This window comes from Topomyia yanbarensis, chromosome 1 (assembly GCF_030247195.1).
Source record: "Topomyia yanbarensis strain Yona2022 chromosome 1, ASM3024719v1, whole genome shotgun sequence".
NCBI classification, from domain to species: Eukaryota; Metazoa; Arthropoda; class Insecta; order Diptera; family Culicidae; genus Topomyia; species Topomyia yanbarensis.
The window spans coordinates 22,946,041-24,099,473 of record NC_080670.1 but is presented as its reverse complement, the minus strand read 5'-3'; the positions used below and the strand labels follow the sequence as shown (position 1 = coordinate 24,099,473).

General features: G+C 39.2%; 5 protein-coding genes, 3 long non-coding RNA genes and 1 pseudogene across 18 annotated transcripts; 6 read left to right on the top strand and 3 right to left on the bottom strand.

Annotated features, from left to right (window-relative positions):
• Nucleotides 1-1,298: 1,298 nt before the first annotated feature.
• On the top strand, nt 1,299-131,407 carry LOC131677102 (mucin-2). Of its 5 annotated transcripts, none has more exons than XR_009303283.1 (9): nt 1,299-1,922; nt 9,813-10,391; nt 108,015-108,181; nt 108,248-108,475; nt 108,531-109,037; nt 109,103-115,554; nt 115,656-115,893; nt 123,519-126,497; nt 128,772-131,407. XR_009303283.1 is itself a non-coding variant. In XM_058956697.1 (9 exons), the coding sequence occupies exons 2-9, from the start codon at nt 10,361-10,363 to the stop codon at nt 125,886-125,888; spliced, it is 9,573 nt and encodes a 3,190-aa protein (XP_058812680.1). In that variant the 5' UTR covers nt 1,299-1,922; nt 9,813-10,360; the 3' UTR covers nt 125,889-131,407. The 5 variants fall into 5 exon arrangements, 4 of the variants coding, with proteins under 4 accessions (XP_058812680.1, XP_058812676.1, XP_058812679.1 ...); XM_058956697.1 differs by having other exon boundaries at nt 123,519-124,869; nt 125,290-131,407; XM_058956693.1 differs by having other exon boundaries at nt 123,519-131,407.
• An 8,308-nt stretch (nt 131,408-139,715) lies between these two features.
• LOC131677100 (uncharacterized) lies at nt 139,716-150,436 on the top strand. 2 transcript variants are annotated; one of them, XM_058956687.1, is made up of 7 exons: nt 139,716-140,118; nt 148,059-148,127; nt 148,332-148,975; nt 149,034-149,281; nt 149,491-149,659; nt 149,822-149,987; nt 150,073-150,436. In XM_058956687.1, exons 1-7 carry the CDS (start codon nt 139,912-139,914, stop codon nt 150,190-150,192), a joined length of 1,623 nt encoding a protein of 540 aa, XP_058812670.1. In that variant the 5' UTR covers nt 139,716-139,911; the 3' UTR covers nt 150,193-150,436. The 2 variants fall into 2 exon arrangements, with proteins under 2 accessions (XP_058812670.1, XP_058812671.1); XM_058956688.1 differs by lacking the exon at nt 139,716-140,118 and adding an exon at nt 147,644-147,982.
• Nucleotides 150,437-156,458: 6,022 nt separating this feature from the next.
• Nucleotides 156,459-168,476, top strand: LOC131677101 (uncharacterized). Of its 4 annotated transcripts, none has more exons than XM_058956692.1 (5): nt 156,459-156,587; nt 162,678-163,208; nt 166,791-166,919; nt 167,318-167,555; nt 167,680-168,476. In XM_058956692.1, exons 2-5 carry the CDS (start codon nt 162,891-162,893, stop codon nt 168,453-168,455), a joined length of 1,461 nt encoding a protein of 486 aa, XP_058812675.1. In that variant the 5' UTR covers nt 156,459-156,587; nt 162,678-162,890; the 3' UTR covers nt 168,456-168,476. The 4 variants fall into 4 exon arrangements, with proteins under 4 accessions (XP_058812675.1, XP_058812672.1, XP_058812674.1 ...); XM_058956689.1 differs by having other exon boundaries at nt 167,303-167,555; XM_058956691.1 differs by having other exon boundaries at nt 156,464-156,675; nt 167,303-167,555.
• Nucleotides 168,477-169,227: 751 nt separating this feature from the next.
• On the top strand, nt 169,228-231,143 carry LOC131677099 (sodium/hydrogen exchanger 9B2). Of its 3 annotated transcripts, none has more exons than XM_058956685.1 (8): nt 169,228-169,479; nt 209,826-210,087; nt 214,270-214,569; nt 214,771-214,953; nt 221,000-221,175; nt 221,597-221,703; nt 221,945-222,250; nt 230,621-231,143. In XM_058956685.1, the coding sequence occupies exons 2-8, from the start codon at nt 209,954-209,956 to the stop codon at nt 230,903-230,905; spliced, it is 1,491 nt and encodes a 496-aa protein (XP_058812668.1). In that variant the 5' UTR covers nt 169,228-169,479; nt 209,826-209,953; the 3' UTR covers nt 230,906-231,143. The 3 variants fall into 3 exon arrangements, with proteins under 3 accessions (XP_058812668.1, XP_058812666.1, XP_058812667.1); XM_058956683.1 differs by lacking the exon at nt 169,228-169,479 and adding an exon at nt 200,977-201,098; XM_058956684.1 differs by lacking the exon at nt 169,228-169,479 and adding an exon at nt 208,884-209,715.
• A 58,435-nt stretch (nt 231,144-289,578) lies between these two features.
• Nucleotides 289,579-1,115,231, bottom strand: LOC131677095 (limbic system-associated membrane protein-like). The gene is made up of 12 exons (XM_058956682.1): nt 1,113,571-1,115,231; nt 1,046,394-1,046,710; nt 1,045,718-1,046,116; nt 540,038-540,166; nt 425,358-425,558; nt 365,979-366,100; nt 364,835-364,985; nt 356,134-356,231; nt 296,989-297,110; nt 296,441-296,621; nt 294,782-294,955; nt 289,579-294,685 (listed from the first exon to the last, which is right to left on the bottom strand). The coding sequence occupies exons 3-12, from the start codon at nt 1,046,007-1,046,009 to the stop codon at nt 294,485-294,487; spliced, it is 1,671 nt and encodes a 556-aa protein (XP_058812665.1). The 5' UTR covers nt 1,046,010-1,046,116; nt 1,046,394-1,046,710; nt 1,113,571-1,115,231; the 3' UTR covers nt 289,579-294,484.
• Nucleotides 706,886-707,046, bottom strand: LOC131678113 (U4 spliceosomal RNA; annotated as a pseudogene).
• Nucleotides 763,357-764,269, top strand: LOC131677096 (uncharacterized). The gene is made up of 2 exons (XR_009303279.1): nt 763,357-763,749; nt 763,807-764,269. It is a non-coding gene; the product is annotated as an uncharacterized LOC131677096 (long non-coding RNA).
• Nucleotides 771,467-773,587, bottom strand: LOC131677097 (uncharacterized). The gene is made up of 3 exons (XR_009303280.1): nt 772,564-773,587; nt 772,325-772,484; nt 771,467-771,886 (listed from the first exon to the last, which is right to left on the bottom strand). It is a non-coding gene; the product is annotated as an uncharacterized LOC131677097 (long non-coding RNA).
• On the top strand, nt 818,055-818,983 carry LOC131677098 (uncharacterized). Its single transcript, XR_009303281.1, has 2 exons — nt 818,055-818,439; nt 818,671-818,983. It is a non-coding gene; the product is annotated as an uncharacterized LOC131677098 (long non-coding RNA).
• Nucleotides 1,115,232-1,153,433: the final 38,202 nt, after the last annotated feature.

The following is a 1,153,433-nucleotide window of genomic DNA, read 5'->3' as shown; positions in this document are numbered from 1 at the left end:
TTGCTAGAAGTATATGCATGAAAATGTATAAAAATTACAGCAGAAGAAAAGAGACGGGAATAGAAAGTATGCTAACTATGCATATTTTTGTTTCTCAATGCACATTTCCATTTCCCAGATTAACAGTTTTTAATGTTGAATGTAAAAAGAGTTATGGTTCATTTGACAAAATTGTTAATGCAGGGAGGGCCACCAAAAACGTTTTCAATTTCAATTTCAAAAAATCTTTATGGTGCATTGAAAATATGTATTGTGTATCCGATTCGATCTGTGTCTGCGCTTGAAAATCTGCTTCATACAGATAAATCTAAAGCCATACACAAATGACGTAGCTTTTTTTCGGCGATTTTTGACCCCTCCCTCCCCCCTCGTAGCATTTGGTCACAAAATTCTAACCTCCCCATCGTTAATAACGTAGCATTTACCTACGCCCTCCCCCTCGTCCCGTGCAAAGCGGCCGGGGATAAAAAAATTACATATGTTTTTCAATTATTTGAAATACATGTTTGACTATCAACATTTTCATTAAAAAGGCAAATTGCGTTCAAAATAAGCCCATTCAATAACAAATATAGTGTTAATAATTTTTTTAAAATTTTATATGGCAAGGGGAGCATGAAGAGAAGTTCTCTCAGTTCACAATCCTGCAGCCGCCAATGATTCTAAGAAGCATACGTTCATCTTAATTAAATTACTAAATTTTGTTTGGTTGAATCCGAAGTGAAAATTTAATTCAGCTACCAAACTAAGTCTGCTAGCTGGCAACATTAGCTAACCAATGTAGCAAGTTAAATCCGCATACAAAATCTTTTCGTATTTTTACGAACTTGTAATTCCGCTAAACGTAAAATTTACCTCATGAAAAACCGCGTCAAAAGTAACTTGTTTAAATTTAAATTTATTTCTCTTGGGAATGGAGGATCATTAAGTTGTTTTCTCTAAACAATGGGTTTTAAACTTAATGCTACGTCGCACAACTTCTGACTCTACCCTCCCCCTCGTCACACTTCGTCACATATTTGGTATACCCTCCCTACCCCCCAAAATGCTACGTCATTCATGCATGGCCCCAATCTAAAATTGCAGCACTGCTGAAATGATTGTAATTCTCCTGCATGTAGGCAACATCAGACGTCTTCAAACGTCTTTCGTTGCCAACTGTGCTGATGGCAAGCAGACGTAAAAAAGGCAAAATGGCGTCGACGGGTTCACAAACACATACCAGTGCCAGCTTCGCTGCCAACTGCTGCAAGCTGATCTCGTCCGTGTAGTGGTCGGAGAGAAAGCAGCAAAAAGCTGGTACACTGTGCGTTTTGACAACCTCTGTGCCACATACAACCATACGACCGTACAGCCCCCGTGTGCGAGCGACCTGAGCTGGTTTGGTTCGAAGCAGCACTCGTAGTTTAATCGGTAAATTTACCCTGCAATCTAGTGTTCCGAGGATCAAATGTCCGCGCGGTGTGTAGTTAAGTGTCCGAAGCATACGATGTGGGTCAAGTTGGCCAGTTTAGTGTATCGGAAGCGGTTGGAAAACGCGCTGAAAAAGTGAGCCTTCGTACCCTCTTTCGTCGTAGTGGTTAGGCACCAGGTCCCCCTTTTTCGTATATGGGAAAAAGGAAAAAGCAGCTTTGTTCGGTGAGAAAGTGTATGTGGCTCACCTGGTGAGACGGTGAGTGCGCGAGTGGCGAAACGAACGCAGCATCAGCCAGAGCGGTTTGCTATAAGCGTAAAGGGTGCGGGCGCAAGCGAGTGAGTGAGTGTTGTGTCTTGCGGTGATTAGTGAGAGTTCGGTCTGCTGCTATCAATAATACTACGACTACCAGCAAGTTGGGTGCTTTTTTGTTCACCAGAATGGTGTGCGGTGTAGAAAATGAGCGAAATGAAATCACATTCATTGAACAGCGGAGAAGACAGAAACGGTAGGTAGCCAATGTTTTGGTTTTATTTTTAGAAGTAAAATGTCCATCGTTTGATAATTCATAATCTGAAGGAAGTTTAAGGTTTTTTGTGAATTGGTTTTGATTGTTTCAAAATTTTCAAGAACTACGGCAGAATCTCATTGCTGAAGTATTCTACATAAGTCTAGAACTGATATTGCCTCTACAGTCCAACTGATGCAATATAATTGAATTTCCAGAAGATATCGGAAAATAAATTTATATTAGTATATCAAAACTTCATTTGATTTTCTTTACGAATTCGTTACATTCAACAAATAGTAGAACGGGACTATTTCGCTACAAACGATAAGGGCATACTACAAATTCCATATTATTATTTTATTCCATTAGAAGCAAATCAAGCATGATTTTTGAAAACAGCGAAACTCGCACTTGACCCAAACAGAGAAAACGGCGATGACATTTTCGAAGTTTTGTTTTAAATGCTATTTAAAAACCATACCGATTTTTACACCAAATATTCATCCAAAATGCTCACCAAAGACGCCTTTCCATTGAATGGAACGAACATTCGCGATCAAGACATTTAAAAGAGCGGATTGAAGAAAAAATAAAGTTACGATGTTATTAGTACCACGCTCACAGTTTCGTCGTTTTACTTTCGTTGGTTTGGTATCTTTGTTGCACTTACGTTATTTCAGTTTCGTCAATTGTGGTAACTAATCTTATCATTTTTTAATCAATTCTATGACTGAACTGTTCCGCCGAGGCAGTATGCCAATGAGGACAACCAACATTTGTAGTTTGTCACTTCTGAGCAGTGTGTTGAAGACAAATAAAGGTTACGTTATTCTGAGCATCACTCTTACACTTTCGACATTTTTCAATTAGTCGATTTTAGTGTCTCATTTTTGCTCGCATTGTCACAAGTATTTAGATTTGATCTACTGTAGGATAGATTTAGATAATCAAAAATAAAATTGTGCTGAAAGTGCATTAGTGGTGCTTAGAATAACATTACTTGCATTCTTTTTCTCTAAAATATTTGCTAGAATTAAGGAACTGCGTGCTCTTGTTCCCCTTATAGGAACATTACCTATATTGAGCATTTTAGTAGAAAAATTGTAGTATATTTTAATGATTTAGTTACAAAAACCGATTAAATTAAAATAACGTATGTGTTACAGCAGTACCAAACCTAACGTAACTAACATGACGAAACTGTATTTATGCACTGTTGACGTGTCAGTTGTTTGTTCGTCATTATTTCGATTGCGCATTTTTCAGCTGCATTACCGAATAATGAAACGAATGTTTGTCAGCATGTACATTAAGATGCGTAGAATGCGGGGGAGTGATAATCTCAGTTTGTTTACATTTGTTAGTTACGGTGTTTTCAAAAATCATGCTTGAAATGATGTTGATCAAAAGGAAACAAAATGATTTTAATGAGTTTTTTTTAACTTCATTTTAATGAGTTTTTTTAACTTCTAAACAAAGTCAAATGGACAGCTGAATCATAATCCAAGATGTAGAGTAACCATACGCAATAACTGTTAATCTAAGCGGAAATCTTTCTGAACGAAGATCAGTAAGGTCGAACGCGACGAAGACGATCCTGACCGAGCTACCCGCATGGACGTTAGTAGCGTGTAAATGTCGTGTTACAGGAAGGATCCACTGATGATAACACTTACAAGATGCTCTTCCCAAGAAACGTTTTCATACAAAACATCAAAGGGAAACTGAAACGTCTGCTGAAGACTTGAACTTCATATGCGGACAACGATCCGCTCCGGTTTGTCAGTTGTGACCAATAATTACAGACTGTGGATTGGTAAATCTGTACTTGTTAAATGGACCGATGGTATGTGGTCTACTAATTTGCGCTGAGAAGCTTGGTGCAACAGTCGATACTTTCGAAATAGGAGACTTTATGGTGCAAAGAATACCGTCTACTCTGATACTCCTATCTTTAACCTTTTAGGTTTCAGCATGTGATTACGCATCATTGCGAGAGACGCCAGTTCCGTTTCGACCTCAGGCAGTGACTTTGTTTGGTGAACCAAGAAGGATATTTCTTTAGAGAATCTACAGTCAGTGAGAATACGCTTCGAGCTTACGCCTTTCTGGACGAGGAATAAGAACTTACGTTGATGGAGCCAAGTTTGGTTGACGAACTAGGCCCACTATGTTCCCTGGAGGTCTGGAGGTCCTATAAGAACGGAAGATTTTTCTTAAAAATCAATTCATACCTTCCGAAGAGTATAGTTATGAGTTCTTTTACATGTGGAAAAAGTCAAAGTGTCGAGGTGTTATCGAGTAAAGACTGACATAGGAGAGCAGAATATGATGCAACTTCATGTGTCTGTGGATGCCTCGGAGAACGTATTTGCTGCGGTTGCGTATCTGCGGTTTGAAATTATTGGTAGTGTAAATTTATCGGGACGAACACACCGGTAGCGATTTTCGTCGATTCCAAGACTAGAACTTCAAGCAGTGATAATTAGTCTGCCATGGCGACACACAAGCTTAAACCCACGCAAAGTTTCCTCTGGATGGACTCGCACGATGTTCTGTGCTGGTTTAATTTTCCGATTACCGAAAATACAGCCAGTTCGTGGCAGTGCGAGTCAGTGAATTACTGGAGATGACGGAACTGAACGAATGGAACTGAATTCCGTCAAAATTAAACGTGGCTGATGATGGCACGAAATGACAGAATCTTTCAGATTTGTCACCTAAAGGCCGATGGTTTCGCGGTCTGGATTTTTTTGCGGGAGGCAAGAGAGCAGTGGCCTGTCATAGCATCAAAATTCAGTTAGACCACTGAAGAAAAGCGTATACATGTACTCCATCACTCTGTATAGACTCCTCTGTTTTGGAGGGATGATTTCTCGAAGTGAAAAAGGTGTCCAGCATATTTCCTCAAAAAACTTGCAGAAAACCCATTGTCACCAGTCCACTGCTTCAACTGGAATTTTGGGAAAGCAGAACTGTAAATTCCGAAGCAAGCTGCTGAGTTTGCTGCAGATATAGAGCGACTGAAGAAAGGGAACATTGCGGCGTGGAAAAGAATACAGCCAAAGAGTAGCTCGCTCAGTCCCGCACTGGACGAAGATGGGCTGCTGCGAATGAAGTGCCGTATAGACGCCGGCGGACTTGCAGAGGATGGTACGACACGCCCGATACTGTTGCCGAAACGTCATCCAGCAGCAGACCTCTTCATCCCACATGAACCACCAGACCATGCTCAACGAAGTGCGCCGTAGATTCTACGTACCTCAGTTCCGTTCTGTATACCGTCAGGTGTGGGTCGCTGTCAACTCGGCAAGAACCATCAAGCAATGTCAGCTGCACCAGAAATGTCTGCCCTTCCGCTTATTCGATTAAAGACCTTCTATTATCCGTTCTCCTATGTCGCTATCGATTACTCTGTTGACCGGAGGACTGACGATGGGGTATGATAATCACCTGTCTGACCGTACGAGCAATACATCTAGAGGTGGCTCCCAGCCCTTTCAACAGACTCGAGCATTCTCTTTATTAGAAACTTTATTGTCAGAAAAGGCGCCCAGGTAGAAATAATCAGCGACCGCAGAACCAATTTGGGAACGCCTTGTTCAAACCGTTAAAAGAAGTCTTCAAGCACACCCAACTCACAAGCGCACCCACCGATAGGCTACTGAGGAATATGCAAAGTGAGGTCGAATTAATCGTTAACTCTTCAGCCGCTGCTAGAATTGTCGCAAGACCACAAACTGCTAATTCCGAATATTTTTCTGATCGGATGACCCGACGGTTTTAAGTCTCCGATTGTGTTCGACGACACTAGCCATGCACTGAAACACACCTGGAAGATGTCGCAGGTCTACGCCAAAAGAATCTGGTGACGTTGACTACCATCCCTGACCCGAAGGATGAAATGGTTTCTTCATGTTAAACATGTGGCTGAAGGAGACATCGTTGTCATCGAAACCTTACCGAGAAACTGCTGGCCGAAAGGTTGTGTGTTTCGTGCAGTCCAGCTTAAGTGCAGACCGCTACTGGAATCCTGGAGAGACCAGCGGTGAAGCTCGCCGTTTTGGATATTGGGGCAACCGCAAGTACGTCGGACCAGTGATCTCGAAGTACTGGCGGCAAGTGTCGCCACTGCTCATTGCTTCGCACCATTCATCCAAGCGCAATGAGGGAGCACATCTATGTTGAACATTTTTTTCCGCGTGGTCGCCTCTATTTAGGTTGCCGCTGCCGTAAGTATGATCGAACAGAAGAAGATAGAACATCAGTGAGGGTGGAGAATAGATAAAACAAGACACTGTGAAGTCGTGTATCGAACCTTTCTAAATCTAAACCAAAAATTACTTATGATGAATCTTGACCCACTCGGATTGATCAGCCACTTCACGATGTTGCTTTGAATCAGCTTTCAAGGATTGAGGAGATCATATCGACTGGGATGAGCAGATCTATTATTCTTATTTTGAAACATGACTGATGGCTGCGGGTCCTTCCTAGAGTGTCCGATATGGAGATAGGCATAGCGTAGTTGGTAGATCGATTGCCTTGTACGCACTTCACCTGGGTTCGATTCCCAACCCCGCACGGCTTCATTCGGATCATCGACGGTATAGTCAATATGTGGCAGTGCCTATAAGCGTAACGACAAACCTGTGGGAAAGATAAGGGGTGATAGGAAAAGGCACACCTGATCTCACCCTAGCGGAGGATTCCGTGGGCATGATGTGTCCTGGAAACCAAATGAGAATTGCCAAACTGTTGGAATTATCACCATAGAACGTTTCGACCACGCTTACAATTCAATCTTAGGGCTCTTGAGCTGGTCACCGATACGAACAAGTTTAGTTTAGTGGTCTGTTCTTCTAAAGACTAGCATATGTCCTAAAAGCCATCAGAAACGTTCAGAGAATCATTCGGATGATCACTCACCCATGTCGAAGCAGTTCAGTCAGAATGGTGCTTGTACAAGATATCCTAGAGAAACATATATGCCGAGGAGATTTCAATAACACCTCCAACCTACCGGAGTAACCAGGAGACAATATTCGGAAGAGTAACCTTCGTTTCCGCCTCTATCTATTGACGATATTCTGAAGAGCATTTATAGCATGGTGTTCCTCCTGTCAAACTCATCCGAAATTAGTGGTGGAGTTTGGTTGATTTCTACCAGGATTCCGGCACGAACGAAAGAACCGATTTTACTTGAGGTATTATGGCGAAAACTAGACGAGAGTTATGGCTGATTGGATTGAAATGTTACTTGCGTAGATCTATAGTAAAAACTGCATTGATATTCAGCTGTTTCGACATTTTTATTTGCAGGTAAACAAATTGTTTACACATGTAATTGGGAGGGGAAAAATCTCTAGGCTTAAGGAGTGGGCAGAATAGTGGAAAATGGCGAATGTACGGTCAAATATCTCAAGATCTTTTCTTTTAGTAATATCGCTTTATTCTGTTTTCTATCTGTTTATTTTTAGGGGAATTCAAGTGACTCAGAATTTAGTATGCTGAAGTGATAGAGATGATGAAGAAATAGAGGAATTTATCAGTGCTGTTTCAGTGGGAGATTCATTTTTTTAACCTTCCGGCAGTCGCGCTAGTGCACTGAGTGTACGCTGCTCTGAAAACCTAGCAGAGTCGTCTTAGAGCAGCTGCGGCTGCTCGTTCAGTGAGCCATTTGTGCGACTTCTGGAGGGTTAAATAAAAAGAATCGTGAAATTTCACTGTGTTGAAGCGGCATGGGATGAGATTGCAATCTACAATTAGCGTCACATACAGCAAACAGAACAATTGAAATTTTTCCTGTAGTTATGCAACCAAGTTTCATGCTGCAGTAAATTTTTAAATTTTACGTGTTTGCCATTCATAAATCCAAGACAAAGTGGTACGTGCTACATTTAGGAACAATGTCGATTTTATACCACATTGGAACGGTAAGTTCCGGTACGTTGCAGATAAGATCTCCCAAATAGCTTGCATTGTGTCGCGTGTGACATTACATGCTGTGGAAAAGGCAATTAGAAATTGAAAAGCTATTGATGCTTGCGAGTCACCAGTAGCGAGATACCTCAGTGCCTTTGCCAAACGAATTCCTGGACTTAAAACCTTCACACTTTACTTGGTAAGTTTTGGACGGACGAATTTCAATAACATCTTATAATCTTCTGGGCTCATTCTGAAGTATTTGAAAAACGATTCTGGATCTTGTTTGAACTTCATCGTGAAGGTACTGTAAACACCATGTCAATTTCGAATTGGAAATTAAATTTACCTCAATATGTGATTCAACAAACATTTTTTGAGCTGTATTTTTCGTTTTGTTTGTAATATGTGGGAAATTTGAAGATAGTAGCAGCGACTCCACATAAATACAAAGTTGACAATTCTTAATCAATCGTTGCAAAAAGTAATTTTCCATTTGTTTACTCTGATCATTGGCGTCATAATATATTAAAGGTGTCCCGATTAGTTATATTTTTGTTACGGAGAGTTTTATAGAAATACAAAATGCAAATTCATTCACACATGTCGTATTTGTTTTTGACTCGATTGTACACAAATGTAATGTTTTACGAGTGCAGTGCTACTAAAAAAAGGGAAAATGCTGGCAGAGAAATGCGAAAACCTGTACTATATCCATCTTGGTTCGATAGATATTTTTTACGCTGCAATGAAGCGCGGGGGTGATCCAGTATCGTGTAATGTTCTGTAATCAAGCGTGCTATAAAAAGCCGAGACACATCATTAAATCCATAAGCACTTTTTAAAATGCTGGAGGCATGAAATAAAAATGTATGAAAATCCAGCCTTAAGAGCTAAATTTAAGATTTACAAGGATTCTTATTTGTCTACAGTTTTCAAAGAACAGTAAAAGTTATTCCTATATGGGAAACATCAGAGTCCATTCTTCCTGGTCCAAGAGAGCATAGTGATATGTCGTGTTGAGTGACGAGGCTCTTTTCAAAATTTCTACAAAAGAGTAATAGATCCATTGTACATTAATTGTTGTAACTAAATGCAAAGCAGTACCGCCAAAGAGATACAAGTCGAAAGAGACACACCATTTTGTCCCGTCCAGTGCGATTTTAAATATTTGTTCACTGGAACAAGCAACTTCCTGCTTCGGTGGCTCAAAGAATGACAAACTCGAATCGGTGATTACACCATCGATCTCAACTCTGTGAGCGGGCATGTAAACGTACTAGTCCTTAATGAAAATCTTGTCGTCAGTAAGGTAATTTGCTTGATTTGTGTAGAATTTCACAATTCTGCCACGGCTGAAAATTTCTACATCAGATCTCTCGAAAACGTTAGCGAAATATCTTTGATCCAAAAGAAGATCACCTATGGTCCGACCGAGCTCAATGTAATATAGTTTGAAACGGAAAGTCGGAGTCTTTGTTGACGAATTCTTTTCCGAAAATTCCATAAGTAATTTAATTTAAACCAATTTATTCCTATACCAACTTGAATGTCCAGCGAATTTTCAGTAGAGATTGATCTATATTTGGCGAAATATCGACCGGTTTCCCTGCCTATGCGCAAATATACAAATAGTGCTCTGGGGGTCTTAACAAAAGCAATATATTTTAGTGAGAGATCTATGCGCGATACTGGTTTCTATGATAAAAGCTCATCTTTTATTTTTAGGGATTCAATTTTATATGACTCATTTTTATTGTTTGTTTCAATTATAGAGGGTATTAAGTCTTTTTCAGATTTTCTCTAACCCTTTGTGCGGGATTGTAAATCGAACCCAAAAGACCTACGTACCATGCAAATTGATTTACCGGCTACGCTACACCCGCCCCTTACACGTTTGATTGATGTAATTTATCATTTTCGCTTTTCTAACCAATTTTTTCCCTTCTCTCTCTCGTGTAGGCTATGAATCCTATGAATAGATTCATCTGTACGACACAAAACGCAGAATGAACAGCGCTGGTAGCACTGCGAGCAGCAACTAACCGTGCGAACGCAGGCCCAAGTATCACCACCGAGAAGCATCAGGCAATATCAACAGAACCACAAAAAGTGTAAAATGTGTAAAAATCTTTGTGCATTCATGTGATTAGCGGTTCAAGTTTATTTTTCTTTTGGCAACAAGCGTGTATATCTGTGTCTGTGCTCGAGAAAAAGAAGTAAATCCAAACACATCTTAGGTGAAAAATTGAATATCAAATGAAACCAAATTGTGCAGTGTATCAATCAGCAGATCGGATCCCATGTGCACACTGACCGGTTCCGGAACCGGTAGCAACACTGGCCAGAGTCTGCTGAACTAGGACACCAGTTCGGGTGGCATAACACTAAAGCAGTAGCAACCGCAGCAGCAGTATCCTGTAGTAGAAATTTCCAGTTCTCCCCGGAGTCTGCCCGGAGGCCGTCGCACTTTTGCGTCCGCCTTGGCCGACATCCGCCTTGGTACGCCAATGAATCGTCGGCAATCGTTGGACAAGCCAGGTGAGCAAGGTGGAAATTCTATGCATTTCGGGGGGTTCCGTTCCAGTTACAGATTTGGTTTCGTTCGTTCCTGTTTCCCTCTTCTTCTTTTCCAAGTGACAAGAGGGATGAAAATATCTGCACTCTCATACAGCTACATATTGCCCGTCGTCTTTCTTTGTGACGAGCGTGATGGGGTTCCCCATACATGTAGTGCAAAAATGAGCAGGTGATGATGATCGATGTTGCGAGGGTTCAGTTACCGACCAGATGAGATCCGGCTAGTTTGTAAGATACTGAAGTCATCCAAACAGGTTACCTTCAGTCGAATGTCGAGCCTAATTTCAGTGATGCAAATTGAGCAGGCAACATTAAATGTTGAAATTTTCAACAGTTTGAAACTGCTAAAAATCAATTCATGTCTGTCTCCTATCGTGAGACGTGAGAAAACGCTAGAATAAAATGAGACAGATAGACGTTAGAGAAATATATTGCACGGATGAATGAATGAAAGTTGAAGCAAGTGAGCAAAACGGAGAAACGAAAACAACACGCATACAACGGAGAGGAGAGAGCAAAAAGATACGACACTGTGGTTGCCAGATTTGATGATTTTGCGAGCTACGAAATAAGATAAGAGTCGAGATTTCTTTCGTAAATATTTAATGTTGAACATTCGTAAATAGCGAATAGTGTAGCTCAAAATTTTATTCAACGTTTTGCATTCCTAAATTTTGCTTTGAAATGATTTTTTGCGTTATGGGGTATTCCTATCTTGTCAGCCCAAAGCCGTGGATCTTTTATTTAGTTTTAGCGGAGGAAAACGGAATGATATAATAAAATTTCTTTCAGTGTTTAAGTTTCTACTAGTCTTGATAAACGAAAATAATATTTCTTTTGGGAGATGCTCTTCTTCCTTTTGAGGCAGACCCTCGCCTAAAATTCAGTGAAATCAAGCCTCCTTTTGTTTTACCAGTGAGAGAATTGCAAGCAAGGATGCAAAAAAATCGTTCAATTCAAAATCGATCGAAGCTCTATTTAAATTTTATTCCTAATAATACTTTCTGATAAATACAGAGTGATAGAAAATCGGTTACTATGATTTGATGCCATAGCCTAGAAAAAATGTTCAAATAGTCAGGGCTCCGAAAATGGCAACCACAGGCAAAATTATTTTTTATCAAATTTTGCGTCAAATTGTTTGTTTTCCGTATGTATATAACCTCTTTTAATAAAAAATATGATTGGTGATCCCAGAAAAAAATTTCATGTCTGTCATTTATGAAAGTTTATTGATGCTACTGGCATGACCTGAAAGTAACTAACAGACCGTAAGGAGATAAAAAGGTAAACAAAATCCATACTTTCAACTTTTTGCTCGCAACCACATTTTTCTATCGTAGTCTAATTTAAATTTGATGATATTGCTTGAAAAATTTTGATGAATATGGACTATTGCTTATTTTCAGTTGTGAAGTAATGGAAACCGAATAACTTGTAACGCGACAGATCAAAAATTCAAAAAAGTTTTGTGGACCACACCAATAGCATGCATACAATGTCTAACCTGCATTTTTTCTTACTACTTTGAGTCTACTTTTTGAAACTGTATTGTGAAAACTTTAAAATTTTATTAATTTTTAAGAAAACACAGTTTATCTTATGTAACGTGACAGATTTTTTCTGCTGTAAAGCAATTCTATCAAGTTTGATTCAATTGCGTCAATATTGGTGACCATTTTTGATTCTGATGAAACCTTTTATGTTTCATGTATATGGGAGACTAAGTATTTTTCAATATTAAACAATGTTTATTCAAGAGTAATATTTAAAAAGGGCGTATGAGATTTTAAATGCACTACCTTCAATATATATTTTTCGAAAATCGCCATTTGTGCAGCAAAACTATACGATAGCGAGTTCTAGGGAATTAATTGTTCTGTGTGAATATTTTTGGTGAAATTTTTCAAAAAATGGCAAAAATATGTTAAAAATACAAATATATTGTTAAAAAAAACATAAAAAATACAATTACAGAAAAACAATGTTTTTTTGTTAACGAAAGCCTGTAAACTGATGAAACTATAACTGCACTATTAGGAAGTTATTAGTAAGAAAACATTTTTAACTTCAAGTATTCTTCTAAATTACTTAGTATTTGCCTGTCATAAATATAAATTTTATTATACAATATTAATACTAAATATAATTTTGAAGCAAAATGCTCTCAAGATTTTTCTTTCGAAATATTTTGATTTTTTTTTCAACAAGAATATCTAGTAGTGAAAATACGCCCTTTTAATAAGTTACTCACAAATACCAAACGCAAAAAAACATAACACGTTTAAAATTTAATTGCAAATAAAAAAAACTAAAATATAATGGCATCGCAGAGAAAATAACAAAAAGTTTTAACATATTTCAATAAATCTTTTAATTTTATTTTTATTTAATTTTTTTCTTTAAATAATTTAGTTAAAGAATGTATTTCGAAATGGGTTTACCCTCTCGCAGGTTGATGGGATTGACGGTATTGTAAACATCATCAAGCCACAATATATTCAATAGAGTTATCTAAATATAAGGACCTTCGCTCTTTTTAGTTTTTATTTGCACCAAGTTCTACTACTAGAGGTTAATTAGTTCTCATGTTAATAATCCACCAAACATTATGACTACTGAGGATTTGATTTATATAAGAAGCCCGCTTCAAGATGTTGATTACAATACGCCTCGATAGTGGTGTGTCGAGGAGGCCGGGAGGGCTGATATGAGCCTTTTGTCTGTTCTATACCTTTCCTCTATTCACCAGCTCATAACCAACAATCAACCAGTAACAAATAGATAATTGAGAAAGGATGTGCTATGTGTGGTGATTGGCTATTCAAATATTAGTAGTGTTTGAAGTACTAATGTATGTCTCATGTGATGATCATAACTTCAGCTGTATCTTGTACCTATCTAATCTATTACGTCTCTCATATATTGTCTTTTATTTCTTCTTTTCGAGTCCTATACTGCCATTCTACACCCGCCTTTAGCTGGGTCACCAAAGATGGTGATAGTGAACGTCTTAACACTCACACATTCTCAAACGCGGTCTCAGCGGGAACCTACAAAAATGCCATCGTGCACGCGATTACGAATCGGTCACGTCCGAAAGTCTATCCTTGATCCTAGAAGCCTAGGTCCATGCCTTCAGCTGGACCAATTAAGAAAATACGCCCATACCTATTAGACAACACGTCTCATGGCGACATGACCGGGAACCCTATCGATATAAACGATCCCACTCTCTGCCAGAATTCAAACCGCGCACTGAAAATTTAATATCAAACTCACGGTTCGCGCAACCATTCAAGAACACACGTTACAAAATCACGTCAGCGCACAAACGTTAGAGCCCCTCGCGATTTTCCAAGCAACATACGAACTCGCAAACATAATTACACCCCGGTGATAAGGTGAAAATCTCAGCACTCATAAACTTACCAACACGATCTCAGGTGTCAACCTACAAACTCCCGCGCTCGCGACATCATGAATCGGGATCGTCCGGAAGTATCTATCCTCGCTACAAACAATCTAGGTCCTTGTTAATTATTAAAAAAAATAATAAAATTGAAAAATAACTACCATATCCACTAGACAAAACGTTCCATGGCGACATGACCGGAAACTCTAGTGATATGGGGTAACTATCTCCCTGTCAGAATGTGATCCGTACACCGAAAACTAAAGATCAGAATGACGGTCCGCGAATATATAAATCGCCGCAGGGTTTCAAAATCGAATTTATACACGCGAAGTCACATACACGCGAGCACACGGGACAAACACGTCAACATACGAACGCTTAAGCCCTTCGCGATCATCTACGCACACCTATGCCCGCGATCGCGTAAACTTGAGAACACTGCGGCAATTGTGTGAACGTTTTAGTACTTACGAAGTTACAAACGCGATCTCAAACGCCAACCCGCAAATGTGCGATCATGAATCGGTCACGTCCGGAAATCTTTAACCTTTATTCTAGCATTTTAGGTCCATACATTCAGTTGGACCAATCAAAAAAAAATAAAGCTCATATCCACTAGACCACGCGTTCTACGACGACATGATTGGGATCTCTAATGATATGGAAGAACCCACTTCCTTCTGGAATCTGAACCGTACACAAAAAATTAAGTATCAGATTCACGGTCCGCGCGCGATCATTCTAGAACACACGCGAATATGCGAAAGGCACACGGTTATGAAATAGAATTTATGCACACGAAGTTACACGTTAGCACACGCGACATACAAACGCACACGCGATTGAGCACATTAACGTACAAATATTCGAGCCCTTCGCGATGATACACGCGATTCCGAGTCCCTACGCCCGCACATGCCTGAACCGTACAAAGAATATCACATTCAGAATCACGGCCCGCTACAATTGGCCTATTGCAGTGTTTTATTGGGCGACATTGCCTGTCTCGTCTGCAAATTGTAGTATGTGATTCTGACGGGGAGCCCTTCCGAGAACCTAGCTCTACAGCTCCAGTAGGACAACTCTCGAAAAAAAAAAAAAAAAGAATGTATTTAGAAATGGGTTTTCAATTCAAAATGCTGACGAGAAAAATTATCCTTCAAAATGCAGATGTTTTCAAGTTATTTTGGATTTTACTTTCGACATAATATGTTACTTCGTGAAATTACGACCTTTTCAAAAGTTTTTCACGTTTGTTCATCAAAGCCAATATGTTTTTCAAAATAAACATGAAATTTCCCGTTAATGCTCAGTTCCTAGATTAAGGATGATTTGTGTACGATTGTCTTGATATTCTTGCTTCAATGAAAATGCAGAACTGTAACGTGACAGATTCTGGTTGTAACGTGACAGATCATTGAGAATACACCATTACATTGAAATCAGTTTTTCTTCAGGAAAACTATATTTCAAACTCTTCCTTGCTTTCTAAGCTTCAACTTAAAACTGTTTTCATGCAAATTTGGGGGCCAACGGGACAGACTTTTTCTATTTAGTCGGGCAACCTCCAAACTAACTGCGAAAATTGTGTAACGTGACAGATTTATCAAAATGGCAATAAAGTGAAAACGGTTCATGATAGAAAAAAACTTTCTGTAGAAAAAATGTGCGGTTTAGTGACCTTAATAATGTTCAGTTGTGATAGAATATGGTTTTATTGTTTTTGTTGACTTATCTTATGAAATATGCGTAAAAATGTAACGTGACTGACAGAAGCCTTGACCATATTCACTATCACCGATCGGTATCAGACACTGCTAAAACTGGAATAAAAATCATAGAAGGAGAATATAGGAGACTCAATTTTCGATGATTTAGATCCGGAAAAAACCGAAGCCAAAGCAACAACTGTCTATTGGAATAAAATTGGGCGCACTTTCGGACATTACCGGGGTATACACTACCCAATGTACTGTTTCTCACTATGCTGTTCTCTTCCTGTAAAGTTTTTAGATAAAACTATTTTCGTTAAAGGTTGGTTTTCCGAAGGACGTTCTCAAGGACATTTTCATTGGTAACATATTTTGCTGGTTCCATAGCAGAGCAACGTGTTCGTCAAAGTCAACAGAATTAGCTTATGAACAAACTCTGTCTCTGTTTCTCGGTTTTAGATGGTAAAAACAGTTTGTCGCCGTCATTTTTCTCGCTGTGGCACTGAAGCAGTTCACAACGGTGACCGAGGCTAAGCAGAAGTAACAGAAACAGATATTCTAGGCTCGCTATTCTGTTCGCGTTTAGAAATTTATTGAAAGAAAAAAAAAGCGAAATTATCAGCGAAAGTTTTCAGTTTCATCGTGACGCGGTGCTGATGTATTCAGACTGTTTGTGACCGTAGAAATATTCATTCGTCTGCACAAGTTGACACATGCGTCTTGGATTTTTTTTGATGCTTTGAAATCGGAATTTTTGTGGTGAACATGCGGATAGTCCGCGCTACTTCACTGTTCGTGAGACTACTTTGTGGCACTACCCACACTCAGACTACGGTGTGGATGAGGATCAGATTGAAATGTGTCAACAAACGGCACACTACGGGATTTCCGAAGAGCGTAGAATCTATTAGGCAATCGGCATCTATTGCGAGTAAAACCAGCAAACAGACTTCCACATTTTCTGCTAAAGCTGCTGCTAAACCAAACTGCTGTCTAAATGTTCGATAAACAATGGCTATTTCGTGTACTTCTGAATCAACAGACTGGAGTATCGGACCTGCTATGAAACAAACAAGACGAATTCGCTCGCAATCGTAACTCGCAAGAAGACGTAACACTTAAATAAAACAACCGATCAAGGGCAACAAACCAACAGGAACCTCTGAAGCCGAAGATAAAAAAGTACACTAAATAATCTCGGTTTATCATTTTTATCGGTCGATGCTGAAAATACTCCACTGACACGGAAAACTGCAAACATTCAGTCCTAATGACTAACATTTTTTTATATACTACGAAGAGAGGAGGTACACGAATTTGTCCAATAGCACGAAATATTAAATTATTTTTTACTATCCAACATGCCGCAGCTTCAAGTGATTCGCATTTAATAAAAAATGCCAAACGATTCCTTTTCTCAGAGAACTATTCTGTAGAAAATATGATTCCAATGCTTTTCCCCCTATAAATAATTGTTTCAGGAAGTACCACTTTTTGACAGTATACGTCCCTAAAGGTTTTCGCTATTTGGAAGATGAGCCAAAGCTGTCCTAATGCCTGATTCACGATGCATTAAGTATGTGCTTTGACCGTTAGTGCCAAATCCACAATGATTCCGAGATCATTGGGGTGTGGGTGTCTTCAAATGCTGGAGTCGAACAAACGGTAGTTAAACTGAATTGGAATCGTGAACGTGAGGATTTGTTCGGGTTCAAAACCATTCTGTTTAGATTACACCACGTACTAAAACTGTTCAGTTCACGCAGAGGAAAGTCTCGGCACCGATTTTATCCAGTATTTATCGAAAAATGTTCATCTCCTCTGCGAAAAAAGGCGAAATCCTTGTAATTTGATATTGACGTCCTTAAAGTAGAGGAGGAATATTAGTGGGCCGAGATGGCTTCCTTGCGGGGTGCGGATGTATCAAGGAATGGTGTAGATAGATAATCTCTAATGCTGATTAGGAGTTCCCTCCTATCAAGGTAGCAACGAAACCAGTACAAAAGTTGTCAATGAATATTATGTTTGTCCAGTTTCGCTTTCGCCAATTGGTTAATTTTTTTGAAGCCCGCAGATAGACGCATGTAAATTGTATCGGTTTGCAATCCGTCAGCGAATCCAACGATTGCATATGTTGTGAACGAGAGCAGGTTGGTCGTTGTCAATCGTCTAGGCATCAAACTGTGTTGGACGTCTGCAATGTAGCTTGCGGCGAATGAAACTAGGGTCTAAATGACCTGCTCCAATAGTTTGGTACGCGATTGTGATGATAAGTAGTACAAGGAACTAAACTCAGAAACTGTACGCCACGATATTGATGAAGGTCGAATGCGTGCTAATGCAAACGAAACCTACGTCAAAACAGACTGAACAGCTTCATGGGCTAAAGTTTTATGCGGTAATCGGAAGGAAAAAGATGGGGGAGGAGGGCTTGCGCATATGACCCATTTTCCCACATTCCTAAAACTTTCTTCTTCACACCCGTGCTAATACTGCGACACTATTGTGATAATAAAATGCTTCGTAGTCAGTAAACAAGGAAAAGAATCACTCTTAATAATACTGGCAACATTGTACGAATGAACTGTGACAATGTTTGAATAAGTTTTTCGTAAGAATTTTACAGTCAAAAACAAGTTCCTATTTTTGTTATTAACAATGCTACAGAAACTACAGATTTGATCGATTGTGTCAAAGCACAACTGCATCTTTAAAAATCAAATCAACAGTGTAACCCGTTGATACTCGACGGACAGTCGCGATCGAACCCGTCCCCTATATCGTGCATTCGAACACTTTTCGCTGCGAACATAACCCAACCATGTAATCATGCAATTCTGCTTTGAACAAAACAGAAAAATATACCACTACCACACCAGGGCAGGCGGGTAACAGACGAACCCCTCACGCGAAGCTATCGCATTACACCAATCTCACTTCTCTCGTTCGCTAATAAAAATTTCGTGCAAGGTGGGAAATGAAGATTTTTAATTTTCGGGGCTGCTCTCTGCGCTCGCTTTAACCGTCGCAATTGTTATTGTAGTAGGTACCAATTCGTAGCCGGCGGTACACAGGGAGCGGAGCAGAGCAACTGTGGTAGGTCTGCTGTTACCGTGTGCGCGATTCACACGATCTTCATCGCATCTTGAACTTGATGATGGCTGCTCTTCCCGTTGTGTTGAACGACAACGAATCCGGAGATTGCTCTCAACAACTCCCCCGATAAAAACAGAAACGCACATCGCCGTCGTCGGTCTGACGTGAAACTCGTTTTTCCCGACAAAGCAATAACTGTACCCGTTCGGTCGCTCGCTCTCTTGCATTACGACGTGTGTCGGCGGGCGCAGTGTTGTCAGTGCTTGGTACGTTTGTTTGCTTTTGATCGGATTGGCTGGTAGGTGCGCGGTGAATTGTCTCTCTGTAATCATATTGGATTATTAGTAAGCGTTGGTTGGTGTTATACTAATGAATGAGATGCCGTCTGAGCTGACGGATCTAAACAACTTTATATTGAGTTTGCAATTTAAAGCGGACCCTATACGTGACAAGAATATTGCCAATACCAATACTGACAAGACAACTTCAATACGTCATTCTTATTTGAATTCTACAGTATCAATATTTTCAAAATGAGCCAACAACACCATCAATATATTGATCAGCAATTGTTTCATTGTAAATTTGACCCGTGAAGGGTTCGCTTGAGTGTTTCCTGGCAAACCATATTTAATCCAAATGCATTTGGAAAAACTTTTACATTCGGTTTCGTTTGTTACAATTATAAAATTGCACATTTCTGATTAATACTCAACGGATAATTTTAATAAACTTAACTGAGACGGATTGTTAGATGTAACTCAATCAATTTGCTTTTGTCTTTTTGTTTTAGTAGGAAGACTGATTGTTTAAATGCAATATAGCAACTGTTTCTCGAATTGCTAGAAAACGACTTATTCAGCGTCAACAATTTCCAACTAACTATAGGAATTCTAACGTAATTGTAGAACACCACATGCAAAAAAAATGAGCTATGGCACGGCAGTATCATTTTGACACCGAAGTGGGCAAAAGAAACTCCTGCAGCACTTGAGATATGCACGGCAGCGACATCCCCAGTATACTACTTGAGATTATCATGTGTACGTCTCTCAACTTACTGTTACGGCTGGCCAAAGACAAATGAGTACGCTTCGGTTTGTCGGATCACCGCAATTGTGCTGCACATAAAATTACTTGTCACCCCCAATACGCGACAAAATGTTCACGCGCCAAACGATATTCCGAAACTATCTTTAGTACAGCATTCGTTTTTTGTGTGCGTGTGTCATATCTAGGGTGATTGTCACATTATGTGGGTTGATTGATTTGATTTCCTTGACCTAGATACTTTTTTCAGTCGGCATTTTTGCAATTGTTTTACGGGAGATAGGATTCGGGATGACGCATGTAGAACGTTATTCTTAGTTTAAGTTGTAGAATTTTATGTTTCGAATTATTTTCATCAGTAATTAGCACCAATTTGGGATCGAAATTGAAACTAGCACCAAATTGGTATCCGTTAAACATTAATTCCAAACTGTCACAATTGATATGAACCGTTGAAGCAACTGGCTGATCCCTAGTGAGTTCTCGGGAAGCAAGCACAGAAGCTCAATAGTCAAGCAATGAAAAATAGGTCATAAAATTTAGGAACGCTTCCTAGTATGCATAGAAAAAATGTGTTAGTTCTTGCCACTGGTTTATCTGTATAAAATCTTTATTATAATTTATAAATTATAAATCTTAAGTACAGCGGTTGGTCCAGTCCATGTGTTTATTAACCGATGTCTAGAGTCCAGATAATAAAGCCATCTCTCAGGTGTCGGTGATAGACACTCAGTGCCAACAGAAAATAACAAAAAAAACCCTCAATAGTGTATCAAAACAAATACTTAAAAATGGAAGTAAAAAAAACAACTCATGTTAAAAAGAAGGGAAGCTCTTATAAAATCTATTAACATGAAAAATGGTCCGTACCAACAGTACAACACAGTACAACACAATACATCACAAGAATTTGAAGATCTTCGGTTTAATGTCGTTTGACATATATAGTAGTTGGTCATTTGACATAATACTTTTGTTGTATAGGAACCATTTGACATATGCTCATACCACGTGTTTGAGTAATCCGACCAATCAGGTGGAACGCATGTTTACGTACGAAACATTCCCAATGCAAACGAAGGATATGCTCTTAAAACCCACCAAATCCTTTATTAAAATGTGCAATCATATAGGTTCAAAGCCGGCTCGAAAGAAGGAATCAACCTCTATATATGTGTAATCCGGACAGCTCACAATTTTTGCATGTAATGGTTATGTGGCATAAAGATTATAAGAGTTGCTGTTTGAAACAAAGAAACAATTCCAATGTGTGAGTAAATTAGGCATACAGGTCGGACTCGATTATCCGGGGATTTGAAAAAAATCTCACCCCGGATAATCGAATCACCCGGATAATCGAATCAAACTTTTTTTTGCGTTATTTCACGAATTTAAGCTTCATTCGTGGAGAAATTGGAAATAAAATAACCAGGGCAAATTTTCCTATTATGGTAAATATAAATGTACCTATTTTGGCCCTAGTCGATTTTTCAGACTTTCAGGGTGTGATTTATATTTTCAGTTGGTTTTCATTTATTATTCATATTGGTAACGAGTTAACGATATGTATCAGTTATTTATAGTTATTTGTACAAGAATTCTAAGATAAACTTTTTAATAAGGTGTGTCTTTTGCAATACAAGTCAAACTCGATTACCCAGGGCTTAGATTTTCCGAGGTAACTGATTCGATTACTCGAATACCAGAAAAAATAAAGTTAGTAAGTAAACTGGGGGTCGTCTGTTTCTTGGCTCCAGTTTAATTTACGTGGAGTGTCACATATCACAGCTAACATGTCTAGTTATTCTAATTAGAAAAGTGCGTGTTGCGCACCCACAAAGAGATCCTTGTCCTTAAGCATCATTTAGTTGACCAACAATGGATTGTCAGGTAATAACTACGCGTGTAGTCTTCGCAAACTGTCCCACTCACACTTGTCACTAGCGAAGGACTATCAGGTTCGCAGGCGCCTCAGCGAGAAGTACTGCTGGCGCCCTCTTTACATAGCCTATCATCCATCCATGCTTGAGCTACCCAAGAATTGAAATCACCGCCAGTGACGGCCGGGGATCTTTTCAGAACCTCGTTAACCATTTCTTGACTAACTTTTTTCTACCGCGTATAGGGTCCCAAAACTATTTTTGCTTAAAACTGTTGGCGTCAAGGCAATCTAAATTAGAAAGTTTTAGCAGTTTTGAATAATATTCACAGGCTAAGAAAATATTCCAAAATTTCATTTTCGCCATTAACAGAAACTATCCCTGGTAGCACTGCTTCAGCGGAACCCAATCAGATTAATTGTAATAACTTCTGTTCTAATGCTAATATTTATAACTTTTAGTGCTCAAATGAAAGATCTTAGTCGCAGTTATTAGCCTTACTTGACGTTGTGTAAACCAAATGATATAGTCATATAGAAACGTGGTTGTTCATCAACCAGAAGGGCACGAACGGGTTAAAGATGCTATTGGAATTCTGAGCAGGAATCACTTATTGAAGGGGATAATGGGATAATAGCAATATTGTTTGTGTCAAAGTCCACTGGAATTCAAAGCAGGATATTCATCAGAGCATTACACCGGATTCCAATGATAATAGGACCATGATTCTGTCAGTATCTGGAATAAAGCATAATCTTCAGCAGAATTTTATCTTGAGAAATATTCCACTAGACATTTAAGAAGCTTTTCTCTAGAATCCTGCATCAAAATTCAGAGAAAAAACCGTAGAAATACGGATAAATATTGAATTGAAGTTCTGAAATAGATTCCATTGGGATGCTAAGAAAACTTCGATCAGTATCTTGAAAAGTATCCAAACAGAATCCTAAGAAGCATGTCATCATTATCCCAAGAGATAACCAGAAACCGACCGAGCAATGTAGGTATAATGACGTTTTATGCGGCGTACAGTAACCGATGTATTACGAGAAAAATGTACTTTTAGTGTAAAATTAAAAAGTTGCATATTTGGAAATATTGGCATTAAAAACTTTTCATTTTTTGGAATCCCTAAACAAATCATTAAAAAAAATATCTCACTGATTGATTCTAGTGCAAACAGTACCAGAGATATAATCCGAAGAAAAACATTTTTTAAACAATTTGATAAAATTAACCGTTATGTATCCAACAAAAAACACCTATAACAGGCCAACGAGGTTACCCGGGTACCCACAAATTAAAATGCTCATAACTATGGCTTCCTTTAACCGATTTTGACACTTTGAGATGTTTTAGATTCAGGAACTCGTCCACTTTTGGATTCTGTAACATTGAACCGGATGAATGGATCTGGTTCTTGGTAATCCGGATTTTCCTGAGAAATGTTTCAGTACTAGGGTATGACTTGTAAATTTAAATAATGCTCTAGCACAATGAGTATCAAAACTCTTCAAATTGTCTCGGAAGTCTATTATTTATTGTTACGGGACCCTATGGTAGTTTGAAAAATAGAATTGGAATGGAATGGCCATTCACGGCCCTACGGTAACCTGCTCCGGAATGTCCGTTCCGTGGTGAAATCACCGAATGGTTCCAATACCACGAGATACAGCCTATTGATGCTATGCCAAGAATTTTGATACCCATATTGCTAGTATTCCATTGAAATTCACAAATAGTATCCAAGCACTGGAACATGCTTCCGGAAATCCGGAAGCACTATAATAAGACATTATAGTTGAAATTTGAATTTTTTCAAAACACCCGGATAATCGAATCATTTTCCCCGGATAATCGAATCACGGATAATCGAATCCCCGGATAATCGAGTCCGACCTGTACAAGCGGATATTAAGTTTGCTTGCAAGGGGCCACTGCTTCCGATTGCGCATTTTTAGCAGCAGTAGACCGTCTGTCAGTTTCACAAAATTTGCCAAATTTCACGAAATTAGCAAAATTTTACGAAATTTGCAGAATTTTACGAAAATTTACAAAATATTACGAAATTTGCAAAAAATTACAAATATAGCAAAATTTTGCGAAGCTTACAAAATTCTACGAAATATTTTTACAAAATTTTCAAAATTTGACAAATTTCACAAAATTTACGAAATATGAAAATTTACAAAATTTTACGAAATTTGCAAAATTTCACGAAATTTGCAAAAAAAAAATTCGAAATTTGAAAACATTTGACAAAATTTACAAAATTTTCCAAAGGTTGCAAAATTTCACGAAATTGACAAAATTTACGAATTAATTTGACGAAATTTGAAAAATGTGTGTGTGTGTGTGTGTTAGGGTGGGACAAAAATTAGATTCCAGCTCCGAGCAACTTTTTAGGTACCATTTGGGTCCTAGAACAATTGTGCAAATTCTTAGCTCGATCCCTGAAACTATATTTTTGCGCCCACTGTTTATAGTTTACATGGGATTTTGTATGGGAAAATTAACTTTCACAAAATAATATCTCCAGGAGTCACCCATTACTTCCTAAAAATAAATCATTATGTGGGTTTTATAGGAAATTTAACAAAGAAACAAAGTCTCGAAAACCACGAAACGATCAAACGCTTGAGAAAAAAGTTATTACGCAGAAACCGATTGATGCTCTGACTATTGGTAAAATCTTCATTTTTTCTAGCACCACTGCTGTTGGTTGACCAATTATACGCAATTTTGTTTTAATCTTCTCTTAATGTGTCTAAATCATTTGTCTATACTGTTTGACCACTTCGCAAGAGATTTGGGAGATAAATTGATGCTTCTTTTGTGCATAATAAGAGAAAGTTAAAATTTTTGTATATAATTCGACCGTCAGCAGCAGTGATGCTATGAAAAGTGAAATTTTCATCAATTTTCAGAGCATCAATCGGTTTTTGCTTAATAACTTTTTTCACAAGCATCAGATCGTTTCGCTGTCTTGTAGACTTTGTTTCCCTGACAAATTTCCTTTAAAAATAAGACATTTATTTATTTTTAGGAAGTAACGGGCGGCTCTTGGAAGAATTATTTTTCAAAAGACGATTCCCCCATACGAAATCCCATGTAAACTTTAAACCGTGGGCGCAAAAATATAGTTTCACCAATCGAGCTAAAAATTTGCAGAGTTGTTCTGGGAGCTAAATGGAACCCAAAAAGTTACTCGGAGCTAAATTTATTTTTTTTCATATAACCATGTCCCACTCTAGTGTGTGTGTGTGTGTTAACCTTCCTCTCTCCCACTAGCTGGTAGTGATTTACAGAAAAAAGATGTTTGCATGTATTTAAACATTCATGCAAATAACTTGGTTCACGGATTTAGGAAGGTGTTAGCTCAATTGACTTTCCGATGACCCATTTCGTGTACAGTGCCAGACATGTTCCGAGGTCATCGTTCCATCAACTAGCCCCGCCTTACTGTAATGTTTGTATCAATTGGATTGTAACATTACAGTAAAACTTTCGATTCCATTTAAGCAGGAAATCGACGCGTATTTATTATAATGGTTCAATTTGTATATATAACATAACACATGTGTACTAGAACTTACCATTTTTTCAGTTTTCTACCTTCATTCCTATCTCCCATTTATGTCTCCTTTAACTCTCATCCACATTTCTTGAATTCCTGCTTATTTAAGAAAGAAAAGGGGAAATAATAAAAAAGAACCGATAGACTCCGTATTTTCCTCAGCGCTTCCGTTTCTCCTAGTCTGGTGTCACTGCCTGTTGGACTTGTGTAAGTTGTTCCATTGGAGATCTCCAAGGAGCTGTAATTGGAGGAAGATCTGATTTCTATCCAGAAGTATCAGTTTTTCACATTAATAGATTATATGTGTACACTACAAAACAATCCCGTGTATAATGCAACCATTTTTTGAACATTTATATGTACATATACACACATAAACACATACACATATATACACACATGTATACATAAAACCGATTTAATCCACCCATCAGTGGGATGAGACACCTCTCATATATATAACTGTTGTATTATTCATTAAATTGCCAAACGCACGAAAAGCTGGCAAGCAACTATATGTGAGACAAGCACAGCCTCGAGTCCTGCACGTATAACACGTATAATAAACTGAATAAATTAAAAAACAATAACAAAACAAACCAAATATCAAAACAATTATGAAGCAAAAAAAAGTTATTCATAAAATGAATAGAATGATCCATATAAATCAAATTAATAAAACAAATCAAATTAGCTCAAATGAAAATCAGATATTAAAAAAGTTATGAAATTAAGAGAGTAAACTAAATTGTTTCAAGCTAACTAAATAACTAAAACTAAATAACTAAAAGAACTGACTAAACCGAATTAATAAAATGAAGAAACTGAACAATATATGAACTGGGAAAAACTAACAATATAATAAAATGATTAAAACAAATGAAACAAATAACATGAATAAAACAATAAAAAAATATTGAATAAGATAAATAATATGAATAATGTGGATAACACTAACCGCCATGTTTGAAAAATGCAAAAACAACCAAGTCCATTGCAGCCGCCAGAAAATTTGTCGTCGCAAATAGCATTTGTTCCTAGGGGCAATTAGCACAGGTGAGTGGAGTCAAACGTCAAACTATTTAAATCGCCTGATGATCTTCGTCCGCATTTTTTTTGACCGGGTGCAGACTCCATTCAGATATCCGAACCGGTTCCGGAATGAGTTTAACTGGGAATCAGTGAAATCGTTGCATCAACTAGTCAAGTTCAGATGTCGCTGTTCGTGCTAAGTGGGAACATTTTTTTGGTAGCTCGCTCGAGTCGCACACATACATAGTAAAATAATTGTGATGTGACGATAAAATCACTACGTCAAATTACACTATTCCAACGATTTTTTTGCTTACCAACACATAACACAACAGGAGAAACGACCTACCGAGCGATTAACTTCGATTTCCTATTAAATATATTGTATTTCACTGCAAAATTTTGTAAACTATGGGAGGAACACAAAATCACTTCCGATAGATTCGGCAGTGCTGCCACTTCCATTTGAAGAAATTTGAAAAATTTTCCAAAATTCGACATCTTGCAAAATATTGCGAAATTTGCAAAATTTTCCGGAATGTGCAAAAATTTGACGAAATTTCCAAAATTTTACAAATTCTGCAAAATTTCACGAATATTACAAAAACTTCAAAATTTCGCAAAGCTTGCATAATTTTACGAAATTCGCAAAATTTTGCGAAATTTTTTCGAAATTTGCAAAATTTTACGAAATTTGCAAAATTTTATGAAATTTGCAAAATTTTATGAAATTTGCAAAATTTTACGAAATTTTTGCAGGCAATTTTACAAATTTTACGAAATTTACAAAATTTTACAAAACTTGCGAAATTTGCAAAATTTTACGAAATTATCAAAATTTTCCAAAATTTTACAAAATTTCACGAAATTTACAAAATTTCACGAATTTTACAAAATTGCAAAATTTTAAGACATTTGTTAAATTTTAGAAATTTCCAAAATTTGACGAAATTTACAAGTTCACGAAATTTACAAAATTTCACAAAATTTACACAATCTTATAAAACTTTCAGGATTTCACAAAATTTGCAGAGCTTCACAAAATTTCACAAACTTTGCAAATTTTACGAAATGTTCAAATTTTGCGAAATTTTACGAAATATGCAAAAATTTTATGAAATTTGAAAAATTTGACAGAATTTACAAAATTTTACGAAAATTGCAAAATTTCACGAAATTCACAAAATTTTATAAAAATTGCAAAATCTTGCGAAATTTGCAAAATTTTACAAAATTTGCAAATTTTACGAAATTTGCAAAATTTTGCGAAATATGCAAATTTTTAAGAAATTTGCGAAATTTTTCGAAATTTGCAAAATTTTTATGAAATTTGAAAAATTTGACAGAATTTACAAAATTTTACGAAAATTGCAAAATTTAACAAAATTTTATAAAAATTGCAAAATCTTGCGAAATTTGCAAAATTTCACGAAATTTACAAAATAATTTGACGAAACTTTTTTTCACAAAATTTTACGAAATTTACAATGTAAGTAAGGGTAAGGTGGGGCAAATCCGACCTAGTAAATGGTTTTGGCTGTAAAATGCTCATTTTACATCGGATCCAGTCGTTTTATATACCAAATTAAAGGTTGGACTTCTGGGCAAATTTTCTTATATAGCATTTTATTCGCATTTCGGGAAAATTTTGAGATACAAGCGTTTTACGAAAAAGTTCGTTTTTGCTGTTTTCAAAAATGGTGGGGTAAACCCGACCGCTTATGTTTTTGGTTGATTTAGTATAGATATTACCCAAATTTTATGATTTTTCAATGATAAATCAATGAAAACCATGCAATGCAATTAAAAAAAAATATGAAAAAAGTTGAACTAAATTCATCTTTGCACTTTGTAGGACTTTAATCAAAAAATTTAAATCCACTTACATTTTTTATGCAATCACTTTAACAATCAGAAATATCCTGTAGTCAATTATGCACAAAAATCAAATCAAAAGTTGTAAAAACACACTTATTGTCGTTTGAACATTTCAATGTAGACTAATCATAAGCTATCATGTCACCATTATGATTATTTACGATGCTCTACACGACAACATTGATATTAGTTCGCGTAGTGCTTCCGATTTTCGATAACAGAGGGAGGTCGGGTTTACCCAACAATTTTACGAAGCTTGAAAAATTTTGCGAAATTTGCAAAATTTTACGAATTTTACAAATTTTGTGAAGTTTTACGAAATTTGCAAAATTTTGTAAAATTCACAATATTTTACGAAATTTGTAAAATTTTACGAAATTTGTAAAATCGTAAAATGTGTAAAATAAAAGGCACAAATTCTTACAAATTTTGCAAAATTGACAAAACTAGGAAATTTTCAAAATTTTACGAAAATTGTAAATTTTTTAGAAACCTGCAAAATTTTAGAAATTTGCAAAATTCACAAAATTTGCAGATTCACAAAATTTACAAAATTTTACGAAATTTGCAAAATTTACAATGTTTTATGAAATTTGCAAAATTTTACGAAATTAACAAAATTTTATAAAACTTCACGAAATTTACAAAAATTTACGAAATTCACAAAATTGAAAAATTTTACGAAGCTTGAAAAATTTTGCGAAATTTGCAAAATTTTACGAATTTTACAAAATTTGTGAAGTTTAACGAAATTTGCAAAATTTTATAAAATTCACAATATTTTACGAAATTTGTAAAATTTTACGAAATTTGTAAAATCGTAAAATGTGTAAAATATAAGGCACAATATTTTGCAAATTTTGCAAAATTCACAAAACTAGGAAATTGCAAAATTTTACGAAAATTGCAGAATTTTTAGAAGCTTGCAAAATTTTACAAAATTGTAAAATTCGAAATTCACAAAATTTTACGAAAATCACAAAATTGTGAAATCTTAAGCATAAAATTTGTAAAATTTTACGAAATTTGCAAAATTTTACAAAATGTAACGAGTTTTACAAAATGTAACGAGTTTTACAAAATGTAACGAAATTTACAAATTTCATGAAAATTTTGCAATATTTTCAAAATTTTACGAAATCGCAAAATTTTTACGAAATTTGCAAAATTTTACGAAATTTACAAAATTTTACGAAATTTACAAAATTTTACTAAATTTGCAAAAAATTTCGAAATTTGCAAAATTTGACGAAATTCACAAAATTTTACGAAATTTACAAAATTTCACGAAATTTACAAAATTTTGCGGTTTTCTAATATTTCCTACAGGTATGCAACCAGCAATGAATGCACTCTTTGACGAAAGCAAAATGGCCAGCATTCTGAATAAGACGATTGATTTTCATCGGATTCTTTCAATTCAATGCAATATGAGTGCTTTTCTAACCAAAATTTCTTTGAGAAATTGTTATATCTGGATGATGAATTTTTGGTTATTGGTTCATTCTCAGTAAAGCTTTTCTGGGAATATGGTTTTCTAGGAGTTGGTGTTTTCGAGGGAATGATTTTGTGGAGAACAGTTGTTTCTGGGGAAAAACATAGTGTTTTAGTTTCTGAGGAATGGTTTTTGAACGAAAGTCCAAAGTTTCTCTATTAAAAATTCGATCTAATTGCTCACACCGTTCGGTCTATTGTTGAATTGACCTAAATCCTATTCGGTGTCGATTTGATCGAAAGAAGTTTTATTTCTCTTAGTCTTAAAAATGCCAAAAATGGCCAACAAAATCGATACAGTAGAACAATGCAGTAACTAAAACGTGGTAACACGAGTTACCTTCTGTGCCACCTTTCTAACATTGCTACAGCTTTATTAAACGCTAGCTGTGAAAAACCCGGATAAAGGCAGCAATCACAGTATCGTAAAAATTGATACGAACAGCTCATGTTTTAAAGAAGGAAATTAATACTCCATTGTTTTTTCTAGACTATCAAGCATATGAATCATGTGATAAGCACTACAATATGTCGTGATACGTAATGGTTTCCATGATGGTTCCATCGATGCTGCTAGCTGTTTCTGTCCGCTATAGCAGAGGCCGTATGTTATTTAAAAAATTAAGCAGAATATTACTGGTCTGGGAGTCAAACTTGCTAATGACGATTTAAATCTCATGAAACTCGGCATTATGAATCATTCGGTCCAATGACCCATTCGGTCAAATGGCTTTCGGCTTAATGAGTCTTTCGGCTAAATGACATTTGGTCTTATGACCCATTCGATCCAATGGCGTACGGCCTAACATCATTTGGACTTACGGCTTTCGGACACTTTAAAAATATTTAAACGCAATTTGTTTCATGCATTACCAAGAAATTCGCCACTACCAATACGAATTCTATTTCCAAGTCTCTTTAACTTTATTGGGAGGTTTTCAATTTATAGCGTAAGCCTCAAATCGGAGTAATGGCATCAATATCTTAGTTTCGTTCCTAAGAACAAGCACAATAACAATAATAGCTTCAAAATAGCTAAAAACTTGAAACCCGACCAAAGCTAAAGTTGAGTACCCGAAATTTACCCTTTCATTTAAGCCAATCAATTCAGTTGGATTTTTGTGTTTCGAGTTCATCTCGTCAGTTTGGTTCCCTAGTCAAAAAATAAGCGCCCGTTTTCACTTTTTCGTCGGCAGACCAAAGCTTCTGTCTTTGCTTACCGGGACATCACTCGGGACTTGCCTGTGTTTAAGGCATCATATATGTCATGTGACTGTTTGGATTTAGTATCTAACTTGTGATAATTTCGGTACTGGTTTAGATACATTGTCGAGCTTTGCGCCAAGTTGGTACTAGTTACTGATGAGATGAAGTGCCTTTAACCGCAAGTCAGTACCATGTAGATAGGGAATCCCATAGAACATGGGACTGACATACGATTATGGGCAGTGAATTCGAAGCACAAAAGTTCAACTTAATTTTAAAAAATGACATTCCTATTCTCACGGTACACCAACAAGGAAAGGCACTTTTTTCAGGTTATTATTTTCTCTTGAATTGCTTCACAAACTCGCTGAAAATATTTGACGTTATACCTTGCGCGTTTGTAAATTAGTTAAAAAAAACTGCGGGATTTTTTTTCCGTTTTAGCAGCCTAACTAAACCTCGTACTCAAATTTATCAACATGTTTCATAATGACTATTGTACCATAATGGTTTAAAAATCGGAACATGTTTCTCTGTGCGCAATATTTTACACGGAGCAAAACAGCAATCGGTTCATAACTAGCTCCACCACCCTAATCTCGAAGACGGCACAGTATCGCACTGGCTGGCTCATGGTCACACTTGGCGTATGTTCTCTTACCTCGTAAATCACGCTGAGATGTGACAAATTCCTGGGTGCTTTTATGACATCGGCAGCAGCTAGCCATAGCAAAACGGCAATGCGAGGGAGGAGTAGTATCGAGAGAAAGAAGAAAGGGAACTTATTTTAGGACAAATAGCTCATTGAAGATGGGTCTTTTTTGCCGTTCGCAAACCTGCCAGTTAGGAGTTCGAGAAGTATAAAAACTGAAAATAATGAAACAGATTTTTTTATACACGTGCTTTGCAGATGGTGCTGTGGTGAGCGTTGTTTTGTACGGCATCAAGTTTGGTCTTTTAGTCTGTTGCAGATCTATTTTCATTTCTCGACAAACATATGATTACGGCTTAAAAGCCAACTGTCAAAATTCACTTTTAAAAGAAATTCCGGACAAACCGTTACTCGCTAACCACAGATATTGGTAGTAAAAAAAAGAGAAATGTTTTTGCCTTTCTCATATAAAGAAAGGCTATGCAATCACTGTAAAAATCGACTTTTTAACCGAGGCCCGGAGGGCCGAGTGTCATATACCATTCGATTCAGTTCGTCGAGATCGGCAAATGTCTGTGTGTGTGTATGTGTGTGTGTATGTGTGTGTGTGTCATTTAAACTCACACAATTTTCTCAGAGATGGCTGAACCGATTTTCGCAAACTTAGTTTCAGCTGAAAGGTATAACGCTCCCATAAGCTGCTATTGAATTTTTAGTTGATCCGACTTCCGGTTCCGGAGTTACGGGTTGAAGAGTGCGGTCACACAGCAAATTCCCATATAAACTGGTACCACCATGATGTTAAAATGATGTAAAACATATTAAAATTGATGTAACATTACTCTAGTTTGCGGGTCTGAATCACTAATGATCAATTAAAACAGCTTTGACCACATTGGCCACCTATGACGGTTCATGACGCCCCCGGGGAACCCGCCATGTTCCTAAGCTAATATCACACCCATTCCCCAACGAATTCTCTACCGATTTTTACAAACTTGATTTCAAATGAAAGATACAGTAATACCGTTGACTGCTGCTGAATTTCATTTGGTTCTGACTCTTGCTTCCGGAGTTACAGGGGTATTAGTAAGGATACACTGGAATTTCCCATATAAATCGGTACAATCGTAATACCTCAGAGGCTAAAAACTATTGAAATGGTCACCAAATTACTTCTAATCGCAGATCTAGATCACTGATTGCCAATCAAACATTCATTGAATATATTGTCCACTATCGACGATTCCGGAAGTCCGGAATTCCGGGCATATTCCACAATTAAAGTCACATCGGTTCTTCGGTGATGACTGAACCGATTTTCTCTAACCAAGTCTCAAATAGAAGGCAAAATATGCAGTTGAATATTGCGTCGCCGCCCCTTCCCCTCCCCGCCTTGCCCTTACAGCTCCTTCCTTCATCACTCTCCTTCCCTTGGACCACCCTCACGCCCGCATTTCCTTCATCCACCCCGTATACCGAAATAAGATGAAGGATTTCTGACGCATCCTCCACTCCCACTTTTCTAACCCCCCATTCCCTACACTTTCAAACCCATTTCACCAACATTTCAAACTATAATCACATGAAGATAACATTGAACTCATGCTGATTAAGCTATATAAATATTATTCTTTTGCCTTTCTCATTTAGAAAGGTTGCATAGCTCCAAAAACCGATTTTCTAACCGAGGTCCGGAGGGCCGAGTCTCATATAACATTCGACTCAGTTCGCCGAGATCGCAAAATGTCTGTGTGTATGTATGTGTGTATGTATGTATGTATGTATGTATGTATGTATGTATGTATGTATGTATGTATGTATGTATGTATGTATGTATGTATGTATGTATGTATGTATGTATGCATGCATGTATGTATGTATGTATGTATGTATGTGTATGTGCGGATTTGTTAACAAAATGTCCACATCGGTTTCTCGGAGATGGCTGAACCGATTTTTACAAACAAAGATTCAAATGAAAGGTATAATATTCCCATAGGTTGCTATTGAATTTCATTTTCAACCGACATCTTGTTCCGGATTACGAGTTTAAGAGTATGGTTACAAAACAAAATTTGTTGATTTGTCCACATCGGTTTCTCGGAATTTTCTGAACCGATTTTGACAAACTTGATTTTAAATGAAAGGTCCATCAGCTGCTGTTGAATTTTGTGTGGATCCGAATTCTGGTTCCTGAATTACAGGGTGATACGTACGATCACGCAGCAAATCCCGATTCTAACGAATTCTGCGATGAATGTAAAAAGGTGTTTTTTTTCCAAAATGTAAACACATTCATGTTGCTAAAATATTTGTAGATCTAGGTCACTAACAGTCATTCAAAGTCTCTTTGGCCACACTGGCCACCATCGACGGATCCGGAAGCATCCAAATTCAGAATAACGGTTATATTGGTTTCTCGAAAATGGCTAGACCGATTTGATCAACTTAGTCTCAAATTAAAGGTGTTGCGTCCCCGGAAACTGATATTAAATTCCATCTCCATCCGACTTCCAGCTCCGGAGTTACGGGTTGTGGAGTGCGATCACATAGAAAACTCCGATTCAAACCGATACCGCGATGAATGCAAAAAGGTGTAATAAGAATGAAAGACATTTCCATAATGTTATATTGTACGAACCAGCTATTAAATCATAGTTTGGAGAAATGAGAAAGGCACAATTGCACCTCTAGGTGGATTAAAACAGGTTTTTCTTTCATTAACTGCTATGAACTGTGATTGGCCAGTAACGGTTTGTCCGGAATTTCCTATCAAAGATAATTTTGTCAGTTGGCTTTTAAGCCGTAATCATATGTTCGTCGAGATTTCATTGTTTCGAAAACATAATTTATTCAATGGTTTTTATTACGTATAATACCTTTCGCTAGGAATTGTTCGTCAATTATAAGCACAAATTTGATGATCTTTAGTTACATTTCCAAATTTGTTCTCTAAAACTTCTAGCACCTAGATCTAGGAATCAATTACGATATTCTATTAATGTGTGGAATGTTCCGATTGAGTCAATTTGTTTTGATTTCTGGTAAAATACGATGACTAAATAATATTAAATTTTTATGTCGAAGTCAGAAACATGAGGAGCGGGCACAACGTATTAACCCTTGAATGGTTTTGTGGGGTACATTTGTACCCCAGAGCTATTTGCAATCCCTGTTATTCCGTTATGGTTTATTTTAACTGCAAGCAATCCTTATCATAAATCAATTTGATCATTAATCTTGCATAAAAGTAGGGGCAAACTATTTGTTTCACTTGACCAACTTAACAGTGCCCGCTTAAAGTTTGTCTGGGGTACAAATGTACCCCACAAAACCGTTCACGTTAGTGTTTTGTCATGTGTACATGATTCGGAAAATTTATTATATATTTTTAATAGCAAAATATCAATACATAGTAAGCGAGAAACTTGTGTGAAATTTTATAAACTTCCATATTGTTGAACAATAGAATCTGTTATTTGATATAATAAAACCACTATAGCTATATTACTAGAAAATGCGCTTGGATCGTTATCGTATTTTTTGCTTTTCCGGATAAAAGAGGCAAAATACATTCGTGAATATGATTTGAATATAATATACACCAAGCACCACTCGATTCGTCATCTTCTGTAGCCCAGGCTCTGGAACATTCTTACTTTTTATAAGGCTCTTCCTCTTCCTTCCACGCCTTCCTGTTTTATCGCCGTTATTGCATATTGTTGTACTTTTACTGTTAGTATTGGCGTTTGGTGTTCAAAAAAGCATCGGAAAAATACACTTTTTGACCAGTTTTTGAATAAATGACTACTTCTTCAAAAGGCAATTTAATAATCTTCACAACGCCGTATAGATGCTCAAAATCGGTTAGAAACTACCGGAGTTATAGCAATATAAAGTAAAAAAGGGAATTTTGACGTGTTTTAAAGACTTGTTCTATAAAAAAAAGAAATAATACATAATAAAATAGACAAAACACGAATATTTTTGAACAGGATAGTTTACGAATGATTTTAGAATAAAACTATCCAATTTAATTATAAATCCAATGAAAATTAGACATATTTCGGAGCGATTTTAGTTCTGGGGTACAAATGTACCCCACAAAACCGTTTACGTATAGAACCGTTGTAGGGTTAACGTAGATGGTAAATCGATTGTCTTGTGCGCAGCTCACTTATGTTCAATTCTCAACCCCAGACATAGGGGGGACACTTTTTAAAAGAAATTTCTATAACCCGAAAGAGAGGCCAATGACACTAAGAATGAGACCTCTATATTCAAAATTAAAAAAAAAAATGATTAAAAAAACTAGCTCTACTAAGAAAATCTTTATTTTATTTCAGCAAAACAAAAGCGAATTAATTGATTATCCTGATATCTGAAGGTTGTTGGTGATATCTTCGAACTGTTTTTTCCTTCCGATTTCTAAATCGCGCTCGAATTATATTTTTCAGTTGAAATAATACACAAATCAAAGTACTCGCACAATAAAATAGGTTGATACCAGAATTAAGTACCCCTGTCAAGTGGAAACGAGCTATAACCGGTAGCTACACTTTCCAAATTCGAAACACTTTCCGCGAAACGTGCTTCACTTTTTCGGAAAGAACTTACCCAGCCTGCACCACAGTGTACGCTACTGGGTGGGACACCAAAACAGACCGTAAAAATTGAATCGCACAAAACATTCTAATAGCAAGCAAACCTGTGAATTTCTCATCAAAACAAACCGCAGCGAGCTAGTCTCACTACTCACGACTCACCGTGTGTGTACCATCGGCAGACGACTACGTGCCGAGTGTACCACTGGTGGTGAATCATGAGATGACTGACTAGGCTGGTCTGCTGGTGCCAGCAAAAGTTGGTTGTAGATGTGAACCGCACGTTATCTGAATGCTTCGCACTGTGACGCTGTGTGCGTATTGCTTCACAGCCCTGCTATCCAACCCATGCTATGAACTCGTCAGATCACGTACAGATTCGACGATTCGTCATGGTGTGTGAGACGCAAAGAGAGCAAAAAAATGGATTACACGTACAAGTTAGCAGGGGGAAAGGCAGGAAGCGAAACTCGCACTTTATTAATCTGTGAGTTCCACCTGAGGAAATTTACCCACGGTGTATGCGAGCGTCACGAGCCTATTCAGATGTGCGGACGGCTCTATGTGGTTGTGTGTTTCTGCTGATTCTTACAGGTAAAATCGACGGACCGAAAATCAAATGCCATCATCAATTTGGACGACAATTGCATGGCAGGCTCATTGATCCGACGCACTGCAGACTGATGATGGGGTTGCAGCTGTCTTGTTTTGATATTCTAATACTTTGCTAAGTGTTTAGTTGTATTCGCAAGACATGGTGAAAGTTGGATCTGGTTTGCGGATTGGAATCAGTTAGAATTATGACACGACGTATTGTAAGACATACCTACGCCCTTTTTCGATTTTTTAACAATGTTAGAAGTCAGGCATACTAAATGTCTTCAACGACCAGGATTGTGAATCGGTTGTTGGTTTTGAGCCAGATTTTAGCTAGAAATCAGTCAAATTTCCGAAAATAATGTTTTCAAAATGTAAAAAATGTCCAAAACGCAAATGTTTTCCGAATAAATAGGTGCATCGCTGTTGTTTTAAGAACATTGCTCGACAAACATGATTAGGACGAGTAAGCAAAATTCACTTTGAAAGGAGTCCGGACAAATCATTGTTTACCGATGACCACCGTTAGTTTTAAACAAAAGATATACGATTTCTCTAACTGCTGTGAATTTTGACAGTTGGCTTATAGGCCCTAATCATATGTTTGTGATTTTGTTAATTTTTACTGACAGAGCAGCTCATTCAGCTGTTAGCTACTGATCAGAAGAATTCGCAACATAAAAAATCCGCCTGTAGTTAAAGGTTCAAGTTACCTTTTTTGAGCATGTGTTAGATTTGAATGCTGGGTAGTATGGGTAGGAAAAATTGTGTTCAGCTTTGCCACCGGATTATATATTTAAACCTTTTCAAAACTCTAAAAGAAGAATATCAGTCGATTTATTAGATCATCAGCCACTTTTTGAAAAGCACCATTCAGCTAAGCCGATGGTTTTTCCAGCAGGTATTTTGCATGAGTTGAATCGTGATGATCTAATAAACCGACTGATATTCTTCTTTTAGAGTTTTGAAAAGGTTTAAATGGATAATCTGGTGGCAAAACTGAATACAATTTTTCTTACGCATACTATCAAGCCTTGAGGTAACTTGAGCCTTAAGTTAGGATTGTGTAACTTTCGTATTAACGCATAAACACGGGGTTAACATTAATTTAGCTCCCTTGTCAAATACAGCACAATGTTTGGTACATACCACGCTGCATCTTTTTCACGGTATGAAATTCGATTATCTTGGAATGTCGTCGTTTGCTATAGACAATATTGGTTGCTTGAAAGTTTTTGCTCTAAAAAATCAAAAATTGACTCAGAGCATTATACAACGCGCATGCGATAAAAAGAATGCACTCTATAACATAAAAACGCTTGAGTCCAACACGACAATACAAATCCGCTCGTAGGGGCGGTCAGTCACGCCCCTGATATCGCAATCATGAAACCACCCCGATGAAAGCAATCATGCAAGCCTCCCGATTTATGAAAGCGGTCTCAGGTGCCAAACCTAAAAAAACGCCTGGTCTCACGAAATCATGAATTTTAACACGTCCGAAACTCTCACTGTAAAATACTTATATACGTTTAAGAAGTTTTAGGGCGTGAACCAAATTCCATGAATTCTGGGACAATCACGTTTTGTGAACTTCAGTCACGGTTTCCGCAATCTCCTTGACAAATCGATTTTCCGTACGTGAACTAGTTCACAACTTTATAAACATCATTCATAACACCAATGGTTGACTCGTGATTTTATTCATAGATTTAGGAATATTATTTGGAGACCGACTATATGATGTGAAATGATTCATGATTTATTACATTTTGGTTGTGATCTAATTCTCGTGGTTGTCAATTTGTTCACAAAATAAGCTGTCTGCATATTTTCTTGTGAACTACTTCACGAAACTCGAAATATTGTTTATGAATCATTTCAATCCTCGTGATCTATTTCAGAATTCGTAATATATCAGTCACGATTCAATATCCATGCTCGTGAAATAGTTCACACTAACACAGGATATTTATGGATATCAGTGGTTCATGATTCCTAGTATAATAGTCATGACTGACTATGCATACCTGTAAAATAGCTCACAAAATCACAATAGTTTGCAATATCATGAAACATTATTCGTGGATACGTGAACTGGTTCATGATTCATGGTTTATAATAGTCACGACTGACTATGTGTGCCTGTGAAATAGCTCAAAATCTTGAATGTTTGTGCATGTATTCGGGAAATGGTTCATGATTCCTAGTATGTTAGTCACAACACACCATACGTGCTCCTGACATAGTTTACAAAATCATGAAGTATTATTCATGGATACGTGAACTAATTCAACATTCCTACTCACTATTCATGCTCGAGAAACATTGTCACGACTGACTATGTGTGCCTGCGAAATAGTTCGCAGAAGTATGAAATATTGTTCATTTGTTCGTGAACTGGTCCATGATTCCTAGTATATTTGCTACCACCCACCATTCGTGCTCGTGAAATAGTTTACAAAATCATGAAATATTCATAAATTCGTGAACTAGTTCATGATTACTAGAACATGTTTCACGATGCATCTTGCGTCCTTGTGATGTTTAGGAGATATCCCTAATAATTTTCATTTTCATGCTACTCAAAATTTGGAATATTAATCGTAGAATCATTTTTGGTTCATAGATTAGTTTGTTCAGTGTGATGTACGAGCAAGAAACGAAAACTATGTTGAGCACCAAAACTACATTATAGAGCCACAAATCGTGCTCTTGATATAATTCACTAAACGAGATGCTGCGAATTAGTCAAACTTTTATTATCCAGTTCATATTGTCTCGCTCCGAGTAAAAGATCTGATAGCAACAAAAAAAACCTATCATGATAAGGTGAAGAGAAATTACGAATATCATGATAAAACTACTGATAGTTCACATTACACCACGCGTCAAATTCAAAAGTAAGCACAACAATAAAATATCATGAGAACATGCACATAAATTACAAAAATCGTGACCAATGTCCTGAAATCATGATCACATTATTTGTGATAAAAAATCGTGAACATAAATCACTCTACTAGTGACTAAAATATCACGATAAAAGGAATAGAAATAACTATAAACATAAATCACCGCATGAGAAATTACGAAAATCGCAACTGAGCTCCTGAAATCATGAACATCGTTTAACTGTCGAATCTATTAGTTGAGACAACTTATATAAACTAGTGTGTACATTCACGATTCTCCATCTGCATGATATGGTACCTTGACGTGGACCGAGGGTTTTTCCACTGATGCAGTTTTACTGTAATTGTATTACACAGAAGGTTTGGCTACGACAACTTTCTCTTTAGTTAAGCTACATTGTGATTAAATTTAATACTTATTTAATTTAGTTATAGCGCCCACGCGTGTGTTCGAACGTGTGTTCACATACAAACGCTCGAGCCATTTGCGATGATACACATGCGAACATGCAATCGCGATCATCCACGCACATCTACTCACACACAAAAACGTTCTGATGATACAGTGAACGCCAAAATCACTTAAACGCTGTTTCAAGCGCAAACAAATAAACGTTCATTCTCACACGATCGTCGTGAAGTCCTTACGCTCCACAGTGGGACCAAATCAAAAAAAAAAAGTCGGGCATTGACATTTGCGATGAAACGATTGAGTATGGGACGTCGATGTCTTCGGCAAGGTTTCTTTATTTTTTGAGTACTTTAGTATAATGGAGGCAAATTTTAATTTAAGGGGGTATATAATCAGATAAAAATAGCTCTCATTTATTGTTTAAATGGTTAGGAATCTATGAAAAGTTTGCAGAGGAACTTAATTTGAGAATCTTAGTTGAAGATGGAAAATGTCCATCTCTTAAGAAAAAAGTTTTATAATGAAACAGAAGCACTTACCGAGATATACCGAGAGTTTTTTTGCTATATCTATCATATTTGATTTCTGACATTTCTGTAATGTTTTGGATTGATGTAGATGCTTCAAAAATTCACATTTTTACGGTGCATTCCAACTCGCTCTCTTCACTTTAAGGTTTTATGACCTTTGCATTTTTTCAGTCGAACTTTAAGAGGCCACAGCTAACGCTACAAAACCTAAGTCTTCAGGTATCAGCAGCTAATATTTATCAAGTTGTTGAAAAAATGCCTTACAAACATTTTGCAATCGAAAAATCTATTGCATCTAGTAAGACTTTATATTTAGCTATTTTTCAAGTAAGTGAAGGTCCATTTTTCTTAATAATCATAGTTAACTCATTGCCGAACACTGAATTTTTGAAAAAAAAAAAAACATTTTTTTTCACAAACTTGGATTGGATTAGATGTTTCCGACAGCTGCACAGCAGTTCACAGAGCCATCTGCGGTAAACTGACATCATTATATGGTCCCAAAGAAAGTAAATGATACAAATAAAATCAAAAGCTGTGAAGGAAGAATTTCATTTTTCGGCATTTGGCCAGTAGGGCATTGCAAAAAAAAATTTTTTGGATTCTCAAAGACCCCCCCTCTCATATTGTGACAAATATCAAAGTAAGCTCAGATGCCAAATTTCACATCATTTGGACAATTTTAGACCCCGCCCACTTCGCTTGAATTTTTTTGATATTGGTAGTTTGGGGAAATATGGAGGAAAAATACATTAAATGCTATAACTTTTGAAGTAGCAATCAGAAAATTACAATTTATACCTCTTTAGAAAGGAAATAATCTTAGTATTTGAATGGAGATATTTGTTTCTAGGAAAATACGGGAAAGTTGGGTACTGGGTCATTTTGGCCCCAAAATCCCATATTTTTAATGATTTTTCTGCTCCGTGATGCAAATCATACATATTTTGTAGTTTTTCTAATGTGAAAAAATCTCAAAAATCGATCGGAGCCTTTTTGACCTTTGTCCAAATACGAGAAATTGGGGTTAAATGGCCTTTTGTCATTCATATTAAACTTCATCATTTTCTCGTGCATATATCTCTATTATTCTTCACTCAATTTTCATAAACTATACCTTGTTGAACGTATAAAATCCTTAGGATTTATTAGGATTAGGACAAATAATGAAAAAAATGAGATTTGTAGAGTAAATATCAAAAAGTTTGATCTTTCTGAATTTTAACTCTAAGATGTTTTATTCCTCAGAATTTTACACGTTCAACAAGTTACATTTAATGAAAATTGATTGAAGAATAATAGAGATATATGTATGAGAAAATTATAAAGTTTAATATGAATGACAAAAAGCCATGTAACCCCAACTTCTCGTATTCGGACTAAGGTCAAAAGGGTTCCGTTTGATTTCTGAGATTTTTTCGCATTAGAAAAACTACAAAATATGTATGATTTGTGTCACGGAGCAGAAAAATCATTAAAAATATGGGATTTTGGGGCCAAAATGACCCAGTATCCCACTTTCCCGTATTTTGCTAGAAACTAGAATATCTCCACTCAAATACTAAGATTGTTTCCTTTCAAAAGAGGTATAAAATATAATTTTCTGATTGCTACTTCAATAGTTATAGCATTCAATGTATTTTTACTCCATATTTTCCCATACTACCGATTTCAAAAAATTTTAAGCGAGGTGTGGCGGGGGTCTAGAATTGTCCAAATGATGTGAAATTTGGCATCTGAGCTTACTTTGACATTTGTCACAATATAAGAGGGGGGGCCTTTGAGAATAAAAAAAAAAAAAAATTTTTGCGATGCCCTATTGGCCAGCTTTGCGTGATTTTTGACTACTATGCGCTCGCACATCGGAATCGTAGCCCCAATATCCCAATCATAACCACTGCATTGGCCCTAAAGAAGTGTTTTTCCCGTCATTGCCCGTCTCGTCTGCAATTGTAGTGAGTGATTTTTATTGAGAGCCCCACCTAGAATCAAGCCTTCCAGCTCCAGTTTAGTCGCTCTAAAAATACGTTAGACAATTTTTTCAGCAACATTTTTTCAAATTCAAATTTAAATAAAAAAAATTGAAAAAGAAAAAAAAGGTCCTATTATTTATTATTATCTGACGAATAATGGCAACAAAAATGAGTAGAATTCCAAAGGTCTAGTAGATTTTGAGTTATGATTCACACCTAAAACATAGGCTGTTCTGGAGATTTTCTGTCAATCACTTGATTTTTAATACTGTATGGGAAATTAATATATTAAATCTCTCTGTATCGCCAAATTAAACGACTTTATATACTTTAAATACTTTCTATTAACAATAAAATTAAAGAAATAACACGCGACGCGTCCACACGATCAGGTACGTCAACATTAACGTTAACGCTCGAGACCTTCGCGATAAAGCGAATCTGGTGCAATCACGATCATCTATGCACACCTCGGTGACTAATTCAAAGTGTTCATCCTTTCGAATTTTTAAATACAGTTTTAAGCGCGAACATATAAACGCTCGTTCCCACGCGATCATGAAGTTGCCACGCCACTACATCTGAACCATTCACTCAACGTTACAACCAGAATAACGATCCGCCGCAATTGGCCTTAAGTAATGTATTAGTGGATGACACTTTCCGTTCTGTCTGCAATTGTAGTGAGTGATGATTACAGGGAGTCCTTTCGAGAATCCAGCTCTACAGCTCCAGTTGGACCACTCTTAAAACAAAATACTTCCGAAACATGCCATTTGCATACTTTACTTACTTCTGAGTCTTCATGTTCTGTCTTTATCATGGCAAAATGGGTTTCGTGTGGACGTAGTTCCGGGCAGTTTAGCGGATTCATGTCTATGGGGAGAAAAGGCTTGGAAATAGCCTCATACCATTTCAGTGCGTTATCAGATTCACAGGATACAATAGACTAAAGAAAACTGTGCAACATTCGATTAATTTTAATTCAGTCGAAAAAAACGTTACATCCGGTTGAAGGTGTTGTAATAGTTCCGTGTTTCTTCCTCATTACCCGTGCAATTATCGTACACGACAAGAATCGGCTGTGCAGTCTGTTGAAGCATAAGGCCATGTTCCGAAGTAAGGTGTAGCACTAACTCTTTGTTTGGTTTTGCATCAAATTCTTCTAGTCAAACAGTATAGACGAAAGCTGCAAAAAGTGCAATGAAACTGTCCGCTGAACTGCACAATCACTGCGGTCGCGCATAATAATTGACGTAGAAGCGCAGTAGCAATAACAAACACAATTCGTGAAGATAACTCAAACAGACCTAGTGGCGTCCGTACGGACTGTTGTCCCGTCTACGAGCAGTACTCAAACTCACCCTCTAGCGCTGGAATAAGGTGCGCCTTTCTATGTAGTACAACGTGTATAGCGTGCGGAGGAGTAAACAATCAACATTAGTACGGTTATGGTTACGATTGTGGTTTCCATACACTTGTCAAATGGTACCGGTAAACCCCCGCACTGACACTGACTGTGCGTCATTCAGGCGAGCAATGTGTAAACAAACGAGTTGCTGGAAACTTTTTTCTCGTACCCAGTAGTTGGCGAAACTTTCTGGAACCGAAGCACCGATGAAAAGGTCAACCTTGCGGGGAACTGCGCGTATCGAAGTTCTAGCACGAGGGGGTGGATTCCATTCATTCAGAATGGGCAGGATAAAATCAAGTTATAATTACATTTCCGGAAAGCAGTTGTTATCCAAACAGCTTTGTATGTTTTGACCTACGACGAAGAGTAGCTTTCTTTGAAATGTGAGCTCTGCTATGAATGAAAATTGTACAACAGTCGTTGCCACTTCATTCATACATGCCGGGCGTTGCGACTGGAACAGCTTCAATACTTAAACGCCATAACAAAGTTGTCCCTTTTCTGCCTTTTCCCAACGACGACAGGTTTGTGGGTTCAATTTCGAACCATTCTCGATCATATGAGATACTGTGTCAAGAACGGAGGGAGTTTGTGAAGGGAGATGGTAAAATTCTTCTTCAGGGAAATCCTTCCCCATCGAGTGACTACCGTGTCTGCTTTAACACTATATCTGGTGGCAAAAAGTTGGGGGAGGGATGATAACATCTTAACCATATCATGATTTTACCGCAAGACGGTAACGGCGGAAGGAAAGAAAAGAATTAACTGCTGGTACCAGTTGCTTCATCGTTTTTTTTTTGTTGCATTAAAGTTGTGAATGTAGAGTGGAAATTGACGGAAATTTTATTTGTATAACATCCGGACCTTCAGGATTCTATGGATATTCAAATAACAAAACAATTATTAGTACACATTTCAAAATAATGATTGTTTAGTCATTTAAAACGAACTTTGTGTACGACGATGAATGTTGCGTAGAACCGAAGATTACATATCAAGACTGATAACTACCCACTGTAGTTTAAGTCCCAACTATCGCACTATGATCAATGTGTTATCACTAAATTTACCCGTAACATACCTGAATCTTCGTAAATTGTGTTATCCCCAAATGGAACGACATACACGTCACGTACAGCACTCCCGCATCGACAGTCGTAAAACCCCTTTCCTGGCAACCTGACCCCCAATATTCGCATATACCTCCAGCGAAATCTCACCACGCACAAACCGTTTCGGTAACGAGCGCGAAAGCATAGAAAAGTAGTTCGCGTGACGTTATGAACTTACACTTTCTTTTGAATATCATCGCTCACGCTCGATTGGATCGCTGCTCGGCTTTTTTTTGATTCTGTCGTTTTTGTTTTCTTGTATGTAGCTTGTCAGGTCGGTCTGGCAGTTGAAAGGGTAAGCCACGCGTCGTATGTTCCCGTTTCAGCCAGGAAGGATTTCTGGTGCTAAATAGAACCACAGCACTAGCCCTGTTCTGACCACTAAAAAATGGCTGCGAAGTCTGTCAAAACAGTAGGTCAAGTTCCGTAACGCAATGTAGTACTGAGCTTCTACCTTTTTTTATTACCGTGTCCGCCGCCGTGGAGCAATAAAAATGGTGCTGGCTGTTGCGTGCGTTGGTGGGAGCTGAAGAAAACCGAAACAGGTGAGCTACTTTTTGTTCATCGCGTGCGATATGAGAATGTGTTAATCTAGGTCATACGCCAGCTCTACTAACTGTAGGTTTCAGTTCTGTTGAAGCACTACTGTTAGAGCACGAACGATGTTTACGGGGCCGGAAAACAGCGACTCGTCAACGAGCAGAAATGTTTTTCCCGTGATCGACTGGGGTTATGGGACCGGAATCAAGAAACGTTTTTTTTTTTAGAAAATGAAAAATCATGATGTAAAAAACTACGTATGCATCAAGACCTTTCGATTTCAGAGAATCAATAGATAATTATGCTTGGAAGTAGCGAAGCATCTTTCAATGTGCATTTCCTGGTAATCCTAAAGTGTTCAAAAACGGCGCCAGCCAGGCGCGAACGTAGATCGCGGAAGGAAAGGGAAGGAATGTTAGTCCGATACTTGCTTTTGCTATACTACTGCGCACTCCACAAGTATCACGGGAGGAGGATATTAGTTAGAAAGTTATAGTGGCGCGATTCTTCATGTTCTAGTTATTTTCCATCAGCCTCTATATCCGCTACGAAGCGAAAGACCGACACCAGAGAGGTGACTCTACTATCTGGACTAGATATCGACCCATCAACTCATGGACCGGGGACCAACTGCTTTACTTCCCTTCCGAAGACGTGACCACAGATTGTTTCATCTCAGAAAAATCTCAACGACCTCGGCTGGGATTGAACCCAGACCAACTGGAATGAGTGGCGGTCCCGCTTACCCCAAATGACGGCTTTTTGGAACTTTACAGTAATATTATTTGGCGGGGCGAAGTTGTGTTAAAACTAGTGATCCAAGCAAATACACCCAAGTGTTTGTTCGCCGCTAAAAACTAAGAAAACCGCGTTAATTCTTAAATTCGTACTGTTCCAACATTGCAACTGGTCATATCTGGGGCCCTATTCTCACAGTCACGTCACTTAGTGACTAGAAGGAATTTTTGTTCTAGTCAGTGGGTGACGTGACTGTGAGAATAGGGCCCCTGTTCACTTATGCTTTAATCTTATTAACCGTTATGTGTCCTACAGGGTTCCCAGTAGACTGTCCAGAAAGAATCCAAATATTTGAACCGTTGAGTCGCTTCCCAGTCCCACTAGGATTCTCTGCTCCGATTTTGAGCCAAATCGGGCAAGTCTAGCTACCGGACCAACGTGCTCGAGGTTTGCATGAAATTTTTCGATAATTTACATGGAGAATGCTCACTAACATGCATTTTAACCGCTAGGGGGCATTGTATGCATCATCACTACAAACGAAAATAAAGATAATTTTAGGGGCTTACATAGCGTAGTTGATAAATCGATTACCTTGTAAGCAGCTCACCTGAGTTTGGTTCCCAACCCTGCACATAGGGTTAGAGATTTTTGGAATGATATTTCTCTAACCCGAAAGCAAGACGAGTGACCCAAAGGTAAAAACGTCTATAATCGAAAAAAAAAATAATAATTTGATTGCCTACTACTTTGTCGAAGACTGCAAATCAATCCAACTTCCATAAGAGAAGTTATAAAAAGTTTCATGAAGTAATGTTTGAGTTAATTTTGCATGCGGTTTGAAAGCGCATGGTTGTGAATCGGTAGTCGATTTACACGAACTTTAATTTTGTGTGAAATAATAGTTCGGTTTAACTGAATAGTACGTTTGCAACAATTTTAGTACATGATAAAAGTATTTTTTTTACTATAACATTTTAGTTCCATATTCCAACACATAAAGGACGCCAACACCACCTTTAAAAGAAGGTAGATAGAGTATGGACAATGTTCACAAGAAATACTGGAAAACGCTTGTTCTAAAACTGTGTAGAAGAAACCTAATTTGTATCTCTTTCCGTCGAGAAGTTAATATTAGCGCCCTCTGTGAAATGTAGAACTATGATTTTCTAGTTAAAAGATGATTCATAGCGTTATTTTAGTTCGTTAAAAAATACTATTCAGCTAAACCCAACCATTATTTCGTAAAAAAAAGTTCGCTGGAATCAATTTCTGTCATAGCAACAATTAAGGGTTTATGGCACTCTTGAAGCAATTTTTAAACTCATCTTTAGTGAGCAATAAAACTCTAATTGCTACTCTGGTGATGTTAGGCTTCATGCAAAACTTACTCAGACATCCCTTCATTAAAAGTTTTATAACTTCTCTCAAGAAAGTTGGGTTGATTTTCCGTCTTCGACAATGTTGTAGACAATAAAATTATCTTGCTTATTTTCGCTTGCTGTGATAAACTGATGCATGCAGTGCCACCTAGCGGTGAAAATGGAAATTTCTCCATGTAAAATGTAAAAAGAATCCCATGCAAAATTCGAACACGTTGGTCCGGTAACTAGGCATGTCCGATTCAGCACAAATTTGGATCAAACACTTCAGGTGGGACAAGAAATCGACTCAGGCTTTGCCCGATGGGGGACAACAAATTGAAAAACAACGGGCCGAGAAAAACGCTGTTCATGATTTACAGTTTGATTGATCCTTATGGATGAGACAACCATGTTGTTGTATTTTTTTACATGTTCTAAACAAACCTGGTAATCTTATTTGTGCATTGTGATCCAATGGTGACACAGAATACAATCCACTAGATAACTCATTTTCATCAAAAATCCATATGGGCAGTCTAGTGCTCGGGCATCTTTTCGCATTTCAATCCATGAAATTCCAAAGTTCTCAAGCTGAAAATTCATACTCACTGGCATCTTAGAACATCATTAAACACAGTTCTGAAGGATTAAACCTGATGATACAGTTAAGGGAGACGAGGGAACATCTTCTGGATTTTTTATTTCCTTAATGAAGTTTTAGTGTGATAAAAAGGAAGCGCACAATACAATACAAACGCTCGAGCTTTTCACTATAATACAAACCGGTCACAAACTCAATCATTCACGTATAACTACGTCCACGATTGCGCACTTATGCATTTATAAACACGGTGTCAAGTGCCAACATTCACACGTCGGTTCTCACGCGTTCGGGAGCTCCCACTCGGAAATACGGAAGTTGTTTACAATGAATCAATTATTGATCAATACATTATTAATTCAGTTAGGATTGACATACTGAAACAGTTTCGTCAATATTTTTATTGATAATATCGTTGTCTCGTGTAGGGTCCGCTTAACGATGGTGTTTCATAACAGCAAACCACGCTGGTTACGCACTCTGGTTGGATCTCTTCGTGCCAAATATGCACGATATATTACAGTAACTCATACTCAGGTTTTATTAAGGGAAGTTCGTCTATTGCAACCAAAACTGAATTAACCCAACAACACACAAACTTTTTGCGGTATACATAACGGTTGACTAATTCAATAACACGATCAGACAGTAACGTTCGCCCAAAAACAACGATTGTGCCTGTTCCCAAACCAGCATTCAGCACAGTCAGTAGAAAAGAAACTCTGCATTTGAAAGCTACACTTCTACACGTTTTATCTTCGATGATCAAAAGAGTGTAATCATTGCATTATTAATATGGAAAGAAATCATTGTAGAAGCAGCCATATTTGTATGTTCATTGAATGAATAATAATAAAATTAATCATTCTTCATTTCATGAGCTGTTCTATAAAGAAAATATCTTCTTCTTGGACAAATGCAACGTGCATGTTTGTAACCATTAATCAAAGTATATGTGTATTTTCTATAGCTAAATTCAATTGAGTTTCCGCCTGCTAAGCGTTCACTTCTTTCGCTTGAGCGAAAATACCGTCAAGTCTATACAGCAGGATAAAGAGACCTGCGTTAAGCCAAACCGAACTGAGCGCCATAATTTGTATTTGGTATTTTTCAAACCAAAATTAATTTTTCGAGAACTTGTTATTGGTGTAGAAAGTCATGCAACACTTACTTGCTTTCGTTTACTATTTGAGTTCACAAAAATAATTAGATGTGAGTCCATAATGCAAATCTAACGGTTATTTCACAAAAATGTTTAGTTCGTGGGAATCGAGTACTGATACACAACCATGCACTGCTAGGTCCCATAGAAAACTAACTCAGACATCACTTCGTTAAAAGTTTAATCATTTCTTTTAACAAAGCCGGATTGACAAGCAGTCTTCGACAAAGTTGTGGACACTCAAATTATCTTTCTTATTTTTACTTAAAGTGATAATACGATGCATACAGTGCTACCTAGCGGCAAAAAGGCGAGTTAGTGGGTTTACTTCATGTAAATTGTCGATAAAACTCATACAAACTTCAGACACGTTGGTCCGGTAGCTAGACTTGTCCGATTCGCTTCAAATTTGGTGCAAGTACTCCTTGTGGGACTAGGAATCGACTCAGGGGTGGGCCAATAGCGGTCATTTTTTTCTGTCACTAGTCTGTATGCCTTACGTCCATTATGCCTAACGTCCATATACCTGACATATTAATGCCTAAAGGAGCATACCCGTGCAAATGCATGGTTCAATATACTTGCTGTAATTATTAGAAAAAATGTTAATAGATCAAAAAAGGATAGTATGGATTACGTAGAAGTTACTCGATTACATCATCGTGGCCGAACAATCTGGACACTTCCAATCATGTCGGAATTAGTTTTCCAGGGTACTCGATCTTGGGCTGCTATTCTCCAGTTTACTTGAAAGGCAGCCGCAGGCGCACCTTCCTTGACCGCAGACACTAACGAGTGCAGAGTTTGTCGTAAAATCGACGATATCTTCCATGTTCCTCTACGAAGCATAAATTTACATTTGCACTACATGTTCAGCCTACTTCAGTCTGGCTTTTTTTTATCAACCTTACGATGTTAGCATGTTTGTATACTTGATACTGTTCGTGGTTCATGCATCTGCACCGTTCTACATATTCCACTGTAGCACCGTATATAGAATACAGCACTCTTGTTTAGAACACACCGGCATCTCGTTAGTCTGCTTGCTTACACGTGCATGCTTCATAACCGTACAGAGCAACAGGCAGCATCAGCGATCTGTATGGTGTTAGTTTTGTGCGCTCCTCTAGGTTACGAGGTTTCGCAAACCATAGGATGTCCTATTTGCATCCACAACGCGCCCTTACACCTCACGACTAACATCGTTATCACATGTTGCTAGTATTCCAAGATATTTGAATTCGTCGACAATCTCGTACCATAGCCCAATTCTACATCAGAACCAACATCGTTCGGGTTGCCTCGCCCTTGTCAGAATTTATAGTCAGTGCGATTCTCACTGCTTCCTTGGCATGGCACCTCTTACACTGCTCTGCGATCAACGCCAATGGTATCACACCTTTGAGCGCTATGTTCAACCAGAAGGTAAATTGGAACAAAATGAGGACGATAGCGTGTCTTACAGTCATTTGAAATATCTGAAATCGTTCACCAGACATTTTTACAAGTAGTACCGTAAACCGGGGTGACATTGATCACTTTTCAAAGTAATAATTACATATTTTTAGACGCAACAAATTTTTTTCAGGTTAAATATTTTTAAACCATGTATTGATGTATGGGGAACAAGATTGGATGATTTTACCCAAAATTGTCCGCTTACAGCTATTTTTTCAAAAATGATATCAAGTTCAAGTCCGTTTTCGTATTCCGGGGTGACTTTGATAACATGCATGTTCACCCACATTAAGTTATTGATGTCAATGTTTTTCATTCAAATGTTTGTTTAAACTAATTCTGGAAAGATACTTATTGGTAAATAGATGTTAATTGGTACTATACAAAGTATTGCAATGTGCTGTAAAATTCGAGTAACCAAAATTCGTATAATTTGTGTTGAACTAGAATAAATGTTTCTGAAAACCTTTAAAATTGTTAAAATTGTTTTAATTGCTTTATCAATGTACAAATGTTTCATCCATTTTAACACGTTTGAATATTGAACAATAAAAAATGTTGCGAATTTTTGCTTAAAATAATTTGAAATAATTGCCAACTAGTTTCACAAAAAATGCATTTAAAATAAACAAACTCTTAAAACTAAATTTGGCGCATCCCAATCTAAAGGAAAATAAATACTCGCTTGTAATTTATTACTCTTGCTCAAATGTGAGATTTATGTGTTTTATAAAAAATAGACACTTTACGAAGCTTCGTAAAAATAAGGTGAAGTCAAATTTCGGTTTTTTGTAGTGTTTGTACCCAAAAACCGAACAATATACTCAAAAAGTATAACAAATCAGTATTTTATAAGTTTAGAGAAAAAATCATTTCAAATTAAAATGATTCGGTAGACTATTCTGGTTTAATAAGCGATCTACGAAAAAAGTTTCAAGTGATCAAAGTCACCCCGATGATCAAAGTCACCCCGGTTTACGGTACATATTTTGAACACCAGCATTTAGTTCTCTATCAAGGCAGTGAGTAAAGTCGCGTTTTTTATACTTTTTCCCACTGTGCATTACAGCGCTAAAGTATTATTGCTCTAATGTCGGTTGTCCAGATCTGACCATAATCTAAATGAACCCACCATGGGACTTAAAGCACCCTAAACTTTTTTAGCTAAGGTACTCTTTGTTTGGATTCTCCCGAATTCATAGTCTTATTCGTTTCAAAAACGCTGGTTTTCTCGTCACAGAAACAGATCTTTTGCCGAATCATGCATTTTTTTTGCATACACATCCGCAAAAAAAAATTTTGAATCTGTCAGAAACCTTGCCGCTAGCAGAATTCTTGTAGAGTTGGACCCCCGCAATTAGTCTGCGATCAAGGAATCTCCACCGAGTTTCGTCAGCACATCCCTTACGGTTTACGGGCCAGGATTCTATTTATTGTTTAAGGCTTCGGTTGGGTTTTTTACTTGCCCGGTAACATCTATAGTCATCTCGGTGACTTTTTTACCGCGCAGTATACCGGTTAGCATTCATTGTTTTTGTCAAATTATGTAATTCGAGATCAGTCTTGACTTTTCGAATGATCTAGAACCATGATTAAAGATTCCATTTCGATGCTTGGTTTGCATCTTGCCGGCAGTTGTGACATTTTCCTTGTACTTTTTGATTGCTTGAGCCACAGTTATTTCTAGAATAACCCGGTAATTTTACGAGCTCCCTAGTTTGAGATTAACTGCACTATTATTCATCTTTTCTTCATATTTCGGGTACTGTGAAAAAAATGGACTAATCGGAACTGTTTACAGACAGCAAAACCCAAAAAAGTACGATATCCATCTATTTAGAGCTCCGTTATTGACAAATTAAGCATCTTTAACTTCTAATTTTTCTGATATCAGTCAATCAGATCCGATGAAAGGACCTGGTTTGGATCATCTCGCCCAAGTTGCTAAAAAAAAAACAGCGGCCACGCACTAACTCTTCCAATTTACTCCATCTTCAATCGTTCACTGACAGAAGGAATGTTTCCTATCGCGTGGAAATAAACAGCCATCTCGCTCCTATTCATAAAGCTGGAAATATCCACAACGTTGCAAACTATAGAGGTATCTCAGTATTAAACTGTCTTGCTAAAATCCTCGAAAATCTAGTCTACAAAGTTGTGTACGCAGCTGCTTCTCATTTAATCTCGGAACATCAGCATGTATTTGTCATGAAACGATCTACTACATCTATGATATTGGCTTATACCTCTACGTTTTTTCCTGTCTTCGAAAATCATCAGATGGATTAAATTTTATATCACCTTTTCAAAGTCCTTCAACAATGTACCTCACAACATCGTAATCTCGAAATTACTGCAATTGAATAATTCATCGCAGTCCTATCCTTCCGATCGTTCCGCGTTTGTTTTGATAAATAATAAATTATAATACACGGTCAAGCGTATTCAATATGCCCATCGGCGCCCCGCAAGGTAGTCATCTAGGCCCTTTTACTTTTATCATATTTATTAATGATATCTGCAGTCGTATCAAGCCTGAAAAACTGATGTTCGCTGAAGATTGGATTTTTTTCCGAACCGTAGCTAAAGCACTCGACTCTTTATTGCTTCGAGAAGATCGAGAAGAAAAGATATGCTTCAAGAGTGGTGAATGCTTTTCGGCATGGAAGACAATGTTAAGAAATACAATGTGATAAGTTGAGTTAAAACACGCTTAAATGCGTAGTGTGAACGTAGTATAAGTTATTAATAACATATATTTAATTTTTATTAAATTGTAATAGACATGTACGGTCATTACCGACGAAATACTAAATAAGTAAATGAAACTGGTGCCAATGGGTAAATATTCAGTTTTTCATTTCGTCACAAATAAACCCGGTGCAGCATCATCTCATCATCACTCCTGTCACCAAGACTGATATGGATTTAACTACTGTTTTCTTTGTCACAAATATTATTATTTTTTTAATCAACAACCGATCTGTTCTCCTGAAACGCACGAAATAAAGAACCAACCCGAAATGAAAACTCGAACAACACAATCGATCTCCATCAGAATACCTTGCTAATAGGCTGGTCAAGTTTGCCACAAAACTGTGTTTCCATTTCGTACAACCCCCGTTCTGCTGATCCGTCGGCACGCATTTTTGCCACTCAAAACGGTAATCAACAGGTACTGCCCGTTTTCTGCGTTTACCCTTTCATGCTCTTTTATTCCAGCATCCCATTCATTTATGCTTCCCGTATCTATTCGTAATAAAAAAAAACAAGTTTCTCTTCTTACTTGCATCGGTTTACCCAGCTCGAACCGGTGGCCACAACAACCCATAATAAGGCTAGCTGTTAGTGTAATGCCGGACGCTTCAGTGAGCATTGAAGATGTTGGCTGCTGTTCTCAAACGCGTTGCAGCTCGATTTACTGCGGTTCTTGGCATTGCCATTGCTATATGTCATTAGTGCGATTATGGTGTACCTTTCAGCTGTACCCACACCGCACGACCCGATCCCACCCGGCATTCCCATGGTCAACGGGCGTCAACGGGTGGTGGCGAGCGTGAGTTTAAATTCCCATGATAGTTGATCGTCGGGAACTTTGAAACGAGAGTGAGAAACGTTTCTTTCACTCATTCTTCGTATGTGCTCGCGGATGCAGAGTTCTTCGAGCTGTCGACAGAGGTATTGAAACATAAAAATAAACACCTTGTGGCTTCATATGCATACTTCATCAGCTGGCGGGGTGAGCTCTAGTATTGCGAGGGCGTGCTAGTATGCAGTGCAGTAAAATTTCATTTCATTCAATCGAAACTGAATGAACGCAGTCAATCAGTCGTCTACGGTAGCATTCATATTCATTTAACGCATCAGATGCTGTTGATCTGAAGGTCGGTTCATAGCTCTTCACTCACCGTCGCTTTCAAATGAGTCGCAATTCATAGTCAACCTCCTTCGTTTGATCCTCTCAAATGAATAGATCCGCTTTCAATTTACCCAGTGAGCACCAGTCAAATGAGATCCAGGTAAGCCTAAGACAAGAAGAGACAACTGGCTTCGTGTTTTTGGTTATCTTGCCTTTCTTGTGCCAGATGACAGATGAGTGTATGCAGCTATCGAGGTTGGCAGTGCAGCCAATTTCTTTGTCATATTTAGATATGTTGCTATAATACACATAATAATGACCGTTTTATTAACACACATTTCGCCAACATTTATGTGGAACTAATCAATCCAACATTTTTATCACATACTTCTTGTTTCTAGCAAATTTGGCCAGCATAACAGCCTATTCATCAGAATCAAATTTGCAACAAAAATATAATAGAGATGAACGTACTACCAAATACGTTTTTCATTGCAACCAGTTCCAACAAGCTGTTATTACTAGATTCATTATATTCTGTCTGAAATCTGCGAATTTAAGAAATTTTGAAAAATAATTATGCAATATGCTATAATTATTGTACGAAGCTGTCAAAGTCATTGCTAAAATCAAATATGTAATTCAGCAATTTTCTTTGCACCTCTACCAATATTTTCCTGTTCCGATGACAAGGTGAAGGGGTAAAACACTTCCACACTGGTTCTATAGGAACACATTACGAGCACAGTCTACAGACACGAGAATAGTCGATGTTCTCTATCAGAAAAAATTCGAAAAGATTTTGCTCGACATGAATGCTATAAACAAGTCATATCGATGGTGGGTTTATTGAAGTAACCAAAAGTCGCCATATTGGATCGATTGCAAAATGTCCTCAATCATCAGTTTACGTCAACTACTGACCAGGACTACTTGTACTTGCAAAAGCGATGTAGACATATATTGATTATGGTTTCGCTTTAGTGGTTACCGAAAAACCGCCATCTTTGTTTTCATGATGGTCTAAATTCATAAATTCCGGTGTTTTATGACTATTTTAAATGATACCCATATTGATAGTTGTTTTCACTGTTTCTTGGTAACCAAAGGCCGTCATCTTGGATTTCAAATAGGCCTCACCTCTTTTTAAATGGTATCCATGTTGCCCTCATCTCTGATTTTAAAATGACTTTAACCATCGAGCTTGAACTTGAGCTTGACTTTATACGACCACCCCTGGCTGCCACCCGTTATCGATCTGGACTAGCTGAAGTTGCACAGGGAATCAGAAGGTAATTATGCTTGGGATTAGGAAAACATCTTTCAATGTGCAACTCTTGGTAATCCTAAAGTGTTTATTGATCAAAACCGGCATCGGCCAGGCCCGAAAGTAGATCGCAGAAGGAACGTTCGTCCGGCCTACAGCAAGTGCTTTTGCTAGAGGCCGTATATACTACTGCGTACTCCACAAGTATCACGGAAGGAGGACATTTGTTAGTAACTAGATATCGACCCATCAACTCATGGACCGCAAACCAACGGCCTTACATCCCTTCCGAAGGAAGAATTTTCAGAAAAATCTCTACGACCTCGGCTGGGATTGAACCCAGACCAACTGGGATGAGTGGCTGTCACGCTTACCACTCAACCAACTGCGCTTTCGTTTAAAATGACTTTAACCATCGATTTCCGTTATCTATCATCTTGGACCTTTAACGAGTTCGACCTTTTACTCTTAAGACAAGACAAGGCAACTAGTAATACGATTTCTGTATATTTCTGTATTTTGATGGTACGGCCATCTCTATATAAATTTTAGTGGCAAATTTGATTCTGATAAATAGGCTGTTATGCTGGCCAAATTTGCTAGAAACATGTAGTATGTGATAAAAATGTTGGATTGATTAGTTCCATTTTGGAAAATTAAGAGTTAATAAAACGGTCATTATTATGTGCTATAATAAGCAATATATCTAAATATGACAAAGAAATTGGCTGCACTGCCAACCTCGCTAGCTGCATACAGTCATCTGTCAACAATCATTCAGCAGGATAAAAGAAAGGTGAGAAACTAAAAATACAGAGACAACTGCTCCAAGATTAGGAGAAAGAAAGGGTCGGTACATTTGTCATTTTTGAGTGAATTTGTTTAAACTTGTAAAATTAAGCATGCCCACCGGGCCGCTGGTAGTAAACATAATCATCCGGACGAGCCTCCCGGTTCTTTGGCGAGCGGTGAAAAGAGAGAAAAGGCCGGGTTTTACATTTTTATCTCGAAACTACTGATAAAAAATAATTATTACCAAATCAAAACAATACTCGAAAAAATGACAACCTCACTCATACAGAGAAAAAATGTTCCTACCTGTATCCGTCTTGAGTTGTCTCGTCTTATCATAGCCTTTACCCTATATGTATTTATTATCTTGGTCGGAGTTATTTTCATCTCAGTGAGTGTTCATTCATATTCATTTGTGAGTGGTTCATTGGAATGGTTCACTTCCATTAACTGAGACCATGCTAATGTGAGGTAGGTTTTCAATAGAAACTAAACAGGCAAAAACGTCAAATGACCAGAACCTGTTATTCAATTGACAGTGAACTCTGAGCGACTCAAACGAAGACGGCAGCAGAACTCAACTGATATAGTGGTGGTATGCTTACAGTGAAAGGCTCGCAGTTTCAATTGAAACGAATATTTTCGTTTGAAATTGATATTTTACCGCACTGCTAGTATGTGTTAACCGAACTTATGGCGAGGTAGAAGAAAATGCGAATAGAAGAGCGCACAGTAAATCGGTCGAAGAAAAGATGGTAGCGGTCTTCGATGGAAGCCTTGGTTGCAGACAGATGTTTTGCTGTTTTTTTTCTTTTTTTGGTGCAAGAAAATGAACAATGGGAAGTAGATATGTATATTATCTATAATGTCTCATTTTTGTGCAGGAAGAAAATATATAAAGGAACCGCGGGTCTATTAAGCTAACGCCATATGCTTTGCCAAATAAATAAAGTATAATTAAATCAAATTCAAATTAAATGTTTTAATTGGTCACGATATACAACTTCCGGTACGCGCAGGACTTTAGGTAACCCTATTCACTTTTTTTCCGGATCCTTAGTTTCATGCATTATCGTGTTCTTTGAACTTCCACTTACCATCCAAAGCTGTATTTTCGTTTGACCGCTTATACTGCGTACTGCACCCGCTGTGATCAAGTTCTGCGTTTCCTCCGTTTTTTTATCCGACATTTTCGAAACAATCTTTAGTGTTTATGTCACTGGTTAAGCGAGAGTGCAAAACCTGTTTCTTTCATAACCCTATCTAGCTGCTGCATGTGGCAGTTGGATTATCCATGCCTAGAGTGACGTCAATCGGTCAGTTTGTCAACGTTTAAATTACAACAATGATTTATCATATGTGTAGTATGTTGTTCAAGAAGATACCTTCCCGCGGTCACTATTTTAAGCATGTTTTAAGGGTACCGAAGCTACTGATGTCAAATTGCTTCCAATAGTAAACAACAACAAACCGAACCAGTCAGATATGTGTTTTTCGCGGTTGCATGCGGTGAATGTTACGACGAATGGTACTCGAATGCATTGTTGTGTAAATAGTCGACACAGCGAAACATGCCAAGTGAAGTTCCTGAACCAAGCGTGGGCAATTTGTAATCTATATCCATCTCGACTAATGATTTGCTTCCACAGTTGGGTAGTTTTTTTCCGCTGAATTTATTGCATACCGAGCTTTATGATACCAGTTAGTGTAAAATTTATTTGAATTATCCGATTGAATCAGGTGTTCTGTGGTTCGAGGGAAAGACGGTTCCGTTCGGAGACCAGTAGAGATGTTTAAAGCAAAGGTCTGCTACTGACGGACCAACAATTAGAGATGTTGTACCCCTTTTAATTCCTTTAGTCGGAATGTAACACTATTTTATTGCGTACTACAATCGAACTACAATCAATAAATTTCGCTAAAATTGGTATTATTATCCTTGTTTCGTCCCTAAGGAGTAGTCCAACTAACAAAATTGAATCGTGCTCCGTTTTTCGTTTCATCTTTCAATTCATTTTCGGCCAACATTTAGCATGGAGATAGCGGACGCTACACTTATTGAAGTTGGCAGAATGAATAGATAAACTAAGATGAATTATGGCACAGTTACCCTAACTAATAGAGCAGCGTAAATGCAATTATGTTATTCACGCAGAAAGGCAATAACATAAATCGAAGTCTGCCGTTTTCAAGGCCGGCAGTGTGGTTGAACATTCCTGCGGTCCAGTTAATCACAATTGAGTCAATTAAAATACTTGGTTGGTTGGTGATTAATTGGACGGGACGTAAATTTGATTTTCGGTATGAGACGAGTAAGTAATGTGAGTAAATAATTGTGGAATTTTTGGTACGTACGTGCAGTTGTCAACCACATCAGTATTGTTGGTTTACTGCGTTACGGATTTATTTCGATTAGATCCGGGTGAATATGTCAAAATGTGCATGGACGGTTCACCTTGATTCCAGCGGTGGTTGGCTATCTTCGTTCCCGTCCCTTATCATCTAATTTTTATTACCCGATATTATTGCAAATAAGCATTACACTCAAGTTTTCATGTGGTTTTTACGATTTTTTTTTAATAAACGATTTTTTAATAAACGTGAATTTTTCAATTGACGTGATGTGAGAAGAATTTTAGTCTTTTAAAAAGTAAAACAATTTTTTCGACTTCTGCTAAAATACTCTAAGTTCCTTTGAATACATTTTTCAAGAAATGGAAAAGACAGTTCTTCAAGCTTCTTTATGGCTCTCATCTCAACAATACGGGTATGTATTTTCGAAATGGTTTTGAGCAGCCATGAAATTTATAATGGTGGTGTGATGGGAGTAATAACGGAATTCCTATAACAGCCAAGAATTATCAATACTTAGTATTGAATCCCATATTGATATTAGCTTCAAGGCGCATATTTTTGAATTATCACATTTTTCATGCGGATCTTCGAATTGGCGGTTGTCAGCTGTTATCGTCCGCGTCCTTTATCACTTATTTTTATAAAGTAATTCATCAGCAGTGCTATCTTTGAAATTGAACGCCCTTGTTTATGCACTGTTATTTTATCGCAAATAATTAAGTAGTCTTCATTTTATTATATTCAGAATTGCACATATTTTGTCGTATGTAATTTTTAAGGTTCTTTGATTTGATTACATTGTAAGGGAACACGTATCCACCGGTTGATGCCAATCGAGTTGATTCTTCTTTGGACTGATCAAACTAATTTCTTTGTTTGTTTAGTATTTATTTGGCCAACTACGAAACTAATCCACTGGGTATTTAATGCTCGTGGGGAATACGCATGGTCTTGTCTGAGTGGATGATTTGAATTAAGTATGATTGAATTTTCCGGTTTTCAACTGCAACGATAATAATTAGCGTAAAAAAAACGCGCATATGTCATCGGTTGTATATCCGACATACAAAGTTAGTCGTTTCGGGTAATTAGGTATATATTTAGCCTTAGATAGCATAACAACACGCGCGAACAATTATAACATAAGAATCAATTGTCCGCGGAGAAAGAAGCCAATAAATAATTGTCATTAATAATAATACCAAAATACGCGATAAATAATGCGTGTATTACGAAACCTTTAATTACATAAATATATCGACAAATGTCTCGAGACACTAAAAGTAATCGCTTTTCATTATATAGTACTATTTTTGGAATGCCGTGTTTCGCCGGAATAAAGGAGCAAGGAACAATAAAATTGTCCATCTGCCGTTTGATTCAATTAAACATATGCAACATTCCCGACTGAAGTTGTCTTTTTTCCAAACGGTAAATCTATCATAAATTGTCGGCAGCCGGCTGTCCAGAGCAATAAACACATGATAACACTACTGAGAGTTGCATAGATCGTATCACTCATCAAGGTGAATCCAGATTTGTGTAATTCTTCATCCCATCCTATTAACAAAAACTCCTTCCTGTGGCAAACGTGGAGATGCAGATACATGTATACACGATCTCCATAACAACTTTTGTTACACTAACATTCCTTCCCTTCCTCGATGACTGTAAGGATGTGGCCGGCACCGTTATTGGCATTTCAAAGTATAGAACTCTCGAAACGTGCACATTGAGGATGAATAGCTACTCCCAGGCTCCATTTGTTAACTCTCAATTTCGCTTGTTCTGGTCAATCACAGAGTAGTAACGACGAATTGTACGGTCATCATGCTCATGCTTAAAACATTTTTTATGTGGATTTTCGAATTAGCGCGGTTTTTAGCGTTACGCGTAAAAAACCTCAACATGGCGTCAAACCTCTCGACCTCTAGCACCTGCAAAAGCACCCCAAAATATTTATATTAATTGGGTTCTTCCTTTAAATGGGAAGTCGCCATATTGGATTTCAAAATGGCGTCAAAACCATTCCGAAAATATCCATATTGATTGGTTTATAGCGAATTTTGTTAAATCAGAAGTCGCAATTTTGGATTTCAAAGTGACATAACACCGGCCTATGACACCAACTCGATAAAATCAATCCGTAATATTGATTGGTTTATAGCGAACTTCGTTAAACTGGAAGTCACCATCTTGGATTTTAAAATGGCGCGATGTTCGACGACCTCTGGCACTAAATCGTCAGGACCATTTTCAAAATACTCTCTTGATTGTGTTAGATTAAATTTTGCCAAACCGGAAGTCGTTATCTTGGATTTCAAATTAGCGCTAAACATCGACCTCTCACACTCACTAGTCAAAACCATTCCAAAACTACCCATATTTCTGAGGTTCGTACCATAAGGAGTCTTTAAGATTCGCCTTTTCCATTTTTCCAAAGAAATCTATTGTCTTTTACTTTCAAAAGGATTTTCCAATTACCGCGCTTTTTACACGTTTTTTGCGAAGTACTTATACCCGCGTAAAAAATCTGACTACTCTTCATGGCATTATTTTCGGAATTGCACATCATTGCCTATGTTATTTTAAAAGACCGTTGATTTGATGATATTGCAAGGGAACACGCATTCGCCGGGTGACGCCAATCGAGCTGCCTGAACTGAGCAAACTAATTTATTTGTTTATGTAGCAAATAGAGACCTAATCTAATGGCGAGAGAAATACACAGAAGAAAATATTGCACATTTCAAGCTCACACCACTTTTCTATCGAACTTTTGAAAAGGGTCCCTATATTGAAAGGTAAGCCGTTAGTCACGACAACATTATTCTAAATAGAGAAAATTCCAAGATTTCGCATATTTTTAAAATCGCCAAGATCCAAATAGAATCTGAGATTAAAACAAACTGTCCAAATTTCAATTTGTACTAAATCGACGAAATCTTTTTTTAAAAGCCCTGCATTCACCGATATCAAGATCATTACGTTGAAAAATGGTAGAAATTTTCAAATTCTAAATCGACGGAAAAATCCAACAATATTCAGTTAACTTCTGGACGAAATTTTCAACTGTATCAGATTAACAAAAATATGAAGAAACAATTTCATTTTTACATCGTCAAAATACTGAGATAAAAAAAAAACTTCGTGGCTATTGTGAAAATTATTAAGAAATAAATTATACTAAATCGACACTGCATTATGTCGAAAAGGCAAAAGCAGGGAAATATAAATCCAAAATATTTAAATTCATCAAAACCCAAAGTAACAGGATTTAAGAGAACTTTGTCTTAATGAAAATAATCAAAATTTCAAATGTACTAAAACGGCAAAATCAAGAAAAACGGAAAATAAAAATTCATTACAATTCAAATATCAACTAAAATCAACAGAACTAGGTCAAAATTGTAAAAGTAGTCTGACTTTCAAATTGTACTAAATTAACTAAATCTAGAAAATGGCAGAAAAAAAATTAAATTTAAAATATGCAATATCGTCAATACTCAAATAATAGTAGGAAAAATAAACTGTAGAAATCGTTAAAGTTATTTAAATTTCCAATTGTGCTTAATGGACAAAATCTAAAACCGTCGAGGCATAGAAAATAGCCGAATTAAAAAGTGATCCCTGAATGTGAAAATTGTCAAAAACTATAATTGCAATTAATCGAGAAAAAGTTAAAAAATATAGATCAAGTTTTTAGCCGTCAAATTCAAATAATAACTAAAATGAAAAAACTTGGTCGAAATTGGGACAAATCTCAAAATTTGAAATTGTGCTAATTCGACAAAATTAGAAGAAACTCCAAAAAATATATGTTGAAATAAAAGATGAAAATAAAAAAACTGCGTAAAAGCTGTGCATGGTAAACTTTTGAAATTGTACTAAATAGAAAATAAGCGGAAACAAATTTCAAAACTTATAAGGATCCAAATGACAGTTGAAATTAAAAACAAAATTCGACATTGTTAAATCAGTCAAATCTGCAGATTGCCTTAAATCGACAAAAGTGAAAAGCAATCGGAAAAGACAAAGAAAATTTTAACTCGTCAAAATCCAAATTTATCCTTTAGTACAGGTCGACCTTTAGTAGAAGGTCGACAAAACCAATTAAGAATTTTACAGAAAACCTCGGTCAACATAAAAGCTGAATTCAAGAACATTGCTGAAATCGTGGATATAGTCAAAATTGTAAATTGTACTGAATTGACAAACTCAAAAATTATAAGAAGATGGAATAAAAATATAATAAAAATAAAAGAAAAACGAAGATAAAATAAAAGGATTGTTAAATTGTTCAAACACAAATAATGGTTGAACATCATCTAAATTGTAAAAAAAACTCAGAAGAGTTCGCCAAAAAATTTAAAACAGTAAGCATTTAAATTGTACTACATCGATAAAATTGGGGAAAAATTAAAAAAAAACTTGAAACGTCAATCAAAATAACGTATTTTAATGAACCTCGTCAAACTGTAAAAATAATCGATATTTCAAATTGTACTAAATGGACAATTTTTTTATAAAGTAGAAAAAGAAGCTAAATTCTGGGTTTATAAAATAGCTCAAATCTGAATTTTCGGTTTCGCCGAAAGTTTAAAACGTCTGTATTTTAATTTGTACTAAGTTGCCAAAACTAAGAAAAGACGGAAAAAACGAATTTTTAAAATTCGTATTTTTTCCGTCTTTTCTAAAATAAAAATTTTGAAGAAGGAAACAGAAATAAAAATTCAGTACTTTTAAGAACCTAGCAATCCAAATTAATGCTGCAATCGAAAGAACCTCGAATTATTCTAAATTTCAAGTTGAGCTAAACCGACAAAATTGAGAATAAGGCAAAGAAATTTTGTCTACATTTACAAAAACTTTAAAATAAAACAAATTGAAATCAAAAGGTCTCTGTTGAAATTATTAAAGTAGCCAAGATTTCAAATTGCACTAAATCGATAAATGACTAGAAAAATAAGATAAGATTTTTTTTTTTGAAAAGTTTGGAAATTATAATAATAGCTGAAATCAGCAGAACTTCGTCGTAATTGTCAAATTAAAATTACGGAACGTACTAAATCGAGAAAAAGGGGATAAATTAAAAATTCTGTTTTTTTTTAAATAGTTGAAATGCCGGCTGATTTCAAAGGAACAAAAAAACTTGCATTTGGTACATCAACAAAACCACCGAAAATCGCAGGAAAATTAAAATTTTGGATTTTCTAGAACGTCAATATCTAAATAATAGCTGAAATCAAAAGAATTCCGGCAAAAATTTCAAAATTGTCAAACATTAAACATGTATTTAAGAAGTTCAAATTTTAAGTTGTACTAAATCGTTAAAATTCAAAAATGTGTAAAGACGTTACAGCCATTTTTTTTATTAAATGTCTGTTTTAATAGGTTGGTGAGAGCTTCGAAATGGTTGGTTGGCCTAATTATCTCTATCTCCCTATTTTGCTGAAGGGTCACAAACTCAAACAAGCGAGGCATAACGATCCTCAATGCCGCTTGTAAGGTACTCTCTCGTTTTCTGTTTAACAGATTGCGCCCATCGGCAGAATCTTTCGTTTACCAATGCTGGCTACATTCCGGGAAGGAAACTTGGGGGTTCACCTTCTGTTTGCGGATTGCAAGGCAGCGTGAGATTCAGCGATCGAAATGAACTCATAGCTTTCCGACAAAATTGATTAAGCTCGTTCGTATCACGCAGGATGGATCAAAATAGCCGAAGTGATATCCGACCCGTTTTTGACGTTAGATACCTGTTGCAAGGTCCAAGCAAAGCGTTCGAACGTGCAGATGCAACGATCCTATGTGAAACAAAATGGATTCATCATCACGACTTCGCGGACGATATAGACAGCATTCGCGTTGATCGCCGAGCAACGGAAGAGGCGGTTGTGCCTTTTTATATAGAGGCTACGAGAATTGAACTGACTATAAACTCTGACAAGACAAAGTACATGGTAGCGTGCAGAGCGAGGCAGTCCGAGGTTTCATATATCATAGAACACTAGTGATATGGGATAGAGATGTTAGCCATGAGGTAAAAAGTATCAGCTGCGAACAGGATTTTTCATGGTTGGCGTAGTCAACAAACTACAGATGCGCACAAAACTCGCTGCATTCAAATCGCTGATACTCTCTGCTGCTGTGAACGACAATGAAGCATTAGCGTTGAAGGAAGCCAATAATCGATCGCTCGGTGCGTTCGAGGAATGAATTCTGCGTTCTATACTAGACGGCATAGTAGAAAATGGAGAATGGTGCATAACATGGTTCTATCTTCTGAACCAAATAAATGCAGACATCGCATGTCTGCAAAGCACGGCAAACAGTAGTGAAGTGGATGGGTAGCGCGAATGCTGGATGAGACACCAGCTAAATTTATGCTCTGCAGCGAAACCTGGAACGTCGACTTCGGGGAATATTCCGCGCTCGCTGGCTGTGTGCAATCGAGAAAGATGTGCGTGCGGTGGTCGTTATAGGAGACTGAAGATTGGCGACTCAACATCGAGTAACCTGGAAATCTAAAATATAATCGGTCATGATTCGGTGCATACGTTCGGTTATTATTCTGCCACTAGGATGATGGGGAATACGCATGGTTTCGTCTGAGTTGAATGATGACTGTTGAATCATGTAGGAGAATTACCAATTTGCGAGAAGGATTGCAAATCAATAACCAATTTGCAGCCATTGGGCTAGGAACTGAGTCAGCGGGAGGTCGATTAAGCATACAATGTTTTTTTTCTGGGCCCTCGGGATGATTCTGTACTTTGACCTGATCCAGTAGCTCTTACAGTAAAGCAGAATTAGAGCGATTATATCACGTAGAAACTGACTACGACTATTCTTTCTCTTTAGTTAAGCTTACATTGTGATCAAATCTAGTACTTGGTGATTTTTTTTATCCACTTATGCTATGGTGGAAATAATGTACAAAGTAGAATCGGTCGCATGATGATGTCTACAAAATCAAAATTATACACGCGACGATGCATACACGTAACATACAAAAGCCTACGCGATCAAACACGTTAGCATACAAACGCTCGAGCCCCTCGCCATGTCACACAAAGGTTCACATGCAATCGAGAACATCCACGCACAACTACACCTAAGATTTCGAAAACACAAAACGCCTTAATGATTTAGTCAACTCACTTATAGTTTGATGAACGCGGTCTCAAGCGCGAACAAATATGCGCTCATTTCCACGCGACCGTAAAGTCCCTACGCCTGCACACCTGAACCGTACACTCAATCCGTTGTGTCAGTCAGCAGTCAGGTCTGCTGTGATTGGCCCTTGAGCAGTGTTTTAGTGGGTGACATTTCCCGTCTTGTTTGTAATTGTAGTGAGTGATTCTGACAGGAAGCCCTTTCGAGAAACCAGCTCTACAGCTCAGGTAGGACCTTCGAAATATGCAGTTTTTGGATGCGCCCACTTTCTTTGAAGTTTCGATTCCACTTTACACTGCCCCTGAGTTTGTAAACAAATTCAAATGTCAATTTCAACATCAAAGCGTCCGTCAGTCCATCATCAATCAATTTAGCGGATTCGAGAATAAATTGTCATTGTACAAGTTTGCCTTTGATCGGAAGCTTTTCTTTGCATATTCCTAAAACTAAGATAGAAAATGAGCGGACATAGCGTAGTTGGTCAATCGATTGTCTTGTACGCAGCTCGCCTAGGTTCGATTCCCATTCTAGCACATAGCGTTAGAGATTTTTCTAAATAAAAAAAGGAATTTCTAACCCGAAAAAGGAGGCGAATGACTCTAAAATAGAAGCGCCTCTATAATGAAAAAAGAACAAATAACGATAGAAAGTGTGTATTGCTAAAATCGGAAGTGAACCATATCAAATTCGAACCCATACTGTATGTATATTTTCAATATGCAAATTCTTACAACTTAGCGTTCGATAAAAAAAATCAAACACAGCACCGGGTGAATCGCTAGCTTTGCTGCGTACAGTTACAAAAAATCCACCTAACACTCAGGATTCTAATTAAAACTTGTCGCACCGTGTACACTGCCAGTGACGACAGGTCGCACTGGAAAAAAAAGAATAAAAAATCAAATCAACTTCAAACTGAAGGTCGCGATGCGAGAAAAGGCGAACGGGGTGGTATCCGGAAAATGCATACATGCGCAATTAATGACTCCGCAGAGATGGCGGCGTTTTCCTGGCAGCAACCGCCCCTGCTGCCGGTTGGCTACAGGTCATCGCCGTCGTCATTGTCGTCTACGTTTCGGGCTATCGTCATGGAGGCAAGTAATCAATATTTTTGGGGAAACTTTTTTGTTTGTGCCATCGCGCGTCACCTGTTGCCTGCCACATTAGCTGGCCAACGGAAATGTTCGGGGTTCGGTGGATTTTCGAAAAACAATCAACATTAGTGGATGCGGTGAGCAGTGTGCTTTCACTTTCTGCTCGTGAAACCGGTTGGACAATTCAAACAAGGTGTACACTCAAGTATTTGATAATCAAATTAAACGATGGCCTGCGCCTGAGATGTTCGCTTATAAATCAACAATCATCATCATCATTTGTTAACACGCTTTTCGGTAAACGATATTTCGAGTTGAAATTTATGGATAGTTTTACAGACTGGTTCGAAAGGTGAAACAGTTTGAGTCAGTGAGCAAGTGTGTAACATCAAAATCTTGATTGATATACAGTAACGTCTTATTTAAGTCTTTAAATTGTTCCGGAATTAATTTGCATCTTGAACCCATCCGATCCACGATTTTACAGGGTGTCGATTCTTGGAAAACCCTGGAAATTAGGGAATTTATTTTGACTTTAAATAATCTGGAATTTTCAGGGAATTATAATTCATATCAGGGAAAAATTTCTAGCTGATATTTAAATATTTTTTTTTACAAATATAGCTGGAAACGATATCTTTAGATAATTTTCATAACTCTGAATAAAAAAAAAACAATTTTTGTTTGGTTTGTAGCGAAGATGCTAATCTTCGAATTCTTTCATATGCCAACTATCAAGTTAATTTCCTTAGTATTCAATGTCAGTCCGCAACAGAATTCTTAGTTCCCTGAACAACTTCTACTGGTTGGGTAATCGTTTATGAATGGATTTAATTGCAGTATATGCAATTTTCATGGTGTATTTCTTGTAGAATTTTCCGCAGTGCTTCGTTCAAAATTGGCGTGTAGAGATCTGGCCTTGATGTGTTGAAAACGTAGTTTGAGATCTACAAAAGCTTCGTATTTAGCATTGACTCATCAGATAAAAAGGAATAGAGCATGTCACAAGCATTCCCACAAATAATACTAGTTTCGACTCTATAGCTCTGTATTATTCTTGCAATGAACTTATGGGAAGTGCCCGTTAACAGAACGTATAGTTGTACGAAACATTATAATGCGGGTTTTAAGCACAATAAAACTTCGTCAGCTAAACTTCCTCCCCTAGGTTGAAGAGTTTAACGGTATTGCAAACGTCATCAAACACATTTGTGCATCAGTTTTAAAGAAACTTTGACAGACAACTGCTTTAAGAAGATTGCACCTCGATAGTGTTGCATCGAGGAAATCGAGAGGGCTTATGGGTCTTTTTTATGTTTTTTTCATACTCTGCACCAGCCCTAACTAAAGGTCAACCATTAACCTGTGAAAGCCTGCTTGGCCGACTGGCGGGTCACCGTGGACTGTATTTTGTTCAACAGCAGTGTTCGTGGACACGGCTCGCAGTGAGCGTCATTGTATGTCGATTTATCGTGCACAGGCTAATTTAAAAGATTTAGATTTAAGGGGATCCTCTTATATAATTGCGACAAAAAGTATCTAATGTTTAATAATTTTTTGAAGTGGTAAAATGACTTAGACATGTGCGTTGTCAAAAATGGCGTCCAAAATGGCGGCTTTCTCGGAACAATTTTTTTTGAATCTACGGGCATTTTCGTTTTGAACCACTCAACCAATCAACTTCGGGTTTTGCCCACCTAAAAGATGACAACATTCTTGGGCGCTGTAACCTACAAATTCGCAATATTTTGATCATTACGATTTTAAGCCGACCATAATCGAAAAATCATACGAAAAAACGAATACTTTATTTTCAAGTGGTCGCCTTTTTTTAGGTTCGGGCGCCTCTACGGAATGTAATCTTCAAGATCGTTTTGGTTTGCTGCTTGTAGACGACGAATTGCGACCTGTATCGTGCCCGCAGATGAGGTCGGTTTTCAAAACACCTTTTGCTGGCGCCGCCATTTTTGATACCTTACACTCGAAAATGTCTAAGTCATTTTACTTCTTCAAAAAAATATATATCAAGCATTGGGTACTTTTTGCACAATTATATAAGAGGACCCTCTTAAAAATGTAAAAGTGGAAGCCTGTTAGTGGTTGTACTGTAAAAATTTTAGTTTTTAGTACTAGTGTACAATTGTTTTGTGCTAGTCGTACGTCTATCTGTGTAAGCGTTCATCTGAGTATTTATGATAGTTGGGTCAGGGAATTGATGCAGAACTGGCGAATATGATAGAACAGTGGGTAACTGTTCTTAGGATTCGTTTGTCGCTTTTAACCGGGGTAAAATTCGTGCATTTGATTCTATTCATTCGGGAAGATCGGACTGGAATAATTAAAGTACGATTAATTTACCGACGCACGTGAATCATCCATTCCCGGTCAGCATAACATGAAAAAATTCTAATAGAATGCAATTGAATGTTAAAATACAAATTCATGAGCCCTTTGCGATCATCCGCACAACGTACACCCGCGATCACGCAAACATGATAATATCCCGGTGATAAGGTGAACGTCTCAGGATTTTCGAGCTCGGTCTCGAGCGTAAACCTACTAATTCCCGCGCACGCGTTATCACGAATCGATCAATTCCAGAAGTCTCTATCCTCGGTACCAGGTCCATGCATTTAATTGGACTAGTAAAAAAGGAAAGCTCTTATATCCACTAGACAACACGTTGCATGGCGACATGCCCGAGAACTTTAGTGATATGAGGTAATTCACGCCCTGTCAGAATCTGAACCGTATACCGAAAACTAAACATCAGAGTGACGGTCAGCGTGACCATCCAAGAACGCATGAATATGTGAATGGTAACACAGTTACAAAATCGAATAAATACACGCGGAGTCACATACACGCGAGCAAACACAACAAACACTAACGTACGAACGCTTAAGCCCTTCGCGGTTAACCACGCACACCTACGCCAGCGATCCGGCAAACTTGATAACACCCCAGTAATAAGGTGAACGTTTTAGTACTTACGATGTTACAAACGCGAACCCACAAACACCCGTGTTCGTGAGATCATGGATCGGTCACGTCCGGAAATCTTCACCCTGCGTCCTAGCAAGTTAGGTCCATACATTCAGTTGGACCAATTAAAAAATAACGCTCATATCCACTAGGCAATACGTTCCATGGCGACGTAACCGGGAACTATAGTGATATGGAAGAACTCACTTTCTTTTAGCTTATGAACAGTACACCGAAAATTAAGTATCAGGTTCCCGGTCCACGCGCGATCATCCAAGAACACACGCGAATATCCGAAAGGAAACACGGTTATAAAATAGAATTTATACACGTGAAGTTATATAAAAGTTAGCACACACGACCTACAACCGCATGCGCGATCGAACACGTTAACGTACAAACGCTCGAGTCCTTCGCGATGATACACGCGATCGCATTCACATTCAGAATCACGGCCTGCTGAAAGTGGCCTTAAGTAGTGTTTTAGTGGGTGATATTTCCCGTTTCGTCTGCAATTGTATTGAGTGATTCTGACGGGGAGCCCTTCCGAGAGCCTTGCTCTGCAGTTCCAGTTGAAAAATTCACGAAAAAAATCCGAATGAAGGCTTTAATATCATGAAAAAAGTCCGAATGAAGGCTTTAATATCATGGTACCAGTTTTCACCGTAAAAGGCCGGTACTATAATCCTTACACAGGTCTCTCCATTAGAATGCTCATTTTTGGTTGAAACTTAGCAGAACAGTCAGAATCGCTGCAGCCATAGGTAGAGTAGAGTGGGGTAAAGTAGGTCAGTTTTTTGGCGAGCTCAAGCGATGATGTTTTTGCGCTGATTTTAACAAATAAGCACTCATTGGAAAGGTTATATATCTTGCAACATTTTGGAAGAAATGATTTTATGTCTGGCTAGACTTTTTTCGACGTTTTTGAAATCTGGGGGTACGATAGGTCACCATATTCAAGATTAAAAAAAAACAATTTACACGCCTAGAAAATCAGCGGCCCAACTTTGATTTAAATAGCATGAATACTATAGATTATTTAACCCTTTGCGACGCAGTGGGACGTATACGTCCCACCTGCTTCTCCTAAGTTTTTATTGGATTTCTAGTTAGTGTTGACATATTAATACGAGTTCTTTCTTTTAATCAAATCTTAGGGATGTACAGAGTACAACTAGCACAAAAATTATGTGAATTTGTTAATTACTTATTAGTTATAAATAATTCAAGACCTCTCGTTATTTAACAATTTTTTTCAGAACTTTTCGTAGCTCAGTTTTTTCGAAAAAAATTATAAACACATATGCAAAAATGGAGTTGTTGGTCTATAAAAGATTCTGAAAGACAGGGATAACTTCTCTACTTGCAAAAAAATGGATTATATAGTTTTTGAATTCGCTGATTACGATTCTAATAACGCCATATTGCATCCGCCATTTTGAATTTTACATTTTCGACGTCAGAATCAAAATCAGTGACCCCGAAAACCCCCTTGTAAGACGTTTTAGGTTAATATAAAAACATGAAATTTAGACAAGCAGTCGCCATATTGGATGCGCCATTTTGAATTTTACATTTTCGACGTCAGAATCAGAATCAGCGGCCCCGAAAACCTATATAAAGCTAAAAATAACAGTATTAACAATGAAAAAAAATCGTGCCAAATAATGTGAAAAATGTGTTTTTCAGCTACGTCTGGTTTTGTACCTGTGAAACACTTCTACGGTGTCGTCGTCGCCAGAGTGTAGAATGAAAGTTGAGCATTCCACCTCACGTGATTGCTTAGCTGTGAGACGACCACGTTTGCGCTTCACAGCATTTTTTTATTCCTTTTCTTTCTCTATTTCGATAATGTTTTCTTCGATTTTGTAATTCAACAACACCTTAATTTATTATATTGTTGACCCACGCGAAATACCCGACGTGCATTCATTGATGACGAGCATTCCCTTTGCACACGAGCACGTAATGTTTCGAATGGAACCTTGAATTGTTTAGAGGCTGATCCAATACTGGTACCATCTTGAACAGCTTCTATTGCGTTCTTTATGTCCTCTTCACTTCGTTTTGGCATATTTCGAGTAAAATTACCATATAATGTGAATTTGAATTATTTTGCCCTTTTTCCTATCAAAATAATTCAAATTCACATTACAGTAGTGACCGTGAGCGGCTAACCTGTTGTGCCCCATGTTTCATGTTGATTTCCGTATTTTTTGTCGAAAAAAAATATCCAAAAACCAACACAAAACTCGTGTTCAGTATTATTTTTTACGTTACGAAAAAAATCACTTGACATTTTTTTACATTGATTTAATGTATTATACTGAGGACGGAACAATGCGTTTTCGCAGAACAACACTCGAAAAAACATTGCGCACTTCCCATCAACCTGGGCTCCGCACATTCAAAGTACGAGTGATCTTAAAACTGCGAGCTGACAAAACACATGCATTTCAAGTGATAGAGATGGTACTTTCATAGATAGACCAGTCGAACTAACCAGTCTATGAGAAGAATTTAAAAGAAGAATCGTAAGTGCGCAGTGCGTGTAGAATCCAGTTTGTACTGCCACAAGCAATAAATGGCGCCGTAACTAATACAGCTGCTCCACGGTGTAACAACCGAAATCACAGTCGTCAACGATGTTCTCTGCCATGTATCTAAATCACTCAACACTAGCGACCTCTGCAATAACAGGGTAAGGATAATGCCATATACCTGCCCCCATGCCTACTTGACCCCATTCTACTCTATTTTTCATTTTTCTCGTATGCAATTTAATATATCGATGGAATTGCGTAGTTTGGAGCGTCAAAAAATTTGGAAAGAAGAAAAATGTAGTATGATAAAAGCGGGATATTATTTCTATTTAATTCGTCTCAAAATCATCAAAAATGGCCTAAAAGCAGCTGTCACATAATTTTAATAACAGCCATGCACGCCTAGTTCCCACTATTAACAATGCGTGAATGGAAAAATAAGCAAATTAGTCAAGTGTATTCCATGTCGTGTCCATCAAAAGAGTCATGCTAAAAATCCAAACATCAAAAGGGTGAAAAACAAAAACGTAATGGGGGACTTCCACACGCACAACCACAACCCGGGCATGCTCTCACGGCGTCTACCTATGAGTGTGTATTTGAGCACAACATGTGCGGCCTTTCCCGACTGAGGTAAAGTGAGTGCTAGGACACCGCGTGCAATCTCATCCTTTGGACAGGGGTATTTCAATCTGAACCGAACTTACTGCATGAGTGGCACCCTAATTGCCGAAATGGGTTGGTGTGACTCTTGTTTTCTCAATCGATAAGAGTCCTTCTCCACAACAACGCTTATGATATGTTACCAAGATCTTTTGCAATAATTTTACTACAATGTTTTCAGTGTATTCCCAGATTCTAGTAAAAAAAAAAAAATCACTTATTTCAGCACTTTGTAATTCTAGGTAAATATACCAAATGGTCCTAAGTGCAAATGAGAGCATCTCTTTGTTTACTTTGTCTTTCGATTATTACGGCGTTATCATCAATCTTTCCTATTTTGTTTTAGTATATAACAATAGATTTTGATTTCGACTAGTATATTATTCTAAGAGTTAAGGATCAAACGTAAAAGCGACCGAGTTATTAACAGAAGAGAAGGTAAACAAAGATTCTCATTTACACTTTGTACCTTTCCACAAGTTCGTCTAGAATTCTCAACAATTTGAACAAGCCTGGCTGCTAGACACGTTGAGTATTTGTTTTGTTTCCTTATTCACACTCATACCATCGTGTACGTGACGCATATCCTGGCAATTCTATCGCACGTGGGTTAGGAAAGCACACAGGTAGAGCATATTCGTAGCAACGTGAGAAGGTGAATGTTGGATAGCTAATGGGTGTTGGTTCATCTGCCAAGCAAAGATCCATACGATTTTGTCTTTTGGTTTGTCTCAATTTTACATGAAGCGTTGCATTATTTATTTTACCATTTCGGTACTGTATCTTAGCAAAGAAGATCTCATTATTTTCTAATCATATTTTATTGCCAGTGCTATCAAACTCATTTACAGGTTGGAATTTCTCTAGGGTTAAATATCAACACTACAATACACCGCGTCCAATTACCATTTTACAAGCACGTTCGGAGCTAGTCCTCTCACCAGATGTCCCTCAACCCCCCCTAACAAGGAAGCGGACAACCATAGATTGGACGGTCGAGTCCGCGTTCCAATCTCTCATACTCGCATCCGGGCATCTCCAGGAAAAACAAAGTTCGGTGATGATGCAAAAAAAAAAACGCGCCCATTCCACCCCACCGGGGCCGGGCGCGGTGAGGAAAGACGAAGCAGACACGTGCGCGGAGAATCGATCAATATAACTGCGCGCTGCCACGAAAAACTAGATATGGAAAAAGGATATTTAGAATTACTATACACATGCATGCCGTCTCGTTCTGGCCTCGGTGTCGCGCTGGTGACTTTTTGTGCTTATTTTTTTACCGAGATTTACGCTCATTTGGCGGTTTTCTTGGGTTGGGCGCGGATTGACGCGAGTAGTGAATAGGCAGGCACTTGGAATGGAAGGGTCTCGGGCTCGCTCGGTTGTGTCCTCTCGTCGCTGAACGGAGAGACGCTGATGGCTGTTTTGAACTCTATCGTTGCACGAAACCGTGCAAGGCTAGAGAAATGAAGATATGTCAGATAAAATGATATCCTTTTCCGAATTGGCACCACTTCTTGGCGCAGTGGGATGGATGCTGAACGAATGGGGCAAAGCGTGGGGGGGGGGGAGGTTGCGGTAGTTTGTTAACATCGCGTTTTGTTGTGCATGTACCTATGTCCGCGCAAGTATTCTCAATTGTTACGCTGTCTGTGGGAAAGAAAGATTTTTTACGGGTTGATTCTCGTGACTGGATGCCCGCAGGCAGGCGGTGGGAGTAAGAGCAGTGACGGCATTGGGAATTTTCATTATCGACCGCCAAATCTATGGGTGTGGGTGAGCGGGATATGGGGCGATATTCTCATATTATTTTATCTCTTTTAATGATGGAATGTCGAACTGCCAGAGCTTTGATTTGCCATTTTCCAACGACATTGAAGTGCAGAATAAATTTACCACCACCCTGGTCCAATTCACGGGCTGGGTAGTGAAATGTCAAATGGTAACGCAAATCACCCTTATTATATTTGTTCAACTAATTGGGGCTTATGATGTATACGTTCCCATAGTTATTCATTATTTAACCTGTGACCATTAACCGTCATCTACTTATGTGAGATTCAAGTGATATAATCATTACTAATGATGTTATTTTCTCCTTTTTATTTACAGGTAAATATTCTTCGGCTGTTGACCTCATACCGATGAGTCTGAGTTACTCGAATTGCCAATCAATCGGTCACATGTGTTTGTTCCATTAGACTTTGGTTAGTACGAAAAATAGAAACGTTGCTTTAGGCAACTCAATACACTGCTATATAATTGGCCAAAATACAGGATGAATATGATGCCCGTGGAACTGTCTATAGTTTTGAAATGTGCCTTCCACAGCTATCCCATTATGTAGCATCATAAAAGCGAATCCGCTCCGTGATACCAAAAAGCAAATATCGTTCGCCGCTTCTACTTATTTTTCGATAGTTTAATATTTTTTGCTTAAAATAGTGAAATTAAAACTTTATTGGACATTCAACAAAGTCACCAAAAACAGAATAGAAAGTGTGCTTGGAAATTTTGATCAATCTATGATCGATCGCCCTAAATAACATCATATTTCCACAGATTACTTAGTTACTTTGATCTTTTGCTCCGATTTGATTTTCTGAGAAGCTCTTCGAGGAATTCATTCTGCTCTTCAACATACAAATCCAAATACGAAATACAGGGTGCGTGACGAATTTTTGCATGTTGCAGTTTTGCGCTAAATGTTCAGACACATTTAGCAGCAATAGATAGCTAATTCTGTAAGGCATCAGAAGTAAATAAACGGTGCTGAATGAACGTAAATATGTCAAAACAAGAGAGCAATCAGTAAGCTGTTGTCGTTTTATTGCACGGCGGTGTAAAGGAGATAGTTCGGTCGATACAAGTGTCGGAAAGAACAGTGTTGATATAAAAAAAAGCCTGGGAAAATGATAGATTGTCGTACACACCTACGCGGAAAAAGTACAAGTGTAGTTCCAATATGACTGAATGGGGTCAAAAAAGTAGAAAAAAATGACAAAGGAGTATCAAACAAAATCAATAAGGTCAATGGCATGGGAAATCGAGTCTTCTGTTTTTTAAACCTGACGAGCAGTAACTAAAATCCTTTGGCATGAGTCGTATGCGTTGAGGTCTATTCGTGAATGCTGAGACCAAATCACGGCGATTGGAGAAAGGCAAGAAACTTCTTAGTCGCTTGAAGCATCTATTTCATATGGATCCTTATTTTCCAACCAACACCAAAAGATTAATCGAAAGAATGCTTGCACCAAAACGTAGACAGGTTCCTTTCGTCATATCCGTTAAGTTTCAGAGTCATATGATGCTACTGATAGTCGTCATTTAATCTTTCAACATGACGGAGCACCTAATGCTAAGAAAACGCAGAAATGGCACGTGGAAAATGTTCCGGATTTTTGGCAAAAGAAAATTTGGCCCCATTGCTGTTCCCGTATCAATCCTTTGGATTATTTTCGATGAGGCATCGTCGAGCGGGATATTATTCAGAGCCCCTCACACTTCACTTAGGTCGCTCAAAAATTAAGGCGGTTGCATCTTTGGATCTAAACATGGTAAAACGTGTTTCCGGAAGCGTTTATCGTCGATTATCGAAAAGGAATGCGATTTCTCGAAACGCCTTACATCTACCCTCCTCAAAAAAACTAGTAGCATGAGAACCATCATTGCCGATTATATCTAACATCAACGGGCGAATTACCATTTGGTTAAAGCCACAATAAACAAATCAGTCAATCAATCCAACATCCTTGAGCTGTACTTAGGTATAGGTATTCGTTCAGAATCCGCCAGGCAAAGAGCTTCAAGAAATACAGTAAAGACCCGTTTTTATCAGCCCCTTGGTGAATTTTAGGTTGATAAAACCGGGGACATTGATAAAATCGGGACATATATTTTTCTTTCTTTTTAAGAAATCGAAGATCTTAAAATATTCTTCTGTCATCCATAGATGTAGCCTCATAACCTTTAAAATTCTTTTTGCATATTTCGGATCTCTAAGATGGGAAAATTATGCTCAAGAAAGGATTTACTCGGATTCAACTTGGTTCGTCTGCTAGAGCTAATCAAATTTTCAACTATCAATTTTCATATGAAGCTGATAAAATCGGGCCAAAAAGCTGATAAAATCAGGTCTTCACTGTTTCATATTTGTTTATTAATTTGGTCAAAAAGATGTAGACAATTTTTTTAAATAATGTTCACTTGCAATGCATGCTGCTTGTATTGTTTCTACAGCTTAAAGATAATTTCATTATATTTCTGGATATAGTAAGGTCAATGTTTTCATAATTTTGGTTATATTGACGCATCATTCGATTAATCGGGTCGCTTTTTGCATAATTATCATACAAGGTCCTAAATGACAGCTCGGTGCATACAATTTTATTTGCGAAGGTTTGAGAAAAATTGTTGTGAATTCGCGGTGTTCTTTAAGTGTTTGTGTTGCAATGAGCGTGCAGCGTGCATCATATGATGGAAGAGTGACTGCGGTCAAATTGAGTTTATGAAGTGCTTACAAGAGAACTGATGATTCAATGCGTTCTTCATGCAGGATAATGTAGGAATTCCATACTACGCTGCAATATTCCAGAATTGGTCTGACGTATGGATTGTATAGTGGTTTAATTGTATAAAAGTCTCTTGAACTATAGCTGCAGCGATTAATAAAACCCAGCATACTGTTAGCTTTATTTATTATTGTATTGCTATGTTCCATAAAAGGAGTCTAAGATTACGCCTACATTTCGTACAATTTTATGTTTGTCTACAAGTTGGCTTCCTAAATGTATGTTTCAATAAACATATATCAATATTGAGAATGAGATTTTCTGCTGAACGCCAATGAATTACATTTTTTATGTTAAGTTATAGTAAACTTTTTATACAACACATTTTATACATATTTCCATAAAGAGTTTCATGTCGTCTGCATATACAAGCACCTTTATGCGTTTAGTTATAACAGAAATGTCGTTTATGTACAATATAAAAAGAAAAGGGGCCCAAGTGGGAACCCTGGGGGACGCCAGACTTGAATTGGTTCAGAAAGTACATTTCCGAAACGGGCAAGCTGTTCGCATTTCGCTGTATATGATTTCAGCCATTCCAGAAGTCTTGGTTCCATGCCAATTTTCTACAGTTTGAACAAAAGTTGTGGTAGGGTGATGAGCCTATTTTCACCATACTAAGCAAGGTGGCTCACTAATTGGGTAATTTCTTGCCTTACAATCAATGGAATGCGTAAAAATTGACATCAGCCGCTTTGCTTCGTTTTTAAGAACCAATATAATAACACAAATGCGTTGAAAACAGTGAAATTCTCGTGTTAGAGCACAATGAAAACTCGAATCGTGTGCCCCTATTGTTGCGCTACCATTTGACTTAATGCGTTGAACAAAGATGGCAGACACTGCTCTAACCAACGGCTTCAAATGGGTAGTGTGATAATAGAAACATGGCGCAAATAGGCTCATCAATCAATACGGTTAAATGCTTTACTAAAGTCCACGTGGTTGCCATTATTATCCATTGCATACAAAGTAAATGTTAAAAATTCTAGTAAATTAGAAGTAATTGAGCAACCGGCAAAAAAGCCATGCTGCTCGTTAATTATTTGGTATTTTACACGGGGATCATTCATAAATTACGTAACGCTTTCAGGGGGGCGGGATACGACAAATTGTGGCATGTTGTGACATATGGGAGAGGGCAAGTAAGCTAAAACGTTACGTAACATGTTTTCACTGAATACAATTTTTTTTAAAGAATTCGTTACGTAATAGGGGAGAGGGGGGCCTAGAGAAATTTGTGATATGGGAGGAGGGGGAGTCAATTTTGGGCAATCTTCGCGTTACGTAATTTATGAACGAATTAAATTTATTACGTTACGTAATTTATGTTTGAAATTTTTTTCATTCGTTATTTTTTAGAATTGTTTGGGTATGCTAGAGATAATGGCAAATCAACGGTAATCTCCTATTTAGAGCCAGATTTTAAAATTATCACTAAATAAGAAGAATTCCCATATTTCTGGGAATGTTTCATTTTTTGGGACATGTTCAAAAATAGTGTAACGGTGGGGTAAGTTCCTCTGCCAGAATTTTCAAAGATAAGAGGGGGTATTCCATCCTGGTTCTGGTCCTTTTGATGCGTCGAGATTATTTGGTGCAGCAAAAATGTCGTGTTCTGATAGTCGTTGGACACTAATTTCTTTTGAGAATTCTGGTACAAAAGAAAAAAAGTCGTGGTCACTGTCGCTTTCGGAATTTGATAAAATAATTCATGAAAGAAATTGGAAAATATTTTTCAAATTTCACTAATGCCACGTGAGGAATTCCACAAACATCCGTCCGAAAATATTTAAAATCGTGACATATCATCTTAGATTCCTATGAAACTTTACACGTTTCACCGGCATGGAAGACTAAAGATTTTTCATAATCAGTAAGATTATTTTGACTCAAGAGCCATTTTTAAAAGGATGTAAATATTTCTACGTGTCATAATTTGTAAAAGTTTTTTGTTCGATTACTGTATTTTATATAGCAAAACTTTCTGAGAATGAATTACAGGGAATTAACATTTCTGTGCGAAAACACTGAAAGAAATGTGTCATTTTCACAAAAGACAAAAATTCGTGCTAAAAATTTAAATCGCAAAAAACCCATTGTTTCTAATTTTGTTATATTTTGTCAACAAAAACCTAAAGAATAAAGAAACATTTTGACTGTGATTGTATGATGGAGAACTTATCGGTAAAAAAGTTTTTCTAACAATAACTTTACCCATGTTTAAAAAAACAACATGTTTTGAACTGTAATTTAATTACAGAATATAATCCAAAGTATCGTTTGAAATCAAAATGCATTTATCGAAAATCTTCCAAAATGCGATAGTTTTCGAGATATTTGGTATTTTGCTGCAACAAAAACAATTCGTGTAATTTTATCCTTTTTATAAGTTATTCGCGTTACCCCATCATAAAATGTCAATAGTTCAAAGTTTACCGTTTTTAAAGACCTAAAAGAAACTTTTTCAGTGTATTTGGGCCATAGAGAAGCTTCAAGCAGAATGTTTCCCTTACAACAACTTTTGGCATATTTTTGAAATTCATACTTTTGCATTCAAAAATACAATTTTCATTTTGATTATGATTCTAAACGCCATTTCAAATAAAATTGTCATAGCAAAAATTTACTGAAATGTAGTTCTCGAGATATTTCAAATTTTATTTTATGGGCGGGCATATCAATTGCCTTGTACGCAGATCACCTGGGTTCAAGTCCCACCCCTGCACATAGGGTTAGATTTTTCTGAAGAAATTTCTCTAACCCGACAAAGAGGCGAATAACCCTAATGCTAAAACCTCTATACTGCCGTGATACGCATAACAGTCCCACCTGCATAGGAAACCCATAGCAAATGGGACTGTTATGCGGATCACGGCAGAATAATCAAAATAAAAAAAAAGTTTGTTTTAATAACGCTTTGTTTAATCTGCGCCCCTTTGCAAAATGGCTCTTGATAAAAAATATTGCAATTGCAAAAAACATGGAGATTCAGAAAGCGAACACAACTGCAAAGTTTCGTTCGAATCAGCGATGGTCATACCGGTTTCTCATGGAATCCCTCACGTAATATGGACAAATAATTATGTTGACGTGAAATATTATAGATCAAAGGAAGTATTTCCTATGTTTTATATCTGATCCTTTGTTAGAATGCAAAGGATTGATATCCTAGTGCATCGGCATATTAGCAATAATGGAGCTTGAAATTAGATGTACATAGCAGTGCTACTAAATTTCAAAATCAGTTACCTATTTTTGCTTGCATTTACCGAAACCGACATTCAGATTCAACGCCTCCCTCATTCATTCACTTTCCAACTGACTGAAATTTCATGCAGAATCGAATGCTTGAGTGCAGAGGAAATATAAATTCATTCACCAACCAAAGCATTAATTTGTTATTATGTCGACAGTTTGAAGACAGAAGTTAGCATCTTCTACATTTTCGAGCATAAGTGAACTGCGTAATATATATCTGTTGCACTTTTGATCAATAATCCCTGTCAGAGATAGCATAGAAACAAAATTCCCCTTGCTTCTGAAACCGAACATGTGCGTACCTGAATGCGATGCGTCGGGAGAATGAATGATGAGGTAAACGAACCAAAAATTTCATTCATCGCAGCGGGCATGAATTGAATTTCGTTTTTTCAAGTTCACGCAGGGATGTCAATATTTTTAAGCTCTGGTACATAGGTGCAAATGTGGTGAATTTTCAGTACCTATTGACCCACGATCATGGATACTAATCAGACGAAAGTCGTATTGGAACTGATTTGCGATTCATTTTTAGGGTAGTGCTTTCACGCACTCTCATTATGCTACTAAAAAAGAAAACCATCGGCACTCAGTCTTTGCCGGTCTAAGGACCAAGTGTCATCAATAGACTTTGATTTGCGTGGAGGCATGAGATAGGACGCTTGTGTGAACTATGTTTTCTTACCGTTTAACGACCGATTTGCTGGTAAATTTCCTGTGTTGCAATTAGTTTGAGTTCAGCCTTTATTATCGCGAAATAATTGTATTTACAGGTTCGCCACACGCTACCCATCAGATTTTAATCTCTTTTTCGGTTTCATGTGATGAACCCTCTGGGATACAGACCCAATACACTGCGACTGGTGCAAACATTTGCTGCCACATGTTTCCTCTATCACCAAAATTCTCATGCTGCAGTTTTAACCAACAAACTTTCTTCTCCCAACCAGGCATTGATCTACTTTTCAACAGCATGTTGCTATAAAGTTTTTAACCCAACTGCGAAATTGTTCAGAAGCCCTCAACCATAGGTTGGCAGTAACTGTAGTGGAACACTGCCGAGTTAAGAGTAAATAAATGGAATCATGATTGATGTAGTACACGACGGGTTAGTTACCACCGCAAGAATCACTCCGTTTTCAGTTTTTACACGCTACTGCTGCTGCGGTGCAATCCGTATGAACACACTTTGCTGGCCGAGACTCCGTTTGGGCACAGATTTGAATTATTGTAGGCGCTGCCATAGGACCAACATTCAACTTCTTTGACGGGTCCCTCTATGTATTCTGGATTCTATAAACAACTATCGAAACTTGTGTGCGTTCAAAGCCGATAACACGTGCCTAAATATTCTGTTTGGTTTACTCTTAGCGCACACTTCCCTCTTCTCCGGGCTATCGACCTATTGCTATTCGATGAATGGAGGAAAAAATATGCTTACCCATATGCATATCGAGATCATAATTTGCATCAAACTGCATATGCAATCTGTCGGGTCCAATGCAATGTACGGACTACTATTAACCCTTTTACTGCTTTATTCGCTTGCTTTTGTGTTTCGAGCACAATGCAGCAGTGATGATGGAAATGATGATGAAGGCTATGACCAGCTGCTCTGTCTAGTTCGCTTCGGAGCCAGCGTTTGAAATGGGGAAAATAATTTGCAGCGTGTGGGAATGATGCTTCGCCGGCAAATTTTTGCTACGGTTTTACTGATTGGTACGATCAGTTAAATGACACAAAACGATTCGATTTGAGGAAAAGCTGTTAATTACCCAGTTGACAGCTAGTGATAGATGTCATTAAGTTGATGAATTTCTTATAAGTTTTGGATGTAAACTAGGTTTGTTAAATTTTTGACTCCTGAATGTTCAAACTTGAGAATTATCCGTACTCTACGAACGATATACCTAACCTTAGTACAAATGTATTCGCGAGGGTGTCTGTCTAAAGTTTATTGGTCCGCTCGGAGGCTGAAAATTTGCTTGCGTGAGAGTCCCAACCTGTGTGAGACGGATTGCACATCCGTGTAATTAATCAAAAAATGTTTTCGAATTGTAGAGGTGTTTTTCCCTCTATAACATATAGTTCTACAAAATCCGTTTCATAAATCTCCACATTTATACTAATGACCAGAACACATACTGAATTGTTAATTAGATTCAACAGGGGACATGTTCAAATACGCACAACGCACCCTACAGCACTTGACAAACACGCAACAAACTGGCGATGAGAGAGAGAGAACGAGACTCTTATCGATCCTTAGTGTGTACACGATGGAAATCAGTGCATGGTGCCAACGTTACCGCCACTCATCACAAACACACAAATATGTGCCACCCCCGCTTGGGTGCCAGTTCCCGTAAAAAATTAGTTCCGTGTTAACCAAGTACTACTAAGAGAGAGAGAGCAAATCGGATGATAATGGAAGCTTCGTGAGCGGAATTCGTGGCGTTCGTGAAACAAGTGAGTGATCCCAAAAGAGTTGACGAGGCGTTTTGCGTAGGGAAAATAGCTATTGCAGGGCGAATGTGATTTGCTTCTCAGCATGATTGTGTAGTTTCTCCAGCCGACGTAAGCACTCGAAAATCAACATTTGCGCGCTGTTTCAAACCAAGCTCACGTGGAGCATCGTACACTGTCGACGGGGATGATTCTTCTCTTTAATTTGTGCCTGCAACGCGGTAAGGAAGATATGGAAGCTTTTTGGTGTGAACACTGAAATCCAATCGAAATTCGGTTTTAAACCTGACAAATCGCATAAACATGTTCACATGTGTGATTAATCTTCAATTCTTAAATATTTCAAAACATATGTACATATTATGGATAGAACGAAGTATCGTACACCGCGTCTTTTTCGACCAAAACCTTAGTTATGGAGGTAAATTTAACTTTTCAAATATCCATGCGATTTAAAAAAACGCGCACAATAACATACAAACACTCGAACCCTTCTTAATAATAAAAACCCAGTCGTAAATGCGGTGGTTCACGCATACCTACGCCTGCGATCTCGTAATCACATAAACATAGTGGCGATTAAGTCAACGATATAGCACTTACGAATTTCATACTCGTCTGGAAGTTCCCCCGCTAAAATACGGAACGTATATACACTAGACAACAAGGCTCAAGGTGCCATAGTTGGAGACGCCAGTCAGAAGGAGGAACTTAGTTTTTTTTCTAGGCGAATATGCAACCGGCTACATTCAAAAGTAAATACTAGACTCGCGGTCCACGAGAATTTTAACGAATTCACGCGAATATACAAATGACAACACGGTTATACAATTCAATTTATATACGCGAAGTTACATACCATTAGCGCTCACAGCATACAAACGCCCACGCGATCAAACACGTTAATATACAATCGCACGAATCCAGCAAATGCGGTTCAGCACTTAAGCGCGAATCTTCAAACGTCCGTGCTCGCGCGATCATAAATCAATCACTTTCGGAAGTTCCTGTCCTCGGTTCTAGTAGCTTAAATATAGGCCTACAGTTGGCCCGATCTAATAAGACAAGAACAAAAAAATGACGTTGATATATACTATACAACACGTTTCATGGCGACAAGACCGGGTGCTCACTCTCTTCTAGCATCTAAGCTGTTCACTGCAAAATTAGTATCACATTCAAGATCCGATGATTCAAGAATACGCCGGAATATGCGAATTTATACACGCGAAGTTACATACACGTTAGCACATACGACATCAAAATGCGATCAAACACGTTAACATACAAACGCTCGAACCTTCGCGATGATACACAAAGGCGAACATGCGCACAATTACGTCTAGAATTTCGCAAAAACAAAAATGCACCGATGGTATTTAGTGAACGCTACAACACTTATCATCTGATAATGGCAGTCTGAAGCGCGATCAAATATACGCTTAAATCCCTACGCTCGCACATCTGAACCATACACTCATTATCGCAATCAGAATCACGGCCCGCTACAATTGGCGTTAAGCAGTGTTTTAGTGGGTGACGTTTTCCTATTGTCTGCAGTTGTTGTTAGTGATTCTAACAGAGAACCCTTCCGAGAACCAAGCTCTACAGTTCCATTAGGACAACTCTCAAAAAGAAAAAAAACGACTGAATGAATACTAGCACTGCACCAAATTTAAAAATAGGAATAAACTCTCTTAAAAATATTTAAGACGCGATATTTTTTTGCACCGATATGCCAAAGCATTTGTCGGGAAAATTCAGATATGTTTGAATTTGGATCCATTTTGACACTGAAAAACTTTTCATACTATTTTATAGGTTTAGTTCAGCGGTTTCCGGCCTTTTTGTTCCATGTACCCCGAATATTAGTCCCAATGACGTACCCCTTTCTGAACATTGTTTACCATCATTACCCTGTCAGAATCAATCAATTTACAATTTTTAGAAACCTGTTCCTGAGCACTCTCAGTATTTCAATTTTTGACACACTGAAACAATATATAAAGACATCCTATGGGAACGTGAATTCACCCCCGGTTGAAAACCATTGGTTTAGTTGGCCTGTGGAAATTTTTTTGTGTGAAGATTCTTACTGTTATTGGCAGCTCTACATCTAAAAAGCGCTTGTCATATCTCAAAACACAATTTTTATTTATTAACAGATTAAGGCCGAAGTGGCCTGTGCCGTATACAAAAGATTCCTCCATTCCACTCGGTCCATGGCCGCGCGTCGCCAGCCACGCAGTCTGCGAAGGGTCCGCAAATCGTCTTCCACCTGGTCGATCCATCGTGCTCGCTGCGCGCCACGTCTTCTTGTACCGGTCGGATTGCAATTGAGAACCGTTTTCACCGGGCTATTGTCCGACATTCTGGCTACGTGCCCGGCCCACCGTAGTCGTCCGACTTTCGCGGTATGACAGATGGGCGGCTCCCCCAACAGCTGATGCAACTCATGGTTCATTCGCCGTCTCCATGTGCCGTCTTCCATCTGCACTCCACCGTAGATGGTACGCAGCACTTTCCGTTCGAAGACACCAAGTGCGCGTTGGTCCTCCACGAGCATGGTCCAGGTCTCGTGCCCGTAGAGAACTACCGGTCTAATAAGCGTCTTGTAGATGGTCAACTTCGTACGACGGCGAACTCTGTTCGACCGAAGTGTCTTGCGGAGGCCAAAGTAAGCACGATTTCCTGCCACGATGCGTCTACGAATCTCTCTGCTGGTATCGTTGTCGGCGGTCACCAGTGAGCCCAAGTACACGAACTCTTCAACCACCTCGATTTCGTCGCCACCGATGCAAGCTCGAAGCGGGCGGTTCTCATTTTCTTCTCGTGAACCTCTTCCTATCATGTACTTTGTCTTCGACGTGTTGATGGCAAGTCCGACGCGCTTGGCTTCTCTTTTCAGTCTGATGTAGGCTTCCTCCATCTTCTCAAAGTTTCGTGCAATAATATCAACGTCATCGGCGAAGCCAAGTAGCTGAACGGACTTTGTGAAAATCGTACCACTCGTGTCGATCCCTGCTCTTCTTATTACACCTTCCAGCGCGATGTTGAATAACAGACACGAGAGACCATCACCTTGCCGTAACCCTCTGCGTGATTCGAAGGGACTCGAGAGCGTCCCTGAGACACGTACTACGCACATCACCCGATCCATCGTCGCCTTCACTAATCGCGTCAGTTTGTCCGGGAATCCGTACTCGTGCATAATCTGCCATAGCTGATCTCGATCGATAGTGTCGTATGCGGCTTTGAAGTCGATGAACAAATGATGTGTGGGCACATTGTACTCGCGGCATTTCTGCAGTACTTGACGAAGAGCGAACACCTGGTCCGTGGTAGATCGTTCGCTCATGAAACCCGCCTGGTACTGCCCCACGAACTCTCTTGCAATTGGTGATAGTCGACGGCATAGTATTTGGGAGAGTACCTTGTAGGCGGCGTTCAGCAGGGTGATTGCTCGGTAATTACAGCAATCCAGCTTGTCGCCCTTTTTGTAGATAGGACACACAACACCTTCCATCCACTCCTCCGGTAAAATCTCCTCCTCCCAAATCTTGGTAATCACCCAGTGCAGCGCTTTAGCCAGTGGCTCGCCACCGTGTTTAAGTAGCTCGCTTGGTATTTGGTCAACCCCAGCGGCTTTATTATTTTTGAGCCGGCTAATCTCCTCCTGGATTTCTTGGAGATCCGGGGCCGGTAGTGTAATGTCTTCCGCGCGTGCTCCCAGGTGCGTTACCGTGCCATCCTCGTCGTCTGCTGCATCGCCGTTCAGGTGTTCTTCGTAGTGCTGCCGCCACCTCTGGATCACCTCACACTGGTCCGTGAGAAGATTCCCGTTTGTATCTCTGCACATGTCGGCCTGTGGTACGTGGCCCCTGCGCGAGCGGTTCAACTTCTCGTAGAATTTCCGTGTGTCTTTAGCGCGGTACAGCTGCTCCATCGCTTCGCGATCTCGGTCTTCCTGCTGGCGCTTTTTGGTCCGGAAAACCGAGTTCTGCCTGTTCCGTGCCTGTTTATATCGCGCCTCGTTCGCCCTCGTGCGGTGTTGCAGCATTCTCGCCCATGCTGCATTCTTCTCTTCGACTAACTGCTCGCATTCGCCGTCGTACCAGTCGCTTCTTCGGTCCGGGCCCACCGTACCTAGTGCAGTGGCTGCGGTGCTACCTATGGCGGATCGGATATCTCTCCAGCCATCTTCAAGGGCGCGTATTCTTGAGCCACTCTGCCATCTTGTAGCCGCTCGATGTTTAGCCGCGGCGTTCGGCTTCGACGAGAGCTATGCACTGTCGAAAGTTTTGAGCGCAAGCATACTGCAACCAGGTGGTGGTCCGAATCTATATTCGCACTGCGATAAGTGCGGACGTTTGTGATGTCCGAGAAGAATCTACCGTCGATTAGAACGTGGTCGATTTGATTTTTTGTTACTTGGTCCGGTGATCTCCAGGTGACTTTGTGGATATCTTTGCGAGGGAAGAAGGTGCTTCGGACTACCATTCCACGGGAGGCTGCGAAGTTCACACATCGTTGGCCGTTGTCATTTGATACGGAATGCAGGCTGTTAGGCCCGATCACCGGTCTGTACATTGCCTCCCTTCCTACCTGTGCGTTCATGTCGCCGATGACAATTTTCACGTCTCGCAGAGGGCAACCGTCGTATGTCTGCTCCAGCTGCATGTAGAACGCTTCTTTCTCGTCGTCGGGTCTCCCTTCGTGTGGGCAGTGCACGTTGATGATGCTGTAGTTGAAGAAACGGCCTTTGATCCTCAACTTGCACATCCTTGCGTTGATCGGCTGCCACCCGATCACACGTTGGCGCATCTTGCCCAGCACTATGAAGCCGGTTCCCAGCTCGTTGGTTGTACCACAGCTCTGGTAGAAGGTAGCCGCTCGATGCCCGCTTTTCCACACCTTCTGTCCCGTCCAGCAAAGTTCCTGCAGCGCCACGATATCGAAGTTGCGGGGGTGTAGCTCGTCGAAGATTATCCTGTCACATCCTGCGAAGCTGAGCGATCTGCAGTTCCATGTTCCGAGTGATCCTTTATTCGTCGCCTGGGTCGTTGCCGATTGTTCTGGGTCGTATTCTCTTCTGTATTGTTCGTTATGTGGGTTTTTTAAGGGGTGGCTTATAGGGCCTACGCCAACCACCTGTCTCGCCGGTGGGCCATCGTGCCAGGACTGCTTAAGGTCTCACCTGGGCACCAGGACAGGTTTACACCTTCCGAGGAAGGGTAACCCCCCCTTCCCTGCCAGCATACGACCAAAGTTCCCACCGGGGTTGGTTACCCGATCTTCACTAAGGTTACTCGTATCCCAGTCGACGCCACGAGGAGGCCAGGGCTAGGAGTTACTGGGCAGGAAGCTAAGGACCGCAAGTGGGGTCTATTTTATGCCTTCAGGTACAAGAGGCTTACGCACTGCCCAGTCATTGTCGACCAATCTCAAAACACAAGCTATCCGTGTACTCAGTATTTGATCGTATAATCACAGACTAACAGACATATCACTTAAAAACAACGTTTTAACGGTCATTTTAAATATATTTGTAGTTGGGACTGTGGCCACATTTGAAAATATGGCGCCACTGACATATGAACAAGCATATGGGGGATATACCACTACTGAAAAATTGCTCCCAAACCTGTGGGGTAACCCACCAGTAAATGAGTGTTTGGGACCGTGAATAAAAGGTGGAGCTAGTGTTCTGAGAAAATTGTCGGATCAATGTTTGTTGAGGGAATTCCCTCATAGTGTTATGTCTGTTAGTCTGTGGTATAATGTCAACATTTTGAGCAGTATGCTGTCAGATTAACAATAAATGAATATAGAAATTTAACAAAGTTGCACCCAAAAGTCTATTCTTACTTCACTCCGGTTATGTGTCTGACATCGACAATCCCCCCCATCCCGTTCTACGGGATTAAAGGGTGACTTGATAATTATTGCGACACTTTCAGACTAACCCATACCTGGCCGCAATTAACCAAATTTTGCCCCGTTTCTATTCAAAGTATATTTTTTTCATCCGCTAAGTTTTGCAGTTGTCAGTGAGATTCTAGTATGTCAACAAACCGTTTGCGTAAGGATGTTGTTCACCCACATGTAGAATCCTGGGTTGTTGCATCGCGTCTTGGAAAACATGTTTGTTCAATAGATGGCCAAATACCATCTCAAAGGATCTTCCAAGGTTCCAGGAATGGATGACAGTGAACCACAAGCCAGGAGCTGTACCAAAGCCTGGAACAACGCGGAAAAACCGAGAAAACGCTTATTGTTCGCTTCAAGAGGAATCCTAAAATTTCGACGGGGGATGTTTTGTTTCGTCCAGAGAGCCAAAAAACGATCCAGATTGAAAACGTGCAAGCTGCATAACCTCCCAAATCGGGACGAACGCCAACAGTGTGTTATCACAACACGCGCTCATAAAATGCATACGTTGTTGCTAACTAGATACCGGTGATGCGTCACTGATGATGATTCCTACATCAAAACGGATTTTTAGCAGTTTCTGGGATGGGAAGGGCAGGTTTGCTTTGGATGACCGTTACAAACGCAAGGTACTGTCGTAGTACTCAATTTGGCAGGCCATATGTACTTGTGGCAAACGTAGCGAATCATTCCTGACCAAAAGTACCATAAACGGTGAGATTTGTAGAAGTGAGTATCTCACAAAACGGTTTTAGTCGTTATTGAGACAGCAAAATCAAGCGCAATTGTTTTGGTTAGATTTGGCTTCTTGTCACTACTCCAGAATAATTCTGTGGATTTTGTACCAAAAGACATGAACCACCAAACTGTCCGGAACTTTGCCCGATTGAAACCTATTGTGCAATGACGAAGAATAAACTTCGGAAGACTAAAAGAGAGGCGAACGAAAAGAAAATGATGAGGAAGTGGAAAAATTGAGAAAAAGACTGCACATCAGGTTCATGAGTATCGCATATGTCAAACATTTTACTCGAACTCATCCTAAAATTTAACCGACGTATTTAAGCTGAAATAAATACATGCACAAGTGTAAAACTTTGGTTTCATTTAGATAAATATAAAGCTGAGTCGGAAGAGCGTCAGCGGCTTAAACAGATTTTGCGCACGTGCCTAGAAAATCCTGGATTTCTCACCGTGCTACTAGCAAGAAGCTGAAAATGGTCCAAGCTACGGCGAGTATTTGGAAATAGTACAACAAACGTTTGACCGCCAATACGAAAGAAAAAGTGACTTAAATGAATCTCCGTGTAGTGTGAAGGATCACAAACGGGTAGTCAAAACTGTAGTGTTAGTCGCAAAAAAACGTGAAGGACACTTACAATGTCTAAAAGGCGCCGAATCCTGATGAACTACAAAACAGTGGAAAACTCATGTGCACGGAAGCTGTACACTCTGCTGTTGACGAAATTGCATTGTCTCGTCATGGATGACGTGACTTATGTGAAAGGAGATTTCCTTGTCTCCTTTTTCTCACTACTCGTCATGCATTTTTGGACATCCCCAAGGAAGTTAGAAAGCAGAAAATGTCTAATTTTGCCAAAACATACATGATATGGCAAGCAATTTGCTCAAGATGTACTTCAAGGAATGTCTGCAAGATCGTCTACTACCGCTTCTGTGGTCTAACGATGTCTGCCTAGATTTACCCTGGTATTATTACTTGAAAGATGTTCTGGAGTGATACAAGAGGAATCCCACGATGATCCGTCCTAAAATTAAATAAATTGTGACCGACCATCTTCGATTCCGATGAATCTTTACACGTTTCACCGGTATGGAAGACTAAACATTTTCCACATGCAATGAGATCATTTTGACACAAGAGCAATTTTTGAAAGGGCGTAGAAGTTTTTGCATGCAACAATTTCAAACAAAAAAAGACGGCGCCTGTGGTAGAGTGGTAAGCGTGGCCGCCACTCATTCCAGTTGGCCTGGGTTCAATTCCAGCCGAGGTCGTTGAGATTTTTCTGAGGTGAAAAAATCTGTGGCCACGTCTTCCTTCGGAAGGGAAGTAAAGCCGTTAGTCCCCGGTTCATGAAATTGGTGGATCGATGTCTAGTTCAGGTAGTGGAATCGCCTCAATGGCGTCGGTAAAGAAGAAGTAGATCCAACTTCTATACTCTTACTAACAAAAATATCCTCCTCCCGTGATACTTGTGGAGTGCGCAGTAGTATATACGACCTCTAGCAAAAGCAAGTATCGGACTAACCATTACTTCCCTTTCCTTCCGCGATCTACGTTCGGGCCTGGCCGGCGCCGCTATTGATCAAAAACACTTTAGGATTACCAGGAGTTGCACATTGAAAGATGTTTCGCTACTCCCAAGCATAATTATCTACTGATTCCCTGTGCAACTTCAGCTAGTCCGGATCGATAACGGAGTAGCAGCCAGGGGTGGTCGCACAAGCTCAAGCTCAAGCAACAATTTCAAACAAAAAAAGTTCGGTTACCGTATTTTATACAGAAACATATCTGAATAAGGGTGGCGGTGGTCAGCTATTTTCGTCCGCGTCCCTTATAACTTATTTTTATAAAGTGATTCATCAGCAGTGCTATCTTTGAAAATGAACCGCCTCGGTTATGCAACTATTTTTTACGATCTTATTTTAATGCAAATAATTAAGCACTCTTCATTTCGTTATATTCTGAATTGCACATATTTTGTCGCATGCAATTTTAATTGTTCTTTGATTTGGTGGAATTGTATGCCCCGGTTGATGCCAATCGAGCTGACATTTCTTTAGACTGTGCAAACTAATATCTTTGTTTGTTTAGTGTTTATTTGTCCAACTAGGAAACTAATCCAGTGGGTATGGAGTGAATACGCATAGTCTTATCTGAGTGAATGATGATTTTTGAATTATGTATGAAGGTTGAGAATTAACAATTCGCAAGAAGAATTCAAAACCAGTTACCATTGTTCGGCAGTCATGTCAGCACGAAGAACAAATATGTTATTGTCTTATTCATTGGTTTACTTTTAGTCCATTAAATCATCAATATATTATTTATATTTAATATATATTCAACACTCCCGACTGTCGGCTGTCCGGAGCTTATTTTTTTACAAACCGAGCATTTTGAAATTAATTAAATAAACGATATATCTATCATTAATTCTCGGCAGCTGGTTGCCCAGAGCAATAAACACATGATAACACTAGTGCGAGTTGCATAGATCGTATCACTTATCAAGGTGAATCCAGATTTGTGTAAATCTTTACCCCATCCTACTAACAAAAACTTCTTCTCATGGCAAATGTGGAGATGCAGAGGTATACACGGTCTCCATAACAACGTTTGTTACGCTATCATTCCTTGCCTTCCCCGATGATTGTAGGGACGTGGCCAGCTCCGTTATTGTCGTTTCAAAATATAGAACTCTCGAAACGTGCACATTGAGGATGGATAGCTGCTTCCAGGCCCCTTTCATTGATTCTTTGTAAAATTTCTCATGCTCAAAATCTTTTAAATCTTCCGCACTAAAAAAATATAAATATAAAATTATGGCATTTTTGGCAAGAATAAACGTTTATGGTGATAAATTAAACTACAAAACAACAAACTTTTGAACAATTTTATCTTGTCAATACAAACCTAAAGAGAAAAAACCGGTTTAAACCACCTAGAGGTTCAATTGTGCCTTTCTCATTTCTACAAACTATGATTTAATAGCTGGTTCGTACAATATAACATTATGGAAATATCTTTCATTCTTATTACACTTGGTAAGTATATATAAGAGCACCTTTTTGCATTCATCGCGGTATCGGTTTGAATCGGAGTTTTCTATGTGATCGCACTCCAACAACCCGTAACTCCGGAGCCGGAAGTCGGATGGAGATGGAATTTAATATCAGTTTTCATTTGAGCCTAAGTTGATCAAATCGGTTCTGCCATTTTCGAGAAACCAATATAACCGTTATTCTGAATTTGGATGCTTCCGGATCCGTCGATGGTGTGTGGCCAAAGAGACTTTGAATGACTGTTGGTGATCTAGATCTACAAATTCAACAGTAGTATTTACAATTTGGAAAAAATTTCACCTTTTTACATTCATCGCAGAATTCGTTAGAATCGGGATTTGCTGCGTGATCGTACGTATCACCCTGTAATTCAGGAACCAGAACTCGGATCCACACAAAATTCAACAGCAGCTGATGGACCTTTCATTTAAAATCAAGTTTGACAAAATCGGTTCAGCAAATTCCGAGAAACCGATGTGGACAAATCAACAAATTTTGTTTTGTAACCATGCTCTTCAACTCGTAATCCGGAACAAGATGTCGGTTGAAAATGAAATTCAGTAGCAACCTATGGGAATATTATACCTTTCATTTGAATCTTAGTTTGTAAAAATCGGTTCAGCCATCTCCGAGAAACCGATGAGGACATTTTGTTAACAAATCCGCACATACACACATACATACATACATGCATACATATATACACACATATATTCATACATACATACATACACACAGATATTATGCGATCTCGGCGAACTGAGTCGAATGTTATATGAAACTCGGTTAGAAAGTCGGTTTTTGGAGCAATTGCATAACCTTTCTATATGAGAATGGCAAAAGAATAATATTTAATTAGCTTAATCAGCATGAGTTCAATGTTATCTTCATGTGATTATATTTTGAAATGTTGGTGGAATGGGTTTGAAAGTGGAGGGAATGGGGGGTTAGTAGAATGGGAGTGAAGGATGCGTCAGATATCCTTCATCTTATTTCGGTATACGGGGTGGATGAAGGGTGTGAGGGTGGTCCAAGGGGAGGGGAGTGATGAATGAGGAAGGGGTAAGGGCAAGGCGGGGGGGGGGGGGGCGGTGACGCAATACTCAACTGCATATTTTGCCTTCCATTTGAGACTTGGTTTGAGAAAATCGGTTGTCATCCCCGAAGAACCGATGTGACTTTAATTGTGGAATATGCCCGGAATTCCGGACTTCCGGAATCGTCGATAGTGAACAATATATTCAAAGAATGTTTGATTGGCAATCAGTGATCTAGATCTGCGAATTTGGTGACCATTTCAATAGTTTTTAGCCACTCAGGTATTACGATTGTACCGATTTATATGGGAAATTCCAATGTATCCTTACTAACACCCCCGTAACTCTGGAAGCAAGGGTCAGAACCGAATGAAATTCAGCAGCATTCAACGGTATTACTGTATCTTTCATTTGAAATCAAGTTTGTAAAAATCGGTAGAGAATTCGTTGGGGAATGAGTGTGATATTAGCTTAGGAACTTGGCGGGTTCCCCGGGGGCGTCATGAACCGTCATAGGTGGCCAATATGGTCAAAGCTCCTTTAATAGATCATTAGTGATCCAGACCTGTAAACTAGAGTAATGTTACATCAATTTTAATATGTTTTACATCATTTTAACATCATGGTGGTACCAGTTTATATGGGAATTTGCTGTGTGACCGCACTCTTCAACCCGTAACTCCGGAACCGGAAGTCGGATCAACTAAAAATTCAATAGCAGCTTATGGGAGCGTTATACCTTTCAGATGAAACTAAGTTTACGAAAATCGGTTCAGCCATCTCTGAGAAAATTGTGTGAGTTTAAATGACACACACACATACACACACAGACATTTGCCGATCTCGACGAACTGAATCGAATGGTGTATGACACTCGGCCCTCCGGGCCTCGGTTAAAAAGTCGATTTTTACAGTGATTGCATAGCCTTTCTTTATATGAGAAAGGCAAAAACATTTTAAATTTAATTGCGTAATGGAGAAACTATCAGTAAAAAAGTTTTTTAAACGAACTCCTTGAACATGTTTTTAAATTTCATGCAAATTGACAGACAAAGCTACAATTTTATTGTATATGATTCTAAAAGTCATTTCAAATTACAATGTTCTTAACTAAAATCTTCCAAAATCCTAATAGAGCCAGTAGTCTCAGGAAGCTAGTCACGATTTCGTTATTTCTTTATATGTTGTCATAATATTTGATTCATGAGTTTACAATCGGATTTTTCTGCTAGTTATATGATTCAGGTTGCTTTGTCCCAATTTTCGTAGTTTCTTTTTGTGTTAACGTGATCATCATGATTTCACTCGAATTTTTCTCGTGTAATAATGCGATTCATGTTTATGATTTCAAGAGCTTAGTCACGATTTTCGTAATTTCTTTGTATGTTATCGAGATATTTTTCTTCTTGGTCCCTTCTATCGAATTTGACACGCGGAGTAATGTGATTTCTGTCCATGGTATCAATAGCAATGTCATGATTTTCGTTATTTCTTTTTGCCTTATCGTGATATTTCATTCTTGAGCTTACTTGTGGACCCAGTGATAAAATTACCTGGGTCATGAAAGTGTAACAGGTCGGCGGTATCTCAATGTTTTCTGAATTATTTCACGTGCGTGAATATTAGATCGTGATCAGTATACTATGATTCAGTGAAGTGAGCTATGAACAGAATCATAAAAGTGAAAATGATTGGGGATATCTTCTAAAAATAATTACGAGCACCCAAAGCAGATCGTTCATAATTTACCAGCGGGGGTCCGCGAAGAAGCTTATTTGTCTCGGAAGGACCTTTTTTGTAACAGACTAAAAATTATATTGGGATACTACACAACATGGATCTTATGCCGTGGCACAGTGGTCGGAAACGCCAAAAACGTGTACTTAATTCACTAGAGGCCAAACCATCGAATATATTCACAGAGTGTCTTTGGAGGAATTGTTCGTATCAATATTCTCCACAATCTGATAACAATTGAAATTAGGCATGTCTTACTATGATCGAACTAAAAAATTAACTTTTTATCCTGACGAGGTAGGAAGTTGGTGTCTTCGACAAAGTTTTAGAAATGCTCATAGTGAAGAATTTTGTTGAAGAACTTGAGCTTGTAGGATTAAAGGTTGTCGATTTATAAGGCGTTTTCTATGGCAACCCCCTTAAATCTAGTTTTTTTAATATAACTTTTTTCATTGTGACTTTTCGTGCAAACTATGTTCTAGGCAAATGTGTAGGTCAAAAAACAAGATAAATTGAACTTACCCTATTCATAGGGTTCTAGAGTGCCATGCACCAAACCTTCTTAACTTTATTGTGCATAGTTTAGACAGTGAAAAAAGTGCCTGTTCGTGCATTTTGGTTTGCACCTTTCTTTCTTATACATAGTTGAAGTTGGTGTAAAAAAATGTAAAAGTCTTTAATAACTTTTAAACGAATGAGTATTTGTACATGTAGTCTTCGGCAATATTATGTAGTTTTGATACTTACACATTTGTCTAGAACATAGTTTGCACGAAAAGTCGCAATGAAAAAATTTATATTAAAAAAACTAGATTTAAGGAGGTTGCCATAGAAAACGCCTTATAAATCGATAACCTTTAGTCCTACAAGCTCAAGTTCTTCCACAATATTCTTCACTATGAGCATTTCTAAAACTTTGTCGAAGACACCAATCTCATACCTCGTCAGGATAAAAAGTTAATTTTTTAGTTCGATCATAGTAAGCCATGCCTAATTTCAATTGTTATCAGATTGTGGGTAATATTCATACGAACAATTCCTCCAAAGACACCCTGTGAATATATTCGATGGTTTGGCCTCTAGTGAATTAAGTTCACGTTTTTGGCGTTTCCGACCACTGTGCGTGGGGGTCCGCCACGATCTATTTTCTGAAATATTTCACTTGCACGAATAGCTAATCGTGATCAATTTACTATAAATCAGGATGCAGTTCACGAGGCATGGAAGAAACCATGAACCGTATTCTAAATGTTGTAAATAGTTCAATTCAATGGACAAGTACCACGATTGTTTTGATTTTGTGAAATTATTCACAATAACGAAAACCAGATTATTGTCAAGTTGTTGTCCATGTCGTACAGTCAACAACAATCAAATGCTCCTAATAAAATTAATGAAATCCCATTATTTTGGGTTTCAATAATGTTCATAAAGCGGACAGATACACGAATTGACAATAACGTAGCGGAAATTGTGACCGAACTTCCTAAATGCACTATACCTGTGGAGCACCACGCGTCTCCTTAAGTGTATGGAGAAAACTAGAAAAAATTAATTTCTGCTATAGAACATTTCAATTTCTATACATCGCTACCTAAAGGAATGAATCAAATAGAATTAAAAGTTGGCAACCATTGCTTCCGATTCCACACGTTCGCTGTTGTGTCTGCTGTTGTTCGTTCACTGGCGTTCCCGACTTCCGCGTTTTTTTTTTTGCTCTGGATCTTTACCAAAACCCGCCATCGCGAGACGACATACACACTCCGCTCACCGAACTGCACCAGATTCTACCCCGGAGTGCCGAGTGGGTGGGTGGATGAGTGAGTTGGTGAGTGAATGCGTGCGTGCAAATTTCCGCTCTCTCTCTGCGTCCTTTTTTTTTTTTTTCTTTTTCTCGTGATCCTGTCATGGATGCGATGGGCGAACTGTTGTTGGTGTCCCGTCGCAAAGGTGGATGGTGAAAAGCAAAAGTGTTGGCTCTGCGTGTGCATTGTGCAAAAAGCTCTGCCGAGTGAATTTTGATTTGATTTTAAAAATAATCTGTAAGTGGAGCATTTCGTCGCAGTGGGAAATCGAGTTGGAGCAGGTCGGCCGCCTGACAACAGAAGTGTATTATGTAGAAGTGATTGTCGGATGAAAAAATAACAAATTAGCTCGCCGTGGGCCGACAAACAAAGGAACAGTTCTGCAATTTCGAACGACTGGGGAAATCATTCGATCAACGAGAAGTGATGTTATTTCTAAGAAAGATATTTTCGAAAAATTTGTTGGTAATGGGAACGCTTGGTATTTGGTTGGTATAAATCACCACTTTCATCACCCAACCCCCCTTTTGTGGTGGGATAGTTTTAATCAACACTGATTACCTCGAAAGGGTCAATCTTTCGTTTCTATGCTGGGTGAAAATATGTACAACAACAAAAACAACAATCTCGTCGTTCTGAGACAATCTCGTACGGTGAACGTACACACACACACATACAGACTCGTGCCAATCTAATCGATAAACAAAGAAAAGTCAGACAAAATGTCGTGGAATGTTACACGCTCGCTCGCTCGGTCTGGTGTTGGTGGTGTTTGCAAGGTGAAAGTGTGGAAGCATGGCTTGGCTTTGAGTGTTGTGTTTTGCTGTGAGTTTTCCCGGTGAAATGTGTGACGTCTGAGGCAGCGCAGTTTCAGTTCGCGTCCGTCACGTTGTCGCGGGGAAAAGGATTTGTATGAATTACGCCCATGCTGGTTTTTCTCACGACACAGATTAATATTCTGAATGGTCTTCTCAGAAAATTGAATGTTTGGGTTTTTTTGTTTGTTTTTTGCTTCTTGATGGAGCCTTAAGAGGTATGAAGAGATTCGACACGAGACAGTTTCGCTTTACATGAATTGATTGTGCGTTGTACAAATTATGAGGGTCAACGGCCTTGAATTGTATTTTGTCTTTCCGACGGCATTATGCGCACCTCTTTGGAGCGTTCCTTACCGATTAAGCATCCATATCTGCTGTTTTTAACGTAATAATTGCATAATTCAGCTATTCAATGCCGTTTTTCTCGTAACCTTGCGAAGTTGCTTATTTGATCGCAAATTATTCTAGGCGATGACGCCACCAATGAACACATGTGTTCATTTTGTAAAATGAAAGTTATCTTTGACATTAATCGCTAGTTTGTTTACTTTGTCAGTAGCGTGGATCTGAACACAACGGTTTAAGTTTTTCCGGGTTACTTTAATAGGGAGTTATTCCGTGCCAAAGTTGTCAACGAGTAAACACGGCTTTATTCATATTTGACATGATAGACGATGTATTTTTCAAACTCTCGACTCAAGATAAGAAAATCCGGTTTGCCACAAATCAAATGCGAAGGGGCAATAGCGAGGAATATTTCAACCGGCCTCATATGGACAGCTAGTTCTCTGTCATGCTAAAAGGAGTCACTAGAAAATCGGTAGAGCTAACACCTACTACGTCCCAAACTTTTTTCGCACTGTACTTCTGTTGATTAGTGAAATACTGTTGCAATAAATAGTGATCCGGCCCATTACGCGGATAAGATTAGCTTTTCTAGGCAATACTCCCACGGTCGGCCGTGTGGAGTTCAAATTGCTTTTGTTTAGGGAACATAGTATACTCTCGGTAGCCGGCTGCCCAGAGTTTAAGAATAACCAAAAACTAAACAAGATCATCTCTTTTTCGAGTGATCGTGCACTCGAAGACTAACTAAACAACTACCTAATAAAACATGCTTTACAGGTCGCATCGTTTGCTTGGAGCGAATCCTAGACCTGATACCCTTCCAAACCACCAACTCCGCGACACCTATGGAAGAGTCTGATGAATCGTCGTCCTTCCGTTAAGTAGGTGGAGCATCAACACTTCCCGTCTACCTTATCCTTTATCCTTCCCCGTGAACGATGGAGATGGGGGCGGCCGGCAATGATGGCTATCATGCTGTTGAGGTTTTAATATGGGTCGGATTGGTATGAATTCCTACTTACCACATCCTAAGCAACTCTTATTAGATAATCAGCAGTCAAACATGATGAAGTCAGTGTGCAATCCGCCAAAATCATCGTCACAACGCAACGCAACGCAACGCAACGCAACGTACTTCTGTTGATTAGTGAGATTTGGAAGGTTGATATTTTACAAACCTGTTGGAACCCAAAAATACATAGACATACTGAATACGGAAACGTGTTGAACTAGTCTTTCTAGGTCCAGAATAGTTCTGCCTACTCAAAAAAATTTCAAATGGACAGATAAAAAAAATACAAAGGATCACTTGTAAAGGGCGTCCCATATCAAACTGCACCTCAGAAAAAACGCTGGAGAAAATTACCTAGTGAACCGATCCTTTTCAAACATTTTGACATTAAAATATGACCCATTAGTAAGCTTTAACTTCAATACCATAACCGTACGCTCGCACCTTACTAACCGTCCCTACAATATCTAACTGCAGCTTCTTCTGTACGAAATCAACTTCATGTCTTCCTCAGATTTGAGCTCCTTGGGATGCTTTTGTAGTGTCTGTTTCACAATTTCCCAGTATGTGTTGATGGGCCTTAGTTCCGATGCGATCCTATTATGGTTTCAAGGCGTTGGGTACGAAAAAGACCCCGTTGGCTTCGTACCATTCCAGGACAACATTTGGATTGTGGCATGACGCTAGATCCGGCCAGAAAATCGTAAGAACCTCGTGTTGCTTCAACAGAAGAAGCGGACGCTTCTATAGGTATACTTTGAATTAAATCTCCCCGTTTGCCGCATGAGCAGATCGCTTGCCAAATCGTGTAATTATTGGCGAACTTTGAAAGTTTCTGCTTCCTTACATCCTCCGGAACATCAAAATTGTTCTGGGTGGCGAAGAACATTAACCCCGGAAGCTGCCGGAAGTCCGCTTTGGCGTAAGTCTCATTATCCATGGCAGCATCCGGGTGTACAGTTTCCCGGCCCGTAGCTTTCCCAACCTTATTTTGCCGTTCGTCACGATTCTGTACTTTTTACGTATGCAGTCCCTCCCTGACCGAAGCATTGGGATTCCGCTTGAACGCTTTCACTGTACGCTTGTGATCCTGATTACTAAAAAAAATATTCATTTTGACTACTTTTCAGGTGACGCTATTTTTTCTAATTTTCGAAAAACTGACAGCGACAACCATCAGTGTAACAATACTAAACTACTCCTACCCAAAATTTCAAGATAATACGCAATGAGTTTATTTTTACAGCGTTTTTTCTGAGTTTTGACGTGAACTTCTTTACAGCGTTAGTAACATGTATCACGGTTCAATTTTATTATCGTGACCTAGTGCACAAGTAAAGAACATCTGTGCAAGATTTTGATCCTTTTATTGTGAACTGTGTTCATGTACCGACTTCATATATTTCGGTACTCATTCACAATTTCATCAATATCTATGAATTTCAAGTGATTCTGAAGTGTTATAATTTATTTAGTTTATTAATACATTGTTCGACAAAAACTTGAGTCCGAGTGAAAGAAAATCATTAAAAGTGGCGTTTTGCGTTTGTTTCTTGTACGTCATGATCGTTTTAATGAGCTTTTATTTTTTTTTGTATTGGTTATTCTTGGTGTACATCTCTTGAAAAAAGAATTTTGGTGGTTATCAACTATTCAAAAAATATTATTGAGAGGTGATGTCTTCAGTAAAGTTGTTGAGAAAGGTATTGGAAACAACTTTGTTGAAGACACAAGAACTCTGTGTATGCAGCATAGAACAATATTTATTATATCTAATCGAATAGAATTTTCTTCTATTTAGCTTCTTTTTAGTAATAAAATGTGTATTTTATTATTGGATAAAAGTGTGTATTTTATTATCCTAAACAACTTTGCAGGAGTTCAAACAAATGTAGGAATTATCATTAACATTAATGTTGTTTTGAAAAGGAGTTTTTACGCAAAAGTCCTAATATATCTCGATAACCTGAATACATAGAACATTCATGTCTTCAACAAAGTAATTTTTATTCTATTCTCAAAAACTTTACTGAAGACACCCCTCAAATCGTTAAAAATAGTATTTTGCGGTCAAGATCATATAATTTCGAAATCGTTAACTATGGAGGTTGCGCATCTTTTGAGAAGTTTTACAACATTAGGCAGCGCCGCTCTTGAAAAAAGAATTTTGGCGGTTAATCAACTATTCAAAAAATATTATTCAGAGAGTTGCTGTCTTCAGTAAAGTTGTTAAGAATGGTATTAGAAACAACTTTGTTGAAGACAGTAGAGCTCTGTGTATGCAGCATAGCAAGATATAGAATAACATTTATTATATTTAATTGAATCGATTTTTATTTGACATAGCTTCTTTATAGTAAATTTTAGTTACACATTCCATGGATAAAAATGTGTGTTCTCTTGCCCTAAACAACTTTGCAGAAGGTCAAATAAATGTAGGAATTATTATTAACATTAATGTTGAAGTCCTAATACATCTCGATCGTCTGAACACATAGAGCATTCATGTCTTCAGCAAAGTTATTTCTAATTCCATTCTCAAAAACTTTACTGAAGACACAAAGTCTCTAAAACTAGTTATTTAAACAGTAAATTCTCTATTATTACTTTGTGGCAGTTTCGAAATTATGTGATCTTGACCGTAAAAAACTGCTTTTGATCTTTTATATTTATTTACTTTTCAAAGTGCGTAACCTTGTATACACAATCTAATTAAGACATGCAACTCAAAACTCAAACATACGCCAAGAATTATCACGTCATTTTTTTATTTTGCAAAATTTTCAATCCCCTAGCTGTTTTTATTATTTGAATTCACAAAAAATGTAAAAGCTCAAAAAACCGAGACAAGGGAAAATTTTTAATCATTTTCCTTCGGCTTTATGAAAAACAATATACTGTCACAGCAGCCTCAAGTTGGTTCTTTTTGGCGAACAGTGATGTAAAACATGGTCCTATTCATAAATCACTGGACGTACCTACAACTGTGTTTGCAAACTAGTTGACGCAGATCAACAAAAAAAAGTGTCGTTCCTATTTTTCAATCGGGTTCCATATGCTAGGAAACTTTCATCTAATAATAGTTTTTGGTCGAGGATTGCTTAAATGACAACTAACTGGCGGGGGCCCCTGCAAACATCTCCCCAGAACGTGTATTCAACATTTTTCGTTTCCTTTTGAACGTGCAGTTGTTTTGCTCACGTTGAGTGCTGTGTGTTTTTACTGGTGCTCAAAGTCAAGCATTGTGCTCCGACCGAATTAGGTTGTGAAATCCGGATATGGCTAGATGTCAAGGTTTTTGGAAAAGAGGCGCATTTTGCAGGGTTTGCTGCCAGGTGCTATAAAAAATTATCGAATTGATCGAAGATCGCTAATCACTGTATCACGCTAGAGGACAGTTATGTTGGAAAATATAGGCGAATTTAAATGAAACCTTTTTAATTCACCTTGGGTGTGTAACTGTGCATTTCTCAATAATGAACGCCAATATTTCACAGTTATTTATAGTAGCATAAATTTTTAAATGTTTCACGATTTTATAACATTTCACAATGCATTTCATTTTGAATTTAGTTTCTTTCTTCGCCGCTTTTGGAACCGTCGTTAGGGGCTAATATGAGTTCTCAGTTGTATATATGTGACCAAGATTTCGCTCGCATTTCCATAAGATTTTCAAATTTTTATCATTCTAATATGTACCTGTTTAAATATTCCGTGGTGGTGTTTGCAATTTTTATACTTCGACATTTGTAGTCTGGAGCCCGTAGGTTCTGGTAGTCCCTAGAATCTGGCGCATAGAAGCTCTGATTACAGACAGATTGAAATTTTTTTGCTGTCAATATTCAACTAGACCGATGCAATATCCTGTTGGATCAATACATATACTCTAGATTAAATCTTCAGCTAATTAGTAAAATTATTGGGACCATCTCAATACAAATATTGAAAATCTGCCTCGTTATTTTGAAGAACCATAATCCACGCGGACCAAACCATCAAATAAAAGTGCTATTTTCCAGAATAGAAGCAACTTAAAAGTTTATAAACTCGGTCCTATGTGCCAATATACAAACGCCCACTCTCGCACAGTCATAATCATACTCGTCCGAGCTCTCACTCTTAAAAACGCAACTTATACACACTAGACAGCAAGTCTCAGGGCGCCATAGTTGGAAACTCCAGGGAGATGGAGCAGCTCACACTTCTCGGTAATATTAACGAATTGAAGTTTACACACGCTAACATACGCGACATCAATATACCCACGCGATTAAATACGTTAACATAGAAACGCTCGTGTCCTTCGCGTTAAGACAAATCAGATCACGCATGCGACCAGGTCATCGCGATTATCTGCGTATACCTACGCCCGCTATCTCGCATGCATAGAAACGTATAGGATCAAGTGAACATGTTAACATTTACGAATTTATAAACGCTGTCCAAGCGCGACTCCGGACGTGACCGGTAGTCCCTACCCTTGGCAATAATACCCTAGGTCCATGCCTTCAATTCAAACATCTGAACATTACACTCAAAATCTAACGTCAGACACGACGCGGACTGCGCGAATATTCAAGAATCCACACGAATGTGCAGATGAAAACACGGTTATACAACTGAAGTATAACACGCAAAGTTACATACACACACGACATACAAGCATCCACGTGATCAAACACATTAAAATGCATTCGCTCGAATTCTTCGAGGCCATTTTCACACAGCTAGACTCGCCATCTCGCAATCAGGAAAACCGATCAAGAATCGGTCACATCCGGAAGTTCCTACCCACTGTCCTAGCAGCCTAGATACCGGCCTTCAGCTGGTCCAATCTAATAAAAAAGGAAAAAAATAACGCTCATATACACTAAACAATACGTTTCGCGGCAACATGACCGAGAACTCTGATGATATGGGTGAGCTTACTCTCTTCTAACATCTGAAACGTGCACAGAAAAATAAGAATCAGATTCGCGAACCTTGGGATCATTCAAAAACAAACGCCAATATAGAAATGGCAACACGCTTATAAAATTGAATTTTTGCATGCGAAGTAGTACCCACAATAAGAACTTTAACATATAATCGCTTAAACCATTCGCGATAATCCACGCACACCTACGCTCGTCTACCTAGCTTCCGTTCGAAAGTCCCTTCCCCTAGGTCCATGCTTTCAGTTGGGCCAATCATAATAAACGACACCCGTATCCACTAGACAACACGTTCCATGGCGACATGACCGGGAACTTTCTTCTAGCAACAGACATTTAACAAAATTTCTTCAAAAACCTGTGTAAACTTTCAAATTGATAAACGTTGGAAGTCCGTGTTTCACTATTGCCATCTAAGCAACTGTTTGCTACAAGTGTTTGACAGCTACACTCCTGAACTGCATCGACAACTGCGCCATCTACAAACGTTTACCAAACGTGTTTCAGACGTTCGATTTATTCGGAATTTCGGTAGCGGGTATTTACAAACGTTTAGAATTGAGCCTATACGTCTGTTATCTGTGGTATTAGATTCACGATCCGCGTGATCATTCAAGCACATGCGACTATGCGAATGGCCACAGGCTATGAAATCCAATTTATATTCGCGAAGTTACACACACGCGACATACAAAAGCCCACGCGATAGAACACGTTAACATACAAACGCTCGAGCCCTTCGCGTTAATACATCAATACGGATGTAATCGCGATCATCCAGGCAAATTTGCGCCTCAGCTTTCGAAAATACAAAAACACCCTGATGACTTAGAGAAAGCTATATCACCCGTAATATGATTAACGCCGTCTCAGACGTGAACAAATAAACGCTCATTCGATCATGACGTCCATATGCCCGCACATCTGAGCCGTACTCTCAATATCGCAATTAGAGCCCCTTCTCGCTGAAATTGGTATTAAGCAGTGTTTTAGTGGGTTAAGTGTTCCGTCTCGTCTACAATTTTAGTGAGTATTTCTGACAGGGAGCCCTTCCGAGATCCTAGCTCTACAGCTACAGCAGAAGAATTCTCAAAAATATGTTGAGCTCTATGACAGCTCTCACCGAGCGATAGCTTCGGAGTCGGCAGTTCGCTTAGAATAAAATTCAATTGCAACATATAGGAACATTTTTTTAGAGAATAGGCCCAACCATCTCGGAGAAACTGATGTGGGCATTTTGCTAGCATGTCACACACACACATGTATTTTTCGATCTCGACGACTGGAATCGAAAGGTAGAAAATACTCGATTCTTCGGGTTTCTTTACGCAAGACGGTTTTTCGAGCAATTACATCTGGCTTTAAAGTCTATTTATATAATGAAACGGAATTCTTATTTTGATAGCACTTTCCTACTTCACAACCTAGGAAACCATTTTTAGGTTTTTTGGTTTAGTTTTATTTATGTGACTTTAAATTGGAAAATTCATTCGTCACGTTTCCATTCTTAGGAGGGAGGGAACTTGTTCCTTAAAATAAGTTTGCAACTTTACAGAAGTCCTCAATAAACATTACATGCAAACGCTCGTGCCTGTCGCTATAATACACCTCACTACAAAGGCAAACATGCAATTGCCATCATCCTCGCACACCGACTTCCGAGATCTTGAAACCATATAAACATCCCGATGATTGAGTGAATATGTTAGCACTTAAAAAAAACGTTGTTTCAAGTGCGAATATACGAACGCTTGTTCCCGCACGATAATGAATCGTTCGCGTCCGGAAGTCCTTCTCTTCGTTCCTAGCAGCCCAGATTCATGGCCTCAGGTGGACCATACCCAAAATAAAAATGATGCCCTGATACACTAGACACCACCGTTGAGGGCGCAATTGCAGCATGTGATATTGGAAAATTCTTCTAGCATTTGACCCGTTCATTCAAAATTAAACGTTAGACTCACGTTCCGTCCACGGGAATATGCAATCGGTCGTACGGTTATACAAGAGAATTTGTACAAGTTACATGCACACTAGCACATGCGACATATAAAGGCGCACGCGATCAAATACAATCCCATACAAACGCTCAAGCTCGTGACGATCAACCATGCGCACCTACGCTCCCTAACTCGCAAATGTATTTTGTCGGTACAGAGAGTATTAGTAAAGTAACAATATTTTTATTGCAAGATATTGAATATTGAGTGACAGTAAATTTTTGGAGGCGCATCGAAAAAATGGTTTACGGTGTACTTCATAACTTGTTTAATTAACTATTCGTAGCACTTTGAATTCAAAAATCCGATTTTCGCTGATAAATTGGGTAATATGGTAAAGTAAAAACAAAAATGATGAAAATTTTCTACAAAGCTCCTGTAGTTAACTGGAGAATGATGCGAATGCTCCCATACAGTTAACGTTATTGTTGTTTATTCAATAGGCAGCCAATTTTTTGCACATGGCCCATGCGATACTATTCTGTTATCATCATTTGACTATGCTGAAAAAAACTATTGAAACTATTAGAACCTTAAGTGAATTATTATAAATCGTAGAATTGTTCTTAGAGGTCAACCTGCAATGATATTTGGTAAGAATTTGAAATCACATTTATTAATTCACTTTATAGACTATAATTGTACCACATATCATCATTCGCCAATATATGACAACTCATTCTTTTCCTTTCTTCTCTACATCAGGTATTCTGTCTCCTCCGGGTCCATTTCTAACGCCAAGCCCATCGCCATCGATACCAGCAAGTCCACGGCTGCAGCCTTCGCCGTCACAGTCACCGTTTCAACAGCAACAACCACAGGAAGTTCTGTTGGTAACAAACAGTAGTATCGGCCACGTGACTTCGGAGCAAGTGAGTGTATCTCGTTCGCCGCGAAGGTTGTGAATTTAAACTAAAGGTTAATTCATTGCATTGTAGGATCGAAAAATCGGAATTACCAACCGACGACAGTCGTTCAATCAACAGCCTCAACAGCCGCAGCAACAACAACAGCTTAACAATAACAGTCCAAATGCTGGTACAGTGGTGTACCGTCCGAGTCCGACACAATCGCCGGCCGGAGCCGCGACATACAGTATTACGACCTTACCTGGCAACGAGTTCAATACAACACTAGTGGGCTCGAATAACATCTCGTTGCATAAGGTACAGTAAATGCAATTTATTAATTGACAAGCCTAAATTTTATTTCTGCTTTCAGAAGGGTCGAAAATCCTCTTCGACAACAGTAATTCATCAGCCGCAGTTGCTCCAACAACAACAACCACAACAGCACCAACAGCAGCAGCAGCAGCATACATTCATCCAGTCACATGTCACGCAAGGACATGGGACAACCATCGGTCCTCCTGTATGTAGCCCGAAAGCGGCGAAAAAAGCGCTGCAGCAACATATCCAGCAACATCAACAGCATCAGCAACAGCAACAACAGCATCAGCAACATCATCACCTCCATCAACAACAGCATCCAGCACAAACTGTGTCCTTTGTTGGGAGTCCTATCGCCAGTCCCAGTCCGATTGCCAGTCCAAACGGAGGGCAAATTCTGGTCACCACTAGTAGCCACGGTGGCTTGGGTGGCAGTATTATTGTGGGTAGTACGGGGCATTCGAATGCAAGTAGTACAGCTGGTCACGTTAGCTCAGGCGCATCTGCCACTGGATCAGCCCAGCTAAGACCGCCTACACCGCAACCTATCATTCAGCAAGTACGTTATTATCTCACAAACAGAAGCACGAGCTAGAGTTTTCAACCTTTGTTCTTATCTTTCAGTATCCTGTAATGGGCGCCGGCAATCAAATAGTGCAAATATTTCAAGGTTCTCAATTTATCACTCAACATCCGGCTGTTTCGCAGCATCAGCAGCAACCATCTTCTATCCAGGGACAACCGCAGCAGCTGCAAAATCGTCAAACGATCATATCGCATTCACCCCAACCCCAACACCTCAATCATCAGGCACTGCATACAACGCATCATAACCACCAGCAACAGCAGTACATACAACAGATCATAACATCCTCTCCGTCCTCCGGTTCAGCGTCTTCGTCACCAGCGTCGGTGTCTGTTTCGGGGAGTACTGCGTTCATCGGTGGACATGGCCAGAAACATCAGAAGGGTCCACAACAAATCTTGCCAAAACCAGTAACTCCTTCTGTATCTCCATCACCAGGGTCTGCTCACCAGAGCCCCCAGCAACAAATACAAGTTAGTTTCAACCCTACCTCTCTCAGTTACACCGGAAGCAAAACAGTAATGAGTCAACCGAAGACATCGATAGCGACGGTAATGAACCACATGCCGGCACAGCTGCATGTCACACAGACAGCCACTGGAGGGCAGTATTTGACACAGTCTGGTTCACACCAAGCTCAACAACAGTCTCACTCTAGTGCCGCCCAACAACCTCAACTGGTGGCAACACCACAAACAACGCCTACGGGTGCTACAACAGCTGCAGCTACTGCTTCCCAAAATAGTGGTTCAATTATCCTGCCGGCGGGGAATTTAAATGCACAACCTCTGCTACTCAACCAGATGCCAGTAATTGTGCAGCAGAACACCCCTCAGGGTGTACAACTAATCCTGCGACCTCCAACTCCGCAGCTTGCAGCGCCAAGTTTAGTGATTCACAATTCCAGACCACAACTACAGCAACAGCAGCCTCAGCAAGTGCTGCGGATATTAAACACCAACGCAGCAATGCAACTTGCGGCCGCTCCAACTTTCATAGTATCCTCTCAAGGTAACCTGGTACAGCAAAACATACCCGGACTGAAAACCAATCAAGGAGTTCCATTGACCCAAATACAGGGACTGTCGGGGCAAAGACAACCCCAGCAGCTAGCTGCTGCAATAAATCAACATTTGCTCAGTCAAGGAGTAGCTCAATTACAGAATCTACAGTTGAATGGGAATCTAACCCAGATCCAAGTGCCAAATGGACTGAACGGCCAATTGTTAACCTCGTTACCGGCCCAGTTCCAGCAAGGTATAGGTGGTTTCAGCTTACAGAATCAGAATATCAACCTGAATCAGCTTGGTAGTGCGAATTTTTCCCAACTAGCAGCGGCAGCGGCTGCTGCAAGTGGGGCTACCTTTACGTCCCCTCCCCCGACACCAGCCGTCCAATCATCGACTCAACCGGGAGAAATTGTTATGACTGGTCATCAAAACATTCAATTTGCTGCATCACAACCGAGCGGAACGATAACGGCAACGACAAATGTACCAAACCAACAAACGCCGCAAGGACAAATCATAACCAATTCATCTATGGATGGACAGCTACATACAACGCAAATTATTCCACCCGTATCCCAGGAATCAAACCGTCTACCGGCACCATTAATTACAACGCAAATCCCATCTCAACAACAACAGCAGTATTTCAGCGGTAATACTATAGCACAGCAGTCTCCAATGCAAATGCAACATCATCATCAGGTTCAACATAAGTTCGAAGTCGAGAAGCCGAAAAAGGAACGGAAGAGTAAAAAGAAAAAGACAACACAGCCTCCGATTGCCACTGCTGCCCCGATTATCGTAACACCAAGCGTACCAGTCTCATGCCAAGCTTCTACGGTTAGTGCTACGACGATCTCATCAACGCCGACCTCGGTGACGTATTCAGAACCGATGTCCTCTCCACCGACATCACCGACATTCGTCAATACACACACGTCAACCGGAAAACTGGATCTTGCTAATCTTATGAAAATTTCCGGTATTGGCATTGAGGATGACGATTTTATGGACGCAGACGAACAGCCGACCGCTCTGCCTCCACCGCCTCTAGTGCAGACAGCTGTACAAACACCCGCAGAATACGCCAATATTGTGATACCGAACGAATCCGTTCCCAAGGAGTTAATGTCACCACCACCGGCTCCACCGGTACCAGCAGCAACCACCGACATAATGATCACCATTCCAGCTAGTGCCGCTGGCTCCAATCTTGACTTTCCCTATACGATCTCAATCCCAACTTCCGGGTTGGAAGGACAAGATGCTCAAATCAAGACCACGGTATCAAACGAACCACCAATTCCAAAACCGCCAACTCCTCAGTCACATCCGGTTCCTTCAACTCAACCACAGCACCATCAAGAACATCCTCCATTTATGATCACAATTGATCCATCCGGTGATCCCAACTCTGCCCAACCGTACACGATCTCCATCCCTCGGCTTTCCAGTGGCAATGCGGAAGACACCAAAATAGTTAGTATTGCAACGGTGGCACCAACTCAGACAATTTCAACCGCGACTAGTAACACGGCACCAATTACCACTCCGCAAAATACAATTTGCGTCAACAGCTTGATGAACAACGTCCTGAGCACACAGATGACACCGACGCTACAAAGTCAAATAAATGAAATTCAAAATCAGCTAATCCAGGCAGCCACTTCAACAGCTCCTGTTTTTTCTACTGCTGTCCTAAGCCAACACTACACTACAGTGAGCCAACCGATGCTGACCACTTCAACAAGTTTTAGCTCTCCGATTGTAACGGCAACTTTAACCTCCCCAGTAACCACCTCGATGGTGATATCGCCCAGTAAAACTACGGTAACACCCACCAAAAAGAAATCTGGCGGTGGCAAGAAAAACGGCAAGAAAATGGTCGATAAAACGCTAGACACGATCAACGCAAATGTTCCGACGCAAATTGGCAACATTCAGATCTCACAGATCGATGGTACGACAATAAACAACAACAAAACCACGAAAGGAATGATTAACAATCAGATACAAATCACCCCCATTCTCGATAACAAAACCTCTGGCCAACAGTTCCAAGTTGGAACTTTACCACATGTTCCAGCTCCAGTAAATCCTTCATTGCCAGTTCAACTACAGCCACAACCTGTTCCAACGATGGTAACTCAACAACAATCTCAACCTTCAAGCCAGCAAGTGATGCAACCGGCACCAGTACAACCACAACCACCACAGCCACCGCCACCTGTACATCATCAGCCGCCGCAACAACCGTCGGCTCAAGGCATACTTTCACAATTGACCGGGGCGTTAAGCCTCTCGTTGGGCGAGAATGGACATCTTATTTTGAAACACGATGTCAACAGTCCTCAGGACAGTCAGTCGCAAATGATTCTACAAGCAATTCTCTCCGGTGCCCTGGGAAATGTAAGTTTGGTGAATGAACCGTCGAAACTTTTGCCACCAGTTGCGCCCACGACGCATATGAATCACCAACATCATCATTTAGCACCAGTGATTCAGCATACTCCTAAAACCGTAGCGACAGTTAGTGGCCAAATCCAACAAAGAAATGTAATTGTTACCAGTTCTCAGCATCAACCAACACCAACCGGACATGTTATACCGACATTCAGCTCCCAACCCAGTCACACGATGACGTCATCCAGCCCCATGCAAATAGTACAGCAGGCGCCTCCACAACTGGTTCAACAACAACAACAACAACAACAGACTCTTGGTCACACGCACACAACTGGTGTGACGCAAAGTCTAAAGGAAGTCAGAAAACAGCACGAACCACAAATCGATGCTCATCCGACAATTCAGCATCAACCACCTCAACAACAGACGGTCGTCATCAATTCGAATGCACCGAAATTTGTAGAGCTTCCCAAAGTTGCACCAAATCAGCAACTGTTCTCCCTGAATACACTGACAAATCAAATTACTCAGTTAAGCCCTGGTCAAACAACGGCAGCTCTAGGACCCATGGAACGGCTTTTGATCGTACCGACCGGGATCAATGCCCAACAGTTAGCTCAATGTATGCTACAAGGTCAGATACACTTTAACAATGTTGGAAACGTTACGCAATCCAGTGAACCGAAACCACCACCACAAGCTTTACCTCCACCTCAACCACAACCACAGCAGACCCAGCCTCACATGCCTCAATTTCATCAACAGCAACAAGTTGTTATTCAAAACAATCAACATTTTAAACCAACGCCAATGCCAGTGATAACCAATAAGGCGATTAATCCGGTAAAACCGGAGAAACCGAAACGAAGTCGAGCAAAGAAAGCAGACAAACAGCCGACCAAAACACCAAGCTTAGTGAAAGTGAACCCGGTGGGCAGTGGACTTCCACAAAACGTCATACTTCAACCAGGACAGCACGCTCAACCGATCCTGGCTGAGGATGGCACGAAAATTGGAACAAAGATCGTTGGTACAGTGAATCCGAATAATTTTGTGTCGAATCCACCGCCGGCACAACCACCGCCGGTAGCACAGGTTCAACCACAGCAACAGCATCAGCAGATACATATCGGTAGTGGTGGCAGTAAAACAACAATGATGACTAAACCAGTCCCAGGAGCTATCAATTCTGTTAGCGGAACAACCCAGTGCAATAATCTTATTGTGAATAACGCCGGTAACACGGCGGTTACCGGTACGAATACTCGATACGACAGCACTAGTAACCTTAGCATCAACAGCAACAACAGCAGCATCAGTAGCAGTAGTAATAGTAGTAGTAGCAGCAGTGTAAATGTGTGTGTTCAACCGAATAATGTTATCAGTGGTAGTAGCATAAGTAGTAGCAATAGTAAAAAAGGAAAGATAAGCCATACTTCCCAGCTCCCTTCGTCGCAGCCGATGCTGAATCCAATGCCACCGCTAGTAAGTGTCAATTCTGGCGGACCACTAATGACCGGTTCCAGTGTCGGAACGCCCAGTGTCGTGCCAAGGGTTCAAACTATTCAGTTAACGCCCCAGAAACAACAACTATTGAAAAACGTCCAGCACCAAATACAGCAACTTTCGGCAAAACTACAGAATAAAAATTTACTGGCCACACTAACCATTCCGGCGGACTTTGATCCCACGAATCCAATCTTCAATAAACCACTGCCCGTACTAACCAACATTCAAAGCATGACGGATTCCGAAATAACGCAAGCACTGCAGCGATTATTTATCGAACAACAGAAAATTTTGGCCACAGGGAAAATCATTCCAACGATACCAGCCGGGCATGCTCTAGCGGTTGCTGCCGCAAATGTACCTCCTCCTCCTCCTCCACCAGCACCTATCACAGGAACAACTCCCGGAGGTGCCATAATAAGCAGCGAACCAAAGCCTCAACAAGCAATCGTATCACCAATAACTGTAACGCCAACTTCGGCAAATGCTGCTATGTACCAAGGTGGTGCTAACATGCAAACTATTCCGTCACCAATTCAGATCAGTTCACCGCAGGTAGCCAAACAGGATATTATCATTCCGGCTTCTTCAGTTTCAAATTGTGCCAGTTCGATTGTCACTAGTTGCAGTCCATCAATGTCCATCACTATAACCAATAGCATGCAAGCACAGCATACCAAGGGAGCCCCCACGAAACTGCCAGGAACACCAGCGACTTCGATAATTCCGATCAGCTCAGCACTTCCATCCAACACGACAGTAACGTGCGCCCAACAGCCCCAGACAGTCGGGCAGTCGATCATAAAAATCAACTCAAAGCAGCCAATGCAGCATCAATCTCAACCGCACCATCCGCAGCATCAAATTATTTTGAACAATAAAAATATCACACTAACGAGTACTCAAACTGGCATTCCCATGCCCTCGTTGGTTCCTACACAACCACAGCAATCACATTCAATGAGCGTGACCAAGATCGAAGTACCCCCAACACCCCCACCATCGCTGTTATCCACACAGCACCAAACAAATACGCCAGTTCCACCACCCCTCGTCCCTACATCTATGTCAATGTCCCATCCGAGTAAATCTTACTCTGGTCAATCAATTGTCATAGTGAGTGGATCCCAAGCTATCCTCACCAACGCACTCCCTCAAAATGTGACAGGGGTGGCAACTACACCAAAGCCTTCGGTGATTTCAACATCTACCGGTGGCATCGTAGTTCAAGCAAATCCTTCCCTTCACATTCAGCTGCAGCAACCTCCACAACCGATGACCAACGTACCTCCGCCGTTAGTTACAATGGCTACACCAACAGCCCCAACTCCTACAGCAATCGTTTCAACGAACTCCAGCATACCTCATTTGGTAACGACAGCAACAATGCAACCGTCAACTGCAACCAGCATCAACACTTCTCCTGTGATCACATCGATTTTTAACAGCGGCCCGACTATTCCGGCACCCCCAGCCGTTACTGTCGCGGCACCGGCCACGCCAACGATTGTAACCACGACCATCCTGGGCAGCACCAAGCCGGTCGTAGTGCCGCGTTTAAGTTTGTGAGTGTGATATTGATCAAAGACAGCGATGTGTCTGACGGAAAGGCGCATCCCAAATCTGACACTAATCGGAGCTAACGTTTTGTTTTTTCGTTTTCTAGATTCGAACGTCAAATCTCGGTGGATCAAGATGCTTGCACCAGACCGGACACCAGTACGCCCTTCGGTGATAAGCAGGACGCGGTGAAACGGCTAATCCGTTACCACTGCATGTACGAGGAACGGTGTCAGGAGGATGAAGGGGAAGAGGATGTCTTCGAAGCAGCGGCTTTAGAGTTTCCCGTGATCTACAAGAATATGCTGAACAAGTACCAGTACTTGCTGATGCAGGAATCGATGGTAAGTGGAGTATGGTTGACGGAGTGTGTACCGGCGCGTGGATATATTGTATTTCTCTCTTTTCGATAACGCTTGGTACACTATACAAGCCTACTGAATGTTGCAACACTCTAACCAGTCTGAAAGCACGGACGGCAGGTTTATATCACGAGAGGGTTTGATTATTGCAGCATTAGGCACAATCTGTTAGGTTGCTTCTCATATTCCCTTTACAACTTTCCTAAAGCCAGGGCCAACTTTCAATTCAGGGTAAATATGAAAAGTCATCAAAATTCACACTTTTCAGTAAGGTTCTTCGGGGTGCGGATACAGGAAGCAAATTGGGACAAAGTTCCGCATCTGAGCTGCGTACGGCAAACGTGCGGAATTCGGCAAATATCTAGGATATTACCAATTTGAATACCGGAGGATCCCTAAAATGTACGGAGAATACACAAAACAAACCTGATCATCGGAGAGGGAAATGCCCAGGTATCAACGGGAATAATTGTTTTATTTAGTTATTGGAAAGGAGAGTCTCCACTCAACGATCATGAGCGGCTACATCGGAGTAAGAAGTGAGGGTACGACGAATACGTACTCGCGGAGACGAGACGAAAATTAGTATGATATTTACTTGAGTTAGCTTCAGCAATTCACGACTCGTATCTCACTAGATCAATGTATCTACAGTAACAACATGATACACTTTGTTGATCATGGTAACAGTTTGGTCAGATCCGCATCTTTGTGGGACACGGTGTAATCAACGTAAGCCTACATGATTTTGCTCCTGGTACACTTGATAGAGCAATCTGCAGATTAAAGGCGATGCTTGGATGAATTTATTCCCCATTGGGAAGAGTTCGGGTGGTGAGAATGCGACTAAAATGCTTCATTTCTGTAACCCTGGAACATGGTACCCCTCCATTCACAGACCATACGGTGCATTTATGGCTAACAAACTGCTCCGTGTCAGTTCTGTAAAAAATCTGCTAGGTATGGAAAACAGTACGTGGAAAGACAAAAACACCAGTCACAACCAACAAAAACATCCAGACTTCATGCCCAAAAGTAAAACCCAGACAATTGATCAGCCAGCAACAATAGCTAAAGCGCAATCCAATATTGAATCAGCAACGACTACATCCAGTACTTCTGTAGTAGCAAAACCGCGCCGCCAAACATGGTCAGAACAGCTGAGAAGAATGCTGCACGACCGTTGTCAGCAAATCGAAGAAGCATATCAAACCGTGACTGTGATGTTCAAGGCAACTACAGCGATGAAAGAATGGACAAAAGCGACACCCAATGACGATTCATTCGATCCTTAGGCTCCGCGAAGCACTTAAACAAACGAACTACATAACAAAATTTGGAGATATCACCATTACCAATAAGAATTGAGAATGATTGACAAACCTTGGATCCACCATGTCAAACGAAGTACGGAGTTCAAAAACAGTAAGGCCGATGGCAATAACGGAATCTCGTTCGAGCTTCTAAAATTCGTCGCCGACAGTATGAAGCAATCCATTGATACCTTGATGATCTGGATGGAAGCAGAAATACCTTTGGATTGGTTGGATGGTATCCTATTCTGTTTAACAAAACGCATCACTTGGCTGAATTGTTTGAAGGTGAATACCAAAATGGACGATTAACAACAGACCAGATATTAATCCTGCGTTATATCTCGGACAAATTTCGGAAATACGACTAGTGGACTGACCCTCCGTTTGTGATTTCAAATTGATTCTTGGCATTGCTGATGCAGTTGACATGGGAGTGCTCGGAAGCCGATACGGTACATGACCGGAAGGCGTCTATCAGTGAAGCACTCGATCGGCGTACCCAACTCAAGTATCTTGTTGATGACTTTCGGAGAGCACAGTGGGAAATAGAAGACAGTCAATCCGATCTAGACGCAATCGCACAATTTTCGGGAGGGATTCACTAGCAAGTACTACTGTGCGAAAGATTGCCTGGAACATTACATACCGCAGCTACAAGAGAATGAGTTGGAAATAGTTTCCACAACTAGTGGAAGAACGGCCTATCAGGATTTGAAAGTGGTAATGAAAATGCTTGTGGAAACATAGCGCGCGATAATGTTACGGAACCAACTTGGAGGAAGGGGTAAAGCAGCAGAAGGAGAACAGGTATCGAAACGTTCACCTTGTACACCTGTCAAACTTCCACCGATCAATGTGCCGACATTTAACGGCGAAAGAAAATATTGGAGGTCGTTTAAGGACATATGAAACAACATATGAAGATGCAGTAGCTGGGTGTCTACCTGGAAAGCAACGCAAAAAGGTTCGTCAGCTCATATCCGATTTCGGATGCCTACTATACTACCGCTATACGCATGTCCAATGTGTATAGGGAATCCCATAGAACATGGAACATTTATGCGTATAGTGGCAGTATAGGGAAGCGTAAGTGACGTAAACTTCTACAATAAAAAAGTACACAGTGTTCGCTCTTATTCGGGAGTTTGTGGAACAAAAGGCGATAGTTGCAGCTATTTCCAGCAACCTTCAGAACCTGGTCTCTATTTCTGATAACGTAGGACGTCAGCTGAATGCACTCCGAGATGAGTTACAACACTCGTGATCCTTGGATTGTCCACCTTCTCTTGAAAAAATGGACAAGGAATCCCGTTCCTTGTGGGCACAAAGCATCATCGATATGGGGAATCTGTCGTTCGACGAGTTTTTGAAATTTTTGGATGATCGACGCAATGCTTTGGAAACGTGTACGGCGTTTTCTAAAAAGGCTGATGGAGGGAAGGTTTTATCAAAGAAGCAGTCGCAAATGGAGAAGAAATTGCAGTATTTGTACCCTGTAATTGTGAAAATATTGGATTCGGCGTGATTCAAATTGAGAAAATGGATTGCGAACTGTTTAGAGCTACTACGGAACGAAACGGAAGACGAGCAGTTTTTGACGGCGTGAAATGGACCAATCAACCAAATGCAGTCAAGGCCTGGAGAAGACGCATTCTCTTTCAAGGTCAACCTGTCTTCAAACTCTAAATACTAAGCATCAACTGCTACCAGATTCGTCGAATTTTTTTGATCCGTTTGGTTGACTGACTTTTGTGATTATATGCAAAACTCTGTTTTAAGGCTTAGTGATATTTCCTAGGATGATCCGCTGCATCCCACAGTAGAGGCTACGTAGACAGACAACAAGAGACAACTTCAAATAACAATCGCCTTTCTCGCTTTGCAGCGAATTAAAATGGAAAAGTAGAATTGCATGATTTTTCAGATGCATCAGAGGTGGCATACAATGCGGTAGCGTACACCCAAGCAAAGGATATGGAAGGGAATATTATTGTGACTCACTTGGTGGCTAAAACAAGGGTGGCACCAATCAAGCAAGTGTCTGTACCGCGAAGGGAGTTCAATGCGGCGGTACTACTTGCAGAACTGATGGAACGGATAACAAACGCACTTGTTCGTTTAGAGGTGGAAATTAGGGTATGGACAGACAGCTCTATTGTTCTTAAATGGTTTTTTGCTCAACCTCGCAACTGGCAAACTTACTACCACGCGAACGATGCAGGAATTCACGACATCCCTGTGGATTGTACGTCACGCGGTAACACTCCAGAAGAGCTTCTCACACTCAAGCATGTGATTGACGATAATCAGTTGTAGGAAACTTGCAAGGTAAGATTAATTCAAGTGAGGGTTAACAACATTCGGAGCAAGTACGACATTGAGTGGTTGTTACATGACCGGCGATCGAGCTACATGTTCATCATTGATGTGCTGGCGCTAAAAAAGGTGGCATTTGAATCATCGCTGACACCAAGCGAACTATACCAAGCCATGGCACAAGCTGTTCAGCATGTCGCTTTCGAACTACGGCTTATTCAGAAGAGTGAAGAAGTGCCATTTAGACCACTAGCTGGTATTTTTTGGATGGTGCGGGAACATCAAGTGTAGGGGGCTACCTCCAACACGGAGCTTACTCGTATGACATTCAACACCCGATCATGCTTTCACGTGATGGTCGCGTGATTGAACTCTTGTTGCAAGATTTACGGACAATACTGGATGGTCGGACTTCGCACAACTGTACCGTGAACCGTTAACTGTTGTGCTCGCTGTGTAAGACTCAAAATGGGAAAATGGCAAATCAACTGATAAATGGGAAAATGGCAAATCAACTGATAATCCACGTCGGCGTGGACTACGCAGGGCATCTACCTTCAAGTAAAGTAGGAAAAAGAGTGGTCCGAGATGGCTTCCTTGCGGGATACGTGACGTAACATAGTAGCCGTTGCATATATTCACGCTAAGCTGACGGCTTGCAACGCGTTGCAACGGAAGAGTTTGGCCTTCGCCAATTTGGCGATGGCGATATCGCGATTGATTTTGTCGAAAGCGGTGGATAGATAGATGTAGATAGCATCGGTTTGCAAACCGTCCTCGAGCTCTTCAAAGATGAAAGAAGTTAACGACCGGTCCATAACATCTAGCTCGAAAAGTTTCGATACTTCGTCTAATGCGGAAATCCCTTTTCCCGTTTCCTATGAGCCGGGAAACATCTACCTGGAAAGCAACGCAAAAAGGTTCGTCAGCTCATATCCGATTTCGGATGCCTACTATACTACCGCTATACGCATGTCCAATGTGTATAGGGAATCCCATAGAACATGGAACATTTATGCGTATAGTGGCAGTATAGGGAAGCGTAAGTGACGTAAACTTCTACAATAAAAAAGTACACAGTGTTCGCTCTTATTCGGGAGTTTGTGGAACAAAAGGCGATAGTTGCAGCTATTTCCAGCAACCTTCAGAACCTGGTCTCTATTTCTGATGACGTAGGACGTCAGCTGAATGCACTCCGAGATGAGTTACAACACTCGTGATCCTTGGATTGTCCACCTTCTCTTGAAAAAATGGACAAGGAATCCCGTTCCTTGTGGGCACAAAGCATCATCGATATGGGGAATCTGTCGTTCGACGAGTTTTTGAAATTTTTGGATGATCGACGCAATGCTTTGGAAACGTGTACGGCGTTTTCTAAAAAGGCTGATGGAGGGAAGGTTTTATCAAAGAAGCAGTCGCAAATGGAGAAGAAATTGCAGTATTTGTACCCTGTAATTGTGAAAATATTGGATTCGGCGTGATTCAAATTGAGAAAATGGATTGCGAACTGTTTAGAGCTACTACGGAACGAAACGGAAGACGAGCAGTTTTTGACGGCGTGAAATGGACCAATCAACCAAATGCAGTCAAGGCCTGGAGAAGACGCATTCTCTTTCAAGGTCAACCTGTCTTCAAACTCTAAATACTAAGCATCAACTGCTACCAGATTCGTCGAATTTTTTTGATCCGTTTGGTTGACTGACTTTTGTGATTATATGCAAAACTCTGTTTTAAGGCTTAGTGATATTTCCTAGGATGATCCGCTGCATCCCACAGTAGAGGCTACGTAGACAGACAACAAGAGACAACTTCAAATAACAATCGCCTTTCTCGCTTTGCAGCGAATTAAAATGGAAAAGTAGAATTGCATGATTTTTCAGATGCATCAGAGGTGGCATACAATGCGGTAGCGTACACCCAAGCAAAGGATATGGAAGGGAATATTATTGTGACTCACTTGGTGGCTAAAACAAGGGTGGCACCAATCAAGCAAGTGTCTGTACCGCGAAGGGAGTTCAATGCGGCGGTACTACTTGCAGAACTGATGGAACGGATAACAAACGCACTTGTTCGTTTAGAGGTGGAAATTAGGGTATGGACAGACAGCTCTATTGTTCTTAAATGGTTTTTTGCTCAACCTCGCAACTGGCAAACTTACTACCACGCGAACGATGCGGGAATTCACGGCAACCCTGCGGATTGTACGTCACGCGGTCACACTCCAGAAGAGCTCCAGAAGAGCAGAAGAAGCATGTGATTGACGATAATCAGTTGAAGGAAGCTTCCAAGATAAGGTTAATTCAAGTGAGGGTTAACAACATTCGGAGCAAGTACGACATTGAGTGGTTGTTACATGACCGGCGATCGAGCTACATTGTCATCATTCATGTGCTGGCATAGGTGTATCGATTGATTCAGGCACTAAAAAGGGTGGAATTTGATCAATTGCTGACACCAAGCGAACTATACCTAGCCATGGCACAAGCGGCCCAGCATGTCGCTTTCGAACGGGAACTACGTCTTATTTAGAAGGGTGAGAAAGTCCCATTTAGACCACTAGCTGGTATTTTTTGGATGGTGCCGGAACATCATGTGCAGGAGGGCACCTCCAATACGGAGCTTACTCGTATGACATTCAACACTCGATCATGCTTTCACGTGATGGTCGCGTGATTGAACTCTTGTTGCAAGATTTACGGACAATACTGGATGGTCGGACTTCGCACAACTGTACCGTGAACCGTTAACTGTTGTGCTCGCTGTGTAAGACTCAAGGGAAAATGGCAAATCAACTGATAAGAAGCTTCCCTGTTTTGCGTGTGATTGTATCTCGAGTATTTACTCACGTTGGCGTGGACTACGCAGGGCATTTACCTTGAGATCATCCGCGTACGATAAGCGCAGTTTGCTTAGCCTGCAATTCACATCGTTGAAGTAAAGTAGGAAAAAGTGTGGTCCGAGATGGCTTCCTTGCGGGATGCGTGACGTAACATAGTAGCCGTTGAATATATTCACGCTAAGCTGACGGCTAGCAACGGAAGAGTTTGGCCTTCGCCAATTTGGCGATGGCGATATCGCGATTGATTTTGTCGAAAGCGGTGGATACATAGATGGATGTAGCATCGGTTTGCAAACCGTCCTCGAGCCCTTCAAAGATGAAAGAAGTTAACGACCGGTCCATAACAACTAGCTCGAAAAGTTCCGATACTGCGTCTAATGCGGAAATCCCTTTTCCCGTTTCCTATGAGCCGGGAAACATTACGATTGATAGCGACAAGTTAAATAATCGACAAAGTGATTCGGCTAGGCATGAAATACATGTTTTCAAATGTACAGGTGGAATGTTATCCGGGCCAGGAGAAGATGGTGATCCTAGTCTTTTTAAAAGCTGAGGTAATATGTAAATTACTCACTTTAAGCTCATATATTCAAGTTAAGGTACAATACTGGTAGCGTTGGCAATCTGGTCCGCCAATAAGGTTTTGGAGACAAACACGCTGGATTTGGTGGTGAACAATTTACAAATACTTTGCAAATTATCCCCAACTTCTACATCTAAAAGCATCGTCGAAGGTAAAGCGCTTTCATTTCGCTAGTCATTCACATATCTCCAGAAAGATTTCGGGTGCGATTGTCGGAATGTTGCTAAAATTTCTTACAAAATTCAAAACTTTTTGAGCGACTTAGTGGAATGTCACAATTAATCCTGTTAAGACAAATGTCTTCCGTTTAATTCCACTATAGAAATAGATTTCTAGAGTGGAATTAAACGGAAGATATCTGTCTTATAAGGATTAATAAAGGAATGTAGCTGTTTTATGTGTGGATCGGTAGTTCCTTTATGGTTCCATCTAAAAACGGATAATAGGATAAAAAATGACGCCTGGCTTCAATTTACATATACATATTTCCATAGGTCACAAGGGTCAGAAGCTCCCACTAACAAATCTTTTTTTTTTTGGTTATCTTCCACAGCGCCACGTCCGCACGACCGAACTGATGATGGTGGATCGAATGCTCATCTCGGACGTGAAAGAAGAAATCCTTCAGATGCAGCTAAACATCAATGAGCTGCTGAACCCCATGGTTAACGAGATGCATCTGGGTGTGGAACCGCAGCAACAGGAATTGTGGCTCCAGCAACAATCGCATGCTACCGGTGAGGAAGATAGCAAAGTTAAAAAAGAGGAGATCCCATTCGATCCATGTGCTGAGCAGGCGGTGGCGGCGGCAGCAGCGTCTTTTACAGCTGTTGGTGCTGCGACCATCAAGGAAGAGAATATCAAACTTGAAACAAGTGCAACAGACGAGCTGGTGGCGTATCGGCATCAGAGCGGGCAAAATTCGCACTTTAGTCAGCAGCATTCGATGCCGGCGGTGAGAAGTAAAGCGGTACGGACTTCGTCGGATTTGTTCAAAAAAGAAATGGACAGCTTCGATGATATAGAAAGTGAGATTACTCCTAGTTTCATCATGAAGAAATGTGATAGTGGAAAAGGCCAGCCGACAGCCGCCTCACAGGCTCAGCCACCACCGCCACCGTCGTTGAGTTACTTTAATCACGTCGGTGAGAATCAGTGTCCAGGTGGAACCAGCGGTAGTAAGAATGATGACGCAAAATCCACCGAACAGTACGACGAATGGTTGTGCATTCAGAAGGAACTCAACTATCTGACGGAGGAACGAAGAGGGAATGTTTCGAAAAGTGTGAAGAGTCCGGAGGAGGAGATTATCGAGAAGCAACTGGATGATCTCTTTAATCCGTCGAGTGAGGAGAAGGATGGCGATGTTAGTCGTAGCCAAGTAGATTCTCCACTGGCGGATTTTTTCAATGCTCAACAGCACGATTCGGGTGTAGGTGGAAGTGCGGGTGGATCAAGTGTGCCTTCGGACAAATCAGTAGAAAACCGATTGGAAGCTTTGTTCGGCGGAACGCCTCTGCACAACAGAAGCTCCGAGGATAACTCACCCGAGGGAGTAGTGGAAAAGCAAGATGATTTGATCGAAACACGACTGGAGGCCTTGTTCCAGGGTGGCGAAAGTGCGCTGGATAATGCGAGCTTTTTGCATAAATCTAACAACTTTGAGATGATCCAGGCACAGTTGAGTCAGAAGCGCCACTGGAGTTCATCGGAATGTGATTGGGATGATGGGGAAAACTCGGGAAAGAGACAGTGTTTACCGGAAAATAATAGGGATCAGAACGACGATCATCGTTGGTTGCTGGAATGTGCTCAGAATCAAAACCAACCTCTCGCGGATCACAGTTCGGGCGATATCCGGGCTCAAACGCAGACTCAGCAAGGTGTCGATGCAATCACCGCAGGTAACAATCATATTATTAACGATAATGGTGGTGGTAATCGACATGTACCTAGCACTAACACTAGTAATAGCGGCAGCACAACTAACTCGAAACGCACCTCCTGGAATGGTGATATTCTACTCGCTTCTGCGACCGGTGATCTGGATATGCTTGATACTAACCTCAGTCTTAGTCTGAATAATCTTAACAGCATGTGTGGGACGGTGGGTATGTTGACAAACGAGGTTCCTTCTGCTCATCATGGTCCACTTTCGGATCATAAATCGTCCAAAAATTGTTTCCACTCGCCGGTTCTCGGCGGTGAAAACTGTGATGACACTAATCTGATTGGCGATCTTGGCACCGGTGGTGGTCTTAGTAACTCTAGTCACTCTCATAATCATGGCGGCAAACTAAATTATCTTGACCGTGAACTTCTAGGGTTGGATGGACCGAACGACGGTTCCAAGCTGCCTCACCATCATCTTCATCAGCTATCTTCTCATGTGGCGTCGAACGATTTGCAGCATCAGTTAAATCACATCAACTTTGATGCTAGTGGTCATCCTACGCTGAACTTCGAGGAAGACATCAGCAGACAGGTTCAAAATGCTATCGACTCCATCCTGAATCTGCAGAGCAACGAAACCGAGGCCGCGCTGCACTTTCCACTGGATCAATCTTTTCTGACGGATAGTCCTCAAACCATGCAACGGCCTCCATCGTCGAACAAACGACGATATCATCTAATCAACCGTCTCGATGACATCAGTGACTGTCTCGGTTCGGCAATGGAGGAAGGTGGCGATAATGCCAGTAGTCACCATCATTCCCATCTTAACAATCACCATCTGAACCACGTGATACATCATCAACAGACAGTTCATTTGCACCACCTGCATCATCTTAACAACAACCATCACAACCCAACGGGTACGGTACAGGTGGACAGTAGCAGCAGCAGCAGTAGTAGTACCAGTAGTAACAGCAGTACTGGCGGTGGTGGAGATCCACCGGTTAAAACTATTATCAAATCTTGACAACTTACGAGCGTCGGAGGACCACTACCACCATCCGCAAACGGAGTGGTAATAGTCAACGCACCTTCCGAAGCAACGGCAACGACAGTGGCGGTGTAGGTAGGGTGTGCTGCGGGAAAAGTTGAGTTTACGGCAGGCCGGTTTACAATGTACGGGTAGGTTTTAGTAATGTCGATTGTGATTCTTAAAAAGTTTTATCAATTGTGAATCTTAAAGTTTTACCTTGAATAGTTATTTTGCCTCACGGCAAGGGGGAGCAGTATTCAGCAGGAATATTTTAAATGAAATTTAACGAATATTTTTACAATCCACGATTTGTTTTTTTTTTTTTTTAATTATCGGTGAGGTCCATAGTTTCCGAATTTATAGCGTAAATGGGGTTAAAAATGAGCTGGTTGTTTCAATGATTTTAGTGGTGAAGTGATATCTTGGATATCGTGACTTCACAAACGTTGTACGCAACTCAACGGGGTACGATCCCTTATCCCACACATAGATTTAGGAATGTTCCTAACTCGGAAAACAAGGCGAATGACCGCATGATTAAAACCTCTGTAATCGAAACAAAACAAAATGTACTTGGAATCGCTAGTCTATGTATCCCAAGAGGTTCTATCACATTCGCCCGAATGACATTCGCCCGAAAGTCATTTACCCGAATGACGTTCGCCCGAAAACCATTTACCAGAATGGACCATTTACCCGAATGTCATTAACCCGAATGGACCATTTACCCGAATGCCATCAACCCGAATGGACCACTCGCCCGAATGTCATTAACCCGAATACCACATTCACTCATAAGCATAATATAAAATGGGTCATTGTCTAGTTTACTGACTTTAGTGATAGAAGTCCGACTTTAATGCGGTTTTTTGCCAAAAGGATGTATTTTAACCTAAATAAACCAAATCCGAGCGGGAAATGTAAAATCTTTAACCAAAGTTTGATAAACTGAACAATAACAGGTGAGCTTATACAGCAGAGCTAGTCTGATGCGGCTTGGCCGCATATCCGAGGCCAAGGATCCGAAGCGGCGCAAAGCCGCTGAGGTTCCGTTGGACGAGGCGTTGATCCACCCGTCGCCGGAGTTATAAGCAAACCTGTGATCCTCTTGTTTGCCCGGTTTACTCAAACATAGGGGCTATAGCTAGTTTAAAGCCGACTGAGCGGCAGCGAAGTCGGACAGTGCCCCAGAAAGCGATGTGGCGTAGCCACATTAGTCAACCGTACACTGACCAATGTGGCTATGCGATATCGCTTTTAGGTGTACTATCCGACGTCACTGAGGTTCTGTTGCCAACGCCACAAATGCTCTTCAGGTGCTGATGCATATAGGACGCAGTTGTCAGCTCGAGCGGTGAAATCTTGTGATAAACCGGACAAAATAATAAGAAATCTTTCGGAAACACCATCGATCGAGGTAAATATATATTTAGATGTTCCGTTAACGAATTGAATCAACTAAATTAATAATTATATCTTGCATGGTGGAAGTCCATTTGGTACAACACCGTTAGTAAATAGTAGCTCATAAATGTTATGTGGCGAAGCTAGTGTGATGCGGCTTTGCGACAATTAACGAGGTGGAGGAACCGAAGCGGAGGTCCCTACTCGGCAAACCTGTGATCCATTGGTATGCTTGGTTTACTGAAATATAGGGGTTGATTCCTTCTTTAAATATGAGCAGTTCTTTGAGTTTGTATACCAAATAGCCCTCGCAATCAAACCGGTGATCCACTTGTTTGCCCGGTTTACTCACACTTAGGGATTGATTCCTTCTTTTAAACATGAGCAGCTCTTTTCCCACAATTAGGAGTTTATTGCTTCTTTCAAACATAACAAATCCTTGGATCTGCATGCCAAATAAGTTTGCAAAGAAACTGTTGATCCACTCGTCTGCCCGGTATACTCAAACATAAGGGTTGATTCCTTCTTTTAAAACAAGAGCAATTTCTTGAATCTATATACCAAATAGCTCTACGTAATATTGGATTTCGAGACAGGATGATTCTTCCACCTAATTCACGGATGATTCTTCCATCTAAACCAAAGTTTTTTCAGAAAAATAAAACAACTTGGTCTTCAGACAAAATATTCGGAAGATCACAGAATACAACTAATGTACAAACAAGTTGTTGCCTTGGCTTTCTTACCCCATCAAGGTATTCCAATGGCACTCGAAGAATTGAGGAAAAGTTGTCCAAAGGCTCTCGACGATTTTTTGTATTACATTAGTAAAAATTGTATTTTTGGTAGGAAGGAAACTAATCAAAAAGTTTCGCGATAACCCTTCTTTGCCCCCCGCTTCGTGGTCAGTTTTCGAAAATGTATCGACAAAGATTCCTAGAACCATCAATAATGTAGAAGACTAACACAAGAAATGAAACGGTTTGTTCAGCCGTGGAAATTCTATGGTGTGTTGAAGCAGTTGCAGCTTGAAGAGAAAAACCCTAGTACGTATTTTACGTACGTTTTACGTACACTACAAGCGGTACCAACAGCTAAAAAGTCTAAAAAGAACTCACGAAAGGATCTAAAACTGGAAACCCTAGTTAAATCATACAAACCAGGTGATTGGATTAACTATTTGACTGGTATAGCTTTAGTGTTAATTTCTTCATAGCATCAAATGTAATAAAATTTGTATTTCATCTTAATAAATTAATTTTTTTCGATTGACATTTCGATGTTTTTCGGGTATATGGAATTCGGGCGAATGGCATTCGGGTTTATGTTGCATTCGGGCGAATGTCTTTCGGGTGTTCGTGGCATTCGGGTGAATGACATTCGGGTTTATGTGACATTCGGGCAAATGTCCTTCGGGTAAATGGCTTTCGGGCGAATGTCATTCGGGCGAACGTGACAGAATCATCCCAAGAGTACCCCCATTCTTTTCGTATTTGCCTTCTTTAAATCATCTCATAACTAGCATCACTTGTCTATGGAACTTATTATGCGCGGCGTGTGACTTGAGGTGACTAACGTGACTTTACGTGACTTTTTTCACTCGATTCTCACAGTTGACTCGGGTGAGGTGAGATTCTCCATTGCGGTTAAATGGGCGTCTCACGTCACCCGATGCGACTCTTCAGAATTGGGTGAGAAAATTCACGTAGAGTGAGGTGAGATTAGTCGTCTCACGTCACACGCCGCGCAGAATGAGGCCGTATATTTTTGCTAGTTTGAATAATGTGTTGGTCTTCGGGTAACGGTTGCGCTAAAAAGTAATTTATGATACTTGTTTGATGGTACAGAGGAAATGCGCTGATCTCATAAATCTGTTTTCAGCATCGGAGCATTAGTCTTGCATTTGTTTCATATGCGGAATAACCGACTGCGAAGGCTGTTGAAGCAAAAGTTTACAAATCTTCAATGGTATTGTAGTACAACCCGTTGTTACTGCATGGGTGTTTGCAAAGGGAAGATAACCGTACAGGTTGTGATTGAAAACTTGAGACAAATAAAAAACATTTTTCAAAAATTGTTATTCGCATATGGAGGGTCTGTTCAATTTTTCCTGATGTGGTAAAATTTGATCGGTTGGAAAATATTCCTCTCGTTTCCTAGTACAAGAAATTAAAACGTTACCACCAAGTAGGGACAGAATCTAGTACTGTACTGACCCAGTGATGAAAACCTTGGATCGAACACTAGATTATATGCGAATTCACAATTCGGAATCTAGAAATGGTTTAAATGAAAAAAAAAAACCTTTACACCAGAGGTAAGCTGTTTTTAATGGGTATATTTTGTTTATTTTATAAGCAACGAGAAGTTTCCTGGAGCTAAGATTCTTTCAGTCTCTTTTTTCAGAAAGCATAAAACCTCCTTATCTTTTGTACCAATATATGGATATCCACAACGGCCAGTTGTTTTTACGAACAAATTTGATTTTTATGCATAGTACTACTTATGATCGGAAGTCAGTCCCATAAAGATAGGAATCCCGTAGAAAAGGGGACAAATATGTGATCATGGGCAGAGTAGTAGTTTATCCATCGAAGCGTGTCCACAAAACCTATCATGGCAGCGGTGCTTGTATTATTAACATAAACCTAACGATAAATGAAAATCCAGCGTTTCATAATACATGTTCGATGCGACATACATAACATTCAAGACCTTTAGTTGATAAAGCCACCTATAGAACCAAACCCAACCGTACCAATAACGACAAAAACTGTACCATACTAGTTGCGGATTATTCTCTCCACCGAGTAGTAGTACGCAGAACAAAAATACACAACAAAACGTGAAACCGGTCGAGATAAACAGAAATGAAGAGACAAACGTTGATAAGTGTCAGATATGTAACTGTAAATATAGTAAATAACTAATAGTACAGTTAGGCTAATCATGCTACTTTAGGAAGGGGTTTAAATTGTCTCGATAATCGCACGCTGTACATAAAACCAAATATCTCGGAGATGGTGTACAGTTTTAAACTAACGATTAACTTAACTCATTAGACAAGTAAACTTTTCGCTGCTCTACTCTCACGCGGATTGCACCCAACAAAATGATGCTAACCTAAGCTTGAAACAAATACCGACGGAATTTAAGAATGAGTGAGCAACAAGAAGAAAAAAAACCCGCAAGATAGACACCGAATAACTTATTCAAAACCACATGAAACAAATCAAAGCGGGCAGCAGTAAGCTACAATTATACTATATGAACAGTAGAATCTAAGAACTTTTAGCTTTTAAGAGGTGAACAGTAATAAAAACGAAACGTTTTAAATCTTTGAAGCAAGATTTTAAAAGCTACATGCGCACTGATAAAATGTGAGCGAACTAAAACTAAAGAGTGAAAATAAGACATGAAAATATATGGTTAAATTTACTCCTCCGTTGTTACACGGATATAAACAACACAACTTTAAGTTTATGAAGACTTTTTGCTTTACCTTCCCTGACTAACGTCGAAGGGACTGTGACAACAAAGTAAACTAATTGTAGAGATTTTATAAGAGTGAAAACGATATTACGTAAGTAGGTAATTTAGTTTTGTATTATTTTCAAAGCTGATTTATTTAATATTTATATAAAAATAGCTCCGGAAACAGCAAACAAACTTACAAAGCAAATAAACGGAGATTGACAGTGGTTGATTCTATTTGTAGTTTTTTTTTCTTTCGACGCGTGCCCACTGCCCAACCAAATTAAAGGCGCACTCAAAGAGCTGCGGTTCGAACCAACAATAGAAGATTTACATGCAAACAGAAAACAAATGTATAAATAAATACACTAAAGTTGAGCTAGTGAAATTGATTGATCTACATCAGTACTACCGCTTAAAGTACGAATATGTTAGAAAGTATCTTCTCTGCGTATTGGTTCGTATTATAATTTTTCGTCCGTATTAGATATATTGAGGTGAATTAAACGATTAGTGAGATTTGCGAGCGACAGGATAAAGTTTCTGCAAACCATTGATCATGTATAAAGAGAAAATGTTTAACGAAAATTGAAAATTACTATAAAATAACAATAAAACAGATTTTTATTCAATTTTTCGACAATGAGTTACAATGATCCGAAATACCTAATTAAGGTCTGACTGTCTTTCAGCCTTCGAACCGTGCCCGTTGGAAAACAAATTACTTAAACTACGAAAGAATAGTCTCATCTTGTGAGCTGCTTGGATACCGTTATAAAGAAAAGGTAAGTACCGCTATTATATTTCTTGGTTCTCCTACTAACGTGCACTGGACAACAAGTTAAGATGGATGTCGAAACAGAATCGACTTTTCGGCTCAAGTTATATCCATGCTCGGCAACCGGACTGTGCGTGATTTTCTTCCGCGCCAAAGACCTAAAACTATCTATGCAGCAAAACCCAATCATACCAATAACGACAAAAACTGCTAGTTTGAATTTATTGCAGATTTCTCGAGTTTCTAATATTCGATCGTGACAGGAATATCTAAAATTCGCCCTGATAATCTTCGGATGGTGTTTAATAGCTTCAATCAGGCAAATGATATTGCTGGTAACGGGCCCTTTACGAAGGGTATATGTACCAGCAAATCAGGTTGAAGTCTGCGGGGTATTCTCCGACTTGAGTTAATATTGCGAGTATCTCAGAAACCAGCACTGGCTTAAATATTAAAATATTACTGACACTCTTAAAAGCATCTTGATAAGCTTTCTCCCCGCAGTAAGAACATTCTTGATACAGTTGACTGCAAAATGATCCCTACTTTCAGTGATTGCATCCTTCGATAATTCATGTAATGAGGTCGCGGATGCATTGCTTCCATCTACATTCCCCCTAGAGCCTCAGTTGACCACCGACGGCTTTGTGATCAGTCAGAGCTCAGTTTTAGATGATTTCCATTCCCGCGGTACGGTATGGGATTGTCTTCATGGTGATAATTGATCTACGAGCTTTGGCAACTTCATAATGATTATGTCGAATACGGGTGAAATGACATGGATACCGGCTCCCCACACGTGTCCAAGCGCCTTAGATTTGTCCCTCAGCCCGATATCGCTGCGATTAGATTGCATGTGGGAGATAATCCCTGATCCCCACGGTAGCAACCAGCTGCCAATCTTAATTACTATTGCTAACGGTTCAAAGCCACCGAATACAATCAATGTTGACCTCACACGAAATATTGATTGTAAGAGTCCGCGATAACCGGTAATATAGAGTCCACACAAGCGCTTCCTCTGGAGGAAGATTACGGGCTCCTGGCTGATTTGATTCTCGACACCGCAATCCAAGTTCAGACTAAACGCGTACCAGACGCGAATTCTCGTGGACGCTCTTCTAACACATGATGGGATAAAGAGTGCTCACACGTATACTCGGAGAAGGCTGCCGTGTCTAAGACCTTCCGAGACAACGGGTTACCCGCTAGTTATCGACAATATGCGACGTTAGAATCACGAATGAGAAGTTTGAAGATGGCCAAGAAACGAGAATGTGGAATATTCAAACCGTTGGATATTCGATTTCGCCAAAAAGCTTTCTCCGGATTACGCCCCGGTATAGAAGATCCCGCGTCGCGTGCCTGCGCGATGCCGCGAACGAACCATCTTTTTCGATGATGGAGTTCTCCCTTGCTCTCTTATCATGTAACAATAAATCCACAGGGTCAGACAGAATCAAGTTAAACGTGTTGAAGAATCTGTCAAGAGGCACTTATTGTATTTTTAATAGGTTTCTTGAGGGTAACACTGTCCCTTTTGAATGGAAACAAGTGTGTCTCCGACCACAACTCGTATCGACCGATTGAAATGCTGTCCTGTATCCGGAAGATATTCGAGAAAATGATTCTATTCCGCTTCGACAATTGAGTTTCCGCTATGGCAAAGGGATGAACGATTGCCTTGCGTTGCTCTCAACTGAAATTCGAAAGGCATATGCGAGCAAAAAGCAGATGGTTACCGTTTTCTTGGATATTAAGGAGGCTTTAGATTCACTTTCTATCAACATAATTTCTGAGACGTTGCACCAGCATGGTCTTTCGCAGATATCAAACAACTTGTTGTAAAACTTGCATTTTTCGCATATCGATTTATTGACACCACGATACATGGGCCTTCCCCAGGGCTCATGTCTAAGCCCCCTACTCTACAATTATTACGTGACTGATATTGAAGAATGTCTTGTCAATTCCTGCACCCCAAGGCAGCTAGCAGATGACGGTTTGGTCTCTTCTACAGGTCCTAAAGCTGTCGATTTTCAAGGACCATTGCATGAAACTTTGAACAATTTGGGCTCTCTAGCTTCCGCTCCGCTGCAAAGCTCCACATCATCAAACTGGAGCGAATTCAGTATTGATGTTTGCGTATTGCTTTGGGTTGCATGCACTCGACCCATACGATGAGTCTGTAGGTGCTGGCGAGCGTTCTTCCGCTGAAAAATGGATTTTAGAACGTCTCATATCGATTGCTGATATCAATCTCTTTTATGCCTCTGATTCAACTGTATTCTTCGAAACATCCAAGAAAGATGAGATTCAGGAAATCCCCCTGATCACACATTTACACCGACGGGTCACATCGCGACGGCTCCACCAGCTTCGGTATATTCAATCGAAAACTCAATGATCCTGCTTCAGTTTACGTCGTGGAATTTGCTGCCATTCAGTATACCCTTGGGATTATTGATACTTTTCTTGATCCCGGTTCGGGATGTACTGGCAAGCCGCGATTTCCTCTATAACTATGATCCTCGTTTACTCCTTCCTAAAGACCATCGCTATACAGATTTAACTACCCCTTTTATTTTTCTTATCATTCTTAGACGTGCCGTCTGTACTCAGAGCCGTAGCGTGAGTTGCCCAGGTTAGCCCCGCTAAGGGCGCCAACCTTGGGGGGGGGGGGCGCTAAAATCTTGATCTGCTTTATAAAATAAGTGAGGTTAAGTCATAAAATAAGTCAGGATAGGAGTATCATTCCCAGGTATACCTAAAATTATTGTTTGAAACTGATAAAGAAAAATAAAGGAGACATCAAAAAGGCACACAACTGAGAGTCTACTAAAGACTCCAGAAGACTACGGTACGGTCCTGTTAGTCCAGAATAAACAACGAACAAGACAAAGACTTCTAATTTCAACAAAAATAGCGAAAATTATTGCAAACTTTTTCCGCTCGTTTTCTCAGTTTCGTAGGAACAAGGGGAACTGTGGAAATGTGGTCAGGGGCAGTAAAGCAGGCCGCCTTCATAAAGCTGTAGCAAAGATTGTGGAGTAAGCTAGATCAATTATCATCGAGAAGATAAACCCATGCCGTACCATGAAAATTGTCAGGAGAAGTTCCACAATATCACAATGTTGCCGGTTCCCAACCTAGGTCCAACTAATCCTGCAGTAAGTTAGATCTCTGGTTGAAATGTCACATGCGATTTCTGGTGTTCCTGGAAGCGTTGGAAACATTTTATTTCTTCTGAATTGTCTAAGGCCAGGTGCTGTTTGCTTCGGATTTGTGGCAGAGCTTTTTTTTCTGCCGGTATATTTAGCGACCTTTCAAGAGAGAGAGAGAAAAAAAAATTATTCTTGTAAAGACCCATTCGGTTTGCAATTAGTGGAATACTGCATGCATGACGTGCGGCACAAACAATCAACCATGCAGACGATCCTTGTCGAAGAAGACGCGAAGCAGTCTCGCAAAAGGTCACCCGACACTATTTGGAAAGGACACCCCCTTTTGTTCCGTCCAGTCACTCAAAATCTTCGCTCATTGGAGCAAGAGGTCATTGAAAGAGACAACCCGGTTTTTCAATAGATCCACGCATGCCAGATTCCAATCATAACTACACCATCGATCTGAACTTTGTGAGCGGGCATGTTAACGCGTTAGTTCTTCATGAAAGTCTTGTCGCCAGTAACGTAATTTGTTTGCTTTACAGAAAATGTCAGAATTCTGAACTTATCTAGGCGAACTTTCGAGATATTTCTGCGTCTCGCGTAATATTGGACTACTTTCCGGACTATATTTGATCCGAAAGAAGATCGGAGTCTTTGGCGACGAATCTTTTTCGACATCCATTTTAGGATCTTTTGGGTCAATTCAGGAGAGTTTATTTATGCACTGACCTGACCTGAGAGACAGAAATCATGGGGGATGTAATTTGAAAGATAAGTCTGAATTTGATAGTAAAGGAATAAAGTGGTCACCAGCTTCACATAAAGTTTAAAAAAAATGTCTCCTTAGTGCCAATATTTATGGTTTTCCTGAAATTTCAAATCGGACACGCCCGAAAAGTATTGGTGCCTCGAAAAAAAGTTCCCATGCAAAAATTAAGCAGATTTGATGTAATTTTGAAAAAATGTCTTTGTGGTACAAGGATAATTCTTGAATTGAGATGGAACTTGAGTTTAGAAATGCAGTTTTTATTTTCTTTGCATGCCAAATGTTTTAAAAATCAATGAAATGTCGAAAAAAAAACAGTATTTTTGATTTTTATTTAAAAATCTCAGTTTAAAAATTAAAAGTACAAGAGAGGCAACTTTGTCAAAACATTTTTTTATGAAAGGATACTAGATCAGTTGTTTCATGCATTTTAAGACATTTGGCATAGAAAATAAATTACAAGCAGCTTTTTCAAACCCCAGTATCAACTCAAATCCAGAATTTTCCAAGTTTCGTAAAGGCTATCTTGAAAAAAAAAATCAGGGTGGCAGTAGATCTCGACGTTTCATTACATCATAAACCACTTAGCATCAAAAATTCGAATTCAACACCAAAGGCGCGCACAACTGAGACTCAGCCAGGGGCCGTCAGAAGACCACGCTACGGCTCTGCCTGTACTGTGCACCATTCATGGTTTGATGCTACTTCAAGGGGACACGAAAGACCTCGAAAAAGTTATCAAACACGGAACCTACATCATGAACATCACACACACTCAACTTGGTGTGCTGCCGATGAGGGGGATAGGGAAGTTTGTGACAATTGTTACATAAAGGGCGAACACGAAATTATTGCGACACATTCAACAGGGCATAACTTTTTTACCATTGGGTAACAATCAACCAAATTTTGCACACTTTCTCATTGATGTGTATTGTTTACATGCTGTCAAATTCGAAGTCGTGTTTTTCGATTCAACGAAAATGGAGGAGAACCAACGCGAGTCGAGAGAACAAATTCGTTCCAAACACCTGGAATTTCCTGACCTGTCGCACCGGCAGTTGGGAAAAATGTTGAACATTCACCATTCAACCGTCTCCAGAGTGTTGAAGCGGTTCCAGAAGCGGTTGACGTTGGACCACGGCAAAGGAGCTGGAAGAAAACCGGGACCGGAGAACAAAAAGACGGAGGGAAAGGTGAAGCGGATGATTAAAGCAAATCCCAACGTCTCAAGCCGTGATTTGGCTAAAAAGATCGGCATGTCGCAGAGCTACGTCCAGAATGGAAAGAAGAGAGCTGGACTACATACATACAAGGTACAGAACTTCCCAAACTGCGATGAACGGCAACAATCAACGGCTAAAACTCAGGCACGGAAGCTCTACGTGAAGATGCTGACAAAATATGGCTGCTGTGTGATGGACGACGAAACGTATATAAAAGCCGATTTTAAGCAAATTCCGGGGTTGGAGTTTTTCACCGGCAAGAGCAAGTTCTATGTGGACGACAAATTTAAGAAGAAAATGTCAAAGTTCGCCTCCAAATATCTCATTTGGCAGGTCATCTGCTCTTGCGGACTGAGGAGTGAGCCTTTCGTGACAAAGGGCACAGTAAATGGCGAGATCTACAAATCTGAGTGCCTCGAGAAGCGCCTTTTGCCGTTCTTGCAGCAGCACGACGAAGCTCCGCTATTTTGGCCAGATTTGGCATCATGCCACTATTCTAAAAGTGTCCTGGAGTGGTATGAGGCCAATTCTGTCCATTTTGTTCCAAAGGACATGAATCCGCCAAACTGTCCGGAGCTGCGCCCGGTGGAGCAGTACTGGGCAATGATGAAGCGAGAACTTCGGAAGAGCAAGAAGACAGTCAAAGACGAGAAGGACATGTTAAGAAAATGAAAAAAAAAAATGAGAAACTGGTACCGGATGACACTGTAAAGACTTTGATGGAGGGTATAAAGCGAAAATGCGTTCAATTTTACACTCAAGGCTTCATCTATTAATTTTTCTTTTGATTTTTGAAGTAAATGTATGTATAAAATTTTGGTTTGATTTTAAACATTACAAGAAAATTGGCATGACATTTTCGGTGTCGCAATAATTTCGTGTTCGCCCTTTATGGGGGAGTTAATTTTGGACAATTTTTGCGTTACGTAATTTATCAATGATCCATACCACAGCAGATCTAAAATCTAAACGCAGTTATTCATTCATTCATACATAGATAGAGGATCAAATTCAACATTTTGATAATTCCAAGTACGAAGTTATTTTGATGTATCCTATGCAGTCGTTGGAAAAAAAATCAGGTAGTTCTCCCTCTCTTATTGAAAATTAAACGCAAATTTTCTAACATGTTTTAAGTATAGTAAAACATAGGGTTTGAAATAAAAAAAAGGTAGAGTGCGGTATTTCGAAGCTATTAGTTTTTTTCACCTATAAGTATTGAGAAGGGGAAACCCGCAAGTAAAAATCAATCATCTCAAAGACATTAAAAATATGATGCAATTTAGCGAAGGCCACTGGAATTTCCCCAAAGCCAATCGATAGAGTCTACCATTTTTAAACAAAGCTCACGGCTTCGACACAGGTGAAGGTCAATGCCATTATTTGCACAAAAGATAAACGTAGGAGTTGAAAGCATTTGCATTGATTTCGCGCGAATTGTTTTCATTTGCATGATGAATGGTGAGGTGACTGCAAAACGAACCAGGTCGCTAGAATTGAGACATTCCCATAAACTGATAAATAAACTGGTTGCTGCTCGAGTGTGCAAATTTTCGCAGCATCACTCTACGAGTCACTCTATCTACTGACTTAGTTCTCATCTTGGTCACTTCAATCCAACGAGTCGGTACATACATCATCAAACTGGTGTAAGCCGCCTCTGCCGCATACCAATCGCGTAACACAAACAGACAATCGGCCGATCGATCGATCGGAACTCGGAAATAACAAAAACCCGCCCCGGTTCACGTGCTTACATATATGCGTGCTTTGGCGCGGCGCCACACACCACCGATCGTACCGTTTGCCACGAACACTTGGAGCCCGAGACAGGTTTCGTTTCGTTTGCAGTACCTAGGTACCCCCACGTGCTTCGTGTGGTGGCTTCCGCGCGGCTGGCCCTTCATGTGAAAGGATCGGTGCACTGCGGGATAGAAGTGTGTTTACGGAGTAAATTAATAGGTTCAGATCTATCATCGGAATAATAACATAAGAAGTTTACTTCTAAGGGGATTCAAATTACACATTAGTAAAGCTTTCAGTATTTTTCAAAATACAGAAAAATTTACAATTACGCATTTTTATTGAGCAAATAACGTCGATAACAATAGAAGAGGTTTGCGAAAGTTATTCTGTATTTTAAAATTATATCGAGCGCTATGGACGATCAACTATTTCTCGACAAACATATGATTACGGCCTAAAAGCCAACTGTCAAAATCCACTTTGAATGGAAATTCCAGACAAACCGTTACTAGTCGAACACAGTTCACAACAGTTTATGAAAGAGAAAACTTTTCTCTTTCGTTTACTACCAACATCTGTGATTGGCGTGTAACGGTTTGTCCGGAATTTCCATTCAAAGTGGATTTTGACAGTTGGCTTTTAACCCCTAATCATATGTTTGTCGAGATTTCATTTGACTACAACTTATTGGGATGTTGCTAGACAAGGTTATTCAAATCTCAAGATCAACTACTTTAAGCATATAAGAGAAAGAAAAATACATTCATAGCGTATAAAATTTATTGAAAAAATCTTTGATATTTTGGAAGATTATAAATGCAATGTTGGAAAAGCAAGTAATCTCAAGTAATATATACGTTTTTCGTTTAAAAATAGTATGATTCCCGTCCTTCATTTTGGGCTACCGATTTAATGTTTTCGATGTTTCATCGATCGTGCATTCTACGTGTACATACCAGGGTTCTTCAAATACTACATTGCAATTCCAGTTATTTTTTAGATACTATATGAGTTCGAAGTTTCCGCACGCCGATTAATTTTCACCTGCTTGCTTTTACGACCAACAAAACCACCCATTATCCCACTGTTCCCGATGTCGTGTGTCAGAGACCGCTCGACTGGTTGATATTGAAAGTAAAGTGGATCTCGCTGCCGTTCCGTCTTCCGCAGTGCCACCAGCCGCAGGAAACCAACGAACTTCGGGACCATAAACACGATCGTCGAAGTCACATCGGCGACTCGGCGCGGAAGGAAGAGAACAAACAGCGAACCTCGTGATTTTAGTCATTTTTGTGCTGTGCGATCGAATGGTTTGAAAGACAATCGGCTCTCGGTGTAGTTGTTTTTTTTCGTCACTGGTTGCTTTGATTTGGTAGCAAAAAACAGGAGTGAGTTATCGCTTGCTAAAGGGGAAGGGCGTAAATCCTTCGGTGTAAACATTAACAACAACAACAACATGGTGGAAACTCCGGTGGTGAAGTCAAGTTCAATGACGAAGCTAAGTGCAACGACACCCGCGAACACCAGCAGCGGCGGGATTGAGACGAATGCGAGTCCAGATGATCACTACAATCCATCGGTGAGGATCTTGCACATCCCAAAGCAACCGGATGGATCATGCGGGTTTCACCTATCGCGCAGCAAGTGGGATCCGTATCCTTGGGTGAGTTGACGCGAGAACTTATTGTTCAAGGCCGATGAAGTCATGCTGAGGCAGTGAGGCGCGCATAGTTACATTTCATATGAAAGCTCTTTCCTCGGTTTTATAAATGCTTTCCGATTAGTTCAGCGGTCAGGTCGAAAACTAAAAATTATTGTATGCATATTTTGATGTTTAATTGATATTTAGGAAAAAAATGATTCGCGTAAACCAGGACTTGCACCCTATGCATACTTGACTAGATATTCAGTTAAACTCACGTAGAATACGATAAATATATGCAGTACGGAAGTATAACTGAATGTCTTTTTTTTTCGTGATTTTTCACAGAACTTTAATTTAACTTTTTAAAGGTTATGTAATTTATCTAACCACTGAAAACTGACATATAAGACACGGAAAAACAATTGTTACCAAAATTGTGAATAAAGTGCCATGAATTCTGGAACAAACACGTTTTTTTCGTTACGAAAGCAGGACCATGAACAAAATTTATGTGTTTTATAATTCAACGCTTTTTTGTGAAAAGGGCGATACTTACAAATGTAAACATAAGGCTTTTTTCATACATGCGAATGAGGGCTTTGAAACGCAACAAATTAACCTAAAAATTTGGATTCTACGATATTGCTTTCTTAAACTACAGCAAAAAATACAACGGGCGAAACTGTATTTTGTTTGTTTATTTAAAGTTTCGCCCTCCACGCTCCATGCAAACAAACAGGGCGATACTTTTTTGCTAGCAGTTTAAAGGCGAAACTGTTTTTTCGTATTTTTTAGGATTATCAAGCTGATACCAGCTGTAAATAGTAACAATGATCGCTATTGAAAAAACCCGGACGAAATCGGTGGTGTAAAACGGTAGTTATTGTAAAAAAACGTAAGGGCGATACGTCAATGCTGATAGGTGGGACCGAAAAAGTAAACAATCGCCAAAGGGGCGATACTATCATTTTGTCAATTTCAATAGCAAAAACAAATTTTAATTTAATAATTTCAAATACTTTATGAAGTTTTGGGTTTCGATCACTGAATCATGCAATCTAGGATGTAAAAAAACACGATAGTTCTTAAATAGGAAATAAAACCAAGTCTGGAAATATTCACTGTTGATTTTCTTTGAATGGTGTCACTGCTAGTATCGCCCTTTTCAAGAAAAAGCGTTGAATTATGATCAACCCTTCAACTTAAAAGAAAATACTATAAAAATACTAAGAAAATACTCATTCAGCATTTTTAATAAAACTACAAAGGTATTTCAAATGTCATTTACCTGATCCTCTCGCCCGTTGTACAGGCGTTTGCTGAAACTACAAAACACAACGGCAAGCTAGATTTTAAAAAGTAAAACTCAATGAAACTTACCGTCTAGTTTTATGAACGACCAGCGTCTTCAACCACAAGCGCTTTTTCAAGTTTAATTCAACGTCTGACTCCTTACGCTTCTGAGAATTCGTTTTTTTTCACTCTGAACTTTGAAAATTTAATGATTACTCAAGAGATGAGTTAATTCTCTACAAACATATGATTATGGCTTAAAAGCCAACTGTCGAAATTCTCTTTGAAAGGAAATTCCGGAAAAACCGTTACTTGCTAAACACAGTTCAGAGCAGTTAATGAAAGAGAAAACTTTTCTCTTTTGTTTACTACCAACATCTGTAATTGGCGAGTAACGGTTTGTCTGGAATTTCCTTTCAAAGAGAATTTTGACAGTTTACTTTTAAGCCGTAATCATATGTTTGTCGAGAATTCTACTCAAAAAAAAAAACTCATTTTTTGACATATCACTGTTACTTTTGAAATTGAAGGCTTCGAACTCGAATTTTGAGTAGTTTTTAATGAGTATGTAGGACAGGATGCCTTCTTTTTCCAATCAAAAAAATCTTATTATTTTACCCCTGGTGAAAGTAACACAGCACTGTTGCCAATACGTTGGTTTTGTGCTGCACTTAACTTGTTTAGATTGAAAATACATTATATATGAACCAATTTCACGAGAATTGATCTCGTGATAAAACTTGGTTAGGCTTCATAGAAGAGTCGAAATTAATTTTGATGAAAGCATATTTTCCAGCACGTCGATTACATCGTTTATATCGCGCCTAAATGGAATCGACAAATAATCTGTGCTACGTACAATGATTAGAGAAGATGGTTTTGCAACGAAAACGAAATCTTTATAAAACTAGCAACAATCAGCGCAGTAAACAATCGTTGTGATAAACTAAATCACGATATCCGACAACACTTCCAGGCAGCCCAATTTTATTCAATCAATAGCTGGTTCGAGATTGGTTCAACAGTAGTCATAGAGATGGCGTATTCTGGGGCTACATTATACAACCAATTCTAATCGACTTTTTCACACACGCTTGTACACAATAAACTTTTCGTTTCGAGATACGAAATGTCACTTCTGTTATAGAGAACAACAATGAATATGACATCTGCACACCAATTTTTTGTATTTTGTTTCAGCAAAATACTTGACTAAAACTTTTCCAGCCAAAACAGCATTTGCTAAGAGTTCAGTCACAGAGAACAGACATCCTTGATCGAACAAATATATTTAAAAAAAACGTGTGTAAACATTTGAATTAATATACGATAAACACTAGCGCCGTCACACCAACCTATCCCAACTATCCGTCAAATCCATTCCGAAACCGGTTCGAAATCCTGAATGGATTCAGTATGGAATCTTGCTCAAAGAAAACAACCGATTCCGACTCTATCGGTTGATGCATTTGAGCTGGAATTCATGCTGGAAGTCCAAACCGGTTCCCAACTAGTTTGACTGGGTAGAGGAATAACCGCTGTCAATTCTGTCGAACTCAGCCACAAAAAAAAAGCATGACGACAGTAGCGCACCTGGTTTGGATACCCCAACTACCTTCGAAACCGTTAGAGATTTTACACAAGTTGAATTCTGAAGATGCACGTCTGTTCTCTGTGGTTCAGCTTTGCAATTTTTGTTTCACTGATTTTCGGAAAAGCCATTTAATTTGCTAAACATCAACAAATCTATAAAATTTGATGGCTGACTGTTTCAGCCATCAAATTTTATAGATTTGCTGATTTTCGGTAAAGTAATGGGCTTTTCCGAAAATCAGCGAAACAAAAAAACGGTGTCTAACGCAAAACGTCACATGACTACAGTCGTGATTCGCTGGTTGGGCCAAACCTCTGTCCAACTAACGAGTTTGATTCGTTAGTTGGACCGACTGACAAATGTAAAAAACTCTCTAAAGGAGACGTTAGTAGTGTAATTGCATCTATTCACATCTCTAATAATTGTCAGATTGATTGTCAAAGTAAATTTGACATAAGATTTTGACATTCAGATACTTTTTAGTTGGACAATGGTCCAACTAGCGGAGGTCCAACTAAAAAGCGGTTCTATTACTACAGCGCAGGTCTATCTGTCGGTTTGTCGATAGACAACGAATCAGTGAAAGAATGGTATTTTTTCTGAGTTTCTGTAAATCAAACTGACAGTTTTGCAAGTTTTGAATTATATATATATATTGTACATTGTTACAAATTAATAGATTAAAATGAATAAAGTTTCTTGTTTAGTCGATTGTTATATTTTGCCATAATATTATTTCTACCAACTCTAATACTTTTCTTGTATGTTCTCTGAAAACAGAATGTTTGTTTATTTTGAACGATAAATAACCACTAACATGCTCGATACCTGGATTAGATTTCACTATCGAATGAACACTTTTAAACATAAACAACGCCTTCGGTTTATGCTTTTGCACATTGATGCGCACTGATCTTAAGCAAGAGGCCTAAATTGGAGGTCTCAGACTCCTAAATATATAAGACAACAACCTGAGATTCATGGTCAGGGACAGGTACGCTAGCTAATGACTGTTTTCGGCTCGCTGGTCATAACCAACAAGATTAGTGTTGTGCAATCGTTAAAGCGTCATCGTGAATAACAACCAAAATAATCGTCGAAAGATATTATTTAGCGGTATAGTGCAAATTGGTAGCCGCGTGGCAGAAACGATGGGAAGATGTGCTTCCAAATGAGCTGTATCTTAGTCATATTGTTGTTGACCACGGATGCCAGGTCACATTTCTTGAAATCTGTGCGCAGCCTATTTAACAATCTGTGTAAATACATACAAATTTGTCTCAAAACATGAAGTGGGGACATTTTTTAGTTTTTGCTCGAGGCAAAAATTAAGCGCTAGGTCGAAAATTGGGACCTTCTCGTGTAAACTGGCGCCACCCCAAAAAGTTTAGAGAAAAAGCAGAAATATGTACACAAACAGCATGCATCAGAATGGTGATTTTGAAATAGATTTCCGCGGAACATTTTTGCCCTAATGCTTACTTTTTACTTCATCTGGTTGTTGGTTGATTACTATTTAAGCTTCCCCTTAAAAAGATCTTTGAATGCAACTGTCTCTTTCTCTCTTTCATGTGCTATCTATCTCATTTTGCTGTATGAACAAAGCTATAGAAGCACAAGTGAATACAATTGTGAGGAATATGTTGGATTTTTCAGTTATTCAATCCCTAATTATAGGGTTTATTTCAACGCTATAAGTGTTTTTTCTGACAATTCTAGAACATTGCGCAATGAACTTTCTTGAAATTATGAGTTAAGCATATAGGAACATATTTTTCATTTAGAGAAGTCCCAGTGAAAAGTGATGTGAATCAACAAACGCTGTAGAATTGCTTTTAAGGCTGGTTTTACGCAATCCCAAATACATTGCTTCTCATTTCAAGTATCGATTTAGGTAGTATTTATAGAAACAAAGAGTACCTAACGCTAAAAATGATAAACTTCATACATTTTGAACAAAAATTTTGCTCACAAAAAACTGCACAAAAATGTTGGTTTTTTTACATTTTTCTGCTTTTTCTCAATCCGTCAAATGACAGCGGCTCTTCCCTATTGAGAAATCCGTGCTACTCTTTGCATTGTGACAGAAAACTGTGGAAATCTGTGCATTAAAACAGAAAACTGTGGAAATTTGTGCAATTTAACAATCTGTGCAGAACATTTAAAATTTGTGAAACACAGATTAATCTGTGTACCTGGCATCCCTGTTGTTGAGAACAAATGACGTACTGACACAGACTAACAGGCATAACACTCGAAAACAATGCTTCGCCCGCTTCAACGTTCATTTTAAATATATTTGTAGTTGGGACTGTGACGCACCAACGACATATGAACACACTGAAAAGAATCCACACGATAAAATTCAATGAAATAAAACACTACTTTTATGTGCGTTTTCATGATAAAATGAAAAACAAATTATTTGCCTTTGAAAGGGGTAAGCCAGCAGCTAATGAGTGTTTAGAATTACAGACACTTTATACACAGAATAGCGAAGTGTCAGAATTGCAGATAAACGGGTTGTCAAAAAGTGCAGCCAAACGAGCATGAGGGTGTTGAGAGGGGAAGTACAAGAGTAAAACCATGCAAAGCTTCCCAGTCAAAAAGGGCAAGTTGCTGGCTAACGGGTGGCTATTTGCCAACTCGGATGCGCTAATTGCCCTTCAATTTGCCAGCAATTTCTTGGCAATTAGGGGGCTATTTCAAATGCAACATTTGGGCGATTTGCCGCCGTCATTTTTTTGCCGACCAACCCGCCCTTAAATCGCCCGGGGAACGCGCCATTTAATCGTCCTTAATTGCCTAATATGAAAATTAAAAATAATGCTTATTTTCGGATTCATTATCTAATCACATATACTTACCAGTGTACTAGGTAATCACCACCAACTTATAGGAAGAATCAAAGGTGAAATTGGTATTGCACACCAAAACTTATCACAATCTGACGCTCATTAAGACTTTAGGAGATCTTGTTCTACTATACATACACACGATTCCACAATTTCTCACATTCGTTGGCTAAATGAAGTGCACTAGACAAACAAAGTACAAGTGAAAACACACCAATTTTAAGCTTAAACCAAACATGAACCGCCATGTTTGAAAAACGCGAAAAACAACCAAGTCCATTTCAGCCGCCAGAAAATTTGTTTAAGTGTTGAAATTGCCTTTAAATCGCATTCGCAAATTGCATTTGTTCCTAGGGGCAATTAGCCCAGGCGAATTGTGTCAAACGTCAAACTTTTTGAATCGCCTGACCATGCTCGTCCGCATTTTTTTTGACAGGGTTATGGGAGCTTCCGTGATGCTAGTTTACGTTCATGGTTGCTAGTTTTACTGTTTTTCTTTCCGCAAGTCTGTTATATAAAGTGTATTTGGGATCATGTGGAAAAGGATGATCTAGAGTTCCTAGAGTTTTTGGAGGGATTTCCTCATAGTGTTATGACAATTAGTCTGTGGCACTGAGTTTAGGGATGCCACATTGGAATCTGGGTTTCAGTAAAAAAAAAATCTTTACCATTCCTTAAACAAAAAAAATATGTGTGAAATTCTCCAACAATCGGTAAAAAATCGGAATATTTGCAAAAATCTATAGAAATCAGTGACGACTTCATGAAAATGCTACAAATCTGTTATCTGTGAAAAAATCTTAAAACAAAATTGTTAAATTAATCTGTGACATTGAAGACAAACCTGTGAATGTGGCAACCCCAACCATGCAAACGGTTTGTTTTCCTTGATATCAAAATCACAGACAGACACTATAAGCAGATTCCTCCAAAAAATATCGATCCGCTTATTTTACCAGAACAGTAGCTCCACTTGTTGTACACGGTCGTGCTAATTTGCAAGTGGGTTATCCCTTAGATACAGGAAGAATTTCCTGTATACTTTCGCAGTTGTCAGTGGCGCCGTCATCACATAGACGACAATAGGGGACGAAGAGTTGTTTTCTAGTGTTAGTTATGTTTGTCAGTCTGTGTCAAATTGATCACATCAAGCGGCAACGAATCTTTTTTGTGTCCATTTGTTGTCCCAATAAATTGTGTTAAATTTGGGGTCATAATGAATTGCGTTTGACATTCATATGGGAATTACAATGGGAAAACTTACCAATTTTGATTTTTTCGAGAGTCCGCGGTTTCCCTTGTAGTATCAGTGTGTATTTAACAATGCGGGTGCATATGGAGCATTGATGAAGACACGCGAAAGCGACTTTAACGGATTTTAACCAATTACGGAGGAATTGTTTATCTATGTCCAATATATAAATATCCAAATTTTTGAGTCGATTGAACCACCCCTCGGTCTATGGGAAATGCTATCCTTTTTAAAAAATTGGGTCATTAATTGAAGAATAAAATTCTCCTTTTATTTCATAAACCGACAAAGCTCATCTCTCTTAATATAGAAAAACATATGTTCAACTTTCAAAACTTTAGAATGATTTTTAATTGATTTTCTAAAAAATGTAAACACGTCCTCGTTTGACACTATCGATCTTCCTTGATATTGAATTTAGCCACATTGGTAGTTCAGTTGGAGGTGTGGTCGCGAAAATTCAATTTTGCAAAAAAAAATGTAATTTTGCTTACAAAAAAATCGAAAAAAGTTCGATTACATATCTTTAACGTCAGCTGCATTTGAAAAAAATCGAAAACATTATATGGCTTAGTGACTCAAAAACCTTGATTGGTTAAAAAATCTAGAAAAATAGTTGTTTTTAGCGTCAGTGCTGCTATATATGCGATATTTACAGATAGAAATTGAAATTGCATTATCATTTTGAAAATTCTAATGCTTTCAACTACTAACAACTAATTCTAACTACTTGAGAATACTCTAACAAATTGACTAGAATTTGATTCATTCAGATCACATTATTCGCTAGTTCTTTTTGCCTTTCTCAATATTTTTCTTCTAATAGCAAACCGGAATGATTTTTTTCCTCCTGCTTGTTCGAACGGAGAACAAGAATCGAGTACTGATGTAATGAACCGTTTATTTCATAGCTATGTAAATACACTATCATTCTATTTTTTCTTCTTCGTTTTTTTTACAATAGGTCAGTGGGGTTGACGAAGTATCGCCGGCTGAGGTGACCGGATTGAAGGCCGGAGATTGTGTGCTAGAGGTGAGTTCAACTTTCCATTTCACAACTCCAGTAACTCCCTGTGTCGTATGGTAAACGCCTACCGGTATGCAAATCCCACACTATAATTAGTACCGTTGAAGCCAAGTTAACCTAACGAGAAATTTCAGTGCAATGTTACTGGCTGTTATTTTAAACGTTTGTTTCCACCCACAGAATATTTGATATTTCAATTTCCCTCTTCAGGTCAACAACGAGGACGTTCTTGGTATGCGCATCGCCGAGGTCGCCGGCATGGTTCGTTCCAAGTCGGACATTGTAACTCTCCTTCTGTGGAGTACGGGCATGGAGCCAACCTGTAACCCGGAGTCACTTTGCTGTGGCCCAATGCCACTCAATCTGGAGCGGCTATCGGCCAGTATGCAAACCATCGTGGCTGCTTTGGAGTGCCCGGTGTGCTTTGATACTATTCCACCGCCAGTTTTCCAGTGCCAGAATGGTCACCTGGTTTGCTCTCGATGTCGGGTGCGATCGGAGAGATGCGCCGTCTGTCGGGAAAAGTATACCTTTGGCAGGTCACTGCTGGCCGAACAGGTATATCAGTCGATTGCCGAGTCGTTCAATTTGGCGGAAGGAAACGATGGAAAACTTCGCGAGCGGTTGTTTGGAGCAAAGTGTGCTCGGAAGAAACCTCGCTCTCCCTTCAACAGTGAGGGACACTTACCAGCAGGAAAGCAAATTCACTCGCATACGCACAAGTTCCTAGCGAGAATAATGGGAAAATCGTCCTCTGTGGATAATTTGAGCAAAAATCAGCTCTGCGAGCAGGGTGAGGAACTGCAAGGCCTAAAGGTGAAGTCTTTATCGCTGTCGTCCAGTGAAATATTTAGGTAATACACCTTTGAAACAACCATTAGCCACGAATTTATTGTACAGTTTAAATTTCAGACGCGATAACACGGTGTCCGTTCCACGATGCACTTCGTCAAATCGACTAGCACCGGAACTGGCTGCATCGTGTAATAGTTTGTCCACGCGGAGGCAGACCTCATCGCTTTCCTGTAACGTTTCGGCAGAAAGCTTGGGAAGTATACCGGAAAACGGGGTTCAAATCGTAGTTCCTGGCGCCAACTCTCGCCAACAAGGGGTGACCTATTGTTGTCCTTGTGGCGAGTATTGTAGTGATAAGATAAATGGTAAGGATGGTGTTAATAAATTTTACCGCTGTTCCGTGCTGTGCCGTACCATTTTCATACAAAATTCAAACGATTGCTTGAAATATCATTTCAATTGGCAAAGCATAGTAATTGTTAGTCCACGTACAAGCTTTCCCTGTGCGACCCATTCTTCCTCAATCATTCATTATCCAGCGATTAGAATAGACTCATTCTTCGTTGATTTACAGTTTCCGAGCTGGAGCAGCACGTAACCGAGCATCACCGGACGCCGATCATTTCGTTTGGCACGGCATCGGCCGAGATTTCGCTTCCGCCAAGGACACCTGTTGATAATGCCTGCCTGGTGTTGATTCTTCATGGTCATAAATTTTGGCTGAAATTAATCTCGAGCCCGAGGTAAGCATCATAAATTAGCGACAACCGGCAGCCAACCGGTCGTCGTCCGTCGAGCCCTCTCCGAATAGGGTGAAATGTGATTAGGCGTGTTTGATTTATGCGCTTGTTTCATTTTCCAATGCGATGCATATCTGATCATGACTCATCCCCCCCCCACCACAGCTCCGTCGGGGATATCTTTATCTCTGCGCTCCTGCAGGGAGACGAAACCGAGTGCCGGAACTATGCACTGGAGGTGGTAATACGGAAAGCCGGTCTGCATCAGATACTCGGGAAGGAGTTGATATCCCGCTCGGAGGTTCACTCGATGGAAGGCAAATCGTGGAATGTGAGTGGGCGAATGGAGGGGGCAGTTGTTTGGGGCTGCATTTTTGTTACACCTTTGATAATGTGTTAATTATGCCCATTCGCAGGATATCAGCAATACCAGGAGTGGTGTTTACTATACTGGCGAGTGCATTAAATCAACATTCGAACCGGAAACGGAGATTCTGCTGAAGGCGAGCATTAAACGATTGTCTGATATACTCTAGGGGCGGCAAACCTGAATTACGGAAGGCACTTTGAGTGATGTTTAGAGTGACGAGTGTGTCGTACTTTAAATTATTAATTTTCCCTCGGATGTGTAGAAATAATTAGTACATAGGATCTTGGTTATAATGTTCTAGCATTGTACATTTTGCTTATAAAGCACCATTCTGTTTTACGGCAACTGAAATGTTTTTTTAGAGTAGGTCCACTTTTATTACATTTCAAATACAATATTTATGTTTTTAATCAAGCTTTATTTTTTTCGCAATATAACAGTCCTTTCATGCCTCCAGAACCTAAAGCTACCCTAAACCTAAATTGTTTTCGAACTATGTGAACATCAAATACCATGATAAAGGATTTTTGACTAGTAAAAAAGTATCGAACACAGAGACACTTTTTTTCATGTTTTCTCCGGAATGCTTCTAGTTTCTCCTGATACTGGAACAAACCTATTGTCTACGGGTGCTTTACCGTCAACATGTAAAAAATCTTCGATGTTCCCGGTTTAAAAGTAAATGACAATATTGGAACGTGATAAATAGATTACCCAGCAAAAAATCAATTGGTCCACTCTTAAGTGGATTTTTTACCCCAGTTGGAATGTTTGCTCCGAATTCGAACCAAATCGGACTAGTCTAGCTATCGGATCAACATACTTGAAGTCTATGAGAGATACTTCGATAATTTACATGGATAAAATCCACTTGCTCGCATTTTTACCACTAGGTGGCGTATCACATAATCACCAAAAAAAGAACGTAGGTTGAGCTCGTAGTTAACGATTATTTTTTTCCAACATAAAAAATATCTTTCACGCTTTTACCCGGAGCGTTCGATCACCATTATGGAAATAGAGAACAGTTTCCAAGAAGATACTACATATCTACATGACGACAGCTTGCGACAAAATAATCGTTGTTGGAAAAAATTTCAAAGCGCGGAGACTTGCACTGATTGACTGCGATCTTATTTGTTCAAAAGGATTATTTACGTGATGCTTTCAGCATGTAACTCAAAACCTTTTTCGAACACTTCAGTTGCGACTCAGGCAAGCAATCTTGGTCCATATTTGTTCTTACTGTATATAAGTGGGGTATGTTATTCGCTACTTTATGGATGTCAATTACAATTTGCAGGTATCTTTAAGAGTTTGAAACATTAATGATTGTCGCACATTCCAGAAAATGCTCGATATTACCACTGAAGATGCGTTTTATTTTACCCATCGAAATCCTACTGTTTCATGTGATTACCCAATTTGCTAATAAGTCGTTGGTTTCTTCTTTGCTTCCAACTATCGTAAACAACAGTCAAGATATTCAGTCTCAGTTAGTTGTCTTCTTCAATGAACATTTACTTCAAGGTTGTATGGATTTCATGAAAAACAAAGGTAAGCGTTGCTTTTATTGGAGACTACATCACAGACTAACAGACATAACACTCAAAAACAAAGCTTCGCCCGCTTTAACGGGCATTTTAAATATATTTGTAGTTGGGACTGTGGCCACATTTGAAATTATGGCGCCACTGACATATGAACAAGCATATGGGGGATAGACCACTAGTGAAAAATTGTTCCCAAACCTGGGGGGTAACCCAGCAGTAAATGAGTGTTTGGGACTGTGAATAAAAGGTGGAGCTAGTGTTCTGGGAAAATTGTCGGATCGATGTTTTTTGAGGGAATTCCCTCATAGTGTTATGTCTGTTAGTCTGTGACTACATATCAAGAAGACTGACATTTCTTTCTTTTTCCCATACAAATGAGAAGCGACAGAGGTTACAGCATCTCTATTGTACAAAGGTAGGAAACTCAATGTAAAAGTGGATATATGTGCGTTCATCACTATGAAAAGTACTATCTTGACCTGAAAGAGATGTTGCTGTTTCTAGATTCTGGACAGAGTTGCCAGTCTTTCTTTTTTTTCTAGCCGAGGCGATTTTCATAATAATCTAAAACAGGTAGTTGTGTGTGGCAGCGTTAGAAAAAAGATCTCCGTAGATACGAACGATGGTCAAATGAAAACACAACCATAGAGGACAGACATATAAACTAGAACAAACTCTCAAAAAACCTCTGTAATCATTTAAATGAAAATACGTTGAAAATCACCATCGAATAAAGGCTCGCATGCATGAATTACCATTGTATTCAAGTTTGCATACAACGCCCGTATAGCGTTTGCTGGCCGATTGTAGCTCCGGCTACTGGCAAGTTGCTACTTGGTGCTGATATTTCAAAAGGACAGTTTTTTTTCTTACACACATTGAAAATTTTACTTGTATGCCAGTTCTCACTGACACAACTATCCAACCTTGCACTATATTGATACTTGCGATTGGACGGACAAATTCCTGCCTGTCGGTTATGTGAGGAGATGAAAAAATCTCCCGAAACTGCGGTAAAAGAATTCAATATTGGCTATTAAGTCCATTACAGAGTATAAAAATCCTGCAAACGTTTCATTTAAAGCAACGTTGGCTTACGTTTCTTGTAAAAGAAAGGTACAGAAACCCTCAAACTTTTTGATTTTTTTCATAGGTCTTGAAAGTCAAGTTTTTTGTACCAATCGACTAAGCTTAACAAATTTGGACAATGTTTATTATCAAGAAGGAACATTCAACAGACACCGTTTCTTTCATTGCTGCTGTTTCTTGCTTGCTGCCCAGCATTCGTGTTTATCTGCTAACTGAAGCTGAGAGCTTCCCGGCGACGGAATTTCTCCCGATATCAATGCCCGTTTTCGTGAGCCATCTGGTGTTAAGTCAGACCGGACTAAGTGACAAAATATTGATTTCGAGAAAAACGAGTTTAAAGTTTGAATCGCAGCATCCTTTACATTATGATAGGAAATTAATTTTTGCCATAATTCTTGTTTATTGTTACATATTTCAAATCTGGCAAAAGTCGAATGTAGCTGACGAAATCCTTTATCGAATGCTATCATTATCTAATTTTTTTGATATTTTGTGACTTAGTCCGGTCTGACTTAACACCGACTATATAGCTCCAGCCACTCCGACGGACGGATCACCAGCGGTGATATTTTTCTTGACAACCTTATCCCGATTGTTTTCAACTTCGTTTTGTTCGTTTTTTGTTTTATTTCTAGCAGCTGTTGTTGACTCGTTGATCGACCTTTGCTGTGTAACTGTCTGTTAATTTACATCCCTTTACAGCCACCCTCGCCGGGTTTCTTTAACGACCTGTTTCTATAGTAACCGAACCCAAATGATTCTTTATGTGTCAAAACGGTTCGCACTATATTTTTTTCCTGATAAGCAATTCAGGAATAACATTTCAAAACTTCTTGGAAACCTTCATGGGAGGGCCGGAGGAGTTTGAACCTCCAAGCCCCCTTTACGTACGGGCTTGCCTCTATGTAATAAAGTGTCTATACCAATTCTCAACGCATATCGATTCGAAACTTTACAGCAATTTTGAAATAAATTTCGTTCAACTTTTCAACTAATCCTCAGAGTCCCAAGTTGATTTACTGTTAATCCTGTCATAAGCAGTGAACCACCTTCATTTCTCTGCGAATTTCTGATCCAGCCTGATTTGTTTCTATATTCACACCGGTCTCGTTCGAAATACTTACAACATTGGGAAGGCTGACGTTTTTAACGGGCGGTTGCAACTATATTACCACCTTTTTTAAATCATTTTAATTTTTCTTTGTAATTTTTGTTATTCATAAATTAAGTACCCCAAAAGTTTCTTAATTTCAGTCCGAGAATCATATCTGTATCTTCAAATTGTTAAATTCTCTAACATTGTGAACTGGATAATCAAAAATGTCATTATTACTGATCATTTCAATAGTCTAGCTTTTATGCCAAGAGTAAGAGCATTATGAAAACAGTTGACCTCTAAATGCCCCCTCCTTTCAGCGATTGTATCCTTCGATGGCTAACGCATCGAACGTGGTAAAGGATTTGATCACCGTTCTACAGTGGAATTGCAGAAGTATCATCCCGAAAATGAATTCTTTCAAATTTTCAAAAAAATAGCTTGAGATTTTATGTATTTGCATTATGTGCAACTTGGTTAACTTCCGATATAGATCTCAACTTCCAATATATTAATATAATTCTCTTGGATCGAGACGTATCAGGCGAATGTAATGAAAGCCAACCGTAGTTACTGGCTCCGGTTCGTTGACGGACGGCCGAGAAAAACATCGATGAGCACTCTTTGGGGTACTGCCCCGTGTATGCGAAACCGAAGCAGTACTAACTAGAGCGCGGAATATTCAAACGGCTGGATATTCGATTTCGCCAAGAAGGTTAAGAAGGTTTGTTCGGATGCCGCCCCGACACAAAAGATCCACCGCGCCGCGTCCCTTAACGATAGAGCGAACGAAACACTTCGTGTCCTAACTTGCTCTCTTTTCATGTATTAATAAATCCCCTCTTTCTATACAACTTTTATGTCAGTGACATTGAAGAATGTCTTGACAATTTCTGCACGTTAGGATAACTTGCAGACGATGGCGTGGTTGCTGTTACAAGATCCAAAGCCGCTGACCTGTAAGGACCATTGATTACAGAATACCTTGGATTAGTAGTCTCCTTGCGCTATTAAGCTGGGTATCGAATATTCTACGAAGAAAACTGATCTAGTTGTATTTTCTAGGAAGCGAAACACCACAATTACAGCATCTATTAATGGGTCAAACTATCATTCAGTTCTTAAAGATCAGTTATCTACGCACAATTACCTGAACATGATCCAGGTTACCTAATTAGGTTTATCAAACAACGATACTTTCGGTAACGGAATGCGGATGCTTTTGCTTCCGCTCCGCATAGAATATACATTTCATCAAACTCGAGTGAATTCAGTATCGTTGTTTGCGTATCGCCTTAGAATGCATGCACTCGATCAGGGTCAGATCCAGAAACAAGTTTCGGGAGGGGTCCAAAATTTCGATTTTAAAATAAACATTGTACAATGTAGAAACCTCTAACAATGAAAATCAGTATTGGCGAAGTTCACCGCATACTAAAAACTCAGTAACCCTGCTTCAGTTTACGTTTTTGCTTCGAGCGAATGTAGTCGTCCACAAAGTCCATGTAAACAGTACAAGCGAACTGTCAAGAAAAGTGAGGTTAACTGTTTCAGTAAAGAACCTAATTACATGCTGGATGCACATCTCCGACGTATTGGGGTCGTGGATTGTGGTATCCGCGCTTGTGGCGGCGGTTATTACTATATCGTACATATTGTTTGAACGTGCGCCGAGTATCGTTCCACCAGGTCCCAGTTAATGGATTCCCTTCAGGCCCGAGGAATAACACCTAATATTCCGGTTCGGGATGTACTGGCAAGCCGTGGTCTCTCTCTCTCTCTCTCTCTCTCTCTCTCTCTCTCTCTCTCTTATATGTTCCTCGTATAGATCTTCCTAAAAACCATTAATATACAAATACAACTGCCCCTTTTCTTTTTGCTTTTCTTATCATTCTCCGAAGTACCCGTACACCATTGATTCTCTCTGTCGTATGAGTTAACAAACACGGGACGGACGGACGATAGGCATCTGAACCGTACTACGAAGTTGTCTAGAGGAACTTCTGCCGGTTCGAAGAGGACCACCCGGCGTCTCAGTACGTGACGTCTCCTGGCTGTTCGAGTCTGTAATTGATGTCGTTGATCTCCCTTTTCCCCCTAAAAAAGAAAGTTAATATTTTTCTTCCACTTGTAATCATTGTTCTCCTCTTTCTTAGGTATCTGTATCTACTACAAGTAGTCATGAAATATCTTTAATATCCCCCTCACCTCCTTAATAAAACTCAGTCAATCCCAATATATGAATCAGTATTCCTAGATAGATGGTTGTAAAATTTTTCACTTCAGTTTAATATAATTAATTGCTCCAATAATTTTTCATACTGAAAATGTCAAACTCTACTGCCACTTATTAAAATAACTAAACCCCCTTAATCTTAATAAAAGTGTCTTGTATATTGAAAGCTTTAAGATAGTTGTAAAATTTAATTAAAATAAATTAAAATTTCTTTTTATTTCGATATACTTTACAACTGATTCTTAGCCTCCAGACAAATGACAATTACAAGACTCTAATCACAGACTATAGTATTGTGACCCCACTGACACCGAAGAATCCTTACTGATCGAACATCTGACGACAGACTGTGGCTTATGAGTTCAGCGTCTTACCTCGGTACCAGACACCAGACAAGGTAGCACAAAGTACGATGGCAAACACGACTCCTCGATCCAACAGCGCTGAGTCGCGCTCAGCCCATTCAGTTTCTTGCGGGACTTTTAGCCGTATAGACGCTCAAACGTTCGCTGGGCTGCGCATTCGGTCCGACCACGGCGGCGGCAGCGGCTACTGCAGCGATCTCGACGAACTTTGCGCTTGAGCGGGTAAAGTAGCACGCATATTTTGCATTCCGTGACGTGCTTGTTCGAATCGATCAGACCACGTTGCGGCGAGCGCGGAAAAAAACAATCGGTATCTACCGGGTTATGTAACTATTTGGTTGCCGTTTTTAACCGATCTGGGCTAACCGATGGGGGCCGCGAGACTGATGAAAATGAGGGTGTGTCGATAGTAAACAAAACAGAAAGAAATTGATCCCGCAATAGGTCTTCGTTGTTTAATTGTGTGTGGAGTGGAGTTGAATGGTTTGGTTTGTTGGTGGTAACATTGGTCAATATGCTTGTCGTGCATTCCGGCGAAGGTGTTGAAATTGTAATTGAGTAATCGGAGGGTTAAATGGCCGGTTAACTTGTAAATCAAATGTGTTCTGGTGCTGCTGAATTATAAAGGTCGACTATGTGGAACAATATCGTTGAAGAAAATTGTATCGTGAAGAAAGGGTAATGTGAATCGTGAAGTGTTTAAGAGGGCATAGGGTTTTTTATCCTGTTTTCTGACGCATTTTCTTTTTTTTATCGAAAACGGGATAACAAAATGGATAGAGTTTTGTGAATTCTTATTTTAGGTGTGATCTTTGAAGTACAATTATTTTCAGCAATTATGAAAAGCATGCAGAAGAAATTGGGCATCGATGGTCTCAGTTTAGTTAGGTAGTAATTCGTATAACATTGGACCTGAAAAAACCTCGTTCTCGTTGGTCGAAGTGATCTACTTCAACGTCACAATAATTTGGATATTGATAGGAAGCTGTCCAAAAAGCTGTAATAGATAGAAAATGTATTCCCGTCTAAAACGTTTCCACCGAAATTTCACATTTCACCAAGCAGGGAACTGCTGAAACCTGTGCGTACATCATGGATGCGATTGATATGAATTCAATTATGTTCAGGAAACGCTCTCTCCACTTATGGCATTTCAATCCTTTCAACTTAAATCGTTTAATTATTTTTAGTGTCCGAAAAAAAAAGACTGGAACTATGCCAGCCATTATCTAATGTGTCATTAAACTGGTTCTTTTTTGCTCTTTATATAATCATGAATCACACAGCAGAAAGGCCCCGTTCGCATATGCAAGGCCCAACCGTCGAGCGAGCAACAATGCCTGATGTCTGCTCAGTAGCATACGGTAATACTATATTGTACATTTCGTAGAAAAATGGACATTTATAGGGTGGTAGCCCACACTCGACTCGACCGTTGCCGGCTGCGGTTCGGTAAGTTTTGCATGGAAGAACACACAGCCGGTACCGCGGTGGCAGCCAACTGTATAATTATGTAACCTATGCAAGGGTTAAAATCTTCACAATTTATCTTTCACGTTATTTTATCTTTCGCTCTTTTGGAGTGTGTCATTTGTAGTCTGCAAATTATAATTTTCCCGCGTTTAAAAGTGCCTGTAATAGTACTTAGTGATTGCATTTTAATGCGGAGGCGTTGCTGGTTGCAATCGTTACTGGCGCTTGGCGCACAAGGAAATATAGCGTTCCGTAATGCTATTGCCTCTAGCTATGAAATATGCCATTGCTCCGCTCATATGAGACGTTTATTTAGCAGAAACGTTGTTTGTTTAGAAAAAATCTTTTTGCTCTACAGTTGGTTCGCACGAACTCCGAAATTCAACTCGACGACATTGGCAGAAACAATTCCGAAAGCAAACATGCGAGACAACTGCCTTATCATTCCTCAACCTCTCTTCATGAATCTTAGGTAGATCCGGTCGGCTGCGCGTGTCCCCAGGCTGATTCTTGTGATACTCTTGACGTCTACCGATGTTCGGAAGTTCGTCATAATACATTTATCGATCACTTCACAATCGGTCGTGAGAAGGTCCCCATTAGTGTCTTTTCGTATGTCGGCTTGTGGTACATAGCCTTTGCTCAAACGTTTAACTTACTCATAGAATTTTCGTAACTCGGTACAGATGCTCCATCGTCTGTTGGTGATTCCGAATTTATATTCGAACTGCGAAAAGTGTGCTGTCGGAGAAGAAATTTGCGTTCATTAAAACGTGGTGGATTTGCTTCTCAGTTTGTTAAACAGGTGATCTCAAGGGTGGCGTTCATGCCGCCGATGAGAAGCTTAACAGTCTCGGGCCTCGCTTCGTGATCCACACACATCCTTTCGCTGATCGTATGCTACTTGATCAAGCGTTGGCGCATCTTGTCCAGCACTATAAAGCTGATTCTCAACTCGTTTGTGGTGCCGTCGTTCGTAGATTGTAGCCACTCGATGGCCGCTTTTCCACACCAGGTGTCCCGCTGAGCCAAGTTCCTACAATGCAACGGATTCGAAGTTACCGGTTCGAAGCTCATCGTGTACGAGTCGTTCGAAGCTAGGCAAGTAAAGTGACTTTCAGTTCGATATGTCAAGTTTCCAATAGTAGCCCTTTTTCGTCGCGTGGGCCTTGACCGATTGTTCCTATCCGTATTGTTCGTAACGTGGTGTTTTCTAGGAGGCTTGATCAACTTGAACTATCCTCCGGTCTCGTCGAAGGTCAGCCGTGCGAGGTTACTTTGCTACAGCGCCCATATGCACGGAAAACCGATTTATCACAATTTCAACCAAAAAGTTAGTTGATTTTTTGGTGTCGTCTAGTTGATATTTGGGCGAACGCAGTTTTTGCTGAAAACAATAATCCAGCGCTGTTGGCTTGATGTTGTCAGTCTCAGTCTGGACACGAACGTTTCAGCCTAGCACAAAACATGAAAAGCTTACCTGAAATAAAGCTTGAAACGCTTTTCTAAGCTTGTAACGATTGTTTCAGTCCGGACACAATTGCATGTGCGATTACATTACCATTTCAGCCAAGACACAAACGAATGGAGTTCAACTGATCTCATTGTTGAATTAAACTGCCTCATCGTAAAATACAACATAGTATATTTCAAACGTTTTGTTTCTCTGATCGACGGATGAAGGTATGGAATTAAATTGTTGAAATACTCCGTATGACAGTAATTCGCACGTGAATATAATATTGAATTATGTTTTTCATAATACTATTTTTTTATGAACTGCACTCTTAAAGGAGACGAAATGGCCAAAGGTATTCAAGTATTGTTGGTAATTGATTGATGATTTCGATTTCGGATGAAAGGCACAATTTTTATTTCTTTTTTTATTTAGTTAGCCAGCACTACAAAAAAATTCATACTTATTTCACATCTGGTTTGGCATCTCAAAAAATGCAGTCGAATGTAATAACATTTTATACAGCATCCCATCATATATAGGCGATGACACTATTGAAGTAAAGCTACATGACCTTGCACCGCGTACTAGTGCTAGCATTATCAAACAGAACATGTCAAAATACGGAAAAGTGGATATCATTAAAGAAGATACTTTAAGGAACTTCTTCCCAGGTCTTCGTAACTGCGTGCGTGTGGTGAGAATGCGTCCGACAAACCCATCCCTCCCTATCTGACCATCTAATGCGAATCAATCCAAGGTGTCACATATACTCAGTGAACATTAGTCACGTATCCAGGACAGATTCCTACGTGCCAATTTTGTGATTAGCCGCTACACACCACGGGAAACCTTGCGAAGAGGCAGCTATGGAAATTCCAACTAGTACAAGCAAGACCGATACAAAGTCGTCGTATGCTAAACAACAACCGGATGCTAAGCCAAGGACTGCGGATCGGGCTGTAACAAACACTACATCAATAATAGTCTGTTTCTAGCCATCAACAATGCTCGTCACGTTCAAAGCAGCTCCCCGTCGCGTTCGGTTCGTGCACGCAAATCTATAGAAACCCTATACAAAGAAAGCACCGTTATTGTTGTGAGTTTTGTATGCATTTTGTTGGTCGAGATGTCTCAGCCTGTGTACGATGAGGTGCTGTTTCACAGCGGTCCTTGACTTCAAAACATGTGGATTTCGCCCGCCCGTGCGGGAAGTGAAACGTTTGCTACAGGAGAAAATGCGTATCGGCAGATATGATGTTAGACTCGTTCAATTGCATCATGTTCGCAATGTGGTATCGGTGCTAGTGTTTCACTAGATCAATTTGTCTACAGCAACAATATATGTCATTTCATTGAACATGATAATGTTAAGGTCAAGGTCCCAGTTACTATGGAGGACAATGCAGTTAACGTTAAACTATACGATTTGTCTCGTGGTAACCTAATAGCGCAATTCGCGGATTCATGTCGCAATATGGCGAAGTGGTGTCCATTAAAGATGACGTTTGGAGAAATTTCTTTCCCGGCATTTTCACCGGCGTTCGGGTGGTCAGAATGCGAATAAAATGCCCTATACCATGTGACCCTGGCATCCTCTATGCACAGACCACACTGTGCACATATGACCAACAAACTGCCACGTGTCAGTTCTGTGAAAAATCTGCACATTATGGACAACCGTGCATGGGAACCCCTACGAAAAAATAACTCACTTACAACCAACAAAATCATCTCGACTTCAACGCTAACAACTAAAGTACAAACAAATGTCCAACAAGTAGCGACGGTTAAATAACAAACGAATACAGAATCAACAACATCTACACCTAGTACTCCAATAGCAACAAGCATCACCACCAAACAAAACACACACAACAAGGAGGAAACGACGTGGACAATGCTCCACCGCTTTAGAAAAGAATCTCCGCTCGTAAAGGTAAATTGCGTGTGAAGGATTCAAAGGAAACACTTTAAAATATGATTTTTAATATTTATTTTTATGTAAATATATAAAATAGACCCACGGCTTCTTTAAGCTCGCGCAACGAGTCGTGTCAAATAAACGAATTAAAAAAAACTAAATCAATAATGGTCGTGCCCAGTACCAGTAGCAATAAAATTGCTTCAACCGAAACCGAAGAAACAAAGATTACATCAAATGCCTCCAAACCAAACAATCAACACAACCAATTAATAAACAAATGCCGATGAAAACAGAGTTACAACAGCGACCCGAAAGAATAACAAAAAAAACTAGAGCTTCCGACAATGAACAGCATGAAAGCAGTATTGATGACGACATGGCCATGCATGGGCGTGAACGACAATGCGAGAGAGATGCAGAGGATAACGCAGCTAATGCATCACCGCCAAGAAAAAGGATCTCAACACACAGCAGCAAACTGCGTCAACAAAAACCCGACGGACATGCAGTAACTTTGTTATTGATTTGGCTCTTACATACATGCATGGTGTAGTTGTCTAAAAAGAAAATATATACCTTGAAGGACAGCTCTTGAAAGAAAGAAGGATACTTTTTATTATTCATTCAACGAAAATATGAATATTATTCAGTTCAATGGCTATATTCTTGAATCATCCAAAGATAGAAATACGGAAACTGTCTACTGGTACTAGGGAGAGTTTTTTTTCGTGTACTGTGTCAGTTACCGAAACAAAAACATATTAACGTTACAGCCGTAGCATAATGCTGATGCTTTTCATAACACTGCAATTTCCATAGGTTCCAAAACTTAATGTTTGTTCATTATTTTGCTTTATTTTTCAATATTTTGATTCAATTGTTTTGGTAATACATCTGATAGGCTTGAAATGTGCTTGAACCAAAACTGTTTACTTGAATGAAGAAATTATCCAGCTCATCCATGGAAAAATTAAAGGAAAACTACACTTTTAAGCAACCTTAACCAATTTTAACCCTAAGAAATCGAGCGTAGGGTTTAAATCTCTACAATAAAGAATCATATGAATTGCGATTACGTTTATATTTTTGTAAATTATGCCCAATCGGCCATTATGCCTAACGTACATCATACCTGACGTACTTATGCCTAACGTATTTATGCCAAACGTCGAATCGGTTGTTGTTTTGAGCTGAAATGCATACAGAATCCATTCAGATCTCTGCAACACTACAAATCAAATAATTTGTTGAATTCAATAATATCTTGGTCGATTCTACCAAATTTGAATAAAAAAACGAGAAAATATTTTGTTGGTTCAACCAATCCAACTTTCTGTGCCTGTGTTTTGTCACGAAATGAGCGAAAAGAAATGTTATGGTTGAATATCATTTCTTTTCTCCTAATTTCATTTTATTCATAAACCCGATTTCTAATCATTACCTTTCTTTTCCCTAGCAACTAAAGCACGACCCTGATTACGGATCTATCTCAATCACATCGCAATCAGTGTGAGAAGAAAACCGACATTTCGCGGTCGATGAAACAAGCGTGTGATTACGAGCGACCTTAACCCAAGAGTGAAAGAAAATTACCATAGCTTCGAAGAGTTGTGTGAAAACAAAGCCCGCACCGAAACAATGTGCGCAACGCAGACCTCGGTGCGATTTCATGAAATCAGTCGAAGGTAATGCGGGCTTTGTTTTTAGTTGTGTGAAACCTCTATATGGGGAGGGTGGCAGTGCAGTGATGGGAGAAAAAAGATCTATTTTAGCACCGAACATATCTGTCCATGCGTTGGAGCTGGAAAATTCGAACGGAGCTGGAGATCTTTGTCTGCGTAACGTTTTCATAGAAGCCGATTGCGGTGGAAGCTTAGGGCTACATTTGAGCCGTACACCGTGGGATCCCTATCCTTGGGTTAGTGGAGTGTTACCGGGATCGCGGGCAGATGAAGCTGGTGTGCGTGTTGGAGATTGTGTATTAGAGGTAGGATTTGCTCAATTGTCTTGTTGTTGTAGTTTTATTCAATGTTATTTAGTTTATGTCGAATCGCTGGCCTAGTGAGGCAATGTACAGGATGTTCCACATAAAATTGCATCATGGAAAAGCACTGTAGGAAATTACCTGCTGGACCGACCCCTTTCGTGTCCTTGGGTACGAAAGTGACGTTGGCTTCGTACTACTCCAGGACAAAATTTGAATAGTGGCCCGAAGTTAGATCAGGCCAGAAGATCGTAGAGCCCTAGTGTTGCTTCAACAGAGGAAGCAACCGCTTCTGTAGTCACTCCTTGAGGTGGATCTCCCCGTTTATAGTCCTGGTACCCACGAAAGGCGAACTCAGTTTGACACATGAGCAGATCGCTTGCTAAATCATGTATTTATTGGCAAACTTTGAAAGTTTTTGCTTCCTTACTTGCTTCGGAACATCAAACTTGTTCTGAGCGGTGAAGAACAGTTGCCTCTGAAGCTGCCGGAAGTCCGCCTTGACGTAAGTCTCATTATCCATGACGAGACAATGAGGCTTCGTCAGCATCTGGGTGTACTGCACAGTTTCCGGGCTCGTAACTTTCCCATCGTATTTTGCCGTTCGTCGAGATTTGTAGCCTTCTGTACTTAGTACGCTGCAGTCCGTCCCAGTCATTGACTCTCTGAATGATGATGATGGTCCCACCTCATACCCCCACAAAGGTGTGAGCTGAACGAGTTATCTAGAAGATAATTAATATTTTAAATCATGACAAGACCAGTTAACAAAAAAACGGACTGGTTCAATTTACAGACATAGCCTTTCCTTCAAAAGAACGTAACCAGATATATTTCGAATATTCCATCAACAACCAGGGTCCATCAAGAAAATTTCCATTCCGGGAAGATACTTGATAGAATCGGGAATTGAACCCAATAGCTTCCATTTCTGATAATTCTCTGTAAGACTCCTCCCGCCTGACCAAGACATCGGTACTACCACCTGCTAAGGTGAGAAGTGACGAGCCTAGTGGCAGTGCAGAGTCTAATCGAGTTATATCATCCACATCAGGCCCCTTTATTGAAAGTTGCGTACCACTAACCCAAGGCAATCCAGGGATATTCCTTTCCGGGAATACCCTGGATTGATCAGGAATTGAACCCGATATCTTGTTTTATCAGAAGAAGTCACCAAGCCCCCCACTCAACGAACCAACTCCGTTATTGCCGCTATGGCAGCAATAACCGAGATTAACTCTATTGTCGAGCAAAGCCAGCAAAGCAACTCCATCATCAAATCAGACCCTGATCACAACAAAAGTCTAAAAGCTTCAATTCAACCCGATGAGCTCTTAGTACTGGTCACCATGTTCGATTTCAAGTTAGTCTCTATCTGCTTATCGCGCGCGTGGCTCAGACTTCTGTAGACATCTCATTATTTTTAAAAACTATAATAAACAATTAACAAAAATCCATCATCATCATAGCGAATATAATAACTTAGTGTGACTAAATGCAAATAATAGAAGAGAAAAAAAAAACAATCTTCGTGGTATTACATAGTTATTCAAATAACTCCAAAATATAAAAATTCAAAAAATCTGTCTACAAAGCAGATTTTACGTGTGAAATACATAGTGTTTTGAACTCCGCTAATGTTGCCGCACGTTTAATATGTCTAGGCATCGAATTGAAAAAACTTATTCCTTTGTACAACAAGGAGTTCTGTGATCTACTAAATAAAAAGTTAGGTGTTCTTGCATCAGACGCGTTTCTAGTGTTGTACCTATGCACATCACTTCCTCTTTCAATTCGATCACACAAATATCGAGGCAGCATTCCATTAATAATTTTAAAAATGAACACCATTGTTAAGTAATAAATTCTTTGCTTCACAGAGAGCCATTGTAATGCGCTTAGCATGAAACTAGAGGAAGTGTATCTGTTACATTTTAAAATTAATCGCATGATTCTATTTTGCAATTGCTGTAACCTCAATATTTGTGTTTGATTGGCAAGAAACAAAATGGACGGGCAGAAGTCAATATGTGGTGAAACAATAGATTTATATAATAAAATTTTACTACTAATTGTTAAATCATTTTTCAGACGACACAATATACCATACTTTTTAGCAATCTTTTTGATGACATTGTCGATGTGAGACTTAAAGGTTAACTTATCATCAATGATTATTCCAAGATATTTTAATTCACTAACGCGATCAATAGTCTCACCATTTATTTCAACGTTAACGTCAGGCCTAGTATTAGCCGAAGAGATAATCATATATTTAGTTTTAGCAACATTTAACTTTAATTGTTTAAATTTTAACCAACGAGCAAGGGAATGCAAATCTTCGTTCAAATGCGCCACGGCTTCATCTATATCCTTAGCTGCAATGAACAGAACAGTATCGTCAGCAAACAAATTTAAGTCACAAAATCGTAAAACTTGCCTAATGTCATTTATATACATAATAAATAAAATGGGACCTAAGACACTACCTTGCGGCACTCCAAGAGGATTGTCGAGAGGACTAGATACAAAATCGTTAAAACTAGTTTTCTGAGTTCTATCACATAGATAGTTTTCAAACCACTTATGTGCTATCCCTCCGATACCAAATCGCTCTAAAGTTTTCAAAAGTAAAGGTCTCGAAATTGTCTCAAAAGTGCGTTTCAGATCCAAAAATACAGCAAATATAGTCTCTTTAACCTCGATTTTCTCTTTCCATTTTGCTAACACTAGATTCAAAGCGGTTTCGCAAGAGTGTCCCTCTCGGTATCCCGATTGCTCCGGAATTAGCAAATTATTATTATTCAAATAACTCATCAGCTGGCCCTTAACAACAAGTTCTAAAATTTTCTGTAATGTGTGCAACATATTAATGGGGCGGTACTCTTCGGCTTTATCCGTCCCAGTAACTTTGGGAATAGGAATCACAAGTGACTCCTTCCAAACTGTCGGCACGTGCCCCGTTTGTAGCGATTCATTTACAAGGTCCAGCAGCTCGTGTCCGATGACATGAAAGCAATCAATGAACGAAAGACTTGGACAGATTCAACTTTTTGGCCACATCCCTGACTGAAGCATTGGGATTCCGCTTAAACGCTTTCACTACATGCTTGTGATCCTGATCACTAATAGAACATCCATTCTGGCCGCATTTCTCCTTCTGTTCCATGCTCAGAGTTTGGTAGTAATGTTTAATCGCACAAATCACCATTGACTACACAATTCCGAGTTGTTTTCCAATGTTCCGATGAGAGGTGAGGATTTTCCGGATGTTTGCGCAAAATCAATTCGCGACGTCACTTTTCGGGTGACGCTATCTTTTTAAATTTTCGAAAAACTGACAACAATAAAAATATAGTGTAAACAATACACTCTAAACTACTTCTACCCAAATTTTCAAGAGAAAATACCCAATTAGGGTATTTTCCACGGCGTTTTTATGTGATGCAATTTGATGCGGGGCACCCTTTACGGCCCCAAGAGTCCTACTAAACAAAATTCCTGGCTACTCGAATATGTTGTACTGATTTTAAACTAAATTTATATTATTATACATTTTTACCATTTATCTCAATCTTCGTCTAGGCCAATGGAGAAGACTTACTGGGACTCAAGATAGTGGATATTGCTAAGCTCGTAAAAAATGGAAACGATTCAAAAAATCCCAAGCCCGGCATCAGTTTGCTGCTGTGGAACTCAGGGTTTGAGAAAAATGTAAGTTGTATGCGGAAATCCATTACTTAAGTGTAATTATTAGCTGTCAAGTTGTTCGCCTTTCCTTTCGTCACATCACATTAGACCGGGGTGCGCGTGTTCGATTGCTACTATTTTTTGTACCGTTCTAAATTGGCTTGATATCCCGCTGATAATCGCAGCTGGCGATAGTAATTATTAATCAGAATTAATTGCATCGTAGCAACAGAACACGTTTCTCATGTGTAACACCATACCCGCTTCTAGCATGCCATAAGTAGGAGCAACCGGTTTAGCTACCTATGGCAGCAGATGTGACCCACCCGTTGATACTGCTATGAGCTATTTAATCAACAAGATTCGCTCTGATTTGTTGACCTGTGTTTCACACCCGATTCATATAGAACCTCAACCCGCAGTCTCTGTCACGTTTCGCCAGCTGCCTCCAGAGCATTGCCGGATTACTCGAGTGTCCGGTTTGCTTGGAGATTATCCGACCTCCCTCGTGGCAGTGCTGCCATGGTCACCTGATATGTTCCGGATGTCGAGCCAAAAGCACCAAATGCCCAATATGCCGAGTGATGCTGGGACGCGGCCGGTGCATCGTAGCGGACAATTTATTTAGCTTCCTGGTACAAACGCTCGGACACCGGGAGGGTGAGTATGACAAGTTGATGGACTATAATATAATAATACCGATCGATAGCCAGTCGGCTGTTTAGAATCACTCGAATGCCATTTGCTAAAAGTGTTTTTTCCGTCCTCTCTTCAAACTTCACAGGTGAAAAACGTCCTGCTGCCCCAAAGTCATCTAATTTACAGCAAATTAATGCACGTTTACCGTTGCTTGCCCGAGAGCATCGGCAATGCAAACAGTCGTTAAAATTGAAAACAAATAACTCGTCTACTGGTGCCCTAGCAACGGCAACGCCTCCGCATCGAATCGCAAAAATGGCATCACCATCGGTAGCCGTTCCAGCTGCTTCATTTCAATATTGTTGCCCTTCCGGTCAACCGTGTGATAAAATGAAAAATCAACATGACATATTAATTCATTTGCAGAAATCACATCAAACGAGCGTTGTCCAGTACTATGCGACCTCTGGCGATACGCTTAGTATCAACTTTAACGAGTCCAGCATCACCTGTGTAGTGCTGGTACCGGTCGATGCAACCGGTCGGCTAGGGGATGAAAACAACAACAACTGCCCGTGCCATGGAGTAGTTTCGCACTGTAATTGCACAAATAGCTGCCACAAAGTTGTCCCCACGTCAGCAACAGCATCAACGGTCGCAACGAGAGATAACATTTTCTTCCTAGCTCGATTTCGTTGCATCGAGGCCAGCAGCCAGGCATTGTATTGGCTGTGGTATCTGGGTGGGCAGAACGAGCTGGAACGATTCGGAATAAGCATCTCGAACGAACAGGGCGACACTAGGTGGAACGGACAGCCGGTGTCACTGCAGCAGAACTGCAAGGAGGTCCTGAAAGGGAAGCAGTTTGTACGTATGGACAGTGAAGCGAAGGGGATGAAGGTGACGATTAATTTGTACTGATAATAAACCGATGAGAATGAACTGTCTTGCGGATGAATGTTTTAGATGACATTACGATCTATCTAGTAGTAAAATTGAAAAATTTGATTTTACTATTTTTATTAAGTATTAAAAATTGCGCGCCGTTTGTTTCTATCCGGATTCTGATACGAACGCAAAAAAATTGTACTGAAACTTGCATACGAACTGTGCAACAAAACCTACCGACAGGTGTTCAATACGCAGAAGCGCTACACGATGACTGGTGGTGGGTTTCGGAAGCTCGCGTTGACAATCATATGGTTCGACTAACCACGCGGTTTTGTTCGTTTCCATCCACGGCTTACATATACTAGGCTAGCTCGTTAGAGTGTAAACATTTGACGAGAGCGCGTCATAGAAATCGTCGGCGAAAACAATTACATGAAATTCATATATTGTTTGCTGCTAACGAATAATCGGCACCTGGTAAATCACAAGGAAGCTATGCGGATGTCCAAAACCTTTGCTATGATCAGAAAATTACGGTGGGATATGTTTTCTATGGCATGCATTCAAATTCCCGATTTACGCTAATAATCACATAGATGCACTGATTATCCACTGTGTCTAGTGTAATTATGGCGTAATTTACGTCAAAAATCCATTGCACACTACTTTTTCCACCCTAAGAGCTCAAATATTGTCAATTAACAACTTTCGAGAAATCCGTTTGTTTATCCCAACGATTTCTCTGACGTCACCGAAAACTGTCAATTCGCGGAATAGCAAGCCTCCTTTCTGTGAGCCGTGGTTTCCATCATCGTTTCTGTTTCCATAGTTACGTAGCATCTGTGTGGAGTCATAGCTTCAAGGTTAACATGCGTGGTGGTGTAGTGGAAAAAGAATGATAGTGTTGTGATAAAATCCATGTACTTATATCTTTGTTTACTTGTTTGTATCTTTGGTAAAGGTGATATGATCTGGTCGATGTTCTAATCAGTGGGAACATATGCGAGGCGAGTAGCGGCTGAAATGTTTGTATTTTGGAGTTATGTGTTATAATGTGAGTAATCTATTAATATCAATATTGACAGGGCGGTAGGTGTCTGAGCGACCGAAAATAGAAGTCGTACTGATAGAAAATGGTTTGTAAAACCCGGTTCTAATATATTAGAATGTCAAAATCGGATATAAATTTCAAGCATAAAAATCGGAGTTTTTAAAGTTGTGCGACAGAACTTTTTAAGCGATTCTTATGCTGAAGGATCTTGGTCTGATTTTTATGCTTAAAGCTTATTTTCTCTTTTCACATTCTAATATACTTAAAACGGCTTTTCCAAGCATGTCTGTCCTTGCGACTTTTGTTTTCGGTCACTCATATGGCGAAGGGGTAAAACGCTTCCATTGCTTTTTAATGGGGCTTATAATGTAAAAATGAAATGTCTGCCGCCAGGTCGTCATACCTTACCTGTAATGGTTTGAGCTGATGTGCAGGAGAAATTCTGGGTTTATCTGAGGCGTCTTTTCGCAAAACTTAATTTCGTTCTCGTCCGAAGCGAGCCTTCGAACAAACTAAAGCGGACCCTACACGAGCAGAAATATTGAAAATAAACCAATTATTATTGTAAGGACATTTTGAAAATATTTATTCTGTAGAATTTAAATGGGATTGATGGTTTGAAGCAGTCTTGTCAATATATTTATTGACAATATTTCTGTCTCGTGTAGGGTCCGCTTAAAGAAGGTTGCACGTACAGACAGTTCAAGCAGACACTACACGAGTAGAAATATCGTCGATAAATCAATTATTGATCAATATATTGATCGTGCAAAGCCAGTTTGAAAACATTGATTCTGTAGAATTCAAATGGGATTGACGTATTGATGCTGTCTTGTCAATATTTTTATTGACAATATTCTGGTCTCGTGTAGGGTCCGCTTTATACACAGACTAGCGGAGTGTCAAAAACTGCAGCCAACCGATCACGAGGACATTGTGAAGGGAAGTAAAGGGGGAAACTCATGCAATGCTTATGGAATCTTCCGTGAGGCCAGTAAATATTCATGGTTGCTAGTTTTACTGTTTTTATGTCCGCAGTCTTGTATAAAGCGTAGTTGCCTTCTATTTTGACAACGCACTGGATATAGAGTTACTATATTCAGAGTTAGGCGGACACAAAAGCCGGAAACTGGCATCTCCTATTTCAGAGAAAAAACACTGTCATCCCATTCAAATGTTCGAGCTCTAGCTTAATAATTTCATTGTCGTCGTGAGTAAGAACTTTACATGTACGAATAGAAGAACCAATTCGAAAATATGATATGATTTCATACTTGTGCTAATATCTCTTGGTGTTACAGAATTTTTTGTTGTTGTTTTCGTTTCTCTGCACTCGATAACACAAGAAAAGAGTAAAATAATTATGACCATAATCCCAATACCTTTTCCATATACATCCAAAGAGAACATGTTATGTGACGTCATGCTCGATTGACTCCGGCATTTGACATGTTCAATTGGCTCCGCTCAGTGTCTCCGCCTAACTATAATTATAGTAACTATAACTGGGTAGTGAAATGATCTTTGGCAGTGTTGCTATGTTTACAGAGAAATAAAGTCAATTCTTTTTGCCAATAAAATTATTGTATCATGAATAAATATAGCCAAATCGAAGAATTGTGCGCTCTGGTATAATCAGTGCTGTGCAATCTCACGATGGTCTTTGAATTGTGACGGTAAATATGAAGTGACCGTATCACCACAAAAATGACCGTTATTTCATTTAAATTATCCTCGGATCGTGTTTCAGTTAACTATCTCTCACAGAAGCCGTGCGAGAGAGAACGCATTGAAATGATAGACAGATTGAGTACCATTTATTTTGTATTGGTATAGTAAACGATATATTATCAGTGTATTGTATTTAGGCAGCATGCGGTGCTTTGTTCCTTTTTTCTCCACCTTTCTGTTTCTTTTATGCATAGACATTTATGTGAAACCGCCTGTTTGTTAATTCCAGCTCGTTGTTTGTAATAAGATAACCGTCATAACCGTATTTATATTGCTAATAAAATGACGGTCAGTTTCCCTTCCTCTCAACAATAATTCCAATGAGTAAGAGATTTAGAAGAGAACCGTCTGACTGTTGTCAATTCATTGGAATGAGAACCGTAACTCAATAAGCATCGCTTACTGTTTTAACTGCTAACCGTTTCATTTTCTTTTGTCTAGCAGGTTTGCCATCAGTACCGTGATGGAGCTCAGCACTGGGTATAATAACTATTTATCAAATATTCGTAAATATAATTGATTGACATGAACAATAATAATGCATATTTTGCATACTATACCAAATGGCTGAAAACTGCTTCATAATCTCAAATTTTGATACCCTTGACATGAAAAAGTTTTATGCTTCACTAGTGTAGGGAATTTAAGGTACACAATAATCCAGATCTGAACTAAATAAATATGAAATAGTTTTCATAAACCAGCGTGGCAACACTGTTCGGAATCGTTATACGTCAAGTGATTTTGTTTTCAACAGGGGTAAAGTTTGCGAAAAGAAGTACGTCAAACTGAGAAATAAGAAGCTTATGTTCGCGTCTTGTCATTGGATGCACTATACTCAAAGCGTCTACTTGGCCTACTGGAGTACCTACCTGGGACAAGACTCGTACCTATTCTTTTTGTCTGTTCATTTTATATTTCGTATCGCTTAGCGTCCCATTATACCTAACGTATTTTATACGGACTGGCCACCTTTTTTGGTGAACAACGTCTCCTTCACGGTTCTGTCTGTAAAAACCACTTTTATGAGAATCAGACTATTCGTAGCTGTTACCTGGTGAAGTTTTCGGCGGGCGACACTGAGGCACGGTCTAAATTAGCACCCATGCAATGGGCAATTTTCTGAACTAATTCAATGATATTTTCAATAGAAAGGAAGGTGATTGCCAAAAATAATGGAATTGTTTGAGACGTTTTTCCCAAACAGTCTTGTCTAAATTCAAAGTTTGTTTTATTTCCATAAAGGCAAGATTGTTTTCTTATTTTTCGTTTGAGGGTCTCGTTTTCTGATTCCATATTTCGAATGTCAGATAAAATTGCATCAAATTTTGTAGACAGGGAATCTTACGAGGTTCAAGTTCTGCTACCCAAATTCTGCATCCTGGTTCTGCATTTCACCAGTCACAGCACTTGCGACTGTTATTTTCAGCTTTGAACCGAGAGCGGCTACAAAATCACTATATTTGATGCGAAGAAAGATAATGTAGCAGCAAACTACATGCGCGAATTTTAGATTGTTTGATTATCAATAGTTATCTGAAATATTTTGATTTGTGTTGTATGCTTTTACCATCACAGATAAACGATCGTTTTACCTGAAAAACATATGTCAATGTGCCAAAATTTACAAAGGAACGGAGCAAATGAATGGGAACAATTTTACAAAGCAATTTTGGTAACCCTTTATAAGGCAGTTGTAACTAATTTGCCACCAACAATTTATATTGATTCTGCATAATTATTTGTTGTCAACCAGACAAACTCATGATCATTGGCAACATTTCCTAAAGTACGATTTACCCGAGTCTTCAGGCTTCCGTCACCGGTATAGCAGGTCAACAGAACGTCAAAATTAGGCACATGCAGTTAACTGGGGACATTCACACACACCATTAACGACACGAACATTTTTTGACGTACGGAACGTGTGACTGCGCATACGAGAAATGTCGACGTTCTGTTTCGTCGACGGAAGCTGATGCATCGTCTGATACAGCGGAATGCGCAACACTGCCTAAAATGATGCCCTCTTCTTTGTTCCTGGCACCCACAGTTTTTGCTGTCACTTTGAGTGACTTCAACCGAGTTACACAATAAATTTATATGGAATGAATTGAAAACCTACTGTTTCGTGGCTTATATAGCACTTTATTCATAATACTATTCCATGTAATTTATTTTACATTGTTACAAAAAAAGTATAATAAGCTGAATACAGTGTCTTGTTTAGACGATTGAAATATTTCGCCATGATATTATTTTTCTCAACACTAGAATCTAGCCATCTGACTGTTCGATAGCTAGATTTGGCTTCACTCTGTGCGAGCCTTTATAACATAAACAACGCCTTTGATACGGACTTAATTAACATTCGAGAGCAAGTAACATCAACAAATCCTGCGACAGTTGGCCGCTATCGAAAAGTGCGATCAAATGAGTTCGGATTTGCAGTAAAGACGACGTTATAGCACAGACTAACAGACATAACACTATGAGGGAATTCCCACAAAAATCATCGATCCGGCATTTTTCCCAGAACACTAGCTCCACCTTTTATTCACAGTCCCAAACACTCATTTCGACATAGATCTTTCATTAGGGCTTAAATCGCAAATGTAAACAAACTGCGTTTTCGCTATTATGACATTATGCGACAAAAATACTACAAGATTGAGGTGAAAATTAGTTAAAATGGTTTTTAGTTCGATTTATAATTAAAGAAAACAAAACGGCGAAACATGCATTTTCTTCGAGATTTCGACTTAGGCCCTTCTTCTCATATGGAATATAAAGGCTAAACTTACATTTTTTGACAGAACCGGGCGTACGGTTATTATTCACAAAATTATTCTTTAAACGGCGGTTCTATTATATAAATGATAAGCAATATCTACTAGGATCATGTCTACTCGATAGTTGCTGCACATAAACATTCGAATATTTCGATATTTTCATGAAATTCGAAGAAAAGATGCACGCGCCCTATCATTTACATTGGGTTTCTATGCGCCCATTTGCTGAGCCCTATTAAAAAGTATACTGTCAAGCTCGCCGATTTACCCAGCCCTACCCAGCAAGACAGAGTCAGTTTAGCCCTTTTACCGCGCCCTTATGAAAATTATGTACACCGTTTAGCCCTTCCGCAAATGGTGGTTGCTGAAGGGCGAAATCACGACTGGGATGCAAATTGGGCGTAAGCATTTTTTTAGTTTCTACCCACTAAAAGCACATAGGAATTAAATTCTTTGTTATATTGTCATAAGGTTTAACCATAGATGCTTCCGGAAAAACATGGTCATAAAGTAATTTATACCTACAATAAAAACTACATTTAGAAAAGCATCGCCGTATATTGAAACTGATTTTTCTCCATTTGAGTACATTGCGACTTTAGCCCTATTGAAAGATCTGTGTCGATTTGCTGATGGGCTACCCCTCAGGTTTGGGAACAATTTTTCACTAGTGGTCTATCCCCCATATGCTTGCCCATATGTCAGTGGCGCCATAATTTCAAATGTGGCCACAGTCCCAACTACAAATATATTTCAAAAAAACCGTTAAAGCGGGCGAAGCATTGTTTTCGAGTGTTTTGTCTGTTAGTCTGTGGTTATAGTATGTATTTTCATATACCTGTGAATAATTAGTATTATATCGTATAGTTTTTCATGGATTTATGTAATAGTTTTCTATTTAGTGTAAAGTGCATTGTTTCACACAATTTTGCCTTTTAGATAATACAATGGCGGAAATAATGCCGGATGCAGATTTGGATAATGAAATAGAAAAGGAGCTTGAGAAAATTTGTGGATTTCCTGAAGATCTCTGAGACGAGCTAGAAGGGGACTCTGAGTTGACAAACACTAAATCTCTGCTTAATCTTTTCGCGTATAGTGACGATTCAGATGGTGCTGTCAATAACGACCTGACTAGACAGCAAATGGTTTATATGTAGATGAAACACAACCTTGTACATCGAGTCTCCAATAACATTCGCGTATCCAAAATTTGCAAACAGTCGACGAACTCGATACGGATGAGTCATAGGATGACCAGTTAGACAAGGATCAATCTGGTGAGGATGAATTCGATTGAAAGATAGGCAGTGGGCTCGGGAAAAATTCTCCACCGAAAAAGCATAAGCACTGTCAGAGAGGAGAGTACAAATGGCGCACGAAGAACAAGTCTTTATATTGTGGCAAGACTCGAAAGATTGTTACATTACTGACTACGGCTTTCCATCCAGAAACCGGAACGACTACTTGTGAAAAGAAACAGATGAATGGATCGAGGAACACCATTGAATGTCCGAAAATTATTGTGGAATACACCAAACGTATGGGCGGTGTTGACCGGTTTGATCAAGAGCGAGGTTTGTTGTACACTACCAATAATCGTATACGTAACCCGATGTCTCAACTGCAATTCAGATTGGTGTTGGCACGAGGAATTGTTGGTAACTATACTTAGAGAAAGCGTAATCTGCCGAGAGATCCAAAATATTCAAATAAATTCAAAATATTTCCGAACTATCAAACGGGGCGTATCAGATAATTTACGCTTATCAGATGTTGGGAGTCATAATATAGAAGAGCTGACTACATATTGTCGTTGTCTATGCAGTACAAAGGCTAATTGAATACTTTACGGTGACGTTACAAATGAACTCAGTGTTTATTTTTGACAGCTTGCTTGTACTGTTTACATGGACTTAGAAAAATTCTTTGCGGTTTTCTTTGAGCGAATCTAGTCGTCCACAAAATTTTTCTAAGTCCATGTCAACAGTACAAGGGAACTGTCAAGAGAAGTGAGGTTAACTGTGTCGGTAAAGAACCTAATAACAAGAGATCTAAAATACAGTGCGTTAGCTTCCAATTTGTGTGACACCGTGATTCAGCCTGTTTCATCAAGCAGATTATTGAATTTGAATTATTTTACTGAGTTACCTAATCGATGAATTAACCACAATGGTGGTCGCAATGGTTCGTTGAATACCGGGAATACCGACCAATTTTCGATGCCGTAAAACCGGCACTGAATCAGAAAAAAGTATTTTCGGTACAATCCAAATTTTTTTGGTAAAGAATATAGCAGCCAGAGCTGAAACTTTGCGGGAATCAAAATGTCATTGTTTCTAGAAACCTATACGAGAAACGGATGTGACAACACACTCTAAGCAAAAACAAATCGCGACAGTAAAGTTTTTATTTGTCTTTGATTTTCTAGTCCATACTGCACACAAAGAAACGTACAGTTTATATTAGAAATATTGCGATATGAACGCAAATTTCAAACAGTAAAAACCTCATGTACGGCAAATGAAATGATTGCTTCATCGTCGGGAAACTATGAGAATTTTAGCGGAGAGAGAACTATTTGTTCAGATATGTGTACCTTCAGACTCTATATATGCCTTTGTAGTGTGTAGTTGTAAATTCGTAAGAGAAGAGTGGAGACATTTTCACACACGATCAAACCTATCAATATAGGGTCCCGTTTCGAAATTTTGATCAGCAATGTGGCATATTAAGTTTAACGGTAATAGCTTCCGTCGTACTGAACTGAATGTTTTAAGTATTTTGTTAAAAATAATTACAATGAATTTGTTTGTATTAACACATAGAGAACAGACATATAAGCTAGAACAAATTTACGAAAAAGCTGTGTAAACATTTGTATGAAAATGCGTTATAAATCACCGTCTCACACAGGTTCGTATGTGTGAATCACTATTGTACACAAGTTTGCATGCAAGGTCCGCATAACGATTGCTAGTCGATCGTGGCGTCGGCTAGTGACAAGTGGCTACTTGCCTATAGTATTGAAAAGGGACAGTTTTATTTCTTACACTCATCAAAAACTTGACCTGGATGTCAGTTCTCAGTGTTTACAAGGAGCGGAACATAACGGAACATTTTTTGAGAAGTTGTCATTAGCGAAGCTCGGATAAGTTCCCATTATTCGCTGTTTGCTGACATAATTAGTATTGTGGCCCAAGTCACGTTTGTATTCGATTTTGCCGTTTAATCTTTATCTATAAGAGAACGAACACCGATTTTGGATTTGGTTGGCGCATGAGGCGCTTAGAATGGCGAGATTGGTGATTTGCCGACGAACGGAAAAGGCACAAACCGGAGAAAAGACGTGGTGTACATAAGAGGAAGAAGCCATGGGCAAAGAAGAGAAGCAGACCAACCGTAGGCTGTTTCATTGAGCTGAATTGTGCTCGATATGTGATTGAAAGGAGAACACAGTTTGGTGAACTTAAAATACCGTGTTGTTTCTCGCCATGCTTTTGAGATATACCCGGTAGCAGGACTGATAAGCATATCCTTTTGCAAGACATGTTTGAATATCAAATCCCTTTTGCAGCAGTACGGGAAAGATTTCATCTTTTTCATGCGATTTGTATGAAGCTGTAAGTTGCCAACTTCCCACTTGACCGATTCAGTGATAACTAATGTACGCGCTAACACTTGCGGCTCCGAGTCCACCAGAATGAATTTTTGTAAACATTGTTCAGCTCTAGATCGACACAAGCAGGAAAGTGTGGGTCAAAGAGACAATTAAGAACCAGCTCTAGTTTTAAGGAGCTCATTTGAAAATTTTTCGATTTTGTAAACAAATTTTTTAGCCTGCTAGTTTTGTTCAGACTAGAGACATTGGTGAATAGGTTTTACCAGCCAGCCCGCTCTGCAGATCTAAGACAATTCTTATATGCACTACGAGCTGACCTGAAAGCCCTGGAGTAATCACGCTGACGGCGCGCCGGTTCCAAGCTCTTCTCATATTCTGCTTCGATTTTTCAACCTCATGCCTCCACTAAGGGGTTCTCCTAGTTGAATTAACAGTACGCAGTGGACAAGCTTCTTCGTAGGATGCTATTAGGAACGAATTTGTCGTATCCACGACGGTATTCAAGTCGTCTAGTTGATTAATTGTTGAATAATATCCATGAAATTTAGCTGCCAAGTTTTCCAAAAAGAGAGTAGTTTGAAAATTTAGGATGTGATTTATGTTACCACATTGAGGGTGACATTAAGATTATCGAAAAAATATATATTTATGATCGGAGAGAGACGGTTCAGTTTCATTTGGAACTTGTCAATTTCGCAGCTCATGTGAAACTCTTTCAGATCAATTGAGAGCATTATGTCTAACACCTCTTTGGCAGACCTCACAAAAATCGGTCGGTTTCCAACATTCAATATCCTTTTTGGTGTGGCTTTCGCTTTCGTGACAGGGTTGCCCCACATATACCGATTGTCTCGAAGGTTTTCGAAAATTTTGGGTTTGTAGATTATTAATAATTTAATGAATATTCTAATATTATAATTCACTGATGAAGGTACAGAATTGATCATTAAGGAGACCGTTTCATGGGTTCGGCGAAAAATCAAGCAACATTTGAGAATTTTTGTGTGGCAAAACGAAAAGACATACGAACTTCTGCTTTTGATTTTTAATCGTTATTTGTCAATAATTAGAAAATGATTTTTTTAGAGAATTGAAAATGATGGCTTCGAAATGGCGGATCTCGTCTGCCTCTGCAAGCGAAGCATCTTCCTACTTTGTCAAGCGCAGGACTTCTCGTAGTTAACTGAAATGAGAAATGAATATAATTTATTAAAATAGATGATTCCTATGATTTATACCTTAGTTCAATAAATTTTGATGATCAGAAAAGCAGTTTTATAGACATTAAAGAAACAAGTTAAATTTGTCTCTAATTTTTACTGTAATCTCGTTTAAAAATAAGAATAATTAATTTTTCATGCCAATGTTAGGTATAAGCCAGACAAAAAAGTATATACTTCCAAACATTTTTTGAGTAAATGAAATCAGATCAATACAACAAGTCCTATAGACCTTAACAGAAAAAACATGGTTTCGAGAAAAACGCCATTTTGAAGCAGCCATTTTGAATTTCAAAAAAAAAATCATTTTCTAATTATCGATAAATAACGAATGAAAAATCAAAAGCAGAAGTTCATATGTCTTTTCATTTTTTCACAAAAAAAATCTCAAAGATTGCTTTGATTTTCCACCGAATCCAGGAGAACAATACCCTTAACAAGCGCAAAGGTAACACGATTTAAAAGAAGAATTTTTCTGATCGTTCCCCTTCCGTGGTCATGTCAAATGAGAGATGGAACAAAAATACGATCAGCAGCAGTAATAATCATACTCCTTATGCAAACAGGGTAGGCATAACAGAGAAGGACATCAGTCAGAAACTTTGCTTTTATATCAAGTGATGAATTGTGTATGACGCTTGTGAGTATGGATATGAGGTCTGTGTTAGGGACATCTCTTGCACAAGTTTGTGAAAATAGTGTTTGCTTCACCTATTATTCATGGATTTAAACAATTGGCTTCTTTGCGCCAATTTTTTTAAAATAATAATAATAAGTTACGCAGGGGGAAACATTCGAGCTTAAAGTTTCTCATAGAAAGACGCATCACGTCCAAAACATTGTCCACTCTATGGGAGGCAATGACATCCTCGGCCAATGGCGCACACCAACCTTCTCCGGCAAAGGTGGGATAAAACAGGATTAATGCTCAAAAATAACTGCCCTATTTGGGCTGCAATGCTACTAGATGCGTTAATGTGGTCGCAAATCATTCCTTCCCGGATAAAACTCTCATTTCACCATTGCCTAAATAAAGAAAATCACCGCACGACGATAAATTTCGGTTTATAAGGCAGTAGTCATTTCACTCACGCGTCCCGCTTGAATAATGGCGGATTTTCGCTTCCATCAGTGACAAGAAAATGTTTTTCCACGGCACCCATTTGTCGCACTGGCATGGCATGGCAGTTTGTGTGTGTGTGTGTGTGTGCTCTGCTCCACAACCGCATTGATGCTTCCAAAAGGATGTGATGAGCTTTGCCCGCGTTTGATTCATCCTTGCACGTTAACGTGAAGAATCGTCCTGTGGGTAAATCGTTGTCAGCTATAACCGCATCTCTGCCAAGCAGAACACAATGGAGAGGTGCTGGTTTCAGTTAGATCCCTAGAGCTGCACAATAGGATAGACAAGGGAACATCTGTCAACTAGGTTTGAGGTTTCAGCTGTGACTGAGTGTGATATAAATATTTCCACGTGATTGTATGCTTTAAGACGATCGTGTGGCTGAAGATTTATTATTTTTACTGAGCATACACATCCGAAACAAATATGCATGCTTGTGCGTAGATTTGTTTCTGACTGACTACTACCTAATTTGAAATTAGTGCTGATGCTGGTGAATTGAGGACAATGCGAAAATTCTAATGAAATTGTTCAGATTTAGAGTGATTACCGTTTTTATATATAATGTTTTTATTGTACTCACTTGTCAGAGACATGCATAATATGCGATAAACCTTTCAGCACAGAGAACAGATATTGGAACAAATTTATTAATAAAACTGATGTAAACATTTCACCGAATATACGTTAAGACACTAGCGCCGCTACACGAGTTTAGCCCAACTAGAGGTATAAGGTCGGTATAAGTGTCGGCTATTTTAGAGTCTCAATGTGATCAGCTGTCAATTCAGTCAAACTCGCCCACTAAACGAAATGGATACAGTAGCGCATCTGGTGGTGATATCACAACTGTCTTTGAAATGGATGGACGTCTATTCTGTGTGCTTCCAGTGTCATGTATAAGAAACATATGCTTAGAATATGTACATTTGCTAGTTCATATTCGGGCGACTTGCAATAACTGATCACAGTGGAAAAGTTCTACCGAACAGGAAAAGCTATTAAAATTGACCATAATCGGTTCTGGGCTGCATTATAACATATTTTAAAGCCACAGCATCCAGGCAGAAACTCATATCCCTATCAAACACTACATAGTTCACTTTTTGCCGATAGTAAATTACTCTTTCAAAAACAAAGCTACTAATTCTCATTGAATCCTAACTCGAGCTGCGGTGAATCTTGATAAAGAATGATAAACGGTTCTAACTCGTTTCCTGCTCCACCGATTTCATACAACCCACAATAATAATGGTAGGCCATTTGACGTCACTATCGCTGCGACCTCATCTAAAGTAGTCCATGAGAGTATAAATCCTCTGCCATGGGATCACCGGAACAGTACCTATATTAGCGCGGTTGTGTCCACTCAAGTGTTTTAATTGCTGCGAACCGGTGGTGTTGTGACCCTGCAAAAGCACCGGGGACCGAGATGACATCCTGATTGATAGCATCATAAACGTCCTCTCGGTCAATTTACTTTCCATTGAGATGCTCGGGCCAAACAGCCGTGCCAACAAAGTCCCGGTAGTGTATTTTAATCTTCGGTGTCATCATTTCTAACGATGACTTCTTCGTGACCGCAGAAGAAAGGGGTACCTACTGTTTCGTTTCCGCGCAGACGGTGCGAGGTGTAATGAATAAACTTTTTAATTAGAATCGTTTGGCTGGAAATTTTAAATCGTTATGATCCTACTTGACAGTGTGGTTTCGCTTCGGGCAGAAGGACTGGGTACACCTTTCCTTATCTTTTATAGTCGATTCGTTCCGTTATCACACGGCGATCTGATTGAACATTTTGTCGGTCATATTTTTTTTGGGTGGATGAAAATGTCTGAATAATATGTTTTTCTGTTGTACCATTATTTGTTTAAGTACAGCACATATTTGAAATAGTGGAATTTTCTGATGAATAATTTTTTTTTAATCAACTCAATCTATACCTAGTAACAAAATCAATTTGGTACTGTACTCATAAAACAAATTATTTTTCAAAACTACTCGTAAACCCTTTTTGAGACCAAACGGCCCTACACTTAATAAGGTTCTCGTGAGTATTTTCTAAGATAAAGCTACTCTGCTCAGGGTCGCTTTGATATTAGGAATCAGCAGCGACGGGCTCAAATGACACGTTGTCCATGTTGATCGGAGATTTGTTCCCTGCCGTGATTTGTCTTTTCATCATTTCCTGATGGGAAGGAAGTAAATAATTAGCACACATTAAACTTGGGTAATTCATATTTTTCGACGTTTAGCAGCATTTATTATCAAATGCGCCAATGCAATTCGTCGCCTCAAAATGATTGAATGGTTCGTTTCCAATGAAACGCACAATACCTACCTACACATTCGCCTCAAACATTGAACCCAAGCGCACAAAGCAAAATGAATCAACGCTGATGATGATGGGTAGAGCGAAAGAGACAACTAATACAACGACACTATGTTAACCGTGTTTGCAAATGGAGCTCGCTTGTGCAAACGATTTTCTGTACGAATAATTGTACATAAAAGTGTGCTGGAAACGAGCACAACACAAACAAAGTATAGTATTTGAACGGAAAAGCTCAGTCGCATGTTGGACAGCACTGGGTAGCGTACCTCCACAGCCAGTGTAACGAACTTCTAACTCAGCTACACTGGCTGTGAAAACACACAGCGCAGTTATGTACTCAGCCTGCCGTTCAACAGGCAACTGAGCTTGTCCGGCCAAATCCGTTCTTTAAATAGTAGATGACGACGTCATTAATAGAAGCATAGCGTAAGTCGTACCGGACTTGGGAAGCGCTATCTTCCGAGTGTAAATTTTGACTAAATTGTACATTATTTAAGTTTTTAATGTAATGATATCAAAAATCTTTGGATTTATCTATTGGAATCTATTCTTAGAAGTATTTCGGGGTGATATGCGCAAAAAAATGGGAAATTTATCGTGAGATGGCTGAATTATATGCTTTTAAATTGGACCTTTTCGTTACATACCATTTTTGTAGAATTTGCAAAGTGCACCCCCATATCGAAAACAAAGACGTAGTCCTACGTCAAAATATTTGTGACCATTAATACATTGGTAACAGGCGACGCTACTGTTACAGCAGTTACTGTGCGCAACTTATACTTGCATGCAATTACTTTTAAAACTATAAGAAAGATAAAATAAAAAAGTTAAATTAAATTAATTGAATAAATTATTAAAAACGATTACATAACACTAATTATTACTTAAGTAGTAAAACAACCAGTATTTAAACTGGTATCGACAGAACAAAACACTAGCAGCAACCGTACACTGAGGTACAAATGTGTCCCACGCCAACTTTGACTCCTGCTTTCACGAAGATCAAAAGCAAACTGGCTCCACCACCTTTTCCAACCTTTACTATCAGTGACGTAGCCGGGGGGAGGGGCTAACCTCCCTCCCCCCCTAATCAAAATTAATTGGATTTGAAAAAAAAACCTGTTTTAATCCACCTAGCGGTGCAATTGTGCCTTTCTCATTTCTCTAAACTATGGCACGGAGGCTTTTTATGTTCAACATAATTGTGGAAATGTCCATTACATTCTTAGTACACTTTGCACTTATACACAATGGCATGCCAGCCACGAACTTGATGAGCTACGTGTCGACGGTGAAACACTTGAAACAATAAAATATCATACTCCATTAGCCTAATCAGCATTAGATCAATGTTATCAGCTTGCTAACTTGTCATGCGGGGATGGGTATGTGAGGAGGGCGAAAGTCCCATGAACGAACGACTCCCCAGCTTAAATTGGTATGCTTTGTAATATAGTGGTGGTTTAAAGATGATGGGGTTGAAAGTGAGGGGTATGAGGTGGTGGTCTGAGGGGTGATTTAAGGAGATTTTTAAAGGAGGGGAGTGAACAGTAGAGGAGGGGTGTAACCCCTCTCCATAAAACCATCAACTACGCCCCTGTTAAAATCCAGAAACCTTATGCGAGTCGAAAAAAAAATTTGGCCGGGATTAGGTTGACGTTTTTCAGAGTGATTGCATAACCTTTCTATATGAGAAAGGCAAAAATGTGCAAAATCCAAAAAAGTGAATCTTCGTCAAATTTTTTTCGTGTTTGCATCAAATCTCGACGTTTTATGCACCTTGAATACATTTAGCATCAAAAATAAAAATTCTATTTTTAATTTTTCCTATAGTTTTTATGAGAAATTTCTGTGTGGCCGCACTCTGAAACCCGTAATTCCGGAACCAGAATTCCGATCGATCCAAAATTCAATAGCAGCCGATGGGAAGGTTGCACCTTTCATTTGAATCAACGATTTTCTGTACGAATAATTGTACATAAAAGTGTGCTGGAAACGAGCACAACACAAACAAAGTATAGTATTTGAACGGAAAAGCTCAGTCGCATGTTGGACAGCACTGGGTAGCGTACCTCCACAGCCAGTGTAACGAACTTCTAACTCAGCTACACTGGCTGTGAAAACACACAGCGCAGTTATGTACTCAGCCTGCCGTTCAACAGGCAACTGAGCTTGTCCGGCCAAATCCGTTCTTTAAATAGTAGATGACGACGTCATTAATAGAAGCATAGCGTAAGTCGTACCGGACTTGGGAAGCGCTATCTTCCGAGTGTAAATTTTGACTAAATTGTACATTATTTAAGTTTTTAATGTAATGATATCAAAAATCTTTGGATTTATCTATTGGAATCTATTCTTAGAAGTATTTCGGGGTGATATGCGCAAAAAAATGGGAAATTTATCGTGAGATGGCTGAATTATATGCTTTTAAATTGGACCTTTTCGTTACATACCATTTTTGTAGAATTTGCAAAGTGCACCCCCATATCGAAAACAAAGACGTAGTCCTACGTCAAAATATTTGTGACCATTAATACATTGGTAACAGGCGACGCTACTGTTACAGCAGTTACTGTGCGCAACTTATACTTGCATGCAATTACTTTTAAAACTATAAGAAAGATAAAATAAAAAAGTTAAATTAAATTAATTGAATAAATTATTAAAAACGATTACATAACACTAATTATTACTTAAGTAGTAAAACAACCAGTATTTAAACTGGTATCGACAGAACAAAACACTAGCAGCAACCGTACACTGAGGTACAAATGTGTCCCACGCCAACTTTGACTCCTGCTTTCACGAAGATCAAAAGCAAACTGGCTCCACCACCTTTTCCAACCTTTACTATCAGTGACGTAGCCGGGGGGAGGGGCTAACCTCCCTCCCCCCCTAATCAAAATTAATTGGATTTGAAAAAAAAAACCTGTTTTAATCCACCTAGCGGTGCAATTGTGCCTTTCTCATTTCTCTAAACTATGGCACGGAGGCTTTTTATGTTCAACATAATTGTGGAAATGTCCATTACATTCTTAGTACACTTTGCACTTATACACAATGGCATGCCAGCCACGAACTTGATGAGCTACGTGTCGACGGTGAAACACTTGAAACAATAAAATATCATACTCCATTAGCCTAATCAGCATTAGATCAATGTTATCAGCTTGCTAACTTGTCATGCGGGGATGGGTATGTGAGGAGGGCGAAAGTCCCATGAACGAACGACTCCCCAGCTTAAATTGGTATGCTTTGTAATATAGTGGTGGTTTAAAGATGATGGGGTTGAAAGTGAGGGGTATGAGGTGGTGGTCTGAGGGGTGATTTAAGGAGATTTTTAAAGGAGGGGAGTGAACAGTAGAGGAGGGGTGTAACCCCTCTCCATAAAACCATCAACTACGCCCCTGTTAAAATCCAGAAACCTTATGCGAGTCGAAAAAAAAATTTGGCCGGGATTAGGTTGACGTTTTTCAGAGTGATTGCATAACCTTTCTATATGAGAAAGGCAAAAATGTGCAAAATCCAAAAAAGTGAATCTTCGTCAAATTTTTTTCGTGTTTGCATCAAATCTCGACGTTTTATGCACCTTGAATACATTTAGCATCAAAAATAAAAATTCTATTTTTAATTTTTCCTATAGTTTTTATGAGAAATTTCTGTGTGGCCGCACTCTGAAACCCGTAATTCCGGAACCAGAATTCCGATCGATCCAAAATTCAATAGCAGCCGATGGGAAGGTTGCACCTTTCATTTGAGACTAAGTTTGGGCAAATCGGTCCAGCCATCTCTGAGAAAAATGAGTGACATTATTTGACACATACGCACATACATACACACACACATACACACACATACACACATACACACACATACATACACACATACACACACACATACAGACTTTTTCCGATCTCGACGAACTGAGTCGAATGGGACATGACACTCGGCCCTCCGGGCCGGGATTAGGTTGACGTTTTTCAGAGTGATTGCATAACCTTTCTATATGAGAAAGGCAAAAAGATGCTGATTCATTTAATTAAATATTCTACTAAACATTTTTGAAAGAATATTCTCTGATCACTTTAACCGTGTTTTAAGCATTAATTGTGGGAAGGGGATCATGTAATTTATCTCTTAGCTGAAATCCCATAATTGTCAATTTACTTCAATGTAAAATAAAATAACTGTCTGAATTATCATGAGCTCATTTTTGGAAAGATGCTGCAAAATATGGATTAGAAAAAATTGTCTATGAAACATATAAACTTGCTCAATGATATGAATTAGGTGCTAGGACTCTTATCAAATAAACGAATTGAATAAAAAAGGTGCTAGGACTCGTTGTCAAGTTGTGAGCTTGAATAATTAAGAAAAGTAAAATAAATGCTCGATCACATTCATTCGAAACTGTTAAATTTCGATGTTAAGTTACATTGGAGAACTTCAACACGTAAAACTGCCCATTCTCTAATAAAATAATTTTGGCGGTTAATTCTCCTAGAAGTAATTAAAGAGAATTTACTCTTCAAGAAAATTTAGGTCAAGACTTAATGTCGCCAGCAAAGTTTTCGAAAATGCTATTTCAAACCACTTTGTTGAAGACATAAATATCAATTACATTCAGAGTATCGAAATGTATTAGGTAGAAAACCTTTACAGCAAGATATTCTGTTATTACTGTGTTTGAAAAATCTCTTCTGCGATTTATAAACAATAAAAGTCACATTGCATTCAAGTTATGAGTCTCTGAAGATTACAAAAAATATATTTAAGTGACCAATCATTAAAAAAAAGCCCCAAATATTGCAAGGACTAGGGTTTGCCGTTTTTTTTTGAGATAGCATCAATTCTGCGCTTGCTTAGTCCTATCACTAAGCTAGTGTCGGACTTTGATGAGGAGTCTGTCGAAACCCAAATTCCAATACTAATTTAGTTTAGGCTTTGTGTTCTCAACCCGCAATGATGGTTTCAAACAATTTTCTTCTAAGTTCAGAAAAAATAGTTTACTCCACTAACTAGAAATATAGCATGTTGTTTTATATCTCGATATGCTGCATTCATGCATCCTTCATATTTTCAATGAAATTGTTTAAAATGACATTATCAATAACGCCAAGTCTCTTGCTATTTTTGAAGAGTTACTTCTCCATAACTACCTCTTTGCGAATTGTCAAACCTTCAAAGTAAAGGATTTTTATATTAGGTGAACATTTATCCCACTTTAAAAGATCACATTCTTTGACATCATTGACATATTTTGCAAGAAAATAATCTATAGAGGTTTGAAAACTGTTCCATGGTGATTCTCCTTGTTTGTAGCCTGTAGCGACATCTGTTAGACTACGCATGTTTCTGTATTTTCAATAATTTATCAAACTCATTAAATTTTAGCATTTTCCAAAAAAATAAGATTTTCATCTAACCCCCTCCCCCCAAACAAATTTCTGGCTACGCCACTGTTTACTATGAACTCAAAATTGAATTACGGTTAGAATCTCAGGCCGGTAAATGCCGAATTCTCGACTTCACATGGCTTCAAAGATAGCGTGGGGGTACATTTGTACCCCAGTGCACAGTGGTCCAGATCGCTAATTTAGGAGGAATTTTTACTTTCTGACAAACCTGTATAATTTAGCCGTATCATGTCTTAGGATGAATTTGTGTACTTTAGAAGATGCTTCTTTTTATTGGAATAGTTATTAGGGTGGTTCTAATTTATCTAAAATACGAAAATAAACTTTTTACTGATGAAAGATAGAGCTCCACAGTCTTCCACAAAGTTGTAAAGTAACTTATTTTGAATAAATTTGTTGAAAATATTAAAGCTCTATCTCTTTTAGTTTTTGTTATACAAGAAATTTAAAAAAAAAGATTAGGGTGTTCCTGAAAAAAACGTTTTTTTAGTATAACTTTCGTATCTTTTACTTTTTGTTAACACAACCTTTGAACAGCTCATTGAAAACTTCAAGCCGAGTATTTTTCTCCAAGACACCGAAGGTCTAACTTTTTTCTTTAAAAAGTTATGGACACTTTTCGTTGAAAAAATAGCCTATTTCAAGGCTCAATATCGCTGATGCGGGCACCTAAAATTGAATTCTGTTTCCACCACATGAAAGACCATACTTATTAGTATATTTGAGCAAAAATTGGCGAATACGATATTTTTTTAAAATTTGCAATTTAGATTTAAAGTTTGTAGTTTTGCAGGTTCAACGCATTAAAGCATTTACACACATATCGTTGTATTATGAAAAAAGCCACTTTCAAATATCATTCTCTCATCGCAGCAAGCTTTGCATAAGTGAAACGACTGTCAAAAAAGGTTTCTGATTTTATTCGTTTTAAATAAAACTAGTAAATATGGATATTAGTCGAAGAGAGTTGGCGAATTTGCTTATTGCTGGTAAAAAGACAGATGAACTGCTTAAGTTCATTACAAGTAGTAATCCAAATGTAAAATTGAGACTTGTTAGTGCTCGGAAGAAAATAAAAATCTTCATGTTGGAATTTAGAAGGTTGTGGATTCGGAGTAAGCGCACGCAAATTCGGTTTGAGCTGGAAAATTTTGTGTGGCTTGAAGGAAAGCTAAGATTCGAAGTCGAAGGTAAAGGTAAAGGCCGAAAGAGGAAACCATTTTCCGAAATATGTCGCAGAGCCAAAATAAAAAGATTAGGAAAGTTGCGCGATAAGTATTCCACGGAAGAACTTGGTTTAGCGTCAGCCGTCAACGCTAATTCTACTGGTTTCCGTTTAGTTGGCAGACAAATCGAACGATTGTCGAAAAGTCCCGTCAGATCTACCGTAGAGAATTTAGGATCTATGGCTGTCCCGATTGCAGAAGCGTTTACTGCGGAGGAGGCACTTAGATTTATTTGTGAAAATGATTTTTCTAAGGCGCAGTACCAAAACATACGCAGCTCAGTTATGCAGAAGGGTTTGGACATTTATCCCGCGTATAATAAAATAGTAGAAGAAAAGAAACTATGCTATCCGATCGGTATGTACTATTCTCAAAGATTCGTCCCTGAATCAACAATTTTTTCAGGAATTTCTGTTCAGCCTTCTTGTGCGTATGTTCCCCTTCAAGCTCTTGTTAACCATACCGTGGAACGACTCATCTCGTTTCTGAATATTGGAGTTCTATCACTGCATCCTGAGGATAATACGTTTGTTATCTTTAAGTGGGGCTGCGATGGAAGCAGCAACCATTCCCGGTAGGCAACATTATTTTTCTTCTAAACTTTGACTGACAGTCTCTTTTCCACTTGAACATAGATACAAGCAAATGTGCGTTGACGAAGATGAAAATGGAGAACTATTCGAGTATAACGATTCGCATATATTTGCTCTATCTATAGTACCTTTACGTGTAGTTAGTCGCCGGAAAGATGAGTCAAGAGATTGCATTCTTTGGAATAATGATTTTCCATCTTCAGTATCCCTGTGCCGACCAGTAAAATTAATTTTCAAGAAGGAAAATCCTGAACTAACAAAGGATGAAGTTGCCGCGATGAACAAGCAAATCGATGAATTAGTCCCGACTATAGTAAATGTTAATATGCGCAAGATTCCGATTAGTTCAAGCTTAATATTTTCCATGGTTGATACGAAGGTAAGGAATGACGTAACAGGCACACCGTCTCAAGCGTGTTATATATGCAAACGCTCCGGAAAGCGATTGAATGATCCTTTACTGGAAGCCAGCGATCCACCGGATAGTTTATATGTTTTTTCACCTTTACATGCATTAATACGAGCAATACTATTGAATATTGCTTACCGTTTAGCTCTAGCAAAACCGCGTTGGCGCGTAGGCAAAAATACCAGCGAGCTTAAGGAACGACAAATAAAAATTCGACAAGCGTTACGTGACCGTTTAGGTCTTCGTATTAGCGAACCTTTGCCAGGTGGCGGAAATTCTAACGATGGTAACACAGCTCGAAAATTTTTCAGAAACCGAGATGTCGTTGCTGAAGAAACCGGGTTGGACGAAATGTTGCTAGAACGTATGTATGTGCTATTAACAATCATCAACAGCAAATTGGGAATTAACGCGGATGCTTACCGGAGTTACGCCGAAGATACACGATTGCTTTATGTACGCCTGTATGGTTGGTACGCTCTCTCACCAACCGTGCATAAACTCCTGGTCCATGGAGGAAGCATTATTCAACATAACATGCTGCCAGTAGGTATGTGCAGTGAAGAAGTTCAAGAAACCAGGAATAAAAGTATTCGCAGATTCCGAGAATTCCACGCACGCAAATTCGATCGACTCGTCAATCTTGATGACGTTTTCAAGAGACTTCTTGTTTCATCAGATCCTATAATTTCTCTTAAATGTAAACGTCGAATTCAACGAGCACCGCTGGATATACCTGAAAATGCAATGCATCTACTTTTGAATTAATTGGCATTGAATAAATTCTCCTTATATAAATCATAAATTGTTGTCATAGCCAAATTATTTTTAATGAACACATTCTGTATTGTTGATATTTAAGCAAAACAGAAAAGGAAATACAAAGGCTTTAGGCAATTTCTTTTATGTCGCTATGCGATAAAATTTAAAACTTTGGTTAGTAAATTTAAAATTACATGCTTAAAAAAAATAATATTTTCCAATTTTTGCTCAAATATACTTAAAAGTATGTTCTTTTCTATGGTTCAATCCGAACTTACTTTTATTTGCCCCAATCAGAGATAATGACATTTGAAAAAGGGCTATTTATGAGCGAAAAGTTTCCATAACTTTTGAAAGTATAAAGTTAGACTTTCAGAGTTATGAAAAAACGTGGATTGAAGTTTTCTAAAAGCTGTTCAAAGGTTGTTTTAACAAAATATAAAATTTCTTTCGAACATTAACAAGTCTCAATTTTACATTTGGATTACTACTTGTAATGAACTTAAGCAGTTCATCTGTCTTTTTACCAGCAATAAGCAAATTCGCCAACTCTCTTCGACTAATATCCATATTTACTAGTTTTATTTAAAACGAATAAAATCAGAAACCTTTTTTGACAGTCGTTTCACTTATGCAAAGCTTGCTGCGATGAGAGAATGATATTTGAAAGTGGCTTTTTTCATAATACAACGATATGTGTGTAAATGCTTTAATGCGTTGAACCTGCAAAACTACAAACTTTAAATCTAAATTGCAAATTTTAAAAAAATATCGTATTCGCCAATTTTTGCTCAAATATACTAATAAGTATGGTCTTTCATGTGGTGGAAACAGAATTCAATTTTAGGTGCCCGCATCAGCGATATTGAGCCTTGAAATAGGCTATTTTTTTAACGAAAAGTGTCCATAACTTTTTAAAGAAAAAAGTTAGACCTTCGGTGTCTTGGAGAAAAATACTCGGCTTGAAGTTTTCAATAAGCTGTTCAAAGGTTGTGTTAACAAAAAGTAAAAGATACGAAAGTTATACTAAAAAAACGTTTTTTTCAGGAACACCCTAATCTTTTTTTTTAAATTTCTTGTATAACAAAAACTAAAAGAGATAGAGCTTTAATATGTTCAACAAATTTATTCAAAATAAGTTACTTTACAACTTTGTGGAAGACTGTGGAGCTCTATCTTTCATCAGTAAAAAGTTTATTTTCGTATTTTAGATAAATTAGAACCACCCTAATAACTATTCCAATAAAAAGAAGCATCTTCTAAAGTACACAAATTCATCCCAAGACATGATACGGCTAAATTATACAGGTTTGTCAGAAAGTAAAAATTCCTCCTAAATTAGCGATCTGGACCACTGTGCAGTGCAACGTTCTAGGATTAAGCAAAACTTTTGTGCAAGAAGCAAGAAACACGCATCCAAAAGGCGTCGAATTGTGATGAATGTAGAGGAACAGTAGGGAAAACAATTTTCTGGTAGCCTCCTGGGCTCCGTTTCTTCACTGCTCATCATCAGCTCGACTGCGGATGTTATAAAGCAGAAGATGTCTAAGTTTGTTCGAAAATACCTGATTTGGCCGGCAATTTGCTAATGTGGAAAGTGGAGCACCACGTTTATAACACCGGAACGGTTCATAGACAGGTGCACTTGAATGAAAAAAAAACCTCCAAAACTTGCACTTCTGAAGTCTCTCGATAGTTCTAAGCCTTTAAGGTCTGATTTTGCCATTACTCGATATATGTTCTGGGGTAGTTGAAGGTTAAGACAATTTGATACCGTACACCCTTTATTATTCCAAAATATTGTTTTAAATTATTAACTACAGCGAATGGTATCTGACATCAGTATTCTACCTTACCTAGTTTTTTGAGCGGTCTAAAATCTTAGTTTGGAAAACAAAAACTCTTCCAAATTTATTCTCTTTGTTTATATGCGCCACCGTTAACAGCTCGCTCGACGCAACGTTTGTACCTTAACTTTTTGCATTATACGGCCGTTGAAATCTTGTGCCGCGCAAGCAATCTTTTTTTTTTTGCTTCTCAGATTAGACACGGCAAAGTTGGCGGAGGCCCTTTAGGTGATTACTTGAAAGATAAGATTGCTTGTTTATTTGAAAGCCACTCAGCATTTCACGTTCCCTTGTACCGGTTTATGCTGTGGTCATTTGGGTCAGAGTTCACCAATAAAACTAGTCTAGAATTTGCTGAGCATTTGATTGCACACCGGTTGCAAACTTTCCTACTTGCAGGCAACGGTGATAGTCTACGTGTATTTTCCGTAAATGTTCTCTTCATAGTATGTATCTGCATTTGGAGCAAAACTGTAAGAAGCTTTGATCCGGTTTCTGTTAAATGTTATATGAAGACAAAATTCTCATGCTGCTTGGAAATTTCCACCTTAGAAATGCTCCAGGACACAAGTCTGGCAGATTTTCTCTGTTCTGGGTGGGAGTTGTGTGTGTAGCGTAGTGGAGAAGTGCTAGTTCTCAAACAGAACCACATCGAGCACGAAACATTCACTGATGGAAATGTTCGAATAGATGTATTCATGACAGAGAATCCACACAGTCAATTTGGTGCTCGAGATATGTTCAAGTGTTTTATACGATTAGGCACGGCTGTATCGAGAAACGGCATGAGGTTTGCAACGAGCTCGTCCCGGTCAGGACGAGGCATGGCACTCCAATCATGTATCAAGCATGTAATGGAGGGAGAAGTTATTAAAATTTCAAACAAGATTGCGTTTCAGTTTAAATTCAATGCTTTTAAATTGTTGAACGAACCTATGATCAGTATACCGGCGGGGAAAATGCTTCCTGGAGGAATCTGACCGGTTATCACTTTTGTTCGATCCATTTAACTGCTATCGATGCACACAATGTGAACTGACTGAGTTAATTTGGAATCCTGGAATTCCCACCTGCGGGGAGCTCACTAGTGTTCTTGGATTTGTGATTCGTCCGAATAGGATGTCATTGATTTCATGCAGAGACACTGCCGACTTGTCATTTTTGTGAAATATAAAGTTTTCCGCTTCAATTCGACTATGTCATATATAAAATGTAGAAGCACATCATTATCATAGCATATTGATTCATTAGTTATCCTACAGTGAGAGATATGCGGAGGCGTCATCTCGATCCAGCGAAACTGTCAAATTCTTGAACCAGCCGAGCCAATCTACCTCTTTTTGGGAGCACTGCTAGATTTTAACAATGGAATTGATGGTTGCCATTTTTTCCGTATTTCACTCCGCCTATCTCTTCCTGGAGGATAACTAGCCTGCATCGGTGTTAGACTGATGTGAACATTGAAGAAAGCTACGAGTAGTAGTCGAAATACTAGTATTACAAACATTGTAATTTCCTTTTTTTAATATATTTTAAAAGTACATCATAAAAGTGGAGCCGCCAAGCTGCCGGGACTTTTCAACTATGACCAATTTTAATCAATTGTTGAACCTATTCAATGCGCCAATTTCGTTCTCGTCTGTGTATAGATTGGAAGCCCTCGACTGATTGCCCTCCGCAGTAAAAAAATAGCCACCGGTAGCAAAAGTTAATGAATTGAAGTCGCGTTCGGGCTTCGTTCCACATTCGCGGCCATTATGATAATGGCAAACACGGTTTGCACACCCAAGCCACGTACCGTCTACCTGTACTGTCATCCTTACCTACTCGGTATGATTATTCCCTTGCTATACAGGTGTTTGGAGATTGGTCTATATGTGCCTGTGTATGTTTAGGTTAAAAGGTAGTGTGCACGAAATGGAATACCATAAAGTTAATTTTAATTATCACAACGAATGTCGCACTTCTGAAATATTTTTTCCTTTCGCCGTTCCTGTTCCTATATACAAACAGCACTTGTACACAGTGTAGGGGATGATGGAGCATCAACCACAGCACTGGACATAGTGTATTCACTTTTAGTATACCCTGGCTCATTTCTAAAACTCAGGTCAGTTGAACAATTTGATTATGTCAGATAGAGAAAACTAGCATTTTCATTACTCCACCCAAGGAGTTTTTATTCTTAGGTGATACGATCCTCAAAAACGCCAATCAGCCATGTTGGTTTTAGAAACGACAGCAATCAACATTGTTTACTAGTTCTCTCCATATGTTTGCTTGGATTTGAGTGGGTAAACAAAGTTGTTCGCTGTCATTTTTCTTCCCCGCTGGCTGATGCACGCTTACCTCACTTCTCACCTAGTTACTGCCAAATACGAATAACCTTAGAACTCTAAGCACCTTGACTCCACCTTCCCCTACCTAAAGGAATAGAAAGTTGGGCGGTTTTTTCCTCAATCGTAGTAGCTTCAGAGACGCGACACGTAACGAATTCGGAGAGACCAAGTTTTTACCGTTTCAAAAAAAAAAAAGATTTTCCCACCATAAAGTCCTTGCAAAGTATGGCCAATGGAAGGCAGTGTCACATTAAAAGTGATAAATTTTCTTTGCCTAAATTCGTGTTTCGTGGAAATTTCTTGCTTTTTTTCTGTTTGCGCCGAAATTCTGTGCGAGTTTGGCCCAACCAGCCATAAATTTGGGCTTATGGGTTGCCGGTACGATTGCTTCTGTATAAGAGGTTTCCCCAAGACATGAGAGCGAATTGTGCATTCTTTCCATTAATTGAGTCGGAGTAGGGCCCGATTCGCTGCTCGCTCGGAATGCACTTAGTAGTGAGCAGAGCAACAAGCAATAGCCCACGAAACAGGCCGCATGATTTGTTGATCTTGCTTCGGTCGGAAGCTATTTACGATGATTACAAGATTGCTTCTGCCTCGTTTAATCGGGATTAGTGCGAAAAAAGCAATCTGCCAGGGATTTTACGCGCCATTGCTTCCGATGTTAAGATGCGGTTCCTGTCGGCTGATAAAATGGTTTATGGTGATTGAATCAATAATGCTGGTCCAGTTTGCTATTGATTGGGTAGTAAATGTATCGTCAACTTGATGAATTGCTGTATCTGAAAGTGACTTCATTGATCAATATTAGAAAGATCTCAAGTGAGTAAACTTTTCGACACTTGCAATGATGACTACAAAATTTGTTAAATCTCAAGTATTTATTGGTAGGTTATACGTCACATCTTGGTCCATCATCATCATTTACATCTTCACTGATGAGTCTAGATTGAAGTGCATTTTCTCGCTCGATTCAAAAATATAAATATAAAGAAATAATATATAGAAAGAATCCATATTCGAATAAGTTTGTAATACTTGTGTAAACATTTGAACGAACATTCGTTAGACACTAGCGCCGCCATACCAGCTTACGATAACTATAGCACCGAGAATAGACATATAAGCTAAAACAGACATTCCCGAAAAACCTGTATAAACATTTAAAGGAAAATACGTCGAAAATGACCATCGCATGCATGAATCATCATTGTATCCAAGTTTGTACACAACGTCCGTATAACGCTTGCTGACCGATGGCAGCGCAAGCTAGTGTCAAGTTGCTACTTGGTGGTGGCATTTCAAAACGACAGTTTCATTTTTTACACACATTGGAAACATTACTTGTGTGTCAGTTCTCAGTGATTATAGGCATAACTGTGTCAGCCATTTTGAAATCTCTTTATGGTCAGTTGTCAATTCAGTCACACTCACCTACTAAACGAAATGGCGACAATAGCACGCCGCACAGTGATGCCGAGGCGGAAAAAAGTTCAAAAATTTACGTTTTAATTTCGTTCCAAATCTATTTTTATATTATTATGTAGGATATGAATAGTTATTTACCTAAGTTTCAATAGGTTTGGATGAACGGTTTGCCCGCTACAGTTTTTCAAATTTCAGTGCGCTCATTGCTCGATTTTTTCTTCCCTTATAAAATGTATGGTGAAACTGAAACTAAATTTACATCGATTTTCAAATAAGAGCACACACTTTCTCGCATATAAGACTAGCCCTATTTTCAAGATTTTTTCATCAGCTTTTCAAAAATGTCTAAGACATCTTGCGCAAATTTGCGCAAACCGTATCTTTTTAGCTTTAACAGTGTACAGGCATACCTCGATTTAACGTACTTTTTTCGATCCGTAAGAGTTTGTTTATTCGAATCGTAAATTAAACCGAAACACGAAGAAAAATGTTTTCATAAAATATCTTTAGTTATTTATAGACCTCACCATTTATGCATGAGAAACGAAATCGATTGAATTCACCTAACAGCACGATGATACCTTTCTTCCATAAATTAATATGTTGTCCATAGAATCAACCGGTCTCGCGCAAGATCCTGGATATTTCACGTCATTTGACTACAAAATAGATAATAATTCCTAATAATTTCTCGGCTAGACGATCTCACATTCATTTACGTAAACTGTATATTTACATTTATAACGATACATCGATTTCGTACACTTTTTGACTCAAAGGAGTTTGAAAACTCGAACCATAAATTAAATCGAAACCAGAAAGAACAACGTTTTCATAAAATATTTCTGTTTTTTTGTGCACTACAGAATATACGTATGAGAGACGAAACCGATATAATACACCCAATAGTGCAATGAAACCTTTCTTATATCACTGCATATGTTGTTCCCAAGATCAGCTGGTTCAAATATCTTGGAAATGTCACGCTATTTGAATGGTATTTGCATATCAGTGGAAAAATAATTACTTAGCTAGCTGATTCCATATTAATCGTATTAATAAAGGGTGCCGCGCTATTTTATTGATTACTCAGCCTACAATGAATATATTGTAATTAAAACTATATTATATGAGTGTTCGTAGGGCCAAAACATACGATATTAAATGGTGTGATGGTAAATGAATTAACTTAGAATAAATCTGATTCACATATGAGTTTTAAATAGAAATGTAGAGAACGTAGTTGAAACGAACAGTTTAACAGAAGAGAATGTAAACAATGAGAGACACTCATTGTAGATGTTTTTTTGAAAACAGCCTCAAGATTCAACTAAAACTAAATTACAAACATACAATGTGGCTTAGATAATTATAAATGCAAGATTTTAATCTGAATTATTTTTTGAAAAAACACCCTGAACAATGTATTGGAACATTTCCTGTCATTTGAATCTTTGCGATTTTTAGATTAAAAATTTGTTTTTTCTTTCTACTTTTTTATTTTAAAATCAAATAAACTAAAAAAAATCTACAATTTGGCATCATTCTAAATAGAGTTCGATAGTTTCTAAAACTAGAAGAAATTTGATTTTTTTATAAACATAGTGTAAAAAGTTAATAAATCAAACAAATCGAAATAAAAGTGTTAACAGAAGAGAAAATAAATATTTTATGCGAATATGTTTTATAGTTTATTTAAATAGAATTATTTAAATGAGAATTATCAAAGGTAGTTTGAAAAAATGTGGTGTCCACCTAGCTCAAAATATACTGAACCAATTGTTTAAAGATTTTATACAATTCTTTCTGGATTTCTTCGGTTAACCACGTGAATTTTTCTTCAAATTCTAAATAACAAAATTACCGATTTATTAGCGAATATCAGTTTTTTGACTTCAAAGTGCTGAAAGCGAAATATTTCAATAAATCGAACAAAAAAGGAAAAAAACTGCGTAGTTACTTGGAAAATTATGTAAAGAAAAAATGTACAAAATTTCAAAACGATTGGTCCAATAGATTTTGATGTACACCACCAAACAACCTTATTTTCGAAATGTCACCGGAATTTCATTGGCACTCGCTCACTCTTTATTATTTTGCAATGAAAATTCAGGAAAATATTTTTCAAATGTTGGATTTTAATATAGAAATTGGCTGAATAGACTAACACTCTCAATATCGCCATAAAAAATTCACAAGCTCTTCTTTTTCACGAATTAACCCTACCGAGATCCCCCACCCTTCTTATATATCATAATTAGGGCTATTTAGACCTTGAATTTGAAATCAGCGACCCAAAATTAGGCTAGAAATCATAATTTGAAAATATTTGAAGACACTTTTTAATTTTTTCTGACTTTTATATGAAGCGGAATCACTGTGCGCCGGGTTATGATCCCAATTACCCCTTGAACAGGCCTTTATTTTTTGCATAAGTTAAAAGATGGAGATGGAATGCTGTGTAAAATTGAGTGTTTTTTCTATTGAAAAGGATTTAAAACAGAGGCTGTGAATCACCGTTGTAAAAATCAACAAAAAACCAATTGTCACCGAATTCAAAATGAAATAGTTTTAAGGGTTTCATAGTTTCCTTGGAACTACTTTTACAAAATCGTTCATTTGACGAACAACAACAAACATTGATCTAGTGGTTCAGATACGAAAGCTCCTTTTACGAACTCTTTTGTTTTACGCAATATTCAATTTACGTAACTTTTTTACGAACTAAATTCGAAAAAACGAACTCCTTTTTTACGCACCAAGTTGGAGTACGTACAGTACAGTATGAAATTGTATACGATTTAACATATTCTTAGCTAACTGTTGTTGGGTATTTTCGGACTGTGGTTCACGAGTTAATGACGGAAATCGATGCCTGAAGCCATTTTGTAATCCAAGATGGCGACTTTCGATTTAGATAAATTCTCAATAACCTCAACAATATGGGTATTATCGTAATGGTGTTGACGAGTGCATGGCGGAAATCGATGCCTGAAGCCATTTTGCAACTCAAGATGGCCACATCTGTTTTAGATAAATTTTCTATAAACTCAGCAATATGTGCATTTTTGGAATCGGGTTGAGGAGTGCATGACGGAAATCGATGTCTGAAGCCATTTTGTAATTGGAAAAATACAGAGTAGAAATAGATATAGTAACTAGTGATGATATGGCTATTCAAAATTTTGCTCAACCGGAAGCTGATCTTGACCTTCAAACTGACGTCACCCATCGATTTCCGTCATTTCTTTGTCAAGCCCGTCACAAAAATAGCTGTACTGTTAGGTTTCCAAACATCGATTTCCCCATTTATTCGTTAAGCCCTATCTAGAAAATACCAATGTTAAGGATACCGAGGTTACCTAAAGCCGCCTTCTTGGATTTCAAAATGGCGCCAAGTATCCTTTTCCAACAGAGGGAGGGTGAGGGCCCGATTTTATTAGTCCCCGATTTAGTCTGCCCCCGATTTAGTCAGCCTCATTATGAAATATGTTCGAAGGGCTCTAGCAAACGAACCATGCCGAATTCGATCAATAGCCTTGTTGAGCATATTTCTCTTATTTCAAAGATGCAAAAATAAAAAAATGTAAAATGTATACTCAAATATCAGAAAGCGTTATGAGACTATGTCTAGGGATCAAAGAAAAATATTTCAGCAGTTTCGGTTCATTAAAAAAATATCCCCATTTTGTCAGCCTACGGGAGACCGACGGGAGATAAAAAGGAGTCTATATCGTACTCGTCAACTACGTTCCAAAAAATCCTATATCGCAGGGCTATCTAGAATATTGCTCAACTGGAAGTCACTATCTTGGATTTCAAAATAGCATAAAACATCCATTTTCAATCATCTAATTCGCAAACCCGTTCTAAAAATGGCCATATTTCTAGGGTGATCGAGAATATTGTTGAATCGAAAGTCGCTATCTTGTGTTTCAAAAAGGTTCCAAACATTAATTTTCATCATATACTTGTCAAGCCCGTTCCAAAAATACCCATATTGTTAGGGTTATCGCGAATCGGAAGTTGCCACCTTGAATTTCAAAATGGCTCGAATTGTATATTTCCATCATCTACTTGTTGGGATTATCGAGAATATTGCTCAATCAACGAATTTTAATTAGAATGTGAAGGAAACTTTTTTTTACGAACTAAATACCAAATGACGAATACTTTTTTACGATCTAATTCGATTTGCGAACCCCCAGCTCGGTTCGTAAATGGAGGTTCCAGTGTATCATAAATTTATAAAAAAAAAATTGAGAAATTGTGACTTTTTGGACCGACCTGACGTGAATAAATTCTAATATTTTTCGATAAGGAACGATTCTACCAAATATTATGAGACTCCGATAGATTTCTTAGATAGATAGATACCTTTATAACGTATTATAACTTTTTTGTGAAACTGCTAGGCTAGTAGTTAAATGGCCGACATGCGTGAAACGAGCGATTGTTTCCCCTATTAGACCCTATACTAGATAGGACTACCGAAAAGTATATCTCTTTATGTAAATAAGATAAAAAATCGTTAGCGTTCTTCGCATCGGTTTGGAGAATGTCTCCCAATTAATCCGAAGATTAGACATATCGCCGAAAAGAATGCCGCCTATATATAGGTCACGGCGGTTCCGCGGAGTTTTCAAACGTAAATCGAAACTGGAACAGTTCACATTCAACAATGCGTATTATCGAATTCCCGAACAGAATACTCTGTGAAGTGTATAATAAGTTAGTGGCCGAGTGATCCATGAAAAAGCTCTCTCCACCCAGAAGTAAGTCATGATGGGCCCTAGGATATTCTAGCAAGAAAATTGATTTAGAGTGTGTTTTAACACAAATGTTGAATGTTCAAGAAAAGATTGCAATTGAGACGTATTTCAGAAATGCAGAACTATATTGCTTAGAATAAGTCCACAGTGCACAGTGGTTCAAACCATGCTTTTGAGGAATTTAATTCTATGGTGCTAAAAGTATCCATGTTTGTGAATTGACATGTTCTACAACTAATAATTATTTTTTTTTGTTTTTGACTTAAGTGCCAATACCTCATATAGGATTGGTGGTATCCAACGAGGAAAAACGATCGAAAATGGTGAGTGAAGCTAAGCAATCATGTGAAAAAAATTCCCCCAGAGGCGAGATTCTACAAGGTTTATGTGTACAAAAAGGGCCATCTTTTGGCGATATCAGAAAATTGACCATAGTAGGCTATAGAAAGTTTAACTTTTAAATGATAGCGCTTCGGTGTCCTCGAAAAAAAAATTGTAGAGGAGAACTTTTTCACAACTTTTATTAAAGGCATCTTTTCGCTTTTAGTTATTCATTTATGGGACTTTTTTTGACAAGCTCCTTAAATTCAAATTTTCAACCAGACATTTTGTTCCTGATTTCTTGCGATTATAATGCTTGGAAACTTTTTTTTATTGAAATAAAATACACAACTTTGCTGAAGACTGATCTCTTCAGCAAAGTTGTGTATCGCTATGGCTTGTTTGATAAGTGTTGTGACAGGCTTTGTGTTTATTTTTCCCTGGTTTTGAACCTGTATAACATGACTATGGACATAAACTTTATTTATATCATACACTATTCAAAAAGTGGTGAAAGTTTTCCTTCAAAATGGTAGTTAATATGTATGTCCGTAAGCATCCGTTCAGAAGTTATACACTGCTCAACTCTTTGTGATTAACCATCCTAAAGTCGAGTGAATGGTTGAGCGCTGGTGTTCAAAGACGCTAACCCAGTCAAAAAGGGCAAGTTGCTGGCTAACGGGGGGCTTTTGCCAACTCGGATGCGCTAATTGCCCTTCAATTTGCCAGCACATTGCTGGCAATTAGGGAGCTATTTCAAATGCAACATTTGGGCGATTTGCCGCCGTCATTTTTTGCCGCCCAACCCGCCCTTAAATCGCCCCCAAATCGCCCACGGAACGCGCCATTTAATCGCCCTCAATTGCCTAATATGAAAATTAAAAATAATACTTATTTTCGGATTCATTATCTACTCACATATACTTACCAGTATACGAGTTAATCACCATCAAATTATAGGAAGAATCAATGGTGAAATTGGTATTGCACTTCAAAACTTATCGCAATCTGACGTTCATTAAGACTCTAGGTCAGAGATCTTGTTCCACTGTACTTACACACGATTCCACAATTTCCCACATTCGTTGGCTAAATGAAGTGCACTAGGCAAACAAAGTACTAGTGAGAACACACCAATTGTTTAAAAAACAATTTTAAGCTTAATAAGCCAAACATGAACCGCCATGTTTGAAAAATGCGAAAAACAACCAAGTCCATTTCAGCCGCCAGAAAATTTGTCTAAGTATTGAAATGGCCTTTAAATCGCATTCGCAAATTGCATTTGTTCCGAGGGGCAATTAGCACAGGCGAGTTGAGCCAAACGTCAAACTTTTTAAATCGCCTGACCATGTTCGTCCCCATTTTTTTGACAGGGATCGTTTAATTTTCTGAGTGGCACCAACTCAGTGTAGCCTAGCGCGTCTGCCGGAAGGTTAACGCCGATTTTGAACGATTTTCTACCAGGCGATGTACAATTTTATCTTGGTCCTGTTAATTGTGTGAATTTTAGTTTTAGTGTATTTTATGTGTATGAAGTTACATGTTCATGACGCCCACCTGTTTCCTCTGCAATAGTGTAGCTTTGCCTCAGAAAATAAATAATATGTACAAAATTTGACAGACCTGATAAGCGGGAGTCAGTTAAAGCAAATACGATTTCAATGTGCCTAGGGCTCATACAAATAAGTCATCGTTTTTTGATTCCTTGTGCAAAAAAATTAATATGCTGCATCCAACTGATTCACCTTTATAGCTTAAAATTGCCGAAAAAAATTAAAATGGCAAACGCTACGAGATCGAAGTATTCTATTTTATTAGGTTTTGTTCATTCATTTGATTTTCAACATTTTTACGGATTTATTTACCTACTGTAGCAATCCTAAACTTTTTTCACCTAGATTGCAATTTTCATTATTACTTGCTATACTGGTGTAGTATAAAAAAGAGACTGACTGATTACACCCAAGTTTAAATGAGGATAGCACCGACTACACCGGCGTAGTGCACTGTAAAAAACGAAAATGCCATAATACTGTCACATCTACCGAACCAGTTTTTTGTGCTGATTCTATTCAAGTTTTCCCCGAGAGACAGGCAAACATTTTTTGACTTGAGAATGCAGAATTTCTTATCGCAACAAGTTTAAGTAAAATTTAACCAATTTGGTTGAATATCGGTTGTCGAAAAGTTTCAAAGCATCGTCATAGACTATGATTTGATGGTAATAGACCACAAACAAGTTTGTTGCCCGAATAGAAATGTACAGTAACATAACCATGATTTTCACTGTGACAGTACAGTAATTTTACAATAATTTACAGTAAGTTTTAGTGTTATGCTACAATACAAAAACAATAAACTTTAACGTTTTTACAGTAAATTTCAATGTAAAATAGACTTTTACAGTGAAAAAGGGGGGTGGTTATGTATCTTAACATTAAAAAAAATCAATTTTTCTCCATACATTTTTTTCTCGAAAACAGTAAAATTTAATGTGAATGCACTGTATCAGTTTTTTGCTGAACAGTGAAATTTAATGTTACATGAAATTTTATTGTAAATCTACTGTGAAAACTTTGCATCCAACAATGTGTAAACAGTAATAACTATAATATTTATTGTTTTATGATTGTTTGTAGGGTAAATGCTATTGTAAAATTCTATCCGGGTGCTGCTTATCGAACTATAATTAGTAGTTTTGGCAACCAAAAGAAATATTTGTCACTTCTTTAAACCTACTCTAAAGGAGACGTTGTAGGTAGAGTTTATTATGTTAGATAACTGTTAGTATAACGTTACTCAATACTATAGTGGACAGTAGATGCCAGTGTTGGTTTGCATTATCGATATGTATCATATAAAGAACGAAATACTTTCAATCTGGTGAAATACTTGCCAACACTTTAATATTTAACAACTTTACAACAACGAGAAGGCGTCCTTATTCGTAGTTTTTCTTCTGTCAACAAATCAGCCGTAACGAGGAGGCAGCCATGACGCCAGATTATTACACCATATTCAAATCGCATACTGTTAGGTGCTATTGAAAATTGTGCTCAACAATATGGGTATGTAGGTGTAGGTGTATCTCCTCAACAATATGGGTATGTAGGTACCAGAGGTCGATGTTTAGCTCCGTTTAAAAAAGAAATCAAGATGGCGACTTCTGGTTTAGCAAAATTCACTACAGCCCAGTCAAAACGGGTATTTTTGGAATGGTCTTGTTGGGTAAGTGCCCGAGATAGATGCTTGACGCCATTTTGAAATCCAAGATGGTGACTTCCGATTTAAGGAAATTCGCTATAGCTCAATTAATATGGGTGTGTTCGGAATGAAGTGACGGTTGAATGGTTTTGACGAGTAGGTGTCAGAAGTCGATATAGAGCGCAATTTCTTTTTTTAATGGCGTCAAAGATCGACCTTTGATTCATCAAAACTAATTCGAAAAAATCCATATTGATTGGTCCACAACGAATTTCGTTACAAATCGCCATCTTGTATTTCAAAATGTCGCTAAACATCGACCTCTGACACCTACTCCTCAAAAACATTCCAAACAGTCTTCCCAAATGAACATCGTACACAATGTTCGCTCTGGTGCTGTGCTCATATTAAACCCACACTTCATGAATGAACTCGAACAGGCTATTTCGTAACAAAACACGTGCATATGTTCGCCTGCACAACCGAACCCCATGTACGTACACGGTGTGCGTACACATAGGTTCGTAGTACCAGTTTTCTCTTTCTCACTCTCTTCATCACTAGTGTTGACTTTTTTTGCCTTGTGCGAATCGTTCTTGTGTACGCACCCGGCGTACGTACACGGATGTTTGAACTAGAGTTTGCACATCGTTCGCTTGAGTTCGATGTTCGAGGCGAATCTGTACATCGAGACGAAGTATGTTTGAGGTTGAACGTGAGCACGAAATTTTGTACACAGGTACAAACTTGTCGATGTTCATGGGAAGTCTGATTCCAAAAATACCTATATTGGTTGGTTTATAGCGAATTTTTTGTCGCCATTTTGGATTTCAAAACGGCGTCAAATATCGACTTCTGGCACCGTATCATTCCGAAAATATTCATATAAGGTGCGGGCCATCTTCAAGATTCGTCTTTTCCCCTTTTCCAAAAAGCTTCTAAGTCTTTTCCTTTCAAAAGGATTTGTTTTTACGCGGGTTTTCGAATTAACCTCGATTTCAACGCGGATTTTCAAATTTACGCGGTTTTTACGCGGATATTCGAATTAACACGGATTTGCTATGCGTATTTTTCAATTACGGTGGTTTTTACGCGGTTCTTTCACGCGATACGTATACCCGCGTCAAAAAACCTGACTGTATTTGCATTTGGTTAAAGATGGCTAGGTAGCATTCAATTAAAAAATGAAACTTTTTTTATTTTTATAGAGGTTTTAACCTTCGCCTTTTTTCGGGTTAGAGAATTTTTTTTTTTGGAAAAATCTCTAACCCTATGTGCGGGGTTGGAAATCGAACCCAGGTGAGCTGTGTACAAGGCAATTGATTCACCAATTACGCTATGCCCGTTCCCCTAAAATTGAAATTTGGCTATGGCCTTCGTTCACGACGAAGATGTACTTTGTATTTTTAATGGATGCAACTTAAACAATTACAGTAAATGAATTAAATAATTAAATAAATAAATAAATAAATAAATAAATAAATAAATAAATAAATAAATAAATAAATATATAAATAAACAAATAAATAAAAAAATAAATAAATAAATAAATAAATAAATAAATAAATAAATAAATAAATAAATAAATAAATAAACAAATAAATAAATGAACAAAAAATAAATGAAAAAATCAACAAATAAATAATTATGTGATGTCGTCAGAGTTCGGCAACTGTCAAGGCCACTGCCATTTCTCGAATGTGGCACGTGCTGTCATCTGTATTTCAGCGTGGAATTATTATTGTCAATGAATTGTCACGGAGATTTTTTGTTAAAAGCTTCGAGTTTTCGTTTTGTTTATGTAGTCCGAAAAGTTTTGAAATAACCGTGAAAAACGACTCAAAACATTAACTAAAACGACGTCACCACCAAAATAATTGTATATTTCTATCATAGGGTTAAGGAGGTCCTCTTATATAATTGTGCAAAAAGAACCTAATGTTTTATAATTTTTTTAAGAAGTAAAATGATTTAAACATGTGCGCTATTCTGCAAAATGTTTATTAAGGTTTCCTCCATAAAATAAAAATTTTCGAGTGCAAGGTTAGTTTTTTTAGCGTTTTGGATTCTCCTCATCAGTAACTAGCACCAGTCTTTGGGCTAGTTAGACGATAAATCTAAGCTAGCACCACTATATTCTTTTACATAGTCATAGTGCCAGGCGTTTTGGTTCGCAAACCAAAAAAACTGTTTCGGATTCCGCATTCTCATCAGCAAACCAGAGCTGCTGTGCTTGTCTTTCGAGACATCACTCGGAACATGCCAGTTGGTTAGTTCATGCAAGACGTATGACTTTTTTGATTTAGGATTGAGCGTCTAACTAGTGCCAGATTTGGTGCTAGCTTAGATTTATCGTCTAACTAGCCCAAAGACTGGTGCTAGTTACTGATGAGGAGAATCCGAAACGCTAGAAAACTAATTTTAAGTTAGGTTTTGTGCCCTTCTGCACGAAAAAAAAAACAACTATATTTTTTGCATAGAGTGTAATGTGTCAAAAATGGCGTTCAAAATGGCGGCTCCAGCAAAAGGTGTTTTGAAAACCGACCTTATCTGCGGGCACTACACAGGTCGCAATTCGTCGTCTACAAGCAGCAAACCAAAATGTTCTTGAAGATTACAGTCCGTAGAGGCCCCCAACCTAAAAACATGAAAAAAATCGATATAGAAACAAAATGGCGGAAACTTGAAAATAAAGTATCGTTTTTTCGCATGATTTTTCCACTTTGACCGGCTGTAAAAAATCGTTAATGATCAAGCTATTGCACTTTTGTAGGTTACAGCGCCCGAGTATGTTGTCCTTTTTAGGCAGGCAAAACCCGAAGTTGATTGGTTGAACGGTTTAAAAACGAGAATGTCCGCAGATTCGTAAAATCTTGTTCCGAGAAAGCCGCCATTTTGGACGCCATTTTTGACACCTTACAGTTTTACGAAAATTTTTATTTTATAAATGAAACCTTAATAAACATTTTGCTGAATAGCGTACATGTCTAAGTCATTTTACTGCTTAAGACAATATTAAACATTAGGTACTTTTTGCCACAATTATATAAGAGGCCCCTTAATCATTAACATGCTCCGAAAAAAATTTATTGGGCTAAACTCTGGACAATTTGGTGGACTCAGCTATTTTAGATGAACTGGATTATAGGATCGTTGTAACACTTCCCTGTTGTAATAACAACTAGCTAGATCTTGGCAAAACGAAACCGGACCAGCATGGGAATCAATAAAGGAATAGATTCGTTTGTTGAGATACTTCTTTTTGAATATTATTTTTTTTTTGTTTTGATCATAGAGGTTTTAACCTTAGCATCATTCGCCTCTTTTCGGGTTAGAGAAATCTCTTTTGGAAAAATCTCTAACGCTATGTACGGGGTTGGGAATCGAACTTTGGTGAGCTGCGTACAATGTTTTTGAATTCTTGACTGCTTATTTGCAACAGGAACAGATTCCTTGTCAAATCATATATTTTTACACTGTTGGGTATTTTTATGCTGATGGGTTTTAGAGGCACCTTAGCGCGATTATTTTCCAATTACTTTGTTATAAAATGGATAATCTTGAAGTCGTCTTTATTGAAAACTATGAAAAAATAGACCGATCGAAACATTTCGCAAACAAAAAAATGGTTACAAAAGTATAGATATACGACCACTGGGACCACCACTATCCCCAAAATTAAGCTCCCCATTTGTAAATGATCTATCGTATACAAGACAGGTCCCGCCTTACTGTTAGGTGGACGAAGCGCGTTGTGAAACTAATATGGAAAAATGAAACACAGTATTTCTGTTTAATTCATTGGTGCAGCATTGCTACACGTGCTTCGGCAGGCGGACGACCAAACGGAGTCAGCTTAATTGATAACGCCAATATTGACTGTCTACTGAGAGCGCACACGGGGCGTCACTCGGGCTGTTCCATTGGATTTTTAACGATAAGATTTTTAAGGTTCAATAGATAATGTCGATTGAGGCAGTTTGTTATAACCTATCTAAATCTGTTTCATGGTTCAGATGGTTTTGAGAAGGCTAGTTAATATATAGTTTTCATTATTTATTTTTGCTTTTTACAACATTCTTAGTAGATAAAGAACCTTAAGACGTAGGAACGGTGCCCGTAAAGAGCTCGCGCGCTTCGAAATCGTTCGTAACTCGTTTTCCACAGGCAAGCTGATAATCAAAATGAATCACATCACCAACAACGTTGATATATATTGAATTCTCGCTTTTAAATGAATGCTTCATCTACAAGTCAATTAGTATTAATTCTCTCTACCAACGGGATGTTTGAGATCCCGGTGGTGCAATTGGGCTCGAATTCGGTAACTGGTTTCTTAAAAACTGCTTTGAACTGAAATCCCAACCAATCTCTTCATTGACGCAATAAGAAATAAACATTTCTGAGTAGTAGTGTTAAAAAAAGTAAATGAAAATCATTGAATACCATTTCGTAACTTGTGAAATCAAGCCGGCAATGGTAGTGAGGTGATAATTTAACTGCCGAAACGTGATCTGCGAAAAGCTGATTGATACCATTTCATCATTTGATGAAATCGAATTTATGTGCTGTGGCGTGTTTATCAACTTCATCAATCAGGAAGAGAGAACATATTATGTTGGTTGAAAAACGTTCACAATTTCGTATATTCTCAAATAGATATGTATAGCTTATTGCTGCATATGTAATAAGGTGACAAGCTTTGTTGGTTTTTTAATCAAAATAAATTCAAGCATGAGAAACAAATTCGTTGCTCGATTAAATTCCTAGTGATTGAGTAGTGATTCATGGATCTGATCAATGAACACAAAGGAAATTGTTGGCTGAAGCCGATTTTCGGAAAAAACTGGAACGGTATCAATTTCAAAAGTATTAATTAGACCCACCATGCTAACAGCCGTAAGTGATTCTCCTTGGATATATTCAGCGGTGCTTGTTGGTTGGCAATCAGTTTGAACGTGATAATTCCCTAGTGAGATAGTGCCTCCCAGTTCTAATATCACCAGGAGTCTACTACGACATACCACAAGTACCTACCGCTAGAGCTGCGCGTCGTTAGACTGCTGCTAGACAAACATGAAGCACCGCCGAAAAGGTTGTTTACTCATTCCGATTATCTATACAAGCAACGATATTGCAGCACACCCCGTCCGCTACTTACCGCTAATGTGTGTCGTTCTTTTTTTTTTGTTTACTCCCGCACAGTTTACATCACGTCAGTAGACGAATCAAACAACGGTCAGCTTCCGGTGCTACCAGTTCCAGCAGCTCTGCAACCGCCGCACTGCGTGCTAGGTGCAACTCAGTTACCGATTCCATCGATAGACTTCGCCATGTCACTCGACAAACAAGAGCAGCCGTTCGGCGATGCTCGCTATGATCCGGTTGAAAGGCAACAAATTAACGCATCGTTGGTCGGTGTGCAGATTGGTTCCGAAGTGCAGCATCAGGGAGATCCTTTCGAAAAGTAAGAGTTGTTTTATCGCACGCCCCAGCTGGGGCAGCTTGCTGTTACTAAAGATAAATTGTTATATTTACGTATTCCGATCCTTTGTGTATCACGCTGCATTGTATCATCAACTATCGACAGCTGAGTTGCTGAAGATAGCAAACCATTCTTATTCTCGTGTGTGTGTAAATAACGGTTGTTGTAAATCTATGTCGAGCTATGGTTTTTTTTTCGATATTGCACAATGATACCAAAGCCGTATTTAAGGATACAAGATATAAAAGTTACTTTATAAATATAAAGTTATAAAAGTTGTTTATTCTGCCAATGTAGGGTGGTGATCTCATTTTGGCCATATCAGGCAGGATGCCACACAATTTAGTCAATTGCTCGGTCTGCCATCGATGGAATGACCCTAAATTTGGTCTTTGCTTCATTCGTAAGAATGATATGATAACAAAAATTACCTGACAATTATGAAAATATCGAATTGAGTGGCCCAAATTTAAACAAAGATGGTCGGCGCTGCCCTAACCAACGCGCTGTGGTTTAACACACAAACAATGCGATCGTGTTGAACGACTCCGACATGGTGGGTTTTCCGATATACACTATCTTTGAATGAAATTACGATGGTTAATCTCCATATAAACGAGAAACTGAAAAAATGACAACCAACTTATGTGTCCGGTTGAAACGACTGGTCCTGACTGGTGTGCCGGTTGGTACAGCAGTTTTGGTTTCTTTTATTGGTGAAAAACCAGATAGTAAAAAACGCATGAATTAAAACATTCGCAAAATAATTCATTCTCGTTAATTAGATGAAAGTATGTTTTACTTTGCAAAGTTTCAGTCCTACTTCAATCATGGTACATTATTCATTGTTTAACTGAGAAGCCTCAAAAGGCGGCCATCTTTTAATACGAAAAAAGTAGTTTTTCACTACTCTTTACATAATCTTCACGAAATCAATGCCTTTGGGGCATTAATAGAATACTACCGATTCATCTGCACGAATATGTTGCCAACCATGTGCAAAAAAACTGCTTTTTCGTTTTCAAGGATGGCCGCTTTTCGAGGTTTTCTGAGTTGAACCTTTAGTAACCATTTTTTTTATTGTGGAATTTCGTTTATTAATTACCTTACCTTGAATACCTTATTAATCAAAATAACACGGGGCTATTCGGACATACCTTAGCAAATCGCCCTTTTAGGTGGATAGATGTGAGAGAATTTATCGGTCAAAGGCAGAAGCGGATCCAGAAAAAAAAATCGAAGGGGTTCCAAAATTTCGATTTTGAATTGTTCATTGTACAATACGTAATATGTAATACCCTCATTCAACCCTCCGGCACGCGCGCGAATGGCTCCCCGAATGAGCCGCCGCTGGTGCTGAAAGAAGACTTCGCTAGAGTTTCGGAAGGTATTTCAGGTGTATTTTACAACGGTGCGAGTGCCGAAAGGGTTAAATAAAATCAGTTTTAGTGAACGAATCTGGTTTGGAATGATTTTGAATTTAAAACGTATTAAATAACATCAATAACACGTGGGTGAGTGTGAAAGTGTTCTATTCGAAGTCCCTGTGAATATGGACGATGGGAAAATCGAGGTACGGCTATATGAGCTGGCTCCTCTCACTTGCAATATTGGCATTGGAAAATAATTGTCGCAATTCGAAGACTGTAATTCGTTACGGAGGATACATTTAAAAGCTACTTCCTTAGTATCCTCAATCGTGTTCTTCTATAAGATTGTGGTTGAACCTTCCTGCGTGGCCATGGAAAACACAATGCAGTACCACTAAAAAGACTACACATATAAAGGACAAGTTAATACGAACCAGTTCTGTGATCAGGGGGCACATTAGGGTTAACCATGGGCAGAAACCATTAATGGCGTAGCAAGAAAGAGTTTGATGAAAATCGTTGATGTTTCGAAGACGCATAAATTTAGGCGTTTTTTGATAAATCAGTAATAGTTCAGAAAGATGAGCAGTCCAACTGATGCTATTTCAGTCTACAAACGAAACGAATCAATATAGAGCACCTGTCAAACCTCCAGTGGAATAAATGTTCGAATATTTTTCTTGCGGTCACATAATCTCGAAACCATCAATTTTGAAGGTTTAACAACTTCGAAGAAATTTTCCGCCATGAAACAGCACATATTTGTATATTATAATTTGAATGATTAATTCTGCATAATTGCTTCCTGGAGAATTAATAGTACGAGACTTGGTGTCTTCAGTAAAGTTGTTAATAATGTCCTTTAAAAAACTTTGTTGAAAATATGAAGTCTTTATGTAAGCAATATACCGAAATATATCGCCAAGTTTAGGATATTTTTTTAAACCAGTTCTCTTCAATATATTTTTTTTATCAGACTTGAACATCGACAAGTTTGTACCTGTGTATAAAATTTCGCGCACGCGTTCAAACTCAATCAAGCTTCGTCTCGATGTACAGGTTCGCCTTGAACATCGAATCCAAGCGAACGATGTACAAACTCTAGTTCAAACATCCATGTACGTACACCGGGTGCGTACAGGAGAACGATTCGCAAAAGGCAAAAAATCAACGCTAGTGATGATGAGAGTGAGAAAGAAAAAACTAGTGCCACGAACCTATGTGTACGCACACCGTGTACGTACATGGGTTTCGGTTGTGCAGGCGAACATGTGCACGTGTTTCGGTACGAAATAGCGTGTTCGAGTTCACACACGAAGTGTGGATTTAATATGGGCACCAAACCAGAGCGAACATTGTGTACCATGTTTATTTGAGAACACTGCATTTTATTGTAAGCTTCAGCGCCACATACCTGGGACAGAATGTAAATTTTATTCTTTAGAAACTGCAGAAGAAATTTATCATATACAGTAAGAGCAGAATTACTTGCTTTTAAAGTATTGTTTTCACATATAGTGTAATATATTTTGAAATCCTGAAAACACGGAGCATTTATGTCTTCAACGAAGTTAATTGAAGTAGCATTTTCGGTAACTAAATTTGTCTCAACTCTCAAACTAAATTTGCTTGAAAAGTAATTTTCCCATAATTTCTTCTTGGAGGATTATCCGCCAAAATTATTTTATCAGAAGTTGTGCTGTTTTACGTTGTAAACATCTTCAAAAACCCTAAACCTCCAAAGTTAACAGTTTCGAAATAATGTAATCTTGCCGTTAAAAAATGTTTATCGATCATTTATTTTATTTTTCTTTACTACTAAAGTTCGCTACTTGCGAACGAGTGCTTGTGTACGAAATTTTTTATGCCATGCAAAAAGCACACAAATATACACTATTATAGTCACTAAGTTGGAATATTTTGAATTTTTCATTATTTCCATCCTGCTTAGAGGCTAGAGGCTAGGTAATACAACAAAAACGGAAAATACCATTTTTCATTACATTCCTTCTATTTTCCGAAATGTTATTCTCGTTAATCATATTGACCTGTTGTCTCAATTCTAGGGAGTCCCAAAAATATATTTTCAGCGAATATTGTACATATGCAATTTTTCGGTGAACAATTTTGTGATTCATTGACAATAAACCTATTCAAATTTCGCCTGAAATGTGACTAACCATTTTAATCCAAATTTTTCGTTTTGCACCGCTTTCTATGGTTGTTTTATAGCTCACGATTAGTCTGTGATGTCTCTACAGATCAAGCCGGGAAATACATTCTCGAAATCTGTACGCATGTACAGTGCAACACGAAGCATTCTGGAAACGTGCAAAATGCCATGAAAAGGTTTCTACCTGTGGCGCGCGTCTCGTGCCGAGAGCGTCCCAAGGCGACCAGGACGCCGCTTCGAAAAATGGCCTGTAGAAATTTTTTGATACGTGATTCGAAACACCTGTTTAAAAATGCAAAGAAAAAAATCAATTTTTTTTAAATTTTGAATGAGGATCTTGCAATGCAATCTAATTGAGTAAAAATATTTCCAACTGTTTTCAATGGGTTGCTGGTGTTAATATTTTTCAAACAAACATGCACATAAGAACGCATCGTCGGTTCATTTCCCAGCATCGCATACATTAATTTTCTTTACCCACGAGGCTGCCGTGTGTACACACAGATAACCCAGTTGATTGCATTTTTCTTTCATTCTCTCCCTCTCTCTCTCCCTCCATTTTATTTTCATTTTGGTGGAATTTTCTTCCCAACAAACCATCCGGACAACGACGACGTACAGGACATTGAGGCGGCCGGCAGTCGTCCGAAATTGGCCTATTATTTCGCAGCCGATTGCACTGCTGACGATATTCTTGCTGCTCTGGGGGATTGCGTTTTCGCTGCTTCCCCGGGAGCTGACGGAGCTCGATACGCCGCTCATGAGGCTGTGCTTTCTGTTTGTCGGTGCACAGATCAGCGGCATTCTAGTTTCGCTGACGGGACTGCCCGATATGCTCGGTATGCTGTTCTGGGGCGTACTGTACACTAACGTTGGCTGGGCTGATTTTCACGGACTGCAGAAGGTGGAGGTGTTTCTGAGGTGAGTACATTTTTTTTGCTTCACTGTGCTGTTGTGGGAATTTGATTTGGGGAAGCAGAGTATACGGACACTATAGAACCGACAAGCGGATATGACTATTAAGAAGGAAATTTTTTGTATGATCGGGTTTTTTTTACCACGAACGATTTATAGCAAAAGAACAGTGATATCTATGAATAAGAGATTGGTGTTGATTTCCAGGGAAATGGCTCTTGTTAACATTATGCTGCTGGCAGGTCTCGGCTTGGATTACGAATCTCTGAAAAAACTCTTCCGATTCATTATGCAACTGACCCTTATCCCGACGGTGGCTGAGGTGGCTGCAATCGCTATCCTATCCAGGTACCTTCTGGATCTACCTTGGCTGTGGGGAACTCTCCTGGGGTAAGTATTGAGTGTGTGTGTGTGTGTGTGTGTGTGTGAAAAATATGAGCTCTTTCATTCCTTTTGTACTCTGGTGATGATGCTGGCGAAAATGAAAAAAAAATGCACCGTAAATATGTTGTATGGTGGAAATGCTTTTCCTTTTGAAGCTTTGCCGCAAACCACCGAGACAGACTGACCATCATGTACGGCGATAAGCTTAAGGGGAAATCCTTTAATTTGGTTTTAAATGCATTTTTTTGTGATCTGCGAGCTAACTAAACGAAGGGAAAAAAATCCAACCAAGAGCTTAATGGAAAAAGCAATCCCCCTGAAAGCCACATTAAAAGAGGTTTCCACAGCAGAAATATTGAAAAAGCGAGATTCTTTGCATTACTTCCTACAATAGGGTCATTCAAAAGATTGACGAAAGAAAAAGCCCTTACCCTTTGGCCGACTCGAGCGGACAGATGGGGTCAGAGGGGGATCTCTGCTGATTTCACCTCTGGCGTTCTTGATTTTTTGAAAGCTTCATTATGGGGCTCAACGCAGGCAAAGCGGAACGCAGTGGGGAAAAAAACTTTTCTTCCTTGTACCGCGATGCTCTAAGTGCTCGGAGCAGATTGCATTCATGGTGTGTGCAATGGGAAAAAAATAACGCTGGAAATCAATTTCGGGTTCGTCCAAAACTATTACTGGAAGGCGGCAGAAAGGAAAAAAAAACTTCCTTTCAGGGGCGAAATTGCATGCACCCGGTACCGTTGGATGTGAAAGTTTGTGGAAGAGGGTTGTAATGCCCGAACGGATTTAAATATTAGCAAGGGCTATCCGTACGTGATTAACTTATGTTTTCGTCTGCGAAAAGTATGTGGCGGCGCTTAAAATTATAGCGAATTGGTATATTAAATTATGGAATTAATCACCCTAATTAGAATTAGCAAGTAATATAACTAACTTAACAGCGTTTTGTTATTCTAGTAAATAAATTCAATTGACCGGTTGACTAAGATATATTTAGATTCTGATTTATAACTGTAATAGATTTCTATTTTGGAATATTTTGACACCCAAAACAATGCGGCCAAAATTGTTGTTGAGTCACACATTCGCCCAAGCCGATCGTATTTTTTTCCATAATCTCCGCGCAAAATTCTCATGAACTCATTAAAATATATATTTTTTTGTTGATGGGTGAAATAGTTTACATAATCATAATCATATTCATGTATTCGTCAGCTGGTTCGAATTAGTCACGACTGACCATTCGTATTCTTGAAATAGTTCACCATATCATAAAATATTATTCATGGATTCGTGAACTGCTTCATAATTCTTAGTATGTTCATGATTCACGATCTATCTTGTGATATTTAGAAAATTTAGATTTAGATTTCCGTGCGAAATAACGTGTGAAATTTTGCACGAAATTCCGCCCGAAATTTCGTTGGAAATGCCTTGTTAAAATTCCCGCGAAATTCCACGCGAAATTTTACCCGAAATTCCATGCGAAGTTCCACGTGAAATTTTGTGTGAAATTTCGTGCAATATTTCGCGTGAAATTCTGCGTGAAATTCCGTGTGAAAATCCGTATGAAATTCCGCGTGAAATTCCACGTAAAATTCCGCGCAAAATTTTGCAAGAAATTCTGCGCAGAATTTCGCGTGATGTTCCGTGCGAAATTTCATGTGAAATTCCGCGCGAAATTCTACCCGAAATTCCTTGCGAAGTTCCACGTGAAATTCCGTGTGAAATTTCGCGCAACATTTCGCGTGAAATTCCGCGCGAAATTACGACAAAATTCCATTTGAAATTCCGCGTGAAATTCCGCTTGAAATTCGACGCGAAAATTTGTGTGAAATTCTGCGCAGAATTTCGCGTGATGTTTCGTGCGAAATTCCGTGCGTAATTTCGCGCGAAATTCCGTGTGAAATTCCATGTGAAATTCCGCGCGGAATTCTTTGTGAAATTCCACGCGAAATTCTGCGTGTAATTCCGCACGAAATTCCGCGCGAAACTTTACCCGAAATTCCTTGCGATGTTCCACGTGATATTCCGTCTGAAATTTTGCGCAACATTTCGCGTGAAATTCTGCGCGAAATTCCGACGAAATTCCGTGTGAAATTCCGCGTGAAATTCCGCTTGAAATTCCACGTAAAATTTCGCGCGAAGATTTGTGTGAAATTCTGTGCAGAATTTCGCGTGATGTTCCATGCGAAATTCCGTGTAAAAATCCATGTGAAATCCCGCGCGAAATTCTTTGTGAACTTCCACGTGACATTCCGCGTGTAATTCCGTGCAAAATTCCGCACGAAATTTTACCCGAGATTCCATGCGAAGTTCCACGTGAAATTTCGTGTGAAATTTTGCGCAATATTTCGCGTGAAATTCTGCGCGAAATTCCGTGTGAAATTCCGCGTGAAATTGAAGCTTGAAGTTCCACGTAAAATTCCGCGCAAAAATTTGCATGAAATTGTGCGCAGAATTTCGCACGATGTTCCGTGCGAAATTCCGTGTGATATTCCATGTGAAATTCCGTGCAAAAATCTTTGTGAAATTCCACGCGAAATTCTGCGTGTAATTCCGCGCGAAATTCTACCCGAAATTCCTTGCGAAGTTCCACGTGAAATTCCGTGTGAAATTTTGCGCAACATTTCGCGTGAAATTCGGCGCGAAATTCCGACGAAATTCCGTGTGAAATTCCGCGTGAAATTCCACGTAAAATTTAGCGCGAAAATTTGTGTGAAATTCTGCGCAGAATTTTGCGTGATGTTCCGTGCGAAATTCCGTGCGAAATTCTTTATGAAATTCCACGTGACATTCCGCGTGTAATTCCGTGCAAAATTCCGGGCAAAATTCCGCACGAAATTTTACCCGAAATTCCATGCGAAGTTCCACGTGAAATTTTGCGCAATATTTCGCGTGAAATTCTGCGCGAAATTCCGTGTGAAAATCCGTGTGAAATTCCGCGTGAAATTACGCTTGAAGTTCCACGTAAAATTCTGCGCAAAAAATTTGCATGAAATTCTGCGCAGAATTCGCGCGTGATGTTCCGCGCGAAATTTCGCGCGAAATTCCGTGTGAAATTCCATGTGAAATTCCGCGCGAAATTCTTTGTGAAATTCCGCGTGTAATTCCGCACGAAATTTCGCGCGAAATTCTACCCGAAATTCCTTGCGAAGTTCCTCGGGAAATTTCGTGTGAAATTTCGCGCAATATTTTGCGTGAAATTCTGTGCGAAATTCCGACGAAATTCCGTGTGAAAATCCGTTTGAAATTACGCTTGAAATTCCACGTAAATTTTGCGCGAAATTCGAAATTCCGTGTGAAAATCCGTGTGACATTACGCGTGAAATTACGCTTGAAATTCCACGTAAAATTCCGCGCGAAAATCTGTGTGAAATTCTGCGCAGAATTTCGCGTGATATTTCGTGCGAAATTCAGTGCGAAATTTTACGTGAAATTTTGCGTGTGAAATTCCATGTGAAATTCAGCGTGAAATTTCTCTTGAAATTCTGCTTGTAATTCCGGGCGTAGGAACTACGAAATTCCGTGTGAAATGTCGCGTGAAATTCCTCGTGATATTATGCGCGAAATTTCGCGTGAAATTCCGCACGAAATTCCGCGTGAAATTTCGCGCGAAGTACCGTGCGAAATTTCGTGTGAAATTCCACGTGAACTTCCGCGCGAAACTCCCTTTGAAATTCCGTGCGAAATTCCGCACGAAATTCCACGCAAAATTTCGTGGGAAGTTCTGCGCGAAATTTAGCGCGAAATTTCAAGCAAAACTCTACGTGAAATTTCGCATGAAATTCCGTGTAAAGCTCTTTATGAATATTCCACGCGAAATTCCGTACAAAATTCCGCGTGAAATTTCACGCGAAATGCTGCGCGAATATTACGTGAAATTCTGCGCGAAATTCTGCGTGAAGCTCCGCGTGAAATACCGCGCGAAACTCCTCGTGAAATTTCGGGTGAAATGTGTGGAATTCCGCGCAAAATTCCGCGTGAAATTTCAGGTGAAATTCCGCGCAAAATTCCGCACGATAGTTCGCGTGAAATTCCGCGCGAAATTCCGAGTGATATTCCATCCACACCATTCAATAACAATAAAAGTTGAGTTCAAATCAAACCCAAATTTATCGTGCATGAACATCGCAAATCATCGTGTGCGCATCTCATTCAACAAGCACCACTCAAATCCTTTTAATTTGCACACCCTCGTTCGTGTGTGCAACGTTCAACCTCCCACTGCTGAGTGATGAGCGTCTGATTCTCACAGCTAGGAGACAGCTGCATGTGGTAATGGCGTCCGAAAAATATGTACAGGTTTATACCAACACGGCCCAAATTATTTTCTGTTCCGACCGCACGTTTCAGTCCATGTGTTGCTCGTTCAACACCCACGCAACGAATGATAGAAAATGAACCCCCCGTATTCGATGGGGTCTCTGAGGAGCCTCATATTGACGATTCTGTCTAAAATAGACAGGAAAATTACGTTTTCCCCGTCAATTTTGAAAGATTTTCTGAAAGTCAGTTGATGCTTTTTTAAAAAATGTATACTTCAAAAGTTAATAAAAAAAATGATGCACATTTTTCCGATTGATGAGTGCGAAAATGGTGTAATTCCATTCAGGACAATGAAAGTTATTAGCATTCAGAATCTGACCAGCTATTATTTTGGAAATTTTTAAAAGGGGTTCTAATATTGAAAGGTAAGTCATCAACACGAAAAAAATTACAATAAACACCCTTTAGATTCTGAACCGTTTTTAAAGTTTTACTATGCGGTTTTTTACTTTAGTTGATAAAAATATAGGTTAAAAACTATTTTTCTCCACTAAGAAAAAGAAAATGCTGAACCATTATTTATTTATGTCGATTATAGAGGTTTTAACCTTAAGGTCATTCGCCTCTTCGGGTTAGAAAAATCTCTTATGAAAAATTTCTAACCCTTTGTGTGGGGTCGGGACTCGAACCCAGGTGCGCTGCGTACAAGGCAATCGATTTACCAACTACGCTACGCCCACCCCCAAAATGCTGAACCACATTTCCACAGCACAAAACCTATAACTGCATTACTAATGCATGGAATTTAGTTTAGTCTCATCAGAATCCGACATTAATTTAGTGACAGGCCTGAGCTAGCGCTATTGAGTATTAATTTTGTTGATATTACAAGTGAAAGTAATCTTATTTACCTGGTCTCTTTAATAGAGCAAAGATTGGGTGCAAAGAAAAAAGATTTTTTCATTTTACATTTAATTTCATCGAGAAAATAGGTGTTAAACTAAATCATCCCGCATTCACAAGTGATTTTTTTTTAAATAAATTTTGTGTTCGTTTTACACGTTGATTGAAAATTACAGTTTCAATAAATGAAAAACTAATGTTTTTTGTCGTGAATTCCGAGTGCTCCATTCTAGCGTCTATCTGCGGCAAACGTAGTCGAGTGAATGACGAACGATGCTGAATTTTTGCCGCACGTCGATAAGTACACATCGTACATTCTCACAAAAGTGTAAAATTATAAGCTTTTTATGTTCTGATTATGTGCATTAATTTTAATTTGATTTCCGATCAAATTTTCGATTCAGACAATATTTGTTTACAACGACGTAATGTTGCTTAAATTTCATCATTTTTTTGTGTGGAAGCCACCCACATGAATAAGATTTTTTGCTACATCCTGACGGTACATGACTCTATTGACTGAACAGAACACTATTTTGTTGTAAAATAAAATATCTCAATTATCAGCATAAAAGTTTGGGAGGATTATAAAATCAGATACAAAGCGTCCAAAACAGTTTATTATTTAGATCGGATTTAAATTCCGTAGCCCGTACAAGAAATAGCCCGTACAAGAAAATGCAGTAAACCACTTCTAGGTGGATATCGGGATGTTCCTCATCCACCCGTAAGTGGCATCTCATTGGAATTTTTTGTTCATTTTCATTTAACCAGCAGCTCCACCCAATTTTCACTTAAACATTTTTCCTCACTCTTATTTTTTGTTGTTGATCGTCGTCACTCGTTTTCCGCATTCTTCTTTTTTCGTTTTTAGCCTGGTGGTAACGGCAGTTTCGCCGAACGTCGTCGTGACAGTGCTGCTGCGCCTGAAGGAGGAACAGCTTGGCATGAATAAAGGAATCCACACATTAATCATCGCTATGACAAGCTGTAATGATGTTTTAGCTATTTTCCTATTTGGCGTCCTTTTGGGGGTGACATTCTCCACTGGTGAGTATCATCCTGGTGGTGGTTGGGACCGACCACCGAGTAATTGCACGGAAGTAGATGCAATCCCGGTGCCGCTGCCGCTCGTCACCGGCAGGAATGCCAGAATAATGCACGTTAGGTTGCTGCGGGAATACCACTTTTTTAAAGTAAAATTAATATTTCACGCAAGTTATCGGCAGCTCTGGACAGTTTAGCTTTTCTTGGTGCATTCCTGCCGGAGACAGCTATTGCTTTTGTAGTACGTGCTGGTTTTCGCAGCTAGACTCCGGCACCTGATGCCTTCGGCGGTCTCTAGAAGATAGTATGTACTCGCCAAACCAATTTCTTCGTCGGGCGCAATATTTAGAGTCTTACGTCTGCTTGGTAGAGTATGATGTACCTTGCTTGTATTACACGTTGTTCTACCTTTCCCTCGTTACAGGTAACCTCACGAGCCAGATACTCCAGGGACCTATCGGTATCGTAATTGGTCTCGTCTTTGGCGGCGCTTGTGGTGTCTGGTTGCTTTACATGCCATCCCATCAAGCGGTACGACATTCACACTCAAACACACACACACATTATATGTACACTCCTTTAACATTTTCTTCCTGTGCCCCCCAATCTTGGCGGGTAGAGTGGTTTCACCTACCGCTGTGCACGGCTGTGCTCCACACTGAAATGCATCAACTTTGCAACAGGGTGCTCGGTAGGTGAGAACCCACCACTCACTAGAGGAAAGTGTCGTAAATCATGTTGGTTCTTATTGAAATTTTAATTATTCACACAGAAATACACCAACGGGTTACGTTTCACGATGACGATCCTCGCCGGGACGCTTTCTGTGGTTGGGAGCAAACTTATTGGATACCCATCGGCAGGTGCTCTGGGTTGTATAATGACGGCTTTTGTCGCCGGAACCGGCTGGAAAAAGCGCCCCGAGTATGACACGAACGAGGTCGGCATGTACCTGGATTTGCTGTGGAAATTTCTGAAGCCGGTGTCATTCTCGTTAATTGGAAAGGAAGTGAACTTTTCGGTTCTGGAAGGAAACACGGTGCTGTACGGAACAGTCACGCTACTGGTGGCTGTTTTGGTAAGTGTCTTATGTTACGTGGAAAGTACGTATAGTGGAATCTTCCATGTCAGAAATGAAGTTGTACGAGGGCTTCACGTTAATATCATTTTCGAAGTACATTCTATGCGCGTTGGGAAATAACTAGATGTGCTGAAGGGTGATTAGTGGTAGATCTATCCTTTCTGCTTAACACGGTCAAACAAAGAACCCGTGTAACTGAACTATATACAGTCGTGATTCGCTGGTTGCACACGCTTTTTAGTTGGACTGGATACCACAGTTCAAAAATCGCTTTGACAATCAAGCTGACACCCGGTCAAACCATTCGGAATTTGATTCGGAGTCCTGAATGGAGTCAGTATGGATTCCAAATCAAATGCAACAACCGATTCTGAGTCGGAATCGGTTGTTGCATTTGATTTGGAATCCATACTGACTCCATTCAGAAATCCGAACCGGTTCCGGAATGAGTTTAACTGGACAACAGTGGGTAGAAAACTTGTTTTAATCCACCTAGTGGTGAAATTGTGTCTTTCTCATTTATCAAAGCTACGATTTAATTGTTGGTTACGTTCAATATAACATTATGGAAATGTTTATTGCATTATTATAACACTTGGTAAGTATATATGAGTGCACGACTGCCACGAACCTGATGAGCAACATGTCGATTTTGACACACTTGAAATAAATAAAAATATATTTAATTTGGTTATTCAACGTGAGTTCAATGTTGTCTTCATGTTAACATATTTTGAAATGCGGGTTGATGGGTGATAATTAGTGGGAGTGGAGGATGCGTTGGAAACAACGTAACATATTTTGGTATACGGGTGGGTGAGGGGAATGCCAGCGTCAGGTAGGTCTGAGAATTGGTTAAGTCATCACCGAAGTACAGTTTTGGAATATGTCCGAAACCCGGAATTGTCGATAATGGACAATTTATCATTGGTTCACCATCAATGATCTAGGCCAGCGAATCGAAGTAATTTGATGTTCAATTCACTAGATAGAACTTTCAGTATATATGTATTGAAAAAAATGTCAATCAAAATTTTTCCTTAATATTGAAATGTTTTTAATGAAAAACTAGGATGAGGTCAGTTGAATTTGATGTAGGAAATAATAGTACTGAAAATCTGAAAATTATTTGGAAAAATCTTTCAAGAAGTTCACACTTAATATTCCCAAACTAGCATCTGTCTTAAGTGTGTTGCGTTTCAGCGTTTGGTTTTTCATATGTGGGATGAATTTTGGTCAAATATTAGCTGTGTACTTCAACGGGAAGTAGGGTATAACGGGTATTGGAATTGATGTGAAATATACTGTAAGTCAGAAATAGATTTAAAGTTAAACTCACTCTAACTCTGGCTTAACATAATGACATTTAATTCTATTTTTTTTCTGAAACGGCTTCCATAGGGGTTGTAAATAGGGATATACCTTATTTGTTTGTAACGATGATTAAAAAATATTCATATTTTAAATGGGAAAAATCACATTTAAAAAAAATTGCTTTTTTCAATAATCTAACCGAGGGTAGGTTTGTATGGTCGAATTTTGTAGTAAATTGAAGGTTATAAGTAGGTTATAGTACTAACTTTTTGGTTTGGCTTGAAATTCGCGATGTTACATTTTTTCAAGAACTTTTTATTATTTAAAAGATGTTTCTTTCTAACTTATTTTGCATTCAAAATTGTATCATTTTAAAATTCCTCAGATAACTCTACCCCATCTAATGTATATATTTCATCAAAAAATCTTTGGTTCACAGAAAAAAATATTTTGCTATTTTAAATTTATTTTTATGCACATATTTAGAACAAGACTATTGAATATAACTGTAAAATTAAAATTGTAATTCCACAACAAATACACACAACTTGTCGTGCTCTATTCAACGAATTTTATTATTTTTTTTTTTTTTATTCAAATCGTTTATTTGATAAGGCACGTTGCGTTAGCTTAAAGGTGCCAATTTTGTTTTGTTTTACATTTTAAATTGCTTAAAACTAGGGGTTTACATATTGATTTTTTTTAAATGAAACTAATGCGATTTTATAGCTATCTTATATATCTACACAAGGGGATAATATTGTTTTCGTAAGATTAGGGGGGGTCATTTAGTTTTTGTGGCAATATGGTTTGACATTTTTATCAGTGAGATTATTGGAGCAAATAATGTTTAATTAAGGGGGACAATTTTTTACGACTAACTTAAAACTAGGCATAACTAGAGGGCATGATTGAATTTTGTAAAGATTCGTAATTATAGTTATTTTTGTGGGTAGTAGAGTCGGGCAATTTCAACGAGATTATATAATATAATAGTTAAAACTAGAAGAGACAAGAAGAGCTAAATGCTTCGTGATGATATTGGGGGGGTAGGGGTGTTACTTCTGGGTATAAGAGTCAGGGGAGGGAGGGTAGACAAAGATGGCAGGGAGAGAAAATTATTTCAGTTTCAGGCATCGTGAGATCAACGGATGGATTACAAACTCGGGTGGCCTTCATCAGGGGAATCATGTACTGGGACGCCGGGTGGTCCTCCTCAAGATGGCAGGGGTTTTCCAGACGATTTCGTAGTACGGCTCAGATGTGGATCGGCTACATTTCGAGTTAAGCGTGTTATGTTCGTGCCGTAGGTCCCGTGTTTGTTGGCTCATTCGATACAGATGGTTTGATACAGGTGGAAGAGCGTTCTGAGAATGATAAGGAGATAACAAGGGGCAGTTAGACTTGTATATTGATGGTTTTCACAAAGGTGTATATAAGGGACATATAGAGAACATCGCGGCTTGCCAGCACATCTCGAACCGGGACGTTGGTTGGTCTTCCTCGGGCCCGCAGGGTATCCATTAGCCGAGACCTAGCGGAACTGTACTCGGTGCACGCCCAGACAATGTGCTCGATGTCGTGATAGCCGTCGCCACAAGCGCAGATACCACTATCCACGAGCCCAATACGCCGGAGATGTGCATCCAGCGTGTAATGGTTTGCCATGAGTCGGGACATCACACGAATGAAGTCACGACCCACATCCATCCCCTTGAACCAAGGTTTCGTCGATACCTTAGGGATTATCGAATGTAGCCACCTTCCCAGCTCTCCACTGCTCCACGAAGTTTGCCAACTTTCGAGGGTTCTCTGATGAGTAATACTGAAAAATTCGCTGAAGCAAATTGGTCTTTCGTAAACGTCTCCTTCTAAGGCACCCACCTTAGCTAAGGAGTCTGCCTTCTCATTGCCCGGAATGGAGCAATGAGAAGGAACCCATACCAAGGTAATCTGGAAAGAGTTGTCAGATAAAGCACTCAGTAGCTCCCGTATTTTCCCCAAAAAATACGAGGAGTGCTTGCCTTGTTTCATCGAGCGAATAGCGTCAATGGAACTGAGGCTATCCGAAACGATGAAGTAATGGTCTGCGGGTAATGTTTCAATGACTCCAAGGGTATACTGAATGGCAGCTAGTTCTGCGGCGTAAACTGAAGCAGGGTCACTGAGTTTGTAGGAGGCGGTGAACTTTTGATTGAAAATACCGAAGCCAGTGGATCCTTCGAGGTTTGATCCGTCAGTATAAAACATCTTAGAACAGTCGACTTCTCGGAATTTATTATAAAAAATGTTTGGAACCACTTGTGGGCGTATGTGGTCCGGAATTCCACTAATCTCGTCTTTCATGGATGTGTCGAAGAAAACAGTAAATTCAGAAGTATTTATAAAATGCACACGGTTGGGATTGTAAGAAGAAGGGTTAATATTCTGCGCCATGTAGTCAAAGTACAGGGACATGAAACGGGTCTGAGAATTGAGCTCAACAAGCCTTTCGAAATTTTCAATCACGACCGGGTTCAAGATATCGCATCGAATGAGCAATCGATATGAGAGTTCCCAAAATCGATTTTTCAACGGGAGAACGCCCGACAGCACTTCGAGACTCATCGTATGGGTCGACTGCATGCACCCCAAGGCGATACGCAAACAACGATACTGAATTCTTTCGAGTTTGATGAAATGTATGTTCGCGGCGGAGCGAAAGCAGAAGCATCCGTATTCCATTACCGACAGTATCGTTGTTTGATACAACCTAATTAGGTCTCCTGGGTGGGCACCCCACCATGTTCCGGTTATTGTACGAAGAAAGTTGATCCTTTGTTGGCATTTCTGTTTCAGATACCGAATATGGCATCCCCAAGTACCTTTCGAGTCGAACCAGACCCCTAGATATTTTACTGTGAAGACCTGAGCGATAGTTTGACCCATTAATAGAAGCTGTATTTGTGCTGGTTCACGCTTCCTTGAAAATACAACTAGCTCAGTTTTCTCCGTGGAGAATTCGATACCCAGCTTAATAGCCCAAGCAGACAAATTGTCCAGGGTATTCTGTAATGGTCCTTGTAGATCGACAGCTTTGGGTCCCGTAACAGACACCACGCCATCGTCTGCAAGTTGCCTTAACGTGCAGGAATTGTCAAGACATTCATCAATGTCGTTGACATAGAAATTGTATAAAAGGGGGCTTAGACATGAGCCCTGGGGAAGGCCCATGTAGCTAAATCGTGATGTCGATAAGTCACCATGCGAAAAATGCATGTGCTTTTCCGACAACAAGTTTAGTAAAAAGTTGTTTAAAGTCGCTGAAAGACCATGCTGGTGCAGCTTCTCTGAAAGAATGTTGATCGAAACTGAATCAAAAGCCCCCTTAATATCTATGAACACTGATGCCATCTGCTCTTTGCTAGCATAGGCCATTTGAATTTCAGTTGAGAGCAACGCAAGACAATCGTTCGTCCCTTTGCCTTTGCGAAAGCCAAATTGTGTATCTGACAGTAAGCCATTTGCTTCGACCCAATTGTCGAGGCGGGATAGGATCATTTTCTCGAACAACTTCCGGATACAGGATAGCATTGCGATCGGACGGTACGAATTGTGGTCGGAGGCTGGTTTTCCTGGTTTTTGGATGGCGATGACCTTCACTTGTCTCCAATCGAGTGGGACAATGTTAGCCTCGAGAAACTTATTAAATAAGTTCAACAAGCGTCTCTTGGCAGAGTCAGGCAGATTCTTCAACAAGTTGAATTTGATTCTGTCTGGCCCCGGAGCTTTATTGTTACACGACAAGAGAGCAAGTGAGAACTCCACCATCGAAAAAGGTGTTTCGTTCGCGCTATCGTGAGGAGACGCGGCGCGGTAAATCTTCTGTGCCGGGGCGGAATCCGGACAAACCTTCTTGGCGAAATCGAATATCCAACGGTTTGAATATTCCACGCTCTCATTAGTACTGTTTCGATTTCGCATACGTCGGGCTGTTCCCCAAAGAGTGCTCATCGATGTTTCTCTCGTTAATCCGTCGACGAACCGGCGCCAATAATCGCGTTTTTTGGCTTTCATCAAACTCTTCATTCGCTTGTCTAACGTCGCGTACTGTCGAAAACTAGCGGGTAACCCGTCGTTCCGGAAGGTCTTAAACGCGGCGGCCTTCTCTGCGTACACGTCTGAGCACTCTTTATCCCACCAGGGATTGGGAGAACGTTTTTGTATGTTCGCGCCGGGTACTGGCCTAGTCTGAGCTTGATTCGCGCTGTCGAGAATCAAGCCAGCCAAAAAGCTGTACTCTTCCTCCGGAGGAAGTTCTTGGGTAGATTCGATGTTGTCGGATATCGCGGCAGCATAGCTGTTCCAATCGATATTTCGTGTGAGGTCATACGAAATATTGATTGATTTCAATGGCCTTGAACCGTTATTGATTGAGACTACAATCGGCAGATGGTCGCTGCCGTGGGGATCAGGAATTACCTTCCACGTGCAATTTAACCGCAGCGATGTTGAGCAAAGGGACAAGTCTAAGGCGCTCGGGCGCGCTGGAGGAGCAGGAATCCGTGTCATTTCACCCGTGTTTAAAATTGTCAAATTGAAGTTATCGCAAAGATCCTGAATTAAGGAAGACCGGTTATCATCATAGAGGCAACCCCATGCTGTACCGTGAGAGTTAAAGTCTCCTAAAACTAGTCGCGGTGCTGGCAGGGATTCTAAGATGTCTTGTAGCCGTCGGTGCCCAACCGCGGTGTTGGGGGGAATATATATGGAAGCTATGCAAAGGCTTTTGCCTTTGGTTGTTACTTGACAAGCGACAACTTCAATACCTGTTATCGAGGGAAGGTTAATTCTGTAGAAGGAATAGCACTTTTTGATCCCCAAAAGCACTCCTCCATAGGGGGTGTCTCGATCCAGGCGAATAATATTAAAGTCGTGGAAGTTGAGTTCTATGTCGGAAGTTAACCAAGTTTCACATAATGCAAATGCATCGCAACTCAAATTATTTATTAAAATTTTGAAGGAATCGATTTTCGGGATGATACTTCTGCAATTCCACTGTAGAACAGTGATCAAATCCGTGACCTCGTTCGATGAGTTAGCCATCGAAGGATACAATCGCTGAGAGGAGGGGCCATTTAGCAGTCAACTGCTTCAAAAATGTTCTCACTGTAGGGAGAAAAGCTAACATAAGACTTTTAATAGGATCAGTAATATTGAAAGTTTTTATTATCCAGTCCACTATGTCCGAGAGTTTTATAATTCCAGTGCTGTGATTACTCTCGAACTGAAACAAAGGAACACTTGGGATTTTTGATGTTCCTGGAAGTGCTGGGAACTCCTTCTCTGAGCTTAATCCTCCGAGACCAGGAGCTAATTGCTTCGGTTTGGTTGCAACACTTCCAATAGATGTGACTTTCGGAGCCCCCTCAAGGGACACCTTCTGGCCTTTACAAGGAACTTTACGAGAGGAAGTGTTCCTCCTCTTCCTATAAATTCTATGCACCCTAGTAGATGTTCCCTCTTGTGGGTTACCAGCCTCACCCTCGTCAGGAGGCAAGTGAGTATAGATGTTTGCTGAGGATGGTGGCGTAGCATTCTTTAACATTTCTGCGAAAGAATGTTTGGATCGTCCCGCAAGGGAACGTTTCAGTTTATCCCCGCGTAGTTTGTACGCGGGACATGCCGAGATATCATGCAGACTCTCCGCACAGTAAGGACACTTTTCGGCTTGCCTACTGCACGAATCATCTAGATGATTCTCCCCGCATTTTCCACAGCGGGCCTTGTTGCTACAATGGGTGGCTGTGTGACCCAGTTGTTTACACTTTGTGCAATTCATGACCCGCGGCACAAACAGACGCACAGGCAGACGAACCTTGTGCAAGAGGACGAAATTTGGCAAAGCGGTACCAGCGAAGGTCACCCGATAAGAGTTTGATTGGGGGTACGTTTTTGAACCATCCCCCGCAACTACTACTGAGTGCAAACGTTTGCACTCAAGTATTTTAACTGGCTGAAGTAAGCGGTCTCTGAATCGGCCAACCCCGTACTTCAGCAGATCCTCGCACGTCAAACTCTCATCGGTTACGACGCCTTCGGATTGTACTCTTACAGCCGGAATATACACGTTATAATCCCGCGTAAAGTGCTCACAGCAAGCAATATCGTTTGCCTGCTTTGAGTTGGCTAGCAACACCCTTATCTTGTCCGAGCGGACCTTTGAAATTTCGGTCACAGCCGAGAACCGTTCCGTCAGGTGTCTAGAAATCTGAAGAAGATTCAGTGATTTAGTCTTGGGCCGAAAGAAGACCACAAATGGACCAGTTGAGAGTTCTGGATAGCATTTGGGCCGGGGGGGAGCCTTAGAAGTTGAACCCGATTCAACTTCCATTTGACCATCCGGAGAGGGAACCATAGAAAACGTCAACGCACGGGGTCAGCGCCCGCGCAGACGGAAGAAAGCAATAAATGTGTTACAAAAGACAAAAACCACTTAGCTTTAAACTGGTGTCCAACGACGAACCGATCCAGCTTATACAGCTGGCTATTGTTTAATCCTCACACGCGAACAAAAGACTGAGGACCGAACCGAACTGGCAAAATAACCTTGAATGCGGATTAAAACTATTCTTTATCGCCTCACACAGCACTACGGACTAGAAAAAACAACCTCTGTCTCGATGGAGAGCTCGAAAACGAATGGAATTTTATTATAATTTTATACGTTGATTGAAAATTACAGTTTGATTAAACGGGATACCAATTCTCTTTAATGTATTTTAAATCTAATATTGCTCTAAAGAAAATGAATGTGTAAAATCATATGCTTTTTGATGCTCTCATTGAGTGAATCGAATTCAAGTTAATTTTCAAATAAATTTTTGATTCAAGCTTTATATGTTTACATTCGTATTGATTTACATGTCGTTTTAATTATATTATTTTTGGGAGTGTTTAGCACGATCGAAAGATTTCTCTTTGAAAAATATCTCAGACTTCTTATTTCTAACTCAAATCCTTCGATTCGTTCTGCCAATCAACAATCAAATAATTTCACATTTCTCGTTTCAGTTCCGGCTCGTATTCTCCTACATTTCAACGCTCGGCAGCGATCTGAACTGGAAGGAAAAAGCCTACGTAACACTGTCTGGATTCCCCAAGGCCACCGTTCAAGCGGCACTCGGTCCTGCCGCACTGGATTTGGCACGCAGTTTAAACGCAACCGAGCAATATCCCCGAGCCCAAACGGTGCTAATTGTGACGGTATTGGCCATCGTCTTTACAGCTCCGCTGGGGGCACTTCTCATGGTCAAGCTGGCTCCCAGGTGGCTGAATCGAGGTCCGCCGGAGATGTGAGGGTTGTTCGTGTGCTGGATTCTTGCTCCCAGTTTCAGCGAGTCTAACAGGAGCAAAAAAAAACACACTTGTTTTATCCGGTTTGCTACCAGGAAATGAAGATTGGTGTTTGAATCTCATTTACTGTAGTGGACATTATTCGAAAAGCTTTCAGAACTTCTGAAAAGAAATAGAAAATATTTGCTGCCTTAAATTATACTTGCTTATTAAAACATAGGTAATAAATTATCGAAGCGTCGTTCAGAAATAACTTCATGCCGAACATTGCCATCTTTTGGTGTAAAACTGTCGGTCAGAGTTTGCACTACCTACAAGGGACCAGCCAAAGTGCCACTGGACATAAGACGATAAATTATCTAACATCGTAGTTTATTGCCAGCCGAAATGCGGTGCGAATTCCCCTAGCAAAAACATGAGGCACCACCGACAACAACAACAAGCATACACAACTTTGCCGGCGTTGATGCACATCTCGATCTCCAAAGTTTTAAACCCAATCCAATTTGCGGCAAGAGTGCGAGAGGTTCCATCGTTCTCGGCTTACTGTTGCTTCGGGGTGTTTTGGAATGTATTTTGTTGGTTTGTTTCGCTTTCCCAAAAGTCGGATCGGTTGGGCAGTATTTTTTATACGTTAACCATTACCCGGAAGAGGTGCTGCTACTGTCTCTAGATTTTCAGTCAGTCTTCTTACTATGCAGTTTTCGCTAAAACCTTTAAGAAGTCCAAAGCTGCCCCCGAGCACGGTTTTGCGATTCATGTTTCGAACACAGTTTTGGGACCAACGGCTAGGAACTACATGCAGCAACTACACGTTCGGATAGCTCAAAACACAACCCGTTTATATCTGTGTGCGGTTGTCAGCAGGTTCTCTTCGCCGAAGATGATACTGGAGCTCGGAAGAAGGCTTGCTCGGATGAAAATGACCCTATTTTGGCATGCCGCGGCGGAACAGGGAGCGAAGTGTTCGGTGTTTTGTTGTTGTACAGCTGACCAGGATACAAGGATGCATGTTGGGTGTATTCCTAGATTTCATTCCTTGGACCGAGGAAACTTTGGCTACATGGTGTGATTGTCGGAACTCGGCAGCAAACACGCCATCCTCCAGCAGCCACCCACAAAACATGTTTCGTCCGAATACTTTACCTATACTACTGGGAAGGCAAGAGCAACCGTCGTGTGACGAAACAAAAGTTGAAGCACAAGCGCACAGTGCCATTGTAGGATGTACTGAAAAACTATTTATTATTATATTGAGTATAACGGCTATCGCATTACACATTGTGGAATAAAACGTGATTATGTTGAAACTGTTCGGCTAGCTGGGCACGATCTTCGGTCGGAGATGAGCGTTGTCCTGGGAAATGCTTCTGTCTGGTTTTGCTACACTCTGCAGAAGCAAGAGAATCAGCATGTACGAAAAAGTAGTCATAGGTGAGGATAACGCTGTAAATGGTCATAAAATACATTGTTTGAGTTAATAAAAAGGTATTTTAAATGATTGCAAGTTTATCGATAGTTTATCCTATATCGTAGCAAGCTGAGAAATAGCGGTGGATTGGAGGGTTTTGGTACGGACTTACGAGTGGTGGCGCATTCTACGATTGGTAAGCTTACTTTATGAAAATTGGTTTATGGCGGGTACGTTCAACACTAATATTTTTAAAGATAATCAGCTTCATATTTTATGTAGTTCTTGTCATTATATAGCGTTTATTCATACAATCGAATATTTAGATAAATGACATTTAACCCTAGAACGTTGCACTGGGGTAAAAATGTACCCCACGACTTCTTTGGAACAGTGCCAAGACGAGAATTCGGCAATTACCGATCTGAGACCCTGACCATAATTTAATTTGGAGTTCCTAGTAAGAGTAGGAAAAGATGGTATAGCCAGTTTGCTTATAGCCTTTGTGGAAGCAGGTGTCAAAGTTAGCGTGGGTTACATTTGTACCCCAGTGTATGGTTGCCGTTAGTATTTTGTCAGGTTTCGTGCTATCAGTGGAAATGTGATTCGTGACAATACCAGTTTAGATACTAGTTGTTTTACTACGTAAGTATCAATTAGTATTATATAATCGTTTTTAATCATTTATTTAAATAATTTAATTTAATTTTGAAGCGGAACAAAAAATCGTTCTCATTTTTGCTGATTCTTGTTTTATTGTTTATTTTTTATAGTTTTTCAAAGCAATGGCTCGCAAGCATAATTTGCGCACAGTAACTGCTGTACCAGTAACGTTGCATTTTACCAATGTATTACTGATCAGAAATAATTTTTCATTTCAATTTCCACCCCATTTTGTGGTATTTTCCAAAACACGATTTTTAAACTTTCACTCTTCAAAATATTTGCACTTTTTCAAAAATTTCGAAATTCCATTTCATATCGTTTCAAGACCATTCTTTCAGCTTTAAGAATCATTTGATTTTTTTCAAATCGGTTGAAAACTCGCAAAGTTATAGTAATTTTTGTGAAAAAAGTCAAAACCTCGATTTTTTCACTTTTTATTTTGTTCAAACCAATTTATGTATCATTGATTCAATAAATTCCTTACTTTCACTTACACAGCTGTTTTTGCAATTAAAAACAAAGAAAATGATGTATTATACATTTCTTTTGTTTGCATTTTTACCTGCGAAAATTGCGATCAAACGCGTTGGGTACATTTATACCCCAGTGCAACGTTCTAGGGTGGAAAACGCAAGTGCAACGTTCTAGGGTTAAAATATGCACACTGAGTTTCGCATTTTCATTTGTATGCCATAATTCGTCGTGGTAATGATTTCTCCAGGCTCCTGTCAAGGAGGGCGTCTCTGTACAGCCAGCATCACTACCATGAAAATCAAAACAATAGCTTTGGATCGAAACATTAAAAGCTCCCAGCCAAAAAGGGCAAGTTGCTGGCTAACAGGGGCTATTTGCCAACTCGGATGCGCTAATTGCCCTTCAATTTGCCAGCAAATTGCTGGCAATTAGGGGGCTATTTCAAATTCAACATTTGGGCGATTTCCCACCGTCATTTTTTAGCCGCTCTACCCGCCCTTAAATCGCCCAGGGAACGCGCCATTTAATCGCCCTTTATTGCCTAATATGAAAATTACAAATATTACTTATTTTCGGATTCATTATCTACTCACATAAACTTATCACTACACTAGGTAATCACCACCAAACTATAGGAAGAATCAATAGTGAATTTGGCATCGCACACCAAAACTTACCACAATCTGACTTTTATTAAGAGTTTAGGTCAGATATCTTGTTCCACTATATTTACACACGATTCCACAATTTCCCACATTCGTTGGCTAAATGAAGTGCACTAGACAAACAAAATACAAGCGAGACCATGCCAATCGTTAAAAAAAACTATTTTAAGCTTATGCCAAACATGAACCGCCATGTTTGAAAAACGCAAAAACAACCAAGTCGCAAATTGCATTTGTTCCTTGGGGCAATTCGCACAGGCGAGTTGAGTTAAACGTCAAATTGTTTAAATCGCCTGACCATGTTCGTCCGCATTTTTTTCAATAGGACTGTATTTGCCTACTAAGTGTCGATTTTCTGAATGATATGGTATCTAATCATCCCGTAAGATGAAAAACGTCGTGTGGAATGCTGGAATATTGTGCATTGCTCCGAAAATAATTCTTTGTTTGTGGCATTATAGCCATAACGTCCCGTATATGTACGTCGCTGTCAAACTCCATGTGTTGGTATAGGGTTGCCAGTAAGCTGGACTTCTCAGCAACGAGGTACAGTCGTGATTCGCTGGTTGGACACTTTTTAACTGGACTGCTTTTTAAGTTTGACGTTATTACCACAATAGATCTAAATATTGGTCGCAGTGGTCTCCAACAAAAAAAAAAAAAGTTTGACGTCCGCTAGTTGGACCATTGCCCAACAGCAAGCATCTGAACTTTAAAAACTCATGTCCAATTTACTTTGACAGTCTATCTAACAATCTTTTACACTACTAATGCAATCAGAGTGCAAGTGGATTTGGAGGAAGTAAAGGTCGGTAAATTTAGGATTGTTTGTTTATCTTTTTGTTGTATACGAAAATCCGAAATTCTTGTAGAGGCACCTAGGCCGCCTTTATAAGAAGGGTCCGACGGGCAATTAGGAACCCGAGTAGTGGGAAAACCGCTTCTTACAAATGAATCAAATGAAGCAAATGAGGCAAATGAATCAAATGAATCAAATGAATCAAATGAATCAAATGAATCAAATGAATCAAATGAATCAAATGAATCAAATGAATCAAATGAATCAAATGAATCAAATGAATCAAATGAATCAAATGAATCAAATGAATCAAATGAATCAAATGAATCAAATGAATCAAATGAATCAAATGAATCAAATGAATCAAATGAATCAAATGAATCAAATGAATCAAATGAATCAAATGAATCAAATGAATCAAATGAATCAAATGAATCAAATGAATCAAATGAATCAAATGAATCAAATGAATCAAATGAATCAAATGAATCAAATGAATCAAATGAATCAAATGAATCAAATGAATCAAATGAATCAAATGAATCAAATGAATCAAATGAATCAAATGAATCAAATGAATCAAATGAATCAAATGAATCAAATGAATCAAATGAATCAAATGAATCAAATGAATCAAATGAATCAAATGAATCAAATGAATCAAATTAATCAAATTAATCAAATTAATCAAATTAATCAAATGAATGAAATGAATGAAATGAATGAAATGAATCAAATGAATCAAATGAATCATATGAATCATATGAATCAAATTCATCAAATGAATCAAATGAATCAAATGAATCAAATGAATCAAATGAATCAAATGAATCAAATGAATCAAATGAATCAAATGATCAAATGAATCAAATGAATCAAATGAATCAAATGAATCAAATGAATCAAATGAATCAAATGAATCAAATGAATCAAATGAATCAAATGAATCAAATGAATCAAATGAATCAAATGAATCAAATGAATCAAATGAATCAAATGAATCAAATGAATCAAATGAATCAAATGAATCAAATGAATCAAATGAATCAAATGAATCAAATGAATCAAATGAATCAAATGAATCAAATGAATCAAATGAATCAAATGAATCAAATGAATCAAATGAATCAAATGAATCAAATGAATCAAATGAATCAAATGAATCAAATGAATCAAATGAATCAAATGAATCAAATGAATCAAATGAATCAAATGAATCAAATGAATCAAATGAATCAAATGAATCAAATGAATCAAATGAATCAAATGAATCAAATGAATCAAATGAATCAAATGAATCAAATGAATCAAATGAATCAAATGAATCAAATGAATCAAATGAATCAAATGAATCAAATGAATCAAATGAATCAAATGAATCAAATGAATCAAATGAATCAAATGAATCAAATGAATCAAATGAATCAAATGAATCAAATGAATCAAATGAATCAAATGAAGCAAACGAAGCGAATGAAGCAAACGAAGCAAATGAAACAAATGGAGAAAATTAATTATCAATTAAGGATCAAATGAATCAAATACAATGAACCAATGGAATGGAATAAATTAAATCAATAAAATGAATGAAATTAAAATAAATTGCATGAATAAATTAAATAAATAAAATATATGAATCAAGTAAACAAAGCGAATAGAATTCATAAAATTAATAAACAAAGAAGAAAATAAGCAGAACAAAATGAATTAAATGAAAAAACGCAAGCATTTTACCATTTTCAGTCCATTTTTGTTATTATATTTATTCTTAAGAACTAATTTTTAAGATGTTTATTCCAATATATACGCATTCTAACGATTGTAAACCGAGTAATTACTGAAACAGTGTGGAACCAAAATAATCCGAAATGACCACACAACCTTAACCGATTTGTTCCAACATCTTTCAATACGAACGAAATAGCACCACGTTCAGAAATCTTATAAAGTCAAATTGGTCCCCTACGTTGGTTCGGCTATTTTGCAGAACAACCAATCGAAAAAGACCGTTGTTTCTAAAGTTTTTCGTCAGCTTTAAAAAGTTGAGTAATGTTTAAACTTTGCGGTGAAAGCGGAAACTTTGCCAACGAGCATAACTCATGAATATTCAACGATTTCTTGCTTGAACGTTTCTCGCTGTCAGCACAATTTCACCGAAAACTAGTTGAACGTTTTTTTTTATTGTTTTCAAACAAAATGAGTAGCAACTAGCCCAGCATCGGGACCTTGGGTGGAAGGTGCTGGTAGACGTTTTTTTTTGTTGTAATCAAACCATCACTCGACCTACATTAATATGCATGTCACCTGGCGCATTTTTTGTTTGTTTGTTCCCCTAGATCCAACTTCATAGCAAAGTGTATGATGGAAACTTGTTCCGTAGGCAACATCTTATTTCCAGGCTAAAAAAAACTTCCCATTCACCAGCGCAAAAGTTCCACCGCTAAAATAGTGAACCAAGATTTCAACGTCTTGACCAGGGCCCCCTTGTCCTCTAGTACACAGGATTTGTACTCACAAAGGCGAACAAGCCATTCATCCCCCGAAACTACTCTCGCAAATCAACTGCAGTTACGATAAAATATGAAAAATAAGTAAAGTTTCCCTGAGACACACTCACCCACACGTGATTTTCGGTAAGTTCCGAGGAATTCGAATTTTTAGCTAACTGCCCAGAGCGGGTAGGAGGGATCGGTAAAGTTCTTTCCCCAAATCGAGCCCGGCTTGTTCGCAAAAGACCGAGCGAAAGAAACGGTCGAGAGAACGCCACTGGCTAGCATTTCTACAGGGGAAAACTGTATGTATGGCGCAGGCAGAGGGAATCTTTGCTAAAGTTTGGCGATGGAAGTTGAAAAGTTTCGCGCATCTATAGGCCGCCTCCGGGCCAGCCAACGGCTACCAAAGTTGTTTATGGTCCCGGCAATTTAATGGAGAAAAATTGCGATTCTCAGGCCAACCATCCGTCTTGCGGAGTGGACTGCGACACGATTTATTGACAGATTGGGTTCCCTTGTGCCGGACTGGTTGACAGGTTGGGTTGAGAATCTGCTGCGAATTTGAATGTAAGTTAAACATGACTGAACTGAATTTTAATCCTGCTCGTCGGAACTTTGTTTTTGTTTGCGATGTACACTCTTGGCGTCCTGCTTATCAAAGACTTCGTTTATTCGTACAGAAAAACGGATTTGTAGTGGATCAGCGATGATTGAATTGTTAGAATTTTTTCAAATTACACAAATGAACACTCCGGATGAACATATCGTCAATTGACATTTCGACGAGTTTTGATTCGAGCCAATACCCTGTTAAATTCATTCCGGAACCGGTTCGGATTTCTTAATGGAGTCATTATGGATTCCAAATCAAATGCAACAACCGATTTCGACTCAGAATCGGTTGTTGCATTTGATTTGGAATCCATACTGACTCCATTCAGGATTCCGAATCAAATTCCGAATGGTTTGACTGGGTAATATGGGCCCCTTTTATTGGATCGAATCAAAAGTCGTCGAAATGTCAATTGACGATATGTTCATCCAGTGTTCATTTGTGTTTACATTTTGCTAGCGTTGCCAATTTTATTTTGATTCCATCACCCAATGTGGCTACGCCACATCGCCTTTGCGCGTGCTGTCCTAGAGATAGGCCCTATGTTTGAGTAAGCCGGCAAACGAGTGGATCACAGGTTCGCTTGCTTCCGACGGCGGGTAGGCGGCCATCTCTAGCATCGTTTATGATACCGCAGTCGGAATACGAACTAGAACCAGCCAGGATTCCGGCTGAGCTTAATTGTCAAGTTTCTTTAAATTTGATTTGGGTAATAAAAATTTTCTGGCAACGCTCCAGCACTGCGCTGGACTATAACGATTTATGTGGTTTTCGATTGAGGCGAAACTGAGTCAGTTCCTAACCCCAACTGCTGTCAAAATGTATGAACTGACAGCGGTTGGGGTTAGAACCTGACTCAGTTTCAGGTTCAAGCGAAATCGCCATTAGCCACCTGGGTACCAGTTTGACGCTATGGAATGAACTTTGTTTACTTTCGACGAGATTTGATTCGAGTTCCATGCGTTTTTCCGATCGACGGTACTGACTCAGTGATCGATAGGTCTAAAAATGTACAATACATAAGGTAGACGAGCCCTTATTTATCTCATTAGTCAGGATGTCACACTATTTCGTTGATAACACGGTCAAATGTCACTGGATTGCGCTTAAACAGGTTTCAACATCTTTGCTTCGTTCCTAAGAAGTAATGTAATGAAAAATCTGGTCAAGAAAATGTAAAGTACTCGCGCTTGAGCAAAGTGAATCTGGTGAACAAGTGAAAAGTAAAGTGTTGGTGTAATTATATTTGACTTCAAGCTTAGTGGATATTGGCATATTTTCTATATTTGAATTTGTCCTCCTCGTATATCTTCGATTGAATAAATCTCTCTCTGAAATCTCTAACTCTGAGAACTGAGAATGTGACTAAATCGAATGAAACTAATATGTGCAAGGTTCCGAAACTCACATCGTTTTAATGGTTTCCCTAAATGGCTAGGCCTAGTGAGAGCAATATTCTAATGAGTAGAAGTGGTTACAAGCGCCCGAAGCGGGGATCGGTTTATGGACTTACCCGTGTATGTGTGTGGGACTGTCCGATAAGCGAAAGAATTTTAGAGTCGTTCTTCATTCACTTGACTAAGTTTCCAGCGGATGGACGGTTCTATAGCGAGCGTTCTTCGAACTACCAAAATTTACGACAGTGAATAGTTGAGTACAACGAGAGACATTTGCGCCTTTTAAAAGGGAGACAGCGAGACTTGGACTCATGATTAATACCGGCAAAACAAAGTACTGGGTCTCGTTGGTAAACAATGTGGGTCCAGTGGTGGTAGTGTAGTGGTGTTAGATGGTGAAATATTTTAAATTGTAGATGAATTTGTGTACCTTGGAACTCTAGTGACGTGCGATAACGATGTCACCAGCGAGGTGAAAACGCGTATTGCAGTAGCAAATAACCAAACCAGTCTGCGAATGTAGACAAAATTCGCGCTATGTTCGACCCCGGTCCTTCCGGTGGTTTTATACGGGTATGAAGCATGGACGTTAACGGAAGCCGACCGTAGAGCGTTCGGAGTATTCGAGCGTAAGGTGCTGCGAACAATAGGAGAATGGAATTTGACGGCTTCACATGAACTAGGACCAGGAGTTATACCAACTATATAAAGGGAAGGATATTGTGAAGCTGCTACAACACGGTAGACTGCGGTGGGCTGGATACGTGGTGCGAATGCCGGATGAGCCTCAAGTGAAGATAATATTCAACGAGGAATCCGGAAGAGGCGGTTGGTTTCGTGACAGGCTGCGTACACGATGGCTTTGTGCGGCTGAGGAGGGCTTGAGGACGCTCAATGTTCAGGGCGTCTGGAAGCGATTGGCCCAGGATGGAGTCCAGTGGAGGAGGATACTCCATTCGGCGTAGGCGCATCGAGGAGCAGCTGTAGCCCATCAAGTATAAAGTAAGTACCCTATAGGTAGATCAAATATAAATTTATTAAGATTTCATGCGACTAAATTTTAGGGGTTAGGGTTGCAGCAAGGGGATTAGGGTTGCAGCAAGAAAAAAAATACTTTTTTTGCGAATTTTTTTTGGAACTTTGGGTGAAGCGAATTAACCTAAACTTTTGTGTATTATAATGTCATTTCATTTCATTTCAATAACATTCTTATTTTTTCATGCAAAAATATCGATGGAAAAACACGATTTGCGGTGTTAATTGCCATTCAAAAACTACTTAACCGATTTATTTCAAATTTTGCATACACATTCTATGTAAAAAATACCTAACCTCTACGTTGAGCTTTTGCGAAAAATTTTAATTAAGAGTGTTTTTTATAACTTTTAACTTCTTAAAAAACTCTTTTTTCTCTACTAAGAAGACAATTGTTGCAAACATCATTTGCGCGGTCCTGTCACAATTGCTAGTGTCGGATTCTGATGAGATTAATTACAACTTACGTGAATAAGGTAAAGGAAAAGGTACTTGAAAGAATGACAAGGGAAAAGCTTCGAAAAAATGGTAGGGAAAGAAAAAAAGTTATCTCTACAGTAGACGCTGTTATAATTGAAACATTTCGTAAAATATTTCGAGATCTACTTTTGTCTACCCCTTTTCATGTTTTTCGAAATTTAGGAAAAAGTGTTTTTGAAACTTTCATTGTACTGAACTGTCAGAAACATGTTCACGAATCTTTTATTAGATTTGTAAGTATAACTTACATAAAGAAAAATTGATTTTTAGAAATCAATTATCTGTGACATGATTGGCCAGTACTATTCGACCCGCGCAGCTTGCATTTCATTTTCTTGTTATCCCCGCCTTTTGAAGTAGTTCAAAAATTCGTTAATATTACGTTTCAATATGGGGGCCCCACCGGAATTTTACCCGAGTTTTTTAACCTGAATATCTGCTGTTATCCTGAATGAAAACATTAGATTTTTGCGCTATCTGAGTAGAAATATGTACAAAAAAAATTATAACTAATTCAGTAGAATGTACAATTACTGAAAATAATGGATTTTGTTAAAACAGTTATTATCTGCACCATCGTACAATTCGATTACAATTGAGCCAGACTAGCTCCTCCTCTTTAAAGTTGGAAGTAAACTATTTTTGTTCGATGGCCGGCCCCTGTTTCTTCGAACGTAAGATGAGCCCAGTATAACACCGTGAGTGCGGTATCATTCATGTGTTCTGTCGACCGAATCCATCGTTTGCTGAGAAAGGTTCACTACGCCGAGCGTGTTGATGAACGAGCACCCATCTACCTGTCAGCAGTGATGGAATATCTTGGTGCCATAGTATTGAAGCTGCCAGTAAACACTAGCGGTGATAACAAGCAGACAAGACATTCTTTTAACTGTTGATGGATTTCCACGATGCGAACACCAATCACTTCAGACGATTGCCAGTACAAAATTTATTTGTGCATTTTAATAGTACAATCTTGAAAAATAAGAAAATCTTCAAAAAAATATTGAATACATATGCAATTTACATAAATTTGCGTAAGACTTTGCCTAACGCTGACCTCATATTGACACATTTAAGCGTCCTACATATTTCATCGTTTATTGTAAAATAAATGTTTCTGACCGAATTTCTTCATTTCAACGAGTAAGATGGTCGCTGCCGCTGCTGCTGGCAGGATAGCTGTTACATCTCTCATTTGACATGAGCCACAGAAGGGGAACGTTTGTCTGTGTGCATTGGAACGATTTTGTAAATCGTAGTTTGCAGCGATGATGGTACAACAGAAGCGAGATGGTGAATTGAACACAAGACGGAATAAGGTAGTCTACAGTAATTAACTTCTCCGAAGTACTGGAGGAACGAATACCACTAGTTTTATGACGAAGGAGTAAATCTATGCGACAATAAAAAAATAATTTCAATTCATTGCATGTATTCAAACTGAGCTGCATTAAAAGTGCCATTTCTCCAGAACATTTATTTAATACCCAGGTACCGTAGAAATAAATTAAGGCTTTTACCCCCCGTTGCTCGGTGTACACATCCTGCTGCTTCGGGCCGGTCCACGTGCATCGGCAGGAGGTGCTGATAAGGTCCTTGCCGTAACATATTAATCGAGCAATTCTTGATGTATACAGGGAAAGCATTCTGCGCCACACCGTGATGGATGTTCAGCGAGGAACCGTTGAAATCACTCAGCAACCGGTTCACCATTCCATTATACACCTTGGTTACACCACCACCCAGCCTAGTACGATCCGACCCTAGTGGCACGATGGACGAGAACGGGGAAAAATTGGTCAAAAGTAATTATCTGGCAAATGTTTCGTTTCAACCGTGTGGTGTATTTTAGTTTCACATTACGCCCCATAGGGGGGGGGCAACACTCACTTTTCAACGAAGAGAGAGATAGAAAGAAGGTTGCAAAGCGGGCGTTTTCCAGTAGTTCTTCTGAATCTGTTCACGTTCAAAAATCTCTCTGTCGGAAAGGTAGCATTAGCGCCCTCTATTTGGTTGAAATGTGGAATTGAAGCATAGCGTGTATTATGTACTTAAATTCTTCTAACATTATATGAAACTGAACTTAACTATTTTTTTAACGCCGTTGGGCCTCGTTCATAACTAACTCAGATATGACATCGTTAAAATTTTAACATTTTTTCCCCAAAAACGTAGTATCGATTGTCAATTATCTTACATTTCATTAAATGAGGCTTCCTGCATTTTAACACTGTTATGACCCGTATTTTCTCAATAAAGAACCACTGTACGTCATCAGGCAGCAACACAGCAGCAGCAGCAGTAAATGAATGAGGAAGTGTAGTAGCTATGTCGGATTGCTGATGCATACGTGTAGGAAAAACAGAGGAAATTGTGAAGCGCACGGGTATAAATTTTCCCCGGCAGCTCCGCTCCATCAGTAGCTCCTGGTTGGCGTTGGAGTGTTCTACATACGACAAGTGGAGTGTAATTTAGGAGCCAGCGTTCCGCGGCTGCAAACAACCAGGCGTCTCAATCGGAACTAACCCACGCTGCACCGTTCGATGTAGACTGGCAGGAAGCTCCAGGGCCGGGGAATGCAATTTATTCTGCTTTTTAGATCGTGTTATAGATTAATTAAAGTTGTGTAAACAAGTTCGACCTGCAGCGATCGGAATCGGTGCCAACGGTGATGCATACTATACCTACATACGTATAGATACGACCAGCTACGGGAATCTCGCTGATGACGTGTAATACCGAACGGGGTTATCTGCTGTTTCCCACCCAAAGCAGAAACCATAGCGCATTAGCGAGTGGCTTCGGATGGACGAAAACTGCGTCAATGTTGCGAAAAGCTGGTTTCTAGCGTTTTTGTATGTTAGGCATTATTGCCATTTAACCCATTTACAATTGTTAAAATTTTCCGGAAAGGTTCTCCTGATTCTGTTCCATTAGCGTTATTTTAAACATATGACATCAAAATATATAATCTCAACAAAAACAAATTTAAATGATACTATAGAAATCTTTTCCTTTATAACCTAAAACTACGATTCGTGCAAGGTCGTAGAGCATCATCTGGTAATAACCATAACTACCGTCTGTATGGCGCAACGTCTGTCTCTAATGCGGCCATTATCGTGGTTTGTGCCAGAATTTCCCACCAGAATGACAAAAGTTTTAAGTGGAAAGTGCGACCTATCCCATATTTTACGAGATAATTCATAGGCATAATGGATTACTTACGGTCCGCTTTCCTCCGTAGCGCATAGATATGCTCTCGGAATTGCTGTCATCCTGGGAAAATGACACTACCGGAAAATCTTCCTCTTAAGTATCTTAAAGTATCTTTTTATCTGGCATATCACGAATTTGTTTTCATTAGGGCCGGTGGCTATTACTCTCCCGAATATCGGGAGGCCGTTCCATCATAACAGAACTTTGCCTAGAGTTATCTCTCTCCTGGGAATTATTCCCTGTCAGCTTCTAGCAAAGCAAAGTTTGGTCTTTCCGATATCGGTGGGAGGTAGCAATATCGGTGGTAATTGAGTATTTTTGTTCATTATCGAAATGGCGAAGTAACTACACCAAAATACAGACAAAACTTTTCTCTGTGACACATGTCAGATTCCGGCGTTTGCAATACGATCTGAAAGGTCTCAATTATATTCACTGAACTACCTACTGAGCCGTCCCCACCACACCGGTACCGGTGAATTGGAACGATAGACACTGTAGGCGACCGACAGACATGCCCAAAAATTGTCGTTTTGCCATCAAGGTATTCTCAACCTAGCCGAACTTTTGCCTTTCACCTTCGAACGAATCCGTTCGAATGATAACGATAACGATGATGTAATAGGTTAAGGATATCGCGTGACAGGAAAAAGTTTTGATTAGATTTGGAAAACAAAGAAAAGTTTTTTGTGCCCACCGTGTAACCTCCGACCTGGCGGATTGATAAGCACCGAGTTGAGCTGTTGTGCCGTGTGTGCACGAGAGTTGACCGGTTTCCTACCCCCCCCCCTCCCCCAAGGCCGGATATGTGTGGCTTGCTAGTTAATGAAAATGGTTTCCGAAATAAGATATCAAACAGCAGTGGATGGAGCGCTGCAATGTGGTTGGTGTAGGAAAGAAAGCAATTGGAAAGTTTCCTCATATCATTAGATTTCACGATATTTTGTACGGGGACTTTGAAACAGGTCATGAATCGAATGGAGGCGAAGTTCTGTTGACCATAAATTTGACATTTTTGGTTGAGCCGCGAGACTAGAATCAAAAAATCCATGTAGGGTAAAAGGGTATAATATGCCCCACCGGGGCTAAATGCCCCTCTTCGATTCCCAGGATTCCTGAATTATCTAAAAAGTAAAAATGACTGATAACAGTATCGTTTCATGAAATCAACGTACTAAGTTAGTTTGGTATTTGTAATATGTTGCAAAACAACAATATACACAAAAGTTTCAAAAGAGCTACTTTTATGTAAGCTTCACTTTTTCCAATAGCATTACAGCCAATTAGAAACAGTTGGATTCGATAGAACTATTTTAAGTAGAGTAGTTAGTGAGAAGATCATAGCGTCGAATGGTGAAATATAGCTATTTTTGCTTAAGGGGGGCGTATTAGACCTGTTTACCCTAATCTTCAACTTGTTGCTAAAGACGACAAGCCAGAAAAGTTTTGACGTAGGACTACGTCTTTGTTTTCGATGTGGGAGTGCACTTTGTAAATTCAACAAAAATGCTATGTAACGAAAAGTGGTTAGGTTTCAAACGCTTATAATTCCGCCATTTCATGGCACAATTTTGAAACTTTTGCAGATATCCTTCAGAAACACTTCCAAGAACAGATTCCAATGTATAAACCCATGGATTTTTGATATTATAGCATTAAAAATTTAAATAATGTATAACATAGTCAAAATACCATGCATTTGCACACAGAATAGTGCTTCCAAAGTTTGGCACGACAGGTTTATGTACCTTGCCCGCTTCTATGAATGGCGTCATCAACGGTTATTTAAGGAACAGAATTGATCGGACAAGTTCAAACATCAGCTATCGTCTTTAGTTCGCGAAGTTCAGACGTGTTTTGATATTCTTGCAGTTCTTTTTCCCTATTTCCACGTCGTGGAAATACCGTCAGCATCGACCGCTTTAGCGAGCCTAATGGAAAGAACATTGGACGTGATCGCTACAGCAAGGAAGTTGAAGGTGCGAAAAAGAAGCGCCGCACGCAGCCAGACTTTTCAAACGACGCGGGGAAGTGTCTCCTGCAGGTAGTATTGGTGGCGAAATTGTAGTACGAAAAGAGCGGATCCACCCGCTTTTTACTGCTATAAAAGACACCGCCAAACTCAGGGGTGAGTTCGACAAGCAGGGCTATACAGTCGTGATTCGCTGGTTGGGCCACACCTCTGTCCAACTAAAGCACTATTTAGACTCTCAGTGAAAATGAACGTGAGTAAAGCACTATTTAGACTCGCGGTGAAAATGAACGTGAACATGTGTTGAATACCGTCCATTGTTCACGGTGGACGACGTCGTGAACAGTTTCATCAGCGAACTACGATTTCACGCTCAACTGGCAGTTTACAGTTTGTCAGAATACAATTTGGTATTCGAAGGTGAACGTTCACCGTGAACAGCGATGACACACACCACTCCCCATCAATTCCGCCGAGGGAGTGTGCGTAGCGTATTGGTAAATCGATTGCCTTGTACGCAGCGCACCTGGGTTCGAGTCCCGACCCCGCACATAGGGTTAGAAATTTTTCCTAAGAGATTTTTCTAACCCGAAGAGGCGAATGACCTTAAGGTTAAAACCTCTATAATTGAAACAAAAACAAAAAAAAAAATCAATTCCGCCCATCGTCGCGTTTACAGTCCCGGTGAACAAGTAAATTATCCACTACGAACATATTTCACCGTGGAATATTTAAAATTATCGGGGAATATGAATATTATTGCATTAATTCAATTACATCGAATAATTGTGCATGGATTCGCTAAGTATATTAATGTACTATCGTTTAGTTCCAGTTTCATCAATTTCTATGTACTAATAAGTGAGATATTGAAAAAAAAAAAACAATTTGGTGCGCATCTAGTTCACGTTCAGTTTCACCGAGGGTGTAAATAGGCCTTAAGTGTTGAATACCTTCTATTGTTCACGGTGGACGACGCCGTGAACAGTTTCATCAGTGAACAACGATTTCACGCTCAACTGGCAGTTTACAGTATGTCAGAATGCAATCTGGTATTCGAAGGTGAACGTTCACCGTGAACAGCGATGACATTTATATTCACCACTTCGTATCAATTCCGTCCATCGCCGCGTTTACACTCCCGGTGAACAAGTGAAAAATCCACTGTGAACATATTTCACCGTGGAATATTTAAAATGATCGGGGAATAGGAATATTATTCCACTGATTCAATTATATCAAATAATTGTGCATGGATTCGCTAAGTATATTAATGTACTATCGTTTAGATCCAGTTTCATCAATTTCTATGCAGTAATAAGTGAGATATTGGAAAATACAATTTGGTGCGCATCGAGTTCACGTTCATTTTCACTGAGGGTGTAAATAGGCCTTAACGAATTTGATTCGTTAGTCGGACCGACTGACAGATGTTAAAAACTCTCCAAAGGAGACGTTAGTAGTGTAATTGCATCTATTCACATCTCTAATAATCGTCAGATTGATTGTCAAAGTAAATTTGACATAAGATTTTGACATTTAGTTTTTAGTTGGACAATGGTCCAACTAGCGGAGGTCCAACTAAAAAGCGGTCCAGTTAAAAAATGTCCAACCAGCGAATCACGACTGTAAACCATTTTTTAAGGTTTGCAGCGCCCGCACGAACATTGTGTGCTCCAATATCTAAGAGTATGCTGAAGTCGGAACAGTTCAGAAGACAAGTGGCGTTGAGTTTTATACACATGATTTGCCATCGGCAAAGCCACTAAAAGTGGTTTGGCGGGAATTGCCGCCATTCGGTGCGGCAGCTGTTAAAACTGAGCTCGAAAAGCTTAATTTAAATCCGATAGCTGTTTACCAGGGTGTCCCAAAATGACATCATAATAAAAAAGTCATCGGGCTCCCTTTTTAAATGAAAAGTTAGGGTATTAGGACCACTTTCTTCTTCGGAGTGAAATTGCTAAAACGCTCCTTAGTGGTGGGGAATTTTGATTTTTTGACAAATGGGCCGATTTTGGGTTAAATTTAAAATTGGTGCCTGTTGAAGTGCTCCTGAACTGTCTTTTCAGCATTTTTTTCTGGAGATCCAAATGGAGAAGTTTGGTGAGTAAGTTTGTACAAATTTTGGATTATAAGAGCAACAGTGCCATTAAAACTTAGTAAAAAGTGTATTTTTTTGTGTTTTTCATTAGTTTTTTTTTCAAAACAGGGTATCTACAAAATTTTAAAAGTATCGAAAACACTTCAAATAGTTGAGCCAAATACAGGGACGTAATTTTGCTGAAGAAAGTGTATAGCTACGGCTAATGGGGTATGAGTTATTTAAGTTTTGTTATTATGCTATCCAAGTAACCACTGATCCGTGAAAATGGTATCAACTCGGTTCTATAGTCGTTTATAGAACAAGGGTCGCAGAGCTTATAGCTTCAATGTAGTACTTTAGTGCTGCTTATGAGCCACTTTTGGTAAAATATTCGGCTGATATACTGCCTTTTTCCACTGCGCCTTTGGAGATATGTCAAAACATATGTGATGGGTAGAACTCACTGGTTGAAAAACAAAACAAAACAAAAACAGAGGCGTTCTTTCTTCCATGGTTTTCTGTCACATGTGCCATTTAATTTTTTTTTCAGTGTTGAGTACGTTCCAGGCTCGAACTTCTGCCTTTAGAAGATTTGAGGGTTACTTTGCTCCAGAGCGCTTGCCGTTTGATCCATTGGGGCGTTGACTAATCTAATTGATATTTGCCGTTCTTAAATTGAAAGATTTCTGTTATGATGACAATTATAAATAGGCGCATGGCTTTGATTTGATCATATTTTTCATCTATCATCAGTTCTATACTACATTAAAACAAATCGTCGCAATGTACCATACCATGTTATGGCTCGAAGGTTTTGGGCCCTTTAATTTGCTCCGGGTACTTCCAGTTTCTCCTTGTACTGGAACAAACCTAATGTACCTCATATCATATTTGCTTTGATGTTGAATTTATTATTTTAGAGTCATACACGCTCATTCTAAACTACTCAAAATTTGACTTCAGAGCACTCAATTTCAAAAGTAATAGCAATATGTCAAAAAATGAGTTTTAACTTGAGTAGAACTAACTCATCCCTGGAGTAATCATTAAATGTTCAAACTTCTGAGTGAAAAAACTACTTACTCTCAAAAAAGTGTGTGGAATCAGGCGTCGACTTACACTAAAAAGAGTTTGCAATTTAAGACACTGATTGTTCATAAAACTAGACGGTAAGTTTGATTGAGTTTCGCTTGTTTTCAAATCTAACTCTCAGTTATGTTTTTTTTTAGTTTCTGCAGTTTCCACAAGATGCCGATCGGCATGAAATAGGTGCAGAAAAAGACCCTCAGATTAAATTTCCGGACATCGTAAACGCCTGGACAACGGACTGGAGGATCAGGTAAATTACATTTGAAATACCAATTCATATTTTTGCAGCTTTATTAAAAATGCGGAATGATTATTTTCCGAATTTGCCTTTTGAGTAAAATGTACTCAAATTTGACATTTATGATCCAAACTCAAAACTGAATAAACTAGGAAAACTCAATTTTTGACTACGTGCACTTTTTATGAAATTGAGTGGTTGGCAACTCAAATTTGAGTTGTTATCAATGAGCGTGTAGAAATGTCAACCATAACAAGCATTAAAATGGTATCGGTGATATTCGTAGTACTTATAAGCAGCTGCAAAGCTTGTTTAAAGCTTATAGACATTTGCAAAAGCTTGTATAGAGCCTATAAGCATCGAAAAGCTATTATGATTATAATCAAATATTTTTAATTAACAATATGGTCCACTCCTCTGTTTCACAACAGACATCACACTAGCGCCGTGGTGACACAAAAGATCACTAGTACACTACAAATTTTGTGAAATGCAAATGACAGATCTTCATCAGTAGTTGCCCACGGTGCAATAGTACAAGGTGGAAACATCAGAAAAACCCACATGACGTAATTCTCTAGATTATTTTTTAGAAATAAAGGAAATCAAGCAAACTTATTTAAAATGTCCTATGTGCAAATGAGAGCCTCTCTTTGTTTACTTTCTCTTACGCTAATATCACGGTCGCATTTGCGTTTGCTGCTTAACTCTTTGCATAATATGCTAGTCGAAATTATTCTCTTCCAATATGTACTGGAAAGATTAATGGTAAAGTCGTGATAATCGAAACAAAAAGTGAAGAGGCTCTCTTTTGCACATAGGCCCATTTAAAAAAGTACGCGAGAAATAATAGGTTTTTTTAGTACGCGGAAGTCACTCCGGAGCAAAAAAATACTTGCTCCTTTTCACTCCGGTTTGCTACCAAAAGAAGGAAAAAGAGAAGAAGAGAGTACAGGAACGATTTTCTCCGGAGTACTTCCAGTTGCTCCTGGTACTGGAACAAATCTAATAATGCTTTGTATTTTGCATTTGCATTTGGTCCAGAGACTTGTGAAGTTTTTTTTTGTAGAAGCCAAGTAAAATGTCAATAAGTGCTGCCAAACCGGTCATTGTATTGTACAACGTTAGATATAACTCTTCTTTACAATATTGAAACAAGCTCCTTCAAGAACTTGCGCAAAGTGTACACGATCCGCAATTTTTTGTGTAAAATGTCATTAATGCAAAATATTGACAGTTGGCTGAATTCATTTTTTGCACAAAATTTAAGAAAAGTGATGGGTAGACCAAAATGTGCGGTGTCTGGTTGTGCCAGAAATGCCTCGTCATCTTTGTCATTCTTCCGGATAAATTTATCATGGAGAACCAAACTAGATTAACATTTTCGAAATACAGAGAAGTACATAGAAGCCTGGGTAAGATTTTCTGCAATCCTTCTCTAAGCAAAAATAGCGTTATTTGCTCCGTCCATTTCCGGGATTCAGAGACAAGGGTAAGCGCTAATTCATATTGATTTCACGAATTGGCATTAAAAATATTAATCTTAGGTCATATCTCCATGTTTACCCATCTATTTCCCGGTGTTCCATAAACACTTTCTGCGCCGGAATGTGCAACCAATGATGTTCAATTTTTGACCACCATGCTCTACTGATTTCATTTATGGCCTTTAGTAATTGTGCAAATTTTGATACCGATCGGTTGTGTCAACGGACGCTCCAAAAATTTCAAAGTTTTTATGGAAATTAGTGTGGTAAATCGGTTAATATTGAATATCAATTCTTAAAAAATCAGAAAATGAGAAAAGCATCTGTTTCGAAGACGCGTTGCATATGAAATGGAAGTGAGGTTTATTCTAGTTGAAGAGCAGAATCGCGACCTTAAAAAGAAAATGCGGATAAAGCAAATACAAATTAGCGCATTGAAGTCCAGAGTTCGCACTCTTACGAAGGAGAGAAACGAATTAAAAGTCTTAGCTTCAACCGGAAAGAAATCTGCTGACTCAATTGATCAGGGATGCCAGGTAAGGTTTTTGAAAATCTGTGCGCAGCATATAATATGTTCACATTACATTTGACATTTGATTTGACAATATCAACTGTCATTAATTTTATCCAGTGTGAGGTGATCCAGAGGTGGCGGCAGCACTACGAAGAACACCTGAACGGCGATGCAGCAGACGACGAGGATGGCACGGTAACGCACATGGGAGTACGCGCGGAAGACATTACACTACCGGCTCCGGATCTCCAAGAAATCCAGGAGGAGAGCTAAAGCGCTGCACTGTGTGATTGCCAAGATTTGGGAGGAGGAGATTTTACCGGAGGAGTGGATGGAAGGTGTCGTGTGTCCTATCTACAAAAAGGGCGACAAGCTGGATTGCTGTAATTACCGAGCAATCACCCTGCTGAACGCCGCCTACAAGGTACTCTCCCAAATACTATGCCGTCGACTATCACCAATTGCAAGAGAGTTCGTGGGGCAGTACCAGGCGGGTTTCATGAGCGAACGATCTACCACGGACCAGGTGTTCGCTCTTCGTCAAGTACTGCAGAAATGCCGCGAGTACAATGTGCCCACACATCATTTGTTCATCGACTTCAAAGCCGCATACGACACTATCGATCGAGATCAGCTATGGCAGATTATGCACGAGTACGGATTCCCGGACAAACTGACGCGATTAGTGAAGGTGACGATGGATCGGGTGATGTGCGTAGTACGTGTCTCAGGGACGCTCTCGAGTCCCTTCGAATCACGCAGAGGGTTACGGCAAGGTGATGGTCTCTCGTGTCTGTTATTCAACATCGCGCTGGAAGGTGTAATAAGAAGAGCAGGGATCGACACGAGTGGTACGATTTTCACAAAGTCCGTTCAGCTACTTGGCTTCGCCGATGACGTTGATATTATTACACGAAACTTTGAGAAGATGGAGGAAGCCTACATCAGACTGAAAAGAGAAACCAAGCGCGTCGGACTTGCCATCAACACGTCGAAGACAAAGTACATGATAGGAAGAGGTTCACGAGAAGAGAATGAGAACCGCCCGTTTCGAGTTTGCATCGGTGGCGACGAAATCGAGGTGGTTGAAGAGTTCGTGTACTTGGGCTCACTGGTGACCGCCGACAATGATACCAGCAGAGAGATTCGTACTGCCCGTAAAAGCATAAGAGTCCCATATTGAAAAACAGCAAGCCGAGAAAAACACTGTTGAAGATTTACATTTTCATTGAGCCTTATGGATGGGACAAACATGTTTTGGTATTTTTTCGATATTTACTAAACAAACATGGCAATCTTATTTAAGCATTGTGATTCAGTGGTGATACAGAGTGCAATCCAACAGATAACTCATTTTCGACACAAATTCATATGGGACTCTTATGCATTTATGGGCAGCGTAGACGCATCGTGGCAGGAAATCGTGCTTACTTTGGCCTCCGCAAGACACTTCGGTCGAACAGAGTTCGCCGTCGTACGAAGTTGACCATCTACAAGACGCTGATTAGACCGGTAGTTCTCTACGGGCACGAGACCTGGACCATGCTCGTGGAGGACCAACGCGCACTTGGTAAACAAAAGAGACAAGTTTTCTCTTTCATTAAATACTATTGTCGCGCTTATAATAAAATCTCGCATTGCGGGCGTCTGAAAGGCGTATCAAATATAGCCGCAGTTGCTCCGCAAGCAGATTTCAGTGGAGCTTTATTTTTCTGCCAGCTGTGTGCTTTTCGAAAGCTTCAAAGAAAAAGCTGCCTATAAATTTATATAGGCGGCTGTCACGCGCCTATCTCAATTGAGCTTTCATATAATCGCATATCGAGCGATTATCCTGCAAGGCACAATATGAACTGTGTTCGACCACTAACGATTTGTGCAGAATTTCCCTTCAAAGAGAATTTTGACAGTTAGCTTTTAAGGCTAGTTTACAGTTCGGGAAACGTGTCATGGGATATGGGTCCCTGTGTATTTTAAATCGTGCTTGGGATTTCAAATCCCATGGCGGGAAATGAGTCTACACAAAAATGACAGTTTTCATGAAGTGTGAACCCAACCGCGGCAAACATCACGGGGAAAATAGTATTTTTATAAGGTGTGCAATTCGGTGCAAGTTTGGTACTGTTGGTATGTTTTATAAGCAACCGAGTTTTTGGTTTGACAGTTTGGAGAGATCTTAGCGGGAAATTTTCCCTGATCAAATCCCGACACAAATCCCGTGACACATTTCCCGAACTGTAAACTAGCCTTTACGTCATAATCATATGTTTGTCGAGAACTGTGTAAATCTGTGCAGTTTTAAAAATCTTTGCAGCACATTGCAAATCTGTGCACCTGGTATCCCTGCATATGGATTTCATTTTGACAGGTTATTTCACAGTACACGCTAAACGCAGGTGAGCTAAAGTGATTGATTAGTATGCTTTTTCGTCGCGAAATGGCGTACGTTTTACGTCTTCTATGACTCGTATGAGATTTGCAAGAGTGAACTATATTGTTATTCATAATATTTTTTATATATGCTTGCTTTGGTGCTTAGTGGTTTTCTAGGTATTCATCAAAAATAACACTGTTCTACAAACTAAAACAAATTAAGTGTGCTTAGCTCACATTTCCGTTTTACGGGAAATGGAAGGAAAATAATGAAAAATGGCGTTTTCTGTTTGTCTCTAGTACATCAGAATCAGTTTAATGGACATTTGACGATTTTCTTTTTTTAATGAAAAAGGAGTGGTCACTGTTGTGATTCATTTCATTTGGTTTTTGTGCTCTTGGTTTTGAATTGATATCCAATGCAAATTCGGTGTTTTCAGGCGGAATATTGCTGTCACTCAGACTGTGTGATAATAATCTGTTATCTGTAAGAAAGAATCTGTGATCGAAAATTATGAAAAATATCCGTGATATTTCATTAAAATCAGTGCATATGGTAACCCTGTACGCAGCACCGTTTAACAGGCGACGGGCTTGTCCGATCAAACACCACGGTTTCGCTTGTGCTATGCTTGTTTCATGCACACAGTTAATGTACAATCTCGAACGCATTAATACCTATTAAACACGTGCACAAAATCGCATGTGCAGTCGAGTTCCATGTGTGAACACGGTTAACATAGCGTCGTGGTACTAGTTGTCTCTTTCGCTCCACCTATCATCACTAGCGTTGCTTGGTGCATATATTCCATTCGTGTACGTATACGATGTACTCACACAGCTGTTTCTTAGCAACGAATTTACGCGAATCGATGAAAAGCACAACGAAGGTTTATCATTTACGTTAGATCGATTTATTGATTCCACGTGATTCATTTCCAGTCGTCATATCCTACTTGGATTTGGCTAATACATACTACAATGTCTATTTATGAAAATACATTGGCATTCGATAAATCGTTACAAAAAACGGCATATAAGCCCATATATAAAATTATTATCAGTTTTTTTGTATATTATTTGTATGACCACTGCATTCGCTACATTTAGAAAAGTTGCAAAAATTGCAAAATGAAACTAGAAAGCTTGTTTTACCCAAGTAATCAATAAGCAATTAGCCTAAAATCTGCTTTAGATCTACATATAGGGTAGTCTTAAAGAGCCGTGAAATCCTAAATACTGATATAATGCTGGTATTATGCAAGAAAAGGCGAAATAATGTGCTATTATTGTGCAGGAATTGACAGCCCGTTTTTGCACTTCTAATGTTATTGTATAGCACTAGCGTATAAATGAAAGTCTAATATTGATACTACTAATGCTATTAGAAAGGTTTAATTGGTTGTCATTTTCCGCCATGGTTTTGAAACCGGTTTTTTGCGATATGATGAACAAAAAGGAAAACATTTTAAATAAAATGCTCTGTTTAAAACCGCAATTGACTCCCTTCTAATGCATTGTAATGAATATCCTTAATGGGATTTCGTTCTCACATGATATTAATAATGTTTTATGAAAATTAGTTTTACTAAGTCTCGAACAGTGGTACCTTACCTCGTCCCTCACGGTAAGTGCGATACTTTCGCTGTCTGGGCTATATTGCATATGTTCGAAAGAAATTAAATATACCGAATATAATCTTCCAGAGGAGTTGCATAACGAATAAACCGAATAAACCCACGGCATTACGATAGCATTATATTGCCTTTATATTTGCTTTATAATGGCACTAATGCACATATAAAGCATACATGCTTTAAAGATCCTTGAAGCATGTACGCGTTATTTTTTTTTTATTCATTTCGTTGATTTGATAGGCACAAATGCGTTAGCTTGGCGGTGCCAAATTCTTTTGTTTTTACATTTTGGATATTTTAAAACTAGGAGGTTACAATGTTGAAATATTTTTTTTTATGAAAGAGAAAAATTTTACAGCTATCTTAAGACTAGAAATAAGATTCTATATACAATAGAGGGGACAAAAAAAATTTTTTATGAAAAATTTTAAAACAAGGAATTCAATAGTAATAGTTTTTAGGAAATATTTACAGTTATCTTAAAACTAACAATATAGTTTGGTACAAAGCATGTACGCGTTATATTCACTTTGAATACGCGTATAGGAGCAAGCGATAGTGCTATATTTCGGCCGTGCATGTATGCATTAATGATGCTAATATAGAGCTTTTTTATTTTGATTATACAGGTTTTAACCTTATGGTCATTCGCCTCTTTTCGGGTTGGAGAAATCTCTTTTTGGAAAAATCTCTAACTCTATGTGCGGAATTGGGAATCGAACCCAGGTGAGGTGCGTACAAGGCAATCGATTTACCAACTACGCTATGCCTACCATCTAATATAGAGCTTTATCGAATTGTTAATTGTATAATGGAGTTTCAATGCAACATTAGTGCAAAGGTATAGCCAATATTGTGCAATGGCTTAATGCTTATGGTTACTTTGGTGTACATGAAATGTGACTATATTGTCTAAAACTTGGTTTTTCTGCACCATACTCGACCATAGAAACCCGTTGTTTCTATGGTTGAGTATGGAAAAAAGACAATGCCTATGTTCGATATTAAACCAGCCAATGGTCATTCTATCGTTGAACGAACCATATTGGAAATGGTTTTTAAACGTGTGATAAAATCGTTGGAATTTATGCGAGTTATACATAAGCTGTACGAAAGAGATATATTTGATTTATTATTAAACCAAATGTACTAAGAAATTAAATAGTTGTATTGCCTTGTACGCAGCTCACCTAGGTTCGATTCCCGACCTTGCACATAGCGTTAGAGATTTTTCTAAAGATATTTTTTGACCCGAACAAAGGCTAATGATCCTAAGGTCAAAAAGTCTATAATCGGAATAAAAAAAAAACTTGTGTCCGGGAACGAGGAGTCATTTTCATCTCCACATGTATCACGGGAGGGGGAAAATTTGTTAGTAAGTGTACCAATGCGTCATTGGCCTGGGCAGCCGATTGCCAACAATTCACTGATGATAAATCCCGTTGTAGTGAAGTTCGGATGTTACCCCAGATTTTTTTTTCGGAGCTCGCCGCGACATGGTTCGCCGATGGAGTGCCAATCTTCAGAAACTCGAATAACAAATTGATGGAGCGCCCTGAACCCGTCAACAGCTCGCAAAACAATCCATGCAACATTAATTTCCCTGCCGTGAAGAGTAGATACCAACTTCCTAGAGACACTTCTCAACAGATCACTGTAAATTACCTGCACTTCAATCACGTATCTGTTCCACTCTGTTTACAGCATTCTTTCCTTATTTTACCGCTGGCTGCTGCTGCTGGTGCTGCTGCTAAATAGTGAAATTTTCAATTACATTGCATTATTTGTTTCCACCGTGTTTCCCGTTCTCCGCTTGCTTACGGGTTTTATCTAGACCGTGCCGGGACGAGATTGACTTTCAGCTCAAATGACTTTCAGCAATTTCTTCCTTCTGTTTGTTCCCTCCGGAGCTCCCCCGGTCGGAACCGGAGCGTCCCATTGCACCGAGGTTCCAACGATGTGGGTATGAAATTGCAGCCACCACCACCCCGGCATCAGTGGCTAGACACTGGGAATCGTCCGATGGAATTGACTACCTACACACCCGTGACCGATCTAGAATATCTGTAACCGTTGTGTGGAAGGTGCTATCGTATATTCCTGACCGGCTCTTACGACAGGAATAAATCGATGCTTTGATTGCTTCCTCGGGAGTTCCTAGCAGGATTCCACCGTCGCCCCAGTTAGCAACGTGAGAGTCGAGCAGTGTGGGAAAGACACACCTTTCAAGTATTTCTGGTGGGTATTATGTTTCTGGTTTGTTTGTTGATAGCTTTTCCTGCTAAACGCCCGGATTCCCTCGACTAATTCCACTTGTAGTCTATCAATTGATTTGAATTCAACCGTACCTTTTAGTCCTGCCGGATTCCCGGGAAATAGCTATCATAGTGGTCACCATTTATCGTCGACCTGTGTCCCAATGAGTTGCTGGTTGTATGATTTCATTTGGCAGCTGCATTTAGAGACGATTGTAATTGATTAGAACGCTTGTACAAGCACAGTCCAAACAGTCAATCAATGCTAATGAATTGTGTGATACGGGAATATTCAGCTTACGGAAATAGTTTGCCGATACATAAAGGTACTAGCTCTGATACTAGTACCGACTCTTTACGGCGATTTCACTGCACTGTAGAAATGAAGCCGTTTGCCTAGCACGATGCGTCTTACGTATATTTTACAATGCAAAGATAAGTGAAATGCTATTCATTTTTAGATTACCCGAAGCGTTTGTATGTAGAAATAGATGCAATGTATCACATATTTTATATGCATGCTACAATTAGAAAGCAGAATATATTAGCTCAAGCACGTTCCTCGTATGCAGTCGGGGGTTTTTGCCTCGTCGTGTATTCTCCTCATTTTCCTGACCGGAAGGAAATGAGAAGCAGGTGGGAGAAAGTAGAATTTGAATGGTGGAGAAAAGACAAAATCAAGAGAAGTTGTCTTGAAAGCTTTTGTTGATAACGTATATATTATATATTTCCTGATTATACATCATATTATCATGATTTAAGCTGTTCCACAATATTCCGCCACGTCACTCGGTCAGTTGCTGCTTGTCTCCGACCTCTCAGGTGCCCGATACTCGCCAGGTTCTGTTCCACTTGGTCCAGCCACCGGGAGTGAAAACCAACTTGGTGGGGTTGTTGTCCGGCATCCTCACAACATGCCCCGCCCACCGTACCCTTCCAGATTGAGCTACTTTCCGGATACTTGGTTCACCATAGAGTCGCGCAAGTTCGTTGTTCATCCTTCTCCTCCACACGCCATCCTCCTGCACACTACCGAAGATCGTTCTCAGCACCCTTCTTTCGAAGGCTTCGAGTGCTTGCAGATCCTCCTCGAGCATTGTCCACGTTTCGTGCCCGTAGAGAACCACCGGTCTAATCAGTGTGTTGTACGTGACGCATTTCGTGCCGTGGTGAAGCTTCCTGGATCTCAAAGTTTTGTGGAGCCCATAGTAAGCACGACTTCCAGAGATAATACGCCTTCTGATCTCCCGGCTGGTGTTATTGTCCGCAGTCACCAATGAGCCTAGATAGATGAACTCGTCAACCACCTCGAATTCGTCGCCGTCGAGCGTAATACTACTGCCCAAGCGTTCCCTATAGCGATCGGTTCCGCCAGCCTGCATGTACTTAGACACATTTATCTTCAGTCCTACTCGTGCTGCTTCGCGCTTCAGTCGGGTATACAGATCTGCTACCGTCTCCTTGTTTCTACCGATTATGTCCACGTCGTCAGCGAAGCACACGAACTGTCCGGACTTCGTGAAAATCGTGCCCCGCATGTTGAACCTCGCTCTTCGCATTACACCTTCCAGCGCTATATTGAACAGCAGGCAGGACAACCTATCGCCTTGACTTAGTCCCCTCCATGTTTCAAACGGACCCGAGAAGTCGCCCGAAATTTTGACACAATACCTTACACCATCCATCGTAGCCTTAATCAGTCTTGTCTGCTTCCCAGGGAAGCCGTTCTCGTCCATCATTTTCCATAGTTCCACACGGTCCACCGTGTCATATGCGGCTTTAAAGTCAATGAATAGGTGATGTGTCTGGATCTGGTATTTGCGGCATTTTTGGAGGATTGGCCGTATAGTAAAGATTTGGTCGTTTGTTGATCTGCCGTTGATGAAACCGGCCTGATAACTCCCGACAAATCCATTTACCAGCGGTAATGGGCGCCGGAACAGAATCTGGGATAACACTTTGTAAGCGGCATTTGTCACTGTGATCGCTCTGTAGCTTTCACAGTCCAATTCGTCGCCTTTCTTGTATATCGGGGTGATGACCCCTTCCTTCCACTCCTCCGGTAGCTGTTCCCTGTCCCAGATCTCACAAATTTTTTTTCACGAAAATTGACTTTTTTTTGACGATTTTTGTTCAAAGGGGGGAGTAAAGGAAAATTTCAAAATCGAATTTGCATTTTTGATGCCAAATGACTTTAAAATGCATGAAACGTCGAGATTTGATGCAGTCTCGAAAAATTTTTTTTTAACGAAAGTACATCTTTGGACTATTTTTGTTCAAAGGGGGGAAATTTCAAAATCGGGCTGATATTTTTGATGACTTCAAAATGCATAAAGCGTCAAAATTTGATGTAATCTCACAAAATTTTTTTTGACGAGAATTGACTTTTTTTGACGATATTTCTTCAAAGGGGGGAGTAAAGGAAAATTTCAAAATCGAATTTGTATTTTCAATGCCAAATGACTTTAAAATGCATGAAACGTCGAGATTTGAAGCAATATTGAAAAAAAATTTTTTAACGAAAGTTCATTTTTGGACTTTTTTTGTTCAAAGGGGAGGAAATTTCAAAATCGAGCTGATATTTTTGATGCTAAATGACTTCAAAATGCATAAAGCGTCAAAATTTGATGAAATCTCACAAAAATGTTCTGACGAAAATTGACTTTTTTTTGACGATTTTTGTTCAAAGGGGGGGAGTAAAGCAAAATTTCAAAATCGAATTTGCATTTTTGATGCCAAATGACTTTAAAATGCATGAAACGTCGAGATTTGATGCAACATCGAACAAAAATTTTTTAACGAAAGTTCATTTTTGGACTATTTTTGTTCAAAGAGGAGGAAATTTCAAAATCGGGCTGATATTTTTGATGCCAAATGACTTCAAAATGCATAAAGCGTCAAAATTTGATGTAACCTCACAAAAAAGCTGTTCCCTGTCCCAGATCTCACAAAAAATTTTTTTGACGAAAATTGACTTTTTTTGACGATTTTTGTTCAAAGGGGGGAGTAAAGGAAAATTTCAAAATCGAATTTGCATTTTCGATGCCAAATGACTTTAAAACGCATGAAACGTCGAGATTTGATGCAATCTCGAAAATTTTTTTTTTAACGAAAGTTCATTTTTGGACTTTTTTTGTTCAAAAGGGAGGAAATTTCAAAATCGGGCTGATATTTTTGTTGCCAAATGACTTCAAAATGCATAAAGCGTCAAAATTTGATGTAACCTCACAAAAATGTTTTGACGAAAATTGACTTTTTTGACGATATTTGTTCAAAGGGGGGAGTAAAGGAAAATTTCAAAATCGAATTTGCATTTTTGATGCCAAATGACTTTAAAATGCATGAAACGTCGAGATTTGATGCAATCTCGAAAAAATTTTTTTAACGAAAGTTCATTTTTGGACTTTTTTGGTTCAAAGGGGGGAAAATTTCAAAATCGTGCTGATATTTTTGATGCCAAATGACTTCAAAATGCATAAAGCGTCAAAATTTGATGAAATCTCACAAAAATGTTCTGACGAAAATTGACTTTTTTTGACGATTTTTGTTCAAAGGGGGGGAGTAAAGCAAAATTTCAAAATCGAATTTGCATTTTTGATGCCAAATGACTTTAAAATGCATGAAACGTCGAGATTTGATGCAACATCGAACAAAAATTTTTTAACGAAAGTTCATTTTTGGACTATTTTTGTTCAAAGAGGAGGAAATTTCAAAATCGGGCTGATATTTTTGATGCCAAATGACTTCAAAATGCATAAAGCGTCAAAATTTGATGTAACCTCACAAAAAAGCTGTTCCCTGTCCCAGATCTCACAAAAAAATTTTTTGACGAAAATTGACTTTTTTTTTGACGATTTTTGTTCAAAGGGGGGGAGTAAAGGAAAATTTCAAAATCGAATTTGCATTTTCGATGCCAAATGACTTTAAAATGCATGAAACGTCGAGATTTGATGCAATCTCGAAAAAAATTTTTTTAACGAAAGTTCATTTTTGGACTTTTTTTGTTCAAAAGGGAGGAAATTTCAAAATCGGGCTGATATTTTTGTTGCCAAATGACTTCAAAATGCATAAAGCGTCAAAATTTGATGTAACCTCACAAAAAAAATTTTGACGTAAATTGACTTTTTTGACGATATTTCTTCAAAGGGGGGGGGGGGTAAAGGAAAATTTCAAAATCGAATTTGCATTTTTGATGCCAAATGACTTTAAAATGCATGAAACGTCGAGATTTGATGCAATCTCGAAAAAAAATTTTTTAACGAAAGTTCATTTGAGGAAATTTCAAAATCGGGCTGATATTTTTGATGCCAAATGACTTCAAAATGCATAAAGCGTCAAAATTTGATGTAACCTCACAAAATTTTTTTTGACGAAAATTGACTTTTTTAACGATTTTTGTTCAAAGTAAAGGAAAATTTCAAAATCGAATTTGCATTTTCGATGCCAAATGACTTCGAAATGCATGAAACGTCGAGATTTTTATTCGGTGCATGCATTCCGTCAGTTTCTCCGGACCCACCTTGAAGAGTTCCGCTCCTAGACCATCCTTACCAGCTGCCTTGTTGTTCTTGAGCTGTTGAATAGCCTCGTTAACCTCATTCATAGTGAGCGCCGGTACATCCCCGTCAGCTGCGACACTGACATAATCGTCCTCCTCGAACGCCCGATTGTTCGCCTGCGCACCATTCAGATGTTCATTGTAGTACTGCCTCCACCTTTCGACCACCTCACGTTCGTCCGTCAAGATGCCACCTTCCATGTCTCTACACATTTTGGCCCGCGGAACAAAACCGTTGCGAGAGTCATTCAGCGCTTCTTGAAGAACGCCCGCGTTTCCTGAGAGCAATACAGCAGCTCCATCTCCTCTCTCTCTCAGACTCTTCCAGGCGGCGCTTTTTGTCCCGAAAAAGACGAGTCTGCTGTTTTCGCTTCCGTCGATATGACTCCACGTTCTGACGAGTGGCTTGAAGCAACATCGCTGCGCGGACTGCATTCTTCTCGTCCAATATCTCTTGGCACTCACCATCGAACTAATCGTTCCGTCGACTCCTCTGTACGTATCCCAGGACGCTCTCCGCAGTGCTGCTTATGGCTGCTTTAGTCCTGGCCCAGCAGTCCTCAGAGGGAGCATCGATGAGCTCCTCCTCCAGTGGCAGCGCTGTTTCAAGATGCTGCGCGTACGTTGTCGCGATGTTGGTTTCCCTCAGTCGGTCTAGGTTATACTGCGGCGGGCGCCGGTATCTTACATTGTTCACTACGGATAGTTTTGGACGCAGTTTAACCATCACCAGATAGTGGTCCGAGTCGATGTTAGCGCCCCGATAGGTCCTTACGTCGATAATGTCCGAGAAGTGCCGTCCATCAATCAGAACATGATCTTTTTTGCGTCTCTGGTTGTTGCGGTGATCTCCAGGTGTATCGGTGCAGGAGGCGGTGCTGGAAGAAGGTGCTTCTTATGGCCATATTCTTGGATGTGGCGAAATCGATTAGTCTTAGGCCGTTCTCGTTCGTCTGCTGGTAGGCGCTGAACCTTCCAATTACCGGTCTGTATTCCACCTCCTGGCCAACCTAAGCATTAAGGTCGCCGATGACGATCTTGACATCATGTCTTGGGCAGCTATCGTATTCACGCTCCAGCTGCGCGTAGAATTCGTCCTTGTCGTCATCGCTACTTCCGAGGTGGGGACTATGCACGTTAATTATGCTGATGTTGAAGAACCGGCCCTTGATCCTCAACCTGCACATTCTGTCGCTGATCACCCGATCAGAAACACATAACAGAAATATTTCAAAACTACATCGCGCATTGTTACTTGTTATAAATTTCTGTTATTTTAACTACTAACGAGACCTAATTTATAACACAACATGTTACAAAAATTGTGTTCTGTTATAATCTTGTTATTTTATTCTGATCGGGGCAGCCACCATTCGATCACACGCTTTCGCATCTCCCCCACCGCCATAAAAGCTGTTCCCAGTTCGTCTGTATTTCCGCAGCTCTGGTAGATGGTGTGGTTCCCGCGAAGGACCCGCGCCGTAGGAATTATCATTTTAGTACTATTCCACACAATTTTAAGCTGATAAGACAGGGACATTGATAAAATCGAGACATATATTTTTCTGTCTTTTTAATAAACCGAAGCTCTTAAAATATTCTTCTACGGTCCTTAGATATAGCCTCGAAACCTTTTCTGATTATTTACTTTAAGTTCCCATTAAGGGGGTCTGACAGCACAAAATTTAAAAAAAATGATGCTTTTATTTTTGCATTTTTCGGATCTCTAAGATAAGTAAATGCCCACGAAAGGATTTACACGAACTCAACTAAGTTCGTCTGCTAGAGCCCATCAAACTACCAATATCAATTTTCATATGAAGCTGATAAAATCAGGTCAAAAAGTTGATAAAATCGAGGGTAGATAAAATCGGGTGCTGATAATATCGAGTCTCCACTGTAGTCATGCCTACATCATCTAGCGAACGTCGCTGGCAGTTATTGGTAAGATATCGTTTTGTTAAACAATGAAAATTTAATCTTGGCAATGGTGCACACTGTATACTAATAGAATATACCACCGGATTGATGATGAAACCTGAATTGGGGCATTCGCAATTCAGTTTCGAAAAATCGATCGATGAAAAAAAATTAAAACGTGGCACAACTTCCCATTTTATTGCGGTATCGGCTACGCCCAGCCATAACCTTCACCGCACTGCTGTTTCGTCACACCAAGCCAATCCGCATTAAACACCTCATTAAACTTAATGATGTTTGAAATTGTCAAACTCAATTTGTGAGCACGCGATCTGCCGGACAATCAGTAGCAGCAGAAAAATTTACAATTCCAATTACACAGCATCGTGACTTTTATGCTCCGCAAACATCCTCTCCAGCAGGAACGTGCGAGAAAATCCACCCATCCACCCACCCAGCCATACACGTACAGTAGCTGCCTACATAACATACCGCACTCACAATCAGCAACGGAAAATCAATTGGTTTTTTCTCCCGGTGCACACACCCGGCCGAACGATGATGATTGCTTTGTGCCCGTATCGTAGTTTGGAGAAAGTTTACCGAGCTTGACCGCAATTCTGCCACCGACCGGGCGGAACGAATTTCTTTCCTTTTTTTTGACCCGATTCCGAGACCGAAAGCTGTTGGGTAACCGGATTATTTTTTTTCCGGGAGGAATACCTAGTCACCAAGTCAGAAATTTGTCCCGTTTCAATTTGTGCTGTGGGATTGTTTGTTGGTTCGACTGCAGTTTCTTCTGATAAGAGATGCGGGAACAAATTCAACATAGGGGAATTGTGGGGAAAACCGACACTGTGGGTAAAACCGACACCCCACAACATTTCCTAGAAATCAAATTTTTATTCATTTCATAATAATACATTATTATTAGTATGTTTATTTAGAGCATTTGAAGAAAAATTGGATTTACGTTAGTACGCCGAATGTCATAAAAATAAACAAAACATACGACAGCAGCGTTCATACTCGTCTGGATGTTAAATTTCGTTGGTAGATTTTAAGGTTTTAACAGAACAAAAGCATTTTAAAATAACCACATTTTTCAGTACCTATTATTATCGGCCTGTCCTATGATCAACTAGGTGTATTGAAGACGAGTTTGAGAAATTCAATATTTTTAATTGCTTTTATAAAAAAATGTGCGCTGTTGGGGTGAAACCGACACCCTATGGTTAGGGTAAAACCGACACGCTGTTAAGATGGTTGTGTATACTTGCGATTCATTTCAAAATACTGGGGATCTTTGTGACACTTCAATTAGCCTATTAGAACACTATAGTATTAGCAGAAATACACAGAAATACTTTTATTGTGTTTATTTCTTGTACGTCTCTTTAAAAATCAAAAATTGGAATTTTTGCTTATCTGATTCTATCGAAGCTTTTGATATTTCTGCAAAAAGCTCATCAAACCGAATTTCTAGTATTCTCTTGGTTTGTCATAGACGAACTTTATCACAATGAGACAATGATCTTATGTATACCCCAAGAGATCGTTGATGATCAGAGTCCGAAAAATCAAATCTGAAAAAGATAGTTTTACTACGAAGTGTGTGTGTCAGTTATAAGTGAATGAATCCAATTAGCAGAATGTAGAACGCTTGCAAATCTTCTCTTACGAAATTAAGTGACACTGGAGGTTGCAATGATGTGCGCAAGGATTATTTGGAAATACTCATATCAATAAATAATCTTATAGCATAAATACTCTTATTTATAGTACTACGCTTTCGAACTTTCTTCCCCTCACAACATGATGAAGCAATAAAAAGCACATATTTGCATCATACATACTCACACTTTATTAATCACGCATATATCTCATTTTTAATAAAGATAAAGATTTTAATAAAGTGGAGAGAAAATAAATAAAAGGGGGTGTCGATGTTACCCCTATGAGGTGTCGGTTTTACCCGCAGTGCCTACAAAAAGTCACTTTGTTTTCCAACTTTTACAACCAATAATTTTTAATGAAATTAATTTTTTGAAGAGCTGAAATAATTAAGTCTTGTTAAGAATTTTCTGAAGAAGAATTCTGCATACAAACTATAATTTTATTGGTTTTGTGGCAACTTAGAAAAATTGTTAAGCTTAAGGTGTCGGTTTTAACCATAATTCCCCTACCAACAGAGTAACTCGATCTTTAAATACGGGAACGGGTGTGTGTGTGTGAGATGAATCAGCGCCACCACTGCATTGGTTAGTGAATAGTGAGTGGGTGCGCTTAACTGTACTCTTGTTTTTCTTTTACGCAAAACTTTTAAAATAAACTGCTTGTTAACGTAGGGTGTTATTTTGCCGAATATTTGGAAATGGGGGTTCTATAACGAAAGGTTAAATTTATTCATTCATTCTACGAAAATTATCTTCAAATTTTCGGCAATTCGGTTGAAATTGTAAAGCAACGTGCCGATGGATCGGCAACACTGTTGTGATTAAGTTTGCTATTTTTGTGCTATAGGAATTTCGAGTTGATTTTAGATGCAAATTCGATGGTTTTGATCGGAATGTAGTTTATCCTGTTGACTTTGTGAATAGTGAATCTCATCCGTTTTGTTAATTTTCGGTCGTGTGGTGACAAAAATCGAAAAAAGTTCTGTTCGGAAGTGAAAAGTTTCGTTGCGCAATACCCACTAAATTTTTACTCGTCGCACTTAGTTTGCCATCTGCAGGCGAGTAGCGGAAAGTGTTTCTCGCATTCAATAAGTGCAGGTTGAAAGTAGCCAGTTTGCGGGAGTGGACGGGAAAGGATTTTATTTCCTTTTGGCGCTGATTACATGTACACGAATGGAATCTCAGCAAGTTACGGAGGTATTTTGGTATAACTGCAAGTATGAAAGGCTCCTTTGACGACTCCACCGTTTGTGGAGTGGGTGAAATCAGGTAATTCTACCTCGTGAGCCGTTACCGGCATGTCTCAGAGAAACGACGGCGATAAGGATACCGCGGTTCTTTTTCTTTTTTCATCTTCTCATTGTTAACCAGGCAAAATTGATACGCAATTTGACTGAGTTACCTCCATAAGTAGGAGATAAGGAAACGGTAACTAAAAATGATAAGTGTTTCGATGTTCTAATTTATGTATGAAAATCAAATAAATATCTAGTGCATTTCTTGCCTCCTGTAAGAAATTGGAAGTCTTATTGGATGAGAACGGGTGGTTCCGAATGCCGGTCAACGGCAATGGAGATAAACCAAATAAATCTGACACCGCACAGCAATTATTGTGGCAGTCTTCGACAGAAACTATGTGTGACAACGCGTTGATTACAGAGCTGTATTAAGTCCCTCCTGATCACGGTAACTCGGCGGCGGATAGATCGTGAACGGCTGCGATACACGTTATGGGCAGATTCTCCATCCAAGAAGTGGTAGAAAGCTCATACGAAGGCTTCCTGATCGCCAAAATCAACGATGTCTTCGTGTGCAGCTGTTACGCTCCTCCAAGGCGGACAGTAGAGCAGTTCAACCTAAAGCTTGGGCAGTTAACCGAGCAGTTGATCGGCCAATAGACGGTAGGTGGTGACTAACCAACACAAGAGGGTGTATCTTGTAGAAAGCTGTAGCGAAGCTAGACGTACGGTGGTGCAATGAAGGTTTCTTTGGCTCATTTCGGAGAAACGAGAGAGAGTCTATGATCGACGTCAATTTCCGTATTCCATCATTGATGGTGAACATTGGTTGGAGAAGCATACCCATAGCGACCCTGCTAAGGCCTGGAAAAAGATAACCGGTGAATGAAAATGGAAGACGAATGCCATCTTCGCCGGACAGTAAGACCGAGAACATGGGTGCGGCTGATGAAACAAGAGAGGATTGTGACAGCTTATGACGCCCCATTGCCGCGAAAACTAGCGTCACGAAATAGACGGCGTCCAGCTTACTGGTGGAACGAGGCGCTCAGCATGCTACGCACTGCTTGTCCCAGAGTCAGAAGGCAGACTCAGAGAGCAGTATCGGAGCACGATAGAGGGGAGTGGAAGGCAACATTTTGGGAAGCCGCTTTTAATCGGAAGATCAAGCTTAGCAAGTCAGTTTGCCACAAGAAGTATTGCCGAGAAATAGACGCCAATCCCTGGTGCTATGCGTACCGAGTCGTGATGGCAAAAATGAAGGTCGCCAGCCAAAATGTGCCCGGATAAGCTGAAGATAATCGTTGAGGCTCTTCCCGAAGTGTGGCCATCGACACCGCAAGCCGACGAAGAAGGAGCCAACAGACGATCGATAAGTGACTAACAATGAGCTCGCAGAGCTTCGAAGCGATTGAAATCAAATAAAATCCCCGGTCCGGATGGAATTCCAAACGAGGTGCTGAAAGCGGCGATCCTAGTATACCCGGACATGTGCTGCAGAAGTGTCCAGATGAAAGCAACTTCTCCACATTGTGGGATGGTGTTGTTGCCACAGCCAGGGAAGCCACCGGGCCATCCGGCCTCGTATAGACCTATATGTCTGCTGGATACGCTCGGAATACTTCTGGCAAGAATCAATCCTAACAGGCTGACGAACAGCACGGAGGGTGAGCGCGGAATGTCCAAGATGCAGTTCGGATGCCGCAAAGGAGTATCGACAGTGGAGGCAATTCGAACAATGCTGGAGAGTCTGTGATTTTATAGTCACCGCAACATATTGATTTCGTGAACATGTGTGATTGCCGAGAAGGTATCTAAATAGAAGCGAAATGTCAGCTAGGAAGCCATCGCCGCAGCGCTGCACATAATGGGAGTCCACGACACGGGCAGAAGTCAACGCGAGTCACAGCGGGCGTTCCACAGGGCTCCATTTACGGTCCAATCCTTTGAAACAGGATGCACAATGGGGTCTTGACACTGCGGCTGCCCAGGAAAGTGAAAATCGTGGGTTTCGCGAACGACGTGTCACTAACGGTGATGGGTGCAACACTCGAAGAAATGGAGGTGTCGGTGACGGAGACAACCACAAGACGGAAGTGTTGTTGGTCAGCAACTGCAAAGCGGTTCAGCAGATACAAATCGACGTCGGAGGGCACGTGATTGCATCGAAGCGAGCACTGAAGCAATTGGATGAGATGATGACGACCGGTTGGGGTTCAACAACCACGTCGACTACGTCTGCGAGCAGTTGACGAAGGAAATAAACGCGATAGCGAGGATCATGTCAATCGTCGGCGGTCCAAGAAGCAGCACGAGACATCTGCCATATAGTGTGTCGTCATCGATACTGCGATATGGGGTTCCTGCGTGGGGTGCTGCGTTGAAAACCAAGCGGAACCACGAAAAACTGAACAGAACGTTTTGGCTGATGGCCACGCCCAGTCATATGCGCGTGCAGAACAATATCGTCGGAGGTAGTATGCGTTATGACCGTGATGATCCCCATCTTCATTATGGGTCGTCGGGGCACCAGCGAACTGGACGCCCTGCTCCACTGGAATTGTCGAACTGACCTCGACACATGACTGGTTTCGGGAGTACTTCTCTCGCCAGGCAATTCTCCGTCAGAGTAGACTAGGTCAGGGACTAGACCGAGTATATCGCGAACTAACGGTAAGTGGTGCTGAATACCACCGGATAGGAAGCCAAATAGCTCAAAAAGTTATGGTACTGAATGGCACAAGGGACGAATCGCATAGCAGAATGGCACCAGGGAGCTGAAGTGCAATCTGGAGTTTGCCGCACAGACTGTGCTCGTAGGAGAAGAGCACTAATTTTCAATGCACAGCTAGCCCCCTATTTACCTCAATAATCAATCACAAGAAAATAAGGCACCATCTACTTTTGTATTTTTCTACATATCTTTCCATTCGTTCGAAAAAAGGGACAACCGTAGCCATATAGAAAAATCTGGGCATCTGTATCATTTTGAGTCCATATGTCGCTCGATCGCTCAGTAAGCAACGAATGGTACAGAACGGACATGCTGCATTCATCTATAACCTCCTAGTATTTGAGTCTCTCAGTTGTTTCATAATGACGGCTCTGCCTGAAAAAGGTTGGAAAATTTCGATCTTCCACGTCGCTTTCGAAATTTTTTTAACAAATCAGTTTCTCTTTATTTATAAACTAATCCCTAGTTCCAATGTTTGAGTATTACGGGAAAACAAGTGCATCACAGGTTTGTCTGCGAGGGATCGCCACTTCCGACGACAGGTTGGCGGTTTCCTCGCCCTATGGATCATAAGCGGCTGTGCGTCGCTTCAGACTATTCCAGTTAACGAAATGGCGACTAGGCGGGTGAAAATGCAAACCGGCTAGCGGTAGGCTATTGAAACATTGTTGTAGGCAACACGTCGTAACTCACCAACAATTCGCTCTAATAGGCTTGATCTCGGTTACGCGACAAAGCCTATACTAGAACAGTGTGGAAACAAGTATTGAAGTAGGGTGTTAAGCTGGCTTCGCCTTTAAGTATTAGAGCAGCGTAGTACTATAGCAGTGTGTACCTGTATTCAATAAATTGTGATTTTTAAAACTATGTGATATTCAGAGATGATGAACCTGTTAGTTAACCTCTGGATCAAATGGTACGGTAATTGGGCTTGCTGGATTGCACATTTGACATTATATATTGCTCATGATAAAAAGAAGGATAAAAGCTAATTTTATACATTGACACGCTATCACGAAAAGCAACAACTCTCTAGTTGAAAGATTTGGACGTGTGTAGAGAAATAGGTTCTCATGATCTGGAGAAGTAATACGTTTGCATACTGCGGATGTAGTTTTGGCTCATAACATTTGATACGCTTTTCCTTGCACTGTGGTGAAAATTCATCCTTGCCTAATATTGCAGTTGTGATGCAAAGAGTCTGAATAAAAACAGAATTATTTGTATGGTGCAGCGCCAGCGGTCACGATTGGACCGGAAAAGAAAAGAGTCACCGAGGTTTTGCGTCAAATTCGCACTAGTTTGACACGATTGATAGTTGGCAGACCGTAAACAAAAGCAATTAGAATATTGCCATGAAAAGTATATATATATACAGTTTAAATTTGAAAGAATTGCAAAAATACCAACAATTGCAAGTACAAAAAAACTCCTTTAAAATGATCAAACCTCCTGTTACGGTAATTAATGTTATTATGTGAAAAGGTGACGCTGAGGGGAGCTTCTCTACCTGTCTCAGTGATGAACAAAGAATGCGGTTAATAAGCATTGCGCTTATTAAACCCGAGATACATGCCGATATTTCATGACCGCGCATCGCTTCCGAAATAGACTGGAAGGACACATTGTCAAAATCACACTCAATAACTAGGAAGCTGGATTGCTAGCGCGAGAAGGCCATTTCAGTGTTGTAAACAACATTGTGAAGCAGAGTTATTGTAGATTTCCCATACTGGTATACATGTTGCATTTTGTGCAGTGCTATGCTAAGTTCCCGATATGTTGATCGGTTATCCGTTCCAAAGCTTTTCAACGAACAGAGCTTCAGCTTATAGACTTTCTTTTTCCTTTTATATTGAATATTCGACTTCTTGGTCTTCGGTCTAAAGCCCCTTCGGCCTAATGCCGAATGATCTTCGGCCTAGTGACTTTCGGTTTAAGCACTGATAACTGATATACAAGTAAAGTTTTCAACTTGTGTAAGAAATAAAACTGTCGCTTTGAAATGACAGCAGCAAGTAGCAACTTGCCACTGGCTGGCGCTTCGATCGGCCTGCAATTGCTATACGGGACTGGTGTGCAAACTTGGATACAATGGTGACTCACGCATGCGAACCTGTATGCGATGGTGATTTTCAACGTATTTTCATTTAAATGTTTACACAGGTTTTTCGGGAAAGTTTGTTCTAGCTTATATGTCTGTTCTTTGTGGTTTAAGGGCTGGGCACCGACTCCTACAGTGAAAGGTAAATAGTATTCACGACAAAATATTTGAGATCTCAAAAGTAAATATGATAGAACCACAGTGGTAAGCCTTTTACTTTCAAGACTGATGGTGGTCATAGGTTTTAGTAGGAATTATTCATGCCACCTATTGGCATGCTCCATTGACGAACTGGGACCAAAAGTCACTATTTATGATTGAACAGCCAATATATTGCATTGCTCGGGCCCCGTGGTGGTGGAGGAACGCTACGTGGGAAGCTGAGCTGCAAGCAACCGGGCGGGTCATAGGTGGTGGATAATGCTTAATCGCGATAGCAACTAGTTGTGATTCGCGACCCGAACCAGCAGCGGGGGCTGACTACGAGTGTGGTAGGACGAGGTAGTGGGCCCTATACGTTCTAGGCCTAAATACCACATGCGCTAAAGCAGCCCTGACAAGGCGAGCCAGCGCCGCCTTTAAATAAGCGCTTAGCCCAAATCCCTCTCCTCCCGTTATCCTTCCTTCCTTCCTTCCTTCTGCGGCTGTTCGCCCATCTAAATATGGAAGCTGTACTTCAATGTCAGCTTCTTTCACCGAACAGCATAGATAAGCCGTGTAGTGTCGGTAGTGGTTGTTTCAACCGGCTAAGAATTACACTACGGACTACCTGTTTCAGTGGTAAAAATCTACCAAACAGGGAACCCCAATTCCATAGTGTCATGCGACCCGTGCTATGGGTAAAATTGTTGAGGGGGTTTAAAACATTCTCAATGGCGAACGGAGCCTGGGAAGAGTCGGGCGAACTCCCCAGTATGCAGCATTACGCAGCGGAACGTTCACTCTACACACCGATTTTTTCACCGATGATCCACTTAATTTTGCCGAATTTTTGTTGGCTGGGGGTTTGCTGAGACTCTCGGCTGATGGTAGTTCGGTAAAGTTTTGTTGAGTTTCGATTATCAAATTTCGATGTGTACAGATGAACCTGCCCATAGGCCGTGTGGTATCCGGCCTAGAATTGAGCCACTGGAGTCCTGCTGCCATGTCGTAGGAGGCGACTGAAAGTAGGAGACCCGAAGTCAAGGTGTAGTTCCGTGCCGAGGACTTAATGACTGGAGGGTCTAAAATATGCCAGTCGCGCACGGAGCATTTTGGGTTTTGCCCTTACTGTGTTATGCGAATCTCTGACACAGTCGACCATTATTTTCTTCGCAAATCGTGGGAATCAAATGATCATGTCCCATTTAAACCTGATATGGCTCGCTAAATGCGTTAACATCCCAACTCGCTTGGTGTCCTCTAGCTGTTGTGCAATTTGTGTTGGAGATGAAATGTACAGTTCTCTAATCAACAATGGTTAGAATAGCACAAGTCAATCTCCAACATAAACGTACAGCAACTATGAATTTATCTCGACTCATGCAGGAAGGTAAAGCTTCCATAGCATTGGTTCAAGAACCGTATTTCCATAAAGGAAACTTCTATTTTGGAAAGTTACTGAACGCTGCCTTCATTGCTTACAACAAGACAGGCATGACTAACCCACGTGAAATGCCTCGTGCTTGCATTCTTGCAAATAAGGCTATTGACGTGTGTCTCATATCGGAGCTCACAACTCGCGATATATGTGTTGTCACAGTTACATTGACTGTCGGAAACGTAGACAAAATATATATATATTGTTCAGCATACCTACCGCATAACGAATCATCTCCTTCTGATGATTTCAAATTAGTACAAATCTCCATATTCTGAATGTGGGAAACCGACCAACTTTTGCGAGGTCTGGGAGGGAGGAGGTGTTAGACATAACACTTTGCTCTGATAGAATTTTGCATGAACTGGGAAATTGGGAGGTTCCAAATGAAACTGAACCGTCTCTATCCGATCATAAATATATATTTTTCGATCATTTTGATGTCACCTTCAATGTGGTGACATATCGTAATCCTAAATCTACAAACTGGGACCTCTTTTTGGAAAACTTGGCGACTAAATTTCATGGATATTTTCCAACAATTAGTCAATTAGACGACTTAGATGACGTCGTGGATACGACAAACTCATTCATATTAGCATCCTACGAAGAAGCTTGTCCACTTCGTACTGTTAAATCGACTAGGGGAACCCCTTGGTGGAGGGCTGAGCTTGAAAGAATGAAGAAAGTTATGAGAAGAGCTTGGAACCGGCGTGAGCGTGATGACTCCAGGGTTTTCAGGTCAGCTCGTAGTGCATATAAGAAATGTCTTAGATCTGCAGAACGGGCTGGCTGGCAAAGCCTATGCACTAATGTCTCTAGTCTGAACGAGGCTAGCAGATTAAATAAAATTATCTCCAAATCGAATGATTTTCAGATGAACTCCTTGAAAACCAGAGATGGTGTTTATGTGACGGACGAAAAAGATGTTCTTAATTGTCTCTTCGACACACACTTTCCAGGTTGTATCGATCCGGAGTTGAACAATGTTCACAGATCTCATTCTGGTGATTCGGACTCGTGGGCGTTAGCACGCACATTGGTCTCCACTGAATCGGTCAAGTGGGCAGTTGACAGCTTTGCTCCATACAAATCATCCGGAAAAGATGGAATACTTCCCGTGCTACTGCAAAAGGGATTTGATATTCTTAAACATGTCTTGAAAAAGATTTTGCTTTCCGGTCTTGCTACCGGGTCCCGAAAGCATGGCGAGAAATAACTGTTAGATTTATTCCCAAAGGGGGGCGCTCAAGGTATGAAGAAGCCAAGAGTTTTAGGCCTATCAGCTTAAGTTCTTTTCTTCTGAAAGCTTTGGAACGGATAATCGATTATCACATCAGGAACGTTAGTTTAGTTGAATATCCACTGCACAAAATGCAACATGCATATCAGTGTGGGAAATCCACGATCACTTTGCTTCACGATGTTGTTTACAACATTGAGAAAGCCTTCTCGCTCAAGCAATCTAGCTTGGGTGTATTTCTAGATATTGAAGGTGCTTTTGACAATGTGTCCTTCCAGTCTATTCTGGAAGCTACGCACGGTCATGGGATACCTGCATGTATCTCAGGTTGGATAAACGCAATGCTTAGTAACCGCATACTTTGCTCGTCACTGCGACAGGCTGAGATACGGAAGTTGAGTATTTGCGGTTGTCCCCAGGGCGGCGTTCTGTCACCTTTGTTATGGAACTTAGTAGCTGACGGCTTGTTGAAGAAACTCAATGAGCTTGGATTTCCAACCTACGGGTTTGCTGACGATTACCAAATACTAATTACTGGATTTTGCATCGGAACAATCTTTGACTTAATGCAACAGGCATTAAGAGCTGTCGAACAGTGGTGTCGACAAGTTAAACTATCAGTTAACCCAAGCAAAACTTCAATGGTTCTTTTCACGAAGAAGCGAATTACAACCGGGGTTCGTCCCTTGCAGTTCTTTGATTCTGAGCTACTGTGTGCAGATCAAGTCAAATACGTTGGGGTCATATTGGATTCCAAACTGAATTGGTCTGCTCACATTGTGTTCAGAGTCAAGAAAGCGTGCATGGCCTTCGGGCAGTGCAGACGAACTTTTGGAAAGACCTGGGGTCTCAAACCTAAATACATCTATTGGATTTACACGACAATTGTACGTCCAATACTGTCATACGGATGCCTTGTGTAGTGGCAGAGGGGAGAGGTGGTGACAGTCCAGTCAAAGCTAAACCATCTGCAAAGAATGGCGCTCATGGCGTTGACTGGTGCTTTCACCACGACTCCGACTGCTGCTCTTGAGGCACTTCTAAATATCAAACCATTACACATACACTTAAAACAAGAAGCACTATCATGTGCATACAGACTGCAGGTTACTGGGCTTTGGAACAGTAATCATGTTGATCTTGCTACCAGTCATACACGATTGTGGTCACAAATGGTTACATGGGGTGAAGATATTCTTGCTCCCAGCGATATTACACTCACTTGTAGTTTTCCTTACAGGACATTCCATGTGAAGATTCCCTCTCGAGAGGAGTGGTTGTCTGGCTTTATGGAAAGACAACAACAAACGCAAGTGGTTTGTTACACTGACGGTTCTCTGATGGAGGGACGTGCCGGTGCTGGTGTCTACTGTCGTGAAATGAGATTGGAACAATCTCACTCACTAGGTAGATACTGTACTGTATTCCAAGCAGAAATCTTTGCGATTATGTGCGGGGTGCAATCGGCCCTTCAACTGAGTTTGTCCGGCAGAGTTATAAACTTCTGCTCCGATAGTCAGGCTGCAATCAAGGCCCTTAGCTCAGACAAATCCCGGTCCAAGCTAGTGATCGCGTGCCGAACCCAAATCGAAGAACTAAGCATTGTCAACACTATCTACCTTGTCTGGGTGCCCGGACATTGCGGTATTACTGGAAATGAATGGGCTGACGAATTGGCCAGGGCAGGTTCAGCGATTGACTTCGTTGGTCCTGAGCCCGCGCTGCCAATTTCGACAAGTTGGATAAGGGAAAAAATACGGTCCTGGGCTTCGTCCGAGCACCGAAATTATTGGAGAAATCTACAAACGTGTCGCCAAACAAAGGCGTTTCTAGAACAACCATGCCCAGTGGTTTCGAAAAATCTCTTACATTTTTCGAAGCACCACTGCGGCATGCTGACCAGGGCTTTAACCGGCCACTGCAAACTCAATTATCACATGGCAACTATTCAGCGCGCTGAGTCTTTTTCATGTGATCTTTGTGAATCCGACTACGGAACCTCATATCATCTGATATGCAACTGTCCAGCGGTAGCGCAATTGCGATTTCGAGTCTTCAGCCGTCCTTATATAGACGAAACCATGTTTGGTCGACTGAAACTCAGAGACATACTAAAGTTTCTTATCCAATGTGGTAAAGAGCTTTAGGCTTATTCGCAGGCAAGTTGAACTCAAGTAGTTTAACTTACCTGTTGTTTATTTCTGTTTTGTGCTGTTATTTTTCCCACCCTTCCAATTCTACTTCCCCACACCTCCTTGTCCTTTCCTTCCGCTCAGGAAATGATGAAAACACACGGCAAGGCACAAATCCCCGACTATGTCCGGGGAACGTGCCATTTTAGCCAATATATTCTGATTCCTGATTCCACTATTTATGATTGAACAGCCAATATATTGCACTATAAATGTAATCTACAACAACAATATAATCAAATAAAGTTTTCAGTTTCCAAAAAAGTTACATTAAATAGCAAAAGAAAAAGTATGCGTTCCGATTATATTTAACAAACGAGAACAAAGTTAACCTAGCGAACACTCCTGGATGATGGAATATACCCTGAACTGCTGGAACAACACTTCTTCGTATATTTTTCCCGCCCTTCATCCGTCTTACGCTGACACTCTCAAACAATTTTCCAATTGCTTTTAGTTCATTTTTTTCACTAACTAGCCACGGCCACTGAGGGGGTTGTCTCACATGGCTGCAGATGATTGAAAACGGGAGTTATATGGCAATAGATTTGAAACCATGAAGGGGTGCGAAAATGAACGAAGAGCAGTCTTCACAACTCGCCTCGGTACACGAGGCAGCATCCGGTATGGGCCAAGAATTGGAACGGAAGTTTACGGACCGGGTGAAAAACTTTTAATACCACGAATACACTGACAAAGAAATTTATCAAAAAGGCCCCCGATGCTTACGGGGCGAGGATCCTACGGAGACACGAAGGGTGAGTCGTTGGAGTTCCAACAGAAGAACGTCACGGAAGTGGAACGACGTGACAGCTGGTCGTGTTTTGGAGGAAAATGCACTGCTCGGCGAAGACTGTCATCAGCGCGGTCCAGCACAGAAGGCGAACACGGAGATCGCGAGATACGAGAAATCACACAAATCTCCGCGTTTGCCTTTTGGTTCGCTTGAATGGATAGTGAAGGCAGCGGGAGAAATCATTAAAAGTTTGATCCGTTTTGGTGGTTTGGTTGGTCGTTTGGACTATACCGGGAAGGAAGATTCACAGGCAAAAGACTAGAACAAAATTTATATTAAAATCTGTGTGAAGGAATGGGGACCAACCGTTTTACATCCCTTTCGAAGTAACACGTGACCAGAGATTAGTCTAGATGTCTGTTATCTGTGGAAGAACTATGTTTGTGTAGCACTAGCCACGACTGGATAGCACATGGTTCAACCGAAACGCAATGGTTTGGTCGTTATAGATTATGATTGCTGTCTTTTTTGTCTGAGTCTTTTTGGTTGGCTCTTTACCGGGTGTGATCAGTTGGGTGGAATACATTCAAGCTATATCATTTGATTTTCGTTCCGATGCTTTCCTGGGTTCAAAATTGCGTCCTCTGATTTAAAAATAAAATATTCTTTCCTTTCTATGCGCGTACAATATTCATTCGCCTTGATTGAATTGAATACGTAGAAAGAAAGAACTTTCTTATTGATTTGAGAAACAACAATCCTATCTTTTAAAATTCATTATTTGTTCTGATGATTCCGTGAATTTCGAATATGTACGAAAATTTGAATCTAAACTGTGTGTGAGACGAAAAAACGTGACAGGTTCCCATGCATTAGAAATGATCTCACCGGTTATGCACATACGAGATTCATGTTTATTCACTTCACTGAATTCCTCATACGGTCGGCCGAAAAAAAAGACAGACAGGAAATTCAGTCGACTGTCATATGAAGAAGCGTGTTTATTCAGTTGTAATGGAAAGCAAAACGAAAACATCGCGAACGAGAAACCTAAATCCTGTTTGGAAGAAGTTCATTTATGCTTATGGAAAGACACCTTTCTCACCCTGTTTGACGTTTCTGGATGGAGCTTCAGTGGAAAAAAGTTTGCTATTTTTCGCAATTCTGTGACATGGTTCTTGACGGAAAATGTATATTTATTCGGAGCTAGGCGTCCTTCTCCTTAATCAGCTGTGTTAGGATTGACTTTTACAAGACAGAAAACTTCAAACTAAAGACGAAAAGATGTGACAGTAATGTGTGAGAGATATTTCGAATAACTTTGTAGGGCCGATATAAACTGATTGGCGTTATAGCGACTAGCGAGCGTGCATTGGCATTTTCGAGTGGGTGTTAAGTTTTTGACAACACTTTCGAACAGAAGAAGAAGTAGAGCCGAAAGTACTGTCATGATTTGTTGGTTGGTCACTTTTTAACTTGACCGCTTTTTAGTTGGACCTCAGCTAATTGGACTATCCCACATTCCGGGAAGGTTGCCTGAACAATTGGTCTGTCTCATGGCTACTAGGCCCGATTCAGTGTCAGATTACGAAATGACAAGTTAAATTTGCCCGCTCCGAACGTGCTCGCGGTTACTGCTTTTTTCTCCACCATTGCGTATTGGCCGATTGGAAGATTTTCCCGTTTTATTTTGAAAGTAGTTTTTTTATACATAGGTAAGCATTCCATTTTTACTAAAATTTTTTGATTCCAGAAGCACCCGAACTATGTCGATTGCTTTTAATAGATCGTCTCTTCAATTCCATTCCATTCAATACACCGTTTCTAACGTTTGGTTTTGCCAAACCTAAACGTTAATAGTCAACCACATCTATCCTGGTGGCATCGGGTCCTTAAGGGCCAAATCAATAAAATGACTCCATCCAATAGCATCTAATAAAACATATACATTATAATATTCTTCTTTTCAAACTAAATTTGGCTAACAAAACAATAAATTGAAACTAAGAAGAAGAACCCGGTCAGCGCGGCAAGCAGAAAGTTAGCAAAAGTTGAGCAAAGCGAACTTGAAGCTGGCAGCGTTTCTGCGAGCATTTTGCGCGATTTGTGCGAGAATTCTGGCAACGAATTCGCTCAAATGCAACAACCGTTTCTGACAGAAGCGGTTAAACCAACCGATGCTGCTCACTTTTATCCAGAATCGAGCCAGAAATGTACGGCCAATATATCTGCACGCTTCCTGCCACATCTTTGTCAGATGTTTTGCTCGATTCGTGCTAAATTCTACCAGGTAGGAATTGCCAGGATCTTTGCACAGTTTATGTCCGAGCTATGCCAGGGTTTAGCTCGGTTCCTGTCAAAATTTGCCAGAAAACGCGAGCGAAACCGATTTCGCCCTAGCTCAACTAACCCGAGAGGATACGCGCAGAAATCTGACAGGGTTGCCAAACCAAAACTTACAGAAATCTAGCAGAGCGGTCTCTGCCAGAAAATTTGCTCACTGGGAAGAAGCACCAAAAACCGGTTCACTTGCGGTTGGGGTCACTCTGGCTGCTAGAAGTAGAGCAGACGGCTGGCAGCCATGCCTCCCTCAAAACCGATAGGCGAAGCTCTGGTAGAAACGGTTGTATCGATTAAGGAGTATGACTGGCAGCCGCGAGGCAGCCATACACCAGAATGTCTGCCAGCCATATTTCGCCCGCTGGCAGCCGGAGGCAGTCGTCTGACAGCAAGCGTTGGCCGGGACCCAGTTAAGCTTAGCCGGAAATGAAGCGGAATTCTGGCTGGTTCCAGTTTGCATTCCGGCTCCAGTGACTCAACCAATTCTAGTTAGAATCGGTTGTGTCACTGGACCCAGCATACGAACTGGAACCAGCCAGAATTCCAGTTCATTTCCGGCTGAACTTTACTGGGGCTTGTTCCACTGAAAAACATCTGAATGCCAAAATTAGGGTTACCAGATGTCCTGGTTTCCCAGGACATGTCCTGATTTTTAACTGATTGTCCTGGTGCCTGTCGTTATATAGTTCCTACAGTGCCCTGGGACTTCAAGGAAATTCTCGATTCGTCCTGCTTTTTCGCCTCAAATCAAAATTTAAAAATTTCAGTCTTCGCTTGAGACAATCTAATTGCAACGTAAACAATTCGAACTGGTTCCGGTCGTAGACAAACTCTGGTCGATGGTGATGAAACGATAATTATTATAGCTTCTTCTTGGTTTGAATCGTCTTTCAATCATGGGTCCGGCGATCTTTTAAAAAGGCGGCAACGTTTTGGTGACTTCGCTTATTCCCATCTTTCGAGCATCTCTTGTCAGTAACACATTTCCATCTTGCTGGAAATCCTCAAACATGTTTCCAACCCATAAAAAGGGAAATAAGTGTGACGTCCATAACTATCGTGAAATATCTTCATGGAGTGGTGCCTCGAAGGTTTTCGAGCTGGTCCTTATGGGCTTTAGGCTCATTGCCAGCCAGAGTTAAAATAATCGAAGCTCTTTCATAATTATCTTGGCAAATGTTTTCAAATGCCGGTAAAGCATATAAAATAACAATTATCAATAATTGAGCGTTTTTTCAAAACGTCATATCTGCAATGAGTTACCCTCTTTGTTTACTTTCTCTTCTGTTAATAATTCGGTCACTTAAACATTTATCCCTCAACTCTTTGCATAATATGCTAGTTAAAACCACCGCCTTTCGATCTGTACTGTAAAATAAGTGAAAAGTGTTATAGTGACGCCGTAAAAATCGAAAGAAAAAGTAAACAAAGAGAGTAACTCATTGCAGATATGACGTTTTGAAAAAACGCTCAAGAACTTTTTGCATAATATGCTAGTCAAAACCACCGTCTATCGATCTGTACTGTAAAATAAGTGAAAAGTGCTATAGTGATACTGTAAAAAGTGAAAGAGAAAGTAAACAAAGAGAGTCACTCATTGTAGATATGTCGTTTTGAATAAAAGTTCTAGATAAAGTCGTGATTCGCTGGTTGGGCCACAGCCTCTGTCCAACTAACGAATTTGATTCGCTAGTTGGACCGACTGACAAATGTCAAAAACTCTCCAAAGAAGACATTAGTAGAAAAAAAATTGTTAGATTGTTAAACTAAATTTGACATTAGATTTTGACGTACAGATGCTTTTAGTTGGACAATGGTCCAACTAAAAAGCGGTCCAGTTAAAAAGTGTCCAACCAGGGAATCACGACTGTATGCCTAAAATAAGCATGTGTCCGTCTTACCCACAGGTCCCATACTTTGATCACACACCACGGAAAAAGCGCAACGCTCTTTCTTTCTGAGCAAAAATTAATTTAATGGTTGGGTGTGAGAGACCCCACTTTCTTGGTCTTTGAATTATGTGTGGCTTGCTCAGATAAATTCACCACGGCGCGAGCTCTAGGCTGCACTGCGGTGGGTGTGTACATTGGAGTGTGCTCTTCGGTTAGTTTTCTTCTTGCAAGCCGGTAGTGCGGGAGCGATTGACGATTTGATTAGTAGTGATTGTAGCGTTGTATGAGGGAGAATATGTTGGTTTATAGATTTATCCAACTGGGTTGGTATTGTGCCGTTTTGACGTTTAAATTGGGAGGCAAACAAATCTTTTACACGACGAATGGGAAGGCAAACAAACCACTTCTGGGCATGAGGGGAGTACTATAGTATAAAAATGCGAGATCTCAGTGTGCGTATTTTAAACTGATATCTCAATTGGATACTGATAATATATTATAAGTTTCTGCTGATGGTTTGATACTCGGGGCAAACTGGGAATACGTTTTGCATATCATCGCATATGCTGCTTTATTTTTTATGCTGTTCTGAGCATAGTTGTATAACGATCCGTAGAACCACATTAATTGTATAACATGTGCATGCATGACGGCATTTGTACATCCATATTATGACCGGTTTATTTTATGTTCAGCTAAATGACTCAACGTTCATTTTACTTATTTTGTTTGGGAATTTCGCGACTCAACAAGTTAAATGCATCATTGAAAGTAATGTCGTGGCACTGCATTCGTTGTAGGTTATTATCATATGTGACAGTTGCAGGATTAATGCGAAAATTCCACACTAAGGAACCTGGTTCGTTAAGGTTTGAACACATTATTTATAGGGCATTTGCCTTAACTCTCTAATGCTGACATTCTACGCGCAAAGGCTCTCTTGAATCAATTTCAATTGATTGATTTTTTTCCTTTTTATTATCTCTGATTTCCGATCATCTCTCGCTCTCTTTTATCCCTAAACGAACTAAAACAACGATAGACTGTCGCATACAGGCAAACGTTAATTTCGAAAATTTCAATCTATTGATTTGTAGATTCTATCAGTTACACCATTTTAGTCGCTCTCCGTGATTACCTATTAATGTCTGCTCGCTGTATCGTCACGTCGTTTTCACACTTTCATAGACATTAATTGGAACCCACCGAAAGTGGCTGAAGTGATGTTGCTGGTTGCAACATTTAGTTCATCGTGTGAATTTCATCTAAGAGCGAAAATTGTAAGGATACATTGAAATTTACTTATATGATTTATTGACTAAAATGTAATTCTGCCACAATCGTCGTTCGATTAAAAAGAAAGGACAAAATCGCGACCGTTAATCCTATTGCTATTGTGATCATTTGTTTATATTATACCATAGTTTTGCGGATTAATAATGTTTTAATTAAGGAGCGTATTTCGCGCATGAAAATGAAATGGAGTGTCAATAAAACGTTATAAATATGTGAAATGGAGTGTTAATAAAACCGGTGTTTCGTTCAGATAACGCGAAACAGAAGCTTTCTCCTGCTTTTTTGTTATATAGTTGGATTATTTAACATATTTCAATGCTTTAGCTAAATGGAGCCGTGATGTAAAAAATGAAAATAATAAAACGAGTTTTAATGGTTATCCAGAAGAACTCCTGCGAGCAGTCATTGCGCCTTGGAGACCTGTTTACGAAGAGGGGAAGTATTATTCTCTCAAAAACCGCATCTTGGAGATTGTTTCTTGGTTTTGACCTTTACAGGTCACGAGTGTGAACTTTCTCAATGATGGCACTGGCTGTTGAGTTATAGATACTAGACGCAGCTTTTGTCGATTTCAATATTAGCTGTACAGCTGCCACAATTATGGAAATTTGTTTGTGGTTCAGGCAATGGTATTAGTGTCTGTGGATTTGAATTTATTTTTGTATATGAACTATCCAAAGTGGTTTCTGAGAAGGGTGGTCCGTAATGGACCGTCTTTTCACAGAACACTCTCAAGAATTGTCAAATTTATGACATTTTCGGCGTTTTTTTTAATCAAAATTGCGATATTTCATCAAAAATCAAAATATCGAAAAAAAATCCTACGTACGTCGCTTGCTATTGTCACAAGGAATCATAGAAAATTATGTTTTTAGTTCTAGGTGTAAAATTACGGGAGAAACATTTCACATGAATAAAACACCTGTTTGGTTTAATATTAATTTTGAAATTTTATTTATCACCAATAACCAATACAATGTTTCAGTTTTCCTTCCCATTTGATCATCAAAGGAATTGCTTGCTTCTGTTTTGGCATTGTACAGTCCTATCTGCCGATCTGCTGGGCATTATTTTGAGCCATCTCATGCGGTGTGTTTTCGCCACCCTACTTGCCGTTTTTTCTGTCATTTCTTATTAGCTAAATATGTTTTCACTTGTTTTCACCTTAGGAATAATATCTTATCAATACTTTTACTTTAAATATTTTCGATAACTAAGTACTTTTGGTTTGGCGGTTCAGGGCGAACCACGACGAACCGCTTCCTCCGTGTCGATTCTTGTCATTGTGGTTTCGTCCACTTTCAAATGCTGGCCTGTTTCTGGTTTTATTTTCTGCCTCGCGGGTTTTTGGTTGATTCTGCTATAGGTACATCCATATAAAGAGTCTTAGTTTCGGTTTGCTAGCATTGGCCATCGCAGACGAGTTTTTTCTTTCAATCTTGCACTCGCCGGTTGGGTTGCTTGCTTCCGAACTAATATAGAGACTAGAGTCGAAAACAACGTTTTCCACTGGTAATTTGAAATTTTATCTTTCGCTTCTTTTTTGTTTTTGTTTTGGTTGAAATTCTAATCCTAGACATTTTACTGCACCACAGAGAGCTTAGGGACTAGTTGTAACTAGGTTGATTCCTACGTATATAAATATTTACAAAATAAACATGATCACACTTTTTGACTTCGGTCGGTTGCATGCGTTTTAAAATGTACAATTTTATAGGTTTTTTTATGTCGGTTGTGGTTCTTTCGTTGAACTGAACTGAGATGGCCCCAGTTCAGGTGTTCTAACAAATTAAAGAAAAGCAGGACTAGATGTACTTGACAACTGAGAGCGAGGTTTCGACATCCGGCATGGGAAATAATATAAATAAATGAATTATTAAATTAAATTAAATGAATAAATGAAATTTTGTGCTTATTAAAAATCGCCGTAGATTTTTAATAAGCACAAAATTTCAGTGACACCGAAGATGTGACTGACGGGATTGGACCAAGATAAATTTCATCAAACTTAAGAAATATGATACGAAATTATTGCAAATTCAATTGGTTTCTAAGCCGATTTCTAGTCCCACCGGGAGTGTCTGCTCCAAATTTGAACCAAATCAAACAAGTGTGGCTATCGGACCAACGCGCTTGAAATTTCTATGGCAGTTTTCGATAGTTTTCAGAGCTTGGTAATGCTGAGTGCATCAAATAATTCCTGCAAGTGATAATCAGAAAGATGCTTTTTTGTCTACAACTTGGTCGCAGATTGATAATCAATCCAGCTTTGTTAAGAGAAGTTATTGAACTTTTAACGAAGGGCTGTCTGAGTTAGTTTTTTACGGAACCCAATAGAACACGGTGAACGTCGTCGTCATCCAAATTCACCACACGCGTTGTCGGTAAATTCTATTTGGAATGCTTGTTTCAATTAAACTGTAGGAACAGAAACTATGATAACACATTTTTACAACTAGGAACTGATCAATGTATTATATCCTTTCAAGATTTCGGATCTTTTCCACTATAATTGCACACATTCATAAAATTATACCGGGAGAAGCTAAACCACAGAGGACACGCATATACTGTCGTGACACGTATAGCAGTCCCATATGCTATGGATTTCATGTGAAACTGTTATGCATAACACGATAGTATAAGTTTGAACAGTTTTGTCCAAAAATTCAGAGTAAGTTGTAGAATGCAAATACGTTAGAAATCACTATCGCACTTAAGTTCGCAAGTTCTCCTCTGTAGAATCCATGACAAAAATGGGTCAGAATTCTGGCTTTACACCGAAATTGTTTACCGTTTACAATTTCGGCTCAATGATGCAGTCGATTTCGAGTTGGAACCGGTTGTATCATTGGAGTCGGAGTCTTCGGCGGGAGCCTGCCGGAATTCCAAACTACTTTCCCGATTAATCATACTAGGCTTGAGCGATCGAAGCACTGACTAGTAGGAAGTTGTTACTTGCGGATGCCATCTTGAACCTACAGATATATATTCTAAAATTCAAACAAACTTTCAATTGATGTCTGTTCTTAGTTAAATGCTCTCGGTTTAGACTACAGACACTTTATATAACAGACTAGCGGAGAGAAAAACAGTAAAACTAGCAACCATGAATGTAAACTGCCATCACGGAAGCTCCCATAAGCTTTGCATGGGCTTCCTCTTGTACTTCCCCTCTCTAAACTCTCATGCTCGTTTGACTGCACTTTTTGACAGTCCGTTTGGCTGCAATTTTTGACACTTCGCTAGACTGTGTATAAAGTGTCTGTAGTTTAGACGATACAGTGACAGGAAAAAATGACCCCCCCTCCACCCATCCCTGAGTTGATTTCTAGTCCGACCTGGAGTGTCTGTGAACACCTAAAAATTCCCCCATTGCAAATAACGCATTACATTGTTTCGTGCATATTCGGAATTAGAACCATTTCATCTTTGCATTGTATACCAAATACGAATACTTTTTTTAATAGATCCAATCTACAAAAGAGAACCTCTCTTTGTTTACTTTTTCTTCCACGAATTACTCGATCACCTTTCTGATTTCCTTTCAACTATTTGCAGAATAAGCTAGTAGAAACTGCAACTGGGCATTTGCAGATTGGACCTAATGAAAAAAAGTCTTCATATACCTTCGGTATTATACCAACACATCGTAATCCTGGATGTAACAAATTAAATCAGAATACACACTAGCGTACAATAAATCCGCTTGTAAACGTATTAGTCTACTTGGCTTGCTTTGCTCTTTGCCCACCAAGGTGTATTCCACACAAACAAGTCACATTGATGTTTGTACGAACTGCTATCATCAAGCGGACCCAACACGAGACAAGAATATTGTCAATAAAAATATTGTCTAGACTGCTTCAATACGTCAATCCTATTTGAATTCTACAGAATCAATATTTTCAAAATGTACTTACACGATCAATATATTGGTTTATTGTCAATATTTCTGACCGTGTAGGGTCCGCTTCACACTCACGCTGTTTTGACTGCAAACTACAGACACTTTATATAACAGACTAGCGGAGAGAAAAACAGTAAAACTAGCAACCATGAATGTAAACTGGCATCACGGAAGCTCCCATAAGCTTTGCATGGGCTTCCTCTTGCACTTCCCCTTTCAAAACCCTCATGCTAGTTTGGCTGCACTTTTTGACAGTCCGTTTGGCTGCAATTTTTGACACTTCGCTAGTCTGTGTATAAAGTGTCTGTACTGCAAACAACTCAATCTCATACTCATACATGCTATGCTCTGGTACACATTTAAAGCGGCCTTTACACGTTCAATATTTTTGTCAATAAGAGTATTGACGATATTGCTTCAATACGTCAATCCCACATGAAATGTATACAACTTTTTTTCCATTACACGTACAATACTTCAGTCAACACTGTCTAGTATTGTCGAAAATATTGAACGTGTAAGGCCCGCTTAACCTGCTCACGAGTATGTGTGTGAATTGCGCGGTGAGCCTTTACCACAGCGAATGGTTTAAGTACGATTCACACGATACATCAGGCTTCCGTCACTGGTACGAAACGTCAAGATTAGTAACATGCAGTCAAATGGAAGCATTTACACACAACATCAACGGCACGGAACGTTTTGATGTACGGCACTTTTGAAGGGGCACAAGAGAAAAGTATCCGTGCTCTGTTACTCGGACTGATTTTCGATGGTCATTCAACAGCAATGTCGTATATACAGGAATGGCGAAGATGACACCAGGCTTGTTATTTGCTCACACAATAGGTCTGTTCCAGTACCAGGAGAAACTGGAAGTAATCCGGAGAAAATCGTTCCTGTACTCTCTTCTTCTCTTTTTTCTTCTTCTCGTAGCAAACCGGAGTAAAAAGGAGCAAAGATTTTTTGCTCCTGTTTACTCCGGAGTGACTTCCGTGTACTGGAACAAACCTAATGTGTCACAAAGAGCGAAATACACCGATGAAAAATTGAGCAGCACATAAACACTGCGATGTGCAGAACTACTGCACAAAGAGAAACTTGAAAACGAAAAAGAGAAAGATCTGTGCACCAAGAGCTGCACAATTTCGTTCAAAGTCACCTTGAAGATACACTTTTTTGTGCCCCCTCTCACTGGCAAACAGGTAGGGAGGCGAATCAAACTACAATTCAGATAGTTTGATCGGAAGACCGATTTTAAAATGTTTTTTGCTTGCCTTCTCTGCTTCTGTGCGCGTGGGACCATGATTCACACTAAAGAGCCTCTTTATTTCTACTGCAGCCATGGAGTAGAATGCACGTATGGGAGCAACACACATCGGAGTGTAGAGGTTTCTTGTGAAAGAGAAGAGCGGTGGTTCGCATGAAAAGTGCAAAGAGCATTTTTTATTCTTCTCTTTATTTGCTCTGAGGTGCATTACATCCCTGGTTGGCACTTTGGTATTCGTAAGATGAATCTTACATGAGTGATGTGAGTGATCACAGAATAAATCGACTTGCTTTCGTCATACCGTTCGTTCCGCTCCCCGTTCTCACGCCATGACGTTGACCCGTTGTGCTTCTGGATTGTTTACATATTTTTGGTTACCAACACTAGCAAATCGTGTGTTCTGCCACACCTATTTATATCACATTGATTCAACAGGACGGGAAAATGCAATGTGGTATATACAGGTATGGCAAAGATGGCACTTTGGTATTCGTAAGATGAATCTTACATGAGTGGTGTGAGTTAACACAGAATAAATCCGCTCCAATTGGTCACTGCACAGTGACGTCATGCATTAAATGTGACAGGTGGTGGTCTCAAAATGATATATTGGGAAACATTTGAAATATATTGGGAATCATGTTTTTGGAAATATAGATGTACTCTAGAACGCCTTACAATTAAATTGTGCTATTCCCAATTGTGTGGAAATGTATATGAAAGATCTTATATGTGAACTAATTATTTGTTTATCAATTACTTCAAATTTGTGAGGTTAAGGCATTTCATACAATGGTCAATTGAATCGTGTGAACGCTATGACGTCGACCCGTTATGCTTCTGTATTGTTTACATATTTTTGGTTGCCAACACTAGCAAACCGTGTGTTCTGTCACATCTATATATACCTCATTGGGGGGAATGCACTGGAATGTCATTTCCGAGGAAAAGTGTAAACAACATGATCAAATGATACTTCTGATCGAAAGAGAAAATCCAATACACTATAACAATACAATATACAATACACCACCTGTACAACCATATTAAATGTTGCTATTTTGCACAGAGTTGCTATTCCTGCATGTTCAGGACAGTTTTGCAGAGATGCCTGGACGAAGGCGACAGTCCGTAACGTACAAGGCTCGAGAGCGGTCCCTCCGGATGCTTAGTGTCGAGTTGTATTAAATGACAACGGTTTTTGTAGCGTGGCAGCTGAAATCTGTTTTGCCAAGGAAGATGTCGGAGTGCAAAGCATATGAACCGGCGTTGGATGGCCTCCATTCTGTCAACGCCGTTCTGGTAGTATGGATTCCAAACAGCAAAACAATATTCTAGTGTTGAGCGAACCAGCGCGCAATAGAGTGATTTTAAACAGCATGACGTATGAAGTTTTTCGCTATTCGGAAGATGAACTCAAGCTGTCTTGATGCCTTATCCACATTGAATGATGTACGTGGCTTGAACGTTTGTACCGAATCCATGATGACTCCGAGATCCTTGACGTGAGTGTCTTGGAATGCTTGAGTCGAAGAAATGGAAGTTAAACTGAATCGGATGGCGTTTCCGCGTGAACGTAACGATTGAGCATTTACTTAGGTTTAGAACCATTCTGTTTAGATCACACCGCGTACTTAAGCTCTCTAGTTCACTCTGAAAAAATTCGGCATCGGTTTTATCCCGTATTTGTCGAAAAAGTTGCATGTCGTCAGCGAAAGAAAGGTGGGGTCCTTGCAATTTGATATTGAAGTCATTAAAGTAGAGGAGAAATATCACTGGACCGAGATGGCTTCCTTGTGGAATGCCAGATGTAGCGAAAAATGGTGCAGACAGACAGTCCTTAATACTGATTGGAAATTGCCTTCCATCGAGGTAGGAACGGAACCAACGCAGGGGTTGTCTATGAATACCTAGTTTGTCCTGCTTTGCTATTGCGATATTGTTATTGGTTTTGTCGAAGGCCGCAGATAGATAAACTTCCAGAAAAAGTCATAATCACAGGCTGGCGAATTACGCTGGAAATGAAACGAATTATCGCAGAGACAGTTTGGATTCCGAAAAAAAGATTTCAACCGTAGGACGAGGTGAGGAACGCGTTCAACAGCGTGAGCTGAATGGCTATCGCCGTAGCGCTGCACAGTTGCAGCTGGCTCACTAGTAGACGGAGGTAGTGCTGGTCAGCAACTATAAAAACATCCAGCTTACCGTAACCAGTGCCGATGGACCCTCAATTCCATCGAGGCGTGCGTTGAAGCGCTTGGGTGTGATGTCGTCGGCTATTTATGAGAAAGCAGCGAGGACAACTAACGTAGCAGCAAAGACCATGCCGAACATCGGAGGAGCAAGCCGCAGAAAGAATCGTGTGGAGTCCCAGTCCGGACAGCTTCTCTGAACTCAAAGCGAAACCAGAAGAAGTTGACGAACATCTTTCGCCAGACTGTACGTGTCGCGAGCGCGTTTATGTCCGCCTCCCTTGGAGGCAGCATGCGTCATTGCCAAGACGATATCCATCTGCATTACTCTGTCTGCGGATGTGGAATGCGGAGCAATACACGAAATGCAAGAAGACTGGTCAAAGCGTCTCCGTCTGTGTAAACTAAGCACATCGTGAGATGAAGTACTGCTTTCGGGATGCCAGCGTACTATCCAAGCTCCACCCGGAATCACCGGACCGACCTCGGTATCCAACCGGTTTGCCTGCGAATAGTAGCAGGGTCCCGGCGAATGGAATTGCTGGCCCCAAGCGGGCCGTTGGGGTGCTGTCGAGTTGTTCTCAGGTTACTTTCTTCATAGAGCGAATTATCACAACAGATATTACAAGTGGGAGAAAAACAGTGAACTATCAGGAACAGCTAGGAATTAAGAATTGTAAGTGCATGAGCACAATACTCCTCCGACGTAGTCGCATTCAGTGGTCCCGAGGCATAAGAAGAAGAGGTAGTTCTAGTAAACCACTCAGGTGTACTTGGGTGGAGATTTTAGTAGGTTGGCCTGCTAGCAACCCCACTCTCTGAATGATAAGATCAGGGTCTGTTGCAGTAATATCACCGACGAACCGACTTGCCACATAGAACAAAAATGCCTGACGCATAGTGTCCTAATTGTTTAAATTAAAATACGTTGTTACACCAGCGGCATCTGTATAATGGTTCGCGTGGTAGTCTTCATCGATAAAACAACAGTACGCAGAATCCAAAGTGTATCGATGTTGAACCAGGTATGCTCGAACGTACAAACGTTCTTTTGTTTATGTTAAAGATCGTTTTTCCAACTCTTTATTATTTTATGTATGTACTATTTCACAAAACTGTCCTTTAAAAGCAAAAACAAGTAACAGAATGATCGCATTTTCAATAAATTCTGAATACTATTTTGATGCATATTATCACTACATACGTAGCTGAGGGAATTGCACACCTTCTGTAATATCACTACACGTATCGAGAAGCGTGCCCTGATTCAAACATGGCGGAGAAATCTGTCGTAATTTGACAGTAGCGATCGGGTCATTTCAAAACAATCGTTATTTTGTATGGGACATCTTTAGAATGCCTCTGTCACGTCGATTCGTCGGTGATAATATTGTAATGCATACAGTGCACCCTGGTGGAGAAGATGCAAGCTGTCGAAAAATCCCTCGCAAATTTTAAGCACATTCGTCCGGTAGCTATAGTACTCCGATTTAATTCAAATTTGTTGCGTACACTTCCGATGGTACCATAACTCGACTCAGTGGGGGCCTGAGCAATCGAAAAATCGGTTTTTAGACTGTCTATTATATAATTAACAACTTAAATATAGGCTAGGTGATGCCGAATGAAATCCAGAAATACTAAATGTACCATAACTTTTTCTTTAGTGATGAAAAATTGTTGTTGGTTTTAGTAGAGCACTCCAGTTAGAGTGTGGCCAAGAGGCCATGACGTATCCAAACGAACATGGAATTTGACGTATTCACAATAGAAATACGTCAGATTTCTGCTCGTTTGGATACGTCAGACGCGTCTTGGCCGCACTCTAACTAGAGTGCTCTAGGTTTTAGCACTGAGAACTGACATACAAGTAAAGTTTTCAACTTGTGTAAGAAAAAAAACTGTCGCTTTGAAATGACAACAGCAACTTACCACTGGCCGGCGCTTCGATCGGCCAGCAATCGCTATACGGGACTTGTGTGCAAACTTGGATACAACGGTGACTCATATATTTCAACGTATTTTCATTTGAATGTTTACACAGGTTTTTCGGGAAAGTTTGTTCTAGCTTATATGTCGTTTCTCTTTGGTTTTAGGTTTAGAAAAATTATCAGCAAACAACTCCAAAACAAACTGACAATGGTGAAAAAATATCTAACACAACTTATTCCTATGGTAACTAGAATCATATCATGTTCAACCCTGTTCATCCGATAGAGAGTAGATCTAGTATGCCGTGACAGTTGAGTTGCATCCAACAAATCAAGAAGGAAAAAGATATCGACCAGTTTCTAGCATAATTATAAGATTGTTTCTAACCTGCTTTCTAATCTACCACAGAGTTTGTCGGAACAACAGCAAATGTTTACGTTTCAATTCGGCTTATCACTATTCAGAAACAATAAATCACTTACAATTACACATATACAGAATTTGTTTGGTGCCAATAGCGTCCATCATGATGAAATCTAGCTATGATACGGTAGCATGATGGCATGCTTTGCAAATAATGGAAAAACAAAATGACATGACTCTAAGGAGGAGAAGATAGACTCGTTTTCCAATATCATAACTACTCGTGTTTTTTTGGCAATTGCTTTTTTTTTCTTTTCCGCCATTATGAAGGGACCGGCGACAAGATGTTACTTTTTTACAAAAATATATGGAAAAGTTGAATGTTTTTGGGAAATATTACACTTGCTCGGTTTAAATCAGATGGAAAGTATCAATTTTGCATGATTTGGACATCGACTAGCTGAGCTGATTTTCATCTTTCACCCTAATCTTACATGTTTGCTTATATACTTGGTGTACGAGTACGAATATTTCATATGTCAGTTTTCGTGTGTGTCGGCGCTTGTGCATCGGTATTATGTGGTTATGAATGGGACAGGTGCAAAAATCTCCATTGTGTTATACTTGACTTGGAACACTTACCGGGGCAGGGGGACGCACGAACAGGACTCCAACTTACTTTACAACTTGCTGCTGTGCGCTGGTTACACCAGCCCAGTTCTTACCGTTCAAAAAAACAACAACATAAACTAGAAAAAATCCTAATGCATTTGCGTCTTACTGGATTCCTGCGCAATTTATATTTGAACTGCTACTCTCACTCTCACAGAACGTCTTTTGAAACAAAATGCATGCACTGCAACATTGTTTGTTTGGTTTGCTATTAATGTGATGACAACGGGCAATTGAATACTTTTCGCTGACGTCACAAATGAGCGCGAGTATTCATTTTTGACAGTTCGCTTGTACTGTTTACACGGACTTAGTAAAATTATTTGCGAGTTTCTTCGAGCGGATCTAGTCGTGCACAAAATTTTTCTAAATCCATGTAAACAGTACTAGTGAACTATCAAGAAAAGTGAGGTTAACTGTGTCAGCAAAGAACCTAATTGCGCAGGAATTTAGTAACAGGTGACATTAGCAATACACCAATTGCATTTTTCTTTCAACGCTTAATTCTTACAACAGCTAGTTTCGTTTTTTATCTCTCGTTTTTTCAGGATTATAGTCTCACTTTCCTCTTTCGCATTTCCATTTGTTCACTTCATAGCTATTGAAAGATTGTGAAAAAGATAGGACGTTGTTGGAACACTATAGCAAAACAGCTTTCATTTAGCAAGAAACAACAAGCTTTTTCGTTCCCACTAGAACTCACACTTAGCCGAAATGAGAATAAAACGCTCCTCCGAAGAAACAGGGATTCGAATGTACAAAGACAATGGATGCAATGACTGAGGGTGGGATTTCCTACACTTCTGCTAAATTTTGTTTCCACTTGGTGCTTAATCTTAAAGGTTTCGTTGTAGATTGCAGCGCACTAGCAGCCAGCAGACGATGGTCGCCGCCATCAGATAGCCGGCGCTTCTATTCGACCGGACTCGATGCATCGAGGTGGCACTGCTCCGGGAGGTCGAACTTGCCACCTGCATCTCCTCGGAGTGTACGTCGGATGATATTCGTTGGGTGTAGAACTGGAAGATGTCACTGACCTGTGGGGTAAGGGAAGCGAACAAAGAATCGGAATGTAACATACTTCACAGGTTGCATTTGGCAGCATAGAGTCGAGTGTGACCTGGGAAGCTTACCTCGTTCCATCCGTAACGATTCTTTGCTTGTACGATTGATTCATACACCGAACTTGGAAGCAATCCACGGAGAGTGAATGCCATGACGTGGGACAGTGGTTCCGAAATTGGGCGCGGTGAGGGGGTCAAGATGACATCGTGCCATCGGCCAGGCTGCTGGAATGTTTCGTTCATCTGAAAATGGAAGGTAGTTAGACTCAATTGCAACTTCAAATAGTAGCAATATTAGCATGGTATAGAGGGCGTTTTCGTCGGTATTGTCGGCATGCTATAGAGTAGTGTCAATTAGTCCCAAGCAACCAGAAATTCGGATAAAACTTAAAAAGCACACTTTAAAGTTCATATAAAGCTCTTAGCGAACTTTAAAGCTGCCTAAGCTTTAATGGAACTTGGAGGCTATTTAAGCCGCTATTAGAACATAAAACGTATTGCAAAATTACAAACTCTTGATTGCTTCGGAGTGCTTAATGTTTTTGTTGTAATTCAAAATCATAATAGCACAACTGTTTCTCAATATAATATAAAATTTATGTCATATTCACGCAATAATTCTAAATAACGCTGATACCAAAGATAAACTCAAGATTACCATGTTCCATATAAAACAGTCATAATTCATGGGCCACGCAATATGAACCAGTGAACCAAGTAACAGCAAGCGTATGCTAGCCCCTTGAATATAAGCGTCGTTACCGTCCAAACGCTAAAGTAGAAACACCATAGATACCTCCGAAGCATTAGTAAACAATCTTACGATTTTTTTGTTCCATGTCTTTCAACGAAAGCTTTAAAAAATTCGCGTTTTCTGGATACCGTTAAAACAAGTATCAGACTACAGAAATATCATTTATGTAATAAAAGTGAGGTCCCTTTCGGTCCCGGAATGTGTGGAAGGAAGCCTGCGGAAGCGTAACGCTATGTTATCACGGTTTCAGACCAAATACTGTTGCGTTTCACGGCAAATGGTTTCAATAATTTAATTTTTAAAAACTGTGTACTATGACGGTGACTGATCGAATTTCTTATAATTATCCCACCAGTGTGGAGAATTATCATAATAAAAGTACATATCAGAGCACTTTTCAATTTTATTCCAGCGTTCAGAACAAATGAAATGCGATAAATGTTTGCCAATAATGTGATGTTGCTATGCATCCAACGTTCACGACGACGTCTGCAAAGACGTCATTTGTTCAATTAGCAAATTGTCACTTTGACAGTGAACCGCATTCACCGAGGGGTCAGATGTGTATGGTACATGAGAAAAGTGTGACCATTCTATCTTGAGTTTATCTTTGCTGATACTTGCGTTCAAACGCGTTCTCACTAAACCAGCTCCTTACTTCCTGTACAGGTACTGTCAAAACTCTGTACTAATAAAAACGAATCGTTCGTATCGTTGTAAAAAATGTGAACTACGCTAAAAAAATCCACCCCAACAGCTCCCTGGGAACCGCCAGACTAATTTTTCATACTACTCTCGACTAGAATCGTCCCATCCCCACCACACGGTACATGTAGGCAGTTCGACGCATCACCAGCAGCAATGGTCGCACTGGATAAAGTTTGCCGTTACGCCGCCGTATCGCAATCACTACGGCTGCCGCGGGATGCCCTCCCGTGGCGAACCCAGCAGCGTCCCCGATGCAATCTACTCACCATCAGCTTCCGGTAGAGCAGGCGAACCTCGAGCAGGGGCGGATAGCTTTCCACCTTCCAGGTCAGATTGTAGCTATCGGGAGAACGGCTCCAGGGTGGTGACACGAACTCGGCCGGTCCCGGTCGACCGGAAACTTCCATGTATTTTTTCGATCGTCCGAGGGTGTTGTCCGCGACGCAGCTTGAAAATGATTGAGAGAAAAGATTTTTTTATGATCTCGTACATAAAAGAACATTGGCGCGATGAAAAAAAAAACTGGCAAACTCTGTAATCGAAAATGGAACACAGTGGGTGAACACGGAAATCAAGGGGAGTGTTGAGCGCAATGAGTGTGCAGGATAGCGATTATTCATAAATCACACTCGAGCAAAATCGATGTATGTAGGAGCGGAGCCCTAGCGCACATACCGTGCACAGTTTGAGTAGCGGAACAAAGCGAGCTGGCGTGGTTAAACCAAAATTTGCGAAGCAAGAACACAAAAAAATGAAAGCTTTCCGATAAAGCTAAATAGATTGAATGAGACGCCACCGGAGTGGAAGAGCTAACCTGTAGTTGCCAAAGTCCTCCTGCTGGACATGTCGGATGGTGAGCGTGTGTCGATTTCCTCTCGATGACATGGTCCGTCTGTCGGTCGGCTGAATCGGAAACGAGTTTTGATACCACGAAACCTGGATATATAGTGGATCGATGGAAAGAGAGAGATAGAGAGAGAGAGAGAAACAAATGAAATGACAATCAATGCAATGGGACTAAAGGGTGCTACGATCAGAAATTTGTCAACTTCAACTTGACGCATTTTTTCATAGTTCCTTAAAAATCTTCATATCTCTTATTTTACGGATGTTTGTGCATAGTATCATGCCTGTTTGACATGCCCCTTCAGTTGTAAAGAGAAAAGAAATAAAATTTTGCTCGCGCATCGCGATAATCTGAACAACTTGCACGCCAAGTTGGCAAAATAGTTGAATATGGCCAAATCAAAATAATAAAAGTTTTCGGAAAACGTTTGTCGACAGCCTGGAAAACTGGATCGGAGGCAAAATCGTAAGCAGGAGACCGCAAGAACGACGCAAAGAGTGGTCATCGGTTTCGAGCGGAACCCCAGCCTCTCCGTCCCTCTCTGTCGCAAGTAATCTGGGAGTGTCGACTTACAAGATGGTGGTGACTCCAAATCGTGACGATAAGTAAAAAAAAGTTGACCAGAGAACGATCGAGGAAGCTGTTTTTGCAAATGCTGACAAAGTTTGATCAGGTGGTACAGGGTGACTAAACGTTTGTCAAAGCAGTCGTGAACCAGCTTCCCCGAGAGGAATATTATACGTCGACTGGAACGGGAAAGGTGGCAGAGATTTTCAAACGCAAACGTACGCCATCTATTCCTGTAGCTTGAAGAGCTACATTTACATCGCAAACAGTTATACTCAAAGGAACAAATTGTGTTTTCCTCCTATTTCGTTAAAAGTCGCAGCAACGCGCGATGGATATTAGCTAGTATAAATATATAAGGCAATCGTCAAGCGGAACCTCAAGAAGACGCGAAAGACAGTTGTTGGCAAGATGCAGATCAAGCCTAACTGGCGTTCTAGAGCGAGAAAAGTGGCCAAGGGCCTGTGTAAAGTTCGATGGAACGAATCAAAAGGATAGCCAGCAAGCAATTTGCATTCGCTCAATAGGAAGCTTGAGTGAATATTTTTTCATTACATCGAAGACTCGTTTTTATTAGCCCCTTTGATGTATTTTTGGTTGACCAAATAAGGGCAGCGACACCACATATTTATTTATATCCTTTATTAGAACGAAGCTGTTAAAATGTTCAACATTATTCCGTAGACATATGCTCATAACCCTGGCTGGCTGACGAAATCGGGTCGAAAAGATAAAAAGGGATTTCACTGTATTCTGTATGAATTGATCTTGCAAATGAAACAGTGTATTAATTTTTTATTAAATTGTTTGACCGATTTTCACAGATTTCTGGTTTGACCAATTTTTTGATCATAACACCCTTTATAGAGGAGGATAAAAAACTGCAACACATGCCGCTCAGTCGGTGTATGTCTGTGTTTTGGGAACCAGCGCCAAATTGGAACAGTCCTGTCCAAATTGGCAGGCGAATAAAGTTATACTCAAAGCTTTCAAAAGACTATTTAGAGCAACGTATTTCGAAGCAGTGCTCAACAGAATAACCGGATGGTGTTTGATCAAAGCGGAAAATAGACATCCAATAATGGGATGGATCTGAATAAGAATATGCTCTCTAATGTGTGTCCATCAGAACTGGGGATGATTTTTGTGTTGACGAAACTCGATTGTCGTTATAAATCTGTGTGGTAGAACGTAGGACTATAAACCATAATTTAAATTCTACAGTGTAATTAAACATTCTTATTTATATTATTTATTTTATTCATTCCCTATAAGTACTAAGGAGTAAAGCAACTATGCGAGTCATAACAAACAATTTTGGGTATTTTTCAGTGATAGCTATTTTTCCAAGTTCTTAAACGAGTTATTTTAACGCACAAAACGCATTTTGTTTGAATGGATGAAACAGCTGTACGCTCAAATTTGAAGCTGGAACTAAAATATTTTTTTTTATATTACGAGCGATTTTTTGTACGAGAGGTGCTCCGAATTTGATCACTCTCAGCATGATCAAAAAAGAGAAGGAAAAGGAATCCAAAAAAACAACTCCGGAGCGCAACCGTGGTCGTCGCATAGCTAAGTGACCACGCGAGCCAACTAATGCTTGTTTGTCAAAATCAGTGAAAAAATATTTATCTGATCGCAGTTTGGACAATTATGTGCAGGGTGAGGATCACAAAATCACAAAGAAGGCATTTTTCAACCTCCTTTGTACATGTGTCATCGTTCTCCACATTAGGAGCAATTCACTTTGTTGCAGCAGTACTGGCTGTTTGCACTTAGTGCAGCTCATGATTTTTGGGACGTACATGCGGACTGGGAGTCGAAGTTTGTCCAAAAGTACGTAGTTCGATAGGGCAGAACCTTCGAATGTCAATCGTAATGATTTCGAAGGGGTAAAGATTTTTGAATCACCTGTGCCTGATACTGAGTTCAGCTGTTTGACTTCTAGTAGTATCTTCACCTTCGGAAAGATTTGGTTTTTAAAAATACCTACACCATTCTTCAGGTCAGCGACAGTCAGACTCTTCCATTACAACGCCATCTAGTTCAACGACGTTAGCCGGAATGTACACGCGATATTCGATGTTAAAGAGTGGATCTTTTACGATCGCGTTGGCCTGTTTCCTGTCTGAGAGCACGACACGAAGTTTATTCGCATTGACTTTCATAATTTCGCGCACGCTAGCGAAATTGGCAGTCAGACTCTTGCTAATTTGCGAAACCCTTAAAGGCTTGTCGTTTGGTCGGAAAACGACTACAAATCGATCGCCTGGACGGTCATTATATTGCCGAACACGTGGCACATTATTGTTGGGAGCGACATTTTGATAGCCAGTACCACCAGTACCAACACCAGAGCCCGTACCATAACCCGTTCCAGATTCTGTACCAGAACCCTAGAGAATCAGGGGGGAGAGGGGGATTCAGATTGGAGTTTTTCGGTATTGCACCGGTTAGACTATTTAAGGGGGTGACATAGTTATCCTTGTCGTCCTTGTTAGACATTGGGACGGCCGGAATTACCGCCGCCAAGAATAATTTCTAACAGAAATAAAATAAAAATCGAAATGAAGAAAATATGATAAAATAACAAAAGGAAAACTTAGCTGCTCTGCTGCTTACAGGAACGCCAGCTGAATAGCGTGAAAAATCCCCGCCACCAACACCAACTCTATCCAATCAGCGTCGCTCAACGCCGAAGCAAATGCCGCGCTACCACGACCAATGAGCAACAAAAACTGCCACCACTGTCTGATGAAAGTTTCATCCACTACGTCGCCGTCAAAAATTCGCTCACTGCGTCGACCGATTACCGCCCAAAAACTACCGCTGCTGGGCGTGAACGCCCGTCACCATCCACAGCACACTTCCCGAGCTGTATGCGACAAACGATCCGCGTCCAGCACAAATCAGCTCCGAAAGAGCGGGAAAAACACCAACACTACACCACGTCGCCGTCCAAATCGCGCTTGACGTTCGATGAGCGTCACAAGCACTAACACTGCCGCCTTCTACACACTCGCCTGAGCTGCGCGCCAAACGAATCACCACACGAAAGCACGGAAAAACCATCACCACTGGAATCGTTCCAACTGCGCGTAGGTAAAAACCGAAGAGAAAGCGCGAGATGCGTGCGTCACACTCGAGCTCTAAACGATGTATGTGTGGCACCATGTTATCTTTCACCACTTCTGTTTTAAAAACCCGTCTCCGTGATTTGGTTGGCATTCTCTATTAAATTCTACGATAGGTATCACACTAATTATTTTGGTTTATGTTATGACAGATACTCAACACATTTTGTCCAGTTGCATTTCATATACAACACGGTCAAAAAAATGCGGACGAACATGGTCAGGTGATTTAAACAGTTTGACTCAACTCGCCTGTGCTAATTGCCCCTAGGAACAAATGCAATTTGCGAATGCGATTTAAAGGCAATTTCAACACTTAGAAAAAAATTCTGGCGGCTGAAATGGACTTGGTTGTTTTTGTGTTTTTCAAACATGGCGGTTCATGTTTGGCTTAATCCTAAAATTGTTTTTTCAAACAATTCGCGTGTTCTCGCTTGTATTTTGTCTGTCTAGTGCACTTCATTTAGCCAACGAATGTGGGAAATTGTGGAATCGTGTGTAGGTATGGTGAAACAAGATCTCTGATCAGTCTTAATAAAAGTCAGATTGTGGTAAGTTTTGGTGTGCAATATCAATTTCACCATTGATTCTTCCTATAATTTGGTGGTGATTGCCTAGTGTACTGATAAGTTTATGTGAGTAGATAATGAATCCGAAAATAAGTATTATTTGTAATTTTCATATTAGGCCATTAAGGGCGATTAAATGGCGCGTTCCCTGGGCGATATAAGGGCGGGTTGGGCGGCAAAAAAATGACGGCAGCAAATCGCCCAAATGTTCCATTTGAAATAGCTCCCTAATTGCCAGCAATTTGCTGGCAAATTGAAGGGCAATTAGCGCAGATAGCCCCCCGTTAGCCAGTAGCTTGCCCTTTTTGACTGGGAAATGACGTAGATGTCCCTCATACCCAATCAAGTTCAACTTGGGTTTGAGCCGGAATTCTGGCTGGTTCTAGTTAGTATTTCGACTCCATTGATACAACCGATTCTAACTAGAGCCGGTTGAGTCACTGGAGCAAAAATTTTTTTATTAGAGCCAGCCAGGTATTTGTGTAGTAATGTTGATGTTTTGCATTGCAGCGCATTACACCATGTAAATAGGCCTTACTTAGAAACCAAAGCAAAGTTACTAATGTTCACTGTGTCCACAATGCTCGGAATGTTTTAAAAATATTTACAGGCACCCATGTCTAAAGGTCACCACCTATTTCATTGTTTGACGCATCTCATTTGATTCCACAATAGGAACAGTTTCAATTTAGCTTCTACCCTAAAGCAAATGGTCACACAGTGATGCAATAGGTCTTTCAAATTCTACCAAGATTCCCAATATCCACATCCAACAACAAAAAAACGAAATCTGTTTTCCGTGTTGAGTGTGTTCTGAGCTTCGCAATTGATTTAGATATTCTATTTGTTCGGTTCTTAATCCATTGGCACAAAAAAAGTCCAAACGGTCGGACGACGACGACGACGATTCCAGTCGTTTCGAGCAGAGAGTAGAGTATGTTGAAAAATGCAAATCTCTCGTTAAAGCGACAAGCAAACATTTTACGGAGGTACCGACCCTTAGCCGTCCGGCATCAGCAAGAAGCAAACCAAATCCAAATTCCAACGAGAAGGACGGGTTAGAACAGCACCCACCGGGCAGGATTAATTGATGTGAAGGATTAGAGGCGATGATAAAATGTTACTGAGAATGGGATGGGTCATGAGCGCAGGTGCCATTCGCAATGCCAAATGGATGGCTAGGGCGGCCGTTGAAGGAATAAACCGATTGTGTGCTTGTGGTATTTTTTCCTTGTAGAAAAGACCAACCGACCGTTTTGAAAACAAATTCCATAATGTGCTATACTTTTGTACCTTCGAAGGATCGAAGCTAGGATTATCCGTTCGGATTTATTTGGATTCTGGTAATGGCTATTGTCCAAATGGAAAACACCCCACGTAGCTTCCGTCATTTTAATTTACTGCACCACAAACCATGCGAGTGATTTACATTTCCCCATGAATGCGCTAAACGAACAAAAATCAATGTTTGATAACTGGCAGCAAATTGGCAAGCTTGCTGGAGGCGAAAACTCTCACTTGCCATAATCGCAAATTTCAACAAGTTGTCACAACCGTAGCAGGATGCCGCGCTGGTATTTGCTCTATTTACTCCACCGACAGGCAACCAGCGACAGCGCAATAGCATTCCGTGGAGCAACTTCCGCTTTGTTTGGCTAGCTTTGTGTAGTGCATATTGGCGGGTTGGTTAGCTTAGGTTGGGCATTCGAAGCAGCGACGCAGAACGTACGTAGTGCGTGTAGTTGTTCAATCCGAGCGGCTAGGTTAGATCAGGGTGGTCTGCTTTACTTTTCGACAAATGTTAAAGAAAACTCAGATACCAAACTTCACATCATTTCGACAATTTTTGACCTCCGCCCATTCCTTGAGGTTCCGTTTGACGATTGTCCAATATTTTTCGTTGGGTGGATCTCTGACGTTTTGGAAGGGTTCATCCCTAGTAACAATTGTAGTTTAATGGCGCCCTTGAAGCCGCTCTTAAAACTTAAATTGCACTTGTAGTGCGCTATGAAACTACAATTGTTACTTGGGATCCCTAATAAAACAAATTATACACAAACTTTAACCCATATAGTCCAATGATTCCACATATTGTATGGATGATACCCTGAACAGGTCGTTAGGCTCTTGGATCATAAGATGTTTATTAGGGATGTCCTTGGGCACAACTTGCACGTTATTCACGGCCTACCATTCCATGGACTTTTGACATATTGGCAAGATGCTAAATCCGGCCAAAACAAAACGAAACAATTGTGTTGGTTAGGGAAAGGATGCAGAGTGTTTCCAGGCACTCCTACAGATAAACTTCCTGGTTGATGATCCCGTTTGCGTTGTAAATGTTGCTCTTCTTTGCTCCTGTTGCTTCGATGCCATTTTCACAGCTGGAGAGCAAATTCGAAAGAATTCTTTCATTAGGGCTTAAATCGCAAATGCAAACAAACTGAGTTTTCGCTATTATGACACTATGCGACTAAAATGCTGCAAGATAGTGAAAAAATAGTAAAATTTCGTTTCAGTTCGATTAATAATAAAAGAAAACAGTTTGATCCTGTCTACTCGGTGGTTGTTGCACACAAACATTCGAATATTTCGATATTTTCATGAAATTTGAAGAATAAATACACGCGTCTTTTAATTTGCAGTGGGTTTTCATTTGCTGAGCACCATTAAAAATATCCAGTCAAGCTCGCCCATGTACCCAGCCCTACGTAGCAAAACAGAATCAGATTGGCCCATTTACCGCGCCTTTCTGAAAATCGTTTAGCCTTTTCGCAAACGCAAATTCTGAAGGGCGAAATTACGACTGGAAAGCGAATTGACGACAAGGCGGGGGTGGACTGTACACGACGAATCCCTAGGTGTCACGTTAGTACTGTAGGTCGTAGCGGTGTTTCCCCTTTCTGTTGGAAGAGCAGAAATTCTCAGAATAATCACCATAATCGTATCGGAATCACTACTGTCGGATAACACTTAACTTTTCGCACTTGATCTTTTGCCAGATCGAGTTTCCAAACAAAAAACTGTTTCCATTCGGAATCGATTTCTTATATAGCGCTTAAAAATGTTGCGCGACAAAAATTGGAACATCCCTTAATATTCCACAGAATTGGCGTCACTGTAACTCACGCGTGTGATGATGTTGATGATGGTAATTAGATTTTAGACCAACCAACATAACCTCACAAAATGAGCTGGATGAACTTCGTTTGACAATTCTCGGTGATTTGTTTACATGGGAGTTGCGTGAGTTCGAATGTAACAGATGAGCACACTCGAACTCACGCAACTGATAAAGTAAACAAACCACCGAGAATTGTCAAACATGAACTTCATTCATTATGAGTTCATTCGTGTCGTCATCTTCTAGAACTTAACATTGAATATTTTACACTGACGTCACAAATGAATTGAAGTGTTCATTTTTGACAGTTCGCTTGTACTGTTTACATGGACTTAGAATTATTTGCGATTTGCTTTGAGCGAATCTAAAATTTTTCTCAGTCCATGTAAACAGTACAACTGAACTGTCAAGAAAAGTGAGGTTAATTGTGTCCGTAAAGAACCTAATAACGTCGGGTGTTCATCGGTAGCGACGGTGCGCTTGTTTATTGTCGCTGTCTCGTAATCGTTTGCTCTCCTTCTCTCCAATTCACTCGGTCAACAGCGCTTTGGCTAGCGGGAATTGGAAATGTTATTTTGTTACCTTTTGGCGTGGCATAATAGTCGTTCACATAGGCTTTTCTACGGCTCATGTATGTACACGTCACATGACACAATCACTACATCACTAGCTGGTGGAAAATAATAAACAAAGATGGCAAAAGTAAATGGGATTGTTTTCAACCAAAAAACTGTACTAGTGTTCGTGAGACCGGCCGACAAGAACTCAATTTACTGGCCTGTCATTTGCCACTATTTCAGGGATCTAGCAATTCTTCTGAACTAGACAAATTAGTCTGCAATATTATTAATTGATAAGTTCGGTGATTCAAAATTAGCAATTTCATGAAACATTTAGGATATTTAGAAGAATCTCAATAATTACCGTGTCCAATCAAAACACAGTGACTATACTGATAAAAAAACCTCATGTAAAATGTCGACCCATTGTGCTTCTGGATTGTTTACTTATGTTTTGGATGCCAACACTAGCAAACCGTGTGTTCTACCACACCTATATATGAAGACTTTTTTTCAATTGGTCCAATCTGCAAAAGAGAGCCTCTCTTTGTTTACTTTCTCTTCCGCGAATTACTCGGTCACCTTTCTGATTTCGCGTCAACTGTATGCATAATAAGCTAGTAAAAACATACCGATAAATGTTTAAAAAGTTTTATGGTTTCGCGGTAATAATCGAAAGAGAAAGCGAAAAAAGAGGGTTCTCATTTGCAGATTGGACCTAATGAAAAAAACGGTCACATCTTCCGTCGGAAGGGAAGTAAAGCCGTTGGTCCCCGGTCCATGAGTTGATGGATCGGTATCTAGTCCGGATAGTTGAGTCACCTCTCTGGCGTCGATCATGAAGAAGTAGACTTATTCTATACTTACTAACAAATATCCTCCTCCCGTGATACTTGTGGAGTGCGCAGTAGTATATACGGCCTCTGGCAAAAGCAAGTAAAGGACTAACATACCTTCCCCTTCCCTTCCGCGATCTACGTTCAGGCCTGGCCGGCACCGGCATTGATCAATACACACTTTTGGATTACCGGGAGTTGCACGGTTTCAACAGTATAAGTCATTAAGTGATTTTACGCTTGTTCAAATATGCAGACTCAGGTGATTCACATTTAATGCCAAAATATCCTGATTCCATTGATTCTTCTACAAAAGGTTAAATCGCCGGAAAACTCTAAACTTATATGACCCTATTCCACGCTTTTCTAAACTTTCCTCCTTCAACTCATTGCTCTTGCTTGAGTACTATGGCTCTTAATATTGAAAAAATATTAAGTTTTGAATGTTGTTGCAAAAGACAAAAGTTAAGCCTGTAGGATATTAAGCCTGTTTCTAATGACCCTGGTTCTAGTTTTCCAATCTGAATATTTTACATCCTTGCGCTCACTTGAATACTATGGCTCTAAATTTTCCTAACTTTCCCTACCCAGTAATCTCTAGCTAATTGAATGTCGTTAAAATGTAAAAAAGTTATAAACTAAACTAGTTATGGAAGTTGCGTTTCGATTTCGTCTCATCAGAAACCGACACTAACTTATTGGCAGGACTAAGGTAGCGCTAGATTGACACTAGCTCCAAAAAAACAAAAACACAATTTGTGTGTCCCCTAGTCCTGCATGATGCTTGGAACAAAGAAGTAGAGCTTCTTTATCGGTCATCACAGAAACAAACTGCAGATATTTTGACTAAACCGCTGCCAAAAAGACCATTTGAGAAGTTGTGCAGTGCAATGGGATTGGAAAGAGGAGGAGTGTAGGAATATAACATATATACATGCGCTTTCCAATTGAGCGACCGAAATTAAAAGTCGCAAGGACAGAACATGTTTCGTAAATCCCGTTTCAAATATATTAGAATATAAAAATCGGATATAAACTTCAAGCATAAACATCGGACTGGGACATTCCTTTGTAAGAATCGTATAAAAAACCTTCAGTAAAAACACCGGAAAGAATTACATCCGATTCTTACAAAGTAGTTTTTGTTAGCCGACTTTTAATCTTGAACATCAAGATATACGGATGCTCCTACGAGAGATTTATTTAGTTTTAAACGATTTTTATACTGGATGTTCATCCTTGCCGAGTTTTACGGGTGAGAACTTTTTAAGCGATTCTTATGCTGAAAGATTTCTGTCCGATTTTTATGCTTGAGGTTTATTTCCGATTTTTATATTCTAATATGTTTGAAACGGATTTTGCAAAGCATGTTCTACCCTTGCGACTTTTATTTTCGGTCGCTCAATTGTCCGTGGACGAGTTCGCTACTACGGTCATCTAGTTGTCTGTGAAGACTTGACGTGACTGTGTTTTTTTTCTTTTACTCTACTCACTCTACTACATAAAAGCACATTATACAATATTAATTCCCATAAGAAAAAATTGGATTAAACCACTTTGCGCGTCAAGGCCACAAAACCTAACGCAAATTAAGTTTTATTGTTTGTGTTTCAAGTTCATCTCGTCAGTAACTATCACCAACTGAGTGTCTAGTTAGACGATGTATCTAAACTAGTACCCAAATGAGCACTAGTTAAACACAAAAAATTCCAAATTCCTGTTTTGAATTTGGTGCTAGTTACTGACGAGATGAATTCGAAAAAAATAAAACTTAATAAAGGCATATGTTAAAAACCAATCTAAAATTCACGATGTTTAAATAAATTTATGCTAAAATTGCGTTTTGTTATCGGACGTATTAAAAACCAGCAATATGGAAATGTGTAATAAATCTGTATTCTGTATCAGGTCAGTATTTACGTCTAGAAATCTGAATAATACAGATATATCTGTATAAATAGCAGCTATGGAAAACCCTTAGGTAGCTATCTTGTGCTTATTGATTGATTGAATTCTACGAAATTAACTGCAAGTATTGAATACACTTAGTGTTATATTGTGAAAGTAGTCATCACACTTACAGGAAGACTAAATGAATTTTTTCACATGTAGATCTAGATTCCAATAAGAACCAACTGGCAAGCAGTAAATAAATTGACCCGATTATGTCTTCCATAAAACCGACATCTCAGTATTATCATGGGACTACCCTGACATTTGCCATATAAGATTGCCCGTATGACAGCGACTATACCCGGCATTACGCTACACTGACAAAACATCCAATTAATGCAAAAGTTAATTCCTACCGAGCAGCATTCAACGCACGAATGATGGAACTCGCTCGTTGAAGCTGCCAACGCTTCCGAATTGGATGGAACTAGCAGAAAGTTAATCTGCCCGTGAATTCACTCCCTCGTACGATCAAATGCCGTGAGTGTATACACTCGTTTAGCTTCGTGTCCTGTTTGCAAACCAAAGGCGCTGGCACTGACCAATTGAATTCCGGAAACGCCCTTTCCCTGGTGTTAATCATATTGCTAGCACGTCCGACTGAAAATAGCCCCGTTCCCAATTCCATCCATTAGCGTGACTACTCTCGTTCAGCCTTTGGAATATTTACCGTTTTCCCACTACGAAACCACCGAAACACGGAACCAGCAACCGGTGCCGGATTTTGACAAGCTGCACTCACAAATTGCTAATGTGCTTTTTGTTTGGCTCTAATTGTCACATAATGGAACAGAAACAGTTCAGCCTCTCGTTCACTACTTTAAAAGCCTTAAAGCGTCCATTGTTCAAAAACAGCTAGATGCGACAATGTGGACTGGATGCCGATATCCCATCCGATGCGAAGCAATAGAATTATCCGCTTCATCGTTCCTGATCCGAACCGGATAGCAAATAATTATCCCGAATACTTCCGGCCGCCAAACAATGTCGGTCTGTCGGCTGTGCTCTATGACCGTGCACCTTCCCGAAGGCATCTGATTTCATAACTATCACTAGGTAACCAGTCGAACAAATTTCACGCAAGCGGACCCAGAATCGCCGAATCGACCGGAGCTTGCAAACACCAGTCAGTCGGTTGGTACCAACCAAGTAGGTACTGCTATAATTCGTACATGAAATCGATACCTACCAACATCCCGCAGCGATCCTTGTTCGCCCGATTTCTACCCCGACCTCTGGAAAATGCTGAACCGGTTCCCATTCGGTGCAATATCCCAGAAACGCACGTCCTATCGAACCACAATAATGGCCTTGATTTATGCTGTGTGTTGCCAGGCTCAGCATCCCGGATCTGTGGTGAAGTGAAACGTGCGAAAATAAATAATCACAGGCGCTGCAGTCAGGCGGGCAAGCTGGTAGGTTGGGAGACTGCTGAACTACGGAATATGAGAATTGAGCCTACATACCTTCCAGCCTTTTGAGAGCTGGATTTTGGGAATGTGTTTCATGCCATTTGGAGGTAGTCCAATTTTTCCTCATTTTTGTCACATCGAATGAATTATTGATTGCGGGGAGCTGATTTTGGATGCCGGCTGCGTACACGGGTGGAGTTAAGTTTTGGTTGATAGCCGGAAAAGCTAATCTAGAAATATATTTTTTGAGCATTTTTGCGATTTGTGTGAGAGTTCTGAAACAATGATTTTTTTAAGCCTTGGGAGTCGTGAACCGTTATAATTCCGTGATCGTTGTTTTGGTTTGATAAACCCATCTTTAGCTCTCTGCATAATCTTCAAAACTGAAAACAAATAATGGGTTTATATATTGTTTAAAATAGAACAAAGCACGAATTAGTGCATTGTTAAAGACAATGCGCTCAATTTATGTTTGAAGTATTGTCTTGTCGATTCTTACTTTATTGCGCATAGAACCAATACAACAGCCAATGTATGTAAATAAGACTGAAAGAGCGTATTGTTTCCTTCATAAAATAAATAGTTCACCAGCACAATTAGCTCAACCATTCGTGAACCGAACATATTCTAACCGACCCGATCACCCGACAAAAGCATATTTTCTTTACAATCAATTAAACCGAATAAATTGACTTCGGCAAAGTAGTTAAATTTTACTATTATTACCGTTTCCAATACCAAGTCTCCCCTTCCCACAACCACACACAGATACACAGACAGATAAACACTCCCCAATCCATCGAAACGGGTGGGGTTCCCCCTGCGCCATTCTATTTAGTTCGCTGAATAATAGTCTATACTTCAGGCTGCAACAGTCTTTATTGTTTGTTGGCTGGATCACAGCGCCTGGGACATATGTATGTACGCATGTATGCTGAACCGAAAGTGTGAAGCTGAGCTGAGTCCGACCTGAATCGGGATGGTGAATCACATTAAGCACAACTTTTCACATTCTAATAGATAGGGGATGCAGCTGCAGCAGAACTGGTGTAGAGTCGCACTGCTGCTGTTGCCCTGGTTTTTTTTATGATACCTATGTACCAACAGTGAAAGCAGGCATGCAAGCGAATTTCAATTCGAATGGCAGCCAATTGAGGACAGTCGGACTGAGCAAAGTTACAGTATTAACTTTGGGGCTTTTATTTTTGGGTGATAAACCAGTTTACCATGTGTTTCGAATGTAAAACTATAAAATTGCGACAGTTGGGAACAATTTCGGCGATTTTGGTTTGTTCAAAGTAGTATATCGATTTATATGAATCGGACAAGCTTCACATATGCTTTATTGCGGTATATTAAAATAATTCTTGTGAAAATTTTCATTGGGTCGTAAGTAACAATGAGAGATTCCCTTTGATTACTTTCTCTTCTGTAATTAACTCGGTCAGTTGAAAAGCATCCTTTTTGTTACCTCTGGGCAAAAAGTGAACAATACATTCATTGCCAGAAATCTCTTACATGTGGAATTTTGCTATCTTGCTGGAAATCCGCGAACATGCTTGCAGTTCATGAGAGAAAATAAACCGAGACGACAATAACTTTCATGGAATAACTAAATTGAGCGCTGTCTCGAGCTGCTGATTATGGAATCAGAGACCAACCTGTCATGTCAAACATCCTACATAACAGGTAATATGGAACGTCGCGGTCAAACTGATATTTCTGATTAATTTGGAAATAATGGTAGTTTATGCATTTGTTTCGTCTCTGGCTAACAGATCAAGAGGTAATGGTTTTCATTGTAGATTGCCAGACAATCACTTTTATGTCAGGAATAGACCAGGTAGACTACTTAGGACCGTTGATATTTCTACTTTACGTTAATAATAATAGTTTTTAGTAGATACACTCACTCAAGTTAAAAATAGGGAATTTTCGAAAATGAGTATACTATGCATCTAGGTTAGGGTTCACAACCGCCCGATTTAAGAATATTTGAACAACCCATCAAGGCATACTAAATATAAGTTCACTTTTGGAAAGAATTGGCTGTCATGTCGAACATACACAACTTTGTACGAAGTGGTTTTATACCAGTTCTGAAAAAAAATTAAAATCTTTCTTTTGCATAAAAAGTCTGTTGATAGCTTTAAGGAAGTTAGTTATCTTCCACATTATTTTTAAGTTTTTTAGGCAGATTTTCTTACACGCTCAATTCGGCTCGGTAATTTCCCAACAGCTGTGTAGTCAGCAAATTTTGAAACTGATATCCCAATAAAGTGAGATTAGTTTGCTGATTTTCGGTGAAATATTTTCCGAGTCTCAACACTCAAACGTCACTTTTACCACAGAGAACAGACATCCATGATCGAACAAAAATATTTAAAAAAAAAACGTGTGAAAACATTTGAATTAATATACGTTAAACACTAGTGCCGCCACACCAGCCTATCCCAACTATCCGTCAAATCCATTCTGGAACAGGTTCGAAATCCTGAATGGATTCAGTATGGAATCTTGCTCAAAGAAAACCGATTCCGACTCTATCGGTTGATGCATTTGAGCTGGAATTCCTGCTGGAAGTCCGAACCGGTTCCAGACTAGTTTGACTGGGTAGAGGAATAAACGCTGTTAATTCTATCGAACTCAGCCACAAAAACATGACGACAGTAGCGCACCTGGTTTGGATACCCCAACTACCTTCGAAACCGTTAGAGATTTTACACAAGTTGAATGGTGAAGATGGACGTCTGTTCTCTGTGCTTTTACTGAGATCTCAGCAATAAATAATGTTTGCTGAATCTCAGCTGTTGAGATTGCGGCAAAAGATGCAAAAAAGCTGAGAGTCGGCACAAAAAATTAAGTGTATAGTAAATGCAAAAATTACGTAAATCGGAATTAAAAGCAAAGACCTGTGCATTGCTTCCACCTACATCCCTTCTAGAGCCTCGAATTCCTGTCCCTCTAGCGCGTCTGGCTTTGGTCTGGTCACGTCTTTGGCTTGTCCCTCTGCTGGACATCGCTGCGGTTAGATTGCAAGTGAAAGGTAGTCCTTGATCCATATTGGCATCTTTACGCAGAATATATATATATATATATATATATATATATATATATATATATATATATATATATATATATATATATATATATATATATATATATATATATATATATATATATATATATATATATATATATATATATATATATATATATATATATATATATATATATATATATATATATATATATATATATATATATATATATATATATATATATATATATATATATATATATATATATATATATATATATATATATATATATATATATATATATATATATATATATATATATATATATATATATATATATATATATATATATATATATATATATATATATATATATATATATATATAGGTGGCGCTACATGCTTGGGGTGCATGTTTTGCGAATAAACTGTCAGATCAGTAGCAAATCTTTAAAAGTTAACGTAATTTTTGTATTAATGTATTAGAAAACTAATTTCCTTCAAGATGGTAATAGATTTATTATGCAAAACAGGGATAATATAGCATATTTTTAATTTTTTTCTGAATTGGTATAAAACCACTTCGTACAAAGTTGTGTATGTTCGAAATGAGAGCTAATTCTTGTCAAAAGTGAATTTATACTGGGTATGATTTGATTGGTTTTTAAATATTCTTAATTTGGGCGGTTATAAATCCTAACCTAGAAGCATAATGTACACATTTTTGAAGATGTTTAACTTGGGTGTATCTACTAAAACTATTATAATTAACTTCCAAATTGTTTTTCTTCCCCTCTGAGTCCATTGTTTACTATAATTGATGCAAATTTACGGAAAAACATTAAACAATTACATCAAATTACTTATCGTAGATATGAAAAACGCACAAACATCCACCTTATCTAGTTTGTGCTATTAATCTGTAGATGTCGCAGCAGGTGTTGAGCTTTGTAGCAAAATGCCAATGGCAGCGAACATCTGGTAACCGTAATTACGTGGATCGCGACGTCATTCGTGTCTATGTGGGTATGAGCAGAGTTTTTAATGGTAGAGTTGCGTACAGAGGATTGGCAACATTGGATCAATTTTTATTCTTCATCAAATTAACTGCGGAACTGTGCAAATTTACATTTCTCTTGAACTTGACCCGAAATCCTATCACTACCAATCATTCCGTTGGTGCAATGATATAAATGTAATTGGGTATACATTTAGAAACAATATCGACTGAGATTGAAGCCAATTTTTTCTCTTAAATCACCACCACCAATCATTCGTTGATGCTATGGCTAAACGAAACGTAACTAATTATTTTCCCAGTGTATTCATCACACACATAAACTTGAAAAACGTAATCTACCCGTCAACCCCTAAAAACATCGCCAGAAGATACATCGCATGAAAACTGACAGCATCACAGCACAACCCTGTTGTTAATTGACAACCTGCACGTCAAGTGTGTCAAAATCGGTACAGTATATTAGAGCACTCTAGTTAGAGTGTGGCCAAGAGGCCATGACGTATCCAAACGAACATGAAATTCCATGTTCGTTTGGATACGTCATGACCTGTTGGCCACACTCTAACTAGAGTGCTCTACAGTATATTTGTTAATGTGGTTTTTGTTTGAGGCGAAACTGAGTCAGTTCCTAACCCCAACTGCTGTCAAATGTATGAACTGACAGCGGTTGGGGTTAGAACCTGACTCAGTTTCAGGTTCAAGCAAAATCGCCATAAATGTCCCGATTCATAATCATAAGTGCGAAGTGTGTGTGCCGCGAATGATTTTTTTCTTGTCTTCCGAAATTATCCAGATTTTCCGGAATCGCTGCTGAGCCAGGAGAGTTGAAGGTACCTATTTTTTAAATTTATGATCTTCCTTTTTTCTTTTTATTCTGCAGGTTCCAACGTGGGATTTTTGTCCTCAAACATAATGAAAAAAGCAAAGAAAAAACGACCTTATTCCTAGGTTATTCCTATGGGACATTGCAAGATGACGTCATACGAGTAAAAAGTACAGTTCAGCGAGCTTGCACGGCTTACAGAAACGAGGCTTGCTACTCCGCGAATTGACAGTTTTTGGCGACGTCAGAGAAATCGTTGAGATAAACAAGCGGATTTCTCGAAAGTTGATAATTCACAATATTTAAGCTCTTACGGTGGGAAAAATAATGTGTAATGAATTCTTGATGTAAATTACGCTATAGTTACACTAGACACAGAAGATAGTCAGTGCATCTATGAGATTATTAGCGAAAAGTAGGAATTCGGCTCCAGCCATAGAGAACATATCTAACCGTAAATTTCTGATCCCAGCAAAGGTTTTGGAGATCGGGATAGCTTCCTTGTGATCTACCAAGTGCCGATCATTCGTTAGCAGCAAAGAATATATGAATTTCATCTAATTGTTTTCGCCGACGGTTTCTATGACGCCCGCTCGTCATATGTTTACACTCTAACGAGCTAGCCTTGTATATGTAAGCCGTGAGCGAGCTTGTTTACATGATGATAGAATTCGAACCCAGTTTCTTGTATTGGGTGGAATCAAAAATTTTCGAAGTCCATGTAAACAAGCTCTCTGAACTGTCAGAAAAGTGAGGTTATACATTTTGATGCAATGTTCTAAGGTGAACATGTGGCCATTGGCCTTAAACTTCTGTACCAATAAAAGAGACTGCCTGATGAGAGGTAAGAAGGGGTTTTTGAAATATTCCGAACGTGTGGGACGATCCTTCATTGCCCCTTTATTCATTTTTTTTTAAATTTTTTTTTATTTTGATTATAGAGGTTTTAACCTTAGGGTCATTCGCCTCTTTGTCGGGTTAGAGAAATCTCTTTAGAAAAATCTCTAACCATATGTGCGGGGTTGGGATTTGAACCCAGGTGATCTGCGTACAAGGCAATCGATTTACCAACTACGCTATCTCCACCCCTCCCTTTATTCATTTCGACGGCAATTGTATTGAAAGGATCGATAATATTACAGGTAAGTATCGTTCCTAGCAAATCTTTTCATTATTCTTTTCTAACCTTCTATTTCGACTTTTAGGTACGGTTGAGATAACGAGAACCGGTTCAAAGAACTTTTGATAAAATAATAACCTTGAACTATTAAAAGAACGACCGGTTCCGGGTGAGTGTTTTTTCCTTACCTAACTACACACCAAAAAATGATGAAATTTAAACGACATGTAAATCAATACGAATGTAAACATACAACGATTGAATCCAAAATTTGATTGAAAATTACGTTAGAATCAATTGGTGCATCAAACAGCATACAATTTTACACTGTCATTCGTGTAATATTACATGTCATTCATTTTACAACAATATTCGAGTAAAAATACATTGAAGTGCATTGGTTTTCCGTTTAAAGAAACTGTAATTTTCAATCCACGTGTAAAATTATAATAAAATTCGTTGAAGAAAGCACGAAAAGTCGTGTGTATTTGTGGTGGAACTTAATTTTACATTTATATTCATGCTCCAAATATGTGCATGAAAATAAACTTAAAATTACAAAATATTTTTTTATCTGTGTATGAAATTTAAACTAACACACGCCATTAAGTAGCTTTGCTGAATTGTAAAGGTTAGGCAGATTTATGTAAACAAACATAGCATTAAGCGTTGTGTTAATCCACAAACTATGCGCTATCTCTCACAATATTATAATATTTGCAATAATGTTTCCAACTAGCGTTAGAACTAATTGGTGTCTTTTTCCACTACAGGGAGGAATCTTTCCTGATGGTTTTTTCTAATTTCTTTGGAGTAGTATTTCTTTGAGTTTGTCACAGAAAGTGAATGTCATAGCTCGATAATAATTTTGCTTTGGAATTTAAAAAAAGATAATATTTATATTCTTGCTAGCAATTTCCCGGCAGGTATTTTTTTTATTAAACTTTTCTTAATTTGGTCACTCCGAAGAGGTTTCTTAGGCCAAAATACATATAGTTTTGAGAATCTCATATTGTAATCCCCTAATTTTAAGAAATTTAAAATGTGAAAGCAAAGATTGGCACGTTCAAGCTGTAATGGTGCTGTGCCTTTTTTTAATAATCAGACTGAATACAAAATAATAGCAACCAATCGCATCATATAGCAGAAACGGTTTTCAAAACTAGTAAAAATCCCCAATTTTTCAACAATTTAAGTTGTTTAGGGTACTAGTTTGTAAGGAGATTTTTGAGCTACAGAGCGTCTCCATAAGTGTCTTTTCAAAAATATTCATATAAAGTATTTGACGCAAAAATGCGCAAGATGAGGCTTATATGTCTTGGAACTATGTTAAATTTTATGTCATCTCACAAATTGTAAGGAGTAAAAATATAAATAACTCGTATTACAATCAAATTTTTCAATGGCTTATTCTTGGTTTTTTTTTATTCATTTCGTTTATTTGATAGGCACAAATGCGTTAGCTTGGCGGTGCCAAATTCTTTTGTTTTTACATTTTGGATATCTTAAAACTGGGAGGTTACAATGTTGAAATATTTTTTTACAAAAGAAAAGAAAGTTTACAGCTATCTTAAGACTTAGAAATTTTTTATGAAAAATTTTAAAACAAGGGATTCAGTTTGATATACAAGAGGGGGAGTAATAGTATTTTACGAAATATTTTACAGTTATCTTAAAACTAACAATATAGTTTAGTACACAAAAGGGGGAACAAATATTTCTGAGAAATTTCACAGATATCTTAAAACTAGGGATACAATTCTATTTACAAGAGTTTCAATAAAGAGTAAAAATTATAGCTATCTTAAATCTAGGAATACAGAATACTAATTTGATTTTTTTAACGATAACTTATGCTTGGTCAAGATATTCAGAGGGTGGCTTATTTCCACATCAGTGTAGCAGCAGTTGTATCAAGGACAGGGGAAATTCTTGGGTTTTGTCGCACGTCGTGTCACTGTGCGTCATTTTACAAGTGATTTCTCAAAATAATAAGTTTCCTTATTTGAACAAATGTCACACAATCATTTGTAAGGTTTTATTTGTTTGTCAAACTTTTTTCGCATTAAAATTGTTTTGTTTGAGATGAGATTACCGTCTAAAACCCCTCTTGGTTAAATTGTAATATTTTTTACACCATAACGCACTTGCTAGAGAATGTTGCCAGATGAACAGAATCTCTAAACTGGTCCAATCAGACAGCATTTCCGCTCACACTCAGTCGAAACCCGAGCATAACAGATCACTTCAACAGCTCATTGATCTACGGTAAACATCAAATCCCCATAAAACGCTTTCTCTCTCTCTCTCTGTGTCTCTGCATAAAGACATTTCATGCGTCAATAAGCCAAAAATAATATCCCTACTCATTGAATGGGAAAATTGAATTTTCACTCTGCCCGAGTCCTTCTATGGTAGCGAGAATGTGGGCCCGTTCAGTTTTCATTCCTTTCGCACTTCGTTGGTTTTTTTTCTTCATCTTTTTTTTCTTCCCTCCTTTCAGCCGCTGTCGACCATTTCAATGTTCAATTATGCTTTCTCCGCAGATGGCAGGCGACTAATTCCTTAATATCTTTTACGTGATGTGGGTAATAATAACACGCCCCCGCCTTACCATACTCGCTGTTATTCTCCGAGCGCTGCCAGCTGAATGGGAAAGCTTTTTTCCGCCGAAAATAAAGATGGGTACGGGGAAAGAAAACAACCCGCGACAGTATGCCCCACTCGATTATGAAGCATTTCCGTGTCTGCTGCGATTATTGATTTCAACTTTCACTTTCTAAGGGAAGTGGAAAGCTGGCCCAAAAGTACCACGCGTCTCCACATTTTCATCCAGTCGAAATGGAGCTTTTTCATAGACACACAATCTCTCTGAGATTTGAAATTATGGAATAGATTGCTTGCAGAGGGTGAGGATCAAATACCCTTGTTCATGTTCTTAGTTTTTGAATTCGAGATTTCTGAGGATTTCTGAGGGTTTCTGAACGGTATATTGGACTCGGTTGAGATTGATTTTCACTCGACCTCGAACAGACCTCATATTTTGTAAGACGTTCTTTTAGTGCTTTATTGTGAATTAACACGATTTGTGATTCTATTTTTGCATTTGTCCAGATTACGCTCAAACACCCTAGTTTCCTAAACAAATAAATCTAGACAAATGAAAACATTGTCTACTCAGTACCAAATCCAACAAACGTATTCGGCTTTTTGGAGCGAAGGTTTTTCCACGTTTACCCATCGTGTAAGCGGCAGAATCAACAACAGCGTGTAACGTATTTCGACCATTTTTGGGTAGTTGTAAAGTAGTGTGTGCTACGTAGAGCTAAAAAAGGATTTGTTTTTAAAACCATGCTCAAGTCAACAAATACGAATGCTTTATGTAGGTAGGAACATGTTGTGTTCGTTCCCAGTAGCAATTCGAGCAACAGTTAGGATTGTTTTGCTAACAACAGCACTCTCATTATTTATTGTTTTGGCGCCTGGTGGCTGGTGAACCCCAGCTTGCTCCTAAAATAACAACGAAAAGTATCGTTGAATACTTTCCACGAGTGTCACAGGTTCACGGTTTTCCAACACGCATTCGATTGAAAACCACTGTGTTTTGTAAACAACACATGCATTCTGGGCGAATTTTAAAGCTTTAAAACTCTATATGAGAAACAGCTTTGAATTTTAAAGTTTTAAAGATAGCTGCATAATTTAGAAAAAAAGATTAGACATGAGGATACGTCGTCTTGTCAAACTTCACGCTGACCACAATTGGCACGCACGTGTCCTTTCCCACGCTTCAATTTATTATTGTTCCCATCTTCACCTATCATCGGAGTTTATGACCTAAATATCCGTAGATGTAAACTTTATGCTTATGGATATTGCACCAGCGTATCCCACGTCACGTCGGTTCTGCTCTTTTGCTTCCATCTTTGCCGGAGAAATAAAACTTCTTGCATGCGCTGTCGCATAGGATGAGCGACAGAAACAAAAAAAAACAATATAATTTTCATGCTGCCAGTATCAATTCACATACCTTTCCGATCCTGCGAAAAGCGGGCGGAATCGTTCCAATCTAGCTCTCTTCATCATAATTTTTTAGTGCCATTACCATAGGCGTGTTTCGAAATTCAACATTGCTCAACAATTGGTCATCGATGACCAAATTGTTGAGTTAAACATGGCCGCCGCGATTTTTTTCGGTGAGCAAAAGAGAAAGTCGGATGCAACATTGCACGTTGGAGAGCTGCGACACCCATGCCCCCTCGCTGCTGAGCGGCAAAGAGAAACTAAAATAAGCTGGTACCAGTGATGCCACATTTTATATTATTTACCGGGAATAAAAAAAATCGCACTACTTTTTCAGAAAATTTGTACCGAAATTTACAGCAATAAGTTAATGCAAACGTTTTGCTAGTTGAATAATATTTGGTTAATTTGGGTGTTTTATACATCAACCTTTCCAATCTCGCTTTATTTTTCCGTCAATAATAAATAAAAAACACTGAGTTCTTAGTGCAAAAATCATTTGTTCTATTGTTAAGGTTTCAATAATAAGTTCATTCGCCAGCAAATCATTTGTTTGGAGTAGTCAAATTACAAAATATATTTGTATTACACACCAAAGAAAAACAGTTTCCGTAAATTTATATGTCCTATATACACTTTCTCAATATTACTAGGTATTAGAAATGTCAAATAAAACTATTGTTTTACCATTTTATCTCCAAAAATATGTACCATGCTGTAGTTTCCTTAGACATCATTTTAATCTGTACCTATACAATTCAAAGAATCTGCAGCTTTATAGAAACATCTGTACTTTTGGTAGCACTGCGCGGTACGCATACAGATCTGTCAATCGCGCTTCTCATTCGTTCTTGAAGTGATGGTGGGGGCATGCAGTCGGCCGAAATAAATTCCCATTCTCACAACATGTGGTCGGCACCCAGCATGCTATCTCTTTCGCTTCTTTTACCTGTTGTATAAGCTTCTTTCAAGAATGCGTGTACCACCTCCTACAAAAATGCTGAGTTCTTTTAAATCCAAAGAACTTAGAAGAATTTTGGCAGTTTTTTTGCGCGGATTTCGCAATTATCTCGTTTTTTGCAAAAAAATATGCCTAGTCCTTTTGAATGCAACAGACTTAGAAGATTTTCGGAAAGATGGAAGAGACGGGTCTGGACTCCTTATGTCCCGCACCTCAACAATATGGGTATTTTCTGAATGGTCTTGACGAGTAGGTGCCAGAAATTGATTTTTGGTGTCATTTTGAAATCCAAGATGGTGACTTCCGGTTTAGCGAAATTCTCTACAACCCATGCAATATGGGTATTGTAAGAATAGTCTTGATGAGTAGGTGCCAGAAATGTGTGTTTGACGGCATTTTGAAATCCAAAATGGCGACTTCCGGTTTGGCGAAATTCGTTATAACCCAATAAATATGTGTATTTTCGGAATGGTCTTGAAGAGTAGGTGCCAGAAATTGATATTTGACGCTATTTTGAAATCCAAGATGGCAACTTCCGGTTTAGCGAAATTCGCTGTAACCCAATCAATATAGGTATTTTCGGAATGGTGTTAACGAGCAGGTGCCAGGAATAAATAAATAAATAAATCAGCATCTTCAGCCCAAGGTTGTCCATGAAAAATTGATTTTGGAAGCCATTTTGAAATCCAAGATGGTGATTTCCGGCTTAGCGAGATTCTCTACAACTTAACCAATATGAATATTTTCGGAATGGTTTTCGACGAGCAGGAGACAAATGTCGATGTTTGACGTCATTTTGAAATTCTAGATGGCGACTTCCGGTTAACCGAAATTCCTTAAATGGAAAATCTGGGCGATCATCCAAAACATCCTCGAATATAAGATCTAATCATAAACCAGCGAAATGTAAAATATTTTTGTGTGTGCATCTTGAAGAGTGCGGTGAGAATGGAAATGAGAGAAGAAAGAGATGTATGTAATGTGAGTTGGGGGTTTTAATTGATTCAAATTAAACACATTGCTAAAATGCAAGTAAATTCAACTGCTTAATTAAAGCTATTTGTACATCCCATACTGATTGGGTTATAGCGAATTTCGCTAAACCGGAAGTCGCTATCTTAGATTTAAAAATGGCGTCAAAATCAATTTCTGGTACCTACTTCAAGACCATTCCGAAAATATCCATATTGTTGAGGTGCGGGCCATAAGGAATCTTCCAGACCCGCGTCTTCCAGCTTTCTGAAAATCTTCTAAGTCTTTTGCATTCAAAAGGACTCAAAATATTTTTTTTTTAAAAAAACCGTGTTAATTTCGAAATCCACGCAAAAAATAAACTGCCAAAATTCTTCTAAGTTCTTTGCATTTCAAAGGACAGAATTTTTTTTTCAGAAAAACATCTAAGTCTTTTGCATTAAAAAAAGGAAATTTATTCATTTCAACTACCATCAAAGGCATTTTGAACATCATTCTTCATTAGATGCACAATACCTATGTGAAAAACTGGTGCGAGTATTACGTACTACTATTGCACTGGCGGATCGCAATTCATTGCAATTGAGTGAGTTTCAGGCAACCTATATTTTAACTAAAGATTAGGACAAATCAGACTTAAGTCCACGCTGGCACGTAGCCAGAGGGAAGGAGGGGGAGTCTAAAGGGTAACTCCACTCCCCCACCACATTTTCGGGAATAATGATAAATGATCACAAATGAAAAAAATAATAATTCCAAACAAGCGTGTTTTCAAATTGATGTGAAAATGATATAGAATAAATTTAATAGTAGATTGAGCATTGGCAAAATCAAATTCTTACATTGGCGATCCTGCCGGTTATTGTAAAAAGAATCCAGTTAGAATCCCCCACGCGGTTAAATCAAGTAAGGAAAGAGTGAAAGCGTGTAAACTGAAAGGCTTCCCAAAAACAATATGGCGACTCGAAAGAAAAAAGAATTGTGAAAGCGTGTAAACCACGTGCCTTTTCATACTAGCAAAATTGCTGCTTAGTCGCCTGTCATGAAAAATGGCTGCTTTGTAGCCTGCAAAGAAAAAACTCAGCAGCCGCATGCATATATTATATTTCGCAAAAATCGCCTTAAGGGCCATCCATATACCACGTGGACAATTTAGGAAAGGGTAGAGGTCACGAGAAAGTCCATGCTTGTCCATTGGGATGGGGGTGGGGGTATGGGTAATGTCCACGTCGTCATATTTTTGTCTTTTATATAAAAATGAAACAAATTTGTATTGTCATTGGTGTGAGCGGTTATATTCAATTTTTTTCAAGATTTTTAAATAGTCCAAGTGCTTATAACAGCATAGTATATGCGTGTGCATCACGTGTGAAAATTGAAAACATGTATGAAGACTATCATCGAAAAAATCATAAGAACTCGCACGAAAAAGAATCAGAATTTTTATCTAGGGTAACTGCTCCCTAATTCATCTTAGCACCTCTATTCATCTCACCCATTTGAACACATTAGTTAGAGCAGTATCTGCTATCTCTATTCAACGCATTAGCTCAAATGGTAGGATGAATAAGGGTACGTTGTGCTCGACTTTTCGCTTCGTTCAAACGCGAGTATTTTACATTTCCCAGGAAAATTTTTTAAACTGTACTGCTTCTTAGGAACGAAGCAAAGATGATGATACCTATTTAAGCGCAATCCACTAACTCTAAGTCGAGTTATCAACGAAATAGTGTGATATCCTGTTTAATGAGATGAATAAGGGCTCGTCTACCCTAAATCACTTGATGCAATCATCTGTAACATGGTCTAATCACATCAATTTTGGATTTCATAGCTAGAGGTTGAAACCAACGAACCAATTCAAGAATTCAAAGGTTATTTGTGATGAATCTTTGAAATGTAAATATAAAATATCATAAGTCGTTGAGATTTGAACGATTTTCATAAGGTTTGCTTCATATTAGTCTTCCACATGGGAAAATTTTCTAAATCCCATTTTTATGAAACTACCCATTTTTTTTGAAAGTCCACATGGACACCGTAGGGAGGGGTAGGGGTTTATGAATCGTCCACACTTGTCCACGAGGGGGTCAGAAAAGAGGGGTTTTTTGTCCACGTGGTAAATAAACGGCCCCTTACAGTACGCCACATCGCAATTGAATAAAAAAGCTCGCGCATAAATATCAGCAAAAATACCTTGCCGCAATGAAAACTAGGCATGACGGTTCGGGACAACCACATTATATTTAAATCACAAAACAAATAGTTTTACTTTTGTTCTAACATAATAACATCGCATAATTGCATATACTCAATCGTAAGACTAAAACAAAATGGCCGCCAGCATAAAATATTACCGCTACAAAGCTTGGCATGGCAGTTCAGGACGATCGCATTGTATTTAGCTAAATGCCTTGAGCAACACGATTTTTTGAATCATTAATGCATTGCTCGTATACGCACACCAGCGTTAGCAACGACGAGCCAAAGGGCTCGCAGCAACCTCGACCGGCCATCTTTTTGCTTACGATCGCCTCACAGGTAAGACGTGCTCCTGTTGCTCTCATTTAAGTGTAATACCGTGATGGGATATTTTCAAGCAATGCAATCAAATTCTCAAATTTTGGTCTACGTGGTTAATGAATGGCTTCTTGTCTCTCTGGTCGTGACAATTTGGTGTATAAAGTGCTACCCAGCGGTGAAAACACGACCCATGGGCTTTTCCCATGTAAATTATCAAAAACGGTTCACCAGAAGTTGCCATCTTGGTTTTCAGAATTGCGTCCAAAATCGATCTCTGGTACAGGCTTGCGAACCGTTAACATTGATTTTGACTGTCATCCAATAAGACACATTCTCTGCTTACGCCTATAGCAGCTGCCGCACACAGCGGTAGCATGCCCGTATCTGACTGAGTGATGTTTGTTACCGAGTCAGGTACGACACACACAGGAATCATTCAGAACAGTTCTCTTCGTTGCGCTCACAAACAGCAGGCAAAGCCACGAAGGCAACTGAGTGGCAATGTTTGTTAGTGTGTTTGCAGGGAATTTTCCGATTCGCTTTTGATCTGATTCTTCAAGAATATTGGACATACGAGACGTTATGACAGCTTAGAAACAGAGCTGTTATATCGGCAATAACTGCGATGTCATTACATTTTTTTCTGACATTGGAGTGGATTGATTATACAGTATTATTAAACGAGAACATATTAGGAATATGCTCGACATTTGTGTACATATTATGCAAGTATCAGAAGCTTAACTAGTAAATATATGTACATATATGTATTTAATTTGGAATTCACCTAACAGTGCGTTGCGTTGTTACCGAGAAAACACCGGAGCATTATTAAATAATGCTCCGGTGTTTTCTCGGTAACAACGCAACGCACTTAACCTATTTTTTCAGCTCAGTTTTCATTAATGTATTTACTACATCTTCAGCAACTCTTCTTTGACCATTAGTGGCGGTAAAGCCATTCACGTCAGTGTAGAAGGGGAAGAATCATATTTATAAAATGGTGGAATAATATGTGATTTTGGGGAGCCAGAAGCTGTGTTTGAATGATTAATCTATGCAAAAATTTGAAAATTTTTAAAAGCAAACGGATGATTATTTTAATTTAATCCTTTATTCGAAATGAATGGTTCTTTGCATACAAATCGTGTTTTGATTTTATTTTATATTTATTTTCATGCACATATCAGGAGCATTAAGATGTAAAATTTAATCCTTTCAACTAATTGAAAAAAGTATCGGATAAATTTTAATGACTTCATTATTTAACTTTTCAAGTTTCGAATTTTGAAATGACAGCATCTAAATATAATTTTATACCTATACATACTAGCTTTTGAAAAATCAAGCGTTTCTCGATTCTGTAATTTTGTGCATTAATTTTATCCAAATGTTCCTTAAAATGCTTGATTCAAGTTACATTTACTACCGTTTTGCTTTCTCATATAAAGAATGGCTATGCAAATATGAAATGACTCCAAAACTCATATGGCCGAGTGTCGTATACCATTCGATTCAGTTACTTGAGATAACACAATATCTGTGTGTCAAATAATGTCACTTAATTTTCTCAGAGATGGCTGAACTGATTTGCACACACTTAGTGAACGATATAATGCTCCCATTAGACGCGATTGAATTTTTAGTTGATTCGACGTCCGGTTGATGATGGTGATGGTCCGACCTCACACCCCCACAAAGGTGTGAGCTGAAAGATTTATCTAGAAGATAATTAATATTTTGATTCATAACAAAACCAGCTAACAACAAAAATGGACGGAGTTAGTGGAAGTGGAAGTGTGCGGTCATGCAGCTAAATCCCATATAAACTGCACGGAAACGAAAAACTATCTAAAATTGAGTTCCTTTGACTCAATCTCGTGTTATCGTGGGGGAACTTAAAATTAAGTAAACCGTGTTGAAGGTAGTTTCCATTTAACCACGGCAAAAATTACAACTCATTGATAGGTTTTTTATACTCAAATTTAAGTTGAATTTACCTAATTTTGAGTATACCCCAAACAACTCAAAAGTACCTTCCTCCACGGAAGACCTCGACTGAGTCGAATCTCTCGTTTTGTTTTTGTCAACACTAATAAGTGCGAAAGCGACGCGCAACTCAAAATTAAGTTAAAAGAACTTATTCTGCAGGTTGTTTTATTTAACCGTGTGGTAACACTATGATGTCCGAATGATGTGATACAACGGGTTCGATATTAATTGTATTTGCGGGTCTAGTTCACTTAGGGGCCATTCATATACCACGTGCACAGTTAGGGGGAGGGTGGGGAGTACGAAAAAGTCCCCGCTTGTCCATTGAGAGGTGGGTGGGGGTATAGAAATAGTCCACGTGGACTCATACTTATAATTTTAATGTAGAATACATTTAAGCTTTCAATATAGGGGTCCCGTTTCAAAATATCGGCTGCGGCGTCGCGTCAGATTTTGAACGTTAATAACTTTTAACATACTTAACAGAATGATTTGATTTTTAGGCCAATTTGTTGAAAATATGTTCCTCTATGCTGTATTAAAATTTGAAGTATGTATAACATGCACTAATAACAAAAAAATGTGTTTTGAAAAATCTTTCGAAAACGACTCGGAAAAGTGAAAATTTTCAGCCCATCCCGCACACAACCGAACAATAAAATAATGAAAAGTTTATATATAGGTCCACTACATGTTTGTTCATATGATTATTCGCATTGGATTGCTTGACGAGAGCAGTTGGTGGGGGAAAGACGGCATATTCCTTTGGTTAGGCCATTAGAAGCCGGACGGAAAGGAAAGGCTCATGCACGGCACGAGATCGAGCGAGAAAGCGATAGTAGTGCATATTAGCGCGATTATATAAATATCTGTCGGTCGGTTTTTCTCATCATTCGTATTCGTTCAAGTACTAGCAAGCAGCCAGTCCACCGGAGGAAAGCTGTTGGTAATGACGAAGGCCGGAAAAGTGCCCCAGCTACTGGTGACTCATCGGAACTGTCGCCCTGCAAGAATTTCGCCCCAACTAAAGGGCAACTAATGTGTAGGCTATCGTTCCAGCGTTTGGTTCGTGAGATTGTACAGGACTGCAAAGTCGAGCTACGCTTACAAAGCTCAGTCGTAATGATGCCCCGAGAAGCCATCGATGCCTACTTGGTCGGTTTGTTCGAGGATGCAAAATAGTGCGCCAAGCGCATAACTTTCAGGCCACATATATTAAACTGGCTCACCGTGTCCGCGGGGAGTGCGTCTGAATTATGCTCCCGCAATAAAACAATAAACGGTTCTTTACAGGACCAATTAATTGTGTTCTAATAAGAGTTAAACTGAAATTTACATTTTATGGTATATAACAACTAATTTTCAGAAAGCTATATAAGATATACGATGTGTGGAAAGAAAGAAAGAGAATTTAAATTATCCTCTCTCGCTCGTTTTTGTGCACTGCTTTTCCATTCCTTTCTGCTGCTAATACCATCATAACTAAAACGAATGTGGGTGTTCCCCCACCATCCCATGGCCAGTATCAGCGCTAACAAATAAGACAAAAGAATTTAAATTTGTGTAAATCTTTTCCTTCCTTCTTTTCAAATCTGCAACATTCTTTGAAAATATTGTTGGAATGTTGTTATTGAAAAACTGAACATGCAAGTTTGCTAGCACTGGCCACTAGACTAGATTGAAGGCGATGGAAAGACAGAATATTCGTTTTGGTTATGCTAGTATTGGTAGCCGAACGGAAAGGAAAGGCACAGGAATGGCACGAAAACGAGCGAGAGAACGATAATAGTGCTTTCTCGTGTTTTCATATATGAATATTGGTCGGTCGGTTTTTCTCATCAATCGTATTCGTTCAACCACTAGCAAGCAGCCAGTCCACCGGAGGAAAGCAGTTGGCAATGATGACGGTCCGAAAAAGTGCCCCAGCTACTGGTGGCCAATCGCAACCAACTACCGATCAGGAACTGTCGCCATGCCAGTATTTCGCCCCAACTAAAGGGCATCGGAGCAACTAATCCGCTGGCTAACATTCCAGCGTCTGGTTCGTAAGGTTGTGTATTACTTCAAAGTCGAGGTACCACCATCATTTTTGTAAAGAATAATTTGAAATATTCCTCGCCCAAATCACCTTTTGTCCGAAAATTCCAATGTGTATCAACATATTTGAAGAACGTGTTCCTTATGTATTCTACATCTCTCCGGTTATGTCGCAGACATTACCCACCCATCTTTTATTCAATTCTTCAGGTTATAGCCAGTATCAAAACAGTCTAACACAATACGAATACCTGAAATTGGAAACCCTCTTTATTATATTACTTGACAAAAACATCAGGAAAGTCCACGTGGACATTGTAGGGGCACATGAATTATCCAGGCTTGTCCACGCAGGGGGAGGAGGGGGTCATAAATGAAGATTTTTTGGTCCACGTGGTATATGAATGGCCCTTTATGACCTATCGAAGTAGGTTTGACCACATAGGTGGCCAACTATGACGGTTCTTGACACCCCCGGGAAACTCGCCAAGTTCCTAAACTAATGTCACACCTATTTTCCAGCTAAATCTTACGGGTTTTTACAATCTCGATTTCGAATGAGATATAAAACTTTGATTATCTGCAATTGAATTTCATTCAGTTCTGACTTTTGGTTCCGGAGTTACAGGTTGGTTATTGCGGTCATTTGGGAATTTCTCATACAAACCGGTACAATCAATCGGAACATCATATTACTTCAAATTGCAGGTCTAGACCACTAATGGCGAATCAAACATTCTTGGAATATATTGTCCACTACCGATAATGTCGGAAGCTCTGGGTTCCGGGCACATTCCAGAAACCACTTCAGTGATGACTTAACTTATTTTCACTAACCTAGTCTCAAAGTATGCAGTTGGGTGTTGCACCTCCATCCCCTCCTTCACCCTCTTTCCTCTTACTTCTCTATCCCCTATTCTTTCATCCCCCCCCCCTTCGCAGACCAACCTCACACCCATATTTCCTCCATCCACTCCGTATGCCAGAATAGGTTCCTGGCAGTCATGCACTTCTAAGTGTAATAAGAATGAAATAAACATGTCCAAATTGTTATATTGAACGTAACCAGCTATTGAATCTTAGTTTGGATAAATCAGAAAGGCACAATTTCACCACTAGGTGAATTAAAACAAGTTTTTTATTAGATTAGATTTTCAATTTACCTTTAAGGGTTTCAGTGTTAAAAAATCCAGTTTTTTTTTGCAAATTTTTGTAGAAAGATGGGTGAAGCGAATTGATCAAAACTTTTGTACATTATATTATCTCATTTCAATAACATTCTGTAATTTTTTCATGCAAAGTATCTACAAGTGATTCGGTGGTGAAGCTTTTTGTGGAACGTGTCTGGAAAAACACAATTTGCAGTGTTCACTGCCATTCAAAAACTATTTGATAGATTCATTTGAAACTTTGTATACATATTCTATGTTAAAATTATCTAACCCCTAAGTTGAGTTTTCGGGATAATTTTTCAATTAAGGGTCCTTTCTACTCATAAAACGGCTGAAATTCTCTTGAAAAATAGCAATTCCGCCATTTTATTAGCCAAAACCCCTTAATTGAAAAATTATCTCAAAAACTCAACGTAGGGTTTAGGTAATTTTAACATAGAATGTGTATGCAAAGTTTCAAATGAATCTATCAAGTAGTTTTTGAATGGCAGTTAACACCGCAAATCGTGTTTTTCAAAAAGCACAAAAGTTGTAAACGATACACTCATGAGTTTTCACCACTCATTACGTTAATCATCTACCTACACTTCATGTCTTGACAGTGCCCGGCGCATTGTTTGATACCTTAAATGGTAATCACGAATTATGTTAATCTATCCGCATTTTTGTAGTGTTCACCTATAGCTTCCTGCGACAGAAAAGAGCCTGCTAGGTCAAATTATCTACATGCAGTGAAACTGCTACGAGAGCGATGCAAAGAAAACAAATGAACTTTTAAAAAATCTTACGTGCAACAATTTGTCAAAAATGAGGGGGTTAACTACGATGAGGCGAACGAAAATGTTGAGCAGAAACGCCAGCAGGTAGCGCTGAAAACTTGCAGGAATGATAAATTAAATCTGATCGAGGAAATTCTTCGAAGTCTGTTTGTCTGTGCACAGCATTCCAAGTGCAATATACTGCCACCAATAAAATTAATATGGCGATATGTTTTTTCTTTCGCATGTATAGTTATATAGATCCAATCATTTTTGTTCAATAATTCATTTGTTTATTTCCGAAACGTAAATTCAACTAAAACACAAATAAAAAAAAATAAATAAATTTAAATCAAAATAAAATGAAAATAATAAAAGTGGAAAAAAATAAAGAATAAAAAAGTATTATGTTTAAAGATTTTTCCAGTCGTACAGGTTCGGCATAATTTTATCTAGTAATTCCTTGTTTAGTTTAATTATCAAAATGTCTTCTAAAAGGCCATCTGCGATCCGGGTGCGTAAATCAGACAAAACTAACCCCAGTGCGCTGAAGGCTCGTTCCACAGTTACTTGGTTTGAAGGAACGGCTAGAACACACAACGCTATTTCCGCTAGTTCCGAATGCGATTTTTTTCGCGCTACCCAGTGCTTCCACACATCAAAAGTATAGTTTTGGTGTGATTCAAGGTCCAATCCGTTCAATTGTTGCAAAAATTCTGTCGATTTATTATTGTTCACGTCGGGAAGATCTCCACCGAAAAGGGAAGTCAGGAAGGCATCGAAGTCTTGATGACCTGATGTATTTCCCAAATCCGCTTCCAAACGTGGTGGGAGAGATGGTAAAGTTGCTTTTATTCTTGCAATTCTTTCTTTGCAAGCAATAAGAAATCTCTGCGAAATAGATAGTAAATACTGATTACCGACAAAGTTCGTAATTAGAGAGTCGTCATGTAATTTTAGATTCGTGAATTCAAATTAAAATGGTTTTTTTCTGGTATTTCGAACTTACCCGTGTTTCGTTCTTTTCCTCCGGCAATAGAACCGTGGAATGTAGGTAATTCAAACGAGGGTCGAAATATAAGGCTGACTTAAATATCATGTTCGTTTTTAAAGATTGCAGCCTCCTTTTCAATGATTCGGTGAGTTTGCTCGCCAATTCATTTGTGTCATGTTTCCCAACATCCATTAATGTTTTCAGCCATTGCATATAAAACTCCGACAATGAAACATGCATAGACTGCATGTTTTTTGTGCAGATATAGATTGGTTTTAAAGCTTCCACGTAATCCTTTATAAACACCCAGTCTTCGGATATGTCTATATAAATTTTAGAAAATCAATCAAAATTAATTTTGAAATCTCAAACGCTTGAGTATCCTTATAACGGATAACGGGTGAAACTAAAAATGAGAACAATTTACAGTAATCTCAAATCAAGCCAAAAAATATAGAGAAAAATATGAGCGTCAAGCTCATTTCATTTATATCATCATTAATATTTTTTATACAAATTTTGGAAAAAAAAATCCACGTGAACAATTTGAAAATGGTAAAAGCACACTTTTTTGTATTTGGGGGACTCCATGAAAATTCGGCCGACCGCAAAATATGACCATCGTTGATTCTAACGAAACTTTGCAGTTGTGTTCGGGGTATGAATCTCCATGATTTTTTCTGGCAATTGCAATATTTTGATACAAGTGCAATTTTTCAAAAGGGCGTAGATGTTTCTACGCGCATAAATTTCAAATTTTGGTTGTACGGTTAAACTATTTTATACAGCAAAGCTATCTGAGAATGAGTTACAGGGAATAATTACTTCTTCGCGAAGTATACACTGAAAGAAATGTTGTTAAAAATTTAAGTGCAAAGAAACAATTTTTTAATTTTTTTTTATCTTTTTTTTTTCAACTAAAACCGAAGGAGAAAGGAAACATTTTGAATGTGATTGTATGATGGAGAACTAATTGGTGAAAAAGTTTTTTTAAAAATAACTTCGTACATGTTTTTAAACTCCGTACTAATTGACTTACAAAATTGTAATTCGATTACAGAATATAGTTCTGTGTATCATTTAAAATCAAAATTCATTTAACTTTTTTTTTTTTCCAAAATCCGATAGTTTTCGAGATACTTGGAATTTTTTTCGTCTTTAAAACGATAAGCATGAGATTGTTGACATTTTATGATGGGGTAACGCGAATAAATTTTAAAAAGGGCATAAATGCACAATTATTGGTTTTTTTAGCAAAATTCCAAAAGTCTCGAAAACTATCGCATTTTGGAAGAATTTTGTTAAATGCATTTTGATTTAAAATAATACTAGCAATTATATTCTGTAATAAAGATGTTAGATGTTCTTTATTAGAGAGGATTTAACCCATTCTGCAATAAAATTACAGTTTTGTTTGTAACTAGAATGAAATTTCAAAACATGTATAAAGTTATTTTTGGAAAAATATTTTTACCAATTAGCTCTCCATCATTACATTCAAAATATTTCTTTTCTTGTTGACAAATTATAAAAAATTTGAAAAATGGGGTTTTTTACAATATAAATTTTTAACATTTTAGTTGTTGTGAAAAATGACACATTTTTTTCAGTGTATATTTTTTCGTGAAGAAGTAATCATTGTCGTTCTCAGATCGTTCTCAGTTCTCAGTAACCGAACAAAAATTATGCCCATAGAAACATCTATGCACTTTTAAAAAAGTGCGCTTGAGTCTATTTAGACTCAAGTGCACTTTTTAAAAGGGCGCACACGTTTCTACGGGCAGGTTCCACCGACAAAGAAAAATGAAAATTTACCACGGTCAATAAGATTATTTAATCTTATTGACTGTGGAATACTTTTATTTTTTCTTGCCGGTGAAACCTAGAAAGTTTCATCGGAATACAAGATGATCGGTCACGATTTTGGAGATTTTCGGACGGATCTTTATGGAATTCCCCATATCGAGACATACAATCTGTTACACCGGTTTGTATAACACGTAGAAGTAGAACGTGTTGTTTAACGCTTTACCAACCACTGTTCAAGCTCAGTAGATTGAAGATCACTCAAATCAATGCTCGAAAAAATGTTTGTGTCTATTCAAAAAAGTAATTGCGTTAAAAAAACTTCTGTAAAGTGTAATTTTCATGTTTTAGTTATTACCCGTTATTCGAATAATATCGCTTATTTCATTTTCCATACATACACACCTAATTCTGCGTATTGCTTTCCCAATTCTCTATAAAAATCCTCATTTATAGCAAAATGTTCAAGCATTAAGTAAATTCCTCCCCATCGTGTTCTGGCGTAGAGAGGCGGAAGTGTAGCACTATGCAGCTCAAATACCGATTTATAGCAAATTTTACGGCAATTTTTTGCAACCCCTGTAACTTTTTTTATGTTCTCGTTGCTTGGTTTGATTACATCTGTCACAGCTAATTGGATTGTGTGAACCGCGCATCTTATCATACTTATTGTGCTGCCGAACTCAGCCATGATTCCTTCAATCAAACTATTGTCAAAATCATCGCCTTGTTCTTCGTGCTCGATTGTATTTTCTGTCATTTCAGTTTGATCTTTCAACTGGCGGACCGCAGCGATCATATTTGCTCCGTTATCACATGTAATGCTGAAAAGTTGGTCCAGCGACACTTCGAAGACCTGCAAAATCAGCTCTATTTTTGTCTTAAGGAACTTTGCGGTTTGACGTTCTTTAACTTCTATCATTCCTGGAATAAATATATCATGTTTAAGCATAACACCTTCATGAAAATCACCGATATCATTCAAAAATATACAAAAACCCATTACGTTACATGTCTATCGTATATTATGAGGATATGCTTTTCGAAATTAACTTTTCAACAATTGTTCAATTTGAACTTATATATATATATATATATATATATATATATATATATATATATATATATATATATATATATATATATATATATATATATATATATATATATATATATATATATATATATATATATATATATATATATATATATATATATATATATATATATATATATATATATATATATATATATATATATATATATATGATTATTTCGGAAAGTGGTCGAAATCACAACACTTCACGTATTTTTTAAATACATACCGATTGTCCTGATGACGATTTGTTCATCCTTCAGAAATTGCGCGTTCACACCGAGTATGTGACGGCCGTGTTTAGAAGCAGAATCGATTTTCAAGCTTATCAACTTTCCTTTCAACTCTGCGATTATTGCACTTCGAATTTTGGCCGCACAATCCCTAACATTTCCCGACAATGTGGATCGATTCACCGTCATCTTCAATGCATCACATACTGGGTCAAGCAGAAGTCTCATTGACTCCCACTCAACTGCATTTAATGGCATGTGGTTTACAGTTACCAGTTTCACCACACATTCCGTTACGGCCTGACGGTCTATACCAATTGCCGTTTTCGGCACTTTCCTTCTTTTAGATTCACAAATAATCTCTTCTGCTAAAAGTCCCTTCATTTTCGCGATATCAGTGTGTTCGCACCGTAGGTGACGAATAAAATTACCAGCATCGTAATGTTCACGTTTTTGCCTATATTTGCATTCTTTAACTGGATCTATATTACATGTATAGTATTCTCCATCCACCTCAAAACAATCCTTCGCTATATCACGGTACGTGCGTTTTGCACAACTCTGTCGCGATGAACCTGCTACGTTATTTGCCATTGGATATGCTTTCGAAACTTTTACGTCTACTCACAGCAACTTACGAAATAGCACTGACACACAATTCTCCAAACCAACTCCGTTCGGACGAGAAAGAGCAAAAGAAAGGAAACGAAAATTTCACGAGTGCTGCAAATAAAGAAGCTATGCATTGCTGTCTTTGTATACGCTGTTGTAAATGTAGTAAAACAACACTCCATACAACGCAAAATCAAACGGTTACTCTCAGCAGTTACAGCAATACGAATACGTAGCTGTTCACCCAGTTAGAAATTCTTGGTTTCGAGAGAGGAAGATAGGTAATAAGAATGGGGTGAGCAAGACATTCCATAATGGAAATGTTATAAGATCCATAACATTTCCAATCGCAGCTGTAGCAACAAAACCCGGTCGGTAGCTGTCGTCAGTTGGGTGGTCTGAATGTTTGCTATCTCGTGTCATTCTCCAGTACATTTCGCAAGCCTGCTCTGGTATCTACTCGCAAAGCCTGTTCCGAAAATACCCATATTGATTAGGCTAGAGAGAATTAAGCATTTGCCACAAAAATGGGGTAAAATAAATAAAAACAATTGTGGCGAACGTTTCAGTGGCATTCAATTTTTGAACCACAATATAAAATTAATTCACTTCGTAAATATTCTATGGGCATACTTTTTCGATCGATCTGCTTCTTTCTATAATACTCAGCAAATGATCAAAAAACTTTTAAGCAGGTTTTCACTTGTTCAACAAATATTTTGGTTGTAGTACAGAACCTACGAATCAATTGTCGACAACCGACCAGTGACGGCAACCGACCAGTTTCCCCTACCTACTACGAAACTATATGAAGTGAAACAACGAGAAAAATGTTGGCCATTCGTTAGGTGTAACATTTTTGTAACAAATAATTCAAAATTATTTAAAGCCACATTTAAATGTTTTTGAAACCAAATTGTTTGTTAGAAATTCAGAGTTTGGTAAATAATGTCTTTGATGCGGTTGGCCAACACGAATCGGTGCCGAAGTTGATCATGTGTGGCCTCAATAATACTGTACAAAGATAATGTGGTCAATCGATAAAGCTGATTCAAAACCTTTACAATAATTTTTAAAGCTTGTATAAAATCACAACTAAAATAAGATTGAAACTTCATGAATCCAGTACTAAAACTCAGAGTTTTTTTTCGGAAGCATTTTTAGTAGATTTACTGATATTATTATATAGTGGTGACCAGAGTCGAAAAATGTTTTTTTCGTTTACCAAAATCCGACGAAAATGACGAGCGAGCGATGCTACTTTCTAAACCACTAGAACATTATGAAACCGAAAATGAGACAACAGCCTACGACAAAGCATGCGGGTAAATTCAATTTCATTATTTCCTCCACACATTCGTTTTCGCTTCGAAATTGAGAACGACATTAGTCTCTTCGATTTTGCACATGACGCTGGCCAAACGAAAAGAAACTAGTAACGATATTTATTTGTCGTTGTTCGATTTGGGAGAATAACAAGCTAGCGATGATATTGGACGACCGAAGGGGCAGTGGTGTGCGTATTTCCTGTATTTGCGGCGTTCTAGTTGCATTTTATGATGCACATTGCTATAATTTCATTTAATGAAAATTAAAATAAAAATCAAAATTACTGATTTGAAATTAAAACGAGATTGAATTTTCGTAATGTCATAGGAAAACGAAAGTCACTACTTCTGCTACTCGCATCCATAGAATCGAGAGAAGAAGGGGCGTTGTCTTTATTGTTTCGCTTTGTGTGAATTTAGTAACGAAGGAAGCAGCGAAAAGACAAAGGTGAATTCAGTGAATTTCATCGTTCATTGAATGGGTATGAGAATTTTAGGCCCTGGTGGTGACTGTTATTAAGGTCCATATAAGTTCTAGAATATGAATTGACCAATTTTACACAAACTCGAATTCAAATTCCAATTAATTCCAATTAAAGTTAAAAAATTCCTTTCGACAAAAACAACACCGCATTTAATGTAAAATTTGTGAATTTTACATTCATCAAGCAGTGACCGCTGGCTTATTCTTTGTTCTGGAACTCTGTGGACTCTCTAAAGTATTTTCAAAATAGCATTGCAACTATTGCGCTTTTTATCTGTTTTGCCTAAAAAATTTCAAGGTACCGAAGAGGGGCAGTAAAGCAGTTTTTGCATGTCGCTAAATATTGTATTTAAACACTAAAGTGTGTTTTAACTACGCAAGAGACCTCAATATATTTTACATTCTCGTGTTCGATGATTTTTTTAAAAGACGGGTCAGAAAACGTAGAAAAACATCTATGGTCCCTTAAGTGATTGGTATACATCAGCAACATTGAACGTATTGTTGTTTGAATTATTTTCCAACAGTAAATATACTGTTTGTTTAGGCTTAGGTGCTTTTCTGATCTAACAGGTAGGGTGATAATAGAAACAAGGAGAAAATCTGCTCATTACCTTATATTTTCATAAAAATATACAGGCATTTTCCAACGTCAACGAAATAAGCAGATTGGAAGCTACACCACTAATTTTGTTCTACCGATTCTCACTTTTTCCGCAACTTTTTACCAAGTTTTATGCAGCCGAGCTAACCAAGATCTAAGTACAAGTGACATTTGTTTTGCTGAAACTCGGAAAATATATTACTGAAAATCAGTAAATTGAAGCCACGTTGCTGAACTATCAATTGAAAAAATTAACTGACCGTTCAGCTGTGCGGAAAACACCGAACTGAAGATGAGATATTCAAATTTTGAATCTTCAAAAGCGCGAACAATTTTGAAGAAACTACTTACCACCGAATCAAACTTAAATTATAAATGCTAATAACAGTTTTGGTTTCATCTCAATTAATGCCTGAAGCATTGAGACGAGTACATATAGACCTTTTTAGTAGACCCAACACGAAAAACACTCAAATAGCTATATAATTAACTGTAGGAAGCTAAAAAAAATGCATTTAAAGAATAGTCCATAAAGGAAGAGTATTCTGATTGCAATTGAAAAGCGAGATAGTGAACTTGTTCTTTGTTTATTGTCTTATTTTCAGAGTGCGCAACTAGTGTTTAGGATAAGCAATTTATTAACTAAAATGTACATAAGATGCGCATAAGTTGCCCAGGCCGAAAATAGGAAAAAACGACAGGCGCAAGTCCAATCAGTTTCTAAACTGCTCACTCGACTGACACGCAGAAGTGAAACTTATTCACCAGCAATTCAATACTAGCGCATGCTAAATAACTGGTGCATTGGTATGTGTACTTTAAAAGTCTCTTTCCTCTCGATGCCGTTTGTTGACCAAATCATCGGCCCTCACCGTACGATGGATTGTTGAGCTATCTGATGTGATGATCTCTCTCTCGCGCAACATAATCAAGCTTTGTTTATGTTGCACACTGGTGTCACAGGGCGTCGCTTTACTCTCCCGCAACAAAAAGTCATCAAAATACCGATGAGTTGCTGGTGGATTTTAGAACGTGCCTCATGTTTTCTTCTGTCGCTCGCACTTCACCGGCAACGTCGTAAAACAAATAAATGATTTTTTACGAGCTGCCGAAATGATGATGGACGGTCGATTTACACCGCCAGTGTCTCTCTTTCTCACCGCACCATGCAGTGCGGTTCAATTCACAATTCGATCCTTCTTCGGCGAGGGGAATGACGTGGCGGCGGGAACGTCATCAGCAACAATATTTGAGTATGTACAACAATGGAACGAACCGCACGTCACCGCGGATGGTTTGACGCAGGAACGGGGGACCATTTTACGACAGTTTGATCGAACAGTAAATTGTTCTCTGTTCGCACTTTGCTCGGAGGAGCAAAAAATTGAAAAACATCCAAGATAAGAGTGGCGGAAGTTTTTTTTTTGTTCTCCTGGAAAAAATAACTATGAAAATTGTCCGGCAGAGACGCGGAAAACTTATCTGCAACGAATTTAGCACTCTACGTAATTGAATTGTAACGTTACTGCCACAGGATGCATCGATATGGTGGAAACTGATAAAAGTGACAGGTGTCGATAGTATGAATGTTGGCGAAAAGCTTTTCGAAAAATTTCATTTCTAAATTAGTTCTACCAGTTATAAGTTTGACACTTGAGGGTTACTTATGACAACTCCGGATTATCGTAGCTCAGTTCTTCCAGTGTTTCGTTACTGTCGGTCGACCGCTTCGATGAATCGCATTGGTAGAATAGCAGTGCGATATACTATCGTTTTATCGCCGAGAATTACAACCGCAGAGAACAGACCTATAGGCTAGAACAAACTTATCCGAAATATCTGTGTAAGCATTTAATTGGAAATACGTTGAAAATCACCATCGCATGAATCACCATTGTATCCAAGTTTGCACGCAACGCGCCCGTACAGCGTTTGCTGGTCGATCGTAGCGCCGGCTAGTGGCAAATTCCTACTTGCTGGTGGACTATCAAAACAAGTTGTATTGCACACATTAAAAATTTTACTTGTATGGCAGTTTTCAGTGGTACAGGTAACAATATTCTCGTTTTTAAACCCAGCTAAACCATTTACTGACTTTTACACCTCCGAACTGTAAGGACCTGGGGCCCACATTATGCAACCAAGTCGAAAAGACTTTTACATACAAGCTTGTATACAAAATACCTGTCGTTTAGAGATGCGGAATGTCATCCCAGTAGATACATAACATTACCACTGGTGGCTCCAGGAAGGGCAGGGGGTACACGTGCCTCCTATTCAGCCAGAAGCTGTTTTGGTAAAAGGGTATTTGCATTGTCCTCCTTCAATATGTTATTATTTTAAAAGTTATGAACACTATACTGATTTTAATCATACTAGATAATTCTTAGTAGTAGCACTGATAACTGACATACAAGTAAAGTTTTCAACGTGTGTAAGAAATAAAACTGTCGCTTTGAAATGACAGCAGCAAGTAGCAACTTGCCACTGGCTGGCGCTTCGATCGGCCAGCAATTGCTATACGGGACTTGTGTGCAAACTTGGATACAATGGTGACTCACGCATGCGAACTTGTATGCGATGGTGATTTTCAACGTATTTTCATTTAAATGTTTACACAGGTTGTTCGGGAAAGTTTGTTCTAGCTTATATGTCTGTTCTCTGTGGTAGTAGGGCTTATGTGATATCCCATTTGCTTAAAACACTGACTCACGATGATCTGAGGTACGTAGCTAACTAGTAATAAGAACTAATAAAAACACATAATTTGCGACTTATACATATCAAATGAAATTGATCCCACCTCTCTTGAATGCGATAGCTTTGTCACCGTTCTTGTGCACTGTGTCCTAGATCATCACGATCAGATGAATTAGTTTGACAATACTTAAAATCAACCGCTTCGGTGTAGCTTGAGACAGAAGTGTTATCTGTTCGAGTTGTAGCAGACTGGACCAAAAATTTGTAAGATTAAGCTATAAGGTTGATTATAATCAATGACGTGCAAAACTACCAGTTATTTCACTAGTTTAATATCAAAAGTCTAGACGATTATCGGTACCAAGATGCTAGGCTAGATCATTTAGACAGGGATAACTTGCGTTCATTTTTTTCCTTTCTTTCAATTAATAAACTAAGTTTGAAACAAAGATAATTACAATTTATTATTATGGATATAACTGAAACTGAAATAACCGGTTCACACCTTCCTTTACTCACCGCCTCACTCAAAATTTCCTATTGGACGGTAACAATTGGGTGGATTCAGCTCTTTTGAGATGAACTGACTATCTTGTCGTTGAACGATTGTATCACGTTATTGGTGTTATGGGTAGATTTGGCGAATACGTAACTGTAACTTGTTTTAAATACTTCCAAATAGTTTTATTCGTCACAAAAACGCAGGTTTTCTCGATAAAGGAACAGATCCCTTGCCAAATCATTTTTTTTTTCGTAAAGTTATCGACGAACACAAACTTGAGTCTTCTAGGATCCTTGCCAGCAGCAAGAGCCTTGTAGAATTTGAGTCCCGGGATTTTCTTGAAATCCATCGAGTTTCGTCAGTACCTCGAGGTATAATTTTTTTAGCTAAATCATAATCCAAGGTATTGGGATCGGGCTTGATTTTCGGCATGACCCTCAACCACAGTTGACGAGAATGGTAGGTAGTTGTGAGAGTTTCCTTGTACTTTTTAATCACTCAAGTCACAGTACTTTCTGGTTAATACAGCGCCTCTGTAGTTGTCAAGTTGACGCTGAATGATGTTTGAAAAAACAGCTGAACATTTTACAAACAACAAAAAGGCGTAAAAAACTTGCAGAAATAAGCTAAAATTTTCAAATTTCTCGGGTAAAAGTCTGACAGCAAATTGAAAACTAAATTTGATGTTGCCAGTACTGATTACGCAAGTTAATATCGTTTTGGTCGATGTGACTGGTCGATTTGACTAACTGGAACAAAACGAAAAAATATATCAATGAGAGATAGAAGACTATAGTGACAGTTTACTTTCTACTACTGCTCGAGTCAGAACTACGAGCGAACAAAGTGAACGATAACTGTAGGCTCATGCGCAAAATATTTTCAAGGGGAGGGTTTCGATTTTTTTCGTTTCTTATAAAAAAGGTATAGAAACTCTTTGATTTTGAAGATTTTTCCGAGCGCTGGAGGGCCTAGTCTTGTGTATCAATCTACTTAGTTCAACAGATTGGGTGAATGTCTGTTATTAATAAGGAATATTCAACAGACACAGCTGCCTTCTGGCTCGTGGTATGGTCTGATTGGTTTGTAGTAGTTAAGCCTACCATACCGACTAAACCTACACCTCTTGTATCTCACAATCCTCATCAATCTGGGGCCACCGTTGGGTACTACTTCAGTAGGGGTTATGCTCTTGTTCATTTTATTTTTTGGTAATCGTTCATATTTTTGTTCCGTTGCTGCTCTTTCTTGTTTGCTGTCCAAGCTTCGCGATATAACTGACTTGCTCAGGCCTACTGCAAATATCGTCACCTGTTGAGACACGAACCGATCCGGAGGAGCTAACCATAATGATTTACGTCACTTTACAATCACCTTTGCAGGGTTTCTTATCCTTCTTGGCGTTAATTGTTTCTATTTATTGGCTAGCTGGTACTGAGAGTTCCCCGGTGGCGGTATTTCTCTCGATACCATTTCCAATTCCGCGAGCCATTTAGCTACCAGCCACACCGACGGGGGGATCATCGGCGGTGAAATTTCTCCAGACAACGATATCCCGATTTTCGCAGACTTCGTGTTCTTCCTCCATGACTCCCGTTGCTAGTCACTCGGTCTACTCATAATTGTTGATTAGGTCGAAACTTGTCGAAACGTGAGCGGATCCAGAGAGGTAAATTCCGACATCTCTTTCCAACCACCCTCGGAAGATTTCTTCCTTGGTTTCCTCAACGACTTGTTTCTAGAGTGACTGAGCTTAAATGAAATTTTACGTATCAATTTTTTCCTAAACAGGAAGTTAATAAATTTTTAAAAGTTATTCAAAACTTTTTATTTTCCTTTTTTATAAACGACTAAGAGTTAGCCAATTTTCTTTTTTGCTTTCCTATATAGAAAGGTTATGTAATCACTATGAAAATCGTCAACCTAATTCCGGCCCGGAGGGTCGAGTGTCATATGCCATTCGACTCAGTTCGTCGAGATCGGAAAATGGCTGTGTGTATGTAATGTCACATCTGTTTCTCAGAGATGGCTGGACCGATTTGTACGAACTAAGTCTCAAATGAAAGGTACAACCTTCCCATCGGCTGCAGTGGATTTTTTTTTTATCGATTGGACTTCCGGTTCCGGAGTTACGGGTTGAAGAGTGCGACCACACAGCAAATTCCCATATAAACTGAAATAAAAAATTCTCAAAGGGGGCAGTAAGGGAAAATTTCAAAATCGAATTGGCATTTTTGATGCCAAATAACTTTAAAATGCATAAAACGTTGAGATTTGATGAAATCTCGTAAAAAAATTTTTGTAGAAAATTCACTTGTTTGGACTTTTGGCACATTTTTGCCTTTCTCATATAGAAAGGTTATGCAATCACTCTAAAAATCGTCAACCTAATCCCGGTCAAAATTTTTTTGACCTATAAAGGCTTAGATAGGAGTATGCAATGAGGGGTTGTTATTTTCAAATTAAAACTAGTTTAAAATTTCTTAACAAGTTGAAAATTTTCGGCAGGGTCCGGACCCCCCGGATTTTCTCCTTGATCAGCCGCTGGTTTCAAGCGATGTTTCAGTGTCTACACATAGTATCTCAAGATCTCAAGATATACATTTCCATCATTGTATTGAACATAACTAGCCATGAAATCGTAGTTTGGACAAATGAGAAAGGTACAATTGCACCAGTAGGTGGATTTAAACAGGTTTTTAATATGTATACCACTTGCAGGCTGTTCCTGTTCCTTGACCGAATTTAAACATACAGGATAATTGTGGGGCTTTTGAGACAGTTGACGTAGATCAACTGTCAATCTTTCAAAAACTACCGAAAATGGTGAAAATTTTCAGCTCATCTCGGTCAGAGCCGTCAATATGGTGCACCAACCGAACACTTAAATGATGAAATTTTTTAAATGTAGGTCCGCTACAGATTAGTTTCTAACAACATTCGTATTTGGTTGCTTGGCGCGAACGGATGGCTGCACAATACCGAGAAATATTTATAAGCTGTTCACGACTTGGTGGATGAATCAGTTTGTGTTGATAGGTGCTACTAGCAGAGGGCATCATTTTCATTTCTGATGGATGTATATCTTACACACATACACACACGAAAAAAACCGATTTCAAATCATCTGACTGAAGCTCGCTCCTGATTGGTTCCCGCTAATTTCATACACCGAGCCGCAAATCTTGATCAGAAAGAATTGTCATTTCAGTCGGTTTCATCAAGTCCACTTGTCAAATGTCCGCAGACTGTATGTCAACACCGGGAGGGAAGGTGGTTATTATGATTCATCTCCGTGGATTAATTTGTGCAGCTCCATGTTAGAAAGCAGGAACAATTGAAACAAAAATCTCCCACCCGGAGAATATTTTTGAACGCCATTGTACTGAACGGAAAAATAAGATTATTGCGCTATCTGATTGGAAATATGTTCAACAAAATTGTTCCAATTCTGAAGGATGTACAATTACTAAAAAATAACGGAAAAACGGATTTTACGAAAGTAGTAATTATCTGATCCGGTACATTTCGCTCAAGTAGCAAGCTAGACCTGCTTCTTGTTAATCAAAGTAGTAATTATCTGATCCGGTACATTTCGCTCAAGTAGCAAGCTAGACCTGCTTCTTGTTAATCAAATTAGCTGCGACACGTATAAAAAGGGAACATAAGAAAAATTCGTTAGTTTGTATTCTGACGTTGCAAGCGTAGCAGCTGCTGCGATTCATGTCAGCTCGCATTCTTCGGTGGTAGGTGATAACTCATGATTGCCGCCAGGCGTTTCTGATAGCATTCCATTCTAACGATGCACGGGCGTGCCAGTTTCATGCATACACGGAAAATACAATGATCACAGAAAAAGCAGAAAGCTCTTTCTTTTCGAGCTGAATAAATGGATTGGCGATGGGGTGATTTGGTGAGAGAACCGCGCTCTCTTGCTCTGTAAATTATATGTGGCGTTAGGTACGTGTACAGATAAATTTACCACGGCGCACGTTTCAGAGTGCGCTGTGGTGTATACAATCAAGTTGTAACTAGCGTGTGCTCTTTGGTATGTTTTCCTCTGGCAAGCGGTAGTGCGATTGCGATTAACGATTAGATAAGCACTGGTCGTTTAGTTGTGTAAAGGAGATGGTATTGGCTTATTGGATGCTGATATTATGACTTTTTGTTGATGATTTGATACAAGTTACTTCGGAAAGTTTATTTACAAGTTTACAGAGCATTTTTACACTACCAGGGGAAACTTAAAATACTCGGTCCTCGGAGAAAAGTTTTAAATATCATCATGCTTTAAACACAGTTAAAACCAGATTAATTGTCTCCACATTAAGCCCGGCTTATTTTATGTACGGCTAAATGACTCAATGTGAATTTTACTTATTTTGTTTGCGAATATCGCGACTACACAAGTGCAAAGCTCCATTGAAAGTCCTGGCACTGAATTCATTGTCGATTATCATACGTGACAGTTGCTGGGTTATTGTGAAAATTCCACTCTAAGATATCTGCTTGGTTAAGGTTTGAGTATATTAATATTTATGAAAACATTGGGTAAAATGCGCCCTCCAAAGGAATTATGATCAAGTTATGAAAGTTAACTTTTTTGGACTTTTTTTGTACAAAGGGGGGGGGGGGGGGGTGAATTTCAAAATCGAGTTGGTATTTTTGATGCCAAATGACTTCAAAATGCATAAAGCGTCAAAATTTGATGTAATCTCGATAAAATTTTTTTTAACGAAGATTGACTTTTTTTGACGATTTATGTTCAAAGGGAAAATTTCAAAATTGAATTTGAATTTTTGATGCTAAATGACTTTAAAATCATGAAACGTCGAGATTTGATGCAATCTCGGAAAATTTTTTTTAACGAAAGTTAACTTTTTTAGAAAATTTTAACGAAAGTTAACTTTTTTAGAAAATTTTAACGAAAGTTAACTCTTTTAGAATTTTTTCGTTCAAAGGGGGGGAAATTTTCAAAATCGAGCTGGTATTTTTGATGCCAAATGACTTCAAAATGCATAAAGCGTCAAAATTTGTTGTAATCTCGAAATTTTTTTTAACGAAAATTGCCTTTTTTGAATATTTATGTTCAAAGGGGGGAGTAAAGGAAAATTACAAAATCGAATTTGCACTTTTGGTGTCAAATGACTTAAAAATGCATGAAACGTCGATATTTGATGCAATCTCGGATTTTTTTTTAACGAAAGTTAACTTTTTTGGACTTTTTTTCGTTCAAAGGGGGGAAATTTCAAAATCGAGCTGGTATTTTTGATGCCAAATGACTTCAAAATGCATAAAGCGTCAAAATTTGATGTAATCTCGATAAAAATTTTTTAACGAAGATTGACTTTTTTTGACGATTTATGTTCAAAGGGGGGAGTAAAGGAAAATTTCAAAATTGAATTTGCATTTTTGATGCCAAATGACTTTAAAATGCGTGAAACGTCGAGATTTGATGCAATCTCGGAAATTTTTTTTAACGAAAGTTAACTTTTTTGGAAAATTTTAACGAAAGTTAACTTTTTTAGAAAATTTTAACGAAAGTTAACTTTTTTAGAAAATTTTAACGAAAGTTAACTCTTTTAGAATTTTTTCGTTCAAAGGGGGGGAAATTTTCAAAATCGAGCTGGTATTTTTGATGCCAAATGACTTCAAAATGCATAAAGCGTCAAAATTTGTTGTAATCTCGAAATTTTTTTTAACGAAAATTGCCTTTTTTGAATATTTATGTTCAAAGGGGGGAGTAAAGGAAAATTACAAAATCGAATTTGCACTTTTGGTGTCAAATGACTTAAAAATGCATGAAACGTCGATATTTGATGCAATCTCGGATTTTTTTTTAACGAAAGTTAACTTTTTTGGACTTTTTTTCGTTCAAAGGGGGGAAATTTCAAAATCGAGCTGGTATTTTTGATGCCAAATGACTTCAAAATGCATAAAGCGTCAAAATTTGATGTAATCTCGATAAAAATTTTTTAACGAAGATTGACTTTTTTTGACGATTTATGTTCAAAGGGGGGAGTAAAGGAAAATTTCAAAATTGAATTTGCATTTTTGATGCCAAATGACTTTAAAATGCGTGAAACGTCGAGATTTGATGCAATCTCGGAAATTTTTTTTAACGAAAGTTAACTTTTTTGGAAAATTTTAACGAAAGTTAACTTTTTTAGAAAATTTTAACGAAAGTTAACTTTTTTAGAAAATTTTAACGAAAGTTAATTCTTTTAGAATTTTTTCGTTCAAAGAGGGGGAAATTTTCAAAATCGAGCTGGTATTTTTGATGCCAAATGACTTCAAAATGCATAAAGCGTCAAAATTTGATGCAATCTCGAAAAAATCGACTTTTTGTGACGATTTATGTTCAAAGGGGGGTCCGTCCAGGTTATGTCTTCGGTACGGATCAAAACCTTGACCTAGGAACTCCTAGCATGTTGTAATTGGTTCTTGGGTATATCAGTTGAAAGAGGCATGCAGATGGGAAACTTTGCAGTAGTATACCATTCTCCTAGTTCTAGCGATCGACGATTTTTAGAAATTTTAGAAAACTGGTGGGAGAATTTCGTTGATTTAAGCAAACTTAATGTAATTTCGGGCGATTTCAATATTGATTGGCTCAACGATCAAAATTCGAATCAGTTGAAGCAGTTGGCTGAGTTTTTCAATTTCAAGCAAACGGTTAGTGAGTTTACAAGAATTTCCAGACACAGTAGGTAGAACATTGATAGATCACGTGTATTCCAATTTTGATGGGGTTCATTCGTATGTAGAGGCCGATTGTAAAATTTCAGATCATGAGACAATTTCAATTTTGCTGGAGAGTGAACCAAACCGTGAGGAGGATAAAGTTAAAATTAAGTGCTGGAAAAGATATTCGAAACAAGCCATGTCTCAACTGGTTTCGAGAAGCCTGGATTTTACGGAATTGAATGGAAATTTGGATAACAAGGCAGCTGTTCTAACTAATGTGTTAAAAGAGTGTACAAATAGTTTAGTTTCTCAAAAGTATATTAATTTAAATAACTCGAACAGCTGGTACTCTTTAGATCTTTTGCGCCTGAAACGTAAAAGGGATAAAAAGTACAAGAAATGTTGCAGAACTAATAGTGAACGTCTTTGGAATGGGTACACACACGCGCGAAATATTTATTCACGAGCTTTGAAAAAGACCAAATGTGAGTACATTCAAAGGAAGATCGATCAACATCAAAACAACAGCAAAGAGTTATGGAAAATCCTAAAGAATTTAATTAAACCTAAACCTAGTTCCTCGCAGTCCATAACTTTTAACGGGGTAGAAGAACAATCTGAGCAAATAATAGCTGAAAAATTGAACAGTTATTTCGTTAACAGTGTGCAACTGATCAATCAAAGTATTGAGCTGGTCAGTGAACCTGCGGAAATAACACAGCCGATTAATATTAACTGTAGATTTGATGGATTTCACCCAATCACTTTTGAACAATTGAAAGATATTTGTTTTTCTTTGGGAAAATCGGCTGGTATCGATAATGTCAATGCAAAAGTGATACAGGATTGCTTTTAATGTAGAATACATTTAAGGTTTCAATATAGGGGTCCCGTTTCAAAATATCGGCTGCGGCGCCGCGTCAGATTTTGAACGTTAATAACTTTTATCATACTTAACAGAATGATTTGATTTTTAGGCCAATTTGTTGCAAATATGTTCCTCTATGCTGTATTAAAATTTGAAGTATGTATAACATGTACTAATAACAAAAAAAAGTGTTTTGAAAAATCTTTCGAAAACGACTCGGAAAAGTGAAAATTTTCAGCCCATCCCGCACAGAGCCGTCGTTATGGTAGACCAACCGAACAATAAAATAATGAAAAGTTTATATATAGGTCCACTACATGTTTGTTCGTATGGTTATTCGCATTGGGTTGCTTGGCGAGAGCACTTGGTGGGGGAAAGACGGCATATTCCTTTGGTTAGGCCATTAGAAGCCGGACGGAAAGGAAAGGCTCATGCACGGCACGAGAACGAGCGAGAAAGTGATAGTAGTGCATATTAGCGCGATTATATAAATATCTGTCGGTCGGTTTTTCTCATCATTCGTATTCGTTCAAGCACTAGCAAGCAGCCAGTCCATCGAAGAAAAGCAGTTGGCAATGACGACGGCGGAAAAAGTGCCCCAGCTACTGGTGACTCATCGCAACCCGATCAGGAACTGTCGCCCTGCAAGAATTTCGCCCTGCAAGAATTTCGCCCCAACTAAAGGGCAACAGAGTAGGCTATCGTTCCAGCGTCTGGGTCGTGAGATTGTGCAGGACTGCAAAGTCGAGCTACGCTTACAAAGCTCAGTCGTAATGATGCCCCGAGAAGCCAACGATGCCTACTTGGTCGGTTTGTTCGAGAATGCAAAATAGTGCTTTCTAGCTCACCGTGTCCGCGGGGAGTGCGTCTGAATTATGCTCCCACAATAAAACAATAAACGGTTCTTTACAGGACCAATTAATTGTGTTCTAATAAGAGTTAAACTGAAATTTACATTTTATAGTGTATAACAAATAATTTTCAGAAAGCAATATAAGAAATACGATGTGTGGAAAGAAAGAAAGAGAATTTAAATTATCCTCTCTCGCTCGTTTTCGTGCACTGCTTTTCCATTCCTTTCTGCTGCTACTACCGTCATAACTAAAACGAATGTGCGTGTTCCCCCACCATCTCATGGCCAGTGTTGCCACAAATGCATGTCGCTATAACAATTTGAATTATTTTATTGATCCTCTCTAGTATTGATAAAATATAGAACATGCAAAGTACACTAGTCGCATGCTTTTATTCGAACTTTTTGGCAGCCTCCGTTGATTAACTGCATAAATCGATTTGTTTGTGCAGCTCCTTGCTAGTAGCAAACTAAATAGCCTTTATCAGCGCTAACAAATAAGACAAAAGAATTTAAATTTGTGAAAATCTTCTCCTTCCTTCTTTTCAAATCTGCAACATTCTTTGAAAATATTGTTGGAATGTTGTTATTGAAAAACTGAACATGCAAGTTTGCTAGCACTGGCCACTAGATTGAAGGCGATGGAAAGACAGAATATTCGTTTTGGTTATGCTAGTATCGGTAGCCGAACGGAAAGGAAAGGCACAGGAATGGCACGAAAACGAGCGGGAGAGCGATAGTAGTGCTTTCTCGTGTTTTCATATATGAATATTGGTCGGTCGGTTTTTCTCATCATTCGTATTCGTTCAAGCACTAGCAAGCAGCCAGTCCACCGGAGGAAAACAGTTGGCGATGATGACGGTCCGCAAAAGTGCCCCAGCTGCTGGTGGCCCATCGCAACCAGCTACCGATCAGGAACTGTCGCCATGCTAGTATTTCGCCCCAACTAAAGGGCAACGGAGCAACTAATCCGCTGGCTAACATTCCAGCGTCTGGTTTGTTAGGTTGTGTATTACTTCAAAGTCGAGCTACGCTTACAAAACTCAGCCGTAATGAAGCCAGTGATGCCTACTTGGTCGGTTTGTGGGAGTGGGCGTAAATTACAATAAAAGCAACGGTTCTTTTCAGGACCAATCAATTGTGTTCTAGTGAGAGTTAAACTGAAACATTCATTTTAAGGTGTGTAGCATATTTTCAACAAGCAACATAATACGTTGGGTGGAAAGAAGTAGCTTGCACACGGAACAAAAATTTATATTATCCTCTCGCTCGTTTCGTGCACTGCTTTTCCATTCCTTTCTACTGTTATTATCAGTATTACCAAAACGAATGTGTTGTTGCATGTGTTTAAGAGAAACGTTGAAGTCGCATGCTTCTATTCAAGCTTTTTGGCAGCCCCCGTGAACTAACTGCATTAAATGATTTTTTTGTGCAGCTCCGTGCTAGTAGCAAACAAAATGGCCCTACCAGTGTCTGATTCGTGAGATTGTGCAGGATTTCAAAGTCGAGCTAAGCTTATAAAGTTCAGCCGTAATGGTACCCGAAGAAGCCAGTCTTGTCGTTTTGTTCGAGGCTACAAAACAGTTCGCCAGGCACGTAACTATCATGCCAAAAATATCCAACGATCCAGCGCATCACCATCAACACCAACGCCGATACCAAAGGTTCTTTTCAGAACCACCATTATTACCATAGAGAATTATTTGAAAATTTCCCATTCAAACGTGATTCTGTTGAATATTATTAGATTTAAATTAACGTCTCGAATTGAAATCACGACGCTCCGGTTATGTGACAGACATTACCCACCCATCTTTTTTTTATTGTGACCACGACTAACGGTTTAATATAGACACCCCATTTCAATATTTCTGAAGGAACAGAAGGTCGAGTTTGGAAAGTTTGTAACTTTCATTGTACTTAACCAAATTACACAATGTTCGCACTAATGATTCAGAAATATGATCAGGAATCTTCTGTTAGATTTGTAAGTATGTATAATTTACATGAATAAAGAAAAATTGATTTTCAGGAATCAATTATTATCTGTTCTTCCATTGGCCAGTACTACGCGACTTCCTCATGCTAACAATTAATTTCATCGTTAGCCATCTCCCTCACCAAGGCCAACAACGCCAACAAAACCGGTCCTTTTCAGGACCACCGTCATTTTTGTAAAGAATAATTTGAAATATTCCTCGCCCAAATCAGCTTTTGTCCGAAAATCCTAATGAGTATCAACATATTTGAAGAACGTGTTCCTTATGTATTCTACATCTCTCCGGTTATGTCGCAGACATTACCCACCCATCTTTCATGTCATCGGACACGATCTGCTGGACCTTGTAAATGAATCGCTACAAACGGGGCACGTGCCGACAGTTTGGAAGGAATCACTTGTGATTCCTATTCCCAAAGTTACTGGGACGGATAAAGCCGAAGAGTACCGCCCCATTAACATGTTGCATACATTAGAGAAAATTTTAGAACTTGTTGTTAAGGGCCAGCTGATGAGAAATTTGAATAATAATAATTTGCTAATTCCGGAGCAATCGGGATACCGAGAGGGACACTCTTGCGAAACTGCTTTGAATCTAGTGTTAGCAAAATGGAAAGAGAAAATCGAAGTTAAAGAGACTATTTTTGCTGTATTTTTGGATCTGAAACGCGCTTTTGAGACAATTTCGAGACCATTACTTTTGAAAACTTTAGAGTGATTTGGTATCGGAGGGATAGCGCATAAGTGGTTTGAAAACTATTTATGTGATAGAACTCAGAAAACTAGTTTCAACGATTTTGTATCTAGTCCTCTCGGCAATCCTCTTGGAGTGCCACAAGGTAGTGTCTTAGGTCCTATTTTATTTATTATGTATATAAATGACATGAGGCGAGTTGTACGATTTTGTGACTTAAATTTGTTTGTTGACGACACTGTTCTGTTCATTGCAGCTAAGGATATAGATGAAGCCGTGGCGCATTTGAACGAAGATTTGTATTCCCTTGCTCGTTGGTTAAAATTTAAACAATTAAAGTTAAATGTTGCTAAAACTAAATATATGATCATCTCTTCGGCTAATACTAGGCCTGACGTTAACGTTGAAATAAATGGTGAGACTATTGATCGCGTTAGTGAATTAAAATATCTTGGAATAATCATTGATGACAAGTTAACCTTTAAGTCTCACATCGACAATGTCATCAAAAAGATTGCTAAAAATTATGGTATATTGTGTCGTCTGAAAAATGATTTAACAATTAGTAGTAAAATTTTATTATATAAATCTATTGTTTCGCCACATATTGACTTCTGCCCATCCATTTTGTTTCTTGCCAATCAAACACAAATATTGAGGTTACAGCGATTGCAAAATAGAATCATGCGATTAATTTTAAAATGTAACAGATACACTTCCTCTAGTTTCATGCTAAGCGCATTACAATGGCTCTCTGTGAAGCAAAGAATTTATTACTTAACAATGGTGTTCATTTTTAAAATTATTAATGGAATGCTGCCTCGATATTTGTGTGATCGAATTGAAAGAGGAAGTGATGTGCATAGGTACAACACTAGAAACGCGTCGGATCCAAGAACACCAAACTTTTTATTTAGTAGATCACAGAACTCCTTGTTGTACAAAGGAATAAGTTTTTTCAATTTGATACCTAGACATATTAAACGTGCAGCAACATTAGCGGAGTTCAAAACACTATGTATTTCACACGTAAAATCTGCTTTGTAGACAGATTTTTTGAATTTTTATATTTTGGAGTTATTTGAATAACTATGTAATACCACGAAGATTGTATTTTTTTTCTCTTCTATTATTTGCATTTAGTCACACTAAGTTATTATATTCGCTATGATGATGATGGATTTTTGTTACTTGTTTATTAAAGCTATTAAAAATAATGAGATGTCTACAAAAGTCTGAGCCACGCGCGCGCTAAGCAGATAGAGACTAACTTGAAATCGAACATGGTGACCAGCACTAAAAGCTCATCGGGTTGAATCGAAGCTTTTAGACTTTTGTTGTGATCAGGGTCTGATTTGATGATGGAGTTGTGTTGACTTTGCTCGACAATAGAGTTAAGTTCGGTTATTGCTGCGATAGTGGTAATAACGGAGTTAGCTCGTTGAGTATGGGGCTTGATGACTCCTTGTGATAACTACTAGATATCGGGTTCAATTCCTGATCAATCAAGGATGTTCTCGGATAGGAGTATCCCTTGATTGCCTTGGGTTAATGGTAGGAACCTTTCAATAAAGGGGTCTGATGTGGATGATATAACTCGACCGGACTCTGCACTGCCACTAGGCTCGTCACTGCTCACCTTAGCAGGTGGTAGTACCGATGTCTTGGTCAGGCGGGAGGAGTCTTACAGAGAATTATCGGAAATGGAAGCTATTGGGTTCAATTCCCGATTCTATCAAGTATCTTCCCGGAATGGAAATTTTCTTGATGGACCCTGGTTGTTGGCGGAATATTCGAAATGTATCTGGTTACGTTCTTTTGAAGGAAAGCTATGTCTGCAAATTGAACCAGTCCGTTTCTTTTTGTTAACTGGTTTTGTTATGGATCAAAATATTAATTATCTTTTAGATAAATCGTTCAGCTCACACCTTTGTGGGGGTATGAGGTGGGACCATCATCATCAGTCGCCTCTTACGGCATGGGAGCAGGTTCCCAGTTTCTATTCTTGACTGAAATAGTGCAAAAAATTTTTAGCCCGCCGGACACCACACGGCTTACCAGCAAACGCTATACGAGTCTTGCGTATAAACTTGAATACAATGGTGATTCTCGCATGCGAACCTAGAGGTGGTGATTTTCAACGTATTTTCATTTAAATGTTTACACAGAATTTTCGGAAAGGTCTGTTAGAGCATATATATCTGTTCTCTGAGATTGCAATGAATCACGTCAAATATTTTAGTGCTACGAAATGGCTGATGGCTGAAATCCATGGGTCAAATGTAGTTTACACAATAAGGAGCGATGGGGAAGTGAATTCACTAAAGAATACATTCGTTTTCTTCGAGGTCAAATAACGAAATGAACAAGAAGTTAATGGACACGCTTTCTCTGTATTAAAAATCACTCAGTACTTTGAAAAAGAACATTAATATCATATAGGTTTGGTCAACATTTGTCTGTCTCCTTACTTCAAAGACATCATTGGAGAAATTTGGAATTATAATTTTCGACTGCAAGATGAGAATGTTCAAGTACTCAAATACCTCTGAATACACTTTTCAACTAAACCCAACTATTTTTGGATAAATCGGCGTTCACTACATCACATTTTAAACCTTGAGATATACCTGAAAAAGCGCCTTTAGAAGCTTCCTGCCCGATCAGAATAAAATTACAAGATTAGTTGAAAAACAGAAATTGATATGATAAGAGACAAACAACGTGAATTGTTTCACAAAAAATATTGATATATTGAAATTGAAAGCCATTCGTAAGCCACGCATAATTGGTATTGGTAGAAAATGAGTTTAGATGAATACGATAACACATTTAGAAAATCAGTTATATAAAATTTAATGTGTGAATTTAAGGGAAAGGTGCGTGCATTCGACCTGGAAACAAAAATGGAATGAAATAAATCATGCAAATAATGACTAATTAGTAGGTCTATTTCACAAAGGCACTAAGAAAATCCAATAAAGAAGCAAAATTTTCGGTATACGATTTGTGCGCTATTTTGCTACGAAAACACCCTTCACTTGCTATTATACTCCAGAAACTATAGTTTCATGACAAACTTCTGAATTAACCCCCCCCCCCCCCAAAACGACATAACGCTCATTCTTCGACCATTATACTCCAGTACTGCAAATATGTCACTTATTTGGTTACCAGCACCAGCCTCGCTGCTGCTCCAAGCAAACCACCGAGTCCCACAAGCACTCGGGCAAGTATAATCGAAAAAGTGAACAAGTTCACTCGAGGGAAAGTACGGCTGAAGTGTAATTAAAATTCATAATAGAGCTATATTGAAGCCGTTTGCTGACACCGGCAGCAAGCGAGCACTACTGCACTGATGGTTGGCGACAAGCGGTTTGGGGGGGGGGGGGGGGGGGGGGGTGGACACCAAGTGGATACCCCTACCCGACTAGAGTGGTTAAAAGACGCTCGCTTGCAGCCAGATCCAGAAGTGAGCCAACCGTTTCAGTGCTGGCCGCTGGTGGAAAAATATTGCCATGCAAAAACGGGCCGCATGCATGGTCCCGGTTCATGGTCCATTCTTTCCTAGTTTGGCTGAAGGATCAGGTTGGGTATAAGTGGAGCCCTTTTCAGTTGCAGCAACAACAGAAAACTAATGGCTCTGTCGATACGATCGGATTGGCTTGGTTTGCCATCAAACGACGGGTTGCTCTCGGACGGCGCTGGTGGTTACAAAAGCATACCATCATCGGTGGAGATCAGTTGGAAGAAAGAGTTGAGTGGCTTCCGGTGCAGGAGAACTTTGGTGGAGCGACCGATTTCTGCTGCTGATATCGAAGCTCCTGGCTACGGTGATTGCGGTTGGCTCTGGTGGGTTTCGAAAATTGATGTTTTGAGCAGGGAATAATTTTCTTTTTTTTTGTTTTTATATTTACTCTTGGGAACAGTAGATGCACTTTACATTAGACCCTTAGACAAACTTTATCGTCGAATCTTATTAATTTTAGGAGTAAAATGAAGCTAGAATTCATATTGAAAAATATTAAAATATTGACTGATGTACTTCAAATTTCTATGAATATTTTCAACTATAATTATTTTATAGGGAGTTTCCGAATGAAAAATTATGCAACTTTTACAAAAAATTAAACTCTTCCTCATGAAATCCTTATGTAGCAGACTAATTACGACCGCTTTTAAACAGTGAGAGTGGTGAAGCGAAAAGTTAACTTAATTTTGATTTTGGATTTTAGAAAAGTATCGGGCTACAGAGAGTTCAAAACAAATCCTTTTATTACATAAAACTCGTTATCACAATCGTTCAAAGGAATCCATCTAATAAACCAGAATCTAAATTCCCATAAAAGACTAAAGTCCCACAAGTTGCACATCTTCTTTCATATGCTTGATTCTTACATTCACTGCTACAGCAAGCAACAGGGGCAGAGGGCCGACCGTCCTCGTATTGTCTGTCGTTGTGGTTCAACACTCTCTGATGTAAGGAGCTTAGCCTCTTGAAGTCTCGACACCATTATGCTTCATCGTGTTCATAGGTCAGAGTGCTGCTCCGGTTCTTGTTTCTTGTGTGATGATTTAGACCACTTTGATAAAATGAGTCACTCTCTGACAATTTCGGGTCGAGAGAAACGTGACTTTCTGTTTGACAACGGCAGTTAGTGCCTATAAAATACAAGCAAATTCTGAAATAATATCACAGATAATTATGTCATCCCAACTTTGTTCGTTTTCATAGATGAAAGCACAAATTTTCCCATCGAGCTGGTTACGACAAACTAAAGGACACCTCATCATCCCACAGTGGAACAGCGTGAAAGGTTTGCAGGCTGTTTTCCAACTAAATTGATATTTCGTTGCCAAAATGACTCGACCCAGGAAGGCAAACAGCACCCATCGCATAGTTAATATCCAACTTTACTCTTCACTTGCGCGCAAGCACTTGTTGAACCCTCGAACGAGCAAGTGAAACTTTCGCAATTGATCGGTGCCCATCGAAATTGATGGGGTCTAATGTATCACGCAAACACATACACCCACCCACCCAAAACTTACCGTCGGCTGCGGATCGGCATGGACGATGCACTCGAGCTGGGCCTCGAACCCCTCGCCGGAATGGATCCAGGACTTGTCTACACTGATATCCGGTGGATCTGCGGGTGGAGCGAATGAAAAATAAAAACTAATGAAACACGATTTAATCGAATCAATCAGTTCGGGCGCGGTCTGGCCCTTGCTGCGGAAAAGTTGACCTCGTTACTCATTACTCAGTTTGGAGGTTGGCTTTTTGATGGGGAAAGCGCAGTGTTTTTGTTTTTTTCAAGTGTAATATATTGGTTGTTATCTATTGTTGGTTTGTAATGTTTTTAAAGTCTACAGATAAATCATTTTTTAAGACCTCTTCGAAATATTTCGTACTTTCGAATATTTGGTGAATGAAACATTTTAGATTTCACCAATGTAAGCTACTACTTTTTTCCGTTTGAAGTTTGAACCCTCATCAAACCATTGAGACCGACGAGTAGCCATTTATTGTTTAAAATATTGCTGATACTTCCGCTATAAATGCATATCAAGTGCTAATTCCATTAAACAAAATTTTATTGGAGCATAAAATGCGTGTTCATAAACGCGATCCCATTCTGCCGAATAGCCCCATTCAACCATCAGTCGGGTACATTTACAATCTGTCGAATCAGCCTCAGGTCAATGGCGTTTTGATTCATGTAGACCCAATCAATCACTGAGTATCACTTATTCAATCTGACCAACAAAAAATAACCTTTCATTATCTGCCTCGACATGTATACAGCACACCGAACTCTCACATCACTGATTCTGGCAATAAATCCGTGAAAGGGACCGCCTTCACTGCAGGCGACTACAGTAATTAGCATTCATGGGATTTTAACCGTAAACATCGACCAAACCCACCGAGTCTGTCCGTCCGTCTGTCGGAGGAAGCGGACGCCAATTTTGATTACAGCCTCAATTGTGATAGGTATACATATAATGTGGTTCTCGCTAGCACTGGAAACGGGGTATTTTATGCGAGCTTTTAATGAAAGGAAAATCTGCTTTTTGAAGGATTCGTTGATTTGGATTGTGTACTCTTGTGATTATTAGCAGTGCTATTTTTTTGCGCTGCAGAAGCCCTGTAAATGGCACTCGATTTTGGATCTGTGGAAGGTAAATTGCATCGCACATGCCAGAAGAAAGAAATATTATCTGCTCATTCTTCACCGAAAAACGTGAGGGCGGCTTTAATTCTTTCAATTCGCGATAAGATACCTTACAAGAAAATACCAGGATTAATAATATTTTAATAGTAGAACCCATTTTTTCATTCTCGAAAAGCAACCCCCGTTACTTAATGGGTTATAGCAGGTTGAGTTATTCGAGTTCTATGAACGAAAATCCATCATATTCACCCACACTCGTCTCCAACATAAGCCTTTCGATTCCCGTTGAAAAGGAAATGGGGCCGAATTATTTCGTGAGGAAAACGATATTTAGTAAAAACTGCAAACTTTTTTTTTTTTTTACTCAAAATTTTGTCAAAATTATGGAATTCTGCAAATTCTCCGAATTTTTTTTTTTTAAATTTCGCTATTTTCACAAAATTTTCTAATTCTTGCAAAATTGTGTTATGTTTGCATAATTCCGCACTTCAAAATTAAATGTGAGTTATACAAAATTTTCGCAGCTTTGAAAAATTTCGTCAGTTTAACAAAATTTCGTAATTATTACAAAAGTTTGTAGTTCTTGTTATAATTCGGTATTTCTTGCAAAATTTTGAAACCTTTAAAAATTTTATAATTATTACAATTTTTTGTAATTTTTTCAAAATTTTACAAATTCTGTGAAAACGACATTTTGTAAAATTCGCAAAAAATAGTAGAAATAAATAATTTTTTTTGAACTTATGAAAGTGCTTTTTAAAATATACGAAATTTTGTAAAAATTGTGATATTTTGTAGAATGCAGGAATTTCATTTAAAACATTTCGTAATGTTCACAAGAACAATTCTTCAAAAATTACAATTGCATATTCAGTTTTTCAAAATTTGGCATATTTTAAAAAAATTTCGTACATTATTTACAAAATTTCGATAGTTTCGCATAATTTCGTATTTTTTACAAAATTTTATAATTTTTGCAATATTTGGTGATTTTTACAAAAAATTGTAATTTCATCAAAACTACCCTTTTTTTTTACAAAATTTCGTAATTTATACAAAATTCTATAGTTTGTACAAAGTTTTGTATTTTTTGTAAAATTTCGCAATTTTAAATTCTTGATTTTTGAAAGTAATGGTGTAGTTATTGCTAAAGTTTTTATTTTTTTTTGCAAAAATTGGTAATTTACGTAAAATTTGCAAAATTCCGTATTTTTCACAAAATTTACAAAATGTCGCTATTTTTACATAATTTGCTTTTTAAATGATTTTGTTAATATTTACAAAACTTTTACAAAATTAGGTTATTTTAACAAATATTTGTATTTGTTACAAAAGTTTGTAAATTTTGTAAAATTTCGTGATTTTTACAAAATTTTCCAATTTTTGCAAAATATTGTAATTTTTTATAAATTTAGTAATGGTAAAGTCCTGATTTTTAGATTTTTAAATATTGACAAAATATTAATTTTTACAAAACTTTGTAGTTTTGACAAAATTTTGCTATTTTCACAAGATTTCTAAATTTTCACAAATTTCGTAATTTTTACAAAATTTCGTTATTTTCACAAAATGTAATTTTCACAAAACTGATTTTTATAAAAAATTTGATTTCTAACAAAATTTCGCCATTTTTACATGATTTCAACATTTTACAAAATTCCGTGATTTTTACAAAATTTATGTTTACAAAAATTCGTCATTTTTCCGAATTATCTTCAAAAGGTGTTTTCACGAAAGTCGGTAATTTTTACAAAATTTCTTATTTTTATAACATTTTGTCATTTTTACAAAATTTTATAAATTTTTGCAAAATTTCGTTATGTATACAAAATTTTGTAATTTTCACGAAATTTGGTGATTTTTCAAAATTTTAGTAATTTAACAGAATACCATTTCACAAAATTTCGCAAAATATTCAAAATTTGGTAAGTTATTCGTAAGCAGAGCTGCAAATTTTCACCAGGTTGTTTTGAACTTGAAGGAAGAACAAATCTCAAATCATGCCCTACTATGTTCAATTCACAGTTATTCGTTTACATCATTCATCCAAACAACCGAGCTGTTCAATCATTTTCCATTCATTTTCGATTTCATTTACCTTGTGAATATCTCTGTACTGGGATATTGACTAGGGTTTTCAAGCCAAAATACTCTGAACATACTTCTTGCTGTTCATGTAAGCTTGAAAACGCAAAATATGTCAACATTTAACCTATACTGGCCTCTACAGAGCAGATGACAACTTTGGTTGGTGAATGAAAAAGCATCAATTTGAAATGAAGACGTACGCTTCGGTTATGAAAATCCCGCCAACTTGAAAGTGAATGATTAAGGGAGGAATCATGGTTGGGTTTGATTGAGCTGAAAGTTGGCATTTCAAAATGAAAATTTGCACCACTGTTCGTAAGTTCGTAAAATTTACAAAATTTTGCAGTTTTCACAAAATTTTGTAATTTTGAATTGAACTTTTGCAAATTTTTGTAATTTAAAAAATCCAAGTTTTTGCAATATTTTTAATTTTCACAAAATTTCGTTTTTTTATAGAACACCGGAAGTTTTAAAATTTTTTGTAATTTTTCCAAAATTACCTTAATTTCAAATTTTACAAAATTTCGTAAATTTTAATTTTAAAGTTTTGTGATAATAACAAAATTATGAGAGTTAAACAAAATATTCCTATTTGCACTAAAGTTCAAAATTTAAAAAAAACATGAATTTTATTCATTTTTTTTAAATTTATCATTTTTACAAAGTTTAGAAATTTTACTAAATTTCCTAGTTTTTACTATATTTCGTAATTTTTACGAGATGTGACTTTTGCCGCATTGTGGCTGAATTTATTTGACATTTTCCTAAATATTCTCGAGTTACGTAATAGAATGGTGCAAAATTCAACTTTGAAATAAATTGCTGTATTTAATTATGCAATTTCTGGTCTTTTACAAAATATATGAATTTTTGCGAAATTTTGTAATTTTTGAACGTTGCGTGATTTTTACGAAATTATTCAAGTTTTACAAAATTAGTTACACTTACAAAATTTTATTTTTGCTATATGTCGTGCTTTTACAAAACTGCGTAAAATTTCAAAAATTACAAAATTCCGTAATTACAAAATTCCGTAATTTTTACAAAATTTCGTAATTTTTGTATTTTTTGCAAAATATTTTGAAATACTCATAATTTTTCCAAACATTTAGCAAATTTCCTGATTTTTACAAAATTTTGTTATTTTTACAATATTTACAAAATTTTAACAAAATATTGTAATTTTAGCAATATTTTGTATTTTATGCTATTACAAAATTTCGTAACATTTTTAAAATTTCGCAATTTTTACCAAATTTCGGAATTTTTGCGAAATTTTGTGATTTTTTTCTAAATTACATAATTTTTACAAAGCTTCGTTATTGTCACAAAATTTCATAATTTTCTAATTTTTACAAAAATTTGCAATTTTAACAAAATTTTGTAATTTTAACAAAATTTTGTAATTTTAACAAAATTTTATAATTTTAACAACATTTTATAATTTTAACAAAATTTTCTAACTCTACCAAACGCTTAAATTTTAGCAAAGATTTGTAATTTTGATAAAATTTTGAACTTTTTGCAAATTTTCGTGATTTCTATAAAATTTCATAGATTTTTGCAAAATTTCATCATTGATTCGTACATTTAAAAAACCACCAAAATTTGGTTTATTACGAAAAGTTCTGAAAAAATTTAGTAAATTTTACAAAATTTCGTAATTTTTGCAAAATTTAGTTCTTTTTACACAATTATGTCATTTTGTCATTCATACAAATTTTTGTAATTTCAAAGAAAAAAAAATTTACATGATTTCGCAATTTTACAAAATTTTGTAATTTTTACAAAATTAAGAATTTTTTAAAAATCGTTTTTTCCACAAATTTTATAATTTTTTTTAAATTACGAAATTTTGGTAATTTTTACAATATTTTATAATTCTTAAAAAATTCTCAATTTTCACAGAATTTTACGGTGTTTACAGAATTTTGCTTTTTTTTAAATTTCAAGCTTCGTAATTTACACGGATTTTACAAATCTGGTTACAAATTTTTAAAATTTTTGCAAATTTTACAAAATTTCCTATTTTTTACAAAATTTTGCAATATTAACAAAATTTTGTAATTTTGATAAAATTTTGAAATGCGTGCGAAATTTCGTAACTTCTACAAAATTTCATAGATTTCACCAAATTTTTGCCAAATATGTATCATCATTTTTACAAAATTTTGTAAATTTAAAAAACTTTGTAATTTTTTCCAAATTTCGTAGTTTTAAAAAAAATTTGTAAGTTTCACAAAATTTAGTTCTTTTTACAAAACTATGTTATTTTTACAAAATTTCGTTATTCTTAGAAATTGTTGTAATTTTATAAGAATTTTCACAGAATTTACAAAATTTCGTAACTTTAAAAAATTATTTAGTTTACAAAATTTTGTAATTTTTACAAAATTTAATAATTTTTACAAAATTTTAATTTTAAAATAGAATGTAGAAAATTTGCCTCTATTCTATAGAATTTCTCAATTTTTACAGAATTGTGCGGGGTTTACAAATTTCGATATTTTTACAAAATTTCAAGCTTCGCAATTTTTAAAATAAATCGGGTTTTACATATCTGGTGCTTTTAAAAAATTTCGTGATTTGTACATAATTTCGTAATTTTTGCAGAATATCGTTTTTTCTCAAATTTTTGTAATTATTACAAACTTTCACAAATATTTCCTAATTTTCACCAAATTTGAAAGTTAAACATTGTGTAATTTTAACAAAATTTAGTTCTTTTTCAAAATCGATTTATTTTTACAAAATTTCGTTTTTCTTACAAATTGTTGTGATTTTTAAAAAAGTTTTACAGAATTTACAAAATTTTGTTATATTATCGAATTTTGTAATTTTTACAAGATCATTTAAAAAAATCGTTTGTTCCACATATTTCGTAAATTTTACAAAATTTCATAATTTTCACAAAATTTTGAAATTTTTCATAATTTTCTCCTTTTATACAGTATTTCTGATTTTTTTTCAGAATTTTGCAGTGTTTACAAAATTTTACTATTTTTACAAAATTTCAAGCTTTGCGATTTTTTTTAAAATAAATCGGATTTTACAAATGTTGAAATTTTTTTGTGATTTTCGCAAAATTTTGTAATTTTTCTAAATTTTCGTAATTCTCATAAAAATTTGTATTATTAACAAATTTTGTAACATTAAAAAAATACTCCATTTTTCCTAATTTCGTAATATTACATAATGTTGCGATGCTTGCAAATTTTCCTTTTTTACTGGATATCCTAGTTTTTACAAAATTTCCTCATTTAAAAAAAATCGTAGTTTTTAAAAAAGAAAAATTAGTATTTCTCACAAAAATTCGTATTTTCAATTAACTTTGCAATTTCTCAAAAAATTTGTTAATTTTGTTAAAAATTTTGCTAATTTTATAAAAAAAATTTGGTAATTTTATAATTTTATAAAAAAAATTGCTAATTTTATAAAAAAAATGAGATTTTTGCGAACTTTCCTGTTTTTACTAAGAAAGTTTGCAAAAATCGAAACTAATTATTTTTTCTCAAAATGTGTCCATTTTTACAAAATTTCGTAGTTTTTACAAAATTTTGTTATTTTTACAAAATATCGTTATTGTTACAAAATTCTGTAATTTTTCCGAAAATGCGTAAATTTTACAAAATAGCGTAATTTATACAAAATTTCATGATTTGTATAACATTTCGTAATTCAAATTTTTTTAACGTTTACAAAATTTTGTACCTACTACAACATTTTGTAATTTTTACAAAATTAGTAATATTTTGCAAAATTTCGTAATTTGCACAAAATTTTGAAATTTTTACAAAATTTCTTCGCCTTTCGGCTGAAATGGAGGGAAGATGGTTTGAAAATTGTCAAGTATTGGTCTACGTGGTTTATGAATCGCTTCTTTGCAAAATAAAGCTGCTCTGGAGCATGGTTAAATTTGACAGCTACTCGTTAGTTAAAATGTTTGCCTATGATGCAGAATAAAGAGGTGGGAACATTTGCTATACTTAGTTGAGGTTGTCAGTGTTTTTCAATACAAGATGAAGGGGGAAAGATGGAAACGAAAACATTTTGCGTAATGATTTGTTTGGGTTATTTCATGATGTGGATGTTTTTGTTTCGAAATTAACTTTAAAATATTGACAAATGATCACACCTCCCCATCTCATGGTTTTTGCAGCTGTCAATTCTAAATAACTATCCAAATGTCAACATTTGAAGTAGATCACTCTTCCGGCCGAATTTTTCCATTCGAGAGAGAATAACTTTCGAACTGTCAAATTTTAACGAGAAGTTAAAACAAAGTCACTCAATGGTCCACATCCTAATAGCTGCAAATAATTATAACGCCGCCATTACAGTTTTTTAGTTGACTATCGTTTGCGCTTTACGTTGGCATTATTCCAAATAACGGTGAATTAGGTCTGTTGAAGACTTCTCTTTTAGTCATGTTATTTCCCAAATTCAAGCAATATTTTTTATATTCATCACGAGTCGCATCAGTTTCATTCTCAGCTGTCAATATACAGTTTCGAATTTTTTCAGCTCTAAAGCAGGTCTAAAACTTGCATATAAGTTTTATTTTGTTGCCGCAGTTTAAAAACTGAAAGTGGTAATGTTTTTTTTCTAATTAGTGCGTGCTCTAACTTCATATAAATTGCAATGACTTAAGATTGAAGTAAAAATGTTAGCTTATATCTTAAAAAATACACTCATCGTCAAGATTCCACCGCTCTTGAATTTCACACAACAAGAGCCCGAAATTTTCAGTCCTCCCGAGTGGTCACGAAAGCAATTGCATCCACTAAATTATAATTCCAGAAAGAAGTAACAATCAAGGCTGGCGGCGAAAGGAAATGAAATTCTATTTGCACTATTTTCGCCAAGCACCCGGTTCTACTGTAAGTAGCTACTATCAACCAAACACACACACACAGTTTCTGGGAGGGAGAAGGGACCGATGGGGTCAGAAAAAGAATTTCCCAAGTGGGCAGTGAGGGAGACAGAGAGCGAGAGAAAGAGAAACGCTGCCTTTCAGCCCGAAGCAATTTTATTTCACGTAGTTCCGTCTGCGGAAGACTAGTGACCATTGGAAAGGGCCTCTGAACAGAGCTAGTTATTTTCATTCTGTCGCATTTTCACCAACTGCGCGCACGCCCGAGGTCTTCCCACGCTCCCCAGAGACCGTGGGATAGAACGGGTTGATAATGTAACCTACTTAATTTGAAATGTAGAGTCGAGTGAAATATTGTAATGTTGCAACTGGGAAGCGGGTGGTGATGGGGTCTGGACCGGTGACAGGGTTGTGGAGTTGGTTGCATTGTAGCTATTTTGTGTATGCCTTTTTTGAATGCGTTCTAGGAATACGAGTAATTGGTACTTCAACTACCAACAACTGTTATTCGTGATATTTCAACTTTTTTATTCGAATTTGATATTCTGACCTGGTAACCACGGTATGACGAAACTTTGAAATTTAATAACGGGCCTGCAGTCAGTATACTTACACAGCACATCGAGCCGCATGTCCACGGTGACCGGTTCGCCGACATTGTTGTCGGCCGTGCACTGATACACGCCGGCTTGCTGCCTTTCCACGCGTTCCAATGTCAAAATAGGCCCTTCACCGATTTTGGCAGCCGATTTGCCTGCTCCGCTCTGTAATTAGTTGCAAATATTTTCTTGTTAGTTGTTTAGATGTTCACACATACACCTACATAATCATTAGAGTGCGAAGGATTTTGGGATTCTTTTTGAGATCCTGTTTCCTGTTCCAAATTTGAGTCAAATTAGTCAACGTTAATTCATTTGCAAAAAGGGTTGCAGGATGGGAAAATGGTCAAAATATACTATGCTATCTTCTCCCTAAGGAAGGTAGCTATGAGGAAAATTGTGTAAAACCACATTTGCTTGTAAAAGGCACAAAACCTGTAACTAAATTAGTAATGCAATTTGCGTTTCGACTTCGGCTCATCAGAATCCGACACTAACTTAGTGACAAGTCTAAACTGTAGGGAGATTGGCGGTAGCTCCAAAAAAAGACGGAGACACAATTTGTGTTCCTGAGCAAACCTCCTAGTCCAGCGTTTCGTCAAAAGATATAAGGAATAAGCATCGTTCTAGTACTGTAAAATTCTGTTCTTTTTTGTAATTTTAACTACATTATTTAATCTGTAACTATGTACTTCAAAAAAGAAGAACACTAAATTTTACTGAGATCAAAGGGCGATTAACTTAAGATTAGGGCGTAAAAGATAACTGTCAAATTTCAGTTCGAGGGAAACTGATTTACGAGTTCGTTCGGAAATTCTCTTCGAATATGAATTATGACAGATGGCTTTTACGCCCTATCTATTAACTTTTTTTGAATAAACTCAAATTGTCTTAAGATCTTCGCCCAATCTGTTGAACATAACCTTTTTAATAAGAATCTTAGTATTGACGATACTTGAATGTATAAAACGTCACTTGGTGACGAAAATCTGAATCTGTAGCGTCTCCATTTTGCAGACAAACTTCAACCCGTTTCACAACTGTTTGGCTCGATTTTGGAACAGGGTCTCTGGGTGATATTGGGAACAAGCAGCTCCCTGAAGCGGGGGCTGATTATCTGTTCGTTTTGTCATTCCAATTCAAAATATTGACTCTTACCCTTTTGGTCCAGTAGATGGAGGGAACGGGATTACCGGAAGCTTTACATTCGAGCGTCACTGCGCCACCTTTTCTGGCTGTAAGCTGCCCACTGGGTGGTATCGCTCGGACACTGGGTGGAACTGTAATGTAGTTCGGAAGAAAAAGGTTTTGATTAATATTATGAGAATCATGTACGTTGACACATGTGGTAGATATGGATGTTTAAGAATTTTGCAATAAATTAAATTAAGGCTGTTCAGAAGGATTAAATTGTATTTGTATGTTAACAAGAATAAAATGACCCCCATTTGCCCACCCCTGACTCGATTCTGTATCTTACGCGGAGCCCTAGTAACAATTGTGCATTTTTCGGCATATTTTCGACTGACGCGAGTGGTGACAGTTTGTGCAAATCGAATTCCGGCAAATGAAAAAAAATCCTTTCTCTGCATTACGGGCCGTCGATTTCCGATGCAAGGACAATGAAAGTGCACTGAAAACATCTAGAAACACAGTGTACATTCTAAAAGTAGTGAAAAATGGTTTTTCAGAGGAAAAAAATCCAATCCGAAAAGTGAAAAAATACGACAATCAGGGTGGCCAGATAGAATTCCTTAATATCGGTAGGATGTGTCCAAAATCAATAAAAATCGGTAGTTTTCGGTAGGAATAACAAAATATCGGTAGTTTTGCCTTGGTCGTCTGGGAATCGGTAGGGAAGACCAAAATCGGTAGGACTACCGATAAATCGGTAGGTCTGGCCACCCTGACGGCAATACAAAAAATTGGCATATTCAAATAATTGGCGTTTCACCGGCGACTAGCGACTACCAGGTGTCGCCCCAAAATTCTTCGCCCGAAAAATAGGTGGCAAACCAGCCGGTCGGTGCTCAGCTATTTTTGTCCGCGTCCTTTGTCACCTATTTTTATTGGGTGTTTCATCGGTGGTGCTATCTTTGAAAATGAGCCGCCTTGGATATTCAACTGCTTTTTTTACTTTCTTATTTTATTGCAAATGAGTAGAGGTTTTGACCCTTTATATTCGGAATTGCAGATAATTTGTCGCATGTAAATTTTGGGTGTTCGTTGGTGTGATGACACTGTGAGGGAACACGTATCCGCCGTATAATTTTCTTTGGACTGAGCAAGCTAATTTCTGTGTTTGTTAAGGGTTTGTTTTACCAACGGAGGAACTGATCCACAGAGCACTCAATCTGCATAGGGAAAACACATGGTCTTGTTTGAGTGGAATAATGACTTCAATCATGTATGAGGTTTGGTTGGCAATTACCTTCAGTTATGTCAGCGCGAGGAATAAGTGTTTTGCTGTCATGTTCATTGGTTAGCTTTCAATGCTATCTCATGCCCCTCCACGCGAGGCTAAGTCTATTGATGACATTTGGTCCTTAGACCGGCGACGACTGGGTGCTATCGGCCTTCTGCCTACGGTGGCGGGGTGGGAGGGTGCTAGCGGGTCTAGCCGAGAAAGTGGTGCCGTGAGGGTGAATGGTTGTTCGGAGGTCAGCTCCAATAGGACTTTGGTTTGACTGATGTCGATGATCGCGGGTCGGTTCGCACTGAAAATTCGCCACGTCTGTTTTAATGAATCTATAATTTCAAGTTCCGTTATTGGTAACAGGACCGTGCATCAGGTTGACGATCCTCTGTATTTCCCTTCAATGTTCGATATAGTCGTTCGTATACGTTTGTTTCCCAAACGGCCCAGTAGGGGGATGGGAGATACTTTCGTTGATTTATGATATCTCGAGCTATCGTCGCTCTTTGTCTAACGTGTTATCACTCGGTGGTTTGCAGCCCAAAGAATGTATCGTAGAGAGGGAATGGCGAAATTTGTCTGGATGCTGTCGCAATAAATAGTGATCCGGCATAGATGGGCTTTTCTAGGCAGTGCTCCCACGGTCGGCTGTATGGAGTTGCTTTTGTTTGGAGAATATGGAATACTCTCGGTAGACAGTTGGAAGGAACCAGGAACTAAACAGGTTCTCCTTTTTCGAGTGGTTGTGTTCTCGAAGGCTGGCTGGACTGCTACCTGGTAGACTATGGTTTGCAGGTCGCGAATCCTAGACCCCATTCCCTTCAAAACCGCCTACTCCGCGACACCTCTGGAAGAGTCTGATGGGTCGTCGTCCTTCCGTTGAGTGGGTGGAGCATCAACACTTCCCGTCTACCTAGTCCTTTGTCCTTCCCCGTGAACGATGGAGATGGGGGCGGCCGGCGATGATGGCTATCATGCTGTTGAGGTCTTGATATGGGTCTGATGGGTATGAGTTCCTACTTGCCACTTCTTGAGCGGCTCTTGTGGGATAATCAGCAGTCAGGCATGATGAGGTCGGTGTGCGTTCGCCAGGATCATCGTCACAACGCAACGCAACAACGGAAATAACTCAGTTTGTATTCCTTAATAAAGTTTATTATTAATAAAAACCCCTCTTACTACGAAATCGTTATACATGTGCAATTCCAACTATTTACAAGAATAGTACACGACACTAGAAAAAAATAAAGACATACGCAAATACCTTCTGTATAAGATTCCGCATTTTATTCAAACGATCGCCGGGTAAAATCAGCACCGACACGATGCAAACCACGAAAAAAATCGACGCATGATTGAATATTATTGAAAAAAATATTAGCAGTGCTCCTTATAGGCGACTATCCGGAGTTCAAATTGCTTATTTTGCTAATCGTATTAATACAACAAATTATAAATTTCCCAAATTCTCGGCAGCCGGCTGCTCAGAGCAATTAATACATGATAACGCTATGGGCACACTTACTAAACAAATCTCCCCTTCCCGTGATACAAATGGAGATGCAGAGGATTCCTCGGTCTCTAGTAGCAACATGTATCGCACTAATATTCCTTCCTTTCCCAGAAGATCTGCATTCGGACGTGGCCGGCGTCGGTATTGATCAGCATGCAGGGATCAATATAGATTGTACAATGTGGCTCATCATGTTATTCCCAACCATGTTGTTCCAATGAACATTTTGCAACCTAATTTGGTTCTGGTCAATAACGGAGTAGCAACTACGGGCGATCTCTTATGCTTATGCTTTTCTTGACAGTTCACTAATACTGTTTGCATGGACTTGGAAAAACTTTGTGGGCGACTAGACTCGCTCGAAACAAATGGCAAAAAAGTTGTCTAAGCCCATGTAAACAGTAGAAGCAAACTGTCAAAAATGAAAACTCGAGATCATTTGTGACATCACCGTAAAGTATTCAATTAGGTTCTTTACTGACACAGTTAACCTCACTTTTCTTGACAGTTCACTTGTACTGTTTACATGGACTTAGAAAAATTTTGTGGACGACTAGATTCGCTCAAAGCAAATCGCAAAGATTTTTTCTAAGTCCATGTAAACAGTACAAGCGAACTGTCAAAAATGAACATCGAGTTCATTTGTGACATCACTGTAAAGTATTCAATATGTTATAAAATTCATCAATGAATGACTGAATTGTAAAGGCTGTACGGAATGAAATTGCATCACTTTCAAGTAGCTGTAGCTTTTTTCCTGAGTATTTTCTTGTGAAATTTTTGGTGAAATTATCTCAATGTGTATTGTTTACATTGTGTAAATTTTACTAGCAATTAGGCAATCAATGAGATGTTTCTGATTATTTCTTGTTCATTTCTTCTGACGTTATTCGAGTGGGTACGATGTCCGACAAAATCGTCGATTCGATCGAACATTAAGCGTTCGTTGGTCCGAAAGATGTTCGTCGGACGGGTTTTTTCTGTTCGCAGGAGCAGAGCAAAACAAACTTTTTTACAAAACTTTTCGTTGAATTGTCAAGCAAATGTCTTCGCAAGTTGCCTAATTGTGCAAGCATTGCGAAATAGGAATCGGATGAACATTAGCGGCGTAAACAAATTTTGCGAACGCACCTAGAAAATTTAGATCTTTTTCACCGTGCCATTAGTAAGAAGCTGGAAATGGTCTAATCTACGTTAAGTCGTGTTTTGAAACGGTAAAACGAACGTTTCACCATTGATAGGAAGGATATAAGTGGCCAAAATTGATTGCCGTATAGTGCAAAGTATCACAAGCGGGTAGTCGAAGATTTTAAAAGTAATCCTAATGATACGCTAAGAGACGTACGAAAAAAAAACTGCATTTGTGCAAGATGCAAGACACGTTCAAAGTCCAAAAGGTGCCAGCTCGCGGCAAAATGCGCGGAAGATCTACGCTCAGATATTGCCGAAACTACATTGTCTCGTAAGCGATTACGAGACTAATGTGAAAGTAGATTTCCAGAAGCTTCCTTTTCTTCACTGATAGCGTTCGACGTCTCTGAGGTGGTTGGAAAATAACAGATGTCTAGGTTTGCCAAAAACACTTGATTTGGCAAGCAAGCTGCTCATGTGGAAACCGGATTACCTCGTTCACAGCCAGAGCAGTCAATGGGCTTCGAAACGCGCATACTTCCACTTCTGTCTGAGGTCTCATGATGGCATTACGGATTTCTGATTTCAATAATAAATGCAGAAAAATGGATTTCCACACAAAAACAAGTTGCCCAAACGTTGTACAAAACACAATAAACAGTGTTAAGAGGAAGGTACAAGCATTTGCATATGGCTATGAAATTGAATAAAACGAACATGTAGAAACAGGTTAATAGTATGTTTTATTATATTTTCTGAAAGTTTAAAAACGATCGGTTGAATGGAAGAATTTTGAGAAATCTTTTCTTGTGATTCTTGCAATTCAAATCCGTGTTCCAAACCTAGCCACTGTGGTAGATAAACCTAGAACGAGGAGAGGATTATGGCGATTTCGCTTGAACCCGAAACTGAGTCAGGTTCTAAACTCAACCGATGTCAGTTCATACATTTTGACAGCAGTTGGGGTTAGAAACTGACTCAGTTTCGCTTCAAACGAAAACCACATTAATAAATTTTATTTTAAAAGATACTTACCATAACATTCACTGCCGGTTAAACAATGTTATTTTCTAAATGGTTGAAATCCAAATAAGCATTTCTTTTCCCATTTAAAAAAGAAAAGGCGTTGAAGCATTTATTGATGAAAACAAACACTTCAATAATGGTTGAGGTTAGGTATTTCGTATTAGTGGGTTCTGTCAACAAGTCTACTCCTGCGAACAGACAAATTCGTCCGACAAACATCTTTCGTTAGTCCGATTCGTTTGATGTTGGATCGAATCAACGATATTGTTGGGCGTCGCACCCCTCGGAGTAACGTCAGAAGAACTAAACAAGAAATAATCAGCTGATCAGAAACGTCTCATGGATTGCCTAATTGAAAACAATCCATACCCGTTTGACTTGATATTGTATCTGTAGTCGTATATGATATTGGTCACTGCACAGTGACGTCATGCATTAAATGTGACAGGTGGTGGTCCTGTTGATTACATTTTGAACTTAGAGATTATTCGTATTCTCAAAATTAAGCATTTGAAATATATTGAGAATCATGCTCGTAGAAGTATAAATGTTCTCTAGAGCGCCTTACAATTAAATTGTGCTATTCCCTACTGTGCGAAAATGTATATGAAAGATCTAATCAGTGAACTAATTATTTGATTATCCAATTCCTGCTAGTATTCTCTGAATCGGTAAGTAGTTTTGTGGTAAAATTTCTTGGTGCTTAATTATTAGCACTAAGCTTATTTTAATGGAATTCAAATTTGGAAAGTCCAAACTGTAAACAGAAGGGCCAGCACTTGTCAAATTTGTGAGGTTAAGGCATTTCGTACAATGGTCAATTGTCAGATATCTATAAACCTTTCGATTCCCGGTAAAAAAGATATGGTGCCAAACTATTTGGGAGGAAATTCCCAGTAAACGAAAAGGCGGCTAGACGGGTAGCTTAATCCGCCTATGACAAAACATTTGCACTGCATAACCGGTTGAGGTTATTGCATTTCGTGAGAGAATAAACCAAATTACTTTGGATTGACTTAGCATCTGTAGTTGTAAATGAGCTGTAAGAAATCTTTTTAACCTTTCTATCCCCGTTAAAAAGAATAGGCGCTGAATTATTTCAAAATGAAAATAAAATATTCTGCGCTGAAAAGCAGTTGTTAGGTATTTCTAGAAAAACTCCAGAAAGAGACCTGCGGAGACTCCATTTTGAATCGATTGGATTCGCGTTTAGCTGTCAAAAAACGAATCCAATCGAACATTGCCTATCCCAGCCCCCTAGCAACCCTATACCATCATATGGAGTTTGACAGCGACCGACATATATGGGGCGTTATAGCTATAAAGCCCCAAACAAAGAATTATGTTCGGCACTATGCTCGATATTCAAGCATTCCACACGACGTTTTGCATCTTGTGAGATGATTTAATATCATATTATTCAGAAAATCGACATTTTGTAACTAAATACAGCTTCTAATCATTCGGTTCAAAATCAATATTTTGCCGTTCATGGCAGTGATGCTGGCTGTACAGAGACGTCGTCCTTGACAGGGGGCTGGCCTATCCTTATAACATCGGACGTGTTGCCATACAATGCCGGGGCATACGTTGCCAAAAATGCTGTTTTTCTCTCCGCAGTTCTCTTACTAGAGTTTTTCTAGGTATTTCGTGATGAAAACCTATTTGTTCCGAGCGAGTCGTTACGCATTACGCGGGTTAAACAGATGTTAATTGTCCCTATGGGAAAGCATGGTAAAATATTATGTGTATGGGTGAATTTGTCATTGGATGGTAGATGAGAAATAAATTAGTTTGCGTGAGGCAGATCTGAAGCGAATGTTCTGATGATGAGCAAGAATCATTAAAAGCACCCAAAGTTCGGATCGGGATAACGATATTCGTGAGAATGTGTGTGTGTGTGTGTGAAAGGGAGCGTTGATCTTGGTTCGTATGTATATAAGTTGTGATAGAGCGAGCAAGAGCAATCTTCCGACGAGCGAGAATTATTATAAGCACCCGAGCTTCGAATCGGGCGCGATAAGGATGGAGGTGCGAATGTGTGCGTGTATGGAGGTATGAGTTGCAAAGATAGTGGTGCGAATGTGTGCGTATATGGAGGTATATGACTTGCAAAGATAGACGAGCGAAAAATTTTGAGCGACGTCTAGATTTACTCGAACACGTTTGACGCGACAAGAAGCAACCGCTATGGAGAGCTCGGATAGTACAACGGAAATTCACGACAGCCACCAAGCCTCTTGAATCTGAAATAAGTAAAATAGCATTGCAGCGCCACCTATGCACGGAAAATTGAAACTTATTTACATCACCAAAGTAAGGCATACCCTGAGACGAGACATGCAGATAGCAAAGAATCGAGCGTCAAATGCATCCAGGGGGTACTGTCAATGCAGCCAGTCCCAGTGGCGTAGTAAGAAAATTTTTCGGGGGGGGATATAAATTTTTTTTTGTATATATATGAAAAAATGTTCAAAAATATTCTGAGCAGGAAAAAAATGTTCAAAAACCAACAACTCAGGGAACGGGTTTGGGTAGTCAAGGTAGGAAAGCTAGCTGTTGGTATAGAATAAATGCTCTTCCCCTACGAGGACAATCTGGGCGGCAAACTTAAGACAGTCTAATTTACTGAGCCCTTCAGTTCCCTTGTGCCATTCAGTACCACTTCCTCGTTGAGCTTCCGACTGGTTCGCGAACTACTCGGTCTAGTCTCCGACGATAGATCTAGCCTACTCCAACGAAAAGTTCCCCGGCGAGAGAAGTTCGAGCCAACCAGCCAGGTGCTGCGGTCAGTTCGGCAATTCCGGTAGAATAGGGCATCCGGTTTGCTGGAGCCCCGGCGCGACTGGTGGTGTATCGTCACGGTCTACACGGTCTCGTTCCCGGCGGTGAATCTGACTGTAAGCTGACGGTTAGGTCTCAGACAAAAGAAGTTCTCCCGATACCGATTCTTCTTTGGTTTCAGTACCACAACTTCTTGAGCCCTTTGACTCCGTAACCGATGCCATTTAGCACCGCAACTTTTTTAAGCCATTTAGTTCTCTTCTTGGGCCATTTAGCACTACTTCCTTGATGGTTCATTCAGTCCTCGACTTGTTCGCGAACAACTCGGTCTAGTCCCCGACGATGGACCTGACCTACTCCAACAGAGAATTCCCCGGCGAGAGAAGTTCTCCCGAGATCGAGCTAATCAGCTAGGTGCCGAGGTCAGCTCGGCGATTCTGGTGAAGCAGGGTATCTGATGAACTGGTGCGCCGATGACTCGCTAATAGTGGTGTCTCGTCGCTGCCTATTCAGTCTAGTCCCCAGCGGTGAATCTAGCTTACGCTAACGGAGAGTTCCCTAGCGAAAGAAGTTTTCTCAATATCGATTCTTCTTTGGTTTTCGCTATTTTTCTATCGGAACAACCGGTGGGGTGCCGTGGTCGGTCTGGCGAATCATGGAGCGTGACGTCCGGTTCGCTGGCGTTTCGACGACCCATACTCGCTGCTCTGTTGCAGTCTATTCGACTAGTCCTCGACGGTGGATCTAACTTATACCTGCGGAGAGTTCCCTGGCGGTGATTGCTCTCCCGAAACCGTTGTTCGATGTCCATTCCGCTGTAAGACGGTCATGGTCTACATCAACGGTTCTCAACCTTTTTCGTACCACGGACCCCTTAGATATCACACTGGGTTGCTTCGGACCCCCACAGATAAACATCAATTTTATATGCTATGAATATGTTATTTTCAATTTGTTAGGAAACAAGATTTGAAATTTCAATATGCACTCGGAAAATATATTTTTCTTCGCGGACTCCCAGCAATGACTTCGCGGACCCCAGGTTGAGAATCACTGATCTACATCATATCTCTGTTTACTGCGTTCCACGTCTCTACGTCGCTTGTCATTCTGTATGCTACAGTATCCGGGTTAATGTCCGGTCCTCCCGTTTTAAGTATCTCCCTGCACGTCACTTCAAACCTCGGACATTCAAAGACGCTCCAGGCACAGTGTTGACGTTACGTACCCACACTGATACTCCTTAAGCAGCCATGGTTCGGTAGGAGCTGTTTCAGGTGGAAGGTCATCTCTCCGTGCTTTCTATTCACCCACGTCGACAGGTTTGGATGAGCCGGTAGGTCCACTTTCCTTTCTCCGTATTATCCCATTCCTACTGCTGCGTCATCATCGAATCGATTCTCATCATCTTCCTCACGTTTCTGACGTTTCATTGATTGTAGCACTTGATATCCTCCGTCAGGGTAATGCAGATGGGGATCATCTCGGCGTCAAGGCATACTGCCTCCGGTACGTAATCGCAACTCGTACGATCAGCATTCGAAGCGTCCTGTTCAGCTTTTCGCGGTTTCACTTGGTTTTCAGCGCCGCACCCCAAGCAGGAGCCCCATATCGCAGTATCGATGACGAGACACTCGATAAAGACCCGACATTTCGCATGTGTAATCAACGTGATTGTTAAAGCTCAATCAGTCGTCGAATATCACTCCCAATTGCTTCAGTGCACGCTTCGATGCATTCACAAGCCCTTCGATGGTGATCTGTATCCGCTGAACCGCTTTGCAGTTGCTGTGCAACAACAAATCCGTCATGTAGTGAGCTATTTGCAGCTTGACCCATTCATCCAGCTCTCGATCGCATCTATTGTCTCCGTCACCGACACCTCTATTTCTTCAAGTGTCTCACCGTTAGTGACACATCGTTCACGAAACCAACGATTTTCACTTTCCTGGGCAGCCGCAGTGTTAAGACCCCACACTGATAGAATATATTCGTAAATCGCTAGGAATTAATTTCGTACAAACAACTTTCATAAAATATACGAATTTTTCGTACATATGATGAATCGTTCGTAGTTCTATCGAAACACTTATTTTTTATTACGAGTTTTTCGTGAAAACCACGAAATGACTTTCGTTAGCTTATTACGAAACAGCTTCATTCAGCAAACGAGTCGTTCGCTGTTATATACGAATATCTTTATAATATTTACGAGCACCATTCGTCAAACCGTCCATGCCAAAAGAGCAATATGGAGCCATTGTTGCTATTCGTCAGATAATTGTTGTTGTCTGACTATTTAGTAGTTGTGTCCGTGTCCGCCTGTTGCAGGAAGATTTCTTGAACCTTCCAGTTGATTCAGAATCTGGAGCAGTACAGAATCAGTTAAGCCGTCGCGTCCGTGCTGTCAAACATCGATCCTAAAAGATCGTTTCGTTTCTTTCACGAAAAATAATGTCGATAACTTTCGGGCAATGTAAACTAAATAAGTAAAATTTACGAAAACTTTCGTTCATCAATCAAGCGGCCATTTCTTTGTATCACAATAAAATCGATTTGGCCACATCGATTTGTTTAAATAATAAAGACATCGATCCGAAAAGATCGACTGAAAACAATAAGAGACTAATAAATACGAAAACTTTTCAAAGATAAACGAAAAGATTTCATGCGACCAAAGAAATCGTTCGTAACATACACAAACGTTTATTAAAATAAACAAAACATTTCATTTCATTCACGAAAAATAATGTCGTTATCAACGATAACATTCGTGCAGTGTACATTAAATGTGTAAAATTTACGAAAGCTTTCGTTCACCATACGGCCATTCTTGTTCATGAATTGAACGAAACTTACTACTTACAATGCACGAAAATACTTCGTTGCAGAAAACGACGAATGAATTCGTGCATTGCATGATTCATTATATTCACAAATTTATATTATCAGTGCATCCTAAGTGTTGGACAGAGAATGGAGCCCTGAGTAACGCCCGCTGCGACTCGCATTGCCTTCTGCCCACTTGTTCGTCTGGTACATCAGTGCTCTACTCTGGAAGCAGCTCTTCATGATCTGGCTCATTCTTTTATGTCACGCTGCAGCATTGGTCTATTCGAGGCTGGATGGCCTGGTGACTTCCCTGACTTTGGCCGCAACATCAGTTTCTGCACCTTCCTCATTTCGGGGATTACCATCGTCTAAAGTCTTCAGCAGTAGCATCAAATACAAACTATTATTATTATTATTACATATTACATATTTGTATTTGGTAGCATCCTGAACATGTTCGGATATGCCAGGATCGCAGCTTTCAGCGCCACGGTTGGTGTTCCATCCGGACCGAGGGTTTGCTTTGATTTTAGTCACATCTACGCGTCTTTGAGCTCGTCGTTAGTCACTTGCCACTCGACTGTGTTACCTCTGTCTTCTTCGCCGTACGGTGTCGGTGACCAGGCAGTTGAATCGTGATTCGGGAAGAGACCCTCAACGATTATCTTTAGCTTACCCGGGTATATTTCAGCTGGTGTCGATGGACCCTCGTCTTCGTCATGACGACTCAGTACGCGTACCCCAGGGATTGGCTTTTTGTTTCTCAGAACAGCTACTTATGGCAATTGGCTTGCTAAGCTTGATCTCCCGTTTTAAAGAGTCCCTACCTTCTAGATACGTCGCTTGCGCTCTTCTCTCACTCTCCGATCTTGCGCTCTGAGCCCGCCTTCTGGCTCTAAGACAAGCTGCACGCCGCCTACTGCATGGTCCTAGTTCTCATGACATTGTAACGTCACAAGCCGTCACAATCCTTCTTGTTAGCCGTCAGCCGTATCAACGTATTTGATTCCGTTGTTCGCCGAAGTAACTCAACAAAGAGGTTTTCGTTAAAGGCTTTCGTCTTCCATTTTAGCTTGCCGCCCGTCCTTCTTCGTGCTGCGGCAGGGTTCCATTGGCCGATGCGGTAGCGAATCGCCTGGTGGTCTCTCTGGGGATACTTCTCTCACACTCTCCAGTCCATGTTCGCCGTCAGTCAAAGACTACAGAATGTGGCGAAATTTCTCTCGGTACCGATATCCGTTTCGTGAACCATTAAGCTCCTAGCTCCTCGCTTCGCCGCGATCTGCTCGTTATAGTCCTCGGCGGTTGAGCTAGCCTCCACAACGTGCCGACAGGTAGGTGTCGAGTCTGCAGCCAATTTTCACTACAAGGAAATATTTTCACAAGATAACTTTTGCAAATGAAACTTTGAGAATTTCATTTAAAATATTAGGCATATTTTTGTTTAACATATTCAATTTTTTCAAATTTCTCCAAAATACCTTGGGGGGTGGGGGGGGGGGGTTTCGTCCCCAAAACCCCCCCCCCCCGCTACTACGCCACTGGCCAGTCCATTTAAACTGTGTGAGACAAAAAGAGAGGCTATGCAAGACGAACGATAGAATGAACAGAAAAAAAGAAAAAGAAAACCTCTATCGGCAAGTAGGCAATCCATTAGACGTTTGTTTGACAATTCAGCGGTGGGTTCTGTCAACAGGTCTACTACTGCGAACAGAAAAACTCGTCCGACAAACATCTTTCGTTAGTCCGATTCGTTTGATGTTGGATCGAATCAACGATATTGTTGGACGTCGCACCCCTCGGAGTAACTTCAGAATAAGTAAACAAGAAATAATCAGCTGATCAGAAACGTCTCATGGATTGCCTAAGTCTCGTCCCAGGGTATACCTATCCGGTTCCACTGTGCATAATGGTATCTTGCAGGCGATTCAACATATTCGCGAGTTTGAAGTTTGCTTTTGTGTCATTATTTTTCAGCTCTGCCAAATCTGCTTTCTCTCATCGTTCCGCTTTCCTTGTCATCAGGGAAATAATGAGAAAATACGGTAAATGCACAATCCTCGACTGCGCACAGAACGTGCGATTTGAGTGAATCTGATTGACACCAGTTCAGAAAAAAATAAAAATATATTTAGCAAATTTCTACATTGGGAAAAAATATTCACCGTTTTTTGTTTAACTTGTTCAACTATTTCTTCAGTTTTTCATAAAAAATATGCTCTAATTTGTTGTAAAACGTCAAAAGTGAATAAATGTGACACTACTTTTTTAAACTCCATGCGCTCCCTTTCAGTCGTTAGCAAGTGATGTTAGTGTTGCACATCATTATTTGCGCTTGCATCCACCTCCTGCAGATGCAGGAAACACTCACACGGGCAGCCATCTGGAACTCGTCAGCCACAATTCAGCGAGTTCCACTAACGAGTCGCGCACTCTTTGACCTGGCAACTTCTTTTGCATGCCGTCTGAAGTGACTGCTAGCTATAGTGCCAAGTGTGAGATATTTTTTTATGTTTTCAAAGGTAATTTTTCCCCTTACTAAAGATACACCGAAACATCGGTCGGTTGATACAGTTGAATGTATACATCCCGCATAACAGTAATATACCTTCCTTGCAGCGTGCGTCTAATGGTATGTTTCTGGTAAGTACACCCACTCGAACCACGCTAAAAAGCTATCGTAACATGTGCATGTTGAATTGTTCGGTGTACCATTTTATACCTTTTGCTTTAAATTATATTTCGAAAAACTGCTTTGAAATGTTAGCAACGCCCAACTAGAGTCCGTTGATCACCTAGCTAGTGATGCATATAAAAAAAATCCTAATCCTTCACACGGTACAAAATGTATAGGCATGTTAAAAGGAACCAATTAAGCTTTATATCCGAAAGCCCAATGCAGCGAACATGAACCAACCTACTACACTCACAACAACAGAACCAGTAATCACACAAATTATGGCTTACAAAACGTAATCGCCCCCGGGGTAATCGGTCAACTTGAAAAAGAAAATACGAATTCAAACCAAACGCCCGCTCAGTGGTTAGATTTTGTGCAATGGACGAAAAACCATTTACAAACCGGTCCGGGGCTATTCGCAGCAAAAAGGGACTGCAATAAAAAATAGTCGAATTAGATATAAAGCTAATCCTTTCCCTGATGCTAGTGGATGTTCTGCCCCACATCTATGTGGTCCCGGTCACATGTTGGCGCGCTCAATAGACAGCTCCAATTTAAAGCTGATTGCATAAAAACCTTCAATTATGGTCGGATACGTTCCGGGTTTTCACCGACTGACGACGGCAGGTCCCGCCAAACTGTAATTACTTTCGCCCCGTCAACCGAGAGGAGTCTGGCTGGAGTAGCCAAATAGTGACGACAATTCTCGGTTGTATAGTAAGCACCCGGCCGGGGCCCCCTCGCTACGGCTCCGGCTGACCGCACGTGGGAACGATGTTAAATGTTGTGTGCTATTTACAAACGTGTAGATATGAAAGAAATTGCTGTTTCTTTGACCGTCACAAATTCTACTTTCGGTCAGCTTGCTCCCACCGGAAAACCCGAAGGCGCAAAAAACGGCAAAACTTTGGTCCTTTTCAACGAAGGCACACGATGGATGTTGCGGCCAGCGCGCAAAAGTAGAACACAAAACTTGATGTATAGATACAGAAAATTGAGCTTTTGCAGTGTTGGAAGCTGCTTTTTTATTTCTTTGGACAAATCATTTTTCTCCCCTCTTCATGGTGCAGCGCTAAACAGAGTCTAGCGCAAGAAAGGATTTCATTTCCTGGACGTTGACTGAACCGCACACGTAGCACGGTTGATAATAATTTATTAACTTCAAAATTCATCCGGTTTCTATTTGGGGAAACACCTTGGATTTATGTGTTGGTGTTTTTGCCGCACAAAGCTTTGCAAAGTTTTTGGACGCAATGGCAATGGCTACTTCTACGTGTACTGTTTTGGCGCTTCGAAATTAAAAAAAAAACAATACCCAGAACTCGACCTGAATGATTTAGAAGTAATGTGAATTTGCATTTTTTCAAAGGTATAAGCACGGATGACATGTTTAGGCTCTATTAGAAACGTGTGTAAATACCTGCTACGTTTATCAATTTGACAGTTTACACATTTTACAGTTTTTTTAAAGAAATTTTGTTCTAGCCTACATGTCTGTTATCTGCGGTTTAAGTGTCTTCTATATTCTGTTAAACGGGTTTTCGATCTGCGCATCAAAAACGTTTTTACAGGCCATTGCTTGAAGTGGCGTCCTGGCAGCTATGGGACACTCTTTGCTCGAGGCGCGCGTCTCAGGTAGAAACCTTTCATGGCATCATGCACTTTCCCGGAATGTTTCGCGTTGTACATGTGTACAGGTCTCGAGATTTTTTTTTGATTTTGATATCTTAACTCAAATTCGTGTTATTAAATCACAGAACCATTTTCTCGTATTTGGCTGAAATATCACTTATTTTTTAGTGGGGTCCGACATATTAGATCTGCTATTTTGATTTTCGAAAAACTGACATTTTTACATTTTAACGACATTCAATAAGCTAGAGATTACTGGGTAGGGAAAGTAGAATATTTAGAGCCATAGTAGTCAGGTGAGAGCAAGGATGTGAAGCATACAGATCGGAAAACTAGAAGTGGCAGGGTCATTAGAACGGGCTTAATACCTCACGCGCATAACTTTTGTCTTCTGCTGATGGGGGTTGAGCTTAGACAGCATAACTACGAATCACTCAAGCCCACTAGCTAGCATGCCTTCTGGTAAAGACAGACTTGTCCTTCTTTACCGACCTTCGTAATCAGTGATAACCAAAACTCAAAATTCCATGTAATTGTTACAAAATATTGACGTTCTACCACGAATAATTCTCCGAAAGTGTACTCAAAACTTTGTACGCCTTATTTTTATCAAAACATGATTTTTAAAAACTGCGTGCAATCTTATTTGAAAACGATTCAATGTAAAGACTTCATGTTTGTTCTCTGGAAAGAAAACCTTTTTCAAAAAAATCGATCTGAAGTATGAGAATATCATTACGTCAAATTTAAAGTTTTTTACCGTTTTATGTGAGTTTTGTGTTGCAGATCGATCCTGAGGCACCAGGCTGTACACAGTTTAGGAATTCCACGCGCACCTAATCTTAGACAGAACGTCACCACGGGAGCCATTTTGTTTTTTCTCGCATTGAAAGTAATTATAAGCCGAAGCCTGAGTTCACCGCTAGGGACTAGTCCGAGTAGTTCGTTCCGACGCACCGATTTTTTGCCGTCGAGACGGTGTATCGGATCCACCTGGAATCTGGAGTGTGACAAGATCAAAGAAATCGCCAGTGAACAGGAAGCCACGCTCAACCCGGAATCACACGAGATATCTCGGCACCTATCGGTTGACCTATTGAGTAAGGTAGGCCCACCGCCGGGAACTAGACCGAGCAGATCGCAACAAAGTGGGAAGCTGATAGGCTCACGAAAACGAACATCGGTAGCGGGAGAAATCCACCGCCGGGGATGTACCAGTCGAAGTAGAATAGATACACCGCTGGAGACTATCCAAAAAGATCGCGACAAATCTGGGAACTGAATGACTCACGAAAACGGGAACTGAATGGCTCACGGACACCGGAGGTAAATGACTTATGGAAATATTTCAGTGGTGTTTGGAGCTAAAACGCTCCAGTACGCAGAATATCTAAACGGTGTAATAGATGGAGAAAATGACGGAAAGCAAGAGAAAAGTAGGTAGCTAAATGGTTCAAAATTCAAGTTAGCGGAAGAGGTTTGATGGATGCACAATGAGTGATCCACGAAGTAAGACTGATGTAGTTCCGTGGGTTCTTAACAAAGGGTGTGTCGCTTAGAACAATGTGCAATACACACTCTATTAGCTACAAAAACAATATAAGAATCCGATCCACAGTATTTCACAATTAGGTTCTTTACGGATACAGTTTTATTGACAGTTCACTTGTACTGTTCACATGGACTTAGAAAGTTTTTGTGGGAGATTAGATTCACACGAAGCAATTCGCAAAGAATTTTTCTACGTCAGGATTCGAAACGATTTTCTTCGGATTGAGTGATTTTGACAAGTCTCGTGCTCGATTGGAATGACACTTACCGATAAATAAGAAGAATAAGATAGAGATGGCGAGTCTTTATCCAGAGGGATTCAGCGTCTTCAGTTTAATGGTGCGCCGACAGTGAAACCAAACCTACCCCACACCCCAGTCAAAAAGGGCGAGTTGCTGGCTAACGGGGGGCTATTTGCCAACTCGGATGCGCTAATTGCCCTTCAATTTGCCAGCAAATTGCTGGCAATTAGGGGGCTATTTCAAATGCAACATTTGGGCGATTTGCCACCGTCATTTTTTTGCCACTCTACTCGCCCTTAAATCGCCCCCAAATCGCCCAGGGAACGCTCCATTTAATCGCCCTCAATTGCCTAATATTAAAATCACTTATTTTCGGATTCATTATCTACTCACATAAACATATCAGTACACTAGGTAATCACCACCAAACTACAAGACGCATCAATGGTGAAATTGGTATTGCACATTAAAACTTACCACAATCTGACTTTCATTAAGACTTTAGGTCAAAGATCTTGTTCCACTATACTTCTACACGATTCCACAATTTTCCACATTCGTTGGCTAAATGAAGTGCACTAGACAAACAAAATACAAGCAAGAACACGCCAATTGTTAAAAAAAACTATTTTAAACTTAAGCCAAACATGAACCGCCATGTTTGAAAAACACAACAAACAACCAAGTCCATTTCAGCCGCCAGAAAATTTGACTAAGTGTTGAAATTGCATTTAAATCGCATTCGCAAATTGCATTTGTTCCTAGGGGCAATTAGCACAGGCGAGTTGGGTCAAACGTCAAACTGTTTGAATCGCCTGACCTAGAGTTCCTATATATAGAGTTAGGCGGACACAAAAGCCGGAAAACTGGCAGCTCCTATTCCAGGAAGAAAACACTGGCAACCCATGCCAATGTTCAAGCTCTAGCTTAATGATTTCATTGTCGTCGTGAGTAAGAACTTCACATGTACGAATGGAAAACCAATTCGTAGATCTGATGATATGATTTCATACTTGTGCGAATATCTCTTTGTGTTACAAAAAAAAATCTTGTTCTTTTCGTTTCTCTGCACTCGATAACACAAGAAAAGAGTAAAATAATTATGACCATAATCACAATACCTTTTCCATATACATCCAAAGAGAACATATTATGTGACGTCATGCTCGATTGGCTCCGCCATTTGACATGTTCAATTGGCTCCGCTCAGTGTCTCCGCCTAACTATGAATATAGTAACTATAGCCTGACCATGTTGGTCCGCATTTTTTTGACCGGGACTAATTAGGCAATCCATGAGACGTTTCTGATCAGCTGATTATTTCTTGTTTACTTATTCTGACGTTACTCCGAGAGGTGCGACGTCCAACAATATCGTTGATTCGATCCAACATCAAACGAATCGGACTAACAAAGTTGTTTGTCGGACGAGTTTTTCTGTTCGCAGGAGTAGACTTGTTGACAGAACCCACCGCTTAATTTGCAAACAAACGTCTAATGGATTGCCTAATTGTATAGTAAGCGGCCAGTTTCGACCTAAGACAAGCCGAGACAACTGGCTTCTTATTTTTGTTTTTTTTTGCTTTTCTTGTGCCCTACTGAATAATTAATGACAGTTGACTGTATGCGACTAGCGATGTTGGCAGTGCAGCCAATTTCTTTTTCATATTTTGATATTTTATAATACACAATGTTCGTTTTATTAACAAAAATTTCGCCATGTCACATACTACATGTTACTAGCAAATCTGGCCCGCATAATATCATCTCAGACAGCAAGAACAAAACTAACATAAATCCATTCGACTCACCCTTCCGCCATCTTGCCATGTGAACGACTCGTCACAGAACAGTCTGCAGACTACACACTTTTAAGGTTGCACAGAGAATGCGTAAAATTCGCAAACGAAAAAAGCAGTTTTTTTCCACACCGTATGTCAGATCTTTACAAAAATCAATCAGCAGTACAGTAAAAACATTCTACATACGCTGATTGATTTTTATGAAGATCTGACATAAGGTGTGGAAAAAAACTGCTTTTTTCGTTTGCGAATTTTACGCATTCTCTGTGCAACCTTAATTAAGGAGATCAAAAGCAGATGTTCGTATGTCTTTTATTTTTTCTTCAAACATTGCTTTGATTTTTCACCGATTCCAGGAGAAGGTCCCCTTAATAGATTTGCATTAAAACTCAGAATCACTGGATAATTACTCGACATCTCTATATTTAGTTTTCTTCTTATACATAGGTCAGTGACATTTTAATCATATACAAGAATAGTAAATTTAAATATTGCAAATATGCTAACAGGCTAACGTCAGCATCTATAAATACAAATGTTCTTCAAAAAGAATTCGAAAAGATTTTTCTTGATATGAATTCTATTGACAGGCCTCGTATTCGATCGGAAGGAAACTAATTCATAAATGGTAAAAAAATGATTGATATATTATTCAAATATTCAGCGTTATTTAATATATTAAATATTCACGATACAGAATTGACGAATTCAAATTATTTCATTAGGCAACTAGCACTGATCATGATGCCAAAACTGCGAAATGAACCCTGTGGTAACGAAAACAGTATCCCATTAGTCAAATTCGACGACGTCAAATTGCCCAGTAAAGTTCAGCCGGAACTGAATTGGAATTCTGGCTGGTTCCAGTTCGTATTCCGGCTCCAGTAACACAACCGATTCTAACTAGAATCGGTTGTATCACTGGAGCCGGAATGCGAACTGGCACCAGCCGGAATTCCAGTTCATTTCCGGCTGAGCTTAACTGGGTGGCTCCACGCTGGCTCCAGAAATCGCTTACTAATTCCCGGTCAAACCATTCGGAATTTGATTCGGAATCCTGAATGAAGTCAGTATTAATTGCAGATCAAACGCAACAACCGATTCTAAAACCGATTGATTCGGAATCGGTTGTTGCATTTGATTTGGAAACCATACTGACTCCATTCAGGAATCCGAACCGGTTCCGGAATGAGTTTAACTGGGTTGTCTTGTCTTGTCTTAGAGTTAGACAATCAATTCATCCAGAGTGAAGTGAAAACTTACTCTTTCGTAGTTTATAGCAAAGATGCCAGATTTGAAGATTTGTCTTCATTTTCAAGACATTTGAAATGTTGTGAAGATGTGTTTTTCACTTTTAAGGCCATTTTTTCGGATGTCTGACTGATCTCTGGCATAACTCTGGCTCAAAACTAATAACCGATTCAGAACTCTGGCCATTGAAGACAAATGAAGACATTTTTTATGAAATGTGAAGATTTTTGAAAAATATACCTGGTATCCCTGGTTTACCTAAGTAACCAATAAGCATTATAACGTAGCCTAATATCTGCTTTAGATCCACATATAAAGCTGTCCTAAAAAGCCGTGAAGCCCTAAATACTTATTTAATGCCGATATTATGCCAGAAAAGGCGAAATATAGTGCTATTACTGTGCGGAGATTGATAGCTCGTTTCTGCAGTACTAATGCTATTATACAGCAAAAGCGTACAAATGTCAAATTTGAAAGCCTTATATTGGCACTACTAATGCTATTAAAAAGCTTCAGTTGGTTGTCATTGTCCGCCATGGTTTTAAAACCATTTCTTATGTTTCCTTTCGGTATGATGAGCAAAAAGGAAAAATTTTAAAATAAAATATTCTGTTTAAAACCGTAATTGACTCTGTCCTAATGCATTGTAATGAATATCCTTAATGGGTTTTCGTTCTCACATGATATGAATGTTTACGAAAATTACCTTTAGTAAGTCTCGAACTGAGGTACCTTGCCTCGTCCTTCACGGTAAGTGCGCTGCGTTTGCTTCGTGGACCATATTGCATATGTTCGATTGAAATGAAATATGCCGAATATAATCTTCAAGAAGAGTTGCATAACAAATAAACCCACAGCATTACAATAGCATTATATCAGCTTTTTATTGGCTCTATAATGGCATTAAATGCACTTGTAAAGCTTACATGCTTTAAAGATCCTTGAAGCATGTACGCGTTATATCAGCTTTATATACGCATATAGAGCAAGCTATAATGCTATATGTCGGCTGTGCAGTTATGCATTATTGATGCTAATAAAGAGCTTTATTGCGTTGTTAATGCTGTAATGGAGTTTCAATGCAACATTAGTGCAAATGTATAGCCAATATAGTGCAATGGCTTAATGCTTATGGTTACTTGGGTACAGCACTTTGTTTATAATGCTCTTTCATGCAATTTATTGTACGTTGTAATAAAAGACTACAATAAAACGAAGAAAGTGTCTTGGTTAGTCAACTGAAATATTTTGCCATAATATTACTTTTATCAACATTAATACTTTTCTTGCCTGTTCTCCGAAAGAAGAATGTTTGTTTACTTTTTTAAGCACTAACACTTACAAGTACTAGGTCTAGAACTGAAGTTATTGCATTTAGCCTGATTGGATTCCGATGGAGAAGTGCTGTCAGGGACGTTTTACGTTGACGACGGAAAATAAATTTTTCATATAGGGTGATGAGCCTATTTTGGCACCATTAGGGAGAGGGTCGCACTATTTTTTGAACAACTTTAAAAGAAGCCATTTTATCTATAACCTTTCTCAGAATAAAGTATCAGTGTACTGTTTCTTAAACATCTATATAATGCTTATTTAGCAGAATTGCCTCAATTTTCAGCATAAATAAAAATAAATGTTCCATTCTGTGAATCTATTCCCACCTCAACGATCCAAATATCGCCTCATGGGTGTGCCAATTTCCACCTCATCGAAAAACAATCTAGTTGAAACGCAATGCCTCATATTCCATTTGCGTCGATTCTAACTAGGTATCCAGATCATGGACGCCAACGTGTGATTTGTAAAACGAATCATTCTGCTTTTTTCAGCCGATCAAAACAAACGTAAACATCACGCACATCAATGAAACTCATCAGCTGTTAGCAGAAGAGCGCCCAGAATTGTGCACGCAGAAAAAAAACCATTCGAAGGTTAGCAACTGGAATGACAAGTTCCACATCACACATTGCTTTCTTCCGATCCGAATTGTATGTGCAGATGAAAATAAAATATCTGCAATCAACAATTAGTTGAATAACTTGAAATAATTGTTTACTTATTCCTGAAATTGCATTACATTATATTTACAATTTCATGTTTTGGTTTGGCCGCACTGGTGATTCTTTTCTGTATGATGGATGCAAAAAGTTGGTTTTGATTGTGGTAGTGTATCAGCAAAACATGCCAATAATAGGAACCCCCGTATTTAGTTTTATCCTATTATAACACTAGGCCTATTCTAGTGTTTGACGAGTGATTTTAAAGTGAAATTATCGTAAAAAGGTTCTCCAGCTAAAATAAAGGTATGTATCAGTGCAATGTTTAGTATATTTGTGCTGGAATAACGAGATATGAGGCGGTAAATGCTGGCTCGTAAAAGTTTATTTTGCTAAGCGCCGTTGCATCCAGTTTCGGTTCACTACGTGAGTGAGGCGGATTAGTAGATATTTCAATAAGGTGATTTTGTTTTAATTAAAAGTTGGATTTAGAGGATAGTTCTAAATACATATGTGCACAACAAATAAAGAATATAACTTGAGCTTATTTTTTCTCACCTGTTTTAGCCAAATCGATAGTGTCATTATCTCATATGCTTGGTTCGAAACCAAGGGGTACGAAATAGGGTCACAATAGGCTCTACTGCCATAATAGGCACATCACCCTATCTTCGTTATTTTGCAATATCATTAAAAACTGATACAACCTATCAATTTAAACTGTCTTCGACTACGTTTTTCGCACAATTGGACTACTGTAAATATTCTAGAAGAATTTCTTGGCTCCTTCGTTTACAAAGAAAGATAGTTTTGAAACCCTTTAACCACTAGAATAAAAGTTGGGCATGAAAAGGTTAAAGACCAAATCGCGTAACCTTCCAATATGAGAATAGCGTTCCGTTAGGTTAGTTGGGTGGGATTGGGTGGTCTGATGCTTTCAATGTAGTTCGAGTGTGTTCGGCCAATATGATTAAATTCAACAGCAACCAATTGGACGTATATCGAATGCATGTAATTAATTAAAAAATATGTTTGTACTATAAAATAAGTACCCTTAACTTTCAACACATTTTCACGGTCCATACCAAACAAGGAATGGATGAGTCGAGTGGACTTATTGCGAACACAAATGCAACCCCTTCTTAATACTTCAAACAGCTCCGCAAACAAATGTAAAAAAGCAGTGCCGCAGTATTTTTGTGCACTTGTTTCGCTGTTTTTTATATGTATTTATTTGTTTTAATGAGGGTGAAAACAGGCCCTCATGCAGACCTGAAAATGATCCTACCGTTGGTTTGTTGAAACCAAATATTGTTCACCGGTACTTTCGTTTCAATGGACGGACCTGTGTTGAAAAAAAATCCACGAACTAAAGAGTGCATCATTATGTGGGATTTTTGGTCATCAACAATATACTTGTGAAATTCCATACGCTCCGTTGTGCTGGTGTGAATTCCAACCGGCATGCGTAGTTCCTGGGAAAAGGTTCCGCATCAAATTTGTTTGTTTTATCAATTCGATTTGAAGTTTGAATGGTGATAATGTTTCAGAAATATAAAAAAAAATATTCATCGCATCTACCATCGACCCAGCACGATTGCCACTAAGCACAATAAATACCATCATTGTGCCAGCTTTGATACTCAATAATGGTTCCAGCATCACCAAGCCGAAACGCCCCTCTTCAACAGATAATGAAAGGCTAGTACATACAGAACAATACCGAAGCGTGAAACATGTTTAACGCCTGCCCTGCCAGAGTCGTTCATTAATGCTACACACCGTATTTTTCCCTATTTCCCAAGCTTTTCTGCTCTTCCCTACTCTCAGTGCTGCTCGCTTAGTCATTGTGAAAACGGACCACCGTGACCCCTTGACCTCCTGCCGATTAGATAGGGGATTTTTGGATCCCACTCGCCAGTCTCATCTCCACAGTGTAGTGATAATGGTAGCAATAAACAGAGTCACACAATGTTTTATGCTTTTTATTGACCCCACTCCACCTTCCCCTGTCACCAGTCACCCGCCGCCATTCCGGACTGGTGGACATATCCGAGTTCTGCTGCTGCCAGGAAGCTGCATTTCGACCGGAGTAGTTCCGTCAAATAATTGTACGATTTTCACATACATATGTGCCGGGTCGGGCCGGGCCCAGGGCTGGTACATACGGGTTGGTTGTGCATCGGGGGTCAAAGTCTGTCGCTGGCAGTTTTGAACGAAGGAAATCATGGTAGAAATGTGGTAAACCCCGGAATTCTGAAGTAGGAGAGCTTATGAAGCGAAGAAATTTTGCAGATGCAACCACCACAACCCAACCGTGTCGACGTTGGTGGTGGTGGTAGTGACGCGACAACGGAAGGAAGGAGCCTGTTTCGGTGGTGTGGATTAGCAGCAGTCTTCTGCTGGTGGCATCCAGTATATGGCAGTTTAGAAGCAAGGCGGAGGAGTGTGTCTGGTACAGATGCTGCTGCTGCTGCTGCTAATCCTAAGCTCATTCTATGTGATACTGGGGGTGGGGGCAGCGGTTGGCTCTTGCCACAATTGATAGCACGCTGCAACAATGAGCTGATGCTGTTTGGATGGCTGAGGTTCATGGGTGGATGGTGGTAAGCAGTGTTGCCACAATTAAATCTGTACCGGGAGTTGAAAAATCTTTCCTATCTGTACTCTGCTATAGAAAAATCTGTACCGGATTCTGTACCGAAACAATAACAAGATTGTTTAAAAAAAATCATTTTTCTTATACATATTTTTCATTTGGGGAAATCAAACCAGAAATTTTGACTCTTCTCTTTCACAATAAACCTCTTCACTCCTATGTGTTTTGCTCCCATGTGTGCATTCTACTCCATGGCCGCACACCTCAAAGAGTAGAAATAAAGAGGCTCTTTAGTGTGCATCATGGTCCCATGCGCACGGAAGCAGAGAAGACAACCAAAAAACATTTTAAAAACGTTCTTCCGATCAATCTATCTAAATCTGAATAGTTTGATTCCCCTTCCTCCCTGTTTGCCAGTGAGGGGAGGCACAAAAAAGTGGCTCTTCAAGGTGACTCAATGTGCGAAATTTTGCATCTCTTGGTGCACAGCTCTTTCTCTTTTTCGTTTTCAAGTTTCTCTTTGGGCGGGTGATCTTGTGCCGTTTTTTTTGTGTTTCGCTCTTTGTGCACATTATGGGATGCATCGCAAGGTTAAATTATTTTACTCTTCTGTCATCTAAAAAAATCTGTACCAATCTGTACTTTTTTACAAAAATCTGTAATCTGTACCGTACAGAATCTGTACCAAAAACGCTTCAAAAATCTGTACCTTTCTAGATAAATCTGTACTAGTGGCATCACTGGTGGTAAGGATGTATTGATTTTTATTTTTGCTTGGACAATGGAATGTAGTGAACTTTTGCAAACATTTAGTAGGGATCATTTACGATCGAATAGGAAGTTCTTGATGATAGGGTAGCTCTATCAAAAATTGTTACTGTAGGTTGTAGTTCATGTAACGGTTTTTAAGTTCTACAATGCTGCGTAAACATCTAAATATTGCGTAGACCAACTAATTCACTGAGAAATGCAAATTTTTCAAAGCCCCCTCCACAGAAAAAAATATTTTGTATAAATGTAAAATTAAGTTCCACCACAAATACACACGACTTCGACGAATTTAATTAAAATTTTACACGTGGATTGAAAATGACAGTTACTTTAAACGGAAAACCATTGCACTTCAATGTATTATTACTCGAATACTGCTGTAAAATGAATGACATGTAATATTACACGAATGAAAGTGTAAAATTATATGCTGTTTGATGCTCCAATTGATTTTAACGTAATTTTCAATCAATTTTGTGATTCAATCTTTGTATGTTTACATTCGTATTGATTTACATGTCGTTTAAATTTCATTGTTTTTAGGTGTGTCCTGCTGCCTCAAGAGTCGACGTTGTTCAAAAACGGCCATGCAAATTCATTCAATTCTGAGGAAGACTACCAAATATTGGTAGCGTTGGCGTGAAATCCATCCACAGCAGAGCATCGACATCCTACTAATATTAGCCAAAGATTCTCTCACTCAGGAAACCACTTAAATATGTTGAATTTTTTATCATGATTAAATCTCAGCTCTAGCTTAGCCCGTCGTTAGCCATTCCTCATAATTGATAAAATGCTTTCTATAACACCCACCCATCCCCCTATCCCTTTCAAGAGACTGCCAGGGTTTATTTCAAGAAATATACATCGCTAAGAGCAAACACAATAAATCGTTTGAAACTCCAATCTTAACATCATTTGCGAAATCTATTTTTACAGTCCCGAAAGCTCTTCCATTTCGGTGAAACTTGTCCTTAAGCAGAACCCAGCACCAGCAGTAATAGGTACCTACAGTAGTGCCTAGTGATGGTTACTATCCCGCCGGCGCTGCCGGTGGACGCGAAAGGACATCATCTTAATGGAAGCAAATATTATTATAATTGTATACATCAGCATTTAGCATATAAAGTAGTGGAAGTTTGCTTCGGTGATTGTGGATCTGGGATCCGCGATCTCTGCTAGCTTTTGCGTGTTGCCTGTCCGACTACCGTCAAAAGGGAATTCTAAAAGGTGGAGCCGCGGAAAAGTTGATTGATTGGATTTTACGGTTCCAATGACAAACGCAAATTAAGTTATCAGTTTAGTTCAGCCTGGTGTCCTTTATGAAAAGAGTAATAAAAAAACGGAACGTGATTAAGATGGGCTATTTCACTTTATTGAATAAAATGATTGTTCAGGAATAATGTGGGTTCATTTTAATGTTTTGTCTTTCTCATATAGAAAGGTTATGCAATCACTCTGAAAATCGTCAACCTAATCCCGGTCCAGAGGGCCGAGTGTCATATGCCATTCGACTCAGTTCGGCGAGATCGGAAAATGTCTGTGTGTGTGTATGTATGTACGAATGTTGTTTTTTATAGAGCATTAAAAACTTTCAAGAAAGCCCTGAGGCGGGGAAAAATGTACAAGAACTCAAATGTCTCAGGGAACGGGTTCGGGCTGCCATCACCCAACCCGCTAAAATCCACTACTCTTGCCTAGAACCTGATTCCTCCACGGCACTACCTTACGGCATTACTTCGGGGAGGGGTTTTCATGTGCATGGCACCCACTCTAATTCAACTACTTAGTAGGTAGTTCCTTCAGTAGGGTTACAGCACCACTCCTCGACACATCACCAGTTCTCCACCATCCACACAGACTGGCAATTTCTGCATGGCAGTCGGAAAGCTGGCTGTGAGTCGAGACTTAGCGCTTCTCCCCTACGAAGACAATCTGGGCGGCAAACTTCAGATTGTCTAATTCAACGAGCACTTGGGCTCCCTTATGCCATTCAGCACCACTACTCGGCTCCCTTGTGCCAGTTAGCACCGCAATACCCTTCTCGTACTATTCAGCGCCATTTACTCGTTGAGTTCCCGACTTGTTCGCGAACTGCTCGGTCTAATCTCCGACGGTGGACCTATCCAACTCCAACTTAGAATTCCTCGGCGAGAGAAGTTCTCCCGAAACCGAACCAACCAACCAGGTGTCGAGGTCAGTTCAGGGATTCCGGTGGGGAGGGTGTCCGGTTCGCTGGTGCCCCGACGATCCGCGGTCTACTCAGTCTAGTTCCCGGCAGTTAATCTAGCTTACGCCGACGGAGTGTTCCCCGGCGAAGGAAGTTCTCCCGATACCGATTTCTCTTTAGTTTTAACACCACAATTTCTTGAGCTCTTTGGCTGAGCCATTCAGCTCTCGCCCTTACTTGTTTGCGAATTACTCGCTCTAGTCCCCAACGATGGATCTAACCTACTCCGACGGAGAATTCCCCGGCGAGAGAAGCTCTCCCGAAGACGAGCGGTAGATTTCTCCCGATACCGATGTTCATTTTTGTGAGCCAATGGGCCAGCCAGTAGGTGCTGAGGTCCATCTGGCGATTCCGGGTGGAGTGCAGCTTCCGGTTCACTGGCGCCCCAGCGATTCGCTGCTAGCTATTCGACGCGGTCCACTCGGTCTAATCCCCGGCGGTTGGTCTAGCCTACTCACGAGCTACCCGGTAAGGTGTCGAGGTCCATCCAGCGATTCCGGGTGGAGCATGGCTTCCGGTACACTGGCGCCCAGACGACCCAAACCCAGTTCTACGTCGCGTATTACTCAACTGGTCCCCGGCGGTGGACCTAGTCTACACCGTCGGAAAGCTCCCCGGCGGCGGAATTTCTCTCGAAGCCCGGTATGTGGCTTCTTGTTGGTCCCTAAACCACTTCCTCTGCAGCTCGGAGAGTATACTCGTAACCAGTCTGTTGACAGCGTCCCAGGTAGGCTCGTCGTGGCACATCTTTTTAATAATATTGTCCACTGTCGTACCAGGCATACCTCTTCGAACTTCTTCGAACCTAGGGCATTCAAATACCATAAGTTTCGGTGTCTCGTGTACGTCCACACACTCCGGACAAAGGAGTGACGAAGCATGTCCAAACCGATGCAGATACTTCCGGAACCATCCGTGCCTGGACAAATGGGACGAATCGGTGTGTCCACCTTCCTTTCTTCGCGTTGTTCCACTCCTGCTGCCATTTAGACGAGTCCGCTCGGACCAGTCTCTTTGCATTGCGTGCATTTCTCCGCTGGTAGAATTCCACGTTGTTCTGTAAGCACTCGCGACTCGTACGGCCATCAGCCGGAATGTCCTGTTCAACTTTTTATGGTTCCGCGTGGTTTTCAGCGCAGCACCCTCAGGCAGGAACCTCATATCGGAGTATCGATTACGAAACAGTAGATAGCAGACGTTTCGGGCAGCCGACGTTTTGCCTGATTCTCGCTATTGCGTTCGTTGCCTTCGTCGACTTTTCACAGGCGTAGTCAACGTGGTTGCTGAAGTTCAACCGGTCGTCGATTATCACTCCCAATTGCTTCAGTGTATGCTTCGATACAATCACGTGCCCTCCGACGTCGATCTGCATCCGCTGAACCGCTTTGCAGTTGCTGACCAACAACATCTTCGTCTTGTGGTGAGCTATTTGCAGCTTGACACCGTTCACCCAGGTCTCGATCGCGTCTATTATCTCCGTCACCGACACCTCCACTTCTTGAAGTGTCTCACCCATCACTGTTAGTGACACATCGTCCCCGAAAGGTTCGATTTTAAGATTCCATCGTACATCCCGTTCCAAAGAGTTGGACCGAGAATGGAGCCCTGAGGAACGCCCGCTGTGACTCGCATTGACTTCTGCCCCCCGTTTGTCTCGTACTGCATCACTCTGCTCTGGAAGTAGCTCTTCAGGATCTGGCATAGATAGTCGAGAACCCTCATTCTGTGCAGCGATGGCTTTCCAGCTGGCACTGTTGAATGCGTTCTTCACATCTAACACGACCACAGCGCAGTATCGATCTCCTCTTCGCTCCCGTTTAGATGCCTTCTCAGCACTCTCGAGCACTGTCCGAATTGCATCCACTGTCGATGCTCTTTTTCGGAATCCTAACTGCATCTTGGACAGTCCGCGTTCACCTTCCGTGAATTTCGCCAACCTGTTAAAGATGATTCTTTCCAGAAGTTTTCCGAGTGTATCCAGCAGACATATGGCCCTGGCTTTGGCAGCAACACCAGTTTCTGGACCTTCCACATTTCGGGGAAGTTGCCTTCATTTAGGCACTACTGCCATCCTGTATATGTCCGGATATGCCAGGATACCAGCTTTCAGCAACACGTGTGGGATTCAATTTCTTTGATTTCAAGCTGTTTCTGCTTCTGCTGTACGGCGTCGGTGGCCATACAGTTGGATCGTGCTTCGGGAAAAGACCCTCGATGATTATCTACTCGGGCACATTTCGGCTGGCGTCGTCATGCTCTTCATATTCGCCATCACGACTCGGTATGCGTCGCACCAAGGATTCCCGTCTACTTCTCGGTACAGCTTCTTGTGGCAATCTGACTTGTTAAGTATGATCTCCCGTTTTAAAGCGGCCCTAGCTTCCCGAAACGCTGCCTTGCGCTTTTCTCTATCTGGCTCCAATATTGCTCTTTGAGCCCGCCTTCTGGCTCTGAGACAGAACCTTGTTAGGTCAGCCGCATCCACTTACTCGGTTCCGCCCTTCGGCCGAAGTACCTCAACGAAGAGGTCTTTGTTGAAAGCTTCCGTCTTCCACTTTCGCTCACCAGTTATCCTTCTCCGTGCTGCAACAGGGTTCCATTAGCCGATACGGTAGCGAATCGCCTGGTGGTCACTACGCGTATACGTTTCGCATACTCTCCAATCCATGTTCGCCGTCAGTGAAGGACTACAGAATGTGACGTCGATGATGGACTTTCTCCCGTCTCGCCGAAATGTGCTAAAAGAACCTTAATTGCACACGTATATCTTCGCTACAGGACACACCCGCTTGTGTTGGTTACTCTGCTGCCCCATCCCACAGCCCAGTCGTTGAAGTCACCACCGAAATCAGCTATGGCAGATAATGCACGAGTACGGTTTTCCGGATAAGCTAACACGATTAGTCAAAGCGACTATGGATCGGGTGATGTGCGTTGTTCGAGTATCAGGGACACTCTCGAGTCCCTTTCGAAGAGTGTTACGGCAAGGTGATGGTCTATTATGCCTGCTGTTCAACGTTGCGTTAGAAGGTGTAATAAGGAGAGCAGGGATAGACACGAGTGGCACGATCATCAGGAAGTCCGTTCAGCTTCTTGATTTTGCCGACGACATTGACGTAATGGCACGAAACTTTCAGTCGATGTCGGAAACGTGCATCAGACTGAAAGCTGAAACCAGCAAGATTGGACTTGCCATCAACGTCTCGAAGACAGAATACATGAGAGGAAGAGGTTCTAGAGACGACAATGTGAACCTCCCATCCCGAGCTTGGATTGACGGTGACGAAATCGAGATGGCCAACGAATTCGTGTATTTGGGCTCACTGGTAACCGCCGACAATGATACCAGCAGAGAAATTCAGAGACGGATCTTGGCGGGAAATCGTGCCTACTTTGGACTCCGGAGGACGCTCAGGTCGAACGAAATTCGCCGCCGCCCGAGGTTGATTATCTACAAGACGCTGATTAGACCGGCGGTCCTCTACGGCCCCGAGACATGGACTATGCTCGTGGAGGACCAACGCGCTCTTGGAGTTTTCGAACGAAAGATGTTGCGTACCATCTATGGTGGTGTGCAGATGAAAGACGGAACGTGGCGTTATGAGTTGCATCAGCTGCTGGAAAAAGCATCCATCGCGCATACCACAAAAATAGGACGGTGGGCTGGACACGTCGTAAGAATGTCGGACGACGACCCGGTGAAGATTGTTCTTGAGGGCGACCCTACAGGAACAAGAAGACGGGGTGCACAGCGAGCACGAGGCGGATCAACCAGATAGGAGACGACCTGCGGACCCTTCGAAGACTGCGAGGCTGGCGACTAGCAGCAATGGACCGAGTGGAGTGGAGACGGCTTCTGCATACAGCAAGAGACAACAAGGCTCTAGCCTGAACGGTAAGGTAAGTAAGCACGCTGCTGTGAGGCAATAATCCTCGACTACCTGCACGATACGTTCCATTTGAACCAGTATATTCTGATTCCTGATTCTGACGGCCTAAAATATTTTTGATAAGACAGAGTGTCGTACAAAACTAACATAATTGGTTCTGTGCCAGACTACGACGGTATAGTCGAAAAGGCCGCGAAAGTATCGTGAGACCTCAAGAAGTCCAGGAGTCATTTTTATAGGTTTTCATGTAGATTTATCCATTCACAATCCCTGATGTGATGAAGAAATGATAATTTTCCACATGCACGGATCGCTTGCCAAACAAGGATTGAAACATTTCATTGTTTTTGCTCCAAATGAATTGAAACTTGAATCGAAATTTGATTGACACGAGGTTCGTGGCCCTGGCCCAGTGTGCCCATGCGTAAAGACGGTACTGGTTGCTGTTGTTTATTCTTCTCCTGTTTTTGCTGAATAACTTCAGCTGCCGGGGGTTATGGTGACCTCACCAAACCACCTCTGGCGAATGGATTTGTCGCGACTACTTCATACTTGTGTCGATTTTAATCTTTCTCCATTTTGTTGGGTTTCACTCTCCACTCCACTGTCGTTCCACTCGTTGTATGTAGTCGCTTCTTGTGATCCCATGGTTATCTATGCAAACAAGGAGACCATGCTATGGTTGAGACTAACCTTTATGGAGAGTAGTGTTCTTAGCCGGATCGGCCCAAAATCGGGAATGGTCCATCCGAGACCTAGAACCACCAACTATTGGTGACGAGTTTTAAATATACCCGAAGACTTGACAAGATTTTAACGGGACGGAGGCAGCCATGCTGTAAGCCCACTGGCCATTTGAAGTCGGTGTCACCCTTTCTCATTCAGGGAGTAGAACAACACGCCTGTCAGCCCAAAGTCGCCGTCCAATTCGTGTACTCTACATTGACGTTAACCAATATGCCGTAATCAGAATATCGTCGGTCCTGATGTGCCGGCTGGACTAGGGTATTTTTATTGCTAAGATCTTTGATAATTGAAATCGTAGGATTTTATCAGAAGCGGCACAGATTCGCTTCGTTGGAATTTCTTTCGGAAGTACGGCTTTTTAAAGGTTTAACAGAGCCCAATGCTGTCCCAGTCCCACTATATCCCAACAAGGCTCCCCAACTCGCAGTAGGTCCACGGAGGGGTCGTTAAGCCTCTGAACTCCTGTCCCTGTTGCCCCCAGATCATTATGTATAGATACAGAAAATTCCACTATAATTATTACGAGGCTATCCTCCTAACCTCAATGAATAAAGTTTAGGCTGAATTATACTTCCGAGTCGCAGAACACACGTTTTCATCCTCTCTTCCTGTCGGCGGTTTCACAGGTTTTTTTTCGAACCCTGGCATCATCTGAATTGTCTAGTTATCTATCCATTAGTGCAAAAATAATTTAAATTATCCACAAACTATATCAATTTCGCTGTCCAGTATAATGGTGGTAGTAATAGAGCAACATAAAAAGCGACTCATTTAACCAAGTTTCCCACCCGCAGCGCGCGTTGCAGCAAACAAACGAGCAGCAGTAGAGGTACTACAACTTTACCCACTGCTCTGGAATGGACACTCGATTTCAATTACAACAATGAGTATACGTTCATGTTTGCCCGATGCTGATTATAATTATGATAATGTTCTTTGAGATACAGCGGTTCACCTGCGAGGGTATAGAATGCTCCAAACATGTTGGCTCATCCTGTTGGCTGTTCGGGCTCATCCCCAAAAACGAAAACAACAGCGCGAAAGGATGAACGGCAGTTGCATTTTATTTAATTATAACGCATGTTAATTAAAAATTAATCAAAAGAACATACTCATCACGAAATAATCAAAACCGCACTCTCTCTTGCTCCTCCTGAGTGCTGTACCACCATCGAACTCACAGATTCCCCATCGAGAAAGGCAAAACAAAACGAAAATGGGCTGCCATTTTTTGACATGATGTGCCGTGGTTCCAAAAGTTGGCTGTCGACGGTAGGGTTGCCATGTTCACAGATTTTTCTGTAACGTCTCAGATTTTTTTTCACATTTTGATGAACATTTCATAGATTTCCACAGGTTTTTGGAAATATGGTGATTTATCACAAATATTTTGGGAATTTACACAGATTTTTTTCTGTTTTAATCATCACAGATGGTTTTTTTTTAACCGAAACACAGATTTCAATGTGGCATCCCTGGTCGACGGTTGTGAAGCAATCAACTTTGCGCAGTCAGACAACTTTTTGCCGGCACTCCAGCCGACCTTCTGGCGCGGTGGATTTTTTTTCAGCGACACGCTGAAATGATAATTTATCGTCCTCGGCTTTTTGGCGTGTGTTAATAATTTATTTCAAATTTTTCCTGTTTTATTCTCTGCATAATTGTATCATCGATTTACCGAATCAGTGGGAAAGGTGATCTTTTATTTCCGAAATGATTTCGATAAAAAATGGTTTTCTCATGTGTGTTTGTTACGTCAACGAGTAGTAAACGGTTATCCCAGGAAGAAAATTTGGGTTGTGCCATATAATGGGAATTAGTTTTATACTTGTTCCAACTGCGCTTAAACATTAATGGAGGACATGGAGAAACCACAACATTTTCATTAACTCGGGAAATCCATGACTCGTACACAAGTAATAACTTCCTGAAAACCGCAGTTTATCCGCAACCTCAAATGAAATGCCACATTACTGCTTACAGATAACAGCTCCGAACATAACCGGAAAGCATCAAAGACCGACCTATAAATCTAACCTATTCGTTGAACCTATGCGATGGCAGACGCCATTTGACCCGGTCGCACACATACCAGCCCACACGTACACCTGTTAGCTATTAAAAGTTATCTTCACCGCACGAAGTGATTATATCGAACCTTGAAACATGCCTCCCACCGGTATCACCGGGTGCTCATGCTGGTCTATACACACATATGAAGCACAAAGAAAATATCCCCTAGCACCCCCTTCCCCGAAAGAACCAAACCAGTCCAACCCGCCCTGCAAATGGTACCACTTGGTCTCACAATTTGATTTTACGACAGGTAGTCATTACGGCCATTATCACTCTTGTTGTCTTGAAAGTTGTCTGAAATAACTATAATTTACCGGGCGTCTCCACCACCCGCAGAACTGGTCCGTCAGCGGAAAGCAGCGCGAAGGAAGAATCCATTACTGCAAATCTACTGCGAAGAGCTATGTGTCACCTGTTTCTGAAGTGAACACCCCTTGCACACAGCGAATCACCACCATCCCGGAACGCCCGTTCCGTTCGTCTGTCTGATGGCGATACGATGGTTCGTGTACGGAAGAAATTTCCAGGTAACTTACCTAGCTGCGACACATGCATATACCTGCCGTGTGCCCGCCCCGCCGCCGGATGGATTCGCAAAGGTAAGTAATAAACTGGTGATGTGTCGTATGCAGCAAAGAAAGGGGAATAGATAACTCTTTTATCGGAGTGATGTAAGCTCTTATCGTGAAATTTTCCAACGTGAGTCCTTTGCTTCCGTTTCGTGGCGTTCTGGTTCATTCCCGGGAGGATTTTTCTTTGTCGTGTTAAGCACATTAGAATAATTTGCACCGAGATTGTAAGACGCTAGAGTTCAATAGGGGCACGGTTGGGTTTTCAAATAGAGAACGGTCTGCGTCTCGTTTTTAACAACGGGGGCACTACTCTGGTGGCCATTCAAGTCGGTATTAGGTTCTTTACTGACACAGTTAACCTCATTTTTCGTGACAGTTCGCGCAACGACACGACTAGACACTGGCATTCCAAAACTGTATCGCAAATCTGACTACCCCTCAGTGACTCAGGTAACTGGTACTGTCAAATTTAAAATTTCCTGAGAAAATGCGTGAAACTAGCAACACTTTGGAATCTGTTATTTATTTCAAATAGCATTCCCTGGTTACGAAGGGAAAATAGTGACAACAAAACAAACCCAAAATTTTATAGAGTGTGAAAACGGTGAATAACTCGGCAGTAAATGGTGGTGAATCCAGATAGTCCGGCACACTGCCGGATCCAACTGACAGCAGAATGGATTTCGAGTCAGTTGAATTGATTTGAAAACCCGCAACATCCACTGAACAACCTCAACAAATCTAGATCCATATTACAGCATTAGGCGAACATTATCATTAACACGGCGCAGTAACTGGATGTCAAGCCAATCCAGAAGGAACCAATCAAATACAAAATCCTGCGATTCCAATCCTCGTAGTGGGGCAGTGCAAGCCAAATACACAACTGGTAATGCCAACTTCAACAACCATAACGATCTCGTCGCCTGAATAACGCTGCACACTGTGCAAGAAACTGATAGTCTTTGCTTCCCTGTTGCAGCAACAAAATGCTCTGGAAAACCAAAATTCTGTTAAACAGGCTGCTGAAATCAAGATAGTCGAACACGATGACCACCTCTTCATGCACATCATATTGAAACGTCGTGTGAGCCTGATGTGATTCGAATCGAGTCAACATGCCCCATAGAAAATTTGACAGTTCATAAATTTCCTAGTGGACTGACGAAATCGGGTGCTTCGAGGTCGACAGATTCATTAACCGACTAAGTTGGATTTCGTCGGTGAAGAATTTTCGTCATCATATTAATCGCCAGAATTAATCTAAACCAACTAATCGATCGATTTAATTGGTTGAAATAAACCGATTTCAACAGATTTCGTCGGACATACTTAGTCGATTGTCGCGTCGGTAGACGTCCATGTTAAACCCCCATAAGAGTCGGTGCAACAATCGACCGATTAATTGGTGGAATAGTCGGCTGATTAGGCCGAGGCAAGCCGATTTAGTCGGTGGGAAAATCGGGAGGATTTTCTACAAAGCGCCACCCCAATAACGAACCCAGCATATCAACCACCAGCAATATCCACAACATCAACAGACACGAAGCCAACGTAATATACCGATCGATGAAGCTCTATGGTATTTATCGGCAAACGATCAATGTAAGCCCTATTCAATCCCACTCCTGCAGCGTGTGCTCTCTGACATTCCTGAACGAGAAACTATGCTCAACTCGTGAAGATGCACTGGTGTGTGACTGATGGTTCCCCGGCGCCGTTGATATCGAACGATTAGGGGTATGACCATCTCCACCAGCAAGAAAATGGTAGGTAGTTCCTGTACAGAATGCTGCTTGCCCTGTGCTGCAGTCCCGGAATGACATTCAAAGGTATATTCCAGACGATTCATTCTGAATATGGCAAAAATATGATCATCGCCAGCCAGCGCCTAGGATAACATCACTGATAATATAACTTACAGCGTTACGTGGATCCTTCAAGGCCAGCGGAGACAGATGTACGTACAGTACAGGAAACTGACCATAGTGACACCCGGACATCCAATTCATTAAAATTTACCTTAATTACTATAAAATCAGAAACTGAAATAAAGGCAGCCCTCGACGATTTTTTTATTTTTGTTGATTCATTATGAATATAATTGATCAATTTTTCGGCATGAACACCATTTCGAATAACTCAAAGTTATCTAGGGTAGACGTACCCCTATTCATCTCATTAGTCACGATGTCACACTATTTCGCTGATAACTCAGCTTACACTGATTGGATTGCACTTAAATAGGTATCAACATCTTTGCTTCGTTCTTAAGAAGCAGATCAATAAAAAAAACTGTCGAGTACAACGCACCCTTATTCATCCCACCATTTGAGCTAATGCGATAAATAGAGATAGCACACACTGCTCTAACTAATGTGTTTAAATGGATGGGATGAATAGAGGTGCTAAGATAAATTAGGGCACAGTAACCCTATATGCTAAATTTATATTTAATTGGAACATGGTACATACGCGTTTTGTTTTTTTTTAATTATCGCAGCTTTAGAATAAACCGAAACTTGCAGTAATTTTATCTAAAATGAAGCAATTCTCGACAAACATATGATTAAAGTGTAAAAGCCAACTGTCAAAATTCGTTCTGAGTGGAAATTCTGAACAAACCGTTACTCGCAAATCACAGATGTTGGTAGTAAACAATAGAGAAAAATTTTCTCTTTCATTGACTGCTGTGTGTGCTTTAACGCCGTAATCATATGTTTGCCGAGAATTTAACTTTGAATCAATTTGGATTTGTATTTGTATTCGTATGTTTATTTGAGACAATAGCCTGTTTGCGTATTTGCCTTATATCAGGCCAAAGAAATATTAATTTATTTTTTCTCCGTGTACGCGTGTACAATGTGTATATTACTGATTGATATTCGGAACCAGAATTTTCCTGCCTAAACACATTGCTTTACTTCCTAACTAATAAGACAAAGCTCTCTGACCCACCACATAACAGTGGATTAAGCGTTAGTTCGGGTGATTTAAAGTCAATGTTAAGTTGTTTTAGCTAGCCATTAGCTGCAGGATGTTCTATTGCTGGAAGTAAGCGGATACCCTGTCAAACCATTCGGAATTTGATTCGGAATCCTGAATGGAACCAGTATGGATTCCAGCTCAAATGCAACAACCGATTGAGTCGGAATCGGTTGTTGCATTTGAGTTGGAAACCATGCTGACTCCATTCAGAAATCCGAACCGGTTCCGGAATGAGTTTAACTCGGTAATATGTTGCAGCTTGAAACCGTGTTCTCCGGCACACTAATTTCATCGGTCACTTCAGAACTAACTCGCCTAAAAGAAAAAGGTAACAAACGGTGCACTCTGCAGAAAAAAAATATCAAAGAAGTATACTCATTTCTGCTCTTATCATCGTCATCGGAAGAGATCGTTTTCTTTCAGAAAATTGGCCATGCTAATGGTGCCCCCATTTCGCAGCCCGAGAACAATGATCATAACTGAATAGTTCGAACGGGTGACGTTCCGGATAGTGATAGTCTTACAATCGAACAACCTTATCCGTTCTAGCAAAAATAACTAGCTCGCCGGTCATAGTCTGGTCAATCGCAATTTTTGGCTCAAATTTTGTCCTTTCTGCTTCCAGTACTACCACAGAGCGGGTGATCCATTTGACGGGCAGAAGAAAGTACTTCATACTCGGTATAGGTCGACGAAACACATCCAGCACTACAATATCACACGAACCTGCATATCTGATTCGACAATTGACATCCACAAGGGCGAAAAGTGGAATCTACGCTATCTACTTGATGGTGATACGCAAAGTAAAATCTACATTTTCACCACGCAATTCCACAAAATAATTTTTCTAATGAGAAAATTTGTGTTGATGTTATAAACAGAAGATGGTTGCTATGTTGTTATGTATCCTAAAAATCAAAAGGTGTTGCTGGAGAAATTATTTATTTGTTGGCATCGAGGGGCAACTCAATGCAATGGTAACTGGTGGTAAATTACTCGGGCACTTTTTCTTCAAGATATTACATTGAGTGTCTAGTCGTGTCGTTGGTTCGCGTGTACTGTATACATGGACTTAGAAAAATTTGTGGACGACTAGATTCGCTCGAAAGCAAATCGTAAAGAATTTTTCTAAGTCCATGTAAACAGTACAAGCGAACTGTTAAAAATGAACACTCAGTTCATTTGTGACGTCAGCGTAAAGCATTCAATCGACAATCACAAAACGTAGGAAGTGCTAATCTTCAAGTGCAACGCGAATCAACGGTTCAGATCACCAACGAAAGCATTGAATACTTTACGCTGACATCACAAATGAACTCGATGTTCACTTTTGACAGTTCGCTTGTACCCGGTCAAACCATTCGGAATATGATTCGGAATCCTGAATGGAGTCATTATGGATTCCAAATCAAATGCAACAACCGATTCTGAGTCGGAATCGGTTGTTGCATTTGATTTGGAATCCATAATGACTCCATTCAGAAATCCGAACCGGTTCCGGAATGAGTTTAACTGGGTACCAGAGACTAATAGAGACTACCAACTGACGAAGAAACAATGTAAAATGTAATGCAACAACCGATTCCGACTCAATCGGTTTCAGAATCGGTTGTTGCATTTGATTTAGAATTTATACTGACTCCATTCAGGATTCCAAATCAAATTCCGAATGGTTTGACCGGGAAAGTGCAAATAATTTTTCTAACCGATTGAGTCGGAATCGGTTGTTGCATTTGATTTGGAATCCATAATGACTCCATTCAGAAATCTAAACCAGTTCCGGAATGAGTTTAACTGGGATACAGTCAACTGTCATCAATTAATCAGCAAGGCACAAAAAAGCAAGAAAACCAAAAATAAAAAGCCAATTGTCTCGTCTTGTCTTAGGCCGCACACAGTGCTGTAACGCAAACCGAACAAACTTGAACGTAACCGAACATTTGTTGTGATTTTGGCATCGCTTCACCTTAAGTATCTACATCCAAGATGGAGAGAAAGGAGGGAACATTTGACACTTTTGAGTGTATTAGTATTACACTTGCAAAATTAAGCATGGCGGCTAGGGCCCTTGAAGTAAACATCAACATCCGAACGAGCATCCTGATACTTTGGCGCACGATGAAAAGTGAGAAAAAGCCAAGCATCACTTCGGATCTATCGATTAGAACACTTATGGACACTTTTTACCTCGAAAAAACCCGATTAAATTTACTATTTACCGATCCGAAACAAAACTTATGGCATCAGAAGGGCCCACTACGTCAACTGTTTGTGCTTTTCTTCTTCATATCCTTTTGTTTTTTCGACTTCATCAAAGAAAAATGCAAACCGCACTCACACACAGAAAAAAATGTGCACATCTGTATCCGTCTTGATCTACATCGGTGCCCTTACTCTACTATCCGGAGTGTGAGTGTGTGGAGAAAACATCGTCCTCGGCAGGAAAAGCTTACTATCGATAAGTTTGACACAATTGTTAAGAACATTTAGGGGTAAACTCATCTTCGCTTCGGTGAATGAGAGCTTCGTTTCTAGTTCGCTTTTTTTCAATTTTCGAGCAAGTTCCGATGAAGAATAGATGCAAACATCGTCAATTCGTCACACACAGGGTCACGGATACCAACAGGCATGGTAAAAATCATTTCACGAAACGATCAATTTGAAATCATCCATCAACATGCTCATACTGTGAAACCCGATCTCGGCAACCCTTCTTGTGCAGAGTTACCCAGTAAAGCTCAGCCGTAAATGAACTGGAATTCTGGCTGGTTCCAGTTCGTATTCCGGCTCCAGTGACACAACCGATTCTAACTAGAATCGGTTGTGTCACTGGAGCCGGTGTGCGAACTGGAACCAGCCAGAATTCCGGTTCATTTCCGGTTGAGCTTAACTGGGTACGCGTTCATGCGAAGGCGAGAAGCAAAACACAAAAATGAAAAAAAGTGACAGCGCCCGGCTATGATTCATTCTCCATCGCATACGTAGTGTTTTGAATGAAAGCAGAAAGGATCGCAAATGAATGCATTCTTTCATTCACAAAGATTCATTTCAAAACATTCACCGGGTCGTTCTAATAAAAAAAAACTTGTTCTTTTTTATAGACCTATGAAATTTTCACTTGGTGATCTCTTATTGTTGAGTAAGTAGTTTGCAATGTGCTGGTGAAAAAAATAACTTCTTAAAACGATTCCGTGCATATCACAATGTCAATTTCAAGTGGATTGTAGTGCAATCTACTTCTCAACATTGATTACATTTGCACCAGAGTTACAAATAATCGAAGCTCTATTTTGACGGCTGAAAATGAACCTGATGCGACTCGCGGTGAATAGAAAAAATATTCATTCAAATATCCATGTTATTCATTCAGTTGAATATCGCACAATATATTCATTTCACTAATTATCAAGGAAAATGTTTTCAAATGCCGGTAAAGCATATGAAACAACAATCATCATCGCTTACATTGTGCCAGGGCCTACTTTGATGCGTTTGATTCGTTACTGCACGGCCGCTTCGTGTAATAATCGGAGACGAATGGAAATCTGCATGGATGAATGGGCGGTTTGTTCGTTTGACGTTTTCAGCTGCGTCACTGAATATTGAAAATGAATGTGGATGAATATGATCAATTTTCATTCAATGAATTTGAATATTTTTAACTCTGATTTGCACTATAAAGTTGACCTAACCCAACCAGGGAATACAATGTCACATTCATTTGTGAACTAAAAGTTGATTCACTTGTGAATGTTTACAGTACAATCTTCCGATTCAATCCGCGAATGAAGAACACGATCTTCTTCATTCAACATAGTACGTGTCATTCTTTTACCTGGCTCACATCTTCGGAAGTTCATCTCTACCTACGTTCAGTTGCGTTCTTTTGGAGAGTTTTAGTCGGATTGTGAACGAACGACTGGCTGCTGTCAAAGCAATAAACGGATTCGCCAAGAATCATGCGAATGAATGATAATTCCCATCCCTGGATACCAATCTTCCAGATTCATTTAGATTCATCCAGATTTTTAAGTGTCGTCCAGACATACAGATTTATTTTTGTCTGATCCAGATTTCAGAGAATTTTTCAGATTTATCCACATTTTAAAAAATAGTAAAATAAGTTCCAGGTGCAGCGTTGATTTTTAAACTACTGTTTGACAAGATCTAGAAACAACATACCGAAGTTTTTTTCACAGAAAGTCAAACAGCTGGAAGTTCCAGGAAATCAAGATGCTGAAAGCACATAGCTTCAAATTTAATCCATATGCTCTATGATGAAAATTAAACATTTAACATTGGCAGCACTGGCCGAATTTTAACCAAGCCAAGATATATTTCATTAGTAAAATGCTACAAATGCTGCTCATAGATGGCAATGACGCTTTTGCAAAAAAAATACCGTCCAGACTACAGACACTTTATATAACAGACTAGCGGAGAGAAAAACAGTAAAACTAGCAACCATGGATGTAAATTGGAATCATGGAAGCTCCCATAAGCTTTGCATGGGCTTCCTCTTGTACTTCCCCTCTCAAAACCCTCATGCTCGTTTGGCTGCACTTTTTGACAGCCCGTTTGGTTACAATTTTTGACACTTCGCTAGTCTGTGTATAAAGTGTCTCTAGTGCAGACAATTCCAGACTATTCCAAAAAAAAATATCACAGATTTTTTGAAAAGACACTTGGCATCTCTGCCCAGGATGAGCTCTTGGCTCGTGGTTGTGCTAAATTTCAAACATTTGCACAGAGTTTTCGAAACGATGTGTACACATATGGGGATTGGTGGTACAATGAACACGTTCAGCAAAGTCATTATTTTCCAACTAAGTAATGATTGAGATACTGGAATCACCTTATATGTTAGACATGTTTTGTAAACAGTTGATGAAAATGCTTCAAAACCAACACACTTTGACGTAGGACTACGTCTTTGTTTTCGATATGGGGGTGTACTTGAAAAATTCAACAAAAATTTGATGTAACGAAAAAAGTCTTGAACACTTAGTTCAGCCATTTTACAATAACTTTTCGAAATGTTTGCAGAAATACTTCTAAAAATAATTTCTAATAGATGAAGCTAAAGATTGTTGATATTTTGGCATCGAAAATTTGAATAATGAATATTAGAGTGACAGGAAAAAAGAAACACCAACCGGACCACCCCTGAGTCGATTGCTAGTTCCTGTGTAGTCTGTGAGCCAAATCGGATAAGTCTAGCTAACAGACCAACGTATTAGAATTTTATATGGGATTTTTCGAAATTTACATAAAAAAAGCCCTAACTATACATCTGTTTACCATTGCAAGTGAAAATAAGAACGGTAACTTCATTGTCTACAACTTTGTTAAAGAATGCAAATCAATCCAACTTCCTTGAGGGAAGTTATTCACCTTTTAATGAAGTGATGTCTGAGTTAGTTTTGCATGGGGCCTAACAGCACATGGTGGAGAATCAGTAGTCGATTCTCACGAACATAGTTATGTTTAAAAGTATTTTAGTACATGATACGAGCCATCTTTTAACTAGTTCTTCATTTCACCATTTGGTGTTTCCTACAAAGTTGTAGTTTTCCAGGAATTCTTGTGAGCTTGTAAAAATTTCATCTATCTCCCTTTAAAAGTTAGTCAAAAGATGACGTTAATTGTGTATTAACCCTCTGCTGTCCAACCCCGTCTTTTGGCGGGGTTCAGCAGAATCGCTGTAAAATGGACAATACACGATTTTGTACTGTCAACACCACTAAAACCTCTTCAAAATATTTCAACATATCATACAAATACATTATCTGCTTGATGAAATTACTATACAAAATGATATTTGTGTTGAAAGTTGGAAATTTGAGGGAAACGCGAAAAAAACTATTTTGTGTGTGGTAGTACAATTCAATTAAAAAATTATCGCACATCTTCAAGTTTAAAAAAAAAATAAAAATTATTGCTAAGTTAAGCCTTGCCGTAGAATTGAAATTTGGTCGTGTACTAACCAGAGGTGGGAAAAAACCGGTAGAGTACCGGTACGGCAAATGAAATCTCCACACATGTTTTTATTTGCTTTACACCGTGTTCGGTTTCACTCTTGGTTGCGTTCAACTGAGGTAAGACAACCAAACCGAAATTTCGTTTACACTGCACCCCGGTTTGGTTTTAGTTTTCGTTTACCGATGAACGAGTATGAACCGAAACACGAACAATACGAAACCAAACCTCGGTTGTGAATAGATCGTGAATAGATATTTGTCCACATTTTGAAATCCGAGTTGGCGAGCTGTCATGATGACAATCCGTTAACTGAAATCATACCTAATGGATATTTTTCATAAATTGATGCCACAGATTGAAAAAAAGCTATATTTTGAACTCAAAGACGGCGTTATATTCGTGAAGATTTATCATTTAAAATCATCATCAATGTAGAGCTCTTGTCAATTAGTTTCACATCATTTAGATATAATAATTATACCGGTTTATATGGGAATTTCTAATGGGACCGCGTACTTCAACTCGTAACACAGGAACCAGTACTCCGATTCCAATGGAATTTAATACCAGTCAACAGGGATGTTGTGGCTTTCATTTGTGACTAAATTTGTGAAAATCGGGTAAGACATTTCTGAGAAGCAGATTCGCATTCAATTCAGACACTTAGTCACTTTCCCGAAGCTTCCGGTTCCGCCGAAGGTGTCCAAAGTGGTCAATGTCAGTTTGATTGAGCATCAGTGAATTGAAGCTATAAATCCAAGCAATTCAAAACATATTTAATGAAGTTCTACTTATTTAACCGTTGTGTATCCGACGCGGTACCCGGGTACCTTTTTAGGTTTCAATTAATAAAATTCCCATGTTTTATCCATAGCTGGAAATCGAAACTTTGCGACATCTTAGAACTTCACTAAGTCAAGCTTTTGGGTTAATAATATTGTTGATATAGTAAGGGAGGGAGTTAGGAGGGGCTACTGAATTTTTTTACTACGTAACAGGCCGACGTGGGTACCCGGGTACCCACAAAACTGAAATACCAATAACTAAGGTAATTTCCAACGTGGTAAAAATGAATCGGGTTACTTCATTCGGTTTCCGGGAATCCGGATTTCCGGAAGCAGGTTCCAGTACTGGGATACTATTTGTGAACTTCAATGGAATACTGGCAATATGGGTATCAAAATTCTTGGAATTGTATCAGTAGGCTGTATCTCGTGGTTTTGGAACCATTTGGTGATTTGACCCCGGAACGGACATTCCGGAGCAGGTTCCCGTGGAGCCGTGAGTGGCCATTCCATTCCAATTCCATTTTTTAAATTGCCATAGGATCCCGTAACAATAAATAACAGACTTCCGAGACAATTTGAAGAGTTTTGATACTAATATTGCTAGGACATTATTAACATTTACAAATCATACCCTAGTTCTGGAACATTACCCCGGAAAATCCGGATTACCAAGAACCAGATCCATTCATCCGGTTCAACTTTACAGAATCAAAAAGTGGACGAGTTTCTGAATCCAAAACATCTAAAAGTGTCCAAATCGGTTAAAGGAAGCCATAGTAATGAGCATTTCAAATTGTGGGTACCCGGGTACCCACGTTGGCCTGTTAAAGGTGTTTTTTTTGTTGGGCACATAACTGTTAAGATAACATACTGATTCCGATGTTTATGGGAATTTCATGCGAGACCGCACTCTTCAACCTGTAACTCCGGGACCGCAAGCCGGAATTGAATGAAATTCAATACCTTTCAATTGACACTAACTTTGAGAAAATCGGTTTGACCATCTCCGAGTAACCGATGTGCATTTTTGGTCACATACATTCATATACCGACATACACACAGACATTTGCCAAACTCGGCCTTGGCAAAAAAGTCGATTTTCAGAGTGATTGGAGACCTTTTCTATAGGAGAAAAGCAAAAATATTGTGTAAAACATACCCAAATTTTGTCAAAATACATCGTAGCCCCTGTTAGTCTTAAGTAAAATTAAATTGTTTCTCGTTCGTCCATCGATCCGTATTCCTGATGGCAAAAAATCTTATACTCCTCTGTTTCCAAAATATTGACTAGGACCCCATACGGAACACTGTGATTGTGAATGTACTTAACGAGAAAACGTCCAGCATTAATTTACCCGTTCTAGATAAGTAGGTTGGTACGCACTCCACAAGAACCATAACATCGAATCAACAGAGCTAATTCGGTTAGACTAAAAGTTTTATACTCGCATTTCCCGGCCCACATCCTGTACCACTTCAGCGACTTTAGCTGGGGTAGAAAAACTTGTTCTTTATCCAATCAAGCAGTCTTGAGCACCCCTTCCCGTGACCCATGTGTAACAGGACCTAGTTCATCCTCAACGCTAACAAGCTTTCAATCACCTGTCCCGAAAGCCTTTCTCTTTCCTTCTCACACCCACCCGGTATGGCTGCTGGTCACGTGCGCCAATTCCCAAAGTTTGCTCAAGCTTCACATTAAGCCAACGCTACTTTGAGCGTCCCGTGAGAGGAAATAAGTGAAAGCAATTTTCCTGAAATTACATTCCTATTAAGAAACGATTACATCATGAATCTCGAAACTTTTCTCTCCTCCGTTCGACCGGAGAGAGCGAGAAAGTGGTCACAGAAAGCCTCTAGACCTCCCGAGTTGTAAGAAACGCCACCGACCTCTGTAATGTGGCCTGTCGGTGCGCTCGTCAGTCAGTCAGTCAGGCAGGCTGTTAGTCAGAGCCCGTCAACTAGGCACCACACCAACTCGAAAGCAACACAACTTCCGACGCGTGGACGGTTTGTTTGTTAATGGAGCTTCCGGGACGTGCTAACACGTGTAATGTGGCGTTTTTGTCCCGCCTTCGATCCGGCCCACCACTGATTGATCCAGCCCCTAGAACGGAAAGAAAGGTTCTACTCGTACACTAGGGGAAATTCGGATCGTTTACCTGATTAGCTGGTTCTGACGGCAATATGTGTAGTGTAGGGGGTTCGAGTCCTTGTTTTTGCTCACTGTAAGTTGGGCTGGTACGTGATGGGATAATATGTGTGAGGCAGATTGATAGTTTGCGTTGTGCGGGAAAGGGGGAAAACTATCAAATCGATGTTGGTTTGAATGACAGCAATTGAAACCTTTTAGCGTTCAACAATTTTCTACCAATTGGGTTGAATTGATATCTATTTACATAATCAACGGAAACGAATTGTTCAAAGCATTTTCATCGGATATTTCATTAAAGTGATATTCTGCCCAACAATCACAGCAGTGGATTTCAGAACAAAAATATAAATAAATATTGCAAAGCTAAAACAGACCTGAATAGAAAAGTTAATTAATAAAAACACCAACAAATGCTAGGGACTGACGCAACCTGCATAACTAATTTGTATCCTGTAACTCCATTATACCCATAAAAACCAAAACGAAACTACAAACAGATGACAATTAATTGCGGTTATGGTTACGATTACTTCAACTTTCAAAAACGTTGAATCAAGTGAGCATCTACATTTGGTCGGTGTTAGGTCAGACAGAACTAAGTGACAGTGCATTGATTTCGAGAAAAACGCGTTTAAAGTTTGAATCGCAGCATCCTTTACATTATAATTGGAAAATATTTTTTGCCATAATTCTTGTTTATTGTTTCATATTTCAAGTCCGGTAAAAGTGGAATGTAGATGAAGAAATTCTTTATCCAGTGCTATCATTAACTCATTTTTGATGTTTTGCGACTTAGTCCGGTCTGACTTAACACCGACCATTTATTTTACTAACCTTAAAAATAGAACGAACTCAGCGTGTGCTTTAACGGTTCACCCAACTTCACCAAAGAATCTACACTCAGGTTTTTTTTTACGCGGGGGATACGAGCCGCGTAAATGAAAACCGCGTAAATGAAAACCGCGTAAATTTCAAAATCCGCGTAAATGAAAACCGCGTAAATTTCAAAATCCGCGTAAATGAAAACCGCGTAAATTTCAAAATCCGCGTAAATGAAAACCGCGTAAATTTCAAAATCCGCGTAAATGAAAACCGCGTAAATTTCAAAATCCGCGTAAATGAAGACCACTTAAATTTAAGAATCCGCGATAAAGGGAACCTCATTGATCGATACCGCGTAAATTTCAAAATCCGCGTAAATGAAAACCGCGTAAATTTCAAAAACCGCGTAAATGAAAACCGCGTAAATTTCAAAAACCGCGTAAATGAAAACCGCGTAAATTTCAAAATCCGCGTAAATGAAAACCGCGTAAATTTCAAAATCCGCGTAAAAAAAAACCGCGTAAAAAAATACCGCGCAAAAAAAAACCGCGTAAAAAAAAACTTGAGTGTATTTCAATTTCGGAAAAAGCTACAATTCTTTCATTCCCAGGATCATTTACTTCTCCAACCCCTCCTCTGGTCAACCATTGTTCATCATGGAAAACACAACGTCTATCCCTTTCACCCATCCTCCATCCACCTCGCTCTCTCTCCCGCTACCGCAAATTAGGGTAATCTAGAGCAGACCGGAACACTATCATGCGAAAACCCGACCAACAAATACCAAATCAGGGACAATTGTGAACGAACCCCCTCCCTTTCACTTCTGTACCGAAAGATGGATTTCGGCCTACCTGGCTTACCGGCCGGACTGACCGTGTCGTCCGAGAAGGAAGTTGGGCAAGTAACGGAAATTGCGTGCAGCTATCGTGACCAACGATGACGACAACGACGACGGCGGTAGCTCACAGACCACCGTCGTACTCGTCGTTTTGATTATTTCCTTTGCCTCTATTACACTTCGCAGAACTGACGGCTCGATAGATTGATTAGATTGGAAGTAGATTGCCGACAAAATCCGAATGAAGCCCCCGATTTACCTTTATGGGGCATTTCTGCTTGAGCCTTCGTTCGCATCCCGAAACCGATCCAAGCTTTGATAAATTATCAACACGAGAAAAGAACATGAATTGATTTATTCAAAACACGTGTTCCGTTGCTTTCCCAACAAAAAACAAATAGCAGGTGAGGGTGCGCGATGAGTGTTCAGATGAACTCCACCGGTGGGGTGCGGAAAAAAGTAGGCGAAATTGAAAATTGAGCTTCCTGCGTGAAGGGAATGCCTAAACGTGCAAACTCGATTGCTTTTTCCGGTATTTTTTCTCAATCCTTCCGAAAGGGTAGTCGCATGATGATATTTCAGAATTTGTACACAAAACAATTAAGGATTGCAAAGGCAACATGCACCGTTCTTGGAAGATAGCAAAGCGGCACATACAATGTGAATTATTTAACCCCCAGAATAGTGAAGTTCAGAGGAAAGATGGACGTGGAATGCTCGGAAAAATATTTTTTTTTTAATTTTTGTAATTTCCTATAGGTTGTAAATTCAAGAATGTCTGATAGAACCGGCAAGCTGAATTTTAAAACGAGGTTTGTGACCGAGTCATTTAGCTTCGAAGCTTCGCATCACAATTGCTTACATTGTGGTTGCGGATATTTGGGCGATAATTTAAAATGCTTTTCAACGAAAAGAGCTCAAGCTTCTCGTTCGATTCTTTGATGTTCAGCAATATACGAAAGCAACATTTGCGTTATTTTTTCCGAGTACCAGGTAAGCTCTTGATTCGCGTAAGTGATGTTTTTGAAATATTTACACCGAGTTTCGGAACTATATTCGGTGAACACTGAAGTGGTATTTCGGGTGGCCCGACAAAGGAAAACCGACGAGAACTTAATCAACTTAGGCTGAACCATTTGGCGAAATTTTTAACTTTTGGGTAAAATTCGAAACTTATTTTCACTCGAATGGTAAAATTTAACCGAAAGAGCGAACCATTTCAAAAGTTGTTTAGAATTGGCAGCTGCGATAGCCATAAGTAGAGGTGTGAACATTTGTCGATATTTTAAAATTAGTATTTTTTCTTATTAAGTATGACAGTCAAAAGTTCGACACATAAACACCCACTTCATGAAATAACCCAAACAAATCTTGACACAACACGTTATCGGTTACATCTTTATCTCTTCATTTTGCATTGAAAAATATTGGCAACCTCAATTAGATACAGAAAAAGCTTCAACCTTTTTATTCTACATCATGCGCAAAATTTTAACCATCGAGCTGTCAAATTTAACTATCGCTCTGTCAATTTTAACCATGCTTCAGAGCAGGGTTATGTTTTCAAATAACTTTCGAAGTGTCAGATTTCAACCAAAAGTTAAAAATTTCGCCGAATTGTGCTAAGTCTTAGAAGACGTGTTCAATGCTAAGACAAGACGTGACAATCGGCTTCTTATTTTTCCTTCGACATTCTTATTTTTGTACAATTTCACCCTGCCGAAATCTTCCGAACAGTGTTGCTATTTTTATTAATGAAAATGGAGTCTTGTCAATTTATTTTATGCCGGCAATATTTTGTATCTTGAATCTATATTGATGAAGGGAACTGTTTTTCCATATCATAGGTTTTTTAAGGTTTGATGAAGCAATTTTCTGAATAATTTTAGATTATTGTGTGGTTTCTGTCTTATTTTTGTTAAAGTTAATCAACCACGTATAATGGTAAATGCTTAAAAAATTGTTTCACTTTGCCGCATAATTTCCGTTCAAATTAGTTATTTTTACTTTTTTAACGCCCGAATAGAAATGTACAGTAACAAAACCATGATTTTCACTGTGACAGTACAGTAATTTTACAATAATTTACAGTAAGTTTTAGTGTTATGCTACAATACAAAAACAATAAACTTTAACGTTTTTACAGTAAACTTCAATGTAAAATAGACTTTTACAGTGAAAAAGGGGGGTGGTTATGTATTTTAACATTAAAAAAATCAATTTTTCTCCATACATTTTTTTTCTCGAAAACAGTAAAAATTAATGTAAATGCACTGTATCAGTTTTTTGCTGAACAGTGAAATTTATTGTTACATGAAATTTTATTGTAAATCTATTGTGAGAACTTGGCATCGACCAATATTGAAACAGTAATAACTATAATATTTATTGTTTTATAATTGTTTGTAGGGTAAATGCTATTGTAAAATTCTATCCGGGCGATAATAATTTTATTTGTCAAAATCTTTTCAATCTTTTCTTATAAATATAGCAACACTGCCAAACATCACTTCGCTATCCCTGCAGTAACATTGCGCACGGTGCAAAAAGTCAGAATCAACTGGAACTGGACCATTCTGACGTAAAATTGGAACTAGAACGCCCCCCTATTGTCACGTCTTGTCTTAGGTTCAATGCAAGGTAATGAAATATGGAATGATCAACAAAATGTTGACGTTTAATATCGTTCTTGCCTGTGGTGCTACTGAGAAGTAAGGGTTACGCAGGTCGCAAGGTTGATACAGATGGTGAGTGCAAGGGGCTGCTCCGTCAACAAACACAACCGCATGACAACCTAACAGAAAGTGTTTGTTTCATATATGTATCACTGATTAGACGGGACATTGCAAAATGACGTCATATGAGCAAAAATGCTCAAAAGAATGATAGTTCAGCTAGCTTGTTTACGTGGTGTTAGAATTCAAATCAGGTTTCTTGTAGTGGGTGGAATCTAGGATTGGATCCGCCAGCTCTGTCCCCTATTTTTGAACTAATTCTGAATCAACTCAAAAACAATGAGTCATGATTGGATGAAAGTGACATCGGCAAACGTTTGGCTTGGAAACTAGAAGTACTAAAGGGCTGCTTGGAAGTGTTGTCATATTGTGATTTAAAACATAAAACAACGATTGTTTACTGTTTTTTTTTTGTTTTCTCGAGATACCGATTTCTTTCCATTACATCCGTCTGTAATTATGAAGTGCAAGGCATTGTTTGGCAGACGAAATCAAACATATTATCCAGAACAAAGTTCCACAGGTTCTCGAGAGATCCGGTAGCGCGGTTATCGTTGATTCTGGTCTGTATGCGTAATAATGCGAATATGTCTCTTTTCGAAATCAAACAGGGTAACAGGCGTAAGTATGAAAATATTTTGAAAATAAATTGTCTTTGTTCCAGTACCGAGTAAACGGTTATCGTTGGGAGTACTTCGGAGCAAACCAGGAGAAAGTTATCCCGGAAATCGCTTCTTGTTATTCCTTTAGTATTATCGATGCAGTTGAATTTTACAGTTTTCAACTGCATCGATCATCGGTTTAAATAAGAACGTGTATTTTCTACTGCTATTTTCTTCGAAAAAATCACACGAAGTACTAGAACAAACCTATACAACTATACAAACCAAACAAAAATTAAACGTTGCAAAAAAGTAGTCTTAGAATATTGAAAATAAATCTGAACGGAGAAGATTGACCTTGAGACAGAGGTTGCTCGACTCAGAAATCAACTTACAAAAATGAAGAGGCATGGAAATATTTTTCGTAATGTCCAACAACAAATATATATTATTTTGTTTTGCTGTAAAAAACACTATGATCGCTTAAATGCGGATAAAAAGATTAAAGCTTAATTTTTTTCCAGAAGCGTGAAATTGGTACATAATATAGAATATTTTAATCAGAACAAATTATGTTTTGGACACGACCGAAACAAAACAAATATTTTAGCAACATTGGTCGAGTGGGCTGTGTCGTTTTCAACAGGGATTAGCAAAATATTGCTTGTGGCACTAAAAACTGGATTCTAACTGCACTGCGCACTTACCATTCTTCCATTAAATTCTTCTCATAGACCGGTTAGTTCGACTGGTCTGTCTATGAAAGTACCATCTCTATCACTTGAAATACATGTTTTTTGACAGCTCGCAGTTTTGAGATCACTCGCACTTTAAAAGTGCGGAGTCCAGGTTGGTGGGAAGTGCGCAATATAAGAAGAAGCCAGCTGGCGGATCCTATTCGCGATCTAAAGCGGGATGTAGACCGCAAGATGGCACGAAAGTGCAATGATGATGTTTTTATTTTCATCCGTCAAAACACATTGGAAAGTAAACTCTGAATTTGAGTCAATCAATATTATAATTAAATGTTATTTCTTCTAATGAAAAGTAATATTGATGAAGAAAATATGTTTCCTACCTCTGAAAAATATCCAGATGGTAAATTTCTTGTTACTTCACTCACATTTGTTCTTCTGGTTTCAATTTATACTAAAATGAAATTCAGAGATTGAAATTTCGATAGAAAACACGATGGTGGACAAAAATCACTGGATTAAAGAGAGCAGTTGTTGGCAGTCGAGGTTATCCCCTGATAAATCCAATTTCTAGATAAATATTTTCTATATCTAAAACAACCAACCTAACCTCAACATTACGAAAATAATTCCGGATCTCAATAATTCGCAATAAAATATTGAGTTCAACTGAATGTTTTGGTGTCAAACGAAAGAACAAGTGTTTTCCTATCACCTGTAATCAAGCTTTTTGTGAAACTATGTGATATTTATTTTAAAACAATTAAAATAGAACAACCATCCTATATTATCAATGCAAGAAAATGTTTTCATCATTTGATTAGTACCAAACATGAAATCTAGTTGGCGCATCGAGCGAAAAAGTTTCACGTTTGAGAGCCAATCCTACACGCTACCAGAAAATAACCTACAGAATAAGTTCTTTTAACTTAAATTCAGGTACTTTTGAACTGTGCGTCGCTTTCACACTTATTAGTGTTGTCAAAAACAAAACGAGAGATTCGACTCAGTCGAGGTCTTCCGTGCAGTAAGGTACTTTTAAGTTTTTTGGGGTATACTCAAAATTAGGTAAATTCAACTTAAATTTAAGTAAATTAAACTCAAGGTTGAGTTATTATTTTTGCCGTAGTTAAATGGAAACTACCTTCAACACGGTTTACCTACCCAGGTAACCATCTAGCATTAGTGTATGCAGTAAAGTAGCGTAAAAGTTGCATTCCGGATGCCTCTTGCAGTATGCTGGCATTCGTTATGCATAACTGTTGTTAATCAGCATTTGAAAAACTGTTTAAAAACTTCTTGCCAGTAAGCAGCATTCTGAATGCACAACAGTAGTAAAAAAGCATTTTCATAGCACAGCAGTAATGTAGCCGTATATTTTGCCAAAACCGACTTTTAAATAGCATTTAAAACGACTTAAGTGCTTATCAAGTAGCCGTTAAGACGCATTCAGCATGCTTATTGGTTACCTGGGTAATTTTACCTTCCTGCACGATACCACGAGATTGAGTCAAAAGTACTGAATTTTAGGTAGTTTTTCGGTGGCGTGTAGGGTGGAATCTAAAATTGTCATGTAAACAAGCTTTCTGAACTCTCAGAAAAGTGAGGTTATACATTTTCATGCAATGTTCTATAGCGGCGATAGTATAGACTTAAAGAGTAGAGTAGAATGGGGTCAATTTCGTATGGGGGTACAATCCCAAGTAGTAAATCGCAACCAGTTTAAGTCGCTAAAGTCCGAACAATGTTGCAATTTTTGTTGCAGAGATTGAACATAAATATTGTCTATCCCGAGATAAACTAGCGTTTCGTCGATTTGTTGCTATATGTGACACAAATGAGTGCGAACGAAACAAAAATAATCGTTAAACCGTTTTTTCGCTTGCACTAATGCAAAGTGAACATGCGCGTAGTTCGGCGCACGTCTTGGTGGCGCATGGCTGAAACGTCACGATGTGGATTTTAGAAAAGATTCGCAATAACATCAAGGTTATTTCATAACATCTTTTGTTCCCAAATAATAATATATGTTGGCAGCTAGAACATGTTCATTAATGTTCCGTACTGGTTTCTGATGCTGCAGAGCTTGTTGAAATTTAGTTGCGTTTTGTTTTAGTAGTGTATATTTTGATAATCGCGTGTTGTCATTCGCCGAAATTTTTACTGAATACATTTTAGTTTACAAAGTCGCATTCGTGTTATACGTACCCGAATAGAGTTTTACAACAGCATTTACCCTAGAAACACAGCCTTATTCTGCATTACGCTTTTTCGAACGAATGTGAGTTGCATTCTCAATAACGACAGCAAAATCGAACGGGAGCCCGATTCGATCGAACCACATTCGTTCGAAAAATCAATCCGTCGTAATGCAGAATAAGGCTGCCAATCATAAAACAATAAATATAGTTATTACTGTTTCAAAATTGTTCAACGCAGAGTTCTCTCAGTAGATTTACAATAAAATTACATGTAAAAATCAATTTTACTGTTCAACAAAAAACTGACACAGTAAATTCACATTAAATTTTACTGTTTTCGTGAACAAAATGCATGAAAAAGATCGATTTTTTTTAATGTTAGGATACATAACCAACCCCCTTTTATGTTGTAAAAGCCGAAATTTACTGTAGGGACGCCAAAGTTTGTATTGTAGCATAACACTAGAATTTACTGTAAATTATTGTAAAATTACTCTGGCACATATCGTCATTACACCTTTCAGCGTGAACTCACTCATGTGAAATGCTTTTACAACACTGAATTAACAAATTCCCAACTAATACGTGGCATAACGATAAATAAGTTGTATTTTTGTTGCCATTACATTGCGAAAAATAACCGATTACACTTCATACGCTACACTTGATATTATAAGGGCATTTAACTGTACGGTGGCGGTGTCGCCATCTATAACATGTTCGTTGTATCGGAAAACATATATAAACAAAAGGCAAAGATTTTTAACGAAATGATTAAATCCCTTTCGCACAGAGTACAGTCGCGATTCGCTGGTTGGACACTTTTTAACTGCACCTCTTTTTAGTTGGACTTCCGCTAGTTGGACCATTGTCCAACTAAAAAGCATCTGAATGTCAAAATCTCGAGTCAAATTTACTTTGACAATCAATCTGACAATATTTAGAGATGTGAAGAGATGCATTTACACTGCCAACATTTCCTTTGGAGAGTTTTTGACATTTGTCAGTCGGTCCAACTAGCGAATCAAATTCGTTAGTTGGACAAGGCTGTGGTCCAACCAGCGATTTACGACTGTATATTATTGATATATTTGACATAATTTTGGAACTAAGATCAAGAAGGATTGTAATAGATCGAAACACGTAGACAAAATTACGGTATTTTTAGACTCTCAGTCGTAGGCTTAAGTAGTTTTTTCCTATAGTCTGTGTATTATGTAGAGTTCCGTACAGAGGAATGCGCAACATCGTATAAAATGATGCTTACTTCTTTGTTCCTGGCACCTACAGTTTTTGCTGTAACTTTGAGTGACTTCAACCGAGTTACACAATAAATTCATACGAAGTGATTTAAAAACATACGGCCAATTTCTTCACTTGGATGAAAACCGATTTTCGTTGAAAACCGGCTACTTGGTTACTAGCAACCCGAAAACTGGTTTTCAGCGAAAACCGGTTTTCATCCAGTGAAGAAATTGGTCGTTACTGTTTCGTGGCTTAATAATACTCTTCCATGTCATTTTTGTACATTGTTACAAAAAGTATTTGTATTTGAATCTCAATTGGCGTTTTGCTGCAAAACTTAATTTCCTTTTGAGACATATACAGATCATATCTGCGCTAAGTGATTTGGTTTAACTTTTTGATATTTTTCCTTAAATACGCATCAATCATGGTGAATAATGGACTCAGAGGAGAAGAAACACGATTTTGAAGTTGATGATAATATGTTTTATTAGATGTACTCAAGTTAAACATAAGAAATCTTCAAAAATGTTTGTACCGTACTTCTAGGTTCAGGAATCAGAATATATTGGCTCAAATGGCACGTTCCCCGTACATAGTCGGGGATTTGTGCCTTTACTTCTAGGTTAGGGTTCATAACCGCGCGATTTAAGAATATTTAATCAACCCATCAACGTGTAACAAAAGATTACTTTTGGCAAGAATTAGCTCTCATTCGAGCGCACAAAACTTTCTACGAAGTGGTTTTATTGCGGGTCTGAAAGTTAAAATTTAAAAATATACTACGGTATCTCTCTTTTGCACTTCTTGCAGGAAATTAGTTTTCTTCGCCGTTACTTTCAGTAACGGATATGGTAGATTTTCTTAAAAAACCTGTTTTAATCCACCTAGCGGTGCAATTGTGCCTTTCTCATTTCTCTAAACTATGGCACGGAGGCTTTTTATGTTCAACATAATTGTGGAAATGTCCATTACATTCTTAGTACACTGCTCTTATACACAATGGCATGCCAGCCACGAACTTGATGAGCTACGTGTCGACGGTGAAACACTTGAAACAAAAAAATATCATACTCCATTAGCCTAATCAGCATTAGATCAATGTTATCTGCTTGCTAACTCATTTTGTCATGCGGGGGTGGGTATGTGAGGAGGGCGAAAGTCCCATGAACGAACGACTCCCCAGCTTAAATTGGTATGCTTTGTAATATAGTGGTGGTTTAAAGATGATGGGGTTGAAAGGGAGGGGTATGAGGTGGTGGTCTGAGGGGTGATTTAAGGAGATTTTTAAAGGAGGGGAGTGAACAGTAGAGGGGGGGGGGTGTAACCCCTCTCCGTAAACCATCAACTACGCCCCTGTTAAAATCCAAAAACCTTATGCGAGTCGAAAAAAAAATTTGGCCGGGATTAGGTTGACGTTTTTCAGAGTGATTGCATAACCTTTCTATATGAGAAAGGCAAAAATGTGCCAAAATCCAAAAAAGTGAATTGTCAAATTTTTTTTCGAGTTTGAATCAAATCTCGACGTTTCATGCACCTTGAACACATTTAGCATCAAAAATAAAAATTTTATTTTTAATTTTTCCTATAGTTTACATGAGAAATTTCTGTGTGGCCGCACTCTGAAACCTGTAATTCCGGAACCAGAATTCCGATCGATCCAAAATTCAATAGCAGCCGATGGGAAGGTTGCACCTTTCATTTGAGATTAAGTTTGGGCAAATCGGTCCAGCCATCTCTGAGAAAAATGAGTGACATTATTTGACACATACGCACATACATACACACACACACACACATACACACACACATACACACACACATACATACACACATACACACACACACATACAGACTTTTTCCGATCTCGACGAACTGAGTCGAATGGGATATGACACTCGGCCCTCCGGGCCGGGATTAGGTTGGCGTTTTTCAGAGTGATTGCATAACCTTTCTGTATGAGAAAGGCAAAAATGTAAAAATTATACAAACTTTTGAAAATTCTCTAACAATTTGACAGTTCATACACAAAAAATCCACCTCAAGCATGTAGCGCCCCCTACATACATATTTTCTGCGTAAAGATGCCAACCGTTTCGTGTCTTTTCGGTCGTGTGTTGGCAAAAATCGAAAAAAGTACCGAAAAAGGAATGCCGTTCGATTTTTGACTTATACGCCATTCACCTACTAAACGTTTACACTTCGCTTTCAGTTCGCCATCTGCAGGCGACTAGCGGAAAGTGTTTCTCGCGTTCAATAAGGGCGGGTTCAAAGAAACCACATGAGTAATACACTTGAATCAGATCAAATACATATTCTATTTGATGTAAACAAACATCGGAATAAGATTTGACACACATATTAAAACAATGTGCCTATTTTATTGAAAAATTCGGATGAATAAAGTAGATTATTTTGAACAATACATACTTTACATGTTCATCTTTACGTTAATGTGAATTGCGACGCTCCTTGTATGTACAGTTCGACTTGGACTTGATACAGTGAAATTTTTCTATACAATAGTACAGTTCACGGACTACCTGGTCCTGTCCCTGGGATTGCCATAGGGAAGGTAATCTTTTAACAAGGTTTCATTCCCAATATTCCACTTGTTAACTTTTTAATCTGTACTCCGCCTTATAAAACAGAAATCTAGAGAAATAAATATCAACATAAAAAAGCATGCAAAAAATCGATATCAACACTGCCAATTTTCTACTCGAGCAATCTGTTGATGGTGCCGAAGTGGCGTATCATCATGATCGAACAACAAGTAACCGAGAAGGCTATATACAATAACCACCCCCTCGCAAAACTTCTTCGAAACCACCATAACGGCATAATAATGGGTACAATATTAGTTTAATAAAATTTCATGCACATTTTCCAACTAAATTTATACTCTTTATTCTTCTTCTGCTCAAACTGATACGTGCCGCTTTAGCGGGGATCCTGCAGCGTCGTTTGCTACCGCTGGCGCTGGTTGCCCGTAAACTGCACGACTAATGAGCAAATGATACTTTGAGACACCCACTCGAAAGCTTACTGTACCCCTACCACCCACTTCGCATCCTCCGGTTGAGCATATGAGTGTCTCTGTGTTGGCGAAATGCGACTGTGACTCGCTGTTTCCCATCATCGGCGTTACTTCGAAGCATCTTCATGCCTCTTTCAGCAGACGGTTTGCGGAACTCTCTTTATACAGAAGTATAGTTACTACATATACAGCTAAAGCCCATGGCGCTGCTGGGACTGGAGAAAGTTTTCCCCCGCACAAGAGCCAACAACCGCACGCACTCGTTTCGGCCGGGCCATAAAAATGGCATCGCATTAGATGGGGGGAGAACTGTGTTGTAATAATTTCCAAATTGCTTCATAACCATAACCTCCGCCGGCGCATCGGTGGTCTGAAGCTCCCGATTACCCACAGGAGTGATGTGAACACCTATCTTATTTTGCCACGGGGGGAAGGTGTAGTGGCGAAAAGACTCGCGTACCTTGCAACTCACACAAGTGGCATCACGCAAATGACTTTCTGCTCATTAGTCGAGGAAATTTCACGTATACTTGTTTTGTTTGCGAGATTGTGCAGCCACTAAGTGAATAAGTTTCCGTTCCTCGCAATGAACCGCTGTATGCGCTGGCTCCGAGGCACGGCTCTCAAAGTTTTTGCCATTTGTGTACGAACACTGATGGATTATTATTTGTACTGTGGGGTCCGCTAGCTGTGGTACTTACCAAGAATCTCCACGGTGTGCACCTGATCCTTGTTGATCTTGTCGCTGATCTGGCACACGTAGTCACCGGCATCTTGCGGTTCCAGCTCGGAGATTTCCAGATTGTACCCGTTGACCAGTCGTATCCGCTCGTCACGGGTCACCATCAGCTGGGAGGCCGTCAGTACGTTGGTGCCCCGCCGCCACAGTAGCACCAGGGTTCCTGCAAGAGAGAGAAAGGAGAAAACTAATTAATTGGATTTCCTAATAATGCCCGTCGATGGCGCAGTTTGCTGCGTATAGCAGGTTCAAAGTTATTCCTTTCGGATCAGCGTGAGCGGGCAGTATAGATAGATGGTGGGTAAAATGTTGTAGTTTGTGTAGTAAACTGACTCTGCGAAAGATTGTGTTTCGGGTGAGTCTGGATTTATGCGTGGGTACACTGGGCTGGGGTCAGCGACCCAGATATTTGGGGGCTTCCAAATTACCAGACATGTGGTCCTCTTTTTCAGAGGCAGACAGGACTAGTATATCTGGATCGTTGACATATACATATATTCACAATACTGTAACCATGATCAGATTCATACTAACTTCATCAATATAGGTGTCACGATTTTTAAATAAGTTGCACATTAGAATGTAAAAAATGTGTGTAAAAAATTACACCATTTCTTTCGAGCATGTTCCGATGTTCAGGACCAATCAAACTTAATTTGAGACATAGTTGGTACAAGTCTTGAATATGTAAATTAAATCCAATATAGAACTGATAATACGTGGTGGGGTTAAATTATGTACAAAAAGACGGTCTGTCACATAGCACGATAACATATACGTGGGCTGAACAATTTGCCCGCTATCCCCGGTTCAAGGATAGTTCTTAAGATTTCCCTTGTTGAAAATTTAATATTCAAAAGCACTCGTCTCTTGAGTCTTTCTTGCAGTGCTTCGATCAAATCAGAGCTCTTGGTGTAGACAGAACGGGTGTGCCATTGTAGTGAAAGAGACCTACCACATCCTTCGGTGGAAGTGAACAATGCCGCAAACAATGTTTCGAACGTTTCGCTACCCAAACAAAAACCGTCAATCCTTTATGTTCGAGGCGTATAATTTTCACTCATAAAATAGCGTTAATCGTGCAAAAGACAATCACACAAACCATCATTACCATGTAACAGCTCGTGCGTCCTTGTGTTGAACGGCACAAAACGACGGCGCCAAGTTTTCGGTATGGGAGTATAATAATTTCGGAACCAACAGTAAATGCGGTTTTCTCCTACACTTGCTTTCGATGTAAGACAGACGACACACGACACATGTCTTTTCCGTGCCATTCAAAATTAACACGCGAAATGAAATTTCATCCCGGTTGGAATTAACCTCCAGTCTGTCGTTTTCCACCCGTCGTCGTCAATGAAATTCTAGCCTATAGCTGAATTTCATGATCACCGGGGGGTGTGGGCGGCGCGATAACAAATACTGATGAAGTCTTATCACGTGTCGCGTCAGTCTTTCGCCTTCCTGATACGACACTGCTTTGGGGAATTATAATTATCTTCATTGTGGCACGTTGAATCTATATATTTAGAGCGGGGACTAAACAATAAGCAAGGACGCAAACCTCTTGAGATATATTCTACAAATCAAGCCATCTGAACTGCTTTGCAATTTGAATAGAGTTGGATATCATAAAAACATCCAAAGCAACCTCCTACAGTGTGAACCCGTTCCCAACCGCAATTAACGAAGTCCAACTGACTAGTTCATAAAAAGCAGCAGCTCGGTCGTACACATTCTCATACTATTCTTCCTTCGTGCGATTGTTCTACTCGTTCATTGTTCGTTACTTCACAAAAAGAAGCCAAGCTCTGCGAGCGTTACTAATTAATTATCCTGGCATATGTTGCATACCCCCCTTTCCCGCCCCGAGAATAAATGGATCAGTGCGCACTCTCCTTTATTACTGTTCCCGCACTGTTTGAAATGTTTGGTGCTTGAGAGAAAGTGGTTCCATACGAAAAATTAAAACTTAACACGGTCATTTGGGTAGCAATTTGGAAATCTATATTGTTTTCTTTGAACAGTGGCACACCTGGCATTTTGGTGTAGGCTATACACGAGCCCTTGTTTTTTAAAGCACAAGAGCGAACTAGTTATCTGTAATTGTTCGACAATTCTGAAATAGTTGTGGAATTTGAGTTTCGACTTCGTCCCATCGGAATCCGGCACTAACTTAGTGACAGGACTAAACTAGAGCCGGATTGACACCAGCTCAAAAAAAAAAAACGAAAACACGATTTGTGATTCTGAGCAAACCAGTAGTCGCGCATGATGTCCCGCAAGAAAAGAAGTTCATTTTAAGCTGATGAGATGAGCTTTTCGTCATTTACCTGATGGGAATGATTGGGGAAGTTTTAAGGAAAATAACGATATAGAGAACACAGACAATACGGAAATAACACCACAGACTAACAGACATAATACTCGAAAACAATGCTTCGCCCGTTTTAACAGTCATTTTAAATATATTTGTATTTGGGACTGTTGCCACATTTGCAATTATGGCGCCACTGACATATGAGCAAGCGTATGGGGGATAGACCACTAGTGAAAAATTGTTCTTAAACCAGAGGGGTAACCCACCAGCAAATGAGTGTTTGGGACTGTGAATAAATGGTGGAGCTAGTGTTCTGGGAAAATTGCCGGATCCATGTTTTTTGAGGGAATTCCCTCCTAGTGTTATGTCTGTTAGTCTGTGATAACACTTCTTGATGAGCGGATAGATCAACACCCTGATATTGAGATACACACTTAACTTTTTCTGTCGAATCTCAGTTTTTTTGCATCTTTTGCCAAAACCTCAATAGCTGAGATCTCATTAAACAAAAAAAGCAACATTGATGTTTTATTTGGATTAACTGCTAGTCCAACACGGAAACACCATTGCTCAACATCACATAAGGCTTGCTGTATAAAATAAAATAGTGTGTTAATGCAAATGCCTGTGATCATTATATGATAGTCATCGGTGAAGCCATTTGTCGGCAACCCTAGGTCACTAAGTTTCCTCATCAAGCCATCGGCGACAAGGTTCTATGGAAGTGGTGACAGCGCACCACCTTCTGGATATCCGCAGACATACAGTTTAATTATTTCTACTTGTCTTTACAATGAGCACAGATATCGGTTGCTAAGCATTGCGGGTAACCAGTTCGTGATATATGAAATTACTCCACATCCTCGTGCTGCTTCCAAAATGGATCCGAAAGACACGTTGTCAAAAGCTTCTTCGGTATCAAGAAAAACTCCTAAGCGCCTAAGCTAACATGCCGAACGTAGTGGTTGATAAAATCTTCCACTGATTTGAGAAGGCAGGAGGACAAACTGGTTGGTCAAAAGCTCTTTTCCTTCTCAAAAGTGACGCGGTCGCTTTGAGAATGAATTTTACAGTTGTTTCCCGTCACGCTAATGGAATGTTAGTAGTGGTTACTGAAACCCACATAACAGAGTCGTATGGTGACAATAGTTTTACCATTGAAGATTACGATCACACTAGCTGTTATTCTGATTCCAGACACACAGGTGGAGTTATGATCTATACCCAAAGAAGCTTGAAATTCCGCGTATTGGATAACAGGCAAATTGATAAAAACTGGTTCTTGTCTATTGAAGTATATCGTGGAATGAAACCTGGACGCTATGGAGTTGTCTACCATTCCCCTAGTGAAAGCAATGCATCTTGAGAATTTTGGAGGACACTTGGCTGGATAGTTTTCTTGATATGGCAAAACTCAACGTGTTAGCGGATGACTTCAACATCGACTGGGCAAAAGAACCAGACTCAAGTCATCTCCGGCAGCTGCAGAATCGTTTGGATTGAAGCAGCATGTACACGACCTCACCCGTATTACCCGTAGTAGTCGTACCACAATCGATCTTGTTTTCTCAAATTGTGATATTGATGTTGAACCAGTGAGTGAATTAAAGATTGCAGATCATGAAACGTTGTGCTTGATATTCAAGGGTGAATGTGAGAAGAATGAAGAAACACGGGTGAAGATAAAGTGCTGGAAAAATTACTCGCGTGAGGCGTTAATTCGGTTGTTGAGGGAAAACATAAACCACGAAGCTAGTCTTGGCGATCTACATGAGAAGGCTGATTGTTTGATCGAGATCTTGAAAAAATCGGTGGACACATTGGTGCTAGTGAAGTTCATCAAATCGAAGAAATCGTGCAAATGGTACAGTGTGGAACTACTGGAGATGAAACGACGACGGGATAAGGCTTATAGAGCATATCGACAGCAGAACTCGAACTATGCGTGGACTGTGTACAAAGTGTACCGCAATGAATATTCGTGTACCTTGCGTCAAAGTAAAAAGGAATATGTGCAGCGCAGTATTGATGAGCATAAAAGCAACAGCAAATAATTGTGGAGGATTTGAAACGACTGATCAAAGTCCATAATGTTCGAGGGCATCGAGGTGCAGGAGGAATCGATAGTAGCACAAAAGTTTAATGACTACTTCGTTAGCAGTGTGGAAGAAATCAGTAGTTCAATCGATGATGCAGAGGAGCCCCGATTGATTAGTGGAATGTTTACGAACCAACGTTTTGAGCAATTTGAACCCATAACATTGCAAAAGCTAAGGTCAGTTATTTGGTCATTAGACGCAAAAACCGATTCGGATGGCATTAATTCCAGAGTGTTGAGAGATTCGTTCGACTGCGTTGGAAATATCCTACTAGACGTGATTAACGAGTCGTTAACGACAGGAGTTTTTCCCAGCTCGTGGAAGGAGTCCATAGTAGTTCCAATTGAAAAAAACTCAAGGAACAAGTAACTCAGAAGAATTCAGGCCAATTAACATGCTCCCTCTTTACGAAAAATCGTTGGAATTAATTGCAAAAGAACAACTGCTAAATTTTGTTTCAATACACAAGCTTCTAACACCAGAACAGTCGGGTTATAGAAAAAACCATTCTTGTGAAACGGCTTTAAATCTGGTTTTGGACAAATGGAAGAAAAGCCTAGAGAAAAGACTTTGCGTGTTTGCTGTTTTCCTAGATTTGAAGCGAGCGTTTGAAACGATTTCACGGAAGAGATTAGTGAGCACTCTGACAAAATATGGAATCACGGGCTCAGCTCTTCAATGGTTCTCGTCCTATTTGGATCCTCGAAGTCAAAGAACCAAGTACAATTCTGTGTTGTCAGACGCTAAGAAAACCACGGTGGGTGTTCCACAAGGAAGCGTACTGGGTCCCCTGTTATTTATTTTATACATTAACGACTTGAAGAGAATTCTAAAATACTGTGATATAAACTTGTTTGCTGATGATACTGTGATATTTATTGCCTCCGACAATGCTATTGCTGCTACTGAAAAACTGAATAGTGATCTAGAAAGTTTGAATTATTGGCTAAAGTTTAAAAAACTGAAACTGAACGTGACGAAAACAAAATACATATTGATTGGAAAAAAGCCAATGAACTGTGATTGTGTTAATGTTAAGCTGGATAATAATGTGTTAGAACGTGAAATTAAATACCTGGGAGTGATTATAGATGAAAATCTAAATTTCAAAAAACACATCGACTACACTATCAAAAAGATCGCGAAAAAATACGGAGTGCTGTGTCGGTTAAGCAAAGAGTTATCGCAGTGGAATTTGATACATCTGTACAAAACATTAATATCGCCACATTTTGATTTTTGTCCTTCTATAATATTCCTTGCTAATGAACAACAGATGAACCGTCTTCAGAAGTTGCAAAACAAAGTGATGAGACTGATTCTACGATGCAGCAAAAGAGTATCAATTCGAACCATGTTAGATGCACTGCAGTGGCTTTCGGTGAGGCAACGTGTTACATTTCTCACTCTACTCCTAATTCATAAAGTGGTAAGAGGGCTAGCGCCAGAATATCTGCATTCACGAATTGTACGGGGTAGAGACCTTCACCAGTATGACACCCGATCTGCAAACGACATAAGACCAGCTTCTTATCTGTTAGCATCCACGCAAAATTCTTTGTTCTATAAAGGGTCAAAGCTTTACAATACACTGTAAAGGGATATTAAGGACGAGACTAATGTGAATGTGTTTAAAAGAAAATGTTTGTTATTTGTTAAAAATGGAATAAGAGTATAATTATGTAATTTTTTGTGAAATATCTACTAGATAAATAAAATAAATGTCAATCAATCAATGTATCCTGTTGCATGACTGCAAGAACTTTTTTTTTAAATTTGCTTAAAGTGTGCATATCCTCTTTGAAGTAAAACTGGGATAATTCCATCTTATCCCGGAAACTTATATGGAGCGAAACTTTTAATCGCCCATTTTATCATTTCGGTTGTTACAATTATACGTGCAAATGCCCAAGAATCAGAAAATACCTGAAAAGAACTCAGGGTCAGTCGTCGATGATGTCTCCGTACAGCCTGGAAAGTGTATGTTAGTTTAGTAAAATTTCTTCATCACACGTGTATTCACCATTGGCAGTTCTAATCGATCAGACATGAGTCTGTTGATTTTGAAAGTAACTTTTTAATCTACCGAACTACTAGACTCATTGAAACATCAGACATTTGTGCAGAGGCTTTTCCAACCACTTTTCTCAGCGGATCGGAAACCTTTTCTGTATGCTTTGCTAGCTAAAGCTTATGCATCCGACCCATCCCTGGGTCTGCGATTCCAAGTTCTTCTACACAACTTTTTGAGTCGAACAAGTTCGATATTCTACCGAGGGGTTCCTATAGAAGCAGACATGACTCGAAGTAGTGTTTGTTTTATTCACGACCTCATCCAAGTCACAGATTCACTCATCTGAAAATACTCATGAAACCTAGCCGTCAAGGTTTCTTCGTACATGTCCCAGTTCGCATATCTAGGATTATTATTTGTGACAATATCTAGCGAGACGTTTAAATGATCAGAGACGATGTACGCATGAACAGATAACGAGCTCGTGTTCGGTATGAGCCAATTTGCCAACTCATACGTAATACTGTCAGAACAGAAAGTTACATCTAACACCTCTTCTCTAACAGCTCGTGCAAATGTAGGGCGATTTCTTACATTAAGTATATGCAAATTTGTACTACTTAAGTATTCCATTTGCATCACTGCCGATTGTGAGAGGAAACCCATTTCTGCCACAGTATAATATAACCTTTTTGAAATCATCAGAAGTGAATGGTTCATAATGCGGCAAATATGCCTTGTTTATGTTATCAACAGTCATATTGACAGTGACAGCAAAATTTTGACAGGTTCGGTGCGTCACCAGCACTATTCGCATGTATACATGCACATGACATTTCGAGTGGATGCCATGTCATTGTTTTTGAAAGCTACAAAGACCCTAGAACGTTATAGTGGGGTACAAATGTACCCCACGCTATCTTTCGAGCCGTGTGAAAACCAGCATTAGGTATTTACCGATCGGGGACCCTAACCATAATTAAATTTAGAGTTGATATTAAGAGTAGGAAAAGGTGCTAAAGCGAGTTTGCTTTTGGCCTTCGTGGAAGCAGGAGTCAAAGTTGGCGTGGTGTACATTTCTCGACAAACATATGATTACGGCCTAAAAGCCAACTGTCAATATCCACTTTGAATGGAAATTCCGGACAAACCGTTACACGCCAATCACAGATATTGGTAGTAAATGAAAGAGAAATGTTTTCTCTTTAATAAACTGTTGTGAACGGTGTTCGACTAGTAACGGTTTGTCTGGAATTTCCATTCAAAGTGGAATTTGGCAGTTGGCTTTTAGGCCGTAATCATATGTTTGTCGAGATTTATACAATATACGCAAAAATAAAACAACCCAAAGAATAAGTTCTTTTAACTTACTTTTGAGTTGTGCGTCGCTTTCGTACTTCTTAGTGTTGTCAAAAACAAAACGAGAGGTTCGACTCAGTCAAGGTCTTCCGTGCAGTAAGGCACTTTTGAGTTGTTTAGGGTATACTCAAAATTAGGTAAATTCAACTTAAATTAAGGTAAATTGAACTCAAGGTTGAGTATAAAAACTTGTCAATGAGTTGTGATTTTTGCTGTGGTTAAATGGAAACTACTTTCAGTACGCCCAGTCAAAAAAAGGCGGACGAACATGGTCAGGCGATTTAAACAGTTTGACGTTTGACTCAACTCGCCTGTGCTAATTGCCCCTAGGAACAAATGCAATTTGCGATTGCGATTTAAAGGCAATTTCAACACTTAGACAAATTTTCTGGCGGCTGAAAAGGACTTGGTTGTTTTTGCGTTTTTCAAACATGGCGGTTCATGTTTGCCTTAAGCTTAAAATAGTTTTTTTAAACAATTGGTGTGTTCTCGCTTGTATTTTGATTGTCTAGTGCATTTCATTTTGTGGGAAATTGTGGAATCTTGTGTAAATATAGTGGAACAAGATCTCTGACCTAAAATCTTAATAAAAGTCAGATTGTGGTATGTTTTGGCGTGCAATACCAATTTCACCATTGATTCTTACTATAGTTTGGTGGGGATTACCTAGTGTAATGACAAGTTTATGTGAGTAGATTTTGAATCCGAAAATAAATATTATTTGTAATTTTCATATTAGGCAATTAAGGGCGATTAAATGGCGCGTTCCCTGGGCGATTTGGGGGGCGATTTAAGGGCGGGTAGAGCGGCTAAAAAATGACGGCGGCAAATCGCCCAAATGTTGCATTTGAAATAGCCCCCTAATTGCCAGCAAATTGCTGGCAAATTGAAGGGCAATTAGCGCATCCGAGTTGGCAAATAGCCCCCCGTTAGCCAGCAACTTGCCCTTTTTGACTGGGCGGTTTACCTAATTTTACCTTCCTGCACCATACCCCGAAATTGAGTCAAAAGTACTCAATTTCAGGTAGTTTTTCGTTTGCGTGTAGAGTTAAACGGGGAGCTGGAGCGTAGCCAGAAAATTTTTAATTTCCAGCTTATGTTTTCGGAAACATCCACTAACAATCCGATGCCCTTCAGAAACCTCTGTTTAAGGTGTACCAGTATGATTGGCCGCATAATTGATGCCTAGGAACCGAAGCGCCGAAAATCCGCCAAGGACCCGCCGGGCGAGGAAGCCGCCGTTGGAAGCAAGTAAACCTGTGATCCACTCGTTTGTTCGGCTTACTCAAACATAGGGGTTATCTCTAGTTTGAGCACGCGTAATGGAATCAAAGTAGTAAAATTGGCAACGCTAGTAAAATGTAAACGCAAATGAATGAAACCTATTGTCAATTGAATACCATACGCTGACGTCGTATATCAACTCGAGTGCTTTTAACCGTTCGCTTGTACTGTTTGCATGGATTTGGAAAAAATCATTGCGAGTCGCTTCGTGGGAATCTAGTAGCCAGCAATTTTTTTTAAGTGCATGTAAACAATACTAGTGAACTGTCAAGAAAAGTGAGGTTAACTGTGTCAGTAAAGAACCTAATTGACATATCGACGAGTTTTGATTCGAGTCACTAATAAATACCCGTTCATTTAGCAGTAATGCCCCTACTTTCAGCATAAATGAAAATAAATGTTCTGGTCTGCGCATCCATTCTCACCGCAACGATCCAATTATCGCTTCCTGGGCGATCCTGAGTCTATTTTTTTCAGCTGATCAAAACAAACACAAATATGAAAGAACCTCATCATCTATTAGAAGAAGAGTGCCTAGTATCGCATTTGCAGAAACTAATCCTACGAAGGCTAATAACTGGTAATGACTAGTTTGGCATCAAACATAACATTGTCACGAGCCGAATTTTATGTCCAGATGAAAATAAAATCTCTGGAATCGGTGATTAGTTGAATAACTCAGAATAACGTAAAATCACATTACCCTAACATGGACGAAGTAGAAGTGATTTGAAGTGGAATGACGGGTGGTCAGTATCGTACCAAGAAAAGAAGAAAGAAAGGTGGGAACATTTGATACTTTTGAGTGTATTAGTTTTATACTTGCAAAATTGGGCATAGCGTCCGGGCCCTTGAAGTAAACATAAACATCCAAACGAGCGTCCTGATTCTTTGGCGCACAATGAAATGTGAGAAAAGGCCGAGCTTCACCTCGGATCTACTGATTCCAACGCTTAGGGACACTTTTTACCTAGGAAATACCGATTAACAATCATTATAACCGAACCGAAACAAAACTTATGGCAACAGAAAGGCCCACTATGTCATTTGTTTATGCTTTTCTTCTTCATATCCTCTTGTTTTTTCGGCTTCATCGATAAAAAAAATGAAGACCGCACTCACACAAAGAAAAAAAGTGCCCACCTGTATTCGCGATTAAAAGCTGGACGAAGACCGCAAGATGGTACGAAAGTGCAATGATGATGTTTTTATTTTCATCTGTCAAAAGTCATCTAAAAGTTAATTTTGAATTTTACAAACTCAATCAATATTATAATTAAATGTCATCTCTTCTAATGAAAAGTAATATTGATGAAGAAAATATGTTTTCTACCTCTGAAAAATATTTAGATGGTAAATTTCTTGTTACATCAGTAAGAATTCGTTCTTTCGGTTTCAGTTTATACTAAAATGAAATTAAGAGAATAAAACCTCAATAAAAACACGATAGTGGCCGAAAATCACCTGATTAAAGAGTGCAGGTATTGACAACAGTTTTTTTTTCGGCATTTAATTAGCAAGGGACTGGAAGGTGAAGTATATTTTTCAATATTTAGAGCCATAGTACTCAAGGGAGAGCAAGGTGTTGAAAGGAGAAAGTTTAGAAAAGCGTGGAAGGATCATATATGCAAGCTTAGAGCTCACCGGCGACTTAACCCTTTGTCTGCTACCGTAGGGGTCAGGGTCTTTTGGCATTAGAGTGATGGGGATTCATCGTTGCAGCGTTGGGTGAAAGCTGCCGACACCGTGCAAATCAGCAACACATGTGACCATATTGTCACACACGCTGAGACAGTCACAATAGTCGATAAAATAAAATCACTCAGGCAGGCAATTGGTGAGGGAACAAACAAAACTGGCTCATTCAATGAGTTTCAACGTCGCAAATGCTTAGTGTGGAAGTTTACCGTGACTTAACTTTTTGTCGGTTCCGACAGCATGAAGTAACAAGTTACTTTACGCTTGTTCGGACATGCCGTAGACTCAGGTGATTCGCATTTCTAATGCCAAAAGACCCTGACCCCTACGGTAGCAGACAAAGGGTTAAGTCGCCGGTGAGCTCTAAGCTTGCATATATGATCCTTCCACGCTTTTCTAAACTTTCTCCTTTCAACACCTTGCTCTCCCTTGAGTACTATGGCTCTAAATATTGAAAAATATACTTCACCTTCCAGTCCCTTGCTAATTAAATGCCGAAAAAAAACTGTTGACAAATTAACTCAATAGGTCGTTAACAAAAATGGTTAACAAAAAAATGGTAAAAACAGGTATTGACAGTCGAGGTTATCCATTGATACACCCAATTTTTGGGTAAACATTTTCCTTATATAAAATAACCAACCTAACCTCAGCAATACAAAAATAATTCCGGATGAGTTCGACTGAATGTTTTGGTGTCAAACGAAAGAGCTTGTGTTTTCTTATCACCTGCAATTAAACTTTTTGTCAAACAATGTAATGTTTATCTTAAAACAATTAAAATAGAACATCCATCCTATATCATCAATGCAAGACAATACTTTCATCATTTGACTGGTATCAATAATGAAATCTAGTTGGCGCTCCAAGCGGATGAGTTTCACGTTTGAGAGCCAATCAAAAGAGATTATAACTACTAGAGGGAGCAAAACGCTACTGTCTCCATGTATTCACGGACTGAAAAATGGGGTCTCGCTCTAGCATATTGTATCCCATTACTTTGACATGTGTGTACCTGGGGCAATATGTGTCAAACTAATGGGCCTAGCATATGTGAGAGCGAGATGATAAATGCGACCTCTAGTAGTTATAATCTCTTTTGTCTATAGATATCAGGTATCATTCGCAAGCAGTGATGATTAATGTGGTTTTTGTTTGAGGTGAGTCGGTTTCTAGCCCCAACTGCTGTCAAAATGAATGAACTGACAGCGGTTGGGGTTAGAACCTGACTCAGTTTCAGGCAGAGATGCCAGACTTTTTTCAAATATCTGCAATAATAATTTTAAAAGTCTGGGAAGAACAAAAAATGTCAGGCATACTTTTGGCCAAAAATGACCTATTGATTATGTGTTATATTAAATGAAAATAGTGCATTTATAGATAAGTAGAGAGTAATAGCTTATGGAGGATAAACGTAAAGTAGATTTTGAACTCGTGTAACCAAAAGCCTTTATTGTCAAAAATCTGTAAATATCTGGAGCCACTTCCGAATAGTTTTCGAAACATTGTTCAAAACAGTTTTTCGTTATTAATACATGCCATTAGTACGAGATTTGATACAGCATTGTTGAAAATATTTTAGACAAACTGGCGAAGGAATTAATGAAATCCATAAGTAAAAGGTATAAGCATTCCAAACCATATGAAGAAGATAGTCACCCTCACAAGGGCGGTTGTCTTGTTGTTTCGGCTAGAAAGGTGATGTTAGGCATCACTCCACCTCCAGGGTAATGTACACGCCGGAGAGTTATTTGATCCTACCAGCTCCAATACATCGGCAGCAAGATATTCTATCACTGCTGAAAGGTGGACGGGTGCTCCGGCACCGACACGCTCGTCGTAGTTGCCCATTCTCAGCTGACGGTTATTTTCGCCCGACAGAGCGTGCTGGTGTTGTCAGCACGAGTTTAACACAAGAATAATGTCGCATACGACCCCCGTTTATGTTCGAAGTTAAATGGGCTGGCTTTGGATGAAATCAATTTACTTCCATCGTCAAAGAGGTGGGCTTCGAACGAAAACTGTTCAAGATTTGCGGATCGGTGCATGTAATTAGCGGGAACCAATCACGAACAAATTTCAGTCAGATGATTTAATTTCGGTTCTTCCTGTTTGTGTATGCTAAATTCGACACGTCGGAAATAAAAATAAGGAAAAGATTTTCAAATGTAATTCTTGGTTGACTGGTTAACTAATTATAACAGTGAGCCCACGGAGTCGACCAATTCCTGATAATCACCTTCTGGAAATGTAGTTTTCTGCCATCTGACAAGGTTGTTTAGTGGAAACTGACCAAAATCACAATTCTTTCTGTTTGAACTTTGCAGCTCGATGTATAAAATGCGGTGCGGGAACCAATCACGAACGAGTTTTTTTTCGTATGTATGCTTCGAACTGAAGTGAACTCTTCATGATCATCACTAATGGTGATACAATATCTAATTCCTATCAAAACTTCAAGCCCCATTAGTCAACTCTCTAAAGTAGGAACTAACAATAAAAAGTTTTGGGCGTGAGGGCCGGTTTAGTATCGTCACAGATAACAGACGTTTGGGCTAGAACAAAATTTCTTCAAAAACCTGTGTAAACTTTCAAATTAATAATCGTTGGAAATCTGTGTTTCACTATTGCCATTTGCGCAACTGTTTGCTACACGCGTTTGACAGCTGCACTCTACTTGCATTGTATCGATCACTGCGCCATCTACAAACGTTTGCCAAACGTGTTTCAGACGTCTGATTTATTCGGAATTTCAGTAGCGGGTATTTACACACGATTCAAATCGAGCTTGAACGTCTGTTATCTGTGGTATCGTATATCGTACTTTATTGCAGTTAATTTTTAGGTTTTATAGAGGCAGGAAGCGGATTTGATAGCCATTTTTTCGATTTGTATTCGATATCTGTCTCATTAAGGCATTGGCCGCTTACAGTTTTCATACGAGTTGAACCGGTTCTGAGTGGCTCTCCGTTTCCGTTTGTGTTGGTGTCAAGCATAACTGCTGTAGAGACGCTTTGCGCTCGGGAACCGTTCGGTTTGCATTCACACATCGAGTCTTTTTCGCTCGCGTGCTTTTTCACGTCCCGAACATGTTCAACACACACACACCAACAGATGCTTTTTCTTATGGATTATTATTATCGGTCAGCTCGTTTTGTGTCTGTTCGCTTAGCAAGAGTTTCGGCGGTATTTTACGATAAGAAGTAGTATTTTTGCATTGTTTTTGTATTTGCTTTGAAGGTTGCGTTTTGGTTTTGTTTCGTATTTGCACAGATAACAGACGTTTAGGCTAGAACAAAATTTCTTCAAAAACCTGTGTAAACTTTCAAATTGATAAACGTTGGAAATCCGTATTCCACTATTGCCATCTGCGCAACTGTTTGCTACACGTGTTTGACAGCTGTACTCTAACTGCATTGTATCCATCACTGCGCCATCTACAAACGTTTGCCAAACGTGTTTCAGACGTTTGATTTATTCGGAATTTCAGTAGCGGGTATTTACACACGATTCAAATCAAGCCTAAACGTCTGTTATCTGTGGTATTTGTTATGAGCACATGAAAACCGGTGTAACTTTACATCGTTGGCTCAAACTTAGGTGTAATCTATCAATCTTTTTCTCACTCTGCATCGGTGCAGTACTGATAAAAGAACGTGAACGCTATTAGAGTATGTAGGTGATTTTGCAAATTGGAAGGGAACTAAGGGCAGATCACTTGTTATGCATTTTTAAAAATCAGCGAAATTAAATGCATTTCTTTCCATCAAAATACAAATTCATAATGTATTTTGCGTTGCGTGTAATGTATTTTGTTTTGCGTGTAAGACGTCAAAACCTTACAAAAAACTTGCCCTACTTTCAGCAAAACGTCGAACAAAGTGGATCAGCGTAGGACGTTTGTTAAACAAGCTTTTCTGTGAGAGAGTGCAAAGTTGTTGCAAAAATGGGAATTAAATGCATTTTTTTAAATGTGATGCAAAGGGGAGGTTAATTTACCAAAATGAAAAATGGCAAGGTTTGACACATTTTGGTTGGGCCATCAAGAACACTCATTAGTGTTCTTGATGGCCTGCATATAGGGAGAGGGTTGGAGGGGGTATGCTGGATTTTGCATCCGTTTAGCTAGTTTGGGGCTTTGTTGGACTGTTGAATGGAAGAAATGTTCCCGGTTTCTCACACTACCGTTTGCACAAGGTTCAGCACTGAAGTGTGGTGACGACCGCACCCTGTTTCTCACACTTGAGTGCTTTCGCTGGATAATTCCGCTTCGTTTCTGCTTTCAGTACAACAAAAGATATAAATGTTGCAAACCTTACACGACTTTTCTTCGTAAAATTTGGAAGTGGCAAAAGCAAGAACAAACACAAACGCGTTTGGGTGATTCGGCAGTGCTGCCACTCTCCAGTTCATTTCATGATACAATTGTGGCTAAAATATCTTTCTGTGAAAAACCGAACCGGCTAATATGGAACAGTTTCGCTAGGCGACCGAGTTACCCATATGTGAGGGTGAAAAAATTTCATTGCAGAACTACTCACTGTGAATGAATCCACTTCCAGTTCGCAAACGCCAAAGTTTCAGGCCCGCAAAGATAACTTGTTGAACGCTTTCAGAACTACCATCCAGCCCTATCAATATGAGCATGGAGGTAGAGCGCAAAAAATGAGCAAATTTTTATACCATCATAACACATTTAGGATATGAGTTATGGCTCCCCTGGGAATGGACTGCCGAAAGGTGTTCGGCTACGAGTGGTTCGGCTGCGATAACTGAATTAATTGAGCAATTGATGGTAATCTGGCAAGTTCTTAATTAGTGTGAGCAAAGTTTTATTACAGAATAAGTTGAAGGATTGGTTTTTTGGCCCGCGGAGGTTCTCTGTAACACGTAATGATTTATAGTTGCTCGAAAACGGAAAGAAAATGCGATTTCAATCAAAGCTATCAACTTCCGATTGCTGGATAATGTTCATCTAGCTGAACAACCTAATGATTCTGAGCTTTCGTGCCAAGAGTTGTGATTAATAGTTCAACACCCTCCCACCTCCAGTGGTACTGACTGTCGTGGTAAGCTTGAAGCAAGTAATAAAAGCGACACCTGCCGGGGGACCTCTCATGATACAAACGATGGATGCCATTAGCGCAAAAAAGGTGGCAATTAAGCCAAGCTTATTACCGTCGTAACGTTTGGCCTAAAAAAGAACATAAATTCACATAAAAGCTGCACTATATGCCGCCCATTCAACAGAGATTAGTCACAGTTGAAGAAACCGTCAGACGTCCGCTCGGGCTGTGAATAATAAGCTCACCTATTTATCATTACGACATCATTAATAATAAAAAGTGAAAAGCGTCGTAGTGCGGGGGACCCGTGTGGAAAGTATGAATAATAAATTAAAAGAAATATATCTTGAGAACACGCAACACTTGTTCACTTGAGGTGGACTGTGTGACCGGGGAAAATATATCCTGGATGCTATGGAGCATAACCGCTCTGATACTGAGCTGAGGCCTACGCAATGGGTGATGAAATATTTACGCAGTTTTCCACTGTAGTTTGTACGTGGTAGGTACTTACAAATTGCGAACTGTTTAAAAGGAAATGGCATTAAAATTCATTCTGGTAGCAGCTGGCAGTAAATTTAAGTAGTTCGTTGATAGAAAATACATTAACAGCTGACACAAAGTTTGAATATATCATCAGAAGGATTCAATGCAACTAGGAATTGGGTACATTTTTTACAAACGTTAGATCTGGAAACCTTTTCAATTGCGATCGGAATTCGATTAGAAATTCTCAGTGAACCGAACAACCCAAAAGTATTTCGGAATGATCTCAATCTTGATAAAAACCAATTGGCGTCGTCCAGGTTCTGTATCACTAGGCAGCACCCGTCAAGGTACATTATATCACGATAAAAGAATTTTTATTTGCTACAATTCCGCTATTGCCTGTAAGTTGAATAAAAATTCACAACATGCTCTCGAACCTGGAATCAGCAACAGAAATGCGTGACGGGAATGTTGTTTCATTTGTTCCGTTTGTTATGTTTGTAGTACACCGTAGCCTGATACGATACGCGTTTCGGCACCTGATTTTTGCTGCTCACTGGTTTAATGATAGGCACCACTTCGCTGCTTCCCCGACCAGCAGTCGCGCACGCTTTCGTTACGCCATGCCATGCGAGGCGGTGCGCGGGTGTCGTGGGTGTTATTCACCGTTCGCTCCTTTTTATTGCTGCAGGACGAAAGAATTGCTCCGACACGCACCTTAACACGCTAAACAATAATATCGCTGGCCGGGAGCTGTGGGGGTGGGAAGTCTTGGCACAATAAAATCAGCGACGGTATTTTTTGATGTTGCTACACCGGAAAATCCGGACAAGAAGCACCGCACCGAAGTGGTACCGATTGGTGGTTTTTATTTCGTCGGAAGGTTTCCTTAGATTAGATTGGAACTGTTGCGCGTTCTGATGGGGTGGATTGTCAGTGGTTTCTTTTACCTGCCGGTTTGACAAATTGCGTACGTCTGGAACATGCACGAAAAATATCAATCAATCTTGTTTCGGACAAAACCGTAAAAAGCAGATGACAATCAGTGGTTTTGAAGTTTTTATGATAGGCGAGATTTGAATGAGTTGATGAGTTTCTTTGCTATGTTTTATTCAGATAAAATTGTAAGAAGGGCTTTCGTTTCATACAACTAGAAGGTGGCGCGTTTAAATTGTGAATCGCAGGACTGCAATTCTACACTAAGAATTGGCTACGGAGTCCGTCGAAACAAGGCTTTACTTCTGCATTTAATATTCTTCGCGTACTTCAGCCATGTAGCTCCGATCTCTACTCGAATATTCCAGTAAATTTCCGCAAACCATTTAGTTCCCGCTCCCCTGAGCCATTTAGCTTCCAGCTTTGTCGCGATCCCCAGCGGTGAAACTACCCTACTCCGACTGAGAGTTCACCGGCGACGGAATTTCTCCCGATGACGATGTACGTTTTGTGAGGCATTTAGATTCCCAGTTCGTTGCGATCTATTCGGTCTAGTCCCTGGTTCACAGTGGTCCAGTATGTAAATTTAGCAGGAATTTGAAGTTTTTATTAAAATTAAGCAACTTAGTCTAATTTTGTGAGTTCCTTATTTTTGTTAAACCAACAGTAAGGGTGGTTCTAATTTTACCGAGATCAATAAAATAATTTTGTAATCATTCTAGATAGAGCCTTCAGTGAGGTTGTAGAACGCCTAATTTTACAGAACTGTGCTAAAGACATGTAAGGTACATCGATCATTCTGTTAATTTTATATGGAACTAGCTAATACCCATCGCGCGTTGCTGCGACTTTCAACGAAATAGGGTGAAAACACAATTTGTTCCGAAGCGCCATCTAGCGGGCAGATAATCCCCAACCAATAGCACACAAACATGCTCCATAACGAATGCCTACTATGCATACATTTTTACGGAAATCGGTTAAGCCGTTTGGGGGTCTAAAAATCATATACTTACAAACATTGACTTTTATATATAGACTAGCTAATACCCATCGCGCGTTGCTGCGACTTTCAACGAAATAGAAGAAAAACACAATTTGCTCCGAAGCGCCATCTGGTGGGCAGATAATCCCCGTCCAATAGCACACAAACACGCTCCAGAACATATGCCTACTATGTACAAATTTTACGGCAATCGGTTAAGCCGTTTGGGAGTCCATAAATCATATACATACAAACATTGACTTTTATATATATATATATATATATATATATATATATATATATATATATATATATATATATATATATATATATATATATATATATATATATATATATATATATATATATATATATATATATATATATATATATATATATATATATATATATATATATATATATATATATATATATATATATATATATATATATATATATATATATATATATATATATATATATATATATATATATATATATATATATATATATATAGATAGATAGGTAAAAGGTGTTCAACATCAAATTGCATCACGGAAAAAACGCTGTAGAAATTTATCTAGTGGACCGATTTTCAAATTTTCAGACAATAAAATATAACCCATTGGCAGCCATGTTTATTTCAATACTAATACCAACCTTCAATACCATAACCATACGCTCGCACCTTGTGCTTAACTCCACTCATTAGGTCCTGTACAACATCTGGCTGCAGTTTCTTCGGTACGGAAACCCACTTTTTCTTCATGTTTTCCTCAGGTTTGATCTCCTTGGGTTGCTTCCGTAGTGTCTGCTTCATAATTACCCAGTATTTTTCGATGGGCCTCAGTTCCGGTGCGTTGGGGAGGTTCATGTCCTTGGGTACGAAAGTGACCCCGTTGGCTCCGTACCACTTCAGGATAACATTTGAATAGCGGCACGAAGTTCGATCCGGCCAGAAGATCATAGGGTCCTCGTGTTGCTTTACACAGTAAGCAGCTGCTTCTGTATACACTCTTGAGATAGACTTCCCTGTTTACAGTACCGGTAATCACGAACGGTGCACTCCGTTCGGTACATGAGCAGATCGCTTGACAAATCACGTGTTTATTGGCAAACTTTGAAAGTTTCTTGCTTCCTGCGGAACATCAAACTTGAGCTGGTCGTGAGGAACAGTAGCCCTGGAAGCTGCCGGAAGTCCGCATTGACGTAGGTCTCATCGTCCATGATGAGACAATGGGGCTTCGTCCGCATCTGGGGGTAAGTTTCCGGGCCTTAGAAAAAGACTTGGACAGATTCAACTTTTTGGCCAAATCCCTGACCGAAGGATTGGGATTTCGCTAAAATTCTTTCACTGCACGCTTGTGATCTTGATCACAAATAGAACATCCATTCTGACCGCATTTCTCCTTCCATTCGATGCTCAGTAACTTTTAATCACACGAGTTACTATTGACTGCACGATTCCGAGTGGTTTTCTAATGTCCTGATGAGAGAGTAGAGGATTTTCCAAGTGCTTGCGTAAAATCAATTCACCACGTCGCTTTGCGGTTGACGCCATTTTTACAAATTTTCGAGAAACTGACAGCGATAAAAATACAATGTAAACAATACACTCTAAACTACTTGTGCCAAATTTTTCAAGAGAGAATACCCAATGGGTTGTTTTCTACAGTGATTTTTCCGTTTGCAATTTGATGTAGGACACCCTTTATAGGTTGTAGATGTTTCTTTTGTCGTTTCTTGATTGAAGCGAAGCTGGGTCAGGTTCCAACCCGAACTGCTGTCAAAATGTATGAACTGTCAGAGGTTGGGATTAGAACCTGACTCAGTTTGTTTTCACTGTCTTTCAAGTCAAGTTTACAATGTGTGTTAAAAAAATAACTATCGTTTCTAAAAGATAGCAGCAAGTAGCAAATTGCCACTAGACCGCACTACGATCAGCCAGCAGATATCCAGCAATCCGTATGCGGATCTGGCGTTCGATTTTGGATACAACGGTCATCCACGTATGCGAAATTGAGTACGATGATTGTTGTTGATTTGTAACGTATTTTTATTTTGTAACCCGTCAGGGTAACAATTTAGCACTGGGTAGCAAGATACCTACTTTTGAGTATACACTTCGTAGAGTGTATTTGTTTTACAACATAATACCCATCACTGTTCCATATGATCGTTCATTTTTAACGCAAAATTTTGTTCACATTTACATATGTTCGTGAACGGTTTTGTTAGTCCAGATAGGTGTAGTAATTTTTGTTAAATTGTTTTGTTTCGCTGAAAAAAGTGTATTGATTGGGCGATGACAGCTGTGCACTGTCGGGTGGAAGGCGGCCATCGCAGTGTTAAGTATAAGTTAGTGACAAACCACGGCAATTGATAGACGCCCGTTTATAAGTTTTTTTTGGGACAGTTTTCCTCCACCCCTTCCTGACTTTTTACCAGATAGGGTGATGAGCCCATTTGCGCCATGTTTCTATTATCACCCTACCCATTTGAAGCCGTTGGTTAGAGCAGTGTCTGCCATCTTTGTCCAACGCATTGAGTCAAATGGTAGCGCAACAATAGGGGCACTCGATTCGTGTTTTCGTTGCGCTCAAACACGAGAATTTCACTGTTTTCAACGCATTTGTGTTATTATATTGGTTCTTAACAACGAAGCAAAGCGGTTGATGTCAATTTTTACGCATTCCATTGATTGTAAGGCAAGAAATTACCGAATTAGTGAGGCACCTTGCTTAGTATGGTGAAAATAGGCTCATCACCCTACTTGACAATCGCGGTCATCCCTAAAGACATTATAATTGCTTCCGAAAACTTCTTCACTTCTAACTGTTTCGTCCCAACTAATCTCAGTTGCCAAAATTACGGAATAATGACAAAATATTATTTTCTTTTGAATCTCATTTATCTTAGCTGCACTTTTCATGCGGTTAAAGTTTTGACAATAGACCAAGATTTCTGTTCTTGACTGAGGTTCACTTGGAGAAGTGTTAGTTGAATAGGAATTAATTAGACCTATATGTCAATTCATTACTACCTTGCTCTAATGAGCGCGTCGATTGCGGCAAAAACACTGACAGGCGCCAATTTCGGTGGGGTACATCGATGTGGCAGCAGCTGTTCGATGTCAAGTGCTAGGTTGGTCAGTAGGGCACGGGTTTAAAACATCGCCTCTCTGGAATGCAACGGTAGGTCTGAACGAAGTTGAAGGTGGCCTCGAAAAACGTTCCTTTGCCTCAGCCAGTAGCTCTCTATCCAAGGGAAGATTGTCGATATCGTGGCGTTTGTTGTCATGGTACGCAAATCTGCTGTGGTTGTTATTACATCCGTTATTTTTGTCGAAAATTGTGTGGTGCTTGTGACCGTGATTATTGCGACGCTTGGTATTATTATTACTGTTACGGGTGGTGTCAAGTGCATTAGCGGGCCTCTGTTTATTCCGTTTCTTCTTTATTCTAGCTTTTTCCGCCGCTTTCTGTTGATTGAGACGACGCGTGTGTCGTATTCGGACCAATCAGCTTTCCATACCTTAGAGTTGCCAAGGAAACGACAGCCTTTGATTGATACACGTTGGAAATCAGTGTTTCACTATTGCCATCTACGCAACTGTTTGCTACACGAGTTTGACAGCTGCACTCAAACTGCGTTGAATCGATCACTGCATCACCTACAAATGTTTATCAATGTGTTTCGGACATCTGATTTATTCGAAATTTCCGTGGCGGGTTTACATTTACATTTACACACACATTTACACACATTTTGAATTGAGCCCAAACGTCTGTTATCTGTGGTAAACCAATAAATATGAAAATCGAACCGATAATTTTCTGGCGAGTCTAACTGATATCAAGGCTCTTCTGCATGTGTTGTTACAAAAAATCGATTTCATTTTGTTTAGAACCGCCATCACCAAGATAGGACCAAATCACGATACCAATGTACCAACTACCATACCTTTGCAAAACATCGAGTTTCAAAAAGCCACTGGAACGAAACAAATCATTTATCCCCTGAAGATGATGGTAACCCGCATCGAAACGTCGGACAAAGAAAAACGTTCCCTTTGTAGACTGCTAAGCCGAAATATTGACCCGGAACATCTACCCCAAGTAACCATAAGCATTAAGCCATTGCACTATATTGGCTATACATTTGCACTAATGTTGCATTGAAACTCCATTACAGCATTAACAACGCAATAAAGCTCTTTATTAGCATCAATAATGCATAACTGCACAGCCGACATATAGCATTATAGCTTGCTCTATATGCGTATATAAAGCTGATATAACGCGTACATGCTTCAAGGATCTTTAGAGCATGTAAGCTTTACAAGTGCATTTAATGCCGTTATAGAGCATATAAAAAGCTGATATAATGCTATTGTAATGCTGTGGGTTTATTTGTTATGCAACTCTTCTTGAAGATTATATTCGGCATATTTCATTTCAATCGAACATATGCAATATAGTCCAGGAAGCAATCGCAGCGCACTTACCGTGAAGGACGAGGCAAGGTACCTCAGTTCGAGACTTACTAAAGGCAATTTTCGTAAACATTCATATCATGTGAGAACGAAAACCCATTAAGGATATTCATTACAATGCATTAGAACAGAGTCAATTACGGTTTTGAACAGAATATTTTATTTTAAAATTTTTCCTTTTTGCTCATCATACCGAAAGGAAACATAAGAAATGGTTTTAAAACCATGGCGGACAATGACAACCAACTAAAGCTTTTTAATAGCATTAGTAGTGCCAATATAAGGCTTTCAAATTTGACATTTGTACGCTTTTGTTATATAATAGCATTAGTACTGCAGAAACGAGCTGTCAATCTCCGCACAGTAATAGCACTATATTTCGCCTTTTTTGGCATAATATCGGCATTAAATAAGTATTTAGGGCTTCACGGCTTTTTAGGACAGATTTATATGTGGATCTAAAGCAGATATTAGGCTACGTTATAATGCTTATTGGTTACTTGGGACATCACCGTCGATAACTTTTTTCACATTTTTTTACATATTTGGAATCTAAACGTTGCTACAAAGGTGGTTTATAAAGAATTTGATCAAAACCTATTGGCTTTCGAGGTATAGGGTGCCATTCATGCCCGAAATTGTCAGCAGAAGAGTTTACTAATATATTAAAAACGCATTAAAATATCTTTAATAGCTCCTTGTGCAATCCACTCAATGACCCGTTATATTCAATAAAATTGTGAAAATGTCTATTACATTCTTAGTACACCTTGCGATTGAACATAATGGCTCGCCAGCCACGAACTTGATAAGCTACGCGTCGACGCTGAAACACTTGAAACAAAAAATATCATACTTAATTAGCTTAATTAGCATTAGTTCAAAGTTATCTTAATACTAACTTATTTGGACAAAACACTTTTTCCTTCATTTAAGACTAAGACTACTACACTCCAATTTAAGACTAAGACTACTATACCCTTCGTTTAAGACTAAGAATGTGAGATTCAAGTCAGCAATATATGAGAAACAGGTGTGAATTATTTTCGCAACTTGGCCATTTCCTCGGATCTTTCGCAATCCGCAACGGTTCTCAATGTGGTCAAAGAGACTTTGTGTTGCAATTTGTGATCTGGACCAACAATTTCAATCAATTTAGAACTCATTTCAATTAGTTTTGCATCACTTAGATATTATAATTATACCGGTTTATATGGGAATTTCGAATGTGACCGCTGTACTTCAATCCGTAACACAGGAACCAAAACTTTGATTCCAATGGCTTTTATGGGGGCGTCTGGTGTAAAGTGCTCAAACCGAAAGCTATTTTGTTTTACGATTTTGAGAGAAGGGAACAATGGATCTTTCGCGTAATGTTAAGATTTATTTATACATTCATTGTGTACAAAAAAGTTCAGTCATGCAGCGAGCGTTCCAAGAGTAGACGTCCAACCATTTCCACGTCGAGGAGCGTCGCGGCGAACACAATAACTCTTTATAAAAGTGTCCAACATCGGAAATTCGATAAGATTTGTGTGTAAACCTAAGACCAAAAAAAAACTTCGAGTGGCTTCATGAAAACTGAAAAATCTTATAGTTTACTTTAAAATTTGCTCACTTTTCTTTAAAATTATAGGGAGAATTTTTTTCTAATTTAATTTTTTGTGGTTCATTGACAGGTTAAATATATTGTGCATTCTCAAAAAAAAATCAAGCCAATTCGTTGATTAGTTATCGTGTTCTCCAATTCGTAAAACGCGTTTTCGAGAACAACGCTATTAAAGGGTGTCCCACATCAAACTGCATCACGGAGAAAACGCTGTAGAAATAACCCATTGGGTATTTTCTCTTGAAAATTTGGGTAGAAGTAGTTTCGAGTGTATTGTTTACACTGTATTTTTATCGCTGCCAATTTTTCGAAAATTGTTCCCGATAGATTGAAATTTGCGTGTGTTACTGCAAATACGCGCGAAGAATGCATGGCTGTGTAAAACAAAAGAGGTTCAGCGAGATTACGGGAGACTCACCTAAAGGTTCAATACTAACAATGAAGTGAATAAAAGAGCAGTTGTTTTTTTGCCCACTGCACCAAACGACTCCCCCCCCTAATAGTAGTCAATAGGGATGCTGTAACCTTCATTTGAGACTGAATTTGAGAAAGTCGAGTAAGACATTTCTGAGAAGCAGATGTAAATACAATTCCGAAACTTAACCACTTTCCCGAAGCTTCCGGTTCCTTCGAAGGTATCCAAAAAGGTCGGTATAGGTTTGATTGGGCATCAGCGTGCTGAAGCTATAAATTCAAGTAATTTAGAAAACATTTTAAAAATTTTTGCATCTTCTAGATAATGTGCTGATTTCAATTAATATGTGAATTTGATGTGTGAACGCCAGGGATTGTAATTCTCTCTCACTCATGCGAGAAGAAGCTTATCCGATGTCCAACTTTTCCGAGATAAGATGAGTCGCAAAATTCTCCGCCTCCAGCGTGAGAATGATTTTCCGGATAAAATTTATTTGGCTTTTTTCTTCTCATCGGAGAAGGTGATAAAATTTTAATTTCGTGGAAATCAATAAAAACTTCAAAAAAAATACACTTAATTACAAAGAAAAGCGGCAAAGAAGTATGATAGACTTGTTTTATCGTGTTTTGGAATAACGACAGCAATGCAGGGAACGCAAAAAGGATACCGTGATAAACTCATTCACTCATTCTCCGGCTGTTTTATTTATCCGGAAAAATAACACGTTGTATTTATCCGGAGAAGTTGTGTGAGTGCCAATAACTTTTCGTGTGAAAATATGAGTTTTTATTGTCGCAGTAGCAAACTATCCGGGCGCATTTACTCATATGAGCGATAAATGCAATGCCTGGTGAACGCACTTTTCCACCTGTGACTCAGGAACCAGAAATCGGAATTAAATGACATTCAATAGCAGCCTATAGTAACATTGTACCTTTCATTAGAGACTAAGTTGTGCAAATATTAGTCACACATTACACACATACAAACGCACAAACGAACAGATATTTACCGAACTCGATCAATTGAGTCGAATGGTATACGAAACTCAGCCCTCCGGGTCTCGGTTAGCAAATCGGATTTCAGAGTAGTAGCATCTGCATATTCAAGCAAATCCGCTGATTTTTATCAACCCTCAACCAGAGCTATCGATAGAAATAGTGGAAACACAAGTTGTACAAAGGATGGTGTAACCAAATAATTCTCATTTCTACGCGCAAATAGAAAAGCAAACTGCCATCGTGTTGGTGGTGGTTGGTGGTACATTTAGCAGATTTCGATTCGTTCCTTGTTTTTCCAGCGTGCCAAAGAAAAACTTTTGCATTGGCAACGAGCACAGGCAAAACAACTATGTAGGTACAGCAACGACCCACTCATTCCGACTGCGTGAATGTTGGCACTGGGTGCAAGCTCTGCCAAACCCCAAATTACTGGAAAATTATGATTCGGCAGAAAATTGGAAAAGTTTCCACTTAAAGAGTTGCAAATTTATGGCAAACTTTCTGCGCTATCTTTTTTGCATTTTTTTGCTCTTTCTGCTGTGGGCGAGAGTTTGTGGATTCTTCATTTCACCAAAAAACCAGCTGTGGGTAGTAGCACTCGAAACTTCTCCGGCTTCCGGTGCTGGACTACGGGTGAGCAGGAGAAGATTTCCAGCTTGCACCGTACCGGTTCAGGGTTCCTCCACGAATGTATGTTATCTGCCTGTACCAGTCGGTACATAGACCGAGTTGGGTGGCCCACCCAAAGAAAGAATGACAACAGCAGCACGTTTTCGGTTAACCGTTCCGAGGTGGTGCTGGAGCAAAACCGCAATAAAATTTTAAACCAACAAACTTTCCAATCAGCCTAGCCCAGCTGCCAGGGCCTTCTTTCTTACCGGAGCGCATCCGAGAAACTTTTCGAATCGAAAATGTCCCATTTTTCGAGGTTTACTTTGGTCAACTTCGGCCGGCAAGAAGAAGAAGAAGACTGACCAGTTAACCAGCAGAATGAATCACCGACCGACCAGCCAGTCAGTTTGGTGTAGTTGTTTAGTTTCATCCGGGCAGTGGGAACCTGGACAACAGGAAATTGTTTACTTGTATTTTTCGGACCAACTTTTACCCCGCCTTGGTCACTAAGAGCCACTTAATTGACGAAAAACATAGCCTTCTGTTGATTCTGACTTTTGCCGGACAGTTTGAAGAAGTGACTATCAGACATTCCAAAGGAAAGTTGAACCGAAAACCCTGCTGTTGGTTCGCAACGTGATGAATTGGGGGCTGGCAGATGCACCCACAGCAAGTTTTATTGCCTGGTTACGACGTGGTTGGATGTTGTTTGTGGGTGTTTTTTTGCGGAGCAGAATTGCAATTTGTCGGAGTTAGCAGAATCAGAGATCGTCAAAGGATAGTATTTATTTGGGTAACATGGATTCATTGGAAATGGAACGGCTTCAAATAATGCTTATTTGCAAAGAAAGGGATGTAATGCACTCAGCAGGCACGACTGTCTGTCTGCCTAATATTGTAAATGGGAAAATTTAATTTGCATAAGTTATCTTCTGAAAATATTTTATGAGTTCTTTGTAGTAAAAACTGGCTGGCTCGTTGTGTAAGCTAGGTCCATCGCTGGGGGCTACATAGAGTGGATAGCAATGAAACGGATAGCAAAATGGCTCACGAACACGAGTATCGGTATCGGGACAAATCCACCGTCGGCGAATACACTGTCAGAGTGGAGTAGTTTCACCACCGGGGACTATCTGAATGTATCGTGACGTGACAAAGATGGGAGCTGATTGGCACATGAACCCGACATCAGTACCGAGAGGAATTCCGTCGGCAGAGAACTCTCAGCCGGAGTAGGGTAGTTGCACAGCCGTAAAATATCCGAGCAGATCTCGTTAAACCTGGAAGCTAAAATGGTCTAAGGAAGCGGGTATCGGTTTCGGGAGAAATTCCTCCGTCGGGAAACTCACTGTCGGAGTAGGATGAGCTCACCGCCGGGAAATATCCGAGTAGATCGTGATTTCAATTTTAAATGAAACTATATTAAAGGCCATCTTCGGCCATATTATCAGACAAGTGAGAATTGAAGTGTTTGGATTTTTTCACAGATCCTAATTTTTTAAATGAAATTGGTTCTTTTTATTTCATTGGACTTACAAATTGGGAATATCGCAGACTAATTTTTCTAATTCAGAAGAATTCATAGATCCTTGAAACTATGGCAAAAAGGCAGACCAACCACAAAACATTTAGATAATTTCAAGAAATCTGGTGTGTTTGTTCTTTAATTGAATTTTCTTAAAAGTTTAGAAAGTCTGAACTGTAGAGTATTGGCATTGTGTGAGACTCACTTTTGTGCCTAACCACTAAAACACTTCTTACTCTTTCTCCCCCTGCTTCTCTACGGAATTACATTAAGGTATTCGAGGGGGCTCGTTGTGCTTCCTTTTCACAAGTTTTTCGCAGCTAACTTGGTGATTCACTTGATTATTCAAATTACTCGATCTATGAGCATTTAACTCTCGACTCCTCTCTTGCTATTCGTCTCCATTTATTACGCCGCCATTTAGTTCTAGTCTAGCCGTTTGGCTCTTGAGTCATTTAGCTCGTTTCTGTGAGCCGTTTTGATACTAGCTTTATCACGATCTACTTGGATAGTCCCCGAAGGTGGACTTATTCGACTCCGACTGAGAGTTCCCCGACGGAGGAATTTCTCCTGAAACTGATGCCTACTTCCTTGACCCATTTAGCACCCAGGTTTATTGAGATCTACTTGGATTTTTTTCCGGCGGTGAAACTACACTACTAGGGCTGAGAGTTCCCGTGAAACTACCTTACTAGGGCGGTGAAATTCCTCTCGGCTTAGTGAACCAATCAGCTACCAGTTCTGTCACGATATAGTCGGATAATCGACGGCGGTAAATCTATCCAACAGGGAATTTCTCGGCGGTGGATTTCTCCCGGTACCGATGCTCATTTTCGTGAGCCGTTTAGCTCATCGTTTTTTCACGATCTACTCGATCAAATCCCCGGCGGTGTATCCAACCGGGCCAGCGAGGAGGTTCCGAGGTCGCTGGCTGTTCGATATGATCTACGGCGGTGGATCTTATCTACTCACGAGCTAGGGTAGGGTATATAGGTCAATCCGGTGATTGCAGTGGGATCTGGCGACCAGTATGCTGGTTTCTCGACGACCCGAACCTGGTGCTACGCCGCGTCGGCATTCAGTCCCCGGCGATGAATCTAACTTACGCCGACGAAGAGTTGCCCAGCGAAAGAAGTTCTCCCGATATCGATTCTCCTTCTGTTTTCACTGTATTTCGTGGGGTCCGGCACCCTGCCGACCCATACCCAGTGCTCTGTCACGATTTACTCGACTAATTCCCAGCGGTGGATCTAGCTTACTCGGGTGGTGATTGCTCACCCGAAACCGTTGCTCGCTGTTCATCCCACTATTTCCGCTGCGTCACCTTTCTGTAGATTTTATAATTTATCATTTGGTGGACGACATTGTCCGGGTTAATGGGTTAATGGGGTTTCCTCGACGTTCTCACATTCCGGGCACAACGGTGACGTTGCGTTCCTGAACTGATGAAGATATTTCCTGAAGTAGCCCGGCAGGAGCTGTGCCAGGCGGAAGTTAATTCTCTCAGTGCTTTCTATTGACCCACATCGACAGGTTTGGAGAATGAGATGGTTGGTTCACCTTCCCTTCTCCGAATTGTTCCATTTCTGCCGCCACCTCGCCATCGAATCGATTCTAACCATCTTCCTCACGTTTCTGATGTTTCTCCGATTTGTAGCACTCGATTTCCTCCGTCAGGGTGATGCAAATGTGGATCATCCCGGATATAACGCATATTGCCTCCGACGATATTTTTTATACGCGCTCGCGACTCGTGCGGCCATTAACCTGAACGTCTTGTTCAGCTTTTCGAGGTTCCGCTTGGCTTTCAGCGCTACACCATAGACGGAAACCCCATATCGCAGTATCAATAACGAAACACTAGCTAGCAGGTCGACGTTTGGCATGATCCTCGTTATTGCGTTTGTTGCCTTCACCGACCGACGACACCGAGCTGGCGTAGTCCACGTAATTGTTGAAGCTCAACGGGATACGCATCCGCTGAACCGCTTTACTGTTTAATGACCAATGGCAACTTCCATCTTGTGGTGGGCTATCTGCGATTTTACCTCGTTCATCTACCTCTCGATCGAGTCCATTGTCTCCGTCACTGATACCTCCACTTCTTCAAGCATCTCACCCACTATCGGTTGTGACATGTAGTCCGCGAAACCCTCGATTTTTACTTTTCTGAGCAGGCGCAGTGTCAAGACGACATTGTCCAACCCGTTCCAGAGGTGGACCGTTAAAGGAGCGCTGTGACTCACACTGACTTCAGCCCTGGCATAGATAGCCTGGGACCCTGATTTTGTGCAGCGCTGCAGTGCTGCATTTCCAGCTGGCGCTTCTCTTTAGATGCCTTCACAGCGCTCGCGAGTACTGTCCGAATTGCCTATTTTGTCCATACTACTTTGCGGGATCCGAAGCACAGACTAACAGACATAACACTGAGAAATTTCATTTCAAAATATAGATCCGCCATCTTCCCCGAAACACTAGCTCCTTCTTTTGTAATCGGTCCCAAACATTCCTTTACTAGGTTATCCCTCAGGTGGGGAACAATTGTTCGCTAGTGGCCTATCCTCTGCATACTTATGCATATGTCAGTGGCGCCATAATCGCAAATGCGATCACAGTTGATTTAAAATGACCGTCAGAACGGCCGAAGCACTGTTTTCGAGTGTTATGTCTATTAGTGCGTGTCCGAACTGCATTTTGAACAGTCAGCGCTAGCCCTCCGTGCATTTCGTCCGGTTTTCAGGAGTTTTCCGAATGTATCCAGCAGACATATAGCCCTAAGCGATGTCGGATCGCCAGGTGACTATCCTGGCTTTGACAGCAACTCCAGCTTCTGTACCTTCCATATTTTTGGGAGTTTTTTCTCATCTAAACACTTCTGCAGCACCGTCCGTATATGCCAGGATCGCAGCGTAACTTTGGGTATTCCATCCGGACCGGGGAATTTTCTGTGATTGCAGTCGCCTCGACACTTCTGCAAGCTCGTCGATAGTCACCTACCGATCGCCCATGTTTGCCTCTGCTTCTTCGCCTTACGGTGTAGGTAATCAGGTAGTCGAACAGTGCTTCGGGATGAAATCGCTAACGATTATCTTCAGCTTACCGGGCCATATTTCAGCTGGTGTCGATGGGCTCTTCATCTACGTCATCACGACTCCGTACGCGTCTACCCAGAGTTTGGCGTCGGTTTTTCAACACAGTTCATTGTGGCAATTTGACTTGCTAAACTTGATCTCCCGTTATACAGTGGCCCCAGCCTCCCGCAACCCCGCTTTGTGCCTCCTCTCTATCTGCCTCCGATCCTGCACTCTGAGCCCGTCTTCTGGTTTTGAGACAAGCAGCGCGTGGCGTACTGAGCGTCTCATTGCACCAGTTAGCGGGATACCGTAAACTGAGGTGGCTTCAGTTGTCGCTACATTGTAGCGCGTTGCAAGCCGTCACAATCCTTTTTGTTAAATCATTCGCATCAACGTTCTTGGTTCTGCTCTCCGGCCGAAGTTCCTTAACGTCTTAGTTAAAGGTGTTCGTTTTCCATTTTCGCTTGCCGATATGGCAGCGTATCACCTGATGGTGCTGTAGGTATGCTGCTCCCATATTCTCCAGTTCATGTTCGCCGTCAGAGAAAGACTGCTGAATGTGACGCCCATGATAGACTTCTTCTCGTCTCTCCGAAATATAACTTTGCTACAGCTTCCTGCAGGATATACCCTCTTGTGTTTGTTGTTCTACTGCCCCATTCCACGGCCCAGACATCGAAGTCACCATCAAAGGCTACCAGTTTTCAGCCGATTAATCGCTTGGTTAACTGCTCCAGCATTAGGCTGAACTGCTTCACTATCCACCTTGGAGGAGCATAACAGCTGCACGCAAAGATGCCGTTGATTTTGGCGATCACGAAGCCCTCGTAGCGTTCTACCACTTCTTGAATAGGGAATCTGCCCATAACTTCTATCACAGCCGTTTCCGATCTTGCCGCCACCCAGTTACCGTTATCAGGGGGGACTTGATGGGACTCTGCAATCAAAGCGACATCATACATAGTTTCTGTCGTAGACTGCCACAACAGTTGCTGTGCGGTGTCACAGTGATTCAGATTAATCTCCATTACCGTTATCCTGTACTCGCCCTCTTGTAAGCAGGGTATTTCAAGCTCGTCTAATAGTCTGCCAAATACCCAAAGCTCAAACAGTTGAAGCATTTCTACGCTTGTTTATTCATTCGTGGGGCGACTCTCAGTGGGCATCTCAATCATCCGACCATAACTTTGCCTGCCTCCATCGCCTTGTCAGCAACGGTTACCGGAAGACGAACCATCGTTTTCTGAGTTCGTCCGTACCCCTTCTTCAACCGGCTCGTCATGTGCACCTTGTCCAGGTTGCACTGTTGCTTCAGTGCACCACTTAGCACGTATACCGTCGTGATCGCATCCAGGTCCTGCACACAATCACTATATCCAGGCTCAAGGCTTTAACTTCTGCCGTTTCGTCAAGTGAGATGGTCATAATTACCTGCAAAGTCGAGCTGTTAACCGTAAGATGCTCCTTCAACCCAAAGAACGTTTCACCTTTTTGAGTACGGGCTCTCAACGCGTTTTCACCCAAATCACTCAGCTCCGGATCCTCTCTAACCGTCTTGAGGAGCGCTGTATACGTCATCGCGTAATTAGCTTTGACTAGCACGACTTCTCCCTATGGCGTCCTCTGGCGAGTCGAAGGTTTTTTTTTCTTCTTTTGCTCCACTCCACTTACCTCCTTCCACTTTTGCTGTCTCCTTTGGTTCTCCTGCCGACCTACAAGGGTACTCCAACTCTCTCCCTGTTGGGTGGCGTTCTTCCCTTCGGTAGGGAGGGCGTCCTCGCCCCCTTTGTAGTCATGAAAACTGGCATGTTTTCCATTTCACCACACTTCTCTTTCTTCTGCTTCGTAGGAGCTAAAACAACGGTAGCCTTTGTCGATGTCAATCCACGCTCAGCTTTCAGTGTTGCCGTTATGTGCACCTTCACAGCAGACACTAGCGCCTCTGAAAACCATCCCGTATGTTATGTCCTTATGGACCTTGTTTCTCGCTTCCAAAAACTTGTAAAGCTCCTCCACCAAGCACTTCGCTACCACTACTGTCGGCTTCTGTGAGGTTTCGCTCACTCTGCTCTGCTCTGCTCTGACTGTTGTCAAATATTATAAATAACAATGTAGTTCACTCTTTCAAATCTCATACGAATCATAGAAGATGCCAAACGTACGTCACCTCGCGACGAAACAGCATACTAATCAATCATTTTTAGCTCACCTGCGTTTAGCGTGTACTGTGAAATAACCTGTCAAAATTACAGACACTTTATACACAGACTAACGAAGTGTCAAAAATTGCAGCCAAACGGACTGTCAAAAAGTGCAGCCAAATGAGCATGAGGGTTTTGAGAGGGGAAGTACAAAAGGAAGCCCATGCAAATCTTCCTTGTCAAAAAAAAAATGCGACGAACATGGTCAGGCGATTTAAACAGTTTGACGTTTGACTCAACTCGCCTGTGCTAATTGCCCCTAGGAACAAATACAATTTGCGAATGCGATTTAAAGGCAATTTTAACACTTAGGCAAATTTTTCAGCGGCTGAAATGGACTTGGCTATTTTTGCGATTTTCAAACATGGCGTTTCATGTTTGGCTTAAGCTTAAAATTGTTTTTTTTTTTAACAATTCGCGTGTTCTCGCTTGTATTTTGGTTGTCTAGTGCACTTCATTTATCCAACGAATGTGGGAAATTGTGGAATCGTGTGTAAGTATAGTGGAACAAGATATCTGACCTAAAGTCTTAATAAATGTCAGATTGTGGTAAGTTTTGGTGTGCAATACTGATTTCACCATTGATTCTTCCTATAATTTTGTGGTGATTACCTAGTGTATTGATAAGTTTATGTGAGTAGATAATGAATCCGAAAATAAGTATTATTTTTAATTTTCATATTAGGCAATTAACCCATTCATGCCCATGTTGTTTGTGGACAACAACGTTTTTAAACAGCTATAACTTTTGTTTGAGGCAAGAGTTCCTCACAAAAACAAGAAAGGCTAATAAATGTGATTATTGCCTTTCATTTGAGTATTAACAGTTGCAAAGATCAGCTCTAGAACTGAAGTTATTGCAATTAGTCTGATTGGATTCCGATGTAGCAGTGCTGCCAGGGATAGTTTATGTTGATGACGGAAAAGGAATTTTTCGTATATCTTCGTTATGTTGCAATATTTTTGAAAACTGATAAAACTTATCAGTTTAGACTGTCTTTGGCTACGTTTTCCACACAATTGGACTATTGTAAACATTCTAGAAGAATTGCAATGAGCATTAGAAGGTAAAAATTGAGCAGCTTCTAGCACTGCAAGGAAAGCACCTAACTTTATGAAAAAAGGCTTTTCGTGTTTTTTGATCCCACCGTTTTCAAGGAAATATAGTTTTGGGACCCTACATGCACTAGAAAAAAGTTGGGCATGAAAGGGTTAAAGGGCGATTAAATGGCGCGTTCCGTGAGCGATTTGGGGGCGATTTAAGGGCGGGTTGGGCGTCAAAAAAAATGAAGGCGGCAAATCGCCCAAATGTTGCATTTGAAATAGCCCTCTAATTGCTAGCAATTTGCTGGCAAATTGAAGGGCAATTAGCGCATCCGAGTTGGCAAATAGCCCCCCGTTAGCCAGCAACTTGCCCTTTTTGACTGGGTTTATACACAGACGAACGTAGTGTCAAAAATTGCAGCCAAACGGACTGTCAAAAAGTGCAGCCAAACGCGCATGAGGGTTTTGAGAGGGGAAGTACAAGAGGAAGCCCATGCTTCCGTGATGCCAGCTTATATTCATGGTTGCTAGTTTTACTCTTTTTCTCTCCGCAAGTCTGTGATATATAGTGTCTGTAGTCAAAATTGAGTTCTACAAGATGACGACACGAATGAACTCAAGATGAATACAGTTCATGTTTGACAATTCTCGGTGGTTTGTTTACTTTGTCAGTTGCATGAGAGTGAGTGCAACGGGTGCTTATCTGTTACATTCGAACTCACGTAACCCACATGTAAAAAAAACCACCGAGAATTGTCAAACGAAGCTCATCCGGCTCAATTTGCGGGGTTATATCGGTTGGTGTAAAACCTAATGAAATCGATATGCAGGGATGCCAGATTCTGTGTGCTGCACAGATTTTTAAAACTGCACAGAATTCCACAGTTCTCGACAAACATATGATTGCGACGTAAAAGCCAACTGCCAACATTCTCTTTGAAGGGAAATTCCGCACAAATTGTTAGAGGTCGAACACAGTTCATAGTATTTAATGAAAGAGAAAACTTATCTCTTTTGTTCACTACATCCCACTAAGTCGCTCAAAATGGTGTAAAAAGTTATTTTGCAGCATCTTTACCAAATCACTTCACTGTTAGTGGTGCTTGTCACCAGCTGCACCAAGGTATGGCAGATTTGTTCTAATCCAACTGACTAGGTCAACATCAAACGAGTTCTTCCCGTGTTGTTGCTACTGCTGCAGCGATCCTTAACTCTTGGCTAGGGAGGTGAGTTTTTCCCCTTTTTTGCGACCTCGATGCGATGAATAACCGACACTACAGAGTGTTTCCCATGTGATGCCGCAGCCCTTAATTAAAGTGCCCGATTAAAGTGCTCTAAAATGCCGAACAATCGTTTTGATTCCAATTTCCGTCTAGTGCCACTCAAAATGCACTACCCCCAAGGTCAGTGAAAATCTCCAGGTCAAAGCCTCGTTAGAGGTGGTAACCCTAATTCAGGTCAAAGCCTCGTTAGAGGTGGTAACCCTAATTCTGGATGACTGATGATCGCACGCTATTCGGGGAAATAGTGATCGGAGTAAAATAATTCGGGGTAGTTGATCATTCCAGGCATCCCATCTACGGGATGATAAATCGCTGGGAACTGGGATAGAATCACTGAACCCAATGCCAGAGGAGAAAGTAGTAATAATTTCTTTAATTCTATTCCATCCTTTCGCGCCAGCAGAATCGTGCAATTCAAATTGTTTTCACGCACTCAGCAGAAGCTTAACCGGGAAAGCAAACGCGACGTCGGCGGTGGAGCTGGCAAAAATCAGCATTTCGTGGGAGAAAGTTCAGCAGCTTGAACTTTTCCTCCTCAGTGCAGCTTCTTTTTTTCTGAATAATTTTAATTTAAAAGTTTTCCTTGTCGCCCTTGTCGTCGCGTACCCATCACCAGATCCCGGCGGGGTGGCAACTTTCCTTGTGAGAATTTAATCTAACTGGAGTTTGCATGGTTAAGAAAATAGAAAGAAAGGATGGAAATCAAGTGCCAACCTTTGTTGGTACGTTTTTTTTGTTGACTAAAAGTTGGAAGTAGAATTTGATTGCTTCGCTGCGTACGGTGTAGCTTCTGTTTTCGGTTCTAAATCAAATCAACACAGGTACATCGTTGTTTGTTGCGTTGCTTGACGGAAGCTTGATGAAGTCCCTAATGCGAGATTAAAAGGGTCGTCTCATGTGATATTCTATTTTTTACACTCTCGCTGTTTTTCTGGCGACGGTCTGCATAAACTTATTCAGTTTTAATTACACAATTAACCGTAGCCTAGTAAGAAAGTTCCTTCAAAAACTGACATCAAGGAAAATTCCAGTTGCGAATCAGTTTGACCTTAATCAGAAAACTTTTCCGATCTTCAATTGTACGGTATCCAGTTCCTTTTTCCCGAAACAAGCAGGCTCTCGAAACGAAAGCCCACACGGTATGTCGCAAAACTGTTTTCAAAATGAGGTCTCCTTTTTCCCACAAGACACCGGAACCGGATGAATAATAACCCTCATCGTACGTATCCCAGTATGAAAACGATAATAATGATTTATGGGCTTATTTCGGTCGGAATTCGATTCCCCCGACCGAACGAACAGGCTTGCTCGAGAAAAAGGATGTTATTATCCAATTTCCTGATCTATTTTTTTTCTCGCTGAGACGCAAAAAAACGGTTGAAAATGGTAAACCTTCCAGCGGATACGACGGGATGCTGCTAGCGACAGAGTGGATGTCCGATAAAAATATTAATTGAACCCTTCCCTGAATGATGGTCGGAAAATGGGTTCTCTAAATCGCTACCCCCCTCAGTTCTCCCCACGGGAAGGACAGGTTGAAAGTACTTCATATTTTTTTCCAGCCGTCGCCACGTGGCGAGTCGATCCGTTATCGTGCTGGCCGGACAAGCAAACACACGTGTTTTTCCTCCGCAGCTAGGGTAATCCCAACGGGGATGTTACCTCATCGGATCCATTAGAGCTATGATTGTGTTGGATATTGGCTGCACGAAGCATGCCGTAGTTGCTACTCTTTGGGATCGGTACTGCGTTGAAACACAATCTACCTATAGGATGCTGATGAAGACGTTAACAGTACACCACGTTTTGATGTTCGCCACCCCAGGCTGCAGCGGCTCCGAAAGGCGGGTCAAGATAAGATCTAAGGCCACCCAGTATACAGTAGGAAGGGGAGCAAAATTTATGGATCAGTTAGACCCTTCTCAAAGCAGATCATCTTTCGACCCAGTTTCGTAGCAATGTTTGATCCCACGGGCTGCTGGTTGCAACCAGTTTGTACATCATAAACACCCGGATGTTTTTCTCTTGTTGTTGTTTCCTGTTGAATGTGATTAGCGAGATAAGTGCCTTTTCAATATCACACATCGAATACCGCGTAACGGGTCCAGATGCATGTTGTTTTATAGAATTAAGATTGTTAAAGCGGAAATTCATTTATTTATACATTCCCAGTAAACAATTCCGTAATATCAGATTTCCGCAGGACATAAGTAGCACAACCAGACTTCGAGCCCAGTGCGACGAGTCACGCTTCAGATAGGCAATCCCGTTTCGAGTGTGTGCATTGCATTTTCCGTTGACATACACCCCCACGGGGGAAACCTGCTGTTTGAGTAACGAATAAGTGTAAATAATACATCCCGTTTCGGGCGATAGTTTGCGATCTGTGCCAGGACGAAAAAAAAATCACGGGAACATTTTGCAGTAGGTAGCACCAGGAGCTTTTGTACCGAGAGCTCCGTTATAAGCTCCGTCAGTCGTGCCGTGAAGGTTCAGAGTCGTCCCGTCGACGTAGGAGCTCCACAGGGTGGCGATTATCAACGAAGCGTTCACAAACAAACACTGTCACACGCACTCTCGCACAGCAGCGGCGTTTACATGGAAGCATTTTGTTGGGTAAACTCAGGCACCCAGCGGAGGTGAGAGGCGAGCACAAATAACTCCATCGATAATAAATTCATGTAATCGAACCGCAATATTTGCGTAGCTCGCTATTACATTCGATCGGTTTAATCTGATGATACACGCAAAAAAAATTGGAACAGGTTTGAGTAGGAAGTTTTTTTTCTGTGGAAATGCATTGAATAGAAATTTTTGTTCGTGTATTGTTCAGATGGTATTAAAACCACAGTATAGGTGTTGAACAAGCACACAATTGCGCTAGTTACGCATTGGAGAAGTTTTGCGTGTAGTTATAATAGGAACGGATCGTCTGTTGGATGGCCCCAAGCTTCGAATCGAATTAGAACTGACTGGTTGATTGAGCTATGCGAATTTACCACAGTAACTCGAGTTGTACTGTGGGTTTTGCTTGGTTGACTGGATTTGGAACAGTGGACTTCGAACAGGGCGCAAATAATTGTATTCGAATAATTTTATTGTAAAATTCTTCGATATTTGATTAACTTCGAAATCGAAGAATCTAGGAGTGAAATATAGGGGTAGATCACTATGATGCGTTTTTGAAAATCAACAGAATTAAATATATTTTCTTGCCATCAAAATAGAAATTTAGAATGTATTATGCGTTGCGTGTAAGACGTCAAAACCCTGCAAGGAACTAGCTCTACCTCCAACGAAGTGGATCGGCGTCAAGATGAAGAGAAAGAAAGGTGGAAACATTTGACACTTTTGAGTGTATTTGATTTTGCACTTGCAAAATTGAGCATGGCATCCGGGGTCCTTGAAGTAAACATAAACATCCGAACGAGCATCTTGATTCTTTAGCGCACGATGAAAAGTGAGAAAAGGTCGAGCTTCACTTCGGATCTACCGATTAGAACACTTAGGGACACTTTTTACTTCGAAAATACCGATCAAAATAATTATGATCGAACCGAAACTAAACGGGCAACAGAAAGGCCCACGTCATTTGTTTGTGTTTTTCTTCTTCACATGTTTTTTCGGCTTCATCGTAGAAAAATGACAACCGCACTCACACATAGAAAAAATGTGCCCACCTGTATCCGTCTTGCATCGGCGTAAGACGTTTGTTGAACAGACTTGTCTACGAGAGAGTGTACCCGAATAAATGTACAGTAACAAAACTATGATCCTCACTGTGACAGTACAGTAATTTAATTTACAGTAAATTCTAGTGTTATGCTACAAAAACAATTAACCTTCACGATTCTACAGTAACCACATGATAATGATTAAACGATTCTACAGTACTACAAAAACAATAAACTTTAACGATTCTACAGTAAATTCTAATGTAAAATCGACACTTACAGTAAAAAAGGGGGCGTGGCTACGTATCTTAACATCAAAAAATCGTTTTTTCAGGCATCTTTTCTCGAAAACAATAAAATTTAATGCGAATTTACTGCATCGGTTTTTTGCTGAACAGTAAAATTGGTTATTACGTGAAATTTTATTGAAAATCTACTGCGACAGCTCTGCGTTGAACAATGTTGAAACAGTAATAACTATAATATCTATCGTTTTATGATTGTTTGTAAGGTAAATGCTATTGTAAAATTCTATCCGGGTAAAGTTGATGCGAAAATGTATTTTTTTCAAATTCTATGCAAATTTGATGTACATTTCTAGAGTGATCTGCCCCTAGAGTAAAACTATGTTCTGATTTGTACCATCACGCAAACCCTTTTAATATTTGCGGAATAGTTTAGGGAAACCTTGTTCTAAAATCCATTCCTCCATATGTTGACGTGATTTTTTTAATGCGTTCTGTTTTAGTGCGCAGAGCTAGCTCGTGTAGGCGTACTTCAATTTTATCGTCATCGATACATACAGTCTTGGTTTTAACGTTGTCATATTCAGTTTTGCGCGTGGCGTGGCTGCGTGAATGTCACCTCCTCGAAATTAAGCTTCATTTTTACTCATAGTATCTGTTCCACCTCATGTAGGTCTAAGACAAATTTGCCTCATGTCAATCGAAAAGGCACTTTTATTTTCTGTTGCTGGTTTGTCACTTTGCATCCGCAGGTGGCGATACAATATGGTGTGTGCACTTGATAAAGAACAAGACGACGAATGAAATTGAATGTTAGCAAAAAATGCAGCAGTTGTTAGCTTTTGTTCTGTGCGGGATGAGAAGGTAGACTGAGAAGAAAGGGTCCTGTGCACTTAATAGCTACACAAAGCCTCACACTCAAGCATGCTCTGGAAGAAGATTTCAAACTTTGCATACACATTCTATGTAAAAAATGCCTAACCCCTACGTTGAGTTTTTGAAATAATTTATCAATTAAGGGGTTTTTTGCTAATAAAATAGCGGAATCGCTGTTTTTCAAGAAAAATTTCGTCATTTTAAGAGTAAAAAGCCTTTTTGATTGAAAAATTATCCCAAAAACTCAACGTAGGGATTAGGTATTTTTTACATAGAATGTGTATGCAAAGTTTTAAAGAAATCGGTTAAGTAGTTTTTGAATGGCAGGTAACACCGCAAATCATGTTTTTTCCAGAGACGTTCTACAAAAAGCTTTATCACCAAGTCGCTTTCAGATATTTTTGCATGGAAAAATTACAGAATGTTATTGAAATGATGTAGTATAATGTACAAAAGTTTCGATCAATTCGCTTCACTCATCTTTCTAAAATAATTTTACAAAAAACTGTTTTTTTTTTACGCTGGAACCCTTACCCCCTTAATGATATATGACTCTATACATTTTTATATATGGGATGTAATTGATGTCAAAACCACTGCTGGCACTGTGACATTTTAACAATCGTACAATAAATGATAAAATTGTGCAAAAAACTGAAAAACTGGTTTAAAATACGCGTAAAATAAATCAAGGAAAAAACTGATGAAAATCGGGTTTACTGAGATGCGGGTTCATTTAACCGCAAGACACCACATTTAACAATCATGTGTTATTATCAATTTTGCCGCTTGTAGCAATACAACAATCTGTCGTGATTTGGTCGTTTCGTTCGATCAAATGCCTGCTAAATCATATCTTCTTAATCAATTAATTCAGTATCTAACAAATGATGCTTCCTTTTTTGAGAGTTATCCCGTTGAAGCTGTAGAACTAGATTATCGGAAGAGCTCCCCGTCAGAATCACTCACTACAATTGCAGACGAGACGGGTAATGTCACCCACTAAAACACTGCTTAAGGTCAATTGTAGCAGGCCGTGATTCTGAATGTGATATTCACCGTACCCGTACCGGTTCAGATATGTGCGGTCGTCGGGATTCCGCGAGCGCGTGTATCATCGCGAACGGCTCGAGTGTTTGCACGTCAACGTGTTCGATCGCGTGTGCGTTTGTATGTCGCGTGTTCTAACGTGTATGTAACTTCGCGTGTATTAATTTTATTTTATAACCGTGTTCGCATATTCGCAGTGTGCTCTTGGATAATCGCACGCGGGCCGTGAATCTGACACTTAGTTTTCGGATGTGACCGATTCGCGCACACGGACGTTTGTAGGTTAGCGTTTGAGACCGCGTTTGAAACTTCTACTAAAACTAAACATCTACTAAAACTAAAACATTCACCCTATTACCGGTGTGTTATCAAGTTTGCGCGATCGCGGGTGTAGGTGTGCGTGGTGGATTGCGAAGGGCTTAAGCATTTGTATATCAACGTGTTTGTCGTACATGCTTGCGTGAATAGATTCGATTTTGTAACCGCATATTCGTGTGCGTTCTTGGATGGTCACGCGGACCGTTTTTCGGATATTTAGTTTTCGGTGTACGATTCACATTCTGACAGGGAGTGAGTTACCCCATATAACTAGAGTTCCCAATCATGTCGTCATGGAACGTGTTGTCCAGTGAGTATGAGAGCTTTCTTTTTTTTAAATTGGTCCAATTAAAGGCATGGACCTAGACCTCGGGTATCGAGGATAGAGACTTCCGGAAGTGACTGATTCATGATCGCGCGAACACGGGAGATTGTAGGTTCACGTTTGACAGCGCGTTTGAATATTTATAAGTGCTGACGTAGTTCGGTAGGGCCTGTTTCCGGTTTGCGAGCACGACACGAAGTTTATTCGTGTTGACTTTCATAATTCCGCGCGCTAGCGAAATTGGCAGTCAGGCTCTTGCTAATTTGCGAAACCTTTAAGGATTTGTCTTTTGGCCGGAAAAAGACCACAAATCGCTCGTCTGGACGATCGTTATAGCCAGTACCACCAGTACCAGCGCCAGAGCCCGAACCAAAACCCGTTCCAGATCCTGTACTAGCACCCAAGAGAATCAAGGGGGAGAGGGAGAAGTTGATTCGGGTTGGAGTTAATTTTCGGTATCACACCAGTTAGATTATTTAAGGGGGTGACATAGTTATCCATGTCGTCCCCGTCAGACATTGGGACGGCAAGAATATTTTTAGCAGAAATAAAAATAAAAATTGTAATGTAGAAAAAATATGATAAAATAACAAAAAGAAAACTTATCTGCTCTGCTGCTTACAGGAACGCCGCTGAATAGTGCGATAAATCACCGACACCAACACCAACTCGAACCGATCCGCGTATCTCAACGCCGATACAAATACTGCGCTACGGCGACCGATGAACAGCAATTTCTACCACCACTGTCTGGTGAACGTTTCATCCACTGCTTCGCCGTCGAAAACCTGCTCACTGCGTCGACTGATTGCCGCCGAAAACACTGCTGGGCGTGAACACCCGTCACCACCCACTGCACACTTTCCGAGTTGTATGCGACAAACGATCCGCGTCCAGCACAAATCAGTTCCGACCGCCACAAACACTAACACTGCTGGGCGCGAGCCCTCGTTACCACCTTCCGCAACCGAATCACCAACGGCACCACACGAAAGCACGGAAAAAAACCACCGCCACTGGAAGCGTTTCAACCGCGGTCCGCGCGTAGGTAAAAAACCGCAGAGAAAGCGCGCGATACGTGCGTCACACTGGAGCTCTAAACGATGTTTGACGTGTGTGAGTTGCGTTGGGAATTTGGGATGAATAAATTTATTCTGCTTCTGTGTGCGTTGGTTGGGTGATACGGGTAAGGTAATGAGCCTATTGACACACTCACTTTTCATATTTCGAAAAGGCCCGCACGATCGGACTGAACTCGCTTTGCGTCTACTGAAAGATGTATAATTAAAAAGTGATAGTTTAAAAGTGGAATTGTAACGGAAACAATCACATCCCCAGCGGGAGGATTTTGATTTATTATTACAAACAGTTTTGTTTTGAACTGGCGTACGCTGCCGTTCCAAGCCGTTCTGCTTGCTGCATCTTTCGAAAAAAAAATTAGAACTGTTTTGATTAAAGGAACCCGGAGCTATTCGGACCTACTTAAGCAAATCGCCCTTTTAGGTGGATAGATTTACCGGTCGAAAGTCATAATTGTTAATTTGAAACCTCAGCTACATTTTAGTGCCATAAAATATTTATTTGCACCACTCAATGGCAGCGTTAGGCGACGATTTGTAAACCTCAGTTTTTCCATCCTTTTACAATGTAGGGGTAATTCGGACCTCCCTAAGGGGCAATTCAGACCGTCATTTTTCTTAAATTTTTTTACAATGGAATTATGTTTACCTATGAAATATTTATAAGAGGCACTCCTTAAGAAGCAAAAAAATTGCTTTACAAAAACTTAACCTGGTAAGTCACAGCTGTCGATTTGGCGGCCAATGTATTTTCATTGCTGTGGTGTGTGCAATGGTGTGCGCAGCCGTAAGCCGCTGAACGGTGGTTGACGGAATAGGGGGTCCAAATAACTCCGTACGCTCATTTCGCACAAAAGTGGTAAGCATCTCGAAAATATCCGTGTTTTTACCCAAAACAAAAATCATTCCGTAAAATAAGAGCCTCAAGTTTTCCAAAACAGTTACCATTTATTTTTTCACTTTTATTTGTTGATTTAATTTTCCATTATAATGATTTTTGTTTTGAGAATGGCAAAAAAACGAAACACGTTGTAATTCCTTTCTACAAAGAACAAAGAATCAAATTCAGCTCTTAAAATTAATGTTTCAAAATAGCGGTTCCACGAATATGTACGATATTTAGAAAGTTTTGCTATTTTCAGAGAAATCGAGGGCGTCGGAATTACCCCCAAGTCAAGTAAAAAACATTTAAGTTGGACAATCCACATTTTTCGATTCTTTTTAGGATTTGTAAACGAACGCGCATTTCTCGCATTAAAATGATTGAAAGGCGCGTTTCCAATGTAACATACAAAACATGTGATGTAGGTCGATTTGTATGTACATATCACTGATGTTGATTATTAGATTGATTTATTGATTAATGTTTTGACAATTTTATACCTGAAGCTTGTTGTATTGATTTTTATGTTGGTATGCGCGTTTTGCTAAATCTTTGCCGGCTGTGCATGAAAGTTTTTTCCTGGCACGTTCATAAACCACGTAGACTCATAGGGGTGACGGGGGGGTCTAGCAAAATGTCTATGTTTGTCTACGAGGGGGAATGGGGGTGGTCTTTGAAAAAAAACTACGTAGACTTTTATTTTTTGTTATTCTTGTATTACTAATTAATAAATAGGATTTAAGGATTCAAAATATCGGTCTATTCAGCTAGGTGTATTTATGCAGACACTTCAAAGCTAGTTCACTGTTGAGGTAACTACTCGTTAAGCGACCACTTAACCCAAATCCCACGATTTTTTTTGGACCACCTCACACGTTGTTGTTTCTTGCGTATATTTTGACATAGTTTTGATCTAGGAATAATACAAAATGACAGTTCTAAAGACGATCGCCCAAAATACCTCTCGACGAAGATTTTGACTGTGAAATCATCTGAGACACCACTAGTTAGCAGACATGCATGGACCATTAAATGCATGAACCATAAAAAGTTCAAAAATGGTCAAAGTTAAGCATTAAAACCATCATTGTAACAACAAAACACCCGATTTTTAACAATAAGTGGATTATTTTTTTTTACTTTGTATTAATTGATTTCGGTGGTTAAAGCAGTAGTGTAGTTAAACTTCTACTACAAAGTGTTTAGTCGAGTTAATCAGTTTCTCTTGCAATAATTTACACTGATTTCAAAATCTTTAAACACCCGTTAAATTTTATGTCTTGACCCTACGGAACTCCGTGCAAACCGGTTCTACTATATTTAACTTCGAAAATATTCCGAGTTAAGCTTTGATACTCTGCGATAATACTTTCAGATGACATGGCTATTAATTACAAAAATAAATATTTTTGGGAAGATTTGAATAGTTTCGTTCCCTTAATCAAATAAGGCAATTTAGATTATCTTTATATCTTAGAAATATTGAAATTTGTTCACGAAAAGTGAAATTTGTGTTCATGTTTGGTTTATTATTTTAGTCTAGATGATAGTACACATCGACAGTATTATTTTGTAATTGTTTCTTATATTTTAACAATTTTGAATGCACCAGTAAGGCCCAAAAAGTGTTTAGCAATTCTGGATTGTTGGTGTAGGTCGCACTTCGGTCAAAATTTGAACTAGTTATAGCAATATATCTGTTTACATATACTTGAGTAACTAACCTTGAAAAGAAATATTCCGCTACACAAACGTTGGAAAGCATCTTGAATTGGCGTCAATTAATTTGATCAGTCATAGACAAAAAACCTTTCTTTAATATTTAAAAAGTTTGAAATAAATCTGAACGCTAATTTTTATTTGAACGTTATAATGTGCTTTTTGCTAATTTCACATTTCCTGCGAATAAAAAAAAATTAAAAGTCTACGTATACTTTTGGCGTGGGGGGGGGGGGGTTTAGTAAGAGTCTACTAAGGTCTACTAGGGGGGAGGGGGGGTTAAAAATTCTCAAATTTCGGTCTACGTGGTTTATGAACGGTCCAATAGAGTGGCTAAGTGGTTTTCAAAGAATCAATTGATACAGTTAGGGATCACCCATAAATGACGTAGCATTATATGGTGGAGGGGGGAGTTTTGTATTTTGTGATGATATGTGACGACAAGGGGGTAGGGGGTCATGTCATGCTACGTAGCTTTGTCAAAGAGGAATAACTCACATCGTTTTTTTTTTTATTAAATTTTACGCTGACAAGGGGGGGAGGAGTATTGCCGTCAAGCTACGTAATTACCAGGCGGGGTATATAGAGGTTTGAGACGAAATGACGATGACGATGGGGAAGGGGGTGTTATAAATCACTTAAAAATGCTACGTTATTTGTGGATCGTCCCTTACAACGATTGTTCGACATCAGGGAAGCTTTTCTGTGCCCGGATTAATTCTAAAATTTCCGCAATTTTAGATTTGCACGATAATTACATTGCAATATAATAAACAATTTATTTGTTTAATTTTTAATTGATTAAGACTGTCGAGAAGCACAAGTTAAGCAGGTAAACTGGGTGGGAAATCCGAAGCTGCAGAGCAGAACGGTAAGTAGTGCACAATGAATATTTCTCCTCACAGGTGAGCGGCGGTACTCGGAGTTTCGAAGAGCAACAAGGTAAGTATAACACTCACGCACTTTATTCAAGCTTCACTCTTACTTAATTAAACTACTAACTTAGATTTATTTAATTATAATACACTACTTAATAATGATTTCACTTCCTTTCTTTAACAATAATTCAGGTTGAAATCGCGAACACTCGCAGTCAACTTCACTCCTTATTTGTGTTGACCGTTTTTGAGTTTTTCCGGACAGCTGATGACTAAGAGGCGCGACCACGGACGGTGCCCCTTTTTATGCGCTGTCACCGGGAGCCAGTTGCAGTTGGCTACCATGGTTTTGGGCATCGATGAAACTATCTATGAACGGTGGAGCTATTGGTGATCCACATACGTTGCTGATGTATAGGTGGCGCACTGATGAGTTTTTCGTTATGCACAAAGAAAGACATATTTAACTTAAAGATTGTTCACCTATTTCGATAGTACATAATCAATAATTTTAAATTTAATACGAAAATTAAATTTTATACTTCCCGGAAGAACTGAAAATTTCCTTTGACGAGCGAGTGCTTCCCTAACACATAAATCCGGAACAGACCAGCATACATAAAAAATAACTAAAAGATTTAAAAATATCTATTTTCAATCACCGTAATGGCACAAACTATCAGACACAACACTCGAAAACAATGATTCGTCTGCTTTAAAGATCATTTTAAATATATTTGTAGTTGGGACTAAGGCCGCATTTGAGATGATGGCGCCACTGACATATGAACAAGCATGCGGGATATACACCACTAGTGAAAAATTGTTCCCAAGCCTGAGGGGTAACACTCTAGCAAATGAGTGTTTGGGACCGTGTATAAAAGGTGGAGCTAGTGTTCTGGGAAAGAGAGCAGATCGATATTTTTAGAGCAATTTCCTTGTGGTGTTATGTCTGTTAGCCTGTGATAATACTACACTCTACACTGTACAGCAATGCCTTCCTAATTTTTTTTTACTTTGAAAGTTGGATTTTTTGATGCATTTCGCTATCCCACTTTTTTCACCGTTGCCAAATGAAATGATAAGAAATCGACAAAAAAATAACTTTTTCGATCAAATATGTTATAAAAACCGGGATACTGGCAGCCATGCTAGCCTACCAGCTACTAAAAGTAAGAAGAAGCTAATTTTTGACACTTTTCAATGTCAATAATCTGTCAGGTCACAGGAGTTGCACTTTTGATCACACTTTTGATTCATCACACTTTCATACTGTGCAGTTCGATTTGGTGGGAACTGTGCAATAAGTATTTTATTTTTTTTGTTTTAGGCAAAAATCTCGGACTGAATCCTTCACGGAGTTTGAGTTATTTTTTTTTTCTTTCAGCAACAACCCTTTCTGTCTTACTCTCTTTATCTCGCACGGCAGAGGTGGCGTGGGAGGGGGTGTGTGTTTGTGATACAAGCTAAACATATTTCAAGCATGACTGGGCGGGAAATTCAGATTGGTTTTCTGCAACCGACATCGATATGTTTGCGGATTCGTTGCAATTTTCTAGCGAAAAGAAATTACAATTTCCAATGAAATTGAAGCAAATGTTAAATGATTTGCTACTCGTAGGATGCTTACAGTAAACAAAAGTAGCTCCCATTTTCTTGCGAAATGTGTTTTCCACCCAATTCAATGTTCAAGCTGTGACATATATGTCACACGTTGCTAGGGACATTCGATTGAAATTTGACAAGAGAATAAATGAAACTGGACCAGAGCCTTCAAACATGAACTCGAACGGAACAACAAAAGTCCTCTTGCATACAGCAATATTCACTCGTTAGTTTAATCGTTATTGGTAGAATGGGACCTAAGGGAAAGTTTTCTCAATGTGTATAGGTACTTCAATCGATATGTTTTCAATTTCGATCCCCGTTTGCCCGAGCTGCTGCCCTTTGGATCCAAACTACATAGAGATGGCTATATTATATATGCAAAAACTACGGTTGAAAGTTTTGCGTACCATGTTGTCGGTTCTTCATTTGGTCTACGGCCAGGGATCGCTGGTTGGAGGCGGCAACGGTAACTTGTTATTCTTTCCCCCTGTTTCTTTGATGTACCGCACCGTACTACACTGCCCATCGAGCATTCCAATAATGCCGAAGCTCATGCGGCACTGGATGGTGGTACGAGAAAGTTGCGATAAATTAATATCTCGGAAAAACGCTTGTTGCACTACATTTCCATGGAACTATGACTACCGAGTTACAACGAGAGTTTGAAACGATTTTGTAATCAATCAGTAAGTTTGACTTTGGAGAGGTTCTTTCGTGTGAAAAATTGCAAAATATTGTTGTACCCGCCCCTCGTTTCCACACTGAAGTCAAGGGCAAAAGTTTACTCATTCGATGATGAAAATTTAATCCTAAGCACAGTGTTCTATCCCGTACCGTCTACCACCTAGATTATACTTTATGATGGCAATATCCTGACCACGTCGGCTTACCCTCCGGTAACCGTGTTTTACGACAAAATTATACCGCCCAGTTTTTATCATCTCATAATAAGATTTTTACCTTTCTTTCTATTAGGACTATAGGACGTGTTTTTTTTGGGGGCAGGGGAGCAAAATTCGGATTTACGTTTTCATTAATATATTTTTGCGCTCATTTAGCGAAAACAGGATGCGCCGATCCCTGGAAAATTATTTCCCATCCCATTAGGTGGGATTTGCGAAAACAGCACGTTTTGTGGGTTGGGAGAAACGATGCAATGCAACCGAAAGATTGATGTTGCTTCCTACCGGCATTAAGATGAACTATCGTAAAAGTTTGCCCGGAGAAAAAAGGTTCATCACCAGAAATTTAAAATATAATGAAGTCGTCTCCGTGTCACGAATTAAATGTAGGGTAAATAGGTCTAATACGCCCCCTTAAGCAAAACTAGCTATATTCCACTATTCAACACAATGAACTCCGCACCAACTATAATTTATTGTTATATTAGTTAGAAATTATTACCCGTTTCATTTTTTATTAAAAACATCGTGATACAAGTATTATTAAATATTTTTCAAAGATGCCTTAATTCTAGTTTTTTCTTTCATCCAGGGCAAAATGCCCCCGGTAAAGTGTAATATGCCCCACAACAAGAGGATGGTATGCCCCACAGCAATCGGTGAGTATGCCCCAAAACAATGGGTGGGGCGTTTTAGCCGGTGATGAGCTGTTGTGACTACATGCACACATAGTTTTAAGCCAAGATAAAAACTAAGGTAGTAACTATAATATTCTAGTAAGCTACTTGAAATAGTTTTATCAAATCCGACTATTTCTAATTGGTTGTAAGGCTATTGGAAAAAGTGGGAGCTTACATCAAAATAGCTCTGTTGCCACTTTTGTGTATATTGTTGTTTTGCAACATATTAAAAATACCAAACTAGCTTAGTACGTTGAATTCATGAAACGATACTGTTATCAATCATTTTTACGTTTTAGATAACTCAGGAATCCTTGGAATTGAAGAGGGGCATTTTGCCCCGGTGGGGCGTATTATACACTCTTATCCTACGTACTCTTCCCTTTTAATTATTGTGGCTCGTGGAGTAAGGATTCTCAACTCATATAAATGCAGTTATTATATCCGTGCATGTCTGTGCTATTTTTCCATTGTACGATATTCTGTTGGCCTATATATGAAAAATTTGCTTAACCCTAGAACGTTGCACTTGCGTTTTCCACCCTAGAACGTTGCACTGGGGTATAAATGTACTCCACGCGTTTGATCGCAATTTTCGCGGATAAAAATGCAAACAAAAGAAATGTATAATACATCATTTTCTTCGTTTTTAAATTGTAAAAACAGCTGTGTAAGTAAAAGTAAGGAATTTATTTAATCAATGATACATAAATTGGTTTGAAGAAAATAAAAAGTGAAAAAATCACGGTTTTGACTTTTTTCACAATAATTACTATAACTTTGCGAGTTTTCAACCGATTTGAAAAAAATCAAATGATTCTTAAAGTTGAAAGAATGGTCTTGAAACGATATGAAATGGAATTTCGATATTTTTGAAAAAGGGCAAATATTTTGAAGAGTGAAAGTTTAAAAATCGTGTTTTGGAAAATACCACAAAATGGGGTGGAAATTGAAATGAAAAAATATTTCTGACCAGAAATACATTGGTAAAATGCAACGTTACTGTTTCAGCAGATACTGTGCGCAAATTATACTTGCGAGCCATTGCTTTGAAAAACTATAAAAAATAAACAATAAAACAAGAAGAATCAGAAAAAATGAGAACGTATTTTGATCCGCTTCAAAATTAAATTTAATTAAATAAATGATTAAAAACGATTATATAATACTAATTGTTACTTACGTAGTAAAACAACTAGTATTTAAACTGGTATTGTCACGAATCACATTTCCACTGACAGCACGAAACCTGACAAAATACTAACGGCAACCGTACACTGGGGTACAAATGTACCCCACGCTAACTTTGACACCTGCTTCCACAAAGGCTATAAGCAAACTGGCTATACCATCTTTTCCTACTCTTACTAGGAACTCTAAATTGAATTATGGTTAGGGTCCCAGGTCGGTAAATGTCGAGTTCTCGTCTTCACACGGTTCCAATAAAGCCGTGGGGTACATTTTTACCCCAGTGCACCGTTCGGTGGTAGTCCAGTGTTTTGTGTTGTTTTTCCAAAGTGCCCACCCGACGAGTCGCAAACACCCCCCTCCTCCCTCCCCCTGAACAGAGGAACAACGCCATCCGCCAACTCAAAATTGCTAAACAACAGTTACATGAGGTAACGAACGGAACGAGCAAAACCACCAACACACTAGAGCAAAGGGAGAACAGGAAAATGCCAACAATGGCAGTACGAGCAGCGCGACTCAGCGAGATCCCGACTACGTGACGAACGCAAGCAGCAAACAAATCGCAGTCGAGCAGGCGATGGGGAGAAATTCAGAAGCCCAATAAAAAGCACCACAGACCCAACTCCACCAAAAACACAAAGGGTTGCCCGAACGAGCTCCCGCAACAACAGCGTCGGAACTTGGAACATCTCGGACACCGAAGCACTACCAAACTCCGTGTCCCAAGTGTCTCTCGAATAACTGAACCAACAACAGGATATTAATTGGGATGACAACAAACAACATAAAATTCGACTGTACTATAAAACGAAGCCTACCTCTGTCGATCCCGACCGGGGAAGTTCCGGATACGTCCGATGCACCCCCGGCAGCTGTCGACACAGGACCATTGGAAACCCCACAGGGAAGTATCATTAATACCCCAATTAAATTCTTCTTACCAATTCACAATCACTCACCACAGACCAATCAGACCGGAAACCAGGAAGTCTACCAACACAGCGACCCCAAACGATGGGAACCACGACCGCCTCCAGCACCCCGCATCTTGCTGGGCCCCAGAGCAGGCAATCCTCCCGCCTAATCTCTAAAACGACACCTGGAAAGGATCATACCATCGCCAGAAGAGCACTGGCATTTTTGGAGCGAACAGCCGGAGAGGACTGCTTCCTATTACGGAAGGTCAGCGAGATCCATCGCGAATATACAGACGTCGACTTGCCACCGTTGGCCTGTCAACACCGAGTTCGTGACCGGGCCTGGCACGACCGCGGACCCAATCTTGACACAAGCTTGACTATAGAGCTGAGGGCCGGCGCTGCCGGTAGTGAGGCCAGGGCTGATGGTTACAAAGTATAAAAAATCACGTGCGGATATTCACCGATGGTTCCGAGATCGGTGATGAGGTCGGAATAGGAGTGAGCGTAATAGGGGAAGGACTTTCCTTCCGCCTACCGGCGCCATGGTCGGTGGTTTCTGCCGAGGCGTCGGTTATCGCGCTTGCTCTGGTTCAGAAAGCGGAAGATAGACCCGTCGTTGTACTGTCTGACTCCGCCAGATCCGCCCTCGAGTCGGGGAAATCCCGCCACCCCTTTATCCAGGCCATCGAGGTCGAGTATACTCACCACAATTTCTTGGGTCCCCGGTCACTGCAGCATCGACGGTAATGAAAAGGCTGGTTGCCTGGCGGCCAACCCGACTTGTCCCGGCCGCAGATATTTTCGGCCAATTGAAGTCAGGGATTACCAAAGCCTTCGTACGCCACTGGCGCGGGAGCACCGCACACCGCAGCGAATCAAAGGGTCGCCCGACGTCTGGACAGACTGGACTGATAGAAGGGAACAACAAGTACTGTCGTGGCTCAGAGTTGGGCAAACGAAGGTCTCTCATGCTCACGCCGTATCGCGTGTTCCCCCACCAACATGCATTACATGTGGTACCCGAACCACTGTGGAACACTTCCTAGTGAACTGTCCAGAGTTAGCCGACCTACGGAAGCATCATAAACTACCGTTCTCCATCAGAGAGATCCTTGCAAACGACCCCGCCCGAGAAGAAGTGTTACTGGCCTTTCTGAGGGACTAGGGGTTACTCGAGCAGCTGTAATGGTGTCACAGATTCTACATCTGTACTACGAATCATCAATATTACAATGCGATGTAAATTATTATAATTTCAAAGGCGAATGACCCAGTAGGTTAAATCATTTAAATAAATAAATATTGCGTATTGTACAATGTTAATATCAAAATCGAAATTTTAGAGCCCCCACGAAATTCTTTTCTGGAACCACGCTTGATAATATGGCAAGAGCTGAATAAAATACACGACCGAACCAGGTCATTGGAATGTCGAGCAGCACACAGGCTTGGACCAGCTGTCGATACAAAGTATGGGAGGAAAGTTGGCCCCAAAAAATCAACGACCAGAAAACAAGAAAATGAACAGCTTATGTTCAATAGATTTACACTCTTCGACTATAGGCAAATGACTAACGATCGCAAAGGCTCTTGTTATACACGCCGTTTCAAAATTTCATGAACATTTAATTGCCTGTTTTCGAAAGGTCTTCAAGCTCAACTCAATCATTACTATTTGATAAATTAAGTGTTCGATACATTCCAGTGCAGATTAAGATGACTTATTAGTACAAACACTTTATTAGGTTTTACACCAACCGACATAACCCCGCAAATTGAGCCGGATGAGCTTCGTTTGACAATTCTTGAGCGTTTTTTCAAAACGTCATATCTGCAATGAGTTACTCTCTGTTTATACTTTCTCTTTCGATTTTTACGGCGTCACTATAACACTTTTCACTTATTTTACAGTACAGATCGAAAGATGGTGGTTTTAGCTAGCATATTGTGCAAAGAGCTGAGGGATAAATGTTAAAGTGACCGAATTATTAACAGAAGAGAAAGTAAACAAAGAGAGTAACTCATTGCAGATATGACGTTTTGAAAAAACGCTCAAGAATTCTCGGAGGTTTTTTTTACATGTGGGTTACGTGAGTTCGAATGTAACAGATGAGTTCCCGTTGCACTCACTCTCATGCAACTGACAAAGTAAACAAACCACCGAGAATTGTCAAACATGAACTGTATTCATCTTGAGTTCATTCGTGTCGTCATCTTGTAAAACTCAATACACAGACTAGCGAAGTGTCGCAAAGTGCAGCCAAACGAGCATGATGGTTTTGAGAGGGGTAGTACAAGAGGAAGCCCATGTAAAGCTTCCGGGTCAAAAAAAATGCGGACGAACATGGTAAGGCGATTTAAACAGTTTCACTCAACTCGCCTGTGCTAATTGCCCCTAGGAACAAATGCACGAATGCGATTGAAAGGCAATTTTAACACTTAGTCAAATTTTCTGGCGGCTGAAATGGACTTGGTTGTTTTTTGTGTTTTTCAAACATGGCGGTTCATGTTTGCCTTAAGCTTAAAATTGTTTTTTGAACAAGTGGCGTATTCTCGCTTGTATTTTGTTTGTCTAGTGCACTTCATTTAGCCAACGAATGTAGGAAATTGTGGAATCGTATGTAAGTATAGTGGAGCAAGATCTCTGGCCTAAAGTCTTAATAAAAGTCAGATTGTGGTAAGTTTTGATGGGCAATACCAATTTCACTATTGATTCTTCCTGTAGTTTGGTGGTGATTACCTAGTGTACCGATATGTTTATGTGAGTAGATAATGAATCCGATAATAAGTATTATTTGTGATTTTCTTATTAGGCAATTAAAGGCGATTAAATGGAGCGTTCCGTGGGCGATTTAAAGGCGGGTAGAGCGGCAAAAAAATGACAGCGCCAAATCGCCCAAATGTTGCATTTGAAATAGCCCCCTAATTGCCAGCAATTTGCTGGCAAATGAAGTGCAATTAGCGCATCCGAGTTGGCAAATAGCCCCCCGTTATCCAGCAACTTATCCTTTTTGACTGGGTTATGGTAGCTTCCGTGATGCCAGTTTACATTCATGGTTGCTAGTTTTACTGTGTTTGTCTCCGCAAGGCTGTGTATAAAGTGTCTGTGCTTATTAGTACATACCGGTGCCGTTGCAAATCTGGCAATACTGTCATTGTCCCGAAGGGAAACCGGGGTGTCCTACTATGCGTCCAGCGCCGGATGGGTTGGGAAAATCTGTTCTACAACTTCCAGGCGTCCGGAGAGAAAAACCAACCAAATCTGTTAGAGAGGTTTACCAACTTTATTCGCAAACGTTGTCCATGGGATGCGGTGAAAATTAAAAGTCCAACAGTGGAAATTTTATTTTATCTCCCCACATTCTCCGGTGCACACATACATGCATATGCTAGACGCCATTTGGTGAAAATTTTAATTCAATTTGGACCAAACTCTCTCGGTTGGGCGGAATGACTTTTTCGCGTGGTTCAGCAGGAACTTTTGATTTGCGCTCTCTTTCACGCTATCCCTGCTAGGGCGAAGCTGGTCCAGCGAAAGGGCAAATGTTGGATGTGTTATTTTTCTGATTTTATTTTTTTTTGCTGCCAGCTCGGAGGTAGGAAGATAACCTAAACGGTATGAATGTTCGTCTGATTTATCCCACTTGTTGAAAGGGCAAACACTGTGCCCAGTAACTGGACCTACACCACTTGCAAACACTACTGGTGTTGGACAGATTTCATTTCCTGCACAGGAAGAAATGTTTCAGGTTTAGATTGAACATGTTGAAATTAGTTGAAATTGTACCAAAAGCTGAAAATGTGCAGATGATGAAGATGATTTTATATTCATTTAAAATGTGGGATCTTTGGTCTTAGACCAGTTTGGTTATGCCTAAAGGTTGACCTTACAAAATATCCAGGTATTATTCGAGTAAAATTAATCCTTTGTTGGCATTTACTTATCAGATGTCTAAGGTGCCTCTCCAAGTACTGTTGAAGTTCATCCGGGGCCCATCTGCCTTTTTCAAGAGTGTGCTAGACGAACTTCTGATTACTGCAGCGCAAAATAAATGTTACTATTGTGGAATTATCGTGGTGCCACTAACTAGGTAACCAATAAGCAAGCAAAGTGCGTCATTACGGCTACCTGATAAGCATTTAAGTAATTCAAAATGCTATTTAGAAGTCGCTTTTGGCAAAATATATGGCTACATTACTGCTATGCCATGAAAATGTTCTGTGCTGTTGTGCATTCGGAATGCTGCTTACAGACAAGAAGTTCTTAAACACTTAACAAGAGTTATGCATAACGAATGCTAATATACTGCAAGAAGTATCTGAAATGCTAAAGGCTACTTTACTGCATATACTAATGCTTGTGGGTTACCTGCGTAGTTTATCATCGATTTCAAAACTATTCGAATTTATTGTAGAAAACCCAGCTGTAAAATGAGTCGAAATACTAACCAGCCAGAATTCGGCTAGATTTACGGTATAGCCATGAAATCATCACAGCAGCGATGCAAAATTAAACGAAAACTACATGCATCACAGATTCCATTCACAGCATTGAACAGTTTGCACTGATAGCTTCACATCATGGTGACAAACATCCTCGCAGTTATCATTTCCGATCCAAAGTCCCCTGCCACGATACGCAACTGTCAGGTTAACCGCTGAAGCTGCAAAAAACAACTCATGGCGAGTCAATATTTAATTGATTTTCTGATTATTTTTCAACGTACTTTTCATGCTAAGCGAAGCACTTTTTTCTCTCGTTAGATAACCCGCCGGAAGAACACTATCGGCAGCAGTTTGTTTGTTTACATATTCACTCGGCGTTGATGATGATGATGTTGAAGGTGATGAAGGTTGTTTGGTTTTGGTAGGTTGGTTCAACGATCAACGTTTTTCGATTGTACCGTTTTAGTTAGCAAATTTTTCGACAAACGTATGATTACGGCGTTAAAACCAACTGTCAAAATTTTCTTTGAAAAAAAAATTCGGACAAACCGTTACTGGTCGAACACAGCAGTACTTTTCTCTAATGGTTTGTCCAGAATTTCCCTTCAAAGTGGATTTTGATAGTTGGTTTATACGCCCTTATCATATGTTTGTCGAGATTTGTATTTCGATATCCATAAAAGAAACAGGTAAAGAACGTCGACTGAGCCACCCTAATGCTTACAAACTGATGGGAAAAAGTGCAGAGTCGGGTGGTTTCGCGAATTCATGTTATGATTGAGTTCACCTTCTGTCAGACTCAGTCACCGCCGCTACCGTCGTCGAAAGCAATCAGTTAGCGGATCAGAAGCGGAATATTTTTTCCCCCTTGTCGCGGTAATACCGTCGTTGTTATCGTTCTGTTCTGGCTAGAGCACATTCTATTAGTAGGTACACAACAGCGGTTACGATGAAGTGCGCGCCGGGAGCTTTGCTGGCAAAATTGAACTTCACTACGTCATCATCGACGTCGCGAAGGCACTGTCCTGACGCGACGTCTAGTTGTGCCGCCTGTAAAAGTACACCACTGTATGCTACACTGAATGATGCGACATAAAAAATCAATCACCAGAGCATTATGGAGGCATTTTGCTTCGTCATTAACGAAGGGTTTCGAACAAATGCCTGGGGACAAAGTGACAGACAGCTTTTTTTTGTCTTTGTTGGCAGATTTGCATGCAATCGAGCAATTTCCGATACTGATCCGACATGATGATAGAGGGAAATTCAATGTGTCGCCGGCTCCAGGTGTATTGAATGGTTTGATGATTTCCCTGGATTTAAAAGTCATCGTTCAATTTGGGATACTTTAACCCAGAGTTTTTAATAGTAGAGTTGCGTAAAGAGGATTGGCAACATTGGACCAATCATTGGCCTTTTTTAAATTTTTGGCAACCTTTTATTTTTAGTTAAATTTCAAATGACTTCACCCGAACGCTTCAGTTATGTCGTTTTCGATTGAGAACCTAGAAACTAACCCAGGTTAGTTGCTTCAAACGAACGTTTTTAATGAAACTGAGTTGGGTTCTCGCCAAACAGCGGTGGTGTGAGCGAACCCGAAATATATTTCAGGTTGGAACCCAACCCGGTTTTCAGTTCAGTGGCGCATAACCTAGGTTGGAAACTGGCTTCAAACAAACGGTTTGACAGCAGTTAGGTCCGAAACTGAGTTAGTTTCTGCTTCAAGCGAAAACGACATTAGAAGTTAACTTTGCGCATTTAAAAATTTTAAATTAAGTGTTTAGTTTTATTTTGTAAAAATCAGTACGATAAATAACATCGTATAAAGAATTTAAGCTCTTTCCGGTTTTCAACTGATCCGCAACTAAGAACGAAATGCATTGATTTTTGCCGCTTGTCGTCTGATGGGGTGTGACAAAAAACAATCGAATTTGCAGCGTAAGATAAATTTGAATAAGTACATATGTATAAGTGGAATGCATACACAAATTTGTCAAAATTTTAGCTGCACTTTAACTATGAGAAATACCTTCATATTTCCACTGTCGGTGGAAGATTATTAACATTACCCAGAGCTGTTCCGGTGTTTGAAATAGTGCCAAATTTGAATATCAGTGAACATATATTTTTTAATAATTGTCATTAAGCGAAGTATTCCTGGTTTTAAATAATGTTAATATTACATCATTGAATTTTTTCTCATAATTATAATCACATAATAACGATACTCCCCACGCATTCGAGCATTGTTATTCTTCGTGTCCGATAGGTAGACGTTTTGAGTGTTCAATAGGTAGATTTGCTTCAGTCTTTGCGCAACTGTTCTTTATAAACTGTGCTTTAACCCTGTGTATGTCGAACAAAAAATACATTTAACAGGCCGACAGAGTACAAATTGGAAGTCAACATTTTACCCAGAATCGCAAGACCGACCTCGGCATCTGCCCGGGTAGCATCGGTTTCGGAAGATCTTCCACAGCCGGGGAACCCTTCGTCGGAGTAGGCAAGATCACCGTCGGGAGGGGGTGGGCGTAGCGTGTTGGTAAATCGATTGCCTTGTACGCAGCGCACCTGGGTTCAAGTCCCGATTCCGCACATAGGGTTAGAAATTTTTCATAAGAGATTTTTCTAACCCGAAGAGGCGAATGACCTTAAGGTTAAAACCTCTATAATCGAAATAAAAAAAATCACCGTCGGGGACTATTCCGAGTAGCACTGAAGGCGACAAATCACCAGTATAGGGTCGTCGGGGCACAAGTTAACCGGAAGGACTGATAAGGCGATTATGAGATCAGTGACCAGCTAGACTACACACTTATTTTTTTCTGCCGAATCTCAGCTTTTTTTGCATCTTTTGCCGAAATCTCAACAGCTGAGATTCAGCAAACATTATTTTTTGCTGAGAACTCAGTAAAAGTGACATTTGAGTGCTGAGACTCGGAAAATATTTCACCGAAAATCAGCAAGCTAATTTCACTTTACTGAGATATCAGTTTCTAAATTTGCCGACTACACAGCTGTTGAGAAATTACCGACCCGATTTGAGTGTGTAGAATCAAGTGAATTGCATGAGCACAGCCTCCCCCCGAAGTAGTCATTTCAAATCGAATCTGGGGGATCAAGCAAATGTCGGACTCAATGGTGGAGGTTAGAGGAGTAAGGTTCAGAGTTTCTTTTCTGTTCAGAGCTCCTCACTCTGGCACACCATGGACGAAATCACTCGAAATGGACGACTATGGTCTAACTATTGAACGTGTGCTGGGTCAGTGTAAAAGCTTTACCACTAAGTAAAAACCACATACACACACAACTGGACCCCATTGTCGACCATTGAAGCAAGCTGTTATGACAGCTGATAGATTTGGTCATAACGTGATTGAGCCATCATGGGACTGCTGATGCTGATTTTCTTGCCATGGGAACAGTTCCCTTGCCAAACCAATTGTTTCGAAAACAAACTTTATTCTGTTAGAAACCGTGAGCAGCAGCTTTGTAAAATTCGAGCCCTTGTAATAAATTGAAATTGGTTTTCGTTCCATCGTCGATCACGACACATCCAACAAATTTCGTTAGCATCTGGCCGTACAGCTAACGGGCTCGGCTTCTGACCGGTTTCTGTTGCTTGGGGTTACTGTTAGGTTGTTTATTTGCTCGATGACATTTGTAGCCTTCTCGCAGACGGTTTCGCCACACAGTTCAGTGTTCAGTTTTTCCGCCACAATGGCATAGATTTTTAAAGAATAAACCAAAAATCCATTGTCCTAAGCGACTTCCTTGTGTGAAACCTATAGGCATTAGGGTGGGGCATTGTTATATGAAAAAACGTAATCATAGCCACATCAACCGAGCACAGCACTTTTTTGGTTCCTTTTGGGGTCCCAAACAACTGTGCAAATTTTGGGGTCGATTGGTGTTGACTCGGCGTAGCGCATTGCGTTTGAAATTTGTATGGAGATTAGTATGGGAAAACCTACATTTTTGCATTTTTAATTCTACAGACTACAATTATTCCTGTAGTGTACCAACAAATAGATAGAAGTATAGTCCAGGATATGCTGAACAACTTTGCCGAAGGATGTATTGTGTTAGAATGTCTCTAAGCCAAGTTATAGCTGTTCAAAGTTCGATACATCGAATTAAATGCCAAAAATCATTTTTATTGCCAACACTGGTACACCGGCAATGGTATTTCATATAGCATTCCAAAATAACATTATATAGTTTAGTTTTACCACATTGGTATGTTTGGATGAATTATTCAAAAGCCTTAGCTCAATTTCATGAGCCTAGGTAGTTGAGCAATAGGGCTTAGTGAGGGGTGAGGGAGGATGGGGGGGGGACTTTAATATGTAGAAATTCGAACTGAAATGTTGTAGAGTTGATATGTTCAGATGAATTATTTCAAAACAATTACACAATGTCCTTCGCATAATAGTAACGATGAAATAAAACATACTGTATCCCTTTGCCTTGACTTTTATCAATAGAATTTACGTTACAGACTGAATCAACTGATGTCGAGTTGATATGTCAGAGGATTGCATTGATTATATTTCAGTTTAATAGGCACAATGATTTGATGGGATGCTCATTTCGATGCTGTTCGATAACCTGAAGCAAAAATTGTTGTAGAAATCTGGTGGATTTGATGTTGAAATCCAGAAATTAGCTTCACGCCTCGTGATCGAACAGCATAGAAATGAGCATCCCATCAAACTATAATGCGTATTAAACCGAAATATAATCCTCTGACATATCAACTCGACATCAGTTGATTCAGTCTGTAATGTAACTTCTATTGATAAAAGTCAAGGCAAAGGGATACAGTATGTTTTATTTCATCGTTACTATTATGCGAAGGACATTGTGTAATTGTTTTGAAATAATTCATCTGAACATTCCAACTCGACAACATTTCAGTTCGAATTTCTACATATTAAAGTTTCCCCCCATCCCCCCTCACCCCTCACTAAGCCCTATTGCTCAACTACCTACGTTCATGAAATTGATCTAAGGCTTTTCAATAATTCATTCAAACATACCAATGTGGTAAAACTAAAATATATAATGTTATTTCGGAATGCTATATGAAATACCATTGCTGGTGTACCAGTGTTGGCAATAAAAATGATTTTTGGCATTTAATTCGCTGTATCGAAATTTGAACAGCTATAACTTGGCTTAGAGACATTCTAACACCATACATCCTTCGGCAAAGTTGTTCAGCATATCCTGGACTATACTTCTATTTATTTGTTTGCATACTAAAGGAAGAATTGAAGTCTGTAGAATTAAAAATGCAAAAATGTAGGTTTTCCCATACTAATCTCCATACAAATTTCAAACGCAATGCGCTACGCCGGGTCAACACCAATCGACCCCAAATTTTGCACAGTTGTTTGGGACCCCGAAAGGAACCAAAAAAGTGCTGTGCTGAAAAAACGATCATTTTGCCCCACCCTATTAGGCATTTCAATTTGGGCCTGAGGTACCAACCCTTCAAAGGCTGCATTAAGATATTGGATTTCAAACATTTTTATTACATTTGTGACATTGTGGTCACATTCAGTAATATCACCAACTTCGCACGAGTACTTTGAATTTTCGCGATACTCGACCAAAATTTTGCTTCGTTGTTTCTGTTGCTTCGATAGCATTTTCACAGCTGGAGAACAAATGTCAAAATAAAATGAGGGGTGTGCAGGTTTTTTAAGGCACGACGAAAAAAAAATGCTTCGAGTTGAAGTAGACCAATTTTTAATCGTACCACCATTTAAATTCACATTTTGGACTGGTAACGGTGTTATGATTAGAAATTAATGAAAACTTGCATGATTTACTGTTTCAGATTTTTCTCACAAATTTTCTTGTTAAAAAGATACTTGTTGCACAATAAACTCAGCCTAAAGACTACTTTGGTTTTTCGATGGTTATCAGGACTCGTAAATCACTGTATCTTGGTAGTAACAAATCTTCTTTTGCATCAACTTGACGGGGACAGTCATTCATATTTACCAAAGTTTATTAATAATGACAGGCTACAATTGGACAATGTTTGAATAATGCTAGGTTTGGATGAAGCCTGTTGGTTGAAATGTATACCTTTCACATTAGCCACAATAAGCGCAATTGCCGAAACTAATGAACGTCCAACGCTTAGAGGAGCTACATCATCGCTGAAGAGCACATCAAATCAGCATTTCTCAACAACAATGACGAAACGCATCAAACGGACTCCCTTGTGTGGCACAAAATGCTTTAGTAGAAGCTGAATCAGTGTCCTCCATAACATCATGCTGGGCGGTGAGTGCTTGCTCGACGTACGTACATCGAACCCTCGCTTTTTGCCAACTAATGGCAGTGAGTGGCGACCGTTGGTTGACTACAGGTCCTAATGGTGTAGAAAATAGCGCCTTGTCATTACTCTCCACCGGCAGGCAACGATGAGGACAACGGCGACGACGGCGATGCCGACGACGACGACGGCGGCCACGTCAACGACAACAGGTGACACACGCACACGGTACCCAACATGATACCCCCGGTTGCGTTGCGTGCGGATTTCATCAGAAAGCGAGGCCTTCCGGGTGACACCGAGGACAACAGAACTATTGAAATGCACCGCAGGCAGCCTAAGCTTCAGCCAACGACTATACCGAGAGCGGAAGTCAATAAATGCGACAACGTTGAGGACCACGCTAGTTCGGATGGATGCGAGTGCGTATAACCCAGAGCGGCAGTCAGGACGATAGCAAAAAAAAAATACCACATTAAAAAGCAAATATGAGACTTTAATCGTTTATCATTTATCAAAGCTCGTCGGCGGAAGGGCATCCGGGTGGCAACGTTGTTGGCGTCAGAACATTGCTACCAAGGCTCGTTAGCGTGGCTGAGCACGAAAAATGCTGGAATATTCATCATCCTCAAAAAAAAAAAAAGAATGGCCGCTGCGTAATAGCAAACGTACGCGAGAGTGAACTCATTGGCGAAATTTTTCGCGGGATGCAGGGTTGTGGCCGACGGAAGGAAGGGTAATGGTTTTTGTGCACTTTTTGTACGGTTCCAAGAACTTGATGAAGTGGAACAATCGGTACATGTAGACAGAGAGAGAGGTTCGGGAAAGGCCAGTCTTTGACTGCTAGGTTATAACGGGGATTTATTTAACGTTGTACAATCGTTTTTTTTGTCATTTCGGTTATGTGCGGGGTCAGGAGAAATTCCAAATGGATATATAATAGCAATGATGTTCGATGTAATTTGTCAGAAATTTACTGATGTGTTGAACACGCGCGTCTACAATCGCATTGTTACATTCTACACAAACATGTGAAAAGGTCTGAAAAGCGAATGAAGGCCTCTCATTGTTTACTTTCTTTTCCGCTAGTAATCTGGCCGTTTTTTTTGTTTGATCCCCAACTAGTCAAGTATTTCGATAAAAAACTGAACAAAGCCTGTCTTTAGGACCATTTGATATGTTTGGCTAGTTACGACGCTAAAAATCTATCAACCTGTCATTCTCCTCCACCGACTGTAGCAAGTCATTTAAACCTGTTCGAACCTAATTAATTAGCGACATACATCACATAAAATAGTCAGAAAGGAATAAAAAAATCTAGTCCTATGACGGTACCCACAGATTGAGAAACAAATTGCCCCTGACAGCCGGAGTGATTTAGAGTTAAAGCTGTTCAACCAAATCAGTTCTGACCTAGAATCATTGCAATCGAATCGACTTACCGGTTTAAGCATGGGGGTTGTGGCAATCGTGCTGGTGGTTAGTGGATTCTACAGTTAAAACCTTACCAGAACACACCGTGCACGGAGCGTTCGAGCAAAGAATGGTGGTAGCAGCTACCTTTTAAAACCAGCAGACGATAGCAAAAACCCCCGGAATGAAGAAAAGCAATCGGAACCAATTACGATAACAGTCAACATGTGCGGGGAGTGTGGGTGAGCGAAGATTTACGACAAAGTGGCATGCAAACTTCCTGCCCTTCCGGGAGGAGCGAGTTTCTCCACCTGGAGGTGAATTTGAAAAAAAAGCAATCTGGGCTGGTTTTATCATCGGAAGAAGGGGTGAGTCTTAGATTCGAGCATGTTTGCTTCCCATGGCAAAGCCTGGTCAGAGCCACAACCAATCGACGTCGTAGCGAATGAGAACGGTTACTTGTGTTTGATAGCTCAATTGAGGAGATTTTCTTTCGCTTTTCAACGTTTGGACAAGCAATCATTGGAGTTGAGCAGTTGGGTTTAGTTTTTGCTGTAAAATTACGTTTGATATTTTTTTTCGTTTTTACATAAAAAGGTTAAGGTTGACCAATTTTGCTGCCGGAAAGTTCTTTCAGATTTTAATATGAACCTTAAAGTGTATTTCAGAGTAGTATTATTCGGAAATTCGATTGATTCGAAAGGTAGTCTAGATCTGGGACAGGACCTGCGGATAGACGTTTTCGTTTTGACGTAGGACTACGTCTTTGTTTTCGATATGGGGGTGCACTTTGCAAATTCTACTAAAATGGTATGTAAGGAAAAGTGGTCCAATTTTAAACGCATATAATTCAGCCATCTCACGATAAATTTTCAAATTTTTTGTTCATATCGCCCCGAAATACTTTTAAGAATAGATTCCAATAGATAAACCCAAAGATTTTTAATATCATGGCATTAACAATTTAAATAATGTACAACCTAGTCAAAATATCGCGCATTTACACACAGAAGGTAGCGCTTCCCAAATCCGGCATGACAGATTTGTGCACCAAGCGCGCTACGCTTCTATGAGTGACGTCATCATCGACTATTTAAAGAACGGACTTGGCCAGACACGCTCAGTTGCCTGTTGAACGACTGGCGAAGCAGATCACTGCGCTGTGTTTTTTACAGCCAGTGTAGCTGAGTTAGAAGACCGTTACACTGGCTGTGGAGGTACGCTATCCTGTACCGTCCAACAGGCGACCGCTCCAAAATGCCGCTGTAATGCTGCCAGTAAAATTTTGGTTTAACTAGCACATGTATTTGCTATTTGCGCTTGAAATTAAGTAATGTAGTGGTAATTTTGGTTTAAACGCAAGGACAGTTTTTAAAACAGGATTTGATTAATTAGTTTAGCTCATTTAAGCAATTTTATCAATTCTGTCATTTAAAAGGAATTTTACGGAACTTGGTGAATTTGGCACCACTTGCAACTGGTATAATCAACCTGCACAAAGTGTTGCATAACGCAGGGCTGTTTTTTGGAACAAAATGTGTTTTCATTCAGCCCTTCGCTATGCAAAATCACGATATTATGACAGATGGGCTAAGAGCGCCGTTTCATGGTGCGCGGCCGTTCCTTTCAATCGGGAAAGGCCGCGTGGAATTTTGGTGAAATGCGCTAAAAGTGTCGAGGTGGTACTAGTTGTCTCTTTCGCTCTACCCATCATCATCAGCGTTGACTCATTTTGCATTGTGCGCTTGGGTTCAATGTTTGGGGCGAATGTGTTGATAATTAGGGGAACTGGCGGTAAAATGAACACGTTAAGCAAAGTCATTATTTTCTAACTAATAAGTGAATGAGATATTACGATCACCTTATTATTGTTAGACATGTTTTGTACATAGCTGGTAAAAATACTTCGTCATAAACACATTTTTTCAAACATGATTCTTGATTTCTAAACATGTTCAAAAATGAGACATGTTTATAGCGAGTGGGTAAAATGAACATGTGGCGGTGGTAAAATGAACAGCTTCTGGTGACCTGCAAAATGTCCTGTATGTATGCAATGCGCAGCGTTGGAAAGCATTTTCCCATCAATCCCAGCAAATCATGAGCTTTGCATACACACAGGGCATTTTGCAGGCAAAAAAAAATGTTCACGGAAGAATTGAATTTTCATGACGAAATATTAACCGTTTTACAATCCCGTGGCATCGAAATACATCTACAAACTTGGGGTTATCCATGGGTGCTTGAACTTTTAAGATCTGTTTGAGAGCAATCAGAAAGCTTGGTCTATACATGAGATGTGGTTATATTGTCTAAAATTTGATTTTCCTTCACCGGTCTACAGTTCGTGCAACCGCATAGACCTGCCCCTTGTAGTTTTTTCTCTTCGATTTATCGCTCCTGTGAATCCCATACGAATCATAAAAAAACATAAATATAACGCCATCTCCAGGCGAGAAAGGTTTTTAATCTTAATGAACAATTATTCTGCGTTTAGCGTGCACCGTTGAATGAAATGTCAAATACGTCCACGAGGTAGAAGAGAAAGGCGGGCAAAATTTTCGATCTCTAATGTGTTGGTATTTTGCCTTAAACAGTAGATGATAGGCCGGCGGAACGTAAGAATCAATAGAAGGACAAAATAACAGTTGAAGCTCGGTATTTACCGTACAGAACATTTCGGGTGTTGAACGGTGTAATTTGTTTCTGCATCATCCACATCTACTCCAAACTAGCACGATTTTTCAAACTATGTTTGGAAATTTATTCCAAATACACGAATGAACGGATTTTCAATCACTTCCATTCCTCCACTAAAACATTTTCGTCTGGAAAATAAAATTTTGTTTATTTATTCCTGTGTATTATATCTCTCAATTAGCTGGGCAGACAACGCAATAATATGCCTCGTGTGTATTATAATACAATCATTAAAATGACATGATGTAGGTTTCCCCTACTGCAAATAAAATAAATGCAGAATATTTTACTCACACATTGCGAAATGTTGTCACGTGTGCTGCAATGTATTGTAATATAATGGGAACTGTCATTACGTACAGCACAATTTACAGTGTACTAGTAACCTTTTGTGCCACGGCGACGCTAGTGTGGTGTCTTTCATTAACTGCAAAAGTGGACTATATTGTCATTTTATAATATTTGCTTTATGCCTTCCATATTTTAAATGGAGTGACTGCATTTGACAGTTCCCCCTCGCTGCAGTTGAGGTTATTTCGTATCCGCACGTCGCGTCCCAGGTAGGGTTGCTATCCCTCCGGGTTTGATCCAGAGACTCCGGTTTTTGAAGGCGATCTCCGGGTTTCACATGAATTTCTCCGGGTCGGGTGAGACAACAAATAATTTTTACTTTTATAGTACTGCATTTCAAACCAGCTTTTACGGTGTTCGTTCATGCTGGATTTTTGACAAAGAGGAACTTTCCTAGCGACTGCGGTGACGAATAACCGGATTCTTCGAGTCCTGCAAAAAATTCCGGAAGACACCGCAGTGTGTTTCTCACACTATGCCACTCTTCTATTCCTGTTAGCTGTGGTGGAGAACAATGCTCGTTCGGCTTATCCTCCGCAGCAAGAGTGGCTGGTGCTTTTGAATATTTTTAGTTAGCCGGAGAAGTAAATTTGTGCACAAAACAACGATGAATATGAGTAAATTAGACGAATGTGAGTAAAATAGATGTTTCCAAGTAGTGCTTATTTGATAACCTGATTAGCTACAAAGGGATTGAAAGAGTCTGAACTTGTTTCTTTTCAACGCAGGAGGTATTAAAAATCGATTAATGTACTCTAAAATAGCTAGCGATCGATTTCGTTAAAATTTCTGTCTAGTTTCAGCCATTTCTTGTGTTTCTCTTGAATCCAGGTCAGTAAAAATCTCCGGGGAAAAGATTCACCAGTGGTGGCAACCCTAGTTCCAGGTCTAGAAGAATGTTGAATATAAAAATGTCTTTGGTTCCAAAAGTCATGGAGAAAGTGGACAAAATATGACACATTACTTGTTCGATATCGCTTTATTGGGTTGGACTGTTAGCGATGGATCACTAAGTCGCACTTGTTTAGGTTAGTCGGTATTAATTGCGGCTCTTAGCGTTTAAACTCACAGTGTCCCCTCTTCGCTGTCCTCGAAATATTGTACGTTTCATTGGAAACGAGCCATTGAGTTATTTTGAGGCGACGAATTGAATTGGAGCATTTGATAATAAATGCTCAAAAACGTCGAAAAATGTGTAAAGTGTCATTCATCCCATAAGAAATACATTGCGACTAGAAAAATTCTATGAAGAGAACTGCGGCGACTCCATTTTGGATCGATTGGATTCTCGCTTAGCTGTCAAAAAACGAATCCAATCGAACATTGCCATACAATGCCGGGGCATAGTTGCCAAAATGCTGATTTTCTCTCAGTAGTTATCTTACTAGTTTTTCTAATTGCGACGAATAATGCGCCAAATAGCGCTACGAATCTGGCTGCGACGAAAAATAATCGTCGTATCTCGTTTGGAAAAGCACGGACCAAAATCACTGTCGGGAAAGAATAGCATCGTATCGTAAACGTATCAGAATTGACACCGTTGGCCTGCACTGTCGAACCTATTTCACTTTTTGGGTGTTCTTTGGCCAGAGGAGACTAGAATAACAAAGAGACGCCATCTTAATTCAGTGAAAACAATTCAACTAGCGACCAGGTCACAAGCAACACTGCAAATGTGCAAGCCTCACCAAACTTGTTTGTTGTTATTACGTTTGTTTCTTCTAACCAAGATAAAAATCCGATGCGACTTCTGGTCTGCTGAGTTCCTCGACCAGCAAAAACATAGTTATATCCGCAGGAATCGTATTTTGCAGCAGCAAAACCATATTAGGCCAAAATTTATTATTTGCATCATTTGGTATTCGTTACCCTCATGCTGAATTTCGTGCTCGCATCATACCAAGCTCTTTTCTGTTTAGCGTTTCTAAACACGATGGTATTGTAACAAATTTGGTTTGAGGATATAATTTTTATCTTTAAAATCTTAGTAATTTTAATGAATTGCATAACAATACTTCCTTAAAACAATGCCACATAATGCTAAACATTTACGAGTGATAACTGTCTTGTTCGTTTGGAATGACATTGACAGTAAAATTGGAATTCCAAACGAAACATGGCGTCTCTTTGTTATTCTAGTCTCTTTAGCCAGATCGATATTCAAATCTTGAAGGTGGCAGTACATTGTGTCAAATATTTTTATGAACGTTTGTTGAATACTCAGCGAGTAGAGTTGTCGATGTTTACGCTTTAGATTTTATTCATTATCACACGAGCGGATTAAGCACATCCCCAAGTTTTACCACTGAGAACTGACATACAAGTAATGTTTTCAAATTGCGTAAGAAAAATTAAAAAAAAACATTTTGAAATGCCACCAGCAAGTAGCAACTTGCCACTAGTCGACGCTACGATCGGCCAACAAACGCGTGCGTGCAAACTTGGATACAAAGGTGATTCGTGCATGCGAACCTGTCTGCGATGGTGATTTTTAACGTATTTTTATTTAAATGTTTACACAAGTTTTTCAAAAAAAAATGTTCTAGCTTATATGTCTGTTATCTGTGGTTTTACTTTCGAATTTTGGATTTTGTTTAGGTATTGGAGTTGACCCAATACTTGAGTTCTAATACTAAATTGCTGACAGACCCTTATTTACAGGGCGGCCTAGGTGGTTGGACCAGAATTTCTGATCTACAAGAAAAATTAATAAAGCAAATAAGCTAATTTTTGCCGTGTTTATTACACTTCCATTCTCTGCTGCTGCTATTGGAAGCTGTCACAGTTCTCCCGATGTCACCGTGGCTGCGGTCTTTTGTTGTTAGCAAGGAGATGCCAAACTTAGCTTCCGCAATAACACGCTTAATTTCGCGGGCTGGAATTATTCAGCAGGGAATCGTTCACTATCGAAAAAACACTGAAACTCCACGTGGTCCGAAAATGACAGCGGTGAGTTATCTCAGTCTAAAAGGGCAAGTTGCCAACTCGGATGCGCTAATTACCCTTCAATTTGCTGGCAATTATGGGGCTATTCCAAATGCAACATGTTTATTTTCGGATTCATTATCTTCTCACATAAACTTATCAGTACACTAGGTAGTCACCACAAAATTATACCAGAATCTGACTTTTATTAAGACGTTAGGTCAGAGATCTTGTTCCACTATACTTACACACGATTCCATAATTTTCCACATTCGTTGGCTAAATGAAGTGCACTAGACAAACAAAATACAAGCGAGAACACGCGAATTGTTTAAAAAACAACTTTAAGCTTAAGCCAAACATGAACCGCCATGTTTGAAAAACGCAAAAATAACCAAGTCTATTTCAGCCGCCAGAAAATTTGTGTTGAAATTGCCTTTAAATCGCTTTCGCAAATTGCATTTGTTCCAAGGGGCAATTAGCACAGGCGAGTTGAGTCAAACGTCAAACTTTTTAAGTCGCCTGACCATGTTCGTCCGCATTTTTTTTTGACCGGGGTGTTTCAATAAACAATACACTGTACGAAGTGAACAACTCAAATTTCGGTATTTTTTCACCCGGTGCTTAATTGTTACTCTGGCAGGTTTAATATTCAAAATTTCAAAACAATAAAATTTGAAGGCTTTTAATTATTTTTTAAAATTATAACAACAACATCAAACAACCAATACGAGACTTTTAGTTAAAGGTATGGCGCATACGTGTCTGTTTCGTTCATTATATTGATGACTTAAACGTAGCTGTACAACTGGGTATGTTCCATTGACACTTCTGCTAGAAAGTGCAAAACCAGTGCACTTTACGACACTGGTGAACATCAATCGAAAATCCCATAAGACAAGGTGTATTGATGCGTGGTTGCCAATGTTCCCGCAACCACTTATACCAGCTACAAACCATCAATAGAGTTATTTGCCAGTTTTTCAGCAAATAAAATATTTGATTGGCAAAAACTTTTTCAAATTACATGCTGCAATTCTGAAATAAAAACGAATCTTTCATAAATTCAACATGGCACCGTTATTATTCTACACCTGCAACACAGCCAGAGTGGAAGACCAACTGCAACTGCCGCTCCCGGTTTTATGCTCGTACATTCACCTGAAAAGGGTTGACTCGCCGAGATATAAAATCTTCCGCCCGACTGCAGGACCAGGAAAAGGGGAGGCCAAATTAAATTCTGATTTATTTACTTCAACTGTACTCAGCAACGAGCCGGAATGAATGAATAAAAAGTTCGATCCTCTCCGTGTACATCCAGCCAAACTAGCCACTAGCGGGATGAAAGGGAGTAGTGAATGCCTTTCTGCTCTGGCGCTGCTACGGTTCACTTCCGGTGCGCGTGCAGGGTCCTGCTGGCTTGTGGTCGCAGGCTTCCAGAGCTATTGGGGGCGCGAGCGCGTCCCTGAAAAACCTGCCCTGCTTTGCGTGTCGTACATCAAAGCACCGACCGAGCTGGACAGAGCACTGGGCGAACTGGGACTTTGTTGATGGTCAATCGCCCACCAACAAACAGTAGTTTATAGCAATACAGTTGGGCAAGCTTTTCCGCACTGAGTGATATTACTTTCACTGTGTGTTGCGAATGTGGATAGCGGATCCTCTGTGTTCTGTGGCCGCTAGTCATAGCCTGACTGGGGGCGGGCATCGGACAAGGAACCGTTTCGCTAAAATAATAGTGCCGGGAAAGGTCTCACGGGAGAAAAAGTGAACCATTCATTTAGAGCTTTGGTATGATTTAACAGAATTTGTTGCCTGTTCTTCGCGAATGAAACGAACTTTTTTTGCTGCAATTCGACACGGCGTACAACTGTTTTTGCGCCGACTTTCGCAGGACATCAGTTGTTTGCGTTCATTTTATTCAAAAATTTATTCGAAATGCTATTCATTTGAAATTGTTGTTGGCTGGGGAGCGGCTGTAGAGTCATATATAATGCGAATGAGACTGAAAACGAAAGAGAAAAAAAAACTCAAGGCAGAACACAGATACCGGCACGCGAGGTCCAATTTCAGCCGGCTAAAAGATAGCTGAAATAATCTGACTATTTATAGATTTTCTGCTTGGTAAATCTTAACTGAGATAAATGTTCAGTTTTTGTGCGCTCGGTTAAAACTAACTGTTTTTGTTTCATTCGATGAAATATGTACTAAAAGAAAAACGAGATGATTCAATTTGAATGTCCCCTATGCCCAAGGCAGAGCAAGGGATAGTTTGAGTTTTTTATACCGTCGGGCACGGAATGTTGAATTCGTAGCGAGATAAAAAAATTGTTTGGCAAAGTTTGAAGCTCCAGAAAAGAACAAAGTAAAAATGTAATATTTTACCAACTTTGCAATCTGACATTCCACCGGCTTTCCAATAGTTGATAATGTTTTCGTTTCAGATTTAATCCGATTATGCCCACAAATTCTTCAAAATAAAACAAGAAAACATAAAAAGAAGAAAACAAAAAAAACATGAAAATCAGAAAACAAGAACACAAAAAAGCAAGAAAACCAGAAAACATGGAAACAAGAAAAAAAGAAAACAAGAAAATAGGAAAACAAAAAAACAAGAAAACAAGAAAAAATAACAAGAAAACGAGAAAACAAACAAACAAGAAAACAAGAAAACATGGAAGCAAGAAAACAAGCAAACAATAAAACAAGAAAACATAAAAAAGCAATAAAATAAAAAAGCAAGAAAAGAAGAAAACCATGCAACAAGAACACGAGAAAATAAAAAAAAACAAGAAAACGACATAACAAGAGAGCGAGAAAGCTATTATTAAACAAGAAAATATGAAAACAAGAAAATAAGAAAACAAGAAAACAAGAAAACCAGAAAACAAGAAAACAATAAAACAAGAAAACAAGAAAATAGGAAAACAAGAAAACAAGTAAACAAGAAAACAGGGAAACAAGAAAACAAGGAAACAAGAAAACAAGATAGCACGAAATCAAGAAAGCCAGAAAACCAAAAAACCAAGAAAACAAGAAAACAAGAAAACAAGAAAACAAGAAAACAAGAAAACAAGAAAACAAGAAAACAAGAAAACAAGAAAACAAGAAAACAAAGAAAACAAGAAAATAAGAAATCAAGAAATCAAGAAAACAAGAAAACCAGAAAACAAGAAAACAAGAAAACCAGAAAACAAAAAACAAGAAAACAAAGAAAACAAGAAAACAAGAAAACAAGTAAACAAGAAAACAAGAAAACAAGAAAACAAGAAAACAAGAAAACAAGAAAACAAGAAAACAAGAAAACAATAAAACAAGAAAACAAGAAAACAAGAAAACAAGAAAACAAAAAAACAAGAAAACAAGAAAACAAGAAAACAAGAAAACAAGAAAACAAGAAAACAAGAAAACAAGAAAACAAGAAAACAAGAAAACAAGAAAACAAAGAAAACAAGAAAATAAGAAAATAAGAAAACAAGGAAACAAGGAAACAAGGAAACAAGAAAACAAGAAAACAAGAAAACAAGAAAACAAGAAAACAAGAAAACAAGAAAACAAGAAAACAAGAAAACAAGAAAACAAGAAAACAAGAAAACAAGAAAACAAGAAAACAAAAAAAACAAGAAAACAAGAAATCAAGAAATCAAGAAATCAAGAAATCAAGAAATCAAGAAATCAAGAAATCAAGAAATCAAGAAATCAAGAAATCAAGAAACCAAGAAAACAAGAAAACAAGAAAACAAGAAAACAAAAAAAAAACAAAAAAAAACAAGAAAACAAGGGAACAAGGAAACAAGGAAACAAGGAAACAAGAAAACAAGAAAACAAGAAAACAAGAAAACAAGAAAACAAGAAAACAAGAAAACAAGAAAACAAGAAAACAAGAAAACAAGAAAACTAGAAATTAATAAATCAAGAAAACAAGAAAACAAGACAGCAAGAAAACAAGAAAACAAAAAAAACAAGAAAACAAGAAAATAAGGCAACAAGAAAACAAAAAAATTAAAAAGCAAGAAAATAAGAAAAGAAGAAAACCATAAAACAGGAAAACGAGAAAATAAAAAAAACAAGAAAACAAAAAAAACGACATAACGAGAAAGCACGAAAACAAGAAAATATGAAAACAAGAAAACAAGAAAACAAAAAAACAAGAAAATAAGGCAACAAGAAAACAAAAAAACAACAAAACGACAAAAAGAATACGAGAAAATAAAAAAAATAAGAAAACGACATAACAAGAGAGCGAGAAAGCAACAAAACAAGAAAACAAGAAAACAAGGAAACAAGGAATCAAGGAAACAAGGAAACAAGAAAACAAGAAAACAAGAATACAAGATAGCACGAAATCAAGAAAGCCAGAAAACAAAAAACAAGAAAACAAGAAAACAAGAAAACAAGAAAACAAGAAAACAAGAAAACCAGAAAACCAGAAAACAAGAAAACAAGAAAACCAGAAAACCAGAAAACAAGAAAACAAGAATTCAAGAAAACTAGAAAACAAGAAAACAAGGAAACAATAAAACAAGAAAACAAGAAAACAAGAAAATAGGAAAACAAGAAAACAAGTAAGCAAGTAAACAAGTAAACAGGGAAACAAGAAAACAAGAAAACAAGAAAGCAAGAAAGCAAGAAAACAAGAAAACAAAAAAAAAACAAGAAAACAAGAAAATAAGGCAACAAGAAAACAAAAAAATGAAAAAGCAAGAAAATAAGAAAAGAAGAAAACCATAAAACAGGAAAACGAGAAAATAAAAAAAAATAAGAAAACAAAAAAAACAACAAAACGACATAACGAGAAAGCAAGTAAACAAGAAAATATGAAAACAAGAAAATAAGAAAACAATATAACAAGAAATCAAGAAAAACAGAAAACACAAGAACAATAAAACAAAAAACAATATAACAAGAAATCAAGAAAACCAGAAAACATAAGAACAATAAAACAAAAAACAAGAAAACGAGAAAGCAAGAAAACATGAAAACAAGAAATCAAGACAACCAGAAAACAAAAAAAAACAAGAAAGAAAACAAAAAAACAAGAAAACAAGAAAATAAGGCAACAAGAAAACAAAAAAAATGAAAAAGCAAGAAAAGAAGAAAACCATAAAACAGGAAAACGAGAAAATAAAAAAAACAAGAAAACAAAAAAACAACAAAACGACATAACGAAGAAAATATGAAAACAAGAAAATAAGAAAACAAGAAAACAAGAAAACCAGAAAACAAGAAAACAATAAAACAAGAAAACAAGAAAATAGGAAAACAAGAAAACAAGAAAACAAGTAAACAAGAAAACAGGGAAACAAGAAAACAAGGAAACAAGATAGCACGAAATCAAGAAAGCCAGAAAACCAAAAAACCAAGAAAACAAGAAAACAAGAAAACAAGAAAACAAGAAAACAAGAAAACAAGAAAACAAGAAAACAAGAAAACAAGAAAACAAGAAAACAAGAAAACAAGAAAACAAGAAAACAAGAAAACAAGAAAACAAGAAAACAAGAAAACAAGAAAACAAGAAAACAAGAAAACAAGAAAACAAGAAAATAAGAAAACAAGAAAACAAGAAAAACAAGAAAACAAGAAAACAAGAAAACAAAGAAAATAAGAAATCAAGAAATCAAGAAATCAAGAAAACAAGAAAACAAGAAAACCAGAAAACAAGAAAACAAGAAAACCAGAAAACAAAAAAAACGGAAAACAAAGAAAACAAGAAAACAAGAAAACAAGAAAACAAGAAAACAAGAAAACAAGAAAACAATAAAACAATAAAACAATAAAACAAGAAAACAAGAAAACAAGAAAACAAGAAAACAAAGAAAACAAGAAAACAAGAAAATAAGAAAACAAGGAAACAAGGAAACAAGGAAACAAGAAAACAAGAAAACAAGAAAACAAGAAAACAAGAAAACAAGAAAACAAGAAAACAAGAAAACAAGAAAACAAAAAAACAAGAAAACAAGAAAACAAGAAATCAAGAAATCAAGAAATCAAGAAATCAAGAAATCAAGAAATCAAGAAATCAAGAAAACAAGAAAACAAGAAAACAAGAAAACAAAAAAAAAAGAAAACAAGGGAACAAGGAAACAAGGAAACAAGAAAACAAGAAAACAAGAAAACAAGAAAACAAGAAAACAAGAAAACAAGAAAACAAGAAAACAAGAAAAAACAAAAAAACAAGAAAACAAGGAAAAAAGGAAACAAGAAAACAAGAAAACAAGAAAACTAGAAATTAATAAATCAAGAAAACAAGAAAACAAGACAGCAAGAAAACAAGAAAACAAAAAAAACAAGAAAACAAGAAAATAAGGCAACAAGAAAACAAAAAAATGAAAAAGCAAGAAAATAAGAAAAGAAGAAAACCATAAAACAGGAAAACGAGAAAATAAAAAAAACAAGAAAACAAAAAAAACGACATAACGAGAAAGCAAGAAAACAAGAAAACAAGAAAACAAAAAAACAAGAAAATAAGGCAACAAGAAAACAAAAAAAAAACAACAAAACGACAAAAAGAATACGAGAAAATAAAAAAAATAAGAAAACGACATAACAAGAGAGCGAGAAAGCAATAAAACAAGAAAACAAGGAAACAAGGAATCAAGGAAACAAGAAAACAAGAATACAAGATAGCACGAAATCAAGAAAGCCAGAAAACAAAAAACAAGAAAACAAGAAAACAAGAAAACAAGGAAACAAGAAAACAAGAAAACCAGAAAACCAGAAAACAAGAAAACAAGAAAACAAGAAAACAAGAAAACAAGAAAACAAGAAAACAAGAAAACAAGAAAACAAGAAAACAAGAAAACAAGAAAACAAGAAAACCAAAAAACCAGAAAACAAGAAAACAAGAATTCAAGAAAACTAGAAAACAAGAAAACAAGAAAACAAGAAAACAAGAAAACAAGAAAACAAGAAAACAAGAAAACAAGGAAACAATTAAACAAGAAAACAAGAAAACAAGAAAATAGGAAAACAAGAAAACAAGTAAGCAAGTAAACAAGTAAACAGGGAAACAAGAAAACAAGAAAGCAAGAAAGCAAGAAAACAAGAAAACAAAAAAAAACAAGAAAACAAGAAAATAAGGCAACAAGAAAACAAAAAAATGAAAAAGCAAGAAAATAAGAAAAGAAGAAAACCATAAAACAGGAAAACGAAAAAATAAAAAAAAATAAGAAAACAAAAAAAACAACAAAACGACATAACGAGAAAGCAAGTAAACAAGAAAATATGAAAACAAGAAAACAAGAAAATAAGAAAACAATATAACAAGAAATCAAGAAAAACAGAAAACACAAGAACAATAAAACAAAAAACAATATAACAAGAAATCAAAAAAACCAGAAAACACAAGAACAATAAAACAAAAAACAAGAAAACGAGAAAGCAAGAAAACATGAAAACAAGAAATCAAGACAACCAGAAAACAAAAAAAAACAAGAAAGAAAACAAAAAAACAAGAAAACAAGAAAATAAGGCAACAAGAAAACAAAAAAAATGAAAAAGCAAGAAAAGAAGAAAACCATAAAACAGGAAAACGAGAAAATAAAAAAAACAAGAAAACAAAAAAACAACAAAACGACATAACGAAGAAAATATGAAAACAAGAAAATAAGAAAACAAGAAAACAAGAAAACAATAAAACCAGAAAACAAGAAAACAATAAAACAAGAAAATAGGAAAACAAGAAAACAAGAAAACAAGTAAACAAGAAAACAGGGAAACAAGAAAACAAGGAAACAAGAAAACAAGATAGCACGAAATCAAGAAAGCCAGAAAACCAAAAAACCAAGAAAACAAGAAAACAAGAAAACAAGAAAACAAGAAAACAAGAAAACAAGAAAACAAGAAAACAAGAAAACAAGAAAACAAGAAAACAAGAAAACAAGAAAACAAGAAAACAAGAAAACAAGAACACAAGAAAACAAGAAAACAAGAAAACAAGAAAATAAGAAAACAAGAAAACAAGAAAACAAGAAAACAAGAAAACAAGAAAACAAGAAAACAAGAAAACAAGAAAACAAGAAAACAAAGAAAATAAGAAATCAAGAAATCAAGAAAACAAGAAAACAAGAAAACAAGAAAACAAGAAAACAAGAAAACCAGAAAACAAAAAACAAGAAAACAAAGAAAACAAGAAAACAAGAAAACAAGAAAACAAGAAAACAAGAAAACAAGAAAACAAGAAAACAAGAAAACAAGAAAACAAGAAAACAAGAAAACAAGAAAACAAGAAAACAAGAAAACAAGAAAACAAAGAAAACAAAAAAACAAGAAAATAAGAAAACAAGGAAACAAGGAAACAAGGAAACAAGAAAACAAGAAAACAAGAAAACAAGAAAACAAGAAAACAAGAAAACAAGAAAACAAGAAAACAAGAAAACAAGAAAACAAGAAAACAAGAAAACAAGAAAACAAGAAAACAAGAAAACAAGAAAACAAGAAAACAAGAAAACAAGAAAACAAGAAAACAAGAAAACAAGAAAACAAGAAAACAAGAAAACAAAAAAACAAAAAAAAACAAGAAAACAAGAAATCAAGAAATCAAGAAATCAAGAAATCAAGAAATCAAGAAATCAAGAAATCAAGAAATCAAGAAATCAAGAAATCAAGAAAACAAGAAAACAAGAAAACAAGAAAACAAAAAAAAACAAAAAAACAAGAAAACAAGGGAACAAGGAAACAAGAAAACAAGAAAACAAGAAAACCAGAAAACAAGAAAACAAGAAAACAAGAAAACAAGAAAACAAGAAAACAAGAAAACAAGAAAACAAGAAAACAAGAAAACAAGAAAACAAGAAAACAAGAAAACAAGAAAAAACAAAAAAAACAAGGAAACAAGGAAACAAGGAAACAAGAAAACAAGAAAACAAGAAAACAAGAAAACTAGAAATTAATAAATCAAGAAAACAAGAAAACAAGACAGCAAGAAAACAAGAAAACAAAAAAAAAAACAAGAAAACAAGAAAATTAGGCAACAAGAAAACAATAAAATGAAAAAGCAAGAAAATAAGAAAAGAAGAAAACCATAAAACAGGAAAACGAGAAAATAAAAAAAACAAGAAAACAAAAAAAACGACATAACGAGAAAGCAAGAAAACAAGAAAATATGAAAACAAGAAAACAAGAAAACAAAAAAACAAGAAAATAAGGCAACAAGAAAACAAAAAAAAAACAACAAAACGACAAAAAGAATACGAGAAAATAAAAAAAAAATAAGAAAACGACATAACAAGAGAGCGAGAAAGCAATAAAACAAGAAAACAAGAAAACAAGGAAACAAGGAATCAAGGAAACAAGAAAACAAGAAAACAAGAATACAAGATAGCACGAAATCAAGAAAGCCAGAAAACAAAAAACAAGAAAACAAGAAAACAAGAAAACAAGAAAACAAGAAAACCAGAAAACAAGAAAACAAGAAAACAAGAAAACAAGAAAACAAGAAAACAAGAATTCAAGAAAACTAGAAAACAAGAAAACAAGAAAACAAGAAAACAAGAAAACAAGAAAACAAGAAAACAAGAAAACAAGAAAACAAGAAAACAAGAAAACAAGAAAACAAGAAAACAAGAAAACAAGAAAACAAGGAAACAATAAAACAAGAAAACAAGAAAACAAGAAAATAGGAAAACAAGAAAACAAGTAAGCAAGTAAACAAGTAAACAGGGAAACAAGAAAACAAGAAAGCAAGAAAGCAAGAAAACAAGAAAACAAAAAAAAACAAGAAAACAAGAAAATAAGGCAACAAGAAAACAAAAAAATGAAAAAGCAAGAAAATAAGAAAAGAAGAAAACCATAAAACAGGAAAACGAAAAAATAAAAAAAAATAAGAAAACAAAAAAAACAACAAAACGACATAACGAGAAAGCAAGTAAACAAGAAAATATGAAAACAAGAAAACAAGAAAATAAGAAAACAATATAACAAGAAATCAAGAAAAACAGAAAACACAAGAACAATAAAACAAAAAACAATATAACAAGAAATCAAAAAAACCAGAAAACACAAGAACAATAAAACAAAAAACAAGAAAACGAGAAAGCAAGAAAACATGAAAACAAGAAATCAAGACAACCAGAAAACAAAAAAAAACAAGAAAGAAAACAAAAAAACAAGAAAACAAGAAAATAAGGCAACAAGAAAACAAAAAAAATGAAAAAGCAAGAAAAGAAGAAAACCATAAAACAGGAAAACGAGAAAATAAAAAAAACAAGAAAACAAAAAAACAACAAAACGACATAACGAAGAAAATATGAAAACAAGAAAATAAGAAAACAAGAAAACAAGAAAACAATAAAACCAGAAAACAAGAAAACAATAAAACAAGAAAATAGGAAAACAAGAAAACAAGAAAACAAGTAAACAAGAAAACAGGGAAACAAGAAAACAAGGAAACAAGAAAACAAGATAGCACGAAATCAAGAAAGCCAGAAAACCAAAAAACCAAGAAAACAAGAAAACAAGAAAACAAGAAAACAAGAAAACAAGAAAACAAGAAAACAAGAAAACAAGAAAACAAGAAAACAAGAAAACAAGAAAACAAGAAAACAAGAAAACAAGAAAACAAGAAAACAAGAAAACAAGAAAACAAGAAAACAAGAAAACAAGAAAACAAGAAAACAAGAAAACAAGAAAACAAGAAAACAAGAAAACAAGAACACAAGAAAACAAGAAAACAAGAAAACAAGAAAATAAGAAAACAAGAAAACAAGAAAACAAGAAAACAAGAAAACAAGAAAACAAGAAAACAAAGAAAATAAGAAATCAAGAAATCAAGAAAACAAGAAAACAAGAAAACAAGAAAACAAGAAAACCAGAAAACAAAAAACAAGAAAACAAAGAAAACAAGAAAACAAGAAAACAAGAAAACAAGAAAACAAGAAAACAAGAAAACAAGAAAACAAGAAAACAAGAAAACAAGAAAACAAGAAAACAAGAAAACAAGAAAACAAGAAAACAAGAAAACAAGAAAACAAGAAAACAAGAAAACAAAGAAAACAAGAAAACAAGAAAACAAGAAAATAAGAAAACAAGGAAACAAGGAAACAAGGAAACAAGAAAACAAGAAAACAAGAAAACAAGAAAACAAGAAAACAAGAAAACAAGAAAACAAGAAAACAAGAAAACAAGAAAACAAGAAAACAAGAAAACAAGAAAACAAGAAAACAAGAAAACAAGAAAACAAGAAAACAAGAAAACAAAAAAACAAAAAAAAACAAGAAAACAAGAAATCAAGAAATCAAGAAATCAAGAAATCAAGAAATCAAGAAATCAAGAAATCAAGAAATCAAGAAATCAAGAAATCAAGAAATCAAGAAAACAAGAAAACAAGAAAACAAAAAAAAACAAAAAAACAAGAAAACAAGGGAACAAGGAAACAAGGAAACAAGAAAACAAGAAAACAAGAAAACAAGAAAACAAGAAAACAAGAAAACAAGAAAACAAGAAAACAAGAAAACAAGAAAACAAGAAAACAAGAAAACAAGAAAAAACAAAAAAACAAGGAAACAAGGAAACAAGGAAACAAGAAAACAAGAAAACAAGAAAACAAGAAAACAAGAAAACTAGAAATTAATAAATCAAGAAAACAAGAAAACAAGAAAACAAGACAGCAAGAAAACAAGAAAACAAAAAAAAACAAGAAAACAAGAAAATAAGGCAACAAGAAAACAAAAAAATGAAAAAGCAAGAAAATAAGAAAAGAAGAAAACCATAAAACAGGAAAACGAGAAAATAAAAAAAACAAGAAAACAAAAAAAACGACATAACGAGAAAGCAAGAAAACAAGAAAATATGAAAACAAGAAAACAAGAAAACAAAAAAACAAGAAAATAAGGCAACAAGAAAACAAAAAAAAAAAACAACAAAACGACAAAAAGAATACGAGAAAATAAAAAAAAAATAAGAAAACGACATAACAAGAGAGCGAGAAAGCAATAAAACAAGAAAACAAGAAAACAAGGAAACAAGGAATCAAGGAAACAAGAAAACAAGAAAACAAGAATACAAGATAGCACGAAATCAAGAAAGCCAGAAAACAAAAAACAAGAAAACAAGAAAACAAGAAAACAAGAAAACAAGAAAACCAGAAAACCAGAAAACAAGAAAACAAGAAAACAAGAAAACAAGAAAACAAGAAAACAAGAAAACAAGAAAACAAGAAAACAAGAAAACCAGAAAACCAGAAAACAAGAAAACAAGAAAACTAGAAAATAAGAAAACAAGAAAACAAGAAAACAAGGAAACAATAAAACAAGAAAACAAGAAAACAAGAAAATAGGAAAACAAGAAAACAAGTAAGCAAGTAAACAAGTAAACAGGGAAACAAGAAAACAAGAAAGCAAGAAAGCAAGAAAACAAGAAAACAAAAAAAAACAAGAAAACAAGAAAATAAGGCAACAAGAAAACAAAAAAATGAAAAAGCAAGAAAATAAGAAAAGAAGAAAACCATAAAACAGGAAAACGAGAAAATAAAAAAAAATAAGAAAACAAAAAAAACAACAAAACGACATAACGAGAAAGCAAGTAAACAAGAAAATATGAAAACAAGAAAACAAGAAAATAAGAAAACAATATAACAAGAAATCAAGAAAAACAGAAAACACAAGAACAATAAAACAAAAAACAATATAACAAGAAATCAAGAAAACCAGAAAACACAAGAACAATAAAACAAAAAACAAGAAAACGAGAAAGCAAGAAAACATGAAAACAAGAAATCAAGACAACCAGAAAACAAAAAAAAACAAGAACGAAAACAAAAAAACAAGAAAACAAGACAATAAGGCAACAAGAAAACAAAAAAAATGAAAAAGCAAGAAAAGAAGAAAACCATAAAACAGGAAAACGAGAAAATAAAAAAAACAAGAAAACAAAAAAACAACAAAACGACATAACGAAACAAGAAAATATGAAAACATGAAAATAAGAAAACAATATAACAAGAAATCAAGAAAACCGGAAAACAAAAGAACAAGAAAACAAAAAACAAGAAACCGAGAAAGCAAGAAAACAAGAAAATAAAAAAATAACAAAACAAGAAAACGAGAAAGCAGGAAAGCAAGAAAACGAGAAAACAAGAAAACACCAAAACGAGAAAACAAGAAAGCATGAAAACAAGAAAACGAGAAATAAAGAAAACAAGATATCCAGTAAACTAGAAAATAAGAAAACAAGATAACAAGAAAGCAAGAAAACAAATCTAGAAAACAAGAAATCAGGAAGACACGAAAACAAGATTTAAAACGAAAAAGAAAAAAAAGAATAAAAAAGAAAAACTAAAAAAGGAAAAACTATGATAAAAAGAAAAAGAAGGAAAAAATAGTGAATAAAAAAATAAAGTAAACAATAAGGAAGAAAACAATAAAGATAAAAAAATGAAAAAAGCGAAAAAGAAAAGAAAAAAAGATAAAAATGAAAAAAAATATAGAAAAACGAATAAAAAGGCAAAAAAACGCAAAAAGAGGAAGTAAAGAATAGAAAAGAATAAAGGAGAAAAAGATTAAGAAAGAAAAAATGAAAAAATATGGTAAAAAAGAAGTAAAGAAAAAAAGAAAAAAGGAAAAATAATGGAAAAAAGGAAAAAAAACATAAAAGAAAAAAAGAGAAAACGTATAAAATGCAATTTCTAAAAGCAAAAGACAAAAGCCAGAAGGTAGAAAACTAAAGGCAAAAAAACGGACAAAAGGCAAAAAGCAAAAGGTTAAGTGCAATATGCAACAGGTAAACGATAGAAAGTATAAAAGGTAAACGGTAATAGGCGAGTAACCAAAAGAGTACCATTTTGTCGGCCTAAGTAGTTTCCTAAGGGTGTGCTTGTACGATTTCGCTGGTCTTATTCTCAGCTTGTTTTTCTAGCGAAACCTCACATTTAATCAACGAGTGTGAATCTGATGTCAATCTGTTGCTTAATCCGTACCAAATACTGCAGAGACAAATTCGAAACGCATCCCATGATTTATTCAGCTATTTTATCAATTATTTGTTCTTCATTATCCCAGTTTTTGATATCCTAGATACCGTTACATTCATCTCAACTATACCACACACTTTGCCGAAAAGTTATTAGATCAACCTGCTAGTACAGCTTTCGACTCACCCCCGTGAAAGCCGCTTTGTTTCGCGCCAGGGCGACACGCACAAATATTGTACCACTTTCCATGAGGCTGCGATTTTCCCTGATTCAACGCGAGCTCGTCTGAAACATCAAATGGCACTATAGACTACACTAGAACCAGTGGATATTTTATTATAATTCGATCCAGCCCGAGCCGTCGTACATTTCGGAAAGCTGTCCCACGGCCCACCGTAGCTATTCGACGACGGTGTAAAGTACTTCGTCAGCTTAGGATTTACGACATGAATCGGAAGAGCCGGTCTATGCCTGTCTGTCTGTGTGGTGTGCATATCGTACGATGGCGTCCAACTGACGAGGGGGCCGGAATGTTGAACCTTGCCACTGGCTGAATGTGATGGAATGCTTGGGACCGAAGCCGAGCTAAAACTTTCCGCCTTCCGGGGACACTCAGGGTGGGCTCCTACTAGACGACAGCACGTGCCTCTCGGACCGGACGGAAGCAAATGGAAGAAGAGATAAATCAAAATCGAATATAAACAGATTATGTGGGAAATTATTTTCCGAGCGAGCTCTGGTGTTATTTTTGGATTTGTCCGATGGAATGCTTGTTCAGCCGATTTGCACTAGCCGGAAGGAAATTTATCGCCTCATCCGCAATGTGAACCAATCTAAGAAGATGGAACCGGTCTTTTTTTGCTGTTAATGGTGACCATCTTCCGAATGAGAACATTTGCGTTCCTGGTGCGGTCGTATAATCTTATAACGCAAACCAATGCTATCAGCAGAAACAAACGAAAATTAATAGTCATTTACGAAGCGATTACGAGCTTTCGCGCGAATCCTGAGAGTGCGGAAAGCGAATAGAAACACATTTCCATTTCATGCGTCCTGCAGCTCCGTTCCCCCATAGTCATTAAGTACAGCGAGGGGATACATGTTTCGAACAGACTCGCAGTAATTGCATAATAAATAACAAGGTAAAATAAATCTGAGTTTTTCTCACTCGTTAAGCAGTGAAAACTGTTCTCTTTCTAGAAAGTGCTGCCGAAGGTGAGCGGCTTATTATTTTCAATCTACTCAACTTTTGAACTGTTCCTACCAGCCATAGCCAGTCTAGGCGCATAGGACTCTCAACGCATAAGGGAGGAAAATTCCCTCCGATCGATGATGTAGTTAAGCCTAATGGACGAGGAAGTAATTAGTGTGAACGGTGGATGGTCCTTTCTGCTCCAGTCCGGCGCGGCGGCGACCAGAATCACCTTCTTTCCGGTCGAGGTTGTTATTGGTCGGTCATACATTTAGCTGCCAGTAAGAAGTAATTACTGAAAGGGAAATTTCCCGACATTAAACTCCACTTTGAGCGGCACTTTCGCCACCTGGATGCAATGGACGTTCGCCCAGTGGAACAAACAGGATTTGGGGTAGCGCTTAAAAAGCCAATGGGGACGAGCCGTTTGAGTTGGCTAATTTACTTTTGCATATATTTAAAATTAATAGGATACCCTGCCAAAATGCTTTGCGATTCATGGAAAATATTATTATAAATTGAAGCTGGAAAACGATAAAGAAGTGTTTGGTTCGCACCAGTGGCGTAGAAGCGGTGGGGGAGGGTTTGGAACCCTGCTGCAGCACGGAGAAGGACGACCGGCGAGCTAAAGTGGAAGACGAAAGTCGTTTACCAAAAACCTTTGTTGAGTCACTTCGGTGAACAGTGGAATCAACTACGTTGATGCGGCTAATTTAACAAGAAGGATTCAGTCTACTTTCTACTTCTGCCCAAGTCAGACGTACAATTGAACCAAGTGACCAACAACTAGCAACCTCTCGATCTAGTGTGCATTGTCTCGAGAACAAAGGAACCTTTAAATTTATTCTTTCCATCATGAGTAAAGTTGACAAAAAACTCTGCTCCGACCCAACACAGCGGTCGTTGACTTTAAATTCTGTTCAATAAGATTGAGTTTTCGTGAAGTGGAATACCTGCTGAAGGTGAAGATGCAGCTTAGGCTTAAGGAGGTTATGTATCTTCAGTATCATCATCTTCGCCATGTAGTACTCGTATCATTCAACACGTTAGCCCAAGCCGAACGTTTCGTTTCGCAGAACAACTTGAAGCACGTGGCTGAAAGTGATAAAGTTGGAATTAAGATCCCCGTGTATATAGAAAAAGACTACGTTAATGTAAAGCTACATGACCTATCACCACGTACCCCTCCTGATCTAATTGCAAAATACATGTCGCAATACGGAGAAGTAGAATCCGTTACACGTGATACGTGGAGAAATTTCTTCCCAGGTACACCTAACGGTGTTCTTGTGGTGAGGATGCGGATCGAAAGACCTATCCCCTCCCACTTGACTATAAAATTAAAAACCCATGAAGCTACTATTAACAAAAATACGTTATGCACCCATGAGGGGCAAACTCCTACATGCAAGTATTGTAATCAGACAGCGCACCACGGACAACCTTGCGCGGAAGATATACAGGAGAATGCATCGCTACCGAATGCCAACGCATCCACGACAAACCAACCAAAAAAAAATTAAAGGGTTGTGTACAGGACACGACCACGGTGACATTAAAAATGTAGGGGAATTATGGTTAAAACCGACACCTTAAGCTTAACACTTTTTCTAAGTTGCCACAAAACCAATAAAATTATAATTTTTATGCAGAATTCTTCTTCAGAAAATTCTTAACAAGACTTAATTTTTTCAGCGCTTCAAAAAATTAATTTCATTAAAAAATATTGGTTGTAAAACTTGGAAAACAAAGTGACTTTTTGTAAGCACTGCGGGTAAAACCGACACCCCATAGGGGTAAGATCGACACCCCCTTTAATTTATTTTCTCTCCACTTTATTAAAATCTTTATCTTTATTAAACATGAGATATATGTTTTATTAATAAAGTGTTAGTATGTATGATGCAAATATGTGCTTTTTATTGCTTCATCATGTAGTGAGGGGAAGAAAGTTCGAAAGCGTAGTACTATAAATAAGAGTATTTTATGCTATAGGATTATTTATTGATATGAGTATTTCCAAATAATCCTTGCGCACATCATTGCAACCTCCAGTGTTATTTTATTTCATAAGAGAAGATTTTCAAGCGTTCTACGTTCTGCTAATTGGATTCATTCACTTATAAGTGACACACACACACTTCTTAGTAAAACTATCTTTTTCAGATTTGATTTTTCGGACTCTGATCATCAACGATCTATTGGAGTATACATAATATCATTGTCTCATTGTGATAAAATTCGTCTATGACAAACCAAGAGAACACTATAAATTCGGTTTGATGACCTTTTTGCAGAAATAGCAAAAGCTTCGTTAGAATCAGATAAGCAAAAATTCCAATTTTTGATTTTTAAAGAGACTTACAAGAAATAAACACAATAAAAGTATTTCTGTGTGTTTCTGCTAATACTATAGTGTTCTAATAGGCTAATTGAAGTGTCACAAAGATCCCCAGTATTTTGAAATGAATCGCAACTATACACAACCATCTTAACAGGGTGTCGGTTTTACCCTAACCATAGGGTGTCGGTTTTACCCCAACAGCGCACATTTTTTTATAAAAGCAATTAAAAATATTGAATTTTTCAAACTCGTCTTCAATGCACCTAGTTGATCATAGGACAGGCCGATAATAATAGGTACTGAAAAATGGGGTGATTTGAAAAGCTTTCGTTCGGTTAAAACCTTAAAATCTACCAACGAAATTTTACATCCAGACGAGTATGAACGCTGCTGTCGAATGTTTTGTTATTTTTTATGACATTCGGCGCACTAACGTAAATCCAATTTTTCTTCAAATGCTCTAAATAAACGTACTAATAATATTGTATCATTATGAAATGAATAAAAATTTGATTTCTAGGAAAAGTTGTGGGGTGTCGGTTTTACCCACAGTGTCGGTTTTTCCCACAATTCCCCTAGCTTTTTTCAAGAGCGTGCAAATGTATTTTATCTATCACACATATCGACTCAAGTTCTTGCTCACTCGCCTGTTTTTTATGTTACAATTTGCTATATACCCTCCCCATTAAAACATAATTTATTGAAGGTCTTTTAACGGTAATCTATTAATTAATCAAGTATCTCACTAGGTGATTGGCATTATTTGGCTAATCCATCTAGTAAAAATAGGCTGGTCTGTCCAGAAAATATATTCAAAAGAAAAGTTCCATATTTAGAACCGTGACGAGGAAGCCCACGCCCAGCAACGGAAATATACAGATTCTTCATGAAATATGAAATTTCATTTTCCATTTAAATTTTCAATAATGTATTAATGAACTTAAGTAAACAATCTTAAGGTTAAGTATTTTTTGATCGATTAGTGGTGAAAAAAATGAAATTATTTGATAAATTACATTGTTATGCAATGTTCGCACTACCAGTTAAAACGGGTTTTATGCTATCTTGGTGACATTTTCTCTTGTTGCTAATTATTAAAACGTGTTATAACTCTGTAGTGTAAACATTGTATTATTAAACCAATTCTGCAGCGTTTTATGTTATATAGGTGTTTTATGTGGTAATAGGACTGACATAATTATATCTTCAGTACAGCGGTTTGTTTCATAATTTCAATCAGATATATTTTAAAATTTAAATTAGTATACCTAACCGTTCAATTTGTTGTATACTTTAAAACGCAATTAGAACTGTGTTTTAACTACATAGGGCAGGACAGATACTCTGACTGGATAAACTGGGAAAACAATTTTAAGTCCAGTAACGATTAAGACATGGCTTGAATTTGAATCGAAAAAGAACACCCGCCTAAACTGCTGCTGGGACGGTAAGTTCTGTTTTAAAATTTTCCGTTGTGTACAGTACGAAACAAAAGTGTTTGAAATTAGAAAACAAAAAGTTCTGCTGGGAATGTGATTGTTTCCGATGCAATTACACTCAGGTTTTTTTTACGCAGGGGATACAGGCCGTGGAAATGAAAACCGCCGAAATTAAAAAAAAAAACGCGTAAATGAAAACCGCGGAAATTTCAAAATTCGCGTAAAAAATACCGCGTAATAAAACCTGAGTGTACTCCCCTATATAAAATACTACGCTGCTGAACAGTGCAATAACTACAGAAGCACGTTGTCAGATGCCTTACTGATAAAAAACATATAACCAAAATATGAAACATATGTAAACCCTAGGCAGCTACAATGCGCCGTAAACATGGATTAACAAGTTACAACGCACACGCATGCATAAAAATAAATATATTTTATTCAAACGCAACACTCTTAAGCAGCACACACCGTATTGAATTAAATCCAAACCACCCCACCCACCCACTTTGCAAATCATTCTGTGACACCGTGCTGGTACCCGAAAAATCCGCACACGGCCACCGCTGCCGAAAATGCATAGCGTCTACCGCTTATTGTTGTGCCCACACGCTGCAGCCATGATCTTACCCGTTCGACATAAGAACAAAAACTGATTCAAACGGGTACCAGCGATGCCAGATTCTCGCGACATTAAATCCGTAGATTTGCTCTGCACTCAACAAAGAAACAAAAGTATTCCAAATTAGGTTTTACACCAACCGGCATAACCCCACAAAATGATGAACTTCGTTTGACAATTCTCGGTGGTTTGTTTACATAGGAGTTACGTGAGTTCGAATGTGACAGATGAGCACCCGTTGCACTCGAACTCACGCAACTAACAAAGTAAACAAACCACCGAGAATTGTCAAACGTGAACTTCATTCAGCAAGAGTTCATTCGTGTCGTCATCTTGCAGAACTCAATAGTGTTTTTCACCCCATTTAGGGATTGTGTGCCCAAACTCAATTCCAAGTTAAAGTTATATTCATTAATGAATTGATATTTAGTACTCTACAAATGCTTCTTACTAGTAGGCAGCATTTTTAATACACAACAGCAGTAAAAAGCATTTTAAAATAGCAGTCCAACCGACTTATTCAAGACGCACTGTTAAGACCTAACCTAAAAATTAGCAATGCTGAAAAATTTCTTAAAATTATATTACACAATGGATGAAAAGTATTTTTTTAGTCCACATTGTCCTTGTAAAGCTCCAAATTTTATATGACAATATCTATAGAATTGTTCAGTCTAGTCGAGGGTTCTAACGTCGCTCATGTTGTTCGTTCAGGAACCATTCTTGTTAGTTCTACAGTAAGAATACAAGTTTTCAAAATATTTTTTATGCCAGTAATTTTGAGATATCGTGATACTAGTTCCGTTCCTTTGCACAACAAATCCGTATCACACCTTCGAGCGTTACATGGAACAACAAATTTGAAATCCCATCGCTTGGTTTCAACCTATTTAATGTGAGATATCTCTCTGGTTATTCTTTTTTAACCATCGTTATCTGCCCTTTTCGTTTTGTTTCACTTAATCGTACGCTGCCTGCAAATTCACAATCGGATGGTGAGCCCGCTTGTCGTATTTTCGAAATTTATCCAAGATATATCGCAGAGTAAACGTCTGGTCCATCGTAAATCGTCTGTTTTGGTATTCACCGTCACCCGATTCAGCCAACGGGCGCAGCCTTTTTAAACAGAACAGGGTATTCATAGGCGATATTGAGGATTGTTATGCGATATTGAGGATCATGCAGTGGATTGCTTCGTCCTACTTGTCACTCCCGACTTTTAGATGTTCGAACGGGATTCTGTTATTGCCATCTGGCCACTTATTCTTAATACTTATTGGTGATTGTGCTATCCCAAATTTTTGTTATATTGTTCGTTTATATGACGCTATTCAATGCGGAGCCATTGCCTTTTATATATTTACAACAAATAAAGATTTTTTCAATAGGTTAGTAGTATTTCCCTCGCGCGCAATTAACTATTGCGCGTGGAGCTTTTTTGTGGGGGGCATTTGTAGCAATGCCTGACAGTCATTCAGTCTGCTTCTTTGATCGTCAACGGTCGGTTAGCTTTGTATACTTCTTCAATTTGCTGACTACGGTCGTGAAAACTTCCGAAATGTCCCACATCAAATTGCACCACGGAAAAAACGCTGTAAAAATTACCAAGTTTGTCCGATTCTTTTCAAACTTTCAGACAATGCAATATAACCCATTAGTAAGTTTTTGGCATATTTATTTTATTCAACTACAACACCACAACCTTACGCTCGCACATTACGCTTAGCTCCCCTCATTAGTTTCTGTACAACATCTAGCTTCAGCTTCTCCTGTACGGAAACCCATTTTTTCTTCATGTCTTCCTCAGATTTGACCTTCTTGGGATGCTTCCGTAGTGCCTGCTGTATTTTTCGATGTGCCTTAGTTCCGCTTCATTTCCTTGGGTACGAAAGTAGCCCCGTTGGCGTCGTACCATTCCTGGACAACATTTGAATAGTGGCTCGAAGCTAGATCCGGCCAGAAGATCGTAGGACCCTCGGGTTATTTCAACAGAGGAAACAGACGCTTCTGAAGACACTCCCCGAGATAGATCTCCCCGTTTACAGTCTCGGTAGTAAGGAAAGGCTTACTCCGTTTGCCACAAAAGCAAATCGCTTGACAAATCATGTATTTATTGGCAAACTTTGAAAGTTTCTGCTTCCTTACTTCCTCCGGAACATCAAATTTGTGCTGGGTGGTGAAGAATAGTTGCCCCGGAAGCTACAGAATGGCCACCTTGACGCAAGTCTTATCATCCATGATGAGATAATGAGGCTTCGTCAGCATCTGGGTGTACAGTTTTCACGTCCATGACTTTCCCACCAAATTTTTCCGTTCGTCATGATTTGGAGCCTTCTGCACTTTGTACTTTGTTTTTCCCGGCCTTCGGCTCTCTGAACCAAAGACTTGGACAGATTCAACTTTTTAGGCACACCCTGACCGAAGCATTGGATTACGCTTAAACTCTTTCACTACACGCTTGTGATCCTGCTGACCACTATTAGAACATCCTTTCTGCCTGCATTTCTCCTTCCATTCGATGCTCACAGTTTAGTAGTACCTTTTAATCATACGACTCACGGTTGATTGCACGATTCCCAATTGTTTTCCGATGTCCCGATGGGTGTCGCAAAATGAATTTGCGACGTTGTTCCGTTCCAATTTTCGAGAAACTGACAGCTAAAGACGCTGAATTACTGAATAAAGCCTCGCCATCTTATCCCAACTAAATGACACTGACAGGTTTCGTGCTCGATTGGAATGACATTGACAGATAAATGGTAAACAAACGCTTGACGTGACGAGTCTTTATCCAGAGGGATTCAGCGTCGTTCTGACAGCGATAAAAACACAATGTAATAAATACTTTCTAAACTACTTCTTCCCACATTTTCAAGAGAAAACATCCCGATGTGTTGTGTTGTGCAGCATTTTTTTCATGATGCAATTTGATGAATCTTTATCTACCATTTGCATCTTGTTTGGCGGTGCTATTTGTTACTATAAAAGTACTGGATGTAATCGTTGATGATTTAATTTAAGATTCTGGTTTAGCTGTCGTTGCTGGTTGGACCACTTAGTTCGTTTGAGGCAGCGCGTTCATTCAGTTATTTTCGATTCAAATTCAACTTCATAGATTACACAATTCATTTTTTCTCGAAAATGTAACAGATGCCACCTTCTGCTTTTAATTTCACAGAGCTCATATAAAACACATGAATGTTTTGGTGGGTGAATGTATTAATATTGCCTCCGAGCTGAAGGCTTTAGACTCTGCTTTAAACTTCAGTCAAGATGCAGATTAAAGAATGAATAAGGCGTTGAAACTGAATCCTGGTTGCGGTTAATGCAGCAGAAATGGGCAACAAAAGAGAGATTTTATACCACTGTTTTCCATAGTTGTTCGTAGAATTGAAACGTAACAGTTTGTTGGTTATATGTGCCAGTTGGTTACATTTTCCAGGGTCACGAAGAAAGGAATGGAGTGTTCTATCCGCATTCTCACAACCCGGACAGCGTAGGAAATGGGGAACAAATTCCTGAACACGTCTTTATCGGCAACAACTTCGTCGTCTTGCGACATGAATCTACGGATAACGCCATCAGGAGACAAATCATGTAGTCTTCCGTCGATTGCACCGCCCTCCTTGTAGACGGGGACCTTAATCTTAACTTAATCCTGTTCATAAAGATGTGTCATTCTGTTACTATTAAATATAGATAAATTGATCTAGTGAGGTACGAGGTATGCATACCAGAGCCAAATTTCGAACATGTTGAAGCTGAATGAGATTAACGTTATATCTGACAATACACATATTCCCTTTTAACGTGACGTTGGTTGCTGGACAGATTTAGATAACTCTAATTGCTTTAGTAATAAAAGTTTCTCCTTCTCGTGTTGTTGATCGCTTTCACGTGTCATTCATGGCAAAGCTTTCCTCATTTTTGTTGTACCCTCATTCGTACGATGTGGACGACCATATCGCTCCTTTTTTTACGTATAACTGCTGTAAGCATTCGCCTTCTAGTTTGGTCAAGTACAAATCCCACATACCACCAGAACATGGTCAGAGGCGACGTTCGTTTCTCAGAAGGTCCTGACATCAATGACATCGGAGAAATACCCAACTGATTTTGGATCGCGTTTTGCCATTCGGGATTTCCAGTTGTGCTTCTTAATAGCATTTCGTCTTAAAAAGTGCTACAGATATTCATATTTACATCGGGCCGCGCCGAGGTTGGTCAACCAATATTTCCAACTATCAAAGACAACTGTCACGATACTCAGTGTCCTTTTCGCTTTTACCTGAACCAGCACCAATCGATCGACAAATCAGCTGTCAGACTACGTGCACGAATCAAATATACGAATTAAAACAGTTATCAGGATCCAAGATATCGATTCAGAGAGGAGAAAACGTTGCTTGAATTCTATGAAATAAACAATTTATCATTTGCTGATGAAACAATAAATTAAATTCAATTCAATACGACTTTTACTGGATGTATTGAATTGAACTATAATTTCCCCGACTCATTATCGGCGAAATGCGGTATAACTTTTGGAATGCGTTTTATAAAGCAGGGTGTATATTCTCGAGTTGAATTTTCGATCGCTGGTATTTAGTATCGCACAACATGGTTTTGCGGATTCTCCATTTTGTTAAGATGATTTTCCAATAGAAAAAATAACTGTCGATTATTGGCAACCTTCTTCAAAAGTACACTGAGATAAATCCGTAGATTTCCGTAGAAAAAATTGCATTTCTGTAGATTTTATCTACGGATCCGTAGATCCGTAGAAAACCTCCAAATCCGTAGATCTACGGAGATTTCCGTAGATCTGACATCACTGACGGGTACGCGTCACCTCTATTTATAAACTAACCGTATATGGTTTAGTCACATAGGTGCGAGTGTGTGCAAATGCCAACGTTGCCGAAAATCGATAGCGCTTATTGCATCGCCCGGAGACGATGTTGTTCGTATGAGACAAGAGCAACAACTGATTTAAACGGACATGCGTCGCTTCTATTTATGACTTTTCGTCTTTCATTGAGTCACTAAGCTGCCCTCTTTTGACGGCTGTGTCTGAGAAATCTGCCTCACGAATGGTAATTTTCCCGTTTTTCGTGAACTTTTTAATTTTACCAATTTCCAAAAGTCTACTTTTATTGGGGAGATATTAAATTATTACCAATATTTAAGTTAGGTGTTTCTGAATCGGTTGGTGTATGAATGATTAAAATCCATCTAGTAATATCGGAGTTATAAGCGTGCAAACCTTACATAGTTTCGTTACATGGGAGATAGTTTAGATTTTAGAATGACACCTAGCCCCAGATAGTGGAGTAAGACATTTTTAATGTCAAAAGAGTTTTCAATACCAGCACCTGAACCACAAACGGTTGCCAAATTTGTGGCAGCTGTTCAATCCATATTGACAACAGCAAAAGCAGCATCCAGCACCTCAAAAATCACTGTAAGCAACAACGGTGAAGAAGATAATAACATTGACGACGGATTTACATTGGTCACCCGTAAATCTAAGAAGCAGGAAAGAACACCTGATCGCGAGCACCAAGACACTTTTAACGACGATGACCTTGATGTGAAGGACAGGATAGCATTAAATGATCCCCATGACGCAGCAGGCGAGCCGCGAAAGAAGGTCTCCGCTCGCAATAAAAAGTTGCGCGCACGAGATCCAACGAATAGTCAATAATATTTGTTTTTATTTTTATTGTTACATATTGTAATTCATGTGTTTACAAGATCCACGGCTCCGTAAAGCTACCGCTATGCGCCGTGTCAAATAAACGAAATAAAAAAAACAAGAAGGATTGTGACGGCTTGTGACGTTACAATACCACGAAAACTGGAGCCATGCAGTAGATGGCGTACTGCTTACTGGTTAAATTAGTAGCTCAGTACGCTACACGCTGCTTGTCTTAGAGACAGAAGGCGGCCTCAGAGAGCAAGATTGGAGAGTGAGAGAGGAGCGTAAGCGACATTTCTTTAAGCTAGGAACACTTTAAAAAGCTTAGCAAGCCAGTTTGCCATAAGTAGCTGTGGCAACAGCCATATCACTGTCAATTTGCAAGCTTTTGCTACATAAAAATTACTACACCCAAAACAATTTCCCAATGCAAAAAAGGCATTACACCCTTTCGAACATATTTTGAATTCGAATCATGCCTTGTTCGCAGCGTTGCCAAACTTTTTTTTCAAAAAAACTGGAACCTTTCTTGAAAAAAAAACTGGATGCTCAAAAAAAACCTACTTTACTATGTCTACTAGTATTGTTTAAGTAAACGATTCAATAACCGTAATTTTAAGTAAACACGTATATTCCATACCTTTTACTGAAAATTTGAGTCGATTTCTTGATATTGTTGTCCAAATTAAAAAAAAAAATATTAAAACATTCGAATTTGATTGTAATTGTAATATTTACAGTAGAATTTTACTGTTTTGAAGGTTTCAATGTACATATCCATAAAATCCTAAATTTAAGACCATTTGCTAAACTTGAGGATGCGTTTAAACCTTTCTTACGATACCACTATAGCAACTAGCTGAGAATTAAACAAATGCTCATCAACATATTTGCCACAGTGCACTGCCATCTTTGTTTGAGTAAAATTCATTTGAAGTCGAATCAAAATGTACATTCCCGAACCATTTTACTCATTAGTGGTATAAAAAGAGTTCATGTTACGCTGGATTAAAATATTATTCTGGGGCACTCGGCATCATCCCATCGCTTGCTTGAAAATTTTATGAATCAAGTTACAATTTGTGAGAAAAAAAAACAAAATAAATGATTATTTACTCAAAAAACTAGATAAAACTAGCTCACATTTCAAAAACCTGGAAGATTTATCAAATTGTCTGTTTGACTGGATGTTTTAAAAAAAACCTGGAAGAATCCAGTTTAAACTGGAAGGTTGGCATCGTTGCTTGTTCGCATTATAGACCAAATTTACCTACCGCATTATACCAACACAACTCAATCTAATAAATTGATTGAGAATACACGTCTGTCCGCATGTAAAAGTATTAGTTGGCCTGCTTGCTGAGATTACCAAAATAAAAGGGGTGTATGCTATACATGTACACCTCTTTGGTGTTTGTACGAACTTCTGTCATCTAACACAGTGACGCTTTTCTATTTACGAACAGCTCATTCCAACCACGCTAATCACATATGCAGTTTACGATGGTGTGTGAAATATAAGTTGTTTTTTTCGCGCAACGAATGGTCTCTGTGTGTGTATACAACCCATTTCCCACTGCCCGGCAGTGCTTTTATGGAAGAAACTTGTCTGCATCTACGTAATGATATATTTATTTTCATCGATAGATGTACACAAGTTTAGCCCTGGAAATGAAAGGCGATAGCTCTACTGTACATCCAATGACCCATTTCAAGAATGCCTGTTCCTACACGTACATTCTGAGGCCGCCTTCATATATAATAAGCCCCGCGCAAACACATCCACGTATCAATTGAATATTTGAAATATATTCGCACTTCCAGAATGAAAAATATTTTTGATGCTGGCACGTATTTACAAAAAGGAAAATATATATGAAGGTAGACAAGCATTAAAAAATGACATGAAACGATCTCACCAGCTCTGAATAAATGAATTCATGGGATTTCTGCGAAGAATTCTCCTCCATCGGTGAAATTGTTGCATCAGCCACTCAGGTCCAGGCGGCGCTGCAGGCGCTAAGCGGAACGAACGGGCGCATTTTTTAGCGTCTTGCTTCACATACTTCAATGGCAAAGTTGTGACGACAAATTTCTATGCAAAATCACACTTTTCTCGCGATATTTCAACCTACTAATACGTAACTCAACAGGAAAAACTATCTACTAAACGATTGACTTCATTTTCCTGTTGAATATGCTTTATATCATTGCAAAACTTTGAAAAATATTGAACGTTAACGACAGCACGTCCGGGTGATTCGGCAGTGCTGCCAATCTTCTCTTTTCGCGCAGCGAATGGTCTGTGCAGTAAAATTATCGCTCTCTCATTCCATGCTTCAGAGAAGAGAGGAAGCAAATGATTTGCGCTCCGGTTGATTTTTGATGATCGTTGAGCAGGGCGATGCTGTTAACTGGATTCGCATTCGATGACGTACAAACAACTGAAATGAGCAACAATTATTCATCAACCATTAAAAAAAGATTGACTGACTTGAGACTGTCTAGTGGTTAAAACTCCCATGTCACTGGCATATTGAGGGTTCAGAGAACGCTGAAAGTTTATCTTAATATCCTGGGATGGAACATACGGATTGAGAAAAAAACAAGGGTTTAGTTGATCCAGCTGTCAAAAGCGGCCCTTACACGTTCAATATTTTTGTCAATACCAGTATTGACGATATTGTTACAATATTTCAGTCCCGTTTGAAATCCACATCGTCAATACAACTTTTTTCCTTTACACGTACAATACTTTTGTCAATACTCTCAAGTATTGACAAAAATATTGAACGTGTAAGGGCCGATTTATGGCCGCTAAACATCAATTTGAACCAGTGTGGGCCAGAAGGAGATGGCTTGTGAGCGATCTGTGAACCATAATGAGAGCGTATGTGAGTGTCCCAGAGTAGTATGGCGAATGAAAAATGGAAAAGAAAACATCTATTCGCGAGTCCCGTCCCAGATAATATCATCACATAAACATCACCCGTGCCCCATCAATTTGATGATGACCTTGTGCTGCTCTTTGCCAGATGCAGCAAGTAATTGGTGGAAAAGTGAGATGGAAAGAGGTACTTGACCGTGTATTAGTATTTTTAAAGCGCATATGTATACGAGTGAAGGTGTTCTTTACATGTGTAAAAGTGCGGGTCATTTTAATACTGATACTCCTATATCTTTGAATTCACAAATACATTCCCAGTTGTGGGTTTGTGTATGTTTCTACGGCCTAATCGCAATTTAATGCATTTTTGTCCCGGACCAATATCGCCTTATGTGCATTATACCAGTTACAATGCAAAATTCTCATTAGAATCATGCCTATTTGAATGTAAATCATACGGTTCGTGTTTTGGGTGTACAAATACCGTTAAACATGTTCTACAACATATGAAAAAATGGATTGCAAAAAACTGTAACAATGATGAAATAAAAAATCGCGAATTTACCTAATATTTTTAAAACCCAAGTAGATATAACCCCTTAAGTCATTTTGGCGAATGTTCTTAAATTCACACCTAGAACAAAAATCTGAGCTGTCCCATGTATATTTCAAAACTTTTTTAAAATGTGGAGAAGTCTAGTATACATACACTTCAATTAACGGGTGCAAAATAGATGCTCTATTTTGAAATAATTTTCATTCAGGTTTGAAAATTAGTGGCACAATGTAATGCCCAAAAAATAACCCACATCAATTTTCATTCAGTTCTAGACTGACGACAACGAAAAAGTATAAAGCTAATTAACCCATCGGAATACCAGGAATGAAATAGTATACAGGATGGAAGACTTTCCCTCTGACTCTTCCCGGTCATGTATGAGAAAAATGATAGATGACACGATTCCCGGATATATGCCGAAAGGGAATTCACAAAGACGACGATAGTAGCTTGAGCCTTCAGCGAAGACAGCCTCCAACAGTGCCACCAAGCACGTACAAATCTGTGAAAAAAGACTCGTGCCGTGACTTGTCATATGGGAGAACATTTCTCCCATATGACAACCGGGTGATAAAGTGAGCTTGTTTAGTGCAGAGATAAAGTACCTAACGCTACTTCTCCAGGGTAATGTCAACATTTAGCATTCATACCTGACTAAATCCCACGAAATCAAATTCGCACACCATCACAGACCCGTAGCGTGCCTTATATGCACTGATAGCCGAATGTATGTAGTTCGCATTGTCAACCTACAATCTGTCATACTTTTTTACACCCAAGAGAGCATCCCACGTCTCCAATAATAAAACAATAAAATATAAATTACTCGCCAACGTTGCATCTGATAATGGATCCCCATTACACAACGGCAATCAATTGCCGTAATGATCCCTCTGGACCCGGTCGCGAACTGTCGGTGAGTGTTCTGTAGCACGTGTAAAGTGTTTCACTTCCCGTGCAGCCATTAGCTCGCTGCGAGTGCGAGACCTTAATTACCCGTATTGATTATTCATAGTGCTTTGCTTAATTACAAGGACTGTTATCGCTTGGTGTTGGTGATGGTGATGTTGATGGTGATGGTGCAGGTCATTCAATTGAAATGGATTAATAAAAAATAGCCTGGTTCCAAGCTAGCTTTCCTTGAAAATGGACCCACCGACCACCCACAGATTCCCGATGTAAATTCAACAATTAATGGCCCAGTCCTGCACCCAAAACGCGAACCGCATGAATTACATGCGAATAAGCATGATTCTAATGAGAATTTTGCATTGTAACTGGTATAATGCATATAAAGCGATATTGGTCCGGGACAAAAATGCATTAAGGCGATTACACCACAGAAACTTACACAAACCCACAGTTGGGAATGTATTAGTGAATTTAACGATATCGGAGTATTAGTATTAAAATGACTCCGCACTAATACACATGTAAAGGACATCTCCACTCGGATACATGTGTGCTCTGAAAATACTAATACACGCTCAAGGACCAGTTTCCATTTCGCCTTTCTACTGATCACATGCTGCATATTGGAGAGAACAGTTTATAGCATCATCAAATTGGTGGGGTGTGGGTGATGATTTTGTTTTGATAATATGTTGAGCTTTCGGCGTTCTATAAACCCTAAATTTACCAGCGATATGCGAGTTCTAGCCACTAGATAGGTTCATAAATAATGATTAACGATTGGGTAATGATTGATAATAATTGATTGGATAATGAACATTGGGTTAACAAGTTAATTCAACATTTGTCGGATAGAAGCCGTCCGCCAATCATTTCTGGCATTCCTCATACCAACAGTACTTTCAAGTGATATCATATCAGTATTTCGCAGTAAAGGTATCTAAATTTAAAGTATCATTAACTATAAGGGCAGTGATGACATGGTTTTGCACTTTTGAGCAGCAGTGGCACTGGCAGTTAATTTCAGTTTATATTATTTTCCTAACATGCAAATCCAGCGCATATCATCGCCCTGGGCAAAGATCATCGCAAATCAATCTGAGCACAAATCATTTTCTTCCACTCTTCTCTGAAGCACAGAATGAGAGAGCGATGATTTTACTGCAAAAATCATTCGCTATGGGAAAATAACAACGCGTATATCACACACTCTCGTGAACGTAAACTGTTCACGCGTTTGGTGTGGTTGGAATTGAGCTGTTCGCAGACAAAAAAGCGTATCTGTGTATGAAGATAGAAGTTCTTACAAACACCACAGAGGTATTCATGTATAGAATACACCACCTTTTTGGCAGACTCAGCAAGCAAAACCAACTAATACTTTTACATGCGGGCAGATAATATGGTAGCGTGTATTCTCAATCAATTTATTTCATCATAAATCAAGCGGTGTTGGTATAATGCCGTAGCTATGCTTGGTCTACAATGCGAAGAAAGCATGATTCTAATTCGGAATATGCATGAAAGGATGTAATGCCTTTTTTGCATTGGGAAATTGTTTTGGGTGTGCCAGACTCGGGATCTATCTAGCCGGTAAAGCTTGAAGCGAAAGTGTTTCACAATAGATAAGCGAAGCACACTCAAACTGTCTTGTTCAGTGAAAGGAACACCTCGTTGACCTGCCTCTCCCCGGCTATCACGGCTGCCTCTGAGAGGATAATTCATCATCATGATGTTGCTACTAATTACATGGAATTTTCTGCAAACATACACAGAAAATGAACAGTTTCCCATTCGCTGCACGTCAGCATCCATAAATTTTACTTTCCGGCATCTCCCCGTTTTTTTTCTCTCTCTCTCTACAGAACACATTCCCATTCACAGCTAGATTCCAACATACCTAACGGGCCACACTTTCAAGTGGAACTGTAGAGAGCAGCTCGGGTCGGTGCGGTTTGGTTGAATTGCCATTTCCGGTGCTGCAAGTGCCAGACTAGAACCACGTTTTGTTGTACTAGGACTGTTCTCGCACATACACACACCCACATGTAATAGAGGGGTAGTTACGCGTACAGCTAGCGAACGACTTGCGTTTGTAACATGTGCGGCTACAGAGAAAAAAGATCGGTTCACGGAAGGCTAATTTTCGCTCGTCTTGTGGATCCGGAAAGTGTGCACCGTTTGTTCGAAATTATAGAAGCGATTACGTAGCTCGAAAGTGCTTGACTCCCTCGTTTGTTTTATTGAAGCCTGCCAAAGGGCAGCACGGAGTACCTAGACAACTAGATTCAGGCAGTCCTTTAGCGTCACCCACCCACCGAGCATGAAGGATGAAAATATAGAAAGTTGTCAAAAGAGCTGCTCGTACAGAAGTTGTGGTTTCTATGGATGAGTTCTTTTTAAGGAAACTAAAATACAATGATATATGGAAGCTAGCTAAGTTAGTGTCAGGTACTGATGAGACGACATCGCTATTCAAAATTCTTAGCTGTAAAGCCGACAATATTTCCTATCGAATAATGTTCTCAGCTGAGATGGTTTGAAGTAAGTTTGTATGCTGCATTCATTTTCATACTAAATGCACCAAAAATTATAATTTTTTACTGACGATTCAAATATAATTATTGGCTAATTTAAAAACGAGCAAATCATTTTTGACATTAGATGTTATGAAATATCAACTTTGCACATTACTAGAGTGGCTCAGATGACAATTCTGCATTTTCTCCAAATCAGGAAGGCATTTTCAAGTAGTGGGTGAACCAGCGAACAACATAACGCTTACATGCAGTGCGAATCCTTAAAGGTCCGATCGAATTTGGAAATTAGGCCTACTTGTCGTGTTACTTTCGCAAATACGGCTGAGCGATGCTGATTGAAGGTTGGCGCCGCATCCAAGAAGACGCCGAGGTTGCTAAAGCAAACAACTGTAGTGAGCCTTTGCCAATCGATTAGGTAGTCTTAACGTATCGGACCGGCCAAGCGGTTATAACTTGACACTTCGCAATGCCAATGATTGGTCAGGTTCTACGACACTACTGAATGAATCTATCTAGATGCCTTCGAAGGTGGACGCAGTCGTGAATGGAGAGGCACAACTGAAAATCATCGGCGAAAAAACCGGTTTGCATCCAACACCAAGCAGCCACGCTGCATCGTTGAAGAACATTACAAACAGTAAGCGTCCCATATTGCTGCCTTGAGGGACTCCAGATTAGTTTGTAAACTGAGAGGAGCTGCAAGAAACAAGCTGCGTACGGAGGACTCCGTCACTTAAGTAAGAACTTTGCAATTCAACCAAATTCCGTGATGCGCCTAGCTTTTTTAAGAGTATTTGGTCGAATACAGTTTTTAAGTCCGTGTAGGTACACTGTACGGATCGACAAATGTTTCTTTCATATATCGAAAATATGAACGACTATTGCCACATCACCGGAAATGTTTCTTACTCAAACGATTTGTTAAGGTGATCCGGATAAGTACCATTTTTCAAACTATCTGCGGTGGTAACATTCATATTGGAAGCGATCAAAAATATACTCGAATCAAGTTCAAGTTTTCGGGAATTTCAGCACCAGTGGCATCTCACCATTTCATATGATCCTAGAACACAACTTGATAGCAAATCAGCCAACGAAATCTTCGAAAAATATTAACCGAAACTTGGCAACAGAAACATGTATCTAGTAGGATCTCTATTAGGGAGAGTGTCTTACTATTTCATTAATTACTCGGTCTACAATCAATGGAATGTTAATAAATTGGCATCAATATCTTTGCTCTCGAATCGTGTACCCCAATTGTCGTCATATCATTCGACTCAATGCGTTAAACAAAGGTGGCAGACACTGCTCTAACCAACGGCTTCAAATGAACATAATAATAGAAACTTGGTGAAAACAGGCTCTTTACCCTACATACCAGCTGTTGTGCGGACATATTTCAAATTACACGGTGCTACAAAATAAAAATAATTGAATGTACTTTTAAAGTGATATGGCAAAGGTCAAATACAACACAAAACCACGTTTGATCAATTTAATATACCCTGAAAACTCTTAATTTATAGCAAAAACGATTTTTCGGAACTTATGGCGCCAAAAATCTTTAACTTTTTTTATTAGAAAGCGTCTCTGTTTTAACTAAAATTTAAAGAGAACATTTAATTCCGCATCCAACGATCTATTTTTGATCAAAATCGGTTGAAAATGGCTGAGTTAAGTTTTTTCCAAATAAGAAATTTGCTCGCATGAACAAAAGAGGACGGTCTCATATAAAATTTTCAATAAAAAAAAGATTAATTTTTGCTCGATTACGTATACATTCAAAAGTATGTGTGAACTTTGAACATGAAATTGGACAAAATAACGGAAGACATGATTATAGCATCTTATAGTGCGAGACAATACCAACCCTCGCGCAACTTGACGTTTAGCCTAAGTTGCATGAAACCACCGTGTTTCGAATGATGTCGCCACCATAGAACGCCGTCCACAAGTTGCGATACTGTAAATTTCTATGCGAGAAAATAATTCCGTGACGTCTTTTACGAACTTGTTTTCTATATTTACATTCGGAAGCGGTTATCAAGATGATCATTTCAAAACAGCGTAAAAATTTAATATAAATACAAACAAGATAATTCATCCTTTTGGAGTTTCATATTGCACAGTTCCCACCAAATCGAACGGCACAGTATGAAAGTGTGATGAATTAAAAGTGTGATCAAAAGTGCAACTCCTTCGACCTGACAAATTATTGACACAGAAAAGTGTCAAAAACAAACTTCTTCTTACTTTTAGTAGCTGGAAGGTTAGCATGGCTGCCAGTATCCCGGTTTTCACAACAAATTTGATGGAAAAAGTTAATTTTTTGTCGTTTTCATATCATTTCATTTGGCAACCGTGAAAAAAGTGTGATAGCGAAGTGCATCAAAAATCCAACTTTCAAAGCAATAAGCAATAAAAGGATTACAAATTGTGCCGAATGTAAAATGCATGATTTAATTTGAGTGCGCTTCTAGTGTGAACTTTTTCTTCTCCCGTCGCCCTTGAAATATCTTTCGCATATGACAATTCTCGAAAGTTTGTTGTTAATCTTAAATACATTTGGTTATGTGATTATCATTTTTCACTTCGCATTTAACAAAGGCGAGATTGACTTCGATTGTTTATTTCTGACAGCATGCGACATTTACGATGCAAAGGTTTCCACAAAATTCAGAAGGGATGACAGCTCATTTTCTATCGGAGAGGGAGAAAAACAGTCCAGTATCATTGTGTTTGTTGTTTACATTGCAATGAAAATATTACTACCTAATATCTCAAAACTAAATGAAGATACTCACTAACTAGCATAAGCGCCGCTTGTTCGTATGCTGATGATTCCAAAATATCATGAATCATTTAAAAATAATGCATCGGAATAAAGATGCATTATTTTTATAACAAAACAACACCAAACCCAAAAAGTCTTCAAAAATGAATTATCGGAAGTAAAAAAATCTGAACAAGAAAATTTTCACTGTGAACAAGTTTACGCATTTTTTAGAAATCGCTCTTGAATAAAGATTGATTCGCCATTTTAGACCCACAGACCCAAAAAAAGTGGTTTCAACGATTTGTATAGGAGCTGTCAAGTTGTTCCCCCTCTGGACAATACCTAACTAACCCCTTAAGAGTTCATGAAAGCAGGTTTCTAATTTGGAAAAAATAATAACTCAGCCATTTTTCAACTGATTTTGATCAAAAATAGATCAATGGACCTGGAATTAAATGCTCTCTTTAAATTATTATTAAAACAAAGACGTTTCCTAATAAAAATGATGAGAAATTTGTAAATTTTTAATCAAAAAATAGTAAAATAATGGTAACTTTCATATTGTTGTCCCAAACTGCATAGTACTTTTAACAAAAGAACAAAACATAGCATACCGTTGGAAAGGTCATTTCTTCTTCTTTCCAAAACACTCAAAAAAAATTAAAATAGGTTGAAAAATGATCACGCAATAAAATTTAGTACCGAAAGCTTCAAAAAATCGTTTTTTTGCTATATATCAAGATTTTGAGGGTATACAACATTTTTCCTACACTGTTTTGTGTTGCATTTGATGAGATCTACAATCTATACTAGGTCTCTTGAAAAGTACAAAACCACTGCAGCATCGTGTTATTTATGTGTTCGAAACATTCCATAACACAATCTGTTATGGGATAAACAGAGAGTCGTGCACCGAAGAATCAGAACACGTGGCCCAGATGTGAAGACATGTCTTCATTTTGAAGACATTTGAAACGCTGTGAAGACATTTCTCACATTTTAAAAACAAGTTTTTCGGAAATCTGCCCAATTCCTGGTAGAATTCTAGCTCAAAATGAACAAACTGATTCCGAATGCTGCTCGTTGAAGACAAATGAAGACATTTTTGACGTAGGACTACGTCTTTGTTTTCGATATAGGGGTGCACGTTGCAAATCCTATAAAAATGGTATGTAACGAAAAGTGGTCCAATTTTAAACGCATATAATTCAGCCATCTCACGATAAATTTTCAAATTTTTTGCGCATGTCGCTCCGAAATACTTCTAAGAATAGATTCCAATAGATAAACCCAAAGATTTTTAATATCATGGCATTAAAAATTTAAATAATGAACAACCTAGTCAAAATATCGCGCATTTACACATAGAAGATAGCGTTTCCCTAGTCCAGCACGACAGATTTGTGTACCTAGCGCGCTACGCTTCTATGAATGACGTCATCATCGACTATTTAAATGGACGGATTTCGCCGAAACATCTCAGTTCCCTGTTGAGCGGCAGGCGAAGCAGATCACTGCGCTGTGTGCTTTTGCAGCCAGTGTAGCTGAGTTAGAAGTCCGTTAGAAGAGTGTTACACTGAGCTTGTCCGTATGCTATCTTTTGTGTTGTGCTCGTTTCCAGCACATTTTTATGTATAATTATTCGTACACAAAATAGTTTGTACATGCCCTATCAAAAAAATGCGGACGAACATGGTCAGGCGATTTAAAAAGTTTGACTCAACTCGCCCGTGCTAATTGCCCCTCGGAACAAATGCAATTTGCGAATGCGATTTAAAGGCAATTTCAATACTTAGTCAAATTTTCTGGCGGATGAAATGGACTTGGTTGTTTTTCGCGTTATTCAAACATGGTGGTTCATGTTTGGTTTAAGCTTAAAATTGTTTTTGAACAATTGGTGTGTTTTCACTTGTACTTTGTTTGTCTAGTGCACTTCATTTAGCCAACGAATGTGGGAAATTGTAGAATCGCGTGTATGTATAGTAGAACAAAATCTCTGACCTAAAGTACTAAAGAACGTCAGATTGTGATAAGTTTTGAAGTGCAATACCAATTTCACCATTGATTCTTCCTATAATTTGATGGTGATTACCTAGTATACTGGTAAGTATATGTGAGTAGATAATGAATCCGAAAATAAGCATTATTTTTAATTTTCATATTAGGCAATTAAGGGCGATTAAATGGCGCATTCCGTGGGCGATTTGGGGGCGATTAAAGGGCGGCTTGGGCGGCAAAAAAAGACGGCGGCAAATAGCCCAAATGTTGCATTTGAAATAGCCCCCTAATTGCCAGCAATTTGCTGGCAAATTGAAGGGCAATTAGCGCATCCGAGTTGGCAAATAGCCCCCCGTTAGCCAGCGACTTGCCCTTTTTGACTGGGTGCGAGCTCCATTTGCAAACACGGTTAACATAGTGTCGTGGTATTAGTTGTCTCTTTCGCTCTACCCATCATCATCAGCGTTGATTCATTTTGCTTCGTGCGCTTGGGTTTAATGTTTGAGGCGAATGTGTAGGTAGATAGATCTAATTTGTTACTAAATTGCACAATGAAAGTTTATTATTTACGTTCGATCAATTCATTGATTCATTTCACCATCACGTGATTCATTTCCACTCAGCCTATAGTATTTTGATTCTACTAATAGGTACATACTACAAAGCCTATTTATGAATGAATACACTGCCACTTGAAAAACCGTTGCAAAAACGCATCTTGTGCATATTTAAAATTGTTTTCGATTCTTATATATTTATAGTTTCGATATATGATTAATACCACTGCATTCGCTATATTTGTATGCGTACTTTAGGAAAGTTGGTCCGGGTTTTTTTACCACCCACAATCGAAAAGGTTTTACAAGCCAATCTTATTCTATAAAGATTTAGTTCCAGATATTAGTTCGGTCACAGTTTTCTGTACTTTCTTCAGATCTTCTAAAATAAGTTTAATCGGATTCGATCACCTACTACAAATGAAATGACCTGATAACCAAGAAGGTTTGGTTTAACATGTAATATTCGATGTTGATTGGTTGTGATTGAACCATACGTAAGACATATGTTTGATTTATTATTACTATAAATGTACTAAGAAAATAAATATTTTACTTTAAGTAGTATAGTCCTACGTCTACAGTTCGTGCAACCCCATAGGGCTGCCCCTTGTAGTTTTTATTACATTGAAGACACTTGCAAAATATACCTGGTATCCCTGTTGTGTGTGTTCCACTTAAATCAGTTTATCGATGTGAACCCATTCAAACTAAAGTACGATGCACACGATACATAAGGGTTCCGTCACCGGTGCGGAACGTAAACGGAACGTTAGGATTAGTTACATGCAGTAGCAATTCACACACATACACACACCATCAACGGCACGGAACGTTTTGACGTACGACACGTGTGACCGGGCACAACAGAAACGCATTTAACTTATTCGGACGGAACGGTGAAACGTCCTTAATGCACGTTTTTGAATGAATTCAATTTCGGAGAGAGAAGAAAGAACACAAACCACTCATTTCTCTCCCGCGCCATAATCTACCACAACACAGTGGCACGACTTAGAACAAAAGGTGGACTAAAGTCCAAACTTTTCCGTATCGGTTCATATAGGACGTTTTTATGTAATTTTGGTACGCTGAATTCGTTTTCGATATTAAAACATTTCAAAAATGAACATTTACTATTCATTAGGGTGTCTCAAAAATATTTTTTATTCTAAATCGTTCTTAAAATTTGTGTATATTAATTTTCGTGTGCTAAATCGTTTTTGATATTAACATTTGCAAAAAAAAAATCATTATACATTAGGGTGGCTCAAAAATAATTATTTTGTTGTGAAGGTTCAAATTTTTTTAAAGACATTTTTGTGCGCTGAATTACTATGTTGGTTATAGAAAATAGAAATTAACTTTACTACTTATTAGAGTGGCTCAAAAGTAAATATTTTGTCTTTTATAAAGATTTCTTTCAATTGTAATTTTGAAATTTATTTTCCGTATTGAAACGAATTGATTGACATCTCATAATGGGGCTTTAGAAATGACTATATTATTTTTAAGGATTAAATAAGATGTGATTGTCTAATTTTGGAACGTTTAATTCATTAGTGGGTTACTTGGTTTTACATTTTTTTTCATTTTTGAAACAAACATTTTGAGCGTCTTAGTGAAATATTGGTTTACATTCACTAATCAACAAGATGGTTAACGATTTTGTTTTCGCAGGTGTGTTTTAAGTTGCTTAGATTGCTTATTTCATACCTTAAATTAAAATAAATCCAAAATATTTTTTTCGCGTATATGGTTCATTTAAAAATGGTCTTATTTTATTTGGATAATATCGCATACCCTTAAGCTATATCAGTGCTATACAAATTCAGAAAAAATAGTCTCACCAAATGACTAGAACTCAACTGTGTTCACTCAATTTGACAGTTATTGCGTAAGTTAGCAAAAATAGTTCATGAAACATGTTATGACACATTTCAGATGGTTGAAAATATTTACTGAATTTTCAATATTCTTAATTCCTTTACCACTTGAAAAACCATACTCCCCACTTGGCTACTTACTCTTGATCACTAGTAAAACCCTTCTAGATCATGCTCTAAATGCTATTTGAAAGTTGTGCATAAATTAGTGTCATTATTCTAGTCATAAAGTGAATATTCAAATTAAATATCAGTAATAACCATGCGTCTCCATTCACAGTTTTTTCAAATTTTGACTGCTTATCGCAAGTTTTCGCAAAACTAGCATAGGCTCATTTTAAAGAGAAAATGAAAAGCTTTCGAATGAGCATAGTGTGATCGCGGGCATTCACGGGCGTCGTTGTTGTTATCGCTTTAGAAGTTCGAATTCAATAAAAAATAATGACAAACAGTTATCTAAACACTAACTAAACCAATTAGTGACTTATTTTTGGCGATTTTACGATGTAATTTTATTACACGGATAATTTTGGTGAAGTAATGCAATTCATAAAATCAACCGTTTCTTTGAAAAACGAGAATAACAGTATATAGTTCCTATGGTCAAATAATGCAAAAAACACATGAGTTATGCCCTTGAAAAAGCTGTCAAAAATTCAAATCACCTAAAATTTTGCGAAAATGTCTCTGATGGCTCAGCTGATACGAGAAAAATACTAGTGAGAATATCGCATAACCTTCATATATGGACTTAAGTCCGGGCTCGTCCCACTGTGCACTCCCACGAGATCCTATCAAAAGGTGTCACGAACACTAATGCTGTTTCTTGGTTTAAAACATCCCATTTGTTGTTTTCCTAAAACAAGACGTGACGATAGGGGGCCGTTCTAGTTTCAATTTTACGTCAGAATCACGGCTTACATATACTAGGCTAGCTCGTTAAAATGTAAACATTTGACGAGCGCGCGTCATAGAAATCGTCGGAAAAAATAATAATATGAAATTCCTATATTGTTTGCTGCTAACGAATGTTCGACACCTGATAAATCACAAGGAAGCTAAGCCGATGTCCAATACCTTTGCTGTGAACAGAAAATTACGGTGGGATATGTTTTCTATGGCATGCAGCTAAATTCCCGATTTACGCTAATAATCACATAGATCCACTGTGTCTGTGTGTCTATTATGGCGTAATTTACGCCAAGAATACATTGCACACTATTTTTTCCACCATAAGAGCTCAAATATTGTCAATTAACAACTTTCGAGAAATTCGTTTGTTTATTTCAACGATTTCTCTGACGTCACCGAAAACTGTCAATTCGCAGAGTAGCAAGCCTCGTTTCTGTGAGCCGTGCGTCAGAATGGTCCAGCTCCTGATAGGTTGATTCTGACTTTTCGCACCGTACGCAATGTTTCTGCAGGGATAGCGAAATGATGTTTGGCAGGGTTGCTATATTTATAAGAAAAGAATGTCATTACTTTTGACAAATAAAATTATTATCGTCTAAAAAGTAAAAATTACTAAATTGAACTGAAATTGTGCGGCGAAGTGAAACAAGTATTTATCATATATTTACCGTATACGTGGTTGATTAACTTTAACAAAAATAAGACAGAAACCACACCATAATCTTAAATTACTCAGAAAATAGCTTCATCAAACCTTACTAAACACCCATGACATGGAAAAACGGTGCCCTTGTTCAATATAGTGGATTCAAGATGCAAAATATTGCCGGCATAAAATAAATTAACAAGACTCCATTTTCATAAAATAAATTAACAAGACTCCATAAAAATAGCAACAGTGTTCGGAAGATTTCGGCAAGGTGAAAATGTGCGAAATGAAGAATGCCGAAGGAAAAATAAGAAGCCGATTGTCACGTCTTGTCTTAGGTAGTTTCCGTCTTTATTTATTATTGCCCACCAAGTTTTGAGGTAGTGTTTGTGTCATGTGACGTGTCGTACATGAACAGTAGAAAACCCCAATCAAAAAGGGCATGTTGCTGGCTAACAGGGGGCTATTTGCAACTCGGATGCGCTAATTGCCCTTTAATGTGTCAGCAAATTGCTGGCAATTAGGGGGCTATTTCAAATGCAACATTTGGGCGATTTGCCGCCGTCATTTTTTTGCCGCCCAACTCGCCCTTAAATCGCCCCCAAATCGCCCACGGAACGCGCCATTTAATCGCCCTTAATTGCCTAATATGAAAATTAAAAATAATGCTTATTTTCGGATTCATTATCTACTCACATAGTATACTAGGTAATCACCACCAAATTATAGGAAGAATCAATGGTGAAATTGGTATTGCATTTCAAAACTTATCACAATTTGACGTTAATTAAGACTTTAGGTCAGATATCTTGTTCTACTATACATACACACGATTCCACAATTTCCCACATTCGTTGGCTAAATGAAGTGCACTAGACAAACGAAGTACAAGTGAAAACACACAAATTGTTCAAAAACAATTTTAAGCTTAATAGGCCAAACATGAACCGCCATGTTTGAAAAACGCGAAAAACAATCAAGTCTATTTCAGCCGCCAGAAAATTTGTCTAAGTATTGAAATTGCCTTTAAATCGCATTCGTAAATTGCATTTGTTCCGAGGGGCAATTAGCACAGGAGAGTTTAGTCAAACGTCAAACTTTTTAAATCGCCTGACCATGTTCGTCCGCATTTTTTTTGACAGGGAGGCTATGTGTTTTCTCTGCCCAGTCAAAAAGGGCAAGTTGCTTGCTAGCGGGGGGCTATTTGCCAACTCGGATGCGCTAATTGCCCTACAATTTGCTGGCAATTAGGGGGTTATTTTTAATGCAACATTTGTGCGATTTGCCGCCGTCATTTTTTGCCGCTGTACTCGCCCTTAAATCGCCCCCAAATCGCCCAGGGAACGCGCCGTTTAATCGCCCTTAATTGCCTGATATTAAAATTAAAAATAATACTTATTTTCGGATTCATTATCTACTCATATAAATTTATCAGTACACTAGGTAATCACCACCAAACTATAGGAAGAATCGATGGTGAAATTCGTATTGCACATCAAAACTTGCCACAATCTGACTTTCATTTAGACTTTAGGTCAGATATCTTGTTCCACTATACTTACACACGATTCCACAATTTCCCCCATTCGTTGGCTAAATTATGTGCACTAGACAAACAAAATACAAGCGAGAACACGCCAATTGTTTAAAAAACAATTGTAAAAATTAAGCGAAACATGATCCGCCATGTTTGAAAAACGCAAAAAACAACCAAGTCCATTTCAGCCGCCAGAAAATTTGTCTATGTGTTGAAATTGCCTTTAAATCGCATTCGCAAATTGCATTTGTTCCTAGGGGCAAATAGCACAGGCGAGTTGAGTCAAACGTCGAACTGTTTAAATCGTCTGACCATGTTCGTCCGCATTTTTTTTGACCGGGTGCATATGAATTGAGTTTCTTCTACTATGCACATAGTTGTAGAGTGCGCTGGGTTTGCACTTTCGGGCGTTTTTTTGTTACTGAGCTGAAGTGTGATGATCCATGGTTGTTGCTCTTATCGTTACAGTTGAAACCTGGAAAATTCAACCAGCGAAAAGTAGTGTATTCAGCTTTTTGTCGTCGGCTGCGTTCCCAAATGCGCACCCTACTTTTCAGTTGCGTCAATTTTGACAAGCCGGTCCTTCAGGCTCAATTTTCACAGCGAAAACATATATTCAAAACCATGTATACGCAAATGGTCTTGAAAAATCGGTCCACTATCAATGGAAAATATGATGATCATTCGGTCTTATAATATAATTGGTCGATCGCTATATTGAGCTATAGCCCAATAACTATATGTTTTGCCACAATTTTTTATCGAAATTCGCGCAGATCTTTAACAAACATTGCTAAAATACTGTATTGTTAGAAGGTTTTTCGTGTAATTTTAAACCGAATTTCATCGATTTATTACTAGTAGTATTGTATGTGATGAGGTAAGAGCTCGAGTTCCTTAATTCTCTTGGCACATAGCTTTCAACAGCTGAGAATATGCTTATAAATTTATTGATCAGTTTACAAACAGATACGCGAATTGGTAGCAATGAAAAAGGCGATTGAAAACAAACATATTTCAAATTTGACGTTTAACGTTTGAACTGAGAACATATAGGTGAGCAGGGTAGGTGAGAGTTGTGAAACTTTTGAAACATCGCACTGGTTTTGTGCTCTCTCCCATAAACCCTTTTCGGTGAGACGTTAGCTTATAGTTCATGCGGGTGAACCCTTTTGTTTACAGCAAATGATTATGTGACGTTTATTTTGATCCCTCCCAGTAAATGAAAAGGCGGCTTGGCGGGTTCAACTATACGCAGGCTATCGGTAGGCGATTGGAACTTTGTTCTAGGCTACCCGCCGTTTACTGTAAAAGTAGTGTGGGCTTTCTCGGTGTTGGGATGTTTTGGACCCTTTTAAAGTATACTCTTTTTCATTAAGAAAAGAGCTCATAAACAATTTTTTCCGTTTTGTTGTTTGGTGTATATGAACCGTTAATTTTTAAGGGGAATTGAAAGGGAACACAAACAAAACAAGTTATTTTGCTTATGTGCCTTTTCGACAATCTATTATTTCGCTAACAGCCAGGCTTCAGAATCAGCTTATTTAAGGCGTGTATAAAGATTTGTTAGTGTCCATTTGAAGTAAGTATTAACCGGAATTGTTTACGTTTTGTTTATGTGCCCATTTGAAATGTTCTCGTCGAATAAATGTTTGAACTAGACTCAGTTTCAGCGTTAAGCAAAAACGGCATAAAAGCAGAACAATATCTCAATTCGATTTTCACTGGTTCGCCGCCAGTTTATGTTAATAAATACTCCACAGAAAGCTGTGTTGTGTTGTGTGTATTCGATAGCGACATTTATTTTTTTTTCTAAATTGCGATACTATTAGGAATGAAACGGTTGAAGAGCAATTTTGTAGATATGCTTTTAACCACAGGAACTAGGTTAGTTTCTCTCTCCCCAATAAACTAGCAACTAGCTCGACGACAGACATTGCAAATAAATTACTCTGCCGATCGTTTTGAAACGTTCACCAGCACGTTCCACGTACGTACCGAAACGCAGAGAAAAAAAAGTGTATTTATTCTACCGGAATAAACCCCTTAAGCTTTGGCTCGTGTATTAAGCAGACCCGATCTCGAGAACAGGCACTGCCTGTCACTATCCCTGCTAGGAGCTCGCTGCCTTTGCTCGCATGGTCCGGATCAGCGAGTGCAACGTGAAAACGCACTCTTTCGCCTCTGCTCTGGTTCTGGAAGCTTCGCCAGTCCGCTGGTTTTGCTACTCACCTAGATTTTCGACCTCGCAGGGCAGCACCAGGGTGTCACCGACGACCGCCCGGTACGTGTGCCCCCGTGAGATAAACCGTGGCACCAGTCCGTTGTTTGACGACGAAAGACTTTTACTGCTGCCGCTACCTGCAAATGAATGAGAGAAAAAAAAGTAAACATTACATTTGCTATATTTAGTCTAGCAGATTCTAGCAGCATGTATGCATGTGTGTGTGTGTGCGTTTGTGTAAGTGGGGGAAAAAGAGGTTCTAAATCCAAAGCTGGCAGATTAAAATGTTTTCCGAACGTCATGTCCCATTCTGCATTCACCGAACTCTTTCGCTCTCTCTCTCTCATAGGAATGATTGCGGGGGGATTGGTTGTAGGGAAATGGATTTCCGTGGTGAAAGTTTTTGAAATGTCACCATTCACCGTCCGCAATGGCTCGGACAGGATTGGTTGGGTGGTGGCAAGCTCTGAGGAAAAACTACTTATGGAAGACAAACATACGTGTTTCAATGAACTTTTCAGGTGTTATAGCGATTGCTTTTGCCACTGAATGAGTGCGTTTGTTGGAGCTACTCCGGTCACTTCCACCCGGTTGGGTGAGTGTGGAGGATATTATTGCTGGAGAACTGTTATTATTGCACTTCGCACGTACACGTGCGGAAGTCGTTTTTGTTTTACAATGGACGTAAATGATCAAATATAAGCTTTGACACTATCTGGGCCTAGGTGTGTAAAGTCTTCTGCTTAAGAAAACCACATAGCTAATAAGAATCTTTTAATTTCACGGATTGCAAGATGCATATAAAAAGGGTCTAATTCGCATAAATTTACATTAAATTACATGATAAAATGTGATATTTTTTTATCTCGTATATAAAAATATGTAAAATTCTATTAATAGAAAGAAAAATACGTCGCTATGTTGATTACGTCAAAAGTAATTTTCAGTTTGCATGCGTAAGGTTTGCACGCCTATAAAGTACGATTCACACGATACATCAGGCTTCCGTCACCGGTACGGAACGTCAAGATTAGTCAGTCCTGCAGACTCCAAAAGCGAAGCACTTTGATATCCATTTGGCCACTATTGAAAAAATCCGCTGCCAAACAGTGGGAGATAGGATAGGATTTACACACACACCCACACACACGCACATAAATACACACAATTAAAGCCAGTGTAGTCTGTAACCCGTCAGGGTAACAATTTTGCACTGGGTGGAAATATACCCTTTTTTGTGTATACACTCCGTACAGTGTATTTGTTTACTTAAAGTTATGCTCACCGCTGTTTGATACCGTTCACGTTAAAGTTGTAAGTTTTTACTCAGTTTCGCGTTTGTGAACGGTTATGTGCATACAGATAGGTGTAGAAAATTTTGTTTAACATGTGTGTATAAGTAACATAGGGTTAGATAGGCTCCAATTCTCCGATTGCTACAAAAAACAGGTGTATGGATTATGCTGCCGACTGACAGCTTCCAACGGTAGTGCGGTTTCGTGTTTTGTTTTGGTCGTGCAGAAGGCGGCCATCGTAAAAAGTTTAGTTTGTGACGAACCACGGTAATAGACAGACGTTTGTTTACTTTTTCGGGACAGTTTTCCGCCGCAATTGTAGTGAATTAAAGTGCGCGCGTGTGACGGTGATTAAATCCGTCGAAGAGTGCCGGCCCGTGGTTCGGGCACACGTACAAGTGTGGTGCAGGATCGCCGTAGTGGAACGCTAATCGTGAAGGAGCCACTCGCGTTCCCGGCTAATTGTTAAAGATCCGAAGCATCGTCCGTTCTCACTGTGGAGTATCAGTCAAACGAGCCAAGCTCTCCTCCACAGTTAATTGCCAAGGAGAACGAAGCAGGGCGGACAAAGGTTCCCCCTGGGAAGTTTACTGCGGTGACTTCCGGGATCGTTTACGGCGAGTGGACGATCCGGCGATTCGTCGCCAACGTCGCTAGAGAGGTTCCAACAAAGGAGCAAAGCTCACCTCCCTAGCTAAAAATCAAGGACCGCTGCCGGAGCAGCCAACGAAAATCAGGAGAACTCGGCCGTTGCTGTCCCGGCCGGTCGGAAGAAATCGCCCGCAACAGTGAAACAGCAGCAGTGAAGTGGAGAGTTGGAGGACAATAAAAGCCGGCAAATCTATTAGTTTATCTGTGTTTACCTTTTGTTATTTGTTGTTACGAAAATCCGAAATTCCGGTGGAAGCATCTAGGCTGCCCTGAAAAGAAGGGTCCGCCGGGCAAACAAGAAACCGAGTAGTGGGCAAACCCCTACTTACAAGTCTTCCCTGTCAAAAAAAAAAAAATGCGGACGAACATGGTCAGGCGATTTAAAAAGTTTGACGTTTGACTCAACTCGCCTGTGCTAATTGCCCCTAGGAACAAATGCAATTTGCGAATGCGATTTAAAGGCAATTTCAATACTTGGACAAATTTTTTGGCGGCTGAAATGGACTTGGTTGTTTTTCGCGTTTTTCAAACATGGCGGTTCATGTTTAGCTTAAGCTTAAAATTGTTTTTTTGAATAATTGGTGTGTTCTCACTTGTACTTAGTTTGTCTAGTGCATTTAATTTAGCCAACGAATATGGGAAATTGTGGAATCGTGTGTATGTATAGTAGAAAAAGATCTCTGACCTAAAATCTTAATGAACGTCAGATTGTGATAAGTTTTGGTGTGCAATACCAATTTCACCATCGATTCTTCTTATAATTTGGTGGTGATTACCTAGTATACTGGTAAGTATATGTGAGTAGATAATGAATCCGAAAATAAGTAATATTTTTAATTTTCATATTAGGCTATTAAGGGCGATTAAATAGCGCGTTCCGTGGGCGATTTGGGCGCGATTTAAGGACGGATTAGTCGGCAAAAAATGACGGCGGCAAATCGCCCAAATGTTGCAGTTGAAATAGCCCCCTAATTGCCAGCAATTTGCTGGCAAATTGAAGGGCAATTCGCGCATGCGAGTTGGCAAATAGCCCCCCGTTAGCCAGCAACTTGCCCTTTTTGACTGGGTTATATCGACGAAGTAGCGTAGTTCTGTTTGCATTAACTGCATTTAATGGGGCTTGTGAGCGAAATTAGTGAAGAATAAAGTACGAAGTGATTTATGTTGCTTTGTCGATCTACCTGCCAAATAATAGTTTTAATTAGTGAGTATCAAACGTAATTGTCGCCATAAGCTTGGTGAACATACATGTTAGTGCATGAATAATGTGCGACCGTATCTGTGCCTGTGAAATGACATCCAAAAAAGGATATCCAGCTTTTTACGTGCCATAATGGCGGTCTAAATTGTTCAGTTTGAAATACGTTTAATGGTCGTTTTTTGACAATAATCGTTTACGTCAACCGCCCAGTGAGATTAAGTCATCCTACGTTAGTCTGATGTGTTGGATGTTTATTCAATGAACGCCCAACATTTTCAACTGGGCGTTGCTCTCAAGCTGGCGTAAACGATTTTGATCATAAATATGATGCGGAATTGAATGTTCTACCTAAATTTCTAAATAAACGAAGACACTTCCTAATAAAAATGTAGAGCAATTTTCATATTTTTAATGAAAAAATCGCAAAATAATGGTCTTATTACCGAAAGGGTATTACAGTCGAGTTTTGGCTGTATTACCCAGAAATCTACTTTTATATTATTGAGAATTACAAACACTTGTACTAAAATATCATCAGCGTTGCCATTATTTATTTTGGGAAATCCGCAAATGTGATATCCCCGGCTGACGTCAAAATCCGCAAAAATCCGCAAGTAATAAAATCCCCATTTTTTATTTTTTTTCCACCATTAAGGGCTTTTCGAGCTTTTTTACAATTTATTATCATTATGTATGAATCACTTTTATTTTTCAATTTTCAAATGTTTGACTGGAAACTCCACACTCGCCGCCGAATTTGGGAGAAAATCCTCTTTCTCAGTGAACTAAAGAAGATGCGGAAATTTGACCGGACGCATATTTAGTTCTGCGCACCTTGTTCCAGAAATTTTCAAAAAGGAACATTTTAAAAAAACAAGAATTGGAAATATAAAAATTGCAAATTAAAAGATCGAAAAATCCTAATTAAAATCCAATAAATTCCAAAAATAAAAAAAATAAAACAATTAAAATTCAAAAATAAAAGCATCGAAAATTAAAAAAAAAACTTGAACTAAAAAAAATACCAAAATGCACAAAAATTTAAGGATGTGTCAATCAAATTCAAAAGGCGGGCATAGCGTAGATGACAAATCGTTTACCTCGTTCGCAGCTCACTTGGGTTCAATTATCAATCTCGCACATAGAGTTAGAGAGATTTCTAAAGAGATTTTTCTATCCTGAAAATGGAGGCAAATTACCCAAAGGCTAAAACGTCTATAATCGAAGTAAAAACAATCTAACTCAGGAACTTATAACCGTCGTTACAAGTCACGATGATTTTTATGTGCATTATTGTATTTTTTAAAACTGTTGTGTTTCTTAATGTTACTGTTAGTAGGGTTAGTATTAGTTAGTAAATAAATAAATAAATATGAATTTTAAATAGTAGGGACAAATACACATCACAGCAATTGTAAATAACAACATCGGGCTGTAATGGGTTGAACAGTGAGCTAACAGTTGCTCACTGAGAGTTAATACACCGCTGAATGAGGTGGTGATAGGTTACACCTGGGATGGAAATGGTAATGGTGGGTGGCAGTAGTAAGGAAAGGGGACCATGCAAAATCCGCCATTGGTCATTAGTACCGCGACATTCGTGTGCGTCGGAAGTGAGTGAAAAGAATTATAAGTAGTGAGGTAATATTTAGCGGACATCTTGGAGATCCCAACCGTGCTGTTCATTCAGGACCTTTTTTATACCCGAATAAAACACTCACTCGAACACGTTTCGGCCTAAGCAGAGGAATCTGCTGACGTTTAACTGCCAAGGAATTAGCGTACAGGTGCCGCAGAGCCCTGTGAACCCTCGGGTATTGTGCCCTAAACGTAAAGGAGGGCCCTTCTCGGTGAATCCAATACGGTATCGTCCGTGGCCCATTGATCGAGCCAAAGAAGGAAGACGCCGTAAAGTTCCATTCCCGCCACGCCACCCATCCGCCGTTACAATCGACTGGAGCCTTTGCGACCCCCGCAAATCGGGACGCCATAGCTGTACCACCAGCACCAACAGCAAACCCAACGAACTGCGAGCATCGCCCGAATCACCAGCGAGCGCTCGCCATCAGCGAACACCACGAGCAGCCCAGCATCGGTACGTACCGCAGCAGAAAGCGAACTTGAAACCTACAATAGCCCAATAAACCACACCACACACCAACACTTTGTTTGCTCATTTTTATTTAAATAAATTTCACTTTTCCACATCCTAGAAATACAATAGTTTTGTGCACAACCTTGTTTCGCGAAGCCCCTTCGATTACCCAGTAGCAAGCCGACCTGGAGATCACAGTATCCACGGTCTCTTGATCTGTGAGCTTGTTCGGGAGTATCTGTCTCAGAAGAGATATTAAACTCACGAATTTTAAAATCAAAATGCTTCAAAACTTCAAGCTTAATTATTTAAAATTTTAGAAATTAAATGCTTTAAAAATCTAAAAACTATGAAATTAAAAAATAAGTTATTTGAAATTTCAAAAAGAAAATCATTTCAAAATTCAAAAGTTTAAAAGTTTAAAGGTATAAAAAATTTATTTAAAAAAAATATTAAAATCTGAGGATTCAAAAATTTTCAAGGTTAAAAGTTTGGAACCCAAAAATTTAAAAAATTGAAGATATAAAAACCTAATAAATAATTAAGATATTAAAAGTTTTTGGATGTTTAATTGTAGATTTAATTTGATATTAAAAAAAAATTTATTTAAAAAAATTAAATGCATGAAAAATTAAAAATATGATGGTTAAAAAATTTGAAAATTCAAAAATAAATATATTTCATAATTCAAGAAGTTAAACATTTAAAAATGCATAGATCCTAAAATTTGAAGATTTGTTAATTTAACATTTTATTATATAAAAATTATAATAATTATATCAGAATTTGGGAATTATAAAGTTTAAAAACATAAAATTTAAAGGATTATACATTAAAAACTTTAAAATTCAATGATTTTGGAGTTCCTTCTCAAAATTTAAAAATCGGAAATATAAAAATTTAAGAATCCAACACTTTTGAAATTTAATAAATTGAAAATCAAAAAGGAAAATATTCAGAAATTCAAAACAAAAAAATTAAACATTCATAAATTTTGACTTTGAAATCTTTAAAGTTTTAAAACTTTAGCGTTTTTAAATTTGAATGCTTAAAAATTTAATAAAGCGAAAAAAGCGGGAACGAAGAAACAATCTCAGTTTATAGTATTTTTGTCGAACTTCAACACTTATATTTTTATTGAGTTCTCAATGGTTGCTGAAACTCTGAAACCATTTCGCTGAAATTCAGCAACCGAAATTTACTTTGCCGTTTCGAAATCAATTGTTTACTTTATAAAAATAATATAATGTAGGTATTGTGATTAAACATACAATTTAAAATTCAAAAATTAAGGCCAACCATTTGATTCATTCATGAAAAATCCGCAAAAAATCCGCAAATTCAGAAAATCCGCAGAAAAATCCGCCACTCTATTTTAAATTGCGGAAATTCCGCAGGATTGCGGAAAAATCCGCTACTATGGCAACGCTGAATATCATTCACTTGAATATGGGAAGGGCATGCAACCCCATGCCCCTGCCTGGAGCTACTAGTAAATGCCATAGATTTGACATGAATGGGTGTGAATTTAATTTGTAAAAAAATAAAGCACAAGTAAACTAATTAAAAAAGTTAAACAAGTTGGAAAAGTAAGCAATTGTAAATGTTGGAATAATTGATGACGTTTACGACCTTGAAGCAGTTTAAACTGTTGTTAACGAAAGAACTTCTGCATAAACTAACTGAACTGTCAGTTTTGCCGTATTGGCTCTCAAACGTGAAACTTTTTCGCTCGATGCGCCAACTAGATTTCATTTTTGGTACCAATCAAATGATGATGAAAATATTTTCTTGCATTGATGATATAGGATGGTTGTTCTATTTTAATTGTTTTAAAATAAATATCACATAGTTTCACCAATAGTTTGATTACAGATGACAAGAAAACTCTGGTTCTTTCGTTTGACATCAAAACATTCAGTTGAACTCAATATTTTATTGCGAATTATTGAGATCCGGAATTATTTTTGTATTGCTGAGGTTAGATTGGTTGTTTTAGATATGGAAAATGTTTATCTAGAAATTGGATTTATCGGTGGATAACCTCTACTGCCAACACCTGCACTCTCTAATCCAGTGATTTTTGCCCACCATCGTGTTTCTATCGAAATTTCAATATCTGAATTTCATTTTAGTATAAATTGAAACTGGATGAACGAATTTTTAGTGATGTAACAAGAAATTTACCATCTGGATATTTTTCAGAGGTGGGAAACATATTTTCTTCATCAATATTACTTTTCGTTAGAAGAAATAACATTTAATTATAATATTGATTGAATTTTTAAAATTCAGAATTTACTTTCCAATGTGTTTTGACAGATGAAAATAAAAACATCATCATTGCACTCCCGTGCCATCTGGCGGTCGACATCTAGCGTTAGATCACGAATTGGGAATGAAAAAATTGTCATGAAACATTGAGCGATTACAGTTCTCGTTCCGTGCAAACAAGATTGCCAAAGACCGTGAAAATTATACAGCTTGAACCTTCGTCGCGTGATAAACAGCGTCATTTTCTACCGACCGCCCGTGTGAGGTTCCTAACAAAAATGTCGTCCAGAGCGTGACGTGTCCACCAAGAGCCCATCGACCGATAGTAATAAAGCTTACATTTCACGATTAAATTAGCATTTAGATGGTGAGCCGATAGGTTCCCGTAGGTCGTAAAAGCAGCACACCACAAGCAGAATCACATGCACCTGGGCCCATGAAGCCAGCTATCCCAAATAGCAGAGCCCCAGCAGGGTGGCAACGGCACCCGGAACATCGATCCGGGCATTAATTTATTCGACCAATCAACGATAAATCTCTAATTCACTTTACACTCTCACGCCTTCCGGTTGCCAGCGGTCACTCCGGTGCCGGTTCGATCGGAACGTGATTCCCGGTATGGGTTTGGGAAACGATGTTCATACTCTGTGGAATGGGCTAGAGCAGAGTTGAGTGGAAATCTTTTACGATTTCCGGATGCCTGCGGGAAGCAGAGTTGTGATATTTATCGTACGGTTAAATTAATAAAATCGCCATTAAATTAAATCAATCTTCGTTCCGCCATCTCGATGGTCGTTGTGACTTCTTGACTTGTACCGTAGTGATTCTGCAGCGGTATAAAAAGTGAAGAAGAAGTCGGTAAATGTTATCTTCTGCTTAATGGGTTTTAATAACAAATATTTTGCCAAAAACATTTTCCGCACAGATAAGAAAAAAAAGCACTGTCTCGCAGCTATGAGGATTACCAAACCCCTTTAGACGAAAATATTCACAAGCGAATCAAATCAGCAATCAAACCCGAGTAAGCAAGTTCCCACCCACGGCTGTGGCTACGAAACTCAACTGGAACTACATCAGCCCAGGTCAACAGTGAATTTCAATTTCAATCCAGTTTATCGTTTGATGTTTTCTCCTTTCCCAAGTAAGCTCCGAACTAAGCTAGGCAGTATCGAAGAAAACATCATTCAACTAAATATTCTCCGGTTCCCGGACCAGTAAAATCCTCTTGTTTATTTATCTTTCTTTCCATTAATTCACTGATCTCAGCATTTTTCACCCCCGGCACAGGGCGGCAGTAGCGAAATATCGATTCAAGTCTCGGAGATGTGAACCATGCGGTCGGAGAACCGTACCTTTCTGATGCTAATACCGGGTTCCGTATAGTAGGTAGGTCCTCTGCTGAACTCAACATCCCCATCCATGTCCAGGTTCGCTGCATGGACAGCAAAGCAAAGCATCAGATCGAACTAGAAAACGATAAATTTTCAGCTTTGATATGGACACATCACCATCTATCTTGCGCTGCTTCCCCCCAACCGCTAGTTCGGTAGTGTGGTTCGAGAGCAGCTTGCGAAGTTCAGTAGAAAAAAAAACCGTTCCTTCTGGGTCGGGGGAGCATGTACGTGAAAAAAGCTCCGACTAATACTCGGGATTTGCAGCAATAGCATCATCAGTCTAGCGTGTCGTCTCTTCCTGCCGCGCACCGACGGCGGGACTTCTGCTACTTTGGCCACTGTGAACCTGCTGCTGCTGCTGTGTCTCATGTCCGTGGTTGGTGCCGTGGTCCCGCCCTGCTCCGGTGTGGCTACGTGGTCGAGATTTGATTACACTTCGGTGGGCATTGGGTTGTGTTCGTTCTGTGTTTTTGTGTGATCTCGCCGGAATCAACGGTATTGCTTGGATGGATTGAATTCTTCTTCCGAATTGGAGTGGAGAAAAGCGAAAAAAAAGAAATCACAACGCTGACGCTGAATTATTGGATACCATTCTGCGGTTTTTTCCCGAACCGAAATGGATTCGTCCATCATTTGGGTCGATGTCGTCAAATCTCAAATTAGTGTGCAGCCGTAGCGTTGGAGATGATGGGCTTAGGGGTTTATCTCAATCGAAAAAAATATCAGGAGTGATTAAAAATGGAAACAAGGATTATGTGAGTCTAGCGATCATAGTTGGAACCTGTGTACATTTTTCGCGACATGTCAAGCCACCCGTACATTCACGCTCTGCTGAAAATGTCTCATGTCTCAAACAGGTTAGCTTCCAAGCCTCGATGGTTGGTCTCGTGACATGTCATGGAATTTAAATGCGTCATCGGTCTTGAGACTGGTCATGAGGATAATTTACCTGTCGCGCGTAAGGCGATACCAGTCACACAGTTTACGAACCTGTACAAAGATGAACATTTTGTTATGGTTTGCTTGTTTGACCTGTATCTTATTCTTGATCGTTTAAGTACCGTGCAGTGGCAGATAAACGGAATGGTAGACGCTATATAAATTGAATTATTTTGAACTTTTTCAACTTTTTGATAGTAAATGTAGCGAGTTACGAGGAGTTAAAAATCAATAGTTTTAGATATTTTAAACGCACACTGGGAAGTAAATGCGTCAAAATTGACAAATTTTCATCTTTTCACAGATAAATATTGTTCGTTATTGCAAGCTACGAGGAGTTGAAAATCAATAGTTTTAGACATTTTAAACGCACACTGGGAAGTAAATGCGTCAAAATTGACAAATTTTCATCTTTTCACAGATAAATATTGTTCGTTATTGCAAGCTACGAGGAGTTGAAAATCAATAGTTTTAGACATTTTAAACGCACACTGGGAAGTAAATGCGTCAAAATCGAAAAAATTTCAACTTTTCACAGATAAACATTGTTTGTTATTGCGAGTTAAGAGGTGTTGAAAATCAATAGTTTTAGACATTTTAAACGCACACTGGGAAGTAAATGCGTCAAAATTTGAAAATTTTCATCTCTTCACAGATAAATATTGTTTGTTATTGCGAGTTAAGAGGTGTTGAAAATCAATCGTTTTAGACATTTTAAACGCACACTGGGAAGTAAATGCGTCAAAATCGAAAATTTTTCATCTTTTCACAGATAAATATTGTTCGTTATTGCAAACTACGAGGAGTTGAAAATCAATAGTTTTAGACATTTTAAACGCACACTGGGAAGTAAATGCGTCAAAATTTGAAAATTTTCATCTCTTCACAGATAAATATTGTTTGTTATTGCGAGTTAAGAGGTGTTGAAAATCAATAGTTTTAGACATTTTAAACGCACACTTGAAAATAAATGCGTCATAATGGAAAAAAATCTACTTTCACACAAATTTTTTTTTGTTATTGCTAGTTACGTGAAGTTGAAAAACGATAGTTTTGGACTTTTTAGACACACATTAGTAAGTAAATGCGTCAAAATGGAAAATTTTTCAACTTTTCGCTATTTTTTTTTTGTATTTTGAGTTACAGTAAGATTCCGTTTTGGCACGTTCCGTTGTTGGCATGCTCCCATTTTGGCACACTCCGATTTTGGCAACAAATGGGTTCCGTTTTTGTCAACATTCTTGTTGTACATAATAAATCTTTTAAAAATGTGCAATAGATATTTTTTGTATCAATTGACATTGCATTTGACTTTATTTCCAAACATGGGAGTCATATTAATCCTCAAAAGCCCAAATCATTTTTTTTAATTTTGTTAAAATTGTCTTACAGTTTCAATACTTTACTGTGATAATTTTGTGATGTTTTTCGCAATGTTGTTTTAAAAAAGCGTTATGCATTTAAAGGTTAAGGTGAAGATATGCGGAAGCCACGTTGCTAGGCACCGACTCGCTTGTTTACATTAGGAAAAACTGAAATCTGAAGTGAAAATTCAAACGCACAAATGAGAGTTTCCGAACATTTTCCTTTGGTCATCTGCACATTGGCAGAAAATTTGAAGTTTTGTTAGTAAACGATTAAAGTTTCACGAGTGTTTTTGCAGTGGTGTGTGAAAAAAGTGCATTTGAAAAAGTGCAATGAAAACGAGAAGTGTTTCAAAAAGAAACCCCAAGTGAAGAGGGGCGATATTTTCGCACAAAATAGGAACTACAGATGGCATTTCGTCAAAAACTCGGATTGATTGTATAGGAAAATATTCTAGCTTCCTTAAGTAGCAGTTTCGTGGCACACCAGCAAGGTTAGTGTGTTGAAAAACGTATTTTTATATTTGCTCATGTCAGATACATGGTTAGGCAGGGGAGAGGGGTGTGTGTGGCGCAGCAGCTATGTTGTGGCTCGCATGTATAATGTCCTTAACTATGTTTTACACTATATGTGTCGTATTTAATGATAACAATAAGTATAGAAATGTATTGTTTATGTATAATACAAGTGGTAGCAGTGTAACTAGTGTTAGACGGAATCAATTTTTATAGTCGAATGCAGATGAATGCGCTACACCGCATAATACAACGTCACTACAAAACTTGGCACTAAATTTGCAATACATATCGAAAGCCCGTATTTAGGAATACAAAACTGATAGCTCCCAAATAGTTTACGATGTCTTTTTGAAAATGCATTTTCAGATATAGTGCACTTTATATTCGTAAATGTTGATTTTGCAAACCTCCATAGGTGCCAAAATTTTCGGGTAAAAAGAAATAATAAATTAACACCAAACATGAATTCAGCGACGTAAAATTACCCCAATGTGAAGTTTTTATCAAATTCGGATCCCTTTTGAGGTTTTGACCGACTTTTTTATGGAAGGTGATCACTGTGCGAAGACTGAATTTGATAAACATATGAATAAAATTGATTTTTCTTATTTTTTCCTTTCATCTAATTCCATTTCACACATGGTTAAAAGTCCTTGAAATATTTTTGAAGTCGTAAATTGAAAATCCAAACTTTAAAAATAAGGTTCAATTTTTGGCACGGTTCCGGTTTTGGCAACAGCAAAAAATAAAATTGTTGCCAAAAACGGAATCCTACTGTACTAGGATATGAAAATCACTAGTTTTGAACATTTTAAACGCACATGGGGAAGTAAATGCGTCAAAATCGCAAAATTCACTTTTTACAGATGAATGTTGCTTGTTTTTCCGAGTTATTAGGACTTGAAAATCAAAAGTTTTGAACATTTGAAATGCACAACGGGAAGTAATTTCGACAAAATGGAAATTTAAAAATGCGTTTAAAATTAGAGGTGTGCCCAGCACCGCCGCGCCGGGCCGCGCCGACGGTTGCAGGTAAAAATAGTAAACAACTCGTAATAACAAACAATGTTTATCTGCGAAAAGTTGAAAATTTTTCGATTTCGATGCATTTACTTCCCAATGTGCGTTTAAAATGTCTAAAACTATTGATTTTCAACACCTCGTAACTCGCAATAACAAACAATGTTTATCTGTGAAAAGTTGAAAATTTTTCGATTTTGACGCATTTACTTCCCAGTGTGCGTTTAAAATGTCTAAAATTATTGATTTTCAACACCTCGTAACTCGCAATAACAAACAATGTTTATCTGTGAAAAGTTGAATTTTTTTTCGATTTGGACGCATTTACTTCCCAGTGTGCGTTTAAAATGTCTAAAACTATTGATTTTCAACATCTCTTAACTCGCAATAACAAACAATGTTTATCTGTGAAAAGTTGATTTTTTTCGATTTTGACGCATTTACTTCCTAATGTGCGTTTAAAATGTCTAAAACTATTGATTTTAAACACCTCTTAACTCGCAATAACAAACAATGTTTATCTGTGGAAAGATGATTTTTTTTTCGATTTTGACGCATTTATTTCCCAGTGTGCGTTTAAAATGTCTAAAACTATTGATTTTCAACACCTCTTAACTCGCAATAACAAACAATGTTTATCTGTGAAAGTTGAAAAATTTTAGATTTTGACGCATTTACTTCCCAGTGTGCGTTTAAAATGTCTAAAACTATTGATTTTCAACACCTCTTAACTCGCAATAACAAACAATGTTTATCTGTGAAAAGTTGAAATTTTTTCGATTTTGACGCATTTACTGCCTAGTGTGCGTTTAAAATGTCTAAAACAATTGATTTTAAACACCTCTTAACTCGCAATAACAAACAATGTTTATCTGTGAAAAGATGAATTTTTTTTCGATTTTGACGCATTTATTTCCCAGTGTGCGTTTAAAATATCTAAAACAATTGATTTTCAACATCTCTAAACCGCAATAACAAACAATATTTATTTGTGAAATGTTGAAAGAAATACAATTATCTCATTTTCTATATTTCCAATTATCCGCCAAAGTACGGTATCCAATATTTTACCCATTTTCAATACCGGTTCATTGTCGACATGTCACATAACAAGCAAACCTGTTTTTCTATTGTCGCGACCGTTCGCAAACGAACATACATGTCACAGTTCAGTAAATGTACAGCCGCTTGACAAACCAGTTTTGTTTTGAAACATGTACAAATTTTATGACATGTCACGGGGAAAATGTATCGTGTCATAGTACACGCGCTTGTGTCACATGTCGCAAGAATCCGCAACTTGTACATGTCACGAGCAAACATGCGACCAGTCACCAGATGACTGGTCATAACCATGACATTTTCCAGCTATGCTAGCGATTTTTGTGGGCAGATTCCCGGGATTAGATGCACTTGTAGCTAAATTTTGGAATCTTACTCTATTTACCAATACCAAGGGGGCTAAAAAGTTGGAACGCTAATGTTGACCGGTCATATCTCAGTTGCCAGTTGATCGTTTTGAAAACTTCATTGAAAAGGTATTTCGTTTATGGACAAATCGTACTAAAAAGATAGGATAATAGTGCGGGAAACAGCATGTTACAGTAATACGAACACAATAAAGCCATAGGAAAAAGTGAAATTGAAATCTGGCTATGCCTTGCCATCAGAGCTTTCACAGTTACACTGACTGTCGGAAACGCAGACAAAATATATATATTGTTCAGCATACCTACCGCATAACGAATCATCTCCTTCTGATGATTTCAAAAGCGTTGTATCATATTGTAGCAGAAATGGGCTTCCGCTCATTATCGGCAGTGATGCGATTGCTCATCACATCATTTGGGCAGCTCAGACATCAATCTGAGAGGCTCTGAACTGATGGAGTACATAAGTAGTACAAATCTTCATATTCTGAATGTGGGAAACCGACCAACTTTTGCGAGATCTGGGAGGGAGGAGGTGTTAGACATTACAATTTGCTCTGATAGATTTTTGCATGAGCTGGGAAATTGGCAGGTTCCAAATGAAACTGAACCGTCTTTATCCGATCATAAATATATATTTTTCGATCATTTTGATGTCACCTTCAATGTGGTAACATATCGTAATCCTAAATATACAAACTAGGACCTCTTTTTGGAAAACTTGGCGACTAAATTTCATGGATATTTTCCAACGATTGGTCAACTAGACGACTTAGATGACGCCGTGGATACGACAAACTCATTCATATTAGCATCCTACGAAGAAGCTTGTCCACTTCGTACTGTTAAATCGACTAGGGGAACCCCTTGGTGGAGGGCAGAGCTTGAAAGAATGAAGAAAGTTATGAGAAGAGTTTGGAACCGGTGTCAGCGTGATGATTCCAGGGCTTTCAGGTCAGCTCGTAGTGCATATAAGAAATGTCTTAGATCTGCAGAACGGGCTGGCTGGCAAAGCCTATGCACTAATGTCTCTAGTCTGAACGAGGCTAGCAGATTAAATAAAATTCTCTCCAAATCGAATGATTTTCAGGTGAACTCCTTAAAAACCAGAGATGGTGTTTATGTGACGGACGAAAAAGATGTTCTTCATTGTCTCTTCGACACACACACTTTCCAGGTTGTATCGATCCGGAGTTGAACAATGTTCACAGATCTCATTCTGGTGATTCGGACTCGTGGGCGTTAGCACGCACATTGGTCTCCACTGAATCGGTCAAGTGGGCAGTTGACAGCTTTGCTCCATACAAATCATCCGGAAAAGATGGAATACTTCCCGTGCTACTGCAAAAGGGATTTGATATTCTTAAACATGTCTGGAAAAAGATTTTGCTTTCAAGTCTTGCTACCGGGTATATCCCGAAAGCATGGCGAGAAATAACTGTTAGATTTATTCCCAAAGGGGGGGGGGGCGCTCAAGCTATGAAGAAGCTGAGAGTTTTAGGTCTATCAGCTTAAGTTCTTTTCTTCTGAAAGCTTTGGAACGGATAATCGATCATCACATCAGGAACGTTAGTTTAGTTGAATATCCACGGCACAAAATGCAACATGCATATCAGTGTGGGAAATCCACGATCACTCTGCTTCACGATGTTGTTTACAACATTGAGAAAGCCTTCTCGTTCAAGCAATCTAGCTTGGTTGTATTCCTAGATATTGAGGGTGCTTTTGACAATGTCCAGTCTATTCTGGAAGCGACGCGCGGTCATGGGATACCTGCATGTATCTCGGGTTGGATAAACGCAATGCTTAGTAACCGCATACTTTGCTAGTCACTGCGACAGGCTGAGATACGGAAGTTGAGTATTTGCGGTTGTCCTCAGGGCGGCGTTCTGTCACATTTGTTATGGAACTTGGTAGCTGACGGCTTGTTGAAGAAATTCAATGAGCTTGGATTTTCAACCTACGGGTTTTCTGACGATTACCAAATACTAATTACTGTATTTTGCATCGGAATAATCTTTGACTTAATGCAACAGGCATTAAGAGCTGTCGAACAGTGATGTCGACAAGTTAAACTATCAGTTAACCCTAGCAAAACATCAATGGTTCTTTTCACGAAGAAGCGAATAACAACCGGGGTTCGTCCCTTGCAGTTCTTTAATTCTGAGCTACTGTGTGCAGATCAAGTCAAATACGTTGGGGTCATATTGGATTCCAAACTGAATTGGTCTGCTCACATTGTGTTCAGAGTCAAGAAAGCGTGCATGGCCTTCGGGCAGTGCAGACGAACTTTTGGAAAGACCTGGGGTCTCAAACCTAAATACATCTATTGGATTTATATGACAATTGTACGTCCAATACTGTCATACGGATGCCTTGTGTAGTGGCAGAGGGGAGAGGTGGTGACAGTCCAGTCAAAGCTAAACCATCTGCAAAGAATGGCGCTCATGGGGTTGACTGGTGCTTTCACCACGACTCTGACTGCTGCTCTTGAGGAACTTCTAAATATCAAACCATTACACATACACCTCAAACAAGAAGCACTATAGAGGCAAATGACCTTAAGGTTAAAACCTCTTAATTCTAAATTTACAAAAAAGCACTATCATGTGCATACAGACTGCATGTTACTGGGCTTTGGAACAGTAACCATGTTGATCTTGCTACCAGTCATACACGATTGTGGTCACAAATGGTTACATGGGGTGAAGATATTCTTAGTCCCAGCGATATTACACTCACAGTTAGTTTTCCTTACAGGACATTCCAAGTGAAGATTCTCTCTCGAGAGGAGTGGTTGTCTGGCTTTATGGAAAGACAACAACAAACCCAAGTGGTCTGTTACACTGACGGTTCTCTGATGGAGGGACGTGCTGGTGCTGGCGTCTACTGTCGTGAAATGAGATTGGAAATGAGATTATGTGCGGGGTGCAATCGGCCCTTCAACTGAGTTTGTCCGGCAGAGTTATAAACTTCTGCTCCGATAGTCAGGCTGCAATCAAGGCCCTTAGCTCAGACAAATCCCGGTCCAAGCTAGTGATCGCGTGCCGAACCCAAATCGAAGATCTAAGCATTGTCAACTCTATCTACCTTGTCTGGGTGACCGGACATTTTGGTATTATTGTAAATTAATGGGCTGACGAATTGGCCAGGGCAGGTTCAGCAATTGACTTCGTTGGTCCTGAGCCCGCGCTGCCAAATTCGACAAGTTGGATAAGGGAAAAATTACGGTCCTGGGCTTTGTCCGAGCACCGCAATTATTGGAGAAATCTACAAACGTGTCGCCAAACAAAGGCGTTTCTAGAACAACCGTGCCCAATGATTTCGAAAAATCTTCTACATTTTTCGAAGCTCCACTGCGGCATGCTGTCCAGGGCTTTAACCGGCCACTGCAAACTCAATTATCACATGATAACTATTCAGCGCGCTAAGTCTTTTTCATGTGATCTTTGTGAATCCGACTACGGAACCTCATATCATCTGAAATGCAACAGTCCAGCGGTAGCGCAATTGCGATTTCGTGTCTTCGGCCGTCCTTATATAGACCAAACCATGTTTGGACGATTGAAACTCAGAGACATACTAAAGTATCTTATCCAATGTGGTAAAGAGCTTTAGGCTTATTCGCATGCAAGTTGAACTACTTGTGAGTTTAACTTGCCTGTTGTTTATTTTTGTTTTTGTTAGCCCACTCCGCTTGAAAAGCTTCAAACATAGAGGTAGAAATTAACATAACAATCATCATAGGTAACATAGAGTCCTGCAAGTATTTTAATTTTTCTTCCGTTACACTACCTAGATCTATTAGACTAAAGGAAGCGTTGGGTGCAAACGAGTTTGTAGGCGTGATAACCTGCCTCTGAAGCATAAGATGACACACCATTGTAGGATGGTGTGACGGAGGTAGAAGAAGTTATTAATCTATTTTGAATCGAATTAACATGTTTGCTTGCCTGTTGTTTATTTTTATTTTTGTGCTGTTATTTTTCCCACCCTTCCAATTCTACTTCCCCACACCTCCTTGTCCTTTCCTTCCGCTCAGGAAACGATGAAAACACACGGCAAGGCACAAATCCCAGACTACATACAGGGAACGTGCCATTTAAGCCAATTCCGGATTCCTGAATACAAACAATTTCTCTTCGTTTGAATATGTCAAACTCATCTTGTCAAGACTTTTACTAGAGTACATTAGTGTTCTTTTATGAGAGACATGTTACGTAATGATGTGTAACTCACTATACGGATGGAGCTACTGTTTCGACGTAATTTAGTTTCAATTATTTGCCAAACATTTTCACTGAAATCGTTCTAGTTGTCATGTCGGTGGTTTACCCCCGCACAAGTGCATTTTCCCCTGATCATTTTGCAAAGCGTAATTTATAATTATTTTGAAACATTGCATATTTTACATGTTTTTGATTATTTTGCGAAACGTTATGATTGCGTTTACAGGGCAAAATGTTGGTTGAATGATATTTATTAAATTCTCCTAATTAATGTTCTATTGCTAAGCTATTATCCTATTTTCTTAGGCGCGTTTACCCTATATTTTCGTAAATAATAATATGCTCAAACCTTAACCAAGCAGGTTTTTTAGAAAGGAATTTTCGCAATAACTCTGCAATTGTCACGTATGATAATCGGCAAGGAATACAGTACCAGGACATTACTTTTACAGGAGTTTTTCAGTTGTTGAGCCGCGATATATGCAAACAAAATAAGTAAAATGCACATTGCGTCATCTAGCTACACATAAACTAAACTTAAACCGAAGACTGTATATCTAGAAGACTGGCAACTCTGTCCAAAATCTGGAGACAGTAACAGCCACGCCACTTGCGGGTAAAGGTGGTACTTCCCATAGTGATGCACACACATATGCATTTTTACATTAAGCTTCCTACCTTCCTCCAATAAAGGCGCTGTAACCTCTGTCGCTTCTCGTTTGTATGGGGGAAGGAAAGAGATGTCAGTCTTCTTAATATACGTACACGCACCTGACGCCATATATAATTTAAAGAGCAAGAAAGCGCAATTCTCTCGCACCAAAAGAAAGAGCTTTCTGCTTTTTCTGTGGTGTGTCATCAATTCATCATTGTATCTTTCCTGTATGCGGCAGTCATAGGACGTATTACTTACAACCGAAGAATGCGAGCTGACATGAAACGCATAACAGCTCCTACGCTTACGACGTCAGAACACAAACTAACGATTTTTTTCTTTTTATAGCTGTTGCTGTTCACTCGATGGCAAAGGGGCAGTCCTAACAACGCTCGCTGCTTGACCGAATTGTACCGACCAATCATGGATCAGATAATTACTGCTTTCATAAAATCCATTATTTTCGTTATTTTTAGCAATTGTGCATCCTACGCAATTGGATATAAAATTGTTGTACATATTTCCAATCAGATAGCGGAATAATCTTAATTTTTCATTCATTACAACATCAGATATTCACGTACAAAAACTCGGGTAAAATTCCCGCAGAAAATTTTGAAACGGGGTCTCCATATTGAAACGTTAGAAGTATTCTACTTCAAAAAACCGAGGGATTGCCCTTCCTATGATCATTCTCAGGGATAGACCGTTCCAACATCAAATTATAGGTCTGTTCCAGTACCAGGAGAAACTGGAAGTACTCCGGAGAAAATCGTTCCTGTACTCTCTTCTTCTCTTTTTGGCTTTTTCAATAGAAAGGTATTGCAATTGCTCTGAAAACCAACTTTTTAACGGAGGCCCGGAGGGCCGAGTGACATATACCATTCGATTCAGTTCGTCGAGTTCGGCAAATGTCTGTGTGTGTATGTATGTGTGTATGTATGTATGTGTGTGTGTGTGTATGTGCGTATGTGTGTGTGTATGTGACCAAAAATGTCACTCATTTTTCTCAGAGATGGCTGAACCGATTTTGACAAACTTAGTCTCAAATGAAAGGTGCAACGTTCCCATAGGCTGCTATTGAATTTCTAATGGATCCGACTTCCGGTTCCGGAATTACAGGGTGATGAGTACGAACACGCAAAAAATGTCGATTTAAATAAATTCTGCAATGAATGTATAAAGGTGAATTTTTTTCCAAAATATGACCACAACTGCTTCGATTTGTAGTACTAGGTCACTAACATCCATTCAAAGTCTATTTGGCCACATTGGCCACCATCATCGGTTCCGGAAGCCCCGGCGGAAGTATCTAAATTCAGAATAACAGTCACATCGGTTTCTCGGAGATGGCTAGACCGATTCGACTAAGCTTGGCCTCAAATGAAAGGTATTGCGTCCCCGTAAATGGCTATTCAATTTCATCCCGATCCGACTTCCGGTTCCGGAGTTACAGGTTGTGGCGTGCGATCACATAGCAAATTGTGATTCAAACCGATACTCCGATGGAAGCAAAAAAGGTAAAAATTTCGCTAAAATGTCTCTCAAATAACTTAACTTTGCAGTTCTAGGTCACCGACGGCCAAACAAACTTTCGTTGACTACATTGACCACCATAGACGGTTCCGGAAGTGCCCGGGAAAAGCAGCCATCTTTCAAAATTTACGAACTCACATCAGTTTCCCTGAAATGGTTGGGCCGATTTTCACAAACTTAGTCCCAAATGATAGCTATAGTCTATAAAATTTCGTACGGATCGCTTATATGGGTCCGGAAATATAGACTAAATCGTCCGGTCACATATGAAATTCCCATATAAGCCGGAACTCAAATTTTTTTCCAAAGGGGGGACCCCATTAAATTTCAGAAATCGAATTCGTATTTTTGATGCCAAACATCTTTAAAATGCATGAAACGTCGAGATTTTTTGTTATCTCGAAAAAATTTTTTTTTATAAAAATCGACTTTTTGAGACTTTGCCGATTTCGCACCTTTTTTCAGTTCAATATTACCGTGGCTGTTTTTTCTTTTTCAAAATTTTAGAACTCGAATAATGATTTATTTTCCTGTATATAGTTGTCATGTGATGTATAATAATAAAATGTAATATATGCATTTAAAAGTTTTTAATGAATATAAACAACGCACACATTCTCGTGATTCATGATTGAGAAAGGCACAATTGCACCGCTAGGTGGATTAAAATAGGTTTTTCTTCTTCTGGTAGCAAACTGGAGTAAAAAGGAGCAAAGATTTTTTCAGCCTCTCAAAGCGTTTGCCACCAAAAATATTATTGTACACACATGCATACACCTTATGCAGATTATCTTGAAGCTGTTTTGCGTTTGTCAAATCTGCCACTCTTCTTATTCTTACCGGACACGCTCTTTTTCCCTTTGGGGCAGACCCTTGCAAAAAAACTCGCCGATCGGGAGAGAATTATTTAAAACCCGGAGATTACCCCCAAAACTCCGGCCAACCCTACATGGACCTGATTATACTTAATTACTAGCATTGTATTTTCCCTTGCCAATTGGTGATAATTTACATTAAGTTTCTCAAATTAGAAAAAGCACCCACAAATATACCGGGTGTTTAGCCACAAGCGTCGAAAGCTGCCTGCTACCCAACCGGTCCAATACGAACCGAGTTGACCTAGTTCGCGTTCCAGCGAGTAGCAGTACCACAAACCTTCCGCCAGCTTCACACGATATGCTTAATATAAGTAAATTAAGAGCATAATGACATTTAATTCCCTCATGACTTTAAAAGCCAGAGCACCAAACATAACTGCCAGCAGTCACGGCTTTGATCCTTCCGCGCGTTCTACGTTATAAACAAGGGTTGGAATCTCACGTGAGCTGAACGCGTAACCCAGCTGCTACTGCCGGTCGCCTCCGAAGGTATACCTGCTCGTGGCACGCGATATAGCGGTTCATTTCGACGCGATGAGCAAAGCAGCATGTACCTACCGAATTTTGTGTTTTTTTTTTCTTCGTAGCAATGTCGGTAAGCAACCCGACGGAGATTGTTTGGTAGAATTAAATTTACATAAACATGAGTTAGCCTCACCTCTGTGGGGAATTGTGTCATCATAACTGCGTGCGAGACTTGTGATGTTGGACGTGATGAGTGTATTTTTATTGGAATTACCGTTCACTGCCAGAAACACGGAAATGATTTATGCGATTTTATCTGAATCCCGTTGCTAGGTTACATAACTACCGTATAAACGTCGAGTCGATTTGACAACGTGCGGCAATCGAAACATTCAACTTGATATCATTTTTATTCCAATTTTTTTGTTCCAAGAATATGATCAACAGTTTTGGAATCTCACGAATCATTTTATTTGGATTCTGTGAAATTTATTTGCTAGAAAAATGTTTGATTTGATTATCAGATTCAAATTAAATTTCCCAGAAAGCCAACCAATCTGTAAATACAAGCAGATTTCCACATGCATCCCACTCACTTTGATTCCCACTCGAGTTTCATTGAAAATTTAATTTCCCAGTTTGTTAGCTCTCCAGGCATTATTATCCCTACATCAGTACCACGATAGTCTCACGCATTCATTCGCCAGTTTTTTGAAATTGCATTTTTCAGCTTGTTTATTAAAGCGGAAAATGCCGTTCTTGCGCCCGGAATGACTGCCATCGTTTCCGTTTACTCGCCGAGAATGTGTGTAAGTGCATGTACCCACACAAGAGCTTCCATTCATGGTACTACAGAGCAGGCAAACCAGTAGCATGAAATAACTCCACCCGGCAGTGGCAATATATCACCGAAGCGAGCGCGCCTAGTAATGCTACGCTGTCACGTGAAAGTGATGTAAGCAAGAAATGGTGGCAGCACGTGACTATGTGGGTGATGTTTGCCTGTTGTTGTAACTACAGGTGCTGGTATGAATATTTCCATTCACTCATCCTGTTCGGGTGCCGGCTAACAGCAAAAATCATTTTCCCGTTCTACATGCTGCACAAGAGAAATATTGGCTACGTCGTGGAGAAACATAATACCAGGAAATGTCGGCTCGTGCTTTTTCTAAAGGCTTACACACATCATCCGATATTTTCGCTTTGCTACTTTGCCATCGTTGGGAGCGCTTAGAAGATGCGATGAGAATTTCGGGCGTCTTCTCTTCCGAAAGTACATACCTATGTCGAATGGGGTTCTACTTCATTGTTCATCCGAAGCAACCATTGACTAAGGTGAAATGTACAACGAAGCCGGCGGCGGCGCCATTATCTCACCTAGGAACATTTGATGATAACGGTTATTGTACAGAACATGCATCGGCGGCTGGAATTGACTTATCTCGCAAGTAGCACGTGTAACATATACTTATTCGAGCTTGTTTGTCGAACATTGCTATTGTCGTGAGTACCTACGAAATGGCAAATATACCTACATTTCCTTGCATGTTTGGCTCATCGGTTATGTGCCTCTTTGATGTGGTCTCGTTCAGAGTTCAACGTGATACTCATGCGTGCACATGTGTTATTATACCTTCAATACTTTTATCGAATATCCACTGATATCAGAGACTGTGATTTGAGTCACACCCAATATATGGATGAGTTGTTTTCTTAGGACAGATTTGTTATTTCAAATATCAAATATCACTTCATTAAAATTTTAATAAATTCTCACAAGAAAATTGGATTGAGTTGCAGCAGTGGCGTAGTAAGAAAATTTGGGGGGGGGGGGGGATATGAAGATTTTTTTATATATGAAAAAATGTTCAAAAACCAAAAACTCAGGGAACGGGTTTGGGTAGTCAAGGTAGGAAAGCTAGCTGTGGGTCTAGAATTAATGCTCTTCCCCTACGAGGACAATCTTGGTGGCAAACTTCAGACTATCTAATTTACTGAGCCCTTCCCTTGTGCTATTCAGAACCACTTCCTCATGAACTTCGACTGGTTCGCGAACTACTCGGTCTAGTCCCCGACGATAGATCTAGCCTACTCCGATGAAAAGTTCCCCGGCGAGAGCCAGGTGCTGAGGTCAGTTCGGCGATTCCAGTAGAGTAGGGCGTCCGGTTTGCTGGAGCCCCGGCGCGACTGGTGGTGTGTCGTCGCGGTCTACGCAGTCAAGTTCGCGGCGGTGAATCTGACTATACGCTGACAGAGAGGTCCCAGACGAAAGAAGTTCTCCCGATACCGATTCTTATTTGGTTTCAGTACCACAACTTCTTGACCTTTTTGGCTCCGTGACCGGTGCCGTTTAGCACCGCAACTCCTTTAATCCCTTTAGTTCTCTTCTTGGGCCATTTAGCGCTACTTCCTTGATGATCCATTCAGCTCCTCGACTTGTTCGCGAACAACTCGGTCTAGTCCCCGACGATTGACCTGGCCTACTCCGACAGAGATTTCCCCGGCGATAGAAATTCCCAGCGGTGAATCTACGCTGACGGAGAGTTCCCTGGCGAAAAAAGTTCTCCCAAAATCGATTCTTGTTTTGTTTTCGCTATTTTTCTATCGAGCCAACCGGTGGGGTGCCGTGATAGGTCTGGCGAATCCGCATGGAGCGTGACGTTCGGTTCGCTGGCGTTTCGATGACTCATACTCGGTGCTCTGTTGCAGTCTACTCGGCTAGTCCTTGGCGGTGGATCTAGCTTATTCCTGCGAAGAGTTCCCTGGTGGTGATTGCTCTCCCGAAACCGTTGCTCCATGTCCATTCCGCTGTAAGAGGGTCATGATCTACATCATATCCACGTCTTTACGTCGCTTGTCATTCTGTAGGCTACATTATCCGGGTTGATGTCCGGTCCTCCCGTTTTAAGTAGCTCCCTGCACATCACTTCAAACCTCGGACATTCAAAGACTCTCCTCGGACATACGAAGACTTCAAACCTCGGACATTCAAAGATGCTCCGGCGTCTCCTCGACGTTCTCACACTCCGGGCACAGTGTCGACGTTGCGTACCCACACCGATGAAGATACTCCTTAAACAGCCGTGGCTCGGTAGGAGCTGTTTCAGGTGGAAGGTCATCTCTCCGTGCTTTCTATTGATCCACGTCGACAGGTTTGGATGAGCCGGCAGGTTCACTTTCCTTTCTCCGTATTATCCCATTCCTTCTACCACGTCACCATCGAATCGATTCACATCATCTTCCTCACGTTTCTGACGTTTCATTGATTGTAGCACTTGATATCCTCCATCAGGGTGATGCAGATGGGGATCACGTGACGAATGAATTAAATTTAAAGTCACGAAAATAAAAATAAATAAAAATAAAAAAGATGGGGATCATCTCGGCGATAAGGCATACATACAATTGCAACTCGTACGACCAGCAGTCGAAGCGTCCTGTTCAGCTTTTCGCGATTCCACTTGGTTTTCAGCGCCGCACCCCAAGCAGGACCCCCATATCGCAGTATCGATGACGAAACACTAGATAATGGACCGACATTTCGCAGGCATAATCAACGTGGTTGTTAAAGCTCAATCAGTCGTCGATTATCACTCCCAAGTCCCAATTGCTTCAGTGCACGCTGAACCGCTTTGCAGTTGCTGTCCAACAACAAATTCATCTTGTGGTGAGCTATTTGCAGCTTGAACTTGAAAAAGGTTTTCGTTAAAGGCTTTCGTCTTCCACTTTAGCATGCGGCCCGTCCTTCTCCGTGCTGCAGCAGAGTTCCATTGGCCGATGCGGTAGCGAATCGCCTTATGGTCGCTATGGGGATACTTCTCGCACACTCTCCAGTCCATGTTCGCCGTCAGTCAAGGACTATAGAATGTGGCGAAATTTCTGTCGGTACCGATATTCCTTTCGTGAACCAATAAGCTCCCAGCTCCTCGCTTCACCGCGATCTACTCGTTATAGTCCTCGGCGGTTGAGCTAGCCTCCACAACGAGCCGACAGGTAGGTGTCGAGGTCTGCTGCCAATTTTCACTATATGGAAATATTCTCACAAGATAACTTTTGCAAATGAAACTTTGAGAATTCCATTTAAAATATTAGGCATATTTTTGTTTAACATGTTAATTTTTTTAAATTTCCCCGAAATACTTCGGGGGGTTTCCGGTACCTTGTCCGATTTGGATTTGGAAGTAGATACTCCTGGCATGACTAGAAATCGACTCAGGGTGGCTCGATGGGGGCCATGTTTCCCTTGTCATGATAAGATCAGATTATTTTCTTCACTAATTACGAACATATTTATACAGAACTATCAACTAAATCCCACTTTTGGTTAAAATAATATTTGTCCTTCACATTCACATAGTGAACCGAAACAGGACGCAACGGTACTTAGCAAAACCACAAATACAAGCGGTCAATTACGGCCTCAGGTCTCGTTATTCCGTCACAAATTTATGATTAGTTAGTATTAATTTATGATTAGTTCACAACAAAACTCGTAAACGCTAGGATAGGCCCTGTTATAATATGCAATTCAGAAGTACGACGGTTTCATTTTTAGCCTAGTTTGCTTCTGATATACTACCACAATCGAAACAATCTTTCTGCATCCAGCACACATCAGGAAACAATCAGAAGTGCGGTCAAACTACAAACATAAAATTTAAATTGTAATTTCAAGTACAATTATTTCAAGTTTTTCGAGTGAATGCTGATTACAGAGATTTTATTTTCATCTACACCAAAAAATCAGCTCGTGACAATGCAATGTTGGATGTGAAACTAGTCATTACACATACATACAATACCGGTTACTCAAGTTCCATACCAAAAATAATCCGACTGAAAAGCAATTTTCGATTTGTTTTCCTTCACCTATTAGAACATTATGACAGGTAGAGGAAAACAAACCGATTTTTACATCAACACTGTACCACAGAGAACAGACGTCCATCTTCAGCATTCAACTTGTGTAAAATCTTTAACGGTTTCGAAGGTAGTTGGGATATCCGAACCAGGTGCGCTACTGTCGTCATGTTTTTTGTGGCTGAGTTCGACAGAATTGACAGAGACTATTCCTCTACCCAGTCAAACTAGTCCGCAATCGGTTCGGACTTCCAGCATTAATTTCAGTTCAAATCCATCAACCGATAGAGTTGGAATCGATTGTGTTCTTTGAGCAAGATTCCATACTGAATCCATTCAGGATTTCGAACTGGTTCCGGAACTGATTTGACGGATAGTTGGGATAGGTTGGTGTGGTGGCGCTAGTGTTTATCGTATATTAATTCAAATGTTCACACGTTTTTTAAAAATTTTTGTTCGATCATGGATGTCTGTTCTCTGTGACTGTACTCTATAGGGTTGTCACCGCTCCGGGTTTGACCCGGAGACTGTGGTTTTTGGAGGCGATCTCAGGGTTTTACATCAATTTCTCCAGGTCTGGTGAGACGAACAATTTTAATTCAATTTTATTTTTTTTTTATTATTCCGATTATAGAGTTTTTAACCTTAAGGTCATTCGCCTCTTCGGGTAAGAAAAGTCTCTTATGAAAAATTTCTAACCCTATGTGCGGGGTCGGGACTCGAACCCAGGTGCGCTGCGTATAAGGCAATCGATTTACCAACTACGCTACGCCCACCCCCCGTTTAATTGAATTTGTTTCAAACGAGTTCTTCCGGTATTAATGTTGGCTGCTCCTACAGAGGTTCCTTCGTCGGAACTTCCCTAGTGACTGTGATGACCAATAACTGAATAACTAAAATTCCGGAAGACACCGCAATGTGCTTCCAAGGCGATGGGCTGTTTCACTCTGCTTCTCCTGTTAGCTGTGGCAGAGGGCAATCCTTCTTCGGCTTACCCTCCACAGCGAAAGTGGCTGGGGCTGTCGGATTTTTTGTAGTTAGCCGGGGAAGCGAAATTTCTACACTTATTTAAATCGACAAAACGGTTTACATACGTGAAAAATTTACAGTTTAATGAGAAAAGCTCAGCACAGTGGTGTGCATTATGCTTTGCCAGATCAATGTATTAAACGGTGGATGTGAGTAAATTTTTGTAATCGATACCTCGACGAGTTACAAAAAGAATGTAAATTTTCACTAGTCCCATTTAAACTCAGCAGGTAGGTCTGGTTTCAACGTATACTCGGGTTTCTATAAAAGCCTATCCCAGGACAGTACATAACCTCCGGGTGAAAGCATCACCGGACGTGGCAACCCTAGTACTCTATAAAGATGGCTGGATGTTATTGGCTCGAATCGAAACTCGTCGTAATGTAAACGAAGTTCATTCTGTAGCGTCCAACTGGTGCCCAGGTGGCGCATTCGTTAGAATTGTGTTCTAAAAGATGACTACAAAAATAAGATCTTGATTAATGAAGTTCATGTTTGACAGCTCCCGGTGGTTTGTTTACTTCATCGGTTGTGTGACTTCGAGTGTAACGGATGTTCATCCGACCCACCGTCGGTAGCAATTAAACCTGTGATAAGGGATGCCATTATGCTAGCCATATCTGCTACCGCCAGTTTTTTGCCGTTTCAAAACAAAAAGACAGACATCTCATAGTGCCAGATTGTTAAATTATAGACGTTGTTGTAGACAAATTTTGGAAGTTTAGGTTATATTTTCCCACATTTAACAAAAATAGATTAATGCACGTTTTATGAAGATGATATGTTTACATTTAACAATGTATGTTAAATTTCGATGACTTTGAGGTCGCTGACAAGTGACAATCTACCAGGCCCTGTCGTAATTCCAAAGACAACAAGCATCTATCGTTGCCAGATTCCATTTGCATGTTTTTCACAATTACTGAAAATAATTGTACCTTAAATATCACCCCTCAAATTCACAATACTAGCTGCATTTAAAATTGAATTTTATGTTTATTTGTGTCTCTCTTAACAATACACGTAGTTATATCGTCATTTATTATTTATTCAATTTGCATGAAAATTCATGTGTATGAAAAGTAGCCAAAATAATTTCAGCAGCACTGTTTTTCATCCCGTTTGAAAATATTATGAACGCTCTTGATTGGCAAAACGACCAATCAGAAGCTGGTTCAATATTGAGGTTAGGACTGGATCAAATTGGCTACACAGAAAAAAAAAATATTGGTAAAAGTAAGAGTGTTCCGCTCTTAGCAAAAAACAACCAACGCCAACTATTAGGTTGAAAGTAAAACTTTTACATTAATCAAGAATAATAATCAAAGTAAAAGTTTTCCTTTTAAGCAAATGAAGAATAGTACACAAAACAAAAGTTTTATTTTTAAACTAAGAGTATACGTTGGTTGTTTTTTGCTAAGAGTGAAAAACTCTTATTTTTACCAACATTTTTTTTCTGTGTGTACGCGATTGTCATCTCATCTCTTAGGATTTTGCCAGCCATTTTTTGTTGATCTGCCAGATAATCTTTACCCTGCAACCCTGCCTGTGATTATACCCTGTCAAAAAAAATGCGGACGAACATGGTCAGGCGATTTAAAAAGTTTGACGTTTGACTCAACTCGCCTGTGCTAATTGGCCCTCGGAACAAATGCAATTTGCGAATGCGATTTAAAGGCAATTTCAACACTTAGACGAATTTTCTGGCGGCTGAAATGGACTTGATTGTTTTTCGCGTTTTTCAAAAATGGCGGTTCATGTTTGGTTTAAGCTTAAAATAGTTTTTTGAACAATTGGTGTGTTTTTACTTGTACTTTGTTTGTCTAGTGCACTTCATTTAGCCAACGAATGTGGGCAAATTGTGGAATCGTGTGTATGTATAGTGGAACAAGATCTCTGACCTAAAGTCTTAATGAACGTCAGATTGTGATAAGTTTTGAAGTGCAATATTGCCATTTGCAATTTCACCATTGATTCTTCCTATAATTTGGTGGTGTTTACCTAGTATGCTGGTAAGTATATGTGAGTAGATAATGAATCCGAAAATAAGCATTATTTTTAATTTTCATATTAGGCAATTAAGGGTGATTAAATGGCGCGTTCCGTGGGCGATTTGGGGGCGATTTAAGGGCGGGTTGGGCGGCAAAAAAATGACGGCGGCAAATCGCCCAAGTGTTGCATTTGAAATAGCCCCCTAATTGCCAGCAATTTGCTGGCAAATTGAAGGGCAATTAGCGCATCCGTGTTGGCAAATAGCCCCCGTCAGCCAGCAACTTGCCCTTTTTGACTGGGTAGTTACTATATTCATAGTTAGGCGGAGACACTGTGCGGAGCCAATTGAACATGTCAAATGCCGGAGCCAATCGAGCATGACGTCACATAACATGTTCTTTTCAAATGTTTATGGAAAAGGTATTGTGATTATGGTTATTAATTATTTTAGTTTTTCCTTGTGTTATCGAGCGTAGAAAAAAGGAAATTGAACAAAAAAAATCTGTAACACCAAGACAAGTATGAAACCAAATCATATCATCGGATTCGTGCGTGTAAAGTTCTTGCTGACGACATCAACACTGAAACTATTAAGGACGATTCAGACGATACATCAGCTTCTGTCAACGTCAACGGAACGTCACCGTTCCGTCAGGATAAGTTACATGCAGTTAAATGGAGGCATGCACACACAACATCAACGGCACGAAACGTTTTGACGTACGGCACGTGTGAACGGGCGCAAGAGAAAAGTATTTAACTTATCCTGACGGAACGGTGACGTTCCGTTGACGTTGACGGAAGCTGATGTATCGTCTGAGTCGCGCTTTATGCTAGAGCTTGAACATTTGTATGGGATGCCAGTGTTTTATTCCTGGAATAAGAGCTGCCAGTTTTCCGGTTTTTGTGTCCGCCTAACTATGAATATAGTAACTATTGTCGCGCTTATAATAAAATCTCACATTGCGGGCGTCTGAAAGGCGCATCAAATATAGCCGCAGTTGCTCCGCAAGCAGATTTCAGTGGAGCTTTATTTTTCTACCAGCTGTGTGCTTTTCGAAAGCTTCAAGGAAAAAGCTGCCTATTAATTTATATAGGCGGCTGTCACGCGCCTATCTCAATTGAGCTTTCATATAATCGCATATCGAGCGATTATCCTGCAAGGCACAATATACCTGAGATCTGTTCGTTTGCCCAGCTTACTCAAACATAGACCTAGTAAAGTTCAGCCCTAAGTGAGCCGGCATTCCGGCTGGTTCCACTTAGTATTCCGGCGTCAGTGACACAACCGATTTGAAGTAGAATCAGTTGTGTCACTGGAGCCGGGGTACTGACTGGAACCAGCCGAAATTCCGGCTCATTTCTGATTGAAGTTTACTGGGGAGGTTATCCCTGGTTTAAATACACGCGACAGAATGCGAATGAAAAGTGATGTGGCTTAGCTACATTGGGTGGTGGAATCAAAATTGAATTGACAATGCTTGTGAACAGAAATGAGCACTCATCCGTAGAGCACTCTAGTTAGAGTGCGGCCAAGACGCGTTTGACGTATCCAAACGAGCAGAAATCTGACGTATTTCTATTGTGTATAAGTCAAATTTCATGTTCGTTTGGATACGTCATGGCCTCTTGGCCACACTCTAACTAGAGTGCTCTACTCATCCGGGCCCCTACTATTTCCAGGGATGCCATTATGCCAGATTTATCTGGCATAGCCAATGATTTTGGCAGCTTCTAGACAAAACACAAATCACTCATTCTGCCAGATTTTTATGTTTAGAAGCTGCTACATACACATTTTGGAAATTCGGGTATGACGGTCCCAAATTTTACAAAAATCGATTGATGCACATTCTATGAAAACTAAAATGTATGGCAATTTTCGATGACATTCAGGTCGCTGAGATTTTGCCAGACATTTTTAGTTCAACTGCCACATATTCTTTGAAAAAAGTGGCAACCTTGATTATTGCCTCGAATCAAAACTCGTCAAAATGGATGATATTTTGCGTTTCTACAAATGGTGTTTTTTCGCCGATCATGTGATTTCGGAGTGTTTTCAAGAGTTCAAATTATTCAGTTTTGTTACATTATGTAATCAAAGATACATTTTCAGTGAACGTGATAAAGGATTAGTGATTATTTACTCACTTAGAGAATAATCGGGTTATATTCAAAGTGCATTTATAGAAGGAAGAAAACCATTTTGATTTTGACTTGTGAGAACGCGCTTCATTAACCAAAGGGATGAAGAACGATGAGGATGGTTGAGGTGATTATTTTCACAGTGAACCGACGTTTGTTGGCGGTCGTGTGAACTGTTTGGATTTTTTTTTTGTGTCAAAGAGGAGTAGATGAGCAAGAATGGAATAGAAACCAAAGAAATTGTGAGTATGTTCCATGGCATTTTTTATTCTTAGAAACTGGAATAATGGTTTGAAGAGGGCTCGTCAATCTGTGATGACAAGCTTTCTTCAAGCACACATAACTCAGTGGGAGAGTGAGAGTCGTTGAGAGTGTGTTATTTGAACGGAATGTACACTCAAAATAATCCACACGTTATTGCTACGTGAAAACATACGTGGTTTTTTTCCATCATACTTTTCATTTAACACTAACGTGGATCGTAGGTAACACAGAATGAACTCATGAACACTCACCTGTGTTTCACATAATACTTACCTGACTTTTCACGTATTTTTCACAAGATATCTTAATAGAACCTATTTGATGTGTCTGTTATTTTTATAAAAAAAAACATTTGAACTCTCATTCCACCGGAATTTCACGTAATACCTACCTGACTGCTCCCGTGTCTTTTATAAAGTATTTTAATAGTAACTACGCCATACGTGGTGTACTTGTAAATTGCATTAAGCAATATGTAAAAAGTATGTGATCTAGTATTGAATTTCACCTCTTTTTTGATATGAAAAATTGTTGAATAATGTGTTAAGCCCACAGGCGAGACAACAGGACACACATCACATGGTGTCCTCAAGTAATTACTATGGGTTTTCGAACCAAACTCATAGTGATAATTGAGGGCACGCGATGTGACGTGTGTTCTGATGCCTCGTCTGTGGTTTGCTTCAAAATAACTAGTATGTTCCAATAAGTTTATGAATTGTAAAATATTGGAAAATAATAGCTATTGAAATACACGTAAATTAAAAGGGTCTAAGAGAAAAAGTCATGCATATATCATAGCAAACTTTATTACAACACTTAGTAAATATTTACATTACAAACATCTTCTGCAATGAAGTGCAAAATCGGTGCAGTCGACCTACACGATAACACCAGATTTTGAAATTCTGAATACCTGAAAAGAAAAAAAACTTAGATTAGAACAACGAAACAAAGCTGTTCGAAGCTACCATAGGGCCAAAAATATGTAATGCAAGATGTTCTAGCGGACCCTACACAAGCAAAGATATTAATAATAAACGAATATTAATCAATATATTAATGATGTATGAGCATCTTGAAAATATTGTCTCAATGGAATTCAAAATTGGACCCTGCACGAGACCAGAATCTTGTTAATATTGACAAGATTGCTTCAAAACGTCAATCCCATTACACCATTAATGTATTGATCAATAATTTGTTTTTTGTCAGTGTTTTCATCCTAACACAGGAGCTGTCAATTTTCCGGTTTTTATGTCCGCCAAACTATGAATATAGCAACTATACGTCAATCGGGTGGGCGCGACCGACAAAATCGTCCATTCGGTCCAACATCAGATGAATCAGACCAATGTAAGACGTCGGACGGGTTTATCAATTCGCAAGAGCAGAGTAAAAACCCAGTTAAACCCTAAGACAAGACGTGACAATAGGGGGGGGGGGGGGGGGGGTTGTTCCAATTTTACGTCAGAATGGTCCAGCTCCTGATTGGTTGATTCTGACTTTTTGCGCCGTACGCAATGTTACTGCAGGGATAGCGAAATAATGTTTGGCAGTGTTGCTATGTTTATAGGAAAAGATTGTCATTACTTTTGACAAATAAAATTATTATCGTTAAAAAAGTAAAAATGACTAAATTGAACTGAAATTGTGCGGCAAAGTGAAACAAATATTTATCATGCATTTACCGTATACGTGGTTGATTAACTTCAACAAAAATAAGACAGAAACCACACTATAATCTAAAATTTTTCAGAAAATTGCTTCATCAAACCTTACTATAAACCCATGACGTGCAAAAACGGTGCCCTTCATCAATATAGTGGATTCAAGATACAAAATATTGCCGGCATAAAAAATTAACAAGACTCCATTTTCATTAATAAAAATAGCAACACTGTTTGGATGATTTCAGCAGGGTGAAAATGTGCGAAAAGAAGAATGCCGAAGGAAAAATAAGAAGCCGATTGTCACGTCTTGTCTTAGGTTAAACCCATTCTGGAACCCGTTCGGACTTCTGAATGGAATCAGTATGGATTCCAGCTCAAATGCTAGAACCGATTTCGATTCAATCGGTTGTTGTATTTGAGCAGAATTCCATGCTGACTCCATTCAGGATTCCGAATAGTTTGACCGGGAACATGTTGACAAAACTCACCGCTGAATTGTCAAACAAACTTCTTATGGATTGCATAATAAAAAACAAAATACTTGTGAGAAGCAAATTAAATTTTCTAGCATAGGGAAAGTGATTCTTGCCTGTGGATCGGTTGTTGCTGCTGTCGCTTGTACTCGTAGGTGTAATAGTATTACAGGTATGGATTCATGTCAGCAAATGGCATGTCGTGGCAAAGCCATTACTTAGTTCCGATGACTGATAGGTTGGTTTTTTACTAATTTTTTTTTTTTTTTTTTTGGTACACATACGAATGTGATAAGCTAGATGAATATTGTTGAGTAGACGTGGTTTTCCCTTCAATTTGTGTCCCACTAACGCAATCAGAGGCCATCGCTGCAGGAGTTGTTGACGGTTTTTTTGCGATTGTACATAGCCACCTACGCTTAAGCGGTTAGATTGCTTTGATCGTGTAGATGCACAGCAGGTTTACTTGTTTCGCTGCTATTCGAGTAGGATATTGGGCTGTATGCTGAAGGTTTAGCACTGTGGAAAAAAGGTAAAGTGTGAATTGACATACGAATTGAACACCTATTTGAACTGCATTTACTGTTAGTTTTAAAAGAAGTAGTAACAAAGCAATATTTTAAATTAGTAAACAAATCCAACATACCTGCCATTGCGACCGGCTTCCTCTAGTATTCGGGTCATTGAACTTTGACGTTGATGACGTCATAGCTCTGAGGCCCCGTTGTGCTCATGTTTACCACGGCGTTGATCGATTGGATAAAAGTTTCTAACATTAACAAGATCACCGATGGTTTTCGCCGTACTCGTCGAGGGTTGTATCGGATCTGTCAGCTTTTCTTACAATAGGCGACGCCGGCGATGGCTTTAAATCCATCTTTGCTAGGTAGTTGGGTTGTAAAGATGATGAACCCGGTCATGATCTGTTAACACCCTTTTGTTGAGTCTGGTGTTGTTGTTGAAGTTGCAGTTGACTTGAAGGAATTGATATAGGGCATTATTCTGCATTATGACGGATCACATTTTCGAACGAATGTGGTTCGATCGAAGTAGGCTCCCGTTTGGTTTTGCTGTCATTATTGAAAATGCAGATCACATTCGTTGGGAATTTCATATGTGACCGGACGATTTAGTCTATATTTCCGGACCCATATAAGCGATCCGTACGAAATTTTATAGACATCTGTGGGGATATTATAGCTATCATTTGGGACTAAGTTTGTGAAAATCGGCCCAACCATTTCCGGGAAACTGATGTGAGTTCGTAAATTTTGAAAGATGGCCGCTTTTCCCGGGCACTTCCGGAACCGTCTATGGTGGTCAATGTAGTCAACGAAAGTTTGGTTGGCCGTCGGTGACCTAGAACAGCAAATTTAAGTTGTTTGAGAGACATTTTAGCGAAATTTTTACCTTTTTTGCTTTCATCGGAGTATCGGTTTGAATCACAATTTGCTATGTGATCACACGCCACAACCTGTAACTCCGGAACCGGTCGGATCGGGATGAAATTAAATAGCCATTTATGGGGACGCAATACCTTTCATTTGAGGCCAAATTTAGTCGAATCGGTCTAGCCATCTCCGAGAAACCGATGTGAATGTTATTCTGAATTTAGATACTTCCGCCGGGGCTTCCGGAACCGATGATGGTGGCCAATGTGGCCAAATAGACTTTGATTGGATGTTAGCGACCTAATACTACAAATCGAAGCAGTTGTGGTCAAATTTTGGAAAATTTTTCACCTTTATACATTCATTGCAGAATTTATTAAAATCGACATTTTCTGCGTGTTCGTACTCATCACCCTGTAATTGCGGAACCGGAAGTCGGATCCATAAGAAATTCAATAGCAGCCTATGGGAACGTTGCACCTTTCATTTGAGACTAAGTTTGTCAAAATCGGTTCAGCCATCTCTGAGAAAAATGAGTGACATTTTTGGTCACATACACACACATACGCACATACACACACATACATACACACACAGACATTTGCCGAACTCGACGAACTGAATCGAATGGTATATGTCACTCGGCCCTCCGTTAAAAAGTCGGTTTTCAGAGCAATTGCAATACCTTTCTATTGAGAGAGGCAAAAATATTATAATTGTCATTTAAATCCAATTTGAAAATGTATAATTTCCACTGGTTCCTCTTAGCTATCGTTGAAACATGAAATGTTTTCGGTTATATTCTTGAAAACTGGATTCTGTTTAATTTTAAACAATTGGAGATGAACTAATGATATTGAAACTTAATAGACAACCCAAGGAATGTAATTGTTACATCAAACCAAACAAATGCAGAGAAACTTGGCAGTATAGGAGGCAAATACATTAACAGGGTCCAAAATATGTAGGGGTCCAAATTAGGTTGGTTACCCTAATTGACCATCTAACAGATAAGATCGAATGGTCATACTGGCTCAACTTTTCCAGAGCGATAGAGGCTTGATTATGTACCTGCTGTATTATGTATCGCAAACGACCGCGACAAGGGTAAATAAATCGTTGACTTGAAAGAGGCGTTTGCTTCTGCAAATTAAAAATATTTTTTTCGAAAATGAAATGATAATTATAAGTTTAAACTTACCAATGCAGCCATACTACCGATGGAATCGATCACAAAGGTTTTTCATCATCACACATTCTCGATTCCGTGATCGTTTTTGCCACCGATGGAGAAAGGTCAATTGTTTTGCTCCAACTGGAGATGGCGTGGCCATCTTACAAAACTTTCAACACTTATTACTAGAAATATTCACTTTATTCTTTTCTCTAACTTAAAACGACTCCATATTCTATTTTAAAATTAAAAAAATACAATTTGTTTCTAGCAGACGCCATCTTGCCTTTCATACATCACAGAATGAACACGAAATTTTGCTGTCAAAATGAATTCAAATGAGTACGAGATTTCCACGTAAGAGAGATGGGACAATAGCAATGAAAGTAACCTGCACTTCATTTCATATTTATTCGTGGTCCGATGATTGTTACCTTTGTTAGGTAAACTGAGGTGAAAAAGCATTTTCTGGAATGTATGTGATGTTTCACGTAACATTAACGTGTGGATTATTTTGAGTGTATGAAGAGGAGGGTGATGAACGAGTTGGTGTGCGTATATTGCCAAACTCACATTGGTATCCAAGTAGAGAGCATCGATGTAGTCACGGCTTACATATACTAGGCTAGCTCGTTAAAGTGTAAACATTTGACGAGCGCGCATCATAGAAATCGTCGGCGAAAACAATTACATGAAATTCCTATATTGTTTGCTGCTAACGAATGATCGACACCTGATAAATCACAAGGAAGCCATGCCGATATCCAATACCTTTGCTGTGAACAGAAAATTACGGTGGGATATTTTCTATGGCATGCAGCTAAATTCCCGATTTACGCTAATAATCACATTGATGCACTGATTATCCACTGTGTCTAGTGTAATTATAGCGTAATTTACGTCAAGAATCCATTTCACACTATTTTTTCACCCTAAAAAAGCTCAAATATTGTCAATTAACAACTTTCGAGAAATTCGTTTGTTTATCTCAACGATTTCTCTGACGTCACCGAAAACTGTCAATTCGCGGAGTAGCGAGCCTCGTTTCTGTGAGCCGTGGATGTAGCGAGGCATTTACATGGAAGATTGCTTGTGAATATGTGTTGAACTGTCGCTTATTTAATTGGTGTAGTGCGAGAAGCGGTTCACATGTGCATATGCTTAGACTCACACAAATGAAGGGATATTGTTTATGTGTCTGTTTGCCTGAAAGTTTCAAACTAAAGTACGATTCACACGATACATCAGGCTTCCGTTACCGGCATGGAACGTCAAGATTAGTTACATGCAGTTAAATGGAAGCATTCACACACAGCATCAACGGCACGGAACGTTTTGACGTACGGCGCGTGTGAACGGGCACAAGAGAAAAGTGTTAAACTTATCGTGACGAAACGGTGACGTTCCGTTCACGTTGACGAAAGCTGATGTATCGTCTGAATCGTCCTTAACCCGGGCCGAACAAGTACGGCCACTTCTGATTTTGAATAGACATTTTCTCGGTTATATACGCAACATTTGGAGTTCAGCAGGTGATCTTTGTTAACAAAGGGTGCTCAATGGATTATGTTTGTTGAGATACGTTTTCGTGTTGTATAAATTGGTCGATGTTAAGTCAGACCGGACCGTCGAGAGCCGCGTCGAGCCCCAAGGCTTGTTTTACAGTCGGGCCCTTTTAAACCTAAGCCCTCTAGTTCAGTATGTGAGTCCGTGGTTTCTATTAGTTTCCGGTTGACTCATATTGCCACATCCACAGATAGCGTGCCAGACATGTGAATTTCGCTAGCTTCTTATTCCGTGGTATCCGAATCGGGTAAAATTTCCATAGCTACGAGTTTTTCAATTTGGGGGTACTCAGGAATCAGTAGCATCTAGCTCAAATGGTACGTTCCCCATTGTGATCGGAGATTAGTGCCTTGCCATGAATTGCCTTTTCATGATTTCTCTCATGGGAAGGATTGGGGAAATTGTAAGGTTAGGGATAAGGAATATACCCAAGAGACCACGAAGCATTATTTAATGGTTTTAGACATGTTCTATATTCGCATACTAAACATGTTCTTTGCGGCTTCACAGTTCTATGAAGATCATTAAAGTACACTTAGTGATGAAAAAGGCAAAACAGTGTGCCAGAATAGAGCTAGTTCAAAAGCACCTCTTCTTTCGTTTGGCATGCCGACTGTTTAAATAGATGATTTTGTGCCTATAGAAATGGGATTCGATCCGCAGTCGAAAACCTCGTCTCATTTTGGTATACGCGTTTGGTCACTGATCTATGAGAAGATTTGCATGTATACTTGGTTTAATCCAAACTCTAACTAAATGATTGGTTGAAATTACGCAAACGTCTATTGTGAATTATATTTGCAATTGATTTTTTTCGAAAAATCGTGCAGAATTTACATTTTGATTTTAAGTTTATTGCATCATCATTTATTAAATGAAGGCATACGAGTTTAGGTGACTATTGGAACCTAGGGGCAGATCACTCTAGAAATGTATAACAATTTTGCATCAAATTAGAAAAAATGCATTTAATTTTCATTTTTGCATCAACTCTGCACTCACTCGCAGAAAAGTTTGTTTAACAAACGTGCTAAGCATATTCACTTTGTTCGACGTTTTGTTGAATGTAGGGCTATTTTTTTGTAGGGTTTTGACGTCTTACACGCAACGCAAAATACATTACTAATTTCTATTTTGATGGAAAGAAATGCACTTAATTTAGCTGATTTTTAAAAATGCATCACAAGTGATCTGCCCCTAGATTGGAACGCATACGTATATTTGGACGGCGCCGGTGGCTGAGTGGAAAGCGTGACCGCCACTCATTCTAGTTGCCCTGGGTTCAATCCCAACCGAGGTCGTTGAGATTTTTCTGAGGTGAAAAAATCTGTGGTCACGTCTCCTTCAGAAGTGGAGTAAAGCCGCCGGTCTCCGGTCCATAAGTTGATGGATCGATATCTAGTCCAGATAGTGGAGCCACATCTCTGGCGTCGGTAACGAAGAAGTAGAATACAACTTCTATACTTACTAACAAATTCAAGCAATAAAACTCGTTTTATATACTTGTACACAAAGAAGACAATTCCCTTGAGAACAATTGTTTTAACAAATGTCAACTATCAAATAAAGTTTTCATTTTTTACGTGTTTATCGTATAACAATTTAACAAGGCGAATGATTACAAAGGAAATACTATTGCTATTTTTATGGCTCTTCTATAAAAACCGGACGTGTTCGCCTATCTTCCGGGTAAAAACGCGGGCCCCCTAATACGACCCGGGCCCCAGGGCAATTGCCCTGGCTGCCTCCCCCTCTCATCGGGCCTGGACCGGACTAAGTGACAAAATATTGATTTCGAGAAAAACGAGTTTAAAGTTTGAATCGCAGCATCCTTTACATCATAAATGGAAATTAATTTTTGCCATAATTCTTGCTTATTGTTACATATTTCAAATCTGGCAAAAGTCGAATGTAGCTGACGTAATTCTTTATCCATTGCTCTCATTATCTCATTTTTTATGTTTTGCGACTAAGTCCGGTCTGACTTAACACCGACCAATTAGTTGTAATGGTAGTTCGATTTGAACTATTTTAATAGCCAGCAAACCGATTTGAACCCTTGATGGGCGGGGGAGGGGGTAATCTGCTTCCGTATTTCTCAGTTTGCTGAAGAGTAGAAGATCTGTGAATGGTTGTATGATGTTTGGAGTTGTGCAAAGAGGATTGCATTCATTTTTGTGGTAGTGCTTCCACGCCTAGATCCGTTCGTATCCTCTCATACTGCTACTATCGGCAAAAGACTGATAGCACCCAGTCGTCGCCGGTCAAAGGACCAAATGTCATCAATAGACTTAGACTCGCGTGGAGGCATGAGATAGGAAACTTGTGAGAACCATGTTATCTCACCGTTTGACGACTTATATTTGGTTACCAACAAATAAAAACATGGAATCCTATGCACACAATGTGCTCGGAGATTTTGTTTGTTTGGCGAAAAGCTATTTGCAGAATCGCCTGCCACTACTGCTTGAGGGTCAATTCGACTCTTTGGTTGCGTCTATGGATTGAGCCGATTGAGCGACATTTACTAACTGAGTAGTAGGGTGGGCTGATAAAATCGAAAAATCCAAGGTGCTCAAGCAGTTCATAAATATTTATAAAATAATTCTGGACTCGAAATTTGGTTGGTTTTCATCATTAAAACCCTCTTTATTGTAAATTTACGAAATTTTTGGGAGAATACTGGATCACTTTGCACATATGAAGAGAAAACACAAATGTTTTCGTTTTTTGGAGCTGGCTTAGTCCTATCACTAAGTAAGTGTCGGATTTTGATGAGACTAAGTCGAAAGGCAAATTTCATAACTAATTTAAAAATTGATATTTTGTGTGGGTTTGCATCTACCGTCGAGCGAAAGGATATACCAATGGAAAACTAAGACTTCTCTAATTCAAGATGAAACATTGCCAGAAAATACCCACTACCTAGCGTCTCCATCGAATGCAATCGCTTGGACAGTACATCTGTCCTCGCATTACGGTTATGGTGATGGCTATTCCGTCTTTGATATGCCACTTTCCGGAACGTAATAGTATTTCCCCTGGGTCGTCTTTTAATTACGACATTTCCATTATTTACAGTTAACGCTGCACCAAGCGTCCCACTTGTGAAAGCACACGAATTTTTTTTTCCTTTGCTCCTGCACCTCCACCACCAACTCAAAGCGACCGACCGGGTGCTTATTTTCCGCTCCGCTTGGCTGCTAATAATTTAAATTAATACCGTGTCTTCGCTCGGTCGTCTTATTTTCCACGATTCTCCCGGTGCACGCCGGTACAGGTGAAAGCGAAGGCACTCATATCAGCAGCACCATATAATAGTGCAACAGTCATCGTGGGAGGAAGGAAAATTACCCATTTGCTAGTAATGGGAAAATGTTTCACTAATGTGCCTCCACGACGGCAATGGAACGCAATTTGCTTCCGAGCAAAGTTTTCGCCAGACCGAGCGGAGCCCGCGGTTTTTCACCAGTGCGAACACAATCGCGCAGACGGTGACAACGAATGAACCCGGGGCTGAACAGGATAATAAAAACGTTTAAAATCGAGCAATTAAGCTTCAATGGAATAATTTATTGGTTCACTTATTGAATCCTGTACCCACTCAAGCCAGTTCGCTGCCGCTACACGGCGAGTCTCTCTTTCTCTCTTCAGGACGACCAGAAAAGGGTTGACGGGTGCTTTTATTTCCAGATATCGGTTCCCATCCGTGGGAGTCATTGTAGGGGGGTGCGAAAAAGATTCCAACTACACTATCTCACTGCTGCTGTTCGGCACCGTAGGTATATTGGCACAAGAATATGTGGTAGGAAACGAAAAAGCGTCCCGGATATAAAACTTGCCACGAAAACCAATAAATTACGAATCTATTATTTGTGCGGTACTGCTTCTGTTTCCTGTTCCTGCATCCGCCATCGATCCAGTATATGCAGTGGGTAAGCACTACTTCTTCCAACAAGTCCTGCACATACAAGTGTAGGTACAATAGTGGAAACTAAGTACATACAGCTAGTGAAAGTAAGGGAAGAACACTTTCCTGTGCTGTAATATCCTGCAGCATCCACCGGCTGGTGCTCTATCGAGCGACCTTCCTCTTGTAAATTGAACAGATAGATTGTCATAGAGCATACTTTTCATCCTTCCGGCACTGTCGTATGCTGCAGTAGGGGCGTATGTGTATGGGAACGACACTTTTTCCTTGCGTTTGCCATCATGCCATAGCTGCTGCTGCGGTGCAATGAATGAAATAATCAAGTGGCTTTGTGTCAGACCCTTTCGATTCGGGTGATATCTTCTCCTCGTGTCTTTGAGGTTGACTAATTAAATCCGTACGTATCCTGCCCAGAAACGGTTTGATGTGGCAAACAGTGATTGGAATTGTGCTGTAAGGTGATAACGTACTTTGAGAGTGGAAAATACACACACACGGTAAAAAGAAATGATCTGCTTTTCTGCTGATTCCTACTTCCGATTTTAGAGACGTTGAAATTAAAGAGGAAACTGTGTTAACAACTAGTATTTTAGTGCTCATACTTTTCTCTATTCGGGTTTCGTTTTAGAATCAGATGTTGACAAATAATCAGTCTTTCGTCTGACCTCGCACAAAGCAGAACCAAAAAAACGCTACGCTATAGGCACCAGTGAAATAAGCCAGCGCTTTGTTCTATATCCAGTGCACAAACAGTATTGTATCGTTGCCCCGGTTGCGCAAAAGAAGAACATCAGTCGATTTATTAGATTATGAGGATATAAATCTTGCAAAATAGTTGGTGTAAAAGCAATTGACTGGGTGGAACGGTGCTTTTGAAAAAGTGGCGGTGATTTTTCGTCACACCACCACACTGTCTTGGGGCACGCAACACAAAAAACCACAGCCACTTTTTCAAGAGCACCATCCCGCCCGGTCAATTGCTTTTACACCAATTATTTGGCCAGATTTGAATCCTCATAATCTAATCAATCGACTGATTATCTTCTTTTAGAGTTTAATGAATGCTTTATAGGATAAATCGGCGGTAAAGCTGTACCCTTTTTTTTCCTACGCATACTACCAAGCGTTCAATTCTAGCACATGCTCAAAGAAAGTAACTTGAGCCTTAAGTTCTTGTCGGCCGGTCTCACGAACACTAATGCAGTTTCTTGTGGAAAACAATCCAATTTGCTTTTGCCGTCTTTGTTTATTATTTTGCATTTGTGTCATGTGACGTGTACGTACATGAGCCGTAGAAAAGTCTATTGCCATCGGAATATTTTCTTTTAGAATTTAAGCTCAAATGTAACAACCAATTCGAAAACCGATTCATTTAGGATGGGTTGTTGCCTTGGGTTGGAATTCCATCATAAATCAGCCCATATTCCGAATCTCATTCCGGATGTAATTTACTGGGATGAGGAAATTTTATGGTGTGGACATCAAAAAGAAGTTCTAGTTTCATGTATATTGCCGCAAGATGTTCAAAATATGAAAAAGCGCACCCTAGCATATAACGTAAGCAGAAACGTCATACACTACTCAAATAATGCCGTTTATGCTTAATGCTGAAACTGACTCAGCTTCGGACCTAACTGCTGTCAAACCGTTTCACAGTGTCGCCTAGCTGAGCAAACTAATTTAACTTTGTTTATGTTGGTAAACAGATTGATAACAGTTTTCTCAAAATGTTAAATTTTGAGGACAAAAACTCGAATTTTTGCAGAGCTGAAAAGGTGAAACAGACGCATAGTAATGTTTGGTAGTTCAGGGTCGGTACGGTATTTTCAAATCGCTATATCTCAGCAGTCGCTTGACCAATTTGGACAATTTTGGTATCAATGGATTTTTGGACTCTTTTGGATTACTTTGAATTAGCATCACGCGAAATTCATTTTAAAAATTCGATGTTACAATGGAAAATAAAGAAATGTTCTGTAAAATACGTGATTTTGTGAAGATATTGTAGTTCAGTGATTTTAAAACTAGGAATAATGTTCTGAAAACACGTCTAACACATAAATTCAAACATTTTGATATAATGAAATGCGATATTCATTGTGAAAATTTCAAGTTACAATGGAAAATAAAGAAATGTTCTGTAAAATACGTGATTTTGTGAAGATTTTGTAGTTCATTGAATTAAAAACTATGAATAATGCTCTTGAAAATTGTCACTTGCATATATAGGAACATTTTGACAATATAATATATGCGTGTCATCGCTATGAAATTTGAATTATTTCCGAAAATTGTCATTTGCTGTATTGTATGCAATTTTGTGAAGATATTGTAGTTCCTTTCATAAGAAATTATGAACAATCTGCTAGAAATTGGTTGCCTACATCAATCCAAAGAATTTAACATAATAATATGCGTAGGTCATCGCGCTAGATTTTAAGTTCTTCACAAATATTGGAAATTTCTAATTTTTTGTAGAACTTGCTCCGACTTTTTTTATCGTAGAAAGATCAATTGTGGGCAAATTTAAATTTCAACTAATTCAAAGTAATCTAAAGAGTCCAAAAAATCCATTGATACCAAAATTGTCCAAATTGGTCAAGCGACTGCTGAGATATAGCGATTTGAAAATACCGTACCGACTTTTTTTGAGGCATGGTTGTTCGTGTAAATAAAACTGGCACGGTTGGAGGAGTGTTAAGCAATATAGAGTTTTCCGTTCCATTCGATAAATTTTATTCAGATATGTTTATTATTAAAATTCGATTTTAGGTCCTATATACACAATATAACATGACTTCGAAAAAAATTTCTTGGTAATACGTAAAAACGATTTTAATGTAGAATACATTTAAGCTTTCAATATAGGGGTCCCGTTTCAAAATATCGGCTGCGGCGCCGCGTCAGATTTTGAACGTTAATAACTTTTATCATACTTAACAGAATGATTTGATTTTTAGGCCAATTTGTTGAAAATATGTTCCTCTATGCTGTATTAAAATTTGAAGTATGTATAACATGCACTAATAACAAAAAATTGTGTTTTGAAAAATCTTTCGAAAACGACTCGGAAAAGTGAAAATTTTCAGCCCATCCCGCACACAGCCGTCACTTTGGTAGACCAACCGAACAATAAAATAATGAAAAGTTTATATATAGGTCCACTACATGTTTGTTCCTATGATTATTCGCATTGGGTTGCTTGACGAGAGCAGTTGGTGGGGGAAAGACGGCATATTCCTTTGGTTAGGCCATTAGAAGCCGGACGGAAAGGAAAGGCTCATGCACGGCACGAGAACGAGCGCGAAAGTGATAGTAGTGCATATTAGCGCGATTATAAAAATATCTGTCGGTCGGTTTTTCTCATCATTCGTATTCGTTCAAGTTCAAGCACTAGCAAGCAGCCAGTCCACCGAAGGAAAGCAGTTGGCGATGACGACGGTCGGAAAAAGTGCCCCAGCTACTGGTGACTCATCACAACCCGATCAGGAACTGTCGCCCTGCAAGAATTTCGCCCCAACTAAAGGGCAACAGAGAAACTAATCTGCGTTCTAATAAGAGTTAAACTGGCTCACCGTGTCCGCGGGGAGTGCGTCTGAATTATGCTCCCGCAATAAAACAATAAACGGTTCTTTACAGGACCAATTAATTGTGTTCTAATAAGAGTTAAACTGAAATTTACATTTTATGGTGTATAACAAATAATTTTCAGAAAGCTATATAAGAAATACGATGTGTGGAAAGAAAGAAAGAGAATTTAAATTATCCTCTCTCGCTCGTTTTCGTGCACTGCTTTTCCATTCCTTTCTGCTGCTAATACTATCATAACAAACGAATGTGGGTGTTCCCCACCATCCCATGGCCAGTATCACCGCTAACAAATAAGACAAAAGAATTTAAATTTGTGAAAATCTTTTCCTTCCTTCTTTTCAAATCTGCAACATTCTTTGAAAATATTGTTGGAATGTTGTTATTGAAAAAGATGGGTGGGTAATGTCTGCGACATAACCGGAGAGATGTAGAATACATAGGGAACACGTTCTTCAAATATGTTGATACTCATTGGAATTTTCGGACAAAAGGTGATTTGGGCGAGGAATATTTCAAATTATTCTTTACAAAAATGATGGTGGTCCTGAAAAGGACCGGTTTTGTTGGCGTTGTTGGCCTTGGTGAGGGAGATGGCTAACGATGAAATTAATTGTTAGCATGAGGAAGTCGCGTAGTACTGGCCAATGGAAGAACAGATAATAATTGATTCCTGAAAATCAATTTTTCTTTATTCATGTAAATTATACATACTTACAAATCTAACAGAAGATTCCTGATCATATTTCTGAATCATTAGTGCGAACATTGTGTAATTTGGTTAAGTACAATGAAAGTTACAAACTTTCCAAACTCGACCTTCTGTTCATTCAGAAATATTGAAATGGGGTGTCGTGGTCACAATAAAATCCTAATGAGTATCAACATATTTGAAGAACGTGTTCCTTATGTATTCTACATCTCTCCGGTTATGTCGCAGACATTACCCACCCATCTTTTTTAGTTTTAAAATAAACCTTATGTAAACATAGACAACCATACATAAGAAAACTGCAGTTGTTTACATCTGGCCTATCAAGACAACACCCAAAATGAAAAAAAAACTATATACATTGAATGGAGTTTATGTCAAATTAAAATAACCCTGCGGAAAAACCGGAAAAAAACATGTGTTCATGTTTTCTGACAGGGCATCATTTGTCGTGAAATTCGATATGTCAAATGCTTCTGATAGTGTCAAATCAAGAATGTTAACATATTTCTTTATTTTAAATTTAAATTTTGTTTTCACGTTTCCTGAGTTGGAAAAAAACATTGTTGTGATTACGAAAATCAACTTTATCGATGTATGTAATAAAAGATTTTTTTTGAAAAAATGTATGTTCTGGTTAAAATTCACACACTTAATGAATTTACTGCATCGGTTATCGATTATTGACGCCGGCGTCGGTGGTAAAACATGTTGATGAGTTATGTTCTATCAACGACCATGCGGTAGACTTGGGTGCAACGACCAACTCCTACTTAGTAGACGGCAAAGGATTCTTCACATTTCGTCGCTGTTGTGCTATCTTATGACAAGCGCCATTTTGCACATTTCGAGAAAAACGATTTTTAAAGTTTGAGATTGAATATCTTGAGCTTATAAATGGTATAAACAATTAAAAGAAAACAAATGATGCTTCTATCTATTCTGCATTAATCTCTCAAATATTACGAAAATCGGTTAACTACATTACGTGTAAATGTAAACAAAAGTCGGTCTCACACGTGTCATAGGTGTGTATTGATAACAAAATTTGTATGGCGTGTCATAATCGTGCATGGAAAATTTTCCATAGAAAAAAATTATCAATTATTAACTTTTATTCATATCTTTGGCTTCATTTGGTCTATAAACAATCGGTGAGATGCATTTTGAAGGAAATGAGTCAGGGAATCTAGAAAAAATAGTTATTTTTGGTTACAGTGTTGCCAAATATGCTATATTTCCACTTTAAAACTTAAATTGCATTTTTGTCACAGTTCGTGCATTTTTATTTCGAAAATGATTTTGCCATTGTGTTTATGAGATAGTTTTACATATAAAAACATCTCATACATAAAGATAATTTGAGCGAATCCCCAGACACAGTCATTTGAAGCAAAAAATTAAAAATTTCTCTGCACGTTTCTCGCTATATCTCAGTAACCAAGTAGAATATCAAAATTCTATAAACGCCACTTTGCACAGTGGCGGATTTGCCTAAAAACCTGGCCAAAAGTCGAAAATTGCATGCTAGTACATTGGGTTCTAGTACATATATTGTCCTTCAGATGGTGCTGCCGCATGCTATTGTAAGTGAAACGCTCCAAAATTTCCATATTTGAGGTGTTGGCATATCCAAACAGTTTAAACCATTGCGTTTTGCTCACCTTTTTAATCGAGCGCTCGAAATATCAGTATTATTCAAATGTAGCTGGATTTTGATAAAACTGCCGTTTTCTAAAATGGAATAATGAAAACTTATGCTAAAGGTATGTACTTTATTTATATGTATTGATGTCAAAAGATATTATTTTGTTTGTTTATAGAAAATGTCAATAACTTTCACGATTTTGTAGCAGACGGTTTCAGCACACATTTTTGCAAATATTTTGAAATACTTTTTTTGTCCACGTATGTCCACTATGTTTCAAGGCAATTTGTGTTCCTTGAACGATTCTCCATTTGGAACACTATGGAATTCTTGCCCGAATTTGCCCGTTTTTAAGTAATCTTTGATTAAGTGGAGACGGAGATGGATTATAAGATTTTCAGTTCAAAATTTAGACTTGTACTTTTAATTACTACTGCACCTCCGTTTGTCATAGCGAGTCGCACAATACTGCATTTTGAATAGGAAGAATTGTGTACTAAGTGGTGAAAATTTCATCGAGATTCATTAATATTTTCAAAACTTATCAAAAGTTGAACGCAAAAGACGTAAATAATTTTGGTCATTCATATTGAAAACCAACGGGGTGAGCAGAAGTGATCGCCAAAGGTTCCAAATTTCAAAAACCGTTTACGAATACCATGGTTAAACGTTATCGGGCAACTATGACGTTTGATCATGCAAAGCAAACCAAATCTAGAGGTGGAATATATGACTGGTTTCTACGAGCGAAAATCAGTGATGAGTGAGGGCAGAGTAGTGCAAAAGAATACTAGGAATACTCCGGCCGTGATTTGGCTAAAAATTTCACTTTGGCGTACACTCCAGCTTGGCGAATTTGTTCGTGAGAAGGTTGTCAGTCGTAGTATGTCAGCAAGCATGACAACAAAACGTGGTTGCTCAAAACTATACCAGGAAACGGTATAAGCATGTTCTGACCAAGTATAACGCATGTACTTAAATAGGCGCTTCATCGTAATAATAAACTTTGTAAAAATCATCAGTCTAACAATTTAAATAAAATTATGAATCTTAGTTAATTTCACTTGTTTTCATTTTTTTGTCGTATTCATTTTTAGTTACTACAATTTGCATGCAAACTTGTTGTCAATTTTCACTCCATGCATTTCGTCGTAGAATCGGCTTATTTTCAATAATTTAAAAAAAAATAATATTTTTCGTTCTTTGAGAAATATGTGCATCGGACAGCAATTGAATAATAATCGTACAGAGAGTTGACAAGTTTTATAACTATGTTGCATAATATTTCAAAACACATAGTTTGAAATAACTAATAACATCAATTCCCATAAAAGCTACAACATCTAGACACCCAAATATCTTATTGCATGCAAATCAACAAATTCTGTCATTTAACTACACACCATTCAAAATTCAATACATTATAAACGTTATTGGTATACATTGGGCATCAAAACTATTCATTTGTGAAAATTTACTAATATTTATATTAAAATGTCGGCCATTTTGTATCCGCCATTTTGAATTTTGAAAATCTTACATCAAAATCGTAATCTACGCCCCAAAAAACCGTGGTATGTACATTTTCAGGTCAATCAAAACCATTTTCGACTTTTGGCCAGGTTTTTAGGGAAATCCGCCACTGTGCTTTGTAGAGATTTTTTAGACAAGTAATGTGGCATATCTAACTCAGTTTACCCCAAAATGGCATTTGTCATAAGATAGCACAACAGCGACGATTTCCTTTCGATCATGTCCATATAAGACTGCCTAGATCTATTTTTTCCGTTCTAAGTTGATAACTGATTCGCTCTAGAATACCTATCCGTTTTTTTTTCAATTTGATTGCTTTTGTTTAGTCTTAGAAATGCCGAAAAAGCCAACAAAATCGATATAGTAGAACCTTACGGCAATTAAAACATAGTAATACTTTATTGAATTTTTAGATAGTTTTCATCAAATTTTGAGTTATTTTAAAACGGTTGGTTGTTTACTGCCCGACTTTTCGGACCTGTCATGTTGACCCTTTTCAAGGGAAATATAGGTCTATTGTATTTTGTTAGAATGTCGCTGTCTACTTGAACTTAAAATTAGGTAATGTAACTGGTGAAAAGAATTCGTTATTCGATATTTTCCTGATTGCATGTACAGCAAATATTTTAAATTAACAATATGGTCCACTCCTCTGTTTCACAACAGACATCACACTAGCGCCGCGGTGACACAAAAGATCACTAGTACACTACAATTTTTGTGATATGCTAATGACAGATCTTCATCAGTAGTTGCCCACGGTGCAATAGTACAAGGTGGAAACATTAGAAAAAACCCACATTACGTCATTTTCTAGATTATTTTGTAGAAATAAAGGAAATCAAGCAAACTTATTGAAAATGTCCTATGTGCAAATGAGAGCCCCTCTTTGTTTACTTTCTCTTACGCGAATATCACGGTCGCATTTGCGTTTGCTGCTTAACTCTTTGCATAATACGCTAGTCGAAATTATTCTCTTTCAATATGTATTGGAAAGATTAATGGTAAAGCCGTGATAATCGAAACAAAAGGTGAACAAAGAGAGGCTCTCTTTTGCACATAGATTCATTTAAAAAAGTACGCGAGAAATAATAGGTTTTTTTTAGTACGCGGAAGTCACTCCGGAGCAAACAGGAGCAAAAAATACTTGCTCCTTTTCACTCTGGTTTGCTACCAAAAGAAGAAAAAAGAGAAGAAGAGAGTACAGGAACGATCTCCGGAGTACTTCCAGTTGCTCCTGGTACTGGAACAAATCTAATAATGCTTTGTATTTTGCATTTGCATTTGATCCAGAGACTTGTAGAGTTTTTTGTAGAAGCCAAGTAAAATATCAATAAGTGCTGCCAAACCGGTCATTGTATTGTACAACGTTAGATAAAACTCTCCTTTACAATATTGAAACAAGCTCCTTCAAGAGCTTACGCAAAGTGTACACGATCCGCAATTTTTTGTATAAAATGTCATTAATGCAAAATATTGACAGTTGGCTGAATTCATTTTTTGCACAAAGTTTAGGAAAAGTGATGGGTAGTCCAAAATGTGCGGTATCTAGTTGTTCCAGAAATGCCTCGTCATCTTTGTCATTCTTCCAGATAAATTTCTCATAGAGAACCACACTTAATTAACATTTTTGAAATACAGAGAAATACATAGAAGCCTGGGTAAGATTTTCTGCAATCCTTCTCTAAGCAAAAATAGCGTTATGCTATATTTCACCCTAAGGCGGAAAATTGGGTAAGCACCAAAATTTCTCACTAGGGTGAAAATTTGTTGGTAAAACCAGTCTTTGCACTTGAGGAAACAAATCCTTATTTCTTATACAGTTGCGTTTCGGCTTCGCCTCATCAGAAACCGACACTAACTTTTTGTCGGAATGGTGTTTGGTGTTTAGCAAATTTTCCTCCTTAGAAATCTGCTGACTCAATTGATCAGGGATGCCACGTAAGGTTTTTGAAAATCTGTGCGCAGCATATGTAAAAATCTGTGCTTAATAGTATTAAGTATAGTAATTAAGTCTTAGTACTGTGTTCACATTACATTTGGAATTTGATTTGACAATATCATCTGTCATTAATTTTATCCAATGTGTACATAAACAGTTGCCATACGCGGAAATGAGCTAACGAATTAAATAACCGCGATAACTTTTTAAAATATTGAACTAACAAATTGATAGGATTCCCTTTGTAGCTACTCTAACATAAGTTTATCTCAAAACAAGTCGCGATGTTTTTAGTTTGCGGATTCCAGATTGGTGGGAAGTGCGCAATAATAACACAAAACTCTCGACAAACATATGATTAGGGTTTATAAGCCAATTGTCACAATTCACGTTGAGTGAAAATTTCGGATAAACAGATACTCGCCAATCACAGATGTTGGTAGTGAACAAAAGAAACGAGTTTTCTCTTTCATTAAATACTATGAACTGTGTTCGATTACTAACGATTTGTGCAGAATTTCCCTTCAAAGAAAATTTTGACAGTTGGCTTTTAAGGCTAGTTTACAGTTCGGGAAACGTGTCATGGGATATGGGTCCCTGTGTATTTTAAATCGTGCTTGGGATTTCAAATCCCATGGCGGGAAATGAGTCTACACAAAAATGACAGTTTTCATGAAGTGTGAACCCAACCGCGGGAAACATCACGGGGAAACTAGTATTTTTATAAGGTGTGCAATTCGGTGCACACCTTATAAGATACTGTTGGTATTTTTATAAGCAGCCGAGTTTTTAGTTTGACAGTTTGGTGAGATCTTAGCGGGAAATTTTCCCTGATCAAATCCCGTAACCCATTTCCCGAACTGTAAACTAGCCTTTACGTCATAATCATATGTTTGTCAAGAACTGTATAATTCTGTGCAGTTTTAAAAATCTGTGCAGCACATTGCAAATCTGTGTAACACAGAATCTGTGCACCTGGCATCCCTGCATATCGATTTCATTTTGACAGGTCATTTCACAGTACACGCTAAACGCAGGTGAGCTGAAATGATTGATTAGTATGCTTTCTCGTCGCGAGATGGCGTACGTTTTGGGTCTTCTATGATTTGTATGAGATTTGCAAGAGTGGACTATATTGTTATTCATAATATTTGATGTACAGAGCAGTTTGTTTTGAAGTCAATCGAGCAAAGGGTGAAAAACACTGTGTGGGATGCGTTTAAAATTTTAATATCACTATTTGTTCAGAAAAAATAGGTTTTGAATTGGAACCGAAGCTGCAATTTTATAAAGTACAAGAATTATAGGAAGCAAAGGACATGGTTATTTTTGCGTTTTTCAAACATGGCGGTTCATGTTTGGCTTAAGCTTAAAATTGTTTTTTTTAAACAATTGGCGTGTTCTAGCTTGTATTTTGTTTGTCTAGTGCACTTAATTTAGCCAACGAATGTGGGAAATTGTGGAATCGTGTGTAAATATAATGGAACAAGATCTCTGACCTAAACTCTTAATAAATATCTGATTGTGGTAAGTTTTGGTGTACAATGCCAATTTCACCATTGATTCTTCCTATAGTTTGGTGATGATTACCTAGTGTAGTGATAAGTTTATGTGAGTATATAATTAATCTGAAAATAAGTAATATTTGTAGTTTTCATATTAGACAATTAAGGGCGATTAAATGGCGCGTTCCCTGAGCGATTTGGTGGCGATTTAAGGGCAGGTAGAGCGGCTACAAAAAGGACGGCGGCAAATCGCCCAAATGGTGCATTTGAAATAGCCCCCTAATTTCTTGACAGGGTAACATCGCACTACTTTTTCAAATGCTAAACAGCTGCCTAGGCGACCATTTTGCGATGCTTATTATCCCAGTCAAAAAGGGCAAGTTGCTGGCTAACGGGGGGCTATTTGCCAACTCGGATGCGCTAATTGCCCTTCAATTTGCCAACAAATTGCTAGCATTTAGGGGGTTATTTCAAATGCAACATTTGGGCGATTTGCCCAAATGAAGTGCACTACACAAACAAAATACAAGCGAGAACACGCCAATTGTTTAAAAAAAACTGTTTTAAGCTTAAGCCAAACATGAACCGCCATATTTGAAAAACGCAAAAACAACCAAGTCCTTTTCAGCCACCAGAAAATGTGTTGTAATTGCCTTTAAATCGCATTCGCAAATTGCATTTCTCGATAAGCATATGATTACGGCTTAAAAGCCAACTGTCAAAATTCTCTTTGAAGGGAAATTCCGGACAAACCGTTACTCGTAGGGTGACCATATCAGACGAGTAAAAAACCAGGACAGTCGAAAGAGTACTGCTTCCCCCCGCTACCTCTCAATCGACATTGCCACGCCTCAATGCATCATCTGAACCGTGGATCTTTTAATATTATCAATATGTAAATAAAAATAAATAAATCGAAGCGGTAGCGTAGTTGGTAAATCGATTGCCTTGTACGCAGCACACCTGGATTCGAGCCCCGACCCCGCACATAGGGTTAGAAATTTTCATAAGAGATTTTTCTAACCCGAAGAGGCGAATGACCTTAAGGTTAAAACCTCGAAATAAAAAAAATCGAATTTTATTGTGTATCCATCGGATCTTGTGTACGCGCTTTGTTACTTTGCGTAAAGATTTTATTTCTTATTGAAGATCGATTTATTTCATTGCCTCTTGTTGCTTATGGATCACTTAGTCCGCTTTCTCTCGGTTTATCGTTTTTGTTCATGCTATCCTCGCTGTTTATGTGCTATGGGCTTTCACGATTACCTGGTTTGAGTTGTTTGTGGGGCCTACGGGTCACGATCGCGTATCCCTGTTCTTTGTTATTTACTGTATTATCGGTGGTGCTAGCAGCTGATTGGGAAGTAGTAGGCGCATCACAATGATCGGACACGCTGTGCGTAGGTTCTGTTGTTGCAGTATTCGTTGATGCCTGAGCTGCAACTCCGGTGGTTTGTGATTTAGTTGATGTTGATGAAGGGCTGTGTGATGGGTATACTTGCAGTTGTTATTGCTTCGTTAGAGGTTTGTGTACATGGTTTCTCGTAGTATGTCTTCTTGTGTAACAACGTAGGGCACGCAGGGGTCTGTCCTTCATATGTGCACAGCGTGATTTGAGATTTGGTCAGGCGTTTTGCTTTGATTTGAAAGTTCACATATGACGGAATAGGTTCTGTCACTCGCATTTTCACGAAAGAAACAACGTTGGAAATACCTAGAAAAATTTTCTCCTGGTTTCAAACCTAAATCTTGCCTATTCCGACATGATGGTTGTAATAAATTTATTAATAGTACCAAGGTGTAAATCCTGCAGACGCATATCAATCTTATCATTGTCAACATATACGGGTATCTTGGCCCTAATACTATGTTCACACTGCAGAGTTAAATCACGTTATAATCAATAGCAACAAGAAAAATGTCATCAAGATAGCGTTAAAACACGTTTTAACTCGTAGTGTGAACGTAGTATAACATTATCATGCTCAACGACGTATTGCATGTTGTCTTCCATATCGTAGCTTTTCGTTATGGCCAAAGTTTTAATCGTTATCAGTAACGAGAGTGTGGTGGGCTTGTATAACGACGACTTCCGTTAGTCTGAACTGCATTTGCAAATTTGCTGTTGAATTTTGCTGTTGAGTTTCAAACATCTTAAAATGAATGATCGATATCGCACCGATGAAAGTAACGGTGCTTTATTGTTCACACTGGCTTGGGACGAATTTTATTATTCGATTGCTTTGCTTGTTTATAATACTGGCATGGTACACATAGACAGCAGACTTTAGCTAGAAACGTTCGTTTGATTTACTGCACTGTTAACAAGCAGAGCAACTGAATAGGTACTGGTATCAACCCTGTAGTAATTCCATGATCCCCAGCTCGAGAGAGCACTCAATGAAATTTTTCCACGATGATTGATATTTTTCTTTTTATGGAATGGTTTTCCAGTTAGATGAAAAAAAGCCACTAGCCAGTGAACACAAGTAGAAGCAGAAGCACCAAAACGCCTATGTGTCTTTTCAGAGGTACCAAAGGGAATTCTTCGAGTCCCGGATTGAAGGCGATTTGAGCCGAGAAGAAGCGCTGCTAACCATTGTTTCATCGATATTGACGAGGCACTCTTGAGAGATAAAAAAACCATCGGAAGGTACAATGGGGAGATTCGACTGTATTAAGTTTTGTTTGTGGCATTCCGATGGAGGATGAGTATACGTTGTAGTTATGGTTGCGGTCGGTCGTAACTCCGATCTGGAGCATAGTGAAAAGCGAAGACTGAATAAATCTAGGGGCAGATCACTTGTGATGCATTTTTAAAAATCAGCTAAATTAAATGCATTTCTTTCCATCAAAATAGAAATTCGTAATGTATTTTGCGTTGCGTGAAATGTATTTTGCGTTGCGTGTAAGACGTCAAAACCCTACAAAAATATCAGCCCTACATTCAACAAAACGTCGAACAAAGTGAATGAGCGTAGGGCGTTTGTTAAACAAATTTTTTTGCGAGGGAGTGCAAAGTTGATGCAAAAATGGAAATTAAATGCAATTTTTCTAATTTTATGAGAATTTGTTATATATTCTTAGAGTGATCTGCCCCTAGGAATAAATAGAAATATACTAGGCTTCCAGGAGAAAAACCAGGACAAATCAAACATTTTCCTCGACTTCCCAGGACACCAGGACAATCAATGCAAAACCAGGACATGTCCTGGGAAACCAGGACGTATGGTCACCCTAGTTACTCGCCAATCACAGATGTTGGTAGTAAACGAAAGAGAAAAGTTTGAGTAGAGTAAAAATAGACTCATTACCCTACCTATAGTAGAACGAATGAATAATCAACATATGAAATATAAACAATTTTCTCAGCGTCTTCCGGCTTCCGTGGGACGAATCTTCAATATTGATCTTTATTGGGATTACCGCTTACCTCCTTCCAAGAACGTTACCCACAGCTGCAAATTGTAACCCAATCCACATCCCGTACTATTTTATTAGTTTCCAGTTCCGTGCCGTACAAGTGCATCGAGTCGCAAACGGCCTGCCCCAATATATTCCGCTCTTTCTCTCTCTACCCTTTGAATCAAAAAGGACAATCGTCCATCCTTCAGTTCTGGGAATTCTCACACAGACATAAAAAAGGCTCATTTGCATCTGCTTTTCCGATAATGTATGAAACCGTGCTGCCACCCGATCCTCCCTGCCGAGCCGCCCTCACAGATCTGTTCAACCGACCGAGGGATAACTGTAACATGTGAAATAAATGTTCCACTCAATAAGGATTTATCGCTTTCCTTTTCGAACCGAGCAGCAACAGCAGCCCCCGGTCGTCTGAAGTGTCTTCCGGTTTTAGACTTTCGTTCAGAGCGAGAAAGGGTCCCAAGCGGCACGGTTGTAGTTCGTGCTGGATCATCTTATTTCGGTTCGATCAGCAGAATAAGACGGATATCGACTACAACCCTACCCCATCCAAGAATCGGAGTTGGCAGCAGACTACAGAGGAACGAATCAAAAGTCACGGTAGCTACACTACTGCCGTCCGCCTCTGCCAGCGCTGGGATTTGCAAAGTGCTGAAAATGCTTCCTTGCACGGGATTCGTGAGCACAACCAAAAAGCTATCGATGCCGGTACCGGTGAGAAGGGGCGTAGACGTTGCACGGTCACAGAGGATATGTACGCCGGAGAATTGGGGGTTGAAACTTTAGTTCAATAACATCGAACATGATTTACATTGCAAATTGATCTCGTTGCTGGCTGCTGCTTGCACGTACGGAAGTGCAAAAAGGGAAACGTTACCGAAAGGGCACTCGAAAAATTGTTATTCTGAATAATTTAATTTGAATTGCGAACTGAAGCTGAGCCGGAGGTCGATTTCCAAGTTACCATCGGTTAACCATCCAGCGGTGGTGGTGTTTAAAAAAATCATGGATTGTTTTTAAGTCCGACCGGAACTGGGGAGGGGGAGGGTGGTCTGCTTCAATCCGATTCCGGCACAATGCCACACTTTCGAGCGTGAATGTTGTTCAACTTTTTGTCGACTTAGTTTCGTAGCTTCGTAATCCGGATAGGCGATGATTGGTTGGCCATTTCGAATTTGCATACACCCTGTGGTCGATGAGTTGTGGTCGGATCGTACCAGTAGGTATTAAAATCATATTAGAACTAAAGCAGCTGCATTTGAATAAACTAGTTTCGGTTTCAACCGGTTGAATGGTGAAACTCCTCTCACGTGTTCTATTCGAATCAGTGTGCTCCAAAATAGGCGAATCATTTTGAAACAATATCGATTTGCTGAATCGGATCTAACTGCATTAAATGAAATGCTAGAACTGTTTCGAATCTAGATATGCGGAAGTAGTAGGGAGTAAAACACAAATCAACAATTTGAGCTACGCACGAAAGCTTCTCAGTGGAGAAGCTAGTGTTTCCTTAAACACATTTAAGAACAATTCAAAATTAAATTTAATATGTTTCATATCGCCTTATTTGTAGCTGCCAGGAATGTTTTTTTTCAAGGTTCGATATTCCGTTAGACCTAGCTACGCTACTATATCCCGCATTTGCCAGACACTTAACAAAATACGACCGGGGAACGTGAATGGTAATCTCATCAGCGATTGTCGGCGAAACTTCGTGCTGAATCACTCCAGTAATTCCGATCCAGGTTTTACGATCTCGACGCTATAACAATGACAATTCTAGCAAACGACACTAACTGCTGAACTGACAAACAAACGGTTGACGGATGAGGCCGTTTACTGTCTCGACAACAACGGCGATTGTCAACGTTGTAAAACATGCGAAAATGAGCTAGAATAGCGTACACGAAACCCCAAACACCTCCACCGCCAAGATCAGTGATGATTGAACAATGATTTTACGAGTGGGCTGATGCGACGAGCAGTAAAAGCGGGAACAAGAAACACCCACTTGGAAAGATTGGGTCTTTCTGTCATTTTATGTCAGATTTTTTTTGTCATTCACCAAAGGGAATGACTTTCGCCTCGGGGGCCCTGCAACCGAAACGGAAGATATTTTATGGTTCAATGCAATGTACGAAAATTGTGCGAAATAGTACCCATGCTGTTCCTCTGTCATTTTTAATAACTCAATATAAAATGTTTCCTTTGCTCGTTCCATATAACGGCGGTCCTTATGCATATGACCAAGGCTTTGAAAATGGCAACCATAGGTTAAAAATGTTTATTTCAAATTTTACGCCGAAATGTGTACTGCCTATGATCGGAAATCAGTACCATAAAGATAAAAAATTCTATAGAAAATGGGACATATATACGATCATGAGCAATTTATTTCTCGCATGTACATAACCTCTAATATGAAAGAAGAAGAATGACATGCAGGAAAAGGTCCCATACATTTTCATTTAATAAAAATTGTCGAAGCTTCTTGTACTACTTGAAGAAGTTTAAAAGATCATAAGAAGATAAAATAAAATCGATATCTTCAACTTTTGGCTTGGAAACACATTTTTCCATCATAATCTTTTTGAGCTTGAGCTTGTGCGACCACCCCTGGCTGCTTACTCCGTTATCGATCTGGACTAGCTGAAGTTGCACAGGGAAATTATGCTTGGGAGTAGCGAAACATCTTTCCATCTGCAACTCCTGGAAATCCTAAAGTGTTTTTGATCAGTACCGGCGCCGGCCAGGCCCGAACGTAGATCGCGGAAGGAAAGGGAAGGAATGGTTAGTCCGGATACTTGCTTTTGCTAGAGGCCGTATATACTACTGCGCACTCCACAAGTATCAAGGGAAGAGGATATTTTTGTTAGTAAGAGCATAGAAGTTGGATCTACTTCTTCTTTGCCGACGCCAGAGAGGTGATCTCAGTACCTGGACTAGATATCGATCCACCAATTTCATGGACCGGGGACCAACGGCTTTACTTCCCTTCCGAAGGAAGACGTGACCACAGATTTTTTCACCTCAGAAAAAGCTCAACAACCTCGGCTGAAATTGAACCCAGGCCAACTGGAATGAGTGGCGGTCACGCTTACCACTCAACCACCGGCGCCGTCTTTTTCCATCATAATCTTTTTTGAGATGAACTCGAGTTAGTGTTTATTGTACATTGTGAAGTAATCGACAACAAACAACTTGTATCGTGACAAATCAACAGCCTTCTTACTCTGGTGGTGGGGTCAGTTTCTGGCTGGGTTGGCTTGTGCCGCGGGAAGCCTCTCCAGCACTCTATCAGTGTGTGGCAGGGAGCCCACGGTCGGGGCTGGCCCCGGTTTCCTTCCAGGCCATGTTGGGTGTGCAAAGAGGGAGCGCTCTCGGATGGTGGAGGAGTGCGCGGCGGGGTAATTCTCCGGTTCTTAGTGCTGTGTGGTGGATGACTCGTCATATTCGGCTATGGGCGACCTCTTCAACGCCGAGGGAGGCGGTGTGGCAGATGAACTGTCTTCTTGGTACCGTGTGGTGTTAATTTGGTTGTGTTGGGCCATAGGCGACCTCTTCAACGACGGGGCGGTGTGGAAGGGGACCGATCGGTGATGCTTCGATATAGAGGTCTGCATTTGATGATGATTCCTTGCACTCGTAGAGAGTTGATGCGGGGAGCCGCGGGAGACCACCCTCACCACTCGGGAGAGTGTGGCGGAGGACCCGCGCTCGTTTGTGTTATGTTCACATACGGTGGCACGCTGGACACGGTGTCTGCGTGGGTCACTCGGCTGTGCCCCACGCGGTGTCGGATAAGTATCTACTATTCTCTTTGGCTTTCTCGGTCGGTCCAGATTGTCGATTGAGCCCATGGCTTTTTGCGTGTGGCCTTTATAATCTCCGCCAGTGGTTGGTGAAGTTGCGTAGTAGGCTGAAGGTGAATTCCCTAACGATATACTTAGCTACGGTCTCTGTTGGGAGCCGGGCTTGGGCTCGTTTAACTAATCGGTCTGTGTTTCCCCTGATGCCGCTGTAACCAGAAACCCAACAGATTGTAACCAGTACGCCTCGATGGACCTCGATGAAAATGGCAATAAAAGGAAGGTTTCATTCCACCGTCGTCTCTCAGGACCACGAGGAAGTCGGTGAAAATTACCTTCGTGGTGTTGGTGGTTCTTTTGGCCGCCGCTTCCGCCGAGAAGACTGAGCAGGAGGAGGGTAGGCGGGAGGAGAGCCCACTGATTCCAGCTCCCACACCGGCATCCGCCTTGGAACCGTCGGTGAAGATTTGGGTGTGTTGTCCGTATCTTCGGTTAACTAACTGCCGTTACTTTATCAGTACGCTGCTCGGGTAGTCGCTGGCCACATTGTACGAGAAAAGCTATCGTCGCTGTTGGGCCCGTGCTCGTACCTGGCCCATGGTCTCACCCAGTGTAGCCGGGCAATGGGTAAGAGGGGATTGTTGGTGAATTGTATGTGTATGTTGGTTGCGATGCTCATTAGGGAACATTCGACACTCGAGGTCTTCTCCAGGAAACGAAGTACCCGTCTGAGAGCCACCCTAGCTGCTTCCCAGCGGCAGGGTAGTACTCCAGCCTCGACACAGGCTCCTTCAACAGGGCGGTCGGTAGTGACCCGAAGGTTAACCGAATCGCTCCGTGATACAAGAGCTATATTGGAGTTTCAACATGTTAGCTCGACCCCGTAAAATACTCTGATGTGCATTAGGGATCGTCCGATGTTCACAGCTGTTAGGCGATTGTTTTGAGGTACCAAAAAAAACAAGCGTTGGAAATGTGGCCTCATGGTTAACTTCCGAGTGTAGTAGATAACAGTTAGAGGTAATAAAATATCAATAATGGACTAAAAACATTTAGCAGCGTAGGAATATAAAATAAAATGGCTATACATGGCCGGAATCATTCTTGCTTAAGGGTATTGGTGAGAGGGAATGATCGCAATAAACGTCTTGAGGTCGACGGTAGCACGATGACGTGACATCGTGGTAGAGAGATTTGTTTGAGATGTCCCGAAGTTGGAATTGAGAAGGAGTGACTAGGTTGAGAGCGCGTCTCGCGCGAATGCGGACGATAGAAAGCGAAAGCTGTGAGAATTGAGTGTCTATCTCGATGGTATCGTACAGTTGGACGGGTGAAAAGGTCGCTCGAATTGTTGCAAGAACCTAAGAGAAGAGACGACAACAGGCTTCTTGCTCTTCTTAATTTTATGTACCAGGCCCTGTCGTAATTCCAAAGACAACAAGCATCCATCGTTGCCAGATTCCATTTGCATGATTTTCACAATTGCTGAAACTAATTGTACCTCAAATATCGACCCTCAGTCAAGAATTCTTGAGCGTTTTTTCAAAACGTCATATCTGCAATGAGTTACTCTCTTTGTTTACTTTCTCTTTCGATTTTTACGGCGTCACTATAACACTTTTCACCTATTTTACAGTATAGATCGAAAGACGGTGGTTTTAACTAGCATATTATGCAGAGTTGAGGGATAAATGTTAAAATGACCGAATTATTAACAGAAGAGAAAGAAAAACAAAGAGAGTAACGCATTGCAGATATCTTCAGCGTTTTTTCAAAACGTCATATCTGCAATGAGTTACTCTCTTTGTTTACTTTCTCTTCTGTTAATAATTCGGTCATTTTAACATTTATCCCTCAACTCTTTGCATAATATGCTAGTTAAAACCACCGTCTTTCGATCTGTACTGTAAAATAAGTGAAAAGTGTTATACTACCCATGATCGCATATTTGTCCCGTTTTCTATGGGATTTCCTATCTTTATGGGACAGGTTTGCGATCATGGGCAGTATAGTGACGCCGTAAAAATCGAAAGAGAAAGTATAAACAGAGAGTAACTCATTGCAGATATGACGTTTTGAAAAAACGCTCAAGATATGTCTTTTTGAAAAAAAAAAAAAAAAACGCTCAAGAATTCACAATACTAGCTTCATTTAAACATTGAATTTTAAGTTTATTTGTGTCTTTCTTAACAATACACGTAGTTATATCGTCATTCAGGGTATTTATTCAATTTGCATGAAATGTTCATGTATATGAAATGTGGCCAAAATAAATTCAGCAGCACTGTTTTTCATCCCGTTTGAAAATATTATGAACGCTCTTGACTGGCGAAACGACCAATCAGAAGCTGGTTCAACATTGATGTTAGGACTGGATTATATTGGCTACGCGATTGTCTTCTCTTCTCTTAGGCAAGAACGTACTGTTGCAAGAACAAACTTGGAATGAGAGCGTGGCTTGGTCCACGAATGGAAGCGAAGGTTTGTGGTCGCTGAGATTAGCGTAGAGCGTTATTCTGTTGGCGAAATTTAGCACGAACGGACGTGTTGTGCAGCTGTTTTGCTTCGGACGAGAGCAATGGCTGCTTGGCGTCACGACACCGAGGACGACTGATTCCTTTCGCATCGGGATTTTGATGTTTTTAAGACGGATTGGTCGAGCGTTGGCTGAATGATATGTTCCACAGCAATGTGTGACGTCGCATTTTTTCGGCGGCGATGTTAAAACCGGTGACAAGACCGGTCGACCGCGTGAAGGCATATCCATGTGCGCGGGATCGTTCTCTCGAGGACCACCAGGATGATGTCATCCGCGTAAATGTCAACGTAGACACCTCCGGGCAGCGCGGTGAAGATCGAAGGCATCCTCACTAAAATAGGGTCACAGCTAATACTGATTCTTTCGGTACTCCGTTGGTCTCGTGGAAATCGTCCGAAAAGTGAACCGTAAATGCAGATCCGGAAGCTCCAGTTTGATGGAAAATTTTGGACGAAGGCACCGACGTTCCCCTGTATGTCCCATCGTTTGAGTTGGTGTAGTTCGTCTTCGCGCTAGACAGTGTTGTAGACTTTTTCCAAGTCGTTGATGGCGATGGCAGTGCGGAGATTTTTGAACCTTGCTTTGTTTCAGCACTTTTCCAAATAAGGAAAGCGGACGGGAAGTTTCTAGTCTTCCAGCAATGTGGTCAGTCACCGGTTGAGCATCCCCTCCAGAGTCTCAGCAGTGCATAACAACAGGCTGATTGGTCTTAAGCAGCTCGGGGCACTGGCGCCCCGGCATTTCTTCAGGCTGGGGACTGTGTAGGCCAATTTCCAATCTTCTGGGAAGGACCCACCTTCCCAGATCGGGTTCAAAGAGTCTAGCAGAGCTCCTTTGCCTCCGGAGGGAGGTGCCGCAGTATCGAACAACCCACCCTAACGGGGTCGTCGGACTTTCCTCGTGCGCTGCTGAGGACGGCGGTGAATTCCCCGCCATCTATGCGATGATATATGAAAATAAAATGTTGTAGTCAAAGATGACTCACATAATATACTAAAATAATTCCAAACATACTACAGTGAAGACCCGATTTTACCAGCATCCGATTTTATCAGCCCCTCGATTTTGTCTACTTCCGATTTTATCAGCTTTTCGATCCGATTTTATCAGCCTCATATTTGGTGGTTCAAGAACAACCAAAGAATTAAACAAATCGCTGCAACGAACTAAAACCTTATGAAGGAAAACCGTAGGTTCACATTTCCTGATTGCGAATCGATTGACTACTTTTTTCCTAAAATCTCGAAAAACGAAGGAGAAAACTTGAAGTTGCTTAAAACTCAACGTGGGTTTAGCCACCTTTGGACGTCAGCCATTCATATATTAAATCAAATAAACATCGCGAACAAAAAAACTTATTCCCATCATACCCTACAGTAACCATAGCATGAAATGATCCACTACGTTAACGATCTAAAATGAAATTGTACCTACCAGTACCAGTTCTCATCAAATGTGCACCGCCGCAGACATCGTCTCATTTTACCTTGGCGGCTAGCCGTATTCGGTCCAGTCATACATAAAGAAACGCCAACTAGATTACCGCCTTCAGTGTAGGCTACCCAGGAGTATCCACCGAACCGTATGCCCGCGAGCGCCAGTGAGAATCAAGCTGGTGGAAATTTATGAGCAATTAGAACCTCGGTTTTCCGACCAACTAACCGAACAGTGGTCACTCGAGTTACAGGTTCGTATACAGATAGCAGTGCAGCAGGGTGAGTTCCCTTCCCCGCATATGTAAGTAATCACCACGCGCTGATATGCTGCAACAGCAAAGCCACACCGGCTTCCGAGTTTGCATTTGCGGAGAGCTACATCTTCACTGATAATTGGGTTCGAACGAGTATTTTACGACTTACGGTCTTTCTGGTGAGGTTACATTCCGCAAATGGGGCCTGAATTTTGTTAGTATGGGAAATTTTCTCGGAATTCTGTTGTGCCGGTGGGGATTTAGGAGTTTGCACAGGAAAGTACTGCGAAATGGGTTATAAAATTTGGTACGAGCCAAATTAGTTTGCTTTCTTTAATGAATGGAACGAACTATTTTCATATGTACGAGGAATGTGCGAGAAATGAAAAGGCTGCCGCTAATCACGTGACACACCGTCGTTGATCATTCACAGCTAAGGTACGAACTGAACAAGCAGTCTAACGCGTCGATAGTCATTAATTTTGGCGGTGGATTTTAATTGTCGACAACGTACCATTATAGGGTAACAACCAGTGTGTACACCGTGCACGAAGATGGAATTTTCCTGGATGGTACGGAAAGCAAAAACAATCAACCACATCGCTGTTAGTGGCTTACGGTCTATTTTCATGCTAATTTCCATATTTATTCAAGCGTCGTGTAGGGTCTTGATAAGGACTCGGGATGGAGATGAGGGTTGAACACGTAACTGGTAGTGTTTATCGGTTGTTTTCCATGCAATGGCAAAGGCTGTGGAAGACATAGTTTTCCTCCAAATAGGCTTTATCGAATTATTCAAGTAAATAAAGTCATCATTGTTATACCTTTTGCCATAGAAATTAGAACTTTGTGCCCTTAGAGCACTGAGAACTGACATACAAGTAAAGTGTTCAATGTGTGTATGAAATAAAACTATCGTTTTGAAATGCCACCAGCAAGTAGCAACTTGCCACTAGCCGGCGCTACGATCGACCAACGAACGCTATACGGGCGTTCGTGCAAACTTGGATACAATGGTGATTCATGCATACAAACCTGTATGTGATTCTCAACGTATTTGCATTTAAATGTTTACACAGGTTTCTCAGGAAAGTTTGTTCTAGCTGAACAGATCTGTGCTTAAGGGTTTACATATCTTTTCGTTAGAAAAATGCCAAGAAAGTTTGAGTTTACGTAACGGAATAAATCAATGATTTCATAACATAACATTCATATAGCATTTTGGAAGCACATTTTTCAGTGAAATAAACAAGTATCGGTTTATAAAAGTATCTTGATAATTGGTGGAGTTATGGCTTTTTCCCCGAAACCCTTTTTATTTAAGAGGTTTGCGGTGATCGCGATCTACTAAAATCCTAAAACTAAAAATAATCTATTAGTATATGGGTATGCCTCGTATCTTAACGATTAGTTAAATAAATAATAGTTTTTTCCAGCGCTCAGGAACGTTTTTCCCAAAAAAAATCGCTGTGTTGAGCTCCAAAAATTCCTTGAAAAATTCTCATTTACAAAACCAATAATTTATACATAAAAAAAAGGAATCGTAAGGGTACAAGAAAAATTAATTACGATCAATTGAAAAAAAACTACGAGGGGCAGCCTTATGGGGTTGCACGAACTGTAGATGTAGGACTATACTACTTAATGTAAAATATTTATTTTCTTAGTACATTTAGAGTAATAATAAATCAAATATATTTTTCACGTATAGTTTAAGCACAACCAATAAATATCGAATGTTGCATATTGAACCAAACCCTCTTGGTTATCAAGTCATTTCATTTGTAGTAGGTGATCAAATCCGATTATACTTATTTGAGAAGAACAGACAAAAGGCAGAAAACCAGATAAGCTTTTAAAAATTGTAAAAACTTTTCGGTTGTGTGTGGTAAAAAAACCCAGACCGGTGAAAAAATCAAATTTTAGGCAATATAATCACATTTCATGTATAGACCAAGCTTTCTAGTTATATTTTGCCATTATTGCAACTTTCTTAAAGTACGCATACAAATGTAGCGAATGCAGTGGTCTTAATCATATATCGAAACTATAAATATGCAATAATCGAAAACAATTTTATATATGGACTTAGATGCGTTTTTGTAACAGTTTTTCGAGTGACAGTGTATTCATTCATAAATAGCATGTACCTTGGTTCAATTTTTGACTTTTAGCTCCACCAATTTCTACTGATTCTCTTTATGACTCTATGTAATTGTGCAAATTTTGGTACCGCTCGGTTGTGTCTACGGACCCTCCAAAAATTCCAAACTTTATATGTAAATTACTAAGATTGCTAGACCGAATCAGCCAAACTTAGTCTCAAATGAAAGATGTTGCGTCCCCGTAAATGGCTATTAAATTCTATCCCGAACCGACTTCCGGTTCCGGAGTTACGGGTTGTGGCGTGCGATCACATAGCAAATTGTAATTCAAACCGATACTCCGATGAAAGCAAAAAAGGTAAAAATTTCGCTAAAATGTCTCTCAAACAACTTAAATTTGCAGTTCTAGGTCACCGACGGCCAAACAAACTTTCATTGACTACATTGACCACCATAGACGGTTCTGGAAGTGCCCGGGAAAAGCGGCCATCTTTCAAAACTAGCAAACTCATATCAGTTTCTCGAAAATGGTTCGGCCGATTTTCACAAACTTAGTCCCGAATGATAGCTATATTATCCCCACAGATGTCTATAAAATTTCGTACGGATCGCTTGTATGGTTCCGGAAATGTAGGCTGAACCGTTCGGTCACATATGAAATTCCCATATAGGCCGGAACTTAATTTTTTTTGCAAAGGGGGGACCCATAAAATTTCAGAAATCAAATTCGTATTTTTGATGCCAAACATCTTTAAAATGCATGAAACGTCGAGATTTTATGTTACCACGAAATTTTTTTTTTTTTTATAAAAAAATCGACTTTTGGGACTTTGCCGATTTCGCACCTTTTTTCAGTTCAATATTGCCGTGGCTGTTTTTTTTCTTTTACAAAATTTTAGAACTCGAATAATGATTTTTTTCTTGTATATTTGTCATATATAACAATAAAATGTAATATATGCATTTGAAAGCTTTTAATGAATATAAACAACGCAAACATTCTCGCGTTCATGATTGAGAAAGGGACAATTGCACCGCTAGGTGGATTAAAACAGGTTTATAATCTGTGATAACTGTAGAAAAAAGAAAAAAATCTGATATAAATTTGCGAAAGGTCTGCGAAAAATCACAATATTTCCAAACATCTGTGAAATTTTCATCAAAATGCTAAAAATCTGCCATCTGTGGTCAAACATTGAGAAAAATAATATGTGATATTGCAGAAAAATCTGCGAATATGGTAACCCTGCTAACCAATTAGATATACCTGTGCCACGAAACTATGTTAACCGTGGTTGCAAATGGAGCTCGAATGTACAAGCGATTTCGTGTACGAATAATTGTGTTAACAATTGTCCTGGAAACGAGCACAACACAAAAGAAAGCATAGCGTTTGAACAGACAAGCTCAGTCTGCGTTGAACGGCACTGGGTAGCGTACCTCCACAGCCAGTGTAACGGACTTCTCACTCAGCTACACTGGCTGTGAAACACACACAGCGCAGTGATCTGCACCGCCTGCCGTTCAACAGGCAACTGAGTTTGTCCGTCCAAATCCGTTCTTTAAATAGTCGATGATGACGTCATTCATAGAAGCGTAGCGCGCTAGGTACACAAATATGTCGTGCCGGACTTGGGAAGCGCTATCTTCTGTGTGTAAATGCGCGATATTTTGACTAGGGGGTTATTAAAAATATATTGAATTATATATTAAAAATTATTAAAAATTTTGATGCCATGATATCAAAAATCTTTGGGTTTATCTATTGAAATCTATTCTTAGAAGTATTTCGGGACGATATGGGCAAAAAAATTGAAAATTCATTGTAAGATGGCTGAATTATAAGCGTTTAAAATTGGACCGCTTTTCGTTACATTTGTAAAGTGCACCTCCATATCGAAAACAAAGACGTAGTCCTACGTCAAAAATTGAAGAAAATCGGTTGAGTGGTTTTTCGACAATCGTGATGACGGAAAGACCATTTAAAATTTTCAGTTACCACAGCTCTTGGTAGACGAAGCGCGCTTGGAAGCGCTGTAACTTTCGACATATTTCACGGATCTCTACAAAATTTTGGAGAAATATTCTCCAGTATTTGTACTTTCAGATTTTTTGAAAAATAAAAAAGTATGTAACACCTTAAAGTGTAAGCCAATAATTATTCGGTCGCTTGTACAAAAAAGAGCCTTTTAGATGTACATGTAAGTATCCGCTATTTTTCTATAAGCATTTCAACCAATTGGAAAGAGTCCAATTTGATAGAACTATTTCGAGCAACTTATTAGAATATATACGTTCTTATCTTAGTTTTTGAAAAGGTTCCAAACTTTGTGTGTGTGTAGAAATATTCATGTTTTCACAACAGCTCCTCACCGGGCAAAACACCCCACTAAATTCTGGATGTTATGCTCCATTATAAGCATACCTGAAAAGTAACTATTTAGACAGTTAATCGTCAAAAGCGTTCAATAAATGTCGTACACCGATTCGCCGCTAAGCTTTGTTTCGCGATTTCGTGTGTAAAGTACTGAAAATTGGCAAAAAAGCTGAGCTACAAAGTAGTTACGTAAGATACTTGATCTAATCAATATTTTCCCGTTGGAAAATTGGCGGAAAATTGCTACTTAAACGAAATCGAAGTGGGGAATTTGTTTTAATTTTGTATCATTGTTTAAAGCTTGATTCGTGCCAAATGGCGGACGATGCAGACGATACATCAGCTTCCGCCAACGTCAACGGAATGTCACCATTCCGTCAGGATAAGTTTAATACTTTTCTCTTGTGCCGTACGTCAAAATGTTCCGTGCCGTTGATGTTGTGTGTGAATGCTTCCATTTAACTGCATGTAATTAATCTTGACGTTCCGTTCCGGTAACGGAAGCCTGATGTATCGTGTGAATCGAGCTTAGTTCGGATTTGGTGGTGGGAGTCAACGCGCGAGTGACCAGTCGTTGAACTTTGCGAGAGAGTGTCGATGAAAAGAGGAAGGGTTGATTCGATGATTGTGTTTTTATTTTATGTGGTTTTTATTTGAAGCGAAGCTGAGTCAGTTTCTAACCCCAACTGCTGTCAAAATATATGAACTGACAGCGGTTGGGGTTAGAACCTGACTCAGTTTCGGGTTCAAGCGAAATCGCCATTAATTTGCTTACTCCGTTTACTCCAACACATCTGGAGGATTTAGATCACAACGACGGCTCGCATAGACTGTTCTACGGCTCATGTACGTACACGTCACATGACACAAACACTACATCATTAGCATCACTACATCATAATAAACAAAGACGGCAAAAGCAAATGGGATTGTTTTCAACCAGGAAGCTGCAGTAGTGTTCGTGGGGCCGGGCGACAAGAACCCAATGGTAGGATTCCGCACACATGAAGGCAAGTAAGTGATGATATTCACCATGACGAGATGTTGCTGCCCGAACAGAAAGTAATATCGAAATTGATCGTAGAAACGTTGAATTTACATCAGTTTTATTTGTTAAGAACACCTTTTCTTGTAACATCAATGTACTTATGATGCAGTCCTTCATGCCTCCAAAATCTACAACGAAAAAACAATGTAAATCGATGTTTTTGATTTCAGAATGTATGGGTATAAGATCATTTTTTTCATTGTTACATCCCTTAACGACCCTCACTTTTTCCATGTAAAAATTGGGTTTACAATGAAATTGGATGTAGAAGCAACAAATGTGATTATATTTCCATTGTAAATTTTCCAGAATAACATTGTTTTTCGTTGTAATGTAACATTTAAAAATTCTGTAATACTGTTGTGCATTTCTATTCGGGTGGAACATCGTCGGGTTGCTACGTCCGTGGTACTGTGTGTGCTATCATAGCATGAAGTGCTATGAACTAATGCCATACACTTTCGTTATTCGAGCAGGGATGCCATTACCCAGTTAAACTCATTCCGGAACCGGTTCGGATTTCTTAATGGTGTCATTATGGATTCCAAATCAAATGCAACAACCGATTCCGACTCAGAATCGGCTGTTGCATTTGATTTGGAATCCATACTGACTCCATTCAGGATTCCGAATCAAATTCCGAATGGTTTGACCGGGTATGCCAGATTTATCTGGCACAGCCAGAGTTTTTTAGCAGCTTCCAGACAAAAAGACAAACCTTTCATTCTGCCAGATTTTGACATTAAAAATGTCTTACTCCACTATCTGGGGCTAGGTGTCATTCTAAAATCTATACTATCTCCCATGTAACGAAACTATGTAAGGTTTGCACGCTTATAACTCCGATATTACTAGATGGATTTTAATCATTCATACACCAACCGATTCAGAAACACCTAACTTAAATATTGGTAATAATTTAATATCTCCCCAATAAAAGTAGACTTTTGGAAGTTGGTAAAATTAAAAAGTTCACGAAAAACGGGAAAATTACCATTCATGAGGCAGATTTCTCAGACACAGCCGTCAAAAGAGGGCAGCTTAGTTGCTCAATGAAACACGAAAAGTCATAAATAGAAGCAACGCATGTCCGTTTAAATCAGTTGTTGCTCTTATCCCATACGAGCAACATCGTCTCCGGGCGATGCAATAAGCGCTATCGATTTTCGGTAACGTTGGCATTTGCACACACTCGCACCTAAGTGACTAAACCATATACGGTTAGTTTATAAATAGAGGTGACGCGTACCCGTTTGAATCAGTTTTTGTTCTTATGTCGAACGGGTAAGATCATGGCTACAGCGTCTGGGCACTACAATAAGCGGTAGACACTATGTATTTTCGGCAGCGGTGGCCGTGTGCGGATTTTTCGGCTACCAGCACGGTGTCACAGAATGATTTGCAAAGTGGGTGGGAGGGGTGGTTTGGATTTAATTCAATACGGTGTGTGCTGCTTAAGAGTGTTGCGTCTGAAAAAAATATATTTATTTTTATGCACGCGTGTGCGTTGTAACTTGTTAATCCATGTTTACGGCGCTTTGTAGCTGCGTAGGGTAAAGAGCCTATTGGTTTTCATGTTTCATATTTCGGTTATATGTTTTTTATCAATAAGGCTTCTGACAACGTGCTTCTGTAGTTATTGCACTGTTCAGCAGCGTAGTATTTTATATAGGAGAGTACACTCAGGTTTTTACGCGGATTTTGAAATTTACGCGGTTTTCATTAACGCGTTTTTTTTAAATTTACGCGGTTTTCATTTACACGGCCTGTATCCCCTGCGTGAAAAATCTGAGTGTAATTGCATCGGAAACAATCACATTCCCAGCAGAACTTTTTGTTTTCTAATTACAAACACTTTTGTTTCGTACTGCACACAACGGAAAATTTTAAAACAGAACTTACCGTCCCAGCAGCAGTTGAAGCGGGTGTTCTTTTTCGATTCAAATTCAAGCCATGTCTTAAGCGTTACTGGACTTAAAATTGTTTTCCCAGTTTATCCAGTCAGAATATCTGTCCTACCCTATGTATTTAAAACACAGTTCTAATTGCGTTTTAAGGTATACAACAAATACGGTTGGGTATACTAATTTAAATTTTAAAATAAATCTGTTTTAAATTATGAAACAAACCGCTGTACTGAAGATATAATTATGTCAGTCCTATTACCACATAAAACACCTATATAACATAAAACGCTGCAGAATTGGTTTAATAATACAATGTTTACACTACAGAGTTATAACACGTTTTAATAATTAGCAACAAGAAAAATGTCACCAAGATAGCATAAAAACCCATTTTAACTGGTAGTGCGACCGTTGCATAACAATGTAATTTATCAAATAATTTCATTTTTCCACCACTAATCGATCAAGAAATACTTACACTTAAGATTGTTTACTTAAGTTCATTAGTACATTATTGAAAATTTAAATGGAAAATGAAATTTCATATTTTATGGAGAATCTGTATATTTCCGTTGGCGGGCGTGGGTTTCCTCATCACAGCTCTCAATATGGAACTTTTCTTTTGAATATATTTTCTGGACAGACCAGCCTATTTTTACTAGATGGATCAGCCAAATAATGCCAATCACCTAGTGAGATACTTGATTAATTAATAGATTACCGTTAAAAGACCTTCAATAAATTATGTTTTGATGGGGAGGGTATATAGCAAATTGTAACATATGAAAACAGGCGAGTGAACAAGAACGTGAGTCGATATGTGTGATAGATAAAATTCATTTGCACGCTCTTGAAAAAAGCTACATTTTTAATGTCACCGTGGTCGTGTCCTGTACACAACCCTTTAATTTTTTTAATTATGGAAGTGATTGCACTCACATTTTGGAAATTTGGGCATATTTTCCCAAATTTATTAAAAATCTATTGATAAATTTTGATGACTTTAAGGTCGCTATTAAGTGACAGATTTTTTATTTGATCTGCCAGATATTCTTTGAAAAATAGTGGCAACCCTGTATTCGAGTATGACGCACGCATCTCGCGCTTTCTCTACGATTTTTTACCTAAGCGCTGTTGGAACGGTTCCACCTGGTCAAACCATTCGGAATTCGATTCGGAATCCTGAATGGAGTCAGTATGGATTCCAACTCAAATGCAACAACCGATTCGGAAACCGAATGAGTCGGAATCGGTTGTTGCATTTGAGTTGGAATCCATACTGACTCCATTCAGAAATCCGAACCGGTTCCGGAATGAGTTTAACTAGGCAGTGGTGGTGGTTTTTTCGTGTGGTGCCGATGGTGATTCGTTTGGTGCGCAACTCAGGCGTGTGTGCGACGAGGGATTGTCCTCCTATGATGATTAGGCAATCCATAAGACGTTTGTTTGACAATTCAGCGGTGGGTTCTGTCAACAAGTCTACTCCTGCGAACAGGAAAACTCGTCCGACGAATGTCTTTCGTTAGTCCGATTCGTTTGATGTTGGATCGAATCAACGATATTGTCGGACGTCGCACCCCTCAGAGTAACGTCAGAGAAAGTAAACAAGAAATAATCAGCTGATCAGAAATGTCTCATGGATTGCCTAATTCTCAGGGATAGAGCGTCTTGTCAAATTTTGGTCTTGTCAAACTGCAAATGACGTGAAAACCCAAGATGATACCAGATAAGGTATAGGCATACGTCAAGCGAGAGTTTTGTTTTTACAATTGGCAACATCTAAATATTGCTTTACTTCCCATAAAAAAAGGTTATTAAAATAGAAATTAATTAAAACAATGTTTTGAATATAGAAACTAGTGCTTTCAGCATTTATGAGATTCTCAAGGCGTTTGTCACCAATAATATTATTGTACACGCATACACCTTATTCAAATTATCTTGAATCTGTTTTGCGTTTGTCAAATCTGCCACTCTTCTTATTCTTATTCTGACACGTTCTTCTTCCCTTTGGGGAATTAAGCATGGCCGCCCGAACCTCTGGAGGTAAACGTAAACATCCGGACGAGCATCCTGATTCACCTCGGATCTTCCGATTCGAATACTTAGGGACGCTTGTTATCTCGAAACTACCGATAAAAAAATAATTATGACCGAGCTGAACCAAAACTTATATCAATAGAAAAGCCCACTACGTCATTTGTTTATGCTTTTCTTCTTCATATCTTATTGTTTTATCGGCTTCATCGAAGAAAAATGACAACCGCATTCACATATAGAAAATATGTGCACAACTGTACCCGTCTTGGGTTCGCGCCCAACAGTGTTAGTGTTTGTGGCGGTCATCGAACGTCGAGTGGACGGTGACGTGGTGTAGTGTTGGTGTTTTTCCCGCTCTTCGGAGCTGCATTGTACTGGACGCGGATCGTTTGTCGCATACAGCTCTACAAGTGTGCGGTGGGTGGTGACATGGCAGTGGTTTCGAGGTCTTTGGTCGGCGTAGTGAGCGAAATTTCGGCGGCGTCGCAGTTCACCAGACAGTGGTGGTAGTGTTGTTAGTCAGCGCGGCATTGGGCCAACCCGAGCCCGATCCGAACTCGAAAGTTCAAAATTTCACAATCCGGAACCGACCCTAATCCGTGTTTATCAACTTTGAAAAACTGGAGCCCGAAAGTGCAAATTAGCAGAGCTCGAACCCGGGTCCGGGTATTCTTTATATTGCGCCAATAGTTGACCTATGCAACAATTATTGAACAGAGTTTAAATAACGAAATAATATCACTTCATATTGATGTAGTGTAATATTTTAATCGAATTTTCCCCTTTGGCAGAAATATAGTATATCAAAACTTCTGGCTGACTTAGTAATAGTAGAAATCTAAAGTGAACAAAAGATATATAAAAACTTACTACATAAACAAAATACTCTTTCTCCAAACATGTTTAAATTCAACTTGCGACAATCAAAAGCAATGATAGGATGCATTCGCGCACCTGTCGTCGCCATCCTGAACCCAGGAACGCTATCGAAAACCACTTACTCCAGCAACAATGTGAAACTAGAAAGCTATTTTTCCGAACAACCGAAATGCTTCGACCCTCGGGGCATTCATACATAGTTGTCGCCTGCTGAGCTGAACAGAACAAGCTAGACAGCAGCACCGGCAGCAGTAGTAGGTACCCGACCACATCGAGGACCTCCGTCACGCAAGCAAACCAGACGAAGCTATTTTTGATGACTAGATTATGGACCATGTCGCGTCCCATCCGCATCCTTGCTGTACAGATTTCGCCGGTGTGCATTGCATTGTTCTTGTCACCTCTTCCTTCGGCATTTGACCACCAGCACCGTTGGTTCTATACGGTAGGTACATACCTACCTACTGCTGCTGGTTGCGGACAACAACTGTTGACAGCGTGGATTACGGTTAGATCCCCTCCCGCACACCACCCACACCAAATAGCCCACATAATAAAGGGTGCAGGACGATGGTTAGCACTGTGCACGTGTGTTGTGATTGTTCTCTAATTTTTGCAGCAAAGCTAATCCGTTTTAAATTTGCTCTCCCAGGGTCGGAACAAAGCACGGGTTTATGCACAAATAGTACCTAGTGGGTGTACGTGTGGCTGGGGTCAACAATCGTTAGTCGGGCGGGATTCAGTCCAGATTTAGCATTGTTCTAGACTACCCGGTCGGTGTGGAGTGGCTAATGGAAATCGAAGATTATCACTGAGCCCTGACCGCTTTCCTGGTGGATTAGTGGGGGGCGTTGGTTGGATGATTGTTCTAACCAATTCATTTGTAGCTGGACTGTTTGTCAAATTATTTTTTCTTATGTTAAAACAAAGTGGACGTACAATTTGAGCGAGATTCATTCGGATGTTCGAGTAATCCGGATCGTCTTAAGGTTTTATAGGTCAAATTTAGTTCTAGTTTTGTGGGACTCCACCAAACATTGTCAGGTTCCACCCTAAAAAATAATAATAAACGAACTGTATCGCATATAGTGCAACGGTTTCACATATTGTGTGGATGATACCTTGAGCAGGTCGTTAGGCTCTTAAATCATACAATCAGCATTATTCTGCATTACGACGGATAGCTTTTTCGAACGAATGTGATTTGCATTCTCAATAACGACAGCAAAATCAAACGGAAGCCTGCCTCGATCGAACGACATTCGTTCGAAAATGCCACGGCTTACATATACAAGGCTAGCTCGTTAGAGTGTAAACATTTGACGAGTGGGCGTCATAGAAATCGTCGGCGAAAACAATTAGATGTAATTCAAATATTCTTTGCTGCTAACGGATGATCGGCACCTGGTAGATCACAAGGCAGCTATCCCGATGTCAAAAACCTTTGCTGGGAACAGAAATTTACGGTTAGATATGTTTTCTATGGCTGCAGCCGAATTCCCACTTTTCTCTAATAATCACATAGATGCACTGATTATCTTCTGTTTCTAGTGTAATTATAGCGTAATTTGCATCAAGAATCCATAACACATTATTTTTTTCCATCGTAAGAGCTTAAATATTGTGAATTATCGACTTTCATGAAATCCGTTTGTTTATCTCAACGATTTCTCTGACGTCACCAACAACTGTCAATTCGCGGAGTAGCAAACCTCGTTGGCTGGATGTTGTGGACTCGAATCAAAGCTTGTCGAAAGGACTGGATGTTGTTGGCTCAAATCAAAACTCGTTGAAAGTAAACAAAGTTCATTTCATATCGTCAACCTGGCGCCCAGGTGGTGAAATCGTTAGAATTCTACGGGGTGCTGGAGCGTTGCCAGAAAATTTTTATTTCCAGATTAAATTTTACTAAACTTCCCAGTTAAGCTCAGCCGGAAAGCTGGCTGGTTCTAATTCGTATTCCGGCTCCGTTGGCACAACCGATTTTAGTTAGAATGGGTACCGTTTCGATGCGGCTTAGCCGAATAACCGAGGCCTAGGAACCGAAGCGGCGCAAAGCCGCTGAGGATCCGCCGGGCGAGGTGGCCATCAACCCACCGTCGGAAGCAAGCGAACCTGTGAACCACTCGTTTGCCCGGCTTACTCAAACATAGAGGCTATTCCTAGTTTAGTTGCAAAAGCGATGTGCCGTAGCCACATTGGGTGGTGGACACAAAATAAAATCGGCAACATTAGCAAAATGTAAACACAAATGAACACTCCGGATGAACCTATCGTCAATTGACATTTCGACGAGTTTTGATTCGATCCAATAATATGGGCCCACCTCGTTTCTGTAGCCGAGCAAAATGCGATCCGTCGTAATGTAGAATAAGGTTGAATGTTTATTAGGACAGGTAGGAGCGTTAATTTATGCATGATTTCATACACGTTGCGAGAAAAGATTGTATTTTTACATCTATCTTGCAACCGAACATAGCAGAGCGTAGCCGTTTTCACTCCAACGCTTCCATTGAATTTCAGTCTTCCCAAAAACCGTACCGGGTGCAAAAATATTGGGTACACATATAGCAACTTGGTTAGAATATAAAGGAACACAGTATACTAATCGGAGTTATATTTTTCGATAACAACCATGAAGGCCTTCCAAGGAATAATCCAGCAATGCAACAGTAAAATGCAGTTCGGAAAAACCGCTACTATGAGTTAATTTGTTGAACCGCACGTTGTAACAGAAACAGAAACTGTTCACTGTCCGAACCCCATTTGGCTGGTAGAACCACTTTGCTGAAGTAAACATCTCTGCGTATAATCGAGATACATTACCATGAATTGCTAAACTTTTTAAGGTGTTGCAATACATCATAAAATCTCTTAGGTAGTACACACTCAATCAACATTGCAAAAAATACACTAAGTCTCTATTTTCCACGTGAAACATAAATTTTTCCACATTTTCACAGAGTTAACTCATGTGAATATTTTGTTTGTTCTAGTGAAAGAACACGGATAAGAAAGACACATTGTGCGGATAACTCGGAAAAAAACCCACATGGTACTGTACTGATATACCATTAGGCACAGAATCAGTCAGCAAAGACTATGCGTTCAACTCATCCCCCCCCCCCCCCCTCCATGCTCAATGTGAACAGAGTACGGAGACCACGAACTTGTATCATTCGCGACTCAACACTTAACTCCATCACGATGGATAGACACCGAGCTAAACCACAATTCAAGACCCTCGGTTGAACAACGAGGCAAGTGAATAGTGACAAATGAGAGAAAAAAAAATAAATAAGGCGAAAAGTTTTAGCGATCTGCTGTGTTTCAGTAACAGTAGCAATCCTGTCGAGGGAAAAGTATACATTGCGAAGTAACAAAAGGGGGGCGAGCTTTTGAAAAATCTTTCAATTTTACTAATGGAAGAAAGCCCGTCATCCGCAGACGGTCGGATGTGGGAACGGGGGGGGGGGGGGGGGGCAATTGCACCGAAGAAAATCCAACAGTCTGCTGCATGATGAACGGCAACCATGTTCATAGTTTACTCTAGTCAGGTTCTTTTTTCTTCGCTCCTGCTTCGAGTATTTTTTTTGTTGCACCGGTATCATAATGGCATCCGTCGCTTGCAAGGGCTCAAATTGACAGAGAAGAGCTGCAGAGCCTAGGTGAAAACAAACAAAAAACGTCGGGTTGTGTCTAGGAAAATTGATGGTCGACTAGGGCATAATGGCAGGTAGTAGTATGTAGGATATGAGCATAGGTGATATTAATCTAGCGGGGTGGATTTGATGCCGGTAACTCATACGGTGTTTGAGTTCGTCGATAGGACGTAAAGTTAACAGCTTGTTTTTTGTTTTATTTTGTATTCTTCAGGAAAATTCTATGAATTCTAGGAAAATCGTAAGAGTTTCGATGGAATAACAAGATACTTCGAAGAAGTTCTATGCAACACAAAACCTGCTTTGATCCAATTTAGGTTCAAACATTCCATGAGGGCTTCTCAAAAACCATAGACGAGTTGATTTTTTCCAAGAGATTCATTGAACAGTCGACGATACTGAATATAGGGTAAGGTGGGGCAAATCCGATCGTTGGGTAAACCCGACCCCTCTCTGTTACCGAAAACCAGAAGCACTACGCGAACTAATATCAATGTTGTCGTGTAGAGCGTCAAAAATAATCATAATGGTGGTATGACAGCATTTTATTAGCCTACATTGAGATGCTTATACGACAAAAAGTGTGTTTTTACAACTTTTGATTTGACTTTTGTGCATCATTGACTACAGGATATTTCTGATTGTTAAAGTGATTGCATAATAAATGTAAGTGGATTTAAATTCTTTGATTTGAGTCCTACAAAGTGCATAGATGAATTCAGTTCAACCTTTTTCATATATTTTTTAATTGCATCGTAATGAAAAATGACGCGGTGGGGCAAATCCGACCTCTAAATATTGGGGTAAATCGGATCGCTTTTTTGCAAAGAAAATTTTTATTTATGAAATTGAAATATATTTTTATTGTTATTATTTATTATTTTTATGCAAAATGGTACATAATTACAAACGAAAGACACAAAAACGTGATGATTATAGTATTCGTCGAGCAATTGCTCCGATGCAAATGGGAATATCACTACGTGCTACTGCTCGTGATTTTAGCATTCCAAGATTGATATTAAACTCCATTTTCTTCATGTTACAATTCAATAACACAACATTCATTGATTTATCATTGAAAAAACATAAATTTGAGTAATATCTGCACTAAATCAATCAAAAACTTAGGGGGTCGGGTTTACCCCACCGTTTTTGAAAACAGCAAAAATGAACATTTTTGTAAAATGCTTGTATCTCAAGATATTCCGAAGATCCGAATAAAATGCTATATACAGAAAGTTGCCCAGGAGTCTTACCTTTAATTTGGTATATAAAACGACTTGATCCGTTGTAAAATCAGCATTTTACAGCCAAAACCATTTACTAGGTCGGATTTGCCCCACCTTACCCTAATATTTCAGTAGTTTTACATTGATGATTTGATTCGAGCAAATTGCTCGGCTTCGTCAAAACTTGGGATGGAATATAAGGATCATTTTGTTCTAATCAGAACTATATTTTGTTAAGAGTGTAATGTGAGTGTATTGCAATCAACAATTACCGAGAACGAAATTATCGTGCATAAACAGAAATGTCAAAATACAATTATCTTAAGCTATTAACTGAAACGAATCACACGCGTTCTCATTATTGTATGTCCGAAATTCTAAAAGTTTATGGACCCAGCCTAACCACGTTTTTTTCTAGATTTGGAACCGTGAAAGACATCGATCGATAGTGCGCGATGGAGGACAAGGCAAGAATCTTCAAGATCAGACCTTTCGACGGAACTGGTTTTAATAACTGGAGCTTACGGATGCGCGTTTACCTCCAGCAACTGGAGGTGCTGCATTGTGTGGAGAAAGCATCTGAAGAGGAAGATGTTTGGGAAAGTCCCGCGGGCCCATCGAACGAAGTGAAAGCGGCGAATGAATTAAAAAAGGCTGCATGAATAAAGTAGGCCAATTAGTGCCGTTCTGTTTTAATTCAGGCGATAGCGGACAGTCACCTTGAGTACATCAAGGACAAAGAGAGTCCAAAACAAATCTGGGACGGATTACATGACGTGTTTGAGCAAAAAAGCATAACAAATCGCTTTTTACTGAAACGTCAGTTGCTGTCGATGCGTTTCAGTGAAAATGACAAGTTGCGCGAACATTTTTTTACGGTTTTAAAAACTCGTACGTGAGGTCAATGGCGCTGGTGCGAAAATGGAAGAAGAAGATGTGATCTGTCATGTTATGTTGACGATACCGGAATCATACGATGCCGTCACTACCGCTATGGAAGCGATATCAAAGAAACTTACCATGGAATTGGGGCGACGCAAATATCTGTATATAGAAGCTAAGCGCAAGGGTCAGCGACTAGAAGTCAACACGGAAGAAGCATTTTTGGGGAAATCCAAAATCTGTGGTGTGGTGGGCTTGGCCAAAAGAAAGTCCAGTGTCTTAAATCCGGCGAAAATAAAAGCAATGGTCAGAGATAAGGGAAAAAAGAATTGCACAGAATGCGGATGTTGGTTCAAAAACGGTGTCTTTTGTGGCAGCGATGGAAATCGCGATTACTGGCAGTGTTGTTGATGCCAAATGGTTTTTGGACAATGGTGCCTCGGAGCATATTGCTAATAATAAGTTATTGTTCCAAAGTCTGGAAAAATTAGATCAGCCGGTTATAATACAGTCGACGAAGAATGGCGTTAACTTTCTCGCTCATTTCAAAGGGCGTATTAGGCTGTGCACTCTGACAAAGTCGACATAACTGGATTAGACGGGACAATTTTTTACGGTGTACACAAATATTTCAATAGCGTTAGCAACAATTAGGCTGTGCACGTTGACAAAGTCGACATAACATTGACTTTTACTTGGAGCCGTGTTTACCAACACTGTCATTTAGCTGTGAAGCAGTGTTGGTAAACACGGCTCACAGTAAAAGTCAGATTTATGTCGACTTTGTCAACGTGCACAGCCTAATTGTTGCTAACGCTATTGAAAGATGTTTTGTACACCGTAAAAAATTGTCCCGTCTAATCCAAATGTTTAAGCATTTGAATCAGTTTCCATGCCTCACTACGAATTGAAGTGATTTGATGACGGTGATTTACGATTCGTACAAAAGTGATATACCTTTGAAAATTATTCAATAGAAATTACCTTAAAACTAAAAGTTGTATCTGTTACATTAGCACTACTGTCCAGATCTATTGCATTTTAATGTTTCAACCTTTCTTTACAAATGTCAAAATAACTCAAGCGCATAGAAGATGAACACTTGGAGCAAAAGTTGTTCAAGCAGAAGCCCTATGTTTCAAGCTGATACGTTTTAGTATTTATGTTGATACAGAATGTGAATATTTTTACATTTTGTCATAGGCAAATTTAAAGTTCAATTCTGTCGGTTTCAGGTCGCGAACTGGAGAACCTGGGCGGGACGTTTTAATTGATGAACCGGATGCACCTAGCACTCAATATATTCAAATTGGGGATCACGACGTTTACAGGTTTATTTAAATTGAAATAAGTCAAATATAAATAATTTAAATTTAATAAAATGCATATTTAAGCAATAGACAATTCAAGGATAAATAATTTTAACTTGATGTGATGGATCGTTAATATCAATATGGTAAACAATAAAAATTCAAAGTCTGTCACATCCAAAGCGTTGTGCAAGGCAATGCAATTTTAAGTGATTACCCTTACATACCCTTCATGTATTATGTTGTCGATTAATTGGTATGAGCTAATCGATTTACTCGATTATAGCGAAAGCTTCTAATCGATTATTAACTTTTCGATTATTTCAGAAATTAATCGCTTAATTGCGTTTAACCGATTAAAAATACATCACTATATATACCTGTCAAATGGGCCCAATAGAAAAAAGCAAACAAAACTCCTCTATCGTCGTTTCATAGCGACTAATCATTTTTGTCTTTTAACCAGTAAAACAATGGCCATTCTTGGCTGGTGTAATTTCATTAATTAGAATGAACAACTTTTACAGAATTTTTATAAGTTTTCATTTCTTTGTTCGGCGTATATAAACTCGTTTATTTCATAACAATAACAATCGAAAATTTACACCGAGAAAAATCGCTATATTGAATCTATTGATTTCACACTTGATTTTTGGCAATTTGTAACCGCACATTAAAATTATCTGTCACACATAAATATCAAAGAAAACTATTGAAATTCATGTACCGTGCACCAAAATTTTAATAGTATACCACAAAGAAAATTGATTTATAGAAAATTTCACATCATTTTTCTGTCTGTTTTTCGTTTTATTGCTATGAATTTAATGCATTGAACATTTTCGGTCTTGAATGCGTAATCATCACAGCAGTATAAAAGAGACGGATATGAAAAATATGCAAACTCTGCATTTTACCAATTTGAACCTCCAATAAACAGTTTTATGTTACAAACAAGCCAAATTTTTCTGTGTGTACTAAAAATGTGGACCAAAGACTTTTACCGGAGAGACGAGCAATACTTTGACAGATATATATTGCGCACTTCCCACCAACCTGGACTCCGCACTTTTAAAGTGCGAGTGATATCAAAACTGCGAGCTGTCAAAAAACATGTATTTCAAGTGATAGAGATGGTACTTTCATAGACAGACCAGTCGAACTAACCGGTCTATGAGAAGAATTTAATGGAAGAATGGTAAGTGCGCAGTGCGGTTAGAATCCAGTTTTTAGTGCCACAAGCAATACCGAACATAAAACAAACATTCTTCGAACACGGATACGAAAAACTACCAAAAGTTGAGCTCTTTTGACTCAATCTCGGGGTATCGTGGAATAAGGCAAAATTAGGTAAACCGTGTAGAAGATAGTTTCCCTTTAACCACGGCAAAAATCACAACTCATTGAGAGGTTTTTTATACTCAACCTTGAGTTAAATTTACTTAAATTTAAGTTGAATCTACCTAATTTTAAGTATACTTCAAAGAACTCAAAAGTACCTTATTCCATGGTAGACCCGAACTGAGTCGAATCTCTCTCTTTGCTTTTGACAACAGTCATAAGTGCGAAAGCGACGCTCAAAACTCAAAACTCCCTAAATTTAAGTTAAAATACATTATTCTGTGGGTTGTTTTATTTTTCCGGGAAGCGATAACAATGGGAACACTAGCGACAATCCTAATCTAGTGTTCTGGATCTACTTGAAAAATATGAAAATTGATAAACATTTTTATAGGAATAGTGTTTCTGTTTCAATTAAATTTTAGAGGGTACATTTAATTCCGCATCTAACGACCTAATTATCATCAAATTCCGTTGAAAAATGACAATTATTATTTTCTTTCCAAACTAGAAACGTGTTCTGTATCTACTTTTCATATATATATTATTAACTTTTATTGGAGCTTCAAAAATATCTGGTAATAATATTAAATTCGAATCGGACAGTAAATGTCAAAACAACTTATTCTTCCACACGGATTATTAACGATCCGTTCACTCAAAAATTAGGAATATCCCCATTATATTGTACCACACCGTACAATGGCTAACATAAATTGTTCGAACCATGTTCCCAATTAGACCCATCGACTATTAGAGGCTCCAGCGGGACTAAGTTCCTCAAACCCCAGGACTGAAATGCCGACGAAGCATGTTACGGCCTCGAACCTTCGAATCCCGGAACATCCACACAGTTTGGTTAATTGCTGGAAAACTTTCTCCGCGAGCGGCTCAAAGTACAAGCCCAGCAAGTTCCGTCGTCGCACCTTCCCGCACTGGCTTGAGTGTGCAGAAAGCTGTAAGTCATAAATTTAATTTTAATCCCCGGCCGAGCGGAACCCACCGCTAGCGAGATCTCCTTACAACTTTCGCACGGTCCGGGCGGATCCCTGATGTAGGATCAACCAAGGCCACACCTTGGTTCTATCCAGGGATGCCATATGTTTTTAAAAAATGTCTGTAGAAGTTAATTTAAAATATTTGTAAAAGTCTGCAGTTGGCTGTGATAAAAAATACTGCAAATAACCTGTGTTTGAATTGCTGTTTGAAATCTATCACCACAATACGCTGATTTTTTTATAATGGGAAACTTGCTATTTCTATGACACTAAAATGGTGGCTTGGCAAAGGAACCATAAAATTATGATCTGGACAAAAGCAACTCGCCTGTTCACTGAGAATATGTCGTAAAATAGAAAAGCATTTTGGCACATAAAAATCATCATATTTCAATATACTATTAACTAATTTAAAAAAATGTAATGTCTTTTTCCAGTTTAATGTATGCAATAGAATTGAAAAAAATTGTAAAATACAGACAAAGTTTTGCAAATCTGGCATCACTGGTTCCATCGAACCGCCGCCGCCCGACCAGCCAGTGTGCGTGTGTGTATGTATGTGCGGCACCCAGCACGTAATGAATACGCGAATCAGAATCTCACACATCTGCATAATTGATAGGTGATAAAACAGTGTTACGACTGCAGCTATTCCTGCCGATTTCGTCCGCTGTTGGATATTGTGCGGAAATGGGCCCACAGCGGTGGGACGGTCCACGTGATGTCGAACTAACTAGCCGCAGTCAAGCCTGGAAGGAACCAGTGGCAGTGGCAAATGCTGATGTGCCGGATTACTAATCTTTGTGGGCCCGTAAATTTAGTCATTACAGGCAGTAGTGCCACTACATATGAATGCGAACCTATTGCGCCCCGGTCCGGGGGAGCAGTTTGCTGACTTGCATTGCATTCTGGGTTGCATTGATTCCGAGCAGGGTGGGGATGCAAAGTTTCAATTGAATGTGGGAGATATTGTACGGGAAAGTTTCAGTGCGAGGGTTTACACAGCTGAGTAAATGAAGAAGGAAGGACGGGGGCTTCTTTGAGAACTGGTTACATTGGAAATCTCACGGCATTTGGGTAGAGAATTGTTTGCTCGTAAGCAAGGAAGTTGATCTATTCGACAAATGACTTCAAAAGTGGAATGAATCGCCTCATTTAATTTAAATCTAGCTACAGGTGCTGAGTGCGCGATAGTTTCGTAGAGTAGGGGAGCCAGGGGCTGGTTGGCAGAGGAGTAAAAAAACAGGTTGAGTATCGGCGCGGTTACGTCACGGTTACGTGACGTTTCGTTTACACCGTGTGCGGTTTTTTTGAGTGGGTTGTGTTTCAGCCTAGGGGCAGATCACTTGTGATGCATTTTTAAAAATCAGCGAAATTAAATGCATTTCTTTCCATCAAAATAGAAATTCGTAATGCATTTTGCGTTGCGTGCAATGTGTTTTGCGTTGCGTGTAAGACGTCAAAACTTTAAAAAAACAGCCCTACATTCAACAAAACATCGAACAAAGTGGATCAGCGTAGGACGATTGTTAAGTAATCTTTTCTGCGAGGGAGTGCAAAGTTGATGCAAAAATGGAAATTAAATGCATTTTTCTAAGTTGATGCAAATTTGTTATACATTCCTAGAGTGATCTGCTCCTAGGTTTCAGCAGATGAACGAAAACAAAACCGAGTTTCTTAAAATGATAAGTTGGGTAGTGATGTCCGATTTTTGCAAATAAGGGACCGTTTAAATACCACGTGGACAAAAACACCTTGGTTTGTGACCCCCTCCTCCCCTTCAGTGGACAAACGTGGACAATCTCTGTACCACTCTGTAACCTGCTACATGCGATGTCCTTTATTTTCATTTCTTATCTTGTAATGTCATGATCGAATTTCAAATTCCATGAATTTAAGGATGTTTCTAATGTATTGGACTACTTTCATGCTGGATGTGATCTTAACGCCACTAATTTCTGTAGTTTAGAACGAAAATCGTTTAAGCTTTGTTCATAAATAAAAAAATAAGACATTCAAAAATTAAATAAATGAGCTAAATGATAAGTAAATTCATAAAAAGTGAATTTGATGAAATGGAAAACAGAAACCATGTACAAAATGCAAAACGATCAAATTCAAATAATGGGAAAAATGTTCAAATGATACAATTAATAAAGTAGAAAACATGAAATTTGAAATTGTTTAAATGTGTAAAAAGGACAAGTCTAAAGATAATGGTACATAACAACAAAGAAAAATGGAAGAATATTGAAAAATTCATACATAAGAAAAGCATAAATTTCAAAACTGATAAATGAAGAACAAAAATTTACAACACTAAAAAAATGAAAAAAAAGATTTTTTAAAGAAATTAAGAGAGACCCAAAAATAAAAAATGTGGGAAAAAGGCGGACGGAAAAAATATAAAAAAATGCAAAAAAAATAGTGAAATAAATTAAATAAATTTCATGAAATCAATTGAACAAACAAGTGAAAAAGAAACAAATAAAACAGTAGATAAAGTGTAAATTAAAAAAAACGCAAAAAGATTAAACGAATAGAAACATGAGACAATTATGAAAAATGGGATGAGTTTTAAAAAAGCAGCATAAATTGTAGAAAGGGAGAAAAGAAAATATGAAGCAAAATATATAAAACCAAAAGTAAAATAAGAATAAATGGAGAAATTAGAAAGAATGAAAATTAGGATGAAATGGAAAAAAAATTCAGGAAAATAAAATATGAAATAATAGAATGAGATAAAATGGGCATCAATAGAAACTTTAGATTACATGAGGAATATAGAATTTCTCCGACGAAATGCCAAAAAAATGGAAAAAAATTATTTAAATTAAGAAAGTTAGTGAAACATGAAAAAAAACTTGGTGGATTCTTAAACTTAAATATCCATGTCCATGTTCTCTCTTGATTTTTGGTGTTATTCAGAATTCCTATCTCGAGTCTTTCTTTTTCTGTCTAGTGGATATTTTGCAAAATTCTCAAATAAAAAGATTTAGGACATGAGGACACAAGACCGAAGATAAGGCATGGTTTTTTCAGTGTTTCGGATTATCCTCGTCAGTAAACCGAATAATCTGCATTCTCCTAGTTAGGAGCGGTGCGAAACAGCATCTGTTCCAGAGGCGGAAGCCAAAAAAGAATTTCAGTCAGCAATATCGAAGATGACAGCCACATCAACTAAATAGCCCCGACAGTTTTCAAGTAAACATGACAAAACTATGGCGCTTCTTTGCTGTTTTATCACGAACTAACTGAACACAGATTGCAGCACAGTCCTGCACAACGGTTTATCAAATTTCAGAACGTAAAATTATTTCGCTATGCTTCAAACGGCCTAGGCCAACTGAGAGCCACACGCAAAGCGACCGGAATCGAACCGGATGGCGCAACCGGAGCTGTTTTGCATGTTTTCGCGCCGTTAAAACTTCCTTATCAACCGTTGTCCCTTTGCTTATTTCCATCATTTGGGTCGGGTCTCGGGGTCTGACCGGGAAGAGCGGTCTGCCTGCCGTATCATTTTAGTTTTACGTTTTGCGTCGTTTTCGTGATGGCGGCAAACAACCATCTGCGACCGGAACTCGAGGAAAAGATAGCGGAAAAGGTGGGTAGAAGAACGAAATCAAAAAAAAATATAATTGTTTAATGTTTCCACTGGGGAGAAAATGGCTTCTTCGGACTACGTAGGCGAATGAATAATTATCCGTCCGTGGATTGTCGGAATACATACTGGCGGAAATGTCGCTGTTTTGATTGCTTGGGGCAAGTTCTACCCCGGCCTCACATTTTCGACACGGAGGTTTCAGTGTGATAATCAAAAGAATTTTAAGCATAGGTCAACTATACTATACAACTATAGTTTTGAAAATTGTCCTTAGAAAAGTTGTTTGTACTTCTCATATACTTTACACTGAATAGGACATAAGTTAAGTAAGGTTAGGTACATTACCTTACTAAATACAACACTACCTGGATAGAAATTTACAATAGCATTAACCCACAAAACAACAAATATTATGGTTATTACTGTTTCAACATTGTTCGATGCAGTGCTCTCGCAGTAGGTTTACAATAAAATTTCATGTAACAATTAATTGTACTGTTCATCGAAAAATGGTACAGTAAATTCCCATTAAATTTTACTATTTCCGAGAAAAAATTGTGCGTTAAAAATCGATTTTTCTAATGTTAAGATACATAACCACCCCTCTTTTTTGCTATAAAAGTCTATTTTACATTGATATTTACTCTAGAAACGTTAAAAAACTGAAACTGCCATGAAAATCAAAACAACAACTTTAATCGATACATTACATGCTGTATTTGGTTACGAAGGGTCGATTTTTTTTTTAATTTTATGGCATCTAATAATCTTGCAAGATGCAGAACCGCTTTGGTAAAGCTTGATTTGTGTGCATAGTGCCGAAAACAATTGTTTGTTTGGGTTTTTATAGCCATAACGCCCCATATATCCCAGTCAAAAGGGGTAAGTTGCTGGCTAACGGGGGGCTATTTGCCAACTCGGATGCGCTAATTGCCCTTCAATTTGCCAGCAAATTGCTGGCAATTAGGGGGATATTTCAAATGCAACATTTGGGCGATTTGCCGCCGTCATTTTTTTGACGCCAAACCCGCCCTTAAATCGCCCCCAAATCGCCTACGGAACGCGCCATTTAATCGCCCTTAATTGCCTAATAATGATGCTTATTTTCGGATTCATTATCTACTCACATATACTTACCAGTATACTAGGTAATCACCACCAAACTATAGGAAGAATGGTGAAATTGGTATTGCACTTCAAAACTTATCACAATCTGACGTTCATTAAGACGTTAGGTCAGAGATCTTGTTCACACACCATTCCACAATTTCCCACATTCGTTGGCTAAATGAAGTGCAATGTTTGTCTAAACAAAGTACAAGCGAAAACACGCCAATCGTCCAAGTCCATTTCAGCCGCCAGAAAATTTGTCTAAATATTGAAATTTAAATCGCATTCGCAAATTGCATTTGTTCCGAGGGGCAATTAGCACAGGCGAGTTGAGTTAAACGTCAAACTTTTTAAATCGCCTGACCATGTTCGTCCGCATTTTTTTTGACAGGGATGTAGGACGCTGTCAAATTCTATATGTTGCTATAGTAGGTTTGTTCCAGTACACGGAAGTCACTCCCTGTTGCTCCGGAGCAAAAAATTCTTGCTCCTTTTCACTCCGATTTGCTACCAGAAGAAGAAAAAGAAAAGAAGATAATACAGGAACGATTTTCTCCCTGTTTGCTCCGGAGTACTTCCAGTTTCTCCTGGTACTGGAACAAACCTAGTGTTGCCAGGAGCTGGATGTTGTTGGCTCGAATCAAAGGCTGGATGTTGTTGGCTCGAATCAAAACTTGTCGAAAGTAAACAAAGTTCATTTCATATCGCTAACCTGGCGCCCAGGTGGTGAAATCGTTAGAATTCAACGGGGTGCTGGAGCGTTGTCAGAAAATTTTTATTTTCCAGATTAAATTTTAGGAAACTTCCCAGTCCTCCGGAATGCTGGCTGGTTCTAATTCGTATTCCGGCTCCAGTGACACAACCGATTCTAGTTACAATGGGTTGTGTTACTGGTGCCGTAAAACGCATTAGAACCAGCTGGAATTTCGGCTCATTTATGGTTGAACCGAAGACTACATATTAAGAAGACTGATATCTCTTTCCTTCCCTCATACAAACGAGAAGCGACAGAGGTTACAGCGCCTCTATTGGAGGAAGGTAGGAAGTTTAATGTAAAAGTGTATATGTGTGTGTGCATCACTATGGGAAGTTCCACTTTTACCCGCAAGTGGCGTGACTGTTATTGTCTCCAGATTCTGGACAGAGTTTCCAGTCTTCTTGATATGCAGTTTTCGGTTGAACTTTACTGGGTTCCGGTAACCATCTCATACCCTTCAGGAACCTCTGTTTAAGGGGTACCATTTCGATGCGGCTTAGCCGCATAACCGAGGCCTATGAACCGAAGCGGCACAAAGCCGCTGAGAATGGGCCCATATTATTGGCTCGAATTAAAACTCGTCGAAATGTCAAAAGACGATAGGTTCATCCGGAGTATTCATTTGAGTTTACATTTTGCTAGCGTTGCCAATTTTATTTTGTGTCCATCACCCTATGTGGCTACGCCACATCGCTTTTGCGCGTGCTGTCCGACTTCGCTACCGTTCAGTCGGACTTAAACTAGGAATAGTCCCTATGTTTGAGTAAGCCGGCTAAGCAGCATCGAAATGGTACCTCTTAAACATTCTAACTAGAATCGGTTGAGTCACCGAAGCCGGAATACGAATTAGAACCAGCCAGCATTCCGGCTGAGCTTAACTAGAAAGTTTTGAAAACTTAAATCTGGAAATCAAAATTTTCTGTCAACGCTCCAGCACCCCGTTGAATTCTAATGATTTCACCACCTGGGCGCCAGTTTGACGATATGAAATGAACTTTGTTTACTTTCGACAAGCTTTGATTCGAGCCAACAACATCCAGCCCCGAGGATCCGCCGGGTGAGGTGGTCACCGACCCGCCGTCGGAAGCAAGCGAACCTGTGATCCACTCGTTTGCCCGGCTTACTCAAACATAGGGGCTATCCCTAGTTAAGGCCAATAATATGGGTAGTGCCAGGAGGCTGGAAATAGCGGGCCCATATTATGGGCTCGAATCAGAACTCGTCGAGATGTCAATTGACGATAGGTTCATCCGGAGTGTTCATTTGTGTTTACATTTTGCTAGCGTTGCCAACTTTACTTTAATTCCACTACCCAATGGTGCTACGCCACATCGCTTTTGCGTGTGCTGTCCGACTTAAACTAGGGATACCCCCCTATTTTTGAGTAAGCCGGGCAAACGAGTGGATTACAGGTTCGCCGGAATACGAATTAGAACCATCCAACATTCCGGCTGAGCATAACTGGTTAAAGTTTTCTAAAACTTAATCTGGGAATTTAAAAATTTCGGGCAACGCTCCAGCACTCTATTGAAATCTAACGATTTCGCCACCTGGACGCAAACAACAAACATACCTGGAATGAGTGATTTCCTCTAAATTGGTTGACTATGCGTGCTTCGGTCATGGGCATAACTGTCTAGAATATTGGCCAGCACTACTATAGGAACCTAAAACGAATGTGATAATTATTTTGAATTATAAACCCATTCCAACCACCGGGGCGGACTAGTTCTAAACAACTCCGTACATACAATCCCACGGTGTATAGTGAATAAGTGGGTCGTTACCCTGAGTGACTGACGTGGGAACTAAGCTGCATCAAAAGACTGATATTGAAATTCATTTCCCATTTCATGTGGGTAGCCAAGCTACCTACGAACCCGGTTGGTGGTATATTGGGCCAGAGCTCTGCTTAACCTGTTTTTAATTCCGACCAAGCAATTAAAATTTAAATTTTCATCCGTCGAGAACACCTCTCCCGGGTAGCGTGAGGGAGTCGCTATTTGTTCATACGTGCATGTAAAATCCTTTCCACGTCTGGCGGTGTAGGTTATAGCGGGGAAACGACGCTATTCTGCGAAGAGCGTCCTGGGAAATTAAAAGTCGAGTCGAAAGTTGTGCTGCAGAGTTTGCGAATTTGGCTCATTAAGTTTTTTTTCCATTCAAGGTAAGCTCTTGTTTTTCTTTAAGACACGCCTAACTTAATCTGCACAATAGAAGAGTGAGAGAAAGAAAGGTAATACCGAATGTAGGAAAAAGGTGTTCAGGCCCATTTACTGTTACGACAGGAAGCCTACGAACGAAACGTTCCCTGGTTGGGAAATATGTTCCTTATATGCTGAAAAACTTCTTATGTGCCCTCTCAAGCATTCATTTAATCAGGCAAAAAAGCTCTGCTGTATGACTTCCACTTTCAAAACAATTAAACATTTATTGCGAATGCTTGCTTTAATACAAATTGCCATAACGTACCGGGTTGACGTTTAATGTCCCCCTAGTAATTGCTTTTGCCCGAAAACAATTTCATTTCATAAACTCTGTCTCCAAAAACGATCAAACCCAAATTTCGTTATCGCTCCGGTAGAACAATGTCCCAAAACACTGCTCTTTTGTGTCAGCCGCTAATCCCACCGACTTGTGGCCACATCTTCAACAACGAAAGAAGAAGAAAAAATCTGACACAGTCGCACTGACGATGTCGAAAAGGTGAACCATCCCCAAGTGGGGATCGCTATAGATGGGAAAGAAAACACGGACCAGAATTCACGTGACAGTCGTCGGGTACACCTGCTGCTGCAGGACATACATGGAGTAATTGATATTCATGAGACGATAGGTACGTGTGAAAATGGTACCAGATATCACGTGAATAGCTCTCATCTGTGCCTGCCAGCCAGCTCTTGATGGTTGTTGATTCTGTCTCTCAAGATATCCGCAAGTGGGTTGGGGGTGTAGGGCATATTCTCCATTCCAAGTCGTGCGGTGGAATTGATTCGGTTTTCGGGGTGCTCTGCTTTGGAAGTTAGTCCCCACTGCTGGCTGGTCGGCCCGTGACGCAGGATTTGTTTCAATTTTCGATAATCCGGTCATTGCACACCCCCATCTCCATCCGGTGGATCTGGTGGCGACCGACGGAGCGACTGATGATAAGCAAACATGTTTGCGGGGAAAAGCGGAGGTAATACCAGAACAAATGTGTGACGAGCGTGACTGTCGCTTTCGGTATTTCCTCCGGTGTGGTGTTTTATTTGCGCAGACCGATTGAACTTGCGGAAACGAACTTGAACCGCATGCAACAACGATTGGAGGGTGGTGAGTGGCTCCCGCGCAAGTGACAAATATGTTAGATTTATAGCCTTCTGTACATCGGGTAGTATACGGTCTAATATTGGTGGCAGAACAGGGAAAATGACACAATTCTGCACCCCGGGAACAGCGTGAACTATATTTGCGAAGGGCGTACGTTTTCACCGGGTTTTCCCTGATTGTGTCAATCAATACGTTACATGCCACTTTCATTCACCGCTCAGATTTGACCTGGCATTTTTGATAGCGTAGTTCTTACGCCTACGACAGTATTTTGCCGGGTTGAAGGCAATCCAGGAAAAGCGTGCTTCGGAAACGTGACTGCATACGGAGATTGATATCGACAAATGTATCATGGCATTCCGGGTGAGAAACGAATGGAGGTAAAGTGGAACATTGTGTACGTGCCGGATAGGCGGTATTCCGAGATTTCCGCCAAATGCGCTGATGATGGTAGAAAAATAGCGACATTTTAGCGGCTACAGGAATTGGTACAGTAGATGTATCATCTTCATTTTGTCTCTGAGGAATGTCGCCTGTGTTTTCAAGTATGTAAACTACTTCGTACTGGTGGACACAAAATAAAATTGGCAACGCTAGCAAAATGTAAACACAAATGAACACTCCGGATGAACCTATCGTCAATTGACATTTCGACGAGTTTTGATTCGAGCCAATAATATGGGCCCTTCTTTGCGATTTGCTTCGAGCGAATCTAGTCGTCCACAAATTTTTCTAAGTCCATGTAAACAGTACAAGCGAACTGTCAAGAAAAGTGAGGTTAACTGTGTCTGTAAAGAACCTAATTCCATAAATCAATAGTGGCTGGAATCCGGCTGACAACTGCACAACGGTTGAATGTTGTTGGCTCGAATCATAAGTTGTCGAAAGTAAACAAAGTTCATTTCATATCGTCAACCTGGCGCCCAGGTGGTGAAATCGTTAGAATTCAACGGGGTGCCGGAGCGTTGCCAGAAAATTTTTCTTGTCAGATTAGATTTTACTAAACTTCCCAGTTAAGTTCAGCCGGAATGCTGGCTGGTTCTAAGTCGTATTCCGGCTCCGGTGACAACCGATTCTAGTTAGGAACCGAAGCGGCGCAAAGCCGCTGAGGCTTCGCCGGGCGAGGTGGCCACCGGCCCGTCGTCGGAAGCAAGCGAACCTGTGATCCACTCGTTTGCCCGGCTTACTCAAACATAGGGGCTATCCCTAGTTTAAGCACGCGCAAAAGCGATGTGGCGTAGCCACATTCGGTGATGGACACAAAATAAAATTGGCAACGCTAGCAAAATGCTAAGAGAAGAGAAGACAATCGCGTAGCCAATATGATCCAGTCCTAACCTCAATATTGAACCAGCTTCTGATTGGTCGTTTTGCCAGTCAAGAGCGTTCATAATATTTTCAAACGGGATGAAAAACAGTGCTGCTGAATTTATTTTGGCTACATTTCATATACATGAACATTTCATACAAATTGAATAAATACCCTGAATGACGATATAACTACATGTATTGTTAAGAAAGATACAAATAAACTTAAAATTCAATTTTTAAATGCAGCTAGTATTGTGAATTCTTGACTGAGGGTCGATATTTGAGGTACAATTATTTTCAGCAATTGTGAAAATCATGCAAATGGAATCTGGCAACGATGGATGCTTGTTATTTTCGGAATTACGACAGGGCCTGGTAGATAAAATTAAGAAGAGCAAGAAGCCTGTTGTCGTCTCTTCTCTTAGGCAAAATGTAAACACAAATGAACACTCCGGATGAACCTATCGTCAATTGACATTTCGACGAGTTTTGATTCGAGTCAATAATATGGGCCCCTGCACAACAGCGAATTAGAGTCTGTGGTATTCTAGAGTCACGTACAGAGAAATGCGCAACACTGCCTAAAATGATGCCCTCTTCTTTGTTCCTGGCATCCACAGTTTTTGCTGTAACTTTGAGTGACTTCACCCGAGTCAAACAGTACAGTGAATTGAAAATCGACTGTTTCGTGGCTTATAGCACTTTATTCATAATACTATTTCATGTAATTTATTTTACATTGTTACCAAAAAGTGTAATAAACTGAATACAGTGTCTTGTTTCGGCGATTGAAATATTTCGCCATGATATTATTTCTCTCAACACTAATACTTTTCTTGCGTGTTCTTCGAAAGAAGAATGTTTGTTTATTTTGCACGATAGGTAACCATCTGACTGTTCGATAGGTAGATTTGGCTTCACTCTGTGCGTGCCTTTATATAACATAAACAACGCCTTTGCAGCGAATGTAAACAATACACTCTAATGAGCAACTGGATATAATTTTGTTAAGTGTCGCGAGAATTATTGCGTGTTTAAAATATAAATACTCTATAGTTAAAATCTCTTCTGTCGTTAAATTCCTGTAGATTTTTAAATAACGGTACTTAAAGTAACAAATTAAGTACCTCTTTTGGCATTTTTAGTGTTTGTCCCTAGGATCAAAATACTTCTACTAAAAACATGAAATGAAACGTCGGTGATCCTAGTAATGAGCAGGAAGTGTACCAAATGAATCCCCCATTAAGCGACCAACTTCGTTTACGATGCCTGTAGCCTTAAACCCCATTACATGCAGACCTTTCCACATTAGTTATGCCGTAATAAACCACCGCCTTCAAAGAACTCCATATGGCCACCGAGGAGGAGAGAGAGGCAGCACGGGTTGTTGAAAAGGAAAAAAATTCTTTTTCTCACCCATTCACAAGCTCAAATCGTCTCATATGTCACATCCAAAAGCTCCCTTCACCGCCCTACAGTAACTGATATTGACATCCAGCCACGCCACAGAATAATTATTTTTTCCCATCGGGGAGCCTGATATATCTTTGTCACACTTGAAGGCCTGCTTATGCAAACCTGTGCGAGATTAGTGCGGCTGGGTTAGGTAGCATCGGCCCACAGTGGGAGCTTTGCTAACTGACGGTGCATGTTCCGGAAGATAAATCGTATCTAATCGATATCGCTGCCAAGATCGGGCCCTTTTGAGCTTTCCCGACAAAAGGCCTCATCACTTCGTTTTGTCCTCATAATTACATTGGCTGAATTAACCTGAAATATTCCAAACCGCATTCAGTGTGAATCGTTCATTGTTTATAGATAAATAGTAAAGCTTCGCTCCAGGACACGCAGCACAGATTTGCGTCCTCTAGCATAACATTCGGTTGCGAAGCGTACGACAAACACTCCGCTGATCCCTCTTGAGGCTGTGTGAAATTGAATAAGATGGTAGTGCGCGTCTCAAGGCTGCCATAGGCATGTATGTGTGTGTCAACAGCCTTGACAGCCAAAGGTGACAGTTTAATCTTAATCCTTCAATCTATTGTTATTATCACTGTTTCCTATTCCGAGCTGAACTTCGTACGGTAGATGCGCTTCCTCTGGGGCACCGGCATACGCTCCTACACGGCGCCAGGCTTTGGCAACGAGATGACTAAATCGTTACCATAATACGCCAAAATGCTAATCTCAAGCTGCCCGGAGCGAATTGTGATACAATTCAGTTAGTTTGTATGAGAATGTCTGTATGAGTGTGTGTGTATACACAGTTGACAGTTGTGCAAGTAGTAGAGGGGGAGCACCCTCTAAGAACGGTTGGTTTCAAAATCGTCCATTGAAGGATGTTCATTGGACCAACGTTGAACAACGTCCAAAAAAACCGTACAACAGACGTCCATAGTTGGACCCGTGCTAACCGATTTTGAAACATTTTTTTTGGGCGTCTCAGTGGGCTGCTTCAACAGTTCACACGTTTGCAAACTTTGACGGTATAAGTCATTTAACATGCAGCAAGAGAGTCTGTCATTCGACATTTTCCTTTTACTACAGCTTCCAAACGCAGCACTTTGACATTTTGTTAATTATTCCGATCCATATTTTTACTGGTTGTACATAATTAAAATCGATCACAAAAGCAACCGGAAAAATTGTCAATCAATCTTAATACTGGCATTGAAAAAGTAACTGATTTTTCATCGCAGATAACTCCACCAGATAGTGTGACGAATAAATCATTGGTAGGTATTTTTATTAAGACCGGTAAAAGATTGATTGACAATTTAGTGTATGATTCCAGTTATGATAATCGACAAGAATTTAGTGTTATATTGGACTTTATATTATTCAATATAAAAGTGCACATATTTTTTATCTTGCATACTAACAAATTGTTTTGAAAGCAAAGGATTGACGGATTGTGTTGACATTTTTTTTATATTTTTCAGGGGTTGAAATATATTTTTTTCATCTACAAATTGTTATTTCAAATTCCAATAGAAGAAATATCTTTCGATTAGGATATTGAGTATATAAAATCAAATTTTTTTTTGCGATGCGTTTGGACAGATGGAAACAAAAACATCATCATTGCACTCTCGTGCCATCTGACGGTTGATATACAGCGTTAGATCGCCAATTTTAAAACAATCGTTTCTGAGTTGTCAATTGAGTGCTTAGAGCAGTATTAGTTTCTAAAATTTCTGATTTTTTCCGATTTTTGATTCATTAACCCGTCACTTGAGACGACCGCTTTCATTAAAAACTTCAACCAAAGGACATAAGAACCTGCTGATGCGTAACTGTATACGATAAATCGAATCAATGTACTTGTTACCTGTTCGTTCTAGCATCAGGATTTCCCTTAAACACTTCCACAGAACCGAAACTTGGTTTGGTTCGCGACACGCTTAATCAAGTGAAACTTTACTGCTGGCCCTTTGCCTAACAAATTAGAAAAGTTAACCGAGGAAAAATGAGCCTGATTATGAACTTTTCAGCTCATCAAGCTGGCCGAACCGACCACAGTAAACATCTACACGCACTCGATCTTCACCACGTACCGGAGAACTCAGTGTCACGCCAACAAAATAAATTCTGAAAGATCTATCTTCTATCATTTAGCAAACACTCTCGGCACAATTTTGTGTCTGTGTGTGCGTGCGGAGAAGGTTGCCACTTTTGGATCAATGCCATACTTGATGACTATCCTCGACGCCGGACATTGTGTCGTTGTGTCAAGCAGCTCTAATTGCACACTTGAATGGCACTCGTGTGTTACGTGTAAGCAACCTTAGCGGAAGACATGGTGAAATGGTGAGATTTGGCTCCCAGAACCGCTTGATTCAATCATCTGTAATTTTGTTAAATCTCTATATTTTTAGATCGATACTTCATAGCTTTAGGACCCATATGTTAACATGTTCATGGTCATAGTTTTTAGATAACTTGATCGCAATTGTGACAGTTGTTGACGTGAACTTATTCACCACCATAGTGAGGTGAATTATACTTTTGATTTTTGTATAACAATCATGTAGGGTAGCAGTTCCCTAATTCATCTTACCAACCCTATTCTTCCCACCCATTTGAACACCTTAGTTAGAGCAGTGTCTGCTATTACTTTTCAATGCATTAGCTTAAAGGGAAGGATGAATATGGGTGCCTTGTATTCGACTTTTCACTTCGCTCAAACGCGAGTATTTTACATTTTTCAAGCCAAATTTCTTATTGTATTTCTGCTTAGGAACGAAGCAAAGATGGTGAAATTTATTTAAGCGCAATCCAGTGACAGTTGGCCGAATGATCAACGAAATAGTGTGACATCCTGATTGATGAGATGAATAAACGGAGAAGGGGAGTAAGCTGGAACGTTACATAACACGTTTTTACTGAAGAAAAAAACATTTTCAAAGAATTTGTTACGTAATAAGGGAGTGGGCGATAAAGAAATTTGTGGAGGGGGAGTCAATTTTTGCGTTACGTAATTTATGGATGGTCCCCAAGCAGCTCTGCTCAGGGCCATGAGCAGAGCTGCTTGGGGACCATCCATAAATTACATTTGGACTGCTCTTGTACCCAGTAAATTCAGGCAGAAAATGAGAAGTAGAATTAGAATCGCTAATAAAATTCGATAAAATTCGCAATAAGTTCTACTCATATAGAAAAAAGAAAAAAAAACCCTTGCTTCTTTTTCAGTGAGTTGTCGGGCCTTTCATTCGACTCCTCCCATCAAATTTTGCACGGCCTCCTTGTACAACCGTGCATCCCATCGAACGTTGAATTCAATATAAATCCAAACCAAGCGACTACGGCACAAATCGGGTCCCTACTATTGGCTCGAATCAAAACTCATCGACATGTCAATGGACGATAGGTTTATCCGGAGTGTTCCTTTGTGTTTACATTTTGCTAGCATTGCCAATTTTATTTTGATTCCACCACCCAATGTGGCTACGCCATATTGCTTTTGCGCGTGCCTAAACTATGGATAGTCCCGTATGTATGAGTAAGCCGGGTAAACGAGTGGATCACAGGTTCGCTTGCTTCCGACGGCGGGTCGGCGGCCACCTCACCTGGTTGTATCACTGGGGCCGGAATTCGAATTAGGTTGAGCTTAACTGGGAAGCTTCCTTAAATTTATTCTGGGAAATAACAACGCTCCAGCACCCCGTTGCACTCGGGCTCCTATTATTCACGCAAACGAAAAACAACCTAAAATAGAGTACTTTTGACTCAACCTCGGGGTATCGTGGACGAAGGTAAAATTAGGTAAGCCGTGTTGAAGGTAGTTTCCATTTAACCAAGGCAAAAATAAAAACTCATTGATAGGTTTTTTATACTCAACCTTGAATTCAATATACTTAAATTTAAGTTAAATTTGCCTAATTTTGAGTATACCCCAAACAACTCAAAATTACCTTACTTCACGGAAGACCTAGACTGAATCGAATCTCTCGTTTTGTTTTTGACAACACTAATAAGTGCGAAAGCGACGCACAACTCAAAAGTAAGTTAAAAGAACTTATTCTTTGGGTTGTTTTATTTTTTCGTTTTGGCTTGAATAAAAGGGCCCGTATTATTGACTCGAATCAAAACTCGTCGAAATGTCAATTGACGATAGGTTCATCGGGAGTGTTCATTTGTGTTTACATTTTGCTAGCGTTGCCAATTTTATTTTGTGTCCATCACCCAATGTGGCTACGCCACATCGCTTTTGCGCGTACTGTCCGGACTTAAACTAGGGATAGCCCCTATGTTTGAGTAAGCCGGACAAACGAGTGGATCACTGGTTCGCTTGCTTCCGACGGCGGGTCGGTGGCCACCTCGCCCGGCGGATCCTCAGCGGTTTTGCGTCGCTTCGGTTCCTAGGCCGCGGTTATGCGGCTAAGCCGCTTTGAAATAGTACACTTTAAACATTCTAACTAGAATCGGTTGTGTCACCGGAGCCGGAATACGAATTAGAAACAGCCAGTATTCCGGCTGAGTTTAACTGGCAAGTTTAGTAAAATTTAATCTGGAAATGACCTTAGACAAGTCGTGAAAATCGGCTTCTTATCTTTCTTTGGCATGCTTTTTCTCCCACATTTTCACCCTGCCGAAATCTTCCGAACAGTGTTATTTATTCCTGCAATATTTTGTATTTTGAATCCACTATATCGATGAAGGGTACCGTTTTTCATGGGTGTTTAGTAAAGTTTGATGAAAAAAATTAGATTATGGTTTGGTTGCCGTCTTGTTTTTGTTAAACTAAATCAAGAAAAATCGAACAAAATTCTTGTCCTTTATTCTTGTTCTACTTTGCTGCACAATTTCTGTTCAATTTCATTTTTACTCTTTTAGCGATAATATTTTTTTTTTGTCAAAAGCAATAACAATATTTTCCTGTAAATATAGCAACACTGCCAAGCATCATTTCGCTATCTCTGCAGTAACATTGCGTGCGATGCAAAAAGTCAGATTCAACTGCTCATGAGCTGGATCGTTCTGACGTAAAATTGACACAGAAACAACCGCCCTACCTCCCACCCCTGTTGCCATGTCTTGTCTTAGGAATCCAAGCGTGCCCAAGCTAAGGGTTGCCTCTTTGTTTGAGTAAGCCGGGCAAACAAGTGGATCGCAGGCCTGCTTGCTTCCGACGGCGAGTCGGTGGCCACCTCACCCGGCGTTTCCTCAGTGCCTTTGCGCAGCTCGGTTATGCGGATAAACCGCAACGCACTGGTACACCTTAAACCGAGGATCCTGAAGCGTATCGGATGGTTACCGAAAGTTTCCTAAAACAATCTGAGAAATAAAAATTTGTTGGCAACGTTCCAGCTAGACTAGCGAAGTGTCAAAAATTGCAGACAAACAGACCGTCAAAAAGTGCATTCAAACGAGCGTAAGTGTTTTGTGAGGTGAAGTGTAGGAGGAAACCCACTCAAATCTTATAGGATCATCCGTGATGCCAGTTTACATTCATGGTGGCTAGTTTTACTGTTTTTGTCTTCGCAAGTCTGTGTATCTATTCTCGACAAACATATGATTACGGCCTAAAAGCCAACTGTCACAATCCACTTTGAATGGAAATTCCAGACAAACCGTTACTGGTCGAACACAGTTCACAACAGTTTATGAAAGAGAAAACTTTTCTCTTTCGTTTACTACCAACATCTGTGATTGGCGTGTAACGGTTTGTCCGGAATTTCCATTCAAAGTGGATTGTGACAGTTGGCTTTTAGGCCGTAATCATATGTTTGTCGAGTATTGAACACTAACTATTTCGCCACCTGGGCGCCAGTTTCACGCTATAGAATGAACTTTGCATTCGACGAGTTTTGATTCGATCCAACTACATCCAGCCGACGAAAGCCAGCAAAGTGTTGCCAATACGCACCTCCGGAAATTACACATCGCTGCTAACAAAGTGTCGATGCTGTGTCATTATGAGACCTACATCAAAACTGATATTAAGTAGTTGCGGGGCAAGAGTGTTTCACGGGTAAGGTCAAGATTGCTGTGCATGAATGTTTGGCAGGCCATATGCACTTCCGGCAGTAAATTTTTTGTAACCAAATATACTAAACTACTGTCAAACTTTAGCTTCATTTCGATAACTTTTAAGAACTTCCACAACGACAATAATTCAATACTACGCACTCGAACCTGCTAGCGCTGGTATCGCGTCTCGATCAGTATTCCGACTGATTTAATTTATTTTCAATTCAAAGGTGTGTACAACAATCCATTAGCATATCAACGGATCTCACAAAAAAAATCATTCACCAGACCGTCAATCAGCGATGATTCCGCAGTTTATAAAAAAAAAGAAATAATTCATAGACCCGATACAAACCCATAAAGTTACCCTCCTGGGTCAACTCGGTCAAAAGCAATCATTTTCCAACTATTTGTGCAGTTCCATTATTGTTTCATAATTTATTAATTTGCACTTGCTTCTGATTATTTCATAATTCGTTGAAAAATGGTTTACGGTATTTGCGTTTGTATACTCCTAGCTGGCTGAAGCTTGTTACCAAATTGGTAGCACCATTGTGTTGGGAGATATAAATTTCCATTATATTCAAATTTAGCGCCTGGACTGGTTACCGATCACTAATATGGTCCCGGTCAATGCTTACGAAAGCGTAAAATTGGTTACGGTGTGGTGTTTGCTAATCTAACTGAGTACTATTTGTTCAGATTTAAGGTTCAACTGAGTGAGGCCTTTAAAAGCGGCCATATTTTAAAACGAAAAAAGCAAATCGTTTTAAAAATCTATCTATTTATCTATTCAAAGCTTTGTTAGAATTCTGTTGATTGATTTCGATGAAGGTTTTGCCAACGGTGTGGAAAGAACTGTTTTTTTTTTTCGTTTTCAAAGTTGGCCGCTTTTCGGAGCTTTCTCAGTTGAAACTTAACACCCGTTGCCCAGCCATGGCCGGATGTATTACCTCTAGCGTTCGTATGTATCAGGAGGTGTCAGGTATCATTTTATGAGCTGGCATCAAACAGCCTGCAGCTTCCGTTGGTCGGATGGATGTGAGAAAATAGAAACGCCATTCAAGCTTTCTGATGGACACATGTACGCGTCGTTCCAGCTAATTCTGTCATTTTTGGCTGGAAGTGGTTTTGGCAACAATTGGCCTCGTGCGCTCTTTGGATGCTGTAATTGATTCTACAATTGATTGAGAACGATAATTGGACAACGTAAGCTGGGTGTTTAATTAAATCCCATGGCGGGGGTTTGGTAGGTTGATGCACCAGGACTGACGTGATTCCCGTTAAGCCTTCATTTTGGGATCGCACGCAAATCTCGCAAATGAGGTGCCACCCGAGGGCCGAAACAGTGCGTATGTCATGAAACAACAGTTTGTTCGGGAAATCAGGGGTACAGTGATTGAAACGGAAGTCCGGCGGCTATGCGTGGTGGATGTTCCAGCTAATGCTGGGCTGGAACATTATGTAAATCGAGTTGGAAACGTACATCGGATTGATGACTTGTGTTTGGGTAGTAGTGGGGTTCATCGTTGAAGTCAATTTTAAAATCTAATGATGTATTAATGTAACATGATTTTGTGCCTCAAAATTTTGCCTTTTATTTTTTCTTAAAACGTTTTAAAACTTAAAAATTGTTGGCAGGTTTGCCACATCGATATCTGTATTTTTCGCGAAAAAAATCTGTAAATCTGTACCGCAGTGAAAAAAATCTGAGTTAAAAATCTGTATTTGAAGTTTAACTAGAAATTTTACAAAATAATTATTTTGACATAGAAAGACAACGTGTAATAACAAAGGCCAATCAACCAGGGGCCCATATTATTGGCTCGAATCAAAACTCGTCGAAATGTCAATTGACGATAGGTTCATCCGGAGTGCTCATTTGTGTTTACATTTTGCTAGCGTTGCCAGTTTTATTTTGTGTCCACCACCCAATGTGGCTACGCCACATTGCTTTTGCGCTACCGCTCAGTCGGACTTAAACTAGGGATAGCCCCTATGTTTGGGTAAGCCGGGCAAACGAGTGGATCACAGGTTCGCTTGCTTCCAACGGCGGGTCGGTGGCCACCTCGCCCAGCGGATCCTCAGTGGCTTTGCGCTGCTTCGGCTCCTAGGCCTCGGTTATGCGGCTAAGCCGCATCGAAATAGTACACTTTAAACAGAGGTTACTGAAGGGTATCGGATGGTTACCGGAATCCAGTAAAGTTCAACCGTAAATAAGCCGGGATTCTAGCTAGTTCTAACTCGTTTTCCGGCACCAGTAACACAATCGATTCTAACTAGAATCGGTTGTGTCACTGGAGCCAGAATACCAATTAGAACTAGCCAGCATTCCGGCTGAGCTTAACTGGGAAGTTTAGTAAAATTTAATCTGGAAATGAAAATTTTCTGGTAACGCTCCAGCACCCCGTTGAATTCTAACGATTTCACCACCTGGGCGCCAGGTTGACGACATGAAATGATCTTTGTTTGCTTTCGACAAGTTTTGATTCGAGCCAACAACATCCAGCCGCCCCCTCCTCCGTTAGCCAGCACCTTGTCTTTCTTAACTGAGATGTCTAGCTAAGGAGGGCTGGATATTGTTGGCTCGAAACAAAACTTGTCGAAAGTATATAAAGTTAATTTCATATCGTCAACCTGGCGCCCAGGTGGTGAAATCGTTAGAATTCAACGGGGTGCTGGAGCGTTGCCAGAAAAGTTTTATTTCCAGATTAAATTTTACTAAACTTCCCAGTTAAGCTCAACTGGAATGCTGGCTAGTTCTAATTCGTATTCCGGCTCTGGTGACACAACCGATTCTAGTTAGAATGTTTAAGGGGTACCATTTCGATGCGGCTTAGCCGCACAACCGAGGCCTAGGAACCGAAGCGGCGCAAAGCCGCTGAGGATCCGCTGGACGAGGTGACCACCGACCCGCCGTCGGAAGCAAGCGAACCTGTGATCCACTCGTTTGCCCGGCTTACTCAAACATAGGGGCTATCCCTAGTTTAAGTCCGGACAGCATTGGGTGATGGACACAAAATAAAATTGGCAACGCTAGCAAAATGTAAACACAAATGAAAACTCCGGATGAACCTATCGTCAATTGACGTTTCGAAGAGTTTTGATTCGTCATTCGTCGGTTTTGTCACTGGAGTCGGAATACGAGTTTGAAGCAGCCAGCATTCCGGCTGAGCTTAACTAGAAAGTTTCTTAAAATTTAATCTGGGAAATAAAAATGTTCTGGCAACGCTCCAGCGTCCCGTTGAACTCTAACGATTTCGCCACCTGGGAGCAAGTTTGATGCTATGGAATGAGCTTTGTTTACTTTCGACGAGCTTTGATTCGAGCCAACATCCAGCCGAGACATGCGAATAGCAAAAAATCGAACGTCAAATGCAGCTAGGGGGTACTGTCAAATGCAGCCAGTACATTTAAAATATGTGAGGCAGAAAGAGTGGCTTTGCGAGACAAAAGATAAAATGAACAGCAAATGCAATTTGCGGATGCGATTTAAAGGAAATTTAAATACTTAAACAAATATTCTGGCGGCTGAATTGGACTTGACTGTTTTTCGCGTTTTTCTAACATGGTTCATGCTTGGCTTAAGCTTAAAATTGTTTTTGAAACAATTCGTGTGTTCTCGTATGCGTTTTGTTTGTCTAGTGCACTTCATTTAGCCAAAGAATGTGGGAAACTGAATAAACGTGTGTAAGTAAGAACAAGATGTCTGACCTAAAGTTTTAACGAAAGTCAGATTGTTGTAAGTTTGGCATACAATACTAATTTCACCATTGATTCTTCCTATAGTTCGGTGGTGATTACCTAGTGTGCTGTTAAGTTTATATGAGTAGATAATGAATCCGAAAATAAGTATTATTTATAATTTTCGTATTAGGCAAATAAAGGCGATTAAATGGCGCGTTCCGTGGACGATTTCGCGGCGATTTAAGGGCGGCAAAAATGATAGCGGCAAATCGCCCAAATGTTGCAATTGAGATTGCACCCTATTTACCTTCAATTTGCCGGCAAATTGGCAAATAGACCCCTGTTATCCAGCAAATTGCCCTTTTTGACTGGGGAGTATAAACAAAAACACTCTACGGAGTGCATACACAAAAATAAGTATATTTCTACTCAAAAAGTAGAGTCTTTCGCATCAAAAGTATGTGTAGATGCAATTTCTAGTTTTTAAGGAAGATTTTATATCATAATGTTTTTTTTCAGTTGATGCTATGCTAGTCATTTTTTTTTTCAATTTGTTTATTTGATAAGGCACGTATGCGTTAGCTTAAAGGTGCCATTTTTTCATTGTTTTACATTTTGAATTTCTTAAAACTAGGGGGTTACACATTTCAATATTATTTTGTTTTATATAATGAAACTAAAAAAAAAACTTTACAGCTAACTTATACATATAAAAGAGGGTATAATATAATATTCGTAAGATTTGGGGGACGGGTCATTTTGTGTGTTCTTTGTATAGTAATTCACTTTATGATTTTTAGAAGGGAGATTGTAGGAGAAATTAATTATTAACTAAGCGGAACATTTTACAAGCTTATTAACTAGAAATAACTAGAAAGAGTGGTTCAAGATTAAGGGGAATTAATTAGGGCTATTTTAAAGTAGTGGTACTGTTGGGCATTTCTTAACGAGATTAAATATTGATCAACTAAAACTAAGCACTTAAGTTTTGGGAATATATTCAAGGGGAGAAGGGGATGAAGTCATACATCTGTGTATCAGAGACATGGGAGGGAGAGCGGACAAGGCTGAAGGGGGGGGGGGGGGGGGGGTGAGATATAAACTTTCAGTTTCCGGCATCAGGAATTAACGGCCAGGATTACAGATTCGAACGGATTGATCAACTAACACTAGAAGATAGGGGGGCACATAAGTTTTGGGAAGATATTCAAGGGGAGAAGGGGTGAAGTCATACATCTGTGTATCAGAGACATGGGAGAGAGGGTGGACAAGGCTGAACAGGGGGGGATATAAACTTTCAGTTTCCGGCATCAGGAATCAACGACCAGGATTACAGATTCGAACGGATGTATCAAGTATTGGGACGCCGGGCGGTTTTCCTCGAGCCGGCAGGGGTTCCTCCAGACGATTTCGTAGTACGGCTCAGATACGGATCGGGAACACACCGCGCTGCGTGTGTGATGTTGTACTGTAGATCTCGTGTTGTTGGTTCATTCGACAGATGTTTTGTCTCGTCTTGGAGTCGTATCAAACCATCGTTGGGGTACGGTAGGCGGAAGAGGGCACTTCTGGGAATAATAAGAGAAAAGATAGGGGCATTTAAATTTGGATATTGATGGTTTTGAGGAACGTGTATATAAGGGACATGTAGAGAATATCGCGGCTTGCTAGTACATCTCGAACCGGGACATTGGGTGATCTTCCTCGGGCCCGAAGGGAATCGAATAGTTGAGATCTAGCAGAACAGTACTCGGCGCATGCCCAGACAACATGTTCGATTTCGTGATAACCGTTGCCACAAGCGCAGATACCGCTATCCACAAGCCCAATACGCCGGAGATGTGCGTCCAGCGTGTAGTGATTGGACATGAGCCGAGACATCACGCGAATGAAATCCCGACCCACATCCATCCCTCTGAACCAAGGTTTCGTCGATACCTTAGGGATTATCGAATGTAGCCACCTTCCCAATTCACCATTGCTCCATGAAGTTTGCCAACTTTCGAGGGTTCTCTGATGAGTGATACTGAAAAATTCGCTGAAGCTAATTGGTCTTTCATATATGTCACCTTGTAAAGCGCCCGCCTTAGCTAAAGAGTCCGCTTCTTCGTTACCTGGAATGGAGCAATGCGAGGGAACCCAAACTAAGGTAATCTTGTACGATCTTACAGACAAAGCACGCAGGCGCTCCCAGATTTTCCCCAGAAAATATGGAATGTGCTTTCTAGGTTTCATTGAACGGAGAGCCTCGATTGAGCTGAGGCTATCCGAGACAATAAAGTAATGATCGGTGGGCAAAGTATCAATGATCCCAAGGGTATACTGAATAGCAGCAAGTTCTGCGACGTAAACTGAAGCAGGATCATTGAGTTTGAATGAGGCGGTGAGGTTTTGATTGAATATACCGAAGCCAGTGGGGCCGTCGAGGCTTGACCCGTCGGTGTAAAACATCTTGTTGCAGTCGACTTCTCGAAATTTACTATGAAAGATGCTTGGGATCACTTGCGGACGTATGTGATCCGGGATTCCACGAATCTCGTCTTTCATGGATGTGTCGAAGAATACAGTTGAATCAGAAGCATGAAAGAGATTGACACGGTTGGGATAGTATGAAGAAGGATTGATATTTTGTGCCATGTAATCGAAGTACAAGGACATAAATCGGGTTTGAGAATTGAGCTCGACAAGCCTTTCGAAATTTGCAATTACTAACGGGTTCAAGATATCTCATCGGATGAGCAATCGATATGAGAGTTCCCAAAATCGATTTTTCAGCGGAAGGACGCCCGCCAGCACTTCGAGACTCATCGTATGGGTCGAGTGCATGCAACCCAAAGCAATACGCAAACAACAATATTGGATTCGCTCTAGTTTGATGAAATGTATGTTCGCAGCGGAGCGGAAACAGAAACTCCCGTACTCCATCACCGACAATATTGTTGTTTGGTACAGCCTGATCAGGTCTCCTGGGTGGGCACCCCACCATGTTCCGGTTATTGTACGGAGAAAGTTGATCCTTTGCTGGCACTTCTGTTTCAGATACCTAATGTGACATCCCCAGGTTCCTTTAGAGTCGAACCAGACCCCGAGATATTTGAAAGTTGAAACCTGAGCAATAGTTTGACCCATTAATTGAAGCTGTAGTTGCGCTGGTTCACGCTTCCTTGAAAATACGACTAGCTCAGTTTTCTCCGTGGAGAACTCGATACCTAGCTGGAGGGCCCAAGCAGACAAATTGTCCAAGGTATCTTGCAATGGTCCTTGCAGATCGACGGCTTTGGGACCTGTAATAGAGACCACACCGTCATCTGCAAGCTGCCTTAGCGTGCAGGAATTGACAAGACATTCGTCAATGTCATTCACGTAAAAGTTATAGAGAAGGGGGCTTAGACATGAGCCCTGGGGAAGACCCATGTAGCTAATTCGTGATGTCGATAAATCACCATGCGAAAAATGCATATGTTTTTCAGACAGCAAGTTTAGCAAAAAGTTGTTTAGAGTCGGTGAAAGACCATGCTGGTGCAGCTTCTCAGAAAGAATTTTGATAGAAACTGAATCAAAAGCCCCCTTTATATCTAGGAAAACTGATGCCATCTGCTCTTTGCTAGCATAAGCCATTTGAATTTCTGTTGAGAGCAACGCAAGACAATCGTTCGTCCCTTTGCCTTTGCGGAAACCAAATTGTGTATCTGACAGTAAGCCATTTGCTTCAACCCAATTATCGAGGCGAAACAAGATCATTTTCTCGAATACGAGTTGTGGTCGGAGGCTGGTTTTCCTGGTTTTTGAATGGCGATGACCTTCACTTGCCTCCAGTCATGAGGGACAATATTACCCTCAAGAAACTTATTAAATAAATTCAACAAGCGTCTCTTGGCAGAGTCTGGCAGATTCTTTAACAAGTTAAATTTGATTCTGTCTGGCCCTGGGGCTTTATTGTTACATGATAAGAGAGCAAGTGAGAACTCCACCATCGAAAACGGTGTTTCGTTCGCGTTATTGTGAGGGGACGCGGCGCGGTAGATCTTCTGTGCCGGGGCGGAATCCGGACAAACCTTCTTGGCAAAATCGAATATCCAACGGTTTGAATATTCCACGCTCTCATTAGTACTGTTTCGGTTTCGTAAGCGTCGGGCCGTACTCCAAAGAGTGCTCATCGATGTTTCTCTCGTTAGTCCGTCGACGAACCGGCGCCAGTAGCTACGTTTTTTGGCTTTTATCAAACTCTTCATGCGCGTTTCCGCCATCGCGTACTGTCGGTAGCTAGCTGGCAGCCCGTCGTCCCGGAAGGTCTTATACGCAGCGGCCTTCTCCGCGTACACGTCTGAGCACTCTTTGTCCCACCATGGATTGGGAGGACGCCCGCGTGAATTCGCGTCTGGTACGCGTTTAGTCTGAGCTTGAATCGCGGTATCGAGAATCAAGCCAGCCAGGAACCCGTACTCTTCCTCCGGAGGAAGCTCTTGTGTCGATTCTACTTTTTCGGATATCGCGGACGCGTAGCTCTTCCAATCAATATTTCGTGTGAGGTCATACGAAACATTGATTGTATTCGGTGGCCCTGAACCGTTAGCAATATTAATTACGATTGGCAGATGGTCGCTGCCGTGGGGATCAGAGACTACCTTCCACATGCAATCTAACCGCAGCGATGTCGAACAGAGGGACAGATCTAAGGCGCTCGGTCGCGCTGGAGGGGCAGGAATCCGTGTCATTTCACCCGTATTCAAAATGGTCATATTGAAGTTGTCGCAAAGCTCATGGAGTAGGGTAGATCGATTATCGTCATGAAGGCAACCCCATGCCGTGCCGTGGGAGTTGAAGTCACCTAAAACTAGCCTCGGTGCGGGGAGGAGTTCCGCAATATCGCAAAGCCGTCGGTGGCTAACTGAGGCTCTAGGGGGGATGCAGGTGGAAGCAATGCAAAGGTCTTTGCCTTTAATTCTGGTTTGGCAAGCGACAACTTCAATGCCTGGTGTCGAGGGGAGGTCGATCCGATTGAAAGAATAGCACTTTTTGATCCCCAAAAGTACTCCTCCGTAAGAGTCTTCTCGATCCAAGCGAATAATATTAAAATCGTGGAAGTGTAGGGTTATTTCTGAAGTGAGCCATGTCTCGCATAGGGCAAATGCATCGCATTTCAAATTATTTAGTAAGATTTTAAACGAATCGATTTTCGGGATAATGCTTCTGCAATTCCACTGTAGAACAGTGATTAAATCCTTGACCTCGTTCGATGAATTAGCCATCGAAGGATACAATCGCTGAAAGGAGGGGCCATTTCGCAGTGAACTGCATCAAGAATGTTTTTACTGCGGGGAGAAAGCTTATCAAGATACTTTTAAGGGGGTCAGAAATGTTTAACGCTGTAAGAATACGGTCCACAATGTCAGAGAAATTTATTAAGCCAGCACTGTTTTCTTTCTCTGGTTGAAATATGGGAACACTTGGGGTTTTTGATGTTCCTGGAAGTGCTGGGAACTCCTTTTCTGAGCTCAGGTTACTGAGACCGGGAGCGACATGCTTCGGTTTTACAACAGTACTTCCTTGAGTAGTTATTTTAGGGGGACCATGAAGAGACACCTTCTGGCCTTTACGACGAAGCTTGGAAGAGGAAATGTTCTTTCTTTTTCTACTACTTCTAGGCACAGCAGAAGATGTTCCCTCCTGGGGTTCATCACAGTCGCCTTCGTCAGTAGACAAGTTGGTAAAGATGTTCGTAGAGACAGGTGGCGTAGCTATCTTAAGCATTTCTGCAAAAGATCGCTTAGAGCGTCCCTGAAGGGAACGCTTAAGATTTTCCTCGCGCTGTTTGTACGCGGGACATGAAAGGAGATCATGTGGGTTTCCCCCACAGTAGAGACACTTTTCGACATCTCTACCACAGGAATCATCCGCATGATTCCCACCGCATTTCCCACAGCGGGCTTTATTGCTACAATGGGAGGCTGTGTGTCCCAATTGTTTGCAATTAGTACAGTTCATGACCCGCGGCACAAAGAGGCGAACAGGTAGACGAACCTTGTCAAAAAGGAGGTAATTAGGCAGGGCAGAGCCGGCGAAGGTCACCCGATAAGAGTCTGAGTTGACGTATGTTTTCTTCCCGTCAGCTGCGACTGACGCTGAATGCAAACGTTTGCATTCCAGTATCTTCACTGGCTTAAGCATGGGGTCTTTGAAACAGCCAGTCCCATATTTTAGCAGGTCCTCGCAATTCAGACTCGAATCGGAAACGACCCCACTGACTTCAACCCTGCTAGCTGGAATATAAACCCGGTACTCCTTCGTAAAGGGCTCGTAGCCAGCAATATCGTTTGCCTGAGTAGAACTGTTAACCACCACCCGAAGCTTATCAGGGCGAATTTTCGATATTTCTGTCACGGCCGAATACCGATCCGTCAGAACTCGAGAAATCTGCAACAGATTCAAACACTTTTTTTCTTTGGTCCGGAAGAAGATCACAAATGGCCCGGTGGCCGAGCTCGGATATACCTTGAGTCGGGGAGCCGATTTTATTTCGACGTCCATCTCACCTTGAGATGAACCGCCGTCAGGGGAAGTCATTTTTGCACGGGCCTATTGCCCAGTGCACGTTATTAAGACAACCAAGAAGGGGAAACGAAAACTAATACTTAGCTTGTGTATGTAACGGTATCCAGACGGCTTACTAAAAGAACACTGCTTCACTTCACTGACCGGCTAACGGTACTCAGAAACAGAAACACAAAAGAAGGGAAAAATAATGAAACCTCAACTAGGCGTAGAGTGTGCCAATAACCTTGAACGCGGATTAACACTATTTGTCGCTATAGAGTGTACGGACCGATGACAAAAGACTTCTATCTCGACTGAGTGCTCGATAACGAATGATGCTAGTCATTGCCCCGGTTTAAGTTAGGTGACTGGCACCAGACACATTATTATTTTCGCTTAAAATGTTTACTAGTACTTTAAACACATATATTCATCGAAGCTGATAATTTAAATATCGAAGACGAATGTCCCATTTCATACATGAATGAACGAATACCAAAGCTAATTGGAGCGATTGAAACCGGCGACAATATAGATCTAATTTTGCATTGGCACTTAAGTGGATTGCAGGATTACCATAAAGGCAAGCAATTTCGTTGTGAATACAGTTGATAGCTTTACAATGAGCTATTCGACCGAAGACTCCTTACTTCTCACCCTTTCTGCATGGTGCGTCTTGCGAAACTTTACTCCCATCAAACTGTGGGAGTAAATAGGGCAAAACCTGAAAACCCTTTCGTTATTATTACTCTGAGTAATTTCCGATGCTCTTTCGTAGGTTGCAGAAGTGTTACGCTAAGATCCAATATTTTTTTCGTGATTTTTCAATGTGATGTTTTTGTTTGTCAATAATATCGAGCTAATTTGTTCTGATTTCTGTCGTAGGTCTAAAATATGCAGCACCTCACGAACCGCCATATTTCAACCAACGATGGATCCCACTGTGCCCAAACCAAATCTATCACCGTCAGACTAACCACTGTTGGATCGCTTTATTTACGACTCGCCCCGGCAAGGTCGATGAAAGTTACTAATTATTTAGAGCAAATTTATTACCGAATTAGCTCGTATAAATCAAACAGAAATATAATTATACCCAAATAGCTTCAAGCTAATTCGGCACCTTCCTCCCATATTACATCGGACATCGAACATGGAATGAGGTGTGGTGGGAGAGCCCACTCACGAGCCTGATTAGAACAAGATTTAGGAATTCTCCTTACTGGGCCCACCCGTAGAAGTTACGTAACAGCAACCAACAGCGCCCTGCCTGGGTGGGAAACCAACTTACGGCGGTATTGGCGTGGGTGACGACTCCATGGTTTCCACCGCATGGATCGGCAACAATTGCACGCATGGTGGAAGGTATTTGTATTTAGAGTTGTATAATTGATGTCACATCCAGTCGGATCGGTGTTACGCTTGGCAGCGAACATCAATGGCGTGAGCCGTCGAAATACATACCTACCCGGAAACCACCGTATATTGAGTTTGGTATCCAATTAAAATAATAGGTAATTAAATGCTCCAACTAGTCGGTATCTATCGCGACTGCCAGTTCAGTCAGTGCTAGGCGAAGCCGTAATCAGATTATTACATTGGGGAATTCGATAGATATGTCTCGGGGTAAGTTCCATATCTAACTAGAAACCATCCTTGCGTGGGTCGCTTCTTAGCAAATTAGTGCTGCTGATGCCGCGCTCAATCAAGCGGAACGTGCTTTCCTTTCCGCGGAATTCAATCAGTATGCGAGCAATCGGCATTACTCGTAGTTCCGCGTGAAACATGAAACCGTAATATGCGTCCGCCGTCGAGTGTATCTATCGCAGGTTGGATGCGCGTTTGTCTGTGGATTCTGAGCGGCTTTCACCATCCAGTTAAGGAAAGGGATGTTTTTGTTACGATCTCATTAACAGACGGGATTGAATTGAAACCAATTGCACTTAGTGCTCCGGGAGCAGATATAGGTATAGTCTATAATTTCGATGCAAGCGATGTATAATGAAGTCGAAATGCTGATGTGAACCAGAAAGCCGTCTTTCACGATTTAGATTGCTGACTCAACAGCACACAAAAATATGAATTGATTTTGGCCTCATGTATGTCGAGTGACTGTTTGGAAACAGTGTCTAACTGGTGTCTATTTGGTTGGTCTTTCTTGGCTCCAAGTTGATGCTAGTTACTAGTTACTGCTAGTTACAAAAATCCAACTTAATATCAATAGACAAAAGGACGAAAATGACTATTGTAGAAGTCTATCGCTACGGTATAAAACTTTTTGATACATACAAGGCATCTAACATAGAAGTGAATCAGACGAAATTTTACATCGCAAGAATCCAAAAAAACATCACAGGGTAGTAAAGTAGGGTCAAGTAGTTCAGTTTTTTTTGCGAGCTCGTGTGATTTTGCAATGTTTTTGACAAAGAAGCATTCGCTAGAAAGGTTATACATCTGGCATCGTTTTGCCAGTAATGATTTAATGCCTGGCTAAACATTTTACAAGCTCAAGTCAATAAGGCGAAGGTACTTTTTTCGATGTTTTTAAAATATGGGGGCACGATAAGTCACTGTATTTGAGGTTAAATAAAACAATTTACACGTGAAAATAAAAACGAAGCCGTAGCTAAAACAGCTTATCAACCATAGTCTCTACCACTAATTCAGCTAACTAACGAACTCTGCAATAACATGGCAAAGATATACCTATTGTACCCCCATACCTATTTGACCCCATTCTACTCTAGATACGTTGGTTTCGAGAGCGCAATTATTCTCAATTGGACTGGAAATAGTTTGTCTGGCAAGCAATGTGCAGTTGTGGTAAACAAAGTCAGATGTAAGTCACAACGGGGACTGTGAACCAAAGCACTTACCTCAAAGAGCTAAGAGCCTACAGAGAAGTTGCAGATGAAGGGTGTTCCACATCGAATTGAACCATGGAAAAAACGCTGATAAAAATTATCCAGTGGACCGATCCTTTTCAAACTTTCAGACAGTAAAATATAACTAATTAGTAAACTTTTGACATATCTATTCAATTCAACTTCAAAACCATACGCTCACACCTTACGCTTAACTCCACTGATCAGGTTCTGTACAACATCTGGCTGCAGCTTCTTCTGTACGTAAACCCATTTTTTATTCATGTCTTCCTCAGATTTGACCTTGGGATTCTTCCGTGGGGCCTGCTTCATAACTACCCAGTATTTTAGGATGGATCTTAGTTCCGGTGTGCTGGAGTGAGGGGGGGGGGGGGAGGAAATTCATGTTCTTGAGTACGAAAGTCACCCGGAAGGCTTCGTACCACTCCAGGATAACATATGAATTGTGGTACGAAGCTGTATCCGGCCAAAAGATCGTAGAGCCCTCGTCTTGCTTCAACAGAGAAAACAGACGCTACTGTACACTTCTAGAGGTAGATCTCCCCGTTTACAGTCCCGGTACTCACGAACAGCGCACTCCTTTTTCCACATGAGCAGATCGTCGCTTTCCAAATCATATATTTATTGGCAAACTTTGAAAGTTTCTGCTTCCTTAAAAAAACTTTTGTAAGCTGTCCCTCCTAGTCTTTGGCTCTCTGAACGAAAGACTTAGACAGATTCAACTTTTTGGCCACAACCCTGGCCGAAGCATTGGGATTCCGCTTAAACGCTCTCACTACACGTTTGCGATCTTAATCATAATAGAACATCCATTCGGACTGCATTTCTCCTTCCGTTCGTTGCTCAGAGTTTGGTAGTAACGTTAAATCACCGTTGATTGCACGATTCTGAGTTGTTTTCCGATGTTCCGATGAGAAAGTTGAGGATTTTCCAGGTGCTTGGGCAAAATCGCGACGTTACTTTTCGGGTGACACTATTTTGTTCCAATTTCAGAAAAACTGACAGCTATAAAAATCCAGTGTAATCAATACACTCTAAACTATTTCTACCCAAATTTTCAAGAGAAAACAGCCCGCGGGTTATTTTCTACAGAGTTTTCTTTCCGTGCAGTTTGATGTGGCACTTTTTACTACTATGCAAAAGATGATGAGTGCTATTAAAATAAAAAGTTGGTTTTTGATTGTGCAGGATAAACTTAACTAGCAGTCGTGGAATTGTTGGAAAATCAATTTTCGGTATGTAATATCAATTCATCATTACTATGTTTATTCTGTACACCTGTACACTCGGGATACCACAAGAGAGCAATATTGCGAGAGAGAAAGCTTTAGCCATTAGTTCGGACGATGCCGACGCTCTGAGTAGGGAAGGTAGTAAAGTGATGAGTATCCATCGCTGTCGAACTAGGGAGTAGAATAAAGACATAGGCGACTCATACAATGTAATGTAACTCTAAACTCGAAGGTACTTTGAGTCGATCATACCGATACTAAAGAATGGTCAAATAAAGAATGCGAAAGGCATATTATTTGAACTGTTTCTGGGTTGCGGTATTATTTATGATTTATGAAAGAAAACCCTTTTACAGGTTCGTTGAAGTGTGGTGAAGACCCTACCCGGTTTTCTCACACAACTACACTCTGCTAACAGGTTATGGGCCCAGAGTAAATTGTCCTAACAGATAATTGCTTTGGAAGAATTGAGAATTGTTCAGGCGGAGACCACCCTTTCTGCGGAACAATTATTCTCGATTATTTTTGTTGGGTTCAGAGGCTTTTTGTGGAGTGACTTTTCGTTGCATTTGCTCAGACAGAGATCTGTTTTGTCTGTGGGGCAAAGCTCCGAATATTGTCTACACAGCTAGTGCTCTATGTTGAAAGAAGGGGAAATTATTTAATTTCTAACATTTGTAAGGTTTCCAGGTATTGACATATCTTCAATTATGGACAACCGATTGAAAAGAGTAATCGTTCCGGTATTCAAAGGAGACGAAAAATCTTTCCCTCTTTGGCGAAAGAGGATGGAGCAACACTTCAAGCATGAAGGTTTGTTGCATGCCCTCGAGAAAACTCCCGAGGAAGAAGAATATTTTGAAGCGGCAGTAGGGGCTTCAGCCGAACAGGAAGCTGAAAGGAAAGAGAAACTGGCAAAACGTCTGAAAGATGACGACGCTGCTGTTAATGAGCTTTGGCTGGCACTAGATGATGAACCGATGGGGCATGTGCTGCATTGTAAATATGCAAGAGAAATCATGACTCGGTTGGATCAAGTTTACCAGAAGCAAGGTGCGGTAGCCATGCTTGGGCTGCGAACAAGATTGTACACGCTCAAGACGCAGAGATTTAAATCTCTCAAAGAGCTTTTTGCTTCTCACGAAGAGATTGTTCGACAACTTGAGTGTATGGGAGAAACTGTTACCAGTATTGAGCAGTTAAATACACTACTGGTTGCCATACCGGAGAGATATCAACATATTCTCGGAGCGTTGTCGGTTGTGAGAAAGGACGACATAGAGAAGATGTCGCTTGATCAGATAAGACGCATTTTTCTGGACGCGGAGAATTCTGGTGCGAGCGGACAAAATTTCGATCGACAAGTGGCGATGGTTGGGAACGGCAAGCAGCCAACGCAAAAACCACAGAAGAAACAACTTGTTTGCTTCCATTGTGGTAAGCCAGGCCACAAACAACGTTTTTGTCGACAGTGGAGGAATAAAAAGCAGCAGGATAAGCCTCAGGTAGAGATGCACGCGGATGGAAAGCATCGGGATGTAGCGTTAGTCACACGTCAGAATGGTAGCTTCATGGTACGAGTGCCATTAAAAAGGCTGAACGACGATTTTGTGCAGGACTCTCGAGTTTTCTGTATGGACTCACGAAAATTTCCCGTTCAATCGACAACGTTTATTCCAGTGGTGATGGATTCCGGCGCTACTCAACATATGTTTAAAGACATAAGAGCGTTCAACGAGATGTGGGACTGCCAGGAACTAAAAATTGATACCGCTAAAACTGGTACCGGTATCATTGGTAAGAGACAGGGAAACTGTTGTTTGAGGACCAATAAAATGCGTAAGGTTGATATTTACGACGTGCTTTTCATTCCGGAATTAAGCTCAAATCTCCTATCAGTTTCTCGTATTGAATCTACTGGAAAATCAGTTGTTTTCAGGAATGATATGGTGGAAATACTTGATGAGACAGGTCATGTTATTATCACAGGTAAAAAGGTAAATGGTCTCTATATTTTGGAACTGTTTTTAGTTCAAAATATTGGTAAAGCATTAACAGGTAAAGGATTGAATGAAACTGAATTATGGCATGCTCGTTTTGGACACTTGGGAATGCAAAGTTTATCCAGACTGGTAAGAGACAATATGGTTGAGAGGTTGAATCTAGTACCATCTTCCATGATTGCGAGCCCGTTTGGATGCAATTCATGCATTTTTGGGAAACAAACGCGAGAAAAATTTAACATTGATCCAAGAATACGATCATCAAGGCCATTAGAACTAGTTCATTCCGATGTTTGTGGTAAATTGCCTGAAGTGACACATGATGGTTACAGGTATTTTGTTACTTTCACAGATGATTTCACACATTTTGTCATGGTCTACTTGTTGAGTCAAAAAAGTGAAGTTCTTGAAAAATTTAAAGAATTTGAGGCTATTGCTAATTCTCATTTCTCTCTTCGTATTTCTAAACTGAGGTCTGATAACGGAGGCGAGTATTATGGTAAAGAATTTTTGGCCTTCTGTCGAGGAAGAGGAATACAAATGATACCTACCGCTCCGTATACACCTCAACAAAATGGGGTAAGCGAGAGAATGAACCGAAGCCTAATGGAAAAAGTAAGAACCATTTTACATGAAAGTAATGCACCAATGAGTTTGTGGGGGGAAGCATTATATGCTTCATGCTATACACTAAATCGTAGTCCAACAAGTGCGTTGAAGGTGTTGAAAACACCGTATGAAATGTGGTTTGGAAGTAAGCCCGATGTAAGTAAGCTCAAAGTATTTGGTTGTTTAGCTTATGCACACGTTAATAAAGAACATCGGACGAAATTAGACAAACGAAGTAAAGTTCTTACTATGGTTGGGTACGCACCAAATGGATATAGACTATGGGACGAAGACGAAGGGAAAATAATAATTTCACGAGACGTAAAATTCGATGAAAATAATTTCTATTTCCGAAGTTTTATTGACGAGGAACGCAAGCAAGTTGAATTTCACGAGAAAGAAATTTTAACAGAATGCGAAATAGAAAATGAACAAGAATTAATAGACCCTCAGATTGAATCAGCTAATGCTTCTGATAGTGAAGATGAATTTGTGGACACCGAGAATGTTTCTAATGACCTCGAAGATATAGCTATTGATGAGAGACGCCGAAGTCAAAGAAACACGAGAACCCCAGCATGGCTGAATAATTTTGAAACTAGTTTTGTTATGTCTCATAATTCTGAAGAGGTACCACAACGAATTGATGAATTAATGCAACGCGACGATTGGCACAAGTGGGAACAAGCAATGAATGAAGAGCTTATGGCTTTGGATGATAACAACACGTGGACATTGGTTAGTGGGCTTCCTAAGGGAAGAAAAACTATCAATTCCATGTGGGTGTTCGGCATCAAAAATGAAGGTGGTTTACCACGGTACAAAGCTCGACTTGTTGCCAAAGGTTGCTCACAGAGGCCAGGGTTAGATTATTCGGAAACCTTTGCGCCAGTTGCGAAAATGACCACGGTTAGGACTATGCTGGCAATTGCTGTGAAGAAAAAGTGGTTAATTCATCAAATGGACGTAAAAACTGCCTTCCTATATGGGAATTTGGAAGAAGAAATATTTATGAATTTACCTCGAACCAAGAATGAAAATACAAGAATTTGCAAACTAAACAAGAGTTTGTATGGTTTAAAACAAGCGGGTAGAAGTTGGAATCATCATTTCACTGAAACTATTTCTAAGTTGGGTTTCAAACAGCTGAACAGTGATACTTGCCTGTATGCTTGTTTTGAAAAAGGGTTATTCATTGTATTATACGTTGACGATATTCTTATTTTTGGATGTAATACCGAGAATGTCCATTGGATTAAAAACAATCTTTCTAAAATATTTAAAATGAAGGATTTGGGACAGTTGAAAACTTTCTTAGGGCTGGAATGTACACGAAATATTGAAAAGGGATCATTAGAATTATTTCAATCGACTTACATTGCCAAAATATTAAACAGATTTGGAATGACAGATTGTAAACCAGTTGCCACCCCTATGGATGCAAATTGTAAATGGGTGAAATCAGGAAACTTAACTAATGAACCGTATAAGGAACTTCTGGGTTGTTTGCAGTATTTATCCCTGATGTCTAGACCTGATATAACAATTGCTGTAAATATTTTGAGTCAATTTCAGAGCTGTCCAAGTGAGGAACACTGGATTGGGTTGAAGAGGATTCTTCGATACCTTAAAGGGACGATATCTTTTCGTTTGCTATATCATCAAGATAAAGACGACGTGCCACTTAAGGGTTATGCGGATGCTGACTTCGCGAATGACGTTGAGGAACGTCGGTCTAATTCGGGATATGCTTTTACGGTGTACGGAAACATCGTGTCCTGGAGCAGCAAGAGGCAACAGCTCGTGACACTTTCGTCTACAGAGGCTGAGTTGGTTTCGCTTTGCTATGCTTCTAAAGAAGGTGTATGGATGTCGGGTATATTGCGTGAAGTTGGGATACAATTTGTCCCGTTCACTATATACGAGGACAACATACCCTGTATTAGAATAGCAGGAGAGCCAAGAGAACATCAAAGAAGCAAACACATCGATATTAAATATATGTATATGAGAAATCTGATTAAAGAGAAGAAAATGATACTGGAATACATTAAAAGTGAAGATCAGATTGCAGATTTGTTTACTAAACCATTATATAAAACTCGATTTTGCAAATTAGTTAGCAGTTTAGGAATGATAAATTGAGAGGAAGTGTTGGAAAATCAATTTTCGGTATGTAATATCAATTCATCATTACTATGTTTATTCTGTACACCTGTACACTCGGGATACCACAAGAGAGCAATATTGCGAGAGAGAAAGCTTTAGCCATTAGTTCGGACGATGCCGACGCTCTGAGTAGGGAAGGTAGTAAAGTGATGAGTATCCATCGCTGTCGAACTAGGGAGTAGAATAAAGACATAGGCGACTCATACAATGTAATGTAACTCTAAACTCGAAGGTACTTTGAGTCGATCATACCGATACTAAAGAATGGTCAAATAAAGAATGCGAAAGGCATATTATTTGAACTGTTTCTGGGTTGCGGTATTATTTATGATTTATGAAAGAAAACCCTTTTACAGGTTCGTTGAAGTGTGGTGAAGACCCTACCCGGTTTTCTCACACAACTACACTCTGCTAACAGGAATTTGGTGCTCTCTAGAATTGTTGAATTTTCAATTATTCTGCTCGTATATAGTGAATTTACTTTTTTCTTACCAAATTTGATTTTTCTCTCCGCGTGTCTTTATTTTTAAAACATTGTCTTTCACACGGTTGGCCCCCTATTATTGCTTGTGGTACTAAAAACTGGATTCTAACTGCATTGCGCACTTGCTATTATTCTATTAAATTCTTCTCATAGACTGGTTAGTTCGACTGGTCTGTCTATGAACGTACCTTATCAACCCCTTAAAATACATGTGTTTTGACAGCTCGCAGTTTTCAGTAACAGTTTGATCACTAGCGGCTGGATATTGCCCAGTCAAAAAATGCAAGTTGCTGGCTAACGGGGGATAATTTGCCAACTCGGATGCGCTAGTTTCTCTTCAAATTGCCAGCAAATTGCTGGTAATTAGGGGGCTATTTCAAATGCAATATTTCGGCGATTCGCTGCCATTTTTTTTTGCAGCCCTACCCGCCTTTAAATCGCCCCCAATTCGCCCAAGGAACGCGCCATTTAATCACCCTTAGTTGCCTAATATGAAAATTACAAATAATACTTATTTTCGGATTCATTATCTACTCACATAAACACCACCAAACTATACGAAGAATTAATGGTGAAATTGATATTGCACACCAAAACACAATCTGACGTTCATTAAGATTTTAGGTCAGAGATCTTGTTCTACTATACTTACATACGTTTCCACAATTTCCCACATTCGTTGGCTTAATGAAGTGCACGAAACAAACAAAATTCAAGCGAGAACGTGCCAATTGTTTAAAATAAAACAATTTTAAGCTTAGAGCACATTCAGGAGTGTTTCAGTTTTAAATTCATAATTTTGACAGTTCTATTATATAACACTGAAAATTTTAAAACTAGAACTTGCTGTCCCCAGCAGCAGTTTTAGCGGATGTTCTATTCAGTTTAAAATTCATGTCACGCCGTGCTTTCAGCGTCACTGCATTCAAATTTGTCTGTGCTGAAAACTTTGCACGTATTTAAAACACAGTTATAAACGTGTTTTAAAATCAGCAACAAATAGAACGGCGCCGTATAACAGTTTTAAATTTTAAAACAAAACTGTTCGAAATTATAAAACAAAACGCTCTGCTGGGGATGTGAGTGTTTCAGTTCCAGTTCTACTTTGAAACTCCTATACAAAATAAAACGCTCCTGAACATGCCCTTAAGCTAAACGTGAACCGTAATGTTGGAAAACGCGAAAAATAACATTTCTAGAGAAAATTTTCAATAGGACGTAAGTAACATTGAGAGCCTCTCTTTGTTTACTTTCTCTTTCGTTTATTACGACGTCATTACAACACTTTGCACTAATTTTCCAGTACATATCGAAAGCCGACGGTTTTTACTAGAATATTATGCAAAGAGTAGAGTAGTAAATGTTGAAATGGCCGAGTAATGAACAGAAGAGAAAGACCCCAAAGAGAATTTCTCATTGTTGCTTACGTCCTATTGAAAATTTTCTCTAGATTTGTTCCTAGGGGCAATTAGCACAGGCGAGTTGAATCAAACGTCAAACTGTTTAAATCGCCTGACCCAAAGAGAATAGTGAAAGAGACGAAGAGTGAAAATCAGTCAAAACGGCAACACTCCCTTTATGATGATTTCAACACTAGAATTTTGGCAACCGCTTCTACAGGCAGCACTTTAAATGACTCCTATTATATTTTGAAAACAAACCGTATGTCGATCGATGGATTTGTTTATCAAACGATGTGCATTTCGAAACAAAGAGATGAAATAATTCTAAAGCTTATTTTTACTCATACATATACTCTAGAATGCACCTTACAATCACGATTGAACTAAATTCTGACGAAAATTCAAATTTCTTTTTTGATAGAAGTACAATACTTATCTCCTCCAACTCAGGCATGAGTAATGTTTATTTACATTGCACGATTGGTCTGCTCAATAAGGTATTTTTGGCTTCACACTATTCGTCTCTTTCCCTATTCTCTTTGGCCTGACCATGTTCGTCCGCATTTTTTTGACCGGGTGTTGGCTCGAATCAAAACTTGTCGAAAGTAAACAAAAGGTTTGTTCCAGTACACGGAAGTCACTCCCTGTTGCTCCGGAGCAAAAAATTCTTGCTCCTTTTCACTCCGATTTGCTACCAGAAGAAGAAAAAGAAAAGAAGATAATACAGGAACGATTTTCTCCCTGTTTGCTCCGGAGTACTTCCAGTTTCTCCTGGTACTGGAACAAACCTAAAGTTCATTCCATTGAGTTCTTTGCAACTGGTCTCACGAACACTAATGAAGTTTCCTGGTTGAAAACAATCCCATTTACTTTTGCCGTCTTTGTTTATTATTTTCCACCAGCTTGTGATGTAGTATTTGTGTCATGTGGCGTGTACGTACATGAGCCGTAGAAAAGTCTATTGACAAATCTATGTGGAGTTGTGTTAGTGCGAGATTGAGGTTGAATCGGGTAGTTTTTTTTTTTGCAAAATGAGGGTAAATCAGATGGCGAATTCTGGGACGGGACATGCGGATAGGAAAAAAACTAGTGTCAAATTGATCCAGCTATGAAACGTCACTTTGAACCAGTGTGAGTCAGAATGAGAGATTGTGAGCAACATGTGAACCAGAATGAGAACGTATGTGAGCAAAGTTAGAAACGAAGAATGAAAAGGGAAAAGAAAACATCTATCCGCATGTCCCGTCCCAGGGCGAATTGTAAACATAGCGTTATATGTATGTTGTCTATACACATTGCAACTGTGTTGGTGTCCTAGTCGTCAAATAAGTCAATTAGGCTGTGCACGCTGACAAAGTCGACTTAAAATGACACACTGTGACCCGTGTTTACAAACGTTGCTTCACAGTTTAATGGCAGTGTTGGTAAACACGGCTCACAGTAAAAGTCATTATTCATGTCGACTTTGTCTGCGTGCACAGCCTAATAGCGTCAAACTTGCTCCCAGGTGGCGAAATCGTTAGAGTTCAACGGGGTGCTGGAGCGTTGCCAGAAAATTTATATTTCTCAGATTAAAGTTTAGGAAACTTCCCAGTTAAGCTCAGTCGGAATGTTGGCTGGCGTATTCCGGCCCCAGTGACAAAACCGATTCTAGTTAAAATCGGTTGTGTCACTGGAGCTGGAATACTAATTAGAACCAACCAGAATTTCGGCCCATTTCCGGTTGAACTTTACTGGGTTCCGGTAGCCATCCTATACCCCTCAGGAACCTCTGTTTAAGGGATTCCATTTCGATGCGGCTTAGCCGCATAACCGAGGCCTAGGAACCGAAGCCGCACGAATCCGCTGCGGATCCGCTGAGCGAGGTGGTCGCCGACCTACCGTCGGAAGCAAGCGAACCTGTGATCCACTCGTTTGCCCGGCTTACTCAAACATAGTGCTAGTTGAAGTCCGACTGAGCGGTAGCGAAGTCGGACAGCACGCGTAAAAGCGATGTGGTATAGCCATATTCGGTAGGGGAAACAAAACAAAATTGGCAACGCTAGCAAAATGTAAACACAAATGAACACTCCGGATGAACCTATCGTCAATTGACTTATCCAGCTGCGTTAGTATTTTGCCATTTTGACGTTTGAATTGGGAGGAAAACAAATCGTATACACGGAGAATTGGAAGGAAAACAAACCGCTTCTGGGCTTAAGGGTAGGGTGGAAGTATAAAAATGCGAGATCTCAGTGTGCGTATTTTAAACGCCAGATATCTCAATTGACATTTCGACGAGTTTTGATTCGACCCAATAATATGGGCCCCGCACCTGGGCGCTAGTTTGACGCTACGGAATGAATTTTGTTTTGCTTTCGTTAAGTTTTGATTCGAGCCAACAACATCCAGCCGATTAGCCGGCCCCATGCAAAACTGACTCATCACACCGTTAAATATTCAATAAGTTCTCCTAAAAATCTACACGCAACCATAAAATAATCTTTTAACTTTAATTTAGGTACTTTTGAGCTGTGCGTTGCTTTCGCACTTATTAGTGTTGTCAGAAACAAAGCGAGAGATTCGTCTCAGTCGAGGTCTTCCGTGCAATAAGGTACTTTTGAGTTGTTTGGGGCATACTCAAAATTATTTAAATTCAACTTAAATTTAAGTAAATTAAACTCAAGGTTGAGTTATAATTTTTGCCGTAGTTAATTGGAAACTACCTTCAACACGGTTTACCTGATTTTACCTTCCTGCACGATACCACGAGATTGAGTCAAAAGTACTCAATTTTAGGTAGTTTTTCGGTGGCGTGTAGAGTCTAATATTATGTGTAGAGTTGTATATAGAGTGTGGAGACTATTTTCGCCCTATTTCTATTATCGCCCTACCCATTTGAAGCCGTTAAGGCTAGTTTACAGTTTGGGAAATGGATCACGGGATTTCGCACGGGATTTGCGTCGGGATTTGATCAGGGAAAATTTCCCGCCGAGATCTCTCCAAACTGTCAAACCAAATACTCTGCTGCTTCTTAAAAATACAAACAGTATCCAACTTGCAGTAAATCGCAAACCTTCTAAAAATACTATTTTCCCCGTCGGAAACAATTTGTGTTGAATTGTTCCCGGCCGAATTTCTGTGTGGAGAGTTTTAAAATCCCGTGATGTTTCCCGCGGTTGGGTTTACACTTCAGGAAAACTGTCATTTTTGTGTAGACTCATTTCCCGTCACGGGATTTGAAATCCCGAGCTCAATTTAAAATACACAGGGACCCAAATCCCGTGACACGTTTTCCGAACTGTAAACTAGCCTTTAGTTAGAGCAGCGTCTGCCATCTTTGTTCAACGTATTGATCCATATGGTAGTGCGAAATTAGGAGTATTCGATTCGAGTTTTCGTGGCGCTCAAACAAAAGTATTTCCTCATTCTCAGGACATTTTTGGTATTAAATTGGTTCTTGGGAACGAAGCAAGGATACTGATGCCAATTTATGTGCATTTCATCGACTGTAGACAGCGTAATTAATAGAATAGTGTGGTACCCTCCCTAATGGGGCGAAAATTAAGTCTTTACCCTAGTTCTTAGAATGTGTGCTTCTGGATTTTTTTCCGTATCCTTGTCGCCAAATCCTCAACAAACTTCAAGCACGTTGGTCCGGTAGCCAAAAAATACCGCTCACCTTCCCGCAATTCAGCATCGTCCCTATTTCAGTCTGAGACTGCAGAGAAAAGAACTAAAGGAGCTAGGTGTCATTTTTCATAAAGTAATATTCTTCGCCCAATTTTCAGACAACCCACCGAGAAAGACTTATATTTTCCCTCCGGTTTCTCGCCCTCTTCCAAGCACAATGATCCATTTAACGAAGCAAGCTCACGCTTAGTGGATTGAACTAAGGCCTGCCGAATTCCACGTATTGAATCACCCAACAACACTTTTACCACCGCATCCTACACAATCGGAATCCGGGGGGAGGGTGTTGAATGGAGGAAAATGATCGGAAATTTTCGTCCAGTCCCCGCAATGCCTCTACCAGATGGGATACTTTGAAAGGATTCGCTTTTATTTTCGGGCACCAACGAGCAGGAAACCGGATGGGGAAGTGTTTGTGCAGGACGATTATAAAGATTGAAAGGGTTTTTTTTTTTGGTTACCTTCTTCTTACCCCCCGTGGACGTTGGTTGGGTGGCCTAACGACACTTATGTTTGGCATGCTTTAGCTTTTATGATCCTCTCCTCTGCGACGGACTTGAGTCTCTTTTTTCTCCATCATTTCGTGCCACCCTGCGTGCTTTTCATGTTGGGCAAGCTTCTGAATCGATTGATGCTATAAAGCTAACGGTTCCTGGCTAAAATGGGATTGGAGATGGATTTTACCTGGTGTGTGACGTGGATGGGGGGAGCTGTGCAAGTGGAAAAGGATGAAGGAAAATAATAAAATTTTTGAACGCAAACCAAAACGATCGAACAATGCGAGGAAATTGAATTTTTGAGCTGGCGAACCTTGCTGTTGGCCAGTGGAGCGGTACGCGGTATGACATGGTAAAGAATTGTTTGAGTTTTTTTTGAGTACAGTCGGATAAAAAATGGATGGCCATTGGCTGGAACAGGCCGTTGGGAGCTATAAAGTAATAATCGGAAAGGTGTACGAGAAGGGCAATTTATCATTGATTGCATTTTCATTCTTCGCCGCTGGTCACGGAGAATTCGCCATTGTTGTGTTAAGGGGTAGGAGGAAAGCGGGAATGAGAAAAAAAAATCAAAATTGAGGTAAAGCTATTTCCGATAGTCATTGTTATTGAAGCCGAAGGACCGAATGGTTACAGGTTAGAATGGAATTTTATGGAGCGCGTAGCATGCGGAGTGAGCTCCATTGATTGGATAAACATTTAAGTTTTGGGGGACTCTCAACAAAAATGATTCGCTGGTTGGAAAGGTTTACGTGAAAATTAGGCACTTCAAACTAATGGTCTTTATACCCTGCATGCATCGAAGAAATTAATGGTTTCAATATACAATATCTGTGGCCAATAAAACATCTCAGCAATTTTTTTTCTGGAAGATGACTAAACCAATTTGCACAAACTTACTTTCAAGTGAGCGGTATAACGCTTCTATAGTCTGCTTTAGATTTCTTTGTGGATCGGAGCTCCGATTGCGGAGTTATGGGTTGAAGAATGTGGTCGAACAGTAAATTTCCATGTAAACCTGTACTACCGTGGTTTAAAGATAATGCAAAACTTATTAAGATGGGTGCAACAATCTGAATAGTGACTTATTAAAGTCGCTTTGATAACATTGGTTACGTACGACGATTATTGATCCCATATAAATTTGCTGCTAAGTAATAGAATTTATGATTTTAATCATTTACGTTCAGAGAACATGCTCGAACAAATAAATTCACAATATTTCCTTAAAAATATTTGTACAAATAACCCTTAAAACACTAGCGCTACCATACAATTCTATCCCAACTACAGATATAACTATGACAGCCATCTTGAAAGCTCTTTGTAATCAGCTGTCAATTCAGTCGAACTCACCTACTGAATGAAATGGCGACAGTAGCGCACCTGGTGGTGATATCCCAATAACCTTTCAACAGGCGCTTATTTCAACATAGGTTAATGTCGAGCGTCTGTTCTCTGTGATCAAAACTTGAAGTTTGTTTTTAAATTATATGTTGCTGCTGCATAGCTGGGATATTTTTTAAGTGATTCGTACTTACTACCGAAAATGTCCAGTTGAATGAAGGCTGTATTATTGCTTGAGGGTTCATAAAACTTCACTAAATTACCTGAAATAAAAGAGAAGACGAAAGAAGATTAGGGTCTACGAATATATTTCGCAAAAATTTCATTGCTGGAATCAATCTTTGTTTAGTCATAATTACTTAGTTAATTCGTTATTGTACAATCCTTTTTGCAGAATTTTAGTAGAACACGCACGCTATGAAAATCGTGTAAGATTTTTATGATTTCCAATAAGATCCTAAAACAAGCTGCGTGGGTAATGTTAGAGACATTAGACATAGTATATCGTGAAGTAGACGGGATATCATGAAACACAAGGATTGCCTCTAGCAGGTCAGCGTCTTTTTTAAGGTCATTTAAAGATTTTCTCTAAGTATACTTTTAAAAGTGCTATTTTATATAGGGTAAAGTGAGTTTATTACTTCAAGGCATTGTATCTTGTAATAACGGTTGTCATAGGATAATGCCAGACCCCTGCATTCTCTTCTACGTCTGGAATACCTCAAGGAAGCCACTTGGGACCGTTGATGTTTCTGATATACTTCAATGGTGTACATCTAATTTTGAAGACTCCACGATTATCGTTCGCAGATGACCTCAAGATTTTTCGCCTAATTCGTTCAATTGAAGATTGCAGAGTTCTCCAACAGCAGCTTCAAGTCCTTGCTGATTGGTGCAATACGAACCGCATGTATGTAAACCCGAAGAAGTGCTCGGTAATATCTTTTTCACGGAAGAAGGATTCGATTTATTTTAACTACCGTCTACTAGAGACAGAAATCGAACGTGTCAGTCACGTGAAGGATCTGGGAGTGATTCTGGATTCTCAACTTACGTTTAAACAACATGTATCCTATGCAGTAGGTAAAGCGTCTCGAGCACTGGGATGCATATTCAGGATAGCCAAAAACTTTACGGATGTTTATTGTCTCAAATCGCTGTACTGCTCTTTATCCCGATCAATTCTAGAATATTGCCCTGAAGTGTGGAGCCCGAACTATAATAATGGCGTTGAAAGAATTGAAAGTGTGCAGCGACGCTTTTTACGTTTCGCGCTCCGTAGATTGCCGTGGAGAGATCCTGTCCGACTACCTAGCTATGAAAACCGATGTCAGCTGATTCAACTAGAGCCCCTACATGTTCGAAGGAATACCGCAAGAGCTGAGTTCATCGCTGACACTCTGCAAGGCCGTATAGATGCCCCAGCTATTTTGGAACAAATCAACATAAACGTCGCACCTCGAGCACTACGTAACAACAATATGTTCCGGTTGCCATTCCGACGCACAAATTATAGTATGTATGGAGCCATCACTGGTCTGCAACGAATTTTCAATCAGGTAGCTTCAGCATTTGATTTCAACGTTTCTCGACATACTCTGCGTGTACGTTTCTCCAGATTGTTTAATCATTTCGTTAACAACACTTGACCTTTTTATTCTTTGTTTGTAATTATTGTATGATTATTGTTTTTATGTGCGACTTGAGTATTAGAAATAAGATTAGTATTTAGGCTAACATCATTGGGGCTTTGATATGCCTGTTGATGTATTAAACAAAATAAACAAAATAAATAATAATGGGTAATCGGATCAAATTATATTGAAGTAGGAGGTGTTATTTACTTAAAAATGTCTGAGGAACACGATGACATTAGAATTTTCAAAATTTATATATGAATATTGCCAGAAAAATTTATTTATTTTTAGCTGTGAAAACCACATAATTGACAGCACTTCCGATGAAAATTGCTCAAGGTAACCAACAAGTATTAGTGCAGTGGTTTTCAACCTTTTTCGTTCCATGTACCCCTTTCCGAATATTGATCCCATTATGCACCCCTTTCTGGAAAGTGTTAACCATCATTACCCTGTAGGGTTGCTACCCCTCCGGGTTTGACCGGGAGAGTCCAGTTTTTGGAGAGGATCTCATGGCCTCTGGGTTTTGCATCTATTTCTCCGAGTATAGTGGTACGATGAATAATTTTAACTCAATATGTTCAAATGAGTTCCTCCGGTGTTAATGTTGACTGCTCCAGAAGCGGACCTTAACCGTTGGCCAGGTAGAAAAGATTTGCTACTTTGTTGGAATCTTCCTAGCGACTGTGATGACGAATAACCGAACATTTTGTGCCCATCAAAAATTTCGGAAGACACCGCAGTGTGCTTCACAGATGCTACCGCTTTCCTGCCTGCTTCACGGTACTTAGCTGTGGGAGAGAGCAATGGTTGTTCGGCTGCTCCTCCACAGCGTGAGTGGCCGGTGCTTTTGGATTTTTGTCGTTAGCCAGGGAGGTGAAATTTCACACATATCTAAGTGGACAATACGGTTTACAAACGCGATAAATTTACAGCTAACAAGAAAAGCTCAAAGTAGTGGTGTGCATCATGATTTGCCAAAACAAAACAACAAATGGTCAATGTGAGTCAATTTTGGTGATTGATACTTCGACGAGTTACAAAAAGAATGAAAGAGCGTATACTTGTCCAATTTAAACTCAGCAGGTCAGATAGGTTCAAAATGATTCTATAAAAACTTATCCCAGGTCAGTAAAAATTTCCGGGTGAAAACCTTACCAAATGTGGTAACCTGTAAAAAAAGATTTTCAATTGGATGAATCCCACAATTTTACAATAAGAAACCTGTTCCAGGGCACTCTCAGTAAGCATCTAAACTCTAGACATACTGAAACAATATATAAAGACAAATACGCGACGGGAATGTTTGGATAACAAGTTAAAATTGGTCCCGCATAATTCACTTCCAACAATTGACCAATTTACCCCTGGGGGTGAATTCACCCCCGGTTGAAAACCACTGCATTAGTGTGTGCAGTAAGTTTATATAATAATATAATTTGCATTTCAGATGCTTCTTACAGTATTTTAGCGTTCGTTATGCAAAGCTGTTGTTAATCAGTATTCAAGAAACTGTTTAAAGACTTCTTGCCAGTAAGCAGCGTTCTGAATGCACAACAGCAGTATAGAAGCAGTTTTATGGCACAGCAGTAATGCAATCGTATATTTTTCCAAACCAACTTTTAAATAGCATTTAAAACGATTTAAACTCTTATCAGGAAGCCATTAAGCCGCATATTGCATGCCTATTCATTACCTGTGTAGTGGTTTTTCTAAATTCATTGAACAATTGCCTTCAAAAATAGTCGCGGATTGATTCTAGAGTAAATAGTACTGGAGATATAATCAAAAATTATCGGTGCTATGGATAATTTGTCAAAACGAGGGGCTCTCACTTGGCCCGAGGGGTGGTACATTCAGCACACAAATTTGCATTTCTATATTTTGGCCCTGGTTAAACAATTTCGCACAGTATGACTCAAATACATTGATTTTCCCAACAAACCTGCCATCTTTCTCGAAAAAGAAGCAAAGCTTTATAGTCTGCTTCCTCATCTCGTACAGATCAGAAGTTACAAAGAGTACCGTCTTCGAACAGCATACAAAAAAAATACTACCCGTGCCGCTCTAACTTGTACATTAAACATATAGACACAGCAAAGTTCCGTTGCCCCCAACTGCGAGTGAAATGAGTGAATCAGAATATAAATTTCGCTCATTACGGAAGAATAAAATCGCGATGGACTTTTCGTAGATCTGTCTAAAAATTAAAGTGCGTGCGGTTGAACGGTTGATCAAGGATGGAATTCGTTCTTACAGAAGTTTCACATATACAGCTACATCATGCGAGACAAGTAATACTAATAATATCCAACTCCTCAACCGAGCCAGAAAGCTTCGTAGCTAAGAACAACATGCAACAAACGTCAAAACAAAGATCCCAGCGTATATGGCCCTTGATCTGACGGAAATTCGCTTACACGATTTGGCCCCGCGCACTAGCATGGATTATATTAAAAGTATCATGTCGAAGTATGGAGAAATGGAACCCCTCACAAACGATAATTGGAGAAACTTTTCCCCTGGCATTCTCAACGGTGCTCGGGTAGCGCGAATGCGGCTGAACCACCCGGATAGAATTTTACAATAGCATTTACCCTACAAACAATCATAAAACAATAAATATTATAGTTATTACTGTTTCAACATTGTTCGATGCCAAGTTCTCACAGTAGATTTACAATAAAATTTCATGTAACAATAAATTTCACTGTTCAGCAAAATACTGATACAGTGCATTCACATTAAATTTTACTGTTTTCGAGAAAAAAATGCATGGAGAAAAATTGATTTTTTTAATGTTAAGATACATAACCACCCCCCTTTTTCACTGTAAAAGTCTATTTTACATTGAAATTTACTGTAAAAACGTTAAAGTTTATCGTTTTTGTATTGTAGCATAACACTAAAACTTACTGTAAATTATTGTAAAATTACTGTACTGTCACAGTGAAAATCGTGGTTTTGTTACTGTACATTTCTATTCGGGCAACCTTCAAAGAATCCTATGCACTTCCCCTGGAGTAGTAGTGTTGTGCCAGCTCTGTAACCAGAAGACACACTACGGTAAGCCATGCGCAAAAAAACTAAATAAAACTCATTAGCAACAAACACCTCCAAACAGCTTTCAACATCTGCTGATACACCACAGCAGACAGCCGACCAAAAAATAAATGCCGAACAAACAATATTCCACGTATCGCCAAACAAATAGTTAACATACCTAGGGAAGAAATAAACATGAAAAAACGGGCTATACCAAAGTCACTCGAAAACATAAATAGCAACAAACATCTAACAGCGAAAATCGAAGCTCCAGCGAAGACGACATGGACAAAACATGAGCGAGTGAGGAGGCAGACAGAATGATTAGCAAGCGGCAGAGGGTAAATCTGACCATTTCTCACCACCAAGAAAGAAAATTAATACAAGAAGCGTTTCCAGGCTTTAGTTCATGAATGTTACCGTTTTTCAGTTGATATTTTTCGGTGATAATTAATCAAAGCCACAGTTCACCGTTCACGTGTCAGCCTACTTTTTCATTTAGGTTCAGCCATCCTCAGAACTTTACAATGCATAAAAAAAAACAAAATAAAAATAATTATAATATTAGAAAGCTTACAATTGAATTTGAATTTGTGCCTTTCTCATATAGAAAGGTTATGCAATCACTCTAAAAGTCGTCAACCTAATCCCGACCAATAAAACAATAAAAATCTTCAAAAATGAGGACGATGTTTTCTACTTTAAAATTAAATTAAATTAATTGAAAAAAAAATGATTAAAAACGATTATATAATACTAATAGTTACTAACGTAGTAAAACAACCTGCATTTAAACTGGTATTGTCACGAGCCACATTTCCACTGACAGCACGAAACCAGACGAAACTCTAACGGCAACCGTACACTGGGGTACAAATGTACCCCACGCCAACTTTGACACAGTGCTTTCACGAAGGCTATAAGCAAACTGGCTATACCACCTTTTCGTACTCTTACTAGGAACTCTAAATTGAATTATGGTTAGGGTCCCAGGTCGGTAAATGCCGAATTCTCATTTTCACACGACTCCAAAGAAGGCGTGGGGTACATTTGTACCCCAGTGCAACGTTCTAGGGTTATCTTTATGAACAAAATTCCACCTCGCTTCCAAATGTCTTTGTTTGCGATGAACACCAATCAAAGTACTAGTGAGCAAGGATGCAAAATGCCTACCTTTTATGCGGCTGTAATTTTTCTGCCTACATTCTCATTTCTCTTTCGTCGCTGCTGTCGTTCGCTATTGCAGGACGCCCAGCGGTGTACGGCAGTCTGTAAGCAAAGCAGTAACATGACAAAGAAATACTGCCCCCAGTACAGCCACCAGACGCGAGCGGTACAGCTTCTCTTTCCTTATTTTACACTTTTTAATATTTTTAATCTATTCAATATTTTCAATCATAAACGACAAAAATAAATGCGGTTCGTTTGCGCCACGACCGGCATCAACGCTTTCGTGGGCGGGCCTCTCCGTTTGACTACGCAGAGAAAAGTGTACAAAGCGAGAGAACAAACTTTACTACGCCACACTCTCACCGAGCAGTCGGAGTACAGCAGCAAAACAAAAATGTATTCTACTGCTCTACGGGAAAATGTACTCGGTTTGGCTACCGTTCTGGCAAGATCTGTAGTGATGCGTCGCTGTAGCGGGCTGTACGGCTTGTGCAACTGTAAATATACCGAAAAAATGTAGTTTACCAGTACCTTTGGCATCCCTGCTAGTGAGTTATCCTCATCAGTTCCTCTCAACATCAGGAGCGTCCAAAGCGATTGAAAAGTCGTCAACTCACACCCTTTTGTCGATAATTGAAACCAGCACGCGTGCACCCAAATGCGGTGGGGATATTTTTTCAACGAATCCAAACCATGATGAGTACCACCTGTAGGTACGCTAACGCTGTGAACTGCTGCCTCCATGAGCGGGTGTTTGTTTTCGACGGGAACTGAGTGTAGCAAGGGAGACGACTGACTACCACAGTATCACGCTTCCGGGCCGCAAAGGACAATGGAAGAGCAAAATGTTTTAATTGCAGTGAAAATAAAACTCTGAACGGTGAGCCCTAGCGTACGGTGTTACGAGGAAGCGTCCGTATGTGGGTAAGGGCATGCGGATGCTGCTGATTGCGACCCTTTGGTGCGTAACCGGACTAGCAGTGACAGTTGGATGAAACCGATACTGTGTTTGATTCTTTTTTTTGTACATCAAGCCTCCCAGGATATGGAATGCTGCAGTTGTCGGACAGCCGCAGCGCTTCCGATGGTGCTGGTAGCATATATTTGCAATGTTATGGGAGATATTCGAAACCACTGTATTAAATTTTGCTATATTGTAATACTGAGTATTGTGATGCCATAGTGCAAGTTATCAGGTCACATTTTTAATATTCCAGGTCGTCAATTCAGTACCGTGGAGCAGCATGATCACAGTTAGCTTCAGCGAGGGGTCGGTCTATGGAACTGAAAGCCATGATGAACTATTTGCAAACCACACTACACAATGCCAAGTATTAATGAAAGGATAATTAGTTTTAAATGTGACAGCGCAAAGCTGTAATACATCCTGGGTCTGTCTGTTATTGTAAAAAATATATAATATATATTATCTCGATACGATATATAGAGATATTATCTCGATACGTATAATTGGACTACATCACTAATAAATATCCCTCTGGTACTTTGCGTTAATGTCTACATTCAGGCGACCGCCTGATGCTCTAAAACCATTTCGCTTGAATTTCAGACTACATATCTGGAGGGATATGTGCTGAATCTCTCTACACCTTCCATATCAAACCGATAACAACGATCTTCCTTTATCTTCAGTTGAAAATCCACCTTCGACGCGATCCATCCTAATTGTTTATTTCGATAGTGCTACTTGCGTAGAACTGCCAGAGGGAAGCATTAGTTCATGCAGAGTCCGTATTACCTCAACCCCGCGCACTACCTTCTCCCCGGAAACGTCGTTCGGTTTTAATTTCCCTGTCGTTGACTGGTTTTCTCTTGCCACCCATCCAGCCAGGCAGCAGAAGAAGCTGCTTGAGGGCAAAAATAAAAGGATTTTCCCGCGTGTACAATAGCGAATGCATTTACCCACTCGCAGTCACTTCACGTGTGACAAGGGTGGGTGGCTTCTTGTGACTGTGCCATACAGTGTGAACGGAATGGCAACAAAGTGCATCTCACCGGTTGCCCTCCTTCAGCTGAAGAAGCCGGTGCTGCACTTTTGCACAATTCCGTACAATGACTTCGACAGGTGCATAAAATGGCAATTCTTCTACCGTAAGAGTGCAGTATGCCGTTTCGTCGATTGTGTTTGTAGTACTTGGATGGGGCGGTGTATGCCAGCAAAAAAGGATACATTTGAATCGAACGGTGAAAGCGACCCGGGCGGAGGTGAAGTTTGCGACTGTCGTCGCCCATATGTGTGCTGCGGTGCGGCGAGAGTGACTTTGACGGTCGTAAGTAATGCTCAGGAATTTGCCCAATTGAGCACTGAATCGTGCAAGAAGTTGTTACGTGTTCCATTTAGCGAATAAAAAAAAAGTTGTTCGTCTTGCTTCGAAGCTATCCCGAGTGGCCCTGGGAGAAATGGCATCACTTCAGCTGCTCTCCAAGCTTCAGGACGAAGTGTGCAATTTTGTTGATATCAAGTGACTTCTTGGTCACTCCAACGGTGTGCACTGGGTACATCTGACTCTCATACATGCATGCATACAGATTCACACTCGCAATGATGGTCTATGCAGTTAGAGCTTCCAAATCAAGGATCTTGCACCGGTGCACAACCGTTTGAACTTCGCCAGTTGTGACAGAAAGTAGGTAAGGGTAGATGTATGGTGAACAGTCCCTTGCTAGGCAGCCATTTTGATCTAGCCAACATCTGCCTTTGTTAAAATCAAAACAACCCAATGCTATTGCACGGGCGACATGGGCCTAGATGCGGCTAGGCCCATCATATGTTGACTACTGTCAAAATCTGCATGTCTCCATAGCGGATGACAGGAGTGACACCCCCTGATGGTGAACGAAGGAACTGGCCATGTTTGTTCGTCTCGGCATTTGTGTGCCTGGGAACGGGAAGCGGGTAGGGAATAATTGTGTTTGAGCGAATCTTTTATATTTAGGATGTTTGTCTGGTACCCACCGGTAGAAAGGGTAGTTACGCAAATGATAATATACGAGAAAAAGTTTCAAACTATTAAAATAGTGCCAGACGCCATTACGTGTGAGGAAATGGAGTCCCACATGGAACATTTGAACATTAGGAATCTTTTACGTGAGGTACTTTACGGTTTTACAGCCCATATGTGCTGTTGAAGTCAGCAACAGAAAATTTCATTACAAGGTCAACCGTAGAGGTGAGAATAAGATATTAAAACTCGCGTAGCGCGCTGAGTGCACAACGTTCAACGTTTGGAATTTAGGCGCAATCGTCTGCCTAAATATAGATAACGCGACTATTCGTGATCTAACGCTAGCTGTCGACCGCCAGAGGGCACGGAAGTGCAATGATGATGTTTTTATTTGCATCTGTCAAAACACATTGGACAGTAAATTCGGAATTTTTAAAATTCAATCAATATTATAATTAAATGTTATTTCTTCTAATGAAAAGTAATATTGATGAAGAAAATATGTTTCCTGCCTCTGAAAAATATCCAGATGGTAAATTTCTTGTTACTTCACTCACATTTGTTCTTCCGGTTTCAATTTATACTAAAATGAAATTCAGAGATGGAAATTTCGATAGAAAACACGATAGTGAGCAAAAATCACTGGATTAAAGAGTGCACTTGTTGGCAGTCGAGGTTTTCCACTGATAAATCCAATTTCTAGATACACATTTTCCATATCGAAAACAACCAACCTAACCTCAACAATACAAAAATAATTCCGGATCTCAATAATTCGCAATAAAATATTGAGTTCAACTGAATGTTTTGGTGTCAAACGAAAGAACGAGTGTTTTCATATCACCTGTAATCAAGCGTTTTGTGAAACTATAGGTTTGTTCCAGTACACGGAAGTCACTCCGGAGAAAACAGAAGCAAAAAATCTTTGCTCCTTATTACTCCGGTTTGCTACCAGAAGAAAAAAGAGAAGAAGAGAGTACAGGAACGATTTTCTCCGGAGTACTTCCAGTTTCTCCTGGTACTGGAACAGACCTTATGTGTTATTTATTTTAAAACATCCTATATCATCAATGCAAGAAAATGTTTTAATCGTCATTTGACTAGTACCAAAAGTGAAATCTAGTTGGCGCATCGAGCGAAAAAGTTTCACGTTTGAGAGCCAATCGGAGTGTTAATCCATTGCTGTGGTGCTATCTTATGACAAGCACCACTTTGGGGTGAACTAAGTTAGGTATGCCGTGTTAGTTGATTTGAAAATCTCTACAAAGCGGCGTTTTCGGAATTCGGGTTAGTAACTGAGCTATAGCAAAAAAGAAATACGAGAAATTGTTTTTTCTTTAGATCACTATATCTCGGGATTGGTATAAGTTATAAAGTTTTGACGTAGGACTACGTCTTTGTTTTCGATAGGGGGGGTGCACTTTGAAAATTCAACAAAAATTGTATGTAACGAAAAGTGGTCAGGTTTTTTTGCACATATCGCCCCGAAATACTTCTAAAAACAGATTACAATAGACAAATTCAAATATTTTTGATATCATGTCGTTAAAAATTTAAACAATGTATAACATAGTCAAAATACCACGCATTTGCACACAATGGGTAGCGCTTCCCAAGTCAGGTACGACAGATTTATTGCGCACTTTGCATCTACCCAGTCAAAAAACGCAAGTTGCTGGCTAACGGTGGGCTATTTGCCAACTCGGATGCGCTAATTGCCCTTCAATTTGCCAGCAAATTAGATCAGAGATCTTGTTCCACTATACTTACACACGATTCCACAATTTCCCACATTTGTTGGCTAAATGAAGTGCACTAGACAAACAAAATACAAGCGAGAACACGCCAATTGTTAAAAAAAAACAATTTTAAGCTTAAGCCAAACATGAACCGCCATGTTTGAAAAATACAACAAACAACCAAGTCCATTTCAGCCGCCAGAAAATTGGCTAAGTGTTGAAATTGCCTTTAAATCGCATTCGCAAATTGCATTTATTCCTAGGGGCAATTAGCACAGGCGATTTGATTCAAACGTCAAACTGTTTAAATCGCTTGACCATGTTCGTCCGCATTGTTTTGACCGGGTAACAAGCCTCCTTCGTTTGAAATATTTGTACAGTGCATTTCCCTCACTATACATATACATATGCGTTCTGTATTCTCGTACCCTATCTGACAGTTCTTTTTGCTTTGTGTTTGCAATTTGCTGCTGCTACATCGGATAGATATTTTTCAAAATTTTATAACAAAAGACTAAAATATGTGATATTATGTTATTGCAGCTTTGTGCGTATCTTCAATTCGTGTACGGAGATATCTGTTTGATTCGAGCATTGTACAACTGAACACCGTTCGCTTGGGTTCAATGTTTGAGGCGACTGTGTAGGTAGGTATATCTAATTTGTTAGCGGTTGCATGCGTACCCTGCACGATAGCAATATGTGCTTTCGTTGTGCAAAGACGAAAATTTTCTTAGCAACAAATTTACGCGAATCGATGTAAAGCACAACGAAAGTTTATTATTTACGTTCGATCAATTCATTGATTTCACGTGATTCATGATTCATTTCCACTCAGCTTACTATGATTCTGCTAATAGGTACATATTACAAAGCCCATTTATGAATGAATACTCTGCTACTCAAAAAAACCGTTTTAAAAACGCATCTAAGTCCATATATAAAATTGTTTTCGATCCTTGTATATTTATAGCTTCGATATCTGATCAAGACCACTGCATTAGGTACATTTGTATTCGTACTTTAGGATAGTTACAATCATGACAAACATAACTAGAAAGCTTGGTTTATACATAAAATTGACTTGATTTTTCTTCACCAGTCCGGGTTTTTTATCGTATACAATTGAAAAGTTTTTACAATTTTACAATGCTAATATTGTGCTATAAATATTTAAAATAGTTCGGTCGCGGTTTTTTGTCTTCTTTCTTCAGATCTTATCAAAAAAATTTAATCGTATTCGATCACCTATTACAAATGAAATGACCTGATAATTAAGAAGGTTTGGTTCAATATGTAACATTTGATGTTGATTGGTTGTGCTTAAACTATACGTAAGAAATATAATTGACTTATTATTACTCTAAATGTACTAAGAAAATAAATATTTTACATTAACTAGTATAGTCCTACGTCTACAGTTCGTGCAACCCCATAGGGCTGCCCCTTGTAGTTTTAGCTTTAGAGATAAAGGCCCCATCCATACCATGTAGCAACATAATGTGGTCTACAAGAACCTCTGTTGTAGCTATCCAGATGTGTATATTGATATGACAAAAAACCTTGTTAAAAAGTAGATTATACGGCCACAAGTCAAATGTAAACAAACTCGAAAATTTGATAAAAGACCACAACCCCACAACAGATACCCAGTAAAGTTCAGCCGGAAATGAACTGGAATTCTGGCTGGTTCCAGTTCGTATTCCGGCTCCAATGACACAACCGATTCTAACTAGAATCGGTTGTGTCATTGGAGCCGGAATACGAACTGGAACCAGCCAGAATTCCGGTTCATTTCCGGCTGAGCTTAACTGGGTAGCCGAGTGGCCTCCCTCGGAGCACAAACAGCTTTAATAGAACATTGCATACAATACCAGCACAGGTTCGCACTTGAGAAAACCACGATAGTGGATCACACATTCCGTTCAGCGTCTCTCCCATATTTAGAAATGTGTCACATTACTAATACACCCCATCAACAGACGCTCAGATGTAGACAATCTTACCCAGTAAAGTTCAGCCGGAAATGAACTGGAATTCTGGCTGGTTCCAGTTCGTATTCCGGCTCCAATGACACAACCGATTCTAACTAGAATCGGTTGTGTCATTGGAGCCGGAATACGAACTGGAACCAGCCAGAATTCCGGTTCATTTCCGGCTGAGCTTAACTGGGTAGCGTCGCATACACGGTAAAAAAAACTACCCATTTTATGTATTCAAAATGCCCATTTTCGGAAGTTATTCGAGCTGTCAAAAAATGGGTATTTTTTTGTTTCTAACAATGAGTACCTTTTATCCATTTTACAACTACTCGATGAGGTAATGTCAATGGGTATATTGATCTTGACAATGGGTGGAAAATACTTAAGAATTATTTCAAGAACCTGCAAAACTAAAGATCGTAGCGGAACCTGAAAATTATCGGCCTGCATCGGACTCCGTGCCGGAAACGGAACATTTTGGCAATGCTCCGAAAACAACGGCTGCTTAGACTACTGAGGATGTTGCAAATATGCACCAGTTCGGCATTTTTAGAGCAGCCAAAAGATCTAGCCATCAAAAATATATCCAGTTGGCGGTTTTATTTTATTAAGGAATTTTGGAATAGGATCTCAATCTAGATTATTATACTTTTATAATGAGACAATAACGTGATATGAATGTTATTTTATGTTTTTTTTTTTTAAATTAAGAAATAATTCTATTGACAGTTTTTTTCATTCTGGTGCGATTTTCATGAATGGGTATTTTTACGCATTTTGTTGTAATAGTTCTGCGAAAAATAATGGGTAAAACATACCCAGGTTGACGTACAAGGTATGTACTCATTTATGGGTACAAACGCTTTACCCATTTAATGGGTTATTCCACTTTAATTGAAAATGAGTAGTTTTCTACGCATGGGTACTTTATTTTATCAGTGTAGGCAGCTATATTGCACACCGCAAAGAATTATTTCGCCCGCAAAAAGTCCGCTCCACCATAAACTCTATTTGAAACATTTCCACACCAGCACTGCAACATTTCACCTTCTACACAGAACTATATTTCACCCATTTTGAACGTCTGCTCTGAACAAGATCGATCATAGCAAAAGAATATTTAACCAAATGTGTAATTTCACTGTTATTGGCAGTAAGTCCAGATTCAGTTTAAATAGTTCGTCAAAGTTTATTTGTAGCTCGTCAAATTTATTGTGTATTATTTGTAGCGTTTGTGCCAGAAGCGAAATCCCTATATATTGACCATCCACTTACATGTCAGTGATATCAACAAGGAATGATAGTCAGTTTTTTGTTGGTTCTTTTAAAATTCCTCTGCTCTATTACTCCGCTAAAAAATCTCCCCTGTAAAAGGCGCAAGCAACGCGTCGAAACGCTGGAATTTAAAACCAAACAAGTCGTTTTAAACCACTGAGGACTGCAAAAAGCCGTTTAAAATTCTAGATAACAAAAATCCAGTCTAAAGTCTATAAAATTACATAGCTATTTTGATGTAAAAAATGCCTGAGGAACACAATGGCAATAAAATGTTTAAAATAAAAATATGAATATAACGAAAAAACACAGTTTTTGTTTTTATTTTTAAATATTCCATATTTGGCAACACTGCCATCAAAATTACCATTTTTCCTTTAAAATACAGTTCGCCGATTATTTCTAGACCAAACAATATCGCATATATGAACTTTTTTTCCTTGATGCTTTATTTATATGAAAAAATATGCACAATTCTAGACCTGTTTTTCATTACATCATATCCCAGTCAAAAAGGGCAAGTTGCTGGCTAACGGGGGGCTATTTGCCAACTCGGATGCGCTATTGCCCTTCAATTTGCCAGCAAGTTGCTGGCAATTAGGGGGCTATTTCAAATGCAACATTTGGGCGATTTTCCGTCATTTTTTTGCCGCCTACCCTTTTAATCGCCCTTAATAGGGATCTTTAATTTGGAAAAATTGTGCCAGTTTTTCATATTTATTGATAGCAGGTCTCCTTACGAGTGCACTCATATCATTCTTAAACCTTAATTATTCTTTACTGATTTTTAAATTAAAAAAACCAAATTAAATTCAGCCAACAAACTGACAGTTGTCCGACTAAATGACGTATCTGCAAATATCTCGTTCGCCTCATTGTTAACACAGCGTGATCTGGTACTTTGTCAATCCGCTAACAGCCTGCCATGCCAAGTTTCATCTGCAAACTATGGTAGATCTGATAAGGCAACCTATAAAGTCGTGCAAGTCGCATGGGTTTGGATGTGTTATTGTCCTAAAAGGAAACAAACTAAAAAATGTTTTTTTCAATAGTTTCGGGCCAAAAAATTGGAAAAGGACTGAGATATAAACTCACGGTACTAATCTGCATCAGAATATGCCTTAACCCACACATCCCTGAAGATCCCTATTGCCTAATATGAAAATTACAAAAATATTTATTTTCGGATTCATTATCTACTCACATAAACTTATCAGTATACTAGGTAATCACCACCAAACTATAGAAAAAATCAATGGTGAAATTGATATTGCACACCAAAACTTACTACAATCTGACTTTTATTAAGACTTTAGGTCAGAGATCGTGCTCCACTATACTTACACACGATTCCACAATTTCCCACATACGTTGTCTAAATGAAGTGCACTAGACAAACAAAATACAAGCAAGAACAGGCCATTTATTAAAAAAAACAATTTTAAGCTTAAGCCAAACATGAACCGCCATGTTTGAAAAACGCAAAAAACAATCAAGTCCATTTCAGCCGCCAGAAAATTTGTCTAAGTATTGAAATTGCCTTTAAATCGCATTTGTTCCTAGGGGCAATTATAATAGGCGAGTTGAGTCAAACGTCAAACTATTCAAATCGCCTGACCATGGTCGTCCGCATTTTTTGACCGGGATCTAACAGAAACGACAAAAGGCGGGGATGCCAGGTACACAGATTAATCTGTGTTTCACAGATTTTCAATGTTCTGCACAGATTGTTAAAACTGCACAGATTTCCACAGTTTTCTGTTTTAATGCACAGATTTCCACAGTTTTCTGCCATAAAGCACAGATAAGCACAGATTTCTTAACTTTTGTCCTAGCGCTCAATTTTTGCCTCGATAAAAAACTAAAAAATAGGTCGCCACTGCTTTGAGACAAATTTGTATGTTTTCCTTAACACAGATTTGCACAGATTTTTAAATGGGCTGCGCACAGATTTCAAGAAATATGACCTAGCATCGTGATTTTGAGAGTTCTCTGTCTCTTCGAGGTGTTGGAATTTTGTCTTCGTTATTCGATCAGCAGAGCAGTGGCAGTGTTTCTCATCTGGTGAGCAGCTTGGATAGCGTTATCAAGGAAATTTAAGTACTGCTATTATATTCGGCTCTCCTTCCGTGGTTCTCGTACTAACGTGCTATAGGCCCGGTCAATATTTACTTCCCCTGACAAGGGTTCGCCTCAGGGTGAGATGGAAGTCGAAACAAAATCGGCTCTTCGCCAGAGGTGTAAAATATTTTGGATAAATTTCAATGAAACGAAACCAATTGGGCAGATAGCGCTTCAACATGGCTTTCCAAGAAAACTGATATATTTTTGTATTTCATGTTTAGAAAAAGAAGTACGTTTTACTAACTTAGTGACAGCACTAAACTAGAGCCGGATTGACGGCTGTCACCAAGCTAGCGTCGAATTCTGATGAAACGAATTCGAAACGCAAATTCCATAACTAGTTTAGTTATAGGTTTTGTGACCCTTACACGCTAGTGTGGTTTAAGGTTGGACAGAGAATGGACAAAAATCGAAAATGAAAAAAGCAGTTTTTTTTCAACACCGTCTGTTAGATCTTCGTAAAAATGAATTAGCTTATGTAGAATGTTGTTACAGTACTGCTGATTGATTTTTTTGAAAATATAACACGCAGTATGGAAAAAAAACTGCTTTTTTCGTTTTCGAATTTTGCCCTTTCTCTGTTCAACCTTTAAACAATATAGAAAATTCAATGTTTAGAGGTTTCTTCACTGAGTACTAATATAGCATAGTTTTATTTTTGTTTGATACTGTTCGAGAATACTACGAAATAGATAGTACAGGATCATCCGGCATCGATGGAAAGTTGCAAAGGAGATGGTTGGTTATTGTTAATATATGTTTGATGCGCATGTTTACTACCGATATTCAATATCCTTGGTTGGCACTCTTGCAGTGTACACTGCTATTCAGCACAGTTTTCATCATGACTCTTACGATACAACCATTTACCCTTTATCATGTTGATTGAAATAAAGCATATTTGGAGCTAACAAACATTTCCAACGAAAATCTAAATTATTTTAACGAAACAAAACATCTTCTAGGGGAAACTTTCCCTATCCGAGTTGTATCCATTGGTTTACAATTTCAGCCAATTGTGCATAATGGAAATTAAGCTGATTGTATGTATGCTGCGGCTTGGCAAACTTGTGGCTGGCACCGAACAAACGTGTCTCGATCCTTATTCAAAGCGTTTGTTCGATAGTCGACGAGCCCAGACAAATATTTGTAGTTGCATAAATTAATTTTGCTTTGAGAATCCATCAGCCAGCTGTAGGCATATTGAAGTTTCTCCTTTGGAAGAAGAGACGAACTTTTCCTTGTCTAGAACCGTCCGGTGAGGATGATGCCTTCGGCAATTACGAACAGGAAAGACAAATTCAATCCTCAAATCGAATTGGAAATTGTGCTAGAATAAATCGATTCCCCCTCCTTATTGTTTGGCTTGACAGCAAGATTCAGCATTACGCATTCAACCGTCGAAGGTGAATCAAAGACGCAAAACCATGTTCCAAATTTCTATTTGTCCTTGAGCCGCATCGATTGGATCGGGTAAATCGTACAAGACAAAGCACTCACAACTCACAGGTTCCAGTCAAGACAGTTCTAAGCCTTGCGGGTGGCCTTAATAAACTATAGTCACAAAGCCAAAACCACTGCAAACTGCATGTAATGATGCATTGTGGACAAGGGAACGGATAGAAGTTTCCCAAGTGCCATCTTTGGGAGTGGGCACATTGAGCGAGAGCCAGGTCTGAAGATGGCCAAGACTGCTTCCAAGCAGAGCATATCCGTTTGTCTGATTCTCTGTATACCGTCGAGGTGATTTTATCTGTTCCTTCAACATGCTTTCCTATAGGCATCCGTAAACTTGAGAACAATACCCGGTCCCAGATTCTGTAATTGTTTGCAAGGCCTATTTTTATCATTATTATTATGGCGTCTTTGAATATGATTTCTTGTTGACGTGGGCAATTCAATGGTTATAAAATCAAGACCTTCATTCCCGCAAAAAGAAAACTCAAATGATTTTTTTCATTTTCCGATAATTAAAAATTCCGTTTCGAGTAACTCTAAACTGCCTTTTTTCTGTTGTGATGCTGTTGGAAATTCACCCGCGCTACTGACAAAACCATCATCAATGGCCTCTGGAAATCTCCACCCTACAATCGTCGTCGTTGTCCCCGTCGTGTGACAACTACTATGAAGGATAGAGATCTGCTCGCTTCCATCATCGCATCGACCGACAAAGGAGCTCCGTAAGCGAACGAACGGCAACGACTGCCGAAATCTCAACTAACTCAATTTGCATAATGTTGATTCGCTGCCAGAATTCAATAAATGTTTGTTTGAATAACTTGAAACCGCGGAGCGCGAACGAAAGGAGTTTGATTGGCTTTTAAATGGGTTCAACTATCCCCACCTAGGCAGTCCTTAGCAGATTTCTTGAGTCCCTGATGCCAATGTAAAGTAATTCCACTTACCGAAAGAGTACTAAATTAAAGACTTTTATCCCTTCCCGAAAGTGAGACGATATTGCCCAACCTCTCATTAGGCTTGATGAAACAACTTAATTTTCGGCATTTAAGCCCTTTCACCAAGTAGGTACGGAGAACGAAGAAAAATTGTCATCTCGCCCAGAAACAAGGCGGGCATATTTAGCGTCAGTGCTTCTTGGGATAAACGGAGGCCATTATTTGTTGTTGCGCCATTTTCTTCGTGTGTCAGCACCGGAACCAAGAGCGTACTGCAACCCGAAGCCTGGCCAAACGAAGGATAATTAGAATGGAGATGGGAGTCATTTGTTGGAAAATTAATTGGTGGTCATCAGCAGCAGATGAGGTCAGACTAGTTTCAGATGCGGTTGTTGTTGTTGTTGGTGTTGGCTTTCCTTTCGGTCGGACTTTAAATGTTTAAAACTGACCGAACCACAGACTATTACTTACACGTGGTTGTTACTGGAAAAGCATACACACAAACACCACATGGAATGTTCTTGCTGTTGATCTAACCTCAATCAGGATCACACGAATCATGCATGGCTCGGGTGGACGTCCCACACAAAACTCATTATCGTCGAGAACATGACAAATTTCAACAACAATCAACCATGGCCCTAAGTGTTAGTTCGCGGTATGTTCAGATATTCTGAACCAGCACATACTTCCCGATTCGCCACGCAGAACTGAAATGTAATCAATAATTTATGTAACCACGATTCACGCAGTTGACCGCGGTGTCCGAATTCACCGCGGAACCGGCTACCAAACCAACAAAATGTTTCGAGTACCGGCTATTCGTATGTCAGCGATTCTTGAACACAGCAACCTCGAAACTGGAGAAATTTTAATGTCGCTGCATCCCTAATTATAGATAGACTGGTAATTAGATTGTAACAAACTGTTTGGTGAGAGTTCAGCATACGGCACAGGACGGTACACTGCATTCAAATTATAGGTACGCGTAATTACAGTGCATGCCAATCCTGTTATGACTCCGTTTGCTCGACGGGTGCAAGAGTTGCAGCAAACTGCAGCAAAGCTCAATTAGGATTTTATTCGTGTTTCGGTGGCACTTTCACCAACTGGAACGGACAGCGATGATAACGCGAGGCCACGGTGATACTGCTGCTGGGTTGATGTCCGCAGTTCAATTAAACGTACTACAGGTCTGTGATGGGCCTCTGCTTGAAATTTGATGTATGACCTGATGAACGTTAGTGGAAAACCCTAAGCAATCCATTGTGATGTTTTATTATTTATTCACCTTTTAAGAGGTTATGTACATTTTTATTGTTCCAACTGTAGAGATTTTAAAGTTAGGGCAATTCGTCCCGTTTTCCGGTTTCGAAAAGAACTATTTCTCCTACGTGACGCTTATCTTCCGCTGTCCCATCCTCTTACACCATCCTTTAAGTAAGCGTAGGGGAGAGAGGGTAACGGTGGAACAGCAGGAACTATGAAACATTCGCAATGAAAAGATAATGCATGCACAGAATCGTCTCATTCCCTCATATTTCATAATGTTTAATTCTTAAAAAGTGTTTTTATATTTTGGAAGACTTGTGATAACTCTATCTCTTTTTCGATGCGTTTTTTGCAACTGTTTTTGAGTGACAGTATATAAGCTTTTTATTCATAAATAGGCTCTGTAGTATGTATTAGCAGAACCAAAGTTTGAAAGACTGAGTGGAAAGAAATCACGTGGAATCAATTCATGGACCTTCGTTGCGCTTTCCATCGATTCGCGTAAATTTGTTGCTAAGGAAAGCTTTAAGCTCGATTCACACGATACATCAGGCTTCCGTCACCGGTACGGAACGTCAAGATTAGTTACATGTAGTTAAATAGAGGCATTCACACACAACATCAACGGCACGGAACGTTTTGACGTACGGCACGTGTTAACGGGTACACGAGAAACCTATTTAACTTTTCGCAACGGTGACGTTTAGGGTTCGCAGTACCGACCCTTTTTGGCGAGAACCGGTATTACGGTACTGAAGCCCTCAGTACCGAATTTTTTTCTTTCAAAAAATTCGAAAAGCGAAATTGAATGCTCAAACTGATGACATTATCCTCAGATGATTGATTTGTGCTGATTAAAAAAACATGTTTACTGTTTTTAATTGCTTCGGAATGGCATGACTCATTTCACAGAAGATATTTTGCGTGTACGATACCTTCTTTTATTTAGATTTCTAGGCCACTTTGATATCAACAACTGCTAAGCAGTGCGATTTTTGTCGACTTCAACAGATGGTAAATGTAAGAAACCCTATTAACAACAGTAAATCAAAGCGAGAATAGCAGTAAATCCGAGCAGGTTGCTCTCAATTCCTCACTTGCTTTTCTGTAAATTGGTTTCGACCTTTACGTCGTTTGTCTACTATTCTCTAATGCATATCAAGGCTCCTTGCTTTCCTGTAAGCTATGGAGTTTTGCTGAATTTTCCAATCACCAATAATTGCAAATCGCCTCATTTGAAGCAGCTCACCATGTCTAAAATTGTTAGCTTCTAAATCGCTGTTCGTTCTTTTATAGATAAAGATTTAAGAGCAAACCAAATACAGACATGACTTAGACCACAGTCTTATTACGCGCCGCCCAATGAATAATGGAAACCAATCAGAATGTCGCTAATAAAAATAAATCATAGCAAATTTTTACGTCTCTTACGCTAGATGTGAATATTTTGAAATTTAGTACTTTAGTAACTTCGACAAAATAGTTCAGGAATTTAAATATACCATTCAGTACAACGGGAGCTATTAATGTTAAATTTCTAGAATTATTATGATGATGGCCCCTCCTCATTCCCCCACAAAGGTGTTAGCTCAACGATTTATCTAGAAGGTGTTACTTGTGGCACTAAAAACTGGATTCTAACCGCACTGCGCACTTACTATTCTTCCATTAAATTCTCCTCATAGACTGGTTAGTTGGACTGGTCTGTCTATGAAAATACCGTCTCTATCACTTGAAATATATGTGTTTTGACAGCTCGCAGTTTGATCACTCGCACTTTGAAAGTGCGGAGTCCAGGTTGGTGGGAAGTGCACAATAATTAATATAATTAAAAGTCATCTTGCGGACCGATATTTTGAAACAGGTCCCCCTGGAGAGGCCACATATTTTTCACAAAAAATGTATGGTACCGAAAATACCGGTACTGGCTTTTGTTCAGTACCGGTATTACGGTACCAAAAATGGGTCGGTATACCCGGGATTTTCGGTACCGGTATTACCGGTATTACCGGTACCACAACCCTAGTGACGTTCCGTTGACGTTGACGGAAGCTTATGTATCGTCTGGTTGCAGTTGAAGACTGGAAAATCCAACCAGCGACAATCGTATTTTCTCTGATTCTAAACAATGGAATCACGTCGGAAGTAGTGCGCTGTATTCGTCCAATGATGCGCTATACAGCACACTATTTACGACATCATGGATTAGCACTAAACAAGAGAAATAAAAAAAGATGGGTAGGTAATGTGAGCGACATAACCGAAGTGAAGTAGAATACACTTAGACTGTTAATTCGAATGCTGCAATTTTTACTATCATCTGCATTAAAATCAGCTATTTCGATATTTGTTACGACGCATTGTGCCCCGTTGTTGTGCTGCATTTTATCCCCGCACAGGTGCGTTTTGCACTGCCCATTTTTTAGTGAGCAATCTATAATAATTTTGAAAAATTGAATATTTTGCAAAGCGATTGTGATTTCCGAATAAAATATTGGCCAAATGATATCATTAATTAAATTCTTCCAATTGACGGTCTATAGCTAAATTATGATTATATTTTCTTACGGGTGTATTTTACCCCATCTACCCCTACATACGCATGCATTACATTCACATAAACCACTTTCGATGCGTTTGTGCAAACAGACTCTTGGTCATACCTCGGAAATTTCAAACGTGCACCAAAAACACATGCGTGGAAAAATTCAAATGTTAGGTTTGTTCCAAAGTTTCAAGTGGGTAATTACCAACTCGATTATTTTCATAGTACTACCTTTACTATCCACATTACCACCGGCCCTGATTATTGAATATTTCATGACATATATATATATATATATATATATATATATATATATATATATATATATATATATATATATATATATATATATATATATATATATATATATATATATATATATATATATATATATATATATATATATATATATATATATATATATATATATATATATATATATATATATATATATATATATATATATATATATATATATATATATATATATATATATATATATATATATATATATATATATATATATATATATATATATATATATATATATATATACTTTACTAGTAAAACAATTTTACATAAATCGGAACATTGAAATAGTTATTACTAAAATTTGCACGACACTGAACGCAATAACTAATGTTGGGGAAAGTTGACCAAGATTTTATGGAGAGACTTGACCAAGTGGCAATAAGCTGATAAAAGATAAAAATTTTGTGATATTTACTGTGCTGTGGTACCTGCTGTTGATGTTAACCACGCCACAAAAAAAAATCCCACATCAAACATCAGTCTATATTTTAGTACTAGTAAACAAAGTTAGCAATAATACGGCTGAGTTCGTGATGTGTGAACATGCAATATAAGCAGTACAGTTAATCCTTAAAAGGAAATGCAATAAAAACAGTTGAAATTTATGAAATGCAACTCTTTTACATATTTTTAATGCTACCTAGGATCTCGACAATATGAAGAAAAAGGATTACGGTATGTTTTACGTCATCATTTTTTGCTCTAATTTTTCAAAATTCTCTTGGTCAAGTCCCCCCGCAGTTGGGAGACTTGACCCAAAAACGATCACAGAAAAACTTTTATCACTTTTGAAAAAGTAAACTAAAAGTTCTGCAAAAAATCATGAACATGCACAATACCTTTGCACACAATATCTCAATGACTTTGGAAGGATTGAAAACTTTTTTAGAGATTTATGCAGGTTTAGTTGAAAACCTGGTCAAGTCTAGAGGTGTGCGCCGCGCCGCCGATTTCAGATAAAAATCGGTGGCGCGCCGGCGTCACGCCGATGTGCTTACTATTTTTACATGCAATCGGAGGAGCGGCGCGGCGTGGCGCACACCTCTAGTCAAGTCTCCCCATCCATAAATGACGTAACTCATCCATAAATCATCCATAAATGACGTTTTTTGAGTGATTTTTAACACCCCCTCCCCCATTGTAGAATTTTGTCAGAAACCTCTAAATACCCCCAGGTAATTACGTAGCTTGACGGTAACCCCCTTGTCACCGTAAAAAGTAAAAAAACGATGTTTGTTAGATGAAACGGGTAAGGTTGTCGTGACATCAGGTCAACCCCTATCTATCTATCTATCTATCTATCTATCTATCTATCTATCTATCTATCTATCTGTCTATCTATCTTCTATCTAAGTCAATGTTTGTATGTATATGATTTATAGACTCCCAAACGGCTTAACAGATTGCCGTCAAAATTTATTCATAGTAGGAATTTGTTCTGGAGTGTGTTTGTGTGCTATTGGTTGGAGATTATCTGCCCGCTAGATGGCGCTTCGGAACAAATCGTGTTTTACTCCTATTTCGTTGAAAGTTGCAGCAACGCGCGTCGGGTATTAGCTAGTTCCCTTTAAAAAAGCTACGTAGCATGACATGACCCCTACCCCCCTGTCGTCACACATCATCACAAAATACAAAACTCCCCCTCCCCCATAAAATGCTACGTCATTCATGGATGGTCCCTAAGTTGAACTCACTCTACAGTTAAGAGCCAGCAGAAGGGCATTTGCGCGTGGAGTGTCACCATCAGAGAGTTAAGGCGAATGCCCTATACATAATATGTTCAAACCTTCACCAAGTAGGTTTGTTAGCGTGAAGTTTTCGTAATAACCCTGCAATTGTATGATAATAACCGACAACGAATGTAGTGCCAGGACATTACTTTTAATATAGCATTTCACTAGTTGAACTACGAAATAAGTAAAATCATTTAGCCGAACATAAAATAAACCGGTCTTAATGTGAATGTACAAATCTCGTCATACATGAAGAAGTTACACAATTAATCTGGTTCTACGGATCGTTAGAAAACTGTGTTTATAGCAGCATATACGGTGATATGTAAAAAGTTGTCCCAGTTTGCCCCCAGTAGCAAATCAACGGCAGAAACATATTATATCAGTATCCAATAAGTCAACATCATCTCCTTCACACAACACAGCAACCAATGCTAATCAAATCGTCAATCGCACTACCGCTTGCCAACCAAAATTAACCAAATGATGAATTTATCTGAGCTCGCCACGCATAATTTAAAGAGCAAGAGAGCGGGGTCTCTCGCACTCAACCACCCCTTCGCACGCGCACACTTGCAATTCGTTTATTGAACTCAGAAAAAAGAGCGTTCTGCTTTTTCTGCGATGTGTGCTGATCATTGCATGCATGAAACTGGCACGCCTGTGCATCATTGGATGGAATCATGCGTGGCGGCAGTCATTGAATATATTCCAACCGAAGAGTTTGAGCTGATACAAAACGAAGCAGCTACTATGAGGTCAGTAAGCAAACTGACGATTTTTTTTATTTTTATTTACGTGACTTTAAAATGTTTTCATTCGTCACGTTTCAAACTGACGATTTTTGCTTATGTGCCGTTTTTATACGTGGCGAAGTTCATCGGATAACAATTGGTCCTAGCAACGCTCGCTGCTTGGTTGAATTGTACGGACCAATCAGCGCAGATAGTTTCCAGTTTCACAAAATACATTATTTTCGTTATCTCTAGTAGACGTACATTTTACGGAATTAAATACAATATACGTGCACATATTTTTGATCAGATAGTGCAAAAACATAGCGATTTCGATCAGTACAAAGGAATTTATTCGCATTTGAAGACCGGGAAAATATTTCAGTAGAAATTTTTGAAAAGAGATCCCCATATTGAAACGTTAGAAGTATTCTACTTAAAAAAACATGTTTGGTTGTTTCCTAATAACGAATAATAATAACATATCGTCGCTGTTGTGCTATCTTATGACAAACGCCATTTTGGGGTAAACTGAGTTAGATATGCCACATTACTTGTCTAAAAAATCTTTACAAAGTGGCGTTTACAGAATTTTGACATTCTGCTTGGTTACTGAGATATAGCGAGAAACGTTCTGAGAAATTTTTAATTTTTTGCTTCAAATGACTGTGTCTGAGGATTGGCTCTAATTATCTTTATGTATGAGATGTTTTTATATGTAAAACTATCTGATAAACACAATAGAATAATCATTTTCGAAACAAAAATGCACGAACTGTGAGAAAAATGCAATTTAAGTTTTAAACTGGAAATATGGTATATTTGGCAACACTGTAACCAAAAATAGCTATTTTTTCTTGATTCCCTGACTCATTTCCTGCAAAATGCATCTCACCGATTGTTTATAGACCAAATGAAGCCAAAGATATGAATAAAAGTTCATAATTGATGATTTTTTTCTATGGAAAATTTTTCATGCACGATTATGACATATCATACGAATTTTGTCATCACTACACACCTATGACACGTGTGAGACCGACTTTTGTTTACATTTTTAAAGAAAACTCGCAATGTAGTTTACCGATTTTCGTAATATTTGAGAGATTAATGCAGAATAGATAGAAGCATCATTTGTCTTCTTTGAATTGTTTATACCATTTATAAGTTTCAAGATATTCAATCTCAAACTTTAAAAATCGTTTTTCTCGAAATGTGCAAAATGGCGCTTGTCATAAGATAGCACAACAGCGACGATATAGGGATTATTGAATTTGCTACACGATTCATTTAGAACTCTGCTCAAAACTTTAAAAAACACTGACTGTAAATTTGTTTTCGTTTTAAAAGTTTATTAAAATATATTGCATTATGTATTTCTCGGTCAGTGTACCGCACGAAAAAATTGGGATCTTGACGCACCCCATAAAAAATTTGACATTTGCGAAATTGAGCACTCGACCGACGAAATCGGGTGCCTTCAAGATCGACCTACTAATGTACCGACTAAATTAAATTACGTCGGGGGAAGATTTTCGTCACCATATTAATCAATAGATTTCATCTGTTTAAATCTTGTACCCGACCCAATCGGCTGAAAAATCGGTCGAAAAAAATTTGCTGCATTGAAGCAAGATTTAATAGTTACATTATTCAGCAGACGAAATCGGTTCTCGTATTGTTGACAAATGCAATAGTCGAAAATTTGAAGCGCCAATTTTAATTTTGATTTGTTAAACATTTATTTTCTTGTCAATTGAAAATAAAAATAGCGAAAAATTACAGCGCTTATACCTTTAAGAGAATGAAGTGATTTTAGACTCTGCCATCGCTCGGATAGTTTTAGGTAAGTCTGATTAATGCTTTTGTTGTTCGTTCTTAGTCATTTCTAATAATATGTAGGTAGGTGCTATTGATTTAATTTGACCATAGCCCGTACGGGATTGAAAAAAAAACCTGAACAAGGACGTCAACTAGTCCGCATATCAAGAACAAACGGAAGATCCGGAATAGGAATTATCGACAGGTCATGCCAACTTTCAAGTGTAAGTCTTTTAGATATAATAAAAGAAATAATATAAACATATTTATCTACTAAAGCCTGTCTCGTACTTACTTTGAGAAATTTCCAGTGAATATGAGGTCCACTGATATGAACAATTTTAAACTGTCGACTGATCTACCTATTTAATCGTTTTCCATCAACCGATTTCGACAAATTTCGTCGGCCCATTTCGTCTGGTATTGCGTCGACGGACACTCATGTTAAACTCTCATAAGCGTCGGTGCAACAATCTATAAATTCGTCGGTGTCAAAGTCGGGCGATTCAGCCGACCAAAACCGATTTCGTCGTGGGTTAAATCGGGAGGATTTTTTATGGGGCAATAAAGAGATGATTCAAGATGTTGTTAAATGGGATTTATAACATACACACTTAGAAAAAATGAAAATTACATTTGACGTAAACAACATTGCGACGTATTTTGCTGTCTAATAATGGAATTTTACATGTTTTGACATGTGAAATAAAATATTGTGTCGCTTTTGATGTAGATTTCGGTTGAATGGAGATGGATAATTGTTAAAAAGCGCATTTTTACATGTTCTGGAATGTAAATTGAAGTGAATTGTGACGCTCCTTTTATGTGCATCTTGCGAGATGTAAATATTTTTAAGTGTGTAAGTAATGAATCACAAGAAATATTTTGTTCGAGTGATTTCATCGCAAGGTGGCGGCTGTGCAGCATTTGGAACGGGTCTACGGCCGGAAATCTTTCTCCTGTAATTTTGACCCAGGGCCAAAATTTAAGTTTTTCGGATTTCTTACGACAATTGAGATATCTGACGTTTAAAATACGCACACCAATATCTCGCTTTTTTATACTACCGCTCGCCCTTCAGGCCTAGAAGCGGTTTGTTTGCCTCCCAATTCGCCGTGTAAAAGTTTTGTTTTCCTCCCAATTTAAACGTCAAAGCAGCACAATACCAACCCAGCTGGATAAGTCTATAGCAAGCGACGTACGTAGGATTTTTGCGATATTGTGATTTTTCGCCTCGCGAAATGGCTCACTTTTGAGTAAAAAAACGCCAAAAACGTTATAAAAATCTTCACAAAATTAATATAAAAAATTAAGTAATGAAAAAAATAAAATCCTACGTTCGTCGCTGGGGAAATCAATTTCGAATAGGGTGTTGAGCCCATTTTCGCCATGTTTCTATTATCACCCTACCCATTAGAAGCCGTTGGTTAGAGCAGTGTCTGCCATCTTTGTTCAACGCATTGAGTCAAATGGTAGCGCAACAATAGGGGCACTCGATTAAAGTTTTCGTTGCACTCAAACACGTGAATTTCACTGTTTTCAGCGCAATTGTGTTATTATATTGGTTCTTAACAACGAAGCAAAGCTGTTGATGTCATTTTTTTCGCATTCCATTGATTGTATGCCAAGAAATTAATGAATTACCTTGCTTAGTATGGTGAAAATAGGCACTTTACCCTATATTGTGAAAATTTCAAAACGATCAAAAATCTAAAGGTTCGATGCGCTGCCGATTGCAGATAAAAATAATCGGCTCGCCGAAATATTTTGGCCTGCGATCGGCGGCACATCGGCGCACACCTCTGAAAAATCATTTGTTCCAGTTACATTTCCGGCCAGCTGGTTTCAAGAAAAACGAAGTCAAAGCTTTTAATAGGCTGGGCACTACAAACCAACACAGAAAATCTGTAATCTGTATATACAGAATCTTGGTCGTAAATTACATTGAAAAGTCTGTAAAACATAGAATAATCTGTATATGTGGTAACCCTGACTACACTAACGCACGTGTAGTAGGTTCTACCTATACCACGAAGAACTATCAGAATGTCACGTAATAATAACTCACGGCGTTTCTGTGAGCCGTGATAATAACCGAGGCTGTGATCGAAAATTAACTAAAGCTGTGTACGTGCGCGCAATCTGTCGTGTGTGGTTCAAGACGGCAACGTTGCATTTCGCATTACAGTTTTACTGACGGCTGTCGTGAATGATTCGTTCATCACTCATCAGGTTGAGAAAGAATACGACTGCGAGACAGCAGAGATGCCAGGTACACGTATTAGTCTGTGTTTCACAGTTTTTCAATGTTCTGCGCAGACAGCAAGTTAAAAAACTTTAACCCTGTGATGCATCCCAGTAAACAGCAGGTAAACGTTGAGTTGGGCAGCAGTGATGGCAAGAATTTGAAGTAAAGCTGTTACTGATAGAGCTTTAACTGAATCTGACAGTAGAATGCGATATGCGAGAAATCTGCTTCCAGCAAATCAAAGGGATGATGTCTAAGTGAAAGCCGAGCGAAGCTTCTCGGAGAGCATACGTTTACTCTGACCTGCTCCATTTGAATTCCTGCAAGAAGCTTCACGCCGCCACTTTGTTGACCTCCTTTGGTTGTAAACAAAGTGGCAGCGATAATCTGACTGGAGCTGATATTAATATTACCCAGTCAAACTCATCCGGAATTCTAACTGGTGCCTTATGGAATTCCAGCTCAAATAAAACAACCGAGTCAGAATGTCTGGTTTGGTTTCCCCGAATAAAAAATAATCATTTTTAAGAATTTTTTTAAGACAACCTTGTTATTGTTTGGGTACAGAATTCGGTACAGATTTTCCTATAGAAGGGTACAGATAGAAAAGATTTTTCAACTCCCGGTACAGATTTCATTGTGGCAACACTGGTTGGAACTTCTGTTCTCGAATGTATATTGACTGATATTCTATGTCGAAATTTCACAAGGAAAGTATTTGGGACATTTGAGCGGATTAAATTAAGCGGCTTCTCTGCATGAATCAGTTAGGAGCTGTGGAGCTTTATTAATGAAATGCTTTACGAAATACTTAGAATGCTGCTAACGTCGATCCAATATATAATCCTTTTAGTTCCCAACAATTGTGTTCATTTAGAATACTACCCCGTTTAGAGTTACAAATAAGATCTAAATGTTAATTTTCAGGGCGAACAATGCAATGTCACGTTTCGGGTAATCTTAAACCTACAACGGATTTCGTGACTTTTTCTCTACGTAAACGGTTTTGGGGGGTACATTCGTACCCCAGATTCAAAATCGCCCTCATATTGAATTTAAAATTAAATTGGATAGTTTTATTCTAAAATCATTCTTAGAGTAGCTTGTTTGATCATATTCGTGTTTCGTCTATTTTATTATGTAATATTCATTTTTTTATAGAACAAGTCTTTAAAATACGTCAAAATTCCCTTGTTCATTAGTATTGCTATAGTAGTTTCTTACCGATTTTGACCATCTATACGGCTTTGTGAAGATTATTAAATTACGTTTTGAACAATTAATGAATTATTCTAAAACCGGTCATCAGTGTACATTTTCCGATGCAACTATTCAGCGCGCTGAGTCATTTTCATGTCATCTTTGTGGACCCGACTGTGGAATCTCATATCATCTGATATGCAACTGCCCAGCAGTAGCGCAATTGAGATTTCGAGCTTTTGGCCTTCCTTACATAGACGGCACCGTGTTTGGACTACCGAAACTCAGAGACATACTAAAGTTTCTTTTCCAATGTGGTAAAGAGCTTTAGGCTTACTCGTAGGCGATTTGAACTATTTACTTGCGAGTTTGACTAACCTGCCAATGCCAAAATATCCTGACCCACAAAAGGTTAAAGTCGCCGGGAAACTCTAAGCTTGCTCATATGACCCTATTCCACGCTTTTCTAAACTTTCTTCCTTCAACTCCTTGCTCTCTCTTGAGCCCTTAATATTGAAAAATATTTCACACCTTCCAGTCCCTTGTTAGTTAAGTGACATTACAACATAAAATATACCAAAGCAATAGTGTTTGATGTCAAGGGCGATGTGATTTGCTTAATTTTCATTTGCTAAATCGTGAGTAAGACGTGTTTTGTCGAGGAGACGTGCCCTGGTTCCCTTTACTAACGGACTGCTGTCGCCTATGTTTTTCTTAATGTAAGCAACCTAGCCTTTGAATGGCTGTGTAAGTCAAAAAAAAACACACAGAAATTCAAAGTTTAAAACTTCCCAACGCAGTTACAACAGCCCACCACCCGTCGCAATCTCGCACTCAGACAGCACACTTGTCATCCGGCATCATTTATGCGTCCTTTGTGCCGTTATCATCGAGAGCATCCTGCCTGCAACGTCCAACAACGCATCCTCTCCGCCGTTCTCGTCAAACACTTTCCGGACAATGCACGCAGCCTGTAGCGCTATTTTAACAACTTCAGAGATAAAACCCTACACGCAAAAGCGAGGGACCGAGGCTAATTGTTCTACGAAGCGGGAAGAGTCAACGGTGAAAGAAGACTTCAAGGAAGCTCAAGCTTTGCTACATCAAGCCGTCTGTGCCCCGAAGGCTGTCAGTGTTTATTTGAATATGAATACAAACTGTTCTGAATCTTGATAAGCCGATGCGATAGTCTGCATAGATAGATCTACATGGCATGGCAATTCCATCGACGACGTTCACCCAACCGGATGGACAAGGGCATTCTGGAGTGGAATAACGTGTAAACACTTGAACGAGGGCTGGTCGGACGGAGGGCTATATCGAAAGGGTAGCTGGCTGGCGTACGACAACTTTGCTTCCATAAGCTGAGGGAGATATGCACAAAAAGAGCAGAATGAATTTGTTAAAACTTTTGGCGTAGGACAAAGATGATAGTTTCAGCATTGTTAATAAATTCACTGATAATCGCATGAAATACTATTACCTAATCTGATTTATCGTCAACAGGAGGCGAGCGTTAAGGTGATATTTCTAAGAACAGGGAAGGAGTTTGCAGAAATGCTCGATAACGACACAGAATAGAAATATCAATATAAGACTTTTCTTCCAACGAAAGAAGAAATTTCATGCTTTCGATAAGATTGGTTATAGCAAAGTAATATTGAAATAAAAACCGGCCACTGTCGCCACTTTTCAATTAGCTTACATTCTAAAGTGTTTGTTGCCCCGCAAATGGGTGATACCTAACAACCACGATGACAACCTGCTACCAAGCAGCGCAAAGAGTCTTCTCGAAAGCTGACCAAAAAAATCTCCCCACAACCAAATTGTCTCCGCTTCCGTATCGTCAAATTTCCTCGAGGGCATCCGGCTGGGAATAGAAGTTGAATGGAAATTCAGCCCAGCGCAGAAAAAAAAATCAAAACTTTTCACTTAACGTGTATACGAACTTTGCCTCGTTAGCAGTATGCGAACGAATGACAACCAACAGCAGCTTGCAACATTCGACGAGCCTGTCTGAGGGTAACCCTTGGGTGGCCTATCAGGTTTCTTGCGGCAACGAAAGCCATGCGATAAAAAACTGCTTTTTTGCAAATTCGTAAAGTTTTGTGAAACTCGCGCAATTTTGTGAACATCGTAAAATTTTGTAAATTTCGCAAGCTTTGCAAATTTTGTGAAATTTTGCAAATTTTGTAAAAATTTTTGCAAATTTCGCAAAATTTTGGAAAATTTGCAAAATTTTACCAAATTCGTAAAATTTTTACAAATTTTACAAAATTCGCAAAATTTTTACAAAATTTTACAAATTTTACGAAATTTGCAAAATCTCACGAAATTCACAAAATATTACGAAATTTGCAGAATTTAACCAAATTTACAAAATTTTACGAAATTTACCAAACTTGCAAAATTTTACAATATCCACAAAATTTGCAAAATGTTATGAAATTTGCGACAATGTCTACATAACTTGACGAAATTCACACAATTTCACGAAATTTGCAATCTTTTCACGAATATTGCAAAATTTGACGATATTCACAAAATCTTACAAAAATACGAAATTTGCAGATTTATAAAATTTCCAAATTTTTGAAAAATTCTACGAAATTTGCAAAATTTTACAATATTTGCGAAGTATGCAAATTTTTGCGAAATTCACAAAATTCTACAAAATTTGCAAAATGTTTGCAAAAATTGTAAAATTTGACGAAATTTGCAAAAATTTACGAAATTTGCAAAATTTCACGCAATTTGCACAAAATTCACAAAATGTTATAAAATTTGCAAAATTTTACGAAATTCTTAAAATTTTACGAAATTTGACGAAATTTACAAAATATTGCTAAATTTGCAACAATATTTACAAATTTTGCGAAATTTGCAAAATTTTATGAAATTTGCAGAATTTTTACAAAATTTCATGAAATTTGCAAAATTACACGAAATTTGAAAAATTCTACGCAATTCACTGAATTTTAAGAAATCCACTAAATTTTACGAAATTCACTAAATTTTACGAAATTTGAAATATTTTTACGAAATTTGCAATATTTTTATGAAATTTGAAATATTTTTACGAAATTTGCAAAATTTGACAAAATAACGAAATTTGAAAAATTTCGCGAAATTCACAAAATTTTGCAAATTTTGAAAAATTTTAAGAAATTTGCTAAATTTTAGGAAATTTGAAAAATTCTACGAAGTTAGCAAATATTTACGAAATCTGCATAATTTTACGAAATTTGCAAAATTTAACGAAATTTGTTAAGAAATTTACAGAATTTCACAAAATTTTACGAAATTTAAATTTTGCAAAATTTTATAAAATTTCCAAAATTTACAAATTTTGCGAAATTTGCAAAATATTACAAAATTTGCAAAACTTTACGAAATTTGCAAAATTTTACGAAATTTGCTAAATTTTACGAAGCTTGCAATATTTTTACGAAATTTGATGTATTTTTACGAAATTTGATATATTTTTGCGAAATTCGCCAAATTTGACAAAATAACAAAATTGAAAAATTTCACAAATTTGGCAAAATTTTGAAAAATTCTACGAAATTTGCAAAATTTTACAATATTTGCGAAGTATGCAAATTTTTGCGAAATTCACAAAATTCTACAAAATTTGCAAAATGTTTGCAAAAGTTGCAAAATTTGCAAAAATTTACGAAATTTGCAAAATTTCACGCAATTTGCACAAAATTCACAAAATGTTATAAAATTTGCAAAATTTTACGAAATTCTTAAAATTTTACGAAATTTACAAAATTTAGCCAAATTTTCAAAATCACAAAATTTGAAAAATTTCACGAAAATCACAAAATTTGCAAAATTTTATGAAATTTTGCAAAATTTTTACGAAATTTACAAAATTTTACGATATTTACAAAAAATTTCCAAAATTTGGCAAATTTTAGGAAACTTGCAAAACTCTACTTGCAAAAAGGTTTGACGAAATTTTACAAAAATTGAAAAATTTCGCGAAGTTTTCAAAATTTTACGAAATTCATAAAACTTTACTAAATTTTTCAAAATTTGCAAAACTTGACAAGATTCACGAAATTTGCAAAATTTGACGAAATTCGCAAAATTTTACGAAATCACAATTGTATGAAATTTGCAAAATTTCACGATATTCATAAAATTTTACGAAATTTGCAAAATTTTATGAAATTTGCAAAATTTTTACAAAATTTTACAAAAATTGCAAAATTTTACGTACATTTTGCGAAATTCGCAATTTTTTAACAAAATTTGCAAAATTTTACAAAATTTTACAAACATTGCAAAACATAACGAAATTCACAAAATTTTACGAAATATGCAAAATTTTACGAAATTTGCAAAATTTTACAAAATTTTTCGTAATTTGCAAAATTTCGGGAGATTTACAAAATTTGCAGAATGTCACGAAATGTACATAATTTTACGAAATTCACAAAATTTTACGACATTTGCAAAACTTTACGAAATTCACAAAATTGTATGAAATTTGCAAAATTTTACGAAATTTAACGAAATTTGCAAAATTTTACGATATTCGCAAAATTTTACGAAATTTGCAAAATTTCACGATATTCGCAAAATTTCACAATATTCGAAAAATTTTATGAAATTTGCAAAATTTTTACAAAATTTCCAAAACTTGACGAAATTTAAAAAAAAATTACGAAAATTGAAATTTCACGAAATTTACAAAATATTACAAAATTTGCTAAATTTTATGAAATTTTACAAAATTGCAAATTTTCATGAAATTTACAAAATTTTGCGAAATTGTCAAAATTTTACAAAGTTTGCAAAAATACGAAGTTTGCAAAAATATTTCACAAAATTTCACAAAGTTTGCATAATATCACGAAATTTAAAAAAAAATACGAAAAATGCAAAATTTTACGAAGCTTGCAAAATTTTACAAAATTGCAAAACCACGAAATTCGCAAAATTTTACGAAATTTACAAAATTTTGGGAAATTTGTAAATTTTCGGAAGATTTACAAAATTTGCAGAATTTCACGAAATTTACATAATTTTACGAAATTCACAAAACTATACGGAATTTGCAAAACTCGACGAAATTCACAAAATTTTACGTAATTTGTAAATTTTACGAAATTTACAAAACTGCGATATTTGCAAAATTTTACGAAATTTGAAAAATTTGCGCAAAATTCACGAAATGTTATAAAATTTGCAAAATTCACAAAATTTGACGGATATCACGAAATTTGACGAAAATCACGAAATTTTACAAAATTGTCAAATTTACAAAATTTTACGAAATTTGCAGAATTTTACGAAATTTTCTAAATTTTACGAAATTTGAAAAGCTTTGCGAAATTTGCAAATTTGTGAAATTTAAAATTTTTTTTGCAAAACGACTAAATTCACAAAATTTTACGATATTTGCAAAACTTTACGAAATTCACAAAATTTGCAAAATGTTACGAAATTTGCAAAATTTCACGATATTCGCAAAATTTTATGAAATTTGCAAAATTTTTACAAAATTTCCAAAACTTGACGAAATTTAAAAAAAATTACGAAAATTGAAATTTCACGAAATTTACAAATTTTACAAAATATTACAAAATTTGCCAAATTTTATGAAATTTTACAAAAATTGCAAATTTTCACGAAATTTACAAAATTTTACAAAATTTTGTGAAATTGTCAAAATTTTACAAAGTTTGCAAACATAGGAAGTTTACAAAAATTTCACGAAATTCACAAAATTTTAAAAAGTTTGCATAATATCACGAAATTTAAAAAAAAATTACGAAAAATGCAAAATTTTACGAAGCTTGCAAAATTTTACAAAATTGCAAAACCACGAAATTTACAAAATTTTACGAAATTTACAAAATTTTGGGAAAGTTGTAAAATCCTATGCATAAAATTTGTAAAATTTTGCAAAATTTGCACAGTTTTATGAAATTCATAAAATTTTACAAAATTCAATAAATTTTACGAAATTTGCATTTATTTAAGAAGCTTGCAAATTTTTACCAAGATTTTTACGAAATTTGCATAATTTGACAAAATTTACAAAATTTTACAAAATTTGTAAAATTTCAAAATATGACAAAAATTTGCAAAATATCAAAAAATTCGCAAAATCTTGCGAAATTTGCAAAGTTTTATGAAATTTACAAAATTTCACCACATTCACAAAGTTTTACAAAATTTCGCGAAATTTACAAAATTTGCAGAATTTCACGAAATGTACAAAATTCTACGAATTTATGATTTCACGAAATTTGCAAAATTTTACGTAATTTGCAAAAATGTTATCGATATTTGCGAAATTCATAAAATTTTACAAAATTTCACTAAATAATTTGCAAAAGTTTGTAAAATTTCGCAAGGTTCAATATCTCATAAAATTTTACAAAATTCGCAAAGTTACACATCAAACTTTCACAAATTCGACACGACAAAATGCTCATAAACTTACAAAATTTAACAAAATTCACAAAATCCATCAGATTTTCAAAATTTCCAAAATACAGCAAAGACCTGTTCTTATCAGCCCCTTGGTGAATTTTAAACTGATAAAACAGGGACATTGATAAAATCGGGACATATATTTTTCTGTCTTTTTAATAAACCGAAGCTCTTAAAATATTCTTTTTTGATCCTCAGATATAGCCTAGCAACCTTTTCTGATTATTTACTTTAAGTTCTCCTTAAGGGGGTCTGACAGTGCAAAATTTTAAAAAAAGTAATGTTTTTATTTTTGCATTTTTCGGATCTCTAAGATAAGAAATATATGTCCAAGAAAGGATTTACTCGAATTCAACTTGGTTCGTCTGCTAGAGCCCATCAAACTACCAACTATCAATTTTCATATGAAGCTGGTAACATCGGGCCAAAAAGCTGATAACATCGGGGGCAGATAATATCGCGTCTCCACTGTATCATAAAATTTTAAATGCCAAAAAATTCGCAAATTTCTCGAAAAATTTCAATCAAAAATTTCACAAAATTCTGAACACCCCGTATAGTAGTTTAATTGGGTCTTTAAGCCATATGCTGTTTTTGATCTTTTTCCAATGCAGCTGATATCAAAGATTAGTAATCGATTTGCTTTTCCACTTTTTTGTGCGCAAAATATTTTTTAATGGACTTATTACGACCATACCTCCCATTGAACTACCTGTCCTTTGGCTGGGATAACTGTCAAACATGTTATCATGTTCTATATAATTTCAAACTACTCTAGTCCACTCGAACATCTCAGGGTTAACGGCATGCCTGATCCAAGGTGAAGCTGGATTCGCTCAAAATTGCTACCTATATTACGGCGGCAAGGCATACCATGGTTTCTGAGATTGTTTCGAAAGAAATGAGTGAATAAAAAAAACATACACACAGAGTCAACCTCGGGGCACGGGGACCTTCTAACAACGTCTGAGTTTGTCCTCCTCCTATTACACCTCTCGCCTCGCCTCTCACTTTGCCACAGAGCAGCCTAGCCGAGTTCAACAGGCAATTCTCGGTGCCATTCATGTTGATTTCTTTGGAGAATATGTGCCAATATTTGTTTTATACTTCACTGTTTATTCCATTTTCAACATTTTAAACCTAGTCTCAGTCTGCTAATCTTGCCTCCCTGCGACTCGTTCCATCGAAACTTTTATTTTTATTGCTGCTGCTGCTGCTTCTGCTGAGCGAACGTAGTCGACTGAATTAATGTAAACACAAATCTTTTTATATGTCCCACAACGCATCACTCATAGGGGTGGGATGGAAAACCGTTTCCCATTCTTGATGCAGATTCCGCTTCGTTTGTTACAAGACTGGCAGCCGCTTGCGATGAATAGGGACAAGATTTTTAACTTAAAAATAATGTTTAAGTTGACATACCATGTAAGAAGTGTCTTTAATCGCTGATCGAACGTTACCGAAATAAACAGTAAATACCAAGGGGGTGTCACTCCTGTCATCCGCTATGGAGATATACAGACTTTGACAGTAGCCAACATATGATGGGCCTAGCCGCTTCTAGGCCCATGTCGCCCGTGCAATAGCATAGGGTTGTTTTGATTAGCAATAATCGCACCTCGGTTGTATCTCATTGGTTACGATATCGCCACTGCGCAAAGCTAAACAAAGCAAGATGTTGGCTAGCACAAAATGGCTGCCTAGCAGGAGCCTGGTAAATACGCATGCTTGATATTGTAGAATTAGGTGTTACTGCTAGGCGACGTTCATTGAGGCAAGATAGACTTCTATCGAAGACTGCATATCAAGAAGACTGGCAACTCTGGCCAGAATCAGAAGACAGTAACAGCAACGCCACTTACGGGTAAATATACACTTTTACATTAAGCTTCTTACCTTCCGCCAATAGAGGCGTTGTAACTTCTGTCGCTTCTCGTTTGTATGGGAGAAGGAAAGAGATATCAGTCTTCTTAATATGTATTCACTCACACCAAAGACGATGTTTTAAATAAAAAGGCACGGGGAGAGCAAAACAGTTAATTTGGCTGCACGGTTTAGCAAGTTATTTTGTCTGCTAGTTTTGGCAACCAGCAATTTTGTGTAAACAGAACTTCGCAGGGTTCCGATAAAACCTTAACACGGTCATATAGTCGATCCCGAGGTGTATACAGGTCTACACATTTTTTTCCATGTGTGCATCAGCTGTCACTTTTTAGGGAAAACAAGAAGAAATGAAGAAGAAAACAGAAGTACGTGGTCCGATACTTCATTCTGATTGGTTAGTGATGTAAACATTTGCTCTTTTGCGATCCCGGACGCCATACTTATTGTTACCACGTGCTTACAAGCTTCGTTTCGATTGGTCGGTTTGTTGATTATGTGCTTCGCGGTCCTGAGCCGCCATGATAAATTTCACTAGCAACAAACCAACACACTCAAACTTGACGAATGTGAATACCTATACTATAATGCATCTCGAGTCGATCCGACTGGCTCTTGTACAAACTAACAGCAGTTGGTATAGAAGAAGAAGAAGAAAAAGAACCTTAACGCAGTGCTCGTGAATAATTCGTCTCTTCGGAATCGTACCTGCAAGTAAAGGAAAAAAAAGTCGAATTAGCAGGTACTCATCAAAAAATATTTGAAAGGCAGTATTTAAAAAAAGTAGAACAACCGCATTTAGTGGTAAAAATGGTTCGAACGAGAAAAAAAAATCCAATTCACTGACAGAATGTGATAACATGACCATAAACATTGACCAGCTCCAGCAAACAAAACCGCAGGTTCCAACCCGACGAACATCGCGAAAAAAGACAGATTTCAATTGCGCTGGCCATCAGCATCCCACGCATCGTTTAGGGGCCCGGATGGTAGCAAAAAAAAATGTCCCATGAAAAATTGGGACGGGGTGCGGTTGGCAAAACACGCACCACTTAATTTATGTCCACAATAGTGTAGCCCATGTTCTGTGCAACGTTCGCCGCAGAAGCACGCCATAATTGCAATTTCCGGTTCAAAGCAACTGAGCAAAAAATTGATTAAAATCTCAACCGAATAGCAACGCACAAAAAAAAAACAACGCGAATCAACCCCATCAATCATATAGTTCTGCCGTTTGTGAAACAGTGTTGTAGGTGATGTGTTGGAACCGCGCTTTTTTTCGTTCTTTTCTCTACAGGCCGTAATTGATGTCAACGTATGGTAAGCCTTCGCCGAACTGACCTCAAATGTGCAGATCATCAATCGGCCAGCCTGCATCGGGCACCTGGTTACATCGGTGGGTCGTTGAATGGATTTTTTTCCGTGTGTGTGTGCAACAAAATTTGTGTATGTAGAAACATTAAACATCAATTTTCTCGTAGCGATTCCCTGCCTCCATTCTGTTTGGTATCCATGGATCCTAGGGGAAAGGTGGTTCAGGTTCAACTGCGAAAGCCTTGAAAAGCGGCCATCTTCGTAAACGAAAACGAGCAGTTTTTTTTCCACACTAATCGATCCGTAGTAGCTTTATAATACTCCGGATACATTGATTTTCAAATGGTAAATGGTAGCGAAAAAAGTGCTTTTCCGTTTTCAGAGATGACCACTTTCGAGGCGTTCTCAGTTGAACCGTAAATTGTTCTAAAAATACAGGTTAGCGAGAATTTGTCAGGATAGTTTGAGCGATGCATAAAACAGTCATTATTCATTCAATTATTAATATAAAATTGAATACTTTTCATTTTAATTACAAAAAAACGAAAATTGTTTTTTTTCTCGATAGTCAACACAATAAATTCTATAGCGATAGCTTCTGAAAGGTTATCAACCCATTGAAAGCGAGTGATAAACGAAAAAAGTATGGTTTTTTCTCATCATTTTTATGATTATGCCATCGAAGTTGATCGAATTGTAATGTGTAACACATTAAAAAACAGCTAAATCTATGCTTTGTTCATGAACATGTTCGAATATATTCAACCAAGCTACTACGATACAGTTACACACTTCAAGTCTGGTAATGTCATCACATGCAGGGCATGAATTAATAACAAAATATGAGTTATTGTGTATTTAAATGAGGGTAATTCTTCTATGAAATACATCGATATTAAGCTCAAATTATCTGAATAAAACAATAACAACACTTAAACCTTCGGTGTGATTCCTCTACATTCCTTGCAGGGTGGCCAGATAGAATTCCTTAATATCGGTAGGGTCACTAAAAGTTTATCGGTAGGCCGGGTTGTTCTAGTCTAGTCTAGTCTACACATACACAGCCAATACATGTAGGGATCCTGGAAAATTGCAAACGTTCGTCCACAATTTTTCTTGTCATTATTAATGTTTGTGGCAAATATTGAATATGACACAAGCATTAAAGCGGCCAGGCCAACTGTGCAGCGTACAAAATAAAGATGATACAAAATTATACGGCAATCAAATTATTCATTCAATGAATAATTTAATCAACGGATCATTTTGAACCTTGAATAAGGAAGAAACGTGGACAACCGTACACAACCGTTTCAATTTGATGGGGGTTTGATAAATCGTTGGGAGTGACTTTGCTAAGAAGGTTAATGTCACTTCTTTGGTCCTTGGTTCCTGGGATGGGACAGAAGTATTTAGCCCTGCCCTGGCTAATGAGCCAGGGTTATAGCGCCCTTACTCGCTCGCTGAAACGATAGAGAAAATTGGCAAAATCGTTTAATTAGAACCAAACATAAACAATAAACGCATAAAAATGCGAACCAACAGACAACTCACCTTCGACAAAAATCCATACAGGACTCCTAGCCCTAATGGACAGTAGAGGATAATGGAAACAGAAACCCCACGTGGCGTTCGTTATGCGTTGACAGAGAACACAAATATCTGTGCCGGCCAAAACGATACTAAAAATCTGAGAAGTCGATGCTATTTCAATTTGGTTCAAACCAACAAACTCAAACAAAACCACAAACACGAAATAAATAAACGATAAGAAACCATAACTATTAACATTAGCAAAATCTTCCGGAACTTTCCAGAATCGTGGCAAACGACTTGGGACTGTGTACCATATTGAATATATTGAATACAGTCATAGATGTACTTACTGGTTATTTCGGTGGCAAATCATCCTACCCATAAAAAACTTACAGTTTGTTGCGGAATCATCCTTATACCAACTCTAGCTCATAGTAAACCAGCTGTTTTGATGCCTCGTTTCTCCCGTTTTTAGCTGGAGCACCGCGTCTTTATTCGCCGGCTAGTTCTCAGAAAAACCACGATAATCTTCGGTGTAGGTGAAAGGTCCTTTTCGAATTCATCTCTTTTCGCGCTTCCAGGAATCAATTCCTGGCGAACCGCAATGAACTTAGCAGCTGGTATTGAATTTGGCATCCATCCTTCAATCGGAATATAGTTAACAGGCACTATCCCTCTGCCACCTTCGCATGACGCACAGTGGCAGGGTAAACGTTGATAGGAACATGTGTGTTTCCACTTTTCAACAACTCGCGGCGAGTATAGATAAAAGAACTTTAAAATTTTACTTTTTTCAACTTTTAATTGAAGAAATGTCAGGAGCGAAAAAAATCTACATCCGACGCGTTAGCTTACTATCTTATCGGTAGGCCGGGTTGTTGTCCCAAAAACGTAGTATTGACATAGAATTCTAAAATACTAACAACACAGATCTCAGACCAAATCCAACCCAAAAAATGAATGTTGAGTAGGATGTGTCAAAAATCAATAAAAATCGGTAGTTTTCGGTAGGAATAACGAAATATCGGTAGTTGTGCCTTGGTCGTCAGTGAATCGGTAGGGAAGACCAAAATCGGTAGGACTACCGATAAATCGGTAGGTCTGGCCACCCTGATTCCTTGTTCGACACTTTCGATCTCACTTGACAATGAGTTCAGCCACATGGGTTAGCAAGTTTGACAGTTATCTCACCAGGTTTACGCATGTGATTGAAATGGTCGGCCCGCTTGATTGAAGTTTATGAAACAATTTTTCATTTCACGTGCAAAATTGGATTTTTAAGAGAGCCCGGTATATGTCCGAAATCAAACTAACTAAATATACCGACGAAAATCTCATTGTCATGATTCTACACACTAGCTACTACGCATAGTTTCCCATCAACCACGGGGTTACCAAGGTTTACCTGACAATCAATAGCTCGAAAATCGGTTATTCATCATGCGGATAATTAGCTTTTCCAAACACACATACCCTGCTTGCGTCGTTTAACCCCGGATCGGGCGACACCAACCAAAAAATCATTTTCGGTGCGGTTGGCCAGCCATGGCCGGAGTGTGCAACCCGAATAAATAGCAGTGGCGAAATCGAATGCAAACGTTTTAATTACAATAATCACGGTAGCTAGGCGTAATCCGATTTTCGGATTCTATCCGCAATGTTATCCGATTGTGCGGGTTGGAATGTGCTCGCGATAAAACAAGGCATGTCACGGAGAAAAAAAATATTTTTGTGATATTCTATTATCAAATTTAGGGAATTATCGGGTGCTCGTTTTGGGCATTTCGCTTGTAGTTTGCTGTTCTCGGGACAATGATTTTGCAAATTTATGGTGGCCCAAATGCATTGATGGGAATTAGTGAGTTCCTGTTCCTGAACAATGGACTGTGAATTTTGAAACAATCACGTTCTACGTTACTGAAACTGGACAGTGAACAAAAACTATGTGTCTTATAATTGTGTTGAATTGACTTGCCTTTCCGGAATCCGACATGATTCTAAGACAACCTGTGATCGCTCTCCATAAATGTCGCCAGCCTGCTGTGGGCAACCTTTAGACTAGCTTTCTAAACATATCCCGGAAATCCTCGTTTACCACGGATTGAATTTTCGAACGAATGTGGTTCGATGTAGAAAAATTCTAGACAGACAACTGCGGAGACTCCATTTTGAATCTTGGCCTCCTAGCAACCCTATACCAACATATGGGGTTTGACAACGTCCTACATATATGAGGCATTATAGCTATAAAGCCCAAAAAAACACTCGTTTTCGGCAATATACAGGAAAATGAAGCATTCCAAACGACGTTCTGTATCTTGCGGGAGGAGAAGGTGCCATACGATTCAAAAAATCGAAACTTTGTAACCAAATACAGAATTTAAGCAGCTTGGATTAAGTGCTGTATTAATCTTCATGGCAGTGTTGCTGGCTGTACAGAGGTCCCTTCCATGACAGGAGCTGGCTATCCTTATAGCATTGGACGTGTTACCATGCAATGCCGGGGCATATGTTTACAAAAATGTAGTTACTCTCTCAGTGGCGCTCTTTCTATGGTTTTTCTAATTCGATTGAATCTGACATATGTTTGCTTTTACTGTCGGTATTGAGAATACGAATCGCATTCGTATTCTCAATACCGCAACAAAATATGGGGTACGAAAATCGACAGTGCCTTCTTTTCGCACCGACTAACTGCGCATCCACATGCTTCTCGTTCGACTAGCGAACAATGAATGAAGCATAAATATGCGATGAAAATTCAGTTCACCATTTTCTCACTGCGCTGACAGTAAGTTAGAATCCACATTAGACCGCCCAGAAAAAGAATGAATTTTTGAAAACTCAATCGGCCCACCCCTGAGTCGATTCCTAGCCCCACCAGGAGTACTTGTAACAAATTTGAAGCAAATCGGACAAGTTTAGCTACCGGACCAACGTGCCTGAAGTTTGTATGGGATTTTTCGACAATTTACATGAAGAAAACCCACTAGCTCGCATTTTCGCCGCTAGGTGGCACTGTATGCATCGTATTATTACTATAAGTGAAAATAAGAAAGATAATTTAATTGTCTACAACTTTGTTGAAGGCGGCTAGTCAACCCGGCTTTGTTGAAAGAAGTTATTAAATTTTTAACAAAGTGATGTCTGAGTCAGTTTTACATGGGGCCTAGCAGTGCATAGTTGTGTATCAGTACTCGATTCCCAGGAACTACACATTTTTGTAAAATAATAGTTAGATTTAGCTGAATTCATGGAAAAATTTTGATTGCAGTCCAATCACTTCGACATCGAAGCTTTCACCTCGGTCCTGGAACTGGAGACCAACACCGACAGCCTAAGCGGTGTGCGCTGGTAGCGGTCCTACCACGCGCGTGCTACGCCACTATGCCGAGGAAAAAACTGCCAAGAAACGGCAGACGCCCGGCATACTAGTAGAGTGCCGAGATTGCAGCTCTATGATCAGCCTGCCTCATAGTTAGACGTAGGATGCAAAGAGCCCACACCGAGGATGCAAGAGAGAACCGCCGTGAAGAGTTTCGAGCTGCGAAATTGGCCCTTAACAAGGCCATTAAAAGCAGCAAAAGAGCGTGTTTCGACAACCTGTGCGAGAGTGCCAACGCGAATCCGTGGGGTGACGCCAACAGAATCGTGCTGGCCAAGACCAAAGGGGGCTCTCCACCCCCAGAACGGTCACCGGACCGCTTGGCGACGATTATCGAAGTACTCTTCCCGTCCCGAGTCACAAGCCTCTGGCCACCTGCACCACGAGACAGTGTGAGCGCGGCCGAAATGGTGGCTCCGGTACGAATGAAGAACTACTCGCAGTGGCTAATTCCCTAGCAATGAACAAAGCTCCAGGGCCGGATGGAGTTTCAAACAGCGCTCTCAAGGCAGCAATCATAGCGAACCCGAACATGTTCAGGCTAGTTATGCAGAAATGCCTTGACGAGTGCCGCTTCCCCGATAGATGGAAAAGGCAGAAATTGGTGCTGTTACCGAAGCCTGGGAAGCCGCCAGGCGACCTATCGGCGTGCAGACCAATCTGTCTGATCGACACGACTGACAAATTGCTTGAGAGGATCATCCTCAACAGGCTAAACCCGTACTCAGAAGGTACGGACGGCCTGTCAAGCAACCAGTTTGGCTTTCGAAAGGGTAAGTCCACGGTGGACGCTATCAACTCAGTGATAAAGACAGCCGAGATAGCGATCCAACGGAAAAGGCGAGGCATTCGATACTGTGCGTTAGTGACACTTGACGTGAAGAACGCATTCAACAGCCGCAAGCTGGGATGCCACCGTGCTCTCGTTACACCGGCTTAGCCTACCGGTGGGTCTGTACCGGATCCTGGAAAGTTACTTCCAGAACCGTGTACTGCTATACGAGACCGATGCCGGTCAGAAAAGGGTTTCCTATTACCGCCGGAGTCCTGCAGGGCTCGATCCAAGGCCCGGTGTTATGGAACCTCATGTATGACGGGGTTCTGAGACTGAAGTTCCCTCCTGGGGTCAAGATCGTCGGCTTTGCCGACGTCGTAACTTTGGAGGTCTATGGGGAGTCAATCGCTGAGGTAGAACTAACCGCAGAAAACGCAATCAACGCGGTGGAGGAAGGGATGAGCGCGAGAGGCCTGGAGCTCGCTCAGCATAAGACGGAGGTAGTAATCGTCAACAACCGCAAGTCGGCACAACATGCAGTTATCCATGTGGGATAAGTCGTGATCACTTCACAGCAGAGTCTGAAGTCTCTCGGAGTCATCATAGACGACAAGCTGACCTTCGGCAGCCATGTAGACTATACGGGCAAGAGAGCTTCGACTGCTGTTGCGGCATTATCGAGGATGATGTTCAACAGCTCAAAGGTGTGCGCCAGTAGACGTAGGCTACTGGCAGGCGTTGCCGTATCTATCCTCAGGTACGGCGGCCCGTCATGGTCAAGAGCACTGAGGGTAACCAGTTACCTACAGAAACTGGAGAGTACCTACCGCATGATGAGCCTCAGAGTCATATCTGCCTACCGCACGGTATCACACGATGCATCCTGCGTGATAGCGAGCATGATGCCAGTCGGGCTGGTCATCCGGGAAAATGAGGAGCGCTTTGAGCTGCGTGGCATCAGAGGAGCCCGCGAGCGCACTAGGATGGCTTCGGTCGCAAGACGGCAGCGTGAGTGGGATAACGCCTCGAAAGGTAGGTGGATCCACCGGCTGATACCTAACATATCGAGCTGGGTGGGTAGACCCCATGGGGAAGTTCACTTCCATATGACACAATTCCTGCCAGGCCATGGCTGCTTCCGACAGTACCTCCACAGGTTCGGGCACGCGGAGGTCCCCATCTGCCCTGACTGCCCAGGTGTTGACGAAACTGCCGAGCACATACTGCTCGTATGTCCTCGCTTCGACGTCGAAAGGAGAGCAATGTTTGACGTCTGTGGCTGGGACACAACCCCTGATACCCTTACTCAGCGGATGTTTCAAGCGGTGGAGAAGTGGAACGCAATCTCGACTGCAACCACCCAGATTGCCTGCAGGCTACAGGGAATCTGGCGCACCGAGCAACAGACGACGGGTACGACTAACTAGTGATTGGTAAGTTGGAGCGGAAAGGGCCGAGCGCAAAAAAGTGAATGAATGATCTGTTCATGCTGAGGCAGGCTTGGCGCAGCGACTGGCAATCGCGTAAGGGGTAAACCCAGCCACCCCGAAGCAAGGCAGAAGAGCGAGTCTATAGGCGTATACGTGGACTGCCTAATGTCAAGATGGGAGGGTCGTAGCGTAGTATGTTGGGACGTAGCTATTGATACCTCATGGCGTGGCAGAGGAGTGAAGGGTGAGCATCCAAGTCAGCCTCACACGGTATGTTAGTAGTGAGCACAAAAGTAAGCCTCACATGGAGTGTTAGAGAGTGAATCAGGGCGTGACAGAGCGAGCACCCAAGTAAGCCTCATACAGGATGTATGAACGCGTGAGCGAGAGTCAAGGCCTAAACGCAATGGCGACGGAAGCGGAACGGCAACGGAAAGCGGCTGTCAATTATAATTTTGAATATATGCAAGTCAATGCGGTTGTCCGCAATGATGGCGGAACGGTAAACGCGGCGTTGTACTAAAAGAACAAAACCGCGTTTTTTTGAAAAAATTCAAAAAGAGCGGCAATCGAAAACGCGGTAAACAGATTGTTTTAATTCAAATTCACCGAATTCCATATTCAGTGGAATCTAACGTATTGTATTGCGGATATTTAGGTTGGGCAGAGAGTGAACTTAATAGCAGCTTTTTTGTTTCATTCGATTTAAGAGGTTTTAACCTTAGGGTCATTCGCCTTTTTTGGAGTAGAAAAAGCTTTTTTCTAAAAATCTCCAATCATATGTGCGGCTTTGGGAATCGAACCCAAATAAGCAATTTTCGTGTGCGTACTAATGGACCAGAAGAAATTCAAAGATGGCGGCATGAAAAACATGAACGAAATTCACTGTTGAAACTGTACTCATTGAAAAAGATCTCTGTTACTTTTTGTTCTTTTAACGAACAGTTTTGTGAATTAGTGCATACACAAGATAATAAAAAGCTGGGAATGATAAGAAACGATTTTTTAACAAGAATAAAAGATAGTTTGTTCGTTCTAGCACATCTGGTACAACGTCAATACACTTTGGATTTTGCGTACTGTTGATTTATCGACGTCCACCAAACGAACCATTATACAGATGCCACTAGTGTAACAAAGTATTTTAATTTAAACAATTAAGGAAACTGGCACGTCGGTGGGCATACTACGGAACCGTGATTATTTTATCTACTAGACAGCTACGTTTCTTGTTACTCTAGTTTTGTTCACAGTTTACGTTCTGACGAACGCGAAAAATCATTTGGATGCACAGACCAACTTCGTAAGCCACTTTGCAAGCAAGTGTACAAAGCAAGCGTTAGCCAGGATAAACTAATTGACATTGATTGAAAAGGAGAAACCCGCTACCGGATACGATACGTAAACCATTTATCTGCAGTATATCAAAGATACTGGTTCATGGTTGGGTCTTTGGTAGAAAGTTTTAAATATAATCAAACCTGCGATTCTCAAGATTCGGTTACAGGTTTGGTCAAAAGATCTGAAGTCGTTGGATGCTTTCGAATCGATGGTGTTCTTCATTGTTCGTTTTTCTATTGGTGTTCTTCATTATTTCAATCAGTTTAGGTTCGGATTCGGAAGTTGTATGACCAGCTATTTTGACAAATGCGATGTCTATGTCCTTCCATAGCACCCACTTGGTAGAATTGACAACCGTTTTTCTTTTAAAAATATAGATATCATGCAAATTGTTCTACCGAATTCCGACATGGCTATACTAATTTCTTGCCATGACCTGAATATTTGGCGTTACGCTATCCATAATTTACATCTTTATCCAAATATACATATACCCCGCAGCAGGTGAAGCGATTGTAATCAATCACCAGATATCTAATCTATTCCCCCTTCAGTGAAAGCATCAAGGACAATCTAACAAAAATATTTCACATGATTAAACCAGGTTTATATTATTCGAGCATGCAATGATTAAACCAATTTTTGTATTAGAATCCGTGAACAAGGTTGTCGCATTGTAGTTCGGATGGATAGTATCAGTAGTCCTGTGCCATTATTTACTACATCATTGCTGTATTAATCAAGGAATCGAGTGGACCGACCACGATTGATAAAGCAGACATTCACTGCGATGAGCTTTGTAAAAGGAAAGTCGCTGTGGTTTGGTCCAAATTTGTCAACAAAGGAATGTCAAGCGCTATTCGAGCTCTAACCGCTGATGTTCATTGCGTTTTGAATACGCGGAAATGGTCGCGGTTTTTTTAGTACAAACCGCGACAATTCCGCGTACCGTTGCCGTTCCGCTTCCGTCGCCATTGCGTTTGGGCCTTGATGAGTGAATACATCTAGTACAGCCATCCCCCCAGAAGTAATACCGAGAGGCAGAGTTAAAAATAATCGAAGCTCTTTTTTGACGGCTGAAAAAGAACCTGTTGCGACTCGCGGTGAATAGAAAAAATATTCATTCAACTATCCATCTTATTCATTCAGTTGAATATCGTACAATATATTCATTACACTAATTAACTAGGAAAATGTTTTCAAATGCCGATAAACCATATGAAACAACAATCATCATCGCTTACATTGTGCCAGGGCCTACTTTGAAGCGTTTGATTCGTTGCTGAACGGTCGCTTCGTGTAATAATCGGAGACGAATGAAAATATGCATGGATGAATGGGTGGTTTGTTCGTTTGACGTTTTCAGCTGCGTCACTGAATATTGAAAATGAATGCGCCTGAATATGATCAATTTTCATTCAATGAATTTGAATATTTTTAACTCTGCCGAGAGGTAGTCCCTGGTGGGAACAATGGCGGTGCGCAATGGAGTTTAGTCGGTATAACCTAGTCATGGTGTCACCATGAGAACCCGACACTCCAGTACACCCCGTGCGGTAGCTTGGCATCTACTAACAGCACGTGTACTGGGTTAGTGCGTAAATTGCATTCTCCATTGAAAAAAAAAAACACTAATTGGGGGTTTGTTTTTCTCCAGCTGTCATATATAAACTTTTGAGAGCATCGGCTGACTAGGGCCCCTTCAAAGTACAAAAGTTGCTGAAAGTCGAAATTCGTGAAATAATCTAAATTTTGACGGAAGTCACAGAAAGTTTCATATATCATCCCAATTTGTGCGAATATGAGTATGCCAAACACGCAAATTACCTAACCACTTACTGGAAAAAGAACCCAAATATATCATGATTTGATCCGTTAAAATTGTTCCATATCCGTATCAACGTATCTACGTGCGAGCGGTAGGAAAAAGTGAAAGCTTCCGTCGGTTGTTCAATGAAATCTGACACCGCGTCAGTATTCGTGAAAGCTTCTTTCCTCCGGCGGCGGCGGCGGCGTCATATGTACGTGCCATCCTCCGGAGACATAATCGAAAGTGATTCAATTTTTTGTTCACCAAGATTGCCACCACCATGATGCTTGTCTCGAACTGGGTCACCGCTGTACCACGGGCACACCGTAATTTATTATGATTTTTGCCGTCAGTTTTTTTTTCTCTGGTCGAGGATTTTTCCAACACATAGTCAGAAAGGAAGAGAGGGCGATCCGATCCGCCAGGATTCCGGAAAGTAGCAGCTCAATTAGTATGTTGCTATCTTCCCTCTCCTATACTGGAGTGGTACGATTCCATTCCATACAGTAAATCCCGCGACGAGAGTCGATCGTCGAAGCGACAAATTATCTTCATAAATCATGATTATCGTTTTTGAGAGGAAAGTCGTGTCCTCCAAGCGGTTGTTGCTGTCGTTGTTGTTGTTGGTGGGTGGCCTTGTTGGCTTTGGGACGAGTACTTCTCAATCATGGTTCCGCTAAGCAAGTTATTCGAGAGCGTGGATCGATTCCCTTTTTGTCCTTCCCTGTTTGCCAACTAGTCAAACATAGTGGAGCTTCGGGTAAATAATGTTGGCAAATATTTCATATTTTTTCCGTCGCTTCACTTTGCTGCGTGTACTGAATGAAGCTTGTGTAGCGGAAAGCGCAAGCAAAGCGAATTCCGTCCTTGGGGAAAGATTCTATCGTTTATCTTTACCGGAGTGGCCTGTGGATTGCATGTGCTTGGCAGCGGCTGCAAACAATGTTCGAACTACTGGAGTTATTCTTTGTACAGTCAGTGCGCTGCTATTCACTTACTATATAGTTAGCAGAGGGTGCACTTGAAGCTGAGGTCGAAACTATTCCTGTAAATTCTAGATGAATGATGGATGAGAAAAAAAAAGGAATAAAAACTTATAGCCAACATTATTCAACTTTAGAACAAGCGTTTATTTTATTGCGGACAGGTTGTTAGCAGCAGTTTTTTTCTTTAAACAAGGAATGTGATTTCGTGACTCCATACACAGAAATTTGTGGACACCAAGATATTAATAATTATTTCGGTTTTCATTTTGTTCAAAATTAAACGCGACAACAAACAATCAGCCTCCAGCGAAACGGTAATTTTCCAAAGAATTGATACTACAGATTTGCAAATTGAATTAAATATCAACACGGTCGCTACTTTTCAACCGAAAAAAATATTTATTAAGGTTTAAATTCAAATGATCTGGGGTTAACCCTCAACATATTTCCCAGCAACCACACCGAATGAATCTTGATAAAATGTAATATTTGTGTGATAAATTGATTTCGATAAACGATGTAGTCACGGTGACCGCATCGTTTCTGGGAAAAGCGAACCGGGATTATGGATACCCGAAAAATAATTTTTTTTTGTTGAAATTCACTCCTGCATATCAAATTTCCCGAAGCTAATTATTCTCACGCTTAATTATTAAAATTTAAATAATTGACATTCCCCCCCGTCGGACCCCCCCGCCCCGGTGTGAAATCAATGAGGTGACGACTGCCCCCGGATGTACGATCCACCCGCACATATATGAATTATTCAGCTGTACTCTTTCCCCAATCAAATCCACCGGAGGGGTCGGACAAATCTATTGAAAATCAGCGTCGATCTAATGAGTTGAAATTGCGCCAGTGTAGCTTTCAAATAAGCATGTAATTGCTGGTTAGTTGGTTATATATTTTTTTCCTTTGTTGATTGCCAACTATGTATCGGCGTTTTTTTCTGGTTTAAACATAAAACCGCAAATCGGACGCAATTAATTCGGAATTCAATCGCGCTTTTTGCAGCTGTCAGTGGTTCAAATTTCAACCGGAAAGTACATGAATTGTCATGTTCCTAGCAATAAATCAACCGTGAAGCTGATTGAAAACGTTGATTGAGCTGATTGCTCCGACAGATTAGAAGTGTGGTTTTCGATTTAGATTTGATCGAACCTAATTTGTCATAATGTCAGAGAAAAATGTTGTCGTCGATAGAGTAACAAGAACCATTAACCAGTTACCGTTACACATTGTTTCCGGATTAAAACTAGGCGCACTAGGAGAAGCTCCCATACAAACAGAAACCCCAAAACATTTTATCTTACATTCTTTCGCAAAAAGTTTATTTGAGTTGTTAATAAAGCTACGATACTCATAATGGGCGTATCCTGGTTGAAAAACTTTAAGGGCATGAAGAAGGTGTTTTTTGAATGAGTGTTTGTTCAGTCAATTTCCATATAATGATGCAACTTTTTAACAATATTTTCCTAAATTCCCATTGGACGAAGGACAGTGAATCTCCGGAGGTGCCTCGAAAAAATGCGGTGCACATCATAACGCAAAATCTATTGCTCCAATTGTTTTGAAATTTCCCATCAACTCATGGACCGGGGACCAACGGCTTTACTTCCCTTCCGAAGGAAGGCGTGACCTCAGATTTTTCTCACCTCTGAAAAATCTCAACGACCTCGACTGGGATTGAACCCAGACCAACTGGGGTGAGTGGCGGTCACGCTTACCACCCAACCATCGGCGCCGTCTGAAAATAGCTTCAAATGCCATAACAAGTTCAAAAATCGAAAGAGACTTTAGGTCTGTTCCAGTACCAGGAGAAACTGGAAGTACTCCGGAGAAAATCGTTCCTGTACTCTCTTCTTCTCTTTTTTCTTCTTCTGGTAGCAAACCGGAGTAAAAAGGAGCAAAGATTTTTTGCTCCTGTTTACTCCGGAGTGACTTCTGTGTACTGGAACAAACCTTTTGTAACTCCTCAAACAGATAGTCACGGAGAGAGACAGCGTTGCCAACTTTATTTTCAAAAAAACCGGAAAAGGACTGGAAAAAACTGGATGCCCGAATAACCAAATTTATTCTTGCAAAAAGGGAATGCAAAGTTTAGTCTATTTTTAATAAAAAAGGATTCTCAAATATGAAGACAAACATTATTCAATATGAAAACTTTCAGCTATTAGACAAAATAAGAAAACAATTCTCATATAGCAGCGAATTTCTAGTTTATAAAAAGTATAAAAGTGATCGCTACTATTTAAATGTAACTTTTAGATAATTTCACATTATCAGCTTTAAGGAATTTGAAATGTTAAACGAAAAAATTGGTACCTTCAAGCTAACGCACTGTGCTATATGTAATAAACAGACTAAAAAACAATCTTCATTTTAATTAACGATATCTACTAATCTTGCACCCCATAGCATATCAATTTCTCATGTGTATTGAAATTTGACAGGGCGCAGGAAAATATGGTTGCTGAAAAACAAATAACTTCTCGACAAACATATGATTACGGCTTAAAAGCCAACTGTCGAAATTCTCTTTGAAAGTAAATTTCGGACAAACCGTTACTCACCAATCACAGATGTTTGTAGTAAACAAAAGAGAAAAGTTTTCTCTTTCATTAGCTGCTGTATACTGTGTTTAGACATTAACGGTTTGTCCGAAATTTCCTTTCAAAGAGAATTTTGACAGTTGGCTTTTAAGCCGTAACCATATGTTTGTCGAAAATTGTTCCCTAGAGAGGTTGTACTCTTCACAATTTCATTTATTTTATTATTTATTATTATTTTATATAGTAAACTACTATTGTATTGCAAATAGTGAGGAAAGAATTTTGGCATACACCTCTGGGAAAAAAACTGGACAAAATTTAAAAAAAAACTGGACGATTTACACATTTGTCTGTTTGACTGGATCAAGTAAAGAAACTGGAAGAATCCAGTTTAAACTGGAAGGTTGGCATCGCTGGAGAGAGAATACAACTCGTGAAAGAGACAGGTAAATATTTTAAGATATCGGGGAATTGTGGGCAAAACCGACACTCCATAACTTTCCCTAGAAATCAAATTTTTATTCATTTCATAATGACACTTTATTATTAGTATGATTATGTAGAGCATTTGAAGACAAATTGGATTAACGTCAGTACGCCGAATGTCATAAAAATAAACAAACATACGACAGTAGCTTTCATACTCGTCTGGATGTAAAATTTTGTTGGTAGATTTTTAGGTTTTAACCGAACAAATGCTTTTCAAATCACCACATTTTTCAGTACCTATTATTATCGGCCTTTCATAAGATCAACTGGGTGCATTAAAGACGAGTTAGAGAAATTCAATATTTTTAATCGGTTTTTTTTTAAAAAGAAAGTGCGCTGTCGGGGTAAAACCGAAACTCTTTGGTTAGGGTAAAACTGACACGCTGTTAAGATGGTTGTGTTTACATGCGGTTCATTACAAAAGGCTGGGGATCTTTGTGACACTTCAATTACACTATTAGCACACTATAGTAATAGCAGAAATACACAGAAATACTTTTATTGTGTTAATTTCTTATAAGTCTCTTTAAAAATCAAAAAATGCTACTTTTGTTTATCATATTCTATCGAAGCTTTTGCTATTTTTGCAAAAAGCTCCTCAAACCGAAGTTCTAGTGTTCTTGGTTTGTCATAGATGTACTTTATCACAATGAGACAATGATCTTTTGTATAACCTGGTAAAAAAATCAAGGCTGGAAAAGGTAGTTTTACTAAGAAGTGTGCGTCACTTATAAGTGAATGAATCCGATTAGCAGAATGTAGAACACTTGCAAATCTTCTCTTACGAAATTAAATGACACTGAACGTTGCAATGATGTGCGTAAGGATTATTTGGAAATACCCTAATCAAGAAATAATCCTATGTCATATAACATTTTTGTTTATAGCACTACGCTTTCGAACTCTCTTCTCCTCACTACATAATGAAGCTACGAAAAGCACATATTTGTATCTCACATACTCACACTTTATTACTCAGGCATATATCATATTTTTTAAAAATACAAACATTTTAATAAAGTGGAGAGCAGTGGCGTAGCCAGAAATTTGGTTTGGAGGGGGTTTTGACGAAAATCTTAGATTTTTCAAAAATGTTTGCGGGTCTATTGATGACATTTAATCTGTAGGCCGCAATCGACTGGGTACTACCGCGTTCTGCAGTAATAGCGAAATGGGGTGGTGTGAGCGGGCATGGGCGCTATAACCCTACCGTAGGCAGAACTAAATACCTGTCGCAGGTGTCAGTTATGTTGGGTGACGGGCTACGAGACACGATAGGTCAAGTTCAACGAGTGGCCCAAAAACACCACTTTACTAACAATCAAGCAGAAAAGGATGAGCTGAAAACTCGCAACTTCGAAACCGTAGCATTGGAAGAGCTTTGATTGACGGAGCAGAAGGTGTGGAAATGCGGGGATCGAGCGACGGCACAAGAGCTGGGCAACGCGTGATCAAGTGGCAGGCGAAAGGATGTGTGTAGTGTGGATCAAAGGCCATTTCTTCGACTAGAGCCTTATTAATGTGCACTGACCTCACGAAGCCGAAAAAGATGCATTTTATGCGCAGCTGGAGCATGTCTATGATAGCTGCCTATGGCGGAATGTTAAGCTCGTCATCGGTGACATAAACATCCTGATAGGCCACTTTGCTTTTCGCATTTCAACAGGTTATTTTTTATTTTTATTTGAAGTCGTTTGCACTGAAAGATGTGAATTTTCGTAGTGAACTTAAAAATATGAAAAAGTTAAATTTGACCAAAGTGGCGTTGAAGTCACTTTTGCATACTAGGATAGTAAACGTCATCTACAAGGTGTTCTTTCAAATTCTTTGTTGCCGCCTATAACCGTTAGTAAGGGAATTCGTAGTACAATATGGCCTATAACGCACAAATACGGGTTGCATTCATGTCTTGAACCAAGCTATTTGCAATAATATTCTTGAAAACTTTGCTGAAGACACTAAGTTTCGAACTAAATTTGATTGGAATTAGTAATGCATCCAACTGGAAAAATTAATCAACAAAATTATGCTGCTAAATACTAAACCTCCAAAAGCTGATGGTTTCCAAATTATGGAATCTTGGCGCCATTCAATTCGATGCCCAAATGTACACCATAAATAGCGAAAAGCGTGAAAATTTTTCCATTTTTTTATTACCAATCCTAGCTAGTGGCACTTTATATAAGTGATAACCCAATAAAATCAAATGCACATAAAAACCGATTCTGACCTGTTAGAGACAAGCGTAAACGCCATTTTTCGTTAATTTCTATGTAGGCGTTTTCATTAAGCTATTTTGCTTGATATTTACATGATTTATCAACTATAGGATCCTCACTAAAATATTAGTTACAAGATACCATTCTCACAATTTACAAAAAGTCGCCATAACGTTTAAAACATTAGGTTCTCAATGTAGTGAACGGATAATAAACTGGAAAATAATTATTTGAATATTTAATACACTAGTCAGCATCAAACTTTTTTTTTTCTTCAATTCAAATATTTTGGTTTGGAGGGGGTTTTAACCCCCAAAACCCCCCCCTTGGCTACGCCACTGGTGGAGAGAAAATAAATTGGGGTGTCGGTCTTACCCCTATGGGGTGTCGGTTTTACCCGCAGTGCCTACAAAAAGTCACTTTGTTTTCCAAGTTTTGCAACCAATAATTTTTAATGACATAATTTTTTTGAAGCACTGACAAAATTAAGGCTTGTTAAGAATTTTCTGAAGAAGAATTCTGTGTAGAAATTAAAATTTTAATGGTTTTGTGGCAATCCAGAAAAAGTGTTAAGCTTAAGGTGTCGGTTTTAACCATAATTCCCCTACATTTGTATAAAAGCAAAGGGACAGGAGTGTGAAGTCCACCCAGTTAAGCTCAGCCGGAAATGAACCGGAATTCCGGCTGGTTCCAGTTCGTATTCCGGCTCCAGTGACACAACCGATTCTAACTAGAATCGGTTGTGTCACTGGAGCCGGAATGCGAACTGGAATCAGCCAGAATTCCCGTTCATTTCCGGATGAACTTTACTGGGCATAGGCTGTTTTGGTGATTATTTCTAGAGCTTTTATTCAAAACGACATATCTACAATGAGTGACTCTCTTTGTTTACTTTCTCTTTCGATTATTACGGCGTCACTATAGCACTTTTCACTTATTTTACAGTACAGATCGAAAGACGGTGGTTTTGACTACCATATTATGCAAAGAGTTGAGGGATAAATGTTAAAGCGACCGAATTATTAACAGAAGAGAAAGTAAACAGTGAGAGTCACTCATTCCCAGTCACCAAACTTTCTGGCAGAGACAGCTTTGCTAGATTTCTGTCAGTCTTGGTAATTCCTACCTGGTAGAATTTAGCACGAATCGAGCAAAACATCTGACAAAGATGTGGCAGGAAGCCAGGCCCGACGAGAGGGGGGGTCAGGGGGGGCAACTACCCTGGGGCCCGGGTCTGTTTTGGGGGCCCGCATTTTTAACTGAATTAAATTTATTTTAATTTAATTGTTGAAGTTTATTGTTTCTGTCGACACTGCAAATATATTACATAACTACGTTCCAATCGTTCCAATGGTTTTCTGAAGTACGTGAACGTAACCCAATTAAATTCATTTAACAGTGCAATTGAACCATTCTGGTTTCATTTATCGCAAGTGTTTGTCAAAGTGTACAGTATGAAGTTGTATACAATTTATCATATTCTTAGCTAACTGTTACTAATAAAAGTTGGATATTTTCGGAATGGGGTTGACGAGTAAATGACGAAAATCTATGAATGAAGCGATTTTGAAAACCAAGATGGCGAATTCTAGTTAAGACATCTCTATAAGGGATCATCCATAAATGACGTAGCATTATATGGGGGAGGGGGAGTATTGTATTTTGTGATGATGTGTGACGACAGGGATGTAGTGGGTCAGGTCATGCGACGTAGCTTTTTTAAAGGGGAATAACTAACATCGTTTTTATTTTTTTTTAATTTTACGTTGACAAGGGGGGGGGGGATTACCGTCAAGCTACGTAATTACTAGGGGGTGGTACTTAGAGGTTTGTGTAGAGATATAGGTATATTGATTTGTGATGCGGATGATATGATTATAGAAAACTTTTCTCAACCAGAAAACGCTATATTGGCCTTCAAAAGGGCATCGTTCATCTATTCGTCAAACCTGCTTAAAAATACCCTCATAGTTTATACAGATATTGTTCGAAATAGCTCCAAAGTACCATTTCTATCATCTACTCGTCAAGCCCGTTTCAAAAATTCCCAAATTGTTGGGGTTATCGAGATTATTGTTCAATCGGAAGTCTCCATCCTGGATTTCAAAAGGTATTAAATTTCCATTTTCATCATGTACTTGTCAAGCCCGTTCCGGAAATACCCATATTGTTAGGGTAATCGATAATGTTACTCAACCAACGAATTTTAATAAGAATGTGAAGTGAACTTTTTTTACGATCTAAATCCCAAAAAACGAACTAATTCAATTTACGAACCTTTGGCTTGGTTCGTAAATGGAGGTTCCAGTGTACACATTTGATGCAGAAAAATATGGGAATTTAACTAGATACTTATTCTACCCATTAGTTTCCACCAAAAGTCGAAACTCTTTCTCTCACAACTCTCTGTCTCAGTCTTTCTAACAGCAGACTTCGCTGTTGGATCACAGTCATCGCATTCAGAATGTTTTCTCTCTGAATGTCAGCGCAAATGTAACATGATTCCAAAACCGATTTTACCATGTTCAGAAACCAATAAAGAAAATTCGTTCAGGTCATAGTGACAACTGCAATAGCTGCATCCAGTTCCTCAAAATCAACAACATGTACCAACAACAAGAAACAAGGTAGCATCAGTAACGCGAAATTTCACATTCAGTTGCCTATTTCTGAATAAATTGCTGAATTCAACATTCAGTTTCAATGCGTCCCTCATTAATTCACTGCCAAACTGACCGAAGCATTCATTTGTTATTATGTGGACAGTTTGTAGGCAGTTTTTTTTTACATTTTCGAGCATAACTGAACTGCATAATCTATATCTGGTGCACTTTTGCTTGATGATCTCAGAGCTAGTATAGAAACAAAATTCAGTTTGCTCCTGAAAGCGATTATATGCGTTGTACCGAAAAAGCGAAGAACGAGGGAAACAAACAAACCTTCGATTCATCGCGGCGGGCATGAATTGAATTTTGTTTCTCTTTCAAGCTCACAAAGGGATGTCAATTTTTCTGCGCTCGGATTCTGGGCAGCATTAACGATGGTAGCATTAACGTGCGTCAAGGGAGCATGACTGTATGGCAATGCCGCAAAAAAGGTTTCCAATCGCAATGGCAAATCGGACGCAAGTAATTCTAATGGCCAGCCACAAATATTCCTTTATTATTTTTATTTTTTCCATCTATTACTTATTTAAAATACTGACGACTCTGTTAAGCTAACGCATTGAATCGTGTCAAATAAACAATATTCATAAAAAATAGTTTAATTGAAACGGTTGCATCCGTATAGTTTCTCTAATCGATATTGAAATAAGAAGTCATATATGGTAGGGCCCGTCAGTACTTCAAACCCCGGGGCCCGGCGCGGCTCTCGACGGCCCTGCAGGAAGCGTACAGAGATCTTGGCCGTACATTCCTGGCTGGATTTTGGATAAAAGTGAGCAGCATCGGTTGGTTTAACCGCTTCTGGCAGAAACGGTTGTTGCATTTGAGCGAATTCTTTGCCAGAATTCTCGCACAAATTGCGCAAAATGCTCGCAGAAGCTCTGCCAGCATCAATTTCGCTTTGGTCAACTTTCTGCTTGCCACGGTGACTGGGTTGTAGATGTCTTTTTGAAAAAAAACGCTCAAGATTTCAATGTCGATATGACCAACAAACTTTAAGGCTAATGTCGCTCTTTCAGTTGATGAGTATGCCAATAGATCTTCTTCATATTTATAGCTCACGATAAATTTTGCTTCGTTCCGAATTCTCGTTCCTGAAACATAGATTAATGAATCGGTAGATATTTTGGGAATGCTGTCGTCGTGTGTGAAGTGAAAAACTCTTCCATAAATGTTATTTCGGGACGTTTTTTGCGCGTTTATACGCTGGAAAAGTGTACCAAAACATCGTTTGATGGTCGGATATTGTGTAGTATGCCGGAGGAAATTGATTCCTGAAGTGGGACGACTCGAAAAAGCGTTTCTCGGAGATTTTTCTTCCTCGCAGAAATATTGTCAGGAGCGAATACAAGCGGGCCGAACGAATACTTCTCCGCGCCCGCCGTTCAGCACTGCTGTACCGAACGCTGTTGCTGCGAACGAGAGTGAGAAGAAGAACCAAGCTTTTGCGCAAGTGAGACGGACAAACCCACTGAAAAGTGCGTATGCACATCAATGTGGTATAAATAAGAGCGGAAGATCACACGTTGGAACCAAAACTATGTAAACAATCCAGAAGCAAAACTGGTCCACGTCATAGCGGGGAGCCGCGATTGAATGGGAGCCGTACGAACGGTATGGCAAAAGCAAGTCGGTATGACGAAAGCAAGTATTCTGATATCACTAACACCACTCATGTAAGAATCATCTTACGAATATGCCACAATGCCATCTTTGCCGCACCTGTAGATGGGTCATTCCACGCGAAGTGATCAAGGCACGTGTAATCGATCTTTACAGATTTTAACCAAATTTGGAGGAATTGTTCATCTAGGGTCAATATATAAAAACCCAAATTTGTGTGTCAATTGAACCACCCCTCGGGCTATGGGAGCACCCCCCCCCCCGTTTTGACAAACTGCCAAAAGTCTTGATTTACTTTTGATCATATCTCCGGTTATATTTACTCTAGAATCAAACCGCAAAATGGTTTTTGAAGAAAGTTGTTCAAGGAGTCTAGAAAAAATATTAACCCTTTCATGTCCAAATTTTTTCTAGTGCCAATGGGGTTTCAAAACTATTTTTCTTTTAGAACGGTGGGGTTAAGAAACTCCTTTTTTCATAAAGGTAGGTGCTTTCCTTGCAGTGCTAGAAGCTGCTCAATTTTTACCTTCCAATGTTTACTACAATTCTCCCAGAATATTTACAATAGTCCAACTGCGTGGAAAACGTAGCCAAAAATAGTCTAAATTGATAAGTTTTATAAGTTTTCACTAATATTGCAACATAACGAAGTTATATGAAAAATTCATTTTCCGTCGTCAACGTAAACGGTCTCTGGCAGCACTGCTCCATAGGAGTTCAATCAGACTAATTGCAATAACTTCAGTTCTAGAGCTGATCCTTGTAACTGTTCAGTGGCGTAGCCAGGGGGGGGGTTTTGGGGGTTAAAACCCCCCCCCAAACCAAAATTAATTGGATTGAAAAAAATTGATGCTGACGAATTTAATTTAATATTCCACAAAATATTTTTGGAAAAATATTCTCTGATCATTACATTGAGAACTGTGTTTAAAGCGTCATGAGAACTTTTGGAAAATTATGGGAAGGGGATCTTGTAACTTATCTCTTAGCCAAAATCCCATAGTTGTCAAATTACTTCAATGTAAAATAAAATAACTGTCTGAATTATTATGAGATGACTGGAATTTTTGGAAAGATGCTTCAAAATATGGATATGAGACAATTTTTCGAATGGGAATCTAAATTCGAATAGGTTGTTTACCGAAAACTTACATACATTTCAACATTTGCTGAAAATGTACTTTTTTAGATTGTGTAGAGTTTAGACAACAATTCAATATGGCTAACAACAAGAATAACATTTCAGAAACTAGTTGAAAGCTGATGTAATTTTGTCTCTAGCAGGTCAGGATCGGTTTTATGAGCATTGGATTTTTGTTGTATTATCAACTATATGAATAGCCTCTTAGCAGGATGCAATGAATGGCGTACTAAAATTGTGTGTACTACGTTCTAGTACTGCAAGTTGTGAGGTTGACTAATAAAGAAAAGTAAAATTAATGCTCGATAAATTTTTAACGGTCACGATCACATTCATTCGAAACTGCCAAATTTCGATGTTAAGTAACATTGAAGAATTTCAAAACGTAAAACTGTTCATCTGCTGATAGAATAATTTTTACGGTTAATCCTCCTAGAAGTAATTATAGACAAGAATTAGTCTTCAACCAAATTTTGGTCGAGACTTAATGTCTCCAGCAAAGTTTTCGAAAGTGCTATTTCAAACAACTTTGTCAAAGACATATATATCCCACATATTCAGAGTACCGAAATATAGTAGTAGAAAACCTTTACAACAAGCTATTCTGAAATTACTGTATTTGATAAATCTCTTCTGCGGTAATTAAATAATAAATTCACATTGCGTTCAAGGTGCCTTTGAAGCTTACAAAAAAATAAGGGAATTGGATATAAAACAAATAATTCCCAGATATTAAAAGGACTCAAAAACACAAACAGTGATTCCATTTTCAGGAGCTAGCATCCATTCGGCGCAAGCTTAGTCCGCCCACCAAGTTAGTGTCGGATTCTGATGAGATGAAGTCGAAACGCAAGTTTCAGTTCCATCCATCCATAATTTAGTTATAGGTTTTGTGTTCTCAACTCGCAATGATTGTTTCAAACAATTTTATCCGTAGCGCAGAAAAAAATAGTTTTCACCTAAATTTTTCTTCGCTTAGAAGAAATATAGCAGGCCCAGTCCATTTAAATCCCTATATGTTGAATTCATGTAGCCTTCATATTTTCAACAAAATTGTTTGAAATGACATTATGAAAAACTTTGCTGAAGGCACCATGTCTCTTAATATTTTTGAAAAATTAATTCACCATAATTACCTCTATGAGAGTTAATCACTAAAATTTCTATATCAAAGCAGGCGCTGTTTTATGTTGATAACTTCCCGAAGTTGTCAAACCTTCAAAGTCAAGGATTATTATATTAGGTGATCTTGAACGTTAAAAATTTTTTAGATCATTTATCCCACTTTAAAAGATCGCAATTTTTGACTTCATTGACATATTATACAAGAAAATAATCTATAGATGTATGAAAACTGTTCCATGTTGATCCTTCTTGTTTGTAGACTGGAATGATATCTGTTAGACTACTTATGTTTTTGAGTTTTCAATAATTTATCAAACTCATATTAAATTTTAGCATTTTTTCAAAAAAATTGCGATTTTCATCAAAACCCCCTCCAAACCAAATTTCTGGCTACGCCACTGTAACTGTTAATACTCAAATGAAAGCCAATAGTCACATTTATTAGCCTTACTTGTTTTTGTGAGCAAATCTTGCCTCAATCAAAAGTTATACCTGTTTAAAAACCACAAACAACATGGGCGTGAATGGGTTAACTTGGCGGCAGTGCTGTCAACTGTGTGATTTTTTCTGTTAAATATTAAAAGTCAATTTTTCTCCCAAAAATAAAACATTTTCAGTCGCGCAGAGCTACACATTTCCTAGAGTAGACGTCCAACCATTTCCACGTCGAGGAGCACCGTGGCGAACACGATAACTTTTGATAAAATTGTCTGCTACAGGAAATTCAATATGATTTGCAAAGCTTAGACTTGTAGTTACTCAATGAACCAAAAAAATAGAAAAAGGTTTGAGTTTATGAAAATGAAAACCGAAAAATCTCACATTTTACTGTAAAACTTGCGCACTTTTCTACAAAATAATAGCGAGAAGATAATTTTTATTCCATTTTTTGTGGTTCATCGGCAGGCTGCATATATTATGCATTCTCTTTTAAAAAAAATCAAATCGATTCGTTGATTAGGTTTTGAGTTATCGTGTTCGTCAATTTGAAAAATGCGGTTTCGAGAAAAACGCTATTAAAAGGTGTCCCACATTAAATTGCATCACGGAAAATGCCGTAGAAAATGAAAATTTGAGGAGAAGTAGTTTAGAGTGTATTGTTTACACTGTATTTTAATCGCTGTCAGTTTTTCGAAAATTGTTGCCGATAGATTGAAATTGGTGTGTGTTATAGCAAATACCCGCGAGGAATGTAGGGCTGTTTAAAACAAAAGATGTTTATCGTGGCCACCGAGATTGCGGGTGAATATTTTAGAGGTTCAAGACTAATAATTAAGCGAATAAAAAAGAAGTCGATTTTTCCACTACATATTTTTGGTTGCCAACGCTAGCGAACCGTGTGTTCTGCCACACCTATATATACCTTGTGGTTGCTTGTGAAGTGACTTCTAAATACAACACAACAAAGGTTTTTTTAGAAAATCTTTCGGACCGACGAAACCCTATATACAGAGAACCCAAAGGACCTAATCGAATATTTGGAACTCATAAACTGCCTTTCTACGCATAATTGTCCCATGTATATAGGGAATCCCATAGAACGTGGGACAAATATGCTTATAACGGCAGTATAAGTCTAGCATATATTTCAGTGCTACATTCATCGTTCGTTAGTCGAATGAGAAGCATGAGTCATCGAAATTTAATGTTTTTAATGTTTTTTTTCGGTCGGATATTTTATCAATTGACTTTTTTACATTACACTATCAATATTCTCAAAAATCGATTATAGTATCTATCGTGTAAAGATGACAATTAGATTCCCGTTGCCAGTGCTGAGTGCAGTCACGACACACCGATTATGAACAGTACTAGACATTACCCGCCCATTTTTTCAGGCAAAACTCGACTAACCTTTCGTTAGGAGTTTATTGGAGTAAAAAAAATTGTGGCGATCTTTCGTGATTTTTTGATTGAAATTGCTATTTAAATATTTTAGTTTAGTTAATTTGTACATTTGTACACAAACTTAACCTTTTCGGTGAAGAACTTTGCGTGACGAATGAAAAAAACACTTTTAAAGTCACGTAAATAAAAATAAAGTAAAAAAAAAAGGTGAAGAACTTTCAAGGCAATGCTTATGCTAAAGGACCTCATTGCAAGCTGCTCTACCATTCAGTAGTACCATTGACCTCCGAGACACCGGAAGGCAAAGAAGATCAGTTTTCATCCGATCTAGTTACAAATGCAGCTACCAAGTAGTGTTTTATATCGTGTCGTCAGCTTGCATTCGGCATTTAGTCGAGTATGACTATATAAACCTATACATTGTACCACTTGAGCTACGATGCAAAGGATATAACAAATCAGTTTGGACGGTACAAATGAGACTCTCGGTTGCTGCTGCTGCTGCTGCCATGCTCCCATAACGGCACAAGTGCCAACTGATGCCGTTGCTGGTGTCTCCATCCCGTAGCAGCCCTTCCTGCGGAGCAAGAAATTTAATAAACATACTTGAGAAAGTCGGAAGCACTAAAACAAATAAACGAGAATCAGCCCGACAGCTTCGCTCTGCCGGAAACGGTTCGAACGAAGGTCGGAGATTGCCCGGAACAAGAAACGACGATGACAATGTTGATGGCTGGCGAAGATGGCAGGGGTCACGTCGCTCGCTTTTCCGATGTAGAGCAGTCGTTGAGAAAAAAAACGTCATATGATGAAGTTGAATCGTTTTTTCAAACGCCAGAAAGTATAATTGACACACATTAAGCTTTTGTACAGGGCTGGCGGATGACGTAGGTACTACCCACTCGAAAATAACCGAGTGGACAATTACCCACTCAAAACTTCGAGTCAAACCTAAAATTTGTAATCTGCCAAACGTGTGTGTCGAGCACAAACGGGCCGTAAACGATTATATGTGAGTGTAATGAAGCGTGTGCATTGCGAAAATGTGATAGTGATCAGTGCGGTAAAATATCAATTTCAAACGAAAATATTCGTTTCAAGTGAAACTGCGAGTCTTTCACTGTAAGCATACCACCACTATATCAATTGAGTTCTGCTGCCGTCTTCGTTTGAGTCACTCAGAGTTCACTGTCAATTGAATAACAGGTTCTGGTCATTTGACGTTTTTGCCTGTTTAGTTTCTACCACCAGAAAACCGAGGAGGATCAAACGAAGGAGGTTGAATATGAATTGCAGCTCATTTGAAAGCATCGATGAGTGAAGTGCCACGAACTGAGCTTCAGATCAACAGCAACTGATGCGTTAAATGAATATGAATGCTACCGTAGACGACTGATTGACTGCGTTCATTCAGTTTCGATTGAATGAAATGAAATTTTACTGCACTGATAGTGATAGACCCCTTACCTTATGCTTTTCTTACTACTCACTTGGGCTGAAAGAATGACACCGGCCCTGCTTTCGTATCAAATGTTTACCAATAATCACCGCGGCACAATGCAACCAGGCCGACTCTTGACCGTCAACACGTTTCGGAGTACGTAAGAAAAATCAACTGCTGGCTTGTGTCCAAAACGGAGACTTTTTCGTGAGTAGAAGCAAAAAACCTTATCCCCTTCCTTCCACGTTGGTACTGATGAGAAATAATCGAATTATTAAATGCAACACAAAACTGTCGAGCACCATGACAGTTTCAGCTTTACCAGCCGAAAGGATGCTCGTGTAAGAAAAGGCTGTAGAAAGAGTGTCCCTTATTAGTCAACAAAATAGAACGAACCAGATTTATGCACTCGTTTATCGCCTGCGATTTTTGACCAGAACTCAAAACGCCATAGATGAATCGAAATAGTTGGAAAGATTCTCAGACTGTGCCGGGAAGACAAAGGTAATGGCGAAGTGCAGTTTAACTGTCGTTAAAAAAGTTCAAAGCTAGGTGAGGTCGGTCGACTAGGAAAAAGAATTTCTACGGGTTTGTTTACAGCTTATCTGCAGCGCGCCGATATTCTCTGTTGCTTAGATGGGCACTCCCATTTACAGTCAATTTTCATTGGCGGCTCCAGGGGGACGCACGACGGAGCACCCCCTATTCAATCAGAACGCCTTGTGTTTGTAAATCATTATGAAGTGTTAAGGTATTTATTTAATACATTATAGCTTTTTGAATCTATATTATTAATGAATAAAACAAACACGAGTAGTACTAAGTGGCTTCCTTAAGGTACATGTCAAATAATGTTGTGTTATTATAAATTTAATTTTCCCTACCTTACCTAAAATATATTTTACCAAGAAGGCGTTCCCCCTCGTTACCGTACGGCTGTAGCCGCCTATGCAAATTTACCGTGCCGCGTTCGGTACTCAACTTCTAGATCAATAGAAAGCACAAGAGGCCTCCCAAAGCGGTCGTGGATTGAAAAAGCACCAACTTGAGAATTAAACCGTGTTTTTCCTGCTGTGTCCATTTCCATTTCAATCGCTGTGATGCTATTTTCACCATTATCCTTGTTGGGCCGAGCTATAAGAGCTCTTTTCGGCGAGAGTGAGAGAGAGAGACAGTGTGCAAATGGGGCTTGAAAAAGTGAAGGGTTGTTACCCCCGACTCCTGGATAGCTCGCGGGCTGTGCTTGGTAGTGCCACTCCTCGAGAAGAGCGCAACATAAATTGAAATATGAAAAAAAAAAAACCACAGTTGTTACGTTTGTTCTCACTCGACTAGGTGCTTCCGTTGAATGGCTGCGATGAGGCAGCTTCAGTCGTACCCGTAATATTTATCTGTCCCGGGAGAGATACTGGTGATGGCGGTTGCGAAGCCGATGATAATGATGCTGGACTGTTGCTTGCCGGTCCGGGTGGGAAAGTGGAAAAATAATATATTTATAAAATATTGATCAAAACGATGATTTGAAGCAGCAATAACTTGGGGCAGTGGGTGCTACAAATAGTATTAAGGCTTTGCTTTAAGAACTGGAAGTCTAGCGGAATAGTAGTAGTAATAAATGCAGCTATGAATTCAAGCGCTGTACATAGCCATTGACTTGTCGTGAATGGTATGGATAGGGACGGCGGATGACGTGGGTAGTAATGGTAGTACTAATAGTAATAGCCGAGTGGGTAATTACCCACTCAATTCTTGGGAACGAATCTAAAATTTAAAATCTGGCACGCATGGATGTCGGACACACAACGCACGCGATAGAAATGCTCGATGTAACACGATCTTACCCTTACTCTGTGCTTAACTTATTAACTACTATCCACTACCCCTTCGAAATGCGTATAAACGACTCCGTTTATGGATGCACTCTTTATTGACCCTTGACACCGCGTTAATGTGAATGCTATTAAAAGTATCTGCAGCCACCGGAGTATTTCGGGCATGGTGCGTTACTGTATCATCATCATCATCATCATTAGTTTCCAAGAATCGATCCTTCAATTAATTCGAATATGGTCGTGGAAACAAGTGCTTGATGATTTCTGGAGAGGTTTTCATAGTTGTTATCCAAAAATATTGCTCCGATTAGAACACGGTGTTCATCCCAAGAAACCGTGAATTTTCGCTCGAACCAAGTCGCTGTGCGCGTACCCAATATTTCTGCACCCGGTGGCCATTTTTTCTAACCAATATCTGTCTTTGCTAAAATCAAAACAACCCAATTCAAGAGCATGGGCAACATGGGTCAAGAAACGGCTAGCCGATCATATGTTGACTACCAAGGTGAAGAGAAAGAAAGCTGGGAACATTTGACACTTTTGAGCGTATTAGTTTTATACTTGTAAAATTAAACATGGCGTCCGAGCCACTGGAAGTAAACATAAACATCCGGACGAGCATCCTGATTCTTTGACGCACGTTGAAAAGAGAGAAAAGGCCTGGCTTCATCTCGGACCTTCCGATTCGAAAAATTAGAGACACTTTTTATCTCGAAACTACTGATATAACATAATTATGACCGAACCGAAACAAAACTTATGGCAACAGAAAAGTCATTTTTTATGCTTTTCTTCTTCATATCCTCTTGTTTTATCGGCTTCATCGAAGAAAAATGGCAACCGCACTCACACATAGAAACATTTTGCCCACCTGTACCCGTCTTGGTTGACTACTGTCAAAGTCTGTATATCGCCATTGCGAACCCTTTGGTTTTTGGGAAGACTTAAAGCAGGGATGCCAGGTAATATTTTTTGAAATCTGTGCGCAACATATATGTAAAAGTCTGTGCTAATCTGTATTAAGAAAAACGTTAAAGTTCGTCTCAAAACAAGTAGGCCGGGTCTACTTGTTTTGAGACGAACTTTAACGTTTTTAACGTATTTTTTGTTTTTAAATTCGATCAAAAATTTAGCCGGTCAAAGATTTTGAAATCTGTGGTAGTCTGTGCATTGTAACAGAAAACTGGAAATATGTGCAGTTTTAATAGTCTGTGCAGCACAATCTGTGAATTTGTGACTGAAAGCGAAGACTGCATATCAAGAAGACTGGCAACCCTGTCCAGAATCTAGAGACAGCCCAACAAAGTTCAGCTGGAAATGAGCCGTAATTTTGACTAGTTCTAGCAAGTATTTCGGCTTCTGTGACACAACCAATTGGTCGGTGTGAAGTCAAATGGACTAATGGCCGATTTATTCACCCTCACTTAACGTTTAAACCAGGTTCACCAGTACGTTTAAACGTGGCTTAAGCGTTAAGCGAGGGTGAAGAAATCGGCCCTAAGTCGCAAAACATAAAAAAGAGATAATGATTGCACTGGATAAAAACGTTCTGCAGCTACATTTGACTTTTGCCAGATTCGAAATATGTAACCATAAAAAAAAATAATTTCCAGGGTCGCGGTTTATATAGCTTGGCTAGCTCGAGCTCGAGGCACGCAGGCTTCAGGGTCGGCTCTATGTCACTCTGTCCCAATCAGAAGAACAAACCAGGGGGTGTCACTCCTGTCATCCGCTATAGAGATATACAGACTTTGACAGTAGTCAACAAATGTGGGCCTAGCCGCTTCTAGGCTCATTGGGTTGTTTTGATTTTAACAAAGACAGCTGTTGGCTAGGACAAAATGGCTGTCTAGCAGGGGGCTGGAACAAACACGATCTTTTCACTTTTTTCAATTATTTATTGTAACTTACAATTTTGTGTGTGAGTGTAGGTGTGTACAAAGCCGGCCGGCGAACGCTGGGACGAAGCGGGAAACGCTCGGCTGGTGTTGCGATGGCTACTACGATGGGATGGTCTGCTGTTGGTGTGGCGATGCTTAACGTGGGTTGTTGGGTGGCTGGGTCCGATGCGACCAGCGATGTCACTTTCTGGTGGGCACGTCGATAGGCGAGCACTGTGGTTTCTCTCGGCTGATCTTCGGCGACAGGCCGGCGATTCAAGGGCACTCTGGTACCTAGTGGCTGATTTCAGCTACCGGCTGATGACTCGTAGGTCTCGATGGAACCTGGTGGCTGGTTCCGTGTGCTCGTGGGCACTTTTGACGCGCTTTTAGCGATGATGGTGCCACTATCGATGACGGGCCGTTCAGGGGACGCCACGCTTGGACTATAAGTCACTCCGATGGCTTTAGGAGTTAAAATAATGGGTCCTGCAACCGGATAATATTGACGAGGGAGAGCAATCCTATAGGCTTGCTACTGTGAAAGCTCTTATTTTCATTTCATACCAGATTCCTTGTCGGTGTTTATTTAATACTTTGTATTACTCCTCTATTAAATTTACTATTCACTTTTATTTCAATATTTCCAATGATTTATCTTCTTTAAACTTTGATGTCTGCCTTTCTTAACGTGTTAAGCAAAAGTGATTCGTAGTCTGTCTATCCTAACCCAGTAGCTTCCCTCTCACTCGCAATTTGCCTCTCCCGTTAATCTTTATTTCCTACTTTCCCATAGTTTCCCAATCCCGAGCGTTTCCTGTTTTCCTAACGTGTGTTTTGTGTTTTGAGTTCGTATGTTACATATGACCGCTTAATTATTTATTGAGACCGTTTAGATACAATTTACGTGTGCTTTCCTTATATTTTCCTCGTAAGTATTTTAGTTATTACATTGAATAATCATACACAAAAAAACGTTATATACTTTCATTATCCAAGACACATATCTGAGAGTATAGTTATGCCTCTTAACTGTTATACGCAGTATTATAGCGTATCTATTACTGTCTTCGTTCGTGTCGAACAGCAGTATGGCAAACTCTCTTGCTCGCGTTTTGCTCTCGTTTTTGCGACTGGTCTATGGGGTAAAGGGCTCAAATGGTAAAAGAAGCCGGAATACGAATTAGAACCAGCCAGCATTCCGACTCATATTCCGGTTGAACTTAACTGGGTGTAACAGCAACGTCACTTGCGGGTAAAGGTAATGGTCCCATAGTGATGCACACATCCCTAGTAACAATTGAGGTTTTATGCTAATTTTATAGCCACTGTTAAAACTTAGATTGCACTTGTAGCGTGCTATAAAACTTCAATTGTTACTTGGGATGTATACACCGGAACACGTGGTCTTCGAATGCCCTAGGTTCGAATAAGTCCGAACAATGGACAATATCGTCGAAGAGATGTGCCGCGACGAGCATATCTGGGACGCTGTCAACAGAGTGTTTACGAGTATACTCGCTGTGGAACCACAAATCGGGTTTTGGAAGAAATTCCGCCGCAGGGAAACCCCCTGACAATGTAGACTAGCTCCACCGCCGGGGACCAGATGGGTAGTGCGCGATGTAGCACAGGGTTCGGGTTGTCGGCGCGCCAGCGTACCGAACGTCATGCTTCACCGAAATCGCCGGACCGACTTCGAGTAGGCTAGATCCACCACCGGGGATTAGACCGAGTAGACCGCGTCGAATAGCTAGCAGTCATTGGGGCGCAAGTGAACCGGAAGCTACGCTCCACCCGGCATCGCTGGATGGACCTCAGCGCCTACTAGCTGGCCCGTTGAGTAGGTTAGGTCCATCGCCGGGGACTAGACCGAGTAGACGAAGCGGGGAGCTTCATAGCACACAGAAACGTACATCAGTATCGGGAGCAATCAACCGCCGGGGAATTCATGGTAGGGTAGATTCGCCGCCATGAACTACCCGACAGAATCGGGACAAATAGGGGAGCTCACGAAGCAAAAACCGGTAACGAAAGAAATTCCGTTGTCGGGGAACTCACAGTCGGAGTAGGATAATATCTGAGTTGATCTCGACAAAGCTGGGAGCTAAATGGCTCAAAGAAGCGGGTATCGGTGTCGATGGAAATTCCTCCGTTGGGGAACTATCGGTCGGAGTAGGGTGAGTTCACCGTTGGGCACAATCCAAGTAGATCGTGATAAGGCCGGGAGCTGAATGACTCACGGAAACATGAGCTAAATGACTCAAGGAATCAGCACCGAAATGGCTCACGGGAACGAGAGCTAATGGCGACATAATAGATGGAGACAAGAAGTAAGAGAAGAATCGAGAGTTAAATCAAAGATCGAGCCATTCCATGAACCAAGTGAGGCTACAAGATATAGCAGAAGAAACAAATGCGGCGAAAGTACACACCCAAAAAATAAATCACTTTGATGTTATGTGAATGATCCTGTAAATGCCTACGTTCCAAATTCTTACAAACATTATGTGATTCTTATTAACGTCATATGGTAACCCGATAGAAGCTATGTGTTTGACACATAATATTTAAGTGATGAAACATTTATCGTTAAAATACAGTTTACGTGGAATACATATATGAAAAAATGTATAGGACAAAATGGCTGGGAATTGTTTGCTGTTATCCCAAATTCGTTCGTTAGAATTTCCGTTGTAAGTGTTACTTGTAATATAATTGAATGGTGTTCTAAAAGAATGTTTTCTTTTATTTCAGGGATGTGTATTTTGTCAACTGATTTATCGGCCGTTTTCAAAACTACACGTTATTTCGTTGCTATTTAGAAATGGAACAACATTATAGCATCCAAATAGGAAGAAAACTAAGGTAGAGACGATGGACGTTCTTGATCAAACCATCGCGCTGTCCGGCAAGGGGTATTGTCTTACTGGACTGGAAATCTAAAGGTCGAGGAGAAATATGATACGATCGGTGGTCGATTGTCATTATATAACAAAAGTGCAGCAAAAATACCTTCAGGCACATACTATGACAAAATTATTGTATTTACAATTATGATACTTCATTTGAATATTTCAATAAAAAGAAAAACTCGGAATATATACTGTTTGTGCGAACACAATAATTGGAAATACCCAAATTAAAGTGGCAATGATCATAAATGAAACACATACAATGTATGTACGGTCTCATGTATTTGTTACATTTGGTTTCATGTAAATGTTACGTTTGCGGTCATGTAGTTGTTACGTTTGGCTTCCATGTTATTTTTACGTGAATTTCATTTGAAAATTGTATAAAAATCATGTAACGTTTAAATGATGCATCAAATAATCAACCTGACTCTCATATACCGGACCATCCCATAGAATTTACGTGAAAAGTGCGGTGGATGAGATCTATGTAAGTTTTCACGTAAAAGCTACGTTATTTATTTTTTGAGTGCAACGATCCCCCACGAAGTAATACTTTGACATAGTTCCGTGTAGAAGAAGGGCGTGAAAAGTACGGATTGCTTTTAGTAGCTAGGCACGAACGTGAGTCCCACACAGTGCCAATACACTACAGGCCGGACTTTTGAAGCCTTTTAAACCTTACTATAAAAAGAACATGTATACACTTTTACATTAAGCTTCCTAACTTCCTACATTAGAGGCGCTGAAACCCCTGTCGCTTCTCGTTTGAAAGAGTTATCAGTCTTCTTGATAGGTAGTCTTTGCTGAAAGTCAATGGAAGTGCTGGAGTGAAAACGGCTACGCTCTGCTATGTTCGGATCAGGGATGTTATGCACCTCAGAGCAAATAAAGAGAAGAATAACAAACGCTCTTTGCACTTTTCATGCGAACCACCGCTCTTCTCTTTCGCAATAAACCTCTTCACTCCGATGCGTGTTGCACCCACACGTGTATTCTACTCCATGGCTGCACGCCACAAAGAAATAAAGAGGATCTTTAGTGTGTATCTTGGTCCCACGCGCACGTAAGTAGGGAAGGCAACCAAAAAATATTTTTAAAGCGTTCTTCCGATCAAACTTTATCTGAATTGTAGTTTGATTCGCTTTCCTACCTGCTTTCCAGTGAGGAGAGGCACAAAAAAGTGGCTCTTCAAGGTGACTCTTTGAACGAAATTGTGCAGCTCTTGGTGCACTATCTTACTCTTTTTCGTTTTCATGTTTCTCTTTGTGCGGTCATTCTGCACATAGAGTGTTTTTGTGCTGCTCTATTTTTAATCGGTGTATTTCGCTCTTTGTGGCTCATTGTGTGAGCAAATAACAAGCCTGGTTCGGATGAAATATTTCAAAATGTAAAGATACAATCTTGAATGTAAGTTTTGCTGGATGGGCATTAAGACCGAAACTACTTTGAATGCAAAAGAGAGAGTATGTACACGTTGTTTATGATACTCTACATGCATACGAAAAACTACATAAAATTGAGTTCTTTGGACTCAATCTCGGTGTATCGTAGAATAAGGTAAAAATAGGTTAAATTGTTTCAAAATCGTCAAACACAGGTCCCATAATGGACGCCTGTTCAGAGCCGGCGTAGCCGTATAAATAAATACCCTTTCAGATGCGTTTTGAACTATATCCAAACTATTCATATAATACTCATCATATTGGGATTAAACTACTGATATATTCCTTCATTATAATCCATCTATTAAACTACCACACTCATTTTAGTTGCCATTTCTATTATCTTCCGTATATTTTGAAGAATTGTACACTACATTGTACTTTTGTGCCAGAGGTTAATATTGCTCCAGTGGTCTTTGTTATTTGTATATCTGTTTACCCTGCTCCAAAAACCTGCAGATTAACATGATCCAAAAACCTCGTCTTGCAAAATGACAGCGATAGCCCAATTGGATAAGGTGACAGTGTCAACGAAGAGCTTCCTTCAGACGGTGGTGTATAACAAAACAAAATTTCATCAATCGATAGAATTAAAAAGGTGAAAGGAAAGATTTTTCCCCCACCATAATATTTTGAGCATCGCTAGATCTAAAATATGAACGTCACCATAAACTGTATGGTTCTTAAATGGTATGTTGTCAAAAGGTATATGGAAAAATCATATTCGGATATAGTGGGAATAGGAATCTTTAATATGGAAAAAATTTGTCAGTTTTTCATATTGATAGCGGGTGTCCTTACGAGCACACTCATATTATTTTTAAACATTAATCATTCTTTTGTGACTTTTAAATTAAAAAAAACTAAATTAAATTCAGCCAACAAACTGACAGTTGTCCTACTCATTGACATATCTGCAAATATCTCGTTCGCTTCATTGTTAACCGGGACAGCATCCCACACAGCATGATCTGGTACTTTTGCAATCCGCTAGCAACTTGCAATCCCATGTTTTATCTGCAAACTATGGTAGATCTGATGAGGCAACCTATAGAGTCGTGCAAGTCGCATGGATTTGGATGTGTTGTTGCCCTAAAAGGAAACAAACTAAAAAACCTTTATTGTTTAAATAGTTTCGGGGTTAAAACAGAAAAAATGATTCAGATATTAACTTACAGTACAAATCTGCATCAGCAAATGTCATAACCCGCACACCCCTAAAGATCCCTATTCGCTGGTTGGTCACCTTTTAACTGGACCGCTTTTTATTTGGACGATTGACCAACTTAAACGCATCTGAATGTCAATATTTCGTATCAAGTTTACATTGACAATCAATCTGACAATAATTAAAGATGTGAATTGGTTCAACTAGCGAATTAAATTCGTTAACCAGTAAATCATGACTGTATAGTGATCGTTCTTAAAGTTCAACTGAGAACGCCTCCATAAGCGGCCATCTTGGTAAACGAAAAAAGCAGTTTTTTCTCACACGGATGGAAAAATCTTCATGAAAATGAATCCATGTATTCGGGCCAGTGGTAGAGTATTACTGATTCATTTTCATGAAGATTTTTCCAACGGTATGAGAAAAAACTGCTTTTTTCATTTTCCAAGATGGCCGCTTTTTCAAACTTTCTCAGTTGAGTCTTATCAACCAGTTGTATGTATGGTCGAGTATGCGAAAATGGGATTATACCATGCAATTGTTATTCTATCATAGCCAAGGGGGGGTTTTGGGGGTTAAAACCCCCTCCAAACCAAAATATTTGAATTGAAGAAAAAAAGTTTGATGCTGCCTAGTTTATTAAATAGTCAAATAATAATTTTGGAAGTTTACTATCTGTTCATTACATTGAGAATATAATGTTTTAAACGTTATAGGGACTTTTTATAAATTGTGAGAATGGGATCTTGTAACTAATATTTTATTGGGGATACTATAGTTGATAAATCATGTAAATATCAAGCAAAATAGCTCAATGGAAACGCTTACATAGAAACTGATGAAAAATGGCGTTTGACGCTTGTCTCTAACAGGTCAGAATCGGTTTTTATGCGCATTTGATTTTTTTTTGGGTTATCACTTATATAAAGTGCCACTAGCTAAAATTGGTAATAAAAAAATTGAAATTTTTTCACGTTTTTTGCTATTTATGGTGTACGTTTGGGTATCGAATTGAATGGCGCCAAGATTCCATAATTTGGAAACCATCAGCTTTTGGAGGTTTAGTATTTAGCAGCATAATTTTGTTGATTAATTTTTTCAGTTGGATGCATTACTAATTCCAATCAAATTTAGTTCGATACTTGCTGTCTTCAGCAAAGTTTTCAAGAATGTTATTGCAAATAGCTTGGTTCAAGATATGAATGCAACCCGTATTTGTGCATTATAGGCCATATTGCACTACGAATTCCCTTACTAACGGTTATAGGCGGCAACAAAGAATTTTGGAGAACACCTTGTAGATGACGTTTACTATCCTTGTATGCAAAAGTGACTTCAACGCCACTTTGGTCAAATTTAACATTTTCGTATTTTTAAGCTCACTACGAAAATTCGCATCTTTCAGTGGAAACGATTCCAAATAAAAAAAAACCTGTTGAAATGCGAAAAGCAAAGTGGCGAAAGCAAATATACTCGATGGCATTTACGTCACCTTTGCATACAAGGGGAGTTCAGTAATGTGATTAATCGGTAATTAGTTGCAAAAATCCCGCTTAACACCATTTTTATAGATGGGACATACTACTCCCTACATCCTATACTTCGGTAAAATCTCCTCCTTCCAGATCTTCAAAAGTACCCAGTGGAGTGCTCTAGCCAATTCCTCTACTCTGTGTTTGAGTAGCTCACATGACAGTTGATCATTGCCAGCGGTTCAACCGTCCTATTTTTTCATGAATCTTAGGTAGATCCGGAATCTGTCGTCGACTGCGCGCGTCTCCAAGCTGATTATTGCAATACTCTTGTCGTCTACTGCTTCGCTATTTAAGTGTTCGTCATAATGTACTTATCAATCGTGAGAATTTCTGCACATTATTTATAAGGTGCGATAACCGGTTTATATAATGCCCCGGCCTATCAGGATGTTTATGTCACCGATGACGAGCTTAACATTCCGCCATAGGCAGCTATCATAGACATGCTCCAGCTGCTCATAAAATGCATCTTTCTCGGTTTCGTGAGGTCAGTGCACATTGATAATGCTCTAGTCGAAGACATGGCCTTTGATCCACACTACACACATCCTTTCGCTGATCGCCTGCCACTTGATCACGCGTTGGCGCATTTTGCCCAGCTCTTGCGCCGTCGCTCGATTCCCATATTTCCACACCTTTTGCCCCGTCTATCAAAGCTCTTCCAATGCTGCGGTTTCGAAGTTGCGAGTTTTCAGCTCATCCTTTTCTGCTTGATTGTTAGTAAAGTGGTGTTTTTGGGCCACTCGTTGAACTTGACCTAACCTGTCTCGTAGTCCGTCACCCAACATAACTGACACATGCGACAGGTATTTAGTTCTGCCTATGGTAGGGTTATAGCGCCCATTCCCGCTCACACCATCCCATTTCGCTATTACTGCAGAACACGGTAGTACCCAGTCGATCGCGGCCTGGAGATTAAATGTCATCAATAGTCCCGCCAACATTTTTGAAAAATCTAAAATTTTTGTCAGAACCCCTCCAAAACAAATTTCTGGCTACGCCACTGGAGTCGTGCGTCGCTTTCGCAGTTGTTTGGGGTATACTTAAATATAGGTAAACTAAACTTAAATTCAAATATATTAAACTCAAGGTTGAGTATAAAAAACCTATCAATGAGTTGTGATTTTTGCCATGATTAAAGGGAAACTACCTTCAACACGGTTTACCTAATTTTACCTTCTCAGTAGATATCCTACTAGTATTTCCAAGACATACGTTGCCAAAAACTCCGTTTATCCGCAATTTTTATTCTAGTATTTTTCTAAGATTAACTATTTGTTCGCTGATTGGGATTAAACCGCACACATGTACACCCAAAGTTTGTTCAATACAGTTCGATGGATCGGATTACTTCTAGTGTATCCCCTAGCTGTCAGTTCGTTAGAACTTCCAAAGGCTTCGAATCCGACAGCCTCCCTGTACCACTACCTATAGCCCCAGTCAATACAGCCGAGTCGGCTCACAATCCCGCTCTGCAAGTGCAGCAGCCACTCAGTCGAGGGCCCTCACTCAGAGTGCCCATCGAATTCCACAACAGCCAGTCAGTCCATTCACATTCGTCCATAAAAGAGCGTCACTGCATTTGTTTCACAACAAAACTATAGGGTGTAATCTACGGATAACCATTTCCGGTGCTGAATACCAATCCGGATTTACCGCCCCTTTGCCCCGATGTCGACGCTCGTAGGCTAGCCATGATGCAAATCATAATTGAAATACGCATCCTTTCATGTAAAGACCCGTTCATTTTAGTTTTGCTTTCGGATTTAGTGTATGAGGCAACAGCAAGGCCTCGGGCCGGCTGCCCGGCTGGATTTGCCGTCGCAGGGAAATAAACTTTCTGTGTTGTCGGTACCGTCATCGTTAGACCTCCTGAAAGGACAAACTTGTTCCGTACCATCCAACCAACGAACGGCCGGATTTGGGCTTCGATCCGTCCGTTTGTTCTCACTCGCTGACCGGTTGGCTAGGTGAGTGCAAGAGCCGATGTAGTTTGCATAAATGCATTTTACGAGTGTATGAAGAATAGTTGCCATGAATTTGTGCTATCAACACTGTCGGATGAGTGCACCTGAGCTGTATGTAGTGATTTTCAGCGTGAAACCGGTGGTCGAGGGGGGCGAAATATTTACATGTACTGCAGTTATGTTCATTTATTCTATTCGTGCATATTTTTCGCATTAATGAAACGTTTTCAAAGGAACATTTAGTCGCGACTTTCAAAGCAAGGGATTATGCTGAGAGCCGGTACTGCTGTTGAAAAATGATTATCATTTGCGATTTCAATTGTAGCCATATTTATATTTGACTGGAACGGTTATGGGAAGTTAAAAGTTTCCTTAGTGACGACTAAGGTTCAACTGAATCTCTTAAAGGGTTACACCAAAAGAGATCACGTTTGATAATCTGATGGGTTAAGTAATGTTTAGTTCATTCGTTGTTCTTTAAGGTTCAACTGAGAAAGCTTGGAAAAGCGGCCATCTTGGAAAACGAAAAAAGCAGTTTTCGTTCATACCGTTGGGAAAAAACTTCATGAAAATGAATCAATGTATTCGGTGCATTGGTAGAGTATTACCGATTAATTGCCATGATGATTTTTCCAACGGTGTGAGAAAAACAGCTTTTTTCGTTTTCCAGGATGGCCGCTTTTCCAAGCTTTCTCAGTTGAACCTTAAAGAACAACGAATAAACTAAACATTACTTAACCCATCAGATTATCAAACGTGATCTCTTTTGATGTAACCCTTTAAGAGATTCAGCGTCTTTAATTCTGACGAAATAATTAAGATAATGTTTTCAAAACTGCGTAATAATTTTGTTCCGAGAACAAAGGAGGCTCTTGGCCGATTCTTTTTAGCCGTTCACAAACACGGTGTTTGGTGTGAGACAGCTTAAAGCTGAAAATAATTTTATTAGCATCAGGTGTACAGTACATTTAATTACAATTTTCGGTCATGAACCACAATCGTTTATGAATCAAATGAATTTCGTCCGTACAAACATGTGCTAATCTGTGATTTTAGGTTTAGGTTAGGTTTACGAATTATACTTTTAGACTGTACCGTAACTTACTGCGATTAGCTTAGGATGTATAATATTAGAATACACTATGCATGTAAATCTCTATATAAGTTTTAACTTTTTTGGTTCAGTGTATTCCTACCGATTAGTTGTTTACATAAATCGCTCCAACTATTTTTACTTTTTGACGAGATTTCTGAAGTTTTTATCGTTGTTTGTCGTGTTAATCGACTCAGTATTTTGTTTTTAACATTGTTATTGTGCAGTGTGAAAGTGTCTCCTGTTTGCTTTTGTGTTGCGAAAAAATCAGCGAAGAACGTTACTGAGTGAACTCCTGTGACTTAACCACCAAAACTTTCCACCGAACGCAGCGCCATCTATATTTCATTGTTCGCATTCTCAGATCGGCACGCATTATGGCAAGTGCATGCGATCACTGCGCGAAAACCGTCAAATCGGATGACGACTTTATTGAATGTATGGGTTTTTGCAAAAATGTGGTACATATGCAATGTGGGAAACAACTTAACAAGCCGTTTTTGAAAAAACTTGCGGAAAACCCAAACTTATTTTGGATGTGCAATGAATGTGTCAAGCTGATGAAGTTTGCTCGCTTTCGCGATACCGTTTCTTCACTTGGATGTGTTATCGCTGCTACCGCTGGGAAAACGGGTGACGTCTGTGCTGAACTAAAGGCCGAGTTATCCAAAAATAACCAGCATATTTCGCGCCTGGCTAGAAAGGTTTCAACAGCTACTCCAGTCCGGCCAAACTCCGGCACCTCTCGACCACCTCAGAAACGTCGTCGCGAGGATGGCCCTGATCCGAGCAATATTCTTGTTGGTGGTCGAAAGCTAGTCGATAATAGCAACATTGTTACGGTTCCACCTCCCGCGCCGTTGCTCTGGATGTATCTTTCCCGCTTTCATCCTAGCGTTAGCAAAGAGACTGTCGAAAAAATGTCTAAAGAAGGACTAAATTGTAACGAGGAGATAAAGGTTATTCCGCTTGTTAAAAAAGGCATAGACGTCAGTACGTTGAACTTCATATCCTTCAAAGTTGGAGTTCACCCAAAGTACCGTGATGCAGCTCTTAATCCTGACACATGGCCGCAAGGCATACTGTTCAGGGAATTTGAAGACAACCGTACCCAGAACATTTGGAGCCCGCCGACTGATTTTCCAACGCCTCCAGAAGAAGCATGTACCTCTAATGCAACCCGGCCCATCAATGGTCCTGCAGAGTACTCCGCAACGATTGGCCATGCCACTATACCAAGCCATACCGCCCTTGTGAAGGAGTATCGATGCCGATCGCATACTGGGATGCAACGCCGTTGGTACTATGGAAGCCCTCGATCCCCCCGCTACAGTCGAGCCCTTGCTGCCACCGTTCATCTGTCGTCCCGGTCCTGTATGTGTGGGTGGAGAAAGGGTCTTCCAAGCCGCCTTTCTCGGCAAGTATTATAAAAATTGTAACGATACAACGGTTGAACCGATTCACGCTTCTAGCTCATCGTACGACTCTCGCCGCAAGCTGCTACCACCCCGTTCCTGCTCTCCGCATTCCGCCATCGGGTTCCAACGCATACTGGGACGCACCGCAGTTGGCACTATGGAAGCCCTCGATCCCCCCGCCACAGTCGAGCACTTGCAGCCAGCGATCATCAGTCGTCCCGGTCCTGTGTGTGGGATGGGTGAAAGGGTCTTCCAACCTGCCGCAAATGGCAAGTATACATTTGTTCCGAACACCAAGCGCTGATGTAATCTTCGCTTCCAGTGTTTTGCCTTTTGCACCGACATCTTGTTATCAGATGCCAACCATTTCTCTCGACGACGACGATAGTCGTATTTTGGGGCGCGACGCAGTTGATTCGGGATGCCTCGAATCCCTCACCACAGTCGACCAGGCGACCGTGAACCGTTCCGATACTGTTCGTGGGATTGACGAAAGGATCTTCCTACACGGCAACATGGCTTCGCTCTCTGCTGTACCTGATACGTCCTCCAACAACATCGAGGTTTACTACCAGAATGTTGGTGGCTTAAATTCGTCAACGGACAGATATTTGCTCGCGACCACGGGTTGCTGTTACGACGTTATCGCCTTGACCGAGACGTGGCTCGACAACCGTACTCTGTCTCGCCAGGTCTTTGGTTCAACATTCGATGTCTACCGCTGTGACCGCAATGCCCTCAACAGCCACAAGACATCAGGCGGTGGTGTGCTTATCGCCGTTCGCCGTGGTATAAAAGCCCGAGTGATCAACGATGACCGGTGGGCGAGCTCCGAGCAAGTGTGGATATCAGTGAAACTTGCCGATCGCAATCTGTTCCTGTGTGTTGTATATTTTCCACCTGACAGAATTCGTGATTCCAGCCTGATCGATGTACATCTTTCCTCCGTTTCTTTTATCGCCTCGATCGCCGCCCCGTCTGATGATATCGTTATACTGGGCGACTTCAACTTACCTGGCTTGACGTGGTGCCAAGCAAGTAATGGTTTTCTACGATTGGATATCGAAAAATCTGCGCTTATTAAAAATGCCAGCTGTATTTTGGACAACTACAGCAGCGCAACCCTTCGACAAATTAATAATGTCACCAACGAGAATGGACGTACATTGGACCTCTGCTTTGTAAGTGCCCAGGACTGCGCTCCGTACTGCTGCACTGCACCGACTCCTTAAGTCAAGCAGGTGCGTCATCATCCCCCACTAGATCTTGTATTCGCTGGTAACCTAGGAGTGAATTTTGAAGACGTCTCAAGCTCTATCGTCTACGATTTTAAAAACGCTGACTACGACAGCATCGTTAGCACGCTGTTGGATATAAATTGGGACGAATATATTAACAATGACGACGCAAACGAAGCAGCGATGTTGTTTTCTAGTATTCTTAACTACCTTATCGACCGCCATGTACCAAAACGAACAATTAGTACCGATGAACACCCTCCCTGGCAATCAACCGTCCTTAGACGTTTAAAATCTGCCAAACGAGCTGCATTTAAAAAATTCTCGAAGCATAAGACACTTGCATTACGAAATCACTACTTTCAACTCAACCACGAATACAAACAAAGCAGACGCGCCTTTTTTAGACACCAGCGAAACGTCGAGCGTCAACTGAAATCCAAGCCCAAGTCGTTCTGGAAGTATGTTAACGAGCAGCGAAAAGAATCCGGTTTACCATCTTGTATGTGGTTTAATGGAGCTTTAGACACCGACACCAAGGAAATTTGCCAACTGTTCTCCGACAAATTTTCAAGCGTTTTTTCCAACGAGCGCTTACCACCACAAGTCGCTGCCGCCGCTAATTTAACTCCTTCTCTAGGACGAACCATCAACCGAATTTGTGTCGATAATGCTGCCATTCTTGCAGCAAATGCCAAACTGAAAGCATCTTGTTCCCCAGGTACAGATGGTGTTCCCTCGATTTTTGTCAAAAAGTGCATCAGCGGGCTTCTTGAACCACTTCGGCGAGTCTTCGAGCTATCACTCACTACTGGTACATTCCCTTCCTGCTGGAAAGCAGCGCACATGTTTCCAGTTCATAAAAAAGGAAACAAATCGAACATTGACAATTATCGGGGAATCTCGTGTTTAAGTGCTGTATCAAAACTTGTGTTAGATCCTATTTTCTTTCACTGCAAACACTACATTGCAGATGACCAACACGGTTTCATGCCTAAACGATCGACAACGACAAACCTGCTCTCGTTCACAACATATGTAATGGATGGATTCGCTGACGGATTGCAAACCGATGCTATTTATATGGATCTATCTGCGGCCTTCGACAAAATCAACCATGATATCGCAATAGCGAAGCTGGACAAACTCGGCATTCATGGACAACTTCTGCGCTGGTTTCGTTCCTACCTCGATGGAAGGTAACTCCAAATCAGCATTAAGGACTGTCTATCTACACCATTCTTCGCTACATCCGGCATCCCACAAGGAAGCCATCTCGGTCCAGTGATATTCCTCCTCTACTTTAATGACGTAAATTTCACATTACAAGGACCCCGCCTTTCTTTCACCGACTACATGAAAATTTTTCAACAAATACGGGATAAAACCGATGCCGAGCTTCTTCAGAGGGAACTGGACAGCATTAGTACGTGGTGTGATCTAAACAGAATGGTTTTAAACCCGAGCAAATGCTCAATCGTTACGTTCACGCGGAAACGCCAACCGACTAGGTTTAACTACTATTTCTTCGGCTCGAGCATTCCAAGACACTCTCACATCAAAGATCTCGGAGTCATAATGGATTCGGCATTAACATTCAAACCACATACGTCATACATCGTGGATAAGGCATCACGACAGCTTGGGTTCATCTTCCGAATAGCGAAAAACTTCAGAGACGTATATTGTCTTAAATCGCTTTATTGCGCGTTGGTCCGCTCAACGTTAGAATATTGTTCAGCTGTTTGGAATCCGTACTACCAGAACGGGATTGACAGAATCGAGGCTGTCCAACGCAGGTTCATACGCTTCGCCCTTCGTCATCTCCCATGGCGACACAGATTTCAGCTGCCGAGCTATGAAAACCGTTGCCAGCTAATACACCTCGATACACTCAGCATTCGGAGGGACTGCTCTCGAGCCCTGTTCGTCTCGGACTTACTCTCTGCCAGAGTGGATTGCCCTACAATCCTCGGACGTCTGGATCTTCAAGCCCGCGTTCGAGCTCTACGCAATAACTCCCTTCTGCGAGTTCCGTTCAGGAGAACCAACTATGGTTGCCAGAGCGCTGTTACCGGACTCCAACGAATTTTTAACAGTGTGGCGACGGCCTTTGACTTCAACAGGACGCGGAATGCGATAAAAGTGAAAATGTTGTCAATTTTAAAATGTAATTAGTTTAAGCAACCACCATTGGGGCCAAGGGGCCTGTTGGTGAAGGTAATAAACATAACTGAGCTGATAATATCTCACTGTGATTAAATCAATTTAATAGAATTTAGTTTTTCTCCTCCGGTGCACGATGCCTTACTCAGCGTTTTTGATAAAGTGACAGCTCTCCTCCCGCCGTCGGTCCACGTCATCGTCTACCGATGACGTTTCAGTCGAATTACAGTACTGTTCAGCACCAGTTACACCACGAAGAGCAGTGTTGGCAGCAACAAATTTAATGTAAAACAAAAAAATGCTTTACTTTGTACATTCTTCATGAGGCGCTTACAATGGGGTTGTTTTGATTTCTGTAAAGGCAGATGTTGGCTTAAAAAATGGCTCTCTAGCAGAAGACAGTTTGCCCCACCATGCGATATTTCCCGAGCCTCTATTCACAGCTACCCTTAAGTTACTTTCTTTTGATGGATTCCCAACAATATTGCAACAATCAACAATCCATACAGCCACTTAGTTATCTAACCACTCAATCATCCTGCTAACCCACTTCTGCTTGCTTCATCATCCCATCACTCCCCTTCCGTCTTTCTCTGTTATTACCCGTGAAAGCTTAACTGCATTATATTATAGTATCAACCACACAGCAGTGCAAAAAAGAACTCCCCGGGTTCGTCATCACCTCAATCAACATAACTTCAACCGACTGATGATTGTTCAATTTGCTCGCATGTTTTTGGCTTATCATTTATTTTCCTTCCCCAGCGAAGGTAGGCTCCAGTTTTTCATTCGCCCTGCCAACCAATAACGCGAGCAGAATTATTAGATTTTCAATAGCTCGTTCACTTATTTGATGTTTCGTTTATAAACATCTTTCGCATCAACCGACGACGGTGCGGGTCGGAGTTTCTTGCTCTTTCGAAAAAGAAAATACCTGTTCGTATCAAGGGTCTATTGTTGGTTATCCGATCTCCTTCCATCAGTTGGCAAAACAACGGTGCCCGATAGTCGACCTACCAAAACGAGAGCACATCGAAAATGATAGCCGGCATCCCGGTAGAGGAGCTGCTCGGTGTTTTTCTTGCCTTCCCGGGCGGATCGACTTTGCCGTATGATTGACAGTAAGCAGATATGAAGGATATAATTTGAATATCATTTGAGTGTCGTTTGTTTCTACTCCACCGCACCGTTCCTGTACTACATGCTAAACTAAAGGAGAAAGATCTTTCAGTCTCATGCCGTACCGAGCTCAAAGGCTGACAAGTGCCGGGTAATGTTGGCTTGATGTGTCTTTGTTTGTCTTGTACTTGACTGTTTTCGCAAATCGGCTGGCAGATTGTGTGAGTTGCGCATGAATAATATATTGCTAGAGATGCAAAACAAGGTTAGTCGGGTGTCCAGTCGTACAGAATGGGTCTAATTGTGAATGGAACAATATTTGCAAAGTTTTGTTTCAACACTTGTGCAAATACGATACGATTTGTTGGTTAGTTCTGATTTACGATATTGGTGAAACTAGACTGGACGGTGCACAGTAGCGGGTCTTTGAACGAAAGTCGGACAAAACCTAAAATGACAAATGCTTAATTTGGTTGAACATCACAAGTTAAGCTCATTTTGGGGTACTGAGTTAATTTTTGATGTCAAAAGTTATGCGGGTTCGTTTTTCCATAAAGTGTTAGCAAACCTTCCTGATAGACCCCTTTGCGCAACGAGGCGCAGAACGAGACCTTAATAGTCGTGAAGTAGAAGTAATTTCCCGCAGAATATTCATGAAAAAACACTATTTGTACACAGAAAAAAAATATTGGTAAAAGTAAGAGTGTTCCGCTCTTAGCAAAAAACAACCAACGCCAACTATTAGGTTGAAAGTAAAACTTTTAAATTAATCAAGAATAATAATCAAAGTAAAAGTTTTCCTTTTAAGCAAATGAAGAATAGTATTCAAAACAAAAGTTTTATTTTTAAACTAAGAGTATGCGTTGGTTGTTTTTTGCTAAGAGTGAAAAACTCTTATTTTTACCAACATTTTTTTTCTGTGTGTAGACCATTTTAGATATAGTTAATAAAAGTCATAGTTCGAAGTGAACTTGACGAATATAAAAAAATTGTGACCAAACCTCTCCCATTTTCCTACTATTCTATTTCTATTCTATTCTAACCCGTAATGAAAAGCATCCTGGAAAATACTGCAGCAATTCTATAGTGTTGTTCTTGTCAACATAACAATTACAGCATATTTTATTATCATGCACATATTCAACGGCCAGGCCCATTGTGCCAAATGGGGTGGTAAGATGATTCAAAATTAAACGACAATCAAATAATTATTTATTACTTGAATCATCTAACCATCAATTTATTTTGAATTTTGAAGGAAGAAGTAAAGAGGATAACCATACCGACCGTTTCAATTAATAGAGGTTATATAAATCGTTGGGAATTATGTATCTAAGAAGGTTTATGTCACTACTTTAATTCTAACTTCTTGGGATGGGACAGATACTTACATCGTGGTTTGTAAATTTACGTTGGCAGTCATAGTAAATCTGTGGGGGTCTGGACGAGCTCTTGATCTAGTCAGCTTTCCGTTTAGCTGGCAGACTTTCACGAGAATTCGATCACCGAACACTTCTTCGAATGTTATACACGCGCGCGGTTCTTGCTACACCACCTTCAACGAAGATGAGATCCTCAATTGAGCAAATGAGACGTAATCATTTTGAGATCGTTTGCGATGGACCGGAAAGGAGTCTTCTTCACTAAACCCACGTCATTGCAGTAAAGCAAAAACATTGCCGGTCCTAAGTAGTTTCTTTGGGTTATTCATAACGTAGACGTAAATGTGGCCACCTGGCAAGCTCCAATGACTATCCTTATCTCTCGATCTGTGAGCTAGGATCGGAATAACTGCAATAACTACTGCCGGCGTTATAACATCGCCACGATGTATGTTCTCTGTCGTATACGATATTAGACATCTTAGATTAGTCGAACAGCCAGACGTGTTAATTGCAGTGTGCCTGAAGAAGTTTAATAACCACGAGTTCGAGCAACTTCGAGACAATGATCAGTGAAATTATTGCACAATAATTGTGTTCGTGGATTTACTGATCGAAAAATCTCAAGAGATTCTCGAAATAAGTAAAGAAATTAAATCACCACAAAGTTTTAGAAATACAGAAAGGAACACGTCGGGTCCCGGATTGAAATTCGATTTAACTCCAGAAGAGGCTCTGGTAATGATTGTTTCATCAACATCAATTTCCTCCAGACGTTCCAACAAAGGGTAATTGATGCACCGAACCTGACAGCGCTATTTCGAATATTTTTATGGCTGCAGGAATCTTGACGGATATCTGCGGCTGCCTGATTTTCCTTCAAGATAACTACAGCTCATTCTGTAAGTTAGGGTTCGCATACTTATAAGATCATGCAGACCCACCTTCGACTCTCTCGAGGGCTTCCTAAACTAGCGCTTAAGAGAGGTTAACTGCCGTTAGACGTGGATCCGCTGTTCTCTCCGAGCACGCAATCACGCTCGGACACTCACGGTCGCTCTTCTTCGGTGAATTCCAGGGTGGCTTGAGGGACGGGTTCACTATTCGCAACACGGCCACAGTGGTGTTTTTGACGGCCACAGTGGTGTTTTTGACGGCCACACCACGATTATCCGACACTAGCGGGGTCATCAACGGACGGTGGGTTCGCTTAAGGTGGCACTATTTCACACGCGCGCACACACAAAGTTAAACCCGAGCTCGGGATGGTGGAATTACGAAAGAACACTTTTTTTCTTGATCCGTTGCCGATACTGAACGATTCCCCGGTCACTATATGCCGATTTCACCATGAGCTTGATCGCAGAGATGGCGTAAGATGGCTTTTTATCACTAAGAGAGGATCGATTTAACCCTTTCATGCCCAACTTTTTTCTAGTTCATGTAGGGTTTCAAAACTATTTTTCCTTGAAAACGGTGGGATCAAGAAACACGAAAAGCCTATTTTCATAAAGATGGGTGCTTCTATGGCAGTGCTAGAAGCTGGCCAATTTTTACCTTCTTATGCTCAATACAATTCTCCTAGAATAATTACAATAATCCAATTACGTGGAAAACGTAGCCAACGACAGTCCAAATTGATAAGTTTTATCAGTTTTCAATAATATTGCACCATAACGAAGATATTTGAAAAAATCATTTTCAATCGTCAACGTAAACTATCCCTGGCAGCACTGCTCCATCGGAACCCAATCAGACTAATTCCAATAACTTCAGTTCTAGAGCTAATCCTTGTAACTGTTAGTACTCAAATTAAAGGCAACAATCACATTAATGATCCTTACTTGTTTTTGTGAGCATATATCGCTTCAATAAAAACTTATAGTTGTTTAAAAACGTTGTTGTCCACAAACAACATGGGCATGAATGGGTTAATACGTGGCTTCGATTTTCTGGAATCATTTGACGATATTTTAACAGTACGTGTGGCTTGATCAAAAGCAGAAGCCAAAGCGAGCAGAGATGCCAGGTACTTTTTTCAAATGTCTGCAATAATAATTTTAAAAGTCTGGGAAGAACAAAAAATGTCAGGAAAGCTAGTGTAACCAAAAGCCTTTATATTCAAAAATCTGCAAATATCTGCAACAAAACTAAAAAATCTGCAAATATCTGCAACCAAACTAGAAAATCTGCAAATATCTGCGTCATCGAAACAATCTGCAGCTTAAATTAAAAGTCTGCGAATTTGCAGACTTGTCTGCAAATCTGGCATCCCTGAAAGCGAGCGAGTCTATCTTGCAGGCTTATCTCGAACCCCCAATATATTGAACCGCAATCATTGTTGGCGTTTTGTGTATTCCGGCTTTGGTAACCGAAGATCGCACTCGTGAGGTTTGGTAGCGGTTGGCTTTTAAATGGACAGTTAATTTAATTAACAATTCTAGACCTAACTTCTATCAAACAAAGTCAAATACAAATTTATATTTTTATTTATTGATTTTGATTATGGGACAGGGTGACATGTTACAATTCATTCACCGAAAACAGGACCCGTATTATTGGATGGAATTGCACACGATTCTAAGATTGTTCGCAATGCTGGGATGACAAGCAGTCGTTAAATTTTGAGTTGTCCCAAATACATTTAGAACACGGTATTGCCAATGCGATGTTTCCGCCGGCTGTTCTATATATTGTTTGCCCGATTTTGTTATTGTTCTTCACTTATGTGATACTTATTGTTTCTATATTTTCTACTGCCAGTTGTCACACATACTATAGAAAAATATTTCCCATTTGTATTTCAAATTGCCCAAAATTTTTAGACGAATTTCGCGCCAAATCGTATTCAGAGTTGGCAGCACCCTCTCAGATTCTAATGAAACTTTCTGTACATGAAAACTTTGTCACAAAAAGCCACTTTGCATATTTTGTTTTTCCAAAAATGACTGTCTTTTGAAAAGGGCCAAACTTTTTTCACCAATTTTTTTCAAATGCCTATAGTCTAAAAATGACAAATCCTACAAAAAAATGTTGTAGGAGTGGTTTTCACAAAATTAGTCAAATTTTTGAATAAATATATTGAAAAAATTCTTCATTAACTCTTACACTGAAAAAAATCGATTTAAAAATTTAAAGTCTCCGCTTAACATTTATCCCTCAACTCTTTGCATAATATGCTAGTCAAACCACCGTCTTTCGATCTGTACTGTAAAATTAGTGAAAAGTGTTATAGTCACTAATTTTACAGTACATCGAAAAATCGAAAGAGAAAGTAAACAAAAGGAGTCACTCATTCTAGATATGTCGTTTTGAATAAAAGCTCTAGATTTATGCTACATTGAAATCGAACAACCCATATAGAATCAATGTGGTATATATCTAAGACAAGACGTGACAATCGGCTTCTTATTTTTCATTCGATATTCTTCTTTTCGCAGATTTCCACCCTGCCGAAATCTTCCAAACAGTGTTGCTATTTTTTAAAATGAAAATGGAGTCTTGTTAATTTATTTTATGCCTGCAATATTTTGTATCTTGAATCCATTATATTAATAAAGGGCACCGTTCTTCCATGTCATGGGTGTTTAGTAAGGTTTGATGAAACCAAAGAGAATAGGGAAAGAGACGAAGAGTGAAAATCAGTCAAAATGGCAACACCCCTTTATGATGATTTCAACACTAGAATTTTGGCAACCGCTTCCACAGGCAGCACTTTAAATGACTCCTATTATATTTTGAAAAGAAACCGTATGTCGATGGTTGGATTTGTTTATCAAATGATGTGCATTTTGAAACAAAGAGATGAAATAATTCTAAAGCTTGTTTTTACTAATACATGTACTTTAGAATGCACCTTAAAATCATGACTGAACTAAATTCTGACGAAAATTCAAATTTCTTTTTTGATAGATGTACAATACTTATCTCCTCCAACTCAGGAATGAGTAATGTTTATTTACATTGCACGATTGGTCTGCTCAATAAGGTATTTTCGGCTTCACACTATTCGCTTCTTTCCCTATTCTCTTTGGATGAAACCATTCTCTGACAAATTTTAGATTACGGTTTGGTTGCTGTCTTATTTTTGTTTAAAATAATTATCCACGTATACGGCAAACGTGTGGTAGATACTTGTTCTACTTTGTCGCAAAATTTCTGCTTCATTTATTCATTTTTACTCTTTTACCGATAATAATATTATTTATCAAAAGTAATTACATTATTTTCCTATAAATATAGCAACACTGCCAAACATCATTTTGCTATCCCTGTAGTAACATTGCGTACGGTGCAAAAAATCAGAATCAACCAATCAGGACCTGGAACATTCTGATGTAAAATTGAAATAAAAACGACCCCCTCTATTGTCTTGTCTTAGGTATATATAGGATAACAAAACACACGGTTTGCTTGTGTTGGCAACCAAAAATATGTAAACAATCCAGAAGCACAATGGGTCGACGACATAGCGCTCACACAATTCTTGAGCGTTTTTTCAAAACGTCATATCTGCAATTAGTTACTCTCTTTGTTTACTTTCTCTTCTGTTAATAATTCGGTCACTTTAACATTTATCCCTCAGCTCTTTGCATAATATGCTAGTTAAAACCACCGTCTTTCGATCTGTACTGTAAAATAAGTGAAAAGTGTTATAGTGACGCCGTAAAAATCGAAAGAGAAAGTATAAACAGAGTAACTCATTGCAGATATGACGTTTTGAAAAAACGCTCAAGAATTCATTGGGAGCGGAACGAACGGTATGACCTAGGATAGGATCCGCCAGCTGGCTTCTTCTTATATTTTACTAATCCCTGTTGAAAACGACATACCCCACTCGACCAATGTTGCCAAAATATTTGTTTTGTTTCGCTCGTATATTTGTTCTGATTAAAATATTCTATATTATGTACCAATTTCATGCTTCTGGAAAAATCAAAGATTTAGTCTTTATATCCGCATTTAAACGATCATAACGTTTTTTCCATCGGAATACAGAAAAACAAAATAATATATATATTCGTTGTTGGACATTACGAAAAATATCTTCATGCCTCTTCATTTTTGTAAGTTGCTTTCTGAGTCAAGCAACCTCTGTCACAAGAATAATCTTCTCTGTTCGGATTTATTTTAAATATTCTAAACTACTTTTCTGCAAGGTTTAATTTTTGTTTTGAAGCAATGTATAGGTTTGTTCCAGTACTACATGTGATCGTTTCGGAGAAAACAGCAGTAGAAAATACACGCTCCTATTTACACCGATGATCGATTCAGTTGAAAACTGTAAAATTCAACTGTATCGATAATACCAAAGGAAGAACAAGAAGCGACTTCCGGGATAACTTTCTCCCTGTTTGCTCAGTACTTCCAATTTACTCGGTACTGGAACAAAGACAATTTTTACATGAAGTTCAAAATATTGTCATACTTACACTACACAGCCTGTTGATTTCGAAAAGCGGCATTTTTGCATTATTCCGCACACAGAACAGAATCCACGATAACCGCGCTACCGGATCTCTCGGGAACTTCAGTTCTGGATAATATGTTTGATTTCGTCTGCCAAATAATGCCTGCACTTCATAAAGCGGTATCTCGAGAAAACAAAAAAATCAACACAGTTAACAATCGTCGTTTTATGTTTGATATCACAATATGACAACACTTCCAAGCAGCCCTTTAGTACTTTTAGTTTCCAAGCCGAAGGTTTGCCTATGTCACTTTCATCCAATCACGAGCTGGTTCAGAATTGGTTCAAAAACAGGGGACAGAGCTGGCGGATCCTATCCTAGGGTATGACGAAAGCATATCGATTTATTCTGTGGTCACTCACACCACTCATGTAAAGCGGACCCTACACGAGACAGCAATATTGTCAATAAATATATTGACAAGACTACTTCAATCCATCAATCCCATTTAAATTCTACAGAATCAATATTTTCAAGATGACCTTACACCATCAATATATTGATCAAAATATGATTTATTGTCAATATTTCTGCTCGTGTAGGGTCCGCTTAAGATTCATCTTAAGCGGACCCTACACGAGACAGAAACATTGTCAATAAATATATTGACGAGACTGTTTCAATCCATCAATCCCATTTAAATTCTACAGAATCAATATATTCAAGATGACCTTACACCATCAAGATATTTGTCAATATATGATTTTTTGTCAATATTTCTGCTCGTGTAGGGTCCGCTTTACAAATACTAAAGTGCCATTTTCGCCATACCTGTATATACTACATTGATATAGAATACATCTAGAGCTTTTATTCAAAACGACATATCTACAATGAGTGACTCTCTTTGTTTACTTTCTCTTTCGATTATAACAGCGGTACTATATCACTTTTCACTTATTTTACACTACAGATCGAAAGTCGATGGTTTTGACTAACATAATATGCAAAGAGTTGAGGGATAAATGTTAAAGCGACCGAAATATTAACAGAAGAGAAAGTAAATAATGAGAGTCACTCATCGTAGCTATGTCTTTATGAAAAAACGCTCAAGACATAATAGGCGTGTTTCGAAATTCAACATTGCTCAACAATTCCATATCAACATTTGAATAGGGCTAATAAGATTTGTAAACAAACTTTTGTTTTGCTGATTTCTCTTAATTTGTTATAATTTCAACACAGAAGACATTTGAAATTGATTCTACTAAGGGTAAAGTTGTTGATTCATGTGTATGTTTCATGAAATTCAACTCGACAGCGGGATAATGAGCGAAATAAGTTTGTTTACAAAAATCTCATTAGCCCTTTTGAAGAATTGATATTGAATTGGTCATCGATGACCAAATTGTTGAGCTAAACATGGCCGCCGTAAAATTTTCTTTGAGCGAAAGAGAAGACTTTCGCTCTGTTGTGATACAAAACACCGGCTGCGACATTTCATGTGAGAGAGCTGCGACACCTATATCCTCCCACCTTTTGAGAGGTAAAGAGCATTCAAATTTCTTTCTATCAGGGTTGCCACATGTACAGATGTTTCTGCAATATCACATGTTTATTTAATCATCTTTGGAAACAGATTTCTTTACACAGATGATAGATAATGGTATTTTTTTTTTGAAAGATTTAAGGTTTCATAAATATTTTCATATTTGTGCATACTTTTTAATAGCTTCACGCAACCATGCACGGATTTTATTCTGTTCCAAAAGCCACAGACGGTGAAAAAAAACTTCGGTCATAATACAGATTTCAAAGTGGCAACACTACCCCATACATACATCTGCCCCATGCATACATCTGTCACTCTCAACAAAAGCAGTTTTTTTCGTTCATGTAGAACTAGTTGCTGGTGGCTGAATGTTTTCGGACGCTCCGTGCCAAATTATCCCCATGAAATTCGTCGTTAATCTAGTGCGCTGTAATCAGTGATAGATGTCTATTCCTTACCATGACAATTCGGACACTTCGGAAATATTTTCCTAACTTCATCATCCTGCAGGACACTTCCGTATGCATAAGCACTGCTCCAGGTGGTAACGATTCCCAGGTAATCGCCGTGCTCAGTGGAAGCAGATTGAACCGAATTCATCGGAGATATTTATCTACATCTACTTCAAGATTAATTACAATGAAGACCTATAGCCGAAAGCATTTTCTTTCGGCGTTGAATTCGTAAGTTATATACCATATCTAAATTGTAGTATTTTTAGTGCATTTCTCTGGTTCCAGACTTATATCTGCGATGCGTTTGTTTAGTTAACTACGCAATTACTTTGAAGTTTATTCAACTGGCCGCAATGGGGGAAGGTGTGGGTTCTGATGCAATGTTCATCTATAGGTTAACCATACTAAAGATTGAGATGACTCCCAGCGAGACGGTCTACATTGATGCACTAGAAAGTTTGTTGGAAATTTGGCTGTACGTGTTGGATGGCAAAGAGAACTGCCCGGTGGAAGTTATGATACCGTTTATGACGTTTATATTTATATGAAAAATATAACCAGTCTAATATTAAATCTCCGGATCGCATACGCGGTATCGGTCGGGATTACAATCCGATAGATGAAAAATGAAGAATTTTATAATTACGTTCTGGAGTGTTTTAAGAAGCAATTTGTAATAATCAGTAACTTAGGGTAAGATATTCTGGCAGAAATGTGTTGAATTCAATAAAGATAATGCGCACCTCCAGCTCCACGACATGTATTCGAAGACACACTAGATTCGGTTGGTTAGTAGCTAAATGTTCAGAATATATTGGCTCGATTGGCGCGTTCCCCATGTTACATGCGTCATATGTTGGCACTTGAAGCCAGCTGAAACAGCAACACCTGTTTTAACTTGCAATGATGTTTTTCACATTTATTCAACCTGTGATTTATAATAATTATAATGTATTTGAAAATGTGTTACCTTCATAATTCTCGTTTATGTTGTACTACTATTTACGTTATTTTGATTAGATAGCTATGTTTCCTATTGCGTTAGAAAATACACGAGAAGAAATCTCACAAGGAATTCAACTGTTCGTGTATACCGAAGTGACAAACTAGCAGAAAAACATCATTCCAAAAATTCCTATAACAGCATGTCTCTTCCATGTTGTTTGGGGTTCCCTAAAGGGAATGTGAATACCTATACTACCGTGATACGCATAACAGTCCCACCTGCATAGGAAACCCATAGCAAATGGGACTGTTATGCGGATCACGGTAGTATAGGTATTTACATAGAACTGATAAGCGATTGTAGATAGAAAATGTCTTAAGTGAATATGTGGACTGCAGTCCATGAAGTTGATCCGGTAAAGCAAAAAGCATACTACGTATTTAAGATCAAAGCTTTTCGTACTTGTTACGCACTTACAGTGCCTATTTTTCTAAACTCATTAATTTCCTGCACCCATGACTTTAACATGAACCAGACTTTTAAATCTCCTTTAACATCAAACTTTCAAATACCAATTCAGATTCATCATTTTTCAATTGTGATGTTCATGGGCTCAATATTGACTCTTTAAAAAACTGATATAATTCAATATGCCGGATAGCAATTGTAGTATTAACGGAAAATCTGTTCTAATCCCCCTAGTGGTGCATGGATCATTGAGCCATAGGTTTTTTTTACATTCTTTCTGACCTTCCATTCAACAGTGACCTCAACCTTTTTGCAGGGTTAACTGTGAAAGATGCTTGCTCACGTGGCTTAACCAATGTCATGTAAGACCGATAGTGTCAAACAAGGGCGTGTTTACAATTTTTTACAATCAATTAAAAATCGTTTTAAGAGTTGGACACACATATTGTTGCGTTCACAAACTTGCGCAAAATCGATTTATGCAGTAAAAGAAGAATTTCTCCCTAAATTAATAATATTGTGCCTTGTAAACCTGGCTGGTTATATTCAATATTACTGTGGGAGTTGTTAATTAATATACTTGGCCCCAGGGTACAAAAATCAAAATCAATATTAAATTTTCAGAAATCTTGTTAAAGGGAGAAACTTTTTGGTTAGTAATCTACGTCAAATAAGAACATCGAATTAAAAGAACTGGTAACCGGCAGTTTGACAATAAGGGTCTGCTGGATAAAGTGGTTCGTGAAATATATGATAGTTTGGGAGATGAGCACTAGTGAGCTTTCAACACATTTTAGAATATGATATATATCTCAAAAGTCGAGTAACTTAGAAAGATGATGTTTTCGGCAAAGTTTTTGAGAAGATCAAGGGCTGATTATAGACGGATCCAACCGGAATAGACCTAAAAGGCGACACGAGTAGCATGTACTATTTTTCAAATTCTGTATCTCGAGATTATGGTAATTGGGTCATTAAGCAATATACTGTTTTTGTTTTTTCCGATGCAGCTGATGTTAAAGATACGAAATCGACCTTTTTTCACTTTTTTATACGCAAAATAACAAAAAAATATTTCACGAAATTGAATTTTCACGACCACATCTTCCGTGGAAATACCTTGATCCATATCCTTTTACTAGGTTAACTGTCAAAAATGCTAATCCATGTGGCTAAATTTACTGTCAAGGAAGACCGATAGTGTCAAACGAGGACGTGTTCACATTTTTTTGAAATTCATTTAAAAATCATTCTAAAGTTTTAAAGGTTGAACATATATATTGCCATATTTAGAAAGATGAGCTCTATCGCTTTATGAAATAAGAGAAGAATTTTATTCTTCATTTAATGACTCAATTTAGAAGTGTGCGCCTTCGATAATAATCATCAACGTATCGAGTGCGGCCCGACGATAAATAGATAATTTTAAAATTCACCGATTAGGCAGCGCTCAGGAAAATGCAACTTCCATTACATGTTAGGTTAAGTTCTATCTCCACACGGGCTGTTTGATGGTGTACAGAGTAAATTGGGTTTTACCCACTAGTTTCAGCATCTCAAAATTATGGCAATTTAGAAGGGTTATGCAAAGTAATATCAGCAAAGTTGTTCGAGTGATCAAGGACATATTAGTTTGGAATACCCCCTCCGTACGGCGATAGTGAGCATACCAGCTTTCAGCACATGGTAGATTAGAACATATTTCAAAAGTCTAATAGCTTAGGACGATGTTTTCAGCAATGTTCTTAACCCACCAGATTTTGGACGAATTGAATTGGATCGACCCGCCAGGCGGCGGTAGAAAACATGTTAAATTTTTCAAATAATGTTCCTCGAGATCCTAAGATAATTTTGTAAAGGGGTGTCTTTGGCAATATCACCAGGTCTATGGCGAATAGACTATTTCAGAATTCACTCATTAGGGATGCTGGGGAGACTACAATGTCTAGTACATGGTATATAAAGTTCGATTTTAAAAGTTTGATGATTTAGGAAAACTATATGTTTTCCGTAAAGTTTCTGAGGAGAACTGGTGTTAAATTTTATTCCACTCGCTGGCTGGCTGCTAGTGAGCGAACATGTTTTTTTTTTTAAAATCTTCCGCATTTCGTTTATAAATAGCGGGATCCGGGGCTATTAAGATCGTGGGGGTAACTTGGACCCCCTAGATTTTTCAGAAAATCGCAAGACTCTGACTGTCGTACATATTCGCAGAATCGCTATTCTAAACAATAATTTTGACAGCTGACTCCAATTCCTTGGTTTTTTTAGAAAGGAGATACTAGGTGTTTCATTAATTTGCCTTCCTCAAAACAAAAATCATTATAATGGTAAAACCATGATTAAAGCAACAAATAAAAGTGAAAAAATAAGGTAAGTGTTTTGGAAACCTTGAGACTCCTAGTTTATGGAATGATTTTTGTTTGGATGAAAACACAGATATTTTCAAGACGCTCACCATTTTTGGGCGAAATGAGCGTACGGGGCTATTCGGACTCCCTATTCCATCAACCACCGTTCAGCGGATTGCAGCTACGCACACGATTGCACGCGCCACAGCATAGAAAATACACGATGCGCCAATCAACAGCTGTGACTAACCAAATTACGTTTTTGTAATGCATTTTTTGTTTGCTTCTTATGGAGTCTCTCCAATAAATATTTCATAGGGAAACTTAATTCCATTGTAAAAAAGTGACGGTCTGAATTTCCCCCCTAGGGAGGTCCCCTACACTGTAAAAGGATGGAAAAACCTAGTTTTGCAAATCGTCGCCTGGTGCTGCCACGGAGTGGTGAAAATGAACTTTTAAGGCACCAAAAAATAACTGAGGTTTCAAACTAAGAATGAGGACCTTTGACCGCTAAATTCTTTCACATCTATCTACCTTAAACGGCAATTTAATTTGGAAGGTCCGAATAACCTTGGGTTCCCCTAGACATTCGGGCAAATGTTTAATGTAGGAAAATATATGACCTCACGTCAAACTACACGATGACCAGCAAACAAACCGAAAAATCCGTGAGAGGGCGTTCAATTTAGATTTTTCTAGCTTTGACAACAACCGATCTAAGGTAAATGCGTTGTGAGCATATTTTCGTATTACAAAATCATTTGGGTGTTAGTCAATTGAATGGTAAATTATGCATTATCTGTGTCTCAATAATATGGCAATTTAAAAGGGTGATATATTCAGTATAGTTGCTCGAAATGTCAAGGACTACCGGGTAGTGACAGATTATTTTCGGATACCCTCCTATCTACTTAAACTGAAAAAATGCGAGCTGCTGCGCTTCGGCATTAAGGTTGGACAAAGAATGCGCAAAATTCGCAAACGAAAAAAGCAGTTTTTTTCCACACCGTATGTCAGATCTTCATTAAAATCAATCAGCGTATGTAGAATGTTGTTACAGTACAGCTGATTGATTTTTATGAAGATCTGACATACGGTGTGGAAAAAAACTGCTTTTTTCGTTTGCGAATTTTACCCTTTCTCTGTCCAACCTTAAACCATGTGATAATGTGTCCTTCATCTACAATCATGCAACTTTTCAAATACAACAAAGTTACATCAGCAAAAATGTGCAGAGTTCATAAAGTATCAATATATATATATATATATATATATATATATATATATATATATATATATATATATATATATATATATATATATATATATATATATATATATATATATATATATATATATATATATATATATATATATATATATATATATATATATATATATATATATATATATATATATATATATATATATATATATATATATATATATATATATATATATATATATATATATATATATATATATATATATATATATATATATATATATATATATATATATATATATATATATATATATATATATATATATATATATATATATATATATATATATATATATATATATATATATATATATATATATATATATACTCCTAAAGGTCTTTGCCCTAGACAGTACCCGTCTAAATGTTTACAAATTTGTTTGAAAGCTTGCTTACTAACTAGCGCCAACTGGAAATAAATTTACTTGTAAATCTGCAACCCTAATTCTCCTCATCAACTTTAACCCTTTCATGCCCAACTTTTTTCTAGTACATGTAGGGTCTCAAAATTATTTTTCCTTGAAAAAGGTGGGATCAAGAAACACGAAAAACCTTTTTTCATAAAGATGGTTGCTTCCGTCGCAGTGCTAGAAGCTGTTAAATTTTTACCTTGAAATGCTCAATACAATTCTCGTAGAATATTTACAATAGTCTAACTGCGTCGAAAACGTGGCCAAAGACAGTCTAAATTGATAAGTTTTACCAGTTTTCAATAATATTGCGACATAAAAAAGTTATATGAAAAAATCATTTTCCGTCGTCTACGTAAACTGTCCCTGGCAGCACTGCTCCATCGAAATACAATCAGACTAATTGCAATAGCTTCAGTTGTAGAGCTGATCATTGTAGCTGTTAACACTCAAATGAAAGGCAATAGTCACATTTACTAGCCTTACTTGTTTTGTGGGTAAATCTTGCCACAATCAAAAGTTATAGCTGTTTTAAAACGTTGTTGTCCACAAACAACATGGGCATGAATGGGTTAAGATACTTTGCCAAAGACACCACACTTCCAAATAATCATGATATACTTGAATTTAATTTTTACGTTAAATATTTTATTGAAAGCATCTACCTCGTAAATAAATATGGTCTTGAAATACAGGAGTTCAAAAATATGTATTTTCACTGGAGCCGCTTACGAACCGATTTTATTACCAGTTTGCCCATAATTGGACAGCACTTGAACGATAGACTTGAAGTTTTCCGAAAACACCTTCATCTTATATTACAGACTTTTAAAATTGAGCATATTATTCCAAGTACTGGAAATACACATACCCACTAGAGCCGTATAGTGGGTGAATTGTAAAATGAGTTGTTCGCCCCAGGATCTACCGATGAACTTTGTCGAAGGCACCATCCTTCTAAATAACCATCATCGATACAGAAATTTAAAACAAAAAATGTTCACTAGCGCCGCCAAGTGGAAGAAATCTAAATCAATCTTTGCACCGTCAAATAGCCCTCATCCTGTTCGAGAACATTACCGAAAACATTTTCTGCTATTCTCCCTAGCGATACCTAGTAGGTGAATTCTGACATGATCTATTCATCGTTGGCCAACATTAAACTGCTGATGAATTTAGGCCGAAGATACCATCCTTCTAAATTATCAAGCTCTCGAGATACACATTTTGAAAATCCTTACATTCCAATTCAATTTGTTTTAAATACCAGTGGCCCTTCATCTTTTCAGGAAAATTGCTGAAAACATCATAGTCCTAAGTTATTAGAGCCGAAAACTGGTACACTCACTAGCGCAATATAATACGAGTATTCCAGACTAATCTGTAACCATCGGGTAGCTTTTTATCCCTCGAACTCCCTTCGCTCAAGACTTCTAATTTGCCGTGATTTTGAGATACAGAAATTTAAATAAAATTGATGTTCTCTAGCGGGTGAAATCCAATTGGATCTTTACACCATTAAACAGCCCTTGTCGTCCTCAGAAACATAAGAAAACATCAATTTTCAATAACATGTACTGGAACTTGTCTTACCCCTAGCGCCATCTAGTGGACGAATTCTGAAATTGGCTGTTTGCTGTTGAGCAGCACTTGACCCGCAGATGAATATTGTATTATCATAATCTCGAGATACAATATTTAAACAATAATACATGCTCACTAGCGCCGCCTGGTTGTTCTATTCCATTTTGATCTGTTCATAATCACGTAACCTCAAGAACATTGCCGAGAACACCATTTTTCCAAGTTATTAGACTTTTGAGATATATTCTAGAATGTGTTGAAAGCTAGCGCCGTACAGAAGGAGTATCCCAAACTAATTTGTCACCATTTGGAAGTCTTTGACTTCTTCTTTACTAACTTTATTGAAGACGGTACCTCTCTAAATAATCTCGATATTAATAAAATGATTTAAAATTTTGTTGTAAATTTGCATGCACACTAGCGCCGCCTGGTGGGAGGGACATTTCCGAGCTATTATTTACACCATCCAGAAACTCTTGACATCATGGACTAATTTACGTGCGACACAACCTTTCATACTAATCGAAGTCACAATATGGGCCCTATTCTCACAGTCACGTCACTTAGTGACTAGAAGGAAATTTTGCTCTAGTCACTAAGTGACGTGACTGTGAGAATAGGGCCCTATACATGTTAACCCTATTCAAGGATGATTGCATTTACGACGAGAGGTTAGATTTATTTACTCTTTCTTCATAGCACACCTAGCGGGACAGTTCTGAATTAAGTAAGCCAAAGAAAGTGTGGTGCTAAATGTTGACACGGACGAAGCCTCAATTAGTCAAAATCCCAATTTCGCGTACTCAGTTTATCGCGTAGTAGGAGACCCGACTGTACGAGATTCATTAATGTGCTACCTATATGGAACTAAGTAGTACGATAAAATAAAAATCGAATTCAAGTTTGTTCAGTTTATGACACATATTCAATCAATACTTGCAATATAAATTTAGGAGAATGTTATGAATAGATTTTAACAATGAATAAATTTCAACAATTAATTATTAACAATAATCTTCTATATAATCTCCTTTTTTTCTTCCCATCCATGTTCAAAATCCGAGATATTATGAGCCTAATCGCCTCAGTCGACAGTTGAATGGCTCGTTTAATCGCGAAATCTGTCACCATGGGTATTCTTCTTTGGTACCATTAATCAGTTTAGTGAAAATTTCTAACTTCGTCGAATACGCCCGGACCTAGCATCAGGCCTGTTCCACTGTGTGCGATTCCTTGTTACAGCGCAGTTTTCTTATTTAATGGTACGCTACGCTTCTACTGGGAGCCGTCGTCGATGGCGAGGGCGGTCAGTCCGGTAACTCTGGGGATAGACAAAGGTGAAAACGCCAATAAAATCAACTATTTCTCATACAATCTTAATTTGCTGGTTGATCGCTTTTTAAGTGAGATGCTGTTTATTTGGACCGTTGTTTATAAAGCATGCCAAAATCGAATGTTAAATTGACATAGATCATCAATCTGACAACAATTAGGGATGTGGACAGATGCATTTACACTAGTTGTCTCCTTTAACCCTCCGGCACTCGCGCTGTTGTATTTTGTGCAACACCTTCCGAAATCCTAGCGAAATCTTCTTCCAGCACCAGCGGCTGCTCATTCGGGGAACCATTCGCGCAAGTGCCGGAGGGTTAAAAATATGTTTACTCTACTAGTCGGTCAAACTAGTGAATCAAATTCGTAAGTTGGACTGAGGATGTAGCCCAACCAACGAATCACGACTGTATTGTATTCAACTTACTTGGAAACTGTGATCGAGGAGTGATCCTTCAGTAAAACTCTGCCAGTCCTTGGGTGGAGCTCTAGAAAGGGTCGTAGTACAAATCTTCCATTTTGTTTATGAATCCTTTTATTTCGCTACATATTCATTATGCCCGTTTGGACTTATAAAAGTCATTCATCTATTTTGAGTGGCCGTTATTTTCATAAAAATACAAGTATCGTCATTAGATATATTTCGCAATTTATAGTCAAACTCACCGTTTTGAATCCATATTCCTCGTTCTAGTGTGGAATGATTCTTTACACCATACACACCCAGTGAAAGGCTTGAACTCGGTAGTAGCGGCACTGGCCAGTGTAAAAAGTACACTTGATAACCCGATTAGTTGAATTTTACTAATACGTGTTTGTCCGCAGTTGAATTTTACTACGCGGGAGCGAAAATTTTATTTATCAGCATGCCAACAACTTGCACATATACAATCAACTTTCATGTTTGTGTGCGTGTTAAAAATCTCCCTCCGCTAAAAACTCATTTGTTGAGCAAAGCATCGGCCCGCACCGTACGATGGATTGTTGAGCTCTCTCATCACTCTCGCGCAACATAAGCAACTTTTGTTTATGTTGCGCACTGGTGTCACAGCGCGTCGCTTTACTCTCCCGCAACAAAAAGTCATCAAAATACCGATGAGTTGCTGGTGGATTTAAGGACGCGGCTAATGAGAACAGGCGAGATGGACCGTGAACGGTCTCAGTCAAAATGGAGAGAAAGATGGGAACATTTGACACTTTTGAGTGTATTAGTATTACACTTGCAAACTTAGACATGGCAGCTGGGGCCTTTGAAGTAAACATAAACATTCGAACGAGCATCCTGATTCTTTGGCGCACGATGAAAAATGAGAAAAGGCCGAGCTTCACCTCAGATCTACCGATTAGAACACTTATAGACGCTTATTACCTCGAAAAAAAACGATTAAATTAACTATGACCGAACCAAAACAAAAAGTATGGCAACAGAAAGGCCCACTAGGTCATTTGTTTGTACTTTTTTTTTTATTTCAATTATAGAGGTTTTAACCTTAAGGTCATTCGCCTCTTCGGGTTAGAAAAATCTCTTTGGAAAAATTTCTAACCCTATGTGCGGGGTCGGGACTCGAACCCCGGTGCGCTGCGTACAAGGCAATCGATTTACCAATACGCTACGCCCACTCCCCCATTGTTTGTGCTTTTCTTCTTCATATCCTCTTGTTTTTTTGGATTTATCAAATAAAAATGACAACCGCACTCACACACAGAAAAAAATGTGCACACCTGTATCGGTCTTGGGTCTCAGCAAAGAAAAAAAAACATCATGAGAACAGGTATAATGCAGAGTGTATGTAAGGAGAGTGAAGACACCTGTCATGATTATCTGTCAGTAATATTCCAAACGAACAAGCGACCTCTCAAAATACATGGATTTGATTCGTTTGGAATGACACTGACAAGTAATCATTGTTCCAATTTTGACAGTGTCGTCACTCTCCTTATATGCACTCAGGTATAATGCATATCAAGCAAAATACGATGCTACATAGCGGTACTTTCCGAGTCCCAGTTCGAACGGAATGACATTTTGTCTCTTTGTTTACTTGGCTGTTCATTAGAAAACCCGCGAACAGTTCAATATTAATTCGTCAAAAGGGCGAAAGTGTTTTTTGTAAACGCTTATTAGTCTGCTGCAGAGTGGAATTTCATGAAAAATATGCGTTAATGTAAATTTTTACCCTTCGTAGAAGTAATTTCAATTGTTTTCTGCTTTGGAATTATAGTAAATTAAGAGAAACCATCAAAATAAAAGTTTGTTTATAAATCTTATTCGACCTTTTGCAAATTTAATATGGAGTTGATCAGCCAAGTAAACAAAGAGTGCACCAAATGTAATTCCAGCCGAGCAGTAGCTCGGAAACTATGAAAGTACCGCTATGTGACGCAGCGTGTACTGCGTGTACTATTATCGCGCTAAACGCTATCGATTCGGGCCAAAAATGCACTACGCAGCGATTACGCCATAGAAACGCACACTATTCCAAATTAGGTGGTAAATAAAGAAATTTTCTTGATACAATTCAGCATGGACCGGGTGTTTGTCTAGAAATTGGTATCATGCGCAATGCTTTTATTCATTTTAGACAAAGTTACACACAAAATTTGGTTGTCGATTTCAGCAAAATTTTGCTGAATATTCATCAGCTAAACGTTTCAGCGACACAAAATACTGAAAAATCGGCAATTTGAATTGAACCTGATTGACAGATTCGCTTTGCTGAAAATTCAGTAATTCAATTGTCAAACTGACAGCGCAATTACCAGATTTACAGCCCGGAATACTGAGAATCCAGCAATTGCGCTGTCAATTTGACAATTTGAATTAGTGAATTTTCAGCAAAGCGAATCTGTCAATCAGGTTCAATTTAAATTGCCGATTTTTCGGCATCTTTCAGCTGTAGAAAATTCAGTAAACTGTTGCTAGCTTTCGCGAAAAAAATTTGGTGTGTACGGCTTTTGTCGAAATTTCCCAGTCAAAAAGGGCAAGTTGCTGGCTAACGGGGGGCTATTTGCCAACTCGGATGCGTTATTTCAAATGCAACATTTGGGCAATTTGCTGCCGTAATTTTTTGCCGCTTAACCCGCCCTTAAATCGCTCCCAAATCGCCCACGGAATGCGCCATTTAATCACTCTTAATTGCCTAATATGAAAATTAAAAATAATACTTATTTTCGGATTAATTTTCTACTCACATATATTTACCAGTATACTAGGTAATCACCACCAAACTATAGGAAGAATCAATGGTGAAATTGGTATTGCACTCCAAAACCCACAATCTGACGTTCATTAACACTCCAGATCAGAGATCTTGTTCCACTATAATTACACACGATTCCACAATTTCCCATATTCTTTGGCTAAATTAAGAGCACTAGACAAACAAAGTACAAGGGAGAACACACCAATTGTTCAAAAACAATTTTAAGCTTAAGCCAAACATGAATCGCCATGTTTGAAAAACGCGAAAAACAACCAAGTCCATTTCAGCCGGCAGAAAATTTGTCAAAGTATTGAAATTGCCTTTAAATCGCATTCGCGAATTGCATTTGTTCCGAGGGGCAATTAGTACAGGCGAGTTGAGTCAAACTTCTTAAATCGCCAGACCATGTTCGTACGCATTTTTTTTTGACAGGGTTCTGACAGAACCGACCTACTCAAAAAATGAGTAAAAGTTACACTGTGAATAAGCGTGCACGTCTATTGATGACATATCCCGCGTGTTTTTTGAAAGGGCCAATTAGGCAATCCATTAGACGTTTGTTTGACAATTCAGCGGTGGGTTCTGTCAACAAGTCTACTCCTGCGAACAGAAAAACTCGTCCGACAAACAACTTTGTTAGTCCGATTCGTTTGATGTTGGATCGAATCAACGATATTGTCGGACGTCGCACCCCTCGGAGTAACGTCAGAAAAGGGTAAACAAGAAATAATCAGCTGATCAAAAACGTCTAATGGATTGCCTAATAAGCATGCTGTCAAAATTCACTTTGAGGGGACAAACCATTAGTCGCCGACTATAAATCTTAGCAGTAGACGAAAGAGAAAACTTTTTTCTTCCACAAAATGTTAACATCCGTTCTCGGCGAGTTACGGTTTGGCCGGAATTTTCTCTCAAAGCGAATTTTGACAGCATGCTTATTGGCCGTTTACACGCGTGATATAATCCTTTGAACAATCATGACTGTTCGCTATTATCTTATGCGGTACTAGTAGCATAAATTCATGCAAAAAAGATCACTATCAAAAACATGTTTAACTTTCCACGCCAATAATCAACCAGGAAACGATCGAGAGTATAAACCCGGAATAAGAGAACATCTTTCAAATGGCGTGGATGCCAGCTGACAGGTATACGGGATGGTTGTTTGCTCTTCTGCCTCCCTGCAGCTGTCGAAGTCTAATAAAGCCATTTAAAGTGACATCAAAGACAATGTGTAGTCACACCAGCAGGTGCCGGGGCTGTTCGGGTGGAATGTCGAAGAACGGCGCTCCTTCTCTTTTCCCGCCCCACCTTCTCAAGCTCAACAATTCTACAGCAATGGCAGCTTTAGCGTTTCGCTTCCTCGCCGATGGGACGTGTTGATTGTTTACACTGAATTGCCATCTACCCACATTCTGCTCCGGTTGGCTGCCTTCGAATGGGTGGACGGCGACTCAAGAGGGTACGCTAACATTATTCAGTGTTCGGAAAACTTTTCTTTCCGTGATAGTTTTCCGCTCTTTTTTTCTGTCTTCCTGCGCAATTTTTCCCACTTCACCGTTAGTTCGAACTCGGGGTAGCAGTTCCAGTGCGATGGATCACTCCGAAGCACGTTCGACTATTCAAAATAGTGGAGCAAATCAAATAGTTGAATCCTGATTTTGCACAAACACTCGCCCAAGTCGAAACCGCCCCCTATTCGCAGCAGCATTCATTGTTGACAGTGCCGATATCGCTTGCCAGTGGATAAATCCTTTTGTGTGTGTGTTCCGGCGATAAAAAAAACAAACACGGTTCTTCCGATTCGATCGGGACCGACGTCCGTGTAATGACGGATATGTTTCCGTCACGTTGTCCGGGGCGTCTCAATCCACATCGGGGGTACCATCCGTTATGTGTTTTCTTTGGGACATTGTATTCAACCGGGGGAAATGTTTTGCACAGGATCGGAGCAATGTTTTGCATCCAATAATGTTGGCAATGATATGTACATTACCCTTTGGTCAGAAGCCCAGAAGAATGTCGTAGGGGAATTGTGTCTAAGACGGACACCCTATGGTTTGGAACCCCTTAAGGTTGGACAGTGAATGCGCAAAAATCGAAAACGAAAAAGGCAGTTTTTTTCCACACCGTGTTTTAGATCTTCATAAAAATCAATCAGCTTATGTAGAATGTTGTTACAGTACTGCTGATTGATTTTTTTGAAGATCTAACACACAATGTGGAAAAAATTGCCTTTTTCGTTTTCGATTTTTGCCCATTCTCTGTTCCACCTTAATACAATGGAATCATAGTTCTATCGATGTACCTTGACCAAAAGCGGAAATTAGTCCTTGAAAACTAGAGATGCGGGAAGGACGGACTAAGGTGGGTACGACGGATAAGTCGGATTGTTTATCGATTTATAGTAATTTGTTCGAAAACTCGGCATTGTTTGCTAAAAGAAAACTCAGTTTGACATATGTATAAATAATATACTTAAATTACTCAAATGCGCTTTGTTCTAAAACTCCGAGAATGCCAATCTTTCTCGGTGTGTCCGTCTTCGACGTACTTCCCGCAATACTTATAGTTTCATTTTATATTGCATATTTATTCATCCGACATGCTTGATTCTTCGTCTCAAATGACCCGAACACGTTACCTGGAAAACAGATCCATTTATGAAGCTATCTATCAAAGGTAAAGATTTGTGTCCCTCTACTCCCCGCCCCACCGTGGACGTATGCTACCTTTGTCGGTACGAAACGACAAACTACTGTTTCCAGTTGATATTGCATGAATCAACTTCCCCTTCTGAGGCTCTACGGGATTGAGACCTTTCCAGGAAACATTAGGTTTGCTGCAGCACTTACCTCCTGGCTGCCGGATTCTTCGGGGGAAAAAATTCCCTCATGTTTGCTCATGCTTGCTATTGAGAGCAAAAAAATAGAAGTGAATACTGGAGCTACATCTTCGCTAGCATTTTTTTCTGGCTTTTGGCTGGAACCCATTCCATCCAACTTGACAGTATGTGTCAATCTGTTCGGATGAAGGACTGTCTTATTTTTTCAACCGAAACGTCTGAACCAAAGCAGGTGGATAGTTCGGTACCTGTAGCCGGTCTGGTTGGTTCCAAGCACAAAGCTTACGTCAATAAGCGACAGAAAGGAGCTACTTCTCCAGCCCAATATCGGTTTGATTGATTGTCAACGCGTTGAGCAACGAAGCGACATGTCGGAATTGGGGAAACTTTTTCTTTTCGTCGTCACCTTTTAAGCAAAAGGACAGTAGATTCGGAGAGGCACTTGCGGGTAAAGGCACACATGTACATAGTGAAAATGATGAAGTCCAAAGAAGAAAATTCGAGACCGAATAGCTGTATGGGATGGGAATGGTTTTGAGGCATGGTGACCGGTCTTTTATTATAGGACAGGTGTGACAAATCGTAAATAATGCCGCTGACAGAGCAAGCGGTCAACAATTGAATGTTAAACGATAAATGATACATGATATATGATACATGATACTTGATACATGATACATGATACATGATACATGATACATGATACATGATACATGATACATGATACATGATACATGATACATGATACATGATACATGATACATGATACATGATACATGATACATGATACATGATACATGATACATGATACATGATACATGATACATGATACATGATACATGATACATGATACATGATACATGATACATGATACATGATACATGATACATGATACATGATACATGATACATGATACATGATACATGATACATGATACATGATACATGATACATGATACATGATACATGATACATGATACATGATACATGATACATGATACATGATACATGATACATGATACATGATACATGATACATGATACATGATACATGATACATGATACATGATACATGATACATGATACATGATACATGATACATGATACATGATACATGATACATGATACATGATACATGATACATGATACATGATACATGATACATGATACATGATACATGATACATGATACATGATACATGATACATGATACATGATACATGATACATGATACATGATACATGATACATGATACATGATACATGATACATGATACATGATACATGATACATGATACATGATACATGATACATGATACATGATACATGATACATGATACATGATACATGATACATGATACATGATACATGATACATGATACATGATACATGATACATGATACATGATACATGATACATGATACATGATACATGATACATGATACATGATACATGATACATGATACATGATACATGATACATGATACATGATACATGATACATGATACATGATACATGATACATGATACATGATACATGATACATGATACATGATACATGATACATGATACATGATACATGATACATGATACATGATACATGATACATGATACATGATACATGATACATGATACATGATACATGATACATGATACATGATACATGATACATGATACATGATACATGATACATGATACATGATACATGATACATGATACATGATACATGATACATGATACATGATACATGATACATGATACATGATACATGATACATGATACATGATACATGATACATGATACATGATACATGATACATGATACATGATACATGATACATGATACATGATACATGATACATGATACATGATACATGATACATGATACATGATACATGATACATGATACATGATACATGATACATGATACATGATACATGATACATGATACATGATACATGATACATGATACATGATACATGATACATGATACATGATACATGATACATGATACATGATACATGATACATGATACATGATACATGATACATGATACATGATACATGATACATGATACATGATACATGATACATGATACATGATACATGATACATGATACATGATACATGATACATGATACATGATACATGATACATGATACATGATACATGATACATGATACATGATACATGATACATGATACATGATACATGATACATGATACATGATACATGATACATGATACATGATACATGATACATGATACATGATACATGATACATGATACATGATACATGATACATGATACATGATACATGATACATGATACATGATACATGATACATGATACATGATACATGATACATGATACATGATACATGATACATGATACATGATACATGATACATGATACATGATACATGATACATGATACATGATACATGATACATGATACATGATACATGATACATGATACATGATACATGATACATGATACATGATACATGATACATGATACATGATACATGATACATGATACATGATACATGATACATGATACATGATGCATGATACATGATACATGATACATGATACATGATACATGATACATGATACATGATACATGATACATGATACATGATACATGATTAATTGGTAATTAAGAATTGCGAATTGGAAAATGAAGAACAAACTCAAAATTTAAAATAGAGAACTGAGCATTTGAGAATTGAAAAATGACAATTAAGAATTGACATGTGAGAAATCGGAATTGAAAATTTAGGAATGGACACTGGGAATTGAGAATTGTAATTCAACATTGTTCATTGATAACAGGGAATTGGGAATTTTAAATTTCAATTTCAAATTCGTAATTTTAAATTCTGCATTTCGAATTCCAAAATTTCGAATTTTGAAAATCAAATTTCGAATTTCAAGTTTTAAATTTCAAATTTCGCATTTCGAAGTTCGAAATTCTACAATTTTGGATTTCGAATTTCAAGTTTTAAATTTCAAACTTCAAATTTTAAATTAAAAATTTCGAATTTCAAATTCAATTATTTCAAATTTAAATTTCGCCAATTTAAAATTTTCACATGTAATTTTTTCAAATTTAAATTTTTCAAATTTAATATTTTCAAATTTAAATTTTTCAAATCTCAATTTTTCAAATTTCGCTTTTTCAAATGTCAATTTACCAAACTTCAATTTACCAAACTTCAATTTACCGAATTTCAATTTATCGAATTTCAATTTACCAAATTTCAATTTATCGAATTTCAATTTACGAAATTCGAATTTACTGAATTTCAATTTACCGAATTTGAATTTACTGAATTTCAATTTACCGAATTTCAGTTTGCCGAATTTCAGTTTACCGAATTTGAATTTACCTAATTTGAATTTATCGAATTTGAATTTACAGAATTTGAACTTACCTAATTTTGAATTCACCGAATTTGAATTTACTGAATTTGAATTTACTTAATTTGAATTTACCGAATTTGAATTTACCGAATTTGAATTTACCGAATTTCAATTTACCAAATTTCAATTTACCAAATTTAAATTTACCAAATTTAAATTTACTATATATCAATTTACCAAATTTCAATTAGTCGATTTATTTATTTCAGTTTACCAAATTTCAATTTACCGAATCTGGATGAACATGTGAAAAGGGTATATCGCGAATGAGAGCCTCTCTGTGTTTACTTTCTCTTCCGTCAATAACTAGGCCGTTTTACGTTTGCTCCTTAACTCATAGCATAATATGCTAGACGACATCAGAGTCTTTCGCTATTTATTGAAACAATGTTGGAAAGATTTATGATGACGCATAATAATCGAAAGATAAAGTAAACACAGAGAGGCTCTCATTTTAGATATTCCCTTTTCACATGTTTATCCAGCAATATCAATTTTCCGAATTTCAATTTACCGAATTTGAATTTACTGTATTTAAATTTACCAAATTTGAATTTACCGAATTTGAATTTACCGAATTTCAATTTACCGAATTTCAATTTACCAGAATTCAATTCACCGAATTTCAATTTATCAAGTTTCAAATTTCAATTTAACAAATTTCAATTAACCAAATTTCACTTTTTCAAATTTTACTTTCACTTTAAAATTTCACTTTTTGAAATTTCAATTTTTCAAATTTAAATTTTTCAACTTTCAATTTTACAAATTGTAATTTTTAAAATGTCAATTTTCAAATGTCGATTTTTCAAATTTCAATTTTTCATATTTCAAATTTGTGAGTAGGGAAGTAAGAATTGGGTGTTGGGTATGGGGATCCAGGAATCGAGGGTTGAGAATTGAGCATTTGGAGTTGGGGATTGGGTAATGGGAAATGTGGATTGCGAGTTGGGAATTTGAAATTGGAAATTAGGCATTGGGAGTTGAACATTCGGAATTGGTCATTCAGCAATGGGAATTGGAAATCTGAAATTGTGAATTGAAAATTGGAAATTGGAAATCGGGAGTTGGGACTTAGGTATTAGGAATTTGGAATTGAGAATAGGCTATTGGGATTGGGAATTGGCATTTGGGGATTGGGAATTGAGAATTGAATTGAGAATTGGGAGTGGAGAATTGAGAATTAAAAATTAAGAATTCGGAACTGAAAACTTGGGAATGGGCATAAGGAATTGAAAATTCGAACTTGGAAATTACGATTTAGAAATTGGAAACAGAGAATTTGAAATTTAGAATTGTGAATAGGGGATTGGTAATTGGGATTTGAGAATTGTGTATTGAGAATTGTGAATAGGGGACTGGGAATGGGAAATTTGGAATTCGGAATTGGGGTTTGAGACGTTTAAATGATGATAAAGGATAAATTTGACCAGTGCCCGATTAAAATAAAAAAGAAACAGTTTTGATAGTATCATAATTTGCACATCACGTTTAACCGAGAAAAAACATAACCACTGACAAACGACAAGGCGACCGTGCCGTCCATCACAATCCTCGCTCTAAGTAGGCTTGTCGTTAAATAGCGATAAGGATGCCCGACAGCGATATGGGGCAATTATATAAAAACCAAGGGGTGAGTCGCTTAGCACAAAACGAATTGTGCTCACAAACAAACAGCGTGGTAGCATGTGCCGCAATGTGCCACGATGTGCCACGCTGTGCCATGGTGTTCAGTAAAACAAAAGCAATGGTTGCTATGATTATTCAACTACACTTTGTTGACAGTTTTTGAGTTGTCAAAAGTGTGCCTCATTGTGCCACACATTGTGGTAACGAGTGAAATGATTGTGTATTACTGTGAATCGTAATCTTATATCGTGTTATGGTAGGTGATACAGTGTGTATGGCACATTGTTCTAAGCGACTCACCCCTTGATAAAAACTCTTTTTGAAATTGTGGTATACATAATCAAAAAAGACTTTCGAAAACTGATTGCTAAAATTAGGGATCAAACATTTTGCAATTTAATTAGAAATGTGCGTAAAAACAGTTTAGAAAACATTCCTGACGAAAGAAAAATGTGCAAGTACAATCAACAAAATAGCTCAATGATAAAAACAAAATGATTACATCTCACTGTCTGATGAATAAACTTTAGTTTTCTGATATTTCATAATGAATCTCCTCTATAAAACTACCTTCTTGAACTAAACAATTCCAAACCCAATCCCTGTGGGCCAAACTCACCAAGTTATATACGTGCTTTTAGAACGCTTCAACTTCCCAACAGCTCAAATTGGGTCCTAATCCGTATACTTTTGGGTCAAAACACAGAACGGGTTGTATTCCGGGCTGTTTTCTTATTTGCCTTTGAAATATATCAGATAAAGGGAGGGACAGGATACGACGAGTGGTGAAAGGAAACCGGGCTTACCGAACTTGGAGGTTAAATTTTAGCTGATTGAAAGTTTTACTCCTGGCAGAAACGAGGGAAGATTGGAAAAAGGATTTGAAAGTTTAGGAAAATTTGGAAAGGCTCATTTACTAATTGGAAATATATATAGAACTCCACTTGAGGACGCTAGCGGATAGGAGGACACGGATAAAAGGAAAATCAATCAACCGAAAGGTGTTAGCTGGATTCAGTATCAACGTGACGAAAACTTGTTGTGTAAAGTATCAGAGAAATTTGATTTACTTTCTAGCCGTCGAACGTCGGTGACCCTCGAGAACCGGCACTTGTGGCTGACACCAACTTCCGAAGAAAACTTACCTGCAAAAGAGAGAAACAGAGAATAATTAAATTAGCATTTGTCCAAACAACTCGGCTCATTTGTAATTAGTTAATTTGATTAAAAATTCAACAGTCTAGCTTTCGACAGCATACATTTACCGATATCCGGCATCTGTGGCCAGGCTGCACTCCGGAGTCTATAAATTAAAACTTGAAAATTTGATTACGCCCACAAAAGGCAGCCGGCCGCCCAATCAGGTGGGGCAGTAGGCTGGGAAATGCTGGCTCGAAGACGGCCAACTACCAGTGAGAACAATAACAACAACAACAACATCGGGGCAGCTGCAGCAGGTGTTTATTTTCTGAGTGCTTTTCCCCATTACCGTCGAGCGTTGAAAATCAACTTACCTACCCCTCTTGAGCTTAGCTTTTGTTATCATCACGCCAGTCGTGTCGCCTCGATCAATTTGCTCATGGAGCGTCGTAAATTCGTCGTAACACTCACACACAGTACCGCAGCGACCTTCATGTTCCTATACAACACCTACTGACACGCCTACTGGAGGCGTCTGAAAGACAGATTCCACCGAAGCAGAGCAGAACGCTGTTCCCGAAAGCCCCTCCGGCGTCTGGGGACGAAAGAAACCAACCGGAGAAAGACTTTCATCTTCTCGCATAATGAAGATGCTCATACTCTCGGTTACCGTTTCTCGCCCTTTCTGGATGGCATAAGTTATGGATCATTTTAATGAAGCCATCGTTTCTTTGATGTCGCTGTTTGCTACTAACGTGTTAAGCTGCTTCGTCGCAGCTGAGTCACGCTGCTGGTTCTGCATTCGCCGCTAAACCGAAAGTGATAGATGCACTTCGCTGACAAAAGTGGTAGACTACCTGCCAGGAATTGCTACCTGCCTGGAGCTACACTTTATTGAATGAAACTGTTTTCGGTCCCGCACCATGAGTTCCATTTGCTCTAAGTTGCTAGTTTTTCCAATGCTTCGTTGGATGAAGTAACTATAGAATGCACCAAATAGATGACGGTGGTCAAAAATTTGAGTGCTGTTTTTCGTTAAATAGGTCAAAGGGAGAAGTGCTGCTTTGAATCCTTTTAACCACGGTGGCACACTATTTTATCGATTACTCGGCAAATACTTAATGAATTTCGCTTACATCGGTATCGATATGATGGCTTCATTTCTAAAAGGTTTCGCAATGAAAATAAAATGACAGGCCCGGTGGTTGGGTAGTTCACGCGATCGCTTCTTACTTCGGTAAGTCTGGGTTCAATCCCAGCCGAGGTCGTCGAGATTTTTTGCCATGAAAAAGCTTTGATCACCTCTTTCTTCGAAAGGGAAGCGAAGCCGTTGGTGTCTGATGAAGCTTTACACGTTTCACGGCATGGAAAATTTAACATTTTCCCAAACTCAAGAGAAATTTATAAAAGGGTGTAGAATTGGCCCTGATAAGCTTTGGTTGGTGGTAAATAGTTTGAAGCAGACAAAATATATTGCTAGAGTACAGCGTATATGTACCAGCTAATTATGTTAAAATAGCGGGGGTATCAGAAAAGAAACAGAGAAGCACTTCCAGGAACATAAAAAACGCCAAATATTCCCATTTATAGTTACGGCGGCTCGTGGACGAACGAACGGGAGAAACATCGATAAGCACTCTTCGGGGCACGGCCCGGGGTAGGTGAAACCGAAACAGTGCTAGTGGGAGCGTGGATTATTTAAACTGTTCGATATTCTATTTCATCAAAAAGATTTGTCCGAATTCCGCTTTAGTATAGAAGATCTGCCACGCCGTATTCTCTCATGATGCCGTCAAAGAACACCTTTTTCGATGATGAAGTTCTCACTTGCTCTCTTATCATGTAACAATCAAGCTCCAAGGCCAGACATAATCATATTCAACTTGTTGAAAAATCTGCCAGACGCCTGTTGAATTTATTTAATAAGATGTTTGAAGGTAACATAATCATACATGACTTGAGAAAAGTGTCATCGCTATCCAAAAACCAGCCTCCGATCACAACTCGTATCGGCCGATTGAAATGCTGTCATGTATCCGAAAGTTGTTAGACAAAATGATCTTGTTTCGGCTGGATAATTGGGTCGAAGCAAATGGCTTCCTGTCAGATACACAATCAGTCTTCCGCAAAGGCAAAGGAACGAACCTTGCGTTAGTCTCAACAAAAATTTAATTTGTCTGCTTGGGCCCTGTAGCTGTGTTTAGAATTTTAACGATGAAAACTGAGCTAATCTTATTTTGAAGCAGCGCAACTACAGTTTTAATTAATGGGCTAAATTACTGCTCAGTGTTTAACATTCAAATATCTCGTAGTACGGTTCGACTCTAAAGGTACCTGAGGATATCACAGTAGATATCTGAAACAGAAGTACAAACAAAGGATCAACTTTCCCCGTACGATAACTGTGGGGTGCCCACATTGTAGACCTGATTTGGCTCTACCAAACAACTATATTGTCGGTGATGGAGTAAGGGTGTTTCTGTTTCCACTCCGCTGCAAACATTTAATTCGGCACGAATCGCATTAGATTCATTCTCAGCAGTCAAAAAAGAGCTTCATGTTTTATAACTCTGCTTACTGAATCGAGCGATCTTATTCTTCTGAAGAAGCTGTGAATCCAAGTAATTGCTATGCTCGACTTAGCAGTGAGTTTTCGCTTTGGTGAGATGGACCGTGAACGGTCTCAGCTTAATTTAAAAGTTATTCAAAAAATTGTGCGACGCTCTCCCTAATAGAGCAAAAAAAGGCTCATTACCTTATTTGTGATAATTCTATCTGTTGTACAGGTAAAACATTAAACGATGGCGTACTATTATTCTCTAATATTATACCAAACAAGAAATGCGTCAGTGTTTCGTACGGGCGGTATGATATGCCTCATCATGACCACGATGGCGGTTTTCAGTCAGTGACCACAAAACAGTGAATACTATCATCAATATGGGTGTCATTTGAAAGGGAGTGGTCAGCAGAAGACAGAAATAGATTTTTGACGCCATTTCCAAACCCAAGATGGGGGCTTTTGGTGACCACAAAACAGTGTAAACCACCACCAACAATGGTGTCATTGTCAAGCGGTTGGTGAGTAAAAGCCGGAAATTGTGTTTGACGCCACTTCGGAAATGAAGATAGCGGGTTCCTGTTCCAAATGGATGGTTAGCAAAAGACGGGAATTGACGTTTTATGCTATTTTGAAAACCAAGATGGTGGTTTTCAGTTACCACAAAACAGTGCAAACCATCATCAATAATGGTGTAATTGTTAACGGGTGGTCAGCAGAAGACGGATATTGATGTTTGACGCCATTATGAAAACTAAGATGGCGGCTCCCGGAAGTTATTTGCAAGGGGATGATCAGCAGATACGGATATTGACGATTGACGCCATTTTGGAAAGCATGATTGCGGTACCAAAAAACAGTCGAAATTGGTTTCCGGTGGCCAGCATTGATTCAATTCATGTCTATTGTGAAGGATCATTGGAAAATAGTCATATGTTGCGAATTTTAAAAAACAATTACTGTTCTCCGTCCTTCTAGTTCGAGCACTAGACTAAGAGTTGTTGTTGATACCTCGACTAGTTTTCCTCATTTTTCAAACCTGTAGGGCATACCAGAGTCTGAACGTGAAAAGTTAATGAATCGTGATCAGGACTCATAGCTGATCAACCGTTAATTTTCACCAATTTGCTTTCGAAACTTTTTACATACTAGAAAATTACTCAATCCATTTATCATTCAGCTAGTCAATCAATCGTTCTCGTTTTTGTTCACCACCCAAGGGCCATGTGTCCTCATTATTACCATCTTAATTTTGGTCGGTTGAGCCGGAAAGAAAAGTATTCCACCCGAATCGTCTCGTTAAACTAACGAGTTGTAATAAAAAGCACCCCCGCCCAAAGGCTATAAATCGTGGCACATCAATTAAGTTAATGGTAAATTGAAATAAATATTCTCAAACCAGACTCTCGGTGTAGCTAGGGGTCGAAACGACCATTTATTTTTTTTTTTCTTTTGGTCTCGAACTCATTCCATATACTTGCACACAATACGAGCACATTGGAGTCGTTCCTCAAGGAGGCAGTCCAAACCAGACAGAATCGTCTGCAACCCGTACAGCATCAAATGGGGAAAAAGCGGAAATCTTTTGAATGTTATTCCTTATTATTTTTTTCCGGCTGCGCCCTTGAGTTTTGCAAGGAAAAAAAAATCAACGAAGAATTTGGATCCTTTAGAGGAAAAAATATTACAATAGTGGCCATTAAGTTATGTTTCGATAAATTTTTACAGCAGGAAGTTTGGCGTTCTATCGTTGACTACTCATTTTCAGTCTTTGTATTCCTCGAGCTGGATCCGTACTTCTCTTCGCAGTTTGCACTAGCATTCGCATCCAGTCCCGCCCTGGTACCTTCCCGTACAGCAGCACGGGGAAAAGTTCTTTGTGAAGCAAAACCGAAAATTTATGGAAATGTTTATTTTTCTTACAGCTGTCGGAAGTGCCGCCTCGAAAAGTGCGAGGGTCCTCGGCCTGTGAGTGAAGGAACATGCGCCGAAACGAGCGTCGTCGTCGTCGTCGTCGTCGGGCGGCGGGATTTATTTCATGGGTTTTTTTCTTCTTTGCGCTTTTGCCTGCCCCTTTCATTCGTTGGAAATGGGCCTCCTCTCCGCGTCGAGGATCCTGACTCGGATGGATTTGGGGCTGCAGTTGGGGGAAAACCGGTGATCCTGAACACAGACATAATTTCAGAATAGTGGGACATTAATTTCGACAGTTTGTATGAGCTTGTTGTGCACCGAATTAACGGCTCGGGCTAGCATACCATTAGTCTTTTGAAAGAATAACAACGCCCATTTACCATGTTCATCCTGACTCTGGCCGAGGGTGGTCACAGAAGCGGGCTCTTGGGGGTTGCTGAAGTGTGCTAATAAATTACGTGTTTGACCGGGGGGTGTAACTGTATTTATTTACGCAGAGTGAATCTATTTCCATTTTTTGGTTAAACTTGTCGGTAATCACCAATTACTAGTACAGCCGATTGGTGTGATGCAACACTTTGTGTTGCACCTAACTATATTGGGGGCATTTAAATGTTGAATTCAAAGAAAATATTTAAAGCACTTTGAAGGACTATCGTCGAAACCGATAGTGCAAACAACATTTCATGACCTTTGCAGAGAAGTACTTCCAATAATAACAATAGCTACGATGTTCCGGAACTAGTGGATTTAACCGTAACATCACCGGAAGGAAGCAGATCAGAATCAGTGTCTGTTTTCCTTCACGGATCGGCATGTCAACAACAAACGTCTTTTGCGAGCTGCTAGGTACCCAGTTGTATGTAGCTACATCCAGTGAGCATCAACATCAACAAAAGATGCCGGCGGGTTTCAAAGCACAGTTTCTTTGTTCGGGAATCCCGCCGAACATGCGTCGGCTACATATGCGCCCATCAATCAACTTGATGAACACCCGGTATTTTACCATTTGGTTCATGTTTTCACCATCAGAGCGTTAACTTGATTTACTCCAGTCATTTAATACACACACACATATGAACAGTGCGGTGAGGATAGCTTGTAGGTCCCGGAGGAATTTAGCCTTTTTGACGAAATCACACAAACGTGAAGGTTTTCATTCGAAGCACCATGAATCTTTCGCACTGGCTGACACATAAATTTATCTGATAAACTTATAACTCGACTTAGTAGATAATTCTTCGCGAGACATTCAATTTTATAATTAATTTTGCCATGCAAAACAATCCCCGCCTAAAAACTCTAGGTACTAGGTACGAAAGACATTTCAGTTAACGGTTGCTTTAGTTTCCCCGGGATTAAGCTGTCGAAAGATTGTCTCCCGAGATAATGAAATTTAATAATTTCTTAGTTTTCGCTTAGCTTAGCTTCCCAGTCCCTGATCCGTTTGTTTCGTTTCGGGGCGAGCAGTGTTTGTCATACGAGACTTTGTAGAAGGTGCATGTGCTCTTTCCCACTAGCTGGCACCGACCAAGAGAATGTGTGTGTGTGAAAACGCTTTCGCTTCTAGGTACAGTCTTGATTCGCTGGTTGAACCACCACCTCTGTCTGTCAAACTAACGAATTAGAGTCACTAGTTGGAATCTAAGACAGGCTCCGCTAAGGAAGCCGTAAGTAACACAACATTATGTTGATTTTATGCTACACTTAACTTACTTAGATCAAAAAACGATTGTATATGAACCCATTTCACGAGAGTTGGCCTAAATATTTAAAGTATCATGTTCTAGCAACACTGCTGAAATTGTTTTTAGGCTGTGAACCATCCCTGTCAAAAAAATGCGGACAAACACCCTGTCAAAAAAAATGCGGACGAACATGGTCAGGCGATTTAAATAGTTTGACGTTTAACTCAACTCGCCTGTGCTAATTGCCCCTAGGAACAAATGCAATTTGCGAATGCGATTTAAAGGCAATTTCAACACTTAGACAAATTTTCTGGCGGCTGAAATGGACTTGGTTGTTTTTGCGTTTTTCAAACATGGCGGTTCATGTTTGGCTTAAGCTTAAAATAGTTTTTTTTAAACAATTGGCGTGTTCTCGCTTGTATTTTGTTTGTCTAGTGCACGTCATTTAGCCAACGAATGTGGGTAATTGTGGAATCGTGTGTAAATATAGTGGAACAAGATCTCTGATCTAAACTCTTAATAAAAGTCAGATTGTGGAAAGTTTTGGTGTGCAATGCCAATTTCACCACTGATTCTTCCTATAGTTTGGTGGTGATTACCTAGTGCAGTGATAACTTTATGTGAGTAGATAATGAATCCGAAAATAAATATTATTTTTAATTTTAATATTAGACAATTAAGGGCGATTAAATGGCGCGTTCCCTGGGCGATTTAAAGGCGATTTAAGGGCGGGTAGAGCGGCTAAAAATGACGGCGGCAAATCGCCCAAATGTTGCATTTGAAATAGCCTCCTAATTACCAACAATTTGCTGGCAAATTGAAGTGCAATTAGCGCATCCGAGTTGGCAAATAGCCCCCCGTTAGCCAGCAACTTGCCCTTTTGACTGGGTGGGATCACAAGAGACGACTACGTACAACGAGTGCAGATAGCAGCCCGGAGTTGGGTCCTACTAGAATGGAGTCATCCAAGGGTTGAGTCGCTTAGAACGATGTGCCATACACACAGTACCACCTACAATAACACAATATAAGATTACGATTCACATTAACCCAGTCAAAAAGGGCAAGTTGCTGGCTAACGGGGGGCTATTTGCCAACTCCGATGCGCTAATTGCCCTTTAATTTGCCATACACACGATTCCACAATTTCCCACATTCGTTGGCTAAATGAAGTGCACTAGACAAGCAAAGTACAAGTGAAAACACACAAATTGTTCAAAAACAATTTTAAGCTTAAACCAAACATGAACCGCCATGTTTGAAAAACGCGAAAAACAACCAAGTCCATTTCAGCCGCCGGAAAATTTATCTAAGTATTGAAATTGCATTTAAATCGCATTCGCAAATTGCATTTGTTCCGAGGGGCAATTAGCGCAGGCGAGTTGAGTCAAACGTCAAAATTTTTTTAATTGCCTGACCATGTTCGTCCGCATTTTTTTTGACAGGGCATCAGGGATGTCACTATTTTTCGAAGGAAATCTGGCAGTTCATCTAAAAATGTCTGGCAAAATCTGTCACTTGACAGCGACCTCAAAGTCATTTAAATTTGGCAAACATTTTGGTCTTCATAGAACGTGTATTAATCGAATATGACCCAGATTTCCAAAATTTGTGTGTAAAAGCTTCTATAATTTAAAAATCAGATAGAATAAAAGATTTGACCTTTTGCTGGGAGCTAAAAAAATTTTCATTGTTCCAGATAAATCTTGCATAATGGTAACCTCGCTGGGGTGTAACACAGAATTCAAAATATCTGGAAAAATCTGACAACATTTCAAAAATCTGGCAAAATGTCTGGCTTGAATGAATTTCTGTTCAGTTGGGAAAAATCTGGAAGCTTCTAGATAAATCTGGAACATTGGCAACGCTGCCCACGGTTATCTAGTAGGGAGGGTTGACACTAGAAAAACTCTAGAAAGAGAACTGCGGAGACTCCATTTTGGATTGTTTGGATTCGCGTTTAGCTGTCAAAAAACGAATCCAATCGAACATTTCCTATCCTTATAACATTGGACGTGTTGCCATACGATGCCGGGGCATACGTTGCCAAAAATGCTGTTTTTCTCTCCGCAGTTCTCTTACTAGAGTTTTTCTAGTTGACACTATCCTTCATAGGGAGTAGTGTTCAGAGTCGGATCGGCGTAAAGTCGGAAATGGTCCATCCGAACCTAGTACTACCAACTTAAAGGTGACGAGTTTTAAACGTACCCGGGGACTTAGACTCTTAGCAGAAGCGGCACAGACTTGCTTCGTCGGAGCTGCTTTCTAAATTATGGCTTTTTAGAGGTTGATCAAAACCCAAGCCAAACCCCACCATATCCTAGCAAGACTCCCCAACTCGCAGGTCGTCAAGCCCCTGAATTCCTGTCTTTCTTGTCCCTGTTGCCCCAATTTGTATGTGTGTGTGTGAGTATGCTGGTGTATGTTTATATAATTCATCTCCCCCTAACCGGCAGTAGGGGAGACTGAGGAGACTTGATCCCCGGGGAGACTTGATCCCATCATTGTAACTCAAAGGCGGAGCAGAATACATTAATCGAATATACTATAAAGTTGCGTAGTTTTATCTAAACATAAATTTCATTAACACAGAAAAAAGAAATTGGACTTTTGTGTAACCGAATTTTTACCGATTTAAAAAAAAGTCTCAGAAGAACTGAAGAAGATTTATTTTTCAAATTTTCAAACTTTTATAAAATTGATAAAATCACCCACTACATACTCTACTTTTGCATACAGAATTACAGGAGAATGTCAATTATATGAATACGTTATGATTAAGCTGATTCTTTTGTTCAACTATATTTTTACTAAAATTTGCTGAAATAGATGCTATGGGTTCACTTGATCCCTTCAAATTCGTGGAGATTTGATCCCCTTCGCCATACTTCATACACACCACTGAAAATAACCAAATTCACACCAGAACAATTGAAGTCATTGTTGTCATAAAAAATGTCAAAAATGAACGCTTCATCGTAAAGAAACATAACTGTAATTGTTTACTACAGTATACGTAGCCGAGGTGTATACAGGTGTACACATTTTTTTTTCTATGTGTGCATCAGCTGTCACTTTTTTCGGGCAAACAAGAAGAATGAAGAAGAAAACAGAAGCGCGTGGTCTCATACTTCATTCTGATTGGTTAGTGATGTAAACATTTGCTCTTTTGTGATCCCGGACGCCATACTTATTTTTACCACGTGCTTACAAGCTTCGTTTCGATTGGTCGGTTTGTTGATTATGTGCTTCGCGGTCCTGGGCCGCCATGATCAATTTCCCTAGCAAAAAACCAACACACTCAAACTTGACGAATGTGAACACCTATACTATAATGCATCTCGATACGTAGCAACCATTCATCCCACATTTGACGTTCCTCAACCATAATAAAGACAGCTTTCAAATAATTGAACGGAGATTTGGGGAATTCGTAAAAAATCAGGTGAGAGATGCGTAATATGTAGTAACAAAAATAACAATATCTAATCATAACAATTTAATCAATACTACAATCCATTTATAAAATTGAATGGGGTAATGTACCCGTTTTTTGCCCTATTAAGAAGGGTACCACATTATTACTACAATAATTTTATTATTTCAGCTTCTTTGATTTGTTATTAAGGTCCATTTTTTTATTTCGATTATAGAGGTTTTAACGTTAAGGTCATTCGCCTCTTATTAAGAGCCAATATAATACCAAATTGTCTTGAGAATGGTGAAAATCTTCTGTTTGAGCGCAGCAAAATCTCTAATCGAGTACCCCCATTATCGCAATACCATTTGAGTCAATGCGTTGAGCAAATATGGCAGACGCTGCTCTAACCAAAGGCTTCAGATGGGTAGGATGATAGTAGAAACAGGGCAAAAATAGGCTTATTACCCTACATGCTCTTTTAAACACGTTTTAATAAAGGAATCAAGTGTCCCCAAATTAGGGATCGAGTCTCCACTAATCTAAGAATTTTCCATTTTTTTGTTGTTTTCCAGAAATGCTCATAGCTCATGTCCAGTATAATATTTCCATGTAATTTTTTTATGATTATTAGTCATCCCTAGAAACAATATAAAACTACAAAAAAATACATAGTTTTTTATCATTCCACGGAGTTGGACTGAAAAATAAAAAAGGGGATCAAGTCTCCTCAGTCTCCCCTATTGTTAAGGATGAAGTAATGATAAATTTTGTATAGATGTACACATGCTTTGCCATGGAGATGTAAGGCTATAACTCTACTGCACATCCAATGATCCACTTCTAGAAGGCCAGTTAATTAACGTGCATTCTGAGGCTTAATTCATATACAATAAGCCCCACACGAATACAACCACCTATCAATTGGATATGTGGAATATATTAGAACTTCCAGAATGAAAAATAATACTTTTGATTCTGGCACGTATGTTCACTAAGGAAAATGCTGGGGTAAAATATATAAACATTGAAGAATAACATAAAACTATCTAACCAGCGTGTTGCTCTGAGTTCGTTTTTTCGTGGCATTTCTGGGAAAAATTCTCTTCCCTCCCCAATCAATGAAATCGGTGCATCAACTAGTCAGGATCGGATAGCGCAATGGATGCTAAGCAGTACGAACAGATCTATTTTTTAGCGGATTGATTAACTCACATGTCAAAATTATTAGGATGGGACAATAAAATTGTTACGTAGAATCTCACTATTAGGTTCATTACGGACACAGTTAACCTCACTTTTCTTGACAGTTCACTTGTACTGTTTACATGGACTTAGAAAATTTTGTGGACGACTAGATTCGCTCGAAGCGAATCACAAAGAATTTTTCTAAGTCCATGTAAACAGTACAAGCGAACTGTCAAAAATGAACACTTGAGTTCATTTGCGACGTCCGTGTAAAGTATTTAATTCATGAGATATTTCAACCTACTAATACATAACACAAGTGAAGAAACAGCCTTCTGAACGATTGGCTTCGATTTCCTGTTAAATTAGGTTCTTCACTGACACAGTTAACCTCACATTTCTTCACAGTTCGCTTGTGCTGTTTACATGAATTTAGAAAAATTCTTTACGATTTGATTCGAGCGAATCTAGTCGTCCACAAATTTTTCTAAGTCCATGTAAACAGTACAATAGAACTGTCAAGAAAAGTGAGGTTAACTGTTTCAGTAAAGAATCTAATTGGAAAGCTTTGAAAAATATTGGACGAATCCAAACTCAATATTGAGCGATTCAGCAGTGCTGGTACTCTTCGCCAGCGATACCACATGTTTTTTTTAAATTGTCTGTAGAAGAATAACTAAAATGTCTGTAAAAGTCTGTAGATGGTTGTGTAAATCCTAGTTTCATTAAAATTTTACTTTAAAAATAGATTGAAAGTAGAATTCTATTGTGAAGGAATCACTCGTATTCGAAAACAGTTATTCTAGTGCAATTTTACTAAACACTATTACTTTTTTAAAAGTCTGTAGATCTCTGGCTACGTCTGTAGGAGACATAAAAGTCTGTAAAATACAGACATGTCTGTAAATCTGGCATCGCTGCTCTTCGCCTCCTGGTTTGATGTCAGCATAGAGTACTTGATAATCTGTAACTGTATTAGTGTGTTCAACGATTCGTCATAGATGGAGGAAAACAAATTGAAAATAGCTTTTCGGTCGGATTATTTTCATGATGGAACCTGACCAACCGGTATTGTAAATCTCCGGAATAAGTTATACAGCGACATAGAGCATTTCAACACAATTATACAGCGCAAATTCGTTAGTTGGGTCACGACTGCGCCGCAACTAGCGAATCGTATTCGTTAATTAGGGCAACTGACAGCTGACAAAAATTACCCAAGGGAAACGCTGATTTTTTTTGTTTTCTTTCATAAAAAACAAACAGAAATATTTTACAATTCACGAAAGTTGGCTGTTTCCTTCCAGTTTAAATTTGTTTTTTTGTGGCAAAGTATGTCATTAGTGTTCTTTTTGCCATAAATTATTTTTTGATAAATTCCTTCACATAAAACAGGAAATGGATACACCGTCGGTAAAAAGCCGGTAAAAAGCCGATAAAGCTCAAACATACTACTAGCGAAAAATGATTGGATATAGCGATTGAATACATCAGATATGACCTTCAAAAGTTAGTAAACTAACCTCTCTGCGACACAAACGAATTGATGCTGAATGGAAGAAGCGAAATATTGAACACATTTATTTCACTAAAAACATTCCGGAATATGAATTCAAAAAATAAAATTCCATTGAATTTCAAAGTATGCTTTTTTCCTAGATCGCCACAGAAATCAACCACTGAACCGCTTGAAATCAATGACATTCAAACGTCAATCAGTTTTTGACTTTCAGTTTTGACATAAGAGTGTCTTTTAGTTGGAGCATGTCCCAACTAGCGAACACCCAACTAACGAACAGCCCAACTAACGAACCCCCAACCCAACTAACGTATTTGCGCTGTAAATACTTTAGGCGAGCTATTTCAATCCAATGAAGTATATATAGGTGTGGCAGAACACACGGTTTGCTAGTGTTGGCAACCAAAAATATGTAAACAATCCAGAAGCACAACAGGTCGACGTCATAGCGGTCACACGATTCAATGGGAGCGGAACGACCGCTATGACGAAAGCAAGTCGATTTATACTGTGATCACTCACACCACTCATGTAAGATTCATCTTACGAATACCAAAGTGCCATCTTCGCCAGACCTGTATATACGACCATTGGCGTGCGCAAGGGGGGGCTATAGCCCCCCCTAAAGTTTTGGAATTTTTAAATTTTTTAATAAGTTTTATTGCGTTTTAATGACATTCAATTAGCTAGAGATTACTGGGTAGGGAAAGTTATGAAACTTAGAGCCATAGTACTCAAGTGAGAGCAAGGATATGAAGTAAACAGATCGGAAAACTAGAAGTGGCAGGGTCATTAGAACAGGCTTAATATTGTACGGGCTTAATCTTTGCCTTCTGATAATGAGGGTCGAGCTTAGGAATAACTACTTCTAGTTTTCCGATCTGTTTACTTCACATCCTTGCTCTCACTTGAGTACTATGGCTCTAAGTTTCATAACTTTCCCTACCCAGTAATCTCTAGCTAATTGAATGTCATTAAAACGCAAAAAAGAAAATGTGACTAACATAGTCGAAATAAAAAAGGAAAAAATTAATAAGTTTTATTAAAATGTTGAGAACATATAAGAAGAAACATGTCAAACTTACTGCATATCAGCCATGTTATCTTAGTTGGCAGAAGTTCGTTGAAATCAGGAATCTCTATTGATAACAAGATAAGGAGAATGGCGAGAGGAAGCGGCAACTGAAGCAAAGATTCGGTACAAAAAATACAAGACTGTTGGTAAGCAATTTCATTTTTTGCTTTGACTAAAAATTATACACTTGTCATTGCAAATGATTAATGCAGTCGGTAAAGGCATAAGCGGTAAAGGGCAAAAGTGCGCACCTAACAGTTTTCGAAAAATAACTATTGGTAGAAAATCACTAGAAAATCGGCATAATTACAAATTAATACTCTCATCACACATCTTCAAAACGTAATACTAGATATCTCTTGGTTTTGATTGTAATCCGAGAAATAATTATTTTCTTATGAATACTCAAATGCGCACTTTTGTCCCATGATCGGGGCAAGAGAGCGCATAGCACGGGGTAAAAGTGCGCACTGATTAAATAGCCGATTTATTTCCGCCCATAAATTAAACTAATCAATTTTAGGATATCCATCCCCTTTTACTCTTCCTTCATAACTAAAAAGTACCCCTCCCTCTGTCTCAGTTGATGTTGTTCAGTTTTCCATTATGTTGAAAAAACTGGAATGTTTCATCTTTTAGACAATGTCGTTCATGATCAGACTGTCACCCCTCGTAACATCATTATTTGTCATAGTTAGGTGGTTCACTACAAGAATTCTTGCGAATATGCTATTTATATTAGAAATACATCTTTATTTACATATTCAAAGTTTTTGGTTTCTTTTTTAATTACTCTGAGCTTTCTTGAGCTGAGGGAAACATGGTAGATTTGAGCAATTCGTAGTAACTCTTCCTAAGCACGACTTCTACCACCACAAAATAATAAAATAGTCTGGAAACCTGTTCCTACCCAAGTAAAAATTGAAGTTTTATAGCACGCTACAAGTGTAATCTTAGTTTAATAGGGAATACCAAAAAATATATGTTTAAATTTTTTATTTCTTGGAAAGCATGAGATATATAATTCAGCCTTTAGGACAAAAAGTTTTGGGGAACGATCGTCAAGAGATTGCCTGATTACAACGTAGCAGCAAGTTCATAAGGCGATCAGTTCAACAGTCACATGACTATCGGAAAACATACGAGGAAACTGGTTCGATGTGGAGTGTCAATGAGCAACAGATGAGAAAAATCTGACTAGGAGCTTATTGTCGCACTGGTTATATGTTAGAACAGTGTAGTGAGCTGAATGCCGCTGAAAAGGACGATCATGATAAGGGTGCATAAGGTTTGTTAATTATGGACTAGCATGTTGGAGACATTTTAAAATGTTTCTTCAGTTTTGGGCATGTAGCGCGCAGGAGAGAGACTCGTTAAAGTGATCAGTAGACCACCTTTAAGGCATCGTCTACTTTTGGGGAAAGCTTTGCTCTCACTGGAGGTATGCAATCGAATAAAATATGTGTGTGGAACGTGACTGAAAAGTGGCTCCCTGGAAATGTCTAATGCATTCATTGTTCGCATCAAATACCCAGTCGCTATAAATAGCACTGGTTTACGAAAAAAAAATTGATTGCTTTCCTAACTATGTTTTCTAAATATATTTTGGACCACTAACAAACCCCGAAAAGTGTTTTAGAATGTTTTCCTACAGAAAGAACACTTTCTATTTTCTACTTGATTCTCGAGTTGCTCAGAAGTTTTTGTTGGTCATCATTTTTCTTACAAATTTATTAGAGATTCACCCAATACTATAAACAGAGATTTTTTTTAAATTGAAAATGTAATTTTAGGTGAAAGTCCAAGTCAGAATTCATATACCTAAAAAACAGATATCATAAAATGAAGCTAAAAACATTTAAAGTTAAATAAAAATTATTTTTAAAACTTGAAGCCTACAGTGAAAAAAATATATCAGTTGGCCATAATCCGTTACCAAATCCTGACGAGATAGATATAGAAATAATATATTTCGTAAATATTTTGACTGATTACTCAAATTAAAAAAAAGATTTTTGTTTTTTTTATATCTCACAATGAATTTTATATGAATTTTTCCACCTTTCGAGCTCAGTTCATAGTACTTTTTTTGTTTTTTTATTTATTTATATTTGCTTTTTGCTCAGTTGCAAAATTTTTCATTGAAACATTCCTGAGTTTTGGATGTTTAAGAAAATTTTAATTGGTATTAAAATAAGGTTTACAGCAGACGACCTATTTAAATTGAAATAGCTCGTGCGTTGAGATCCACTCTGATTTTTTAACAAAATTTTCCCAACATACTTTCTAAAAATTTAAAAAAAAAACAAGTTAGAAACATTTGAAACTCTATGAATGTAGAATCGTTATGATTCATCTTTCCTGTATCGGTTCTGGAAGTTTTTGATTGCAATTTGCTTACAATGTGCAAAAAGTTTATGTTTTCATAAATTCTCACGCGATGGAAAAAAGAGAGAATTTATTCTTCACAAAAGAAATGAAAACCCGAGTATGATGATAAACAATGACCAAACATTTATACACTCAAAAAAAGTAAACGTTATGCCTATTGATTTTACCCATAGATTTTTGCAATTAACGGAAGCATATAGACACTATTTGCTGGCACATAAACCTAATGTGTGTGTTTACAAGAAATATTAATCTTACATTCACATTTCATAACATAAAAACCCATTTTATAACAATATGCACATATAACTTATGTGTGTGCATACATAGTTTATGTAGTTGACACATAGAAGGTATGTGTGCGCGTGATAACAATAGCATTTCTTCTTCATATGAATTTTAAGCGGTTTGAAGCAAATAGAATTAACGTTTGGATTTTTTTCAGTGTATGTGCAGTACAAACAGATTTCATGTAATGTTTGTCTGCTGTCCTGAAGGTGCCATTGTGTCATCGTTTTCTTCAAATATAGGGCTATCAAGCAATCGAGCTGGCCGTAAAGCAAAACGATATGTTCAAAATCGCGGATCAGAGAGATGTATGATCAGGATCCGAACAAATTTAAAAAAAAATGTATCTGAAAGGGTAATGAAAATTTGACTTTAACCAGCTTCCGGAAAAGAAGCTTTATGTTGCCAAAGATCACATGTTTGCAAGGAGTATAAAATTGTTGTTGCAGACAAGTTTGTCGGAAAAAGTGTATGATCTGGCAGTAAATTTGCAGTTATTGCCACAAAACTCCGATTTTCATCACAACCTACAATCTGAATCGAGTTATACATCTACGATTGTCTTAAAATCGTCTAATGCTAAATTAGGTCTCTCCTGGGCCCTCCAAAATTTTTGCCAAATTTGGCGAGTAGCCACTACAGTAAGAATGCGTAATAGCAGTACCGGGATAATGATGGAAACGTCATTGATAATAGGAACTCCCCAAACTGCCCGGAATTCCACTCAATCCAAATCGATACACTCTATAAATATATAGAATGGATACATGGCTATGGATGCTATTTCAATGGCCAGATACTGGAAAAAAATCAGCCAGAAATGTCCAGCAGCTTGCGCAGAAATTAAAGACAGGTATCAAGCCCAAAGTTCAAATTTTCATTCGAAACGAATAAAAACCGTAAAAACTCACAATGCACAGTAGTCATAAATATTTGCAATGCAAATATCGTTACTAAACTTTATTTCTTTAGTAAATTTTGGGTCGCTAAATCCGAATTTCACACAAAAAAATTGAATTATCTATCTAAATGTGTGATATGGCATTTCTTATTCCACTAATCGTTCATATTTAATTACCATTATTTTTTGCTCTATCATTTTTAGAGTAACAAATAGTACATGTTTTTATGTACTTACAAAAAACCATGATTTTTCATTCAAAATTCTCGAAACTACAGCTTTTGTGTTTGAATACCAATATTTTGATATCGTTTCCAGTGAGCATGATATCTCGTGAACCAAATCACAGACCAATTTTCAATTTTGGAATGTTGTTCGTGATTATAATAGCAAGCTCAAACAAAATTTCAAATTAATTGTGATTGTTTCCCTAATTTTTTTTAAGAATACAGTGCTTTGGCCACCGTAAAAATAAAACGCATAAATTAAAATACCATAATGAGTTATGGTACCAATACTTTTAAAACAGAGCAACAGTTCATGACTTCAAATTTATTTGTGAATTGGAACTACGGATATGGTATGAATCGCAACGGGCTTTCTCACAACATCGTTGTGGTACGAAGTAGTGTGAGCCGTACAAGGAATATTCCATCCCAGCATGTGTTTCAAAAAGTAGCGTCTAATAAATTAATAAAACTCAAGTTGTAATGATCCGAAATTTTAGGAAAATAATAATTAAGCTATATAATTTCAAGATCTGCAGTGATAATAAATAATATAATTTTTTCGTCTTGTATTAACTCGTCAAACATAGACAACATCTTAGATTCTCCAGGCATTCTGGGTGCAGACTTGCGCAGCTAAAGTCTAGTTTAAGTGAAACTAAATAGTCTGAAGAATTTTTAAAGAAAAATTCGTGAGGGGTATCGAGGGAAAAGTTAGTTAAAGCCAAATTCAATATGTTTAGTTAAATTGTTCGAATACATATACAAACATACTCATCTATCTGCACTCCATATTCACCAAAACCCGATAATTATCGTACAATACACAGCTATTAGTAGCGTTGTCTGATTAAAATACTAATATTGATAACTACAGTTCGACAAAAAAAAATCTTACGAGCAATCAATTTTCAATATTAATTAACTTTTCGGTAAATATCGAACCACCATATGAATTCATCTATATACTAAAAAATCAGTTCATTATTGACAAAATTAAGTTTGAAACAATAAAACGTATATCCATAATCATATAATCGCAAGATAAAAACACGCCTTTGCTGTTTTTTTTGTGCTATTGTACTATGGGGGACCACTGTGCAATGTATCTTTAAACTGCAATAAATACGCATTATTTTGCAACGTTTTATGCTAAAGCATACTTCCAATTGAAAGCGTCAAATTGGCTTTGCTTATTGCAGAATACATACGGCAAATGTTAAAAAATGTTAATTATTCGTAAAAAAAATTCCATGCATCAATAGTTTAAGAGAGTTATGTGGGACTGAAAAATGGTCAATTGTATTGCGTCAAAGACCACGAGAAATTTTTTTCATGGAAGTTGAAAATGATTAATGTTAATTTTTAAGCCTACTTAAAATGGGATGATAGTAAGATACAGAAATACTTTGATTATCTTTTTCGAGGAACCAGTTTCTACATTTAAGAAATAAATGAAACAACGTTAATTCCAATATCAAAATAAAATAACTGTTTTACAATCGATGCTTTACCAGAAATCTAACTTATAATGAAGGCTTAACATAACTGAATGTTTTTAAGCCGTTAGCCCCCCCTAATGGAAAACGCTGCGCACGCCTATGTATACGACATTGATTTCAAACGTTTAAATTGGCTGACAGTTTTGTATGACAGCTGGAGGAAAACAAACCCCTATTAGTGTGTGTGAAATGATTTGCATAGAATAATCGACGGTAACATGATCTGGAACACTGAAGGGCATGCAATGAAACTCGGTGCAGTTCGGAATCATACTAACAGAAGCCTTACACGTATTTAAACTAATATATACTATATAAACATACACATTGAAATTGTGTTCTCTGTCGTCAAATAACTCAATTGGCAACATTGTTCCATAGTTGGAAAGCAAGAAGTAAATGCATAGTTATATTCATTGTGCTTATCGAGCCGGAAAATATTTATCTTTTTATCCGGCACTCCGTTGACTGTCTCCATTTCAGACGACTTCAGAATTGTCCTTTGGTATTATTGCTATGCAATTCATGTTTTCTGTGTTTCTGTCCGCACTTGTTTGTTATAACCCAACACTGTTATTCTACCATTTTCTATCAAATGTTTGCTATTTTCTTGACTGTCCGTCCTTCCACACTGACGGAGGCCGCGTCTCTTGCTTTATTTATATGCCGTTGTAAACGAGTATGAAGGGTGTGTTGCTGTTGCAGCCGCCACACTTTGGGTGGGAACATTTTCAAACCTTTCCAACCGGAAGATTTGTTTTTTGTTCGCATTTCACGTACCGATGCTTTCCGTTCTGTTCATTGCTGCGCAACATGACTGAGAAGAAAATATTTTATAAACGCACGCTTTCCTCCAGCTCTGCACGATTGAAGTGGTTAACTATGCAGTTGGTGTCGTAGAGCTTTAGTCGGTGATTTGTTGGGGCAGCTGGATGCTACTACGGTGTATGGAGTAGAGTACTCCTGTCGAGTAAGATATCAAAGAGCATTGCATTTTCCCTAAAGAAGATAAATGCTGCTTCTGAACTTCGGTGGAGATATTTATTGCCCACGATCCGTTCGTGTTGTCGAAAAAACCGGACCTTCATTGAGATGCTTTTCATCACGACTTACAAGCAAACTGTGGCTAATTAATCTGATTCGTTTGATAGAAAATCACTTCAAAAGATGTACCGTTTCGTTCGTGGAACCGAAGAAAATTCGCAACTTAAACCATTGGCCCAATTTTTGAATAACTTCTTATCTGGGTGGATAGAAGCGGGGTACTGCTTCTGTAGATAGTATCAGCTCAATCCCAGCTCAAAGGATTCAAGACATCGCAGTGGAAGCAATATAGGCGAGGATTATGATGATGGGAGATGCGGCTGTGCCGGGATCTTGATGCGGGTTATACTTTCAAAGCTATAGTAGTTGTTGGTGCTTCTTTCCATTGCCTATGGAAGCCTTCAAGCGAAAGTTTTCTTTAATCCAATTGTCAACAATATTTAAAACGAGCCGGCAATACTGGAAGCCAGTTTTCCACTTCTCGAGATATTATCCGTTGGCTTCTTTTGCCTTGTTGTGTATGATGTTGTTCGAAAAAGCATCTTAATTGTATTAAATCTCCATCATTATGAAGATGCCAGTTCGGTATTAACTTTCTAGAATAAGATATACATCAGATGCTTTATTCATAGCTAGCTGTATTGGTCTGCCAATCAGCATAGTGGAATTTTGATCAAAGTTCCTAATAGTATTATATCAACGAGCAGCCTAACTGAAACATTAGTGCCGAACCCCTCCAACCCAGCTCAAACTGAAAATTCATCACATTCCCTAGCCAGCGCAGGCGAATCAAAAGCTTTCGACATTGGAAAACTTTTGCTCCCCTCTTCGTCACGCAATCCCGGCCAGAATAATTCACTTCACTGTGGCGGAAAAGTTTCCTTCAAGAGCAGCCGTTTTTCTTCGCATTTCTGGATGTCGAGTCGACCCAACTTTCCATCGATCAGTCCAAGGCTATTTTTTGATCCCTGATGTTATTGTATGCGAAAGCTGTTTCAAGCATGCGACTCGTTCTTTTTTTAAAGAAATTTTTTTCCATCATCACATTCATCACATGAGATGGTAGTACGTGACTATTCGAAGATTGCTGCTGCAATCCGCCCGTCACCACCCTAATCACATTTTTTTTATTTCTATAGTGTGCTTAAACCCCTTTCTCCACTCTAATAGGGACGACCAACATCATAAATTATTCATCTGTCAAAGGAAGCTCATTCGGCTGTACTATGGAATCTTTTTTTTGGGATGGAACGAAAAAAATATAAGAGAAATGGGATCACCATTCTTATTCTAGGATTTACGACCCGCCCCTTCTCCTCCAGGGGAAACCTTCGTTGAAGGGTTCCCGGTTGAGTCCACGGTAAAGCAAACATTTCACTTGAATAAATAGATGCCATTCAGCGTTGAGTAGGCCCATTTACTGTTAGCAAAGACCACATCTGTCATTACTACGGAATTCGCAGTGGATACATCTTGTGTTTTTGACAGCACACAATTCGCCTATATCATAAGTACGATAAGACATTGAAATTTACTGTAACAAGCCATTAAGCGGACCCTACACGAGCAGAAATATTGACAATAAGTCATATATTCATCTCTATATCCCAGTTAAGCTCAGCCGGAAATGAACCGGAATTCTGGCTGGTTCCAGTTCGTAATCCGGCTCCAGTGACACAACCGATTCTAGTTAGAATCGGTTGTGTCACTGGAGCCCGTATACGAACTGGAACCAGCCAGAATTCCAGTTCATTTCCGGTTGAACTTTACTGGGATAGATGGCAGGCACGTAGCCAGAGGGGGGGCTAGGGGGCTAAAGCCCCCCCCGAAAATTTTCAAAAATAAATTTAAGAAACAACATGTTTTTCGGTGACTCTTAAAAAAATTGTATCTTGTTTGGTTTCAACAAATTAATGCGAGAATTGTGAGGAAGATTGCTATTTCGTACACCGAAGACAGCGGTCAGGATATCTACTCAGTATGCTGAGTGTGATAAAACAGTTCCCTTCATATTGTGTGACTCGTCGGAAGACAAACGAAACTGTTACTTTAATTCTTGCTGTGGGGATCTGTCGAATGATTGAGTCGCAGAAGCAAGAAGTAGTGCTCCAGCCAAATACGGAGGCTATTGACTTCAGGTCTTTTCGCATAAGATCGATCTTATGCGAAAAGACCTGAAGTCAATAGCCTCCGTATTTGGCTGGAGCAACATTAATGATGTGAAATATTTGCTGAAGGTGATTATGGAGGTTATGCTTACGAACATCGCCTTTAACGAGTTTAACCATGTCAGGCGTTCACTGCTGATGCCATTTAACAAATTAGCCCAGGCGAAACCAGTCATTTTGCATAACAACTTGTAACATGTGGTTGATCCTCATATATATGGACGATGAGAAAATCAATGCTCGGCTACAAGATCTGATACCACTTACTTGCACCGTGGCTATTAAAAGATTCCTGTCACATTTCGAAAAAATGGTATTCATTATAAAGGACACATCTAGGAAGTATATTAAATGGTGTTTTTGTGGTGAAAATCTAGGTGAACAGACATATTTCCTCCAACCTGACCCTGTACGTAAAAACTGAATGCGATAGTATTATTTTACACATTATATCTTTGCATATACATAGTCTCCAAAACCATTTCCTGAAAAACAAACATTTGCCAAATTTTGGCTGCTGTTCGGATAATATTGACGGCAAAAACTGCGTCTAGTATCTCAAAATCAACGGTCGGCACCATCATTGAGGAAGTCGACACTCGTGACCCGTCAGAAATTCGCGAACATGGACATGGCAGTAACCACTATGATGATAAGGAAGTGTACGAGATAGAAATGAACACCACCGCGACACTGTTGGTTAGGAAAAATATTTCTCAGCCTAGTAAATAGTTCTCCACATGCAATCGCTAGTTGTTCGCACGAGATCTGTAGGACAACCATTTACGTTTTATCACTTTCATTGTTCACATCATGGAAATATATTGAAGACACAAGGCTTCATTTAGCTAATGCATTGAACCGAATAAAATAAACGAAATATATAATAAAATTGCAGAAGTTTTATAGAAAAGTGAGCTCAAAAACTGTCCCAAAATGAGAACTTTATCGCTAGTGGTTGTGTCTAACAAAACTCAGATATTATGTTATATATTAGCCAGAATAAAGTTAGTTAAAGCATAAGCAGATTGAATTTCTGTAATAGGTTAGTGCACTGTACGCTTAGTAGAAACATCAGGCATCTCACTCAAGCGTGCTAGACAAAAACATTTCCGTTAGTTGATGACAATATAGTCGAGAAGACAGTTTTTGTTTTCGCGTCATTTTAATGCAATAGTATTTCTGTTGACACTCAATTTCATTTAATGCGGAGAATGCGGTCCATATTTAAACATTATTAGTCCGCAAAGTAGTGATATTTTAAACAATCGAACAATAAGCAAGAAAAATTCCAAAAAATAAACAAGCCAAAAAGTGGTAAAACAGCGGTTTTTCTGAGGTGTTCATCAACCCAAGAATTGTATACCGTCGTATATTACTAATGTTGTTCACATACAGAAACGTACATAGTAGCGGTAGGACTATCTGTTGTGATTTTATCCTTACTTTTCAACGGATGTCAATAGATGCTAAACCACATATTAGTCAATCAATCATAATAAACTTAATGTTGTAAGCAGCAGCATTTCTGTCTCTTTCGATGGTTTCCAATTAATGTCCATGTAAGTCTAAAAACGACGTGACGATACAGTGAACAAACATCAGTAGCCTATCACGGAGAGCGACTAAAATGTTGTAACTAGTTGAGTCTACAGTCAATAGATTGGGATTAATGTTTCGATTTCATGTTTTCGTTTTATTTGTGTTCGTTATGGAATAAAATGAGAGAGATGAGCAGAGATCACGAAGAAAAAGAGAGAAAAAATAATAAATAAATTGAAATCGACCCAAGAGCAGCTGTTCTATATTTTCTGGGCACTCAACTACAGAACAACAGAAATCATCAAAGAAAGTTGGCCTTACACCTACGTTACTCTTCGACAGAGGTGAAGTAAGTGCGATGTATACCCGTCCATATGTCGGAATAAAGAGATGCTGAAATTATTGAGCTTGTTCATATTTATAATATTTCTTTTTTTTTCAATCTAAAATTTTATTTGAAACGGCTCAATGCGTTAGCACAACTGATCCGTGGGTCTTTTAATTTTTTTTACAATAAGTAAAAATAAAAAAATTCTAAGAATGTCGGTCTGCCAGATCTTGTTGACGCAGTTTGCTGCTGCGTGTTGAGATCTTTTTCCTTGGCGGTGAGGCCGCTTGGTGGTCATTCAGTCTGCCTTCTCTCGCGTTATCGTTCCCGTCCATGTCGTCATCGGTACTGCTTTCTTCCTGTTCACGATCAGAGGTTCTTATTTGTTTCTTGTTCTTATGGGTCGCTGTTGTATATCCGTCTTCATCGGTATTTGCTTCTTTATTGGCGATGCTAGTTGTTGGTTTGGGAGCGGTTGTCGTGGTCGTTGCACCTGCATTATTGGGTAATTGGATCGTTGTTTTAGGTTTATCTGAAGGTATCGCTGGCTGCTTGTTAGAGTTGGCTGTAGTAGATGAGTTTTGACTAGTTGCTTCGGCGCATGTTTTTCCGTAGTAGGCTGTATAGTTACAGAATTGGCATGTTGGGGTCTGCCCGGGATATGTAATTAGCGTTGTTTGCTTATAGGTCACGCTATCCTTCGGTGATTTGCATTCGATAGTCATGTAAGAAGGTATTGGTTTAGTCACTCGCATTCTCACAATACGAACGCCATTGGGAATGCCGGAGAAAAAATTTCTCCAGGTGTCATTCGTAATAGATTCTACTTCTCCATATTGCGACATGATTTGCTTGATGAAATCCTCCTTCGTGCGCGGGGCCAAATCATGGATACGCACGTCCACCATGTCGTTTTCCATATGCACGGGGATCTTGATTCTGGTGTTATTAAATTCGACCTCGTGTTGCATGTTGTTCTTTGCAATAAAGTTTTCGGCCTGTGCTAAGCTTCTAAACGTGATCAAAACACAGTTTTTACGTGATGTAGCTGAATGTAGGTAACTTCAGCGAGATTAAGCTCCATTTTCACTTTAACTAATTGTTCCACTTCCTTAACTGTTCGTGTTATCCCGTAGCACAGGCGCTTTTGCTTCATTTGGCAAACTCATTTTACTCCGCAGCCGGGGGCAACGATACAATTTGTATGTGCACTGATATAGAACAATAGCTAGCTTGATTCACTGGTGCCTGTAGCCTGCTATAGCGTAGCAATTTTTTTTGCTTCTGCTTTTTGCGACATCAGAAGATAGACCTTCTAGTTCTTTTGGTAATACATTTAACAAATTTCACGTACCGTCAAGTCCCCAGTTACCGTGCGTTTAGGTGGATTTGACGTGACTTCAAATCCTGTTTTTTTTTTATCAAAATGAAAACCGCCCTCATAGTCACCGTAAAAATACCTATCTAAATACGTCACAATTTAGAAATAATATAAAACTATTACCAACAAAACGAGAATAAGTAGTTGAGGACATTTGTTTGGCACCAGTGCACGTTATATGATCAACTTACGGTGTATTTAAAATTTTGATTCAACTTTAGTTGGAATGTTTCAATAAAACGATGAAACGAAAGGATTTGGGATCTGGATCTCTCCGATGGATTTAGGGAGCTAGTTCTTTAAATTTCGTGATTTTGAAACTGCACGGTGAACGACACATGCACGGCGACTGGCGATTTGAAGGAAAATTAGAAGATATTAGTAATCAGTGTTTTCATTCGATTTGTAGACAATTTTCTTTAATCAATTAAATTGTGGGCAGTTTCCTTCAGTTGATTTAATCATTTAAATTTATATTTTGATCCTATTGATTACCAAAAATCCTTCCTAACTGGGGTTCTAATCTACCCGACCAAGGCTAGTCTTGAAAATAGTTTCATTTAAATAGAATATATCAAAAAATTGTGTTAGCATGATGCCTTGGAACTGGTAATACTCGCAGAACACCAGACAAAGAAAATAGAAGTTGAACCGTCTCTGCGCATCTACAAATCGCTTGCTAAATCAGAAGATTTTGTACGAATTTCGACATTCTCTTCGTTCGAACATTTTATGGATATTTTTCTACTCATTTCGGTTTAGCATCTTCTACGCCTTTTAAAGGTGTAGCTTGGAACACCTAGTGTTTTCCAGCACCGTCAAGCATTGTCATATTCGGTTAGCGCATAAATACTGTGAACTCTAGAATATACTTTGTTGTAACGAGAGTAAGTACTATAACCTTTCTTGTGACAATGAACATATTTTTAGGATTGTCTTTGATTTGGAATTGATTTCATTATGAACTTTTCAAAATTTAATTTAGTTTCTAGTGACTATGTCAAATTGTCAGAATTAAAAGCTTTATGCAAATTTTTTTAAGCCCCTCCCGAAACAAAATCCTGGCTACGGGCCTGATAGATGGTGTAAGGTCATCTTCAAAATATTGATCCTGTAGAATTTAAATGGGATTGATGGATTGAAGCAGTCTTGTCAAGATATTTATGGACAATATTCTTGTCTCGTGTAGGGTCCGCTTTATATCATTCACAGAATCTAGTTTTCGTTAAGTAAAATAGGTTGAAGGTTTTTCGTTTCAAAGCAATATCATTTTAAGCACATTATGGCGTATTAATATTTCTGGCAGCTCATTTAAAATCACAGATGCAAAGCCAAACCAAAGGAGTTTGGTTTGTTTTCTTCACGTCCTAACCTCAATCGATTTTTACAGTGCAAAATATTTTGATTTTCTCACGAAATAATTCGGCACCATTTTCTTAAGGTTCAAAAAACCTTTTTTGAGCAAGTGTAAGAATTGGAAGCTCAGTAGTATGCGTAGAAAAAAATGCGTTCAGCTTTGCCACCGGTTTAGCCATACAGAACCTTTTCAGAACTCTAAAAGAAGAATATCCGTAGATTTATTTTATCATCACGATTCAGTTTATGCCAAATAGTTGGTGGAAAAACATTTGACCGATCGGAATGGTGGTTTTGAAACAGGGGCTGTTATTTTACCACTACCTGTACACTAGAGTGACAGGAAAAAAATTACCCCTATGACCAACGTGCCTGAAGTTTGTATGGGATTTTTCGACAATTTACATGAAGAAAACCCACTAACTTGCATGCTCGCCGCTAGATGGCACTGTATGCATCGTATTATCACTCTGAGTGAAAATAAGAAAGATCATTTAATTGCCTACAACTTTGTCGAAGACCGCTAGTCTAGCTGGCTTTGTTAAAAAAATTTATTAAACTTTTAACGAAGTGATGTCTGAGTCAGTTTTGCATGGGGCCTAGTAGTGCATGGTTGTGTATCAGTGCTTGATTCACACGAACTAAACATTTCTGTGAGAAAATGGTTAGGTTTAGGTCAATAGTATATTCAGAAGATTTATAGTAAGTAATACGAGTCAAGTTCTTCCGAACATCTCGATATTCTATCTCACTTCTATGAAAAGTTAGTGTTGGCGCCCTCTATGCGGTCATAGGTGAAACTAAAATTTTCTAACCAAAACGTAACTAGTATTTTGTACTTCAATTCTTTTGAACATATTATTCAGCTAAGCTTTTCCTTGTCCAAACTGAATTTTTTGTTCAGTGTATTTTTATCGAAAACTAAACCAATGAAAGTCATATTCATCTCAGAATCAAATTTCCCAACTGCTAGTTGCCTGACACATGCAAAAAGTATCAGTAACGAATTTGGTATTCGTTATGCATATTATCCTGATTACCTGTACCTTACCTGCATTACTACTCATTTTACCAAATAACAGCGTTATAAAACTAATCAATTGTATAAATCAAAGTTAAACAGTATCAAGTGCTGTTCAAAGATAAACAATCCGAAGTGTAATCGTAATAATTTACGTCCGGAAGTCACCATCTTGGATTTCTACATGACGTCAGACATAAATTTCTGGCACCTACTCGTCAAGACCATCCCGAAAATACCCAGTCAGTCTAGATTCTAGAGTGTAAACTCTGGACTCTTCACGCTGCATTCTGGACACCGGGTTCTGGTCTCGATATTCTGTGCTATGGACTTTGAACTATAATCTCTGGGGTCTTGATTCTGGACTCTGGAATCCGAACTCTAAACTCTAAACTGTGAAGTCTGAACTGTGCCCCCGGGACTCTGGATTCTGTGCTCTTGACTCTCCCTTAGGGACTATGGATTGTGGGTTTTGGTCTCTGGATTATGGATTAGATTCTGGATTATTTAGATTCTGGACTCTTCAAGCTCAATACTTGATGAGGGACTCTTGGTGCTGACCTCGAATTTCTGTACTATGCACTCTGAACTTTAGGTTTTGCACTCGGGTCTCTGGATTCTGGGCTCTGGGCTCTGAACTCGGGACACTGGGCTCAGTGTTTTGGGTTGAGAACTCTGGTCTCTGAACTCTGAGCCCTGGTCTCAGGATTCTCGTCTCTGGACTTCTAGACTTTGAACTCTGGATGCTGCACTCTTCACGCTGTGTTGTGGACTCTGGATTCTGGCCTCTGGGCTCTGTGCTCTGGAGTCTGAACTCTTGCCTCAGTGTTTTGGGTTAAGTACTACGGGCTCTGGATTCTGGTCTCAGAGCTCTGGACTCTGGCCACAGTAATTTGGGTTGAGAACTCTGGACTCTGGATCCAGGATTCTCGATACTGTTCTCTACACTCTGAGCTCTGGACTCTGCATTTTTAACTCTGGATTCTGAGCTCTCGCCTCTAGATTCTGTGCTATGGACTCTGGATTGTAGACTGTGGTCTCTGAGCTATGGGTTCTGGGTCTTGATTCTGGACTTTGGACTCTGAACTGTGGACTCTAAACTCAGGACTATGCACTCTGCACTCGGGACTCTGGATTCTGGACTCCGGACCCTGGGTTCTGGTCGCTGGGGAATGGAATCTATGAGTTAGTGACTCTGAAATTTGGGCTCTGGATTATTTGCTGAGAACTCTGGGCTCAGTATTTTGGGATAAGAACTCTAGACTCTGGTTTCTGGACTCTGGTCTCTGGCATCTGAACTATGGATTCTGGACTCTGAGCTCTGTCTTCGGAACTCTGAGTTCTGATCGCTGCGCTATGGACTCTGGACTCTACATTCTCGACACTGAACTCTGGATTCTGGACTCTAGACTCGCCTCAATATTTAAGGTTAAGGACTGGACTCTGCACTCGGGACTCTGGATTCTGGACTCCGGACCCTGGGTTCTGGTCGCTGGGGAATGGAATCTATGAGTTAGGGACTCTGAAATTTGGGCTCTGGATTATGTGCTGAGAACTCTGGGCTCAGTATTTTGGGATAAGACTCTGGTTTCTGGACTCTGGTCTCTGCCATCTGAACTATGGATTCTAGACTTTGAGCTCTGTCTTCGGAACTCTGAGTTCTGATCGCTGCGCTATGGACTCTGGACTCTACATTCTCGACACTGAACTCTGGATTCTGATCTCTAGACTCGCCTCAATATTTTAGGTTAAGGACGCGCGACTCTGGATTCTGGTCTCTCGCCTCGAGACTCTGAGCTATGGAATCTGAAGTCTGAGTTGTCTCCTCGGAATTCTGGGTTCTGGTCCCTGGCTTATGGACCCTGAATAAAAATACACCGAAAAAAAATCAGTTTGGACAAGGAAAAGTTTTTCAAATAACTTTTTTTCCTTGAAAGTGCCCAACTTCAGTGTTTGACGGTAGGTAGGGAACATAATTACCTACCTTGGAATAAAATTTCTTCCAAGTCAAAGATGGAGTTTTTTTGTAAATCGACTTTAAATGTTTAAAATCGACTTTTTTCAGTGTAGGAGTCGATGAAGAATTTTTTTCAATATTTTTATTCAAAACTTTGACTAATTTTGTGAAAATCACTACTACAACATTTTTATAGGATTTGTTATTTTTAGACTATAGCCATTTGAAAAAAAATTGATGAAAATGTTTGACCCTTTTCAGAAGACAAAAAAATACTACTTAGTATGCGAAGTGGCTTTTTGTGACAACCCTAATAAACATCTTATAATCCAAGAGCCTAACGACCTGTTCAGAGAATCATCCAAAGTATAAGTGGAATCGTTCGACTATATGGATTAAAGTTCGTGTATAATTTTTTTTATTAGGGAAAGTCTTCATGTACAGAAAGTTTCATTAAAATCTGAGAGGGTGCCCTTTTTGTTCGATTAGAGAGGTTTTAACCTTAACGTCATTCGCCTCTTCCGGTTAGAAAAATCTCTTATGAATTTTTTTTTGCCCTATACAGGTGCGCTGCGTACAAGGCAATCGATTTACCAACTACGCTACGCCCATCCCCGAGGGTGCTGCCAACTCTGAATACGATTTGGCGCGAAATTCGTCAAAATCAAAGTTCAAATTGTAGGTGCAATACAAAAGTATAAACTCTAACGGTTACGATATCCCATAAGGGATTATTCATAAATTACGTAACGCAAAAATTGCCCAAAATTGACTCCCCCTCTCCCCATGTTACGTAACATTTCTTCGAAAAACTTTTTTTTTGTATAGGAAAAAAATTTTACGTAACGATCTAGCTTCCCCCTCCCCCATATATCACAACTTCTCGTACCCCCTCCTCCCTATACGCGTTACGTAATTTATGAATGGTCCCTAACATAGGTTTATCCCGCTCGGACGTGCCTGGCAGAATTCCCCTCAGGTAGCCAGCAGCGAAATAAAAAGTCTGGCAGAATTTCTGGAGGCCTGGCTGGCAGAGCGCTGCCCAGCCGGCCGGCTCAAATGCAACAACCGTTTCTGGCAGAATTTTTCGCCTTACGGTTATAAACGGTTTTTTCTGCCGGATTTCTGCCAGGCACGCACCGGCAGGACCGGTTTTGTACCGCTTCAGGTTTTGCTTGTATTTTTCTTATTTGTTTTAAAATTTTATGTGAATTTATAACAAAAACATGTCTGGAGACATGAAATCCATTTTACTTACCATGTTTGAAACCAAAATCTTTGTTTCTCCCTATTTTTTCATCTGCCAAAACTATCCTTCTTGGAAAAATGTAAATATGGCGAAAAAAGCAACGATAAACAAAACAGAACCGGTGAGGCGAATCTGCCTGCCATAACTGGAAGGAGTATAGCTGAATTCTGGCAGTGCCATTTTGATAATTTTGACAGCTGCCGGAATCCTGACGGATTTTTGCTGGCTGCCCGTTTTTCTTCCAAGCGGGGAGTATAGCTGAATTCTGGCAGCGCCATTTTGATAATTTTGACAGCTGCCGGAATCCTGACGGAATTTTGCTGGCTGCCCGTTTTTCTTCCAAGCGGGATAGTTCGGACCAAAGAGAATAGGGAAAGAGACGAATAGTGTGAAACCAAAAATACCTTATTAAGCAGACCAATCGTGCAATGTAAATAAACATTACTCATGCCTGAGTTGGAGGAGATAAGTATTGTACATCTATTAAAAAAGAAATTTCAATTTTCGTCAGAATTTGGTTCAATCGTGATTGTGAGGTGCATTCTAGAGTATATGTATGAGTAAAAACAAGCTTTAGAATTATTTCATCTCTTTTTTTCGAAATGCGCATCGTTTGATAAACAAATCTAACGATCGACATACGGTTTGTATTCAAAATATAATAGAAGTCATTTAAAGTGCTGCCTGTGGAAGCGGTTGCCAAAATTCTAGTGTTGAAATCATCATAAAGGGAGTGTTGCCGTTTTGACTGATTTTCACTCTTCGTCTCTTTCCCTATTCTCTTTGGTTCGGACTACAGACACTTCCCACTCAAAAAGTGCAAGTTGCTGGTTGGCGGGGGGCTATTTGCAAACTCGGATGCGCTAATTGCCCTACAATTTGCCAGCAATTTGCTGGCAATTAGGGAGCTATTTTAAATGCAACATTTGGGCCATTTACCGCCGTCATTTTTTGCCGCTCAACCCGCCCTTAAATCGCCCCCAAAGCGCCTAGGGAACGCGCTATTTAATCGCCCCTAATTGCCTAGTATGAAAATTAAAAATAATTATTTTCGGATTCAATATCTACTCACATAAACTTATCAGTACACTAGGTAATCACCTCCAAACTTTAGGAAGAATCGATGGTGAAATTCGTATTGCACACCAAAACTTACCACAATCAAACTTTTATTTAGACTTCAGGTCAAAGATCTTGTTCCACTATACTTACACACGATTCCACAATTTCCTACATTTATTGGCTAAATTAAGTGCACTAGACAAACAAAATACAGCGAGAATACGCCAATTGTTTAAAAAACAATTTTAAACTTAAGCCAAACATGAACTGCCATGTTTGAAAAACTCAAAAAACAACCAAGTCCATTTCAGCCGCCAGAAAATTTGTCTAAGTGTTGAAATCGCCTTTAAATCGCATTCGCAAATTGCATTTGTTCCTAAGGGCAATTAGCACAGGCGAGTTCAGTCAAACGTCAAACTGTTTAAATCGCCTGACCATGCTCGTCCGCATTTTATTTGGCCGAGTTTATACACAGACTAGCGAAGTGTCAAAATTTGCAGCCAAGCGGACTGTCAAAAAGTGCAGTCAAACGAGCATGATGGGGAAGTGCAAGAGGAAGCCCATGCAAAGCTTATAGGAGCTTCAGTGATGCCAGTTTACATTCATTGTTGCTAGTTTTACTGTTTTTCTCTCCGCTAGTCTGTTATATAAAGTGTCTGTAGTTCGGACTATGTCACAAATGTTTTTTAACTATGCGGGTTCAGTAAAGAGTGTAAATTGCAATTTTCAGTTAGTGGGCACCCGCGTGAACATGTAAAATGTGTACGTGTATTATGTGTTTAGAATTGAGTGGCTCCCCGAGTTTGTATGAGCGGTATGATTGTATTAAATTTTAAATACAACTTGGACTCCCTCTCATTCATTTTTCGTTGTTGGAAGAAGGATGCGCCGATTTCAGATTACGTACTGCTAGGTAATGCAAGTTTTCCGTGCATAGCAACAAAAAATAACATCAAAACATTGAATTATTGTCCGTGTTTTTCCAAAGGAGATGCGACGATTATTTTTCGTCGCAGCAAGATTCGTAGCGTTATTCGGCACACGATTCGTCGCAATGTGAATATTTCTAGAGAAAATTTTCAATAGGACGTAAGTAACATTGAGAGCCTCTCTTTGTTTACTTTCTCTTTCGTTTATTACGACGTCATTGCAACACTTTGAACTAATTTTCCAGTACATATCGAAAGCCGACGGTTTTTACTAGATTATTACTAGAGTAGAAGTAGAAAATATTGAAATGGCCGAGTAATGAACAGAAGAGAAAGACTCCAAAAGCGGACCCTACACGAGACAAGAATATTGTCAATAAAAATATTGACAAGACTACTTCAATACGTCAATCCCACTTGAATTCTAATGAATCAATATTTTCAAAATGTCCTTACACGATCAATATATTGATCAATAATTGGTTTATTGTCAATATTTCTGCTCGTGTAGGGTCCGCTAAAGAGAATCTCTCATTGTTACTTACGTCCTATTGAAAATTTTCTCTAGATTTCTTATGCAATGTGTTGCGTCCGCGAGAAGAAAAACTAGCATCCATCTTCATTCGATTCACCCTTCCGCTACCTACCATGTGAACGATTCGCATGCCAAGCCAAAAGGAAAAAATAACATTTCAAATCCCCGCTAACCGTAGCGCTGTTGGCCGAGTGAATGAGAGAGAAGATTACGAAACAGCGAGAATAAACAAGCGCACCGTCGCTACCGATGAGCACCCGACGTCATTACCATCATCAACATCATCACACGCACAGAATGATGTTTGTGTGAGTTGCAGTGACGCCAGTTTTGTGGAATATTCAGGATTCCAATTTTTGTCGCGTAAACATTTTCAAGCGGTATTGTGCTTTTCACCGAAGATTAGCATGCGACGGAATCAATTCAAAATAGCGAAAGAATTGAAAATATACCCTGTTAGCTCCATCCGCCCAGTTTAAAACAAACATCTAGCAATATATAGGCCCTGTTGGTCAGGTATCGGACGGTCATGAATTGGCAGTTCATGGATTTATTCACCCCTTCACTACCTGTTGAGCGAAAATCGGAAATTTTTTGTTACTATTTTTTGGTACCCATTTAATTTATTGTTTAGTGTGCCTTTTTGATTCCTAACTCGATTCCTTTGCATCCTCCTAAGTTTCCCTTGGTTCAAGACCAATAGTCGCTCGAACACTTCATATAAAAATCAATTCAAATTACATTTTTGTAGCCTTGCGGAATTAAAAAGGTTAAATCTTAAAAATGGCGGTTTCGCAATCTTGTCGCTATCTTGTTTTTTCGCTATTTTTGCTAATTTCCAGTGATAACCACAATATACAAGCAGTCGATTCCGGTTGATGTAAACAGTTTTGTTTAGAAATTCGATTTAGGCAAAGGAGTAAGTGCGAAAAGTGAAGTTTTATCCTACAGTACAATCCGATTACGATTCCTCTCCGACGGCGATTGTTACTACGAGGAGTTTACTATTCCGGCAGCGAAGAGGAAACACCGCAAATAAGGACCGACGAACCAAAGCCGCAAGTGAAACATCAACAACAGCAACGACCAACAGACATAAAATGACACTTACGGCCAATTTCTTCACTGGATGAAAATCGGTTTTTGCTGAAAACCAGTTTTAATGTTGCTGGTGACCAATTAGCCGAAACCCGGTTTTCAACGAAAACCGGTTTTCATTCAAGTGAAGAAACTGGCCGTTAGGGATCCGTCGTGTACAGTCTAACCCAATAAAGCGATTTTTGAACCGAACAGCTTGAATGACATTTTAATAAAAGGTGGTGCAATTTTGTGTAAAAACCTGAAACTTTAGAAGCCAGGAAAAGAGCCAAGGAGTGTTATGTCGCCAATAACGGATTGGTGGTACTCATTGCCGAAGGAAAGAATCCTCTCAACACGTCCGAGCTCCATCCAGACGAGGAATATTGGGCCACCGTACGCGGCACCTGAAGCCGAAAAAATCAGCCTCCTGTCAAGGACGACGTCCCTGTGCAGCCAGCATAACTGCCATGGAAATCAAAACATTAACTTTGAATCGATTGATTAAAAGCTGTAATTAATTACTAAACGTAGTTTTTTTTGAATAATACGGTGTTAAATCATCCCACAAGGTGCAAAACGTCGTGTGGAATGCTTGAATGTCGTGTATATTGCCGAACATAATTCTTTGTTTGGGGCTTTATAGCTATAACGCCCTATATATGTAGGTCGCTGTCAAACTCCATATGACGGTATAGGGTTGTCAGAGGGCTGGAAAAAATTGTTGGAAGCGAGTAGCAGTTTAAGGGAATTTGGCGTTTGGTGGCAAACAAAGTGGACGAGGAGCCACCTATAGTGAACACTGTAAGTTTTTAAAAAATCCGAAAGAAAGTTTCCAATTGAGGTTTGTGCATCTTTTACATACATAAAATAATGCAAAATGTTATTAAAGATTCTTGTATGCAAAACCACAGATAACCGACAGTAGGTGGCAGTAGTCAAGCACTGCTCTCCAACTTACAACAAATTCCACGAAGCCAAGTACCAAATCAGTCGAAATGTTTCGCCCGAATATTTTACCCATTGAATCCGGTGATGGGAATAAGGTACGGTGCGCCGAGGAAGCATGAAGTTGAAAATAAGCTCCGTTTTTGTACCTCCCCTTGGTGGCGGCAGCCCCCGCAGGATGACCACTCGAACTGTACGGCGAGGTATGCCGCACAGCTTCGAATTTGATCCGGCCCACTGTGCACTAAGTCGGTACCCGTGTACAGCACGTAGATACACTCGGTCCTTTGGCCGACCGGCCGGGTGTGAGAGCGATGGGAGAAGAAAATTTTCACTCCCTTTAAATCCGGATTTAAAGTAGTCTTTTTGTCTCGTTCTTGCAAATGTTTGCGCAACGGCTTTTGTCAGCTTTCCAGTTAAGGGCGTTCGGGACGAGGAAGCTTTTACCGCCCGACGTCGGCGGAGCCGGCGATGTGCGAGCGTCGGATGATCAGACAACGGGTTGATAAGCTTTGTTTTTGTTTTGATGAGGTATAAGGAAAATATTGATGAAAATTGAAGCTGGCTGCATACTGAACTATGTCGATTTGAAGCAATGCGATGTTTTGATTTGAACTACATTTTCAAACTGAGTAAACAGCTGTAATCAATTTGACGATCGGACTGGTGTGGTAGCTATGGGCTTAACATGCTTAACAAGCATGAAGTCCTTGAATTAAGTCCACACGTTGTAGACAGTCCGTTGTGTCATACAGATCACAATTTTCCACTTCGTCAGCAGTCAGCCTGCCACCGAGACGAGTTTCCGCTGACGAAGCTACCATCATTGACTCGAGAAGGGACTCCCTTGACGCCGAGTTCATGCTTGTATGCTCGTAATTCCGTTAATGGGCCGAGTGCCGTCGATTGACGAGCATGTGTCCCAGGGTTGAGGTGAAATCTTGTGGTTTACGGCCAAGAAGCGAAAGGAATCCTCTTCTTGGATAATAAGAAAATATGAGCCGGCACACATGGCAGCCCGGAAAGCAGCTCCCCGCTGAGTGTTGGAGGGAAGAAATCGGCGAAGATGTTATTACGATGATCATAATCGTAATGTGCTTATATGTCGTAATAAATTTCCACTTTCTTTTTTAGCACGCCAAATCTCGACCGCCCACGGATACCGACCGGCTGTGGGAGGCAATTCGTCGTTCCGAAAGGCACTTCATTTTTAACACTTGAGTGGTTCAATCCCGCGGGTAAAACCAGCATGAAGAAATTGTGTTGCAAGCGACGGGATGCCCCTGCTTGGCCGTTCTCAAGCATCCTGTATGTTATCCTTGAAAGGACCATTTGCGGTCACCGACAATGTATTGGCGCTGATGATACTTGTTCGCACACTCTCACTTCGCAAACTTTGTGGCCTGCACTCGGTCGTTCGAGTAGATTTCCTGGAGATGACGTAACTAATCGCTGTTATCGGTGAAGGGGTTTGTCAAGTTTCTGCGCCACGTTCGGTCGGATTGGGCTGGCCGGAAGGACGGGACTTAAACTGTTTTTTTTTTCATTTCGTTGAGAAAGGGGAATCAGGCTAAGAATGCGCTACCGTTTGTATTTATCGAGAAAAGTGAATTACGACATTTTTGTGGTACATCACTGTTACAATAATATGCAAGTGATTATTGCTCGTACGAAACACGAAACGATCTATGTAGCAACGGTACTCCCGCCTTAGTTTTTGAATATTCGCTTATGTGACACGGTTCATGCGGTAACTTAAGGGAGCCATGGGTCTTTTATATATTTACAATATGCAAAAATATAAACAACTTAAAACAAATATTATTGAGTGTTGTTCAAATCTTATGCATGTAAGTAGACCTTCTTTCGCGGCGAGGAAACATTTTTTAGTTCTTTTATTTGACACGATTCAATACGTGAGCTTAGCGGAGCTGCGTGTCTTTTATCTTGTCACAACAAATGAATAAAATTTGCAAATTTATTCAGTGTTCCTCGAATTCTTAGATTGCGAATATTCAACTCTGATGTGAGTCGCATTCCCAGTAAAGTTCAGCCGGAAACGAACTGGAACTCTGGCTGGTTCCAGTTCGCATTCCGGCTCCAGGTACACAACCGATTCTAGTTAGAATCGGTTGTGTCACTGGAGCCGGAATGCGAACTGGATCCAGCCAGAGTTCCAGTTCGTTTCCGGCTGAGCTTAACTGGGTTGGTGCTCATACGAGCTTGGGGTGCGGTGGGTGAGTATCTTTCACTCTCCCGTTATATGCACCCGTTTGCACCGTACCGAATGATAGTGAAATGATGGTTGGCAGTGTAGCTATATTTATAGAAAAAGGTTGTCATTACTTTTGACAAATAAAATTATCATCGTTAAAAAAATGATTAAATTGAACAGAAATTGTGTGGCAACGTGAAACAAGTATTTATCATGCATTTACCGTATATGTGGTTGATTAACTTTAACAAAAATAAGACAGAAATCACATCATAATCTAAAATTTTTAAGAAAATTGTTTCATCAAACCTTACTAAACACCCATGACATGGAAAAACGGTGCCCTTCATCAGTATAGTGGAACAAAGATACAAAATATTGCCGGCATAAAATAAATTAACAAGACTCCATTTTTATTAATAAAAATAGCAACACTTCGGAAGATTCTCTGTCAAAAAATGCAGACAAACATGGTCAGGCGACTTAAAAAGTTTGACGTTTGACTCAACTCGCCTGTGCTAATTGTCCCTAGGAACAAATGCAATTTGCGAATACGATTTAAAGGCGATTTCAATACTTAGACAAATTTTCTGGCGGCTGAAACGGATTTGGTTGTTTTTTGCGTTTTTCAAACATGTATGGCTTAAGCTTGAAATTGTTTTTTGAACAATTGGTGTGTTCTCACTTGTATTTTGTTTGTCTAGTACACTTCATTTAGCCAACGAATGTAGAAAATTGTGGAATCGTGTGTATGTATAGTAGAACAAGATCTCTGACCTAAAGTCTTGATGAACGTCAGATTGTGATAAGTTTTGGTGTGCAATACCAATTTCACCTTTGATTCTTCTTATAAGTTGGTGGTGATTACCTAGTATACTGGTAAGTATATGTGAGTAGATAATGAATCCGAAAATAAGTATTATTTTTAATTTTCATATTAGGCAATCAAGGGCGATTAAATGGCGCGTTCCGTGGGTGATTTGGGGGCGATTTAAGGGCGGGCTGGGCGGCAAATCGTCCAAATGTTGCATTGGAAATAGCCCCCTAAATGCCAGCAATTTGCTGGCAAATTGAAGGGCAAATCGCGCATCCGAGTTGACAAATAGCCCCCCGTTAGCCAGCAACTTGCCCTTTTTGACTGGGTTTCGGCAGGGTGAAAATGTGCGAAAAGAAGAATGTCGAAGGAAAAATAAGAAGCCGATTGTCACGTCTTGTCTTAGGTGTATATGTACGTTTTCGACTTCCTCGTCATTAGATGCTGATTGGAATCCCTGTCTTGCTTGCTGCACTTGTGACTGAAGGAAGGGATGAACATGAAGAGGTCTGGAGGTTTTTGTTGATTATATATATTATATCAACACACACTCGCAGCTGGCTCTCACCAGAGCTACGAAATTTCAAAATCAGTTACCTATTTCTGCTTGCATTTACCGAAACCGACATTCAGATTCAACGCCTCCCTCATTCATTCACTTTCCAACTGACTGAAATTTCATGCAGAATCGAATGCTTGAGTGCAGAGGAAATATAAATTCATTCACCAACCAAAGCATTCATTTGTTATTATGACGACAGTTTGAAGGCAGAAGTTAGCATCTTCTACATTTTCGAGCCTAAGTGAACTGCGTAATCTATATCTGGTGTACTTTTGCTCAATAATCCCTCTCAGAGCTAGCATAGACACAAAATTCACTTTTCTTCTGAAACCGAACATGTTCGAACCTGACTGCGCTGCGTCGGGAGAACGAATGACGAGAGAAACGAAGCAAACATTTCATTCATCGCAGCGGGGATGAATTGAATTTTGTTTTCTTTCAAGTTCACGTAGAAATGTCAATTTTTTTAGGCTCTGGCTCTTACTATTTTACGGTACTCCCCAGTTAAACTCATTCCGGAACCGGTTCGGATTTCTGAATGGAGTCATTATGGATTCCAAATCAAATGCAACAACCGATTCCGACAAAGAATCGGTTGTTGCATTTGATTTGGAATCCATAATGACTCCATTCAGGATTCCGAATCAAATTCCGAATGGTTTGACCGGGTCATCGGTCGGTCGATTTCGCATATGAAGCAGTAGATGCTGCGTTACATAGCGGTGTCTAACGGTGCTTTTCGGGCTCGGCAACTATCAAAATTATCACGTGAGGAGAAATTCCGAACAAACCGTTACTTGACAACGGCCGCTCTTGGTAGTAAACACCAGAGAAAAGTTTGTCAGGGATCATCCCTCACAGTGAATTTTGAGTTGGCTTTTGAACCCTAATCACATGTTTGTCAAGAATTTTTATTCTATTGACATGCAATAAGGTATATATAGGTGTGGAAGAACACACGGTTTGCTAGTGTTAGCAACCAAAAATATGTAAACAATCCAGAAGCACAACGGGTCGACGTCATAGCGTTCACACGATTTAATGGGAGCGGAACGAGCGGTATGACGAAAGTAAGTCCATTTATTCTGTGATCACTCACACCACTCATGTAAAATTCATCTTACGAATACCAAAGTGCCATCTTCGCCATACCTGTATATACGGCATTGATTGACAGGTGCATCTAATATGACAGATGACATTTTTTTGTAGTGCTACCGTTATTTGATTCTAGAAAAAGTTCCTCTAAGTAATTTCGTTCATTATTCGGAGTAAGAGAAAAGCTGTTCTATAATTATGTAATGACATTTCCAGATCGGGTGAAGCAGTTTTCAGGCAAAAGAAACCTGTCGCATGTCGTACTTCAAAATAACTATGAGCAAATCACACACGTACCTCGATACACCCGATTCTATCAGCGCCCGATTTTATCAGCTTTTTGACCCGCTTTTATCAGCTTCATATAAAAATTAATAGTTGGTAGTTTGATGGGCTCTAGCAGACGAACCAAGTTGAATTCGAGTAAATCCTTTCTTGGGCATATATTTCTTATCTTAGAGATCCGAAAAATGCAAAAATAAAAATATTTATTTTTTTAAATTTTGCGCTACCAGAACCCCTTAGGGGGAACTTAAAGTAAATAATCAGAAAAGGTTGCAAGGCTATATCTAAGGAACAAAGAAGAATATTTTAAGAGCTTCGGTTTATTATAAATACAGAAAAACATATGTCCCGATTTTATCAATGTCCCTGTTTTATCAGCTTGAAATTCACCAAGGGGCTGATAAAAGCGGGTCTTTACTGTAGCTGTTTAAAAACGCTGTTGTCCAAGGTTAAAGGGGTTAAAATAAAAACTTTAGAAATACTTTCAGATATTTTGAAGGAGAATAGTTTGTCTCAATGTACTGAACATCTAGCTTCTTCCGTTAGAAAGTTATATAGACTTTTTACTGAAATTGAACAGGTTTTTTGAGTAAATACTTCAAATTACAAAAATATCACATTTCCTAGTTTTTGGTGATGTATATTACTAAGCACAATATTTCATATGGCAGAAACGATATTTAATGTTATGGGCCCTATTCGAAAAAAATATATTTTTTATGTTTACTCTGACACGAAAAAAGTTTAGTAGTTGATGTTTTGAAGCAATATATGCCCTCGGCTGAAAAGCACTGATCTAACGCAATTTGATACGATTTCTACAAAAAAGCATAACCAATTTTCAGAATCATTCCCAAGAAAGCTCACTTTGCACCGAAGCACCCCACCGATGCACCACCCGCCGACTGACCAGCCGACAAACAAAGAAAGCAACTTGCACGCAGTGACATAAAATGTGATGACCTTTTTTTTGTGGTGGAGGGGTGGGAGTCGAAATGTGCTAGTAGCAACCAGAGCTGCCAGATGCTTGTGTCGAAAATCTGTATTGGGTTAATAAAAAATCTGTATTTATCTGTATGCCGTACAGAAAAAGAATTTTGATTAATGCCTGTTAAGGGGGCTATTCCGTTATACTACAAAGAAACGCTCTAAGAAAACTGTTTAAAAATCAAATCTGATTTGCAAATTTCAATGTAATAATTCTACTTCTACTCGGCTGTTGCTTCTATATAAATTTATATAAAAGTCGCAAAACGGTTGAAATTGCCAACTGCTGCGCTTTAGATGTTTTGTAAAATCTGTATAAATCTGTGTTATGTTTTGGAAATCCGTATTAAATATGTATTCTGTATCAGATCTGTTTTAACGCTAAAAAATCTGTATAATACAGATAAATCTGTATAAATGGCAGCTCTGGTAGCAACCGATGCGCTGTCCTCCCGATGGCGAGGCTGCTGCACGGTTAAATAAAACAACCTGCAGAATAAGTTCTTTTAACTTATTTTTGAGTTGGGCGTCGCTTTCGCACTTATTAGTGTTGTCAAAAACAAAAAGAGAGATTCGACTCAGTCAAGGTCTTCCGTGGAGGAAGGTACTTTTGAGTTGTTTGGGGTGAACTCGAAATTAGGTAAATTCAACTTAAATTTGAGTATAAAAAACCTATCAATGAGTTGTAATTTTTGCCGTGGTTAAATGGAAACTACCTTCAACACGGTTTACCTAATTTTAAGTTCCCCCACGATACCACGAGATTGAGTCAAAGGAACTCAATTTTAGGTAGTTTTTCGTTTCCGTGTGCCTTGCAGAAACGAATAAGGAAAAACTGCAAGAGCATCATCACCATGGCGGAGTTGTAGTTAGTTTTTACGACTTTTGCTTCTTTGTTGGCATCCATTGCGCCCGCTATATTGTACGAGCTGATGGCCAAACTGGGAATTATGTACCTACACACACAAAAGCTGCTCGACTGTTGCTAGCACGGAGGCAGCGCAAGATAAAAAGAGGAAACTAACAGCGATCAACAAAAAAAAAGCAACGAAAAGCTCCCTCTTGAAGATAATTGAAAGTATAGATCGAAGAGGATTAGAAACTTTTGCTTCTGCTGCGAAGCGAAGAGTGATGTTTTGATGTTTGCCAACGTAGCGGATGATTGCGTTGCTTGGGAATACACGCTGGTTAGTGTTATTTTGATTGTAGTGGTAAGTTTTTGTATGTATATAACTTCAGAAATGAACACTCGCAGGCAAATTCATGGCTTTTTTGTATGAAATGAATGAACTTTTATTCTCGCCGAGTTATTTATGATGAATAGTTTCCATTTCAAATCCTGACACATAAGCAAAGGCAAGCATCATTACTCATGTGACATACAGAAAAAAAAATGAATCATTAGTAGCTGCTCATAATCATAAAAAACGAGATTCTCATTAGTGCTCCTCCTGCCAGACAAAGCAAAGCCTTGGCGCTCCATTTCACTAACTGCCGATTCTCTGAAGTGCACAATCAAGGGACTAGTTCAGCTGACTTATAGGATCTGGATCTAACCTCGGCGTTCTCAGAGCACGTGTTTGTTGAATGAATGGGAAAACAATCTATTTCACATTTACTCATTTGACATTTGCATCACAAATAGCAGGATATTCAAATTCTTCAAAGGATGACGCTTAGTTGTTTGCTGTATGAATCCTGAAGAAGTACGCTCTCTGATGAATGTTCAAATTTTAATTATATATGAAACAATTCAAAGCATACTATTCGAAGTTCTAATTCGCAGCAAACATAGCACACGAGCAGGCACGTTGGCAACTGCATTAGTCTAATGATGTTGCCGCAACGCCCACTAATCTCACGCGAGATATATTCAGTAGGGTGGGACAAAAAATTGATTCCAGCTCCGAGCAACTTTTTGGGTACCATTAGGGTCCTAGAACATCTGTGCAAATTCTTAGCTTGATCCCTGAAACTATAATTTTGCGCCCACTGTTTAAAGTTTACATGGGATTTTTTATGGGAAAATGAACTTTCACAAAATAATTCCTCCAGCAGTCGCCCATTGTCTCCTAAAAATAAACCGTTATGTGGTTTTTGTAGGAAATTTAATAAAGTAAATATAGTCTCGAAAACTACGAAACGATCTGACGCTTGAGAAAAAAGTTATTAAGCTGAAACCAATTGATGCTCTGACGATTGATAAAATATGTTTTTTTTTGGCACCACTGTTGTTGGTTGTCCAATTATATGCAATTTTGATTTGATCTTCTCTTAATGTGTCTAAGAGCATGTTCAGGAGTGTTTCATTTCTGGATTCATAATTTTGACAGTTCTATAATATAAAACTGAGAATTATAAAACTAGAACTTGCTGTCCCCAGCAGCAGTTTTAGCGGATGTTCTATTCAATTTAAAATTCATGTCTCGCCATGCCTTCAGCGTTACTGCATTCAAATTTATTTTTCCCCAATTTATCGGGTCTAAGTGTCTGTGCTGAAAACTTTGCATGTTCTAAACGTGTTTTAAAATCAGCGTCAAATAGAACGGCGTCGTATAATAGTTTTAAACTTTGAAACAAACCTGTTCGAAATAATAAAACAAAACACTGCTGGAGATGTGAATGTTTCAGTTCCAGTTCTACTTTGAAACTCCTATATAAAATAAAACGTTCCTGAACATGCCCTAAATCATTGATCTATACTGTTTGGCCGATTCGCAAGAGTTTTGAGGGATAAATTGAGTCTTTTTTTGTACATATTAAGAGAAAATTAAAGATTTTGTATATAAGGGACCTAAAAAGTTACTCGGAGCGAAATTTTTTTTTCATATAACCATGTCCCACTCTAATATTCAGCACAGACTTCCTTATTACTTAAAAACTGCAACAACCTTCTCGGTAGGCGACGAAGACGACGCAGTTTCATGTGATACAACTATATTACTCCCTGGCAGAGCAGTGGCAAATGAGTTGGTACGATATTCAAATCATAACACAGCAAAATTAAACCAGTCCTCAGTTGGGAAAAAAAATCATGCAAAAAAAACGGAGGAATTCTAATTAAAACCATAACAAGCTGAAACCGCACCGACAAAAACACTGGAGGGGAAATAATGAGGTGCAGTCACATGGCACCATATATGCTATGTTCTTGGTCAAAATGATATCCTGCCTCAGCCATGCTTGGGTAATTATTGTTATGTCAATGAGTACCACGAGAGCAACTTCTTTGAAACCCCACTGGAGTGCTGCTAACGTAACGAGGCTCTTAATTGATATAGAAAAATGTGGGCTACATGGAATATGTGTTCTTCTTTATGAATGATGACAACGGACCTTAGAAGTGGGATGCTGATCAAAAGAAATATCCTTTTATAGTCTACGGGTTCCGAAGTTCAGGAAAGTAGGTGCATGCCATATGTTGTGTGTGTGTAGTTTGTAATTTCTTTTCATTGGAGTGTAAAACAGAGCAACACAAAGAGTAGACTTTCACGCAAGTGATTTATTTTTATACAAATTCGCTGAATTGCTGATATAACTCAAAATTAGGTATTTACAATTGTAAAATTTAGTAATGTTTCCCGACTTCCAACTTTTACTTTAAATTCGCGAACCGGCCTTCGAGTTCAGTCTATGGGCGATGCCAAGGTGATTTTTTTTCGAAATCGATTTTGTTTCACGAAAAATTGATTTATAGTTTCCGATCTTTTCGCTTCGGTATTTGACAACATCGATTTTATTGATTGAAAAAAATCGATCTGGTAAAATCGATTTTTCATTCAAAATTCCCATTAAGGTTGAACAGATAATGGTCAAAAATCGAAAACAAAAATAGTAGTTTTTTTCATACCGCGTGTTAGATCTTCATGTACTGTAACAACATTCTACATAAGCTCATTGATTTTTACGCAAATCTAACACACGGTGTGAAAAAACTGCTTTTTTCGTTTTCGATTTTTGCCCATTCTCTGTCCAACCTTAAAGAACCTCAAACTTCCCAGCAAAAAACCTTTTCTTATTGTGTTTACCCTCGTTCAGATCCGTACGCAGAAAATTCTCAAGGGGGGCTCTGATTTTTTAACGTTAATTTTAAACCCATTCATGCCCATGTTGTTTGTGGACAACAACGTTTTTAAACAGCTATAACTTTTGATTGAGGCAAGATTTGCTCACAAAAACAAGTAAGGCCAATAAATGTGACTATTGCCTTTCATTTGAGTATTAACAGTTACAAGGACCAGCTCTAGAACTGAAGTTATTGCAATTAGTCTGATTGGATTCCGACGGAGCAGTGCTGCCAGGGACAGCTTACGTTGATGACGAAAAATGAATTTTTCATATATTTTTCGTTATGTTGCAATATTATTGAAAACTGATAAATCTTATCAATTTAGACTGTCTTCCGCTACGTTTTTCACGCAATTGGACTATTGTAAATATTCTTGGAGAAATGTATTGAGCATTGGAAGGTAAAAATTGAGCAGCTTCTAACACTGCGAGGGAAACACCTATCTTTATGAAAAAAGGCTTTTCGTGTTTCTTGACCCCACCGTTTTCAAGGAAAAATAGTTTTGAAACTCTACCTGAACTAGAAAAAAGTTGGGCATGAAAGGATTAAAAAAAGTACAGAAATCCTCAAATTTTGAAGATTTTTTCAGAGGCCTGAACCTGGTCTTGTGAACCAAACGACTTAGCTGAACAAATTGGGTAAATGTTTGTTATCGAGAAGGAGTCATCAAAAGACACCGCTGCATAGTGGTCGGAAGCCCCAAAAACGTGAACTTAATTCACTAGTGGTCAAACCATCGAATATATTCACAGGGTATCTATGGACGAATTGTTCGTGAGAATATTCCCCACAACCTGATAAAAATTAAAATTAGGTGTGGCTTACTACGATCAAACTAAAAAAATTAACTTTTTATGCTGACGAGGTAGAAAGTTGGTGTCTTCTGCAAAGTTTTAGAAATACACGTAATGAAGAATTTTGTTGAACAACTTGAACTTGAAATATAGCATAGAACTTGAACTTGTAGTTATCGATTTATAAAGCGTTTTCTATAGCAACACCCTTAAATTTAGTTATTTTAATATAACTTTTTCCACTGTGACTTTTCGTGCAAACCATGTTCAAAATAAACGTGGAGGCAGTAAAACCACATAATATTGTCGAAGACTGTAAGTAAAAACACTCATTAGTTTGGAAGTTGTTGAAGATTTTAACATTTTTTCCATTAATTACAAAATTTTACAAAAAAAAAAAAAATTTTACAAAACAAAATTTTACAAAAAAAAATATCGTCACCTGTTGAGACATGAACCGATCCGGAGGTGTCGACCATAAGGATTTCCATCTGTTTACAGCCACCTTCGCCGGGCTTCTTATCCTTCTTGGTGCAAGTCGTTTATATTTATCTGCCAGCTGGTGCTGAGAACTTCTCGGCAGCGGTATTTCACCCTATACCGATGCTCATTTTCGCGATCCATTTCGCTGCCACTCGAACGGAATAATAATCGGCGGTACAATTTCTCTAGACAATGATATCCCGATTTTCTCCAACTTCGTGGTTTTCCTCCTTAGCTGACGTTGCTACCCGTAGACCGACATCTGCTGTTGCTAATATCGAAGCTTGTCGAAACGAGAACCGATCCTTCAGAGAAGCCGTCCAACTTGACATACATCCTTTTCTAGCAACCCTCGCAAAGTTTCGTCCTTGGTTTCTTCATTGGCTTGTTTCTAGACTGCCCGAACTCAAATGACATTTTATGTGTCAAAACGGTTTGCAGTATATTTTTTTTTCCTGAACAGGAAGTTAATAAATTTTTAAAAGTACGAAAGCCTCATAGGGGGTTTGAACCTCCAAACTCCCCCCTGGCGCACGGGCCTGCCCTCGTTGAAAGTAATAACAACACCAGTGGCGTAGCCAGAAATTCGGTTTGCGCCGGATTTTGGTGAAAACCGATAATTTTTCGAAAATGCTAGAATTTAAAAAAAAACATTTCTCGACAAACATGTTATTACGGAGTAAAAACTAACTGTCAAAAATCTATTTGAAGAGAAATTTTGGACAAACCGTTACGACCGAACACAGCAGTTAATGAAAGAGAAAACTTTTCTTTTTTGTTTATTTTGTTATTGGAGAGTAACGGTTTCTCCGGAATTTCAACTCAAAATAAATTTTGAAATTTGGTTGTGTCTCCGCGATCTTGATCCAATGATGGCCTCGCTAGTGCAGTCGACTCTTTGAAAATAGGCTGCATAGCCTTGTACTTATGAGAAGTAAAAGTAAACGCCAGCCTGAACAATAAAATAATGAGTACCTGATGTCTCCATGATTCTAAAAGAGCGATGATACAGAAGAGTAAATGGAGACAAAAATCAATGATACGACCAATGAACGACAAGAATTGATTTCTTCACGCGAGCAGAAAAACAATTTTGGTGTTGCTTCATTTCCCATGGTTGTGTTGGGTTTTAAAAATGTAATCGTAGCTATGGATTCTTTAAATTTGCCAATTGCAATCATTATCCCATGGAAAGTTAAATTACGTGACAAAGGCGATGTTTCTATTTCGCTCTGCAAATTTAACAACTGCAACAATGCTCCCACCTGTCATTTATCATCTCGCATTTGACAAGCGCTATGGGCAATGTTGCCAGAACTACGGTTGAAAAAAAAATATTTGCCGTTGTTGCCAGAATTACATTTTGTGCAATGTGTTCAAAAGATGTCGCTAGTATACCGTGGGCGATGATGGTTTTAGGATTTTCTTCAAGCTGATATGTCTGTTTGTCTGTTAGTTTGTCATAGCGCTACAGTGCCAGACGTTCCGAGTTCAACAAACTTTTCCGGCATGATCAGATGTCCCGGAAATTAGAAAACTGATTCACATTACATTTTACTGATTTCTAGAAAAAATGCATGTAGCAAAATCGATTTTTTAAATGTTAAACTACATAACCACCTCCCTGGCTTACTGTAAAACTTAATTTTACATTGAAATTTATTGAAGAAACATTAAAGTTTATTGTTTTTTGTATTGTAGGATAGCACTAAAATTTACTGTCACTTATTGTAAAATTACTACTGTCACAGTGAAAATCATGGTTTTGTTACTGTATATTTCTATTCGGGTTATCACTCCAACACAAAATACATAAGCGGAACCCTGTCAAAAAAAATGCGGACGAACATGGTCAGGCGATTTAAAAAGTTTGACGTTTGACTCAACTCGCCTGTGCTAATTGCCCCTCAAATGCAATTTGCGAATCTCTCCATAATCTCTGTGAGAAACGGTTAACTGAAAATTTTATACTATGCTGAGAAAATGCAAATTGAATGACGGATGTTTTTGTGGTCATACAATCATTCCAAAGACAATCATGAGATTGCATAGCACTGGTTTTAGTTGCTAGTTTTATTCGGAACGGTGGTTCCAAGTCCTTACCCTGTCAAAAAAATGCGGACGAACATGGTCAGGCGATTTAAACAGTTTGACTCAACTCGCCTGTGCTAATTGCCCCTAGGAACAAATGCAATTTGCGAATTAAAGCGCAATTTCAATACTTAGACAAATTTTCTGGCGGCTGAAATGGACTTGGTTGTTTTATGCGTTTTTCAAACATGGCTTTTCATGTTTGGCTTAAGCTTAAAATTGTTTTTTGAACAATTTGTGTGTTCTCACTTGTACTTTGTTGGTCTAGTGCACCTCATTTAGCCAACGAATGTGGGAAATTGTGGAATCGTGTGAAAGTATAGTAGAACAAGATCTCTGACCTAAAGTCTTAATGAACGTCAGATTGCGATAAGTTTTGGTGTGCAATATCAATTTCACCTTTGATTCTTCCTATAAGTTGATGGTGATTACTTACTATACTGGTAAGTATATGTGAGTAGATAATGAATCCGAAAATAAATATTATTTTTAATTTTCATATTAGGCAATTAGGGGGGATTAAATGGCGCGTTCCGTAGGCGATTTGGGGGCGATTTAAAGGCGGGTTGGGCGGCAAAAAAATGACGGCGGCAAATCGCCCAAATGTTGCATTTGAAATAGCCCCCTAATTGCCAGCAATTTGCTGGCAAATTGAAGGGCAATTAGCGCATCCGAGTTGGCAAATAGCCCCCCGTTAGCCAGCAACTTGCCCTTTTTGATTGGGTATATACTACAAGCAGGTTTCTCGCATCCTACTGTCAGTACCAGCCTTTGCTCAGCTTCTCGCCGTCACTCCGTAAGCGGCCAAAGAATAGGAAAACAACGATGATCCGTTTTTATCAGCCTCTTTGTTTATTTTAAGCTGGCAAAATGGGGATATTGAGAAAATCTTGACACATTTTTTCTTTCTTTTTAATTACCCGAAGCTGTTAAAATATTCTTCTACAGCCTTTAGATCCCATTCTGATTATTTGGTATACATATTGGCTCTTTCGACACTTTGGATTTTTAACCCTTCAAACTTTTAACTTTTGGTTCGTTTGATTATAAGCACCTTGATCAGCACTCATTTGAATATTGCGTCTTGTCATTTTCAATTGTTGTCACTTCTATCTCTTGGTGATTTTGACTCTTGACTTTTTTCTCCTTTTGGGTCGTGTGACTTTTGAACTCTTTTTACAGTGGCTCTTTAAACTCTTATCGTATTGTGCATCCAAACTATCCTTTTCCTGCTCAGATAAATCTTTCCAAAGCACAAATCATCATAGTGCTCCTGCTCGCCGGAAATTGCTCAGCTGTCGATGGCATCCTCCATATTGAACGGTTCTTTGTGTACAGTCGTTTCACTTGCTTCGCCAATCCACCCTACTCCAACCGGGGTGGTGACCGCGACGCTGAAATGGGTTCCTAGCATTTCCATTGCACTTATACACTCAAGCAAAAAATACAGCGAATTTCATAAGAATATCGTATACTTTTTAGCCACAAGTAGCACGTATGAAAATCATAAGATTATCTTATGAAACGGCATTTATTTTGTCAAATCGGTTTGCTATGATTTCATGTTCCATAAGGCATCTTTGATTTATCATAAGACAATATTATACATTTCTCTTATGTTTATGAGAATCATAAGATGCTATGAAATTCGTACGACTGGCATATGCAATGACTTATAAAATGTTAAGGTAATCATAAAAATCGTATGTTTTTCATGTTAATCTTATGAAAACATAGTTTTGTTACTTTTCCATGCATCATAAGATAAATCTTATGAATTTCGTGATAAGTTTTGCCTGGGTGTATGTATCCAATATGTATAGATATTGCATAGATCAACGCACAGTACATCTAAGTCGCCCGGCTTTTCATCTCCCGTGAGTGACTCCACATGCTAATTTTCCATCTGTCAGTCACTTCACCAGTTGTTCTCTATTCACGGCTGTACGACGACCGATATGACCGGATTAACCGGGTCCCGTTTTACTCCCCGCACTGCAGCAGCATAATGGCAAATCGTTGATGCCATCGATACAGCCAGAGGTTGTTGATTTCCAGATGTCATCCATTCCGCATCGGACCAAAGACAACTGACAGACAGACCGTAACCACACAAACAGTGAGGATCTTATTCAGCTAATGAGAGGTACTTCCCGGGGTAGGGATCATTGAGGGAGGAAGTTTTTAATTTGAGTGAAGTAACCGACGATTGTCAGCCACAGCAAGCTACGCACGCCCATCACCAACTCTGGGGGGCGTTATCTGTGCCAGCTTGCAGTCACATCCACCCAAACCCAGGCGCCGGATTAGTTTTCCATTCTTCAAAGTCCACGTTTGTCGCATCAGATTGGAAATGTTTTCATTCGACTGGATAACACCGGATCAAAAGAAGATGAACACAGATATGTACGATGGTGACGGAGAAAATCCCGGCTTCGGAACAGCATGTGCTCGGAGAGGCTAGGTACTAGGTAGCTATAAATCGGGATGACTGACGACACTGGTTTTCATAAATTTCATATAAAATATGCGCATCACCGAGCACCCAGCAGCACAGCATGCTAGGATGGATTCGTACCGCCGCCACAGCAAAGTGGACATTGACGTGCTTCTGTTGCGAAGTATGGCAACTATTTGATATTCATTTATTCGTGTGAAACTGGGATTCGATTTCGTACGACCATCATTCGACGACATTTGGGCGGTGATTTCAGGCTAGCTTTTTTTTGTAGGTACTCGATTTAGATTCGGAAAATTATGCGCTGAGGTTTGGTATTTACCAGTAACGTGGGCTTGCTTGAAATGAAATTCGGACCAAACATAGAAAACATTCAAGCAGTCGGACATATTGTCGAAACCGTTCGAAACGTTTGAACTTTTATTAAATAAATATTATTGAATACCTTAAGCGAACCCTACAAGAGCCCAGTCAAAAGGGCAAGTTGCTGGCTAACGGGGGGCTATTTGCCAACTCGGATGCGCTAATTGCCCTTCAATTTGCCAGCAAATTGCTGGCAATTCTCGATCAGAATGAAATAACAAGATTATAACAGAACACAAATTTTGTAACATATTGTGTTATAAATTTGGTCTCGTTAGTTAAAATAACAGAAAATTATAACAAGTAACAATTCGAGATTTAGTTTTGAAATATTTCTGTTATGTGTTTCTGATCGGGTTAGGGGCTATTTCAAATGCAACATTTGGGCGATTTGCCGCCCAACCCGCCCTTAAATTGCCTAATATGGAAATTGTCCTTAATTGCCTAATATGGAAATTAAAAATAATACTTATTTTCGGATTGATTATCTACTCACATATACTTACCAGTATACTGGGTAATCACCACCAAACTATAGGAAGAATCAAAGGTGAAATTGATATTGCACACCAAAACTTATCGCAATCTGACGTTCATTAAGACTTTAGGTCAGAGATCTTGTTCTACTATACTTTCACATGATTCCACAATTTCCCACATTCGTTGGCTAAATGAGGTGCACTAGACCAACAAAGTACAAGTGAGAACACACCAATTGTTCAAAAAACAATTTTAAGCTTAAGCCAAACATGAACCGCCATGTTTGAAAAACGCAAAAACAACCAAGTCCATTTCAGCCGCCAGAAAATTTGTCTAAGTATTGAAATTGCCTTTAAATCGCATTCGCAAATTGCATTTGTTCCTAGTGGCAATAGCACAGGCGAGTTGAGTCAAACGCCAAACATTTTAAATCGCCTGACCATGTTCGTCCACATTTTTTTGACAGGGAGACAAGAATATTGTCACTAAAAATATTTCTTCAATTTGAATTCTACAGAATCTATATTTCATAGCGTCCGCACACGATCAATATATTGATCAATAATTGGTTTAGCCGATTCTAGTTAGAATCGGTTGTGTCACTGGAGCCGGAATACTAACTAGAACAGCCAGAATTCCGGCTGAACTTTACTGGGTTAGAATTCCACGGGGAGCTGGAACGTTAGCAGAAAATTTTAATTTCCCAGATTAAGTTTTAGTAAACATACGATAACCTTCAGAAATCTCTGTTTGAGGTGTTCCAGTACGATGCAGATTAGCCGTATAACCGAAACCGAGGAACCTAAGCGGTGCAAAGCTGCTGAGGAGCTGCCAGACAAGGTAGCCGCCGACCCGCCGTCGAAAGCAAGCATTGCTTCCGACGGCGGGTAAAATTTAATCTGGAAATTAAAATTTTCTGGCAACACTCCAGTACCCCGTTGAATTCTAACGATTTCACCACCTGGGCGCCAGGTTGACGATATGAAATGAATTTTGTTTACTTTCGACAAGTTTTGATTCGAGCCAACAACACCCAGCCTATGTTCATCCGGAGTGTTCATTTGCAGAGGTAGGCTGTGGTTGTCAAATCACATATATTTTGCGCGTACCAACCCGGTGAAACCATTCGGAATTTGATTTGGAATCCTGAAGAGTCATTATGGATTCCAAATCAAATGCAACAACCGATTCTGAGTCGGAATCGGTTGTTGCATTTGATTTGGGATCCATAATGACTCCATTCAGAAATCCGAACCGGTTCCGGAATGAGTTTAACTGGGAAACATCTCGCCTCGGTTCAGCACTTTGGACCCCGTTTTTTGGTTACTTCACCCCAAAAAGGGAATATAGGGTAAGTGGTTTCGCATGTCTCGTGTATTAGTCGTTGACATATTTGCCGGACTATTGTCCGGTTCAGCTGATGTTGGGTACGAAATACTTGCTAGACAGCGTCCCCTCACAGAGAACAGACATCCATGATCGAACAAAAATATTTAAAAAAGTTGTGTAAACATATGTAATATACGATAAACACTAGCGCCGCCACACCAACCTATCCCAACTATCCGTCAAATCCATTCCAGAAACGTTTCGAAATCCTGAAAGGATTCGATATGGAATCTTGCTCAAAGAAAACCGATTCCGACTCTATCGGTTGATGCATTTGAGCTGGAATTCATGCTGGAAATCCGAACCGGTTTGACTGGGTAGAGGAATAACCGCTGTCAATTCTGTCAAACTCAGCCACAAAAAAAAACATGCCGACAGTAGCGCACCTGGTTTGGATATCGCAACTACTTTCGAAACCGTTACAGATTATACACAAGTTGAATGCTGAAGATGGACATCTGTTCTCTGTGGTCCGCCTGTTCATTTGTGTTTATATTTTGCTAACGTTGCCAATTTTATTTTGATTCCACTGCCCAATGTGGCTACGCCACATCGCTTTTGCGCATACTGTCGGACTAGGAATAGCCGCTAGGTTTGAGTAAGCCAAGCAAACGAGTAGATCACAGATTCACTTGCTTCCGACGGTGGGTCAGCGGTCACCTCGCCCGCGGATCCTCAGCGGCTTTTCGCTGCTTCGGTTCTTATGATTTGGTTATGTGGTGAAGCCGCATCGTACTGGTACACTTTAAACAGAGGTTTCTGAAGGGTATCGGATGGTTACCATAACCCAGTAAAGTTCAACCGGAAATTATCCGGAATTCATGCTGCTTCTAATTCGTATTCCGATTCCAGTGACACAACCCATTCTAACTAGAGCACTCTAGTTAGAGTGTGGCCAAGAGGCCATGACGTATCCAAACGAACATGAAATTTGACGTATACACAATAGAAATACGTCAAATTTCATGTTCGTTTGGATACGTCATGGCCTCTTGGCCACACTCTAACTAGAGTGCTCTAATTCTAATTAGAATCGGTTGTGTCACTGTAGCCGCCCAGTCACCAAATTTTCTGGCAGAGACTGTTCTGCTAGATTTCTACCAATCTTGGTTTAGCAGCCCTGTCACATTTCTGCGCGCATCCTATCGTGTGAGCTGAGCTAGGACGAACTTGGTTTCGCTCGCGTTTGCTGGCAAATTGTGACAGGAACCGAGTCTGGCACAACTCGGAAATACAACCGTGCAATGATCCTGGCAATTCCAACCTGATAGAATATTAGCACGAATCGACCAAAACATTTGACAAAGTTGTGGCAGGAAGCGTACAAAAATCCTGGCTGGTTTCTGACTAAAAGTGAGCAGCATCGGTTAGATTAACCACTTCTGTCAGAAACGGTTGTTGCATTTGAGCGAATTCTTTGCCAGCATTCTCGCACAAATCGCAAAATACTGACAGAAACTCTGCCAGAATCAATTTCGCTTTGCTTAACTTTTGCTATCTTTCTGTTTGCCATGGTGACTGGGCGGAGTCAAACCTATTCCGGAACCGGTTCGGAGTTCTGAAGTGATTCCAACACAAATGCAAAAACCGGTGCAGATTCAATCGGTTGTTGCGTTTGAGATAGAATTCATACTGAATCTATCCAGGATATCGAAACCGTGCCAGAATAGTTTGACTGGGAAAAGGTGCAATTATGTCGGCGATTTTAGAATCATCTTCTGTCAAACTCACCCACTAAACTAAAAGACAACAGGCGGTAATATCACCGATAATCTGACATGTTATTCTATTTTTAGATTTGGCAAGAGATTATTAGAGAGTTGACGCAAAAATCGGTAACTCGTACTGTCGAACGGACATTTACATTTGACAGTACACGAGCTACAGAATGTTGCGTCAACCCCCTAATAATCGACAAAACTCATGTGGTTAGAGTTCCAACCAGCTCCCTGTCAAGGACGACGTCTCTGTACAGCCAGCATCACTGCCATGAAAGGCAAAACATTGATTTTGAACCGAATGATTAGAAGCTGTATTTAGTTACAAAATGTCGATTTTCTGAATGATATGATATTAAATCATCCCACAAGATGCAAAACGTCGTGTGGAATGTTTGAATATCGAGCATAGTGCCGAACATAAATCTTTGTTTGGGGCTTTATAGCTATAACGCCCCATATATGTCGGTCGCTGTCAAACTCCATATGATGGTATAGGGTTGCCAGGAGGCTGGTTCCAACAGTAAAAGTCTGATCAAGAGAAAATTGACAGCCATAGCTTCAAGAGATGTGGCTAAAAAACTTAAAATTGTTGAAGCACGCAATAGTACTATAAATATATGTGAGCCGGTTCTGTTGAACGGTTGACAATTATCTAATATTTTGTAAAGATAGAGCGATATTTGAAAAAAAATATCTGGGAATATGCAAATTTCAGAGTATATGACATACACTGTATTTTCGACGAAAAAACTTTGTAATCTGATAGTAAATCGTTCCATTTTCTAACGACGAAAATGGAATGGTTTATTAATCAAAGTGTTTGAAAATTGTTGTTTTTTCGATTTGCTTTTCATGAAGTTAACCGTAGCAGAAAGCTAGTTAATACCACTATACCACACAGAACAGACGTCCATCTTCAGCATTCAACTTGTGTAAAATCTCTAACGGTTTCGAAGGTAGTCGGGATATCCAAACCAGGTGCGCTACTGTCGTCATGTTTTTTGTGGCTGAGTTCGACAGAATTGACAGCGGTTATTCCTCTACCCAGTCAAACTAGTCCGGAACCGGTTCGGACTTCCAGCATGGATTTCAGCTCAAATGCATCAACCGATTGAGTCGGGATCGGTTTTTTTTTTAATTTTGATTATAGAGGTTTCAACCTTCGGGTCATTTGTCTCTTTCGGGGTTAGAGAAATCTCTTTTGGAAAAATCTCTAACCCTATGTGCAGGGTTGGGAATCGAACCCAGATGAGCTGCGTACAAGGTAATCGATTTACCAACTACGCTATGCCCGTCCCCTAATCGGTTGTTTTCTTTGAGCAAGATTCCATACTGAATCCATTCAGGATTTCGAACCGGTTCCGGTAGGGATTTGACGGATAGTTGGGATAGGTTGGTGTGGCGGCGCTAGTGTTTATCGTATATTAATTCAAATGTTTACACACGTTTTTTTTTTTTTTTTTTGGATACGAAAAACTTCTGCTCGTTTGAATGTGTCAAACTCATCTTGTCCAGACTTCTACTAAAAGACATTAGTGTTCTTTTACGAGAGACACGCTACGTAATGATGTGTAACTCATTATACAGATGGAGCTACTGTTCCGACGTGATTTTGTTTAAATTATTTGCCAAAAAATTTCACTGAAATCGTTCCAGTTGTCATGTCGGTTTATCGGTGGAAATACAGTGAAGACCCGTTTTTACCAGCTTCCGATTTTATCAGCTTTTTGACCCGATTTTGTCAGTGTCATATGAAAATAGATAATTGGTAGTTTTATGGGCTCTAGCAGACGAACCAAGTTGAATTCGAGTAAATCCTTTCTTGAGAATTTTTTTTCTTATCTTAGTGATCCGAAATATAAATAATAAAAATTTTCATTTTTTTTTATAAATTTTGCACTGTTTTGCAGATCCCCTTAAGGGGGATTTAAACAGAATAATCATAAATGGTCATGACGCTTTGTCTTGAGACCGAAGAAGAATATTTTAAAAGCTTCGCTTTCCAAAGAAGAAAGAAAAATATAGGTTTGTTCCAGTACCAGGAGAAACTGGAATTACTCCGGAGAAAGTCGTTCCTGTACTCTCATCTTCTCTTTTTTCTTCTTCTGGTAGCGAACCGGAGTAAAAGGGAGCAAGAATTTGTTGCTCCTGTTTACTTCGGAGTGACTTCCGTGTACTGGAACAAACCTTATATGTCCCGATTTTGACAATGTCCCCGTTGTATCAGCCTAAAATTCATCAAGGGGCTGATAAAAACGGGTCTCCACTGTATCCCAATTACCTCGAATAGGCTTTTAATTTCTACACAACTATAACGCTCGAGATGAACGTTTGCTAGCTGTGGTGATTTAGACTACGAGCCTTGGTGTGTTTGAACCTACTTATTCTAAGCGACGAATTACCGGTCTCCTTAAATCGCTTTCAATTTGTCCAATCAAACAATCTGTCAACTGATTTTCAAAAAAATTAAAGGGTTGTGTACAGGACACGACCACGGTGACATTAAAAATATAGCTTTTTTATCTATCACACATATCGACACACGTTCTTGTTCACTCGCCTGTTTTCATATGTTACAATTTGCTATATACCCTCCCCATTAAAACATAATTTATTGAAGGTCTTTTAACGGTAATCTATTAATTAATCAAGTATCTCACTAGGTGATTGGCATTATTTGGCTGATCCATCTAGTAAAAATAGGCTGGTCTGTCCAGAAAATATATTCAAAAGAAAAGTTCCATATTGAGAGCTGTGATGAGGAAACCCACGCCCGCCAACGGAAATATACAGATTCTCCATAAAATATGAAATTTCATTTTCCATTTAAATTTTCAATAATGTACTAATGAACTTAAGTAAACAATCTTAAGTGTAAGTATTTCTTGATCGATTAGTGGTGGAAAAATGAAATTATTTGATAAATTACATTGTTATGCAACGTTCGCACTACCAGTTAAAACGGGTTTTTATGCTATCTTGGTGACATTTTTCTTGTTGCTAATTATTAAAACGTGTTATAACTCTGTAGTGTAAACATTGTATTATTAAACCAATTCTGCAGCGTTTTATGTTATATAGGTGTTTTATGTGGTAATAGGACTGACATAATTATATCTTCAGTACAGCGGTTTGTTTCATAATTTAAAACAGATTTATTTTAAAATTTAAATTAGTATACCCAACCGTATTTGTTGTATACCTTAAAACGCAATTAGAACTGTGTTTTAAATACATAGGGTAGGACAGATATTCTGACTGGTTAAACTGGGAAAACAATTTTAAGTCCAGTAACGCTTAAGACATGGCTTGAATTTGAATCGAAAAAGAACACCCGCTTCAACTGCTGCTGGGACGGTAAGTTCTGTTTTAAAATTTTCCGTTGTGTGCAGTACGAAACAAAAGTGTTTGAAATTAGAAAACAAAAAGTTCTGCTGGGAATGTGATTGTTTCCGATGCAATTACACTCAGATTTTTCACGCAGGGGATACAGGCCGTGTAAATGAAAACCGCGTAAATTTAAAAAAAACGCGTTAATGAAAACCGCGTAAATTTCAAAATCCGCGTAAAACACCTGAGTGTGCTCTCCTATATAAAATACTACGCTGCTGAACAGTGCAATAACTACAGAAGCACGTTGTCAGATGCCTTACTGATAAAAAACATATAACCGAAATATGAAACATGAAAACCAATTGGCTCTTTACCCTACGCAGCTACAAACCGCCGTAAACATGGATTAACAAGTTACAACGCACACGCATGCATAAAAATAAATATATTTTTTTCAAACGCAACACTCTTAAGCAGCACACACCGTATTGAATTAAATCCAAACCACCCCACCCACCCACTTTGCAAATCATTCTGTGACACCGTGCTGGTACCCGAAAAATCCGCACACGGCCACCGCTGCCGAAAATGCATAGCGTCTACCGCTTATTGTAGTGCCCACACGCTGCAGCCATGATCTTACCCGTTCGACATAAGAACAAAAACTGATTCAAACGGGTACGCGTCACCTCTATTTATAAACTAATATGGTATATGGTTTAGTCACTTAGGTGCGAGTGTGTGCAAATGCCAACGTTACCGAAAATCGATAGCGCTTATTGCATCGCCCGGAGACGACGTTGCTCGTGTGGGATAAGAGCAACAACTGATTTAAACGGACATGCGTTGCTTCTATTTATGACTTTTCGTGTTTCATTGAGCAACTAAGCTGCCCTCTTTTGACGGCTGTGTCTGAGAAATCTGCCTCACGAATGGTATTTTTCCCGTTTTTTGTGAACTTTTTAATTTTACCAATTTCCAAAAGTCTACTTTTATTGGGGAGATATTAAATTATTACCAATATTTAAGTTAGGTGTTTCTGAATCGGTTGGTGTATGAATGATTAAAATCCATCTAGTAATATCGGAGTTATAAGCGTGCAAACCTTACATAGTTTCGTTACATGGGAGATAGTTTAGATTTTAGAATGACACCTAGCCCCAGATAGTGGAGTAAGACATTTTTAATGTCAAAACAACCCTACAGTGCCCATTTACCTTTTCACGTTTCTCGATGAACTCGCAATTTAGGACGGCATACCCGAAGGTTCTGAATACAAAATTGAGTATTTTTCCGCTCTACCGATTATTCTACACAGCAGCTCGGGGAACACGTCCTCCGTGAGAACCCGCTGCTCTGACCGAGTGCTATCTACAGTGAGTCTACCCGATCGCATGGGAAGATGGTTGGTATGGCTGAAATTTACATATTGATGGCATAAATAACCCATATACAGTGACTCGTCGACTGCTGACACATTCCAAACGGCGAATTGGTTGGTGCGAAATAAAAAATAGACAGAAAATCTCGTTCTACATAAAGCCGAATATTTTTAGGTGCTGTCCATGGCAGGCCCGGTTTAACATGCATAGAAAATATGTCAATGTTGTACACGATGGAGTGGCTACGGAACAGTACGGACCGGGTAGACAGTGTTCGATGGGAACGATGTCAAATGCATTTTAAATCGGCTACCAAAAAAAGGAAAAATCTGACGCTGACAGGTCTGTCTGTAAATAATATTAGTTTAAATGGGTTTTCGATGCGATTCACAGCTTTGTTGATATTATTTTAAGCTGTTCGAACGTTAGTTTGTGGCATGTGCTGTTGTTGTTCGCCAGGATTTATTCCGAATCGAACCGTAGTCCATATTTACCTGAATGAGCCGGAAGGAATGAAATTGGTTCACATACCTGAAAACAAAAGAAAATAAAATTATTCAAAATATATTTCAAATATTCTTCATCATAGAACAAAATTATCCCAAGGTCCGGAAACACTCCAAGCCAGAACCACCTTCGCTCGCCCGCAGCTTTAAGCTTTCTAACGTTGCACTCTTTTTTTCTTCATTTTCTAATAATGAAGCCGAACACAATGAAGGAAAACCGGAAAATTCAGCGTAACATTCAGAAATGCTTCACCCTGCCCAACAATGCCAACCGCAACGAAATTCACGACGAACCGGATGGCTCCAGTCCCAGCACTTTCTTGTAAAGCGTCAAAAGATTCTTTCCGGCGCGCGGCATCCAACATCGACATCGACAACCCACAGTTCTCGTGGTTCAGTCGGTAGACACGGCATGGTGAAATGTGAAAAAGAATGCCATCTCTCAACGTGGCGTCGTCACCGATGTTCCTAAAGGAAGCAGAATCGCATCAGAGGGAAAATTTATTTTGCATGTAATTTTATCTAAATTGAATTACGCCTTTTCATAGTGTTTTGCTATTAAATTTACATTGATTTTTCTTCTTTTTTTCGACCCGCTGCCGGCTGAAATAGTAGGACAAGTGGATGGAGTTACGGAAGCCGTGCGCAAGTGAAGGGACACTACGAGGACTATATAATCGACGCGGCAGCAATGTCGGCGATCGAGAGCTTCGCGGAAAACTAATTTTACAGAATGTCTCGGAATGCGGAAGTGAATTTCGCTTGCCTCTTACTGTTCATCGTTTGTTCGTTGTTCTTCTAATAGAGCAATTAGGATTGCTATTTTTCACGGGTGGAAAACTTTTGTCGTTCCTACGAAAATAGCTGAAGGGCATTGCAGGTGTTTTGTTGCTGTGATCGTGCTAATGGATGATAATATAATATTAGTTGAAATGATTGATGGGTTATATATAGAACAAAATCATTTGCTCCATCGAAAAAGAGTATTCCAGGATGTTTCCTTGAGCTGTGAACCATTTGACGAATTTTTTAACCTTTAGTTAAAAAATTGACAATTTAAAAGTTATTTTCTCACGAATGGTCAAATTAACCGAGCGAGCGACCTACTTCAAATATCAATATTTGGATAGCTATTTAGAATTGACAGCCGCAAAAAGCATGAAAGATTGGCGCAATACGTTTTGTTTCCATTTTTCTCCACACATTTTCTGTTGGAAAATTTGGACAACCTCAATTAAGCACACAAAATGCACAGAAAACAGACATCCATGATCGAACTAAAATATTTAACTGGGAATGATTAAACCGATAGAGTCGGAATCGGTTGTTTTCTTTGAGCAAGATTCCATACTGAATACATTCAGGATTTCGAACCGGTTCCAGAATGGATTTGACTGATAGTTGGGATAGGTTGGTGTGGCGGCGCCAGTGTTTATCGTATATTAATTCAAACGTTTACACACGTTTTTTAAATATTTTTGTTCGATCATGGATGTCAGAATTTCCAACCTCCAGCATGGCTTCTTCAAAGGTCGTTCGACCTCAACAAACTTACTAGAATTTATTAATTATACACTGATTGCAATGGATAATGGAAACTACGTGGAGGCACTTTATACAGACTTTAGTAAAGCATTTGATCGCATTGACATCCCAATGTTACTTTATAAATTGACAAAGATCGGCATTGAGCCTGGGCTACTTACATGGTTAGAATCATATCTCTCCGAACGTCAGCAAATAATTAAATTTAATGGAAAGCAATCTAATCCAATTAAAGTCACCTCAGGAGTTCCACAAGGCTCTCATTTAGGCCCTCTATTGTTTATTTTATACGTGAACGATATCTCCTTCATTCTCAAAAAACTGAAAATACTAATTTATGCGGACGATATGAAACTTTATTTGGAGATAAGAAATGCCGAGGATATTAATACATTTCAAAACGAAATACAAATTTTCCACATGTGGTGTCAAAAAAGCCTCTTACAACTAAACGTGAAAAAGTGTAATTCAATAACCTTTAGTAGAAAACGACAAACACCGAATGTTGAGATTACCTTAGGAAATCAGACTGTAGTAAAATGTGAAAGAATTAGGGATTTAGGTGTTATATTAGATTCAAAGTTAAATTTTATTGATCATTATAACACAATTATACACAAAGCTAACAACATGCTCAGTTTTATAAAACGCTTTAGCTATCATTTTGAAGATCCTTATACAATAAAAATATTATATATTGCATATGTTAGGTCGATATTGGAATATTGCAGTATTATTTGGTGCCCTTTTTCAAGCAGACATGAAGAACGAATAGAATCGGTACAAAAACAGTTTTTATTATTTGCCCTTCGTAAATTAGGATGGACAGCATTCCCTCTGCCATCTTATGAAGCACGCTGCTTGCTTATCAATATTCAAACATTAAAGGAGCGTCGCGAATTTGCAATGCTCTCATTCATTAATAATATCGTTTCGCATCGTATCGATTCAGCTGAAATTTTATCCAAATTGAACTTTTATGCACCTTCACGACAGCTACGAAATCGAAGTATATTTTCAATAACTCCTTTTCGCACAAACTATGCAAAATATAGCCCCATAAATCGAATGATGTCTATTTATAATCACTATTGCGACTCAATTGATTTTACAATGTCTAAACTGAAACTAAAGCAATATTTTATACACAAAAGAAATTCTAACGCGTAAGAGGATGATTCAGTAAATGCCGAAATTGCTTCATTTATACTAAATTCACGAAATATACACATTAGTAATTAAGGAAATCTGTAGTCTACATCGATTGACGAAATAAATAAATAAATTTTGGAGGGTACATTCGTACCCCAGGACTAAAATCACTAATATGTCTAATTTTGATTGAATTTATAATTAAATTTGATGGTTTTATTCAAAAATCATTCGTAAAGCAGGCAGTTCAAAAATATACGTGTTTAGTTTAGTCAAAATGCTCTTTTTTCCTTAATATTGCTGTAACTCCAAACTCCGACGAATTTAGTGGTGCGTGGTACACATTATATACAAATCATATTCACGAATGTGTTTTGACTTTTTCATACGAAAAGGCAAAAATGACGAAAACCATCCTAGCGCATTTTCGAGTTACTTTGCTATAGCAGCTTAATTATATCAAAAAACAGATTCTTATGCCCAGCAATGTTGAAGTTTATATAATTTTACAAAAGTTTTTCGCTATCGGTGTATCGATGTTTTGCTTATAAAAAGATATAATCAATTTTTCGAATTATGTACACATGACAAAAAACTAAAGTAAACGGTTTTGTGGGGTACATTTGTACCCCAGACAAATTTTAGCGGGCACTGTTAAGTTGGTAAAGTGAAACAAATAGGTTGCACCTGCTTTAATGGAAGTTTAATAATCAAATTTATTTATGATAAACATTCCTTGCAGTTAAAATAAACCGTAACAGAATAACAGGGATTGCAAGTTGCTCTAGAGTAAAAATGTACCCCACCAAACCGTTCTAGGGTTAATTCTACAATTTTCCCAAATGTCAAATCAGTGCGGTGTGGCCTACTCGGTCTGGCTGGATGTTGTTGGCTCGAATCAAAACTTGTCGAAAGTAAACAAAGTTCATTTCATATCATCAACCTTGCGCCCAGGTGGAGATATCGTTAGAATTCAACGGGGTGCTGGAGCGTTGCCGGAAAATTTTTATTTCCAGATTAAATTTGACTAAACTTCCCAGCTAAGCTCAGCCGGAGTGCTGGCTGGTTGTCATTCGTATTCCGGCTCCGGTGACACAACCGATTCTAGTTGGAATGTTTAAGGGATACCATTTCGATGCAGCTTAGCCGCATAACCGAGGCCTAGGAACCGAAGCGGCGCAAAGCCGCTGAGGATCCGCCGGGCGAGGTGGCCACCGACCCGCCGTCGGAAGCAAGCGAACCTGTGATCCACTCGTTTGTCCGGCTTACTCAAACATGGGGGCTATCCCTAGTTTAAGTCCGACTGAGCGGTAGCGAAGTCAGACAGCACGCTCAAGAGCGATGTGACGTAGCCACATTGGGTGGTGGACACAAAATAAAACTGGCAACGCTAGCAAAATGTAAACACAAATGAACACTCCGGATGAACCTATCGTCAATTGACATTTCGACGAGTATTGATTCGAGCCAATAATATGGGCCCTGCTATGTAAACCTGTTTGTAGGTATGTGCTGTAGTAGATCGACTTTGCTTAGCTGTATTGGTGCATAGTTAACCGTAGTATGTCGTCTGGTTTCAGAACTGGAGCGTTGGTCCAGAGTGTGTGCGTAGGGTTCTTTGAGTGTAGGTGTTACCTTGAGCAGATTTGCAGTCGAGGGTTAAGTAAGATGTAATAATAATATGTTGGTGCAGCTGCATTCTTACCACACGAACCCCGTTGATAATGCCGGAAAAAAGTTTGTCTAGGTGTCATCCATAATGGATCTCACTTCTCCGTATTTCGTAATGTATTTTTAATGTGCTTGGAGGTGGTGCGCGTTTCCAAATCATGTAGGCAAATTCCAGTGAAATCCTTGTCAATACAAAAGAGGGTCTTGGTCTAAATGTTGTCGTATTCGATGTCGGGCAGGATGACAATATAAAAGAATTTTGCATAGCATAGCGTATTGAACGTTACCAGTACCACATTGTTTTGTATGATGTAGTTGGATGTGTGTCACTAGCTTAATATCCATTTTCACCTTTAACAACTATTCCACCTCACGAAACTGCAGAACTTCTTCGAGTTTGCATAAAATCGATTAGGACAGTATTTTTTCTTAGTGGGCGCACTTTGGTGTATTTGTTCACTCATCTCGCTAACTGTACGGTTTTTCTGTTACTGACATATAAAAGTAACGAAGACACATTGGTAAATTTGTTTGTTTGATTTTCAGTGTGCGAGCGGGTGTATTTAGCTTCTGGTCTGTTTAAGTTCATGGTCTAGACTGAAGTTGTCAGTGAGTTTTCGATCAAGATGGAAGAAAAATCAACAAACCGTTCGCGAAAGTATTTTGTGCACCCACATGCAAAATCCTGGATTGTCGCATCGCGTCATGAGGAAATCGATGGATAGACATGTGACCGTCTTCCAAGTCCTCCAAAGGTTCCAGGAACGGATAATGGTTGACCACCAATCAAGAGCTGGACGTAAACCGGGAATAACGCCAAAAAAACCAACAGGGTGCTGATAGGTTATTTCAAGCAGAATTCGAACATTTCACCGCAGAACTTGACAAAAAAAATGTTTCGCAAAGTCTCGTCCAGGGGGCTAAGAAACAATCCGAATTGAAAACCTACAAGGAACTTCCCAATCCAGGACGAACACGAGCAGAGTATTACCAAAATGGTCACCAGAAAATTCTACATGATGTTGCTCACAAAATACTGCTGCTACGTCGTTGATGATGAGACGTATATAAAATTGGATTTCAAGCAGTTATCGGAACAGAAATATTTCACGGGTTTGGATAAGTTTGCTGTGGATGACTATTTCCAACGAAAGAAGATGTCAAAATTCGCTTTGAAGTAATTGATTTGGCGAGCCACATGCACTTGTGGCAAACGTAGTGAACTATTAGTTGCCAAAGGCACCGTGAATGGTGAGACTCATAGAACTGAGTGCCTCCAAAAAACGGGGTTTTGTCGTTTTTGATACAGCACGATCGAAAACCATTCTTTTGGGCAGATTTGGCGTTATGACACTATTTCAAAACGCCCTTCGAGTAATGGCACGAATCTAAATACGGCAAGAGAAACGGTTCTCGAACGGGGTGTGCCACTTTCCACACGAACAAATTGCCTGCCATATCATGTATTTTTGCAAACTTAGAAATGTTTTGTTTTCCAACTACCTCATGGGCGTCAAACTAATGACGAGCAGGGAAGAAAATAAGTCAAAGAAACTGCCGGAATACTGCTTTCACATAACAATCACAATGTGGTTTCGTCAAAAACTGAGTGTAGAGCTTCCACACACGTGATTTCCCCACTGTAGTCAGATGTGATTCGGCACCTTTAGACCTTTGTATATGTGTAACCCGTCACGTTTTTTTTGCATCTGGCACAAAAGTTTTGCATAAAGGCAGTTTCGCCACATCAAACACTGAACTACATATTGGGACTGCTCTTGAAAAAAATGCAAAAGTGTACTATATTATTTTATAATATTTGCCCCTACCTACCAATAAATTGTTCACGTGGTATATGGATGGCCCCTAGCTGGATTATGTGAAAAATTACACTTCTGGAAAAGCAACATTTTCATATTTCAGCTACGAAACATTCAAAACCATAACTTCTATTACTCTTGCTCATCTCTAATTGAAAACGTAATCTATTCTTCAGAAATCCTGCTCGCGTCTCAAGTATACACAACCGCTATCAGAGTAAGTCTCCTTGATTCTATGATTTTAACGCGACATACTACTCCGTTGCGCCAGCTCCGATGCTCCAAGCTCCAAGCCGGTTTTTATTTACTTCAGCACATACACAAACAGCAAACAGACGTGATCTCTTCATAACTGTCATCTTAGCGGAAGCTATCATTTTTCAGCGCCGGTGACTGAAGAAACTATATATGTACTACACTGCTACTAGACCCGTTCGTTTGCCGCGAAGAAGTAATTTCATACCAGTTTCGCTCTGACAGTTTCGCCCGTTTCGCTGTGTTGGCCTCCGTTCCCTTTCCACTTTCTGTGCCGCAAACTGGAAAGTATTAACTTTAAACTGCATGATCCTGTAGACCAGACTCCCACTTTCTTCCCCGGTGATTCCTGCCGGGGCGAAGCTAATACTAACGTTGGATAAAGGCATAAATTTCAATTTCCTTCCAAACTCCTCCGCCGCCGCGGCGAAAGGCTACGGTCGTTACGGTCGCCGCTTCGGTCGCTCGCCGTTCCCGAGGCATGCGGGAGTGGAGTCTTATTCCTCGGTTCCGCAAACCGGGAACACGGCAGCTTGATGACGGGATTTCCTACACCGAATGTGTCGCTGTGTGGTGCGGCGCGGGGGTGAGGACGAAATCGCGGGATGATGATTATTATTATTACATTACACGGTATTATTAGATTGGAAAGAATCGTTTTGGAGTCTGGCCCCGGTCGGTGGTGCCTCGTCCGTGTCGTGCAGTGTGCATTTCGCGCTGTCAGACCGAACCAGCTGGTGGGAACCGGGACGAAAATGTGGCGCAGCAATTCGCTGGTTTTTCTTAACCCATCCAGGATAGCCGTTGGACCGGAGAGTGATTGTATTTTATGACGTCAACGCTGGAAGAAAGTCTGACATTCGCATCTGTCGCCGGGTCGCGCTGCATTCATGATGAGAATTAATGATTGTGAAGTTTGGATTATCCGTGGGTTGGAAGCAGTTTTTTTGCTGAAATGGAATCAGATGCCATGTGACAAGATGTCGTCAACTGGAATGGTACTCTTCTTCGCTCGCAGTGGAAATTAGAGCAGTTGATCCAGTTTTTCTCAAAATGACAGTTAATTGAATCTGCGCGTTAATTAGCGGAGCGCTGCAGGGAACTAATTTGGGTATTGTTTCGTTTACGCTGTTTTTATACGACTTAGACTATTGACTCTACCCAGTTATACGTGTGCTTCGTTGTTATATTTTCATCGGTGTCATGCTAATTGTTGGCCAAAGACGGCGGCTTTGGTAATGTTTTGCGGTGAAAAGACGGCACAACGGATTGACAATGGACACTAATCAAATCTAGCGATGATATTTTTTTCTTTATTTGACTGCTTGGCTTAGCTTAGGAAGACTGCTAGTAATTGCCTTTTTTGTTATTACGTTCTTTACTGATACAGTTAACCTCACTTTTCTTGACAGTTCACTAAGTCTTGTACTGTTTACATGGACTTAGAAAATTTTGTGGACAACTAGATTCGCTCGAAGGAAAACGCAAAAAATTTTTCTTAGTCCATGTAAACAGTACAAGCGAACTGTCAAAAATGAACACTCGAGTTCATTTGTGACGTCACCGTAAAGTGGGCCCATATTATTGGCTCGAATCAAAACTCGTCGAAATGTCAATTGACGAAAGGTTCATCAGGAGTGTTCATTTGTGTTTACATTTTGCTAGGGCTGGATGCTGTTGGCTCGAATCAAAACTTGTCGAAAGTAAACAAAGTTCATTTCATATCGTCAACCTGGCGCCCAGGTGGTGAAATCATTAGAATTCAACGGGGTACTGGAGCGTTGCCAGAAATTTTTTATTTACAGATGAAATTTTATTAAACTTCCCAGTTAAGCTCAGCCGGAATTCTGGCTGGTTTTAAGTCTTATTCCGACTCCGGTGACACAACCAATTCTAGTTTAAATGTTTAAGAGCTACCATTTCGATGCGGCTTAGCCACATAACCGAGGCCTAGGAACCGAAGCGGCGCAAAGCCGCTAGGGATCCGCCGGGTGAGGTGGCCACCGACCCACCGTCGGAAGCAAGCGAACCTGTGATCCACTCGTTTGCCCGGCTTACTCAAACATAGGGGCTATCCCTAGTTTAAGTCCGACTGAGCGGTAGCGAAGTCGGTCAGCACGCGCAAAAGCGATGTGGCGTAGCCACATTGGGTGGTGGACACAAATTAAAATTGGCAACGGTAGCAAAATGAACACTCCGGATGAACCTATCGTCAAATGACATTTCGACAAGTTTTGATTCGAGCCTATAATATGGGCCGGGCCCATATTATTGGCTCGAATCAAAACTCGTCGAAATGTCAATTGACGATAGGTTCATCCGGAGTGCTCATTTGTGTTTACATTTTGCTAGCGTTGCCAATTTTATGTTGTGTCCACCACCCAATGTGGCTACGCCACATCGCTTTTGCGCGTGCTGTCCGACTTCACTACCGCTCAGTCGGACTTAAACTAGGGATAGCCCCTATGTTTGAGTAAGCCGGGCAAACGAGTGGATCACAGGTTCGCTTGCTTCCGACGGCGGGTCGGTGGCCACCTCGCCCGGCGGATCCCTAGCGGCTTTGCGCCGCTTCGGTTCCTAGGCCTCGGTTATGTGGCTAAGCCGCATCGAAATGGTAGCTCTTAAACATTTAAACTAGAATTGGTTATGCGGCTAAGCCGCATCGAAATGGTACCCCTTAAACATTCTAACTTGAATCGGTTGTGTCACCGGAGCCGGAATACGAATTAGATCCAGCCAGCATTCCGGCTGAGTTAAACTGGGAAGTTTAGTAAAATTTAATCAGGAAATATTTTTTTTTTTGGCAACGCTCCAGCACCCCGTTGATTTCACCACCTGGGCGCCAGGTTGACGATATGAAATGAACTTTGTTTACTTTCGACAAGTTTTGATTCGAGCCAACAACATCCAGCCATATGGGCTCTTTTGCTAGCGTTGCCAATTTTATTTTGTGTCCACCACCCAATGTGGCTACGCCACATCGCTTTTGCGCGTGCTATCCGACTTCGCTACCGCTCAGTCGGACTTAAACTAGGGATAGCCCCTATGTTTGAGTAAGCCGGGCAAACGAGTGGATCACAGGCGCCGCTTCCGTTCCTAGGCCTCGATTCCCGCATAGAAAGGGTACCCCTTAAACATTCTAACTTGAATCGGTTGTGCCACCGGAGCCGGAATACGAATTAGAACCATCCAGCATTCCGGCTGGGTTAAACTGGAAAGTTTAGTAAAATTTAATCTGGAAATAAAAATTTTCTGGCAACGCTCCAGCACCCCGTTGAATTCTAACGATTTCACCACCGGGGCGCCAAGTTGACGATATGAAATGAACTATGTTTACTTTCGACAGGTTTTGATTCGAGCCAACAACATCCATCCCCGTAAAGTATTCAATTGAGTTCTACAAGATGACGACACGAATTAACTCATGATGACAGAAGTTCATGTTTGGCAATTCTCGGTGAAGTAAACATACTTTGTCAGTTACGTGAGTTCGAGTGCAATAGGGATCTTTAGGGGTGTGCGGGTTAAGGTATATTCTGGTGCAGATTAGTACCGTGAGTTAATATCTCAGGTCTTTTTAAATTTTTTGGCCCGAAACTATTGAAAAAAACATTTTTTAGTTTGTTTCCTTTTAGGACAATAACACATCCAAACCCATGCGACTTGCACGACTCTATAGGTTGCCTTATCAAATCTACCATAGTTTGCAGATGAAACTTGGGATGGCAGGTTGCTAGCGGATTGACAAAGTACCAGATCATGCTGTGTGGGGTTCTGTCCCGGTTAACAATGAGGCGAACGAGATATTTGCAGATACGTCATTTAGTAGGACAACTGTCAGTTTGCTGGTTGAATTTAATTTGGTTTTTTTAAATTTAAAAATCATAAAAGAATAATTAAGGTTTAAGAATGATATAAGTGTACTCGTAAGGACACCCGCTACCAATACATATGAAAAACTGGCACAATTTTTCCAAATTAAAGATCCCTATTGACCGAATGAGTGAAAAGGTACAATGAACAGAAAATGATGCTTGGGTGGAGCCAATCATTCTCACCGTGCATGTTTCACTGACTCAAATTTTCATAGAATGGTCAATAACGAAGCCGGCTACGACCAATGATGTTCTACCGGAGCAGGAAAGGAATGTTAGTTCGACACTCATTGTTGATAGAGACCAAGAGTACCTCTGCATCATCACGAAGATCACGGGAAAGGAATTATGTTAGTAGGAGAGGTAAAAGGATCAGGAAGTATGTCTTGGTACACAATATAATCATAGCAATATGCACGAAAGTTGTTCACGATCAATTTTCGAGATTTTTTGGAGAGCAGCTTGAACACCGGACAGCCGGCAATTGGGAGTGTTGCTTCTTTTGGTGAAAATCGTTTAATCTATTAATTGTTTTTGAATAATACAGCTTAGTTTCACCGAAACAGTTAGTCCAGCAGCATTAAAAACTCAGTGACATTGCGTGCCCGAACCGATGAAGCCGTGGTCCGGCAGGAGCTGTCAACCTGACGATAACGCATACTGCCTCCGACGATATTGTTCTGTACGACTCTACGACCAATTAGCTGGAACATCCTGTTCAGCTTTTCGCGATTCCGCTTGGTTTTCAGCGCCGCACTCCAGGAACCTCATACCGCAGTACATATAACAAAACACTAGCTAGCGCATGTCTCGTGCTGCTTTTCCGGCTGCCGACGCTTGGCATGATCCTCGTTATTGCGTTCGTTGCCTTAGCCGATTTTTCGCAAGCGTAGTTGTTGAAGCTCAGCCGTTGATTATCACTCCTACCTGCCTCAGTGCACGCTTCGATGCAATCACGAACTCTCCGACGTCGATTTGCATCCGTTGAACCGCGTTGCATGCTGCTGACCAACAACACCTAAGTCTTGTGGTGAGCTCTCTGCATCTTGACCCCGGTTATTGCGTCAATTGTCTCCATTACCGACACCTACACATCTTAAAGTGTCTTACTCATCACCGTTAGTGACACGTCGTCCACGAAACCTACGATTTTAACTCTCCTGGGCAGTCTCAGTGTCAGGACCTCATCATACATCCCATTTCAAAGAGTTGGACCGATAATGTGACGCGCATTTCCTTCTACTCTTCGGTCGTGTCGTACAGCAGCAGTTTCTGGATCTGATATAGATAGTTGGGGGCCCGCATTCTGTGCAGCACTGTGGCGATAGTTTACCAGCTGACGCTGATGAACGCATTCTTCACATCTATCACGACCACAGCGCAGTATCGATCTCTTCTTCACTTCTGTTTAGATGCTTTCTCGGCACTCCCGAGCACTATACGAATTGTCTTTACTGTCGATACTGTGAAATCCGAACTGCATCTTGGACAGTCCACGCTCACCCTCCATGCATTTCGGCAGCCTGTTACGAATGATTCTTTCCGGAAGTTTTCCGAGTTTAGCCATATAGGCCTATATAAGGCCGGATCGCCAGGTGGCTTCCCTGGTTTTGGCAGTAACACCCACTTTTGTACCTTTCATATTTCGGGAAAGTTACCTACATTTAAATGCTTCTGCAGCACCATCATGAACACGTCCGGATATGCCAGCTTTCAGCGCCACATTTGGTATTTCATCTGTACCGGAGAATACCTTTGATTTCAGTCGCATCGACGCTGCTGCGAACTAGTCTTTAGTCACTTGTCGATTATCCGTGTTTGATTCTTCTTCTTTGTTGTACGATGTCGTTGGCCAGGCAGTTGGATATTGTGCTTCGGCAAGAGACCATCAACGATTATCTTCAAGTTACCCGGGCACATTTCAGCTGGCTTTGACGGACTCTTCATCTTTGCCATGGCGACTCAGTAGGTGTCTTCCCAAGGATTGCCATTTACTTCTCGGCACATCTCTGGCAATCAGACTTGCTAAACATGATCTTCGTTTAAAAGCGACCCTAGCATCCCGAAACGCTGCCTAGCGCTCCTCTCTGTCTGCTTCCGATGTTGCTTCTTGACGCCCACCATCGAGCTCTGAGACAGGCAGGGCGTATCGTACCGAGCATCCAGTTTTCGCGTCACAGGTCGTCACCATCCTCCTTGTTAAATTAGCCGCATCAATGTTCTCAGTCCCGCTGTCCGACCGAAATGTCTCTATGAAGAATTCTCGTTTTTTTCGTTTTCGTTGTCCACTTTCCCTCGCCAATCCATTGGCCAATATTGCCTGGTGGTCGCTATAGGAATACTTCTGGCATACTCTCCAATCCATGTTCGCCAGCAGTGAAGGACTGCAGAACATGACGTCGATGATAGACTAACGGAACCTTCATTACACAATCCTACGTCTAACTTCTCTAGAGCACCGCCAATGACTACCGACTTTCGGCCGATCAACCGCTCGGGTTACTGCTCCAGCATTAGGCTGAGCTGCTGGCGAACCCTTCCGGACACACATAACAGCGATCACTCCCCGATCACAATCTCCATCCCGTAGAATGTACATAAACTCGACAAAAGCTTTATGATCGAGCGGACTGGCCTTGGTATGAGCGCATCACGGCTGAGTCCATCAACGTATAGCGTGATGAGTGGGACATTGATAAGTTCGCGGATACAATCGTGGCAGCCGCAATCAAATGCATACCACGAAGTAGTGGCCGAACTGGACCAAAATCTGTTCCATGGTGGTACACTGAAGTGAAGAAAGCTGTTAGGCCCATGCCCTTCTCGTCCAGATATATCGGATTCAGATAGGCCAACAGCGATCAGACGATTCCAGGAATCATGAGCAGCAGCATGATTTCGTGGCTAAGATTTCGCCGAGTAGCACGATGACTGAGCTGTTACGTACAGTGAATACTTTGCGTGGTAACCGGCTGCAAAGCACTGTAGCATTCAAGCGATCGGATGATTTTACGAACAACCCCGACGAAGTAGCGGAAGAGCTAGCGAAACGCTACAGTGAAAGATCGGCGACGTCGAGCTACTCTCCACCCTTTCAAGCGACGAAGGCGCGAGCGTAAATTACTCGCCCGATAGCAATGATGTGTACAACACTGACCTTACCAGGACCTGACATGATAGGCTATTCGGTGCTTCATCGACCCCCGTTATCAGTAAAGATAACACTTCTCGAGATCTTGAACGTTGTTTGGCGCAGCGGTGTTTTCCCGCTAGCTGGCGAACCGCTACAGTTATTTCTATCAAAAAATCCAACGACTGTGGACCTGCTGCTTTTCGCCCGATATCGCTCACTAATTGTATGGCAAAGCTGTTCGAGCGTATCGTTAATCGCAGACACATCACCGCACTGGAGTCAAGTGGGTGACTTGATAAACGGCAACATGCCTTTCGTTCAAGACAAGGTGTCGATACATAATTTGCAGAGCTAGAGAGACCGTTCCCAATAACCGACGAGCGCAGTCTCATAGCGTCGTTGGACCTCTCCAAGGCATACGATACAACATGGCGGCATGGTATATTTCGCACACTAAAGTCTTGGAGAATACGAGGTCGAATGATCAACATGCCGCAAAGCTTTCTCTCCGACAGGAAGTTCCAGGTTTGCATGGGAAATCAACTGTCAGAAATATAGGAACTGGAAAATGGAGTAACACAAGGCTCCGTTTGATCAGTGACACTGTTCCTCGTCGCGATGCAACCGATCTTCAAAGTAATCCCAGCTAGCGTGGAAATACTTTTGTAAAGGGCGAACATGAAATTATTGCGACACATTCAACAGGGCATAACTTTTTTACCATTGGGTAAAAAACAACCAAATTTTGCACACTTTCTCATTGATGTGTATTGTTTACATGCTGTCAAACTCGAAGTCGTGTTTTTCGATTCACCGAAAATGGAGGTAAACCAACGCGAGTCGAGAGAACAAATTCTTTCCAAACACCTGGAATTTCCTGACCTGTCGTACCGGCAGTTGGTAAAAATGTTGAACATTCACCATTCAACCGTCTCCAGAGTGTTGAAGCGGTTCCAGGAGCGGTTGACGTTGGACCACGGCAAAGGAGCTGGAAGAAAACTGGGACCGGAGAACAAAAAGACGAAGGGAAAGGTGAAGCGGATGATTAATGCAAATGCCAACGTCTCAAGCCATGATTTGACTAAAAAGATCGGCATGTCGCAGAGCTACGTCCAGAATGCAAAGAAGAGAGCTGGACAACATACATACAAGGTACAGAACTTCCCAAACCGCGATGAGCGGCAACAGTCGACGGCTAAATCTCGGGCACGGAAGCTCTACGAGAAGATGCTGACAAAATATGGCTGCTGTGTGATGGACGACGAAACGTATATAAAAGCCGATTTTAAGCAAATTCCGGGGTTGGAGTTTTTCACCGGCAAGAGCAAGTTCTATGTGGACGACAAATTTAAGAAGAAGAAAATGTCGAAGTTCGCCTCCAAATATCTCATTTGGCAGGCCATCTGCTCTTGCGGACTGAGGAGTGAGCCTTTCGTGACAAAGGGCATAGTAAATGGCGAGATCTACAAATCTGAGTGCCTCGAGAAGCGCCTTTTGCCGTTTTTGCAGCAGCACGACGAAGCTCTGCTATTTTGGCCAGATTTGGCATCATGCCACTATTCTAAAAGTGTCCTGAAGTGGTATGAGGCTAATTCTGTCCATTTTGTTCCAAAGGACATGAATACGCCAAACTGTCCGGAGCTGCGCCCGGTGGAGCGGTACTGGGCAATGATGAAGCGGGAACTTCGGAAGAGCAAGAAGACAGTCAAAGACGAGAAGGACATGTTAAGAAAATGGAAAAAAAACTGAGGAACTGGTACCGGATGACACTGTAAAGACTTTGATGGAGGGCATCAAGCGAAAATGCGTTCAATTTTACACTCAAGGCTCCATCGATTAACTTTTCTTTTGATTTTTGAAGTAAATATATGTATAAAACTACCCTAAAATCTTGGCTTGATTTTAAACATTATAAGAAAATTGGCATGACATTTTCGGTGTCGCAATAATTTCGTGTTCGCCCTTTATGCGGACGATATACTCCTTGTGGTGCGATGTCGCAAAACAGGAGGTCTACATCGAAAACTGCAAGTTAAGGCTGCCGAAAGATGGACGAAGAATGTTGGCTTCGCGATTTCTGCCACACAGTCGAATCTTTTACTGCAGTCCGAACGCACGTCTAGAACCAGTGCGTGACATCACCATCGACCGTTTAGTTGTCCCGAAAACAAACCGATTGAAAATCCTCGGTGTAACGTTAGACCGGACATTGAATTTTAAAGCGCATTGCAAGATGGTGAAGAAGTCCTGCGAATCCAGTCACCGGATTCTTAAAATGATAGGTTCCAAACTTCCGCGTGATATACGATCGACATTACTTCATGGGCGTTGATCACTTCGAAGATAATTTACGGGATTGGCCTAGTGAGCAGAGAAGTCCAAACATCGCTGCAGACACTCGCTCCTGCTTACAACGAAATGGTTCATTTCGCCACTGGTGCATTTGCTACCAGACCAATCCCTTCGATATGTGACCCGTCAGGGTAACAATTTAGCACTGGGTGGAAATATACCAATTTTTGCGTATTCTCTCCGTGAAGTGTATTTGTTTACATAAAATTTTGCTCACCGCTGTTCGGTACCGTTCACATTTAGTTTAGTAAATTTTTGTTCATTTTCGCGTTTGTGAACGGATTTATTCGTACAGGTAGGTTAGATAATTTTTGTTTTATGTTTGTGAATAAGTAGCATAAGGATTAGATAGGCCACCGCTCTCCTTTTACTGGAAAATGTGTGCTGATAATGCTGTGCACCGGCGATGACAGATGTGATGTTCTTGGTATGTGTTTGTTGACACGGAGAAGGAAAGGCAGCCATCGTGAACGAGAAAGAAACGAACCTAGGCGATAGACACGCGGCCGCCAGATTACGTGTTTAGTTTTCGGGACAGTTTCCCGTCACGATAGCCAGTGTAGCGAAGTGCGTGAGTGCGACCCTAAAATTACCCGTCGAGATTGTCGGCTCGTGATTATCGGCCGATTGAGATTGTCAACCAAGCTCTCCTGCACAGTTAACCGCCAAGGAGAATGAAGCAGGGCGGACAAAAGTTCCTCCTGGGAACATCACTGCGGTAACTTCCGGGATCACTTGCGGCGAACAAATCGATCCGGCCGGTGAGAAAAATCAATCGCCTTTCCATCATCGTGAACAGCAGCGGACCAAAGAAACGACCAGCAGTGGAGAGTTGGAGGGCAATAAACACGGAAAATTTTAGTTTATTTGTTTGTTCCCACTTTTGAAGTGGAATACTTCTAACGTTTCAATATGGGGTCCCGTTTCAAAAATTTCAGTTGAGAAATTTTCCCAGGTTTGAAATGCGAGTATCTTCCGTTCTACTGGACGAAATTGCAATATTTTTGCACTATCTGATCGGAAATTTGTGCACGTATTTCGTATTAAATTTCGTAATTAGTGCGACTACTATAAATAAACCAAAACTAGGATTTTTAAAAAATCCTTCGGAAACAGCGAGGAAAATGCGCAATTTGCCAGCATATCCCACGCAGAGCCGTCAAAAAGGGGCATGTAAGCGTTTCATTACATACGGGAATATTATATATACAGGTCACGCGAGCTTGTTTTGTATCAGTAGGTGCTCGCTTACCACACGAGCAACATGTTCGTCCGGACGGTACAATGAGCGGTATCATGTTTGCGTTCCCGTATCAAGCGTCATCGCAAGGTTCTTCGTGATAAAATCCAGGGAATCACAAAATCCGCCATTCGGCGTCTGGCTTGTCGTGGTGGTGTAAAATGCATCTCCGATTTAATCTACGAATGCTGATGGTGTGCAGGAAAATGTCATCCGAGATGCCGTGACCTACACTGAACACGCCAAGCGCAAAACCGCAATGAATGTCGTCTATACTCTGAAGCGGCAGGGACGCACTTTGTATGGATTTGGAAGTTGAAAAGGTAGAACTCACTTGTATCATTATAAAAAAGGCCCTTTTCAGGGCCACCAAAATCATTTCAAAGAATAAGTTTGCATTTTCTGTTTCATGGACTGTTTCTCCTTGGAGAGCTATTTGGGTTAAACCCTAAATTATGATTTATTTCAGTACGCAAATTGCAAATATGGTCAGAAACAAACTGGAGTGAAGTGGAAAACATTTTTACTAGGCGCATTCAAAAAAGGTTTCAATTCTCAAACATTTTGCCAAGGTGCCGTATTACATTACTCTCTTTACCCTGAGTGTTCGATAATCTCCGTAGTGGAAACACAATTTCAATTTTGTTCTTTATCAAAAATATGTGGTCGACCAACCAAGGGGTGGAGCTACGACGAGCACATATTGAGGACAACACAAAAAGGACGAGCTTACATTGTGCTGTAGTCAAGTATAAAAACTCAGCATGCTGTTGCTCACGCTCAGTTCGTTTCCAGCATCAGCATACAGTAGTTCGTTTGCAGCATCTCCCGCAAAATTCAAACCGCCGTCCGTTTGCTGCTGTCAGAAGAGTTGGCCAAGCATGCCGTCTTCGATGGCACCAAAACTGTTACCATATACACCAGCACCAAGTAAATTTCGAACACTGCCCAATGAAAAGGCCCTTTTCAGGGCCATCAATTTATCGACAAAGAATGAAATTGAAATTTTGTTATTACAAGCATCAGAAAGTGGCTTGTCAAGAGCGTTGGATAGTAAGTGAGCCACTTGTGAACAATACCGTCACTTTCACGAGAATGGCACAAAATCGAAAGTTATTTGTGATTTACAGACAGTTTAGTGTAATGATTCAATTTACAAAAATCGAACGTTTTCTAAATCTTCTGTTGTTTTGAATGAAAACCTTCGATTTTTGCGCTGATTGGAAATAGTTAACTAATTCTGTAGAATGTACAATTACTGAAATAACGGATTTTGTGAAAGCAGTGGTTGGTCCATACAATTCGATTCCAAGCGAGCCAGACTAGTTTTCGTTGGAAGGTCCACCTCTGACAATAGAAGTAAACTATTTTATTTTGAATTCAACTACAACTTCCTTGAAAACAGCACAGCTCAAAAAACTTTTGGGAAAAACGAGCAAACCTAAATTTTCCACTATAATGGAAACTGCCTGTGCCCAGCCGCACAGCATCATCAAGATTGATAGTAATTCAAGCCGGGAGGAAAGAGGTTGTAAGGCAATGGAAAACGAAAATTTCATTTATATCTTACTGGAATATAATTGGCTGGTCCTGAAAAGAACTTGTTGGTTTGTGGTTTATTTTGGATCACAATTTAGGCCTGCTCGATTGCTGATAGCTGTGAATATCTCGCAGGGTGACAGTTTCTGTTCAGTAGTGATTAGGCTTCCTAACGCCAACCGTGACTGGGGCACTTTTACACGGCCTTCGTTGCTTACTGCTTGCGGGGAGGCTTTCCTCCGGTGGACTTACGAGCGGTATGTTTGGTACGGGCCATTTATCAACAAAGAATCGAATTGAAATTTTGTTATTACAAGCATCCGAAAGTAGCTTGCCAAGAGCGTTCGATGGCAAGTGAGCTACTTGTGAACAATATCGTAGATTTCACGTAGAATGAAACAAAATTAAAAGTTATCATTTGTGTGTTTGTTTACAGTTTCGTGTTTACTAGGCGCATTCAAAAAAGGTTTCAATTCTCAAACATTTTACCAAGGTGCCGTATTAGATTACTCTTTTTACCCTGAGTGTTCGATAACCTCCGTATTGGAAACACAATTTTAAATTTGTTCTTTATCAAAAATATGTGGTCGAGCAACAAAGGGGTGGAGCTACGAAGAACACATATTGAGGACAACACAAAAAAGGACGAGCTTACGTTGTGCTGTAGTCAGGTATAAAAGCTCAGCATGCTGTTGTTCACGATCAGTTCGTTTGCAGCATCAGCATGCAGCAGTTCGTTTGCAGCATTTCCCGCAAAATTCAAACCGCCGTCCGTTTGCTGCTGTCAGAAGAGTTGGCCAAGCATGCCGTCTCAGATGGCACCAAAACTGTTACCATATACACCAGCTTCAAGTAAATTCCGAACACTGTCCAAACAACAGGCCCTTTTCAGGGCCATCAATTTATCGACAAAGAATCGAATTGAAATTTTATTACAAGCATCAGAAAGTGGCTTGTCAAGAGCGTTGGATGGTAAGTGAGCCACTTGTGAACAATATCGTCGCTTTCAAGTAGAATGGCACAAAATAAAAAAGTTATTTGTGTGATTTGTAGACAGGTTAGTGTAATGATTCAATTTACAAAAATGTAGAATGTTCAATTACTGAAAATAATAGTTTTTGTGAAAGCAGTGGTTGGTCCATACAATTCGATTCCAAGCGAGCCAGACTAGTTTTCGTTGGAAGGTGCATCTCTGACAATAAAAATAAACTATTTTATTTTGAATTCAACTACAACTTCCTTGAAAACAGCACAGCTAAAAAACTTTTGGGAAAAACGCGCAAACCTAAATTTTCCACCATAATAAAAACTAGTGCCCCCGCCGCACAGCATCATCAAGATTGATAGTTATTCAAGCCGGGTGGAAAGGGGGAGGGAGGTTGTAAGGCAATGGAAAATTTCATTTATAATAATAATACTTTATAATTGGCTGGTCCTGCAAACAACTTGTTGGTTTGTGATTTATTTTGGGTCACAATTTAGGCCCGCTCGATTTCTGATAGCTGTGAATTTTTCGCAGGGCGACTGTTTCTGTTCGGTAGCGATGAGGCTCTTAACGCCAACCGTGACTGGTGCACTTTTACACGGCCTTCGTTGCCAACCAGCCCCCTGTCAAGGACGACGTCTCTGTACAGCCAGCATCACTGCCATGAAAGGCAAAACATTGATTTTGAACCGAATGATTAGAAGCTGTATTTAGTTACAAAATGTCGATTAAATTAAATTATTAAATCATCCCACAAGATGCAAAACGTCGTGTGGAATGCTTGAATATCGAGCATAGTGCCGAACATAATTCTTTGTTTGGGGCTTTATAGCTATACCGCCCCATATATGTCGGTCGCTGTCAAACTCCATATGATGGTATAGGGTTGCCAGGGGGCTGTTGCCAACTGCTTGCGGGGAGCCTTTCCTCCGGTGGACTTACGAGCGGTTTGTTTGGTACAGGCCATGTAGCGAAACATTCTGATCTGCTACTTCTCTGATGCTGGTAGTAGGACGACGGTCAAACGCTCGTTTGCGTGCCTTCATTCATAAAAGTTCAACAATATTTTCAAAGAATGTTGCAAATTGTCAACTTGATAATTCCAAAAATACTCCAAATAAACTATGAATGTGTTAAAGTCGACAAAATCGCATAGAAATTGCTTATTCCAGAGCAGAATTTACCGGTCTAAAGTGTATTCTACTTCACTCCGGTTATGTCTCTGACATTACCCACCCATCTTTTTTTTGACGTAGGACTACGTCTTTGTTTTCGATATAGGGGTACACGTTGCAAATTCTACAAAAATGGTATGTAACGAAAAGTGGTCCAATTTTAAACGCATATAATTCAGCCATCTCACGATAAATTTTCAAATTTTTTGCGCATATCGCCCCGAAATACTTCTAAGAATACATTCCAATAGATAAACGCAAAGATTTTTGATACCATGGCATTAAAAATTTAAATAATGATCAACCTAGTCAAAATATCGCGCATTTACACACAGAAGATAGCGCTTCCCTAGTCCAGCACGACAGATTTGTGTACCTAGCACGCTACGCTTCTATGAATGACGTCATCATCGAGTATTTAAACGGACGGATTTCGCCGCACCAGCTCAGTTGCCGGTTGAACAGCAAACGAAGCAGATCACTGCGCTGTGTATTTTCACAGCCAGTGTAGCTGAGTTAGAAGTCCGTTCCACTGCCTGTGGTGGTACGCTACCCAGTGAATGTGAACACTATGCTATCTTTTGTGTTGTGCTCGTTTCCAGCACACTCTTATGTATAATTATTTGTACACAAAATAGTTTGTACATGCGAGCTCCATTTGCAAACACGGTTAACATAGTGTCGTGGTATCGCTCTACCCATCATCATCAGCGTTGATTCATTTCCCTTTGTGCGCTTGGGTTTAATGTTTGAGGCGAATGTGTAGGTAGGTAGATCTTATTTGTTACTAAATTGCACAAAGAAAGTTTATTATTTACGTTCAATAAATTCATTGATTCATTTCCCCTTCACGTGATTCATTTCCACTCAGCCTATAGTATTTTGATTCTACTAGTAGGTACATACTACAAGGCCTATTTATGAATGAATACACTGCCACTTGAAAACCGTTGCAAAAACGCATCTTGTCCATATATAAAATTGTTTTCGATTCTTGTATATTTATAGTTACGATATATGATTAAGACCACTGCATTCGCTATATTTGTATGCGTACTTTACAAAAGTTACAATAATGGCAAAATATAACTAGAATGCTTGATCTATACATGAAATGTAATTATATTGTCTAAAATTTGATTTTTCTTCACTGGTCCGGGTTTTTTACCACACACAATCGAAAAGTTTTTACAAGCTAATCTAATGCTATAAAGATTTAGTTCCAGATATTAGTTTGGTCACAGTTTTCTTTCTTCAGATCTTCTTAAATAAGTTTAATCGGATTCGATCACCTACTACAAATAAAATAACCTGATAACCAAGAAGGTTTGGTTCAATATGTAATATTCGATGTTGATTGGTTGTGATTAAACCATACGTAAGAAATATATTTGATTTATCATTACTATAAAAGTACTAAGAAAATAAATATTTTACATTAAGTAGTATAGTCCTACGTCAACAGCTCGTTCAACCCCATAGGGCTGCCCCTTGTAGTTTTGTTACGAAAATCCGAAATTCTGTAGAGGCACCTAGGCTGCCCCGACAAAAGGGTCTGCCGGGCATATAAGAACCTGAGATACAGATAATGGCCGAAGAAGGTACACTTACCTTCGAACTACTAGCGGTACAGTCGATTGCGTGGATTGCTTTAAGAGAAAGATCGTAACAGCAGTGGCCTCCCACTGGATCCAACGTGCGTCGAAGCTTACGCATTCACCGCAGTAACATTGCCCATAATAGGCACGCTTATCCGAAGAAGGGATCGAAAGGTGCACATAGCGAAGCCGACAATTGTTTGGGACGTGAAGAAAGTTTTACGGGTCGTAAATCCATCCGGCAAAGTTGGACCAATCGTCGAAGAACTGTTGGTAAACCGATTCCAACAATCGACTGCATTATACACCAACGGCTCTAAATGTGATGATGCAGTAGGTGCCGGACTCCATGGTATTGGTATAGTGGGAACACACAGTCTTCTGCACCACTGTAGCGTTTTCTCTGCGGAAGCGTATGCCACAAGGGGTGAGTCGCTTAGCACATATCGAATGCTCACAATCTCAAACAGCGTGGTAGCTCGTGCCGCAATGTGCCACGATGTGCCACGTTGTGCCATGGTGCTCAGTAAGACAAAAGCAATGGTTGCTATGATTATTTAACTGCACTTTGTTGACAGCTTTTGAGTTGTCAGAAGTGATGGAGTAGGATGAGTACCTCGTTAAAATACCTTGCGAAAAGGGGAATATCAGAGTTTTTTTAACTACCTGTAGTATTACGTACCTTGTGTGCCTGCATTATACTCTTTTTCATACGCTGTAAGAAACGACTACTAATAAACACGATTCACTGGAGAATGGTCGCGTTGTTTTTTCTGCTGCCGGTTGAAAGCCTTTGTTGTCCGTAATTTTAACTCCGGTTTTGTATACCTGCTGGTCGTCGCGTCCTTCAGGTTATGGGCCCAGTATCCCGGGAGTGCGGAAAATAAGTGTTTTTCGGTAGAAGGCTGGTTTACCGGGAAGTTTCGTTCTTTTTGGCTTTCCGAAGAAATAATAGCGGCGTGGTTGTAAAAACACAAAATGGCCGACGGCTGGAAAGCATCGTTTGCGAAGCTCAGCAATGGAAATTATGCCTCCTGGAAGTTCCGCATGCGGTCTTTGCTAGAACGCGAGGATTTGTGGGACACAATCGAGAAGCCGAAACCGGAGGAGGTTGATGATGTTTATGAGCTGTGGAAGAAAAGTGACGTGAAGGCGCGAGCGACGATCGCGCTATTTGTCGAAGACAGTCAACTCCGCTTCGTGAAAAAGTGTGAAACGGCTCATCAAATGTGGGAAAATTTGAGAGTCTATCATGAAAAGGGGGGAATCAGGCAATGTTGTTGCAGCAGTTGTGCTCGAAGAATTTGCGCGAAGGTGGTGATGTGGAGAAGCATCTCGAAGAAGTTGAGTGTTTGTATGAACGCCTCGATAACGCGAGAGTGGAACTCAGTGAACTTTTGCGCATAATCATGATGTTGCGTAGTCTCCCATCGTCGTACAACAGTTTTGTTACATCGTTGGAGAATCGGCCGCAGGAAGATCTTACGATGGATCTAGTAGTAGCTCGATTGCGTGACGAGTACCAAAAGCGAGCAAGTCACATTGGACCTGTTGATAATAGTGAGAAAGCGCTGAGGGTATCGGATAAAGGAAAAAATGATGGTGTAAACTGCCAGCACACATGGCATCGGCGGATGGGCCATCGCGACATTAATGTTATGAATACAATCCTGACACAAGGTTTGGCCAGTGGAATCAAGCTGACAGATTGCGGAGAACGGGTCGTGTGTGAATGTTGCTTGAAGGGTAAGTTGGTACGAAAGCCCTTTCCACAGATTCTAGAGCGGAAGTCGAAGCGACCGCTGGATATCATACATACAGACCTGTGCGGACCCATGGAACATCCGACGCCAAGTGGAAACAAGTATTTCATCACTCTAATCGACGATTACAGTCGGTTTTCCGTGGTTTTCCTACTAAAGACGAAGGACGAAGCAACCGACAAGATAATTGAATATGTTCGGTGGGCGGAAAATATTTTCGACAGGAAGCCATGTGTACTGCGATCTGATGGTGGAGGAGAATATGTGGGTGAGAGACTACAGAAGTTCTGCAGATCGGAAGGCATACAGCAGCAGTTCTCAACTCCCTACTCACCACAGTCGAATGGAGTAGCGGAGCGAAAGAACCGTTCGCTTCAAGAAATGGCCAGCTGTATGTTATTAGATGCCAAGCTTCCCAAAATATATTGGGGAGAAGCGATTCTCACGGCCACGTTCATCCAGAATCGGCTTCCGTCCAGAGCAGTTGATAGGACGCCGTTCGAAATGTGAACAGGCAACAAGCCGGATTTGGCAGATATTCGAATCTTTGGATGTGAAGCGTATGTACGTATACCAGACGCCAAACGCAAAAAGTTCGATCCTCGATCGAAGAAGCTTGTATTTATAGGTTATTCAGGTTGCCACAAAGGTTACCGCTTCCTTGATGCTCAGACCAACCGCATAATCATTAGTCGAGATGCAGAATTCCTGGAACTCACGAATGGTGCCGATAAACATGAGGAGGCGAGTTCGCTTCCGGATGTACAGCAAGAGGAATGCCGTGTTCCGGATGATATAGTGTCAGACAATGAAGAGAATCCAGCAGTAGTGTTCGAACATAGTGATGATAAAGAGAAGCAGGAAGAGGAGCGTCGTTCAGTGTACGAAGATGCAGAAGATTCAATTGAAGAAAATTTTCTTGGCTTTGAAGAAGTGGAAGTGCCAGATGAATCAATGTTAAACCGCCGAGATCGACACACGCGAGGTGTATTACCCAACAGATATGAAGACTTTATTGTTGGACAAGTTCTGCTTTGCGAAGAACCGACTGACTTTCGCGATGCTTTGAGTGTGCCTGTTTGGGAACGCGCAATGCGGGAAGAGATTGATGCACACAAGATGAATTGTACGTGGGAACTGGCGGATCTGCCCCCGGGTAAGAAAGCTATTGGTGCGAAGTGGGTGTTCAAGATAAAGCGGGATGAGACGGGCAGCATTGTGAAGCATAAGGCTCGTATTGTCGCTCAAGGATATTCACAATGTTTCGGCGTGGATTTTACGGAAGTGTATGCGCCAGTCACGCGACAGGCTACGTTACGTGCACTGCTGGCGGTTGCAGGGAAAAAGCAGCTGATCCTGAAGCAATACGATGTTCGAACTGCCTACCTCAACGGTACTATCGAGGAAGAGCTGTATATGCAGCAACCCCCTGGTTTTGTAGTTACGGTATGTATGTAAACTTCGAAAAAGTATTTATGGTTTGCGCCAATCTGCCAGATGCTGGAACAAAGCATTACACTCTGTACTACTTGAATTAAAGTTCAAGCCAAGTACTGCAGATCCGTGTCTCTATATACGATATGAGCAACCGATTGTCATCATTTTGGTCTACGTGGACGACCTGTTGATAGGCAGCACAAGTGAGTCAGACATAGACAAAGTTTATGATAGCCTCCGAAAGAAATTCGACGTTACATCGCTAGGCTCCGTACGCCATTTCTTAGGCTATGAAATTGGGAGAGAGGGATGTTACTACACGTTAAAATTGTCAGCCTACATCGACACTTTGCTTTGTAAGTTCAATATGGAGAATTGTCGCCCCTCCAATGCCCCCATGGATCCAGGGTACACGTCGTCTAACGAAGACAGTAAACGATTTGACAACCCGACAATATTTCGAAGCCTCGTTGGAGCGTTATTATACTTAGCTGTCAATGCTCGACCTGATTTATCTTTGAGTGTCGGTTTGCTTGGAAGAAAAGTTAGTGAACCTAACAATATGGATTGGTGTGCAGCAAAACGCGTGCTGCAATACTTAAATGCAACGAAAGATTGGCGACTGAAATTCGGACCTGGTGAAGGGTGGTGTCTTAGGGGCTTCTCAGATTCTGACTGGGCTGGAGATTGTCGGACAAGAAGGTCGACAACGGGGTTCATCTTTTTCTATGGAAGCGGCCCAATTAGCTGGGTGAGCAAGGGGCAAAGTTCTGTGGCTCTTTCTTCACTCGAAGCCGAGTACAATGCTCTATCGCTAGCTTGCCAGGAAACCGTTTGGCTGCGGCGATTATTTTTGGAACTAGGAGAGCCCGAAGGAAAAGCTACTGTCATCTTCGAAGACAACCAAGGATGTCTCAGCTTTGCGACGTCGGAGAGAACTAGTGGGCGTGTTAAGCACATAGATACCAAAAGGAACTACGTACGTGAATTAGTCGAACGAGAAGTCGTCAAGTTGGTGTATTGTCCGACCAACGAAATGGTCGCTGATGCACTAACGAAGCCATTGGGACCTACAGGAATGCAAAAATTTATCGATCAAGTTGGATTAAAACCTTAGACTCGGTATTCATCCAGGAGGAGTGATGGAGTAGGATGAGTACCTCGTTAAAATACCTTGCGAAAAGGGGAATATCAGAGATTTTTTTTAACTACCTGTAGTATTACGTACCTTGTGTGCCTGCATTATACTCTTTTTCATACGCTGTAAGAAACGACTACTACTAAAAACACGATTCACTGGAGAATGGTCGCGTTGTTTTTTCTGCTGCCGGTTGAAAGCCTTTGTTGTCCGTAATTTTAACTCCGGTTTTGTATACCTGCTGGTCGTCGCGTCCTTCAAGAAGTGTGCCTCATTGTGCCACACATTGTGTTCACGAGTGAAATGATCGTATATTACTGTGAATCGTAATCTTGTATCGTGTTATCGTAGGTGATACAGTGTGTATGGCCCATTGTTCTAAGCGACTTACCCCTTGGTATGCCATTAAGATGGCTTTGTCAATACCGAACATCCAGAACTAAATGGTCGTTCTAACTGTGAGCTGCCTATTTGCCTTAGAAGGCGACAAATAGAATCATCCGTGGATTCAGGAGACAGAAGCGTTAGCACAGAGCAAATCTGTTCGATTCGTCTGGATCTCTGGACATAGTGGCATAACAAGTAACGACGAGGCAGATCGACTTGCGAACGAGGCAAGAGCACAGTCGGCCATTGATGTACCAATCCCAGCTGAAGATGCTTGGAGAGCAATAAAAACTGCAATACGACGACATTGGGACATGCTGTGGTTTGGTTCCCGAGAGGCAAAGCTGCGAGAAATCAAATGCGATACACAGCGATGGACGTAGCGAAATAGTGCTGTCGACCAACGCATACTGACTCGGTTAAGAATCGGCCACACAAGCCTGACCCATACACCACCACCGAACTGTGAATGCTGTGGAGTGGTAGTATGGCACTTGATACTACATTCTAGAAGATACACCAACAAAAGACAACAGCATAGCACCAGTACAACCACAGTCTATAGAGAACAGTTGCGCAAAGAGTGAAGTCAAAAAAGCCTACCGATCGAGCACAATTGGAATCCATCTCTGATACCTCTGCAGCAAAGTTGGATTCTAATTTTGCTCGATAGGTAGACTTTTTTCGGCTTCACTTTCTGCACACTCTTTGCGTACCTTTATACTAACGCCTTTGAGAGCAACCAGTTTGAGATATGCACTAAATGGCGAGGAAAACAGCGAAACGAAGATACTCAACTATATAAGACAGATTAAACTTTACTAACGAATTTAAACACTAAACTGATTGAGCAGAATGATATGTAAATCATAAACTCCCTTGACACGAATCCACCACCCAAAGGTGTGAAGTGTCATAAATAAACAACAACTACTCAAAATTATGAGCACAAAATACCAAACTTAATCACAACAGTGTTGCCGCTTCATCAGTCACAAAAAGGCAAAGCAAAGGCGTTAGTATAAAGGTACGCACAGAGTGTGCAGAGAGTGAAGCAGCGTTGCCAATGTTCCAGATTTAGCTTGAATCTTCCAGATTCCTCCCAACTGAACAGACATTGGTTCAAGCCAGACATTTCGCCAGATTGTTTAAATTTTACCAGATTTTTCCAGATATTCTGAATTCTACGTTACACCCCAGCAGGGATACCGTTATGCGAGATTTTTGAGTTTTTTAGGCATCCAACAAAAAAGTCAAATATTCAATTCTATCAGATTTTTATGTTAAAGAAATTGTTGCACACAAATTTTGGAAATCTGGGTCATATTTTACCAAGCAAAAATCGATTAATACACGTTTTATGAAGACTAAAATGTATGCAAAATTTCGATGACTTAGAGGTCGCTGTCTAGTGATAGATCTTGCCAGACATTTTTAATTGAAATGCCAGATTTTCTTTGAAAAATAGTGGCAACCCTGGAGTGAAGCCAAATAAGGACTTCCTATTTAGCGCAATTAGAATCCAGCTTTGCTACAGAGGTATCAAAGATGGATTCCAACTGTGCTCGATAGGTAGACTTTTATTTGACTTGGCTCTTTGCGTAACTGTTCTCTAAAATTTCTATGGAAGCTCTGTGCAACCTTTTATTTTAGTTGACAATAACCGTGGTACGTCACCTCTAACATATACCCTTCACAAAAATGACTCCATTTGTTAATCTATAATTGAAAAAAATATGAATGATTGATGGCGTTACAATAATTATATGTAGTCCCAGTCCACACACACACACACAAACTCACACCATTAGCTGTCCCTCGCAGTTGCAAACTCATTAACTTCCATGCAATATAAATTTGTTCGCGGTGAGTAGACATTCCCCAGCATGCGCCCACAGCAGCCAGCCAGCGAGCGAGCGCTCGGAAGCTCAATCCCCACTCGGGGAAAGCTATAATAACAGCTGTAATGGCACGGCTCTCCTCCAGAAGCAACCTCAATCGTATCAATTTTGCCGTGCAATCTCGCACAACCTCCTCGCTTCGTTGCCGCACCGTGCCCGGTTCTGACAAATTTACGTCAACCTTTTCAATTGACCTCCGTCAATTCCCGGACCGCTGATGGTAGTTAGGCAATAACAATCGCTTCCATCGCATTGGCCCACTGATGGTCCCCGAAGGCCGTAGATATTCATTATTCAATAATTAAAATTTCGATTAATATTACGCACCATAAATAACATTGCTGCGGAGCTACTATTATGTGCGCACCAGCGTCTCTTCCTGTCAGTTGGGGAATGGTACGAAATTTACGGGAGCGAGGGTACAAAAAAAAATTGGAATCAATGTTATGCTCCGTCAAATTAGTAAACATTGTGTTCGGTTGCCATTGAGCAGACTCTGGCTGACGCACGCAATCTGTAGATCATAATTTTCCGTGGTAAAGGCTGAAGAACGTGTCCTGCTGGTGCGGCCCGTTGTCGATTGAAATTCAAGCGCTTTTCGACGCGGAAGCAAACGGTGCTCCCGATCCGTTGATGTGATGCTGTTCGCTATACATATATACCTAGTCATATTCTGATATAAGACTGATGGGATGAGCATTTAGCATTCCGAACGGGGCTTCATCCTGCTGGAGAATCGTGGCATCTTTTATTCATCGAATTAATGATGTAAAATATTACCATTCATTACAGGCGAAGTGGTTCCATTGTTCGGGTGAGGGGTTCAATCGGGCTGTTGATTATGCAATGCTTGAGGTATTTTTTTCCTGAATTGGAACGAGTGGTATTTTTCGATCGAGATTTTTCAATAAATTATATAGAGTGAATCTTGATTAAATTTTGTTCATGAATTTATACCAGTTTCGTTTGTGTCATGATGATAAGCATTGTTGGTCGGTAAATTTAATTTGTTTTAAAGTTAAACAAACTAATAAAAGTTCCTCGTGGTAACTTGTAACTTGTCTTCATCCAGCACCATGGACTGCAAACAATGATTGCCATCCCATAATTGTAGCATTGTAAACTACCACAATCTCATGAAACTGATACGTCACTCGACCTAGACGGGAGTTCGGAAACGTCCCCATTAATGTAATACAGGACCAACAGGGCCGTCGAGAGCCGCGCCGGGCCCCGGGGTTTGAAGTACTGACGGGCCCTACCATATATGACTTCTTATTTCAATATCGATTAGAGAAACTATACGGATGCAACCGTTTCAATTAAACTATTTTTTATGAATATTGTTTATTTGACACGATTCAATGCGTTAGCTTAACAGAGTCGTCAGTATTTTAAATAAGTAATAGATGGAAAAAATAAAAATAATAAAGGAATATTTGTGGCCGGCCATTAGAATTACTTGCGTCCGATTTGCCATTGCGATTGGAAACCTTTTTTGCGGCATTGCCATACAGTCCATATCGCCATCGTTCATGCTCCCTTGACGCACGTTAATGCTACCATCGTTAATGCTGCCCAGAATCCGAGCGCAGAAAAATTGACATCCCTTTGTGAGCTTGAAAGAGAAACAAAATTCAATTCATGCCCGCCGCGATGAATCGAAGGTTTGTTTGTTTCCCTCGTTCTTCGCTTTTTCGGTACAACGCATATAATCGGTTTCAGGAGCAAACTGAATTTTGTTTCTATACTAGCTCTGAGATCATCAAGCAAAAGTGCACCAGATATAGATTATGCAGTTCAGTTATGCTCGAAAATGTAAAAAAAACTGCCTACAAACTGTCCACATAATAACAAATGAATGCTTCGGTCAGTTTGGCAGTGAATTAATGAGGGACGCATTGAAACTGAATGTTGAATTCAGCAATTTATTCAGAAATAGGCAACTGAATGTGAAATTTCGCGTTACTGATGCTACCTTGTTTCTTGTTGTTGGTACATGTTGTTCATTTTGAGGAACTGGATGCAGCTATTGCAGTTGTCACTATGACCTGAACGAATTTTCTTTATTGGTTTCTGAACATGGTAAAATCGGTTTTGGAATCATGTTACATTTGCGCTGACATTCAGAGAGAAAACATTCTGAATGCGATGACTGTGATCCAACAGCGAAGTCTGCTGTTAGAAAGACTGAGACAGAGAGTTGTGAGAGAAAGAGTTTCGACTTTTGGTGGAAACTAATGGGTAGAATAAGTATCTAGTTAAATTCCCATATTTTTCTGCATCAAATGTGTACACTGGAACCTCCATTTACGAACCAAGCCAAAGGTTCGTAAATTGAATTAGTTCGTTTTTTGGGATTTAGATCGTAAAAAAAGTTCACTTCACATTCTTATTAAAATTCGTTGGTTGAGTAACATTATCGATTACCCTAACAATATGGGTATTTCCGGAACGGGCTTGACAAGTACATGATGAAAATGGAAATTTAATACCTTTTGAAATCCAGGATGGAGACTTCCGATTGAACAATAATCTCGATAACCCCAACAATTTGGGAATTTTTGAAACGGGCTTGACGAGTAGATGATAGAAATGGTACTTTGGAGCTATTTCGAACAATATCTGTATAAACTATGAGGGTATTTTTAAGCAGGTTTGACGAATAGATGAACGATGCCCTTTTGAAGGCCAATATAGCGTCTTCTGGTTGAGAAAAGTTTTCTATAATCATATCATCCGCATCACAAATCAATATACCTATATCTCTACACAAACCTCTAAGTACCACCCCCTGGTAATTACGTAGCTTGACGGTAATTCCCCCCCCCCCTTGTCAACGTAAAATTTAAAAAAATAAAAAACGATGTTAGTTATTCCCCTTTAAAAAAGCTACGTCGCATGACCTGACCCACTACATCCCTGTCGTCACACATCATCACAAAATACAATACTCCCCCTCCCCCATATAATGCTACGTCATTTATGGATGATCCCTTATAGAGATGTCTTAACTAGAATTCGCCATCTTGGTTTTCAAAATCGCTTCATTCATAGATTTTCGTCATTTACTCGTCAACCCCATTCCGAAAATATCCAACTTTTATTAGTAACAGCTAAGAATATGATAAATTGTATACAACTTCATACTGTACACTTTGACAAACACTTGCGATAAATGAAACCAGAATGGTTCAATTGCACTGTTAAATGAATTTAATTGGGTTACGTTCACGTACTTCAGAAAACCATTGGAACGATTGGAACGTACTTATGTAATATATTTGCAGTGTCGACAGAAACAATAAACTTCAACAATTAAATTAAAATAAATTTAATTCAGTTAAAAATGCGGGCCCCCAAAACAGACCCGGGCCCCAGGGTAGTTGCCCCCCCTGACCCCCCCCCCCCTCTCGTCGGGCCTGCCAACTGGTAGGCTCTCAGAATGTGTGATAGTCACATCCTGTGTAGACCAGGGACATGCACCAAATACCAACGCCTTCCATCGGCAACCATTAACGCATTCGAATTAGCATGAGTTTCATGCCCTATATCGTTTCCCGGAACGCCCCAAACAACTGTGTACAACTGTCGCTCGAACCCCAAACTGCCACTCTCGAGTTCGGCATACTGGAACAGATCCTTAACGCACGGCCCATCGATCGCTGCTGACACACCGCGCTGGAAATGTACTACACCGGCTTAACGCTGTAGTAAATGTTGGAACCTGCAGACATACCGGAGTCAAACGAACTGAATCAAAGCCTAGTGTTACGCTATCACTTCATGGATTGCCCAGCGTTGCCTCCTCCAACATCCATATACACATACGTCTCCTCACGTGTGCCTAGAGCCAGTTCAGAAAATAGCGGGCGGAAATCGGAAACCGTAATTGTTTCCAATTCACAGGGAAAATATGGTAATTTATATGTGATATTGTCTTTCCCGGTGAGAGACAGAGAAACGAGAACCGACCATTGGACTGGGGGTGATATGAAACTTCCTGCCACGGCACGGAGCAGCTCGGGAAGGTGATAGTATGATGTGTGTTGCATTCAAAGTACCCACACGCCCATCAAGACGTCCCACATAGGAGTATATTATGTAAAAAGGTGGCCAAAATTATTTTGATGGATTTTCCGTCACCTTGTGCGTTAAATAGTCTAAAGAAATATTTATTTACAGTAAACTTCACCCAACAGTGACATAGTAGCTTTCTAATATACTATTCTCTCTTTTGTTGCAGTAACACTAATTTTAATCACGTTTATCGTTGTAAATAAAATTTGGATTACAAATTCACATTGTTTTTTGTGTTTCTTTTATAGAGGTTTTAACCTTAGGGTCATTCGCCTCTTTTCGGGCTAGAAAAATTTATAACTCGTAGGTTGTGAGCATAATACAGATGAAATACGTACAAGGCAATCGATTTACTATGTTATACTCGCCAACAATTCTCATATTTGATGTATTTATTCAAAGATAATATAATCCATTATTTTTAATACAAGAAATGATTTCATTAACATTAAGTTTTTATGAGTCCGAATCACTCTCGTCTTCGTCTAATTTTGCGTTTCCTGTCCCATTATTTCCAAGAGCGTTCACAATAATCTGATCCGGAAGTAGAAGTTGGAGTGCTTCTGTGGAAAACGGTTTACTCTTTTTGTTCACCTTCGGACGGGAACTGCTCAGCAAGGGATCGGAACTTAATAAAAGCCGGTTAATTATATCGCGGTTACACAACTGTCTTGAAAACTTTCTAGCAAAGTTTAGTCGGTAATTGCGAAAATGCTTATTGCGAGCCTCAGCAGCTTCTTCCGAGAGTTGTCCTATTGGAAGCAACGCGTGTTTTATTATTTCTGCTCCGTGCATCAAGATTTTGTGTAATGTCGGAGACATTGGATGCCAGCCATACATGTCAACATATAACTGGGCCGTTTCCATAGCATATGTTGAAAATTTCTCGGAATCAATACTATACCCACTGGATATGGCCTCAAGTATAACTTTAAACCTATTGATTAGAGTAACATCTACTCCAGTTATCTGAGAAGCTTTGTTTGTATCAGAGAAAAACGTGCGTGACATATTTCCGTCATTAGTGTTTCCTACACCAGCTTTAGGAATATCCACGAGTAAACCCATTTCCTTTTTAAAAGCTTGTTGGATTCTGAGTTTCGTTTGAGAAACAATAGCTTTATCTGCTTCGGTTCGGGCTTGCCATCTTTTTATTGGCAGTTTATAACCAATGTGCAAAATTAGCTCAAAAAACCTTATTCTAGCGTGCAAAATAGAAAGTCCAAACTTGTAGGTTTCAGGATTTGCCGTTTTATGTTTGGTCAGATTATTGAAATCCTTCGATGTTTGTCCACATATGTAACATCTCATGGTCGAAGTGGTGTTTGTAGCTGCATTACAAACCTTTGCATCAACCATTGTTGGTGCCAATATATGTGCAATATTTATAACGTCTCCTGTCGATGACCGAAATTCCGTTTTCGTAAGACCATTTGTTTGGTTCTCAATATACGCTATCTCTTCGTTGGTAACATCGTTGGATTCACGGACAAATCTCATTCTAATTGGACGACAAAATCTCGGCGATGACGGAACGGGATTTTGCCAAACAATTTTCTTCAGTCCACTAACATTACTTATCAGTCGGAGGGGAACAAACGAAGTAAGGAAAATGTTTGAATCGCTGTCCGTTTGGCTTTCGAATTTTTGATTATATTGGACTTGTTGAGAGCCATCACACCCCCACTTACTGAAAAGTTCAAAATTTTGCCTTTCTTCATCAGAAAACCTAACGATGACTTCCTCCAGGTACTGACACAAGCGTATTACGGTATGATCCAAAAGGGCCTGCAATTTCACCTCAACACACGATTCCGTTACAAGAAATGCCTCTTCTGATGGATAGCAATTCCTTTTTGCGTTCTTCAAAAGCGAGTAACAAGGAAAGATATGTTTGTTTGAAGAATGGATAACATTGTACTGTTTTTTCGAAAGATTGGCTTCGACGAATATCGCTAGCGCCTGTTCTGGAGAGTGTTTGTGTATATTATTGGGTTGTACAACAGCTATCGCATTTTTGAAATCTGTCGCTTTTGATGGACTTTCAGTTATGTCCTTGATAATGCCGGCAACCACTGTGTTTCCGGCAGCTCTTTGACTCATTTGTGCAGCATAGCTCAACTCATCGAATGGTGTATTTTCTCTAAGTTCCTGGGTTCTTCTTCGCTTGCTTCGCTCGCTTGATTCAGAAAACTGCTTTAGAGGACGACCGGCAGTTGAACATTCAGCCCAAGTAGATAGCTTAATAGTTGAGTTCAACCAAACTTTGTTCGCATCGACAAACCGTTCCTTATGGTTGTAGGAATCTGCCCACTTGCGTTTAAACTGTGTCTTAAAGCAGCTTAATTGATGTTTAAGCACTTTATAGGAATCCACAGGACACTTGAGGGTGTCCCTGAGCTTTTCCTCTACGAACAGTAACTTGCTATCTATTGAACGGGAGGAACATTGCTCTATCAGCTCAAAAAGATAATTTCTTGAAAATTCTCGTTCATCCTTTTCGGTATCTGAAAGAACAATTTTAATGTTTTCTAACCAATGTTTAAGAAAAACAATTTATAAAATCCGAAAAACACAATTTAAAGTCTTCCAAACTTCAAAACTACCTAAATCTTCAAAGCGTGAGGATGCGTGATTTTTTCTTTTTGCATATGATTTCAGAGTTCCTAAGCTTTCTAAATATGTTACATTTTTTGCTTTGAGAGGTTTAGAACATAAACAAAAATGCTTTTTGCCAAAATCGATGAGCGAAAACATCTCAAAAAGGAGCCATTCAATAAGCCTCCCTTATAGCTTCTCTTTACATGTATCCAGTTAAATCAACGATTCAATTTACTTTACATACCTGCATTATTCGCTCCCATATCGAGTTTTTAGTTGAGAACACTTCTAACCTTCAGAAAAGACCCCGAAACAATTTTTTTCGTCGATCCACTTGCGAAAAAATACATGTGGTAGAAAATGGTAAAGTTTTCACAGCTAGCTTTGATCATACATATTCAAGATATTTTCAAAATGGCCGACACTTTATGCTACAGGTATCTAAGAATGTAAAAACGATAAAATACGCGAGGTTTATTAAAATTTTAGTTTTTGTATTTTGGCCAGCTTTTTGATAGAAATACTCTTATGTGCGTCCCCCAGCTCCAGCAGGTGGTTCAGGAAATGTGTGAGCAATTTTCGAATCGTTCGTTGTTATAATAATAGGCTTATTTTAGGCGTGCTTTGTGAAAGCAAGACTGGGGTTACGGTGGTGTCTCGTGCGAATGTAGTTATGTGTTGATTGGGTGTTTATGGTTCTCCTAGCATTTCAGAGAGAATGATGGGCGGCTTGAACGCATACTAAAGATGCCAAAGGTAAAGGACAATTGCAAGGGTATACAAGGAACACAAGCCAACGGACGGGTTGCAGATACAACCAGCGTTGCCAACAGTTTTTCAGTGGTGATCTGACTTGACTTTTCTTTTGTCGGTTCTCATGGTAAAGAGGGACAAGTCTGTCTTTGCCGTTGAGACATGTTGGTAGACTTGAGCGATACGTAGAAATGCTGCCTAAGCTCGACTCCTACCAACAGAAGACAAAAGATTAGTCAGTTTCTAATGACCCTGCCACTTTTAGTTTTCCGATCTGTATATTTCACATCCTTGCTCTCACTTGAGTACTATGGCTCTAAACTGTCATAACTTATCCTACTCAGTAATCTCTAGCTAATTGAATATCGTTAAAAAGTAAAAAAGTTTCCGACAATGTTTTCAAAAATATCCATGGACGGTCTCCCACCCTGTGGTGGGACAAAGAGTGCTCACAGCTGTATGCTGAGAAGTCCACTGGATATAAGGCTTTCCGGGAAGACGGGTTACCTGCTAGATATCAACAGTGCGCGTCGTTAGGCGAATGAAGAGTCTAATAAAAGCCAAAAACGCAGTTTTTGGCGCCGCTGCATATTCGCTTTCGCCAAGAAGATCTGTCCGGACTCTGTCCCGGTACAGAAAACTTACCGCGCCGCGTCTCCTTACTATACCGCGAACGAAACACCGTTTTCGATGGCTGAGCTGGCACTTGCTCTCTTGTTATGCAACAATAACGCCCCAGGGTTAGACAGAATCAAATTCAACTTGCTGAAGAATCTGCCTGACACTGCGAAAAGGCGTTTGTTGAACTTATTTAACAAGTTTCTTGAGGGTAACATTGTCCCTCATGACTGGAGGCAAGTGATGGTTATCGCCATCCAAAAACCAGGAAAACCATCCTCCGACCACAACTCGTATCGACCGATTGCAATGCTGTCCTATATTCGGAAGTTGTTCGAGAAAATGATCTTGTTTCGTCTCGATAATTGGGTTGAAACAAATAGCTTACTGTCAGATACACAATTTGGCTTCCGCAAAGGCAAAGCGACGAACGATTGCCTTGCGTTGCTTTCTACAGAAATCCAAATGGCCTATGCAAACAAATAGCAGAAGGCATCTGTTTTCCTGGATATTAAGGGGGCTTTCGACTCAGTGTCTATCAATGTTCTTTCAGAGAAGCTGCACCAGCATGGTTTTTCGCCGATTTTAAATAACTTTTTGCTAAACCTGTTTTCTGAGAAGCATATGCATTTTTCGCATGGCGACTTAACAACATCGCGATTTAGCTACATGGGTCTTCCCCAGGGCTCATGTCTAAGTCCCCTACTCTACAATTTTTACGTGAATGGCATTGACGATTGTCTTGCCAATTCATGCACGCTAAGGAAACTGGCAAACGATGGGGTGGTCTCTGTTACAGGGCCCAAAGTTGCCGATTTGCAAGGACCATTACAAGATACTTTGGACAATTTGTCTGCTTGGGCTCTTCAGCTGGGTATCGAGTTCTCCACGGAGAAAACTGAGCTGGTCGTCTTTTCTAGGAAGCGTGAGCCGGCGCAACTCCAGCTTCTACTCATGGGTGTAACGATCAATCAGGTCTTCACATTTAAATATCTAGGGGTCTGGTTCGAGTCTAAAGGTACCTGGAGATGTCACATTAGGTATCTGAAACAGAAATGCAAACAAAGGATCAATTTTCTCCGGACAATAACTGGAACATGGTGGGGTGCTCACCCAGGAGACCTGATCAGATTATACCAAACAACAATATTGTCGGTGATGGAGTACGGGTGTTTCTGTTTCCACCCCGTTGCGAACATACACTTCATCAAACTGGAGAGAATCCAGTATCGTTGCTTGCGCATTGCCTTGGGTTGCATGCAATCGACCCATACGATGAGTCTCGAAGTGCTGGCGGGCGTTCTCCCGCTGAAAAATCGATTTTGGGAACTCTCATATCTATTGCTCATCCGATGCGACATCTTGAACCCGTTGGTGATTGAAAACTTCGAAAGGCTCGTCGAGCTTAATTCTCAAACCCGTTTTATGTCCTTGTACTTCGACTAAATGGCACAGAGCATCAATTCTTCTTCATGTAATCCCAACCGTGTCCGTTTCCTAGATACTTCTGATTCTACTGTGTTCTTCGACATATCCATGAAGGAAGAGATTCGTGGAATACCGGATCACATACTCCCACAAGTGATCCCCAATATATTTAATAATAAATTCCGAGAAGTCGACTGTGACAAAATGTTCTACACTGACGGATCAAATCTCGATGGGTCCACTGGCTTCGGTATCTTCAACAATACTATCACCGCTTCATTCAAGCTCAATGATCCCGCTTCAGTTTACGTCGCAGAGTTAGCTGCAATTCAGTACACCCTTGGGATCATCGACACTCTGCCCACAGATCACTACTTCATCATTTCGGACAGCCTCAGCTCCATCGAGGCTCTTCGTGCGATGAAGCCCAAAATACAATTCCCGTATTTTCTGGGGAAGATACGGGAGTCCTTGTATACGTTGTCTGAAAAATCTTACCAGATTTCCTTTGTTTGGGTCCCCTCCCATTGCTCTATCCCGGGGAATGAAAAAGCCGACTCTTTAGCAAAGGTGGGCGCATTAGAAGGTGACATCTATGAAAGACCAATTTGCTTCAACGAATTTTTCAGCATCTGTCGTCAGAGGACACTCAGCAGTTGGCAAACCTCGTGGAGCAATGGGGAACTTGGACGATGGTTACATTCCATTATCCCGAAGGTATCAACGAAGTCATGGTTCAGGGGGATGGATGTGGGTCGGGACTTGATTCGTGTAATGTCCCGACTCATGTTCAACCACTACACGTTGCATGCACATTTGCGGCGTATTGGGCTTGCGGAGAGTAGTCTGTGCGCTTGTGACGAGGGTTATCACGACATCGACCACGTTGTCTGGGTTTGTGCCGAGTATTGTGACGCCAGGTCTCTGTTAACCCTCGTGAAGGCAAGCTAAAATCCTAACATTAAAGGGCAAGCCGGGCCTCTCAGGCCCGTCTAAAATCAAGCTCCTTTTTGCCGTTCTCATATAGAAAGGTTATGCAATCGGTCGAAATTTCGACTTTTTAACCGAGACCCGCAGAGCCTCTTATGCCATTCGACTCAGTTCGTCGAGATCGTAAAATGTCTGTATGTGTATGTGTATGTGTGTATGTATGTATGGATGTATGTGTGTGGCAAAAAATCTCACCGATTTTTCAGCAGAGGTGGCTGGACCGATTTGTACAAATTTAGTCTCAAATGAAAGGTACAGCTTTCCCATCGGTCGCTATTGATTTTTTTTATTGATCCGACTTTTGGTTCTGGAGTTACGCGTTGAAGAGTAAAAGTACACAGCAAATTTCCATAGAAATTGATACCACCATGACGTCCAAATGATGCAATATATATATATATATATATATATATATATATATATATATATATATATATATATATATATATATATATATATATATATATATATATATATATATATATATATATATATATATATATATATATATGTATATATATATATATATATATATATATATATATATATATATATATATATATATATATATATATATATATATATATATATATATATATATATATATATATATATATATATATATATATATATATATATATATATATATATATATATATATATATATATATATATATATATATATATATATATATATATATATATATATATATATATATATATATATATATATTAAAAGATGTGCAACATTACTTGGCTTTGCATGTCTAGATCATTAATGACCCACCGAAGGCACTTCGACCACATTGGCCAGCTATGGCGGTTCTTGATGCCCCGGGGAACTTACCAAGTTCCTAAGATAATATCATACCTATTGCTCAGCGAATTCTTTACCGATTTTTACAAACTTGGTTTCAAATGAAAGGTACAGCATTCCCATTGGCTGCTGTTGAATTTCTAATTGATCCGACTTCCAGTTCCGGTATTACAGGATGATGAGTACGAACACGCAGCAAATCCCGATTTCAGCGTATAAGGCGATGGATGTAAAAAGGTCAATTTTTCCAAAAGGTGAGTACTCGGAAGATCACGTCGACTGTCGATTGATTCTGAGCTCCATTTCGTTTGAACAGGACCAATAAATGTTTCTGGGTTGCTATTAATTTCTTCTGATGCATAACCGGAGTACATATTCAGATTTTTCTTCCGAGTCTGCATCAGATTCATCGTCGGAAGCAATATCATTCACATCTTCTTCCTCGCTTTGCAAACCAGTTTCGGAATCGTCTGCTGTTGAATTTGCTCGAATTTCTTCCATTATTTCAGATTCTTTGAGACGATTGAAAACATGGGCATATCGTCTTATATCCATTTCAATTTTTTGTTGCTTTTAGATCCTACAATTTGAATAATTACGACAACTATAACACAAGGAATAGACAACAAAAATAGACAATAACGACAGAGTTAGGTTATGTTGTAGCCAAATAATTGTCAAGTAGACCACAGTGGGTGAAATAAAAGTATTTACCCAAAAAAATATGACTCACGTCATTATCGTATGCTATTTTTATATTTCCTATAAAAGAAATGTATAGAATTCGCTCAAACTTTCAAGATTTTTTTCCTATAAGAAAAGGTAAAAAGATAAAATCAATCAAAACATGAAAAAATTCCTGCTAATATGAAGATGAACTCATCAAAATGTTTTTTCAGATAAATAATAATGTATAAAATTCGTGGTACTCCTAGTAAATATTGCGTGCACACCGGGCCTGCCAGGCCCGGCTTGCCTTTTTGTGCATGTAAAAAATTCAAACATAGCTGCGCATCACTCCATAGATCAAAATTTCACAATACTTTATTTTTGTTATAGATTTCAAAGCTACTTATCAAAATTTCCATGCCCAAGCTTATACTGCATACACATTTTTTGTAACTAAAAAATTCTAACGTACCGGGCCTCTGAGACCCGCTTGCCTTTTTGAGGGTTAAAGGATTCCCTTCGGGCCCGAGGTAGACCACCCAATGTCCCAGTCCGGGATATGCTAGCAAATCGCGATCTCCCCTATATGTCCCTTATTTACAAGTTCATTAAAACGATAAATATTCCAATTTAGCCCCTCTCCTTTATTTCTCATTTTTAGAAGTTCCCTGTCCTGTCTTGTGGAGCCGACTAGCAGACTAGCACCAGAGTGCCATTATGTGACCGTAGACGCCCTTATCACGCCTGCCTTAAAAAGAACTTGTAGCGAGAGTGACCCGGTTCCCCGTGGGTCCGATGAATTTCCCCTATCAACCCTGTTCTTGACGTCATGGAAACCTGTGGCTCTAAGTCATGTCGCTGATCTCCCGTTTGCCTGAAAGTTTGTTCTTCTTTCTCTGTCATCAAGTACTGTCCCTCCCAGTAAAGTTCAGCCGGAAATGAACCGGAATTCTGGCTGGTTCCAGTTCGTATTCCGGCTCCAGTGACACAACCGATTCTAACTAGAATCGGTTGTGTCACTGGAGCCGGAATGCAAACTGGAACCAGCCGGAATTCCGGTTCATTTCTGGCTGAGCTTAACTGGGCTGGTACAACTGCTGCTACACCGATGTTGTAAATAATTCAAATTTGTATTCTGTATTACTAGTTTTAAGATAACTGTAAAATTTCTCATACACACTTGTTCCCCTTCTTGTATATCAAATTGTATTCTTAGTTCTAAGATAGCTGTAACATTTTTCATAAAAATACTTATGTTCTCCCTCTTGAGTATCAAACTGAATTCCTAGTTTTAGGATTGTTGAAAATTTGCCTATAAAATACTATTGTTCCCACTCTTGAATATTGAATTGCATTTCTAGTTATAAGATAGCTGTAAAATTTTTCATCTTTATATGAAAAACATACTTCAATATTGTAACCCCCTAGTTTTAAGATATCCAAAATGTTAAAAAAAAAAGAATTTGGCACCGCCAAGCTAACGCATTTGTGCCTAATAAATAAACGAACTGAATAAAAAAACATTGTCTTTATATATATATATATATATATATATATATATATATATATATATATATATATATATATATATATATATATATATATATATATATATATATATATATATATATATATATATATATATATATATATATATATATATATATATATATATATATTTGTCTATAGATTTCCAGTTTAAAACTTAAACTGCAGTTTTCTCGCAATTCGTGTATTTTTGTTTCGAAAATGATTATGTCATTGTGTTTCTCAGATAGTTTTACACATAAAAACATGTTACACATCAAGATAACTGGGTCCAATCCCCAGACACAATCATTTGAAGTAAATAATTAAAAATTTCTCTGCACGTTTCTCGTTATATCTCAGTAACCAAGCAGAATGTCGAAATTCTAGAAACGCCACCTTGTGGAGATGTTTTAAACAAGTGATGTAGCATATCTAACCTTAAAATGGCGTTTGTCATAAGATATCACAACAGCGACGATGTTTCAAAATCACTTCGCTTGCGCCACGCTTAGTGGCATGACCAGGGATGCCAAAGGTACTGGTAAACTACATTTTTTTCGGTATATTTACATTTGCACAAGCCGTACAACCCGCTACAGCGACGCATCGCTACAGCTCTTGCCAGAACGGTAGCCAGACCGAGTACATTTTCCCGTAGAGCAGTAGAATACATTTTTGTTTTGCTGCTGTACGCCGACTGCTCGGTGAGAGTGTGGCGTAGTAAAGTTTGTTCTCTCGCTTGGTACACTTTTCTCTGCGTAGTCAAAAGGAGAGGCCCGCACACGAAAGCGATGATGACGGTCGTGGCGTAAACGAACCGCAGTTATTATCGTCGTTTTTCATTGAAAATATTGAATAGATTAAAAATATTAAAAAGTGTAAAATAAGGAAAGAGAAGCTGTACCGCTCGCATTTGGTGGCTGTACTGGGGGCAGTATTTCTTTGTCATGGTACTGATTTGCTTACAGACTGCCGTACAGCGCTGGGCGTCCTGCAATAGCGAACGACAGCAGCGTCAAAAGAGAAATGAGAATGTAGGCAGAAAAAATACAGCCGCAGAAAAGGTAGGCATTTTGCATCCTTGGGCATGACACATTTTTGATCATTTCTAATCGACCGTTCTATTTTTGGGTGAGAAAAATTCATTTACGTGTGTGCTTTAACTACACCAAAAATCCGACGGGTATGTTTCTATTACTTTTAAATAGGATCCTATTGTCTTTTCGGTAACAGACCACGCAATTGCACATTGCGGTATTAAACTCATATTCCCGCAAAGGTAGTAAACGGTGGAATGACGAATTTCGGTTGCTGTTCATGTATGTGTAACACACAACAAAACACTTTTTCAGTATGTGTTAACCTCGGCTCTGTTCACATGTAGGATAATTCGGTCGATTTATATGATAGTGTAAGTATCGGGTCAAACCAACCGGAACTGTGGCGAATTTCTGTCCAAATTCAAGCTGGAATCTGCCCAAATATTGGCAGAAACCAACCGGAATATTTTTACTGGGTAGGTTGGATAGTGAAATAAAAAGTATAGGCAGTTTCTGGATCCGGCACAGTTCCCGATCCGGACCTGTTCCCAAACCCGGTTCTCCCGGATCAGTTCCCGGATCTGGACCCGTACCCGGATCTGGACCAGCACCATGATCTGAACCAGTACCCGGATCTGGACCAGCACCAGGATCCGAATCAGTCCCTGGATTCAGTCCAACCCCTTTTCCCCAGATCCGGACCTGAACCAGGCCCAGACTTGGCGGATGCATGGATCTAAACCGTAGATCTTGCTTCCCATACATGACGGGAAGGACTGTGTATGTTTTGTGCGGTCGCTACCTTGCTATTGACGTCCGTGATAGAAAGGAAATTTTAATTTAACACCCACCGAAATACCCCACCACTATTTTGAGTCGTTTTGACTGTGCTTTGAAGCTAGCCGAGTGTGAGCCGATCTTCAAATACGGAATGCGTCGTGTAGAGAAAATCGAAACTCGTCTTTATCTGCATTGTGTTTGCTTCGCTGGATGCGCAATACAATGACAAGCGAAGTGCTACACACTTTCAGATAATCCAACGCGTTAATATTTATTAAGCATAAGCATAAGCATAAGTGATCGCCCGTAGTTGCTACTCCGTTATTGACCAGAACCAAATTAGGTTGCAAAATGTTGATTGGAACAACATGCTTGGGAATAACATGATGAGCCAAATTGTACAATCTATTCTGATCCCTGCATGCTGATCAATACCGACGCCGGCCACGTCCGAATGCAGATCTTCTGGGAAAGGAAGGAATGTTAGTCCGATACATGTTGCTACTAGAGACCGAGGAATCCTCTACATCTCCACTATTTATTGCGACATTATTTAGACTTTTAGACTAACTTCGCTATTCCTTCTCTACGATATATTTTTTGGGTTACAAACTACCGAGTGATGACACGTTATACAGACAAAGAGTTATGATAGCTCTAGATGTTATAAATCAACGAAAGTGTTTCCTATTTCTAATACCGGATGGTTTGTGAAATACACGTATACGAATGATTATATCGAACATTGAAGGGAAATACATAGGATCGTTAACCTGATGGACGGGCTTGTTACTAATAACGGAACTTGAAATTAGATTCATTAAAACAGACGAGGTGAATTTTCAGTACGTATTGATCCGCGATCATCGATACTAGTCAAATTAAAGTCTTATTGGAGCTGATATCCGAACAACTTTTACGGCATTGCTTTCTCGGCTAGATCTCTTCGCACACTCTCATTCTGCTACTATCGGCAGAAGGCTGATAGCTCCCAGTCGTCGCCGGTCTAAGGACCAAATGTCATCAATAGACTTAGACTCGCGTGGAGGCATGAGATAGAATTGAAAGCCAACCAATGAAAATGACAGCAAAACACTTATTCTTCGTGCTAACATAACTGAAGGTAGTTGCCAACCGGTCCCCGATCCCTCTCGCCAATTGTCAATTCTCAAACCTTATACATGATTGAAGTCATCATTCCACTCAAATAAGGTCATGTGTTTTCCCTAAGCACATTGAATGCTCTGTGGATCAGTTCCTCCGTTGGTAAAACAAACCCTAAGCAAACATAGAAATTAGTTTGCCGACCGGCAGATACGTGTTCCCTTACAGCGCCATCACATCAACGGACACCCAAAATTTACATGCGACAAAATATCTGCAATCCCGAATATAAAAGATTCAAAACCTCTACTGATTTGCAATAAAATAAGAAAGTAAAAAAAACAGTTGAATATCCAAGGCGGCTAATTTTCAAAGATAGCACCGCCGATGAATCACTAAATAAAAATAGGGGACAAGGGACGCGGACGAAATTTAGCTGAGCTGGTTTGCCACCTATTTTTCGGGCGAAGAATTTTGGGGCGAAACCTGGTAGTCGCTAGACGCTGGTGAAACGCCAACTATTTGAATATGTTTGCCATATTTTTTCACTTTTCGGATCGAATTTTTTTCTCTGAAAAACCATTTTTCACTATTTTTACAATTTACACTGTGTTTCTAGACATTTTCTGTGCACTTTTATTGTCCTTGCATTGGGAATCGACGGCCCGTAATGCGAGGAAAAGATATTTTTTCATTTGCCGGAATTCGATTTTCACAAACTGTCACCACTCGCGTCTGTCGAAAATATGCCGAAAAATGCTTTTATAAGCCACTTCACTTTGTATAGTCGTTAAATTGCACCGTTATTCACACTTTTGATAACCGGGAGGCAGTAAACTGTGCCGAAAATGATGAAAATTAACCGACTCGAAGAGAGCTCTACTAGAGTCCAATCCAACGCGTTAATATTTATTGTAGAAGAATTGATAAAACATGAGTGCGATGCAGAGAAGATTTGAATATGTTGGTATTGGTTTGGGGAATTTTTTGTTGCGACCGTTTTAGTATTAAGGCTTCAGTTACCTTTTTTTAAGCATGTGTTAGAATTTAACGCTTGGTAGTATGCGTCGGAAAAAATGTGTTTAGTTTTGCCGCCGATTTATCCTTATAATGCATTTATTAAACGCTAAAAGAAGAATATCAGTCGATTTATTAGATTATCACGATTCAAATCATGTAGAATAGGTGGTGGTGCTTTTGAAAAATTGGCTTTGGTTTTTTCACTACGCAGTTGTGTTGCGTGCCCCGGGACAGTGTGGTGGTGCGACGAAAAATCACCGCCACTTTTTCAAAAGCACCATTCCACCCGGTCAATTGTTTTTGTTCAATTCGTGTAGACGCTCACCGAAAGTTATTTGAACCTTAAACGTCTTGCTATTAGAGCATTTTTTTCTTATTACCGTAAAAGTATTACGGCCGAGTTTTGGGTGTACAAGATACTCTTTTTTCAGAAACGATCCCTTAAATAAGCTGTTTTTGCCTACTAGAGGCATGAAATCATTCTTTCCCTTATCCATTTTTTCATCTTCAATATACGGGCAAATCCCACCTTCGATAAAGCTAAACAACTCACCCGGCTTCTTCCTCCTCGGGCTCTCCGGGCACTGTCTGTTGCCGCCGTATCACTGTTTGATCTCATTTTGGCAAAAAGATTTAAACCAACGCCAAACACAAACAACTCGGGGGCAATCGATGTCCTGCGCTCTACTACCTACATACATACATACCTGTCTTGGGAGGAGATTGGCATTAGCATTTCGACAGATTTCCTCCGCCCGGGACCAGTCAGAAGAGTCGTCAAAGCGCTTGGATTTTCGTGTTGGCGAGAGCTCCAACGATGGCTGATGGAAGTCAGAATCAGAATATGTTCAGCTCCTTCAATCGAATCGCGTAGCTTTCCAGGTGGGTGATTACTCGATCAGGAGGAAATAATAAAAATATAGCAGAGTGCCAGGTTCGTAATGATGACTTGAATACGGTTTCGGTTGGAAATGGCACGATATACAATTATAAAAATAGTGAACAACAGATACTTATTTGATGGCTTTTTATTATGCTATTCTGATCGGGTTCTCCACCTTTTATCAAACGAAAACAACGACAATGCCAGTGGAAAAATGTTTTAAATTCAATTTCAATTTGTTTTCGAGCAGAGATTTGTTGTTGCTTAGGGTGGAACACGCAACCAACGGCGGATTGTGTTTTGATCGTATCCATCTCTTTAATAAAATTTAGCATTAGATTTAAGTGGAAGCGTGGGTCACATTGTACAACCGAATGGAAACGACTTTTCCATTAATGCTTGTATACAATCTTGGACACTGAAATTGGATGAGTATTAGTAGTATTGACCCTCAAAAACGCAAGCTAGAATGGTGAATTCAAGAAGCATCGTTCCTATGACTCAATGAAATCAAAAGCCTCTTTTTGTCGTTTTATCAGTGAGACAATCGAAAGCCCGAAAACGATCAATCAGTTCATTGCAACTTGAGAACTGTAACAAGCCGGGTCTCTGAGACCCCTTGCCTCTTTGAGCGTTAAATATTATTATTATAGATAATTATAATTAAATGTCGATAAATCGAAGATACATGTAAGTTGAAATTCACCTCAATCGATTATTTCCATAGTACCCAGATGACCCTAGATTAAACTTTTCTATAATTGCAGGCCATCAACTGCAAAAATGTGGATTGAACTTGAAAGAGGTTCCTTAATGTTAGCAATTGTGAACTATCGAACACCCTCTTTCCACTGCTATCCGCCGCCGCCAAGACGAACAGAGGGGCAACCATTCCGACGGTCAAACTTGACCGTAAGTCACGTACCAACAACAGTGGGAAATGGCCTCGAGCTGATCTGATGCTTTGGGCAATCAGATTTTCACACGCGCTCCACCGCAAACCCAATGCAATGGACTAGGTATATACAAACAGGAGGGAGTAGTAGCATGTTGCTGCACACTACCTTCGACCATTCAGAAAGGCACGTTTTTGAATCACAACTAGTTTACTTCGTGTGGAAAATCACACTCATGTCATATCGGTACCAGATTGGTGATACCCCCAGTTTTGGCTTTTGGGGACGTGTATCGTTTAACCCCGGGACCGGCAGAGATAGGATCTGCTATGGACAGGCTAGTACTGAACATATGGGTTGTATTGCCCTAAGAGATATTATCATGTAAGACAAGTAAATTGTGAATATTGAGTCAGCACGAAACGTCGGGAAATTTTTGAGAATTTTATTTGTTTGGTATATACGAACAAGAATCAGAAACGTGAGTCTTGATTATCGGATTGATCTTATGATTTTAAAATCCACTTACTGTTTTGATGTCGATTTCCTTTAACCTTTTGAAAATCAATTTTTTCTACCCTTTTGGAACCCAGCCCTCGTCGTACACCTCACATTTGTTATTATGTTGATTGCTCCTTTTTGCTGCTTAACGAGTCATTTAAGGTGTGAGTTTCCCCAAAAATATCGTACAATTTGGAATATCTTTTTAAATTCAACAGATAGGAAGTAACTAAGTTCGCCAAAAATATGTGTTTCGATACCACAAACAACTTTGTGCAAGATTCCAAGAAGATAGGAGAATATCTAAAAAAGTTATCATGAAAAAACTAATTTTAAGGGGTCTTCCATATAATGTGTTCCATAACTTGTAAACTATTAAAGCTAGATATATGGTGTCTTCAGCAATTTTAATATTTGCTACAACTTTGCCGAAGACACAAAGTCTCTATCTTAATTAGTTCGGAAAATAAATTTCGAATATCGCCTATAGGTGAATTAATCACTGAACGATATGCTCCTGTGGATGCGCAATCATAAGAACAACAACTTCTCCGAACAAACTATACTTCTAAAGTCAACGGTTTAGACGCTATTATTTTGAGCACGAAAACGACGTTTTAAAACACTGTGCGATGGGAAGGTTGTACCTTTCATTTGAGACTAAGTTTGTACAAATCGGTCCTGCCATCTCTGAGAAACAGAGGTGAAATTTTTTTTCCACATGCACACATACACACAGACATTTTCCGATCTCGACGAACTGAGTCGAATGGCATATGACACTCGGCCCTCCGGGCCGGGGTTAGGTTCAGGAATTTTATAGTGATTGCATAACCTTTCTATATGAGAAAGGCAAAGATTCAGTGATCCAAAATTAGCTAAAAACCCAATTTTTATCCACGATAACCAATTTTTACAAGTTTGTCACAACGTTGTATGGGTAGATGCCACTGTGCGGTATCACGGAAGATCCCATAAGCTTTGCAAAATATTCTCCATATGTTCTGCTCACATGCGTTCTCATTCTGTCAAGGTATATTTCTAAACTCATAAAATATATATGCATTTCATGGACCTCTACTCAACTCAATTGATGTTTGGACAACTCGAGCATGTGTGCCAATGTATGTATAAATGTTCAGTACTTCGACTATTATTATTAGTATTATACAAACAAATGTATTAATAAATTTTAAGAATTCTATCAAAACATTCTATATTTACCCAGGTAACCAGTAAGCATTAGTGTATGCAGTAAAGTAGCATATAATTTGCATTTCAGATGCTTCTTGCAGTAATTTAGCATTCGTCGTACATAGCTGTTGTTATTCAGCATTCAAAAAACTGTTTAAAAACTTCTTGCCGGTAAGCAGCATTTTGAATGCTGAGCAGCAGTAAAGAAGCATTTTTATGGTACAGCAGTAATGTAGCCGTATATTTTGCCAAAAGCGACATTTAAATAGCATTTAAAACAACTAAAATGCTTAATGCATGCTTATTGGTTACCTGCACTGATAAAATCAAGTACCCATTAATACGTAGAAAACTACTCATTTTCAATAAAAGTGGAATAACCAATTAAATGGGTAAAGCGTTTGTACCCATAAATGAGTACAGACCTTGTACGTCAACCTGGGTATGTTTCACCAATTATTATTCGCAGAACGGTTACAACAAAATGCGTAAAAAATACCCATTTATGAAATTCGCGCCGGAATGAAAAATACTGTCAATAGAATTATTTCTGAATTTAAAAAAAAAACGCTTTTAATCCACCTAACAGTGTGATGAGACATTTCTTATAACTCTTATCGCTCTCTTCGGATATTATATCGTTTGAGAACATTTAGAACTTGATGTTTCGCGATGTTTTTGATAACACATACTACATGGGATAGTGGCAGGACTCAGAGAATCGCTCAAATCAGCATAGGACAACATCAGTGCTAGAAATCTCAAACCAAATCAATGGGAAAGCGAAAAAATGGCCCATGGACAAGAATTATCGTTAATGCTCTGTTAATAAAATATCTAAATTGTGGTGGGAAAACTGAATTTTCCTAAAGGGGTTATTTATTTATCATTCGCATGTATGAAAAAAGCCTTATGTTTACATTTGTAAGTATCGCCCTTTTCACAAAAAAGCGTTGAAATGAAATCGCAGCTCCTGATGTCACGCTATCTCTGAAGTGCATGCATGCATAGTTCCAAATTTTACTTCGACATCGACTTTTTCTAAAGGTGTATCCTTGATTTGAATTATTATCGCTAATCCTAATGCCAAAGAACAAATAAAAACCTCTCGAAAACGAACCGTTTGGGGAAATCATCATCATTACTGGAATTTTCATTTTCACGAAACTTTTCGACAGCCTTCCGTCACTTGCGTTAATGCACTGGGTGCACAGTGCTCCGAAAATCTAGCGAAATCGTCTTAGGGCACCAGCGGGTCTAATTCAGAGCTATCTGCACGGCGAGTTAAATCTGTAAAGAATACTCAAAATTAATTTCTATTCCATAATTTTCAGTTCAGCAATTCGAGAGATCGTGCTCACCGCAAGCCATGAAAAATAGACTACGTTGTGAAGCGACGGTCACTATTTATTAAAAAATCACGGTTAAATAAAAAATTAAACTATTAAAAAATTTCAAATAGTTTATAATTTTCACAAACTTATTAGGAAAAATTGTTTAATAAGCTTTCGTAATATTGTGTAGGAAAAAAGCTGAAAATTTCAGTATTTTCTCAATCTGCAACGAAACGGTATACGAATTGGAATAGGTTCGCCAAATTTTGGAAGAAGTCTATAAAATAACCCCTTGAAAGCTACCTAAAAATTGTTGTAGTTCGATGCAATAAAAAAACATATTTGGCAATTCATATTTGGCTGATAAAATTGGGGTGTCAATGTATTATAATAGATATTCAGCGTTCGAAGAAGTTTCTGTGAGCGAGTGTAGAACGACTTTGTTTCTACTTACTTGAAGTCAGCGGCGTAGCCAGAAATTCGGTTTGGTGGGGGTTTGGTGAAAATCGATCTTACTGTCCAAACGGCATAATTCCGAAACCATAATTTTTGAAGTTTTAAAATTATGCAGAATTATTTTCCAGAAAATAGTAACAAGGTTCGTATCTTTAGCGAATTTGTTGAGACTTTATTGTAGTCATGAATATTAACCTGAGAAAATTCACCATACATACTTCTTGGACGATATACCGTCAAAATTATTTTATCAAATGATGCGCTGTTTAACGTTTGTAAAACTCATCGAAGATACTAAACCTCCGAAATTGGCGGTTTCAAAATGATGTTATCTTGACCTTAAATTACTGTTTTTGAACATTTGACCTATACATATAATTGGTCATACAACAAAAATCAAATGCTCATCAAAATCGATCAGAACCTGCTAGAGTCGAATGGAAATCGTCATTTTTCATAAATTTCTCTACATTCGGAAAGTGTTATCCTCGTTATTAATCATATTACGTTTTCGTCTCAACTCGACACATTCCCAAAATAAAAACCTGTTTTAATCCATCTAGTGGTGCAATTGTGCTTGTCTTATTTGTCCAGACTACGATTCCATGGCTGGTTATGTTCAATACAATGGTGGAAATGAATATTACATGTTCAGTACGATTTGCACATACATACAATGGATCGACAGCCACGATCTTGAGATACTATGTGATACTGAAACATCGCTTGAAACCAGCGGCGGCTCATGGAGAAAGATCCGGGAGGTCCAGGTCCTGCCGAAAATTTTCAACTTGTTAAGAAATTTTAAATTAGTTTTAATTTTAAAGTAGCAACCCCTCACTACATACTCTCTCTGGGCCGGTATGATTAACGATTTTTAGAGTGATTGCATAACCTTTCTATATGAGAAAGGCAAAAATGTACCAAAGTCCAAAGAAGTCAATTTTTGTCAAACATCTCAATGTTTCATGCATTTTAAAGTCATTTGGCATCGAAAATACAAATTTGATTTTGAAAATTTTTCATTTCAGTTTATATGGGAATTTGCTGTGTGATTGCACTCTTCAACTCGTAACTCCGGAACCGGAAGTCCAATCAATAAAAAATTCAATAGCAGCCGATGGGAAGGTTGTACCTTTCATTTGAGACTAACTTTGTGCAAATCGGTCCAGCCATCTCTGAGAAACAGAGGTCACATTTTTTTCCACATACACACATACACACACAGACATTTTCCGATCTCGACGAACTCAGTCGATTGGCATATGACACTCGGCTCTCCGGGTCGGGATTAGATTGACGAATTTTAGAGTGAATGAGAAAGGCAAAAACATTTTTAGCAAATGTTGAAAGTTATGCATTTTTTGGTGAGCAGTTCTATGTTTCATAGACATTAAATCAATTTTAACTTCGCTTCCTATTAAATAAAGACCCTTATTATAGTACATCTCTACAAAAGCGAGTTCAATTTGAAAAGAAATCTGAGGATTATGATTGATTACAGAACTCTGGAATTTTCTAATGGAATGTTTTCAGGTAGGAATTTGATATTGATGCAATTAGACAACTGTGAAATCAAGACCAATAGATCAGTTACATATCAGGACCCCATTCCGACAATTTATCAAAAGTCCTAATGATGTTAACAACAACAGGTTATCAATCTACGGATCAGATAATTGTTATTGTAATATTGAATTAAATCAGTCTGCATCAATAAATTTTCAGCTTCAATCCAATATTTTTTGGGTGTTGTGGGGGGGGGGGGGGGGGTGTTGTATGGTGTTAAACCCCAAAACCTCCTCTTGGCTACGCCGTTGCTTGGAGTTATTTTTTTCGCTTTTCATTTTCCGATATGTTTCAGATGGATCCGATGGTTATAAGTTAGAAAAATTGCAGTCAGAAGGTTCGCACAAATGAACATTTTTGTACTGATAAGTTATCAAGTTCCTTCCAGACAACTTGGAAGTGTTCGGTGATTATTTCTAGCGGTTGTAGATAGTAAAATAAAATACAAAATTCGTTTTATCGAAATAATGTTTGGCTTATTTCAATGGATTATTACTATATTGAACAATAAATGGGCGAGAAAGAGTAATCAACAAACAACAAGCCATAACTTTTAAAGTATTCAAAATAGATATTTAAAGTCTTTAGTAAAGTTATTCGCAAAAGTAAGAGCTACAAATTTGCTGAAGACATCATTTCGATATAATCACTTCCAAGAAAATTTGTGCAAATATCTCACTCATAGGGGGATTAATCAGCAAAAGCACAATTCCAAAAGAAAGGCCATATTACCTCCATTAAATTCTCTGAAGATACTATTGACCTAAAATAAGCCATTTTGGCGTTAATAATAGATTATATGTTTTTGGTCATATTTCTGGCAATGGGAAATGATAAAAATCTTTCGTCCGAATTTAATGTTAAATATCTCTTTTGATAATAGTCCGATTTCTACAATCTATAGCTTGTTCGAAAGGTATTCGTTAAATCTGTCTTAAAATATATAAATTGTTAATCTATATTGTCAATTTCGGCAGATAATTTGAAAAAACTGCAAAAAACGCCATTTTTACGCATTCAAACATTCATATCTTGGAAACTAACCATCAGAATCAAAAACAAATTAATAGCGTTCATACTGTTTTTTAGTTCTTTCATTTAAAATTGGTTTGGATAAGATCGGTTCAGCCATTGCTGAGAAACACGAATGAGAATTTGTCCGTTACATACACACACACACACACAGACACACACACACACACACACAGAGACATTGTCCCAAATCGTCGAGCTGAGTCGATTGGTATATAAGACTCGGCCCTCCGGGCCTCGGAAAAAATCTTGAAAGTTTGAGCGAATTCTATACATTTCTTTTATAAGAAATGTAAAACATAAAATAACATTCATTTCACATTATTGTTTCCTTATAAAAGTATAGGAATCTAGATAGAAATCCTATTCTAAAACTACTTAACAAAATAAAACCGCCAACTGGATATATTTTTGATGGCTGGATCTTTTGGCTGCTCTAAAAATGCCGAACTGGCGCATATTTTCAACATCCTCAGTAGTCTAAACAAACGTTGTTTTTGGAGCATTGCCGAAATGTTCCGTTTTCGCCACGGACTCCGATGCAGGGCGATAATTTGCAGGTTCCACTACGATCCTTAGTTTGCAGGTTAACTCGCTTGAAATAATGCTTAAGGATTTTTCACCCATTATCAAGATCAATATACCCATTGACATTACCTCATCGAGTAGTTGTGAAATGGATAAAAAGTACTCATTGTTAGAAACAAAAAAATACCCATTTTTTGACAGCTCGAATAACTTACGAAAATGGGCAATTTGAATACATAAAATGGGTAAAGTTTTTTTACCGTGTGGGTAGTAGTGTAGTTCTACGTCAACAACCCCCCCCTCTTGTAATCCTTTTTTTGTCTATTTTTTCGAATCAAACTGCAACATCGATCGTTTCTATGTGTCATATTTGCAAGTAACCTCCACTGAAATGAAAATATCTTTTGTATTTATTAGATTTGTCATATGAATCAGACCACAATTCTTTGTGTAGAATTTATATGAATACATATGAATGTTACACAAAGCTCATGTTAAACCTCAGTGATATCCAATAAATTTGAATCCAGCGCGGTCAATATGAATATGATTAAAAAAGCATATTCAAGTTATATGAATAGCTAATGAGCTCAACCATCTCGTGGGTGTAAGTAGTGGGTTGTAAAACGAAGCCTGACAAGAAAAACGAAATGGCGGACCGAAAGCAAATGTTTTTGTTTGGTAAGGGTTTTTAACAAAATTAAAATGGTAAAGATACGTTCTAATGCATTTTTTTTTATTTCCACCAGGTAATGGTTTCGAATTACACGAGTTGATATTCTCTTCAACAACTAACCACAGAAAACAGACATCAATTTCAAGCTTTTAGTTTGTTTAAAAAATAAAGATACATATTCAAAGGTAATTGAACTATCGCCACCAAATGCGAAACTGTCGCAATTTCGTTACGTAGGTGAGTGTTACTGAATTTAAAGGCTGGTCATATAGAAATTAAAAACGGCCAACATAGTTATGCACCAAGTTAGGATAGGCTGGTATGGCGTAGGGTTGGGAAAACCGTGGCTTATTTAAAAATCGGTAACCAAAAATAGAGAAAGGAAAACAAGTAGAATTTAAAACGCAGTCACAAACAATTGTTTCGGAAACTGACCTGAAGCAAAGATAAAATTGTCATTTCTTTGCCTGAAGTTGCCATTTTCTCCTCATACAAATGCTTCAATATATAATGAAAATTGTGTTCAACAGAAATTTGAGCGAAGTTCCAGCGCATCACAATCGTTTTAGATTTGCTATAGGTCAAATTTATCCCGGTAGTTGCTACTTCGTGATTGACCAGAACAAGCGAATGAACGAGAATCAACGGATGGAGCCTGGGAGTAGCTATCCATCCTCTATGTGCACGTTTCGAAAGTTCTATACGCCACGTCTTTACAGTAATCTGGTAAGGAAATTAATGTTATTATAACAAACGTGGTTATAGAGATTCTGTATAACTCTGCATCTCTACGTTTACTACGGAAAGGAGCTAGTGAGGTGAGGTAAATAGCTACAAATCTGAATCCACCTTGATAAGCAATACGATCTATGTAACTCGGAGAAGAATTAGCGCGTGTTTTTACTCTGGGCAGCTGGCTGCCGAGAATTTCAAATCAATTCGGAAATTCTGAGATAGTTAAAAATGCAACTTCAATCACGGATAACCGATGACCGGGAGTATAACTTAAATATGAAGTAAAAGAAACTGATTTACTAATTTAATATGGCAATGTGCTAAAATAGAAAATGCCATAAATGGAGAACTGATTCTAATTTTTGTTGCCTTTTACGAAAACGTTTTTTTGATTCCTTTTACAATTTCTTTTAAACTTAACCCGTTGCAGTAACGCTACTAGATTGACTTATAAACAATATTTAATGTGATGACTTTGCGTAATTAAAACTGTAGAATTTATTTGTCTTTATTAACAGTTTTATGATAGTTTTGAGCCGTATATAGATTAGAACAGTAAAGTAAAAAAAATTGAACACAAGTATATTAAAAATTGATGCGCATATGAAGTCTTTTATGGGTTGTCCATTGCTAATATAGAAACATTAAAGTGTCTCAACACAGACATTCTTACTACAAGTAGGTGAAAAGGTGAAAAGTTTTTCGATAGCTCTATTATAAAAAAAAACAATGCAAGATTCTTTAAATAGTTTTTGCAAACAAAAATACCGAAAATACCGGTTTTTGATGGTTATAAAACCGGTATTTCGATATTGAATATTTGGACGATTTTACCGGTTCGCGGTAACGGTAAAACCGGTACTCCCAACCCTAGTATGACGGCTCATGGCGATTTCGCTTGAACCTGAAACTGAGTCAGGTTCTAACCCCAACCGCTGTCAGTTCATACATTTTGACAGCAGTTGGGGTTAGGAACTGACTCAGTTTCGCCTCAAACGAAAACCAAACTACATCAGTTTTGACATATATTAGTTGAAACGTTTACACAAGTACTATAAACTTGTTCGAACATGGATCTACGTTCTTTGTAATAAAACTATCAACGGTCAATATTATCGTTGATAGCCTGCCAATTGAAACTTCTGCGATATCGTGTGCAAGGGGGGATTCCAGATAACCTACAGGTTCGCCGAAATGGTAATCGAAATGTAAAATGAAAGGGTTGTGTACAGAGCACGACCACGGTGACATGAAAAAATGTATGCTACACTTTGCTATACACCAAATATATTACAAAACCGACCGCTTCTATAAATCCCATACGAATCATAAATGTATGCAATTTGTAGATGAAAAGGCTTTAAATCTCATTAAACAATCATTCTACGATTAACGTGCGCCGTGGAATGAAATGTCAAACGCGTCCATGAAGTAGAAGAGAAAGGTGAGCAAAATTGTCATTTCCTAATGTGTTGGTATTTTGTCTAAAACATTTGGTATGCTACCAAGCCTACCGAACGTAAATATCAATAGATGGACAAAATTACAGTTGGAGCTCAGTGTTTGTTTAGTTTTATTATTTCGGGAGTTTATCTGTGTAATTTGTTTTGCATAATCTGCGTTTTAGTGTTGCGAAATATTTTTTCATCAGTTTTCATCGTACAAGTGACATACTTAATTTCAACTACAATATTGCTGGAACTCAGCTACAACGCGTTGATCACGTAAAGGACACATCGAAATGCGTAACACTAACTACGCTTCCAATAGTCCGATTATAGTGATGGTTCGTCGCTTCAACGAGTTTTCCGAGCACTTCGACTTCGATACCAATTCATCACAATTCCGTCACCGTTTGTTGTTAAGTTAATTATTTTTAGTTTAGTTAATTAAGACTTATTGTCAATTGAACACAAATTATTAAATACAAATGTAATTTCCTTCTGCTGAAAAGGTAACACACTGCACATTGGTCCCAAAGAGCAAAAAGGGGATTTTTTACAATTTCCAATTTGGGAACAATTGAATACCTTTGCCATTTCCCAATCGATTTTAATGATCAAAATGTCGTTGGACACGGAATTAAATGTTCTTTCGAAGTATCATTAGAACTAGACCGTGGCTCTGGGAAAATGTTGAACCATTTGCAAGTTTTTCAAGAAAAAAACTCAAAAATTTGGCAATTTTAATGTTGTTGTCCAAAAATGGCGCATTATTTCTTACAAAACAGCATCATATGGCTACCTTTGGAAAGGTATACTTCTAACTAGAAATGTTGATAAATCGCAAATCGGCCGAAAACTGACAGCGCAATTGATTTATTGCAGAAAGTCCCAAAAAATGGTTTAATTTTGCTATAATTCAAGATTGTCTATACCCCATCTTTAAAACAATTTTTTAAATGCATTTGAAGTGCTTTACAACCTGTACTAGGTCTCTTGAAAAGTTCAAAATTGCTGTAGCACCGTGTAATAAATTGAAGATTTTCCTTCCTAATTGAGAAAGGTTGCCACATCTGCTATAATGTATTGTAATGTACTGAGAACGAGAGCTTGAAAAAATTGACATCCCTGCGTGAACTTGAAAGAAAACAAAATTCAATTGATACCCGCCACGATGAATGAAATGTATGGTTCGTTCCCCTTGTAATTCATTCTCCCGACACAGCGCATTCAGGTTCGGGCATGTTCGGTTTTAGAAGCAAACTGAATTTTGTTTCTATGCCAGCTGTGAGAGGGATTATTGAGCAAAAGTGCACCAGATATAGATTCCGCAGTTCACTTATGCTCGAAAATGATAAAACGGTACTACTGGCGATAATCCTAATTTAGTGTTCTGTATCTACTTTTTGAATTTTGAAGACGAGTAGTCTGCAAAAGCTTTAGAGCCTCAAAAAAATTGAAAAAAAATTCCTTCAATCAAAAGTTCCATTTCACCACTGGTACCAATGGTATAAAAATATGTTCTGAATTAAAAACTAGTAAATGTTTAATCTTTTATTTAAATTATAGTTGTTTCACTACAGTCTAAGAATGACTGCATTATTTTAATTAAGAATAATAAGACGATCGGTATACTATGAATACCATAATTTTGGAGCACATCCGAAAACAATCAGTCCAGATTCATATAAAAATTACGTAGAAAAAGCTCTCTATCTAAATAACTAACATTTCTTATAGATTTAATAAACCATCATATGCTTTAATACGTTAAATATTCCTTATACATTTATCAAAGTGTCATACACATTTCATTGGACTACCCAATGTTTTTAATATGATAATCATCAGATAGTTATTATATAGTGCGCTGATAGATTTGGGTCTGACACTGGAATTTAAATGTTATATGGAAACCTGATAGAATTGAATTTGTGAGGAATGCAACATTCAACATGATATCCATATAAGTTTGATATACTTTTGAAAGTCTAATGTAGCAATCATTGGAAATTCTAATAGTGCTGAGTTATATGAACATCATATAATATGGATGTAGCGATTCCGCTCAGTGTCGATCAGACATCCCAAGAAAAGAGATTATAACTACTAGAGGGAGCAAAGCGCTACTGTCTCCATGTATTCACGGACTGAAACATGGGGTCTCGCTCTAGCATATTGTATCCCATTACTTTGACATGTGTGTACCCGGGGCAATATGTGTCAAACTAATGGGCCTAGCATATGTAAGAGCGAGATGATAAATTTTCAGTGTTAACAGCGACCTGCGACCTCTAGTAGTTATAATCTCTTTTATCCCAAGCCTATTCGTTGTTGACAACACTAAATTACTCCACGTTAGATGAAATCTTGAGCGTTTTTTCATAACGTCATATCTGCAATGAGTTACTCTCTTTGTTTACTTTCTCTTCTGTTAATAATTCGGTCACTTTAACATTTATCCCTCAACTCTTTGCATAATATGCTAGTTAAAACCACCGTCTTTCGATCTGTACTGTAAAATAAGTGAAAAGTGTTATAGTGACGCCGTAAAAATCGAAAGAGAAAGTATAAACAGAGAGTAACTCATTGCAGATATGACGTTTTGAAAAAACGCTCAAGAAATATGTTCCATTCGATTAGTGAAACTTGTGTCGGACATACACAGACTTCATTAAATATTCAAATTAATTATCTCATCGAATTTGCACTGTCGCTCATCCCTGCGTCATTGACTTTGGCTGGGTGGTTCTCATAATGGAGGTGAAACATTAAACCGGAACGATTCGTCCGGCTTTAATGAGCCTAAAACGTAATTGTTCATTCTTACCCCTTTTTCAGTTGCGTGTTGCTTTTCGGGGCAAACCGCTGTCTGGTTATTCTGCTTTTTTTTTCCACATGATAGATCGAAAGCTCTTGAAAAGTTCAAGACAAGGGTTCAGGTACTAATCGAATTGAAAAGCATTCAGTGGGTGGTTGTGTTCATGCCCTGAAGAACATTTGGTCCTTTAGGTCATTATCTCAACACTTGTTTTCCACGAAACCGAGTGGAGGAAGCTTACCCGAAGACAATGGGAGCCATATTTTGATGCCCTAGCAGGCTCGAAGCTGAGAGATAGGATAACCGGAGCATCTCGTTATCTCCGGCTGTTCTCGATGGTAATACAATGAAAAGTGCCTTATCAGCACAATAGCAGTAGCAGCAGCACCAGTCGCCCGTTTCAGAAGGAAGCATCAATTGTTCTTCCTTCGACTCCTCGGTAAGGATTAGCCAAGATACTTTACTCTTTGTTCGAGTTAGAACTTTTAATTTCTGGAAGGAACAAAAACGGATGAAAGCAATTCTATCCAATTAACACCCACACTAATGGAGGTATACTTCGGTCGATGCTTTGTTTCCCATAAGAATATTACAGACGAAAGGTGAGGATCGTGGATTAATAGGTTTTGAGACCGGATAATGCGACGGCATATTGTGTACTGTAGATGAATGGAAGGCTCAGCCTCGAGAAAGATTACTCCTCAAATTTGGACGCTGTACTACAGATGTTCCACAACATGTATTATGGTATAGATTAATTAATTCCATGAAAGGCTCGTTCTTGAACTTTGACTGAAAAATCAAGGATGTAGCAAAATTTCCAATTATATGTCTAATAAATGTGATTAAATAGTGCTGCAAACTCACCATAATGGCCAATCTGCAACCTTACTATTATTGTGAGTCGTCACTCAATTTCCCCTCCGAAGAAAGGTTATCTATTTATATATTCAATGAAAAAAAAAAACTCAAGTCGTTCTCAAGTGTGTCATTCTGTTTCTACAAAGACTGACAGTAAAGTCCATGAATTTATACAAAGCAATAACAACATCTCCCCGCACTCGAGATTCCAGAAATGATAATGATAATGGATGGACATTTCCACACTGGCCGGGATAAATGCACAGTCAATTTGGGCAATCCTTGCTAGCACCTGCAAACGGTAAAACACACCCTCAAACCATCTGAAACCTGGGTCCTTTTTCCAGCCATCCCTTCCTCGGAAGGGCCTTGGGAAAGATTTGTTGCACCATGCCTTACGGCACCTACTGAGCTTCACACAGGAAAATTGGATGTTGATTCCTCCCGGTGGAACCACTCGCCAAAGACGATGAAGCAATCATCGAGCAGGGAGCTATGAGGCAAACGATATATGTCCGTCCAATGAGAAATCTACACGGTCCGATGTTTCAGATATAACAGGCACTCTCCTCATCAGCAGTCATGATTGGAAATAGTGCATGTCATAAAAATAAATAACATAATCGATGGGCTCGAGGGTGCCGGAAGGACTCAGACTAGGATGGTGCTGGGAGCCGGAACGATGATGTAGAGATAGATGCGACGGGTTTGGGTGTTTTATTTATCCGGGTATTCCTGGATCGAATTGGTTTTTGAATAATTTAGCGATTTTGAAAGGATCAATTTCCTAACGGCACTTGAAAAGTGATTTGCTTTCACATCAATAAACCATCATGCTGAAAGCTCTTGAATTTTACATCTATCAAGTGGGTATCATTTTGGGGGGACTTGTTAGTATGAGTAAACTTTTTTTGGCACTTGGTGAAGGCACTAATCTCAGAATTACGGGGAAAGGTGCTGATGTAAACAAATTGTTTCCAACTACTAATCATCAAGCGGTTTGTATAGGTCATAATTTATAGCAACACTTTGCAGACAGGAGAATCGACAGTTCTATTTCAATTTTTCTTTCTGTATCCTACGGAGGGGGAACCCTGAGGATGCATTCAAGAGCTGAACGACTGTAAACAATCATATAATAGACCGAGTGGACGCATATTGGTCATTGCACAGTGACGTCATGTACTAAATGTGACAGGTGGTGCTCCTGTTGATTACATCTTGAACTTAGAGATTATTCATATTCTCAAAAAGATATATTGGGAAGCACTTGAAATATATTGGGAATCATGTTTTTGGAAGTATAAATGTTTTATAGAACGTCATACAATTAAATTGTCCGATTCCCTACTGTAGGAAAATGTATATGCAAGATCAAATAAGTGAACTAATTATTTGTTTATCAATTACTTCTAGTGTTCTCTGAATCGGTAAGTAGTTTTGCGGTAAAATTTCTTGGGAATTAATTATTAGCACCACAGATAACAGACGATTAGGCTCGATTTGAATCGTGTGTAAATACCCGCTACTCAAATTCCGAATAAATAAGACGCCAGAAACACGTTTGGCAAACGTTTGAAGATGTCGCAGTGATCGATACAATGCAATTAGAGTGCAGCTGTCAAACATGTGTAGCAAACAGTTGCGCAGATGGCAATAGTGAAACACGGATTTCCAACGTTTATCAATTTGAAAGTTTACACAGGTTTTTGAAGAATTTTTGTTCTAGCCTAAACGTCTGTTATCTGTGTTAGCACTAAGCTTATTTTAATGGATTCCACATTTGTTAAGCCCAAACTGTAAACAAAAGGACCAGCACCTGTCAAATTTGTGAGGTTAAAGCATTTCATACAATGGTCAATGATTGGTTTGAATCAAAACTCGTCGAAATGTCAATTGACGATAGGTTCATTTGTGTTTACATTTTGCTAGCGTTGCCAATTTTATTTCCTGGATGTTGTTGGCACGAATCAAAACCTGTCGAAAGTAAACAATGTTCATTTCATATAATCAACCTGGCGCCCAGGTGGTGAAATCGTTAGAACTCAACAGGGTGCTGGAGCGTTGCCAGAAAATTTTTATTTCCAGATTAAATTTTACTAAACTTCCCAGTTAAGCTCAGCCGGAATGCTGGCTGATTCTAAATCGTATTCCGGCTCCGGTTACACAACCGATTCTAGTTAGAATGTTTAAGGGGTGAAATTTCGATTCGGCTTAGCCGCATAACCGAGGCCTAAGAACTGAAGCGGCGCAAAGCCGCTGAGGATCCGCCGGGCAAGGTGGCCACCGACCCGCCGTCGGAAGCAAGCGAACCTGTGATCCACTCGTTTGCCCGGCTTACTCAAACGTAGGGGCTATCCCTAGTTTAAGTCCGACTGAGCGGTAGCGAAGTCGGACAGCAGGCGCAAAAGCGATGTGGCGTACCCACATTGGTTGGTAGATACAAAAAAAAAATGGCAACGCTAGCAAAATGTAAACACAAATGAACACTCCGGATGACCCTATCGTCAATTGATATTTCGACGAGTTTTGATTCGAGCCAATAATATGGGCCCTTTTATTTTGTGTCCACCACTCAGTCGGACTTAAACTAGGGATAGCCCCTACGTTTGAGTAAGCCGGGCAAACGAGTGGATCACAGGTTCGCTTGCTTCCGACGGCGGGTCGGTGGCCACCTCGCCCGGCGGATCCTCAGCGGCTTTGCGCCGCTTCAGTTCCTAGGCCTCGGTTATGCGGCTAAGCCGAATCGAAATTTCACCCCTTAAACATTCTAACTAGAATCGGTTGTGTAACCGGAGCCGGAATACGATTTAGAATCAGCCAGCATTCCGGCTGAGCTTAACTGGGAAGTTTAGTAAAATTTAATCTGGACGTTAACATTTTCTGACAACGCTCCAGCACCCCGTTGAATTCTAACGATTTCACCACCTGGGCGCCAGGTTGACGATATGAAATGAACTTTGTTTACTTTCGACAAGTTTTGATTCGAGCCACCAACATCCAGCCTTGAACTCTAACGATTTCGCCACCTGGGCGCCAATTTGATGCTACCTCTCTTTGTGAAATTGCTCTTTGTTTACATTATTGAAATTGATCGTTATTAGTGAAAACGTAGTCTATAGTTAGCCCGAATAGAAATATACAGTAACAAAACCTTGATTTTCACTGTGACAGTACAGTATTTTTACAATAATTTACAGTAAGTTTTAGTGTTATGCTACAATACAAAAACAATAAACTTTAACGTTTTTATAGTAAATTTCAATGTAAAATAGACTTTTACAGTGAAAAAGGGGGGTGGTTATGTATCTTAACATTAAAAAAATCAGTTTTTCTCCATACATTTTTTTCTCGAAAACAGTAAAATTTAATGTGAATGCACTGTATCAGTTTTTTGCTGAACAGTGAAATTTATTGTTACATGAAATTTTATTGTAAATCTACTGTGAGAACTTGGTATCGAACAATGTTGAAACAGTAATAACTATAATATTTATTATTTTATGATTGTTTGTTGGGTAAATGCTATTGTAAAATTCTATCCGGGAGGTCCAACGCTAGCTAGTTATGATGTCGGATGCCATCACTATAGTCCTCGTATAATCAATATACGACACCAATTTATTAGAAAGATTTCGTGTGCAGGGATGCCAAGTGTTTTTCCAAAAAATCTGTAATAATTTTTTAAAAAGTCTGGAATTGTCTGGATGACCTAAATTCTTTAGGAAATGGTGTATTCCTCACCGATGGGCTATATTTGTTACATTTTACTAATGAAACATGTTTTTATATTAGTAAATGTATTGGCTTACTAAAAATTCGGTGATTGCACTGCTAATCTGGAAATGTCCAATGCTTGATTTTCAGCATAGAGCACATTGATTAAATTTGAATCTCAGAGTTTACAAAATCTTGGACTGCTGGAACTTCTAGCTGATATAATTCGGCAAAACATTTGTTGACTTTCAGCGAAAAAAACTGTCGTATGTTGTGTTTCCAGCTTTCTCAAAAAGTGGCTTATGAATCAACGTAGAGTTCTTGAAACTTATTTTGTTATTTTTCAAATTGTCTGGATAAATCTGGACAACTTCCCTGAAATCTGGATCAGACAAACATAAATCTGTATGTCTGGACGAGGCTTGAAAATCTGGAAGAATCCAGATAAATCTGGAAGGTTGGCACCCCTGTTCGTGTGGGTGTTTGATAAGATAATTTTCCGCTTGTTTCATGTCGAACAACACCGGCATCTGCAGGTATGCGCTCTTCGCTTTTAAAAGATATTCGAATGCAACTGGCCTCTTCTCTCCCACATGTATTATCTATCTCTTTTTGCTGTATAAATAAAGCTGTAGAAGAACAAGTGAATCTTTAGGGTTGTGCAGTTTAAGGCATATCCTAATGCAGAATAGTACCGTGAGTTAATATATCAGTCCTTTTTCAATTTTTAGGCCCGAAACTGTTGATAAAAGCATTTTTTAGTTTGTTTTCTTTTAGAATAATAACACATCCAAACCCATGCGACTTGCACGACTCTATAGATTGCCTTATCAGATCTACCATAGTCTGCATATGAAACTTGAGATGGCAGGCTGCTAGTGGATTGCAAAAGTACCAGATCATCCCACTGAGAAGTCCAAAAAATTGTTTCAAAATCGTTCAACACGGGTCCAAAGATGGACGTTCGTTGAACGGTTATTTGGACGATGTCCAAATTGGTCCAACGAACGTCCTTCATTGGACGATTTTGAAACCAACCGTTCTTAGAGGGATGCTATGTGGGGTGCTATCCCGGTTAGCAATGAGGCGAACGAGATATTCGCAGATACGTCATTTAGTAGGACAACTGTCTGTTGGTTGAATTTAATTTGGTTTTTTGAAATTTAAAAATCAGAAACGAATAATTAAGGTTTAAGAATGGGGTAATTGTTCCGAATCGCGGCTTTTTCGAAAAGAGGGTTAATTTCTTTTGGAAATGGTTCTAAATGGTCTATTTTATAACAAGCAATGAAAAAAATTCGGGGGAAAAGCTTTAAAGTAGTTTAAACTGGAAAAATAAGTTGTTCCGACTTACTTTACTAACAATGGCATTGTTCATGAGAAAATGACGTTAAGGGTGAAGGTAGTGTGATTCGGCTTTGCCGCATAGTTGAGTTCAAGGATTCGAAGCGGCGCAAAGCCGCTGAGAAACCGACGGACGAGGTGGTTTTGATCTTGCTATCGAAGGGTGCAATCAAACCTGTAATCCACCCGTTTGCCCGGTATACTCAAACATAGTGGCTATCCCTAGTTTAAGTCCGACTGAGCGGCAGCGAAGTCGGACAGCACTTGAATGAAGCGATGTGTCTACATTCGGCACTGACATTTTATTTTTGTAAATAAATACTATCCTATTGTTACTAAATAAAACATTGTTAATGCCTAATGTGGCTACGCCACATCGCTTTTTGCCATGCTGTCCGACTTCGCTGCCGCTCAGTCGGACTTAAACTAGGGATAGCCACTATGTTTGAGTATACCGGGCAAACGAGTGGATTACAGGTTTGATTGCACCCTTCGGTAGCAAGATCAAAACCACCTCGTCCGTCGGTTTCTCAGCGGCTTTGCGCCGCTTCGAATCCTTGAACTCGACTATGCGGCAAAGCCGCATCGCACTACCTTCACCCTTAACGTCACTTTCTCATGAGCAATGTTAGAAAGGTAAGTGGGAATAACTTATTTTTCCAGTTTAAACTACTTTAAAGCTTTCCCCCCGAATTTTTTTATTGCTTGTTATAAAATAGGCCATTTGGAACCATTTCCAATAAAAATTAACCCTCTTTTTGAAAAAGCCGCGATTCGGAACAATTACCAAGAATGGTATGAGTGTACTCGTAAGGACATTCGCTATCAATACATATGAAAAACTGACACAATTTTTCCAAATTAAAGATACCTATTGTGAAGAATATGATGGATTTTTCAGTTCTTCACCCCCTAATTATAGCGATTATTTCAACATAATGGGTGTTTTATTCATATAGGAACATAGATTTTTGCAATTAACGGAGGCATATAGACACTATTTGCTGGCACATAAACCTAATGTGTGTATTTACAAGAAATATTAATCTTACATTCACATTTCATAACTATTAGGCACATAAAACCCCATTCTATAACAATATGCACATATAACTTATGTGTGTGCATACATAGGTTATACAGTTGACACATAGAAGGTATGTGTGCGCATGATAACAATAGCATTTCTTCTTCACATCAATTTTAAGCGGTTTGAAGCAAATAGAATTAACGTTTGGATTTTTTTCAGTGTATGTTGAGTCCGACTGAGCGGTAGCGAAGTCGGACAGCACGCGCAAAAGCGATGTGGCGTAGCCACATTTGGTGGTGGGCACAAAATAAAATTGGCAACGCTAGCAAAATGTAAACACAAATGAACACTCCGGATGAACCTATCGTCAATTAACATTTCGACGAGTTTTGATTCGAGCCAATAATATGGGCCCATTTATTTGTCTTTACATATCGAATACTTTACCACAGAGAACAGACGTCCATCCTCAGCATTCAACTTGTGTAAAATCTCTAACGGTTCCGAAGGTAGTTGGGATATCCAAACCAGGTGCGCTACTGTCATGTTTTTTGTGGCTGAGTTCGACAGAATTGACAGCGGTTATTCCTCTACCCAGTCAAACTGGTCCTGAACCGGTTCGGACTTCCAGCATGAATTCCAGCTCAAATGCATCAACCGATAGAGTCGGAATCGGATGTTCTCTTTGAGCAAGAATCCAACTGAATCCATTCAGGATATTGAACCGGTTCCGGAATGGATTGGACGGATAGTTGGGATAGGTTGGTGTGGCGGCGCTAGTGTTTATCGTATATTAATTCAAATGTTTACACACGTTTTTTTAAATATTTTTTTTCGATCATGGATGTCTGTTCTCTGTGACTTTACGGTGACGTCTGATTGAACTGAGTGTTTTTGTTTTTGGCAGTTCGCTTGTACTGTTTACATGGACTTAGAAAATTTATTTGCGATTTGCTTCAAGCAAACCTAATCGTCCACAAATTTTTCGAAGTCCAAACTACCGATTTTTATTGATTTTGGACACATCCTACTCAACATTCATTTTTTCTGAGATCTGTGTTGTCAGTATTTTACAATTCTATGTCAATACTACGTTTTTGGGACAACAACCCGGCCTACCGATAACTACCGATAAACTTTTAGTGACCCTACCGATATTAAGGAATTCTATCTGGCCACCCTGCTGTCAAGAAAAGTGAGGTTAACCGAGTCAGTAAATACCCACTGAGACGTCCAAAAAATTGTTGCAAAATCGTTCAACACGGGTCCAACGAAGGCCTTTCGTTGAACGGTTATTTGGACGTTGTCCAAATTGGACCAACGAACGTCCTTCATTGGACGATTTTGAAACCAACCGTTCTTAGAGGGTAACCTAATTGCCAGTGATGCGAATTTTATTTTGATTTCATCACCCAATAGGGCCCCTTACACGAGGCGCTAGTAATGTCATTACTGAGCAGTAATGTCACTTTTAATGAACGTGTAAGGCGAGTAATGATGGAATTCCCATACAATTCCAGTAATGACGCTACTTAGTAATGACACTTTTATTGCACGTCTAAGGGCCCCTTATGCTTGAGTGAGCCGGACAAACGGATCACATGTGTGCTTGCTTCCGACAACGTGTCGGCAACAACGTTGGAATAGGTAGAAAAATCCATAGTGAAAATTTGTTCTGGCGTGTCGCCTCGTGTGCGAACAGCTTAAAGCTGCTACCCAGAAACAATGTCGGAGTAGCATAATCAAATTTAATGGCACCATAACGCTGTACTAGTCAGACATCAGCAGGATCATTACGGCGAACAGGGCTGTTTGCATCTATAACAATAAATAAAACAAAACATAATTCACTCACATATTTTTCAATCGCATTCATCAACTGGACTCGGGTGGGAGTCTCGGTTTGAAACGCTCAATCGATTTCACATCTGACCCGGTAATTGAAGCGGAACATTCATTATCCTCTGCTAGACATGTACCTCAAATGAACCAACCGACTTTCCATGTTGGGCGGCTGCTAATTTTGAACCATAATTCATGATTAGGGTTCGTCGCGGTTGCGGTAATTACCGCAACCGCGCGGTATTTACCGCACCCGCACCGCAAAATCTGCGGTGCGGTGAGACACTTTTTCCCGCAGATGCGGTGCGGGAAAGAGCTTTTACCGCGCGGTTTTACCGCAACCGCACCGCAAAAAAAATTGATAAAGTGATAATTTTGATAAACAGACTGCTATAACGAAAGAAAATCTAGCTGTGTCCGAAATATTTTAACGCTATTATTTTTACGACATATTTTGAACTAGTTATTTTATACTTGTAAGCAAAACTTCACAAACTAACCATTTCAAATACATAAAATTCAAGATCCAAATAGAGACAAAATTATTAGATCATTTAAAAACAATAAACTTGTACTCTTAAATCCAATTTAAAAGTGCATCACTTCTCCCGATTTCTGTTGGAAATCGTGGAATTATGAATCGAATGAATCGTTTTCAACTGTGAATTTTGACTAATTTAAAGGAATTAGAGATGAACTAATTTTGCTGGGACCTAAACACAGCCCAAAGAATATTATTATCTTCATCAAACCAAACGAATTTGGAGTAATAGACAGTAAAGGATACAAATGTATGAAAGCGTCCAAAATAAGGAGGGGTCCAAATTAGGATGATTATTTTATCATTCGTTCATCAACATCGTATTTCTATCTTCTTTGACTGCTGTGTAAATTCAATGTGAATTTTCTGCAGTCAATTTCATTGGACTCTTTCTCAAAAAGTATGCTACATAACTTTTTTTTCGAGTGCTTCCATTCAAATTTACTATAATTTTCTACCAAATTAAGTCCTAATATTTTTCAGTTAAGACTATTTTGTAGCTTTTTTGAAGCTTTTTTGCAAACTACCACATAGTTTGACTTCCGTTCACTTCAATTGAAATTTTTTCCATTGGCTCTTTGGGAAAATATTAGAGGAAAATACATTAAATGCTAGAACTTTCGAACTAGCCTTTAGAAAATGATACTTCATGCATTTTAAAGGGAGCAATCTTAGTTTTTGAATGAGAATACATCTGTTTCTTGAAGAATGCGGAAGATAGAGTTTTAGAATATTTTGTCCGTATAACCCCTATTTTTAAAAATCATTTCTGCTGTATGCTACAAATCATACATTTTTTGCAGTTTTTCTAATATTCATTAATTCTGTACCGGTTGAGACCGGACTCCTGATTAGATGTAATGTATAGAGCAATTTTTTTTTCGTCGTATATGGCGTCGTTTTTATTGATGAAATACAATATATTTTTATTTCACTGTTTTGGAATATATGCGCTACTAAATAGAAGTACTGGTATTTCGACTTTAATTTTTTTTGGTGAAATTCCTTTAAGAATGAAAGGTGGTTTTTACTACATAAATGCAAAAATCATCCATTTCATTTTCATATGTCAAAAACACTGAAAATATGAAAATTTAAAGAAAAAAATATGCAACTTCATTTCTTATTACATTTTTATTCCACTTTTTTCAATTAACTGAAGGGTTGCTAAAATAAAAGTTGTCTTATTACAGCAGTAGAACGTTTTTCAATTAAAACAGAAAATGTAAAAGTTGTTTTTTTTCATAAACGTTGCATTCTGAGGAGTCTCTTAAAGTTAAATTTCGTGTAAATAAGAATAACATTCTATTATATTTGGTTACACAAATGTACAATTTTTCAACACTATTTTTAAAAATATAAAAATTTTACCGCATTACCGCGCGGTGCGGTGCGGTAAATAAAGTGCGGTTGAGGTAAGCGGTGCGGGTTTATTATTTTTTTGCGGTTGCGGTGCGGACAATCCATTTACCGCCCACATCCGCACCGCGACGAACCCTATTCATGATGGAAGCAAGCAAGGAACCATTTCACCATTCCGGGTTCCTGTGAAGCAAACCAAGCGAGGCAGACATACGGGAAGCGGGGTACACAACAAGGCTAAAACGTCGACGATTTAATGCCTGTTAATAATATATGAAACAGCTTAATAAACATGAAGCACACGAAAATACGATGCCTGACTGGCTCGAGTCGGTGCCTGTGTATGTAGACTCGTCTGTGGCCAAAAACTGGTGATCAAGGATCGGAGAGCCACAAACGTGTGGTAGATGTCTGATTGGGTTGTAGAGGTGAGGAAAAGAAGCTTTTCATCAGACAGAATACGAACAAATGAGACCGATTGTCCGTTGGGTTGGGTTTGTGTAGGTGAACTGTAAGCTCCCCGGCTCGGGTGTGGGTCACGGAAAACTCAAACAACATTATGTAAAGGGCGAAGGGTTTAACTTTAGCATTTGATTCCTGCTTTGGGATGGAAAGTTATTGCACTTATAGTTAGCCGGGGCGGACTCGGGCTATCCGGAAGGACCGTTTGGGAAATGAAAGGCACTGACCGTCTGTCGCTTCGTATGAAAAGGTTCGCAAACAAACGGAAAGTTTTCCCCATTTGTGCAAAGTTATTGTCGAAGTTCCTGAACAATTGAAAAAAAAAAACAGGGCGATGAATATATTAGAAAGCAACACCTATATCTAGAGAAAATTTTCAATAGGACGTAAGTAACATTGAGAGCCTCTCTTTGTTTACTTTCTCTTTTGTTTATTACGACGTCATTACAACACTTTGCACTAATTTTCCAGTACATATAGAAAGCCGACGGTTTTTACTAGAATATTATGCAAAGAGTAGAGTAGTAAATGTTGAAATGGTCGAGTAATAAACAGAAGAGAAAGACCCCAAAGAGAATCTCTCATTGTTACTTACGTCCTATTCTAAATTTTCTCTAGAATATGTGCTTCGAATAGTGAGCCACATTGGATCGTTGTTGTTAAACATAATCTGAGTTGGGCAGTCATTGCTTTGCGCCTTTGTGAGCGAATGGACGGCGCCGGAACATTGATACACCGGCAAACATCTTCTTTGAGCAGCCGCACAAAGGGATACTTCATTATTATGGGCAAAGTTAAAATTTTGTTCTGTTTTTCGCACATTTTTTTTACTTCTTAACTCTCAACAGGCCAAGAGGTTTCAGAGGCCCGAATGGTTACTGATGAACGCAGCGAGAGCAGGTAAGTATCAGCAGCCACTTATTTCCAGGTATAACAAGACCCAGGAGTTTCCGGATTTGGAATGCCTCGTAGATGGTACGTATGGTTCAGGGACAACGGAATCTTCAGTTAATCCCAGCGTCGGATTTCCCTTCCGCAATTCAAATTTCGCGACCGTTACTAAACGCACCGTTTAATTTCAACTAACTAGAATTTATATTTCTTAATGGTACTAGAATTCACTTTTTACTCTCCCTTCTGAACCTTTAATTTTGACACTTGTCGATGTTTTCCGACTGTTGAGCAAAAAGAGGGAAAAATGTCATTTTGTCGCCTTTTTATATCAATTCATTGATGACAGATTCGGGTTGCCACAGCTCTAACTTCTCGATGAAACCAGGGTCCTGACATAGTTGATCGACGATGAAGGAATGTGATCGAGGATGCCTTCACATATAGATGGCGTGAATTTCATATCCACGAACAGTTACAATTCGCGAGTTTTACCGAACTTGTAATTAGAAGTAGGTATGATTTCTGGCAGAGTTCTGGCTTTAAATCAAAAACCGATTCAAAATCCTGGTAGGTGAAGACAAATGACATTTTTATGAATTATGAAGACATTTAAAAAATATACCTGGTATCCCTGCTATGAGTAGTGTTGTTGATTGGAACACGTCAACACGTAAAGCGAGCACTTAAGGACGGTTGATTTCAAATTCGTCCAATGACGGACGTTTGTTGGACCAACGTTGAACGACGTCCAAATAACCGTTCAACAGACGTCCATTGTTGGAACCGTGTTGAACGATTTTGAAGCAATTTTTTGGGCTTCTCAGTGGGAAGTCGTTCACGGGACAAGACGTTACAAGGCCACACTACTATTCAAAGATAATTTTGACAGTTGGTTTATATGCCCTAATCGTCGGTTTATCGTGAATTGTCAAAATTCACTTTCAGCAATAGTTCATTAGCAACCGTACTCGACCAAGCACCAGTGTTGCTGAACTCGTAAAAATAACTCTTATATTTCTCATTCGCGTGTTCTCATTGCGCCCAACACTCGTATCCGAGTGTTCTCCATACATGCTTTTCTTTCGTTCGCTCCCCAGCCGGGTAGAATTTCTGCGAGTTCCAGTCGGCCAAAAGCCACTCAAATTGCACATATTGAAACCCACTCTTTCCTACGCACCCACCAACTGGCGCTCACTCCTACTGCTGCTACCTCTCGTCCATGCTCTCACTCGCCTAAGTTCCCACTCGCCCATGCTCCCACTCGTCCGTACTCCCACTCGTAACCACTCGCGCTCTTTAACCCACTCGTATCCACACGCACTCTTAAAGGCATTCGCCTTCACTCGCACTCTTGCAGTCGCCAGCGCTCTCGCTCCGTCTCGCATTTCGTTCTTCGTTGGTAGACCAAGAATGCTGCAAATGAATTTATTCGGATATTTTATGTACAAAGTCCAAGCCGCGGCTGTTTGAAAATCGAATTGCACAATACGTCTGGCTTTCGTCACCGGTACAGCACGTCAGGGAACGTCAAAAGTAGTTATATGCAGTTAAATGGAGGTATTCACACACAACATCAACAGCACGGAATGCTTTGACGTACGGAAAGTGTGAACGAGAGACGCATTCAACTTAAGGTTGCACGGAGAATGCGCAAAATTCGCAAACGAAAAAAGCAGTTTTTTTCCACACCGTATGTCAGATCTTCATAAAAATCAATCAGCGTATGTAGAATGTTGTTATAGTACTGCTGATTGATTTTTATGAAGATCTGACATACGGTGTGGAAAAAAACTGCTTTTTTCGTTTGCGAATTTTACCCTTTTTCTGTCCAACATTAAAACGCGAAAATACCTATATTGAAGTTGGAGATTTTTTGTGGAATAATGAAATGGCAGGAATATCCATTTGTAATATATTTTATTGTCAAATACCGTGAATGCACAGAATTCCGCGCACTCTGAGCTATTTGTCAAATTGCAGAAGCAGGCTTGTTAAAATAATTGAACATGGCATACACATATGCTGCTTATGTTTATCCATACCGACTGAGAATTTTTTTTTCTGGTGGCTCATATACCTGCAAAATAATAAAATAGAACGCTCGTCCTTGTGACCGCCATGTTTGCATATTTCCTAAGCGATTGCGTTAAGACCATAATGTAGACAGTATAACTAATTTGAAGCGAAACGGTTGATTTTCATTTTCAAACTTGTAAACATCAAAATAAAAAGAGTGTGTTGAATTACAATTCATAAGACCAAAATGGCCAGCACATTTATAAATAGGTATTATCGCTGAAATTACAGTGCGCGGAAAAAGGTGCACTAAATTTAGGTGAACCCAATTCCGCTCATAAAAATTGTAGTCTCAGTCAACAAGAAAAACATATAATACACTCTAGAAAACGTCAAAAACCATTGCTTATGATCCGGCAAGGACATTTGGTCGGTGTTAAGTCAGATCGGACTAGGTCGCAACACTTCAAAAAATGAGATAATGAAAATACTGGGTAAAGAATTTCTTAAGCTACATTCTACATTCTGTCCTCCAAATTACGACGGACGCAGAGCAAATCTATCAGCTGTAAGAAAAGTACAGTGTGCGTTATATACTCTAAAGCATTCGTTCACAGTCTTAAATTGATACAGCCAGCAGACTATGTTAGAAGAAATCTCCAGTGAATGATTTTGCGCACTTTCCACTAAGCTGAACGCTGCACTTTAAAAGTGTGAGTAATAAAGCTGCTACTGAAAACTGCGCTGCGAGCTGCCAAAACACTTGTATTTGAATCTATAGAGATGGTACTCTCATAGAAAGGCCAGCCGAACTAACCAGTCTATGAGATAACTTTATTAGAAGAATTTTAAGTGCGTAATACGATTCGAATTGAGTTTTTGTGCCACAAGCAATACTAGCATTGAAATAGTAATTTTTACTTGCTCGTCAACTTCTCACGCCGGCTTTTCCCAGATAACGAATTAACTAGGGTCCGGGTTTGTTTTGCCGACTGGTATTTTCCCAAATGGGTTGTTTTTCCGAATTAAGTATAAAAAAGTTATTTTCAATGGTAATTAAATAGTATAAAGGATGATTCAATATTTAAATTTGACGAAAAGAATGGATGTGGGATGATAAATTATCAAATTAATAGTCAAATTGTAAAGAATAGTTAAGGTAATTAATAAAATCAAACTTTAAATGAAAATAGTTTCTCTTTGAGCGTCTTGGTGGAATCCTGAAAATGAAAATTATGAAGAGGCTGAATTTAATTGAAAATCAAAATAACTAAAGAAACGAAATATCTCTGAACTAATTCCTACTATCGTGATTCACTTGCCTCTCTTATTCATACACATAATATTGGATTTAGATCATTTCTACAAATATATAGAAAAAGTTTTATAAATTTGTACTAATAGAGATTTGACATGACTAAACAACATTGTTTTCGGTAATACTGATTCTTCTTGACGAAAACAACAGTTTTTATGAGAATGCATAATATGTGTAGTCAGTCGATGAACTAAGGGAAAATGGAATACAAAAATCTTCTTCGTTATTTTCAAGAAAAGTGAACGAATTTTATTTTTCGGTTTATCTTATGCCATTTTTCGAAATTCCAACTGTTCTATTTTTTTTTTTGGTTCATCGAGTAACTACAAGTCTATGTTTTAAAATTTTTTATCGAATTTCCTATTTCAGACAATTGTATCAAGAGTTATCATGTCCGCCGCGGCATTCCTCGACATGGAAAGGGTTCAACGTCTTCTCTTCGAAAGCTCGTATGTGTGGCTTTGCCTGACTGAAAATTTTTCATTCATAATGAATGTATACATAAACCTTAACGAGAGGTCCATTGTCACCTTGCCATCAAAATCGTATAACAAAATTACTTTCAGTTTCAGCACTTTATAGTAGACGCCCCTTAAAACACAAGTTTTATTTAAGACACCGCACTTATAATTTGATTACATATTTTTAAAAAAATATGAAATATATTTAATTTGTTCTTTAAATACGACCGGCATAAATTTGTATAGACAGATAACATATGTATGCAATGACAATTTAATGCGAACGCGCGCACTGCTAGTTTAGTTAGTTTTTGCTTGCGCTGTTTTAGGATTTCATCAGAATGCCGTACCTGATCCCGTCGCTCCTTTACGAGCGCTCCCAGTTGCTAAAAGAGTGTATACGTGCTGTTCTAATAAACATCTTCAGAGCTGTAAAGAGTGCTTAGCACACGGGAGTGGGTGGCATGCAGCAAAAACTCGCAGCTGAGGAGTCCCGTCATGAGAACTCACTCGTCGTTAGAGCTGATATCTAGCGAGCCGACAAGAGTGCGAGTGACACACGAGCTTATAGCGAAGCCAGCAACTCACATGAATCAAACATAATTGCCGCTCGTGCTGACTGTCACCTATTTGAGAGTTCTTCGAAAATGTGTGTACAACAGTAGGGAGCATACAGTGTGAGTCTCGCGCTCGCAGGTGAACGAGGAGGATGTGTTGGCTTCTCGCTCTTTTAGCAACACTGCCAAGCACAGCTTCCCAGTTAAACCATTCCGGAACCGGTTCGGAATCCTGAACGGTTTCAGTATGGACTCCAGCTCAATCGCAACAACCGATTTGAAAATCAATTGAATCGGAATCGGTTGTTGCATTTGAGCTGGAATTCATAAAGAATCAGTGCATAATTCTTTATCGATTCCGGAATGGGATTTACTGGGTTGAAAAAGTCAACGAAGAGAATTTTTTTTGTTTATCATCAACAGTTTTGCTTGGCGAGCATTGTTCCGTCAAAGTGAATTTTGAGAGTTGGCTTTAACGCCCCAATCCAAGGGTAGTCGAAAGAAGGAAGCAATTTAATATCTCGAATTTAAAATTGTGCTTTTTGGCCTTCGTGATTTGTTCAGAAATATTCCAAACCCACGAATAAGCGCTGACTATCGCATGTACAGACCTGACATGTTTATCTCGCACTGAATTATGTTGTTCAAAGATTCGGTCCACCTACTCCACAGTGCGCCGCTCGCACGGTTCAATTGGTTGCGATGACCCGACCCGGTCATTAAAAATTCACCGCAAAACCTCATTTCCCTGATCCGATCAGTGTTCTGCCCGCAGGCAGTTCAGGGGGCCATAAATTATTCCGACGCTTTCGTAACACACCATTACCAGGAACTAGCCATAAAATCAGTCTCGTCCTCCTTCGCAGACAAGGCAAGGGAACCTGGTTTGGTCATTTGCATGAGACAACAAAGACCATCGCCGAACGGAGTCAAGACGTCGCTGCGCTCGCGGAAGGGTGCTGATGCACTACTTCGGTGGTGTACTGGAAGCATTTACGGGATCGTTTACACCTTCCGCCTCCCGTATCGAACCTTCGGCATCGGTAGGTTCGGTCGCGTTTTTCACGGCCTCCACCCGATTCAGTGCAACGCTGTTGGAAGATTCACACAGACACCGTCTAGTATATTTATACATTCGATCAAGAACTGCCACTTGAAGCTCCACTATGCATAATAAACATGTACGTAGTTCTACATAACAGGTAGCAGCACAGAGTGAGTACAGTGGGAAGAGGGGGGCTTTTGCTTTTTGTCGGTTACCTAGCAGTTAGTGTACGTGTTTAGGAAGTACACTAGCACCAGAAACATGCTTGGCACTGTAATTTGAAAACGGGTCGGAATGCGAATGCATCATGTTCCGGGGAAAACAGGTAAGTATCCGAGCGGTCGGGTCCCGTCCCGACGACGATGGCAAGCGCCGGCAGTTGTATGCACGGCTGACGGTGGTTGTTTTGAGGCTTACCGACAGCAGTTTGGGAATGTGTGGCACAGGAAGCGTGCAGGGGCTACGATTTTATATGAGTTCAATTACGTATGTAGGATGCGACTGTTTTCGGTTGCATGCTTACAGTGAGAACGTATTGTGTCTTTCGATCGGAGCGGTTTCCAGCGGTTGAGAATGATTCCTTTACGATGAGAAAGTTTGCACAACACATGGATGAACACGTGAAAAGGTCATGGAGTCAAGCTCCGACGGTCTATCGATATACCGTCTTCACATGTTCCAGCCCATTTGGCACACGGGTCATGGCACAAGTTAAACGATTGGCTAACAATTACCGGGATATAGTCTAGTTGCTTGACGGGGGGAAACTTGTGCTAATTAACCGCCGTATCGTATATCCAGGCTTCATGAATTTGACCAATCAAAGCTAGCATTAAGATTCACCTGAAAAACTCCTAAAGCGGTTATCTTGCCAATTCCAATACTTAATGGGTGCTTTTTATCATCTATTTTTGTCAAAATGAAATGTAACACAAAAAATCGTTTACAATAACTGTTTTTTTTTTGTTTATTTTGGTAACGTACAATTTAATCATTAAAAAATTTGGACAAATGTCAACCGTGACTTCTTTTTACAAAACCCATTTCATCGATGTTCCTCAAGAAAGCCAATCATTCAATAATGAAATTGATTCAATAAATGTACCACAATGTACTAAATTAACATATTTTTAGCTAACTAATACTCATAGAAGTTGGATACTTTTGGACAGGGATTGACGAGTGGATGGCAAAAATCGATGTCTGAAAACATTTCAAACTCCAAACTGGCGACTAACCTCTATAACCTCAACAATGTCGGTATGTTTGGAAGGGGGGTGAGAAGTATATGATTGAAATCGATGTTTGAAACCACTTCAGAATCAAAGTTTCTTTCTGCTCAGTAAAATTCTCTATAATCTCAACAATATGCATATTTCATGAATTGGAAAATTGATGTTTCAAGCCATTTTAAAATCCAGGATAGCGACTTCAGGCAAAATTCTCTATAATATCAATAATATGAATATTTTAGGAATGGGGTTGACAAGTAGATGACAAAAGACGACGTTTGCAGCCATTTCAAAATTCAAGGTATCGTTTTCCAATTAAGTAATCGAGTTTTCTAGAAGCAAAGCTTCGCCCTTCTAGATTTTCAAATTATCCAAATATAGAGTTTTATCATTTACTCGCCGATCCCGTTCCAAAAATATCCATAACTTCAGGATTATCATAAAATATTACTCATCTGGGAGTCGACATCGTTGATTTTTTAAAAAAAGCGAAGAATCGATTCTCATCATCTAGTCGTCAATCACATTCCAAAAATATTCATAGATCTAGGGTTATCGAGAACCGGAAGTGGCCATCTTGGGTTTTAAACTTTATACACAGAGAACAGACGTCCATCTTCAGCAATGAACTTGTGTAAAATCTCTAACGGTTTCGGAGGTAGTTGGGATATCCAAACCAGGTGCGCTACTGTCCGCATGTTTTTTTGTGGCTGAGTTCAACAGAATTGATAGCGGTTATTCCTCTACCCAGTCAAACTAGTCCGAAACCGGTTCGGACTTCCAGCATGAATCCCAGCTTAAATGCACCAACCGATAGAGACGGAATCGGTTGTTTTCTTTGAGCAAGATTCCATACTGAATTCATTCAGGATTTCGAACCGGTTCCGGAAAGGATTTGACGAATAGTTTGGATAGGTTGGTGTGGCGGCGCTAGTGTTTATCGTATATTAATTCACATGTTTACACACGTTTTTTAAATATTTTTATTCGATCATGGATGTCTGTTCTCTGTGCTTTATATTTTAAGAATTCTCTATTCAACCTGTTTACAAACAGAAAAAATGTTAAATTATGAAAAGTCCATAATAAAATTTGAAGGTTTTGCTATTTAGGCGATACTGTGCGGTGCGTTAGGCCTGGTGTACAAGTTAAGCGATGGTGTAGAAATCAACCCTGAGAGAATAATCTACGGGGGTTTCACTATAGTCACAGTTCACTATAGCGAAGATGTCTTCAATCTTCATCGGTATTGAGTGACACAGCAGGAGAGGAGCAGATGGCAGAAATTGATTCCTGCTTCGCTACGACGATCTATAGAACATTGCATGAAAATGTATAACCTCACTTTTCTGATAATTCCGAGAGTTTGTTTACATGGACTTAGAAATTTTTTCATTCCACCCCGTACAAGGAACTTGGATCGAATTCTAACATCACTGTAAAGGTGAACTGATTCCAAAATCACAACAAAGGTTCGGTTTTTCGGTTTTGTTCGGTTTACATTACGGCATCAATGATCGGCTACAACGTACTACACCGCCAGGAGATTGCACGCATACAAGCTCATCGTTCAGCTGGCTGATTTTTTTTACCACGTGTTTCATTTGATTTGAGAAGCAAAAAGGTCTAATTAAGAAGCCGCTGAAAAAGTTCAAAGATGTATACCCTCAAAGTTGCGAAAAACTCCAGTGATCAAAATGCAATCAAATTTGTTCACCGCACGCACTTGTGTCCGGAGATATGGGGCTTTAATATCCGAAACATTCCCTGTTTTTATCAAATCTGAGGCCTAATTCAGAAGGCGCTGTAAAAGTGCAAAGTTGGAAAAAACTAACGATCAAGATGCAATCAAATTTGTTTACCGCACGCACTTGTGTCCGGAGATATGGGGCTTTGAATATCCGGAACATCACCGGTTTTTATCAAATCTGAGGTCTAATTAAGAAGCCGCTGAAAAAGTTCAAAGAATTATACCCTCAAAGTTGCGAAAAACTCTAGCGATCAAGATGCAGTCAAATTTGTTCACCGCACGCCCTTGTGACCGGAGATGTGGGGCTTTGAAGATCCGGAACATTACCGGTTTTCATCAAATCAGAGGCCTAATTAAGAAACCCCAGTAAAAGTACAAAGAATTATAACGGTCACAAGTGCGTGCGACAGAGGGGGAACAACTTGACAGCTCCTATACAAATCGTTGAAACCACTTTTTTTGGGTTTGTGGGTCTAAAATGGCGGATCAATCTTTATTCAAGAGCAATTTCTAAAAAATGCGTAAACTTGTTCACAGTGAAAATTTTCTTATTCAGATTTTTTTACTTCCGATAATTCATTTTTGAAGACTTTTTGGGTTTGGTGTTGTTTTGTTATAAAAATAATGCATCTTTATTCCGATGCATTATTTTTAAAATGATTCATGATATTTTGGAATCATCAGCATACGAACAAGCGCCGCTTATGCTAGTTAGTGAGCATCTTCATTTAGTATTAAGATATTAGGTAGTAATATTTGCATTACAATGTAAACAACACACACAATGATACTGGACTGTTTTCTCCCTCTCCGATAGAAAATGAGCTGTCATCCCTTCTAAATTTTGTGGAAACCTTTGCACCGTAAATGTCGCATGCTGTCAGAAATAAACAATCGAAGTCAATCCCGCCTTTGTTAAATGCGAAGTGAAAAATGATAATCACAAAACTAAATGTATTTAAGATTAACAACAAACTTTCGAGAATTGTCATATGCGAAAGATATTTCAAGGGCGACGGGAGAAGAAAAAGTTCACACTAGAAGCGCACTCAAATTAAATCATGCATTTTACATTTTACATTCGGCACAATTTGTAATCCTTTTATGAAACTCCAAAAGGATGAATTAACTTGTTTGTATTTATATTAAATTATTACGCTGTTTTGAAATGATCATCTTGATTACCGCTTCCGAATGTAAGTAAAGAAAACAAGTTCGTAAAAGACGTCACCGAATTATTTTCTCTCATAGAAATATCGCAATTTGTGGACGGCGTTTTATGGTGGCGACATCATTCGAAACACGGTGGTTTCATGCAACTTAGGCTAAACGTCAAGTTGCGGGAGGGTTGGCGTGCGACGAACAAATTTGATTGCATCTTGATCGCTAGAGTTTTCCGTAATTTTGAGGTTATAATTCTTTGTACTTTTACTGCGGCTTTCGAATTAGGCCTCAGATTTGAAGAAAACCGGTATTGTTCCGGATTTTCAAAGCCCCATATCTCCGGTCGTAGTTGCGTGCGGTGTACAAATTTAATTGCATTTTATTTCCTAAAAAATTCCGCAACTTTTGGTATAGGGTGACGAGCCTATTTTCACCATACTAAGCAAGGTGTCTCACTAATTCGGTAATTTCTTGCCTTACAATCAATGGAATGCGTAAAAATTGACATCAACCGCTTTGCTTCGTTGTTAAGAACCAATATAATAACACAAATGCGTTGAAAACAGTAAAATTCTCGTGTTTGAGCACAATGAAAACTCGAATCGAGTGCCCCTATTGTTGCGCTACCATTTGACTCAATGCGTTGAACAAAGATGGCAGACACTGCTCTAACCAACGGCTTCAAATGGGTAGGGTGATATTAGAAACATGGCGCAAACAGGCTCATCACCCTATATATTGTCGTACTTTTTCAGGGGCTTCCAATTAATTGCCTTTTTGGTTGGGTTTCTTCCACTGTGTTTCGAATGATGTCACCACCATAGAATGCCGTCCCCTAATTGTGATACTGTAAATTTCTATGTGAGAACATTCCGTGACATCTTTTATGAACCTGTTTTCTTTATTTACATTCGTTACATTCGGAAGAGTTAATCAAGATGATCATTTCAAAACAGCGTAATAATTTAATATAAATACAAACAAGTTAATTCGTCATTTTGGAGTTTCATAAAAGGATTACAAATTGATTTGAGTGCGCTTCTAGTGTGAACCTTTTTTCTCCCGTCGCTCTTGAAATATCTTTCGCATAAAAAAAAGTTTGTCGTTAATTCTTAAATACATTTAGTTTTGTGATCTTTATTTTTCACTTCGCATTTAACAAAAGCGGGATTGACTTCGATTTTTTATTTCTGACAGCACAGCATCTAACTGATAGGCGCTGCGACATTTACGATGCAAAGGTTTCCACGAAATTCGGAAGTGATGACACGTCATTTTTTATCAGAGAGGGAGAAAAGCAGTCCAGTATCATTGTGTGTGTGTTGTTTACATTGCAATACAAATATCACTACCTAATATCTTAATACTAAATGAAGGTGCTCACTAACTAGTATGAGTGCCGCTTGTTTGTATACCGATGATTCCAAAAAAAATCATGAATCATTTAAAAATAATGCATTGGAATAAAGATGCATTATTTTTATAGCAAAACAACACCAAACCCCCAAAAAGTTTTTAGAAGTGAATTATCGAAATTGAAAAAAGTTTACGCTTTGGGGAGTGGGCGTAGCGTATTGGTAAATCGATTGCCTTGTACGCAGCGCACCTGGGTTCGAGTCCCGACCCCGCATATAGGGTTAGAAATTTTTCCTAAGAGATTTTTCTAACCCGAAGAGGCGAATGACCTTAAGGCTAAAACCTCTATAATTGAAATAAAAAAAAAAGTTTACGCTTTTATTAGAAATCGCTCTTGAATAAAGATTGATCCGCCATTTTAGACACACAGACCCAAAAAAGTGGTTTCAACGATTTGTATAGGAGCTGTCAAGTTGTTCCCCCTCTGCTCAGTTCAGACGAAGAATAATGATTTCCTGAATCAACTCTCGACAAACATATGATTACGGCCTAAAAGCCAACTGTCAAAATCCACTTTGAATGGAAATTCCGGACAAACTGTTACACGCCAATCACAGATGTTGGTAGAAAATGAAAGAGAAAAGTTTTCTTTTTCATAAACTGTTGTGAACTGTGCTCGACTTGTAACGGTTTGTCTGGAATTTCCATTTGGATTTTGACAGTTGGCTTTTAGGCCGTAATCATATGTTTGTTGAGAACTTGAATGAATTTCCACGCACTGCGCATCGCAAAAAACGTTGTTTATTGCTTAAAGACTCCCGTAGAATAAAGTTAAACCTCAATGTGGTGTAGACTCTTGCATATAAATATTACATTGTCAAAAATGTAATCTACCGATCGAAATTAGATTCGAACATGTCAGCTATCTATTGTGCAAAGTAAGCATTCGATACATGTACTTTTTTAGTCGCACACATTTTCACCCGCGCAGCCAAATCCCATGTACGTGCACAGTGTTCGTATACACACAGCCTCACAGGTTAGTGGCCCCGGTTTTCTCTTTCTCTCACACATCATCAATAACGGTGAATCATTTTGTACGGTGCACGTACAATGTACGTCGTACATGGATATTTGAACCGAGGGTCTACCGCAAAGTTAAGAAGCATAAAGGGTACATTTTTTCTATGTGTGAGTGCGATTGTCATTTATCTTCGATGAAGCGAATAAAGCAAGAGGATATGAAGAAAGAAAGCATAAAATACGACGTAGTGGGCTTGTCTGTTGGCATAAGTTTTGTTTCGGTTCGGTCATATCAATAATTTCGAGAGAAAAAGTATCCCTAAGTGTTCGAATCAAAAGATCCGACGTGAAGCTCGGTCTTTTCACTATTTTTATCATGCGCCAAAGAATCAGAATGCTCGCTTGGATATTTATGTTTAATTCCAGTGCCCTGGTGATCGTATTAGCATTTGCCTGAACATGATTTTCATGTACACAAATGTAATTCGCATGTACCAATATCTGTCTCCTGTCTGATTCTGTATCCTCTCCAAACCACTGCAACTATTTCGGCAGAAGAAAGCCTTGGGGCGCTCTGATTTTCCTAGCATATACGCGAAGTACACAGAAAATCACTTGCTATCAAAGAATCAGATTTTGATACTTGTTGGTTTCCATGCCTGGAATGGAACCATTTGTTAACTAACGTGAAAATAAATTCTTTTTAGTATTCCAAAAAGTGCGTGACACAAGCTCACAAATGTGCTAGAGGAAATTAGGACTATGAATTTTAACCAATTGAATTACTCACCAAATCATTTCTTCACAGTACCAGCATTTTCCGGAAAGGATCGGCGGAGTCTTTCTATCGCCAGCTTAACTAAACTGCGAACAGTACGGCGAAACCGACTAATACAAAATTTTATCAAATTAAATGAAAGTGTCTATATTCATATTTTCATTGCGTGTGGGACTTTTTGACTTGAATTCTAACTTACAATACGCACGGTTAGCACTGCGGATCCCAGCGGTACCTGCAAAATTGTGTTATAGGGTGGGCAATGATTCAATGGCATTTCCGAAATTCTTCAACTAGCTTTGATTGCCTGGTACACCAAACATGACCACCCCGACGGCCTACACAACTGACACTTCTATTTTCGCGCTGGGTTTTGCCTGCGGTACTCTGGTGGACCACTTAAAAATGATAATTGTAATTACCGGAGAGAACCGTTGCCGCATTTCTCCGCTTGAATCGCTTTCGGCCGAGAGAAATATAAAATTAAAAGCAAATCTACTGGCACCGTCGACGTGCAACAAGAAAAACGACCTTGTCAAAAACGGAACCACTCGTTCCGCGCTGGCACCTTGCTAAATACGAAAGAAAACACTGCCGCTCCCAACGGATAAACTAAACCACTTGGCGAAAAGTGGTCCACGTGGCAGCCGAAAACTTTCATCAACAACCAGGTGGAGAGCGGCACAGCGAACGGAGCTTCCTGGTGGAGCGTGGGATGTTTTTTAATTCAATCGTTGACTCTGTGTTTCTATAGCTGTAGCTATAGCTCAACGAGCAAGTTGTGTAGGTGATTTTCTTTGCTCCTTCGTTATGATTCTCTAAAGCACTCCAATCCCGTTCAATCCAGATTTCGTCAATCGCTTTCAAGGATGTACGAATCGGTCAATAGATAAGTGCCGATACTTAGACCAGATTTCCCGGTTCTCTTCAAGCGTCATGTTTCCGACTGGTTTGCGCCCCTTTGGGGATTTCCAGATGCAACCGTTTGCCGAGACACTTGGCTCAGTGTGCACACAAATCGAAGTAGTATGGCAAGTGCATAAGATAGTCACGAAAGAAGATAGATTCTATGATAACTTAAAGAATCGTGTATGTAGCTGTCGTTTGTATGGTCTAGATTGATGTTTTGGATTTATAGGGAGTGTTACGACTTGAACGATAACTGTTAGAACTATTTTTGCTTGTGAACTTTCTATATTTTTTCATCGAGTTAAATTCAAATAAAAAAATCGACGATTTGCAGTAGCAAAGTTTTGAAAGTTTCTGTACCGTACTGCGGGCGGATTTTTTGTCTAAATCAAATAGCTAGCGGTTAGAACATTCTACGATTTCGTTGGGATTGTATCAGTTGCGCGTACGTCGAACCGTGTCCTAGAGCGTGCTCATCGATATGTTTCACGTAAACTCGTTTACAAACCGGTGCCAATAATCGCTGTGGATTTCATCAAGCTTTTCATTTTCGTTTTCTGAATGACCGTCAAACAGTGCTGGTCGGAGTGGTTTGGGTGCTCATTGTGTTTTTGGTGCAGGATTCCGATGGGCCAAGCTAATTATCAAGAAGTTTTCAAGACTAGTATACTGGGTAGATATTTATTAGGAGCTGTAAGCTGGTTGATAGACTGTTGATGTTACCGTTTGGGTACTTTGCCCTATTCAGCGATAAGATTGTGAGTGATAAGAGAGTGAGAGCGGTGCAGGTCACACTGCTGTTCATTGAAAATGAGTGCGGATACGTGAGTGACTGCCATAAAATCGGAATTAATGTATTATAATTAGTCATATAGATATGTATGATTATGTGTAAAGTTTACTTAATGTTGAATGTGATAAATTATAAGGAAAAGATAAAATACTCCACTAATATATCTGCGACTAACGGTCAATTTAAAAAGTATAGACATTTGTTTTTATATGTTACACCTAAGTTAACACACAAAACACATACATGTACTGGCTGATTCGCCGGAAAATGGGGAAATTCGGAGAAGGTCGGATAAAGGAGATGATTAGAGAGGATATAGGTCACTACTGAGTCATTCGATTCACTGGGCTCATTTATCGCAAAGACAGCCCAGCGATTAGACCTGAAAAGTTTAGAAACAAAGCAGAACTACCCCCATTTACCTAGCACCCGACGGTCGGAAAATTTCTACCCGCATCAGATCCAATCAACACCGGCCGGCCGCAACACACACACGTACACGATTTGTATGTAATAAAAATTAAGCTAAATTCGATCGAGTCACATTTTTGTGATAACCCTATAGCCAAGAGGGTGTAGGGAGCCCACTCCAGACGGTTCCCGTGGCTTGACCAAGGACTAGGGACATTGTCGAGATCAGTCTGACTGGGAAGTAACATTGATTATGGTGCATAACATTGGGTTTGGATGACTAATCCCAGTGCCGTCATGACACTCCAGTTGTCTTCCAGACATTAGCCATGCTTCATTCTGTACAAGCGAGTTAAACGAAGATTCTGTTGCTGTTAAACGTTCTACATATGATCATTTTCCTTTTGCTAAGCCAATCGGTAGCATCCACACATCGAGTAAAGATGGGTAAACACAATTTTACTTTTCCTTCCCCTGGCTCGTTTTTCAATTTCTGTCACTTTCTTTGTATTCTTAAAGTTCTTACTTTGCGCCCAACTGATGGTAAAATGGATGTAGTCATCGGAGACTCTGACTTACCGTTTAATGTCATACACATTGAACTCAATCGAACTATAACTGATCTTCTTTCGGATCACAGAAAATCCGTTAAATATTCTAAAGATTTCGAAAGAACTGACTAAGGAAATATTCAGCCGTTACATATATTTCGAAAGTTCGTCCAAATAAGCTCAGAGTTTTGATAGACTGTCTAAAGAAAGTGAATGACGTTACTGGCGATAACAATTTCATGAAGGTCTACCGCGTCTACATAGCCGCCCACAAAGCTGAGATCGATGGTGTAGTCACAGATCCGAGTTCGAATTGCGTAAATATAATGAAATACTGGCTTGTTTTTTTTTTTCTTAAGAACCATTGCTTCGGTAAACGAATATTTTAAAGGCGATCGTACAAAACGGGATAAAATTGTATGTCAAACTCGTGTCGACTTTTTTTTACCGCGCATCATGCATTGCACTAAGTACAACTAAATACAACTGTGGTAAGTCACTTTCAGAAAGGGATACATGATGGAGATCAATATTCGGATGGGTTACATGAAACGAAAAGGTTAAAATCACTGATCTAGTAGTACACTCCGTCAACAAGCAGCGCCCGGAGAATCTGAAATGTTCCTGTATCATACGCTCTAAGCATTCTTTTGCAGAAATACTAAAGATAGCTACGTTATACATTCATCATGATAGATCATTATGCTCTCTGGGTTCAGGAAAAGGGCGACTCTGACGGTCTTCTTATGGGGTTACATCTGTTACTGCTATTAAAACTGTAGGCTTATGGGATTCCTTGTAAAGGTAAAACATTTCCTCTTGAGAAATTCCCAAATATAACAGCTCGAGGCAGTGCTTCGCATTTTGTTTATAAATGTCATATTGTAGTTATCACTGAAAATTAGCAAAAAAAAAAATACGAAAAAACAAGATAGCGACATAGGGTTGCCATTTCTGCAGTAGCTTTAACCCGGAGATTTTTACTGTCCTGAGGGTAGACTTCAACAAAAATATACGTTGAAATCACACAGAAACTCAATCCAAATGTTTGTTCGATTTTTTTACAGCGCTTTATTACCCAATGAGTTAAAAGGGACAAGTAAATATAATCTCATCTATTCCTTCTGGTTTGAAAAAATTACCAAAATTTACTCAATTTTGACAATTTATCGTACCTTCAAAATCTTGATGTATAGCGAAAAAACTATTTTTCAGGACATTCGGCACGAATTTTTTTTCTGTGATGTCATTTTTCAAATGAATTTCAATTTTTTGAGTACTCTGGAAAGAAGAAGAAATGACATTTCCAACGGTTTGCTATGTTATGTTATTTTGTTAAAAATACTGTGCGGTTTTGGGACAACAATAAAAAATATCCATTATTTTGGGAATTTTTCAAACAAAATTTGAAAATTTCTAAACATTTCTAATAAGAAGCGACTTTTTTCAATAAAAATTTAGAGAGAAATGTAGGAAGGTCTGATTTTTAAAAACAATTGATTTTCGTGTTAATCGATTAGTTCGATTAATCGACCACCACTAATCGGTTATCTCGATTATTTTGCAACATGTTTTTTTTATCATTTTTGTTTCCATTTGCGATTTTTTATGACAGAGTTGAAATCGTTTAGTTTTCTTTACAATTTTATCACGTCAAAATTATACGCTTGAACAACCTATGCAAATTTTGCAATGTTCAATCAAAAATGACATTTCGATCAAGCAAACTATTCGCAACACGCTCCCAAAAATCATCTTTTTAGGCGAAGCTTATTTTAGATTTACGGGGTATTAGGGCGGTCTTCTGGTTGTTGGGTTGTAAAAAAACGGTTTTATTTTTAAAGTAGAATACTTCTAACGTTTCAATATGGGGGTCCCTTTTCAAAAATTTCTGCTGGAATATTTTCCCAGTTTTCAAATGCGAATAACTTCCGTTGTACTGATCGAAATCGCTATATTTTCGCACTATCTGGTCGGAAATATGTGCACGTATATTGTATTTGATTCCGTAAAATGTACGTCTATTATAGTTAACGAAAATAATGTATTTTGTAAAGCTGGTAATTATCTGCGCTGATTGGTCCGTACAATTCAACTAAGCAGCGAACGTTGCTAGGACTGCCTCTTTGATATCTAATGAACTTCGCCAGGTATAAAAACGGCACATAAGAGAAAATTCGTCAGTTTTCTTTCTGACCTCGTAGTAGCTGTTACGTTTTGTGTCAGCTCAAACTCTTCGGTTGGAATATATTCAATGACTGCCGCCAGGCATCAATCCAACCAATGATGCCACAAGTGCAGGTGATAGGTACAATCATCTGCCAGACCTTTTGCTTTTAGACATGGGGGTCTCTCGCACACAACTACCCCTTCGAATGCGCACACTTGCAATCCGCGTATTGAAAAAAGAGCGTTCTGCTTTTTCTGCGATGTGTGCTGCAGTGTAGCCACAATTAAATCTGTACCGCTAGTTGAAAAAATCTTTTCCATCTGTACTCTTCTATAGCGAAATCTGTTCCGGATTCTACACCCAGTTTAACAAGGTTGATTAAAAAAATCATTTTTCTTATACATATTTTTCATTCGAGGAAATCAAACCAGACATTCTGACTCGGTTGTTTTATTTGAGCTGGAATTCCGCAAGAAACCAATTAGAATTGCAGATGAGTTTAATTGAGTAATGTCAATATCAGCTTCAGCTCAAATTCTCGCTGGCGCTTTGTTCGCAACCAAAGTTGGCCAACAGAGCGGCGGCGAGAAGCTTAGATGGGGCTGGCAATATCAATAGGATGCGAGAAACCTGCTTGCAGAAATTCAAATGGAACAGATCAGAGTAAACGTGTGCACTCCGAGAAGATTCGCTCGGCTTTCATTTACGTCCAATTTCTTCACTTGGATGAAAACCGGTTTTCGGCTAATTGGTCACCAGCAACCTGAAAACTGGTTTTCAGCGAAAACAGGCTTTCATCCAGTGAAGAAATTGGCCGTTAGCCATCATCCCTTTGATTTGCTTGAAGCAGGTTTCTCGCATTTCGCATTCTAATGCCAACTTCAGTTCAAGCTCAATCAGTACCAGCTCCACTTCAGATATTTGCCGTCACTGCTGCCAAACTCAACGATTACCTCCTGTTTCCTGGGATGCATCGCAGGGTTAAATTATTTTACCTTGCTGTCATGTAAAAAAATCTGCACTTTTTTACAAAAATCTGCAATCTGTACCGCACAGAATCTATACCAAAAATGCTTCAAAAATCTGTACCGTTCTAGATAAATCTGCACTTGTGGCATCACTGGTGGGCTGATCATTGTATGCGCGCCTAGAGTTACTATATTAAGAGTTAGGTGGACACAAAAGCCGGAAAACTGGCAGCTCTTATTTCAGGAAAAAAAACACTGGCATCCCATGTAAATGTTCAAGCTCTAGCTTAATAATTTCATTGTCGTCGTAGGTAAGAACTTTACATGCACGAATAGAAAAACCAATTCGAAGATCTGGTCATATGATTTCATACTTGTGCGAATATCTCTTCTTGATACAGAAAAAATTTTGGTTCTTTTCGTTTCTCTACACTCGACAACACAAGATAAGAGTAAAATAGTTATGACCATAATCGCAATACCTTTTCCATATACATCCAAAGAGAACATGTTATGTGACGTCATGTTCGATTGGCTCCGGAATTTGACATGTTCAATTGGCTCCGCTCAGTGTCTCAGCCTAACTATGAATATAGTAACTATAATGCGCGCCATGCCTGTGCCAGGGTTACCATATTCACAGATTTTTCTGTATTGTCGCAGATTTTTTTTCATAATTTTTGATCATTGATTCTTTTTCACAGATGACAGATTTTTGGCATTTTGATGAAAATTTCACAGATTTTTGGAAATATTGTGATTTTTCACAAATTTTTCGGAAATTTATCACAGATTTCCACAGATTTTTTTTCCTTTTCAGTCATCACAGATCGTAAAAAGATTGTTTTGATCGAAACACAGATTTCAATGTGGCATCCCTGCTATGCATCATTGGATGGAATGATGCCTGGCGGCGGTCATAGAATATATTCCAACCGAAGAGTTTGAGCTGACACAAAACGTAACAGCTACTACGAGGTCAAAAAGAAAACTGACGAATTTTCTCTTATGTGCCGTTTTTATACCTGGCGAAGTTCATTAGATATCAAAGAGGCAGTCCTAGCAACGTTCGCTGCTTAGTTGAATTGTACGGACCAATCAGCGCAGATAATTACCAGCTTTACAAAATACATTATTTTCGTTTACTATAATAGACTTACATTTTACGGAATCAAATGCAATATACGTGTACATATTTCCGATTAGATAGTGCGAAAATATAGCGATTTCGATCAGTACAACGGAAGTTATTCGCATTTGAAAACTGGGAAAATATCATAGCAGAAATTTTTGAAAAGGGACCCCCATATTGAAACGTTAGAAGTATTCTACTTCAAAAAAATTTGTGGTAGGTGTACGTACTATCGAGGCAAAATGTACGTACTATCGAGGTATACCTGTAGCACCGTGTTATTTTTGCACTGTAAATAGTAGCGCCAATTTGCCCCGCGTGCGTCACCGTCAACATATCCTAAACGCCTATTTTATAAAAAAAAGCATTTAAAAACAACTTTTGCTCGTGCATAGGTGAGATTTCTATACGAATACTGAAAGCTCTTTTCACGCGAAAAACCAAAAAATATAATCATTCGTAGAATAGATTACAAATAACCCGAAATAACACTAAATGATTAAAATAAAAAAAAAACTTTGTACGCTCGAAAACATAACATTGTCCACAACTTCTACAAAACAAAATGTTATGCAACAGAAACCTTGAAAAATGTATTTCACATTACTTGGGGCACGCATCGGAAGACAGCGCCATATGGCTAACGGAAACGAAGAAAGGGAGACTCTGCAAACTTACCCCTACCGCCATCTAGCCCCGGGCTCCGGTATTATTTGTGTAACTGTATGAATCGTACTATATTGAACGAAATTCCTACCATAGTACATAGTGCATCGTAGAAGTTTGCGTCTTAACAGGAGTGTAATTTCAAATAAAATTGATTACCTGAAACAAGAAAAATGAAAACATTATTAAATATTATTTTTATTATTACTGTGCTTCAATATAGACGATACTGATAGTGCAAATACTAGAAATGATTGGGGTACGGTACGAGAACGAGTTAATATATCTTGGAACAGTTTTGAGGCGTAGGGTAAAGATGTTCAATGCTTGTTACGGCTTGGTAATTTAACTGCAGCAAAGCCACCGTGACACAGGTTTAGTAAAAAAAAACTCCCGTTTTCCTGCAGCCTGATCAAAGTGAGAAACTATTTGGTAATCGAAGTAGAGTTGCAAACATCTACAGAAACAAGGGCATTGGGAAGCTAACTTAATCCACCATATCCATAATGATGCGCACCTGACATCACATCAGATCGTACGAGTCGAGAAAATTCATTCCCCGTCAAACCGGAACAGCTCTGCATTACCGGCTACAGCAAATCGATGTCATATGGTGGTTCAATGAACCAATCTTCTACCGGGAAATGACCCGCCAACCGTGACGGCAGTGCAATGGTGCAAAAGAGCAAAATGTAGAGCAGATCAGGACTCCATTTGCGGTGTGAAAAAAAAAATATCCACTTCGTGTGCCGCCATGTCACCAGTTGCAGTGAAGCGAGAGAGAAAAAAAACTGTCGCAGCTCCACTTGAAATGTTCTACACAAAGAAGCAATGAAATCCGAAATGGTGGAAATTCAAATAGAAACTTTCTAAAGGTGTTCCGTTTCTTCTTCGCACTGTCACAGATTCCTTGTCTGACAGTCTGGTTTGCAAACCCCATTTTTTGTCCTGACATTCCGAAGACGATCCAGTGTTGCCAGCATTGTTCAAACTATGGTCGTGAAAATAGTCGTCAACCTTGCAGATCATGCACACGAGGAAAAATTTTGTGTTCAACAGTCGGGTTCGTTAGGTGTCATTTTCCAACTGGCGGAAGCTTACCAAACTGCACCGAAACGTCATGTTTTCCATTGTGGATTATGTGGGCCACCGCAACGAGCACACACACTTAGGGCTGTCTTGAAGATACAGGATCTCTGAACGGATTTTTTCCCCATTACCCAATCCCGGTTTAACATTGTGTCAGCTGGAAAATGTAAGAGCACTCAGAGCTGCCAGCGAAGGAACAGAGGCGGAGTCAGACGGAATGTGTTTTGAAAGAAAATCTTATTTCATAAATTGCTTCTTGAGCTAATAGTTTTCCTACAGCTCAAGCAGGAAATGGTATGTTCGGGAAAGTACAAAAACTGAAACGCATTGAATGCTGCAAACGTTGTGATCAGGGTTGTGCTATTGAGTTCAGTGAATAATTTATTACACGGACTAGTGTTTAGAAGAACGAAATTCTTCATGGGTAGATTGAAATATATTCAAAGGTATGCATTGAAAAATTCAACGGGAAGATTTCGATGTATAAAAATTCAGCTCCACTGAGCTGAAACCAACGGAAAATATTCCCAGCTCTACGCACATATTGATCCTTGCACATCATGGCGGAATCAAAGCGGGAACCTTGCCACAGACTGGCACGACCCAATTCCGTACCGTCGTCGTACCGCTTGGCACCGTAACATCATCGTTTCCCCAGTCCCCCAAGAGATCGCGTAATCTGATTCCGACCGGGTGCTGGGCGTGAATGAAGTAGCGTCGCTTTGAAAACTACCATGTCCAGAGTTGTTTATTCGTTTCAACCGGAGTTTTTTTTACGTTCGAGATTTTTTTTGCTCCTCTACCCGCATCCCGTGTCGAGATTCCGGGAAGGAAAACTTTTTGCTCTTCCTCATTCCCGCAGATACTGATTTGTTTCTGCCTGACTGGTTGATGCGAGGGAACTGGGATTGGGTGGATTGGGTAGAGGATGGACCGACACGAAGAAAGTTTTTCCGCGCTTTTTATACGAAATAGTGTTTGTCGAGTCGGAATGGAAAAAAAATCCCCATTCACCTCTGTGGGTGCAGGAGAAAGTTGTCCGAGAGGATATTTAAGCGAGTGAGTGATGCTGCGGGGGCGTGTGGGACGTGGTTGTGTTTTGATTGTAGGTTTTCGAGATGCTACGGGATTAGCCACCGAGAAGTGTGAAAAAAAAATACTTTGGCAACAAGAAGAGGCTTTCTTCTAGCTTTCGACTGAGAACATGTGAGTAAATGGCGATACACACTCTTCACTTACATTATTATCTGGGGTTTGTTTCTGGAAAGTAGGACAAACGAAGTGGAAAGTTGTGGATTTGTTTTTCATGTCGTAAAAAACACAATAAGTATGTGTGTCAGTCAGATGCTAACGATGCCGCACTGATGGTGTGAGCATTAAGCTTTCAGTTTATCTTATCAACTCGAGTGGTTGGAAATCTGTTCATTCTTTTTTTCATTGGTATTCTTAAGTACTTCATTTGTGTTGTGTTAGCGATTTGCAAAGTTTGCTCTCAGCACGATGGAGAGGTGGTGTAACTGGAGGCTTGGCGGAGGGTGCAAGCCCGATTTTACCACGCCCATTAAATGGTTTTATTTTTTTTTCTGCAAAAACCCCATTTCGATAAGTCAGTAACTGTTTAGTGTTAGAACTTTGCAAGCTACACACCAAAAACTCTGTTGAAGTCAAAAGTAGACTAAATCAGAAGCTGGCCAGAGATGGAGAAAATCGGTTGAGTACCGGTGCGGTTCAGCAAAACGTGTTTTCATTTTCTGAACACCGTGTTCGATTTTGCAGTTTCTAGTTCCTAGGACAAGTCATGTTGTACTGGGCAATCAAGAAATACGCTTGATTCATCCTAGATTTTCTCCGCTAAGCCAGAACTTCTAGCTTTGTTCATTTTGATCCTGGTGGCCATTACGGTGTAAACTCGCTCCACCACAAGCGAAATACGCATCATTATTTTCCTTGTAGCCGAAAAATTCCGGTGCTTTTGGCCGACATTCTCCAGCAGGAGCGGACCAGAAAAAAATTTCGAAGGGGTTCAAAGTATCGACTTCGAAATGTTCATTGTACAATACGTAATATGTAATATCCTCATTCAGTTAAAATCAGTTTTGGTTATCGAATCTGGTTTGGAATGATTTTGAACTTAGAATGAATTTAATGTAGAAACTATTCCAAAATTTCTCAAGATTTTAAAAATTTTCGGGGGGAGGGGGATCCGGACCCCCAAGACCCTCCCCCTGGATCCCCCACTGTTCCCCAGTTTCCTTGAACGCCCGCCACACGCGCAATACCTCTCGATTGCATACAACCAGCGAGTGCGGGATCTGCTCCGAAATAGATGACCTCTTTCAAGTTCTCTGCTGAGCGTAACATTAGCTAGTCTCCCTTCCTGCATTTACGTTACATGTCCAGCCATCTGTAGTTTGTTGTGTTTCATTAGTCTTGCGTCTGCATATTTTACAATTCGTATAGCTGTAAGTCACACTACTAATTGTGTTTTAGTCGAGGCACGAAAACCAAATCGCGTTTCGTTAACACGACACCACGGTTTGGTATTGAGCAGCCGCCCCATGAACACAACCAAATTTACACACGTGCACAAAATATCTTGCACGCGTTCCACCTCAAACACGCTTTGCTTCTGTGTACAGGTTCATCTCGAATGCCGAATCCAAGCGAACGATGTTCAAACTGTGGTTTAAACATTGTGTGCATACATCGTGTGTGTATTCAAAGAAAACACACACACAAAATCAAACGAGTCACAGGACATTGAATGAACAATGTTCATGCAATGTTCTGTTGCCTCGTTCATTGAGCATTTATAACCTCACTTTTCTGACAGTTCAGAGAGCTTCTTTATATGGACATAATTTTTGATTTCACGTAATATAAAAAACGTGGTTCGAATTTTAACACCATTTAAATATGCTCGCTGCACTGTCATTTTTTCGAGTAATTTTACACATATGACGTCATCTCGCAACGTGCCACACAGATGATGAGTGAGGGAAGGAGAAAACTGCTGCCACGAACCTGTGTGTGCACCAGGCATACGCCCATCGTGTACATACATCGTCGTTGTTGTGCTATCTTATGACAAACGCCATGTTGAGGTAAACTGAATTAGACATACCACATTACTTTTCTGAAAAATCTCTGCCCGAATAGAAATGTACAGTAACAAAATCATGGTTTTCACTGTGACAGTACAGTAATTTTACAATCGGCCCTATTCTGCACGGCGTGTGACGTAAGACGACAAAACTCTTCTCACTTTACGTGACTTTTTTCACCCGATTCTGAGAGTCGACTCGGGTGATGTGAGATTCCCCATTGCAGTTAAATGGGCGTCTCACGTCACTCGAAATGACTCTTCAGAATTGGGTGAGAAAAGTCACGTAGAGTGAGGTGAGATTAGTCATCTCACGTCACACGCCGCGCAGAATAGGCTCGAATAATTTACAGTAAGTTATGGTGTTATACTGCAATACAAAAACAATAAACTTTAACGTTTTGACAGTAAATTTCAATGTTAAATCGACTTTTACAGTAAAAAGGGGGTAGTTATATGCCTTAACATAAAAAAAATCGATTATTTTCTCCATACATTTTTTCTCGAATACGGTGAAATTTAAAGTGCATTTACTGTACTAATTTTTTGCTGTATTATAAGAAAAATGCCGCTTAAATTTCAAACTACAAATATAGTCTATATGGCAACACTGTAATAAAAATTACTTTTTCTTCTAGACTCCATTGCTAATTTCCTTCAATCTCACCGATTGTTTATTGACCAAATTAAGCCAAAGATATAAATAAAAGTTCATAAGACGATGCTGTACTTTTCAAATGAGCTAGTATAAGTTGTAGATCTCATCAAATTGAACACAACATAATCACAGAGAACAGACATCCATGAACGAACAAAAATATTTAAAAAACGTGTGTAAACATTTGAATTAATATACTAAAACACTAGCGCCGCCACACCAACCTATCCCAACTATCCGTCAAATCGATTCCGGAACCGGTTCGAAATCCTGGATGAATTCAGCATGGAATCTAGCTCAAAGCTCCTACTCTACCGGTTGACGCATTTGAGCTGGAATTCATGCTGGAAGCTGGAATTCATGCGAATCGGTTCCGGACTAGTTTGACTGCCCACTGAGACGTCAAAAAAATTGTTTCAAAATCGTTCAACACGGGTCCAACGATGGACGTTCGTTGAACGGTTATTTGGACGTTGTCCAAATTGGTCCAACGAACGTCCTTCATCGGACGATTTTGAAACCAACCGTTCTTAGAGGGTGGGTAGAGGAATAACCGCTGTCAATTCTGTCGCACTTAGCCACAAAAAAACATGACGACAGTAGCGCACCTGGTTTAGATATCCAAACTACCTTCGAAACCGTTAGAGATTTTACACAAGTTGAATGCTGAAGATGGACGTCTGTTCTCTGTGACATAATGTTTGAAAAATGGTGTATCAAAGTCTTGATTTATAGCAAAAAAAACTATTTTCGGGACTTTCGACACTAAAAAAAAATTCTACACTGTCATTTTTCAGCCGATTTTCTATTTTGTGAGTGTTTTTAAAAGAAGACCTTTCTAACCTTATGCCACAGAAAACAGACGTCCATCTTCAGCATTCAACTTGTGTAAAATCTCTAACGGTTTCGAAGGTAGTTTGGATATCTAAACCAGGTGCGCTACTGTCGTCATGTCTTTTGTGGCTGAGTTCGACAGAATTGACAGCGGTTATTCCTCTGCCCAGTCAAACTAGTCCGGAACCGATTCGTACTTCCAGCAATGCGTCAACCGATAGAGTCGGAATCGGTTGTTTTCTTTGAGCTAGATTCCATGCTGAATCCATCCAGAATTTCGAACCGGTTCCGGAATCGATTTGACGGATAGTTGGGATAGGTTGGCGTGGCGGCGCTAGTGTTTTTCGTATATTAATTCAAATGTTTACACACGTTTTTTAAATATTTTTGTTCGATCATGGATGTCTGTTCTCTGTGCTTATGCTATGCTATGTTCATTTGTTTGAAATACTATGCGGTTTTGGAATAACAATATAAAAACAACCATTGTTTTGCGATTCATTCACGAAAATTATGAAAATTATTCAGCATTCTTCATAGGAAGTTTATCTGTTTCAATAAAAAATTAGAGAGAACATTTAATTCCGACCTATTTATCATCAAAATCTAACGACCTATTTATCAACAAAATCGGTTTAAAAATGGCTGAGTTATTATTTTTCCAAATTAGAAACTTGCTCGCATGAACTCTTAAGGGGATAATAACACAGCAAAAAAATCTTGTAACTTTACGTCTCGCTAGATGCACATAAAAGGAACACAATTCACATAAAATTTATATTTAATTACATGTTAAAATGTGAGTTGCTCAGCTATTCCTAGATTATTAAGTTTCAGTTAGACATCAAAAGAGTCACAATATTTAATTTTACATCTATTTGTTGTTCGACTGTGATGATTTCTGCTTAATGATTGGCTTTGTCTTGTCTTGTATATATAAATCAAACAACTTGGTTTTGAATTATCTGACGTTTCGGCCGTTTTTGGCGGCCTTTTCCTTGAAGTGTTGATCTCGCACTATATGATTCGATAATTATATCTTACGTTATTTTATCCAATTTCAAGTTCAAAGTTCACACTCATCTTTTCGAATGTATACGTAATCGAGCAAAATATATCAATTTTTTGAAAACTTTATGTGAGAGCGTCCCATTAAAAGTTCATGCGAGCAAGTTTCTTAATGGGAAAAAATACCTTTTTTCACCTCTACCTTTTTTCATCCGATTTGATGATAATTGATGATATGCGGAATTAAATGTTCTCTTTAAAAATTTATTAAAAGGCAGACGTTTCCTAATAGAAATGTTGAGAAATTTTGATATATTTCATGAAAAAATCGCAAAATGTTGGTTGATTTCATATTGTTGTCCCAAAACCGCATAGAATTTTTTGCAAATAAGCATAAAATAGCATACCGTTGAAAAGACAATTTCTCCTTTTTTCAGAACACGCAAAAATTTGAAAATCGGTTCAAAAATGACAACATAAAAAAAATTTTATGCCGAAAGTCCTGAAAAATTAATTTTATTAGTATAAATCAAGATTTTGATGGTTGATCAAACGTGATTTTGTATTGTATTTCACCTTTAACAGATCACTTGAAAAGTACATTCATTTTTTTTTTATTTTGTAGCACCGTGTGATTGATGCTTTGTTTGTATAGAAAATTTTCCATGCACGCCCGGTCAAAAAAAAATGCGGACGAATATGGTCAGGCTAAACAGATTAGAATAACAAAGAGACGCCATGTTCCGTTTGGAACTCCAATTTTACTGTTAATGTCATTCCAAACGAACAAGAGAGTCGTCAATCGTAAATGTTTAGCATTATGTGGCATTGTTGTTAAGGAAGTATTGTTATGCAATTCATTAAAATTACTAAAGATATTAAAGATAAAAATTATATCCTCAAACCAAATTTGTTACAATATCATCGTGTTTAGAAACGCTAAAGAGAAAAAGGCTTGGTTTGATGGGAGCACGAAATTCAGCATAAGGGTAACGAATACCAAATGATGCAAATAATAAATTTTGGCCTAATATGGTTTTGCTGCTGCAGAATATGATTCCTGCGGATATAACTATGTTTTAGCTGGTCGAGGAAATCAGCAGAGCAGAAGTCGCATCGAATTTTTAAATTGGTTAAAAGAAACAAACGTAATAACAACAAACAAGTTTGGTGAGGCTTGCACATTTGCAGTGTTGCCTGTGACCTGTAGCCTCGTTGCTAGTTGAATCGTTTTCACTGAATTAAGATGGCGTCTCTTTGTTATTCTACCCTGTCAAAAAATGCGGACGAGCATGGTCAGGCGATTTAAAACGTTTGACGTTTGACTCAACTCGCCTGTGCTAACTGCCCCTCGGAACAAATACAATTTGCGAATGCGATTTAAAGGCAATTTCAATACTTAGACAAATTTTCTGGCGGCTGAAATGGACTTGGTTGTTTTTCGCGCTTTTCAATCATGGCGTTTCAAGTTTGGTTTAAGCTTAAAATTGTTTTTTTGAACAATTGGTGTGTTTTCACTTGTACTTTGTTTGTCTAGTGCACTTCATTTAGCCAACGAATGTGGGAAATTGTGGAATCGTGTGTATGTATAGTAGAACAAGATCTCTGACCTAGTCTTAATGAACGTCAGATTGTGATAAGTTTTGAATTGCAATACCAATTTCACCATTGATTCTTCCTATAATTTGGTGGTGATTACCTAGTATACTGGTAAGTATATGTGAGTAGATAATGAATCCGAAAATAAGCATTATTTTTAATTTTCATATTAGGCAATTAAAGGCGATTAAATGGCGCGTTCCGTGGGCGATTCGGGGGCGATTTAAGGGCGGGTTGGGCGGCAAAAAATGACGGCGGCAAACCGCCCAAATGTTGCATTTGAAATAGCCCCCTAATTGCCAGCAATTTGCTGGCAAATTGAAGGGCAATTAGCGCATCCGAGTTGGCAAATAGCCCCCCGTTAGCCAGCAACTTGCCCTTTTTGACTGGGTAGTCTCTTTAGGCCAGGCGATTTAAACAGTTTGACGTTTGACTCAACTCGCCTGTGCCAATTGCCCCTAGGAACAAATGCAATTTGCGAAATGCGATTTAAAGGGAATTTCAATACTTACACGCAGAATTTTATTTATGCGTCGATAGCATACTTTTCTATCTGCCTCTCGTTTCTTCTACTGTAAATTTTATGCATTGGACATATTTGGTCTATCCACTCATTGAATACTTACTAGAGGTATATGCATGAAAATGCATAAAAATCACAACAGAAGAAAAGAGACGGGAATAGAAAGTATGCTAACTATGCATATCTTTGTTTCTCAGTGTAGACAAATTTTCTGGCGGCTGAAATGGAGTTGGTTGTTTTTAGCGTTTTTCCAACATGGCGGTTCATGTTTGGCTTCAGCTTAAAATTGTTTTTTTTTAACAATTGGCATGTTCTCGCTTGAATTTTGTTTGTTTCGTGCTCTTCACTAAGCCAACGAATGTGGGAAATTGTGGGATCGTGTGTAAGTATAATAGAACAAGATCTCTGACCCAAAATCTTAATAAACGCCAGATTGTGGTAAGTCTTGGTGTGCAATATCAATTTCACCATTGATTCTTCGTATAGTTTGGTGGTGTTTATGTGAGTAAATAATGAATCCGAAAATAAGTATTATTTGTAATTTTCATATTAGGCAATGGCGTTTTCCGTGGGCGATTTGGGGGCAATTTAAAGGCGGGTAGGGCGGAAAAAAATGACGGCGGCAAATCGCCCAAATGTTGCATTTGAAATAGCCCCCTATTGTCAGCAATTTGCTGGCAAATTGAAGAGCAACTAGCGCATCCGTGTTGACAAATTGCCCTCCATTAGCCAACAACTTGCCCGTTTTGACTGGGTGGTTATGACATGTCATACATATTTTGTCATCAATACACAATGAGGTTGATACTAAGGTATGGCAATGCTATTGCTCTCTCCCTCCAAAGAGAACAGGAAAAGAGACGAATAGTGTGAAGCCAACACGGTTAAATAAAGCAACCTGCAGAATAAGTACTTTTAACTTACTTTTGAGTTGTGCGTCGCTTTCGCACTTATTAGTGTTGTCAAAATTAAAACGAGAGATTCGACTCAGTCGAGGTCTTCCGTGGAGGAACGTACTTTTGAGTTGTTTGGGGTATACTCAAAATTAGGTAAATTCAACTTAAATTTGAGTATAAAAAACCTATCAATGAGTTGTAATTTTCGCCGTGGTTAAATGGAAACTACCTTCAACACGGTTTACCTAATTTTAAGTTCCCCCACGATACCACGAGATTGAGTCAAAGGAACTCAATTTTAGGTAGTTTTTCGTTTCCGTGAAAAACACCTTATTGAGCAGACCAATCGTACATTGAAAATAAACATTACTCATGCCTGAGTTGGAGGAGATAAGTATTGTACATCTATCAAAAAAGAAATTTGATTTTCGTCAGAATTTAGTTCAATCGTGATTGTGTAAGGTCCATCCTAGAGTATATATATGAGTAAAAACAAGCTTTAGAATTATTTCATCTCTTTGTTTCGAAATGCACATCGTTTGATAAACAAATCCAACGATCGACAAAATATAATAGGAGTCACTTAAAGTACTGTCTGTGGAAGCGGTTGCCAAAATTCTAGTGTTGAAATCATCATAAAGAGAGTATTGCTGTTTTGACTGATTTTCACTCTTCGTCTCTTTCCCTATTCTCTTTGTCTCCCTCGATCTCAGTAAAGCACGTGGAAGCAGATATATGAAAAATATATGGAGTTGAACTTTATTACGTAATAAAGTTACAGAAATTGAGCGAGAGAGCAATACAGCATTGCCACACCTTAGTATCCAGTACATTGATCAATACACACTAGGTTTGTTCCAGTACACGGAAGTCACTCCGGAGTAAACAGGAGCAAAAAATCTTTGCTCCTTTTTACTCCGGTTTGCTACCAGAAGAAGAAAAAAGAGAAGAAGAGAGTACAGGAACGATTTTCTCCGGAGTACTTCCAGTTTCTCCTGGTACTGGAACAGACCTCCTTATGTACGGCTCATGTACTTTTCTACGGCTCATGTACGTACACGTTACATCACACAAATGACGAATTTCGCGCCAAAACGTATTCGGAGTTGGCAGCACAGCGAGTCGACGGTCACCTCGTGCGGTAGATTCTCAGCGGTTTTGCACCAATGTCGTATATACAGGTCTGGCGAAGATGGCACTTTGGTATTCGTAAGATGAATCTTACATGAGTGGTGTGAGTGATCACAGTATAAATCGACTTGCTTTCGTCATAGCGGTCGTTCCGCTCCCATTGAATCGTGTGACCGCTATGACGTCGACCCGTTGTGCTTCTGGATTGTTTACATATTTTTGGTTGCCAACACTAGCAAACCGTGTGTTCTGCCACACCTATATATACAGCATTGGTTTTGCACCGCTTTTGCTCATGGGGCTCGGTTATGCGGCTAAGCCGCATCAGATAGGCGTACCTCTGAGCTGTGCGTCTAACAAAATTTAATCATCACTAGTACCAATTCCACACGAACACACGGTAAAAGCATCACCGCTGGAACCATTCCAACAGCGCGTAGAAAACAGCACAGCGGAAAAGCGAGATGCGTTAAGGACGATTCAGACGATACATCAGCTTCCGTCAACGTCAACGGAACGTCACCGTTCCGTCAGGATAAGTTTAATACTTTTCTCTTATGCCCGTTCACACGTGCCGTACGTCAAAACGTTCCGTGCCGTTGATGTTGTGTGTGAATGCCTCCATCTAACTGCATGTAACTTATCCTGACGGAACGGTGACGTTCCGTTGACGTTGACGGAAGCTGATGTATCGTCTGAATCGTCCTTTAGACACACTAACGCTCGAACAAGAAATGCCTAAGGCGACGCCTAGTACGACGCAGGGTGGCCAGATAGAATTCCTTAATATCGGTAGGGTCACTAAAAGTTTATCGGTAGTTATCGGTAGGCCGGGTTGTTGTCCCAAAAACGTAGTATTGACATAGAATTCTAAAATACTGACAACACAGATCTCAGACCAAATCCAACCCAAAAAATGAATGTTGAGTAGGATGTGTCCAAAATCAATAAAAATCGGTAGTTTTCGGTAGGAATAACGAAATATCGGTAGTTTTGCCTTGGTCGTCTGTGAATCGGTAGGGAAGACCAAAATCGGTAGGACTAGCGATAAATCGGTAGGTCTGGCCACCCTGAGTACGAGCAGCCGTGAGTGGTTTGCGTGCAAGATGGAGATAAAGGTGGGAACATTTGACACTTTTGAGTGTATTAGTATTATACTTGCAAAATTAAGCATGGCGGCCGGGGCCCTTGAAGTAAACATCAACATCCGAGCGAGCATCCTGATTCTTTGGCGCACGATGAAAAGTGAGAAAAGGCCGAGCTTCACTTCGGATCTATCGATTAGAACCCCGTATAAATAAATACCATTCCAGAAATCTTCGGAACCATATCCTAACTATTCATATAATACTCACCATATTGGGAATACTACTGATACATTCCACCGTTATAATTCAACTATTATGCTACCATACTCATTTTAGTTACCATTTCCAATACCTTCCGTGTATCCTACATTGGAGATTTGTATACTACATTGTACTTTTGCGCTACAGGTTAATATTGCTCTGGTGGCCTTTGTTATTCGCATATCTATTCACGCTGCTTCAAAAACCTGTAGCTTAACATGATCAAAAATCCTCGTCTTGCAATATCACGGCGATAGCTCCGTTGGATAAACCGACAGTCCAGTTAATCTTTACCAAGCTCCTCATCAGAAGTTGCGTGTAACAAAATAAAATTTAATCAATCGATAGAATTGAAATGCGAAAGGGAAGACATTTCTTTTCTGCGCCAAATATTTTATACATCGCTAGATCTAACACATGCATGCCACCATCATCTGTATAGTTCTTGAATGGTATGTTGTCAAAATGTATATGGAAAATCGCATATTTTGGTACGGTGACTGTTCTTAACGACCCGTTGTTTGTATGGTCGAGCATGGAAAAACGACACTGGTTATGTTCGATATTATACCAGGCAATGGTTAATCTATTGTTGAACGAACCATATTGAAAATGGTTTTTCAACGTTTGATTCAATGGTTGGCATATGGTACAGATTTATGCGGGACACTTACGGACACTTTTTACCTCGAAAAAATCGATTAAATTAACTATGACCGAACCAAAACAAAACTTATGGCAACAGAAAGGCCCGCTACGTCAACTGTTTGTGCTTTTCTTCTTCATATCCTCTTGTTTTTTCGGCTTCACCAAAGAAAAATGACAACCGCACTCACACACAGAAAAAAATGTGCACACCTTTTCCGTCTTGGTTTGCGTGAGAGGAGAGTTCTTTCAGTTGGCGCTATTTTTTATTCCTCTTTTATTACCGTTCCATTCTTTCGATTTTTTTTTTGCAACTGCAAAGAGCAAACGTAAGCGGCTAAGCGCTGCATTGCATCAGCGAAGAAATTTAAATTCCACAGCGGATAAGAAAGAAAGAAAAGATATTGAATTTTGATGGCTCGTGGATATCAGTGTTGAATGTAAGTGTATAGGCATAGGGTAACGAGCTTGTTTTCACCCTATTTGTATTGTCATTTCATCTCATTCAGACCAGTTAAACCATTTTGTTTCCAATCTCTGTTGTTATACATCTAAACGTCAAAAACAACTGGTCACTTTTACACTGAGATGCCAAATTTGCAGACATTCTGCAAATTCGCAAACTTTAATTTTAGCTTCAGATTTTTTCGATGTCGCAGATATTTGCAGATTTTTTAGTTTGGTTGCAGATATTTACAGATCTTTGAAAATAACGGCTTTTGGTTACACTAGTTTCAAATCTACTCTAGGTTTTTCCTCCAGAAGCTCTTTCTCTTTACTTATCTTGGGCTATAAATGCACTATTTTCATTTAATCATCATCAATAAGCCATTTTAAGTCAAGAATAGTTTTCCTGACATTTTTTGCTTTTCCCAGGCTTTTAAAATTATTTTTGCAGACATTTCAAAAAAGAATCTGGCATCTCTGCTTTTACATCACTTTTTTGGCTGGCAAAAAGTTGAAGACTGCTGACTTTTTAGCAAATTGAATATCTAATTTCATGATTCTGCTAACTGATTATACAACAATGTATGTTAAAAGATGTGATTGTTACCGATGAACGTTATTAAGAATTCAAAGTTTCCTCTCGGAGACACTAAATTGTTCCCTCTATATTTGCTTCCCGAGACATAACTCGGGACGAGTTGCTTTAGGCGTTCACATATATCATGTGAACTGTTTGGATTTTTTGTGTCTAACTGGTGCTAATTTGGGTACTAGTTTAGATACATCGTCTAACTGAACACCCAGATGGCGCTAGTTACTGACGAGATGAACAAAAAAAAACACGAAACACAAAAAAGCAAAACTGCTTGTTCATATGTCAGTGGCGCCATAATTTCAAATGTGGCCACAGTCCCAACAACAAATATATTTAAAATGACCGTTAAAGCGGGCGAAGCTTTGTTTTTGAGTGTTATGTCTGTTAGTCTGTGCTAATACTTCCTAATTCGTAACTCAACCCCCTCCTCTTCCTCTCGATGATTAAAATTAAAATTAAAGTATTTCAATCTCAAAAATTTCTGCCGTATTATTCGTTCTCCAGTGTTAGTGGCTCGGTCGATCATTGCTTGACCAAAAAGTTGTTTGGCGGAATGGTCATTTGCCAGAATGACATTTAACTGAATGGGTCGTTTACCGAATATCCGCTGACCAATTTATGGCTAAAATGCAGAATGATCGCTTGACTGAGTGTCCGTTTATTCGCAATTTTGATGTACCGTACACACTCAATACGACTTGGCAATTTCCCAACAGCTGTGTAGTCAGCAAATTTAGAAACTGATATCTCAGTAAAGTGCGATTAGCTTGCTGATTTTCGGTGAAATATTTTCCGAGTTTCAGCACTCAAACGTCACTTTTACTGAGATCTCAGCAAAAAAAAATGATGTTTGCTGAATCTCAGCTGTTGAGATTTCAGTAAAAGATGGAAAAAAGCTGAGATTCGACAGAAAAAATTAAGTATTCTCAAGATCAAACATCAGCGTCCTCCATTTTGGTCATTATGCTCGACCGATATTGTTAAAAATTGAGATTTAATTTAAACAGCACTCTCTTATAAGAATAAACCTATATGAATATTTAATGCACACTTCCGAACTAGCTTTCAACGTTGATCCATAAGCTCTTCGTCCTAAAATGACATATAAGCCCTCGATGCGGCATATTTCGACGGCTCATGAAGGATTGGTTGCGGGCGAAAAACTCGCCCTGACAGAAGCCAACAGGAATAAAATAATCCTGCACGATGCCCGGTGGGCCGGTTCCGATCCACTTTGTTTACGCATCTTCTCCAACCAATGCTGATTAAGGTTTTAACCATGTTTCGTGCCGGAACCGTCCCCTCTAAATTTATTCGCTTCCCGAACCGAGAAGGACAAAGAACGTTTTACATCTTCAATTCATTCGACGTTGGAAACAATTTATTTGCATGTTCTACTCCGATCTGGCTTTTTTTTCTATAGTTGAATCCTTTTTAAATATTCATGGCTGTCTCCCGTCTTGCCCAGGGACAACAAAATTTTCCGGCCAACCCACATACGACTGAGCACGACATACGAGGGCAATCGAAATCTAGCTATTTGCAGGCCGCGACACACCACTCTTGGCTCGGTTCTGTTGTAGGTAGGTACTTGGAATTTATAAAAAAAAAGTTAGGCTTAATGGCTACTTGAGAAAAGGATTCTCTTGGGTCCTGTTTGAAATTGACTTTAGAGGTGCTACCGCTGTTCAACCGTGCCTCAAGGAGGCAGCTTCGGAAACTCGACAGGTCAGTCCGGTTGTTTGTCGGTGGAATCAGGGCAAGGTGGGCTAAGAGAGAGAGAACAAGCGCATTCAATTTCCTGTGCTTTAGCAAACAAACCTCCTGGATAAATAGTAACTTGAAGATTCGTTCAATTCGATCCCCGGTCGGCATGATGTCAAGTGAATAAAAACGACCGGACCCCGGTAAAGAACAGATTCTTTGGGCTGGTCTTTTGTTTTGAGCTATTGTAAAGAAGGTCGGTCGGGAAACACACAGAGAACGTTAGACGTTCGATTGTTTGTAGCTCTTGAGCTTTAGAGCACACACATACTAACGTAGGTGAGTAGACGGCACTTACAATTACTTCTAGGTTTAGTAGACATCTCAGAGAGGTCGGTTTTGTTTGTCATTACTTACACTTGACGATATTTGTAGCCAATAAAACAATGAATTTATCATGCCTATCTACAAAGCAATCAAATTAAATTGGTTTTTATCCACTCAGTACGGTCGTTTGGAATAATTCACCTAATTTAATTTTATTTCGCCCTTTTATGGCAATAAAAATCAATCGCCAATTTCAAACCACAAAATTAGCTTATCCGAGCTCCGAGCGGTGGCGCCATGAATTAGCTACTGAAGGCTGTCCCACTTGTGGAACCTTGAAACCAGGCAGCCCATCACAGGAATTACACTTTTAATTAGCAATGGCAGTGGAAAAACACGAACCGAATCGTCCCAATAATGCCCCAGGGCAATTATGGCTAGAGCGGAAATCGCTTGCCATAAAATTAACGATATCGATTTGAAGCACACTTCGAAAAGGTTTCCCCTCTCTCTCTCTCACACACACTCCAGCCGGGGGTCGCTCGGGTTCCGATCGTGGACCACTTTTTTTACATTCATTGAAGTGTCACGGTGGGAGCAATGAAAATTGGTGTACTTACAAGGTGTATAAATAGACAGATTGAAGGACAGTGTATCAAAAAATTGTCCGCACAGGGATTGCTCGCATGCGCAGATGTACATTAAACACATTAAGTTAAAGAATAAAAACCTTAAATTTGTTTATTTATAAACTAAAATAACTCTTTAATTCTATCAACACATTAAATATAAGAAAAAATCGTTCAACTGTAAAAAAGTAAATAAAACAAACATCTCTTCCAGAAGCAATGTCAAACAAATGTTCGTACATAACAAGAAATGTTATTGAACTAACTTAAAATGGAAAATTAATACTTGGTATGACCACCTTTTGCTGCAATTACGACCTTAATCGCGCGACATTAAAATCGTACGACTTTAAAATCGCACGCACTAAAATCGCCGCCGATCGACCGACTTTAATCACTAAGATCGGCCGACTTTAAAATCGCGCGACTTTAAAATTGCGCGACTTTAAAATTGCGCAAAATTAAAATTGCGCGACTTTAAAATTGCGCGACTTTAAAATTGCACGACTTTAAAATTGCGCGTCTTTAAAATTGCGCGACTTTAAAATTGCGCCACTTTAAAATTGCGCGACTTTAAAATTTCGCGACTTTAAAATCGCGCCACTTTAAAATTGCGCCACTTTAAAATTGCGCGACTTTAAAATTGCGCGACTTCAAAATTGCGCGACTTTTAAATTGCGCGACATTAAAATTGCGCGACTTTAAAATTGAGCCACTTTAAAATTGCGCGACTTTAAAATTGCGCTACTTTAAAATTGCGCGACTTTAAAATTGCGCGACTTTAAAATCGCGCGACTTTAAAATTGCGCGTCTTTAAAATTGCGCGACTTTAAAATTGCGCTACTTTAAAATTGCGCAACTTTAAAATTGCGCGACTTTAAAATTGCGCGACTTTAAAATTGCGCGACTTTAAAATTACGCCACTTTAAAATTACGCCACTTTAAAATTGCGCGACTTAAAAATTGCGCGACTTTAAAATTGCGCGACTTTAAAATCGCGCGACTTTAAAATTGCGCGACTTTAAAATTACGCGACTTTAAAATTACGCCACTTTAAAATTGCGCGACTTTAAAATTGCACGACTTTTAAATTGCGCGACTTTAAAATTGCGCGACTTTAAAATTGCGCGACTTTAAAATTACGCGACTTTAAAATTGCGCGACTTTAAAATTGCGCGACTTTAAAATCGCGCGACTTTAAAATTGCGCGACTTTAAAATTGCACGACTATAAAATTGTGCGTCTTTAAAATTGCGCGACTTTAAAATTACGCGACTTTAAAATTGCGCGACTTTAAAATTGCGCGACTTTAAAATTGCACGACTATAAAATTGCGCGACATTAAAATTGCGCGACATTAAAATTGCGCGACTTTAAAATCGCGCGACTTTAAAATTGCGCGACTTTAAAATCTCGCGACTATAAAATCGCGCGACTTTAAAATCGCGCGAATTTAAAATCGCGCGGCTTTAAAATCGCGCGACATTAAAATCGCGCGACTTTAAAATTGCGCGACTTTAGAATCGCACGACTTGAGAATCACACGACTTGAGAATCACACGACTTGAGAATCTCACGACTTGAGAATCACACGACTTGAGAATCACACGACTTGAGAATCACACGACTTGAGAATCACACGACTTGAGAATCACACGACTTGAGAATCACACGACTTGAGAATCACACGACTTGAGAATCACACGACTTGAGAATCACACGACTTGAGAATCACACGACTTGAGAATCACACGACTTGAGAATCACACGACTTGAGAATCACACGACTTGAGAATCACACGACTTGAGAATCACACGACTTGAGAATCACACGACTTGAGAATCACACGACTTGAGAATCACACGACTTGAGAATCACACGACTTGAGAATCACACGACTTGAGAATCACACGACTTGAGAATCACACGACTTGAGAATCACACGACTTGAGAATCACACGACTTGAGAATCACACAACTTGAGAATCACACGACTTGAGAATCGTGCGACTTTAAAATCACGCGACTTTAAAATCGCGCGAATTTAGAATCGCACGACTTGAGAATCGCACGACTTTAAAATCGCACGACTCTAAAATCGCGCGACTTTAACATTGCGCGACTTTAACATTGCGCGACTTTAAAATCGCGCGACATTAAAATCGCGCGACTTTAAAATTGCGCGACTTTAGAATCGCACGACTTGAGAATCACACGACTTGAGAATCACACGACTTGAGAATCACACGACTTGAGAATCACACGACTTGAGAATCACACGACTTGAGAATCACACGACTTGAGAATCACACGACTTGAGAATCACACGACTTGAGAATCACACGACTTGAGAATCACACGACTTGAGAATCACACGACTTGAGAATCACACGACTTGAGAATCACACAACTTGAGAATCACACGACTTGAGAATCACACAACTTGAGAATCACACGACTTGAGAATCGTGCGACTTTAAAATCACGCGACTTTAAAATCGCGCGACTTTAACATTGCGCGACTTTAACATTGCGCGACTTTAAAATCGCGCGACATTAAAATCGCGCGACTTTAAAATTGCGCGACTTTAGAATCGCACGACTTGAGAATCACACGACTTGAGAATCACACGACTTGAGAATCACACGACTTGAGAATCACACGACTTGAGAATCACACGACTTGAGAATCACACGACTTGAGAATCACACGACTTGAGAATCACACGACTTGAGAATCACACGACTTGAGAATCACACGACTTGAGAATCACACGACTTGAGAATCACACGACTTGAGAATCACACGACTTGAGAATCACACGACTTGAGAATCACACGACTTGAGAATCACACGACTTGAGAATCACACGACTTGAGAATCACACGACTTGAGAATCACACGACTTGAGAATCACACGACTTGAGAATCACACGACTTGAGAATCACACGACTTGAGAATCACACGACTTGAGAATCACACGACTTGAGAATCACACAACTTGAGAATCACACGACTTGAGAATCACACAACTTGAGAATCACACAACTTGAGAATCACACGACTTGAGAATCGCGCGACTTTAAAATCACGCGACTTTAAAATCGCGCGACTTTAGAATCGCACGACTTGAGAATCGCACGACTTTAAAATCGCACGACTCTAAAATCGCGCGACTTTAACATTGCGCGACTTTAGAATCGCGCGACTTTAGAATCGCACGACTTGAGAATCACACGACTTTAAAATCGCATGACATTAAAATGGCACGAGTTTAAAATCGCCCGACTTTAAAATCGCGCGACTTTAAAATCGCACGACTTTAAAATAGCGCGACTTTAAAATAGCGCGACTTTAAAATTGCGCGACTTTAAAATTGCGCCACTTTAAAATTGCGCGACTTTAAAATCGCGCGACTTTAAAATTGCGCGACTTTAAAATCTCGCGACTATAAAATCGCGCGACTTTAAAATCGCGCGACTTTAAAATCTCGCGAATTTAAAATCGCGCGGCTTTAAAATCGCGCGACATTAAAATCGCGCGACTTTAGAATCGCACGACTTGAGAATCACACGACTTGAGAATCGCGCGACTTGAGAATCGCACGACTTTAAAATCGCACGACTCTAGAATCGCGCGACTTTAATATTGCGCGACTTTAACATTGCGCGACTTTAGAATCGCACGACTTGAGAATCACACGACTTTAAAATCGCATGACATTAAAATGGCACGAGTTTAAAATCGCCCGACTTTAAAATCGCACGACTTTAAAATCGCACGACTTTAAAATCGCGCAACCTTAAAATTGCGCGACTTTAAAATCGCGCGACTTAAAAATAGCGCGACTTTAAAATCGCGCGATTTTAAAATGGTGCGACTTTAAAATCGCGCGACTTTAAAGTCCCCGTTTGGGGATTTTTTTGTTGGGACCGTTTTAGTATTAAATGTCTTGCTATTAGAGCATTTTTTCTGATTACCGTAAAGGTATTACGGCCGAGCTTCGGGTGTAAAATAGACAAGTCTACTGTCCAGTTTATTTTTGACATTCAATTATTGACACTTGATATTGCCATTTGAAATTTGTTGTTACCAGTATTGTCGAAGCTGGAAGTGATCAAGTGTCAAAACGAAGTGACAAAGCAAACAAAAATGCTAATGAATAATCAAGCACTCACTGTTACGCTCGACTATCTCTCAGAATTCAATTTCCATCGCAAACTATTCCGCTGAGTGCAGAATATTTAATCGAGTAGACATGGAAATCGCACCGCCATGCGAGTTGCACTTTTTTCCCCAGCCCGCGTCAGCACATTAAGATAATGAGCAATCCTGAAAGCAAGCAGGAAAGTGTTCCTTCGAAACGATCCACCATCGATTTGGGTCAGCCGCAGTTCGATTAATCTATGTACCAGGAATGGGTTGGAAACCGCTTAGCAGACCCTCTCCCACCCCGTCTAGCCGGCCGTCCGGAGTCTACTTCATAGGAAAAAATCAATATTGCATCCATTTGCCACTCATATGCCCGAAGCTAGTTCCGAATGGAAAGTGCGAGTGAGAGGGTGCGAAGGGGCACAAATTGAACATGCTTCTCGCTAGACGCTGCACCATTCCGAGTGACACGGGAGGGTCATTATTTCTTATCAAACAGTATAAAAATGGAGCGCTTTATTAAACAAGTCATCTCTCTCGCCTCCAGGGGGTCATCAGACCGCAAACGATTCGCAGAAGTGGACCGTGCTTCCTACCACGGGCCAAGTATGATCCGGAGGACGACGGAGAACTGCTCAACGTGGTCGTAAAGCGGGCAGCGAAATTTGAATTTACGATCGACCGGTACGGGGAAAGGTGAATTCGTGCGGAAAGGACTTCTCAGAATCTAGATTGAAATTTGTACAAACTATTGGAAGACGCGTGCGATCGGGTTTGCTGAAATTTCGAAATGAAATGCCAGCGACAAATATTGGTGTGCGAAAAATTGAGCGGTTCTCACTTGGAAAACACATTGGTTGAAGTTTTGCAATAGTTGGAGACGGTTACGGTGGCAGGAACGAAGGCGGATCATAAAACTAAACGACTTGGTTGATTTACAATGCATTTCAAAATTTTACGCTTAATGCTCGAACAGATACGGAGGATTGACGATTTTCCAAACCGTGCTGTTCGAATGCGTACTGTATTCCGGTGGTCGCTGGTTGGCGACCAAAACTCGTATTTCAGATAAGGAATATCCGACTACCACCCCGCCTCCCACGATCTGCACACTCAATCTTTACGATACCCGGCGTACATTACCATAATGAATAGCGTGCAATAAAAATTTGTTCCAATTCCGCAGATGGAATTTTCTTTTTCGGCTTGACTTCACATCACAGTCGATGGCAGGGTAGGGTTCACACATATCCACTAGCGTGGCGGGGTTGTTGTTCGCGTGACGGTAGACAGATGGTGGAAGATTTTTTTTTACCTTAATCCACGTGGGATAATATTAGGAAAAATTGCACGGGACCTTATTCTTTCCTGGCTTTACCTCACGGCATTACTGCGGGGGGACACTCACACTCCAATCCAATCCTCCTTAGTAGTTAGTTCTTTCAGTAGGGTTACAGCTCACCTCCTCGACATCTTACCAGTTTTCGATCATCCACGCAACGTGACAATTTCTGTAGGGCAGTAGGAAAGCTCGCTGTGGGTCAAATATTAGTGACCTTCCCCTACGAGGACAATCTGGGCGGCCAACTTCAAACTGTGCAATTTATTGATTCCTTCGACTCCCTTGTGCCATTTAGTACTACTAGCTCGATGAGCTTCCGATTTATTCGCAAACTACTCGGTCTAGTCCTCGACGATGAACCTAGCCTACTCCGACGGAAAGTTCATCGCCGAGAGAAGTTCTCTTGAAACCATGCCAACCAGACAGGTGCCGAGGTCAGTTCGGCGATTCCGGTGTAACAGAGTGTCCGGTTTGCTGGTGCCCCGAAGACCCACGACTGGTGGTTTCTCGTCGCGGTTTATTCAGTATATTGCCGGTGGTAAATCTGTCTTACGCGAACTGAGAGTTCCCTGGTAGGATGCCGGGGTCGGTCCGATGATTCTCGGTGGAGTCCGGTTTGGTGGTGCTCCGACGACCCATACTCGGTACTTTGTCGCAATCTACTCGACTAGTTCCCGGCGGTGTATCTAGCCTACTCATTCTGTAGACGACCTTATCTGGGTTGATGTCCGGTCCTCCCGTTTCAAGCATCTCCCTGCGCGTTGCTTCAAATTTCCGACATTCGAAGACCACATGCTCCGGTGGCCCTTGGACGTTTTCACGTACCGGGCACAATGGTTGCGTGACCGAAACGAAGAATATAACTCCTGAAGCAACCGTGACCCGACAGGAGCTGTGTCAGTTGGAAGCTCACCTCTCCATGCTTTATATTGACCCACGTCGACAGGTTTGGGATGAGCCGTTAGGTCCACCTTCCCTTCTCCGTATTGTCCCATTCCTATTACCACCTCGCCATGGAATCGATTCTCACAATCTTCCTCACGTTTCTGGTGTTTCTCCGATTGTAGCACACGATATCCTCCGACAGAGTGACGCAGGTGGGGAACATCCCCGCGATAACGCATACTGCCTCGGAAGATATTGTTATGTACGCACTCGCGACAGCCATCAGCCGGATCGTTCTGTTAAGTTTTTCGCGGTTCCGCTTAGTTTTTAGATCTGCACCCCCGGCGGGAACCCATAACGCAATATAGATGACGAAACACTTGAAACTTTTCTGAAGACACCGTAACTCTAAAACAATAGATAATGCCACGTTTTAACATTTTCCGACTACTTCGTGTCGGTTTTCTCCTGATCCTATATTTCTCGGCCAATTTTCAGTGTAGAGACATGCCACTTTCACTGGAAATTTCAAAACAGTATATTTAAAAATATAGTTATTTGCATATTTTTGAAAATAATATATAATTCATGAAAGAAAAAAACAAAAAAAAATAACAATAATATTGTTGCCGTCTAGTTTCTTTCTTAATGATCTAAGACAAGACGTGACAATCGGCTTCTTATTTTTCCTTCGGCATTCTTCTTTTCGCACATTTTCACCCTGCCGAAATGTTCCGAACAGTGTTGCTATTTTTATTAATGAAAATGGAGTCTTGTTAATTTATTTTATGCTGACAATATTTTGTATCTTGAATCCACTATATTGATGAAGGACACCGTTTTTCCATGTCATAGGTGTTAAGTAAGGTTTGATGAAGCCATGTTCTAAATAATTTTAGATAATAGTGTAGTTTGTCTTATTTTTGTTAAAGTTAATCAACCATGTATACGGTAAATGCTAGAAAAATACTAGTTTTATTTTGCCGCAGAATTTCAATTCAATTTAGTCATTTTTACTTTTTTTCCGATAATAATTTTATTTGTCAAAAGTCTCGGTGCTATTCGTAGATTGCATACCAACGATTATCATGTTGCCTAAAGTTATATTTAAAAAAAAACTAGATTTAAGGGCGTTGTCATAGAAAATGCCCTATAAATCGATAACCTTTAGTCCTACAAGCTCAAGTTCTTCAACAATGTTCTTCACTATGAGCATTTATAAAACTTTGTCGAAGACACCAACTTTCTACCTCGTCAGTATAAAAAGTTAATTTTTTTTAGTTCGATCATAGTAAGCCATGTCTAATTTCAGTTGTTATCAGATTGTAGGGAATATTCATAAGAACAATTTCTCCAAAGACACCCTGTGAATATATTCGATGGTTTGGCCTCTAGTGAATTAAGTTCATATTTTTGGCGTTTCCGACCACTGTGCATCGCTTGCTTGAAAATTCTATGAATCAGATTACAATTTGTGAGAAAAAAAATGAATGTTTATTAAAAACACTGGAAAAACCGGCTCAAATTTAAAAAAAAACTAGAAGATTTTTCCGATTGTCTGTTTGACTGGACGTTGTAAAAAAACTAGAAGAATCCAGTTTAAACTGGAAGGTTGGCATCGCTGGGTGTCACTGGTTCCCAGATTCAAATATTTTGCCTTTGATGCTATCAATGAAATATTGGCGATAATAATATTTTCCTACCTTGTTCGTCTGCATTTCACACCGATTCATACTTACGAGAGCCCTGCTTCTTGCCCTTTGCTTGCTTCGCTCGATTCCGTCGCTGAAGTATGGTATGTGAAAAATCACTACCACCACCCAGCTTAATATTGCTATCCTTCTTTTTCACTGCACACTGGTATATCCAAATATTTCAGTCATTCGTCAGCAGGGATGCCATATTAAAATCTGTGTTTCGGTCAAAAAAATCTTTTTACCATCTGTGATGACTAAAACAGGAAAAAAATCTGTGAAAATCTGTGATAAATTTCCAAAAAATCTGTGAAAAATCACAATATTTCCAACAATCTGTGAAATTTTCATCAAAACGCCAAAAATCTGTCATCTGTGAAAAAGAATCTGTGATCAAAAATTGTGAAAAAAAATCTGACATTACAGAAAAATCTGTGAATATGGTAACCCTGTTCGTCAGATCTCACAAGTTTCTCTCTTCATTTCCGATTTAAATTCACACACACACTTATCTACTACTATTCGCACTAGCACTAGAGAAGGAACAAAGGAAGAGAAAAAACGGAGAAAAAAATCGCGTGGTCTCGTCTCTGCATTCGCTCCGCTCGCCGTCGTCCGTCGCCTTCGTCCCACGCAATAGAGGCGGAATTTCGTTCTCCTTTCCCATCCGCTGGCGCTCCCTTGATGTAACGCGTTCTTTCGCATTTTTATTTTGCCGATTTTAGCGGCCACTTCACTATATTTCTAGAGAACATTTTTAAGCGGACGTAAGTAACATTGAGAGCGCCTCTTTTGGTTTACTTTCTCTTTCGTTTATTACGAAGTCATTATAACACTTTGCACTAATTTTCCAGTACATATCGAAAGCCGACGGTTTTTACTAGAATATTAGGCAAAGAGTAGAGTAGTAAATGTTGAAATGGCCGAGTAATGAACAGAAGAGAAAGACCCCAAAGAGAATCTCTCCTTGTTACTTACGTCCTATCGAAAATTTTCTCTAGATTTAGCAAAAAATCTTCACCGGTTTCCGGAATTTCCGTCTGCACTCCGGTTATTCTGATACACTTAACACATTCACATTCTACACTACCGCGACATTTACCGATGAAAAAGCACTTTTCTCAGCTCCGCAAAAAAACCCCGTACAGAGAGAAACTTGAAAACGAAAAAAACCAAAAAAAATAACCTGCATTTTTGTCCTAAAAAATCTTTTCATCTGTATTTACATTTCAAAAAATCTGTGTCAATATCTGTATCGACCTAGGTGCAGATCACTTGTGATGCATTTTCAAAAATCAGCTAAGTTAAATGCATTTCTTGCAATCAAAATAGAAATCCATAAAGTATTTTGCGTTGCGTGCAATTTACTTTGTGTTGGGTGTAAGACGTCAAAACCTTACAAAACCACTAGCCCTACGTTCAACAAAACGTCGAACAAAGTGGATCAGTGTAGGATGTTTGTTAAACAAACTTTTCTGCAAAGGATTGCAAAGTCGATGCAAAAATGGAATTTTAATGCATTTTGTTCTAATTTGGTACAAATTTGTTATACATTCTCAGAGTGATCGGCCCCTAGGTATCGACACAGAGTTTTTGAAAAGTAACTCTAGTGGTTTGAATCGGTCAAGCAATGACCTGTTTACATTTTCGTAAAAAAACAATAAAAATCTTTCTGATATTTTGCATCCAGAAAGTTGAACTTCATCGATGTGCACAAAGGAAAAATATTTTTAATGACTTCACATGATATGTATAATATTATATACATTAAGTCGACCAATATAGCTGTCAAATTTTTGTACAAAAGATTAAAAAATAACAGAGTCACATTTTCAGCTAGCCCCTTTAGCCCTAGAAACGAAGAGTTTTTACATTAAGCCATTTGATCCTGCTACTACCACTGCTGAACAAATCGCCGCTTATATCCACAGTATTACTGGCTGGGGATATGATTCCTTCAGCTGCCATCGTTTAATGCTGATATTATAAGTTTCTGCTGATGAAATGATACGAATTTCGTTACGTATCATCGTATACCCAAGTAGCCAAAAGTTCGTATAAGCTTCTCGTTTTAAGTGATTTTGCGATACGATAGATGTTCTAATAGCGTCCTAAGCAGCTTTCAAGTTCCATTAAAGCTTAAGCAGCTTGACAGTCCGTAAAGAACTTTATATGAACTTCACAGTGTGCTTTTCATGTAATATCCGAACGTCGGGTTGCTTGGGATATGCTGGTATAAACACAGTTTTCTAACGATCCGTAGAACCAGATTAATTGTATAACAGGTGCATGAATGACGGGATTTGTACATACGTAATAAGACTGGTTTATTTTATGTTCGGCTTAATGACTCAATGCTCTTTTACTTATCTTGTTTGTGAATTTCGCGGCTCAAAGTTAAATGCTTTTTTAAAGTAATGCCATGGCACTGCATTCGTTGTCGGTTATTATCATACGTGACAATTGCAGAGTTATTGCGAGAATTCCACATTCATTTCAATAATCAGGACGGAAAAATAAAACAACCCGAAGGATAAGTTCTTTTAACTTACTTGTGAGTTGAGCGTTGCTTTCGCACTTATTAGTGTTAATTTTAGGTAGTTTTTCGTTTGCCACGGATCACAAGTGATTTATGTGAATGTAATGCAAGCATGCGATATATTTCCAGTAATAATGTGCGGGTTCCATTATATTTGAATTTCTACTAGAAATACCGAGATAATTGATTTTAATGCAACCATGCAGAATATAGTAAAAATTGCAGCCTTCGAATTAACAGTCTAATGTCGTTTTTCATTGAAAAACCCCGGGGCGGTGGATTGCACTGGTTTTGCACTTTCCAGCAGAAGTGGGAATGAAACACGTCTAGTGGCTTACTCTTCTGCTAGAAAATGCAACACCAGTGCAATCCACCGCCCCGGGGTTTTTCAATGAAAAACCCCATAAGTGTATTCTACTTCACTTTGGTTATGCCCCAGACGTTACCTACCCATCTTTTTTCATTTATTTATGTCTGTTTTATTTTGCACGAGCTACTCAAATTAAAAAGATAAATAATGACAAGTTTTCCTCTACATTATGGAAAAAATACGGCGGTACTAAAAATCTATACTAACTATAATAAACTATATTGGAAATGCAAGTTCCTTTCTATAATAAAAGCAGCATAAAATTTAACAGCGCTATCACAACAAGGTGTATTAACCAGCCTCAGGGGGCAGATTTATAACACCATTTATCGCACCTTCGTCACTCCTCGTATTACGACACCACTGTGTACCACCACGGTTCTGTGTATAGTCAAGACGATTCCATTTCGCTTAACATAACCGCGCTGATTATCTTGCCGACTCGAGCCGCGATGCGATGAAAACATATCCTGCCCGAATGCCGGTTGCCTACACTAGTCAATCTGATTCGGTTTCTGTTGCGTTCGATTTTAATCGCAATCATTCGATTTTATTTTACTTTTACAACGAGTATATATATGGTGGCGCCCATTTATGGCAGCTTGGCAGCTACAGTTTGCTCGTTTTTCCAAGCCAATTTTCGCGACGCATTTTTTTTTTCGTCGGTCACGAAAATTGCCCTAATCATGGTATTCGTTTTCGATTAATTCGTTGTGCTTTTTCCTCCCGCAAGCTCGATGGATGAAAGTTCATTCGATTTATTTAGTCCTAACTGTAAACAAAATTAAACGATTCAATGTAGGTATATCGATATGGTCCTGGGGGTCCGGATCTCCTCCGAAATTTTTTCACTTGCTAGAAAATTTTAAATTAGTTTAAATTTAATATTAGTTTGCAAGCTCAAAATCATTCCAAACCAAATTTTACCAACAAAACATATAATCATTAAATAAGGTTATTATGTATGACGAATTGTACAATGTTTACTTTAAAATCGAAATTTCAGACCCCTCCCCAATTTTTTTCTGGATCCGCCCCTAATATGGGCTTATCATACGGTACAGGTGAAAAGGTTCCGCACTCGTCAGGAGCAGTGGCAATATGAACCGTTTCAAAGCGTTGGATTCATTTGAATGTGGCAATCAACATTCATGGTTCCAACCGAATCTCGCTCTAGGAAATGCTACGAAATGAGTCTCCCGAAGATTAGGAATGACTCCGCATTCTATTGGATTTCATGGCAAAATTATAAAGCTGCAAAAGTTGAGTTATAAATTAGTTCTTATAAAATAAAGACCCAAAATTTAAACTTTTTTTCCGTCCATCATATACCAATCGTCGACGATTTGCAACAATATCTGTCTGTGTATGTGTGTGGCATCAGGCAAGAGGGTGGAAAAAAGGTTGAGTAGTGGTATGCAGGGTTACCAAAAAATACAGAATAATCTGTATTTATACAGGTTTTGCAGCCATTTTCAGACCTGTATGTGCAGATATACAGATTTTTGCGTGTATGTACAGATATACAGATTTTGAGGAACTGATGTTACAAAACCTATTTTAGAAATATTTTTTTAGTTTCAGTAATACTTCCTTTGTGTCTCTCTCACCTTAGCCCCCTCTATATTAGGCTGTGCACGCTGACGAAGTCGACTTAAAAATGTTTACAAACATTGCTTCACAGTTTAATAGCAGTGTTGGTAAACACGGCTCACAGTAAAAGTCATTATTTATGTCGACTTAGTCTGCGTGCACAGCCTAATTGAAATATATCTTCATGGTCGCTCATCCTGAAAGGTAAAGGTTTGTACACTCAGGTTAGCACCCAGCAAACACCTGTCTGAAGTCTACTTCCAGAAACGTTAATTGTAATGCTCTGTGACTTTGTTAATTCTCAATTTTTTGTCCGAAAATTCGACTTAATGTATATAACATTATATATCAACAAAAGTCATTAAATGAAGAAGAAAATGATTTTTCCATTGTGCCCATCGGAAAAGTTCAAGTTTCTGGATGTAAAATATCAGAACGATTTGTAGTGTTATTTTACGAAAATGTAAACACGTCCTTGCTTGACTGATTTAAACCACAGGAATCTTCGATAGATAATCCAGCAAAAGGTTAACGACTCAACTGATTCGATACAGATATCGACACAAATTTTTCGAAGAGTAAATACAGATGAAAAGATTTTTAGGACAAAAATACAGATTTAATTTTGGCAACCCTGTTGCCGCTACCCAGTAAACGAAATGGCGGCTAGGCGTGTTAAAATACATGCTGGCGAGCGGTAGGCTATTGAAACATTGTTCTAGGCAACCCGCCGTAACTCGCCAGCAACCCACCCTGATAGTGTGGGTATGGATACCGAAGTAACAACACGAGGAAACAGAAACAGGAACGAATATATTCACACATACTTGCATAAGCACGTATCATTATAATGATAAACAGTTGTGAGTATCATTGAGAGAGAGAGTATATCAGTATTTTCTTCTCTCTTGAATAGTGGTCCCTTGTTTCTTGGTTATTTGACGGAATTGGTTCACGAACATAATAGCTGTTGAATCATTCAGATTCATTGTGAAATGCTGAATCTGAATATAAAATTCGACTGGCGGTTTTCAGCGTATTTCGCTACGTCAGTTAAGAACATATTGCTTGTGGAGCGGACATTAGGCAATAGGTACCGCTAATTTGATTCTGTTGAGGTTTGAGGAGAAAAATTTTGAACTTGCGTTCACGCTGCTTTATAAATTTAGAGAAATCGTGAATATTCAAACATCGATATGCATTTTATCTGTTTTTTGGATGTTGGTTCCTCAGCCCAAAACATATAGGTTCAGTTCTTTCTAACATTGTATCTTTAGCTTACGAATATTTGGAATTTTATAGTCGTGAACCAAAACGAAGTGGTTATTGGCTTGGTTATAAGTTAACGCATTTAACAAGGACAATATTGTTCAAATATGATGTACTGCACTCTTTTCCTAAATGTTGTGCAGACTGGTTAAATGTTAACAAATATAATATTAAACACAAATTTGATGAGCAAAATTTATGACTCCTGATTAAATTGGATAATACCTACTAACGGAGTGTTTAAAATGTACGGCATATTGTGGAATATTTAATATCAGAAAATTACTTTGAACTTCGTCTAAAGTTGAACAGGAATAGTAAAATTACAAAGGCCTTTTGAATTTGAATTTCGTGCTTGGTCAAGTCTCCCCATGTTCCCCAAACCCTGTTTCACAATTCGACAGATTCAATAGGTTGAAGACAAAACTAAAAAATAGGGCATATGATAAGCACACAGAACATGTACCTACATCGAATAAAAATAATAAAAGACAACAAACACATTCTCGTTATGAGCGCTGTTCTCCGGGGCAGTTGTGCGGCATCATACTTCGCAGCTACATTCGCACCCAGCAAGCAAAGAGAATCTGCGTGCCTATGTACAGCTTGCTATGAAGAACGAATGGTGCACAGCGGTTGATATTTCTTCGAATGGGAGAGAGAGAATGAGCAACGGGTACTATTACGCTATACTCATATACCTACACTATGGAACAGTAATGGTTCACCAGCCTCCGTGGTGAAGAACTGAAGCCGTCAACACCGCAGCTGGGTGGTGAATGGTTCAGTGGGTGGTACATTCGTGAAGCGAAGAACGAATGAAGAGTGTTCGTTCTTTTTCAGCTGATTCGTTTTCCAAGCTCTGGTTCTAAGAGTTCTGCATCTGATGTTTATGTTCAGTTGACTGAGAAGACTAAAACAGTCAATACTGTCCAAAAGCAAGTCGGATATAAACATAGCTTTTGAAACATTGCGCCGAGCACTAAGCAATTCAAGACCAATTAGGTTACAACGGTGTTCGTAACTAGGTAGATTTATTGGGTCTCTCCAGAGTAAATGACGTATTTCCGTTGCACTGTCTCAACACGCTGCACTCCATTTTGATAAAAAAAAGTGGCCACACAGATTTCCAGGTAGCTGTTAGCATGTCAACCAAAAGAGAAGAGATAACTAAATTCGGATATCTATCGGGGCTTTAAAATATGTGTATGAGAAACATACGGGATCGGAAAACTGGCGCTAGAGTACTAGGCGCACGGCCAGACAACATGTTTAATGTGGCGATAACCGTCACCACAAGCGCAGTAACCGTTCTCCCCGACCCCAATACTCTGAAGATGCGCATTCAACGTACCATGACTGGACATGACCCGATATACCACCCAACGGATTTCACGACCTTCATCCGTCCCCTTTAACCAAGGTTTGCTTATATCTTTCGGATTCCAAAAGTTTCATTGCCCCACGAAATTTGAAAAATTTTCAAGCGTCAATTGACAAGATATACTGAAAAATTCGTTGAAGCTCTGCGATCTCCTTCTAATGCTTAAGTGTCCGCCTTCTCATTACCCGGAATGAAGCAATGTGAAAGAACTGTAACTGGTAATCTGGTACGATTTTTCGTTTCGTCTGAATCAAGCCCGTCAAAACGTTGTACACTTCCACCGGTCAAATTTCTTGTTTTGATTCGATTGTTTCGGATATAGTGGACGCGTAACTCTTTGAATCATTGGGCACAGTAAATATAGCGAGGTCGAGTACAATGATAAATCTAACGCGCTAGGCCGAACTGATGGAGTTGGCGTTCGTGTCATTTCCATCGTAGTCAAGATGGTCATATTGAAATTGTCGCGAACATCATACATTAAGATAGATCGGTTATCATCGTGAAGACAAGCCCATGGCATATCGTGGAAGTTGAAGTCACCTAGAGCCAGCTGACGTGCGATAAGTATGGGAACAATATCAATAAGTCTTTGCCTTTGATTCGGATTAGACAAGCGAAAGACTCAAAATGAGGCCAATGGAAAATAAATTGTTTTCTTATACTCCTCGATTGTTGCTTAACGCAATTCCTTGCATACCAGAATTTTCACTGACTGAAGCGAATGGTTCTGGAAGGATCCAATCCCATAGTTCGCAATTAAAGCCCCTCTCGGAGAGTGCACCATCAATCTCTACTTCGCGGGCGGGTACGTATACAAATACTTATTCATACACGCCCGAGTGTTGTTTAGTTGGATTACGCGATACGCTCCGGAAGTAGACCGTTCAAGGGCCATCTGTATTAGGTGGATATGGTTTGTATTGAAAAGGAAACTTATCGGCATTATTTTTATAATTGGAGAAATATTCAAATCGTTCTCTGTCGGTCGTCGGAGATACCTCCCCATTAGCCAATATTATCATGCAGGCTTCAATAACCACCAAAGAAGGTTATATCGCAGAGAATGCAACAAAATTGAAAAGAATGGAGTGATTGGTACTTAGCTGTACAAATGTTCTATGTAGTATCAGTAATCAATAAACACATTTTCGCTAAGCCGTCGGTCATACAGCCAGGGTTTCCACATAGAGATCTGTATTTTTTCGTAAAAAAATCTGGAAATCTGAATCTTGGGAGAAAAATTCTGAATCAAAAATCTGTATTCAAAAATTGCCTAGGAGCTTCTAAAAAAACTATATTTTGACAATGGAAAATTAATTGTGATAACCGATCACAAATATAACAATCAGATTGATTTTATTCTTTACTGAGGAACAAATAATATCTAAATTTGGCGTTTTTTTCCACGCCTTAGCGGTTGCTTAAGGTCTGAACTGCATCGGATTCTTTTTAAGTGTCATTCGAAATTCTAATAGTCTGGGTACTACAAACCTACACTGAAAATCTGTATTTTAGTCAAAAATCTGTAATCTGTATATACAGAATCTGGGTCGCAAATTATCTTGAAAAATCTGTAAAATACAGAATAATCTGTATATGTGGTAACCCTGCATACAGCCCGTTAACAAAGAGTGTTTCCAAATGAATACAAGCTATTATCAGGGAGATTTCATTTTCACTTACATACGCCATGTCTAAACTTTCATTAATACGAGTAGATATTACTCCGAATCTTACAACCCACTCGGAAAAAAGTATTCCGCCGGCCCTGAGTTAAATGTAATAGGGTTCCGTTTACGAGTGAAGGTAATTATAGAGCACCTAGATGCATTTAGCACCATTCTGTTTGTTTGACACCAATTTGCGAAAATATCAAGCTGCTGTTGCAGAAATCGGGCATCAGTTTGGCTACAAATTTTGAAGTACAACTTGCAGTCATCCGCGTAGAAAAGCTTTGAACACTTCAAGGAGAGATTAACGTCATTGCATTGATATACAGCAGAAAATCAACTTCAAGTCAAGAATATAGGGTGATGAGCCTATTTTGGCACCATTAGGGAGAGGGTCGCACTATTTTTTGAACAACTTTAAAAGAAGCCATTTTATCTATAACCTTTCTCAGAATAAAGTATCAGTGTACTGTTTCTTAAACATCTATATAATGCTTATTTAGCAGAATTGCCTCAATTTTCAGCATAAATAAAAATAAATGTTCCATTCTGTGAATCTATTCCCACCTCAACGATCCAAATATCGCCTCATGGGTGTGCCAATTTCCACCTCATCGAAAAACAATCTAGTTGAAACGCAATGCCTCATATTCCATTTGCGTCGATTCTAACTAGGTATCCAGATCATGGACGCCAACGTGTGATTTGTAAAACGAATCATTCTGCTTTTTTCAGCCGATCAAAACAAACGTAAACATCACGCACATCAATGAAACTCATCAGCTGTTAGTAGAAGAGCGCCCAGAATTGTGCACGCAGAAAAAAAACCATTCGAAGGTTAGCAACTAGAATGACAAGTTCCACATCACACATTGCTTTCTTCCGATCCGAATTGTATGTGCAGATGAAAATAAAATATCTGCAATCAACAATTAGTTGAATAACTTGAAATAATTGTTTACTTATTCCTGAAATTGCATTACATTATATTTACAATTTCATGTTTTGGTTTGGCCGTACTGGTGATTCTTTTCTGTATGATGGATGCAAAAAGTTGGTTTTGATTGTGGTAGTGTATCAGCAAAACATGCCAATAATAGGAACCCCCGTATTTAGTTTTATCCTATTATAACACTAGGCCTATTCTAGTGTTTGACGAGTGATTTTAAAGTGAAATTATCGTAAAAAGGTTCTCCAGCTAAAATAAAGGTATGTATCAGTGCAATGTTTAGTATATTTGTGCCGGAATAACGAGATATGAGGCGGTAAATGCTAAGCGCCGTTGCATCCAGTTTCGGTTCACTACGTGAGTGAGGCGGATTAGTAGATATTTCAATAAGGTGATTTTGTTTTAATTAAAAGTTGGATTTAGAGGATAGTTCTAAATACATATGTGCACAACAAATAAAGAATATAACTTGAGCTTATTTTTTCTCACCTGTTTTAGCCAAATCGATAGTGTCATTATCTCATATGCTTGGTTCGAAACCAAGGGGTACGAAATAGGGTCACAATAGGCTCTACTGCCATAATAGGCACATCACCCTATCATGCCTACGGTCAGAGCAGCAAATTGTGACTCTCCTGGTATCGTTGGTGGTGGTGACCACAAGTACGAATACCGACAGCCCTATAAAAAAAACTAACTTTTAGAGACCTGCGAAAATTTTGCAACTAGAAACAATAGAAAACTTGTATGGTTTTATTTCGATCAACCGAAAATTGTCGCATTCACGTGGTGATACAATATCAACGCAAAATACAATTCAAGCTTACTTTGTTACCACGGAACTGCAAATCGCATTAGTCCAGGGCTCGAATCATCAGGATTTAAAACAAATCATTTCGCTTCCGTTCACCAGAATTCATCAACCTGACTCGCTGATCTAGTAGTCATTGCAGTCACAGAAGATTATCCTGCACCGACTGCAAATGCAATGCGATGACCACACATCGCATACCTACCATCGGTCCATTGGCCTTTCGTTCTCCCATCCAACCGGAAATGGCCTATACCGAGCAAAACACGTGCTGACGCTACGCTGCCCACGTGATCTCCGTTGGTCGGTCGGATTTTGATGAAATATACAAAAGAGGAGTTGGGCGGCATCAAATATGAAATGGAACATAAGCGTCGAGCGGCGTTTTGTCCGATAAGCTCTCTTTTCCCGCGGTCAAACCAAACTGACCCTACAGCCAGCCTCCGCAGTAACCTCTGCCAGCAATGAAATCGAAAGCATTCCTCCACAAGCGGAATGGGGTAAGCCACCAACATAGTCAATAAAATCAATATTAAATATTCATCCCGATACAATGCAATATGTGTGGTGAACTTGGCCAGCTAAAAACTGGTTAACCGGATGTGCGGGAAGGTCAGTACGGCTTGCCTTGTTTGCAGAACGGAACTGGAGTTGGTCAATGGTTGGTGAAATCAGTGACGGGAGAAGCATTCATAAATAATATGCGACATTGGCAGTTTTGACGTCGAGACAATCCGATTTTGTTCCTCTTCCATTTTTTATCAAGCTTAACAAGAGATTATTCGCTGCAATACATACCATACCATACCTCCATATGTAACGATGAAAGCTGGCAGATTCATAGCATTCAGATAATATGTTTGGCACATGGAAGGGAGTGGGGCAAGGTTCGATCCCTTTGGCAGCGATAATCGCCGTCGGATTCAGTGGTTGGTGTTTCGCAAGGTTTGTTGTTTCCAGTGGGTATGCGGACTCGATAAGGGAACAAATAGCAAACAAAATCCAATTTTGCTTCAAATTGGTTCGATTCGATTAGTTTCAGTGTTAGTTAAAAGTTAGTCTGTTGCCTTTCGAGTAAGTAGAACTAGAAAGTTTAACGGTACTAGCTCTATCCTTATTTGCATTGAATATTAGCTGCGCGTTCAGCTACCAGCTACAGCTGTCATCGATTGGACAGTTGGATGTGCGGCGTCCAAAACGATATCTCACATTTTTTTTCCGAAATTGACTTTTTTGCATTTTAAATACTTCTGGGGAATCCACGTGTACTGTTACTTAAAAAAGATGGATGGGTAATGTCAGAGACATAACCGGAGTGAAGTAGAATACACTTGGGATTATTTATAGAAATATGTAGGTTATCAACGGGATTTTTCGGAAAAGGGAAAGACTTCTAATTAATTCTTCATTACAATAATGGTGTTCCCGAAAACGACCGTTTATGTTCGCTTTGGCAAATGATGCGCTGGATTCGATTCTCGTTGGATGCTGCTGACTTCTGCTCTCCATTTCCAGATTGAATAGTTGTCCATGGGTGCGATACTGACATGATAGGTGTAGCTGTAGCGTTATAAACCGTTTAGGGTTTTTTCTGCATCGTATAATGAAAATATTAAATTGCTGGATCAATAAAAGAAAGATGGCGTTTGGTCACTGGTTCCTTACAATAATATAGTATTGCGTTTCGAAGGTCTTTATCTCCTGGGAAAAAAACACTAACAATATTATCTTTGTCAAGTTGGTTTGAACATTTGTACGGAAGACGCAACGCACTGATCTACCTCAAATGGTCCCCGCATACATCACTCATTGCTCAGTTTGTTAGGGATGTGTAGAGTAGTGAAATTTGAAATTATTTTTCGAGTTAGTTAAAAAATATGGGAGGGTAATGTCTGCGACATAACCAGAGTGTCGTGACTACATTTCGGGGCGTTAATTCAAATCTAATGCTATTGAACGTAATCACGGTTGAATGGGAAATTTTCAAATGATTCGTTATGATAATTATGGTCAAGAAATTAAAAATTAATATTTCCATCGTCAACTATTTTTCTTCTTTTCCAATCTGCAACATTCTTTGAAAATATTGTTGAAATCTTATTGATGAAAAGCTGAAAATGCGTTTGACAACACTGCCCACTAAATGGATGGTGGGGGAAAGACGCGTATTCGTTTAGGTTATGCTAGTATTAGTAACAGAAAGGAATGGAAAGGAACGAAAACGAGCGAGCAAGAGAGTAATAGTAGTGCGAATTCGCGCTACTATCAATCAAAATACGCTGTGTTACAAACGTTACGTTCCGAGCCCCAGCTCGACCGGAATGACATTTGCTGCGCTCTCTTTGTTTACTTGGCTGATCAGCTGTTCTTTAGAAAGCCTGTGAACAGCTGATCAGCCAAGTAAACAAAGTGCGCACCAAATGTCATTCTGGTTGAGCTGGGGCTCGGAAAGTACCGCTATGTAACGCAGCGTGTACTGGTTCAGACTAAATAATTTTATTATTTAATATTTATCGATCGGTTTTCTCTAAGAGAAGAGAAAGACAATCGCGTAGCCAATTTGATCCAGTCCTAACCTCAATATTGAACCAGCTTCAGATTGGTTGTTTTGCCAATCATGAGCGTTTATTATATTCTAAGACAAGACGTGACAATAGGGGGGGGGGGGGCGTTTTTATTCCAATTTTACGTCAGAATGGTCCAGCTCCTGATTGGTTGATTCTGACTTTTTGCACCGTACGCAATGTTACTGCAGAGATAGCGAAATGATGCTTGGCAGTGTTGCTATATATATAAGAAAAAATTGTCATTACTTTTGGCAAATAAAATTATGATCGTTAAAAAAAGTAAAAATAACTAAATTGAACAGAAATTGTGCGGCAAACTGAACAAGTATTTTTATGCATGTACCGCTATACGTGGTTGATAAATTTTAACAAAAATAAGACAGAAACCACACAATAATCTAAAATTATTCGGAAAATGGCTTCATCAAACCTTACTGAACACCCATGACACAAAAAACGGTTCCCTGCATCAATATAGTGGACTCAAGATACAAAATATTGCCGACATAAAATAAATTAACAAGACTCTATTTTCATTAACAAAAATAGCAACACTGTTCGGAAGATTTCGGCAGGGTGAAATTGTGCAAAAAGAAGAATGTCGAAGGAAAAATAAGAAGCCGATTGTCACGTCTTGTCTTAGATTATATTTACCAACGGGATGGATGCTGCTGAATCTGTTCTGGCTACTTTTCATACACATCAACATTTCATACAAATTGAATAAAAGTCCTGAATGACGATATAGTTACTGTTAAGAGAGACACGAATAAAAATTAAATTAAATTTTTAAATGCAGCTTATGCATTGAAAATTGGGTCATTAAGCTATATACAGTTTCCCATTCCATTCGATAAATTTTAGGTCCAATATACATAATAAAACATCATTTCAAAAAAAAAAAATTCGTTATAATACGTGAAAACGATTTTTTTTGTTTTTTAAAATAAATCTTATATAAACTTGGCAACCATACATAGGAAAACTGCGGTTGTTTACATCTGGCCCATCAAGACAACACCCAAAATGAAAAAAAAACTATATTCATTGTATGGTGTTTAGACGGCGCCGATGGTTGGGTGGTAAGCGTGACCGCCACCCACCCCAGTTGGTCTGGGTTCAATCCCAGTCGAGGTCGTTGAGATTTTTCAGAGGTGAGAAAAATCTGAGGTCACGCCACGGGAAGTAGAGCCGTTGGTCCCCGGTCCATGAGTTGATGGGTCGATATCCAATCCAGATAGTGGGAGTGTCACCTCTCTGGCGTCGGTGTTTGGCTTCGTAGCGGAAATAGGCCGACGGAAAATAAACAGAATTGGAAGAAGAAGTATGGTGTTTATGTCAAATAAAAATAACCCTGCGGGAAAACCGGGCAAACATGTGTTCATTTTTTCTAACAGGGCATCATTTGTCGTGAAATTCGAAATGTCAAATCCTTCTGATAGTTTCAAATCCAGACAGTCAACATATTTCTTTATTTTAAATTTAAATTTTATTTTCACGTTTCCTGAGTTGGAAAAATACTTTGTTGCAATCACGACAATCAGCTTTATCGATGTATGGAATAAAAAAAGTTTTTTTTTCTCATTTAATGACCCAATTGTTGGTTGAGGTGCGATTTTCGAGGTACAATTATTTTCAGCAATTGGGTCATTAAATGAGAAAAAAAAAAGTCGTTTTTTATTACTTACATCGATAACGCTGATTTTCGTGATTGCAACAATGTTTTTTCCCACTCAGGAAGCGTGAAAATAATATTAAAATTTAAAATAGAAATATGTTGACAGTCTGGTATTGACACTATAGGAAAGATTTGACATATCGAATTTCACGACAAATGATGCCCTGTCAGAAAAAATTAGGGCATGTTTTCTCAGTTTTCCCGGAGCGTTATTTTTATTTGACATAAACACCAACCATTGCATATAGTTTTTTTTTCATTTTGGGTGTTGTCCTGATAGGCCAGATGTAAACAACCGCAGTTTTCTTATGTATGGTTGCCAAGTTTACATAAGATTTATTTTAAAAAACAAAAAAATCGTTTTTACGTATTATAACGAATTTTTTTTTTAAATAACGTTATATTATGTATATTGGACCTAAAATTTATCGAGTGGAATGGAAAACTATATATGTAGCTTAATGACAACGATGAACGCTTGTTGTCTTTAGATTTACTGCAGGGCCTAGTCGGGAAAATTAGTAAGAGCAAGAAGCCTGTTGTCGTCTCTTCTTTCAGGGTTTTCTACTCCGAACCCTTTCACGTCTCACTTTTTCCCACATTTATCTAAAAGTTCCTTATTAAGCTGATTTTTGAATCGAAAAGAAAAAAAATCCACCATTGTTTAGTGTGAATTCCTTTCTAATTTTAAAACCAAACACTCCGTTGAATTCACACATTTGAATCACTGGGCAACGACGCGAAAATAAATGAACCATCAATCCGCAGTAACACTCTCGACTACATACCAGAAGATGAACCATGCGATGAGAGGGACTGGTATGAAAATATAACATGCATGTTCGGATAAAATTTTAACTCGTGTCATTCCCAACGTGCTACCTATAACAGTGTCTTATGTCGTTTTTGCTTGAAGCGAAACTGAGTCAGTTTCTAACCCCAACTGCTGTCAAAATGTATGAACTGACAGCGGTTGGGGTTAGAACCTGACTCAGTTTCGGGTTCAAGCGAAAACGCCATTAGCGTGCAGCATCTACCCAGTAAAGTTCAGCCGGAAATGAACTGGAATTCTGGCTGGTTCCAGTTCGTATTCCGGCTCCAGTGCAACAACCGATTCTAACTAGAATCGGTTGTGTCACTGGAGCCGGAATACGAACTGGAACCAGCCAGAATTCCGGTTCATTTCCGGCTGAGCTTAACTGGGTAGCCTGGCAGACAGTGGTGGAAACCCCATTATACTCCCGTCAGTAGTGTTTCAAATGACGAGAGGTGATATTTTCAGCAAACCACGAATCGAAACACGTTGCCATAGTGCAAGGACAAATGCCGGTTGGTGAGAGACAGACCGAAGTATTAAGGAGAGTGAACCAGCGAACAAGGTGCATGAAGGCAAGCTATTTTTGGTACGCCGGGCACACTCTTGCTTTTTCCGATGGGTGATGCGTGCCGGGGATACTCATCAGCAACCAGCTCGGAAATTTCGCTATAAGCAGAATCCACACGTGGGCAGCAGCTGGGTCCAAACACCGGCCATCGCACACCGCAGCGTTTGGGAGCAACAGTTTTCCAGTGATTAAGAACCCGAGTGATACTTCTTGGAGCTGGGAAGCACGTAGTGCTTTTGAATTTTTCATGCTGCTGTTAGTGTCAACCTCTTCGCTGTTGTCGTCATCGTCCTTTTCGATGTTCCGTGCTGGTCAGCTCTGTTATTTAATTTTAAACGTGAAAACTGGTTCAATTTGTCTGAAATATAGCGGTCATTAAAGTCTCTTTCGAATGTACGATCGATAATTCGTACTTTTGACGCAGTAATAGCTACGATATATTTTCGGACAATCGACAGTCCCACGGCGCTTCGTTAAATACCATAACTAGAGAAAGGGCAAACCCACTCAAGATTACAGACGACACAGCAGATAATGCTGTCCGGAATCCTATCCCTCAGACTGAATTCACTTCAGCAACTCTAATGGATTTACTGCCATTAAATCGATTTATAGCAAAGTAATTCTTTATCCTTATAGTTTTCCTTCTCACAGTTCATTTGTTGCCTAGTTGTTTTCCATCACAGTCCCCTCTCTCTCTTTCCGTTGCACCCGTATGCCAAGTATACCAAACTTGCAGCAGGTCTTCCATTTACACCATTCACTTCAACTGTCAACCGAGGTTGAAATTTAAACAATGCTCAGCACAACAACCACCAAACCGACCAGTGTTTCCAGCTTGTGCATCAACAAGGGCACCGATATAAAACCGAAAAAAGAACTGCCGAATGAAATACAAGCAAGCAAATGCTCAGCACACTCCATTGGTCAGAGCTCGAGACAGACCGGTTGATTTATAGTTGTGGGAAATTTTACCACCGCCACCCGTTCGTTCTTGCCAAGGAAAATAACAGCTCTTCAAGTAGATCCGCTTAAATCGAGCCTGACCATGTGTCCAGAGCGTTGGACGTAGAAAGTGATAGGGAACGACGCGATTAGACGGAGATAGATTTGTTTGATGGTGTGTGTTTGCCGTTTCGTATCGAGTAAAGTGAAGCATCATTATCGCAGCTTGTGTAGGAGTCCAGCGAAATCAAGAAGAATTTATCTCGCACTTCATGATTCCCCTGTGTGCAGATTGCCAGCATAATCTAAAGGTAGGCATAGACACACGAAAAGTGCTGTACCAACAGGAAAAATTATTTGAATCTATAACTACGCAAACGGACTGCAACTTACAAATAGCAGCCGACATAAAAAAGTTCAATTCAATTGTTGACTTATTCGAAAATGTTGAGCTGCAGCTTAAAGAATCAGTGGCGAATGTGAACATAAACACATCGTCGCAAGTGGCAAATGCTGTATCGGCACTATCGCAGGCCATTGACAGTAATTCTTTTAATAAGGCCGATGAGCTGGTCACGCTGAAAAACCATATCACATCACTATTCAACATATCTATGGGATCCACAAAAAAACACATTGAAGAGTATGTAAATGATCTCACTGCCGATTTGACCAGAGAATTGAAAAAAATCTGCAGCGAAGTTCAGAACTTGAGCACCCTTACCATAGATATGGCAGCTCATTGTAATGAACACTACCTGAGTGAATCGCGTCCTACACGTGAAGTTTTAGACGAAGTGAAAATTATAACAAATTCAGTTGGCAGTGACATTCTCAAAGAAGTACAATCTCTTGCCGGCTCAATTAACACTTTGGATAGCAGTATACGCGATGCTTGTTTGCCACTAGCGGGCCCCAGCTTGATGGACGAATTAAATGCCCAATCAACAAAATCGGCTGACTCAGGTCACCGTTCCACTGCCGAAGCCACTGAAGGGTGGCGCTTTTTGGGTTCGAAGAAAGTGTGGCGCTCTGACTGGACGGAGTACGACACACGTAATCAGCATAGAATTCAACAGCAAAAGATGAAAGATAGGGCGATGGCACGAAGAAAAGCTAATAAAAAGCAGTTGCATCGGGTAATAAATGATCGCAATAAAAACAGACACCAACGTAGCCGTAATACTAATGAGACAAATAAACATCAGATATCCAGAAGCAGTTATTATAACTATAACCTCAATGACAACAACAATAGCAACAACAATAGCAATAATAATCGTAACAACAATCGCAACAACAATAGCAGCAATAATCGCAACAACAACAACAATACGCAATGCGGTCGTCCAACAGCTGGCAACTCTCTTCCCCGGGATAAGGATCTACTTGCGGCGGCAAGGGTGCAATTCTCTAGGCCTCCGTTTGAAAATCAGCGTGGTATCAGGTTTCAACGTGGTGAAACACTGAATCCATACCCGGTTGTACATCAATTTAACTCAACTTTCGCACCAGATAGGTTTGTAACCCCTGTCCTGACGAATTCCTTTTCTCAGCGCTGTTCAGCTTGTTCCTGTGAGCATTCGTGTTTTCGTCCAACCTAACGCACTCTTCAGAGGCAGACCATGACGAACCGGTTACGGATGAAAACGGATCAATAGTTTTGCATGATATTTCTAAGTATGACAAATTGCCATTAACTTTATCAGAAACGCTTTCAGAAATTTTGATATATTGTCAAAATTTTAATCGTATGCAGAGCGCATCTAAAATGAGCAAAATCTATAGTAATGTATTGAGCTCCTCTTATTCTGTTATTTTAGGCACTGAAACAAGTTGGAACGATAGCATAAAAAGTGAGGAAATTTTTGGTAGTGGCTTTAACGTATTCAGAGACGACCGAAATCTTTTAGTATCTCAAAAGAAGTCTGGTGGAGGAGTTCTTATAGGCGTTTCGGCTCAATTTAATTCTGAAATTCTTCCCACAGTGAAGTTTAAAGAATTTGAACATGTGTGGGTTAAAGCGAACATTTCAGGTGAAATACATGTTTTTGCCTCTGTATATTTCCCACCAGAGCATGCTAATATATCATCGTATGAAGCCTTTTTCAAAATTGCTGAACAAATTTTATTTGAACTTCCGGTCGAGGTCAAAGTTCACATTTACGGAGACTTTAACCAGCGCAATGCCGATTTTATTCCGGATTCTGAAAATGAAAATATTCTAATCCCAGTCGTAGGAGAAAACGAAACATTGAATTTCATCTTTGACAAAACTGCTAGCATAGGATTAAATCAAATTAATCATGTAAAAAATCAACAGAATTGCTATCTTGACCTTTTATTTACAAACACTCAGGATGATTTCTGTGTATCTGAATCTTTGGCTCCTTTGTGGAAAAATGAAGCTTTTCATACTGCTATTGAATTTTCTTTGTTCATCCATAAAAATCAAGAACCCAACGTCTATGACTTTGAGGAAGTCTTTGAATACCATAAAGCTAATTATGACAATATCAGACGGAAGGTAGGTAATGTCGACTGGCAAAATACTCTTAGGAATGAAGCGAATATTGAAACCGCCCTGGACGTATTTTACAAAATAATTTTCGAAATTATTCATGAAGAGGTGCCCATTAAGAAGAAAAGACGACACGGTAGCTCGAAGCATCCTATTTGGTACAATAGGCAAATTAAAAATCTGAAAAATAGGAAACAAAAAGCCCACAAGCTATACAAGAAAAATCAAAATAACGAGCACTTGGAACAATATCTCGACATTTGCGATAAACTAAATATTGCCATAGATTCTGCACTTGCGGATTACAACTCCAAAACTGAACAGCAGATTAAATCCAGTCCAAAGAATTTTTTTAACTACGTCAAAACTAAATTAAAATCAGATAATTTCCCATCAACAATGCACTTGGATGACAACGTACATAATAGCCCGAAAGAAATCTGCAACCTATTTGCAACATTCTTCCAAGAAATATATACAACTTTTTCTGAACAAGACCGCGATCGCGATTATTTTGCTTTTCTTCCAGATTTTCCTATGGATATTGGCGTCAGTCATGTCATAGTGGAGGACATTTTCAATGCTCTAAACCATTTGGATTCATCAAAAGGTGCTGGCCCTGATGGAATTCCACCATTATTTATGAAAAACCTAGCAACCGAGCTTACAACTCCATTGTTCTGGCTCTTTAATATGTCTTTACAATCTGGAGAGTTTCCCAAAACATGGAAGAGTTCTTTCTTAGTACCTATATATAAATCTGGGAAAAAATCTGACGTTCGCAATTATCGTGGAATAGCCATAATCTCCAGCATTCCGAAACTTTTTGAATCAATCATTAACGAAAAAATATTTCTTCAAATAAAAAACAGAATTACTAACCTCCAACATGGCTTCTTCAAAGGTCGTTCGACCTCAACAAATTTACTAGAATTTATTAACTATTCACTGATTGCAATGGACAATGGAAACTACGTGGAAGCACTTTACACAGACTTTAGTAAAGCATTTGATCGAATCGACATCCCAATGTTACTTTATAAATTAAAAAAGATGGGAATTGAGCCTGAGCTGCGTACGTGGTTAGAATCATATCTATCCAACCGCCAGCAAATAATCAAATTCAAAGGAAAGCAATCTAATCCAATTGAAGTCACCTCAGGAGTTCCACAAGGCTCTCATTTAGGACCTCTATTGTTTATTTTATATGTGAACGATATTTCCTTCCTTCTCAAAAAACTGAAAGTACTAATCTATGCCGATGACATGAAACTTTACTTGGAGATAAGAAATGCCGAGGATATTGATACATTCCAAAACGAAATTCTAGTTTTCCACACGTGGTGTCAAAAAAGCCTCCTACAGCTAAACGTGAAAAAATGCAATTCAATCACTTTTAGTCGAAAACGACAAACATCGAATGTTGTGATTACCTTAGGAAGACAGACTGTAGCAAAATGTGAAAGAATTAGGGATTTAGGCGTTATATTAGATTCCAAGTTAAATTTTATTGATCATTATAACACAATTATTCACAAAGCTAACAACATGCTCAGTTTTATAAAACGCTTTAGTTATCATTTTGTAGATCCGTATACAATCAAAACATTATATATTGCTTATGTTAGGTCGATATTGGAATATTGCAGCATCGTTTGGTGCCCTTTTTCAAGCACACATGAAGAAAGAATAGAATCTGTACAAAAACAATTCATATTATTTGCCCTTCGTAAACTAGGTTGGATAGCATTTCCTTTGCCATCTTATGAAGCACGCTGCATGCTTATCAATATACAAACATTGAAGGAACGTCGTGAATTTGCAATGCTTTCGTTCATTAATAATATCGTCTCGCATCGTATTGATTCAGCCGAAATTTTATCCAAATTGAACTTTTATGCACCTTCTCGACAGCTACGAAACCGAAGCATATTCTCAATAACTCCATATCGCACAAATTATGCAAAATATGGCCCTATAAATCGAATGATGGCTGTTTATAACCGCTATTGCGAATCAATTGATTTTACAATGTCCAAACTAAAACTCACACAATATTTTATACATAAAAGAAATTCTAACGCATAAGAAAATGATTCTGTAAAAGCTGAAATAGTTTTATTTATAATAAAATTACGTATATATATATTTTAGTAAATAAGAAAAATGTAAACAATACTGTAACTATACCAGTCTACATCGATTGACGAAATAAATAAATAATGCTCTAGGTAGCGGCATTCGTGGAATTGGCTGGCTGCTAACTTGATGGCGCCGATTTGCGATGTTTGTGCCAACAAACGAGAATTCATCGCTAACTAGTATTTATTCCGTTTGAAACTGAACTGCAAGACGAGCGTTTCAAGGAAGCCATTACCCGGCATCAATAATTCAACAAGCCAACTTCCCAGGCGAGTTACTCAATAGCGAAAGATTTTCAACTGAGAACGAAAGCAAAATTCTTGAGCGTTTTTTCAAAAAGACATATCTGCAATGAGTTACACTGTTTACTTTCCCTTTCGATTTTTACGGCGTCACTATAACACTTTTCACTTATTTTACAGTACAGATCGAAAGACGGTTTAACTAGCATATTATGCAGAGTTCAGGGATAAATGTTAAAGTGACCGAATTATTAACAGAAGAGAAAGTAAACAAAGAGACCCTAGTAACAATTGAAGTTTTATAGCACGCTACAAGTGCAAGTTTTGCGAGTGGCTATAAAACTATCATAAAACCTCAATTGTTACTAGGGAAGTAACTCATTGCAGATGTCTTTTTGAAAAAACGCTCAAGAATTCTGTTTTTGGTGTTTCGGTGCGAATCATTAGCACAGATGAATGCAATTGCTACCCAGGAAACTTGATAATTCGAGCTACATGTCTATTATAGACATGTAGCTCGAATGATCAAGTTTCCTGGGTAGCAATCGAAAATTGCATTGCCTGGAATAGGTTTGTATTATAGTACACGTATAGTCATCCAGATGATGCTATTCTTGGCAACGAATCCACTAGCGGACGTGCGCCAGCTTTTGATAGCTTATCAACACAGATGCCAGATACTTTTTTTAAATGTCTGCAAATAATAATTTTTAAAGACTAGGGAGTACCAAAAATGCCTAAAATAGATAAAGCTGTAATTTGAAACTAGTGTAACCAAAAGTCTTTATTTTCAAAAATCTGTAAATATCTGCAACCAAACTAAAAAAAACTGTAAATATCTGCAAGCAAATTAAAAAAATTCCAAATATCATAGTCATCGAAAAAATATGTAACTGAAATTAAAAGTCTGCGAATTTGCAGACATGTCTTCAAATCTGGCATCTCTGTCCTAAACTAAAATAAAAAAGTAAAAATAAAATTGAAGAAAAATTATATTGACAAAAACCGATTTTCAAGGCGTTAAAAAATTTAAAGAAAAATTCATTGCATTCAAAGTTTTGAAGTGAAAAAGGAACCGTTCAAGTAGACGAGACTGTAATTACGAACAATTCAAAAAATAGTGAAAATCGGTTGAAAAGTTTTTGAGATATCACGTTCGCCGAAACGGTAAACTCTATTCTCAACTAATTGCGTTTAAAGCTATCTCGCCAAGTGCTTACAAATTCTTCGCTCGAAAGTGATTTTTTTTATAACGTGATAGTCTTAAGAACCTTTGTAACATGTTATGTAAAAAAAAACCCCGGCGTAAAAAAGCTTTTGCAAATGCCGTGTCAAATAAACGTTTTATGAAAAAAAATTCTTCGCTCGCTTTTTAAATATTTTAAGAATTTGATTATTATTTACTTTTGGTTAGTAGAAACCAGGCTTGTTATTTGCTCACAAAATGTGCACAAATAGCGAAATACACCGATGAAAAATAGAGCAGCACAAAAACACTGTGATGTGCTGAACTCTGCTTTGAGGTGTGCCGCCATGGAGTGGATGCACGTATGGGAGCAACACACATCGGAGTGAAGAGGTCAATATTGCGAAAGAGAAGAGCGGTGGTTCGCATGAAAAGTGCAAAGAGAGTTTTTGCCTTTCTCATATAGAAAGGTTATGCAATCACTCTGAAAAACGTCAACCTAATCCCGGCCCGGAGAGCCGAGTGTTATATCCCATTCGACTCAGTTCGTCGAGATCGGAAAAAGTCTGTATGTGTGTGTGTATGTGTGTATGTATGTGTGTGTATGTGTGTGTATGTGTGTGTGTATGTATGTGCGTATGTGTCAAATAATGTCACTCATTTTTCTCAGAGATGGCTGGACCGATTTGCCCAAACTTAGTCTCAAATGAAAGGTGCAACCTTCCCATCGGCTGCTATTGAATTTTGGATCGATCGGAATTCTGGTTCCGGAATTACGGGTTTCAGAGTGCGGCCACACAGAAATTTCTCATAAAAGCTATAGGAAAAATTAAAAATAGAATTTTTATTTTTGATGCTAAATGTATTCAAGGTGCATAAAACGTCGAGATTTGATGCAAACACGAAAAAAATTTGACGAAGATTCACTTTTTTGGATTTTGCACATTTTTGCCTTTCTCATATAGAAAGGTTATGCAATCACTCTGAAAAACGTCAACCTAATCCCTAATTTTTTTTTTCGACTCGCATAAGGTTTCTGGATTTTAACAGGGGCGTAGTTGATGGTTTACGGAGAGGGATTACACCCCCCTCTACTGTTCACTCCCCTCCTTTAAAAATCTCCTTAAATCACCCCTCAGACCACCACCTCATACCCCTCCCTTTCAACCCCATCATTTTTAAACCACCACTATATTACAAAGCATACCAATTTAAGCTGGGGAGTCGTTCGTTCATGGGACTTTCGCCCTCCTCACATACCCATCCCCGCATGACAAAATGAGTTAGCAAGCAGATAACATTGATCTAATGCTGATTAGGCTAATGGAGTATGATATTTTTTTGTTTCAAGTGTTTCACCGTCGACACGTAGCTCATCAAGTTCGTGGCTGGCATGCCATTGTGTATAAGTGCAAAGTGTACTAAGAATGTAATGGACATTTCCACAATTATGTTGAACATAAAAAGCCTCCGTGCCATAGTTTAGAGAAATGAGAAAGGCACAATTGCACCGCTAGGTGGATTAAAACAGGTTTTATTCTTCTTTTTATTTGCTCTGAGGTGCATTACATCCAGGGATGCCATTATGCTAGATTTTTTGGGCACAGCCAGAGTTGTTTGCAGCTTCTAGACAAAATGACAAACCTCTCATTCTGCCAATTTTTTGAATTATAGAAGTGTTTGCACTATCATTTTGGTAATTTGGACATATTTTCCCAAATTTATTAAAAATCTATTGATAAATTTTGATGACTTTGAGGTCGCTGTTAAGTGACAGATTTTGCCAGACATTTTTAGTTGATCTGCCGATATTCTTTGAAAAATAGTGGCAAACCTGCCGATGCTGATGCCGCGTTGCGGCGACCGAAGACCTCCAAAAACGACCACCACTGTCTAGTGAACGTCTTCTTCATTGCATCGCCGTTAAAAACTGTATCGCTACACAAGCGTACTAGCCAAACACAACTACCACTGCTGCGAATGGGTGCCTACCGCCACCCACCGCATACTATCTTTAGCTGTTTGAGTCAAACTATCATATTAGTGGTAGTGCAAATCGCGTAGGCGCAAATAAGCCGCGAATGCGCGGGAAAAATTCTATCAATAATTGGAATTATTCACCACGCCGCCGTCGACCAATGCAGTATATATAGGTGTGGCAGAACACACGGTTTGCTAGTTTTGACAACCAAAAATATGTAAACAATCCAGAAGCACATCGGGTCGACGTCATAGCGTTCACACGATTCAATGGGAGCGGAACGAACGGTATGACGAAAGCAAGTCGATTTATTCTGTGATCACTCACACCACTCATGCAAGATTCATCTTACGAATACCAAAGAGCCCTCTTCGCCATACCTGTATATACAACATTGGCCGTCGACGTCCATTTACCACCAAAAACACTGCAAGTGCTGGCGCGAGTCCTCGTTGCCACTTTTCGCACACTGGTATGAGTTGTATCGGACAAATCAAGCATGATTTTTGAAAACACCGTAACTAACAAATGTAAACAAACTGAGATTATCACTCCCCCGCATTCTACGCATCTTAATGTACATGCTGACAAACTTTCGTTTCATTATTCGGTAATGCAGCTGAAAAATGCGCAATCGAAATAATGACGAACAAACAAATGACACGTCAACAGTGCATAAATACAGTTTCGTCATGTTAGTTACGTTAGGTTTGGTACTGCTGTAACACTTACGTTATTTTAATTTAATCGGTTTTTGTAACTAAATCATTAAAATATACTACAATCTTTCTACTAAAATGCTCAATATAGGTAATGTTTCTATAAGGGAAACAAGAGCACGCAGTTCCTTAATTCTAGCCAATATTTTAGAGAAAAAGAATGCAAGTAATGTTATTCTATGCACCACTAATGCACTTTTAGAACATTTTTATTTTTGATTATCTAAATCTATCCTACAGTAGATCAAATCTAAATACTTGTGACAATGCGAGCAAAAATAAGACACTAAAATCGACTAATTGAAAAATGTCGAAAGTGTAAGAGTGATGCTCAGAATAACGTAACCTTTATTTGTCTTCAACACACTGCTCAAAAGTGACAAACTACAAATGTTGGTTGTCCTCATTGGCATACTGCCTCGGCGGAACAGTTCAGTCATAGAATTGATTAAAAAATGATAAGATTAGTCACCACAATTGACGAAACTGAAATAACGTAAGTGCAACAAAGATACCTAACCAACGAAAGTAAAACGACGAAACTGTGAGCGTGATACAAATAACATCGTAACTTTAATTTTTCTTCAATCCGCTCTTTTCAATGTCTTGATCGCGAATGATCGTTCCATTCAATGGAAAGGCGTCTTTGGTGAGTATTTTGGATGAATAATTGGTGTAAAAATCGGTATGGTTTTTAAATAACATTTAAAACAAAACTTCGAAAATGTCATCGCCGTTTTCTCTGTTTGGGTGAAGTGCGAGTTTCGCTGTTTTCAAAAATCATGCTTGAAATCACCACCAGTGCCACTTACACACGAAAACATGGAAAAACCACCACCACTGGCACCGTTTTAACATAAAACCACAAAGAAAAAGCGAGATGAATGTAGTGATACACTCGTCAGGGCATGCCAAAGTCTTCGATTGGTACGAGCAGCTGTGAGTGACTGGTGTGGTGTGGCAGAACACACAGTTTGCTGGTGTTGGCAACCAAAAATATGTAAACAACCCAGAAGCACAACGGGTCGACGTCCTAGCGTTCACACAATTGAATGGGAGCGGAACGAACCGTATGACATAAGCAAGTAGATTTATTCTGTGATCACTCACACCACTCATGTAAGATTCATCTTACGGATGCCATACATGTATATACAACATTGGTAGGAGAGTAACTCTTGAGCGTTTTTTCAAAACGTCATATCTGCAATGAGTTACTCTCTGTTTATACCTTCTCTTTCGATTGTTACGGTGTCACTATAACACTTTTCACTTATTTTACAGTACAGATCGAAAGACGGTGGTTTTAGCTAGCATATTATGCAAAGAGCTGAGGGATAAATGTTAAAGAGACCGAATTATTAACAGAAGAGAAAGTAAACAAAGAGAGTAACTCATTGCAGATATGACGTTTTGAAAAAACGCTCAAGAACTGTTCTTTCAGTCGCGTTGCCTTCTATTCGTTACATTCTTCCGTTCTTTTACGAGCTGCTGTTATCGTATACGAGTATACCGCGGTACACACACCAATGAAGACTCATGTGACTCGCCGCGAGTGGTTCTGAGTACTGTATGAATGTGGAAATGTAAAGAAACGTATCCCGGATAGAATTTTACATTAGCATTTACCCTACAAACAATCATAAAACAATAAATATTATAGTTATTACTGTTTCAACATTGTTCGATGCCAAGGTCCCACAGTAGATTTACAATAAAATTTCATGTAACAATAAATTTCACTGTTCAGCAAAAAACTGATACAGTGCATTCACATTAAATTTTACTGTATTCGAGAAAAAAATGTATGAAGAAAAATTGATTTTTTAATGTTAAGATACATAACCACCCCCCTTTTTCACTGTTAAAGTCTATTTTAGATTGAAATTTACTGTAAAAACGTTAAAGTTTGTTTTTGTATTGTAGCATAACACTAAAACTTGTTGTAAATTATTGTAAAATTACTGTACTGTCACAGTGAAAATCATGGTTTTGTTACTGTACATTTCTATTCGGGATGCGCTGCATCAGCGGAAGAAATTTAAATTCAAGTGCGGAGAAAATTTCTGTATAGGTATTTAATATTGATGCCTCGTGGATATCGGTGTTGAACGCAAGTATATACACTAATATGACGAACTTGTTTTCACCCTATTTGTGTTGTCATCTTTAGGGTTCGACGCGGTTGCGGTAATTACCGCAACCGCGCGGTATTTACCGCACCCGCACCGCAAAATCTGCGGTGCGGTGAGACGCTTTTTCCCGCAGATGCGGTGCGGGAAAGAGCTTTTACCGCGCGGTTTTACCGCAACCGCACCGCAAAAAAAATTGATAAAGTGATAATTTTGATAAACAGACTGCTATAACGAAAGAAAATCTAGCTGTGTCCGAAATATTTTAACGCTATTATTTTTACGACATATTTTGAACTAGTTATTTTATACTTGTAAGCAAAACTTCACAAACTAACCATTTCAAATACATAAAATTCAAGATCCAAATAGAGACAAAATTATTAGATCATTTAAAAACAATAAACTTGTACTCTTAAATCCAATTTAAAAGTGCATCACTTCTCCCGATTTCTGTTGGAAATCGTGGAATTATGAATCGAATGAATCGTTTTCAACTGTGAATTTTGACTAATTTAAAGGAATTAGAGATGAACTAATTTTGCTGGGACCTAAACACAGCCCAAAGAATATTATTATCTTCATCAAACCAAACGAATTTGGAGTAATAGACAGTAAAGGATACAAATGTATGAAAGCGTCCAAAATAAGGAGGGGTCCAAATTAGGATGATTATTTTATCATTCGTTCATCAACATCGTATTTCTATCTTCTTTGACTGCTGTGTAAATTCAATGTGAATTTTCTGCAGTCAATTTCATTGGACTCTTTCTCAAAAAGTATGCTACATAACTTTTTTTTCGAGTGCTTCCATTCAAATTTACTATAATTTTCTACCAAATTAAGTCCTAATATTTTTCAGTTAAGACTATTTTGTAGCTTTTTTGAAGCTTTTTTGCAAACTACCACATAGTTTGACTTCCGTTCACTTCAATTGAAATTTTTTCCATTGGCTCTTTGGGAAAATATTAGAGGAAAATACATTAAATGCTAGAACTTTCGAACTAGCCTTTAGAAAATGATACTTCATGCATTTTAAAGGGAGCAATCTTAGTTTTTGAATGAGAATACATCTGTTTCTTGAAGAATGCGGAAGTTAGAGTTTTAGAATATTTTGTCCGTATAACCCCTATTTTTAAAAATCATTTCTGCTGTATGCTACAAATCATACATTTTTTGCAGTTTTTCTAATATTCATTAATTCTGTACCGGTTGAGACCGGACTCCTGATTAGATGTAATGTATAGAGCATTTTTTTTTCGTCGTATATGGCGTCGTTTTTATTGATGAAATACAATATATTTTTATTTCACTGTTTTGGAATATATGCGCTACTAAATAGAAGTACTGGTATTTCGACTTTAATTTTTTTGGTGAAATTCCTTTAAGAATGAAAGGTGGTTTTTACTACATAAATGCAAAAATCATCCATTTCATTTTCATATGTCAAAAACACTGAAAATATGAAAATTTAAAGAAAAAAATATGCAACTTCATTTCTTATTACATTTTTATTCCACTTTTTTCAATTAACTGAAGGGTTGCTAAAATAAAAGTTGTCTTATTACAGCAGTAGAACGTTTTTCAATTAAAACAGAAAATGTAAAAGTTGATTTTTTTCATAAACGTTGCATTCTGAGGAGTCTCTTAAAGTTAAATTTCGTGTAAATAAGAATAACATTCTATTATATTTGGTTACACAAATGTACAATTTTTCAACACTATTTTTAAAAATATAAAAATTTTACCGCATTACCGCGCGGTGCGGTGCGGTAAATAAAGTGCGGTTGAGGTAAGCGGTGCGGGTTTATTATTTTTTTGCGGTTGCGGTGCGGACAATCCATTTACCGCCCACATCCGCACCGCGACGAACCCTAGTCATCTTATCGATTTCAAACCGTTGTTTAGAGCAGTCTATCAAATAATTTCTTACAAAATTCGAAACTTTGAGCGACTTAGCGGAATGTAACAATTAATCCTGTTAAGACAGATGTTTTCCGTGTAATTCCACTATAGAAATAATAATGAAAAACTATTGCTTTTCACTATAAATCAGATACTGGTGTTTCACCTATTACGTATAGTCTTCTTCAGTCTTCACTTAGCAACAGTTTTTCATTATTATTTCTATAGAGGAATTACACGAAAAACATCTGTCTTAACAGGATTAACAGTTTATCATCTTAGATCAACACACTGGCTAAAATAGTTAAGTGAATGTTGAGGTATTCGAATCGAGTTTTCGTTGCACTCAAACATGAGTATTTCAAGATTTTCATGCCATTTTTGTTATTACACTGGTTTTTAGCAACGAAACAATGAAAATGATACAAATTGATATACATTCCATCCATGGTAGAACTAGTAATAAGTCTTTCCATGAGACGTTTCGTATGATAATGTACAACTGATTAACATTTCATCTCATTTAATTCAGCAAATCCATTTTGCTTCCGAACTTTGTGTTTTTATATATATAAATGTCAAAAACAATGGGTCACTCAGTAAAATTTTAACATCTTTTGTTCGTTTCCAATGAAACGTACAATAAGAAAGAAAGAAAATCGATGTCTTGTGGATATCAGTGTTGAACGTAAGTGCATACACATTGGGCAACCTAACGAGCTTGCTTTTACCCTTTTTGTATTGTTATTCTACCGATATAAAATTGTGGATTAGCGCAGTGTGTCATCTTAGTTCAAATGCAAATTAGCCTTTTGCATCATTTAGAGCTTGATCTAACGATTCAGAAGATAACGCGTCTTGCAGTGCCACTAAGGTCGTATATGTGTATAATGGGAACAATCATGAAGACGGTCATTGCAGAAAAGACGAACACACTCTTCAGGTATTAAAAGTGTCAATTAAAAAAAACAAAACAATCCTAGTTTTAAGCATTATTTATAGGTATTATTATTAGGACGCCTTTCCTATGAAACGTGCAATACCTTTAACCATTTGAATGAAAGCCATCAAATCTATCTGCTTATTGTAGCCTGTGGGTGCTACCCCGAAAAGAACTGCCCTTCTTTAAGGTTTCTTTCACGTTTTCCACTTACTGTAACTGATATTTAGAAAACTCACCGCAACTCCAGGTGAGAAAAACCTAATCCCAGACCTGCTTTCACCGAAACGGATAATCTCCCTGCCATCATACACCCGAAAGTCATGGCTCCAGTGCTTTCCGAGGAAAATAAAAAAAAAAGATTAACACGAGGCGGCAGTGATTCGCTCGCCTAACAATGGAAGAGTATTTGCAGGTGTCGGCACGTGTCGGTTTCCAGTTTGATGATTTTCCAGCGGTAACGAACCGAACTCGACCGATGGTACCTACCTTCGTTGAAAAACGACTCGCGGGGCTATGAAAAAGCTCTTGAAGCTAGGTTTTTTTTCGTTTTCTCAGAAACGCGTTGGTGTACCTTCATTCTATTGCTATACACATATTTGTCCCGTGTTCTATGGGAATCTATATGTACATACGACATTTATGCGTATAACGGCACCCATTTCTATTTTTTTTCATCAGTAGTGTAAATATGTAAGGGCCCCGAATCGAGCTTGGCGGTACCACAAGTGACTGTTTGTATATGCTCCCTAATATGCTTGACGTGTCTATGGGTACATATGTAGAAGCGATTGGTACAACATTTCCCGTGGAGTAAAACAAATGTTTGACTTACCGAGGAGATTCGAAAGAGGGCGGTCGGATAGCAGATTTTTTTTCCTTGCACCAAGGTAAACCGTGCCCCGCGGAGGCTTCCACTAAATCACACTTGACACATCATTTTCGAGCTAAATCAAGCAAAAGCCAATAAATCGAATGAACAATTTGGATAATGCTGTCGGGGTGATTATGGTTCAACTTTCACGATTGTTTTGGCATGCGAGGAAGTGCTTCCGCGCGATAAGTCGGTAAATAATCGCTGTTTACCGAAGTCGTAAAGGGCGAAAGCGAAGGGCACAAGTAGGTAAGAAGCTTAAAGGTGGTATATAATCTCCCGGCACGAATGAACCAAACGAGGTTAGTTGTGTTTGGGAATGACTTGTTTTTCGATGTCGAGTTGGCAGTTCGAGCCAAGCACATGGAATCCGGGAACGGAAATGGGTTTGGATTAGCAGATAGCAGATGAGTTGTAATGTTGTTTAATTTAATGGGTGCTTAAAGGATTACGTACGTAGATTGGATATATTGAACGATTGATTGTACTTTGATTGGAACTTTCAAGCATGGTAGTTTAGTACCAGAAGTGGCGAATAGATTGTACAGTAGACTGGTTCAATTTTTGACTTTTAGCTCCACCAAGCTCTACTGATTCCTTTTATGGCACTTAGTAATTGTGCAAATTTTGGTACCAATCGTTTGCGTCTACGGACCCTCCAAAAATTTCAAAGTTTATATGGAAATTAGTATGGAAAATAGGTTAAAATTGAAAATATATTCTTCAAAAATCACCTCATCAATCAATTCATGAGAACACTATACATTTCTAAAGGTATTCTTCTACTAAACACATTCGTGGAACATTGCAAGTTTGTGAAAATTCGCTGAGAAAAGTTATTAACTAAAGAAACGGCATGACATCGAAACAAGTGGATTTTATTATTAATCATAGCAACCCTGTTAGAATAGCTACATCTGACATAAGGGAGCGGTTGGTGGTAAGCCTAGTTTACACTTGTATAATGATGGAGCTATTGAAACAGTGTTGCTATGATTAATAATAAAATCCACTTGTTTTGAAGTCATGCTGATTCTTTAGTTAATAACTTTTCTCAGCGAATTTTTACAAACTTAAAATGTTCCACGAATGTGTGCAGTTGAAGAATACCTTTAGAAATATATAGTGTTCTCATGAATTGATTGATGAGGTGATTTTTTAAGAATTTGTTTTCAATTTTAACCGATTTTCCATACTATTTTCCATATAAACTTTGAAATTTTTGGAGGGTCCGTAGACAACCGATCCGTACCAAAATTTGCACAATTACTAAGGGTCATAAAAGGAATCAATAAAACTTGGTGGAGCTAAAAGTCAAAAATTGAACCAGTCTATTGTACACAGTGTCGCGAAAAAAATACCTCAGACAATCTAGTTGACGAGATGCTATACTAACAATGTTTTTAAATTTGCCAACCTTGATTGACATTAAATTTCAGATACATAAACACAGATCAAAGAGAATTGAGTTCTGAACAGTACAAATACTGTCCTCGTGAATTTATGTAAAGCCATGCGCTTCATCACTCAGCAAAGCTCTACTTCGGGGAGCCATCTTTCATATAATTACCGCGAGATATCCTGAGAGACATTTACAGCAACCATTGGTAAACCAGAAACCATTTAATTAGGCAGCGTTTTATCATTAAAAATGCATTTCATTAGCGTTGAAACGAGGGCTTTAAAAAAGGAGGTAGCATCTGGGAACTGCCGTGCCGTGGGCAGGTAATTCACTCAACTTCGTCTTTACCGGGGCCCAGCTCCCACGCAGCGGCAGCAGCAGTATCATCCAAAGCTACATTTTCCAACACCAGCGAAGAAACATAAAATTTAACGAGTCGAAGCAAAAAAAAAATACGTTATATTCCCAGTGTGGCGATAATGAGGCTTTCGCGCCACCCCATTCACAGGTCGGCAACGATGACGACCGCCCGGTGATGATGATGATGGTGCTGATTATGCGAGTGCTTTGCAGGACGACATATCCCGCCCCCTCCCCCCCCCCACAACCTGCCCTCGCCTGGTGTGTTGATAGAGGCTCAAACACCAACCGGCGGCTACCTTCCGCGTGCTCTCGATGATGAAAGGCTTCGGTTAGCTGGTCGGGGAAAAGTGTGAAAACACAAGCAAGAAAAAATTAAATTTTTCGCACCACCATCCACTATCGGTACAAAATCCTAGGCTGACGACGATGAATGGAGAACATGGTGTTCCCGTTGGGCTGGGGAGCGAATCAAATCAAATTTGTATTAGAGCAGGGTTCACCTATTCCCTAGGTAGAACTAATGTTTTAAGAGATGCTAGTTTGCGTTGGTATAAGGAGTATCGGAAATAAACTATTCACATAGGGTAAAGTGCATCTTTTCACCATGCTGAGGCCTCACTAATTCGTTAATTACTCGGCCTACAATCAATGGAATGCGTACCAATTGGCATCAACAGCTTTGCTTCGTTGTAAAGAATCAAGATAATTGCACAAATGCGCTGAGAACAGTGAAATTCTCGTGTTTGAGCGCAACGAAAACTCGAATCGAGTGCCCCTATCGCTGCGCTATTTACCATTAACAATGCAGACGTAAAAGATGACAGACGTTGCTCTAACCAACAGCTTTAAATTGGTACGGTGATAATAGAAGCATGACGAAAATAGGGTCATTACCCTACATTTGTGTTGTACGTACGGATTTGTGATAATTTTAATTACAGACACTTTGTACACAGACTAGCGAAGTGTCAAAAAGTGCAGCCAAACGAGAATGAGGGTTTTGTGTGGGGAAGTATCCCAAGCAACCAGAAGTTCGGATAATACTTAAAAAGCACACTATAGAGTACTTGACAATCTGTAACAGTATTATTGTGTTCAACGATTTGTTTTCCTCCACCTGTCATAATTTTTGATAGGTGGAGGAAACATATCGAAAAAAAAGCTTTTCGGCCGGATTATTTGCTTGAGGGATCCAACACAACCGGTATTGTAGTCTCCAGAATAAGGTTCACAGTGACACAGAGCATTTAAACACCATTATAAATACTTTAGGAAAGCGATTTCAAACGTTTAAATTGACTGACAGTTTTACATATGACAGCTGGAAGAAAACAAACCCCCAAGTAGTGTGAGTGAAATCATTTGCATAGAACTCTATAAAGTTCACATAAAGTTCTTTGCGAACTTTCAAGCTGCTTAAACTTTAATGGAACTTGAAAGCCACTTAACCCATTCATGCCCATGTTGTTTGTGGACAACAACGTTTTTAAACAGCTATAAAGCCGTGTGGTGTCCGGCGGGCTGAAATCTTTTTGCACTATTTCAACCAAGAATAGAACCTCTGGGAACTGCTCCCATGTCGTAAGAGGCGACTAACAACATGCTAGGAGTTCCTAGGCCGAGGTTTTGCTCCGTACCGAAGACTTAATCTGGACGGACCTTAAGGTTTTCCATATTACCCTCTTTCCAGTCTGTATTTAGTGAATCACTGACATATACCTTTTCTGATTCGCCTTTCTTGATTGTGTACCAACGTTTTAAGTTTCTTCTGGCGGTTGTATATTAGCCGTAAATGACGAAATCTAATTCTACACTAAGTAACAGAATATATTAATATACCGGCACATCCACGCCAAGGTTTAACTTCCAAAGCTTTGGTTTAAAAACCGTTTTTAAAAAATGGAAACTTTCATGTAGGAAATTTATTGAATTGGCCTAAGATGGAGCTGTCGAATTTCACAAAAAGCTTTTTATGTTGCAAGTGATCTGTAGTTGTGTTAAATTAGGTATTTTTCTATTATATTTGGAACCGTCTACCGACAAATCTACATTTACGAATACCTCCAAAAGTGACTTCTTGAGGTCTCATGAAGGCCTGACACTAGCTTTATGATACTTTTGCTTTTCTAAACAGTAATAAAAATCTCAACATTCAAGAACTTCACTTTGTCAGAAAATGTAGGGCCATCGGAAGCTAAAACTTCGTAAAATCGCACTCCTGGTCCTTTTTTCAGTGCAGTACTCTACGTCACTCGTTCAAATTTGCACCGCTCTTATGGTAGTCGGTATTTGCTAGTATTACTGTTCTCCCATCCATTCTGGTAGTCAAACGGTGGGATAGCAAAATTCTTACAAGTTTCCTATCTCATGCCTCCACGCGAGTCCATCGCGAGTCCACGCGTTATTGCTATCAAGCCCGTGCATCAGGTTAACAATCCTTTATATTTCCCTTCAGTGTTCGGTATTATCGCTCGTATACTTGTATTCCACAAACAATCCGATATGGAAAATAAGAAATGCTTTCCTTGATTTATAACATCTCGCGCTATTTTTGCCAGTATAATATGCTGTCACTTGGTAGTATTCAAGCCAATAAATATATCGTAGAGAAGAAGTAGCGAGTTCTGTCCAAATACTATTGCAATAAATAGTGATCCGGCCCATTACGCAGATAAGATTAGCTTTTCCAGGCAATACTCCCACGATCGGCTGTGTGGAGTTCAAATTGTTTTTGTTTAGGGAACATAGTATACTCTCGGTAGCCGGCTGCCCAGAGTTTAAAAATAACCAAAAACTAAACAAGATCATCTCTTTTTCGAGTGATCGTGCACTCGAAGACTAACTAAACAACTACCTAATAAAATATGCTTTACAGGTCGCATCGTTTGCTTGGAGCGAATCCTAGACCTGATACCCTTCCAAACCACCAACTCCGCGACACCTATGGAAGAGTGATGAATCGTCGTCCTTCCGTTAAGTAGGTGGAGCATCAACACTTCCCGTCTACCTTATCCTTTATCCTTCCCCGTGAACGATGGAGATGGGGGCGGCCGGCAATGATGGCTATCATGCTGTTGAGGTTTTAATATGGGTCGGATTGGTATGAATTCCTACTTACCACTTCCTAAGCAACTCTTATTAGATAATCAGCAGTCAAACATGATGAAGTCAGTGTGCAATCCGCCAAAATCATCGTCACAACGCAACGCAACAACGTTTTTAAACAGCTATAACTTTTGATTGATGCAAGATTTGCTCACAAAAACAAGTAAGGCTAATAAATGTGACTATTGCCTATCATTTGAGTATTAACAGTTACAAGGATCAGCTCTAGAACTGAAGTTATTGCAATTAGTCTGATTGGATTCCGACGGAGCAGTGCTGCCAGGGACAGCTTACGTTGATGACGAAAAATGAATTTTTCATACATCTTCGTTATGTTGCAATATTATTGAAAACTGATAAATCTTATCAATTTAGACTGTCTTCCGCTACGTTTTTCACGCAATTGGACTATTGTAAATATTCTTGGAGAAATGTATTGAGCATTGGAAGGTAAAAATTGAGCAGCTTCTAACACTGCGAGGGAAACACCTATCTTTATGAAAAAAGGCTTTTCGTGTTTCTTGACCCCACCGTTTTCAAGGAAAAATAGTTTTGAAACTCTACCTGAACTAGAAAAAAGTTGGGCATGAAAGGGTTAAGCCGCTATTAGAATATAAAATGTATTGGAAAATTACTTAAAACGAGAAGTTTATGCAGCTCCCTTATACAAACTTTCGGTTGCTTGGGATAGGAGGAAGCCCATGCAAAGCTTATGGAATCTGCCGGGATGCCAGTTTATATTCATGGTTGCTAGTTTTTGTCACCGAAAGTCTGTGTATAAAGTGTCTGTAGTTTTAATGCACTCATCACAGTACTGCGCGTTTAACCGAAGACTATATATTAAGAAGACTGATATCTCTTTCCTTCCCCCATACAAACGAGATGTGACAGAGGTTACAGCGCCTCAATTGGAGGAAGGTAGGAAACTTAATAGGGCTCTTGCTACACACACAGTCAAAGCATCTGTTGGGCACACATTGCATGTTTACGTTCCATGCAGCAAGTTAAAAGTTCGAGCAAAATGATATTCTTCTCAACAATAAATCCACCCAGTTCCATAATAATAATCTGTGATTATATGGCAATAAACACAAAGGATTATTTGAAGATTTTTACATATAAACTCGCGTTTAGAACGTGTGTAATTGATGCTTGCAAAAAGGACAATCGTGAAGAGGAAGTATGGTTTCGCTTTTCGCTGGCGTTTAATTGTCCAGAACTGCTCGGTTCAATCGTAGGGAAATGTACAATACTAAATGTACTGAAGTAGACCGACTTGGTATCAAACCAAATTTTCCAAACCCAAGCATGTAAACGTAAGAAACATTGGTTTGCTCCTGTGGAATCTATTTACACTCACTTCAGATATCATACTTGTTCACCTATAAAAACAAAACTTATATTTTTACAAATTACATTTTTCAAATATGCATTGAAATAGCATAAAATTTCACCCTATTATTTATGATAAGAAAGCCAAATTCAACATGTTTAAAACTTGTATCAGGGGGTGGGAGTACGGGTAAAGGGTTTCAGTATAAAAAAACGCTTTTTTCGCGATTTTTTTTATAAATTTAACTGAAGCGAATCGAGCAAAACTTTTGAAAAATTATCTCGAAGACTCAACGTAGGGGTTAGGTATTTTTACATAGAATGTATATGCAAAGATTGAAATAAATCGGTTCAGTAGTCTTTAAATGGCAGTTAACACTTCAAGTCGTGTTTTTTCAAAGACGTTCTACGAAAAGCTTCACCTCCGACTCGCTTGTTGATATTTTTGCATAGAAAAATTACAGCATGAAATGAAATATTAGGTATAATGTATAAGTTTTGATTAATTCGCTTCACTCAAATTTCTAAAAAATCGCAAAAAGTGTTTTCTTTATACCGAAACCCTTACACCGCCCCCCCCCCCCTGAGTCGTATAGACCTTAAAACCTTTCAAGTCTAGAAGCTTTTTTGTATGCATAAACTCTCGATGCACAAGATATTTCACAAATTTGAAATAAAAACCATTTTTTTCTGCAAAAATCTTTTGGAATGCTCGTTGTTTCCATATGGGCACAGAGAACAGACGTCCATCTTCAGCATTCAACTTGTGTAAAATCTCTAACGGTTTCGAAGGTAGTTTGGATATCTAAACCAGGTGCGCTACTGTCTTCATGTTTTTTTGTGGCTGAGTGCGACAGAATTGACAGCGGTTATTCCTCTACCCAGTCAAACTAGTCCGGAACCGATTCGGACTTCCAGCATGAATTCCAGCTCAAATGCGTCAACCGATAGAGTCGGAATCGGTTGTTTTCTTTGAGCTAGATTTCATGCAGAATCCATCCAGGATTTCGAACCGGTTCCGGAATCGATTTGACGGATAGTTGGGATAGGTTGGTGTGGCGGCGCTAGTGTTTTTAGTATATTAATTCAAATGTTTACACACGTTTTTTAAATATTTTTGTTCGATCATGGATGTCTGTTCTCTGTGATATGGGTATGAAGCATAGCATTGGCAATGCTTTACTTATTTTGTCCGCGTATCCGGTTCAAACGATAGAAAACATTATGTCACGCAATGAATATTTAATTGTGATTCCTATAATACATTACATTTTCTCATATTTGCTCTTAAAATTGTGAATTAAATATTTAAAATAAATCAATCTATCCGCTCCATATACATTATATGCAACTGTCATTTTTGCCTGCCCAACGGCTCACCAATACATATGCGCTCTGCAAGCACCCTATGTAAAAGTGTATATGTGTGTGTGTGCATCACTATGGGAAACAGCACCTTTACCCGCAAGTGGCGTGGCCACGTATATGGCACCCCTATCCCATTTGTATTGATCTGACATAAGTCAACATCTCAGCGGGCACAGAAATTATGGGCCCCACTGACAGTTCAAATTGTTCTGCTCGTTTTGTTCGAACCTCGATTTTCACTAGTCAGATACCGTACGACATGACGCAATGTTTAGACATTTGTTAAAAAGTGAAAATGTTGGACAGCTAATTGAAGAAATGTGTTGTTTTTGACATGTCGGTGAATAACAAAAATTTTACACCACGGTGCACCAACAAATTAAACGGACTCGACTATCACAAAATTGTGTCAAATGAAATCGATTCTGTTTATTGTGGATCGACCCTAACGCAACGTTTTAGATGTTGGCTTTGAAAACATGGCGGCGTAGCAGATACCTGGGCGTGGCTGTTACTGTCTCCAGATTCTGGACAGAGTTGCCAGTCTTCTTGATATGCACCAAAATGTCGCGCATTGCATATGCAGAGAAAATGTAGGTTTTTGATTGAGTCATGGATAAGTAAAAAGTTGGTGACTATGACGAAATTGACAAAGTGCTTTGGAATCCATCAGACGAATGTAAAATCAATCAAAAACAACCATTCGACACAGGCCCTGAGCAGAAGAAACTGTGACTCAACGAAAGGACAAAAGAAACTGTTACTTTCATTCTTTCCGTGATGATCTGTCGAGATGAGTGAGTCGCAGAAGCAAGTAGTGTTGCTCCAGCCAAATACGGAGGATATTATGTTCCGGCCTATTCGCATAAGACGCATAAGGCATTCGTGATGTGAAACATTCGCTGAAGGTGAAAATAGAGGTTATGCTGACCGAAGTCTCCTTTGTCGAGCGCTATCATGTCAGGCATTCAGTGCTGATAGCGTTCAATAAATTAGCCCAGACGAAACCAGTCATTTTGTATAATAATTTGTAGCATGTGGTTTCTGTGACACCGCCATAATTAAGAACCTCATATATATGGACGACAAGAAAATCTATGCTCGGCTTCAAGAATTGACATTATTCACTTGCTTCGGGACCATTAAAAGGTCACATTTGGAAGAAATAGAATTCATTATAAATCTAGAAAGTAATTCCCTATATTTCAAATGGTGTTTTCGTAATGAGCATCTAGGTGGACCGAGCCAATACCTACTACCTGACCCTGCACGTACCAACATAATGCGATAGTATCACTGAACACATCGCATCTTTGCATATCCATAGTCTCCGATACCATTAGCTGAACCACAAACAATTGCCAAATTTGTGGCTGATGTTCAAGTAATATTGACGGCAAAAGCTGCGTCAAGTATCTTAACAGCCAGCGAAATAGTTCCCAGCCTAGTAAACAGGTATCACCGCGCAATCGCTAGTCGCTCGCACGAGATCTGTTAGACAACAAGGTTTTTTCATTTTTTATTGTTGTAACCGCTGGTTACACCGTTTATTGTCGGCTTCGCCACAATGACATATTACACACGATTTGTTCAGTGAATCCTACCCTGGGTATGAAGTCAAGCTGTGTGAGTGATAGTCCGCCAAGTCTGACGTTCCGTCTGAAACGGAGGGGTCACTCACACGGTAACGCTCACAGATACACGCTATGGATACCGGTCGCAATGGTTTGAGCGAACAATGTCGCGCAACATTCAGTCCATTGGCGTTGCGGCTATTAAGAAGGGTTGCCAATAAAATACAGCGACCTGTCAAAGTTCGGTCGAAACCAATGTCCGACCCGATCGTTTAGTAGGTCGAAGCAAATATAGTTTGACCAATAGAGTGATCGAGTTCTTTCCATCCACAACCATCAAAGGAACTAGAAGTGCACGTCGTGTCCGTAATTTAATTTGTTATAATTTGTCAAGGTGATTAAGTGTAAATTTGTGGTTTTTTGTAGGTTCAAAAGAGGAAATCTAAGCAAAGTTTAGCTAGATTTTAGAGTGAACAACGTGAATACTTTTGGGCCATCGGTAGATCCAATATGACCGCGTGTGCGGTATATTGAAAATTGAAAAGGTAATTTTGAAAGGAAAATTGTTCAATTGAAATCATTAAAAGTGGATAAAAAGTAGCGGCGTCACTCATACTAATTACGCTGGGCAGGTCCTCCAGCGGACCTTTTTGTTCTGACCCGGAACGCGTTCCGTCCAATTTCTTCCGCAGACAAAGGGGCCCTCGCCGGCCATTTTGGTCTGATACCGATCACCATTTTACAATCCCGAACGATTTGTGGACCGGAAAACTCGACATAGCGGAACGCCATTACTACAAAGTTCCCCATTCGCTGATCAGAACCGTCATCGCTATCGACAGCCGTCAGACCCAGCTCCATATGCATAGGCGCATCGCATGTAAAAGCCCCTTGCATCTGCTGGTCGTCAGAGTCATTACGATTCAGCTTCCAGAACCAGCCGCTTCCGTCCAGCCTCCAGAACCAGCCACTTTTGTCCAGGCTCCAGAACCAGCCATTGCCGTACAACCAACCAGAACACGCTCCGGGTACCCGTCGCAGCCTTCATCACCACAATGGCCATAGAAACCGCAAGTATTGAGTGACGTCACAATCCACTTCAAGGCCTTTTATGTTGAATAAATTTGTATTATTACATGAGATTAGCGATTTGTTGGTTTAGTTGGAACCAAAGTGAGCCCTTTTGAACCCTTATTTACACCTATCGTCTGTTTTCGTCTATCGTACTCGGAAAGGAGTTCCAAGCCTCGTCCTTGGATGGTTTTGTTGAAATTTGTCGATCATTGGTCTTTTGTTTTAGGGTCTGTGGATTGGCATTACTTCTCCTCGGACGTAAACGTCAATCGAAGGATCCGTTTCCACCTGTTCCTGTTGACGAATGAGTTACCTGGTGAGTACGTGCGAAGCCATTGATCAATACCCATAGCATAAACATATTTCCCCTCCCAACACCCACTGAGCAAGTCGAGGGGTTACATTGTTTACATCATGGAAATATATAAAAAAAACTCACAGCTTCGTTTAGTTAACGCATTGAACCGAATCGAATAAATGAATTATATAGTTTTAGCTCAAAAACTCAAAAATGAGCGCTTTATCGCTAGTGATTTCCACGATTATCAAAACTCAGGTGCTAGATATTTGCCAGAATAAAATTAGTTTAATTATACGCAAATTGAGTGTCGGTAATAGGTTAGTGCATTGTACACTTAGTGTAAACACCAGGTATCTCACTCAAGCGTGGTAGGCAAAAAATATTTCAATTTTCTGATAACAATATAGCCAACAAGGCAGTTTTTGTTTCGTGCCATTTTAATGCATTAGTATTTCTCTTGACACTCAATTTCATGTTTATGCAGGGTAAAAGTTCCGCACTAAAACACGGTAAATCCGGAAAACCGTGATATTTTTAACAATCGAACAATAAGCAAGAAGAACATGTAAAATTAGAAGCCAAAAAGTGATAGAACAGCGGTTTTACTGTGATGTTCATATACCCACGAATTGGTATACTACCAACCTCGCTGATATGCAGAAACGTACACAGTAGGCGTCGGACTGTCGTAATTTTATAATTTAGAATAAACTTAATGTTGCAACCAGCAGCAGCATTTTAGTCGCTTTCGATGGTTTCCAATCAATGTCTATGCAAGTTTGAAAACAACGTGACGATGCAGTGATCAGTAGGCATCAGTAGGCTATCACAAAGAGCGACTATAATGTTGTAACTGGTTGAATCTATAAGACAATAAGTTGGGATTATTGTTTCGATTTCATCTTTTCAGTATGGGACAGTATTTTGTTTTATTTTTGTTCGTTATGGAATAAAATGAAAGAGATAATCAAAAATCACGGAGAATAGAGAAAAAATAATCAGTCAATTGAAATCGAGCACTTCTTCCATTTTTTCTATACACTCTACTCGAGTGCTTTCGGAATTGCGATCTGATGCTCTCATCTTCGCAAGACCTTTTCGTCTTCGTTAACCGGAGAACTTTGATGCGTTAGGTGCAACAGTTTTAATTGAAATTCGAAACTTTTTCTCAAATTGTGGGCAAATGAACGTGCAATCAGACACCACAGCTTTGTTCAAGTACTCGAACATCTTGCAATCTTTGTGGTAATGGTGGAAAAAAATTTGAGCAAATTGCTTTTATTCATAAAACAAACCATTTACTAAACAGATCAGTGTCAATATATTTGTTTGACGAAGTGACGATTTGGATTAGAAAGTGTAACCGAATTCGTCATAGAAAGTATTCAGCAAAGGGGAAGTAAGTGCGATGTGCTCCCTTCCTTGTGTCGGAAGCAAAATTAGTGAACTTATTTATATTTATATTAATATATTGAATTCTGAGTAGTTTTTTTAGTTGATTAAATCATTGAAATATGCATTTTGATCCTATTGACTACCAAGAATCCTTCCTGGCTGGGGCTCTGATCTGCTAGACCAAGGCCAGTCTTCAAAATAGTTTCATTTAACTAGAATATGCACCAGATCAAGAAAATATAAGTTGAGCCATTTTTGCGCATCTACAAATCGCTTGCTAAATCAAAAGATTTAGTGCAAATTGTGACATTCTCTTCGTTCGAACATTTTTATAGCCATTTTTGTACTCATTTCGATTTAGCGTTAAAAACCATGCATTTTCCAGCACCGTCAATTATTGACATATTCGGTTAGAACATAAACACTCTGGACTATAGAATATTCCATTGTTGTATCGAGAGTAGATTGTAACTTGTAAATCTTCTTCTATATGTTTGTATGTATGTATGAATCTTTTTAAATCCAACAGATGGGAGATCACTTGTTTCACAAATATAACAACTTTGTGGATTCCAAAGAAACGTAGGATAATGATTAAAAAAGGTATGAAAAACTAATTTTAAGGGGTCTTCCATATAAAATGTTTCATAGCTTGATATATCATGTATTCAGTAATTTCTCTTGAATTAATATTTGCTACAACTTTGCTGAAGACACAAAGTCTCTATCCTAATAGGTACAGAAAAAAAATCGTATATCACTTATAGATGAATTAATCACTGAGCGATATATTTCTATAGATGCGCAATCATAAAGGCAAAACTTCTCCGAGCAAACTATAGTTCTAAAGTTATCGGTTTAGACGCTATAAATTTTGAGCACGAAAACGACGTTTTAAAACACTGTGGAATGTGGTCTCCCAAGCAACCAAAAGTTCGTATAAGGAAACTGCATAAGCCCGCTTGGAAGAAAAACGGGCAGCCAGCAAAAATCCGACAGGATTCCGGCAGCTGTCAAAATTATCAAGATGGCACTGCCAGAATTCAGCTATACTCCTTCCAGTTATGGCAGGCAGATTCGCCTCGCCGGTTCTGGTTTGTTTATCGTTGTTCCATTTTCGCCATATTTAGATGAAGAAATAAGGAGAAACAAAGATTTTGGTTTCAAACATGGTAAGTAATATGGATTTCATGTCTCCAGACATGTTTTTGCCATAAATTTACATAAAATTCAAAAAAAAAATTAAGAAAAAATGCAAGCAAAACCTGAAGCGGTACAAAACCGGTCCTGCCGGTGCGTGCCTGGCAGAAATCCAGCAGAAAAAACCGTTAATAACCGTAAGGCGAAAAATTCTGCCAGAAACGGTTGTTGCATTTGAGCCGGCCGGCTGGGCAGCGCTCTGCCAGCCAGACCCCCAGAAATTCTGCCAAACTTTTTATTTCGCTGCCGGCTATCTGAGGGGAATTCTGCCATGCACGTCCGAGCGGGAGCTTTTCGTTTTAAGTAATTTTTATAGGGATCAAGTCTGATCACTCACAATTAAGTGTGTAACTGCCTTACCTGAACTTATATACATTGAGCTGTATTATTCATATTACCACCAGGGTGGCCAGACCTATCGATTTATCGGTAGTCCTACCGATTTTGGGCTTCCCTACCGATTCACAGACGACCAAGGCAAAACTACCGATATTTTGTTATTCCTATTGGTAGTAGGAAATCTGGAGGGCCCTGCAAAACGCATTTGCTCGGAAAGGAATTTCGGGCCAGTTCTTCTTGCTCAAGAAGCTGTCGGCAATGAAGTATGATGAGGGTGGATCGTTGGAAGAGCATCTGCTGATGTTTGACAGAATATAAAACGGGTATAAACTTGGATGAGCGTTTGGTCGTTTTCTATCTGCTCCAAACAATGCCGCGGTCTTACGGTCAGTTGGTGACAGTACTCGAGACTCTTTCGGATGATCAGCGTACGCTAGATTTTGTACGAGCTCGGTTGTTGAACGAAAGTGTAAAGCGTGCGAACAGTGACGTTGTGGAGGTGGAAAATGAGTCCACAGCGTTCGCTAGTAAATCTTTCGGAAAAAGTGGCAATCGGGACAAGAGCAAGCTGAAATGTTTTTATTGCGGGAAGCTCGGGCATGTACGAGCAGAGGGTCAATATAGAAAAGAGCAAGTGTTTAAAAAAGAAACCACTGAAAATGTGCATAAGGGAAAAGCTCATGTCAGCGAAAAAGAAGTGGCCTTCATTAGCAGTTTGTTTAGTGGTGGTATGGGTGGCAGTGCAAACGACTCACTGAACAGTGCCGTATCTTGGATTCTGGACTCAGGGACGTCCGATCATATGGTGGGAACGACGGAATGGTTGCGTAATATTAAGCATCTGGAAGAGCCAGTGATTATAAAAGTTGCGTCCGGTCAAGTGCTTGAATGTAAATACACTGGGACAGTGGATATGACGGCGAACGTGGGTAAGAAGCAGCAAAAGTGCGTTGTGAATGATGTACTGTACGTTCCGGGGCTGCATTACAACTTATTTTCGATAAGACGTGTGGGTCTGCAAGGAATGAAAGTTGAGTTCGGGAAGCACAATGCAATTATTAAACGAGATGGCGAGGTGGTTTGCATAGCCAAACGGAAGGATTGTTTATACGAAGAGGCAGACCACCCTATTAAGTAAAAAGACGATAAGTGACGAAGAACTATGGCACAGACGATATGGTCACATAGGAAATAGTGGACTGATGAAGTTAGTAAACGGAAATATGGTGAAAGGTTTAGTGATGAAGACAAGTAGAGGTACAGAAAGCAAATTGTGCGGAGCTTGCTTGAAGGCTAAGCAGACTCGGCGACCGTTCATCGAGATGCCCTTGCCTAGGAGTTCTCGCCCGTTGGAGCTGATTCACAGCGACGTGTTCGGAGGTATGAAGCCTATTGCGTGGAATGGTAAGCGATATTATGTTTCTTTCACCGATGATTATACTCATTTCTCGGCCGTGTATATACTGTACACCAAAGATGAGGTTCATAATGCTTTTGTAACATTTGCGGCTATGGCAGAATCGCACTTTGATAGCAGCATATCGCGCCTCAGATGCGATAATGGGGACGAATACGTAGGAGATAAATTTCCCAATTTCTGTCGTTTGAAGGGTATACAGTTAGAGTATACCGTTCCATATACACCACAGCAGAATGGTGTAAGCGAGCGGCTTAACCGGACCGTTATGGACAAGGCAAGGGCAATGATAGAAGATGCAGGGATGGATAAGAATATGTGGTGCGAGGCGGTATTGACTGCTGTGTTCTTCAGCAACAGGATCCCGACAGCAGCATTACCAAGCGGAAAGACGCCCTATGAGATGTGGTACGGCCACAAACTGGATGTTTCCAAGTTGCGGATTTTCGGTAGTTGAGCCTAAAGTTTTATACCGAAAGAAAAGCAGAATAAGTTAGAGTCCCGCAGTAAGACTTGCTTCCTCGTCGGATATGGATTGAATGGATATCGTTTGTGGGACGGCCGAAAGATATTTATTGCCCGTGACGTTGCTGTGGATGAGTCCGCTAAACTGCTGAATGAAGAAGGAGATGCTTCCGTTGAGGAACATAGCTCAGAAACGGTCGAGTTGACCGGGCCTTCACGATTGGTTACGATGGATCATGAGGTTCCTGCATCGAATTCTAGTACAGGACCTGTACCGGATAATGTCAATTCGGAGATTGCTGGACAGGATGATTATATTGACCATTCATGCGATATGGTTGAGGTTAGTGACAATGAGGAATTCGACGACTGTGAAGGTGATAGTGAACTGGAAGATAGGGATCCTCTAGCAATTCGACGAAGTGAGCGGAAACGTACTCTGCCAACGAGACTGAAGGACTATTCTTACCACGCATTTGCTCTCATTTTGAATTACGAAAGAGTAATGATTGGCCCGAGTGGAAAGTGGCCGTTGACGAGAAACTTAAATCCTTTACCGACAACGAGACTTGGCGTCTGGTAGACCTCCCAAAAAGTCGTAAACCAATTGGTTGTAAGTGGGTGTTCCGCCTTAAAACCAATCGGGATGGTTCTATATACAAAAGGAAGGCTAGGTTGGTCGCAAAAGGGTTTACCCAGCGTTATGGGTATGATTTTCATGAAACGTATCACGTGATCACAGGTGCTCAAGATGTCGACCGTGCGAATGATGCTAGCTTTAGTAAATCACAATGGCTTCGTAGTGCACCAAATGGATGTAAAGGCGGCTTTTCTCAACGGAGTCCTCACTGAGGAAATATACATGCGTCAGCCCGAAGGATTTGAGGAGGGGGAGAAAGTGTGCAAGCTCAGCAAATCAATCTATGGACTAAAGCAATCCTCAAAGAAATGGAACGATAGATTCGATGAATTCGTGAAGCGGGTTGGATTCCGGCGCTGTGTGGAAGATAGCTGCTTGTATGTACGCCGAGGGAAGTTCGGTCCAGTGTACCTTGTTCTGTACGTAGATGACGCTCTTATTATGTCAAAGAATCTGCAGGAAGTTGAAGTGGTTCAGCGTTTGCTGCTACGGGAGTTTGGTATGGAGGATCTGGGTGAAGCTCAGATGTTTTTGGGTATCCGTATCGAGCGAGATGTCAAGAATGGAATCATAAAGCTGAGCCAGCCTTGCTACACAGAGGCAATTCTTAAGCGTTTCGGTATGGAAACCTGCAAACCGGCATCAACACCCATGGCCACCACCTTGCTGTTGCAGAAGGCATCAGAGGAGAAGAACCTAGCGATACCCTATCGCGAGTTGATAGGTTGCCTTACATATCTTATGGTAACAACAAGCCCTGATATAAGCGTTGCTGTATCATATTTCAGCCAATTTCAATGTAATCCTACCCTGGAACACTGGTCCTATTCCAAGAAAATACTACGTTTCTTGAGGGGAACTACGCAACATGGTTTGGTATACAGAAGAGATGAATCAGCAAAGCAAATAATTGGTTTTGCCGACGCAAACTGGGCAACCGACCCCAGTGATCGCCACTCTGTCTCCGGGTATAAATTTCAGATGTATGGTGCAACAACTTCTTGGAGTACTCGCAAGCAAAGTACAATTGCCCTGTCTTCTACTGAATCGGAATGCAGTGCTTTGGCTGACTGCATTTGTGAATCGCTGTGGATCTCGAAGTTATTCAAAGAGTTGAACGTACTACACACGGATAGCAACATTATATTCGAGGACAACCAGTCTGCTATCGCGATAGCTGAATCAGAGGCGCCTGCTAAGAAGCTGAAACACACAGACATCAAGTTGCAATTCATCAAAGAATGTGTCATGAGTCGGAAGGTCAAAATAGAGTATTTGCCAGGCAGCGAGCAACCGGCAGACATGTTGACAAAATGTCTGGTTCCTGCCACCTTCAACAAGCACTGTACTAGGCTGGGGATTCAAAAGTGATCAGTTTGAGGGGGGATATTAGGATCTAGTCTGATCACTCACAATTAAGCGTGTAACTGCCTTACCTGAACTTATATACATTGAGCTGTATTATTCATATTACCACCCCGTTGTACTTTACGGTATACAAATTAAACACTCCCAAACTGTACGTCAAACTGAGCAAACGTGTTTCTCTTATTTGCTCCACTCATATCCCATTCTCAATTTTGCTATACGTTTTATGATCTTATATCGGTTTAAGCAGCTTTCAAGTTCCATCAAAGCCTAAGCAACTTAAAAGTTCATTAGGAATTTTATGCGAACTTAAAAGTGTGCTTTTAAAGTATTCTATGTATGTGCTTTTTAAGTATTTTAAAGAACTTCTGGTTGCTCGGGCTTAAAAAATAAAACACAAAGCGAAACCAAGACAACGCGTTTAATCAGACACCGCACTGAGATTAAAAAACACCCGAGCTGTCTGAGAATCACGGCACGAATGTATCCATCATGCGAGTGTAAAATCGACCATAAACAAGTTCAATAAAGTTATAGTTTTTTTTCAATGCTTCCACAAAGTTCATTAAAGTATTTGAATAGCTTTCAAAATGTCCTGTTAATACGTCGTGACATCAAAACTCAACTGTCGATGGAAATAATTTTTATACCAAAACAGTGGTAAATATTTCGTGGTGTTAATCTAAGACTGAGACTCGTTTTCAACCGCCACATTCGAACTTGTTTTAATTCATTCAATAAACAACACTTATTGCATTCAGTTCGCGGGAGCTGTATCACCGCCCGGAAGCTGCTGACCGTGCCGCGTACTTATGACAGACAAAAAAACGATACCGCTCACCATCTATAACTATCGCCATTCGAGAAACGCCGTTGCTGTCTTCGACAAACGATAACTGCTTCGTGGGATTCAAAGAGCAATCAGAAAGGCGTAGGCGAGTTGTATACTGTTATCTGTTCGACACCAAGAATCAACACAGAGAAAGAGACTATCATTTGACCCCACTCAGTGGGCAGCGGTCTGTGGCGAGTGGGGCGAAAGCTAGACTTGGACAGGAACAAGAGAAAATTAAACTCCTCTTTTATTACATCAAATCTCTCAATTAGCTAATTGAAATGTTATTTTCTCTTTCACTGGCCATTCGATGTCGTTTTCGCCTCCGGGTCCTAGCATGGCTATGGAAGAAACCATTTGGTCAGATCCTGGCACGACGGCGGAACTCCAAAGCAATGCCGCTGCTGTACTGGCTGGCTGGCTGGTCGTAGGAAAGAAACTGCTATCCTTCGCCTCGACTGAAGAGCAGCTGAAGCGGAAAATCTATCATCGTTGGCAATTGCTGTGCCCCGCCGTTGCTGCTGCTGCCGCTGCTGCTGATGCTGGTTGATTCCGTTAGCCTGCTGGTGAGTGGAAGCATTCGGGGCTCTGCTCGAGTGGGAAGCACTCGAGTGGATAATGGGAAAGTTGATTGGGAGAAAAACTAACTTTGTCACATTGATGAGCTGACATTCAAAACAGAAGAAGTGGTGTGTGTGTGTGTGAGTGTGTGTGTATAGAAAACAGCGGCCGACGTGATCCGTTGCATATCAATTGAGATATCGATGTGTCAATTCAAATGAGATCCTAATTGCACATGTATTGTTGGAAAAGACTAACATGAGACGTACATATGAGCAAGGAGCTATTTTATTGGAAACGGTGCTGTAAATGAATCACAGTTCAATGATTATACAGCCGTTTTAGTTTAAATTATTTGCCAAAAATTTTCACCGAAATCGTTCTAGTTGTCATTTCGGTGATTTACCCCGGCACAAGTGCGTTTTGTCCTGACCATTTTCAAAGTGTAATTTATAATGATTTTGAAACATTGTATATCTTACATGTTTTTGAACATTTTGCAAAGCGTTATGATTGCGATTACAGGAGAAAATGTTGGTTGAATGATATTTAGTCAACTCTCCTAATTAATGTTCTATAGCTAAGCTATTATCCTATTTCCTTAGGCGCGTTTAGCCCATCTTTTCGTAAATAATAATATGCTCAATCCTTAACCAAGCAGGTTTCTTAGAGTGGAATTTTCTCAATATCCCTGCAATTGTCACGTATGATAATCGACAACGAATGCAGTACTAGGACATTACTTTTAATGGAGCTTTTTACTCGTTGAGCCGCGATATATGCAAACAAAATCAGTAAAATGCACATTGCGTCATCTAGCCGCACATAAACTAAACTTAAACATTGATGATTCGTAAAACTTGTTCCCAGTTTGCCTCCGGAACGCGAACCGTGGTGAATTTATCTGTACACGCACCTGACGCCATAATTTAAAGAGCAAGAAAGCATGGTTCTCTCGCACCAAAAGAAAGAGTTTTCTACGTTTTCTGTGGTGTGTCATCAATTCATCATTGTATCTTCCGTGTGTATTACCTACGTATTACCTACCACCGAAGAATGCGAACTGACATGAAACGCAGCAGCTGCTACGCTTACAACGTCAGAACACAAACTAACGATTTTTTTCTTATGTTCCCTTTTTATACCTGTTGTTGTTCACTCGATGACAAAGGGGTAGTCCTAACAACGCTCGCTGCTCGATCGAATTGAACCGACCTATCATGGATCAGATAATTACTGCTTTCATAAAATCCATTATTTCCGTTATTTTTAGTAAATGTACATCCTAATTTATAAATTTAATACAAAATTATATTTTATACAAATTTCCAATCAGATAGCGGAATAATCTTGATTTTTCATTCAGTACAACGGCAGATATTCACGTTCAAAAACTCGGGTAAATTCCGGCAGAAAATTTTGAAACGGGGCCCCTATATTGAAACGTTAGAAGTACTCTACTTCAAAAACGATCATGCGGAGATTCTTTTTAATTTTAAAAATTTATGCGCTTGGTTGTTAATTTAATTTCAAACTCAAAGTCCCGGACAACGTCGGGTAACCCAGCTAGTATAAATATTTAGGACAGAGTAAGAGACACAATTTACGAACTTCAAGTAACTTGAGTCCCCTTGTGAGTCACTCAATATTACGATCCTTTCAATTAACTTTACCGTATATTGAAAGTCGTATTTTTTTTTCATTTCGTTTATTTGATAGGCACAAATGCGTTAGCTTGGCGGTGCCGAATTCTTTTGTTTTTACATTTTGAATATCTTAAAACTAGGAGGTTACAATGTTGAAATATTTTTTTATAAAAGAGAAAAAATTTACAGCTATCTTAAGACTAGAAAAAAAAATCTATATATAAGAGAGGGGGAAAAGATTTTTTTTTATGAAAAATTTTAAAACAAGGAATTCAATAGTAATAGTTTTTTAGGAAATATTTACAGTTATCTTAAAACTAACAATATAGTTTGGTACACAAAAAAAGTCGTATTTTGTTCATGTAAAACTTTGCAAAGATTTATCACCGAAGCCACACCCACTACGGCTCGGTCTCAACCATAACCACGACTACTCTACGCCAAAAATAGAACAATAAACAGTCCATAGTCTATTAATAATGGTAAAGGCGAAGAAATGGCAGAGGGGAACATTAAATTACCATAAATAACGATTTATTCGAGAAGCGTGTGCCGTGTTCGTTCAGATTTTTCTACTACCCTATTTCGGTTATTGGCAGCAGATAAGTTTATAACCAAAGTGGCGGGGTCGTCGCTCGGACAGGAAACAGGAACCTCCCATTAGACTATTGGAAAGTTGCTTAATGGATTTCGAGCATTCTTTGCTGCGCCAAAGTGAAATAGCAGAAGAACTTTAGATTGTGTATTCTAGTACCTACACTGAACAATTTCCGATTGGTGCAATTATTTTAAGTTTGTGAATAATTTTAAAATAAATTATGTAAATTGTAAAATAAACACATTATAATGATTAACGAAGTTTCCCAAGGAAAAACGACTGTGAAACCAAATATTTGACTTCCAATTCCAGAACCTATTACGTTTCACCTGCTCCTAGCGGAGGCGAAACAGTCCCAACCATAGAAGCCAACAGCAGATGGCTGCTGGAATCGAATTTCAACCCGAAACTTTATTACAAACTATTCATCAGCAACACATGTTTGACAATCGGTTAGCGCCAGCGGCATAAACGTCGCACTGGTCTGATCCGAATCGAAGTCGGAGGGCCACAAGTTACTCTTGTTCTGTAAACTTTAGTCTCGCTTCTGCAAACCTTAATAAAACTTACACCGCTCCCGGAGTGAACCAATATACTACCACCACCGCCCCCCCCCCCCCCCCCCTAGTTCCATAACACCAACCGTCGGTTTCGTCCGAAAGAAGGATGTGTGCTCCTTGAGCTAACATTGTTTCGTGGCACTTTCCGAACAGCTGCTCATGTTCCATTCCTCACGAAGAAGAGTGTTGAGATTAGGAACTTTGTCAAGTGACATGGCATGGCGGCGAACGAACACACTTGAGCCACACACACACACACACCACTCGGAGCGAGGACGTATCGAACATACGTGGCATTTCTTGGTGCTCTCGATCCAGCCCAGAACCGGGCCCGGGCTCCGATTCCGGAAAGGGTGTGATAAATGGCGGATAATTAATCATCACATAAGTGATATTCAGTTTCGATGATTTATATTAAATTATCTCCACCGGCAGCGTATTATTTGTCTTTTCTTCGTCTTCGGAAAGACGAAGACAGCTACAGGAATGTTGTCACATACACCAGTGTCGGATAGGAACATATGGGTGTTGGAAGATCCCAGCGCACCATCGCAGTTGACAAGTTGGTGGATAGTGCATGAAAAATGATCCGGACGTTCGTCAGGGTGCATCATTATTCTCGGGCAAATGTTGCCGTGCTGAGGTTTTTTTTTCTAATATTTTATAATGCACAAATGCACAAGGAATAAGATTGAGTATGTTACACTTTCTTCGTCATACCTCTTAAAGCCAAATTCACACCTTTCCGATTCGATTCAGTGACCGTTCAGTGCCGTACACGGAAATAAATATTCTTTCATACCCTTCAAATGCGAGCATTCACACTTGTTCGGAGAAGTGTGAATGCTCGCATTTGATGTGTATGAACGAGTAATTCAATATTAATTCTTCAAAAGGGCTAATGAGATTTTTGTAAACAAACTTATTTCGCTCATTATTCCGCTGCCGAGTTGAATTTCATGAAAGATACATATGGGTCATTCCACACGAAGTGATCAAAAAAAGATGCAAACATGAAATCGACCTTCACGGATTTGAACCAAATTTGATGGAATTGTTCATCTAGGGCCAATATATAAAAATCCAAATTTTCGTGTCAATTGAATCACCCCTCGGGTCATGGGAACACCCCCCGTTTTGACAAATTGCCAGAACCGTTGATTTTCTTTTGATCATATCTCCGGTTCTATTGACTCTAGAATCAAACCGCCAGATGGTTTTGAAGAAAATGATTCAAGGAGTCTAGAAAAAATATTAATTTTTGGCGCCAGTGCTGCGAACTATGCGATTTTTTCAGTTAAATATTAAAAATTAATTTTTCTCTTAACACATATATTTTAATTTTGAAAATTCTAATGCCATCGTATTCCTCAGACATTTTTACATAAGAAGCACTTATAATCTCAATATAATTTGAGCGCATCCTGAGATACACCGTTTTGAAGGGAAAAACTTACATTTTCTCATATAAAATGCCATTTTTATTGGCTGAAATTGAGAAAATTTTCAAACTGTCATAAAAATCGACCCTGATCTGCTAGAAGCAAACCAAAAACGTAGTTTTTCATTATTTCTCGTCTACTTCACGAAAAATCTTGTTTGAACTCAGAATACTCAAGTTGATTTTTTTTAGTGGTGTGCGCTTGCGATTTTATATGGGAAATTGCGATTTTTTCCCTTCAAAACGGTGTATCTCAGGATTCGCTCAATTTATATTGAAATTACAAGTGTTTCTTATGTAAAAATGTCTGAGGAACACGATGGCATAAGAATTTTCAAAATTTAAACATATGTATAGAGAGAAAAATTAATTTTGAATATTTAACTGAAAAAATCGCATAGTTGGCAGCACTGCGCCAAAAATTAATTTTTTTTCTAGACTCCTTGAATCATTTTCTTCAAAAGTCATCTAGCAGTTTGATTCTAGAGTCAATAGAACCGGAGATATGATCAAAAGAAAATGAAGGGTTTTGGCAATTTGTCAAAAGGGACGGTGCTCCCACCCAGTTAAACTCATTCCGGAACCGGTTCGGATTTCTGAATGGAGTCATTATGGATTCCAAATCAAATGCAACAACCGATTCCGACTCAGAATCGGTTGTTGCATTTGATTTGGAATCCATAATGACTCCATTCAGGATTCCGAATCTAATTCCGAATGGTTTGACCGGGCATGACCGGAGGGGTGGTTCAATTGACACGAAAATTTGGGTTTTTTTTATATATTGGCCCTAGATAAACAATTCCTCCAAATTTGGTTCAAATCCGTGAAGGTCGATTACACGTGCCTTGATCACTTCGCGTGGAATGACCCATATGAATTTCATGAAAGATACATATCAATCAATTTCAAATATTTGTTTACAAATCCTAGTAGCCCTATTTAAAAGTTGATATGGAATTGTATTCATGCACGGCACTGAAACGGAACGGATAGATGTAAATAGTGCATAATTTAGGGCATCATAAGATTTGCCTGTAATACCATAAATATGCACAGTATAAAAAATAACTTTTTTGGTCTCACACGGAAAAATGCGAAAATATAACTATATTTTAGTTTAATAACATGCAATGAGGGTCCATTTTTATTTTAATCATTGAATGAATTTCACTGATAAAGAGCAAATTTCTTTCTTGATATAGAGTTATGAGTCTATTTTGCTCCTATTATGGAGGGGGCCGAATAATTTTTTGAACAACGTTTTAGTTTAATTATAAAATATACTTGTATTACTCTGAAATATTGAGTAGAATGATAGGTCAAATAGGTCAGTTTTTTTGGCGAGCTCGAATGATGGTATTTTTGCACTTATTATGACAAACAAACACTCGTTGGAAAGGTTATATATCCGGCAACGTTTTGGCAATAATGATTTTATACATGGCCAAATATTTTCGAAGCCAAATGCAATAAGGTGGAAATAGTTCTTTTCCATTTTTTTTAAATCTGGGGGTACGATAAGTCACTATATTGGAGGATAAATAAAACAAAGTACACATTTAGAAAATCAGCAGTTCAACTTTTATTTGAAGAGTATGAATATTTAAAAATCAATAACACAAATAATAAAGGCGATCCATCGACGTCATTTAGGTAAGAAAACGAGGAAGTTGCAAATGATGTGAAAAATTGTGAAACCGCGAAAGGAAATATGGCAAAACACGTATTTTTTCAGCAGCTGTGTCTTGGTTTTGACCCCTTCGGTGTCTTCGTCGTCGCCATAATGTAGAATTGAAGTTGTGCATCCCAGTTAACACGGTTACATAGCTGTGAGACGATCACATTTGCGTCTCAGAGCATTTTTTGGATTTCCTTTTCCTTCTCTTCTTCGATCATGCTTTTCTCGATTATTCGATTCAACAACACCTCAAATTGCTATATTGTTAACTCACGAGAAACATCTGAGGCGCTTTCGTTGACCACGAGTCCTTTCCTTTCACACGAGCACATAGCACCGTAAGATTTAAGGCCTGCTTTTAATAAACCTGACGCTTTTAGTTTTCCAATCTTTATATTTCACATATTTGCGCTCACTTGAGTAAAAAAGCGTTAAATGTAAAAAATAGCAGCAATGAACAGTAAATATTATTATAAAGACGAAACAGCCTACAATTTCTAACATAAAAGTAAATATCGAATAAAGCGGTCACCATACTCGCAAACTTCATTTGAATTATTACCCAAACCTGTTTTAAAAAGCTGAAACACACTTTTATGAGCATTGCACATTTTTTCATAGTTTGACAGCTTGCAGGCGTTTGGCTCATTTTTTTCCTGTTTTGCGGTTTAAGACTTAATACATGTCCACACACTAAGCCAATCAGAAGTTTCTCAGTATTTTTGCAGGTTTTATACAGTATCCAGTTCCCACTCAAAAGAAATTAACTGAAAAAAGGAAACAATTTAACGTTTCCGAGAGGAAACTTTAAATTTTTAATAGCGTGCCGATGAACGCATTTTTTAACAATAGTGAAAATTTCCCATGCTTAAATTTGCGGGCTGCATTATATACTAAATCATTTTATTAGATTTATACATTGTCGAATAATCAGTTATCATGCTGATAAGCAAAAATGCATTCACGAGTGATTAATCAAATTCGATTTTTAAATTGCTAACCAAGCCAGCATACCTTCACTTTTGGTCTGCCAAAATTTACCACAAGCCCTGTTCAAATTTTACTGCGTGACCTTTTTTAACGTTTTGATATAAAAACACAAAGTTCGGAAACAAAATGGTTTTGTTGGATTGGATGAGATGAAATGTTAATCAGTTGTGCATTGTCAAACAAAGCGACTCAAGGGAAGCCTTATTATTCGTCCTACAATCGATGGAATGGATATTAATTTATATATATTTATATTTAACAATTTACGTCCATCTGACAATGAGTCTTAATGAACTAAATTACAAATAATTAACCTAAAGTGAAAAACGATTTCTAAACTGTGCAGAACTAATGACGAGGTCGAAGATGTCGGTAAAATCGTTGAAGCGACGGACCATTGCTAGTATCGGGCTGTTGGCAGCGTAGTTAGTGTTATGCATTTCAGTCTGCAGCAGTGTTCGAGGACGACGGACACGGGTTGGTGCGTAGAGGTTAATTTGTGATAGGAGTTCGGGAACATGATATTCGGTGAGAAGAAGCTTAGATACGAAGGTAGCTTGCGACGCGTGTCTACGATCTTCTAAAGTGTGCAGTCCTAGTAATCGACAACGGTCTTCGTATGGCGGCAAGTTCAGTGGATCATTCCAAGGCAATTGACGTAACGCATATCTTATGAATCTGCGCTGGACGGCTTCAATTCTTTGGCTCCAAGTTGCATGGTAGGGGCACCAGACGACGTTTGCGAATTCCAACTGTGAGCGCACCAGCGAACAATACAACGCTTTGAAGCACAAAGGGTCCTGGAATTCGTTATATATTTTGAACATAAAACCTAGTAGACGATTAGCTTTGTCAATGATCGCTGAGAAGTGATGGGTGTACGTTAGCCTTTCATCAAGGATGACGCCCAAATCTTTTACATGATCAACGCGTTGCAGCTGAGTTCCAGCGATGTTGTAGTTGAAAGTAAGCATGTTCCTCGTTCGATGAAAGCTGATAACAAAGCATTTAGCAACACTAAGAACCATCATGTTTCTTTTACACCAACTATAAAAGGTATCAACGAGGTACTGTAGCTCACGGGAATCGGCTTCTTTCCTTATAATAAGAAATATTTTCAAGTCGTCAACAGTTTCCCTCCACCCATTAAGACGAAAGCCACATCGTTCAGTAGCGGACCAAGTGTACTACCTTGAGGAACTCCAGATTGGTTGGAAAAGGACTCAGATCCATTGTCACCAATTTGAACAACGACTTTACGGTGAATAAGGTATGATCGAAGTCAACGGCAGAATCGGACAGTGCATCCAAGTTTATCAAGCTTCGTTAGCAGTATCTCATGGTTAACAGTGTCGAAAGCAGCCTTAAGATCTGTGTAGATCGTGTCCACCTGCAGTTGTTTGGACATTTGTTCCGTACAAAAGGATGTGAAGGAGACCAGGTTCGTCTCCACCGATCGACCGGAAAAGAATCCGTGCTGACAAGTGCTTATGTAATGTTTACTAGCAGAGAACAGCACCTCGTTGATAAGCGATTCGAAAATTTTTGACTCGACTCTCAGTGAAGTGAATTTGTATCATTTTCATTGCTTCGTTGCTAACAACCAGCAAAGAACAAAAATAGCATGAACATGGCGAAATAGTCATTTTTGAGTGCAACGAAAACTCGATTCGAGTACCTCAAATTAACTATTTTGGCCAATGTGTTGAACTAAAATGATAGACTATTCTAATTAACGGTTTGAAATCGATAAGATGACAACACAAATAGGGTGAAAACAAGTTCGTCTCCTTAGTGTATATACTTGCGTTCAATACCGATATCCACGGTATATATAGGTGTGGCAGAACACACGGTTTGCTAGTGTTGGCAACCAAAAATATGTAAACAATCCAGAAGCACAACGGGTCGACGTCATAGCGGTCACATGATTCAAAGGGAGCGGAACGACCGCTATAACGAAAGCAAGTCGATTTATACTGTGATCACTCACACCACTCATGTATGATTCATCTTACGAATACCAAAGTGCCATCTTCGCCATAGCTGTATATACGACATTGATATCCACGAGGCATTGATATTAAATACATAGAAATTTTCTTATCCGCAGTGGAATTTAAATTTCTTCCGCTATTGCAGCGCATACGTTGTTTCTTTACATTCCCACATTCAGAACCATTCGCGACGAGTCTCACGAGTGTTCAATGGTGTGTGTACACGGTATACTTCTCGACAAACATATGATTACGGCCTAAAAGCCAGCTGTCAAAATCCACTTTGAATGGAAATTCCACACAAACCGTTGTTAGTCGAACACAGTTCACAACAGTTTATGAAAGAGAAAACTTTTCTCCTTCGTTTACTACCAACATCTGTGATTGGCGTGTAACGGTTTGTCCGGAATTTCCATTCAAAGTGGATTTTGACAGTTGGCTTTTAGGCCGTAATCATATGTTTGTCGAGACTTGTAAGCGATAGCAGCAGCTCGTAAAAAGCGGAAGAATGGAACGAATAGAAGGCAACGCGAACCGAAAGAACTCTCCTACCCCTCCTGCCACACCAGTCACTCACAACTGCTCGTACTAATCGTAGCCTTTGGCACTCATTGTCGAGTGTATCACTACACTCTTCTCGCTTTTTCTCTGTGGTTTTTTTCTTGGAACGATTCCAGTGGTGGTGGTTTTTCCATGTTTTAGTTTGCGTCAGGCATGGCAAAAGCACCGAACGGTGCTGCACGGTGGGCACTTCTACCAATAAACACGCCACCAAGAGGATTGAAGTTGGCACGCCGTACCGGTGCTCAACAGCAGACACCGGTCGCCGATACCAAGGCACCGGTGTCGGTGCCAGCGCATGATATTTAACCACCGTGCTCGTTGCTTCGGCAAAGCACCGACCCGAGTGTTTCTGACTTCGGTAGGCACCGTAACCGAGGTGCATCTCACATCGGCAGGCACCGCAACCGAGGTGTTTCTGATATCGGCAGGCACCGTACCGAGTGTTTTTAAATTCGTAAAACACGGCAGCTTATATTTCGGTAGCGATTATGGCCGCGCTATTGCTGTCGCTTGGTAAGTGGCTCAAAGCAATTTGTGCGTTCATATGCATGAACGAGCTTGGTACTTTATGAAGGATCTGTAATGCATTATACAGTAAGGAAGGATTAAGTAGGTATGCATGTAGGAATTATAAATAGATGAATGAATGGATTTAAATTGGCGTTGGTACTGAAGTCGAATTGTACATCTTAGCCAACTCTTACATCAAACAACCTCAGTCCGAGTATTACGTTTGAAGACCATAACTGACCTTTATTCAGTATCAAAATTAAAAAGATTCTTCTGCACTTCGAAATTTAAATATCGTCCGGTCATTTGTATTCTTTAAAAATAAGAGAAAATTCTCTTCTAAAAACTAAAAATAAATAAATATTGAGACTAACTATTTAACGATTAATAGCGATTGGATTGTAACCTCCACATTTGTATTACTAAAAGTATCATTGAAAGACTAAAGTGTCAAAGTTTTCCGCTACATAGTACTAAATAGCTCAGTTTGAAAATTTTATTCAGGTATGGAAATACATATGCGCCTAAATTGAATTGAAAAGCAAATAGGAATGCGTGATAGAAAAAATTTTTGATTTTAAATATTTTTATTCGGTCAACACCTTTCATCTGTTTTGCATAAATTTAAGACTTTTGACTCCAAATTGTTAAAATTATTATTACCGTTGCTAAATTTACATTAACAGAAGTGTTGCAAGTTCCCAGTTTGACGGTTGTATTTTTCATTTGTCTCGAAATGCTCAAAATAATGTCCCGTCATTATAAAATTAATAAAAAAAAAAAAGATGGGTGGGTAATGTCTGCGACATAACCGGAGAGATGTAGAATACATAAGGAACACGTTCTTCAAATATGTTGATATTCATTGGAATTTTCGGACAAAAGGTGATTTGGGCGAGGAATATTTCAAATTATTCTTTACAAAAATGATGGTGGTCCTGACAAGGACTGTTTTTGTTGGCGTTGTTGGCCTTGGTGGGGAGATGCGCTGGCTTCGATTTTCGTTGGATGCTTCTGACTTCTTACTATTTCCGGGCTTAGCTGTTGTCCAGGAGGTGATTCTGACATGATTGGTGTAGGTGTAGGTCGTCAACCGGTTATAATTTTTCAAGCGTTGTTTACATTTGAAATTAAACCACTGGATCAATTAAAAAAAGTATTGGTCTGTGATATGAAAAGTACGAAATATATCTTCGGGTTTCTGCATTGACGTTTTTGACAAATACAAGATCAATGCATGTGCCTGCAAGTGTAGTTGCTTGTGATGGATCAGAGATCAAACGAAGCTTGAAACATTCATTCATAAAATAAACAAATTTCAAATTCTCTTGTTTTGAAACATCTATGTTGAAGTCGCCTGAAACGACCATTGGAACATTCTGATTTCTAGACTAAATATTCTACATTAAAAGATGGGTGGGTAATGTCTGCGACATAACTGGAGTGTCGTAACTACACTTGTGACGTTAATCCAAATCTAATGATATGCAACGAAATTACGTTTGCATGTGAAATTTTCAAATGATTCGTTATAATTATGGTTAAAAATTCTAATTGGGAATTCTTTTCCATCACCAACTATTTTTCTTTTTTTCGAATCTACAGCATTCTTTGAAAATATTGTTGAAATGTTATTGATGAAAAACTGAAAATGCGTTTGGCAACACTGCTCACTAAATGGATGGTGGGAAGACGCACATTCGTTTTGATTATGCTAGTATTAGTAGCAGGAAAGAATGAAAAGGAACATAGCCCGAAAACGAGCAAGCGAGAGAGCGATAGTAATTCGTATTCGCTCTACTAAACTAAAAAAAGATGGGTGGGTAATGTCTGTGACATAACCGGAGCATCGTGACTTCACTTCGAGACGTTAATTTAAATCTAATGATTTATGCAGTTAATCAAAGGAGGCTGCCAAAAAGTTCGAATAAAAGCACGCGACTAGTGTACTTTGCACGTTCTATATTTTATCAACACTAGAGAGAATCGAAAAAATAATTCAAAGTGTAATAGCAACATGCAATTGTGGCAACACTGGCCATGGGATGGTGGGGAACACGCACATTCGTTTAATTTATGATGTATTAGCAGCAGAAAGGAATGGAAAAGCAGTGCGCGAAAACGAGCGAGGATAATTTAAATTCTCTTTCTATCCACATATCGTATTTCTAACCTACTTGCTGAAAATTGTTAAACACCTCAAATGGATATTTCAGTTTAACTCTTATTAGAACACAATTAATTGGTCCTGAAAAGAACCGTTTATTGTTTTATTGCGGGAGCATAATTCAGACGCACTCCCCGCGACACGGTGAGCCAGTTTAATATATTTGGCCTGAAAGTTATGCGTTTGGTGCAGTATTTTGCATTCTCGAACAAACCAGGCGCACTATTTTGCATTCTCGAACCAGTAGGCATCGTTGGCTTCTCGGGGCATCATTACGACTGAGGTTTGTAAGCGTAGCTCGACTTTGCAGTCCTGTACAATCTCACGAACCAGACGCTGGAACGATAGCCTACAGATTAGTTGCCCTTTAGTTGGGGCGAAATTCTTGCAGGGCGACAGTTCCGATGAGTCACCAGTAGCTGGGGCACTGTTTCCGTCCATCGCCATTGCCAACTGCTTTCCTTCGGTGGACTGGCTGCTTGCTAGTGCTTGAACGAATACGAATGATGAGAAAAACCGACTGACCAATATTCATATATAAACACACGAGAAAGCACTACTATCGCTCTCTCGCTCGTTTTCGTTCCATTCCTGCGCCTTTCCTTTCCGTTCGGCTACCAATACTAGCATAACCAAAACGAATATTCTGTCTTTCCATCGCCTTCAATGTAGTGGCCAGTGCTAGCAAACTTGCATGTTCAGTTTTTCAATAACAACATTCAAACAATATTTTCAAAGAATGTTACAGATTTGAAAAGAAGGAAGGAAAATATTTTCACAAATTTAAATTCTTTTGTGTTATTTGTTAGCGCTGATAAAGGCTATTTAGTTTGCTACTAGCAAGGAGCTGCACAAACAAATCGATTTATGCAGTTAATCAACGGAGGCTGCCAAAAAGTTCGAATAAAAGCATGCGACTAGTGTACTTTGCACGTTCTATATTTTATCAATACTAGAGAGGATCGATAAAATAATTCAAAGTGTAATAGCAACATGCAATTGTGGCAACACTGGCCATGAGATGGTGGGGGAACATGCACATTCGTTTAAGTTATGATGGTATTAGCAGCAGAAAGGAATGGAAAAGCAGTGCACGAAAACGAGCGAGAGAGGATAATTTAAATTCTCTTTCTTTCGTTCCACACATCGTATTTCTTATATAGACGCTGGAACGATAGCCTACAGATTAGTTGCCCTTTAGTTGGGGCGAAATTCTTGCAGGGCGACAGTTCCGATGAGTCACCAGTAGCTGGGGCACTTTTTCGGACCGTCGTCATTGCCAACTGCTTTACTTCGGTGGACTGGCTGCTTGCTAGTACTTGAACGAATACGAATGAGAAAAACCGACCGACAGATATTTATATAATCGCGCTAATATGCACTACTATCGCTTTCTCGCTCGTTCTCGTGCCGTGCGTGAGCCTTTCCTTTCCGTCCGGCTTCTAATGGCCTAACCAAAGGAGTATGCCGTCTTTCCCCCACTAACTGCTCTCGTCAAGCAACCAAATACGAATAATCATAAAACAAACATGTAGTGGACCTATATATAAACTTTTCATTATTTTATTGTTCGGTTGGTCCACCATTTTGACGGCTCTGTGCGGGATGGGCTGAAAATTTTCACTTTTCCGAGTCGTTTTCGAAAGATTTTTCAAAACACAATTTTTTGTTATTAGTGCATGTTATACATACTTAAAATTTTAATACAGCATAGAGGAACATATTTTCAACAAATTGGCCTAAAAATCAAATCATTCTGTTAAGTATGATAAAAGTTATTAACGTTCAAAATCTGACGCGGTGCCGCAGCCGATATTTTGAAACGGGACCCCTATATTGAAAGCTTAAATGTATTCTACATTAATATGATTTCTGAAAAAGTAGTATAAGTCAAGGTCGTTAAGTATCCTGTAAAGTATTCAGCTTTAGTCATAACTTCAAAAAGAAATTATGTTTCCAGAAATCAGTCTGGAAAGTGAATATGTTACTGATTGAGAAAACATTTTAGTTTTTAACTCTAGGTAGAAAGATCAATATTTAAAATCTGTGGAAATTCTCTTTAGTTTCCGCATAGGTAAAATCAAACATGAAATTGTAGTATTTTAGTAAAATTTCTAAAGTTGCAGCTTCAGCTACCATCAAATGACTTCATGAGTGCCGTGTATGAATTAAACAAAAACTTTAAGACCAATATTTTCAGTCTACCTTTCGGGCAAATGGTAGTGGGTCCAACTAGTTTGTATTGCAATTTTTAGATCTTGGTTTTTGTTCAATACAAATCATCCTATTTTGTCATTCTAATAAATTCAATCAAATGTACTGTTCATTTCTCAAAATTTACAGTAAAAGTAAAAAGAAACAACTTATCATATGATAATACGCAAGCGAATAAAATCAACTCGCGTGGGAACATATCATTTACATACGCGTTTAAATTTCTATGACTTACACAAACCCAACACAAATTACACCAATGGTCTATTGACGAACCAAGCCAAATTCAAGTATCATTTCTTAAGAACGTTGTTAACACCTTATAGATGCAAAGTATGCACACATAATTTTTTTTTGTGTTGCTGTGGAAAAAGGGAAATTTATTCCAAATAATAAACAGATCAGATTCGAATATACGGGGATTTAAAAAATCTTACCCCGGGTAATCGAATCTAAAATAAAATATGTTAAATGTAAATGTATCAATTTGTAAAATTCCAAGGTGTGATTTGTCTTTTCAGTTGCTTTTCATTTATATAATATATTGTTAACGGGTTCATGATATATTTCAGTTTTGTATAGCTATTTGTGCATGAATTCTCAAACAAACTTAAGGTGTATTTAATGCATTACAGGTCGCATTATCCGGGAAATCATTGGTCTGTTATTCGATTTTCTGGTGTAAGTCAATTAATTTTTCAACTACTAAAAAAATAAAGTAAATTAATGAGCTTTTCGTTTGTGTTGTGGTGTTACATGCTTTAGCTAACTTCTCGACGTTTAAGTGAGAGGAGTCTCTTCCTGTGCGTAGTGCTTACACAAAGCATAACTTCATTGACCAATATTGTACTGGATGGTCTGGTGGTCAATATGCTTTTAGTTTTCACAAACTTTCCAACTCATGTTTGCCATCTCCGACGGACTATAAAAAGTTATGTCGATGATAGATGCCCGACCGTATCAGCAAAAATCATCGCATATCCTTACATCGATCACTGTTTCCAGTACAGTTATACTCTCTATGACTGGTAAGTCTACACACCCACTATACTGTGCAAGAATTTAAATCTCTTTAGACAGTCAAATAAAATTTTATGTATCTAAAATGCATGCAGAAATTAAATTTTGCCGATCAAATTGTAAAAACCCATTTGAAGCTGGCTTTTTTATACCTTAAAGCAGAATAGATATAAAAAGGACAAGGTATCGGTTCAATTATTAAAAATGCAGAATATAGCAAGACAAAAATCTAGTCTTCAGATGTCAAACTGCATCACTTCAGAATGTGGTTTGGTTGATCACTTACCATCTTGTCAACTAAATTTGTCTTTGTTTTATTGAGTTTACATGCGGAATAATGAATATAGCTTATATAGTATACACACATAAAAATAATGAAATTTAAACGACATGTAAATCAATACGAATGTAAACATACAAAGATTGAATCAAAACTTTGATTGAAAATTACGTTAAAATCAATGCACTCAATTGGAGCCTCAAAAAGCATTCAATTTAACACTTTCATTCGTGTAATATTAAATGACATTCATTTTACAGCAATAAGCGTGTAAACAATACATTGAAGTGCATTGGTTTTCCGTTTGAAGGAAGTGCAATTTTCCATACACGTGTAGAATTATAATAAAATTCGTTCAAGAAAGCACGAAAAGTCGTGTGGATTTTTGGTGAAACTTAATTTTACATTTATATTCATGCTCCAAATATGTGCATGAAAATAAACTTAAAATTACAAAATATTTTTTTCTGTGTAACTATCGAAGAACTGATAAGGACTAGGACACTAGCTAGCGATATTTATGATAACGTAGATTTTTTCTAGATTAATGCTCTATAAGTCTATAGTACAGCGAACCAAACGGCACGTCAACACACGGACGCCGTTGGATGTGCCAGAAAAGTAATGAAGTCCGGCCAAAATTCATTTCTATGCATTGTGCTGTGTTAAAAGTTTTGTAATGGCACTGGTAATGACGTATAAAGCGGAAATAAATCGTATGGGCGCACCTTGATTGTGCCCTAACGCTTTTACATACGATAACGTGTTTCAAGTAATTTTGAAAATTGAAGTTCTCTGCAGTAGGTAACTTGCTACAAATGATATGAACAATTCCAGTTCCATTAGAGTAAAGCGAAGCCTCCCTCCCTTTTAACTTACCAGGACGGGGTGCTTGGAATGAATATGAAATATATGCGAAATATGATCAACTTATACATGACCTTGTTTTAGCGAAGGGCCACAATTTTATATGAGATTAGCTCCTCTGAAAATACGTTTTATTGACCGCAATGATAAAATTAGTACTGTAATTTGACATTCTAATTGAAATTAATTCTTTTTTCAAAACAACCTGGTAACCGGATAAACAGATTTTTTCAGTGTCTCCATTTTGTCAGCCTAAAAAGCACTATGAGGCAGTTCATCACTATGGGACCATTCATAAATTACGTAACGCAAAAATTGCCCAAAATTGACCCCCCCCTCCCCCTATGTAACAAAGTGTCACAAATTTTTACATCCCCCCCTCCCCTGTTACGTAACAAATTCCAAGAAAAAATTTTTTTTCTTCGATGAAAACATGTTACGTAACGATCTAGTTAACACCCCCTCCCCCCTATGTCACAACTTGTCACAACTTGTCGTACCCCCTCCCCCCCCCCCCCTAAAAGCGTTACGTAATTTATGAATGGTCCCTATTTCAGCTAAATATTGTAATAGAGTTTGCGACATGAAATGACTCAATACTTTATTATTACGACCAGCTATAGATAGAATGTCTAAAAATTGGTAACAAAGTTTCGTATAATAAAAATTATCCAAATACTGTGAAATACTTGTGATTGATTGATCGAAAATTCGAAACGTGTGCCCCAAATGGCGGCAATAGGAATAGATTCAAATTGAGCTAAGCACCATATGTGCGTTATCCGTATAGATTGGGATCATAAAAAAATAAAAAGATGTTTATCGATGGCAAAGTTCATATCTTTTGCTTTTAATTAGATATACATTTGCAAGAAGATAAAGAAATAGAATTTTCGTTGACTAGTATTTCCAAGACGCAAAATTAAAAAAAATCCACCATCCGCGATTTATACTTGCATCGATTTTGGATATTTTATAATTACATACCTAACTAAAAATCAAACTGCCGTGATAATAGAAGTATATTTGCTGTTCTCTTTTATTCCGTCGCACCGAAAAATCTTTTTTTCTTTCTTTTTGTGCATATGCTAGCGGGCTTAAACATTCTCGCTTTGATACGGGTGCAAAATCAAAGAGTTTCCGAGGTGTTATCCGAAGTTGAAAGCGCTCGGCTCCGGTCCTTCAGAAATTTTAAAGCACCCGGCCCGAGTGTTTTCCGAAGCATCCAAGCACCGGATCGAAAATTTAACACCGCCACCGACACAGGTGCTTCGTTTATCGTGTATCGGTGCTTCGCATCGAGCACTGGCTTGGGGTGCTCATTTCAATACACTCGGTTGCGGTGGTAAAATGCAGCACGCGGTGCCGTGGCGTGTTTGGACATGCCTGGTTTGCGACACTGGTGGTGATTTGTTCGGCGCACAGCTCATGTCGAGTGTGCGAAAGGTGGTGACGAGGGCTCGCGCCCAGCACTTGCAGTATTTTTGGTGGTCAACGGACGTCGACGGCGTATTTTTCCCGCGCATTCCGGGTTTTTTGCGCTAATAATATTATGATCGTTTGACGCATACAGCTCAAGTTAGTATGCGGTGGGTGATGATCAATGTGGTATACATACTACATTGGTTTTTCCGTGCTTTCGTGTGTAGTTGGTAGTGGTGATGTTTGTTCGACGCACAGCTGAGATTAGTGTACGAACGGTGGTGACGAGGGTTCGTATCCAGCAGTAGTAGTGTTATTAGTGATTTCAAATATTCTACAATGTTTGTGGGTGTGTAAAAATCGCCATCTTTTGACAATATTATTAAAAAATGATCATGGTAGGCTATATAAAAAATAATCTTTGGAACCGAAAAAGATAGCGCTTGGCCGTCTTCGGCGAGGTTGTAGTTGTTTCTATAAATTTTGCATGTTATCTCCGTCACTCACAGTAATTGAGTTATGAAATGTTTTCTGTGATGAACTCCTTAAATTCTTATTTTAATTTATAACTTTTTTGGTTCTGATTTTTCACGTTAACATTGTATGAAGATATTTTTTATCATTACAAAACAACTTTTTCGAAGAGACCAAATAGCTGTGAATGCTGTGTAAACATATATCTTTACTATCGGCAAAAATTGTAATTATACTATCAATTGTTTTGATAGATAGACTGGGTTTCACCTAGAAAACGAATGTAAAACCGTTTGCCTATAACCACCTGCTCAGAAGCTATACACTGTTGAAAGCTTTATGTCTAGCCCTCCTGAAGTCGTGTGAACGGCTCACTGCACGAGTAGGCGCTGATGTTCGAAAACGCTTTCGCTTGATTTTCTGAGCGGCGGACACTCTGCGTACTAGCGCGTCTGCCGGAAGGTTAACACCGATATTGAATGCTTTTCTAACGGGTGATGTGCAATCACCATATGGGTTGTAAAACAGACCAAAATAAAATCAAAATCAGCCATAAGTCTTTACACGGCAGTCACAACTATTTGGTCTTTTCGAAAAAGTTGTGTTTTGTAATGATGAAAAATACTTTCGAACATTGTTACGCAAAAAAAGTAAAAATAAGAAATGAAGGAGTTTATCACAGAAAGTTGGTTAAGTCTCCCCATAGTGGAATTTTGAAAAATCAGAACAAAAAAGAATGACATAAAACATGCTATAATATTTTTTCCCATGTTGTCGGTATGCTTGGGTAGCAGTAAAAATATAAAAGGGATGCAATTATTGAATTTAGTTTTAAGGATTAACTGTACTTCTTACATTGCGTGTTTACAAAATTTGATTACTAGTACTAAAAGATATAGTCTGATGATTGAGGTGGGATTTTCTGTGGCGTGATTAACGTTAACAGTAGGTACCACAGGAAAGTGAATATCAGAAATTGTGTATATTTCTTCAGCTTATTGACAGTTGGTCAAGTCTCCCCATAAAATCTTGGTCAAGGCTTTCCTACATTTGTTATTGCGTTGAATGTCGTGAATATTTTAGTAATAACTGTTCCGATTGACGTGAAATCATATCACTACTTCATAAGGAATAAGATGATATATGAGTACTTTAAAAGTATTTATTATTTGAGTAGATATTTCCGTACACGGTTTGGTAATACATTGCACCATTTAAAGCAAATTTATTGATTGAGGCATATTTTCTATAAGGAAAGGATCTTGCATTCCAGATTTTTAAAATTACCTGGGATCGAAACAAGTACAAAAATATTTTTAAAATTTAATAGAACACGTCAAAACCAATAATAGCCAATAGAGCAGATGACAGTGATATATGTAAGGTGGCAACTTTGCTGCTAAGAGAAAGCGAAGCAATCTGGCTTACACCACTTCTATTCAGTTAGTCCAAATGCTCGTACAGGGACACCAAATGGAGCTGGAGTTTCCAAGACAGACCGAACAAAGGAAAAATACAACGCCCGCAAACAGTACGGATCAGTAACCTCTTTGGTGACTCTAATATTGAAGCCGAGCTTTCTATTTACCTGTTCTATAAGGTATTGGTTTCAGAGGTATTGGTGACCAAGCGAAAAGATCGCAGAAAAACTTTTGTAAAATTAAAATTAAAATTCTGCAAAAAATCACGAAGACGCACAATAACTTTGCACTATATATCTCAATGACTTTTGAGGGATTGAAGGCTTTTTTAGAGATTTATGCAGTTTTAGCTGAAAACCTGGTGAAGTCTCCCCATGTTCCCCTACATCAACTACAGAAAGCTTTATAATGTGCGTCAGAAGCAACTAACGGCTCAAATGCTTCCGAAACGATGCAGTTCATTGAAACATGAAGTCCAGGATTCGATTTGGTCTATTATCCACTGTACAGGGGAAAGTCTATCCTGGGGGAAACTCCAAAGAAGTCTAGAGTAGAGTAGATGATCGATGTTGGATTCACTGGAAGTTACGATATCAAGGGCACAGTCTTTGTGTTTCTGAATAACTTCTGCATCATTTGCGGAATCGGAGGAATATAAACTATACCCATACATATATTAGTATCGGGATCACGAAAATTTACCCAGAGTTCGAGATTGCCATTTTTGTGTTTGTAAGAGAGTCGGTTAGAGACTGCAAAGAGCACACCACCACCACGTTTTTTCATTACTGTTAGGATCGTTACGGTAAACCGAGTACTTTGAGTCAAATAATTGGAGCGAGTTGTTTTGATCATTTAGCCACATTTCGGTAAGAACAATAACATCATAACCGACATCTAAAGCACAACGAACAGCTAATTAATTTTTGCACGTAGTATTTTCACGTTCTGATAGTAGATTTTAAGGTATCCCGACAAGTAGCCTCCTGATAGTTGAATGGTGGAAAATCGACGTGCAATGGTAGAAGCAAACGCATGTAATTGCGGTGGGTTTTCAGCGGCGATAGCCTCTGTATATCCTACTTCGGAAAAACATGTAAATTCATTGTATTTACTTGAGCAACAGATACAGAAATTCCATGTTCTTCGAATTGGTCTGTTTTGTTTAGATCGTTGTTATCTGACCGGAAAAGGTCACTGTTGTGTTCTTCAACTTCCGTGGTAGACATATGGCGGAACCGACCCGATTACGGCCGTTGGCAAGCTGCAATTGTAGATCAAATTCAGGGTGTGCAGTATCTCGAATAATATAGGGAGGACATGTACCTTCCTTAGTTTTAGCTGACCGAGAAAGATCACCGCAATAGCATCCAAGATCAGTGGCGCACAGATGGGCGTTGGTGACGAAATCGATAGACCACCAAACCGCAGGTGATGCATCAAATATTTCCCGCGTAGATAGAGGAGCTCTACGCGCGCATGTTTTTGATATTCTAATATTTGTACCCACGATTCAGTTGAACTCCCGCATTGACAACGACACTAACAGTACCATTCCAATAATCCTAAATTAGAAAATGCTCACTGGTTCTAACAGCAATTTTTTCAATTGAAAGATTCCATTCGTTTGCTTTGTAGACCGCCAAACGGCAAATTAGATCGAAACATGAATATTTCAACAGTTCAAATCGATTATCTGCTCCACTCAATCTGCGACAGCGACAGCATTTGCCCGGGAACTGTCTCAGGTCCCATCATGAACCTGACGTTGATTATCATCGTTTGCTCATTATTAGGACATTCCACAGAACCCCTCCCCGCGCCATCTGTTCGTATCGCTTCGATGCTAACTTTTCCACGCTAAACCAGACACCAAACCGCTTATTTTAATTAATTCCTTCCAATACGAATGTCAGAACTCGACGCACTACGGTTCGTTGGATGGGGTAACTGATAGGTATCTAATTAAAATTTTACGCAATAGCTTGTTAGGAATCATCAAACGGTACAGTCTATAACCACTTTCGAGCTGATTCTGCTCTCATCCATCCAATTCCTCATGGCCCTGAATACCAGCACCAAAATCGATGAATCTGAAACAATATAACACAAAGTTTACGAATTTTGGCAAAACGCCTGTTGTGTTATTTCGTTTAATCTGGAACTCAAACTGACAAGTTTGGTTCGTATCGGTCGGGTCGATACAACAGTGGTGGATTACGGTGAGAGTGGTGCAACGTCGGCGAAAAATCAGTCATATTTATTGCAACAGCAACTGAACTCGATATGTCTGAGTGGCCAGGAACTCCCTCAGACCTCAACCGGTCGTGAGAACGTCTAGTTGGTTTGGGAAGCAGCAACTTTCCAACCGACTAGTAATCTGTTGGTAGGTACTAACAACCGACGCCTCTTTTCCCCTAACACATACACGCCCACAGTAGCAGTACCACGCGAAAGTTTCGCACCGGCTTTTAGACGCGAACACCACAAACATCCAAACTAACAGGCACTGCTACAAACAATCGACCGGCAGTGTTCCGATTATTTCGAAAACCACCATCGAAAGCCACATCAGCTTTGGCGGAATATTTAATGCCACTTTTGAGGCCGTTCGTGTTGATAACGCTAGTTTTCATAGTTGGTAGAGCGGAATTTGGGAAATTTTTTGGTGCTACCTCGGTTGCACCCTGCAGCTACCAAAAACGTCGCGTCGTCGTATCCAATTTTAGGTGCATTTATTTGCCGCTTCCTCGGAGTGGGTGGTAGCGGTGGGAATTGCTCTCGTTTGATTTGGCTTCAACATGACAGCCGGCTGGAAATCGCTTTGAAGTATACTGAATTTGGATTCGTGTAGCTGCTCCGCAATAACGAAACGTGCGGCTGTACGGTTTTCAGACTAATTGTTTTAGTAAATGCGGTGCTGTCTTTTGGGTCGGTGAGTGTTTGGGTTCGTGCGTGCGTGAAGTACAGAAGGCCATTGCTATTGGTGCTGCGTCTCGTTGTGGCAAAACACCGAAAAACGCATTCGATTTGCAGCGTGTAGTACCATTGCAGGGTTAATGCAGTGATCCTACTGATACTCAAATTTTCCGTCCGGGTTTAAACCTACGATTTCTGTTGAATCAGGGATATCTTTAATACAATTAATCTAGAACAAAATGAAACATGTTTTAATCCACCTACACTCAAAACCCACGAGGTAGAAATCATAAAACAAATCGCTTTGAGACATATGTTAACCCTTTCATACCCAACTTTTTTCTCGATCATGTAGGGTTTCAAAACTATTTTTCCTTGAAAACGGTGGGGTCAAAAAACACGAAAAGCCTTTTTCATAAAGATAGGTGCTTCCATCGCAGTGCTAGAAGCTGCTCAATTTTTACCTCCCAATGCTCAATACAATTCTCCTAGAATATTTACAATACAGGTCGGACTCGATTATCCGGGGATTCGATTATCCGGGGATTCGATTATCCGTGATTCGATTATCCGGGGAAAATGATTCGATTATCCGGGTGTTTTGAAAAAAATCAAATTTCAACTATAATGTCTTATTATAGTGCTAATTCGATCATTGCAGTCAATAGAACATTTTTTCGGGCAATTTGGAGGTCTAGGGTTAACCTCCTCTCAAATTTTAACCTACCTCAAAAATAGCTTATATATGGGTTATTCCGCGCAAAGTGACCTAAAAAACAAAACTTGGAACCGACCTTCATGGATTGGAACCAGTTTTGAAGAAATTGTTCATTTAGAGCCAATATATAATAACCTAAATTGTTGTGTCGTTTAAACAGCCCCTCAGTCCATGGGAACACTCTTAACCGTTATGTGTCCGACGCGGTACCCGGATACCTTTTTAGGTTGAAAAATAATGAAATTCCGATGTTTTATCCGTAGCTGGAAATTGAAACTTTGTGACATCTTGGAACTTCACTAAGTCAAGTTTTTGGGGTAATAATGTTTTTGATGTAGTAAGAAGGCAGTGAGGAGGGGCTCCTGAATTTTTTACTACGTCACAGGCCGACGTGGATACCCGGGTACCCCCAAAACTGAAATGCCAATAGCTAAGGTAATTTCCAACCGATTTTGATGCTTTTGGGTGTTTTGGATTCAAGAACTCATCCACTTTTAGACTTGGTAAAAATGAATCGGGTTATTTCAACCGGTTCTCGGGAATCCGGATTTCCGGAAGCATGTTCCAGTGCTTGGATACTATTTGTGAATATCAATGGAATACTAGCAATATGGGTATCAAAATCCTTGGCATAGCATCAATAGACTGTATCTCATGGTATTGGAACCATTTGGTGATTTCACCACGGAACGGACATTCCGGAGCAGGTTCCCGTAGGGCCGTTAATGGCCATTCCATTCCAATTCCATTTTTCAAACTACCATAGGGTCCCGTAACAATAAATAATAGACTTCCGAGACAATTTGAAGTGTTTTGATACTCATTTTGCTAGGGCATTATTTAAATTTACAAATCATACCCTAGTACTGGAACATTACTCAGGAAAATCCGGATCACCAAGAACCAGATCCATTCATCCGGTTCAATGTTACAGAATCCAAAAGTGGACGAGTTCCTGAATCTATAACATCTAAAAGTGTCAAAATCGGTTAAAGGAAGCCATAGTTATGAGCATTTTAATTTGTGGGTACCCGGGTACCCTCGTTGGCCTGTTATAGGTGTTTTTTGTTGGACACATAACGGTTAATTTTAACAAATTGTTTAAAAAAATGTTTTTCTTCGGATTATATCTCTGGTACTGTTTGCACTAGAATCAATCAGCGAGATATTTTTTTAAAAGATTTGTGTAGGGATTCCAAAAAAATGAAAAGTTTTTAATGCCAATATTGCCAATTGCCAATAATTTTACACTAAAAGTACATTTTCCTCGTAATACATCGGTTACTGTAGGCCACATAAAACGTCATTATACCTACATTGCTCGGTCGGTTTCTGGCTATCTCTTGGGATAATGATGACATGCTTCTCAGGATTCTGTTTGGATACTTTTCAAGATTCTGATCGAAGTTGTCTTAGCATCCCAATGGAATCTATTTCAGAACTTCGATTCAATATTTATCCGTATTTCTACGGCTTTTTCTCTGAATTTTGATGTAGGATTCTAGAGAAAAGCTTCTTAAATGTCTAGTGGAATATTTCTCAAGATAGAATTCTGCTGAAGATTATGCTTTATTTCAGATACTGACAGAATCATGGTCCTATTATCATTGGAATCCGGTGTAATATTCTGATGAATATCCTGCTTTGAGTTCCAGTGGACTTTGACACAAACAATATTGCTCTTCTCCCATTATCCCCTTCAATAAGTGATTCCTGCTCAGAATTCCAATAGCATCTTTAACCCGTTCGTGCCCTTCTGGTTGATGAACAACCATGTTTCTATATGACTATAACGTTTGGTTTACACAACGTCAAGTAAGGCTAATAACTGCGACTAAGATCTTTCATTTGAGCACTAAAAGTTATAAATATTAGCATTAGAACAGAAGTTATTACAATTAATCTGGTTGGGTTCCGCTGAAGCAGTGCTGCCAGGGATAGTTTCTGTTAACGGCGAAAATGAAATTTTGGAATATTTTCTTAGCCTGGGAATATTATTGAAAACTGCTAAAACTTTCTAATTTAGATTGCCCTCAATTACCTTTTTCATGCAATTGGACTAGATCGGAAGGTAAATATTGAGCAGCAGCAAAAGAAGCACCTATCTTTCTTAAACCAGGTTTTTTGTGTTTCTTGACGCCAACAGTTTTAAGGAAAAATAGTTTTGGGACCCTATACGTGGTAGAAAAAAGTTGGCCAAGAAATGGTTAACGAGATTCTGAAAAGAGACCCGGCCGTCACTGGAGGTGATTTCAATTCTTGGGTAGCTCAAGCAAAGATGGATGATAGGCTATGTAAAGAGGGCGCCAGCAGTACCTCTCGCTGAGGCGCCCGGGAACCTGGTAGTCCTTCGCTAGTGACAAGTATGAGTGGTACAGTTTGCGAAGACTACACGCGTAGTTATTACCTGACAATCCAGCATATGTCAACTAAATGATGCTACAAGGACAAGGATCTCTTTGTGGGTGCGCAACACGCACTCTTCTAATTAGAATGACTAGACTTGTTAGCTGTGATATGTGACACTCCACGTAAATTAAACTGGAGCCAAGAAACAGACGACCCCCAGTTTACTTATTAAATTTTTTTTCTGGTATTCGAGTAATCGAATCAGTTACCTCGGAAAATCTAAGCCCTGGGTAATCGAGTTTGACTTGTATTGCAAAAGACATACCTTATTAAAAAGTTTATCTTCGAATTCTTGTACAAATAGCTATAAGCAACTGATACATATCGTTAACTCGTTACCAATATGAATAATAAATGAAAACCAACTGAAAATACAAATCACACCCTGAAAGTCTGAAAAATCGACTAGGGCCAAAATAGGTACATTTATATTTACCATAATAGGAAAATTTGTCCTGGTCATTTTATTTCCAATTTCTCCACGAATGAAGCTTAAATTCATGAAAAAACGCAAAAAAAATTTGATTCGATTATCCGGGTGATTCGATTATCCGGGGTGAGATTTTTTTCAAATCCCCGGATAATCGAGTCCGACCTGTAGTCCAATTGCGTGGAAAATGTAGCCAAAGACAGTCTTAATTGATAAGTTTTATCAATTTTCAATAATATTGCAACAAAACGAAGATATATGAAAAAATCATTTTCCGTCGCCAACGTAAACTATTGCTGGCACCACTGCTCCATCGGAATCCAATCAAACTAATTACAATAACTTCAGTTCTAGAGCTGGTCCTTGCAAGTATTAATACTCAAATGAATGGCAATAGTCACATTTATTAGCCTTACTTATATTTGTGAGCAAATTTTGCATTAATCAAAAGTTATAGCTGTTTAAAAACGTTGTTGTCCACAAACAACATGGGCATGAATGGGTTAATATTATCCGATTTCGCTCCAATTTTGCCCAAATTTATTTTTTGATACATTGGTTCAAGATTTGACCGTCACATTGTGAAATGACTAGAACCAAAAAGTTGGAGGAGAGAAGAAATTTAAACTTTTCAAACTATAATTTTTAAATATTCTCTGCATACTTTCTACATAATTTACCATTGAAATAATAACTAAAATCTTTGATCTAAATTTGTGCCACACTGTCAAACATTATAAAAAATACACATTTTTCCTGCTAAATCAGGCACTAGGAAATAGTTAATGACCTAATTAACCAACTCCTATTTTGGACATATCGAAATAAAAGGACAACTATTTTGTTTTGAAAAATAAAGGTATTTGTTTAGTACTATTTCGCGATTTAAAAAATTAACGAAGTCAAATTAAGTTAAAAAGTTGAAAGCATTCTAAACTAAAGACTATTGTCAGTTAATCGCGGGTGGATGCTAAATTGCTAAAAATGTCAAAGGTTATCTAACAAAAACATAAATAACTCATACCCTATTAGCCATAGCTATACACTTTCTTCTGCAAAATTACGCCCCTGAATTCACCTCAACTATATAAAGTGTTTTCTGTACCTTTAAAATTTTGTAGATACCCAGTTTTGAAGGAAAAATACTGAAAAATACCAAAAAAATCACTTTTTACTAAGTTTTAATGGCCCTGCCGCTCTTATAATTCCAAATTTGTACAAACTAACTAACCAAACTTCTCCGTTTGGATCTCCAGAAAAATAAAAAATGCTGAAAAAAAATCTAAGACAGTTCAGGACCACTTCAACAGGCATAAATTTGAAATTTTATACAAAAACGGCCCATTTTTCAAAAAATCAAAAGTCGCCACCAGTAGGAAGCGTTTTAGCAAACTCACTCCGAAGAAGAAAGTGGTCCCAATACCCTAACCTTTCATTTAAGAAGTGAGGCCGATGACTTTTTTAACATGATGTCATTTTGGGACACCCTAATGCTCACGCGACCGTTCATTTGAGAGCAATTTAAAAATTGTAGTTTTTACATCATTTTGGACCTTTTTGGTAAACTTTATAAGCATTTATAAGTCTTATTTCACTATCGGTTCCAATGGTAAAGAGGGTCAAGTCTTTCTTTACCAGGAGACATTTTGGTAGACTTGAGTGTTTCGTAGTTATGCTGGCTAAACTCAACTCCTGCCAGCAGATAAAAGATTAGCCCGTCAGATTTTCAGCCTGTTTCTAATAACCCTGCCACTTCTAATTTTCCGATCTGTATATTTGACATCCTTGCTCTCACTTGAGTACTATGGCTCTAAATTTTCACAGCTTGCCCTACTCAGTAATCTCTAGTTAATTTAATGTCGTTAAAAAGTAAAAAATGAAAATGTGACTACATATTAGTCACAATAAAAAATGAAAAAAATCGTATATAGTAGACCGTTCATGGTAGTCATATATTTTCGATTAATAATTGTCGACAAACCCAAACGAACAGCATTATTGTGACTGAAATATTGAATACAGTAGTATCTATATATTCAACTGAACTTTTAAAGCTACTACTCCTTGCTTTGAAATAAATAATATAAGTTTAACAATCAAAGTAGTTTATGTACTGTCCTCAATACAAAGACAAATAAAATAAAATCAGACAGAAAAGGGTCTAAAAATGTAACTATAGCCACTAATCACAATGGTTTCAATTAGGGTATGTTTATAAAGAAATATCAGAAAAAACAATTTTCACACTGTTAGGTGGATTTTTAATGAAAAATGTGCTCAACATAATTGATCTAAGCTTACCAGTAATTATGAACACAAAATAAGGCAGCAGAAAATAATTTTGTCCAACTTTTTAGCGTAGTTACCCCATAGTGCGGCGACGGAAAAAATTCCAACGTCACAAAAATAACTGCACTGTGTATGAACAGTTTTAGTGAGTTCCTGAGTTGTGACTTGCATAGAAGTTGCTTGTAAATTTCTAAGAGGTAAATTAAATAAAAACAAATTTTGTGCGAAGCATACGACAGAGCTTCTAGGGTGAGCTCGGTCCATGTTTGTGTGCGTTTTTGTTTTCTTCCAGGTGCAATGTATGCGACAAAAATATGACGATGATGACAGCGAACGTGCTATGACGGCTGGGTAAGTGTTATCAGATGAATTAAGATTTCTGACAGCTCATTTACAACCACAGATGCAAACTCAAGTCAAAGGAAATTGGTTTGTTTTCATCAGGAAATACCTAACCTAAATCGATTTTTGCAGCGCAAAATACTTTGTTTTCATCACGAAATAATTCAGCGCCTTTTCTTTTTCAACGGGAATAGAAAGGTCAATGGGTGCGGGAGAGTGTATTGGGTGTTGCCATGCATACATGTTTAATCTGTATATGGAAGTATGGAACTTGTGCAGAGGGACAGGCGGTAGTTACAACTTGCGGAGCGAGTTCCAATTTTCGTTTGCATGAGGTGATAGTCGCATACAAACTCAGACGTGTTTTTGTGTAGACCAAAAAAAATGATCGACGAAACCCACCGCTGAATTGTCAAACGAACGTCTCATGGATCGCCTAATTCTACACGCAACCATGAAATAACCTACAGAATAAGTTCTTTTAACTTAAATTTAGGTACTTTTGAGCTGTGCGTCGCTTTCGCACTTATTAGTGTTGTCAAAAACCAAACGAAGGTTCGACTCAGTCGAGGCCTTCCGTGCAGTAAGGTACTTTTAAGTTGTTTGGGGTATACTCAAAATTAGGTAAATTCAACTTAAATTTAAGTAAATTAAACTCAAGGTTGCGTTATTATTTTTGCCGTAGTCAAATGGTAACTACCTTCAACACGGTTTACCTAATTTTACCTTCCTGCACGATACCATGAGATTGAGTCAAAAGTACTGAATTTCAGGTAGTTTTTCGGTGGCGTGTATGCTCAGCTTACAATTGAATACTTTATTATGACGTCACAAATGAACTCAGGTGTTCATTTTTGACAGTTGGCTTGTACTGTTTGCATGGACTTAGAAAAATTCTTTGCGATTTGCTTCGAGCGAATCTAGTCGTCCGCAAATTTTTTCTAAGTAAACAGTACAAGTGAACTGTCCAGAAAATTGAGGTTAACTGTGTCAGTAAAGAACTTAATTGGAATTATGAACTCAGTTTGTTTACATTGCAGTGAACTATGTAACAAAAAATACGAACACGTATAGAGAAATGTTTCCAACTTCAGTAGTACATCGTGGACTACTGCTATCACCTCTTGGTCAGTCATGACATCTGCCAGTCTGTCCAATTGAAGAACCAGCTGTCCTGAGCATGATAATTATACTGGAAGTTGCACAGATTGTTGACACTTCAAAGTTTAGACCTCTCGAAACGTGCACATCGACGAAGGATAGCTATAGGGTTATCACCTCTGGCAAGGCTTTGACCCGGAGATTTTTAATGACCTGGTGGTAGGCTTCAGGGAACATATGAGTATTCACTGGAATCAAACAGAAATGTGAATCTAAGTGATTGATCGACATTTATCGCATTTTATTACCCAAGTAGTTAAAAGTGATAAGTATACCTTCATTCATTCCGTATGAAACTAGTCGGGATATAATGCGCACCTCGATTCAGAGCAGTTCACATTACGCTGCAAATTTTTAACAATTGTAACGGTTTTGTAGGTTTAGTTTGGTATAGAATATCACTTCCTCGGCTACTCGCAAAGAATACAAAAGCACCATCGACTCTCGCTGTGGAGGATAGGCTGAACGAGCATTTCTCTTCAACACAGCTAACAGAAAGAGTAGAGAAGCTATAAGCATCAGCAACAGTGAGGTGATTTGGTGAAATTAAAAGAATTTAACTTTTCTAAACCATTTTGAGGTGTTTTGTGGGATGTAAAATAATAAATTTTGGCAAACGGTGAGATATTTTTATTCTAAAATGATGGAAAAATTGATGTTTTTCAAATAAATTCCGAAATAATTCTTGACATCTTCGAGCATCGAGCAAATAACTCTTAACTCTAAAACACGGAGGTCCGAAGATTACCCTCAAAAACCGGAGTCTCCGGGTCAAACCCGAAGAGGTGGCAACCCTAGATAGCTACTTCCAGGCTCCATTCGTTGATTCTCTGTACAATTTCGCTTGTCTTGGCCAATCACAGAGTAACAGCTACGAATTGTACGGTGATGGTTTTGCACTTTCTAGCAGAAGTGGGAATGAAACACGTCTAGTGGTCTGCTCTTCTGCTAGAAAATGCGACACCAGTACAATCCACTGCCCCGGGGTTTGCCAATGAAAAACTCCATAAAACAGTTTAAAACACCAGGGAAAGACTTCATACCTTAAGATGTTCGTCTTAAGCACAGTTCTTCTGCGGATTTACGGCGAGATCGTGCACTGTCTGCGTTAAATTTCGCTTGATTGGGCACTTTTTTAACAACTTAAATAATAATTTAAGTATGTTGTACCACGAAATAAAACAACCATGCATCTAAATAATTTCGGCGGATTGTGATATATTTCAAAAGCAACCCTAAATCAAAAGTGTCGGAAATTTGACGGAGACAAGCTTCGTTTTAATGTCAAGAACAATATCACGAAATATCACGAAAAATCACAGCATTCTACCGAGATCAGAGGTACATGATGTCCTAATGCATCCCAGCATAAGCAGTTTGTTTTGGGTATACACTCATTTATTTTGATCATTGCCAGTATGTTCATAAAATGCAGATCAATCACGCAATTCCCAGCAGAAAAATATTTAAGAAAACGAAAGGAAAAAAAGCTTTCCGAAACACCACCCCACTGTCCGTGACAGTTATTGATGGCCAGTATTAATATATTCCCCCTTCCCCGCCCCATTTCAAACTCTTTCAGTTCTTTTTTTGTTCTTTGCTCGATAACAACAGCCCAGTCATTGGAGTTCATTTTTCTCGATTCCGATGCCGAGGAATCAACGGACGAGAAAAAAAGCCCCCCCAGAAAGCATAATCTAAACTATAATGTCCGCCCTTTCCTTGCCTTCCTGCCCACGGTAGATTGATTGAGGCGAACGGAAAATTCTATCCCGAACAGATAATAATTCAACCGAAACTTGTCGTGGTAATAGGTCGTTCGGTCGCTCCGTCGTCGATCCGCTGCGTGAAACACCGACGCTTCCGAGCATCTGATACCGTGCCGTGCCGTGCCATGGTGGGATGATGAAGCCAGAATTCGATTCGAAGCCGAGAACGATGATGATGTTGCGATATTGAAAAAGTTCGTCCGCGTTTGCGAAGATCTTCGGCGGAATGAATTCGGAAAATTGACAATCGCCAAGTGCGTCACAGTGGCCGTTTCGTCCCGTGGCTGAACCGCGTGGATACAACGTGCTCCTCCATAAACAAAGTTTGCCGATCCGGAACAGAGCCAAATTGAGCACGGTTCTGGTGCGGGATAGTATAGTTGCCGTTGTTGTTGTTGGGATGGATGGGGGAGCAGCCGATGGGCGACCGGGTGTTGGTTGAGGTTTGCATCGGATTATGTTCTTTTTTGCTTCCAACCATAGGGATAAAGCTTTTCCGGAAAATTTACCACGAAAACGGAAGCTTGCACGTTCATTATTAATAATTTGTAGATTAATCTTTGATTGGCGGATGGCCAGCTGCTGGTAGGATTTATTGTGAGGTTCTAGCAGGGGGATCATAGAAAGTAGGAAGTTGGTAATTTTTCGATTCAATTTCATAGATTAGTGGGATTATATTGATTTGCTGCATACAAACAGCTTTGCTTGCTCTAAACAATAGGTAGGCCCGGCTTACTAATCAGTAATTAGGCAATATTTTGTGTTGTCATTATTATAAACAATACACATCGCCAAGAACGACCGAAAACACTATTCGCTTTGTTTGCCGCTCTAAGTAGATCAGAAAAACCTAAACAGTAGGTAAAAAGAGAAACTAAATATCCATATCAACTTTTGAATAGGGGTAGTGAGATTTGTAAACAAACATTTGTTTTGCTAATTTCTCTTATTTTGTATTAATTTCAACACAGAAAACATTTGAAATTGATTCTACCAAGAATAAAGATGTTGATTCATGTGTATTATTCGTGAAATTCAACTCGGCAGCGGAGTAACGAGCGAAAGAAGTTTGTTTACAAAAATCTCATTGGCCCTTTTGAAGAATTAATATCGATATGTAAACACAGCAAATAAAAACAAACTTTGGCATCATGCTGACAGTCATAAGCTGAAACCACCCTTAAATTCCGATTTGATGCGGGTATCAAAATACGAAATTAGCTATGGAATTTGTGTTTCGCCTTCGTGTCATCAGAATCCGACCCTAACTTAGTGACAGGACTAATCTAGCGCCAGATTGACGTTAGCTTTGACTTTGCTTCGGCTAATAATTCACCGAAAATCGTTGTAGCGTCGCCTCGTCGTCGTCTCGTTTCTCGCACAACATCGATCCGGAGAATGGTCATATTGGAGCAGGACTTACCTCTATTGGAAATGGCGGCATCCGTCGCTGGAACCAGTAACATCAGTGGCAACAGGCAACAGCTGAGCATGGCGAAAAGGACAAAATCAAGCTGCAGACGAGCTGGGAAGAATCGGGGCACCAAGCAATTAACTGTGCTTAGTTGATTGCGATTGCTACTGCTGTTGCGGCTGTTTCTGATGCTACCGTTGCCATCGCCGCATCTGGTACCGTCGGAGTCGATCTGGGAACGGTTGCTGACGACAGCGGTTTCCACTCCGAAGGAGATTGATTCGTTTACATTAGCACACATTTTGCACTATTTTCTACGATGATATATCTTCACTTGAGCACTCAATCACTAAACTATAGAAAAAACGCGCAATTCTGGTAGGGTAGATTCACTTCACTGGTTGTTTTCTGTAAGAAAGTGAAAAAAATCGTTTAACTATGATTGTAATGAGATTTGGAACGTTCAGCGTTTCAAAAACATCTAGAAATGAAAGCTTACACGCAATTAAAACCAAATGATCCATCTAGTCAACACATTGCATGCAATTAAAACGCCATTATCCATGAGTGTTAAGCTAACATAAAGTAACTCCCATTCTGCTGACCATAAATTGAATTTTCACCGCCAGAAAAAGCAAAAACTGGGAGTTTACCCATATTCTTATTACTGCCAACCGGTACTCACGTATTAGTTGAAAACCCTTTTTAACTTTTTTTCCCGCCACAACTGTCCTATTCCGCTCTGTCACTACTTTGCACCAAACACACCACCTCGAATCACCCCGGATCCGGTCCGCTATGTAGGGACTATACAGGCTACAGTCACTCGGCGCTCGGTCCGGACTCGGTAGTTTCTGAAGCGCACTGCACGGGATTAGCACTTTTTGCCATAATTTTCTCGTCCATTGCTCGCCGCCAATGTTAGCTTTCGGGTTCTTAATTTTTTAAACGCTTAAACCGGATCTGCCTGGCTTTGCGGAACCGTCCAGGCCCAGGCGGGTGCTGAAAGGGTGGAAAAAGATAAGTGTAAATTTACATTGGATTACGTAAAACAACATTTTTATGGTTGAGCGTGCCTGGAATATGAGTTTAAACTATTATTCATATAGTTTCAATAAAACACTGGAATGGTATAATTCGGAGGGAGTAAAAAAAACGATGATAATTCAACCAATATTGTACTGTTTGTAAAATGTTTCCACGCAGAAATTCAAGGGACTATACTCATAAAGCCAATATGTTATTCATAATTAACCGCATAGTTCTTATTTACAAAAGGGTAGAACGGATAAAAATTGGTCAAACATAACTAAATGCGCGCTGGTTATTCTTTTAAATGTCAATAACGGCGTCGGTCACGTCCTTACAGTCATCGGGAAAGGGAAGGAATGTTAGTGTAACAAACGTTGTTATGGACTTTGTATACCTTTGCATCTCGACGATTGCCACGGGAAGGAATTTTTATTAAAGGGATGTAGTGTTACCATGTATGTATTCTTGGCAACCGAGAATTTATGATAGATTTATCGTTTATTGAATTAATTTTGATATGCTCGGTTTGTAAAAAAAAGCAACTTTAACCCGGACAGACGACAGTCGTGAGTGTTGCTTATGTTTAATTGAATCAAACGGCAGGTGAACGATTTTATTTTTCCATACTCTTTCATTCCGACGAAACACGGCATTCCAAAAACAATACAATATAATGAAAAACGATTACTTTGAGCGTCTTGAGACATTAATGTGATTAAAGGTTTCGTAATACAGGCATTATTTATCGTGCATAAATTTTGGTATTATTATTAATAACAATTATGTATTGGCTTCTTTCTCCGCGGACCATTGATTCTTATGTTATAATTATTCGCGCGCGTTGTTAAGCAGTAGCCCTACCGAAGTATCTGAAACTACTAGTTTTGTATGTCGGATATACAACCGATGACATGTGCGCGTTTTTTACGCTAATTACTGAAACAAGATTGAAAACAATAAGAACGAAAAGAAACTAATAATAATCAAGCTACAATATTTTTATACTCATGAAGAAATGTGGTTAACGTGACAGTAATATAGTGTAGTACATGCGTATGCAAGTACCCAATACAATGAGAACAATTATTGTAATTTGTTGATGATTTCATGGACTAAAAGTAAACCAATGAATATGACAATAAAACATTTCCATATTAAATTTGCAAAAGGGCGAATAAGATTTGTAAACAAACTTTTATTTTGATGGTTTCTCTTAATTTACTATAATTTCGAAGCAGAAAACAATTGAAATTACTTCTACGGAGGGTAAAAATTTACATTACCGCATATCTTTCATGAAATTCCACTCTGGAGCAGACTAATGAGCGAAACAAGTTTGTTTACAAAAAACACTTTCGCCCTTTTGACGAATTAATATTGATTTGTTCTTCGTACCGATTTGACAGCCGAAAATTGGTAACTAGTTTCGAATTCTTCTGGCGCATTAAATACCCAGTGGATTAGTTTCCTAATTAGTCAAATAAACACTCAACAATCAAAGAAATTAGTTTGCTCAGTTTAGAGAAATGTCAGCTCGATTGGAAAAGAAAGCACTGCTGATAAATCTCTTTATGAAAATAAGTAGTAAGGGACGCAGATGAAAAAATCTGAGCACCGCCATAAATAAACAAAAATATCTTTTTAGAAAAAAAAAAGATGGGTGGGTAATGTCTGCGACATAACCGGAGAGATGTAGAATACATAAGGAACACGTTCTTCAAATATGTTGATATTCATTGGAATTTTCGGACAAAAGGTGATTTGGGCGAGGAATATTTCAAATTATTCTTTACAAAAATGATGGTGGTCCTGACAAGGACCGTTTTTGTTGGCGTTGTTGGCCTTGGTGGGGAGATGCGCTGGCTTCGATTTTCGTTGGATGCTTCTGACTTCTTACTATTTCCGGGCTTAGCTGTTGTCCAGGAGGTGATTCTGACATGATTGGTGTAGGTGTAGGTCGTCAACCGGTTATAATTTTTCAAGCGTTGTTTACATTTGAAATTAAACCACTGGATCAATTAAAAAAAGTATTGATCTGTGATATGAAAAGTACGAAATATATCTTCGGGTTTCTGCATTGACGTTTTTGACAAATACAAGATCAATGCATGTGCCTGCAAGTGTAGTTGCTTGTGATGGATCAGAGATCAAACGAAGCTTGAAACATTCATTCATAAAATAAACAAATTTCAAATTCTCTTGTTTTGAAACATCTATGTTGAAGTCGCCTGAAACGACCATTGGAACATTCTGATTTCTAGACTAAATATTCTACATTAAAAGATGGGTGGGTAATGTCTGCGACATAACTGGAGTGTCGTAACTACACTTGTGACGTTAATCCAAATCTAATGATATGCAACGAAATTACGTTTGCATGTGAAATTTTCAAATGATTCGTTATAATTATGGTTAAAAATTCTAATTGGGAATTCTTTTCCATCACCAACTATTTTTCTTTTTTTCGAATCTACAGCATTCTTTGAAAATATTGTTGAAATGTTATTGATGAAAAACTGAAAATGCGTTTGGCAACACTGCTCACTAAATGGATGGTGGGAAGACGCACATTCGTTTTGATTATGCTAGTATTAGTAGCAGGAAAGAATGAAAAGGAACATAGCCCGAAAACGAGCAAGCGAGAGAGCGATAGTAATTCGTATTCGCTCTACTAAACTAAAAAAAGATGGGTGGGTAATGTCTGTGACATAACCGGAGCATCGTGACTTCACTTCGAGACGTTAATTTAAATCTAATGATTTATGCAGTTAATCAAAGGAGGCTGCCAAAAAGTTCGAATAAAAGCACGCGACTAGTGTACTTTGCACGTTCTATATTTTATCAACACTAGAGAGAATCGAAAAAATAATTCAAAGTGTAATAGCAACATGCAATTGTGGCAACACTGGCCATGGGATGGTGGGGAACACGCACATTCGTTTAATTTATGATGTATTAGCAGCAGAAAGGAATGGAAAAGCAGTGCGCGAAAACGAGCGAGGATAATTTAAATTCTCTTTCTATCCACATATCGTATTTCTAACCTACTTGCTGAAAATTGTTAAACACCTCAAATGGATATTTCAGTTTAACTCTTATTAGAACACAATTAATTGGTCCTGAAAAGAACCGTTTATTGTTTTATTGCGGGAGCATAATTCAGACGCACTCCCCGCGACACGGTGAGCCAGTTTAATATATTTGGCCTGAAAGTTATGCGTTTGGTGCAGTATTTTGCATTCTCGAACAAACCAGGCGCACTATTTTGCATTCTCGAACCAGTAGGCATCGTTGGCTTCTCGGGGCATCATTACGACTGAGGTTTGTAAGCGTAGCTCGACTTTGCAGTCCTGTACAATCTCACGAACCAGACGCTGGAACGATAGCCTACAGATTAGTTGCCCTTTAGTTGGGGCGAAATTCTTGCAGGGCGACAGTTCCGATGAGTCACCAGTAGCTGGGGCACTGTTTCCGTCCATCGCCATTGCCAACTGCTTTCCTTCGGTGGACTGGCTGCTTGCTAGTGCTTGAACGAATACGAATGATGAGAAAAACCGACTGACCAATATTCATATATAAACACACGAGAAAGCACTACTATCGCTCTCTCGCTCGTTTTCGTTCCATTCCTGCGCCTTTCCTTTCCGTTCGGCTACCAATACTAGCATAACCAAAACGAATATTCTGTCTTTCCATCGCCTTCAATGTAGTGGCCAGTGCTAGCAAACTTGCATGTTCAGTTTTTCAATAACAACATTCAAACAATATTTTCAAAGAATGTTACAGATTTGAAAAGAAGGAAGGAAAATATTTTCACAAATTTAAATTCTTTTGTGTTATTTGTTAGCGCTGATAAAGGCTATTTAGTTTGCTACTAGCAAGGAGCTGCACAAACAAATCGATTTATGCAGTTAATCAACGGAGGCTGCCAAAAAGTTCGAATAAAAGCATGCGACTAGTGTACTTTGCACGTTCTATATTTTATCAATACTAGAGAGGATCGATAAAATAATTCAAAGTGTAATAGCAACATGCAATTGTGGCAACACTGGCCATGAGATGGTGGGGGAACATGCACATTCGTTTAAGTTATGATGGTATTAGCAGCAGAAAGGAATGGAAAAGCAGTGCACGAAAACGAGCGAGAGAGGATAATTTAAATTCTCTTTCTTTCGTTCCACACATCGTATTTCTTATATAGACGCTGGAACGATAGCCTACAGATTAGTTGCCCTTTAGTTGGGGCGAAATTCTTGCAGGGCGACAGTTCCGATGAGTCACCAGTAGCTGGGGCACTTTTTCGGACCGTCGTCATTGCCAACTGCTTTACTTCGGTGGACTGGCTGCTTGCTAGTACTTGAACGAATACGAATGAGAAAAACCGACCGACAGATATTTATATAATCGGGCTAATATGCACTACTATCGCTTTCTCGCTCGTTCTCGTGCCGTGCGTGAGCCTTTCCTTTCCGTCCGGCTTCTAATGGCCTAACCAAAGGAGTATGCCGTCTTTCCCCCACTAACTGCTCTCGTCAAGCAACCAAATACGAATAATCATAAAACAAACATGTAGTGGACCTATATATAAACTTTTCATTATTTTATTGTTCGGTTGGTCCACCATTTTGACGGCTCTGTGCGGGATGGGCTGAAAATTTTCACTTTTCCGAGTCGTTTTCGAAAGATTTTTCAAAACACAATTTTTTGTTATTAGTGCATGTTATACATACTTAAAATTTTAATACAGCATAGAGGAACATATTTTCAACAAATTGGCCTAAAAATCAAATCATTCTGTTAAGTATGATAAAAGTTATTAACGTTCAAAATCTGACGCGGTGCCGCAGCCGATATTTTGAAACGGGACCCCTATATTGAAAGCTTAAATGTATTCTACATTAAAAATTAGATTAAGTAATAAGTAACAATGAGAGTTACATCTTTGATTACTTTTTCTGCTGTCCATTACTCGGTCGTTTTAACAGGTTGGTAAAGCTGTATTATCGTGCAATTTGAGGCCAACCTATGCCGCCATTCGCCTCTGATAAAGGACTCCTATCCCTTACCTCCCCGTGGTGTCAACCGGGTTACGAGCCACCTAATGCCGTTTTTGCTTGGATCCAGGGCTGGGTCGGGTTCTGGCCTCAATCGCTGGCAGTTCATGCATTTTGACAGCGGTTGGAGTTGGAGTGTGACTCAGTTTCGCTTCAGGCAGGACCTACATTAGTGAAAATCTGTGGGTCGTATGCTGACAGGGAAGGGGAACAACAATACACGCGTGGAACAGTTAATGTATGCGTCATACGAAGCAAAGTTTTCGGTACAGTTAATGCTCATTTTGGGCCGCTCAAAATTGTATCATATTTTCTTCATAAAGAAAATCGAGTTTTCTGTTCTTGCTTCGGTTTGATTACTATCCTCGATTATTTTTTTCGAGATTATTTAATTCTTTTCTTTTGCTGTTTAAATTGATTAAATGTACTATTCACAAGACGACAGACAATGCGTTTTCGCAGAACGCCGTAACTAATACAGCTGATCCACGGTAACAGCCGAAATGAGATTCGTCAACGATGTTCTCTATCGTGTATCTAATTCACACAAGATGAGCGACCTCTGCAATAACATAGCAAAGATAATGCCCTATACCTATTGTACCCCCATACCTATTTGACCACATTCTACTCTATTGGTATATTCCGTCATTATAATTCAACTATTAAACTACCATACTCATTTTGGTTACCATTATCAATATTTTCCGTGTAGCCTATATTGAAGATTTGTATACTACATTGTACCTTTGTGCCACAGGTTAATATTGCCCTCCTGGTGGAATTCGTTATTCCTATATCTGTTTACCCTGTTCCATAAACCTGTAGTTTAGCATGACCAAAAAACCTTGTTTTACAATATTACGGCGATAGCTCAATTGGATAAAGCGTCAGTCCACTTAGTGTCAGCCAAGCTTTGGTATGGTCACCATTCTTAACCCGTTGTTTGTATGGTCAAGATTGTAAAAAATATAATGGTTATGTTCGATATTGTACCAAGCATTGGTTAATCTATAGTTGAACGAACCATATTGAAAATGGGTTTTAAACGCTTGATGCAATGGTTGGCATATGGTACACATTTATGCGGGTGGGCATTATTGGCGAATTTGGAGTTTTTGTCCTAAAGAACAATTGGCACGTTGTTGGAACTATATCATGATCGATCACTTCACGAAAAATTCCTGTATGGTTTGGCCAAAACAGTACGGAATAACCGTGATTGTTCCAAAAATGCAACAAATGCTTTTGAAAACATTCCCAGACAAAAATATCTTGATTGACAGTACCAAGACAGTGCAATGTATCTACTAAATAGATATGTAATTTGAATTTTTCATTTTTCGATTATTTTTTATTTTTCCACTACATGTTCTAACTTTTAAATTTTTAGTTTGAAAACCAGAAAAAAACATTGACTACCTTGAAACGTCATTGATGTTGAAACCTGGGATACCAGGTATATTTTTCAAATGTCTTCACATTTCATAACAAAATGTCATGGTACGGATGTTGTGCCATGGTATGGAACGTCAAGATTAGCTACATGCGGTTAAATGGAGGCTTTCACACACAACATCAACGGCACGGAACGTTTTAACGTACGGCATGTGTGAACGGGCACACGAGAAACGCATTTAACTTATCCTGACGTTCCGTTGACGGAAGCTGACGTATCGTCTGAATCGAGCTTAAGACTTTCATTTAATTTGCTTTGCTAGTGTGTTCGATGAGTTCGAGATCGCAAGCAGCACGTGCCACGCTGAGCGAGAGCACTCACTAACACAGCGACAACTACACGGTAAATTGGATATACCTAGAAAATTGGTAGTGGCGTAGTACCCATAAAATGGGTACAAATTACCTGCGAATAGGTTCCAATCCCTATAATATTTATCTACTTTTATGTAACATCCGCTGAGATTTGATAACTAATTACCAAATTTTAGGTGGATTCAAGTTACCTACTGCTGAGTATGTGCAGTTTTGTGGAATTTAGGTTCAATTTACTTAGACATCCAGAAAAGTGCACGAACTTAGAAGTGGGTATATTCACTCTACCTAAATTAGGTAATTACGAATCAATTATGACTATCTTATACTTGGAAAAGAATACATAGTATAGAGATTTCCATCTATTAGTTGGTAAATAATACCTTTTGTTTGGGTAAAGCGCTAGTACCAATTCTCTAGGTACATTCAGTTTACTGTGTAGCACGCTGCACTTGTGCTATATAAAAGTAAAAAAAGAACGACGCGCTAGTGTGAGTATCAATGCTCGCATCATTTTTCCATCAACTTGACGCACATTTACCACCGTATATTTCTTGCTTTCCTATTCTTGCCTTCTCTTTCGTTCCATAGTAGGGGAGACCGGGTCTAGCTGACGGTGTTAGTTTTCATTTTTTACCGCTTTGATGTAGCTAGAATTTTCAAAATAGAACACGTGGCATGGAAGGGCAGACTCTTGGCAACATCTCTGAAAAAAAAAAATATTAAAATGTTGGTTGCATTCTCTCTCTTTTTAGAGACAAAAATATGTGACGCGGAAAACCCGCCAACTTACCCCGGCCCCGGGGTAAGTTGGCGGTATGTGCAGATATACCATAAAATAAGCAATCAAATGGAGAATCAAATACTTCATGGGTCCCTTTGGAACGTGCTGAATGGCTTCTCAATAAAACTATATATTAACCGACATTTGCTATTATATTTCAGTCTCAATACCCCGGAATATTGACTTTGACGCGTACTCCATATTCAATAGCAAATTTTCGAAATTCTTCAGGCGATTGGCCGAAGTAAATATTTCCTGTAGTGACGAGATACACAAGAAAAAGATTTTCTTACTTTGATGCGAATTTCAGAAATAAAACTACAAGGGACAGCCCTATGGGGTTGCACGAACTGTAGACGTAGGACTATACTACTTAATGTAAAATATTTATTTTCTTAGTACTTAGTGTGTGGGAAAAAAAACATCCGGACCGGTGAAGAAAAATCAAATTTTAGACAATATAATCATATCTCATGTGTAGAACAAGCTTTCTAGTTGCTCTCAAACAGATCCTAAAAGTTCAAACACCCATGGATAACCACAAGTTTGTAGATGTGTTTCGATGTCACAGGATTGTAAAATGGTTAATATTACGTCATGAAAATTCAATTCTTCCGTGACAATTTTTTTTGTCTGCAAAATGACCTGTGTGTATGCAAAGCTCATGATTTGTTGGGATATTAGCATTGATCGGAAAATGCTTTCCAACGCTGCGCATTGCATACATACAGGACATTTTGCAGGTCACCAGAAGCTGTTCATTTTAACACCGCCAGATGTTCATTTTACCCACTCGCTATAAACATGTCTCATTTTTGGACATGTTTAGAAATCAAGAATTGTGTTTGAAAAAATGTGTTTATGACGAAGTATTTTTACCAGATATGTACAAAACATGTCTAACAAGAAACATAAGGTGATTGTAATATCTCATTCACTTATTAGTTAGAAAATAATGACTTTGCTTAACGTGTTCATTTTACCGCCAGTTCCCCTACCTACCAACACATTGACGCCAAACATTAAACCCAAGCGTACAATGCAAAATGAGTCAGGATGATGGGTAGAACGAAAGAGACAACTAGTACCACCACTATTAGCGCATTTCACCAAAATTCTACGCGGCCTTTCCCGATTGAAAGGAACGGCCACGCTTAGCCCATCTGTCATAATATCGTGATTTTGCATAGCGAAGGGCTGAATGATAACACATAATTTTGTTCCAAAAAACAGCCCTGCGTTATGCAACACTTTGTGCAGGTTGATTATATCAGTTGCAAGTGGGGCCAAATTCACCAAGTTCCGTAAAATTCCTTTTAAATTACAGAATGCTTGCGTTTAAACCAAAATGGGAAGCTTATTACTACCACTACATTACTTAATTTCAAGCGCAAATAGCAAATACATGTGCTAGTTAAACCAAAAATTTACTGGCAACATTACAGCGGCATTTAGGAAGCAGTTGGAGCGGTCGCCTGTTGGACGACACAGGGCAGCGTCCCTCCACAGCCAGTGTAACGGACTTCCAGCTCAGCTACACTGGTTGTAAAAAACAGAGCGCAGTGATCTGCTTCGCCAGCCGTTCAACAGGGAACTGAGCGTGTCTGGCCAAGTCCGTTCTTTAAATAGTCGATGATGACGTCATTCATAGAAGCGTTGCGCGCTAGGTATACCAATCCGTCGTACAGGGCTTGGGAAGCGCTATCTTCTGTGTGTTAATGCGCGATATTTTGACAAGGTTGTATATTATTTAATTTTTTAATGCTATGATATCAAAAATCTTTGGGTTTATCTATTGGAATCTATTCTTAGAAGTATTTCGGGGCGATTTGTGCAAAAAATTTGAAAATTTATCGTGAGATGGCTGAATTATATGCGTTTAAAATTGGACCACTTTTCGTTACATGCCATTTTTGTAGAATTTGCAGAGTGCACCCCCATATCGAAAACAAAGACGTAGTCCTACGCCAAAAACTTTTGATGACTATTTTTGCACCGTAAATAGTACCGCCAACTTACCCCGCGGGCAGCACCGCCAACTTACCCCAACCGCATATTTTATAAAAAACAACTTTTGTTTGTGGATAGATGCAATATCTATATGGAGACTGGAAGCTCTTTTCACGCACTATCGAAAAATATATTAATTTGCGAAATAGATTGAAAATCACCCTAAACAACACAAAGTGTTTAAAATTTATAGGAAAATTACTTGGTATGCTCGAAAACACAATATCGCCCACAACTTCCACAAAACAAAATGTTTTGCAACCAAAACGCATTGGATAATGGGTTTCACATAACTTGAGATACAGAACGAGGGGCAACGCTATATGTCTAATTGAAACGGAGAAAAATGGATTCCGCCAACTTACCCCAACCTCCAACTAGCCCCGGGCTCCCCTATACTCTACTGCATTGTGCTAACTTATTATGTCAGCTTACCGTGCTAGATCATTGAGTTCTTGTCGATCGGTCTCACGAATACTAATGCCAGTTCTAGCACGGCTCATATCTTCTAGGCTAGTTCACTAGCTAGCGTGAAAAAAATCAAGTAGCGAGCACTTGGATGAAAACCGGTTTTCGTTGAAAACCAGTTTTCGGCTAATTGGTTACCAGCCAATGTCGTACATACAGGTATGGCGAAGATGGTACTTTGGCATTCGTAAGATGAATCTTACATGAGTGATGTGAGTGATCACAGTATAAATCAACTTGCTTTCGTCATAGCGGTCGTTCCGCTTCCATTGTGACCGCTATGACGTCGACCCGTTGTGCTTCTGGATTGTTTACATATTTTTGGTTGCCAACACTAGCAAACCGTGTGTTCTGGCACACCTATATATACAACATTGGTTACCAGCAACCTGAAAACCAGAGTTAAAAATAATCGAAGCTCTTTTTTGACGGCTGAAAATGAACCTGATGTGACTCACGGTGAATAGAAAAAATATTCATTCAAATATCCATGTTATTCATTCAGTTGAATATCGTACAATATATTCATTTCACTAATTATCTAGGAAAATGTTTTCAAATGCCGGTAAAGCATATGAAACAACAATCATCATCGCTTACATTGCGCCAGGGCCTACTTTGATGCATTTGATTCGTTGCTGCATGGTCGCTTCGTGCAATAATCGGAGACGAATGAAAATCTGCATGGATGAATGGGCGGCTTGTTCGTTTGACATTTTCAGCTACGTCACTGAATATTGAAAGTGAATGCGGCTGAATATGATCAATTTTCATTCAATGAATCTGAATATTTTTAACTCTGCTGAAAACTGGTTTTCAGCGAAAACCGGTTTTCATCCGGTGAAGAAATTGGCCGTAAGTCGAGTTATCAATCAGTAGTTTGACATCCTGAGATGCATAACGGCTCGTCAACCCTAGATGCACTGATTATTCACTGCGTCCAGTTCAATTGTGGCTTAATTTAAGTGAATAATTCGTTGGACATTATTATTTTCGAGCGCAAGACCTGAAATATCGCCAATTTAAAATATACGGGAAAACGTTTATTTTAACGATTTCTCTGGCGTCTCAAAAAAACTGACATTCGCTGAATAGGAAATAAGAAAAGTAAAATAGGAGTAATTTGCACAACAAAATGTAGAAATTGTTGATTTATTTCCATTCTACAAAACTGTCCTCCATTTTTGTTTTTCGAAAAAAAAATATACCCGTGAATTACCCACAACAGATTTCAAGAAAAAACAAATACATTTTCAGGAACAAGATTTGGGTTCTATAAACAACGACGCGACGTTCAGTTAAATTAGAAGTTTTATGTTACTTTGCTGACATTTTTCAATTAGTGAAGAATGTATTCTTGAAATTTGTTAATTGAAATTTTTTCGTTTCGTTGTTAATGGCACTCATTTGCAATGTCATATGTACAGGTATTGACCATTGTATGAAATGCCTTAACCTCACAAATTTGACAGGTGCTGGTCCTTTTGTTTACAGTTTGAACTTAACAAATGTGGAATCCATTAAAATAAGCTTAGTGCTAATAATTAATTCCCAAGAAATTTTACCGCAAAACTACTTACCGGTTCAGAGAACACTAGAAGTAAATGATAAACAAATAATTAGTTCACTTATTTGATCTTGCATATACATTTTCCTACAGTAGGGAATAGGACAATTTAATTGTATGACGTTCTATAGAACATTTGGTCGGTGTTAAGTCAGACCGGACCAAGTCGCAAAACATCAAAAAATGAGTTAATTATAGCACTGGATAAAGAATTTCTTCATCTACATTCCACTTTTACCAGATTTGAAATATGAAACAATAAACAAGAATTATGGTAAAAATTATTTTCCAATTATAATGTAAAGGATGCTGCGATTCAAACTTGAAACGCGTTTTTCTCGAAATCAATTCACTGTCACTTAGTCCGGTCTGACCTAACACCGACCATTTATACTTCCAAAAACATGATTCCCAATATATTTCAAGTGCTTCCCAATATATCATTTTGAGAATATGAATAATCTCTAAGTTCAAGATGTAATCAACAGGACCACCACCTGTCACATTTAGTACATGACGTCACTGTGCAATGACCAATGGCAAAGATGGCACTTTGGTATTCGTAAGATGAATGTTACATAAGTGGTGTGAGTGATCACAGAATAAATCGACTTGCTTTCGTCATACCGGTCGTTCCGCTCCCATTGAATTGTGTGAACGCTACAGAGAAGCCAGGTACTTTTTTCAAATGTCTGCAATAATAATTTTAAAAGTCTGGGAAGAACAAAAAATGTCAGGAAAGCTAGTGTAACCAAAAGCCTTTACATTCAAAAATCTGCAAATATCTGCAACCAAACTAAAAAATCTGCAAATATTTGCAACCAAACTAAAAAATCTGCAAATATCTGTGTCATCGAAAAAATCTGCAGCTTAAATTAAAAGTCTGCGAATTTGCAGACTTGTCTGCAAATCTGGCATCTCTGGAACGCTATTACGCCGACCCGTTGTGCTTCTGGATTGTTTACATATTTTTGGGTGCCAACACTAGCAAACCGTGTGCTCTGCCACACCTATATATACTGCATTGACTCATTTGGAGAATGTACACTACCGCCATAATCGGATCAGTGGTGCCATTATGTCAGATTTATCTGGCACAGCCAGAGTTTTTTGCAGCTTCCAGACAAAAAGACAAACCTCTCACTCTGCCAGATTTTTAAATTATAGAAGTGTTTGCACACACATTTTGGAAATTTGGGGCATATTTTCACAAATCTATCAAAAATCTATTGATAAATTTCGATGACATTGAGGTCGCTGTTAAGTGACAGATTTTGCCAGACATTTTTAGTTGATCCGCCAGATATTCTTTGAAAAATAGTGGCAACCCTGGCTGGTACATATATGAAACAAGCACTTTCTGTCAGATTACCCCTGGGTTGATTTTGACGAACCTTTTCTTGTAATGCAACTGGATTCCGTACACCCTTTAGATACGAAAATAAAAGTATCAATCTTCCGGACATTTTCGATAGCGTTAACTTTACTGTTCATACATATGCTCAGATGTCATGGGGTAGTGTCAAAAACCAAGTCTTTCCCTAAAGAATTTTCACTTCTGATGACAACCATACAACGCCTTTGCACTTCAACGACTGCTACCACTACCCCGGAGAAGCAAAAGCACTGTTCCGCCAAGTGCGCAATATCGACAAACTTATTTCATTTCCAGTCCGTTTTTCCACGGAACTTATTAACAACACCATTAAAACAATCATCCCCTTGAGTGGGCAGCGTTCATTTGTAATATGTACTACTTTGTGTTGTTTTTTTCTTCCCCCGCACGAGCTTGCGCTTGCTTGGCAATAAATAAACGGGGAAAATCCCACGGTTGGTTCAGCAGGGGAAAAATACCCCACCCCTGGCTTCCCTGTGACTTCAGCAGCAAGCGTTTCGATGCTGAGTGTTGGTCGCAGAGATGCCAGATTTGCAGACAAGTCTGCAAATTCGCAGACTTTTAATTTAAGCTGCAGATTTTTTGGATGACGCAGATATTTGCAGATTTTTTAGTTTGGTTGCAGATATTTGCAGATTTTTTAGTTTGGTTGCAGATATTTACAGATTTTTGAATATAAAGGCTTTTGGTTACACTAGCTTTCCTGACATTTTTTGTTTTCCCCAGACTTTCAAAATTATTATTGCAGACATTTGAAAAAAGTACCTGGCATCTCTGGTTGGTCGACTGGACTCTCGGAAAATATTCTCAACCAACAAAAAAAAGAAACCTTGCCAGACAGAAGTGTAGTTCTAACTGGCCAACTTATTTCTCGAGTGGCTGAAGTTTAATTTCGTTTCTTGTAATCCTTTTCTTTTCGTGGGTTGCCCTTTCGGTTCGTGTCCCAATTGGCGTTCAGGCCTAGAACGCGGGGAGAGAGGGGTTATTTTTTCCCTAGTCAGTTCGGGCTGGTTGCAATATAAATGGACATTTCTTAGGATACTTTTTATGGTTGTCCGGTGAATTTCCTTACTGGTGAATCGCACTCGGAAAGAGAGAGAGAGAGAGCGGACGAAAAAAAAAGATTCACCCTTAGTCAGTTTGGCCCGATTGAGCTCGTAACGTGAGCTAGCCAGTTGCGAGGAACGGCGCGTTGAGTGAAATATTTAATTTGAAACGATGTTGTATCATAATAAAATTTAATGTTTTCATTTTTTTGTACGGGAAACTTTTGTTTTTCCTTCTTCTGACGAGGGGTTTTCGCTGCTGCCTTGGAATACATTGTTGGTTAGCCGGTTGGTTATGGTTTGTGTCAACAGGGAAGCGGAAGGTGAGGGTAGCTCAGAGCAAACTGAAAACGAACGTAGCTGCTCCCCAGGGGAGAATGAGACGGAAACAATGTAAGCTGCTCCGTATGGAAGGAACTTTCATTTCATATAATTGTATTTTTTCCCCGATGAAAAACTCGCAAAGAGCGTGTTTGTTTGTGTTTATATTAAAAAAATTTAAATGTATTTATTCGGAGCAAAAATTTAACAAGACAACCATTTTTTGTTTGGAAACTGTATCTTCTGTAAACTGGTTTGTGAGTTGAGCAGCAATTATGGCGTGTATCTTCGACTGAGTAAACAGCTAACGCTTTATCAAGACAGCTAGCGTTAGCGCGAGGTTATCTTGTAGTTTACCAATCGTTTTATGTGACCATAAGTCGTGTTTGTGATCACAACGGTATGGCAGCCGGAGTGGATGAGATGTATTCTAAACTTCAAACCCAACTCATCAGTAAGGCTGTTAAAAAGATCTGCACTGTTCCAGTGTTATTGTACGGATTGTTTACTTTCTTCAATAAAAACTTTTCACAAATCAGCACTGAAGCGACATAAAATTTGAATCCCAAAATAACTAACCAGCCACATCACACAATTAGGCTTCCAGCTATAAAAATGCTAACCAGCCGCGATTGTCCTCTGTTTGTGGCATATATTTACGACTCTATTATACCGCTTTATACGGTACACAATCACTACAAAGCAAACCGGAAAATTCTCCGACCGTAAAAAGTCCTAGCATATTAAGTTTTTACTGTCGCTTATCGCTTCCGTCTACTCCACTCCCCATCGAAGTCCTTCTTACTCATCGATCGATGTTCTCGGTCGGTCATACCATCCTTGGTGGTACAAGCTTTAAGAAACGGTATCCCCTCTTCAGCCTGGTTGGCACCAGCATTCTCCTCCGGAAAATCCACATCACAACGCATTCCTGACCGTGGGAAAAACACTACGTCCCAACTATAGTGAATCTTCAACCCTTCAACAGCCGGGATCTTGTTATTTTTCTTTTTATCATCACGCATGAGAAAACTAAGATTTATATTAGCACAATGCTTGTTAGCGAATTTCGTAATCTTATCTTTGCCGCGCTCGAGTGCTGGCACACCACGGGACCAGGACCGGTTTGCGAGCTACTGTAAGATTCCGGAATATTTTAGTTGTCTCCGTCGCTGGCTTATGCACCTTCGACCCGGCCAGGCCCGGCCCGGTTGCAACGCAGGAACGAAGCGAAAGGAAACTGCATAAATTTATGGAACGCAAGAAGGAATCACTCATTTGGATACTATTGTGGCGGGCGCCGAAGGAGGTGGTCGAAAGGGTTGAAGCCGGCAGGATTTGAACTACTACTAGCTACTGCTGCACCTTACAGGATCCGGGGCGTGAGTGGGCGTTGATAAAATATGTAGATTTGCACACAGCAGATATTTCGCTTGGATATGTAATTATGGTGTTGCTGTCAAAAACAGATGCAAGCCAGCTAAAAATGGAGTTTCTGTGCAAAGCAGGATGTACGCTAAGTGGCGCGGAAGAACCGTTTTATTTATTTATGCTCCGTCTGAGCAGGAAACAAAACAGACAGAAGCGGAATCGTTGTTGCGAGAGACGTCGAATAAACCGTCTTGGAGAGGTACGTGTTTTTAAAGGTGAGCGAAGCTGTTGTAAAATAAGGCAAGTTACATCTCCAGCAGTCACTTCCGCGTATTCCAGCAACGGGGAAGTAATCGTAAAAACTTCTTACGTTGAAAGCGTTTGACGGTATATCGATAACACTGCGAAACAAAATTAAAAAAAGCTTGGGAGCGGAACGAAAAAAAAATGGCGAAAGTTTGAGGTCCCAGGAAACCGCTGGTGAAGAAATTTTTGAAAAAAATTGGAACGGGGCTTCACAGTTTAAAACCAAAGTTTGTATGGAGAACTAGAGGTGTTCAAGAGGCAAGATATCTATGAAAATGGTCATCTTAAATTTTCACATAAAGTCTTACATAAAATGCTTATTACATCAAAAAAGTAATCTATGCATGATTTTAGCTCAATCGGACATCATTAAGGGGGTGCGACGTTTGAATATTGTTTTCATAATATAAGAAAAAATCCAAATCTGCGCCACTTTTTATTTGTTTTGCTCCCAAACCTAGTTTGTTGGAAAAATTCGATCAAAAATGTCCATTTTCACCTAAAAGATATTATTTTTTTTTAATTTCACAAAACTTTGGTTTTAATCTGTGAAGTCCAGTTCAAAAAAATTTTCACGATGATTTAGTTGGAGCCCCAAATCCCTGCCATCCTTTTATTTGTGCTGCTTCCAAGCCCAGTTCGATGGATTTTTTTAATCATCGGGCATTACAGTAAAATTTTCGATTTTCGAATCATTTTTTCAAAAATTTCCTTGGATCTAAAAAAAAATATAATTTGTCTTCAGCGGTTTTCGTTTGCTTTGAAACTAGATGCTAATGTTTTATTTTTTTGTTTAGACATACTTCGACAAAAAAATCGATTTTCATTTTGGATTTTTTCTTATATTATTTTGGATTGTTTCTTAAGTAAAATTGTTCGTAAAAGCAAGATCTTTGGCACTTCTAAATACTTTATCATGTTTTTCATACTATGAAAAAAATGTAACAAATATCGCACTTCAAGGGGGATTAATCACTATGACTATATCGTCAAAAAAAGAACTTGGATCATCTTAAAATATCCCGGAAAACATCATTACTTTTTCGCAGTACAACATCGCACGCGTTTGGTAAAAAAACACTGTGCGATGTTGTACTGCTGATGACCGCAAATCAGTCCCATAAATATAGGAAATCCCATAGAAAACGGGTCAAATATGCGATCATGGGTAGTGTAAAGCTTGAAAAATGGCTTATTATCCTGTTTGTCAGACTAAGTCCTGAGTTTGGTGATGTCTAACTGAGTACTTGACAATCTGTAACTGTATTGGTGTGTTCAACGGTTTGTTTTCCTCCACCTGTCATAGATGGAGGAAAACAAATCGAAAACAACTTTTCGGTCAGATTATTTTCATGATGGAATCTTACCAACCGGAATTGTACGTCTCCCGAATAGGTTTTACAGCAACATAGAGCATTTCAACACCATTATAAATACTTTCCGAATTAGCTCAATTCAAATGTTTAAATTGGCTGACAGTTTTATATATGACAGCTGGAGGAAAACAAACCCCCAAGTAGTGTGAGTGAAATCATTTGCATAGAACTCTATACAGGATCCATTCTTTTCATGCGACGATTTCACCACATTCAGTCTTCTCTGGTACACCGAGCAAAAAGCATCTGAGAATTTCATACGTCTCGGCATATGAACCAGCCTTCTGACGATGTCATTGAACGCTTTCGAATGTCATAGACAGGCTTATGAATTCATTTATCTTTATTCATGCACTCCATAGACGCACAAATAATGTATTTCATAAAACAGTCTTATGACTTCGCTCCAATATATGCGTTTAAGAATTTCATAAGTTTTTCTTATGAAACCCATATGAGATCTGTTATTGATTCTACAAAATTGTATTTTGTTTTTCATAAACGTCACTTTTGTGAAAAGTTCATAATTGTTTCTTATGAATCCAGTACTGGCCTGGACGGCCAACCAGGAGCTAATAGTTTCAGGCCAGCACTTTTTGATTGCCGCTGTTTGAAACAAAAGAAGTGAGATTTTTAGTCAAATTGCTACAGAATTTTAAATAATTGTTTTTTATGTTTTTGAATAAATTACTGTGAGCATTAAATCAGTTTACATGGTTATGATTTTTACAGAAGATATCCGATTATCTTCAATTTTCTGAAGGGATCTACACTTGGCGGTTAATTTGTCCCGAATCGAGCTCTACAAGATGACCACACGAATGAACTCATGATGAATGACGTTCATGTTTGACAATTCTCGGTGGTTTGTTTACTTTGTCAGTCGCGTGAGTTGGAGTACAACGGGTGCCCTTCTGATACATTCACTCTCACGTAACTCACATGTAAACAAAGAATTCTCAAATGAAGTTCATCCAGCTCATTTTGTGGGGTTATGTCGGTTGGTGTAAAACCTAATATCCTCTCAAGGTTGATTTTTGCTGTTGATTTTTTGTCTACTAAAAATGGTCGAGAAATTGTCAGCCATGTTCTATTTTTTTATATAAATGCACAATAATATTCATAAATAAATAAACATAAGTTCATTCATTCGAACATTGTGATGAATTTCATAAGCCTGTTCTATGGAAATCGTTATTTCTACTATGTTTTCTGCTTATAAATGTCAGCAATTTTCATAAATGGGCACCTATGGCGTTCATTCGAACAATTTCATATATTTCATAAGACTGTCTTGTGAAAATATTAATAGCTGGATTTGGAAAATTTCCCCTCCAAATCATAAGACAGACATATAAAATCCATTTAAAATCCTTGTCTGAAAGTCATAAGATGTTTCTAAGGAAATTCAATGTAAATTTTGCTCGGTGTAGCACCGCGTACTGCTTGCGGCGCTTCTTCTTTTTCGTGTCATCAGCTTCCTCGCTAAGGGTGTTTACAGAGTGGCGGCGAGAAGCTGAGCTGGCGCTGGAACTGACATTAGAATGCGAGATGCGAGAAACCTGCTTGCTGCAAACCAAATGGGTGATGTCAGAGTGAAAGCCGAGCGGATCGGCGCCGACTGCCCGCTTTCACTCTGACAGGCTCCATTCAATATGCTGCAAGCAGGTTTCTCGCATCTCGCACTCTAATGTCAGTACCAGCCCCAGCTCAGCTTCTCGCCGCCACTCTGTAAGCACCCTAAGACAATTAGGCAATCCATTCTCGACAAACATATGATTACGGCCTAAAAGCCAACTGTCAAAATCCACTTTGAATGGAAATTCCGGACAAACCGTTACGCGCCAATCAGAGATGTTTATAGTAACCGAAAGAAAAATATTTTTTCTTTCATAAACTGTTGTGAACTGTGTTCGGCTAGTAACGGTTTGTCCGGAATTTCCATTCAAAGTGGATTTTGACAGTTGGCTTTTAGGCCGTAATCATCAAAGAGAATAGGGAAAGAGACGAATAGTGTGAAGCCAAAAATACCTTATTGAGCAGACCAATCGTGCAATGTAAATAAACATTACTCATGCCTGAGTTGGAGGAGATAAGTATTGTACTTCTATCAAAAAAGAAATTTGAATTTTCGTCAGAATTTAGCTCAATCGTGATTGTAAGGTGCATTCTAGAGTATATGTATGAGTAAAAATAAGCTTTAGAATTATTTCATCTCTTTGTTTCGAAATGCACATCGTTTGATAAACAAATCCATCGATCGACATACGGTTTGTTTTCAAAATATAATAGGAGTCATTTAAAGTGCTGCCTGTAGAAGCGGTTGCCAAAATTCTAGTGTTGAAATCATCATAAAGGGAGTGTTGCCGTTTTGACTGATTTTCACTCTTCGTCTCTTTCACTATTCTCTTTGGTAATCATATGTTTGTCGAGCATTAGACGTTTGTTTGACAATTCAGCGGTGGGTTCTGTCAACAAGTCTACACGGAAACGAAAAACTACCTAAAATTGAGTTCCTTTGACTCAATCTCGTGGTATCGTGGGGGAACTTAAAATTAGGTAAACCGTGTTGAAGGTAGTTTCCATTTAACCACGGCAAAAATTACAACTCATTGATAGGTTTTTTATACTCAAATTTAAGTTGAATTTACCTAATTTTGGGTATACCCCAAACAACTCAAAAGTACCTTCCTCCACGGAAGACCTCGACTGAGTCGAATCTCTCGTTTTGTTTTTGACAACACTAATACGTGCGAAAGCGACGCACAACTCAAAAGTAAGTTAAAAGAACTTATTCTGCAGGTTGTTTTATTTAACCGTGTACTCCTGCGAACAGAAAAACTCGTCCGACAAACAACTTTCGTTAGTCCGATGCGTTTGATGTTGAATCGAATCAACGATATTGTCGGACGTCGCACCCCTCGGAGTAACGTTAGATTAAGTAAACAAGAAATTATCAGCTGATCAGAAACGTCTCATGGATTTGCCTAATTACGCTGCATGTTCCTATCTTTGGCGAGACTGACGCCAAAACGGACGATGCTAACGGTATTTTCACTACGTGACTTGTGAAAATAGGGTGACCATACGTCCTGGTTTCCCAGGACATGTCCTGGTTTTAAGCTTGCTGTCCTGGTGTCCTGGGATGTCGAGGAAAACGCTTGATTTGTCCTGGTTTTTCTCCACAACCATAACTGCAACGTAAATTAACTCTCAAGCAGAAAACGAGAAACAAAGCCTCGAATTTCCCAATTGTGCTATGCGGTATCACTTTGAAATCTTTCAATAGTACCTCGTTATTTTTTTTTTCAACTTCCTTTTTTACATGAACATTGTGAAGAGAAACTATTAGATATTCATAAGAACGAGACATATGAATAAACTGTAGTGCGCTTGGTACAAAATGTAGCAGCCGGCAGATATCCGTGAAGATTTCGTACCTGCCAATATTTTCAAAATAGCGCTGTTAGAATTCTGCGATAATTCTACCAGCCAGGTTTCTCTTTATTTGCATTTCGCCATTTTCACGTTTTGGATGTTATCACAAAATAGATTTAGTTTTAAATATTGTAAGTACCATATTTTAGTTATTTAGCTTAGTTTCTAGTTGGTAACTAATCATGTGTTACGTTAGAATTGTGTTTTAGTACGCGAATTAGTTCAGTTGTCGTTAGCATTTATTAAACGCACTATTCGAACACGCCCTTCGTTAAGTTTTGTCACACACTTGCTTGATCACAGCGCCGAGCAACAAATTTGCTGCAAGCAAAGCAGCTGTCAACCGTCCTTCCGCTCAGACTGAAAATTTCATTCCTAGTGGAGTGAATCGACACGAGTGGTCGGCTATTAGATCGTCACCTGGAAGAAAAAAGTGTGCCGTGAGGGTTTCGCCCGTGAATAAAAAACCGACTGTGCAATCTTTGGACTCCGATACCTTTGACGACGATACCTTCGGATCAAAGCGATTCGACCAGAGTGTGGAGTACGTGGAACTAGTTGCATTGCCCTAAAGGAAGCGTACAAAAATGCGAGGCATTTGTGAGGCATAAAATACGGAGTAGATCAGCAAAAATATTGTGTTGTGGAGAGAAAAGAGCTGCATCGAAAAAACCAAAATATTTGCGCTAAACGACGGAAGTGCTCGGAAACGACTCCGCGTTCCAGGGAGGGTTACCCACTGGAAGACAGTAACACCGAACAATCGGTTAGGCGAGTCGTAGCGCTGTAAAAAGGGCCTATGCAGAGGGCCTTATTCTGGAAACTGAATCTTTGTTTTGGAAGCTAATTCGTTGTTTGGAAGCTGATTCTTGTGCGGTAGCGGATAACTTCTGAGAGGCGCGACGACCGGACCCGGCCGACGGGGTGTGCGGAAAGTGCAAAACTCGAGGGCATAACTAGTGCGAGTGCACGTAAGCTAGTGTAAGGAAGAAATGGCTTATTGGGCCTAGTAAGTAGCGTTCTGGAAGGAGAAAAGGAAGAGAAAGCGAAGCGGGGAAGGTAGAAACAGTAATAAAATGTATGTAGAGTCAGATTTGTGGATTGTTTTGATTACTAGATATAGGTAAGCATTTTCGCGCTACACATGTTCTTATTATGTGATCTGCCCCATTCACAAGAAAGGCGACCATTTGGAGTGTGAGAATTTCCGAGCGATCACCATTTTGAATGCCGCCTGCAAAGTGCTATCCCAGATCATCTTCCGTCGTCTATCACCTAAAGTAAATGAGTTCGTGGGAAGTTATCAAGCCGGCTTCATCGATGGCCGGTCGACAGCGGACCAAATCCTCCAGAAATGCCGTGAATACCAGGTCCCATAGCATCATCTGTTCATCGACTTCAAGGCGGCATACGACAGTATCGACCGTGTAGAGCTAATGGACGAAAACAGCTTTCCCGGGAAGCTGACTCGACTGATCAAAGCAACGATGGACGGTGTACAAAACAACGTAAGGATTTCGGGTGAACTTTCCGGTCCATTCGAATCTCGACGGGGACTGAGACAAGGTGATGGACTCTCGTGTCTACTATTCAACATCGCTCCGGAAGGTGTGATGCGACGAGCCGGGCTCAACAGCCGGGCCAATTTGCATGCTTCGCCGGCGACATGGACATTATCGCCGGAACATTTGGAACAGTGGCAGACCTGTACACCCGCCTGAAACGCGAAGCAGCGAAGGTTGGACTGGTGGTAAATGCGTCCAAAACAAAGTATATGCTGGTAGGCGGAACCGAAAACGACAGGATCCGGCTAGGAAACAGCGTTACGATAGACGGGGATACCTTCGAGGTAGTGGAGGATTTTGTCTACCTAGGATCCTTATTAACGGCTGACAATAACGTGAAATGAAATCCGAAGACGCATCATCAGTGGAAGTCGGACCTACTATGGGCTCCAGAAGAAACTGTGGTCAAGAAAGATTCACCCCCGCACCAAATGCACCATGTACAAAACGCTTATAAGACCGGTGGTTCTCTACGGGCACGAGATTTGGACCATGTTCGAGGAGGACCTGCAAGCGCTAGGAGTTTTCGAGCGACTGGTGCTAAGGACGATCTTCGGCGGTGTGCAAGAGAACGGTGTGTGGCGACGAAGGATGAATCACGAGCTCGCTGCACTCTATGGCGAACCCAGTATCCAAAAGGTGGCCAAAGCTGGAAGGATACGACGGGCATGGCATGTTGCAAGAATGCCGGACAGCAATCCTGCAAAGATGGTGTTCGCTAATGATCCGCTTGGTATACGAAGGCGAGGAGCGCAGAGAGCACGATGGGCGGACCAGGTGGAACATGATTTGGCGAGTGTTGGGCGTAACCGACGTTGGAGAGCTGCAAATCGAGTATTGTGGAGGCAAATTGTTGATTCAGTGTTATCGTGAAATGGATGTTGAACTAAATAAATGAAAATGAATGTTCTTGTTATAACATCGATCTAAATGAAACAATAAAGAACTGAAAGAGTTTCATCTCAGCTTAAATCGATAATGGTTGTCATTGAAGATTTATAGAACCCTATATTTACTTCGACATCAGGAATAGCTGAGGGAAGCTACTTGGGATCGTTGATGTTTCTGCTTTTCATCAATGATGTGCATTCGGCGCTGTGGACTCCTCACCAGTCCTCGTAGAAGATCTTAAAATATTCGGTCTCGTAAGCTGATCAATTGCAGGATTGCAAATTGCTCCAACAACACCTTGAAACGTTTGTTGTTTGTGGTTTAGCAAGAGCCGCATGTGTGAAAAGAAGTGCACGGTCATTAAAATCTCACGAAAAATATTCTCGCAGAGCTCGGCCCGGTAGACTCCCAGAGTTTTTTTAATGACTACCGAAAACCTGGGGAATATTTCACCATGCACGTTTGAGAGAGGAAACGAAAGGGAGTCCCCTTTTGACTGTCCTGGTTCTTTACTCGCCTGATATGGTCACCCTATGAATATATAATTTATAGGCACTGTGGTAGTGTAACACCATTGAAGGGCTTAAAAAGATTTTGACCACCTTTCTATCAGATTTTTTCCACTGTGGGTCATCTGATTCCACCGAAAGTAACTTGAGCAATTGATAATAGGTCACGCGAATTCCCACCCTCAAGGAGAGGTTGTCGCCGTATGCCATTGAACCTCCCCCAGGTAAAAGTGTGTTATGCTGGAAACTTATTACTATACGTTCGCGTTTCGACTTCCGCGCCGAGTGGGCGGAAACCGGGAAACCGAAAAAGCAATCGATATTTCAGGTACGGTTTAATCTTACAAACTTGTTTGGAATTGAGCTTTAATGTGCTAACCACCGGGTACTAAAGTTAACTCCACAAGTTGGCACAAATGTAATTAGCTTTTATTAGCCCAACTATCCAACAATCGGCTCCGAAGAGCCAAACAAAACATTTCAAATTGTCAACTATTACCGAGCACAAGTAGCCGTAATTGGATTGGCTGACGAACGCCGACGAGTCGTAGGGTAGGCTTCTTATTTAAATAGTTTTCCTTCGTCACCCAATAGCTATTCAGTCCATCCCTCCATCGCCCACCAACGCACAACAGATTCCTGAACCGAAGCGGATCCCAGAGAAGGCAAATCGCGCTCCGTAAACGGTCGGAAATAAATTTAAATTTAATGTTCTTTAAAATTGTTTCTGCGTCTGACGGCGGCACCGAACGGGAGCGAATCAGCTACAAACGGTTTTACCATCGTCACCCACCCCTGGATGGACCCCAGAATCGTCCAGAACGTCTGGTCCGATCTGTCTTGGCGGCTCCTTGGTAGGTTGCTTTATAGCATCGAAAGAATAGCGAGATCCGGGCTGGTCCCCGGAGCACAAGGGGAGAGCTAGAGGAGTCGATGTTGGGTTAACCCTGAATAAGCCCAGCAAAATTTTCCATTTCCTTCGATTACTTTTGTTTCAACTTTGCACTTACTGTCGACCAAAGAATCAGATGGCGATGGTTGAGGCGTTGAGGTCACTTCTAAACCCGGTCTTGCTTCACTGGTGAAGGTCAATTGGCTGCTGGGTAGACGACGAACTGAAGCCGCTTCTCCGATCTGGTTTTACAAATGGAATGGAAAACTTCTGCCGGCTGCTTTGAAAAGTAGGAACATGCGTTCCTACTTTATATGGTTGATCCTGGAACTGTTTATTGCCCGGGGAGGCAACGGAGTGGGAACATAAAAGACAAACTCTGGTTTGGTTGAAAGTTGTATTATATTACGCCTCGGGTGATATCATAAAATTCCATCTAAGACATGGGAAGAAAAAATTGAGTTCCATCGGGTTTCTTTTTCCTAAGCAACATCAATAAGGACAGAGTGATTGAACAGTTTCTCCTACTTTTTAGGAAAGTTTTCTGGAAAATTTTAGGAAAGGAGGAAAGATTAAAACATGAAATGAGAAATAGGTCATCTGCAACTGTGTTAGTACGCTGGCAAACCTAGCGCTTGGCATCCACCTAACCAGTTTGCATCAATCCCTGTCCCCTCATTATTTAGTTTATTTTTTTAATAAGTTATTTAGCTATTGAGTTAGCATTCAACCACGTATATGGCACCCCTATCCCATTTGTATTGAACTGACATAAGTCAACATCTCAGCGGGCACAAAACTTATGGGCCCCACTGACAGTTCAAATTGTTCTGCTCGAAGCTCGATCTTCACTAGTCAGCCATGGTACGGCATGACTCAATCTTTAGTTGTTTGTTAAAAAGCAAAAATATAGGACCGCTAATTGATGAAAAGTATTGTTTTGGACATGTCGGTCAATAACAAAAACTTTATACCATGATGCATCAATAAATTAAACGAACTCGACCTTCACAAAGTTGTGTCGAATGGAATCGATTCTGTTCATTGTGGATCGACCTTAACGTGACGTTTTGGATGTTGGCTTTGAAATCATGGCGGCGTAGCAGATACCTGCATTCAACCAACTGACGTGGGTCCTGTTTCGCATACTGATATGAAAGGGGAATATGGACGCTTTGGTTAGTAGCGGCTAAGAACAACATCTTTTCCGAAACGAATGGCAAGGTTGTGGCACATCGAAGCCCAAATTAACAACACTGAAAAAAGTACATTAAAGTTGCAAATGACACACAACAAACTGGTGCGGCCTGATTTTTTTTCCAGGAAAAACGTTATTAATTAGTAAACGAATATCTGTCAACCCATTGTTCCCAGCAGAACGAAGGTTGTTGCCATTGGCTACGCACCGAATCACGAAAAGTCATTGTGCAATGAAATATTCATAATTAATAATTACATTGTAGCTGACAGCGAGGAAAAAATAGGAATCAAGACCGGATCGCGGATTCGGGGGAAAAAGGTTACAATGAGTGATTAATGATTACACAACAATAAAGCGAAGGGAAATGTCGGGTTCTTTTCGGAACCATTTCAGTGATGGCACCGTTCTCTTTTGCACCAGGTGAATTGTTGTTCTCGTGGAAACAAAAACAAATTATCGGCAGGCTTGGTTGCTGTCGTTTGTGTCGATGAAAATGCTACGATGTGCATCGATGCCGAATATTAACAGAACCCTTTTCCAATTCAATTTTTTTTTGAGAATCCGTTTTTCAATACAGTGACTCAAAAAAGTCTTCATACAGCTATCAATTCAATCTGATCATACGATCTAACTGGGGCAAACCAACTGAAACTATCACATGGTGTTACATTTCGATAAAAAACAAAAAAAACTTGAGAATTTTTTTTTGAAAGTTGTAGATCTTTTAATAAAAAAATTTACATAAACCATACTCAAAAAAGCCTTCATACCCTTACCTGTATACGAAATTAATTTGTTTCTGTAGTCAAATAATTCAACTGAAACATGTAATTTCTTTTGGCAACACTGTGTGGGATCCGTCAACACATGCTTCTATGTTTACAATTTGGTTATAGTGCTCAGGTGAAAAAACTGTAATACCAATGGACAATAAAAAGAAACGCAAGGAAACTTCGGTGGAAGTACGGGAAATAATTTTAAAACTTCGTCGAGAAAATAAAAGTTACGCAGAAATAGCAGCTATCACAGGAAAACTGAGAGCTACGGTGCAATCAATCGTAAAATATTGTTCGGAGCGTGACTCCACCGAAAATGCACATAGAAGTGGACGTCCGAGGAAGCTGTCAAGTAGAGACAGACGGCAAATACAGCGAAAAGTCAAGAAGAATCCGAGAACAACTGCTGTGGAACTTGCTAAAATGGTCCATGATACTTCCGGTACACAAGTGAGTCCACAAACCGTTCGAAATGTTCTGCATAAAATGAATTTTTTTAACCGTACTCCCCGAAAAAAGTTCATAAGTAAAATAAATATGGAGAAACGCCTGACTTTCTCGAAGTTGCATCTTAATGATGACTTGTCGTACTGGGAACGCGTCATTTTCACGGACGAAAGTAAGTTTAATTTGTTTGGGTCCGATGGAAAAATTAAAGTTTGGAGGAAAAACGGTACAGCATGGAACCCAAGAAATTGTTGCCAACTGTAAAACATGGTGGTGGGTCCGTAATGGTGTGGGGCTGTATGCCGGCGGCAGGAGTAGGAAATTTGGTGTTCATTGATGGCATCATGGATAGATTCAAATATTTGGACATATTGCGCGTTAATCTGAAGCAATCTGCTGAAAAATTGGGCTTTGCGAGTGATTGGATCTTCCAACAAGACAACGATCCCAAGCATACAGCTAATGTTGTCAAGGAGTGGCTGTTGTATAACACCCCAAAACAGCTTCATTCTCCGGCACAGTCGCCTGACCTAAATCCTATCGATCATCTATGGGATGAATTATACAGAAGGCTCCAAAACCAAAAGTTTTCCAGTGCCGGAGCCTTGAAAACTGCTCCTCGACAAGCGTGGATAAATATACTAGCGGAAACTACGCGTACATTGGTTCACTCCATGCCCAACCGCTTGAGGGCATGTGTTGAAGCCTGAGGAGGTTCTACAAAATACTATTTTTTTTTTGTTATGAATTAATTTTGTACAACTTATTTCACTGTATGAAGACTTATTTGGATTGGATAATTGAATTTTGATTTTTTAATAAATGTTGAACAAAAAAAGAAACAATGATTTGTGTGTTTTTTATAATAATTTATCGCAAATAATTTTTATGCATCATTGGATTGAGCCTAAACTATAGTTGAAAAGAAATATCCCCAAATTTGATGGTGTATGAAGACTTTTTTGAGCCACTGTATCTTGTTCTAGACATAAGGGAACTGGTAAGCCTGGCACTCAACAACTTTTTTTTAAGAAATCTAATTTTAAATCATTCAATAAAGTCAGGATATTATTAATATGATTATTTTGAGCATTTCGAAGCACATCGTTGTCATATAGGTTTATCGAACGTCAACAGAATAAACAAAACATGCGAAAGCAAATGTTATGCGCTCTTGAATGATACTTTTTGTTGATACATTTTAAGGTTTTAACAGCGCAAAAATTTTGAAAATCGCCACACTTTTTAATCACACGTTCTAATCTACTTTTCATATCATTATTTGTGTGCGTTGAAGATAATTTTGAGCATTTCGATATTTTTAAATGTGTACTTGAGTGATGCAATTATGCCTTTCTCATTTATTCAAACTATGGTCCATGACTGGTTATGTTCAATATAATTTTGAAAATGTCTATTGCATGCGGTAATGAGTCTATTTTCTCCATTGTTCTTGTATCACCTTACCCATTTGAAGCCGTTGCACATCGGCGTAACTAACTTCCCGAATAGAAATGTACAGTAACAAAACCATGATTTTCACTGTGACAGTACAGTAATTTTACAATAATTTACAGTAAGTTTTAGTGTTATGCTACAATACAAAAACACTAAACTTTAACGTTTTTACAGTAAATTTCAATGTAAAATAGACTTTTACAGTGAAAAAGGGGGGTGGTTATGTATCTTAACATTAAAAAAATCAATTTTTCTCCATACTTTTTTTTCTCGGAAACAGTAAAATTTAATGTGAATGCACTGTATCAGTTTTTTGCTGAACAGTGAAATTTATTGTTACATGAAATTTTATTGCAAATCTACTGTGAGAACTTGGCATCGAACAATGTTGAAACAGTAATAACTAGAAAAACTCTAGAAAGAGAGCTGCGGAGACTCCATTTTGGGTCGATTGGATTCGCGTTTAGCTGTCAAAAAACGAATCCAATCGAACATTGCCTATCCTTATAACATTGGACGTGTTGCCATACAATGCCGGGGCATACGTTGCCAAAAATGCTGTTTTTTTCTCCGCAGTTCTCTTACTATGAGTTTTTCTAGTAAAAACTATATTATAGTTATTGTTTTATGATTGTTTGCAGGGTAAATGCTATTGTAAAATTCTATCTGGGTTGTAACCTCTAGACTAGCTCAGTGGGTGGTTGGAAGGGATCCAGAGATTTATTTGTACTCACCACGGAACTCATTCACCTCGGGAACTGCTGGAAACCGGACCATCAATCGCTGCTGCAACCAAGGTGGACAACTGAAAGGTAAAGCAATCTTTTGATATACTCAAAAGCGGAAACCGCGAATGCTCTTTCAGCGGAAACATCCAAGGACGAGGACTGATGACTCCTTTCGAGTCCGGAGGCCGATTTGGAATAGTGGTGTTATCGTACGGACAATGTTATAAGTGAGAAAATACAGAAAATTAATTTACACATACAATTTATTACCATTCCTATCTTACTACTACGTGACGTCACGGTTTACTACTTGTGGGTTTTTGTGTTGGTACAGGTTTCGTACGGTGAAGACAGCCGTCGTGAACAGTGGAGACGAATTCCGGTAGATCTGTGGGTGCTTTGGTAGTAGGAAAAGGTCCGGAAGTATCAAGGTGACACACACCTCGTACTGGGCTGAAGCCTCAACAATGGCGACGATACCCCAAGGAAACTGCGTTCCAAAATGGCGATGGACTTTGCAGCGCGTCGAAGTTGGGGTTCTTCGCAGGAACTCTCGGTTCTTTTTATTGGTTCGCTTCGTGGTCTTGTTTCTCAGTAGCGTGCTTCCTGCGAATGAATTCTTCGGACGTAGTCCGAAGCCGGAAATAAAAAGGCCCGCTGTAGACCTTTTTAACTTGCTTTTAACTCGTATGTTTCGTGATTTTTGTGTTTTTCTTCGTTTGTGACACGTACTATTAATTTTCACCTTCTATTTTACTACACTAACTGTTACTGATTATTCAATCTATCCCTTAATATTTAATACAGACAAAAACCGCGCGCACTACTGACTTTCTCGAATATTGGAACCGAAAGAACATTCTTGGCAGTCGTTGAGCCTGACTCAGCTCGGATGATACCGAAAAACCTCAATTTTTGCGATATCATCCGAACTGACAACTAAATTGTCAAAACCATGGCAGCCCTTCCAATGGCTGCGACAGCGATGGATGGTATGTAGCGCGACGTTATGCTCACACCGTTGTGATGAGATACCTTGGGTGAGCGCCTGTAACCCTTCTGCGTGAGTGACCCACCCGTCCCAGATGATAACCTGGACTTGGAAGGCCACACATTTTGATGTTATACACAGAGTAGGAGTCAGGAAATGGGAACGGGAATGAGAAAGTCTAGCGACACTTGTCAATTTGGCATAGCCAATAAACAATTATCGTAACCGGTGGTTACAAACTTCAAATCCTGGCCAAAAAAGAAAAAAATCTTGAGCGTTTTTTCAAAAAGGCATATCTGCAATGAGTTACTAGGGTGATGAGCCCATTTGCGCCATGTTTCTATTATCACCCTACCCATTTGAAGCCGTTGGTTAGAGCAGTGTCTGCCATCTTTGTTCAACGCATTGAGTCAAATGGTAGCGCAATAGGGGCACCCGATTCGAGTTTTCGTTGCGCTCAAACGCGAGAATTTTACTTTTTTCAGTGCATTTGTGTTATGATATTGATTGTTAACAACGAAGCAAAGCTGTTGATATCAATTTTTACACATTTCGTTGATTGTAGAGCGAGAAATTAACGAATTAGTGAGGCACCTTGCTTAGTATGGTGAAAATAGGCACTTTACCCTATCTTTGTTTACTTTCTCTTTCGATTTTTACGGCGTCACTATAACACTTTTCACTTATTTTACATTACAGATCGAAAGACGGTGGTTTTAACTATCATATTATGCTAAGAGTTGAGGGATAAATGTTAAAATGACCGAATTATTAATAGAAGAGAAAGTAAACAAAGAGAGCAACTCATTGCAGAGATGTCTTTTTGAAAAAAACGCTCAAGAAATATTGTTTTTGTTTATTTGTCCATATTTTCAGCTTAAACTGTTCTTCGACACATACTCTAACGGTTTGCTTAAAAAGAAAAGCGTTTTCATTTGATAATTTTTGTATGCAATCGTGCTTTCATAGCAAACTCCAGCAACTACAATCAATACGGGTCAATTTTTGCTTTTCTTTTTCATTTTTGGGTAGGTTTTACAAAAGTGCTCACTTTTTTCAATTTTCCGCATATTCCTTAGTAAAAAAGTACCTTGTCGGGCAATGTCGGGTAAATTTGTTGAAAGTAGAAGATTATTTGGAGTGTCCTCTCGCTGTTCCACGAAGAAAACATTCCCAATTAATCTCATTCGGTTTTTTACAGCTGTTGGAAAATGTTTTTTGCTCAAATTTAAAAAATCAGTATTGGGGCTATTTAAAAGATCTTATATGACAAGAATGATTTGAGACGGCGCCGGTGGTTGAGTGGTAAGCATAAACGCCACTCATTCCAGTAGGCCTGGGTTCAATTCCAGCCGAGGTCGTTGCGATTTTTCTGAGGTAAAAAAATCTGCAGTCACGCCTTCCTTCGGAAGGGAAGTAAAGTCGTTGGTTCCCGGTCCATGGGTTGATGGATCGATATCTAGCCCAGAAGTGAAGTCACCTCTCTGGCGTCGGTGAAGAAGAAGTAGAATCCAACTTGTATACTTACTAACGAATTGGTTGTGTATACGACTGTCGGATTTTTATGTATAAGGTTTTTCGGCATGCAGTTTTTAAAACACTGTGGACAGATTTTTACCTTCTCTCCTACGTTTCGACAATATATTTTTGTCTTCCTCTTAACATGCAATCCCTGAGAAAGACAAAAATATATTGTCGAAACATAGGAGAGAAATTAAATATCTCAGTATATAAAGAAGTGTAAAGTATGCTGGGTGTAGAAACTACGGAATCTGAAGATAATCTCAGAGAATTTTCGGTTTGACATGTTTAAAGAGCGGACTCAACCCACAGCTAATTTTGCAATTATTTATGAATATTAATATTATCAACTACATCTTTAGGATGCATCAGGATTTAGCTCAGTAGGTATTACACCAGCACAACGGACATACTTTATAATCAAGATACTTTCGCGTAACCTCTAATAAATCGAAGCCAAAATAACACAAATCATTTGAGAGACGGTGTGGACAAGGTTGCCAGAACTCCGATTGAAAATACTTTATTTGCCTTGGTTACAATAATCACATTTTGTGATTTTTAACCATTTATGTAGCTGTATTGTCCTTGACATCAACGAACATAAACTAAATCAAATTCGTTAGATAAGGTTATATTACATTTTCCACCATGCGGAATCATTTGCCACGCATTTCAGGCTCACGTCGAATCTGATTAATAAAATAGTTGACCTGTTCTGACCTTTTCCCTAACGCTTTTCCACATGTAACTATATAGTTTAGACGTATTTACCAATTAACTTTTCACTACGCTGATGCCTCCGGAAATGAGCAAATTCAAACTGAAAATAAGCACTAAATTTCCTTCATTTTCGCTTCCCACGCGATTATATTTGATGAATGGCACCACTTAATTACACGTGCGGTACCAATATGATTGTTACTGCTGTACCGGAAATATATATACATTTTCTTCTTCTTCCACCCACTCTCACGTTAAATTGTTCCACTGAAATTCACCCGCACTTCTCTCAGGTAGAGTGAAAATTTCGACTTCTGATTTCATCGCCAGCAAGCAAGCAAGCAGGCCTTCCTATAAGTTCGTGTGCGGTAGGCAACATTTGCCATTTTCCACGGTCGCGCACAATTCGAGGACATCGACCGTAAACGCAAATGATCCATTTGTGGCATCATCATCGCCCTTTGTCGTCATCTGTAAGTAGTAACGATGGTCCTCGACGACGTCGTCATTGTCGTCGTCGTCGTCGTCGGTGCCGAACGCACCGAGAAGTACAGCGAAAAGCTTTTTTTTCCCATGACGTTCGTCTTCTTCGCTATCATTTCGACGGGTAACAGTGTTCGGAGCGCGGCACAATGCTATCGAGGGGATGGCGATGGGTGTTTCATAACGTAGGTATTAATTTTTATTTACAAATCTTAATTAAAACCATAAACATTTCTTCAGTACGGTACGGTTTAGTGGGCGGAGGACGAAACTTTTGTCGCGGTTCGATCGTCAAGATGTGATGGCATCTGTTCAGGTGGAAGAAAAGTCTATTGTTGGCGTTTGATTCAAAATCGTTTAAAATATGAGCAATATGTATACGATTTTCACGATTCATCGGATCTACTTCCTCGACGAGATCAGATGTGTAGGAAGATCCGATTCACTTTGAACATATGTAATTTTCGTAACTGACATATAATTTTGACATTACATGAATAATTCGACGTTTCTTATGCTGATACTGTTTTTGAATTTACGCCAGAGACAGTTAACCAGCTACCTGTCAAGAATGGCGTCTCTGTACAGCCAGCATCACTTCCATGAAAATCAAAACAATAATTTTGAATCGAATCATTAAAAGCTGTATTTGGTTACTAAGTGCCGATTTTCTGAAGGATATCGTATCTAATCATCCCGAAAGATGCAAAACGTCGTGTGGAATGCTTCAATACTGCACATAGCGCCGAACAAAATTCTTTGTTTGGGGCTTTATAGCTATAACGCCCCATATATGTAGGTCGCTGTCAAACTCCATATGTTGGTATAGGGTTGCCAAGGGGCTGTAGTTAACTATCTTTTGAAAATAACCACACAAACTTGCAAAGCTCAAATATTAGATTTTACAACAACCGACATAACCCCACAAAATGAGCCGGGTGAACTTCGTTTGACAATTTTCGGTGGTTTGTTTACATGGAAGTTACGTGAGTTCGAATGTAACAGATGAGCGCCCGTTGCACTCGCACTCATGCACCTGACAGAGTAAACAAACCACCGAGAATTAGGTTCTTTACTGGCACAGTTACCTCACTTTTCTTGACAGTTCGCTTGTACTGTTTACATGGACTTAGAAAAAATTGTGGACGACTAGATTCGCTCGAAGAAAATCGTAAAGAATTTTTCTAAGTCCATGTAAACAGTACAAGCGAACTGTCAAAAATGAACACTCAGTTCATTTGTGACGTCAGCGTAAAGTATTCAATTGTCAAACATGACCTTCATTCATTATTAGTATGTTCGTGTTCATTCATCTTGTAGAACTCAATATTCCAATCCATTGAGTTCTTGTCGACCAGTCTCACGAATACCAGGGCAGCTTACTGGTTGAAAACAATCCCATTTACTTTTGCCGTCTTTGTTTACTATTTTCCACCAGCTAGTGAAGTAGTATTTGTGTCATGTGACGTGTACGTACATGAGCCGTAGAAAAGTCTATGGAGATAACCTTGACTACAGACACTTTATACACAGAGTAGCGAAACGGACTGAAAGGGAAGCTTATGCCCGGTCAGTGTGGCAAGCAGAAAGTTAGCAAAAGTTGAGCAAAGCGAAATTGATGCTGGCAGAGTTTCTGCGAGCATTTTGCGCGATTTGTGTGAGAATTCTGGCAATGAATTTGCTCAAATGCAACAACCGTTTTTGACAGAAGCGGTTAAACCAACCGATGCTGCTCACTTTTATCCAGCATCGAGCCAGAAATGTACGGCCAGGATCTCTGCACGCTTCCTGCCACATCTTTGTCAGATGTTTTGCTAGATTCGTGCTAAATTCTACCAGGTAGGAATTGCCAGGATCTTTGCACAGTTTATGTCCGAGTTATGCCAGGGTTTAGCTCGGTTCTTGTCAAAATTTGCCAGAAAATGCGAGCGAAACCGAGTTCGCCCTAGCTCAACTAACCCGACAGGATACGCGCAAAAATCTGACCCGGCTATCAAACCAAAACTTATAGAAATCTAGCAGAGCGGTCTCTGCCAGAAAATTTGCTCACTGGGTGGGATCTTCCGTGTTGCCAGTTTGCATACATGGTTGCTTTTACTTTTTATGTCTCCGTAAGTCTGTATAAAAAGTGTCTGTAGCCTTGACGTAAGTGCTCGAAATTAGAGTAAATGGTAAGTTACAAATAAATAGTTTCGGAATTGTTTTCACTAAGAACTTTTCCACACTTCGTTCAATTTTTAGTGAATATCTTCAGTCATCAGAATTAATAAATGTAAGCATTAATTTTTTAAGGGGTTGCACGAACTTTTGACGTAGGACTACTCTGCTAAATATAAAATATTGTGTAATAGTAAACGAAATATATATCTTTCTTATAGCATAAATGTGATTCATACGTTCATCAGAAACTCGATTAGAGTAAAGACAATTTTCCGCCTGAGAGACAACTGACACGAGGTTGATGCAATTTAGATTTTCAGAATTATGGAACAACTAATCAACTTGACCATTTAAGGAAAAAAGAATCAAATCAACTAAATGTCTATTTTTTCTAAATACTTCACAATACTTCCAATTAGACCCGCTGCAGTTTTCTTACAGCTAGATCCGTGTTTTCGACAAAGTGCAAGCTTGTTTCCGAGAGGTGAAATATAGAAGTCCTCGTTATTTCGCTATCTGGGACCGGTACCCGATCAGAATGAAATAACAAGATTAGAACAGAATACAATTTTTGAAACATGTTGTGTTATAAATTAGGTCTCGTTAGTAGTTCAAATAACAGAAATTTATAACAAGTAACAATGCGAGATATAGTTACGAAATAATTCTGTTATGTGTTTCTGATCGAGGTACGTGGCGAATTTGTTTATTTTGACTCTAAAGCTGATGATACCGAACTGTTTCTTTAACACCTAAACGGTTGGGTTGGGATTTTCGCAAAAAAAATTGTGCAAAAATTTTATCTCTTGATAGCGTTGACCAATTTGCTTAATACGTCAAAGGAACCGTATATTCTTCTAGTTCCTACTAATAGAGACTAGATTACCAGCGTTAAAAAATTACGGATTATCACAAGTCGGATTGCAGATCGTTTTTTAATAACAACTTTGAAATTTTCTATGGGACTTAAACTGGTTTAAAACTTGTAGCATTTACTAAAGCACATCATACTAAACTAATGTGAGGTTTGGCCAATCTACCCCAAGGGCACTGAAATCGGTCACAAGAGGCCAATAATGAATGCTTATTGGATTAATTGAAAAATTAACTTCAAGGATAACTCCAACAATCCAACAATTTTCAGACCACGAGAACACTTGACCGGTTCACCGGCGAATCTGGATTTTAGTCCCAGAGAGTCACTTTTATCAAATCGCAAACCTTCGTCATGCGACGTATCGAAAACCACCTATTGATTTTCACAAGATCCATCTAGACAGAGATGCCAGATTTGCAGACAAGTCTGCAAATTGGCAGACTTTTTAATTTAAGCTGCAGATTGTTTCGATGACGCAGATTTGTTAGTTTGGTTGCAGATATTTGCAGATTTGTTAGTTTGGTTGCAGATACTTACAGATTTTTGAATATAAAGGCTTTTGGTTACACTAGCTTTCCTGACGTTTTTTGTTCTTCGCAGAATTTTAAAATTATTATTGCAGACATTTGAAAAAAGTACCTGGCATCTCTGTTGTCAACTCCAAGATAGTAGATGAAAGGTAGGTAGTTGCAGTTGCTAAATTTGAAGAGCGAAATAAAAGAATCGCCTGTCACGTACTTCAATTTTCCATGGCATAATTATTGCAATAGACCTTTCTCGTCCGACCTAACCCCCTTTTTTTTTCTTATTTTTATTCAAAAGACTACACATTTTTAAGAATATTTCCGCTGAAATGAAACTTTTTAGAGCTATCATGATTTTTTAATGATTTTTTTAAATTTGAAAAATGCAAGAATGTTGAGTATTTTTTTCACCTTTGCAAGAATGGTGGGACTCAAAATATGTGTTTGGGCAGCACTGTTTTGTATATTTTTGCTTGGCTTCCTGGCAACGCGGCAAATGAAGTAGTGAGTCGCGGTACAAAGTTCATTGGTTATGTAAACAAACTAAAGTGAACCTCTCGGTGGAGAACGTTGCATGGTAATGTTTAACCTCACTTTTTTGACAGTTCAAAGAGATTTTTTACATGATCTTGGAATTTTTGTTGATTCGATCATAGTATGAGAAACTTGGTTTGGTTCGCTGCCAAATGTTAACACTTTCCCAACAAGGTCGCTCAGCTGTATTTTTTAATTGATATCGGCATCATACATTGTTCCGTTAAATTTAGCATTTTTACTTTTCTTGTACATGATTCATTGAAGAAGCAAGGAATTTCTAGCCAAACATTTGAAAAATGCCTGCTGCCAAATGCAAACAAATCGAATTTTGATGTTCTCTATTAAAATCCTGGGACAGAACCTGTGGATAGATGTTTTCTTTTTCTTTTTTCTGTTCATTTTATCTCTTTTCTTGCATAGCCACTCTTTCTTCCTCACATATTTTAAATGGACTGGCTACATTTGACAGTCCTCCCTGACTGCATTTGACGGTTCCCTTTGGCTGCATTTGACAGCTCCCCCTGGCTACAATTGACATTAGGTTTTTTCTTATCCACACGTTCCGTCCCAGTTAAAAACTATCTATCTGGCCATGTACATAAACATAACGCAACAATGGATTATGAAGAATTTTGATAATGATTTTATAACAAATTATAAAAGAGCCCGGGTGATATAAAAGGCCTAACTAGCAATACACTTATTAAATGATTATAAAGGATTATTGTAACTGATTCCAAAAGGATTATAAAGGCAGTGAAATACGTACTCAATGAATTAAGGGGTGTGTCTGATGTAAACAATATGCGCAATCAAACTAAATAAAACAGTATTCAATTTTTAAATAGAATTATAATGAATTAGACCAAAACTTCTTTTGCTTTTTCTCATTTTCAAATGTTTGGGTAGAATTTAGATTATTTTATCGTTGTTGCGATCAATTTCGTTTGGTTTGTTTTGTTCACAATGTTAGTCGCAGAGCATTTTGGTGATCTATGGCAATTGATGACCTTTACACCCCATACTAGGTCCGCTCCTGTTGCAGCTGTTTCGCCCTCTCCGGCACCGAGTCAACCGATGGTTCAACCTGCGCCGCACTCGTCTGTCGCTATGTCAATGGCAGGGACTTGGATTAAAGGCCAAAATTTCAGCTACGGTTGGTGGTGTTGCTGCAATCGGTTTGCCTTCGGCCACGTTGGACATTCGGCTAACGGGAATATTCAGCGATTCCGATTCGAAGGAAGCAGCGCCAGTAGCAGACTGCTTCGGTTCAGCAATACGCTCCGGTATCGGACGAAGCTAACACTCCGACAGGACGAAGGTTTCAACGAGGGGCTCAGGCATAAGTAGCAGAGTCCTTGCACTTCCTGCTTGTCGAGTGAACAATTCCGACGAAACCACTGCCGCTCTCGTCAAGTTTGATCACCGTAATAAGTGCGACGTCAGCGGTATAGTGCCAGGATTAGTCGAGAACAGTGCCAGGACTGACTTGCCAAGAGCTACAAGATTAAATAGCAATGCGTTTTTAAAGTGACCATAGTATAACGTAGAGGCTTTAGCCAGATGATTTATTCAGCAGAATAAGATAGCAAAATTACCCAAAACATAAGACCTGGCTGCCGAAGTGAATCCACACACATCATCACCTACAGAGGCAAGCAATATTGGAACGCAGCGAAATTCCTCACAATGAATTGATCTCGTTAGGTGAAATTCCAGGAAGTACAATTTTCATAGCACAATTTAGTCGACCGAAATTGTAGTCCTCAGTCGAGAGAGAGACTGATAGAGTAGCAGCAGCTAGGAATTTTCTTTCGAAAGCTAGCAACGGTTTCGCGTATCCTGCGCTAAGTAGAGAGCGTTAAGACAGATCTCCGAAACATGTCAAGTGCTATTCACAACATACTAATTACTTATCCTTCCGAAAAAGTAAATAAATTGACTATGCAATTTATCATTCGCTGCCTAGTTATTTCCTGCCAATTTGAACACGACAGCAGTTGCAGAAAGCTTTATTGCGATGCGAAAATGATGGCAACTCGGAATATAATATAAATTTACATATAATTTCTCCTCCCTGATATTCTTCCAGAATGTATAATGCTCTGCATTCTTATCACTCCTATCAAATCCTTCTTACTCCTTATCGTCAGTGCCGAGCACTGTTTTGCATTTGCCGGCTAAATCAACGACAAAGCGATAATCGTCAATCGACGAAACTTTTGCTGTAATGGAACTTGAACACGAATAATAAATAATTGTTCCATTCGAAAGCGATAACCTTGTTGTCCTCATGTTTGCAGCTATCATACGCTGGTAGGCATTCTGACCAATGGAAACGTTTTTCGGTATGGGCATTGAACAATCATTTCAACAACTTATCATCGACCGAATTCGTTACCTATAAAGTTCAGGTAAACTTCACCACCTAAAAATGAGTAATAAATCGGATCATCTTGTTAGGACTTAACCCACGAGCAAACAAACAGGTGAAAAGGTCGATTCGAATTGATTGCATAATGTGGCACCAGGTTCCCATTGTTCCAATCCTCATCCCTCTTGAGTTGATAGTCTTTCAAAGAGCATCGAAAGTATTCAAGTAATGTAAATTTTAAAAGTCCATGTAAACAAGTCTTAGGTAAACAAGCACACTGAACTGTCAGAAAAGTGAGGTTATACATTTTCATGCAATGCTCTATGTTTTTGACAGGTATATGAATGAATCATTTCAGCATCAGTGATGCCAGGTCTATTTAAACAATAGCCTGCAGTGAAAATATAAAAGTCAGCAGATTGCTACAAAAATCTTCAATAAATTTGACATAGACATAGTAAGGCTTATGTATAAATTGGCTGGCATAGGCTTTGTTCTGCTAAATATTTGTAATCTGCAAAACATCTGCAGTGAAAATGCAAAATCTGCAGATTTACTAATATATATGCAGATCTGGCATCCTTTTAGTATTCCCCACAGGAAATTCATCCAAATGGTGTAAAAATACGGGGAAACAAGGCAAGATAGGTATTCAGAATATGGGGTTAAATGAGCAGCTTGCACTATTTTTTATTTTTTCAATAGTTAGAGGTACCAAATCATCGCGGCAATCGGCAGTAACGAATTGGGGATAAAAAAGGAAGCATCCTATCATATAAAATTTTTTGACAAGAAAGGTCTATTGACAAATATAAAGAATGCAGAGCTACGACTGCATTTTTAACACTCAACACAACCATTTATTGCTACGGTAAATTAAGCAACGCCAAAATTGTTTTTCTTTTCGTGTGAAGAAATCAATTTTTGTCGTCAATTGCTCGTATGATTGATTTTTGTCTCTATTTACTCTTCTTTATCGTAGCTCTTTTGGAATCCCGGAGACATCAGGTACTCTTAATTTTATTTAATCTATTTTTAGAGTCGGCTGTGCTATCGAGGTCATCATTGGATCAAGATCACGGAGACACAACCCCTAAAATTTCCATTGCCAAAATCAGGATCAATTCGCATCAACGATTTTATTTTTAACGTTTTCCGTAAGTAAAAACTCATCATGTAGGCTATGGGAGATTTTAATTTTATAAAATTCTAAACGGATGGTTCGCCACGATGATTCTGCATACGAGTACATGGCACTACTTTCCCTTCTAACGAAATCTTTGCTTCTCTCTTGAGTGCTAAGTATGTTCGATGTGTTGATCTTCTACGGAACTGTATCCTGACGTAATCTAAATATGTAGTGATTATCATTCATAATAATCCCACGACTTGATAGTTTACCTCCTGTTGGGTTGCGACGGATCATTAAATATATCTAGATTGAATAAGCGTATCTTCAATTTCCGTAACTCCTGCACCCCGCCAAAGTTGAATTTCTCCGTCAGTCTCCGGGGACCAACAAATTCGAATCCATTGCATACATCCGGTTAGATTTGTTACACCGAACCAGTTAAATTGGCAAGATCCTAAAATGTATCTGCTCGCCGATCAGCATCGTGCAGGAAACTACGAAATGATTTTGAACAATCCTTACCTTGAACACTTCGACAGGAATGCATTTCACATTTCTGGACCATTTTTGTTTGTTTTGGTTTCCATAAAATGAAAATGACGGTTATGTTTTCGGGTAAGATGGTACAGGATGTCACATTGTTCCAACTATACGTACTGTTGCCATATTTCTTCGATAAAACCGATAAAACAAACGGATATGAAGAAGAAAACATAAACAAAAAACGTAGTGGGCAAAGGTTTTGATTCGGTTCAGTCATAATTATTTTTATCGCTAGTTTCGAGATTAAAAAGTGTCCCTAAGTGTTCGAATCGGAAGATTCATGGTGAAGTTCGGCCTTTTCTCTCCTTTCATTGTGCGCCAAAGAATCAGGATGCTCGTTCCGATCTTTATGTTTACTTATTTTATGGGTCGTGGAAGCCTTGTTCAATTTGACATGTGTAAAACGAATGTTTCCACCTTTCTTTCCTTTCATCTTAGTTTTCGGGTGTTTGTGGTAACGAAATGACACATTATGGCTACGTGTCAAAATCGCTCCACAAGCGCCACGCTCGGTGAGATGTCGCATTTTACATAATTTAAATCGATGAAAATTCTTCTCGTGTTACGTCTGTTTGTCTGTGGTGCTAGTTACTGACGAGTTGAATTCGAAACACTAAAAAAACTTAATTAAAATTAGGTCTTGTGCCCTTAACGCGCAAAACAGTTGAGTCCAATTTTCCCTTTTGGGAATTTATTTCACATAGAACATGATTTTGACAGATTGTTTGTCCTGTATAATATTCCTCAGCCTGTCTGTTTATAGGAAAGTTTATAAGAAACGAGATGGTGATTTTGTACTAAATATTCTTAGTTTGTGTTTCTCGTCAATCTCAACTATTTGCTTCAACCAGTGGGGTTCCCGAAACACTATTCACTGGATAGTGGATGCCTGTGCTAAATAATCACAAGCTGTGTAATCGTGTTAGAACGAAAACGGCAACGATAATATCATTAAAATGTCACTCAGCCGTTTGAGATTTTTCTTCCTTTATCGTCCTTTGTTTATTTTTCGCCCCACCCAACTCTACAAAGGCAGGCAGGTCGGTGCGTTCCTCCAGCGCGCGCCAGCGATTGTCGTGGTCGGGTGTCGGTCCCGGGCTCTCATTTGATTATCGTTTAGTTTCGAAAGTAGGGAAAATGGTTTTCTTTTCGCGATTCCATGTACTTTCCCATCTCGACAAACCATGGCATTCGGTTTTATTGGAAGAGAAAGAAAAGAGGAAAATTTTTATCTGTCACCGACAGCAGGGTGGCGCGCTACGGAAAAGGGAGCGTTCAGGGATAAATATCTTGAGGAGCATTAATATTTAAGCCAGCAAAAAGCTTGGTTCAATTTGGGGGGATAATATTCCGTTAATAAAAATAATGCACTCAATCTAATTATTGTACGTAAACAACGTTCTTTTTAACTGTTGCGCACACAATTCTAGAGAGAAATTAAAATCGAAAAACAGTCTGTGGTCATCATAATTGCAACTTCATGTCGCATCGTAAGGACGACGAATTAATAAGAAAAAAAACAAGGTTTATAAAATAGGATCTAATTGCAATCGAGTTCGCTTGTATGTGTGATCCCAAATAACCATCCTACCATCATTTTAATCCTCAATCGAACCACGCATAAACAGTAAAAAAACTAATTAGTTCAAGCTGGACAGAATTGGGATCTGACCCACTTGCAGGTAGCGATAGCGGAAAGGATTCTGATTCAACAACTTTTTATTCAGATCCTTTGGTGGATGCTGTTTTTCCCGTAGAAACTAATTTGACCAGGTTGTTGTTACTGATGAGGCTTCATTTTTTATTTACTCTATACAATAACTCATTTGTAAGCTATTCAGTAAATGGAATTAAAATACTTAAATACTGCGTTGATTGCAGACAAATCAACGTGACACTGCTCAAATTGAAACCATGTTCCGACTGTCGAAAAAGTCCTTACTGTAGTAAACATAAATTAGGCAATCCATTAGACGTTTGTTTGACAATTCAGCGGTGGGTTCTGTCAACAAGTCTACTCCTGCGAACAGAAAAACTCGTCCGTCAAACAACTTTCTTTAGTCCGATTCGTTTGATGTTGGATCAAATCTCGACAAACATATGATTACGGCCTAAAAGCCAACTGTCAAAATCCACTTTGAATGGAAATTCCGGACAAACCGTTAGACGCCAATCACAGATGTTGGTAGTAAACGAAAGAGAAAAGTTTTCTCTTTCATAAACTGTTGTGAACTGTGTTCGACTAGTAACGGTTTGTCTGGAATTTCCATTCAAAGTGGATTTTGACAGTTGGCTTTTAGGCCGTAATCATATGTTCGTCGAGCAATCAACGATATTGTCGGACGTCGCACCCCTCGGAGTAACGTCAGAATAAGTAAACAAGAAATAATCAGCTGATCAGAAACGTCTCATGGATTGCCTAGTAGTTCATAGTACAGTCGTGATTCGCTGGTTAGACACTTTTTAACTGGACCGCTTTTTAGTTGGACCTCCGCTAGTTGGACCGCTATCCAACTAAAAAGCGTCTGAACGTCAAAATCTCATGTCAAATTGAATTTTACAATCTATCAAACAATCTTTTATACTACTAATGTCTTCTTTGCAGAGTTTTTGGCATTTGTCAGTCAGTCCAGCGAATTAAATTCGTTAGTTGGACCTAGGATAGGATCCGCCAACTCTGTCCCCTGTTTTTGAACCAATTCTGAACCAGCTCGTGATTGGACGAAAGTGACATAGGCAAACCTTCGGCTTGGAAACTAAAAGTACTAAAGGGCTGCTTGGAAGTGTTGTCATATTGTGATATCAAACATAAAACGACGATTGTTAACTATGATGATTTTTTTGTTTTCTCGAGATACCGCTTTCTTTCTATAACATCCGTCTGTAATTATGAAGTGCAGGCATTATTTGGCAGACGAAATCAAACATATTATCCAGAACTGAAGTTCCCGAGAGATCCGGTAGCGCGGTTATCGTGGATTCTGTTCTGTGTGCGGAATAATGCGGAAATGCCTCTTTTCGAAATCAACAGGCTGTGTAGCGTAAGCATGAAAATATTTTGAACTTCATGTAAAAATTGTCTGTTTCAGTGCCGAGTAAATTGGAAGTACTGAGCAAACAGGGAGAAAGTTATCCCGGAAGTCGCTTCTTGTTCTTCCTTTGGTACTATCGATACAGTTGAATTTTACAGTTTTGAACTGAATCGATCATCGGTGTAAATAGGAGCGTGTATTTTCTACTGCTATTTTCTCCGAAACGATCACATGTAGTACTGGAACAAACCTATACATTGCTCCAAAACAAAAAATAAACCTTGCAGAAAAGTAGTTTTAGAATATTTAAAATAAATCCGAACAGAGAAGATTATTCTTGTGACAGAGGTTGCTTGACTCAGAAAGCAACTTACAAAAATGAAGAGGCATGAAGATATTTTTCGTAATGTCCAACAACGAATATATATTATTTTGTTTTGCTGTATTCCGATGGAAAAAACGTTATGATCGTTTAAATGCGAATATAAAGACTAAATCTTTTATTTTTCCAGAAGCATGAAATTGGTACATAATATAGAATATTTTAATCAGAAAAAATATACGACCGAAACAAAACCAATATTTTGGCAACATTGGTCGAGTGGGGGTATGTCGTTTTCAACAGGGATTAGTAAAATATAAGAAGAAGCCAGCTGGCGGATCCTATCCTAGAGTTGGACATAGGCTGTGGCCCAACCAACGAATCACAACTGTATTGAATTTGTTATATATACACCAATAGACAATTCAAAGCCCCAATGATATCTTAATGCTCAACTTATTGGTAACAGTCAAATCATTACAAACTTTGATAAAAATATTAACAATACAGTGAAAAAAACAACAATGAAGGAATCAGCCGAAATTAACGGCTCCGTTGAAGGTTCTGGAAAATCGTAGACGTAGAGTTGGACGAGACAAATAAAAGTCGAAAGCTGATGCAACTAGATTGAAGATCCTTTGTAGCCCAGTAATGGCCCCGTGCATGCTATAATTAGTGCATCGAAATGGCAATCGAAGCATGAGGTTGCTACGAGTTTGTTTGTTTGTTTGTTTATTAAGGTTTTCACCCCAAGGGTCATTCGCCTTTTTGATTTCGTATACAATCCAAAGATAATAAATTACAATTCAAAAAATAATAGTAAAAAAATAATCAAATATTATTGCTGCCTTTCTGGGCGCACTGCTTTCCGCTTCTCGTGTTTATCTTCTTTCTTGGTGGTGAGCAATGATCAGGTTTACCTACTGTCGCTTGCTGCTCAGTCCGTCTGCCCTCTCCCTCGCTCGTGTTTACGTCAATGTCTTCATCGTTGGAGCTTTGTTCGTCGCTGTTAGATTCTTGGTGCTCTTTGTGTTTTCGTGTGACTCTGGTATAGCTGTCTTCCTTCTTGTTTATTTCTCCCTTGCGTACGTTAACTATTGGCTTTGGGATACCGTGGAATATCGTTTGTCCGGTATGCATTTTTTGACCGGCTGTCTGTGGTGTATCAGTAGATGTCCAAGGCTGTTTGGTGGTGTGGGTTGTAGTAGATGAATTTTCTTTAGTTGTTTTGGCACATGGCTTTCCGTAGTGTGCCGTATTGTTACAAAACTGGCACGTGGGCGTCTGTCCAGGGTATGTGCAAAGGGTTCTTTGTATGTAGTTAACACCTTGCGATGATCTGGCCTCGAAATTTAAATAAGACGGTATAGGTTGGTTCAGTCGCAATCGCACAATCCGAACACCGTTGGGAATGCCAGCGAAAAAGTTTCTCCATGTGTCGTTAGAGACTGATTCCACTTCTCTTCTTTTCACTTCGACATGCATCTTTTAATATATTCCGTGCCAGTACGAGGTGCCAGATCATGGAGTTTTATTTCACTTAGATCGAGATCCATATACACGGGGATCTTGGTTTTGACGTTTTCATATTCGACGTCATGTTGCATGTTATTAGTACTACATTCCTGGTGTGGTGAAGCTGAACGTGTGAAACCTCTGTAAGATCAAGTTCCATTTTCACCTTGACCAACTGTTCCACCTCTCGCACTGAAGGTCTAAGACGGGTTTGCGAAAAACCAATCGCGTTATTAGTACTACATTCCTGGTGTGGTGAAGCTGAACGTGTGAAACCTCTGTAAGATCAAGTTCCATTTTCACCTTGACCAACTGTTCCACCTCTCGCACTGAAGGTCTAAGACGGGTTTGCGAAAAACCAATCGCGTTATTAGTACTACATTCCTGGTGTGGTGAAGCTGAACGTGTGAAACCTCTGTAAGATCAAGTTCCATTTTCACCTTGACCAACTGTTCCACCTCTCGCACTGAAGGTCTAAGACGGGTTTGCGAAAAACCAATCGCGATTGTGTTCTCCCGTAATGGGCGAAATTTATTTTGTTGTTCACTCATTTCACTCGAAGTTAGGTGCAACGGAACTTTCCTGTGTCTATATGTTACACGTACACGTTAGAATGGCGCGGCGCGGATAGTATTTTTTGTTTGTGTGCTGTTCGCAAACGGTGCGCTATTTGGCTTCTGATCTGTACGAGATGAGGAAGCAGACTGTGTTACGAGTTGTTCGAGGTGTTCCAAGATGGCTGGGCAATCCAAATGATCTCGCAAAGTATCAGCAACGAACAAAGCCCTTGCTGTATTCCTTCGAACAAGCAGGGCTTCCAAACTAATCAGCTTGTACCGGCTTTCGTAACTTGGCAGGCGGACGGCAACCTAGGAAGCGCAAAACGTAAAAAGCGTCGATGGACGGACTCAATTCTCTCAACTTCCCGTTGTTATAGTTTGGGCACCAAACTTCGCAGCAGAACTCCAGGATCGGTCGCGACATGGAGCAGTACAGCGATTTGAGACAATAAATGTTCGTAAATCGCTATCGTGAAGATGCATCCAGTAGACGGTAGTTATAAACAACCAGGTTTTTTTTCGTGAGAACGATATCACCGAGCACTTTTTTGGATTTACACACATACGGTTCATGTTACACCAGTCAGCGAAGGTTTCAAACTGTCGTTGGAGTAATCTACAATGAGAAGAAACATCTTGAGATCGTCAGCGAAGGACAGACGTGGAGTTTTCAGAACTAGATGAACGTCGTTGAAGTAAAGCAGAAACATCATCGGTCCCAAGGGACCTCCCTGGGGTACTCCTGACTTAGAATTAAATGTGGGTGTCTGACAATCTCCAATGACAACTACTATTTCTCGACCTGAAAGATAGGATCGAAACAACTGCAACAGACTACCGTTCATTCCAAATCTCTCCATTTTAGCGATTGTTATGGCATGGTTCACTTTGTCAAAAGCGGCAGATAGGTCTGTGTAGATAACATCGGTTTGAGCGCGACGTTCCATACTCTCTGTTATGTAGGATGTTAGGCAAAGCAGGTTAGTCGTTGTCGAACGCCCAACTTCGAGACAGCACTCACTGCAGTAATTCCACGGTAGTTATTGACGTTCCGCTTATTACTCTTTTTATGGACTAGGAACATGTTCGTGGACTTCCAGCAGGATGGAAAAATGGCAATAGATGCGTAGAAGTAGCGTCGTTAAAACGTCGATGTGCAGAAAGGAAGCCGTCAGGTCCCGGATTGAAACACGATTTTAGCCGAGAACAAACTCTGGTAATCATCGTTTCATTGACATCGATAGCGCTTAGAGTTTGGCTCACGACCGGAGCATGACTAACAGCGAGTTCGATTTGATCAACTGTTAAGGCTTCATCAGTTAACACTAGAGTGACAGGAAAAAAATGACCCCTATCGGCCCACCCCTGATTCGATTCCTAGTCCCACCAGGAGTTCTTGCACCAAATTTGAAGCAAATCGGACAGGTCTAGCTACCGGACCAACGTGCCTGAAGTTTGTATGAGATTTTTCGACAATTTACATGGAGAAAACCCACTAACTCGCATTTTTGCCGCTAGGTGGCACTGTATGCATCGTATTATCACTGTAAGTGAAAATAAGAAAGATAATTTAATTGTCTACAACTTTGTCGAAAGCTGCTAGTGAATCCGGATTTGTTAAAAGAAGTTATTAAATTTTTAGCGAAGTGATGTCTGAGTCAGTTTTCCATGGGGCCTAGCAGTGCATGGTTGTGTATCAGTACTCGATTCGCACGAACTAAACATTTTTGTGAAATAACCGTTAGATTTAGCTCAATAGTACGTTCAGAAGAATTGTAGTAAATAATAGGAGTCATGTTTCGGTTAAAAAATTTTGGTTCCGCATTGTACCGCATAGAGGGCGCCAACACTAACTTTTCAACGGATAGAGATAGAAATTAGGTGTCTTCCACAAAGTTGTAGAGCAGGCATTTTGCAATAATTCTTCCGAACATCTCGATATTATATCTCTTTTCTATGAAAAGTTAGTGTTGGCGCCCTCTATGCGGTCACATATGCAACTAAAATTTTCCAACCAAAACATAACTCGTATTATGTGGTATAATTCTCCTGAACATACAATTCAGCTAAATCTAACGGTTATTTCACAAACATGTATAGTTCGTGGGAATCGTGTACTGATACACAACCATGCACTACTAGGCCCCATGGAAAACTGACTCAGACATCACTTCGTTAAAATTTTAATAACTTCTTTTAACAAATCCGGATTCACTAGCAGCTTTCGACAAAGTTGTAGACAATTAAATTATCTTTCTTATTTTCACTTACAGTGATAATACGACGCACACAGTGCCATCTAGCGGCAAAAATGCGAGTTAGTGGGTTTTCTCCATGTAAATTGTCGAAAAATCTCATACAAACTTCAGGCACGTTGGTCCGGTAGCTAGACTTGTCCGATTTGCTTCAAATTTGGTTCAAGAACTCCTGGTGGGACTAGGAATCGAATCAGGGGTGGGCTGATTGAGTTTTCAAAATTTCAATATTTTTCTGGGCAGTCTAGTTAACACATTCGCGAATTTTTCCGAAAAATGTCTGCACATATCTTGGGATGTAGTAGCTGTGAGGCCATTGAAAGTCATAGATGACGGCAGTCCAGATTCCTTGCGCTGCTCATTCGCATATTTCCAGAAACGTTTTGGGTGCGACTTGAAATTACGCTGAATGTTTTGCTGATATCGAAAGAAACAATCCTGACTAGCTCGTTTATAAGCTGGTTGGTTTATATATGGTTGAGACTGACGTAATAGTTTCTAAGCGTTAAGTCTATTAAGTCTATGTTTCTTAATGGACATAAGCCGTCACATCGTGCTCGCTTGCCAAGGAGGGCCGGTTTGATGCTGATGAACTTTCTTCGGGACGTGCCTGTCAATAACATAACCGAAAGCGTTGGAAAATGTTTGAACTACGGTATCAACAGCTTCGGGGTCCAAAATATTTAACCAATCGATAGTGGAGAAGAAGTCTACGATACTGCGATGATCAGCTTTGTGGAAGTCGTATGAGACGATGACCGGAGGAACATTGTAATCGTGCGCCAGGGTGCGATCGGCCGTGGCGATCAATGGTGGGTGATGTGCTACTGGTTTCACTAGAGGAGAGAGAGAGCCATCACTACTGATGTAGCAGAAACCTGATCGCTGACAAAACAAAGATCAAGGTGGCGGTTATTCTCGTTGGCAATAGGAATAATTTGTAGTAACGTAGCTGAGCTGTAGCTGTCGAGAAGCCTGAGTGAAGAACGAAGTGATCGGAATCCGAGTAAATAAATCCATAGCGGGAAGATATCCACGAAATGCTGGGGATATTTAAATCTCGTAGTACGATGATCTCATCTACCGATTTAGCGTCTTCGAGGATGGTAATAAGTGAGCTGCAGTGTGCGTCAACATATTCGATGTCACGGACTCGGTCGGGTGGGACGTACAACGGCGCACTTACGGTCGCCAAGCTCGATTATCGTCCAGACCTGTTCGAGGCAATCCCAGCAAGTTTTCTTCACAACTCGTGCCTTCAAACTGCGATTAACTGCTACTAATGCGCCACCTCCAGTAGATTTACGGCTATTTCTAAGGTTCCGGTCGCAGCGAAAAACCTCATATCCAGTACCTGACTGGAAAGCGTGTCATAATTTAACCACGTTTCGACGAAGACGATGATATCAAAACTGTTATCGAAAACTGCAAGGCGATATTCCTCAACGGTTGAATTGATACCACCAACGTTTTGGTAGTATAGTAGCAGGTTGTCCCGTCGTTGTCCAAGGCTGGAAACGAAGAATTTTGAGGCAAAACAGAGCTCACAGATGCTTCATACTTGCCTGCTGTAGGTTCGCGGAAGACCCCTCGTCCCAACTCCACCACAGGACCGGGACTGCTGCTGGTCGCTGGCTGAAAGGGCTCGACTGTGATGGGGGGGGACTAAGCGCTTCCTCCTCAGCGCTCTCCTGGTGGCAAGTGTGCGTCCCGGTGACCGGGAAAACGAGAAACCGAGGGTTGTACTCATTGCAGTTGGGCTAGGTACCACCCCTGAACGGCTGCGGGTCGCTGGCAAGGATGCAAAATGCCTACCTTTTCCACGGCTGTAATTTTTCTGCCTACATTCTCATTTCTCTCTCGATGCTGCTGTAATTCGCTAGTGCAGGACGCCCAGCGCTGTACGGCTGCCTGTGTGTAAAGCAGTAACATGACAGAAAACTACTGTCCCCAGTACAGCCACCAGACGCGAGCGGTACAGCTTCGCTTTCCTTATTTTACATTTTTTAATATTTTCAATCTTTTTAATATTTTTATTCAAAAATGACTACAATGAATGCGGCTCATTTACGCCACGGCCTGCATCAACGCTTTCGTGTGCGGGACTCTCCCTTTGACTATGCAGAGAAAAATGTACAAAGCGAGAGAACAAACTTTACTACGCCACACTCTCACCGAGCAGTCGGAGTACAGCAGCAAAACAAAAATGTATTCTACTGCTGTACGGCAAAATGTACTCGGTTTGACTACTGTTCTGGCAAGAGCTGTAGTAATGCGTCGCTGTAGCGGGCTGTACGGCTTGTGCAAATGTAAATATATCGAAAAAAATGTAGTTTATCGGTACCGTTGGCATCCCTGGTCGCTGGAATGAAATGCGGTGTCTGATACCGATAGGAAGCTGGAGTCGAAGAAATTTTCGGTGCTAGAAGGTTTCGAAATAGATGGATACTTGCCGCAGTTTGAGGTTTGGAAGACCCTTTTTCCACTCCCGCACACAGAACCGGGACGACTGATCGCTGAAATAGCTGAACTGTGGCGGGGGGTCGAAGTCTTCCATAGTACAAGCGGCGGTGCATCTCAGAGGCCGATGTAACCTATAGACGAAATCTATCCTGTCTTTGCTGGACGAAGTTATATTCGCGAACCAGCACTCCAGTTGACCAAGTAGTCACTCTGAGTGCTACGTTCTTCGGTTCACTTGGAATCTCGACTCGGAAGAAAACAAAATTGAGCTTTGTGAGATTAGCATCCTTCTTAACCAACAAGATTACTTTGGGTGTATCGCTTATTCCCAGGTCATAGCGACAATATCATCCAATGTATGGTTCGGATCGAGGCGGCTTAGGTTGACCCAGAACTGTTCCCGCTCATCAGCAACTGTTCTTATTTCCCGTGTAAACAACATCACGAGCCAAACGAAAAATCCCTACAGAAAATCTTTGGTTTTACGCTTCAAATACACAAACCAACACAAAACTATGCAGGAGGTTGACACGGTGAACAGATCTTTTCGACTTCAACTTTATTCACACAAACAAAACACAACGAACAATCAAAACAGTACTCACGTCAGTGTGCACGATCAATCGTACTTTATGTAGATAGTAAATAGAATACAATAATATACTTTAAGAGCCCGAAAATCAGTACAGTTACCACTAATCCCCTATTGAATACTTTAAACGGACGTTAAAAATAAACTGGGCGCTAATTTTTGACAGTTCGCTTGTACTGTTTATTAAGTTGTTTGCTGGCACAGTTCATGTTTGACAATTGAATGCTTTACGGTGACGTCACAAATGAACTGAGTCTTCATTTTTGACAGTTCGCTTGTACTGTTTACATGGACTCAGAAAAATTCTTTACGATTTGCTTCGAGCGAATCTAGTCGTCCACAATTTGTAAACAGCACAATCGAACTGTCAAGAAATATGAGGTTAACTGCTTCAGTAAAGAACCTAATTCTCGGTTTACTTTGTCAGTTGCGTGAGTTCGAGTGCAAAGTGCTCATCTGTTACATTCGAACTCACGTAACTTCGATGTAAACAAACCACCGATAATTGTCAAACGAAGTTCATCCGTCTCATTTTGTGGGGTTATATCGGTTGATGTAAAACCTAATATGGATAATATTCTTTGCGATTTGCTTCGAGTGAATCTAGTCGATCACAATTTGTGATCTTATTGCTTTGAAAGTTGGATTTTTGATGCACTTCGCATTCACACTTTTTTCACGGCTGCCAAATGAAATTATATGAAATCGACAAAAAAATAACTTTTTCGATCAAATATATTATAAAAACCGGGATACTGGCAGCCATGCTAACTTAGCAACTACCCCCCCGGTCAGCGCGGCAAGCAGAAAGTTAGCAAAAGTTGAGCAAAGCGAAATTGATGCTGGCAGAGTTTCTGCGGATACGCGCGGAAATCTGACAGGGCTGCCAAACCAAGACTTACAGAAATGTAGCAGAGCGATCTCTGCCAGAAAATTTGCTCACTGGGCCAGTGAGCAATTTTCTGGCAGAGACCGCTCTGCTAGATTTCTATAAGTCTTGGTTTGGTAGCCCTGTCAGATTTCTGCGCGTATCCTGTCGGGTTAGTTGAGCTAGGGCGAACTTGGTTTCGCTCGCATTTTCTGGCAAATTTTGACAGGAACCGAGCTAAACCCTGGCATAACTCGGACATAAACTGTGCAAAGATCCTGGCAATTGCTACCTGGTAGAATTTAGCACGAATCAAGCAAAACATCTGACAAAGATGTGTCAGGAAGCGTGCAGAGATCCTGGCCGTACATTTCTGGCTCGATTCTGGACAGAGATGCCAGGTACTTTTTTCAAATGTCTGCAATAATAATTTTGAAAGTCTGGGGAAAACAAAAAATGTCAGGAAAGCTAGTGTAACCAAAAGCCTTTATATTCAAAAATCTGTAAATATCTGCAACCAAACTAAAAAATCTGCAAATTTCTGCAACCAAACTAAAAAATCTGCAAATATCTGCGTCATCCAAAAAATCTGCAGCTTAAATTAAAAGTCTGCGAATTTGCAGACTTGTCTGCAAATCTGGCATCTCTGATTCTGGATAAAAGTGAGCAGCATCGGTTGGTTTAACCGCTTCTGTCAAAAACGGATTTAAAAATAATGCTCGCAGAAACTCTGCCAGCATCAATTTCGCTTTGCTCCACTTTTGCTAACTTTCTGCTTGCCACGCTGACCGGGTACTAGTGTTTGTTTTGACACTTTTCAGTATCAATAATCTGTTAGGTCAAAGTAGTTGCACTTTTGATCACACTTTTGATTCATCGCACTTTCATACTGTGCATTTCAATTTGGTGGGAACTGTGCAATAAACAGTACTACTGAACTGTCAAGAAAAGTGAGGTTAACTGTGTCAGTAAAGAACATAATGTTATTATTTTTATCGGCAATTGGATATCCGAAAACCTTACCATAACCGATCTGTTATGATCGGAAAAAACGCGTACAGGTGCACGTTACATCGGCAACATTTTTCACTGTAGTTAAATTCCATTTCACATACCCAACAGGTAAAACGGTCCCCTCCCCGGCAAACAGTTAGGACTAGCAATTATCTGGAAATAGGAGATACCCTACACAAAAAAAACATCGTCCGAAATTGCAAATTGAAAAACGCCCGCAAAAAAAGCTCTGTACCTACGGGTTACTGGCAAAGGACTGCGGGCATCGGTAGCCGACCACGAGCCAGGTAGATATAAATAATTAAAAGAAGGCGAGCGGAGCGTGGTAGCGAAGAAAAAAAAATAAACGCCATTGCTGCTGCGTAACGCTGAAAAAATGCTTTTAATTAAGTTTTTGTCGGATTTTCCGGTAAGTGGAAGGAGAAAAGCGCAATTCACTCGTAATGTACTCGCATTTCTGACCGTAAACTAGAAAAGCGGAAAAAGCTGACTGGACCCGGGACTTGCTCAGCTGGGGGATGCGGAGGAGAGTGTGTATGTGTGTGTGTGCAATTTCGGTAGCGTGACTGCTTCTGATATATTTGCAAAGGGGTTTTCCATTAGCGGGAATAGCTGATTTGAAAGAACCCGATGAAGCTGGCTGGCACAATCAATGGAAAGCGAAACTGGAAAATGGACAATTATCGCTTTCGGATGGGTTTTTGTGTGCTCCCACTTTCAATTAACGCCCATTAGTGACTGTTGTCGGCGTTTCCCATCTCGGCGAGCTATAGTTTGTGTTTTGAAGGTTGAGCATTTCTCCCATATATTGGCCACGGCGATAGGTTCGTGTGTTCATGGAAGGCATCGTTGGTGACATTAGCTTTTGGAAAACCACAAGCTCTAAATTTAGGCGTCATATTGCCTCAATGGTTACCCAAACAGAACTTTTAACTGAAAGAAAATAGAGCTAAGACAAAATTTCAAACGATTAAAACACTTTTCAAGCCCATTTATAGTATTGGCTTTGATTTAGTTGTTCTTTCGAATCAATCTCATAAAACAAGCAATCCTGTTGTCCAAGCCAGTATTTAATTTTTCTTTTTAATTTTTTTGATAATATTGTTTTTACGGCTATTTTTTTCCGGTTACAATATTATCGAATTGTGTTGGAAATCGATTACAGGAAACTGCGTACAAGACAATTTACTTAACAATAACACTACGACCACATCCCTTAAATAAACACTTAAATATTTTCATGAACCATCTCCGAAATATTCGTTTCATTTAACTTCCAGTGCCTTGATCTAATAATAATCGATAAAATTATTACCTAATCCCCCTTCGCCAAACGCCAACGGGTATAAGCTAAATTACCGTTCAACACTTTTTGTCCGAGATCAACGAAAAAACCCGAGTTGCCACGGGAAATCTTCTATTTCCTCGTCTGCCCGACACTTCTCAACACCTTTAACCCAAAGCGACGGCGCCACGATGATGATGACACTTTTACCGACACCGAAACCACGGCGGGTGCTAAGGCACGCATCATTGTACCGAAAGAGAGAAAAAAAACACAATAGAACGGGGAAAGTCATACCATTCCGAACCTCCGGGTAAATATCCGCCGAATCAAGATACAATCATTGCGCCTAACGAAAAAAAAAAACGGACAAGCAACCGATAAAAACAAGATTAAATTCATTTCGCCCGAAGAGCAAGAACCAAAATTTTCTTTTCGAATTTCGATCCAAAACTTTCGAAACTCATCTCGATCCGGGCGGAAAAAGATATTAAGCCTCCGTCGTTGTCGTCGCGGAAAAGAAAAGGAAAAAGCTTACTAATTCGGAAAAAGGTTTCACCCGTTTTTTCCCCCCTGTCCTCTAACGGACTTCATTTTCGTTCGAACCCAAACTTCTCGCCACCGGCACCACGCTCGACCGGGACCGGGTTCCAATGTGTGGTGTGATTCCCTCTGACATGCCCACAGGCAGGACGAAGCAGAAACTTGCGGTAATGAACTTCTGAGCACGGTACCGGTTTTCCACGCTACCGCCACTGAAGCCGGCTGGAGCGCGATGATTTGCGAAAGGAAAACTTTTCAGCGTAGAAAAAAAAGCCGCCAGCTAGCTAGGAAATAGAAAGAAACTTGGATCGGGAGGGGGAGACTAAGTTTTTTCCTCGAAGAGGCAATCGATGATGACCTTTCGCTTCGGGAAACCCGATGTTTGTATATAAACCAGTTTATGGTTGCTAGTTTAGGAAGCGGTTATGGGAGGATTATCAGAACATGCCCTTTGGCTCAGTAACTCTACATACTTCACGTTCATTGAGGCATCTTCCGGCTGCACGTCAAACGAGTATATGGTCTTGTGATATAAAAATGCTACACTCCGATATCTGAGGCTAGATGTCATTCTACAATATGAGAAATCTCCTATGTAACGAAAGCAGCAGATGCTGGTGATTGGCGTATTAGTGCCATATTTCATCATGCGACTCTTACATCCAAGAACACCTTTGCGATTTTTACGCTTGAAATTTAAAATTTATTTGCGATTTTTACATTCTAATTGAAACGAGTTTTACGAAACATGTTCTGATCTTGCGACTTATATTTTCGTGCGCTCAAATGTCAAAGTAAGCTCAGATGCCATATTTCACATCATTTGGCCAATTTTAGACCCCCGCCCACTTCGCTTGAGTTATTTTCCTTCAAAAAGAGGTATAAATCGTAATTTTTTAAGCGCTACTTCAAAAGCTACGGCATTTAACCCTTAAATGCGCAATGTTGTTTTAAAACAATGCGAAAATCGTCTCAAATTTATGGCAGTAACGTATTGAACCTGTGACGCAAATTTTTACACAATTCGAAAAAAAAAATGATTTGAGTCTAATATTAATATATTTTTCCTCCATATTTTCGCAGAGTACCGATTTTAAAAAATAAAATTATCAATTAGCGAGGGCAAAAACTAGCTCATTCAAGAGTTTCTATTCTACGTCGCAAAATGCTTAGTGTGGAAGTTTTCCGTGACATAACTTATTGTCAGTTCCGACGTAATATGCACAACAAAAAAAGTCTTGTAACTTCACGTCTGACTAGATGCACATAAAAGGAGCGTCCCAATTCACATAAATTTACATATTTATATTTATTACATGTAAAAATGTGAGTTGTTCGACTTTTCCTAGGTCATTCAGTCTGAATTTTACAAATACAAATGCACGCGTAAGCGGAGTAAGGACCCAAATGTCTCAATAATTGAATGGCTGGCATCCAAAAGGGGCTGCAGGAAATTAGCATAGTTTTTTTTCCAAATTAGCCTTGTTTTTATTGTAAAAATACACGTTTTTATTAGTAGTTCATTGACTCATGTTGTCTAGAAAAAATAAGATCATTACATGAACTACTTTTCAATTCACGAGCATTTTCGTAATTCGACGGGGATAACCCCGGGGATGCCTAGAGTCCAAAAGGGACTAACCCACAATTCACACGTCCTTTCCTTATCTTTCGTTTTGGAGTTATGGTGTCTTAGACAAAGTTGTTGTGTGACATCTAGCGCTTCATTTATTTCATAGTAGTTCGAAATTTAGTCGCTAGGGCGGCACTGTTATCAACTTTTTAATGGAACGAGATAGAAAGATGGTGTATACGGCAATGTTGTAGGTCCTATCATTTTAAACATATTTTCTGAAAATACCAACTTTGTAAGTCCTACAAGTTTTGAAATGGGGTGGGCGTAGCGTATTGGTAAATCGATTGCCTTGTACGCAGCGCACCTGGGTTCGAGTCCCGACCCCGCACATAGGGTTAGAAATTTTTCATAAGAGATTTTTCTAACCCGAAGAGGCGAATGACCTTACGGTTAAAACCTCTATAATCGAAATAAAAAAAAAAAGTTTTGAAATATGGCACATTTTTTGAAAATAGGGGAACATGGGGAGACTCGACCAAGCGCAAAATTTTATTTTTGGCTATGGTGTCTTCTATTCGATTCTTAATTTTTTTTTTCAAAAATATTTTTATACTTGTTTCGATCCCTTAAGGTAATTTTAAAAGTTTGGAATGAAAAATCTTTTCCTTATAGAAAATGTAATATAGTTTTTTATCAAACCTTGTATGGACATATCTACTCGACTACTAATTACTATTAATGTACTAATATACCATCTTAATCTTTGTGAAGCGGTGAAATGATTTTACATAAATTGGAACATTGGAATAGTTATTACTAAAATTTGAAGGGCATTGAACGCAATAACTAATGTTGGGGAGACTTGACCAAGATTTTATGGGGAGACTTGACCAAGTGGCAATTAGCTGAAGAAAGATACAAAATTCCTGATATTTATTATGCTTTGGTATCTACTGTTGATGTTAATCACACCATAAAAAAATTCCACCTCAAACATAAGTCTTTATATTTTAGTATTAGTAAACAAAGTTAGCAATAGTAGGACTGATTTCGTGATGCGTGAACATGCAATGCAAGCAATACAGTTAATCCTTAAAAAAACTGCATAAAAAAAATCAAAATTTATCAAATGCAACCCTTTTATATTTTTTACTGCTACCTAAAGATCTCGACAATATGGAAAAAAATAATTACAGTATGTCAAAAAAAATAATTACAGTATTTTATGTAATTATTTTTTGTTGCGGTTTTCTAAAATTCTCTTGGTCAAGTCTCCCCACGCCTTGGTCAAGTCTCCCCGCGGTAAAGGGGGGCTTTGAACTAAAAAAACGATCTCAGAAAAACTTTTGTTTCAAAAATTAAAATAAAAATTCTGCAAAAAATCATGAAGACGTACAATAGCTTTGCACATTATATCTCAATGACTTTTGAGGGATTGAAGGCCTTTTTAGAGATTTATGCAATTTTAGCTGAAAACCTGGTCAAGTCCCCCCATGTTCCCCTTCAATATATTTCCTAAATAAAGTAGTAGTATTTGGAAATCGTAATTTCTGCACTCAACATTACATGAATATAATATTCGAGATATCGTTTAGGGACCATTCATAAATTACGTAACGCAAATATTGGCCAAAATTGACTCCCCCCTCCCCCCATGTAACAAATTGTCACAAATTTCTTCATCCCCCCCTCCCCTGTTACGTAACAAATTCTAAGAAAAATTGTTTTTTCTTCAGTGAAAACATGTTACGTAACAATCTAGCTAACTCCCCCTCCCCTCTATGTCACAACTTGTTGTACACCCTGCCCACCCTAAAAGCGTTACGTAATTTATGAATGGTCCCTTATTAGAATACGGTTCTCACAAACGCAAGCCTCATAGGTGCAACCCGGATTTAGCCGCGATCAAGTGTAAATGGATTGATCGTTTCATTCCATTTGCCATTCTTCTTACTCTCATTACGGTGCGAAAAGAACCATACTTCCGAAAGCATCTGACATACTCGCGCAATTGCACGCTGAAAGAAACTAGTACAAGTGCGTTCTGCTGGTTGAATGAGAACTTGAAAGATGGTGTTGGAATCACCAAAATGATGTAATCGAAGGTTTTTTCGTGGAATTTGACAGTGGGATATCTTGTACTTTATCATCTTTGGTAATGGGAGAACGAGAAGCAGAACGCGTGCACCAAAGAATCAGAACAGGTTGAACATATTCGTATATAACACAGTTGTTAAATTGTGTGCGTTTCCCTTCAACCAACCCACTGAGAAGTCCAAAAAATTGTTTCAAAATCGTTCAACACGGGTCCAACGATGGACGTTCGTTGAACGGTTATTTGGACGATGTCCAAATTGGTCCAACGAACGTCCTTCATTGGACGATTTTGAAACCAACCGTTCTTAGAGGGAATTCATTGATGTCTATTCGTCGAACAAGTGCACCTAATCGCAGTGAGCAGCTCAATATTGGAAGCTCATATTCTCCCTCACCGTCATTCTCTCATGTGCAGCTGGCACGTATATTCGTTTAGATCTAAGAGGTTTAGATATATCTTCTCTCGCTCTGCCTGCTTATTGCGTTTCGATGACGTAGTGGTAGGTAGTGATGGGCGCAAACGCGTTTGGTACAGTGTATATATGGGTTTCCACTCAATGAATTTGTCCGTGGCTAGGGGCATACGTCGTTCATTCGCTATCTCTGCTATTTCATGCAAAACTCAACTGCGTATATTTCTGAGAATGTGTCGTTTTCACCTTTTTTAAAAATATCGCTACCGAGAAATATTTTAATTCTAAGTGTACGCGAATGTGAGAGGCGAGTTTTTAGTTTTCGGCTGCTTGGACAATGATAGACAAGTTTGTACAATTCCTTGGTCAAAGCTTTCAAAGCATATGCAACCCGTGCACCAAGTGAAGAGACACAATAATCTAGAACGGCTTTCATTCAAGTTCTGCTCTCAGTTCTGTAGTGACGTTTTGCAACCAATTCGAATTTAAATAAGTTGAATTGAATGAGATTAGTCGCAATGTTGCTGGAAAGTCGAATAAATACTATTATTAACCCACTATCATTAATGGAATTCGACTTGTACAGTCTACGAGTTTATTCATTTTCGTTCTGTAAGCGGTATAAAATTTGTAGTTTCTACTGCCAAAATATCAGTTTTAGTACTTTCAAAGAAAAACGGATTTCACAGTGTTGGTCCATGATGAATAGGACAACGAATGTTATTGAGGTCCTTTTTCTAAACGATCCATTGATGAAAAATTATTTCTGACGACTATCCATTCCTCGGCCAAAAATGTATTGCTTGAAGAAGTCTTTTACCAGAGGAGACAAAACTGTTACAAGAAATTGAAGTCTGCGTATGACGCCAAATGGCTATGCAGAAAAACTACAAAAACTGTTTTGCTGGTCCTGTTTACTTTTGCAAGGAGCCTTGAAAAAATATTTGGAGCAGAGCGGGGTATAATGATTTCAATCATTTGTCATCCGCTGTCGAAACTCACGCCGCTTTGCGAGATCATATCGACAACTCAATAAAGTATCTCACCTTTGGGAAAACATGCATTGGTGGATCATTGGATCATGGTCGAGAAATACGACGAATAAATCATAATGCATTTGTTAGGAAAAACAGGAACGATTTGAAGTCATTGATTGAGGTAGTTTGTTTTTTAGGTGCGCATGGATTAGATTTTCGTGAGTATGATGAGTCAGAAGGATAGTCGAATCGTGGCAATTCTAAAGACTTGTGTTCCTTTGTCGCGTCATGAGATTTGACACTCATCAATCGTATCATCGATGAAATAGATGTCCGATTTCCTGATCTTTGTGAGCTGAAGTACATAACGTTGCTCGACCCAGCGAAATTTAAAGAGCTTTTCCAAAACACCAACTTGATAACCTCTCTGTGCTCGTTTCTCTGGAAACGGCAAAAATAAGCTAATTAATTTAAAGTGTTAGTCACAAAAGGTGAATTTAAAGGAAAATTCGTGACTGAGACAAGCGCGTGGATAATCGACAGTGGTATGGAAGACGTTTTTTAATGTAGAATACATTTAAGGTTTCAATATAGGGGTCCCGTTTCAAAATATCGGCCGCGGCGCCGCGTCAGATTTTGAACGTTAATAACTTTTATCATACTTAACAGAATGATTTGATTTTTAGGGCAATTTGTTGCAAATATGTTCCTCTATGCTGTATTAAAATTTGAAGTATGTATAACATGTACTAATAACAAAAAAAAATGTGTTTTGAAAAATCTTTCGAAAACGACTCGGAAAAGTGAAAATTTTCAGCCCATCCCGCACAGAGCCGTCGTTATGGTAGACCAACCGAACAATAAAATAATGAAAAGTTTATATATAGGTCCACTATATGTTTGTTCGTATGGTTATTCGCATTGGGTTGCTTGACGAGAGCACTTGGTGGGGGAAAGACGGCATATTCCTTTGGTTAGGCCATTAGAAGCCGGACGGAAAGGAAAGGCTCATGCACGGCACGAGAACGAGGGAGAAAGCGATAGTAGTGCATATTAGCGCGATTATATAAATATCTGTCGGTCGGTTTTTCTCATCATTCGTATTCGTTCAAGCACTAGCAAGCAGCCAGTCCACCGAAGAAAAGCAGTCGGCGATGACGACGGCGGAAAAAGTGCCCCAGCTACTGGTGACTCATCGCAACCCGATCAGGAACTGTCGCCCTGCAAGAATTTCGCCCCAACTAAAGGGCAACAGAGTAGGCTATCGTTCCAGCGTCTGGGTCGTGAGATTGTGCAGGACTGCAAAGTCGAGCTACGCTTACAAAGCTCAGTCGTAATGATGCCCCGAGAAGCCAACGATGCCTACTTGGTCGGTTTGTTCGAGAATGCAAAATAGTGCTTTCTAGCTCACCGTGTCCGCGGGGAGTGCGTCTGAATTATGCTCCCGCAATAAAACAATAAACGGTTCTTTACAGGACCAATTAATTGTGTTCTAATAAGAGTTCAACTGAAATTTACATTTTATGGTGTATAACAAATAATTTTCAGAAAGCTATATAAGAAATACGATGTGTGGAAAGAAAGAAAGAGAATTTAAATTATCTTCTCTCGCTCGTTTCCGTGCACTGCTTTTCCATTCCTTTCTGCTGCTACTACCATCATAACTAAAACGAATGTGCGTGTTCCCCCACCATCTCATGACCAGTGTTGCCACAATTGCATGTCGCTATTACAATTTGAATTATTTTATTGATCCTCTCTAGTATTGATAAAATATAGAACGTGCAAAGTACACTAGTCGCATGCTTTTATTCGAACTTTTTGGCAGCCTCCGTTGATTAACTGCATAAATCGATTTGTTTGTGCAGCTCCTTGTTAGTAGCAAACTAAATAGCCTTTATCAGCGCTAACAAATAACACGAAAGAATTTAAATTTGTGAAAATCTTTTCCTTCCTTCTTTTCAAATCTGCAACATTCTTTGAAAATATTGTTGGAATGTTGTTATTGAAAAACTGAACATGCAAGTTTGCTAGCACTGGCCACTAGATTGAAGGCGATGGAAAGACAGAATATTCGTTTTGGTTATGCTAGTATTGGTAGCCGAACGGAAAGGAAAGGCACAGGAATGGCACGAAAACGAGCGGGAGAGCGATAGTAGTGCTTTCTTGTGTTTTCATATATGAATATTGGTCGGTCGGTTTTTCTCATCATTCGTATTCGTTCAAGCACTAGCAAGCAGCCAGTCCACCGGAGGAAAGCAGTTGGCGATGATGACGGTCCGCAAAAGTGCCCAGCTACTGGTGGCCCATCGCAACCAACTACCGATCAGGAACTGTCGCCATGCTAGTATTTCGCCCCAACTATAGGGCAACGGAGCAACTAATCCGCTGGCTAACATTCCAGCGTCTGGTTCGTAAGGTTGTGTATTACTTCAAAGTCGAGCTACGCTTACAAAACTCAGCCGTAATGAAGCCACTGATGCCTACTTGGTCGGTTTGTGGGAGTGGGCGTAAATTACAATAAAAGCAACGGTTCTTTTCAGGACCAATCAATTGTGTTCTAGTGAGAGTTAAACTGAAACTTTTATTTTAAGGTGTGTAGCAAATTTTCAACAAGCAACATAATACGTTGGGTGGAAAGAAGTAGCTTGCACACGGAACAAAAATTTAAATTATCCTCTCGCTCGCTTCGTGCACTGCTTTTCCATTCCTTTCTACTGTTATTATCAGTATTACCAAAACGAATGTGTTGCTGCATGTGTTTAAGAGAAACGTTGAAGTCGCATGCTTCTATTCAAGTTTTTTGGCAGCCCCCGTGAACTAACTGCATTAAATGATTTTTTGTGCAGCTCCGTGCTAGTAGCAAACAAAATGGCCCTACCAGTGTCTGATTCGTGAGATTGTGCAGGATTTCAAAGTCGAGCTAAGCTTATAAAGTTCAGCCGTAATGGTACCCGAAGAAGCCAGTCTTGTCGTTTTGTTCGAGGCTACAAAACAGTTCGCCAGGCACGTAACTATCATGCCAAAAATATCCAACGATCCAGCGCATCACCATCAACACCAACGCCGATACCAAAGGTTCTTTTCAGAACCACCATTATTACCATAGAGAATTATTTGAAAATTTCCCATTCAAACGTGATTCTGTTGAATATTATTAGATTTAAATTAACGTCTCGAATTGAAATCACGACGCTCCGGTTATGTGACAGACATTACCCACCCATCTTTTTTATTGTGACCACGACACCCCATTTCAATATTTCTGAATGAACAGAAGGTCGAGTTTGGAAAGTTTGTAACTTTCATTGTACTTAACCAAATTACACAATGTTCGCACTAATGATTCAGAAATATGATCAGGAATCTTCTGTTAGATTTGTAAGTATGTATAATTTACATGAATAAAGAAAAATTGATTTTCAGGAATCAATTATTATCTGTTCTTCCATTGGCCAGTACTACGCGACTTCCTCATGCTAACAATTAATTTCATCGTTAGCCATCTCCCTCACCAAGGCCAACAACGCCAACAAAACCGGTCCTTTTCAGGACCACCATCATTTTTGTAAAGAATAATTTGAAATATTCCTCGCCCAAATCAGCTTTTGTCCGAAAATCCTAATGAGTATCAACATATTTGAAGAACGTGTTCCTTATGTATTCTACATCTCTCCGGTTATGTCGCAGACATTACCCACCCATCTTTTTTTCGAATTGTCTCGATTATCAAGCCTAGTATTGACTCTTCCATCGACGACTGCTTCCGTCGAGAGTACTTTTCCGTGCATCGACGCATCAAAAATCATTTGCGATCAACTGTGGGTGAGGAGTGCTTGAAATGATTAATGTTAATGACCATTGGAAAAGATATATTCTATATAACTTGCAACAAAAAACTCGCTGTACGACGATGTGATCGATCTTTTTGCAAAACGAGCTGATAGACATATTAATTAAAAGAAAAACAAATAAAAAATATTTGGATTTTGAAAAATATATGCTATCTTGTTTCGTTGACCGTAATCTGAATGTGTAATACTGGGAGCAATTTTGAACAGTGCACAGGGGAAGAAAATGTTCACGAGTCGCCACTGATAAAATGTTTGTCATTGATCATGTCGAAAACAACATTTTTCTCCATTTTATTGTCCTATATTTTCGCTCGATAACAAACATCTAAATAAAGGTCGAGAGTTATGCCGTATCGTTTCTATCTAGTGCGGATCGAGCTTGCAGAAAAATGAGCAGAACAATCTGAACTCTAAAGCTTTTATTCAAAACGACATATCTACAATGGACTCTCTCTGTGCTTACTTTCTCTTTCGATTTTTACGGCGTCACTGCAGCATATTTCACTTATTTTACAGTACAGCGAACTCGAAGCGGATAAGCCTCTTGGTATGCTGCTACTAAGAGTGAGTTTGTTGCATCCACGACCTCAGCCAAGATACTTGGAGATTCAATCGCTGGAAAATCCCCATGAAACATAGTCGCAAACCCTTTTCGTAGAGGTCCCGGTTCGTATATTTGGCCACAGTATGATACATCCCTTTTAAAATCATCAGAAGGAAAATATGCTGCACGATAGACGTATTTCCTGTTTATGTTATCAGCAGTCATAACACTGGTATCAATCTCCTAGTGGACCACAGCCGGTCATAGGCTGATATAAGGTGAACGCATAAGGTTTTACTCCAGGTTTTAGTGACTGTCGTTTTTTATGTCCCTAATGATGAGTTTGGGGTAGTTTTCCATATTAAAAATTTGGTGTTCGGAGCGGATTTCTGAAATTTTGATTTCTCGGGTTCGGAAACTCTTCGGTTCGATTCGGGTTCGAAAAAAATGCAACCCGACCATCTATAATGCACACAGATCGCTTCGAAATTATTAGCATTTGGAGGGGTATAGAAGATAAACTATTCCGAAACTGCAATTATTATCTATTTTTAATTCATATTAAGGCAAAATAACACAAATAGCAGCAGTAAATATTGTTGACCAATATTCGACCCCAGCTGCTCTTCTGTGTACCGTTTGAGTAATAAAACTAATTTATATAAAAGTGTTTTCATAGAACCCTCAAAAAGTCGCGAAAGATTGTTGTCAGCGAGACGTAGTTCAAGGCAAACTGGCGTTCTGGGGTGAGGAAAGTGTTCAATTAAATGAATTAGGCTGTGACAAACTTGACGGAAGGCCCTGTAATTCGGATTCGCTTGAGGAAGCTTGAGTGAATATTTTTTCTTTATTTTGTTCGAAACATGATTTGATTTTCTTGTTTGACCAATTTGTGCTCGTAATAACCTGTATTCAATGTACAGTTTGCAAGAATCCTGTAAATTTCCATTGAGTCAAATGTAACAAAAATCATCCATAAAATATACCGGAATGTTACGTGCGATATGATAATTACACGGCCATAGCGTTAGTAGAAAAAATGGCAACCGGTAATACTGGGAATTCAAACCGACAGCCGGCAACCAGCTCACCAAACTTTCTCTACTAACTGGGCCATACCGACATACAGCTGCTTGGTCGAAAAATCGCATACATAATCTTCATCGGAGTGATATCTATCACAGGCTCACCGAGTTTCTTGCCGTAATTTTGCACGTTACAGTATGTATTTTTAGAGCAAATAGCAAGCTACGGCGGGTAGCCTAGAACAAAGTTTCAATAGCCTACCGCTCGCCAGCATATATTTAAACTAACCTAGCCGCCTTTTTGTTCACTGGGTTACGTCAACTGCAATATTATGTTCTACTGTGCTAAACCATACCATTAAATCCAATAATTAAGATGCTTTTTGTAAAGCATGATAAGTTCATTTCGAAAGATGGCAATTGTCTTGTATGCTTAGAGATAACAAATGTAAACAATTCAGAAGTTCATGTTAGCTTTGCTTTCAGTTGGAAATTATTTGCTCCATTTAAAATTGAACCAGTGCACGTACATACAAAAACGGGAAACACTCGTAAATTATTTCCCACTGAAATCCTTCAAATTAAAAAAAAAATATCCCAGGCACACGAAACATGCTTAAAAGTTTCAACCAGTTAAAAGATCGGATCCTTACGCTTTGCTTCCAGCTTGCTGCACACGAACTCTCCCCAGCGGCTGGCGCCTCGCTTCAGCGGCCACACCGGATCTCGCCTTCTCGAACAACGGAATGCACAGCAGCAGCAACGAATGATGCCTTTGTTTCTATTCAATAAAATGTTAATCCTCTTTAGACAATCCTTTCGCCGGGTTGCTGCCTCACTGACTACTGCTACTGCTGCTGCTGCTTCGCCCGGCTCCGGCGAGGTATGCCGCACTGATATATCGCGCACTTTGGCACAATTACACAAACGCACACTAGAGCGCCAGAAAGCTATTCACCGTTGGATTTTTTGGCTCTTTCAGTATTCGAGATCTTTTATTCAACGATTTCAATTTGGAAATTCTTTTGCTCGGTGGCGTGATTTTTTATGCTTCCCTACTTCTTCTTTTTTTGGCACACTCACTTTCGCATTGACATTCCCGTATCTCCGAACGTACGTCGAATGAGTCGGAATCTGTGTCACTGTGCTGCGGGGAGGGCAATATTTTTTTTTATTTGGCTATTACTGCTGTTGATGGTGCGTCTGAATGAGCGGCAACACGGAGACACACAGATATATACTCTTCACTGGTTGGCAGAGTCCCTGCTGGCGGTTTTGTGGGCTCGAAACTACTGAGTCTGGCTGTACACAGCAATCACTGCAATGCAATAAATATACACACCGATACTCTATCCACAGGAACCCGGATAGAAATGCTAGTAGTCAGAACAGGGACAATTCCTCTTTCCACAGCGCTACGAACGATTTAAGCACTAAAGCTCACAATTTGTTGTTTTTATTTAATTCTATTCCCCCGCTTGATGCACTTTACAAATTTTACTCTACTTTTCTGTTTATATAAACTTCTAGCAGGCAAAATGCACAGAGTTTCCACTCGCTCTAACCGGCGGAGCCCGCCTCGGAGGTAGGCAAGCTCACACACAAGGACACGTGCATAAAGCAACCGAATTCGTTTCCGGTCTGGTGGTATGCAAACTAGTACAGAATATAACGATGCACAGCCCACGACCTTATCACTGCTTCCACTACTTTATTTAGGCAAGCGATTTATTTTCCCCCTGCCAAGCACTTTAAATTTGACCGACTTTTAATACACCGCAACAGTCGCGTGGAAAAAGGTCAAACCGTTACAAGCGGTTCATTGACGGATCGGCGAATCGGGATCCTGGCAGCGGTAACAATTTATCATCTTCACTGATTTCCGAGGGAAAAAAATCAACACATCCACACTTCGCCGTACGTGAGGACTGCTAGCGTCCTACTCGGTACTGCTCACTTTCGCACTCTCATCACGCTATACATATATTGGAAGCTTGCCTTGGACAGGCGACTTTACGACACGGACAAAAATAAAAACACGGAAAATCTCAGCCAGAATAATTTATCTCACCCGAGCACTCCCAGCACACTCTATGGGAAAATCGATTCCGAAGCGGAAAATCTTTTCGGCAAGCGATCCTTCTTTCTTCCCGAAATCAGATCAAGGTTCTACAGTTTAATCTCGTCAAACGATTGTACCGTTTTCGGCTAAACCACCAATCACACACGAGAAATGGTTTGCAGCAAATCCTCCTCGAATCGCGCACAGGATGACAAAATCGGCTGAAAATCTGGCGCAAGATGCTCACATATCGCTCGCACGGAAAATACTGAATTTTCCCGTTCACCCACTGCTACAGCGAGCCCAAAGGATGTGCCAAAATCGCGACACGAACGAGATCCAGCCTCGGTAACTCGACTCGGTAGCACACAACAATAAACAGATCCTGGTGGCCGGTGCTGCCGTGCGTGAACGTACTCCCGTGCTCGGTCGGGTGGGATCGGTTTTTTCCGCGGTACTGCGTCGGGAGTTTTTTCTCTTTGTTCTCGCTGATCTCACGATTTGTGGGTGAGAGTGAGTGTTGTGCCGGAGAGTTTCGCATGGAAAATAAGCGTTGATAAGGGCGACACAACATCGTGCTCACTTCAGCTACTGATAAAACGCTAAAGAGTAAAGAAAAATAAAAGAAAAACAAGAGAGTGAGTGACATCAAGCTCACGCGGGGTGACACTCACCGCTTCAAAATTGCTGCACCACGTGACAGCGAAGAGTCCAAGGTGTCTTGCAACATGTGAGCGATCGAAACAAACTGAGGCTGCAACATTTCGTCGCACATGTTCTCTCCTGAATATACCGGTTGGAGAGTGAGTGCTTTGTTGAATCCGTGAACGGTTAGAGCGTTTGTCCCTAAATTAGATGTTTATTAGAGAAAGAAACAGTAAAAATAAATATAAAATAGGTCCTATTACAGCTACCCCGCCCAGTGTCAAAGGATGAGATGAAATGTGAGTTATGTCGTTTTTGCTTGAGCCCAAAACGTCAGGTTCTAACCCCAACCGCTGTTAGTTCATTGACTTATCCAGTTGCGTTGGTATTTTGCCGTTTTGACGTTTAAATTGGGAGGAAAACAAATCGTTTACACGGAGAATTGGGAGGAAAACAAACCGCTTCTGGGCTTAAGGGGAGGGCGGTAGTATAAAAATGCAAGATCTCAGTGTGCGTATTTTAAACGTCAGATATCTCAATACATTGTGACAGCAGTTGGGGTTAGAAACTGATTCAGTTTCGCTTCAAGCAAAAACAACATTATGGAGCAATCGCCAGTGGGTGTCATGGGACAAGGAAACGGATAAAAAGGATGTAGTATGGCGTTGCTTAAGGCTCAAGTTACCTTTTTTGAACATGTGGTAGAATTGAACGCTTGGTAGTATGTGTACACGCAGAAAAAATTAGCATATTTAAACCAAAAATATGTGTTATTGAATCCAATCATTTATTGTTTATCACTTTAACAAACAAACTTATTGGTTTGAAAATATTTTTTTATTAGAACAACAACAAATTTTTGCTTTCAATAAATACATTTTTAGTATCAATAATTTTCTTTTAATTTCAATAAAATAATTATTATAATAAATTCCGAGAAGTCGACTGCGACAAAATGTTTTACACTGACGGATCAAATCTCGATGGGTCCACTGGCTTCGGTATCTTCAACAATACTATCACCGCTTCATTCAAGCTCAATGATCCCGCTTCAGTTTACGTCGCAGAGTTAGCTGCAATTCAGTACACCCTTGGGATCATCGACACTCTGCCCACAGATCACTACTTTATCGTTTCGGACAGCCTCAGCTCTATCGAGGCTCTTCGTGCGGTGAAGCCAAAAAAGCAACTCCCGTATTTTCTGGGGATGATACAGGAGTCCTTGTGTACGTTATCTGAAAAATCTTATCAGATTACCTTTGTTTGGGTTCCCTCTCATTGTTCTATCCCGGGCAATGAAAAGGCCGACTCATTAGCAAAGGCGGGCGCATTAAATGGTGACATATACGAAAGACCAATCTGCTTCAACGAATTTTTTAGTATTTGTCGTCAGAGGACGCTCAACAGTTGGCAAACCTCGTGGAGCAACGGGGAACTTGGACGATGGCTACATTCGATTATCCCAAAGGTATCAACGAAGCCTTGGTTCGGGGGGATGGATGTGGGTCGGGATTTTATTCGCGTAATGTCCCGACTTATGTCCAATCACTACACCATGGATGCGCATTTGCGGCGTATTGGGCTTGCGGAGAGTAGTCTGTGCGCTTGTGACGAGGGTTATCACGACATCGAACACGTTGTCTGGGTGTGCGCCGGGTATTGTGACGCCAGGTCTCAGTTAAAGGAATCCCTTCGGGCCCGAGGTAGACCACCCAATGTCCCAGTCCGAGATATGCTGGCAACTCGTGATTTCCCCTATATGTCCCTTATTTATACCTTCATAAAAACGATAAATATCCCAATTTAGCCCCTCTCTTTTATTTCTCGTTTTTAGAGTTTCCTCCTGCCTTGTGGAACCGATCAGCTCCAGAGTGCCACTATGTAACCGCCGTCGCCCTTACCACTACTCCTGCATAGAAGGAAACTGAAGCGAGAGCGACTCGAGTTCCGATGAGTTTTGAAGGATTCCCCGCGTGTCCGAAGAATACCATCCGCCAATCCGGTACTCGACGACTTACTAGACTGAGGCGCAAATTTGTTTCGCTGATCCCCCTTCCCCCCCCCCCCCCCCCCCCGTTCGAGCGAAAGTTGCAAGTTTTGCTCTTCTTTCCCTGTCTCTCCCCTGTCCTTGATACAACTGCTGCTACACTGATGCGGAAATAAGCCACCCTCTGAATATCTTGACCAAGCATAAGTTTTAGTTAAAAAATTCAAATTAGTATTCTGTATTCCTAGTTTTAAGATAGCTATAATTTTTACTCTTTATTGAAACTCTTGTCCTCCATCTTGTAAATAGAATTGAATCCCTAGTTTTAAGATTTCTGTGAAGTTTCTCATAAATATTTGTTCCCCCTTTTGTGTACTAAACTATATTGTTAGTTTTAAGATAACCGTAAAATATTTCGTAAAATACTATTACTCCCCCTCTTGTATATCAAAGTGAATCCCTTGTTTTAAATTTTTTCATAAAAAAATCTTTTGGCCCTCTCTTGTATATTGAATCTTATTTCTAGTCTTAAGATAGCTGAAAACTTTTTTTTTCCTTTGTAAAAAAAATATTTCAACATTGTAACCTCCTAGTTTTAAGATATCCAAAATGTAAAAACATAAGTATTTGGCACCGCCAAGCTAACGCATTTGTGCCTATCAAATAAACGAAATGAATAAAAAAAAAAAAAATAAAATAATTATTGAAAAACGGAACGATAATTTTGTTTTATTGAAACAATAAATAAATTTTATTGAATTCAATAAATAATTTTATTGTCTCCCGACCAATAATTTAATTTATTGAATTTAATGCATAATTTTATTGAACCTACAAATCTTTTTTCTGCGTGTAGGAAAAAATGTGTTCAGCTTTACCACCGGTTTATCCATACGAAACCTTTTCAAAACTCAAAAAGAAGAATATCAGTCGATTTATTAGAGAATTACGATTCAAACTATGCAAAATAGTTGCTGGAAAAACAATTCATCGAGCGGAATGGTGCTTTTGAAAAAGTGGCTGTGCTTTTTTCACTACGCAGTTGTGTTGCATGCCTCAGCGCAGTGTGGTGGTGTGCGTGCGTTCAATTCTAATAGATGCTCCCCCAAAGTTTCTAGAACCATAAAATCATGTGGAAATTTAACCCTATAGCGCACATAGGAGTATTTGATTGACAACCCTGGCCGAAGTTATTAACATATTTGTTTACAGTAGAAATTGATATTCAACTGGTGTTATATAAAATCAATGATTTATTAATAATTTATAGGTTTATATTTATATATACAAATGCAAAAAAGCTTTCTGGCTAATTAAAGATTTGCCTTATCTATTATAAAAAAAATATTTTTTGCAAGCATATTTTATTTCCAAACGGTGGGTCTATATTACAATTTCAACTATTGAGGATTTCGGTTATAACAAGTAAGTTCAGCAGCCGTTTGAATGTTATAACCAGGAAAGGCATGCTTGATAGCTCTTTGCGTTATCTCGTTTGGACTTCTAGTCAAGTTCGCCTCACCAAATATGGAAAGATCTTATCCGGAAGAATGTTTCTTAGTTTAATTACATGTCACAAATTTTAAAGTGTAACTGATTTCAACCCTGAAATAACTTTCATAATCTTAGAATCAACTGGATTACCTGTACTACGATTACCGATCAGAACTGCTTTTGATACTCAATAACAAGAACAGTGTCCCTATGATTACGAGCTGCGCATCGTATTGCGTATTGGGCTCGTAGAGGGTAATCATTGTGCTTGTGGAGAGGGTTACCATGACATTGAGCATGTTGTTTGGTCGTGCACTGAATATCGTGAAGCCAGATCACAATTAGTAGATTCTTTACAAGTCCGAGGAAGACCAATCCATGTTCTTGTTAGAGACATCCTGGTTACATGTTTTGCTTCAACAGTGTTTCGAAATGAATCACCTGGTGTCGAAACACTTTGGAGCGCTCTGGTTTAATAAAATCATCATTTTGTTTCCCAGGTAACTAAACCTGAATCTTGCCTAGAATTATCCATTATTTCCAAAAGAAATATACTTGTATAAGTTTGAAATGTCAAAAATATCTGAATATTCAAATAGCTCACAATTATGCGCACGTTTTTTGCCAATCTAGTAAAATTTGAATTAAACTTAATTCAAATTCTCTTTATCATACATGTTCGAATGGGAAAATTTATGTTAAATCGAGGTATACCTGTTATACTAAATTAAGCTTTTTGAACGCATTTATTTTGCAAAACACACTGTAAGTTTCTATTTTATCTGCTGAATGAAAAGATGTGTGGGCAATGCAATGAGGTATATATAGGTGTGGCAGAGTACACGGTTTGCTAGTGTTGGCACCTAAAAATATGTAAACAATCCAGAAGCACGATTCAATGGGAGCGGAACGACCGCTATGACGAAAGCAAGTCGATTTATTCTGTGATCACTCACACCACTCATGTAAGATTCATCTTACGAATACCAAAGTGCCATCTTCGCCATACCTGTATATATATTACATTGTGGGCAATGATCCGTGAGTGAGCGATCGCTCATCGCGCTTACTGATGGAAGTTCATTCGTTCGTCGCGATCATATCCGGTTGGCGTCGCGGTTTAACATAATGATTCTGCAAAACCGTAATTTCAAGAAAATCTAATGAGCTTTTGACGTTTTTTGGATTCGAACGGCATGTGAATGTTCTAAGTGACGCGCAAGTGACGAATTAGAAAAGTCGCGGTACTATTGTTCAATTTCGTCTCGTCCGGTTTTAAAGTGATCGTTTGACTATGGCATTCAAAAAATACTCTCATTATGCGAGAAGAAAGTGGCATGGCAGACAGTGTTTGGTTAACTAATAAGAAGAAAATATTCAACGCAAATAGCCTGTGTTAAATAAAAAAGCGTCTTAATTGAAAAAAAAAATAACCATTTGCCGTCATTATACAGTTGCTCCACCGGAGAAGAAAAGCTATTTCGCCTACTGCACCGCTTATCGGTGTGCGTCATTAGAGGCAAGTGCCAGAGAATGAGAGAAAAAAAGAATGAGTGGAGATTGCGTGCTCACTTGATTTTTTACACCAACACCAGAAAATGATCGTGCTTGGATGGCAATTTCACAGGTCCGCCATTTCATGGTGTTGCAGTGTGTAATGTTAAAATGGAAGGTTTTGGGGTGTGAGTACCGAAAACGTACTAGAGCACATAAAGAAATAGTTCTCGTTTATAAGAACTGCATCTAGTTCTGAAGAGGTGCAAAATGTGATGCAAGTAAATGTGTAAGCATCCAGTGTTCCAGCATTGAAAGCAGCGGTAACGTGAAGGCAGATCGCAAAAGAAGATATTTTGAGCGTTTTTTCAAAACGTCATATCTGCAATGAGTTATTCTCTTTGTTTACTTTCTCTTTCGATTTTTACGGCGTCACTATAACACTTCACTTATTTTACAGTACAGATCGAAAGACGGTGGTTTTAACTAGCATATTATGCAAAGAGTTAAGGGATAAATATTAAAATGACCGAATTATTAACAGAAGAGAAAGTAAACAAAGAGAGTAACTCATTGCAGATATGACGTTTTGAAAAAACGCTCAAGATATCGGAAATTAAAACGCGTGATGAAGATTTACTACTTATTCGTGCGCTGTTTCTACTTGTTCATTCGCCCGATGCTTTCCCGTTAAAAACTGCCTCAGCAAAAACAGGTGACCACTTAACATTAAAATAAAGCAAAATTTCAAAAATCATCGAAAGCTGGGTTTTTCATACCTATCGCCCTGATATTTGTAGAATATAGCCGTGTGGTGTCCGATGGGCAGAAATCTTTTAGCAGTACATCATCGCTGGGAACCACTGGAAACCTGCTCCGATGTCGTAAGAGGCGACTAACAACATTAGTCCGTATGTCAGAGTATCGCTTCTTACCGAAGACGACCATCAGGTTTTCCATCGGTAAGCCTTTATCCATTCTGTGGTGACTTAGCTTTAATTCAGCTTCGCTTCGAGGGCAAGAGTCTGACTCAGTTTCGTTTCGAGCGAACATTGAGTAGGAAGGTGGAAAAAACCGAAACGAAATCTCCACACGTGTTTTCATTTGTTTTACACCGTGTGCGGTTTTGCTCTTGATTGTGTTTAACCGAGGCAAGAAAACCAAACCGATATTTCGTTTACACTGCACCTTGGTTTGGTGTTGGTTTTCGTGTACCGGTGAACGAGTATGGAACGAAACACAAAGAAAACGAAACCAAACCTCGGTTGTGTTTTAGTATTTTTTCGATAATTGTCTTCAGGCATACAGGCACCTGTACCGAAAATTGATGTTTGTCGCCAAATTGATATAATCAATGACTGATTTCATATCGCCAGTTCATGTTGATTTATTTTAAAGAATTCTAGAGAAAATTTAGAATAGGACGTAAGTAACAATGAGAGATTCTCTTTGGGGTCTTTCTCTTCTGTTTATTACGCGACCATTTCAACATTTACTACTCTACTCTTTGCATAATATTCTAGTAAAAACCGTCGGCTTTCGATATGTACTGGAAAATTAGTGCAAAGTGGTGTAATGACGTCGTAATAAACGAAAGAGAAAGTAAACAAAGAGAGGCTCTCAATGTTACTTACGTCCTATTGAAAATTTTCTCTAGAATTGTGTAATATGGATATTTTTGGTAAAACAAGTTGTCCAACACAAAACACAAAACAACGGTAAAAAGCCACCACTATTTTTTGTCCAAGATGGCGGATCATAACTCAAGATGGCTGCCTATTCATGATAATCTATAATCTTAAACAATTCGACATAGATGTTTTTAATATTCGAAAGATGTCTAAAGATCGTGAGTTGATGTTTAAATACTAACATTTCATCATTTTCTATACGAGAAGGAGAGAAAAGAAAAGTGCCAAAGCCGTTTTGAGATTCAAGACAGCGAATCTAAACTTTAGATTTCATGTCAATTTCACCCTAGGGTTGGTTTTTAGATGGGAAAAGTCATTTTGAATTTTGATTCATCGTCTTGGATTTAAAAATGGCACCTCACTATATTGGCCGTTCCAGAAAAAAACCATATTTCATTGTTTCAAATGATAAGTAGTCATAAAAGCGCGTGAGCTTTGATTCGCCAGGAGGTTTTGGTTTCATTTGCCGTGTGAACAAAATCAAAACCGTACATGATGTGCACCACTCGTTTAGACGTGTTGAGATTTTGAGAACCGTGCATGTGCGCCCCGGTTGGTTTTCTTACCCACCTCTGGTAGGATCTGTGGTCGTATGCTGACAAAGAAAGGAAACATACTTCGCGCGTGTGGAAGTGTGCTAGTGTATCCACATTACAAAATAATGCGTACAGTACAGTTAGTGCTTATTTTAGGCCGATCAAAATTATTTCACATGCTCTTCATGAAAAAATCGGTACTTTTCCAGTTGTAGCTTGTTTGTTTACAATCCTCGGTTCTTTTTTTGGCCAATTTAAAAACAATCAATCTTTTTTCTATACGAAAACTAAAAAAATAGGTTTACATGGGGTTTTGTATGGCCAAGTTGACTTTTACAAAATAGTTCCTCCATGAGTTGCCTATTGCCTCCTGAAAGTAGATCGATGAGTATTTTCATAGGATTCAACCAAGAAACATAGTCTCGAAGACCATGCAACGATCGGAAGGGGTTATTGGGCAGAAACCGATTGATGCTATACTCTATTCATTTTTCCTAGCACCACTGTTGTTGGTTGTCAAGTTATATGCCTTTTTTTTACTATTTTTTTCAGTCAAAATCAGTTATTTGGCCTGTTTGATCACTTTATAAGAGTTTTGGGGTATAATACGAAACGTCGTTTGTACACAATAAGAGAAGGTTAAACATTTTGTATATCATTCGACCGTCAGCTGATGCTACGAAGATTCAAATTTCCAATCGGTTTTTGCTTGATAACATTTTTCACACAGGTCAGATCATTTCGCGGTCTTTTAAATTTGGTTTCGTTGATAAATTTGAAAACCATATATCGATTTGTTTTTAGGAAGCAATGGACGACTTCTGGAGGGGTTGTTTTGAGAAGGTCAGTTTTCCTATACGAAGTCCCATGAGGGATTCCATGAGAAACCGGTCGACCACAAAATATGACCATCGTCGATTCGAACGAAACTTTGAAGTTGTGTTCGGTTTATGAATCTCCATTATTTTCTCTGACAACTGCAATATTTTGATACAAGAGCAATTTTTCAAAAGGGCGTAAACATTTGTACGTGCATTAATTTCACTTTTTTTATTGTTCGATTACTGTATTTTATACAGCAAAACTTTCTGAGAACGAGTTTCAGTGAATGAATGTGCAATAAAAATATACACTGAAAAAAATGTGTAATTTTTCACAAAAACAAAAATTTGTGTTAAAAATTTAAATTGCAAAAAACCCATTTTTTCTATTTTTTTATATTTTAGAAACAAAAACCTAAAGAGAAAAGGGGGGTGGGCGTAGCGTATTGGTAAATCGATTGCCTTGTACGCAGCGCACCTGGGTTCGAGTCCCGACCCCGCACATAGGGTTAGAAATTTTTCATAAGAGATTTTTCTAACCCGAAGAGGCGAATGACCTTAAGGTTAAAACCTCTATAATCGAAATAATAATAAACTAAAAAGAAAAGAAATATTTTGAATGTGATTGTATGATGGAGAACTTATCGGTAAAAAGTTTTTCTAACAATAACTTTATACATGTTTTTAAATTTCATGCTAATTTACATACAAAACTGTAATTTTATTACAGAATATAATTCTTTGTCTTATTTCAAATCAAAATGTACTTAACAAAAATCTTCCATAATGCGATAGTTTTCGAGATATTTGGAATTTTGTTCCAAAAAAAAAAGTTAATTCGCGTGATTATGCCCTTTTTAAAAGTTATTCGCGTTACCTAATCATAAAATGTCAAAAATCCTATGTTTGTCGTTTTAAAGACGTAAAAGAAACTTTTTCAGTGTATTTGGATCATGGAGAAGCTTCCAATAAAAAAATTTCCTAACAACAACTTATGACATATTTTTATCGTTCTTTATATAATATGATCGAACTATTTAGTTTAACCATAAGACCATATGATTGAATAGTATTTTGATTGTTTTCGTATAGCTTTCAAATATTTTACAATATCACCTTGATGTCAAAGAGAAAGTTACAGGAAATGTTATGGGCCTTTTGAAAAAGTTATTATTGTTGACGGAGAAATGCGAATAACTTCTGAAAAGGTCGTAAGAAAACAAAAGAATTATGCTGTTAAAACAAAATTTGAAATATCTCGAGAACTACTACATTTCAGAAAATTTTAGTTATTAACATTTTGATTTAAAATAGCGTTTAGAATCATATTCAAAAAGAAAATTGTATTTTTTACTGCTAATAGTAAGAATTTTAAAAAAGTTGTTAGGAATTTTTTTATTGAAAGCTTCTCCATGATCCCAATACACTGAAAACGTTTCTTTTACGTCTTTAAAACGATAAACATTAGATTTTTGACGTTTTATAATTGGGTAACACGAATAACTTTTAAAAAGAGCATAATCACACGAATTAACTGTTTTTGTTGTAACAAAATTTCAAATATCTCGAAAACTATCACATTTTGGAAGATTTTTGTTAAACAAATTTTGAAATAAAATGAGAGTTAGAATTATAGTCTGTAATAAAATTACAGTTCTGTATGTCAATTAGCATGAAATTTAAAAACATATATAAAGTTATTGCGTTGCGTTGCGTTGCGAAGCACGGTGCTATTCGTAGATTGCATACTAACGATTATCATGTTGCCTATAGGTAGTTCAACTCATCTTGCTTGTGAGATAAATGATCGGGAATGAACTTTATCTCTTATGAGTTCAGTAAACCAATAGCATGAGAATCGTTATTGCCGGCCACGACCATCTTCACCGATACTTAGGATAGGGTAGGAAATGTTGATGTAATACCTACTTAAGGAAGGCCCCCGACTCAGCGACGCTTCCATAGGTATTACGGAGTTGGATTGAAGGACAGGTACAGGTCTAGGATTCGCCACAAGCAGGCAATGCGACCACAAAATGAATTTGTTTTATGCGGTGGGATGGTTAATCTCCGAGTACACGTATACTCAGAGCAAAAAGATATTTAGTTATGATTTTTCTTGTATTTAAACTCTGGATAGCCGGCCATCGAGAGTGATTTAGTTTTTCCCCAAACTACAGCAATTTGAACTCCAAACAGCCGGCCGTAGGAGTATTGCTAAAAGCGCGAGCTAGTCTGATATCAATATTCGTTTGAGAATTGTTTAGTAGGAACAAAACTCAAGAGTATTTTTAATATGCACTTTCATTGCTGTTTCTCTACTAACGATTGAATAAAATGCCAACTCTTATGCGATCAATGTTTGCGCGAATTATTATGCTGACTGAACTACACCTTGAGCGGTACAAAACAAGCACTACCCAAGTACCCAAAACAAACCGAGTTTGTACGTCGGACATACAATCAACTACGCACGCATATAGTTTTTACGCTAATAGATTTTTTTAATTTTTTTTTTCGTGTCATGACAGCGTTTTTGCACATAACATGTTAATCTTCTAGATTTGGGGTTATATGCACTTGTTTCCGCGCGCGATTCAGGTGTTTATTGCAATTCGACGGTCTGACACATATCTTGGTAAGAGAAATAAATCTCAGCTTCAGATGCCTACGGCGGAATATGGCCAAAATTCGACAAAAAAGAAAAAAAAATATCTACAAAGCATATGTTATGTGGCGTCATACTCGATTCATACAACTCCGATCGAAGTAAAATTCAAATTTGCCCAGTCATATCTGAGAAAAGTGAGTGACATTATTTCTTACAATTGAACACCGCATCATCTTTAATAGAAACCCTGTGCATATAACTGTCGGCGTGTAGAAATGGGAGTATATAACAAAGGTCGTCGAATTCTCGCCAGACGCTGTAAACAACTTAATCGGTGTGCATGAAATGGAACAATTACACCCAATCTATACTTTTAAACTGTATTCACACCTATTCGATCCGTCCCAGTCCCGGTCCAGCACCGCCCATAGACACCTTCCATTCAACTCAAATGCGAGCATCCACACCTGTCCGATATGACACCGTCCCGGACAAGTCCCGCACGAAAGAATACCGGCGCCCGCACACGTTACCGTACCGCCACTGAAACGGATCGGAAAGGTGTGAATTTCGTTCGCGTTCGCGTAGCCTTCGCCCGTGCGTTTCACGTTCTATTGAAATTAAACACACGAGCATCACAATACACTAGTAAGTCCTATTTTTTCTGAATGAAACTTAATACAATGTCAAAGATAATCCTGTTGGAATTGTCCCGCTTTAAATATGGGACGATGCACACCATCACAGGAAGGCATTCCAATGGTAACACATATGCTATGTAATTGTAGTGGTATTAGTTCAAACGGAATTTCATAGCGCACGCATACTGTCAGATCCTCAGGAATGCCATATTTGATCATAAAACGAAACTCAATCTACTCTAGGAATCCGATTTCACTACCAAAACTTCACAAGACACAATACGCTCATCACTGCACTATGAATACGGCCCTCTCACGAAACACACAATCATTTAAAACTTTCATTTCCAACCCTAACCAACGCCATGCGAGAACATCTCATACTCCCCCAGTTTACCCAAATGGACCTTCTTAAAAACATATATAAAGTTATTGTTAGAAAAACTTTTTTACCGATAAGTTCTCCATCATATAATCACATTCAAAATGTTTTTCTCTTGAAGTTTTTAAATATAAAAAAATAGAAAAACTTAACTTTACAATTTAAATTTTTAACACAAATTTTTGTTTTTGTAAAAAAATGACACAAAATTTTTTCAGTGTATATTTCCGCACACATAAATATTCATTCGCTCAAACTCGTCCTCAGAAAGTTTTGCTGTATAAAATACAGTAATCGAACAAAAAAAAATTAAAATTAATACACGTAGAAATGTTTACGCGCTTTTAAAAAATTGGCTTGAGTCAAAATAATCGTACTGATTGTGGAAAATGTTTAGTCTTCCATGCCGATGAAATGTGTAAAGTTTCAAAGGAATCCAAGATGGTCGATTAGGATTTTAATTATTTTCGGACGGATCCTCGTGGAATTCCTCCCATGTAGACTTTGGGCCGTGGTGGGCGTAAGAGTGTGGTTTCAACGACTGAGCTGGAAATTTGTATGGTTGTTCTGGGACCCGGGTGCTGTTCAAAAAGCTGCTCAGAGCAACATTTTAGTTTATTTAGTTTATTTTAATATGTAACTGTGTCCCACTCACATTGATGAATGATTTGCGGCTCCAAATCAACATTGTTTGGTTCATTGTGCATCGAGCAGTCTGCCTAAGCTAAGCTAAACTATTTTGAGTAAATCAATGATATATAGGGGACATAAATCCCACATTTATACGTTTACCCTACTTGTTAGGATAACTTTTTTTTCTATTTAAACAAACGTTTTTAAGCGATTTGGACAGGGAGAGTGGAGCAGCCAGCTCGTCAACATTTCCGATTTCGAGAAGATCTGGCGCACTATTCTCCCCACCTATTGGGGCTACCATTCACTACAACGGCTTGCATTGGGATTGACTTATATGAGCTTGTCATTGGAAGGAGATTCTTAAACGCTCCCATAGTAGTCCTTTTTGGTGGCCCCTCATACAGTGGCTTGTGATCATGGTCAGTGGATAATGCTTGATCAAATTATAGTGAATGGACTGCTCAGTTCTATGGGCGGTGGCTCTACTACAATGGATGGTAGTAACACACATTACAGCACATATGAAATGAAAATTTACTGTTATTAAATTCCATTGAAATCGGAGTTCTGGTTCCTGTGTTACGGGTTGAAGTACGAGGTCACATGCGAAATTCCCATATAAACCGGTATAATCATTATATCGAGTTGATTTTTTTAACTAACCAGCTAAATAATTTCGAAGCAACGTTTTCTAATATAACTCACTATTGAAACGTCATATAATTAACGAAACTACGTAATTCCTGGCACAGTATATTCAAAGAGGCTCATTACTCTATTCCAATACGTAACTGGAAGACACTGAAGACACACAATATCCATAGCGGATAAGCCAAGGTACCCGGAAGGCAGCAATTTGATTCTTTCCCGAGACGAGCATTCTCACTCCCGTGATCACTATGGTGACGCGGGCGAGAATGCCGCCCGTGGGGTCCACTGAGAGAGAAAAAAAGTAAAGGAAAAAGATGGGTGGGTAATGTCTGCGACATAACCGGAGAGATGTAGAATACATAAGGAACACGTTCTTCAAATATGTTGATACTCATTAGGATTTTCGGACAAAAGCTGATTTGGGCGAGGAATATTTCAAATTATTCTTTACAAAAATGATGGTGGTCCTGAAAAGGACCGGTTTTGTTGGCGTTGTTGGCCTTGGTGAGGGAGATGGCTAACGATGAAATTAATTGTTAGCATGAGGAAGTCGCGTAGTACTGGCCAATGGAAGAACAGATAATAATTGATTCCTGAAAATCAATTTTTCTTTATTCATGTAAATTATACATACTTACAAATCTAACAGAAGATTCCTGATCATATTTCTGAATCATTAGTGCGAACATTGTGTAATTTGGTTAAGTACAATGAAAGTTACAAACTTTCCAAACTCGACCTTCTGTTCATTCAGAAATATTGAAATGGGGTGTCGTGGTCACAATAAAAAAGATGGGTGGGTAATGTCTGTCACATAACCGGAGCGTCGTGATTTCAATTCGAGACGTTAATTTAAATCTAATAATATTCAACAGAATCACGTTTGAATGGGAAATTTTCAAATAATTCTCTATGGTAATAATGGTGGTTCTGAAAAGAACCTTTGGTATCGGCGTTGGTGTTGATGGTGATGCGCTGGATCGTTGGATATTTTTGGCATGATAGTTACGTGCCTGGCGAACTGTTTTGTAGCCTCGAACAAAACGACAAGACTGGCTTCTTCGGGTACCATTACGGCTGAACTTTATAAGCTTAGCTCGACTTTGAAATCCTGCACAATCTCACGAATCAGACACTGGTAGGGCCATTTTGTTTGCTACTAGCACGGAGCTGCACAAAAAATCATTTAATGCAGTTAGTTCACGGGGGCTGCCAAAAAACTTGAATAGAAGCATGCGACTTCAACGTTTCTCTTAAACACATGCAGCAACACATTCGTTTTGGTAATACTGATAATAACAGTAGAAAGGAATGGAAAAGCAGTGCACGAAGCGAGCGAGAGGATAATTTAAATTTTTGTTCCGTGTGCAAGCTACTTCTTTCCACCCAACGTATTATGTTGCTTGTTGAAAATTTGCTACACACCTTAAAATAAAAGTTTCAGTTTAACTCTCACTAGAACACAATTGATTGGTCCTGAAAAGAACCGTTGCTTTTATTGTAATTTACGCCCACTCCCACAAACCGACCAAGTAGGCATCAGTGGCTTCATTACGGCTGAGTTTTGTAAGCGTAGCTCGACTTTGAAGTAATACACAACCTTACGAACCAGACGCTGGAATGTTAGCCAGCGGATTAGTTGCTCCGTTGCCCTATAGTTGGGGCGAAATACTAGCATGGCGACAGTTCCTGATCGGTAGTTGGTTGCGATGGGCCACCAGTAGCTGGGCACTTTTGCGGACCGTCATCATCGCCAACTGCTTTCCTCCGGTGGACTGGCTGCTTGCTAGTGCTTGAACGAATACGAATGATGAGAAAAACCGACCGACCAATATTCATATATGAAAACACAAGAAAGCACTACTATCGCTCTCCCGCTCGTTTTCGTGCCATTCCTGTGCCTTTCCTTTCCGTTCGGCTACCAATACTAGCATAACCAAAACGAATATTCTGTCTTTCCATCGCCTTCAATCTAGTGGCCAGTGCTAGCAAACTTGCATGTTCAGTTTTTCAATAACAACATTCCAACAATATTTTCAAAGAATGTTGCAGATTTGAAAAGAAGGAAGGAAAAGATTTTCACAAATTTAAATTCTTTCGTGTTATTTGTTAGCGCTGATAAAGGCTATTTAGTTTGCTACTAACAAGGAGCTGCACAAACAAATCGATTTATGCAGTTAATCAACGGAGGCTGCCAAAAAGTTCGAATAAAAGCATGCGACTAGTGTACTTTGCACGTTCTATATTTTATCAATACTAGAGAGGATCAATAAAATAATTCAAATTGTAATAGCGACATGCAATTGTGGCAACACTGGTCATGAGATGGTGGGGGAACACGCACATTCGTTTTAGTTATGATGGTAGTAGCAGCAGAAAGGAATGGAAAAGCAGTGCACGGAAACGAGCGAGAGAAGATAATTTAAATTCTCTTTCTTTCTTTCCACACATCGTATTTCTTATATAGCTTTCTGAAAATTATTTGTTATACACCATAAAATGTAAATTTCAGTTGAACTCTTATTAGAACACAATTAATTGGTCCTGTAAAGAACCGTTTATTGTTTTATTGCGGGAGCATAATTCAGACGCACTCCCCGCGGACACGGTGAGCTAGAAAGCACTATTTTGCATTCTCGAACAAACCGACCAAGTAGGCATCGTTGGCTTCTCGGGGCATCATTACGACTGAGCTTTGTAAGCGTAGCTCGACTTTGCAGTCCTGCACAATCTCACGACCCAGACGCTGGAACGATAGCCTACTCTGTTGCCCTTTAGTTGGGGCGAAATTCTTGCAGGGCGACAGTTCCTGATCGGGTTGCGATGAGTCACCAGTAGCTGGGGCACTTTTTCCGCCGTCGTCATCGCCGACTGCTTTTCTTCGGTGGACTGGCTGCTTGCTAGTGCTTGAACGAATACGAATGATGAGAAAAACCGACCGACAGATATTTATATAATCGCGCTAATATGCACTACTATCGCTTTCTCCCTCGTTCTCGTGCCGTGCATGAGCCTTTCCTTTCCGTCCGGCTTCTAATGGCCTAACCAAAGGAATATGCCGTCTTTCCCCCACCAAGTGCTCTCGTCAAGCAACCCAATGCGAATAACCATACGAACAAACATATAGTGGACCTATATATAAACTTTTCATTATTTTATTGTTCGGTTGGTCTACCATAACGACGGCTCTGTGCGGGATGGGCTGAAAATTTTCACTTTTCCGAGTCGTTTTCGAAAGATTTTTCAAAACACATTTTTTTTGTTATTAGTACATGTTATACATACTTCAAATTTTAATACAGCATAGAGGAACATATTTGCAACAAATTGCCCTAAAAATCAAATCATTCTGTTAAGTATGATAAAAGTTATTAACGTTCAAAATCTGACGCGGCGCCGCGGCCGATATTTTGAAACGGGACCCCTATATTGAAACCTTAAATGTATTCTACATTAAAAAAACCCATTCATCCACAGACGTCAGATTTCTCCTCCGGGGAGCGCGGTGGCAGAGGATCTTTGAATAAGTCGACCCCCGCATGACCGGACTGATGGTCTCCTGCTGAAGCGTTGAGGCCCTCTTGTGTTACTGAACGATGTGCGAAAAGAATTCTTTTTTCTCATTTCCCCGAGCCGCGATGTGGTGGTGGAGCTGGAGTTGAACTCAATGCTTCATGCCCAATGCAGTGCAATGAGTGCTTATGCTAATCAGGCCGGGAGTGTAGGAGCTGAAGGCTTTCTTCTTCTAGCCGGAGCTAAAGAGGATATGGAAGAACGTCTGGCCAAACGAATCAACTCAACGGACAGTCAGACCGACAGACAGACCCCGGTGCGAGATAAATTTATAAATACAAAACGAGCTGCAATTTGCATGTGAAATGGAATTGAAATATATACATATGAAGAGCGGAAAGAATCGTAGCAAAACCCAGCCGTCACATACCGGCCAAACGAATGGGGCTTTGGGAAATCGTAGGAACGGGAGATTTGCACCAATAGAAGAAGTTCCGGATCACTAAAGGTTAATGGCTCCATGAAATAGGGTAAATTGGTCGAAGAGAATAGCACAGTGCTAGCGACGGTAATTCAAAAGGAAGGTTTGGGTTTTTCAGGTTCACTTGATTGTGTCTGGTTTCAGAAACTCTGGCTTCTGGGAATTAAATTTGCTGAGTTAAACTAGTGGTTGATTTGAAGCACATAACATACACCATGTTTCAAATTGTGACGCGTTGAAACAGCTCGTCGTCGTCTTGTCGATATCAACATACTGTGTTTCGTGGACTGTTTGTTTCATTATTCATATCAGTAGGCAAGTAGTTGCGGAGAAAATTGGGAATTCATTAAAGATGAATAAGTCAAAAGAATCGACTCTGGAAAAATGTGAATGAGCTACGATTCTTTCTTAAAGAGTGGCGAACCTTAAAAAAGTGATATCTTTGAGTAACTTAGTGCAGTGAGTAAGCACTCGAGCATGGGTATTAGAGTGACAAGCAAAAAAATGACCCCTATCGGCCCACCCCTGACTCGATTCCTAGTCCCACCAGAAGTAGCTGGTCCAAATTTGAAGCAAATCGGACAAGTCTACCGGACCAACGTGCTTGAAGTTTTGTATGGGATTTTACATGGAGAAAACCCACTAGCGCGTTTTCGCCGCTAGGTGGCACTGTATGCATCGCATTATCACTGTAAGTGAAAAGAAGAAAGATAATTTAATTGTCTTAAACTTTGTCGAAGACTGCTAAAGGGCGAACACGAAATTATTGCGACACATTCAACAGGGCATAACTTTTTTACCATTGGGTAAAAATCAACCAAATTTTGCACACTTTCTCATTGATGTGTATTGTTTACATGCTGTCAAACTCGAAGTCGTGTTTTTCGATTCAACGAAAATGGAGGTGAACCAACGCGAGTCGAGAGAACAAATTCTTTCCAAAACATCTGGAATTTCCTGACCTGTCGCACCGGCAGTTGTTGAACATTCACCATTGAACCGTCTCCAGAGTGTTGAAGCGGTTCCAAGAGCGGTTGAAGTTGGACCACGGCAAAGGAGCTGGAAGAAAACCGGGACCGGAGAACAAAAAGACGGAGGGAAAGGTGAAGCGAATGATTAAAGCAAATCCCAACGTCTCAAGCCGTGATTTGGCTAAAAAGATCGGCATGTCGCGGAGCTACGTCCAGAATGCAAAGAAGTGAGCTGGACTACATACATACAAGGTACAGAACTTCCCAAACCGCGATGAGCGGCAACAATCGACGGCTAAAACTCGGGCACGGAAGCTCTACGAGAAGATGCTGACAAAATATGGCTGCTGTGTGATGGACGACGAAACGTATATAAAAGCCGATTTTAAGCAAATTCCGGCAAGAGCAAGTTCTATGTGGACGACAAATTTAAGAAGAAAATGTTGAAGTTCGCCTCCAAATATCTCATTTGGCAGGCCATCTGCTCTTGCGGACTAAGGAGTGAGCCTTTTGTGGCAAAGGGCACGGTAAATGGCGAGATCTACAAATCTGAGTGCCTCGAGAAGCGCCTTTTGCCGTTCTTGCAGCAGCACGACGAAGCTCCGCTATTTTGGCCAGATTTGGCATCATGCCACTATTCTAAATGTGTCCTGGAGTGGTATGAGGCCAATTCTGTCCATTTTGTTCCAAAGGACATAAATCCGCCAAACTATCCGGAGCTGCGCCCGGTGGAGCAATACTGGGCAATGATGAAGCGGGAACTTCGGAAGAGCAAGAAGACAGTCAAAGACGAGAAGAACATGTTAAGAAAATGAAAAAAAAACTGAGAAACTGGTACCGGATGACACTGTAAAGACTTTGATGGAGGGCATCAAGCGAAAATGCGTTCAATTTTACACTCCAGGCTCCATCGATTAACTTTTCTTTTGATTTTTGAAGTAAATATATGTATAAAACTACCATAAAATTTTGGTTTGATTTTAAACATTATAAGAAAATTGGCATGACATTTTCGGTGTCGCAACAATTTCGTGTTCGCCCTTTACTGTCACAATTCATAAATCATCGTGAGATTGCACAGCACTGGGAAGAACTATTTCCATCGCATATACCGTGCCACTGCGTAATTCGCTCTCGGTGCACCTCAATTGTATTCATAGTTAGCAATGAAACTAGCTAACATGTCCCGCACATACATACATACAGGGTGTTTGGTTCATGGTTAAGAACCTCTCGAGGAGTGATTAACTGTCATATTTGGAGAAAAAAATCATTCTACACATACCATCAAATCTTAACCATTACAAAGTTATTGAACTTTTTGTGTTTAAAACTTATTTGTCTTAAAATACCTCTAACTCAAAAAGTATACTTTGTATTTCAAATATTTTAGGTCCACTGGGAAGGTGAGAAAATTTCGCAATGAGTGATGCCCTCACATGTTTCAGCTAATGAGTTTAAGTAGCATTTTAAAAGTTTTTTATTGAAAATTAAACAATTTTAATCGATTTTTCGTTCATTTCTTGAAAATCCTAATAGTTAACCTCATCATTTTAATAATCCAGATTGTTAGTCTTGAAGAGCTGCAAAATTCGTTCTTTGACATGATACACTTACCTTTTCTTATTTTCATGAGTTTGGGTTATTCAACTTGGATATTTTTATCTCATTTTCACTAATACCAGCTCTAAATGAAAAAGTATGGCACTTATTGTACTTTTTTGCTTTTTATTCGAAAGTCAGGAAAATTTTACGTAAAAAATGTATTAATACCTTTCAGTTAAGTGAATTTAGTATTCTTTTAGAAGTAAATTAGTTTAAAGTTAGTGCTATTATTAGCATTTTCGTTAAATTTCTTAAAATAGTAAATAATAAACATCCCCATTATTATCATGGACATAATGCATCTCAGCAAGTTCTACAGTTCTTTCTTTGACTCCATTCAATTATCTCTTTCGGTTTCGACGCAAAATCGTTTTTATCACATCGTTTCATATGGAAAATAACGATTTCGAACCCACTACATTTGTGGCGAGGTCATGCTGTGTTAACTATTAAATAGCAGCAAAATGAATAGAGATATAAACAAAGTGTCAATTAAAAAGTTATAGAGACATTAAGGGGCATCAAATGAACAATAGTAACGATAAATTTGGTTGATTAATAATTAGAATAATTAAAAAACTCTCCAAAAAGCACAAATTTTGAGTTATTTCGTTAGTAAAAAATCATTTAGTACACTTAAATAGGACATTTTCTCAGCTTCCCAATGAAATCCTTTAAATAACGATATAAAGCATATTTTCTAGATTAGTCTATTAAGCACTTGCTAGTCGGTTACAGGAAAAGTATTGTAATGAAATTACAGAGAAATGAGAAGGGATAGGAATATGACGTCCAAGAACAAATTATGAATCGTCCTAAAACCCAATTTTTGGATAATGAATATTGCTATAATCATACTTCATTATTACGAGAAAATTAGCAAAACCTCCTCAAAAACACTAACTTTTAACTACTTTACAGCTAAAAGGTAATTAAAACTAATTAACTAAAAGATATGAGAACACCATTCAATAGAAAATTTTCTAATCTTTCAAAAACCTTCTCAAAAACACTAACTTTTAACTACTTTACAGCTAAAAAGTAATTAAAACTAAAAGATATGAGAACACCATTCAATAGAAAATTTTCTAATCTTTCAAAAACCTTCTCAAAAACACTAACTTTTAACTACTTTACAGCTAAAAAGTAATTAAAACTAATTAACTAAAAGATATGAGAACACCATTCAATAGAAAATTTTCTAATCTTTCAAATAGAACTAAAAGATTTAAAATACAAAGTATACTTTTAAAGTTAGAAGTATTTTAAGACAAATAAGTTTTTTACACAAAAAGTTCAATAACTCTGTAACGGTTGAGATTTGATGGTATGTGTAGAACAATTTTTTTCTCCAAATATGACAGTCTATCACTCCCCGAGAGGTTCTTAACCATGAACGAAACACCCTGTATATTTTTAAGGTTACAAAAGTGCTCTATTTCGCCGGCGCCGTTTAAAATTTTTCTGCGTCACGTTTGACAGATTTCCTGAAAATCATTATTAGCTGTATTTATAAAAGTGCTAAATTTATTCAGAATATTATATTCCGATTCATTGTGTAGTTCTCTTCAGTACAATGAAGGTTACTAATGTTCAAAAACTATCATTTCCGTTTCACCCAAGATTTTGAAAACGGGTCCCTATATTGAAAGATTAGTTGTCATCGCAACAACAACAAAGATAAAGTTAAAATAAATAAATAAATAAATAAAAATTAGTCTTAAAACAACTGTGACCTCTACCGCCAAAACAAAAGTGACCTTTCGCGTCCGCCTGCGGGGGCATAAGACGATAGCCATCTCACGTCCTCATCGCCGCATCCATTCGCATACAGAACTGCGGCTAGGAATCCGCATAATTTGTAAGCCCGTAAAAATTATCATAAATGTTGGGGAATTTGCCTTTTTGCGGGATCGCGCTGCGCTGTACGTGCGTGAGTTCTGTAGCAGTACGAACATAAAATCTCAACCATCCCCGACGGATAAGGTCATCCTGGATGAGGAGGCCAGCTGGAAAATGATAAATCACTTGGCCGCACAGAAACACACTCACTTATTCACAATCAGTTCGCCGAGCTCGCTGCATAGTTCGGAACCCGAATCGTGGAATAGTCATAAACTGCGAACTCCAAACACTATGAACACTGAACGGGGGCTGGCAATGGGTGCCGTAATTTGGGGCTAACTTACGGACTGCCTTGCGTCCCGCCACACCGGCCTTTCCTAGCAAAGGGAACGAGAGGGAAAATCGGAGGGTTGGTTGGCCGGGCAGATATACATACATGGCATTTGTTTTATTGCCCCTCGTATGTAATTTGTTTCATAAGTAAGAAATATGAGAGGGTGATAAAAATCAACTAAATTTTGTTACTGTGGTTCGGGGCCCAGCGATTTAATATTCAAAAGTATTCGGTGCGAGGGGATGTTATGAACGAATGGATGAGTTATAAGGGCGAGTTTTGTGCGGGGATTAACCTTGCTTTGGGATGCGTGAGGGCAATGCTTTTACGGTAAATGTGTTCATCAATCTGATACAATTTGCTGGCACTGAACTTGTGTCAATTGAATTTTGCCTGAGTGAGGAGTGAATACATGGAGCAATGCCATGCAGACTGGAATACCTACTGGTTGGACACGCCCCCTTCAATTTCCATGAATCTGTATAACGGGTTACTTTGTTGCTATCAAAGATTGTGTTAAGGAAGCAGGCAGGCCCGTAGCCAGGATTTTGTTTCGGGAGGGGCTTAAAAAAATTTGCATAAAGCTTTTAATTCTGACAATTTGATATAGTCACTAGAAACTAAATTAAATTTTGAAAAGTTCATAATGAAATCAATTCCAAATCAAAGACAATCCTAAAAATATGTTCATTGTCACAAGAAAGGTTATAGTACTTACTCTCGTTACAACAAAGTATATTCTAGAGTTCACAGTATTTATGCGCTAACCGAATATGACAATGCTTGACGGTGCTGGAAAACACTAGGTGTTCCAAGCTACACCTTTAAAAGGCGTAGAAGATGCTAAACCGAAATGAGTAGAAAAATATCCATAAAATGTTCGAACGAAGAGAATGTCGAAATTCGTACAAAATCTTCTGATTTAGCAAGCGATTTGTAGATGCGCAGAGACGGTTCAACTTCTATTTTCTTTGTCTGGTGTTCTGCGAGTATTACCAGTTCCAAGGCATCATGCTAACACAATTTTTTGATATATTCTATTTAAATGAAACTATTTTCAAGACTAGCCTTGGTCGGGTAGATTAGAACCCCAGTTAGGAAGGATTTTTGGTAATCAATAGGATCAAAATATAAATTTAAATGATTAAATCAACTGAAGGAAACTGCCCACAATTTAATTGATTAAAGAAAATTGTCTACAAATCGAATGAAAACACTGATTACTAATATCTTCTAATTTTCCTTCAAATCGCCAGTCGCCGTGCATGTGTCGTTCACCGTGCAGTTTCAAAATCACGAAATTTAAAGAACTAGCTCCCTAAATCCATCGGAGAGATCCAGATCCCAAATCCTTTCGTTTCATCGTTTTATTGAAACATTCCAACTAAAGTTGAATCAAAATTTTAAATACACCGTAAGTTGATCATATAACGTGCACTGGTGCCAAACAAATGTCCTCAACTACTTATTCTCGTTTTGTTGGTAATAGTTTTATATTATTTCTAAATTGTGACGTATTTAGATAGGTATTTTTACGGTGACTATGAGGGCGGTTTTCATTTTGATAAAAAAACAGGATTTGAAGTCACGTCAAATCCACCTAAACGCACGGTAACTGGGGACTTGACGGTACGTGAAATTTGTTAAATGTATTACCAAAAGAACTAGAAGGTCTACCTTCTGATGTCGCAAAAAGCAGAAGCAAAAAAAATTGCTACGCTATAGCAGGCTACAGGCACCAGTGAATCAAGCTAGCTATTGTTCTATATCAGTGCACATACAAATTGTATCGTTGCCCCCGGCTGCGGAGTAAAATGAGTTTGCCAAATGAAGCAAAAGTGCCTAAGCTACGGGATAACACGAACAGTTAAGGAAGTGGAACAATTAGTTAAAGTGAAAATGGAGCTTAATCTCGCTGAAGTTACCTACATTCAGCTACATCACGTAAAAACTGTGTTTTGATCACGTTTAGAAGCTTAGCACAGGCCGAAAACTTTATTGCAAATAACAACATGCAACACGAGGTCGAATTTAATAACACCAGAATCAAGATCCCGGGCATATGGAAAACGACATGGTGGACGTGCGTATCCATGATTTGGCCCCGCGCACGAAGGAGGATTTCATCAAACAAATCATGTCGCAATATGGAGAAGTAGAATCTATTACGAATGACACCTGGAGAAATTTTTTCTCCGGCATTCCCAATGGCGTTCGTATTGTGAGAATGCGAGTGACTAAACCAATACCTTCTTACATGACTATCGAATGCAAATCACCGAAGGATGGCGTGACCTATAAGCAAACAACGCTAATTACATATCCCGGGCAGACCCCAACATGCCAATTCTGTAACTATACAGCCTACTATGGAAAAACATGCGCCGAAGCAACTAGTCAAAACTCATCTACTACAGCCAACTCTAACAAGCAGCCACCGATACCTTCAGATAAACCTAAAACAACGATCCAATTACCCAATAATGCAGGTACAACGACCACGACAACCGCTCCCAAACCAACAACTAGCATCGCCAATAAAGAAGCAAATACCGATGAAGACGGATATACAACAGCGACCCATAAGAACAAGAAACAAATAAGAACCTCTGATCGTGAACAGGAAGAAAGCAGTACCGATGACGACATGGACGGGAACGATAACGCGAGAGAAGGCAGACTGAATGACCACCAAGCGGCCTCACCGCCAAGGAAAAAGATCTCAACACGCAGCAACAAACTGCGTCAACAAGATCTGGCAGACCGACATTCTTAGAATTTTTTTATTTTTACTTATTGTAAAAAAATTAAAAGACCCACGGATCAGTTGTGCTAACGCATTGAGCCGTTTCAAATAAAATTTTAGATTGAAAAAAAATGAAATATTATAAATATGAACAAGCTCAATAATTTCAGCATCTCTTTATTCCGACATATGGACGGGTATACATCGCACTTACTTCACCTCTGTCGAAGAGTAACGTAGGTGTAAGGCCAACTTTCTTTGATGATTTCTGTTGTTCTGTAGTTGAGTGCCCAGAAAATATAGAACAGCTGCTCTTGGGTCGATTTCAATTTATTTATTATTTTTTCTCTCTTTTTCTTCGTGATCTCTGCTCATCTCTCTCATTTTATTCCATAACGAACACAAATAAAACGAAAACATGAAATCGAAACATTAATCCCAATTTATTGACTGTAGACTCAACTAGTTGCAACATTTATTTTACAACTCTCCGTGATAGGCTACTGATGTTTGTTCACTGTATCGTCACGTCGTTTTTAGACTTACATGGACATTAATTGGAAACCATCGAAAGAGACAGAAATGCTGCTGCTTACAACATTAAGTTTATTATGATTGATTGACTAATATGTGGTTTAGCATCTATTGACATCCGCTGAAAAGTAAGGATAAAATCACAACAGATAGTCCTACCGCTACTATGTACGTTTCTGTATGTGAACAACATTAGTAATATACGACGGTATACAATTCTTGGGTTGATGAACACCTCAGAAAAACCGCTGTTTTACCACTTTTTGGCTTGTTTATTTTTTGGCATTTTTCTTGCTTATTGTTCGATTGTTTAAAATATCACTACTTTGCGGACTAATAATGTTTAAATACGGACCGCATTCTCCGCATAAAATGAAATTGAGTGTCAACAGAAATACTATTGCATTAAAATGACGCGAAAACAAAAACTGTCTTCTCGACTATATTGTCATCAACTAACGGAAATGTTTTTGTCTAGCACGCTTGAGTGAGATGCCTGATGTTTCTACTAAGCGTACAGTGCACTAACCTATTACAGAAATTCAATCTGCTTATGCTTTAACTCACTTTATTCTGGCTAATATATAACATAATATCTGAGTTTTGTTAGACACAACCACTAGCGATAAAGTTCTCATTTTGGGACAGTTTTTGAGCTCACTTTTCTATAAAACTTCTGCAATTTTATTATATATTTCGTTTATTTTATTCGGTTCAATGCATTAGCTAAATGAAGCCTTGTGTCTTCAATATATTTCCATGATGTGAACAATGAAAGTGATAAAACGTAAATGGTTGTCCTACAGATCTCGTGCAAACAACTAGCGATTGCATGTGGAGAACTATATACTAGGCTGAGAAATATTTTTCCTAACCAACAGTGTCGCGGTGGTGTTCATTTCTATCTCGTACACTTCCTTATCATCATAGTGGTTACTGCCATGTCCATGTTCGCGAATTTCTGACGGGTCACGAGTGTCGACTTCCTCAATGATGGTGCCGACCGTTGATTTTGAGATACTAGACGCAGTTTTTGCCGTCAGTATTATCCGAACAGCAGCCAAAATTTGGCAAATGTTTGTTTTTCAGGAAATGGTTTTGGAGACTATGTATATGCAAAGATATAATGTGTAAAATAATACTATCGCATTCAGTTTTTACGTGCAGGGTCAGGTTGGAGGAAATATGTCTGTTCACCTAGATTTTCACCAAAAAAACACCATTTAATATACTTCCTAGATGTGTCCTTTATAATGAATACCATTTTTTCGAAATGTGACAGGAATCTTTTAATAGCCACGGTGCAAGTAAGTGGTATCAGATCTTGTAGCCGAGCATTGATTTTCTCATCGTCCATATATATGAGGATCAACCACATGTTACAAGTTGTTATGCAAAATGACTGGTTTCGCCTGGGCTAATTTGTTAAATGGCATCAGCAGTGAACGCCTGACATGGTTAAACTCGTTAAAGGCGATGTTCGTAAGCATAACCTCCATAATCACCTTCAGCAAATATTTCACATCATTAATGTTGCTCCAGCCAAATACGGAGGCTATTGACTTCAGGTCTTTTCGCATAAGATCGATCTTATGCGAAAAGACCTGAAGTCAATAGCCTCCGTATTTGGCTGAAGCACTACTTCTTGCTTCTGCGACTTAATCATTCGACAGATCCCCACAGCAAGAATTAAAGTAACAATTTCTTTTGTTCTTCCGACGAGTCACACAACATGAAGGGAACTGTTTTATCACACTCAGCATACTGAGTAGATATCCTGACCGCTGTCTTCGGTGGTTCGAAATAGCAATCTTCCTCACAATTCTCGCATTAATTTGTTGAAACCAAACAAGATACATTTTGTTTAAGAGTCACCGAAAAACAGGTTGTTTCTTAAATTTATTTTTGAAAATTTTCGGGGGGGCTTTAGCCCCCTAGCCCCCCCTCTGGCTACGTGCCTGGAAGCAGGGGAGGTCGAAAGAATGGGATTTCCTCGAAGAAAGGATTTATTCGAATTCGGCTTGGTTCGTCTACCAGAGGCTATTAGACGGATTTTCATCTAAGTTGTCAAGTTTAGATCGGGCCATGAGCTGGAAAAATCAAATTTTCAAGGTATTAGTAAGAAAGTTTTTCTAATAACAACTTTGAACAAGTTTTTAATGTGATTTTTATTTAAATAATGTTATTTCTATCCATTTTTTCAAGATGTTTAAAATTTGTTTCGACGAAAACAATTAATTCGTAAAACAGTTGTAACAGCACTCACGAAAAAAAATTAATTGAATCCTTTGCACCTACAACAGTAATAGCTGATATGATTTGACTACTTATCCACTCGAACTCAAGTTTCAATCGAAATCGTTCATTGCTCGCTGCCTGTTCGACTTCTCTTTGCCAATAGATTCAACCGAACCAGAACTTCTTGCCAGCGAGGCACAATTCGGTAAAGTGTCGTGCCAAACGACGCCGTGCAAGTCGCTCCCTACCTCTATTTGTTTTTAGCAAACACAATCCCCGTGGAAGATAACAAGCAGAGCACCACCGCTTCCTCTTTACAACAATCGAAGGGCAATTATTACTCATCGCACCCGTCGGCCGGGAGCCAGGCAATAATATGCTGTACGCATTCTGAAGCACATCCTCGTACGGGGTAAACAAATGATTCCGGTTTCGCTTTCCCATCGCTTCCGGCAGTTCGCGAGAAGTTTGTTCCGCGTATCGAGTTCTCAGATTTCACCCCAGTCAGACACCCGGTGGTGGGAGGAAGGGATTGGGATATGTTGCGTCGTGATTGTGATCCAGCGAGTTTGGTACCCGCTGTGTCTGGCGCACCGCCCGATCAAGGAGCAACCGTTCGTGTAATCAGGGGTAGATGATGGGTGCTTCTTGGGTAGTGTCGCTACACACTGGATCACGAAACACTATGCTGGAAGATGTATTGTTGCTGTTGCTCATGTTGAATCGGAAGTCATAACTGATATCCGGCGCTAGCTGCGAGCTGGCAATCATTAGCTACAAATGTTTCTTTATTCCGAGCAGGGATTCGCTTATCGGAAAGCAGGGGGTTGGGCACAAGATAAGAGTTATAGTTGTTTGAACTAGAGTTTTAATCAGGGGTGTGTCGGCAAGGGGCAGCATAAATTTTTTCATAACTGATTACTCGTAGGGTCAAAAGATATAAATTGTACTATTTTATATATTTTTATATCCGCCTTAAAATCACGTTTGTTAGCATGCCGCCAAAAGCATATTCCTAATGACACCGTAATTTCCCTGACGGTTGACAAAATCGTGCGTGAGTTGCACAGATTTCGTACAATTTCGAAGACGATAACGAAGGTGCGGTGGTCGTTAGTCGCCGTGTTGATTAGCCCTCGTGACACATGCGGCGAGGTCGGACCAGGCGCGATTAAACTCCCATGATTTATACATACATTGTAATCGAAACTACGCCCTTTTCCGAAGCGGGGTTTCCGCGTGTTCCCTTTTCTTTGTGTGCCTTAAAATCGGATGGCGGTGGCAGGTTAGGTACATATGTAATGAGTGGGTCATCGGCGTAAGCACGTGTACTCACTTTCGTGTCCTGCCGTGGCTGTTCAGTCGGTCGGGACTCGCTCCGTTTTGCAAAGCGTCATATTATCGATGTCGCGTATACTCTTTTTCCCCCGGTGCCTCCATTCAAGGGGTGCGGAAGTCGTTTCCGGGATCGCTCACAGGTACCGTCACGGAAAATTGTTAACCACCACCGTATGACCGTTTCGTTCGGGATGTGAGTGCGGACGTGAATTAATGGGTGTCACGCGTAGCTGCAAAATCAATTCACACTTTCATAGCGCCGATAATTGATTTTCTACCGCCTTTTGGAAGATCCATCAATGCGGGAAAGTTTATTTTCATATGCGTAGCATACAGGATGCAGAGGACAAAGATTTAAATTATAATTTTAAAAATTAATTTAGAAACCTTGTTATTTTTTTATAAATTCTATGCGTTATGATGTGTTTTCGCGTTTTTTTCCTCAATAAATCGTCGCTGTTGTGCTATCTTATGACAAGCGCCATTTTGCACATTTCGAGAAAAACGAGTTTTAAAGTTTGAGATTGAATATCATGAAACTTATAAATGGTAGAAACAATTCAGAGAAGACAATTGATGCTTCTACCTATTCTGTACTAATCTCTCAAATATTACGAACATCGGTTGACTATGTTGCGAGTTTTCACTAAAAATGTAAACAAAAGTCGCACTCACACGTGTCATAGGTGTGTATTGATGAAAAAATTTGTATGACGTGTCATAATCGTGCATGGAAAATTTTCCATAGAAAAAAATCATCAATTATGAACTTTTATTCATATCTTTGGGATCATTTGGTCTATAAACAATCGGTTAGATACATTTCGAAGAAAATGAGTCAGGGAATCTAGAAAAAATAATTATTTTTAGTTACAGTGTTGCCAAATAGGCAATATTTCCAGTTTAAAGCTAAAACTGCGTTTTTCTCCCAATACATGTATTTTTCTTTTGAAAATTATTATGCCATTGTGTTTCTACGATATTTTTACACATAAAAGCAACTAAAACTTTATTATAACTTGAGTCAATCCCAAGATATATTGATTTGAAGCAAAACATTCACAATTTCTAATCAATTTTCTCGCTATATTTCAGTAAACAAGCAAAATTTCAAAATTCTAGAAACGCTATCTTGTAGAGATTCGTTAGACGAGTAATATGGCATATCTAACTCAGTTTACCCCAAAATTGCGTTTGTCATAAGATAGCACAACAGTGACAAAATGTCATTATTCGGAGAGTGCCTAATATAGCAGTAGAGCCTATTCTCGCCATATATCGAACCGCTTGGCTTCGAATAAAGAACACAAGATAATGGTAATCTCGAATTGGTCAAACGGAAGTGTTGTGATTAGACCAACTTCATCTCTACACTAATTAACCCATTCATGCCCATGTTGTTTGTGGACAACAACGATTTTTAACAGCTATAACGTTTGATTGAGGCAAGATTTTCTCACAAAACAAGTAAGGCTCATAAACTGTGACTTTTGCCTTTCATTTGAGTATAAACAGTTACTAGGTTCAGCTCTAGAACTGAGGTTATTGCAATTAGTCTGATTGGATTCCGATGAAGCAGTGCTGCGAGAGGCCACTTACGTTAACGACTGAATATGAATTTTTCATATATCTTCGTTATGTTGCAATATTATTGAAAACTTATAAAACCTATTAATTTAGACTGTCTTTGGCTACGTTTTCCATGCAGTTGGACTATTGTAAATATTTTAGGAGAATTGTATTGAGCATTGGAAGGTAAAAATTGAGCAGCTTCTACCACTGCGAGGAAAACACCTATTTTATGAAAAAAGGTTTTTCGTGCTGCTTGACCCCACCGTTTTCTAGGAAAAATAGTATTGAAAGCCTACATGCACTAGAAAAAAGTTGGGCATGAAAGGGTTAATAACACATTTATTCAAAACCATCGCTAAACACTAATTTTTAACTAAAATAAAACTACCTTCTCAAAATATCCGCAGCTTCGCCCCATTTTCATAGCGCACAGAAACAGCACGCAAGAGTGCTTAGCAACACACTTGAATTTAGCTGCCAATTACCGCTTCATATCTCACTACACCGTCACAAATATATTTAACGGCTGTCTGCCAAATGGCTGTCTACCAAATGGCTGTCTGCTAAATGGCTTTCTGCCAAATGGCTTTTTGCCAAATGGCTTTCTGCTAAATGGCTTTCTGCCAAATGGCTTTCTGCCAAATGGCTTCCTGCCGAATGGTTTTCTTGCCGAATGGTTTTCTTGCCGAATGGTTTTCTTGCCGAATGGTTTTCTTGCCGAATGGTTTTCTTGCCGAATGGTTTTCTTGCCGAATGGTTTTCTTGCCGAATGGTTTTCTTGCCGAATGGTTTTCTTGCCGAATAGTTTTCTTGCCGAATGGTTTTCTTGCCGAATCGTTTTGTTGCCGAATCGTTTTCTTGCCGAATGGTTTTCTTGCCGAATGGTTTTCTGGCCGAATGGTTTTCTTGCCGAATGGTTTTCTGGCCGAATGGTTTTCTTGCCGAATGGTTTTCTTGCCGAATGGTTTTCTTGCCGAATGATTTTCTTGCCAAATGGTTTTCTTGCCGAATGGTTTTCTTGCCAAATGGTTTTCTTGCCGAATGATTTTCTTGCCGAATGGTTTTCTTGCCGAATGATTTTCTTGCCGAATGGTTTTCTCGCCGAATGGTTTTCTTGCCGAATGGTTTTCTTGCCGAATGGTTTTCTGGCCGAATGGTTTTCTTGCCGAATGGTTTTCTGGCCGAATGGTTTTCTTGCCGAATGGTTTTCTTGCCGAATGGTTTTCTTGCCGAATGATTTTCTTTCCAAATGGTTTTCTTGCCGAATGGTTTTCTTGCCAAATGGTTTTCTTGCCGAATGGTTTTCTTGCCGAATGGTTTTCTTGCCGAATGATTTTCTTGCCGAATGGTTTTCTCGCCGAATGGTTTTCTTGCCGAATGGTTTTCTTGCCGAAAGGTTTTCTTGCCGAATGGTTTTCTCGCCGAATGGTTTTCTCACCGAATGGTTTTCTTGCCGAATGGTTTTCTTGCCGAATGGTTTTCTTGCCGAATGGTTTTCTTGCCGAATGGTTTTCTTGCCGAATGGTTTTCTTGCCGAATGGTTTTCTTGCCGAATGGTTTTCTTGCCGAATGGTTTTCTTGCCGAATGGTTTTCTTGCCGAAAGGTTTTCTTGCCGAATGGTTTTCTTGCCGAATGGTTTTCTTGCCGAATGGTTTTCTTGCCGAATGGTTTTCTTGCCGAATGGTTTTCTTGCCGAATGGTTTTCTTGCCGAATGATTTTCTTGCCGAATGGTTTTCTTGCCGAATGGTTTTCTTGCCGAATGGTTTTCTTGCCGAATGGTTTTCTTGCCGAAGGGTTTTCTTGCCGAATGGTTTTCTTGCCGAAAGGTTTTCTCGCCGAATGGTTTTCTTGCAGAATGGTTTTCTTGCCGAATAGCTTTCTTGCCGAATGGTTTTCTTGCCGAACGGTTTTCTTGCCGAATGGTTTTCTTGCCGAATGGTTTTCTTGCCGAATGGTTTTCTTGCCGAATGGCTACCTTGCCGAATGGCTTTCTTGCCGAATGGCTTTCTTGCCGAATGGCTTTCTTGCCGAATGGCTTTCTTGCCGAATGGCTTTCTTGCCGAATGGTTTTCTTGCCGAATGGTTTTCTTGCCGAATGGTTTTCTTGCCGAATGGCTATCTTGCCGAATGGCTTTCTTGCCGAATGGCTTTTTTGCCGAATAACTTTCTTGCCGAATGGCTTTCTTGCCGAATGGTTTTCTTGCCGAATGGCTTTCTTGCCGAATAGCTTTCTTGCCGAATGGTTTTCTTGCCGAATGGCTTTCTTGCCGAATGGCTCTCTTGCCAAATGGCTTTCTTGCCGAATTGCTTTCTTGTCGAATGGCTTTCTTGCCGAATGGTTTTCTTGCCGAATGGCTTTCTTGCCGAATGGCTTTCTTGCCGAATGGCTTTCTTGCCGAATGGCTTTCTTGCCGAATGGCTTTCTTGCCGAATGGCTTTCTGCCAAATGGCTTTCTGTCAAACGGCATACGGCCAAACTACATTCGGCCAAATTTCCACAATATTCCCCCGAAAAGGAGGCTACGATGCTTTCATGGATTATTGCGCGAAATCCAAATAGCATAATTTTGGGCGAAATTGGAATATACTTGATATAACTGAAATATTTTTTGCTCGTTTCCAGCGATGCCAAATTTGAAGACATGTCTTGATTTTGAAGACATTTGAAAGGTTGTGAAGACGGTTTTTTCATATTGAAGACAATTTTTTCGGATGTCTTGACTGATTTCTGGCAGAATTCTGGCTCAGAATAAAAACCGATTCAGAATCCTGGTCGGTTAAGACAAATGAAGACATTGTTTTATGAAATGTGAAGACAGTTGAAAAATATACCTGGTATCCGTGTTCGTTTCGCTTGTAGATAAATTTCGTGCAAATTTTGAAGCTGCAAAACGAATATCCTCACGTCAAACTGCACAGGGAATAGCAAATGCAAACCGAACATCCCAGTCAAAAAGGGCAAGTTGCTGGCTAACGGGGGGCTATTTGCCAACTCGGATGCGCTAATTGCCCTTCAATTTGCCAGCAAATTGCTGGCAATTAGGGGGCTATTTCAAATGCTACATTTGGGCGATTGGTCGCCGTCATTTTTAGCCGCTTTACCCGCCCTTAAATTGCCCCTAAATCGCCCAGGGAACGCGCCATTTAATTGCCTAATATGAAAATTACAAACAATTCTTATTTTCGGATTCATTATCTACTCACATAAACTTATCACTACACTAGGTAATCACTACCAAACTATAGGAAGAATCGATGGTGAAATTGGCATTGCACACCAAAACTTACCACAATCTGACTTTTATTAAGAGTTTAGTTCAGAGATCTTGTTCCACTATATTTACACACGATTCCACAATTTCCCACATTCGTTGGCTAAAGTGCACTAGACATACAAAATACAAGCGAGAACACGCCAATTGTTAAAAAAAAACTATTTTAAGCTTAAGCCAAACATGAACCGCCATGTTTGAAAAACGCAAAAACAACCAAGTCCTTTTCAGTTGCCAGAAAATTTGTCTAATTGTTGAAATCGCCTTTAAATCGCATTCGCAGATTGCATTTGCTCCTAGGGGCAATTAGCACAGGCGAGTTGAGTTAAACGTCAAACTGTTTAAATTGCCTGACCATGTTCATCCGCATTTTTTTTGACCGGGATCTTATGCACAATCCAAAAGAGTATGTTCAATGTTGGTTTTGTTAGTCACTGCAGATGCGGTGTGAGCATATTTTCGTCTATTTATGGGTAAACTTCTCAATAAAAAACAACTTTATCATACGCACACCGTTAAAGAAAGTACTTACTACTCGAAGGGCTGGTTGACAGACGTTCGACGGTTTAGTCTCCGACCCAAAGCTGAAATCACCTATTCATTGAAATTTGTTTGACTTGACTATGTACTATCAGAATATCATTTCGATTTTGATCATGATGCAACCCTCCATCATATACGTCAGCTTTAAAGCGAACCAAGTCCCGACGACGCACGGTAGAAGGACACACACACATACACATATATATTCCAATTTAATGCCACTCCGTAAAGGGACATCCCTTCACTGCAGCAAAGCAACAGTGCCGCTCGGAAACCTTCCCAAAGTGGGCGTGAAAGTCATTGTCAAGTAAACTTTACGACCTCACACATCTAGCTGCTGATCCCGGACGTACCGAAAATTCCAAGCCAATTCCAACCCGGTTCGAGAGCAAGAACATATTGTGTATTCATCATCACCCAAAAAAAGCGCTAACTTATTTCTACCCCCGTCTACCGCCCGAAGTAACTTTCCCAGCAGGAAAAGTTAAGATTTACGCATCGCTATCAAATATGCGATACAAGCCAACGGGACAGCGAAAAGCTCTTTGCCATCACGTTCTCGCTGTGTCTTTTCGAAGCTTTTTATCTCTTCATTCCGCTAATTTTCGTTTATGTAAACCACTTGAGAATAAACTTGATAAGAAGCTCGATTTGCCATACCTCCAACGCCACCGATTCGCGCACTGCTCCGGGTGGTTCAATTTTTTTGTTGCTGCCCCGGATGATAGGGCGGTGAAGTTCTCCGAGTTCCTGCCGGGTGTAGTGTCTCTTACCAGTTGAGTACATATCGAAAGTTTTTACTCGTCCTCTCGCACCGCCAAGGAAAGTATCAAATTTCACCAGTGGCACCGCCAGCAGTTCATTTCTTGAAGGATTTAAAAACGAAAGTGAACGATGGGACATAAAATTTAAAATTCTTTTTATCGGCGCGCATGAAGCGGACGAGTGCCACGTTGGCGTTGTGCTCGTAAAATTATGGGCTCGCTTTTCGTTGATTAAGCCACTGCGTGATACGTGCAAGAAGGGGCAAGATATCTCTGGGCCGTAGTGTTATACACGTGTTTGAAATCGAACTTTCGTCGGCTCATTGGTTTTGACAACACCGAAACCGTGCGTTGGTGGATTATAAACGCACCGGAATCGCAACAGGTCAATTTAATTTGTGTGCCCAGTAAAGACTGGAACAGTGCAAAAACGCACGGATGTGCTAAATCGTTCATTTTTCCGGTCCGTTGCCTCAACCAACGTCACATTTGCCGATGAGGACGTAAATCGAGCTCGAAACGAGCATGGGAGCCCTACACCCCGTAATCATCACCATCAGCTTTGTCATCACGCGAAATTTTCCCTTTCATAAAATGCGCGATGTCTTTCGAATTCCATATATCCTTTTTCTTTATATTTTTCCGTTGAATGATAAAAGTTTGTCGTTTGTCGGATTAGCAGTGTATGTACGAAGTTCTGTAACGTTTCGCCTAGTATGTGACCGGGGGTGGGGGGGGACCTGTTCTTTTTTCGTGTCGTCGTGGTGCCTACGTACAAGGAAGGATCAACTTTTCCATTAATTTTCGTCGACGTAACTTTCCACTAAAAGCATTTTTCCATTCAATTGAAGATTTGAATCAGCAATAGCGGCAATTTTGTTTTCGTAAAGGGATAATGTGTGCGTAAAGCTTCTCCAGGTGGATTTAGAGTTTTGAAAAGCAAACTACTCTACGCAAGCTGTTTACATGCTAGGGTGTTTGTTCCATTCAAGCACGCGTGCAGAATTGTGCTTAGGGGAGGGATGAGGAATATTTTTTCTTATTAAAGAAAAGTATGGAAATCGCTCGAATTTCGCAATTTTTTGAGGGCCGGAAGACTCGATGGATTTAGTATGTCAAATTAGGACAATGTTCCTACTCAGAAATGCTATCGTTAACTTGACAATTAAATTGTTAGATACAAGCACAGACGAGCGAGCTCGTACAGAACTGTATCGGTGGAGGCGGTTTGCGTAATTATCGGGATGATGCCTATCTCCACATCGAAGAGATGTACTACGACAAGCATATATGGGGTGCTGTCAGAAGAGTAGTTATGAGTATACTTTCCGAGCTGCAGAGAAAGTGGCGAAGGGATCAACAAAGTAGCGCCATCGGCTAGGAAGTCGCCCTGAAACCACAAAAACGAGTTTCGGGAGAAATTCAGCTGCCGTGGAACTCTCAGTCGGCATAGACCAGTTCCACCGCCGAGGACCAATTGAGTCGTACGCGATTTTGCACCGTTGAGATTAGGGTTCGCAGTACCGACCCTTTTTGGCGAGAACCGGTACTACGGTACTGAAGCCCTCAGTACCGGTAAAGTACCGGTACTCGAATATTTTATTAAAAAAATCGAAAAAAGCTTCAAATTGAGATTGAATGCTCAAACTGATGATCTTATTCTCAGATGATTGATTTGTGCTGATCAAAAAATATGTTAATTGTTTTTTATTGCTTCGGAATGGCAAGACTCATTTCACAGAAGATATTTTTCGTATAGGGCACCTTCTTTTATTTCGAAATCTAGGCCACTTTGAAATCAATAACTGCTAAGTGGTGCGACTTTCGTTGACTTGAGCAGATGGTAAATGTATGAAACCCTATTAACAACAGTAAATCAAAGTGAGAATGGCAGTAAATACGAGCAGGTTAATCGCATTTCCTCTCTTGCTTTTCTGAAAATTGGTTTCGATCTTTATGTCGTTTGCCTGCTATTCTCTAATGCATATGATGGCTCCTTGCTTTCCTGTAAACTATGGAGTTCTGCTGAATTTTCCGATCACCAATAATTACAAATCGCCCCATTTGAAATAGTTCACCAAGTCTAAAACTGTTAGCTACTAAATCGCTGTTCGTTCTTTTATAGATAAAGGTTTAAGAGTAAACCAAATACAGACATGACTTAGACCATAGTCTTATTACGCGCAACGCAGTGAATGATGGAAACCAATCAGAATGTCGCTAATAAAACTTTAACTTGTAGAATTATTAGGATGATGGCTCCACCTCATTCCCACACAAAGGTGTTATCTCAACGATTTATCTAGAAGGCAAATTAATATAATTAAACGTTGTCTTGCAGACCGATATTTTGAAACAGATCCCCCTGCAGAGTTAACATATTTGTCATAAAAAATTGTATAGTACCGAAAATACCGGTACTGGCTTTTGTTCAGTACCGGTATTACGGTACCAAAAATGGGTCGGTATTCCCGGGATTTTCGGTACCGGTATTATCGGTACCACAACCCTAGTTGGGATGCCAGTGAAACGGAAGCTACGCTCCATCCGGGAGCTCTGGACAGACCGGGACGGTACCTACTAGCTGGCCCGGTAAGTAGGACTAGATCAAGTAGATCGGGATGAAGTGGGGAGGTAAATGAGGCACACAAGCAAGAATCGGCATCGGGATAAATCCACCGCCGAGGAATTCACGTAGGGTAGATTCTAATTGACTGGGAGCTACCCGATCAGAATGCGATAACAAGATTATAACAGAATGCAAATTTCGCAGTAGGCTGTGTTATAAATTTGGTCTTATATTATAACAAGTAACAACGCGAGATATAGTTTAGAAATATTTTTGTTATGTGTTTCTAATCGGGTACTTGGCCCACGAAACAGGCATCGGTATCGAGAGGAATTCCGCCGTCAGGGAACTCTCAGTCGGAATAGGATAGTTTCACCGCCGGATAATATCTGAGTAGATCTCGATAAAGCTGGGAGCTAAACAGCTCAAGAAAACGGGCATCAGTGTCAAGAGAAATTCCGCCACCGGGCAACTCTCAATTGGAGTAGGATGAACTCATCGCCGGGGACTATCCAAGTAGATCGTGATAAGACTGGGA

Coding starts and splice junctions, on each gene's coding strand:
- LOC131677095 (XM_058956682.1), bottom strand. CDS start 1,046,009: ATGTGTGCTAATGTAAACGAATCAATCTCCTTCGGAGTGGAAACCGCT. Junction 366,101..425,357: donor GCACACCGTGGAGATTCTTG/GTAAGTACCACA, acceptor ACTACATTACAG/TTCCACCCAGTGTCCGAGCG. Junction 294,956..296,440: donor TGCTCTACCGGAAGCTGATG/GTGAGTAGATTG, acceptor TTCCATTTTCAG/ATGAACGAAACATTCCAGCA.
- LOC131677099 (XM_058956683.1), top strand. CDS start 201,074: ATGAAAAAGCTCTCTCCACCCAGAA. Junction 214,570..214,770: donor AAGGTGGAGGTGTTTCTGAG/GTGAGTACATTT, acceptor GTTGATTTCCAG/GGAAATGGCTCTTGTTAACA. Junction 221,704..221,944: donor ACATGCCATCCCATCAAGCG/GTACGACATTCA, acceptor TTATTCACACAG/AAATACACCAACGGGTTACG.
- LOC131677102 (XM_058956693.1), top strand. CDS start 10,361: ATGAATCGTCGGCAATCGTTGGACAAGCCAG. Junction 10,392..108,014: donor GCAATCGTTGGACAAGCCAG/GTGAGCAAGGTG, acceptor TCTCTACATCAG/GTATTCTGTCTCCTCCGGGT. Junction 109,038..109,102: donor CGCAACCTATCATTCAGCAA/GTACGTTATTAT, acceptor CTTATCTTTCAG/TATCCTGTAATGGGCGCCGG.
- LOC131677101 (XM_058956689.1), top strand. CDS start 162,891: ATGAAATCAGTCGAAGGTAATGCGGGCTTTGTTTTTAGTTGTGTGAAA. Junction 163,209..166,790: donor TTGGAGATTGTGTATTAGAG/GTAGGATTTGCT, acceptor ATCTTCGTCTAG/GCCAATGGAGAAGACTTACT. Junction 166,920..167,302: donor ACTCAGGGTTTGAGAAAAAT/GTAAGTTGTATG, acceptor CGATTCATATAG/AACCTCAACCCGCAGTCTCT.
- LOC131677100 (XM_058956687.1), top strand. CDS start 139,912: ATGGTGGAAACTCCGGTGGTGAAGTCAAGTTCAATGACGAAGCTAAGT. Junction 148,128..148,331: donor CCGGAGATTGTGTGCTAGAG/GTGAGTTCAACT, acceptor TTCCCTCTTCAG/GTCAACAACGAGGACGTTCT. Junction 149,282..149,490: donor TTGTAGTGATAAGATAAATG/GTAAGGATGGTG, acceptor GTTGATTTACAG/TTTCCGAGCTGGAGCAGCAC.